Genomic DNA, 1,153,433 nt, shown 5'->3' on the forward strand with positions numbered 1-1,153,433 from the left:
CATGCAGTTAAGTGAGGGAAAAAAAAACAAAAAAAATATGTTTTTTCTCAAAGTCCTGGATCACACGTCCTACAGATTGAAGACCTCTGCCTACAGTATGGATATTTTTAAGGCAAAATACTCAATTGTTAGCTTATTGGCAAAACTACATATGAATCCGCATTTTCTCTGTATACTAGCATAGTATACAAGAACATGCAGGCACCTAGTCAGTGAGACAACGCAGGGAAATGAAGGAACTCTGGCCTATGCAGACAGACGGCAGAAGAACCCTCTGCATTGTCCACAAGGCCTTCTGGGGCCTGGGGCCTAAATAACTTCAACTCTCTCTTCCTAAATATCTTCCTTCCCGAGCCCTACGCTCATCCGTTTCCAACTCCCTCAGGGTCAGCCACTTCTCGAAGCAATGAGCTGGGGGTAGATCTCTCTCCGCGGCAGGGGCCTCCCTCTGGAACAGCCTTCCTGCCTCCCTGAAACTTGAGGAGAACCATCTCCGGTTCCGGAAGCACCTCAAAACCTTCCTCTTCACTTCTGCTTTCTCTCTCCCTCTCCCCTGCTAAATTCTTCACCTAAACTGCACTGATTCTGCAACAAGGCCACTCTCACCGACCTTGGTCCTGGGCCCAGTCACTCTTCACTTGCACTGCCGACCTGGCAACCCCTGCACTGCGGGACTGTCTCTGTATCCCTACAGCCCCCCCCCAGCACTTGTCTGCACTTACCACCAGCTGGCCCTATTTATTTATTTTATTTCTATTCTACTTATTTGTACTGCACTCCCCCCCTTCCCCTTCCACTTTTTCCCTTCCCCCTACCCCTGCACTTGCGCGGTCTGAATGACACCTGGCCTAGTAGGATCGTTGTCTTGTCTTCCCCTTGTTCCCCCCTCCCTGCCTCGTCGCACCTTGAAACACTTGTGTATAGGCGCGTTACAAATGCCATATCATATCAAGAAAAGCGGAGGGGGGGGGGGTTCTTGTGGTACAGACTCTGGCAGGTACAGCTCAATGCACTGCCTGGCAGCACTGAGCGGTAAAGTTAGGCTCATCTCCCTGCAATATTCAAATCAGAAGTAAAGGCAGTAAAGTTACACAAATCATGCCAATGGAACTTAATTTCCAACTGGCTGAGTTCATTGCTGTTGTAACAGTGAAAGGCGTGTTGCGCAGATAAGGGTGAAGAACAATGGCGTATAATCCGACTTGCTGCTGGCAGCGAATTTGGGGAAAACGTCTGCCTTGAAATCCCTTCACCGTGCCGGCACGGCCATACATTTCTTCTGTTCAGGAGCTGGGGGGGTGGAGGTGGGGGAAATGAGGATTATACTTACCAGCCAAGAAGACACAAAGTTCCGGTGTTGCTACAACCAAAATCAAAATAGGAAAACAGACTCACCGGCACTTAAAAATATATTTGGCGCATCGAAACACTTCGGAAATGTATAAACGCCTTATAAATACACAATAAAAAAATAAATTCTTGCCCCTACAGGGCACAGAGCGCTCCTTCCGCAGTTATTCTCTTCCTCATAATCACGTAGACGACGTTCGGTTCTACGTGAAAACTTCAGGGCGACTTAACAAAAGACGTCATGACGCCCGAAAGGCATTTTAGAAAGCATCGGCACACTTTTAAAGATGTCCATAATGCTATCAGGTCTCGTAGGGACTTTAAATAGGGGATAGATAATGAAAGCACTATAAGGCCTCCCTTTATGAAACGCTCATGTCCCCCTCATTCTAGGCAGCATCAGGTGAGTGCATGCGATACAGCTTTTGTAGTGAATTTTATATGTATTTCTTTTAGCTTAGACGTTCTCACCCCTTTGTTGTTATATTGGTAAGAGCAGCCCTTTTGCAATCTCTGGAAATGCACGTTGAAGCTGTAATTCGTTGTATTGTATGTATCACATGTTGAAATTACACAGGCAAACCCGTTGTTGTTGGTATCATAGACACAGCAGCTGCTCCAAGGCTCGTTTACGGTACAGTTCCGGCTATTGAGTGCTCGCAGACTCAGTAACTGCTCTGGTGTAAGTGACTACATTACCTGTGCAGGCTAATGATTGCAAGCGTGTACTGTCTCCAGTACCAGTGCCTACTCTGAAAGTAATGATTTCCCAGGATTAATGGCTGGAGATCCGGTACTTTCTCTGGGTCTAATGACCCTTTTGTGGATAACAGTAGACACAGAAACATCACACGATGAATATCCCCAGACACTACCATTCTCTAGCGCTAATGGTGAAGGCCCATCACATCCTCTGGCTGGAGTGAATGAGTGCAGACGCAATACTTGCTCTCGAGCTAATGACTTCCGATAGAGTACGCAGTACCTGCTCATCGGGTACATCTGACAATACCTGTCCTGGGGCAAATAATTACAGACAAAGTGCAGGATCTGGGATACCGATTACAGACACAGTACCTGCTAATCCTTCCTATATATGACAGAATACCTGCCATAGGGCTTATAACTACAGACACAATGCCTGCTCTGCACGGTACGTACTCTGGGCTAACGATTTCAGTCACAGTATCTGCTCTGGAGCTAATGGTATTTAACATAATAATTGCTCATGCGCAAATCTGGGGTTAATGACTACAGGAACGGTAAAACCCCCATGCTCCCTTTCCTTCTTGTGAGTCCTTTCCCATTCCCAATTCACCTCGAACCAGTACATCGTAAAGAAGTGATCATTAGGAATAAACCATCGTGCCACGATTTTCAAAACGTGTTTGGTGCAACTGGTGCGATGGTCATTAACTTGCGCCAAAAAGACGGTGAACCGTGCACAAAGGACGTTTAAATGTGTGCATCATAGTTGTGCAGATTGAGGTGCCCTTTTCCCACCAAATGCACAACTGCACAAGGCAGAGTGTGGAAAGGGGGTTCTGTGCATTTTCAAGTAAATCTCGATTTCCAAAAGCAGTGCACATGTGAAAGCAGAGGGGGGGAAAAAACCTTTCCTGTGCCTTTCTGGAACAGGTGTAGGGGGATATAAAATATACAGGTAGGTCACTTCTGATCCTCTCATGCAATGAGTGAGTGAATGCTGTGTGTGAATAAGCAGGTGAATATTGAGTCAAAAATGTGTTTGTGTGTGGGTTCATGCTGGGCAGGGAGTTGATTTTGGCTGGTGAGGGTAGCACAGTAACAATGCACTTAAAAAAAAAAATATGTATTTTATTGGCATTTTCAACAGTAAGAACACATGTAATCCCAACACATGTAATCAACAACGCACACGGTCCTGTTCTCTCCCCTCCTGAGTCCATAAACTATGTAGATGGCTCCTGGTTCCAAGTTTCTGGTTGTGGCCAGCTCTCTCGCCAGCTGTTGTACGGGCCCTTGCTTTACTTGAGACCCCCCATATCTCCTCCCAGCTTTCTGTGAAGGTGCCCTCCACAAGTGGAGCAAGTACTCAAACCAGCCCCAGCAATCTCATTTCCTTGGCCACCATGCGGCCCACGAGTCCTGCTGCTGGTGATGCAGGACAATACCCAGTCTGAGAGAAACCTTTTGGTGATCCCCTTGAATGGAATATGTCACCCACTAAAGTGCCACAAAGTTCCAGATTTTACTAACCCATTCAGGTCCTGTGGGGGCAGCTTTTTGTTTCCATTTGTGTGCCACCACAAGCGTTACCGCCACTGTCAGGATGATGTATGTCTTTCTTTGAGCTTTCTAGAGTAGATTTTCCAGAACCCTGCCCATTCCCAGGATGGCCATCCCGTTGTTGTCTGGCATCTGCCTCCCAAAAATGCTTTTCATTGCTGCACAGGTCATGTCCCAATAAGGCTGTATGACTAGGCATTCCCACCAGATATGCTTCCACAATCCCAGCTCCCCCACATCCCCTCCAGCAGAGCGCTGATGCAGTTGGTTAGAATGTATGTAGTTTTTCTGGGTTGCGATGCCATTGGCCATTATCTTAACCCACATCTCCTGAATCTGGATGGCCTGCGTGAGCTTGGGGATATCTGCCCATAACTGAGTCCAAAGCTTCCCCTGCCAGCGGCTGCCCCATTGCAGTTTCCCACTGCTCCATATAGTGCCATGCCTGGCTCCTTGCCGTTCTGCTATAATCCCATTAAAAAGCTCCTACCCAATGCCTGTTCCTTTGTCTATCGTTACGAACCGTTCAACTGGCGCGAGATCCCTGTTGGCCTGCTGACCTGACCGTTGGGTTCGTAAGCCAGTGCCTTAGTAAGTGATCCCTCTCCCCTTCATCTAGCCCGAAGTCCTGCTTGCACTGTGCAAAGGATTTAATGTAATGACCCAAGAACATGCCACGTAGTTTGCAGCATACTGCCGCCTCCATTCATTGAAGCCGCCCCTTTCCATACCCGGTGTGAACTGGGGATTCCTAAACGGTGATGTTTGCAGGGAGGGGAAGCTGGTCAAGTTCACCCTCCGCACCAGCTCATAATATGAGTCCCCCCCCTCCCCCCACCCACTACGGCCCCTATCCTGCTACGGTACATGTTTGCAGGTCTATTCTCCTTGGGTCGCCACAACACCTCGTCAAGTGGTGAGCCCACCACTGCTTTGTCCATTTGATACCAGACCTTCCTGCGATCGCCCCTGAACCAATCCCGGATCACTCTGATTTGAGCCGCAAGGAAATGGAGTCAGAATTTTTTTAATAACAGTCCTCGCTTGCTTCTGGGCAACATTAGCATCTACATAGCTACCCTGGTTCTCTTGTAGCTCCAAATAAATGACCCCACATGTTTTTGAATGTTCCTGAAGAAACCTTGGCGAACACCCACCGGCAGGGCTTTGAAATAGTACAGGATTTTTGGGAAAATCACAATTTTAAGGGCATTGATCCTCCCCATCCAGGATATTGATGAGGGCACCCATTCCGCCAGCAGCCAGTTCAGCTTTTCTGCTAAAAGGCGGTTAGTTAGCATAGTAAAGAGCACCCAGAGGACCAGTAATCTGGACCCCCAAATATCGAATGCCGGTTTCTGTCCCATCTATAGGATGCTATACCCCGCAATTCCTCAACCTTTTCTGAGGCAGCGGCCACGCTTAATAACTGACTTGTGGGCATTTATTTTTAACTCTGCCACCTCTCCAAAGAGATGAAGTTCCTGTAAGATCACTGGAAATGAGGTCTCTGGTTCTGTGATCAAGATGCGCATGTCATCAGCAAACGCTGCAACTCTATGCTACTCACCCCTCCCCAAGGGAATTCCCTTAATATCCAGGGAGGCCCTAAGGCTGGCCAAGAGCGGCTCCAGGTGGATGGCGCATAAGAGCGGGGAGAGCGGTCAACCCTCCTTAGTGTCTCATGAGACCTTGATCCTCTGGGAAAGTTTCCTGTTGACTGTCAGGCGTAAGGAAGTAGTTTGGTAGTTGGCTCTTACCATTGATGGGAATTTAGAAACAAATCCCATAACCTCCATGGTATGGCAGAGGAATGGCCATTCGACCCGGTCAAATGCCTTCTCAGTATCCAACGCTAGGATAAGTGCAGGGGTTCTGATTTATTTACTTTTTCAATCAGAAGACAGACCTGCCGAATGTTATCCGAGGTCTGCCTTTGCCTAATAAATCCCGACTGGTCAGGATCAGTCAGTTTGGGGAGGAGCTTATCCAGGCGTGAGGCCAGAACTTTGGTGTAGATCTTTGTGTCTAGATTAATAAGGGCAATCGGCCGGTACGAACCGCATAGTGACATCCTTAGCTGGCATTGGGAGCAGCACAGCCTTGGCTTCTTCCTTTGTCGGGGTGATACACCCTGCCCCTAACACCCCAAAAAGATTTGAAGAGCTGGATTAAGCGCAGCATCGGTGCCTCTCTGAAGGTTTTGTAGAAGCACGCCTGAAAGCTGTCCGGGCCCAGAGCCTTTCCTGATGGCAAGGCAGCTATAGCCGCCCTTACTTCTTTGGTAGTAATGTCTCCCTCAAGTTCTTGAGGTGTGGTCTTGGGGGAGATGGCCCCTGGGACAGGTATTCCTTTTGGGCTCTTAACTCGGGGGAATCTGATGTGTACAGGGATGAATAATATTCTGTGAAGACCGAAATTATGTCGGGTAGAGCAGTGCTTTTTTGCCCCCCTTAAGCATTGTCCTTTGAAGCTTCTTTTTTCCTAATCAACCTTGTTGACGGGCGATCCGCCTTATTGGCTTTGACATAATACCTCTGTTGGAGGTAGAGCAATGAATGCTCTGCATCTCTAGTCTACAATAGATCTATCGGCCGATATTCCCTTTGCAGCATACTCCCAGCGTTATTTGCCATTTGAGCCATTATTTGTTTAAGTTTAGCTTCCAAATCCTCCTGAGACCTAGTTGTTTATCCCTCTGGCACTTCATCGCAATTACCCCCCACCCCTCAATTTAGCATCCCACACCACCTGGCCCCGTACACCCTCTGTGAAGTGCAATTTATATTCTTTATGTCCTCATATAGGACTCCATCCTTAAGGATGTGGCTAGGGAACTGCCACCGCCATACGCCTGGTTCGTTCTGCCCGATCGGTATGGGTGCATGGTCTGACAGGGCGATCACGTCTAGCTCTATCCCCGCGACCCCACCCAATTGCGACCTCGAAATCCAGGAGTAATCTATCCTTGAGAAAGATCTGTGAACGTGGGAATACAATATGTTGCCCCCCCCCCGCCATCCCTTGGTTCTCTCCAGCCATCTACCAATGGCAATTGGGCCATGTGTTCGTTTAAGCATGTAGATGATGCCACCTAATTGTGGAACATGGCTTGCGCTCCTGTCTTCTCTTGGGTCCCAGGCCAGATTAAAGTCGTCTACCAATATTATCTGCCCTTTGGCAAAAGTCTCCAATTTGGTCTGGGTTGCCCGCAAGAACCCACCTTGCCCTGTATTGGGGGCGCAGATTGCTGCCACTGTATATGTCCTCCTCTCCCATTGGAAAGAGACCGCCATACCTACCCTCTGTGTCCCCCTCTGTCGCTATTACCTGGAATCCTGGGATGTCCCCATTTTTAACTCCCCGTCTTCCCAGGGGCGTTGGATTGGAATAGATGGCGGTACACCTTGATTTTCAGCTTATGCCTGTCTCGACTCCGAACGTGCGTCTCTTGGAGGGCTACAATGCCTGCGACTTCCCCCGCCCCAAGAACTGTTCTACTTTCCTTCTCTTAACTGGGGAATTAAGCCCCCTGGCGTTTAGGGCGGTCAACCGAAGCACTTCCCTCTTTCCCATGGTCGTCTCTGCTGTGTGTCTCGCACTAATGAGTGGCTTCCATTGGGATTCCCCCCGAATCCCCTTCAACCTCCCTCTTGGCGGGCTCAACCAGCCTCTAGCTTCCCTCAACCCATCATCTCTGGAATTTATCCCTTGTAACAACCCAGAGAAAACCTGTGCGGGTCCCCTAGACCAATGTAGATAAACCAAGACATCCTGTACCACCCACCTCTCCCCGGTACCTTTGCCCTAACTACCTCCCCCAGGCGGACTACAATATTTCCTTCCTGTAACCCTGCCTTTTTCACTCAGCGTGGCGCTCCAGTGTCGATGGGCATGTGGGCACCTTCTACCCCTGCCCCCTCGTCAGGGGGGGGGTTTATCTGGGCCCCTTAGGCCCTGTTTATTTTAGCTTCTTGTTGAAAAACTTCATCCACTCTCACATTTACCTCTTGAGCGGTTCCCTCTTCTGTCTTTGTTCTTACCTTGGTGACCCTTCGTCCTCAATCTTCAGTACATTCCTCGCAGATGGTGGCACTATGCTGTTTCCCTTCCCACGTGAACAGTAGTCCAAAGGGAAAGGTCAATTTATAGCGTTTGTCTGCTCCCATTAGGGCACACACCACCGGGTCCATCATCCTATGCTTCACCAGGATTTTTCTCAGCTAGGTCCTGGAATAGCAGAAGTTCCAAGAGCCATTGTAGCTGATTGATCTGGCCCTCCTGGCACCCGCCAGCACCTTCTCCTTCTGCCCACACTCATGTAAGGCCACCACTATATCTCTGGGTCTGGACCCTGCCTCATCACTCTTTGGCCCCACTCTGTGCATGCGGTCCAGCTCTATCTGCTCTCCGCTGCATGGGTCCACTCCTCTAGTTTCGTTATGTCCCCCTTCACCACTTGTAATGATTAGGACAGTTCCCCTCGCATCATGCTCAACTGTGACTGAAGGGTGTTCGCTATCTTGTCCCCAAAATCCTGAAAGCATTGGTGAAGTACCTCCTGGGTGGCCACTTAATCTTTTGCAGTGCCTGCCAGCATCCCCCAAATCCTCTCCTGCCCTGGTTCCCTGATCTCCCCCAGCCGTTAACTCGCTGTGTCTGCAGATTGCCCTTCTGTGGTTTCTACACAGACTTGGGGGCAGCTTGCATGTCCTTCCCTTTGTTTTTGGACATGGTGCCTAGTCAGGTCTGATGGTGGAGAGCCATGTTGCCTCCTCTTCTCCCAGATCTTGTTTCGCATCCTTCAGGCCTCTTCTGGCAATTTTTTCAGGGCGTAAGAACCTCATCCCTCCACCTCTTTGTGGGTCCACCCTTGACTGTGCAGGGGTCCGTGGGAGTTGGAACTCCCATCTAACTGTGCGCAGGTGAGCCACTGTTTGTCCTCCCCCTCGGGTTTCAAATGACCCTCCTCCAGGCCTTGGTGCCAGGATCACTCTGCCCTGAGCCCGACCAAATGGCCTCTCCCTTATTCTTCCTTGGCCACCACGGATGTAGATGGACTCTTTAGCTCCCTATTTGGCCTCAGTATTGGCCCGGGGTGGCCAGGGCCCCACCGGTCTGTCTCCTAGACGTGGTGCGCCTCTTTCTCCCTTGCTGTGCTTCTGAATGGGGGTGCGCTGGCTGAGGTACTATATGCAGCTCCAAAATGTACCTCAAATGGGCCTCCAGCCGCCCCGGCTTTAGGGCCTCCCCATGTCTCTTCCACAAAGTGCTGGCTTCAAAGCTTGGACAGGGACCCTCCCGCCGCGCTCCCCCACTCCTCACTGTCACTCAAAGCTGGTGATCACTGCCTGTACTGTCCAGCCTCTGCCTGCTTGCACCCTTTCCTTGCACCAGGGCGCACGCTGACCTGTAATGGTTCTCCCCAAAAGGGAGGGCGAGGGGGAGTCGAGCCCATCAGGGTTACCGCCTTCCTGCATTTTGACCTGTCTCTTGGCCATCGCTGTGCGGCCCCTCCTGGGCCTCCTGATCTCTCTGATGAGACGCTGCTTCTCGGGCATTGGGGCAGCTTGGTCCTGCCTCGATCTTTCTGCTGGTGCTCGCTAGCAAGTGAGCCCCCACTGCACGAACCCAGCCTCCAATATCACTGGCTACTGCTGGCTACTCCGCTGTCTGACAGCAGCTCCTTTCTGCCACCCCACCTCGCAGCCGCACTGGATCCCCGGCCACCCTATGTCTCCCCGAGTGGTTCTTGTTGCTCGCGATCTACAAGCGTGTCTCTCAGCTTGGCCTGCACCGGCCGCGGGCGCAGTGCCCCTGCACCTCCGACACAGCAGAGACGAAGGTCGCACACCCGCCTCTGTCGAAGTGCCCCAGCGTTCCAGGCTGTTGCACTCCACCACCGCAGCCTACATTGATAAATCCCCACCTGGGAAAGGCTCTTTTAATTTATCTTTGTCATTGACCCCAAGTGGGGAGAGCTCCATGATCACGCTGCTCTCCCCTCGTCGCCCATCTTGGAATCCCAATCACAATGCCCTTTTTAATGAGTATCCATTATGGATGCCAGTAAGAATGATATGTGCTTTTTTTATGTGGCTGCACTGGCATTTTGGGGCACCCAGTCTAGCCATCTTTGCTGTGTAGTGTATATATATATATATATATATTTTTTTTTACTGGGATTCTGACAAAGCAAGCATGGTGAGTTTTATGTCTAGAAGGCATTTAGGACAGCCAGTCAAGCTATTTCTTACTGTGGCGTGGCTTTTTTCACTGGGTATCAAGGGTAAAGCAAACATGTGTATTATGACGCATCTAGACTCGCCTGCATTGTGCAGCCAGGTAGGAAATATATTTTAAAGGCAAAGCCAACAGGAGTGTGTGGCAGAGCCACGGTGGGCATGTTTTCTCATAGTATCATTACTGGCATTATGTGAAGTTGATTTGTACTGTAATGCTACCATCCAAGGTCAGTCTCCAGGCGCTTGCGTGGCTTGGCAAAAAAGTGTGGTGGGGGGGTTAGTGGGCAAAAGGGTGAAAGGATAGGTTAAGAACCAGGAGTCTGTGTGTTTTGCATGTGGTCACTTGTGAGCGGTCTCACGCGTTTTTAACCGTATGGGTAAGATTTGATGCCTCGGGTGTGTGGTAGTGTTTTGTGTTGGTGTTAGTGTTGAGTGGTTATGATGGGTTGGTTGTGTGCACTGGTAGCACCCATAAGGGATTCAGAGTCACAGGTACGCAGCTGTAAGGTAGTCCAGCATTTTGGTGTGTTGTTGTATTTAAGATGGCATTTGGCTATGTGGGTGCTTCACTGTGGATGTCGGCAAAGTACTGGTTCTTTGTATGTTTGAGTGTGGCTAATCCAAGATCTGGTGTAGAGGCGTCAGATATATTTAGGAGGAGCAGGAAGCGAAGAGGGTTAGTAAAATCGGTCAGTTCATTGTGGTCTCTCTGGGGCAGCCCTTTGGATGCTGCTTGACGGTATCTAGCCAGGTTCTTTTTTGCAGTTCTTTGTCCCCTCTCGCCACCTCTCTTTTTGTTTGTCTGCGGTGTTGTTGTTGATGGTGTCATTGATCAACTCAAAATCCGGCTATTCAGCAGACCGTTTCCTGAAGGTGATGTGGTCTTCTGTGGTTCTAAATACTTGGGGCATGTTGTTTAAGGTGTTAGCAATTAGAGGTGAGAAAACTGTTCTGCCAAATTTCCTCTTTTCGTGGTGTTTTGCCACTATTTGTAGGTTGTTGCTGGATCGTAGTTCCCTTCCTGGGCAATACCGGCTAATCTTGTCTTGAAGGAATTTGCTCCTTGTCTGTGCAAGGCTTTGTGGGTGATGCAGATTGCTTTGAATTTGATGCACAGTTTTACTGGTAACCAGTGTAGGGTTTTCTGTGCTGGAGTGATGTAGTCTCTTCTGTTTAGTCTTAGTTGGATCCTGGCTGCTGTATTTTACACCCTTTGGGGTTTTTTGGTGAGTCTTTCTGGCATTCCCTGGTAGAGGCTGCTTGCGTAGGTAATTCTTGTGAGTATCAGGGATATGATTCTGAGGGAGAAGGAGGTAGTGATTAGTAGTTGTAGGAGGAAACATTTTTTGGCGATTGAGTTGACTTGCGGTTCCTGTGATAGTCTGTTGTCCATGAGTATTCCTAGGTTGTTGACTACATTGGTAGAATCTGGTTGCATTCCCATTCCAATTGGCCAGACCAATTGTGGGTTCTCTCCATCATACCCTGTGGGTGAGAGCATTATTTCTGATTTTGCCGGGTACAGTTTGAGGTTGTTCGTTGTCATCCTGTTGTATGTTATGCACTTGTTGAGGGCTGTTATTTTGTTCCTGTGCTCTGTTTGTTTTTACAATCGGCTGTGTCATCTGCGTAGTTGTAGGTGGTAAGTCCCTCTGATCGAATGATTTTCATCAGTAGATACATGTAGAGGGGAGAGGCTGGAACCCTGTGGGACACCGCAGGATATATCTTTGGTGTTTGAGGTGAAAGGTTGTAGGTAGGTTCTTTCGGTTCGGTTTGTTAGGAATAAGGTAAGCCACTTTAGCGCGGATTCCTGCATGCCACATTCCATAAATTTTGCGTGGCTGTTTGTGTTGTCTGCGTTTATTTTCAGGTCGTCCCACATCGATAGAAGTACCAATTCTGTCCCTCTCATCGGTCTGAAGCCAACTTGTGATTGGATGAGTATTCCGTTTGTTTCAAGGTGTTTAAGATGGATTTTGTAGACATGGGTCTCCAGGATCTTCGCTAGGTATGGAAGGTTGGATATCGGTCTGTAGTTGCTTGGATCTTCTGCGCTTTCGGACCTTTTTTATTTATCAGTGATTTGATGTATGCTGATTTGAAGGAGGATGGTACTATTCTTTCTTTTGAGTGATTGATTCATTAGGTTCCTGAAGGGAGTCACCGGGGTTCTAAGGTTGAGGATTCCTTTGTTGAAGTCCCGGGGGCAGGGGTCCCTTGAGTTTCCTCTGTGATTGGTTCTAGGCAAATGAGTTTTGCTGTAATCTGTGTTTTGTCTGATGTCTGTGGTCCAGTGGTTTTATTTGCCCCGGCTAGGTTGATGGTCTCCTGTATTGTCTACTTTTGTTCTCAGGTGGTTGGTGATTTTGTCACAAAGTGTTTGCGTAGGGGTGATTTTTCTGTGGATTGTTTGCCGAGTGGCGTAGTGGTTTATTTATTTATTTATTTATTTTTTGCTTTGCGGACTGTTGTACAGTTTCAGTTGTCTTTGGCATTTTATTTTGTCTTATCTGGTGTATTGTCCTCTCCATTTTGTTTCCTTTTGAGGTTTTTTTTTTTTGTGGAATTTTTTCAGTTCTTCCGTGAACCAGTTTATTTGGTGTTGCTTTGATGTTTTAGCTGGTGCTAATTGGTCAAGGGCCGTGGTGATCCAGTGGTTGAGTGTGTCTTCTGTTGTATTGCTGTTTGAATCGGTGGGATCTCTTTCGCTTGGGACGGTTACGTCTGGAAGGTTTGTTAGGGCCTCTAAATCCAAGTTCTTACAGTTTCTTTTCTTGCTGGTGTGTAATATTTCCTGGCCGGCCAGTAGGTGGTCACTCCACACCATTGGTGTAGGTGGCACAGACGCGCATAGTTCTTCCCTGCAGAAAATTGCATTCAGGGTGTGTCCGGCATTGTGGGTGAATCCATTTTGCTTGAACTGCAAGGTTTCCAGGAGTGAGTCTGCTGTGTTGACATTTTTTTTTTTCTTCAAACCATATGTTGAAATCTCCCTGTATGACTCGGTTGTCGTGGTGGGTCAATAGCAGGGCGCCCTCGTCCACTAGTTTTTTAAGAAGGTGGTCTGTAGATCAGGAGGAATACTATGTTGGATTGGTCATTGATTTCTTTCTTGATTAGGAGGGATACCTAGTCTTCCACGTTGGTTGTGATGATAAGAGAAGGACAGACGTGTTTTTTTTGTATAATTGCGATTCCGCCTCCTCTTCGGTTTTCTCTGTTGGCGTATATTAATATATAATTGTTGGGTATTTCTTAATTCGCAATGGCTTTATAGTTGTCTGATAGCCAGGTTTCTGTAAGGACGTGTCTGTGCCTCCTTCGCTTAGGAGGTCATTGATTTCTGTTGTGTTTTTCCATGGATGTAACATTGAGGAGGCTGCAGCGTAGTTTGCTTGTTCTGACCGGTGTCTTGTTGGTTCGGTTTCCATTCCAGGTGGGTTTTTTTTCCCTGCTGAAGTCTTTTGGGTGGGGTGGTTCTTTGTTGGTTACTCTCTTTGTCGAGTAGACCAATGAGGTTTATGGTAGGGTTGGTTCTTTCCTGGTGGTAAATAGGTTAGCTACCCCTCTGTTGTTCCATTCTTGGTGATCTAGGAGGTGTAGTGTGATGGATTCCAATTTGTCCCTTGTTCTGGTAGGGGTATTCAATGGTGGGGACTGGGTTGGGACAGGTAGCAAGCAAATGTAGTCTGTCTTTGCTCTGTTATTTGTATGTCTCCTTGACAAACATCTGAGATGGCCCAAGTTTTTTGGGGTTGTGGGATAATGCTGGTCAGTGCCTTCCTGAGTGGTTTGGGTTTTCTTATTATTTCTGTTGTCTGTTCTAGCTTCATTGTCTTTCTTGTGACGAGGCATGATGTGTGGGTTGTGTTCCTTTGAGTGGGCATCCTCTTTCGATTGGTGTTTTTCAATGGTCTTTTGGGTTTAGTCTTTGCTGTTCTTAGTTTGTTGTTGCTTGTATTTAGTAGGTTGTGGGTAGTTCAGACCTCGGTTGATGGGACTTTGTGGTTCCATTTGTTTATTGCTTCTTTCTTTTTTTGGAATGTGTTGTTTTTCTTGTGTGTTTTTTATTTTTAAATCCTGGAGGTCCTTTTGGTTCTGTTTGTTGGTAATTGGATTATGCGCAAATCAAACATGAATACTGTGGGAAGGAGGACATGTGAATACTGGCATATATTGGTGCAGTCAGCATGGAAATGTATTGATTGTGAGGGAGTTGGGTTCCTGCTTTTGACTGGGATGGCAAAGGAGTCTCACCCAGGGGGTGCATGCTATGTTTAGCCCTCTGGCTTCCACTTTGGCCCAACATAGTCTCAAGCTTTACCCTTGCCACAGTGAGGGGTCATTCAGCATAAGTGCAACTAAGCAAAAGCGGAATGACAATCTGTATTGGTCCGTATATCATCCTACAAACCCTGATGTTCTGAAGTAATACTTACAAACATATTTCCTGGCAATGCTCTTGATGTAATCAGCAGGTCATCCCAGAATCATCCGGGACAAATGTGCAATCTCTTGAAGTGATCAGCAAGTCATCCTAAAAGCATCGGGAACAAAGTTTTCTAAAATAGGGTTGATGTTAGCATCCTAAGCTCATCGCCAAATCATCACCCACCATTCTGAGACATTTGCTGATGATTTATACAGCGTGATGACATCTGAGATCAAGTATGCAGGTGGGGTTCGGGCCATGCCAGGCCCCATAATATTGACGACAAGGACTACTGCAACTTGCACGCAGCCAGGCCACAACACCACGCTGGGAGAGCATCGGCCAGGCGGACCTCTAACATTTCCATGTCGGATCTTGTCCGGCGACGGTCAGCATGGCTGACCATGTCCATGGTGCTTGGGCTCCTTGCTGATGGAGTCACCAGTGCAGGCCTACATGAACCTTCCAGCAACTGTCAGGCTCAGCCCTGATGACTGCAGATTAGCTGCTGAGGACTGTGCGCACCGCCGGTGGCCCCGGGGTGCCTGTAACCAGGAGCGTGAAAGAAGAGATGTTCCTGCCGGGGACTGGCGAGCGACTCTCCCTGCTGCAGCAGCAGTAAAGAAGAACTTCTGCCGGGTAGAAAGGAGCAGCTTCCACTGCCGCAGTCACGGTCAGTGGCAGGGAGAAGGTGTGGCTGATACCATTGCCATTGCTTGGCGTCTGCCGGTTGCTGCCGCTGAGTGAAAGACCACTCCTGCGTTGGGGAGATTGATCGTGGTGCAGCCTCTGCCACACCAGGTTTATAAGAAAGGCTCCCACCAGGGGAGAGAAAAAAGCAGTGTGTGCGCTGCCGCAAGAAATGAACACATCTCCTACCTGGGGGAGTGAAGGAGCGATGCAGCCTTTGCTGCACTGATAAAAGGGTGCCTTGGAATAAATACATTTCCTGCCTAGGGGAGATGTATGGCATCCTCCACCTCTGCATGGATAAAGCGCCCGCATAATAATGCTGCAGGGCTAGCCTCCTTTGCCCACTACAATCATATGCCCACCTGGGGGAGAGGAGGAGGCAGCTCGGCTTCTGCACTGGGCAAATATTGCTCCCGACCGGGAGTGCAAAGACTGTAACCTACCATCTGCCCAATGTCATCCCTTTGAACTAATAACTGCAGCGTATGTGGCCCTCAGCACCCCTTAGTGCTTTTTCCCACGTCTGCCATACGTGCACTAAACTGTCTCTGGCTGTGAACTAGAAAAGGGCTATCACCCATGGTGTGGGGTACAGTTAGCAATGATTTGTGCTCAAAAGTTGTGATCCCACATTTGCTAAATGTTTAAAAATGGATGCAGGGGGCAGACGACATGGCAGCTTAAGCCATATTCTCCCTCACCGAGGCAGCTGTCGAGGAAAAGCAGACTGCATAAACGGCACGCAGGAAATATCCCGCTCTCGAAACGAGTGGGCCAATTCCCAGGAGTATTGGAGCCCCCCACCAGCCCAGACCGAAAATGAAGAAACCGGCCGGAGAAAGAGAGGAAAACATGGTGGGCGCGAAAGCACAGTGACTGGGAGACTGTATCCTCCAGGCCGGTGACAGGGCCCGGAATGCTAAGGGCAGCAAGAGGGGACCGTTGCCACCACCGTAACAGAAGAAGCAGGCGGTAAGCAGCGGTTGCGGCACCTTACCCTGCTCTAGCGGAGCGGATCATGAGGGGGAAAAGCAACATCTCGGCAGCCCGGGGGAGTGGGGGAAGAAGTGGGGCACAGTTAGCACGGCGGTAGCGCTAGCCGGTGAACAACAGGCCTCCAACGTAGCACAGGCGGATGGGGGAAAAGTGCACATTTGGCAGCACGGGCGAGCTATGACAAAACGGAGCTCACCCAGCGCAACCGTGGCTCCCAGCTAATGAGCCATGGTCTGAAAACCCCACAGCAGCACCAACAACTAGAAATGTGCGCACAGAGGTGGAGCAACACCCCTCGCCCCCAGAAGCAGTGGCAACAACGGCAAAGAGGTGTCGGCAGCATAGAGGAGCCTAAAAAGGAGGGCAACTTCAGGCCACCAAGCCCAGACCGCTCCAGTAAGAAACAGCAAGGGGAGAGAAAAGTAGCTGGGGGCCACTCACCAATCGGAAGAGGCTGATAAAGGGAAGCATAACAGCTCACATAGCACGCCCGGCTAAGCGCACCAGCACTACCAGAGGTGCATGCAACCCATCCGCCCGCCCTGGACCAGTACACTAAGGCCAGACTCCATAGCTATTGCTATGCCCCGGCGTATGCAGAAACCAGCAGAATGAAAGAGCACCCGAACATTCCTGGGTCAGACCATGACCGCTCTACCAAAGCAGACATTCGGCTCCTGTTGGGAGAAATTAGGTCCATCAATTCCACCCTAACCCGAGAAGGTCACAGTCCAGGATGGGGAAAGTCAAAGATCGCATAGAGGTTCTCAAACAATCCAGCGACCTCACATTAATGACCAGTGAAGCCCGATTCCAGGACCTGGAACAAAGAGAAAGAGACCTGGCATTGAAGCCTGATGACAGGGAAAGGTGGACGAATATTCGCATCATGGGTCTCCACGAAAATCCGAGTGACGCCTTCCTCCCTTGAAACTCGGGTGAAATCCCTGATATACTCTCTTTTCGATTTCCCCGAACAGCCACAGACTTTGAGTGCGATGGGATATACAGAGCTTGAGATCCACCAAATGGTCTGAGATCTCTCCTAGCCAAATGCCATCACTATAAACACAAAGTGGACATCTTGCAGAAAGCGAGCGCATCACGTTCGAAGGATCAACCGTGAGAATTTTCCAAGCTCTCTCTGCGCTGACGCTCCTCAAAAGGAAGGGATGCCGACCGCTCACGACCTGGTTGAAGGAACAGGAGGTTTATTATTAATGGGGATTCCCTCTTTCACTTAACTTAGAGGGCGGGGGAGAGCACTACCGTGTCACCTCCGAAGAAGTGAAAGGATTCCTGGAAGTGCTGTGGGCAAATGCACAAGAGACAGGAGAAGACTGTGCGTGAGGTCAGAGGCCCAGTGGACAGGCCAACAGCCTCCTCTCAACGTAGAGGATGGGCCCCAAGCACAAGGAAATGCAAGTGCTTCAACACCCCATGACAGTGTGCGCAGCACAGTTCTTGCGGAAGAACGACAGATTTGCCACTCATGACTGTTTGCCACCCAGAAATGGGTGAGCTGAATAACGACAAGCCGGGGTCATCCTGGTGGTGGGGGCTTGTGAAACTGAATTGTATTCAGATAACTTGAGACATTTTTGCTCCGCAATCCTAGGTTGTAATGTTAAATTGCAGTGAATACGCTGGCTAGTTCCAGATCATGACATGTTTATGGCAGCGGTATGTTTACGTCAGCATGAGGTTTACTTGGGCAACAGTTATATTGCCTCAGTGAGGGGGTCCCTGTAGTGTAGCATTTATTGTTCTTAGGGCGTCTCCAAACACAGGAGAATACCCCATGGAAGCACTATTCAGGGGAGGTAGGGATGCACATCCGACAGGAGACAAGAGCTCACTTAAAGCGAAAGCACCAGAACTGCACAAGCGGGCCAACGTACCTTGCATGTAATAAATTAGTCATCCAAGGGTAACAACGGGTGGGCAAAACTATGGTTAAAGGTAATAAGACCTCTGACGCGAGGTTATGGCACAAGCTAATGGGGTTAGGTTTGGGTCACTCGATGTGAAAGGGCTGAATTCCCCACAAAAGAGTTCCATGCTGGCGAGAGAAGTCAAGTTCTATAAACTGGATATAATGTTTGTCCAGGAAACCAAGTTCGCGAGAAGGAAGGAGTTCAAGGTGAGGGGAAGGGAACTAGGAGGAGCGCTATGGGCATCGGGAGAGTCCAAGAAGGGAGGAGCAGGTATCTATAGGAACCCATTAGACCTACAGGTCACACAGATTCACAGAGACAAGGAGAGGAGATATATCATCAATGGGAATATGAGGACATGCAGGATCACCCTCTGCGCTGCCTACACACCGAACCTGAATCAACTGGCCTTCAGCGAAAATCTCTTCACTTTCTTAAACTGCTGCAAGACAAGAACACTGATTCTAACAGGGATTTTAACATAATATCAGACCCTGCAATGGACTGGCACTCAATGAGATAAGGGGTGACCCGCCACCCCACCCATCCGACTACCCATCAGGCAAACTGTTTCCCGCTCTCCTGAAAGCCAATTACCTTGTGGATGGGTGGAGGGAAATGTACCTACAGAAAAGAGCATTCACTTACTACCCACCCTCTCACTTCGCGTACACACTCATAGATTATATGGTAATAATATCATAGAAGTGGTAAATACGTAAAGAATACTGCTAGCCTCTATTGAAATAATAGGATGGTCGGATCACGAAAATTTGTTTGCTAGAACTCGATCTGGAACCCACCCCGCAAACAGAGCGTAGATGGATCTGTAACAATATGCTCTATAAAAATCTAATATTTAGGGAAACTCTTGTCGCGGACATAAAGGGCAACTTCGCAAGCAATGACAGAGTTGGCACTAAACGTTGTATGGGAGGCGGCCAAAGTCACGCTACGGGGCATCCTGATCTCAGAGGGAGCACACAGAAACAGAAGAAGGCTGTTGAGAGAGAACTAAATAAAAAGGGAAATCCGAGGAAAAAGAACATGCACTCCAGACTCGGGCAAACAGTAGAGAGGAGATCCTAGCAGATCTTGGCCCGCTCCAAAAGGAGCTGAATGAAATTTGGCACAAAAAAAGCGCTGATCCAACTGAGGTATTTGCAGCAAAGATATTACGAGAAAGGCGACAAGCCCCACACCATGCTAGCCGCGCGCCTGTAAGCTCAGAGGCCGGACAGGGCGGTCCACAAACTGAAAGGTGAAGAGGGAAGGGAGGTAACGGATCCTGGGGAGATAACAAAACTCCCCGCCCGATTCTATGGCTCCCTATACACCACGGAGGGGGGGGGAGGTACCGAAGAAGAGATTGCCCAATGCCAACACCCCACAAGCCCAACTGTCAGGTGACGGCCTAAAAACTCCCCCATAACGGCAGAGGAAATAAGCACCATATCTAACCTTAAAGCAGGCTCCGTGCCAGGGCAAGATGGGTTCACCCCAGCATTTTATAAAGCCCACAGTAGCTCCCTGACCGCATTTCTAGTTAAACTCTTCAACGAGATCCTAGAAACTGGACAGGCGCCAGTCTCATTTAGAGTCCAGGATCGTAGTTATTCCAAAGGTGGGTAGTGATCACAGCGACAGCATCGTACCATCCGATATCCCTAATAAATGTAGATGCTAAGAACTACACCAGCGTCCTGGCAGGGCGGCTGCCCAAATTCTCCCACAGCTAGTCCATACAGATTTGTTTTGGGAGGAAAGCTGAGGGGCAACATGCTCGCCTTGTAAGCAAGACGACACGGAGCACCACAGGTTCGATCCCCGGGTCTGGCTTAGAAACCTCAGGGTCTTAAGTGCAACAACCATCATATCATGTATCAAGTAGGTTATTGTGAGAGGCAGGCAGGGGGCCGACAATGTACGTAAAACCTTGGACCTGATAGCTTCCATAACCGACCAAGACGAATGCCCCATCCTACTGTCGATAGACGCGAGGAAGGCATTTGACGGGGTGGAATGGCACTTTCTGTGGGCGGTGATAAACTGGGCGGGATTGGGACAACAATGGATAAGAGGTGCACAGGCGCTATATCGGGAAGCCTCGGCCAAGGTGGTAGTGAATGGCATCGCCTCAGAACTCTTTGCCATGACACACGGCACATGTCCGGGCTGCCCGATATCTCCCCGTCTGTTCGCCAGGGTCCTGGAGCCCCACGCACAAATAATTTGAGGGAACCCCCAAATTCATGAGCTGACACGATCGGACAAGAATATAAGCTGGCATTGTTGGCTGACGACATTCTGGTATACCTGATCCACCCAGAGGAGTTGGTCCCTGTCCCACTGGCAGACCTCACAGAATACGGGGCTCTTATCGGGATAGCGCACCAACCTAAAAAAGACAGTAGCCCTCCCCTCAAACAGTCTGCCATCCTCGCGAGACAATTCACCATGGAATGGGGATTCCAGCTGCAAACACAGAAAATAAAATATTTAGGGATTGATATTACCAGAGACCTAGTTTGGTGCGAATTTCACCCCCCACTGGGACGCGATCAAAGCAGACTTGCAGAGGTGGGCCAAGATGACGCCGTCCTGAGTAGCGCGCTTTGTCGATTTTAATAGGAATGTGCTCCTGATACTCTTGTTCCTCTATCAATCGCTCCTGGTAGTAATCCCGGAATCGTTCCACACAGAGGTCAAGAGGTCCCTGGGCGGATCAGAGGCATAGAATCTCACACTCGACCCTGGAGACACACAAGGACAATGGAGGCATGAACTTCCTATACTTGTTCGAATACTACATAGCATCCCAGCTGCGGGTGCTGGTGGACCATTTGAGGGTAAATGCAGAAAAACAGTGGGTGGGCCTGGAAAACAACATATTCTCTCCGGCAACCCTCCGTGAATGGCTCTGGGTCCCAGTGGGATCCATGCCGTGCAGGATTCACGAGCACGCAGTGCTCAAGGCATTGTGGTCTGTTTGGCACCCGTCCCAGAAGAGGCGAGGGGTAACGACCTGGCCATCCCTGCTAAGCTGTATATGGGCTGTATACCCCTGATAAGAGACCTGCTAGTAGACCCAAGTAGCTTCTGGCCCCAGTTTGAGGGAGACCTGCTAAGGGCAGGACAGATGTGGATGGAAGGCTCCTTCATAACAAAGCAGGAACTAGAAACAGCCCTGCACGGCACTATCTCACTGCTGTGCTACTTGCAGCTTAGAAGTGTACTGCAAGACCCGCGTTGGGGCGTCATCTTAAGTAGACCGCTAATCCTGTTTGAGAAAGTCCTCAACGAAAGCCAAACCCCCAAAGGGCTAATTTCACATGTGTATTCTTCGCTCATTAAAAGAGGTCACCTCCCTATACCTAGTACATGCAGTAAATGGGACACAGAACTGGGTCTTTACAAAAACGAGTAAGCCTGGGCGGCAATACATAGAGCAGTCTGGTCTTCCTCAATCTCAATGCAGGATAAAATGCACAATGGGAGACTATTGTTACGATGGCACTTGACCCCACAAAGACTAGCTAAAATGTACTAAGGGGTCGCTCTGTATTGCTGGAGAGGATGTCCGGAGGTCAGTGACTACTGGCACCAGTGGTGGAGCTGTCAGAAGGTCCAAACATACTGGAAGGAAGTCCTAGAAGGGGGGCCTGGCCATTGAAGGGATACACATGACTCTGTCCCCACTACTCCTGTTCAGGGTGGAGACGGAAGCAGGGGAGGAATACCCTGTGGTGTCACATATGCCCAGGAATTTATTCTTAGCAACAAGAGTCTGCCTGACGATCCAATGGAAACCAAGCATGCTACCCTGGGTATCACTGGTCAGGCTCTGGCATGGCTGACCTCTTTCCTTTCCGGTCGACCCTCCCAGGTCCAAATGGGCTCCTTCCTCTCTGACATCTTTTTCTCCACCTGTGGTGTCCCCCAGGGATCCAACCTCTCTCCCTGGCTTTTCAACCAGTATCTGGCACTCCTTGCCCACCGCATCGCCGCTCTCTGCCCCTACTTCCAGTGCTATGCGGACGATACCCAGCTCATTTTCAGGCTACCCTCGGCCTCCTCCTCTCCTTCCCTCATCTCCGACTGTCTGTCTGCTATCCAGGAATGGTGTGCCGCCAATGACCTCTGCCTTAACGCCAGTAAGACCGAGATTCTACTCATCGGCACACCCACTCCCTCCTTCCCTGTAGCTCTCTGGCCGGCCTCCCTTGGCCCCCTTCCTGCCCCTACCTGCAAGGCTAAAAACCTCGGGGTCATCTTCGACTCCACACTCTCCTTCTCTCCTCATATATCTGACGTCTCTAAGAAGTCACACTACCAGCTGCACCTCCTCAGAGGTATTCTTCCCTTCCTCTCCTTCCCCCAGAAGCTCACTGTCTCCCGAGCCCTGGTTCTCTCAAGGCTGGACTACTGTAACAGCCTCTATCTTAATCTGCCTGCCTCCACTCTCCGCCCTCTACAACTTATCCAGAACAGAACTGCGAGACTTGTCCTTGGCCTCAAGCCCAGGGACCGTATCTCTCCAGGACTGAAATCTCTTCACTGGCTCCCAGTGGCTGCGAGGATTAAGTTCAAAACCCTCTGCATTGTCCACAAGGCCTTCTGGGGCCTGGGGCCTAAATACCTTCAACTCTCTCTTCCTAAATATCTTCCTTCACGAGCCCTTCGCTCATCCGTCTCCAACTCCCTCATGGTCAGCCGCTTCTTGAAGCAACGAGCTGGGGGTAGATCTCTCTCCGCAGCAGGGGCCTCCCTCTGGAACAGCCTTCCTGCCTCCCTGAAACTTGAGGAGAACCATCTCCGGTTCCGGAAGCACCTCAAAACCTTCCTCTTCGCTTCTGCCTTCTCTCTCCCTCTCCCCTGCTAAACCTGCTTAACTCCCCACTGAATTTCTGCACTAAACCTGCATCTGGGCCACTCTCAGCGACCTCGGTCAGGGCCCAGCCACTCTCCACTTGCACTGCCTCCCTGGCTCCCCCTGCACTGTGGGACTGTCACTGTATCCCTACAGCCCCCCTCCCAGCACCTGCACTGCACTTACCTCGCACTTGCCACCAGCTGGCCCTTTTATTTATTATTTATTATTTATTATTTTTTTTTACGCTACTTACCTTGTACTGCACTTTCCCCCCCACCTCCCCCCCAGCACTTTCTCCTTTTCCCCTTACCTCTGCACTTGCGCGATCTGAATGACACCTGACCTAGTAGGATCGTTTGTCTGTCTTCCCCTTGTTTCCCTCCCTCCCTGCCTCGTCGCGCCTCGAAACACTTGTGTATAGGCGCGTTACAAATACCATATCATATCATACCCTCAAGAAAAGAATGGTTAGCCAAAGCATATGAGATATATCAAATGGAAAGCATTGCAGCCGCATTGTTGGAAACACACTCCCATAAAGATTTAACCTGTTTGTCCATCATTGAATATCACGCAGCGCATAGAAACACATGAATACACAAAGCATCATACCGAAATGTAACCCGAAAAACTTTATAGGCGTTGGATACCACCGCCAGTCACGACAAAACCATAGTAGAACTTTCCAAAAGCCGATCGGTCTAGCCCGCCGGCAGGTAAAAAAGACCAGCAAGTAAAACGGTGCTTGAATCATCTTGTAGTGCTCTCTGAAGTGTGGGGGAAAGGGGATAGGCGGGAGGGCAAGGGGCAGGGAACTGTGCTATTTAGGCTTCAGTTGCGATGAACAGTACGGAAACATGAAGAACGGTCTTTCACAAGTTGTTCAGCAATGTACTGCAACGTGATGTCATATTTGTAACAGTCCTATCGATGCATGTTACCTTACGCATTTTTTGTTTTGTTAAATCCGTTGCAAACTAATGTTTTTTTTAAAATTATTTATTTGTTTATGGTTTATTATAAACCTTTACAAACAATACCAGTTTCACAATATTAATCAGAAGTAAAACAAAAATCATGTCAAAACAATCTAAAAACAATTTATATACTTAAAATCCAAACACATCACAATAGTGTTTGATCTTCATGATCCCATTTCAACTCAGTTGACAAATATTTTTCAAGAAGGACACAACTCTTATAATCAAGACAGGTGAATATTCGTGCCGCATTTTGTACCAAATCATTTCAAGGTCCATATAAGACGTTAGAGGAATGCAATCTGCAAAATAATTTGATCTCTCTGTCATTAGTGCAGGACAGATTAACAAGATGTGATACAGTGATTCTTCCACATCCAACTTTCTACAGAATCTACACCATTTCATGTCGGCATGTTTATTTCTAATATTAAGAATTTGGTTGGTTTACAAAACATTCATTCTGAATCTCATGAACGAATTTCTTATCGTCCTTGATGGATATTTGCACAGATATTTTTCCATATCCTGCAAGAATTTCCAAAATTAGTAGCTCTGATTGTATAATTTTGTTTTAGACACTTTAGTGAGAGTCCTTGACCAATCCATCCTCTGTAAAATGTTCTTACATTTGTTTGGTTTGTTTAGCAAAGTACATTTGGAAATACTTAGATCTTCCAGGGTTACATCCACCTCAGTGTTTAATTTCTTCATAAAAGGACATAGCTGGTCATAACTCGCAATTTCATATACATTTTTACCATCTGCATTTTCTCCATAACAGAAGCCTCTTTCCATTTACCATCGAACTCAAAGATTGGAGACCTAATTTGTACCGAAGAACCTCAATTGGCACACATTTAGGCAGAAAAAAAACAGGATGCCTCTCCACATAGTATTTAGAGTGTATTCCATCTAATCCGACATAGAAAATTCTAGACCATACAACAGCCTTGGTACCACCTTCTTATTGCAAAAGTGGGGGTTCAACGAAAATTTCCCAAATTTCTTCTCTATCACTCTCATCTGTCTCAGTGAAATTTCCGTTTTCACCTTCAATTGAATTTTGCATACTGGTGCAGAATCTGAGCCTGAGAAACAGTATGGCAAGTATTTAAATACCTTTTGAGCTTTGAAAGGTTTACCACCACAAACCCAAGAGTAAGAGGCCTGTCTCTTATTAACACTCCCCATACGAATCACAATTGTTTTGGATGGGTTGATTCTTAGGTTTAATTGGAATGTACATTTTTCGAACTCAAAAATTTGCAGAGGTTGGACCTCTAAGTGCCAACAACATTTTCTCCCCATCCAATTGATTGATTTTACTACGATGACCTATTACCCAGTTTTTATATGCTTGTTTCCTTGTTCTTAATTTGACCATAGTAATAGTGGATCCTTGCGCAGAATATGCAAAAGGGGCAACTCTTTGCGCATACACAATTTATTTTCGTAAATTTCCTGGTCAAAGCCGTGATTGTTTTTTTGTAAGAGACTCTTTGATTCAACGATAGACTCGCCAACCTTTTGTAGTTGCTTATGCATGGTCGTCCCAAAATTGTTCACCGAAAACCTATCCATACGCGTGTTCAATGGAGATCCATCGTACTCGCGTATCATGATATTGCTAAACCTTTCTGTCTTCTTAAATTACCATTTGATTCTGTTCCCTTTGGGGTATATAATAAGGCCATCCTGGTACACCTTTCTTTTCTGAATTTGTACATTGCCTTCAATCTCGAAGATCAACATACAGTGGTCGCTTTCCACAACCTCTTTGACTTCAAATCTTACCAACTTGCTACTAAATTATGTTGAGAGAAAGATGTAATCAATTATGGATGCACAACCCCTTGTCCTCCAAGTAGAGTTTTCATTATGGATCAATTCCAATCCCCACAGATCACCAAAATGTAACCATAGGGCACCCCTTATCTTCGCATTAGCGCCCATGATGTTGTAGCTAATCTTGCTCGTATGCAAGACAACACCAACCACCTTATCCACCAAACAGTCTGCATTGAAATCGCCAGCAATTATGATTTGACCCCCCAGATTGCCATTACACCAGCTATCAATAGTCGTACCCAAAACACACAATTCAGTTTCAAGAGTTGAATCAGAAAGCACATTCGCATTCCAGTAGACATTCACTACCAAAAGTGATAGTACCTCAGTCCCCATTTTTACCTTAAAGGTGGTTAGCAAAACTGCGTATTATGCCAACTGCACATTTTCCCCAAACATAGCTTTTCTTTACTGCTGTGACGAGGCCTCCCTTTGGGCGGCCTCTTAATCCCTTTTCCGCACATAGTTAATCCAAAACATACCCCTCCCAACCTAATTTTGCAGTTGCCCATGTTTCTTGGAGAAGAATTAAAATCAAACTCCACAAATCCTTCATGAGTTTCTCATTGTTCAGGAGATGATAGCAGCCCCTTGAGTTCCAACATAATAGTTTCAGATTACATTCATATGCTAGAGTGGTTTCCCCATCTGTTTCAGGGAATTAATTGAATCACGCAGGGATATGGCCAACCATCTCCAATCCTGTTTTTTTCCCCTCCTTCATCTCTGGTGTGCCTGGCAGATTCAGTCTTTTCTTCTAATCTGTTCACATATGAATTGAGTCTACCATTCCCTTTTCCCTCAGGTTGAATTATCTGAGATTTTAAACGGGAAGAGGTCAAAACCTCCTTATTTATTTTATTTAACATTTTTAAAGCGCTCACACAGCCCACAGGCATCGAGGCGCTGTTACAGGAATTGTTTGTTTTTCTTAGTTGTGTAATTGTGTTGATTTTTTTGTTTTAGTTACATATTCATAACGCGCTTAAACACCCAGAGGTTTCTAAGCGCGGACCCGGGGATCGAACCTGTTGTTGCTTCGTGTCGTCTTGCTTCCAAGACGCGCACGCTGCAGCTGAGCTATCCTCCTTCTTTGCAATACTTCAGCCTCTTTCATAAGTAACGATCTGACTGTGATGGTATCACTAGCCTAACAAAGTCTAGCCTAACAAAGTCTAATCTATGCATATGAATATAGTCAATTAAATATATATCGGTTGTTGAGATCAAACTTAGTTCTGGTATCGTTGCAAAAAGTGACACAATATAGGGTCTGTTTAATGGTTGATTCCTATTCTCCCTTAACTGGGATGCCCTACATTAACACCCTCTATAAACTTGGCTTGGTCATAATGTCCTCTTTTAGTTCAACCTTTTTTTGTTTCCTCATACATTTTTTTTTTCTTTTTTTTTTTTTTTGTCATTTAGCTGTTGATTTTCAGCGATAATGCCCTGAACCACTTTTACAGATCATCAATTTTATTTTCAGTTGCTGATGACATCGGAATTGATTTAACTGCAGAAACGTTTATCATTGGATCATAGGCATCGCTTTTCACTTTTACATCCACCTTGTCCTTTTTTTATTATCTCACAGATCTCTGTCTTTTTGGTGTTGATTTTCGAGCATAATGCCCTGTACAGCTTTTAGCAGATCTTCAATTTTATTTTCCGTTTCCAAGGGAACTAGATTTAATTTGTCATCAGAGCAATTAGTCGTTCTATCATGAAGACCCCTTTGATCAATTCCATTACTGACATTTGATGTCATAGTAATATTAGTAAATGGAGTGGTATCACATATTCCTTTGTTCTTGTGATCTAAACCTTCATTAACCGTAAGTGATTTTGCATATGTGGGACAACTTTTGACCTCTAGTAATTTCTTACTGTGGTCCACTAGCACTCCCCCATCGAGTCTTCTACCAGAATTGACGTTGTTCTTTTTCCCTCCTGCTTGTAACTTATCGGAATTACCAACCACATTTTTGAATGTCAAAGATGTAGTTCAAACCACATTCCAGATTGTTCAATCTTTCCAATCTGGGATCTTTTGTTTTTTTCTTTTTCATTGCATCATACATACCTCCCTCCCCCTCATAATAATCTTTGAGTGGCTTGTTCCACCAAATGAGTAACCCGGGGGGTATTTGTCAAATCCACCCTCTCCTCCTCTTGTCTATCCGGTGTACCATCTTGCCTGACCTGCTCACTTGATTCAGTTTCTATCAAGTGTTTAAAATCTACATCCCTCAGGAAATGTCCTGATGTTTTGGTTTTTCTGTTCATTTTTTCATTTTTTTCAGCTTGTTTTGTCACAGCTTTATTATTCATTTTACCCAACTGAACGTCCGGCAATGGGTCCTCCTACTCCTTTCTTTGGTACAACGTTCCCAAGGTCTTCCTGCTGCCCCTTCACTATATCATTACTTTTAGTCACTTTCAAGTGTTCTGCCGTTACTGGTTTCAATGGCTTACCCAATCTCTGGACGGTGCCTTAATTAATTCCACCCCCTTCCCTACCAGGCCCCTCATTTGACCCTAACATCATACCCTTACATGTCTCCTGTAATTTGGGAAAAAAGCCATCCGCCAGCCGACACGGTAAATCCTCCAGATTTTTAGCAATCAGAACTATAACTGTTTGTTTTCTTAATTCTGAGTAACATAGCTCTGTTGAAGATTCCCACCATAGTGTGTAAATGCCCAATGCTAGCAATCTCTTCACCCCCACCTGAATTGAAATCATATAATTTGTCCTTTAACGTATGATCTGGAATAAAGATAGGAGGGGCATCAACTAATTGGACAGAACCCTCATTATTATTAGGTAGTTTGCCCTCATCACTGGTAAAATCAAATATCACATCTTCGCCAAATAGAGGTTGAGAGAGATCGGTCTATATTTCTGTTTTTTTCCTTTCTGCAGAGCAGTCTTGCGCGCACTGTAGCAGCTCATCCTCCTCCTCCGCCCCTGGTAGGGGCATAGGGAGAGCCGGGGCCCGCACCAGACTAGCCCAGTGAGTACTTGCAGCATGAAAAAAATCAGCACCATGTTCCTTCCTAATCGCAGGCATCTTGTTTCTCCTCATGACCAGTTATTGTTCCCTTAATATCAATAAACAAAATCAATTATTTACAAGCCTGACGAAATGCGAACACACCGCTACTTGCGCACCCGAACAGTCAAACAGCCGTATCTCTTGGAGTCCTCACTTATACGATCAGTACGTTGTGAACCTCCAAACGTAGAGTAAGCGTACAATTACAAAGCCACAGAGGCTTTAAAACAAACCTATGCCTATATCAAGCATTTATATAGTCAATGCTCCATATCTTCCACGGCATATGCCGCTTATATGCTCCGGGCAATGTGCGCCTCGCAGTACAGAAAGTAAAGCTTGTTACCTACGATTAGATGAATTTGCTGTAAAATTAACTATATCTAAGATCCAGGCGCCTTGCTGAAAAGCCACTTGCTGAAATGCTCGTGCGCGCCGAATGCGCGTGCGCAGCTGTATTTAAGCAAGTAGGTGTGGTTAAAGTCTGGGCTGATTTTGTAACGTAATAAGTCCAGTAGCTCTCCTAAAAAGATGATACAGGAACTTTTTGAGCAAAGAATATTAAATAGTTTACAAGAGCTAAGCCTCTTATCTTGGGTTTCTTGTCCGCATACCGTGTGCACAGAAATGAGAAAGTTCAACGTAGTTTCACTCGCAGAGTTCCACAGCCGTAACAGCCAATTGTGAAAAGCCACTTGCTGAAACTATGTTGTAAAATAACCTAATAAAATCTGATTGAAAAAAATTAAATGGGTGCAGTAAAAAGTTGCGATTCTGCATGTTCAACATTCTTAAGTGGGACCCAGCAAAAGCTGCATTTTCTGTCATTTTCTAAAGTGCGTAAAATGGATTCATTAAAGGTGCATGTCAGGTGTGCTCCACATCTCCTGGACAAATAAAGTGCGTTGTTGTACAATGCCCAGAGCCCACTGGCTGGGTGTTAAATGTATGATTTTTGTTTTACTGACCTATGAACAATTGCCTAATTTTAAACGTGTTGGTATTGGTATGTGATCAAAGTAACAGTATGTAATGTGTTTGTGGCTATGGATATAATGTTGCACGAGGTAATTTTGTTTTAGTTCATACTTGGCACGGAATGTTATGGTTGTGTCCCCTCCCAAGGCTTGTGCAGTATCGCGTGTTAGGCACACATGGCACACACCAGATGATGCCTCTAATAAAAGGGGCGCATGGCTTTGCATGCGCCAGTTGACCACCCAAGTTGCGTACTCCTGTGTGCATTGAGGTCAAATATGCAAGAGGAGGTTGGGCCATACCATGCCCCATAACATAGTGCAAATTCAAATGGGCAATTTTATCTTTGCAATTAATTAAGTAAAAGGAGTTGCTCATGTTAAATAACCTTAAAGGATATTCAATGCCCTACATCAAAGAGCTGACATCAGGGTAAAACATGCTTGTGATAATTGAACACCTTCTGGAGTGGTCCGTCTTTGGCTAGCAAATCCACACGAGTGAAACATTCTTTGTCAATGCTGATACTTCCATCAGCCGCAGCTTGTGGCATCATTGTGTGGTAAGTGTAGTGTGAGAAACCTGAGGGTATTCTCCCGAGTAAAGGGATCGGGGTTGATCGACTGAGGTAAAAATGTCTGAGGGAGAAAAGACTGATCAGTCTTTTCTCCCATGAACATTTCTGACTTGGCTCACACCCCTGAACCCCCTACTTGCCTTGCTTCCCACTCACCGGTCCCTGCGACACCGGTTGCCTTTCACTTCCATTATCGGGAACGGACGCTGCATGGTCCTTTCCCTTTTTTTTTTTTTTTTTTCTTTTTTTTTCCGGGACAGCTGTGGAGATACACCCCCCCCGCCCCCTCACAATATAGTGAGCAAGGGAGCGGGGGACAGCCCCCAGCACCGAATGTGTGATCTGGTCGAACTTAAGAATTTTTGGCCAAATCATGCTTTCGTTCATTTTTTTTTTTTTGTCATTTTGGGTAATTCTTAGTAAAGCCCAGGAATCCCTTATTTGGGTGGCCAGGACATGCCCATCGCTGTTGGATACAGCTCCTGGGATGGACCAGTGGGGGAGGATCACCTGGGTAGGGGAGCCCAGGGTTATGTGGATGTAGTATAATACCGGGGAAGAAGGTGAAAAGGGGGGCAGTGTCCGCAAAGCTTTTTTAGGCTTCTCCAGATCCACCTCACTTCCTCCCAATATATCTCCCTTATCTACAGTCAGCAAACCGTCCACCTATGGTGAACCCAAACTCCAGCGCCGTGGGAAACTACATCTCCCAGGATCCTGGTCTTTCTGTTACTCTATGCGAAGACTCCGTCGTTCTCCTTCCTGTACCTTTGAATATTCTTTTAAACCCTCTCAATCTGCTCAAACACACTACCATACCCACAATCCTCCCTAATCAGATAATGATAAAAACTAATCGTTTTTGTTGGTTTCACAAACCCTACCAATCTCGCCCTCCTGAGTTTACCAAGACCCCTAGGACGAAGGACATAATTCCTCATGTCAACCCCACCTTTTTCTATCCGATCTCCCGACACGAAAGACACCGGACTAACCACCCTCTTTCTTATGACATCTTTTCCCCATCCTACCCCGTAACTCAAACTCTAACCCCCTCTTTTTCCAATATAAACACTTCTTTGCATTATGACAAACAACAGACAAACATGAAACCGGTTTCCCTGGCATGTCCCGATATAAGGGTCTGGCAAAGTCAGGAAATTGATCAGAATCACACACACCTGATGGCCCTTTCCCTTCCCCATAATGATAAAAGGTGGAGCAAGAGAACACAGTACGAGCAAGGCAGACTGCACGACAAAACAGCTATCCAGACCCTGCAGTTCAAGAAGGAGGCGGCAAATATCGAGAGGCTGACTAGGAGAGCCACAACTTTGCTCTTTTTGACAAAAAACCATAAACCCTCTGCCGAAAGAAACTTAAGACTGAGGACAATAGCCCAAGTGTACTGCAACAGATAACAACGGTACACGGAGCGTATCGATGCCGATAAGCCAGAGCGAGGGAGTCTCCTGCTTCCGTGGTACCGACCTTGACTCGAGGAAAGCCAAGCAGTTCATCACAGCCGGTGAGTCGAGGGGAGAGCCGATAAGAACCAGGCTGTGGTGAATGAAAGTCACAAAGTGAGAGATACCAGAACTGTAAAATTGTAAAAGGGAGACAGCTTCAGAAGGGGACCGGCACCACGTGGGTGCAGCTCCGAGAAACTCTGGTCGATCCCCATCTGAGTAAAACTACAGAACCTAGAAGGCCGTAGGAGAGCCGCAAAGATGGGTCAAAGTGGTCATACAGGAGGTAGAGCAAAATCCCTGTACAGTTGAAAGCCTTTGATTTACGAACTATAAAGAAAGCTTTTAGGTAAGATTTTCACATAACTGGTGATTCTTCCTGAACTGTGTCAACCCCAGAACATTTTGCTTTACTAGTGGGATATTTTTCTTTAATACCTCAGTGAGTGGGAACCTTGTTGCACACTTTAACTCTTTTTATGTGTCATTTTTTTCACTCTCCATAGTGTCTTGTTAAAGTTATCCTCTTTAACAACTTATTGGCAATAAGTTGCTGTTGTTGCTGGGTTGCCCTGGGGGCTCCCCTTTTAACTTTCTCTTGCTAACCTTAAGTGAACTACAGGTCCCAAGGGTAGAAAGGATCTAAGGATACCCTTTACATATTATCCTGTGAAGCCAGCACACCTCACCTTATGTGGAGTGTTGGGGAGATAAAATGTATCCCCATTCACATTAAAAATGTAACCATTCTGTTACAGGGAAGCTTACCTTCAATGGCTGTTGGCAGTGATACCTTATATTCATTTGGTGCACTTTTACCGCTGGCTGTGAGCACAGGGATGCTCATTTTACCAAAATGGCCCCTTCTTTTTTTGCCATTTTAGTGTTTCTTCTCCTTTCTAGTTCCTTCCCCTGACATCTAGGGTGGGAAATTCCTTTGTGTGATTTTTGCCTTTGACGGGAGTCCCCTGGACTCCCCGCCCAGGCTCCTGTCTGTGAGGGCAGGAAGCGAGGAAGGAGTACAAAACTCCACTTCCTCTGTGCATGAATGTGGATAAATCCCAGTGGGGGGGGGGGGGCTGGCTGTCCTGATTGGACAACCAGACAGCCCCTTCTTGTAAAATGTGGGGAGAGAATGCAGCTGTTGTGCTGTAGTTCCTGTTAAATACTGCGAACTTGGAAGCTGAAGAGTAGTCGACCACTGGAACCAAAACCGAAGAGGATGATGAAGGAAAAGTGGCTGAAACTATTTCCAGCGACCGTAAAGCCTGCTGTCTAACTGGAGCATGCTATAGCACTTCCTTCCAATCGACATGGGGACTCCGAAAACGACGACCCTGACCCGGAGTCTGGTGAGACCCACTAGACTCAAGACGACCTGCATTTTGAGCCATCCCATGCATTGGTGCGACCTTACTTTGCTGCATTACCCCAATACCCTGGGACCTCACACCACTGTGAGGTGCGAGGTCTTTGGAATTCCAAATCTCGCTGAAACTTTGTGTGCATGCTGGTGGATCTCCAGAGACACAAGTCGAATCTGAAAAGTCCCCTCAACAGAGTGCTGGACCTTTGTAATGACGAGAATTCAACCACTATTTTCTGTCTTCTGTGCTCCTTGAAAAGGTGCCAAATCCGTAAAACCGCATTCGGCCGCAAGGAATACCTTGCCTAGAACCTTCTTCATCAATCCCTGCTGCAAAGTTCCTTCTGAGGTCTTTTGTTCAGTCATTACGACAAGGAATCCACTGACCGGGTATTTGGCTGCAGACCCTGATGTTCCCCTGCTACAAAATCTTCTTCAATGCTGAGTTACTGTGTTGGCTTGGGTATATACTTACCTTACGTCTGTTAAGGATTTGTGTGTAGCTGTGGGGTGTTTTCTGATGAGGAGGCCTCTCACCCAGTGCACACAGTCCCACTGCTAGAATTCTTCAAGGGTGTCTTCTGTGAAGCCCATGGACACTCTTCTAACTCTAGTAGTAAAGTACTCGTCTTTTTGCCCAGTCTTCCTAAGCAACTCTTACTTAAGAACCTATCCTGACATTGCCTGGTTGTCACTAGAGTCTAGTGACCCCCCCCCCCCAACCCCTCTTCTGCCACTGAGAAAACTCCTGCTCCAAGAATACGTGAAAGACGTTTAAGGGATTGGCCTTTTGCCTAGAAAAGAAAATAGTGTGTAAAAGTTACTTCCTTGTAAAGAGTTGGTTGGTAACTGTAACTCTAAGAGTGAACAGTTACAAACGTTCTTTGTGTGATGCACTATTCTTAAAAGTATGGTTAACCTCTTTTTACAACGGTTTGCCATTGTAATAGAAAGTAGATGTGACGGTATATTTCTCTCCTGTGATAAGGTTGTGCTTCTTCCCAAAAGTAATGTTGGTTTCACCAGATTATTCCTGGAGGATCATTGTAGGAGTGTCCTCCAACTGTTGGTATCACCAGATTAGTCCTGATAGGAAAATTGTATGAGTGCCGCCCCCCTCCCCCAACTGGGTCTGGCTTCCCCTAACTTGCTGTTAACCTGTCCAGAATAAGGCTGTATTAGGTTGTTGCCTACCTAGAAAACTTTCATTCAGTAAAGTGTAACATTAGTGTTTACTTTCCCTGTGCTATCTAACCCAGACTCTGGTTCCAACTGTCCCTTATAAGTCCTACCTCAGTCACTTGTATAGTTGGGAAAGATCTAACTTGGACTCCTTGTGAGATTAAAACAGAAGTATGATTTTCTTTTTTTTCTTTTTAATTTTATTTTTTACTTACATTGAGTTAACTTTGTGCCATCCAAAAATAACTTACCAGAGTTGCTTCTTATCTCAATCTGTGTTCCACTGATAACAACGTATATTGTCCTGTTGACATATGTGATTTGTACTGAGAGTCACTGTACAACTGATAAGGGTCTACTGCCCTTGCATTACTGAATGTAATTGTGAAAGTAACCATTGGTTTTTACTCCCCAAGAATAGGTGCGACCTATACTGAATGTGTATGAAAAGGTTTTGACTTCCCTAGAACTACTGTTGGGTATTCCAAATAAGGTTTGTACTTTGGTCTGTGTACCTTCAAGTATAGTGTTGTTTTTATAATTGCGATTTCATATAATGTGTTAGTACTTACTTACCCCTAGATTTATCTGGGCCTACCCGTATTTAAATAAATCATTTATTTTTACATACATAGTGTTTCAGTGTTTATTTGGACCATTTGTATTTCATTCGTACGGATTCTACAGCCCTCTCTCCCTCCTAAAATGAGCCTGACTGCTTTGTCTACGCTACCATGTACTCAGTTGGTAGAGCCTTATGCTAAGAGTGCAGTCTTGTACTGCCTCACTTGAATGGTTTTGATGAAGTTGGTAGCACTTCAGAAATACTGTCCCAACAAAAGCAATGAAAGTGAATCTCCCCACATGAGAAAGCAAGGGAAGTGAATGTGAAGTTGGCAAATGTGATCCCGGAAGAGGGACGCTGACGAGAAGGGGGCAAGTCTAAAGACCCAAGAAACTGTGTGTTAACAAAGAGTGAACCCGACTGAGGGATGTCCACTGCAACTGTTTAAAAAGACATTAAGATGTGTGAATGAGAGACGAGCCATATTGAACTTGGTGGAGGGAGGCTGAAAGCAAAATGGGGTCTGCGTCCGGAGGCGGGGAACCCAAAGGTGAATACACCCCCTGAGAAAAGAGATAATGAGCCCGGTGGAGGGAGGCTAAGAATAAAGCGGGGTCTGCGCCTGGAAACGGGGGACCCATGGGTGAAGCAGTCACCGAGAGATGTATAGATCAGAACTTTAAATTGGTTAGTTGATTTGTGAACACTAGCAGGCCCTCGGAAACAGGAGACAACCCCTGAAGGCCTTGATCTCGATAAGGACTGTTTTGATTCTAAGCCCGGAAGAGGGAGATCGGTGGAAAGCAATCACCTAACACGAGGAACAAGGGTCAGCGCCAGGAAGAGTGGGACTAAAGGGTGAAGAATCCTCACCCTAACCAAAACCAAGAAACAAACTTTCATTTTGTTGAAAGAACTTTTATTGTTTGAACACATCAGGCTCTCAAAGGCAAGAGACTTTCAAGGGAAACGATACTTGGCTGTCGAGGCTCCTGATAAACTGGAACAGAAATGTCGACTTGTGCTAAGGAAGCTCGAGTGTGTGCTGTGCTACAAGATCCCACATTACCCCATGCTCAAAAAGTGGGGAAGGGAGACCCAAGCTACCGCATCCTGACATATTATTTGAGAACACTTTTCTTTTCTTGAAAACCATCCCACATCCCTATGGGTGTCTTACTATAGGCCCTTTTTATTTGACACAACGCCACAAGGACTGCCTTATTTTCATTTGATGGTCGACGCTTGTCCCCATCTTGGATTTATGTTTAGATTAGGCGTTTTTCCAACCGGCATACAGTTTAATAAACGCCCTTGAACTGTGATCGCTTGTGTCTGTCTTTACTGTTGCCACCATGAGTTCCTCACAGTAGCTTATTGGGACAAGAATATTGACCTTTGCCCAGCAGTAGAAATTCGGCCAGCGTGGAATTTGAAACCTTAAATGCAACTTCTTTTTCTTAAATCTGTATATATTATATGTGCTGTTGTGAAAAGTTGTCTTTTAAACTATATCACAATTAAAAAAAAAAAGAAAAAAAAAATGCCTAAATGATCACTTGGGGGGACAGGGGAGAGTGGGGGGAAATCTTAAGCTTTTTATTGTTGGAGTTACAGATCCCTGTTTCATTTGAACAGGTTAAAATGCCCCGACGTCGGCTCTGGTTCAATGTGCATGTGCTGCACAGTCACTGGAGGTGCATGTTCCGTATCTTCGGTTGCTGTGGCGTCGCTTTGGGGCTGCATGTTTTGTCAGGGATTACAATTAGTAGAAGGTGTTGCTCCTGTTTCTCAATCGTAAATCTGCTTGATGCCTGCGTTAGGCTCTTTTTTTTCTATTCACAGTGTGCTAAATTGTGCTGGCAATTTCAATCCCGGAGGTAGAAATGCCTTTTTAGAATTACATCCAGGAATGGTTTACTTGTGAGTGTAAGTTTGTGCTGCTTGCGCATTTTTCTTGCCTTTGTACTGTCTTGCATTTTCTACTTTTTTGATGCATTCAAGAGTAAGTGTCTGGGTGGGGTGAGGAAAAAGGTGATGCACAAATCAAGAAACCCAACTTGATGTGGGCCAACAGTAGGAGGTTGGCATGAGTTGGTTTGAGCAAATTGCTCAAATGGGTTCAACAGCCTACACTCGACCGCTGTCATCAATGTGGATTCAATGTCCTAATTTATTTGATACTATCCTGTCTCAACCAAACTCGTCCTGTTGCATTATTGATCCATGATATAGTTGCAGGTTTTTGTAGAAGGTTTGTGCAGGTCGAGTGGTTTGGGCATGCACACAGGAGAAAATATTTTTTCTCATGTGGTTGCAGAGGTATTGTTTCTCTATGAGAAGGTGCAGATTAGTGGAGTGAATGGAGGCCTGATGCACTCATGTCGCCAGGAATGTGTGCTTTGCCCTTCACAGACTTTCTCCATTATCCATGCTTTTTCAAGGGCATTGATGGCAATCTTACAGTAGATGGCTGGAGAGGTATATGGAACACAATTATGTTCTATATGTTTGTGTTGGGGTGGTTGTATCCAGCAGGTGTCCTTGTCCCTATAATAGAGGTGGGTATGTTGTTGCCTCTTCAGAAGAGGTGAATCACACTGTTCTTTGACAGCAGGTTTTGTTGAAAGGAGGCTATGTTATATTGCCTCTGTCTTCTGTCCTTCCTTTTAGCGCACTCTATCTTGCATCATCGAATCAGGCAGAAAACTGGATACTTGGCCTCTTTTCTGTCATCCTCCAACGGGACATAAATCTAATTCTCTCACAAGTTGAGAAACGGCAAACTCGCCATTTCTCAACTTGAAAAAACTACAAAACGGGGAGAAGGGAACTACACGTAGTTCCTTCTTACTTTCCAAGGTGGCCATTGCCTCAACGGTTACTGAAGGCCATTTTCCTTCGCCCTGGTTTCAGAGCTGCAGGGAACCATTCCTCTGTGCTCCTCCTCCAGCACATGGTATTTCCCCACTCGTTGCCCTTGGTTCTGTGTCGGACACCCCCACAGTCCCTTTCCCCTTCCCGCTCTGCATCCCACATCACACACGCACACCGTTCAGCGAAGACAGCCTGTTGAACTTTTTTTAAAGAAAGTTGCCAGAGCCACAGAATCAAGAATGATGATATGGCAGTAGTCATTTAAATGTTAAATAACATTGTTATTGTAGAAAGGTGGTGTAAAATGGGAGCGCGCAACTATGTCTGGATACAAGAAACCAGACTGCATATAACCACCTCTGCCTTCTTTCTCTGCAGCTCCAGCCTACCCTGAGGGATGCCCAAGAAGTTCCAGGGGGAGAACACCAAGTCTGCAGCTGCCCGTTCACGGAAGGCAGATGCTAAAGCAGCGGCTGATGCCAAGCGCCAGCAGGAGCAGGAAGATGCTCTCTGGAAAGACGATGATAAACATGTTATGAGGAAAGAACAGAGGAAGGTAAGTTACCACCTTACTCTTTACCTGGTTAGCTCGGGGGAGAATAAGGTGGGGGTGGGACTTGTGGTGCAGTTATCTTGATATTTGGCCATTCTTCCAGCTCCCATTCCATGTTGTGTTGCCCTTATTGTCCTCTTTGTAGTTTGTCTTTGCCAGGTGTCCTCAAAAGGCGCAAGTTCGATGGACCACTTCTACATGTTTGCACCAGTGTAGCTGACAAGGCTATTGCATTACCACACTGTGCTCCCGTGCGGCTATTATTCCTTTTTTATGCATTTGTCATAGGGGAGAACATACCAGTGTTAATCCTTCATAAACATGTCTATCATTCTCAAGGACTTAACTTGTCTCATCTTGTATATCCTTCTGTTTCTTTGCAAACTGCTCCATATATCAATTCGGTCTATGGGATGCTTGTTCTATGGTGTCCAAAACTCACGTTGCACTTGATTAGTTTTTTTGAACTTGAGCAATCTTTCTTTGTATCGCGTAAACGTGACTCCACCCTTAAGATCCTGCCACTCAGGCTGAACTTACCTCTTCTGACTCATTTTTCTCTCAAGATCCTGGGTTTGAAAGGTGGGGTTCACCTTTTTATTTCAGCCTTCATGGATGCCGATTACACACAAGGTATCAATTACTCCTGTTCACATTTTTTAACTTCATTGTAGCTCCATCTCCCTTGGCCATTCCTGTTATTTCTCGCCCTCCTGACTCAAATGGGAAATGTGTATGCTGAATTGACCTTGTTATCTCGTGTATCTATTATTTCTATTTTGGAGATTGGTAATTTTAATATTTTTCACACAACACCATCCTCCTTATTGTCTATTTCTCTTTCGCACAATTTGTTTTTGTTCTTTTCACCACCTACTCATATTGAAGGTGGTACTTTGGATCTGGTTTTGATTTTATCGGAGATTACTATCTCATTCCCTCTGCTCTGTTCCTCTTGCTGCTCTTTGTAGGTTTCTCTTGCCATTCATTATTTTTACTTTCTTCAACCTTATTACTTCCTCACACAGTTTCTTCAACAAAAGGAATTGCTACTCCCTTGGTTCTATGTCCGCTGAAGCTTTTTCTGACTCAGTTTGAACTTGTCTTTTATCTACAGGAAATACATTTTCTCGTTATTCAGTTATTCAAACCCTGAACTCCTATTTTCATTTCTTTTGTTCCCCAAAAAAAATCCCCCTTGGCCTTGTTGTGCTACTTCTTTACGTCATCTTAAAGGCATGGTCTAGTAAAACATTTTATTTAAAAAATAGATGGGCAACATAAAAAAAAATAATAGCATTCTCTTTTTTTAAAACTTCCTATGTAAAATTTTGAGCTATTCAAGCTCAAAATTCGCAAAAGCAAGCACATGGGCGCATCCATTTTGTGAAATGGATGCCCTCCTGTGCTGGCTTTTGCTTTTGCGGCACTAATGAAGGAAAAGCCAGCCATCTGTAGTAAACAAAAGCTACCGCTGGGTGGCTTTCCCTTCATTAGTGCTGTACGCGGAGGACGGGGACCGGAGACCAGAGCAGGAAAGCTGCAGCGGAATCTCGGTAAGTGCTATTTATTTTTTAAAAAAAATAAGCGCTAGCTGGGGTTTTTTTTCTAAGTTTTCCGGGCTGGAGGAGCCCGGAAAACTTAGAAATAAAACCGCAGCTTTAAAAACGTTGTATTTATGTTTGCGGTTGTTTTTGAAGTGACCGCAAACATAAATACAACGTTATTGTGTTGGAAAACGCTGTGGTTTTTCTTTCCAAGTTTCTCAGGCTCCTCCGGCTCAGAAAGAAAAACCGCAGCGTTTTCCAACACAACCGCGTTGTGTTTCTGCCTAAATCTGCTTTCCCATTTGGGGCTCTCGGGCTCCCGAGAGCCTCAAATGGGAAAGCAGATTTAGGCAGAAACAACACGGCATTCCGGAAAACAACCGCGTTGTTTCTGCCTGAATCTGCTTTCCCATTTGGGGCTCTCGGGCTCCCCGTGGGGAGCCCGAGAGCCCCAAATGGGAAATCGGCTGTAGGCAGAAACACTACGCGGCATGTAAACACAACCGCGTTGTGTTTCTGCCTGCTGTGGCTTTCACTTTGGGTCTCCTGGAGACCCAAAGTGATAGCCACAGCAAGCAGAAACACAACGCGGTTGTGTTGGAAAACGCTGCGGTTTTTCTTTCCGTGTTTCTCAGGCTCCTCCGAGCCGGAGGAGCCTGAGAAACTTGGAAAGAAAAACCGCAGAATTTCCCAACACAATAACGTTGTATTTATGTTTGCGGTCGCTTCAAAAGCGACCTAGTTGCAAGCCATTCTAGGCTTCAGAATGCTTAGTAGTTGCCACCCCTTACAAGAAAGGCACACCCTGCACGCTTTATGCAAACGTTTTCTGAGACGGTGGGAGGAGGAGTACACTAATCTTTTGGATATTTCCTGAGGGGCCTCAGTGTCATTGATGGTGTGTGTGGAGGGGGGTGGAATTGGCCATAGCAACCTGTGACTTTGAGAGAAAGGGTGTGATATAAGGCCATAAATGCTGACTGTAGTAAACTCTTATGTACCCGTGGCATTAAAGGAGTACTTTTTTGATTAAACTATGATTGTACACGTTAATTCCTGAATTAGTTACATAATTCAATGCTAGGAAATTACGCCCTTATTCTTTACATACAAATGTATGCAGAGACATTAAGGGCAATGGCTTTCTGGTTTTTGAGGGATTTGTACATTGAGCTTGTTTGAACTACCCATTCAAGTTAGACTTCCTTTTGATTGCTTTCACGCATGACCAATTGCAGATTATTCCGATTCTGTGTTAGACATGAGGATGTTTGTGTTTTCTATAGCCTTTTCTATAGCCCCCATAATCCGTGTGAATCCCCATGGTATGAGGTTTAAAAAAAATAATAATAAATAGCCGGGGCCGGGGGCCTCCCATCATTTTTAGTCAGTCTGTATGTGGGTTCAATCCCAAAATGTATTGGGAGAAAAAAGTCATGCTGTAAACCTGTTGCATAATTCATACAGCCCAATGATTTGAAAACCACCAGGGTGTCAAAATAGCACAGGTTATTAAGAAATGGTGTACAGTATGTATTTGAAGACTGGGGGTGGGGGCTGTTAGTAACTTTGTATGCCTGGCTAATAGCTTGCAACTTGATGTTTTTACCCATGATTATTCTGCTATATAGCAGAGGCAACCTAGAATGTACTTCATATTAATCTTTAGATCATACTCCCTCACTGACTAATCACAACATTTGAGATCTTTCTATAAGCAACACCCCAAACCCCTTGTAGAGAACAGACCCACACATCTGCAGCAGATCCTATCCCCCCCACCCCCCAACGTACCCATCCCCTCCCCTGTATTGGTACCTTGAGACCATGCCCAGTCTAACCTCAGCTACTGTACCAATAATACAGCGAGCATATGGAAGACTGTGTCCATTAAGACGACCATAATCTAATGTAAAACGGTGGGGGGGTCTGGGAAACTCTCTACCAGTACAAAAGCAGCCCATTGACTTGTTCTTGGGTGGATGGTCCCTGGGAGAGTCTCAACCAAGTCCTTAGCTCACTGTTCTTTTCACAGAGGCTGAAACATGTGTATGGGGTTGCTGTTGGTACTCTTGTTCAGAGAAGAATTGCCTAGTATTTCGGTGCTGGACTGCCCCTGGGCAGGACAACGACTGATGTGCAGGGACCTATCTTCTCTGTGAAAGGGACAGTGAGCTAAAGACTTGGTAGAGTCTCTCCAAGGGGTTATTCACCCAAGAACAGGTCATTGGGCTGTGACCTCGTAAGGATACTGAATGAAAATGATGTATTGTTCCTAGAGGAGAAATGACGAAGTAAAGAATCCAATGGACCTTAAAGTGTAAAAGTAGGGGGCGTGGCTAGCCGCCATGTAAGCAGGACTCTCTCCTTGTAGCTCCGCATGATGTGCCCTTGATTCTGCTGCCGAACTGCGGCTTTACCCCACCACTGCCGCTGCAATTCGCGACACCCGGAGCTGAGCACCCAGAGCACCTGCATGCCAAGTCTGGAGACGCTACGACCTTCGGGAACAAAGATATTTGATTAGTACCGAACTACATCGGCACCAGGAAAATGGCGCCCACCTAGCCGAGGACGCAGCACGGGAGACACGGCGCGCACAAGCTGACAGCACCGTGGACTGGTGGTGCCTGCGGCGCCCGTGACGAAGCTGAACACCCTCCGCGGCGACGGCCTGCACTCTGGTGTCCCCCCCGAGTCCCGGGGTGGCTAGAACGGGCCCCGACACAGAGCGACCAGCGACGCATCGCAAGAGGAAAGGACCCGCAGTCTGGGGCCACAGGCGGGGGCGAGGGAGACCGGACGGCAATCCAGCCCCGAGCGGCCCGAGACGAGTCGCCGGAGCCTCCAAGACCAGACCAGCACCCGAGAGGGAAGCCGTGCACCGGACCAGCACCCGGGGGGAGGGCTGTGCGCCTTCCGCGGCGGCGTCCTGTGCTCCGGTGCCCCCCCCGAGCCCCGGGGGGGCTCTTGAGGACCCCGACGAGGAGCGGCCAGCGACGCGCTGCAAGACCCCCTGGGAAACAAGAAGTGCGAAAGGCCCCATCGAGCCCGCCCACAGAGGAAAGACCCGCAATCCGGAGCTGCTGGCAAGGGCTAGGGAGACCAGACGGCGATCCGGCTCCGAGCGGCCTGAGACGAGTCGCCGGAGCCTCCAGGGACCGGACCAGCACCACACCCAAAGCGGAAGCGAGCGCGGAGAGGTCCGCCCAACACACGCGGTAAGGAGGGGGCGAAAAGGGGATCCCAACCACCATCACCAGCGCCCCACAAGAAATAAGCGGCCCCCCCCCCGCATAGGCGCCCCAGCTCGCTGCACTACATCATCCGCAGAGACAACTGAGACCTGCGCGGCACCAACAAGGAGCCTACCCCGTGGTTGATGCACCGGGAGGGGCGCGCACCTCCTCCACTGGGCCAAGAGGCACAGCACCCATAGACTGAGGGTGTTGCGGCCAAAACACTCCACTGGCCCCACAGCACGCAGCGGCCAGCCCGGCCTAGCCGATCGAAATGTCAGCAAGAGGCAACAAAAATAAACAGCGGCAGACAACTATGGAAACATATGCGGCCTGCGGCCCAGCCGACCAGGACACCGACACCACCAGCACAACATCTCCTCAGGAAAAGACCCTGGAACCGGCAAACTCACAGCTACTGGAAGCCATTAAAGCCCTACAGAAGACCATGGAGACCAAAATTGACGCCGTGGCAATCGACCTAAACCTGCTGCGACAGGATGTCCGTGCCATAGCTAATCACAGCGAAGCACTGGAGACCCAGGTCCGCGAAAACACGGAGGCGAAAACCCAGATGCTTAATGACATGGACGCCTTGATGCAAAAGGTACAAAATCTAGAAAACAGGGCAGAGGAAGCCGAAGGACGGGCGCGCCGCAACAACGTTAGACTCCTCGGACTCCCTGAGGGTATTGAGGGGGAACGACCCCACGAACTATATTGAAAACCTCTTGCTGCAGGAAATCGGAGCTGGCAAGCTGTCGCAGGGCTTCACCATCGAACGAGCGCACCGTTCCCTCACCAAACGACCACCCCCCGGGGCCCCGCCCAGGCCTGTAATAGCCAAGGTACTCAATTACAAAGACAGGGAGGCGATCCTCGCATTCTCGAGAGCGGGTGGCCGCATACAACGAGACTCAGCCAAGGTGGCCATATACCCGGACTACACATTCCAAGTCCAAATGGCGAGAGCCCAATTCATCACCACCAAGGCACGACTGAAAAACGCAGGCCTACGCTATACGCTACTCTACCCGGCCAGGTTGAAAGTGCTACACAACAGCAAAGCACTACTGTTCGATACAACAACGGAAGCCAGCGAATGGATGGACAGGGAGCAAATCCCAGACATTGAACCCAGAGAGCACAAATCGCGGAAGCAACGCCCCAGGTGACACAGGCCACTCAACCCTGGAGCTCGACCGACATGAGAATCAAGACACACCGCACTGCAGCAACATCGATACCCACAGGAGCGATATGGGAGTCCGTTAACTCCCCACAAGGCAACAACCGGAGAGCTCCTGCTGAAGGACCCCCAGAATTTTGGGTGCATTAACCCGCCCGTAGGGCGCCTGAAGACCTCGGTCAATGGTGCGGAAACGGGAGAGTCAGAACGAGGGGAACCTCGCTAGACGTGTTCAGTTAAAGGGAAGTTTAAGTTTGTTGGGAAGAGAAACCCAGTTTAGAGGACCCAGTTGGAAATTAACGAACGTTAAGTTAGTGGTTATTGTTCACTTAGAAGGGTATCCTAGAAGAGGTACCCAGTTACGGTTACATGGGTTACAGACCAGGCCCATCCGCTGCAGGATCACCTCGGGGTTAGCTGAAGCCACCCGCAATCCCACCCCAAAACCACCCACAAGCCCAAAACAATGCATAGACCATGGCTGACGAAATTAGAATAATGTCCTGGAATGTCCGGGGTCTGAATAGTTATGTCAAGCAACATCGCATCCTTTCCTTTATGAAGCGACACAAAATCAGTATCGCCCTCCTTCAAGAGACACACCTTAACGCACCCAAACTCGCCGCACTGGCCAAAGCCTGGAGAGGAACCTGTGTTGGCACCACGTTCTCCTCATACGCAAGAGAAGTCTTGATTTGGATTGCACCATCCGTCCCCATCGCCCTATCACACACCAAAACAGATAACGAAGGCAGAATGGCCCTGATACAAGGCACCATAGAAGGAAAAGAACTGTGCCTAATCTGCACTTACGCCCCCAATCATAACGCCACCGTCTTTTTCCATTCACTATACGCTCGCCTGAGCCCTTATAGGGAAGGCCTAATACTATGGGGAGGTGACCACAATTGCACCCTAGACCCGCGCATAGACAGAGCAGACAACAAACACTCCCACCCCTCCCCCCCAGCCAAAGTACTCAACGCCCTAACACAGCAACTCGCCCTGAAAGATCTGTGGAGAACACAACACCCTGACGCCAGAGCCTACTCCTTTTACTCCCCACCGCACAACGTGCACACTAGAATCGACACACTTTTTGTCAGCGAGGAACACCTGCCCTACTTTGAACACACCCAATACTTGACTAGGGTGCTTTCTGACCACTCACCACTCACCGCTGATCACCACAGGGTCCCTGACAACCCCCAGGCCCCCCGTCCCGACATGGAGGCTCAGAAGCGAGGCGCTCCTCGACAAATCCTTTAATGAACAAATACGACAGGGTACAACGAACTACTGGCAAACTAACATCGACAGTGTCCAACATATAAGCACAGCGTGGGAGGCATACAAAGTGGTAATAAGGGGCGAAATGATAGCCGCCTCGGGAGGAGCCCAAAAGCACATCACATCCCTGCTTGAGCGCACTGAAACTGAGTTGAGGGACCTGGAATCTGCACCATCCCCTGACCCCTCCCACTTACACAATGTGATCGAACTCAAACAGGCGTGTTTAAAACACTGGGAGACACTAGGAAAGCTAAGCCACGCGAAATATACCGAAAGAAACCACGCTCTAGGTGACAAACCCGGCAAACTACTAGCGTGGCTATACAAACGTGAGATCCCTAAAACACCCATCTGCCTACTCCGAGACGAGGAAGGCCAGAACATCCACACGCAAGCCGAGATTAACCTAGCGTTCAAAAAGTACTATCAGGCCCTATATTCCGACCCCACCCCCCCTAGGGACACGGACATAGAGGATGCCCTCGACAGTATCAGGCTACCACACCTGGACGAGCACGTAACCGAGGCCCTAGATAACCCCATCACGCCTGAAGAGGTCATGGCCACCATCAGATCAATACCTACGGGGAAAACACCAGGACCCGACGGGCTCCCGGGGGTGTTTTATAAGAACTACGAAGATATATTGGCCCCCTTGCTATCCCAGGTATGCAACGAGGCATACAAATTAGGCCACCTCCCCGACACCATGAACGAAGCGGTCATCATTCCCCTGCTGAAGCCCAGCAAAGATAGCCAGGACTGCGGTGCATACAGGCCCTTGTCCATGCTCAATGTAGACTATAAGATACTAACAGCATTGCTAGCTAAGAGACTACAGGCGGCCATCCCACATTTGATACACAGAGATCAAACCGGGTATGTGCATGGACGTTCCATCACTGAAAACCTGCGGAAACTACACCACGTCATACACAGCACGGACAACAAACCTGATAGAAGTGCGGTGGTGTCCCTCGACGCCACTAAAGCGTTCGACTCGGTCAGGTGGAAATGGCTCTATGCCACCATGACCAAGATGGGAATCGGGCCCACCTTCTTAAACTGGGTCAAGCTCACCTACGCACATCCCACCGCCAGAGTCCGAACCAACAACACCTATTCAGATAAATGGTGCCTCTCCAGAGGAACCAGGCAGGGGTGCCCCCTATTCCCCCTTACTCTACATCCTGGCCATCGAACCAGTGGCAGCATACCTTAGGCTCGAATATGGCGATGGGGGCATAACAATAAACGGAGTGTCCCACTTGGTGTCCATGTACGCGGACGATATGCTCCTCTACCTGAAAGACCCCGAGCACATACTACCATACATACTTGAAACCCTAGAAGGATTTTCTAGATGCACGGGGATCCTAATTAACCACGATAAATCCTGCCTATACCCCTTGGCAGCCCTAAGCAATACCAGGAAAGAAAATCTCCCCCCATTAGCACTCCGGTGGGAACCCACCACATTCAAATACCTGGGCATCAACATCCACCGCGACCCCAGAACAGAGCATATAATAAACACAGTACGGGCTAAGGAGGGCCTAGCCAAATCAATCGACTTCTGGAGCAAGCTGCCCCTTTCGGTGGCTGGCAGAGCGGGGCTACTCAAAATGGTGGCACTACCGCGACTGCTGTACTACTTCACCAATGTCCCGTTCTACATCCCGCCACAATTCTTCAAAGAACTTAATAAACTCTGCCGAAAATTCCTATGGCACGGGGGGCGATGCAGAGTAGCCCTAGAAACCACACAAAGACCGTATGACAAAGGAGGCCTCAAAATCCCCAACTTTGAGCTCTATTATCTGGCGGGCCAACTGAAACATGTAATACAGTGGATGGCGGACGATGCAGCCACAGATACCCACCTACTACAGCCCAGAAACTCCCCATGGCTGCTCAGAGACTTACTCTGGACTGAGTCGGAGAGGAGTCACCGAGACTCATACCTAATTCACCTGGGCATCCGTACCTGGAAGAGGGCCTGCAGAATCGCCAACCTGGCGGACCCCTACTCCCCACAAATTCCAATAGCCGCAATGATGTCACACAGACCAGAAGACCTGAAAGTGATCAGGAACATATGGGAACCCCTAGGCATAGCCACCCTGGGAGACCTGGTAGACGACCGAGGCATTCTCAGTTTCACCGAACTGCAAGAAACTACGGGAATACCGCCCGGTCAATTCCTCCTACACGGGGCAGCAGCGAACAAACTCACAAAACGATGGCCAGAGATGGAGACCCTTGACACCGGCCACAAACCCATCGAGAACCTACTAAGTGCGGCGGAGGGAGGCCACAAAACCTCGAGGCTCTACGAAACTCTACTGAACTGTGCCACGCAACAAAGTCTCAAGAGTAGAGAGAAGTGGGAACTTGAACTCGGCGAGAGATTCGAAGACAAAGAGTGGGATGCAGTGACGCGCTACCACAAAAAAGTATCCCGGAACTCACGGTTCCAGCTCATACAATTTTACATTATTCATAGGGCTTACCTCACCCCACGTGTCATCTCCAGATTCAACGACACGAGCGCCGCAGCATGTCCCAAATGCCTGGATCCCTCTGCGGGAATGGCCCACATGTTCTGGGGATGCCCGGCAATCCAAACCTTCTGGTCACAGATCCAAACCAAGGCAGCTAATGCGGACATAACGCTTGACGTGCAATCCCCCAAAGCCTGCATCCTGGGCCGATACCCCAGGAACAAAAAAAACAGGTCACTGAACAGACTCAAAGACCTCATGTACATCTTAGCAAAAAGAAGAATTGCTATGGCCTGGAAAAGCCCCAAGGCACCCGATGTGGCAACGTGGTGGGAGGACCTACACAGATGGACCACAGCCGAGACGGGAGCATGGGAACTGGCGCAAAGACACCAGAAAATCGACACCTCGGACGATCTACTGCAGTGGGTGGCTCTTACGGTGTCCTTGTTCCACCCCAAGGAAGACAGCTCCACCGATGGAGACATAGACAGCACAAACTGACCTGGAAGCGCAAGACTGCAGCGCGTGGTTATGGACTTGGTCGGGGGGGGAGGTGGGAGGGAAATGGACCAATCCCCCATTGGCTTGGGGGACACTATGTTTGTATGTTCTTATTGTTAAGAAAATAATAAAGAAATTTAAAAAAAAAAAAAAAGTGTAAAAGTAGAAGATTACATGGTTAAAAAGTGCTGAAATCAGAAGTTTATTGAATATACAGACTCTGAAACGCAAGATAGATCAAGTCATCGTATAGGATAGCTGCAAGTAGCGAATAGAATGCAGGCGAAGCCTCTATATTGTACAGAAACTGGACATTGGTATCATGAAGCAAAAGGCAAAAGAATCATAGAGGGAGAATAAAAAGCTGTGTTGCAGTAGAATAGCAGGTTAGTGGAGCTGCATTTGGAGGCTGTCTGGTCTGAAGTCAAGAAATGAGAAGTCGAGGTAAGATATCTACTCTGAGGAAGGTGTGTACGGTGGATAAATCCTCACGTTCAGATGCAAGAAAGAACACAAAGGATGCCAATTCTTAATTCGTGTAAAAGATTGCAGAATTAACAGAATCGTGGTGTCTTGTCACGTGAGTCATGGATGGAAATAGGGTTTGAACTTAGTTCCAGAAACAATAGCGAGTGCCCTCACTCCCGTTGTATTCCCAGTATGAGAATACTCTGCAAGGTCAAGTACAAAGATAATTTCATGGCAGAAGGCATGGGTGATGAGAGATGCTGAGCCAATTGGGTGATGGGGCAGCCCTATCTACTTGCACCTGAGTCTGAGCTTACATGCTGCTAATTGAACCGAATGTTCCAGACATGGCACAAGCGTGCCAAACCAATTGTATTAGTCCGTATAAAGAAGGGCCGTATAACTTAAACACTATATAACAGATTTTCTTAAATGACCCATATGAAGAGGTAGGCATACGTTGTCCACCTGATATTGCACAGCCAATAACAAACCTAGCTCCTATATGATTGTATAGCTAGATGTGTCCCATAACCAATCCCAACCCTTGATAGGTTTTTCACTATTGCCACGCAGTGCGACGTCACTCTGAAGCATAAAGAAGTATATCATTGTATTTCTTTGTGGAAATCGTGGAGACACAGAGCATACATCCGTTGATGTTTGTTGCAACCTCCCTCTTTTAGATAATTGTTAATAAAACAGCAACTTGCCATCTTCTTGAGTTTGTCTGGTTATTTGGACTGAATTATTCTGGTGTAATCCCATCCAGCCATAGAAGCACATTCCAAGGGCCATAAGCTCATGTGGTAGCGGTGTGAATGGTTACAGATCTAAACTAGTTTGACTTCAGACGATCGGACATCCTCCACCATTAGCTGCAAGATCGTGAGTTTCCTGTGGAGAGCGCCCGATAGAAATAAACTTGCAAGAAGAATCGAGACGCTGGGCATGTGTCTCTTTGAAGAAATCCTTCTCGGTTTCCACGGGCAATCGGCGGATGGAAGGCAAAGTGGTCGCATTGGAGGAGTCGTCGATACGAAGGCCTTGAGTCGAAAAAAACGGAAGTAGACTAAGGGAAATGGCAATTTAAAGGGGCGGTATTGTGATCTTTTTGGGTAACAGGAAATTTTGTGTGAATAAAGGAATGCCTTGGTAATCCTTTTTCAAGGGAGATGGAAGAAGACGTCGGAATAATAAGAGAATGCGCATGGTCAGGACCTTGTAAGGTGATGTCGTAAATTCTGTACAGGGTAATATAATTGGATGCGAGGTAAGAATACCTCTTAGTATAAATGATTATAGGGAAAAGGGAAGGTGATCACAAAAGTTATTAATGTGTATTGTGTTATTATTTTGAGGGTTATTCGATGTATGAAGTTTTGAGAAGTGACAAGCTGTGAAGGCTGGAAGTGATGTTGAGTTAAGTGTAGTAAACGATTGGCGCCAATCAAAAGACAGATAAGGCCAGTCGATGACAGGTGGGTTAATGAAACAAAAGAGGAGTGAGAAGCGATTGATAGTGCTTGCTCATATTTATTGTTTTGAGATCAAAAGTGTTGAGCAATAGGCCCAGATCCAAAGGCCCCTCTCTGTGGCTGCCGGAGCTGCGAACGCTGTCGTTCCGAAGTTACAAAAAGTTCTGGAAGTAAGTTCTCCTATGCAAACTATCTCAACAGGCACTATCTCCATAACATCTACTCGCATAAGTTAGCCGCGCACCCTGCGGATACTACACGTCCATAGCATGAATCCACTGCACTCGATTAAGTCTAGCTGGCTCTCACGAATAGCGCAATCAATTGCCAGCTCTTTATTTTTCTACGAACATACCATAACATCCACACTGAAAATGACTACATTCGCAGAGCTTCCATGCCTGCCACCCACCCAGCATGGACTATCTGGATTAACGCGTATCACATTAGCATTGCGGGTGCTGTAGCCTCGTTCCTGGCATTCTAATTGCAACATCTGTATTGAAGTCTTACCCACCACCAGCTGCCTATCTGTCTTTAAATCATTACATGCACTATTGCACCGTCTTCTGCCTGTTTCATCACACTTTTCACTAGCCGTCATCTAGTCTCCTCTACGGTACTGCGTGATCATTGTCATCGTTATCATTGTGTATTCTAAATTGAGCACATCCTGCTAACCCTAATTACCTCAAAGAAATGCTAACAATGTATTGATCTCATGGCCCGGTAGACGTGCCCAACGCCCTCGGCCCTAATGTAGGATTGTCTATGCTGATTATGTAATGATGTAATGCAACCCTGCTCCAAAACAGAGTCTCTCTGCCACTGATGTTCCACCCTGTGACATCGCCATACATTTAATGTTAACTACCCCATTGTTTGCTTGACTAGGCTGAATTTTTAACTTTGACCTTGTCACAATACCTACCCTACTGCCATTATGTTGGTTTGCTACGCAACACTGTTGAATGCCTAATGCGACATGAGCAAAGGTATTCTTCATCTTGCAACTATCTGACTCGTGACATCCTGTATCGAGCAACCCCATTCTTAGCCTACGGAGCCCCATTGCCCAGAGCACCTACACCCTCCAGTCCTTTCCCACACCCAAGAGCACCCCCAACCCCCCGCTCAGCTGCATTCATACTACAGTGGCCCTACCTCTCCTGACATGCATTCCCAAGCACATAGACCCCTTGCCAAATTCTTGATCACTCAATCCCACACAGTTTATGCCTCATAAACTCCTGGACCATAGTTCTGTCCCATCCACGTGCTTTCTCCCAGCAGCTTACACTCCCTACACTAGCCTGCCCCAGCGGATGAGCAATCCACCCACTCCCCCATGTAGCAAGGCAGTTACTACCCAGAACCTAACCTTCGTTACCTACTTCCAACCTTAAGCGGCCATGCCTGCTTATCTGAAGAAATTTTAGACTTGCCATGCGAACTAGATTCAACAGGGCTACGATCCCAACCTTTACCCCTTTGACCTGCAGAAGGAACATACTCCACTACAGAACAACCAACTGCCCCGCCAAGGCCACTAAACATCACAGTCCCAGCACAAATGACAGGTCTGTCCCAACCTCTTCCCCGAAACCTAGTTTACATGACACCCAAACATCGCCTCATAGTACAACGGCAGACGCCACAGGTGTACAAGTCGATAGATGCTCTAGTAAAGAATGCCAGAGGATCCAGGGAGCACTCATCAACGCCAGATCTCTCATTGCACATGCCTTCGACATTGCGGACATCATTACGACCAACAAACTTGACTTCATTGCGATCACAGAATCTTGGCTCCACGCCGCAGCAGGCCCTGCCTTGTCACTAGCTGTACTGGAAAATTAGATGATCTTCAGGACAGATTGACCCATGGCCAGGGGGTGGGAGGTGGTAGCTAATGTTGCCAAAAACACACTGAATATTAGAGAGATACCACACATTCTGTTCTACTCCGGCAAATTACACTCAATCAAAATAGCACTATTGCCTACGGCTACGCTGAACATTCACTTGATCAACAGACCTCCTGGCACAACACTATCATTTGAGGAGGATGTAGGCTTTAATGATCCTAAGGATAACCATGCCTTAGCCCTTGCCAACACCATCTCGGCACTAGGCTTCATGCACCGGATCATGAACCCTACACACATATCAAAGGTTTCATACTCGACTGGCTTGCTGACCTTAATTGTAATTCTAACATAACCTCCTACTCCCACTGTCCTTGGTCAGACCATAATATTATCAACTTAAATATCACCAAGAACTCTGGGAATAGCACCCTTCCACTAGTGGCACCAGCTGCGCTATCGAGAAACAAACGCAACATCTTACCACTTATTCTTATCCTGACACACCAAGACATAGGAACTAATGACCCCTCCCCTATGTCTATATAGCCCACCTCAACTTGTGGTACACGCCAAATCTAATAACTCTGCCAAGCTCTAAGAGAACGACTGAGACCAAATGGAAAAAATCCCCAAATGAACTAAACAAAGCGAAATTTGCGAAGGCTGCAACGGGCCAAATCGGGAACGAAGGAACTCTTCGCTATCCTCAGAGAACCAGAGTCCTCATTACCACCACTAGAAGTCTGCAACAAAGATTCAAGCTGGTGCACTGGCATCTCCGATAAAATAGCCCTCCTACAATCGAAAATTGAAATAAAAAAAGTCACTATTAAACCTACTCACCTGTGAACAATACCGTCCCACAATTCGAATTCACTTCTGTTTCCAATTGTGAAGTCCTATAAATTTTCAGGAGCCCCTTCAAGGTGTCAAAGGAACCCATGCCCTGCGGCGGTCATTAAAGACTGTGCGACAAAGCTAACTCCCTTCATCACAAGACTTGGCAACGCCTCTTTTGAAACCCTTACCTATGATCATAATTGCGCCTTAACAAGCTTGACGACTCCTTTAAATCCTTCAATATAGACTGCAACACCATAAAGGTGTCCAAGGTAGTAAAAACTCTAGGTTTCTACCTGGACTCAGCCCTCACCTTGACGAAACAAGTCAAGGCCACAGTGTCGGCAGCAGCCTGCACGTCTAAGCTTATCGATGCTTGCAGACCCTTCCCATCTCCTGAAAGCTGCATCTCATTAGCCAGAGCACTCATCCTGTCCAGATTGGATTATTGTAATGCCCTATACCACAACATGAAAAAACTACAGGTGATACAAAATAACCAAGAAGAGCAGCTTTAAATATACCGAAAAACTGTCACATCTCCACAGCAAGAAGGAACTCTCACTGGCTACATGCCCAAGAACAGATCCTTTTTAAACTCTTACTCCGACACAAAAATGCCTACACAAGTCAGCTCCCACATATCTGACAGACAAAATCTCTAGAACACAACCCAACTGGCCCACACGTTCTGCACACCTCCATTTGCTCTCCACACAAAGATTCAAATTACAGAAACCGGGAGGCAGCAGCTTCCCAGCAAATAGTCACTAGACATTGGAACACCTTACCAGCCAAACTAAGGTCCGAAGACTCATTCTGGACCTTCCGAAACCAACTGAAAACTTAGCTCTTTATACAGAAAACCTGTCGCTAAGAAAAGGGGATCAAGTAGCAAACCAGTTACATGAATTACAGTCTAAGTAAAAGGACTTCAGTTCGTGCTATGCTGCCTGTCATGTTTATGTGCAACTATGTAACCATTGTACTGTATTGTCTTCCTCTTTAACCCTTTAAGTGCCATAGGTATTTCCCCCGGACCAATTTCTTACGGTTCTCCTCTGAGACCAACGGGGCCTCTTGATGAAGCACTCCAGATAATAGTTGGTGCTTTTCACTACTGCGTCAGCATGTGCCTTGTTATCTAAACTGGCTTCCAGATTGGTGCTCAAGGTCTTGACCTTGGGTACCACTGGTATCTGACATCCATCGACCAGAAAGCTGTTAAACTGGGAGCCCAGCTTCTCTCTTGCTTGTTTGGGGCCATATAACATTAGCTCCGTCTTGGTGGCGTTAAGGCAGAGCCAATTTGTGGTCATCCAGCTTTTCACCATTTGATAGACCTGATCTAGATGTTTTTGGTCCTTGCTGTGTCTCCGCCGACCTCCAGTGCCAACTGAAAATCGTCTGCATAATTGCAGAAAAAGAGATGTGCATTTTGAAGATCCCAGCATAATGGGATGATGTAAATATTAAAAAGCAAGGGGGGGGGGAAAGGCAAGCCCCCTGAGGGTCTCCACAGATAGTGATCTCAGAATCAGATTCACTCTCTCCCCAATGTACTCTGGAACTACGCCCTTCAAGAAATGACCTGAGCCAGGTTATTGCCTCCTCAGAGAGACCTCCAACGGTAGACATGCGATCTAGCAGAATCCTGTCATCTACCAAGTCAAAGGCCGCCGATAGGTCGAGTAACATCCGCAGCCCTGACTTGCCAGATTCCAGGCCAGACAGCATGTCCGTTTGTAAATCCAGCAAGGCACTCTCAGTGCCATGAAAACTACGAAACCGATAGTTTTTTATGAAAGATGTTTCTGTCTGCCATGTGTACCTGCAATTGTAGCATACCTACAATATCTACAAGCTTTAATTGCTCTAAGGTTTGCGGCATCATTAAGGTCCAAGCCAACCTTTTTTTACCAAACTGGTGACTACTATATGTTTTATAGATGAGGGAATGTGATTGGTACAAAAAGAAGAATTAACAAAGCAACAAAGGAAAGGAGCAAACATATTTGTGTGTTCTAATATGGTTTTAGATGGTAGGAGTTCAACAGGACAACTTGCAGGATGCATGGCTCGCATGATATTACAAATATCTGTAGTGGTATGTTCTTTAAATTTAAACTTAGCTTGGGATTTTTGAGGAGATTGTTCTCCCTCAATTGAGATTTTAGTTGTAATTTTAGATTTACACTGGGTCTCCTCAATGCTGTCACGATTGGGTTTACTAAAGATAGCACTAGGGGTTATTTTGGCTAGTTCTTGAAGGATGTTATTTTGAGCTATTTTTAGTTTATCGGCAAAGGCTTTTTGTACCTTTTTACAGTCCTCCCTTGTGGGTTTAATGACCGGGTTTATACTGGCGGGTTTTTCCCCAGAATCTCAAGAGACTAAAAAGCTCTTTAGTTTGATTCCCAGCATTAGTGATTTGATGGTTATAGAGGTTGTACTTAGCTTCCACAATTTTTAACATATTCCCTTGCCTTAATTTTCCATATTTCAAAATGTTCAGGGGTATTGTCTTTTTGCCAGGTTTATTCCGCCTGTCGTTTAACTGATTTCAATTCTGCTAATGCTGAGGTAAACCATTTTTGATGGTTTGGGGTATCTCTGACCTTTCTAAATTTCAGTGGTGCGACTCGGTCAGGCATTTTTTTAAATTGATTGTTGTAAATACCAATAAGTACTTCTGGACGATCAGAGTCCTTAGTATTTTCCATTATCGTCTCCAAACATTGTGAGAGAATAGGAGGTGTAACCAGCTTCATGTTCCTAGCAAGCAACTCATGCATAGGTTCATGTTTCCTAGGAAGAGCAATAGGAAGTGTCAGTTGAAAATGAATGATCTGACCAGGGACATGGCGTGGTAATTACATTATCAATTAGTAGGTTTCCACTTCCCACCCAATCCAAGGTATGACCTTTTATATGTGTAGGTTCATTTAAAAAACCTCCATATACACATCCATAATAAAGATTTTTCAAGGTCAGTGGCTTTACTGTCCTTAGTATGACCCTTCCATAGATTAAAATCTCCCAGAATCACCAGAGGAGTTAGTAGTCAGCAACAGTGTGACACTATCCACAATATCGTCATTGAAATTAGGGGATTCACCTGGAGGGCGGTAAATTAGAACAAAGTTAATGCTGTGGTTGAAATTGGCAAGTAACTTAATGTGTAGGAGGTCGCAACCCTCACATTCCATTTTACCTTGGTAGAGTAGTTCTTTTTTATAGATGACTGCCACACCGCCGACCGGCACTCGCCTCTCAGTGCCTTCCAAAGAAAGCATAACCAGGAGAGTCGCCTGTTCAATGGTGGGGTCATGTGCACAGCTGAGCAAGTCTGAGTAATGCACATGATATCCACATTGTGTTCGAGGATGAAGTCATGGATGTCGACCCTATGTTTTACCAAAGATCTGGTATTTAGCAACACTAATGCCAATTTCTTATTAATCAGGGGTAGTTTAGGAAGTTGCTTTTTAGTATGATCCATAATGAGGGAACATCCATCTAGAGTCATTTTCAAGTTACAAGCCTCGGTTTATAACCGGTAACTGTATGTGGAAAATCACAAAGATCTATCCAGACTCCCGTCAGCAAGGTGGGAATGGTCGCTGCCCTTGATTATAGGTTGACTACATACAGGAAAATGGCAAATAGGACAAACAGTACAAGAACAAGACTTACTGCACGCCCCTTTGCCCTGTCTGCCCACAGACTGCCCGTCTGCGCCTGCACGTTCACGCAGGTTTTGTAGGGAAATGGGTGTCAGGAAACTACAAACTCTTTAGGGAGCTTTAGTTTCTTTGAGATAAACCACGTGCATGCTCCGAGCAAGTCACAACTTGCAGTGTGGAGTGCTGAATGGCTGGGTACTTGTCCCAAAACACATTACTTGTGTGTGTGTCTGGAAGAAGGAGAATAGCCTGAATGCACTGTGAGCCTAATTTCGCTGCCTGAATGCTCTTCCGAGTGATTGGTTGCCCGAGTGTGACCCAACAGAGTGAATGAGAGACGGAACAGTATATCTGGGGACCTCTCACTGCTAGAAATTGTTCAGAAGCTGAAGTTGGTACTTGATGCTTAACCTTGAAGCCCACTGGAAAAAGAAGAATTGCTGCTGCTGTCCTTTGCTAATCTGAAAGCTGCGCGACTGTCAAGGAACTGATTCAAGAGAGGACCTGGCTAGGAGACCTCTTCCCGAGCTACGAGGGACCATCATGCACCAGCTGATCTTTGCCAAAGCTCCCTGGACGTCAGAGCCTCGAAAGGCTGCCGACCAGAGACGGGGACCGCCACAGAATCATGAAGCGCTGCACCTGGACATTGAAGTCCATCACCGTTGACGACCGCCGTCACCGACCGGATCTGCAGTGATCCTTTCCTAAGACATTTGATCCAAAGACTCCCTTGCTCATCACCGTTGACCGCTTTCGTCCTGCCGGAGAAAGTCAAGGCTGGCGACGACAAAGGAGAATCTGCCAATGGGTTTCCTGCCACCTGAAGACCGCAGAGACGAAGACGATGACTCAACGCTGTTGCTGGGCCAAAGTTCTTCATAAAGTCCTTGCGGCAACAAACGCTAGTCATCGAGGTGCACTGCACTCCCCAGCTTGCAGGACGTTTTCGACCCATCGTCAACGAGCACCGCAAGAACTGAAGCTGCTGCCGCAATGACAGTGTTCACCCTTTTTCTTCGCCAACTCTCGCCGGCCCGTGGCTCCTGCCTTAAAGGGAGCACACTCAAGAAGGGCCTGTCGACGACTCACTGAAGAACTCTACGAAACCAGGTATTTTGGGGTCATGGAACCTTTTAGAAGGAATCGAGACTATATTAAGCATAATTGGACTGGCTTGGCAATATGCTTTATTTACAGGTTGCCAAGGTCGGGGGGGATTCTTGCACAGAACCGCCTCATGGTAGTCGGATAGAATGTTCTGCCATTCCTTGATTTAACCTGCATGGTTTCTGTGGTCCATTGTTGATTCATCTTATAATCCGATTTGTATGCTATTGAGGGCTGTTAGCTGTGGAACCCATTTTAAAGGAATCAATAGAAAGAGTGCTACCATATAGACCTGTATATATTTGCCATTATAGTATTGCGAGAGTACAGTGTGTTATTGTGATTGTGTGTATAACGTGAACCTTTTAAAGACTGTTTTCACCAACAGTGTGTGGACATTCCTTTTTGGGTGCGTGGGGTCTACACTGTACTTAAGAACCAGCCTGCATCACCTCCTGAGAGCTAAGCCTTGATTGCTAGCCACGTTTTACCAATATAGAGAATCTTGGCTGGGGTGCTCTGTGCCTCTCCTCTGCCATATAGAGAGGAGGAGTACAGACAACCCCTCCTTCCGAGGCTTTACACAAGCCCCGTGTGAGTGAAGAGGCCAGACAGCCTTATGCTGACTGCAGCATTCAGCAGTCAGTACAAGGAAATAAATAAAGCAAAGTAAAATAACCAAACTGGGAAAAATGTAATAATGTAAAAGGGAATGCTGCAGGAGAAAACAATATGTGTAAAAAAGCGCCCAGTCAGGTGCTAGTGACAGTGTAACCACGGACCCACTTAAGGAACATAAAATTTAAGGAAAGTAAATAAAATAAAAACAAAACAACAGTGACAGAACACAATCAATCAGTACTGCTACAGCAGTACAGAAACAACTCACCACCAGGTGAAAGTGCCCTTATAAGCCCCCACAAGCCAGAGAAAAGGCTTGCTCGTCTATCTTCCTTTTGCTTAACCTCTCTATGCTTTTTCCATCTAACTTGAGTAGTATCTGTCCTCCCATCCATTTGTTCTGTACAAGCGTTACCTCATCAGCCCTATCCTTGCCATCTCTTAATTTTTTTTGTCTATACCTGTTGATATATTCGATCTCTCACCTCTTTATCTCGTATGAACTTCTAGGCATCTTCCTATCTTTTACTCTCTTCTGGACTATCATCACTACTATAAGCAGGGGGTGGGTGGTTCATACGTCATGTTACTATACCCCACTGCTGCTTTTAATTCCTTTAAAGGGTAAAATCCTATCTACACTCCTAGTCTTGGGTGGAGTAAGAGGAACAAAGGGTTTAATGCTCTCCCCTTGATGCCAATTAAGCACCCACTCCTCCTGTAATGGGTCTTCCTTATCCTCTTGGTACATTTTCCAAAGTTCTAAAACTGCCAATCTTTTCTCTAACTTTTTTCCTGTGTACGCGGCATGCATATATGTGATCATGTGTTGTAATACTACCTTTGATAATGATCCCCTTGCGTTCATGGCATGAACATTTTGTCAGCTGTGCCCTTTAACAGTACAGTGCAGAATGGGTAAAGTTTGGGCGCATTGTTTTACAAGGTGCATAAGAGGTGCGTCCTCCATAATGACAAGTCGTAATTAACTGTTGATACCTACCAGATGTTAATAAATCTCTACCTACCTCAAAACATACTTATTTATTTTGAAATGTATAAAGCGCACCCAGCCCAGAGGCATCTAGTTGCTGTTCTTAACCTCTTTAGTGCCAAGGACAAGGTATCTCGTCCTTGAAAGTGCATGTGCAGTGTGAAGGACGAGATAGCTCGTCCCTTTTGGCACCTTGTTTTGAGCGATCCCTTCAAAGCCGGGATCGCTCAAAACTGTAATCCAACCCCCGGGCTATGTGAGGGGGAGGTCCATCCTCACTGCCAGGGGGCTGGATTACCTTCAGTTTCACGTCGGCGTGCGTAAAGCATGTCGGCGTGAGACTAAAAGTAAAATCGCAGCAGCAGCCATTTTCAGCTGCTGCAGTGAAGAAAGAAGGTGAGTGCCCTTCTTTCCCCGCCTCGATTTCCGGCTGCATTTCAAGCCGGAGATCGAGGCGGGGATCGCTGGAAGGGGAGATGCTCCCCTTTCCAACGATACCCATTGTGTGGCATTTCTGCTCACGGATCGGGCACAGAGCACGCGATCCGTGGGCAGCAATGTCACAGGATCAATAGAGATCCATTTGTGACGCAGGGGGAGGGGGGCTGCTTATTAAGCAAGCGGCCCCCTCCACCCCGGACCCCAAAGCATGGGGGCCCATATATAAAGACCCTTGAGGGCAGACAGGGGACCATCTGCCCCAAGGGGTGGGGGCATTAAAAGAAAAATACTGCTAAGAAAAAATAATAGTTATAGGAAGGTGGTTTTGGGGGCCCTAGCCACCAGGGATTTTTTCGGAAAAGGCGCTCGATGCGCGGGCAGCAATGGCCACTAGACACCAGGGATGTCTTTGAATGGGGGGGGGGACTGCTTACAGTAAGCAGCCCTCGCCCCCCCAAAGCATGGGGGCACATATAAAATGACCCCTGGGGGCCAACAGGTGGCCATCTGCCCCCAGGGATGGGGACATAAAAAAATAGAAATGACAAAATGAAAAATACGTGATGGGGTTTGGGGGCCCTAGCCACCAGGGAGTTTTTCGGAAATGGGGTCGTTGGAAAGGGGAGATTCTCCCCTTTCCAACGACAACCTGTGTGACAGCATTGCTGCCTGCGGATCGGGCGCAGGGCTCTCGATGCACGGGCAGCAATGCACACTAGACACCAGGGATGTCTTTGAATGCGGGGGGGGGGTAGGGGCTGCTTACAATAAGCAGCCCTCGCTCCCACCCCGGCCCCCAAAGCAAAGGGGGCACATATGTGTACAACCCTGGGGGCAGATGGCTGATCATCTGCCCCCAGGGAAGGGGGCAAAATAAAAAACGAAAAGCACAAAAACAAAGAATTTTGGGTGGGAGTGGGGGGGCCACTAGCCACCAGGGATATATTTTACAGAAAAGGGGGAGTGGCCGTCTCCCCCTCACTACAAGGGGAAATGGGGGCACCCTTTGTAGCCCTCCCTGGGGGCAGATATCTACTCCTAGGTAGGGGCATCTGACCCCAGGTAGGGCTGCATGAGATGGCCCCCTCTTATCTGCCCCCAGCGAGGGCTGAATGAGATGCCCCCCCTGCATTTGGTGTAGGGGGGGGAAGAGGGTCAGCCCCATTACATTAGAAAATTACCTGGCGGTTTAGGGTGCCCCTCAGCCCGTCCTAAAGTGTAGAGTACCTTTTCCATTTTTTTCTTTGTTTACAAAACTTGCCTTGGCGCAGAGGGGCACATTGGTGTGCCAATCTGGCGCCGGGGTGACCAGACCTTACCGCCCCACCCACTGGGGGGCCTGTCCCACCATTTATGGGGGCCCTCTTCCCCCCCCCAACCCCGAATGATGGAACGCTTTTTAGGGTGGGCGGTGGGGCACCCCAAAGGGTCGGTAATTTTCTAATGGGATGGGGCGTTGACCCCCTCCCCCAATGGAGTGGGTGCCATGTCATGCAGCCCTCCCTGGGACCAGATATCTGCTCCTAGGAACGGACCCCAGAGCCCAGGGAGGAGTGCAGGACAGCCCCCCCTCTTCCCCGTTATCTGCCCCTGGGGAGGACTACATGAGATGGGCCGCCCCTCCAATTGGGGTGTGGGTGGAGCTGTGCACCCCCCTTCATGTTACAAAATTCCACAGCGGTGTAGGGGGCCCCTCTGCCCCCGCTAAAGGGCAGCCTGCTATTTTGAATTGTGTTCTTGGTTTACTATACCTGCCTTGGAGCAGAGGGGCACATTGGTGTGCCAATCTGGCACCAGGGTGCCCAAACCTCACTGCCCCACCCACTGGGGGGCCTGTCCCACCATTTTTGGGGGCCCTCTCCCCCACACCCCAAATGGGGGGTTGGGGGGGTGTACCTCAAGCAGCCGTTTGTAGGAGGCCAGAGCGAAATGTCTTGAGAATTATCTTCATTTCCAGACAATTTCAGAGACATTTCCCTGTGTCCACTCACCGAAACACGTCGCCAACAACAGATGTCATACCTTCTCGCGTTCCCACAGGGGTCCCGACGAAAAGGGTACCTCACGTGTGGGTGCACCTACCGGGGGCGCAAAAGGAAAAGGGTAACCCGCTGGTAACCCCAAGCCTTTCAGCGCAGCACAATTTGTTCATGTGGGCAACCTACAGATTTGGGCCTAGGGTGTCGAAGCCAGCAAGGAAAAACGGGGAACCCCATGCATTTCCCAAAAGAGGACACCCGTGGGAATCCACAGAGGTCTGCCTTGCGCAAATTGCCCCAGTTTTTATTAGCCACAATCCCTGACAAAGTGTGATATTTGGTGGGAAAAAAACACAATGTTCACTTTGTCTGGGGTACTGGGTAATAAATTCTGGGCCGCTTCGCGCAAGTCAGACTTCTGTGCATTCCCACGGGTGTCCTCTTTTGGGAAATGCATGGGGTTCCCTGTTTTCCTTGCTGGCTTCGACACCCTAGGCCCAAATCTGTAGGTTGCCCACATGAACAAATTGTGCTGTGGCGAAAGGCTTGAGGTTACCAGTGGGTTACCCTTTTCCTTTTGCGCCCCCGCTAGGTGCACCCACACATGTGAGGTACCGTTTTCATCGGGACACCTGTGGTAACACGGGAAGGTATAACATTTGTTGTTTTGTGTGGTTTTCATAACGTTTTGACCCATTTGCTGGTGCCCTTTGTCACACAACCCTTTCATTTCCGAAATGTGACCTACATTTAGTCGCTGCTTTAGGCACCATACACTTTTGTAACCTGCACAAGTCGCCTACCCTTGAAAAGGTCTGCCTGTGCTGTGCTTGCCGTTCCTCACCACATTGGTTTTCCCGATTTACACATGCTAAGTGCGTCTGTTCAGGCCGTGAGCGTAAAACTCCTGTGTACCTTGGCTCAGTGTTTGGATTGTGGTATTGCTTGTTTTGTAAAACGCCACAAAAAATGTGTGCTTTCCTAACTGCAAGAGACGGGGGAATGTAGCGGAGCATTGCTTTTCTCAAAATTCATAGAGGCCATTGCCGTACCAAGCCAACCATGTCCAACACATACCTTTTTTTTCGGTCATTTTCCCGGTTTTCCGCCCAATCTATGGCATTTTCCCCTACCTAGTGTTTGCCTGACCTACGCAAATCACCCCCTTCCTAAACTTGGAATTTTGTCTAATTTTCTGTCCTCCAATTCAGCTTTCCTACCCTTTTCTCCCATTCCGTCCATGCATGTCCAATTGGGAAAAATGGCCAAAAATTGCCTACCTCTCACAAAACAGTTGGTAACCACATCAAAATAATTGTTTATCGTTTCCACTCAACCTGTTCTTGAAAGTCAGGAATTTGGGGAATTCCATCACAGCAAACCATTCGTTCCTTGCTCTTACAAGGAAAAAACCACAGGCTTCTTTGTAGATCATTTCATTGGCATTTTTTGAAAAAACCTAGAGTGGACTACTGTAATGCCGTTTTGGGAAGAGCTAAGAAAGTAGACCTACAAAGACTCCAAAATATTCAAAACGCTGCAGTACGCATTGTCTTCCAGATGAAGCGCCTAGAGCCCACATCTGCTGCTAGGAAGAGTCTCCTCTGGCTACCAATCTCAGCCAGAGTACAATTTAAGCTCTTGACAACTTGCCATAAATGCATATATGGCGATGCTCCCACATACCTTAAGAATAGGCTGATGCTATACATGCCTAGTAGATCCCTTAGCTCAGCTAAGACTTCTCTCTACAGGTAGATCGAGTGAAAAGAGCTTTTGGCAATGGCCACGTTTTTCATGTACGGGCAGCACAGGCCTGGAATGTCCTCCCGGCATCTCTACGCAACATATCTGATCTTTTGATCTTCCGGAAACAGCTGAAGACCCTTCTGTTTTCATAAAGCTCTGATCCAGCTATCTGGCTTCTTGATAGAGCTCCTTCTTTTCTCTTCATGGCGCCTGGATGCCTTTGGGCTTTGGCGCCTTATAAATAAAATAACATAACATACCAGTTTCTGGCAGGGCTGTCTCAGTTATTGTATTACATACCAGAAACCAGACACCCATGACATGAAATGCATATTGGTCACACACTCCATTCACCCAGGTCCCACCCCACTGGTGTACCCACAACATAGTCATCGCGAAGGCTCTAGCCAGTCTGGCCTGGACTTCCCCCACACTACCGTATGGAACTTCCACCAAACAGCCAGTTAGGGGGAAGGAACAGAGTCGGAGCTTCCCGGGACTTCGGGGAAAAGTTAAGTAATGGGTGATAGAAAGCAAGAGGCCACAGGGGCCATCTTGTCTCCGATCAGGAATCCAGTGATTCCAATGGCAGGGCCTGGGTATCCCAAAATGGAGGATACTTGGAGCACCTGTCAATTCAGCACAGAGCTGCCACCAGCCCGTACCCTGCTCTGTTGGCCACACACAGGTGCCCAAAAACATACACTGGGAGTACAGGGTTGTACTCCCACCCATGTGTGCCATAAGGGTATCCCAAGGGTCTGTTCACCAAACCAAAAAGAGGAAGAGCCGCACTGCCAGGAGTCCCACATGAACTCCTGCGTGGAAAACGAGACGGAACATGCATGATAAAGCAATAAAGGACAAGGATTTTACTGTAACTTCCATGGAGGTGATCTGTATCAACTCGTCTCAGGGCCTAGTGAAGTGCCTTCTTTTAAAGGAATAGTGCACTCCAAAAAAGTTGTTGTCCCAAAAGATGGGCAATAATCAAAAATATATACTAAACATCTTTTTAAAGAAAGTTCCTATGTAAACATTTGAGCAAACAAGGCTCAAAGCGCTGACATGGGAGCATCCATTTTGTCATTTCAGGCAGTCTCCTCTGTTCATGTTAAGCTCTGCCCTGGTGGTACTAAACCAGCAGCAAAAGCACCCCACTGGGAGCTTTTGCTTACTGCAGCCAGAGGAGGAGGCTGCCTTCACTTTCATTTTACGTTTTTAGTGCTCCTCAAGCCCAGGGAACCACAGAAAACGTAAAATGATGCCTGCGAAGTATTCATAATTGCCTGGACTTTCCTACAAGCGAAGGCGCTGCAATTATAAATACTACGTTGTTGTATTTGTGATTGCCGTGGTTTGAAAACCACAGAAATCATAAATACAACAATGTTGTATTTATGATTGCGATGGCTTCAGCTTTGAGTCTCCTGGGCTCTCCCGGGTCAGGTGAGCACAGGAGACTCAGAAAGCTGCCGCAGTCAGAAATACAATGTTATAAATGCTGCGGTTTAAGTTAGAAAGAAAACCGCTGCATTTATTTTGCAGTGATTTGAAAAAATAATGAAATTTAAAAGAATTTACGAGCAGCAGTTTGTGTTAATCTCTGCTCTCTGGCAATAATGAATCAAAAGCCCCCTGCTGGTAGCTTTTCGTTTTATTACAGCTGGTTGGCTTTTGCTTCATTAGTGCCGCAAGGGCAGAGATTAACACAAACACAGGAGGCTCATCCATTTCACAAAATGGATGCCTCCTAGTGCTTGAAATGTGTGACTTTGAGCCTCATTTGCTCAAAAGTTTACATAGGAACTTTTTTTAAAAATATTTTTTATATATATTTGTGATCATGGCCCCTCTTTTGAGCCAATAACATTTTAGAGTGCACTATTCCTTTAAATGCACGTTCTCTCATTGCACATGATGCTCACTGCTTTACTCTGTTACAGGATCATTCACCAGATCTTACTTTTATTACTGAGACCTGGCTTAAGGAATCATATGGCATTCGTAACGCGCCTATACACAAGTGTTTCAAGGCACGACGAGGCAATGAAGGGGGAACAGAGGGAGGACAGACAAGGATCTTGCTATGCCAAGTGACAATGAGATCGCAAGTGCAGGGGACGAAGGAGGGGGGGGAAAGACCTGGGGAAATGGGAGGGGCCAGTGCTGTACATGGGATCAAAACAATAACGAGAAGTACGGCCAACAAGGTGGTAGGTGCAAGGGTAAGTGCTGACAGACAAAAGTGCAGGTAGGGGACTGTAGGGTTACACATACAGACCCAAGTTCAAGGGTTGCCCGGAGGCAGTGTGGGTGTGCAACTGGGCTGGTAGGGACCTGGTTCCAGGATCGGAGGATAGCCAGATGACCAGTGCAGTATCAGACAGGAAATCAGCTAGGGAGAGTAAGAGAGAAGGCAGAAGCAAAGAGGAAGGTCTTTAGGTGCTTTGTAGGAAGGCATTTACGAAGAGAGAGTTGGAGGTATTGAGGACCCAGGCCCCAGAAGGACTTGTGGACAATGCAGAGGGTCTTGAACTTAATCCTTGCAGCCACTGGGAGCCAATGCAGAGATGACAGTGCTGGCGAGATACAATCCCTGGGCTTGAGGCCAATGACAAGTCTCACAGACCTGTTCTGGATGAGTTGCAGAGGGCGGAGAGTAGAGGTAGGCATATTTAGAAAGAGGCTGTTGCAGTAGTCCAGCCTAAAGAGAAACAGAGCTCTAGAGACAGTGAGCTCCTGGGGGAAGAAGAGGAATGGAAGAATACGTCTGAGGAGGTGCAGTTGGTAGTTTGATGTCTTAGAGACGTCAGAGATGTGAAGGGAAAAGGAGAGTGTGGAGTCGAAGATGACCCTGAGGTTCTTAGCCTCACAGGTGGGAGCAGGAAGAGGACCAAGGGAGGTCGGCCAGAGAGTGACATGAAAGGAGGGTGCAGGTGTGCCGATGAGGAGAATCTCTGTCTTACTGGCATTAAGGCAGAGAACGTTGGTGGCACACCACTCCTGGATAGCAGACAGGCAGTCAGAGATGAGAGCAGGAGAAGAGGTGGCATGAAAACGAGCTTAGCGTCATCAGCACAGCACTGAAAGTTCGAGCAGAGAGCGGCAATGCAGTGGGCGAGAGGTACCAGATATTGCTTGAACAGCCAGGGAGAGAGGTTAGACCCCTGGGGAACACCACAGGTAGAGAGTGAAATGGAGAAAGGGAAGTACCCAAGTTGGACCTGTGAGGGTTGATCAGAGAGGAACGAGGTAAGCCAGGTCAGGGCCTGATCGGTGATACCCAGGTCATCATGGAGACAATTGAGCAGGATGGCATAGTTGTCCGTGTCAAAGGCAGAAGAGAGATCGAGTTAGATGAAGACAGAGGGGAGATTAGAATCGAGGTTAGTGAGCAGGTCTTCACAGATGTTCTGGGGAGCAGTTTCTGTGTTTCTGGCTGCTCTGAAGCCAAACTGATGGTCATGGAGACAACCAACAGATTCAGTGTGAAGATTAAGCATGGAGATGGCCAGCTTTTCCAGATGTTTGCCCAGGAAAGGAGTGATGGAGATCGGGCGATAGTTAGCCTGGCAGGAGGGGTTGGCTGAGGGTTTCTTGAGTAGAGGGTGCACAAGAGTGCTTCATGGGGGAAGGGAAGGCTCCAGTGGCGAAGGAATGGTTGCAGAAGTTGGCTAGGGCAGGAGCAAGAGTGTCAATGTGGTCCTTGATAGTTTTGGAAAAACGGGGAAGCACCTGTTTTGAAGAGACTTTCATAGATCGGACTGGTCTAGAAACCTTGTCAGGGGAGAACATAAGAAAGGAAGAGAAAGAGGGACGAGAGGTGGTCACAGTGGGGCCGGAGGAAGAGGAAGAGGAGGGACAGGATGTCCTGGGTTTAGAGATGAAATGAGAAGCCAGGGCCGTGAAGAGGGCTTGGACGGGGCCAGGAGAGGTAGAGAATCAGCCTCTCCCTGGTTCATGCCCTCAGACTATCGAATCCTCAATCTGGACAGGAACCTACCCTCCCTAAAGGTTGAAGGTGGGATTGCCCTGATCCATCATTCCAGTGCCAGGTCTTGCCCTTGGAGCATCGGGTAAATATGGGAGGCTTACTACTTTGTGTCGTAATTTCCCCTTCTAGTGCTTTTGACTTTCTACTGATTTGTAGGCCGACTGGACTAGACCTGCTCTATTGTAATGCAGTGTACCAACTGGTAGCCGACCTTAGGCTTCAGTTTGGAGTTTTCCTAGTCTTGGGGGATTTTAACTTTCACCCCAATGACCCTGCCCACTTACAGGCGGCTCGTCTTATTTTAGACATTGCGGATCAGTGCCTTGCTCAGCTGGTGGTTGGTCCCACCCATTGCCTGGGAAATACACTGATCTCCTCTTTGCCCCTGAGTCCTTTGTTATTTACTAATTTGCCTGTTCTGTGTTATGACCACATGATTCTTCCTTTCAATGTGGAATCTCCCTTGGGCCTTTGCAACCCCGCCTCCCCAAGAGATTTTGGGTAAAGTTAAACACTCTGATGTTGCCTTTGCTATCATTCCTCTTCAGCCAGACGATGCTTTCTGCAATTGTACGATTCTTGGTTCTCTACTGACCTGGTGGCTCTCCGCCTGGCCCGTAGACAAGCGGATCGCAAATGGCATGTACAGCTCTCAATCTAGCCTCACGCTCCGCCAGGTGACGGCTGTTTACCAGGTGGCGATAACGCAAGCCAAGTGTGTGTGTTTTTTTTTTTTTTTTTTTTTTTTTTTTGCCTCAAGGTTAAAGCCGCTACCAACTCTTATAAGGAGCTATATAGGGTTGTTTGTGCCCTCTCCTCGCCTTCCTCTGCACACGGTGTGGCTCTCTCTTAAAGCCTCTGGTTCGCTGTCCACCTTTTTTGATGAGAAAATATCCACTATTCATCAAAATTCTGGCCTGCTGCTACTTCCTGTCCAGCTATGGTGAGCCCTAGTCCTCCTCGTGCTCCCTCTTGGGTCTGGTCGTCCTTTCCAGTTATTTTCGAGTGTGCCTTTTCTTCGGTGGTGCTTGCTTTTAAATCTGCCTCCCTGGCTGTCCCTATCCCTCTTGATCTCCTGAAGGATATATGCCCTGGCATTTCTCATCTGCTCACTGCTACGGTCAATGAATCTCTCATCTGCTCACATTCCCGGACCTCTTAAGCACACTCTCACCCTCCCTCCTCTTACGAAGCCGAATCTTGATTCTTCGGTTTTTGGCAAACTTCCTTCCCATTTCTCTTCTCTCCTTTCTCATGAAAATCTTGGACTCTTTGGTTTCTCCTCTCCTCTCCTCTGCTCCTTACTTGAGGAGTCTGGCTGTCTTGACCCCTTCTAGTCTGGGTTTCAGCCTGGGCGTGGAACTGAGTCTGTTCTGGTGGCAGTGGGTGAGGACTTGGCACAGATCATGGATCAGGGTGGTACTACCGCCCTGATCCTGCTGGACCTATCCACTGGCTTCGACATGGTCGACCATGGCATCTTGCTGGAACGGCTGTACGTGACTGGGGTTTTGGGCTCAGTCCTGGATTGGTTTGCGTCTTTTCTTACTGGCCATTCCCAGTCTCTTTTACTTCCTCGGTTTGTTTCGATTGCAAAGCCCCTCCCCTGTGGGGTGCCTCAGGGTTCTGTTCGTTCCCCTCTTCTTTTCAATGTATATATTCAGCCACTTGTCAAGCTGATTCACTCTTTTGGGTTTCAATGTTTTTCTTATGCTGCTGACACACAGATCCTGGTGCGATTAGACTTCTTACAACCACAAATGTGATGGGTGGAAGGTTTTGAATGAATCTGCGCAACCTTCCACACCACCGTTTTTAAGCCCGTCTGTGCCATTGCAAAAGGGGTCCACCCATATCCAAGATCAGCCAGGTACTGCCACCAATGGTAGCATCCCAGCCCAAACTGCTAGGCCATGTCCCCTCTGCATGGAAACTCAAGCAACCCCACGCATGTTTCAGCCTTGTTTGGCCTCCTCAGTGAAGTGCATCTTAGTTCCCTGTGGTGCAGCAAGCAAGGGACCCACGTCTGGGCATACCCTCTCTCACATAATGAGACAAATTACAACACAAGTGATGTGTGGAAGGTTTTGAATGAATCTCAACCACTGGCATTGCTCTGGACAATCTTCCACTCCAACATTTTTATTTTTTTAGCTAGTCTGTGCCATTGCAAAAGGGGTCCAGCCATATGCAAGATCAGTCGGGTACTGCCACCAATGGTAGCAGCCCAGACTAGACTTTCCCATCCTGCCTTGTTGGAACGCTGTCGCTCCTGCCTGTTGGCTATCCATCTTTGGGTGGGTAAAAACTGCCTTTGCCTTAACGGCGAGAAGACGGAGGCGCTAGTTGTAGGTCCATCTCTTGCCCATGCTGGATGGTCTACAGCATTTTTCCCATCTGAACTTGGTCCTCTGCCCATGCCCTCTGTGGTGGTGAGGAGCCTGGGTGTTAAGCTCTCTGAGTCTCTCTCTATGCAGAGTCTAGTCAGCGCTGTCTGCCGCCAGTCAGTTCACCTTAAACTCGTATCCTTTGGAAAGTGCTTCCCTCTCTTCCTTCTCATCTTCACTCTTTGGTTGTATCCTCTTACTGTGGGTTCTTTAGACTACTACAATGCTCTTTACCTAGCTCGTAACGTACCTTCTTCAGCGGCTCTAGTGTTGCAAAACTCGCTGCCCGACTGGCAGTGGGTGCTTCCCGGTTCTGCTCCACCATGCGGATTCTGGGGAAACTGCATTGGCTGCCGGTGGCAACTCTTATTACATTTAAGGCTTTGTGCGTGGTCCACGGTGCCTTCTACAGGAAAGGCCCGGGCTTCCTGCAGGCAAACCTTCTCCTATATTCCAACTCTGAACCGTCGTTCAGTTACTTCCCTGAGAGTTACCTCCCCCGGTTTAGGCTGGCTCGCGTAGGCAGATGATCCTTTTCTGTGGCGGCGACTTGCCTGTGGAACTCCGTCCCTCTGTTCCTGTGGGAACTGGAGGATCATATTTCTTTTCACCGTGCCCTTGAAACTTATCTTTTCACACCCTAACTGCACCTTTCTCTATTGGAAACCTGGACAGTCCGCATCATGATGCCCTTGCTGGTGAAGGTGCGTTTTATAACTTCGCTTTACTTTACATTACAAGAAGAGGATAGGGAATGAGAAAAGCGGTTGAGGGAGGATGAGCAAGGAAGAAAAAGCAGGGAACGACGTGAACAGAGATAGATAGATTTTATATATATATATATATATATATATATATATATATATATATATATATATATATATATATATATATAAAGGAGAAAAGCGGGGGGAGGAGCAAAGGAAGTACCACATGAAGAAAGGGATAGGAGAGGAAGAAGAGGCACGGAGAGTGAAGGAAAAAAGATTACAGAGGAGAAAAACAAGGGCAGAAATAAGGATGCACGAAAGCAAGAAGGGATGCGAGAGAGCGAAGGAAAGTGGAAGAAGGAATTGAACAGAATACAATGCAGCAAGGTCTTGATGCAAGCCTCATTCTAAAAGATGAGTCATTTCCCTCATCCGGAAAACTTCACTTAAGAAACGTGAGCCCCTCTATAGCTGCCGCGGCCGCCAACACATCCTGCATTATAGCCCTCAATAAATGGCATGAAAACACCACAGAAGACACCTGTCTGCTTGTTACACACTGTGGCATTAGCAAACACGCTGTGCCCTTCGAGATCTGCTTACAAACGGAGATTGGCGGCCTGAAACAATGGCGAGTCGATGGGGCTGAAACTGTAGGCAAGGTGGCCACCGGAGTTGCGTTGCCCTGTAGGGGGACACGGACTGCAGCGGGAAGAACAGCAGGGGGGGGGTTCTTCTCTTCAACAGAACAAAGGGAGTCCCACCCGAGACCTGCTCTGACCCGGCCGGGTAGCAGCCCCGCATAACTGGAAATTTGTAGCCTATTGGGGGAAGGTACCGCTGAGACGGCACAGTGCTCCCCGGGTTCGGAGGTGCCCTGCACTGCCCGACCGCAGTTAACTCATCTCCCTGGTGAGCTGAGTAACAGAGCCTGCTCGTAAGAGCTCCCATCTGCCCATCTCTCAAGCAAGCTTTGAACCGCACCAACCCACCACTGCCGTAAACCAACACCAGTTGAGGCCCTGGACACCGTGGCCACACGCGGGTTCACATCCAGGTGAATTGAGCAACACCGGGAGGTACCAGACAGCTGCAGCCCACACATCCAACCCAAAAACAGAAGAGGTGGCAAGGACCAGGGCAGATCCTAAACACATAAGCCCCCGGTAGATCCCAATGATAAATCTGGAACAGTGCGGGACCCGCTGCGATGTTCAGGCACCATATATGCATTTAAGCAGCAATCTGGCACACTACAATGATCTGGGGTAGACCTGCACCGCAGATTTCAATCATCACTGAACACTGACTGGGAGGAGGAAGCCCTCTGGTTACAAGTGCATGTACGATTTAACTGCCACAGACAGATTACGCTCACCCGACACAGTGAAGAAGGCAATTCATCCCGTTGGTTGACAAAGCAAGCCACCACTGCACCTGGCAACATTTCATTGTGCTGCTGCAATCGTCAGTGAGAGTCACTGTGTAAAGCCAGCACCTACACGCAAAGTGACCCAAAAAAAAATGACAATGCGACATGAAGCAGAAAGGCACACCCCTATGAATGCCGGATAACATTGCACTTGTACCGAGGCATTGAGACTGTACCATCGCTGGTGAGATACGTGCCACCTTACGGTACAAACCGGGCTCCAACTGGTGACTACCTGCCCACAATGGAACTGGGAACCCAGGATAGCCCTGAACACCTGCACTAATTCCCACGAGAAGGGTGATCTGCGTTGAGCCACGACCTGCCTGGAAGGAATCCCGTTGACAAAACAAAAGCAGCTAGTTACTGGAATAAGATAGTGGTAGACCAAAAAAACATATAGCAAGGAATAACGGCACAGCAGTGTAACACATGCCCTCCATCAACCCCTAGAATGGGAATTACTGAGACAAAGGACATGCACTGGAGAAATCGGAGCAGGGAATCAGGAAGCCCACTGCAGGTACAGCAGAACTAGTAATTTCCCGACCTATGACACGTCCCAGTTTGAGTTTGGCCCAACTGAAGACACTCAGGAACCAAGTTGCTAGACCGTCTGTATAGACACTCATCTTTCCAAGATCGGCTGTACCTGTCAGTCTGAAAACCCCAAACCCCTAACTGTCGTGTTGCCCCCCCCTTTGGGCAAGCACGCTCCGGTCTTCAGACAAACTTTGACAATCTGACAACCTCCTATTGGGGGTGTGGATCAATATACCCCCCCCTTTGACTGCATTCATATCAGACCCCATGTGCACTATGGTTACTTACTCCTAGATTACGCCAAATAACATACACCTATCTTACTACCGTGGGCAATAACAAATAACACTGAGACACAAAGAAAACACATTGAATCGATTCAATTTATAAGAATGGGATACATTTATTTATATACACACAGCTAAGCATAATACATGACAATGCAGGCAGTTCTAATGCTATGTCTAATTTGCACCTTTTTATACTTCTGGTGTAAAGCTACCATGCAGTAACTCTGTAAGCCTGTGCTGCAAGTATGCGGTTCTAATGCAAGCGCTGGGGGGGGGGGGGGGTGTGTGTGTGTGTGTGTGTGTGTGTGTGTGTGTGTGTGTGTGTGTGTGTGTCCGTCCGATCAATTTAAGCCTAGACCAATCCCATACTTCCCATTCTGTTGTCAATCAGTCAGTGGCAGGCCGCAAGACTGCCAAGCTCTCGATCTTATCAAGGCCCATCAGACTGCTGCACCATCTCCAGCCAACTTGCTCTCTGTGGCTCTCCCGATCTCTAGTGCAGTCCCCTCTAGTGCAGACTTCCACAACTCTTCCAAACTCCTCTGGCCAACTTCTCTCTCTCTAGCCCTCCTGTTTATAGTCTCCAATGACGCACAGAATGTCTCTCCCTCAGCATTTAGCAAAATGCCTGCCTGTCTCCTTGCGTGTTACTTGTCTCGGCATGTCCTGTTACTTCGTGTGCTGTCACCGTGACCTCATATCTCTCCCTCTTGGCCTTCCGAGTATGTTGCGAAATACATCATCTATTCCCTGTTTCTCCATTCTCTCCACTGTAGGCTTCTCTCTGCATTACAAATTCCTCTTCGACCCCATCCCTCTCATACAAAAGCACCTTCTCCCATCTCTCCATCGTCACTCCCTTCATGGCCCCAACCCTTGGGGTTCTCTCCACGAAGCACACCAGCCAAGCTGATAAGCTTCCTCTCGGACAAGGGTTCATGTTATCTGTGTATGTCTGCCAATGTTTACAAACAGTGTACCATAACATTTCTCCGCTCTGAGCAACTTCTGTCTTTCTCCATCAAAAAATGGCTCATAGGCCTCGTGTCTCATTCTGAATGCTTCCTAGTGTTTACCGCAAATCTCTCGCAATGCAAGCACTAACTAAATGCAAAACTCTTTCTAGGTGCATACTCAATCATACATACATGACAGTCTCTAAATGTGTCTCTACAAAGCATACATGTGTGCTATACTAAATGGCTTTTCACGGCATTTCAAATATGCCAGTGTGTGTGTGGTGCAAGCAATGCATTTTCTCTCTAAGCGCTATATCTAATGCAAACATAGATGAACAGCAAATCATGGTGAGTATATGTTGTGTCTCTAAAACACTACATGTCACTTCAAATATGTGCAAGTGACATTCTATTTCAAATGGCAAAGTGGCAGCATGTTTCTCTCATTCTAAATGCAAAGCACTATATACATTATCATTCTAAAAGCATATTGCAAATGACAGTGTCTACTTCAGCAATGTACTAATCAGAACTAAACAGAATGCAATAATGGAATGATTCCATTGCAAAGAGTAATGATTGGGTAATGGTGATTCTAACAGATACTAATGATGAGTCTAACGATAACAATACCAGGCTCCTCATTTTATCAGATTCACAATTCTCTCCTCTTATTGTTAGATAAATCATAACAAAATATAGAATATGTTATACATAACATAGCAATAGTGGCAGTCTAATACCAAGCAAAGTTACAGAAAGGAAAAAGCATGTATCATGATGCATAAAAAACCTTTTTTCAAAATGCAAGCATTCCACTCTATCAGTGGCAAGCTAAAATATCAAATGCAAAGCTGCAAATGTGTCAGAAATGAGAATAACCTAGCCAAATGTCAAAGGTCAAGTCAGGTCAAGTGTCTACAAGCCAAAGGTGTGAAAGTGTCTCTACAAGCAGAAAACGAAAATGCAATGCATAGAATCAATGCACAAGTACTGTGTATACAGGTGTTTCCAGTTCAATGTGTCAAGCACAAAATATGACAATCACTTTCACAGGTGTCAAAGGTCAGTACAGATGTCAGTAGCCAAACAGGCCAAACATTCCATTGATCAATATATACATATCAGTGTATACATGCAGTCATTTTCAGTAATATTCCAGTCCAAGGTATTTCCAAGTTACTCATGAGGTATGTGTGTCCTCACAACCCTGTACAGTACAAATTCAGTACAAATCAATTCTAATGCAAAAAGTTTCAGCCAAGGAATGTCAACAAAGATGCAATGTCAACAAAGCGAGTGTTCACAAACGATCATGTGTTCACAACAAGCATATCAGTGTTCAGCAAAAGGTCAAACTTCAGGTAGCAAAGTGTTCTCAACAACAGCAAAGTGTGAACAAACGTGAAGCAGCAAACTGTTCAAGCCGATAGTGTTCAGGCAATGAATGTTCAGGCAGCAGAAACGTGTACAAGCCAATTCAGGTTGGCCTACTTGATATATGGCAGCAAGATTTTGCACAGGGCTCCATCAAGGAGCAAGCACGTGTCAGGTACCATATGTGCCCCATTTGTCCCCATGGAGTGATCAACATATGCCCTTCACTTCAAAGGTAGCACACGGAAAAACCGTGTGTCAGAACTTTCAATTGATGCCAATCGATGCTTGCACTCCCTTTTTCCCTTTTTCACTTCATGAACAAAGGCGACCTGTGCACTCATTCAGAGTGTTTGCAAGACATGCAGGTGGTTACTCTCCTCTGGACACAGTGGCCCTTCTCCTTAGGCCCATCTCTAGCAGGTTCAAATTCTCTCCTCTTGCCAGGTCATGCTGTTGTCATGCTGTTGCCATGCCATTTCATTTCAGCCAGTCCCATGCTCTTCAAATGAGGGACAGCCAACGGTAAATGCGAGTGCAAATGCTTTCAAAGCACCATACTCTGTCTCCTTCACTCAAGAGAACAAGAGCTTCACTGTTATCAAACGTGGATCAGGCAAGAAATTCTTTCAGAGCGTGTCTTCCTGTTCATTGCTGCTCATTGCTGCATTTTTCTCTTGCTCTGCTCGGGCCCAAACTTGTCTGGTGCACAAGGCATTCCAAATGGGTTCTCTTCTCGCTGCATATTAAAAAGCAATTCATGAAGCAATTCGAATCTCTCCCGCTCTCCTCTGCTGCTGCTCCACTGCTGAACTATTTTCTCACTGCTCTTCCACTTGGCACAAGATGCTGCAAGGTGTATTCTCTCTGCACAGTCGGCCACGATCTTCTCTCTCTATGGCAATAGGTGTCATGCCACAAAGTCTCTCTAGCAGCAGATTTTCTCGGTACATTCTCAGAGCACAGCCATTGGACAAGGCATACACTAAGGCCTCAAGTCGGTCGGTCGGCATTCCCCAAAAGTGCTGCTGCAAAGCGTCAAATGTCAGATGCCAATGTCTCATCATTGCTGCAAACAAACAGCCATGATGCAAAGTCACATTGTACTGTGACAAAAGCCAGTCTCTTTCTGGTGCTGCAAAGTCACAGGGTGTCAGCCATCATTGATCTTGAACAGACGGTCATAAAAGTCTGGTCATTTCGGTCTGGTCATTTCATTCGGTCATCTGGACATCTGCTCTCAGGCATGCTGCTCCAAATCATGGTCTCATCATTTCATGCGGCGATGCCATCTCGTCTGGTCATCAATGCGATCTCGGTCTGTGCAATTTCGGTCTAGTCAAGGTGTCTCCAGATTTCATGTAAAGAAACAAAAGTGCAAGAATCAGTCTTACTCAGTTTCAGGTGTTTCAAAACCAAAATAAAACAGCATTTCTCATTGTGCGTTGAAGTGCACATTGCTATCTCTACACTTTCCCATGTCTCTCAATGGCATCCATCCTATCTCCCCCTGTGTCACATCAATGTGTCAGTGCCTCTGTCTATTGTCTCACTAGGCCTGTCTCTCCCTGCATCATAATGCATGCATGCTTAATGCATGACTCCTGCCATTCCATCCCTATCCTTTTCAAAACAAAACAACCAGTTTCACATACTTCAACCATCTCACTTTCAAATGCTGCACATTCAAAAATGTCAACTGCATTCAATTCCACTCCTGCATTTCCTTCTGTATCACTTCCATGTCCTCTAAATGTCGCAACACTCTCCCCATTTTTCTTCATTCAAAATTCACAAAGCTGAATTATTCCATGTCTGAAAAATCACATCAGTTTCATTCAAACAGCCTCTCTTATATACAATGCAATTCACATTCAAACATGCACTACTAACTCGTGCTTCAAATACACAGTCTGCCAGTTCTGCTCGTTCTCCAATGCTTCCCATTCACACATTAAAACTATGAAAATTCCAGGAATTCAAGCTTTCAAAACATCCACATTTAGCGCGATTCCCTTTATCTGTGTTCTCTCTCATTGTTTCCAAAATATCTAGGTCATTGGACAATATTTTTTTTTCACTGAAACGCAGGAATCAAAATACTGGCAGTTTCACTGCCATTGTTCTGAGGTAACTTTTTCTCCCCTTTAATAATATGCTTTTCTATAGGAACGCTGTTCCCACCCATCACTGCTGATGAAATTGAATTCAGTGGGTCTTTCAATGGGACATTTTTCCAGTTACTAATCACATCTCTGAGACGACATATTACTGAGTGCAAGTCAACAATATGTGGGCTCCCTTCTGTAGCTACTTTTCACTTTCAATACAGTTGCTCCCTGGGATGCATCCCAGGAAGCAAGTGTATTTTTAAGCCGATTTCTTATTGCCTTCAGGTCACTAACAAATTAACTCATTCTGCAGTTTCAATTATCCCAAGCGTCTTCAATAAAAAAAAAAAAAACTGTTTCTCTCACTCAGTGAATTAATGTACATTTATTCATACAGTCAATGCTAGTCATAAAATACTGTTCTGGGTCAATGTTGCAACCAATTCCGGCAACCAAAGTCAAACAATTACGCTCCTCTTCCTACGACGAACGAAATTGCAGGCAGCATGCTCTAAACAATAACATCCAGACAAAACATGAAACAAAAAAAATCTCTATTCCCACGACGAACTAACAGGAAAACAAAAAACAATTACACAGTTGCACAAGATGTTCAATCTTCGACTTTTGTGAAACTGATAAGTATGTCAGCAGACCAGCTGCAAAACACCTTAATCAGTCCACATTAGTGAAAATCCGAGTGTCCCCTCCATTTTGTCAGTCTGAAAACCCCAAACCCCTAACCGTCGTGTTGCCCCCCCTTTGGGCAAGCACGCTCCGGTCTTCAGACTAACTTTGACAATCTGACAACCTCCTATTGGGGGTGTGGATCACTATACCCCCCCCTTTGACTGCATTCATATCAGGCTCCATGTGCACTGTGGTTACTTACTCTTAGATTACGCCAAATAACATACACCTATCTTACTACCGTGGGCAATAACAAATAACAATAAGACACAAAGAAAACACAAAGAATCGATTCAGTTTATAACAATGGGATACATTTATTTATATACACACACAGCTAAGCATAATACATGACAATGCAGGCAGTTCTAATGCTATGTCTAATTTGCACCTTTTATACTTCTGGTGCAAAGCTACCATGCAGTAACTATGTAAGCCTGTGCTGAAAGTGTGTGGTTCTAATGCAATCTAATGCAAGCGCTAGCATCCATCACCTCCATGGGCAAATCCACGCTCTAGACAATCCCTCTCTAGTTTCCCCTTCACCCAAACCTCTGTGTGTGTCTGTCTGTCTGTCTGTCTGTTCTTATCAGTCAATTTAAGCCTAGGCCAAACCCATACTTCCCATTCTGTTGTCAATCAGCCAGTCCTCAGTCAGTGGCAGGCCGCAAGACTGCCAACTACTAAGCTCTCGATCTTATCAAGGCCCATCAGTCTGCTGCACCGAGCACCATCTCCAGCTAACTCTCTCTCTGTGGCTCTCCCGATCTCTCGTGCAGTCCCCTCTCGTGCAGACTCCAACAACTCTTCCGTCTCTCACAACTCTTCCGAACTCCTCTGGCCAACTTCTCTCTCTCTAGCCCTCCTGGTTATAGTCTCCAATGATGCACAGAATGTCTAAGAATGTCTCTCCCTCAGCATTTAGCAAAATGCCTGCCTGTCTCCTTGCATGTTACTTGTCTCGGCATGTCCTGTTACTTCGTGCGCTGTCAGCGTGACCTCATAACTCTCCCTCTTGGCCTTCCGAGTATGTTGCAAAATACATCATCTATTCCCTGTTTCTCCATTCTCTCCACTGTAGGCTTCACTCTGCATTACAAATTGCTCTTAGGCCCTGTCCCTCTCATACAAAAGCACCTTCTCCCATCTCTCCATCGTCGCTCCCTTCATGGCCCCAACCCTTGGGGTTCTCTCCGCGAAGCACACCAGCCAAGCTGATAAGCTTCCTCTCGGACAAGGGTTCATGTTTTCTGTGTATGCCTGCCAATGTTTACGAACAGTGTACCATAACATTTCCCCACACTGAGCAACTTCTGTCTTTCTCCATCAAAAAATGGCTCATAGGCCTTGTGTCTCATTCTGAATGCTTCCTAGTGTTTACCGCAAATCTCTCGCAATGCAAGAACTAACTAAATGCAAAACTCATTCTAGGTGCATACTCAATCATACATGCATACATACATGACAGTCTCTAAATGTCTCTACAAAGCATACATGTGTGCTATACTAAATGGCTTTTCATGGTATTTCAAATGTGCCAGTGTGTGTGTGTGGTGCAAGCAATGCATTTTCTCTCTAAGCGCTATATCTAATGCAAACATAGATGAACAGCAAATCATGGTGACTATATGTTGTCTCTAAAACACTACATGTCACTTAAATTATGATGTGCAAGTGTCATTCTATTTCAAATGGCAAAGTGCAAAGTGGCAGCATGTTTCTCTATCATTCTAAATGGCAAGCACTATATACATAGAGTATCATTCTAAAGGCATATTGCAAATGACAGTGTCTACTTCAGCAATGTACTAATCAGAACTAAACAGATTGCAATAATGGAATGATTCCATTGCAGAGTAATGATTGGGTAATGGTGATTCTAACAGATACTAATGATGAGTCTAACGATAACAATACCAGGCTCCTCATTTTATCAGATTCACAGGCCTACGGACAACACCTTGGTACTGGTTAAACAAGTGGCAACAGCATACCAATTAGACAAAAGATACTCTGAGAGGAGGTGAGGGTGGAGGAAGACAATTAGTGGGTAAAACGTACAATCCCTGTGGGACTGGCTGATTGAGGACCCACTAGTACAGAGGATACGCCTGCAACTGGGTTCGGAGACCAAGACCACACTGCACGCAACATATAGAGAGTAAGCAAACTGGCATTGAGACCTATCTTCCGCACTACCTGCCCTACGTATGACAAAGGCACAACTTCCTGGTTCGTTATAGGGCTACACGAACAAGCTGGCGGATGGATGTGTCAGAAGAGGTAAAAACCCAACCAGATAGTTTTGGTGCCACCCAGAGGTCACCCAACCGCCCCAGTGGACATCTCTGATCTCACCTTTGCCCACCCTACGCGCTTGAGGAGGACCCACCAACAATTGCATCTTGCCAGAGTGGAATGTCCTAGCTCTGACCTACCTCTGGTCCAACAGTGTAGCTATTGCGGTGCATCACGTATGCACGGCTCACCTGACTCGCTACCTACTAGCCCCACCTGCACAAAATGTTTAAAGATAAATGAAAATGACTTTGACGCAAAGCAAGATGGAGCAATATGCCACAACTACTACGACTGCACCTATGGAGCAAACGCTGCACGCAACCGCAGAGAAAACTCTCTCCCTGAAAGATGTGATGGACGCCATCGCCAACTCCCGCTCCTCGATGAAGATGGATATCACTGCAGAAGTCTCCTGGCTCAGACATGACTTGCAGAAGTTCTCCTCCTGCACAGGAGAGGCTGAGCAGCGCATTTCGGGGACAGAGGATAGCCTCAGGGGAGTCCACCAGCAACTCGCGCAGGTGATGACCCGTTTCAAGACCATGGAAACATGTGTGGATGAAGGGGAAGGAAAGTAGCATTTTAGGACTCCCGGAAAAGACGGAAGTACCCAGCATGGAACTTTTCTTGGAGCAATAGCTAACGGAGGTATTCGCACCCAAAATCTTATCGAATTTTTTTTCTGTGGAGAGGGCCCATTGAATGCCATCAGGAAGGCCGACCCCGGGTGCACCACCGGGAACAGTAATAGCCATAGCCAAATTACTGAACTATAGAGGTAGGGACGCGATACATCAGATGGCACGCACAAAAGAAACGGTTACTTACAATGGCTCACAGATCGCTTTCTTCCCAGACTTTACCCGTGAAGTGACAATCATTCGAACACATGAAGAAACGACTGAACACCATGAATGTGAAATACATGGGTTGATATTCCCGGCCCAGCTTAAGATGTACCATAATGGCACCACAGTGCACTTCACTGACACGGGAGAGGCCTGGAATGCCATATTGAAGGTGACTGGGGTGGTCCAAGCCGAATGAAAAGGACAGGAATTCCCGGTCTCGACTGGATCGCGCTCACCCAGAGAGGCGCCCAGGACGACTGGAGGCGAACTGGCCTGAAACGATGGCGGACCCTTGACGACAACAATCGATAGACAGGGTAAAAATTGGTAAACTGAATCTGGGGGGGGGAAGGGGTGGATGATTGATCTGATGGCCAGCCATTTGTTGCCCCACAAGAGAGAAGCCACAGGGCCACCAGGGCGCTAGCCTGAACTGGGAAGTTCATTTGGAACCCTCCCCCCCCCCTTCTTCTCATATGTTTTGTAATTGACTTTTCTTTTCCTTTTGGTTCTACAAGTTAGCAGCAGTCTAAGATCCGCTGCTCGAGATCTTTAGGTAGATCCCTTGGGCAAAATGATGTTTTTTGACACGTTCGGACGACAGATGCTTCAAGTTAGGGTGGAGTATGGGGTGGGGTGCGGGTGTAGGGTTGTTTGTTTATTTGTTGTTTATGTTCAGTGTGGGACTGGCTGTAAATTGTTATACATCAGCTTACCATAATCGGACTACATATGCAGAAGACACATACACACACACACCATTTAACGCTTATGAATACCTTTGACAAATGCTCACATTGGTCTGGGGACCGCTAGGACCTATGAAACGCTTAAACTCCTCACATGGAATGTTAATGGCCTGGGAACCGGGATCAAACGAAGACTGGTTACCCCATTTCTTAATAGACACTCCCCTGATGTTGCCCTTCTTACTGAAACACACTTAGCTGGCACAACAGGCACCCTCTTACGCAGGACGACTTATCGCACCGCGATACATGCAGGATTCACCATGGGTTCCTGGGGGGGGGGGGGCATGATCCTGATGCATAAGTGCCTTCCATTCACGTTAACCTCGGTGGAACAGGACACTGGGGGCAGATTTGTGATGCTACAAGGTACACTGTGGGGTGACCACATGCAAATTTTGCCCGTGTATGCCCCACCTGCATTTACGAGAGAACTTCTAGACAATGTGGTAACCGTGCTCGCAAAACACCAACCTGATCTGTGATTCCTGGGAGCTGACTTTACTGATGTGATTAATACTGCATTAGACCGCACCCACATCCGCAGGCGTAACCCAGACATCCCTACCGAACTGGCGACATTCGTGTCTGTGCTGAACCTAAGTGATGTGTGGAGAGAACTCCACCCACAGGACTGGGGCTTTTTGTTGCACTCTGGGGCCCACACCTCCTTGTCTAGACTAGATTACTTCCTTCTACCGTCCCCAGATGCATACAGAGTAACCTCCGCAACCCTGACCTCTGATCACTCACCTGGTGATTGAGTTGGACACAGACAGTCCCACCCCTCCTAAGACATGGCGGTGTAATAGTTACTATCTCGGCTTCCCTGAATTTGTGGATCAATTCCATGAAAAAGCCACCAAATACTTTGACATTAACTCTGGCACGGTGGAAAGCCCCATGATAATTTGAGAGGCCTACAAAACGGTACTTTGGGGAGAAATGATCTCCTGGAAATCTACTAAAAAGAAAGCACAAGCGCAGAGGGTGACAGTGGCCGAGAGAGAGAGACGGAGGAGCGGGAAGCCGAGTAGATATTAAATAGTACCCACGAGGCGAAATCGGTCCCGCCTGAGAGCTAGGGAATGCCTTTGAAACGTGGCACTAGACAACGCTAAACATGCCCAGTGGGAGACACGAGCATGTGTGTACGGGAAGGGAGACGGGGCGGGTAAGATGATGGCTTGGCTAGAAAAGGGGGACGAGGCACACAAGCATGTCGGGGGGAATTAAAAACGTACAAAACAAGCTGGTACAGCAGGATTCTGGAACTATTATGCCACACTTTACCAGTACCCGATAGGCCCAATAGATCTCTCGATACTAGACAACATTACGTTCCCTACGTTGTCAGAGGCGCAGCACACACAAGTAGATGCAGAGTTTATGGAATCGGAGATTGCAGAGGCCATCGTCCAACTACACTCGGGGGGGGGGGGGAAACACCAGGCCCCAATGGCCTCCCGGTTGAGACCTGGAATAAATTGTGAGGGGAGCAAATGGCAACCCCTCTCCGTAGGATGTTTCTCCACTGTAGGGATCAGGGTATCCTTCCCCCTAACCTACGCAAGGCTAATATTGTGGTCATTCCCAAGCCGTGGTTAACCTCCGGAATTAAGCACCTTGTATAAGCCAAACTCCCTGATCAGTGGAGAGGCCAAGATCCTTGCAAAGGCCCTCTCCACCAGGCTGCTGGCAGTTATTCCCTCATTGGTCCACCTGGATCAATGCAGTGTTATGCCCCATAAATCGACATATATGAATATACGTCGTCTCCACTTACTCCTAGTGAAGGCCCCCGATCCTCGATACGCCTCTGGCCCTACTGCCCATCGATTTTTTTTGAGAAGGCGTTTGATTCCGTACTATGGGAGTGCCTTTGGGAAACGATGCGCTGAATGGGATTTGGAGAGACGTTTCTGGGATGGGTGAAATTACTGTATGAGGCCCCACTGGCGGAGGTCAGAGTCAACGGCTGGCCTTCCACGCCCTTTCCACTAGGCAGGGGAACACAACAGGGTTGCCCTCTATCCTTGCTGCTGTTTGCACTAGCTATCAAGCCGTTGGCCCGGTGGCTTCGTCAGGTTAAAGCCTGGATAGGTTTCCGCTGGCCAGGGGGTGGGGAGGACAAACTTTCTCTATATGCGTATGATCTTCTGATATACTTCCTCGTGTCCAGTGGTTACACAGATGCTAGATCAGTTCACCGCACACAGCGGACTGCGAGTCAACTGGGGGTAGTCGGTCCTTTTTCCGGTTAGAGGAGACAGTACAATACCGCCCGGATGCCCATACAGGGTGGAGTGGGAGAGCTTTCGGTACCTGGGGATCCAGATCTCGATGGATCTCTTGGAATATGTGCCCCATAATCTGCACCCGATTACTAATCTAATCTCTAATGACGTCGGACACTGGACAATCCTCCCCCTCACACTACTGTGCAGGGCCGCCCTATTCAAAATGTTAGCACTGCCACGATTCCTGTATATACTCCAAAACACCCAGCTCTGGATCCCATATTCAGAATTCCGTAAGATAGTCTCCTTAGGAAACTCATATGGGGTGGTGGACACCCGCGGATCACACTCAGCACTTTTCAAAGATCAATATAGGAAGGGGGCAAAGGCCTACCACACCTCCAATCATACTATTGGGCGAGTCTGGTGATGATGATGGTCAACGATATGTTTCATGGTAGCTAGGACCTCCCACACATCAAGGCCGGACAAATGGTGACACAGAATCTGTCCCGACTGGCAGTGATCCACCAACCCCTTACTGACCCCTTTCCCCTCCCCCACAAACCATGGCGGCACACACGGCCATGGTATGGAAGAAAGCGCATAGATATATTTGGTGGGCGGACAAGGTAACCCAGTGGCAGCCCCTATGGAATAAAAGCAACCTGGCGGAACTAGACAAACTGTCAACGTGGCCAAGCTGGACTGAGGCCAGGATCTCATGGTAGTTGGAGATGTCCTCAACGAAAACGATATCGCCCCATTTGCGGTATTGAAACAGAAGTTCGGCCTCCGCGACACAGAGCACTATCACTACGTACAATTTACCCATTCGTTACGCAAACATCTACCCTCACTAATGCCGGAAAGCACCCCCCTAGAGAGCAACCTTTTGATAGACCGAATACCAACCAAGGGTACCTCCATCCTATAGAATGCCGTAACAGCTTTTACTACTCCAGAACTGACTAGTCTTAAATGTAGGCACTATCGACCCGTAGGATTGGGTTTTAGCCCTAATGCATCCACGAGAGATCGGAATTGCCGCAAGACTGCACCTGATACAACAAAGAATTCTTCACAGGGTGTATACCCCAGGGTTGCGTTGCATAAATGGTGTTGTGCCATTTGTCTGAGTTGTTTGCAATGTCTTGAGGGGGAGGGTACCTTCATACACATACTGTGGGAATGCCCCCATATTCGGGATTTCTAGCAGCAATTTTGCAACAAACTGACTGACATATTGGGGACGGAGGTCCCATTGGACCCTAAACTGCTGTTTGGAATCCTGGATGACACTATCACTTATTTACTGCAGTTGGGCTGGTCAAATGGAATATAGCACAAAAATGGGGCTCGCCAGAGAGCCCTGTGGTGGCCCAATGGACCGCTGATATGGACATTTGGAACACAGAGTGTATTTTTTTTGTTTTGTATTTATTTAATATTTATATCGCACTCCAAACCCTGAGGTAGCTGGGCGCTTGAAAGCTTTGGGTTATTTACATGAGAAGGCAGAAAAATGCAATCCGGCATGAAGACAATAAATAAGTGGGACCCTGGTTACATATGGGTCCGATGAAGCCATGGATGAGAGAAAAAGAAAAGTATGGAGTGTATATACTGCACGGGGCTGCCTCTTGAAGGCGGTTAAAATCTGGGGTAGGTGGGAGGATGAGAACTGAGGATGATGACCTGGGACGTTATGAGGTAGTAAAAGTGCAAATGATACTGTGCTATATTGGTTACGCTGGAGTAGCCCAGCCTGCTCTGCTATAACCATAATGGTGTCTGGTGTGGTCGGTTGACATAACAAACAAGTGATGTGTGTATAGTTTATTTTTGTATGTTTATAAACCAATAAAAAGAGATTATAAAAAAGAAATACCTAAAGTTGCACAGGAAGAGGAAAGATATGATGCAGAAAGTATTGGAGAGAGAATTGACAAAATATCAGCAAATGAGGCAGAACAGCGAGTATGGGACTGAAGGGATCTGCAAACGATCCCAGATACCAAAACCACAGGATGAGGAGGAAAACCTGTTCAGTGATGAATGCAGAGCACTGTCATTGAGTTGATTACATTTAGACAGAGAAGGAGGATGATAGTCACCCCAGTTGGGTGTAGCAAAGTCAGACGAAGAAAGGGAGTCCAGTCTTCAGCTAGGAGAGGGTACATGCGTCCCCTTGGGAAGTCCAGGTTTGGACAAAGAGGTAACATGGCCAGATCTGGAACACCCTAAGGAAAGAACAACTATCCTATACCAAATCCCGAACTTCACCGAAGACGATCTAGTGAGAGAAGAGAATCTCCACCTTATTATGTGAGTAGGTTAAGGTCCATACCAGCATGAAGACGAATAGGGACGATTGCCCCATGTTGGGTAAACTAATAATGGGATGCAGCTATTGGATGGGGTTCTCACAGTTCCCCTTGCTAGAGAAGTGGAGGGGGGGCAAGACCACAATATTTTCCTATGGCCTCAGATGGATAAGGATAATTTAAAATGCAAGTTACCTAGTTTGACTTTGGGGGCTGGGAAGTGGATATATACGAATTGGAGAAATTGACAGGGGAAAATACGTTGGCCGTATGGGACAAAAAAAGTCTATTGACAGCTATTCCTGGAGATAAGCGGGATATGCGAGTCTGACGGCACAAAACACAGCGCATGATGGAGTGCCATTTAATAATTGCACGGCAGACATTTTGAGGGCTCTCAGGGTACAGTATCCTGATATGTCGGATATGGGGGTAAAATTAAAGAAGATGACCATATTGCATTCAGTATATTCAAGAGATGGCAGCTTGAGACGCGTGAACCATGGAGGGAAAAACAGTGGCACTATTCTATCATATTTTGTGTCCGGTGTTCCCAGAACAGGTACAGAGACAAATGAAAAAAAACAAGTAGGAATGGAAGCAAAGCTGTGGGCTGAGATATAGTTGACTATCGTGCATCATTGTTTTATTACAAGAAAAGAATGGAAAGAAAGATGAGAAAATAAAGATTGTGGAAGCTAAGTTTGTTCATTTAAAAAAAAAAAAGTCAAAATTTGCTATAGAAGGGGCGGTATTGACCAGTGGAGAAGGAGTAGGAACGCAAGAAATAACTGGTATGTCACAGGTGATTATGATATACACCAAATGGATCAAAGTGGGTATGGGTTTTGGCCACAAGGAAGCCAAGGCGGATTTCAGAACACCCAAGGGGCATTTCAAAGTGCCCAGGGTGGAAGTTAGAAGACTCGGGGAGGATATAATGGAGTTTTTGCTAGAGAGCCACCCCCACTGTGTTGTAATTGTGGGATAACCAGGAATTTTGCACTTGTATGTAGAAGCTGAGGAAACCTGCAACAAAACGGACAACCTTCAAGAGGGGCAACATCTTATACAGCACACAAACACAACAGGGCTGTGCCCAGGATCACACATACTGCGGCCGCCACAAAAACCGCAGGAACAGCAGGCACTGCAGCAGGGACAATCTTAGCAAGCACCTATGCAAACCCAACAGAATGTGAACACAGGGGAAATATTAACAACTAGGATAGGGTGTGTCACTGTGGTTGGAAGGAACCCTTTTACGGGAACCGGGATGGATTTGTACCCTCCATATGACAGCTCACAGGGTGACTTTATGTGTTCAGTACTATCAGTAACACCAGACCCCCCCAAGATGAACCAAGAGTCGATGTGGTGATGGGTGGCAAATCTTTTTCTTTTCTTGTAAAGACTGGGGCGGGCAGGGAGGGAAAATACCCAATGTCCGGTATTGCCATGAATACTCTGGAGCTATGAATTTAGTTCCTTTTACTTAACTGCCTGATTCTATAGGGGAGTGTGACATGTCTGTCCCCTTGTTATATTTGTGACAAACGCCAGTAACATTTTGGGTAAAGATTTGATGACGAAGCTTAACATGACTATTTCATTCACTGATCAAGGAATAATGTGGTCCATTCCAGGAATACACTATTTAAATGTAGGAGAGTTTATACTGGCATTTATATGGCAAGTGGCTCTATGAGTCACTGTAGATCCAGAAGTCTTCATGAATGGAGTGAGCATTTTATTAATATGCCTACCTGGATTAGTAGGGAAAATTGTGAGGATACCTGATAAATTTTTATTTAGACCACAAGTACCTATGGATGTGGAAGAAGGGCCGACTATTCCTATAGAATTGGAAGCAGCTATAGTACGCGGGAAATAGCAATGCTTGAAGGAGTAGATGACGAAGGTAGAGCATGGAGGATAGTGATAGATCTTAAGGAGGGATACAGATTGACTGACATCACAGATGAGGATATGTTCAGAGATGAATGTATAGATGATGAGGTAGTGTTTTTTTTATATATATATATATATATATATATATATATATATATATATATATATATATATATATATATATATATATATATATATATACATTACATATTGGATAAGAATCAAGAAAAGCGAAGTTCCACAGCGAATGGCAGCAATGCGGTAACGACTAGCCGTCTTTCAGGAAGATCTAGAAAAGGTGCCAAGTGTCCTTTGGACTACGGGTCCATATGACATAGGGCTTTTGAAGGGAATAGGAGAGGTTAAATAAAACTGAAGCCAGGAGCAATTTTACCCTGAGCAAAACAGCACCCCATGTCTTGAGAAGCTGATGAAGTCATATTTTAAGACTATTTCTATGTTGTTGAATCAGGGAATCCCAGTGCCATCGTAGGCCCTGTGCAATACTGCAGTGTATCCGATCAAAATATCTAAAGTAGGGTCGTGGAGATTTACCCAGGACTTCTGCCCTCTAAATGAGATTGTAGAAGCAGAATTTCCATTAGTTCTGAATCCTGTGACAATATTGTGTAGCATCCCAGTTGAAGCTAAGTATTTCACAGTGACTGATTTGAAAAATGTGTTTTTCTCAATCCTGTTGCACACACTCACAAGACCTTACTTCCTTTACGTTCAGACAAAAGACTAAAACATACTTGTTTACCTCAAGGGTACTGCGAGTCCCCATGGATCTTTAACAGGGTCCTACAGATGTATTTAGGCAACATTGAACTCAAGAGTGTGCTAATTCAGTACGTAGATGACATATTAATCTGCAATGAAAAAAAGAGGATGAATGTAGACAAGACTCTGTCCAGTTAATGACTACATTGAAGAAAGCGAAATTGCCAGGAAGAGGTGTTGTACATAGGTCACTTAATTTCAAGAAAGTGACACCTGAAAGTGCTGAGGCTATCATGAAAACACCAAAGCCAAATACAGTGAGACAAATGCAGCAACTTCTGGAATTATGCTATTATTGCAGGGCCTGGGTGTTTGACTGCACCACATACACAAAACCACTCTTGCAAGCACTTTAGAAAGCACAAGTTGGTAAGGAAAAGATAGCATGAACTGAAGAACTGGAGGAAGGATTTGAGGAATTAACCTGAGCAATATATATACAGCTCTAGTTTTACGAATTCCCAATTATAGCGAACAATTGTATTTGTTTTCACACACCAATGGTTTAGTAATGAGAGCAGTACTCACATAAAGACCAACCATAGGGTATAAGCCTTTAGCGCACTACAGTGGGATTTTAGATGCAGTTATGAGAGGACATTTTCCATGCAATCAATCTTTGGCTGCAGGCGCATTTGCAATTGAGAAGTCCACAAGCATTGCCATGGGCTGTTTATGATTCTATATGTGTAGCACGCCTTATTTGCCATTTTAGAAAAAACTCAAAGGTACATTGCGTACAAAGTAATGATTTCTAATCCTGCGATTTTAAAATTGTGAGGTGTAAAATAGTGAACCCAGCCACATTTGTAGCTGACTCTATAGTAGAAGGTGATCATGTGCATGATTGAATTATGTTGAATTTTATGATGATATACCCAGTGTGAAACAAAATGCTCTAGCGAGAGGGGACAGTCGCTTTATTGATGGTTCTTCGAAAATTGACCAAACTAATGGGGAGAGGTATTCAGGATCTGTAGGTTTTTAGACACAAATCAAATGGTCAATTTGAGGTAGTAGCGAGCGCAAGAATACCGTCCTATTTTTCAGCACAAGCAGCAGAATTGGTAGTGCTTATTGTTGCGCTCGGGAAATTACAAAGATCAGAAAGTGACTGTGTACAGTGACTCCGCCTATGTGTCATCAACAGTACATGCAGCCCTGTCGTGCTGGAAAAGGAAGGTTTATCTCCACGCAAATGTCACTCCAGTGCAACATGCATCTTTATTGGACAGACCTATTAAGGCACTACAGCTCCCAGTGGCCATAGCAGTCGTAAAATACACAGCGCATACTAAACTAACAGACTTTATATCCCACGGAAACAAAACCGCAGACTTAGAAGCCAAAAGGATTGCATATTCCTCTGACGTTTCAAAACTGTTAATGTTAAGGAAGTATCGAATAGAAGCATGTTGGTACGAGAGGGATTTAATATGCTGTTGGTTACTCAACTAATGGAGATGCAGGGTAGAGCCCTGCAAGAAGAGCAGAGCTATGGAGATTTAGGGGGTGTTCATTATCCCCCACGGAAGCACTATGGAGACAGGAAAGCACTGGAAAGCAAGGGATGCCAGCAGCATCACTAAAAGTCGCACTTGAACAGCTGCATTACCCAGCGCATATTACCCAAGAAAGTCTTGCTGCCACCATTGCAGAGGACTGGTTTGTTCACAATCTATTGGAGCACGATTGACAGTTCATTGTGAATTGCATCGTGTGGCTGAAGTTCACAGCTGGCCATACACGAAAAATATCAGAGGAGTAATACCCCGTCCGAATGGCGCGTTTTATCATTTGCACATCGGCTATGTTGACATGCTACAGACATGCAATAGATATAAATATCTATTGGTGGTGGTGTCCCTTTTCAGGATGGATCGAGGCAGGTCCTTGCACACATCATGATGCTACCTGAGCAACAAAGTTTCTAGAGTGCAAAGTATTTCCAAGATGGGGAGTGTGTGAAGTATGGAGGTCAGATAATGGGCCACACTTTGTCAATGATCTGTTTGAACAAATAGGGCTTCTATTGAGCCTAAAGCATAGGTTTCCGTCTGCTTATCATCCACAAGCAAACGGTATATGGGAGACGGTCAACTGCCTGCTTAAGGGAAGGTTAGCAAAGCTAACATTAACTTTGAAAAAGGGATGGCTATATTGCCTACCCTTAGCCTTGTATGCCCTTTGAAATCAGCCAGGTTCGGACCATCACCTTACGCCCCATGAACTAGTAATAAGGCACCACATGAGGACGCCCTTTACACCCCCACCTAGAGTCAGAAGTGTTGCCCAGAGTGTTGTGCAGACTCTAGGTGATAAAAAGCAAGATTATTTGATGTGCGACTACCAGTGTTTCTTTCATTTCAGATCAAGTCCTGCGTCGAAGGGAGGGGTCAAGGAATGCTGAAGAAGACGGCCCAGTGGCCGATCTGAGTGAATTAATGCCACCACCAAAGTTGTATGTTGAAGACCAAGTGCTTATTAAAAGCTTTACCTGTAGGTGGCATGAGCCAAGGTATAAATGACCTTTCTGTGTAGAAGTTTCCCGTACTGCAGTTAGGGTATCTGGAACAAAAGCTTAGTTGCATTTGGGTGACAAAGTTCTATAAAGGTGGGATCCTCCCTCTAGTACCCGCTGACCAGGAAGCAAGACAAGACAAGTAAAATCATATCAACATTGAATTGATATTTTATTTCTATCGCGCTCATACACAAGTGTTTCAGAGCATGACAAGGCAAGGGAACAGGGGAGAACAAAACCGTGATCTTACTAGGCCCAGTGACATAGACAACGCACAAATGCATGGAGAGGTGGAGGGGGAAGGGTGGAGGAAGCGTTCAAGGAAGGGGGAGAAGTGGAAAGTATGGAGCAAAAGGAGAACATAATAAATAAATAAATAATTGATAAAAGCAACAAAAGTGGTAGTGCAGCCAGCAAGTGGCAAGTGCTGAGTTTAAGGTAGCAGACAGGTTAGATCAGATAAGTGTACGAAGAAAAAAAGGGGGGGCTGTATGGGTACAGTTATAGACGCAGTGCGGGAGGGTGGCAGGGTGAGCAGGTACCTGGGCCCGGAAGACAGAGGGTGGCCAGGTGCACGGTGCAAGGAGAGAACAGATCAGCAGAGTAGAGTGGGGGGAAGGCAGAAGCAAAGATGAAGGTCTTGAGGTGCTTCCGGAACCAGAGATGGTTCTCCTCGTTTTAGAGTGCCATGGAGGCTGTTCCAGAGGGAGGCCCCAGCCAAAGATCAAGATCTACCCCTAGCTCGTTTCATTGAAAAACTACTGACCCTGAAGAAGTTGGAGGTAGAGGAGCAAAGAGCTTGAGAGGGGTGGCCTTTGCGCAGGGATAGCTGAAGGTATTTTGGACCCCGGCCCCAGAAAACCTTGTGGACAATGCAGAGGGTTTTGAGCTGGGAGCCAATGGAGGGATACAATACCAGGGCTTGAGGCCAAGGAGTCTCGCAGTCCTGTTCTGGATTGGTTGCAGAGGGTGGAGAGTAGAGGCAGGTAGGGTTAAAAAGAGGCAGAGAGAAACAGAGCTTGGGAGACAGTGAGCTTCTGGGGGAAGGAGAGGAAAGGCAGAGTACCTCTGATGAGGGGCAGTAAGAAGTTTGACATTTTAGAGACATCAGAGATGTGGGCGGAGAAGGAAAGTGCGGAATAAAAGATGACCCTGAGGTTCTTAGTCTCGCAGGTGGGGGTAGGAGGAGGGCTAAGGGAGGCCAGCCAGAGACTGGGGGGAAAGGATGGAGAAGGTGTTACCGATGAGGAGGATCTCAGTCTTGCTGGCATTCAAACAAAGATCATTGGCAGAACACCACTTGAATGGCAGTAAGGCAATCAGAGATGAGAGGGGGAGAGGAGGTGGCCGAGGGCAGCTTGAAAATGAGTTGTTGTCAGCGTAGCACTGGAAATTTGAGCAGAATATGGCAATGCAGTGGGCAAGAGTTGCCAGGTATTGGTTGAAAAGCCAGGGCGAGAGGTTGGCCCAGGGAGGGGTACAAATCGAAGGTATTCCCTGCAGAGGCGTGGAGGTAGCCTGAAATGAGGCAGAGGATGAGTGAGGAGTGGGCAAGGTAGCCAAGGAATGAGAGGGAGGGACAGCTGGAGATGAAACGAAGTTGATGAGGCGAGGGAAATGCCTATCTAAGAGGAAGAGATTGGCCTGAGTACCTTGGACCATGGCCGTGCCATTAAAATGGACATTAAGTATCCTTCACCCTAGAAGCCACAACACCCATGAACAATAGTATCCTAGCTCCCTCCGCACCTACCAGAAATAAAAAAAATATTACCCATGAAAATCTTATCCCCCTCATTCTCCCACCTTCAACTCCATCTCAGATCAGTCTGACCCAGCCTCCATGGTAGAAAAGTACAATGAAGTGATGCTCGCCTCTCTGGACGCTATCGCACCACTGAAAATTAGGAATAGCAAACCCCGCCAACACCTAAATACCTGGTTCACACCTCTACTGAAAGACAGACAAAAGAAACGCGTAAGTGAAAAAACTTGAAGATCAGACCCCTCAGACATCAATAAAAATAACTTCAAGAAACTAGCTACCCTCTACAAAAAAAATCATCCTTGCTAAACAAACATCCTACAACTCCCGTATCACTCAAGCCAAATCCAATACCAAAGAATTGTTCGCCATCCCAAAGGAAGTAGAATCCCCTATCCAAGATCCTGACTCTTGCCTTAAGGACAAGAACTGGTGCACAGGCATACAAAATGCCCTTGCCAACAAGATAACAATGCTCCAGGCGAAGATTAACAACAAAAAAGCTTCCATAACTGTCCCGAATACTGTTAAAATTGGTACCCCTCTAAGGCTACCACAAACTCATTACCATCTCGAAATCCACTTCTACTCCACCCACACCGGACACCCCTCCCTTCTACTTTCGCAAAGTCTCCACTAAAGAAGTCGAGAACGTCATCCTCCCTCTCAAACCCTCCAACTGCCAGGGCAACCCATGTCCAGCCCAAATTATAAAAGACGCTGCCCGTGAACGCTCACCCTACATTACTAAACTCATAAACGCCTCTTTCACATCAGGTACCATACCTAGCACCTGAAACATTCCTGGGGCCTCCCTCTCCTCAAAAAGCAAAATGTGGACCCCTCCATCCCAACCAATTACCGCCCCATAACTACTATGCCATTCCTACTTAAAATCCTAGACAAAGTAGCTTACTTACAAATTCAGCACCACCATGGAACTAAACCACCTCCTAGGAGTTTGTCAGTCCGGCTTCAGACCACAGCATGGTACTGAGACTGCACTCCTAGACCTTAAGGCACAAATAGACACACTAAGAGATAAAGGTATGACTTCACTCCTACTACTCCTCGACCTCTCTGCCGCATTCGATCTGGTAGACCATGCAATACTCTGCAATCATCTGGTCACGGCAGCCTGCTTCTCCCACGAAGCAGTCGCATGGATCCAGTCTTTCCTAGATAACAGGACAATGCAAGTTTTCTCTCCTCTAGCAGCCTCAGACCCCACACCTATATCATGCGGCGTACCCCAAGGATCATCTCCTACCCTATACAATATTTTCACAAAGCCCTTTTCGATGATCTAGACGGTCTAGGTATCACCTACACTAACTATGCAGATGATACACAGATCCTCATCCCGTTGACGGGAGATTATGACGAGGATTTGGCCTTTGTGAATCGAGTCTACCTCATCATCCAGGCATGGATGGCCTCCCACGGTCTATGCCTGAATGATGACAAAACTGAACTCCTCGTTCTAGGCACTTCCTCCAACATCAAAAAACTAGGTCCCAATTATGACTCCTTCATAATTGACAATAACCTCACCACTGTGGCCAAAGTAGTCAAAACCCTCGGCTTCTACATAGACTCCACGCTTACCTTTGGTAAACAAGTGAATGCCATGGCCTCAGCCACCTCCTACACCTGCAAGTTAATTAGAGCAGCAAAGCCCTTCCTATCACCCAATAACTGCGTCACTCTAGCAAGGGCACTAATCCTGTCTAAACTAGAATACTGCAATGCCCTCTACATAGGCAGTAACAAATACATCACCGACAAAATTCAGACACTTAAAAATAATGCCCAGAGAGCCACCCTAAATTTCCCTACAAACGCCCATATATCAGACCTCAGGAGATCCACCAACTGGCTCTCCACAAAAGACAAAATCCTCCTCAAAACGGCATCCCTTACACACAAATGCCTTAACCATGCAGCCCTGCAATACCTTATAGACAGATTCACCAGACAAACAGCCTCTCGCCCCCTAAGAAAAGCTAACTCCAGCCTTTTGCTAGTACCCAGATTCAAACTCACTAAATTTAGTGGGACCAGATTCGCTGTTAAAGCAGCACAATATTGGAACTCCCTTCCCCCTGCTCTAAGGGAAGATCTCCCCTCCCTCCAATTCAGATCCAATCTGATTCAATGGCTAAAAGAACATGATGTCTAACCTCACCCCACTGACATCTAGGATCTCATGTATATTTTGTATATCTTGTTCTGCTTTATTTATATGTCACACTTGCATTCTTGTAAATTTACTGTATCTACAGCTGTGCTTCTTTGACAACACATGTTTACAGCATTGTAACCGTAGCTGTACCTTTCCATGTTTAATCTGTAACCTGTAACCTATGTTAAACAACCCTCATTCTGCCTTCGCGCCTGAATACCCCTGGGTCTGGTGCGCAATATAAATAATAAAAACAAACCTCCTTCTATAGCGCACTAAGTCCCACTCGCACAGTATGGAGAAGGCAAGATCTCTCACAGAAAATACTGCCGTTCCGGGCAGTCTCGTGCAAGGTGGCCAAATTCCAGGTATCTTGTCCTTTTTGAGCAGAGGAGGGGAGGGATCTGAGCGGTCGGTTAGTCGAGTGGAACAATGCCAGTGCTTCGAAAAGTCTTATTGTGCTTTTTAAGCAAAGGTGGGCACAGATGGGGGTTATGAATGTGTGAGTGCTTGTTACATATCTATACAGATTCAGGAAGCATTTAGCCAGAGCGGGTGTACAGGCTTTGTGTGCTTCCATGTCTGAGTGTAAAGTTCCAAACTCCTAAGGTCGCAGGATCTGCTTTTGTACTTCTACAATGCCTGATGCTTTTGGATTCCATTTGGGCAAGCGTAATTATGCACACCTTCTTGCTGGTTCTGCCATGGGCTATAATGTGTGCAAAATCCGTCCTGTACGGGACACAGCAAAAATGATAGACCATACATTAGAAAAGGGAAACTGATTTATTTTTATTTATTTTTTAAGACAAAAGAAAGATGCACAGGCCTCCACATGTGCTCTCTTCACCAGCCATTGGCGAGTATTAATTAACCATTGACGAAATGGTGTACTGTTTGCTTATGTAACTGAGATTGTGAACTACAGTCCAGCAGAAGAGACATTAGATTTTGTGTAGCAAATCCCCCACACTAATGAGTTGCAAGTATGGTGAAGGGTGTCTTTGATAGTTCCGCATCTTTTAGAGTTGAAGTGAATAATGGAGAAGGTGGTTAAACTGTATCAGCCATGCCCCAATATAAAGAGAAATGTATAAACTGTCTAAATGTGCTTGATGTTGGGCGCTTAATAAAGTGTGGATACTTACATCCTAATGTCACTCAATAATGTATACGCTCAATGAGCAAACTGAAGAAAAATAGCACGCCTGTACGAAAAAATCTTTGTACACAATACACTTTAAAACCATGAAATGCTAAAAAGCAAGGTGAGCAAGTACTAAAGGCCTACATCTGTTCCACCTTTTAGTGAGTGTATCCAGTGCCACTGATAAATGGTGAACGTTGATATTTGTTCAGTTTCGTGATGGTGCCTAATCAAGTTTTACAATGTAGAATTTATTTTTATGCGAATATGAACTATGATATTGTTCGTTTGTGTCATTACTTATGGATGGGGCAGCTTAATCCCTGGTTAAAAAAAAAAAGGGTCCATTAAAGTAATCTTGAAGTGGTGTTAAGCAGCTTAATTTACTGGCAGCACAATGATATGGCTTTGTTTTCTGCTAGACCCCAAAAGTCAAGCAGCAAGAATTGACTGGAAGAGACACCCTTTCCAAAAACATACATTCCAGTTGTCATGTTTTTGGATAGTGTGCTACCTACTGTTTCTTCAAGTGTCTTCCTTTCTTAAATTAGAACTATCTTGTTTGCCAAGCGTTATGCGATTTGATGTGTTATACTCTTGATGCAAAACCTATTGTACTATATCAAAGGTTTTGTATGTCTTTAGTCAATGAAAATGCACCAGAATTGTATTGTTTGCCTTCAGTTAAGTTGCTAGTAAACCTGCTACATTTGATTTTGTGGGAGATTATACATGCATTGTTTGTCATATGTTATGAACTGTGTGTCGTGCTGAAGGTTGCGATTTTGTTGAGGGGTGATGCAACTCCGAGCTCACTTCTGGTTTTCATATGCTACCCAGTCCGTTTTTTTATTTGATTTGTAGTTTCACTTTTACCATTTTAAATGCTGCGCTTCAGCTTCATGTACAAAGAAAAGACCAGGACTAAATGATGTATTCTTACCCACCAGACCAGGGCTGTCCATAAAGTTTACAATAATGTTGTGTTTGTTGATTTGGCAAGCAACAAGATGGTCTTGGAGATGGAAGGGGAGAGGGCATGTCCTTTGTGTGGCTCTGCTTTGGTTTCTCCCTTCTGTCCCACATGACACAGAGCCAAGTTCCAGGCATTTGGATTGAGCCTTTTGGAGATAATGGTTTGCTGTGCGCATGATCTGCATACGCTCCCTTTTTATGACTGTGCAATGGCAGAAAGTTCAAGTTACAAGCGAATAGCCAGAGGTATGCATTGTATCTTTTCAGTTTGAACTGTTGAGGATATAGTGTAAAAAGGTGTCGGATAAGTTTGCCCCCACTCCTCAGATTACTGACGCCACTTCCATTTCCTCGGGAATGGGGCCTGTGGATGAGGGAAATCGCTTGCCTTAAAAATCAGCCCCCACCCAATTAGCCTTAAATCGGCTACAAGGGCATAATTATGTTTCCTACCACCACACCCCCAGAATTCCAACACAGAAACAGAATGATAGCGGGTGAAATGACAAGAGCAGACGCTGCCACATTCCTCAACTGCAACACATCTGAGGATTTTCATTTGGTACAATTTTTGGTGCATGACTAACAAAAAGATGATGTTCTCGAATTTGTGCTCCTTCGCGGAATTGGGTGACTGATTAGTTATGTCATGACTCCACATTGATTAATCTGTACACCTGTTGACCCTGAAACACTAGCATACTCTGTTCAATCTGTCTCCTAAAGTAGAGGAAATCCTAGGACTGATGCCCTGGTTTTTGCCAATTGCGGATGCACGAAAACCTAAGCAGCCAGACCATCTATGAATTGACCTGCTCTTAACAGTGTGAGGGACACCACACTCCAACCCTTGATGACCTGCGGGTTGACCTGCAGGGCGCACAATGGTTTCTTCCCCAAGGTGAATCGCAAAGCTGGTCACTTGCACATCACGCTGCACAAAACCTTCTGCTATAAAACCTAATCATCACATGTGGGCCTGCACCAATACAAATGTCTAAGCTTCAGCATATCTTCTATGGATAAGGTTTTTCAAAATATGACCATGGTAATCCATTGTAGAGATCGCTGGTACAATACAGCTCTACGATTACCTCCTTCTCTTGCTCAGTAAACTCAATCTTCTGCTGTGAGCAACTGAAAGACCAAGGGTTCCCCCTTAATCAAAGGAAATGTGAGATAGACAAACGGACTGGAATTCTTTGAATTCCACAAGGATGTTGTCTGGCATAACCTCAAAAGGTCAGTGACATCAAGGCGGAACCTGCTCCCTAAAACTAGTCCTAAACCAGGAGCTTCTTCTGCATGGTTAACTATTGCAGAAGGGGGCATCCCTAACCTTTTCTCCCTCAAAGAAACATTGCAATGACTGACCAGGGCAGTAGAACCTCATGAGATTGGGGTGGGGGGACAGTAGGCAGGGCCTTTCCAAGTGATGGACAATTCTGTAGCACCATCCTGGTATACATAGACCCTAACACCCACAGACTAAACTGCTTTTGGTTGCCAATCTCCATGGCATTGGGGCAGTTCTCCCACAAATCGCCCTCAGAGTGGGGGATCATGTTCCTGTAGCCTTCACAAGCTGAGCTTGGACATTCCCTTGAAACCGATATTCAGATTGTTGAAGATGTCATTGCAGCGGCATGCAGTGCCTTACTGGCAATCGGACAGCCTTCATTTCCCATCATCCCAGAGGAGCCATGGCCAAGAAAGCAAAGGTGGCCTCTGGGCTGGAACAGCACATGAACATGGTGGTTTAGGGAACTTTGCAAAGGCCATGTCGGTGAAAGAGGTACCGCCAGCAATGAAAGCCTGAGCGTGCTAAAGCAAACACTCTCTCAAGAAGCAAGTGGAAAGATTTTCTACAAGCCCATCATACAGAAGACTGGTGCCCGCAATTGAACAGTTCTCCAGCATGGGGTCTGGCATGGATTCACATGCTCATGAATATTCCCTGTCCGGCTGGGAATCCTCGGTATAGAAAAAATCAGTATCAGTTTAATTTCTGATCTTTCTCAGTAGTAACCAATCAATGGTCTCTGGGTCATACTCCCCCCAGCCAATGACTGCCCTCTCCCTAAGCCCCGCCCCTGGCAGCCATCTTCAGATTTTTACCGCACGTTCAAGTGTTGGGAGTCCTCGTGCTTAGCTCTCGAGCTTTTGCTACATTTTCGCGCTTTTTTCAGGAGATTTTCTCATTTTTTCGGTTAAATAGAGCCTGAAGTTCCACCGTTTCTACTTCCGATGAACGGGGATTCGTTTCGGAGTTTCTACGCCCCTCAAGGGTGAAGATTTCATTGAGTTACGCTTTTGGAGGATTCCAGAAGTTCCGAGGCCTACCCCGGACATGGCCCAGGAGAAAGGGAGCTCGACGCCTGGGAAGCTGTTCAGGACCTGCCCTGGATGCCAGCTACAGAACGTTTTCAACAAGGACAAGCATTTGTTATGCCTCTACTGTCTCCATTAGGACAAGACGCACAAGGAAAAGGACTGCGCGTTTTGTGGGAACATGTCGGAGCGGACCATGAAGGATCGCCACCCCGTCTCGTCAACTGGCTGGAAGGTAAGAGCCCGCCAGGCGAGAAGAAGAAAAAGAAGTCTGAGCAGTCTTCTAATTCCTGTGAAGATGCTCCGGCGACGGGGGCCCAACAAAAGGCTAAGCACCGCGCGGGCACCGGGAGCGCCGAGCGGTCGGGCTCCTTGGCTGCCAGGCAGGGCGCATCCTCCCCGGCGCCATCGACCACGAGCGAACACTCTGGCTCGGGTAAGAGGAAGTCCGAGAACCCGGCGAAGCTTCTGGAGAGGCCCCGGTCGATCTCGAAGATTCCGGCAGAGGGGGAGCGAGGCTCGGACCCTCCCCCAAGGTGAAGGCCCCAGGCGTACAGAAGGTGACGTTGGCCTTAATTCACCCTGCTAAGACCTCGATTGAGGATGTCGCCGCGGCCCTGGCTCAGCCTGTGGAGGCTACACCAGTAGAGGCGCCCTCAGGTACCAGAGTCTCCTTGCCACCGCGGAGGGAGTCGCCTTTCAGACCCATCGAGAAGACCCCCACGAAGTCCTCGTTGGAAAAGGTGGGGGAGGGGTTGGTGGCTGTCGTGGATACGGACACGACCTCTGAAGAGGAGCTCATCCAAGTCGTGGAGGAGGCCCAGCCCATCGGGAGGGATCCTGACGAGGGCGACGACGAGGGCGACGGTGACGCAGATGAGGCTCCTCAAGAGCCCTCGCTCCCGTCGTTTCCGGCGCCGCAGGACACCTCGGCGGCCATTTTGTCAGCCATCCAGTCCTTATGCTCAGAGATGAGGACTAGGTTGCCCCTTCCCCTGACGGAGGTGCCTGAGCCAGACCGGACGGAGGACCCGGAGCCAGGACCTTCGGAGAGCCCACCACTTAAGAGGAGGAGGACTCATCCTAGGCCTTCTCTCACGCCTCTGCGGCTTTCTCTGCCTTCCCCCGGTCCACTACCCACGGGGATGATACAGGCATGGACACGACTATGACTGGTACGGATGACAACGGAGGCGACGATGGGACGTGTCGCCCCCTGCCCGGGCATCCCCGCCCGACGAGATTGGATCCTTCCATGCAATGATTTCCAGGGCATCCGAGCTCTTCCAGCTCTGCCCCGAGGAAAAGGAGGGGTTCCTTTACCAACGGCGCGAGGCTAAAAGGAAGACTGTCCTCGCCGTACCGCTTCTGGATGACATCTGGGATGAGGGGCTCGCCCTCCTCAAGAACCCTGCCACGGCTCCAGCGAAGAGGGACCGGTACGAGAAGAAGTACCGGGTCCCCGATGCTGCCCCCTTGTGCCTTAGGGCGCAACCTACCCCGGACTCGGTTGTTTCGGCGGCGGCCTAGAAGAAAGCGGGGGGGTATCGGCCTCGACTTGAACCTCCCCTCCGGACGGCGAGGGTAGGAAGCTGGATGCGATGGGACGACGGGTCATCTCATCTGCAGCGACGACCATCAAGGCGGCCAACGCCCTGGCCATCGTAGCCCGCTACGACGGGGAGTTGTGGTTCAAAATCGCCCCTCTTTTGGACTTCCTTCCGGATGCCAAGAGGGCTGAGGCCCTGGAAATCTTGCAGGAAGGTGAGATTGCCTCGGACCACGCCATTGCTGTGGCTACGGACATCGCCGACACCGGTTTCTGTTGGGCAACAGCGTTTGCCTGAGACGACGAGGATGGCTCAAGGCGACGGATTTCCGCCAGGACGTTCAGACCAAGGTTTTGGACATGCCTTTCGATGGGAACAACCTTTTTGGCAAGGCGGTTGATGAATCCCTTCAGGCGATCAAGACGGACACGGAGACGGCCCATGCACTGGGTGTGCTCCAACAGCGACGGCTGTCCTTTCAGAGCTCCGGAGGCAGACAGGGTGCCTCCAAGGGAGCCGGCAGCAGCTCCTCTACGTACCGTCAAGCGGCAAGGTCTTCGTCGCAGGAGGCCTACAGGGGACGCGGCAAGTCAGGTGGATCCCGCCGTCGTCGCCAAGGTGGTCAAGGAGGCAAAGCGGCCTCCAAGCAAGATTGAACCGACCATCGGGTCGGGCCCCTGCCGAAGCACCCCGGTGGGAGGCCGGCTGACAAAGTTTGTCGGCGTGTGGGAGTCCATCTCCACCGACCGTTGGGTGCTGGACGCCCTGGCCCTGGGGCACGCCCTCGAGTTCCAGAAGAGGTGCCCCCGCATTCCTCCCGTGGCCAGGAAGGAAAATCACGTCCCTCAACTGCTGTTGGAAGTAAGAGCGATGCTCAGGAAAGGGGCCATCAAGCTCGTCCCGAAGAGGCTTCAGGGCTCCGGAGTTTACTCAAGATACTTCCTTGTGAAGAAGACAGGAGGACGGCGTCCCATCCTGGACCTGCGACGACTAAACAAAAACATCAAGGCACAGAAGTTCCAGATGGTCACCCTCCAGCACGTGCTGGGACTGCTGGAGGAGGGTGATTTCCTGTCGTCGTTGGACTTGGAGGATGCTTACTTCCACATCCCTATTCTAAAGAGACACCGAAAGTTCCTCAGGTTCGTGGTCAAAGGGCGGCACTACCAGTTCAAGGCCCTCCCGTTCGGATTGAAATAGGCGCCCAGGGTGTTCACCAAGTGCCTAGCACCGGTGGCTGCGCCTGCAGGGGATCCACGTCTACCCCTACCTGGACGACTGGCTCATACGGGCAAGGACAAGGGAGCTTGCCGTGGAACACACTGCAAATACCGTCCAGCTGCTCACGGACCTGGGGTTCTCCAACTTTCCAAAATCCCACCTGGTCCCGTCGCAAGTCGCCCTGTTTCTGGGAGCACAGCTCGACACAGTGAAGGCCTCACCGTCGGAGGAAAGGATAAGGACCATCCTAGGAAAGGTGCAACGTCTGCTGGCCATGGACGTGGCCAGAGTGAGGTCTATCAAGTCACTCCTCGGAATGATGTCCTCCTGCATTTATCTGGTGCCCCACTGCAGACTTCGGATGTGGCCCTTGCAAGAATTCCTCGACGCCCACTCGATCCAGACGACGGGCAGCTTCGAGGACAGGATCCCGCTCAACGAAGCGTTCCGTCAGGCGATACGATGGTGGGGTGTCCGCGCTCATCTGACAGCGGGAACAAGTTTCCTAGCCCCGGCCCACCAGGTGACGGTGACGACGGATGCCTCCCTGGAAGGTTGGGGAGCGCACACCGGGGGTCTCCACGTGAGAGGCCTTTGGCTCCCGGAGGAGAAGACTCTCCACATCAACATCTTGGAGCTCCGCGCAGTGTTCTGGGCCCTCAGGTCCTTCCTTCCGTCCCTCAAGGGCAAGGTGGTGAGGATCTTCGCCGACAACACCACCACGATGTTTTACATTCGGAAGCAGGGTGGAACCAGATCCCCTGCCCTATCCACGGAAGCCCAGGATCTGTGGCATTGGGCCGTCGCCCAAGGGATGTTTCCGGTACCCTTTCATCTGGCAGGGATAAAAAAACACCATCGCCGACTCACTCAGCAGAGAGCTGCGCTCGTGCCACGAGTGGGAACTGCGCCAGGATCAAGTGGACCAACTCTTCCGACGATGGGGCAAACCCCAGATCGATCTCTTCGCGACGGCGGCGAACTCCAAGTGCCGGAGGTTCGCCAGCAGGTTTCCCCAACCGAGGAGCCTGGGCGATGCTTTCTCGTTCCCCTGGGACGGCCTGTTCCTTTATGCATTCCCGCCGTTGCTACTCCAGCTCGTCAACCAGCTCAAGAGGTCCCGGTGCAGGATGATCCTCGTCGCACTGGCATGGCCGAGGCAGATCTGGTTCCCGGACCTTCTGGACTTGTCAGCGTCCACACCAGTCAAGCTGCCGACGGACGCGGATCTTCTCTCCAGAGAAGGAGGCGCCATTCTTCATCACGAACCAGAGTCACTGAACTTGCAGGCCTGGCTCCCGCAGCATTAGAGTTTGGAGATATGACATCCCGGCCGACTGCAGAGAGGTTCTTGCAAAGGCCAGGGCATCCTCAACTCTCAAGCGCTACGGACATAAATGGAAGAGGTTCTCTGTCTGGTGCCGTGCACAGAAGATTAACCCTCTGCGGATTACAGCCCCTCAAGTATTGCCGTACCTACTGTCTTTGGCCAAGGCTGCCCTATCTCACGCTTCCATCAAGGTACATCTGGCTGCTGTCTCACGTTACACCAGAACTACAGGACGGACGTCCTTGTGGTCTCATCGTCTGGTGAAGGAATTTATGAAAGGACTGTTCCGATCATTCCCGCCGGTGAAGGCCCCTGACCCGGCGTGGGAGCTCAACGTGGTGCTAACTAGGCTCATGGGGGCCCCATTCGAGCCTATGCATTCAGTGCCGTTGAAGTTTCTGTCGTGGAAAACAGCATTCATTGTGGCAATCACCTCTGCACGACGAGTGGGAGAGATCCAGGCCCTGTCTTGCAAGCCTCCATACTTGGCTTTTCACGACACGAGGGTGGTGCTGAGGACGCACCCCTCCTTCATGCCCAAGGTACCGTCGGACTTCCACCTCAACGAGCCCTTGGTGTTGCCAGTTTTCTGATCATGAGTATGCACAAAGGATAGGTACCTTTGCTCAACAAAAAGTTTGATTCAACATTGCAATACATTTTAATCTAACTGTGTACTTGGTTTGCTTCAATGTGAAAATATTTGCTTATCTTCTTTTCCCTTTCTTGTGTTTATTTTTGAATCATTCTATTTTATAAATGTTAACCATTTAAGAGATCGTTTTTTGTTTCTTGTGATTAAATTTCTCTGAACACCTATGGGCAAATCCTGTTTGATATTGCTCATAAGTATCACTATATACAATTTCTTTACTTAGAACAATGAATAACATTATTCATTTTAACCATTTTTTTCTTTCTGTTTCTATCAATAAATAAAATGTATGACTGAATATATTTTCCGTGTTTGCCCTACTTGTTCTCCTTGGTATTTTCCTATTTTCTTTCTGACCTCTTAGGAAGCAGAACATTTATTGGTTGGGAAAAGTGAACCTGAACCGAGACCATAATTGCTTGGTCAACTAATAGTGAGTTAAAACCTTGTGTTTTCTTTGTGCTTTGCCCCGAACTCCCACTGAACACGCAGGGGGCACCCCCCTTTTTTTGTAAAATCTGTCGTGGAAAACAGCATTCATCGTGGCCATCATCTCTGCACGATGAGTGGGAGAGATCCAGGCCCTGTCTTGCAAGTCTCCATACTTGACTTTTCACGACACGAGGGTGGTGCTGAGGACGCACCCCTCCTTCATGCCCAAGGTGCCGTCGGACTTCCACCTCAACGAGCCCTTGGTGTTGCCAGTTTTCTTCCCGTCGCCTTCGTCGCCGGCTGAGAGGACTTTGCACTCGCTGGATGTAGCTAGAGCGCTGAAGTTCTACGTGGACCGCACGTTTTGGGAAGACATCACAGCTGTTTGTGAACTTTGGACCTGTGAATCAAGGGAAGGCTCTCTCGAAGACTTCCATTTCCAGATGGCTCTCCGGCTGCATCATGCACTGTCACCGGTTGGCAAACCGACCGTTGCCAGGCCGTCCGAGGGCCCATTCTACCAGAGCGATCGCTGCTACTACGGCGTTCCTGTCTGGTGTGCCCCTGCTCGACATCTGCAGGGCTGCTACGTGGAGGTCGACACACACCTTCACGAGATTCTACTTCGTCGACCGGGATTCCAGGGAGGAGTCCAGAGTCGGCCAGGCAGTGCTGCGCAACCTGTTCGCCTAAGGTGAGCCTGGTGAGGAGGTAAGAGTTGCTTAATGTTGAGTTGTTGTATTGCTTGATATTGAGCCTTTTGCCACTTCCTGTGGTTGTGCATGTGTATACTGCTATGTATTGTTTATTCATGAGCATGTGAATCCATGCCAGACCCCATGCTGGAGAAGGAACAAGTTACTTACCTGTAACTGTTGTTCTCCAGCATGGGTCTGGCATGGATTCACATGGGAACCCTCCCGCCTACCCCTCTGCGGCTCTTCACTTGGTCATACTGCCACTTCACGTGCTACCAAATCTGAGGATGGCTGCCAGGGGCGGGGCTTAGGGAGAGGGCAGTCATTGGCTGGGGGCAGTATGACCCAGAGACCAGTGATTGGTTACTACTGAGAAAGACAGATCAGAAACGAAACTGATCCTGATTTTTTTCTATACCTAGGATTCCCGGCCTGACGACGGGGAATATTCATGAGCATGTGAATCCATGCCAGACCCATGCTGGAGAACAACAATTACAGGTAAGTAACTTGTTCCTTACGGTATGAACTGTCTGTCTCCACAGATGGGTGCTTCATGAGAGGCCCTGAATAGTTATTCCAGAAGCCCTGTATTCTAGAGTAATCAAGCTGGACATTGCAGGACACTGGGAAAGTTCAAGAGGGAGGCCAGTCTCTGAGAAGGTTTGGTTCCCAGGGTTTGAGCAAGCCTTCAAGTTGACTCTCTCCAGCAGCATTCCGTGCCTAGCTACTGGCCTCAGTCCTGCACCAATTCACTCAATGAGTCTGCTGGCCCTGGGAGCATGCCGAATTTGTGTCCTAGCCGACTGATCAATACACTGTAGTCGTTGATGAATTCTCTAACCGGAGGTGGAGATTGTGGGCTCCACCTCTGCAAGTGCAGTAATGCCTAAACAAGAAAAACATTTTAATCCATGGTCTACCCACCTCACTAAACACAGAAAGACAATGGTCCCACGTTTCAGGGCAGCAAAGTCTGCATATTCCTGGAAGCCCTTAAATTTATCACTGGAAGAACATTTTATGCGTGCCCCTAATAACTGGCTAGGAATAGCTGTACCAACTAGTGACCCCGGAACGAGCAATATTCTGTCCCTGAGAGAATATTGGCCAACGCCCAATTCTTGGACTTAATGTGGCTGGCAAGCCTTCTCTTGCGTTGAATTCCATGCACATCAATCCCTCCCATCCCTTGATGGACTCCACTTGAATTCCAAGGGCAGCTGCAAAGAGCACAACCAGGCAGCAAGAGATTTGATGATGCAGGTTATTGACTCCATGATCTTGAAGAACTAAAAACGCATGTGAAATTCTGCATGCCTTTTGATTCTAAGCCGTTCACTGTCTCAGCCCGAGGAGGCAGCATTATCGCTGCTTCCAGGGGCTCCTCAGTGATCACAAGGAACTCCTGAAACTTCAATCATTCTGCAGAAACCACCCGCCACAGTGCCCAGAAGGGTTTTTGCAGAGTAGCTGAGAAGACTATCTGTTGTGAGTGAACCTAAATTAGAAATGACAGAGGGATCATGTTCCCTGTGCCATACCCCTGCTCCTGGAAATCTAGGTCGATCCCAGGTTCCTGAAGAAGCGCCGAGGACCAGGTTACCCGACCAGAGCATAAAGACAAATGCCAGAAAAGTTCAAAGACTTTATCATGGAGTAACTAATAGTAATTGTGAAGCTGAATGGGCATTAATACGAAAAACTTTGATTGTGATCAGGGTATGCCAACAAGGGAGATGTAGCGTAGGGCTGGCATAATCAAGATGTCGTGGACTGTGCCATGACCTGCATGAACACATCCAGGCATGCAGTGTCTGAGGAGCCCATCACCATGTTCATTAAAGAAGCCTTCCCAATCACAGGCGGGAAATGCCCCTGAGCATATTGGTAAATGGACGCCATTGATTTCAGCAAAGTGTGCTGCAGTCCTCATGCACTCTTGGGGCCCTATGCCAATCAACACACACTTTGAGCCACCCCCACCAAGCTCCGGTTCATGACCTTTGGGAATTGTTGACCTGTTCCAATCAGCAGTGGAAGAAAATTAATAACGTTTTTTCCCTGTTAGTTGAACAGGAAAAGGTACTCCTCACCAGAGAGCCTGGGAGAATCACCAAAAAACATACACTGGCCTTGCAAAGTCTTACAAATCCAAATAGTTTACATAGTCTAACTAAGAGAATTGCACTTGCCCCTTGGTGACGGGCGACAAAAGAAAATACCATGTGTTCTGTAAAATGGTGCATGACCCCATAAGCAGACTTCATATTTGGCGCAGTGCTGCCATATTGAGGCCAGACAGGTGCAGTGAAACGTTTATTTAGTTTTTTACTGCAAATAGTTTGTTTCCAGAAAATGTTAAAAAAAGTTTCAAACATCACCGTTCTGGCCATCCAGTTTGAAAACCATGGAAATCGTTCTTGGCCTTCATAGTCCCCTTGAATGTGCAAGTAGATTTTGTGAGCTCTAATACTATCGTGCAGAGAACAGATCTTGTTTTGCTTTGTGCTTGCGCCAACAAGGTCCATTATGCATTAAGCAAAAGTAGATGTCTGTTTTAAGTGCCAGGTCGCTGTTGAGGTCATAATTGAAACAGAACTGGAGCAGTTAACATTCCCTCACTTACGAAAACTAGCGCATACCTGTGCTTTTTCTTTTGCAACCTTAATCTTGCTTCAACTAGATTACTTTGACTTTGGGAGATATGTATGCTGATTTAGCACAGGCTTGTTCTAGTTAGTCAACTGCTTAGGTCTTTTTTCTGGGGTTGGGGGGAACCTATATAGATAAGTGCACTCTCGTTTGGCGAGCAGGATCTGGTGTCCTCTTTGCATGCAGAGAGCAAGAATGACTAAACCATTATGTTATAGGAAAAGCTTTTAGGGGATCTATTCTCTGATAACTTTGCCCCCTTTTAAAGCCATTGCACTTATTTTTTCAATGCATATTATTTGTTCACTCAGGTTTGATTTGGGAATGTTTGGTGCATATTGTTTTTGTCGGCTAGTCCCTAGATAGAGTGCATTACAGTAGTCAAGTTTCAACATGACTAATGCTCTGGCTATAGTAGTACAATTGTTGGTGGTTAGAAAAGGTCTGCATGCAGTGATTAGTTTGCACGTGTAAGCCATTGATGACGTTATTGCGTTTGTTTGTCTAGGGTTAGAGTGGCGTCTAAGTAAATGCCAAGAATTTTTACGTCTTTAGAGACTTTGATGGAATTGCCATCTATGATGCAGTCCAAGCTAAGGCCCAGTTTACTGAGTCTCTGATGTGATCCGAGGAGGAGTAGCTCTGTTTTATCAATGTTAAGACAGAGCCTATGTTGCGCCATCCAAGCACGAATGACAGGGTAAATGTCGTTGAGTGCTTTGGAATCGGCTTTGTGGTCGCCGGTGATGGGGATGAGTATTTGGGTGTCCTCTGCATAGTTAGTGTAGGTGACACCCAAATGGTCGAGGTCATCGAATAGAGGCTTCAATAACCTCGACCATTAGGGCTATTACTGATCCCTTTATAGTTGCCCTGTCAGAAGTTATTTCTAACAGGGATCTACCCCATCAGCCCACTTGGCAGGGGGGGTGGGGGTTGCTAGGGTTGGTGGGTCCGGTGGGTCCGGTGGAACAGTTCCATGACCTACACCTGGTCCCACCAACTATAGCGGGAGGCCCGTGGATGGCCTCTCTGAGTAGTCCCACCTCCTAGATGGCCTCTTTCCCATCTCACACCAGGGTACAAACAATTCTCTATCCCTTTCTCTACTTGATTCTATAAACCTTTCCCCCTAATTGTAGGATTTGTCAGTATCTCGGTAGGGTGCAAATACCTACATTGCTCCATTTTGGCCACAAGGCCCACGCTCCCCAGGTTGGGTGGTGCCTTCCCCTTGTGTGCCCATGCACACAGCCTGGGGATGGAGGAAGGGGGGGGCTGTTGTGGAGATTGGGCCCGTCCGGTTTGCCCTCCATGCAGGCCAACTGCCATCATGGCCCCTTGGCTGCCCGGACTGCTCCAGATGCACAGCCCAGGCCGACAGTTTCTTTTCTGTTTTTCTTTCTAAAATCCTTTCTCCCATGCCTAGCCTGGGAGCACTGTCTCTTTTTTTTATTTTCATGATGGGCTGGATGGATCAGTCCAGTATAACACATACACACACACAAACAAACTCTAAAGTGGGATTGATTTATACTCCCTGGTGTCTGCTTAATTATTTCGAGCTTTCCCATATTGGTCAAGTATGCAGCCCTGCTTAGCATGGCAGTGTCACCTGTCCCCATCCTTTATCCTTCCCCTGCATCCATCTTTGGGGTGAGTGAAACCGAGTGGGTCACTGACCCATTTTTCTGTTTGGATTTAAATATATTTGTTGATTTTTTTTACAGTGCCATGCATGCCATACTTCTCCCCTGCCTCTCCTTCCCTGCTTGCTGCCTGGTCCCGCCTCCCTCCTCCCTTCCCAAGCCAGATCGACGTTGATTGGGCAGCACAGCCCTCTTATATCATCCGTCTAGGGCAGCCCACTGCCCGTTGTAGCTTCTGCGGCGAAGGACCCGAGGCAAAGGATGGTGTCTGCAGAGACAACTCCAGACTGTGTTGCCCCGTGTTAGCCTGTGGGGCCTGCAGCCATCACCCAGCAGCCATCACCCAGCAGCCATCACCCAGCAGCCACTGACTAAGTGCGGTTACGGCCAGGTGGTGCAGCCATTACTGGTCCCCACTAACCTGTCTAACTCGAATCCTCCTTATTACCATTGTACTTAACCTAATTGTGTCAGATAGCCTAATTGTGACAAATGGCAGCATTCCACGTTTAACCTGATTGTGCCATATAACCACAAGGCGGCTCTGAGGCATTGTGGCATTGTTACAGTAGGCTTACTTAGTTACATGATACAAACATGACAGACTGTAGGATTTATTACTTAGATACAGGATAGCAAACCTGAACAGACTGTGGGCGTTCTGAGGAAAGTGGGAAGATACAGAAGAATACACCGTTACATTTCAAGGTGTGAGGCTATAATATTGCAAGGTTAAAGGTTCAAGGGGCATTAACTACAACTCACTTCACTTAGATGGACGACAAGATAGCTTAATTGTGCCAGATAGCCTGATTGTGCCATATAGCAGCATTTCACATATAGCCTAATTGTGCCAGTGAGATAGCAGCATTTCATATTTAACCAGATTGTCCCAGGTAGCCCGATTGTGCCAGATAGCATTTCACATTTAGCCTGATTGTGCCAGTTAACCTGATTGTGCCATATAGCAGCATTTCACATATAGCCTAATTGTGCCAGTTAACCTGATTGTACCAGTTAGCCTGATTGTGCCAGATAGCCTGATTGTGCCAGATAGCCTGATTGTGCCAGATAGCCTGATTGTGCGAGGTAGCAGCATTTCACATTCAGCCTGATTGTGCCCAATAGCCTGATTGTGCCCAATAGCATGATTGTGCCAAATAGCCTGATTGTGCCATATAGCAGCATTTCACATTCAGCCTGATTGTGCCCAATAGCCTGATTGTGCCAAATAGCCTGATTGTGCCATATAGCAGCATTTCACATTTAGCCTGATTGCCAGATAGCCCGATTGTGCCATATAGCAGCATTTCACATGTAGCCTAATTGTGCCAGTTAACCTGATTGTGCCAGATAGCCTGATTGTGCCATATAGCAGCATTTCACATATAGCCTAATTGTGCCAGATAGCATTTCACAGGTAGCCGAATCGTGCCCGGTAGCCTGACTGTGCCAGATAGCATTTCACATTTAGCCTGATTGTGCCAGATAGCCTGATTGTGCCACAGCAGCATTCCACATCTAGCCTGATTGTGCCAGATAACATAATTTCACAATTAGCCGGCCTGTGCCTGATTGTGCCAGATGGCCCAATTGTGCCAGATAGCTGCATTTCACATTTAGCCTGATTGTGCTGGATAGCCTAATTGTTCCTGATAGCCTAATTGTAACTAGATAGCCTGATTGTGCCAGATAGCAGTAATTCACATTTAGCGAGATTATGCCAACTAGTCTGACCATGCCAGGTAGCCTGATTGTGCTGTGAAGCATTTCACATTTATCCTAATTGTGCCAGATAGCATTTCACATTTAGCCTGATTGTACCAGATAGCAGCATTCCACATCTAGCCCGATTGTGCCAGAGGCCTAATTGGGCCAGGTAACCTGATTGTACCAGATAGCCTACTTATTTGCCGTATAGAAGCACTTCACATTTAGCATGATTTTTGCCAAATTGCAGCGTCTCACATTTAGCCTGATTTTGCCAGATAACCTGTCTGCGCCCAATAGCAGCATTTTACATTTATCCTGATTGTACCAGATAGCCTAACTGTGCTAGATAGACGGATTGTGTAAGATTAACTGACTGATTCAAGATACTAACACTGAACATTAAGCCTGACTCTGCCATACAGCACCTCACATTTTAGCCTAACTGTGCCAGATAACCTAATCTTGCCAGGCAAGCCTATTTTGCAAGATGACCAGATTGGGCCTGATAACAGTACTTCACTTTGACCTGACTGTGCCAAATAGCCCAATTGTGGAACAATTGTTACTACCATGCACACCTGATTCACATTTGAATTTTAGTTGTCCAAAAATAGAACTCTAAGTAATTAATTTGAAAGGTAAGTATAATTTGAGGTGCAGGGGAGAAGTGCTCAGCCTTGGTATGTAGGCTGGTCAAATATACATACATAAGACAAGTGGTTTCCTAATTAAGGAAACCCGCGTCCCCTGCACACTATCAACAAAGGCTGAGGCCTATATGTAATTTTAAGGTACCAAAAGTAACCTTTTAATTTTCACAAGAGGCAATTCTAAGTTTTAGTGATTTTGTTTTCCTTGCAATGGCAGGAAATTTTTCTGAGATGACCAAATTAATGTTTCACAATTCATCTGTTTACCAAAAACGGTAATTTATTCAATTTTTGAACAAAAAACATTCAATATATGATCTGGCCTGACGCGTTTCGAGTATTACTTTCACTCTTCATCAGGGGCAAAGTGTTCTGTTTTCTTTATACAAAATTAATCTCTAGAGAGAAAATAGATTAATGATCCATTATTAATAATTAATTCCAATACAAATTATTGTTCATTTGTGCATATAAGGCAAAACAAAACTCTTTACTAAGGAAAAAACACATATAGTAATGGTATTATGTACATCATTGCTGCATTCTTTAAACTCAAGATCAGTAATCATTGCTTGATGGAGAAAAAGGCATTGTAGCTATTGACTAATGCTAGATGCCTACATAGGTGAATGACAAACATATCTTTTCATGGATAGAACATGTTAGGGTAAATGATCTGACAAGCTCAGTGGTTCCTATTATTAGCAAATCTTCTGTGATGGCTGTAATGGTACTTACTTATAAAGACGTAACGAAAAAGTGGTTTCCAGGGGTGGGAAACTCCACTTCAAACTGGATAGCAGTGTTGTGGAGGGTCCTAGTTCTTCCTAAACCTATGATGGATAATGGGATTAAAGTAGTGCATTGTTTTGGCCGGGATAAGAAGGACTACTGAGTGATCATACACTTACTTGTAAAAGTTATTAATGGCTCCACAGACGGGCATCTATTGCATCTCAGTACTAAATTAATAGGGATGGTAGGATGTCCCGTTCTAAAGGTGAAAAAAACAAATATATGATCACCAGGGGAAGGTGAACATATGCTCTAAAGACTAAAGGGCTCAATATGACAGAACAGAGACTAAGCGGCTTAGCGGCTGTACTTTCGACACAACTTTCGTCCACAACTTCATAGAAGCCATCACCAACATAGCCATCCGACACGAACATCTGATAATCCTCGGGGACGTCAACATCTGTTTTGAAGAAGAAAACACAAACTCACAAAAATTGCTAATCGAACAACTAAAAGCCATGAAACGGCGACAATTGGTCAAAGGAGCAACACACACAGCGGGAGACACACTTGATGCAATCTTCGCCAGCTAAAATCTTATCTCCACAGCACCACCAATACAGATACTCTGGAGCGACCACCTCATCATCCTTTTTATGATCATGCTACGAACTAAACCTGCCAAGCAGCAAACAAACTGGAAAGCTGACAAAGCGAGAAACTTAATAGAAAAACTTGAACTCACAAAACCAGCTACCACTAACCTGGATGAAGCGGACCTTGATGGAAAAACGGAGCTTCTTCAGAAATGGATCGCTGAAAAAATTGACGGCATCTCCCTTGGAAAACCTTTCACCCCATCACGAAAGAGAGCAATGGCAAAATTGTTTAACCCAATGCTCAGCACCATGAAAAAGAAGAAAAAGAAACAAACTGTAATGGAGGAAAGACTAAAAAAGAGAGCACAATTCCAACGACAGATCCGATCTTACAAAAAAGAAATTCAAAAAGCCAAAAAGAAACCCTACAACAGCAGAATCGCCAAAGCCGCACACACCCAACACCATAAAGGAAATGAGGAACCCACTGGGGTGCAACAACGCCCTGATACCTTCCCCAAAAACTATGCAACGAACTAGCAGACCACTTTAAAAAAAATCATGGACATACATCAAATTATACAAAACGGACCGGTCAACCCAAACCCACAACCAAACACGGAACCACAGTATAAACTCCAAAGCTTCCCACAAATACCAGTAGAGACATTCATCAAGCTGGTAAGACATAGCAATAAAAGGGATCCCCCATGGAGCCCTTCCTGCCAGACATTTACAAATCCATCCTCCCACAGGGCGCACCACTGGAACACTACAAAACCTTTTTAACCTGTCACTCGCAACAGGGGACTTACCACGATAATTCAAATCGGCGCACATCAAACCACTCCTCAAGGACACGGGAGGAGATGTGAAAGACCTCCAACTACAGATCGATTTCAAACATTCCCTACCCAGCAAAACTACTAGAAACCTACATCTACAAACGAACACAAGGACACACAGAAAAGCACCAGGTGCAAGTCGGCTTTAGACCCATGAGGGGGAACAGAAAAAGCACTCCGATCTGGGATGACCTAAAGACAAATGCAGTCTCTGGCACAAACTATCCTAATTCTATTCAACCTCTTTGCAGCATTCGACACAGTCAACCATGATATCCTCATCAAGAGATTAGAAGTAATAGGAATAAAAGACTTAGTTTCTGTTCTATTTACCAGGAATGATTTTATCCAGACTAGGGCTGTCTGGACAAAACCCTTCAAATCAGCTCCACAGGACACCGACTGTGGAGTACCACAAGGACCCTCCCTATGCTCACTGTTCTTCAACATCTACCTGGCTCCGCTAATCAAGATCATAAAAAAACACAACCTTACGTGCTAAAACCAAGCAGACAACTCACAAATAGCCTATAAAATCGAAGGGAGGGGGCCACCTTCTAGGAACAAAGGGAGACGATGCTAGACCGAGCACTCTTATGACCAAAAACAACTTATTAGCAATCTCAACCCTGGCTGGGGGTGGCCCTCACCTCCTGTCCCTCCCATGGACCACTAGACCGCCTCAGAGATGGGCTGCTGTGCAGAACTGGGCGAATGAACTGCAGGGGAGTGCTCCATGGGACAGCAAGGCCAAAGAAAGAAACACAAGACAGACCCCCAAAAGAATGAGAACCCCGCTAGCGCAACCGCTTGGCACATGCCTCTCATGCTAAAGAAACCCTCTCCTGAACTGCAACAACAAAACAAACCACACATCGTACAACAGCACATGGGAGCCCATGCTCAGCGAACGGTGCTAACTGAACTGACACTGCCAACAGAACTCCTCAAATCTTGCTCTACCTTTTATCCCGCTACACCCTACTAACTGCTCCTACCCTCTTGACTTTCAGGACCGCCAGCGCGCCAGGGGACCAGTCTGGCGGTGATAGTGCGTGGTATACATATCCTTAACATAACATAACATTTAACCTGATTGTGCCAGACAACCTTATTGCGCCAGATATCCTGACTGTGCCAGATAACAATATTTCACATTTAGCCTGACTGTGCTAGATAGCTTAATTGTGCCAAATAGCGGGATTTCGCATTTAACCTGATTGTGCCTGAAAGACTGATTGTGCCAGATCAATCAGATCAAGATAACTATTAGTGAGCAATATCTCACAACTAGGTATACTATACTCTGTGCTAGCTAGTCCAGACAAAATTGCATATTATGAGCCAGCACCACAATTAGACAGAATTGTGAGGATTAGCATTAAGTCATGTCTAGACAGAACTGTAATACTAGCTTGTGTCATATCTTGACAGAAGTGAAGATTAGCTTGTGTCCTATATAGACAGAGATGTAATACTAGCTTGCATCATATCTAGACAGAATTGAGACTGTCAGCTTGCATCACATCTAGACAGATTTTTGAATGTCCGCTTGCACCACATATAGACAAAATTGTGAAGCTTGGCCTCTGTCGCATCTAGAGAACTGCAATACTAGCTCACGTTGCATCTTGATAGAATTGTAAAGATTAGCGATTAGCACGCATCAAATCCAGACAGAATTGTGAATATTAGCATTGCATCATATCTAGTCGGAATTGTAATACTAGCTCACGTCACATCCAGATAGAATTGTAAAGATTAGCATTGCGCCACATCTAGACAAGATTGTGAAGATTGGCATGCGTTGCTTCTAAATGGTGATGCCACTAACCAACCCCAATAAACAATCTCGCCCCTCAGCATACACCTCTCACACTCTACACATACACAACCACACCTCCAAAGCACTACAAACCGCACGCACTTCACTACATCGCAACAGCAAACCGTAACACACAGCCTCGCACAACACCACATGACGGCTACCAACCGAAAAGCAGACCTAAGCTCAGCGAACAGTGTTAACCGAACTGAGGCTGCCGATAGCACATCACAGCTCTCTTGCTCTATTCCCTACTCAACCTACTAACCCATCCTCTTTCCTTTTCAGATCCGCCAGAGCGCCAGGCGACCACTATGGTGGTGTTAGTGCACGGTATAAATATCCTTTTACCTAACACAAAATCCTTTTCCTTAAAAACCTCAATGTGTCGCTTTTCCTGCTCTTAACCACATCACCTCCTATCCTTTGTCTGTTCTAATCTTCCTTGCTTCTTCTGAAAGCATTGGAACTTCTTTCTCCTCCTCCGCTTTGGAACTTTGTAAGGCGCTGTGAGGGTGGGTAAATCAATACCTTGGTGTTTCTCTCAGGCGCTGCTCCTTCGACGTCCAGTCTGTGCCAAAAGAATGGATTCATGTAGTGTGATTTTCTTTTTCTCATCGCACGTCCTCCCACTAGATGGCAGTGCAGCACCTTTTAAAGACGCATTGCATTTGTCAGCCGGTACACCCCGTTTCGGCGCGGCCAGTTGGCCGCAGCGGCCAGTTCGCCGCGCCCATTTCGGCGCGGGAGTCTTTCTGGCGCCGCCGATTTGGCGCGAGGGACGTTTGGACGTGGCTGACATTGCAGCCACATCTAAACTCCCTCACGCAAAATTTAAAAGCATAATTCTTTTCAAATGCAGCACGTTGAAAGGAACTGTGCCTGACAACGTGTTGCATTTGAAAATAATTTGGGGTCAAGTGACTGGCGTGAAGTGTAGTATTTTTTTTTTATTGTGAACTGCCCAAATGCTTTATTATTTTTTTTTTTATTAGACTGTTCAATTATGCGAGTTAAATATGCAACTTTTGCTGCCCCAGGCACAAGGCCAGTTTGGTCATGTGGTTAAGTTCCAAGCCTCACAATCTTGCAGGCCATGGTTCGTGGCTGGGCTTTAATTTTATTCTATTTGAACAAAAAAATAATGTGATATTTTTCAAATATAATAAAATTAAAAGCTTTAGCCCAGCCACGAACCATGGCCTGCAAGATTGTGAGGCTTGGAACTTATCCACAAGACCAAACTGGCCTTCTGCCTGGGGCTGCAAAAGTTACATATTTAACCCCCATGATTGAACAGTCTAATAAAAAAATAATAATAATAAAGCATTTGGGCAATTCAGAATAAAAAAGAACCCTCTGCCCACTACCTCCCCTCTCCTCCCACCACCTGCCCACTACCGCCTCCCACCACCTGCCAGCTACCACCTCGCTCCTCCACCCCTTGCCCACTACCACCTCCCAGCTACCACCTCGAAGGTAGTTGCGTTAAGTTCTCTACCCCAGAGTCTTGCAGGCCATGGTTTGTGGATAAACGGAACCTTTCGTTAATTCCCCCATTTAAATAAAAATAATGTGATATTTTGCAAATAGAATACAATTAAAAGCTTTAGCCCAGCCACGAACCATGGCCTGCAAGATTGTGAGGCTTTGAACTTAACCACAAGACCAAACTGGCCTTGTGCCTGGGCAGCAAAAGTTTTATATTTAAGTTCCATGATTGAACAATTGATAAAGCAAAAAAAAATAACAGTATTCGGGCAATTCACAATAAAAAATATTCTAAAGCATGTGCTTTAAAATAAATACTGTAAAAAAAAATACTGTAACCCCCACCCCACGCCAAAACATCCCCGCGGCCAAACGTCGCAGCGCCGAATTGGGTGCGCCAAAATGTGTGCGCCCAATTGGCTCCCGCACCGAATCAGTCGCGGCGAATCGGCCCGCGCCGAACTGGCCACGCCTAATCGTCCTGCTCCGTTGTCAGCGGTTCTGCTCAGGTTTACTTCGAATCGTACGTAACATGATGTACGTTTTGTTGGAAGTGGTGTCTGAGCAAGGTGCAGGTATCTAAAATCAGGCTGGGATTGGCCTACAGCTAAAAGTATTCAGTGCACGACCAGCATGTCCCTGCAAAACGGTATAGGATACTCTCAAACATACCACGCATTTAAGCGTTTCACTAAAGGTCGGTCACTTCCTGCACAACCTGTGACCTCCCTCCTCCCCCATCCAGCTAGAAAAGCAAGTACATGAGCATTTCCACCCTCATCCATCAGCAACATTATGATCTGTAGATCCCTTTTAAGCACCAGGGCATGTCGCCAGGAATATCTCGCCCCCTGCATTGACCGTAAGTGTGCATTATAGTTGGGCCTGAAATAAAATATGCCCATCTTATTAATGGTTATAAAGTACCCACTCCCGGTATGTTGGAAGCATATTGCAAGTCCAGTGCTGTGACCAAATAGCAAGTGTCTTGATAAGGCCAGTTAACTCTGATGTGGCTTACAATATCCTTTTTATGTACAGTACGGGGTATTTACTCCTTATATTGCATAGCGGCACTGTGTGCCTGCAATGCTAGTGTGGTTGACTGTTCTCTGACTAGCAAACATTTATGTCCTCCCAAATGTATGTTCTCAGGCAGTTTGCCGGGAACTGCAGCAATTAAACAAAATTATCAAAATTCAAAGCGCGCTCAGCACAGCGATGGGAAAAGCCTGAAAGGGGGCATAGGAGGACTTTTTTGTACTCCAATTTAATATTTCTGCTTCTCCATGTTTAAGATGAGTAGTGGGAGGGTCTGGCCAAGTGGGTGCAGTCTGGCAAATAGGGCCCAGTAAATTGTGGTGGTTACATGCACTTTGTTGGGTCTATAATGGCACAGAGTCTAAATACACCACTACCTTGAGTACTACTCAGTCTGTAAGAAAAAGAAGGAATTACCATTTGCAACTGTGGGGCCACTTTTTCATTGGCGCCTGGGCCAGTTTTGTACCCCAGTGCGACCCGCTGGGATTGCTTCTGCTAGTCCAGTGGTTTGCCAGGGCCAGAGTGCATAACTGCCCAAGCCCAGGTTGCACAGCAAGTGAGTGTGAGATCCTATCGGACAGTTTTTAGACCTAGTGGGCCTCTCTGCCCCCGCCACGCCTTCCTCCCAACCAAAAAGCTGCATGTTAGTCCAGGGCTGTCTTTGTGGTCTAGGAATTTAGTCCTGGATTTATAATTAAGGTTCGAGGTTTTATGGTATTTATTTTTCTGCCATTTCCATCTGTATTTATCCAGATTTATTTTTTGTCATATAAAAAGATAATTCGCAACCACTATTTTTCTGCATTTATTCTAATTAAAAAATACATTTATTAAAGCGCACCTGCAGCCATATAGGAAAGAAATGCTAGCTCAATTTTTTTTCCATAACAACAAACGGTTGCTACTGTGACTGCTGCTGCCTTAAGATATGTGCTGTCAGCAATTTAGAGAACTTAAATGCTATTTTTATACAACTTTTACACTCTCAATGCTGCCAAGCTGTAACGCGATTGGCTTGCGATGTATGAGTGATATCCTGGAGAACCAGACAAAAAGACCCGTATTTATGTGTAAACAATCAGTCAAAACGGAAAACTTGAAGCCTTATTTATAATGCAGGCCAAATATTTGGAACTGTAAAGTGAAATCTGGGACTGGACTAACCTCTCTCAAATGCACAAATCCTGCACTACAACCCCAAGTTCAGCATTGAACATTTTAAGTTTCATTCACTTAAATGTCTACTAATAGTAGTCCACTAATAGTCTGAAGAGAGCACATTATTACAAACTGTAATCCATTAGCTCCTGTTTTATGGACATTGTAAATGAAGGGCACGCTCAGATGTTCAGGTCACGAAAACGTCTGCATAATCTTTTCCTTACCCCGTTGCTCCGTGTAGCAAAAGCCAGTAACCTCTCTTCAGACATTGAAAAACATAAATCTGCTTCATCCATTTTAATTTATTAGCACAGTCCTCCTTATTTGCTACTGGAAATGCAATCTAGCTGAGAAATACGTCTTATTAGGATACTTTTGCAGTGATTGAAATAATGGCCAGGTGCGGTTTCAAATTTGCAAGTTACCCCTTAGCACTGTATGGGGCGGGTCATTTGGTTAGGAGGTGATCCAGTCATGTTCGCATAGGAGTAGTACTTTTGTCAAATGTCGGCAATATCTGCCAAATGGCGCGAGTTTCTGGACATATAGGCATTCGATGAGAATAGTGGAGTAGATGTCAATATCTAGAAAATGGCATCCCTACCATGTGATGGACATAGCTGTCTAATGTAGTGAGTATTTGCCAGATGTTATTATGTGTCCAATTGTCAACATTCCGTGCAAATGGCGAGTTGCTGCCATCCGATGGCAAAAGCTGGCAATTTGTAGCAGTAACTAAAAATGATGGGAGCATCTTGCGGCATGATGGAAATAAATATCTAGAATATGATGCGAGCATGAACATATGACGAAACCTGGCAAATGGTGATCTGGGCATGTGCTCGTAACACCTGACAAATCTAGTGGCTATCAGGGCATGTGACGTCCATACATAGTAATTCTGAAAATATTGGTATTTCCCACTACAAAACCTGTTTTTGTTAATGCGTGTTTTCTACATGTCTTTTTTTTTTTTTGTTGCAGGAAATATCTCGCACATGGAATAATTCCTTCCAGATACATGGGTCATAATCGAACAGTGACCTTAAGCATGATCCCACAGTCTTCTACTGGAATCGGTTCTAGCACATGAACCATTTTTTTCCTAACTCTCTGGCCCTTTTGCATCAATGTGTTTATCATTCGTTTCATCTGTGCCCCAGTAACGGTCATAGGCCGTTCCTGTGACTCCCCGTCACGAGGACTCCTGTTTTCGAGTCACGGGCTTTCATTCAGTAAATCAATAGATTGAGAGAGCTATAGTCTTGATGGTTTCAATTGCATTAATGTACCAGCAAATAATGATTTGTAAAAAAAGCTCAGCGGTGTCCTGATGAGCCACTCATTTGGTTGCCCTAAAACCGCAAACGCACATGAAAATTGACCTCGTCACCTGCTACAAGATGGTACCTGTTCTGCTCTTCGATTCTGAGCAGCACAGGGAGAAGGATGCATTATTTCGGTCTCCACCCCTGCCACTTCAGGCCCTCATCTCCTTCCTCCATGCTTATTCTATTGGCTTTGTGTAAGCCAATAACAAACGCTTCATTCTGGCATCCAAGTGTCTCTGGAGAAGTTACCAAACCTTGTCCCAGGTGGTGGGACTCTGAGGATGCTTCCTTTCACAATGGGATGCTACATTTTGGAGGTATGACCAACAGATAATGTAATCCTTTGACATGGGCGTCAGTGAATATGGATAGGACAGGCTTCAGTGTTCTGTAGCTGCCCCTCACTTCCCTGATGCTTGTTTATGATTATTTTAAACAAGTGTTCCAGCAATGCCCCCTCCCACCTGCACACCGAACAGTCGTCTGTTTGCCCGCTGCTAGAAAGGACTGTACCCTAGACTTGTAACCTGGGCAGGGAGAGAGAAGCTGCATGGGTCCGCTGGCTTGCTTTTGGGGTTGTGGAAACAGGAACTCTTGCAAGCCTGCAGTGTACTTTGCAGGAGTCCTCTGCATACAACTCTCCTTCCATAAATAATTTGACGTGCTGCTGGGTACCTGCATGAATTAAACTTTGCAGCAGGATGCAAGCTTGGTATTATCTGATGGGTTGACATGAGTTGCTGCACGGATGGATAAAGTTGTCCCTGGCTGGTTTTATCAAGCACCATCAGCTTGTTCTGCACGCTGTGTCACTATGGTGAGATAGAGGGGCAATGTTGGTTCCCTCGCCACGGTCCTGCACACGCTCCATTGGATTTCTATCGAAGCAATGCCATTTTTCTGCAAACGCCCTGTCCATCTCCTAGAGGCTATCATTTCTGGTCAGCCGGCCTATCCTGTTCAATGACGTTTGACGTCTCAAGTATCCGAATATTGTGTAATCCTTTATTATTTTTTTTTCCTGTCCAATCCCACTCTTCACAAACGACAGGTCTTATTTTAGGAGCTCTTATGACAGAGATTATCATGAAATCACATTTTTCTATATTCTGTGTAACTGAATACCCTTCAGGCACACCAGCAGGGTTGTACGTCATTTCCGATTATTAACCTTTTTCGGTGCTTCTGCTACTGTGACGTAATGGTAGCGATTATGGAATCCATAATGTACTGCTCTGACGTAGCCGGAAAATACAGCGCTTTTTCGGACACATTTTATTTCTTTTTCAGTTTGTGGTGCTGTTGGGTGAGGAAACTTGGGGCTTCATTACGAGTTTGGTGGTGTGGTAAATAATTTATGGAATTGCTGTCAGAATTTAAAGACCTGGCAAATTCCGACCTAGGTAGAAATGTGCAGGAAAAAACCTCCAACCCTTTGGAAGTTTTTCCTCCATGCTACCACCAATAAAGGGAGGATCTACCATGGGCAGAATGACTGCCTGTGGTAAATGGTGCAAACCCCTAACTAATCTACCTTCTGACCCCCTCCAAACCCCCCCCTGTGGACGTGCATATAGGGAACAATGCTGCCATTCCAGCAATCCTAATACTGTCACTTTACTGCAATTACCATGGGTGGAAACAGTAAATGCGTTTGGTGTCATTTCAATGTGAAATACCACTAAACCTCTGAGGGCTTGATAGCTTTTATTTTCCCATATGCGTCCACTCTACCTCTCCTACAATGCTGGCCCTTAAGGGACCGCACAGCTGGCAGAAAAGGGATACCGGGGGCTCTACACGGCATATAGATAGAGCTAGGTGGTAGCTTGCAACTACGTGGAGTATTCCACATCTGATTGACACACATGTGGAATACTTTGCTCTCGCGATCTATCATTTGTTGTATAACATTGATAGCCGCCCATCAATAATCCTAGACGTTTTGGCGAGTTATTGATTTATGCCGCATAAAGGTGTGTTCAAGGTTGCATGTTCTGACCTAGTTTGTGTTGTACAAATATCTGAATAAAAAAGTAGAATGTTTTTACACTGCTTCATGGTGGATTCCCACTGCTCCAAGCGTAGCTATGCCGTCATTCTGCATGATAATCCCCACTAGACCAGCGCACCTCCCTTGTCGTACTCCTTGCTTGAGGTCTCCTTCCTGCTGTGTCTTGAACATGATTGAACCCACAGGAAAAGCCATCACAAGTGGACTTCTCCCGTGCGATGTGTGGGTTGATGGCCATGTCTTCCTAGATAAGCAGGGTCTAGCATGGTGTGGGTTTGGGGGATGGTTTGAGGTACTGGAGTGTCGTTGTTCCCTTTCCTTTCACGAGCCAGTGGTTAGGAAGTTATTGAAAGTGTTGTGGAGCTTGGCTAGCTGAATGCCGGAGGCCTCGCTTAATCCTCCCAAGACATTGATAGTCCTCTCTGCTGAAGGTTGATGAATGCAACCATTGAGCGTTGAGCCCACAGGCTGTGTCCTGGACTGTTAATGGACCCGGCTTTCCTTTTACTGTACAATCAACGTGTCTGCCTTTCAAGGAGCGTGCTGTCTCCCTAAATTCAAACACTGGTCATGTACTTTTTCTATTGTACTTTTTTTTAAATTTTTTTTTTTTTATTTTTTTATTCTGTAAACGCACCATCCACCACCCCCCACACAGCGAACAAATGAACCCTGTCTAAATGCAAGATGTTCGTAGAGGCTCTTAACTGCGCAACGAGCTTTAGTAGAGTGCGTTTAATGCCTTGTTGATCTGCCCCCACCAGCACAGAAGTTGTCAGAACGAGGAGCCACTGACTGCCCTTAAACACGGCAATGGGGTCTGATTTAGGGACCCCATGAAACTCGTGCAGATGTAAACGGGAGCACAAACCAACCCTCTGCATCCTTTCTGCCCCAGCTCTGGCAAAATGCCGTTGCTCAATTTTAATTGCAGCTTTTTCAGGTGGTTTAAAATTACCTATTGAGACTGTTGTTACTTTATTGGTCTCCGCTCTCTGTTTTCGGTTTTAGCTTTCCTGCTTCAGCATTGCGGTGAAGTAGCTGAGAACAAATAGAAATACTGGCATGTAGCTTTAATGACACTGTATACTTTATTTGTATACAGATTATCACAAAAGAACATACAATAGATAAGAAATCAGATCTGAGAGGAAGCAGCAAGCTTCTTACAATGAGGCACATTCTGACAAGATTGTAGAGGGCAGTAAGTGGAAGAGTCAACGGGGACAATACATGAGGACATACATAGATTGAGGACAACAACCATTGGACATGTCTAAGTTCAGGTGGTACGGCCAGCTTTACGCTGGAAGTGACCATGATGAGTGAAGCGCCAGAGTGGAGACAGAGGAAGTGAGGGACTGAGGCAAGTTGGAGGCGGAGGAAAAATGTTAGCTAGCAGGCGGATGAGAGGTAGTTTGGTTATGAACAAATCTGTGTGGACTGTTTCTCAGATGTCTGGAGGAAGATAATTCATGGAAGTGGAACAAGAAGAGGGAAGTCTCAGAAGTGAGAGGAAGCACAGGGAGGGCGGAGATTACAAGAAGGCTTGTAACGTTGGATAGAGGAGGATAGATACAGTGGTGCCCTACCATTTAAAGATAATTGAACCAGGAGAAGACATTTAAATCTGGCCCTGTTGTGCATCGTCAGCCATGCAGCCTGGTGATGATACGAGGAAGTAGATGTGAAGTGAGGGAGTTAAGAGTCCTGGTAGAGAAGTTAATATTCTTGTCGAGAGGATCGAAAGCCTGGTTAAGGAGACCAAAAAGGATGCTTGCACACTAGCCCACTTCAGAGAAGCCGAGTGGTTCATAGATGCTTGGCGGTGTTGAAAGGAAGGAGGTGCCTGATTTTTTCCTAATATTTCGGAGGTTGAGGTAAGCTGCTGTTGCAGTTTTGGAGATGAAAGCAGAGTAGGTGTGATGGAGGTCATAGATGACGCCGATGTTTCTAGCTGAAAAAGAGTAGTGCAGAGTGTCGGGTGAGAACTGGATACGCAGAGTAAGAAATGAGGGGGCGCTTTTGGCAGGGAAGAAGAGCACCTCTGTTTTGGTAGAGTTTAACATCAGAGAGTACAAAGCCATTCAATATTTAATGTCAGAGAGACAGTTTGAAATGTTGATAGTGTTAAGCGGCTTCACTTCAACACTACAGTTAAGTCAATGCCTAGTCTGGGATGCTGAGGAAAACCCTTATTGATGTATTTTTATGTCCAGTTCAGTACTCTGGATGACAACCCTTGTACAACACCCCCCTCTTAGAATCCCCCTGACCCCACTGAGCCAAGAAGTAGGTTTGTTTTGCAAATTAAAAGGTTTATTTGAAAATTTAAACGATATATAAATATATCACACTTCTATAAATAAATTGATAATGGATATTACACTTGTGAATATGAGAAGTAATCAGCAAGAGGTAACTTATGAATAGGAACAGAATAATAAGGTGGGAAAGAATGCTTTATATGGTTCAAGGAAACGCAATGATGGATGAAATGCAGTACAGAAAATAACTTGATATGGCTTCACAAGAGATAATACGTTCACTTTTCCCCTGGTGGCAATTCACCCCCCCCCCCCTATATGCAATGCAAGGAGATGGAAGTAACACACACAGTCTTCAGGAATACAATCAAGTACAATACGGAATTCAGTTCCCCCCCCTAGCAAGCTTAGAGGAAACAGGTAGAAGTTTGAAACACAGGCCCAAAATGTGTTTAAATGTGATGGCAATGGATGGGAAAATGTGCTAACTGATTTTAATTCCCTCTAGACATTCAGGGTGAGCGAGAGATGCTTGTTGGTATTAGTTCAGGCTCACTTTAGCAATGCTCTATGAGTTATTACCAGGTTGCAAACGGATTTTTAACAAAGGAAAGAATGGAGCTGCTTTTTTGACAAGTGGAGAAATTGAGCCAAAATCGCAAATCGCGGTAATTTTCGCTAGTGCGTAAATCGCGATTGCGGAAAAAGTATAGGAAGTAGGCCAAACGGTTCCAGAGATACGGACGATTTAATAAAGGTAGATTTTCGGATTTAAAGTAAAACTCAAAATGACAGGTGACAGCTTGCAGCTGCTGAATTGACAGGTGACAGTTGTGCAGCTTTAGAAATGACTGATGACACGATTTCTAGGAGGCAGTTCTTCTTAGGTTAAAATAGCTTGAATTAGATTATTTTAACTAAGAGATTGGTTCTGCACAGTTCTGCTAGCTACTCACAATATAAATTTGAACTAGGCCTCGTCACGGATCTGGTCAACACATCCGGCGGCGGTTCTGTCTGCTCGGCGGGTCAATCAGGCACCGGTTCTGCTCACAGCGATCCGGATCTCTGGTTCTGCTCACAGCGGTCTGGGTCAGCTCTGCTCTGCTGGTCTAGCCTCTCTGGATACAGCGGCCTCTGGTTCTGGATACTGCTCTGCTTTCCGGTCCAGATCAAGTGGATTCTGGATGTAACACTGCTTTCTGGGTACTGGCAAAGGTTCTTGGCAAAGAATTCAGACAGCTCGCCCGGCTGTGGAATAGTGTGCAAATGATTTTAAGGATGCCGAGGCCTGCTGAGAAGAGTTCTCAGTTTGTGGGTTTAGGCCCTTGCTTTAAGTTCTGAAGTAAATTTCTGGTCTCTGAAGATTGATGGATGTGAAGTCTGGAGTCTCCCGGCAGAGCGTCCCGCAGAAAATTGAATTGAATGTCTCTACCTGTCCCAGCAGTCTCTTTTTATGTGTTTTGGAAGTGGGTGTGTGTGTGGCATAACTGAGCCTGCCCCTCTCTACTTGTCATTGGCCCAATTCTCCCCTCTCCCATGATTGGGGGAAGGAAATGGATTGTCATCATGATGAGGTCTGTTTATGGGTCAGAGGATCCTCCCCTGGTCAATTTGCCCACAAATCTATATTTGATTCAAATACATATTTCCCAGATACACAATTTGTTGAAATTACATGTACACATTATATATTCCTTATCCGCCTCCGATCTTCCTGGGGGTTTGCATTAAAAAATGACAACATTTTGTGCTTTTTGACTGGTTTACCAATATCGGACATTTACCAAAAATTACACACGTGTGCAAGGAGTATGGACATTAATTGATGAAGTGTCAGATTTTTAACATGCAGACATTTGGAGTGAGACCCTATTTTCCGCTAGCAACCCCCCAGAATACACCACAGGGTCCCAACGCCTCTTAAAACGTGCACAGAAAAATCACAAGAATAATGATATTACTTATATAATTTTGACCAGTCCGCACTATGAGTTATCTATCTTTTTAACTTATGCCCTGGTCAAAAAGGGGTGTGGCTTCCCACATCACATGGTGGAAGAACTGGTTTATCCACTTCCCCCCCAAGCTCAGCTGGCTCTCACAGGCACTTCTCCTCCCACATCTCCCAAGAGGAAGCCACTTTACGGCCCCCCCAATATAACATTTGCCTGAGTCCATTGTTCAGTTTCCTGCAGTCCCCAGGTAATTCAATCGGAGAGGTGTCACCTCCTTTTTGTGGGGGCAGCAGAATGCAGCCAGGCCTGGGAATACAGCTGTTGATCCAGTTTCAACTCCTGTCGGGGGTAGTTGTCAGGTAGGATCCAGTTTCATTAAGCCAGGTTTCAGCTAAATGTCACTTTTTGTTCCCAGTTTTCTACCTTCAAATCAAACTTACAATTTGTACATATACATTAAATAATTACTTCCTTCAAGTCATTTCAGAATATAGTTTTACATTGTATCCACCTCTTAGCAAGTCTTTCCTTGGTCTGGTTTGGGTTCCTCCGTTCAGTTTTACACGAGTCTGGTGGTTTTAAAACGCTGGCTTTCTGATAGTGGTGAGTACCGGTATTGCAACCATTTTTGGGATTAAGAAAATGAATTCCCCACAGTTCTGAGTTGCTTTTTCCCAATGGTTTCAGGCTACTGCGTGTGTAGCCCAATGGTGGTTTTAGGCAGTGCCCTCCTGCCCTCCTGTACTCACAACAAAGGCAAAAATGGGTGGCAGCCTATTCTTCATGTTTTCCCTGTGCACTCTCTGGGGAGTTCTGGCCATCATGATGTTTTCCATGCCAGTACTGCACAGTTTTATGGTAGGGCTTGGATGCATGGGTAAAAACATCCCACAAGCCCCCCCCCCCCCTCTTGCGATGGCCATTCTGTCCTTTCACTGATGGAACTCGCAAGATCTTGGATGTTCGCCTCCTCTTCTTCCAGTTCCATAGATGGCACAGTTCAGCATCTTTTCCTCCCTCCAGTCGATCAATCAGTTCCCCATGCTGGTCCTGATAGGAGGATTGGGTGGTAACCCGGGCCCCTCGGATCTTCGCTCCCGGTCCCCATGTCGCCTTCCGTGGTCAGTCTCCATGTTTTCTTTCTCCTAGGATGACAAAGGAAAGCGGCAATACCTATTCATAGACATTTCTCCCCCACTATTGATATAGTGGGGCAACGTATACATTTTATACTTTAATAGACATAGCATTCAATTTTTAAAAACAAGATATAATTCAGAGACAGTGGCTTACAAGCGTCATAATATTTTAGAGACTATATGGGATATTTTAGGGTTGGAATTGAACTACTCTGGAGCGGCCCCCTCTGGTATTGCAGAGGACTCCTCCAGTTGCTGCAGAGTGTGCCTGGGATGGCAACACTTCAGCTGATTAATATGGACCCACTTATCTTCCCCCTTCCACCAAATTACCTTTGGGGATGCGGATTTCGTAGGCAACAGGGGAGATCTTGTCTATAATTTCAAAGGGTCCCATCCATTTAGGCAAACATTTTCGCTGTTTGGCCTGGTTCCTTTGGAAATTGTATAGATGTACCCGGTCTCCCACATCATATTCCTTCCTGGTGGTTTTCAAATCATAGTGCGTTTTCATACTCTCAGCTGATCTTTCTAGATTCCGCTGAGCATAGGCAAAAGCATGTTGGAGGTGTTTACTTAAATGCCTCCACAACTCCTGAGTATGTGGAGAATTTATCAGTGTCTGCTCTTGGGTCCTGTAGAACAAATGCTGGGGAAGCACCATCTTGCGTCCAGTCATCAACTCAAATGGTGACATTTTAGTTGCAGATGAAGGGGTAGATCTGATGGCCATTAGGACCAGAGGTAGTTGGATATCCCAACTTGGCCCAGAATCTGCCACAAACTTTTTATGCTCACAATGGTTCGGTTGAATCTCTCCACTGCTCCAGAAGAAGCTGGCCGGTAAGCAATATGTAGCTTCCTTTTGACCCCCAGTATCTCCCACATCTCTGTCATTACTTCACTGGTGAAGTGGCTACCTCTGTCTGATTCAATCCTTTGAGGTAGACCAAAACGGGAAAAGATGTGGTTAATCATCAGGGCAGCTGCTGTTTCTGCCTTGCAGTTTGGGGCCGGGAGACATTCCACCCACTTGGTAAACAAGCATGTAACGGTCAACATGTACTTGTTTCCTCTAGACGAGCGAATTACAGGGCCTACAAAGTCGATTTGCAAATCTGACCATGTCGGTGTCATCCCCCTCTTTTGGAGAGGCGCACGGTGTGTGAGGGATGATGGCTGAAACTGTGCACACACAAGGCACCCCTTCAAGTATTGGTCGAGGTCCTGCCCCATGTGTGGCCAGTATGCAACCTCTCAAGATTGCCAGTGTTGTGTGAAACCCCCTATGACCGGCGGTGGCCGCATCATGGGCGTGACTTAACATCAGGCTTCGGAATGAGGTAGGAACCACCCACTAATCGTGGCCAGCTTTGGATTTCCTTACCAGCAAACCGTCTTGGATTCGGAACATTTTTGGACATTTCATCAACACTCTTAGGTCCTCTTTCCCAATGTAATCTGTATCCGTCAGGGGAAAGTTCTCAGGGTCCTCAAGGTGTTGGTAAAACTTACCAATAATTGGATCCCCTTTCTGAGCTGTAATTAAATCAGCATCAGGGGTCTCCTTACTCCATTGTGCAGTTGAACGATCATTGTGAGCATTTGTCTGGGACCTAGTGATGGCAGTGACCTGGATTTCCCCCAACAGGGACTCCATTTCTATTAGATCCCCTTGGATGGCCCCGGTTTTGGCCAGCTGATCAGCTAAGTAATTTCCAGTTTTGTCTGGTCCCTCTATTTTGGAATGACCCTTGATCTTTTTCCAGTAGATGGTCATCCCATTCGATGTGACCAGATCATCAATATTTTGGATTAACTTCCCATGTTTCAGGGGTTTGTTATTAGCACATAACATGCCTCTGGTTTTCCAGTTAACCAGGTGCTCCACGAACCCGTTCCGTACATAATCAGAATCTGTGATTATGACCAGTTCGTGGAGTTGATGTTGGACAGCAGTGAGGATGGCCTGATGCACAGCCATCAATTCTGCCACCTGACTACTTCGGGGACCAATTTTGTATCCAGCGGAGGGTTCTGGAAACTCCTTCACCCATGCATTCCCTACGCCGGCCACCAGTTCTTTCTCCCCGTTGTTTTCAACATGGTAAGAGCATCCATCCACATAGACAGTGGGCATTCCCTCACACTTAGGAAAATGTTGAATTCATTGCCAGAGTTGAGGTATCCGAAGGGAGTCCGGGTCCAGGTGTACTGCTGGCCCCCAAAGGTAAAAGGCAGTTTGTATTGGTCCTCCCTACTGACAGGCACGGTCCAGTATCCATTGGTCAGGTCTATTGCAGTGAATACTTGTGACCCTTGAATCTGGGCCAGCCCTTGGTCAATGTAGGGCAGAGGCCATCGGGAAGTATGGACCCATTTGTTGAGCTCCCTAAGGTCGGCGCAGAGTCTCCACTGGCCGTTTGGCTTCAATATTCCGGATTATTGAAGGTGCTGTGTACTGAACGGATTATTCCCCGGGACTCAAGGTTCTTAATTATTTCAGTAAGGGACTCCATGGATGCGAGAGGCAAACGATATTGCTTCACAAACACTGGTGTCATTCCAGGGTCCGTGGGAATTGTTGTGTGGATGTCGGTGCGACCACAGTCATATGAGTCTACCGCAAAGAGATCTTGGAAATCCAAGAAAACTTGTTTCAACTTTTACTTCTGTTCCAGAGTCACGCAGGCATCAGCTAGGTTGACCCTCTCTTCCACCATCTGCCTGAAGCCTGGAAAGACTTCTGGTTTGGCTATCTCAGCGGCCTCCTCCAGCTGGGTGGAGAAGTCCCTGGTCAGAGTGCTGATTTGGACTGGAGGCTTCAGGTGGGAAAGGCAGCCCTCATGGACCTGGAAAATCACCTTATCCTTCCTGAAGTCACAAGTCACATCTTCCTTACCATAAGGGCAAGAAGTGTACACCAGGAAGTTCCCCCCCCATGCCGGGTGAAAATCCTGTCTGGTGTTGTGTTGTCATCACTGTCACTGTCAAAACAGTCCTTGGAGATTGGTCCTAACAGTTCATTTCCTAAATCAATGGAGAAATGTCGGTCTTCAACCGCCATTCCAATAATGGTGTCTGCGGCTAGAGTAATACTCTTTAAGTCGCTGTTATCCACCTCTATTGGAATGGTGTCATGTTCTATGTTGACTAATGGAGTTGGGTTTACCCCCAACCCTTGCTGTTGGAGAGAAGCATTTAGATGTATGTAAGCATCAGGGTTTTTCAATTTTTGTCCTCTTAACTTTCACTTCCAGGAGGAATTGTCGGGTCCTTTCTGGGATGTTGACTTCCTCTTTAATCTGAATTTCAACTGCATAAGGTAGCAATTGAGCTGACCTAAATGCTTTTTCTGAATCATCAAAGCCCATGGGATTATCCGCTAATCGGGACCAAGCTTTGAAGTTTATTAGGTCCAAACTAATGGCGAAGCGATTGAGAATGTCACTGCCTAAGTAAAAGGCGGCAGTGACGTCTCGCACAACCCAACAATTATGGACTATGCTCTTGTTGCCAATGGAGATTTTGAGCATACACCTGCTTGGCAGGAGATGTTTGGAATTAGGTGCTTCCACCTAGCTGATGCCTGCGTGACTCTGGAACAGAAGTAAAAGTTGAAACAAGTTTTCTTGGATTTCCAAGATCTCTTTGCGGTAGACTCATATGACTGTGGTCGCACCGACATCCACACAATTCCCACGGACCCTGGAATGACACCAGTGTTTGTGAAGCAATATCGTTTGCCTCTCGCATCCATGGAGTCCCTTACTGAAATAATTAAGAACCTTGAGTCCCGGGGAATAATCCGTCCAGTACACAGCACCTTCAATAATCCGGAATATTGAAGCCAAACGGCCAGTGGAGACTCTGCGCCGACCTTAGGGAGCTCAACAAATGGGTCCATACTTCCCGATGGCCTCTGCCCTACATTGACCAAGGGCTGGCCCAGATTCAAGGGTCACAAGTATTCACTGCAATAGTGAATACTACTGCATTTCCCATTTGTCTATCCGTTTGAATGTGGGAATGGCTGGATCTTTTGGGAGTTGTCGGAACATGGCTTCGCTGATGAAGCTCTTACCGTTGTTCACACACACTCGAGCGAGAACAGAGTCCTTCCCATCATTTAACTGAACAGGGATGAACAACTGCTCTCCAATTTGCTGAATATCAGCCAGGCTCTGAGCTGATTTCACATCTTTCGGGACTATAGGAGTGGGAGTTTCTGATTGTGGATTAGTAAAGAATTTCAGAGTGTTTCCTTCCAGTGTGGAATACCACCTTAAACTGGAAGGAAGGTTGATTTTCAGAAATAGAGAGGACCCCCCATCAACAGTCTGTTGTCCTACTGCTATTACTGTCACATCTGGAATCTGGCTATTCTGGAAGTGAAATTCTACTTGGTCAGATTTTTGTTCAACCATGTGGCAGGTGCCGTTTAAACTAACATGGTTAACACTCTGTTTTAATTTTATTGGTCGGCTAGTCTGGTCCAGAGGACCTTGTTTACGCAATCTATTAGGGGTGACAACCTTCTCAGGAGGTCATTCCCTAGTACACAAGGGGTGCCCTCTGGAGTCACTACTATGACCGGGTGTTTCACCTTGTGTCGCCCAATTTTGATGTCCAAATCTGCAGTCCCCTCGACAGGAATTTGCCTTCCCGTCAAAGTTCTGCAGTTGTCCAGGAAGAGAGGTGAGAGGAATACGGTAATTCTCCCCCCTTCCTGCATTTAGTTTATCAAAGGCCCTTTTGGACAGAAGGGTAGCTTGGGATCCAGTGTCCACCAGTGCCGAAATTGTACCCTGCCCCTGTACTTGTACCGGGGCATAATATCTTCCCTCCTTCTCCTCAAGGGGGCACAGATAATGCACATTTTTGGACAACTGGTGGGCTAACTTTCTGGTTTTGGACATTGCTAGCGAAGAGATTTGGGCAGAATTCTGTGGAGAGCCTGGGTAATCTGAAAGAAAAAGTTGGCAACTGGAAATAGTTTTGGGTTCTGGGCCGCCCCCCCCCCCCCTTTTTGGAGGCAGTCCTCAGGATGGGTTTGACCCATGGGATTTTGGTATTGTCGGTTCTGGGATGAGATGATGGGCGGCGGTAGCTCAGTCTCCACATCTCCCCAGTCTGAATTGGCATCCCTTGGGACCCATTTTTCCTTGGGAGGAGTTCCCCCATCTCTGAAGGAGAAGCTCCTTTTCCCAGGATCTTCTGAGGATCGAATTGGAAGACCTGTACCTCCTCCACAAAGTGGGTCTGTTTGGGTCCTTTGTTTCTCCTACCCCCCCCCCCCCTCTGCTCCTTGGGAGGCAGGCTTTCAGGGGCAGGAGATTTTGTTTCCGGTTCCTGGTTTTCCAGGGGCTGTTTACAAGTTGGGGAGGAAGCTTCCTCCAAGGCTTTACAACCCCCTTCCCCTTGTGCCTCCTCCCTGGGAACCGGTGGGTTATCGGGGTGCTGCCCCCCGTCATTGTTCTGGAGCACCAGGTCCAGAGTTTGGGGCATTCTGCGGTGGCATGTTCATCTGAGGGTTCTGTTGAGCCCTCAGTATGTGACCCAGATCCCGTGCCATATTTTGGACCTGGCGCTCAAGTTAGGGAAATCCGCTCAGGTTGATACGGGGTTCTGTTTTCTCCCCTGGACTGATCCCGGGAAGGGTAGCTATCCCTTCTCTGGTAGTACCCCTGGTTGGGAAGATTTGGGTAACCCTCCACCCTTGGCCTCCCCTCTCCCGGATTAGGTTGTCTGGGCTCAGGGAATTGGCGAAAGAAGGATGGATGATTTTGGGGCTGGAAGTTGGGTGGATACCTGGGGAAAAATTTCTGCCCAGGGTTTGGTGAATTTCTGCCCTCCTGTGGGAAGTTAGGAAGGTAATTCCCTGGGTTAGGTGCTTGGCCGTATCCCCCCTCTTGGGCTGGAGGAGTCCACACATAACCCTGGATGGGTCGGTTTCCCTTGTAGCGGGGACTTACATAGTCAGGGGAGCGGGGGACCCCATTTGTGGGACTACCTCCTTGACTCCCTGTCTGTGACTGGCCCGAGGGCCTTCTGGTGTTAGTTATTTGGTGCAGGCAGGTTTTTAGGCCCCCCCCCCCATCTCCAAATCTGAAACGGGGCAACCTTTACCTCTGCCACCTTAGCAGCAGCAGGTGTGCTGTTGGTTTTGGGGTTTTTCTGCGCATTATTTTTATTTTCGATGGGCTTCTGCACCTCATAGATCCGGGTAGCCTGTTCAATGACCCAGTCTAAAGATCCTTTCTCATGAAAATCTCTCACGAGCTGGGTCATTATGTATTTGGGTAAGGCATGGAAAAACGTATTGATAAATTCTCTGCTATCCGTGCGCACCCTTCTGGTGGTCTGCGCAAAAGCACGCTTTAATTCTTGCACAAACTCTTGTGGGGCCTGATCCTCCCCACATTGCAAATTGTAGGCTGCCTTGCGCGCCTCTTGAGGATTTCTATGAACAGAAAAATGTTTCAAGATGGCCGCCCTATATGCGGACCATCTTGAATGGTTTTGGTCCTCCAGCCCTGCAAAGAAACTGGAGTATTCTGGGGAGAATGTCCATTTGACGTACTGGATGCAGCTACTGCTGTCCTTCAAATGGGAAGTCTCCATCATTTGCTCTTAGAGCTCCAAGTGTTCCCAAACAGAATACTTGGCGTTCTTATGATAAGGCGTGATGACACTCCTTATTGCCTTATTTGTTTCAATGGGTCCTTAAGCAAGGCCCTTTTTGCCTTAGTGGCCTTTTTGGTTCGGGTCACCCTGGTCCATTCATCCTGACTCCAAAGCACTGCTCCCAGAGGTGCCCGTCTGATCTTCCAGGTTTTCCCGGATTCTGCGAGCCTGGGAATAGCTGACAGAATGTGGGGACCTGGTCTCCTGTGCCCTGTGACGCTCAGAGGAGTCTTCAGATCCCTCCTTGCTACCAGGATTTGATGGGTACCCCCCGCCCCCCACTGACCTAACTGGGCAGAGGTTTTCAGGATGCCCTTAGTGGGCCTACTCTCCTGGGGTTACCCACTAAATTGCACTGTGCTTGGGTGCCCATACCCGGATGCCTGCCCCTCCATTCCTGGGAGGTACTGGCCTATGAGCCCCATACTTCTAGCTGGATAGTAATCTGCCATCCCTGTGGCCCTGGGCTCATGTGCGCGAGGGGACATGAGGGTGGCAGAGTCCAGAGACTGGGAGAGATGAAGGCCTCTGGTACTAGGGCTCCTGAGGTTATGCTCGGGAGTTTCTCTTTCCCAGCAAACCTCATCTCTATCCGTCCCTGTTGCAATGCAAGAGCCTGCGCTTTTAGTTCCTCAGTTAAGGCCTTACTAGACTCTATCAGTCTCTCCTGCATCGCTACCTGTTTCTGGAGCCTATCATTGTGCTGGCAGAGAGCCTAATTCTCTCTCTGTGCCTCCTGATTGGTCCTGGATTACTGGGCCAGTCTTTGCTGCAGGAGGGTTACCTCCTGAGCTGTGGTCCTATTGGCCTGCTCCTTTCTTGCCAGAGCATCCTCCACCCTCCTGGTGTGCTCTAACAAGTTCTGGTGTTCTTTTTGGAGGTCGCCCAGTCCCTGGAGGGCCAGGTGATTTTCTTCAATTTTCCTTTTTAAGTGGCAGACTTCCTGGCCTAAGGTATCCCTTTCCTGACTAAGAGCCTGCATCTGTACCGCCAGGTCGTCCCTTTGCCTTTGGAAGGCACCAGCTTTCTGGCGCTCCTGGTCAAACTCTGCCTGGGTATCCAGGTCTTTCAAAATCAGTTCATTGCTCTCTGCCTTCTCTTTATCTAGCTGGCTTTGCAGGGTGACTACCTGCTCAGCACATGCCCTATTGACGTCTAACTGTTGCTCCAGCTTTTTCTGGCTCTGCAGTAGGGAGTCTAAACCTTCTTGGTACTCCTTCTGCAAGGCCAGAAATCTGGTATCCTGGTCAGCCTTTTCCTGTTGCAGCACATCTATACCCTCCTTTATTTTAGTGATGTACTGTCTGCTGTCCTTTTCCGACACCTGGCTCCTGAGCAGCCTCTGCTCAGAAGAGTCCAGATCAGATTGGGCCTTCTCTAACGCCATCTGTTGCCTTTTTGCCAGATCTTGGCCTTCAGCACATTTGTCCTGCATGGCTCCCATATATAGGTACAAATATGCCGCTATCCTGGCAATCTTATTATGTTCATCTTTGGCTTTAGGGGCCATATAGAGTTCACTCAGGGCCACATGAGGGGAACCTGATCTCTCCATATATCTGACCCTGTTTCAGTGACCTGTTGCGCAATTGCCTGCAACCAGACCGTTTGGTCCTGATGAGTCCACTCACCTCTCACAAATAGCTTATGTAAGAAGTGCTCTCTGGCTATTTTGATGACTACCAGTGTCGTCATTCTGGAATTTGAGTTCCTTCCTGACTTACAGAAGTTTGTATTTTATTTTTGCAAAACAGACCGTTTCCTTAGAGCGTTCCTTTGAGGAGTGCTTTACAGCGTAACACAGCGTGGTGATCCGACCGGATGTATGTCTCCTGTCAGTTAGCACACTGTATTAATCTGCACAAGTGATAGATCTAACCCAGAATCTCCGGCTACGAGCCCCCACTTTGTTAAGCGGCTTCACTTCAACACTACAGCTAAGTCAATGCCTAGTCTGGGATGCTGAGGAAAACCCTTATTGATGTTTTTTTATGTCCAGTTCAGTACTCTGGATGACAACCCTTGTATAACACCCCCCTCTTAGAATCCCCCTGACCACACTGAGCCAAGAAGTAGATTTGTTTTGCAAATGAAAAGGTTTATTTGAAAATTTAAACTATATATATATATATATATATATATATATGTCACACTTCTATAAATAAATTGATAATGGATATTACACTTGTGAATATGAGAAGTAATCAGCAAGAGGTAACTTATGAATAGGAACAGAAGAGTAAGGTGGGAAAGAATGCTTTATATGGTTCAAGGAAACGCAATGATGGATGAAATGCAGTACAGAAAATAACTTGATATGGCTTCACAAGAGATGATACGTTCACTTTTCCCCTGGTGGCAATTCACCCCCCACCCCCCTATATGCAATGCAATGCAAGGAGATGGAGGAAGTAACACACACAGTCTTAAGGAATACAATCAAGTACAATACGGAATTCAGTCCCCCCCCCCCCCCTAGCAAGCTTAGAGGAAACAGATAGAAGTTTGAAACACAGGCCCAAAATGCAATGGATGGGAAAATGTGCTAACTGATTTTAATTCCCTCTAGAGATTCAGGGTGAGTGAGAGATGCTTGTTGGTATTAGTTCAGGCTCACTTTAGCAATGCTCTGAGTTATTACCAGGTTGCAAACTGATTTTTAACAACAGAAAGAATGGAGCTGCTATTTTGACAAGTGGAGAAATTGAGCCAAAATCGCAGTAAATTTCGCGAGTGCGTAAAAAGTAAAGGTAGTAGGAACGCCTAGAATCACAGCTTTAAAATGAAAGTTAAATTTCGTTCCTAGCCCAAATGGTTCCAGAGATACGGACGATTTAATAAAGGTAGATTTTCGGATTTAAAGAAACTCAAAATGACAGGTGACAGTTTGCAGCTGCAGAATTGACAGGTGACAGTTCTGCAGCTTTAGAAATGACAGTTGACGCGATTTCTAGAAGGCAGTTCTACTTAGTTAAAATAATCTAATTCAAGCTATTTTAACCTAAGAGATTGGTTCTGCACAGTTCTGCTAGGTACTCGCAATATAAATTTGAACCAGGCCTCATCACGGATCTGGTCAACATGTCCGGCGGCGGTTCTGTCTGCTCGGCGGGTCAATCGGGCACTGGTTCTGCTCACAGCGATCCGGATCTCTGGTTCTGCTCACAGCGGTCTGGGTCAGCTCTGCTCTGCTGGTCTAGCCTCTCTGGATACAGCGGCCTCTGGTTCTGGATACTGCTCTGCTTTCCGGTCCGGATCAAGTGGAATCTGGATGTAACACTGCTTTCTGGGTACTGGCAAAGGTTCTTGCCAAAGAATAGTTTGCAAATGATTTTAAGGATGCTGAGGCCTGCTGAGAAGAGTTCTCAGTTTGTGGGTTTAGGCCCTTGCTTTAAATTCTGAAGTAAATTTCTGGTCTCTGAAGATTGATGGATGTGAAGTCTGGAGTCTCCCGGCAGAGCGTCCCACAGAAAATGGAATTAAATGTCTCTACCTGTCCCAGTCTCTTTTTATGTGTTTTGGAAGTGGGTGTGTGCGTGGCATAACTGAGCCTGCCCCTCTCTACTTGTCATTGGCCCAATTCTCCCCTCTCCCATGATTGGGGGAAGGAAATGGATTGTCATCATGATGAGGTCTGTTTATGGGTCAGAGGATCCTCCCCTGGTCAATTTGCCCACAAATCTATATTTGATTCAAATACATATTTCCCAGATACACAATTTGTTGAAATTACATGTACACATTATATATTCCTTATGGTCCATGCTTGTCCGCATCTGATCTTCCTGGGGGCTTGCATTCAAAAATGACAACATTTTGCGCTTTTTGACTGGTTTACCAATATCGGACATTTCCCAAAAATTACACACATGTGCGCAAGGAGTATGGACATTAATTGATGAAGTGTCAGATTTTTAACATGCAGACATTTGGAGTGAGACCCTATTTTCCGCTAGCAACCCCCAGAATACACCACAGCATCCTAAAGCCTCTTAAAACGTGCATAGAAAAATCACAAGAATGATGATATTACTTATATAGTTTTGACCAGTCCGCACTATGAGTTTTCTATCTTTTTAACTTATGCCCTGGTCAAAAAGGGGTGTGGCTTCCCACATCACATAGTGGAAGAACTGGTTTATCCACTTCCCCCAAGCTCAGCTGGCTCTCACAGGCACTTCTCCTCCCACTTTTCCCAAGAGGAAGCCACTTTACGGCCCCCCAATATAACATTTGCCTGAGTCCATTGTTCAGTTTCCTGCAGTCCCCAGGTAATTCAATCGGAGAGGTGTCACCTCCTTTTTGTGGGGGCAGCAGAATGCAGCCAGGCCTGGGAACACAGCTGTTCCAGTTTCAACTCCTGTCTGGGGTAGTTGTCAGGCAGAATCCAGTTTCATTAAGCCAGGTTTCAGCTAAATGTCACTTTTTGTTCCCAGTTTTCTACCTTCAAATCAAACTTACAATTTGTACATATACATTAAATAATTACTTCCTTCAAGTCATTTCAGAATATAGTTTTACATTGTATCCACCTCTTAGCAAGTCTTTCCTTGGTCTGGTTTGGGTTCCTCTGTTCAGTTTTACACGAAAGTCTGGTGGTTTTAAAACGCTGGCTTTCTGATAGTGGTGAGTACCGGTATTGCAACCATTTTTGGGATTAAGAAAATGAATTCCCCACAGTTCTGAGTTGCTTTTTGGCAATCAGCATTGCCATTCCCAATGGTTTCAGGCTACTGTGTGTGTAGCCCAATGGTGGTTTTAGGCAGTGCCCTCCTGTGCTCACAACATAGGCAAAAATGGGTGGCAGCCTATTCTTCATGTTTTCCCTGTGCACTCTCTGGGGAGTTCTGGCCATCATGATGTTTTCCATGCCAGTACTGCACAGTTTTATGGTAGGGCTTGGATGCATGGGTAAAAACATCCCACAAGCGAGAGATCAGTGGAGAGTTCAGGAAAAGAGAAGATGTGGATTTCGTCCACCGAGAGTTGGTACGAGAACCCCAAGGAGGAGTTTAGTTCCCCCAAGAGCAGAATTGTAGAGTATAAAGGGGAGCCAACCCAAGACTGAGCCATTGGCACACCAACAGTTAGGAGTGAGTTGAGGGCTGTTGTTGCTCCAGGACCCAGAGAATTGACAAGGTGCAAGTTAGGATTCAATGCAGGCAAGCGATCGATCGCGACTCCCAAGACGAAGGAGCGTATTAAGGAGATCAGAGTGATTAACTGTGTCAAAGGTAGCAGACTGGTCAAGGTGAATTAGAATTGAGTGCTTATCAGAGGCGATGAAGTTGGACACGTTCATGAGAGTAGTTTCCATGGAGTGACAGGAGCAGAAACCTGCTTTTTGGGGGTCTCGACGGTTGTGGATGTCCAAGAAATTGGCAAGACTGTTTAACACAACCCTTTCAAGCACTTTACAGTAGTGCAAAAGGAGAGACTGAGAGCGAAGGTTAGCCAGTAGGTTCTGGTCAGCCACTTGCTTTTTTTAGGAGAGGGATGGCCTTGGCTGTTTTGTAAACCGAGTGAAAGCAAGAGTCAAAGGGCAGGTTTGTATTTTATTGAATTTATATAGCCCTTTAATCCAAAGTGCTTATCCAAGGTTGAAGAGTTGAACGAGGTGAGGGGCCACTACAGGGTCAATAGGCTAGTCGAGCTGAGGAGCAAGACAGACTGGTGGGATACAAGATGAGTTAGCCTTCATCCGGAGAGAGAGCACTTTGTCAGTTTTAGTGTGACTAATGCGGGGGATGGAGACCGAGGATGATGGTAGAGTAGGAGGAGTGTGCATGTATTTACTCTTTTATTTTATTGGAAATTTTGTAAGGCATACAACAAATAGTGTTTCAAGGTGCCACAAGACAAAAAAGGGGTTGGGGGGGGAGGGGTGACACAAGGGAGAAAGGTAACAATAACGGCCCTACTCGACCTTCTGATATTCGGATCATGCAAGTGCAGTAACAAGAAGTGCAAGGAGAAGGAGAAGGAGAAGGAGGTTGAGGGACGGGGGAGTGCTGGCCTATTCGAATGCTAAGTGCAAGGTAAGGCGTGGGAAGTGTAGGGTAAGAGGGGAGAGTGCCCAGGATGAGGACGAGGACCTGGAGGAGGACGAGGAATCCCATCATGCTAAGTGCGAGGAGGGGTTGGACTGGGCGGGGGAAAGGGGGAGGCTGATGCCCTCTAGGACTCTGAGGGTACCAGGAAGCCAGTCACTAGCAGATGGGGCTGTTGGCAGGGCCGGGAGGGGGAGAGGGAAGGAAGAAGAGAAAAGGAGGGTCTTGAGGAGCTTTCCGGGTGAAGCCTGGGGGGGCAGGGAGACCATTACAGAGGGAGGCTCCTGCAGAGGAGTGAGATCTACTCCTCCCACCCCCATCTCCCACTCTCTGCTTGGAGAAGTGAGCTGGAGCCAGAAGACCGAAGGGCTCTAGCAGGGAGGTATTTAGAGAGAGAGTTGGATGTAGGAGGAGGAAGTATTAGGAAGGTCCGTAAAGAGTTTCTAATTTTGAACATTTTTGCAGCAAAGTGTCCAGCTAGGTCATTAACTGTTAGAGTGGAGTTGCTAGTCCTAGACTTGTGAGTTTAAGGTGCCCTGTAGCCGGGAAGGATAATTGGAGTGAAAGTCAGCGAGGGTTGGAGAGCTCAGGGCAAAGAGGTAGAGTTGCAAGTCCTCTTGCGGGTGGGTATGCCTCCATTTGCGCAGCAGCTGACTCATGTCTGCAGAGAGCATATGAATGTGGTGACTGCTGAGACTTTGGGGTGAAGTAAGCAGTGGTAAGTGAGCGGAGAATGTTTCATATAGTAGGGATAGGAAGCTGGCGAAGGCAGTGTTTGTGGAAGAGGCATCGGTGTAAAGTGGGAGAGTGAGAACTGCAGGTCGGAGAGAAAGTGGGAACGGCAGAAGTTTTAATTTTCCTTTTAGAAATGGGTGGAGCAAGTGGTGAGGAAAGGTCACCGGGTGGAAAGGAGATGGTTGTGGAAACAATTGAGTGACCAGATATGGATGGTCTGACAGTAGTATTAGTGGCTGAGAGAGAGTTGGAGATGAATAAGAGATCTAAAGAGTTACCCCCTACGTGGGTGGGTCGGTGGGTGGATGGGTAGGTAGGTAGGTTATGGATGGAGTGGAGAACATGGCCACTAAGACGGGACTGGAGTTCAGATTTCTGAGAAGTGGTTGGAGAGAGGTTAAAGTCGCCTAAGCGAATGAGGTGATGTTTAGTGGAAGGTGAATCGAGGATTTGCCCAAGATCATCAAAGGATGGTCCAGTGGGAACAGGAGGGGGATGGATGGAGATGTTGTGAATCGAATGAGGCATAGCAATAGTAGAGATGGTGAATTCAAAAGAGGTTGTAGAGGACATGACATTGGAGACCTGTGAGTAATTTAGGCAGCAAGAGAATAGGTGTCGGACCCCTCCACCTCTGCCAGTCAGTCGAGGGGAGAGAATTAAGGATAATTCAGAGTCGTGTAGTGCCGCCAGAGTGTGTGTGTGTCGGATGAATAAATCCAGGTTTCAGTTTAGTTTAGTTTATTGATTTGTAATGCGCACCAGACCAGAGGGTATGAGGGAGCATGAGCAGCATGGTTATTCAAAGCTTGGTTACAGGTTGCTTGTACATTGCATTACATCGTTATAGTGCGACAATGAGGGCATGGATAGTCTGGCAGGAAGGAGATAATGCAGTACATATATTATAGAGTTACATATATTAAATATATTTTACAAATTTACATATAGGCATACAAAGCGGAAAGCATCCGTGTGGTGTTGGCGGTGTTAATGGTTCGTGTTCTTTATCCAGTGAATGTAGTTGCGTCTAAAATGTGAGTAAGGTTGGGGTGTTCTGAGAGATGGTGGTAGGGAGTTCCAGTGTTGAGGTGCTTTCACCTGGAAACTGTTTCCGCCCATTTTGGTGCGTTTAAACCTGGGGACAGTGAGCAGGTTGGCGTTGGGGGTTCTGGTGGGTCTGTTGGGGGTATGTTTGCGTATTCTGTCTGCCAGGTAGCGTGAGGCAGCGTTGTTCAGGCATTTGTGGGTGAGCGATACTACTTTAAGCAGGATTTTGTCTGTTGTACTAAGCCAGTTATGGGATTTCCTGATATTGGAAATGTGTTCCCTCCTGGGGATGTTGAGGGCTGCCCTAAGAGCGTTATTTTGTAGCATCTGAATTTTGTTGGTGATTTGCTTGCTAGCTCCTATGTAGAGGGCATTACAATAGTCCAGTTTGGATAGTACCAGGGCTCTGCAGTGCCAGTAATAGCAAGAAGGTCTAGGGGAGGCGAGCTGGAGCGAAAGTAGTCTGTGATGAAAGACGTTTTGTTGTATGCAGACTGAGCATTGCAGAGTACAATATTCAGTTGATAGGGTAAGAAAGAGAAGAGAAGTTGAGTCTGAGAGGAAAAGAGGCGAGGTTGATGGGTGTTAGAGGAGGTATGGTTAGCTCATCGGCTTTGTTTGTTGGAAGTAGGTGGAAGAGAGATGGAGTATGGGAATTTTTGAATTGAGTTTGATAATGGGGATAGGAAAGGAGGAAGTTAAAGCGTGATTGGAGAAAGCATTGGGAGAGGTGTGGAGGAGTGAATGCATTATACAGTGTGGAGAGACAGTACAGTCATTAGGATGCTAGGGGTACTCGCAAGTGCAACAGGAAGAAAGGCAAAACCTCAAAGGCAAAGAGGCTGGTCAATGGGTGGTCCTCACCATCCACTGTTCTGCCCTTAACTGGGATGCCCCTAGGAAATTCAGGAGGGTTGACACACCCTTTTGTCACCTGATCGTCTAGTCCATCAGTGGTTGGTCTCTCTCATATTGTCCCCTGTGTTGCTGGGATGAGACACTTTCCTCCTGATTGGTGTTCCCAGAGAAGCCTCTTGTGGTCTTCGGCTGCAGATGGAGTTGATCCAAGATGGCCACAGGAAGTGATGTCACCAGTCCAAGATGGCCGCACTAACTTTGTGATGTCTGTTGTATTGAGCTGAAGCTATGCCCATGTGTAGTTGTGTGCTGCTATGTAGGTCAGTTTGTGTGGGTTAGTTTTGTGTTTATTAGCCGGTAAAGTATTTTGGTCTGAAATCATTGTTACTGGTGTCACTGGTGGCAAATATCTGTACCTGTTTCTGTCCTGTGTGGAACACAGGGATATTTGGTGGACCAGATTGTGAGCTCTGCATTTATTAGCACCTGAGAGTTGGCAATACACAATGCTCCGAATGCAGGGAATAACCTCTTTTAGTATATAGAAGTTGTTAGTGATATCTTTTTCCCATCCAAATGCTGTGAATAGCTACTAGAGCATGCTTTCATCTTGCCAGAGAATCGAGAAGCATGGAAAGCAAGCTCTAACTGCTAGTATAAGTCCGTGTGCTAAGCTTCCCCTTTTGAATATTGATCGTTCTGATATTCATTTTTTTCACTCTTTATTAAATTTAAACCTAATAAATAACATTTACCCAGCGTTAACGTTTGGAAAACATGAGAATAAGTATCCACTTACTCTAGCTTATGTCAAAGGAACAAAAAATATAAACAATGATATATCTAGCTATCCGCACTTGGCAGATAGTTTAAGAACTATAATGCTGTTCATAAATAGAGGCAATTGAGTTCTTGGTCCTTCACCAGTTCTCACGTATCCACACTATATAGCACAAACAATGATGACAGTAAACGAAATAGAAATAATCTTTTTTTTATTTATAACTTATTGAGTCACATCATTACAAACATGTCATAGCTGTGTCACAGTATCACAATTAAAACAGTATCAGCACATATACCACAGAAGAAGCGGTGGATCAAGGCGTAGACGAGGAGGAGCAATCACTGTCCGATAAAATGTTACATAATTTCTGAAGGGAGACCAAATGTCTTTGGGGCGGCAAGTCGCAGGCACAGTTGGCACATACTGTTCTTCACATTGTGAGGTCGCAGAGAAAATCATCTATACGGAGTGCATTTATAGCCTTCCAGCACTTCAATATGCAGCGTTTCGCAACCATACAAGTTACATTACACAGATGTCTGGTGGTTTCAGCCACCTTGCTTATATCCCCAAACAGGTACTTCAGAGTGGATAGTGTTGCAAGGATTGATGTAATCTTTTCAAGGATATCTGCGACTGAGCCCCAGAAACGTAGTTATCAAAAGACACGCCCAATACATGTGGAAGGCGCCCGCATTCGGAGCACCACATTTTAAACCCTCCTTCGTGCAATCCGCCACAAACGTAGCCAGTTTGGCAGGCGTGTAGTGCTGGTTAAGGATCTTGAATTGTATCAGTCGTATCAGTCGTAAACCAGAGTTCAGGGACCCGGATTTGGTAAGTTGTCAGTACCTAAGCCATTGTTCCTCACTCAATGTTACCCCCAGGTCTGTTGCCCAAGTTGTTTTTATGGTATTTGATGAGCTCGAGTGTGATTGCACCAAGGCATACAAGTTGGAGACTCCCCCCCCCCCCCCCCCCCCCCCCCCCCCGTTAGTTGCCGTCATGGCACGCATACATTCATGTGTGATGGGTTCTATAGGGAATGTCGGCCATTTCGCAGCAAACTCTCTCATGAAGTAATATTGAAGTTGTTTAAGTTGTCCTCCCCCCACAGTATTTTCAAAATCATCCATATGTACGACCAGGGAACATATCTCGCATTTTCAATTGTTTGGTTGGGTCCCATGTCACTTGCAATGCTTTGCCAAAAGTGGGAGAGATCCCGGGGAAGTGCCAAAGAGGGACCTCCGGATCATAGGGAACCACCACACCGATTCTTTTATACATCTTGGACCATGCATGAGTAGTAGTGCTAACGGGGTCAAACTTACAGGGGTCCCTGTGGCTGGGGTTGAAAATGACAGACCGAAGGTCGGCTGGGAAGCTGCATACTTCTAGATGGGGAGATGTGTGGCCGTATCATCAGGGTCAAACGAGTGTTTGGCGAATTGGGCTTGAGCTACTAAATAGTATAGTTCGAAGTCTGGAGCTGCAATATCGTCATTCGAATATGACTCTACCATTTTAACCCATTTCATCCTCGCAGTCCCCCTGCCCCATAGGAACGAAGTAGCTAGTGACTGAAGCTTTTCAGAAGAATTCCTTGCCTGGCCAAAGGGTAATATTACCAAAATAGTATAGCAATTTGGGGAGAACAATCATTTTCAGAAGCGCCACTCGGCCCTATAAGGAAATCAGGAGTTTAGTCCACAACTGAAGTTTGTCGTTCATTGTCTGCAAAAATTCTTCATGATTGTCTGCATACAACGTTTGTTTGTCTCTGGACACGATTATACCCAGGTACCAGACCCGCACTGGGGACCATTTAAATCCGCTAATATTGGATAAGTTGTTTGTGGCAGGGGTGAGTGGAAACAGTTCAGATTTGGAGATGATAATCTTGTACCCAGAGTAACTTGCGGAATTGTAATAGGTTCCAGGTTTACCTCAGGGTCCGAAACATAGAAGTATCGCCCGCATAAAGGGATATTATCTACGGGGAGCCAGTCATCCTAATGCCTCTATGTGCATCTTGCTTCTTGACGAACTCTGCCATGAGTTCCATTGTGAGGGCAAATACTATAGAGGAGAAGGGACAGCCCTGTCTGGTGCCTCTCACCCAGGGAAAACAGAGAAGATAGCATATGGTTGGTGAGGACTCTCGCACCTGGGTCGGTGTATAGTGACCAGGCACATTTAATGAAGTAAGACCCCAAGCCAAAGCATTCCAATACTCAGAACATATAGGACTATGACACCGAATCGAAAGCCTTCTCGGCATCAAAGGCAGCAATTGCCGCATTTGCGTTAGGGCTGATCTGCGCCATCACCCCAAACAACCTACCGAAGTTCAGGGCTGTGGATCGCTAGAGAATGAACCCCGACTGATCAGGGTGCACCAGGGTGGGCATGTGTGGGAGGAGCCAAGTGGCAAGGAGCTTGGCGAAGATTTTGGCATCAGTGTTGATTAGGGAGAGAGGCCTGTATGAGGACATGTCGTGTGCGGGCGTCAGGGTTTCAGGAGAACGGTTATAATGGCTTAACGCATGGAGTCCGGGAGTGTGCCCCCGGTCCATAGCCTCTTCCCACACATTCAACAAGCAGGGGGCCAGTGTCACATGAAAGTACCCAGGCCGTCAGAGCGGGGAGCCCTCCCAGATGTTAAGGCCTTAATGCCATTGGTTATCTCTTCCAGTGTGATGGGGGGGGGTGTAACATGGACCGGATATCAGGGGAAAGGACAGAGAGCCCAAGCCCTCGTAGATAATTTGTTGTTTTCTCAGCAGTTCTTTCATCGCAGTTGGAATATAGTGTCTTGTAGAATTGAGTGAATGTGGAATTTATGTCTTCCTCCCGATTCACCACCTCCCCTTGTGTTGTCTGGATACTAGCAATGGGGTTATGATAGATTTCAGCTTTGAGCATGCTGGCCAGAAATGTTCCTGCCTTGTTGCTCTCACCTTTCTGCGGGCTCTGGCTGGGGTCGCCATGTATTGTACCTCTCTATCCACTAGTTTATGAAATTCACCCAGTAATGGATGAATATCAGCCAAAATAACTTTATCATGTGAAACGCTGTAATCTTGTTCGAGTGCTGACAATTTGACCTCCACCGGACCCAATTCCTTCCTGACCGATGTCAGCAGCCCGGTTGTCTTGGCCCTAAGAATGCCCCAAACCCCCACACCTTGAACGTTTCCCAGTGTTGCATGCGACCGCACAGAGCCTTTGTTGATTTCTCTAACTCTATGTGGAAGGATTTGCACACATTAGGGTCTTTGAGGATAGCTGAGGGCATCCTCCAACGTTTGACCCGCGGGGGGGAGACCACATAATACTAAGCAAAGGGAGACCGGTGACTGGTCTGAGCGAGTGCGCGGATGAATATTGCATGTCATCTCTGCATCTGAGAGAGACGAAGTGAGAAGCCAATAGTCTATACAGGATTCAGAATCATGGACAGATGAGTAGCATGAGTATCGCCTGTCCTGTGGGTGGAGCATAGTTTCTCATGGGACAGGGCCTTGTCAGATACTCAACCGACAGAGTACAAAAATGTTATAAATCTGGCACGCTCTTTCATTCCAACCTAACGAATCGCGGTACACAAAAACATGGCTCTACTAGGGACCATGTTGTCCTGCATTCCACTAATGCCCAATTCCAGGCTACACATGCTACCGGTACATCGCTTTGTAGCTACCAGATGGTTCCAGACACAAGGTTCCTGGGGAGACGAGATAACCATCACCCCTGCATGCTCAGTCACTGAAATGGTGGGCGGTCCTCGACAACATCTCAAAAGGGATGCTACTAGTAGAACCTATTCACCAACTCGCTATCGTGACTGATGCTTCCTTGGTGGTTTGGGGAGCTCACCTAGGCAAACACCAGATCAAAGGCCTGTGGACGGCATAAGAATTGACCCTACACATAAATATCCTGGAGCTGCGAGCGGTCCATGGGGCCCTAAAGTCTTTCCTTCCACTGATAAAAATTCAGTAGTGCAGATCTTAATGGACAATACCACCACAACGTTCTACTTGCGCAAGCAAGGCGGAACAAGTTCAAACACCTTGTGTCAGGAAGCTCAAACCATTTGGCACTGGTCCATTCACAACATTGCTTTGCAAGCATTCCACCTTCCGGAGATAGACAACCAACAGGCAGACACCTTCAGCAAGGACTCTACGCGGTCCCTCGAATGGCGCATACACAACAACCAAATAAACAAGATCATCTTGGGGCCTGCCTCCCCTGGACCTCTTCACCACAATGTGCAACAAACAATGCAAAGAATTTGCAAGCAGGTTACCACACCCCAGCTCTGACATGTTCCCATGGAGCGACATATTCATATTATCCGTTTCCTCCATTCCTGCTGATCAGGAATGCAATCTAGATGATCCGCAGATACCATTGCAAGATAATCCTGGTGGCACTGTACCGGCCCCGACAAACCTGGTTCTCGGACCTCCTTCAGCTATCGGGGGACATCCCAATACATCTGGGGTCCCACGCTGACCTCCTGTCACAGAACAACGGTGCAATGCTGCATCACGGCCCAGGCTTCCTCAAGCTGACGGCGTGACTCCTGATCACACTGAATTCGGTCCCCTAGACATCCCACAGGAATGCCAGCGCATACTAGCGGCAGCTAGGGCACCTTCCACTAACAACTCCTACAACCAGAAGTGGAAAAGGTTCTGTGCATGGTGTTTGCAGCAGTCCAATCACTGGCCATACGACGAGCACAACAGGTTCTTCCCCATCTACTGAAGCTGGCAAAGGAAAGTCTTACAATCTCCTCTATAAAGGTACACCTGGCAGCAATCTCTAGGTTCACCAAGAAAAGAGGAAATACCACTCTTTACAGCTGCTCAAGCACTTCCTAAAGGGTCTCTCTTGCGTTTTTCCACTGAAGAAAATAATTCCACCAGTGTGGAGCTTAAATCTATTCCTAGCCCGCCTCATGAAGGCCCCTTTTGAACCTCTCTTCGGGGCACATCAAGTTTGTAACCTGGAAAGTGGCGTTCCTGATCACCATCTCATCCTCCAGACGAGTTTCTAAACTACAGGCCTTAGTGGTGGACCCTCCCTACCTCCGATTTGGCAAAAGACAAGATAATTCGCTCTACCATTCCTCACTTTATCCCGAAAGTGCCATCTGAATGCCCAAGAATGCAACTATCACCTTACCTTTACTTTAGGTATTTGAGTATTTGTAATGCGTCGCCATGGACCCGTGGGATTAAGGGCGCATCAAACATAAAGACACACAAAAGCAAGAGCAAGAGCCAGGACCATTACTCTGGTCAGGAACCAGCAGAGAGAACTTTAGGTTCTTGGGTTTCCTCTTCAAGAGCTCTGTAGATTTCAAGCATCTAAGCTCCAATGGTAATTCGTTCCAAGCCTTGGGGGCTGCGATATGAAAGGCTCCCTTAGAGGCCTTCACCGTCCTGCATCTGGGAATAATCAATTGCTTCTGGTTGTTGGATCTCAGAACTCTCCTTTTGGGTTTTTTCAGTTAAGAGATCCTGAAGGTAGGCCGGCATGACACCTTGCCTACATTTGTGTGTGATTGTTAACAGGCGAAATCGGATCCTTGACTCAACCGGGAGCCAATGCAGAGCCCGTCTGTCAGCTGACACATAGTCTCTTCTCCCGAGTCCCACAACCACACAAGCTGCCCTGTTCATTGCAATCAGTTTTGTTAATGCCCACAAGGAGGCTGCTACAATAGTCCCGTTGGCTTCAACAATTGATCTTGCAATGGTTTCTGCCTCGGATTTTGTGATAAAATGTCTGAGATGAGAGAGGAGCTTGATATAGTAGGTTGATGAGGATACTACACTTCCAATGTCATCCTTCATGCTAAGGTGTTCAGACTTGACCTTCTTTAATGGAATCATTTTAGTATCACCAATATGAAAACTTTCATATGCAGGACCATGTTTTTTAATCATATGAGGAGCGCCAACCATTAGCAGCTCAGTCTTAGTCCTATTTAAAGCCAGGTCATTTATTACCATCCAGTTGTCAATTATGGCATATATCCTATTGAGTTGTGCTTTATCAATGCCATGAAGTCCAGAGATCAGGATTACGCACTGTGTATCGTCCGCATAGTTGGTAAACATCACCCCATCTTGGACCAAAAGAGCAAAAAATGGGGCTGTAAAGATATTGTACAAACAGGAGGAGATACTAGGTCCCTGCAGGACTCCATATTTCAATATTAAAGGTGGCGCTTCAGCCTCCTCGAGAGAGACTCTGCTCTCACGGTTGCTGAGAAAGGAAGTCCATTGAGCTGCTGCCAGCAAAAAGTTGGCGACCTCCCTCAACCTGGTGACCAAGATGGAATGGTCCACCAGGTCGAAGGCCGCCAACAAATCCAGCAGCATCAGCATTGAGGCTTCATTCTATGCCATCCAGTCCAGGAGCCTGGCATGGTGTTCAAGCAGCGCAGTCTCTGTCCCGAACCCTGGTTTGAAGCCTGATTGAAATTTATTGAGGATAGGGAAGTTATTGTGGTGCTCTGCAATTTGGGTGTAAGCCACCCGGTCTAGGATTTTTAATAAGAATGGGTTATTAGTAATGGGCCTATAGTTGAGTGGTATGTCAGCAGCAAGCTTTTTTTTATTTTTATTTTTTTTTTATTTATTTTATTTTTTTATTTAGAAAATGGTTTATCCAAGCCTTCAAGGCTTGGGGAACTGAACCCTCCATAAAGGATAAGTTTACAAATTTGCAAATTGCTTCTAAAAGCCTCTGAGAACAGGTTTTAATTATGATGGCTGAGCAAGGGTCGCCTGTACACTTAGTGGCCTTTAACCGTTCCACTATAGTACCCAGTTCTGTCACAATAATAGCAGAAAAGCTAAATTGGGGGATGGTAGTGACAATAATGGAAAGACCTTTTGCGCTTAAATCTGCTACTGTAGTTTTTCAATATCGCCCCTGATGTTATTCAGCTTGCCCTGCATGATGCCTTGAACGGCAGAACACCATGCCCCATCTTCAAACAGCTGAGAGGAGTCCGGAGAGTAAGTTGTTTCTTGCTCCTTTAGGATCTTGAAAAGCTCTTGAACATCGAATTGAGCATTCTGCAATCTGGAGTTGAAAGAGTTTTTTTTTTACTTCATTGATCGATGGCCTATGGGATTTGGCTGCTCCTTTGTAGGCGGCCATTGCTAATGGAGTTGGGTTAAAGTTTCCAGACATAGAAGAGTTTGAAGGTTGAGGCTTTATGTTTTTTTTAATTCAGGAGAGTACCATACATTACTTTATTTCAAGTCCTTGCTTTTTCTCTGTTTTAGTGGAGCTAAAATATTAGAGATATGATTAATATTAGTGGACAACAAACTTGCCAACTCGTCTGAGGTTCTCTGTTCAGATAAAACAGCTAGTGGACTCAACAGGGGCTCAATCCGTTCCGCGGATATATTCTTCAGGTTTCTTGAAGACTTAGTCTTAACCTTAACATTAAAAATGTTCATGGGAAATTGTGCCTGCACTATAAATTGTATAAAAGAGTGGTCAGACCACGGGCAAGGCGAAACTTGAAAATCCCTAGAATCTATCTTCAGGGTGGAAACCCAATATAGGTGTGCCTTGGACAGTGGGTCGGTACCTTAATCTTTTGTTCAAAGCCAGATAGGGCTATCTGCAAGTCAAAAGCCATTTTATCTTCATCATTTCCCAGCCAACAATTAAAATCTCCTCTCGGTATAAAATTGGTATTTGGTTTCAAAAAGGAGAGGAGGAAGTTTCATAAGGCCATAACAAAGTCTCCTGTACTGTATATCAACAGCACGTTAACCGTTGCTTCGGCATTCAAGCCTATCTTGATGTATATGAACTCAATCCCGTCCAAGAATTGGCCATTAACTTCCCAGATGGAAGTGAATGATCTAAAAATAAATGCTATTCTCCCGTCTCTCCTGTCTTGGCGTAACATGCTGTAACCCTGCGGAATGACGAGATTCAAGGAGGGACCTGCAACACTGTTACCCCAGTAAGGTTGCAACATTTATAGAGTGTTTCACCAGAGATCTGGTGTTTAGCAATAAGCATCTGAGATCTGAGACCTGAGACTGGTGAAATTCTATTGTTAAGGCCAGGAGACTGGGGCGGGGCGGGGTTCGCATCGAGGTGGGGGTACCTACATTCTTCCAGAATGCCACCTATCCAGCGGAGAGCAGTGCACTCCCCAGATGTTAAAAGGGTGTTAAAATACTACCAAGACCAGACAAAATCCTTTAGAGTGGCGAGACAGCACTTTATTGCTTTTGGGCACTCGAACTAAGGGAAAGCCATCACAAAACAAGGCATCACAAGGTGGATATCCTCTGCCATTTCCTTCTGCCACGCAAAGGCCAACAGACCACTGCAGACTACAGCCAAGGCACATTTTACTAGAGCCACAGTGACCTCGGCAGCACTCTGTCAGAGTGCCCATCAAAGACATTTGCCAGGCGGCAACATGAGCAGTGCCTCACACATTCACTAGGCACTACTGCCTGCTACAGCACGCGGAAGACATGCAAATGGGACGAGCAGTACGTCAATGGCTGTTCCAGTAAGGTAAGCCCCTCAGCTTCCAGGGTTGTAACTACGTATGTATACTTCTGGCATGAGTGTAAAAATGCAAAAGTTTAAAATCTTTTCCTGGTTTTTCTCCTCCAGACATTACTATAAAATCTACCGGTATGTGAATCCATGAAAGATCCAATGCTGGAGAAGGGAGTAGTTTCTTACCTGTAACTCCATTTCTCCAGCGTTGGTATCTTTCATGGACACACAGCCTTCCCCTCCAGGCAAACATCCTCTACAGGGGGTTGTCCTCCAGCTGGAATGGTTAAGATCTGAGCGGAAGCTGCTTGGGCAGAGCTATACACTCGATGTCCTATTGGTGGGACCAAAAGCACCCACAATGACGTTGATGGGACACTCCAGGTGTCCGTTTTTCCATAGGAAAAGTACTAAAACAAAGTGACCAGGGATTGCCAGCCTGCCAACGGGGAATATTCACAGCATGTGAATCCATGAAAGATACCAACGCTGGAGAAATGGAATTACAGGTAAAAAACGACTCCCATGTGCCAGGATTGGCGGGGATCGAGAGGCAATCTTCAGGGATTCAGAGAACTAATCTGTGTTATGCCTGCTTTGTGTGGTGGTCTGGTTATGCCAGGAAAAGAAAAGCTTGAGGTGAGGATGTGGACGGAGCACCACACCTAAGCATTTGTCTTACAGACTGTATGGCAGCACCCCTGTTTTAGCTGACATCCACGGATCCCAGCCATTCTTGTCTTTAGCTCTTAAATTCTAATGTTCTCCATTTCTATGACTATATAAGTTTGCTAGATGAATGTGTGAGGGTATGAAACCGGAGCATCATGGCACGCGCCCCGGTCGCCTTCTCAGTGTGGCTTTGCTCTGTGTCCCTGCTTCTGATGATGTTGAGTATATCGTACTAAGCATGAGCTCCGAGAGGAAGGCTACCCTGCAAATGAGATATGGACAGGAGACAAGGCGAGTCCTGCTGCAATAGCTTTAGAGCTAACACCTGCAAGTGGTATTGTGTTAGGGGATCTTTGCCCTCGTACGAGGCACTTGTTTTTACCTTGGCAGCAGCCCCTTACTAGCACAAACGCTTCATTAATGACATCACTCCAAGCATTCTGACAGCCAACTTAGTATGCACTGCTACTAATGACGTTTTATACCCCAGGAGTGTTCATTATTGGTTGGGATAATGCCGTCCCTCAACGTAATTCCCTCTGCCAATAACTTGTCTGTGTTAATGATCCCTCTGTCAAGTCTTAAGTACTTGAGTGTTGCATTTTTCAGTTTCAGTAACCTGAGTGGATTGGCACACCTTAATTTGTACTTTTCATTTATTTGGACTTGTGTAACGCATTGGCGAAAGCACTATATAATTGTAAGAGAAACCTCCTGTACAAAATAATGCAATGATAAAAAATGTATCCATCATGAGTAGTGAAGAATCATTGAGCGGAAAGAGCAGAAAAAAATGGCTTTTAATCGGAGCTAAATAAATGAAGAGAAGGTGGACGATGGGTGGAGAGTTCCAATGTTTTGGAGCTACAAATGCCAAAGACTGAAATCTGGACGAGGCACAGTAGAGTTTAGAGACAGTGAAAAGAAACTGAGATTGTGAGCCAGGGGAACGTGCGGTAGAGTAGGAGAAGACCGAGCAGAGCAAGACCAAGGATGCCTCTGTACACAGTGGAAAGAAAAGATGGGAAGAAAGGAAATGGAAAGAGAAGGGGTATAGAAGAGCGGGGATTGAGAGAGAAGAGGAGAAATGGGGAAAAGATGAGGAGGAAGACCAACTAGGGCAGAACAGTGGTCAATATGATAAGCAATGTGAAATGTAGTAGCATGGAACGATTGGAACAGACTACCTCAAAGAATATAAACAAGGAAGAAACAGCCGGCGTAGGCAGTACTGGAAATGTGCTGAGAATAAGATGGAGGGTTTGAAGATTGCCTGAGATTAGGAGCAGTTGACGACACGGAAAAGCGAGGAAGGGGAGGAAAGGAAATAGCAGGTGGGGGGAGTAGGGAGAGTGGTGGCAGGGAAGATGGATGTGGTGAGGGGATATCCAATGTTGGCTCGCTAACAGACCGCTAAAATTTGTAGCGAGAAGTGAATCTGTGAAAGAATAAAGACACATCTGAGTATCGTCTGCGTAAAAATGACAGGATAAGTAGAGGATGCAATAAGGGCAGAGAGCAGAGGAGAAGACCAAGCTCCAAGTCTTCTGGTGGGGGGGGCATGGTATACCATAATGAAGGGGGCAAGGGGAAGAAATAGATGTACATCCCAGGAAACCGAATAGGCATGTTTAGAACGAACCCATCTCAGTAGAAAACCAGATGAGCCAAGTGAGGAGAGTGATCAACTGTGCAGAAAACCGCAGGCAAATCGAGGAGGATAGGAATAGAGGAAGGTTTAGCATGGCACGCAGAAAGGGGAGCAATTGGGTACATGAAGGAGAGCAGTCTCAGTCAAATTGGAGGGTCGAAAGCCAGATTAAAGAGGTGGAAAGAGTGCATGTGATAAGGAAAAAAGGAAACAAGGAAACCTTGAAGTAAATTGCCCGCTCTAATACAATGGGTCAATGGTTGATTATTTATGTATTTTTGGGGGCATAGCCACTGTGTATTTGTATTTGAAAGAAGACAGCAAACATTAGGTGGTAAGAGAAATGTTGCGAGTTAGATGGAGAACAAGTTGAGGATACATTAAAAGGGTGAGGAGAGACGGTCATGAGGAAACTCTGTAGCAGGAGCTTGAGTTGGAAGGGAGACCATAATCGGAAGGAGATGGCGCAGAAGAGCAAGTAAAGGGCACATGTAGGGAGGACACCTTAGAGGTAAAGTTGTCTGCAAAATCGGTCTTTGAGAGTTGGTGTAGGGATGGATCGGGAGGATGTGGAGAAAGAGAAATAAAGTTTCTTAGCTGCCAATACTGATGTGTCACGAGTGTAGGGCGGAAAGAGTAGGAAGGTCCATGAGTGGGTCTTTTTTTTTTTTATCTTGATGGATATAAAAAAGGGAGGTAGCCAAGGATACCGAGGTTTGTGTGAGGGAGAGAAGCGATGCAAAGGAAGTAAAGCCAGTACAAAGTGTAGCGCAAATCTAGGTTGCGGATAATGTGCAACTACTACATTTCTGTCCATGATATGTTAAATTCTGCTTTAAATAGTCCCTTACGTGTGTCATTAAGTCGGCCTTTATTCATATTACCAAACATGCATAGTGTCATGTATGTTTGTAGGGCTGCAGTTGGCTTGGGGCCTCAAAAGTATCTCCTGGTAAGTGACGATTTCAAGCTTACCAGGCTCTCCCGAGCTAGAAGCCATGCCCGACTTGCGTTTTAGATTGCTAGCAGAATGTTTGTTTCATGCTCTGAATTCAGAATGAAAAGAGCAACTGAATGTTCGGCGCACGTGTTGCTCTGGCCTATACAAGTCAAAAGCGCATGTCAGCTGCCTCTCGGCTCTCTGGCCATTGCAGCTACATACTAGAAGCCTAGACTAGCACCTTGCCAGCCCCGATTCTGACCCTCACCCGACATTTCCTGCTCGCCCATCCGGCCCTCCGCGCCTCATAACCGCCACGCCAACATACTTGGCGATCTTTTGTGCCAACACCGCTCCTGCCCATGTCTGACTCTGGCATCCTCTCGCTCTACGGCTCTTGCATCGCTTTTTACTTTTCCTCTTCACATTTACACCCCGGGTGCTAATGGCGAAAGCTACTTCATTAGGGAGTGTACACAGTGAGGGAACCGCATTCAACTGCATTGAACCATGCCATAGCTCAGATTGGCAGGCCTTTACTGATGTTTTGACCCCACCCACTCCTAATGCTTTCAGTATAGCAACACGGGCTTTGAGAACCTGAACTTGTTAATTCAATTGATGGTGCCCAGCTGTGCCATACAATTATGGACTTTCCTGATGTGCCGCTAGTGACGGCCATTTTTTTCTGAATCCATCCCGGAAGGGTAAAATACCCAAAAGCGGACTGACATGTTGGCAACTCTGGAGATTTCCCGGAAGGTCTATGCCTCTGTCTGAGATGTTGCTGAGCAGCAGGGGGTCAAGGAACGGTGGTCTCACGTAAGTTCTTTTACAGCTTGGTTAGAAACTGCAAACCACTTAATTGTAGTGAGTGCAATGCTCTCTATCCTGCGTGTGCATAGTCTCTGGACCATGTGCTCATCAATATTCATTTTGTCATTTGAATGGCGCCATGTCTAGTTTAATGCACGTGTTTTTAAAGTGACCACCACCTGCGATTTCAAATGACCTATTTGCTAAGCCTTCTCAGTAGTCGGTTTTGCTTTCGGTTTTTAATGTGATTTTTATATAGATGTCCGTCGAGCAACGTCTTGCCTGCTGTTTAATTAAGCAGCTCACTAGACTGCTGCACCAAGAACCCATGCACAGGATGTCAACAGCCCACACGTAACCCTAGCACATCTGTTTACATTCACTAACCATACCTGAAGCCTAGTCGGTGTGGCTTGTGGCCCTGTCGAGAGAAAAGCCATGCTTTGAGTTTAGCCTTGTTCTGAGCCCCAGCTGGAAGCGCGCAACCCATAACCCTCTACAGCACACCGTCCTGATGTCTTTTGCTGGCTATCAATCTTTGGTGAAAACCCATCCCAATCAAGATCAGAGGCACCGTAAACGTACTGCTACAGCCCGGTCTGGGCCAGATGATGGTCATGTATGATAGTCTTGTATAGAAGACCAACTTGTTCCCAGTAAAACCTTTTCTGCATGCCATGCATGTCCCAAGCCTTGCCCGGCCCTTTTGGGAGCTTGAACATGGAACCTAGTCTCGATTAACAAGCTCAACCTAGGACACCGTCTTGCCCAAAGCTTTGGTCTGCCCAGATGCGGATTACTAGTCCTTTTAATTCTGGAGCCAATTCCAGAGACCCACCATGTCTGCACTGCAGACTTCTTTGGGCTTGGCAAACCTGAATGCCAGCAATGCGGCTCAAAACTCACCCCAGCTTGGACCCTAGATCTCCATTGAGCCCCACATGGAGCCCAGTCATGTCTGGATCTTACCCACCAAAGAGTCCAGATGTCACTTGCCAAGAGCCCCTCCTCAGCCCATAAATCAACCATGTCCCCAAACCAGTCTAAACTGCAACACATCTCCTATGAGATCAAGACTCTCTTGTTCCGACATGAAACATAGTTAGTGTGCAATTCACTTGCATGTGTTTAACCATTGCATACAATATGATTACAATAATTATTATTTATTATAGAAGAGATGTCGTGCTACGACTGAAATAATGAGCAGAATTTGAGATATTGAAGATTAAGACATTGGATAAGGCCTTGAGAACGACCGCAGAGGTCGAAACGCGTGTCGGCTATACCATTGTTGTTCTGCACGACAAGAATATAAAGAAAACAACACTTTGATTTCAATGTGTGGACTTTAATTGTTACTAAACAGAATACTATGGATGTGGAATATTAGTTTCAAGCGCGGTGATAGCCTTACAACTTACAAATAATTGTCATTATAGGATGAATCTTTTGTGGAGAATTCTCAGGTTGTGAGACTCCCGCAGCTGGATGTTTTACATTTGTCAATTATAATAATTGAATAGGCCGGGTGAATAGCGCACGGGACCAAGTATCTATCCACTACAATGCAATATGATTAGTGTGCTTTTATTGGTTTTAGTTTTTTTGTACTCCAAATATGGGCTGCTGTATGGGCCTGACTTGACTGACTGTATGGAAATTGATCTCTAACTTAATGACCAACTTTATTGTGTTGCTGATTTCTTTCGGCAATCTAACTGGACAAACCATCTGTTTGGATTGGCGCTACCGTCTCTGTGAAGTCCCAACTCCTCCCCATCAGAAGGGCTGCTACGTAGAGTAGCTGTCAACATTTCAAGCTGGAAGCTCTCAGTCCTATTGATTGAATGGGAAGAAGTGGATTTGTCTTTAATTAGCCATGACTGAGAAAGGAAGCTTTCTGTTACATCAAGGAAACAGAAGGACGAGGTGGGGGGATGCGTTGCTACTCTGGGAAAGTATCAAGAGATTTTACACACCTACTGATGTTTGAGACCTGGTGTTTTCCCATCTGGCCTCCTTCATTGATGTTCTTGGAAAATTGTAATGGGTCAGGCAGGGGGCACATAACTACACCGGATGTTAAGATCTGTGTAATCCCCTACCTCGGTGTTTAGTGCAGGCATGGGCATTGTTGGCAGTTCATCTTTGCATAAAGAAACAGTAGAACAACAAGCATTGGCACATCTTTGCATACAGAAACAGTAGAACAAGCAGTGGTAATGCTAACAGTTCGAGTTTCTGTGTAGGAATAGAAAAAGCATTTTCCAGGCACAGTGTAGTGCTATTAACTGACGATTGATGGTAGCAGGTGCAAAATGGTGGGAGTACCATAGTATCGAATAGCAGTGCCTGGCAAATGCCTAATACTTGCACACAAGCCAAAAGCCAATGTCTATTTTTATCAGGACTTCAGTGAAGAACCTTCAGAGCGCTTATAAATCGAGTCGCTGAAGGCAGACCTGGTTCACATTTTTATTACACGAGTAGTGTGTTATAACTCCAATTAAGCCATTAACTCGCAGAAGACTGCTTTGAAAGAACAATGGAAGGCATTTCGAGTGAAGTTTGATGGTAAGGCTTGATTAAGACTTGATTAAAGCGAGCTCGACGAGTTCCAAAGAGGTTTTGGGCGGTGAGGGGCAGAACCTGGGGGGGGAATGGCCATAAGGATTAGCATGGCCATGAACAATCGATGGGTGGGCAAATAACACTTCCAAGCTGTGTTTCCCTTCTCAAATAACATTTCTTCCTAGCTGTACTCAAATGCAATAGTGTTGGCTATAGCAACACCTAATAGCCCAAACTAAGAAGCACAAGTCGATCGCTTGTACTGCGTGTTTATCAAGCAAGCCAGTTGTAGTGTATTGCTGAAGCATAAAACGCACACTTCGATATGTGTGTACATCACGTACTTCTAAGTTTATTGGTAGGAGCCCCGGGAAGGCCAGCCTCTTTCAGCAACATCTTCGTGTATGTTTCCATCAACATTCTGGAACCATACACGAAGATGCTGTCATAGCAACAGAACATTATGTACATCATTAAATACGAAACTATTCTAACATCTCCCCTTCTAATAAAATAAACCACATTTTTTTTTTTTCTCAGAAAACCATTAGCATAACCTTGCTGCTATGTTGTATCTATATTTCTATGCATAATAACTTTAACATTGTTACTTATAAAGGATACAGTATCTTCATGTTATCCGAGTTGTAATTTGTTGTCTGGATCCAATTTTTCCATTTTCAAATTCTCAATAATACACAAAGTCTGGATTACGGTTCCACAAACTTCTCCTGTGCCTTGGTATTGTCTGAGAATTGTCACTCCTTCCTTCTTGTGGTTTTCTTTGGATTTTCTCTTCTCGTATATTCCCTTTATATCTTACACTTGTTTCTTCAATATCATCTTTGAATATCTTGTTCTGAAATGTTTCTCCATACCAGCCTTGTTCCCCTTCATTTCTCATTATCTCCTTTTCCTTTGCCAAAACTACATCATCGCATGACCATTTCTTGCCATCTTCTAAGATCACAGATTTCTTTGAGCATTCTTTCACTCTTTGAGGAGGACGATATCTTGATTCTCCTTTCATCACCCGGTTTGGCTCTCTCACTCTTACCCAATCACCTGTTTCAATTTGATTTTCTTGAACATGTTTTCGCTTGTCATAGTATCTTTTATACTCTTCTTGTTTCCTTTTTACTTTGTTAATAATGTCTTCCAAATTTATTTCTTTGTCTCCCTTTTTTGTCATCCAAGCAGGCCTTAGTCTATTTGTAGGTGTCCTTCCTCTCATCAAAGTAAATGGAATTTCCTCCGTAACTGAGTGTGGCGTGACTTTGTATGTGTTGAGAGCCTCTTTGAGTGTCTCTTTCCAGGGTAGCTCATTTATTATGGCTAGTTGAATAATACCTTTTATGAAACGGTTCATCCTCTCTACCAACCCGTTTCCCATGGGATGGTATAACGCTGTGGTGCTATGTTTAATAGCTCTGTCCTTTAGAAACTTTTGAACCTCCACAGACATGAATTGGGCTCCATTGTCCGACACCAGTTCTTGCGGTTCTCCTTCTCTGTTAAAGATTTCCTCCAGGAATTTCACTACTTTGATAGCCGATACTGATTCCTCAACAATACCACATTCCACCCATTTGGACATATAATCTACTAACACTATGAGGAACACTTTTTGTGAATCCAATGTCTCATAGGGTCCAGCTATATCGATGGCTAATTTTGTCCATACTGTACTAGGAATATTCACCGGCTGCAATGGGGTAGTAATTTTTAACTTACTCTTGTCACTCACTGCACATGCAGTACAATCTCTAACTAGAGTTTCCATGTCACCCCACATGTTAGGCCACCAATAAGCAGTTCTTACTCTTCTCTTTGTCAACATTCTCCCCACATGTCCTTCATGGGCAATGTCCATAATCCTACTCCTCAAGTTTGTTGGGGGTATGATACGTTCTCCTCGATACACACAAACTTTATCATTTGACAACTCATTTTTAAATTTCTCCCAGTATTTAGCATTGTCATCAATGTTTTGCCATCCACTCTCAATGGCTCTTCTCAACATTTCTTGTTCAGGGTCAGCTTCACTAGCTCTTACCCAATCCTCCTTTGAAAAACTGGGATGCACTTGAGCAATGATACAGTCCATGTTTTGTTCCTCCATCATTGTCTCGTTGTCCTCACCATCCCCTGCTATCTCCTCGCACGGTAGACGAGAAAAACAATCCGCTACCACATTGTTTCTTCCAGGAGTATATTTAATCATCACATTGAACTGCATGATGATCAGTGTCCATCTTCTTATTCGAGGAGATGTCATATGAGGATTCTTTGAGTTCAAAACATGTACAAGTGGTTTGTGGTCTGTTATAATGTCCACTGGAATGCCCCAAATGAGGCTCTTGAAATGTTCCAATATCCATTTAACACCCAACGCTTCTTTTTCTATTGTTGAATAATGTCTCTCAGCACCTCTTAATGTCCTTGAAGCAAACGCAATGGGAACAATTTCACCAGCTTGCACTTGTTCTAGAACTCCTCCCAGTCCTACGTTGCTTGCATCCACAGATATTCTTGTTTTAGCACTTGAATCAAATAACTTTAACACTGGTGCTTTATTAATTAAAGTTTTGATTTGCTCAAATTCTTTCTTTATATCTTCAGTCCATTCAAATTTGATACCTTTGCACATTAAACTTCTCATCTTCTCTGTTCTATCTGAATAATGATCAATAAATTTCGAATAGTATTCTGTTAAACCCATGAAACTCCTAAGTTGTTCCTTATTCTTGGGATCAGAAATTTTCAAAATGGTATTCACTAATGAATCTTTTGGCATTATTCCATCAGCAGTTATTCGATGACCCAAATATGTTACCTCATTTTTCTTGATTTTACATTTTTCAATTTTTAATGTCATTCCTTTCTGTTGTAGTACTTGTAAGACTCCCAATAACTTTGCATCATGTTCTTCTTGAGATATTCCTGACACCAATATGTCATCTTGAAAATAATGCACTCCTTGTAATCCTTCAAATAAATGATGCATCAGTCTTTGGAACACCGCGGCTGCTGAAGCCAACCCAAAAGGCATTCTTTTGTACCGAAAAGCTCCTAAGGGCGTCACAAAAGACGTTAAATGTCTACTCTCCTCCTCCAGCACTACTTGGTGATACGCTGACGATAGATCTAACGTCGTGAAATACTTTGCCGGTTTCATGGTAGTCAACATTTCCCCAATATTCGGCAAAGGATGGCGATCTACCCAAATGTTAGCATTCAAATCTCTTAGATCCACGCACATCCTGATGGATCCATCCTGTTTTTTCACAATTACAATTGGGGATAACCACTCCGAGCTTTCAATCGGTTCGATGACATCCTGCTTGCATAACCTTTCTAATTCAGCCTTCAATGCTTCTCTGGTACCGATGGGTATATTTCTCACTCTATGTACCACTGGCTTTGCACCCCTTTTTAGTATGATCCGATGTTCAAATCCTTTGAGTAAACCTATTTCCTCATTAAAAACTTTGGGAAAAGCTTTTGCCAAATTCTCTGCGGTATCACAGCTGCTCTCCGTAATGCATAAAATGGGCACCATTTCACCAGGATGAATCCTGATTTTCAAAGCTGCTTGCTCCCACCATCCAACTATTGAAAACCCATTCTCAGCCACAAATAGTCTGCAATATGTTTTCCTCCCTTCAAATTTAAGATGCACCCAAACAAACCCTATGATGTTTATGGGTGTTTTTCCATATCCAGTTGCCTTGATCTTTGTCATTTGCAGTTCTCCCATTTTTTTTTTTAATACTTTGACATATGTCTCTACATCAACCATAGTATAAGGAGAACCAGTATCCACCATGACTTGTAGCGTTATATCATTTATCTCCATGGCAACCCATGGTCCCATCTCCTTTTCACTTGTTGCAAGAGTTAGTATTTGAACCCCGTCTTCAAACCGATCTTTGATAGTCAATAAATTGCTCGGACCACTCATGTCTTCCATTGCGTTTATACTTGTTATCGCTACACCTCTGCCTCTATTGTAGCGTCCGGTATTTCTTCCAAACCGGTTGTTAAACCTTCCTCTTGTTCTACTGTTGTGACACATCTTTCCAAAATGTCCTAATTGACCACATCTGTAACATTCTGCTGACACAGCTGGACAATCTCTTTCTGCATTGGCATGTCTATACCATCCACAATTCAAACATCTGTTGTCTTGTCTGAACACGCCAGCCCTTCCTTGTCTGCTTCCCCCATTCATATCTGATTTGACCAATCTTTTAACAATAGCAATTAAATCATCTTCTTGACTGTTATGTTGTCCAACCTCCGTCTCCTGTACTGATTTTACTCCCACACTCTCCACTTTATTTTGAACTTCCTTCATACATTTTTCACCTAGTTCAATTGACCTAGCTATCTCAATTGTTTTTTCCAATGTGGGGTTTTTCGCTTGCCACAAACGTTGTTGAATCCGGGGATCCGCCACATGCAACACCATCTGATCCCTTAAATATTCATCTGCTACTCCTGTAAACGCACAAGTGGCCATCAACCCCCTTAATGCAGCTAAATATGAATCTATATTTTCCTCTTTACTTTGTTTTCTCGTGAAAAATCTATATCTTTCTAATACAATGTTTGTTTTATTTCCAAAATGTTTATTGAGTTTAGCCATCGCTGTGTCATATTTTCTAGCTCCACTCGAAGATTCTTCCCAACTCACTTCATCTTGTTCTAATTCAGGTAAAGTCCTAAAAATCCTTAGTGCCTCAGCACCTACACAACTTAGAAGAGTGGCCTCCTTCTGATCATCACTGTACCTCGAACCTCCTATTGCCCTCAGATACACTTGAAAATTATCTTGCCATTGTTCCCAGGGGCATGTTGGGTTCCCCGGCAATGGCAAAAACTTTACTGGGGCAGATATGGTCTGCATGGTGCTATATATTTCACAGTTTTTTTTTTTTTTTTTTAATGCTTCCTGTAACAATTTCCTTGATGTGCTGCACTCTAATTTATTGAATATTGTACCCAGTTAGTTCACGTGCAATCACCACTTCAATGCCATTTGCATTGTATCCATGTATCCCTTTCTGTACCGTATGAAATGTCGTTTTTTTTCCAAAATGGCGGCACGTACAGCACGCACTAAGGTCCTTTCCTCTAATGAAATTGACGGTTGGCCGCTCGCGCGCGTCTCTCATATGCCGCCGCTGCCTGTGATCTTAATTCAAGATCTTCTTATTCCGCTTGGTCTCCCGCTCACCTGCCTCATGTAAGCGCACTTCTCTTTCCTTGTACTTGTTGCAATCCCCGATCACCGCTCCTCATAACTGTGACATCATTGATCAACAGCGTTTGTTTCCGCTCACGCTGTGCCCGGGACTCCTTTCACGTGATACATCCTCGTCGCCAATTGTAGTGTATTGCTGAAGCATAAAACGCACACTTCGATATGTGTGTACATCACGTACTTCTAAGTTTATTGGTAGGAGCCCCGGGAAGGCCAGCCTCTTTCAGCAACATCTTCGTGTATGTTTCCATCAACATTCTGGAACCATACACGAAGATGCTGTCATAGCAACAGAACATTATGTACATCATTAAATACGAAACTATTCTAACACCAGTTTAACTGATGAAAAACAAGCATTCAGATCGACTATGATAACTCTGCAGTATTTCATCAATCGATAAACGGTAATTACGTAAGATAATACAATTACAAAACAGCAAGCTAGCAAGGAAAGAGTCTCTCGTTGTCAAACTAAAACCTAGACATAATGCGCACAGACATCCGCAGGACCACTTTGCAGTGTTTCATGCCCAGTTTTGCAACCCCCTTGCTCATAATATCCATCAATTTTACCCATGAAAACAATTTCACAATTCACTCACGTGACAACAGATGGAATAGTGCAAGATGCAGGGGTGTGAGGGCGCGGAAAGATGAAGCAATGCCTCTTTTCAGGTTACTGATGTCGCCTCACCAACTCCTTTAGCGAACAGTGATGGCTGCAAGGAGTTTCCTACCGCATGGGCTGCCGTTTCATAGAAATGCCTATTTTATTGTGAACATCACACATGTAGCGTTTTTAGCATCCGTCGTATTGATGAAAGAGCATTCCTGCCCATGCAGCGCATGTTTCTCGTGAGACAAGCGCACTCGAAGCATCTTCCTAATGAACTTCTTGCATGTCGGCCATACTTAGAAGCAGCCATTGTCAGGAAGTGCGTTTAAAAAGCGCTTGGTAAAAGTGCGTCTACGGCGGTACAAAGGAGTACAGATCTCGGGAGTGAAGCAGCCAGAAGCCCTTCAACATCCCCATCCTTGAAGAAAACAGCAGATGGGACGGGGGATACAACGCATGTATAGAGTGATTGAACCCATTGCGAAGGCATTTCTTATACAAATTAAAAACACCAGCCCATTACCAAGCATGGTAATGCCACGCCAGTGTTCATCCCTGTGGAGTCTGGTTAATACTGGAATACACGACTATGTGGGGCTTCTTTCTCCCAGCAACCTGGGAGAGAAGGGAGTGAAAGTGGGTATAGATCCCTTGTATGAAGCCTGGGGAAGAAGACAAAGTGGTGGGCTCCTCCCATGGACAGCAAGCACCATTCAAAGCCTCCCCCTTTTCCTCCATGCCAAGGAAAGAAAAAGGGCACTTTTGAATCGGGATTTGTGCATGTAAGAAGAGAAGAAAAACGCAAGGAGTATTTGTAAAAGTTAAACAATAAGTTTAATCCTTTTTTTAACATTAATTATCGTATGTTACATATATTTAAAATTTGCTCTACATATAAACAGAAAATATAAATGGAAAAAATATGGGAATTGCCTGAAGGTGTATAATTTTATTTGGAAAGCTGCATGGTATTTTTCCCATTCAAAGATGGCCGCTAGTTTTGGCTTGTTCACAGAGAGCTTGGCTGCCTCAATGGAACAGTTCAGAGCTAAAAGAGTTCCTGAGATGGGTAGGAATTGATGGGATTAGCCATGGCTAGGGGCAGGCAATGAGAGGGATCAATAACCAAACACCAAAATACACTGGCTTCCTCCTCAAATGTCATTTGTGTGTGCCCCATGTAACAAGCCCTTCTCCCTGTGTACACATGATTCAGTATTTGAATGCAATAGTTTGGGCTATTATAGGTGTAACTAGTGACGTCGAATAGCTCAAACTAAAAATGATTACTCTGTTCTCCTACTCCCCATGGCTTATATTATGAGGCTACTCAAGCATTTTACACCCACAGGTTTTGAGGGTAAGAGGGGCTGCCTGTAATAATTTTGTAGGAAGCCCAGTACTAACCCCCCAGTCTTGTCTAAACTTTGCTGGTTCCCCTTAAATATTGTATGTAACCCATTCCAACGCTGCAAAATTCCATATTTTAACTATCCAATCATGTTCCATCTGGGCCTCCTTTCCATTGCAATTTGTCACCATTATTAGTAATGCTGCCAGTAGTAAGACCATGCATGCTTTGGATTATGATTTTAGAATTTGGGCCCTTTTCTTAATTCCATAGCCCCAACAAGCATTAATTCATCCCTAAAGTTTTGCCCCCTCAAACGAACTGAAGACCCTGCACTCAAAGGAACATCTTGTCTCCTCCGCTCTCTTGGGTTTGTGGCACGGTCCTCCTTTCTCTGTATGCTCTCCCTTCTTTGTACAGCGATCAGTGTTCTAGGTGCATGCCATGCAACATATGTTATCATATTTAACTAATTTTCATTTTTACTTCACTTTTTAGGCACTTGGTGATATTTGCAATTCAATATGACATTTATTTGGCATTATGCCATAAAAGCTACAATGAATGCATTAAAAACGTCTATAAATGCATTTGTCACAACATCAGCGATTGATAATTACTATAACAATTTAAGTAAAAATCAATAGAAAGTGTAAGGGTGTCCATAATTACGCTCCCACCAGAATCCATACACCCCTCTAGGGAAATGAGACAAAAAGGTGATCTTGTAAGGATAACACGTTTAATCTTACAAAATGAGGATGTTAGCAAAGGACTCTGCTGACTGAACAGTCTTCTGCTGTCCCTCTTCCGTTCTTTCCTGCCAAAGTGGTTTCAGGCAGGGGTTTATATAGGCCTGGCTTGCTGTAGTGGTGTCACTGCAGCTGGATCATGGCTTCATCCCAATCCGTCCTTTTTTTCATAATCGGGATGCTTCAAAGCCTTCTTTCTTTGTTGTCAGCATGTTTGTCAGAGCATGCGTTTCTACATTTTGCTAATTATGCAAAAACAAACTGCAGCGCTGCAGATTTTTACAAATCTTGAGGCCTAGCCCAAGGAAAAACAAAACATTTGTATGTAGGAACAATTTTCATTCATTCTATCCATATGTCACTCATCCTGCTAACGTTATCTGGCTACTGTCGTTTCCTCCACACTTTACTCCTATAATTGATCCCATTCTGCATTTTGCCGCACAAAACATGTGATTCCTATTCTTAACCCACATGGACCCTTGACGGACAGTGGACACCTGGTGAGTCAGTTTGCACTGGCCATACTGCAGAACACTGCACACTTAGCCAGCGGTCTATTTTGAATCCCAAAGGCCACATTTCTTCTAAGAAGGAGGGGGAGTTTGACTCATCTACAACACTGAGATTTTCAGTGTCTACGATCTGACATTACAAATTTATACAGCTAATAGTTGATGGTGCCTTTATGTTTAGACAATAACAACCTTCTTCAGTGCTCGCCTATGTCTGTGTATGTGATTATGTTTGCATGAGAGAGCCTTCCCAGTGCCCCGCCGCACCCCTAGTCCGTTACAGTGCCTTAAAGAGATCTTGCCTAACTCTAAAGCGCTTGGGGGTTTGGGAGGATCCTGGTTCCTTCCCAACAAAAGCAAAACAGAAAGGTAATGGCTAGAAGGTTTTGAATTAATCATAACCACAGGCATAGCTCTGGGCAAGCTTCCAGACCATCGTTTTTCAGCCTGGCAAGCCATTACAGAAGGGGACAAACCATATGCAAATCAGGCTTGGTCCTACCCCAAAAGGGGCAGTCCAGCCCAAACTGCTAGGTCACATCCCTTCTGCACGAGACCACAAGCATCCCCAGACACGTTTCAGCCTTGTTGGGAGTCATCAGTGAGGAATAGCTTGGGTCTCTAGGCCTGGCAGACTCGGGGACCTACGTCTGGGCATACCCGTCCCACTCGGGGTGACTTTAGCAAAACAGAAAGGTGATGGCTTGAAGGTTTTGAATTAATCATAAACAGGGGTAAAGCTCTGGGCAACCCTCGAGAACATCGTTTTTCAGCCTGCCAGTGATTAAGATTCAGTCTAAACCTTCCAGCCATCACCTCTTTGTTTTTGCTTTGTCACCCCGAGTGGGACGGGTATGTCCAGACGTGGGTCCCGTGCCTGCTGGGCCTAGAGACCCAAGCTACTCCTCACTGATGAGGCACAACAAGGCCGAAAACATGTTTGGGGATGCTTGTGGTCTAGTGCAGAAGGGATGTGACCTAGCAGTTCGGGCTGGACTGCCCCTTTTGGGGTGGGACCAATCCTGATTTGCATATGGTCTTTCCCCTTCTGTAATGGCTTGGCAGGCGAAGAACGATGGTCTGGAGGGTTGCCCAGAGCAATGCCAGTGGTTAAAATTCAGTCTAAATCTTCCAGCCATCACCTTTGTTTTTGCTCCTTCCCAACAAAAGTCACATTCATCTTCACCTTTTGCACAATATACACAAATGTACGCATTTCATAGAAGTCCTATAGCTTCCCTGCTTCTGTCGGTTTCAAATGAATGGGTCATGCTTAACATTTCGTTATAGGAGAAGTCGGCACATGATGCAGAGATGGTGATTACCCCAAATTCCTTTAATAATTACACATTTGTTGTGTTTTTTCTTCTATATAGTCCCTGCCTCAGATATTGCTATACACTGCATGCCGCCTACCATGACACTGTAGATAGCAGAAAGAGCAATGCTGGGTGGCAATCAGTGAAGCAAAGCTCTCTGAGGAAGAGCAAGGTTTTTGCACGTATATCATTTTATGTCATGCAGAAGAGCATAAAGTGAAACAGGTTCTCTTCTAACGCTGAACACAAATGGCAGAGCTTCTCCGTTTCCATTCCATGGCAGATAGTTGAATCTTGCTCTGGTTATCCCATGTTTTTCATCTGGTTATTCGCCCACATTAAATAACCTTGCACACCAGTTGAGGTAATGATAGGGTACTCCCTATTTGAGTGACTAGTTAATGGAATAGTTCACTCAAAAATGTTATTGACCCAAAAGATGGGCAATAATCAAAAACATACATTAAACATCTTTTTAAAGAAAATTTCTATGTAAACATTTGAGCAAACGAGGCTCAAAGCGTTTACATGGGTGCATCCATTTTGTCATTTCAGGCAGCCTCCTCGGCTCATGTTAAAGACCCTGACAGCACTAAACAAGCAGCAAAAGACCCCTACTGGGAGCTTTTGCTTACTGCTGCCAAATGGAGGAGGCTGCCTTCACTTTCATTTTACGTTTTCAGTGCTCCCCAAGCCCAGAGAAGCACGTAAAACGAAAGGCAAAAAAGCAAAGGTGCATCAATTATAAATAAAACATTATTGTATTTGTGATTGCCGTGGTCAGAAAACCACAGAAATCATAAATACAACAGTATTTCTGACTGCAGCAGCTTTTGCTTTGAGTCCGCAGTTAGAAATACAACTTTGTTGTATTTGTAAATGCTGCGGTTTTCTTTCTATGTAGAAAGAAAACTGCAGCATTTATAAATACAACAATGTTGTATTTATGTTTGCTGTGGCTTCAGCTTTGAGTCTCCTAGTCACCCCTGACCCGGGGGAGTCTAGGAGACTTAAAGTGAAAGCCACTGCAGTCAGAAATACGTTCTATTTGTGAATGCTGTGATTTTCCTTCTATGTTTTTCCCGGGCTCCTCCAAGAAACGTAGAAGGAAAACTGCATCATTTATAAATACAACAAGGTTGTATTTGTTTGCTGTGGCTTCAGCTTTGAGTCTCCTGGGCCAGGAGACTCAAAGCTGAAGCCACAGCAAACATAAATAAAACGTTATAAATGCTGTGGTTTTCTTTCTAAGCTAGAAAGAAAACCACAGCTTTTATTTAGCAGTACTTTGAAAAAATAATTAAATTTAAAGCACTTACCAGCAGCAGCTTGTGTTAATCTCTGCTCTCCGGCAAAAATGAAGCAAAAGCCACCTGCTGGTAGCTTTTGTTTATTACAGCTGGCTGGCTTTTGCTTCATTAGTGCCGCAAGGGCAGAGGTTAACACAAGCACAGGAGGCTCATCCATTTCTCAAAATGGATGCCTCCTTCAGCTTGAAATGTGACTTTGAGCCTCATTTGCTCAAAAGTTTACATAGGAATTTTCTTAATAAATATTTTTGATCATGGCCCGTCTTTTGAGCCAATAACATTTTTTGAGTGAACTATTGCTTAAATTATTTTTCGCCTCTTGCATATACTTGTGAGGCTGCAGCCTGGTCTAGGTTTTGCGGTGTCAATAAATAACTCTAGCAGCTGCTTTTCACCAGATATGTTTTCAACCATATTAGCTATTGTATACGTCCTGCCCCTCTTTTGATTAGCAAATCCAGGATAATAGATTGGGTAAGATCACCTTGGGATTTGTCCTGATGCGTAACCCGTGTCAAACGGGCTGTATGACATCAGTCAAAAAAATCCAGGCCTACTTCCTGGTGGCTGGCAACATTTGGGGCTTAATGGGAGAGGGCAAGAAGTTATTTGATGCCATCATTTTCTGCCACTTGCAAATCGGCCACTTTAGTGAAGCCCCAAAGTGAGTCTCCGTAGCCTGCCATTGTGATTGCTTTGCATTTATAAAGTTTCAGGATTCTGTCCGTGATTGGTTTCATTATAGGTTCATAAACTGCAACACCCCACCCATTGCGTCCATAGTTTGTTTAAAAAATATGATGACCACCCTGGAGATTATAAAAGTGTATTCCAAGGTTGGCAAATTTCTCTACGAATGGGACTTCAATATTATTGCTGTACATTTTTGGTATCGAAAAACCTTGCCTCGCAGGCATATAGACTATTACTGCAGATTTACCTGTGTCGACCTGAAGGTCAAAAAGGCAGTGTACTCCATGATAAGACGAAGTAGAGCTCTAGGTGTTCTTACAATCAGCACCGTGGTGGATTCAAGCACAGGTAGACTACAGTTCCCTGCCCTCAGGACATTTGCCTTCATATTAATTAAGATCTTGTATACCACATTTATGTACAGAGAGATCAGGGGGGGACTATAACGTACCCCTGTCATATGCCTGAGTTGACTGGAAAGTTGACAGTGCAGCATCCTTGTTAACCACTCTTCACATAGTCACTAGTGCAAATTAGTGTAAGGCTATACCACCTGAGTATTTGGCTACGGTGTCCATGCTCCCAAATATGCGGTTGGTACAGCCTTACACTAAGAGTGGAGTTTTGTACTGTCTCGGTTGTATGGTTTTGTGAAGCCCTTACTTGGACTTCAGAAAAACTGTCCTAACACTTGGAATCTTAATTGGACTTTAAAAAGGATTTGCTTGTGCAATACCCAGGCTTCCAAGCCTGGCAAAAGAGCAACTCTGATCATTTTGCACAGGGAGTCTAGCAGGGATATAAGTATAAGAAGTTAAGTTTGCCCTACCACTCTTTAAAATAAATTGGATGGATTATTATAGACCGCCAGGAAGTTGGAAGGAGCTCACATGCAGTGATCTTGTTAAAGCCAATAGTGGGGAGTGACACCCTACTTCGGACCTGAACCGGTCCATAGGGATGCCGTCCGGAACCAGACAGTGGGACAGTTTGTTTGATAGCAAACTTTAGTTCTGAGACAGAAAATACAACTTCTGGTGTAGGATGGCCTGAATGCCTCTATGACACAATATCTTCCTGCCGGACTGTGGCAATATCAGAGTTTTATACAGCGAGGAGAAATGTTCTAACCAATCCTTGTCTGACATGGCTGAATTAGGGTTGCTAGGCTTCATCCTGTAAAATGGCCAAGTGTGATTAAATCCCAATTATTTTTAGAATTGGAATCCTCTGCTGCTCCAGCTAATTCATTCCATGCCTGATTTTCCAGTTCTTTTTCACGGATCTGAAGAGTCTGTTTGTGTTTATTTATAGCTGTGACAATTTCGGATCTTGGTGATAAGGGATTCCTGAGTAAGTCAATAAGTAAGTATTGGGCTGTAGAGCAATATTTGTTAAACCACCCCGTAGCTCTTCATTTGTGGAAAGTTGCACACGGGGTCTGAAATGCTGATGATATATTACTCTTCAGATGATTCAATATCGCTAGACCCAACTCCCCTGATAAAATGGAGGCAATCTGTGTTGAATTCTTTATCTATCTTCTTCCATTTTAGAGTTTGAGTTGGCCTTTGGGATGGCATTCCTATCCAAATGTGAACACTCAACATTCATGGTTCTTAGGGGGATTTGAAGTTCAATACAATGTGTAGGTTGTCACTCATTACATCATCCGCAATTAATCAATTGCCAGTGAACAGCAGGGAAACAAAAATGATCTATAGTTGAGCTACCTTGAGTCCCAGGGCTATCTCTGGGGGGTACGTCTGTTAGTTTATCTAAAACCCCACCCTTGCAACTATGATACAAGTTGTAATCCGCACGCCCACATACAGGGATCATACATGAGGGGGATGGTATTGCTAGTTATTGGTCTTCAGCTGGATCAAGTAAATTGATAGATGGCCAATTCTCAATCCCCAATAATGATTGGGGAAAGATGGCCCATGGGAAATTTATACCCAGGCTGTTAAAAGCTTTGAGGCTTACTAAACCAGTTTCAGTGTTTGATTTATGTGAGCTATCATAGAAATTGATAATGACCATCACGTGTGCATTGGGTAACTTAATTACAATGTTAGTGCAGTTCAGAGAAGATTTGCTGAATACAGCCATGACACTAAACTGTTTTCTCCCAGGGTCCTTTTGGGCTCTAATGTGGAATGTGACAGTCATCCAAGAACAGCTCTTCTAGGGTTCATGTCTCTTGTAGCAGGATTAAATAATGTTGCAGTAAAAAACTGGCTCTGTCAGGCTGTTCCCATTTAGTTCTAGCCCCAGCGATGTTCCAGGATACCAGTGAGATTTTACTACCAATTACAGAACAATGCTCTTGGTTGATCATTGTTGGATGGGCAACCCAGGAGGTGTTGCAGGTTGCAAGGGGTGAGTCGATACATTTCGGCAATGGCACTTGTTGCCTTAAACTAATTCCTAAGTGGGATGACTGCCGCATTTAACAAAGATATAGGAAGGATGACCTTGTCGGCAATAGTAGGCAGATGGCAGATGCCGAGAAGCGGAGGTACCACTTTGCCATGTGGCTTTCCCACCTTGTGTGTTCCTAGGCTGCCCCAAGATTACACTCCTTATGGCGGGAGCTGCTGTTGCTACTATTAGGAGTTCCCAAGGTAGCGAATTTGTTACATTGGGCCCATGGGAGATCCATCAGGCAGAAGAAGGAAAGAGGAACTATCCTAGGCCCAGGAACACTCTACCTGCCTATGTTTGATCCAACAATGTAATGTACAAATTCAGGATTTGAGAAGGTGAAAACTATGCAGTCCCCAGCCAATGATTTCTCGGTTTTCCCAGCCCTGAGGAATCTGCCTGCCATACAGACTTTCTGAGGGTTGATTAAAGCTGTTTATATTGGTATTTTGCCAGTTGGTTTTCTTGTCAAGGTAGCAGTTGACTCATGTTGCCCTGGAGGCAGCGTTTTAGCCTCAACTATTGCTCCCACATTTAGCATGGGTTTAGGAGGTGGGTGTGAGATGCCTGTATTGTTTTGCAAGTTGGAATATCTGTTGGAATCGGGCATTCTAAAGTGCACTAGTGCTTTAGTAATCTTTCTTTTGCCTGATAGCCATTATCAGAGTGATTTCCAATAGTAAGCATGTCTGGAACCCCCTGAGACACTTGCATTACAGGAAGGTTAGGCAGGGCTTCTATTTGGTTGGTTGCGTTAGTGATGTAAGGGTGGGAAGAAAGTACAAGTGAGAATTTAATGTTTAAGGGATCGTTACATCGTCCATGATGGCCAAGATGTTAAACTGTTTTAAAATTCACTAAAACAATACATTATTGTTTCGCAATCATTTTGGTTGATGACTTCATTCATTGTTGACATTAAAGCCTCTACAGAGGACACAATGTTGGTGGAATCAGTCAGGAATGGAGGCCGTCCCTGTCTGCGATGCTCTGCCTGATGGAGATGGATGCACCGAGAATGAAGATTGTGGGTGCAATTAAATTGGTCCAGCCCGGGCTCAATGTGCCCAGTACAGGGCGATGTTCATGTCCCAGATTAGGGGCTGATGGATTTGTTGTATTTGGGGCATTGGTGGTTTATAGACTGGAGAAATATCACTTCGTGGAGCAGAGGGCCGAACCCTTATGTCGGTTATGCTTGTTGGCCACAGGGCTTGTTCGGCTACAAGGGCTTGTTCGGCCTCGCATTTAATGAGTTTCAGACCTCTCCACTGGAGCCTGTCCTCGTAGACCATTGGTTTCATACTCCTGGTATCCGTCTGACAGTTGCCTGAGTTTCACTTTTGCATAACTACTAGCTAGGAATGGGACAACTGTTTTATAAATGTGGGGTAGACCCCAAATCCCTAGGGCTCCAAGATACATAGTCTGCATTCACCCTGTGGAAGAGAGTCTGAGGGTCTGAACTTGTTCCTTCGCTGCCTGTTGATGGTGCACACAATTGAGTGTAAGAGGTGTCGTCCCGTAAGTTCCTGGGGTTCCGGGGCAGAATGCCCACTGTTACCTTGGTAATAGGATTAAAATCCAGCACCTTTGCAGACAGTTGATAGAACATGCGGTTGCACATGTAAAATGGAAGTCCTATGTGTTCACAGAATTCAAAAACAGTCTGTCGCAATCGGGTACCAACAAAATTCAAACCAGAATGGGGCGTAGGAAGATCATTCGGTTCTAACATCCATGCAGGAAATATGCTGTGCGAGGCTATTGCTGCCCGTTATTGTATTGTATTGTATTGGTTATTTATATAACGCTCTTTCCCCACTTGTTTGGCTTCAATGCACCTTTTTCCTTAGTTGGTTGGAACGCCTTTGGTGACCGTAGTCTGTGGTTGGAAATTCTAGGGAGTTTAGCTTATATGCCTGTGTGCATATTGCCATTCTAAGACTTTGGTTGCTGGCCAGGCTTGATTAAGCAGCCCAGGAGAGGGCAGGCACATGGGTGGGTGCTCTTGATGGTTAGAGATAGATTGCCATTGTTGAGTCTATGTGAGGCCAGCTATACCGGATCCTTTCGTGTGGTGGTTACTGTATGCTAGTGGCAGAGGTGTTGAGGAACGTCAGGTGTTTGTCTGGGCGGCTGTGTGTGCAACTAGGCCGGATGTGCTTAGCCGTAGCCGTATTCTATCATGCATGGATGTTTGGCCGTACCTGCGGCCTGTGTCCACACAAATGGTGTGAGATATACGTACCGTAGGCTGCGATATTGCTTATTTGTCCAGGTCTAGAGTTGAGTCCTATAGAAATGGGCCTAGATTCATACTGTAGCCGCTATCCGAGTATAATAGACAGAGATGGAGCCTAAACCTAGATTTGAGGATCATGTATAGTGGGAAAAGGCCTATGTTTCACAATGCAGAAGGTTTAAGCATATGGTAAACCTAGACTGAGGCTACGCCTAGATTTGAGGGTCCTTTATAGTGGGAGAGAGTTCTAGGTATCAAATGCCATATGTTTCGTCATACAGTAAACCAAGATGGAGGCTGCACCTATATTTGAGAATCCTGTATGTAGGGCAGGAGGCCCAGGTTTCAAAGTGCAGGAAGTCCTCAATATATAATAGACAAACGGAGGAAGCTACACCTAGATTCGAGAATCTTGTAAGTGGGGGGAGGGCTTGGCTTAACAAGGCTGCAGGTTTCTCTATGTTGTACAGTAGATATCCGTCATGTAATGGTCATCAATTGTTTGTTGTACCTAGATTTGAGAATGTTTGTAGAGGGGGATTGCTGGTGTTGGGAGCTTCCTGAATGAGTGATGCTGATTAACGGTGGAATTGATTACTTCATAATGGGTGTGTGCTACCCTGTGCTAGTTATCTCTTTGTTAGTCTTGTCTCATGTGGCCTGGGAGGCAGGGGCGCGGTGAGTATGTAGCGAGAGTAGCCACAGCGAAGGCTGCTGGCTTACCTCGAGTGCTTGTTGGGTGGCAGTGTTGTGGGTGGGTTGATGGTGGATCAGCAGTGCCACAGCGAAAGCTGCTGGCTTACCTGGAGTAATAATCGGCTGGCAGTGTTGTTGAGCGGTATCTGGTGGTTGTCGGGTGAAACGGCTGTGAGAGCTTCCGGCCCCTGAGTTACAATTGAAAGCAGTGGAGTTTATTAGAGGTGTATTCAAGGGATGTAGTGGCTAGGAAGGTATTGGAAAGAGCCAGGTTTTAAGGACCTTCCTGAATTTCAGGTGGTTTTCAATGTAACAACTGTGTAAGGGAATGGAATCGGATGGTTGGCGCCTGGACGGAAATGGAGGAGCCGCCAAGTCCTATGCAGCTGTGGGGTGGGATCACTAGGCGAAATGTGGTGCAAGATCTGAGGTTCCTCTAAGGTTGGTATGGGACAATTATATTTTTTTCTTTTTTTTTCTTGAGGAATTCAGGGCCGGGTTGTGGATTGCGCAATGGGTGATGCACATGGCTTTGAAAGTGATACATCTACCAATAGGGAGCCAGTGGAGGACTTTCAGGGTAGGGCTGTTGTGTTCTCTGGCAGGCAGGTTAATGAGCAGGTGTTCTGCCGCATTTTGGATTGTTTGGAGTTTCCATATTTGGGATGCCAGGACTCCTAGGTAGAGGCAGTTTGCGTAGTCAAGATGGGAGAGGATGATGGAGTTCAAGGACGAGAAATGGTGGGGATAGGTGAGGTGGTGGAAAATCTGCCTGAGGGATATGCAAGTGAAAGAAACCGGTTTTGGAGACGCTGCTGGTGCGTTTGGTGCGGGATAAATTGGAGTCAAATTCGCATCCAAGGTTTTTAACCACGTTCGAGGGTGCCAGTGCTTGTCCTATTGATTCAGGCCACAGGATTGGTTGGGGGATGAGAGATGTTTTCCCGCAGAGTAGAATTTCAGTTTTCCTAGGGTTGAGGATGAGGTGGTTGGTAGTCATCCAGTGATCAATATCAGAGAGGCACGATGACTGGTCTGGTCTGCGAGATCCTTCCGAATTTGGGATTTTGAGGATGATCAGGGTATCAGCTGCATAGTTGTAGCAGATGAGGTTGTACGAGCAGATGATTGCAGGAATGGTTTGTATAAGAAGTTGAAGATTAGTGGTGATGTGAACACTCCTTGGGGGCACCTTTACAAACTGGGCGTGATATAGATGTGAACTGGTCGAGGTGCATGATTTGAGACCGATATGCAGGAAATCCATGAAAGGGCTGTACTTCTGATTCCTAGTGTTTGTATAGAATTGAGCGATCAATGGTATCGATGGGTGCGGAAAAGTCTAGCTGTATGAGAGCCGCACAGCCGTCTACAGCTGTTTTTAGGCCATCTCAGATGGAGACTAGGGAGATTGTGCTGGGTCTAGGAGGTTGTTGGCTTCGGCATATTGACCAAGCTGTTTGTAGGCCGCGCGGTCAATCAGATTGGCAATGAAATGCTTATTGGAGATAGGTCGGTAGTTTTGGGGAAGAAGTGTGTCAAGCATCGTTTTTATGAGAGTGGGTTTGATGTGGGATGTTTTTAGGGCTTTCGGGAAAGATCCTGTTGTGAGAAAGTGGTTAAGGATTGCGCGTGCCACATTACCTGCACAGGTGACAGTAAGTATTGTTTTGAGCATTTCGGGTGGGCACAGGTCTTCCGGGGAGCCTGAAGGGCGGCTGACTGCTACCAGTGACAGGAATTCTTGGTGTGTGATGGGAGAGGGAGTCAAAAGAAGATTGTGGCAAGATTTGTGTGGGGGTCTGTGGGCGAGCGAGCAGGTGGTGGTGGTACGATTTCTAGTTTGGTGAGGATGATGTTTCGTTGGCAGCATTGTAGAAGTGGAGCGAGAGGGTGTCGCATAAGTCTTGGGAGCTTGGTGAGGTCAGGCGAGAGCATGAGAGGGATTTGAATTCTATGATTTTATGTAGTTCCTTACTTGGGTTGCGAGCATTTTGAATTCGGTTCCCATAGAATGATTTCTTGCTTTTTAAAAAAATTTTTATTTCCGATCTGTAGATTCTGGTTGTCCTTGTTAGGGCGGTTTTGGTTTGGGCTGAGGGGTCGGCTCTCCAGGCGCGTTCCTGACTGTGCTTATGAGTTTCGAGAGGTTCGGGGTGAACCACTTCAGGGATGGTCCAGAACTCTGTGGGGAATGTTTTGATGGGGTGAGGGCTTTGATAGCATCGGTAAGCCAGGGGTCGAAGGAATCTATTGCTGGGGGTCCTTCTGTGAGGAAGAGTGAGATTAATACCACTTTGTTCCATAATGGGAAAGTAGAAGGGGCGGTTGGTGGTGGACCTGTTCGGCATTGGCCGCTGACCACAGTGTTGAGTCGTATGGTGAAACAGAGTGCTGAGTGATCAGACCATGACAAGTGGGAGTGGGGGCTGGATAGATATGATTGTGGTGCTGAATATTGCATCAAGGGTGTGGCCTCTCGTGTGGGTGGGAGTGGATGTGTAGTGTAAGATTCATTGGATCTAGACTGTCTTTAAGTGACCTGGTCATAGGGTTTGAAGGTGAGTCGAAACATATGTTGAAGTCTCCTAGGTTGGTGAGAGTTGGGTGTTGGATGAGGTTGGTGCTTCACCAAATGTCTGCAAAGTTTTTGTTATAGCAGGGGGGGGTCTGTAGAAGAGTAGGAAGCTGTGCGGGGGGATGGTGCGAGTTGGAGTTTTAATAGGTCGGATTCGTAGTCTGTGGTGCTGGTGGAGGTGTCCTTGGCTAATAGCTTGAAATGGTCTTTGTGTAATATTGCAAGCCCACTTCCCCTTCAGGATCTGTTCCGAACGGTGAGAGTGTAACCAGGTGGGAAGGTCTTGTGCGCGAGAGGTTCATGGTCATCCGAGAACCAGGTCTTGGTAATGAAAAGGATGTCTGGGTTTATGTACTTATGTAAAACCTAAATAATATGGCATATATATGGCATGTGTCTAGCGTGAGGGAAGCGGATGAGAACAAAGGGGGTATGGGAGACTGAGAGAACGAAATGAATGAGCCAACTATAAGATGTCGAATATTAACAGTCGGCATGCCCCTTCGGATGACTTTCCCTCTACTTCCGCTCTGCCTGCTTACTGTCTCTTTGCTGCTGCAAGAAGCACAGAACGCCCAGGCACGCCATGGCAGGGAATGCTCTGCAAAATCCTCTCTCTTCACCTTCTACTCCAAAGTCTCTGTTTCCGTCTCTATCTCAGTGCCTCGATAGATGTAGCTCAAAAGACTGTTGCCTTGAAACGGTGCAGAGTCCACAGCAGGGCAACACCCAGCCCTCCAGCTGGTCCTCCAGCACTTTGTCTGGAGCCAGCCCTTTTTGTTTCTCGCTCCTCCTGCCATAATGACACAGCACTCTACCCCACCAGCAGGGCAACAGCCATCCCTCCGTCACTCCTCCAGTGCTGGTGATATAGCTCTTGGGCAAATGGAGTTTTTATTAGTAATTTTCCATTGGAGAAAAAAGACAGGGTGCTTGCAAAAAACGTGTTTGCCTCTTCCAAAACTAATTCGTGCTAGAAATTCTTCATTTTATTAAGAAGGCTGATGGCTACTTGTTGGTCTTAAACATGCCTGGCGATCTTCGATTTCCAGAGCTTTGCCAGACTGAGTTTTAGAAACCTAGTCTTACATGGATTCTGCAAGTCCTCTTGTTTTGGTCCAGATCTCTTATCTGTATTGATGTTACAAAATTACCAATTTCTATTGTTATTTTGGTGAGGGTTGTCTCTCAAGAGTCCTGTCCATTTCTCAAGACTGCCCTCAACTCAAGGCTGGTTTTGTAGGTAGCCTATAGATGTCACTGACGAAATCCTGTATGTACACCACCCTGTAGATATTCCAGTATCCGTACGATCATGTCCCATTGGCTGTCTGCATCTAAAGTACTAATGTAATCTATTGTATGTTATCTGGCCACTCCATGTACCTATTGTAACCAAAGTATCTCGCAGAACTTGTAACCAACAAAAGACAACTATGGAATTTGTGTCATTTGTAACATATGTAATGACTGTAATGACCCTACAGTATGCACATACTGTAACCGATTCCTTAAGCAAATAACGCCCAGATTCCTCAGGGCTTTGTGCGCTCTATACATGATAAAATAAATAAATATGAGGGTGGACACCCGTGCAGCGGGAGTAGGACACTGATGGCAAAATTAGGTTGTCCTCCTTAACAGGTCTGCAAACCCTTAGTTGCACAGTTTATATTGATGGGGCTTATGGCCAATTTTCTTCACTGGATATGTGATTTAAAATGGATGAAATGCGAAGTCATTGCATCAATAATGGACCAGTTGTATTTACCCTCAGTTGGTGCTAGTCAATATTTGCATTGTGAAGCTAGTTTCGTTTACTCCCATGGTTTTTGTTTCTGATCTGTAAGTCAAATACCAGATTGACCCAGGAGTAAAGGAATGTGGACATGGGTTTCAATGGAATGCACTCGTCATGATGGCATTATCGTGGCCTATGTTGCACTTAAGTCATAGGTGTTGACAAAAACATGCAGATATTTCAAATACTGTGTCCAACATGCCTTAGGGGTGCGCTAGGGCCACTACTGTTTGGTTTGCAGTTGTAATTTTTAAGTAAATATTTAATCATGTTGACATTAGACTATCCATGATCATAGTAAAGACTTTTACTCTTCACTGAAGCAGGAATCAGTGGAGGTTGTTGTTTATAGTGGAACAGTAATCTGTTCTAGTTGGTTTTCCCCACACTTTTGCTTTAATGTCGTGCTTTTATTCTTTCACCATTTATTGTTATGATGATCTAAAATGATCATCCCAAGGTGACAAGCTGAGCCTGCAGAGAACAGCAAGCCGTCCAAGTTAAGGGTCCCTTAATGAGGGCGGCACTGCTGTCACTGGCAGGGTTGGCCTGCCACGCTGGGGGGGATATCACCATTCGCAGACACAAAGAACACACAGGATTTAATAGCTCTTTTAAATTTGAACAAACCCTTATGCCGTACCTCTGTCCTTTTCCTTGTCGATGGCCATGACTTCCTAAACAAGGAAGATGGACCCGAGAAGCACGATGCAGCATTGAGTAACCCGAGGAAGCTTTTCTTCCTTACCCGTGTTTGATCGTAGGGGCTAAGGTGAGGCAGCTGGGGTTTGTGTGGGCAGGATGAGGAGAGTGGGCAAGGGGCAAGGGCCACATGCTGAGCTGCACTCGGGCTGCTCGGTATGCAGGCTTATACCTGTGAAAAGAACCCATGTTCCAGTCACTGTGATTGTCCAGTGCCTCCATCCCCCCTTAAGTTTGCTAATGGTCAGAGGAGTGCAGTTTCGTAACCATTTTAGAAGGTTTCTCTCATTGTGGAGCGACCAAACAGAGTTTGGAATAGGTTGGCTTAAGTTGTAATTTGTTGGCTGGTTGTGTGATGATTTTCAGCTGAGAGCGAATTTTCGACAGTTGTCCTTGTATAATGCATGTTATTTTTCATGTTTAAAATGTACTCATTTCATAGTGCCCCGGCAGTCTGTAATGAATTAGGAGTAGAACTCAGACACAGAGGCATTATGACGATTGCTATAGACTTTTATTATCGTAAAAGAAGGGTTGCAGAAAGACCTATTTGGCCTCTTCACTATGAGGGGGTTACACTGCCTCAACAAAACAAGAATGTCGGTGTCAGAATGTCTAGAAATAAAGTGCTCTCCGTCCTATCTCCAAAACGCACAAGCTAAATTCAAAGAAATGTGTAAAGGGATAAGATCTCTCAACTGGCTTTTCCAATGTTCCAACTCAAAGTTCCAAGAAGGGTGCACAAACAATCCCGCAAGTGAGGAGGGGTTTCCATCCCTGAGTTTCTCCCTTCCGTGTCTGCTCACTATTTCTCAGAAAGCCTTCCTCCTTTACTCTCATTTTACTAAGCTATTGCCAGTTTATAAACACAATAAAATGGGTATGTTCCCTTTATTTCATTTCCTCAATATGCAATTTTCTCATCCAGGGACCATGATTACCTTTCGCCTTGGAATGTACAGATTCAAGAACTTGTTTCCCACAGACTAGTAGATGGTCCAGGTTTGTAATCAATTAATTGGTTGTGTATTCGCTTGCCAACACTTTCTTCTTACTGTTGCTTTTCTCTCAGAATGTTATTTTCCAAACCCAGGTAGGGTGCAGCTCCCCTCTTTGGACTTCACACACTTGTGTGGTTTCATTTTCTTAGCTTTCCAAACCAGGGGCTTCTCACAATCTGTACCACTTTTAGTCAAGGTGGATGGGGCTCTCTTCCCCATGGTGTTCCAAGGTCAAGGAATTTTCTCTTGTTCATGAGCAACTTTCAATTGTAATCCCCTCTGCCCCCCGAGTTTCCCACATTCTTCACAGTTTAAGTTCACATTCTTGACAATTCAATTAACCAAGACAGGGGTTATGGCTCCCTTCCTCTGCATCTTACATACTCATGGGATTATTTTATACTCTGTACTTTCTGCCCTTTATTCACCTTTCCACCCCACAAGGTATGATTCCCTTCCCTTGGGTTTCCAACTTCCCATATGCCTGCCTGGTATACTCTTCTGCCAGGACTTTTCAATGTTCGCTGTATTTGGGTGCGGGTCCCAGACTTGCAATCACACTGCCTGGTTTACTCTCCTGCCAGGTCTTAACAACATTCAGTTCCAAGGGGCATGACACTTCCATTGAACCTTCACCTTCTCTGTGCCTGGGATACTCTACTGCTAGGACTTTAATGTTTTCTGTATTTGGGTGCAGGTGTACTTGGGTCCCAGACTCTCAATCACACTGCCTGGTTTACTCTCGTGCCAGGTCTTTCACAATCTTCATCTTCATTAAGGACACAAGGGGGTATACCTCTTCCCCAAGTGCCTCTTATAGTCCTTCACTGTTGTTTACTTCTGCGCACTTTACTTCCCCAACCACTGGGATTATTCAGAACACTTGGGACACAAAATCCCACGGTCTGTTGCAGACCATTTTCAGCTTTGTGATGGCTTCCCCACTCTCTCGCTGGTCCTTCTCAGTGTTCTGCTTTTCGTCACGGTGCGAGCGGCTCTGCCTTGCAGCAAAAGGGTGTTTGCCTAATGCTCTGGCTTCCGTTGCCGGCGCAAAGCTTCTCCACTGCCTCGCATCCCAGGTCGGCCTCTCCAGTACCCTCTGGGATGTGTCTTGCCAGGCCTCTGTCTTGCCTTCTCTCTGTGCCTTGGTTCTGCCTCGCTCTCCATGCTCCGGGTTCCCCCGCCTGAGCTAGTGAGATTCCTCTGGTCTCGTCTGTCGTCTCCATGCTCTATTGCCCTCTGACAGCCTGGTTTTCTCTCCTTCCTGACCCTTGTCAGTGAAGCGAATCTCCTTCCATCTTGATGCATCCTGATTTTAAACATTGCGCCACCTCCTGAACTCCACAAGCAACTAGAGGGCATCTCTAGTTCCATGCTCTGTATTGCTCCCATGCACTTCCTTGTCTCTGTGTCTTTACAGAAGGTGTCAGAAAGATACTATTGGTCTAAAGCGGTTAAATTGGGTCTACACCTCAATAAGCAATAAAGGTATGGGAGTTTGGGGTGGGTGTAATGTTCTGAATGTAAACGGTGATGCCATGACCTTACCAGTGTGTCTCCTTCCCTCCCCTGAGGGTTCTCTCACCACATATGATACTCCCTTGCACATCCACTCCCAGTGTCTGGTTCAGGTAGCGGCAGCCCTTCACTTCCCATATGTGAAGAGTTTCCACTAGGAGGAAGTGATGACAACGCTAGATTTATCACAAGCCCATCAAGGGTGTCCCCGCCCCTCATCTCCACCCTGCTTCAAGCCACGTGCAAAAACATATGTTTAGGCTGCCTATTTATAATTTTTGCATTCAAGCTAAGAAAGTGGGCATTGCTTATCCATAATGGTATGCAGGGATAAAAATAAAATAGAGTTGATCAGCTGGGACCGAGAAGGTATGGTGGCTGTGTGTTTTGCAGATCTAGCTGTAACGCGAGAACCAACAGTGCCACCTTTTCCATCAAGTAAAATACAAATTATTTACATGTTTTTCAGTACATTCAAATGTAGTAATGTAAAACTACTGAGTGCTTTCTAATCCAGTTCTTAAAATTATGCGTAGTTGGTCTCTACATGTCTGTTTTTGCAGATGGCTCTGAGGCAAGTGTGAGGGAGTGGTGTCGTCATGCAGTTTTGATGCCTGGATTCCGTCTGTGGTAGTTGGAGCGGACAAATCTGAGTGGTGGGAACAGGTGGGCCCTCTTCTACCTATTTATGTATGGAGTACTTATCCTAATAAAGACTTATGGTGAACCTATCTGTTGTACTTCCACAAAAGCAGACACTGCATCAATGAAAACAAATTTACTGGCTATCTGCTCAATGCCGTGCTTATGATTTATGCCAGACTTTGAGGTATTGTACATTCCAAGGAGCATGCATGGGGACTAGTTGGTCACAATTAGAAGTATGATCAAGATGCATGTTTATTGGCATCCCAAATGCCCAAAGCTGATCTAAAGAAAATTATGTCTCAATGATACAAGTAGTCTTTGAATCAAAACTAATTCTAGGCAGTAGTATGTAGCTTAAGAGCTTGTCTATCTGAACACCGAAAAGAGCCAAATAGCTTTGGTATTTCTAGCTCTGTTTGTAGTTGGCCATCTTGCTGAACTCCTCATTTTAGGCTGGGATGCTTCAACCATATCCTAAGAAAGGATGGTGCTAACCATTTTGATACATGCAGAGCTGGATGCTATTTTGACAAGTAACACACACACACCTTCTTTTCTTAGGAAGTTCCTGGAGAAGGTGAGCACATCTCTGGTAGTGTTGATGGGAGAGCAGAGGCCTCTTTGATGTCCCCTTATTTGTCTTGAGAACTGGCAGTGTTTGTGAGCTGCTTCTTTTTGGTGTAATGGGAGGGGTCTAGGTGCTCAGGGTGTCGTTGTGAACCATTGCTAATTACTGGAACCCATATCTAACTTTTGAGTCATCAATGTACATTTGACGCAGCATTGATATGATGGCTGAAGTTTTCTGCTCTCTGACTAAGCTTAAGACTTAAGCCAATCCTGCCTTTTTAAGACCTCGGATCATCAGACCATGCATTTATCGCAATGTTATACTGTTTACCGCTACACCACCAATGCACAACTCTGCCATCGAGGCTAACTACCTCTCTGGTTTTCAGGTTAACTATTCCCATTTGGATCTATCAAATTTTAATTGATCTCATATCTTTTCATTTGAGAACCTAAACAAAACAGGAGTTGTGTAACCCTGACCTACAAGCATACGGCAGACCTGAAGCATTGTGTGAACAATCAGAACATATTCCCTCTGATTCATGAGTCAGATCAGTCTTCAGGGGTCACAGGGTATGTCAGTTTCCTTAAATTACTTTCTAGCATTTATACGGATTCCAGAAGTAATCTAACTTGGGAAGTTCTGGATATACAGGTGTAAGGAACTCGTGGTGGCAACAAGTAAGACAGACACAAGTGATCACAGTTTAAGGTTGTTTATTGAACAATGAATGCTGTATGCAGGTTGGAAAAAACCTAATCTAAACCTCAATATAAGGTTGAAGCAAGCGTCGACCATCAAATGAAAATAAGGCAGTCCTAGTGGTGCTGTGTCAAAACAAAAAGGGCCTATACTAAGAAACCTATTGCCAAACATTACAACTAATACAAAAAGGGTGTGGGATAGTTTTTATGAAAATAAAGAAGTGTTCTCAAATTATGCCCGGATGCGGTAGCCTGTGGTCTTTCTTCCCCACGTTTTGAGCATAGTGTAAGGTTGGATCTTGGAGCACATTATACTTTTGAGCTTTCCACATCACGAGATGACCGTTCCGTTCCAGCTATCGGGGCTGTCGATGGCCAAGTCTTGTTTCACTTGAAAGTCTCTTGCCTTCGAGGACCTGACCTATTCAAATAAAACAGTCTCTTTTCATGGGCTTTGGGTGGCAATTTTCACCCCAGGATTCCCCTCGTCTGGGCGCAAATCCCTGGAAGTTCCTTAATGATATCAGCACCCCGAATAGCTACATTCTCTCACTTTCAAGGGTCTGTCATGTTCCAGAGTAAAGTTCAAACAAACTTGTTCCTTTAACAAATGAAAGTTTGTTTCTATGTTTTACTTGGGGTGAGGATTGTTCTCCCCTATAATCCCCTCTTCTGGGCGCTGACCCCTCTCGAATCTTAGCCTCCCTCGAGTACACTATGTTGCTTTTCCTTCACAAATCTTAATGTTTTTTTAAAACGTTCCAGTGGACATCCATTGACCGGGTTCACTTTTGTCAACACAATGTTTCTTGGGAGTTTGTTCCTCTTCTCTGGCATCCCTCAATCGGGTTCATTCTTGCCGTCTCACTATTTACTTTTGTTTTTACTTTTGGCGTTTACTTTCGCCAATCTTTGGGGTGACAACTTTTCACCCCTGGATCCTCCTTTGCCGGACACCAACCCCTCTCGACTGTTAGCCTCCCTCCACTGGGTTCACTGTGGTCTCGATTAGAGTGATAGTGGCTCATCCCTGGGTCCCCCTCTTCTGGACCCTGACACCTCTTTACCGTCATAATTCTACTTTTACACAGTCCAATGTTTGAGGGATTCACTTCCCTCTATGCAGGATTCATTTCCCTTGCTTTCACAGTTTGTAGATCAAAGTCGTTCACGTGTGCAGGGATTTGGCTTGACCATCAGTATGACAGCTTTGACCTATTTCCGCGGCCCTCCTATGGCCTTCTGGTGTTTCACTCATATGGGGATCAACCAGAGTCTCTCAAGTTCACCCACTTAGTGCTGGTTCCTTCTGCAGCTGGTCTCCCCTCAATACTTTGTACAGTTCATTGAACAATTCAAACACTTGTACACTAATTGACCTTTTCACAATTGACCTCAGGAGAATTGACCTAATTTAGGTCAATTAGGACATGTATGTGGGGGGCAACCCCCCACAACCCCTAACTCAATCAATAACCCCCTGAACCACCCCATCCAATCCTCTTATATTATTTATAATCCAAAACCAACCCAATACATATATAAAATAACTAAAATAATATAAAGGTCAATTGTAAAAGGTCAATTTGGGTAATACAGTTCAAACTGGCCACTTTGCCTTTCAACACAGCCTGGTTCTTATCGGTTCTCCCCTTGACTCACCATCTGTGATGAAAAACTTGGCTTCTCTCTTCATTGGAGTCAAGGCCGGTACCACAGTCGGTAGAGCTTCCCTTGCTCCTGCTTATCAGCGTAATCCTGCCCTGTGTACCTTTGACATCTGCTGCAAGACACTAGTGCTATGGATCGCAGTCTTATGTCTTTCTCCTCGAAGGTTCTGCAGACCTGGGATGAAAAGGGCAAGGTCACTTCTCTCCTCGCCACCCTCTTGATTCCTGCCGTCTTTCTCCTTCTCTTGCACTGCTGCGCCTGATTAGCCATCTAGTTGTGCTGTCTGCTGTGCTCCTCCTGTCTTGATCCACCTTTTATCCCTGTGGGGAAAGGAAAAGGCTGTCGGGTGTGTGTGATTCAGGTTAATTACCTGACCTTGCCTTACCCTAGTATTGGGACATGTCCGGTAATCGGCTCTGGTGTTAGTCCATTATCTATTGTGTGGCGTGAAAGTGTTCATGTCGGAAAAGGGGAATGGGTAGTGTTTTTGAATGTCCTACGTGAGAGGATGGGGGGGAAAAAAATGGTCAAGTAAGGGGGATACTGCATCTCACCTGTCTGTGTCCCACTCCCACTCCCTGAGGACCCGCATCCATGTGCACCTCCCTCACTGGTCCACCCCCAGGAAGTGGATCCAGTAGTGATGGTCGTGTGCTGGCCACCTGGATGGCAGACCCCCAGGATTTAGTCAGGGTGACACCTTCAGATTTCTCACACGGGGTACTTTGACCTGACCTCTCCCTAGCTTGACATGAATTCTTGTTGCTAGACTGATTTCTTTGCTACAGTGAAACCTGCATAGGTTATTATTAACCATGTTTGCACGTTCTCACGGCCAAGGGATTTTGTGATGGTGAGCCCCAAATCCTTCAAAGGTTTCCCTACTACTGTGACATGAACATGCCTGAACAACTGCTAGAGGATAGACTTGTAGCAAGACTTTATGGTAAGCCGAAGTGCCACTGCAGCTAGGTCCGGTCGGAAATCTTTACGTAACCCTCCAGCTGAATTACATACCAGTTGTATCCATTTCAGAGGTCTTCATGCTGACATCACACTGCTGTCTTGCCTGACCTGCTGCCTCTTATTCACCTTCAGCATTCTTTACGCACTCGCTGCTCCCCTCGTCTCCTTGAATTATTCAGGCCTACAAGCAGATCTCCGGACTCCGGCAGGTGCCTAGAGATTTAACTGCCGTGCCCTGTTCGGTCACACCTGAGCATTAGAGAATGGAACAGTTTTCCTTTCCAGGTACCTGTGTTGTAGATACTCGAAACTCCTGTCCCTCATGAATACGTAACGCTGAATCTTCCGTAGTGGACAACTATTCCAATTAATGAAATTAAAAAGTCAGAAAGAGGATAGCTGGGCTCTTTGATTTCCTGTTCTGTGTAACGCTTGTGAGCTAACAAATTATCTGAGCATTCAGGTGCTGCTCCGCTCCGATCACCAGACACATGAAAACTGAGAGCATTGATGGCAATAAAGGCCTATCGATTTACTAATGAGCACACCACGGGCCGAAGCAATGCAGCATCCACCTGCACAGAGCAACTTCAGAACAGAGACCAGCTATGGAAGCTTACCGCCCCGATGATGGACTATAGCATAGACAACTGGCTGTGCAAGGTCACCTCCCTCATTAAACGAGTACTGCACAGGATGCAGACGTTCAACCGGCACACATGGACATAGCCGGCATTGCATGGGCAGCGACATTGCAAGCTTCACACCACATCCCCATGAAGAGGAGGAGACTGGTCATAGGGGTGCAATTCGACTGAAACCTCAAATCGTAGGAGAGGAGTTACATTTACAGAATTTGGTGGGCAGAAAAGTGATTTGCAGGCCTCTGCCCTACCCCACTCCCTCCCCCCCTTCCTCCCTCCCTCCCCCAAGGAATGATTGAGGGTCTAGTGTCAAATTAGCAGCAAATGGTACAATTGAAAGCAGGTTTTGTCAGTGACCTGCCAAAAGTCCTAATAGGATGTTAGGATACCTTTTTAATTGTGGTGTGTGATAGATTTCGTCATTTTCCAGTTCAATGCGGATGTCATCTGCAATATATGAGCCTGAGAGATTATATTGTTGGAGTATTTTTGCAGATACATTACCAGTCTGAAGGGCATATAAGCCACTGTGCCAGACAGCTGGCAACATATATAAAGCTTACACACCACACAGCCCACATCAACAAAGCAACCTTGCACTGCTCCCTCTACCTTTTTGGTAGTCCTGTACCCCACTTTTTACAGATCCCCAAAGCGCACAGCAACATTGAATATGGCAGATGTTGTGCTGTACAAGACCAAATATAGCATGACTGAGCATATAGGAGCTTCACTCATTCTTTTGAGCAATGATCCGCCTAGCCCAAACAATTGCAGTGGTGGACAGCTTCATGGGTTGAAATAAATGTTGGTACAGCTGCAGTCAGTGTGCTATACTAGAATTTCTAGCGTCCCTAAAAAGATGACATTTACCTCATGAATTGGGAGACTTTTTAAAAAATCGCATGACTTGAGTCTCTTCGAGGAACGCAACGTTTTTTCCCGACGGGGCACAATGAGATACATTTGCCCTGGATCAGTAACGTTTTACTTAAGCTGTTAATCCTAGTTTTTAAAGCACTTTGAGATTTAGGCATTTTACCACATACTTTGCTGGCTGTAGCTAGCACAACAATTTTAAGTTTCAACTTTCAGTAGTTCACACACATACAGTCTTCTAGAGTTTACTTTAAAAGTACACATCACTTATTTGAACAGACTCGACCCCTACCTCCCTCAAAATCCTTCACTTACCAGGAACTGCCATCTGCAAGCTCTGCTTCCTGACAATCATGCTACTTAAAATAGGAAAAGGAATGTACTCCTTTTTCTATTACCAAAGGCAGCACCTTTTTTTTTTTCTTTAAGGATATCGGCCACAAGAGTTTCATGTACAACTTTGTTTTTTTTCCTCTTCTTAAAAATCGGTGGCCTGGGGTGTTTTATAGTGTTAGTAACCTTTTTAGAGGGCAGCCTTTGGGGGTAACGACCGTAAGCCCTCTCCACCCATGCCTTCAACGGCTTGGGCTGGCGGCCTGTTGGCGCCAAACCCTTCCTTCAAGAGGTACAGAATGCTACGGTAATGCAATTGGACAATCTATATATCCTTATAGAAACTTTTAAACCAGAAGAGTATTATTAAGTCCCAGAATGCAAACTAATGTGAGCCCAGTATTTTCCCTCTGTTATTATTACACAACAGTTTTTTCACAACTTAAAACATGTCTAACTAGCAGACAGTGATATAAACTAAGCTTTTAAAAAGATTAATGTTGCATTCAATTAACTTACATGGCTCATCATATTAAACTCCTCAAATGATTTATGCTTGCATGCACCAACTACGCAGATGACATTGCACCAGCAAGGACACAGCCCAAAGCCCTTGTCCATTACCTCTCACAAATCAAAGCATGGTGAGTAACAACAACCTTAAACTCAATCCAGATAAAACTGAAATCATGATCACGCCCAGCAACCCATCTATCAACCAACCATACCATGGTCTACGAAAACAGGACCCAGACCAGAAGCCTCCAAAGTGGTTATATATCTCCGAATCCTTATGGCCAAGGAGAACACTGTAGGTGGAGAAATCATTTATTTACTACTGTTAACTTGTGGTTTCAATCCAAAATACAGAGAGTACTGTGTCTATCTTTTCCAGACAGTACACTTACCATTATCTCACATGTCATGAAAGGACTATGCCAAAAGCCTCTACCTTGGAATGCCTTACTACCTCACCAAAAAACTGCAACAATTCCAGTCCGCAGCAACACATCTCCCCAAGAGAGAACACATCAGGCCAGCACTAAGATCACTGCATTGGCTACCAGTCAAGAATAATATCGATTTTAAAACACACTGCATTGTTCAGAGCCCAGGAGCAGAATTCCTGCCAACAAAATCTCCATTTACAAACCAAACAGAACTTGAGGTCTAGCAATGACCTACACCTTGAACACAAATATGGTATATCAGCATTTTCAAACATCTAAACAAAACTTGAACAACCCTTCCCAGTAGAGAAAGACTGGATCTTCAGGTAAACAGTACAAACAGAGCTTTTCAACACACAAAACTAACCTGCACCCATAAGCCATTGTCAAAGAGAGGCCAAGCATAGCTTACAACAGCAGTCTGGATTAGTTACCCACTAAGCTACCCGCGTGACTGCAATTTAACCAGATGCCGTCAAGGTAGATTTCATTCCACCACTAACCCATACTACTCCTGCAAACATAAATTGATTTTTCTGCTTCATAACCTTTTTATTTTTTATCCAAGTAGAATGTCAAAGTCCTACTTAGATTGTGGAAGGATTTTCTCAACCTTAGTCTGAAGGATTGCCATCTGGCAAGGGTGTAGAAGCCCCAGATGTCATCAATAATAAAGGATGCAGTAAGCCATCTCAGAAAGGATGTTCTGGTAAGCAGACCCCCGCGCCTTTCAGTATGTGCCCTGCAGCATCAGTGTCCATATCTGCAGCTCTTGCTCTCTAGTGAAAGCGAGCACATTCAGGGGTCACATGTGCCCCATTTAACAGCTGCTGCAACAGTGCACACATAGCCTGCACTTAAAACTGCAGCTCTGATGCAAAACCATAATTGAAAATAACTTCAGTCTGGTGGCAGCTTAATATCCAAAATACAAGCAATGCCTGGGTTTTTTTATGGTGTCCGATAGCTCACCCAATTATTAAAGTCCCATCAGATTTCTAGTATACTCGTGTCAAGAGTGAAACCAGGCCAGCCATGGACAGGCCATGTAATTCTCTCCAGACTGCCTAGCTTCGCTGCAGCCAGCAGGACAATAGGCAGGGGGTACAGTCCATTTGATCCTTTCCTTTGTGAGATTGGATAACACCTCTGCTGAGTTTCCTCGGCTGGAGAGTGGGGTCCTGGAAACCCATCTTCAAAGAAGCACACCCTAATCAAGAGACAGCCTCACAACCGGGTGTTGAACACCAAAGGGCCTTTGAAGTTGTAAGCTTTGGAATGGTGCGGGATTAAGCAAGAGCAGAATGGAAGAAGGGGTCCTCATCTTGATTTTCTGTGGGCTTCACTTTCCTTCTAGTCTCCTCCACTTTCTGCACATCCAATCATTTTGGGTAAGATGCACGAGGGCAAAAATCACTTGTTAACAGAGATTGGACCCCTTAAAGCTTGCTTGCCTTTACCTAATCTCTGTGCCTCCTTTCTTTATTTTGGAGTTTAAGTAATTCATGAGCGCGTTTCATACTGGGCGTGTGGAAGTTATCGATGGTGGTTTAGAGAGGGACTTGACAGTGTTGAATATTTTCTGGGTACGATTGGTGGCAGATTGGAGTTCTTGAAGTAATGGGTGGTTTGGCATTGCAATGGCTGTTTATTTGTGGCAGGAGTGCATGAGCATTGTCCTGGTTGAGGGAAATGGGTTCTCTTTCCAGGCATCTTGCTTCCAGCTTGATGGAGAGGAGGGAACTGTTGAACCATGTTGTGGGTTTTTTTCATTTGAGGGCTGCAATTTTATCTAGTGCCTGTGTAATGTTGGTGTTTTGGTGGAGTAGGATGCAAGGAAGTGAGTGTGGTGCTAAGGGTATGTCTGTAATGTGTTTGTCTGACTGGGGGTGCAAGACTAATATGTTGCAGGTGGTGAGGTTTTGTGTGTGAGTGCGAAGGGGAAAAGCAAAGTGGTCAGACCATGATACCCAGATTAGATCATCCAGAGACCTGATCATTGATTGCAATTAAAAGGTCCAGGGTGTTCCAGCAAGGTGCGTGGGATAGATGAGTTATGGAGTGAGTGGAGTGAAGATGTCTTTAGAATGGCATTGATGTATGGAAGGGAACTACAAGGGTTGAAGTCGCCAAGGTAGATGTTGCAGGGTGAGGTGTGGTTGTTAGAAGTGAAGTCGGTCCAGATGGTGTCTAATTTGGAGTTGTGTATAGGCGGGTGATAAACGAGGTGTAGCATGGTAGGGTGTCGGTGTGATGGAGGGGAGCAAATAAGATGGAGTGCTTCAAAGGATCAAAGGATGTGTATGTGGGATTACAAAGTGGGAGTGAGTCGTGGCAATGCCACCACCTTGTTTGTGTGGGTGGTCTCTGTGGTGAATGAGTGTACAGGGGAAGCATGTCCATGATAATTTGTGTGGTGGGGTTTGAGCAATGTTTCTGTATATATGTTCTAGAGCAGATGTGCAATTTAGTCATCTTGTTTGGCTATATTGGTATATTTCTTTGAAGAGGTGTGTGTGATTTCTTTTTTGTTTGTTCTTTATTTATTTTTTTAGATCTTCCCTTTAGAAGGTGCTTTAAAATCTCCAAGTATGGAGGAAAGTGGACAGGATGCATCTTTTTTACCCACTGTGGTGACTTCAGTTCCAAGCCCATACTCTCGTTTCCTCCATGCCCTCCATTCTCCTTTAAAAAGAGATCAGTTGTTAGCACTGAAATCGAATGGCTGTTGGTTTTGAGCCAGGAGCAAGCATAAAAGAGGATTCTGTGTGACCTCTAGTGGGAAAGGTCTTGAGTTGGTGAGGATCCTTAAATCGATATCCCAAAGTCCGTCTACCAGCTCAGCTGCTAATCAACATCCACTTAAGGGAACTCTGGGTCAGTTGTTGTCCCTAAATATCCTGGAGTCTCGCTTTGGGGATTAGGGGAGGGGGATGACGTCATTAATTCTGTGCAACTAAAGAGCAAGACTTAGTCTCCTGCCAGGGTGAGGTGTCGGTGGCATAGATGGAAGTGAGAGGGAGGTGACCCAGATTCGAAGAGGTACACTAAACAGAGACTCTTATAACTGAACAGGGCTATTAAAATCATTGAAACAAAGGTTGAAGTATGAGTTTTGCTCCACGTGTAAGCCTTTACTGTCACTGCGGTTTTTATTTCCGTGAAAAAAAATTAAAACGAAAGAGAAACCTCAAATTAGCAGAACCCTCAAAGTCCTCTCTAATATGTTTTCTTTTGTAAAGAATTCCAGAAATAAAAAAAACATGAGACCGAAACAAAAAAGTTTTATTTTGTTTGTATAATGGGGGTGTCGTTGCCATAACCAATGCTTGCTCATCTTTGGACTCCAGGTAGTCCATGAGCAAATATGATGCCGCTGGTTGAGGCAGCAGAAAAATGAGTACTGTTGGCACTGTCTGCAATACGGATATCGATGCTCCATTTTGTTCTGCACGGCTGCCCAAAGAGGACGCATTACTGCAATTGTTTGGTGGAACCGGTGTCCTTTTAGAGATAAGTAATTCTTTTAACACCTGATTGGTTAGCTATAGAATATACTTTAATAATGGATGGGACACCTAATTAGAAACCTCCATGCAACTGACACTTAAGCTGCGGGGCAGAGGCAGGCTGGCCCTCAGTGGAATCGTAGCCTCAGATCAGCGTGTCCTACTGACGATTGGAAGCACGTTCTGCGGCATGGTTCACCTTCTGCAGTGGTCATTTTTCTTCTTTCTTCTCTGTCATGCTCTGATGACTTTTCCTTACCCCCCTCCCTTACATATTATACCAGCTGCTCAACTTGGGGTTCACTCTTTAATTTTGTCTTACACTTGAAAAGAAGGAAGGATTCTTACGAACAGTGACATCTGGCTAGACCTCATCCATTTCCGAAAGGCAGGGTCCCTGTTGCACATCATCACTGGAGGTCACTGTCAAAATAAATTGGAGAGCAATGACTCGTGTTTACAGCCTAGGGAATCGGTAAACATATATATATATATTAAATGCGAAGCCTGCAGAACGATCATAGCGAGCCAGACTGCATCGAAGGCTTCTCAAGAGCATGATCACTTTCCAATATTTATTAACTAGTGATTACCTCTTGGTAGATCCATTTCAATCTTATTCAGTACCTGGCCTTTTATGCAAAGGCTGCAACATCCGTTCCAGTTTGCAGTTTATTGTTTAAAGCAGGAGAAGAAATCGGCCAGAACAAGATGAAGCAGCGTTCTGGCTAAGTTCATCTTGCCAGGCCACCGTTCTGTCCTATTGCCCAAATCACCTGTATTGGCTAGCTCAGCAGTCCCCAAATCTGCTCCCAAGCCACGGTTCGGGAGCTCTCTCCACAAGCAGCGTGAGACTGCATCTTTAATATATGAGCTCTCTGCAGGAATACCCCAAGCCTCCTTTCCCATGGACTAGCTGTCTTTCAATTTCTAGACCTTGATTTTTGATGAGGGAGAGTTTTATGACAATGAAAAGAGCAGAGAGACGAGCTTGCATTAGTTCCTCAGAAGGGTTTCTTGTGGACTCACCAGGATTTGGTTTCTTGAAGTGTTTGGGTGCTGCTTTCCTGGACTGGGGCTAGTGCACTCCCCTCTGCCCAAATCCAACTCCCTCCCTGCATCAGGTGTTGAATCCGCTGGCGGTGTGACATTTCTGCTTCTTGATTTTAACCCTTGCATCCTAAATGGACCGAAAAGCTTTAGAATGCACCAATTGATGTATGAAAAAATCCTTCGGTTGAGCATGCTTCAGAAATCCTCCATATCAATACTTGTTTTTTTCTTTCATTCTGCTGGAGTGATCCCATGATTGCATGTTTTTCTTTTTAGAGTTGATTGAATTTGGTTGATGCATACACCAGATATGAAGGGAAATGAGTTGGTAACGAAGAATGAGGAATTTCGAGACATACAGTTAACAGAACATTAACATGTATACAACTGTACAGCAGTGCAGCATATTATGTGATTGGACATTTTTTCTGTTTAAAAGAGCAGTATTCCCTAAAGCTACAAGCAAGAAAGAACTACAGTCCCAAAACTGCAATATCCTATAATCAAGTAACCAGTATTTGCAACGTTGTGAATATAGCATAACAAGACAGATGCAGCCTGTTCTAGCTCTTAGCATATCCAAAAAGGAGTGAAGTGTTTGCCTCTGCATAAACGCTTAGTGTAGAGGTTATCTTTACACAAGTATGTAATGTTGTCTCTTCCAAATGACGTGGCATCCAGGATGAGAATATGGAATTGCAAAAGCAGATTTAAGGTAATTTAGAGATTATGGCCACTTCATCCCAGTCCAACCGGAGACGCGAGATTAAAACGATGCATACGATCACCAAACGTGCAAGGACAACTCTATTGGGAAGATCAACTACCAAACCTCCTAGAATCCAACATCCAAAAACAAGAGCCCCACAAACTGTGAACTGTCAGGAAAAAAACTTGATCAAATGGTTGCTCAAGAAGCAGATGTTGCAAAGAAAAGCCACAGAAAAGTGGTGCAAACAAGAAGTAAAGCTCGGTAGAATGGGCATAAGTCGAGGCGCACTAGTAAATGAAATCAACGAGGGATGGAGCACAAGAAATGTAGACCGTAAAAGGCTGCTTCCATTTTGCAGCAATTGGTATGACACAAATGCGTGGGGCACGTAACCCAAACAAGATGTAGCTCTGCGTACTTGTTAATGGTATTGTCTAATCACGTTATCATTTGGCAGTTTTGAGAAGATTGCAGCCCCTCCTTTTGTACTCCTTTCTTCCCCATAGAGGAGGCACAGGACCCATTGCTTTAGAACTCTGTTTCAAAGTTCTACTAATGTTTGCGTAAATGTAAATTGACGTGCTGACTGTATCATTCCTTTGCGATGGACCAACTTCTAGTCCTATCTCTCCATGTTAGTTTAGTATGAAAGTAAATTATAAGAATTAAGCACATTGGTCCCTGCTTTTTCTTCATCCATGACCGAGAAGATAAACCAGCAAGAAGTATGTTGTGATTGTTTAAAAAGGTATATTTTTGTCTCACTGCAGTATGTCATAGCAGAGTAGGATCAACTAACAAGTCAGACTGAATTGCAAAAGGAAAACGGGGGTAGTTTGGATTATTTTTTAAGGTTGGAGACATAAGTAAGGTGAATCAAATCCAAAATGTATCACATCTTGTAGGAATTGTTGCCAACTTTAATATGCCCCATTTATTACAAAGACATTCATTTGTTGCCTACAGACCTCAAACGCCTCTCAGGACACAAATGCCTTCAAAGTACTTCTGCATTCACCAACATAGCGGATCAGCTATCTTGCATTTTAACTGTCCCACGAATTTATTAATCCATCCTCCTTTTTTTGATCTGTTAAAACATATGCAGACTTTGCAAATGGCACAAATCATTGTCCTATGCTCTATATTCTCTTATATTTGACTATGCAAGTGGAAATTGTTCGTCAATGATAGCTCTTGCCTGTGGAAAGACGCTATATTTCATAGACTGCAGCTTGAAATGGGAGATCATGTCTTTGAGACAACGACCCTTGCCTGTAGAAGATATCACACATCATTCTGTGTGATATGTGCAGTTCAGAAAGCTTCCGATCTCTAGATGGGTAATCCCATTTTCTACAGCATTGGATCTTTCATAGATTCACATGGTGTTGAATATTCCCTGTTGTCAAGTGGGAATCGTCAGTATATAAACATCGGTGTGAATTTGAGAAGCCACGAAGTGCATTAATTGCAGCGATCAGACATGAATTGTGCAGCCAGACATTGTGTAACCTTCCCCTTAGCTCCTTGCCTGGAAGCCATTTTCAGGTTTTTTTTATCTCATATTGAGAGTTGGGCAGTTCTCTTTTGAGAGTTAAATTCTTTCATACTATTTCCAGACCTGTTTTCAACTGCAACTTTGTGGTGCATCTCTTCTTGAAGACAAAGTAATCATTTTCATATTTGAAGGATTTGTGCGCTTTGACATTTAGGAAAAGCTCCTGAGGGAGGGAATTATTAACCTCCTAATCCCTTCAGATTTGAGCCCTCTGAAGTGTCCCCATACTAGACATGGCTGATTTGAAAGCAAAGAGAATGCTGTTCAGGAATTGCTCCACCTGCATTCTTACAAATATCTATCTGGAGAAGTGCTGCTTGTATCCTGACAAAGCATTGGTCACTAATAAGACCCTCTGAGATCACCACAGGCCCCATGGCCAGGCTTCATGACTGGAGTGTTTCCTCATACGTTGACTGTATTGGGAGCTCAGCATCTGTCCAGCCAAGCAAATCCTAGGAAATGGCCACTTTGCCAAAGAAGGCGAGATTACACAAAGAGCCCTCCAGGGCGGAACAGGTGAGGAAGAAAGATCCAGCCTGGGCTTTTCAAGACACTCTTAGACCCTCCTTTCCAGAAGGATCATCAGACGGTAGGGCCGTCAACTATGGGTCCACCCACGAGACCACTGATGGGGAGGTGCCTTTCTCGAGTCACTCTTCAGCACATGCACCTGCAGCGCTCTCAACTAAGCCTTTGTCAATGGCTGAATCTGATGTGAATCTGTTGGTAACATGTCTATTGATCACGAGCAGTCAATCAGCGTAAAGAGAGGAATATGTACTTCCGACCCTTCTTTTTCCTGAAGAGAGGAAGGGAGAGCAAGAAAAACTGTCTTGGCTCAGGAATAGCGTGAGGCCCCTTTTGCCTTTGACCTCTTGCACCTCGTGTCAACCTTAACATCGGAAGACACCGCGGACCACTCCACTGTCGTGCTTGTGTCTTGGAGTCTCCCCCCTCTTGCTGCTGGAGCAGTGCTACCGCCCTATTTTCTGGCGACCTGTGGGACCTTTCGTATACCTGACTCGTTGGCGCCGGTCATGCTGCTAGGCCCATGAAGTGTACTATTTGTGTCTGTCACTTTCCTTGTATTCGAGAGATGGTTCTTCCCACTGAGTTGCCCTCCTACCTCATCTTCTGCTGGAGCAGCGCAATTCCAAAATTGTGCTGCTTGCCAGGTGGGAGGGCAATAATCTTGCTTAGCTCAGCCAGTCCCACTGGGTGCCCGGCGGCTCACTTAGCGGGGACCTGCGCTGCCTTACCAACCACTGAAGGGAGATCCACGCCCAGGGTTATTATGCAAGTGCGACTTTTCTTGGGTTTTTATCACTTTGAACTGCCTGGAATACATTGGCAAGCTCCCAAAGGGAAGGTGACACTGGAGAAGCTCTGGACTCAAGAATAGAATCGATGTGCACGCCACTGTAAAGCAGCAGTTTCAGCAGTGGACGTACCCAGCACTTTTGAACTGACCGGCAAGAGTCGGCGACCTGAGACGCCTCGTACACCTGACTTGTCTGCAACTGTCTTGCTGCTAGGCCGCCTAGTCCGTTCAACATGCATTGTGCAGTTCTCTGTGAATTGCAGTTTCCCTGTCTCTTCCACTCCCCATTTCCATCCCTCTCTCCCTTTCCAGCCCTCTCCAGCCCTCTCCCCCTTTAAATCCCTCTGCCCTCTCCCTCCATGGTGCTCCATCTCTCCAATTTACTCTAACTGATACTCTATCACCTATCCTACCTCTCTCTCGAAGCCTGGAAGGAAAACGTTAAAAAAAGATCTCCTCGTCGCCAATCCAGGCCTGCCCATAGCTGATGCCTATCTCAATGCTTCTTCCAGGCAGTCTGTCACAGACCTCCTTTGTCTCACCCTCTCCGGATTTATGGACTACCCACATAGTCTCGGTCCTCTGCCCTTTCTTTCTCGCCCATTAATGGTGGATCCAAGTACTCTTGGGAGGCTTATCATCCTCTAGGTGCATCTTTAAAGTCTATCTGAATGGCACTGTCATGGCCCAGGGCACACAGCCCAACCTCCTCCTCCTCCTCCTCCTTGATAGGATTCTTCCATCTCTCATCCACTTCATCCCTTCTATTGCCGTTCCTTCATCTGCCACCCCTCTTGCCCCTCCTCCACCACCAACAGGTGTACCACATCCCGGTACCACTCCTCGGAAGACCTTCAAAGGTGGCAACCAGCTTCACCTAGTTTCTCTCAACTTTCGCTCTGCTGTTAAACACTCCTCTGATATGTAATCTTCTTGAAGACTTGGCCCTTGACGTTCTCGCTCTCACTAAGACGTGTTTCACTGCCAGCTCTGTCGCTGCTTTTGACACACTCCTCCCTGAGTGCTACAAGATCCTATCTAAGCACAGGCTAAATGGGTCCCTGGTACTATCATTCCCACTCGGATCTAATCTTCCTTCAAATGCCTCATCTGCAGGCTTGGTGTCTCCAACCCTTGTGTTCACTCTCGCCACCATCTACAGAACCCCTGGTCCAGTCTCCCTCTCCATCTCTCAGAGTGGTCTAACCTCACCTCCTTCTCTTCGTGCCTCCACCTCCAAGTACTCCTCCTCAGAGACTGCAATTTCCACCTTGACTCTCCTGATTCGGCCACTGGACTCTTCCGCAACCTCTGTGACTTTCTTTCCCTTACCATTCATCACTCTGGTCCGACGCACTCAGCCGGACATACCTTGGATGTTCTCATCTCAGAAGACATCCCCATCTCCAACCCTATCACCTCTCTCTGATGGTCTGGCCATGCTCTCCTGTCGTCTTGGATCTCTTTGCTCCCCTGACTAAGTCTCGGCTTGCACTGCCAGCCTCCTTCTCTGTCATTCGACCGATGAAGCGAGTATCAGTTGCAGCTTTTGCTGCCCCTTTTATTCTCCCTCCCATTCCTGCCACGGTCTCCCACACTGACTCTGCCCTTGCTAATCTCCCCTCTCTATCACCAACACCCTGGACATCCTTGCCCGTTATGAGGATTCACATGAAGCCTGCTTACAAGCGCAACACCTGGTATGACTCCGACCTAGCCTTTCTGAAACGCAAACACAGAGTTGCTGAGTGGAAGTGGCAGGCATCAGGCACATCCTCTGACAGACTGGCCTGCTGCCTGCTCCAAAGACAATACAGACTCTCCATAGGCTCGAAGAAGAGAGCCCATATCCAAGCTTGCCTCTCTGTGGCCACTAACAAGACAGGCAAACTGTTTAACATCTGCAAGGAACTCACCAAACCTACTGCAGTCTCAACTTCTCACCTGCCTTGCCTCACCCTCTGTATGTATTTCTCTAGCCTCCCACTTCTTAAACAAGACTCAGGACATCCTGTCCACACTTTCCTCTACTCCTGTCCCTATTCCCTCCCCAGATCTCAGGCCTCCCTTAGCCCACCGCCCCTTCTCTCCTACTCTCCTCTTTCTCGCCTATCGCACCAATGAGGTCTCTAGACACGTTCTCTCTATAAAGTCTCATCCAAACAGGTGGTCCCCTGCTCCTCCGGAACTGTCAAGGCCATTGCCTCCTTTGAGCCAATCTTGGCCAATGTCTGTGATCATTCCTTTGCCACTGGCTCCTTCCCGCTATCCCTGATACCCTTGTGCATCCTCTTCCCAAAAAGCCCTCTGTTGACCCGCCCCCCCTTCCCGGCTATCTTGTGCCCTACCGCCATTACCCGCTTCCTGGGCAAACTCCTGGAAAAGCTTGTTATCTCCCAACTGATTCAATATGCTGAATCTGTTGGCTGTCTCCATGACCACCAATTGGACTTCAGAGTAGCCCGAGGCATGGAAACTGCTCTACTGAACACCAGTGGAGACTTGCTCTCAAATCTCAATTCCAACTCTCCATCCATTCTTATCCTTCTGGATCTTTCTTCTGCCTTCGACATTGTCAATCATGCCACCCTGACGGTTCTGTGACACACTTGCCATCACAGGCCTGGCACTGGACGGGTTGACCTCATCCGAGGTTCAACTGAGCCCTTTTCTCTCCCCGATCACTCTCCACCTTCAGCGTTCCCTAAGGCTCTATCTTCTCGCTGTGGCTTTTCAACATCTACCATGCCCCTATGGCCCACCTGATTTCCTCCTATCCTCACTTCAAGTGTTATGCAGATGACACGCAGCTCTCCTTCAAACTTCCCTCTACTGGCTTCTCTTCCTCCTCTCATTCCTGACTGTCTTCTATTCAGACATGGTGTGCTGCCAATTATCCCTGCCTTAATGTCAGTAAGACTGAGATCCTTCTCATTGGGGCCCCAGCTTTCTCCTTCCTACCATCTGGCCGCAGTCTATGGCCCCCCCTCCACTCACCCTCTAGTGAGGCAAAAAACCTTGGTGTCATCTTTGACTTCTCTTCTTCTCTCCTCACATTGCAGGCCTTGCCAAGAAGGCCCACTATTGGCTGCACCTCTTCGGAAGCATTCCGTTTCCTCACCTTCCCCCAGAAACTTATCCTTGGCCTCAAACCCAGTGACCGCATCTCCCCAGCCCTAACATCTCTCCACTGGTTCCCGATTATGATAATGATATGATAGTTTATTTATAAAGCGCCTATACACAATGTGTTTCGTTGGGCTGCTAAGATCAAGTTCAAGACCCTCTGCATCATTCACAAGGCTTTCTGGGACCTGGGACCCTGCTACATCCAGCTCTCTCTCCCTAAATACCTCTGCTAGAGCCCTTCGGTCTTCGAGCTCTAACTGTTTGCAGATCAGATGCTTCTATAAGCAGAGAGTGGTGGGTAGGTCTCTCTCCTCCGCAGGAGACTCCCTCTAGAATGCTGCCCCTCTCATGCTTCAGCCAGATCTCCATAAGTTCCAGAAGCTCCTCAAGGCCCTACTTTTCTCTTCTCCCCCCGCTAACACCCTCGTCTGCCGCAGTGGCTGGCTGCCTGGTTCCATCTGAGTTCTACAGGGCACCAGGCCCCCCTCGCCCAGTCCACCCTCCCTCCTTGCACTTAGCATGTGGACACTCGCCCCATGCAATCTCTGGCACTTGCCCTCCTGGCTTCCCCTTAGCACTTGTCTAGCCCGTTTGCTCCCCCCTCCACCTTCCCTCTTTCACTTGCACTCTCTCTCTTCTCTTGGCCCTGCACTTTCCTTCCCGCTCTAGCATTTCGCCCTGCTGGTACCCCCCATCCCACCCTTTTTTGTCTTGTGGTGCCTTGAAACACCATTTGTTGTATAGGCGCCTTACAAATATCCAAAAATTCATAAAAATAAGTTGTGCAAAACTCATATGGTGAAACAGCCCATCGCACCATCAATATCTCTTGCATCAGCTGTTAGTTCGAACACGACGACAGCCACCTTCTCCACAGCTTCCCCGATGGACACCTATTGTCTGCTACCATGTAAACTTTCAGAGGCCCATCAAGATCTGCTTCGTCGATCACATGGTTTACAAGGCCCACAAAGAGTGCATGTTTCATGCCTGCGGCAGTATCTGTCATACTTTCATCACCCTCTCTCCAAGTGTCTACCAAAATCAAGGTGTGCTTACTATACAGCCATATGTCCCGCCCATCTCAGAGCCTACTTTCATTACTCCAAAGCACATTCTGGGGCATCAAATTGATCGGGACTTTGACAGCCCGAGGTCGTCTGAAGAGGACTTTTGTGGTAGTAGCCAATTTAGTCTCATATCCTCTCTTCATCACCTGAGTGCCCCATAAAACCAGAAATCCCGAAACAATCGCCTATCCAACCTTTGCCAGAAGCAAACTACCTGTTGGTGGACATTCTGCATTCATTGAAATCTCTATTCAAAGAACTGCTTACTAGAAAACCTAACATCCCGAGGCGGCCAGAAATATGATGTGGAATGCCACAACAGCAATTGGAAGATCCGGAAAGACTACTTCAGCCAACATCGGCTGCACCAGCCACGGATGTCCCAATGATTGAGCCACATTCAAACTGATTCTGAGGACTAGACTCGGCTGGGCACAGCCTTTCCGCACTCCTCCACCAATAATATAATGATCTAGAGCCAGCTGATAAGAGAATCTGCCTAGAAATTCCCTGCCTGAGGAAATTGCAGCGTTCCACTCCACAATAGCCTAGACGGCGAAAATGTTTGATTTATTTCCAACTGAACGAAGGAAGCAGGGATTGATTCCTACTATACTAGAGTAGGGATACATTCAGTAACACAATCCTAGCCATCCCTATCCTGCAAGACATCTGGGAAAACTGTTTGGTAGCCTTGTTGAATCAATATACAGCCCTGGCCAGAAGGGATCACTTAGATCTAAAATATAGGGAATCTTGTAATGCCCCTAAATGTCTGCACAATTAGCAAATGTCAGATGCTGTAGTCTCTAGGCTACAAGGAAATGGTACACCAACCTCTCGTTTCCATGATCAGTCCACCTTGACAATGAAGGGAAACCACTGGATGCATTTGGCAAGCTAGTAATAGCATAGTTGCGACCAAAATCAAATCTGCAAATTCTATGTGACTTCCTGAGTGCTCCTACACAAGGGAACTGTGGTGCGAGTTGTGACCATTCCTGGAGTTGTTTCCCGATGATCAAAGGCAATAAGCCTAGCTACTCCTCAAGAAGCGGATGCTGCATCTGACCACACCATCTTATTGGCAGTGAATAATGCATTCATTGGCTACATGCGTCACCTATGGGGCTGGATAATGGGCACTAATTTCGCACCTCATGTCAAACCAAGGTAGACAATAAGTCCTTTGATTGAGGGTGCAGAGGGACATTGACTAAAAGGTACACACTCCCATTGATTACGACAGACATGGAATCCTATTGCTTAAGATTGACATGGAAATGGCACACCCTTCAGTAATGCTGGTCTGATCTGTCCTTTCATTCCAGGCAAGGCCTTTCTAGAACCAGTAGAGATTCTTGTACAACCTACCACCCCATTTCTAAAGGGGTGTCTCTTACTCCACAGGAGAGCAGTACAAGGCGAGGTCCCAGTCCTGCCGAAGCAGCAGGATGCAGTGCCTCTCACCCGAGAGGCCAGACTACCAAGGTGGCATGACTTCTTCATCAGCCACCCCCACTCTATGGCACCTGGGGCGGGAGGGGGAGGGGATGCACCTTATCATATCTACATTAATGGAACCCTATTACCATGGACCAGTAGGGAAATCTACACTGAAGAAAAGAATGCAGAGAAAAGTGTCAAATTTAAAAACAAAAACGGGAGCGGCTGCCTGCACATAGCATCTGAAAGGCACAAACAAGTAAATGTGCGATGTTAGTAGCCCTTCTACAACAAGAGAACAAGTCCAAAATAGACCAGGCACAAAGAGAAATATTTTCATTTATATGGAAGAATCCAGAAATATTTTGTTAATTGGATAACAGTCCAATCTGGGATGAAAAGCACAGTACTTCATAGGAAATTATTGGGTCCTGCATTGTGTATATTTTCCTTTATAGAAGTGAGAATAAATATTAGAAAATCAAAACTTACAGAAACTCGCAATAGGAGCCTATGACAGGAGATTGAGTGCAAAGAAAATGTTATGTTGCTTTGTTTAAAGTGGCAATTGCAGTGGGTAATTTTTTTTTTTAAATGCTGCATTTGGGAATGAAACCAACAAATGCCTGAAAAGCAGTGTTGCATTTTCATAGCTTCCCACCAATAGCTATTGAGGGGGATGGCTTGCTAAAAGGTAATTAAACTCTATGCACTTTACAGTTTTAGGACTCTGCATAGACCACCACAGAACCAACTGATTTTCTTTTGTTTTAAGAACACGTCTTCCAGAGCAAAACAAATGTTAATCATGAACAACTCCATTTGTCATGGAGCTACCCCAAATACCATAAATATGCAACGAATAGAGTCTGAGCAGTAGTCTCCTCTCAAATAATCAAATCTTCCCATCAGCCAGGAGAAGGAAATTCACACCTTCAGAGACCTGATTTCTGACACAAGGGACAGTGAAATGCTGAAATCGCTCGGGGGGTGGGTGGGGGAGTCTTGGATATAAATGGCCTTTGCCAGCAACTTTAACTTCAATGAGCCTTTGGACACATGTCCTATGTTGACCACATTCAGGAGACATAAATGGCTAGCTCTAATCTTCAAGTAACGATCACGCCAGATATTCTGTTTTACAGCAGAAGGTATGTCATTTCATTTTGTGGTGATTCCCATTATATGGTAAGGGAAAACAACTACCATGTTTATTTTACATATGAAATCTTATTTCTGTTTATAACTTTTGTAGGAAATGTCATAGAAAGGTACTTATTTCTTTTTAGTTTTAATTGTTCATGCTGAAATCTGATTTTGTAAAAGGTTATGCAAATATGGATATTTTAGCATAGGAAAAGTTGGCACCAGAGATTCATATATTCTACCCTCTGTGCCACTGAGCCTGTTATTCTGAGCTGGGAATGGACATTTTGTGTAAAGGTATCGGTGAACAAAAAGGTCAAATCTATAATTCACTGGTGGTGCCGAAATGAGTATGACACGATTGGATTCACCTGAGTGAGCAATCTGATGAACCGATTAGTAACATGATCACATATTGTTTGTGAAGTACTGAGTGGGCAGGGTATGTACATTGAATGTGCATCCTCGAAAATTAGTAGTTTATGATGTTCTGGAATTATAGATTTGATAAAATAGCTCATATGGTGTTTATATTGGTGGAGATCGGCCTTCTTCTCTGTGTAATAATCCAGAACAGAAGTAGTATTCTGGGCGCCAAAAGGATATCTCACTGTGTATATACCTAGAAAAATAATGTAATTGACGTAATTTCCTGGTTACCTCACCAAGTAGTCCTGTTACTGGTGCTAAATCACTCAAAACAACGGTGAAAGGGTTATTTGCTATTCATTAACCACCTTTAAGTAGCCCATTAATATGACAAATGTACACTTTTAGATGGTAATGCAATAGAAGCACAATTTAAAGGGAATCTACCAAACATGCATGTTAAACGAGAAATGTTTCTCCTTAACAAGCGATTTGCATGCAGGAATGTCAAGTAGCCCGTACTTCAGTGATTTCTAGAACGCTGTTGGAAATTCTGACATGTCCATTGAGTAAGTAGGAATGTATCTATTTTGAATAAAGGGTAAATAGAGGGAATTGGCTAGGCAGTGATGATCAAGTTAGTTTGGTTTTCTGTAAAATGACAGCTTTATCCATAGACCCATTAGACTTTTCAATGCATGTGCAATCCGGATAAATCGAAGGTACAGAGAGCGATGTGTTTTTATCAAAGTCCAGATTCATGTTTTTTTTGTTACTGTTGCTATTTCATAGATATATAATTTCTTTAAATTGATTTACTTATTTTTATTAATAAATAGGCCTTATGTGTGTGGTAGCAAATCAACTAATGAACTCCATGATCCACTGTTTGGGTAGAATGGTAATTCTCTTTAATGGCAGTCGGCAAAGCAGGATACAGATAATCCACAAGACAGGACACACACCAACAATCTAACTGTATACGGTGAAGCAACCCCCCAAACCCTTTTCCCTGGCTTACAGGTTTTTTTATACAGTAATGCACATAGGAGGGGGTGGTCCATGCATCATAAACCGTGTACAATATGATAGTTTCAGCTTCTACTACATTATTCGCACTAATACAAACTACAAGCATTGTTGAGGTCCTCGCACCTTGTGTGTAAACTACTTTGCAGCTATTAGCAGACATTATCAGATGCATTTCTAGCAAGGCAGTGGTTTTCTTTCTTCTACAACTACTGGTCTTGCATGGCTCAGTAAGTGCCTCTCTACCTAATATTGCTTATTCTACCGATGGAACCAGTCTCGCCTAGGGAAGCAGTGATCTAAAATAAGCTTTCTTGTACCAAATAGGAACTATGCCAGAAGTAATGTAGAAGCGAGACGCATCTAGTATTGTATGTGGAATACATTTCATTTAGGACATGCGCACAACACCATAAGATAATGCAGTTATAGACAGTAAGCACAGATTAATATGGGGGCCACGGGAGGCTGAGCTTTTGCATGCAAATGGTAATGTTTATCAATGGAGGACACAGTTTCATTTTTTCCACAACGTTTTGTGTTTCTTGTCGCTGTAGAGAATCGATATTTTTAAATTGAGGGTCCCTATTTCATAAAAAGAACTGTGTTCATTAAATTGTTCACACCGGATTTGGGGTGGCTGAAATATTTCCTCGAACTAGTTGTCACCCAATTAAAACCTCCTACAGACCAATCCGTGCTTTCCATGATGTTTTGTGGCCGCATTCCAGAATGTATTTACACACTGCAGCTCTCCCTCATAGGGAAGCATGGTCCAGACAGCATTGGTTATTGGATTTTATTTCCCATTATCAGAAGGTTGCCCTCCTGCTGACCTTTAACCAATTATCACAATAAAGAGACAGTGTTGCATCACAACATATCCCTCAGCCTCCATGCTTGGCTGATAAACACATGTTGTTTTGTTGAGTAGTTATGCCTCAGGAATTCTCTCCACAGCAAAGCTCCTTCCACTATTGGTTAATCTTTTCTGCTTTTTTGTGGTACCGTCCAGTTGCTACCCTGCCTTCTCCATCTAGCATGTAGCAAAAAGCGTTTTGGCCCATTTGATCATAAATGCTAAACATCTGGCAGCTATTTCATGGAACCCCCTCACTCCGTGTACAAAGTCCTTGTGCTCTACAGGATTGATCAAGGAGTTCATCGGAGTTCTTTTCAAGAAGTTCCACCAGTACACAAGGTCACTCCTTTATGGGAGCTCAATAAAGTCCTTGCAAGATTTAGCTAAACATTTGAACCAATGCACGTGGCAAACATCGAATATATCACATGGAAAACTGCTAGTCAGAATTCTCTAAACCAGACGAGTTGGCGAGCTGCAGGATCCTATCGTTGCAAGAACACTTACTGGTGTTTCACAAGAAAAAGGCTCTTCTGCAAATAAATCCCAAATGTATGCCCAACATTCTGTCTGCCTGCATTGCCTATTGCCACACAAGATGGGAAGATCGCTCTCTGGTAAGCCAAGAGCCATTCTACTAGATCCATATATCCAACTGCTGCATGGCATCAGCTACTTGTGGAGTCTTGCATGGTTTAAATGGTTCTACTGCGTCTGAGAACTTGAGAGTTGGACAGACAGTTGTTTGGTAGGCCTTTTGCATGAGATGAGCTTCCTTTAGCTCCTTCCTGTCTGAAAAGGAGTTGGAAGTACAACTCTAATCTATTCAACAGCATATGAATCTATAAAAGATCTTATGCTGGAGAAGGAAAATGTTTCTTACCTGTAACAGTTCTCTGTCATTGGTATCTTTCATAGATATACATGCAACCCTGTATGAGGCTCAACTTTACATGCTGTCCATGCCTTGAGGTAATCTAAAGATGGCCTCTAGTGGAGCAATTAGTAATGGGTGCCTGTTGGCTGAAGGGCAGGTGAATCAAAAATGACAGATCACTAAAGTGAATGCAGTTCATTGTTTTTACAATGTGCCCTGCTGTTCATATATAAAGGATTCCCAGCCTGAATCTGGCAATGTTCAACAGCATGTGAATCTATGAAAGATACCAATGCTGAAGAAACCATAGCTGCAGGTAAATAACTTTGTTCCTTCCCAAATAACTGCTATAATGTACCTTGGGTCACAGGTATACTTTTCCAGTTGTATAATGATCCCCACTATTACGCCAGTATTATGCTGATATGCAAAACATTTCGGGATGAAATAACGTTCTTTTAAAACTATTAATCTTCATTGTGGTTGGATTTTGTTTTTAAAAAATGAATGCGCGATGTGGCTAACTTCTTCATCCTTAGCTTAAAAAGATCTGTTCTAGGAATTTCAGATGAGCAACAATTGTTTAATAGAAATTATCTAACGTTTTCACCTGTTTTATCCTTAATCTATGCTGATATATCACTTGGCGCCAGATTCTCAAAACCTTTTTGGCACAGGTGAGGAGATGTGCTAGCACACCTCCACATTTTATAATTTTTTTTAGTTACTTTTATATCCATTTACTTTTTTATATACTTGTGCCAGAAAAAGGAGCAGCTCAATTCACAAAGGGCATCTGAATGAGCGCACCTGCATCTCATGGGTATATATTTTCGCATCTCAGATGCGCCCATTCAGATGCCCATCTCCAACGCCACCTTTGCGAATTTGTGAAAAAAGGGGGTGTTTATGGACATTTAAAAGTGCATCCCAAATTCACAAAATGATGCATTTCAAATGCAGAGAAATGAGTCCACCCCCTGTGCCTTTTTTAAATGGGCACGGGGGGAGCACAAATCATGACCTGGTTCCTTTCGGACTTGCATTTTCATCCACGAAGCAAGGATGGACTTTTTATTTATTTTTTTGTACTCTCAATTTCACTGAGATGGAGACCGGAGGTCTGAGAAGCCCCATGCTCGGCAAGCTGGCCACCCATTATATTTGTTTGAGGATCCCACCTCTGTGGAAAAAGGCGAATACTCAAGGGAAATCTCAGGGTACTAAATGTCCCTTCAAATTGAAGATGATAGTTTAACGTTAAATAGATCTTCCCTGTGTTCTGAGATTCCCAATTTAAGAGTACCTTCCACGAAAGATATATAGAGTAGGATTTCTCCGTCTTATGCAGACGAATATTGCCATTTTAAGTACTCAATCAAGTCTTGTTTATGAACTTGGATTCATGGAATCCAAGTTAAACCTTTAAGAGAGATGGGTTTTATAGTTGGTGAATTGGAAAAACCAAAAATTACGATTGAAAAGAAGTCCCAATAAAGATCAATTAAGAATTTGGAATTGGGGTGGTGTGGGGAGTGGGAGAGGAATGCATTCTAGAGAAGTACATTTTACGAGAGATTGGAAAAAAGGGAGACTGTAGTGAATTAAGATTGGTCTTTAGTGCCAAGTGCGTTAATGACCAAATCCAAGATCAACGACCTTTGAAGTGTCTTTAGTAAAAAAAAGGGGGGATTTCATATCATGGAATAGCAGGGGCCATACTTTGTTGATTAATAATTTATCTTTAAGAAACATTTTATATCAGTTTGACATTAGCTGTCTGGAGCGTCCAGTAGTCTATGGTTTCTTTGCAGGTTCCAAGCAACAGGTAAGGGTAACCTGGGCCGCCCCATGGGAGGCTTGTTAGTTCTTTTAAGGACCAATGCTGGATTAATAGGTGTTAAGGAGCCGTAATCTTCGACGAGGTCCGTTAGCAGTAGAATTTGACTGTTCATTTGGTGGGAAAATATTGCACTTTTTGTTAATAAACCTATACTTGTACATGGGTATGTGTCCTTGTGAGGACATTTTGAAAGTCTTACTTGCTTGATCGTGATTTGGATGGGCAAACGCCCCAATGGACATTTACTAATACTGGGGGATTTGAACTTGGTTTGTCCTGGGGAATATCCATCTGGTAAAAATATAGTAAACTCCTGTGTAAGCGAAGACTAGTAAGAAACAATCGAACAGGGAAAATTGTTGAATTATTTCCATAATTTCGGTTTAGTGAAATTGAATGGGGCAATAATTGGTGACACACTGTGTGCCCCAACTTTGGTGACACACTGTGTGCCCCAACTTGGCTGAGAGGTTAATCTCGATCAGTCTTGGTGTATATATTCACAGATGAATGTTTGTGTAGAAACTAATCGACTGGTTATTGTGTATAACAAGTGAAGCGACCATATATGAACCAGTGTTTTGAAGCTCCCCTTGGTTCTAAACTTGATGTTTATCCAGTGAACTTTACTCTTAATCCAACTAAAAACAGAATTTCTTGGAATAAAACCTCAGTGATGAAATCCAACGAGAAATTGATCCAGTTCATGGATCTACCACTTTTGAGTTGAAATTAATAACTCAGAATCATGAGGGGAGAATCATAATTGTTGGTTCTTCTTACCTGCTACCATGGAGGATACAGGAGTTGCGTAGAAAGGAGGATACTGGTGTTGATAAGCAGAAATCCCCTATGTGTGTAATCCGATGGTGGTGGTTAAGAAGGTAATGAGAAGAGAAATCCGGTATCTAAAAAGGTCCGAACTGGGCTCCTCAATTATTCCTTTGCAGATGAAGAGATTGAGACAGATATTTAAAATTGGATATACAGGTTTAAATCTAGCATTAGCACAGAATGCAGAGTGGATGTTAGAATGTTTAAGTAATAGTCTAAATATTTTGGGAAATTAGTAAATCATCAATAAAACGGCCGATGGAGAGCAATTGTATAAGATACATTTAGATCCAACTATTAATTTTGAAAATATTCCGATCGACATTGAAGAAGTTCTTAATTTGATTTTCAAAAACTAGTCTTCCCGTGCGCCAGGAGTGAATAACTTAACTAATGCCCTCTAAGAGTTCTCCTGTTCTTTGGGCATTGCTCCTTACGTTCTTGTTTAAGGACATCATTCAGGAAGGGAGTGTTCAGTCAGCATGGGTTTCTTCTTTTGTTATTCCAGTTTTTTAAAAGGGTCTGCGCTCAAACACAGGGTTCTATTGCCCAATCACAAATTTACCAGCTGATGGCAAAATCTTTGCGGACATTATACTGAAACATTTGGAGGAGTGGTCGATTGCAGGTGGAAGAATAATCAAATGCCAAACAGGATTTCGGAAACATGGGACACATTTAAATGTTTTCCTTGTGAAAGGTTGCCAAGGTTTGAATATCGGTAAAAATATGTAATACATCTCTCTGCAGCTTTCGACTTGTTAGTCGTATGCGTTTATGGTGGAAACCTTCCAAGTGGGGATCTCCACAAGGTTTGTTAAATCCAATAATTAATTGAGAACTTTATTCGGCCATAGGGCCATCAAAGTACACCCTAACAAAACATTTCTAAATTAGTTATAGATCAATTTTGGGAGGAAAGAAACGACCAGGAGAAGAAAAAACAGGAGAACAAAACCCTTAGGGCACATTAAAACAGTTCAATTCTCTCAGCTGTGTCAACCCAATTCAATATCAACTCCCAGAACGTCGTAGCCTCAGAGGGCTGGGGTTTGCCCCTGATAGGAATGTACTACTGGTGCGATATCGGAGGGGGCCCACAGTTCCAGGATTGGGGGATGGGCTCACTACAATCCCACTACTAGGGGTCCTCCCAAGCCACTTTCCTTGGATCTCTGGCCATTTTTCCATCCCTAAAGACCAATTTTACTGGGTCTACAGGATTATCACTGGTCAATCTGGAGCACCCCACCATGGTAGCCTTAGTCACACATGCACACTCCCCCCACAGTATGAAACCAATCGAGACATTTATTCGAGAGGGCGTCCCTTGGTTCTTTTCTATCTGTGGACAGTTTGGGAACCCTATGTAAAAACACAGTGGCTCTTTTGAACCCCCCATGAACGTTATGCTTTGGCAAGCCCCTCCCAGGACACAGATTATATGAACTGGTTGCCCTCTCCCCCTGGCACTTAGTATTCATATCACTAGGAAGTGGGCCACCAAGATGTGGGGGGGGCTTCATGCTCACAGTAGTGTCCTTAGGGAGTACTTTGGGTCCATTTGATTTTGGTAATGAGTCTGCCTGGGTCTGCCTCATCGGTGATGAGCTGCTAGGTGTATCGGGAACAATGTTCTGGTGATGGCACAGGGATTGTGGATCACCATCTGCAATTGGAGTATCCACCAAGTCCCCCTTTGGCCCCACTGCCCCCCTGCATGCCACTCCCTTCCCTTGAGCCCCTCGATCAGATCGAGTAGCAGTTTTTTTGATAACTGCCAATTAAGTGAGTACACGTTCACAGGAGCAGGAACAGACCCGATTGTTGTTGAGCTCAGGATGCAGTGGATCTAAGGGTGGTGGATTCCCCCAGAGGGGAACTTTTAGGTGCCCAAAGGGGGGTAAGGCGGAGAAAAGACCTGGCCACCGAGTGCACAGCTAGCAAAGTCTCACTACATGTGCTGCTGTTGGTGGAGCTGGTAGAGTACTTTTCCTCGCCAGATCCTGCAGTGTTCAGGTCCATTAACTCCATGGCAGGGGGTGCAGGGCTGGACGAAAAATGGACTGCGTCAGAACCCGGTGCCAACCATAAGTCGGGGGCCAGGCAAGCCAATCCAGAGGTGAATCTTGGTGGGGACCCACTGCCCATCAAGGGAGCCAAGTGTACGCCCGTTGGATCACAACCCCCAATATTATCGGCTATCCATGGGGTCAAAATCTCTTTTCCACCACCCAAAAGTGTCAGTGGCCAGCGGCGGTCATGCAATCAAGGTTCTCTTCAGTAGGAGGGGAGCTCAGATTTAGCGCAGGTTCGGCTGGGTCAGCTTGGGTCATAAACGGGTGGGTTTCTGCGGAAATCGTCTCTGTAGAGAAGTGGGCGCCGGAGGGTTGAGTGGCCTCATAGAATCATAACAGAACCTCCCCCTTGGGAGTAAGACTGCTGCTCGGTTTCATGCTTCTTGGTTCCCTGTTTACTTCCCCCAAGGCAGATGAGGAGGCCCTCGCAGCAGCAGCAGTGGTGACTGCCCTACTCAGGTCAATATCCACGGACTGGTCCCCACCTCTACTGGAGCTCTGAGGCACACGACCACCCCTCATTTTCTACGTGCCGCCATGTACTAGCGGTGCGGTTTGGGCTCTAGGTTGCCTTTCAGACTTAAAAAGACTACGGTATTGCTAAGAAAGAGTGCAGGCCATGTGGACAGGAGATCTGCCACCTTCTCCATGGTGAGACATCCACTATGCTCCCAATGCAGACTTTGATACAGCCTTGCTTCAGTGCCAAATGGTCGAATCTTTCCACACCTATCCCCTGCGGACTGCAAACACCCCTGTGGGATGCCAACACCCCACGCCCTTGTCCCTGCAGGCTTCACCCTTTCGGGGTAGGGCATGCATCCTTGTAGGTGGAAGGGGCGTGGCCAGCAAGAATCTGCCAATAGAAGCCCTCTCGGGCTGAATAAGGATGCGTCGTGGGACGCCAACACCCCACAACCTTTTCCCTGCGGACTAATAATGAGCCTTCATGAAAATTCTAAAGTGGAGGTTTGTTTAAATTTGGAAGGATCTTACTCTAGATGAATACCAACAAGAAATGGTTTGAGGCAGGGATGCATTAAGGCTCCCTGCCTATTTGTCTCAGATGTTGGTGAAATGATTGAACATGCATCCTTAGTTTCCACCAAAATAGGAAACATTAGATTGACCTGGTTGTCCTAAGTGGATAAAAAAATAAAAACTATTTTATTTTTTGGGAGTAAAAATGGTCGATACACCTCTTATCTGTAGGGCTGCTTATCTGCATTGGTAAGATGTTTTACAGACCGGGTGCATGGCAGTAAATGGCCGATGTCTCCTCCCACACCTCCCTTGCAATCCTTTTCTTGCAGGGCTACAATGTTATGACTTCTGGTGGCGCATTTGCCTCTTGAGATGGGTAGTTTCTCTGCCTGATATGGTATTTTGCTTGTTATTGCTTTGTATTCGATGCTGGCTTGAACAAGCTGCATGCTCAAGGGGTACCTTTTTTATTTTCTAAAACCTTTTTTGTCCTGTGATGAAGCATGTTGGACTGCTTTCAGCGGCGAAGGTCTCATCTGGGAACTCTGCAAGTAGTGTGTTGTCCATGTGGGAGATGACCAGGGATTCGACATCTATTCTGAAACATGGGGTGGGAATGAAAGGCTTGACATTAAAGAGAAATGCAATTTGACACCATGCTTTTGGTCGTCTTGGTGATGTGTGTTTTGAATGAGTGATCTCAATGGATGCTAAAACAGAAATATTGTGCACTTGGTAAGCATTGACCACTGTGATTGTGCAGCAGCAAACATTTAGTGGAATGCCCTTAATCTTCATTATCTATCTCAAAGCAACCATGTAAGAATCCAACACTTCTTGGCACCTGTGAGGATCAAGATAAGTCTTTTCAGGTTTTGAAAAGCTTCTTCACGAAAGCTCAAGAGAAGATGCCAACCAGATGAGCCATTTTTATCCCTGGTAAAGATGTGCCAAACAGCCACCAACCGCTTCTTCCTTCTCAAACTGCTGCACATCATTGCTCACTCACATACAGTTTGGGCAGGGAAGGGAGGATATACATATTTCCTGAGGCATGGAAAATCCATCATGCATAACCTTATGTGCTTGTAGTAGCAGTGAGGGGAACCGATGACTTCCACCAACGGCTGAACAGAGAAGAAAAAGAGGCCCTGGAAATAATTTTCAAAGTAGCCCCGAATTATACATTTTCAGCAAGCCCAACTCTTTTCCTATGAGAAAATGTGGAAATATCACACATTAAAGGCCCAGGGTGCCGAGGTCTACTGGGAAATCTCCAAAGTTCCCTATAGGCCAATCCAACCCTGCTTACACCTTGCCATTCAACCAAAACCTCACTACAGATTTGATCAAATTACTCAAACCCTGTGGTTTGAAGACCTTTGAGAAGGCCCTGTTGGGAAGCAGGCAGCCCTGCGCTACCCCCTAGGCACTTTAGTGTGAGGCAAGAAGCATTCAAAGCACTATTATGGGACAGCGTGGAGGAGGCATGGTGGGAGGATCACCTCCCAGTTTAACAGGACCCTACTCCAATATAAGCAAATATAGTCTATCCACATAGTATAGGATAAGGCGCGAGCAACATTGCTATTTTGCATAGATATTAGTAACCATAGGTAGAAGGAAAGGCCTTCAGGTAAATAAGGAATTGCATGCACTAGACCCAAATCGCGAGACAAGAGAAACCCCCAGCTCTGCCCGAGCTCCCATGAGGACAGCCACCAACCACCACCACACCTATTCATTGTTCTAACAGTGTTGCAAAGATGTTTGAGAGGAATGCACCCTACAAGGCCGCAATCACAGATCTGCGCCTGGTGTGTATTATCTCACACTGGCTAAAGCATAACCTGGCCCATCCCCAGATGACCACAAGTTATAGCCCATATAACTGAGCACCAGGTGCCCTTTGACCACCAACCCCAAAGTAACACGTCCTGAGCTGTTCAAAGAGGACGGACGGCACATCGTGAAGCCACAATTGTCTGATTTGTATTGAGAGGTGCTGGGAGGGATACATTCTAGTTCAAAAACGAGGGTGGAGACCTTGGAGCAGATGGTGTGGAAGGGAGTGAAGTGTGTGTGTGTGTGTCCCAGTCCCAGAATACCTATCTGCCCGTCTTAGGGCTTCCTAAGTACATGTTATGAATCTTAAAGTAGTTGTATGGTAGGAGTATGATTAGTTTTCTGACCTTCAACGTGAGAAGATGACCACTGCAGCACCCACATGACAGAAGACGGATAGATCGGGCTACAACCAATGGCCTGGCATCCCTTATGGGGCAGGTGGATCCTATATAGGCATACACCAACCATCCAAGCAGGATTGTACCCCATGTATTGCATCATGTATGACAATGTTTTGCTTTATAAAATTCCGCCTGTACTACTTTTCGTTCTTAGCAGCAACATTCTTTGCTGTTGCTCTCATCTGCGTGTGAGATTAAAAATGCGTTATCCTTACAAGATCAACTTGGTCCTTTCTTTCCTAGCAGATTGTATTCTCTGTGTGAACGTTCAGGGACTTGCCTTCAGTTCCCCGAATGGAAAACCGTTTTGTTTTTTAAAGATATACTTTTACACTTGGCCTCTTTGTGGGATCAAGAATCTGTCCCAATCTCAAAAGATTCCCATTTCAACAGGAATTGATTGGTTATTTAGTTGTCTGGGAGCAAATGGTTTCTGGACCCCTTTGACTAGGACTGTAGACTGACATTTCAAGATATGAAAGCGTACAACTTTTGCGGTCCAGAGTACGGGGAGCAATAAAGGTTTCTAATTCTGAAATCCTTGTTCTTGGCCCTTTACACATCTCTCCCTCCCTTGAGGAATGTGAGCGTCAATGTCCTTAAAGGGCCATGCCATTTGCAGAGTTATTTGAGTAAGTGAAGGTTGGAGAGGCAGACTCGACCAAGACTACTATGCAGTTACCTGTAGAGCTCTGGTGCTGTGCCATTCAACACATTTCTGCAGTTGTGGCATGACGGGCAAATGTAATTCCACTTTAGACTGTGTACCACCTAGCACTTGCTACCGCTGAATGGAAAAATCTCAATTAGTGGATTTATTTTTTTACGACGGAGGAGAACAGAAAGTGTGTACTGTACACTTCTTCAATAGCTCTCCCATTGAGGCAGCTCCCAAGCCCATTCATTCTCCTTGGTATGGGTAGCATCGTTGAGCTATGTTAATATTTTTTTTTTGTTTAGTGCACTAGAGTATCAAACGTCATTCAGAAACTGTGATGCACTCTCTCCAGTACTCTCATCTTGATGGACTCCCAGGTTGCCGAAGAGATGTTGGTACTCTATCCTTCCACAGTTCCCTCCTATCGCCCAGACCTTGTGTCTGGGGCTCCACCCACCAAAAAGGATTCAGTCCCATAGATTACTAAGGCCGCTTCTATGACTTTTCGACGAGCCTCTGGAAATAATTGCAATGCTGCAACATGGTTCACTCTTCATGCCTTCCCTAGAAGCCAGCATAGTTCCGATGCTATTTTTGGTCTGCCACTTAAGTTAACTTTGTTCTTTCTCGCTGAAGGTTTTCTGCTTTGTAGTCTCCCATCAGTACAAAGGAGATGCGACAGGATATAGGAGTAAGGACGTCTTTCCTCAAAGTCCATATTCCTCCATACGACATTTACCTGTATTCATTAAACCTGCAGAGGAGGACTTTTGGTTGGATGGCGGTATGCTCATAGGAGATGGTTAATGAGTATTTGGCAATGCTTGAATCCAGTCTACTGATGGCTTTTAACTAGTCTCCACTGATGATGCCTAGAGTCCCTACTCCCTTTTTTGCAGAAGTAGGGAAATTGAACTATCCTCTAAAAGTGCAGTAGTCACCAAGTAGGGTGGGAGGGTGACTTTTCTGGACCATTGCACAAGATTGTAAAAGTGTACTTCTCATCAGTGCTACAGGGTATTACAGATGGCAGTCTCAAATAATCCCCATTGTGCTGGGCTGTGGTAGGGATGTTGTACAGCTCTGTGCCATGAGTGGACCTGACATGTGCTCTGGGATCTTGTACAACCTCCCCAGGCACTTGCAGGTAGGTGGGTTGTCCAGGGAATGCATGAATATATATATTCAGTTTCTGGTCATTGCTCGGGGGTTTTTGCTGATGCATTGCCATGTGTGGTGGCTGTCATTGGGGAGCTGTGGTGTAGTTGATCCGGGGGTGGAGAGAATCTGTTATCAGTCTGCCCTTCTTGGTTGAAGCAGCTGCAGACACAGAGTGGTATACCAGCAAAGTATGCAGCCAAAAAATGGTATACCTGCTTTCCAATTCAACTTTTGTTTAGGGTTTCAGACTATTCAAATCGTATACAGCTGTGAAATGTTCAGTTCGTTTTATTTGAATATTCGACATCCTCGTGGAACATCCTTAAACGGCACGTTAGTGGAGCAGCACTTTGCTCATCTCACCTAGCCCAAGAACATGCTTTTTAATCGCTGCGCTTTAGGTGTGTTGCACTTTTATACATTAAGCTTCAGTGTAAAAGCAACCTACGCAACGTCCCTCTAATGCTCCTACACCATGTACGGGGGTGTAGACTTGTTCTTTGCCAACCAATCATTGGCTCGAGCGTCTCTGCCGCTTTATACAGATATCCGTTTCCACAGTCCCGTCTTTGGTGATTCTTAGCAGAACCTATTTGCATAGGTTTTGGTTCTATAGATTAAGAGCTTCCCTTAAACTGAAGCCTTGACTAGTCTGACCCTGCTTGAACAGGGTACTAAAGCAAAAGAAGAATAGAATGCTTTATTCTGGTAAGTAATCTTCTTCATAACAAGTAATTTCTGAAATGTTCATACGCAAAGAAGAAATCTCTAACAGTGATCAACTATATTCATCATTCTGTCTGTATGAACATGTGACTTTTTCTGGGTTTCCTTTAGCAACACCAGCCACAGATTCACATAACTACAGTGGTTATTATAACACTTATATAATCGGCCCACATGTTTAGTCGCAACTGGCTGGGCAACGAGTTTGACGAAACAGAAAATCTCCTATTGAAGTGCAAAGGGTGGATATTCTGGTAGCTACTTAAAAAGCATTCTGCATCGTACATAACGTGTATTCGCTAATTAATATAATTTTTCTGAATTATGTGCAAAACTTTATTAAATCGCTGGGAAGTTATGGAGGACCATTCAAATCGAATTTCATACCGCATATGTAACTGTTTCAACAGAATGGATTCAGCTGTCTTAGTTCATTCAGCTGTCAATCCCTCTGCTTCTGCTTCTCCTTCCCAGCATAGCTTTCTTTGCATAGTCCACAGTTGGCCACAGCTGAGGGGTTCTGTAGGCCATGAAGTCCATTCAGTTCTGGTTCCAATCCACACATCTGTAGTACCTCCAGGAGCACCTAGTATGAATCCACTCAATCCTTTTGCAGTTTGTCTTCCAGGCATCTCCATGAATGACCCAATCCCTGTTGCACCTTGCCCATGGTGTGGGCTAGATACAGTAGTGCGAGATGGATGAACAAAAAACAAAAATGGGAGTCAAGAGGTTAGGTTAAAGTCTTTATTACTTTGGCTTTTCCTATGGTCTACATGGGGCCCCGTCATTTTGTCATATTAATTCACATCTTTCCTTAATGCCTTTCCTTCCATCCATTCGTTTATCTTTTTTCTTTGTGACATCAAGATTCACCTCACATTTTCTTCTGTGCTCTGATCTGTTGACTTTGCAAAGCTTTCTTTTTTTACCCCATTATGGAACTCTGATACTTCCTGCTGTGCTCTTTCTCAACTATCACCATCCTTTCCATCTTTTATCTCTCAGACTCGGACACTACGAACCATTTAAAACCTGCTCATCCTACTGCTTCCCCTCTCTGATCATTCTGTGCTTCAATTCTTGACTCTTTGCAACACCTGTCCATCTACTGCTACTTTCCCATCCCATTCGCATGCTATTGCTTTTTTCAAGAAACCTTATCTTGTTTCCTATTTCCCATCTAAGTTTTGTCCTATAGCTCTTCTGTTCCACTCAAAAATTCTTTAAAGGATGGTATACATCGAAGTTTCCTCTCATCCTAATCTTCATCTCTCTGCCAATCTTGGTTCCACACATTTCATTTTACAGCAACTCATGTACTGTATGTAGCCACCTCTCTGCTTGCCGCCCAGCATTTTTCTATTCTCGTGTGATCTTGCAGCTACATTCAGTAAGGCCTCAACACTTGCTTTTACCACAAGCCCATTGCCTCATGATAAATGACTCTTTGTGAGTTTGAAATGATTTGTTGGGTGTACATTGAGAATTTAGGGGGCGAGTGACTTTTGCCAGGATAGCTTCCCTGCTCCCCTGACGTGTATGCTGATGACTCCAATCGTGGGTGTCAAACATTCACGTCAACTCATTCCTGAGTGAATGGGAATTGGTGGTCTTATTTTTCCCTACTTCTATTCTTCTTCCTCCTTTTCTTTCTATGTCTCAACTTTCTATGTCTGCTCATATTCCTGTTTTTTAAAATAAAATTCTTCTCTACTGCTCTCATAATTCTTAAATTGCCAGATCCTGATGCTTACATCTTAATAAAATTTTAATAATAATAATTTACATCTTAATAAAATTCACAAGGTGTGCCCTTTCATTTCATGCTGCTACGCTGCTTGATTACTCTTCTTGTTTTTCCTGTTTAGAGCATTGCTCTGCCCTCGCCTTGCTTCTAATCATCTTATCCACTTCAATTTACATTTCTTCATCCATCTGCTTTTCTGACTTTCCTCTCGTGAACCGATCTCTGCCCTTTGCTCATCCCCCTTGTCTCCCATTTTGCTCTCGTCATCTTTCATTTTCTCTGCATTGTTTTTAAATATGTACTTGGAATTACCCCCACCTTATCGTGTATTTTCCTATTGAACTGCTAACCTCGGCCAGTCCCTATCCTTTTTCTTCCTTACATGTTAAACCCTGCCTGTGGTCGGTCTGCTTTCAGTCTTGCTTTTGTCCCTTTGGCTCTTCTTGCTCCAAAATATTGGAATCCACCGCTTTACTCAATTTGCCCTCTTCTTTTTCTTCCTTCAGTCTGAGTCTTCATCTTCTATGTAACATTTTAGTGCAATGAAATGAAAATGTACTGTGAGTGTTTGATTTTGTACAGTGCTTCGGTAAAAGTGCTCTATAAATACAAGTACAAAATCTTAATAAATGTTCAGTCTTAACCTACAACAAAACACTAGATGCCCAGTCCCAGGGTTCTTACAATTTGCCTTTCACCCAGCTGCTGCTTATGCACAACCTCTACATTCAGCCCTCTCCACAGTCTGACTCCCAATTGGGGTTGCTTCTCCGTAATCCTATTAGGCCTCTTCACTACCTCTTGTCTTAACATGCTAGATGGAGTATTTCTCTCTCTGCTCAATCCTGAGTCCTTGCCGGGCATCTGGTGTTCGCACTAGGACTTTTTTTGTGGGTTCTATCCGTTCCCGATTCCTTGGAAGGACTCGGCCGTCTGGTCCTTTTTTTCCATTAATGGCTTGTGGTAGAACCCTGCTCCTTATCACATGCTATGAATGATGTGAGAAACCAAAGGGTGTCTCACTTACTAGACCCTGGGGATTTCTCTCAGGTGGCCAGGGCACCTCCATTGCCTTAGGATCCAGACTCTTGGGGGCGGACCAGTACGGGAGGATCACCTCTGTGGGGGATCTTTGGGGCGTGGGGATGAGTCGACCGATGGTGAGACGCAGTATGCCCCACTTTCCCGCACACATCCTATTTTTTAGTATTATCAAACACCCCCCTTCACTCCCCTTTCTGCACAAACACTGGGCCGAGGAAGAAGACGACTGAGAGTAAAGAGGCTAACCCTTACATATCTCATTGGACATGTCCCGTTAATCAGGTCTGGCACTTGACCTTAATCACATACATCTGATACGCATTAGCTCCCCCCACATGGATAAAAGGTGGAACATAGAGAAACACTGTGAACAAGGTGAGACACGTGAAGGAGCAGATCTTACGGGGCGAAGATGAATCCACTGTAGAAGGACGACCCATTGAGGGACTAGAGCGAGGAATGGAGTAACCCTGAAGATCAATGCAGGATTTCATTGCCTCGAGGAAACTAGAAAGGATACGCAGAGCAAGCCAAATCCCAGACGAGAAGAACCCTGCTTTGTGTTTCAAGGAGACCAGTTACCCTCCCAGGTGAAAGGCAGAGTTGGGGAGGCAAGGCCAAGCCTGTGGTATCAACCTTGACTCGTGAATCAAAGTCGCAGAGACAAGAAAGGAATGCACATAACCGGTGAGTTAGTGAAATACATGAAAGTCCAGTTTGTGGCAAGGAAAGATTGAAGCCGCAAAAGTGTATCTTACAGTTGAAGGTTGCGCACGTGCTAATGAGACGCAAAATAAAGCAAATCAGTAGTGAACTTTAAAGATCCCGATAACTATGAAGCCAGTGATACAGAGCAGCGAAGTGGTCCAGCGAAAGGAAGTAGCCCACTTGAAAGTCTCCTCGAAATGTGTAATGTCTTGTTAAAAAGTGACATTGTGAGCAAACTTTGAAATGCGCAATGGTCAAGATTAACCCCGTCAAAAGGGTAAGTTAAAAGGGTCATTGATTTAGGAGAAAAGATCTCTTTGAACTTTGTTCATTGTGTTATGGAACTACAGAGACCAAGAGACACTGGGGCAAATATAAGAAGGGAGAGATAAATTGAAAGTCGGAGTAGTCCTGCGTAGGTCTATGGAAAAAGCTTTGCACATTCAAAAGTCTTCGACATCCGTGCAAGGTCCGATCCCGACCGAGGGAGACCTGGAATATGAAATAAGATGGGGGCGGTGGGGGAGTGAAACCCCTAATGAATGTGGATAAAGCTTGGGGAAGGGATCCCCTGCAAGTGCTGTGATTAAACGGTCCGGCCCCACTGAGGGAGACCTACGTGAACTGTTGGTGCCTTGAGAGATCCGAACCTGACGGAGGGAGACCTATGGGAACTTTTGTTGCACTATGAAAGAACCTTTAGTGAACTGAAAATAAGTGCCTTTAACGTGGAAGGCCAAGCGGGCCTCAACCCACGTTTTGAGCTGGCTTTTTTGTGATAACCTGAGCCCCAGAGTGTGTCATCCTGCCTATAGGGGCTGCCTTACTCCATGCCGTCCAACGTGGGCAGGAAAGCTCACTCAGCCATCTCGACCTTTTATGTTTATAACACTGACTTTACTTTGCATACACATTCCCCTTCACACACTGTTTGTATAAGATAGGGAAGGTATTAGGTTTTGTTAGTATAGGCAATTTTGATTAGACATAGGGCCTTATTACGGGTCCTACGGTAACCCTGCCGGTGCTACCGGTAGGTTGCCGCCGGACCCGTAAAAATTTACCAGCGCCCGACTTCCCGGTGCCACCGGCTCATTACGAGTCCGGCGGCCGGGATGTCAGGCCCGCTATATTTGTTAATCATCATTGAGTCTGAAAGGACTCTATGGGAATAGGGACACGGAAGCACCGGCACCGTTGCTTATGGTGCCGGTGCTTCCGTGAAGGGGTTGCTGACATTGACCGCTGCGCCCAGCATCACCGGCAACAATGTAATGATGCCCATAGACTGACTAGGACTGTGTTTTCCTTATCTGATGTTGGAGACTACTCCCATAATGGATACAGGGCAAAGTAGGAGTTTTTCCAAACCCCAAGAATTGAATAAAGGTTGTGAAGCTTTTACCTCTTGTGTCAGTGTCGTACTTGTGATACAATACCTCCCTTACAGTGATCAACAGTTACTGGCTTCTCTAGACGTCCCTGCGGTCCTTCTCTGCATCTCACCACTCCTCTCTATAGTCTCCTTGATTTCTCAAAGCCTAAATTTCTCATGTCCTTTCTTGATTTTTGGTTCTCAGTTGTAGTTGTCTCCTTTCCAGTTTTCTTAGGCCTTCTCACAATCTTTGGTCTGTCTGACATGGACCCAGAACGAGGGGGAGGAAATACTTTTTCTTCATTCCTGTTTAGGCTTCTCTCGGTTCTTCAGCCTCCTTTTGCACCTTTTAGGGTCTATGGCAATACCACGTCCACCCCAGCACAAGTCTTGGTGTTTTCTGCTCCAATATTGCCAGCAGAGGAGCCACCACGATCCAGGTGGTGGTTTTCCCCTCTTCTCCAGGGAACGAAAACAGTAGGTCTGCTCCTTTCAAGCTCCCCTCTGTTTCTTCGCAGCCATTGTTATACACTAGGGCTAACTGTATAAGCTGACTCTGCATTGGTCTTTCCCATGTTTGGCCTGTTTTGAGGTCTCTTTATTTATCCTCTGTGTAATGTGTTCTGAATGGGGTTTCATATTGCTTGATTACCACATTTGTATTGATTAAATGATAATTGACCCTTGTAGTTCTTATTCATTTGTTACAAGGTTTTATACAGGTTCTGGCATCTCTGAGCTATCTTGGAAAGCTTATGTGTTGGCTCGCTGATACACTGTGTTCTGTGTTGGTCAGTCTCTGCGGAGACCAGGTGTGGCGTCTGGCCAGACAATGTTGTGTGGTCAGTATCCTTGCTTCCTTTGAATTGGGCAGTGGACTTGATTTGTTAAGCATTCAGTTTGAAACGCATGTTTGTATCACCGGTCGCTCACCTGTCTGGAAATAAGTTGGTTTACTTGAACATTCACTTTCAAAGTTCTGCCTCCTCCCCAGAACATTAATCATTCAGTCAATCCCTATTGGATTTTGAAGTGCATGCAGAGTGTTTTGTGGAGTCAACGGTGATACATTGTGTCAGAGATGAGATGTCTATGCTCTCAATTGCCTGCGGCTGATTTACTTTTACAAATACGTTGCTCTGTAGCGGAGCATTGTGGAGTACATTTAGTGTTTTGTGTTCTGTGGCTCTGCGCCTCCATGTAGCGCTTATCGGGAAAGGTTTTGCAGACTCTGCTAGATTTTGAAATCTCATTGAGAATGAAGACTCCCAACAGTAAGTGCCTTTCCCTCTGCCTACGTTAGTAGAACTTTTTAAAGGAGCACTGTAACAAGCTGGGCTCTACAGCTTGAGAATAACAGGTAAATGTGTTGCCGGTGCTCCAGTACTGGGCTTATTTTTACTGCGGATAGTGGTATCTGCATAGTAAAGTGAATTTTCCTTTATCCTCTAAGCCAACTACATGCAGTACTCCTTTCCTGGCTGAAAGCTCTCGCCAAGGAAGGCTCCACTAGTATTGCGCACCGGCTTGAGAAGCCAGTCGGGACCTGCCTGTTTTAATCAGCAGGCGACTTCCACAAGTGGTGCCCTTATAGGTTATCAGTCGGGTGTCTTGAGTGATTTTGCAAAAGAAAAAGCTACATCAAGAAGAAGAAATCATAGCAGTCTTGATGCATAATATTGGTGAGGAACGCCAGTGCATAATTTGTGCCCCCAGGCTTCTGGGTCAACTGACTATCCAATTGAGTTTTGCTCTAAATGAAGAAGGAAGCAATCCTTTACATCTAATTGTACTCTGCAAAAATCCAGTCTTCAGCCCACTTTGTCACCTTTAGAGGGTCAGAGGATTACTGACTATTTTCCTAAGTCCTTAGGCACTAGTACTGAAATCAAATCTATTGTGCCAATTAGACGGATTGCTAAACTGGACGGCACACAAATGAATCTTGAATGATTAGAGTTGAGTAGACTGATTCAGTGATTTGGGGAAATGAATGCTGTGCAGTACAGAGCATGGTCCAACAAACCTGGGATGCATCTTTTATTGGGTCCCCTACTTACTTGACTAACTTTTTGGAACAAGATGTTGGTAAAGATCTAAAACCAAAGCCCTTAGAGGAGGACGATTTCCTTGATTGACGTGGATAGCAAGATCTTTGCCTCCCTTTTGCTTCAGCATATAGAAACGTGGACTCCTTCTACTCACAGGTTAAACATACTTCAAACTGGTTTTCAAAAAGGTCACTCAACCAATCTTAATGGGATGATTGTAAGAACTATCCAAGAAAATGCTTGGTCAGATTAGTCCCGTTGCACTTATGTGGCTTCAGTGAATCTTTCGGCAGCCTTTGATAGTGTGGCCCGTAGAAGACTCTGCTGGAAATTAGACTCTTGGGGACGTCCGATCGGTCTACTGAAGCTACGTTTTGGTCTGCATGAGAACTCTGCTATCAGAGTTCGATTGGATAGAGAGGGCGCCCTGTCTAGAAGTATGTTGTCTAAATCTGGTCTGAAGCAGGGGTGTGTTTTGGCCCAGTCTCTTCAATCTGTATGTATCTGACGTTAATGAAAATGTGACAACTGCTGCTTTTATTCCTCAAACTATGAGCCCTGAAGATTCCATGGATTACCTATGCGGACGCTTTCCTGCTCTTTGATAATTGTCTTGGAATGTGGAGAATACTGCAAGTCTTTTCAGTGTATGCAAAGGCCTCCTAGCAGTGTTCCCTCTAAGCTGTGCGCATGGGTGCTTGCCCAGCTTCCTTCTGGTTGTCGCTCAGAAGATTTTTTAGCAGCGCACACAGACAATTCTCACCTATTCAAAAATATTTAATAAGCCACGAGCCACAGCAATTCATTGAAATGTACATTCTCTTAAAATATTAAACTAGTTTTGAAATTCTGCTAATTTGCATTAAACTACTATGCCAGGGTGACCATAAACACCTAGAATCCCTAACGGCAGAATACACACATAAGAGGTTTACAACAAATATGAAAAACTGGCTCCATGAACAGAGGAATCTATCCAAGATATGCCTGTACACATTAACCAAATAATGTTCCCTCCCCACCCATGACTAGTAAGAACACATTAAGATAGTACCGGACAACCTTTACTCTTCCGCTCTAGGCTCTGTGAAAGATTAGCAGATGTGTACCTAAATCCACTTGTTTTAGGTTTGTTGTAATATGTATAATATGAATAACGTTCACGTGCCACAATTTCTGTTACTCATTGTGCCTTACCAAAAGCTTTACCCACACGATACAATCAAACTACCAGCTAAAATATCAGATACTGACTGGAAGTTAGCAGGCTTCCTGGATATATAACATTATCCCATACTTCCTCTTCTTTGTACATATGTCACACAAGTTCTTTGAAGCGGCCCCCTTGCAAGGTAATGCATTATAAAACATGTGCCCTATAAGGATTTTGAGAAGTAAAATGTGATGCTCAGTATCTCCTACTTTAGCATTACTAACATTACCCTAAAAGTGGAGAGCAACATTGCAATATCATTTACTTGGACTACAAGGGATAATGGGTATGGACTATGCCTGGGATTACTCGTTCATAGCATCAGGGCATTGAATATTCAGACAGGAGAATGCTTTTCACACAATCTGCCTCGTTTCCAAGTGTTCAGAGTTCCTTTAGCCTAGACCTTCACACATTACATGGTAACTCGATGCTATGCAAAAACGGTTTCACTGAGCACTGTGTTATCCTACACAATGATATAAGGGTGGGGTATGTTGCAAACAATCTTGTATACACTGCAAAATAATTGCGTACATGCAGAGTCATGACAATCTTAAAATGCACATAATATGTTGAGGCATTAAATATGATTTGCTTGCAAAGTGTTGTGGTTCTGCAAATATCCCAGTGAGTGTTTACTGCTACAATCCCTCACTTTTGACAGTGCTCTATCAACTAGTATTGGAGGGTAGCACATGGGCCGGGGAAGGGTATGGGTGAAAGAGCACAGAGCATCATACCTTGGGGGTGATGAACAAAGCAGCACATTTCAAAAAGCCAAGTCAGACGTTTCAACAGCAGACTGAAGGAAATGTGTTGCTTGTTTGCTAAAGGATAGGAAATTCTAGTACCCGTATAGACAACAGCACCTTCTTTTTCTTTCTATGCTCAGCTGCTGAGGGCTTTTCAATATAACCATGTGTTCTGTGTGTATCGTCTCTAGAATCCCCCTGCATCTTATTTAACTGATAACAAAGAATTACAGAAGAGGGGTTCATAGTTACAGAAGAAGGCACTCAATCAGTTGTATCTATGATGAATTGATATTAACTTAAAATGCATATATATGTGATTTTCTTCAGCAGGGCTCCCTAATAAATCACGGTAAGGCTCGTATTTAATATTATCCAGGCTGTGGTGCAGATTGGTGGGCAAAACTATATATTGTATTATGTGCCCTGTCATTTAACTACCTATGTCGGGGGTATAAGCAGGGTTCTAATCAGATTTCACTCCCTACTTGCAGTCAAATGATTTTTCAGGGAGTAAAAAAGTAATTAGCTTTGCCAATAGGGATACTTTCTGCTTATTAAAAGATGTTCTTACCCTTCAAATTCCTTTTGAGAGCAGGCATTAATATTATTAGAGTTCCTGCCTATGCCACTGCTCTACTGGTCACTAATTCAAAAAATATCAGTGGAGCTTTGTGGGTTGAAGCAACAAAATGTTCATTGTTCCGTTTTTGTTGGGCACGTTTTCATTTTTTAGAGAGTAAAAATGGATGGTGTATATGTCCCTTAGCTGTAAGGCTGCTGTTATCACTACCCAAAGGACAACTTAATGTGGATAGTAAGCAGAGGCACAGGAATATGTGATCATCGTATTCTGAGGTGCAGTTATTCTGATGCAATAATCACCCTTACACAAATTATTAGAAGCATTCTCTCCTAGCCCTGGAATTACTTCATTAAAGTGGCACTTGAACTCCTATCGGCATGTTGTTGACACATTCTTTTTAGTTGCCATTAATCCATCAGTACATGTATTCTGTCAGAATTTCTTGACAGCCTCATCAGTTTGTCAAGAGAAATGTGCCTTTTGTAGTACACAAGTGATTTTCCAGTGGCATAAAATGTTTGCAAGGTACTGTGGCAGATGTTGAAGTCATGGACTGGTAGTTTTCTGTTTAATCCCATATGATATTCTATTTTAACCTATGTATTTGGAAAAAGTGTTGAGATTTGTCAAGAATTGCAGTGGCTCAGAAAAGGAAATTCCTTTCCAAACTCTCTTCTACGATGATAGTTCACTAAACACACCTGCTCACAAAGTGGCTTACCTCATGAGAGTGTTGCGCACATGGAAAATAATGTGCACAGAACAGCAAACCAGTTCCGCACATAGAGAAAAATAATTAGAGGGAACATTGCTTCCTAGTAAATCCGTCAAGACTAACATCTTGGAATTGTCAAGGAGCAGGAAATGGGGGACTGAGGTATGGTTGTTTGAAAATATTATGCTTAAATCCTCTGCATGCATTGTCTATTTGGGGTTTCACTTTTCGGCACAGCCGATGTTTCGCAATGTTCACCAGGTGTTGATCAACAAGGTGGCAGTTCTAGCCAATCAAATGGTAACGCTCAGTCGGAATTTCGGTCTGTTTTCGATTAGACCTGTGATTAAGTTTTATGAGAGGGAAAGTAGTCCCTCGGAATATATATGGGCTGCAACTCTATACGGATGTAGCTCTTAAATGGATTGATTGTCTAGAAGCTGCGAACTGGAGACGTGCTTTGAGCATCCCGAACGCAGGTCCCTTAGCTGCAATAATATATGAGGGTTTACTCTCTCTGAGAGCACGAGTGTCCTGGAACTTGATATTATACCCTAATATAATTTTGCCTATTCCAGATTAATTATATGAAGAAATGAAAACGTGTATGAGTTTGAAATTCTCTGAGTGTGTACAGCTAAATTTGTGTCATATTTGGGGATGGTTGGTGAAAGTATTCTATGTAAACCAAGTTTGACTTCTGATACCTTGCTTATCAAAGACTTGCTCTATGATGGAAATCGGGTTGATGCAATTGAATGCTTTCATGGCTACCCCTCAATGAATCACTTGGCTCATGAATATAAGAGGGATAATATTGCCTTTTTGTATGCCGTTCCCCAATGCCTTTTATAGGTCAATCCTACTGAGATTTTGATGGATTCTGCTACCAACCCTGGAAGTTCTTCTGAGGAGGGGTAAGATACCTCTTACAGAAGTAATATGCAGATTCTGTAAGAATGTGGATTCAAATTAAACTATTAAGCATTTGGTTGTCCATTGTCCCTCCTTGAATGTCCAGAGGATGAGTTATCTGGGGAAAGTGTTTTAATTTATTCATTGGAATGATAATGAAAATCTTTGGCGGCACATTTTGTACAGCGACAATAGGTCTGAGAGGTTGGCTGTGGCAGGGTTTCTGAAATTATTGATTTAAATATTTCTAATAAGTGCTTGTTAAGTTTTAAGGAAATAGTTTTATTGGAAAAAATGTAAATGATGTTTTGTTATTTGTCTTAGTAATTTTTACTATAAACTATAAAGAACAAAAAAAAGAAAACAAAAGCAATGTCTTCCCTCAAGTCTTTACCATTTGAAAAGCATCTGTTGTAGTGAAAATTCACTGATTGCACCGAGCGTTTCTGTCACTGAGTGTCGGTCCCCCTGTTTGGGGCACACAAGTTGTGATTTAGTTCCCTCAAAGCCAGGGGCTGCTTGGGCGTGGAGTTCTTGTAGTTGTGGGTCTTGCATCTTCCAGGAGGCACATTGGATACTGAATCTGAGAGGGGCTGGGGGTTAATCACATAGAATCCTGCTCCAATTGCCCTCTGGTTCACTTATCAGTTAGTGGGTGGACCATCCCTGTCATCCAACAGAAACATTTGCTTTTGATAGCGGGACAGGAGTGGATTTAGATAAATAAAGTGTTCTGCCAGTTATCTCCTGAGTGCTCAAACCTTGTCTTATGTTACGTTATATGCTCTTTAAAGTGACAACCATTGATTAGCAGAGTTTGCTAATTAAAAGGTTTTTGATTAGCAAACTGTCATTTGATTAGCAATGTTATATTAAACGTTTGTATGTAACCAGAAGTTATTTGGATCCAAAACATCAAATGAGCATCAATACAGCATTTTTTAGTACCGCTGAAGTAAGGTATTACTGAGACTAATCGGGCCTTGCAAATTCTTTAAAATTCCACTAAACCTGCAGGTTAAGTAATTTAGTTTACCTACTTGATCTAAACGAAATGCACTCCACCCATAGCAACGGATGACCAAAAATTGAAATACGCTTTCTGTTAAATGGTGTATGTCAACACAAACCCAATGTATGCTTGGCACACTGCTGCCACCCAGAAGCCAGCTATGCACATGAAACTTGTTTGACATTTACTGGCAAAAAAAGTAAATGTTAAACATCCCCTGCAAATAGTACTCTCGCCTTCATAAAATCTACTGGACTATCCCAGTGTGTGAGTGAACTGGCTGAGTGGCTGTAAAATGTCAAAGGTTTGCTGCATGAATGGACACAAATAAATAAACAGATATGAAAAAAAGGCTCTGAAAACGTTTGACCAGCTTTTTCCCACAGGTGCTAATATATAATGCAATCATAATCATAGAGCATGGTGATTTCTGGACGTTAACTACAGTTTGTGGTATTGCAGTAGATGTGTCGATGTACATTTCTGGATTGAACTGTTGATCGTTCTTTTGCGTAAGCATCTGGTTAGCCTTGTGTATTCATTATATAAGAGGAAAGAATGTAAGAGACTAAGCAGAGTAGATGGCATAGCAGGCAGAGAACTGGTCAAACAGTCAAACCAAGCAGTTGGTTGTGTGATCATGTACGTTTTCAAAAGTGTTCACTCATCAATGTGATACTTCTTCCCCAACAGAAAACAATCTAGTTGACACTATGTGCTTTAGATGCGCTAACCAGAAGCAATACAGTAGTTCTGCATTATGCAACAACTTCAATTGTTAGGAAAGGAATTGCATGACTGCTTTGAATAAAGTTACACATACTGGTCTTTGCCAAATAGAGTATATCTTTGCAAGGGAGGATATCGTTGGCTTAATAAATGTCTGCCAGATAACGAACTATTGCCTAGCACTACCACACAGGCATTTGGCACTTAGAGTGCAATAGTAATCCTCGCCTTCACTCTTCTTTTCATTAGCCCCTTTGAACTTGCAGTGAACAGAGAAGAGGGTGGTGAGAGCCAGAGAGGAATTCAGGGTGAGCTGTACTTATATTGAACAGGGTAACTTAAAGAGCTAACTTTGCTACACACGTTTCAATTTAATTATCAAACCTAAATAATTGCATAGCAGATTGCTATGCAACACTGCTTATTTTATGCCTTGAATGCATCTGGCTGGTTTCAGAACAGATTTTTGAAATCTTTGTTAAGGGCACAGCTTTAGTCTCCATTTACCAGTGGAGCTTTTGCTCAATGTGTGGAATATTGTAGACTCCTGAAAAACCTCTCAGTAAAATGAGCATCACAATCACTGACGCTGGCCCTCCAAACTGCCATAAAATCTTTCATTGGTGCAGTCACATATGCATCAGCTTTGCTAAAGGGGTATACTTTGACCCAGTTTGAAACATTACTGAAATATACTCCAGACCTGGATGATGAAGGGTCCAAACTGTAATGTGCCATGATGCTTTTTTCTATTGCTGGCCTTCTACACTATGTCTTCACTGCTGCTCTGCCACACGGGGAAAACCAGGCACAAATCAATCGCACCGAACTGCGTTCATCATTGCACTCTTCTGCATTGCGAATGCCCCGCGGTTTAAATGGCTAGTGATTAGTTGTGCAGGATACTGATGGGGAACGTGGCATAGCAAACTAAGTGTGCACAGCTAAAACCATTGCCATTTTAAGTAAGAGTATGCGTAGTGGTGCAGTTTTTACACTGCATTAGCACTGTGGTACAAATTGGCTTGATGCAAATGTACATTATTTTTCTCAGTCGGAGATGACCCCTTACCCCCACCCCTATATGAATGCAGTGCCAATTTGCACTCCACCCGTAGAGAGTTTCTGTAACATAATCTGTTATTGAAGTATTGTAAATGCCGGAAAGCAGAGTGGGTGATTTGCTGCTTCTGTTGTAAAATTTCCCATCGTTTTTAAAGGAATGACATCATAAGCACTATGCATATGATTAGGATGCATATTAATCTGAATTTCCAAATCACTTCTACAAATACATGTATTGCCATATGGGAATTTTAGTGAAGCACTAGTTTTCATACAGGACTAGGCGTTGAAGGAAGCTACTGGTAGCAATTTGTATTGGTCTAACACGTTCCTACAAGTGGGAACAAAATAGATTTACACTCCTGGTAATTTTGTTTTCTAGTGCGTACAAAACATGGCGTATGTGTGTATCGTATGGAGTAGAGGGGTGGGTTTTGTGGCGTGCTATTTTGTTGCATTGTCTAGTGTGGGTTCTTTAATTGTGCTGTACTGGTGTATGCATTGGGTTGTTTGGTGTGTGCTTGCGGTAGGATGCAGTGTTCAGGTTGCATGTGCTTTGTCCAAGAGTAAGAGCGACCGAGATTGTAAATAGTGCATGTCTGCGGTGTGTACACAAATGTAACTCTCTGAATACTTTGCTGCAAAAATCCCGCAAAAATGTGCTGATATGTTGTGGGACTGATCCACAATCCTGGCCCACGCCTATTTATTCAGTTTAGTGGTGAGGCAGGCAGGTATCCTGATTTTAATAATGCTCATCATTTGGAAATCTTTTTTTTATTTTTTTTACATGCATTCCTTTTGGTGGGAATTTAAAACCAATCTGTTTTCCAGTTCCAAGGAGCAGCATTCAGTTCAAACTTTGAACTTTTACTGCCTATTAAAATTAACCAGGGAAGTCTTGGCAGAGTACTGTAGAAAGGGTACGGTTTCTGCATCCAGCACCAGCACACGGTTATCGATACTGGCAGATCCAGGATAAGCGCCGAAGAGACGTATCAAGTGAAGCTGGTTCACCTGGTGCCCCCTGAGACGGGCTCCTTTTGATGGCATACTCTAACCTCTCCTGGAAAAAACAACCCCAACCAGATCACTGATAACGTTTTTATATGTAGCTATCTGGTTACTGGGAAAGCCTCTGCGCACTAAATGATGGGATTACACAGTTTTTATGATGGTATGCCGCACTTTGCCGGGGCATGAAACCGCTACCTGGGCCTGCGTAGTGATCTGCTCTACACCCATGCGGGAATTCCTGACTGTCCAGTGGCCACCTCTTAGCAAATGCTGCCATGTCGGGAAATTTTTTACACTAAAGGTAGGGAGAACGCCTCCAGCAGCTCAAGCTCTGCTCATGACACTGCAGGCTGATGTTCTTCAAGTGCCCAGAAGCTCTGCCACAGCAACCATTGGAAGAATGAAGGCAAAGTTCCGAACACTCTTGCAAGAAAAGCTCTGCTTGTGGAACCAGCCACTGGCTCAAACTATGATAGCTGTTGCTTCACACGCACAGATTACGTCTATGCCCTCATCTAAGGCAGAGAACATGCGGGACATAATTATAACGTCTACAGGAACAGCAGCCTCTACTTGAGGCAGGTTAATGTTGATGCAATACTAGTAGCTTGCAACCTCAAGTTGTTATGCAGATCAGAGATCACTGTTGACCTCCCATATAATAAAATGGAAGCCTTAGTAGCAGGCATCTCTGGCTGGGAAAAGGGTGCAGCAGTGGACATGCTGGAGGCTGGACCCAGACGCCTTGATATGCAGTGAGGGACATTTAAATTGACCTAGACATGCCTAAAGTGCACCAACCTATCATCTGCGGTACGGGAGAAAGTTGGGGTCCTCATTTTGGACGACCAAGAGAGTCCTCTTCAAAAGTGGTTGGACTGACCAGTATTAATGACTGTTAATATCTGTTTCGAACCAGACATCTTGGTGGCATTAACGATGGATGCTTCACTGCTTGGGTGGGGCGCTAATTTGGCCATGTGCCGGTACATGGCCTGTGGAACCACAGGACCACGCTACGCACATTGAGGTATTGAAAGTCAAAGACCTCTTTCTAGCGCTAAGAACCTCTTCCTTTTAGCAAAGGCGCATGGATGTTGATCTTCCGACACCACTGCACCCATTTTATACCAATCTGTGAGGGATGAAGCCAATCCTGCTGTGTGACCCCTCTCTCAAATTGTGGTTCTGGACAGTACAGAATGAGTTCTTGCTTGTGGCTTCTTCTTGCCAAGCGGGTAAGCTTACTGTGAGAGTGGGTACCTTTTTAGTAGCCTCACCCAAGCAACTCGTATAAAAGATTTCAGTGTAGCGGACAAACTATTTGAGCTCTGATTTAACTTTTTCTGGGCCTTTCTTGTCAAACCAACAAGATGGCTACATCATTGAATCATGGAAGGGAGAAATGGAGACGGTTACAAATCTGTGGAAACTGCTTTTCTCCCATGGGACAACCAGGTGGTCAGCCTATGCCTTTCCTTTTCTTCCTATAATTCTAAAGCTTTTTCATAAACTCAAGATCTTCTTCTTGGGTCACATTATCCGAATGGTTTTCAGTTAAACATGTTATGCCATTTGGAAAGTCGGGCTCCGTTAGCAGTCCCACACATCACACTGTAACCACCGAGGGACTTTCTTTCCCAGCAAAGGGAATACACCTTCACCCTTTTCCTCAATCAGTGGATTTGCCCTGAAAACTGAAAACCTGTCCTGGAATGAAGCTCCTGCGAGCCCGAGAGTGGAAGCCACTACCCCTTCCTCTACAAGGCAGAGAGCAGACCCAGAGTGGCAAAGCCCTGGCTGCAAAGGGCAGCTGTTGTATGCCGCGGGCTATTTGTTGCAGCGGTCCATTTTTGACTACATCTGAACAACCACCGCTAAGCGTGATCTAATCTATTTAAAAAATGTACCAAAGCTTCGTCAAGTAAGGAAACTCGCCCCGTAAATTATGCTGCATTCATTTTACTTATGTTAATACCAAACATTTAATTTTATTTGCACTGTCTTGTGAAGTGTGGACACGAGCCTATGTTGGGCCTAACCCTTACTGTTTCTTGGAGGGCTGTTCCCGGCAGATGTCCCCTGGCTGCCAGCTACTGATTGTTACCAAGTCTGCAATTTCTTCCCCACCCGGTTCTCCTTTTCGTGAATTTGATATTGACATTTGCTATTGGACATGGAAGTACTTATAAAAACAAATTAGCTGACTTGAATGGAGTCTGAGCTGGTGCCTGTAGATGTGGACAATAGTGGCTGACCATTTTTATTTATTACTTATTTTTGGCATCGTGAGTTGCCTCTGACTGCCCATAGTTTTTCCTCAGCATTGTTGGAACTGGTAAGGAACTTTTTTGGAACCGGTTGGCGATTGACTCTGCTTTGGAAAGCTTTAGGCCGTCTGGCCCTCTTTCTCTTGCTAGTTCTTAGCTATTTTAATATGCTCGTAGTTTCATGTTTTATTTTAGTTGGATATTTTGTTTGGTAAAATTGGTTTCCTCTTTTACTACTTATGTTTTTTTGTTTTATCGATTATTTGTGACTATTGATGATAGTATTTTGATATTATACATTTTGTGGGCGATTGTTATATGTCTAAATGCAAGACTGCTAAATTATCCCCCCATACCCGCAGCCCGTCGAAAGGGCCACTGTATCAACCTCATACATTGAGGAGGCTAACGCCATGATGGAAGAGATAGCCTCTTTACTGTACGACATCGAGCCAGTGGTCCTGTCCCCACCCACAGCGCGATCAATGACGAGGGGAAAAGTCCCCCAAAGGAAACAGAGAAGTGGGAGGCAGGTTGACCCTGCTAGAACAAACAATTGTTGTGTATTAGATAAAGGGGATCTTGCAAAGATAGGAACAATAATGGATTCCACCATAGCTACCACCACTCCAACTTCCGGATTTAACCAAAAGGCACAAATTCCCTTGTAAACCATGCAGAGGCTTACTAATGAAAGTTTGATGAACCCAAATACTCCTCTGCCCCTATTTGATGTAGCGGGGAAGATAACTTCTGGACCATCAGGTACCTAAATTCCATGTCCAGAAAGAATGAAAAAGATATAGCATCCCGGTGGAGCTGACAATTTTCCTAGGGGCAACAAGGGCTTTTCTGGGTGTGTGACCCTGCCCGAGTGTAGATAATATTTAGTTTCAGCGCCTCCTTGGCCCGTTAGTATTCCAAATGTCCCTGTTTCTAATAGGTTTGACTTACTTGCTGACCTGGATGATTCAGTATCGGGCCCTGTTGTTAATCCTAGGGGGACGCCAAATGGACCACTGGGGTTGCCCAGGTCCCCTTCAGATCTTGATCATGCCCAGGTCTCAAACTGTCCAAATTGTTCACATATAGAATCTATAGCTAGGAGGATCCAGGCCGATCTGGATGCATTATCCCGTGAATTGGTAAAGAAGAAACTGGTGGAGGGGCAGATCTTGACGGAAGAATATAGAAAGGCTCTGTCCTAAGCGAATTTGGTGCAATCGCAAATAGCCTCCTTAAATTCTTCTCAACCGCTCCCCTTAACACCCAGAGGATTAGCGAAGGAGGGGTTTAAAAAATATAGTACAGGTGATTAAAGCCCATGAATCAAACCATCCCCCAAATAGGTAACATAGCTCCTCTGATGTTAACATCAATAAAACCTCTGTTTTGGGGTCTTCCAATGCACAGGTGGATCGACAACCCCACTGTTCCTTCTTTTTACTTAATGTCCCGAGGATGAAATCGTGGTATTTTGAATCCAAGGACAACCTAGTCAACAGGTCCATTGCATCAGAACCAAGCAGGGCTCTTATTTAATGATTCGATCAGATATTCAGGCTTGTGAGGGTAATTTGGGTGACTCCGGGAGAGATTATGTAGAGCTTCAACTTCTATCGGAGGCTCTGTGGCAGGGTCTCCTGACCATGGAGCAGAGGACCTTGCCACCAAAGGGCTTAGCAATAATTATCTCATACACTCCCTAGGCATGACCATCTAGCTCTTCCAACAAATGCATGAAGGGCCCCTCTCCTGCCAGCCGGGGTTGAAAAATGGGCATTGGTAGCAACGTTAATCTGGCTGAGGGTTCCCTCCCATGGCCCCAGAGGATCCCTGGGGCAAACCCCCTGATTTCAGCCATCTTTAATCTTGCTTCAGGGCCCCTTGGAGGTCCGCCGACCCCCGTTGACATGTCCCCGGAGGGCTGAACCTGTGATGATCCCAATGGAGGTCGCTGGAGGTGTTGTCTCGTACTTATTGTGACCCCAATGGCTCAGTTCTGGGTGAGATTGATTCAACAGGGTGAGCACCCCGTCCCGGTAATACCAGTTCTGCCCAGGTGGTTCATGGAGCTGGTGGGGGTATATGACAAGCTGCCGGGAGGAGGGGAGGTGGAAGCCCCTCCTATGGTGGTGCAAATCCTTTCTTGGAACGTTGTGAGGTTAAACCGGAACATGCAGGATGACTCATGGTTATCCTTTGTACAGGTCCAAGATATTATCGGATTCCAGGAGACATGGTCAGTTGTGGCCCCAAGTATCTAGGACTTTACAGCATTCCAATGCCCAGCTCCTAAGGGCAGGGGTTGCAGACCTAGTGGGGGATTACTCTTCAGGATTTTCTCTGAAATTTACAGGAGGGTAAGGCATATTGAAAGTGCTCCGTTGGATATGTTGAAGCTGCACCTAACCTGATTGGAAGGGTCCAATATTATGTTGATCAACCTGTATAACCACAAAGCTGCAAGCGGGGGGTTGGCCCCATTTTCTTATCTCCATGCAGTTAGAGAGCTGAAGATCGATATATTGGAAAGCGTAAAACATTCTTGTACTTGGTGATTTTAATTTACAATTTGAGCCATTGGCGGCTGTGGTGGGCCTCTCTGAAGATGAGGATAGACTGTAGGGGATTGGAGAATTGGAGGCTCGCTCTCACCCCCACACCCCAAGAGGTATTAGAACAACTCAAATATAATGTCGGCTATACTCCTTGCATCATATCTGAGGGCTGGTAATGGGCGTATAATGTGGGATCTCCAGGCACATAAAACATTCCACTCTGCAAACTGCTCAAGTCTGATTGATTACATCTTGGTAAACCTCTAGGTTTGGCCACTTATTCTCAAATTCAGAGTCCCTACAACGTATGAGAGTGACCACAACCTGTTGTCCCTCCGAATGTTATAAATCTTTCTGGGTCCATCGGGTGCTATGGTTGCTCTACCTACTACCCTTGGGGTGGTTATTAGCGGGCATGACGGGTGTTTTCAAAAAACTATTTTTATTGGGTATTTGCAAGACATGAAATAACGTACATAACACCCCCTTCAAGCCTAGACTCTAGGTGGGGTTTCAATAGTAGACCTTACCCAACTCCCCTCCCGCCCTCTCTCCCTCTGCCTCAAAACCTTAATTTGAATTTGCTCCAGCTTAGTGTGCCCACTCCCCTCCCCAAAATAGTAATACACACTTGCGTTACTTGAAAGCATAATGTTTCGTGTGTGGTTGGTATCCATTCGGTTACAATTTTGCTTTATATCCAGTTTAGCAAGTTTGTTCAGTGGGAGGTAGGAGGTTGTCCCACATTCTTGGCCCAGGTGTTTGCGTGCAGTCAGACAACTTATCAGGTAGAGGCCATATCCATTTTTCAGTCTTTGCAGTCTGTATATGTGTCCAAGCCCTAAAATGATCTGCTTGTACGGTCTTACCCAGCCGTCTAAGCGGGTTTGTACATCTTGAATGTTTCGTTTGATTTCTTGAACTGTGGTATTTGTCACTCTGGTTCTCTGGCCCATGGCTCTCATTTCCGTGTGGACTTTTTGCAATTGTTTTTGCACATCCATCTTGGGTTGTTGGCGTGAGGAGCGGTGTAAGGGTGTATCTGTTGAGCTGACGTCCGTATCGCCACTAATGCTACCCTCCAAAGAGGGTTTTGCCATGCCCACCAGGTGGGTAATTGTTTAGGGCTAATATCTGGAGGTTGGTATCTGAAAAGCTCTGTGTCCGTTCACAAAATGTTAGGTGTTGTATTTGTTGTGAGGATTGTTTTAGTTGTGGTTGGTGGTTCGCCCCAGACCCGTAACGTATATGCTTGGCGTTGTATTTATTGCTGATGTCTGATGCTGTTGGTGTGGATCTCCCTCTTTGTTTCGTGCCATTTGTCTGCGCCTCTATGATGGCTTGAATTCACATTTGTCCAATGGAATTAAGTGGCTACGGGCGGGCGGATCCATCCTATTGTAGAGGAGGTCCCAAATATGGCCTGCACTCCAGACGCCTACTTTGAAGTACCAGGAACGTTCACACCGAGATATGTGATGTATGATGAGCAAATAAACCAGCAGAGAGCCGCAGTAGGGCTCTGCCCAGTGCCTCCCAGAAGAACAATACCCATTGAAGTACCAATAACCAGACAACCATGGACAGTAAGGTATCCATTGAGAAAACCCTACCAGCAAATTAAACTAAATGAAAATTACTTAAACACTGTCCCGCAAGAAACACAAAAGGCCTTAATTGAAGACAAATGGTGACGACACGAGGGCCTGGACAGACTCACTGATGAAAGGGACGACAATCAAAAGATGATACACCGAGACGAAACGCCATGAATAAGGATATAATGAACTTCGAAGAAGAGATGATGCTGAAATATAAAGAAACTTAAGCTGTAAGCAGGATGAAGATGTTCAATCAATTAACGGCTGTACATATGCTTGAAACCGCAAGAAGCTAAGAAATTGCGGCTTGCTATGCTAGAAGAAAAATAGTGGCAAGTGAGATATAACTAACACATACACACACCACACACACACACATACACACACACGCCGCACACATATACACACACCACACATATATATACACACCACACATATATATATACACAAAACACACACCACACATATATATATATACATATATATATATATATACACCACTCATATATATATATATACACCACACATATATAGACACACACACCACACATATATATATACACACCACTCACATATATATATATACACACACACCACATATATACACACCACACCCACCACCCATATATATACACACACCACCCATATATACACACACCATATATATATATATATATATATATATATATCACACACCTATATACACACACCACACCTATATACACACACCACACATATATATATATATACACACCACACCCCCCACACACATATATATATATATATATATATATATATATATATACACACCACACATATATACACAGAACCCCCACACACATATATGCACACAACCCACACCACACACACACATATATATACACACACACACCACACATATATATACACACCACACACACATACTTATATATATACCACACATATATACACCACACATATATACACAGAACCCACACACACACACACAACCCACACCGTACATATATACACACCACACACACCACACATATATACACACCACACATATATACACACCACACATATATACACACCACACACACATATATACACACCACACATATATACACACCACACATATATACACACCACACACACATATATATATACTCACACCACACACATATACACATATATACTCACACCACACACATATATATACACCACACACACATATATATATATATATATATATATATATATATATCACACATATATATACACACACCGTACATATATACACACACCGTACATATACACACACCGTACATATACACACACCACACACATATATATACACACACCACACACATATATATACACACACACCACACATATATACACACACATACCACACATAACCCACACACATATATACACACCCCCCCACACACACATATATATATACACCACACACATATATATACACACACCCCACACACACATATATATATATATATATATATATATATATATATATATATATATATATATATATATATATATATATATATACACACCGCCCCCCCCCCTCCCCCCCCAATCTGGGAAGTCGAGGTCAGACCAACAGAGGGAGGCGAACAGTAGCTTGTGGGATCGAAACTTAAGAACAGAACAGCCTGCCCCAGGAAGGCCAAGAGAAGGAAGCCCAGGCAGGTGGCGAGCCAAATAATAATTAAATGTGCAAATAGAAGGACAACTAAGCAGATTCACGATGTGCTAGCACGTGACCAGCCAAGCGAGAAGAGGCACCTACGCCTGGCTGTCTCCCAAACGGAAGATACCATAACTTTGTCTGACAAGATGCTACAGTTTAGAGGCCGACCACAACCAACTCATTGACACATCCAGAAGGTAATGGGATCTGTGAGAGGCTCAACGGCTTGTTAAAGGAAAGGATAGCCAAGTTGAAGCTTACTCTAAAGAGGGGATCATTGCACTGCCTTCCTCTGGCACTGTATGCTCTTCGGAACCAACCTTGCTCCGACCATCATCTTACGCCACACAAGATAGCCACCGGAAGAAGACGGAGAACTCCCCTCACACCCCGAGATGAAGCTAGATGTGACGCTCAGTCGACAGGGGAGATTCTAGGATCTGCAATGCAAAATTATCTGAACTGCATGACATCTTGCCTTACTGTAATTTCAGACCAGCTACTGCGAGGACGAAAAGTGTGCAGTACAGAACACAGAAGGAGACACTACACCAGACTCAGCTCAGGGTCTATGTGTTCCACTCATTTTCCCTGGAGACACCGTCTTGGTGAGGAATCGCACAAGGAAAAAGTGAGACGAGCCAAGGTTCAACGGACCGTTCACAGTTGAAGACGTTACTCCATCTGCAGACAAGCTGCAAGGAAGAGCTTGGATCTTCCTGGGTGATAGCAAACCATACATCGGAGGAACCCCCCTGCCTGCACCCCACCGCGAAGAGACTACAGACACCGGGGAAGAACCACAGCACGTGCAGACGAGATCCATGACGAGGAAGAAGGACGCATGACCACCAAAGTAAAGACAAAGAACCTTTTCAAACTGTGGCTTAACTTTGACACTTCTTCTAAGCAAAAAAGCGGATAAGGACATTAAAAAACGGACACTCTGTGCATCCTAGTTGCAGGGTGGAGAAGAAAATTGCACGTACAAGCCCCAACATGTTTTGTTGATTTGATCTTTGAACTGAGGCACTCTCAAGCCGTGAGGAGAAAAAAAGACTATGATAAACTTTGATCAAGTATATTTACATTGGAAACAGATACAGCATCCCGATTCATCCAAAACTGAGACTTTGTTTGGAAGCACTTATGGTGTCCCACAGTGTAGACATCACAAAGGACATGGTCACATATTTCAACATAGTTTTAAGATCATACCCGTCACTGCTAGGGAGGCTCACCAGTGACCCAGACTTTCTCCAAGATCCTGAAAATGAAAAAATAATAAGACAACTGCTCACTGTCATTGCTGAACAATTCATCATACTCCCTGAGTACAGTGGGAAGGAAATAAATGCTTCCACCACAGGCGGAAATAGATGAACTCATCAATGCACTTTTTTTAATTTTTATTTTTATTTTACTTGATTCAATTTACAAAAAAGGAAATTTTTACAAGAAAACAAAGTTCCCATTGTTTCCTATTGTATTGTATCCATTCCTGCTAAAGGGGAGCGGCAGAACAAGAAAGTTCCTCAATAGTCCACAAGTTGGTGAAGAGGATAGCGGAATGCATCAACAAAGGAGCACTCAGTCCTATCTCATTCATAATCTTGAAGCTTCAAATTCACACAAAATTGCGAAACTGCAATCACTTACGAGTTATTATCCCCCTCTATTAATCTGTTCCACCAGTCCTCCTCTCCACATATTGTCGACTCTTTAAATATGTGTGCCATATGTCTGCTTCTCAGGTTCGTCCAGCTTGTACATGACAGTAGCAGATGTCGTAGTGACTTGATTTGGTCTTTCTTTTTGCAAAAGCGGCTACTATTATCCGTTGTGGCTTTTCTTATTGCTCTAATCTCATTTGTAGGGAACAAATTCATTCGAAACCGCATAAAAGTGTTTCTCACACTCCTATTTGGAAATTTTTTAAAATAGTTTGGTATATCATTTATGCTCCTTGTTGTTGGTGGTTGATGTTTTATCAATTTACTTCTGTTTTCCAAAGATGTAGTCCGGATCCAATCTCTCTCCCACAATTTCTGTTTAACTTTATCCGGGTTTTGGATAAGTTAATCCTCAGAGCTATCGATCTCATCCAGGATTTTTAGATTTTCTTCCACCCAATTCAACAGCAAATTATTTGGTCTTCAATTTCTGTGCGAATGATGGACGCTACATTCGGGCAATGACTGATTATGATCTTTCTATATAGCATCATTGTATTTCTCATCACCATTGATTACAATGATTGCAGACCCAATTCTTGGCGTATAGTTACTACCGGCGTTTAAGATGGTAGATTTAAAGCGCTTCGCCAAAAAAGGCCTTCAATACGCTTCCAGAATTCTCGCGGAATCATCATCAGCATAGCATATGCGCCATAGATTAAGGAAGGCACCACTTTACCCTTATAGAATTGTATCAGGGGGATTACTGTGAATTGACAAAATCTGCCTTCTATCGCTTTGGCCTGGCTTGCCAACTTCTCAGTTTTTTCCACAAGATGTTTTTGCATTGGGTATTCTTGTATATTATTACTTAGGATCACCCCCAAGTACTTAAATTCCTTTACTTGTTCAATCTTTGCCCCCTCCAGGGTCCATGTGAAATGCTCTCTGCTGATGTTTTCCATAGTCATTACTTTAGTTTTGGCCTTGTTAATTTCCAAGTTCTTCTTTATGTAGGCTGCCAACTCATTTAATTGGCGCTGCAGGCCAATCGGTGTGTAATCCAATAGAATCAGATCATCCGCATAAAGTAGTCTTGAGATCTTACTTCTTCCTACTGTCGGTGGAAACAAGCGGATCTCTGATTCTCCATCTTTAATGTCCCAAAGATATGAATTGAATAGCGTCGGGGCAAGGGGGCACCCTTGCTTTACTCCTCTGGCCGTGGGAATTTGTTCTGATAAGAGCCCATCCCGATTTAAACGTACCCTAATGGAGGTATTTTCATGTAGGGCTCTAATGGGTTCCAGAATACAATCCGGACATTTTTTTGCTCTTAATTTGTCCCATAATATTTCCCGGTTAACCTGGTCAAAGGCCTGGACCAGGTCAACGAATGCCAGATGGATTTTTGGGCTTCCCTTATGAATTCTACTTTTTGAGGTGCTTAACAGCAAGATGTTTAAAGCCGTTCCTGCATCCTTTATGAACCCCGATTGGAGTGGATCTTCATTGCCCAAAGTTCTAGCCCATCTTTGAAACTTTTCCAATAGTAATGACCCAAACACCTTCCCGATCACATCGAGAAGTGCGATTGGGCGGTAATTCTTGGGGTCCTCCCTCGGTCCTTGCTTGTAAATTGGCACGATGATTGCTGTTGTCCATGAGATAGGTATGAATCTGTGTATTAAACAGTTCTTTATAACCTCGTGGATGAATTCCGCCCATTCTGCTTGATGCTCTTTTAAATCTGTGTTTGTTATGCCATCAGGCCTCGGGGCCGTTGAATTGTTCAAACGGGCAAGCTTTCTCTTAATGTCTTCCCGGTCCCACATCATCACCCATGGAGTTATTAAGGTTTGTGGGATTGGTAATTTAAAGCATCCGACTTTCTGGAATAAACTTCTGAAGTGCTTCAACCAAGCTTCTTCTCCAACAAAACTATTCATTGGGTTTGCTTGGGCCCCCGAGATGGTTCTAATCAGTGTCCAGAAATCTCTTGATTTCCTGCTACAAACTATCTTCAACATTGCAGCAGCATCGGCTTGATTGATTGTTGCTCTTTGATGTCGTAGCCAGCTTTTATACAGCCTCACTGCTGTTTTTACCTGATTCATCAATTCAAGGGTGTTTAATTTTTTCGCAAGGCGTTTTAGTTTCCTTCGTTTTTTCCTCTCTTCTACTATACATTTGTTGAATTCATGTATGTGGGTTTTTATCTCTCGATTTCTTTTTCTTCTCATAGATTTTTAACAGAGGTTGATAGTCGATATTATTTTGATCATCCCCCCACCCACTTGCTGTTTTAGCTCACAGATGGTGATGTAAGTGTCCGTTAATTCTGCCACTGCATTAGCCGGGAGTCTCAATTTAGTACCTCCCTTACAAGTCTCCATGTCCACGGCCATTTTTGGTCTCGAGCTCCATTTTACTTTCAGTAAATTATGGTCGCTGTTATAGGTTTTCACCACCTCAAAGTTGACCACAATTTTCAGCATTTCCATTGCAACGACTATTTGGTCTAAATTTTCACACTGATTGCTTCTTTCCCATGTTGAGATTGATGGACCGCAGCGGGACATTGATGTCTCTAAACTATGCAGGTACCAGGACGACATCATCTCTTTCCATAGACGGCCTTGTAGCATATTTAGCGGGACTCTTTTCCTTTTTCCATTGAAGGTATTGTTTTACGGACAGATCGCGTTAAGATCCCCACAGAGGATAATGAATTTTGGCGCCCATTCCCTATATGATCTTTCCAATATGTTGTTTGCTAGTTTCAGGAAATGCTCGTTCTTAATCACAGCAGGGTTCCAATATGTATTTATCAAAATCACTATCGTTCTTTGTCCGGTCTTTGTTGATATCCTCGATTTATTTTTGACCATTTTAAAACGAGAACTTGAAAGTGAGTATTTGATGTTTCAGTTTTTATATGTTGGATTCCCACCCCTGATCTGATGGCTGTCAGCAAACCTGACGATGGTTGTCCCTGTTCCGAACGTGACGCTGGGGATAGGTAAGTTTCATACCCTTCCAGGAAAGGTTTCTTTGTTAGCCATGTCTCTTGGAGACATAATATATCAAAGTCCCCAAGATTTACATCGCTTATTACCAAAAGGTGGTTGAAACCTCTTGTGTTCCAACTTCCCATTGTGATGGTATCTTTCTCTACTTCGTTGACCCCTCGTTCCCACACTTCATCCCTTCTGTCGATCTCCACTATGGATGGCTAGCTCTTTTTTGTTAATGCAGTCGAAATCCATGCCCGTTTGGAAGGTTCACTTTTTGCTCCCGTATTTGAAGTAATCACATCTGTTTGTTCATTTCCATTGTCTACATCTTCTTGTGCAAAAGTTATTTTCAGACTCTGAAGAGGTCCCTTTGGATATTTTCTAATATTCAAAGAATCCGGGAATAAAACATTTTCCGTTACAATTGTCCCTTCTTCTGGCCTTTCAGTCGACCTCTCCAGACAATCGAGCTGTTTTAAATTTGAGTTCATCCTCTTTCTGTATCACTCTTTTAGTTATTTTAGTTGTTGATTCTCAGAAGCGGGCCTGCACATTGTCTTGGTTTGACTGTGTACTCCTTTGAATTTCCCGATGTCTTTTGTCATACTGCACCTTCTCACTTCTTACATGGCATTCATACAAATCATACCCCATCATTTGGAAACTTTCCTGTTCCGTTGTTATCATTGATCTAATTATTGGAGAGGGGATTTGTAGGTAGACAGTCTCTTTTCCCCGTAGAACTGAATTTAACGAATCTAATATCTGAGTTAATCTGCCTCAGATTCGGTATGCATTTGATTAAAGCCATTATGTTCTTCCTGTTCAGTATCGGTTTATCTTGTATATCACCCATCCGTTCCAATTTGGAGGACCTTTCACTGCCAGTTCTTTTACTATATGGAATATAGGCCTCTTTCTCATTTTCTAAATTGTGGTTGCTATTATTTCTTGTTTTTCTCTCCTCACTTGGCTTTTTTTTATTGTATTCCTTCTTTCAGCTTTTAACCGTTGTAACTTCTTCCCGGAATTGAGTTTTCTTGGTTCCTTTTGTATGGGGTGATCTGCTTCTATGGTTCGAATTCCATTCCTTTTTTCTTTTTCTAATGGGGGCATTTTAACCCTTTTACTATTCAAAAGTGCCCCTGCTAATTTATCACGCCTTTCTTTTAAGGTGAGAAAAGGGCTTGTTTGATCTTTGTCTAGATTGTCGTGAGTTCTTACACTTTCCTCTTTTGTCGGACTTTCCTGTTGCATTAGTTCGCTCAAATCGGTGACCTCATTTTCCACCGAGTACACCGATAGATCCTTTAAGTTGGTACTCTCTTCTAACACCTATGTTTCCTTTTGTCGACTGTTTGAAACGAGGTGTGAGGCTGTTTCTTCTGCAATTGATGGTTCCGTGTCTTGGAAGAAAACAGTTCTCCTTCCCACTTTTTCGTTTACGTGGGTTCCCTTGTTCCGGTTGATTTTTAAGTCCTCCTTCCTCTCCATATAGGGTGACTTTGATTCTAATGTTATCACTCTATTTCCTGCCCTTTTTGTATGAGTTTTTTCGTTGGCAAAGAGCGGATATATTGCATGCTCCTTACTTCGTGTTTTAGTCTGGCTTGACTCGGGGAATCCCTTTTGGGGTTTGACCCTTTGGGCCTCTTTTTACAACTCTTTCCCCATCACCCTCAACAGGTATCATGCTATGTGCATCTTTTTCCAAGACCATGACCACACAACCATTAGTAGATTGTTTCTTTGTTACAGTCTGCTGTGTTTCTCCTTGTTGAATTTGTGGTTTTGTTTGGACGCCTTTTTCCATCTTCCTCACGGATATTCTGTGGACCACTCAGTTTCTCTTTAGTCGAACTGAATTGAATTTTTTTTTCTGGATGTAATTCCCTGCATCGGGTTCATTTTGTTGACTCTGTTCGCCATTTATATAGATCGAAGGGCTGTTAGAAATGTGAGGTTCCCCTCCTCTTTAATCCTTCAACATAGATCATTTTTGTATGAAGCATTGCTACCATAGTTAACTGATCTTTTAAGGTATCATGTATGGATTCGTACAACTTGCAGAATGGATTAATTGCAATATTTATCGCAGACATTATTGCAAAAATGTCGTTTTTTTTTTTTTTTTTTTGACGATTCTTTCTCGTTATCTTGGATCCCTGTTGAGGATCTTCTACTATATGTTGGCGTGCTTTTCTCATTATTTGTAGACCTGTTTGAGAATCTCCTGTTTGTTAAAGGTGATAGCACGAGAGGATCTGGCGTAAAGCCTGCTCTGTTCTCGTTGGACCTCTGAGGTTTTTCTGCTGAAAATACAAATTCTGTACTTGATGTTATTTTTTTGCATGTCAGCTTGCTGTTCTCCCACCCGTGTGGAGTCTCTTATGGTTTTTTTCACCATAGGGTAGTTCTTTTTCTTTCATTGGAGTTTTAAGATTGTTTTCTCCCGATTGAATCTCATATGGGGAGTCTCCTATGTATCTCAACTTGGACTGGGTCTTTTCCACATCTGATTGACCCAATGTTTTCCTTTGGTTCAAGGTGGTCCGCCTCCTTTTCGTGTATACTGACTGCATGTGCCGAGGTGGGACCCCCTATTACCATTTGCTTTTGGATTTCCGCAGAAGTGTCTCTTGCGTTCTCATCGTCTTCTTTTAGCTGTGTATTATTTTGTATAGGGCATCTTTTCGTATCATTCCCCTTCTGAAATTCAGGGTCTTTAAAATATCTAATTCCCGTTTTTAGGTTTGGGCTTGGGGGGGTCTGTTCTCATCCCCGGCCCTGAAAACCTCGCCTCTTTGGGTGTAACAATTATATGGGACACGTCCCCTTCCAGCAACTCAGCATCTGATAGTTCTCCCTTGTTACAATATTCTTCAATCAGTGGTTTGCTGAAATATCTTGCGACTGAGTTTGCAATATATGTGATCGTTTTTGCTCTAAGGATGTTTTTTCGCACCAACCGTTTGTTTTGTCCACCTGAGCAATTTTTCGGAGACCTTTTCGCCGTCACTAATATTGTCTTTTGCTTGCTGCCTCTTTGTTTATGTAAATGTTTCCTCACAGGATTTTTCAAGAGGATTTTCCTGGGCGATGATTGGCCACAGACAGGATGTTCTTCATTGCTTGCCAGCCGGGGGCGGGTATTATCAGGAGTTCTATCTCCAGTTAGGTCCCCCGTGTTGAAGTTCCCTCTTTCCTCTTTTTCTCCCTCCAAAAGCTTCCTTTTTTCTTCTGGCAGGGAATTGTCCGAGAAAACAATGTCTGAACTCTTCAAGTTGCACGTAGATTGTAAATCATTGCGTGCTGACTGCGAGCAGAGGGACTCAGGGTTTCTCTCTCCTGGTTCAAGCCCCGTTTCAGTGCTGACTGTTCTTTTTCAAATTCCTGAAAGTTCTTATTTTCTTCAAATGAGGTCTCGTCCAAAACGATCGTTGTCAGGACTCTTCAAATCTGGGCATATCATTTGAGAGTAAACCTCTATCACAGCATTTATTAAGATCTTTGTATTTGAATTTTCCCTCGGCACCTGTTGCGTTCCTTGGAGTTCCTCCCTCCCCTCCATGCTGGCAAGATCGTAACCATCGGCAATCTGCTGGGCCGATGCGTCCGCTGCAGTGTCTAGTGGTGTGGCTTCACTCCCCATCCCCTCTACTCACCCCTCCCGACCCGCGGTGTTCTCCTGCTGGAGAGGCACGTCGCCAAAGACTTCATCCGGTGACTTTGCTCCCCTCGCTGATTTTTCTCTCTCCACGTCACCGCCAGAACACCCTGCATCGTCCGCCCAGATCCCCGGCACCCGCCCGCCGTCATCGGAGAGTAGATGCCCCACTGTATCCGACGCGGACAAGCCTCCGCTTCGCCCCCCATCCGAGCCCTCGCCGTCTTCCGGTAAGCGGGGCAGGGGAGGTTTTTGAACTATTAAGGGGGAGTGAGAAGAGCCTTGCACGCTGGAAACCACCGCATGTATTTTCTGTTTCCTGCGGTTTACTTGTTGGATTAATAAGGGTGTGGGTGCGGGAAGGGGTATGTATGTAATGGGGGGCACATCACAATTTAAAGTCGATTCTAAGAGTTTAAGTTCTTGTGGAGCCATACCTTCTGGTCCCTGGCTTGGTGCCGACGTTGTAGAAGTTGCAAGTAGAGTTTGGCATTGGCGGGGCCGGTTCTTCAGAGGGCTCCTCATCTCATGTCCAGACCCGAGTCCTCTCGAGTGGGCCTGCTACTTCGCAGATGCCGCCCACCCCCCCTCTTCCATTAGGTCCGTGGTGACAGGGGATAGCACCCACCTCCCCGGCACTTCCACAGACTTCTCCAACCTCAGCTCCAAACTCTGCGTCCGTTCCGCGGACTGTGGTGGGTTTTGTAAGTTGTCTCCACCCACAAGCACGATAGAGGTGGTAGAAAGACTGCCACAGACTGCTCCAACCTCCGCTCCAAACTCCGCAAATACACTTTTCTTTCGCATAATCGAAGACTGTCCATCTATTGTCGGGAGGACAACTGATACATTAACATTCCTTCGAGATTCTGCAAACACTGAACATTTAAGCCATCTTTTGAATGAGATCATTATCTTGATCGCACTCCATACGACTGGACAATGCAAACATTGTTTACATCAAGGAAAGAACATCTAATCCTGAGTCTCAAACAAAGACTGGACAAATGTCCCTGTCACCGGAAGACAGCAGATTATCGAACAATGTCCTTTTTCGCCTAGTTACTGACTTTCCAGAATTGGTGGAGATACCTATCGAGGTTGAGGTTGTCATTAACTTCAGATCACACCCCTTTTGGACCTACTTGTCCTTGTCTCAACGGGGCTTACATTCCGTACTACTTCCAACGTGGCCATCCAGCGCTGAAGCCCTTGCTCGCTCAATGCGCTGAACGCGGCAGGATCTATTTATAGACCACGCCTTCCACGGCTCTGCGCATCTCAATGCTATTGCAGAGTAGCCTCAGACGTGTGTTCGTAGCTCGTGGTATTGTTTCCTTTGTCCCAGTGCTATTACCCGCTCCTGACCCTTTCCCCCTTCCTGATTCCGAGCATTACTAGCTTTTCCCAGACTCCCGGATTCCTGGACTCCGCGCTCCCGGAACTAAACGCAACCTGGAACCAGATGAGACTCGAGCGCTGTTCAAGACCAGGAGCGTTCGCAAGAAGGCAGCGATCGAAGACACCGGCAAACACCGTACCCAGGTGAGAAGGGGGGGGGGGGACTCCTTGACAGACGTCCTCACCTTCATCAGAGATCCAGCTAATGTCGCACAGATGGGAATTCTCCTGCATGGACTCATGCTCCAAGTGGAACTTTCCAACCATCAGAAAGATTATCTGAGGAAACTTTCCGCCGAGGGACAGATCGAGGGAGCAGAGCCAAGAACCTTATTTGTTATATTTGTTGTCATTTTGTCCCTATTTTCCTCCTACTGACCAGTGTCCAATATGTCCTTCGGACTGAAGCAGATTCTAGGAGTGGACTGGGAACTCACGTACTTTGAACCTGCACAGTAAGTGACTCTCCAAAGTATTATTTAGTTTAGCAATTATTTAGGGGGAGCAATAGCATTGACATTTGGCGAATGATCGAGATGGGGGCCCAAAGCAGCAACCTGGTCCTCCCACAAGCAGAGAGGCACCCCCGCTTCTTTGGAAGAAAATGCTGTCGCCTTACATATCAAACTATAATGTATTTATGCATTGCATTTATCAATATTTTACTGTCATTAACGATCAGAACTGCATTTTTTATTGGTGCACGGAGCGTTCCAATTTCAGTGTACCCACCTGCTGATACACGCATGAAACCCACAAAAGCATCCAGACATTATATAGTCAGTCCAGTATCTAGAAAATCTGATGGTAGAGTAAATGAACATGATTAATAGTGATATACACACATTTATGGTAACAAATGAGCAGGAAAGCCGGAGAGCGGGTCGGCACGAAAAGAATAAAGACAGATGCTATATTACCCAGCACACGTATTCCAACACAAGGTACAAGTACCAGGCCTACAATACAGCCATATACCGGACCAGTGTTAGGCTGGTTGGCATGGGCATTTGCACGCAGCAGCGAAAAGATGCATGAGGGCCAGGGACGAGCTGCCAGACTCTTGTCCACTCAAATGGAGCAGATGAGGAAGCATGGACCAGGATACCTGAGAACCCGCCAGCAAGAAAAAGCCATGCAGAGGCATTCAGGGATGTAGTTATAGCAAACTACAGTCAAACATTAAGAATCAAGTGAATCTTACATGAAGATAATAATGAACTAACTGTTCATACAGCAACTGTATGGACAGCACAGCACATCTAGGGAACAACATTTGGTAGCAGCACATGAATGAAGATGGAAGACGAAATTCAGAAGGAGAGTGCTTCGTTTGTGCACTTCTACCGTACAGCATGGGGAAATCCAAGATCTTTGTGGCTGTAGAAATCGATGTCCCAGACAGCACACTGTCTCTCACACGTAGCAATGTGCAACACCAGAGGCCAGTTCATGGGAACTGATGCCTCATTGATACGGGCAACTGAAACAGATTATCCCGATGAAGATGATTATGTTCAGGACATTAAGACGAGAAATAGAGCCCATACTAGGAATCACGTGATCAGGTACGAGAAAACTGAAGTAAAAGGAGCAGGAATAAGATGGGAAGTAAACCCGAGACTGAATGTCCAAGGAAAAACTCCAGAAGAGGCTCAAATTTGGAAAATCCGAGGCCAAATGCAGATTTGGGGAACAGTGCTTTCACCAAATGGATGGGAAGGAGTAGTGATCTGCCGAGCATGGATGGTATTTGGAGCCTGCAATGAAACAATACAAAACTCAGAGACTGTGCAAACCACTATGGCCAAAGCTTACAAAATTACTGACATGGGTCGAAGACAGAGGACGACCCTTGCAGATAGTGCCACTAGAAAGCCCAAAATTGTTCTTCAGGAACAATGGCACAAGGAAGATGGGAGAGAATCCGAACTGCGGGTGAATGTTTGAGGCTCCAGGAATGACTCGTGGGACTGCAGTAATAATGGATCATTATTGGGCATGTGGATCCAAAGAATACATCAGATAGCCGAAAAACTAGGGAGGCATATGCACAATAGTGAATGTCCACGTTCCCGCATAAGTGATCGCGAAAGGTGACCTGAATATTGACAGTTTCCAGAAAGCAGATGCTCACCTGAGGAAGAGAAGATCTGTGGAACTGACAACTCAAGTGAAGAGAGAAAATTATTTCTCTGCCAAATCAGAAGAAGCTTTTCATGTAATCTCATATGAACACAGGCTGTTCAGCCTCACATCATCAGGGTTTGCGACAAATCTACATGCCAAGATTCCAAGTTGGAGCAAATACTAAATGGTTGCAGATAACCAGATGGAAGTTACTACAAACCATAAACTAGACAATAAAAGTATTCGATGCGATCAAGGAAGAGTTAAGAGCCATCCGACTGATGACTCTCCAGAACAGATATGTACTTGACATGATCACGAGCCAGAGGAGCCTGAGAAACTTGGAAAGAAAAACCGCAGCGTTTTCCAACACAATAACGTTGTATTTATGTTTGCGGTCGCTTCAAAAGCGACCGCAAACATAAATACGTTTTTAAAGCTGCGGTTTTATTTCTAAGTTTTCCGGGCTCCTCCAGCCTGGAAAACTTAGAAAAAAAACGCAGCTAGTCCTTATTTTAAAAAAAAAAAAAAAAAAAATAGCACTTACTGAGATGCAGCTGCAGCTTTCTTGCTCTGGTCTCCGGTCCCCGTCCTCCGCGTACAGCACTAATGAAGGGAAAGCCACCCAGCCGTAGCTATTTACTACAGCTGGCTGGCTTTTCCTTCATTAGTGCCGCAAAAGCCAGCACAGGAGGGCATCCATTTCACAAAATGGATGCGCCCGTGTGCTTGCTTTTGCGAATTTTGAGCTTGAATAGCTCAAAATTTTACATAGGAAGTTTTAAAAAAGAGAATGCTAGTATTTGTTTTTTTTTATGTTGCCTATTGTTAGGAAAGATTTCTAAATTGTGGGTAATTTTCCTTCCATGTGGCAACCCCTAAACTTTTTGCTGTTGTTTTCACCATGATCTAGACTTTGCCAGAGAAGTGCAGCCTTCTGCCGCACTCCTCTGGGCTTTCGCTCCATTCTTACGGGGAAACTGACATGCCCTTAAGACAGTCAGTACCGGGAAACGCTGTTTTTCGTAGTTTCTTTATCATGTTGCAGCTTTCGTGCAACATGACACAAGAGGGCACTGTAAACTAAGTTACTGCTCTCTTGGGTCTCTAGCCTTCTACAGGCCCTAGATACTCTTTTTGGATTGTAACTGATGGACGGGAATGGTGGCAGCGATTGTTTCTTGTGTTTTTGAGCTCCTTTTGGCGTTTTAAGCGCGTTTCTTGCGCTTAGCCCAAAATGGTGGCCTGGCTCCCAAAATGGCCAGACCACGAGGCTCCTTTGTCCTGTCCGCTGACCGTCTTGCCCCCTTCACCTTCCCCAGGTCGAGCCGACCCGGGGCCTTCCTTATTTGGGAATGTACTTTCCCGCGAAACACAGATGCTTTCGCGGGCTTCTACAGGCCTTGTGTGTGCCTCCAGGATGTGGGCTGGGATGTCTGGTCCCAATACACATCCTGGGTGCCAGAGAGTCTAGGGTGGTGTGAATGCCTGGGACCACCGTGGTCCGTGATAGGTCCACGTATGGTGTGAGTGTTTGATGAGCGGATCTCCCATTGGGTCCCCTCTGTTTTGGCGCGAAGGGAACCGTGGATAAGAGGGGGCTGGAAACGCCACTACCAGGTCGATCTCCTGAGTTCTCACGAACAAAGGAATACAGGAGCCAAGTATCCTGCAACCACGAGGCTGAACCGAGGAATCGCTGGTGACCCGCTGAACGACTGCTCCTCTGCACTGCTGTCGCTTTGTGAAACCCTTTCTACCTCTGATCGAACCAGAAGGCCTGTACTGGTACTTCGACCCGTGGAATAGCGGGGACAGCTATTCTCGGCATCTTCACCATCTCCTGCACGTAAGCCTTCGGAAGTGTCTCTGGGCCATCCAGCAGACTGACCAGCCTACCCAGGAGTCTTGCTCTGTAACCGCCGCCAGGTTGTGTTGTATTTCGAGTCCTTGTCACTCTCACACGATTCGTACACTTGGCATTCCCAGGTCTGAAGTGAGTAGTGTACATTTGGCTGAGATACACACGGCCGCTCCTTTGCCCTGCTGTGGTAACAAACTGTGTGGGTTCGTTTGGGACATCTTTAACTCAACTCTGCTGCTGCAGAATCTACACGACGACGAGACGTCCCCTGCTCCCCTGAACCTGCCAGCACTGAAACTGACGCGGAGAAGCCTGGGTCTGCTTGCATCGGGGACCGGTGAGTAGCATAGCTAGGAACTGGTCGCCCTCCTGCAGGAGCCCATAGCTTTTCCCCGCTGTGTCAAACAGCACGCCTTTCCGTACTCGCGCTCTGCTTCTGCCCACAGTGGAGGCTGCGCTTGAGTCGCGGAACTCTGTTCTTCATTTGTGCACCAAACTGAACTGCCTGATTCCCTCGAAGAGACCCTCCTTTTTGCCCGTTGGCACCAGCGTGTGCAGGTACTTTTGAGCACAAGGCTCCACTCTTCGTAGGGCTTGGACTTCCTTTTAGTTAGGTGCCTCTGAAGGCGGACTAGGTCTAATCATTATTTCGCACTGCCTGTTTTCCTCCCCTTCTAGGTGGACTACACATTTCATGCATCTAACGCTTTAGACTCGTTTGTATTTGTATATATATTGTATTGGTTTGGTATGTGTTGGTTTACTAGAGTTTTACTGTGATTTCTCGCTACGGTCATTGTTGCAAAGGCCTTGGAATAAATGTGTATATATTTTTAATATAACACCTGTTTGGAGTAATTTGCTTTGTGTGCTCCTTGCGGGCTTTCAGTCACCCTCACCCCTCTTGAGACCTAGTCTTGACCGCCTCGATCGCTACCCTGATTGGTCTGGCTTGTCCAGAGGTTACCCTGTTCCAAGTAATTAGGTTGGCCTTCTGAACCTCTGCGCCTCCAGGAGAGAGTTCAGAAATCCGTCTTAACACCTATCTATTTTTTAAATAAAAATTTTTACTAGACCATGCCTTTAACTCAGCTTACTAGGGGTCAAACAGGACAGGATTCGTTTCCAGCTAAAATAAGAAGAGACGGCTGAATTGAAACTCGGCAGGAGCAGCCAGTGCCTGGGAAGTCGAGGTCAGACCAAGAGAGGGAAGTGAACAGTAGCTTCGGGGAATTGAAACTTAAGAACCAAACAGCCTGCACCCAGAAGGCTGAGATAAGGAGGCCCAGGCAGGTGGCAAGCCGAATAAGAATTAAATGCGCAAATAGAAGCAAAACTAAGCAGATTCATGGTGTGCTAGCACGTGACCAGCCAAGCGAGACGAGACGCCTGCGCCTGACTGTCTCCCAAACAGAAGATACCATAACCTGACCAAAAGCTACAGTTTCGAGACCGACCACAGCCAACTAATTGACACATAGCCACTAAAGTACTGATTGATGGAAGAGAGGCCGGGTGAATCTTGGTGCATCCTGCACCTGGTTGACCATTCTGCGTGCTGCTAATTAAAGTGGAAATTTATGCATGGGGTTGAAGCCAACCCAATCACGATGGACCAAACAATCTAGGGTCCTATAGATAGCAGAACCAATGGGACGTCATACTTTTAGTGACGTCCACCATAGTCATTTTTGAAGGAAGGGGTTAGACACCCACCTGATAATGTTTATCCAAACCTCACACTCTTTTACCATATACAGATATAGCACATATATTTAAGTTACCTTTTCCAACCAATATAATTGCATGATAACTTTTGAGTGTTAGACGTCAACGATGACGGATTTTGGGTATAACTGTTACTGTTTGCATCAAGTTGTTGGGAGTTGAAGCGAGACGGGATATTGCATCACTGTTGATTTCCATGTTTCCCTGTTTTTTGTACTTGTCATTAAACGGACTTGCCTTTGCCAAACCATTGAGTTGTCCTTATTGATTGGTGTTGGAGTAAGAAATCCTACACCCCCATCCACCTCCAGGTGCAGCTGTCTCGTCTTAAAGTACTACAGAGCAAACTCTGACTCTATGGGCCGGTCAGGGGTCTTTCTAGTACACTATATTCTTGGAATTGACGTTCGTGGGGTAGTAGGCATAGTACGTGTTTGTTGGGTGTTATTAATCTGTGATTCAATGCCCTCACATGGGAGGGCCAGCGTGGTAGTTGGATAGCCTGTCAGTGCTTCGTTATAGGCTTAATCTGGTTATCCGTTGTTTTTGATGTGGTATGGGCCCTCAGGCGTTTGGTGCACTTTTGGGTGGGTTGTCAATGCGGCTGATCCACAGTGACGTTCGTTGGTGCCACAGGTTGAAAGGGCCTTGCGGACGGCCGTGTATTTATTCTCATCTTAAGAAGCAGTTTGTATTGGGTGGGTCGACTACCATTGGGTCGTCCCCCTGGTTTGGCCGGTTTGTCTTCTGTGGCTCTAATTCAGTTGTTCATGGGGTAGTGGAGCTCTGGAGGAGCGATTTAGGTTTCTTCCGTTTCTGTTGCGGTATGCTGCCTCAGGCGTTTGATGTACAGTTAAGCAGCAAAGTCGGTGCGGGTGATCTGCGGTGGTTTGTTGGCTCAACAAGCTGTAAGGGGCCCTGTGGGTGACTGACAATGTATTTATTCTGTACCACCTTGGCCTGGGATATGGTCTGAAACGGGAGGGTGGACTGGGGTTGGAACGCCCCCTTATCTGGCCAATTTGATTTGTGCCTTTGTATCGGTTAATCATGCCGTGGGTCGCTATGGCCTCCTTTCATGGGTATGGTCTATTCGGGGGGCCGGCATAGCAGTCATTGTCTCATTGTGGGAGCAGATTAATTTACTGCTATTTCCTGTTGCGGTGGGGGGGGCCCTACAGGTATCCGGTACACTGGTAAGTTTTGCAGCTCAGGTTGGGCGAGCGCAGTGGTTGCTAGTCGGTACAGCGGGTGGGAAAGGCCCCTGTACGCAGCATTGTAGCTAGACGTCCCACGTTTCAGCTGATGCGGTTCATGTCGGTTTGTAGGGAGGAGCAGTGGATATTTGATCTCCTTGCAGTTGATTGTCTGTTGAGCAGCCAGGAGATGTTATGGGGGTATAATGGAGTGACTTTGTCACAGCGTTTGTAATGGACCACGGACGTGGTCCGCCTCCGTTCCTCCGTCGTGTTGAAGATATTCTCTACCCAGTTTGTGCCAGCCGTTGTCGCAGCCATACGTGTTACGCTTCCCGATCAGCGATTTGAGCAGGGGGTAAGAGCTTTCTGCTCCTCACGTTGTAGGCTTGCCATATCTGGTTGAGGAATTGCAATCCAAGCAAGTTATGCAGGTTGTTTTGTCATTGGATTACCCGTCTTCACCGTAATCATACCACCGCCAGGTGTTTCATCAAATGGGCAAACGTGTACCCAGTGGCGGCCCTCCCTCTAATGACTCAATCTTCCCGGCTCTGACAAACATTTTTGCAGATCAGGAGGCGGGAGTCAACAACCTCATTGATATTGATAGTGATTTAATGAACAGGGTGGGAATGCTTTTCTCCAAGCCTGCGAGAACTGGTGGGAAGCATGCCATACGGAAAAACCTTTGGTATGATAGCGATTGGCGTAGAGCCAAGGCCAACCTCATTAGGCAAGCAAAAAGGAAGTTTCAGGTGGGATTCAAGCCTTCTATGTAGCGCGTAAGATCTATGAACGGGTTCTGAAAACTAAAACGTGTGTATCAGGAAGAACTTTGGACTTCCCTCCTTACTGCAATAGAAAATGGAGATACCAAGGTATTTTGGGAATTGGTGAGCAAGGGGCACAAAGTGGAGAAAAATCCAATCCAGGCAGCTATCCCTGAGGAGGTTTAGGTGACACATTTTGAAACCCTGTAGAAGGAGAATGGGCATGGGGGGTGATTGGTCAAACTGAGCTAACACCAAACCAAGCCCTAATCCTCATTGAGATAGAGATAAAATTGACATTCAGCAGCCAAAAGAAGGGAAATCCCCAGGCACTGACATGACCCCGGTCGATTATTTTTTGTCTATTTCTTTTGGGTTTTTTTGTTTTGTTTTGTTGCCAGTGAACCATCAATTTGGGTACCTTACCTGACTAGACTTGTCAATGCAGCCCTGCGGCAGAGACAAGTTCCACCTTCCTGGACTGAGGCAATCATTCTACCCATTCACCAAAAGGGGGACAGAAATCTCCCGGCCAACTGTAGGCCCACTTCCCTCCTTGATGCTGGGGCAAGATTTTTGCCAAGGTGGTACTGTCACATCTGGAATCATGGGTTTGGGAGATTGGTGCTCCGAGTCCTCTTCCAGCAGGTTTTGAAAGGGGTATTAGCACAGTGGACCAGTCCTTAGACTCTGACTACTCTGTGACAAGTATGCTGTTCTATGTTTATGGTGTCTTTACAGACCTCAAGAGGGCATTTGCTATAGTTCCGAGGGTAAGATTGTGGACAGTGCTGCTGAATCTGGGTGTCCCTCCTGTTTTACTCAATGATGCTGTACCAGGAAAATGGTGCCAGAGTTCGTTGTGGTATGGGTGGGTTGTGTCCTGCCCTATTATTTTGCCTATTTAGAAGTGGCGTAATTTGTGAACTTTAGTCCTCTAGCAATGCCCCTGCATTGGCTCAAGATAGGATCCCGGTACTGATGTTCGTAGACGGCACTGTCTTTCTGTCCTTGACCCCCGGGGGGGGGGGGGGGGACTATGTCGTCAGCTTGACATTATCTCAAGATTCTGTACTGCAAATGGCTTGGTAATAAATACTCAAAAGACTAAGGCCATGGTTTTTAAAGGACCTAGGCAGAACATGCACTGCAGGCTTGATTTGGTACTTGGAGTACGAATCGAGCAAGTCAAGATGTATTACTACTTGGGCATAAGAGTGCATGAAAATTGTATCTCGGGTGAACAAACTAAAAAGGCGGAGTTGACTTTATCCAGGTACAGTGGCTCAATAGCGAAGTTTGCAAAAACAAACAGGGACGGGGCTGTGTGTGTGGCTATCGAGGCCTACAACGCCCAGGCTAGGCAAGCTGCTGTCTATGGTGCTGAACTTCGGGGGTGGTCTGTTAAATGCCTGTCTGTTATTGAAAACGGCTTTTTAAAGAATGTTTTGGGCCTCCTGTCTAGTGCCCCTATTATTCAAATCCTCCTTGAGCTGGATCTTCAGTCTATTGAACAAGTTTGCAGGGAAAAAACGCTCTTATATTGGCTTAGGCTGTGGAATAGTGAAAGCCTTGTTGGATATGGGAGTGGGGGGGGAGTCTAGAGAATGTAATGGCACAGGAGGGCGGCTTGGCCCTTCCATACCTAGTGCATCTAAAGAGGACAGTTCTAGCTTTGGATTTGACGAATCTTTGGGCCTGTCCAGCCACCATAAACGCTAGCTGAAGAGTCATGGTACGTTCTGCTCTTGGGTCGCAAAGGACACTAGAAATAGACAGGAGGTTGGCCCTGTCCTCTTCTTTCAGCACCTACTGGGCCCTAAAGCAGGGCCAGAGCTATGAAGAGTATTTAGACTGCATGCATCCTAAAGCGATGTGTTCTTTGTACCTCAAGCAACGTCTCTGCATATTACCCTTGGCAGCAGTGAAATCTAAATGGAATACTAATTCTAGTTCCTATTGTCCATTCTGCCCAGCTGCTACGGAAAACATTTCCTGCTTTTTTGTCCTATGTACAGGGATTTTAGGAAAAAGTAGCTGAAGCTCCTTTATTTGCAAAAGCAGGTTTCAAGTACTGCTCAGGTGATCAACCTCTGCTTAGCAGCCAAGGACCCTCTTGCTACATCCACCACAGGGGGGTTTATGCTAAGGGCCTGGCGAAGGAGGATGGAAGTGAGTCATTTTGCCCCTTAATCCTAATTATAATTGTTTGCGCCTGTGTTAATTGGCCCTTTGCACTAACCCATCCAATAATCCTTGAATCAGTGTAGGGATTCTTCTAAAGGAATGGAAAACCTTAAGTGATATAGGTCCTAATTAAAACAACTATGCACTTTTATGCACTTTTGCTGGTCTTGTATAACTGTTTATTTGATTTACGGATATGCATTTTATCAATCTGGACTGTTATGATGTTTGGCTTTTGGTGATTGGTTCTTCTGATTGTATTGTTTTTATGCGCATGTTGGCTTTTATGATACATTTTATCGAAATAAAGCTGAAATGAAAAGAACACGTGACCTGGGATGATGTAATCTCAACACAAGAGACCATGAACATGATCAGATTTCAATACACCAGCAAACGGGCTAGGTTCTGCCACTACTGCCTTCGGGATGAATTTAATACACCGTAAACTGAGATTGACTAGGTCTTGAGTTTCATAGCCCAACTGTCCAGTCTTTCATTCAAGCTAGTTTTCTTCCTGAGTTACTTGTCCATCGTGAGTGCTTAACAGTCTAAAGCCTCTCTGGATTTTCCAACCCACTATGTAGACATTTGTTGCCAACAGAATATGTATCTATCCCTATATCAGAGCTCCTGTTCTGACCTGAGATTTGAAAATGGTCTTCTTTGGTCGAAAAAACTTTATTTTTATTTTTTACACATGGCACCTACAGGTTTCGAAGTTAACATTCATTGAAACAAGTTCCTGGTTGTCAGGCATCACCTAGTAGTTGGGAGCTACCACTGGGGAACCAGTAGCAAGTACACAGTGCAAGGCATATCTAATTTCCACATGAGATGAACGGTCTGTTTTTGCCCCTAATCTATGTTACGCTATTGAGTTGAATTGATTGTTTATTTGTGTAGCGCCTATACACAATGTGTTTCAAAGTGCTTCAAAGAGGGAGGGAACATGGGAGAAATAGTTACATTCTTGCAAGTCCTCGAAACAATTCAGAATTTGAAGAAAAACTATAACTATCTAAATCAGCCAGAACAAATTCAGATAGTGAAGTGCAACAAAACAAATAAGGTAGAAAGGGAGTGTGGAAATGAGAAACAAGCGGTTACATTACTATGCCTGACGAGAATTGACGTGGTTTAATCTCTAACTATATTTAAATGTGTCCAAGATCCAAATTATTCTCCATTTACATTCTAAAGCACACAGAAATAATGTTGCACATGCATGTTTGTAAGGCACCACTTGGCCGGGGGAGACAAATGTATCTCCTGGTAACTGTTGATTTTAAGCTACCCAGACTCCCTTATGGTAAAGCAAGAGCTAAATAGCTCCCAGCAATTTCGATCCCTGCATCTACCAGGTTGACATTTGTGACATAGAAACTGTATTGTTGATGGCTTCCATAAGTGATATTGAGCCTATGTAATGTAAGCCCTTTTCTCACATTCAACAAGGATGAGATTCTTGTGCGTGCATTTCGTTTTCCTTCTGTATGTCTTCAGATGGTCACATTGGTTAACAGATCAACCTCTTAGTGTTCACTAGGAACCACTCATCAAAAACCCATTTGCCCAGCAAGCGTGACTACTGTTCAAGCCTGCTCTTTGGCCTTCCTCTCTACTCCTTACTCCCTCTTGACAAAGTTCTCAACTTTGCTACCTGCACACTCTACAACCTACCCATCCCCTCCCCCTCTTCTACCTGCTGATAACATCCTGGTTGGCTCTCCATAGGCAACCACTCACTGTTCAAGTTTCTTCTCCTAGCCTACAAAGTTATCAATGGACTTGCTCCTCAGAACATGTCTGATACTATCTGTTTGCTCACCTTGTGCTTCCTCTCTACAGCCCTTTCTCCCTACTCGCCACTGCTCATAACAATCGATGACAGTCCAAGTGTAAATCTCTTCAAAGATCAGCCCAAACTTCACTTACTTGCTAATAAGAGAACTCACTCTGCCCTCTTCCCCATTCTCCCTACAAGACCCCACCACTGCCTCCAGTGACTCTTTTTAATAATGCAATTTTGTATATTTAACTAGTACTCCTCTTTAGTATGAACCTTAATATCATCTTTGGAGGGCACCTGCCTGCTTACCTAAATTTTGTTTTTGTTTTGATCTGGAATAGGTCCTAATATTTTTAGACCATCATAAACGGACTCACTACTTGCTCTCAGCTTTATGCTATTGTGTACAGTCCCCCTTCGTGGGAATGCTTCTGTCATCTGTAAATGAGTTATTGCAAGTCATTTCTGTTCACAATTAACTTCCCTGTTCTTCAAATAAATACAGATCCAAGGCACAGAAGCTGAAGTTCCTACATACCCTTGATGTTGGCGGGCATTGAAATTCTGCTTGGAGACCAAGTAGTCTGGTATTTTTGTGACAAATGGCAGGTCCACATGCCTGAGATGCCCATTGCATTATATCTAGTTAACTGTACCTTACCTTGTTCTCTGAGAAAAATACCCAAACCGAAAGGTCTGTAAATGTATCTGGTGAGGTAGGTAAAACAGCATTGGTGACATTTCAACATGTACCCTTAAAGAACATCTGTATGGAAACTATGAGTGAATCCACACACTTTCTGCACACACTATTTAATGGATGCTCGTTCTAGGGTAGACGCCCAGTTTGGACAAGCAGTGCATCAGAAGATGGGCAGGACCTACTTTAAGATGTTCATGGTGTGCTTCCTTCCACTTAGATTGGGGGTTTAGGGGTGTTTGATCATATGAGAATTGATTGCGGCAAACTGTTGGTGGGGAAAAAAACAGCCTGCATGCGATCAATTCTCAAATAATCAAAAATGAATACCCACACCCTCACCCCCGTTCCCTAGTTACCTGCTCACTTGCTGCCTGGTCCACTTCAACTCTGTGGCGTCATATCCGTCCCTCGAACCTGGCATGTTCGGTATGTATTAGCCAATATGTTCAAATATATTTGTTCGAATGGTACAGGACAAATTCGGTCAAATGTACCATAGACCACCATTCGCCACCGGGCTGGAGCCAGCGCAGTAGACCAAGCTGCAGGAGCAGCTAGGATTCCGCTCCTGCCGGATCACGGAAGCTGCAGGAGCAGATGGCGAAGCATCCACTCAGCTGATTCAGTAATAATTATCAATTTGCCCCAATCTGACCACTGCAAGGATCATCCCCAGTAGATGCGAGCCTCCACTGCAGTCCCATTCTCCATTAGTCTTGTGAAAGCAGAGAAAATGGCCGACGCAAGCATCTTTATTCTGTTGTCTCATGGTTGCTAGGCAACCAATCCAGGCCTGCTCATAGGCCGCTTGGCACCGCTGGAAGGCGTCAGCCGGGCCCCCATCCTCAAAGGCCCCATGACTATAAGGCACAAACCTGTCTGTACCTCTCTGTGCCTTTCCGGAGCCTAGAAGCCAGCTACTTTGCTACCACCTCGACTACATCATCAGATAACAGGGTAAGCTGACTCCTGTCATGTACTGCACAAGCTCAAGTCAAACTCCAACCACCTTTGTAGGCCAAATTCACTCTGCCAACTGTGCACGCTTTCCTACAGGCCACCTTTGGCATACAAACACCATAACCGCCTCCCTAATACAGTTTCCCTTGGATCCACCGACCGTTCGCTCACATTGCCATTCCGCCTGCAGCCGCACGACTGTACTACACTACCAGCCTTGAGGACAGTACCCTACCCGCTGTCCGCACACGACTCGTACTATGCCTGTTCCATACCAAAGCAAAAAATCAAATCTATGCCGTGCCTAGGTAGCGTGCATTATACCACCCCACTGGCTGTCCATATTGCTCCATGCACTCTGTTTGCCTTATCTCTCATTTGTGTACCAAAAGTATATGCTGCCTACTCTGTTCCATGCACACTCTGATTGCATTACTCTGCCTTATTGGTGCTTCAAACCAGTATTTGCTGTCTACACTAATATAAGCCTCCTACATTGCTGCTCCAAAAATTGCTTGCTACTTATACTGCCTTGTTGTTGATCCAAATATTATTCGCTGCTTACATTTGTCTGTGCATACTAGGGGTGTCACGGTATTCGTTTTATGACGGTACGATAACCTTCTTGCCAAATGACGGTATATCATGGTTATCGCGGTATAGCAGGTTGAGTTAACTGATCTTAACAAATATTTTCTAAAAGGTCATAAATTGACAGATGTATCATCACAAACAAAACCAGGCACCCAGGGCCAGAATTGGGCTTTTCAACATACTTTCCACTGAAATGCCTTGCTTCCAACAAACACGTGTGGAGAGGAGGGGGGTGGGGTGGAGGCCTGCTGCAACTGGCAAAGCAAACTGAATAGCTTTTCTTAAGTGGTCATTTAGGGACACACACACACTCACTCACTCACTCACTCACTTACTTACTTACACACACACACACACACACACTTTCACACACACACTTTTACACACACACTTACACACACACTTACACACACACTTACACACTTACACACACACTTACACACTTACACACACACACTTACACACACTTTCACACACACACTTTTACACACACACTTACACACACTTACGTTTACTTGCGGGCCAAAAGGTGTTCAGTAATCACTAACATGTTACCCTTTGGTATGGCAGCAGGGAATACCCACAGAGATGTGTGAATTTCGCAGTGTGACTTATTATATGTAAATTCAATGATAGAACCAGGGAAATCCCCCATTGCCATATGTTTAGAGAACATTATCCATTATAAATATATAAACCCCAAAGTAAACCCTTTGCCTTCTTGGCACTGTATCTATTCTTCCTATTGCTAACATATTGATTTTGTCTAAGGCACGTGTGGTTTATGGAATGGCATTAAAAACTGCTCCAACTGAAACTACTTGGCAGACCGCACATCCAACAGTGCAAAACCAAGACTGCGCAGAAGTTGCTTACTGCAGCCTTTCAAAATTAGATTGAAAAGCACACTGAACGGTATAAACAATGTGACGGTTATTATTGTTCAATTAAGTGGTTCACGGTATCTTTAACGTTATACCGTTACATCCCTAGTGCATACGTAGACTGCTCTACTTTTAGCCTATTCTTGCAACTGATACTAGCCTATTCTGAAACTGATTGTAGCTCCACTCAATTGATACTAGCCTACACCTGAAAGTAATTTTAGCCCATTTTTGTGCAATTGATACTAGCTTATTTTTGAATTTGATTGTAGCATATTTTTGTGCAACTGATACTAGCCTGTTTTTGAAATTAATTTAGCCTACTCCTGGGCAAGTGACATTTGTCCACACCTGAAAGTACACTAGCCTACCCTGTGACATCTTAATTTCTACCGAAAATAGTCTCCCTGTGGCTTTTCAAATAGTCTACCTCCTGAACTTGACTTGCCGCTGTCAAGTCTATGATCATGAGCACATTCCTGAGGACTCGGATAACCCAACTTATATTAGGCCTCCTTGCCATAATGGCCCTTACCTTATTGGCCACATGCCCACCCAAGGATAGAAACTTGAGAAGGAGATCAAGATTACCCCGCCTCTATGAAACCAAAACAAATTGTACCTGTTGTGACGCCTCAAACGCAATGCTGCCCAACCCACAGAACTATCTACCAAACGTGCACAGTATAACAGTTCCAATAATCTGAACCCTGCGCATCCTGCCACCATGTTGAAAACTCCCTGAAAAAGTCAAGACACTCTACCAAACCTAAAAGTACCCTATCACCATCTGGGTCGCTTATCAATGCCAGATCCTTGGTAGCCCATGCTGCTGATATCGCAGACACCCTTACCAATGAGAACCTAGACCTGCTGGCGATCGCTGAAACCTGGCTCCACGAGGCTGCAGGACTCATTATGGTAGCTGTACCAGATGGTTACCAGATACTTAGAGCTGATAGACCAAACGCCAGAGGCGGTGGATCAGCCATTATCTCCAAAACGAATCTTCCCATTAGACTTGCCACCTCTCCTTCTTACCAATCCTGCAAGATACTTACAACTAAACTTCCACTATCCAACAACCGCACACTTACTATCCATCTGGTATACAGACCCCCAGGACCATTAGGCACCTTCGAGGACGACCTCACCTGTCTCCTAGTGAACAATACCAAAGACCATGCACACATCCTATTACTAGGAGACTGCAATCTGGGCTTTAACGACATTGGTGACAAACCTGCCCAATCAGTCGCTGCTCTACTGAAGGATCATGGACTGACTCAAAAAGTCACCGCTCCTACCCACATTAAAGGACCCTAGATTGGGTCGCCAACTTCAATTGTAACATCTTCATCACTAATACTACCCCACAATCCTCGTCTGACCACTATCTAGTTACCTTCACTGCTACTCTAGACCTCATCTGCCCTAAAGCTATAGTTATGGCCCCGCTACTCCCCACTAGAAGCAAAAAGGATGTTCCAGCAGACAGGATACTCCCACTTCTTTTCTCCACTATTAACAACATAACTAGTAACACAGACCCCACTCTACTAGTGGAGGTCTTCAATAGTGCCATAACCAAGACCCTGGACATGGACTCTATTAGATCTGGCCTCTATTGCACCTGTCAAACTCTGCAAAGGCAAACAGAAATCTCATCTTAATGCTTGGTTCACGCCTCAACTCAAAGAACTAAGCCTACAGAAAAGAAAGCTTTAATCTATTTGGTGCCACTCGCCTACTGACGAGAATAAATCGAAGCTTACAAATTTATCTAAACTGTACAAGAATTAAATAATTGGCACAAAAAAGAATACATTTAATGACAGAATATCTAAGGCGAAGTCGGACACCAAGGAACTATTCTCCATCCTTCAGGAAATGGAATCACTGATACCACAGGTTGATAACACTCCCAAGGATAAGCCCTGGTGTACTGACATACAAAATGCGCTATCGAACAAAATCGCCTCACTCCAACTCAAAAGAGCTAAAAAGATGGCTTTACTGATCTTACCTGAGCAGCAACCCCCTCTAGTCACACCTGACAGTACCACCCCACCATTCAGCTTCAAGAACATTTCTTTCACTGAGACAGGAAAAAAATCATACTCTCGCTAAATCCCTCGAAATGCAAAGGAGACCACTGCCCAGCCCAAATTATAAAGGATTCAGCTAGAGACCTAGCCCTTTTCATTTCGAAGCTCATCAATGCATCATTCAAGACAAACCTAGTCCCTAATAATCTTAAAGAATCTTGGGTACTCCCACTGCTCAAAAAACAAACTCTAGACCATGCCATCCCAACCAATTATAGACCTATCACCACAGTCCCCTTCTTACTTAAAATTATTGATAGAGTAGTCTACCTGCAAATACAGGACTACCTAGAAGCCAACCACCTATTAGGATCACGCCAGTCTGGCTTCCGCCCCCCTCCATGGCACGGAAACAGCCTTCATAGACCTCAAGACCCAAATTGACGAGTTGAAGGACAATGGGAAATCGGCTATGCTACTCCTCCTTGACCTCTCTGCAGCCTTTGACCTGGTGGATCACGCAGTCTTATGTAACCATCTTAGGTCGGCTGCCCATTTCTTAAGTGATGCTATAACCTGGGTTCAGTCCTTCCTAGCTAACCGTACAATGAGTCCCCCTCAGCAGCTGCTGATCCCATACATGTCTCCTGCGGCGTACCTCAAGGATCATGTGTCTCCCACCATGTATAATATTTTTACTAAGCCCCTGTTCGATAATTTGGATAGACTGGGTGTCACCTACACTAATTACGCAGATGACACCCAGATCGATATTCCCCTTTCGACAACTTCCTGGAGGACTTGGCCTTAGTAAATAAGATACACCTCCTCATTCAGGCATGGATGGCATCTGCCTGAATGACGACAAATGGAGCTACAGATTCTAGGTTCAGAGACGACTATTAAAAAACTTAACCCTAGCTATGTCTCCTTCAACATTGACAACAATGTCATCAAAGTGATGCCTGCAGTCAAAACCCTAGGCTTCTATCTTGACTCTGCCCTTCCCCTTAAGAAGCAAGTCAATTCACTAGCATCATCATCAACAGCATACACCTGCAAACTTGATCCGAGCATGCAGACCATTTCTTTCTGAAACAAGCTGCATCACCTTGGCCAATGCACTTGTAATATCCATAATCGATTATTGCAATGGCTTGTACGCAGGAGCAAATAAGTATATTATTGACAAAATGCAAAGACTTCAAAATAATGCACGTAGAGCAGCCCTAAATATCCCTAACAGAGAGCACAACTCCACATTTAGAATAAATGTCCACTGGCTAAAGATTAATGACCGGATCCTCCTTAAAACACTTTCTCTCACATCCAAATGTCTGAACAACATAGCTCCACCTTATCTTGTAGAAAGAATTAACAGGAGAATCACTGCCCGCCCCATGAGATCTGCCAACACTTAGATTTAAACGCACCACAGCCGGTGGCTCTAGTTTCCCGGTCATAGCTGTGCAATCCTCAAATACTCTCCCCCTGGATCTCAGAACAGACCAACCTTACTCTATATTTAGACAAAGTCCTCACCTGGATACGGACCAACGATTCCTAACCTACCTAAACCTCAACTTATCTCTGCCTGTGCTTATACCCTGACTGCACTTGCCACCCTATGCCTGCTAGGCCTACCGTTCTCAATGTATCTGCTACCTTTTGGCCCACTTGAATGTAATCTTGTAATACCTATCTGTGACCACTAGTCTCTTTGTAACTATGTGGCAGTAACTTGGTTAATTCCTGTATGTACGTACCCAATTATCCTTGTAACTAAGCTTTAAGTATACTTGGGGGGGGGGGGGGGGGGGGGCGTGTGGCCGGCGCGCATGGAGTGAGGACGAAAATCCCCTGCGCTCCTGCCCGAGATCCTACAACGGACCGAGCCGTTCAGCTTCAACGCTATGTATAGACACAAATAGGGGTGCAGCGAGGAGAAGAACCGTTTCCCCACCCTCGGTGAAGATCCTGTGCAAAATCGGAACGAGACAGCTGGTAAACGGAGCGGGTAAAGACATGACCCCCCGCCCAACAAGATGGCGGCACCCGCGGTTTCCATCGGAACTGCACAGCCGAGGAGCGGATAGCCTTCAGGCTGCAGGAAGTAAGGCCCGATACTTCCAGCCCTGTGCGCCGATGGCACCCTGGAGGGAGCTGATCCCCACTGCAAACTACAGCCTGTGTCTCTGCCACCCAGATCGTGGCTCGCGGTGGGGACGGCGCCGAAAGACGAACAGACTCGTAGCTGAGGAGGGAGGAAGGCGGAGAGACGGGACCACGATACGCAGCCACCAAGAGCGGTCGCCGTCTACCGAGGCCCCACATGTGAAGCGGAGACGAGGAGCCGGAGCAACATCTGCAGGGAGGGGGCCGGGAGGTGCACCCGGCTGGAATCGCCGGCCCTAGGAACATCGGGAAAGGCACAGAGGAGGCGGCCGGAGGACGGCTCTCATTAAAGCCCCAGACTGGGCACCCCGGGGGCCAACAGCTCCCCGGCTGACGGTGAGTCGCCAAAGCCCCTCGCCCACGAAGCAGCCCACGGGGCAACAGGACAGTGAGCCCCAGGAGCAGCCTGGAAGGCCAGAGGCGTCATGAAGGACCTAAAAGTGCGCAAATAATGTGTAGACACTGTGCCTGAATGTCCCCAGACAAGTTGCAATTTGTGTGCCTGGTTACACGCTTCTGGGCCAGCACTTAACGGAGGGTCTCCGCTACGAGCGAGAGGGAAGCAGAGTCATGGGAGGCAAGTTGCAATAGAACCAGCCCTCCACATGACACATTGGTCCTTGTGAAAGACTGCCTGTTAATGTGCCATAGACCCAAGGCCTGGACACAGAACAAAGAACGGAGTCTCAGCTGCATTGACACACAGCAATCGCAGGCACACATGGGACTCGGAGCGCAGCATGCCCATCTACAACCAACGACTTAAAGATCACCTAACCCAGATAAGGCTGCCACTAATTTCGCAATCAGCGCAGAATAACTGTCCCCAGAGACAGTCTGAGGGAAGAACCCGGAGATAAGGGATGTCACCCCCCAAGCAGTGACAATGGACACCTTTACCACGGTTAGACCCAAACAGCAACAGGGAGCAGGGGCTGCGGATGATTCAACAACCAAAGAAGATGATCCTACGACATGCAAGTGCTACAGCCCATAGCGGCGCTACTCACGTCCATCAAAACCAGAATTGATGAAATCAAATCGGACATGTAGTTGATGAGACAGGACGCCCGAAATCTCACAAAGGGTGACCACAGCAGAAGCAACACTACAGGACAATGTCAGCAGCACGACAGAGCTTAAAGCTAAGGTCCAGGAACTTGAACGGCAAGTAGCGCTGCTGGAAGCGCGGTCCGAAGACGCGGAAGGGCGCGCCCGCCGCAGCATCATTCGAGTCCTGGGGGTCCCAGAAGACAGAGGGCCCGAATCCTACAGAATTTATAGAGTCAATGCTATTGCAAGAAATTGGGGCTGGCAAACTCACCCAGGGTTTTTCGATAGAACGGGCCCACAGGTCATTGCAAAAAAGACCTCCCTCGGGTTCGCGCCCGCGCCCGGTAATTGCAAAAGTCTTCAATTTCCGAGACAGAGAGACAATATTGAGATTTTTGAGAGCAGGCAGAGAAATCGAGAGGCAGGATGCCAAAATATTAATCTACCCAGACTATCCCCCCGCGGTGCAACGGGCAAGGAACTCATTTGTGCCGGTGAAAGCAAGACTACGCAAGCTAAACCTCAAGTACATGCTAATGTACCCCTCGCGCCTTAAAGTATTGTACAAGGGGAAAGCTATCTTCCTAGAGACACCAGCAGCTGCAAATATGTGGCTTGAAGACAACAACCTTGCAGATGATGAGGAAAGAAAGGCGAAGGAGGTCACAGGCCACTGAATACCCCAAGCAACAGGAATATGATCAAGGAACGCATACTTAAAGAACGAACCATCGGACCGCATTAAGATTTACAACACCACGTACGCCACAACGGGCAGGAGCGCACCTACCCACACGTGCGACGACTAAGCCGACACACACCCCTGGAACACTTGTAGGCCGACTGCCAACACACTCCCCGGACCAGGAGGCCTGGAAAGGCCTGAGGGGCTCGGGTGCCCCTGAGCACTGCAAGTTTGAGGCAACTGCTGGGAGCAGTTTAAAGTTGAAAGGTTTGTTGTTTCCATTCACTAGAATGAAGGTTGTTATTGTTAGCAAGTCTCCTGGTGACACTGATGGGGGAGGAAGAAGGGAATGGGGGAAGAGAGGGGCCCGAGCCCCGATCCAGACACCGGCCGACCTCAGGAAAGTCGGTTCAGGCCCGTGGGCAGCTGGGGAGGAGAAACAGGAGGATAATGTAACCCACATTGAACCACCATGGCTACGACCACAATCAACATAATGTCCTGGAATGTAAGAGGCTTGGGCGCTTACCTCCGCAGGAATAGAGTTAAAACCTACCTATATAGAAAAGGGGTGATGATAGCATTGCTACAGGAGACACACTGCACAGTGGAATCTATGACCAAACTCCAAACGCATTGTGGAGGGCAGGGATTTGGCACCACTTACTCTAAATATGCAAGAGCAGTCTATACCTGGATCCACCCACAGCTCCCGCTCTGTGTGGTCAAATCGGAGATAGACCCAGAAGGCAGGTTTGTTATAATATGGGGATTCATTGAACAGGAAGCAATATGCATTATGGACTCATATCTCCCTAATAACAATATACCGACATATCTAAACGCACTGTACCCCAGAGTCGCACAGTATAGAAATGACCTTTTCATCTGGGGAGGAGACTTTAATTGTGTCCATGACCCAATGCTGGACAGGTCCGCACCCCATCCAAAAGGCCCATCGACGGCTACGACAGCTCTGGCTGCCATGCTGGACAGGCTAGACATGGCGGATATATGGCGTGAAAAGCACCCAGGAACACGTGGATACTCCTACTACTCATCCCCACATACTCTACACACCAGATTAGATTATATCCTCACAGGCAGGGAACACCTGTCCTGGGTGGAGGGGGCACAATACTTGGGACGGACCATCTCTGACCACTCCCCGCTCCTAGTGACATGGAATCACAAAGGACCCAGACCCCCGATTCCTATGTGGAAGATGCCTACAGAAGCCCTGAAAGACCCAGCCTTCAAGGAGGAATTACGAGACTCTATTGATGCCGATCTAGAGGTTAACATGGGAAGTGTAGACCACATAAGTACAGTGTGGGACGCTCTGAAAGTAGTAACTAGGGGAGAAATTATTGCGAAGGCGGGGGGCATCAGGAGGCTGCTCAGAAAAGAACTAGATCAAGCAGAGCGGGAAATCGGAAAGCTGGAAGCCACTCCCATAAACACCCAACAGGGGGAGGCGGAGCTTCAGAAGTTAAGGGTGAGGAACACAAATGCGTGGAACAAACTAGAAAAGTTTGACTATACTGCCAAGACGAATAGAGCACACATTGAGGCGGACAAACCTGGCAGGTTCCTGGCCTGGCTCTGCCGGAAGGAGCACCCCAGACACACCACCACCTCAATACAGGATGCAGAAGGGAATGTGCACTACACACAGCAGAGCATAAATGACACATTCACACATTTTTATGCACCCCTATACTCACACGAGGAACTGGTTCCCCAGGAACAGCTGACAGAAACATTGGAGGAGATGGGCTCCCCAGGTTGTCCCCAGAACAATCCGACTCCCTTGAAGCAGAAATCACACCCGAAGAGATCACCGAAGCTATCAGATCCTTGGCCACATGTAAGGCACCTGGTATTGATGGGCTAACGACAGAGTTTTACAAAACATACGAGTCCTCCTTGACCCCCCCCCCCCGCTACACGCTGTCTACCAAGAGGCGTATGAAGAAGGCATACTGCCAGAAAGCATGAGAGGCGCTTGTTGTCCCGATCCTTAAGCCCAATAAACCTTCAGACCTATGTGACTCATATCGGCCCCTTGCGATGCTAAATCATGATGTTAAAATTCTAATCACGATTTTGGCAAGGCGGCTGTCCAGAATAATAGGAGACATAATACACACCGATCAGTGTGGCTTTATACCAGGCCGCAATACATCTATGAACTTGCGCAGGCTGCAACATGTTATAGCACAAACTGAAAATGAAAAGGACTCTTATGCACTGCTGTCTCTGGATGCAGTTAAAGCGTTTGATTACATCTATTGGGAGTGGCTAGTTGCGGTGCTCAGGGAGTTCGGCTTTGGTCCCGGGTTTATTAGATGGATTAATATCCTGTACACTAATCCTATGGCAAGGGTGAAGTCCGGGAAGCATGTGTCGGAGGCCTGGGACATACACAGAGGGACTAGACAGGGCTGTCCACTATCCCCAATGCTTTACATATTAGGACTGGAACCCATAGCCATAAACTTTAGGAAGCAGTTTTTTGACGCAGGTATAAGACTGGGAGGCGTGGTCCACATCATCTCACTCTATGCAGACAATGTCCTTCTGTATGTTCGGGACCCGCACCTCAACGTGCCGACCATGCTCGAGGTTTTGGATAACTATTCCAGGGTCTCTGGGATACACTTTAGCAAGCTGAAGTCCTGCCTGTTCCCCCTAGCAGCACTGAAAGATGTGGACGTGGAGGCACTCCCTGCAGTGGGGATCAATTGGCAGACCACATCATTCCGTTACCTCGCAGTGCACATAATGCACACCCCTGCGCTAATGCATGAACGCAACACAAAGGCAGCACTTCCGGCTTTGCGCAAATCAATGAACTTTTGGGTGAAACTCCCCCTTTCAATGATGGGCAGGGCCTCGATAGTCAAAATGATCGTCCTTCCACGATTCCTCTATGGGTTCCAAAATGTACACTACTAAATCCACAAGCCCTTCTTCCGACTGCTTGAGACCATAGTGCAAGAGTTCTTATGGGGGAAAGGCAGACATAGGATAGCGCTGTCGTCGCTAGTATTGCCATATAGACGAGGTGGAATTCAACTTCTGAATCTGGAGGGATACTACCTGGCAGCACAGCTTAGTTTTGTGACCAAGTGGCTGGATGATGAACCCACATCAGAAACGCCACTGCTGCAAGCCCTGATACCTCTGTTCCGCCTAAAGGAGCTGATCTGGGCACCGACCAAACTACTGGGAACCATACCCTTTCTGGCTGATCTTGGGAGGAAAATCTGGCGCAGAGTGAAAACGCCTACCCACTTGCGGAACCCCTACGTCCCAGAAATACCACTGATCACAGACCTATGCACGACCAATTCAGACCTGAAACAAATCAGACTATGGGAAAGGGAGGGGGTCTACACCTGGGGAGACTTGTACGATGAAGGCACCTTTAGAGAGTTTGCCTCGTTACAGGAGAAAGAAGGAATTCGCCCCGGCCAATTCCTATGGTATCAAAGACTCTGCACTGTAGCTCGACACTAATGGGAAACATGGCCTGAAGAACCAGAAACAGATCCATTCCTAGCACTGATGTACAATCTAGGAGAGGGCTGCAGACCCATATCTCAAATATACGGCCACCTAAGCGACATACCTAATCCTCGGAGTATGGAAATGAAAAACAAATGGGAAGGGGACACAGGCAGAGAAATGACTGAAGAGGAGTGGGATAGAGCTTGTGTTTCCCAGAGAGGTATCCAGGAATCAGAGATTCAGACAGATCCAGCTAAATATACTATGCAGAACCTACCTGACCCCATGCCGATTAGCTAAATTCAATCAGCAGGCACCATCAACCTGCATCTGGTGCATGGGGGGGGGGGGGGAAGCAGATTTGATCCATATGCTATGGGAATGCCCCAAAACTAGAAACTTGTGGGACAAAGTGAAACAGGCTTGTGAAAAAGCAGGCTTGAACAGATACAACTGGACACCTGAGGAGTGCCTCCTAGGAACTTACCCCAGACCTGCCAAGCTTAAACATGCAATAAGACTCCTGGACATATCATGCATACTGGCCAAAAGAACAATTGCAATGGTCTGGAAGAAGCCTGCGGGCCCACAATACAAACTATGGCACAAAGACTGAACGATGGGTGCTAGCTGAGACCAAGGCATGGGAGGAATGTGCTGCTAGATCTACGGATGACTCCAGTATGTCACTCGAGGCATGGAAGGAACTCACCAGACACATGTTTCACCCTTCTGATGGTAAGCCCCCTTGAGCTAGAGCTTAGACTAGACCCACTCTCCGCTCATCCAAGGGTCAACCAAGGTTGCAGAACTGCGGCAGATGGAAGCCCCCTGGGAATCATCCCCCTCTGATGTTGCCAGATGGATCCCCCTCTCTCCTAACCCCCCCCTAGGACAAGTGACACTACAAGAGGTGAACTAAGCAAGGAGACGGTTATTGTTGTTTGTATAATGTTAATGTTAAGTTAAAATATTACTATCGCTATAAGTGTATGGCACAAATGAACATTGTGTATTGATACTAATGAAAATGCCAATAAACAAATTTGGAAAAAAAAAAAACTTTAAGTATACTTGTAATGTTTGCGTCCAGCTACCTGAGGGTTTGGTTGCGCTCTATCAAATAAACAAACAAACCATTCGGCTAAATATATTCAAACAAATATACTAATACCTAGATTGGGTGGTGTATGAAAAAAAGGAGACATATTTTGTAGGAGCAAGAACAAATTACTTACCATAATTACTTACTGTAGTGACTACTTCACACAGTCTAGTCTCCTTTCCCTCATACCGACCATACTCCATCCGCCTTAAAGTAACTCCTAAGAGTTTATGCAGGATTAACGGGACTGACCGATTATTCCTGGGGCCATGCTCGTGGGGAGGATCTCTTCTGTGCATGTCCCCTGCACCATGCTTCTTAATTTAATGCTGGTCTGCTTTGCTCCCATCCCCACAGGTATGAATGAAAGTAGACTATAGACTATAGTGATTAATGTGGTCTTAAATTAATTTAATCACGGATTAACACACTTTTTTTATATATCGTTATACTCTTGACAAAGGGAATATTCTATCATGTTTCTTGCCTTCTGGTTTCTTTAGTAGGGCTCATTTATCTGTAGGGGTGTTCCTTTCATGTATGGTTAGTTGTCAAAAAAGTGGTTGTTTCAGCCAGTGTACACCTCCTGTTTTCTTTATCCACTGAACATCCTGAACTGATTTGCAGCATTCCTGGCTGACCGGTCCCAATCTGTCTTTCTGCCACCTTTTTGTTCTGAATCCATTTCACTTTTCCGCAAGGATCTGCGCTTTCGCCAATTCTTTTTCACATCTATATTCACCCTCTTCTTTATATGTCTCACGGCTTCCGCTTTTATTCCTATCCGGACGATACGCAGATCTTTGTTCGCCTAGATCTATCTCGCCTGGAGACTGCAGTCCAGCTCAGGAGATGCCTAGAGCACTTGGGCGCGTGGATGGCCAATAATTCTTTAAAACTCAATGGCAGCAAAACAGAGGTCCTAGTGGTGGGAACGACTAGTCCTCTCACTTATTGGACTCTTGATTTTTGGCCCTTTCCCTTTTCCACTCCCCGTGGTTAGAAATCTGGTGGTAAAGTTTTCTTCTTCCTTGGCTATGTATGAGCAGGTGGGCGCAGTCTGTAAATCTGGCCACTTTAAATCGCGCACCCTGCGGAAGGTTCTCCCTTTTATTCCTGGTCATTTTCATGCCCCGGTGGTAGTAGCGCTGGTTTGAAGTACGGCGGATTATTTTAATTCACTGTACTTCGGCCAACCGCGTTACTTAATGAACCGCATTCAAATGCTCCAGAATGCCGCAGCCAGAGCAGTCCTGCGCCCGCCGGCTCTCACTCACACGTCACTGCTCCTGAAACCACTGCACTGGCTTCAGATTCAAAAGCTAATATTATTCAAATCTGTGTATGGTACATCGTGCTTTTTATAAGCTAGGTGCCAAATATCTCCCAAGAGAAATGTATCCACTATGTTCCCCGCTCGCCCTCTTCGGTCACAGACTGCCCTACTTATATCAGTCCCCTGTGTTAGCCGAATTAGGACTGGTGGCCGTGCTTTTTCTGTGGCAGCTGCCATTGCATGAAACCAACTGACCTGGGCACTGCGTGCGACCTCTAACCATTTGGCTTTCCGACGGACCCGCAAGACCCTTCTTTTCTGATGATCCTTTCTCTGACACGCTTGTTCCAGTCCACCTGCCTCTGCTTAGCGCCAAGATGTCTTAGGGCGTATGTGCGCTCTATAAGATTAAATGACATAACATCCTGTCTCTTCTGTTCCCCTACTTAGTTCCACACCTGACTTTTCGTATAGGATTATGTGCACTAGTTCTATCCTCTTGCATGAGCTTGCACATCCCCCTTGTACATAACCGACCATGAGCTGGTATTTATACCAACTGACGAATTGGATTTTGCCTCGTAGGAGTACAAGGATGAGTAGGAGAAATGACCCACTCAGCCCTTGCACTTCTACAAACCAAAACACAACGTAATCATGAAAGTAAAACTTGGACAATCAAGATAAACTTAGTTTGCCTTTTGTGGTAACATGGCACGAGGGGAGGCTATGCTCTCGAGGGGTGTGAAGGTGAACCAGTAGTGACCCAAACAGTGTCACAGTCCAGAATAAATAGAATGTCCAAACAAAGTTCTATAAAAAATATAAACACTTTAATAAAACACATCTGCACATGGAACAAAAAGAGATTACAATACAAAACCCACCCCAAAGGAAAGCACAGAGAAGAGGCAACAGACTGGAGAAAGTAGCACTCTGAGCATTGTTCTGTAAGGTAATACCATAAAAAGATATATTTGGTTGAAAACCAGAGCCATTGTGACCTAATCAGTCTTTAGGGTCCAAGTGGACTATGGCGGCAGTTCTTTGTCAACAGTACCTAGATTCAGTTCTTGGTGGGTTGATGCTTCAGACCGGTTGTTGAACAATGATGCAAGCTGAAATAACTCAGTTTCGGCATGTAGGATTGTGGAGGCCCTGGCAGGAAGCACGCATCGAGCAGGGGTGAATGCGGGTGTTCTGTGTGGTAGAACGGTGGCAGTTCGATGATGCAGGTCTCAGCAGTCCCACAACTTTGCGGTTTGCAGAGTCCGTCTTTAGCCGCTGGTAGTGGTCGTTTAAGTGCTGATTAAGGGTGCATTGGTGTGCTATCAGTGAGGTGGCAGCTGGGCCTAACCCTGGTTGTTACCCCCGGTTAGTGTCAGCAAGTGATCCGCCAGAGATTCGGTTTGGGTTCCAGCATTGAGCAGTACATTTGGTCCTAGCCTGTGATGTGTTTCGCTAGGACACAATGCTGTGTTGAGCAGATTTAGATGCAAGGCAATAGTTTGACTGGTTGGTGGGACACCGACCCCAACAACAATGCCTACCCTATTGTTCAGGATGTGGGTAACACAGAGTGACTGGTTAGTGTGATAGAACCGGGAGCTTTGGCTGGTCTGGCCCTACGGTTGCTCTGAGTCTTTCACAAAGGACTCTAGGACGGAATGCCCCAGTTCAGGGTCTGCTCTTCTGGCACAGAAGATCTGTTGCAGAATGGTTGGTCCTGGTCCACAGCTCTGGTCAGTCCCGATATTCCCTGTGAGTGGTTAGAGAACAGATCTTCCTTCTGTCTTGGACGGCTCTTCACCTTCGGCGGAGGGCTTTGGGCAGTGCAACTGTCCCAATGGAAGGGCAGGCGAGAATGTTAGAATGTCTCTTCCGCCTTGAAGGATCCTTGAGGAACTGAGGGAATTCTGTTTAAGGGGTGCAAACTTCCTTCTTTTAAGGGCACACCGATGTGATTGGTCTAAAGTTAGCCTGCCTTAGTGGACCAATCCCTGCTCCTCCCTGTTGTCGCACCCAAAATGCTTTGCTCCCGGGGACGTGGAGGAGACGGGAAAGGGAAAGAGAAGATACCGTGATAAACAAGATGGTGCAAGGCTTCTTCCAGTTTACAGAGCACTCCTGCCGATCCAACTCCTGCCCTTCCCTCCTACTGACGACAAAGACCTCTAGACGTACAGCACCGTGGTGTGAGGTTACTACTCTTGATTGGGTGCGCTCCTTTGATACCTTGGATATTAGATTTACAATCTGTTGATAGAATTCCGGGGTGTCTATGTTGGGGCCATACGTGTTTAGGAGTATTAGTTCCTGGCCTTCAAGTGTACCCCAGAGCATGACAAATCTGCCATCTGCATCTATCTTAGTTTTATGAACTTGGAGTCCCAGTCTGTGGTGAATTAGGGTAAGGACCCCTCTCGATTGTGATGAGTAATTTGTGGTGAATACCTGCGGACCCCAAGAATGACCAAGTGAGTTAGACATTTGTTCCATGGTGTGTCTCTTGTAATAGTAGGATGTCTATTCTGTGCCTGTTGGCGTATGCTATTACTTTCCTGGTCTTGATTGGATTCAGGAGACCCCTAAAGTTCCAGGATAAAAGTCTAGTTCTTCTGGTTATTTGTTGGGATGCCATTTATTACCCCTCTGGGGTTTGTGCAGTAATGTTGCTGTGTTGCAAAGGTCTTCTTCCTCTTGCGACAATGCCAGGTTTTTTCTATTTTTATTCCAACTGTCTGTAACCAAACCAACTTTTTGGTGATGCGGTTTTATACAACTACCGCACCGTGTTGTTGTGACCAGGCAACAGGCCTGTTTGTTCCCCTACCCCCTACCCCCCACCCTCCCCATCCCCCCCAAATGGGCGGTGTCTCCAAAAAAAACATTTGCAATTTTGCGGTAGAACTAGATGGAGAGAGGGGGCAGCGTGGCCCACCCTCCTCTCTGGGACTGTAGTTTAGTATTCATGTGGATCTGCGCAGTGCTGCCTTGTCTACTGTCCAAGGTGGTGGAACTGGATTCTTGTCAGGTCTGGTAGATGGAAGTGCGTTGGTCAGGTTCCTGTGGGTATCTCTGGGATGTGGCTTTCTATATATGTCATAGCTTTATCCTGTGAATTGAAGAACTGTCTTGCCCGCGTGTTGGATGCGAAGCCTTGCTGGGAACATCATGGCATATATTTTACGGTCTTTCAATGCTCTTTTCACTGGGTCAAAGGATCTTCGGGCAGCCGGCACCCCTGTCAAGAAGTCTGGGTATATGTGAATTCGGTTGAATTCAAAGGAGAGAGGACCTTGTTCGCGTGCCAGTCGGAGCACCAGATCTTGATCTCGGTAATTGAGCAGCCTTGCTATTATTGTTCATGTTGGTGCCCCCGGTTTGGGAGGTAAGGGGGGTAAGTGATCTGCGCTCTCGCGATCATGAACTGTTTGGAGAACTGTGCGCCCGGAAATAGGGAATGGAGCATATATTCAAGGAATTGTTCCATTGGGATATTAGGTTTGTGCTCCGCCACCCTGACCACCCTGATGTTGTTGCGTCTCGAGCGGGATTCTAAGTCTTCACACTTGTTCTGTAGCGTCTTGACATCTTTTGGGATTTTCTTCCATGGTTTTGCCCTGTATGGTAGTTGTGTCTTCCAGCGTAGAAACCCTATTTTCTGCCTCTGTGACCCTGGAGTTAACTTACTTTGTATCGGCCCGGATGGAGGCTATATTTTCCCCTATATCGTCCATCTTGGTGCTGATTGCCGCAAACCCTCTCTCGATGGCGGCCATATATGGAGCCATTTCTTGTGTGGGGGGGGGGATCAGGGATAGGTGTTTTGGAGGATTCTTCAGAGTCATTGTCTTGTTCTTGGCTTGAGGAGTTGGCAAAGGCGTCCATGGGGCCCCTTTTTTTGTCCTTATTTTTGGCGCCTCCGGCCATATTTGCAGAGGGTGGCCGTGCAGAATATTTTCCTGCTATGTGTTTGATCAGTGCAGCGTGTATCGGGTTGCGGTGGGGTATTTGGCACAGGTCACCAGTTCAGCAGGTTTGTAGCTAAGTAGTAAGGGACTAGGAATATGTATTGTGCCTTGCCGTCAAAATAGTTCTTTCCTCAGGCTTGTGTCCAATGCTGGGTGGGTATACTGACAGTTTTTTGTGGGTCAGTTGAATTATGGGAGAGTGTCTATCCGGGGTCCTGGAGGGGGGCCCAACAATGAATTCAGCTGCTGAGGTAGTTCATGGGCAGGCATGGGCAGCTTTGAGGTTGTGTGGGACGTAGAGTTGATCATGTGGCCCCCCGTGTGATAACGTGCACATACCTTGTTATTGCAGCTAGTGGCTCTCCGTGTCCCCTCTGGCGCCGGGGAGCGGGCCACTCTGGGGGATGGTTCCGGGCTGTGTTGATCCGTGGGCCCTCTCCTACCTGGCACCAGAATGAGGCTGTAGGCGTCTTACCAGGGGTTGGTTGAAGGTGCAGAGGTATGGCGCAGGGGGGGGGGGCAGCTCCACCTCCGGGTTCATCCAACGCTGGGGAGCGGGCCGGCCCAGGGTAAGGAAACGGGCAGCGGGTTCTGTGGCAGGAGTCCTCGGGGAGGACCGGAGGTGCTGAGCGCCAGGGGGCGGGCCGACCTGGGCTTGGGTGCCGGGCTGTGCAGCCCCGTGGGCCCGCTTCTGCCCAGCAGTGGGATGAGGAATCGGGCAGCAGGTGTCAAAGACTGGGTCCGTAGGTGGGTCCGGAGGTGTTGCAGAGAGGAGCGTGTAGATTGTCTGCTTCCACCCGGCACCAGGGCGAGTGCAGGGGGTGCCTGTGACTGTGGTTGGAGGGAGGGATGCAGGAGTCTCGTAGAACGGGGACGGCTCCGCCAGGGGTTTTGCTTCAGGCAGAGCACTTGTTGTGGTTACTTGGATCCCTGGTAGCCTCTGTCGCCGCTCTTGATTTTGGCACGAAGTCGCTGAGCCGTTGGGCGGGACGCCTCCTCCCTGTGGCGGTGTATATCCTCAGCGGGCGGGCGGTTTTTCCCCAAAACTGTCCCAAATTTAGCAGGGGGGGTTTTCAGGCGCTCTCCCCGGTCTCCGGTGTATGCGGCAGCGCGGTCTATCCGCAGGATTTTGAATTCAGGAGCTTGTTAGTCACGGAGCTCCGGAGGTTAGGTGGCCATCTTGTTTGGCGCATCACAGCGCCCCCATCCAAGGCCTTTGTTGACTCCACCTACTAGCCTTGACCTGAAACAGGATTGGGGTAAGTAAGCAAGCCCATGATGCACCCCCCACCTTTTATTTTTTCAGTAAGAAATAGAGGCCCAATATAAGAACAGCTCTGTAGCTATCCTTTTGGTCTAAGCCTGGGAGCCCCTCTTCTTTAGCCGAATGCACACTGAAGTGCACATGTTTCGTGGGTCTGGTTGGGATGGCCACTCCCTATGGCACATCTACAATTCACCCACCATATTCTTGCCAAGACTGCCTGCCATCCGGGCCATGGTGGGAATGTCATTGATAATCCACTAAAGAAGGTGGAGCACCAGCCATCAAAGTGGCATGAACAAATGATTTTGAAAGGATGTGAAATTTAGTTTATTAAAGCAAAGTCACTCCCATAATTTCTACAACACACTTATGAACTTTCGGTATGGTGCTACACAATGTTCTGTATGTTACGTTTGAGGATATTTATACCGCGCACTATCACCACCGTAGTGGTCCCTTGGTGCTCTGGCAGATCTGAGGAGGAAAGAGGGTGGGATAGGTTTGTAAGTTTGAGCGGGAAAAGAGCAAGAGAGATGTGATGTGCTGTTGGCAGCCTCAGTTCGATTAACACCGTTCACTGTGCTTAGGTGTGCTTTTCGGTTGGTAGCAGTCATGTGTTGTTGTGCAAGGCTGTGTGTTCTGTTTTGTTGTTGCGATGTAGTGAAGTGCGTGCGGTTTGTAGTGCTTTAGAGATGTGGTTGTGTTTGTGTAGAGTGTGAGAGGTGTATGCAGAGGGGTGAGATTGTTTAGTGGGGTTGGTTAGTGGCATCGCTAGTTAATCATCACAATCCTGTCTAGATTTGATGCAAGCTAGAATTGCAATTCTGTCTGGGTGTGAAGCAATGGCAGTCTTCACAAATTCTGTCTGGATGCGACTCGAGCCAATCTTCACAATTCCATCTCGATCTAATAAGTGATTTGCAAAAATATTGTACATTTAGGAGTTCAGTAACTAATAATTAGGGCTGTAGCGTAGCAACATTTGGCATTGAGTATGTTTTTCTTCTGAATTCTGGAAAAAAAGCTATTCAGCTCAGAAATGCTTCATGTGTCCATCTTGCATCCCAGCATAGTCAAAGACTTGAAAATCAACTGCCTTGCTGGAAGTCCAATGGGACAAGAAAGACCAGGACCTTGAAAATATTTTCATGGATCTATTGGAAGCGGAAAGGCCTCTCACTAACCCGAACCTGGTCCCAGTGTCCATCTTGTATCCCAGCATAGTCAAAGACTTGAAAATCAACTGCCTTGCTGGAAGTCCAATGGGACAAGAAAGACCAGGACCTTGAAAATATTTTCATGGATCTATTGGAAGCGGAAAGGCCTCTCACTAACCCGAACCTGGTCCCAGTGTCCATCTTGCATCCCAGCATAGTCAAAGACTTGAAAATCAACTGCCTTGCTGGAAGTCCAATGGGACAAGAAAGACCAGGACCTTGAAAATATTTTCATGGATCTATTGGAAGCGGAAAGGCCTCTCACTAACCCGAACCTGGTCCCAGTGTCCATCTTGTATCCCAGCATAGTCAAAGACTTGAAAATCAACTGCCTTGCTGGAAGTCCAATGGGACAAGAAAGACCAGGACCTTGAAAATATTTTCATGGATCTATTGGAAGCGGAAAGGCCTCTCACTAACCCGAACCTGGTCCCAGTGTCCATCTTGTATCCCAGCATAGTCAAAGACTTGAAAATCAACTGCCTTGCTGGAAGTCCAATGGGACAAGAAAGACCAGGACCTTGAAAATATTTTCATGGATCTATTGGAAGCGGAAAGGCCTCTCACTAACCCGAACCTGGTCCCAGAAAAAGTGCACCAGCGTGTGATCTTTCATTTGAGATAATAAAAATGAAATCTACAAAGTAATATGCGCAGATGCGCAGGTTATATACACCTGCTGGATCGGTTGATTTGTGCATTCGGAATTGTCGATGCAAGGACATCATTCACTTCCTCTCTTTTTTTTTTTTTTTTGTTTTGTGCCTGGTATAGTGCCTTGAGAAATACTGGGTTAGTTCACATTAATCCGGGGATGGAGGGGCGGTGGTGCACCAATATCTGAAGCTGTGACCTTTTTTTATTAAACCTATATTAACAGGTTATATTTTATATTTTTGCTTTTTGTGGGAAGCCTAACAAAAAGCCAGATTTTTTTCGGTCGAATTTAGGCGGCCCACAAAAGCGAAAAGATGACATTGGTTTGTTCCAAATCGGGGGAGGGTGTCATCCCACAAACCCTCACCCCCCCCCACCGCCTCCCTCCCCACACCACTTGCGCAAACCCAAATACACACACACACCAACACGTACCCATTCTCCCATGATGGCACTTCCGGGTCCTGGGGTGCTTGTGAGCCCCTGTGCACAATCGTGTGCACCAGGGCTGTGACAGTTTGATTTAGAAAGACCACTCTTTGCGGTCACAGAGCAGTCTTTCTAAATCAGTATTTTTTCTAGTCGATGAATTGAAAAATACCTTTTGACTGAATACCTTGACTTAATACTGATTAACAATGTCCGTTGCATCCGTTTGCAGCATATGTGACAGGGTGGTGCATGTAGGACTAGATTGCTGAAGATCAGCTAACTGTGCAGTAGGCTGGGCTTTGGCAATTGATGTTTCTTGTTTTATGTTCTATTTTTCTTTATAACTTCATGTTGAAACATGTTTTTATATTCTTCTGAATGTGTTTTTATCAACCTGTTTATGGGGGAATATTTCCGAAATGAACTGGATTGTAGCAAGCCTCCCCCCTCAGTGACCACTTACAACTTGACTAGGAGTCCTATTAATTTCCCACATCTTCTATCATCACTTAGGAGGACAAAGAGAAGCGACGTTTGGAGCAGCTGGAACGGAAAAAGGAGGCACAGCGGTTGCTGGATGAAGAAGATGCCAGACTGAAGGGGAAGCTCCTGAAGGCCGCTGCCACCCCACCAAAAATAACCCGTGCCCAGATAGAAGAGACTCTGCGTGATGAGGAGAAAGAAGCAAGTACATCGGGTGTGTAGCTTTTCCTTGTTCTCCTCCATTCCTGTGCTACTAGTGTCCTGCATGGCTGGCTTTCCAGTCCTCCATACGTTCCGGTGAACAGAGTACCGGTCTGTTTGGCTACCAAATGCGTTTAGGTGGACTGAGCCTAATCCACAGGTCTGCAATCTTTGGCTCTCTAGATGTTTTAGTTGCAAATCTTATTCGTCCTAGCCAGCATAGTAAAGATTCATGGGAGCTCGTCCAAACTGCCTGGAGAGCCTCAGTTTGTAGACCCCTGGCCCAATCCTTTATGCATGGTGACTATTCCAGCTGTTGAGCAGAATTATCTGCATCCCAGTATGAGAGGCCAGGTATGGAAACCATAATGTCAGGATTCTGTTGCATAGCATAATACATTTGCATAAGTAGTCTTTCCGGGAATAGCTTGTCATCTCTTGTCTCTCGTGTTGTGTTTGCAGAACGGCTGAATGTCTGGTTTCGTTGTTGGAATGGTAAAGTGCTGTGGTCTGCATTTATATGCTTTGATGTGCTAGCTGCTTCCTGAAACAGAAATGGTGCTAGAGGTTATGATCTGGGCGAATGGGCTGATCTAGCTGTGAGCTGGACCTCGATATTGAAATGATAGTTGTACTGCAGATCCAGCATCCGGAGCATTGGCACAGCTAGTTAATTGCATCTCATTGATTAAATAGTAGGGTTTTTCAGGTCAAGGTTCAGGTGAACTGATCAGACTTGCTGAATGTGGTGAAATAGTTTGAGAGCAGCAGATTAGGATATGTTTGAACCTGTAAAACTGAGTTTGTCATTCTCCCATTCGATGTTAAATATTGCTTTTTCTGAAAAGTGTAAAAGTATTTGTAACATATTTGTTATGCTGACACTCCAAGATCCTTAGTCCTAGTTAAATCGGCTAACTCATATTTCTTTCCTTAAAAGCAGTGAAACCATTTTTATCGGAGTCTCATTTTCATGTATTGGTTTAATCATTAGTATTGTCAATTATCGACTTTGAGAATTCTTTGTCAATGGGTCTACAAAAATCCTCCTTGCCTCCATTGAAGTCTGTTTTTAATGCTACTACCTGTTTGGATGGGGGTGCTATAGTGTTTGACCATGTGCCGCCAATTCTATTATGATTACATTGGCTTCCTTTCAAGTAGAATTCTTTTTAAATTACTAGGTGTAACCTACAAATCAATTACTCTCCAAACTCCACTGTATCTGTGATGAATTGAGAATTTCCAGTGGCACTCAAGCAACGTATTTCGTCTTGAAGTCCCTGGGTTCAAACGCTCATCAACTTTGAACCAGTCCTTTTGTGAGACCTGCAGTGGAATACTGGAATGCACTCTGTGAAATACGAATACAACCAGATTATTTTGACTGTTATATGTATTTTTATGTTTTGACAATATGTACAGCGCTCGGATGCACTTTCTTGTCAGCGCTTTATGAATATGTATAATAAATCAAATGTGTAGAGTGATGGTGATGTACTGGGGAGGGACTGTGCTATTCAGATCACAGTGGAGCTGCTTCTATTGTATTGTGTTAAAACAATTAACATGGGGTTGCAGGAGTAGGCAGGGAAGCTTAACATATTTTGGGTAGTATAAAAAGATTCTCGATTTGAGTTGGGTTAGCAGGTTTATAGTAATGGAAGGGAACAGCAGTAAGTGTCTCTGCACCAGAAAAGCAAAACGGGAGGTGGTTACCCTTGCACCTGCTAGTGGCTCTGCATGAATGAACTTGTAAGACTGCAGAGTGCATCACTGCCTGCTGTTTAGAGTAGCATCTTTCTATGCGATCTGTGACCTAGGCTGCAAATTCCATGGTGCGGCGTATGATGCAGGCTGCAGCAGAATGAATTCCTTGGTAATTCCGAACAAAGTGTCCCAGAATAATCTCTCTTCTGCACGTTAACAAGCCTTCGCTTCTTGGAACAGAGTTCTTTCCACAAGCTGTGTTGACTTCTGTCTGCTCTCGTGGCTGGCTTGGGCTGCAAGCGAGGCACGAATCAATTTTCAAACACTGCTGTTCTTTAACTCCTTTCTGATGAAATTTTCTTCTTGTGTGTCTCCGTGCAGCATTTGTAAGGGAGGCCAACTGTCTTCACTGCTGTTAAGTGATGGCAGAGTAGATCTTGAAGCCACCCCTGCCAAAATAGTCAGCCACTCCATGTCACACAGCCGGTGATGTCTTGCACCAAGAATTAACATCCGTTGTTCTTTCTTTTACTTCTCAACATTGTAGATTAAGACTTTCTCTGATGCTTCCCTTAGTCACATTTTTAAATTTTTCATTTTCTGGCAGCTGAAAAGCCAAAAAGCCAAATTGAAACGCCTATAGAAGAGAACATAAACCGCAGAGTCTTGGAAGAAGGGACGGTGGAAGCAAGGACCATCGAAGATGCCATCTCAGTTCTCGGGTATTTGATATAATTTTTACTTTGTGTACATATGTTCCTGATCATGGATGTTTGTTTATGAAATTGGCTCTTCTCAGTGTTGATATGTGTTGGGGGATAATGCAAAGACAAAATTGTCCCCTTCCCTCGATCCACTGTTTTTACCAAATCTATTACCAAATCTATTTGGGGAAAGCAGAATGCCGGAGTAGACAGATGAAGGTCATACATAGATAATATAACGCATTCTCTGTGCTTCCTATTGTGAAATATTATGAAGGGAGGGTCACCCCAAAATTATTATATGGCTGTGAGATAATGCACATTTGGAGCATGGAAAAGCTGGAGCAGTTGGAGGCTCTGATATGGAGAAGAGTATTTAATCTACCAAACTGTGCTCCTATTACATTTATAGGTTCTGAAATGGGCCTGCATTTTTTTTAAAAAATGTTTATTTAAAATTTTACTACAACAAGAATACATCAATCACAAAGCAAACGCAAATTAAAAGCGGTGAACCACAATATAAGTAATAGTAGAATACACAAAGAGAGAAAAAAAAGAAAAACCCTATCAATATATACATTCCTCTTGCCAATACAGGTTTCCATACAGTTATTTGCTAATACAGTTCAAGGAATGCATCCCACACCTTAGCATGTATCCGCAATTTCCTCAATCGCTTATACATCACCCTTTCAATATTCGCCAAGGAATCATCTCATCAATCCAACCATCTGCAGTTGGCGGGATCCGGGATTTCCAACCCCTCAAGATCAGTTTCTTGGACACCGAAGCTCCCCTGTACAAAATTTCTTCTCAAACACAAAGATCTTCAAGCAATTCGCCAGAGCCCAGAACCATCGTCTTAAAAACCAAATCAATGTTGCAATCCAGGACCCGTAAACACATATTGCAAACCTCGTGCCAAAAGCCCCGTACCCTGACACAATCCCAGAGCATATGTTCAAGAGTTCCAACATCCAAACCACAACATCAACACACATCTGAATCAGACATGCCCCTCCTTTTGAGCTTCTCCGGAAACCAAAGCACTCTGTTAAGAACTTTAATTTGCCTGGATCGCTCACACAAATTGACCGAACAAGGCTGCAGATTCGCACACATCTCATTCCACATATCAATGGTAATCTCACAATCTAATCTCCTACTCCAATCATCCACCAATCCAGTATTATCTTTGTAGCTAGCAACCATCCGGCGATACATTTTGCTCGCCACAGACTGACAATCCACCGCCATATTTTCCAAAACCTCAAATTCACTCACCTCAATCTCACCAATGCATCTTTTCAATTTCCTGTAATCCGCAACGGACACATTCTCAATATTAAACTCAGCACATAACATATCAAAATCAATCCATTTCCCACCTCTGAAAATATCCTTAATCCAGTGAACACCTCCAATAAACCATTCCGGCCAAAAAATAGGCTTGCCAGCCTCTGTGATTGATTTATTAAACCAAATCGAAGCCGAAGGTGATGTCTGAGCAGATGAACCACACATGTCATGAACGCCCCTCCACACCTCCCTCAAAAATCCAGACAAAGGAAGTGTCCTACCACGTTTGCTAACAGACGTAAGTATCGCACGAGGGGCAAGAGGACCCAAAGTACTAGTCTCCGCCACAGCCCAAGCACCCATAGACACTTCCAAAAAAGGAAGCAAAAACTGATAAGAGAAGCAAGATGATATGCCCTAAAATTAGGGACCCCAAGTCCCCCTCTGTCAGCAGGAAGCTGTAACTTCCACAACTTAAGCACAGGAGGTTTCCCATCCCAAAGGAAGGATTGTATAGAGACATCAATCATTCTCCAGTAACTTGCACAAATCTTCATAGGAAGCATACTCAAAATATAGTTAATTTTGGGGGACGCCACCATCTTCAATGCGTTCACCTTACCCCATAATGACAAACGCAACGCCGGCCACCTCAGCGTGGATGACTTCAAGTCACGACGGGCCTCTCCTAGATTCGCTTCCACCATATCATTCACAACCGGAGTCAGCCAAAGCCCCAAATACTTCATTTTGGGAACGCACCACTGAAAACCAAATCCAGTCACCAACGATCTAACACAACTCCTCGTAATAGGCAAAGCCTCGGACTTCGACCAGTTAATCAAATAACCAGACGCAACATGGAACCTGTTCAAAACAGTCATCAATGAAGGTAAAGAGACTTCCAAATTCCTCAAAAAAAATAGAAGGTCATCCACATACAACCAAGTTTTCTGTTCAACTCCATTAAAAGGTACACCCTCCAAGGTCAAATCATTCCGCAGAGCAATCGCAAGTGGCTCGATAGCCAACACAAATAATAAGGGCAAAAGCGGACACACTTGCCTAGTGCCTCTCCAAAGATTAAAGGTAGCAGACAACAAAACGTTTGTCTTAACATTAGCCGTAGGACGAGCATACAAAAGCGAGACCCATGAAATAAATTCATCACCTAAATTCATCGCCCTCAGTACAGCGAACATATATTGCCAATTAACACGATCAAAAGCTTTTTCGGCATCCAAGGAAAACACAGCCACATCCTCATTCAGTTCCTGGGCCCTAGACATAGTCAATAAAAGATGCGAATGTTGCTAGAAGTCCTACGATGTTTAATAAAGCCAGATTGATCCGTGTGAACAAGCCTCTGAATCAAATCCTCAATGCGTAACGCGAGGACTTTAGCCAATATTTTGTTATCAGTATTTATTAAGCTTATTGGCCGGTAACTGGAAGGTAAACGCAATCCTTTCCCTTCTTAAGGAAAACAGAGATGGTGGCATGATTAGTAGATTCTGGAAGAACCCCCTCTTCCCTGGATTCAATATACATGTCTCTCAAAAGCCCTAACACCGTTTCTGGAAGAATCTTATAGAACTCGGCCGGCAGGCCATCAGGACCCGGGGTTTTCCCAGAGTTCAAACTTGCAATAGCAATCCTAATTTCATCAATATCAACCGGCCGACTCAAACCAGCCATATCATCATCAGAGACCTTTGGAATAGTCAAGCTATCCAAAAAGCCAACACCACTGCCAGTAACACCAGCCTCGTTCTCGTACAACTTCATGTAGAAATCTTTGAAAACAGCATTAATTTTGAAAGGATCAAAAGTGACCACCCCATCTGTCCTCTTTATAGAATTAATGGCTCCCTCCGAAATCTGTTGCCTCAATCTGTAGGCGAGCCACCTGTCACACTTTTCGCCTTTCTCAAAATAAGCACTTCTGATTTTATATAAATCCTTTTCAGCTCTAGTGTCCAAAACATCGTTCAGATTTTTCTTCAATCTCCTCAATTCCATTCTTTTGTCAATATCATTTGGATCACGAGTCGGAACATTCATCACTTCAATAATACGGGCATCAGTTTCCATCTGTACTTTAGATAACCTTTTCCTCCTACCACAGGATAAACCCAAAGCAATGCCCCTCATCGTACACTTGAATGCCTCCCAAATAACCTTCTTACTAATATCATCAGAAGAATTCTCAGTCACAAAACAGTCAGCCTCTGTTCTAATCTTCTCTAGAATAGACTCCTCCTGTAATTTAGATGTATTCATCTTCCATTGAAAAGTCCTACAGCTGTAAAATTCAAAGACGGGCCCAAAAAAATAGGCGCGTGATCGGTGATTGCTATACAACCAATTCGACTAGTCAAAAGATTGGTAGTCGCATCACCAGCAGTAAAACACATATCAATTCTTGAATAAGTGTCATGCACTCCAGAATAGAACTTATATTCTTTGGTGTCCGGGTGTTGCAGCCTCCAGCAATCTTTCAGGTCAAAATCCCCAAGCAATGTCCGAAAAGAGCCGAAATGCCCATCCCTCCTCTGTACAGAAGAGCATCCAGTGCTATCCATGGGCGGATTAACCACCAGATTGAAGTCCCCACCCATAACAACATTAGCTGAAGTCAAATCAAGCACCATCTGTGACACTTCCCCAAAAAAAGAGCCATTGTCCACCGAGGGAGCATAAACATTACACAGGACATGTTGGGCACCTTGTATTTCCACCAGAATAGCCACTGCCCGACCTTCCTGATCACAAGTGGTCTTCAGAATTTTGACGGGAGAATCCTTCCGTAAAAGAATAGCCACCCCCCTGGACTTAGAGGAATAACAAGAAACAACAACCTCCCCCAACCATCTTTTACGCAACACCCCAACATCCTCCAACAAAAGATGGGTTTCCTGTAAAAAAAAAATAAACATCACATCTTAAGTTGTTCATAATCTTCTGACGTTTATGAGGATTATTCAGCCCATTAACATTCCATGAGGAAATCTTAAGTTGCGTGCCCCCAGGAACAGACATGACAGAAAATTCAAGAGGTCGACAAAAACTAAAAGTAAAAAAAACAAATAATGGGCCTGCATTCTATACTTTGTAGAGCACAATGGTGAGTCCTAGATTGTATGTATAAATTCTGTAGCTCTATACAAAATTCACTATATGAAGACATGGGATATATTTTAAAGATGGCAACTAATAAGTACCATGTCATCATATGTGACGTATTGTATAGAGTTGTGGAGGATATAGGTTTTACATTTAATGATGTAAGTGACACTCTGATGAATATTAAGAAGCCACTATTTATAGATGAAACGGTGGAAAAATGCATAAATGCAAATCATTAAGCCATCTAGCATATGATCATAAAGACAGGTGTGTTGCCTGAATACATTAGACTGTTTCCTAATACAAAGGGTAGAGCGCAATTTCCATCTAAGAGATAATTTCAATATTTTACCAACCAGACAAGTTTTAGTTAAAAGGAAGATGTTAAAGAGGGGGGAGAGGTGTGTGTTTGTGTGTGTTTGTCTTTGTGTGGTGTGTAAGCTAGTTAAATTAATTTAACTTCACTTGGTTGAAAAATGAAGCTGTATTTTAGATGGCAGGAATCGAAATCTATTTGGAGCACATTTATTTAATCAAAATGTCCTAATGTTTCCCTACACATTGCTTATAGTGGATTACCTCACTAGACCATAATGTTTGTTTCGAAGGGATTGTGTCCTCCGACGTATTCCACATCTATGACAGTAATCGCCACAGCTGTGCTGCTTTGGAAACATTTTCTGCGTCCTGCGTCGATGACCTCGATATGCCCTTCGTGGACCTCTTCCGACGGCCGACGTCACCAGATGTTATATGTAGGACGCACGACACCCGCAGCCTCAGTTCTGTTTTTTCCGCGAACGTGTACGCTTCGGAATCTCGACGCGCCTCGGTTCTTCTACCTGTTGAATCGATTTTTCGTTCTTGGTTTCCTGTTCGAATTATGTCTTCTTCTTCTTCTACCCCGAGGTCGGGCTTCAAGAAGTGCCGCAGCTGCGGTTCCAAGATGTCGCTTACGGACCCGCACGTCATCTGCCTGTGGTGCCTCGGCGATGACCATGCTACCGATGACTAAGATGAATGCCAGTCTTTAACGTCAAAGGCCTTGCGGGAGCGAAAGAAGAAGCTTTCTGTAGGTAGCGTTTTCAAACCCCGTAAATCGACTGACGATTCGAGGGGTGACTCTCTGTGTCGGCGTAAGTCCAGGGGGTCTCGGTCCCGGAGTGGTTCCTGCCATTCCTCTGCCTCTTCTAGGCACTCGTGGAAGCGATGTCACCGGTCGCCCTTCCTCGTCCGAGGACTCTGCCAGACGGCGGGTAACTTGTCCCAACAAGCATTCATCTCGGGCGGAATGGGACGCATTTCGTAAGGAGATGATGGCGATTTTCGAATCGCAGGGCTCCGTTCCGTCCGCGCCTTCGAGAGAAGCTGGCAAGGAACGCTCTAGGGCCGCTTACACGCCTTCGGGCTCGGGCGGTCGGCGCGATCATCGGGAGCCGTTGAGGTCCTGATCGGACAAGGTAGATCGCTCTAGCCGTGCCCGCTCCAGGTCATGGTCCTCGACGCCCCCGAGACCGTTGGAGCCGAGGCCATCGAAGGACACGCTCGGGGCTCCGGCCTCGAAGCCTTTGTCGCCTCATTCGGCATCTACGCCGATTCCCTCAATGCCTTTTTGAGGTGGCTTTATTGGAGGTGCCCCGGAGAGCGGTGGAAACCCAGAGGAAGGCCCTGAGTAAGTCAGTGAGGCCTGTGTTTGAGCCTTTTTCTGTACCGTTATCCAGGGATTTATTCCAGCCCTTGGATTACAGCTCTGAGGTGGAGGAAGGGTCCGATGTGAAGGGGTTTGTACCTCCTGAGGTTCCTGATGACCTGTTGTCTGGTCATAGCCAATTTGAAGACCTTCATCAATCTTTACATGACGCAAGTGGTCTTGATACCTCCCCGGAGGTTGAGTTTGGGAGGCCTGAGCCTGGTACACATGCTGACACCTCGTACAGGCGCCTCATGTCGAGGGTGACAGAGTATCTGGGGTGGTCTGCTCCTCCTGTGGATTTTCTGCAGGATGACCTGACAGATATCCTTGACCAAGGTCCACCCACTGACCCGGTGTTGCCATTTCATATGGCCTTACAAAGAAGGGTGGTGGCGGCTTGGACTGCTCCGGAAAGTCTTCCGGCAGTAGATAAGTCGTTACCGAAAAAATACCGTCCAGTCAGTAGCGACCCCCTGCTACTTGTCCACGCACCCCACTCCAGAGAGTTTGGTGGTACAGGTGGCTACGACCCCAGCGCAGCAGGCGTTGTACCCTACAATCCCTCCTGAAGGGGACGACAGACATTTTGACGGTTGGGAGAAGGTATTTTCTTGTGGGGGTATGGCTTTAAAAGCAGCCAACTCCGTTTTGTGCCCTTGCAAGATTCACTCACACTCTGTGGAATTGTGTATCTTTGGCGGCTGAACATATTCCCGAAGGGGAGGAACGGGATGATTTTCTTGCTCTCGTTCAGGATGGCAAGGATGCCATGTGTGAATCCGTTCAGTTGGGTCTGGACGTGGCAGACTGTCAGCCGGTCCATGGCGGCGAGCACTGTGATGCGCTGGTTTGCGTGGTTGCGGAAGTCGGGGTTTGCTCCTGATGTACAGTACCAGCTTCTCAACATGCTCTTTGATGGTGACCATCTTTTTGGCAGCAAGGCTGACGAGAGCCTTGAGAGGTTGCAGACCTCCAAAGCTGCAGCGAAGTGGTTGAGCGCTGCAGTATGTCAACCTCTGCCTTTTCGTCCTAGGGGACAGCAATGGAGGGGAGGTTCCTTTCGATACTACTCATTTGGTAGATCGAGGGGAGTTGCCAGTCAAAGGGGCCAACATAGGAGTACCAGAGGTGGTAAACAAGGTACTCGAGGTGCCAAAGCTGCTCGCGCAGTTACCTCTTTGCCCTCAGGCACTGCCGCTTCTGCTCAGTCATGAGGCCATGTCCCATGGTTCGCCGGTTGGGGGAAGGCTGGCGCAGCATCTTGTAGAATGGCGTGCCATTACTTCAGATGTGTGGTTTCTGGAGATCATAGCCCACGGCTACTGTCTTCCTTTCCGGCAGAGGCCTCACAACAATCCACCGGGGAAGCTCTCTTTGAAGACTCCGGATCCGCTCCTTGCGCAGGAAATCAAATCCCTGCTGGAGAAAGGCGCCATAGAACTGGTGCCTGTAGCGGAGAGGAACGAGGGATGGTTTTCCCCATATTTTTTGATCCCGAAAAAAGACAGGGGATTGAGACCCATCGTGGACTTGCATGGTTTGAACAAGCTCCTCAGGAAGGACAAGTTCAAGATGGTTACTCTCTCTCAAGTCCTCCAGGCCCTTCAACTTCAGGACTGGTTGGTGTGCCTCAACCTCCAGGATGCTTACTTTCATGTGCCGATTCATCCCAAGCAAAAGAAGTATCTGAGGTTCGCGGTTGGCGACTCACATTTTAAGTTTCGGGTCCTGCCGTTCGGATTGACCTCCACCCGAGGGTCTTCACCAAGCTCTTGGTGGTGGTGGCACTGTATCACAGGAAAGGGGGGGGTGGAATCCACATCTACCCCTTCCTGGACGATTGGTTGATCAGGGAGCGCTTTCAAGAGCTATTCGTGGATCATCTGTCAGTCACCTGCCACTCCCTTCACAGTCTGGGCTTCTCCCTCAACTTAAAGAAGTCCCACTTGACGCCTACCCAGTGGCTCCAGTACATCGGAGCAGTGCTCGACACATCCCTGGGGCTGTGTTCGCCTCCCCAGGTGAGGGCTCATCACATTCTGCAGATGGTGCACAAGTTTCAACATGCCCAGAGTCTCCCGGCGTCCGAGTTCTTGAGGTTGCTCTGCCTCATGGCATCCTGCATTCTACTGGTGCCAGAGGCCTGGTTGCGGATGAGATCTCTGCAATGGGCTCTCAAGATGCAGTGGCTGCAGTCCTCTGGCAGGATGTCGAATCCCGTTCAGGTGCCGCCCTCGGTTGCTCAGGATCTTCTGTGGTGGGCCGCCTAAGGAAATCTGTTCAGAGGGGCTCTGTTTTGGCAACCATGGCCGGAAGTGACGATCGTGACGGACGCACCGCTCACGGGTTGGGGAGCTCATGCCAACGAGCTGACGGCCAGCGGTCGTTGGTCTCTGTCGGAGTCCAGACTCCACATCAATCTGTTAGAGCTGAGGGCTGTCAAGCTAGCCCTGAAGGCTTTTCTGCCATCTGTACGGGGGAAGAATGTCCTGATTATGACGGACAATACAGTGTCCATGCACTACCTCAACAAAAATGGGGGGGTGGGCAGGGTCACTCCCACTGTGCAGAGAGGCGATGCAGCTCTGGCTCTGTGCCATCCAGCAGGAAATTCCGATCTCGGCAGTTCATCTGGCCTGAGACGAAAACGCGGCGGCGGACGCTCTGAGCAGGCAGAGCACGGTCTCTCACGAGTGGAAGCTGGCTCAGGAAGTTCTTTTGGAGATCTTCGCCCTTTGGGGGACCCCACAAGTGGATCTCTTCACCACCAGTGTCAACCGGAAGTGCGAAATATTCTGCTCGTGGGAATTTCCTCCAAGAGGAGCCTTGGGGGACGCGTTTGTAGTAGAGTGATCCTTCCCACTGCTGTACGCGTTTCCTCCAGTCCCCGTCATTCCGCAAGTGTTGTGGCGGTTACGGAGGTTCGGTTCCTGAATGATCCTCATTGCTCAGGAATGGGCCAGGAGAGCGTGGTACCCGGACCTTCTAGACATGTCCATCTGCCCTCCACGCCGTCTTCCCTACCGAGACGATCTGCTCTCGCGGGAGGGGGGTTGAGTTCTCTGTCCAGAGGTCAAGTCTCTCAGCCTTCATGCTTGGTATCTGAAAGGTTGAGGTATAAGGATTGGGACCTCCCTGAAGACGTGATGGAGGTGTTCCTTTCGGCCAGACCTCCCGCAACAAAGTTCCTGTGCCGTTGGAGAAAGTTCTGCGACTGGTGCAGGGTACAGAATGGGGATTCTTTTTCATGTGCCATTCCTGTGGTTCTGTCTTTTTTGCTTTTGTTAGCCCACAAGGGCCTGCAAGTGGGTACCATTAAGGGGTACCTGGGAGCACTGTCCATATTTAAGCGCTTGTCTGAGGAGTGTTCTTATTTTAAGATCCTTGTGATTTCTCAGTTTCTGAAACTCCACCGTCGCATTTCCAGGTGCCGGGATGGGATTTGAATTTGGTTTTAAAGTATCTCATGGAAGATCCGTTTGAGCCCTTACATTCTTGTCCATTGAGACCGTTAACCTTTAAAACTATATTTTTAGTTGTAATTACTTCTGGATGCAGAGGGAGTGAGTTGCAGGCACTTTCCGCCAAACCACCCTTCACTGTGTTCCATAAGGACAGGGTTGTCCTTAGGGTTCGTCCTTCTTTTCTTCCCAAGGTTGTGTCGGAATTTCATTTGAGCCAGAAGGTAGTTCTTCCGGCGTTCTATCCTCCTCCACATCCTGGTAAGGAAGAGGAGAGGCTCCATAGGTTGAATCCTAGGAGAGCTTTGAGTTTCTACATCTCACATATGTCCCGGGTCAGAGTGGACGATCAGCTCTTTGTTGGATACACTGGAAGGCGTTTAGGTCAAACTGTTTCTAAGCAGACCTTGTCCCGTTGGATCATCTTGTCAATCTCTGAATGCTACCGTCTGGCGGGTAAGGACCCTCCGGTAGGCTTACGGGCCCATTCTACTAGGGGTGTGGCTGCCTCTACTGCTCTGCAGAGGGGTGTTCCCATTCTTAATATCTGTGAAGCAGCCACATGGACCTCTGTCCATACTTTTGTAAGACACTACTCCCTGGATTCTATCCATGGGCAAGGTATATCCTTTGGTCAGGCGGTTCTCTATTCTGCAATTTGATTGGGCATTCTAAAATATCTAAATTCTTTTCCCACCTCTATACGTTGGTACTGCTTTGGGAGTCTGTCATAGATGTGGAATACGTCGGCGGACACAATCACTTCAAAGAACAAGTTACTTTCTTACCTTGTAACGTTCTTTCGATGGGATATTCCTCCGACGTATTCCACATCGCACCCTCCCAGCCTGCCCTTCTACAGAATTTCTTATGCGATTTGCAGCTTTCGTTTCCACAAGGCTTTCTGTAGTCATACTGGCAGAAGATTGGTGCCACATGTTCTGGGGAAAAAAACTACAACTGAGGCTACGGGCGTCGTGCGTCCTACATATAACATCTGGTGACGTCGGCCGTCGGAGGACGTTTTTGAAGGGCTCATCGACGCAGAAAAATTTTCCGCAGCAGCACAGCTGCGGTGATTACTGTCATAGATGTGGAATACGTCGGAGGAACATCCCATCGAAAGAACGTTACCAGGTAAGAAAGTAACTTGTTCTTCTTAGCAACTGTAGTACCCCATGCTACTTCGATGGCATGGAGTGTTTCCTCTAGTTGGAAAACACTTTTTTGCCTTCTTTGCAGTGTTATTTACTGTGTGAAGTGACTCTTGGGAGTGGTCCTGTGTGTGCTCCTCCAACTGAGTAGATAGTTTTTCTGCAGTTAGAGTTCACAAGTGCCACTTACCACCAGTTATCATAGTAGTAGATTATGAAGACCACTGCAATTAATCGGAACATGGCTTCAAGCTCCACATTGAATTGTGGTGGACCGTGAAGAGTACCCCTGCTGTAGCACAGGGAGTCTTGATTCTATTAAAGACACGGAGGTGAGCATTATGCTTCAACTTCCTTTTATTTCTACTCTTCCAGCAGATTTACATTTTTATATTTCTTTAACTTTTTTATTTTCACTTCAAAACAGAAAACACATCCAAAACTTCACATCTCATGAACGCCAGCGTTTCTGGTAGTCCCATGTCTGTCCTGTCTGTGACCCTTGTGCCACTTCCTGCCCAGGTCCTTTCCTCTTCTTAGATGCCTTCCAACTGAAATCCGGTACCAACGTAAACTGACTCCAAATAGAAAAACCAATATGCCGCGGCCGACTGGGCCAGAACAGATACTCTTCGCTGGCCCTACCACTGGCATCCTCGACTGCGATAGAATGGCCAATCCGCTCTCAGATTCTCAGCTAGCCTTCTGGTCATCTCCTGCCAGAGAAGACTTGCATTAGGGAGGGTCGTACAACGCAACATGTCGTAAACAAGTGACAGGTGTTATCTCAGAAAATGATTATCCATGTTTTGCATCGGCAGGCAGGGTAATGCTCGCCTGTGTGTCTTTTAAAAAAAATTAATGTGTTTATTGATGGGCAGATACAGCCTCTTGCAATATACATCAATGAGTACTTGTATAGTGTCATCATATCCTTGGTCCATTATAGAACACTAAGTATATCTCAGCATAGTTTCTGAACTAACATCAAATCAAAATACCAACAGTTATTCTGTTTAAACTACGAAAATAAGCACATTTTTACAACTGTTGCTTCACTGGTATAGGCAGACAGCACATTGATCGTAGTGCAGGCGTTCTTATCATAAAAGGTTCTGAGTTTGGGGTTGGCGGACCTGCCCCCTGTCGCCTGCGTGTCTTTAATGGAATTGTGCCTCCCTGCACTACAGCAGGGGTAATCTTCATTTTATGACAAGACCGGAGATGAGCATGATGCTTGTTCGAAACTATTCACTACTGTCACAGCCACAATCGCTATTAAAGTAAAAGGTCTTAAAAGTAGCGTTGCTGGACCAATTTGCTGCCCTCGAGATGTCTTGAACATTCGCTCTGGTCCTAAAAGCTTTGGAAGCCATGGTTCCTCTAACTGAATGCGCTCTGAATTGCGTCACATCTATCCCTGCTAGGGACATGATTTCTTGCACCCATGGGGCTATCGCTGCTGCCACCACCTTAAACGGCTTCCTGCGCATTATGATGAGCAGTTGACACTCCTGCTGGTCTCACCTCGTCGGTCCTTGCCTCCTAATTGTTGATGCAGTTGGCCATGAACAACTTGGGTTGTTCTAGGAAATAGGGATATGAGATAACCGACGAGTGGCACATGGTCCCTTTCGCAATGGAGAAGATCACCCCCTCCGGACAGAAGGTTGGCTTGTCCACCTCGATCGCCTTCACATATGACAATCTTCTACGGGATACCAGACACAACCGCATTGCTTATGGTATAATATGGCATTTATAACACGCCTATACACAAGTGTTTCAAGGCGCAACGAGGCAAGGGAGGGGAACAAAGGGAGGACCAACATCGATCCTACTAGGCCATGTGTCATTTAGTTCGCGCAAGTGCGTGGGAAGGGGGCTGGGACTATGCAGTACATGAGAAAGAAGATAAGTAAGTAAACGGCCAGCATGTGGCAAGTGCATGGGTAAGTGTGGGCATCAGGTGTCATGGGCTGGTAGGGGGACTGTAGGGATACAGAAACAGTCCCCAAATGTGGGGACTGACTTACTTCCCCAAAAGCTGTTGGTCCGAGAAATCCCTGTTACACAGCCAGTTCATAAACAGCTGCAAGACCGCGTTGACGTCTCATAGTTGTGCATATCTAGGGACGGGGTGCATACTTACTGTAAAACCGCACATGTCTCACTACTGCATACTGCTCCCTCACAGAGGCTCTAATGGATGGTGTCCTGCTGAGATAGCTGATCTATAGATGCATGGTTCTAAATGCTTTTTTGGCATGGGATGCTAGAAAACTGAGCACTTGCACTAAAGCACTTGCCGAGGCACTGAATCAGTGCTGGTGTGAGTTTTGGATGATCTTGCAAAGCTGTTCGATTGTGGTAGAGGAGGCACCCTGATACTGTTAGATCTGTTGGCCGCCTTCGATACCATAGATCCTACTATCTTGCTTCGTTGGCTGTCATTTTTGGAGTGGTGACTGGTTTAAATCTTGGTAAATCTTTTCTGGCTGATCGCTCACCAACTATTTCCTTACGGCCCTTTGTGTCATCTTCTCGCACGTTAGCTCATGGTGTTCCTCAGGGGTCTGCACTTTCTCCCATTCTTTTTAATATATATGGTTCGGCCACTCGCTTATCTTATCCAGTCTTTTGGCCTCTGTTGCCATATGTATGCCAATGGCACCCAGATTAAGATTATTGTTCCCCTTATCTGGAAAACCCTTCAAAGGCTGCACCTTTTAATGCCTGCTAAAAAGCTGTGGGTGAATGGATGTGCCAAAATAATTATTAAAAAAATATAAAGATTTAAATCTGCTGGAAGAGTAGAAATAACGGACGTTGAAGCATAATGCTCGCCTCGGGTCTTGACATGGAATTAAGGTTGCGTATCTGAGTTTTAATCTTCACGTCACATCCAATTATTGCTTTATTTCTTATTGAATCATGCTTTTCGAAATCTATGCATCTCTTCTCAAGTTGTTTTAAGGCTATGATTTTGCCACGCCAAGGCTGTTTCAAAGAACCTAGTGAGAAACAAGAAAGTGAAAGTGTAAAGCAGGACAGAGGAGAATCACAAGGGGCGAGAAGTATCTGCAGGCAGTGGAAGAGAAGAAGGGATGAGGAGAGCCGTTATGTTGCGGTGCAATATTTGTAATAATTTTCTGTTGTAAAGTAGATGGGACCGTGTGATTTTACAAAGTGGTATAAAATGTTATACAGTGCTAAAAATTGAACTGCTATGGCATGAGACCCGAGAATCCTACCCATTCCTTCCCCTCTTGCGTTCACCCTAAAAGATGGACACTGTGGTGTTCACAACCAAGACCTAGAAAAGACAGGTATGGGGCATGATGGTATTTCTGGATGCAAGCATAGCACTTTGGATATCGAAGCAGAGAGAGTTTCTAAAAGCTCTGTGTTCGTAAAATTTGCAGTTTTGTTGCAAATAATCTGTGCGCCTGTTTTTTTTTTATAAAGGCTTGTTGGGTTTTCTTTTTGTAAGTTAATATTGTAAAAAGTAATGCATGGCTCTAACTTGGAAACAAATGCACCAATCTCTGGGTGTGAGCTTGGGAAATGTGTTCTGTTTTGCAAGTCCTGGCTCCAAGACCCTTAAATGGAGAAACAGTTCTCCATCAGGTCACATCATGCTGTTGATTATTTCCAGTTGTCGAGTTGAGAATCATTGGTTGTAATAAAGTAATTTGAGTAAGAAACAAGAAACTACACTCACTTTAGTGTTCCATTAGACTGTTTTTGTGTCATTTGGCCTATAGCCCATATGCAATGCCTCCCTTCGCTCCACTACTGGAAGCCATTGTCAGATTCTTTACCGCACGTTGGTGTCCTCTCCACAGTTCTACCTTCACACAATGATTTTCCACACAAACTCTAGAGCGACACAATGTATATCCTTCTGCAGCTACAGAGAAGTACTTTATTGTTGTACTGTCTGGGAGGGCTTTCAGTCACTCGGTACTCCCCTGGAAGGGAGCACAGGTTAGCTCTGTAATTCCTCAGGGTAGGGTCCATTGAGGCGTTGCCCCGTCCAATGACTAACGGCAAGAAAATCATTTGAAAACCTGCTCTACATGCAGGCTGCGGAACAGACATGATGAAGGTCTCTACTGCCTGCATCCTGACCACAACCTAGACTCGTGCTCCATTTGTCAATCCTTTACAAGTGAAACTCTAAAGGACAGGCACAGAAGGCTAGTTGCGTGGCTTGATGAAGACACTATAGCTTCAGATACTGCTTCAGTGAGGAGCTCGGCTGCACTGCGCCCTGGCAGGCAAACCCACAGAACCACCTCTCCTAAAAGGTCCAGATTCCATGAAGGGGCAACAACGGCAAAAGGATGAAGAGGGATTGTTTCACTAGAATTCAGGAGGTCAGTTATAAGCCAACTTGGTCTCATGTATGCCTCCTCGTCAGAGGGGTCAAGTTTGTCAACAAAGGACTAGTCCACGACAGTTAACTGTGGGACAAGGCTATGGATCTTCTGAGTAAACCTTCACCAGGGGTGTAGAAATCCTACCGCCCAAGGTACGTTTGGTGTTCAAAAAGACAGTACGGCCCAATTGTTTGCACTGGTGATTCGCATTTTGTTGCACTTTACATTTGCTTTATTTTTAAATAATTTCTCTTGATCTATCATTTTTCTTGTGGTCACTGGTTAGTAATGCTGTCTGTTATACACAGTCCCATTTTATTGCTAATATATATATATTTTTTTTAATTTGTTTTTATTGGTTTTATCATATACAACACAGAAGAGAACAATTAAAAAGCAATAAAATCAAGATACATACCAAATAATGCACAGTTTGTCACATTTAGTTACAAAACAAAAAAAACAGAAGCTTAATGTCAGCTCAGTGTCATACAGTTATCTCAGTTCTCAATTAAGGTGCATTTCCTGATACTCAAAAAGAAAAAGAAAAAACTTCCCTTTCCCCCCCTCTCTTAATATAGCACCAGTCCATTTTTCGTAACTAAAGCGCCGAAACGTTGATGGGGCAAAGTTCCTGACTCCAGTGTCTGGTCTCACAGTGGTCACTTGTATCAAAAGTTTTTTTTTTTTTTTAATTTCATTACTGCTACTTGAGCATTGGATTTCCATTAGGTCTCCTCAGGTTCGTCTGTTAGGGACTCATTAGCTGTGTTAGGTGTTGACTTTTAAAGTCCATCCATAGGGTTTCACATTGGGCTGCCCTTCCATGCAGAGTGGCCGTTATGGTTTCCATCAGATAGATATTCGTGGCTAGGGCAATCCATTCACACTTTCTAGGGACTGTACCGGATTTCCATTTGATCGCCAGAAGAGCAATGGCGGCAAGGAGTAGATTGGGGGGGGGGGAGCGTCAGGCCTTTCACTCTGTTCCATTCATCCGCGTCCCTTTCTAAGGCAAAGAGCACAAGATAGGGGTCAGCATCTCTCTGAATACCATCAATTTCCTTGATCCACCCCAGTACTTCGTTCCAGAATATTTTGGCGCGGGCAACCCCACCACATGTGCCAGTAGTTAGCCATTTGACCACATTTCCTCCAGCATGCCGGGCTCATTGACTGAGACATTTTAGATAATCTGAGGGGGTCGTATTAACACCTGTGCAGGAATTTGATGGCATGCAATTTGTACTGACAAGATGGCGATGTTCTGGAGGCGGCCCTGCACATTAGATTCCATTGGTCGGGGTCTATTTCTTCCCCAAAGTCCTTTTCCCACCTAGACCTCAAGGGCTCCGTGGAACCGTCTCCCGCTGCTATTAGTTCCTGGTACATTAATGATATGAGACCTTTCCTCTCCACTCTAGAGTCCAATATTTTCTCGAATGGGGTCAATTCTCTGCTCAGTTTGTCCTTCCATTCTTCCTTCGTCAGGACCCCTTTCAGTTGGATGTACTGAAATGTGGACAGTGTGCCTATGCCCAATGCTTCCGTCAGTTCCGAAAGAGAGATATAGGAGTCCTTCCTCTGGAGCTGCCACTCCTTAAAAGCCAGCATCGTACCAGGATTGGTATCTGCCCACTTATGCGATCGTCCCCGTGGGGAGCCCGTGGGGAGCCCGAGAGCCCCAAATGGGAAAGCAGATTCAGGCAGAAACAACGCGGTTGTTTTCCGCAATGCCGCGTTGCTTCTGCCTGAAACTGCTTTCCCATTTGGGGCTCTCGGGCTCCCTTTGGGGAGCCCGAGAGCCCCAAATGGGAAAGCAGATTCAGGAAGAAACAACGCAGTTGTTTTCCGCAATGCCGCGTTGCTTCTGCCTGAATCTGCTTTCCCATTTGGGGCTTTCGGGGGGAGCCCGGGAGCCCCAAATGGGAAAGCAGATTCAGGCAGAAACAACGCGGTTGTTTTCCACAATGCTCTCCGAGAGCCCCAAATGGGAAAGCAGATTCAGGCAGAAACAACGCGGTTGTTTACCGCAATGCTCTCCGAGAGCACCAAATGGGAAAGCACATTCAGGCAGAAACAATGCGGTTGTTTTGGAAAACGCTGCGGTTTTTCTTTCTGAGTTTCTCAGGCTCCTCCGAGCCGGAGCAGCCTGAGAAACCTGGAAAGAAAAACCGCAGCTTTTTCCAACACAATAACGTTGTATTTATGTTTGCGGTCGCTTCAAAAGCGACCGCAAACATAAATACAACGTTTTTAAAGCTGCGGTTTTATTTTTAAGTTTTCCGGGCTCCTCCAGCCCGGAAAACTTAGAAAAAAAACCCCAGCTAGTGCTTATTTTGTTTTTTTTTAAATAAATAGCACTTACCGAGATTCAGCTGCAGCTTTCCTGCTCCGGTCTCCGGTCCCCGTCCTCCGCGTACAGCACTAATGAAGGGAAAGCCACCCAGCGGTAGCTTTTGTTTTCTACAGCTGGCTGGCTTTTCCTTCATTAGTGCCGCAAAAGCAAAAGCCAGCACAGGAGGGCATCCATTTCACAAAATGGATGCGCCCATGTGCTTGCTTTTGCGAATTTTGAGCTTGAATAGCTCAAAATTTTACATAGGAAGTTTTTAAAAAAGAGAATGCTAGTATTTTTTTTTTTTATGTTGCCTATCTATTTTTTAAATAACATTTTTTACTAGACCATGCCTTTAAGTGTAATATATTAAGTGTAGGCAAACGCAGTGGGTGTTTCCTTCCTGTGACCACGGAATAAACTCCAGCTACACTTGAAAGTGCAGGCACATTTCAATAAAATACGTACATCACGTTATCGCGAGGCTGGCAACCTTGACTTGATGTATCTCTGTGCTTAAGGACTGTGAGTGTGGCAGGGTTCATTTTTGAGTTTGTAATGGGTTCCAAGTCTGTGTTCTATGTATTTCATACTTGACACTATTTCATGTGACCTATTAATGTAGATTTCGATGACGCCACAGCCTTTTGCTTAAGTGCCATACCAGACTGTGCGCAGCTGGATGCTCTTCAGCCAGAGGCAAAGTCAATACCTCAACACACACACTCATACTCACACACTCATGCATTTGATGATCTGCCACTGACGGGAAACCTGAGTAACTTCCTCCACGGAATTCACCACCAGACAAAAGTGGTGCTTTTCCTGCCACCATGGCAGAAGCTGCAGAAAAGTTTGACCTCTTGCCTAGTAAGCAACGGAAAGGTTTCCTATACCAACAGCAAGAGCGGTCACAGAAGACAATGTCTTTTCCCATCTTGGATGACATTTGGGATGCAGGCCTAGTGGCCATGAAGAATCCTTTCACAGCTCCAGCAAAAGAACGATTAGCAAAAAAATATAGTGCGCCTGATAACTCCCTAAAATGCTTAGCCGTTCACTCACTAGCCATCCCCGCTAGATATGACTGGGAGCTTTGGTTCAAAATCGTCCCCATCTTAGACTTCTTTCACGTCGATAAAAAACAAGAAAGCCTTTGTCCTACCCTGGGGAAAGTGAATCTGCGCCAGATGGCACTCTTTTCTGTAGACCTTGCTGGGCAGCTGTGAAGTCCTCTGCTGCCGGTTTGGTTAATAGCCACTAACTTTAGGCCTGATGTCCAAGCCAACGCTATGACATGCCATTTGACGGGGAGGATCTTTTTGGAAAAAAGGTTGACACTTTACACGCAATCAAAACCGACAGTCCGATCACTTGTAGTTCTACAGCAATGGCTTCATTCCAACTCTTTTCACAGCCTGGCAGGGACTATATTTGTCTACTTTGCTTCACTAGACTGCTATCATTGAAAGCAATGAAAACGGGAATTCACTCTTACCATTTTAAAAATAATTGCACTTAATAGCACTGACCTTAGGCTAACAATCAAGATGGAGCCACAGTCTTGTCTTTTCTTTATGAAAAATCCAGATATTCGTTTAGAGGGGATTAGAGAAGATGCTGATTGCATAAAATGTATCAGCACACTATAATGTAATGTAAATGTTCTTGTATAGCGCTCGTCTGTTACTCTTGGTGGCAAGACTCGGACTAGCCCATAGGGCAATAGTTCTCTGGCCGAACCAAAAATGCAAAATACTGGTGTGGGCCGGTTATTTTGGTCAATGTGGGCCACTTTTGGCCAGTGTGGGCCAGTTTGATGCATTATATAACCATGCGGCTAATCGTTTTGACCCGTGTTGCTGAATAAATATTCTTTAAAATGCACAATTTTCCTCACTTTTTATCAAAAAAAACTCCCCCTTGGGTACTATTCAAATAGTGTCGCAAAAGGAATGAATTTCCAATTACAACTGTGGGCCACGTTTTCATTGGTGCCCGATTATGTCCCAATCTGATCCTGTTGGTGGCCACACTGCACTTGGCTCTGCTATAAAAAGGTGTGTGGGAGGGCCTTCATCAGTGGGAAAGGCTGATGCAAAACCTGTGGTGTCAATTGGTTCAGTTCAGAAGTAACCGGTTCCTGAGTGCCAATATGCTTTCTATGTGATTGACAGACAAACCTGGGAGTATGCTATCCATAAGGAAGAGCCAAGCTCTGATACTATAGCCATTGGAGTCTGGTTAGCCACATTCTGGTAGAGTGATATGGCTGAAGAGGAGCGCTTGGTCATGGCATGGTTCGTGTTGATGTGCTAACAGCCAGGCCTGTGGTGGCAGTCTGTGCGTTTTTGTGTAGTTTAAAGTGGTAGGAGTTCTTGGAGGGGGTAGGTAAGAGTAGGCCTTAGCTGCAACCCTGCATTCCCACCCGTCCATTTTCAGACCAGCCTCATTTCTCTAGCTTGCAATGCCAACTCTGTCTGTCTCTCTTGCTCTGTGTCTGGTGCTCTTGCGCTCTGTGTCTGGTGCTCTTGCGATCTGTGTTTGGTGTGCTTGCGCTCTGTGGCTGGTGCTCTTGCGTGGGTTACCAGTCATTTGGTAGAAAGAAATTGGTCGACTGGACAAATGGTCGAACCAATTTGGTCGAAAACCAAATGGTCGATTTTTATTTTTATTTTCACCCCCTTTTTTGGGGGGGGGCCCCAACCCCTTTTTTTCTAAAAAAAACCCTTTTTTTAAAAAACGAAAACCCGAAAAATAAATATACAATTAAAAAAAATGTTTCGACCATTTGGTTTTCAACCAAATTGCGTCGACCAAATGTCATTCGACCAGTTTTCAGTCGACCAAATGACTGGACCCCCTTGCGTGCCATCTCTGGCGCTCGTCTCTCATATGTATAGATTGTACCCCTTTGAGAACAAAATGAGCATCTGCTGATGAGGCAAAGGGGTGGTGTGGAAACTCTGACATTACCATAACCTTGCCTCCCATAAACCATAAGGCTTATGGGAGGCAAGAAGGTATGGTTCATTGGAGGGGCAGCTTGAAACTTGAGCACCGCTCTCCCCGTTTCACCTTCCTTGGTTTGTTTAGCAAGTTGGGAGATTTCTCAAACCTCACTCTTAACATGCTCGTGTGCTACACTCCGTAGATAGTTCTGGCTTTTGCCGTTAAAGGCAGGGCAAGGCGTTTGTCATGCAATGAAATTGGTCAGATCAGAGTGTAGAATCTGCACATTTTGCCCAGGGGTCTACCCTGCTATTCCCCAAACTCTTCTCGCACAGTCCAAAATATAATTCCCTTCCACTGCCACCTTCAGACACAACTTTTTCAACCGATTCATTTTGTCAACTATTTTTGTTGCTTGTAGCCAGTTTTACTTGATGTGTGTTCACTGCATGTAGGCAGTAAGGTTCCTGCAATGAGTATGGAATGGGCTTGCAGGGTTAGACGTTTCTGGCTGCTATTTAGCGCCTGCTTCTAGCCTCGGAAGGTCCATTTGGCTTGACAATATCTACCAGGAGCTACTTTTAACCCCAAGTCAAGCCTTCACTTCCGACATCCACCTTAAACTCTCATCCTGTCTCACTGCTATCAAATCCTGGATGTCCTCCCACTTTCTCACCCTAGACACTGATAAAATTGAAGTTTTTATTCCTCCAAGCCAACAGCCACAGTGCCCCCCCCTCCCCTCCTTCCATTCTCTTTACCCTTCACAACTCCCCATCTCCACCTCTGCCCCTCAATCTTGGCCTCCACATTGACTCGAACCTCTCCTTTACTCACCATATCTCTTAACTCCTGTGCTTGTCGTTTCCATCTCTATAATATTCACAAAATCCGATATTTCCTTACCTTTCACGCCAATAAACTCTTAATATCTTCCCTCATCTTTTCTCGACTCTTCTACTGTTCTGCTCTCCCTTTTGGCCTCCGTGCCTCACATCTAGCCTCCCTCAAATAACTCTACCATTCCCTGTCCTCACGACTCCATCTCTTCTTCACTCTCCTCACTAGGCTGGCTCTTTTCACTCTAAACTCAAATTCAACTTCCTCTGCCTCATCTTCAAATCTCTTTATGACTTTGCCCCTCCTTACCTCTCCTCCCTCCTCTGTCTACTCTCCATCTCGCCCACTCCGTTCTGCTGATCACTTCCTTCTCATTGTCCCGCCTTGCACCATCCTGCTTCCGCTCCTTCCAGCTCCTTGCCCAACTCCACAGGAATTTTCTCCCTCTCCCTATCTGCTCCATCACCTCATATTAATCTTTCCGCACCTCCTTAAAATCTCCCTCCTGACAGTTCTCTACTATTCCCATCAAGTGCTCTATCCCACTCATGCTTTATTCTATTGATCTTGACACATTGTTCTACTTATTGCTCTCTGTTATTTGACTCATAACTTGTTTTAAACTGCTTTGTATGTAGTTATGTTGCTTCATGTAAAGCACTTTGGCTTAAAGCGCTATATAAAATTCAATAAATACAAATACAAAACTGGTGCCATGAAAACATACCGATGTGAAATGAACAAAAACGGCTTTTGGGAATGTGGATTGAGAAGCATTCGGACACAGCTAGAAAACCATTTAAAGCATAACATAGTCTGCAGAAAGCTAAAAAGAAAACTTAGTTTGCATCTCATGTGTAAGCCAGATTGGTGGGGTTACATATACTGTCTTAAGGGTCGGCAATATTTGGCTCTCAATGTTTTGGACTACAGCTCCCCATAGTTCATAGCCAGCAGAAAACAGTATTTGAGATCATGGGAGTCCTTATCAAGAACAGCTGGAAAGACACGTTTCAGAACCCTGTTCTAGCGCCTTGCCTACTGGCTAATGCCTGATACAGAGGAGCATATTGTATCTCTTACACATCAGATTTTAACCATGGCTTGGGAGAGAAACGCAGCAGGATCGCTTAGATGAAGTCCTGGGCTATTTGATCAAGTCCTGGTTTGTTATGGCCTCGAATATTCATGGCTTGCTAGGATACCAACGGTTGGGGAAACTTATTTGGATGACTTTGCAGTTGATCTCTTTAAGAGGCGATAATGTTGGCATATTTGAAGAGGGTAGGGCATTTCTTATACAGGGATGTTCGGAAACTTCATGATGAGTTTAGTGAGAGGAGAGAGGTCTTTGGGGAATGCTGCTGGGCAGGCATTTGAAAAGCCAGTATGGAGCTTTGAACTGTGCATCTTGCCTTCAGCACTTACCTGAAATTAAGCTTATAAGGAGTGAGATGGTACCAGGAGGATGGGTAGGGGAAGTGTTGCACAGAGGGATATGAGCGAATAGGGGATGGTCTTAGTAATGAAATACATTTCACAAAATATTGCAGTTTTAGAATTGAATATGATTCGTAAGAATTAGCAATGTTTGTTGCTGCAGGATGCGTTCTTTAGATACTTTGGTAACCTGGGGTCTGATTATTATTATTTTTTTTTTTATTTTTTTTTATAACAATTCCCTTGTTAGGCTCTTTAACTTTTCGCGTTTCAGCTGCCTAGTGGGCTTGGTGAATAGTCCACTGATGTATGATAGGCCTTCATATGTATCTTATTCCGGATTTGCTCAGCTGGGGACCCAGTGGTCTGACATGTGTTTTTGTTTCTTAGGTTTGCTAATTTCATTATCGGCCATTCGGTGGCTCTGTTTTTTGCGTCATTAACACTACCACATCCATAGCTTTAAATGGATGAGGGAGAGAGAGAGAGACGGACAGAGACAGTCAGTGACGAGCAATTTGGGTCAGTGTAAAATCATGGTATTCGTCCAATATCCGAGCAGTTAGCTACCTGGAGCCAGTACAGAATGGGAGCAGCCGAGCCCCTTATCCGGGCCCGAGTGCTGCGACTTCAAAACTGGGAGAGTCAGAATACCGACTAAACCTTTCTTCTGTTATGAATGCTCAGTTTCCCGTTTCTAAATTCAGGTATATTAGAGTCTGGCCCATCTAGGGACACTTTAGAATTTGTCACAATGATTCCTGCGGTCCTTACAAACTTAGAAATAAAGTGCATTGTGGGACTGACCGGACTCCTATGGAGTATGTAGTTGGAAAACTAAGCCCGTGGGATCCTTATGTAAAAAGGGAAGGGTTCCCAGTGTCCGTGAGCAAAAGTAAATCAAGAAGAATGAAGCTGCTGCCTCAGCTCGAAGTTCCCACTCCAGAGCTTGGATCCTGAAAACCGTTACCCAAGACTTGACAGCAATGATGTTTGGCGATTGCGTGAACACCCCAAAGGAAGGAGGAGTCTTCTTCTCAGGGTTAAACCTGAGCAGAGGAACACTGATCTGGATCAAAGGCAGCCCTTCTTCCGGACTGCAAAACATCTGCAGTGCTGTTTGAGAGCTCAGATTGCTGCTTGTATAGAGGTGGGCAAAAGGGACGTGGAGCCAAACCAACCGGTGTGAGAGCCCCATATAAAATGTAATTATGTCAATACAATCAATGGAAGGGAAACCATGTGAATGTAGAGAAGACATGCCTATTAAACACTGGCTGGGAGAGAAATGGGGACAAAAGCAGGCCAGACATGGGAAGACTGGAGAGAGGCTGATTGGAAAGCAGTAGACTCATTCCACAAGGAGCCATACAGTACAGTACAGGATGGGAAAATGCCAGACACCAGAGTCTGCGACTGGAACGAAGGTGGTGGAGGTGGCGGGAGATGTTGGTTGGTTGGGTGGAAAGAACTTTGAGATTAAATGTCAACTGGGGAGGCTGACCCAATTGCTGTGCAAGGACTGAAGTGGCGTTTTAGGACCTCGACCCACTTAATGACCTGCAGGAAAGGGCTCTGCATCGCTCGCGAGTGGGGCTCTGCCACGCCCAGTAATGATTAGGGCCCAATTCCACATGTGTGAACTGGGGCACTATAATCATGTATCAAGGAGACCAGGCACAATCTTATTGGCGACATTACTAATCATGAGCACTATATCTTTTAAGAGGAAGTGTAGCAAGGAAGCGGTAAGGCTCTATATATCTGACTGTGACCTAAGCCAAAAAGTGGCTTGGCCGTATATTCGTAGTGCTCAGGGAATCTAGCAGAGACAAGTATGCACATGAGAAAGAGGACCCCAACACTTCATTTGTTGACCCATCCTCAAACGTTTAGCTTCAATCTACCCCAGGTAACTCCTATGCCACGTTATAAAAGTCATTTGAACCTTTACTGTTTGTCATGTGGTTTGTTGATCTGTCACAGTGTAGTTAGTAGCTGCTTATAGTCTAAATATCCTATGACTATTGCTTACCGACTTGGAGTTCGAATTCACCCTTCAAAATAATATTTTTTTAGTTTGGGCTATTGGGTGGCGCTTGTCCTATAAACCGAAAATAGATGGAGAGAAATGACAGAAGATGGGGGGACACAAATCGTGTAGGTATTTGATTATTTGGCCACCCCTATACTGCCAATGGACATGCTACTGCCTATGGCCGTTCTGTCCCTGCCTTTTCCTGCCCAAAACACTGCCTCATGGGAACTCTAAATCAAGCTCAAATCAAGCATTGCCATCAAAATTTACACTGGCACTGCCAGTCTTCTGAGAGTAAATGACATGATTGGTGCTGTAAACATGCTACTGGTATAATAATGTCTTAACCAGGTGTGCTTTCAGCCACTCTATAAGCGCTATGCGTGTCCTTCACTAAAGTCCTGTTAAACAGTATTGTCAAGGCAGCCATTTTGGCTTGTAGACCAGTATTAGTCATTTGCCAGGCACTGATATTAGATGCCCAGGTACTCGCACCGTTTTCTCACCTGCTACCATCAGTGGCCAGTTAACACCACCATGGCAGTGCCTGGCAAGTGTCTTTCCCATTCCTACACAAAAGCCCACACTGTTGGCATTGCCAGTGCGTGTTTATTGTGGTATGGTTTTCAGAAAACCTTACACAAATTAAAAAAGACACTTGATCGGTGTCGGTCAATTTGGATTACTCTTCATGGTTTCTGTCTGCAATCTTATTTGCTCTATTGCTCGAACTTCTTGCACGTGAGATCAGGTCCGACTATTTGATTGAAGGAATGCGGGTTCAGGGGAAAGAATATAGGTTGGTATTATACGCCGATGACTTGTTACTACATGTTACAAACCCGTTAGCTTCCATCCCTAGAGCTATACAATTAATAAAACATGATGGACTCCTCTCCGGATTCAAAATCATAACTAAATCTATCCTGTTACCCCTGAATGAACCCACACAACAGGACACTGAGAGGTATTCGGTTCTGGGCCTCACAATAAAAGACACCACTATGCGATATTTGAGGATTAATTCGGTAAGTCGCTTAAATGCCCTATATGACGCCAACACCTCCTCCCCCTCCGCCCCCACTCCTGCTTGACAAATTCCGATCGGATCTGACCAAGTGGCAGAAGCTCACAATGTCATGGATGGGTAGACTAAGTGCAATCAAGATGGTGTATCTCTCAAGGTCTCTATACACATTTCACATGCTTCCAATTAAAATGCCAAAATCATGCTTCTGGGGAAGTGAAAAACGCTATTCTGAGATTCTTATGGCAGGGGGAAGAAGCAGAGAATTGCATACTAAGTATTGACACTGCCCAAAGAAAAAGGGGGGGGGGGTTCTACCAGACCTCTAAAAGTACTATATAGCGGCGCAACTAAGGATTTTAATACCACATTTGAGAAACCAAACGCATGTGCAATGGGTGAACCTTGACAATCATAGTTTCGCCCCAGCCACCCTATGAGTGGCTTTGTGTACCAAGAAATAAATTGACTTGCAGGATTCGACAACACCCTATTGAGTCACATTTGGGCACCAGGAATTCGGAAAGAGATTCCGGACCAGAGCAGATTTCAGAAATTGTTTAAGGCGGGTCTCGAGAGAGTAGGACAACTTTGGAGGGGAGGCAAATTCATTACATTCACTGAACTTGAGAGTGCACTAGGCATAGGAACATTATCCGTTTTCCACTTCCTCCAATTTAAGGGTGCGTTGATGAGGGAACCATGGGAAGAGAAAATACAGAGACCTCACCCCCTTCGAGTCACTTCTAGATACCTTTACTGAAACCAAAGGGCTGATCTCAATTATGTACAAAACTCTGATAGATACCTGGAAAGGATCCACGATCAAACTTAAGAATAGATGGGAGACAGATATGTACCTGGTAATTGACTCGAGATTATGGTCCAAGATGTGTAAAGGGACTTCCTTAGTATCGACTGCCTCCCAGTATAATTTGCATGCAACCACACTTCTTCATAGGTGGCAATATGACCCCCATAGGCTGTCCAAGATGTTTCAAACAGTAAGCCCCCTTTGCTGGCGACAATGTGGCGAATGGGCAGACTATTGGCACATGTGGTGGGGGTGCCCCCGAATAAGAGTGTACTGGGATGAGGTCCTCGGTTGGATCAAGGATATAGAGGGAATTCAATGGGAGTGCACACCTCTTCTTGTTCTGTTTGTCCTGGAAAGACAGGAGGACCAATTTAGAAGGGCGACAGGGCTGATTGCCCCCCCCACCCCTATTGTTAGCAGTGCAAGCATGCATAGTGATCAAATGGAAAGCACTCATAGCCCCAAATAAGGAGTGGGACATGGTCACCACTGCTATATGTTTGGTGGGAAGGATCACTGCGGCTCTACATGAGAGATCCACACAATATGAAGTATTATGGCAAAATTACATAGACAAATACATTACCTGTCCCCAGACCAGTGCAGATATCAAAATTCCAACTTGACAGGATGCAATGCATACAGCTGGGAGATGTGTGGGGGAGAATTTTGAAAGCTGGGTCACGCTCAGCACACATGAACGCTCTGGAGAACACTTATGCTTGTTGTTCATTAACCAAGAATAGGAGGTGAGAAACAAATCTGTGTGTAAATGGTAGTTCGAAGGGAAATAAAGATTTTCCATAATAACTTACTAGAAAGTCTTAATTCTATTAAAGACACAGAGGCAAGCATTATGCTTCTCTTTCTTTATTAAATAATTAAAGAAAGCGCTCAGCAGCAAGATATATTTTCTTCTTTTTTTGTAAACAGAAAAAATATATATAACAATAAATTTAACAATGAAGTGACATAAAATGTCCCAAGAGTCTGTAAAATAACATAAACTACATTTCCCAGCGGTCTGAGGAAAGTTCAGCACAAGATCACCAACATGTGAACAGTATCCTCCAATGAATGGCCAAGTCCCCACATAAACAGTCTTAAATATGATGCCCTTCCTCTTTTGAAGCTGCGAACTTGACTGATCGAAGATTCGGAACTGAAGACAACTCGAAATAGTAGGTAAAAGAGGATCCAAGAATTGGGCAGATTTGTCGGTAGACATTGTCAAGAGAGAAATAATTACAGTTAGTTCAGGTATATTACATCTCTATATCCCTTAGAGACTTTCTAGTAAGTTATTATGGAAAATCTTTATTCTATGTCGCGACCGGAGGCTCCCATTATGCTCGTTTAAAGCTTACTTGCCACAATAGATGCCGGCTGTTGTACCGGTTTTAGGTAGAATTGCTTGAATACCCATTTCGCTTGCCCAGTCTGCCATTCTCATGATCTCTTCCAGTCGGATCCGACTTGGAAAGCCTTAAAAGCCATAGCTCCTCTCATGGCGTGGGCTCCGAAGTGCAAGGTATCTATTCCTGCTTGGGTTAAGGTCCACCTCACCCAGCGTGCTAGGGTTGGGGTGGAAACTGGTTTATGCGGCTTACGTAAGGCTATTAAGAGTTGTCCGTCAGCCGAGGTTCTGAGGGAAGCCGTGACTTCCTCGTAAGCCTTAAGGCATCTGACTAAGCAGAGCTTGGGCTGCTCTCCGAAGGCAGGATAAGAAATCACTCTTGAGTTGCACTTCGTCCTTCTATATATGTGGAACACTATGCCATCGGGGGAGAAGGTTCTGCCTGCCAGATCGAGGGCTCTGACATCAGAGACCCTCCTGCAGGACACGAGACAGAGCAGTGTAGTGAGTTTGCCGGATAAGGCAGTGCGAGATAATTCCTCATTATCTGGCCAGGATAGAAACAGGTTCAACACTTTGTTGACATCCCATAGTTTACCGCAATGAGACAGGGCAGAGCTGGAAGTCTGATGCCCTTAAGTAATCTGCAGACTAGATGATGCTCACCTGCCGGAGTTCCTTCTATGGGGTTGTGGCCTGCTGAAATTGCAGAGTGATATGCGTTAACAGTTCTGTAGGCTCGACCCTTTTCCGCTAAGGATGCCAGGAAATTCAAAATGTCCTCTATAGGTGCCGAAACTGGATGTAAGCCTTTGTCTGCATTCCATGAGTTAGAGTATCTTTTGAGAGTGCCGGGGGCCTACTCTCCTCGATGAGGCTGACTGCCGTGTGAGACATGCCTGGAACTCTCCACCTAGACCTGAAATCCTCCAGGCTGCTAGGACCAGAGATCCTTGAAGGATAAGAGGGTACCGTCGCCGCGCAGGATCCAGCAGGAGATCCGGAAATTGGGGTAGAAGGATTGAAAAATCCGAAGAAAGTTCCAGAAGAACTGGATACCAGGTCTGAGAGGTCCAGACCGGGGCTACAAGAACCAATTCGGCTTGTTCTTGACGGGCCTTCGCCAGGGACCTCGCGTAGTGCACTCCTTCGGTCCAATGTTGGAGAAAAGCATCTGTTGCAGTCGCTGCTGGATCTGGATTCCAGCTGAAAAACGCTGGTAGCGGAGTATTCAGGCGTGAGGCAAACGGGTCTTTGGACATGGGACCCCAGACCTGCTGAAGTCGAAGGAAGACTTCCCTGTCGAGCCTCCAGTCGCTGTAATCACCTGCATGCCGGGAGTACCAATCCGCCACTACGTTTGTAAGGCCCGGTAGTTATTCTTCTGTTACTGAAGTCCGGTGCTCTAGACAGTAATGCCAAAAATCTTTGGCCAGTTCTGCTAGGGGCCAAGATTTGGTGCCACCCAGATGATTGACGTATCTTTCCGCTGAAATTTTGTCCATCTTTAGAAAGATACAACAGCTCACTCTGTCTTTGGTAAAGAAGCGTACTGCGAAGGAACCCGCTAAGAGCTCTAGGCAATTTATATGCATTCCGAGTTCCTGCGGCGACCATGTCTCTCCTGTAGCCACCGGACCGCATCTCGCTCCCCAGCCGGAACGGCTGGTGTCTGACTCTATCACTATGTCTGGGGCAGATCCAAAGATCGCCCGGCCGTTCCAGGTCTCCATGTGCGAGAGCCACCAGTTGAGTTGCATTCTCGCTTCTGGTGATAGTCGCTGTGAATAAGAAAGACCGTGCCTTAAATGTAATCCCTTTATCCTCTGCAACTCTCGATAGTGCAGAGATCTGGGAAAAATAGCTTGGATGGAGGAGAGAAGTCCTATTACCTTCGCTAGGTCTCGCAGCGATATATCGTCCCTCTGCAGGAGTCTGCGAATTTCCCGTTTGGTGGAGTGGATCTTGGCTGCCGGGAGACTGAGTTGAGCCGCTTCGGTGTCGACGACGAATCTTAAAAACTCCAGGTTTTCGGATGCGCAGAGGAAAGATTTCTCCCAATTTATGAGAAATCCGAGACTGTGAAGTAGGTCTATGGCCAGCTTGGTTTGCTGCTCTACTAGAGCTTGTGATTGCGCCATGAAGATAATATCGTCCAAGTATATTATCAGTCTGACGCCTTGTTCTCTTAAATGTGCCATTACTGGTCTCTGGAGCTTGGTGAAGGCCCAAGGAGCTGAAGAGAGACTGAAAAGTAGGCTCGTGAATTCCCAGTCTCGGTGTTTCCAGGAGAATCTCCGGTAGCTTGTGTGGTCCTGATGTATGGGCACCGCAAGGTACGCATCCTTCAGGTCCAGTCGCATAAGCCAGTCGTTGGGTCTCAGGAGGTCCCTGAGCATATGAATACCCTCCATTTTGAAATGCTGATAAACGATAAAATCGTTGAGGCCTTGAGGTTTATGACTGGACGCACTTTCTCTTTCCTGCGCACCAGAAATATGGGGCTGAAGAAACCCCCTAGACTTGTGCAGGGAGGAATTGCTTGTTTCAATGCTAAAGTTTGGATTTCCTTGTCCAGCGCTACCTCGTCCTCTTTGGACCTTGTGATCAGAATGAGACGACCTGTCTGAAAAGCTTGTGCAAAAAATTCCAGGCGCATGCCGCGAACTGTCTCTGACCCACGCGTCCCCAGATAAGGAATCCCATGCATGCGCAAAAGGAGCTAGCCTCACTCCTATAGGCCTTAATGGCGCTGGCGCTGTAATAGGCACTGACCTGTGGTTTGTTGCTGTGCTGGGTGCTGGGCGGCTCTCTTCCAGCCACGACCTCTTCCTAGCCCCCTCGAAGGGAAGAAGGTGTTTGTGCGATCCTGCCAGGCTTGATGGTCCCTGGATTGCTGAGGTCTTCGATCAATAGAGTATCGGCCGGATGAGCGACCTCTACCTCGACCGGCCCTGGCGAAAATCTTCGCAGAGAAAACTCTTTTGATTGATGATTGCGCTTTGTCAAGTGCGGTAAAGGTGCCCACAAATGTAGACATCTCCTTGACGAAGGAGTCGCCAAAGAGTAGACCTTGGGCAGCGGCTCCTGACTCAGTATCTGCTAGCTCAGAGAGTTTGGCATCGATCTTATAAAGTATACCCTTGCGGCACTCTGCTGAAATGGCGCAGCTGGCTTTGCCCAACAAATGGCTTTTTGAGCCCAGCCTGATAGTATCACTGGGTCAACAGGAGCACTAGTGGCTATGGCTGCTTCGGCCAGGTCCATCATTTTAGCTAGTGGACCGATGACATCCAGCACCTTGTCTTGGCAGGACTTCCAGGCACGATCAATGCCTATTCTTGGATCCTTGACGTTCTTTCACAGGAAAGTAATCATCTTGTAGACCAACTCCGGTGTCAGGGCTATCTTGTCTGGAATTCCCAGTCGTGGGCATTCTGCTCTGAGTCTTGCTCCGACTTCTTTATCTAAGGGCTTGCGCAGCCTGTCTTTAATATACTCTGTTGTTCTTATAGATGGCTCCCAGTCGGAAGATCTGGGATGCACATAGTCTTCTGGAGAAAACATCTCCTTATAAGAAGAAAGGTCGTTGACTGTCTTCTTAGGGACAGAGCCTGCCGCGATCCCTGAAGTGGAGGGCCGTGACCCTATTTTTGTGTGTCTTCATTGGAAGAAGCGGGAGACAAACTGTTGTAATCACAACTTTCTTGATCAAAGCCCTGTTGGTATCCCTCCGGGCTAGAGGGTCTAGTGCCCCTGTTTTCTTCCTCTGGGTGAGGGGGTCCATCAGCGGAAGGGGTCTCCTTCCTATTCAAAAAGGCCTTTTTCAGCATGGAGAAAGCGTCTGAAAGGGCAGCAGTGGCGGGATCTGGCTGGCTGGGGGGGTCTTAGAGTCTTTACTCAATCGAGCCGGAATACATCCCCCATCTGAAAGGTGCTTTCTGTTCTGTCTTTTTTCTCGGTAGGGAGCTTTCTTGCAGTTGCTCCTCCATGGAGTCCAGGTGCTGCTGGATAGGCAGGAGCATCTCCGATACAGCTCTCTTGATGCTTGTCTCCACAGAGGAACCCAGCACCTTTTCGAGGATCTTTGCCATCGCCACTTCATCGACCTCATAAGTATCTTCCTCATATTCAGGCCAATCCTGGTCCTCCTGAGCGAAGTACTGTGCTGCCATGATGTAAAGTTGCACCTTTCTGTACTCCCTTCACTCTCTTTTTTTTATTTTTTGTTTTTTTGTTTTGTTTTGGGGGCACAGACCGCCTCCTCTCACGCCCACAGTTCAGTATGAGTGTGAGCCTCAAGCTCTGAGACCTGAGACCTGACAATGTCAGTGTTAGATTATGTCTCCCTTTTTCTGTCTTTTTTTTTTTAGCAATTCAGTCAAAATGTGTATTCGAATGAGGCTGTAGGAAGTAACAGCTCATGGCGCCCGCGATTGCAAAGTTTGTTATGGAACATAACGAAATTTGCGCTTGCGAGCGCCAGAAAGCTGAAAAGGGCACTTGTAGAAGCAGGCACTCCACCTGGTGACCGCGGGAGGAACCACGGTCACATAGAGGTTCGAGCTGCTGTTTCCCCGGGATCTGCCGCACCCGGCGAGTCGGGCAAATGGAGAACGCGGGCGGGGGCTCGTGAAGGCGGGCCCTCACAATAGTAAAATGTGCGGCTTGTAAAAGCCGAAATACTAATTGCAACGTTGCGCAGTACTCTCTGACGCAGCAGGAAGCAGATGGCGTCGGAGAGAGTTGATCGCGGAGCGGATGACGCGTAATGCATCCGTGAGTAGAAAAAAGGAAAAAAAAAATACAGTATTAAAGGCGCGCGCGAACGTTAGTTCCGAAGCGAAGCTTCAATATAAACAAACTATGAACAGTACAACAATAGCAACTAGTGGATGATAAACAGTTTCGAATATGATGTACTTATCTCTTGCTGTGAGGACTTGGCCATTCATTGGAGGCTACTGGTCACATGTTGGTGATCTTGTGCTGAACTTTCCTCAGACCACTGGGAAATGTAGTTTGTTATTTTACAGACTCTTAGGACATTTTATGTCACTTCATTGTTAAATTTATTGTTATATATTTTTTCTGTTTACAAAAAAAAGAAAAAATATCTTGCTGCTGAGCGCTTTCTTTAATTATTTAATAAAGAAAGAGAAGCATAATGGGAGCCTCCGGTTTGACTATGATATAGTGAATAGTAACTGTATGTTGAATAATATGTTGTGTTGAAAACTCAATGAAACCAAATTTAAAAGAACAAAAAGACACTTGATGGGCATGTGGACAAATAGTAATTGTTTTTCACTTGTTTGGAAAAATAATTAATAAAAACTTAAATAGCTAAAATCAATGAAATGTAATAATCTGTTTACAATTGTGCTGTAATCCCATAAGGTGCAAGTTTTGACATTCAATATATAGATGTTCCAGTGTTTCCACACTTCAACTTTCGTAGCATATCAAACACAATCTAACTTCTCTTAGGATATTTAAAAGAAAATGGACAGGATGAGGTTCCTGTCCAAGCAGTTGCTGGCTGAGCTTTGGGTGATTGAGTAGCGCGTGATCATTTATTCAAGTGTTGTGCATAGGAGGTCTGCCGTTTCTGCACATGACGACCCATCCGTGAAGAGCACTGCTGTTCCGCCTTGTCTCCTTGCACCGCCTCCCTCTCTCTCTAACCCGCCACCCCCAACCCCATCAATTCACCTGCCCTCTACCACCCGGCAAAGCAAATACTATCTACTGTAGTCTTCTTATAAATGTCGATTTCTGAATTCAAAACCATGCTGCTTCTGCTACGATCCAGTGTAGAGGGATTGGAATTCATGTGTACGGTGGCCCTTTTCTGTCTTTTGTCTTTTGCTATGGGGATGATAAACGTAAATATATTTTGGGAGGTAAAATGTATGGGGGCGCAAAGCCGTCAGTTTGTCATTTTATCTACACTGATGGCCCACAGATGGATTGGATGCATACTCTTTATAAATCTATTCGTACACATCTGGCTCCCTTCTCCTGGGGATCAACAATTCGGCTAACCCTTGCTTTCAAGAATCAACCTAGAAGCCCCCCCCCCCCTGAATTGGAGTCTACGTGACACAATCAGTGCACTCCATATCAAAAAGAACGGGAAAACGAGTGTAATCTGCATTGTGGTTTAGTTGATGACGCCTTTTGCTTTCCACAGTATAGACTTGTTATATCTAAGCGTTCTGTACAAAACAAAATACTTCATTGCATATAAGCAATCACCAAAACTATGCAGTTCATATAAGCAAGAGGGCGAAGAACTGGTTGTATGGAAGACAATGTATGGGCTGTAATTGAGTAGTTAAGCGGAACTGAGAATGCATGGAGCTTTTTTCGGAAACATATGTGGATCTACTGTCCACTGAAAGATTGCAAGTAGTGTTTACAATTTGGTTATCACGGGAGACCACAAAGGGGTCACTAGGCTGGAATAGTCTGCGTTATTCATGCCAGAAAATAGGGTCTGGTTGATGGATTCATTTATTGAATAACAAGACAGGTAATTAAAACTATGGGTTATATTAAAAGAACGATTGGAGCGCTGGCTTGTTGCGTAGTACCCTCATTAATAGGTAATTGATAGTTCTGATACTGCCAAATGAAAACTGCGAGAGTGGTCTCAGGCTACAATGGGTCCACACAGAAATGCACAAAAAATCCAAGTTACTCGGGGCGTTTATAAAAAGACCATTATTAGTCCTTTCTAAAAGCACTTCGCATAAAAATATCCCAAGGAAGTATAGTAATAAAAAAACATACACATTGACCTTTAGAGATAATGTCACCTACTAGTAGTCAACAGGCAAGTAATTCAAATGTAAGAAAAAACGTTAGATTTAACAACCCAGTTCCCGCTGTCTTATGAAGTCCAGCCCTACGATGTGACTTTTTGGGCTCAAGGACCCTTCCAAGTTCCAATATGGTTTCTCCATGGTTTCCCCAGGGAAGGTATTTCAAAACGGATGTAGTGGGCTGTGGTGCTGATTGAAAGGTTCTTTTAAGTGATGTAGGTGTTTACTACAAATAACGTAAGTACCCCACTCTATTCTGTTACAAAGGTAAGTGTTATGACTGGATTCTTGACCCAGGTTTGATAACCAAAGGCCACGCCAGAGGAGGTTTAGGGACAAGGGCTCTACATACAATGTTAGATTATCAGAGGGTGGGTGGAGAAATGAGTATGTTCACTTTATCACCCCCCCCCCCCCCCCGACCCGGCTCATATTCTTTCAGGTGACACTACAGGTCTGCTGGAATTCGCTGGGGCTACAATCTTCTGTCCTTGATTCGGGTGAGGGGTGCCCAGGGACCATGGGTGCATAGGTCACTTTTCTTGTCGGGAGCTGGTTGTGTTCCAAGAAAAGTTTTGAAGACCCCCAGATAAAGAAAAGATGCAGACCATGGGTGATTCAGACATTTCAGGACTGCAGAAGGATGGTTCCAGCTGAGGACACCACATTTGGGCCGCGACAGGCTATCTTCCAGCTGTGAACACAGGGGCAGCCCCAGCTCTGTGTCCCTTGTCGTGAGAAAGCTGACTTTTTGAGGACAGAGGATTTATGGCATAAGCTATAGGCTGAAGATCCTGCGAGTCTGAAGGCTCTGTTCGGAATGGCAACAATTGCAGCACAGTAGCTGGTCAGTCCATTGGGTGATCCAGGGACACTTCTGAAGGCTTCCAAAGCGTGGATCCGTGAGCAGGGGTCAAGACTGGTGGTTCCACCTGTCAAGGGTTGAATCACCAACAAGTGTCTTCTGAGATCAGGCATGGGAGCGGGGCTTAACCGGGTCAATCACTGGAGTTGATGCTGGTCAGCTGCAGGGGTCGTCCTTGGGTCATCAGCGGACTAGTATTCTTCGTGGAAGTCTTCGTTCCAACGATCTGTCGAATAGCAACAGCCCTCCTTTTATTCAAGATTCAGGCTGGGAGATGTCCTAAACCCACCCGTGGTACTGCTCATCACATCCATCCAACAGATAGCTTGGCAAGGAGGGTGACTCCGCCACTCGCCCCTACGCAAACCGGTGCAGTCTCACTTTTGGGGGGGATGGGTGGGGAGAAGGGGTGCGGGGGGGGTGTGGTTGTGTGTGGTTGTGTGTGGTTGTGTGTGGTTGTGTGGTTGTGTGTGTGTGTGGTTGTGTGTCGCCTGTGCCTTCATCTAATTCTCACTCTTACTCTCGTGCACATTGTAAACGGTGTGCAACAGGAATCTGGGAATAGAAAATGAGGGAGTGGCTGACTGGAAGGCATGAACGTTTTGGCTCATATAATTACCTTCCTCGTGTATGAAGTCAACAGGCTCTCATTTTACCTTAGTATGTTGGTCTGCAGTGTGAAGGTATCATGAAGTAGACACAGACAACTGAGTCGAGTGTTGGGATATAAACCTTTCTTAACTAAAACAGTGGGTTTGGAAAAAGGCCTAACTTGCCCAATGCTAAGGTGGGATTTCCCTACCTAAATGAAACAAATGGTCTGTGTCAGGAATTCCAAAGGAAATGTCTGTGCCCAAAACCTATACTTACCCTCACGTCTAAATGTATGCAATGTTTACGGATGTCTGCATCAATTGAGAAGTGTTCTAGTAAAAGTTCAGAGCTTCTTCAAGCTCTGATTTCCCTTCCCCAAGGTTCAAATAGTTCACGTTATCAAATAGGGGTTCCCATCCCCAAGCTTCCAAATCTCTGTATGTTCCAAAATAACACAATTCCCTGGGATACTTTCCAGCTCTTGTGGTTTAATCACCTGTCACCAATTTATAGACTTCATTGCCTCAATTTCAGTTCATGTCATGTATAGGCAACTTAAAGGCTGTTATCTGTGGTCAAAGTGGTGGCTCCCCCATAGACGCTCTGTTAATATGCTCCATTCCACGATGGCACCCCCTACGTATGCACTTCACGAGGCCTCTAAAAATCCAACATGGCGCTCTGCCGGCAACGCTGCGCGTGACCTCCTTGCCACAACGGTATCTGTTTCAATCAGACCCAGCTTGGAGAGTCTCCACGCGAAGTTAAAGCTTATTTTAGCAATCCCTGATTTTATTTTCCTCCGTGTTATTTACTACCCAAATGTACACTGCTGCATCTGTTCCTAGCACTTCTTTGCTGCTGCTCTTTCTGCTCTGCAATTGCTCCTGGACGTCCTTCTTGCTCATTCCTTACCGTGGTGTTGGCTTATCTGGATTGTGCTTTTTGGGTTTGCCCACTACTTTTTGCTGTCTCCTGTCTGGATTCTACCTAGGGTTTTTTTTTTTTACTTTTTACATTGGGGGTATTTTTGCGGTGTTTTCAAACATTTTCAGAATCCATATTTTCCCGTATGCCCCCTTAAAGAAATTGCGGATAACTTGTTTTCAGTGTAAACACACAAATCTTTTATTGTTTTCATTGCGTGCCATTTGTGAAAACATTTGTACATTGGCACTGGACAGGGTCCCATTTCAAAATGGTGTTTGGGCCACCCTTGCTATAACTAGGAAAACCGACCTTCAAATGTTAAAAAATGCATTGATTTGGTGCAGTTTAAGATGTTCAAATGCAAACTGTCCAGACCACGGTTCATGTTGCCTTTGCCTGAGTTGGTGTGGTATTAAGAGAAAATGGGTTCTTCTGAAAGGCCAGTGGGGCTGAGGAGGTACATTCATAAAGCAAGTCTCAACTTCCCTGGAAGCCAGTCTGCCTCTGGAGCCAGATCCTCTTATTTCCAATGGGACACACTGATCACTTTTTCAGCCTTACGATCCCATCTTTTAAAATGATCCATCGCTTGCATCCAGGTCTGCTTATGATTGCACCCATCACATGCAGCACCTAAACTTGTGCTTTCAAACTGGCGAGCTAAGTTGTCGTTAAACCCATCCTCGCACACAATCATTCCTTACCATCCCACATCACTGCAGCAAGCGCTCAACCTACTGAGCTATATCAGCTCTTGAAACAAGAGGTTAGCATGGCCATTATGGAAATACACAATATATTTGCCTATCCTTTGCCGTAACCTGCACATTTGTTTCCCTTTTCATGATACTGAGGTGCTTTGTGCCCATGTCGGTGCTTACAGAGGTGGCACCTAACCTGGTACCGTTGCACCAGTTCCAACCCTTCTGCATTGTTGTACCCTGGATAACTCCAAATTAACCAGTAATTAAGCACTTCAATCTGCCATCTTGCTATTGGGCCAGTTCGTGTTCCACCTGTGAGCCCTTGGGTAATGTCCCCTCAAGCCCTAACAGTATATACAGAAATGATCGAATTCGAAAATACCTGCTGCAAAACGACTAGTTTTCTGGGTCGAATTTGTTATTGATTTTTGTACATGTTTAGTAAAAATTAGATGGAGGGTAAGGGTATAGATTAAGGCAGGGAGAAGTGGGGGTGGAGAGTCTCCCCCTGCAATATTAAAACAAATTTGATCCCCAAAAAAATGCGATTTTGCAATACGTATTTTTTTTTTGGACCATTTCACGGTAATCCCGTCCTAACAAATACCCACTGCCAGTATAAAATACAGGGCCAGCTACCCAAACACACTGAAAACTAGGGCCCAATAAAACAGACAGCCCTCCTTGCGACAAGCATTCATTTGTGCAACACAAGAGTAATAACGTACAGGGCCAGTAACCAATCACCCAAACTCATTCAAAACTCTGGAGCTCAAAAGCAACTTACAACGTAAGTGCACCTTCAAACCGCTATGACAGTAGCCCCCTTTGAACCACTCGTAATTCCGCACTAGACGACCTGCAGACAGCACCCTTGCGTACACCACACATATCTTGGTGGGTCCTCCACATTGGGGTTTGGGTGTATGCTGGCTCCCTTAATTGACCTCACTTAATTGACACCTGCCGCAGGCTGAGTTGACCTTGCCGGTATCCGGACCTGCAACTCCCACATAGATCGCAACAGCGGACGCTAGACCCACTGAGCAATCTAACCGGCTATATACTGCTTTCAGTTATGAAAATGAATGACTTCATGTGGTGAGTCATACCGTGTTTTTGGTTACATAGTGGGGGTGTCTGTTAGATAGCTCTGCCCCTACCCGGGAAGAGGCGAGCTGTGAGCCCTCCACTGGGCAGTACACAGTTGTCTGCAAAATATTGCCTTCCAGACAGCCCCCAAACACTCAAAGGACTAGTTTAATTGCCCGCAAAACCAAGAGGGTGATATTTCACCATGTAAAAGATGGGAGACGCAACATAACCATATGAATGGCTGGGAGTAGATGAACAGGCAGCCCTGCGTTCCTGTCGGGCCCCTATACCAGCGCACATTTTATTCAACTCAAATGCACTTGCATTGTTGAACCCATGTGGTAACCTCATAAACACTGTACTCTTTTGGCGTCCCGACACAAAACTATCCGTCCAATTCTCTAACGTATAAGCTTGCGCTCCCCTTTCTTCACGTTAAACCTTTAAACTCTCCTGACATGCCTGTCCACATTCCAGCAGCCCATACCAAAACACTTTACCTACGCAATACTGCGCATCGTGAAATCGCTGCCATCTGTAACCCAATCTAAGTTGCCCCAAGCAAGCAATTTGAGCGCCCTTTTTCACATGGGCCCCTCCCCCCAACAGCTGGAAGGCCGTGAGGCATAAGGTGGGAGGTGGGTTTGCAGGAGGAAGCGCCCCTGCCCAGGGGATATGGGCAACACCCTTCGGGTGCTTGCCTAGTGGCACCCACGTGTGCAGGGAGGGACACTTGACCTCCTAGACAATAGGGACCCAGACTACTGGACGCCCAAGCAGGCTGAAGGTGGCAGGGACAAGTAACATACTCCTGTCATACAGGTGGTCCCTGACAGCTACCTCAAAGGCCCTCCTCTCATCCAGACTGAAGGGAGGACACAGGGCCTTTGATGTAATAAGGAGGGCTACCGGCCCTCAGGCCCCCTTTTGGGACAATAACCGAGGAAGACAAGGCAGCCCGTTTCCATTTGCACTGGCACTTGCAGGAAAACTGAATTAATAAACCTTACTCCCTCCCTCCCTCACATAAGATGTGCCAGGTGTAGTTGGCACCAATAATAAATGACACAATCCGACAGTCAACGTTGGGATAAGGGTAGAAAGGTAAAATAAGCACCACTAGAGAAGTCTAAATCTCTGAAATATGAAAAAGAGAAACTACTAACGCCTCACAAGAGGCAATGCAAAAAGGTGAAATATGACAGAAAAATAAAGGAAGCAAATGGATAAATGAGGAAAACTACTAACGCTTCGCAAGAGGCTAACAAAAATTGGAAAGATGATGATTAAAATGAAGAAAATGGACAATTAAATAAGGCTACATCTAATTAAGGCTTACAAATTGGAAACTTACAAATGCCTCAACACGCTAACGCCTCTTAAAGAAGCAATAAAAATTAAGGAAATATGCCACATAGAAGAAGGAATCAAGTGGCAGAAATTAAACCAGACACGGCACAACGCAGGGTCATTACAAAGTCGCAAGCTTTGATATGAAGGGCGGCAGGGATTAGCCTCGAGTGGGCCCAACGGTGGAGTAGGGCCCCCGCTCACCTGATCACTTGTTCTCCAAAATTGTTTTATCATTGTTTTTGTTTGGTTTTCTTTACACATAGCTCTTTACACAATAAAGCTTGTGGCCAAAGTTCTTCCACCTTATCTGGTAGTCTGCTCTCATAATTATGGTATGGGGGTATATTGTGGTTATATGCATTACTCCATCCATCTTGTCACTCACCTGCACCCCTTCCCGCACTAAAACACTTCCAGGCTTATCCATGACATCCCTGTCTTTTTGCAACCCCTGATGAATGCTACCTAGGTACCACACCAATGGGACACTAATCCGCAATCTCTGGCTTGGGAGGCCAGTACCTTAGCCATTTGGCCACTGTTAACAGACCTCTGGGACAACCAGTGATAAAACAAATCCAAAGTCTAAAGTATTCTCGTATCAGTGTTCCCATTGGAGTGCTTGGGATAAATTAGCAAACCACTTAATAACTAGCACTCAAAATAACAAATTATTTGTCACCTCAATCTCTTGCGCAAGAGTGCTGTACCAAGCTCCTTTTTGCATGCCCGGCTGCAACCAACCGAGCCCTTGAAAAGGCTATGACCCGCAAGCGTCCCTGTGCCCTCTACAACACTACCTTCCTTCATTGCATTTGATTCTTTTACCCCTAATTTCTTTGCCACAAGTTGGTGCTCCTATTAATTGACCTCGGAAGGTGCCCCAAGCTGTGATGACCTCATTTCATTGTGTTTACTGGGCTGGCTGGGCGGAGCTGCTAGCAAGCCTATAGGTATGGGCACCTTCATACTGTTTGGCGTGTCATTCACTATCGTTCTGCACTGCTGTGCAGTTCCCCCACCTTTTGCTGCCCAGCAGCCTGTGACCTGTGATACCGGTTCGAATCGCGCTCTGCACAATTACTTAATTAAATTCAATAAAATAATCTGTTTTTCATAGTGCCCCGAAAAATCAAAGAACAATCCCAGGGGCCTTATTACAGAGCTTTTTGCATTTTACTGAAAATCTGAAACCCTAATTATGCCTGAAGGGGGTAGAGCACTAGGAAAGCTAGATCACTGTGCTGATCATGGTAGTTTTAAGGGGTGAATCCTGCTGCCGGTTGATGGGTTCCTGGGAGATAGTGCTCTTCTGTTTCAGTTAATGGTAGGAAAAAGTTTAGTAAGAACCAAATGCACTTGGGCGCAAGGTGTGACTTCTCATTTGTTGCCCTAGATACTCAACCAAATTGGACAAAATACTTAATATCCAGCACCCGAGTGCACGTGGTTCTTACAAAACGTTTTCCTAATTATACCTACTGGTCTATCCTCTACTTATTGCTGGGTCCAAATTGGATTGAGCATTCAAGTCTGCCAGTGAACAATTGGTATCCTTGTAACATCTACTGGGTATCCAATACTTCGCCACCTAACGTCCTGTCTACATCAGGTTATTTTGTCCCTTGGAGATTGGTGGTTGCTCCAGGTGTTTTTCTGTCTGATGTCAGGCAGGGTGGCGTCCAGAGACGGTCACCCATTCCTTCATGACTCTCGGAGCACGCAAAGAAAACGCCAGACCAAGATTTCTAATCCCAACACGGAAATCAAGACACAGGTGAGACATCAACCTCATTCCTCTGAAAGTTCCACGTGTCAATCCGACCCACAAACTGACAGTTCACATATGTTTTCCTTGGTTCACTCACAACGTGGCTTTTCCTTAGGTGGGTGTACTCGGTCGTATCGCAGTTTTTGGACCACGCGGTCCACCCATAACAGGTTACGCAATCGACACACTTTACTTGTATTTGCTTCATATGAATCGTGCCACAGTTTCAGCTTTTCAGTGAGGCTTGACTTAGTCTTATTTCACATATCCTTGATACTTTTTTATAGCTTGCTTTATCACCATTCACTTGTAGCTCTTGCTTGCAAAGACTAGCATAGGCTGCTCAATACACCTTCCCGGTAGGAAACTCAGTCTCTGTTATAGTTCTTTCACACAAGCCATTATGAGCTTCCCAGTACACACTCCTGCTAGGAAACATATCCACTGTTTCACCTATTTTGACCAATACCTCTGGCACCCTTTACCAGGTTTATATCTGATTGTCTCTTGGCATTGCAGGTTTGCCTCTCAACAATGTTCATTACAACCATTGGTTTGGGTCTATTTGACCTAAAGGTTTGACCTAATCACATTTGATCGAATTTATTTGACATTTTTTTCAAACTAAAATGCAGGGGGAGACCCCCTGCAACACTCCCTCCCCCCCACTTCCACTCAACCTAATCTATACCCTTACCCACCCTGATTATATATATTTAATTAAATGTGACAAAAAAAGGTACAGAAAATGTGATCCAATGTTTTTGAAATGGGGCACTTCAGTGAGCTGGCTATGAGACGAACACTTCAGTCTCGAACATGAGGACTATGCTTTGTGCCCGTTTTATATGTGCGTTTGTGATATTGTTGTGTACTTGGATGTTCAATTTTTGCTAATACCCTACCATTCGTTCCTTTCAGCAATAACTTGCTTCTTTGATAATGCTCACTTGACTCTTGGCAATGCCTCTCTATCAGTTCCTGGTGCCCTGTTCTCATGCCTTTAATTGTTACACATTTTCTTAGCTTTTGCCGTGCATTCGACATGCCACCGGGTCGGCCAGTCTTCTGGGCAGACTCGCTGGTTTCCATTTGCGTGTATGTCGGCTTCTGTATGGCACTGGAAAACCTCCCTCGGTTCTCGTTGCCTCGCGCCACCATTCCACGGCCTCCGCTTCCTCTTTAAAGGACTTTGCTTCATGCTGCTGCCTTCCCTGGAGCAACCGTAAGCACTGTCCTCGAGGTCCTGCAGCTATGAAGACCCAAGGGAGCTACTCTCTGCTCCCAGCGTCTGAGGCGTTCCACAACACCGGTTCCACTTCTCCCGGCTTACTTGCGAGTCTCGGCCTGGATTCTCTCCGGTTCCCGCTCCTCTGCTACTTCGCTTCTCCTCCTGTGTCCAGCCGTGGTCTCACTGGGAAAGCGAGGTCTCTCTCTTGCCATTGCGTTTTGGGTTTAAAGTTCCCGGCATCAATTATTATAGACCACTCAGTGTCAAACCAACAGTCTTTTTCAGTGTGTGATGCCTCTTCCTCGTCTCAGTACCAACCTGCAAAGACCTGTGGGATATTAGGCTCATTTGAAAGGGAAATGAGGAGATACCATGTCTCACACAAGGGTGCCTCATCCCCACTCCCCAAGTGATCCTCCCTCGCATATCCACTCCATGGTCAAGATCTGAAAGCGACGGCCTTTCCCTGGCCACCTGGGAGGAGAATATATTGGGGAAAGAAGTGAGGACACTCTCAGATTCCTCACGGTAGTCTGAGAGCCTTTGCAAACCTCTCTATCTTGCTAAGATGCTGTGCATAGGGGAGTCTACTGGGATTTTTGCCAATTTTTGCCCAATCCTTTGTTTTCCCATAGCTACCCTGTGCCTCAAACAGGCCTCAAACCCCATCCAACACCATAGGATAAAAATGATACCTCAGTAATCTGGTATTGAAGCAGCTTTATAACTTTGGTTTCAGAATGTTGATTCAACCCTGCATAAGGTTCTTTAATGGGAGGGCGATAAGATGAGGAGCACAAAAGAAAATTCATTGGCGTCCTAGGAAGCAGTGTGCACCATCCCTTGGTCTAAAGGGAGTGTCATGACTGCAGGAAGGTAAAGGGAAGCATGCTGACTGTGAAAGAAAGGAGGTTTAAGTGAGAGAAGGGCTACTAACAAGACTACAACCTCAAATGTATTATACATCCCGGCACTGTACTAAGTGCAGATGTTTGGAAATCTCTGCTCAGGAGAGAAAGCATGAGAGAAACTAATACAGGCATATCCCACTCAAATAAGAAAAGCGAGTCATTGTCAGACAGGCAGACCTGGGTTCAACATTCCTACGCATAGAGTTCCCAGCCCTAATGCGAAAAATATAGCATCTCCGGAACAAAAGTATGCTGGAAACTCCCATGATTATAAGTTTTTGCCACTGTCCTCTTCATTTACAAGTTTAATAGTGGTATTTTTTCATATATATGTTTATTTCATAGGCCGACATCTAGTGGAAAGCTGCAGAGTATTACAGTTGTTGTTTTCGAAACTCGAAGGGCCGTCGACAGGGTGTGCCAGTAATACTATCCCTAGTGTGATGTCCACTGTACCCATGGTCCTTCACACGTCGAGGTCCCTCAGATTGTTTTTTTCCGCCATCATTGCCGGATGCTAAATGCAGAGTTCCTTTCCGGCTAACGCCTTTTATTAACAAAGAAATTAGAGCTAGTTACTCTTTCTGTCCTTTTGATAGCCGTTCCCCAACAACGGTTTTGAGGACAAACTTCGTCGGATGCAGAACTTGCCCTGGCGAACCTCCACATGGCCTCGGAAGGCCGTGTCGGCCCTCGCCCCAGACAATGGGTGGTAGTAGATATCTTAACCAACGGAATGCTCTCCCACCCAACCTAAGAATGCTTCAATCCCATACAGCCTTCCGTAAAGCACTCAAAACACAACTATTCATCTAACCAATCAGCTGTTTCTCCTGTTTATACATAAACTGTATTAGTAATGTCAATTTTGTAATGAGTAATGTATGAAGACTGTAACTTTAACCAAGAGACCTCGTGGTCACATGTAACCTGGCCTATTGAAACTGCTTGTAAAATTCTTGTAACAGGCGCCACAATGCCTCTGGGCTGTAGGTGCGCTATACAAATGAAATAAATAAAATAAATAAATAAAACTAAGAGAATGCATATTTCCCCTTCTCCACTTTATAATCGCCAAGCTGCCCTTCCAATTAAACATGGAAAATACACCTTTTAAAATGTTGTCCCAATTGTAACAAAAAAGTGTGCAACCTCTGTCTTTCCGAGTGATCACAACGAGGGTCACTGTAAAGCTTGCAAGCTTTTTAAGCCCAAGACCCTAAAGGACTGAAAAACAAAGCACTGGGCCCACCACGCCATAGACGTGGAGGGTGCTTCTAGCGACGGCAGCATCAGCGTCTTCTCTGACGACGAGGGCAAAGGGGAACCTTCGGATTCACACGTGCAGACAGGCCGCCGTTTTTTTCGTTGCTTCAAGAGACAAAATTCTCAGAGGGTTTCCCGATACAACCAGAGACGGGGGTTCAACCAGGGTTGCAATCGAGGACAATCCTCAGAAGGTTTCCAGAGGGGCCAGCAAAGATATCGCGGCTGGGGCAGATCCTTCTCTTCCACTGGTGGGTCCACACCCCCAAAGCAATGACCACCCACTTCAGGTCCCCTCCCATGTCACTCCAGTAGGAGCACATATTACACACTTCATCCACGCATGGGAAGGAATCGCCTCGGACAAGTGGGTGCTTTCTACCCTGGCGGGCGATTATTGCATAGAGCTACTACAGCGACCCTCCTACCATACCCCGCAACAAAGGACCACCACAAAGGAGGAACAGTGCATACTTCTAGAAGAGGTCACAGTGCTGCTGTTAAAGGACGCCGTCGAAATCGTCCTGGTTGAACCAGCTAAACAATAGTGGTTGACAAAGGAGAATGTGTTGAAGGGAAAACCCTTCTACGACCCGGTGGTGCAAGCGGTAGTTACAACAGATGCATCACTCTCCCGGTGGAGGTCCAACCACCTTCATCTTCCAGCACATGGTCTGTGGACTCACATTACCGCACAGAACCATATCAACCTGCTGGAACTTCTAGCAGTATTAAAAGCGCTTCAAGCCTTCGAAACACACCTGACAAATCAGTCAGTACAAATTCTCAGACGGCACCACTGCAATGTTTGAGGGGATTGGGTCCTCTGACGTATTCCATATCTTTGACAGTAATCACCACAGATGTGCTGCTTCGGAAAAATGTTGTCGTTTGCGTCCTACGTCGATGACCTGTCCCCGAGGACCTCCTCCGATGGCTGACGTCACCCGATGTGATAAGTAGGACGCACGACGCCCGGAGCCTCAATTCCGTTTTTCCCGTGAACGTGTTCGCTTCGTGAATCTCGGTACGCCTCGACTCTTTGGAGTTTCTGTTGTAATCTTCTCGGTTCTTTGAACCTGTTCGGTTTTGTGAAAAAGCCTGTTCGTGACGATGTCTACCTCGTCTTCAACCCCGCGTCCGGGCTTCAAAAAAAGCAGTGACTGTGGGTCCAAGATGTCGGTAACGGACTCGCACGACGCCTGCCTCTGGTGCCCCGAGGAGGCCCACGACACGGACGACTGTGTCGACTGCCAGTCGCTCACAGCCAAGGCCTTGCGGGAGCGCGAGAAGAAGTTGTCGGTAGGTAGGGTGTCTAAGCCCCGGAAGTCGAGGTCTGCGGGGCTGTCGACGGATGATTCGAGAGGCGACTCGCCACGTCATTGTCGGAGGTCCAGTGGGTCTCCTTCCAGGAGTCGGTTTCGCCACTCCTCTGCCTCTTCGAGGCATTCCCGGAAGCGCCGGCATCGGTCACCTTCCCCGTCCTCTTCCGAGGACTCCGCCCGTCGGCGGGTCGCTTATCCCACCATGCAAGCGACACTGGAGGAATGGGCTTCCTTCGGGAAGAAGATGTTAGCGATTCTCGAATCGCAGGGCACTGGTCCGTCCGCGCCTCCGAGTGGGGTCGGTCATGATCGGTCAAGAGACACCACTTGCACGCCTTCGGGCTCGGGTGGTCGGCACGGTTTGCGAGAGAGGTCCTGCTCGGACAAGGCTAACCATTCTCGCCATGCCCGTTCCAGGTCCCGGTCCTCGACGCGCTTACGACCGCGTGATCCTGTGCAGTCTTCGAGGAAGACGTCGACGCCTGTGGCGCTGAGGTCGTCGACGGCCTCTCTCGAGGCTCTGCCTCCGATGGGGTCGTCGACGCTGTCGGCGCCTAGGTCGTCAAAGGACACGCTCGGAGCTCTGGCTTCGAGGCATGTGTTGACGCTGGCAGCGCTGCGGCTGACGTCGAAGCCGATTCACTCGATGCCGATTCTCTCAGTGCCGATTCGTTCGGCGCCCTCGACGCCTTTCGAGGCAGTGGTGTCGGAGGGGCCCCGTGGCACGGGGGAAGCCCCTAGAAAGGCTCTGGCTAAGGTCAGGCATAGCTTTGGTCCCCAGGTGCCTTCCTCTCACCACCTGGAGTACATTTCAGAGGTTGATGAGGGCTCTGATGAGAGCTTGGTTACGGATACGGTGCCAGGTGAGCTTCTCTTGGGCCATAGCCAATTTGAATACCTGAGGCAGTCATTGCATGATGCCAGTGGACTGGATACCTCTCCGGAGGTGGAGTTTTGTAGGCCTCAGCCTGGCACTCATGCTGATTCTTCGTACCGGCGCCTTATGTCTCGGGTCGCCGAGTACTTGGGATGGTCGGCTCCCCCAGGGGAGTTTGTTCAGGATGATCTTACGGACATCCTCGATTTTGGTCCCCCCACTTACCCGGTACTGCCGTTTCATATGGCTCTGCCGAGAAGGGTGGCGGCGGCTTGGACTGCTCCGGAGAGTCTCCCGGCAGTGGGCAAGTCTTTGTCGCGAAAATACCGTCCAGCCAGTAGCGACCCCTGCTACTTGTCCAGGCACCCAACTCCGGAGAGTTTGGTGGTGCAGGCGGATTCGGCCCCGGCAAAGCAGGCGTCGTATCCTACCATCCCTCCGGATAGGGGCGACAAACATTTTGATGGCTGGGCGAAGAAAGGGTTTTCTTCAGGGGGTATGGCGCTTCAGGCGGCCAACTCCGTATGTGCCTTGTCTCTTTTCACTAACACTTTGTGGAACTATTTTGCATTAGCGGCTGAACATATTCCCGAAGGGGACGAACGGGATGGTTTCCTTGCTATGGTCCAGGATGGCAAGGATGCCACGTGTGAGGCCGTTCAGTCGGGTTTGGACATGGCAGATTGTGTCAGCCGGTCCATGGCGGCAAGCACCGTAATACGCAGGTTTGCGTGGTTGTGAAAGTCGGGGTTCGCTCCTGATGTGCAGCCCCGGCTCCTCAACATGCCCTTTGACGGTGAACATCTTTTTGGCAGCAAGGCTGACGAGAGCCTTGAGAGGTTGCACACCTCCAAAGCTGCAGCGAAGTTGTTGGGCGCTGCAGTTCGATAACCTCTGCCTTTTCGTCCTAGGGGACAACAATGGAGGGGAGGTTCCTTTCGATTTTACTCATCCTTCAGTAAAGCGAGAGGAGCTGTCGGTCAAAGAGGCCACCGTAGGAGTACCAGAGGTGGAAAACATGGTACTCGAGGTGCCAAAGCCGCTCTGGCAGTTGCCCCTTTGCCCTCAGGCAACGCCGCAGCCGCTACCACTCAGTCATGAGGCCATGTCCCATGGTTCGCCGGTTGAGGGAAGGCTGGCGCAGCATCTTGTAGAGTGGCGTGCCATTACTTCAGATGTGTGGGTTCTGGAGATCATAACCCACGGCTACTGTCTTCCCTTTCGGCAGAGGCTTCACGGCAATCCACCTGGGAACCTCTTTGAAGAGTCCGGATCCGCTCCTTGCGCAGGAAATTCAAGCCCTGCTGGATAAAGGCGCCATAGAACTGCCTGTAGCGGAGAGGAACGAGGGATGGTATTCCCCTTATTTTTTGATTTCGAAGAAAGACGGGGGATTGAGACCCATTATGGACTTGCGCGGTTTGAACAAACTCCTCCGGAAGGACAAGTTCAAGATGCTTACTCTCTCTCAAGTCCTCCAGGCCCTTCAACTTCAGGACTGGTTGGTGTCTCTTGACCTCAAGGACGCTTACTTCCATGTGCCAATCCATCCCAAGCACAAGAAGTACCTGAGGTTCGCGGTTGGCGGCTCGCACTTTCAGTTTCGGGTCCTGCCGTTTGGATTGACCTCCGCCCGAGGGTTTTCGCCAAGCTCATGGTGGTGGTGGCAGCGCATCTCAGGAAAGGGGGGATTCACGTCTACCCCTACCTGGACGATTGGTTGATCAGGAGGAGCTCTCCCGAGCAAGTCCTGGATCATCTGTCCGTCACCTGCCACTCCCTTCACAAGCTGGGCTTCTCCCTCAATTTAAAGAAGTCCCATTTGACGCCAACACAGCGGCTCCATTACATCGGAGCAGTGCTCGACACATCCCTGGGGCTGTGTTTTCCTCCCCAGATGAGGGCTCTTCACATTCAGCAGATGGTGCACAAGTTTCAACTTGCCCAGACGCGCCCGGCGTTCGAGTTTTTGAGGTTGCTCGGCCTCATGGCATCCTGCATTCTTCTGGTGCCAGAGGCTTGTCTGCGGATGAGATCTTTGCAGTGGGCACTCAAGATGCAGTGGTCGCAATCTTCCGGCAGGATGTCGGACCCTGTTCAGGTGCCGCCCTCAGTCGCCCAGGACCTTCTGTGGTGGGCCGTCGAAGGCAATCTGATGAAAGGGGCTCCGTTTTGGCTTCCCTGGCCGGAGGTGACGATTGTGACGGACGCATCCCTCACGGGATGGGGAGCTCATGCCAACGAGTTGACGGTCAGCGGTCGTTGGTCTCCGTCGGAGTCCAGACTCCGTATCAATCTGTTGGAGCTGAGGGCCGTCAGGCTAGCCCTGAAGGCTTTTCTGCCGACTGTGCGAGGAAAGAGTGTCCTGATCCTGACGGACAACACGGTGGCCAATCACTACCTCAACAAAAAGGGGTGGGGGGCAGGGTCACTTCCTCTGTGCAGGGAGGCGATGCAGCTCGAGTTCTGGGCCATCCAGCAGGAAGTTTTGATCTTGGCTGTTCATCTGGCCGGAGACGACAACGAGACGGAGGAGGCTCTGAGCAGGCAGAGCACGATCTCTCACGAGTGGGAGCTGGCTCAGGAGATTCTCCTGGAGATCTTTGCCCTTTGGGGGACCCCTCAAGTGGATCTCTTCGCCTCCAGTGTCAACCAGAAGTGCAAAAGGTTCTGCTCGTGGGAATTTCCTCCAAAAGGAGCCTTAGGAGACGCGTTTGTGGTGGAGTGGTCATTCCCACTGCTGTACGCGTTTCCTCCAGTCCCCGTCCTCCCGCAAGTATTGCAGAGGTTCGGTTCCCGGATGATCCTCATTGCTCCGGCATGGACCCGGAGGACGTGGTACCCGGACCTTCTCGACTTGTCCATCTGCCCTCCATGTCGTCTTCCCTACCGAGACGATCTGCTCTCACGGGAGGGGGGGGTCAGGTTCTCCATCCAGAGGTCAGATCCCTCAACCTTCACGCTTGGCTTCTGAAAGGTTGAGGTATAAGGATTGGGACCTCCCTGAAGACGTGTTGGAGGTGTTGCTCTCGGCCAGACGGCCTGCAACAAAGTCTCTGTACCGTTGGCGTAAATTCTGCGACTGGTGCAGAGTTAAGAATGTGGATCCTTTTGAATGTGACATTCCCATGGTTCTGTCTTTTTTGCTTTCTTTGGCCCACAGGGTCTTGCAAGTGGGTACCATTAAAGGTTACCTGGCGGCGCTGTCCATATTTAAACGCTCGTCTGAAGTATGTTCCTAGATTAAGATTCCTTTAATTTCAGTTTTTGAAAGGGCTCACTAATGTGTTCCCTCCGTCACCTTTTCTGGTGCCCGGTTGGGATTTGAACCTTGTTCTTAAGTTTCTTATGGGTGCTCCGTTTGAGCCTTTGCATTCTTGCCCTTTGAGACTGTTAACTCTTAAAACTGTGTTTTTGGTTACGGTTACTTCCGCTCGCAGAGTGAGTGAGTTACAGGCACTTTCAGTTAAGCCACCCTTCACTGTGTTTCATAAGGACAGGGTTGTCCTTCGAGTTCGTCCTTCCTTTCTTCCGAAGGTGGTTTCGGAATTTCATTTGGGCCAGAAGGTTGTTCTTCCGGCATTCTATCCTCCTCCGCATCCTGGTAAGGAAGAGGAAAGGCTCCATAGGCTTGATCCTAGGAGAGCGTTGAGCTTTTATATTTCGCGCATGTCCCGGGTCAGAGTGGACGATCAACTCTTCATTGGTTACGCTGGAAAGCGTTTGGGACAAGCTGTGACGAAACAGACTGTCTCATTGGATTATTTTGGCTATCTCCGAGTGTTACCGCTTGGCGGGTAAGGACCCACCAGCTGGCTTGCGGGCCCATTCAACAAGGGTATGGCTGCATCTACTGCCCTACAGAGGGGTGTTCCTATTCGTAACATCTATGATGCAGCCACCTTAGTTTCTGTACATACTTTTGTACGTCACTACTCCCTCGATTCCATCCGAGGACAGGATCTGGCCTTTGGCAAGGCAGTCCTTTATTCCGCAATTTGATTGGGCATGCTAAATTTGTGTTCTAAATTCTTTTCCCACCTCCTTGCTTTGGGAGTCTGTCAAAGATATGGAATACGTCGTAGGACCCAATCCCCTCGAAGGACAAGTTACTCTCTTACCTGGTAACGTTGTTTCGATGGGATGGTCCGGATGACGTATTCCATATCGCTCCCTCCCTTCTTTCCCCGCTGCAGAATTTCTTATGCGATTGCAGCTTACGTTTCCGCAAGGCCTTGTGTGTCTGGCTGGCAGAAGACTGGTGTCACACGTTCTGGGGGAAAAAACTACAGCTGAGGCTACGGGTGTCGTACATCTTACATATCACATCGGGTGACGTCGGCCGTCGGAGGAGGTCCTCGGGGAGGGCGCATCGACGTCCTCTACGTAGGACGCAGATGCCGAAAATTTCCGAAGCAGCACAGCTGTGGTGATTACTGTCAAAGATATGGAATACGTCGTCGGACCATCCCATAGAAAGAACGTTACCAGGTAAGAGAGTAACTTGTTCTTCTATATCAACAAGCAGGGGGGCATGCATTCTTCAAATCTGTCCAAGCTAGCACAGAAAATATGGAAATGGACACTCAAACGGGGATGTTCCCGACTTCCCAACATGTTCCAGGGGAACTCCACACCCTAGCATACTCTCGAAGCAGAGATCCTCTACCAGAAGGTCACGAGTGGCGATTCCAAAAATGTCATAGATCACATTTTCTCACAGTGGGGTTACTGCACGCTAGACTTGTTTGCTAGAAGAGAAAACAAGCAATGCCCAGATTTTGCATCCAGGTTGCCCCAACCAGACTCCAAGGGGTACGCCCTATGGATGAGTTGGTCAGGGAAATGTATCTACGCTTTTCCCCCAACTCCACTATTGAACAGGGTGGTGAACAAGATTCACAGAGAACAGATGACGCTTATCCTAGTTGATCCCATCTGGGCGAGACAACCCTGGTATCCACACCAGCGTAAACTGGCAATGTGCAATCCCATTCAGCTCCCGTGCCAGACCAATTTGCTATCCCAGCACGGGGGAACAACATTACACCCTCAACCTCACTCACTGAACTTGCAGCATGGCTCCTGAGGTCAGAGTTTGGACGTCTTAATTTACCACAAAGCTGTATGGATATCCTCAAGGAGGTACGTAAACTAAACACCAAACATTGTTATTTCGACAAGTGGAGGAGATTTGTAATTTGGGGGCAGACAAAAAAACATATAAACCCCATAGAATGTACTCCATCTCACATTCCTCATTACATCCTCCACTTGCTAGACTCGGGATTAGTTTTTAACTCTATAAAGGTTCACCTGGCAGCTTTATCCGCATAGACCACCTCACACAAGGTATCATTGTGGAAGGTTCACGTTATTAAGGCTTTTTTGGAGGGAGTAAAGAGACTCCAACTTCCCATTTCTAACCCACCGCCAGGCTGGGACCTCAATGTAGTATTTGCAAAGCTCATGGGACCTATAAACACTTCACATACAAGACAGCTTTCTTAGTGGCTATAACCTCTATAAGAAGAGTCAGTGTACTTGAAGCATTGTCAGTGCAAGACCCTTTCTTTGTCATTCACAAGGACAAATTGGTATTGCGGACACATCCTAGGTTTTCACTTAAGTTTATTTCAAAATGTCACGTAAATCAATCCATTGAGCTACCGGCCTTCTTTCAGACCCCAACAAGCTCAGCTGAGAAAAAATTCCAAAGAATAGATGTAAGGAGTGCGGTCCTTTACTATGTAGACAAGACCAGGCCGCTCAAGAAAACAGACCAACTGTTTGTCTCCATAGCACCAGGCAGAGAAGGAGACCGTATTTTCATAAACGCCATCTCCAGATGGATAGTCAGATGCATACAGCTCTGCTACTCTTTATCAAGCAAGACACTGCCTTTCATACCAAGAGCTTGCTCCATAAGGGGTACAGGAGCTACTCTGGCCTCTATCGCATTTGCGAAGCAGCTACATGGAGCTCAGTACACACACTCTAAAGCAGATAATCGGGTGGGACAAGCGGTTCTCAACCATCTATTTGCTCATGGACCTTCGCACAACCCACCTACTTCCTGCTCGCTAATCTATGCATAGCATGTGATCTAAGCAGATTCAACAAGCCTCAGAAGGGATACATTACTCACCGTAATCGTATTTCTGATGCTTGTATCTGCTTAGATTCACATGCGCCAACCCTTCCTCCCCTTGGAGTAGAAGGTGCATAGATGTTTTTCTGAGCTTTATCTGGGCTTTATCTGATACATATCTACTTTAATACACCTGAACTCACGCTACACTTCATTCAACCTCATGTCAGAAACAAAACCATTGGCGGGAACTCGACGCGTGAAGAACCGTGGTAACAGTGGACGTCACACTAGGGATAGTATTACTGGCACGACCTGTCGCCCTGTCTATGACCCTTTTAGAGTTTTGAAAAAAAAGATTTTTTTTTTTTTGTTGGTTTATGGTTCTAACCTTTACAAAAATGGCCACTTCGAATCTTTAATACGAAAGAAGAAAAAACTAATACAAATTAACCAAGTTAACAGAGTTTGACATAAACCGATATTGATCACTTTAAACTACTCAATCGAAAGAACATTAACACCATTAAAACATGTATAATCAAATATTCAATTGCTTATACATCAAAATAAGAACATATAATTTTGATAATCGTTATTTCATACTATAGTACTGCAGTATCTAGCTCAGTGTTCATGTTGACATAACCATCATTCAAATTCAAAGATTTAAAGAAGGAAGTTGCAGCTAGAGTTTCAGAAGTGTTGCGTCCACTGAAACATCAGTGCCATATTTGTCGTTCATTTGCCCATTGATGATTGGGATACTTTTTTGCTAAGTAGAATTCCTTACAAAAGGAGAGTAAGGCCCTCATTCTGACTCAGGCGTTAAGGGGTTTACGGCGCCGTAAACGGCGCCGACCCTTAACGCCTGATTACAAGGTTCCCTTTGCGGGATGGCTTTTAACGGCTGCTTTTTTGCAGCCGTAAAAATCCATGCCGCAAAGGGACCTTGGCGATAATTACGGCACCGTAAATTATCGCCTTTCCCCATTCCCATTATGCCCTATGGGGCGAAAATGGGAATGGGGAAGGGTAAAATGGGAAATGGGGATTTACCGCCCCACTCACCTTGGAATGGGGCGGTAAATCCGCCAACCACCATGGCGTAAACATAGTTTACGCCATGGAGGTAAGGGTACGACCCAGGCGGTAACTTACCGCCTGGGTCGTAATGAGGGCCTAAGTCTCTTGTTGACTCAACGGATCCGTCTTGGTGGAAAAATCAACAAACCAATTCTTTAGGTTCAATTAGGCCGCGTCATGCAAGAAATTCTTTTGTGTACAATAAATTCCAATGCAATTGCATGAAAGTGCACCTATATTGTATGTCGGGCAATTTAGCAAGGTATGGAGCAATCTCACCACGTTTTTGTATTCCTGGCTTATATGTGACATGGAGGGGTAACTATGCAATTTCTCAACATTTTCAATCCAATCAAAATCTAGTAGTTTCTTTTACTTTTTCTGAATTTAAGATTAGGGTTTTGATATTCATGTTGATTTGACCAAGAATTTGTGCACAATGCGTCCCAATTGACATTACAATGTTAGGTTTTTTCCTGTCCCGAGTTATCCGCCTGGTTTCATGCAAGTTTACATACATACAATCAACGAATACAAAAATATTTTCCTGAATAGAGAAAGCAATTGCCATTCGACCCTAACAGCAATAGAAGATCGACCCAGTTCAAATAATACAGCTGCGAGCTGCACACAGTTAGGAGCTCCTAGTGCTGCCCTCCACAACCTTCCCTCCCATACTTCTAGGCATTTCAGATTTGATTTGTAGAACAGTTTCTGGCCATAGATCAGTGTTGGCACTGCCTTGCCGAAGTAAAATTTTAGGACGGGTAGAATTGAATAGGAGCCATATTTTTTATTTATCTCCAATGCTTGATAGATTAGCATTGTCGCCTTCTGATATAGCGCTTTCTTCACATTGACAATAACGGGGGTTGCTGGTATCATATATCCCAGGTATGTCATGTGTGATGATGGGATTATGTGTGTATTATCCGCGTATGCGAGGCAGGACAGGTGTTGCGCACATGCCTTGGTGGCTATTGGCTATTAATGCAAAAGGAGTCAGGTAATCGCTTGCGTCAGACACGTATACATTAAATAGACTTGCCACAAGGGTACACCCCTGTCGAAGTCCTGACTCGGTTGGAATACTACGGGACATGACCCCATCTTTATTTAATTGTATCTTTATAGAGGAGTTAGTGTGGAGGCCTATGATGAGTTTCAAAAGGGTGTTTGGAAGCCCCCAACTCTTAAGCTTGCTCCACAACCTTGTGTGATCTACACGATCAAAGGCTGCTGATAGATCGATCGATGCAACATAGGCATATGAATCGGGAGTATCCCACATTGTTGGATATATCTAAGGATGAGGCCGATAAGCGATGTAGAGTATGCTTTTCGAGATCCATTCTGGTATTTGGATATTCTGGCAGATGGCACAGTCCAGCTCTCCAGGTGTTGAAGGAGTATTGCAGAGAAGATCTTGCTATCGGTGTCTAATAGCGAGATCGGATGATAATTGGAGGGTTCGGATCTCAGGCCCCTTTTAAAGATTGGTACACTATGCACCGTTTGCCAAGAAATCAGAAAGGCCTGCGATGATATTACTCGGATTATGAATGTTTTCCCTAATAATTGTAGGGGCTGCGGAATCTGCAGATACACCACATCGCTCATAAGGCTCAACAAATGGTTTAACAGGGCCCACAGCATATACAGTCGAAAAATACTCTGTCCATATTGCTTGTGTGGCAGAATTAATCTGTGCAGTGCATATAGAAACATCAAGACAGTTTATTAGTGTCCACAAAAGTCTACAGTCTTTTTTAGACAAGGATTGAAGAACCAGTTCAGCGTCTATCTGGACTAATGCTTCACACTGTTGTTTACAATAGTGTCTGTATTTTTGTTTGACTAGTTTAACTGATTTACATTTCAAATCGGTCGAGATAGATTGCCACTTTATATCTCGTAGGGTTTACCTCATAAAGGATTTGATTTCTGCCAGCTGTGTATCATAAACGTGAATGTTTCTTACGTTTCAAACCAAGGCCATAAGGCAAAGTGTACTTAGCTCCTGAACCCAGGGAGTTGATGAAGCAATCGTAAAGTGCAACATTAAACGTATTAAGCTTCCATTTGTATGTGGTGGTAATTATTGCTTTGCGCAATAGTTGTGCAGCTTTGTCGATATTCATAGCAATGAAACGAACAGCATTGCCACCAGGACAAACTTTTAAATTGCTAGGGCCCAAAGTTCCTCTTTCAAATATCAGGATGTACTGTAATACTCTGCAGCTTCCACTAGATGCCGGCCTATGGCATAGCATTTGAATCCAAGCAGATACAAGCATCAGAAATACGATTACAGTGAGTAATGTATCCCATTTAGGTTATAAATATGTTAGAAATTGGCCATTTCTCGGAACGAGAGCTTAATCTACTGGTAGAAAACAGGTTCTAAAGCATCTGATGGCTGCTGACCCCCACACCTTGCAGTCCCCCACCCACTCCTGCTACTTACCATCCGGTCCCATTGTCATCCTCTTCTGTGCCTCAGCGGCTGGGTCTCAATGGTAATAAGAGGATCTTTTCGGTTTTATGTAATCTCCCTTTTTTTTTTACATGGTCATTTTTGATTTATTTTGAAAGATCTTTGCTCTGTGTGTGTAATGGCACCTCGGGCCTTTGTTTTCCTAATTGCTTCAAACTGGTGGGCCTTTTCCGGCTTGGTTCATCACTATTTGCAAGATTTTCTAATTTAAATGTACGTGATGGCACATCCAATTTCAAACAAACTTCAAGGAAAAGTGTTATTTGGCTGCCAAATACAGTCTTAAAAAGTACTTGCAAGTGTACTTTTGTGGATTTATTTCCTTTGTTTTTTGCTAAATTGTTAAATCTGTTTTTTTGTTGCTATTACTTTTAATATGTTGATGGAGGTACATACCTGTTTCATGCTTGCCGTGCCATTTTCTGAGTTGCTATATGTGGTGTCAGGTTTGTCTGTGGCCCTCACTACACTACCCATCATGGTATCTTACTGATACCGACACTAACGCAATCAAATTCTGATTTCGAACACAATGCGCATACCAACTAAGCTACCCAAACCCCTACCAACAGACATCAAATATCGCAACACTACACCATTACAACCATTTACTTTTTGATTCTACCACCAATGGCACACAGGACTCCCCTCCAGAATCCTATATGCCCTCGACACAGAACACCTAGAAACTGAGCCACACACAGATCTCAAGCTACTCCTGATTTGCGTGTATCAACACAACAGCATACCTATTTTGCGTTTTCCCCTCTCCCACCTACAACCTTAAACCTACCACACTCTTTTTCGCATGCACAGGAGCATGCACAAGATCATGTTGAGACCATGCAAATAGCAGCAGAGTGTGGTATTAATCCCATTAACGTAATACAACCTAGAAAGCAGAAATAAAGATTGCTAACTCCACCCATGGCCTATCCTGATGAGGGGCACCATTACAACTGGAATAATCCGTTTAATTTAAGGTACACCAAACATGGCAGATGAGACAAACCTAGGCCATGTCTTTCTTTGCAGTGCAGAAACAGCCGTTAGCAAGACAGCATGGGATCTGCTGGACTATTTGGGACTATAAATGAATGCCTTACTCCCTTTTGGCCTGACAAAATGGAAGCATCCTCCAGAGTATAGGTATTCCTTTATGAAACACACTTCTCTCTGTACAAATGGTCATCATCTGTCTTTAGGGAGGCTCGGGGAAACAAAAAAACACCTATTTGGGTTTTATGTGGCTTTGCCACATGTTGGATTCCACCGGCAATGAATGCAAACTGCAGCATTCCATATGTACTCCTACATCTAGTCTCCTTTCCTCCATACCTCTGGGCTTTCACCCAGGGGTGAGGACGGGACCATGTCATGAGCAACATATTTTTTATTGAAAAAGCGTGAGCATGAGCCGATGTGCAAGTGCCAACCTCATGCATGCCCTTCCTATACCTCCCTCCCCCCGCTTTTTCTCCCTCACGCATGCTCCTGGCCCCAACGGCTTGTCTTTTTGTCTTTTTCTCTACATGGACTCTGTCAAAGCATGAACACAAGTGGTGCACTTTTCCAGTCGGGATTCGTGCCAAAATCAATTTTCACCGGTGGTGCTCTCATGTAGATGGACTTTGGAACGTGTGAAAGGAGAGTAACTTTTCTACTTTAAAAAAATATCCTGTCAAGACAGACATACTGGGGCTGGCACTGGCAGCCTTTTAAAGGTCTTTGGGCTGTGCGTCCTGGTTTTCCTCAGGATAAGAGATTGTTCTTACATGAGGCAGATCAGAGGGGCTTTCATGTCCTATACGTGAACTGCTGTTCTCCTTCTGGCAGGAGGGGGCTGGTTTTGCATCCTACCAATGGCTAAGAGCTCGTTCCTACTCTGAGGAGACACCAAGATCCTATACGTTAACACTTAACTTCTTTTTGGCCTGACAAGATTGACGCATCCTCGCACATCACTCGTGGCAACTCTCTGGGGTGCCCCGTTAGTATGTATTGCTCAGTGGGTCATTAGTTTGTCAGGGGTTGGTCTCACCTCTTGAGACCCTGTCAGACAGGGTGTCAAAGCAAAATAAAGAGGTGATTTTCTGCACTTTTTTGGGAAATGTTCATCATTTGCCCCCTGTAATAATGATTGAGGACAGACATCAGCCACTCCAGGATTCTGAGCATTTCAGCCCATGCTGATTGGTCTTCCCCCTCAAGCTAAAGGTATGGGATTATTGTTAATACCCTACCTACTCTGATCATCTGCTTCACATGTGAGCTACTCTTCATCTTCTACTATGCAGATCATAATTAGCCAACATGCTTTGCTCAGCAGGAAGATAATAGTTTTTTATATAGCGCTTTAATCTGAAGTAGGGCATATTAATTTATGCTAGTTCCAAAATTCTGCTTTTTGTCCAGACTTTAGAAGTTATGCCATCTGTCCCTAAACCAATAGCTCTGCCACAACCACATTTCACAGTCCCACTGGCAGTGTTTCCACCTCTACCTTCAACAGGTCAACCGCTGGATCTAGCACCATGCCCCTTCCTCCAGAGCCCATTCTGCCATATAGTGCAGATCTACCTTTAGCCTCTAAATATGAACAGAAATCTTGCCAAATAGCCCAGAGTGACAACTACTAGGCACCATTAACATATAATTCTTCATTGTCATTGGCCCATATCACATGGTTCAGCCGATTCATGAACTAAGCTGGGTCCTTCCAGATCCATAGCATAAGGATGGCCCTCTTATCGAGGAGCAACCCCAGATTAAGAAACCCTTGTTGCAGTACGAACATTTTCCCTGTGGAACCGAACAGGCAGTCTTTGGCAGTGAGGTGCAATTGTTGGACCAGTAATTCCTCCAGTGTGCAGCAAACCCCCTGCCAGTATTCCTCCAGTCTGGGGCAATCCCATAACCTATGTATCGAATTGGCATTTGGACTACAGCATCTGAGAAATCGTTGATAATGTCAGGGCGAAACATATTGGCTGGGGTGTAGCACAGTCTATTAGGACTTTGAATTGTATAATGCGATATTTTGAGTTAATAGATACCTCTTCCATGTTCTTGCATTGCAAATCTGTAAACTCAACACCCAAATCGCCCTCCCCTTTTCGCCCTAATGATGGGGCCCCTTCTAGTATCTGTTGACTGTGCCAGTCTATATAGTGTAGATCTGCTCTTCCTACGCGTTGTATTTGAAAGATTGTCTGACAGACATATATGCAGGGCATGTTCCGACTACACTATCAACCAGCACGCAGAAATAGCCGCCTTAAGACGGAAATAATAGAGCAATTGTAGTGCAGTCTCCCCAAGAAGTGCCTTGACCTCATACCAGGCAATGAACCGCTCAGCCACATAAAGCTCTCTTAATGTAAGGATACCGGCCCTGCTTCAGACTACCTCCACGTTCCATTTGGTGGTGGGCACCACTGTCGACATACCCCAAAGGGGAAGGTGTTTCTCATACGGGGCAAGTATATCTTTTTATTCATTCAACCTATCCCAGGTTGCACCCACTGGGTCTAAGATGTGTGAACATCTGTATGCGTTGCCTGCAAGCAGCAGCAAAAGGGGGGGGGGCCCCACCTGTAGTCGATCCAGTCTAACATGAGGAGCTATCAAATACAGCTCGAAATCCGGGGCAGTCAGCCCCTCCACTTCATAAGGGCGAGCCATGTGTCCCCACTGCATTCGAACCTGTCCACCAGACCAAAGAAATAAAGAGAACACACCAATGAGATCCGTAAAGAATGCTCGTCCGGGGCTACAGACGAATATTCTGAAAGAAATAAAGAAGTTTGGGTAATATAATCATTTTGATCAATGGCAACCTCCCAGCCAACGATAGCAGGATCAGCGCCCATCTCTAGAGGCTAGTCCTCAGGCCAGTCAGATAGGCCCCATAGTTTAATTCAAACGTCAGTGAGGCCGATCTGGCAACTCGGATCCCCAAATAGCAAAAGCTGTGTGAAGCCCAAAAGAGTACCCACCTGTCCCTCAGCTGTCATGTGCCATCCGATAAAGGAAATATCTCAGACTTACTGTTGAGGTGGAAGAGTATTTGCTGAAATCTGGCACCTCCACCACTGCCCTCGCTAAATTGATCCCAGGGTTCTGAATATACAGAAGAATTTCATTGGCATACAACTATATAATTTCAGATTTCCCACTCAATCATATACCTGCGCCACTAAATTTGTCACAGATTGTATCTGCCGATGGTCCCGCCTGTCTCTTTCCACCTCCCAGCCACAGAATCGGGGACAACATCCGATTCATATGCACTCGGGCGAATGGTTGCTTGTACAACAGTATGACCAATGAGATGACATTTAGACCAAAACCATAATTGGACAGCACCTGGAATAGAAAGGGCCATGGAACGATATCAAATGCTTTCTGCATATCCAGTGAGACCGCCACTACCTGTGACTCGGATATAACCTGAGTTAGCACATTATAAACACAGGGGAGGGATTCTGAGCATATTGCTGCTGTAACGTCATAGTGTAGACTCGGACCTCCAGATCAATCCTAATGCTCTTAAGGACCCCAAACTCAGTGGATATTGCTACTCCTCAAGTATATGCTTTGAAAGCCTGTCACAGGTTTGCGGCAGATAGGACTGGACCCACATTAGTGTCAAAATAGGAGGTGATGTCCTCGTGCTAATTCAAGGAGAAGACTAGATCTTGCAGCTCTGCCAGTTTAAAACTCAAGGAGCATGCAATCCCCTCCTCTCCCAGCCTAGACAATTACAAGGACAGCAAAAAGGAGAATGGTCTGAATGGGAGAGTGGAAGTATTGTGTATCCCTCAACCCCATTAATTAATGAGCTGAACACCAGCCACACATATATGCAATAATGCATATCCTGTACAGACGAATATTAATTGTACTCATTCTGCTCAGTGAATGCCAGACATCAAGCATATACATACTCGACATGTTTGTAAGGAAAGCCCATGCTGCATTAGTAGGTGCCCTAGGAGTGTCAGAGGTGCGTCAAGCTTCGTACTCCATATTGTTTTCAGTTCACACCCACAGATTATCGTGGACATTAGGTATTTAGCACAAAGGCAGAAGATCTCAAAGAAGTCGGCGTCATCCAAGTTAGGCTTGTAAATATTAACCAAGAGAACCTCCCGCCGGCAAAGGATACCATGTACCATCACATATCTCCCTCCCTTGTCTTTTCTGGTTTCCAAATGCACAAATTGCAGGGAGCAGTGCACCAGCGTCAAACCCCCTCTGGCTTTTGTTACGCTAAGTTCTCTGCCTGTCTGCTCTGCAGGTGCGTTTCTCGCAAAAACAGAATTTTGTCACCTTTCTTGTTTGCATATGTAACTATCTTGTGGTCCTCGTTAATTGGATTCCCAAATCCTCTACCATTCCAACTGAGAAAAGTGACAGTTTGTCTCAACCCACCCACATGTGCCATAGGTATAGATGCATGGCAATGCGATCAATGTCCGTATAGCTCACCACAGCCCATCCACTGGTAGCCCTCATCGGGTACATTGTTAGATGTACTCCCCAACAGGCAAACATGCATTTCCCCACCCACCCTCATAGCCACACCCACATGGGCTGTGTAATGCCCACCCACCCCCATTCTCAACATTGAACAACCCATTTGCACTCGCATCGGGGACAATGGTTTCCATGCAGACTGGGCTGCAAATGAAGCGCCACAGGAACCATGGATGGTAGGATACATATGTATTCACTATAGCCCATCATAACGTGCAATACTTTCAGCTTGTGTATAGCAAGCCAACATACTATAACTGATATCGCTAGTCAAGACATAGAGGAGCTTCCGGCCAAAAGAGCAGCCAGTAGGTTCTGCAATTCAATAAAGGACACTGCCTCCTCCGGCTCTGTGAAGATATATTGTGATATATGTTATTGTGCTGAATATTAAGACCTGCCGGGAACAGCATTGCATATGGCGTTTCTTTCCCTGAGAAGTTTCTTTACACCCAGAAAAGTACCCCTCTCATGCTGCACTGCAACTGTGAAGTCCGGGTATATATGCACAGTGTTGGATCCTAGCCTGAGCTCCTTTTTGTCTCTTGCTGCTGCAATATCAAGTATGTCTCGATGGTTCATAATGCGTGCAATAATACGGCAGGGGTAGTGCCCAGGCTTGGACTTTGCGGCCAGTGCCCTGTGAGTACACTTGACTGTGAAGTGGGATGACAAACCCGGATTATCTAGTAGTTCACAAAGAAAGTACTCAACCGCGGACTCTATAATTCTACAGAGCGCTTCCTCCAGCACTCCTAGAATGCAGACATTGTTCCTACGGGACCTAGATACCAGATTTTGCCTTTACTTGCTTCATATCTCTGGTCAAAGCAGTGATGGCCACCTGCAGCTCCGTAACATTATCTTCCGTGGTGCTTATTCGACCTTTTGTCTCCATTATGTGCTGCGTCTTTATCGAGCTGGGCACGTATTGATGAGACATTGGGAGTAATACCATCCACTTTGACTTTCATGGATGCCAAACCCTGCTGCATCGTCTCTAGTATGCATTGCTTATCGACCTTAAGACCCAAGTTGACGAGCTTAGCGACAATGGCAAAGCGGCCCTACTCCTCCTCCTTGACCTCTCGGCCGCATTTGACTTGGTTGATCATGCTATTCTCTGTAACCACCTTAACACAATGGCACACTTTTCTGACAATGCAATTACCTGGATTAGATCCTTCCTAAATGGTAGAACCATGAGGGTCTTCTCTCCCACAGCAGATGCAGACCCCATACCGATCACCTGTGGCGTGCCTCGGGACTCTTGTGTCTCGCCTACATTGTACAACATTTTTACCAAGCCCTTTTTCGATGATCTGGATCATCTCGATCACCTACACTAACTATGCAGATGATACCCAGATCCTCCCCCCGCTTTCTGGGGATTATGAACTGGATTTGGCCTTGGTGAACAGTGTGTACATCATCATCATCCAGGCATGGATAGCCACGCATGGTCTATGCCTGAATGATGATAAAACTGAATTTATCATTCTGAGCACCACGCCTAGCCTAAAAAAACTAGGACCGGATTACTCCTCATTCATAATTGATGGCAACAGCATTAAAGTTGGACACGAGGTAAAAACACTAGGTTTTTATCTTGACTCAAACCTCACATTTGCCAAACAAGTTAACTCACTAGCGTCCTACACGTGTTAACCTATCCGCACAGCTAAGGCATTTCTGTCTGCCACTAGCTGCACTACCTTAGCCAGAGCCCTCATCCTGTCTCACCTGGACTACTGTAATGCTCTTTATCTGGGGGCAACCAAAGCCACCACTAGAAAAATCCAAATTCTTCAAAACAATGCTCTTAGAGCGGCATTAGGCATCTCCAGAAGAGACCACATTTCCGAGAGGAGCCGACAGAACTGGCTTCCAACGCATGATAAAATCATACTTACCCACAAATCCCTTAATGCTGCGCCCACCTACCTGGTCAACAGATTCCACAGACAGATATCCACAAGACCTTCCAGATCTGCTTATAAAGTTTGCCTCTCTATTCCTATGTTCAATTGCTCTACAATTGGTGGTAATAGTTTCCCAGTGAAAGCAGCTAAACTGTGGAACTCCCTACCTCCCACATTGAGAATTGACCTGCCCTAACAAAACTTCAGGATCAACTCCACCCGGTGGCTGAAAGCGAATGCCCATTAATATAGTAAGTAGCTAGAATCCACTGCCGGGAACCTCTACTACCCCTCACCCAGATGTGTACCTGCTTACCTTACCTTCACCTTTACCTGTTTATACTAGGGTTGCAAAGAAGTTGTATGGATCATTTGCATTCTTGCTCTTGCACTAGCCACCTGTAAATAGGTTTCATCTGTATTTACCCTGTACTGTATTTAATAATTGTCTGTACATTTTATGTTGTAACTGTTACCTAAGGGTATGTCGCGCATTATAATTAACAAACAAACATTGCAGATCGGTACGAGCGCCAGTTGTTGGACTCGGGGGTGGGTGTTCTGAAGGCCGGATATCATCAGCCGTGCCCCTAGAATGCCTGTAGGCAGGCCTCCGAAAACGGACCATACCACCCCCTTTCTTGGCGCATGACCCCTCCACCCTCTTCCCCAACCCCCCATTGGTCATTCCAGCCACTGCACACCTCAGGGTGGCGCAGCTGAACAAAATAGTCCCTCTGGTGGGGAGACACCGCGAGTCACTTCACAAGTCTAGGGAGCACTCACATACCCCAAATCGTTCCCCCAGGAACAGAATCAGTGGTCGCCCTTAGCAGCTCAGACCGGCACCCAGATAATACAAGAGAAAAATGTCCATCTAGTTTAGCACACTAGCCTCTTCACAAGCTCTTTCCTACACATATCTACCTAAGTGACATGATTACGATGTACAGGAGCGACCACAGGGCCCAGGTGAATGTAGCACCAGACTGCCCAGTGAGCAGGAGATGGCTCCCACACATTCGTCTCAGATCAGTGAGCGCTGGCTGGGACCGTGTCTGGTCTGAGACGCAGCACACCACCTGGTGTGCACAGGTTATGTGATCCGGTAGATTGGGCCAAGCGACGGGTCAGATATGCCACATTTGAATCAGGGGGGCTTACCACTAAGTACAAATATTGTAGGGTATGGTAGTGTTCATGAAAAAGAAAGAAGTGTTCACAAAATTATGTCATGATGTGCAGGCTGTTGCCCTCCCCCACGGTTTCAGCATGTGACAAGGCGGTTCACTCAAGCATAGCACACTCTCGGGCTTCTTTGGCACGGGGACACAGTTCCATTACCAGCATCAGGGCCTTCTGAATCCAAGTCTCTTAAGTTATCAAAGTCTCTTGATGCAGATGACCTGATGTACCAAAACAAACAAAGTTAATTTGCTTCTTATAGACACTCAAGTTATATGATTCACTCTTCACCCTGGATCCCCATCAGCCGGGCTCAGATCCTTCCTTTTACACAAACTGTCTCCCTCAGCTGCACTTGGAGCCATTACAGTTGGTATTAGCTATCAAAGACTTTTGAATGTGCACAGGATTTAGCTTAACCCGTTGTAGGACCATTTCAATTTCACAGTTTACATTTGCCACCTCTCAGATACCTAACGGAGACCTTCGAATGAGCATCCACGTGCTGCCGGACCACACTGTATATTGTATCTATCTTGGCTTCAAAAGTTCAGTTACTCCTTGGATGTGCATTTATATTTGCGTCGTTCCTCACATACGCTTCACACACTATTTCTTCAGATTGCTTCGTACAAAGTTGCTGATGGCAAACCAGTCTGTGTTAGAACCAAGGTTGCAATCAGTCTCCCCGACTCACCGGCTGTGCTGACTTTACTGGCGCTGCTTTAATGTAGGAGCCAAGGACAGTACCACGGCAGCAATCGCTCCTCCCTGCTCTGGCTATCGACGCAGGAAGATCCCCCGGGTACCGCCTACACACAATATACCTTTCTTCAGCTTTAATTCCAGGTTTTATGTTTCTTATCCTTGAGGGCTTGTGAAAGCAGTTTTCCTCTTAAAGGTCAAGGGCACTTCCTTCCTTGGAACCATCTCTGGTCTTGCCGTCTTTCTCCTCGTATTAAACTGCCATCTTGGAACTGCTGTGCCATTGTACGTTTTACCTTGCTCAGAATGTGCTTTTGTGCTCCGCCTTTTATCCTTGTGGGGAACTGTGATGGAAGTCAGGTGTATGTAATTATCAGTAATTGCCTGACTCTGCCTGACCCTTGTATTGGGACATGTCAGGTACGCGGCTCGGGTGTTAGTCCATTTTCTGTCACAGTGAGCTGTCCGTGAGAAAGTGTTCATGTCGGGAAAGGGGATGGGGGGAGACTGAGTTCCCAAGTATCCTGCCTGGTAGGATGGGGAAAAGGTGTTACAGGGAAGGGGATACCGCGTCTCACTGTCCAGTGGCTCACTCCCACTCCCCAAAGGCCGCCCATCCGGGTGATCCTCCCGCACTAATCCACCGCCAGGAACTGGATCCAAAAGCGATGGCAGTGTCCTGGCCACCTGGATTACCGATCCCCGGGGACTAGCAGGTGAGACACCGTCTGGTTTCTCACATATGCTACAAAAGTATTGCACAAGAAAGTGTGCCTCTCCACAAGCCCACTGACACAAGTCTTTAGCTCGTCTCCAGGGGTCATCATGAAGTTCATGGCAGATGTTAAGACCTTTCTTCCTGGAGACAACTTCATATCGGCCAACTAGCTCATTTGATCAAGACTCTGAGGGCTGCCTTTTCTCCCTTCAAAAAATGTTGGATCTTGTGTACTCCCATGGCCTCTGTCAATGCCAATAAATCGTCTGTAAACCCAAATCCATCTCTTACATCAGACTGTTTTGGGACACAGAGCTTAAATGTTCTTCTCACAGAGGAACAAACCCACTCACCCCTGGACCACTGACCTGCCATTATTTTTAATGGACACAACGTAACCTCTTATTACAGAAAATGTTAGGACTGGTGGCCTTCTGGATTCTGTCAGTCCCATGTGCATGCCTGTTCATGTGGAAATCCCAGTTACATTTGGTAGCCTACTGGAAACAGAAAATGGACCCCCAATCACAGATGGTCTCTGTACCGAATCATATCAAAGAAGACATTAAATGGTTGATTGAAAAAAAGACCTCTTAATAACTCGACCTTCTCAAAACAGGATCCAGAGGTTTCCATCACTGATTCTTTTTTTTTAGCAACAGGGAGCCACCTTGGGTTCCCTGCACATTAACTATGTGCTCCAACGGAGCAAGACAAACACACAAACATTAATTTGGAGGCAACCTTTCTACCACTCAAAACATTCACTATGGAAAAAGAGGGTACCTACTCTTTCGGGCAACATTACAGCCATGTTTTGTTTTAAACAAACATCGGCACAAGCTCTTTCTGGTGTCCTCATCTTGCAAGGTTGCGCAATACCCATGCCGATGGTCTGAGCAGATGCAATTTGGCCCCAAACCAGTGTGAACCGTCAGAGCCGTCATTAGTTGAGCTTGCCAACACAGGACTATTTTGCAACTGGGGACAACAGGAAATGGGGAACTCCCCAGGGAATGCCTTACTAATGGACTTGAGAAACTGATTTTTTTATACGTTCCCTCAGTCTTCAGATCTCCATGTGCTTGATTGATCCAAATGCCCCAGTGAATGACCAAGAGGTATTTGTACTCCAATTTCCTGGACCTCAAGCCACTTGCATTGCTGCTTGAGAACAGGATCTCCTGTCTTAGGAAATCAGGCCTGATTCTGTACACATCCTCTTTATCAAGATCATTAGTAGCTTGGCTTCTGAAAACTTGTATGGCTCACTGGCTCTCTGACAGAATGTAGCTGCCCTCAAACACTACAAGATCGCAATATGCAATCAAATGGGATGTGATTCTGTCCTTGGTGCTTGGACAGAGCTATCAGTCCACTTCCCTGTTCCTTGGATTCTTCATGTTTTTATTTCTCACCTAGAAAAGTCTGGGGTTTAGTTGGGAACTTGCAGGACTCCTTATTGCTGTTGATTGCTTACCGCTCTTTGGGTACGTTTTTGTTGTCCTCTAATACTGTTATTCAAAGACTGTTTTATGGTCTAACAAAATGATTTCCTCTGGTGCGAGTCCTTCAATCGGCCATGAAAGCGGAACGTTGGGTGGTCTTCTCTGGCTCACAACTGCTTGAGCCAAAGGCTTCCACAGCCATAAAATGTGTCCATGAAAAAATTCCTAGTTGCCATCGCCATGGCTAGGAGAATCTGGAAGCTTCAAGGCTTCTACGCTGACGGCCCATTTCTAGTTTCCAGGTCTGTAGGACTCTCTCTCATATTTTACCCAAGATAGTTTCTGAAATCCATCTTAGTCAAGAAATGAACTACCCGGTTTTTCAAGTCCTAATGGTTTGAAAGGGCTCTCTACATCTTGAGTGTATAAGATCCTTGATTCATTTATTTGTGACCTAATGGAGGTAATTTCTCTGGATATACGGCAGCTAAAGTGACCATCGCCCTCTAGATAGTAAACTGTATTTTTGAATACTATTTCCCTCCGGAAGGTTCATTGGTCCAATTAATGTGCACATCTGCTGCTGGCTAAAACGGCTTCTGGCATTTCTGTGGCTATACCTCTGGTGAATATTTGCAAGGCATCTATTTGGTGCATTCGGCAACACTGTTCATAAAATGTGTTCCAGGGTGGATGCAAAATTTCTACGAGCTGTCATAGGAACTATCTTTGGCTCGGCATTATACCTGTATCCTTCTGGCTTTTAATGCTGTATGCATCTCCATCCTCCTAGAGTTAGTATCCTTTGAAATTTCCCAGAAGTATAGAAGAAAGGCTTTAGGATGTAGGGGTAAGGACAAGTTACTCACCATAGTATTCTTCGAAACTGAATTCCTAGTCCATAGTCCCCTTTTCCCCATATGCCCTCATCCTGTCATACCCCTGTAATCCCCATGTAATACAATACCATCATTGCTAAGCTTCTAAACGGACTGGTGGTTCGATCTGGGAGCAGGCATGAGGTGGATACAGCAGAGAAGACTGTCCGTGAGAACTGTTGCACGCTAAAGCTCTTCAACTAAAGATATTCTCCCAAAAATATGGGTGAAAATGAACTTGTCTATGGTGAGTAATTCTTTTGTAAAAATAATTTTTCCTTTATGGGTACACCACTTTTATAATTCTTTTATTATTTTTGTATTTTTTTTGTTTTAGTTGCTCTAGTCAAGATAAATCTCGACCTTTCAATGTATACATTATTATGCAAGATTTGACAAGCACAAAAGAAATACAAATATTTTAAAACAATAAATGTTATTGAACACAATGTAATATTTGCCTCGTAAATTAACCTCCCTTGGAATTTAAGTCATACCTCATCTTAAATCCCTTGTTATTTCATAATCAAGTTAAAATAATCTAAAACATCATAAAATACAATTACAAAATACAAATGCATAATCTAAAATATGAATATATATCCCTTCCATAGGACTTTATCACTGGCTCTCCAACAAGTGGTTTCTAAGCACGGGATCGGGATTCAAACCTGTGTTGAGCTGTGTTGTCTTGCTTCCAAGACCAATGCCTTGTCCCTGAGCGATCCTTCCTCACCTTACCCTCCTTCCTATGTACCCTTCGTATACCTCAATGCCCCCACCAACTAATCTCCACCTCCCTATTTTGGGTGGGAATACTGCTGCTTAATGTTGGCAATATTGGCAGCACCATACAGAACACAACAACACAACCTCCTACTTCTGTTAAAGAAGGCCTTCTCCATCGTCCTAAGAAATGTAACGGAGTCATGCACCTGTAACCTAAGATTTATTTCACTGCAAGCGCCCAGTTGCTCAACGGCCAGGCGCGCTCTATAAATAAATAAACAATACAAACAGTCATAGATGTTAGTTGCTCGTTCTGGTTTACAAGATACAGGAAGCGGTATACAGTCTTTCCATCGAAAAAAGATTCATAGACTCTTTTTCCATCGAAATTTATTTATTGAAATGCTTTTCCATCGAAATGAATATTGATTGAATTTTTTTGTTGAATTTCCAACTCAAACATACTTTAAATATAGATTTATGGATGTTTGGGTTGGAAATTCAATGGGTCGAGGAAAGGGTTCAATTTTGAAAATGGGGGTTTGTGGGCGGCCCCCAGCCCCCAATAAAAAATAAACACTACACAAGTTAGTGGGAGCTGTCCAGTGCTTAAATACATTGTAACTGTATTGAATAGATGTCAGCACTGGACAGCACCCTCTGACTTGTGTAGTATTAGCAAGCAATTTCAGGACTGGGGACGTTTCTTTTATAGAGGGGTTGGTTTGGGGCCCCCCATTATAAAATGTGCCCTCCGCTGACATTACACAAGTTAGAGGGAGCTGCCCAGTGCTGGATTACATTGTTACTTTTTGTACTCAACTTCAGTACTGGACAGCTCCCTGTAACGTTATGTTATGCATGTTTCAGCGACTTGCCATTCAAAAAATGTAAAGTGTTTATATAACGAAGTTCGATGAAAAGGGTTTCGATGTATAAATACTTTCCACTTTATGTATGGCAATTCGTTGAAACATCTTTCTCTAAAAAAGATTTGATGTAACATCACCTCGATGTACATCTTTCGATGGAAAGACGTGTAACCACAGGAAGCATCTACTGTCATTGGAGGTTACTGCAAAACAGGCAACATCTGACGTAAACCCTCAGTGTGTCGACCTTTGCATTCAGCAGCATAGACTCCTAATTTACGATCCGAGACAGGAAGGCACCTACTAACAATATTGCCTAAATGATGAAGCAGCCCTACCTGCTCTCATACATATCCACTCCAAGAACCTCTCACACATTGCACCCTTGAGGTCACACCCTGTGTGTACATTTAAGGGGATGCCCATGCTACTCTCTTCATATGCTGTTCATAACTCTTCTGGTCGCCATGCCCTCTTTCCTTAGATCTCCAACCTGTCTGTATACCTACCATCCTCTCCTTTCTCATTAATTTCCTCAGGCTCACCTCTGTGGTCCTCCTTGCTATCCTAGCCTTCCCGAGCCACTGGTCTATTCTCACCAATCCCATGCCTCTTCCCAATGTTGCTCCTCCACAACTACCTTGCAAACCCCCAACAGCGTATAACCCTTCTTGATCATCCACCTCAGTTTTGTCCATTATGCCACCCAATGCATTGTGGTCATTCTCTGCCTTGCGCTTATGAGTCGAAACCTTATGCCCCTGTTCTTCCAACCCCATCTCTCAAATATGTCTGCCACTCAATTGGCAGCGCTCTGCTCTTAATTACATTTCTGTCACATTTCTGCTCATTACCCCCACCAGCAGGTGAGCGCTAACTAGTACAACACGCTTCCTTGTTCCTGCAACCCTCAATTTCTGCTTACCTGATCCCACTGAAGCAGCCTCTCCTCCCATTTTATGAAACTCCACCCTAATCAATCTCTTCCCGTAAGGATCTGGATACCTCGGCATTAGCTCTGCCTTCTTGATCTGAATAAACAGACAATCTTTTTTTCATGCTACTTTAACTCCTTTAAAATACAAGACGCCAGAGTGCTTGGAAAGTACAGACGGTTCCATTTCTTTACAGCACTGGCATTTGCCGCTACAGCAATTTTGTTGTTCCCTTTTTTGCCTCTTTGTTCCATAATCGGTGCCCGATTTCTATTGGTGCTTTTCCTGCCCTGGCTCACATGGTCAATTTGTTTTCTTTTTCTTTCACTCACTCTTCCCGACCATTGTAACTTCATCTGTTACACAGCCCACCCTGGCCGGAGTCCCTCCTGCCCAGTCCTTGCAGCCCAGAGCGATCGATCTGGGATCTTCTCTGGTACAAGGATAAATCCAATTCAGGTGAAAGCATTCCCTTTATACTGAGTGGCTTGAGCGCGCTTTGGGTCCTTCATGCATCCATTCAGTTTGGGCTTCATCTCAGGTAAACTGCCAATCATTCTACTAGTTGTCTGCACAGAGACCCACCTTACACACAAAATATGTCCCGCAGACCCACATGCATTTACACGATCACAAAAAAAGTTACCTATTTTCCCAGACCCTTTCATATCTTCACTCGTCTTTTCTCCTCAGACTAAGGACTGGTCCTACCTGGTGGGCACCCAATATGCCTACTTCCCAGAAAAGCCAGGTGCATCAATGCCACTAAGGCAGTTATTTGATTCAGTGTAAAGTTTCATAACATAACTTAACTTGTCCACCCCTCATCTTCTCCAAGCTCAAAACACTGCATCTGCAGCTGGCTGGGGGGTGGAGAGGTGGGATACTATCCCCAACTCCACCTCGCCCTCTTGCCATTTCATCACGTGTATCACAGCGTAAATTGATCAGTAGACAGGCCAGACCAGGAAATCTCATTGAAAGGTTTTTATTACTAAGCGTGTATGGTTTTGGACAAAATAAACAAATGGTGTCTTAATTAAACAAAATGTTGTCAGGATAATGCTTCTTCTCAGTGGGGTGGTGATATGGGGAAAGACTCATCCAAAGAAGACACCTCTCATGAAAGTAAAGTGAATCCACAAACGTTCTGCCATTATTCGGGATGTCCAGGGGCTGGGTGTCCCCAAAGAATCTACACCGTGCTTGTGAGCTGACCATCCTGGATTTTTTCAGTGGTTCCTGCAGCCTATTTTTCCCAGTTCTTAAGTTCTTTTCTGCTTGGTTCAGTTTTAGAATTTAGCCCCTTACTTGGAAGGCCCACCGCTCAGCCCCACAGACAGAATCATTCCACACGTTCCAAAATGGACGAGAGCCAAAAGATGACGAACGCTGATCTAAAGCTGGAAAAGGGTTCTCTCTATGTCACTCACTTAGGCCCTCTCCATCTTGGTTTGGTCCCTCCAGGTACCTGCCCCAGTCCCTTTCTCCTCAGCACTCTCACCCCCACAAATCCTTGTCTTTTATTTGCCTCTTGTATGTACCCTTTTTTATCTTGGGCTCCGCCACGTTGGCCTTAACAAGGCTCTGCTATGTGCTTTTCTCGAATACCCCGTATCGCACCCCGTATCGCACTTGTTAACAGTCTTCACGTTGACCTCCTCAGTTTCTTCTTCCTCCCCATTCACATCCTGGAGGATACCCAACTTTACCCCCCTACACTTCTTTGTCACCTGCTTTTCTAAATTCCCATAGTTTCTCCACTTCCTTTAATACTTCCTCTGCCACTCTCTCTTTACTCCATCTCCTGTGGTTTACTGGTCCATCCCTCCTCATTCTCCCACCACCTTCTCGCCTTTGGGACCACTCTGTCAACACTTAAGATGCTCCAAATTTCTTTCAACTCTCACACCTTTGTGACCCATCTGGGTCCCTTCTTCACCCCTTTGGGCACTTTCCTCATAGTCACCACTGTTCTCCATTCCTCCCCTTTCTGCACCACTTTCTGGACCTTCCTTTCCACAGCCTCTTGGATCCTCCTTCTGAAAACACAATGAGTATCTAACTCCCCACCGTTTGGATCTACTTCTAGCCAGCCTTTCGAGATCCTCACTGTAGCCTTTTCTCCCATCCAGTCTTCTGGTCTTCCTAGGCTCCAGGGGCTGTTCTCTAGTCTCCGCCCTTCAGCTCCTTCCCAGGTGTCACCTCTTACTTCAACCAGCACGTAAGGAGCACATCCTCCTTCCACCATCCACGTATTGAGACCTTAAGGTTGTATAGTGCTTTGGCCCTTTCATCCATCTTCCCTCTGGTGCAATGGGGGCCAGGCATGGCTGTTTCGCCAGGAGAAACGTAGTAATCTTACTTCTGAGTCTCTATGGATCTGCACCGTGGTTTTGAGAACCACATCTGCCATATTGGAGTTGCCAACTCCCTCTGATTCTTCAAGCTGCTGGGCTGGCTGACTCTCTTGGGGACAACTTGGTCTAGCTCAGTTCCCACTCTAGGTTTGAATGGATTCTGGAGCGGTGTAAGCACACGTGTGAGTGAAGCCAAGTGCACCAGCACTGTCTGATCTACGGGGGTTGCCTCACCTTGATTTCCTTAAAGAGGGCCAAGCAGCCACTGCCATCCTGTTACGAAATGCCACCCTTGCAACCCCACTAACTCTGTCAAATAGGGCACTGTTGCAGATGCCCTTTACCCAGACCCACTCATTCGCCTGCCCTTGTCCAGCCTTCCCCCACTTACTATATTATACATAAACTACAGCTCTGAGATGGTGTTTCTCTATCCAATGTTTTACTATTCCTCACTATATGGATGTGCCTCCACCACCACCACTAATCTCTGGTGCAGGGTGCAAAAGCTGCACTTGCCGCTAGCCCTTGACTAGTGATGTTTGACGCTTGGGGAGTATGAAATGGTGCGCTGTGTGTATGTATACAATGAAGGTGAAGAACAACATTGTATGGCACTCTATGCATGAATGAAAGCCTGAAAGGTGTGCAGCATTTCCAAGGAGTTATTGCACACACTGACGACATGAAGGGAGTTCAAGTTTGAATTGCAAATGTTTTTTTTATGTTTCTTTCTCGAAGGTGCAGTCTGTCACTTAATGTTCTCATAATATTTTTGCAATGTATGTTTATGTAAATCTCATTATTTTACATTTACATTTTACATTACAGAAGTAAACCATAAGTATACACAGTAATTGCACAAAAAAAAACACATCAGAAATCTTCGAGTTACATTTTAAGGCTTTATACCAGGAATTTTAACAGATGAAAGGTGAATTGAATATTGTTCGGACAAAAGAAAGGTTGAAGGTTTACATGCTAGGCAAGTCTGGCATTTGCATGATGCAGGGAAATGACATAGATGGCTCATGAGTGAATGAACATTAAGGTGGGTGCACAGTTGTAAGAGATGCTGTGATGTTCGGCTGGCAGTCTCTGAGGGAAGCCTGATTAAGACGATGTACTGTACTAAGCTGATAGTGACCCGACACTCAGTACAGTCCTTCTGGGACACACACACTGCTGTGGCTGCAGTCCCTGGCCAAAGACCGTTACCGGGGGCTGAGGAGTGCCATACACTTGGCAAAGTGATCACGTGATAGGTTGCATGTATCATTTTACGATCCTTCGAAGAAAGTGAAAAAACACAAGGACGTTCTAGTTAGATTTAAAAAAAAAAAAATTATATTCAGTTGAATAACATTGGTAAAGGGGCGTTACAGTTGCAGTGCAGATTCCAGTAGTAACCGTAACCATAATTCTGGCATTGCTAGCCTAAAGTAACTATAACTCTACCATAACCATGCACACTCTGACGCCAGATATATCAATGCAAATTACATCCATGTGCCCACAGTTTGGACTGGATGAGAGGAGTAAAAACCAAGAAACCTTACATTTGTTTCTTGGGTTACTGCAAAATAAAGGCCAAAACAAAACAGATTTATTTTTCTACATATCAAGGGAGCCACCTGTCTCATTAACAGTGCAGCAGGGTGGTGGCAGAGTTATTGCTGCTTCACAAACCATAACTGCCACATTTGCAGTTGGGTGGTTTGCGCTACAACAATATAACTTCACTTGGCTATAGATATCATCCATTTGGGGTAACACAGATCTGTGGCTCGAAGAACTGGTGAAATGTATTTTTATTTTTGTTTTTTTATGGCATTTATGTAAGTGCACGTACACCCGCAGGCATCTTGGCGCCGAGCAAATGAAGGTGAAGCAGGATCTTGTAGGGCCACTAGCAAAGCAGAGTTTTCAATCTGCGCCGAAAGGCCAGATGATCAGAGATATCTCACAAAGCGATGGGAAGGCGATTCCATTCTTCAGCAGCGGCAACAGGAAGGCACGGCCACCCCTACGGGCTAACCTGAACCGAGGAACCGTCAGCCGGCGGGCGGTGAGAGATCGAAGGGTGCAAGTCGGTTGATAGGGAGTGAATTTGGTTTGCAAACATTCTGCCCCCTTTCCATAAAAGGCTCGGTGAACCATGCACATAGATTTGAACAGTATCCGTTGGACAACAGGAAGCCAATGAAGTTGTCTCAGTATGGGTGTCATATGAGCACCAAAGGGAGGGCGGATAATGGAGCGAGCAACGGCATTCTGGAGTAGCTGCAAGCGCCCAATAAGATAACTGGGTTGGGCCAGGTATAATGAGTTGCAGTAGTCCAGAATGCCAAGGACCAGAGCTCCAACTACAGGCGCCTGACCGGCCGTAGGAATGAAAGGAAGGACTTTCCGAGGGACCCCGAGTTTGAAATGGCCCGATTTACAAACAGCTCCCACCTGTTCATCCATGGTAAGGGTTGCTGAGAAACGTACTCCCAGATTCCTGACGGATAGAACCGATATCGGGAGGGGACCTAATGAGGAGGGCCAGAAGTCGGCCGTCCAAAACAATTGTGGAGTAGCTGTACCCACAACCAGAACTTCGGTTTTTGAACCATTCAATTTAAGCCAATTCATCGACATCAGATACCCAGCTCTTCCAGGCACATTTTTAGCCTCTTTGCTGTTTCTGGTTTAGTCAGGTCCAAACGGACCAATATCTGGGTGTCATCCGTGTAAGAATAAAAGCGGAACCCATGAGATTCAATCAGAAACAGTAAGTATTTTATGTAGATATTAAATAACATGGGGGAGAGTGCCGATCCCTGAGGGACACCACAGGATAGAAAGACCGGGGCAGAGCAAAACGGAGGCAACGATACTGATTGCGAGTGACCGGTCAAAAAGGTTGTAAACCAATCCAGAACCTGGCCAGATATCCTGGTTCAAAGAGGCGGGAGATCAAAAGTGCGTGATCGACGGTGTCGAAAGCAGCCGACCGATCTAACAGCAGGACTGCTCCGACACTGCCCTGATCAACAAGGCACATAAAGCTCATCCATCACCGAGTTAAGTACAGATTCAGTGCCTCTTCCTGGCCGAAAGCCTGATTGAAATACATCAAGGAACTGAGTGGATTCCAGGAAAGTAGAAAGCAGAGGGGATACCAGCGCCTCCAAAACCTTCATCAGAAAAGGCAGGAGGGAACTCGGGCGATAATTGGCCAGCACTTCAGGATCCAAAGGGTTTAATGAACTGGAGTTCCTACAGAGCCTTCCCAAGAGTAAAAGCGACAAGCACTCCAAGGGACTGAGGAATTCTGGCTCCCCTTGCATTCTAGAAGGGGAGGTGTAACCAGGGACACAGACACTGGTTGCCACATCACTTCCTCTTCCAAAAGAAAAGATAAAAATATGCACACGAGGGACATTTTATCGCTAAAGCGTCTATAACTGGTAACTATTGCCTGGGCCTACTTAAAGTCTTGGAGATGAGCCAGCAGTCTTTTGACCCAGGAGGAGCTTTGACTACTAAAATTGACGCCTGGTGGATGCCCCTGACAGCACCAAGCTTTGTACATAAATCATCAGCACAAGCTTTTAAATTGGCTTTGTTTTTTGGTTTCATGCATGCTAGAGCCAACCCCTTCAGCTCTCCATCCTGCCACTCTGTCGTATGCTACACATTAAGAAACTCCTCGATAACCTCCAATGGTTCACTAAACTTTTGTAACAGTTTGCTGATCCTTACCTCTTTTTGTACTCTGACCATGTCCCCCTCCAGATAGTTCTGCCTTCCCCTTGCCAGGACCTTCTTGTCAAGGTTAGCCTTATATCTAGCTTGGGCCTTAGCCTTGCGCTCCTTCAACTGTGCGGGCAATATCTCCAGCGGGTAGCATCTCATTCACCAAGTCTGGTTTGAGTGTGTGTTGACATCACACCCTTCCATGTGGTGGAAAGGTAGTAACACCAGTGACCCGCATTGGAGAAAGGCTTACCTTTCCACAAAATTGCATTTATTTATTTAAAAGGTATAAAGCGCAAACTAATGCCCAAAAGGCATCTAGGCACTAAGGGAAGGTAGTACCTCAAGAAGACCGATACAGTGGGAAGTAGAACCAGTTGGCAGATCAGAACAGATATGTTTTCAGAGCCCTATGTAAAGAAAAATAGCACTCAATGGTTCGTAGCGATGGGGGAAGCAAGTTCCACAGTCTAGGAGTAAAAATTGGGAAAGACCAGCCCCCTAGCTGGCCCCGTTGATACCTTGGTACTTTTAGAAGCAACTGAGATGCAACGCGCATATTTCTGGCTGGATAATATCGTTCGATCATTTTCTTGAGATATTCTGGACAGTACTATACACAGCCTGGTGAGTGACACAGAGCATCTACAACTCTATCTTTGTCGCCACTGGAAGCCAGTGGAGACCCTGCAGGAGCTCAATAGACTGAATCAGTCAGGATGCCATTAGCGCCAATCTGGCTGCTGAGTTTTGTAGAACCTGCATCCGCTGAATTTAGTACTTTGGTTCACCTAGATAAATACTATTACAATATTCCAGTGACCCCATTAGTGCTGCAGGCTGGAGGGAGCAAGGGGAGAATTTTCCTCAAAATGTTGAGCTTCCCAAACCATGCACTGCAAATTGCTAAGATCTGCTTTTCTCATGAGCCATTTGGGAGGGGCTTCACCCCCAGGCTTTTCACTGATGCACAGGCAACTGGACACGGGCCCAGAGAATCAGGCCAGTATTGGGCATTCCAAAGGTTATCAGCCCTTTTTGGGCCACACACCAACACATCTGTTTTGTTGCAATTTAATTTCAACCAGTTTGCTGCCATCCATTTACTGATCTTGTCAAGACAATCAGTGTTTTCCATGAGGGTCAGTCTGAGGGGAGTACAGCCGAAACACTGTGTCATCAGCATAAGTATAGGAGAGGACTCAAAACTTGGCAATAAGATTGTCATGGAGTCGGACATACAGATTGAAAAGAAGAGGACAGAGAGCTGAGCCCTATGGAACCCCACACGTCAGACCCCTAGTGGGCAACCCTGAAAATAAATGGTCCGAGACTGCCCTTCAAGAAATGACCCAGTCCAGCAGGTAATCTGCCACCCCTGCTTGCTCTAGACAGGTTAGCAAAGTGATGATCCACTGTATCGAAAGCCACTGAGAGATCAAGGAGAATAAAAACTCCTGACACTCTGTGGTCCTGGCAAAGAGCCAAGTCATTCAGTAGCGCGATCATAACCGTTTCGATACCCATAGTGCGACGGAAACCAGACTGAACAGCATATAAGCGGTGGTTGTCTTCAAAGCATCTACCACATCATTTATTCCTCAGTTTGCTTAGTGGTACTCCTGACAGCTTGGTTGAACCTCTCGACAAAGCCATTGCTCTTGGGATGTTACACAGCATGAATTTCCACTTGGTTCCTTGCTCTTAGTGTAATGAGCAACCTCCATTCACCTAAATTGTAAACTATCACCAATCTTCTCCTCAGGATAGCCTTCTCTCCTTAAGACATCCTTCAGGAAATCAATATGTCATGCCCACTGACCTTCTCTTCCGATTTCACTTCTGGTAACTTGGAGTAATAATTTACCATATCTGTCATGAACCTTCTCCGGCCAGTCACATAGTAGGTCCCAAAATCATCAATGACCCAGACAGGATGGGTAATGGATTCAATGGTTGGCTAATGTTTTTGGCACCTGATGAGAATTAGAGCAAGGCTAGCACTCTTACCATATGTTCTAAATATAGGCATGCCCTAGACCACCAATGACTCTTGCATACCTTAATGTACGAGGATCAATCCCTTATCTAGATTGCAAGAGGGAATCCGCGTATAACTTCCCAACAATAACCCTACTTCTAATGATTGCCCTCGCCTCCCAGAAGGCAATGCAGTTCTCTGTATCAAGCTTTTGTCAGGCAAACTATCTTGGATGTACTGTGACGCCAAAGACCACACCTGATCCCATTCAGGTTTTTCTACCCAGGTTTCTATCATTGTCATTCTATCCATTAGTATCCGGCGGAGGTGGAGTGGGGGAGTGTGGCGACCTGCCTGCCAATGAGGACGCTCAGAACGGGGTCTATACCACACAATAAAGACCTCACTCTGAGCTTCCTCAGAGTGAGGCCGCCATCTTCCCTAGCAGGTAATTGTGTAATTGCTCTCTGCCTCGCGTTCCCTTCTCCGCCCCCCGCCCCACTCCGCTTTTCCACATACTGCCCACTTACCTTGCGCTTCCTTTTCCCTCACCGGCACTGGGCTCAGTACTGTTCCCGGTGCATCTCCGATTCGAACGGCCACCATGGACAGGGAGAAGGGACTAGATGTAGTTCTCTTCTCCCCAATCCATGGCAGCCATCTTTTTCAGTTTTTTCTAGAATAGTTTCGCAACTCGAGAAAAATACACTAATAGTACCATGGTACAACGTGCCAGGGTACTAATAGTAATATAACACTTTCAGGGGGGCATTGCTGGTCTGGTAATGCCCCGGGACTTGCGTTAAAGCCCCTGCTTTGCTCGGGCTTGTAACGGATACCGCGAGGCATTACCAGACTGGTAATTCCTCCCCCCGCTGGTCCCCCCTACTCGGGTTATTTTGCTCAAGGGAACATTCGCCACCACCATAATCTCTTATGCTGCACACTGGAGGTGAAAAGGCTATGTGTGACAAGAAGCACACAACCCTAGTTTGCGCTCCTGGTATGTACTGTACTTGATAATCATACTGTTGCAGTCTCCAAGAAATGTGAGCAAATGCACATAAGAAGCTCAATTTCAATGTTTGTATAACATGATTCATTATTAGTCACTCCTCCAATCACATGGGATTTTCCTGTTTCCCTTCCAATTGAGAATACTGTGCCAAAACCCTTTCCTGCTTGCATCCACTTTCACTGTGGATTGAAGTTGTGTGGTGAAGCTAAATAGACTGGGAACTCCAAAGACTCCTTCCTTGATTACTTGTACTGTGTTCAAACTCTTCACTCCATATAAAGGTTAACCGTGTCTTAGTTTGTCCCTTCAGTGCATGTATAATCCTTTTGAAATTACTCACACGTTTGCTATAGAAGACCACCAGCCCAGTAAGGATTTAACTCCTCTAGTAAGCATGGCCACTAATGTGGTGACCTAAATATTGATCCTCAAAAGCCTTAATCTTACATTTGCTAGCTCGTTTGTCAGACCCTCAGCACTAATACAGTGAAGCACTTTGTCCAATCCGGAGTCCTTCTCCTTCATGTCTGTGCCATATATTAAAATAGCATTTTGTTTTACTTTTATGCACAAAACTAAAGCCACGGAGCGCATACATTAAACCATGAATACAAACAATAGGAATGATAAATATCCATAAGAACGGGACCCACAATAACATTTCTAACCAAATAAACCCCTCTTCCTTTTACATTTGACACAAGCCTACAAATTTATTACATTTAAAAATCCATTTTTATTAATTAACTTAAATGGTGAGTAAACATGATAGTTTATTGCTTTCCTAAAAACTAACAGTGAAGGTGATAGAAATAAGGAGGCTGGAAGCAAAATACTAAAATGCATAAAGTGGAAAGTGTTTTTTTTCTGTAATAGCACAAGTGAATCCTAAATAATTTATAATGTGAGTGATTCTGTTTCCCTCCTGACAAATCTCTGAATTTCGGCCAAATAGCTTTGTGGTCCCACTTATACAAATGTAGACTGGATAAAGAGAATGCAAGCCTCTAAGTATGGTGTTACTGGATCAAATGTCCAATTACAGAGGGGAGTGTCCACCTACCCGAGCCCCCAAACTCCTCATCAGCATGAGCTGACACTAATGCCTGCGCAGGTGTTCAGAGTTTCTCAGGGCGAAGAAAGTATTTTGTATGCACCTGAAGTTGAAAAGAAATGGTTTCGCCCTCCCCTCCAAATGGGACTTAAAATTAAGTACGAAGTGTAAAAGAAAATGTTGTGATTTAGCACCTTCTGATGAAGCAGGTTAAGACACACTTCACTCTATGGGTCTAAGCCACCCCTGTGTTACCTTTAGAAAAGCCCCTACCTCCCCCAGTTGTCCATCACACTTGGACCGGTACAAAGTGTCATAAAAGTGCTTAAATAACTCCTCTATATCGTTGTCCCTGTGTTTGATATCCCCTCTAGGTGTACAAACCACAGCAACTCTTCCCTCAATCGTCAAGCCAGTATGCTAGCCTCCATTTCTCCTTTCTCATATTTTTTCTTCAGGAATTTAAGCTTCTAATCTGTCTTGTACTACAAAAGGGGCCCTCAATTCTGCATTACAGATCCTGAATTCACGGTTCCTAGCTGGGTTGACGTATCCCCTCATTGGACCCCATGTCTGCAATTTACTGTGTCTACGGTTTAGTTCTTATCTCTTCCGCTTTGTCATGGAATGAGGCTATTTGTATCGGGTAGCCTTAAACCCATCACATGGGGTAGGCAAACTAACTGAGCCATTGTCATTAAATACAAAATATTCCTTAATTCTTAACAGCAACTATGACCCTACACTTAACAGAAAATCATTACACGTCCATTGGCCCTTTGCACCCTTCTCCTCCCCAATATCAACTCAATCATGCACCAGATCATGGTTGGATCACGGAACCGCACACAGGTCCACTCCCCTGACTAGTTGTACCATGGTATTGTCCACGAGAATCATGTCAATGCGTGAGAAAGTGTCATCGGCCGCTGAGTAGAAAGTAAAAGGTGGGACTAGTCATCTGAAGAGCCTCACATACATCCTGAACACCCAAAGAGCACTTGTGCTCCCGAAACCATCTTGAGACACTCTCCTGGTCCGTGGGGATTTGCGTTGGCATAGAGGTCGACCTATCTTTCCTAGGGTTCAGCACCATATTAAAATCTCCACATACCAACAATGACCCCTGAACAAACAGCAGGAGTTTGTCATACCTCATCCCAGAATGGTAGTTGGCACTGATTAGGGCAATAAACCGACCCCACTGTGACTTTCACACTGTCGGTCGTACCCCTCAGAAAGAGGTACTATCCTCTGTAATCACCAATGTTTTATCAACCGTAAATTTGCAGATACCGCTAATCAATATGGAGACCCCTTTTTCTGTTCTGGACAGCTGACGCAAATAATTCCCTGCCTAGACCTCCACCCCTCATTGAAGGTTCCTTATCCCTAAGCAAATGGGTCTTCTGCAGGCACAGCACATCCAATTTTAATCTCCTAAACTCTCTCATAACTAAAGATCTTTTCGTCTGTGAGTAGAGCCCTCTAATATTAAAGTAGCCAACATGAAGATCCAGTTTTATTTCTGTCATCGTGTCACACAATTAGCATCTCTTAGAAAACCCTCAAGTCTTTGCAGCAAAACCACACCACCTTTGACCCAGAATTTCACTCCCATTTGCCCCCCCTGCACTCCCCAAAATGTAATCTTCAGAAAAAAGTAGCAAACAAACTCACATTAAACACGCCAAACGAACATAACAAAATCCAAACATTAAAAAATCACAGAATAAATCACCCACACTCCCTTTTCCCCTCCACCCCAAAGTCTTTCGACTTCCCCTATCACCATCAAGTAGACTGATTCAAACCACAAGAGCTCCACCATCCCCTTCGCCCCATGGATCCCTCTACCAACATTACTCCACCGTTCTGAGAAGGAAATTGCGACAAACGTCTCTGCTCAACTGGGCTGGCTTAGAACCTCAAAGTGACTCCCAACCCACATTTCTGCCCCACAAACAGCAGCATGCCTTCCAAACTTGGGACGGAAGCCATAACAAATAAAGTATCCCAACAACAATTCCCAGCGGACCACCACAGTCACCACTTGGTGACTGTGTATTCAGTTTCTTAAATTTCCTAGCCCCTTCCATTCTTCTTTACCCGCTTCTCCCCTCAGCATCCTTAACTCTGTCAATTTGGCACGGTTTGGTTCTATGTCACCACTTCAGTCCAATCTAAGTAACTCTCAATCGTTCATCCTCTGTAATCAAGAGTACTGAACGCCTCCCCATTCGAACACAACAGAAAAATGCTACCCAGATCGGAACCGCACCCTCTATGTAAACGGCCATTGCGTGAGGCTGGTACATTGTTTTCGTCGGGCTAGGATGAATACAGAGAGATCCTGAAAGGTGGTGATTTTGGACTTCCCCAGCACAACATGGCCATAGGACTTTGCTCTAGTCTAGTTTCTCTGCGTAATAGTGTCAACGGACCAGAACCGACCTTTGGCCTTTTCCATGTCTTCTGGCCTGTAGGCTCCATCTATGGTCATTGCAAACCTACCTTCTCCTTGAACAGGGCCCCAAGAACTTCACTCTCCCTTGCTCCGGCCAACTCCAGAAGACAAAATATTTGGAGGTTCTTGCGTCCCTCCCTATTTTAGAAATCGCCCATTTGCAATTTCATCTCTTCTCGCAAGAGCCAAAATACAGGCGTTCAGTTGGGATTCCTGGTCTTGAACTGACATCAGAGCAGTATCCAGCCCATTTGTTCCATCTTCCTGTCCATACCATCCAACCTGGCTCCTAGATCAGTACGTGTACCCTTCAGTTCCTCCAGAATTGCCACAATGTCACTCTTTCTTGCCCCTTTGTCTGACTTCTCGCCAACCGATGATTTGGCTGCCTCCATTACCACACCGGAGCTCCTCTGGGCCAATTGCCTATGAAATTGTTAGAGGGCCCTCCTTCCATCTCATCTGAGCCTCCCCTCCCTGCAGGTCAACGGAGGTGTGTAACAAAATGGGGCAGAGGAAACCATTGGAGCATAGTGGCCTCAACACAACCCACACAACTGGCACAGGGATACCAACTCACTGGGCCGTATTGGAACTACAGGGAGGAAGTCTATCCTTATGAACGGCAGCCCCAGGGAACCACCGGGACTCTCATCCTCACCCAGCGTACAGCTAACAGGCTGCTCATCAGGCCTGCATGCATCTGGCCTCATAATGTGTCTTCACAGCCCCTCTCCAATGGGCTTCACCTCGTTTCGCCAGTCTGCCACCTACTCTGACCGTTCAAGGGCCGCGGCATCACTGGAAGGCTGCAGGTGCCGCCATCAGTCATGAAGGTCCCTGACCTCCCCCACAAGAGAAGGCCTGATGGCTATTCAAAGCCACAGACTCCTCAGTCTCCAGTTCGAAGTGCAACACTCCTCCAGTGCTTGGCGGGAGGGGCTAGGGAGGGTTCCGTTTTCCACCACCCACCGTGACACAGCATTTCGGGCCTTCTATCCCAAGCAGCAGTGAGGGGGGGGAAGGCTGCACAGAGCTTCAGAGCTGCAGCCATCATGTCCGCGCCCCTTAGTGGCCTCCCAACAAGTGACACTTTGAGATATAGAATAGTGTCGTAGCTGTACTGGTGGATGGAGAACTACCCACGCTGCTACCAGACCACACAGCTGCTCCATAAATGGATTTAATAGTAATGGATGCCAGATCGAACCCTGATGTACCACACAGATAGAAGAACTTAGAGGACTTCACCTGTGCAAATTCTGAATGGCATGAAAGGACAGATGAAATGCATTCCAGGACTTTTCCTCCTATGCCAGTCTCTCGAGCATCCGTAAGCCGATTTTTAGAAGGTCACCCAGGTGGCACTCTACGAGGCCCAGCAGCACAAGAAGGCAGCACCTTTACATAATCCACCATGTGGTGATATCATCTTGGTAGACCAGCGTGCCAGAGATCATTGTGAGGGGGAACCCTCACCTTGTGGAAGACCTCGGTCTCGGATGCCAAAGCGAAGGGCATCCTCCAGTAATGGTATATTACAAAAGACTTAATGAATGGGGCAAGGTGTTTACTGACTGGTGATATGCAGATGACAAAACCAAGTGTGGATAACCTATTGTCTTCAAGTACAGTTTAACCTCCCAGAGATGACATGCATGGGATAATTATTCAAAGTGAGGTTTTTGTTTCAATCTCGCAAGTCCAAACAAACGCTTAGTTTGCCACTCTTCAGCAGACTCGATATGTTTGATTATAACTTCACCTACCATGTGCAGAAGCTCAGTCAACCTTCTCTTAACCCCTGTGGAATTCCCCTAATTTTGTGATTTAGCTCAAGCGGCCCCCTGTTTAATGCAAAATTGGTGCATGTGGCCTTTGAGCTTCCCACAAAAAAACTGCACGGTTCTTGTCTTCCTTATTTAATAGTGGTGTGTTGAATCTAAATTCTTGTTCCATACCATTTGAGTCTAACCTTGTCCCAAATGCTGCCTGGTCACTCCACCCAATCATGATCACCCCTTTATTTGCCTCATAAACCTAACTAATTAACTGTCCTTTGCCTCGACATGGGCTTGGAAGAAGGCCATAATTTGCATTCTGCAACCTTCTGAGCCACTAAGATTCCTTCTGTCTGGTTTCTTCAACTCTTTTCCCTCCTCTTTTGTCACATTTGCCGTTTGATAATATCAAGTGTGGGCAAGAGCGATCTACAACCCCATCTACCCAGCACCTATCAATACAAAGCTTGGAGGAAGATTATTTTCTTGTGGTGACAAACCAGCAAAGTGGCTCTGAGCTTCACAGTTTGTAGCCTTCTCACCGAAAGCAGGGCATGAACGGAAGTTTGCGTATTGTCCAGATCTACCACAACAAAAGCATTTTATATTCCGAAGAGCAATGGTTGTCCATGATTTCTTCTTCTTTTCCTGTTCTTTTCTCCTGAGCATCTGGCCTCTTCTCGTGAAGGTCTTGTGGCTTTCTCCAACCCTTTCCTTTTTCTTCTCTCTATCGAGTGATTGCGTTAACCTGAGGATTGCTATCATCCTCCATTGCATTTTTCTTTTCGTTAAGTTGTCGCACAGAGTTCACTGTCTCCCTCTTTCTTGGCAATTGCATTAGTTTCTTCAAGTGTGGGATCCCCATAAATCCACATTTGGTTTTGTATGGTGGCACTGTTGGTGTGAAAGTGGATCCCTTTTCGCTTTATCTTGTCCAATGCCGCCTCAAACTTGCATGACGGGCCAACTTGCACAAGGCCGAAACCTAGTTCTCCACGCCTTAATCAACTCTGTTTCATAGAGTAGAATTTGAACCAATTAATGGCCACATTGACTTTTGGAATATAGTTGTCGAGTTATTTGAGCATCACATTAGATGTGTACATGTCTTCTGCACCCAATTGAGCTGCACTAAGGAGGGGTATGGGTGTGAGCGAGTTCACACTATGTCCTTTGGCCACAATGCGTAACAGCAACGCTTCTGATCAGTATTTATGCCACTGTGGTCCACATTTGACCATTTTACGAATAGTCTCACCATTCTGCCCAAGAGCTGGCGAGCTGGCTGGTTCTCCTGGAGTAGAAAGTAAGGGTTCTGGAGGGTGGAGATTCAATGCTAGCTTTGTGGCAAATACTTGGTAGATGGTAGTACGTAAAGCATTGCAAGGTAAGTGGCCAGTGAGGGATTATCAAGAGTTCGACAGTAATTGTATTCAAGTGTGGTATGATGAGACAATACTTGTGAAGAGCGAACTCCAGCTGTGTTGATGAAGGGCAGCTACGTGCCCCTGTGGGCTGAGTGAGGAGCAGTTTTTCTCTGTGGGCAGTGTGGGCAGCTTCTAGGAATACAATAATTTCTCATGTCTGTTATAGGGCGGTGCAGTTCCCAAAAGTGGAAAAGTAAGGGGGGGGGCTCGTGCACATGCCGTTGGCCAGGGCTATAAAAAAATAATCCCTTGCATGTGCCAAAATAGGTGAAACATGGGTTTAATTAACAAAAAGCCCTACACAACCTCTCTCTCTCTCTCTCTCTCCACACTGTCCTCTTTAACCTCCAGTCTTCACCAACTCTATCCTCTTACTCCCTTCCCCCCTTCTCAGAAACCTCCCCAACCCTGGCTCTCTTTACACCTTCTGTCCATGCGCCGCATCATCCAATGCCTCGAACGATGCTGGATCAAATCCCCTTCTCTGACTAATCAATCCTCTTATTTGTCATCTCATTCTCTCTACGACTCTTGCCTCTCAGCTGCCAAACACTCCTACTATTCTAGCCTCCTCCACTCACAAGCGTCTCATCCTTGTTGTATCTTCCAGACCCTCTCTCGGCTTCTCTCCCCTCCCACTTATGACCCTTCCACGAACTCTCCCCTCTCTCCCTCTGACTTCGCCAACTTTTTCTCATCCAAAATCCTCTCTCTTCGCCACAACATCTTCTCCTCTTCTTCCTTCTCCCACTACACACTCCCCCTCTTCCAGCTCTGCCAACTTGTCCACCTTCTCTATCACCCCTGCATGTGTCTCCCACCTACTGTCCAAAACTCACCCTACTGCTGCCCCCTCTGACCCCATCCCCACCTCCCACATCCCCAAAATGTACTCCCTCCTTATTCCCTACCTAACCACCTTCTTCAACATCTGTCTCTCCTCCGCCACCTTTCCTTCCACTTTCAAACATGCCACCATAATCCCTATCCTGAAGAAACCTTCTGCTAACCCTCTTGTTGCCTCCAACTTCCGGCCAATCTCCCTTCTCCCCTTTATTTCTAAGTTCCTCGAGAGCCTTGCTTACTCTCAACTTTCTGCTTTTGTCTCATCCCACTCCCTCCTCCCTGCCTTTCAATATGGTTTCCGCACTAAACACTCCACTGAGACAGCCCTCACCTATGTCCTCAACTCTCTCCTCACTGCTTGCTACGCTAAGCAATCTTCAATTCTCATCATCCTTGATCTTTGGCAGCATTTGATACCGTAGATCACCCCTTACTTCTTAGCACTCTGTCCTCCTTCGGCTTCAAAGACTCTGTTCACTCCTGACTCGCCTTTTACCTCTCCAATCGATACTTCACTGTCTCCTGGGGCAGCCGCACCTCCTTCAGCCTCCCCCTGAACTATGACGTCCCTCAGGGTTCTGTGCTGGGACCCTTTCTTTTCTCTCTATCTCCCTTCTCTCCCCAGCGTTTTTTTCTTTTGGCATTTCCCACCACTTATATGCTGATGACACCCAACTCTTTCTTTCCTTCTCTTCCTTCACATCTGACCTCCACCTCACTCTTTCTTCCTGCCTCACGGCCATAAAAGATTGGATGTCATTCCACTTTCATTCCCTCAACACTAACAAGACTGAGGTGCTTTTCTTCCCTACTAATACTCTCTCCCCTTCTCCCCCTCCCTTCATCCACTTTCCACCTACGAACCTCCCCATATCTTCCCATGCCTGCAATCCTGGCCTCCACCTCGACTCCACTCTGTCCTTCTCCAACCACATCTCTCTAACCTCTCGAGCCTGTCTGTACCACCTCTATAACATCCGCAAGATCCGCACCTCTCTCACATTGCATGCTTCCAAACTCCTAATCACCTCCCTCATTTTCTCCCGCCTCTTCTACTGCTCCTCTCTCCTCTTAGGACTCCCTGTCTCTCACCTAACTCCCCTAAAATCCATCGACCACTCCTCTATCCGTACTCTATGCCTCCTCGGCCCTCGAGACTCTATTTCTTCCTCTCTCACTCAACTTGGCTGCCTTCCCTTCCTCTCACAACTGAAATTTCAAATCCTCTGTCTTGTCTACAAATCTCTCCATGACCTAGCGCCCCCCTACCTTTCCTCCCTCCTTTCATTTTACTCCACCTCCCGCTCTCTCCGCTCAGCATACCTCTACCTCCTCACTGTACCCCCAGCCCCATGTGCCTCCTCACGCTTCCGCTCCTTCCAACTCTTGGCCCCCCCTACACTGGAACTCCCTCCCACTCTCCATCCGCTCCACCCCTACCTACTCATCCTTCCGCCACTCCCTAAAAGCTCATCTTCTACACCCCCCCCGACTTCCCTTCCCTACCCCTCATCCCCTTCCCTTGCCCCCCTACATTCCCCCATCCCCTCTCCTTCCCCTCTGACCTTAAATTAGTAACACATACTACTTAAAGGCAATGAGGACACCAGATCACTCTCCCTTCTCCAGCATTGGATCTTTCATGGATTCACATGCTTTGAATATTCCCCGTCGTCAGGCTGGGAATCCTCGGTAAATTATATAGACCTTTAGACCTTTTCCATAGGAAAAATGTCTACACTTTTGTGTCCTACCTACGTCGTTTTGGGCCGCGTATGCCTGCGCCACTAGGACGTAGAGGTAAAAGTAGTCCCGCCCCCGCAGCTCCCTCAGATTTCAACCATCTTCCAAAGTAGTGGGACTACCTCGAGTATCTGCTATTTTTGCTAGGTTGTGCATTCTTTTTTCTTCGACTTCCTTCGAAAATGTCTGGAAAGGCGTTGTTTCGTCCGTGTGCTACCTGCGGTCAAGTGTATGAAGGTGATGGGCATATGGACTGTATTTACTGTCTTCACCCTCATCATTCAGCCGACACGTGTGAGATCTGTCAAGGCTTCTCCCAAAAGACCCTGAAGGACCGAAACAGACGCCTGGTGACTTGGCTCAATGACGGGGCGGGTGCGTACCCTGCATCGGAGGTAGGCTCTACGGCCTCGAGATCTAAATCTCCGGTACCCCCTCGTCGCTCTGCGTCGGCAGAGCCCCCGACGAAGAAACCACTTTCATCGGAAAAACACCCCTCTGATAAACATCCTGCGAGGGACTCTTCATCAAAGAAAACGTCCTTCTTCCTCCTCATCAAAAAAGAAGAAATTGAAATCCTCCTCGGGAGACCGCCATGGCTCTACCTCGAGTGGAGTGTCGTCGACCCACAAGCCGAGTTCTAAACCGGCGAGTGTGCCACAAGGCTCTGCGCCAAAAACTTCATCGTCGTCGACGGTCAGATCGTCAACGTCTTCTTTGACATCTGGGCCTACTCTTCCCGCGATCACTTCGGCGGTTCAAACAGCGGTTATGGAGAAGATGTCGTCGACGGTGGCACCTTTGGTGGGTTGACTGCCGGAAGTTTTTGACCCGATCTTGCCTGAGGCCTTGTTGCAGCCAGAAGCAGCCATTTCCATCTCGTCGGCGGAGGATGACCGTGGTCCGATCGTACAGCCGACTGATCTGGGGTTACATGCAATCAGTTCGGGGGAACTCCCGAGTGGGAGTGCCATCCCAACTGCCTCTTCCTTGCTGAATCCCCAGTCTCTATTTTCCCTGGAGGTTTGAACACGTTGCAGAAGCTGTTACAGCGTCTGGACACGCCGTTGCCTCACACTGGTGTCCCGACGGTACCGCAGGCTACACCAGTCGTCGCCGATCCAGGCTCTGCGCTCGACGACCAGAATACCTACAACTTGCCCGGTGGAGGATTGTTCTCGCCCACACTCAGAGGAGGGAGAACTGCTGGAATCGGAGCCTGAGCGTGAAGGGTCGTTTTCAGACGTCTCATTATCCTCCTCAAGGGACCCCACTTGGGAGTCGGATGCAGAGATGGAACCTCCAAAGAGCCCGGCACAACCATCTCCGCCGGATGACATCGGGGCCTTCCATGCAATGATGGGAAAAGCGTGTGCTGAATTTGGCCTGGTGCCGGAAGAAGTGAAGAAAGATTGCTTTCTCTTCGATCATATGGGCAAGAGAAGAAAATCGATGTTTGCCATCCCAATTTTGGACCATGTCTAGCAAGAGGGGTTGAGGACAATGCATCATCCTTTCTCAGAACCGCAATAAAAGGACTGTTAGAAAAGAAATTCAAGGCTCCGGAGTCAACCCCCAAATGCTTGACATCTCAACCTTTGCCGGATTCGGTGGTGTCCGCTGCTGCGGCCAGGAAAGTGAGGTTGCAACACAAATGCACGACCCCGCCGGACAACAACGCCAGGAGACAGATGGGTTTGGAAAGAAGGTTTTGTCAGTCGGGCGACTACAGTGAAAGCAGCCAACTCCCTGGCCATTATGGCACGGTATGATAGAGAGATGTGGCATCGTTTGGCTCCTATCTTAGACCATCTGCCAAAGGAACACAGGAAGTCCTCCATGCTACTAGTACGTGAAGGGGAAGGGGCCTCCAATCACTCCATAAATATCGCTGTCGACCTGGCGGAGGCCGGGTTTAAACAAATTAATAACGGCGTAGTGTTAAGGAGGCAAGCCTGGCTTAAGTGCATGACTTTTCTACCAGAGGTGCAATACAAGGTGCTGGACATGCCGTGCGAAGGGGAACAACTGTTTGGCGAGAAAGTTGATGACGCCTTGAAGGGCATGAAAGAAGACTCTGACACTGCTCGGTCACTCAGAGCCCTCCAAAGTGGCAGAAATGTTAGTTCCTTTCGTCCTTTCAGAGGTGCTTCCGGAAACTCCCGGTTTGGATCACCTAGAGACCGAGGTTTCAGTCGACCCTCCTACTCTTCCCAAGGCTACAGATAAGCAGCCCAAGCTACTCGTAGAGGCAGAGATTACCAGTCCTCAAGAAGGAGAGGCTCCTACTCATCGTCGGCGAAGGATCGACCAGCAAAAACCCAGCAATGACATGGTTTCGAGACGTCCTGGGGGGCAGAGTGTCTCGTTGCGTCGACGAGTGGGAACGCATAACAACGGACCAATGGGTTTTGGACACGATACGTCTGGGTCACTCCCTACAGTTCAAGGACAAGCCACCACACATTCCGCCAGTGTTCTCGCCACAATCCCATCTTCAGGTACTGGTGCAGGAAGTGACGCTTATGCTGCAGAAAGGGGCTATAGAACTGGTCCCGGTGGCCGATCGAGGAAAGGGAGTGTACTCCTGTTACTTTGTGGTCAAGAAACCCAATGGAAAATGGCGTCCCATTCTAGATCCACGGGCTCTCAACAAACTGCTAAAGAATCTGAAATTCAAAATGCTAACTCTGCAAGAGGTTATCCGATCGATACAACCGGGAGATTTTTTGTCGTCGCTAGACCTTCAAGACGCGTACTTTCAAATCCTGATGCGTCGACGACACAAAAGATTTCCGCGGTTCCTCGTCGGGTGAACCCACTATCAGTTCAAGGTCCTCCCATTCGGACTAAAATCGTCTCCCAGAATGTTCACGAAATGTTTGGCACCAGTGGCAGCCTGGTTACGGAAGGAAGGTCATCATGTGTACCCATATCTGGACGATTGGTTAGTAAGGGGCTTATCTCCGGAAAGGGCATGGGAAAGTCTGAATGCCACCATGTCCATCCTCCAGCGCTTGGGCTTCGCAATAAACTTCGGAAAGTCCTCCTTATCGCCATCAAGAACCTTGGTCTTTCTGGGGGCGGAGTTCCAGACACAGTCAGGATTGGTAAAACCATCCATCGAAAGAGTTCTGAAACTACGACACAAGGCATCGGAATGGAAGGTCAACACCAAAGTGTCGGTGAGAAGGTACATGTCCCTGCTGGGGACCATGGCGTCCTGTATACCTTTGATCAACAATTGTCATCTCTTCATGAGACCCATTCAGGAATTCTTGACTGATCGATGGGCACAGAGTCAAGGTCGTTGATCGGACAAATTGACCATCAATAGCAGGCTCGTGCAGGCACTTCAGTGGTGGAGAATCTCCAAAAATCTAACAAGAGGGGTGCCCTTACTGGAACCTGAGTTCCAGATGACGGTGGTGACAGATGCTTCTCTGACTGGATGGAGAGCTCATCTGGATTCCCTTCAGGTTCAAGGTCGGTGGTCATCGGAGGAGTACAGCCTTCACATCAACGTGCTGGAGTTAAGGGCAGTGCGTTGGGCCCTGAAGTCTTTTCTGCCGCGCATAAAAGGATCCATTGTACGGATAATGACAGACAACACGACAACAATGTTTTACCTGAGAAAGCAGGGGGGTACTCGCTCCAGGACTCTGTCGACCGAAGCCCAGGAGATCTGGCATGGGCCCTCCGCCACAGGATATATCTATTGGCGTTCCACTTACCTGGAGTCAAAAACGTGCAAGTAGAGACTCTCAGCAGAGAGATGAATCGACTACACGAATGGAAATTGAACGCCAACAACTACACCATGTCTTCAAAATGTGGGGTCATCCGGCTCTCGATCTCTTCACGACGAGAGAGAACAGGAAGTGCTCACAACACGCAAGCAGGTGGCCACAACAAGACTTACTGGGGGAAGGGTTCTCCTTCCCGTGGACTGACAAGTTTTTGTATGCGTTCCCCCCGTTTCCCCTCATAAGTCGGACGCTGCAATGGATTCACATATATCCATGACGGGTGATCCTGGCAGCCCTGTACTGGGCGAGACAAGTGTGGTTCTCCGATCTACTCCATCTTTCAGCAGCAAAGTCCATGAGGTTCCAGAGGATCACGAACCTTCTGTCTCAGGACAAAGGGGCGGTTTGGCACCACGACCCGGACAGCCTGGCTCCTGATTTCTCCGAGTTTGGTACGTTAGCAATTCCACCGGACTGTTGTCGCATTTTGCAAGCGGCAAGGGCGCCGTCCACGAACGCTTCGTATACGTACAAATGGAAGAGATAATGTATTTGGTGCGGGGATCAGCCAGGTTTACGTCCACTTCACATCACACCAGAGCAGATTCTACCATACTTGCTACTCCTGGCTCAAAAAGGTTTGTCTTTTTCATCGATAAAAGTGCATCTGGCGGCTATTTCGAGATTTAATCGGAAGAGACATTCAACTCCATTATTTAGTGACCGGTTGATTAAACATTTCATGAAAGGATTGTTCCGAACTTTTCCTCCTAAGAAGTTTCCTCCGATCTGGAGCCTTAACCTAGTTCTAGCAGCACTAATGAAGGCTCTTTTTGAGCCGATGTCATTGTCGTCATTGAAATTCCTGTCATGGAAACTGGCCTTTCTGGTGGCTATTACTTCGGCTAGACGTCTGTCAGAAATACAAGCGTTAGTGATCGATCCACCATATTTGAGGTTTTTCAAGAATAAAGTTGTTTTGGCTACTAATCCTCATTTTTGTTTTGGCTACTAATCCTCATTTCATTCCTAAAGTCCCTACCATGTTCCATAAGCACTCTTCTATGGTGCTACCGACGTTTTTTCCAACACCTTTGTCTGCTGCGGAGAGGACTCTCCATACGTTGGACGTGAGAAGGGCTCTGAAATTTTACCTCCATCGCACTCAAGACAGCTATTTGTGGCCTATGGCCCTTCGGCTAAAGGTAAAGCAATCTCAAAACAAGGACTGTCCCGCTGGGTGTCATCTACCATTTGTTTTTGCCACTCAAAAGCTGGGAAACCGCTGGAAAGACGTCCACAAGCCCATTCAACGAGATCTGCTTAGTCGTCGGCGGCATTGTGGTCCGGGATTCCGCTGGGAGATATGTCAGGCGGCTTTCTGGTCAGTACCACATACGTTTACCCAGCATTATTGCCTCGAACAACATGCTGAGGATACACAGATGGGTCGTGCAGCTCTACGGCACCTGTTTCAATAAGGTAGGCCCCAGTAAAGGGGGTATATCCTTCGGCTAATGTACTTTAAAGTGTTGTTTTTTAGCTGTTCATGTACTATGATGTGAAGTCTAGCCAAGACGAATATGCATTCATGTTCATAATGTTGTTGGTTTGCATACACACCTCCATCTATGGGGGCTACTGCTGTACAATCTATTCTAAGCATGTGAATCCATGAAAGATCCAATGCTGGAGAAGGGAATAGTTTCTTACCGCTAACTCCATTTCTCCAGCATTGGTATCTTTCATGGATTCACATGTGCCCGCCGGCCTCCCCTGGCATGCAAACCAGATGTCCCCCCATACTACTTTGGGGGTCGCGAAATCTGAGGGAGCGGGGCTACTTATACCTCTACGTCCTAGTGGCGCAGGCGTACGCGGCCCAAAACGACATAGATAGGACACAAACGTGTCGAAATTTTTCCTATGGAAAAGGTCTATATAATTTACCGAGGATTCCCAGCCTGACGACGGGGAATATTCTAAGCATGTGAATCCATGATGGATACCAATGCTGGAGAAATGGAGTTACAGGTAAGAAACTATTCCCTTCCCCTCCCCGTCCACCCACTCTACCTCAAATCCTACACCGTAGCTCCCTTCTCCTACCCCCTCATCTACCCTATCCCCACCCTCCCACCCCCCTTGTAAATAGTTCTACTTATTGTTTTATTGACCTGTTCATGCTTATATATATATTCTTCCCCTCCCCCTACCTCAAATCCTACACCGTTACTCCTTTCTCCTACCCCTTCCTCTACCCTTGTAAATAGTTATACTTATTGTTCTAATTACCTGTTCATGCTTGTATATAGGGTTCTCTCACTTTTGTACCTGTTATATTGTAAAGCGCTTTTGCTTAAAGCGCTATATAAATTCAATAAACATAACATAAACACTACCTCTCCAAGAGGAACAGCCACTAAGTAACACTCCTTGTGACCTAGGGAATTCAAGCTCCCCCCTTACATTTTAGAATGGGGAGTTGTAAAAGGAACGCAGTTGCTATCCAGGCGAATTGGCATCCAATGCATCAAGATTCTATTGATAAAACCGGTTTAACCCGGCAAGTGCTAAAATCATTTGTCACGTCCTTAACACTACTTTCTCTGAGTTAAAGCCATGACGTGCATGTCATTTCTGCATTTATTTAATGTTTTTAGCACTGCAGAAAAATGTCTGCTGTAGCAAAGGGATTCATTATTAACCATGAAAAAGTAAAATAATGTGCTTGTGAGAGGTTTTGAGACATAAAATACATTTGAGCCTGTCCGCTGACCAAGAATGGGCCAATCACAATCCTACCATTTTAGCGTTGGTTTATATGGCAATGGATGCACCCTACTGATATATTGCATAGCAGAGTATACACAGATGTCTTTAGCACCCATGCAAAGCCCAGGAAGGCAGCTTATTTGGCAATGTAATTACCAAGGGGGAGTGGGTGGGTCAAGTCCATTTGCGTCAAATGTGAATATCAAAGGACAGCTAGCATTCATGTTGTGTGGTGGAGGAGCGTGTTTGATAAGTAAACACAAATGGGGCATCTTGATGATTTTTTATTTTATTTTGAATGGCTATAAAATGTAAGGATTATATTACTGCTGGCAATGCACCCTGCAGTAGGCTGAAAATGGAAAGGGGTTCGCATAATCGGTACAATCCTAAATCTTCGTTTACTTGGCTTTTACTGTGCTCTTAATCAATTTGTCTTTCAACGATGATGTAGCCATTGCAAGATCAACCTAAAGGTCGGGGCCTTTGGGACTCATGAAAATCATTGACTGCATGTGTTAATTACTGATAATGTGCATTTAAAGAAACTGCTTGTATTGGAAATTAAAAGCTCATTGGACCCACAGGCTAAACCTGCTCAACACAACTCTCATCCATACCACTCGACTCTCGCAACTTCCCCAATCTACAATTTGTTTAGGAACTGAGAGGTGAAGGAACAAGTAATAAGTCACTTGTGGTCTACATGTAGTTGTCTGAACCTATGCTGATTTAAATATATAGTTGATAAAAGGCTTTACGACACACTATAAGGTAGCTGCAATGCTGGTTATGGAGACGTGACATGAATTGATCAAAAGCCTAAACGTCTCCATTCATAACCTCCCCCACAACCCTCTTTTCCACACCCTATTTGCCTCTGTACCTTCTTAAGGGTTTACACCTCTTCTCTGAACAAAGTACTTGGGGAGGCTGATTAGCTGAATATCCTTGCAACGCAACCTTTAAAATGAACAACTGCTACTTTAATCGGAGACGGTCTGGGCTAAAGCTTTCCATCCATATTTTTTCCGTAAGAGATCGTGACTATGCTTCTGTAAACCCTTGAAATGTAATTTTAATTTCCCTACTTGCAAAACTTTCCTTTATCTCTAGGTGGTTTTAAAATGTGTTTTTCTTTCTCTTGAAAGTGTCGGCGAAGATTTGGATCGCCACCCAGAACGCCGCATGAAGGCTGCATTTGCAGCATTTGAAGAGATCAACTTGCCACGCCTCAAGCAAGAAAACCCTAACATGCGTTTGTCCCAGTTGAAGCAACTCCTTAAGAAAGAGTGGATGAAATCACCAGAGAACCCCATGAATCAGAGGCACGTAACCTACAATTCACAGAAGTAGGATCAGTAGGAGCCTAACCTTTCACCTCCACAATGGGAAGCTTCTGCAGAGTAGAAGATCTCTGATCTCACTCTGCTGAAAAGAGGGCAGGCGTGCAAATCTTACGATGCATGTCTTATTAGGAAAAAGAAGCTTCGGAGAGAAAAACGAGAAGAAGTTAACTCCCAGGAACAGAAATCTATTGGACGCTAACCTTTGAAAAAGATAAATGACATGGTGTCTACAATTTCAGGGCAGGTCTCTAGCAAGGAGGCAGGGTGTCTGCTGCTGTTTGGATACTAGAGTTCTAGAGTTATGAATAGGTCACATGAAAGGATGTTTTTCTCTAGTTATATTCGATATCTGGTGTTTTTTCAGGGCTGGACCTTTTTGTCCTCAGTGTGGGATCTTTTGTCACCTCCCTTGCATTCGTTAACATGCAGGTTGAGTTTCACTAGGGATGCCCCTCTGCTGCTGACCTCACTCATCTGCAATTGACAAGTGGATAAGACTGCATTTAATGATGGCTCTTTGTCTCTAAGATCAGGTGTCCTTAGTGGCATGAGAGAGTGTTTTTCTCGTGTTATCTGCCCTGGGAAGCAGGCATCTTAAGAATAGTTGGTGGGACCTACCAAGGAATGTAGGCGCTACTGTAGCACTCTTAGCACGGGGAATGCTATTCAGCAAACAAGGACCTCTGAGGTCCTGTATTATGTAAGGACTGGTATCCTGGGCTGCCGATTCAGATACAAGCCACCTCGTAAAGCCTCATCCCCCATGCAGCTTCAGAAGCACCCTTCAAACGTGTCCTGTCCACATGAGTGTTTCAGCAGTATTCTTTATTAAATGGCACTAAGATTGCCCATGCACCTTCAACGTTTGTTGGCTCAGGCTAGCAGGCACAAAAGTGTGCACCCTACCTGTCGGCTGTATACTACATGAGAATCACTTCACCCAGGATCGTCACATTCTAGTTGTAAAAATATGACCATTGCCCAATTGCAGATAATCACCACCACCCTTGTGGACCCAGTGCTTGGCACATGTTCATCCATAGGGGGAGGAGGGGCTGCATGCTCTTCTAACACTCCTAAGCAAGGACTTGCAACTTCATATGAGCTTAATAGTTTTGCCTGCAGACAAACATCCCATTAGATGGGCCCCAAAATACAGGTTTTCAATGCTGAAGTGTACTCCTCCATGACCCTTCCTTTTTACACGGCTTCAGGCCCCACTCTAGGCTTCCAAAGCTCAGTAGATGAGTTAAGGTTTTGGCAGAAGGGATGTTTTTAGGTTTTATCGTACTTCTGAAATCATGACTGAAGCATCCAATATCTGTTCCGCCCATAGCCCATTCAATTCTTTATTCAGTTCAACAAGGTTGTTCCTTTGAATTATCACAGAAGGCAGTGTTTCATGATGTTCACTATATGGCATTTTGGCCTTGTCGGTGTTAACTCTGATTCCCTTCTTACCTTCAAAATATTGAAATTCTACTGCCTAAGAGATGTTTATGATGAGTAAAAAGAAACATGCTGCTTTATTCAAGTGTCTGCCTCTTAATTTCAGTTATTGCCTTTTTATTATCAGTATCTCTATGCTAATGCTTGTTCCTCACTTTTTATGAATTGATTTAAAATCTCTACAACATCAATTTTGAGAGGTTTCACTGTGTTAATTGGTCACATCTGTTTGACTTTGAGCTCATGAATGTGTTTTAGTTTCATTTCTTGTGTGTTTATCTTTCCATCTAGTTATTGATTGTGATATTGTATGTTATTTTCTTAAACCTTCAAGATGTGGCAATGACTCCCTATGACTTTGATCCAGAGCTCAACATTCCCAAACATCTCTGGTCTTATTTTATCATATGGCTTGGTCGGTAGGTGTGAAACAGACAAAACAATATGAAATAACTTCAGCATTGTGGAGCCATCCTTTAAGAAAAACAACCGTTTCAACATCTACAAGAGAAAAGTTATATAAACTTTTTTCTATTTTATTTAAAGTATTCAAGTAACCCTTCATCTGTCCTCCAAGGAAAACCACCGTTTTGGTTTATCACGGAATACAGCAAAGACTTTCTTGTGTGTAATTTTGTTGTCACAGTATGGCGGCATGAAGATGACCCTTCCAACACAATAAACTGAAAATAACAAAACCTAAACATTGGTTGTGTAAGCAACTGTGGGGGCATGTTTATTGGCATGCCAGATTGATGACACATAATCGAGAGCCTGGAAACGAAAAATTGGAAGGCTGGGCGTTTGCTGTGGGGGTGGGGAGACCGAATGCAGGACTTTTCCAGCGTTGCATCCTATTTCTGGAAGAAGTTACCAATGCAGCAAAGACTGGCTGCCCTACTTGTCAAAGAACATCTAGAAAGTTGCTGATCATTGCCACGCTACCCTTGATACTTCTACCCTTCGAACTACTGCCCACCCCTAGTGCAAGTCATCTTCATTAGTAAATAGATACACGGTTTATCATTGGCTATCAAACTATAAGGATCTTCGATATATGGCCTTCTAAAATTGGTTGGCACGCTCGTGCCCTTTATGGAACTTTCAGCTCACTAGCGGCATGTAAGCTCGTGCAGCAGGTGTCAGCAGGTGGACTTGACCATGTCTCCCCACCCAGTTAACCCTACAACTCTCATCATCCATGCCTTCTGCTATGTAGATTGTCTTTGAACTTGGCCTTGCAAAGTGTCCCTATTCCTGGGAATATATGGGAGTGTGAGCACGCTCTTAAGTCTAGGGCTGCATGCCCACTTTTACTTTTAATAAACTTGGTACTCATGGTGTTTTTTCTTTGCACCTTAACAATGGATGATTCAGCGTCTCATGCACACTGTTCTTCAAAGATAGATGATCAGTTCTTAGCTTCTTCAGCCTTGATGCCAGGCCAGGCAGCTATTCTCGGCCTTTCCACAATCTCAGCTACTTGTTTGCTGCGACACAGCTTCAGCCTTTCTCCACATTCTTGAGCTTACTAAAGTTGTGACACTGATGTCCAGATTCTATATAATGGCGGCACCACCTGCAGTCTATTCACTACGTATAGCTAGCCTCTAAGATTACTTAGTCTACTTGCGTTGCTGCATCTGTGCAGTTATTGAACGATTTACATTTTATGCAGTGCTCTTCACACGTGTGATCCTTGTCTCGTATACGAAGGTTTAGTTGATTCCTTACTCATCAGTTTCTATAAGTTCCATACATTCTCTTTGTCAGCCAGTCTTCTCAGTGCATCACACTTGCTTCTTGTGACGTCGTCAACTTCTCTTTTTCTCATTGTCATATTCCTTCGGGGACCTCTTCCAAGAGACTGATTTCTACGAGGATACATCAGATATGGTTTTCTTAGTGGATACCTTTCCTCGAAGGCTCTCTGCGGAATATTCATAATCACTGGCGTCGTGCATGGCGAGATTTCTGGCTTCCAGCATATAGGAAGGGGGAGGCGGACCTTCTTGAATAGGCATTTGGCTGCTTCTCTACACTGCCCCCTCTGGTTGATTCATCGACCATGCCTTCATTAATCTCCACATTTTCATTTCTTCTCTTGAAGTGCTTCTTCGGGGTCCAAATCTTCAGTACTCCCTTCAGGGATCCTGCTGATTTGACATGGCCATCTATGCTCCAAGTCCTGAGCTGCACTGCCCATTCGGATTACAATAGACCTATCGTTTTACATACTTCTTGTTCGGATACAGGAACTGTGTTCCCTCAGGTGCTACGATGCTGGCCTCCATATATTTTCTAATATCTTCATCTGTCAACTCCTTTGGTCCAAACCCTGCTTCGACATCGATCATCATTTTCATTCCAACTGCCGCCTTCACCTTTTTCTTGCACTGTGTGATTATTATCTTGATCACATAGAATCCGAACACCACCATGACCAATGCTGCTCCAAGAAACTTGAAGATGTTCACCATCCATTGTGGAACCCATGTGAAAATAGACGCAAACCAACCGCAATCTGCAATGGCCTCTGTCTCATCTCCCATCTGGTTGTGCAGTTTCTTCCGCAACGTTCTGGCCTCTGTGAAGGTCCCATTCTCGGCATCATGAGAAGGTATGAACGTGCAACCTGATTGCCCGATTTTGGTGTTGCTCGTCTGCAGGAGCTCCCATCAGGTTATTTTGTAACCATTTAGCATTCACCATTGTCTGGATCCCTGGCATAAAGATAGTCGTGAATACTACAGATTTCTGGCTAAACAACCTGTGCTCCATGGAATAGCATCAAAAGCTGTTGATTTCACTGAGAAGTTGTTTTCCCTCTTTGTTCGGTTGAGAAATTGGAGTTATCTTGTCCTTCTTAAATGGGCCTCTGCTTTTGGAAACTCACCAATGTTCAAGTCACTCTGCGGAATCACTAATGCTGGAATATGGATGAGCACCAAAGAACACATCCCTTCCCAGTCCTTGGGCAACTTCATGAAGGCTCTGGATCCATTACCCCAATAATGATCCATCAAGATGGCTGTTCCTACCTTCATTCCTGGTACATCGAAAATTCGGCCACACTTGTGATTTTCTCCAACTTTCCTTGTGCCATTATTTCTGAAACCTAAGGACGCACTCTTCAGAGGTAGTATCTGCAATGGTCCTCTCTTATCATTGAACCATGTCAACAATTTTGTAATCTTCGCCATTGATCCTTGCATTCTTTTTCTGCATTTAATGCAATGTCTTCGCACTGTCTGGTTAATGCTGCTGCTTTGCACACAACCAATCCGTCAGCCCATCCTTCGTGACTCAGCACTGTTACTTTAATTTGTCATTGTCCTCTTTCCCAACAGATCTTGCCTTGGTAATTTAACAACTTGTTTTCTTCGTTCCTGATTCCTGCTCCGTTCATTCCAGGCTGTTCATGTTTTATTATTTGATGCCTTGTTTCTGTCTTCTCCCTTGTCTTTAAATCTTGCACATAATTATCTACTTTTTGCGATGTGGCTTTATTCATCCACGCTATAGATGCTGTTCGGCCCAGCAACTGTCCTCTTGCCAAGCAAAGTGAGAGGTGTGTCGGGCAATGGGCTTTTTTCACTGGTACTTCTGTAGCTATGAATTTTTTGGAGGTTCCCATGACATACTGTACTACAGAACACAAGTAGAAACTCTCCTTAGATATTCTCTCCCACCTTTCTCATGTGCTGATACCACTTGTTATTACCCAAGTGTGCTGAATTATCTTGATGTGGTTATTCCTCCATTATCTTCTCCTGCCTTTCTCATGTATCTCCCCAATGCACGGTTTGCATAATCCTCATGAAGCATATCAAAAAGCCTAATGGGGTCCAGGTATCAGACGGCGTTAGCCTAAGCTTGGAGATCAACCACCCCCACGGCTTACAAAACTCAAAACATGTCGCCTATAGATTGTGAAATCCTTCTATTCAGCCCATAGGTGCTCTGTTCGCTGCTACCACTCTAGATCACGTGCAACACCCCTGCTTCTGTGCCACCTCCTCCTGCTCAGGCCCGCTACATGTAACCAGCCAGCACCGAGGGACCAGCCCACTACCTGCTTTTGCAACAAGCTAGCGTCCAGTGTCGGTTCTACCTTATTTTGCCGCGGGATTTTTCGCCGCAGGACTTTTCATCACAGTTTTTTTTATCAAAAAAAACTAATCTTTTTTTTAAAATTATTCCCTTTCACCCACAAATATTTATTACATTTTTAAACCCCCCCACATTTTTTTTTCAATAAAAGAACGGCGATGAAAAGTCCCGCGACGAAAAATCCTGCGGCAAAAGAACTGTATACCACAGTGTCCGCCTTCTACCTGTTGCACCAGTCTTTGTTATGCAATTAGACAGCATTTGCCCATCAAATGTTGTGCATTGCCTGTGCCGAATCATGAGACAGCGTTTTCCCAGTACCTACTGTGCATTGTCGACTATTGCGACAAATAATTACAGTATTAGCCCACTGCCTGTTGTGCACTAGCCAGTATCTACTGACCTGTTAATCACTGGGATAGTTCTAGCCTAAATGTGACTGCCTACCTACTTGTCTACCCATACTGCAATATCCCATATATGCAAAGCAGTCCAAGGCCCCTTATCTCCGGATTAGCCCACTACCTATACTGCCTCTTCCCAAGCATATCCACCAACTGTATGCACCAATTTTGACTAGTTTATGCCTGCTACCCGTAATTAGCTAGCCTATAATGACTATACAATTGTTTGCCCTGCACTAGACTGCATGGGAAATCTAACATATAATAGCCATTACATTAGTTCAGCACAATAACCTGCACCCATGCCCTATATGGCATGTACGTCCATTAATAAACCTATGAGCGACTACTGGCCTACTGTACTAATTATACTGACGCCAGCACTAAAGCATTCAAACTTGAGAAACATGATCCTTATGATCACTCAGTGGGCTATCCTCCCCACCTTGCTAGAAACCACTAATCTACTAATTTCAGCCTCCATTATGTCTCACTCCAGATGCACACCATGTCCTCTAATGGACAGAAATAATTGAGAGCAAGACTTCCTTGCATCTATGAACCTAAAAATACCATGGACATGAATTCCCGCTGTATCCTGAACAACCATGCCTCTGGGCCTGAATCTACAGTCATCAATGAACTATGAGATAGAACCTTGACCAAAATTAAAACTAAGCGACATAAACTGATTCCCAACACCCTACAGGAACCTAAAACTATGGCCACAATCTTGGGAGCATTAATCAATGCGAGATCACCGATGGCACACGCAGCAGAAATAGCTGACCTGATTTCCCTGGATGACCTTGATGTTCTTGCTGTCAGTGAATATTGGTTGCATGATGCAGCTGACCCGGCCCTAACGATAGCTATACCTGATAACTATCAAATACTCAGAGCAGATAGACCCAATGCTAGAGGTGGCGGCTCAGCTCAAAGAGAACCTTGCCATAAGACTCCTCATTTCAGTCCCATTCAAATCATGCGACATGCTTATTGCTAAACTCTCAATCTCTAACTGCCAGATTCTATCTAACTATTTACCTCCTACACAGACCTGCGGGCTCTATCGGCACCTTTTGAGGAGGATATCTCCAGCATCATTACCAACAATACTAAAGACTCTTCCCAAATTCTATTACTGGGGGACTTCAACCTTGGCTTTAACGACCCTGCGGACAAAATTGCTCAGGCAATAGCTAATATCCTTGCAGAACATGGACTTACCCAAGAGTATTCCTACCGACCCATGTTAAAGGAAGAACCGCAGACTGGGTGGCGGACTTGAACTGTGAATCTGCTATTACCTCAATCACCCCACAACGGTGGACTGACCACCACCTGATTGCCTTTACTCTAGCAACTAATAGACAACTAGCTAAAGATAATACTATAGCACCACCCATCCCAACTAGAAGTAAAAAATATATTACAGCCGATAGGCTAATCCCACACATCCTACCCTCTTAACTTGCTCCCACCCAACTCCGACCCGAACAACCCTGTCGAGGCCTGTAACAGTACCATGTCCATGGCCCTAGACATCATTGCACCCCTCAAAATGCGCAAAAGTAAACAGCAAGAACATCTCAATGCTTGGTTTACGCAACATCTCAAAACACTTGGACTCCAAAAAAGGAAACTAGAATCTGTTTGGTGACACAATCCCTCAGATGAAAATAAGGCAAAACGAACTGACTTTGCAATCAATTATAAAAATGAAATAATTTGTACAAAAAAATAACTCTACAATGAAAGAATATCCAATGCCAGTTCGAACACCAAGGAACTAATCACAATCCTCCGAGAGATAACATACCCAAGGACAAACCTTGGTGCACAAGCATACTAGAGGCACTAGCCAACAAAATAACCCTACTCCAAAATAAGATAGCCATTAATAAAGCCGCCCTCCCCAATCCTGAACCACAATACACCAGTCCTGTTACATCTGCCAGCATCCGAAAACCATTTAGATTCTCGAAAATCTCCATCCATGAAACAGAAAAAATTGTCTCATCTCTGAAACCATCTAACTCTAAGGGTGATGATTGCCCATCCCAAATAATCAAAGATGTTGATGTTAAAGGACATTTGTACCGCGCACTATCACCACCGGAGTGGTCCCCTGGCGGCTCTGAAAGAGGGAGTGGGGGTGGTTAGTGGGAGCAAGCTGGAAAAGTGCAAGAGAGCAGTGATGTGCTGTTGGCAGCCTCAGCCCGGTGGATCCGTTGGCTGGGCCTGGGGTGTTTTCGGCCGTTAGTCATCGTGTACTGTTGTGCGAGTCTGTGTGTTTTTGTTTGTTTTGTTGTTGCAATGTAGTGAAGTTTGTGCGATTTGCTGTGTTGTAGGTTTGTGGTTGTTTGGTTTGGAATATGAGAGGTGTATGCAGAGGGGGGAAATTGTTAGTGCAATTGGTTAGTTGGCATCTTTATCCTAACTTTGAGGCATTCTGTTTCTGTGATCTCCCAAGGTAGGGTTCAGGAGCACCTCTGCGTCCTTGTCCTGAACTGAGATTGAACGACCTTCGAGTTCATTTTTTTTCTTCTCCCTCCTCCCCCCAGCCTCCCACGCAGCCCTACATGTTTTCACTCTTCACTTATATGGCTAGTGCATTGGCCAAACGTCCCCAGCTTAAGGTAGTGTGGTGAATGCCAATATCCTGAATAATTCCACAACAGTGGTGCCTGGTGGCGACTGAGGGGTGAGTACAGGTGTTGGGTGGGGTTGGGGTAAGTTGTTGACTCTGTCTTCATGGGTGTTGCCTGTGTTCCACTCTGCCTGGCGTCCTTTGTCCAGGTGCCATGGAAGCTTCTCCTAATAGCGGGTTGTCCAGTCGGTTCTGGGAGTTGTCTGTGTCCACTTCTGTTTAGTCATCCCTTTCCTTTCTGTTTTGGTTTTCAGTTGGAGTCTGTGGTGTTGAAGAGCCAGCTTTTTAGTCATTTCCTAAATTTTAGGTGATTTTTCTTTCGGGATGTTGTTCCAGGTTATTGCGGCTAAATGGTAGAAGGAGGTGCCTCCAAGTTTTTTCTTGAGGTATGGTTTTGGTTCCAGGCGGAGTTTATTACTTGACCTGAGGAGTCCTGTTGGCTTGTAGATTTTCTTTTGTAGGAATTCTGCTCCTTGTCCACTGATTGCTCTGTGTGTTATGCACATTGTTTTGAAGGTTATGCAATGTTTTACTGGGAGCCAGTGTAGTGTTTTTAGGGCAGGAGTGATGTGTTCTCTTCTCGATAGTTTGAGGAGTAGTCTGGCTGCTGTATTTTGGATCCGTTGTAGTTTCTTCAGGAGTTATTCTGTTATTCCGAGGTAGAGGCTGTTTGCATAGTCGATATTTGACATGGCGAGGGCGACGATAGTGAGTGTTTTGTGCCCGAAGGAGAGGAAAGGTAGGATTCTTCTTGCCGTGTGGAGGTGGAAAAAGCATTTATTGACTGTTGCAGGTACTTGTGGCTCTAAGGTTAGGGTGTTGTCCATCAGGACTCTCAGATTTGTTACCACCTTAGTTGGTGGTGGTGCGGTTCCCATTTCCGTTGGCCACGGGATTGCGGTTTCATTCTCCTGGTCTTTGGATATGATCATGATTTCTGTCTTTCCTCGGTTGATTTTTCAGGTTGTTGGCAGTCATCCAGTTGAAGAGTTCTTTTAGACACTCGATTAGCGTTGAATGATCTGCCTGTGTGTCTTTGATTTTGTAAATGATTTGAGTATTATCTGCGTAGTTGTAGCACATAATGTATTTTTTGAAGATTCTAATAACCGGAGTCTGGTAGATGTTGAAGTACAGTGGTGATAGTGAGGATCCTTGTGGCACTCCACAGTTGTTAACTCTTGGAGTGGATTTGAAGGGTTTCTTCCATACGGTTTCTGTTCTGTCTGCTAGAAATGACTTAGTCCAGAGCAGTGCTGTGCCTGTAATGCCTATGTCTTCTAGTCTTTTGGTTAAGGTGTTGTGACGTTGTCGAAGGCTGAGGAGAAGTCAAGTAGAATGAGGGCCGTGTTTGTGTTTGAGTCTGCGTTCGTTTTTAGGTCGTCCCAGATGGATAGTAGCACTGTTTCTGTTCCTCAAGCGGGTCTGAAGCCAACTTGAGCTTGGTCTAGCAGATGGTCTTTTTCTACGTATTCTTGGGTTATTTTGTATACGTAGGTTTCCAGGAGTTTTGCCGGGTAGGGGATGTTTGATATCGGTCTGTAGTTGGAGAGATTTTCTATGTCGTCACTTGTGTTTTTCATGAGTGGTTTGATATATGCTGATTTGAAAGTCCGCGGTACAGTTCCTGTTGCTAGTGAAAGGTTCAGAAGTTTTCTTTAGTATTCTGCTGGCGATCCTTGTGTTAGGATAGATTTGTAGATGTCCGGGGACAGGAGTCCATGGGTGATCCTGCTTTATTGCTGTGTTTTACCAGCATTGCGAATGCCTCTGCTGATATTTCAGGAAAGTTTTTGAGTTTGTGCTGGGGTTCTGTCATAGGTTTGCTTGGTAGTATGTTGTGGTCGGTTGGTATGCTTTGTATGGTTTGTCGGATGTCATTGATTTTGTTTTTTTCTTGAACTGGTCTGCCAAGTCGTTGCATAGTTTCTCTGAGGGAGTTGGGGTGTTGTCGCAGCTTGGTGGGTTTCTCATTTCTTTAATGATGTTAAACATTTCTTTTTGTGTGTTGGTGGCATTGGTGATTCTGTCATCATAATGCCTTCTCTTCGCCTTTTGAATTTCCTTCTTGTATGCGCAAATTTATCTCGAACTGTTTTTTTTATCTGGGTTGTATTCTTTCCTCCATTCCTATTCCATCTTTTTGTTTCCCTTTTTCATTGTGCTTAATAGTGGGGTGAACCATTTTGCCATGGCTTTTTTTTTTTGATGGGGCAAATGGTTTTTCTGGGGTGATCTTGTCAATTGCGTCTGCAATCCATTTGTGTAGTATCTCCGCTTTCCTGTCTAGGTCAGCTAGCTCTAGTTCTGTGGTTGAGGGTTTGGTTAACTCCAGTTGTTCGAATAGGTTGCCTTCTTTGATGTTGTTTCTTTTTGTGGTGGTTGTGAGTTTAGGAGGTTGGGTGCAGACTTGAATAGGCAGAGAGATCACGAATGGGATGATGAGATGGTCGCTCCACACTATTTGTATCGGCGGTGCCGTGGTGATGAGTTTTTCCTTGGCGAAAATTGCGTCGATTGTGTGTCCTGCCGAGTGTGTTGCCCCTCTGACTAGTTGTAGTTTCTTGGTGGTGAGTTGTTCCATCAGTGAGTTTTTGGAGTTGGCGCGACTGTCTTCAAACCAGATGTTGAAGTCCCCCAGGATGATGGGTGTTCGTGGTTGATGGCTATGTTGGTGGTGGCGTCTATGAAGTTGTCGACGAAGGCTGCATCATATGTCGGTGGTCTGTACACCAATGTGACATTGGTTTTTGGGCTTGCTGTTAGGTGTATTACCATGGTTTCGCAGTTGAGGATGTTGAGCGGTTTGTCTGTTTTTATTTTCAGATGTCCTTTGAATGCTATTGCGATGCCTCCTCCTCCTTTTTTTGTTTTTCCTGTTTATTTGAAGACATTTGAAGTTGGTTGAAAGGCGGTTTTGGAGTGTGATTCTTTAGTTGTCGTCCATCCATGTTTCTGTGATGAACAGGATGTCAATGCTGTTATCGAGTAGGTCGAAGATCTGAGTGTTTTGACATGTATCTTGCGTTTATGAGATTCCAGTGGAGTTTGGAGGTGTTGTTTGGTTTGGGCTTTCTTGTTGAGGTCGTCTTCTGGTTGGTGTTAGGTTTTCCTTCCTGGCCATTCTATTTTTGAGGTGTAGGTTTTGGGGTGTCAGCGTTTTCGAAGAGTTCTTCTAGGTTTTGTCTTGGGTTTTTGTTTTCATCAGGTTCGTCTTCCATGAGTTGTGGTTGTCGATAGGGAGTTCTTCTTGCTTTTGTGATGTAAGGTGTTATCGCATCAGTTGTGTGTGTGTTGTTTCTTGTGGTGTTCTTCAGTCTTCTGCGCGTTTGTGTTGGGTAGCTTGAAGTTGCTGCTTCCATTGTTGGGTTGGTTTGCTCTGGTGACGAGTTGTCAGCAAGGTAAGGAGTTAAGTAGGGGGATTTTTCTCTTCTCTCCGTGTTGGTTCGATACTTGTTCCTTACTGCGGGGGTGCGTTCTGTCGTTGTGGTTCTTTGTTGCTGATTCGGAGTGTGTTTTCTTTCTTTTCTTTTTCTTTCCCTTGGAATGGGTCGTTTGCGTGGCATTGTAGGGCGTTGTTTTATTTTTTTTTAAAAATGTTATTATTTTTGATGTCCGGTTGGTTCTGCTTTGGTCTGGTTGTCTTGTGGTGTAGTAGCAGGTGTGGAGGGCTGTCCGCTAACAGTTAGGGCTCTGTCTGTGGGTGGTATTCCTGGCTGATGTTGCCGACTCGTTCAGTCCCTATCTTGAGAGGGGGGGGGGAGGATAAGTGCTTAGGGGTTATATAATTGGTGTTCTCGGTGGCTCTCTTGAGTGTCCGTCTCCCTATATGCGGTTCACTGTAGTGAATGGGCAGTGTGGGCTTAAGGAAGATATCTGCTCGTTGAAGGGTGATCGGGCGTGGCACAGCTAGGACTTATGCCTTATGAAAGCCTAGAAACAGAACCCCCACTAAACTTGAGACCTGTATAGTGTGGGAGAGGCTTATAAATACGAACTAAATATCTCACGATTTAACATGGTGACAGAACCCTTACCATGCTTGAGAGACCTGTATAGTGGGAGAGAGGCCTATCAATGCAATCTATGTGTCACACAATGCAATAAGGAGACGGAGCCTCTGCTAAATTAGAGACCTGTATAGTGGGGGAGAGGTCTATCAATGCAATCTATATGTCACACGGTGCAATTGGGCCAAAGAGGGGTCTATCGATGCAACCTAGATGTCATACAATGCAGTCTGGACACAGAGATGCCTAACGATGCAATCTATATGTCATCCAATGCAATTTGGACTCAGAGCCCCTGCTAAATTTGAGAGACCTGTATAGTGGTAGAGAGGCCTATCAATGCAATCTAGATGTCATACAGTGCAATTTTGACAAAGAGAGGCTGATCAATGCAATTTATATGTCACACAATGTAGTTTGGACACAGAGCACCTGTATGCAAATTTGAGAGGTCCATACAGTGGGAGAGAGGCCTATCAATGCAATATAAATGTCACACAGTGCCATTAGGACACAGAGCCCCTGCTAAAATTTGAGAGACCTGTATTGTGGGAGAGAGGCCCATCAATGCAATCTATATGTCACACAATGCAATTAGGACACATGGCCCCTGCTAAATTTGAGAGGCCTGTATAGTGGGAGAGAGGCCAATCCACGCAATCTATATGTCACACAATGCAAGATGCAGCAAGAGACTTGGCGCCATTTATCTCGAAATTGATCAACTCCTCATTTGCCAATAATATACTGTCCCTAGAAACCTAAGAGTCATGGGTCCTACCTCTGTTAAAAAACAAACACTGGACCCTTCCATCCCAACTAACTACAGGCTCATTACCACAATGCCCTTCCTCCTTAATTTTATCAACAAAGTAGCTTACCTACAAATTCAGAACTACCTAGAGACCCACCACCTCTTAGGTCACCGTCAATCTGGCTTCAGACCACAACATGGCACGGAAACTGCATTAATTGACCTAAAAACCCAAATTGACTAGCTCAAGGACAAAAATGGCTACTCCTCGATCTGTCGGCTGCCTTCGACCTGGTGGACCATGAAATTCTATGTAAACACCTGGCTTCGGCAGCCCACTTCTCGAAGGATGCAATAGCTTGGGTCCAATCCTTCTTGAGCAATAGAACAATGTGAGTCTTCTCCCCATCAGCCTCTGCAGACCCTATCCAGGCCACTGGTGGCATCTCACAGGGTTCTTGTGTATCGCTGACTATGTATAATGTATTTACAAAGCCCTTTATTCGATACATTGGATAGGCTGGGTGTCACCTACACTAACTATGCAGACGACACCCAGATCCTTATTCCCCTTTTGGGCAATTACGATTAGGACATGGCTTTGGTAAATAAAATGTACCTCCTCATTCAGGCATGGATGGCAACCCATAGCCTCTGCCTGAATGACGATAAAACAGAACTATTGATTCTTGAGTCGGCCGTGAATCTAAAAAAAATTGGATAACAACTATTCCTCCTTCAACATTGATGGTATTAAAATCAAGATAGTCAAAGAAGTAAAAATTTTAGGCTTTTACCTCGATTCTAACCTATCTCTAAACAAACAGGTACATTCCATGGCATCTGCAACCTCCTACACATGTTAGCTCAGATCATGTAGGCCTTTCCTATCTAATTCTAGCTGCATCATCCTAGGCAGTGCCCTTATACTCTCAAAACTGGATTATTGTAACGCCCTATATTTAGGCGCAAATAAAAACATCATAGATAAGATCCAAATCCTACAGAACAATGCGCTTGGAACTGCCCTGAACATACCGAACAGAGTACACCTCCCAGAAATTAGGAAAGAATAACACTGGCTGAAGATTAGTGATAGAATATTGCTTAAAACAGTCTCCCTTACATTCAAATGTCTCAACAATGCAGCACCCACATATCTAACAGAGAGACTTTCAAGGAAAACCTCAATTTGCCCCTTGATGGAAGTGAACTCCTTCTGCCTAAACATCCCAAAATTTTAACAAAAGAAATCTGGAGGAAGTAGCTTCCCAGTAAAAGCAGCTCAAAATTGGCACACACTACCTCTCTCTCTCAGAACTGACCAATCCTTCCTCCGCTTCAGGCGTAACACTCTAAATTTAATACGCACTGATGATATACGACACCTACTGTACCTACTTTTAAATCCATCAGATATACCTTCCTCCTGTTCTCAGTCCTAGCTTTCCATGTATTCTACTCATGGCTGTTTTTTCTCCCCTTCTTCACTACTCAGTATTGCTTTCCTCTGTATTTTCTCTCTATTGTTCTCCTTGTAGTATTCAACTGTATGTAACCTACACGGGTCTAACATGTAACTAAGCTTTGAGCATTTAAGTTTTCTTGTATTTGTAATCTGTAACCAAGCTTTAGGATTTCTTGTATTTGTTGCGCCCAGTTACCTCCGGGTTCGGTGCGCCTTCTAAATTAATAAACAAATAAACAGAGTTCTCCATGTGGGGAGAAACATAGGAGCCCCTCTACCTCAGTGGAAGTAAGCAAATCAAAAGCAGTTCCCTGTAGTAGGGGAAATCATAGTGGCCTCTATCTCAACAGGATCATCAATATAATACGGAATGCTAACCAGGAGAAACAGACACAGTATTGTTGTGCATACATATATCAAGAACCAGCATATTAACCCACACCATTTGTGGTATTCTCGAATTCGTTGGGCTTGGTCATTCCCTAAAATTGTTCTAGCTTCAGCATTCCTCATGTTTATTACAATCGTTTAAGGAAAAAAACATGTTTACTCCTACAACTGTAATATCTCCTCTATCATTGCTAGCAGCAGTCTTCCAATTACAGGGCCATTCTTGGGATCCTGTAAACAAGTGTGAATATCAACGTCTCTTCTGACAAGAGCAGGATAGGCTTGAAGGGTAAAAACAAAAACAGCAAGTATTAGTCGGTGAACGCCCCAGTCTGTTAAAACCATAGTGTTGGCCAAATAGATATTGAGAAAAGAGTCAGGATATTGCTTTTGTTTCCAGTCTTCAAATTCAAAGTCAAGCTCTGGCATATTTGTGAAACATCAATACTTTGCTAAAGTTCATTTTCCAAGATTCCTGTGACTCTCTGTAAGGGTTGCACGCCTGCTATAATATCTATAAGGATTGTCCAAATGAGTCACTGTCACAATGCAAAATTTGCATTCATTAGCTGGTTGCCTTATCGTCCTAATTCGTCATCGATCGAGTCTGCACACACTGAAATTCTTTTTGTCTCGATTCTGGATCAGCAGCTGGGGTTGGTGCGGTCTTGCTGGTATATAATTTCACCTTGTTCAAATGAAGCCAAGCTTGTCTGCCTTGGACTTTTACTGCTGAGGGAGTGACATTTGTAACGCAAAAGGGGCCGTTAAACCGTGGCTCATGCTACTTTCTGGTGAAATTTCTAATTGGTACTGTCGCCAACAAATAAATTTGATGCCAATAATAGTTCAGGAGATCCGGTTGCTGAATGTTTTTCATCTGTGTTCTGAGATTGACCCCCGTGGTGCTTGAGTTGATCTGAAATGAGAGAGATGCTAGAGGTCATACATGTCAATTATGCAGCTCGTCACCCAGCAGTTTCGCAGTACTGTGGGCATCACTTCTACTCCTTGATGGAGGTGTAGAGGCATTCTCATTCGCCTGCCTCGAGGTGAGGTGGTGGTTACGAACCAGGCTGATTCCTTAGGGCTTATAAATCTAAGGGCAGGCAATATAGCCAACCCCTTTTCAATGTTTGCTTGAGCTTGGCAATCCCATCTTTAAGGAGGCTGAGTCACTCACATATACTGTTCACTTGTGGGTGATAATCACAAGAAAACCTATGTTTAATGTTCAACAATAGTCCGATTTGTTAAAATACTTCATTGACAAAATGTGGCCCATTATTGGATCCCAGCACTTCACACACCCCATCTTGGAAAGACTTCTCGTACTAAAAACTTCACTGTACAAGTGGCATCAGGGTTTGTACACGGACCTGCTTCTATCCACCACTATCAGATACCTGTATACACTACACACCTGCAACATATCAACATAGCCAATATGTAAATGCTGAAAAGGACCATTCGGTCGAGGAATAACACTCCTCTAATCGTTCTTAGTGTATGCCCAGCGGTAAAATTTTGACACGCGATGCAATTCACTACAAAGAATGCAACATGTTCTAACAAATTTGGAACAAACCAGTCTTCCGTAATCGTTTCAGCAAGACTTTCCCTAGTCACATGTGTGGTATAATGCAGCTGTTCTAGCTCAACCTTCAATACTGCTACTGGCATTACTAGCTTTCCAATGCTATCCTGTCACCATAATGCTTCTGTGGGGGATAAAGAACACCCCCTTTGTTTCCATAACGCCTGCTCTTCCTGTGGTGCACTGCCTTGGGTCTCCATTAATTGGGTTTTTGGCAAATGATTAAACCCTTCTCGCATAATCGTAACTACCTTCTCTTTGACATTTGGAGTTTCAAAACTTGAGATATCTGGTGAATATGCAATCCTTTTGGCTTCTGAGGATTCGTTTCCACAAGAAATTAAAATCTGTTCTCTTAGTGTGCACTCAGCATTTAACTATTGCTTTAGCTACTGGGATTTGTAGTTCCTTAATAGGCCTGTCCAATAAGGATGCATGCTGCACTGGGGTGCCGTCCGCTCAGAGGTAGCCCCTCCTTTTCCAACATGCTAGCCCTGCGTGTACGGTTGATGTCACGTAGACTGAGTCACTGTACACAGTCACTTCCTGTCCTTTGTGATTCTCGAGCATGGCGGTGAGTGCTACAATTCTGCCACTTATACTGAAATGTGAAACAGTAGTCTAGCACTTCCTACAATTTCAAACTCGCCATTTGCTCTATGCCTCACTACAACTGCGCCAGAATTACTTTCTCCATTTGTCTGATCAATTTTCGAAGAACCATCCATAAAAAGAATGTGGCAGGATTAACTATTTTTCACCTGACAATTTTGATCGTTGGATTCAAAATCATTACTTCATAAGCAGAAGCTCTCTGGGATGTCAATGTACCCCTGGGTTTCTCTAAAATTGCAAACGAAGCATATCCCACAAAAAGTGTCATAGAACAGCCCATTATTATACTTGTAGTTATCTCAGTTGCGAATGTGGCGGCTGCCAATAACGGTTCGAAAGGAAAGTGTCCTCATAACTCGGTCTAGAATCCCACTGTACTATGCTACTATGCTAGGGGTTTGTTCCCTAACATAGTCCTCTGTGTAAGCACTGCTGTCATGATTATGCGGACTACTCAGCATAATTGGGGATTCCCAAAAAAGGAGCTGTGCGAATCGCTTTCTTCAAATCCTCCAACACTTCCTCCATCTCCTCAGTCCATTCTATTGCAACTTCATTCATCTGTTCCTGCAAAAGGGGTCTTGTGTACGAACTGTAATTAAATACACAGGCTCTAACATAATTGCTTATTCCCAAAAATGTGTTTGATCTGTTTTACTGTGTTTTCAGTTTTCATGATCGCATCAGCCCTTTCAGGTGTTCCCTTTTTGTGAAATCAACTGTCCTATGTATAACGCCTCTTCTTGACAATACTGTAACTTGTCTTTGTCTACTTTGTATCCCTTGTCTGCTAGGATAGTCGTTAACTTAATCGAGTCTTGCCTGCACTCATCTTCTGTAGTGCTACAAATTAAAATGTCATCTACGTATTGTATCACTGCACTTTTCAAATCAACATTGCCTATATCCATCTGTAGGACTCTGTTAAAGATATATGGAGACTCAGCGTAACCTTGAGGCAGTCTAGTGTGCTTCAGACGAGTCTGGCGGAACGTAAATGAAGTCAAGTCTTGTGAGTCCTTGTGCAACGGGATTGAGAAAAACACATTTTTCATATCAATCGCCATGAAATATTGTGCTTCTGCTGGGATACTGCATAGTATCATTGCCGGGTTAGGAACTAGAGCAAACTCTGCCTCTACAATCTGGTTAATCGGTCTCATGCCCTGTATGAATCTCCATGCTGCCCCGTCTGTGGCAAATTTTGTCAATTTGTTCTGAACTAACTTGGCTTCCTCAATTTTCCTCATCTCATCTTTCTTCTTGTTTTTCTCCTGTAATAGCTGACAATGGTGCACTATCGTCAGCTGTATTTCAGCCCATGGCTTTGCTTCCATTCCCACATGCTTTTTCATCTGCCTCTGTACTTGCTCAGGCAATCCCTGACACAAAATGTGGTACAATAATACCACCAGTTTTTCCCATGGCTCCTTCGTTTCAAGAGTCCAACGCTCTTGAATGTCCTGAATGTACACAATGCAGTCTTTATTCCTTCATCTTATGAGTAACAATGGCACCCATATCTGATGTGTCAAGATACTGCACCCTAAGAGCCCTCCAATCGTCTGCTCTACAATTATTAAACTGTGCTCTATCGTGCGCTATGTTCTGTGCTGTTGGACTTGAATAGCCTGCTCTCCTCCATATGACATCCGCTCTTTCCCAAAGAATGGCTGACAAGAAAACCTTAATGTACCCTCTGGCCAGCATTTTTCCTCCTGTCCCTTTTTCAAATTCATATATCTATTTTCCCACACCCGACGACAAACTCAGAGTCTGCATCTTAAATTATCCTTATCCATCTGTGACCATGGAATATACTGTGGTCTTGCTCCCCCTTTTTGCAATAAGGGAAACTGTGTGAACCCTAACCCATAAACAGCTCCCATTGTCTGCCGATCCATGGCTGGAACAATGGTCCATGACTGTCTCCTCGCTTGTAGTGACCTTAACCTGCTCACATATGGCAGTGATTCTCCTTTCTCACTATACAATTGTCCTCTGGGACACTTTGGGTACGGTAGAGGATCTGGTGTCCTTTCCTTGGGCTGTTCTAGATCGGACCATTTTGCTTCCTTATGCGTCTGTAGGCTTCCCTCTGGGGCACATGCGCCTCCTCCCTCTTCCCCACAGAAGGATTCTCTCTCCTCATTTGACATGTCTAGTCCCCAACTAGTGTGACTCTCATCCCCTTCACCCTTATCCAAGTTCAGTCTGCTTAAGGATCAGGCTGTGCTCGAGGCTGAATATTAAATGAATAAACTTGGCACTCATGGTGTTCTTTCTTTGCACCTTAACATGGGATGACTCAGCGTCTCACGCTCACTGTTCTTTAAAGATAGATAATGAGTTCTTGGCGGCTTCAGCCTTGACCCTAGGCCAGGCAGCTCTTCTCAGCCTTTCCACAATCTCAGCTACTTGTTTGCTGCCACACAGCTTCAGCCTTTCTCCACGGGCTTGAGCTTACTGAAGTTGTGAAACAGATGTCCAGATTCTATATAATGGAGGCGCCACCTGCAGTCTATTCACTACACATAGCTAGCCTCCAAGACTACATTTTCTGCAGTGCTCTTCACATGTGATCCTTGTGTTGTATACAAATGTGTACTCGATTCCTTACTCCATCAGGTTCTATAAGGTCCATAAAGTCTGTCAGTCAGTCTTCTCGGTGTGTCATGCTTGCTTCTTGTGACGTCATCAACTTTCTCTCATTGTCCTATTCCTTCGGGGACCTCTTCCAAGAGACTGTCATCTCTACAAGGATACATCAGATAGTGTTTTCTTAGTGGATACCTTTTCTCGAAGGCTGTCAGCGGAATAGTCATAACCACTGGTGTCGTGCATTTCTGGCTTCCAGCATATAGGAAGGAGGGGGGGGGGACTTCATTCTACAAGCTCTATTTAGATTGTGTGACCCCAGCGTATGCCAGAGCACTATTCTTTCAGCTGAAAACTAACACTCTCAAGGTGGCTACTTATACAGCAAAGTGGTCAGGTGGAGCAGCCACTCAATGTAAAGTCTGAGGAAATGTTATTTGCTGCCACTCTTCCGGCATAGGGAAATTAGACAACCCTCTGCAGCTATATTATTTCGTAAAAATACTTCGGATGTGAATTCAGTTTATTTAATCTGTTTCTTCATAGAGCCCGGATGTTAAAAGCTAAAAGTGTAACATAAACGTGTGAAGGTTAAGTCAATTTAAATGGATTTTAATATGTAATGATGATGATTTTTAGATTGAATATTGTTTTATCTTTTTTAGACAATTGGTGGGTGATGCACATGATCAGTGATTATGGATCCTTGGAATTGCTATATTTTTAATTGCAATGTGTTGGTAATAATGCTTTTATGGTTTTAAAGCCGAATAAAGTTATGTTTGAACATAACCAGGTACAGGACATGATAGAGAAACAAAGTGCAAAGCAGAGACTGGAATATCAGAATACATGAGGTAAAAGACTCAGACAAGATAGGTCGCTGCCAAGTCAGCGAATATGACGGGGTTCAGGAAATTCAGTACTTAAGAACAGGCACTAGAACTATGGACTGAAGACTGGTAATATCACAGGTAAGGAACAAACTGGAAAACTACAAGAGACTGGGATTGCAGAGATATGGAAAAGCTAGGCAGAAACGGGACAAGTCTGGGAAGCAGACATGCTTAAAGAAAACAGGGTGTTTACCCAAAGCACGTAGAGATATCAGTAAAGAACTGACTGTCTTTAACTGCAAAACAGGACAAGGTTTCAGAAGTCCAAAAGTGGAAATCCAGGACATTTTCAAAAATAGGCAGACTGGAGGAGAGGCCCACTCTCCTCTGCTAATCTCACAGTTGCTTGTTTGATTTTCAGGGCCCTTATGCATCCCAGGGGCCTGACCTCCCACACAGAATCCCCCCAGCTGATGTCTGTCCTCAGCAGTTGCCTCGGCTCACAATCTACCCTGGTGGCTTGCACTAACCTAACATTGCACTTCACTTGTTGCTCACCCAGGAGCACCACAGCACGTATCCCATTCCCCCTCCCTTCTGCACTTGCACGTTCTGAACACTCACAAGGCATGTTTTCCCCCTCTCCCACTGTATTTATTAGTTGTATGTATTTCGATCATTGTTACATCCCCTTGCCCCCTCCCTGTTGCCCTGTGGGCGCTGAGAAACAGTATTTCCTTCCTGTATAAGCGCCTAACAAGCAAGCAATAAATAAAATAAAAGGGTGGTGCAAAGCAGCAACAACAAACAGGATTCAAAAGCCAAAATCAGGATATTCCGGAAATATTAAACAATTGGTCACAGGAGCACAAAAGCAGGAACTCCAGTGGAAGCAGTTGACTGAATAACTACTTCTGTTCAAAGTGAACTGTTAAAGGCCCAACAAGGCTGGTGTGGAGCTGATTGCAGTCTCAGGTAGCTGTGTTCAATCAAGACCAGCCCCAGCTTCAGCAGCCTGGAGTAGTGGATTGTAATTAAGATCTCTCTAGCTCTCTGCAACCTAACCTGCAGTAGCCTTGAACAGGTGAATGCAATCGGGGCCTCTCCAGGTATTAGTTGCCAGCTGCAAACAAACACACACATATACTTATGCCTCCTCCAGCCCTCTGCCTCTTTGACAGCACACATGTACCAGAATGCACCTGAAGGTTTATCCCAAAAGCCTGAATGCAACATGAAATTAGATTGGTCCAATACTGCAGCAGTAAAAACAAAGTAAATGAATGCAGTGGCAGTTTGTAGGCTTTAACTTTGCAATGATGCCATAAACAGAGTCTCTGAATGCACGCATGTGATGCTGGGTGGCAGGTGGGTTGGATCCTGACACTTCAATTAGCCTTGTGTTTTAAGGGTTTGTAGTTGTTACACGGCACACCCCTGGCTTCCCAATACATACGTTCTAGAAAGTAATTTTAAGCAAAATCTCAATTAGCTTAGCAGTTGATGATTTTTGGCAGTAAGGACAGTTTCATATATAGCCATCTGTTCTGCCCTGTTACTACTCTAGGGACCAATTTTTATAACGAGCCGAGGGTTCAGGACCATCATTCATCCAAGCAATACTGGTTTATAATTCCTTCTCGTTTTTTTCTGTGACTATGGTATGAGCATCCATGCACATAAACTAGGTGTTCCCCGACATTTGTTTTCTTCACTGTTCTTTTCACTTTGTGATGAGAAGCTATGTATGCCTCCATGAGCCGGTCAGATAGCACACCGGGAGTAGAGTGCTCGCTTCGACATCCGTGCAGAGCCTGCTGACGCAGGTTCGAATCCCGGCAGGGCCAAACTCGGCCTTTCATCCTTCCAAGGTAGATAAATGAGCACCACACACCGTGGGTAATAACAAGCAGCGCTCAGATGCCTGAGGGTTTGTAGCGCTATATAAATGCAAATTATTATTATTATGTTGGAAGTTGGTCTTCGATCTTCATCTTCTGTACAGTTATTACAATCCTGTAGTTCTCCAGCATGGGGTCTGCCATGGATTTACATGCGCATGAATTTTCAGTAAAAGAAAAGAGTTTCACTTTCACTTAAAAACTCTATTTCTCCTATAAAACAATCCCTGTCCTCTGGGTCATACTGCCACCATCCAATGACAGTCCTCCCCCTACACCCCTCCCCTGGCAGCCATCTGCAGATGTGTACCACACGCTTCAGTGTTTGGAGTCCTCGAGTTGGCCAAGCAGTGCTACACAACCTGTTCGCTTGAGGTGAGCCTATTCCAGAGGTAAGATTTCATTGCTTCTGTTGGGCCTTGCCACCGCCTGTGGTTGTGTAATGTTGTACTGTCATGTATGCATTATTCATGAGCATGTGAATCCATGCCAGACTCCATGCTGGAGAAGGTTTAAGTTACTTACCTGTAAGTATTATTCGAGGGGATTGTGTCCTCCGACGTATTCCACATCTATGACAGGTAATGTCCACAGCTGTGCTGCTTCGGAAAACGTTCAGCAGAGGGCGTCCTGCGTCGAGTCTTCTTTCACGTATGATGTTTTTGTCTTCCTCTACTACCCCGAAGTCGGGCTTTAAAAAATGTCGGGACTGCGATTCGAAAATGTCCATCACATACCCGCTCGACATCTGACTCTGGTGCCTCGGCGAAAGCCACGCCACCGACGACCGCAAGGATTGCCAGTCCCTGATGTCTAAGGCCTTGCGGGAATGTAAGGGGATACTGAAGGTAGGTATGGTGTCTAAACCCCGTAAGTCGAGGTCTGCTGGGCTTTTGACCAATGATTCGAGTGGTGACTCTCCGTGTCGGCAAAAGTCCAGGGGGTCTCTGTCTAGGAGTGGGTCCCGCCATTCCTCTGCCTCATCGAGGCATTCTAGGAAGTGCCGTCATCGGTCACCTTTCCCGTCCTCCTCGGAGGAGGAGGACTCTGTTAGACGGTTGACTTGTCCCACCAAGTCTTCGTTGCCGGCCGAATGGGATGCATTCCGCCAGCATATGTTAGCGATTTTCGAGTCACAAGGCACAGTTCCGGCTGCCCCTTCAAAAGGAGCCGGTGGGGAACGGGCTAGGTCCAACACTTGCACGCCATCGAGCCCGGGCAGTCGGCGCCATCATCGGGAGCCGTCGAGGTCCCGCTCAGACAAGGGAGATCGCCATAGCCGTGCCAGATCCAGGTCCAGGTCCTCAATGCCATCGAGACCATTGCAGCCTGTGAGGCCTTCCGAGAAGGCGTCGACGCCATCAGCGCCGTGTCCGTCGAGGGGCTCTCTCGAGGCTCTGTCCTCGAAGTCGTCGGCGCCTCGGTCGACGTCGATGCTGATTCCCTCAGTGCTCTCGACGCCAGTTGTGGGGAGGTTGCCGGAGGTGACCCTGAGGGGTGTGGATCCTACGCAGAGAGCTCCTAGTAAGTCTGTGAGGCCGGTTTTTGACCCCTATTCGGTTCCTCCTACTAGACTGTAGTTTTTCCAACCTTTACAGGATATTTCAGAGGTTGAGGAACTGTCTGATGAGATGGCCTTGGCTGTGCCTCCTGATGTCCCATATGAACTTTTTACTGGGCATAGTCAGATGGAGGAACTAAGTCAGTCATTGCATGACGCTAGTGGCTTTGACACCTCTCCGGAGGTGGAGTTTGGCCGACCTGAGCCTGGGGCGCATGAGGATTCCTCCTATTGGCGTCTCATGTCAAGTGTGGCAGAGTACTTGGGGTGGTCTGCTCCACCTGTTGAGTTTGCTCAGGATGATTTGACGGACATCCTGGATCAGGGTCCGCCCACTGACCCGGTGTTGCCGTTTCACATGGCTTTGCAAAAGAGGGTGGTGGCGGCTTGGACTGCTCCGGAGAGTCTACCGGCAGTTAATAAGTCACTTCCGAAGAAATACTGCCCATCCAGTAGTGACCCCTGCTACTTATTGACAGACCCTACTCCGGAGAGTTTGGTGGTGCAGGCGGCTATGGCTCCTAATAGGGATGATAAGCACTTTGATGGTTGGGCGAAGAAGGTATTTTCGGTTGGGGGTATGGCGTTGAAGTCGGCCAACACCACTTGTGCCTTAGCAAGATTTACACACACTCTGTGGAATTCTGCGTCTTTGGCGACTGAGCATATTCCCGAAGGGGAAGAAAGGGATGGTTTTCTAGCCCTCGTGCAAGACAGCAAGGATGCCATGTGCGAATACCTTCAGTCGGGTTTGGACACGGCAGACAGTGTCAGCCAGTCCATGGCTGCGAGCAACGTGATACGCAGGTTTGCGTGGTTGCGGAAGTCGGGGTTTGCTCCTGATGTGCAATCCTGTCTTCTGAACATGCCCTTTGATGGTGTTCATCTGTTTGGCAGCAAGGCTGACGAGAGCCTTGAGAGGTTGCAGACCTCCAAAGCTGCAGCGAAGTCTTTGAGCACTGCAGTACGTCAACCTCCGCCTTTTTGTCCTACGGGACAACAATGGAGGGGAGGTTCCTTTTGGTATAACTCTTCCTTTGGTAGATCGAGAGGAGCTGCCAGACAAAGGGGCCACCGTAGGAGTACCCGGGGTGGAAAGCAAGGTACTCTGGGTGCCAAAGCCGCTCGGGCAGTTGCCTCTTTGCCCTCAGGCACTGCCGCAGCCGCGTCCACTCAGTCATGAGGCCATGTTCCATGGTTCGCCGGTTGGGGGCAGACTTGTGCAGCATCTTGGAGAATGGCAGGCCATTACTTCAGATGTGTGGGTTCTGGAGATCATAGCCCACAGCTACTGTCTTCTCTTCCAGCAGAGGCCTCACGACAATCCACCGGGGAAGCTCTCTTTGAATCGTCCGGATCTGCTCCTTGCACAGGAAATCCTATCCCTGCTGGAGAAAGGCGCCATAGAACTGGTGCCTGTAGCAGAGAGGAACAAGGGATGGTATTCCCCTTATTTTTTTATTGCGAAAAAGGACTGGTGATTGAGAACAATCATGGACTTGCGTTTGTTGAACAAGCTCCTCGGGAAGGACAAGTTCAAGATGGTAACTCTTCCTCAAGGCCTCCAGACCTTCAACTTCAGGATTGGTTGGTGTCTCTAGACCTCAAGGATGCTTACTTTCATGTGCCGATTCATCCCAAGCACAGGAAGTACCTGAGGTTCGCGTTTGGCGACTCGCCTTTTCAGTTTCGGGTCCTGCCGTTCGGTTTGACCTCCGCCCTGAGGGTCTTCACCAAGCTGATGGTGGTGGTGGCAGCGTATCTTAGAAAAGTGGGGATTCACGTCTACCCCTACCTGGACGATTGGTTGATCATGGCGCGCTCTCTCGGGCAAGCCCTGGATCATCTGTCCGTCACCTGCCACTCCCTTCAGAAGCTGGGCTTCTCCCTCAATTTAAAGAAGTCCCATTTGACACCTTCCCAGCAGCTCCAATACATCGGAGCAGTGCTAGACACATCCCTGGGGCAGTGTTCGCCTCCCCAGGTGAGGGCTCATCACATTCTGCAGATGGTGGACAAGTTTCAATGTGCCGAGAGTCTCCCGGTGTTCGAATTCTTGAGGTTGCTCGGCCTCATGGCATCCTGCATTTTCTTGGTGCCAGAGGCCAGGTTGCGGATGAGATCCCTGCAGTAGGCTCTCTAGATGCAGTGGTCGCAGTTCTCCAGCAGGATGTTGGATCCCATTCAGATTCTGGCCTCGGTCGCCCAGGATCTGCTATGGTGGGCCAAAGAAGGCAATCTGATGAAGGGAGCACCGTTTTGGCAACCATGGCCGGAGGTGATGATTGTGAGGGACGCATCCCTCACAGGATGTGTTGCACATGCTGACGAGTTGACAGCCAACGGCCGTTAGTCTCTGTCGTAGTCTGGACTCCACATCAATCTGTTAGAGCTGAGGACCGTCAGGCTATCCCTGAAGGCTTTTCTGCCATCTTTCTGGGGGAAGAATGTCCTGATTATGACGGACAATACAGTGGCCATGCACTACCTCAACAAAAAAGTAGGGGCAGGGTCACTCCCGTTGTGCAGGGAGGCGATGCAGCTCTGGTTCTGGGACATCCAGCAGGAAATTTCGATCTCGGCAGTTCATCTGGCCGGAGACGAAAATGCGGCAGACGCTCTGAGCTGGAAGAGCACGGTCTCTCACGTTTGAGAGCTGGCTCAGGAAGTTGTTTTGGAGATCTTCACCCTTTGGGGAACCCCACAAGTGGATCTCTTCACCACCAGTGTCAACGGGAAGTGCGAGAGATTCTGTTCGTGGAAATTTCCCCCAAGAGGAACCTTAGGGGAGGGGTTCGTAGTAGAGTGGTCCTTCCCACTGCTGTACGCGTTTCCTCCAGTCCTCGTCATTCCGCAAGTGTTGCGTAAGTTAAATGAGTTTTGGTTCCCAAATGATCCTCATTGCTCCGGCATGGGCCAGGAGAGCATGGTGCCCGGACCTTCTAGCGATGTCCATCTGTCCTCCATGCCGTCTTCCCTACCGAGATGATCGGGTTCTCCATACAGAGGTCAAGGCTCTCAGCCTTCATGCTTGGTATCTGAAAGGTTGAGATATAAGGATTGGGATCTCCCCGAAGACTTGATGGAGGTGTTGCTTTCGGCCAGAAGGCCCGCAACAAAATCCCTGTACCGTTGCCGTTGGAGAAAGTTTTGTAACTGGTGCAAGGTACACAATGTGGATCCTTTCCAATGTTCCATTCCTTTTGGTTTTGTCTTTTTTGCTTTCTTTGGGCCACAAGGGCCTGCAAGTGGGTACCATTAAGGGCTCTGTCCATATTTAAGCGCTCATCTGAGGAATGTTCTTATTTTGATTCCTTTGATTTCCCAGTTTCTAAAAGGGCTAACTAATGTGTTTCCTCCGGGATTGGATTTGAATTTGGTTTTAAAGTTCCTAATGGGAGCTCCGTTTGAGCCCTTACATTCTTGTCCGTTGAGACTGTTGTCCTTAAACGGTGTTTTTAGTTGCGGTCACTTCCGGACGCAAAGTGAGTGAATTGCAGGCTCTTTCCGCCAAGCCACTCTTTTGTCTTCCATAAGGATAGGGTTGTCCTGCGGGTGCGGCCTTCTTTTCTTCCGAAGGTTGTGTCGGACTTCCATTTAAGCCAGAAGGTGATTCTTCCGGCATTTTATCCTCCTCCTCCACATCCTGTAAGGAAGAGGAGAGGCTCCATACGTTGGATCCTAGGAGAGCTTTGAGTTTTTATCTCGCACGGATGTCCCGGGTCAGAGTGGATGATCAGCTCTTTGTTGGTTCTGCTGGAAGGCGCTTGGCTCAGGCTGTTTCTAAATAGACCTTATCCAGATGGATCATTTTGACGATCTTTGAGTATTACTTTTTGGCGGGAAAGGACCCTCCAGTAGGCTTACGGGCTCACTCTACCAGGAGTGTGGCTGCCTCCACTGCTCTGCAGAGGGGTGTTCCTATTCGCAATATTTGCGAAGCAGCCACATGGGCCTCGGTACATACTTTTATGAAACATTATTCCCTGGACTCCATCCATGGTCAGGATTTGGCTTTTGGTAAGGCAGTCCTTTATTTAGCCATTTGATTGGGCATTCTAATATTCAAAATTTGTAAAAAAAAAAAAAATTCCCAACGCCATTATTTGGTACTGCTTTGGGAGTCTGTCATAGATGTGGAATACGTCAGAGGACCCAATCCCCTCGAAGAACAAGTTACTTACCATATCTGGTAACGTTCTTTCGATGGGATGTTCCTCCGACATATTCCACATCGCCCTCCCAACCCGCCCCTCTGCTGAATTTCCTATACGATTGCAGCTTATGTTTCCGCAAGGCAATCTGCAGTCATACTGGCAGGTGATTGGTGCCACACGTTCTGGGAAATAACTACAACTGAGGCTACGGGCGCTGTGCGTCCTTTATATAACATCCGGTGACGTCGACCCTTGATGGAGGCCCTCGAGGGCAGCTTATCGACGCCATGGATGCAGAACGCCCTCTGCCGAAATGTTCCAAAGCAGCACAGCTGTGGACATTACCTGTCATAGATGTGGAATACGTCAGAGGAACATCCCATCGAAAGAAAGTTACCAGATATGGTAGGTAACTTGTTCTTCTCCAGCATGGGTCTGGTATGGATTCACATGCGAAACCCACCCTCCATCCCCTCTGCGGTTCTTCTTGGTCATACTGCTACTTTACATGCTTACCAAAGTAACGCCTTAGGGGGAGAAATGTCATTGGATCCAGCCGTATGACCCAGTGGACAGTGATTGGTTTAGAGGAGAAATACAGTTTCCCAGGATTCCCAGCCTAACGACGTGAATATGCATGAGCATATGAATCCATGCCAGCCAGGCCTATGCTGGAGAACAATAGTAATAGGTAAGTAACTTAAACCATCTGCTAATCATTGAGCCATTGGACACACTTTGTTTTGTCAAGATCTGATTTTGTACAGAGTAGCCTCATGTAAAAAGAATCCAGGAAATAATCCTTGTACTAGACATTCTCATCCTCTATGCGGTAGTTCTAAGGGGACTCCACTATAATATTCCCCAGGGATAAATGGATGGTCATTTTTCCATGTCCACACCCTTCATTGCCAAGAGTGATTTTTCACACTCCTTGAACCTAATTTAGACATGTAATTATGTCTTAATTGCATATGAAAATTAACCTGGTCATGCTTATAGTACAAGACCATAGTTAAATGGGTGTCTAAAAATCCTGTTTCCAAGAATTTCGGTGTAAGCACAGCTCGAGCCAAGTTGACCATTTCAGGGTTTCTTATAAAAGGAAAAATTCTGTTTCTGCAACTTTTACTGGGAATTAGAATTCAATAAAGTGTATACTGATAAAGAAATTTAATTAAACCATATGATTTAAATACATATATTCTCTCCTTGTGGAATACAAATATATAACTTGGGAAGTCTGCATGTTGGTCATACAGCATGGCGGCATAAATACAGAAAATCCTTTGCATTAGCTCATTTCGTTCTTCAAATAGAACAGTTCTTGTTGAATTTAAGAGTAGTATACATGATTCATAAATGCAAAGCCAATCAAAAAGCATTCCTTTATGAACACAGTTAAATTGGGTCACATTGCTACACCCTCTGGGTGTTTCCCCCCCCCAGGTGCAGTGCTCCATTGCTTTCCAGCTAGGTTTGCACTTTTTCAATCTGAGACATGTTCTGTGGGTACATCCTTGTGAGCTGCCTGTCAAGTTGGTGGAGAGCGAGGCAAAGATGCTGCAGCACACTTTAATCTCCTTCAGTGTAGAATAGCAGACTACCAAATGCCACCAGTTCATCCAGACTAATCCGGTGACACATCGCCATGTGCTACCTACTGCTTATCATCCAACCATGAGGAGGAAGAGACAGAAATTGAGTTTTTGTTAGTTGAAAAATATTCTGTATTTATTTAGCTCTTCTTGCTGCATCCTGCCTCCTTATAGACCCTTTAATATGGTTGCCAAATATATGATCCACCGGAGGATAAAAGGTTATGTTGACCCTGCTGGGATTCTGTCTCCTGACTACAGGCTGCACACACAACTCTGGAGTGAGTGTTTAGGTTTCTGCACTATTTGGACATCGTCTTCATTAAGGTGGGGTGTGGGCAGATGTTGAAGCAGCAGTTATTTGGTACTTCCAGAGATACAGTGGTAACTTTTTACTAATAAGGTGCTCCCCTGCCAGACTGTCCAATAACATGAAGCCTACAGAGACCCGCCAAAGTAATGCACCTTTTAGTGTCTGACACAATCGTGTACAATTATTCAAAATAGGTCACTGGTTCAAAAGCACATTAGACTGTAAGCTTCAAATCAGCCTATGGTTTCAGTGACCTAGAAGCCTGAAAAGAATTGAGTGGCATTTTCTAAAATTGACCGTGACGGGAATTATCAAAAAAAGTGAAGCCCAAATTTTGATACTGAAAGATTTTCTTGGAGCAAAGAACCTGAGACTAAGCTGCTGGCTACTGCACATGCCATATTTGAACAACGACTTAAGGATGCTAAAAAGCACTAGAATACCTACAATTGTACTTACAGGAGAAGTCAAAAGGCCAACTACAAAAAAAGTTAATGCAGGTGCCTAGGCGATGTTGCAGTGGCAGATTAGTGAGCCAGGATTGCACCCCTTGTGGTATTCTGCTCTGCTCCCATCTCACAGCGTCTGTGTCCTTTTTCCTCACATTTCTTGAAAATAAAATGCAGAAGGTTCTGTAGCCAAGGGATTGCAGACTAATGAGAGCTGGATCATCGCAAGAGGAAGAAGAAGAGTCTTAAGCTGCTGCTTCAATGGACCTTAGTCACAAACTGTGGACTCTGATTTCCACCCCCATCCCATGTCGCTCTGACCTCAGTGGCTTGGCTTGATCCATTAGCACATTCGATAGAATTAGACCCTCTTGTGCTGAGATTTCTACACTGAACCGTTGAGGCTGTGTACAAACCTACCAGGGCATAATCCTGCAACATTTATTGGAATGTGTAATTATTACACAGAGACCAGTAAACTATGAACAGACTGCAATTGCCATAGGCACATCATTGGCAACACCAAGTGGAGTTCTTTTGTAACGGCTAGTCGTAAATTCGTTTTCCAAAATGGTTGGAAAATTGTAGTGTAATTTAAAATGTTCTTGATTGGCAAACACTCATATGATTAGCAATGTTGTACTAATACTTGGACTATTTTAAATATCACCAGAACATATTTGGACCCAAGCCATACAATGGGCAAAAATACAGCATTTATGTGTACTACAGAAGGTAAAACCTTAGTGAGTGTTAAATGTAAAAGGCTAGCAGCACAAATAGACACAAACATGATTTTAAAAAAGGCTCAAACTGTTTTCAGTGCAAGGCCTTGTGCGCTAGTGTTGCACAGGGCAGTGTCCCATATATTGTATTCTTGACCAATCATTTGGTGTGTAAGCAGAGGTTCAGCAGGTTCATAAACCAAAGGTTCACAATGTTAAATGAAGTCATAGCCTGAGACTTTGCAGCAGGCAGGTTAATGTCAACTTCAGGTGGGCAAGATGGTCCTTACCCGTCACTCATATCAACTGTTTTCAATATAGTGTTAGTACCACTTTCAGAGAGAGGGCAGGGTCTCTAACTGTCTTGCAAACCCGAGTCAGGTAAGCACAAGTGCAGCATTCCAGCCCAGCGCATCCATGAAAGTGGTATGTATCACTATTGGCACTCCGAGCTGCTAACTGGGGTGCTGATACTTTTTGTTTGTTGTCAAGGGAACGAGACTGTTCACAATTGATGCTTCCCTAAAAAGAACTCGCCCATATATCCGCAAAGGCTGGGCAGAGGCACAGTGGCCCTGCATGAAATGCGGGCAGCTACTTGCACATTTTACTTGCATTCCCAGTCTCCAGATTGGCCAGCTCTCTCCCTATATAATGCAGTCATAATTGTAGAGAAAAGCACGCTCTGGAGGCTAACTGCAGAGTATGGTATTGCCTTAGATCTGTAGATGTACAGACTGGATGGAACTATTGATCACCACTTTGTGTAAACATCTAGTTAGCTTTGTGTATTCATTATGTAAGAGGAAAGAAAGGAAGAGACAAAGCTGAGTGGATGGTGTAGCAGGCAGAGAACTGGGAAAACTAGATGGAATGTTGTGGTTTTGCAGCCATGTCACTTTCAGGTTTGCTGGTATTAAGCAAAAGGGTAATAAGATGGAATGTAAATGAGTTTGGGGTCAGCACATGGGTTGAGCACCTTTTGCAGATGTTCATGTAGCAGAACTAGATTTGCCATCGGAAGCATTTGGTTGTGTGATCATGTACATTTTCAAAAGTTGTCCATATGATGCACTTCCCCCAAGAAAATGAAATATAGCTTGCACTATGAGATTTAGACACCCTAACCTAAACTTTACTGAAAAACATGGAGACAATGTCATGTTTTAAAGGAGCAATACTGTAATTATGCATTAGGTAATAGCTTACATTTTTTGGAATGGAATTGTAGGACTGTCTTTAAAAAAGATACTTAACTTATACTGGTCTTTGCCAGACAGGATATAGTTAGCTTAATAAAAGTATTGTCCCTATTACTACTGGTTTGCAATGATTTGAAAATGAAATGTGTCTTGCCTAGCGCTTCCACAAAACAATGGAGGAGAGGATTACTGCTGCACTCTCTCCTTTAGCCCCTTTGAATTTGCAGTGAACAGATAAAAGGTGGGAGAGCTGTGGTGAGTCAGGAGGAGGTAACAGACTTTTAGAGGACCTGATTTACACTTCTTTATTAAAATAAAGATAGCATGCCTAGCTTTCCCTAGGACTATGGGTGGTCTGTGCCTATTTTCTAACTAAAGTGCTAGTCTGACAGTCAAAGGCCCAAAAGGGAAAAGGCTGCTGTCTAAAACCACCCTAACTGACCCTACCACTATGCAAACTAACTTTTAGGAGGACAATGACTCCCTTCTCCTTAGGGTGCTTCCAGTACCAGTGTCTAGGATTCTTCACTAGCAGGAATTCCAAAATTAGTGTCTTTGGATGATCTGCATCAGTCTCTGTAACTCTCCAAGCTTGATTAGTATTTTTCCCTTCTCAAAGTTTCCTTTTCTGTTTCTTATTTCAGAACAGACAGCCTATTGTTCACCAGTTGAGGTTTATTTTGCTTTGCCATGTTGAACTCTTTTTTTAGCTTCACCTGTCTGATTTCTCTAAATTTTGGTTCACTATAATGGCTACTGGTTATATTCTCTTCCTCTGGTATAACTTTGTTTTTCACTCTCCTCGTCTCCCATGGTATTGTTATCCGTAATTGTTTTCTCTGGGTGTTATTTTCTTCTCTTATATTGTTTTCTCTTTTGTCCCCATATTTTACAGTTATTACTTCATGGGAAATTTTTTCTCATGACTTCTACTAAGAGGAGGTATTTGTTTAACATACTGATTGCTCATTGCCAAGCTGTTAGATCTGTTACCCCGTTACCTTCTAGTATGCGAGGGAACGTTCCTTGGAGCATTGTTTTTTGGGGAACTCTTCTCTGTTCTTCCTTCATTGTAGTCTGCAGTTCGGTGTCCTGTTTTTCCTTTGTTTCCTTTTTCTCTGTCCAGTATCCTTGTCCGCTGACATGGTGTTGAACACCCATGTTTGCTGATGCTTAGTGGTATCAGCAATGTTAATGTGGCATACTGTCTACTACGGGGTTCCTGTGGTCTCTTGTCCCTCAGATTTCTTGTGCTCGGCTGGTGTTTGGGTTATGGTGCCCAAGCGTCTCTCTGTTTCCTCTCTGTGGAACTCGAGTTTAGTTAGCGCCCTGGGTATGGAGTTCCAGCGCCTCCAATTCCCTTCTCCCGATTTCTAGTACTCGACAGGAGTCCTGTGCATGGCGTTCCAGCGTCTCCGTTGCTTCGGCTGGCACCCTGGGTCTGGGGATCCAGTGTCTCATTGGCTTCCCTTTTCCGGATTTCTCATACTCTGCTGGAACCCGGGGTCTGGTCTTCCAGCGTCTCACTTGCTTTCCTTCTTTGGATTTCTCATACTCTGGTGGCTTTCTGGGTCTGGCGTTCCAGCAATTCTCTCTCCGGTTCTCTTCACTGAGTCTCTCGTGTTCCATCTTCAAGCGAGTTGTAAACTGGCAAGCTTTTCGGCTTGTGCCGACTCTAACTCTTGTTTCCGTACGTCTGTTTAGATTTAAAGGAACATGTTTCTTGTCTATAATATTCTGGTATCGTTGCAGTGTTTCTTTGTCCACGTTTTAAGAATTTTCTGTTGTGGGGTAACATTTCATATAGGTGATAATGTGACTGTCTCTAGGGAGTTCCTCACAGGAATGGGAGTACTTGTCCCCAAAGGGGGAGTCTTTCCCAGGGAAGTCTACTTGCCTCTACCCTTAGGGTATTGCAGAGCGGGCTCACCTCCCTAACCTCACAGGAAGGGCCTCCCCTTAGGGGAGAAGGGACAAATTCCCTGGATTGGTCACAGAGCCCTGAGGGCAAGAGAGAAATACAGGGTGCGCTGTGCTTTCATCGAACAAGTTCATTTAAATAAACAGCTCTGCTACACATGTCAGTTTAATTAACAAACCTACAGAATTACATCGCAAATTGCTATGCGACACCGCTTATTTTATGCCTTGCAGAAATGAATGCCCTGAGACTGTAGACCCGAATAGAATTGAATAGGTGCTAGCCCTACCCCCGCTCTAAAGTTACTAAAACATTATGTGCTTGTATATGGCGTACCTTGCAGTATTTTCATATTCTAAAGAGACATTGCTAGTCTTCGGGCACAATGCACAAAAGCTCTTCAACGCACTGAATTTCAAACCTGCACAGAAGCTGAAATCCATGACATAGTTGTGAACCTCAAACAAATGTAATGCCTAGGGAACCCCCTGCCCAACTAACCTCTTTAAAAAGACGTCTTAATTCCATGGATTCCCAGGATGATCAACATGTCCTTCAGGGATTGCATTGTCCCGTCATCACTGAAGGAAGCATGGATAACCCTGTTATTGAAAAATAACACTTTTAAGCCAGCATTGGACAAAAACTATTGGCCCATAACCAACGTTCCATATCTCCTTTAAAATTATCGACAGAGTGGTGTATTTACAGCTACAGAAATGTATAGAGGACAATAATATCCTGGGCATCTATCAATCTGGATTCAGATCCCAACATGGGACAGAGACTGCACACTTAGACCTCAAATCTAACATCTCAGGCATCATGAAAAAAGGTCATCCATCCCTACTGATGTTGTCAGACCTCTCTGTGGCATTCAATCTCATTTATCACAACCTCCTTTAAGAGAGATCGTAAAGTATTGCCAACTGCTCAGAAAAGGCCACTTAATGGATTGATTCATTTCTGGGTTCTAGGACATCAAGAGTAGCTGTTGAAAACGCCCAGCCCTCCCCTATTACCACCACATGTGGAGTGCCACAGGTCTCATGCCTGTCCCCTGCCCTAGTCAACATCTACATCAGGCCGCTGCTTGACCTCCTCGATAGCTTGGGTGGCAAATTATGCAGATGACACCCAGGTACTATTAGAGCTGACGGGTACACACTCAGATGACAACAAGTCCTTGAATAGGGTGTATATGGAAATCCAAGCCTGGATGGCATGCTATTCCTTTGCTCTTTATAACGAGAAAGCAGAGCTCCTTATCACATCCAGTCCTCATCTAAAGAAACTAGACGCCTTGTATTCTCATTTCTCAATCTCAGGTAATTCGATTCCAGTCACCAAATGCGTCAAAACACTGGGTGTTCTCCTGGACTCTGAACTATCTATAAAATATGTCTCACATATACGCTCATCCTGCGGATACGAGGTTAAATTGTTACACCAACAGACCATACTTAACCCCCAAAAACGGATCCCTACTGGCTACTGTCCTGGTAAACTCGCTGCTGGACTACTGCAATAGCCTGCTTACTGGTATGTTGCAAGCAATCTCACAACGGAGCATTTGGGTCGGTCTACAGACTATCCAGGCGAGATCATGTCTCCTCACATAGAAAGACCTTACACTGGTTGCCCATCAAACAAGTAATCACTCGTAAGACTTTGTACTCACCTACAAATGTCAGAATACCACATCCCCCAGTATCTGATCAGCCGGCTGACCGTTAAGCAGCCCTTACGGTCGCTACGCTCAAATGACAACCATACATTGAGCCAACCGTGTTTTAAACTGAAAACATTTGGCAGAACAAGCTCCGAAACACATGCACCACGGAAATTGAATGCCCTTCCTCTTCTCATAAGAACATCTCCATCACTGGCCGCATTCTAAAAAGTCCCTAAAACCTGCATCTTCAATTCAGCAAACTAAGTTCTCCCCTCCTTCTCTTGACCCCTCCACTCCCCGCCCCAATCTTGTTTGTTTTGTGTTTGCTCTGAGGCTCACGGGCGTGTAGCACATTATACAAACTAAATAATAATAATTACTGCCTGAATCACTGCACCTCGGTATTTTCGCCTTTGGCCAAAATGATAGGGTGGTGGAAGCGGTGACAACGGCCAAGCAAAAAGGGAAAGAGGCGGCATGGACAACTTGAAGGAATGGTTCAGTCAAAAGATTTTATTGGCCCTACGGGTCGGCCATGTGTTTTTAAGCCTAAATCGCTCGATTTTAGAAACATTTCCTATGGACCTTACCCGAGTTTTCGTCCATTAAACGCACGCGAAAACGGGCATCAGGGCGCTGCCATTTTGTGATAATCCTATCACTTGCCCCAGCCCCCTGGCTGACCTGCTTTTGCAGCACTAAATCATATCCCCCGCCCCTGAGCCTGTCATCAGCAGAGGCGTACCGCCCATTTCACAACGCCAAAGCACGTCACGTGTCAAAATTCGCTGCACTTCAGCTAATGATGTGTCGCCATGGAAATGGCAGGATGCCTCTTTCCTCAGTAAGTATAAACAGACCGTTTCACAACACACAGCAGCAGATTTTCGATTCCATTCCTCTCTGTGTTACTTTGAGTGTTCTGTGACTCGTTTCTGTGCTCTGGTCAGCTACCTTCGTTGCTTGTAGCCCGTGTGAACAGATACCAGTACCACCGCTACAAATTATTTTAGTTTGTTTAACACACAATGGCTACAATAATGCCCTACATGTACGAGCCCGAGTATACCGAGGAGGAACTACTGGAAAGGGAAACACGTGAAGAGCCTGGACCTAGTCGCATGGACGGGGTTTCCACCTGGTGCACATGCAATCGTTGCGAGCTAATGCCAACCGAGGATGAGAACTGCTGCTGCTGTGAAAACTCGGGATGCGTGGCCTACATTTCGGAAGGCGAGCCACGACCGCAAAGAATCACCGAGCTGCCAGACTTCAGGGCAGCCTGCCTCACACGGTCCGTGTTGAGGATAATGATGGTGCTTATGCACGAACTTCGCGTAACTGTTCGTCCTCGTAATCCGAGTAACGAATAAGTATACTCTGCTTGTCATGCCACTCCTATTTCATGGTCTTCTACTATATCCAAAATTACATATACATATCATTGTAACGCATGAAAGTCGTTCAATAGTGTGCAGTGTCTAGATAGCATTTGTCCGAGCAGAATGCCATTAGTTACAAGAATTGTCATTGACAACAAACGTTTATTAAACTTATCTTGGTCATTTAAAAACAGTTTTTCATTCCTTTTCACAGGTGGTACAGGCTGGTGGCTTCACGGGAGGCTTGGAGACCGCTTTCGAAGAGAAATACCCGCCTGTGCCGTTCGTGCCATAAGAGAAACGTTCCCGAGTGACAGCGGTCAGTACAGGGGATTTTCTCTCGCTGTGCTGCAACCTGACCTGTCCAATGTGTAAAGTCTTGTATTTTTGTGTCATCAAAATAAGATGCAAAATAAAACACCACATATATTTTAACAACGGTTGTTTCGATTTTTTAAATGAATCAAGTGTGTCTCCATTCAAGGATGGACATCAGACATCTCTGCTCCGAATGGGTGAAGGCAGGTCGCTGTGAAGCAGGGTGGTCACTATTTAAGCTAACATAATATATTCTCAATAATGCATGCACTAAATAACTCTTGTTCAAAGTCTTTCAGTCGGTTATGTCTCTATAAAAGTCACACATATATCTATACTATCAATCAACATTGGATTATACAGGCCTTAGGTTAAGGGTCTTGACCACTATAATACACTGTTTGAAGTGTGGGTCTGTGCTCACGAGAATCTCCGGTATGTGGCATTTGTTATTGATGGGCAACAATATACTGCAGTAGGGGTCTGATGTTAGTTGGGGATCTGCTAGGTGGGCATCATGGTGTGGTCAGTGGTCTGGCACATGAAGAGAATACCTTGCAGGGACACAGGGTCAGAATGGCAGTAAGTTTCCACTGGCGAGGGTGCTTGGGCAAGGACATGTTTGTGGAGATGAACGAGCTATGTGCTTAGTTCAGGCTGGTTCACATGTAGGACAGTGATCTCGGAGGAAGAGTGATGTGTTACATTTATTAGCTGTTGCAAATACTTCTGGAGTTTTCCAGTCAGAGTGGGAACGAGGGTGGGGGCCATGTGCTCTACGCAGTGAGGCCTGGTCACCAAGATGGAGTGGAAAGGGGGTACAAAAATGGATGCCCCGTGTCCTGCTCAGTGGTCCCATCTACGCGAATGTCAACCAAAGTTAACATCACATAAGGGCAAGGGGCGAACCCACTACTGGAGGCACTTGGTCCGAGTTTCTACTGAGAAGTAAAGGATGAGAAGGGCCTGATGGCCCCTCGCTCCCACACACTTGCCTGCATGCCCACCGGCCCATCCATCCCACCCCCCTCTATCAAAGGCGGTTCGCACCCAGGGATGAGCGCTGGCATGGGGGGGATGTCACGACGCAAACGGCCAAGGTGCCAAACAGCATGTACACTTCAAAAGGTATCCCACGCCCAGGGGCCATCGCTCACATGGCCTCCTCAGACCCCGTGTCTCCAGGCAGGCCTCCCTGGAGGCAGGCCGCCCCCCCTGCAATCTACATAGGTGTGTCTCCATTCAGCAGTCTTCCTGTGCCTTATCTGCATGCCCACCGGCCCATCCATCCCACCCCCCTCTACCAAAGGCGGTTCGCACCTGGGGATGAGCGCTGGCATGGGGGGCTGTCACGGGCGCAAACGGCCAAGGTGCCAAACAGCATGTACACTTCAAAAGGTATCCCACGCCCAGGCGCCATCGCTCACATGGCCTCTTCAGACCCCGTGTCTCCAGGCAGGCCTCGTCTGAGGCCTGCCTGGAGACACGGGGTACACACGACATTCATTCCAAACACACCCGTTTCTAATACTTTATAAACCACTTGATATGTCTCATGAGAACATATTTGTGCTTTGCAAGTCAACTCCTGAACCTTCTACCTGAGAAGCACTGAGATCTATGCTAATCTGCTTGTCGTCGTGCTATCTGTGACCGCTTCGAGCAAACTCGTCAGTGTGCTACCTGTGGCCATCTACCTGTTCTCCTGCAACATACTGCTCGGCCTGCTGAATCCAACTGTTTGTTGGTCAAGGTAAGGCCATGTATCCTAGTCAAATTTCGGTCATTTTTACATTTCTATTTGCGATTACAGTACCCAATAGTGACATGGTCATTGGTCTCATTGCTATTGACTTGAGTTTCAATTGTTATGCTATCAATAGATCTATTTATTTTCATCTGTGTCAATTGTCATCGAATTGCATCCTTCGGGGGTCCAGTCTATAATGTAAGCATGTTTCCTTTTCGTGCAAGACAGAACATCCAAGGGAAGAGTCACATGTTCAGAGTTTAGTCACATCATTTAAAAAATGTATGTAACTTATGCAAATACTAAGCCGCACATGATGAACTGGTATAGTTCCGGCGACTAAAACAAACCTTGCATTGAACATGGTATGGTTCATTTACTTTTTTATGACATTTTTATTCATCAAGGTTTTATAATAATCTTGATATTTACTTTTCAGAATGTTCAACAATGCCTGCCTGTTCGATTAGTGGTTGCCCTGCGAAGACCCATGCTAAATCTGAAGGCACTACAATGCATGTATTCCCGAAAACTGTTGATCGAATAAGAGAATGGGTCAGACATTGCGGATATCCACTGGATGAGCTGGAAAGTAGAGTCCAACAAGTCTTAGAGGACAAGAGGGGTGATCGATACTGCATCTGCAGCCAGCACTTTTCCTCGAACATTTACGCCACATCTTGGGTAACAAAGAAGAATAAACGGCGAACGACGCGAAAAAATTGCTCGCAAACGCTATTCCAACTCTATTCGTCCTCATTCCGCCACTGGTGAGTCAAGTGTCCGGATTTAGCTTTAGGCCTTGCGGTAGTGTGTAGGTAGCCAAATTGATTAGTTGATATTTTAGGTGTTGTGTCCCTTGTAATACTCCCTTGTATTACTTTCGATATTGATATGAGTGTATAGCTTTTTGAATAATGACATTTATCAATAAATAATTTTTCGATTTTATAACCCCCAAAGGAAATCTATTTATGGGCACAGGGAACTGTACTATATTGCGCATTTCAATAGCATTATTCTCAAGTATTCTGTTGGTTTACATGGCAATTTTTTAATATTTGCATTTCATTATCAAACAATAATTTACCTTTACATCTGCTTGACTATCCACTGAATCTGAAGGAAGAACATTCTACATCCGTGACGTGCCCGCAGTTATCAACCACTTCTAGCGTGTATCAGGTAATCATATTTGGCTATTCCGCTACAGACTTGTTTTATGCATGTCAAGTAATAGTTTTTATGTATCGTGTGATTATTTTACCAATTGTTTGGTTAGTGCTTTCCAATTGATATACACCTTAGTTGTCGTCCGCTGGTGTTTGTTTTCAGTTATAATTAGTGTTATCCATACTAATGCAAGTACTGTCTTTCAGGGAGAGGCTGAAGCGTCCACCACATTGACAACAGCCATAGATGTTCTTCAGCAGCACGAGGTATGGATACTGACAGGTCCATCGACCGTGATCATCAGGACTGGAACACTTGTCGTTTGATTGTTCTACACCATGTTTCATTTGTGGTTAGCCATTGATATGTACCTGTGAGGTCGACCCCAAGTGTGTGTTGTGTTTTCAATATTGTAATCGTTACTATTGCAAATACTATGTTTCAGGCAATTTTTGAAGCGTCAACCCACGCACTTGATGCGGAGCCTGACATTCAAGTAATTCCAGGGGAAGTTGAAGCGGGACCATGCGGATACGAATCGGCGCAACAGCTTTCCGAAGTGCGCACCACATTTACAACATCCATATATATTCTTCAGCAGCACAAGGTATGGATACTGACAGCTCCATCGAGCGTGATCATATAACGTGATTCCATTTGCTATACTTTCTTCCCTATTAACGCAAGTACTGTGTTTCAGGGAGACGATGGAGCTTCCACTACAATCACAAGATCCCATTTAGTTCATGCAGATGTAAAGAAATCGGAGAAATAAGTCGATTAAATCTGATCATATTTAAATATTCCATAATTCTTTTGGACAATGCAACATTTGTGGTTATCTCTTTATATGTACCTGTGCCGTCGACCCCAAGTGTGTGTTATGTTTACAATATTGAAAACCATACTAACGCAAGTACTGTGTTTCAGGGAGTTGCTTATGCCTCCTCTCCAATACAATCATTCATGGCAGTCCATGCAGAGACAGAGGTATGGATACTGACAGTTCCATGGAAGTAGGTCATCAGAGCTCGAATACTTGTCGTTTGATTGTTCTACACAATGTTTAATTCGTGTTGAGCTATTGAGATGTACCTGTGTGTTCGTCCTCACGTGTGTTTTATGTTATCAATATTGTGATACATAGTAATGAAAGTACTATGTTTCAGGGAGTCGATGGAGCCTCATTACGTGCTGTCTATGAGGATACAGAAAATATAGTCGTTGCAGCGCAAGAGGAAGGGAAGAGATGCGGAAACGAATCAGAGCTACAGCGTGCAGATATTGAAGGTCGAGTCAAGAAAGTTGCAAAGAAAAGAAACAAAAATTAGGTTAGTTACAAACAGTTCATAACTTTAGAATTTCTTTGTGCTGGGGACTATTTTATGTTTTTTCCAGTCAATTGTACTATACTTTATCTTGTGTTTAAACTGAACATCCCTTTTCCAATCTGTCCTCTAGTTACCCGTGGGTGTACGAACTATACATACACAGACAGTGAAGCGAATGAGAGATGTTGCTTGCCAGACCATTTACACTATGGAGGAACTATTAATTCAGATGCTGCATGTTGAGACTAGAGATGTTCATGTCCAATGGCCAGAACATTAAATGAATGTGTCCGGAGAATCCAGTAAAGTTGTAATGGACCATTGCTACAGTGCGACTGCACCACCACAAGAAGATGATACTGAATGTATTGAGGATAGCTCGGAATCAGTCGCAGATCAATTCACACTATCTACACCTGCCAAAAAATTTCCACCAAAAAAACTGTCGACAATGTTGTGTTCTCCCATCATTGTTGAAGTAACAGATGTTGAAATGACAGAGAATGAACCAGCAGCAGCATTCACCGACGCATCAGAACCTGATATCGGCGATATTTCTTTCAGTTGTGCTGAAATGTCCTCAACGATGCAGTCCGAAACAAGTGACACTGGATGACAGTCTAATGAAAGAGGGCAAATACATAGTATTCGACAGTTGTTTGATGGATATTATAAGTATGCTGAAATGTGGGCATTCCGTCAGAGAGAAAGTATGTCAGAGGCCATTGATTCATGTGACTCGTCAACAACAAGGCAGTAACGTCAAAATACATGCCGCCTGTAGATTAAATCCTGCGTTCTCATGGTCTGCACAACCGATGCTGGGGAAGCTGTCAGCAGGCAGTCTACTGTGTGCAGCTGCATCACTTTTTAGTGGGTCCAGTTTTAGAAAGTTAGAGTCTTTCTTTGAGTTTGTGGGACTTAATTTAATTTCTAAAACGCAGTACTACAAATACCAACATGATTATCTGTTTCCGGCCATTAGTGAAGCTTGGAAAATTGAACAATTGTCTCTAGCAAATAAATTCGAAGGGAAACGATTCAGGTTAGCCGCAGATGGACAGTGCGACAGCCCTGGATTTTCTGCCAAGTACTGCACCTACCACTTTCAGGACATGGATAGTAAGAAAATTGTGAGTTCAGTGGTCGTGCAGGTAACACAATGTACATACTCGGTGGCCATGGAGAAACTAGGATTTATAAAATCAGTGGAATATCTACAATCGAGGGGAATGCACATCGACCTTATAGCCACGGACAGACACACACGTTTCAATTGCCAAGACAATGAGAGAGCAGTTCCCACATATTAAACATCAATTTGATGTATGGCATCTTGCTAAATCAATCAATAAGAAAAACTCGGCTGCAGGGGGGAAAAAAAGGTTTGGAAAGTATTTCACAGTGGTCCCAGTCTACCAGCAACCATCTTTGGTGGAGCTCCAAAACTTGTGACGGGTCAGTGGAAATACTACTTGAAAAATGGCGGTCACTGATGCACCACTGTACCAACGTTCACCGCTGGTCAGAAAACCTACATTTCCACCAATGTGAACATGGCCCTTTGTCCCCAGAGGAGGCACGGAAGAAGTGGTTGATTCCATCTTCACCGACGCACAAAGCCATTGAGAAGATTGTTTTCGATAAAACTCTATCAAGAGATTTGAGGGGACTGACAGAATTCTGTCACAGAGGAGGTTTGGAGGTGTTCCACAATATGTGCCTAAAGTACAGGCCAAAGCGCTTGCATTTCAGCATACAGGGCATGAAACATAGGACTTTACTTGCAGTCTTGGCCCATAACGAGAATCTCAGCCGTGAACAATCTAGGACTACGGGTAATGTAAGGATGCCTCGCTACACTAAGGTGTTTTCTAAAAGAATTAAGCAATGGGTCATCAAACCAGCCTATGAGGAAATGGAGTTCGACTTTGTAAAAAGCCTTATTGTTGCTGTACTCGAGAAGCACAGATATGGAATTTTGAACGTTTCTGTGCAGAGCACTGATGCATTGCCACCGAACATTGCCACTGTGCCATGTCCGCCCAAGGAAGAGATGGTTGTGAAGTACAAATCCCGGTTTAAATAATTGTAATATGATTGTATTTTTGTAAATAAATGTTATTGTACAGTGTACATACAAAGTATGCTAACCCTAACCTCTCCCTTCACCATCCTGGGTGGCGAACAACCTGGGTGTCATGTTTGACTTCTCTCTCTATTCACCTCATATCGGAGACCTTGTCAATATGTCTATGTATTTATTTTTGTTGCTGTAACTAAGTTTAGCAAGGCTTGCGTATTGCAAATAATAAAACAAACAATAAATCTCACTTTCAACTCAACTCCTTTGGTCGCTATACTTTCCCTGACCTTCCCTCAAAAAGTCAATGTCTCTCTAGGGCTGCAAAGCTCGCCGACAACGAGGACAAAATTGGGGGCCTCAGAACGCGCCAAGCGAGCCGTTGCAGATGGGAGAGAGGCCAGTTCACATTTGCACATTGAGGCCTACTACATAGATGGATTCGAAAATTCAAGTTCTCACAGATGGCTTTACTACGGGATATTGCAAAGTAAGAATGTATGCTCCTTTTAGAGTGAAGGTCAGCGGCTTTGATTTTCAGCTGGCGGCCTGAAGAGGCCCACAACTCACATTGGCAGCATAAGGTTCTATTGTTTTTTGACCTTGAGGTAGAAAATTCTGAAACTAGACCGAGTTTCATGTTAGTTCAGTATACGAAAAATCGTTGTCAAGAGCACAGTGGGATTTACGGACTGCATTACGCAGAGACACAATGGAAATTGCAAATATAATGTAAGTAACTCTTTAGACGCTTCTATACCTGAATGAATGAATGAATGAATGAATGAATGAATGAATGAATGAATGAATGAATGAATGAATGGCAAGTAAAATGTTTGTGGGATCGTCTTTGTACCGGGCACATGGGCATGCAGGTCCACATTCCATACGCATGTAGACAAGTCGTTTCTCATTGTGTGTTAACCTCGATTTATTTCGTTAGTTTTCGCATTGATTTTAGAGCTGAACATACTCCATTGCACTATCCTTGAAAGCAAATAGTTTCAGTTCGGCCATAATAAATAAAATGAATAATATTAATAAAAATCGGCTGGCAAGACTGATTATAATTTTTATGTTTTCAAAACGGGTATATCCTACCCTACTGCTACTGCCACCAATTTCAGACCCCGGCAGTTGGTTTCTTCAACCGCCAGCTGCAGCTTATTATAAACAACTGCACCACTTTGACGATCTTATGGGACGATCGCCAAGGGCCCATAGGCCCTTACGCGGTACTAGCGGCTAGGAGCAACATATCAACCTTTACGCTGGCCTAGTGCCTATTTGATGGAACAGCCTTGTGATTCACCATGCGACCAAAGTGCTTCTTTTAACGAAAACCAACACCCTGTGTACCATAAAGTAACGATAAAACGGAACAGGATTTGCGGATAGAGAGAAAAGAGAAAAAAAATGACATTGCGATTTAATATGCCAATTGCTGAATATTCTATAAACATTTAATGTTAAATACATGTACTTTACCAAATGTACCGTGTTGCTGTTTGATTTGAAAGAACAGTTTCATATTCGGAATTGTGGCGCGCTGTGTTGTGAGTTGATCTGTGTTGGTTTCGGGGTTCTTTGTGAAGTCGCGTAGAAGACGACTGGGCGCATTTGCCTACGCAGCAAAGTAACGTCACAGAGATAGGCGGGGAATATGAATGTTTTGATAATGTCAGGCTCAGGGGTGGGGGATATGATTTAGTGCCGCAAAAGCAGGTCAGCCAGGGCGATGCGACAAGTGGAAGGATTATCACAAAATGGCGGCGCCCTACTGCCTGTTTTCGCGTGCGTTTAATGGACGAAAACCCGGGTAAGGTCCATAGGAAATTTTTCTAAAATCGAACGATTTAGGCTTAAAAACACATGGCCGACCCATAGGGCCAATAACATTTTTTGACCGAACCATTCCTTATTGTGTTTGAGTGTTCTACTGGAAACTGCTAGGCTTTCATACTTCTGATCACGATTTGTATGGTTAGAACACACCTAAATCTATGGCTTCATAGATGATGTTATGTTTCTTTAATATGCTTAAATGTATGAACAACCGTGTTAAGGCTCAGACTTGCAGCCTATTTTCTTCAGGTGCAACAATGATCATGCTATAGCAGTGCAGTGCCTAGGGGCCAAAAAACTGCTAAGTACTGGTGTAAACTCTACAACTATCCATCCCCCTACTTACAATCTATAGGAGTCCTGCTTCTCGACAGGCCAAGACTGTTTCGTTGAACACCTATTGTAACGTAATCTCGTAAAAGTGCTTGCAAGCGACACATGCTCAGGTCGTCTGGGGAGGTAATTTAATACTTTTGTTGCTGTGCTCTTTGACTGTGCTTGCACGATGCCATGGGAGCCTGACTATGGCTGTTTGCACACTTACTGAAATCCTGGAAAGATTGGTATGTACAGAAGCAAACCCATCTGGACTAACTTGAGGGATTAGTGGTCTACTCCTGTCCACAGCACTCACTCAAGAATTTACTTCTGGCTCACCCCTGGGGACAAATGAGTTCTGTTATTCTTACCACGAACCTTCTCTGCTCACTCTTCAACACTCTGTCCATTTGCATTCGACTACTTATTCATTTGTTTAATTGCCTGGCATGTCTACAATAAGCTGTGCTTGATAAAAGTGCCCAATGAATTAAAGCATGCAATACTTCTTTGAAATAAATGATGGTTCAGTTTCAACATTGTGAGAATTGTTGAATTTCTACAGCAGAGGCATATCTAGAGCTGATGATTTTAAACTAGTTGGGGCCTTTCAGCACATTGTCCACGAGATTCACCCTATCCTGGTGTACCCGACAAATCAAAGTGGGTGCTTTGCGAGTAGTGATGGATCAGGAGCTCGGATTTATGTCCAGAACTGTCATGGTCAAGTAGTATGGAGAGAGGGATAGGCTTGACTGCTCCCTAGTGTAACTGATAGGCTGCGAGGGGGAATCAACATTGACTGTGAAATTTTTGTCGCGCCGGCAGGGTAGCACCATTTTCTGATTTCTCAATAACCGATATCAATTGAACCATAAGTTAGCAGACTTTAAATATATTCCTATGTCCAGTCTTTAGGCAGTGGCCGGTGACTTTGCTACCTAGGTGGTCAGAGTACGGCTGAAGCGATCCTGCAAGCTATATGTTAACTCCCGGTTCAGAAGGCACAGGGCTCTGCTGAATACAGACAGCTGCTGGTGCCATACCGCCTGAGAGTTTGAGAGGATGCTATGAGAGCTGGCATACCGTCACAATCCCTTCTTAAAGCAGTTTTTCTTTTTTTAGGTTGAAACCCAGCTTGGAAACCTCATGTTGGTTATGTACGACATTACCCCTGAAGAATGTGGCCATCAAAATATCTGCTACGGTACGCGCCCATTTGGTGTTCCTGGTGCACACTCCGTTTATTTGTATTTCCGGTTAATCTACAGCATTGAATGTATGTAGAATTTACTGCATCGTGTTACAGGTTAGTCCATCCTTTGCAATGTTGGCTGCAACATTAGGCATGGGGAGATCTTTTGGTTCCATTTCCTGCTGTCTGTTATGTTGCATTGCAGTCACGGCCCCTACTTCACGACATTTCTTCTTTTTATCTATTTATTTGTATTATTATTTTTTTAGTCTATAAACCCAGTCGTCTTTCTCTGGTGTTTACAAACTACATGCTTTCCTGTCCTGTAGCCATGCGCCTCCGCTTCAGATTTCACATGCAATGGAGCTCTTGCTCATTCTGGCTAGAAGATATGCAGAGGGGTTATCTGGTTAAGGGGGAGTCGAGAATGATCACTTTATGCCAATGTATATCTTGTTCCATCAGGAATCCAACCAAATGTGCTTTCGAGCTCACTGTGGATTCCCACTTAACTGGTCAAAATACAAAGTTTTCCTTGACCTGATACATTCGGCTGATGATTGATTTAAGAGGATTCTAACGGGTCACTGATGTTGGTAAATAACTTCAGATCACAATAGCTAGTACCTCCGAGGCGCTTAATAAGCATTCTTTTGGCGCACTTGTGTTCACTTTGCTGTGTAAACTGCATTATTGGTAGGTTAAAGGTGTGTTGATATATGGCTAGAATGCATTCCTGAAGATGGCAGTCCTGCCAGGATTGCAAATGGTTGCTATCCTCCTTATATGCCCTGACTCAGCAAAACGAGCAAGTGGTGCCCTCGGATCAGAGGCAGACATTTACTGATGATCCATGGATGTCTCTTCATTGCCACAAAGGAACCTTCCCTTAACTCCAGGTATAAACGGACTCCTTTTATCGTTCTTACTAGATTATAGTTTTACTGTGACAGCAGCTGCACTACGTGCGACTGCACCGTGACTGCTTTCTACAGAGGATTTGGAACTGTTGCTTCTAGATGTCCGCTTCGTGGTTTGGGTTAGTCATTCTGAAGTGAAGAGGCATGAATTTGGCCCTCTTGCTAGCAGAATAGTTGTCTTCCAGCAATGCCTAGACACATGCTTACTGGACGAGGGAACTAGGTTGGGGCTATTGACTAGGAGCTTCATATAGCAATGGTTTCATCCGATCAAAGTCCCAAGGACATTTTCTGGGACTGCTATGCATGTCTAATATCTGCTTAAACAACCTGATCATGCTGAATAGCCTGTGTTTTTAAATCCTCTGGCAATGCTGTTATGTATTGCTTCTTTTAATATGGAGTGCTGGGATGCCATGATTCAATTATCTCTAACATCTGCGAAAGTTGATCGAACTTTAAGTATTTCAAATGTCTGTTGAGCAAAAGCTTAGTATGAAATTCAAGTGGATGTTGACCATATTTGCTTTTATACTCGTCCACTTCCTCCATGTTCGATGATGGTGGTGGGGACATCTCTTGCTCAATATAAGACTATAGCAGCATCTACCACTGCGTCCAAGAAAATAATGTGATACTGCTCTTGATAATATTGGACAGAAAGCTTAACAGAAGAGGGCCTCACACCTAAATGCATATTCTGATGCTTTACTGGCTGCATACAACCAACATCTATGGAACAACGTCGCAATGTTTGCCAGTGGCCTTTAGAGACCAATAGTTCTGATCTAACTTGTCAGATGCAGAACATGGCACTATGGACAAATGAGAACTGGCAGAAAACCATGTAGATTCTACCTCGAGGAATCTGTGCCTCCGACTTGATTGTTGCCATCAGTCAAAGATTAGTATAAGGAGCTGGATCTACCTTTTCCATTTTACCACTGAAGGGGGAGCTCACAGAGTCAAAGCTAGTTCATCAATGGTTAAGTAGTTGGCAGCCTAGCCAGCACAGCAACCTTCCACCTTGGATCAATGCAATGCTGAATGTGCTCCTTACGTGCAGGGCTTTCATGACTTAAAGCAGACTTCAGGGCCACAAAGTGTACCAGGACTGATCATGTTTTCGAAAGTCCTGTGACAAAATGACTGATACACGGACACCTAATTTCCTCTCCCATCCAGCTTGAGTGGGGCACTCCAAACATCACTTGGCCAGAGTGCCGTAGAGTCCCTGTCAACAGCAGGGTTCAACCAGGGGTTTTAGCCCAGGTTTGTAACCTCCTGGAGGGAAAACCATGCATGTATCGTACCATCCTGGACGTGTCTCCTTTCCATTTCCCTGGGAGGAATTAATATGGTAATGCCCAGCAGAGATAGGTTCTCCTTTCAAGTTTGAGATTGGCAGTGTTCAGTCGACTTGCAGGATGTAGATCGTCTCATTCCAATGTGGCCCCAACATTGAATATTTCTCTGCTTTTCAGTAGCCAACCAGCTCCAACTCGGGGTTCTCCACTAAGGTGATGACTGTAGTTGCAGCTCATCTTAGTCCGGAAGAATCCCATCTACCCGTGCCTAAACTGGATGGTGTTCGGATGTTCTGCTTCATCCCAAACATGGCAGTCTCTGCAAACATTATTGCATTTGATCTGTTTATGTTGGTGAATGTGGGTCAAGTTCTCTTAATAAGCTTTACTTGTGAGACTAGCTTGGAAAGAGACCACCAGATTGCATACCTGCTGTTAGTAATAACAGCAGTATTTTGCTAGAAACTGGAGTCCCAGAATTTCTTACCCAGGCTCCTTGTGCAGTGTTACCTGTGCTGGATGACATTGAGCACAATAAAATGGCATTATATTAGAGAACATTCTAGAGTTCTATTAGAAGCGGAGCTGATGAAACTAGACCGTAACTGAGTCTTTAAGCATTCCCTACATGGAAGACTACGAATTATCCCTGTTGCGGATGTGTTTATGGAATGTCTCTCGTCAAACATCCAGTGCCTCACGGACCCGATTTCTATTGGAGGACCAGATTCGGTATATCATGCACCGGCGCAAAATTGTCTTCGAAGTAGAGGTCAACCACTACCAGGCAATGCTTAAAAGCTTTAGGGACATTGGCAGAATCGTTGGCAATACAGTTTCCATGGCCCACAAGAGTGGCACATTCAACTGCTCAATTATTTAAAAGGTAGTAATGGGAACACAATGGAGCGCTGTCTCAAACATTTACCAGCAGAAAACCGAGAAATCAAAGACTGACATTTTTATCTCAAACAAGCATATTAAATAATCAAGAGATTTGGCAGAGAATCCTGCTACAGTTATCCACAATCATTTCCTGAATACTAGGCTTATGTTTGGATTGCAAATCCCTTCGGCCAGTCAATGGTGAGAGATCATGAGTGTTTTAGTTCAAACCTTTGGACAGTCGCAGATCATTACAAAACATGGTGCCCATTTAAGGGTATGACAAAAGTGATAGTGCTTAAATGAGATGTAAGATAAGGTGGATGAAGCAAAATCTATGTCCCATTGCAATGAACGCCCCCTTTTTGCTGAGATTTACTGCAGTCTAGCTGTCTGAAACCTTGCCAAACACGTCATTAGGCCATGCAATATGGAGGTCAACCATATGGCAATAGGGAAAACTGCACCCAGACGTGCCTACAACAATCAAGAGAAATGTGTAGACAGTAGTCAAGACAGTAACTCCCACAATACTCGAGTCAGTTGAGGGCTGGTTTTATTCCCAAAATAGATTATTCTATAGATCAACAAAAAATGTTTTCTAAAATGTTTGAGTGAAATGAAATGCAAACCAGAATTAAATGCTGATGAAAAAAGTTGTAGTACCCAAACTGATAGTTTACAAAAGAAAAGCGGTCCCTGCGACGTTGGATCGGACCCGCGTAGGAGAGATGGATCTGACGCTGCAGGGTCAGAAGATGAGCGGACCTCAAAAAGGTAAGTAGGGGGTCGGTTGGGGAGTGTATTGGGAGCTGGGGGGGTTAAGTTTGGCCCGATTTGAGAGAATTTTTCATATTAAGAATCCCAACATTTCTGTCAGCTTGATACAATATTTTATAAGCAATTTAATAAAACATACATTTGCTCTCAATTTAGTACACCCATTTGTTTGCCCCCGGGAACTTGGCTTGACTCAGAGATCATGTGTCTTGCCTTCACACCCAAAATCACCATATTCTATTAAGCTGAAGGCATCCATTGTCTCTTTCCTCCAGGCTGCAGGGAAACTCTGCTACCCTTTTAATCAACAGGACCCTGTGATATCCTGTGCTGTTGGTGTAGTACCAGGGAAGAGTAGGTGTTAAGAATTCTCATTGACCAGCAAACCTTTTGAAGTCTCACCTAACTTAGGATGCTGCAGCAAAATTCTAATTGCGGCCGAATTGACCATGGCCAATTTGGCTACAAACAATTGTGGCACGGCCAAATCGTATATTTCCGAAAAAGTGACTAACAAAGTGAGATGAAAAAAGCACGAGAAGATAGTGTGTGGTGTGGTAGGGAGAAGTAAAATGTATATATTCTTGTATTTCCAGGATGTCTGCTTGTGTGTATGTTAATATTTAAAGAAAAGATGTCTATGTGATATAAAATAAAATGCAGAAAAATGACGGTCATTCTTGCCTGATTTCTCTTCAGGAGCCTCTTGTGGCACCCCTGCAAGATAAAATGTGCAGGGGATTCCTCTGATGCTCCTGGGGGATGAGCCGATGAAAGTAGTGCAGTGCCGATTATGGGTCCTGTTCAGCAAGGCCCAAATACAACCTGGAAGAGGAGCCACCCTCTGCTACCTTAGTTCTTTTAGGGTGCTCCTGGCCCCCTCCATCACTTAGACATAATTGCGTGGGTGTCCGTATGTGCAGTTAAAAAGTGTGACTTAGGATCTGTGTTCTAGAAGGTATAATGGCTACAGGGAGTCTCTCTACCTGATGCCAACTATCTCTTAGGGTTAGGGCAGGCTTCAAAAGTCCACGGGGGAGGATCATTGACCCTTTTTGGGCTTGGGGGAGTGATGGTCTTTGCCAATGGACTTTCCTGTGACAAGCAGGGCCTGAGAGGTGTCTTCCCTGCTGGTAAAAGGTGAACTGATGGGACAAGCCTGCTGTCCCTGAAGTGAATCGGTTTGAGGATTTGTTGCACTTCTGACCCACATGATGCCACCAACTGAGTGATAAAAGCAAGAAAACTTGAGGGGGATTTGACCTGGAGTAGGGAAGCCGTATTGCAAGGTAGAGGCTATCATGTGCCAGCCAAGCAAACTTGAAAACTCAGAACTGCCAATATGTGTATGCTACTTCAAGGGAATCCCCATGCAAAGCCCGGAGATTCGCCAATTTCATCTAAGTCCTGTCCAAAGCCATCAAAGAAAACATGGTTGGCGGCCAAAGGGAACAACTAGCTGGACACCAAAGTTGATGGCTTTAAAGGGTGAATGTCGCATCTCAAATAGAATATTAGTGTTCCACGTGACCACCCTACCCTGAAAGGCACATGTTAGAATCTGGAGAACTGTTTGTGCAAAAGTAACAAGGATCGAGTGTCTAGAAGAGGACCCTGAAACTATCGAACCATACATCCAGGAACCTTTTTAGCCTGATTCTACAGAGCCAAGCAGACACCAATGTTCAAATTGATTGCGCCTTCAGGATAGGAAAAGTGTGAAGGGACCCTTGCAACAGAATCCGAGACTGCCTTGTGAAATACCATTATTATAACAGTTGATTTGCAACAGAACATAATAGCATGCATGAACAAAGCACACCATACAACTCTGTGAGATCGCCACCTCCCCATCTTTTCATGCATCACGTACAGCAGTCTACAATTTTGTCTGGTTGATAGGTGGTTATCACCCTTCTAATGTCAACAACTGGATCTGCAGCGAAATGAGGATGAGGATGAGCTTGGGTTTGAGGAGGAGGCTCGCAATCCAACCAAACTGCACTAATAGCAAGACGAAAACATTTTCCAGGTGTTGTGGTGGTCAGGCTCATTGAGAACAAAAGCTCCCCTTCTTTGCATTTTGTGAGGGGATCTATGGCAGGAGAGGGGGCTCCGTAATCGGTCTGATATGTGAGCTGCGCACCTTCAGCCGCTCTTGTTTCCCTACACTTTGGACTTAGTTATTGTTTTCAATAGTTGGATAGTGTTGGTGTAGCATCACTTTACAAAATACTGAGTTATATTGGGGGCTGGTGGGATTCCATGATGCCGCCCACCATCCTTAGTTTTTTCCCATGTGTCTCTTCCTTGGTGGATGTACAGCTGGTGTAATGTTTCAAAGAGTGTGAATTTGGGGGTCAGCATGGATAACAAATATGGCTTGCAAATAAATATGGGCGATCAGCAATGTTGGTAGATGTAGTGATCTGTCAGGAGAAGTTGTGTATGGTACAGACTTATCTGTAGAGGAGGCCAATCTCTGCAGGGGTAGTGGGGGTGGCCATGGAGTGGTGATCAGTAATGCTGCCGGGAAGGCCTTAGTTCCCCAGCTAAGTGGTACTGAGGGACTGGTTTGGGCTTCCCTGGTTGTCCCATCTGAAGAAAGCAGACCAACACTGTTTCCTGGTGTGCCTGCTATGATTTCATGCCAGATGTGCACTCAGAAAGGTAAGGGTAGCTATACTCTGACATACATTTCTGCTACTGGTAGCTGCTGCTTACAAATTTAAAGGTGTCGGGGGGGGGGGGGGGGGCTGATGATCTGAAGTTGCATTTATGGAAGGATTATCACCATCCTCTCTTTATACACGTCAAACCAGCCAGAGGAAGCACTCCTTGAGCAGGCTCTAGTTGATTTGGAGGCTTACAATCAAGGTAACTGCTCACAGGCAATTTCAACATACTGGGCCTCTTCTTGAGACTGATCTTCATCCTCCACATAGACCACATCTGGATTGCCGCACTGTTATTCTGGGTGATTCTGACATAGCTGGCCCAAGTGAATGTGGGGAAACTACTTCAACCCATTGATCCCAACTACTTATTGTACTCGCGTCCACAGTTTGCACCTGTGGATTGTCTAAATCGATCTGGGGTCCAACATTGGGTGTTGATGCAATCTGATCAAACCCCTGTTTCTCCTTGCCTGGGGCTGCTCACACCTCCCAGCAGGAAACAAACCTTGTGGTTGGAGTATTTGTTGAGATCTACGCAAATGGGACACCATTTGAGTTGCAACTCTCCAGTTCTTCCAACAAACCCTGGAGAAGAGCCCCCTGCTATTACCTGGGATGGAAGACCTTGGGTAAAGAATAATTCATTTAGTAGTCTATTGCAAGGAAGTGAATGCTCACTGCAGACACACTCTGAAAAGAAATGAGCTAGTAGGACAGCTTGCCTTGTGAACAGGTCTTTGCTGTATGGCACCCCTGTCAAGCCAGCTCAGCCCTTTAACCAACACCCCCGTGTTGATTAGTTGTGTACAATCCGTGGATAATAATAGTCACATTGATTATTACAACACTTAGAAACTGTTGGAATTAAGGCTGAAGTGCTATATAAATAACCACATTTACTTATTCATTGTTCTAATTGTCTTTAGTTCCAAAGAATTTTTACAACTGTTACAAATATATTTGACATAAAACGAATCCATTCAGTTTATCATCATCTACATTCATATCTCATATATTATACAATTCATACAACTATTCATGTTCATCAATACTTATTAATACTAAAATTATCTTACACTTATTAATTTCAATCTTTTCAGTTGATTTTTAGTAAACCTCATTTTGCTGACAAATACGGGCAACACCACTTGTTCAAGTCATATTACATTTCCATGAAATGTACACAATTTCCTACACATTGTTATACCTTAAGGCTTAACCACTGAGTTGGGCCAAATATTATAAAGTGCAATGTGCATAAATTCCATAGCTGATTTAGTGATTCGGAAATTGATGTTGTTATAGTCCACACACTGTAAAGGGCAATGGGCATAAATTCAGTCAGTGTATTTAGACAATAATGCCAGAAGTGTACAGTAGAAATAGTGACATATTGATATACATATCGCTTATATGTGTGCCTATATAAAAATGCAAGAGCTGGGCAATCAGTTAGAATATGTCTGTCTCTAGATTTTCTACTATATTGCAAATTTGACAATATCGTTGATGTTTAGCTAAGTGCCTTGTGTCGCTCTAACTGGCAATTGATCGGTCCTCATCAATAACCGAAATCTACGAACTTCTGGACTAGGGCAAAGTATTAAAAACTTTTGTGGATTAAAATACATGTGAGCAACTCCTTCCAGCTGATGAAAGTTGTGGAGACCACTCATATGAATAAAATAGTTTTTTTCTGTAGTCTTTTTTTTAAATGCCTGTAGGCAAGTGTAAACGGGAAATTACACAACGAATACACATCTTGCATTAAGAACCAAGTAGAAGACAAACCCATGGTGGCACAACATAGCCACAACGGCATGTTTTGGTTCATCCTACAAACAGCTAAAAATCCTTTTTGCGGTGGCAACCGTGACCTGGTGCTGCGCAAACTGGAACAATGGATTCATCGGCTCAATTCTGTGAAAAAAGGCCTTAATGTATCCATTGAATGGAACCTTTTCTTCTCTTAGTACTCTCCAGGTCTGATCACACCAACTAGGCCATTCCACCTGCCATGCACCAGCCACCTACAATCAGGCTCCACAGCTTAACAGACAATATACTTGTCACCACCACCTAGCCTCTAAGTGCCTATAACCTCTTCATAACACAGGATTTGTTCCATACATATCAAGCCTTATGTCAAAAAACACCTGCTTTTTTGAATCGCCATCTTCTAATGTATGTTGTTTAGTTTCACCATTGCATGATGCTTGTACAATTGACACTCTCCAGGTCTGATTACAACAACTAGGCCATTCCACCTGTCATGCACCAGCTACCTACAATCAGGCTGCATAGCTTAACAGAAAATATACCTCCCACCACCACGTAGCCTTTAAGTGCCTATAACTTCTTCATACATTTCATAAAATAGGATTTGTTCCATACATATCAAGCTTTATGTCAAGAAACACCTGATTTTTTTGAATCTCCATCTTCTAATGTATGTTTTCTAGTTTCACCATTGCATGATGCTTGTACAACTGGCACTTAGCGCTTTAATCATGTGTCAGACAACTTTGTTACAAACACTAAAGCTACTCATGTGAACGTATGCCTCAAAATAAGTACTCGATCTTCTAATTGAGAATTTCATCTGTGTTGCATTGCAAAGCACCTCCATTGCGTGATACTTGTCAAACTAACACCTAGTGCATTTCTTATGTACCTAGGCAACTCTGTTCAAAACACCAAGTAACCCATTCAGCTTATGCGTCCAAGTATTTTTTGTATTCATTTCCTAATTGATGCTGGAATCTATGTTGCATTTCTAAATACCTTATGTATCCTACCCTTCTCAAATTAGACACCCTGGGCCTCCATATTTCAACTTCGTAATGCACTATTGCTCTCAGCCACCAACACTGCTATTCTCCCAGTCCCTGACTGCACGATGCTTCACATCCAGCTGGCACCCCATGCACCTTGGCCAATATTACTATGGCATGTATACTGACATGTCTGTCCAATAATCTGCTATATTTGCTACCACATAATGCTCCTATTCACTATGCGTTCCACCACACGTTCTGCATACTAGAGTGCTTTTCATGAATTACGTGCCTTTCGCTACCTGCAGTCTAATACCATGCCCTGCACCCCCATGTCAAGTTACACTTTCCACGTTATGCATTAGCCTCCTCTAGAGGCAGGGCAGTTTCTAGTCCATTTGGTGCCCAGGGCATGTCTATTTTAATTTCTTGTATGTGTGACTTATAAAAGCACATCATATTTGGACCCTTGGCTTCTCTGGTGTCTGGTCCATCGTCTAACTGGTTCTTGATTTGTCGCTCACCTCTGGTCCTTTGCTCTCTTGCATACCTGCCAGGTATTTCCATGTCCTTTGTGACACAGCCATCCGAGGCATCTCCTGTTAAATGCTAGGACTCGCATTTGTGTTCTTCCCGTTATAAGTGTGGGTCTAGAAGGAACACCGTGCAAAGTGAAAATCCAGGACTGTTTCATGGCGTCACGCATGGCATGGGCCCTCCACTTGGCAGCAAGGCCCCTATGAGTTGCTCTGCTTTTCTGTCACCCCTCTGGTCCTTGACTCCCTTGTGAGTCACTTTTTCTGCTCAGTCTCCCTTCTGGTCTTGGGAACCTGGTTGATCGCTCTCCTCTGGTCCTTGGTTCATATGGCCCATCACCCCTCTGGTTATTGGCTTTATCATGAGTTGCTCATCTAGTTAATCACTCCTCACATTTTGATGTAATCTTAAAATACCTGGGTGGTTACCGAGGATAATTTTTGGCGAAATAAGGGAAGAATAGTGTGTTTAAAAAGCATCCACTTGTGCTCCCCCAAGTGAACAAGTCAAGTGCCAGGTGCTATGGCAGTACTGACGAAAGGACTCGGTCGTCGGGTTCACGCTAGAGTTGTCCTGTCAATGTACTGAGCAAGAAGGAAACTCTTTCAGCTCTCTTTAGCCTTAACATCAAACTTTGCACTCGAAGTGCATGCCAGTGTGTTTTTTCAGAGCAGTCTTCTGAGAGTTAATGTTTAACTTTAGCTGGAAGTAGTAAAAATGTGTTAACCAGGTCTGCTTTCATCCAATCAATGCATAAGCACTGTGAGTGTCCATCAGCGAAGTCCTGTTAAAAACATTGGCAAAGCCAACACTTTTTGGCTTGTGTATACGTTTTAGGCATTGGGTGTTCAACCTTTCTTTGCACACTTTACCAGGGGACTAACAATTGGGCAGGCTGCTGTAGCACAAAGTGAACTTCAATTTAGGTGCAGCCTGATGCTATGCGTGTGGGGGCACCATCAGTCATCCCAGGTTGCTCATTGGCTTTCAACACTGTTGACTATGGGTAATTAATAAAGGTTCTATTTGTCAACATGGAAAATTAGGGGCTACTTTTAAAAATAGGTTTCATCTCCCTAAAATGGTTGCTCAATTCGCGCAGATGCATCCTCTCAAGCTCAGACCGCATTACTGTGGAGTAGACAGACCATGGTGTGTCCCAGGGGTCAATAACACCAATGCTATTCAACATGCATATTTTAATCGAAATCATTGGAAGACTGAATTTTAGTGGATAGGTTCACCTTCTTTTACTCGGGGCCATCTTAAGCACTTTTGGGGCCCTGGGCACGGACATCTTTGGGGCCCCCTCCACCAAACCAAAGGAATAAAGGGATCAAGAATACTGCTCACGTCCCTCAACCTCCATCGCTCGCGCTCACAACCTATAGGTAGATATTCTGTCTCGCAGCAAAATAAGCACTTTTACTCCTTTAAGTCCCATTGCCCTCTTCGTTCTTGCTCTAATCAGAATGATAAACAAGTAGCATTTGAAGGCCAACATTAGCAGTCAACAAAGGGGTTACTGTTCTCGTACATATAGGATACTTTTTATCAATGACATCCAGGAAGGTAGATGTAGTATTAATGCAGGACCATATGTAAAAGGTACATGTAACCCATAATAGACAGAGAACTCACATTAGCTGCCCCACAGAATGCAAAAGTGTTCATGCATCGATAGAGACCATCATTTGGAAGGAAGGAAAGAGCTAAACATACCGTAGCATGGATAGTGGAGGCAGATTAGAAGCTACCAGCAAGGTGTCTTTATCCAGACAGACTGAGATTAGAAGTGGGATAGGGTTTTCAAATAGTGTTGCCATTAGATATCAAAGGAACAAATGCCTGTGGTGTGCGATATAAATATGCTCACTATTAACACAGTGAAACATGAATAAGGCATTTATGAAGATCATACCATGAGAAGGAAATCACTTGTAAGGGCAGACAATTTTTGGCAATGTTGAGAGGTTAGGCAATACAAGATTAAATGAGATGTCCAGGATAACACATTGGTTAAGGGGGTGAAGCTGGGATTTGTGCCAACTCTGCAATTTCTGCATTTGAACATTTTCTTTTACAGTTCTTAACATGAACTAAAACAATCTCATTTTATAAAAAAAGGACTTGTAAAGTACATAAATCACATTACCAAGCATGATCATTTTTAAACAAAATATTATAGAAGGGTGTTATGCAAAATGGGAATGAGCTTCATTCTCTCCATCATACAGGGAAGTAAATAAGAACCAGCATACCAATCGATGTGATTAAACACATTTAATTTGGGTTTGTCTTTTGAGTTTTAAAGCTTTAAATAATTCTAAAACAATGGCTTGTGAGATTTTCATTTATATACGTGCATAAAAACCTTTGACTTTTATCAAAAAGCAAACCGTTTTTTGTGTCAAACAAGCAGATCTTAAAATATGCTTGCCTGAGGCCTGCAACGTATGGTCCGCTCTCTTCTGTCGTCTACCAACCCTTCCACCCAAATGGCCCACATAAGAAGAAAGATCAAGTAATGGGCTAAACGATACGAGCAGCGAGCAGCACGCTAGAAGGCCAACCTCACAGAAGACAGCACAGTAATGTAAGTTATATTAGCTAATTTGACCAGGATCATTGTATCATCTGCTGGCAAATCCAGGATACAAACATGAACGCTGTTGTTCCGTAGTCTTGAATTTGGATATTTATTCACCTCTTGGACTAACAGTTTATGCCATGGTTGGAGGTGATTGGATAGGTTTTACAACACCCTATCTGAACAAACCAATTTCTACACCTTCACCATATGGATGATGTTAGTTTGTATAGCAACCCCTATCTGGTACAGGTACATTGCTGATAATAGCAGAGGTTGTTCTGCAAAACCAACTGCATACAGGCAGGTTTATAAACTTCAGACATAGGAAAGGCTCAACCAGCCCTGCTGGAATGTGATATTCTAATTTTGCATATGAACACATCTCTGCAATGGGTGCTTCACACACTGAGCTGGCTTCTGAACCATTGCGGCACTCAATTTATCAATATTCATTTCACCATTGCCTATTGCACATGATCAACATACTTCCCACAGGAAGGAAAGAATGCTTCAGAGTTCTGCCATAAGAAACACACAAACTATGTATACAACAGTGAACACAGAAAGCAATACTTGATGAATTGATAAAGGCAGGATGCACTTGCCAAAACAGAAAGGCAATGGGTTTAGAGCCTCAGCAGCCCCCCATAAAATATCCTGACGTGTGCTATTTAAGACTGGTGAACAATGGAATCGTACTTCTTCAGATCAGATATGCCTTGTGGGGACCCCTCCAAGGTGGGGGCCCTGGGCAAGTGCCCCTTTTGCCATCCCATAAAGAAGTCTCTGCTTTTACTTATTCAAAATGTAGCTATTTTCTTTTCTTTGCCATGCTCACGTGCGGATTACCTACGTGAGCATGGCAAAGAAAAAAATAAATAGTTACATTTTGAATAAGTAAAAGAAGGTGAACTTATCCACTAAAATTCAGTCTCATTTATTTTTATTTTTTCCGTTCACTTTTAGATTCTGCATGAAACATATGCCCCCTTGTTTTAGGGAACAAAATATAAGCCACGGGGAAGTTAACTCCTAACATGATTGAAAAAGGAGTTAACTTCCCCGTGGCTTGTGTTTCTTCACTTTGCCCGCTGCAGCGTGCAGAGTCTGATGTTGACCCCTGCTACTAATGAAACTTAGCAGCAGGGGTCCTGGCACCGCAGCAGGGATTGAAAGAAAGAAGGCTGACGGGCTGGGGATGTCAATTGGGGGTCGTTTGTGCGTGATTGCTCGAGTAGCTGATGTGCTCACATTAGGTGCCTGCCCCGACACCTAACGTGAGCACATCGGAGGCAGCGCCAGCACTTGCTGCCTCTATTCGAGCAATCTCACACAGCCCAGGGCAATGGAGCTCCCCCAGGGCGAATGCGCCCACAGGGCAAGTCGAGCCCTCACCAGTGTGGGCGATTGTGCCCCGGGCAGTCGCCCGCCTTGCCCGGGCCAAGAAACGGCCCTGTCTACAGGCTTTACCTATTATACAGCTTCATCTATGTGCTTGGCACTATCGGCTCAATAAAGTTTCTTGTACCGTTCTGTCCAACTTATAACATCAGCCCTTCTGCGCATGCGCAGAGACTAGACACTGCTCCCTTCAGTAGACACAGCACTCGCATGAAGAGGTAAGACTGTTAGCGTTCTTCCTTCACATTTCAGCACTATCCCCACTCGCCGCGCGGCGGATGGACTGCCTTCTGAGTCATTTAACTTCTGTCCAGCATTTTTGCTCTCTCGAACAATCACGTTGCCATGTTTTTTTGCAAATAATTGTCCCACCCTGCACTACTCAGCAGGTATCTGTTGCACTACGACTTCTGTGCACATCAATTGATCTCACACATTTGTCTACATTTCTCTCATTCTTCACAATAACCGGTTGTGTAAGGTGACGCAGCACAAATCCTGGTCCACTCCTAAGCACATTCCCTTCACTGCATTTAGCAGCCAATTCCGTCTTCCACCACCTCGGTATTCCTACAGCACTCTGTACTAACGAACGCACCAGGTGACCTGGATATTTGCAAATGAGCAAAATGGGAGTGTCCTAAGGACACTATACCTGTCCGTACCCTCCGCAGCCTAGATGGAACCGTCTGTAGAACAGGCGCGGTGGCCGGCATGTCCGTAGTCCAACAAAATGAAGGTGTCCTAAGGACACTGTACCTGGCCGTACAGTCAGCAGATCATGTACGCACATGCGCACTACACCCATAAGTACTGCAAACATCATGCCTGTCCCTAACTGTCCGTCTCACTTGTGTCACACTTTTAATTAGTTTCAGGACCCGAACACTGTCCGTAGAACACTTGCGTGCATGCGCTCCTCCATTACTCTGCATTTGCTGTCCAGCGGGCACCCATTTCCCTCGCAGATGTGTTCAGGATTGCATCATGTGACCGCACCCACGCTGAGCGTGTGGACTAATTTGCGCACTTTGTCTGCTTTTGTAACATTGCAAAAGAACTTATGCAAACATGGGAAATTATTTTACAGTATAAAATCACCATTTCACATGTCCCATACAATGGCTCTACCTTTGAACGTATTGTTTAGAATTTTTGCAACACTTTTGAGGGATCAATATGGTCATGAGCCGCACCCCTCCACTCCTATAAATGGCCACACCCCTGAGCTCATCTTCATTGTGCTTCTGGCTATAGCAGATTGAGTTGTACTGCCTTTACTGCTGTAGCGACCATTAGCCAACTAATCCTTATGGCATCCATGGCTAATGTTGCTTCATTAGCCTCAGCACCACCCCCAAACCCTCCACCGTCACCACCTCCCCAAGGGCCTGCAAAGGGAAATATGGGTGAGGATGTAGAGATTGAGGAAGAAGAGAATGAGGTGGAGGAACTCCGCACTACAAGCACTCGCCGGGAGTCGTGGGTGTGGCGCTTGTTTTCTGTTTTTGGGAACATACCAAAAGCACGTGCGAACCTGGTCAAGTGTAACCAGTGCCAGTTGGTGCTGAGTCGTGGGAGACCTGGTACATACAGCTTTGGTACGACAAAAATGAAGCGACACCTAACTTCGGTCCACAGTGCTGACATTCGCAAGGTGGTACCATGTGAAGAACGTAGTAGTTCCTGTGGGGGAGGGCATCCCTCCAGCTGCCTCCCAAGCCATTTGCGATGCTGTTGACCCTTACCTTTCGAGGGTCACAATATTGTATATGTACTGCAACGCAGTACTCTGCAGGGGGGACAGTCTTCGAAGTGCTTTTGAAGCTACGGTCACGGAGCACCAGAAGTACTGCTCCCTACCTAAGTAAAGCCCACCCTACATCTTCCTCTCTCCATCTGTCCTTTCTTATACCTGTGGTTGGTGTCCCTTCCTTACCCTCCTTTGCCCTCCTCTCCTAGTGTGCCATGTGCTCAAAATCAGTAAAGTGGAAAACAACAAAAAAGGCTCTTTTCAGAGCCGCCTTTCTCATTTAACAATAGAACTATCAAGTGACCGTTGTAGGCCCCAGCGCTTTTTTCAAAAAGTCCACGGACAGTCGTAGGACGCACAAAAATGGAGGGTGCAAGTGGAGCAAAATCAATGCACTTTTCGCTGGGAGTAAGTGGTGGCTCTGAAAAGAGCCTTTCGGCGGTGTTTTGTGTGTTTCAAAAACTGTATATTGGAAAAAACGGATTGTCCAATAGGTGACTATGAATCCAAAAAAGGTTGCAATGCATTTTGTACATTGCGAAGAAAAATCTGATTGCCAGCATATGTGAGATGGACTCCATCTCTGCGAAAAATAAAAGTGCTGCAAAACAAAATGTTTTCATTGTGGAATGAGGACATGCCAACATCTCTTAGAAAGGCACAAACAGCCTTATTGACACTGCACCTCGCTTTCTCCATTTGTGGACCAAATGCAGAAGAACGCAGCCATATTTGTCTTTGTGCAATACGGGAAAAAACTATTTGGCAATTTGGAAACGTGTCCATGACCTTCGCAAGTCCTTCCTTCATTGCAAATTGCAAAGAAATTCCAGAGACATGGCCTAAACTGTTTCCTCCGCAATGAATGATAAGTATATCAGGATGACGCTCTGTCTGTAAAGTAGCACAGAGAGGTACCAAGTCCAGCCACCTCACTCCACGCACGCCATGCCAGTGCACTTCCACATGAGGAAATCCAAGATCTGCAGATATACCACGACGTTTTGCATGCACCTTCAGCCAATGTATCCATGAGTCTCCCAAGAACACACCCACTAAACTTTACTGTCCAATCCCTACCTTCGCACATCCTCATTTGCATGTGTCTCCACCCCAGAATCCCTGTTGGTAATACGCGCTGCCTGCAAACTACTGCCATGTTCGCGGACACGTAGAGGATCAGAGTGTGACGACTGTATATTTAAATATTATTCCCCTTTTCGGTGGACTCTGAAAAGAGGCGGTTTTTTTTGGGCAGATGCCTGACAGACACCTGTTATTGTGTATATTTTTTATATTTTTTCTTCTTACTTTACTCCTACAACCATTACAGAACCTTCTCCAAAGCAAGCCTTACATTCGAAAAGAACATGGCATTTCCCAAAGAAGTTAACGCAACACCATCTGCTTCAAAATAAGCCGCATTACTGGGAACAATTTTCTCGTGGCTGCATAAAAACATACCAGCTCGTAACATGAAAGCACACATGCCGCGATTGATGTTACACCTCCCAATACTTTGATCAGGACAGAAAACAGAACTGTTGTCCATTTTCCTTTAGCGAGTAACCCAGAAAAAATTACTTTCGCAGTTGGAAAGATGTTCATGACTGCTTGAACCAACTGTTCCAAATCTTCCAACAAAAAAGGTGAACTCACGTACCCCAAATGGCAACCACCATAGTGCAAAAGTACCACATGGGGAGTGGTCATTCTATGCATTTCTCTGCAAACTTGGAGAATTGCTGCAACATTGCGATCAGTCTCGGCGCTCCACACCACCTCCACTATTCTCACATCAAAATTGTGTGCTACATGTCTACTTTCGGCATAGTGCCGTAAACCATGGACAAAAACATCTCCAAGCACCAAAACCCTGACCCTCTCCACCTCTGCCATCTTCAGTATACGCACTGTCTTTTGACACAAAAGAACAATGTGAGCATCTGATTGGCTGATGCCTACAGTCCCCTTTCCATGCTGGATTTGCTGTAGAACCTCGTATGTGACACACCCTACCCGCGGACAAGCGTTGTCTACGTGCAGCACGTAACTCTTAGCCAGACCGTCTACCCTTTCCACATCACTCGCAAATCCATTCCCCCATTGGACACAGCTAAGTAGTCACGCAACCATCCACCAATCACATTCAAGATCTCTACATCTAACTCCGTCATCAAATTTTCGCACTTCAAATGCACTATTGATCACTCTGAATGCAAGTCGCATATCATTGCAAAGCACCTACTTCGAAAACTACTGTGCAAGTGTCGCAGATTTGCATGCGCACATGCATGAGTATAAAGTACAGGTATGCATATTTTAATCAGAGAACATGTGCAACCCTTATGATTTCATTTAAACAAATTAATGCCACTAAATCTGCATAGCCAATACATACCAACGCTCCCGCTTTAAGTGCAAGATGTCTGATTTTTCATTGACAAACCGCACTACTTCTTACTATCTCCCGCATAACCTATACATATGTTACAACCTTCCCTATTTAACGTGAAACTCGATTTTCCATTGGAAAATGTCAGTTTTTTTACTGTGTACCGCCTACATTAATGCTACTTCCAATGTGATTGTATGAGAAAAATAAACGCTCCCGATTGCTGTGGTGACATCTCCCTCTGAGGGTCTCCCGATTTTTTGGATTCGTACTTATAATATGAAAGTAGTGATATTTTTCCCATCTACTATAATGACCTATCACTTACAAACCTCTCTGCTATGGATAACACAGCTTAAAAAAACAAGTCATTTTCATAACCTAAAAATTGTACTCATTTCTGATTCATGTGAAACTAACATACTGCAAATAACATAAAAAAGGCAGTACATAGTGAAGTGAAATGCACACATGCACTGTGTTGAAATATCAAAGGAGAATAGACGAAAGATGCAAAATTAACGTGTACAGTAACATCACTGCTTTGAACACACAAAGTTACTAACTTCTTTTTACAATCACAGCGAAGACTACTCTCCTGAAAATCAACAACATCTACACTAAAAACAACATCCGAAGAAACCTGGTCATTCCACAAAAAAAAGTAAGTACAGTACTTCCTATATATTCTAACTACTACTCAAAGAGACTTTGTGGGTTATTTATTTAATTTGCACACCAAAACAAACATTGATTTCTGAACCATTCTACCCACAAATCCCCATTTAGTAAACAAAGAATAACAGGCAAAATGCTCACAAATCCCTGTGTTTTTGGAACTCAAATAACATACAGAACCCTTAGAATGTTAGTACTAGAAAACAAATTGCTGTTTCAATTTTATACCATTACGTTCACTATTAATACTTCTCCTCACTACTAGCTCACTTTATACTCTCATCTGAAGCACATTGTAGTAGTATACAAACAAAAAATAGACTTCCCAAATCATTGTAAGAGACCGATGCACATTCACACACCACCACAAAGAGCTTCCCCATCAAACTCATGCACGCATGCACACAGCACACATACATTGTACAACAGACCAAACCATGCCTTCTTTTTTCAACAGACCCCAAAGAATGCTTGCGAAAAAGCAAGTCCGTAGAAAGGAACGCAGCAATAGAGCAAATAAAAATAAAAGTGTCCAAACTAAGCATCCATCTGTAGCAGAGTTTGTAGAGAACGTTGGAACAAAACAGCTAATAGTCACTTAGTGAAACAAAGGAAGCTTCAACTACCGAAACTTTACCTCCTCCATCAAAATGTGGCACGAAACACAAAACTCTTCACAAAAAATCGGCTACCAGTACTGCTAACAATGCTCCTATTAATCCTGATATAGTAACAAGAACCCATAGTAAAAAAGTATTTTAGGAAAAATGTTTCGCCAAAGAGTCCTTCAGAATCTAATAAGAAGAGGACCGAAATCATCCTCAACCATTAAAACCTACCGTAGAAAATGAATCCTGCAAGATCTCGTGGACAGTGCAATCCTTCTCAAAAGGAAGTTGTTTATATTTGTGTTAAATAGGTTGAAACCACTAACAAAACTAAGTACCAAACTACAAAATAAACTTATCAATAAACAGAATATCAACAAAAATAACTTCTTACATATTTGTGGAGGTGAATGGAGTCACACAACAACCACAGAACCATATTTTAATGAAGAAGCATACAAACAAAATCAAACAAACACAATTGCCATCTATAGCAGTGGACGAGGGTATGAAAAAATCAATAAATCCATCATGGAACAAGAAACGCTGCTTAGAAAAGTATCCCATGAAAACTCAGAATTACCTCTCGATTTGACTGAACCAGACCGTCCAGTATACAAATGGCTGTGCACGTCAATGTGTGCCTTTCCTAACAAATCTTTCAAATCTTTACGTCAGTTCCTCAATCAGCATGTGAAAGGTAAAGACAAAATTGAAATTAAAGTGCTGCAAAATATGAATATCTGTCCAGTACGCAAATAGAAAGGACTACAAGGACATTCATTCGCCTGCATTTCAGGACCTATTTGCAAAAGCACCTTACATGATATCAAAAGGGTATCAAAACATCATTCAAATGTAAGAAATCTAGTATATAAAATATACTATGCTAAAAGTCCAACTTCAGATTTAGCCTATTTAAATAACACTCTTCTGCATGGTACACCCAAATACCTACAAGAAGAAATTGAGCGTATCCAGAGAAATTATTTTGGAAGTGAAAGCCACTTACAAAATGCAATAGTTTTTGAACAGACTAGCAACAATTCTGCTCATAGCAACCTTCTATTACACACATACAAAAAAGAAGTACTAACATTTAAAAGTGCATCGGCTGAAGTACCAAACCGTGTGTGTGGGTGTGTGTTGCTGCAGAACGTTTTACAAAAGATACACAAAAAATATAGACATAGCATACAAAATAGAAGACAACGAAGATTCCAAATGGTTTGAATTAGCTCTCTACCTTTTAGCAGAAAACAAATATCAAATAAGTGAACCCCTAATATGTTGCAGTTACTGCAGTACAAAGGTGGACAACAACCAAACTCCTTCACGTGCTATCACATATAATTTGGAATTGTTCCCACTACCAAAAACCCTGCAGCAACAATTTGTATGAGAGCATCATAATTCAAACAGTTCACCCATTTCAAGCAATTATATGCCTTCAACCAAAAACAGCAAAATTACCTCCCTATAGAGCATTCTTTGTTTGTCTTCGTAAATGGTGTACCAACAAAAGAAAAACATTTTTTGCAACAACTGGTGGACTTACATAAAGTTAGACAAGCCTTGCAATATCTAAAAGACAATAACGAATACTACAAGGAAATAAATATTGAAGAAAAAAGCTTAAGGGAAACAACTGAAATAATTCTACAGTCATCAGAAACTGGACAATTTGAACTTCTGGATCCTGCTGCAGTATCCACTCTTTTGGACCATTACACAATTCATCCATTGCATTCCAATGAAAGCATAGATGATGCACTAGAAACTTACCAAATGCGACAAACCAAAAGGTCACCAATGAGCATATGGGAAAAAAGTATAGAAGCACGTGCTTTTCCACTGCTATTTCCTACTGGCAAAGGTGGAAGATACAATGATAGGCCCACTCAGATTACCACTCATTACGAATGTATTCGCAAGATGCCAGATTTAGACAAAATGTGGAATACATATTCCACCTACTCTTTGAAAGTGAACTAGCAACCCTATGTTACGGAGTTGCACACATTTTGAAATCTGGAACCCACTTTCAAAAGATGTCAGCTACGCAATTAATACAAAAAGTACAAGAAAAAGATGAGGTTTTACAATCAAGTATAACAAATCTGTTTGCAAACATGCGTGGTACAAAAGAATACTGGTTCCGAGAGCACAGAGACGTACGTTATATGATCAGAAACCTTGGACCACCGACTTGGTTTGTTACACTAAGTTGTGCAGAATATGCATGGGAAGATTTACATGAGTTACTACGCATATCAAACAACAACAACACCAACATAGATATATTAACACCTGGAGAACTTTGCTCTCTAGATCCAGTTAATGTGTCAAGATATTTCCATCATCGTTTCATTGCTATGCTACACTTTATTTGCAATAAAACTGTTCCTCCCCTCGGAGAAGTGCAACACTTCTTTTGGAGAAAGAATACCAAGCGAGAGGAGCACCACATATTCACATGCTTTTATGGATCAAAGGTGCACCTAAATTTGGTCATGACAGTGACGCCACTGTTTTGCAGTTCATCCAAAAATATGTCACTTGTGAAATCCCTTCACAGCGGACACATAGTGACCTGCATGGGCAGATTTTACAATTTCAAAGACACAAATGTGGCAAATATTGTCGTCGCAAATACAAAAACAAAGGGAAATACTATACCAAATGCCGCTTTGGTTTCCCTAACCATTTACAGAAGAAACAGGTGAAGTGAACAACCTCATGTCTTCAGTTCGACATAGTGTTAAAGGTAAATCACCTAAGAACACCTATTACATAAAAAGAACAGAAGAGTCAAAATATATCAATGATTACAATGCAATCATTGCCCTCTTATGGAATGCAAACATAGATGTGCAGTACATTGCAGACAATTCCACTGCTGTTGCACGATATGTTACAGCCTACTTAACAAAAGCATAAAAAACAGAGCTTCAAGACCTCTGGGATGACCTATCATCAGAAAAAACACCATCTCAGAAATTGTACAACCTAGGCATAAAAATGCTCCCTCATACAGAATGTGGTGCCTATGAAGTGGCAGATCGTTTAACCGGTACTGCTTTGTATGGAAAATAGTATGGCTAAGTCTTGGTCCTGCTAAATCTAGAAAAAGAGTTCTCAAATCATATGAGGACATAGAAACAATTGCCAGAAATGATCCCAACAGCCAAGACATTTTAAAAAACAATTTACTGGACACATACTATTCGAACATGAGTAGCACTTTGGAAAGCATGTGTCTATACCACATAGCTCAAAACTTTTCATACAAAAATAATATAAAACCCAATGAAAGCAAATGTAGATATAGAGTGACAGATTGTAAAAGCAGCTTAGTGAAAGTTACCAAACAAAGCTTAATTAATCACACTCCCCCTACCCTCCTCACTCTGCCTATATCCACCCCTTTCCTGGGCCGCCCCCTCGGCTAAGGGCCCCTTAGGCAAAGGGCGGCTCCTACGGTTGCGGCTCCCTGTGTGTCTGCAGGTGTCCGCAGGGGATGCCTTGCGCCTGCACTTCTTCTCCACCTCTCCCGGCCCACCCCATCTATTCCTGTTCACTTCTTCGCATGGTGTCTTCTCCTCACTGTGTCCCACAATTGTGTTAACCAGGATTTTTCTCCCCCCGCAGGATTCTCAAACTTAGGTGGCCTCTGTACCTAATACGCTCTCACTGTTCTGTAATGTGGTAAACTAGGGCTGGCCGCTCTCTTACTGCCTGCGTGCTCTCGTATCGTCTGTCCTCCTCCCCCACTCCCTCCTACTCCATGGTGCTCTCTATCTCGCCTATTTTCTCTAACTGCTTCTCTATTGACTACCCTGCTCTCCTCACTAAATCTGGTAGGAAAAAGTTTAAAAAGGACATCCTGGTCTCCAACCCAGGCCTCCCTATCGCTGACACCTACACTAGTGCCTGCTCCAAGGAAACTCTCACTGACATCCTCTTTTTCGTGCCTTCGCCTGACCTATGGACCCTTCATATGGTCTCTGTGCTCTCTCCTTTCTCCTCTTCTCCCATTAATGGTGGCACCCATTGGGATGTCCTCTTGGCCTCGTTCCACTCCTCTAAGGCCATCATTAATGTCTACGCTAACGGGACCGTCTTGGTCCAAGGCCCTCAGGCCAACCTTCACCTCTTTGACAGACGCTTCCCATGCCTCATTAACTTCCTTTCCTCTCCTGCTGTCCCCCCTCCTCTGTCCTCGGCTACCTTGCCTCTACCCTCCCTCCCTGCCCCCTCTCTTGCTCCTTCTTCTACACCTTCACAGGGCGTACCTCTGATCTGTACCCCTCCCCAGAAGTCCTTCAAGGATGGCAACCTTCTCCACATTGCCACTCTTAACTCTCGCTCTGCAATCAAGCATTCTTCTGATATCCGTCACCTTCTTGAGGAACTGGACCTTGACGTCCTCGGTCTCACTGAGACATGGTTCACGGCCAGCTCTGTCACCAGCTTTGACACACTCCTACCTGACGGCTACAAGATCCTCTCCGTCTCGAGGCCCAACCGTGCAGGGGGGGTGTAGCCCTCATCTTCCCTGAGTGGATTCCTGCCACTGTCACTCCTACGCAGTCATACTCCTCTTTTGAATGCCTTGTCTGCCGTCTCTCTCTCTCTCTCTCTCCTAGCCATTCCCTTACCGTGGCTACTATCTATCGGCCACCTGGTCAAATCTCCTCCTTCCTCTCTGACTGGGCTGACCTCTCCTCCTCACTCCTGTCCTCAACCACTCAACTCCTCTTTCTTGGTGACTTCAACATCCACTTGGATGTCTCCGGTCCCCCCACGGGACTCTTTCGTGACCTCTGCGACTCTCTCTCACTCTCTATTCTCCCGTCTGGGCCTACTCATTCTGCAGGGCACACTCTTGATGCTCTGATCTCTTCTGACCTTCCCCTCTCCGTCCCTCTCTCCACTCCTCTCTCCTGGAGTGATCACTTTCTCCTATCCTCCCACATCACCCTCCCTACCTCACTGACAAAGCCACCCTCATCACTGCCACCCACCTTCTCGGTCATCCGACCCATGAAGTGCGTGTCAGTTGAGGCTTTCGCTGCCACCTTCGCACACCCCCCCCCTTCGGCTGACTCCCACCCTGACACTGCCCTCTCCATGCTCCACTCTGCTATATCTGATACTCTTGATATCCTTGCCCCTGTCATGAGAATCCGCCTGAAGCCCAAAGCCAAATGTAACTCCTGGTATGACTCGGAGCTCGTCACCCTTAAACGCAAGTGCAGGGTGGCAGAGAGGAAATGGCGTGCTTCATGTTCATCCTCTGACAAACTGGCCTGCCGCCTGCTCCAAAGGCAATACCGTCTCTCCGTTCTCTCCAAGAAGAGAGCCTTTATCCAAGCCCGCACCCCTGTTCCTCCAAAACTATCAAGGACCACATCGACGCCCTGGCTCCTGCCCTGGCTGACTTTTGCAACCACTCCTTCTCCTCTGGAGTCTTCCCATCCCCCCTTAAGCACTCCCTTGTGCACCCTCTTCTTAAGAAACCCTCTTCTGACCCCTCCTGCCCGGCTAACTATCGCCCAATCTCCATCACTCCCTTCCTGGGCAAACTCCTGGAGAAACTGGCCATCTCCCAGCTTAAGCTCCATGCTGAATCTGTTGGCAGTCTTCATGACCATCAATCTGGCTTCAGAGCTGCCAGAAGCACGGAAACTGCTCTCCTGAACATCCGTGAGGACCTACTCTTGAACCTTGACTCCAACACTCTGTGTGTTCTCATTCTGCTCGATCTCTCTTCTGCCTTTGACACTGTCAACCATGCCATCCTGCTCAACCGTCTCCGTGATAACCTGGGTATCACTGGTCAGGCTCTGGCGTGGCTGACCTCTTTCCTCTCCAATCGACCCTCCCAGGTCCAACTGGGGTCCTTCCTCTCTGACATCTTTTTCTCCACCTGTGGTGTCCCCCCAGGGATCAAATCTCTCCCCCTGGCTGTTCAACCAGTACCTGGCACTCCTTGCCCACCGCATCGCCGCTCTCTGCCCCAACTTTCAGTGCTATGCGGACGATACCCAGCTCATTTTCAGGCTACCCTCGGCCTCCTCCTCTCCTTCCCTCATCTCTGACTGTCTGTCTGCTATCCAGGAATGGTGTGCTGCCAATGACCTCTGCCTTAATGCCAGTAAGACTGATATTCTACTCATCGGCACACCCACTCCCTCCTTCCCTGCAGCTCTATGGCCGGCCACTCTCATGGCCCTCTTCCTGCTCCTACCTGCACGGCAAAAAACATTGGGGTTATCTTCAACTCCACACTCTCCTTCTCTCCTCATATATCTGACGTCTCTAAGAAGTCACACTACCAGCTGCACCTCCTCAGAGGTATTCTTCCCTTCCTCTCCTTCCCCCAGAAGCTCACTGTCTCACGTGCCCTGGTTCTCTCAAAGCTGGACTACTGTAACAGCCTCTATCTTAATCTGCCTGCCTCCACTCTCTGCCCTCTGCAACTCATCCAGAACAGAACTGCGAGACTTGTCCTTGGCCTCAAGCCCAGGGACCGTATCTCTCCAGGACTGAAGTCTCTACACTGGCTCCCAGTGGCTGCGAGGATAAAGTTCAAAACCCTCTGTATTGTCCACAAGGCCTTCTGGGGTCTGGGGCCTAAATACCTTCAACTCTCTCTTCCTAAATATCTTCCTTCCCGAGCCCTTCGCTCATCCGTCTCCAACTCCCTCAGGGTCAGCCGCTTCTCGAAGCAACAAGCTGGGGGTAGATCTCTCTCCGTGGCCGGGGCCTCCCTCTGGAACAGCCTTCCTGCCTCCCTGAAACTTGAGGAGAACCATCTATGGTTCCGGAAGCACCTCAAAACCTTCCTCTTTGCTTCTGCTTTCTCTCTCCCTCTCCCCTGCTAATTCTTCGCTGAATCTGCACCGAATCTGCAACTGGGCCACTCTCGCCGACCTCAGTCCTGGGCCCAGCCACTCTCCACTTGCACTGCCTCCCTGGCAACCTCTGCACTGCGGGACTGTCTCTGTATCCCTACAGCCCCCGTTCCCAGCACTTGTCTGCACTTACCTTGCACTTGCCACCAGCTGGCCCTATTTATTTTATTTATATATACTTACCTTGTACTGCACTTCCCCACTCCCCTCCCCTTGCATTTTCTCCCTTCCCCCTACCCCTGCACTTGCGCGATCTGAATGACACCTGGCCTAGTAGGATCGTTGTCTGTCTTCCCCCGTTCCCCCCTCCCTGCCTCGTCGCGCCTTGAAACAATTGAAACCTTGTGTATAGGCGCGTTACAAATGCCATATCATATCATATCATGTCAAATTGTCATTAAAAACTCCTCAACAGAAAGAACTATATTACATGTCTCTGCTACAACTTTTTAAACCATGGAGAAAAGAGGAAGAGAGACTAGATAACTATGACTGCTATGAAGATGCTTTCAAAGCAAATGAAAGCGCTATCACCGATGTGAACTTTACGCAGTACAAATCAATGTTGCACAATAAACAGCAACTCGAAGAACTTCAGGCCCAACTAGATAAGGACTCTTCCAACAGTAGTCAACCTTCTGTAACAGGAAGCCAAGAACCACTAGGACAGCCACTAATAGCAAATGAGGCAGAATTAGATATGACAGAAGTGGAAAACACCATGTGTCACTATCAAGAAGATATAGAAGACTTAACTGTACAACAAGCGAAACTTAACAAAGATCAGCGCACCATTTTTGAAGACGTAACAAAACAAATTGCACATGGTGTACAGCATGAAAATAAAGAATGTACCTGCCAAAATTACAAACCTATACTGCTATACGTCAGTGGTGAAGCTGGGTCAGGAAAAACATTCTTAATCAAAATCATCAGCAAGTTCCTTCAACAATTGACAAATGACAAACTGTCAGCTCTTGTAACTGCCCCCTCAGGTTTAGCTGCCTACAATATAGGCGGTGTCACTTTACACCGATTACTACTCCTTCCAGTAGAACACCAAAACAAATTAGACTATTACAAACTTTCTGCAGAAGCTGCAATGGAACTACGCAGAGTATTAAAACAAATGAAAATGCTACTACTAGATGAAGTGAGCATGGTCTCCAACCTAATGTTGGCTTTGATTCACCTCAGATTGCAAGACGTACTTAAAACAAACTACGAAGAACTCTTTGCAGAGAAACACATTATCATTTTCGGAGATCTTCTACAATTGACATTAGTGAAAGGTGAACCTATTTTTAAAACCTTAAGACACAAACTCAACCTTTGGCAACATTTCCAATACAGAGAATTAACAGAAAACATGCGGCAATCTGCAGATCTCACTTATGCCAACATCTTAAAAAGCATTAGAGTTGGTGTACTATCTCAAGAAGCACAAGCAGTATTGAAAAACTGGCACATTCATGCACTTAATTGCGATAATGCATGTGCTACTGATGTTATGGAACAATTAGCGCACAAAAATGTCAATTGAATGGCCTTAATGCCAACTCTTCCAAGCTGTTTCAAATTCAATGAAACAATGTTAAATAAAGAAATGCAACCAATAATGGAAATTTGCGCCACAGACAAACTAGACGTACATGGTATGACACTACCCATGTGTGAGCAAGCTACAACAAGACTAAATAGCTTAGAAAATTCAATCTCCAGCACAGCTGGGTTGGAAAAAAAATTAAAATTATCCTTAAATTGTAGAGTAATGCTTAAACATACCCTTGATGTGGAACAAGGGCTAGTTAATGGGCCACTGGGTACAATTGTTGGCTTTCAAACATACCCACGTGACAACAACATTCAGTTTGTCAATATTCGCTTTGACAAACTTTCAGAAGTGAAAAGGATAGGGCACTCAACTGCTCGATTCCTTCTCTTCAAAGACATGTATGTACGTAGAGAACAGTTTTCTGTAACTCTTGCATATGCAGTCACCATTCATAAATCCCAAGGTCTTACCCTAGACAAAGCATTGATAGATATAGGAAACACAGTCTTTAAAGAAAGCATGAGCTACGTAGCACTATCACGCTTACGTACACTTCACAGTCTATTTTTAATCAACTTTGATCCAAGTAAACAGAACGCTGATATTCCTTGCATTGTAGAATACAATAGACTGCGTTCACTGTACACCCCCACCTAAAACAATATCCTGTTCCAGAAAAAGTAAAATGTGGTAAAAGAAAACTAATTCAAACAGAAATGCAACAGAATCTGACGGCAAATCCTTCAAAGAAAATAAAAGAAGCTAAAACTTCATCAATTACCACAAGCAAAGAAGAACCTATTAGGGAAAGTAAACCAGGTACTTCTTCAAAGAAGGAACAGAAACTCAGAAAAAAGCACTGAGATACAGAACTGTCTGGTCCATTCAAATTTTCAAATGAAAGTGGTGTAAATTGCTATGCAAATGTGGCAATGAATATTCTATTTCAAGTGCCACCAATTGTTAACAATATTTACTTACACAGTACAGACCAATTGTGTTTGCAAATGTTAGTCCTTCATAGAAATGCAACAAACAATCCTGACAATACGTACAATGTTCACGGAATAAGACAATAATTGGACTACTGTGCTGGAATGGTGAGATTCACTATAAACTCACAAGAAGATCCACAAGAATTTCTAATGTACTTACTACAAGTACTGGAAAACAAAAGCATACCTATAAATGAAATCTTCCAGATGTCATACATGTGGAAACATACATGCACTCTCTGTAACAATGTCATTCAGGAACAAATCCCAAATGAGTGATTTGTGTATGTATCCATACCTAATTGTGAATCCATTCCATTTCTGCAACTTGTACAGAATGCAAACCATGGCAGATCATGTACTAAGTGCAATTCAGACATTCGTTCCACCTTACTGATACAAACACATAGTAACTACATAATACCGCTGCTTCTACGTTATAATGCAGATGGTACCAAAAACAACTGCAAGCTGACTGGATTCACACACGGTCAAGTGTCACTTGGAAAGAAAACCTTTACAACAATAGGTATAATCTACCACGCAGGAGCTACAACCAATGCAGGTCACTACACTTCATACATTAAAAAGAAATGTGGATGGTTGGAATGTAATGATAGCACTATTACTCTAAAGCAGAGATTGCCAGCTAATCTCACAAATGCATATTTAATCTTCTTAAAGCCAAAATTTAATAACTAATGTGTACTTCAACATTACCAAAAAATTAAGTAAAAGACTATTAACAGTTAGAATACGCCAACAGGTATCTAACTGCCCAAGAGTGTATAACAACGACACAGATAAATGAATACCACAGATCCGTAACAACAAATGCACAGTTAGAATACGCCAACAGGTATCTAACTGTTGTTAAAAATCTCCAACAAGGCAACAAACATAACATTAATCAGAAAGAACAAGGAAACACTCAAAGGAAACAAAGAAATAGTTTGTAGCATAGCATATAAAGGTTTTTTTTAATCCGACAAGGATTTTTTTTCCCCCAGACCCAAGGATTTGAAAAACAAACACAGAAACTGAGCTAAATGCACAGTACACTGGTTTGTAAACTAAATATGAGGGTCAAAAATAAAAGCAAAACTGTCTATTATACAATGTAATAAGTCTTCCTAAAATGCGAACACTAACATGCTTTTTTCTTTTATCACAGAAATTAAAAAAGGATATTTCCGCCAAGTACTAAAGTCATGTAAGGCATATATGGATTCTGAACCAAGTAAACAGTAAGTATAATTACAGTCATGTCATACATATTCGAATGTATACATCTAATCTATGGCAGTAATATGGTGCAGTGTCTGTAGGCTGGGCCTAGCGTCTTCGATGTATAACCTACACCCTACGGCCAAGCAACCAAGACTATAGGTCCTACCCACAACCATTGCAGCATATGAAAACCAAGGTGCTTGTAATTTCACTACTTATAAGTTTCCTCTTGGGTGCATGGTCTGCAGCCATGCACCCAAGACGCTAGGTCGTGCACACAACCACCGCACCACAGCACACCCATGTTCACTTATAACCTCACTGCTTATTACTTCAGTCTACTGTGGATTCTAGCCAGAACCACCACATCATATCGCACCCATTGTGGCTTCTAATTTCACTACGTATAAAGTTGGTTTTGGGAGCATGGCCTTTGGCCATGCACCCAAAACGCTATGCCCTCCTCACAACCACCTGAATGATGTTTGATAGTATGAGTGTACCTATACCTGTAATATGCTGCAGTAGTTGTGGCCACAGGCTACAGTCTTGAGTGTAAAGCCATAGATTTTTCAATGTATGGGTATGCAGTATATAAAATCCATAGTGGCTTATAACTGCAGTGCTTATAACTTTGTTCTTAGGTGCATGGCCTTTGGCCATGCACCGAAGACTCTACATCCTGGCCACAACTACCACACCCATTGTGGCTTGTAACTACACTACGTATAAATGTGCTGTTGGATGCCTGGCCTTCGGCCATGCATCCATGACTGCAGGCCCTCCCCACAACCACCTGAGTGATGTACAATACTACGGGTGTACCTATAGCTGTGATATGCTGCAGTGGTTGTAGCCAGGCCCTAAAGTGTTAGGTGTATGTCCATACATATTTCAATGTATGGGTGTGAAGTGGCTTATAACTCCAGTGCTTATAACTTTGTTCTTCGGTGCATGGCCTTCGGCCATGCATCCAAGACTCTACACACTCCCCACAACCATCCGATTGATATTGAATACTACAGTTGTATCCATTGCTGTGACATGCTGCGGTGGTTGTGGCCAGGGCCTAGAGTCTTGGCAGTATGGCCTATGGCCTACAGCCTACGGCCATGCACCCAAGTTTCTAGGCCCTGGCCACAACCACCGCAGATTATTACACCCATGGTCGCTTATAAATCAGTAGCACACCCATAGTATGAAACATTGTAACTGTAGCATGTACTTAATTTCTACCCAGGACTCTAGGCCCTGCCCACACCTACCAGATACATAATCGATTGTATAGGTGTGATGTATGAATCTGATATGCTGCAGTGTTTGTGGGCAGGGTGTACACACTTGGGTGTATGGCATACAGCCTGCAGTCATGCACCCAAAAGTCTACGTCCTGCCCACAACCACTGCACTATATAAAACCCATGTTGGCTTATAAATTAAGAGGTTATAACTTTGTTCTTGGGTGCATGGCCTTCGGCCATTCATCCAAGACTGCAGGCCCTCCCCACAACCACTTGAGTGATGTGTGATACTACGGGTGTATCTATAGGTGTGGTATGCTGCAGTGGATGTGGCCAGAGTCTAGACTCTTAGCTGTATGTCCATAGATATTACAATGTATGGGTGTACAGTGGCTTATACCTCCAGTGCTTATAACTTTGTTTTTGGGTGCACCCAAGAGTGCAGGCCCACCACCACAACCTCCAGAGTGATGTGTGATACTACGGGTGTATCTATAGGTGTGGTATGCTGCAGTGGATGTGGCCAGAGTCTAGACTCTTAGCTGTATGTCCATAGATATTACAATGTATGGGTGTACAGTGGCTTATACCTCCAGTGCTTATAACTTTGTTTTTGGGTGCACCCAAGAGTGCAGGCCCACCACCACAACCACCAGAGTGATGTGTGATACTACGGGTGTATCTATAGGTGTGGTATGCTGCAGTGGATGTGGCCAGAGTCTAGACTCTTAGCTGTATGTCCATAGATATTGCAATGTATGGGTGTGCAGTAGATTATAACTGTAGTGCTTATAACTTTGATCTTGGGTGCATGGCCTTTGGCCATGCACCCAAGTCTCTACACACTCTCCACAACCATCTGATCCATAAGCAATACTACAGGTGTATCCATTGCTGTGACATGCTGCGGTGGTTGTGGCCAGGGCCTAGAGTCTTGGAAGTATGGCCTACAGCCTACAGCCATGCACCCAAGACTCTAGGACCTGGCCACAACCACCGCAGCATATTACACCCATGGTCGCTTATAAATAATTAGCACACCCATAGAATGAAACATTATAACTGTAGCATGTACACAATTTGTACCCAGGACTCTAGCCCCTTCCCACACCTACCAGATACATAATCGAATGTATCGGTGTGATGTATGAATATGATATCCTGCATTGCTTGTGGGCAGGGACTACACTCATTGGTGTATGGCCTGCAGCCATGCACCCAAAAGTCTACGTCCTGCTCACAACCACTGCACTATATAAAACCCATGTTGGCTTATAACTTTAGAGCTTATAAGTTTGTTCTTGGGTGCATGGCCTTCGGCCATTCATCCAAGACTGCAGGCCTTCCCCACAACCACTTGAGTGATGTGCGGTAGTACGGGTGGATCTATAGATGTGTATCCATTGCTGTGACATGCTGCGGTGGTTGTGGCCAGGGCCTACAGTCTTGGAAGTATGGCCTTCGGCCATGCATCCAAGACTCTAGGCCCTGGCCACAACCACTGCAGCATGTCACACCCATGGCGGCGCACAAATCAGTAGCACACCCAGTGGCGGCTGCTTATTTAGGGCGGTGGGGCACTGCCCCCCCATCCCCAGGGAATGCGGAGAAAAGTTAAATGCATTCATTCATTTTTACAGGGCATGGCAGCATCATAAGAAACAATTGTGGTCGCGTGTTGCTGGGCCTGTGTCTACACGAGCAGAGGGGCGTGTCCCATTTCACGCAGTTTTCGTATAGTTTTTGTCTACACAGAGCTCGTAGCTCTGCGCAGTTAGCATAATCTGTTTAAACAGCGTTTATATAGGAATACTGGCAGGGCGCTAGGGCTATGGCCCCGCCAGTATTCATTCATGCAGAAACAGTGCAGTGTTTAGTGTATGACAATCTGCACCATAGTAACAATTTTTCATTGGCTGTTTGTCAGCCAATGACATTTGTTATGAGTCAGTGACTCATAACAAATTTCATTGGCTGACAAACAGCCAATGAAATATTGTTACTATGCAGCAGAGTCAGTGTGGGTGGGGTCAGGTGGACGCACACGACGCTGGCACCACCTTCTTTTCACTTAGGCGGAATTGGAGGAGAACGAACAAAGTAGCACTGCTGATCCATCCAGCCACGTGCAGTCAGTCATGGACGGTGCGGCCTTGCCCTTTGGCTCCGGTGACGGTCCGGTTCACAAGTCACCTGACCAGTACGTACTTATTTATACCTGCTACTAATGCTAGCACCTGCAGCCTGTACTGGTCCGGGACCAGTAAAATCCAGGCCTGTACCACGGCTGGACAATCCAGCCGTGGTGGTACAGGCTTCCATTTTACTGCAGCATGGCCCATTTTTCGTTTCTCTCTGTCTCCATGAAGGAACTCCTTCATGGAGACGGAGAGCGTCGAAGACTGGGCCATGCTGCAGTAAAATGGAAGACTTGGCTCTCCGTGTGAGATCTGAGGCCAGAGGCCCTTCGTGTTCCAAATATGGAACACAAAGAAATGGCACAAGAAACAAAATGCACAGGCAATGCGAAACAGTTACAGGGCACATGCGCTGCAGTGCAGGCCTGCGAAAAACAAGGAGGCAGATGAGAAGGTTATGGTAGTTTGAAGCACAAACAATAATGCACAGGCAGTGTGAGACCTGAGGCCAGAGGCCCTCCTGTCCAAGCTGTATCTATACTCAAACAGCCATGCAGCCTTGTAAACATTGTGTGTTGGGACCGTTGAAGGTTCTAGGTTACCCAGACAACCCAATAACATGTTGTCCTTACATTGACAAACATAATGGCAACCAGATAAACAAATACATCTTTAAATGTAGCAAAGCGCATAACTGTTTATGCATACAGTTAACCTCCCCAAAACATGTTTGTTTATTACAGTTGACTTGATTGAGATCAGACAATGGTTTATCATAACTGGTACTTATGATATTGAACAGTAATAATAAAACCTAAATACACATATATAAATGAGACACAACAAAATGAAGTTTGTTGTGATGAATACCACACAACAATCAAAGCCATCAACGACTGCATGGAAGCAAAATGAATCATAAAAAATATATTGCCATACAATAGACCTCACACACCATCACAAAATACAACCATTAGCATGCGTAACAAACACATGCGCACATCTGAAATGCCTTTACCATGCAAATGCAACACCCACGGAGGGGACACAGTAAATAAATGGAAATGCAAATGACATGGAAAAATGTTAAACAAGCACACATTGTAAGGGTGTCAAAGAAGGAAGCTGACGCAAAGGTGGCATGGTGGTTGCTATAAACCTTTATTTATAGTAAAAAGAAACCCTCACTACCCCTATCTTCTAAGAGGGGTTTCCCTGTCTCAAACTAATGCTAAAGAATCTTTAAGAATGTCTTTCAAAATCAAACTCCACCGCCCTGTGTTACAACAGACTTCTATCCCTTACACTACAACTAAAGAATAATCCAACCGAATGTTCCTACTCCAGGTGAATGACTCCCTTTTCCTGGGTTTCGGGCGTTGGTCCCAAAATATCTCTTCTACACAAAATAAATGTCAGGGGGAATGACTCCCTTACCTTGGCTTGTTGTGATTCCAACAAAACCTTTATACTACTATGCCTTTGGGACTAGGAGAATGACTTCCCTCTCCTCATATTGGTCCACACACTCCAATATAGTTCATAACAAAGCCAGGAGGAATGTCTCCTTTCCCATGGCATGTATTCAGTATATCCAAAAGAGTTTCAGTTTCTTCGCCAGGAGAATGACTCCCTTCTCCTGGTGTTTGAGAGGTATTATACATATCTTTCAACTTGATGTTTATTTTGCCACTCTCGCTCGGTATTAGCAAAGACCCAAATCCTTCTTTGGATTTCAGTGGACTTCTCCCCGCCACTGTGATGAGGATGGCTTCCTCGTATGCTCATCTTACTTATGTTGGGGTCCCTGACCCTTCTCTGATGGTCAGCAGACTTATTATTGGCACGGCAACAAGGAAGTCCTCCTTGGGGGCTCAATTCAGTTGTATTGAAGTCCCAGACCACCCTTCTCTGGTGGTCAGTGGGCTTATTGATGCCACTGCGGTAAGGAAGTTATCCTCGGATGGTCAGTTTGCTTGTGTAAGGGTACCAGACCCTTCTCTGATGGTCAGCAGACTTATTATTGGCACGGCAACAAGGAAGTCCTCCTTGGGGGCTCAATTCAGTTGTATTGAAGTCCCAGACCACCCTTCTCTGGTGGTCAGTGGGCTTATTGATGCCACTGTGGTAAGGAAGTTATCCTCGGATGGTCAGTTTGCTTGTGTAAGGGTACCAGACCCTTCTCTGGTGGTCAGCGGGCTTATTGCTACCACTGCGATGAGGAACTTCTCCTCGGGTGCTTGGTTCACTATTCCCAATAGTTTACTTCTTACTACTGGGCCAGGGGAGAACCACTTGAGCCTTCCTCTCTACCACCCCCTCTGGATCTCTCAAACCTCCCGTTACCTTCTTTGGGACTTCGGTACAATACCGGGGCTTCCTGGGACCGAGGTCCGTCTCTTCGGCGCTTCAGGCTTCTCTCCTGTGTTTCTGCAGCACCGTGGTGGCTCCATGCTCTGCTGCACTGCTTGCCTCTGCTTTCTTGCTTCGAGCTCAGATCCGCTCCAGTTAGAACTACAAAGTACTTCCAAAGCGCTTTGCCGAAATCCTTGGCTCTTCTCCAGTTTGCTGACAATATTCGAAACTCCCACAGATGGTTTTCACACCTCCTGTTCCCTCCTCCGGCTGGACTTGACAATTTATTTAGTCCATCGTTATCGTCTGTTCTTATACATTGTTGCCAGTCCCACCCTGGTGGATTGTCAAAGCACTTTGTTTCTTTTGACAGCTTGCTAATATTGCTTTCTTGGGGCCACCTCATAACAGTCATAGCACAGTCAGTCTTACTTATGTCTTCTGTTCTCTTCTTCGCCCTAATACTTTGTGCTTTGGCTTTATCCCATGTATTACAATAATATATTGGTCTATTTTCAAAGAAGTGGTTTGGAATGGAATGGAATGGTATGGTATGGAGGGGAGGGCTAGGGAATGTTAGGGTATGACTTTCTCAAAGGGCTGTATTCTAGGTGATCGTACCTTGTCAACAGTGGGGGAGTCCCTCCACATGAGGTCCTCCCACATTAAACCACTCCTATGGCGACTATTGGGTAGGTGGCCGAACCTGCCTAGCCTCATGGGAAAGGGCTCCCCCTTGGGGAAAAGTGACAATACCTGGCGAATTGTCACAACAACTGACAGGCAACACAGCATTACATCACACATTCACACACTTCCAGAAAAATTCACCTTTTCAATCACATGCACACCTTTTGAAAGCATGGAACACAAGCAATCATGGCTGAACACGCATCGAACAAGACATTCATAACACATCATACAAACCGAAACCCTTCCTTTTTCTTTTGCAAACCTTTATCATAAAATATTGCGGATTATGCTGAAGCTGCGGCTACATTTCCGAAAACGGCTCCATATAATGACTCCCCCCATCATTAGACATTGCTAACTCCATTAAAATTTGTGAACAAAAAAAGATGAATTTTGATCTACAATAAACATATAGGCTGTTAAGTTACTGTCAGTGCCACAAACCTAACAGAGCGAAATGGTAAACTAATTACAAGTGTGCAATAGAACTAACGCTACATAAATTGTTATGATATACAATAGTGTAACTGGAAAAGACTGATATTTACCTGTTTCATAAGGTGTCATGTGGGACCAACTGCATTGCAAACTTGACAACCTCCATGCTGGAATAAAAAATCAATACGCATTGAAAGATGACAATCGCTTGGAGCACAATAAAAAAACAACTCACATGGAAGGACTGTTTTAATACTTTGGATGCCTCTCATTAGAGGCATGCAAACCAGATTGGTGACTTACTTATATGTACAGTAAACGTCATATAATGGGGCTCATTTTCCACATGGTGTTGAGTGCAAATAATGCATAAAAGCTACTCGTCAAAATTTTTGGGGTAATTCATGGAATTATTGTGTGCTGAAATCTCTAACGCCAGCGTGAGAAACGCAGCGCACTCGTGCGCCCGTTTACTGGTTCATGGAAGGCACTATGCGGTGTTTACCTGGGACCTGCGCTGAATCCGCGCGTGGCGCACGCGTCACTGCGACATCCTGAAAGCTGGGCGCGAGTCGCCCAGTAAAGGCGCACAACATCCAGCGCACACACCTAAAAAGGGAGTGGAACGCGCGAAATGGGGAACAACACGTGAAAATGTGGGCGTAATGGGGGAAGTACAGCAGTGAAACCCTCGCAACGCCCACATGCGTGCTAACAACACGTATTCATGAAACTAAACAGGGCAAACCTGCGCACGCCAGAAGACGTGCAAAGCCGAAAACACATCCGCCACGCGAAAGCAGGCGGAAGCAGCCCGGCGCAGCATAAAAGCGTGCACAAACAACAAGCAAGCATATACAGCTATGATGAATGTGTCCCATTCTTCGCAGCAGTGATCGTGGGACACCGCAGGAGGAGGATAGCCAGGCTCTACATATTCTTACCCAGGACCAGCCTTTCTGCGATACCTGATTACCAGGTCTATGGCAGGTATAGGTTTCCACCTCATATCATCCTAGACCTGGTCACTGAGTGAGAGAATGACCTCACATCACCCACCTTGTGCTCCAAAGCACTGAGCCCCTTGGAAAAGGGGCTCATTATCCTGCATTTTTTGGCCACTTGGTCATTTCAGTGTACAACTGCCATAGTTGGGGGTGTCTCACAGGCCACGCAGTCACACTGCCTACACCATGTGTTGACAATCATGACTACATTCCCCTCAGTCCACACGCACATATACATGCCCAGAAAACCCGCATAAAGGCAGACCGTGGTCGAGGACTTTTACGGGGTGGCACACTTCCCCAGAGGGCTCGGTGCCATCGATTGCACCCATGTGGCCCTACGTCCACCTAGGGCCACTGAGCACATCTATCGCAACCGCAAGCACTGGCATTCCATCAACGAGCAGGTTGTATGTTGTTAAGGGAATCATCACCTCAGTCTATGCAAACTATCCCGGGTCCACCCATGACAGTTTCATATACAGAATGTCTGCCCTACACCGGGACCTGGAAGCTGGGAGGCATGGCAAGACATGGCTCATTGGTGAGTACAAATGCCTGTGCACATGCATGCATGTGACACACAGACAAATTAACAAACCCAACTAATGACAACCATTATCACCTCCCCAGGGGACAGAGCCTACCCTCTGAGCACCCACATGATGACGCCAATACAGAACACCACCCCAGGTAAGCTACAACGCAGCCCATATTGCAACCCGGGGCATAGTTGAGCGTATATTCGGAGTGCTCAAGTCACGTTTCCGCTCTCTTGACCGCTCTGGTGGGCAGCTACTATATGCGCCCCCAGTAGTGTGCAGGATCATTATGGCAGCATGTGTCCTGTACAACGTTGCAACCCAGCTGGGTGTACCGGTGGAGATGGTGGTACCCCCACATCCCCAATCACATGCCCAGCCGCTGCGCATGGTTGGGGAAAGGGCATGTGGCGAGGCAGCCCGTACCCAGCTTGTGGCTACATTTTTCACCTAAACTTCCCCCCCCCCACTGCCCCCCCCGTGGAGTGCACAGGCCTGGCACATTCCAGGTGACAATCGATGATGACAAAGGGGCAGTCAACTGTCACTACCTTAACACCCTGAGAATGTGTCCTTGGAATTGCAGCATTGTGTGGATTCCTAGCCACTTAAACAAACACAATCCCGTGTGACCAAAAGGCACACATGCAAGCCACAGATTCCAACCCCCCCCATGCAAAATAGCACATCCAAATGCTGGTATGTCACCTAAACCTCCCTCAACCCCAGGTCCCCCACCCCACACACCATGGCATGCAATGTGAAAACCGCAATAAAAATATCAACACACATGACACAGCTGTCACAAAGCATACTGTTCCTAATGGAAACAGGCCACAGACAAGAGTAAGGAAAAAACATCCAACCTATACTAAAAGTATGTAAATGCATGCCGCCAAAGCCCTGAACACCAAAACCTCAAACCTTTGTGGCATGCATTTCATGGAATCCCAAAAAATAAAAGAAAATGCGGGTGCTGCGGGGTTGTCCCCTCCCAGCACCCCGCTCACTACACTACACATGAGTGGTGTCAGTGGCCTGGAAACCCCTGCAGCTGCATAAAAAAACAAAGGAAAAAAAATGAGCCAGCAGCGCCAGTTCACGATCACGAAAGTCTAAGTGAACATGTGCATCAGTAGTGTGTGGGTGGATGTTGGGGTGGGGGTAGGGTTGGGGGTGTGTTGTGTGTGTTGTGGGGGGTGTTTGCAGGGCAATTCAATGCATGTTACCATGGGAAAAGCATGAACACACAGTGTAGCATACATTTTCCATGTTAACCACTCTGTCGAGGACACATCTGCAACGGAAACATATTGCTGGTCCTGTGACACATCATAAGCAAAGCCAATACAGGACTATCAATATTACCAGCATAACGCATCATGAACACAGGACCCAACAGTCACATTGTCAGACAGTGAGTAAACACCATAGCACAAGTGACTCAATGTGACATTGCCACCACACGTACCCCTACCATCATAAGAGTGGCCTTGACAGCTAAAGGGGGCATGGGACCGCATACACCATGAAGTGCATCAATAATGTATACAATCAAGGCAATACATGAATTAGCAGAATGAAATCATGCACAGTCAGCAATATACCAAAACACCAAAATGCTGTCCAACCATGCACTGGAGAAACCATCATGAATCCCCACTAGGGGTGTATATACAAGTTGGACTTCAGACTGGCCTATGATATGACGGAAGTCCAATGCCTCTGTGAAAGTTACTGTCACACGGTGCCATCCTTGCGAGCCCATGGAAAGGGGAAGCAGGAGTGGCATTTGTGTCCAGACCCCAAGACACAAACACAAGACAATCATGTATGGGCCCAGCCAGAACACAGTGGATGCCATCGGATGCCACATAGCACCACACTGCAACATAAATGCTCAATAGACAAAAAATAAAAATGGCATAGTAGACCCGGTGGGGTGGGGGGCCACCCAGGAGGGGGGATGTGCAGGGTGCACCTCAACACCTCAACACCCACATGTGTCGATGTTGAGACAAAAAAAAAGTATCCTCCATTCCTCCATGGCATGACCTGGGTGAGAGATAGGTTGTTGTCGTCAACCCCTGGTTGTACATCAGGAGGTGCACGTGGCACAGGTGCCTGCCCACGCATAGCCCCAGCAAGCCTCTCCACAGCGGCAAGCATACAGCCCTGGTTAGCCTGGTTCTGAAGGAATATGGCACGGAGGTCCCCATGCACCACTGCATGTATAACACAGAGTTCTGCCAGGGAGGCCTCACGTGCCAGACGGACCTCCTCCTGGCTTGCATGGAGCTCAGCCGAGAGTGTGCGTTCAAGCTGCACCAGCCTCTGGTCTGCCCGTTCATCCTGGTCCATGATGAGAGCACCCAGTGTACTTCTGAGGGAAGATGAATCTTCCCTCAGGTCTTTCCTGTGGCCTATGTGTCAGCAGCAATAGCTGAGTGTTGGATGCCGCTGTGCCCAGCTTGAGTGAGCGGCACGTGGACTGTGTTGCCTGCTGCTGGAGCTCCACCTACCTATCCGGGGGGAGAATGGAATCAGCCACACCTTCCATGCCTTGAGCCAACACCTCAATTGCTCCCCCCTGTTGCTGTGCAATGGCATACACGTATTGCTCCCACCCAGTGTTCCCCAGTAGCGCACAGCCACCACGTTGCTGGGCACCACGCCTGCGGGGCTCAAGGAGACGTGACCTCTCTGTGCCAGAAGAGCCTGTGGCTGAGGACAGCATTCCTCGATTGTGGTGTGGTGTGCACCGAGGGATGTTCATGGCCTACCACCCCACGACCACCACTGGTGCATGGTTGGTGGCCTGAACCGTCCACCCTGTCTGCCATCTCCTCCTCCAGTGCTTCTGGTGCATCATCACCTGTAAAAAAGATAAAATAAACATGAGTACACATGTCAGCAGCACATACCACACACATATACAACACAATATTGGGGGCCAACACATGAGGCAGCCACGTCCACACAACACAAACTCTGGCATGCATGCAGTGGCAATGAAATGGAAGGGGACCCTGAAAGCAGACATGGATGAGTGTCAAATGCAAAACCCACACATGTACTGCATGTTGCATATCAACTGCATCACACACAACCTTCTGGCAGGCCAATATCTTTCCGATAAAATACAGATGTCAACAAGGAGATGGCATGTAGCATAGCCATGGCACCAATCCCAAATAGCCACAGCAGTAAATCAAATAGAAGTGTCCATGACACATGCAAAATGCATGTCAACATGCACTACAATAACATCAATATTAATGAAAGCACACGTGTCATAGGATGCAACAACGCAGGTGCCTTGAAATACAGTGAAGGAGGCAAATGGATACATACATGCCAGGTCACTTTTACAACACACAAGTGAATAGGCATGTTGAAGGGTGAAACATGGCTCAGAAGTGCTTGGGTGCAGTGCAGCACATGTGTACATCCTCAATTATCAACAGAACCAGAAATGTACTGATGTCCATCTTGTGACATGACGGCACTGTAAGGGCAAGTGTAGTCATCATGTGAAAAGTCTTGGCACTGGGTTGTAGGGATGCACTGCACCCTCCCACCCCCTGGGGAATGGCGGGGAGCCAGTGCATGGCTCTGAATAGCTGACCACAGTACAGTGAAGTCGCAGACAGTGTTTGGAGGTGTCAATTGCATAATCTGAGACAACTGAGACTACAGTTGTCACGACGCGTCCGTCCTGGAAGTTGTGGACTCGATGGAAGAAACACTAACGGAACCATTCGCTGCGGTCTAGTGTCCGGACTGCCGTGCCACGCCCCCTGAGGCTCAACGTTATCTACGCACCGGACAGCTATGCCGGTGCGTTGCAACCCTCTGTTTCCGCTTCGGGTTTACACGCTGAAGTTTTCTTCCTTCGTGCTCTTCGTGTGAGTATTTCTCTGCCCTCCAACTGTTTCCCCGCTGGGTTTCTGTTTCCTGCTTTCTTCCGCTATACCTCCCGCTTGTCGCCTGCTTACCTTGTTTGTCTGCATTCCCCGCTCTGCGCTACTCTTCTCTGGTCCATTTACTACAAACTTAGTTTCCCCGCTCCTCTTCGTGTGCGGATCCTGCTTCCACTCAGCTGCATTCACTCTCTTCCCGCTACCGCTTTGTTGTGCCTGGATTTCGCTTTGTTTGAATTTGGAAGAGACTTCTGGGAATCGTAGTCTACGCTCTCCTGCATTCCATCCTGCAGCAGTTAACCATCACGCCAGGGTTTTTTCCGGCCTACGCCTTTTTCCCTGGAATTAGGGGCAGACTCCCTGAGGGTCCCACTGCCGAGCAATCTGCGAACTGGCAAGGTGGCCTCCAGACGAGTCCGTCCCAAAACCTACAAAGAGAGACAAGAGGGAACTTTGAGAAATAGAAGGACAATATCTACAGAGAGCTCCTCTGAGGAACAAGATACAGGTGAGAAGGAAGAGAGGGAGGATCCTGGTATTTACCTTAACATAGAACCCCCCAAATCTGAGAGATTGCAACGCCAAAAGATGGCCAGTTTGGAGCAATATCAGGAACTTGTCAATGCGATTCAGGGAATTACAGCTGAACTACAGGCAGTAAAGGCCGATAATAATGCATTAAAGGCGGATAATGCTGCTATACGCCTACAAGTTACACAAAGGGAGGAGGTACGAGATGACCTTCCTCCTATGCCCTTGCCATGTGGCAAGTACGAAGGAAATCCCAAAGGAATGAAAGAATTTCTTGACGCCTGTCAGGTCTACTTTACCTTTCGCCCAAGGATGTTCGTATCTGACAAAGCCAAAGTCGGTTTTCTTATCTCCAATATAGGAGGGTAATGCCCTAGCTTGGGCAACTCCGTTGGTGACTAATTCCGACCCAATTCTAGCTGATTATGGAGCCTTTGTTCAACAGTTCCACACAAGATTCGAAAGACCCGAAGTTCTATTCACCTCATATGAGAACCTAGTGGATACTAAACAGGGTTCTCAAGATGTACAGACGTACTTGTCAACCTTTCAAAGGATTGCAGCGGAAACGGGATGGCCGGATTCCGCCAAACAAACCCTCTTCAGACGGGGTTTACTTGATGAGATTAAAGACGAACCCTCGAGGGTAGCTAGACCAGAATCCTTCCAGGAACTGGTTACTCTGGCTCTTCAGATAGAATACCACATGGCCGAGAGACGCACCGAAAGACGAAGATACAAGTCTGGAATATCACCCTCCTCATCCTTTATTCCTACACCACCTGAAAGAACCATGCAATAAACAGAAGAACCCATGCAAGTCGGAACTGTACGAGGGCCCCTAACTGCAATCGAGAGAAAGAGACGTAAAGACTTGAACTTATGTATGTATTGTGGTTCTGAGAAACACCTCCTGCGAGATTGTCTGAATGTACCTCCCAGGAGATCGGGAAACGAAAGACCCCGACCCTGAACAGGGACAAGGAAGGGGTTCAAACGGCAGGTTCCTGTATCACTAATACACCCCAAGTATCAGATGCCTCACATCAGTTGATGGTTTTACCGGTGGTTCTAGATTGGAAAGGAGGACATTCTGTAGAATGTCTGGCCATGTTGGATTGTGGAGCGGCAGGGAACTTCATGGACGATCAATGGGCTTTAGATCATGCTATCCCCAGAAGAGCGAAACCTCTCCCAATCCCTGTAGAAGGGGTGGATGGTACCCCTTTGTCCTTGGGCCTTATCAGGTAGGAGACTGAAGAACTGGGAGTAAAGATGACATTTCATCAGGAAGTAATGGTGTTCGATCTAATAAGAGCAGCTCACTTTCCAATTATCCTAGGCATCCCATGGTTAAGAAGGCATAATCCTGGCATTGACTGGACAGCCAATGTAGTGGAATACCGCTCTGAACGATGTTTTCGGTCCTGCCTATCCAACAAGGAGCAATTATGTCCTCAAGTGTCTACTCTTTCTGTAAGAAGTATCAACACCATACCAAGGCACTATCAAGGTTATGCTGATGTGTTTGCAGACGTTCAACCCAGACCTTTACCTCCAAGTCGCAATGAGGATTGTAAGATCGATCTGGTACCGGATGCTGTAGTTCCTTTTGGACGTATGTTTCCATTGTCTCTTCCTGAAAGGGAAGCTCTAAGAGAATATTTGGACACCAATATTCAAAATGGTCTTATACAAGAATCCACCTCGTCAGCCGGAGCATCTTTATTTTTTTATCCCCAAGAAAGGCACCAAGGAGCTCTGACCTTGTATTGACTATAGGGGTCTTAATAGCTTGACCATTCGGGATCGGTACCCCATGCACTTGATTAAGGATATAATGGAAGCAGTGCAAGGAGCCAAGTGGTTTACTAAGTTATACCTAAGAGGAGCATATCATCTCTTGAGAGTACGAAAAGGAAACAAATGGAAGACCGCTTTCCAGACTCCCTTGGGTCATTACGAGTACAAAGTGATGCCTTTTGGGTTGGTCAATGCTCCAGCTCAATTCCAGAGATTTATGGACAAGATTTTCTGTGATCTTTTGTTCAATTCAGTAGTGGTCTATCTGGATGACATTTTGGTATTTTCATCAACCCTAACACAACATCGTCAGCATGTATCAGAGGTACTCCGAAGGCTCAGTATTCATCATCTACTAGCCAAACCAGAAAAATGTTTGTTTGAGGCTGTTACAGTCCCTTATCTGGGATTTATCCTGTCGGAAGGAAGGGTAGAAATGGATCCCAACAAAACCTCAGCCATCCAAAACTGGCCCACTCCAAACTCAGTAAAAGATATACAGAGGTTCCTAGGACTGACAAATTTTTACCGTAAATTTATCCCGGGATTTTCCAACATTGTCCTGCCCATCACAGCCTTACTGAAGAAAGGCACACGATTTTGCTGGAATAAAGAGGCCGATATGGCTTTCAAACATCTCAAGGATGCTTTCATTTCCGCACCCATCCTCAGGCAACCTGATCAAACCATACCTTTCATTGTAGAGACAGATGCCTCACAAGGAGCTATTGGAGCTGCTCTCCTCCAAAAGAAGGAAGATTGACTGGAGCATCCTGTTGCTTATTATTCTAGGACACTCTCCCCGAGTGAAAAGAATTACTCTGTAGTAGAAAAGGAACTGTTGGCCATCAGACAGGCCTGTGAAGAATGGAGGCACCTTTTACAAGGAGCTAACTTCCCGTTCCAGGTACGAACTGATCACCGGAATCTTAGTGTACTCAAGAGTATGGAATGCCGAAATTCTCGCCATGCCAGGTGGGCATACTTCTTTTCTCAATATGATTTCGAACTAACATACTTACCAGGAAAGGAGAATCACCTAGCGGATGCCCTCTTCCGGAGTTTTGGGGAAGAATCAGGTTCATACTCCAATCACGAACAGTTACTTCAAGGGAAGAAATTCATAGGAACAGTCAACACCTTTTTACAACAAGTGTTAGAAGCCCAAGCAAGATCCGCAGTCACACGTTTTCCATCCTTAATCAACAAGGGTGAATACTTGTTTAAAGACGACCAGCTGTTCTTACCGAATTCCGGACTACAGTCTCAAGCACTAGCCTGGTGTCACGATCTACCCACAGCAGGACACAAGCGGCCACACTACATCTACTAAAGAGAAACTTTTGGTGGCCGACAATGGTCGAGGATGTCTATGCCTATGTATCTTCTTGTCCCACGTGTGCTCAAGGTAAATACAGCACGGCCAAGCCACTGGGCCTTCTCCAACAGGATTCATTACCTGCGGGTCCCTGGCAGCATATATCCATGGATTTTATCGTGGACTTACCTCCGTCAGAAGGATTCACAGCCATCATGGTAGTAGTGGACTCATTCAGTAAACTTGCTCATTTTTCCCCCCTCCAGGGTACTCCATCTGCCACCAAGACTGCAGAAGTATTTCTGAAAGACATAGTCAAACTACATGGTCTACCACATACAATAGTCTCGGATCGAGGGACTCAATTTACCTCAAAATTTTGGTCCTCGTTGTGTAAACAATTACAAATCCAAAGGGCATTGTCTTCCGGATTCCATCCCGAGAGCAATGGACAGACCGAACGACTAAACGCTACACTGGAACAATACCTCAGATGTTACTGCAACCAGACTCAGGATAACTGGAGCCAACTTCTATCCATAGCCGAGTTCTCCTATAATAATACAGTACATTCGGCGATTGGTATGAGCCCTTTCAAATGTACTTATGGATACGAACCTCGACATATCCCACAGTCAGTGATTCCAACCACTAACATACCCACTGTAGATCAATTGTTGAACACCCTCAAACAAACCCACTTGAGAGCTCAGGAAACATTAACGGCCAGCCGTCAATCCTATAAGAAATGGGCCGACAGAAAGCGACAAGCAAATCCGATCTGGAAGCCTGGAGATAAGGTTTGGTTATCCACAAAATACTTACCAAGGCGTATACGTCCAGGAAAATTCACTCCAAGGTATATTGGCCCATACATCATTGAACAGCAGATCAATCCAGTAGCTTTTCGACTTAAGCTACCCTCTTCCTTACGAAGGATCCATCCAGTATTTCATGTGTCCCTTCTTAAGGCTTACAAAAAAGATCCATATCAAAGACAAATCAAGAAATGCATCCCAAACTTAGAAGAAGATCCCGAATATGAAGTCTCTCGTATCTTGGACTCTCGTTACAGACACGGGGTTCTCCAGTACCTCATACTTTGGAAAGGATACCCTTGAACTGAAAGGTCCTGGGAACCTGCAAGAAACCTCAGTGCACCTCGACTACTACGTCTCTTCCATAGAAACCATCCAGGGAAACCCGGAGGGGTCCAGAGGAGAAGAGGTTATACTGTCACGACGCGTCCGTCCTGGAAGTTGTGGACTCGATGGAAGAAACACTAACGGAACCATTCGCTGCGGTCTAGTGTCCGGACTGCCGTGCCACGCCCCCTGAGGCTCAACGTTATCTACGCACCGGACCGCTACGCTGGTGCGTTACAACCCTCTGTTTCCGCTTCGGGTTTACACGCTGAAATTTTCTTCCTTCGCGCTCTTCGTGTGAGTATTTCTCTGCCCTCCAGCTGTTTCCCCGCTGGGTTTCTGTTTCCTGCTTTCCTCCGCTATACCTCCCACTTGTCGCCTGCTTACCTTGTTTGTCTGCATTCCCCGCTCTGCGCTACTCTTCTCTGGGCCATTTACTACCACCTTCGTTTCCCGCTCCTCTTCGTGTGCGGATCCTGCTTCCACTCAGCTGCATTCACTCTCTTCCCGCTACCGCCTTGTTGTGCCTGGATTTCGCTTTGTTTGAATTTGGAAGAGACTTCTGGGAATCGTAGTCTACGCTCTCCTGCATTCCATCCTGCAGCAGTTAACCATCACACCAGGGTTTTTTCCGGCCTACGCCTTTTTCCCTGGAATTAGGGGCGGACTCCCCGAGGGTCCCACTGCCGAGCAATCTGCGAACTGGCAAGGTGGCCTCCAGACGAGTCCGTCCCAAAACCTACAAAGAGAGACAAGAGGGAACTTGGAGAAATAGAAGGACGATATCTACAGAGAGCTCCTCTGAGGAACAAGATACAGGTGAGAAGGAAGAGAGGGAGGATCCTGGTATTTACCTTAACATAGAACCCCCCAAATCTGAGAACAGTAGATGAGAGGGGGACACATGAGGAACCAGCACAAGTACATCTATGCAGGCAGAAGCCACAACACCAGTGGCCTGGAGGCAGGGTGGCTGTAACAGAGGGAGGCCTGTGCTCGACAAAGACAAGGACACCATAAACCTGTGCATGATGATGAAGTGACCCTGAGTGAGCATGATATGGATGACCAAATATCACGAGATGGATAAAAAACTGGAGATGTGGTACAATGACTAGCCTGCCATGGACCCATAGGAGCTTGCAGGGAATGCAATGGTCCATGAATGAACACTCATGTGCACTCTGAGCCTGTGCCATCTGCATGGTCCAAGGGAGGCACCCTGCATCAAGGACAAAGGACTTACCCCACAGCACAGGTATGGCAGGGTTGGAAAGGGAATTGTGCATGTACACAGGAAAGGTGAACAGGCCATTGCAGTAGTCCAACACGGAAACCGCCAGTACCATGGAGACAGTGAGCTGCAGGGTAGTGGAGAGGCAAGGAAGCATGCCCATGAGGAGGAGGAGCAGCTTGCAGGGTGACCTCACATAGCTGTCAGTCATGTGATGACATAGGCTGAGTGTTGGGTGGAACTACACCACAGGCTATATGCAAACATGTCAGTGAGCCTGTACATGGTCAGGAGAGGCTGCCGAGTGACTTGCATGTAAGTAGGGTGCAAGTGTGGTGATGAGGACTGCCCCCGTGTGCAGCATATGTCCTGCATGCAGACTGCATGATGACAAGCATGCATCAGTAAAGCATTGCATGTGTCACACATGTTACTCATTAATACATAGCCTGAACTGGCAGTCAATCACAACACATCACACAAGCAAAACACACATGGGCTGGACACACACGCATCAAGACTCACCGGACGTTGCGTCATAATCCTGCATCTCTTCCGCTCCCTCGATAAGTCCCTGATCGATGAACTCTGCATCGATTTCCCCGTGCGGATTGAGTACATCCTCCTCTGGTGGAGGCCCACTGCCAGTGGCCAGAGTCGGGGAGTAATTAGAGGCCCGCTTTTGTTTTGCACACCGTCGGAGGTCAGTCCAACGCTTGTTGCACTCCTGAGCTGTGCGCCTCTCATATCCCATTGCAGTCACACCATCCGCAATGAACTGCCAGTGGACCTGACGCTGGGCAGGCGTAGAATGTCAACCTGAGCCCACCAGCATATCGCAGTTGTGTGCCGACATGTAGTCCACAAGGAAGTCCAGCTCCTCGTTATTGAAGGGCTTCTTCCTTGCCGTGCCGGAGATCGATGCCGTGCCTGGGGTCCCAGCATCATGCGCAGAAGCACACTTCCTCCTCTTGGCCGGTTGTGCAGACCCTGAGGGGCAAATGCCACTCTGGTCAGTTGGGGCAGTGGCGATGGTGGACTGACCAATGGGAGTATGAATTGGCATGAGGATGGAAGGCCTGGATTGTGTGATTGGCTGCTGGGTGCTGTTGCCAGGATCCAGCAGCACAACTGCCTCAGTGCCAAGGGCTGTGACCGACACAGTCATGGCTGGCAGACTCACTGCCGGTGTGGTGTCGGCTGCATCTGCCCATGCAGCTCCCACCACCTGGCTGCTTGGGGCAGCAATGTCAAAACTACCCCAGGAACATGTGCCTTGGTCATAGTTACTGCCCTGAAAATATGCCTGGGAGTCCTGTGGCAAGGCAGCCTGCGCTGGCTGACCCCGAGCCTGGGTGGTGGTTGCCACAGCTGCACCTGCAGCTTCCATCACCTGGTGGCCTGTGCCAGCAGATGACATTGCCTGTGGGGTCAGAGGTGCGCTGGGGATGACTTCAGCAGCAGCATCTCCCTGAGGCGCTGGGGGTGGTGGCATGGCAGTCCCAGCAAGTTGCTGGGCATCCTGCCCCGGTGGCACACCCTGGTCATGTCCCCCTCCACATCCACCTTGGCCTCCCTAGACTCCCTGGACTCCCTGGCCACCCCGGCCACATGCCCCACCAAGCCCAGCCTTGAGAGGTCACCCAGATTTGCCGCCCTTCCCTTTTGGTGTCCTCCCAACCATAGCACAGATGGTATGTAGCCAATGGGAGGTGCACACAGCAATTGTCCTGGGTAATTGGGGTGAAGGGGGCAAGGTACGTGATGTTAGACGCACCCCTGTGCTCCTGCAAGGCTGTCTGTGACCCCTGGTGATAAAAGACGGGTCATGCAATGCTCAGACACCCCAAAAAAATCATAATAAACGTGCACGCAACCCCCGGTAGCCCACAAGCATGGAATACACCTCCAGCAGTACGCTGTGGCACCCAGGGACACAAAAAATACATACGCGTGGAACACGTGGGCTCCTCTGACCTCGAAAATGGGTGCACGACACACAGGGGCAACCAGAGTGGGAAAATAAGTGTACGCGGCTCACTGTCTGCCTTGCGCGGAAAAGAAAAACACACATGCGTGTGCGCGTAGGCAACTCCCCTGCCAAAAAACAAGAAGTACGAACGTGATGTGAAGTAATTGCATGTAAACCCACAAGAAGAAGAAACACACGCGGTCGGTCTCCACGAAAAGCACGTACAGAGAACTGGTTACCCGTGTCGACCTTTAACCCCTGGCGAAGGCAGCCCATGCTTGTCAGGTCACTTACACGCTTACGCGCTAAGGGCCTTTCCTCGAATTACATGCTCACGTGTTGTTTTTTCATGTGCGGACGAACTCTGCATCAAGCTGGCCACGCCACAACACACGGAAGACCATGCTCCTGTCCAGAAGGCCATTTACCTGCCCCCCAGAGCCTTGTGCCTTGCTATTTGGTGCCTGCACAGAAGCCATTGCCAGGGATCCTGTTCCTGATACGACCACCTGCTGACCCAGAAGACTCCCGACTGGTGTACCATTGCTCCACAGTCCAGCCCCAGGACCCAGTGGCCCACCCACATCTGCCTCAGGGATTGCCATGTCGGACCAAACACCATCCGGGGCCAGTGGCAACCCCACGGCAGACAGGCAGAGGGCTGTCAGCTTCACTGCAAATGAAGTTGGCATCCTGGTGGAGCAAGTCCTGCGGTATTATGATGCCCTCTTCTCAACAATATCGTGCCTCGACAAGGACGGACGGAGGTGGATCTGGTTGGACATTGTGAATGCCATCAACGCGGAGGGGGTGGCATCCCGCGACTACAAGCACGTCCTGAAACACTGGAGGACTTCAGGTCCAGGACCCACGGCAAGGCCCAACACCTCGTTCAAGCTCGTGGAGAAGTGGGGCGCTGGGACCAGTTGCCCAACATCCAGATGCGGGTCCTGGAGCGCACACGCCCAGCGCTTCACTGCCAGGTCCTCGAGTTGCAGACCCGTCTGGAGTCGAGTGGTAAGTGTCCATGTGTACTTGTCCAGCGTAGTGCATGTTGAGGTGTGTCAGGTGTGTGCACCTTGGACGTATGTCAGGCATGCCCCATGTATGGATGTCTGTGTGCAGGGACATGACAGTGAAGCATGTGAGTCCGGTCAAGCTTGTGCAGCGACAATGGTGTGTGTTGCTGTGCATGATGTGCACCTGCATGAGATGACGCACACATGATTGCATGCCTGTGTCTGTACCTGGCTATGTCTGTTGTGTGAACCATGAATGGTGATGTCACCCTCATGGGCGAGCATGTTGTACATGTGCGTGTTACTGAGTGGTGAGTGTGTGACTGGGAAACACCATGGATGCATGACACATGCCCATCTCAATGCATGTATTGACTATTGTGGCCTAGCTGCCCATGATTGTACTGTAATGGGAGGTTGACACAGACAGGTGCATGACTGTGCGGTGGTGTATGTGTATGCGTGCTTGCAAGGACCCGTGTGTTGTGGAAGGTGATGATGGCTGACATAGGACTGTGCCACTCATGTACTTTTGCTTTGTGTCTAGCAGACTTACGTTCAGTACCCTGATGCTAGTGTTCAATGTCTCCCTTTCCACAGTGGCGAGTGAAGAAGAGGGCGGAGACGGCGCTGTGGAGCAGAGCGGCGGGGATGCCTCCACCGGCCGGAGACTCAAGGCCCAGTCACCCTCCAAGGTCATGCCATCTTCCGGGAGCGAAGGGACTGGTCCTGGGTCTGCCACTACGGCTGCAGCTGCCGAGGGGATGCCCAAGAGGCCAAGGTTGAGAGCGAGCTCCTCGGCAGCGGAAGGTGCAGGTGAGCTCCCACAGGGACAGGACAATGTGCAAGACGGTGCGGAGGCATCCAGGTTGGTGGTGGATGAGGAGGAGGAGGAGGCCGCATTAGATCCACACAAGGGGCCTGGTGGGGGTAATTCCACTGGTGCAAATGGTGCAGTCCAGGGGCAGGGGCAGGAGGCAGCGCAGGTTGCCACAGAGGTGCCTGTGCCTGATCCTGTCCCCGAAACTGAGACTGCATCACTGTGCACCGACACGGATGCCTCAGTCCAGGCCCATCCGCAGGTAGAGGATGTGTCCACGTCAACTGACCTTCCTCTACATGCGAACGAGGCAATCCGTGACAGGGTAGAGCCCGTCCTAGTTGGTGTCGCGATGCGCACACGCATGATTCGTGATGTGGGTGATTCCAGGACGGACAATGCACATCATCATGAACAGCTGTGTGCCATCTTGAACTGGCTAGGACGGCTCATTGTCGCAGGGTTCCTCAATGTGCTGGCCGCTCTTCCGTCCCTCTCCTGATCTGCACCCACTATGCGGCAGTCGTCCTCCATGCCGTCTTCTAGCCCAGATGCCACCAGGGCACCCTGTGAACCTGCCACATCCACCGTGGCCAGGCTGGTGGAGATCACATCCCTGCCACAGTCAGGAGTCGGAGGTGCAGCAGAGGTGGTCACCCAAGAAACAGGATCCCTGGCAATTGAGGATGTGCAGGCAACTTCCAGCAGGGCACGTCCACGACAGGCCTGGGGGTCGTCAGCGTCCCGGAGCCAGTCGTGGTGGCAGAGGCAGATGACATCAAGGCAGCAGCCCCAGGCTCGATGTAGGAGGTGTCCGGCCTCGGAGCATACAACATCAATGGGGCAGCCATCGGCTGAAGGGCAGGAGGACCCTGGACTATGTGTGTCTTCCGTGTGGCAGCGGATGGGCCAGCAAATGGATGTAGAGTAGCGGCACGCAGAGATTACACGGCCCACCATGGTCAGGGCGATGAACTCCATGGGGCGGGCATTGAGGCTGGCACAGTTTCTATAGGAGACTCGCAGGGAGTTGGTGCAGAGCATGTCGGCATCCCTGCGAGCCCTCAAGGACAGAGCCCAGCCCCGCCTCCAGGCCATAGACTCTGAGTTCGATGATGCCCTGGCCAAGACTCTTGGGGAGAAAGGTGAGCCGTAGCACTAGCCCGCCGCTATTGTATATATTTTTTATTTTGCAGTCGATGGACATTGCTCTACTTTGTGTACATAGTTGTATTTTTGTAGGATTTTCACTAGGTTTCATTTGGTTTTGGGATCATGGACCCTAAGATGTTTCATTGTAAATAGTTCTTGAACTGTGGACTTTATTCTTTTAAGTTTTTGACACTAATGATGGAATGTTTTTTTTTTATCTACCCTTTGGATTGTGAATTTTGTTTTCTGGACATGGACGACTGGGAGGTTTTCTTTTTGTTTTAATCACATATTTTTTCTTAATTTGCATTTCAGTTCAGTTCACGTTAATTTATTTTTCCTTGTCATGGTTGTTTTTCATTTGGGGGATTTCTGTTTTTTAATACATTTTCATCGGTTCATATGTTTGTGTTGTCTGCTCTCATTAGTTTGGTGTATGTGTCAGTCGTCATTGCCTCACTCATGTGTTGCTGCAGTTTGGCCATGTTGGGCATGTCTTTGGGTGCATGCATGTATGCTTTTGTGAATGACATGCCATGGGTCCTGTACTGGGAAGTGACGCCAGTGGATGGGTGTGGAGTTGCACTGTGGGGGGGCAGCGTGGGGTGGCATTTGTGTGGACATTTGCTACATGCATGTATGTTGTGACAATGTGTTGCTTGGGTGGACATGAGTCGGGCCTGTTGGCAGGTCCCCGTCACTCGTGGGGGGACATGAGTTGGGGCCTGCTGGCAGGTGGCCATTACTGGTGGGGGGGACATGAGTTGGGGGCTGCTGGCAGGTGCCCGTCACTGGTGGGGGGACATGAGTTGGGGCCTGCTGGCAGTTGGCCATCACTGGTGGGGGTAAATGAGTCAGGGCCTACTGGTGGGTTCCCGTAACTGGTGGGGGGGACATGAGTTGGGGGCTGCTGGCAGGTGGCCATTACTGGTGGGGGGGACATGAGTTGGGGGCTGCTGGCAGGTGCCCGTCACTGGTGGGGGGGGCATGTGTTGGGGCCTGCTGGCAGTTGGCCATCACTGGTGGGGGTACATGAGTCAGGGCCTACTGGTGGGTTCCCGTAACTGGTGGGGGGGACATGAGTTGGGGGCTGCTGGCAGGTGGCCATTACTGGTGGGGGGGACATGAGTTGGGGGCTGCTGGCAGGTGCCCGTCACTGGTGGGGGGGGCATGTGTTGGGGCCTGCTGGCAGTTGGCCATCACTGGTGGGGGTACATGAGTCAGGGCCTACTGGTGGGTTCCCGTAACTGGTGGGGGGACATGAGTCTGGGCCTGCTGGCAGGTGCCCGTCACTGGTGGGGGGGGGACATGAGTTGGGGCCTGCTGGCAAGTTCCCGTAACTGGTGGGGGGACATGAGTCTGGGCCTGCTGGCAGGTGCCCGTCACTGGTGGGGGGGACATGAGTTGGGGCCTGCTGGCAGGTGCCCGTCACTGGTAGGGAGACATGAGGTGGGACTCGCAGGTGCATGGTGCAAGGGGGTCCCCTGTGGTGTGGGCTGTCTGCGGGCATGGTCAGGGTTGTAGGGGGGTCCCCTGTGGTATGGGCTGCCTGCGGGGCATGGTCAGGGGTGATGGGCTGTCCCCTGTGGTGTGGGCTGCCTGCGGGGCATGGTCAGGGGTGTAGGGGGGGGTCCCCTGTGGTGTGGACTGCCTGCGGGGAATGGACAGGGTTGTAGGGGTGTCCCCTGTGGTGTGGGCTGCCTGCGGGGCATGGTCAGGGGTGATGGGCTGTCTTCAGGGACAGGGTTGTAGGGGGATCCCTTGTGGTGTGGGTGATCACGTGAAAAGCGCACTTGCGCACCCCGGATTACATGTACCCCGCTCGCGCCAGCCTAATCACGTGAAAAGGGCACTTGTGTACCCCGGAATACACATACCCTGCTCGCACCAGCAAAATCGCGTGAAAAGTGCACTCGAGTACCCCCAGATTCGTGCGATCGCGTGGTGAGGAGCCACATGCATTCCCTGCAGGCAGCCCACACCACAATGGACCCCCCTACAACCCTGTCCATGCCCCGCAGACAGCCGATCACCCCTGACCATGCCCCGCAGGCAGCCCACACTACAGGGGACCCCCCTACAACCCTGTCCATGCCCCGCAGGCAGCCCACACCGCAGGGGACAGCCCATCACCCCTGACCATGCCCCGCAGGCAGCCCACACCACAGGGGACAGCCCATCACACCTGACCATGCCCCGCAGGCATCCCACACCACAGGGGACCCCCTACAACCCTGTCCATGCCCGCAGACAGCCCACACCACAGGGGACCCCCCTGCAACCCTGACCATGCCCCGCAGACAGCCCATCACCCCTGACCATGCCCCGCAGGCAGCCCATCACCTGTCACCATGCCCCACAGGCAGCCCACACCACAGGGGACACTCCATCACCCCTGACCATGCCCCGCAGGCAGCCCACACCACAGGGGACAGCCCATCACCCCTGACCATGCCCCGTAGGCAGCCCACACCACGGGGGACAGCCCATCACCCCTGACCATGCCCCGCAGGCAGCCCACACCAGAGGGACCCCCTACAACCATGTCCATGCCCCGCAGACAGCCCATCACCCCTGACCATGCCCCACAGGCAGCCCACACCACAGGGGACCCCCCTACAGCCCTGTCCATGCCCCACAGACAGCCCATCACCCCTGGCCATGCCCCGCAGGCAGCTCACACCACAGAGGACACCCCATCACCCCTGACCATGCCCTGCAGACAGCCCACACCACAGGGGACCCCCCTACAGCCCTTTCCATGCCCTGCATAAAGCCCATCACCCCTGACCATGCCCCGCAGACAGCCCATCACCCCTGACCATGCCCCACAGGCAGCCCACACCACAGAGGACAGCCCAGCACCCCTGACCATGCCCCGCAGGCAGCCCACACCTCAGGGGATCCCCACACAATCCTGTCCATGTCCCGCAGACAGCCCACACCACAGGGGACCCCCCCTACAACCTTGTCCATGCCCCGCAGACAGCCCATCACCCCTGACCATGCCCCACAGGCAGCCCACACTACAGGGGACAACGCATCACCCATGACCATGCCCCGCAGGCAGCCCACACCACAGGGGATCCCCCATCACCCCTGTCCATGCCCCGCAGACAGCCCATCACCCCTGTCCATGCCCCGCAAACAGCCCATCTCCACTGACCATGCCCCGCAGACACCCCACACCACAGGGGACCCCCCCCTACAACCCTGTCCATGCCCTGCAGACAGCCCATCACCCCTGACCATGCCCCGCAGGCAGCTCACACCACAGGGGACACCCCATCACCCCTGTCCATGCCCCGCAGACAGCCCATCACTCCTGACCATGCCCCGCAAGCAGCCCACACCACAGAGGACCCCTCTACAACCCTGTACATGCCTCGCAGGCAGCCCACACCACATGGGACAGCCCATCACCCTTGACAATACCCCGCAGGCAGCCCAGACCACAGGGGACCCCCCTACAACCCTGTCCATGCCCTGCAGACAGCCCATCACCCCTGACCATGCCCCACAAGCAGCCCACACCACAGGGGACCCCCCTACACCCCTGTCCATGCCCCACAGGCAGCCCACACCACAGGGGGGGACTTTTTCCACACGATTTGCCTGGCGCAGGTGAGGTACGCTTATTGCAGGGGGTGCATGGGGAGATTTTCACATGACTTGGCTGCCTCCTGTGCACAGTACGCGTATTCGCAGGGCTACGGTAGGCCTTTTCCATGCGATTTTGTAGGCGTGAGCGGGGTATGCATATTGAAGGGGGTGCGCAGGGAGATTGTCACGCGTTTTGCCTGCTGCGAGTGGGGTATGCATATTCAAGGGGGTGCGCAAGTAGATTTTCACGTGTTTTGGCTGCTGTGAGCGGGGTACACGTAGTTTTTCACGCAATTACAGTCTAGGGGGCCTGTGAGCAGGTCCAGGGTTAGCGCGTCCCTTTGTGCCGTTTTGGGGATTTCTATGGCGCTTTCTGGCGCAAGGGGCATTCTTGGGGGCGTAACTGGCGCTGCTGGATGTTTGCTGTGCCACGGCTGCTAATGGCTTGGGAAATCCATGAATATGCGGTGCACCGGAATGCTGTTGGCGCACGCGGTCTGCGAACGCTGGCGCACGCTCCTTCTCTGTGCTGGCTGCGTGCGCTACTTCTGCGCTGAATTCTATGAATTAGCCCCTTTACGCATTGGTTTTACCTCATGCTATATTTTGATTCATTTGTATGGTGGAGAGCAGAGGCAGATCATACGTTATAATTCCTATCTGTTATACAATAACCCCCGCTGGCGCCAATGCTGTTAATTCCTATATAATGTACTTTTACGCCAGCAAAAAAAGGCAGATTCCATTGTAATCGCTGCCTGCCGTACACCACCTTTTTACACTCCAGTTTTGCACTATGTCATGCAAAAGTGGGAAATTGCAGTGAGGGGACCTGCCTCTGCAAAAGTGTACAGGTAGCAGGTCCCTCTGGGTCATTTACACAGGACTCCATTGCAGTAATCATCATAGAAAATCAACAGCAAAGCAACTTACACTGGCCCATTCACAAACAAATAAGACCATATATGTATACACCTGTGCATGTGGAAAATAATATGTGCAACTCCCAATAAAATCATTGGTGGAGAATGTATGTATCGATTAAACGTTCAAACCTACAAACATTGGGAATGCTAATGTTGAGGTTTAATACATTATTACACTCTAAACATAGCATTAAAATAAACCAATATTGTTGGAACCTTAACTCACCCTCCCAAATAACCAGTAAAAGTAGCAACATCAGCACATATAAAAATCTTTACAAAAAACCCAACCTGCAAAGGAGGAAGCATTGCAAGCATGGGCGGATTGCAACATTGGGCATTTAAAGAGGAATAATACACATTCTAAATGAAATCACCTCAAAACACTTTTGCATACTAACATTAGTACATGCAGGAAACACACGTTTGCGACCGTTCTCATACTGCGTTTCACACTGAACAACAATTATGTTATGTCATTTTTATGCTGCGTGAGTCACGCCGTAGTGTATAGTACAAACAAGAACACATACAACAGCGATGTATAAACAAAAGAAAACATGCTATTAAGACACATTAACAGATTAAAAGCAATCCAACACAATAGTGTGTGTTAAGGTTTCAGTGATGCTTTTCATTAATTTATGTTGTTTAGTGAATCATTAAACCTTAAGGTTGACATTTCCGAACTTAATCAGATTTTTAACTATTTATAGATACTAACCTTCACTTAAAAAAAGAAAATAACATCAGATATCAGTATATATAGCTACGTCTCCTTAGTCGCAAATCATGGTGCCATGTATAATTTAATGTTGTTGCCCCACTCTTATTGGTTGTTCTGACATCGTAACGTGCCATTGCTGAGGTTTGCCATTGGCCAGAGGCCCACAATATGTAAAACAAAACCCGGTTGTCATCCTCGGCAGTGGGTGGACCGTCTGTGATTTCTCTGGGCCTAATTAGACCCATGGCTTTTAACGTGGTAGGGGCATTGTGTAGAGATCTGGAAATTAATTGGTCTGTTGACTTTAAGACAGCAATGGGGGATCCCGACTTGACATTTCGGTAATCTTTCCACCTCCTCTGGTGGCTTTCCTCGACCAGCGGGAAAGCAGCTGCGAAGGCTCTTCCAGTGACTGCAGATCATGATGCAGAGGAGAGTTCTGCGTCTGGCCCCCCATGACTCTCCTGCGTCACTCTGACCGGAAATGGCAAGCATCGGCAGCCAGCCTATGTAAGGCTTAGCTGGGCACTCTCAGAATACTTACTGATTGAACTGCATCATGGTCAGTGAATCTATTTCTCAGCCCACCTAAATTGGCCACTGTCCATAGCAATGTAAAGGTACCTGTTCTTTGGGGGTAAGAGACCACGTCTCGGAATCCCGCAAAAACCTGCATTGGCTACCAATAGAAGCAAGAATTGAGTTTCGCTTGTTGTCTATAACACAAGTGTTTGGTAGAGATTAACCCATAGTATCTGAGCGAAACTCTAGAACGGAACCCAGGGCAGAGAAAATTAATGTCTAATGACCAGAACCGTTTGACGGTCCCTAATTCTAAACTTGCATTGGTCAGAAACAGTGCCTTTTTTGCAGCTGTGCCAAGGGCCTGGAACTCTATTACACCAGATTTACGTGAAGTAGCTTCACATGAGTAATTCAGGAAAATGTAAAAACCTTTTTGTTTAGATGAGTCTCTGGACCCCCATGTAGCCCTGTGATTTTTCTTCAATCCGTCTTTTTCTACCTTGCACAGACTGTCTTTGTCCTTAGCATTTGCACTGTTTTTTATTTCCCCCTCCCATGCGCCTTGAAGCCTCCGGCACGGTACTGTGCGCATTATACATTTATTAACATAACAAGGCCGCAATACAAGACCACTTACATTACATTATCTGTGGGAATTAAAGTCTCGTGCTTTGATGTAGCTCAGAGCATCCCTGTATCTTTACACTTTTGAACCTGGTGAATCGCCCCGTTAGTCAATTTTCCACCTCTCATGCTCTGATTCAGACCCTGAAAACATGCCACCTCATGATATATGCCCCAGAAGGGTCCGGGATGCACCAGGTACCCATTTTTGGTTAGTAATCTCACCCCGGTGTGAGAAACGGACTGTTCTACTCTGGGGTGATGCTACTGGCTCCTCTCTGATAGATCCAGATAAACCCAGTAGACAGAGGTTCACCCCCATGAAGCACTGCATGAAGATAACGATGTAGCCCTATATGTGGAAGTGGCTCGGGAAGCTATTCTGCCTGTGGCAGACCGAGATGTGTTTGTGTTTTGTCACAGCTTGGCTTACTTGATGAGATGTGCATGCCTCCTCACGCGAAGAGGCCCTGTAGAAAAAGTCTATACATATTCAATGATATTGCTGGCCACCATTCTGCATCTTTGAAAGCATGTCCACCTCTGATTGGGGCCTCAACTCCCCTTAAGTACTGGAGGCTTGGCTGGTTCTTTGAAGAACACCTGGGATCAAGGTGCGGTTGAGTTGAAATGCCGAAGACGGAGCAGGTGGTGAGTCCCAGGATTCTGACAGTAAAACTCTGATGGAACCTCGGGACATGATTTACACTTCAAAGTTAATACTACCTTCCGGTGCTATCCTCCTCCACATCCTCAGCAGGGTAGCCAAGAAACCCTAACTCGACCGCCGGATCACACATCTGCCTGGCAGACTTGTGCCTAGCAGACCAACCCCTAGAGGAGACAGGGCTATCCAACAACTGAGCCCCCTGCCTTACTAAGCTGGAGACTAGCTGCAGCATGTGTAGGAAGATGCTGAGACTCTGATACCAAGCTGGTACCAGAGTCCCTTATTACTGTGTGCCGACAAAGAGATCTTGAACCCTCAACTCTTAAATACGCCGTGGTAAAGGGGCCCTGTGCAGCTGTATTAGGTGCTCTGTTCATGCGGGTTGCAGCCTGAACGATTCCCTCCCACGTTGTATTGCTGAGAGGTGACCTTAGTGTGGCATGAAGAACTATACTCAAGACAGTGTTTACTTCACATCTAGGACCAAATGTAACATGTTTACCTTAGTCGTCGTATGCATGCCTCTACCTTGCCAACACCATTCATCCCTCACGTGTCTTACTCTTGGATTATGCCGCCTTCTGAGTTGGCTTGGGACCCTCAGAATTCGCATTCGGAAATGTACCTGTAGTACCATCAATACAAAAGCCGTATTTTAAGCCTACATATCTGCCATCTACCCACCACTATATATTTTTGTATTTGCATTTATAAAGCACTCACACAACCCAGGGGCATCGAGGCGCTGTTACAGGAATATGTCTTGGTTGCATCACACGGGTGGGCGATCGGTTAGATTGGCTCGCATACATGTATTATGTACAATATTCAGGAGATTACAATCGCCCTTCATTGGTTAGATAAGTGTGAGTGGTTCTCTCATTACAATGTGCAGCCTTGGATATTTTGTTCACGCCCTTATAGGGGGCTGCAGGGTTACTTTAGATCTGCTGTTATACAGAGTCAATTTTAGATAAACAGTCTGGTTTTGATGGCCTTGCGGAAGGCGAGATGAGAAGGTTCACTTCTGATGGAGTGGGGCAGGGAATTCCAGTGTCTCGAGGCAGCGAATCGGAAGCTAGCGACACCACTACTTCATGTCTATCTTAGACCCCTCCACACCTGCCATGAAATCTCAGTGTGCATATTATCGGAACACAGTGTTGTGGCCTGAATGGATGACAGGACGCAGTAGGGTTTCTGACAGTCTTTATTGACTGAGAACAAGGGAGAATGTCTTAATGTGGACTGGTGGCGCAGGGCGCTTACTCACTGTTAAACTGACCAGGTCCTGTGCTTCCCCAGTTACTTCACTGTGGAAGGGTTGTGCTCACCGGTGGCACGCCGTAAACTCATAGGGCCCCCATGAAGCCTCCATTGGCTGTGGTGTTATGCCCTATGAGCTGTAGAGATAGTTCTGGAGTTGATTCTCCTTTTTGTGTAATCAGGAGCAGCGCTCCTGTACGACCGCTCTAGCTGGCAGGGCGCCAACTGTGAAGCGGGAACGTTTTCCCGCGGAGCGTGGGCTCGCGAGATCCCGTGTATCGAGATCTCGCGAGAACACGCTCCCGCGATCACGTGATGTCCCCACACACCTCCTCTGCTGGAAAAAGGAATGGGAGGTCACTCCATGATGAAGTCCGCATATTTCCCGGGCTTCCTTCTCTCTCTCTGGGGCCTGCCAGGATCCGGGTATGTAGCGGGATCGATGAAGTGTCCTTGGGAGGGTGCTGGTGAATCGGGATCTCTTTGTCCAGCTCCTTGCTGTGATCCCCTGGGTGTGGTTGGGAAAAGGGAGCTTGTGAAGTCGTTGCAATGTTGCGGCTCTATGATGTCTCCACTCGGGAGATGATGGTTCTCGTATGGCTCTTGGCAGACCTGATCTCCTCCAGTGTCTCCAGGGGAGTGTACAGTATCATCTTTCCTGCGGTACATGGCTACCCTCTCTAGATTCCATCTCCTGCCATCGCTGGTGCGGATGTGGTTTGTCCCTCTCTCCATGACTTCTATGGGACTGCTGTATCTGGAACCTGTGATGGTGTCCTTGTGGGGAAGTCGTATCTTCACCAGATCCCCTTTGTTGACTTGTGTGTGTTGAGCGGCTCGGCGCAAGTCCCCCTGTGCTTTCATTGCTTCTTTGTTGCGCTGCATACGGCACGTTACGTCAGCCATGTCGACGTCTTCGTCGGCCCTCACTTGCTGAAGCCATGGTGGTACCAGTGAGGATGCCGCCCTTCTCCCCCTCAGCAGATGGAACGGAGAAACACTTGTGACGGCGCTGGGGGTGAGACGGTGAGCCGCTACGGCTTCTTTGACCGTCTTGTATGGGTCTAGGCCCGAGGCGTGGGCCAGTTGCAGCGCCCCTTTGATGAAGCGGTTGGCCCGCTCGACTAGGCCATTTGCCTGTGGGTGGTATAGACTTGCTTTCCGCTGTTTGATGTTGTTAAGCTTGAGAAATTTTTCCATTTCCCTGGATACTAGTTGGACTCCGTTGTCCGTGACGAGTTCTTCGGGCAGGCCCTCCCTCTGAAATATGGCGGTGAGAGTTTCAATGACAGTTCCCGTAGTGATGTCCGGGGTGAAGTCAGCTTCCACCCATTTGGAAAAGTAGTCGACCAAGACTATCCCGTATCTGTGCTCAGGGGGCATGTTGTCCAGCGGCCCTATGAAATCCAGCCCCAGTTTTCGCCACACCCCTTTGGGGACTTCGGTGGGCAGCATGGGGGCTTGCCTCACGGCTAGGCGCTTGTCGCTGTTGGAGCATTCGTGGCACCTATCGACCATCTGCCGAACGTCCTGGTCCATACCTGGCCACCAGTATGCGTCGCGTATCCTTCTGGTCATGTTGCACCCTAAGTGGCCCGAGTGTGCTCTGCACAGTATGACTTTACGGATTCCGCTGGGTGGGATGATTTGATCACCTCTGAGAATGAGACCGTTCATGGCGGTAATTTCCTCATTCACCTTCCAGTAGGGACGAAGGCCTTAAGGGATCGCTCTCTCGTTGGGCCATCCATTTCGAACCCAGGTGCTTACGTGCCTTAGAGCGAAGTCCTGCTCGAACTCTTCTTGCCAGTGGCGCTCGCTCATTTCCATGTACTCGACGTTCCTCAGGTCGCCGATAGACGCAACGACACATTCGTCTTCCAGGAATGTGGTGCCGGGGGCGCTTTGGTTGAGGAGCCTGGACATGCAGTCCGCTTGTGCGTTTTTCCAGCCCGCAATGTGTTGTATCTCGTAGGTATACTCTTGGAGCTTCGCGGCGATCCTGGCCAGTCTGGGGGTGGCCGTCCTGGTGCCGCCCGGGCTCAGCATGTGGATTAGCGGCTTGTGATCGGTGATCAACTTGAATCTTGTCCCCCATACGTATGATCTGAAGTAGTCGACGGCCCAAGCGCATGCCAACATCTCTTTCTCTACCGTAGAGTAATTCTTCTCGGATGAGGATAATGCCTTGGATGCAAACGCCACAATGTTCTCTGTGTCGCCCTTTTTCTGGGTCAAGGTGGCCCCTAGGCCGTATGCGCTGGCGTCAGTGGTGATGTAGGTGTCCCATTCAGGGTTGTATGGTTTAAGACACGGCGCGTGTAGAATCCTATTCTTGATTTCGCCGAAAGCCTCATCTTGTTCTGGGCCCCAAGAGTACGCTGCCCCCTTCTTCAGAAGCTCCCTCATGGGAGACGTGGTCTCAGAGAACCTGGGGACGAATTTGGCATAGTACTCAGCTAGGCCTAAGAATGAGCGCAGTTCCTCTTTAGACATCGGCGCCGGCGCCTCAGTAATGGCCTCCATGAGGTTCCTTTTGGGGCTCACCCCATCACTCGAGATGCAGTACCCAAGATACTCTACTTTGTTCACCCTGAAGACACACTTTTTATGGCGTAGGTGAATGCCTTCCTCCTGAAGTCTGCTTAGGACTGACTTGAGCGCCTTGTCATGGGTCTCGCTGTCCTTGGCGTATACCAGAATGTCATCTTGGAAGAATGAGACATTGGTGAGGCCTTTCAATAGGGAGTTCATCATCCTCTGGAATGCGGATGCTGCGGACGATAACCCGAAAGGCATGCGGGTGTATTGGAAGGTGCCGAAAGGAGTGATGAACGCCGTCAGGGGGCGGGAGGACTTGTGTAGGGGAATCTGGTGATAGGCATCACGCATGTCCAGCTTCGAGAAAATGGCCGCCTCTTTCATCATGAGGACGATCTCGTTGATGCTGGGGAGCGGGAAGCTATCCGTGATCACCTCCAAGTTCAGGCTTCTCAGGTCGATGCAGATCCTGAGGTCGTTGCTGGCCTTCTTCTTAACTAGTACCACCGGACTCAGCCATTGCGAGGATTCCACGGTTTCAATGGTTCCTTCCTCGACCATCTTCCTCAGGTGAGCGTCCAAAGCTGGTCTTGCGGTGGCAGGTACCGCCCTTACTTTGTGCTTGACTGGGGTGGCGTTGGGTTTTAGTCGAATTTTGTGTACGAAGTTTCTCACTTTTCCCGGTCTCTCGGAGAACAGGTTTGGAAAGATCTCCTTATAGTTTTGCGCTGCTCCTGACGAGATCATGAGCACCTGTTCCGGAGTGCTGGGATCTAGTTTCATGCTGAGTTTGTGTTGGTCATCCCACCCCAGCACGGCTGGACCTTTGGGGGAAAAATACACCTTGGTGGTGGTAGACCTCCCCTTGAAATCGATGCGGGCCTTGATGTAGCCCAACAGGTCGACCGTTGCCCCTCCAAACACGGTGGGTTTTTGCCTGGTGGATCTAATCTCCACTCTTTCTTGTCCCATCATCTCCTTGTACGTGTCGATGGGCAGAATGGTGAGGTCGGATCCCGAATCAGCCATGACGCGCATTTCCATTCCGTCCACTTTAATGGTGCAGTGGGGCTTTTCTCTCCTGGCATGGGGGGCATTGACCATGACAACCATGGGTCTGTCCAGCAGTTCATCCTCATCAGTGGAGGTGCAGTCACCGTCGACACGGGACACGGTTTTCTCCCGCCACATGCATGCTGGAGCCACGTGGCCAATGCGTCCGCACTTGGAGCATTCTTTATTCCTGGCGGGACAGTCGCGGTCGTTCGCCATGTGCTTGAGACTGGCGCATCTGTAGCATTTCAGTGCCTCCTTTTTCCTGGGACTTTTGTCCTTGGGGCCGTCGCGTGATTGCTTGTCTCTGCGACCTCTCCATTGTAGCGCCGCCATTTCGGGCACAGGCAGGTGACTTCCCGCCTCCTTGCGTCTGCTGGAGGTTTCTTCCTCCGCCCTGGCAATCTGGATGGCTTTATCGAGGGTGACCTCCTTCTCCTGGATGAATTTGTCCTGCACTTTCCTTGAGTTGGTGTGGACGACGAGCATGTTGCAGATGACCTGTTCTGCATTTTCTCCGAAGGCGCACAGAGAAGCAAGTTCCCTCATCCTGGTGATGTAGTCATCCACGGTTTCGCTCCCTTCCTGTTTGCGAGTGTAGAATCTCAACCTATGCAGTACAATATTCTCCTTATTAGTGAACCTCTTCATGATGCGACGCGTGGCTTCTTTGTACACGTCATCGGCGTCTTCGTCGGCCGCCGGTATTTCTTTAAGGCCTGCAAAGATACGCTGACCTTCAACCCCTAGCGCATTCAACAGCATCACAGGCTCTTCTGTGTCCCTTCTCTCTAGCAGCCGCCATACTCATTGAAGCATAAGCCATACCTAACGCCCTTCCTGCAACTGAAACCTCTATCGCCACTCTCCATTTCTCTTACTCGTGCTATTCTTCAGCAGCAGGCAGTGGTTTGGTTACCCCAGATGTGAGCACAATCCGTCTCGGTCAAGGATCTATGCTTTGAAATGACTACAGTGGTGGTTCGGTGCTGCACAAAAGCATAGAAATATAATATAATATAACAAGGTAAAACAAAGAGGTAAGAGACTGAGGGCCGATTCTCAACCTGGTCTTAAGTACCGAAAAGTTTGTTACCTTTTCGGTACTTAAGACCTATTCTGAAGCTGGCTCATTCTTCCGGAGTCTGTAGGAATGCGCCACTTTTGGAATATATGTGGCGGTTGCTAGGATGGTGTGCAAACCAACCTAGCAACCGCCACATTCGTTACCTGACTTTTTAGAAGGGCAGTCTTGTGGCACTCCTCCAGTTTTATATGTGCGCTAAAATCGTGCACATATACGATACCCTTTTGGTGCCGTTATACTGGAGGAGTGCCACAATAAGCATTGTTGGGTGTGTATGAAAGTGTTCAAATACACCTTTATGCTGTATATGAAAACTTTTATATACATCAAAGCAAGCAGCTTCAACGTTGCATTGTGCAACGTTGAAGCGGCTTACTTTTGTGTATAGTATACACCTTTGTACTCGGCAGCATTTTTGTAAAATCATGAATATGTTTTTATTTTACAAAAATGTTGCCGAGATTTCAGGTTTGTGTCCGTTATAATTAAAACAGGCACAATCCTGAAGGTGCACTGTCGTGCACTACTCAGACGCACAGGCCCATTTGAGAATACTAGTGGAGCCTGGCCGTCCTCATTTGGGGCAGTGAATTGTGCTCTTTATCACGTTCACTGCTGCAAGTTACGAATCTGGCCCTGAAAATCCAACCGAAGTTGTAATATTATTTGTTTATTGGACTTTTGATTTAATCATTTGTTCTTAATTTTGTTCCTTGGGGATTTTTCACATTTGGATAATATTGCTACTTTTTTAATAACCTCCATTTTGTTTTACAATGCAGATTGTTTTGGAAGCGTTCCATGTTCATTTATCGACAGTAATAATTTGTTTTCGATATTTTTTTTTTCCTTCCTTTTTTTGTTTCTCAGAAAAACCCATTGAATTTTCTTTGGGGGCCTCCCCCAACCTCCTCCCCAGGCCTGTTTCTTGGCCGGGGCGAGGCGGGCAGCTGCCCGGGGTGCAATAGCCCCGGGGGTGCAATTGCCCCGGTCCCTGGAGGTGATCAAATTCCCCAGTTTGTGGGGTGCGCCTTTCTGTGGGAGAAGTTCAGAGGGTCACGTGCTGGCGCTGCCCTGACATTACATGAGTCAGAAGCTCACTCTGACCACTTTCGCGCGCGGGGGGGGGGGGGTAGGGAGGGGGGATTGGCAGCATAAGCACAACAATGGAAACACTTCAGGTCCCCCTGCAGTTAAGAGAAGCTCCCCCCCCCCCCATCACAATGCCTGCAGGAAACTGCTAATAGTGGGCCATTAATCACTGAATGGTATCTTGCTGGCATTGTGATGGGAAGGAGGGGAGGTGCAGTGGGCTGTGGGGAGTGGGCATGCCTTGCAGGGACGTACCGTGGGCCCAGACACGGTACAAACGTAGACCGTTTCGGCCCATGGTGCGTCCCTGCAAGCCAAGAAAATGGCCAAAATAATAGTTTAAAGCGGCGCTATTTCTTTCATGCTGCTTCTTTGCCAAACTCTAGATTATTTACACTTTAAACCACTTCCATGGCACTGGTGACCTTCGTTATGCTGATAATAGTTTTGACCAGTGTTAATCAGTAAATATTCTTTAAGCCACGACCCAGTTTATTTATGTATGAAATGTTTGTCGGGTGCATGGACACGGATAATTTATTTATTTATGCAATGTTTGTCGGATACTTGCATCCGGCCAACATTGCATAAATAAAATACAGGTACCCGACAAACATTGCATGAATAAATAAATAATACTGGTCCATGTATCCTTATAACAAGTCACACTTTACTGTATCAAAGCATACACTTGATTCCCATTCAAAGAATTTTAAAGTCATTATTTATTGGGTTCAGGTTTCCTTGTCATTGCCCTTTTGACTTAGGTTGCCTCCAAACCCCCTTCAGCATCTTGTGTTCTTTGTTGGTTGTATATATTGCATCCTGTGCCATATTCATGGTCTCTTGGTGTGCCCAGTCCTCATTATCAGCAGTCTAAGTGGGACTGGGGCATGCAATTGTCTTGGGCACCAATGAAAAAGTGGCCCACTGTTGCAAATGGCAATTCACTCTTTGCGTGACGGACTGTTTGACTTTGGGTAGGAATTGCTGAATGCTGTAGTTTGGGAGTGGCGCGCGGGGTGTGGGGGGAGTGGCGCGCGGGGTGTGGGGGGAGTGGCGCGCGGGGTGTGGGGGGAGTGGCGCGCGGGGTGTGGGGGGAGTGGCGGCCGGGATGGGGTGTGGGGGGGGGGGTGCATTCCTAGTGTTTCGCCCTGGGCACCAAATGGACTAGAAACTGCCCTGCTCCTCCCTCCCCTATTATGTTAACACTATTCCCGACCCCTGCCACCACGCATGCACACCCTCTGCCCCTATTTTGTTCAATTTTCTTTATCAAGAAAACAAATTTAGGCAAAAAACCCATTAAAAAATGACTGTTGATAAATGAAAGTCGTCCCTTTGGAAGATCTGCTTCAGCACGCTCACATTCCCAGAGATGAGGATCCCTGTGCAAGGAACAGGGTCTGCCTAGCTTCTCTAAATGGATGAAGGAAACATGGCAGAAGAGTCTGCAGGCTTGGACAGAAGAAAGAGCCACCATCCAGGAGACCCCCGACTACATGCCCAGTGACTTTCTCGAGGTGGAGCAATGAAGATGTCGAAAGCTATGCCTCTTCTCACATCGCCGCTCGTGTCACCTTACCCGGGGAGAGAAGGCGACGTATACTATCGAGGTCTATTCGTTCGGGAATCCTCTCCCCCAAAAGTGGCAATTTCCTGCCCTCGTAGCTGAATTTCAGGAAACTCTTAATAATATACCTATTTGAATTGGCCTAACACTGAAAGTTACATTCTAAGAGGTTAGTGATTGAAGTAGAATAGGTGAGGATTTTCTGTGTCAGATGGCACTCTAACTTTCCGCGACATACAATGTTGTAAGAACCGCAATCGTATTTTCAGGGCTACGATCTCACGGTGAAATGCAGCACTTGCTTAAAGCTTTCAAATAAGTAAATAAATGGTCCAAATAATTAATAGCACTGGAATAGAGTAGCTGTAATCGTTTTTATAATAATTATGAAAACATTAAAAAAAAAAAATAATCTTACTCCTGAAACCCACTCAACCAACCACGGTTAAGTGTTTCTTCTTTTTAATTTTAAACACAATGGGCAATGTAATACAGTAAAACAGTCCCGTCTTTACCAGAGCTGGCGATTAAAAGTCCCTGTAGCGTTCAGACTCAGTGGAGGCTAGTGCTGCAGGGAGCTGGCTAGGTACCGTAGGCAGATGGGAGAGGTCCTGGTTGATCCCGGTTGGTTATATAGAATCTGTTGACCTAAGAACGCCTTGAGTACTACTGTGAAAACATAAACAAATGGACATAATGTCAGTTTGAGTCAGACAGGGCGTGTTGAGGCCCCACAGTCACTATCAGGGCTGTGACCAGGTGGCCTTCTAAGCACTCAGGAATGATATCAGAAAACGATAATAGGATCTATCTAGATTTAGAGAACTAGGGTAGGACTTTGGGGGTGTACACAACAGATTCTTAGGTACATATTCATTTTGTAGGTGGGGAAAAGTATGTGAAAAGTGTTCTCAGCCATGGAAGGGAGCATGTCAAAGTAATCTTAGTCACTCATTCTTATGGGCATAGAAGGGACCCGCCCAAACATTCTTAGGTGCATGTCACTTTTGTAGGTGGGACGAGAGCATTCCAAAGTATTCTTAGTCACAAGTATTTTACAGACAGAGGAGAACATGCAAAAGCATTCTTAAACACATAATTTGTGTTGGTGGGGAGGGAGTACACCAAAGCATTATTAGTCATACATGACTTTGTTAGACGGAAGAGAAAACACCAAATCATTCTGTGTCAACTATTGCTCTACATTTGGGGGAGATCATGACAAAGCATTCTTAGGCACTTTCAATTTTGTATGTGGGAAGAGAGAATTACAAATCATTCTTAGTCACGTGTTTATTTTATGGGCGGAGGAGAGAGCATGCCAAATCATTGTTAGTCACACCTTCATTTTTAGGAGAGCATGATAAGACATTCTTAGGTGCATATATATTTTGTAGGTGGAAAGAGCACATGCCAAAGCATTCTTAGTGCACATCATTTTTTGGGTAGAGAAGTGTGTGGAAACATGTGTATTTGTTTGTTCTTGTGAGTGCCTTGATGCCTCAGTGCTATTTATTTGGTTCTATACAAATAATAAAATCAATAAAACATCCTTATACACTTTGTATTCATTTTTCTCAGTGGGGGGAGAACACACCAAAGCAGCTTTAGTCACACATTCATTTTTATAAGCAGTGGAAAGAGAGCATGGGCAGGAATTCCTAGGTGCATGTCATATGTGTATGTGGGAAGAGAGCATGCATAGCTTTCTTAGACATACATTAATTTTTTAGACACAGGAGAGTGCAAGCCAAAGCATTCTTATACGCACATTATTTTTCTTGACAAGCAGAGAGCACTCCAAAGCATTTATAGTCGCACCTTTATTTTAAAGGTGCAGGAAAGAGCATGTCAAAACATCCTTAAGTGCACACCATTTCTGAAGGGGGTAGAGAGCACCCTTTCTTAGTCTCACATAATGTTATAGGCGTTGGAGAGAACACGCCACAGCATTCTTTGGTGAGTGTCATTTTGGTGGGTCACATTGAGCATGCCAAAGCCTTCTTAGTCACATGCGCATGTTATAAGTAGAGGAGAGCACGCCAAAGCAGTTGTGCAGTTTGCTTATTATACTATAGTCGAGTTACACATATATCATGTCTGATATCTGCTGCAGTACTCAAAAATGGTAGGGACGGGTAGCAATATATCTGTTAGGCTTTTTACAACAGCTGCAGCAATGGTAGTATGTGTTGGAGAAGCCTAGATAGTACATGAGTCTGTGTGCCGGCCATGCTGTCCAGTCTTTGCCACAGATTTCTTCCACTGAAAAGAACAGTAGCATATGCCTCATGTAAATCAGGAACAAGAAATGTAATCGTATATTCCACCGTTTTCACACTTTCAAAGATCAGGATGAGGAATTTGAGCCCCAACATCCAAGAAACGAGAGAAAGAAGAAATGACATCCCCTTTGGAAGAAAGAGAGAAATCAACAAATGATTAACAAGAGGTGATCTCATAAATTCGCCAGCTTGGTTTTCCTTGGAATCAAATGTCACTGTGAAATACGACAATGATTGTGCTTTGTTCCCTTTTTCTAGATTGAGACCTCTTATTTGATATCACTGATGTTGAGACAGACAACAAGATAGTGCAAGAGAGTACAGACACTGATGAAGCTATAGAATTAGTAAATTCAAGCACTGTGCACAGGAATCAAGCTTAAGATCCTCCCTGTGATTCAGTGTACAGCCTTTCCATAGTCATTGAGGCAACACACATGAAAGTGATAGTTGATCTTTGTAGTCACATCAACACCAACGTCCATCCTATCAACAGAACCTATACAGAATATACAGCAAAGTTCACTAAGCAGACAACAAGAATTGGGGGGCAAAGTTCGGACCATTCTTAGCCCACAAAAAAGTCTGATGTGTGTATGGATTTCACAGCTGAAACGCAACAAGCATATGCTGCAAGGATCAAGTTCAAGACCCTCTGAATCATCTAAAAAGGCTTTCTGGGGTCGGGCCCACACTATATACAAGTCTCTCTTCATAAACACCTTCCTTCTCGAGTCCTTCGCTCAGCCACCTCCAACTCTCTGAGGGTGAGACGCTTCTGCAGGCAGAGAGTAGGGGGTAGATCTCTCACCTCTTCTGGTGCCTCCCTCTGGAATGGCCTCCCTGCCCCTCTCAAACTTGAGCCGGACCACCTGAAGTTCTAGAAACAACTCCAGACCTTCCTCTTTGCTTCTGCTTTCTCTCTCCCCTGCTGACCAACCCATATGCTGCACTGAATGTCTGCTTGGCTACCCTTGGTGACTCCCGGGTGACTAGCCCCTGCAATGATTCCAGGCATACCGTGCACTTATGGGCGGTATCTGCAACCCTACAGTCCCCTGCCTCCTTGCACCTACCCAAAGCTGCTCATCGAAGAGGTGCCAAGGTGCTATTCCTTGGGTAACCCTAATGCACTGTATTTTTGCACAGGTTATTTATGTGTTTGTTTTGCATTTATTTAAAAAGCACCTCTATCCAAAACGCTTAACAGTCAGTGAAGAAAGATGTATAATAGTAAGTATAAATAAGCAGGCTTAACACTACAAAGAATACAAAGAAAGAAAAGTGCCACTTTAAAAACAATAGTGAGCTTCAGACTGCTCACAGCTTCTGAAAAATGACATGCGTGAGAGAATGTGCATTATTTGAAGCCCATTTATAATAAATGTATATCCCCAAAGTAGCTGATAAAGCCAAGAAAATAAGCTGTTCCAGTTTCCAGAGAGGATCCAACAACTTTTATTAAAATGGAACAACAGTCCAATCGGGGATAAATAGCACAGTCTTTCATAGGAGATTCAACACCTTGCATTGTGAATATTTTACTTTGCAGATCTTGGAATCAGCTTTATAGAAAGAAACCTACAGCTGATCAAAATTGTAAAGTCTTTGACACGACTTTGATAAGCAAATAGTATAATGTTGCCTTATTTAAAGCGATAATTGCAAGGTGGGAAAAGAAAATGGGCCTCAAGTTTGCCGGTCCGGGAATTATGGTACCGGTAAGCTTGCCGATACCGTAGTTCCCGGACCGGCAAACTACGAGTTGTGCTCGCGGTGCCTTTCGGCCCACCAGGTCTGACCTGGTGGGCAGAGCGGCACCCGCGAACACAGCATGTCGGATGCACCGGTATCACTCACAGCGGTGCCGGTGCATTTAGGGCTCATATGGGAATGGGGAAGAATTTTTCCCGGTGCCTAGGAATAGGCAAATACCGAGTCCGGCAAGGCCGTAATAGCCCAGTAATTGCCCATTTCTGGGCACCGGAAAAAATAAAATACTGGCGGCAGCTGTACCTGTATTAAAGGCATGGCTACCGCCAGCCTCCTAATGAGGCCCAATGTCTTTTAAATGCTACATTTGTGAATGAAACACAGGCTAGTCCTGAACTGCCAAATGGCCCTCCATCCCGCAACAAGCTACAGGGCATGGGGTTTGCCTTCCCATGAGAAAAGTGTTCAGCCTTTGAAGCTGAACCATAAAAGCTGATTACTACTCGGAGTTGATTCTCAGGAAACCAAGCCCTGCAAAGCAAAACAAATGGTACACATTTACAAATGCCATCTGTCTCCGAGCTTAGGCTAAACCCCCTTAAGAATACAATTTGTTTGCTCTGGGAAAGGTTGAGGAGCTGTCCGCTCTCAAGTAATCAAATTCCCATATTCTAGGTGGAAGGCAAAGTCGCACCTTTGTGGACTGATTGTCTCACATATTGGGCAACCAGATCCTGGAATAATTCAAAGTAAATGGGTGGGGGCGGAGGGGGCAGTGGGAAGTCATAAATGGCCTTGCCAGCCTAACTTTAAAGAACGTTTGCTATGAGGACCAGCACTCTCTGGGTCATAAATGCCTCCAGCTTGGAGCACAAAGGAACTGGCACCGTTTGGCTGTACCAGCCAGGTGCTGATATGCTATTTCAGATTATGATTCATCCCATTATATAAAATAATTGTAAAAGTCACATATGGGATTATATTCTCACATGTAACTATTGACGAAAGGTCACAGAGACTTCATTCGTTTAAATGTTCAGGGGTGGAATGCTCTATCAGCTGGATGTGAAATTATATTTTTGTGATATTATGTAAATTTGGTGACTGTGGATACCTTTCTGCAAAATCGATCTACACCAGTGATTCCGCTTGTGCCCATGCCGCTGAGCTGTTTGTCGTGAAATGGAAATATCATTTTTGCATAAGTGTCCAAAATTAAAAATTAAAAATCTGTAACTCATCTACCATATGCTGTGTTGAGATGAAAGTCGCATTATTTGATTTTTCTAGGTGACAGTATCCGATTAACCCATTAATGACATGATCACATTTGAGGAACACGCTGTTCCAGAAAACTTCAATTGTTTAATGTCCAAATCTCGAAGATTATGTCACATAAAATAGGAGGCAAACTGGATGTAGAAGCCACTCCCGTAAGACTGCCCTCTTCATCAATATGCCCAATGAGTATGAAGGGCGTGGTTTAGTGTGATGTCACTTTTGGAACACTGGCCAATCACATACATTGACCAATTAGATTAGAGAAATAATGCTAAGGGGAGTTGTTTTTTCTCAATAAAGTTTAAAGCCCATATATTTGGGGACCTCACTTGCTCACTCACTGATGGAGGGGGAAGAAGGAGAGAAAGGAGAATTGATAATGGAAAGGAGAAAGTGATATATTGCTTTCCTTTTGGATTAATAGCAGTATGCTGTGAAAGAGGCCTATATTTCAAACGGGAAGACAAGCCTAAATACAGAAAGTGGGAAACCGGACTGCAGTCAAGATGACGCCACCTTGCTGACTGATGCCTGCCTGTTCCTGAGGGGGAGAATTAAACCAGTCCTCAAGAAGGTGCCCACCTGTGTATGAGACAGCCAAAAGAAATTCCTATGTAAGAAGAATATTAAGGGGAAATGGTCCTGAGGGGAGGGGTACTCTACAGGGAAATAGATTAAATCTCAGCCCTTTTATTCATGAAGATAATGAGGGGGCGGGGTTATATAAATTGACTAGACATCCTAAAAAATTGATAAATATTTCAGAGGTGTTAGTGCTTCAGGAGACACAATTTGATAGAATAGACCCAAAATGGTGTATGTATTGGAATATACCCGACTCCTTCTATCTGCAATGGCCAATTGCAGACTAGCAGCTCAATGATATACTGTGCACATGCATAGAATGGTAATGTAATTGGCGTCATTCCATGGTTACATCACCAAGCAGAGTCCCTTTACTAGGGATTATTCATTAAAGAATAGGTTATTAACTGCTACCCATTGTCCCACCTTTAAGTTGCCCATTAAAAATGGGAAATGCATATTTTTTCACATTAATGAAATGGAAACACCATTGAAGGGAATTTAGTAAATGTACGCTATTATTCTGTACATGATTTCCATGCAGTAATGCTAAGCAGCTTGTCATTTCAGGTGAGTTTTCTTGAATGATGTGAATGATGTGTCTATTGTAAATGAGTAAAGAAGTAGAGATTTAGGTAGGCAGGGATGTTTTTATTTAATTTGGTTTCTAGCACATAAAAGCCTTATCCTGGACACTCATGCTTTTTTCAATCCATGAGCATTTGTGCTCAGGGTAAATAAAATGTATACACATTGATATGTGTGTGTGTTACAAAAGTCCACATTCTTGTAAGCTTAGCATAGAAAAGTGATGTGACCCGTGCATTGATTATTCTTCATTGAAGCCACTATTGACATTGGAGCTTCATAGATGTATACATACTGGATATTTAAATTGATTACATTTCTATTTTATTAATAAATATGACTTCTGTGCAGTCATGTGTGCTTCCTGTCCTGAAAGGGGAGGGATGCTGTAGGGAATCAAAATTGTTAAATTGGGTTCCAGGTTCAAAAAAGGAACTTTATTAAATAAATGAAAATTGCGCTGACCTGATGTGGGTCGAACATTCACAGAACTAGTTGTCAACCAGTAAAAACATCATAGAGAAGTATTCAGCAGATGTTACTTGAAACTCTTCTTAAACACCATCTGTGTAGGGTATAGAAACATATCCAAAGGAAGAGCTTTCCAAAGTTTAGGAGCGAGATGTTTAAAAGAACAAAAGCAAGAAGGGGAAGGGGGAACCATGGGAAGTAAGAAGTAGTTGGAAAATAGAAAAGATCTACTGGGTTGATAAAAATAAACCAAACAAAAAAATGTAACCAGGAGCAAGGACGTGGCTACATTTCAAAATAATACAAAGAAAATTGAACTTAAAACGAGCAGTAATCGTAAACTGAAAGAGTTGAGCAAGATATGGAGAAAATCTAGCAGAAAAAATAAGTTGAAAAACAATGCGGACTGCAGAGTGCAAAATGGAACGAAAAAGTAACAAAGCATAATTAGGCAAACCAATGAATAGTGAGCAACAGCAGTTTAAGTGGGAAAGCCCCAAAATGTTCAGAAGCAGCTCAGGTGGTGAGAGGTTTAACAGATGACATATTTAATGAATATTGGATAAGTAAAACCGACACGTGCAAACAACCAAAAGAATTTGTTCTTGGGGTGAGGGATTAGAATCAATGATGAAACCAAGTTTATGAGCGGTTTCAGAGATTGAAAGTTGTAATGGATCAAAAGGAAATCAAAATTGGAGGTTGGGTTGCTGTGGTAGCTGGAAAAAATAAGATTTCTGGGTTTTTTAGGGTTAAAGAAGAAATTGGGAAGCCCACCAAGAATAAACAACATAAATAAATGGATAATATACAATAACATAAACATAGACAATAAACAAGAAGATACTTGTCAGTGTAGAAAATCAAGTTACGAATGGAAAGGAAATGAAGATCTGGGTATTATCAGCTTAGAAGTGTGCTTGAACCCCAAAGCTAGTATTTGGGAGGAAAAAGGAATAGTATACAAAGTGAACAAGAGTCGCCCCAGCATTGAACTGTAAAGAGATGTGATGATGGTGAAGACATAAAACTTTTAAAGTACTGTCCTAAAGATAGGATGAAAACCAACTAATAGCAGAAACACCAATCCCATTTAAAGACGGAGATTAAAGCAAAATAGAATGGTTGACGGTGTCAAAGGCAGCATTGAGGTCTAATGAGACCAAAAGTGAAGTGAGCTTGTGATGGCCTGCATGATGAATTGAATCAAAAACAGTTAACAGAAGTTTCAATAGAAAACCAAAAAAGAGATTTAAAAGGAGAATAAAGTAACTGAGTGTTCAAATATGGAGAAATGTGTAATTATAAAGTCCTTTCTAACTCTTTAGATAATTAAGGTAGAAGAGAGATTTACCAAATGTTGGACGGCTCAGATGTATCTAATTTAGACTTTGTCGGAACAGAAATGACAGTGGCTCTTCTGAAAAAAATAACAGGAAAATGACCAGATGACAATGAAGCATTGACGAATATAACAAAAAAGAAAGAATGTGAGGAAACATAGATTTATTCAAAGAAACCAGAAGGAGTTGCTATAAAATGAAAGCGAGAAATAATTTAACACCAACATCAGATATGGGCAAAAAGGAACTAAAAGAACTAGAGGTCAGGAATCACAGATAAAAGACCTCTGAAATGTCAGATATTGACAATCCGATATAAATGACATAGTTTGATAAATATTCTTAACTCTAAAAGGTGCGTGTGTACCTTTTGTAAGTAGTCAACAGTATTATTAGGAAATATGTTCTCTTGGGAAATACTTACTTCGTTCATGCACTTTCTTAATTGAGAAAGACAAGCTCAATGAAATCTGCATATTTACTTTTACGCATCTGTTCACTTCATGTGACGTCACTTCCCAATGCATGCGTCAGATTCCCCCCTTTTTTTTAGGGCTCGAACCCTGGTGTCATTGGTGGCAATGACTTCTGAGCCTCCCTCGCCTTCTTAAGGGAAACCTGAGCCTTCATTGCTCAGTCCTGCTGAACAGACAAAGGGGCAGTGCCCCAGCCTCCACCTACTGAACAGGCAGATATGCAGTGGCTTCTGACGCCTCCTGCGGGGGACTGTCTCTCGGCCCTCCCCCATGTGTTCTTTAGTCTCCTACAGCATAACCCCCTCCTCCTGCTCCCCCTTCTCTCAATCCTCTCAATGCACGTGTGTGTGATCATTTTAGGTAATCACCACCACTTGCCCATCGCAACCATTTTCACCTGCGAATGGTTACACACTCAGGCCAAGAGGTATCTGTACAACATTGTGGTCCAGGAGAGCTCTCACATCAAGCTGAATCACAGACTGTGTAGGCATCACACCTCAGTGTCAGCACTTCATCCAAAACCCCAGGTCAATCTAGGGGAAGAAAGATGAAGCTTAATCCTTGCTCACACAGGGCCTCATTCTGACCCTGCTTGTATCCGGGTGGTAGAGCCTCCAGGATACCAGCATTTGGTACTTACCTTTACAGGCACTTGGTCCGGCGGCATTGCCCCCGGATTATGAGTGCCGGCGTGACAGTGTTACTCCCCATTCATGAAGTCCATAGGACTCCATGAGGGGATTTGCCGTCATTACCGACACCAGCAGTGCCGGTGGCGGTAATGACTGCATTGTATTCCCTTAGGGTGCCTGGCTACCGTCCTGTTTTTATCTGGAGGGAGCCCAGGTGCACCCACTGGCAAATACGTAGTCGGGTAGTCCGGTAAAGTACCAGTATCCAGAAATACCGGCAATTTATTACCAGACCGGCCGACTTGGAATGAAGCCCTCAGTATTTTATTACTGTTACTCTGCTTCTCCAAGCTGTTCTCGTAATAGTTAATTCTATGTTTTTCCTCCACCTCTGCTGGAAGACTGGCTCCTCTATTTCTTACACTTTTTGTGCAATATAGTTTTTAATGTATCTCCCGATCCTCCCCCCTTATCACTTCCTATAGCAATCTGTAGTTCTGTCTCTCTGAAAAATTGTTATTTATGCTCTGGGTTTATCCGTTGTATCCATTTGTGTCATGCTTTCTTTCAGTTCACACAACCCTACATTGCTTAACCTCTCCGTTAAGGAACTGTGGTTCGAGGCTTTTTCCATTTTACTCTCCTGGCTCTCATCAGTCTCCAACCAGGCTTTATCTAAGAATGTGGCCTCAAGAAATGGCGAAAATAATACCAATGCAACTTGTGAAACTGGACACCATCTCCCAGACCTGGGCACTCTCCTCCAGAACTAGAAGGAAGGCTTCTGGAACAGCAAATAGCGCCCTGGATGTGGCTTTCAGAACTGTACAATATACTGCTGCAAAAGTGGACTCGAGAACGAGACACATGCCTCCACAAGGAGACACAAAGCTGCAAATAAGACCTCTAGAACTAGACACACGTCTCCAGAAAGGGCATCCAGAACCGAAAAATGAGACTCCAGATGTGACCTCCAGAAGTGCATAAGACGCTGGGTCTAGCTCATTTTTGCTGAATGCATTTTCCCTGAGTATTTTCCACTTTTTTTTACCACAAACTTGCAGATGTATGGGAAAGGGGTATATTAAGGAGGGAAGATGGTGATGGAAAGGGGGGGCAGGAGGCCTACCCCTGTTGTTTGTGGTAAAGAAAAGTGGAAAGTTTGGGCAAAATGCCATTTGTAAAATAAAATGCAGCCATTGTTCATGGAGCCTACTGCAGCAGTGAGCATGCACACTGAAATAGTGCCACTGTGGTCACTTCGCAACGTGTATGCAGCAGATACAGATGATGCGCCCCTTGTTGCTCACTAAGTATTATAAACTCAATTGATTCAAGGGTGCAGGGGGGAGAGTAAGTGGTTCTGGCACCTAAAACTATACACAAAGAATAAAGTGTCCTTGCTTGTGGGACACACCCTTCCCCTGCACAGCCCCTAGGCTGGAACTACAGGCAATCAGAATATATCTAAATAGTGTCAAATTTTATAAATCAAATTAATTAATCAAGGGATGAGATATCTCCAATGATAGAAATACATTCAATATCTATACTTTCAGCATGACATACCCATTTAATCAAGTTTTATAACCAAGCTATTCAATTCTGACAAGCAAAAGAAAAATTCCACAAATAGTATGATATGATCGTTTATTTATATAGCGCCTATACACAATGTGTTTCAAAGCGCTTCAAGGCAAGGGAGGGAACAAGGGAAAATACAACCACATTCTTACAGGCCATGAACAGTAAGGATGTGAAATTAACTATCGTACTCGGCCTGACGACATTTCAGATAGTGCAAGAGCTAAGACATAGATAAGGAAGGGAGGGGGAAGAGTGGGAAGGAAACAGACAGGCGACTACCGTACTAGGCCTGACGACATTTCAGATAGTGCTGGAGGGGTGGCGGGGAGGAAAAAAAACACTAATGGGAGGGTGGAGGAAACAGACGAGGTTGCTATCATATTAGGTCCAGGGACCATTCTGATAGAGTAAGTGCATAGAAGAAAGTAAGGGGAGGAGATAGGAAAAGGGAGAAGGGAAAGGAGGAGAGAAAATAGAGTAAGCAGTCAAAAAGAGTGGAGAAGCAAGAGTGGAGAGCGAATACAATTGCAGAAGTCAGTAGTAACACATAATGTTGCAAGCCAGGATACAAGATGAAGATGGGAACAGCATGATTCAGGGCCACCATGAGTACAAGATGCAAAGGAAGTCCAGCATGAGAGTTGAGAAAGGGTGACGCACTGTGAATGAATGAAGTCCATAAAAGTCAAATCCAGCATTGGCCACAAGACAGTGATGGTGAAGGAAGGCACCAGGTGGGCGGGGCTTGCTAAGTGGTGAAAAAGAGCAGCAGGAAGGAAGTATAAATAACATAAGTTAAAAGAGGTCAACGTGTTTCAGGATAAGAATTCCCTTCATTAGGAGCAAAAACAATTCATCACTATCAAAAACAATTTAAGTTCAATAGATTGTTCAATCTTCAACCTCCAGATTCATCTACAAAGCAAGTTAGAGACAAGTGTCAGTGTGCGGTCATTCGATGTATGTAACAAAATGTTGACAATAATACCAGAAAATTGAGGGTATCACCTTAATTGACTGTTGGTGGAGGTACAACTGTCTGGTGTAGGGTACTGTAGTTCCAATGATCGCTTTATCCAAGAGTAGCAGTCGTTTGTTGTGTAGGGTTGCACAAGGTCTGGCATAAAACACAGTGGCCGGTCACTAGGGTGACCAGATTAAAAAAAAAAAACGGAAAAAACATAGACATAGAAGTAGGACTAAAGTAAACACACATTTTTTATTAAAAGTTTTATGGTTTCAAACCGGTACAACAAAGTAACAAAAGATACCTTTAACGGTTTTAAAAGAAAAAAAGAAGTCAACAATCCCACAATTCCCCAGATAACAACAAATGTCCCCCTTTAAAATTAAGGCTCTTCCTTCAAAATAACAAAGGCAAAAAAATTGTCCCCAAATAACAACAAATTTACCCATTTAAGATGAAGGGTCTTCCCTCAGTATAGCAAGAAAAAAACAAAAAGGCCAAACTTCAGCAATATCCTGCCCCCCTCAATAAGTCAAACCCTACTGCCCCGATGTTACCAATTCATGTATCCTGGAGACTCCAATTCACTGTCCAATTTCTAAATAGATTCAGTATGCGAGACAATAATTGAGTTCACGAATTTGAGCATTCCAGGACCTAACCTATCCTTTGCCCCATAAACAGCCAGTCCCAACATTCCTCCCCAGATAAGGATCCAATCCTCTCCAGATGGTCTTCCATGTATTGGGATCTAAGCTCAGTAAGTGCCTGACACTCCATCGCAATGTGAAAAAGAGATTCTACCTGTTCCTTACTCTCACAGAATCTACACAGATTATTTTCTACCCCAATCTGTTGTCGTTTAAATTGTATCTCACGAGTAGGCATAACATTAAGATGGCATTGCAAAAGAACGTCCCTGTAAAATGCTGGGGGAAATTTGTGAAGGTAGAGGGGCAGATCATTAAGTATCTTTTTTTCTACCCACAATCTAAATGTAGAGGGGTCAATAGATCTTGCATCACTGGTGTTAATTCAGTCTGCTTTCTCTAAGGTAGTCTCACCTTTAAGTGGATTTACCTTCAACAGATCAATATCCAACCTGCAGCTAGGCAGTATCCCCTTCATTTCATCGAACCGTAGGTTCAAAGACCCTTCATTTAACATTCAGTGGGTTCTCAATATGGCAAATGGAAGGGGACCCTCTGTAACAATGCATTTCCGATATGAAGAAATCTTCTTCCACAGGACTATGGCGGCCAGCGAGAATAGATTTAATTCATGTTGGATATTAACTATTGGCAGAGACTTTGGGAGTCTTAGGACTCTGCGCCAAAACTACCCCTCCATCAGAAGCCACACCTTTCCACTTAAATTGAGCAGCGTTTCTGCTCCATGTGTGAGGACCTGTGTTACCTTCTGCCTATAAAAGGTGAGGACTGGTATAAATGAAAAGGCTCCATAGCGTCTGTGGATGTCGATTCTTTGATTCGTCAAATTTTTTTGTTTGTTTATCAGCCAATCCAGTTGTGCACTTTCATTGATGTTCTTATTTATTTTAACTCCCAGATATATAATAGTTTCCACTACTTCTAATCGACATTCATTGACCCTCCACCTGAAGGGCGTCCTTATTTTCCTTCTGGCTGATGACATGACTAGCACTTGTGATTTTTTTTACATTTATTCTCATGCGATTCATGTTTAGGTATTCATTGAAAACTGTGATTCTACGGTGCAGGGCAATGGCCGTTTGATCGAGAAAGACTATATCGTCAGCGTATAGCAGCCATGGGAGTTCCTGACCATTCAATTTGGGTGGAAATGCACGAATATCACCTGAGAGCTCCCAAGGTTGGACAAGTGCAGGCTAAATAGTAGGAGGGCAAGGGCGCAGCCTTGTATAAAACCACAGAATGTCATGATCTTTCTAGACATCAATTTCCTGGCCCCATCAATCCCCAGGCCCACAATCTAATCTGTATTAATGTTCCTGTATACAGAGCCTATATAGCCTCCAAAATATCTGCAGGGCATTTCCAGATTTTCAATTTTGCCCAGAGACGATTCCGATCCACTCCATCAAAGGCCTGATGTAGATCTAAAAAGGCCATATATATGGTAGTTTTGTTTTCAGTCAACCTCTGTTTCAATAGGTTATGGACAAACAGATTTAAAGATGTCCCTATCCCCTTTATAAATCCTGTTTGCCTAGGGTCAAGTATTCCCGATCCAAATGCCCACGCATTCAGATCACGAAAGACCACTGAGGCAAAAAGCTTGCCCACAACACAAATACAAATAAAATGGTAGTCCTACCTCTATGTCGCTGGCCTGTTGCGTGGGGCGGTGAGGGTGTGTGCTCACAGGCACACTACTCTCATTGGAGGAGAGTGGCTGGGGAAGGGAATGTGGAGGAAATGGGGGTGTGAAAAGAATTCATGCCCCCATTCGCGCAGGAAGCGTCGCGCCGGGCCTGAATTCGGAATTTCGAAATCGGGTCCCAGCAAAAACTGTGACCATAGCCACCCACCCTTGCAAACCAGGGATGGGGTTTATAAAATGAAAACACTCTGGGACGAAGGGCGATTTCCCAGGACTGTCCTGGGAAAACCGGGTTGTCTGATCACCCTAATGGTCAGTATGGTTATATGTCCAGAGTGCATATATCAGTGACGTGGGATGGAGGATTAGAAAGCCTACCTATGTTCTCCTGTGTGTTTACAAACCGATATACTTGCAGTAATGGTAGGTATTCTAATTCCGTGAGGTACTCCTTCATGTGGTCACATACCATCTTAAACCTGTGGAGTATAGATTAGAAACATGCCACCAAATAGTGAGTGTTGGAAGGTACAGTGTCCTTCTGTTAGCTGAGTGTAGACATACCAAGAAAGTGGGCTTATCCGCTGGCGGCATGTTAATTAGAGCACATACGTATTGCCCACTGCAGAGTGTTGTATAACACAATGGAATTGAAGACAGTCCAGACATAAATTCCATAATTATTCGGTACCATATACCACATACGTGTGCAATAGAATCACTTGGGATTATTGTTTAACAAAACGTGCTCCCCAATAGTGCGCAAATAATCCCTAAATTCAGCAATTCAACCGACTGAGAAAAACCCAAATTCAATAATAATTAAGCATTTATATAGCGCTACGAACCTTCAGGTAACTGAGCGCTATTATTACCCACAGTGTGTAATGATCATTTATCGATCTCGGAAGGATGAAAGGCTGAGTTTGGCCTTGCCGGGATTCGAACCTGCGTCAGTAGGCTCCGCACAGATGTCAAAGCGAGCCCTCTACAAGTTCTGCTATCGGACCGGCTACCAAGTGTCTGCCTGAGTCCATTCGAGCGCGTGAGCTATGTAATGCACTATTCGAATGCCCTCCCCTAGATATGTGCCCCTCCCTGCTGCTTCCTCGCTCTATTAACAGCATGTAGGGGGGGGGGAGCTGGCAGCTGCCGCACTGTGTAAATATGCCCATGACTCCGGGGACACCCCCTGCTGTAACAACAAGAATAAGGACAGGCCGGGGGCTGAGCAGGAACAACTCCGCAGCAGGCCATTTGCCCTCGAGGGTGGGGGTGTTCCCTGCTGCCGATATAGCTTTGGGTTGACGGGGTGGGGGCTGCACACTTGCCAACAATCTGTGACCCAAAAGTGGTCGAATGTTTCAAGCTTCAAATATTGGAATTAGTATAATGATGGCATGAAGGCAAATGACATCACGTGACCCGATGACATTACTGCACATTTCTATCAGAGAAGATATTTCTGAGCCTGGCAGGCTGGTGGCCAGCTTCTGGCTGGAAGTACACCAATCGCCAGGTGAAATTGACAATTCGTACTCCCTGTTTTGCTTTTTTTTATTGTATTGTTATAATCAACGTCTATGATAACAACAGATATGTTCCCTTTTCTCTTCGGATCTGGGTTAAGTAACCTCCCACTTTCATTCTACTTCCTTATCAATTTAAGCCCCCTGTCCTTCTCGTTCCTAATTTGTTAGCATGTACGATAGCTCAGCGAGTCGGGCACTCGCTGCTGCAATCTGTAGATGGTCTGCAGGTTTGAATCTGGCAAGGCCAACTCAGCCTTTCATCCTTCTGAGGTCGATTAATGAGTACCAACTTCAGTTCGGTGATAGTGTGTGTGTGTTCTATGTAAAGCGCTTCGGCGAAAGCGCTACATAAATCACACATTATTATCAATGGTTTAGTCGCCTTCGCCCGCTGCATATTGTGGCAAGACACACTGTGTTGTGGCTTAACTGGGCCTCAATAAGTACGCTGGACACGGGGTGCGACTTCACTCATTTATTTCCTCCAAGTAAATGCCTTCCCCTTTCCGGGCCTGTAGAAAATATACTTCCAAACAGATGCACTTCTTGTCAATACAGGCAACTGAAACACAAGCTCTGCATTAAAACTAGGATGTCGTTTTGAACAACAAAATAGCTGCTACCGGGGAGGGCTGAGTGAGAAGAGAACGTTGCGAAAAATGTGTCGGCAGTTGTATTATGAAATTCCTGTCAAAGAGCTGTTTGGCTATCAACTCCTTTCATCTGCCTGCAACTCACTCCACAGACCCTTTCAAGAAGAGCTTCGATTGCAAATGTAAACACTTCTGACCGACCCTTACATAAACCATAAGACGTGGGGTCTGTTACTAAAACAAAGCAGTAGTCCACGTGCCTAACTCTGTAAGATTGGCAAGTATGGGGCGTGCCGCATAACTCAATGGCACAGACCTCACCCAAGCCCACTTGGGACGCGTCCATGTAGGCCAGGTCGCCTCTGGATGCCTGCTGTGGGTGACTCATGCCCCGCCCCCTGCTGGGGCTCTTCTGGAGAGGCCGCACATGTTCGCCATTCTCGTGAATAGCGGGAGATCGCCCGCAGGGTATCTCAGCTCATCTCCTGCCTAGTAGTGCGTGCATAGGCCTTGGCAGAGCCCCAGGCCGCTGTTGTACTCAAGGACTTTAGGACTGATTCACAAGGGAGGGGGCGAAGTGACATCACTAGGAACGTCTGACTAGCAGGAAAATACAGAACCCCCACACATCCCCGGGGAGCTCCTAGAAGTCTGTGGCAGATGTGACTGGAACAATGAGTCCTTCACCACGCTCAGAGGTCCTGCATAAATCCTGGGGGGGGGGGGGGGCCTATTAGGCCTCTCTTCATTTTCTCCTGTACCTCACAGATGTGCTGACATGCTTACTATCCTGGTAACAGGACCCTCTGGACTTGGACCCAGAGGCCCCGGGTGGTGTTACTTGAAGGGGAAACAGGACTCTGGGAAGGGCAACCAGCAGTCCTCTGCCTGGGTGCAAGGTGATTGTGGTTCTTACATCAGATTGCATTGACATGTGGTGTGCCAAAGATGAAGCCGGGCCCGCCACAGTGACACAGCGGGGTGCCAGGCCCTATTTAGGGTCCGGCTAAGCGCTGGCAGCCCTTTTAGTAGGCCGTGTGGCAGGAATGTGCAAACTGGGAATAAATTGGCATCGCAAAAAATGGGTGTACTGGGATTGTCAAACTCTCATGTTACAAACTGATTCTTTAGTGGAAATTGCGGAGGGGTTTGCCCAATACTATGAGAAGTTCTACAAGTCGGAAGCCTCAGACACGGAAAATTAACGAATTCAGGCATTCCGAAGTGGCGCATCTAGAAAGCCCGATAACGATAGAAGAGGTACAGGATGCGATAGCGCGCCTCCCTAATGGGAAGGCACAGGGGAAAACATGCAGGAGTCATGTTATACAATCATATTCTGGACACAGGGGAGGTGCCTGCAACATTCAGTAAGGCCCTGATATCGGTAATCCTGAAGGAAGGGAGAGAACCGGCACAAAGCTCGTCATACCGCCCAATCTCGCTTTTAAATGTAGACGAGAAAAAATTCACGAGAATTCTTGCAACACGGTTAGAAGAAAAATTGCCCAGGATAGTACACCCAGATCAGATGGGATTTATAGCAGGCAGACAGGGCCCCGATGCGATCCCGAAGACACTGGATCTCATGGAACACGCCAAAGGGCAACCGGGAGAGTTGGCACTGCTAAGTTTGGATGCCGAGAAGGCCTTCGACAGAGTTGAGTGGGACTTCCTCTTCGCAATATTATGAAAGATAGGGATGGGGGGGATAGAATGTGCTGGGAGATTAGGGCAGTCTATTCGGGACCCACAGCGAGGATGGTTGTAAATGGAACAAAATCGAGGGAATTCAAGCTGGGTAGGGGAACCAGGCAGGGCTGCCCTTTATCACCCTTATTATTTGCACTAACGATGGAACCGCTAGGGGAAAAAATACGAAAGGAAGACCAGATAAAGGGGATTAGGGTAGGGGCACATAGCCACAAGGTGAGCATGTACTCCAATGAAATACTGTTATACTTCTCAGAGATAATGGGATCAGTCCGGAAGGTGCTCCAGATGCTGGAAGAATATGGGGAAGTGTCAGGTTTTAAGGTGAACCTTAGCAAATCGAGCCTCCTCCCCCTAAGGGAATACACAGAGGCCTACTGTGAAAAAAGGGCAGATCTAGGCATTCCATTAGAGAGAGACAGTATAATGTACCTCGGGGTGTGAATACCCAAAGACCTGAATAACTTATATGAGTGCAACTTTCCTCCGCTCCTGCATAAGCTATTCACAGAACTGGATGCTTGCTCAACACTGATGATTTCCTGGTTGGGCAGGCTAAACGCAGTAAAAATGATGCTTCTTCCTATAGTGTTATACCTATACCAGGCGCTCCCGATAGAATTACCTGAATCGCACTTTGCAGAATTGAAAAAGAGAATTGTGAGATTGCTGGGGCAAAGGAAAAAAAGGAGGTGGCATACAGGCTATCGGTGCAACCAAAAGAGAAAGCGGGGGTGGAACACCCTGAGATGTGCACCTACTACAGAGCAGCCCTATTTAGAGCCCTGATCCCTCACCTGCGCATGGACGGAAATAAGCAATGGGTACGGATAGAACATTTCCTATTTTGACCGGTCACTTTGGGGGAATGGCTATGGGCACTGGGAAAGGCAGCCCCGGGTAGAGTGTATTCACGTGAAATTCTGGGGCCGATCTGGTGATTGTGGAGGATCAAAAGGGAGATGACTGGGGTCACAACATGGCCGTCATGACTAAGCAACATATTGGCCCCCCGATATGGGATAACATACCAGATCATGAGAGGTTCCAGGACTGGTTTGGAAAGAGTGGGACAGGTCCTAAAGAAGGACAGATTCCTAAATATAACAGACCTGGAGGAGATACTGGGGATAGGGAAAGTCTTGGTATTCAAATACCTACAGTTCAAATGGGGGACTGATGTCAGAAGTGTAGAGGAGGTCCCAGACATGGCCTACACCCCAACCCCACAGAGTGAGGTACCAGGATCATACTCGCCAAAGTATGTGACGTATGAGGAACAAATGAGCCAACAGAGAGCAGCTCTAGGACTCTGCCCAGTGCACATCAGAAGAGCAATACCTGTTGAAGTGCTTATAACCAGACAACCTTGGGCAGCCCGGTACTCACTGAGACAACCGTACCAGCAGTTAACACGCAATGAAGACTACTTACAGACTGTCCCCGAAGAGACCCAAAGAGCCTTAATGGAAGGCAAATGGTGACGACATAAGAACCTGGACAGTCGTACAGATGAACATAAACGACGAACGAAAATTGACACAAAAGGGTGAAACGTTAGGAATAAAGTTGTAATGGATGTGTAAGAGAAAAGACGTTAATATAAAGAAAAGTAACCAATAAGTGAAATAAACACACGTAACTGACTAAAGTGCCTGTAAATAGGCTCGGAACGCAAGAAGCTAAGAGAACGCAATGCTTAGTAGAAGAATAGAGTGGCATGCGCCAACTATATATTTTTACCTCAATAAAGCACACTATACAAGTGTGACTCCATTTTGGAAAAGCAGAATTAAGCCCAGGCTGCAAAGGGCTAGCAAGGCCAAGATTCATATTCCAGCCAAAGCCAAAGGGAAGAGCGGAATCGAAACCTAGTGAGAAGTAGCTCATGCTTGGGAATTCAAGGTCAACCTAAGGAAGGGAGGAGAGCGGCAGCTCCGGAGAATCGAGACCTCAGAGCATAGCAGCCAGCCAGTGAAGGTCGATATAAAGAGGCCCCAGGCAGGTGGTGAGGCTACGGGAGAATCAAATACACAAATACATGGAAAATGAAGCAGATTCACGGCGAACGGACACGTGACCAGCCAAGGGCGAAGAGGTGCCAACGTCTGATGTCACCCAGAACCCGAGGATGCCATAACTTTCCCAGATAAGAAGCTACAGTTTTGAGGCCATCCTCAACCAACTAATTGACACATAGCCCTAAAGTACTGATTGATGGAAGGGAGGCAGGGTGAATCTTGGCGCACAAGGCACCTGGGTGTCTATTCTGCATGCTGATAATTAAAGTAGAGATTTAACCCACCCAATCACAATGGATCGAATAATCTAGGGTCCTATAACTGTAGAACCAATTAGACGTTGTGCTTGTAGTGACGTCTATCATGAGTGATGTAGAGGGATGGGCGTAGACACCCTCCCAATAAGAGTTATCCAATCCCTACGCTTTGTTAGCATATACAGATATAGCACCTATACTTAAGTTACCTTTTCCAACCAATAGAATTTCATGATAAACTTATGAGTGTTACACATCAATGATGATGATTTTTGGGTATAACTATTGCTGTCTGAATGAAGAATTTGGAAGTTGAAGCGAGACAGGCGATCGCATCATTGTTGATTACCATTTGTTTCCCCGTTTTTTGTACTTGCCATTAAACTTCCCTTTAAACGGACTATCCTTTGCCAAACTGTTGATCTGCCCTCATTGATTGGTGATGGAGTAAGTGAATCCCGCACCCCATCCTCTTCATGGTGCGGCTATCTTGTTTAAAGGTGCCGGGGGGCAAGCTCTGAATCTCATGGGCCCGTTCAGAGATTGTTTTGTCCTCCAGTACATTTGGTAGCAACGAGGATGGTTAGACCATCGACTATTGATTAATTATTACTACGGCACCTATTGAACCGTCGACACGAAGTAACTCTAGGTCTTTGGCAATATCACAAGTCCTTCCCCATTCGGCTGAGTAGACTGAGAAGCTTCCCGTGGACAATGATAGTATAAATCCATAAAATCTGCAGTGGGTCTGAAGGAACCTGCCTTACAGAGCATAACCCTTCTCATTCCTACGGGCAGCCGATCAGACGAAAAGACCGGAGAGGCAGTAACGACGGAGAGGCTGGTGATCCTGAAGATCCAGAGAGGAACCAGGCGAGCGGCGAGTGAACGAGAAGACTCAATACTTTGGCAAAAGTTTTGTAGACATTAGAACAAGTAAGGGAAAAGGTAACGGAGGGTGGCAGAAAATAAAATAATCAGAAGTAGAGAAGACTGTATATATATATAAGGGGATAATTACTCTAGTATAATAGAGAAAAACAGTGGTTACCGGGAGGACACCTGAGAGAAAAAGTAGGTTACCGGGATAGACACCCGAGAGAAAACAGTGGTTACCGGGAGGACACCCAAAGAGGATTTGCCTTGTTCCTGCGCATTAATATAGTGGTCATAAGAAACGTGAACTCAGAGCCTATATGATAGGGGACGATTAGGCTACTGTGATGATTAAAGACGTCACAAAAGGGGTTTGTTTAAACTCCATGTCGGGGTATTGATTAGAAGGGAGATGTCCAGCTGGTGTCTGTCTGGTCTGCCAAATGTCTATTGTATGTGTCCTGTTATATGTCACTTGCAAGAATTGTTTATCAGTGATTGTTTGATACACATTTTGGGTTTTATGCGATTCTGTAACTAAGAGGGAATCACCAATAGATTGATGTTTTGAATAAATTGATGATATAGTATTTTGGCAGAAGAAGATTGGATTGGAGCTCGCGTATTTGGTGCTCGCTCATTTTGTTGAGAGTATTGAACATGCATGAAAATATTGTTGAAAACAGAATTCAAGCATGGAAGAGATAACCCCACTCACCCACTTATGCAAGCAATTGCCTAAACATGTACCCAAGCTTAAGAAGTATAGTGCGGAGTGGGTTAAGGGTACCGCCCACAAGATGTTTATGCCGTGTCCACAGAACAGGTCTTTGTCTAAAGCTGTTTTACAGCACATGATGACTTATTTACATGCCACATATACAGGTAAAAAACTAGTGAAACCTCTTGCTGTTGAACTTTGGAAAATCGAGGAAGAGCCACCCTTAGACTGGATATTAAACGTATGCACGGAGGGGGGTGAGACGCCTACCAGGCCACCAGCCCCACCTGAGCCAAGTTAGTCAGAGGGTCTCTACCCACTAAGAAAGCTAAAGGCAGCTGCGGGATATAGCAACCCTGCGTATGAGTCACCCATGTACAGTAGTGACGAAATCGAGGAGAAAGAGCAGGAAATTAATCTTACCTCCGCAGTCCCGAGGGACAGGGAGAGACACGATGATGAAAGGAACGACCAGGCACAGATTAGTGCACCTCTCGATAAAGAGAGAGAAGCAAAGAAATGGAAAGGAAGTGAAGACGGAACTGATGATATATCATTCGCAAAGGATGAATGGATGGGAGGACAGATATTATTGAAACTCGATGGTAAAGGAAGTGATGATGTGAGACCGAGAGAGAGCTCTGATGAGGCACAGAGAAGGGATAAGGAGAAAGAAAAGAAAGTAAGGGACGAAAGAATAAAAAGAAAAGATAGGCTGAGGCGAGAACAGCTATATCGCGAAGAGCAAGAAAAACAGCCTGTTCGCAAACAGAGGGCAGCCTATGACCAGTACAGACAGAATCAGGGAAGTTTAGAAGAAGAGCAAAGAGTACATGAAAAGAGAGTAAGGAATCAGGAAGTTGAGGGAGTTAGGAGGGCAAGCGATTGTAGAAATGAAAGGAGAAGAGAAGACAAGACTAGAGAAGAAGCTAGAAAGCACAAAGAAGTTGACGATGATATAGAACGTAAGCGTAGACAGAGGGCACGCGATCTTGAATATTTGGAGCACGAAGTTAAAAAACCCAATCCTGTTGTAGAATGGGGAGATATTGAAGAATTCTTTCCTGCGTACGACTCAGTACCAGGCTCAAGTAGGGACAATATTGAAGATGACTTCGACACCAGAAGCATTGGGGAAACAATCGATAAGATATATGATGAGATGGGGTTAGAGCGAATATCTCAAGAAGAGGGGGAAGGAAGACAAGCACTTGGAAAGCACTCAGCTGTATGACACTGAGGATATCACTTGAAGTAGCAGGAGCAGGAGACTGTCTTTGGACAGACTAGAAATCAGCAAAACTGATGATGACGCAAGAAGTTGCGTGAACTGGGAACAATCAGCTTCCGACTCTGGTGAGGAGACGGAGGACGAGGCACATGAAGAAGGGAGACGGCGCGTGAAGCGGCTCCTAAGGGACAAAGGGGTACGATGGCCAGACGCCAGTGAGTCCACATCTAGGGCATCAGAGTCTGCCATGCAGCCTGACCGACATGAAGGAACACGCCACGGTCAAAGGGGGGTGTCAGCACCTGCCTATGTAGACAGATTGAGGACATTGCCACGTAGACAGCGATGTGGGAATGCTACTCCAGCAATTGACAGGAGAGCCATGGGGAAAGAGAAGGAGGAATGCACATTCCAAGTCCCGCTACTAGAAAAGGGGGGACTAAGACCACAATATATTCCATGGCCACACATGGACAGAGAAAACCTGAAAAACAAGCTTCCATTGCTGACATCAGGAGCCGGGAAGTGGATACATGAGTTAGAAAAAATGACAGGGGTTGTCACGTTAGCTATAGGGGAAATTAAAGGCCTCCTGATCGCCATACTTGTTGAGAGAGCAGACGATGTATGGAAACAAGCTGGGTACCCTGGTGTAACCATAATTAACACTAACCATGACGGAGCGACATTTAATAATTGTAGAGCAGCGGTGTGGAAAGCGCTATGAGTATTGTACCCAGCCACTTCCAATATGAGAGCCATAATGACTCAAAAAATGAAAGAGTCATAGCATCCGTTGATTTATATCCAGAATTTTCAAGACGCATGGGTGCTCCAAACGCATGAATCTTGGACGAAATCTATCCCTATATTCTACCATATATTGTGCCAAGGGTTGCCGGAACCGGTACAAAAACAGCTCAAGAGATTGGTGGGAGTTGATGCTAAAGCTTGGGCCGAAATACAGTTGACAATTGCACATTACTGTAGATTGCTGCAAGAAAAGAATCGGAAAAAGGAAGCAACTCGTAAGGGTGAGGAAGCGAAGCTGGTGCAAAAGAAACTCTCAAAGTATGCTCTTGAAGGCGCTATGCTGACCAGCCCAGCTGAATCGAACGTACAACAGGTGACTAACCCATCGCAGAATAACCAGGGCAATGCGGGAATTTATCCAAGGGGAAGGGGATTCATAGGAAGAGGATGGCAGAGTAATCAGGGAGGTTTCCAGAATAATCAAGGAGGCTTTCAAAACGTACAGATGGGCAATCCAGATATGCCATATGGACAGATAGCCCAACCACCACCAGTATGTTGGCTATGTCGTATGACAGGGCATGTGGCACATGCGTGCAGAAGCTGAGGCACGTGGCAAAATGGACAAGGAATTGGAGCAGGCACGGTAAATCCGCCTGCTTTCCCACAACAGGGCAGTGCACCAAATCACACAGTGCAGCAGCAAGCGCCAGGCTTGCAGCAAGGTGCACAGCAAGGGGTTCAACCCTCGAACATGGGGAACCTGCCAAAAGGGCAATCCCAACAGGCACCACCGCAAATGTCTCAGGGAACTAACCCCGGAAAAGGGAGGCAACCCTGGGAATGGAGAAAATACACAAGCATACAGTGGACCTAACATACATGAAATAGGACAGCTCGCTGGGGACCCTGATGTGTTCTATCCTATCAGTGACACCAGACCCTAACAGGGAACCAAGAGTAAATGTTGTCATAGGGGGGAATGAATATTCCTTCTTAGTTGACACGGGTGCAACACGCTCGTGCATACGAGAAGGCAAGTTTTCCTTGTCCGGCCAGGCTATAGATACTCAGAGTTTTACAGGAGCTCACAGCAGACATCCCTTTACAGACAATCTCCTAGTCTCTGTAGGAGATCGTGAGATGAATGTGCCTTTACTATATTCATGTCAGACCCCAGTAAACATTTTGGGTGGAGACTTGATGACAACGTTGAATATGACTATATCATTCACAGAGGAGGGCATAGTATGCTCCATTCCAGGAATGCATTATTATAATTTGTGCGAAATGATCACAGCATACTCGGGACGCATAGCCCTGAGAGCTATACCATTAGAACCGAGTGCTAATGGCGGGATTGTCAGGCCTCGCAGATAGAACTATGAGAACCCCTGATGAGTTCCTGTTCAGGCCCAGAATACCTATGCATGAAGAAGAGGGATAAGATTTTCCCTTATCAATACATATTGCAGCAGTACGAGGGAAAGTAGTAGTGATCAAAGGATTCGCAGACAATGGTGTGCAATTATCACCATTGAAGAAAGGTACCAAGTGACTGACGTCACAGATGACGCTCTTTTCGAAGAGCACCCTGACTTGGAAGAGAACATGTGAAAGTAAGTCTCATATTCTTGGTCAAAATGATCAAATGAGAAGTGCCTCAGAGAATGATGTTGGCGCTGATCCACCCCGCATACTTTGACGATGATATGGCCCAGGTGCCTGTCTCAGTATGGACTACAGGACCCTATGACATAGGCCCCCTGAAAGGGGTAGGAGAAGTGAAAACTAAACTGAAACCAGGAGCGATTCTACCAAGAGCGCGGCAATATCCCATGTCCAGAGAAGCGGATGAAGGGATCGCAAAGACAATTTCCGCCATGATGGATCAGGGCATCGTAGTGACGTCAGAATCACCCTGTAATATGGTGATTTACCCCGTCAAGAAGTCAAAGGGAGGGTCAAAGGGAGGGTCGTGGCGTTTAATCCAAGATTTAAGAGCATTAAATGATATTGTTGAAGCTGAGTTCCCTATAGTCCCTAATCCATCTACGATCTTGCGTAACATACCAATCGAGGCAAAATCCTTCTCGGTGATTGATTTGAAAAATGACTTTTTCTCAATCGCGTTACACAGTGACTCACAAGATCTGATGTCATTTATATTCAGAGAAATGCATCTGAAAAGCACGAGATTGCCACCGGGGTATTGTGAGTCCCCGTCCATTTTCAACAGAGTCCTGCAAATGGACCTAAGCAATATTGCAGTAGACAGTGTTGTCTTGCAATATGTGGATGACATTCTGATCTGCAGCACCACTGAAGAGCAATGCAGGCGCGATTCTATCCAGCTACTGACCGTACTGGCTGAGAAAGGATACAAGGTTGACAAGGAAAAGTTACAATACTGTAAACAAGAGGTACTATACATCGGCCAGTTAATCTCACACGAGGGTAAAAAGGTTACCCAAGAAAGGGCCGAAGCTATCATGAGCACGGCTAAAACGCTCACGATAAAGCAAATGCAGAGCTTCCTAGGCCTGTGCAATTATGTTAGAGCATGGGTTTTCGACGATAGCTTATATACCAAGCCCTTGCTCCAGGCCCTAAAGAAGGCCCAGGCGACAAAGGAAAGAATTGAATGGACTGAAGCAATGGAAAAGGGATTCGCAGAACTCAAAAGAGCAATTTGCATGGCTCCAGTTCTCGGGATTCCTAATTATGCAGAGGAATTCTACCTGTTCTCGCACATGAATGGCAATGTTATGACGGCAGTACTTGCTCAAAAAACCTCATTGGGGTACAAGCCCCTGGCGTATTACAGTGGGAATCTGGACCCAGTAATGAGAGGCCAGTTCCCATGCGAACAAAGTTTAGCCGCCGCAGCATTTGCTATAGAGAAGGCAACAACCTTTGTAATGGGCTGTTCTGATGTTATACGTCGAGCACTCATTGTTCGTCATCTTGGAGAAACCAAAAGGTACATTGACATCTCAAAGGGCCTCTGCCTATGCAGTGATCATATCAAATCCATCAATCAAAATAGTTTGATGTAAAACAGTAAACCCAGCCACGTTAATAGCTGAACCAGTCACTCATGGTGAGCCGATACATGACTGCACAAACTACAAAGAATTCTATGATGCAATCCCCAGGGTGAGAGAGAATGCCCTGGCGGGTGGTGAGATCATCTTCATTGACGGTTCTTCGAGAATCGACCAAGAAGACAGACAAAGATATACAGGCGTTGCTGTAATGAAACACATAGCAAACAGAGAATTTCAAATACTTGTCAGTGCACGAATACCATATCATTATTCAGCACAGGCTGCAGAGCTGTTGGCATTGACACTCGCCATTGAGAATCACACAGACCAGGAAGTAACGGTGTATAGTGACTCTGCCTACGTGACATCAACAGTGCACACAGGTTTAGGGCACTCGAAAAGGAGGGGCTACCTCCGAGCAGAAGGCACAACAGTGCAGCATGCTGCCTTACTAGACAGACTGATCAAGGCACTACACCTCCCAATGGGCATAGCGGTCGTGAAATGCGCCGCTCATATTCATGGGACAGATTTTGTGTCGCGCAGAAATAACACAGCAGACACGGAAGCCAAGCGTATGGCATCCAAAAATTAGACGATCATGGAAGTAGAGGTGGCACACAACCATGAACGGATGATGGTAGCTCGAGCCACACAAGAGGCCTATAGTAATATGGGGCAGGCTCAACTGATGGAGCTTCAAGGGGAGGCACCGCAGGACGAAAAGAACCTGTGGAAGCATCAAGGGTGTTCTTTAAACCCCTCAGATGGGTTTTGGGGGCAAGTCAGCACTGGTAAACCAGTCAAGCCCGTAGCCCTATTGAAGATAGCATTGGAACAGCTGCACTACCCATTTCATATAACAAAAGGAAATCTTGCTGCAACGCTTGCAGAAGACTGGTTTATACCGAATTTAGTAGAGCATGTCTCATTCTTCATGGTGAACTGCATAGTCTGCCAGCAATTCACAGCTGGGCACACATTAAAAGTAGTGAGAGGAGTCATGCCCCTGCCAAATGGACCGTTTCAGCACCTGCATGTCGATTATGTCGACATGATTCAAGTATGTAACGGGTACATGTACTTAATTGTAGTGGTGTGTCCATTCTCTAGATGGATAGAAGCAGGTCCCTGTACACACCCAGACTCAACCTGTGCTGTCAAATTTCTGGTGAGGAAAGTGTTCCCTAGATGGGGGGGTGTGTGAGGTGATGAGGCCAGATAATGGGGCTCCTTTTGTTAACACAGTCTTTGAACAGATTAGATTGTTGCTTGGTATAAAGCACAAGTTCTCGTCGGCGTATCATCCGGAAGGTAACGGTATTTGTGAGAGGCTCAACAGCTTGTTAAAAGAGAGGAGAGCCAAGTTGAAGCTTACTCTAAAAAAGGGATGGCTGCACTGCCTACCACTGGCACTGTATGCTCTTCGGAACCAACCAGGCTCCGACCATCATTTTACGCCGCATGAGATAGTCACAGGAAGGAGAATGAGGACCCCCTCTACCCCTCTATCCCCTCGAGATAGAGCTAGATGTGATGCCCAGCCAACCAGACCGAATTATTGAAGTATCTGAACTGCATGACATCAAGCCTTCTTATTGTTACAGACAAAGTACAGCGACAACGAAAAGGGTGCAGCAAAACACAAGACCCAGCAGGAAGTGCTGAAACAGACACAGTTCAAGGTCTATGTGCGCCAATCATCTTCCCAGGTGATGCAGTGCTGGTAAGAAACCACACAAGGAAAAGGTGGGACGAGCCAAGATTCAACGGCCCGTTCATCGTAGAGGACTGTACTCCCTCAGCCGTCAAACTGCAGGGCAGGAGAGCATGGATCTTTCTCAATGACATTAAACCCTATATTGACAAGATACTTCTAGCTGCACCCCACCGCAAAGAACCTACAGACAACGGGGAAGAACCTCAGCACGTGCAGACGAGAGCCATGACGAGGAAGAAGGACGCATGATATGATATGATATGGCATTTGTAATGCGCCTATACACAAGTGTTTCAAGGCGCGACGAGGCAGGGAGGGGGGAACAAGGGGAAGACAGACAACGATCCTACTAGGCCAGGTGTCATTCAGACCGCGCAAGTGCAGGGGTAGGGGGAAGGGAAAAAGTGCAAGGGGAAGGGGGAGGGGGGAGTGCAGTACAAATAAGTAGAATAGAAATAAAATAATAAATAAATAGGGCCAGCTGGTGGCAAGTGCAAGGTAAGTGCAGACAAGTGCTGGGGGGGGGGTGGGCTGTAGGGATACAGAGACAGTCCCGCAGTGCAGGGGTTGCCAGGGAGGCAGTGCAAGTGAAGAGTGACTGGGCCCAGGACCGAGGTCGGTGAGAGTGGCCCAGTTGCAGAATCAGTGCAGTTTAGGTGAAGAATTTAGCAGGGGAGAGGGAGAGAGAAAGCAGAAGTGAAGAGGAAGGTTTTGAGGTGCTTCCGGAACCGGAGATGGTTCTCCTCAAGTTTCAGGGAGGCAGGAAGGCTGTTCCAGAGGGAGGCCCCTGCCGTGGAGAGAGATCTACCCCCAGCTCGTTGCTTCGAGAAGCGGCTGACCCTCAGGGAGTTGGAGACGGATGAGCGTAGGGCTCGGGAAGGAAGATATTTAGGAAGAGAGAGTTGAAGGTATTTAGGCCCCAGGCCCCAGAAGGCCTTGTGGACAATGCAGAGGGTTTTGAACTTAATCCTCGCAGCCACTGGGAGCCAGTGTAGATATTTCAGTCCTGGAGAGATACGGTCCCTGGGCTTGAGGCCAAGGACAAGTCTCGCAGTTCTGTTCTGGATGAGTTGCAGAGGGTGGAGAGTGGAGGCAGGCAGATTAAGATAGAGGCTGTTACAGTAGTCCAGCTTCGAGAGAACCAGGGCTCGGGAGACAGTGAGCTTCTGGGGGAAGGAGAGGAAGGGAAGAATACCTCTGAGGAGGTGCAGCTGGTAATGTGACTTCTTAGAGACGTCAGATATATGAGGAGAGAAGGAGAGTGTGGAGTCGAAGATGACCCCGAGGTTTTTTGCCTTGCAGGTAGGAGCAGGAAGAGGGCCAAGAGAGGCCGGCCAGAGAGCTGCAGGGAAGGAGGGAGTGGGTGTGCCGATGAGCAGGATCTCAGTCTTACTAGCATTAAGGCAGAGGTCATTGGCAGCACACCATTCCTGGATAGCAGACAGACAGTCAGAGATGAGGGAGGGAGAGGAGGAGGCCGAGGGTAGCCTGAAAATGAGCTGGGTATCGTCCGCATAGCACTGAAAGTTGGGGCAGAGGGCGGCGATGCGGTGGGCAAGGAGTGCCAGATACTGGTTGAACTGCCAGGGAGAGAGATTAGATCCCTGGGGAACGCCACAGGTGGAGAAAAAGATGTCAGAGAGGAAGGACCCAAGTTGGACCTGGGAGGGTCGATTGGAAAGGAAAGAGATCAGCCACGCCAGAGCCTGACCAGTGATACCCAGGTTATCACGGAGACGGTTGAGCAGGATGGCATGGTTGACAGTGTCAAAGGCAGAAGAGAGATCGAGCAGAATGAGAACACACAGAGTGTTGGAGTAGAGGTTCAAGAGCAGGTCCACACGGATGTTCAGGAGAGCAGTTTCCGTGCTTCTGGCCGCTCTGAAGCCAGATTGATGGTCGTGGAGACTATCAACAGCTTCAGCATGGAGGTTAAGCTGGGAGATGGCCAGTTTCTCCAGGAGCTTGCCCAGGAAGGGAGTGATGGAGATTGGGCGATAGTTAGCCGGATAGGAGGGGTCGGCAGAGGGTTTCTTAAGGAGAGCGTGCACAAGGGAGTGCTTGAGGGGGGATGGGAAGACTCCAGAGGCGAAGGAGTGGTTGCAAAAGTCAGCCAGGGCAGGAGCCAGGGAGTCGATGTGGTCCTTGATAGTTTTGGAGGAACAGGGGTGAATCTGTTTAGACGAGACTTTCATAGATCGGACTTGTCTGGAAACCTCGTCAGCAGAAAAAAGGGGAAAGGCAGAGAAGGAGGGAGGAGGGGTGGCTGCAGAAGGGCCAGAGGAAGAGCAGGGAAGAGAGGGGGGGAGGTGATAGGAGGAGAGTGAGGACAGGATGTCCTGAGTTTTAGAGATGAAGTGGGAGGCCAGTGCAGTGCAGAGGGCCTGGGAGGGGACAGGAGAGGTAGAGACTGCAGCAGGGTTGGCAAGCTCCTTGCAGATTTTAAAGAGTTCAGCCGAGTTGTTAGATGCCGCAGAGATGCGGGCTTGGATAAGGGCTCTCTTCTTGGTGAGAACAGAGAGACGGTATTGCCTTTGGAGCAGGCGGCAGGCCAGTTTGTCAGAGGATGAACATGAAGCACGCCATTTCCTCTCTGCCACCCTGCACTTGCGTTTTAGGGTGACGAGATCCGAATCATACCAGGAGTTACATTTGGCTTTGGGCTTCAGGCGGATTTTCATGACAGGGGCAAGAATATCAAGAGTATCAGATATAGCAGAGTGGAGCAAGGAGAGGGCTTTGTCAGGGTGGGAGTCAGCCGAAAGGTGAAGGGGGGGCGAGAAGGTGGCAGCGAAAGCCGCAACTGACACGCGCTTCATGGGTCGGATGACCGAGAAGGCGGGTGGCAATGATGAGGGTGGCTTTGCCTGTGGGGTAGGGAGGGTGCGGTGGGAGGATAGGAGAAAGTGATCACTCCAGGAGAGAGGAGTGGAGAGAGGGACAGAGAGGGGAAGGTCAGAAGAGATCAGAGCATCAAGAGTGTGCCCTGCAGAATGAGTAGGCCCAGACAGGAGAATAGAGAGTGCGAGAGAGTCGCAGAGGTCACGAAAGAGTCCAGTGGGGGGACAGGAGGCATCTAGGTGGATGCTGAAGTCCCCAAGAAAGAGGAGTTGAGTGGTAGAGGACAGGAGTGAGGAGGAGAGGTCAGCCCACTCAGAGAGGAAGGAGGAAATTTGACCAGGTGGCCGATAGATAGTAGCCACGGTAAGGGAATGGCTAGGAGAGAGAGAGAGAGTCGGCAGACAAGACATTCAAAAGAGGAGTAGGTCTGCGTAGGAGTGACAGTGGCAGGAATCCACTCAGGGAAGAAAAGGGCAACACCCCCCCCTGCACGGTTGGTCCTGGGCACAGAGAGGATCTTGTAACCTTCAGGTAGGAGTGTGTCAAAGCTCGTGACAGAGCTGGCTGTGAACCATGTCTCAGTGAGACCGAGGACGTCAAGGTCCAGTTCCTCAAGAAGGCGACAGATATCGGAGGAATGCTTGATGGCAGAGCGAGAGTTAAGAGTGGCAAAGTGGAGAAGGTTGCCATCCTTGAAGGACTTCCGGGGAGGGGTACAGATCAGAGGTACGCCCTGCAGAGGTGTAGAAGAAGGAGGTGAAGAGGGAGTGCGAGAGGGGGCAGGGAGGGAGGGTAGAGGCAAGGTAGCCGAAGACAGGGGGGGGACAGCAGGGGAGGAAAGGAAGTTGATGAGGCGAGGGAAGCGTCTATCAAAGAGGTTGGCCTAAGGGCCTTGGACCAAGACGGTCCCATTAGCGTAGACATTAATGATGGCCTTACAGGAGCGGAAGGGGGCCAAGAGGACATCCCAACGGGTGCCACCATTAATGGGAGAAGAGGAAAAAGGAGAGAGCACAGAGACCATATGAAGGGTCCATAGGTCAGGTGAAGGCATGAAAAAGAGGATGTCAGTGAGAGTTTCCTTAGAGCAGGCACTAGTGTAGGTGTCAGCGATAGGGAGGCCTGGGTTGGAGACCAGGATGTCCTTTTTAAACTTTTTCCTACCAGATTTAGTGAGAAGAGCAGGATAGTCAATAGAGAAGCAGTTAGAGAAGATAGGCGAGATAGAGAGCACCATGGAGTGGGAGGGGGGGGGAAGACAGATGATGCGAGAGCCCACAGACAGGAAGGAACGGCAAGACAGGTTACCACATTTCAGAACAACAACAGTATTGTGTTTTAGGAACACAGTGGAGAGGCCACCTAAGTTTGAGAATCCTGCGAGGAGAGAAAAACCCTAGTTACCACAACTGTGGAACACAGTGAGGTGAAGACAGCGTGTGAATGCAGTGGCCAGGTGTGGGTGGGGGTGGGCAGGAAGAAGGTGGAGAAGGCGAAATTTACTTGCGCCTTGCGTCCCCTGCGGACACCTGCAGACACACAGGGAGCCGCAAATGCAGGAGTCGCCCTTGGCCTTGGGGCCCTTAGCCGCAGGGGGCTGCCGGGCAGAGGGCTGCCCAGGAGCAGGGTGGTAATAGAAGAGGGAGGAGAGGAAGGGGAGGGGGGTGTGGGCGGGCAGGGAGGCGGGAGGGAGAGGAGGACCAGGAAGTGGGAGGGGAGGGGAGAGCAGGCACAACAACGCGCTCGGAGCGCAAATGCAAAAATTCTTTTTTTTTTTAAAATCACAGAAATTCACTCACAGAGGCCCGCTAGGGCCAGGCAGGGCTTCCTGGCCTGAGGTTCCCTCTTGGCTACTGGCGACCGCTCTCCCATGCTCAGCTCAACAAAGAAGCGAGCAGGGGGAGCGGGCGTCGAGTAGCCCAGAAGGGAGGCAGCCAGACAGCCAATCAGAGGGGGGGTGGGCGGGCAGGGAGGCGGGAGGGAGAGGAGGACCAGGAAGTGGGAGGGGAGGGGAGAGCAGGCACAACAACGCTCTCGGAGCGCAAATGCAAAAATTCTTTTTTTTCTTAAATCACAGAAATTCACTCACAGAGGCCCGCTAGGGCCAGGCAGGGCTTCCTGGTCTGCAGTTCCCTCTTGGCTACCGGCGACCGCTCTCCCACGCTCAGCTCAACAAAGAAGCGAGCAGAGGGAGCGGGTGTCGAGTAGCCCAGAAGGGAGACAGCCAGACAGCCAATCAGAGGGGGGGTGGGCGGTCAGGGAGGTGGGAGGGAGAGGAGGACCAGGATGTGGGAGGGAAGGAGAGAGCAGGCACAACAACGCGCTCAGAGCGCAAATGTAAAAATTCTTTTTTTTTTTTAAATCACAGAAATTCACTCACAGAGGCCCGCTAGGGCCAGGCAGGGCTTCCTGGCCTGCAGTTCCCTCTTGGCTACCGGCGACCGCTCTCCCACGCTCAGCTCAACAAAGAAGCGAGCAGGGGGAGCGGGCGTCGAGTAGCCCAGAAGGGAGGCAGCCAGACAGCCAATCAGAGGGGGAGGTGGGCGGGCAGGGAGGCGGGAGGGAGAGGAGGACCAGGAAGTGGGAGGGGAGGGGAGAGCAGGCACAACAACGCACTCGGAGCGCAAATGCAAAAATTCTTTTTTTTTTAAATCACAGAAATTCACTCACAGAGGCCCGCTAGGGCCAGGCAGGGCTTCCTGGCCTGCAGTTCCCTCTTGGCTACCGGTGACCGCTCTCCCACGCTCAGCTCAACAAAAAAGACTAGCAGCAAAGCCAAGACAAAATGAACTCTGTTTAAAATACTGTGGCTCTAAACTGGACATTTCAGGGTAAAGAAGAGAATCTTGCAATCTAAGCCACAACACACAGAAAATACGAACTTTTGAATCAAACCATATTTGAGCATTATTGGAAAATAAGACTTTGATAGAATGAGAGCAAAAATGTTTTGTTTAAGAGCATAAAACAGTATCCTGAAGCAGCTCCCACCAGAAATCTCACATGGGATGTACTCACCTACTTCCAGTTAGTGGTAATTTCATATCCGTCACTCGTAGGGAGAGTCACTAGTGTCACAGGGCCTCATTACACGGATGGCGGTGAACCATGGCGCTATTAGCGCCATAGTTCATGCCTGTAAAATACCGGCACCGCCTTGGTGGAAAGGGGAATTACCGCCCTATTCCAAGGTTGGCGGGGCGGTAATTCCCCCTTCCACCATTGCCCTTCCCCATTCCCATTTTTGCCCCATAGGGCTCTATGGGAATGGGAAGGCGCTAATTACGGTACCGCAAATTGCGGTACCGTAATTAGCTCCCTGGTCCCTTTGCGGGTTGGTTTTTTAACGCCTGCAAAAAGCAGGCGTTAAATTCCCCAACCCGCAAAGGGACCTCGTAGTAAGGCGGTAAGGATTTACCAGTACCGGTAAAATACCGGTACCGGTAAACCCTTACCGCCATCCGTGTAATGAGGCCCACAGACTTTAATCAAGATCCTGCTAAGAAAAAAAAATAATCTGGCAACTACTGACTGTCATCACGAAAGCCTTCGCGGAATTACCCAAACACAGAGATATGGACACAAATGCTTCCGCCACAGGTAAACATTGATGAACTCACTTATACGATTTTCTTTCGTATCATAGAGGAGTGCCCAGGACTAGTCGGGATTACCATGGACACATTAACCTACATTAGAGACCCAAGAAACACTGAACATTTGAACCAACTGTGGATCAAGCACACCTATGTAGTGGCAATCCACGCAGCAGGAAAGCGTAAAGACTGTTCACGTCAAAAGAAAGGCCTATGATCTCAAAATCAGCAAAGCAGGACAATGTCCCTGTCACCCGAGGACAGCAGGCTGGCCCTCAATGTCCTATTCCGTCTAGTCACTGACTATCCAGAAATGGTGGGGAGACCTGCCAAGGTTGACGTCATCACCTTCATCAGAGATCCAGCTAATGTTGCACACATGGGAACACTCCTCCTTGGGATCATGCTCCAGGTTGAGCTGTCCAACTTTCAGCGAGAATATTCACAGAGATTCCAGTGAAACTTTCCGAGGGACGGATCCAAGAGACAGAGACACAGTTCTTCATCTTTCGCCGATAGACAGATCGAGAAGAGCAGAGAAGAGAACTTCACTGTTGTGTTTTATTTTTATTTTTTATTCTTATTTTATTTTTATTTTTGTTTAATTTCGAGTGATACCACCTTTTCCATCTTTTCCGCATTGAACAGGTTCCAGCATGTCCTCAGGAGTAAAGCAGATTCGGGGAGTGCATTGGGAACTTACCTATTTTGAATATGCATAAGGAATGTTACTCACCAAAGGGGATAGTCTAATCTTTTTCCTTAGTCTAGCAAGGGAACTGTATTCCGTAACCAGAGACAATCACCACCCTCGAGAGGGGGAACACTCACGAAGCACATGACACTTTATGTTGCAAACTTTCCGAGAGACAATAATGGAGTAAAGTGAAAGGAAATAAACACTGACAGTGACATGATTGAGATGGAGGCCCAGAACAGTAACCTGGTCCTCCCACAAACAGAGGGGCGACCCCAATTTCCTGGAAGAAAGTGCTGCAAATTGTCGTATCGCACAGTTATGTGTGTATGCATAGTGATTATTATTGTTTTTCTGTCTCTAACTATAAGAACTGCGTTGGTGCACAGAAGCGTTCCAATTTCAGTGCACCCACCAGATAATGTACGCATGAATCCCACGAAATCACCCAGACCCTATATAGTCATTCCGGTTCCAAGAAAATCTGATTGTAAGGTAGACTAACTAAAATTGAATGTAATTAGCAGCGATTCATACACACTTGAGGTAACGAATGAAGAGAAAAGCTGGAGACAGGGTCAGCACGGAATGAATGAAAATGTAGCACTGACCACTACACGCGCACATACACTGAATGCACATGAACAAGGGCAAGTGTCAATGGCTGAAGAACCTCGAACAATGGCAACAGAAATTACGAGACTGCCCACCAAACAACCAGTCCCAGAAAATAATAAGAGCGACTGAGAAGAAGCAAATGAAAGACCAACAAAAGAAGATATAGCAAAAACCCTCGAGAAGACAGAAGCAGCTATGAGAGAATTCACTGCAGACACAAATGCTGATAGATCATTTATTCCCATTTATAGCTAAAGCAAAGAAACTAGACGAGGAGCTGGAAAATAAAACTACAGAGACTAGAGTGACAAGTATGCCAGGTCCAACATTGGAAACAAGCACCAGGCCCAACACGCAGTCATACGTCGGACAAATGATACACAGGTGGTTGAAGGAGCCCCACTAAAGGACACAAGAGGAGAGGAAGAAAATTGCAAAACCACCTCTTATCACAGCGATACAGCCAATGAAACCTGCTTCACCGACAAGCATGCCCAAGTGTCCTCCAGCAAGGAAAACCCACACTGACCCGTTTAGAGATGTAGTTATGGCAGACTACAGAAAGATACTAAGAATAAAGAGAAGCCAACATGAAGACAACAATGAATTGAACGATTACCTGGACAGCATAGTACATCTAGGAAATAACATTTGGTACCAACACATGAAAGAGGTCGGAAGAAGTAAAGCTGAAGGAGAATGCTACGTCTGCGCACTCCTACCATACAGCATGGGAAAATCTAAGATCTGTGTAGCTGTAGAAAATGATGTCCCGACAGCACACTGCTTGTCACACGTAGCAAGGTGCAACACCAGAGAACAGTTCATGGGAGAAGATGGCTCACTGATATGGGCAACAGAAACAGCATATCCCGATGAAGATGACTATATCCAGGACATTAAGACAAGAAATAGAGCTCATACCAGGAATCACGTGATCAGGTATGCTAAACCAGAAGCGAAAGGAGCAGGCACAAGATGGGAAATTAACCCGAGACTTAACGTCCAAGGTAAAACTCCAGAAGAAGCCCAGAATTGGAAGAATAGAGGCCAAATGCAGATTTGGGGAACAGTGCTATCCCCAGACGGATGGGAAGCAGGAGTGGTGATATGCCGAGCGTGGATGGTCCTTGGAGCCTGCAAGGAAGCAATAGAGTACTCACAGAGATTATGCAAACATCTATGGCCGGAATTGGTAAAGTTGTTGACATGGGTCGAAGACAGAGGAGGACCCTTGCAAATAGTACCACTGGAAAGCCCGAAATCGTGCTTCAGAAGCAATGGCACAAGGAAGATGGGAGAGAATCAAAACTGCGGACGAATCTTTGAAGCTCCCGGTATGACTCAGGAGACTGCAGTTATTATGGACCATTACTGGGCGTGTGGATCCAAAGCATACATAAGACTGCCGAGAGACTGGGGAGGCATATGCACACTAGTGAACGTCCACGTTCCTGCACTAGTGATCCTGAAAAGTGACCTGAGTATAGACAGTTTCCCGAAAGCAGATGTGCACCTAAGGAAAAGGAGGTCTGTGGAAATGGTGTCCCGAATGAAGAGGGAAAATTACTTTTCTGCCAAATCAGAAGAAGCATTTTATGCAATCCCATATGAACACAAGCTGCTTAGCCTCACCTCAACAGTATTCACAACGCTACTCTTGCCACACATCCAAGTAGGAGTAAATACGAAATGGTTGCAGATAACCAGATGGGAGTTATTGCAGACCATTAACACCACCATAAAAGGATTCAACACAATCAAAGAAGAACTAAGAGCAATCGGATTGATGACCCTACAGAACAGATATGTACTTGACATGATCAGAGCGATGGATGGAGGTATTTGCACAAAAATTGGAGAATCATGCTGCAGATTTATACCTTCACATGATGAAGAAAATGGAACCTTAATAGAAGCCATAAGCATGCTAACAAGAACCAGATGACTGATGAAACTGATGGAGTAGATGACGACACCTGGTTCAGAGCATTATTCTCTTGGGTCCCACAATGGATGGCGGACATACTCAAGCTTCTGGGAGCCCTGCTACTGATGATACTATTGGGATTTTGTGTTTCCAAAATAATCATCACACAATGCGAGAAAACTGCGAAGGAAACCATTGGGATGAAGGTCATAGTCGATGTTGAACCAGGATGGAAGCCCAGACAATGTCAGCTTATGATCTGGAACAAAGATGATCATGTAAAAAAAGCAGGAAGTCTAAAAGGAGTGATAAAGATATGGACTCCAAAGACACACACATTCCCACCATCATGTACAAACCCAGAAAATGATGATCAAGATACTGAAGAACCAAGTAAGATGAACCCAAAGGAGGTTGCAGAAGTTGTCGATGAACCGACCAGAGGGTGGATTGTAGAGGAGGTCCCAGACATGGCCTACACCCCAACCCCACAGATTGAGGAACCAGGATCATACTCGCCAAAGTATGTGACATATGAGGAACAAATGAGCCAACAGAGAGCAGCTCTAGGACTCTGCCCAGTGCACATCAGAAGAGCAATAGCTGTTGAAGTGCCTATAACCGGACAACCTTGGGCAGCCCGGTACCCACTGAGACAACTGAACCAGCAGTTAACACGCAATGAAGACTACTTACAGACTGTCCCCGAAGAGACCCAAAGAGCCTTAATGGGAGGAAAATTGTGACGACCTAAGAACCTGGACAGTCATACAGATGAACATAAACTACGAACGAAAATTGACACACAAGGGTGAAACGTTAGGAATAATGTTGTAATGGACGTGTAAGAGAAAAGACGTTAATATAAAGAAACGTAACCAATAAGTGAAATAAACACACGTAACTGACTAAAGTGCCTGTAAACAGGCTCGGAACACAAGAAGCTAAGAGAACGATACTGCTTGCAATACTTAGTAGAAGAATAGAGCGGCATTCGCCAACTATATATCTACCTCAATAAAGCACACTACACAAGTGCGACTCCATTTTGTAAAAGCAGAATTAAGCCCAGGCTGCAAAGGGCTAGCAAGGCCAAGATTCATATTCCAGTCAAAGCCAAAGGGAAGAGTGGAATAGAAACTTAGTGAGAAGTAGCTCATTCTTGGGAATTCAAGGTCAACCTAAGGAAGGGAGGAGAGCGGCAGCTCCGGAGAATCGACACTTCAGAGCATACCATTCAGCCAGTGAAGGTTGAGATAAAGAGACCCCGACAGGTGGCGAGGCTACGGGAGAATCAAATACATGAATACAAGGAAAATGTAGCAGATTCGGGGTGAACAGACACGTGACCAGCCAAGGGCGAAGAGGTACCAATGTCTGATGTCACCCAGAACCCGAGGATGCCATAACTTTCCCAAATAAGAAGCTACAGTTTCGAGGCCATCCTCAGCCAACTAATTGACACATAGCCCTAAAGTACTGATTGATGGAAGGGAGGCAGGGTGAATCTTGTGGCACAAGGCACCTGGGTGTCTATTCTGCATGCTGCTAATTAAAGTAGAGATTTATGCCTAGGGGTGTAACCCACCCAATCACAATGGACCGAATAATCTAGGGTCCTATAGCTGTAGAACCAATTAGACATCGTGCTTGTAGTGACATCAATCACGAGCGATGTAGACGGATGGGCGTAGATGCCCACCCAATAAGAGTTATCCAATCCCTACGCTTTGTTACCATATACAGATATAGCACCTATACTTAAGTTACCTTTTCCAACCAATAGAATTGCATGATAAACTTATGAGTGTTACACGTCAATGATGATGATTTTTGGGTATAAATATTGCTGTCTGAATGAAGAATTTGGAAGTTGAAGCGAGACAGGCGATCGCATCACTGTTCATTACCATTTGTTTCTCCATTTTTTGTACTTGTCATTAAACAGACTTCCCTTTGCCAAACCGTTGATCTGTCCTCATTGATTGGTGATGGAGTAAGTGAATCCCGCACCCATCCTCTTCATGGTGTGACTTTGTTTAAAGGTGCCTGAATCTCATGGGCCCGTTCAGAGATCGCTTTGTGCTCCAGTACAGAAGAATTGAAGGTAGAGCTACAGAGAGAGCTGACACGATCAGAGAGATATATGGACACAGAGAGGGGAACAAGGGGCCTCATATCCAGAATGTACTAGGTGTTGCTAGAGGCACAAGGTGGAGAAATTTGGACATACAAGAAAAGATGAGAGCGAGACATGGGGATGGAAATGGAGCAGTGGAGGCAATTTTATGTGAATGCTCACCGTACATCTGTGGCTTGCAACATGAATTACACGGGATCAAGCTCCTATAATGGTGGCAGTGGGACCCAGTGAGGATAGCAAAGATATTCCCGGGAGCAGATCCTCACTGCTGGAGGAAATGCGGACAAATGGCGGACTATTGGCACATGTGGTGGGGGTGTGACAAGGTGCAGAAGTATTGGAAAGACATCCTGGAGTGGATAAAAGACGTGGAGCGAATAGAGCGGCGCTTGGCCACAGGCTGAAGGGGGTAAGGATGGCACAAGGGGAAGGTGGAATGCGGAGAGGAGAGAGTGACCTTAGTACTCTGGTCGCAAACAGGGGGAGCTAAGATACAGAGGAACAGTCGACAACTGTTAATGGCGGAAGAGAGAATGAGTGCAAAAGGTGTGCCCAAATTGGGACACTAGTGAAAAGAAGGGGACCCCAAAAATGTCTGTGGTAGGGAAGTGCTTGAAGAAGTTTGTAGTGAGCTTCTGAAAATCCTTGGACAAGGGTATACAAAAGTGCATCGGAGGTGGCATTCCTGGAGCCACGAAAGGCATATGCACGAAAAGGACAGAGGATGGGGGAGAGGGGTGGGATGGGATGGGGTCTTTAAAGTTGCAGTTGGGAGGGGGTGTGAAAAGCAGAAAATCCCTAAGGTGAATGCAGGATGGTAAACGAAAAACTGAATAAACATGTTGTAACCATGCCAATTCACCAATAAAACATATTTGGAAAAAAAAGAAAGAGTGGAGCCGATACAAGGCATAAGTCTCTGGGGTAGACCATGTCAAATGTGTGGCCTCTACTGTGCCTAACACTTTGCCCTCAGAAGGGTCCATTAAAACATGAACACAACTCAACCATAATAGGCAATGGGATGCTGACTCACTACCAATTATGAAGGAGCCATAAATAATATTTCCATGCCACTGAGAACGCTGAGCGTTCCTCACAGCTGCGGAAAGAAGCAGAGACACATTCCTGGAATGGCGTTGTGATGTAGGGAAATGTGGCCCACCCACACATGCCGAATGGGCCATAAAAGGAGAGAACATTTTGCATGTCTGACTGGTAATGCAGGCCCAAATGTATGGGGAACTATAGCCCCAATGTGTTTAGGTGGCACTCCTGTGCCAATCAATGCATTGAGAGGACTTGGAGTGGTGGGTTGCAGCACTGCAGCTCCACTGCAGATGCCAGAAACCAGGGAGATGTGTTAGACTGATACATCCCTCTGCTTCTTGGTTCCTTTGTTGGTTGAACTGGGGATGGAGCACTATCTGTGGAACAGCTTGTGTGGTGGTGCTGGTGGTGGTCAGAGTCCTGAGGCTTTGGTGTCATGCAGGTAATGTGAAGGCATCACGAAGCAAGACACAGACAACAGTTTCAAAGTTCAAACAGGATTGTTTTATAAACTTATATGTCAGGGTGGTTGAAGGCCTGACTTGCCCTATACTAAGGTGGGATTTCCCCTACCTAAAGGAAAGTCTGAGTCAGAAAGTTCAACTTAAAGGTCTGTGTCCAAAACCTATACTTGCCCTCACAACTAAAGCTAAAAAAATGTGTAGGGATGTTAAAAGATTTTTTTTTTTAATTTTTATTTATTGGCTTTAGTTTGAAAAAATAAACAAAACTTTTTGTCACAAATTTTTCATCATTACATTCCAATTTCCTGAGAGAGAACGAAAACAGAGAAGAAAAAAATGGAGCAGAGAAAGGAAGAGAAAAGGCAGAGAAAAGGAAAGGAAAAGAAGAACGTGGACGTAGAGACAAGGAGAGTAGGAGTGGAAATAGGCGTGTCTAATAGAAGTTAAAGTAGAACACCATTCTTCTCTCTTGAATTCTCTGCCGATGTTTGTCGTTTCCAGTCATCAATATCGACATCGTAGTTTAGTTCTGAATTCTCAAATCCTCTATTCCTTTCTCTTCACCTAATCCTCCCATTTGAGTTTGATGCTTCACGTACCAATTTCACTCAGCTTCACTGAACATGGCAGGATAAAAGAAATAGTGTTCCAAATAAAGTTCTGAGCTTCTTCCAGCTCCTGGCTTACTTTTCAGCTCCCCTCCCACAAGTTCACGATAATTCCACAAACCCCCGGGGTTCCCTTGCCCAAGTTCAAGACAGTTCCAAAATTCCTCATGGAACCCTTCCCCAAGTTCAAGACACTTACACAACTTCTTGGGATTCCCTTCCCCAAGTTCAAGTGAGTTTTACAAAACCATGGGGTGTCCTTCCAAAAGGTCAAGACAGTTTCATAAATGTCTGGGGTTCCCTTCCCCAAGTTCATGACACTTCCACAAAGTCTTGGGGTTTCCTTCCCCAAGTTCAAGACAGTTTTACTAAAACTCTGGGATCCCTTCCCAAAGTTCAAGACAATCAACTTGTACTGATTCTCAATCTTTCAATGTTCAAAAACAGCTCCAAATCAACTTTAGTAATAATAAATGTATTGTGAATTAGTTCAAATTTGAACTTTACACAAACAATACAAATACATAGCTTAATACAATACAAACATACAGTCAAATCAACTTTAGAGTCCTTCTGGTTTCTTAATAGTTCAATCATATTGCTTTCTCTTGTTTTGTTTCCGCAACCTCTTTGGCTTTCAGAATTGAGGTTTCCCCGGTCCACGCACAGTTGTCAGTACACACTGTCTACCCATTACAGGTTGAGCAACCAGGAATACTAGGCTCCCAGCCCACACAGGTTCATCTGTATCTGTACCTGTGTGATCGTTCATACTCGGCTTCTCCCTATCTGGCTCTTGGCTTTGCCACAATGCGTTTCTTCCTTTGCCAGTCTTTGGCCTTGGCACAATGTATTTGCCAATATAGTTCACTTTGTGGTGGTTTTGTTCCTTCACCACCTTGCTTTCAGGCTCTCTTGCAATATTTCATACTTGCCTACTTCTGTGCTTCATACGCCTCGAACTTACTTTTCAAATAGGCAGTATGTAAACTTTGGACAAACTTGTCATCAGGTCATAGTTTTGCCAAATGCTTTCATTCAGTTCTGTATTCAATATCTGTGACCTGTTAATATGATACTTACCCCTTATCTTGTCCGTATTTGTCTCTCAACCCGTTGCTTTGGGTTTATTTCAAATTGTGTATGCTTTTCATTCATTCGGCAGTTCATTTGGGTTCCCCACAGCCCCAGGAGAGCCGTGGTTCGAGTTATCTTCCCTCTCCACTCAATGGTCCCTGGCATCTCCTCCTCCGGGCAGCTGTGCTTCCTGTTCCAGCTCCGCCGACACATGTTCATTTGACTGAGAGCCCTGCTCGCACATCAGTCTCTCTCCGGCTCTCGCCGGCAGCTCCTCTCTCTCTCTCTGCACACTGTCGGGCACTTTTTTTTCTTCTGCGTGCACAGCTCTTGCTGTGAACTTCTAACCAATGAGGCTTTCACACCTGTGGCCTTCTCGTGGCCTGCCTGGCCCTTGGCTCAACAGCTTTCTGGGTTCGTCTGCCAGCATACTTGCTCTCCTGCAGGACCCACCTCGGCTGCCTCCTCGCATACAGGATTTCATGCTGGATGTCCCACTGATGGTCTCCTCCCTTTTAATACACCTGCTACCACTTGACATGTTTCAGGTGTGAGTCCCAAATTGTAATTGCCTGGCTGCAATAAATGGAACACTTGAGACATGCCTGACCTTGCAAACACTCTGCAGGCCTCTTCCTTGTCTCAGTACCAAAGTGGTGGAATGACTTACTGGTGCTCCCTACTCCTAGTTGCCTCTTCCTTGTCCCACTACTATAGTGGGTGGAATCAAGTGAAATAAGGGGAGATGTTTTGCAACAGCCCATGAAGGCTGGGGGAGGGTGAGGTTGGTTCTCGATAGGGAAAGGGGGATATCATGTCTTGCCTGTGGATATCTTCTCCCCAATCCCCAAGGACCCTCCAACCAGGTGACCCCTCCTCGTATCTCCACCCCCAGGGTCAGGATCCAAAAGTAATGGCCTTTTCCTGGCCACCTGAGGAGAGGATCCAAGGGTAGTAGGTGTGAGGATACCGTCAGGTTTCTCACAGTAAGGAAAAAGAAACAAACACGTGTGTATGTGTGTGTGCATGCGAAGGACTGTGTCCCTCACTGACCGCCTTTCGGAAAACCCTGAAAACGACTCTGTTCATCTAACAATTACATGGCCTAGCCCTCATAATTGTATTGTATGATGTATTATGTGGTATTTCTGATCACAGGTCACTGCCTCACTGTAACCCAAGGCACAACCTGCACACATTGTAACTAAGTCTTCCTTGCAAGTAACAGTGCCACAATGCCCCTGGGCTGCCTGCGCGCTATATAAATTTAATAAATAAATAAATATGTAAGTGCACATTTGAATTATGGTGCAGTGTGAACACACATAAATGGGAGAATATATGCAGGTCGATGTTATAATGTATGCTGCTCTTGTGAATAGGAGAAGTGCAGTAGGAATGTTGTGGTGTGTGGATGTGTGTATATATCGGAAATAAATGCTGCAAGAATATGTGTAGGGCCACTAAAGAGGGGCATGTTTTTTAGCAGTGGCGTTTTATTTTACTGGCCTTATGGGCAAAGTCGACATGAGTGTTCTTAAATACTGAAATTGTCCTATATGGGCGAGGCAGTGTGGACATGTTTTCTAACACTGGCATGCCATTTTATACTGGTATTAGGGGCAAAGCCAACATAATGAGGGTTTGTATGTGGGCACACAGGCCAACACTGGCGCAGCCAGTATGGACATGTTTTCCTAAAGTGGAATAGCATTTTCACCCGCATTAAGGGAAATTAGTATTCTTACAGTGGGCATATTGCCCTACATAGGAGCAGCTAATAAGGACCTGATTTCTTACATTGGCATTGATTAGTTTTTTTAGGCATTATAGGTAAAACCAATTGGATGGATGTTCTTATTTGGGCATACTGGCATACATTAGTGCAGCCAGTATGGACATATTTCCAGACACTTATCGTTTTTGACTGGCATTTTGGACAAACGCAATAGGGGTCTTTTCATACATGGCACAGCCAGCATGGTTTTCTCATACCATTGTTACTTGCATTATGGCCCTAAGCAAACATGATTATGTTTTTACATTGGGATACTGACATTTCTGGCCACAACCATCATGAAAACGTTTTTTTTTCACTGAAAGATTTTCAAGCATGGAGACAAGAGACAGACTGGAAGCAACAAGAAAGGTACCTTGACACAGTCTCCTCTTGGGATTCCAGGGTGCCTAGTAGGGTAAGCCTAAAATCCTCCATGTCATCTCTGTAGCACCCTCCTCATAGCAGTAGACAGTGAAATGGCAGCCACTGCTCCACCAGTGAGTATCCCCCTTTTCCAACTTTCCAGGTCAAGAAGGAAAATAATGGATGAAAGAACTACCACTCCCAGAATTCCCCACTCAGTCCAAGTGAAAACCTGGACAGCATCCAGGTAAGCCAACCAGGGATAAAAGAAATGGACCATAAAATGGAGTGCCCAGCTAAGCTTCAGAAGGCTATAAGAAACACCATGGAATACTTCCACAACAGAGGTCACCCATAAAGCTACACCATGATAGGATGGGGAGAACTATATCTCCCATAATTCCCCTGTTTTCAGGTAGAAGAACCTGGGCCTTACTCACCATTACAGAGACAGGTGAGCTCCAGGAAAAGCAGGCCAACCCAGAGAAACCCATTTCAAACCCTGGGAAAGATAGCCCAGGGGATTTCCCAACCTTTGTTCCTAAGCAGCTAGAAAATGTGCCCACACCCTTTCTTAAAAACAAATGAGAAACATCGAAAGGACTGCCCACGACAGCACCAAAGGCAGCATCAGCAGCGCAGAACCTTCCAGAGTCATACAGGGAGCAAGAACTGCAGGCAGCAGTTAGGCAAGAAAAGGTAGGGCAGACAAGTGAAGACCAAGAGGGTCGCCCTGCCTCTTACTAGCTCTGCCTCACTGAGCCCACCCACAGAGAGCCTACAGGAAGGACGTGGCTGCAGCCAATCATGGAGCCTAATACTAGAGATCACAGCTGCATCCTGCCGCCTGGATGACCAGACCAGTAGAGGGGCCAGCCCACTATAAGAAGCTAAACCATACAGCTCAGTTTGCGGGTTGCTGGAGTGGAGTACAGACAGTGTTCTGAAAGTGTTGGAGAAGTAGCAAAGTGGAGCAGAGAGGAGGATGAAGGAGCAAAGTGGAGGAGACTTGACGCCCAGGGACCAACCTGAAATGTGGTAGATCCTCCAAAATTTGGAGGAAGCTGTAGGGAAGGTATGCATAGGGGATTCAGATCATCCCTTAGCAAACCCACATGAGGACATTTTAGGAAGTGGACTCCAAGTCCAGGAGGGGATCGATGCAAGAACTTGAGACACATTTCATTTGCCCTTTTTTCTATTGTGCTTATTTTCACCCCAATCTGTACACAAATCCCTAGTAAGCCCTTGCCCACTCTATACTGGGGTCGCTACTGTCTGTTAATCCTGATGGCCTTTCTAACAGATGGTGTCATCATGGGATTTTCAGGCTTACTTAGGATATTCTGCCCACAGTCTGGACCCACCCAAACTCCTCACATCTACCATAGAACCTGAGGGGGTATATGGTATTGAGGCTGGAGGGGATCATGCCAGGTCCAGTGAGACATTTAGATGGCAGACCCAGGGGTTCCAGCCTCAACCCCACTGCCTGAAGGATACAGTTTCTCAGAAGAAGGGGATTGGCCCGCTACCAGTACTGAAGCATTGGTACAATACAGGGAAGTCACTTTGAGCGAAAAAGATGAAGCAGAGGACTCACTCCTACCAGCGTTTCCACAAGACACCACTGTTCAGCCCCTACATTCTAGGCCATATTTTCCTACAACCCTTTTACCCCGGCTGGGTCTGCTAGGGAGGAGAGACATAGCACAGACCAAAGAACATGGTTCATTCAACCCCAGACCGGACCATATAGCTATGGATCCAAGCAGGGAAGCAGTCACTACTCGACCTTGCAGAACGTTCTAGATAAGCTGATGCAAGGACAACTATTGGGGTAACTACAGGCTCCAAGACCCCTTAACGTGCTCCTTCAGAAGTATGTGTTGGTAAGAGAAATTGAGGCATGCTGCAACTTTTTTTAGTAGATTATGGAGGTCACTAAATGGGCCTTCTATATTGCCCCATTGCTGACAGGGGAACTATGGTTTACCTACTAGGTCCTCAATGTGGACGGTCCTACTCCCTATGAGAAACTACGCAATGGCATTCTAGAGAGACTCAGGTGAGATGCAGATTACCAGCAGTATCAGCTAAGAGAGGCCGGACTACATACCCAAGAGACACTTCGACAAATGGGGTACATTATCCGGTTTCTGGTGGAGAAGTGGCTGGCCAGTCTGTCCCTCAAAAAGGTCAACACCCTTTCCTTGAGTAGTTCATTCAGTCAATGCCAGCCAATTTGCAGTCGTATGTCAGACAACTCAGTCAGCCCATATTATAATTGGTTACCCAAACCTCCACCAGGCGTGTATCGGACCCAGCTATTGAGACCAGCATTTCCAAAGAATCTGCCAAGGAGGAAGCCAGCCCCAACAACAACACCCACTGGGGGCAATGGAGAAGGAGGTCCAAGCAACACAGCACATAGACGAGGAACATCAGGAAAACACAATTTGCCAATGGGGCTTAGCAGGAAACATCTGAAATGCCGAAACGACTACCAGAACTCATACCAGAGACAGGACCACCAAAGTACTCTGCATTTGGGAAGGTGGGCTATAGTGCCAGTTTTGCACAGAAGTACTGCCCTAGAGACATTGGATACCAGTCACTGTCCACCAGAGGAAGACCTAGAGGAAGATGATGCCAGGTGGCTGGGACAAGGATACCAGACTGTAGAGATGCCAGAGGATGCAGAGATTCTCACCCAGGGATGATCTACCAGGATCGGCACTGTCCCTATCCAGCTAGAATGGCAGAAGGTTCAAGCTTTGCTTGATTCCGGTAGTCACTAACTCGCAGTTAGGCCTGACTTTGGCTTGCCTGAACAAGTTGACTTCAGTCGTCTCACAGCAATATATACACCAAGATATGTCTTCACTTTTCAGTGAAGGGTGAAGAATTCGAGACAGAGATGGTGGCGATGCCTAACCTCCAGAAGACGGAAATCCTAGAGACAGGTCTACCCTAGTTTGATGATAGTTCATGTTGCCCAAATTGGGATTCAAAAGGAGCCCCAGAAGATGGTTGGCTGGTCTGAGAGCTCCCACCCATTTCCAGAGTGACCCTGTGACTTCTTACATTGGTACCTACTGACTAAGCCTCCCAATCCTTAGCACCTTGGGAAACAGAAGGCAAGTGTGACCCCTATCAACCCTCATTTACAACCTTTAGCTGAGAGCTGGGAGATAGAGGGGGAGATATGTGACAAGCTCCCTGACTGGAATTTGGGGATGCCAAGCCAGGTGAGCCTAAAACCCTCTGGATAACCTACACAGCAACCCCTCCTCATAGCAGGGGATAATCACATTGCTCACATGGTGGGCACCGCTCCACCAGAGCTTGCCCCATTGCCAACATTCCTGATCAGTAGGGGAAGAATGATAGAAAGCACTACCACTCTCAGAATTCCCCAATGGGTCCAAGAGAAATTCTAATGGATCCAGGTAAGGCAACCAGGGGTACAAGAAAGAGGCCATAGGCGGGAATGCCCACCTAAGGTCCAAAATGCTATAATAACAACAGGGAATGCTTCCACCACCCAGGTCACCCATGAGGCCCTCAAATGATCAGATGGGGAGGACTCCATCTCCCATAATTCCCTTGTTTTCAGAAAGGAAAATCAGTACCAGACCAGAAGACCCGACTCATCATTACTGAGAATGGAACTATGGGGATGAGTCGTCCAACTGACGAAAGGGCATTTGAAACACTGAGAAGGATAGCTCATGAGATCTGCCAGCCCTTGTCCATAGATAAGTGTTGCCCCCACACTGGCTTAATAACAAAGAAGAAAACTCAAAATTGAAGCCTCCCTCACCCTCCCAGCATCAGCAGTGGAGAACCTTCCAGAAGTAGATGGGGAAAGAGAGCTGCAAGTAGACATGAAGAGGCAGGGCAGACTAGTGAACACTGATGGCTGCCATGACTCTTATAATTATTCTAAGCGCGGACCTTGGCACAAACCTGTGCTGCTCTACATCGTCTTGCTTCCAAGACGAGTGTGTTGCCACTGAGCTTTACTACCCGCGCTAGAGTAGTATTATTGCCTATGTCTCACTGTGCCCACCTTCATGGGGCTGCAGAAAGTACACAGCTGCAGCCTGGTGCCTGGAAGACCAGCTTAGGGGAGGTGCCAGGCCAATATAAGAAGTCAAACCATACATCTCAGACTGTGGGTTGTTGGAGTGGAGTCCAGATAGTGTTCAAATAGTGTTGGAGAAGAAACAGAGGGAAGTATAGTGGAGGGGAGGCTAGCAAGTATAGTGCAGTGGAGATGTGGTAACTTCCTATAGGGGGAGGAGATAGAGAGGGTATTGCTCTGGAGTAGCAGGAAAGAGGCTGGGAAATTAATATTGGAGGAGGAAGGATTAACAGAAAGGGGGCTGGAGGATGTTAAGACTAGGGGAGGAAGACTTAATAGCACAGGAGTTGTTGGAGGTGGGAACAACAAAAGGATTGGAAGGCAAATTACTGCTGGAGAGACAGAGAGTATAACTGAGTTTAAAGAGGAGTTTGCATTATTATTGGAGTGGGATTGAAGAGTCAAGTAGAGGGTGAAGAGTTTGTTTGAAAAGGTCAGCAAGCTGAAGGAGGAGTTTGCAGAATTTAAAAAGGACGTGGGATGATTAACGGAGGAGATTGGTAGGAGGTGTAGAAGGAGGAACATGATGTCAAATGGGAGGTAGAAGACATTGGTGGAGAGGTTTATTGAATGAGGGGAGAGCTGCAGGAATTTACCACAGGGCAGGTGGAATGCATCAGTCTGGGAAAATCTAGAAGGAGAGGGATTGGGTTAGAGGTGAGTCCCTGATCTGAAAGAGAGGAACCCATGGTGGGAGAAGGCATGTGTTCATGTCGTGGCAATGAGTAAGGTAGGACCAGCTGAGGCTCTAGGGTACATGACAGAGACAGAAAACCTATGTTTGGGCATGTCAGCCAATAACCCACAATCTGCTACCCCGGGGACCTCACTCTATGCAGAACAGTAGACCCAAGAACCTGACAATCCTAACTAATGACTTCTCCAGTCGGCACCTGACACCCAGGGACTAGCCTGCAACTCCCTGCAGTTGGGGACGCCCTAGGGAAGGACTGCATTGCATATTCCAGACCTCCCATATCAAACCTCCATCAGGACATTTTAGGAAGTGTGTACTGATTCCAGAAGGGGATTAGCAGAAGAACTTGGAGAAGATCTTATGTACCATCTTTTCTATCATAGTTGTTACTTTGGCCCCAATCTGTGCACAAACCCCTATTACAGCTTAGTAGACTTTGAATGAATTAATTTGAACTTGTTGAGCTCGGCTTTGATTTACAGGTATCTGGGCGCTAGGACAGCCAATAGTGATGAGTACATGAGAGCAAATCCTAAAACAGGGAGACAAAACCATTCATCTACTGAAAAAGAAACAACTTCAGTGCTTTCCTAAATGCTTGAGGATCCGAGATAATGTGCAACAAGTACGGTAGGGAATTCCACTGGGTGGGAGCGGCCACTGAGAAGGCCCGCCCACCCACAGTGGTCCGGATAAAGCTAGGAACAGTTAGCAACAAATGGTTGGCCGAACACAACTGTCTGGATGGTACATATTTGATCAATTTGTTGCACAGGTAAAGAGCTCCCGTTCTGCAGAAGGCTCTGTGAACAATACACAGGGACCAAGTGAAGATTCCGGAGTGCCGGGGAGACATGGGAGAATTTAGAGAGACACCCTGCCAAAGAGTTCTGCAGCACTGGCAGCCGCTGGATCAAACATTTAGGCTGGACCAAGAGCATGGAATTACAGTAATCCAGCATCCCTGAGATGGAAGCGGAAACCACAATACCCTCTAGTTTGGTGGGGATGAACTGAATCACCGTTCTTAGTGTTCTCAATTTGAGATGGCCAAAACCACATTTGGGGCAGTGTACCCAGTGAACAGGACCAAAAGTCAGATGTCCACAAATATTTTATATCCAGAGAATATACCACCCTCCCACCACCATGCCCTCAGTCTTTTCTGAATTGATTTTTAGCCACTTAGCATTCATCCACAGGCCTACCTCAGATAAGCAGGTACTAAGGCGGGATGCCACAGTCATGATCGCGATCAATACGCAACACCAGCTTTGTATCACCTGCATAAGTGTAGAAGAGAAACCCATGAGAGTGAATTAATCTAGCAAGTGGCAAGACCTAGCTATTAAAGAGTAGAGGGGAAATAGCTGAGCCTTGAGTGACCCCACAGGTGAAGGTGGTAGGCGTGGAAGAGAAAGAGGGGAGAGAGAGAACCCAAGTCTGATTAGTGAGGAATGATCGAAACCACCCAAGAGTCAGACCAATAATGCCAATTTCTTCCAGTCGGTGACACAGAATAAGATGGTCAATAGTGTTGAATGCTGCAGACAGGTCTAACAGGATGAGCAGGCCCACTCCTCTCTGGTCCACAACCATTGTAAGATCATCAATGGCAGAGACGAGCATGGATTCTATACTTATACCGGGCCGGAACCCTGACAGAACCCCGACTTCATTAAAAACATGAGAAGTGGGATTGGCCTAAAGTTGCCAAGGACTTTCGCATCCAGTGTTGGCTTCTTCAAGATGGGGAAGACTATGGCACACGTCAGATCAGATGGTATGGATCCAGTAGCCAGGGAATGATTCAAAGCTGCTGTCAGCACTGGAACAATATCAGCACCCAGTTCCTTAATCTTTTTTAAGGGAATGGGATCAATAGGGGAGGAGGACCAAAGTTGCACAATGGTTTTTTGAACTTGGTCTTCTGTGGCCAGATGAGAAGTCAAAAGTTGATCGTTCAACTTGATAGACATAGTTTCTAGAGAATTTGAGGAGTAAAACAATACATTGGAGTCAGTGTTATTTGTTGATCTCAGTGACCATCCTGACACTTCACATACCTTAGCATTGACATAGTTGGTAAAGATTACAAGCTATCAGGAAGGTGCACCTATCTGGACATAGGCTGTTATGATGCCTTCAAGCAATATTACGATTAGTGAGAAAAGAAACCAAGTACTTTGTGATGTGCAATATATCAATGGGCATTATTATGATATGTGATGGAACACTATAGTCAGTATATCCCATGAGTGAAACCATAAGTATGTCATTTTTGGGACGCATACCCTCAGAAGGAAATCATTCTTAGGAGCTGACAATATATAACTATGGGCCTCATCATGAGTTGGCCATTAGCCCTTAAATGAGGCAGTATCGATGTTACTGCCGCATTTAAGGGCTAGCCCTATCACGAGTCTGGCGTGTTTAGAGCTGGGGGTAAACACGCAGAGAAAATGCCAATTTTCGGCAAAATTACCGCAGCGGTATCCGAAAATTCCCCATTCGGTTGAATGTATGTCTTTATTTTATTTTTATTTATTTTTTTACATTTGTATAGCACACAAACAGCCCTTGGGCATATTGACGCTGTTACTTGAAGGGAACTTAGTTGCAGGGAAAGTACAAGTGGGTTATACATTTACATGTTGTACATTTATACATATTTGAGAATAGGTTACAAATATACTGGACCCATGGACCCAATGAGGAATGGGGACTTACAGTTAGTGCCCAAACTGTGATCCGGCGGTAACACCGCCGGACGGGTGGGCATTAACGCTAAAAAAGTAGCATGGTATTCGTGATCAGGCCCTATTTAGGCACTGCTAATTTTCAGATGTTAGACACTGTGGGCCTCATCACGAGTATTAGCGCCGGCGGTATTAGCCCTACCACCAAACCCCCAGTGCTGTTAGCGCCGGATCACGGGTTTGGCGGTAATGGAATTCCCCATTCCCCACTGAGCCCATTTGGGAATGCCCCATTCCCCATAGGGCTCAATGGGGAATTTCGCGCTCTTACCGCCGGCGGTAATAGCGCAAATTTTCAGTGGATTTCCCCCCAGTACAGAGCTCTGGAGAAATCTGCCGAAGCCCTGATTTGGCAGACCCTTAAATCCGGCGGTAATAGCGCGGCAGCCGGATTTAAGGGTTACCGCCAAACTCTTGATGAGGCCCTATGAGATTAAATGAGTTGCCCATTATCACACACTTTGGGTGAGAGGTTAAATTGGGATATAAGCCCAATCTGCCTTTTCTGCACTTGACCATGTTGTTTTCCAGTTCTTGCTGTACAGCAAGGTGCAGTTAATTTTAGGTTGCACTTGTATGAACAAAAATAATACCCACTTTTGTAGGCCTGATTTGCAAAGTACACAAATCAAAGAATGCATGAAAATATTTAGAATATTTTTATAGAAGCTTGTTATGCAAAGGGCAAATGATTCTATCTTCAGTTAGTCTATCATCAAGGTAAATTTACAAGAACCAGAATGCTAATTAATCTGAACCTAAAAAATCTCATCTACATTTCTTTTTACTGTATTTTATAGCTTTCAGTATACCCACCGCTCAGAATTGTAGTTGGTGTTCATGATGTCTAGAGGAAAATTTTTATTGCACAAAAAAACAAACATGTTTGGGTCAAACAAGCAGACCTGAAAAAGAAACGTGCCAGAGGCTGTGACATTTGTTTTTCTATCTCCTTTAAAGGACCCCTTCCAATGAAATGGCCTACACAAAAAATAAAGAGCAGAAATGGGCCAAACACAGTGTTGGACTGGTGTCAAAAATATTCAACCGTGCCCACCACCTGTATTTTATTTCTCCTTTCGTTTGAATAACCTGCAATGGCGAGCCAGCCCACAGACTATTATTAAACACCTTTTATTTCAAAAGTAAATATAATATAATTTTAGGTTGCACCTTTTCAATGTGTATTAAAGTTGTCGCTTCCATGAATTGTACATTTATTGTCAATTTGAAAGCATTTTCTTTCATTTCAAGGCAATAAATCCTTTAAAATGTAACCTTATTTTACAGCCAATATGTAGTCTGCACGTGTAAACAAGTATTTGCAATGCCAAAGACTTGTTCTTTCCATAGTAAAATTATTTTGGTGTTGTCAGTCAAACGTCCAGGTACTCATATCACATGTCAAGTGTTTGATGTCAAGTATCACGCTAGATATTTCCTCTAAATGCCACATAATCACATGGCAGACATATATCAGGCACTCGCATCACTTTCCAGGTATCGCTATAAAAAATCCAGATGCTGGCATTACATTGCATTTAGTGCCATGACATTCCGTATACTATGGCTGTGGACCTGGTGTTGGCCTCAAATCACATATGTACACATCCTATAACACACATTCCCTTCACATGCTCAGATACTTCAATCATGTACCAGATATTGCCATAAAGCATCAGGAACTCCTACTGTATACCAGTTATCCCCACCAAAAGACTAGATACTCATACAATGCCAGGATTTCCCACCAGATTCCAGATAATCATATCGTACAGCAAGTACTGCCATGAAATGCCAGGTACTCCAGTCAGATTTCAGATATTGCCACCAAATGCCATGTATCCCCATAGAATGTCCATAGTTGCACATTGGATGGCAGGTATCACAAAGGAGTGGCAGACATTCACGTTGATTTCTAGGTATTATCATCAAAGGACCGGGTATTCATTTTAGGTCAACACCACCTTTTGAGTGCCAGGAATGGTGAAATAAAATGCTTTGGTTTTTAATGGGTGAGTGCCCATTGAGGGCTATGGGTGGCTATGGGGCTTGCCATTTCTATGAGCTGTCTCTTCGGTGGGTGACACCCACTAAAAACTTGTAGGCTACTGAAGTATGCATGCCATCTATGTATTCCTCATCAGGTTCTAACATGATACGTGAGACACTTGTCTTCTATGTCGGGTATATCTCTAAATACCTGGTACCTGTATCATATTTATTTATTTATTTTAATTCTTAATACCTCCATTAATATGCCATTTATTGCCACCAAATCCCAGGCTAACACATCATATACCTTGTATTGTCACTAAATGCTAGATACTTGCATCATATGTTGGGTATTCTGAACCAAGGAGAGTACAGCACTGTACTGTACTGCCATTGGGGCTCATACGGGTCCTGTAACCGTGCCGGTGCTACCAGCGAGTTGCTGCCAGACCCGTAAATATTTACCAGCGCCTGACTTCCTGGTGCCAGCGGGGGATTACAACCCCGGCGGACCCAGAAAGTCAGACGCCGGTAAAATGTTGTTCCCCATTCCCATAGAGTCCAATAGGACACCGTTTTAAACGGTGCTGGTGCTTCTGTGATGGGTCTGGCTACCGGGGCCGCTGTGCCCGGCAGGGTCAGACCTTTCGGGTACGGTGGCTTCGGCAGGCAGACATGTAATATGCCAGTCTGGAAACAACGGTGCCGGTAAGCTTTCCGGACCAACAGGGTCTGAATGAAGCCCAATGTTTAAATGTAATGATGAATTAATAGGACAGCAGGTCTCGATTATTTTGACTATCTCGGCATAAGTTTAGATAATATTGATTTTTAGTCCCACCAAATGGAACGTTCTCGCTGAGCTCTAAGCTAAAGGTCTGGTGAGACACTCACCTTTTCACAACCATTTGGAGGCAAGGCTGTACTTCCAACATTGGAAGTGTCTAAAGCCAATGTCCGGTCTGCAATTTCCTAAGGGGGAGAGCTTTGGGAGCCAGACACCCACAAAGAAGATGGATTTAGCTGAAAAACGATAGGCAAAAATATACTTGCAATACCCATCAACGCCCCAATGGGGACTCTTTTTTTTGGGACATTTGTTTGTGCTTAATAACATATGAACTTCGTTTTGAACCATTACTACTTTGGCCACGGATAAATCAATCTAGAAACAATGTGCCCTGGGACTTAATGAGCCAGAAGGCCACGTATGGCTGTGGCTCAAATAATGTAAGGCAAGTATATGTGCCATCTTTGGGGCGAAAACATGTTAATTCCAGCAAAGAGGACTAAAGATGTAAACGTAGCATATATTGTTCCTTTTTGTTTTGTTCTACTTGTGTTCTTGTTGCGCCCTGATGCTCGTGGGCTTCCGGCGCGTTATAATCATATAAATAAATAAAACAGAAATTAATGGGTGATTGCCCACTTGCTGCCTGGGAACGTGATTTGTTCCATCGCTTATTGCTATTTGACCCTTAAACTACTTGGGGATTTGAAGACTACTTAAACAGGATTACCAACCCCAGGCAAGAGTTTTGTTCCTGCATTTCCACCTGAGTGTCTTTCCAACTGCAGATTTTGTCTACTAGTGATATCTGGCTATTCCCAAAGCATGACCTCTCTGTTCCAACGAAGCAGAGACTGATATTCACTTAATGCTTTTGGGCTTACTGCACAAAAATACCCAGACTCGCTTTTAAAGTGGAAAAGGTTGCTTTAATGTGACAGGCCACAGCTCACAAAGAAACTGTACCTTGGCTCCCTGGCCTTACAGACTAAATAACCTTTTTAACAATTGCCAAACAATTAAATAAATAAACAATTTCCATTCCCCCACAATTAAATAATTCAAGCATTTCAAATTCCTCCCTTCCTATCCCTTGCTCCCTTCCATCTCATTAAAATCCTTTCAACCTTCATTCCCTCTTTCTCCCCGAGGCCAATCCCCTCCTTCTACAATACCTGTTCCCCCTCTTTGTGCCCCGGGGTAGTCCGTTCGTGCAAACAGCACTCCTCTTCCTTTACTGCGCTAGTACCCCATTGTGCTGTCCCACCCCTCCTCCAAAGGGCCATGTCCCCGGCACCAGAAAAACCCTCCCCATAGGTGTTCTTTCTGCCCCACCTAAACTAACCTTTCCTCTATGTCCAATTTTTATTATTCCCTTATCTCACAAAATCACTGCTGTAACTGCATCCCAGTTGAGTCCCAACCATCCGTTATCTTCCCTAATACCCTGCCCATTAACAATCTGATGGCCATAAATCCTTCTCTGTGGTAACTCACCACTCCTCCATCTGAAAAAGAAAATTGTTATGAGTTTCTCTTCGCCACTGCCAAACCTCCCCCCGCTCTAGCCCACGCTCCTAATTGGACCCCAATGTCCAGAGCTCTCTACTTTTACCCCCTGTACTTTCCTTAAACCATCAGCCTCCCCTTTTCCCTCCTTCTCAGCTAGGCCCATCGGCTACCTTCCGGTGCCACCCGCCAACCTTCTGAAATAATTATTTCCCGACCTCTGCCCTCTCCCCCCGGGCCATCAAAGCCCTCCTCCCAACCCTCCAACACTTCTGCTGCCCCCTCCGCCAACCCATCCTCATACTGAAGACCCCTGTCTTCACCCCCATGTGTCTCCCCCAAGACAATCCATCCTCACCGGGCACCACTCCTAACTCCCCCTACAGAAGCACCCAACAGCCCTTCCCTCCTGATCCCCTTTTCATTTCTGCATCTTTACCCAGCTAATTCTAAATTCTAAATAAAGGCACCTTCCTCAACTTTGACCCTCTTCCTCTGTCCTCCTGTTCCCCCCTCAGTTCTCTCTTGACCAACCCTCCCTCACCTTACGTCCATTTACCATGTTTCCCTAACTGCACCAGGGGGCCTCATGCACTCCTGTCCATGCAGGCCCCATCTCCTCACTCCCCCCGCTGCACCAGGGGCCAAACTGCGCCCCCATCCATCCAGACCAATCCGCATAGCCTGCTCCACAAGCACCTTACGTCCTTTTCACCAAGTTACCCACACTGCACCAGGGGCCCTTGTGCACCCCGTCCATGCAGTGACATCTCCTCGCCCCCCCCACTGCACCAGGGGCCACAAGCACCCCCGTCCATGCAGTCCAATTCATGTAACCTGCCTCTCCGGCACCTTACGTCCGTTTCACCATGTTTTCCCTCACTGTACCAGGGACTCTCGTGCACCCCGTTCATGCAGTCACCTCTCACCGTTTCTCCTCCTACTGCACCGGGGGCCCAATAAGCACCCCCGTCCATGCAGTCCAATCCCCCTAACCTGCCAATTCGCATAGCGTGTTGGCCCAATTATCCTTTTGAGTGCCTCTCTTCTTCTGCTCATACCTCGAGCACCAACTCTGATATTGCTCCATTTACCTTAAAAAATACTTCAAATAATTCAAGCCAAACTTGCAATTCTCTTGACCGCATCGTCCTACCTCCTTCTGTAGTCTCTGTACGGAGTTCCCGCCTTAGCGCGTGCCCTGTCCTCTACCCACATGCAAACCTAGGCCACTACCGTACAATCAGAAATTGCGATACCCACTTCCCTTCTGTCAATCTCTCAGTATTATTTCCGTTCCGCTATCACCTTCTCAAGCCCCCCCCCACAAGCCTGCTCACCTTGTCATCCGGCAAGCGTGAGGACCCGGCCGCCGCATCAAGCTCCCTCCCTAGAAAAGTTAACACCCCCTTCGGTTCTTCAGTTATATCCTACTGCCCATGGCCCTCCCCATTCCTGCCTTAATATCTGACAAGACCTCCACGACCGCCGACATTCCTGTTCTCTGCCCCACTGAAAATCGTCCAGCTAATGCACCCTCTTACACAACCGAAACTGTATGAAACCCCACTACAACAACAGCTAAAGCGCACCCACACACATGAACATGTCCAGCCCCTAGGCAACACTATGTCCACATCATTTTGGCATTTGAACTGCATCTGACCCACCTCCTTTTGGACCTTGCTAATTCACTTAAAGCCCTCGCTAAATCATTCCCTCAAAATGTTGGTCCCCTCCCTGTCTGGGCAAACTGAGCCCCTCCTCCAGCCCGCAACTCTAACTGGAGTATGGACCCCCCCACCAACTCTTTCTCCTGTTCCCCGCCCTCTTCCTCTGTCCATGATTGAAAACATTACGTAATCGGATGCCACCCCGTGCATCCGCTGCACTCGTGCCTGAACTTTCACACTGTCCTCGTGCACCATTTGTTATTGAAAGCCCAACATGCTGCTGAGGGGTGATTCCTGCCTCCTCCCTACAACCCCTCTGGGGCAGGGCAACCATGAAAGGGCTGGTAAGGCACAGGTAACCTGCTCGCTGTATGCAGCACCGGTGCTGGCCGCTTGGGCGCCATCCACTGCGGCCAGCGATCCATGTCAATCTCTCCCCACACTGCCTGGCTATCCTCCGCCATTCTCGCCCGAAACTCCTTATCATATCTTACCCATGCAAAGCCCCCGAAACTCGTAAACGCCTTCCTTATTACGTCCATGTATTTCAATAAGGCTACACATCTCTCAGGAAACTTCACACAGTAAACACTTGAACATATGATGAAAGCTGACATCCAGTTATCAATTGTAACTGGCACCTTGGGTCTTGTAGCCAACTCCCTCTCTTCCTCCTTGGATCCATCCTTCGCCCTTACCTCCCTGTGCAGGAGTTTAAAAACGTCCACAAATTCCCATGCCCATATCTTTTCTTTTGTTGACCCCATCAGATGAGCCCCCAACAGTTTTGTAATGCCCATGTATGGCATTATTTTGACTTTCCCACTACCTTCCACAGTCTTTTCTTTTGGAACCTCCACTACCCCTTGCGTCACGGACTCCGCCACCTTATCCGTTTACACTTCCACTGAGGGTACACATTTTTCCTTCTCCCTTGCCACAGCAGCCGTGGCCCAATGCTCCATCTCCCTCCTTGCGCCCTGCGCCTCAGCTCCCTCCCCACCTGTTCTCCACCTTGTGCCCAGACTGTGCCATGCCGCCGACCATTCCTGTTCCTGCTCACCTCTCTCTGCCCCGCTGTCACCTAGCCGCAGCATCCTGTCCTCCACTCCGACACTCCTCATCTCTTTTCTCACCGGGCTCCTGCTGCGGGGACAAAAATTATCAGCAGACTCCCCAAGCCCATTCCCCCTCTGCCCTCTTGCACTTCTACCACCCCAAAACTGACCTTCCCCTTCAAACCTTAAACTCCCTCTCACCCTTTCCCTTCCCCGTAAACCACTATGCTCTTCCTCCTCCCATTGTCCAACATTCTCTTCCTCCCAATCATCATCCCCAATGCAATACCATTGTTGGTGCGAGCTCCTGATCGGGCCAGGCAGCTCCTCTTCGTGTGAGCCCGGTGTGTCAGCAACACCGCTCCTTCATCGTCTTCTTGGCGAGGCCGTGCCGACCCCCACCTGCTCTTCTCTTCTCGGGCAATGGGTTCTTTCCACCATCTGCTCCTCCATGCTAGGTGCCGAACTGCACCCTCTAGTCTGTTCCCCGCGTTCTTCAGGAGGAGCCGTTCTTTAGGCCTCTCCTACCGCCTCCACAGGAACCACGGGGGCCGTACTCTGCCCTCTGCCCGAAATCCTCCTAGGCAGGGAGGTCGTTCCGCACCTTCCCTTTCTAGCCTAACCGACGGGTACCGCTCCCTCTTCCTCTCACCTGCGCTCTTTTGCAGGTATTCCCCCCCGTGCCCTTCCGCGCCACCACTCCTCTCTGGTTCGAGACACCCCTGCCTTCGCCCCTAGCCTGCTTCATGCCCACCTCTGCCCCCACTCCACAGAGTCCTCCACCGGGTCTTCGTCTCCCAGCCCACTACCCAAACCCTCACCTACCTCCCCCACACCACGGATGCTCTTCTAGGAACCTCCCTCCTGCTCCTTCTGTCCCCTTTTTCCCATATTCGTTCCCTACCTGTAGAAGGGCTACAAGCCATCAGTGCGGCGAGGGCCCCATCCGCCGCTGCTCTATGCTGGGGCCTACCCTCCCCGTCCCCCTTTTCCCCCGTAACTCCACCTACTACCCCCTCCAGCTGGGCTTTAGTTGCCCTGCTAATAATGTCCAGGGCCTCCCTCAATGCCTGCGCATCTACCAGGGCCTTAATCCCAGCTCTCCTTCCTGCCATCCTCGGCACCTAAAACATTCCTAATTAGGTGCTATTGCCCCTTGCTCCTTCCTCAATAAGCTGGCACACCTGAGCCTTGCTATTAACTCCCTGTGTGGCTTGCCTGCAAATATCTGTTTGAAGCAATACCAGGCTTCCTACTGTAACCTGGTTTATTCCCCAGAAGTACCTGACCCCCTCCCAGCCAGCAGGCACTGGCCCCTAGCAAATAAAATGAATGCTCTTAAGGCAAGGAGAGTCAAAGGGGCATGACCTCTCCCTCTGTTTACATAACAAGCCCTGACACGGATATTTGTAAATAAAGAAATTCTTCTTCTTATTTAAAAAAAAAATGTTTTACCCTCACACAATATCACATCAAATGGTATAATACTGTGTACCCTCACGTATTTACGGGCTAAAGCTGATCAGCCCAATCACACTACCTAAAAAATAAATAAAAAAGAAAAACGTGTGTGGGCCCTTTAAGGGCTTTGCACTGCCCCCTGGTGGCCATGGTACTACAGCACACACTTGCTCCGTCAGCTGAACGAGGAGCAGGCTGCTGTGGATAATCCTAGATGCCCCCCACCATACAACTTTTTTCTCCCACTAACGGGACGTAAATATGCCCCGTCCTTCTCCCCTCCTCCTTGGCCACACCGTGACCACGCGACCTCAGTCAACGGATACCGCCAGCACCGTGCTGCGAGCTGCAGACCCAGAAGATGGTAAGGCACTCCTACACGAGTGCACCGCGTCTGCGGCCTGGGTGCTCTTCCTTCACCCAAAGTAAGCGGAGAGTACTTTATCTACAGTACTCCCCAAAATATGACGTGTACTGCTATTAACATATTTAAATGTATGCCTACCCGCCCGCCACTCCTACAATTATGATCTATCCCCCTACCTAACTGCCGCTAGAAACCCGCTGCGCTGGTCAGGTCCACGTCAGGGAAGGCTCGGGTGCAGTCGACCAGGACAAACGCTCGAACCAACTGTCGCCTGCTCCGGAACCTTGCCTGCCCCCTATATATACACCGGGGTGCTCTGCACACAGGCCAGCTCACTGGCCCGTGCAGCACCCACAATTACCCCGGGGGAAACGCTTTGCGTTCCCCCCTGGGCCCTCCTTTCTGTCCCCTGTACAAAAATGCCAGGTAGAAGTGGATTATCCCCTGTTTGAAAAGAGTAGGGTTTACATTTATAACAGAAATGCTATAAGTAATGCACAGAATTCACAACACACATTGAGGTCTGGTCTCATGATGCCGATAGGGTCTTGTGAACTGTTTTATTTAACCTTACTGAAACCTTAATTTTAAGGGTTTTATTAGAATTGTATTGGCTGTTTCAGAATTTTGAAATGTTTACTTTTGTTACATGTATGCGTAATGTTTGGCAATACATTTTTATTTTGGTATGTTTGATAAATGCCAAAAGGAAAGGACCTGAAAACAAACATTAAGACTATGGTTCCTCCTACCCGTCGGCATCAGACTCGCCCCCATGCTCCTACAACTCAGAAAAGAACTCAAGACCCAACTCTTCATGGAGTTTCTCCTCCTCAACACCTAGGCCATCACATGGCCCCTACGCTTCTTGACTCATTAGACACCGTCCACCCCTCTCTTCCCTGCCATCCTGTACCCCTCCTCTTTGCCTCTCTGTATCCTAGCGCCCGCTGTACATCTGTTCTGCTGTTACCTCTGAAAAGCGCTCTGTTGTGCATCTGTAATGTTGTATACCTCTGTAAAGCGCCCCGTTGCTTCTCGCTTCTCGAAGCTAGGTCTGCACTCAATAAATATATTATTATTAATAATAACAATACTAATAATACATGTTTTTTCTATATGCTTTAATGGATGGAAAATCCGAATAAAGTTGATTATGATTATAGCCTATATTGTACACATGTCATTCATATTAAATACAGTATTAAGCAATTGATTTTTTTCACAGGCGGGACGAAAGTCACATTACTTGGTTTTGTGCAATAAATGAATTGTCACCTTTATTATTTAAGGGGCAACACTGAACTGTTGCTTTTTTTAATCGTTTAGAGGATGAAGTAAATCACATCAAGGGATTGGACATTTTGAAAAGTAGGGCAGAATGAGATTACAAGAATTGCCCAGAACACACATTTTGGTTAAATAGTGCAGCAGCATTTTGGGTACTTAACCACATCATTTCCAAGCTCTAGTTGTGCAGCAAAATACCATCATTTGTGTCTTGTTTAAAAAAATATATATTTAGAGGATAGACCTGACAACATTATGATATGAACGCATTTAGGGACATGTACATTCAAAAACAGTAGGATTGCAACTTCATTTTCTGTTGCTTTATTGTCCATATCTTAAATTGAATCTGCTTATAGAAAGCCATGCCTCTCTTTTTTTTTTCTTCAAATTTCAGTTTTATTAGTTTTCAAAAGGTAGAAGTTTGGCAATCATTTACAAGCATTTTCTACCAACAAGACAGATAAAAATATTACAAAAAGAGCAACCGTGTATAGAACATATAAAGTCTTTGCAGAACACATACATTTCCAATAGCAACGTCCAAACCAATTGCCTACGCCCCGCCCTCCTAGCCCCTATTCCCATATCGCTGTCTGATGGGCTAGAAGAAACCAGATGTTACATTAGAACCATTTTCATATACATAGGACACACGAGCACAAAATGACCTGTGAATTCGACATAGCAGACAACGTGAACCGTCGATTGGATTGTCTCTGAATGTAATAACACTTTGCACACATTCTGTTTATGTGACATATTTAGCACGAAATTCAGACCATGCATTCTCAACTGTGGTGCGATCCCCATGTAGGGCCGCAGTCAGATTGTCCATTCTGTATATGTTCAGTGCAACACCAAACCACTCAGTTTTGATAGGGAGCTTGGGTCTCTTCCAAGCCATGGTGAGACAGGCTCTTGCGGCCATAAGAAGGCCTTGCATAATTTTGGGTGCTTTCAAGGTCGTGTCGTCCGTTTCAACCAGGCCGAACAGAATCAGCAGTGGTTGTTTCTCCTATACATCCTCATCTAATTCCTTGATCCAGCTGAGAACCTCTGACCAGTAAGCTTGGACCACCTCACATCCCCACCGCATATGCCAATAGTCTGCTCGCTTCCCACAACCCCTCCAGCAGTGTGGGCTTATCCCTTGATACATTTTAGCCAGCCGGATAGAATCATACTGCCATCTATACATCAACCAGATGGCATACAGTTTGTATTGGCAAGATATAGATGATTTCGCCGTTCGTCTACAAATTTTTAGCCATAAGTTTTGTGAGATCTGCCTGCCCATATCTGATTCCCATCTGTTCTTGAGTGTGAGGGATGGTGTAATATCGACCTCAATCAATGCAGAGTACATTACACTTATTAAACTTCTAGAGGTCGTACAGGTGTCGAGAATTCTCTCAAACGGGGTAAGTCCCTTTTGTAGCTGATCTTTCCATATCGCCCTTGTCATCACCCCCTTGAGTCTAAGGTAGAGGAAGACCGATAGCGGGCCTATGCCAAGTGCCTCCTGAAGCTCCTGAATAGTGATGAAGGTGCCATTCCTCCAGAGATGACCAGCCCTTTCCAATCCCGCGTCATACCAGGTCTCAAAGTTCCCTGGGTCCGGGATTGCATCCCAGATCCCTGGCGACCAGAGGTGTCCCAACGGGGAGGGACATGTCATATGTCGTAACTCCCACCATTCTCTAGCTTGGCTTCCATATTGCCCATATTGTTCCAATAATGGGGTGATTTCTGACACTATTACGTAGCTGGGGCCCCGGAACCCATAGCATTCACCCAGAATGAAAGGGCGGAGATGGTAATTGTCCAAGGCTATCCATTGTGGTTCTGATTCCTGCCTGACATGCGGATCACCCACTATGATTCCCTTAACTTTACCATCATTCCTTAACCTCTGAGCCAGCGGCTCAAGGGACAGCACAAATAGTATTGCCGACAGTGGGCAGCCTTGCCTTGTTCCCCTTTCCAAGGGAAACCAACGTGAATAGCCTCTGTTCACTGCCACTGACGTTGTGGGGGATACAGTGCTTTGATGGCGCGGCGGAGCTTCGGCACAAGCCCGTTCCAGACCAAAACCCTTTCTAAGAAGTCCCATGACACCCTATCAAAGGCCTTCTCGGCATCCAATAACAGAAGAGACGGATCCCCTCCCATGCCCTGTCCCTCATGAATTAAATGAAGTGTTTTCCTCATGGTATCCGCACCCTGTCTCCCAATAACGAAGCCAACTTGATCGGAGTGTATTAGCCGAGGTAAGTGCAATTCAAGCCGGGCCGCAATGACTCTCACATATACCTTAGCATCAATGTTGAGAAGAGAGACGGGGTGATAGGAGCTACAATATTTGGGGTCTCTACCTTCCTTTGGAATGACAGCGAGCAGGGCCTGATAGAAGGATGGGGGTGCTTGGCCTGTGTCAAAGATGTGATTGAACAAGGATGCAAGGAAGGGGGCGATGAATGCAGAGAATGTCTTATAAAAACCAGGCGTGAAACCATCATCTCCAGGGGCCTTTCCCGTCTTCAGGCGTTTTATGGATTCCGTGACTTCCTCTTCTGTGACTGGTGTGTCTAAGGATTAGGCCTCCATGGATGTGAGCGTGGGGATCTGCACTTCTTTGAGGTATGTGTCAATACTCTCGGGGGGGGGGGTCGCATGTATATAAGTCTTCATAAAAAAGGCAAATGCTTCTTGTATGCCTTCGGGGGATGTTACTATCGTGTCTATGAGGGTGCCGTCAGTCCTCTCGATGAGATCGACCCATCTCTCTGCCTTCTGTGTACGGAGACGAGCCGCCAGGAGGGCGTCTGCCTTATCGCCTTTTTCATAATATTTTAGTTTGAGGTATTGTAGGGTTTGAGCTGTTTTGCCCACGATAAGTATTTTCATCTCCTCTCTGAGCTGTTTAGCTTCGGCAAGATACTTGGGTCTCTCACATGGGAAGGACTGTGCCAGCTTTTGGGCTGTAGAGAGCTTCTCCCTAATATTCTTTTCTACCAGGGCACATTCTCTTTTTTTTCAGGCCCCTTCCCTAATGAGCACCCCCCTCCAAGTGGCCTTCGCTGCTTCCCATACGGACGTCTTCCCAATCTCTCCTGTGTCATTAGTGGCAAAGAATTGTTCGATCTCAGTTTCAAGAGTTTCTTTGAAAACCGAGTCAGCCCATAAGGAGTCATTACATCTCCATTTAGTATTCCGGGGGGGCCAGGTCGTTCCAGCATATATCCACCGTAACCATGTCGTTATCCGACCATGCCGTGGGGTGTATATTCGTAGCGCTAAGTATTCACAGGAGGCCATCGGAGAGGAAAATGTAGTCAATACGTGTGAGCGTGTCATGAGGGAGGGAGTGAAAAGTGAAGCCCCTATCCGCTGGGTGCAAATGGCGCCAACTGTCAGTGAGGCCATATAGGTCCAGGGTTAATTTGATTTCAGCTTCATCTCGGGAGGTGGGTGGGTCGTGTGCATCGGATCTAGTCTGTCTATCCACAGAGCTGTCCATCCATGTATTAAAATCTCCACCTAGAGCTACGTGTCCCTTGGCCATGCTAAAAACCTTCTGAGTGATTTTGTGGAGGAACCTATTCTGCCCTTGGTTAGGTGCATAGAGCGTGGCAAGGATGACAATTGTGCCTCGAATGTTTCCCACAACCACGAGAGCCCTTCCTTCCTTGTCTGACCAAGTCTCAAGAGTCAGCATCCGGAGGCCTCTGCGAATTAGAATCCCCACTCCCGCCTTTTTTGAGATACCAGAGCTCAGTAGGAAGGGCCTACCTCATGTGATGGAATCACCCTCTCCTCCCCCCTTTGGTATCGTGTCTCCTGCTGAAAAATAATATCTACGTTTGACCTCTTGAATTCTCTGGCCAGCATAGATCGTTTCGTGGGGGAGTTTAATCCCTTCACATTAAGTGTGCATATGCGTAGTGTGTCGTTAGAGAATATAGGTGACATCTTGAGCGTCGTGTGAGTGTTTAAGCGACCATGTCGTCTGCATCATGGTCCGTGTCGTGTTTGATAATGCAATGTATGGTTCATTTCTCGTGAGTCTGGTCTCCGCGAGTCCTGAAGAGGCCAAGGGATGACCCTTCCAATTCGTGCTTTGACCCTTCATGGTCCCATTTTGTGTTCTTCCGACCCCCAGGTCTGTCTTCTTATGGATTATATGTCTTCTTGCCAGCCCACCCTTTCCTCCCTCTGCCCCCCCCAACATTCAGCGTCCGACCCGTCCTGGTTGACATCACCCAGTCGGACCACCAATGTAAACCGCGAAACAAACGGTCCTATCCTAATGTAAACATATTTAACAGTAAGCCCCCAACCATGTATTCTTAACCCCGCAAAAGCAACTTACAAGTATTAATTCTGACCCCCTTCTTAGGCATCGTTCCAGTGTCCGTTTTACCCCACATTTCCACCAAGGCACCATAAACATGCAGGCCCCAGTTTGTCGATTGTGTAACAGAAATTAAACAATTAGGTCTAAAGTCTGACCCTGGGGCCGGGTGCACCGTTGGCGCATGCTGAGCGTGAGCTCCCCCATCCGTCATACCGAAACCCTCCACTTTCCCGCGGGCAGTGCCTGAGCGCTCAGCTTCATCCATACCACTCACCCCATTGTTCCTTTGCCACGTGCGGCTTAACGTGACAGCCTGGAATCCGGGTTAATATTCCATGTCTTGTGAATTCAGCAAGGGAGGATCCTTCTCCCTGGGGACCCAACAGGTCCGCTATACAGTCCGCAATGTCCTTTTCCGAAACAAGTTTCATTGTCGAGGCCTCCCACTCAAAGGGGAGTGAGAACAGATAACCCCACCGGTACCTGAAACCTTTGTCCTTCAGCATCCTTGTAATTGGGGAGAATTTCTTCCTCATTGCCAACGTGAGTGATGATAAGTCTTGGTAGATTGAAATGTTTGCTTCGCCCAGTGAAAGTTGTGGAGCGTGTCTGGCCTTTTCTAGGATCCTAGCTCTGTCCGCATAATTGTGAAAACGAGCCAGTACTGATCTCGGACCTCCTGGTCTGCCTCCAGCCCTATGGATGCGGTCAATTTTGGGTTCATCCACTAATTCATCCCTAAATAGGAGCTTCAGAATGGTGTGTAGGGTCTGTTTTAGGTCAAGGTCGGTTTCGCCTTCCTTTTCGGGCACGCCGAACACACAAATGTTGTTACGGCGCTCCTTGTTTTCGAGATCATCAACCTTTAGGCGTATTTCCTCTTCCCTGTGTTCTATTTCTGCAATGCAGTGGTCCATTTGTGCCTCCAACGTGTTCAGAAAGGTTTGGTTGTGCTCGACTTGTTCCAGTCTGTCGTCCATTTTGTCCTTTCTTTGTGTGATTTTATCAATTTGGCTGCCTATATCTGCTCTCATGCTTCTCATCTCGGTAAGCAGGTCAGCAACATCCGCCTTGGTGGCAGCGGCGTCTTGGACTCGGCGGGTGGCCTCAGAGATTCGTGGGTTGGTGTGAACCTATATTTCGCCAATTTGCCCCTAAGGTCCATGGGTGGCGAGACCTCAGTGGTGAGGTGTGTGGGTCTCAGCTATACACAGATAGCCCCGCCAGAATGGTCTATTGAGAAGTATACGCCTGTGTATACGGGCTTTGTCCTCCGGTGGCGAAGCGTGACGGGGGGATGTTATTAAAAGCTCGGATAACAGATAGCCTCTCTTATGTGATTAATTGCCCTTCGGTTCTTCCTGTTCCTGCTTTATCCAACTGGGGAGCTTCCTGTGGTGTAGGACATCACAAGGCTCCGGGACAGTTCCCAAGGAAGAGAGATATCAGGTTGAGGCCTGCGCAGCCCAACCCAGGCAGGATGCTGGGGTACTGTTCCTGGGTCTGGTAAATTCAGGAGTATGCCTGGGTTCCGAGGAGGGCACACGCCCTGACAGACAGGGGCCCAACCCTCAAACCTTTATGGCCTGGTTAAGATCTTCTAGCACCCTTAATAGGACCCGAGGCGCATTGGCTTGCTCATTCTCTCTGGGGTCCAGGTGCTCCGTGCAGCCCCCCAGCCAAGTTGCGACTCGGGAGAGGGCCCGCCGCCTTCCCTGTTCGTGATGCAGGAGGAGAGTCCACACGTGAAGAGCCGCCGGGACAACTCGAGCGGATGGAGCTGGTCGTCTCCTTCTAACGTGACCGGGGTACGCGCTCGTATATGAAGCGACAGCGGAGACCGCATAAACTGGGCCTGCTCCACAGCAGTCCTCCCACGGGCGCACCCGGTGCCCACTCGGGCCCTTCCGGGTCCCCGGCTCACGGAGGTGGGGGAGTGCGTACCTGTGTGCTTGTGCTTGTCGGTGGGCCCTGGCAGCAGTGTGCATCTCTGAATTCCCCCTGGTTCCACGCGTATCACAGCTCTGCGATCGCTGGAGGGCACGGCGGGATCTCTCAGGCCTGCTCTGCCTTTGCACGCCCAATCATGCAGAGGGGGTTTCTCCACGAAAAAAGCTCAGTTTCAGTCCGGGTGTTCTCCCAGTATGTCCTGAACACTTCTGACGCTAATTTCCGTCGAAATTGTAGCTGGGGGGGTCTCGTGGTGGGGCCTCAATCCACTTTTCGGGACCCTTGCGCTGAGCCTACACGGAAAGTAAACCCATCTGGGCGCCCACTGGTGGCCGATCCATGCCTCTCTTTTTTTTTTTTTTTTTTTTTTTTTTTTAAAACTTTGATTTTATTAACATTTTCATAAACAAACATTGGGGCACTATATGCATTCACATGGAATCAAGAAACAGGCCCGAGGGCCACCGCCCAAAAAAAGAAAAAAGAAGGAAAAAACCCCAAGTCGGGGCTTTGAAACGCGAGCTGTCTTAGTCTGGAGCTTGGAAGCGAGCTTGAGCGTTGACTTCTAGTTTGGCTGTGTTCCGTCTGCCGGTTCCCGGGCCCTGGGCCCCCACGCCATTTCCAGTTCTCTGCTGCAGATCAATGGACATCCCATCCCCAGATCTGTTTCACCCCGTACCAGTTCGCTTGGAAGGAGGCCGAGTCATTGTTCACCATTGCCGTTAGTTTATCCATCAAGAACATGTTTTTGACCTTCTGTAGCCATTCCACCTTGGATGGAGTTTCTGGGCTCTTCCACTTTTGGGCAAGGGCCTGCCCGCTCGTAGCATTGTTTCCCACATTCTCGGGTACCTCATTGTGTCCGTGTCCTCTGGGGGTAGGCCCAACAGCATGGTCAGAGGGTTTTGGGGGAGCATTTCCTCCGAGATTTCAGCGATCCAGCCCCTTACCTCCACCCAATATGCCTGTACCTTAGGGCAGTGCCACCACATGTGTGCCCTCGACCCAACCTGGTCGCAACCCCTTGGGCATGTTGGGGTAACACCAGAGAACATTTTTGACAACTTTGCAGGGTCTCTGTGCCATCCCTGGAGGATTTTGAAGTTATGTTCCATATCCGCGGTAAACAAATTCCCGTGGAAGGCTATTTTAAAGATCCTGGACCAGGCGTCCTCCGAGATCTCTTCCCCTGCCAGCTCGTTCCAAAAAGAGCGAAACCGCCTCCTCTCCCCCAAATTGACAGTGTTCAAACTTTTATATACCCCTGAGACCGCCCCCTTCCTAGAAGTCGCTGTATCAAGAAATTTCTCAAAGGGGGTCAGTTGTCTCTTCAAGTCTTGACCCCAGGCCTGGTCACATAAGATGCCTTTCAAGCGGAGATATTCAAAGATGGTTAGTGATCCCTGACCAAGAGCGTCCCTCAATTCCTCGTATGTTAGGAATTCTCCCTCCCTGAACATCTGCCCTGCCCATTCCATCCCCGAGTCGGACCAGGACTGAGCACAGCGGAACCCCCTACTGCCCAGCATGAGGGGTTGGCTCCATAGGGAGGACATTGGGGACGGCCAAGACGTTAAATGTGCTGTCTGGGGGCCCTCCCGCCAGATTGCCCATAGAACACCTAATGTCGGGTGGGACTTCAGTCTATTCGGGATAAATACTCGCGGGGCCCATAAAAGGTCCCGGACCTTTAGTGGATGGGTGTCCATGTCTTCCAGAGAGGACCAGTATGTGCCCAGCCCCTCTTTCATATGCTCCAGAAGGACACGTAGCTGGGCGGCGCGATAGTAGAGTTGGAAATCTGGCAACCCGAACCCTCCCTCCTCCCTGGGTAGAGTCAGGACAGTTTTTGCGGTTCTCGGTGTCTTACCCTGCCATATAAACTCACGGACCGCGTTTTGGAGGACCCTGAAGGTCTGGTCAGGGACGACCGCGGGAAGAGAGGTAAAGAGATACAACAACCGTGGAAGAATGTTCATCTTGACTGCCGTCATGCGGCCGTACCAGGACAGGATCATGGAGCCCCATCTCCTCAGGTCTGCCGTGATTCCGCCATCACGGGGTCGTAGTTAATAGGGGCAAGAATGGAAAGGTCCCTGGGAAGGAGGACATCTAGGTATCGGATGGCGGTTTTCCCCACTGTTATCCCCTCCAACCTGTCCAGGGAGTCCACGCCTGGGTCTTGTGTTCTCATGGGGAGGAGGACCGATTTAGAAGCGTTAATTTTGAGCCCTGAGAAGCGCCCAAATGTGGCCATCAGAGACAAGAGGGGGGGGAGCGAAAGCCGCGGGTCTACAAGGTAGGCCAGGATATCGTCTGCGAACAGGGATAGCTTAAATTCCACCTCACCTCTCTTGATGCCCTTGATATCTCTATGAGCTCTAATTGCGATGGCCAGGGGCTCCATTGCAAGGACATAAATTAGGGGGGAAAGCGGACATCCCTGCCTGGTTCCCCGCGAGAGGGAGAACGGATCCGATAGCCTGCCGTTCACCTGAACCCTAGCCTTCGGGGCCCTGTATAGAGCAGCCACCCAGTCCCGGATTTGTGGCCCAAAGCCCATTCTCTGGAGGGTGAGTGCCATGAATCGCCATTCGACCCTATCGAACGCCTTTTCAGAGTCCAAGGATAGGACGCTCGCGTTAAGGTCCTCCCTCTGTGCATGGTGCATCAGATCTATAGTTTTCCGAATGTTGTCTGAGCCCTGACGACCCCCTATGAAACCCACTTGGTCTCCGTGGACTAGTTTCGGCAGGGCCCCCTCTATCCGCCTCCCAATCACCTTGGCCAGGATCTTCACGTCAGTATTCAACAGAGAAATGGGGCGGTAGGAGGTACACTCCGAGGGGTCCCTACCGTCCTTGGGGAGCACCACTATGATCGCCTCCATCATGGAGTCCGGGAGAAAGCCTCCCTCCAGCACTCCGTTCAACACCTTTACCAGATACGGGGCCAGGGTCGAGCGGAACCTTTTGTAAAAGGCTACTGAATAGCCATCCTCACCCGGAGAGGTACCCCTCTTCATGCCGCTAATCACTCGCTCCACCTCATCCTCGGTCACCGGGCCCTCCAACCCCTCAGCCATTTCCCTGGAAAGGGCTGGGATCTGTATTGAATCTAGGAACCCCTTGATTTCCTCCTCATCCCCATTATATTCGGAAGAGTATAGTTTTTCATAATATCTGCGGAATGCCTCTCCTATGTGGGATGCGTCATGGCCTAATTTCCCCTCCTCATTTTTGACTGCTCTCACCATTTTACTCCTCTGGACCTCTCGCAGTTTCCAGGCTAAGATCCTGTCCGCCTTGTCCCCCTTCTCATAGTATCTCTGTCTGACCAGCTGGAGAATTCTTTCGGTTTTTTGGAGGAGGAGTTCCTTCAACTGAAGTCTGTAGTCGGCCAGGGCGGCCATCCTGTCGCCATCCAGGGGCTCCGCAGGGGAGCCCCCTGGTTGAAATTGGGCGATTTTCTCCCTCAGGCGCCTTTCCTGGGCGGCCCTTACCCTCTTTTCCCGTGCTCCTATTTTAATCAGGACTCCTCGCAAGGTGGCCTTGAAGGCATCCCAAAGGGTGTGTAGTCCCACTTCCCCATTGTCGTTGAACTCAAAGAATTCAGTGATGGCCTCTAGTATCTCCTGCGCTAGTACCTCATCTTTTAGTAGAAAGTCATTGCACTTCCATCTCCCCCCACGGTCGCTTAGCCCTTCCCTCGCTATCGTGATCCTGACTAGGTCGTGGTCAGACCAGGGGATCGGCTCAACCCTATAGCCAGATATAGATGAGAACAGGGATTCGTCCACCAAGATGTAATCAATTCTGGAGAACGATGTATGGATTGCTGAATAGTACATGAAGGAGGGGGTCTCGGGTCTGGGGGTTGGGATCGTGTCTTCCAAGCCTATTTCCGAATTGACCCTCTGAAAAGTTCGGGCCGTGATTTCATCTGCTGCTCTGGGGATCTGGGGGCCTGTTCTTTTCCTGTCCCGGATTGGGTCCAGGACCATATTGGAGTCCCCACCCACCACCACCGTGCCGTGAACAAACAGCTTTAGCTTATCCCTCATCTCCTCCCAGAACTGGGCTTGGCCTTCGTTTGGACCATAGATGGCCCCCAGGGTGAGTGGGGCCCCCTGCAGGGTTCCTCGGACTAGCAGGTATCGGCCACCCGGGTCTTTCATTATGGTTTCTTTTTCGAAGTTGACTCCTCTAGCTAGTAGTATAGCCACTCCGCGTTTCTTACCCTTATGGGAAGCGCTAAAGACCTCGCCAATCCCACCACCCCTCAATTTGGGTTCCTTCCCCAGAGGCCAGTGGGTCTCCTGCAAGAAGAGGATGTCGAGCTTGGTTCTTCGGAATTTCCTACTGACCAGGGATCTTTTTGTGGGAGAATTTAAGCCCCGAACATTGAGGGAGCCCACACCCAGGGCGGGCAGACCCTCAGCCATAATTTAAGAAATCTTCCCTCATGATCAACGACTCAATGATGCTCCTTCCCGAATGCTTCTTGAATTGTGCTCTGAACTCCCCTCTTCCCCCCCACCCTTCCCACCCCGGAAGGCATGAAACTAAACCCCAACTGCCCCCCAACCCCAACACCAAACTGAACCCCCTCAACTTCCGTGTACCCCCCCCCCCCCCGGCGTCCAGCCAAATAGTTCTGCCAGCACTGGCTCTTGGCCGGACCACCAGCCTGCCCCCTGCGGCCAGGCCAATCGACCATGAAGCTGTTCCTCTTGAGACCCCCCAAGCCCCCCCACGGCTGCATTCCTTTTTAAGAGACCCATATACTTGCTGTTCGTGGAGATGCAGTTAAAGAGTGAACCTCCAACTCCTCCGAGTACCAGTTAGGATCATAACAGATCGAGACCGTTCTCAGTCCTCGGGATCGTTCCGCCCGCCTTCTTTCGCTGGCGATGGGGTGCTCATTTTCCTGAATTTGCGCGTCCCGGTTCTCTTTCTCCTGTCCCTCGGCGGGCCAGAGTCTCCGAGTCCGCCCCCCCCCCGGGCCCGATGGGCCCCTCCGGGGGTTCGTGTCCACCACGTATTCCTGGATCGTACCACGGGTGTCTTCTTCTGTAATCAGGGTCGATCTTTGGCCCATATATTCGAATGTCAGGGAGAAGGGATAGCCCCATCTGTAGCGTATCCCTTTGTCCTTTAGCAGCTGTGTGAGAGGGCGACACATTCTCCGCTTAGCCAATGTGTATGCGGAGAGGTCCTGGTATATGGAAATCTGGGCGTTATTATAGGTGATTTCTCGGGCCTTCCTGGCCTCCTCCAGCACTTTAGTCTTTTCGGAGTAGTAGTGGAACCCCGGGCTAAAATCGAACGGGGGCCCCCCGCTCTGCCCCCCGCTCTGTGCACTCTGTCGAACGTAGGCTCTGTCGTCATCTCCTCCGCAAACAAGAGAGTGATGATGTCCCGCACCGCTCTGGTGACGTCCCTCTCCGTTTCCCCCTCCATTTCGGGCACCCCGAAAATCCTGAGGTTGTTCCTCCTCTCCCTATTTTCGAAATCGTCCATCTGGCGGGCTCTCTCCTCGTCCCTCTTTTCGAGGGCTTCTAGCCTCATGTTAAGTTGAATCTCTTGGGGTGCCGAGGTTGTTTGCTGCATCTCGACCTGGTGCAGTCTGTCTTCGATATTTTCCACCCTTTGATCAATTTTTTCAAACTTCTGTGCAATGTCTGTGCGCATGTCTCTGATTTCTTGTAAGATTGAGGCGAAGCCCCTTTCCATGGCTGAGGAGGAAGGGGCTGAGTCTTCCGACTGGGCCATGGTTCTTTTCCGACTTGTGCCTCCGTCGCCTTTTTTGCCCTCCTGGAAGCGATATACCTGTAGGGACTCCCGCCAGCTCATCGGGTGTCTTCCCGTAGTCCACTGTCCGGGCCTCAATGTCCCTGGCGGAGGGGTGAGGCCGCTCTCCTGGGGGCGTCCGTGGGGGGGGACCCCGGGGCCAATGGATCGCCCACCAGGGCAGCCCCGTCCCGGGCCGGGTCCCGCCGGGGTTGTAGGGTGTTGCACTTAGTAGGGGGGGGGGGGGCGGGCACACGCCCCACCGTCTCCTGGTGGGGGCCTCACACCCCGTCCAAACTCCTCGTGGGGGGGTCGGGGCCTTTACTGGATACCCCTTGGAAGGGCGTCGGGGGCCCCGTGGCCTGTGGGGCACGTGTTGTGGATATCTTTGAGTCAGCAGGGGGGGAAGGGCGTTCCAGGACCACTGGTGGCCCAGCTGTTTGTCTGTGTCCTTTTGTTATGTGTCTTCCTTCTCTCTTCTCTTCTTACTTGTTGGTTGTTTTTTTTTTTATTATTATTTCTTCCCCCCCCTTTCTTTTCCCTTCTTTTCTCCTTCCCCTCTTTTTTCCTCTTCTTTTTCCCCTTTTCTTTTTCTCCCCCCCCTTTCCCTTCTTCACTTTTGATTCCCCCTCCTGGGGGTGGGGGTGGGGGGTCACCCCCGGGCAGGCACACGCCCCGCCTGAGACCAGCGGGGGCCTCTCACCCCACCCAAGTGACCCCCTGTCCGTCAATGTCGTTGTGTTGGGGGGGTGGGGCCTTGCCTCCGGCGTGCTCCGGGGGTCCGCACGCCTGCGGGGAACAGTCCTCGGGCCTCCGCTGCCTCGCCTCACCTCCGCTGATGTGCCCGCGTCCAAAGATCCAGGGGGGAGGAGGGGCCCTCCACCCCCGGCCCACGCCGTCCACCCGATCACTCCTCGCGGGCAGGGGGGGGGGTGCCGATCCCCAGAGCCTGCCCCAGGCCCCCGGACTCCGACTTCTCCTCGGGAGCGGGCCTCCCGAACGTGACCAGCCAGGCCGGGGAGAAGCGGGGGGGGGGAGGGGGCTGACCCACAGACCGCGGCGGCGTCCCCGGGCCGACGCCGACCCGTTCCCCGCCTCTGTTCGGCGAGAAGGATAGTCGAGGGGGGGGGGCGGGCCGGGCTATGGGCCTGCCAGGCCTCGGGAAGGGTCCGCCTCTCCTGCTGCTCAGCGGCTCTCCAAGCCGCGCTCCTCACCCCAAGCGGGGAGTACCCATCGCGGATCCTCCGCTTCCCGGGGGTCTCGAAGGCCGCTCCTTCGCCCTGGGGGTGCACGGGGGGGCGCACCGCGGAATTGTTGTGGCGTGCCCGCCGGGGGGGGCTGGGGGGGGCTCAATCCCTTGCCAAAGCCCGGCCACAGCGGGAGCTCCGCACTCAGGCAGCCATTGCCTGCGCGACCCCACCCTCTCTTTTTAATGATGTGAAGAAGACGTAATGTCCCACACAGAAAGCAAAGAAGTTAGGTTTAAGTAAGGCATGTCATTTGGGATTCAGGTCTAGAGTCGACTTCACAGAAAGGCTAGCTGAGGAGAGGTGAGTGCAGCCTTTTATATGCAGATGCCTACATGGCAGCTGTAATCACTGAATTATTAGCACATTTTCAATAACTTTTCCAACAGTTGGTCCATTTTAAGCAGTTTAGGTATTTTACGATGTCCAAGCAAGGCAATCCCTGCAAACCTTTCTAACACCAACATGCCTGGGTTTGACTGAAATGGCCCTGGGGAGACCTTTAGAGCCATCAGCCCTTCATGAAATCTCCAGAGTTGCCTGTAGGCCCATCCACCACTGGCTAAACAACGCTACCAGAATGTGATAAGGCAAATCTTTTCACAGAAGACCACATGGTACTATAAAGTGAAATAACATATGTCCAGGATCACAGTATCGTCAAGGGGCAAAACTGGGATTTGATTTCAGTGTCAGTACTTTGAATCAAGTGTCTAGAACTAGGTTATCTAATCACCTCTCTTGGCTAACACTTCCAGTCTTTGCAACCTTCGTCTGGAAGGAACTGCACTCTAGGCCTGCAACAGAGATGTGGAAATGGCAACCACAAAAAAGGAAAAAAGAGGAAGAAAGTGACACAGGGAGACAATCAGAGATTTAAAGATGCAGGGAAAGACGACAAAATGAAATAGATGAGATTATCAGAGGGGACGTACAATCTTGGACAAAGAGAGAGACAAAAAGCAGGAAATTAGAGAAAGAGAAAGAAGTTTAGAAAGTCGCCATAAGGAAGTGGATGAGATACTTAAAAATCATACTCTCACAGATGAAGATGAGGAAAAATCCATGCGAAGAAGGATTGGCAATCTGTACAGAAGCAGAAGGGAGGGGAAAATAGCTGAGCAAAGACAAGAGGAGGGTCTCCACAAGGTGAGGGATGGAATGTATTGGAAGAGGTAAGGAGCGGAACGTTTGTAACGAGTCCCCTTCGAAAGGACTAGATTTTGAAGACAGGTAGGACATTGAAGGAGATGAAAGTGATGATACAATGTTTATAGAGGAGGAGAAAGATAAAGGGAAAGAGGCCACACAAGCCCTGTTTACAAGTGTGAGAATAAGTAAAGAAACAGAATGGTTAGAAGTGGAAGAACGGGAAGGAGGACGCCAGAACCTGAAGAATATCCCAGACATTCAAAAATGCGATTAAGCAGCCTGGAAGAAAGAACTCCATAGGTGAATAGGTTGAAAACTTTACTGAGGTGAAAGAAAGTCATCATGGCAGATGCAGTTCTAAAAAGAAAGGGTACAGCCGCACTCTGTCAAGGGGCAGGTTTTACACAGGTTCCGTTATTAAAGAAAGGTGGAGGGATGCTACAATATGTACCGTGGCCACAAGTGGATACAAATAATTTGGTTTGTAAACTTCACACAATGACCTCAGGCACGGGAAAATAAATGTATGAATTGGAGAGAATGACTGGGATGACTCTAGCAGTAGGTGACATAAAAAACTTGCTCACTGCCACAATAGGGGAGAAGTCAGACGACATTTGGACACAAGTAGGCTACCCTGGAGTGACTGCACAAAATACTGACCATGACAGAGCACCATTTAATAATTGTCGAGCTAATGCATGGAGGGCTCTTATGGTTCAGTATAAAAACTCATCAGATATAAACATTATCATGACACACAAAATGAGAGCAGACGAAGACTCGACTCTGTACATTCAAGAGATTCAGGAAAAATGGTGGCTAGAAACGAGAGAACCATGGGACAAAAATATTATTATTTTCTATCATATATGTATGTGGGTAAATGGGTGAAACTGGTCTACAATAACCCATACACGTCAGAGGAGGGTTAGGTTGACTGTCACAAAAGAAAGGGGGATACCATGTCTCAAAAAGGGTACCCCACTTCCACTCCTCAAGGATCCTCCACCCAGGTGATCCTCCCTCGTTTCTCCACCACCAGGGTCAGGATCCAAGAGTGATGGTCTTTCCCTGGCACCTGCACAGAGGATTCAAGTGGAGTAGGAGTGAGAATACCCTCAGGTTTCTCACAAAAGAAAGTTGAGAAATATTGTGGGAATGGAAGCGAACCATTGGACAGAGATTCAGTTGGCAATCGTTCACCATTGTCGATTATACCAAGAGAAAGAAACAACGAAGCAAAGAAAGAATGTTGAAGACAGGAAGATGGAGGAAGCAAAGTTAGTTCAGAAAATATTGTCAAGGTTCTCAGTGGAAGGCACAGTAATGACAAGTGGAGGAGAACTTTTTTTTACACAAGCAGCACAGCAGGTACAACCACCAGCTAACAGGGATTTTGCAGGAAGAGGCGAATATAACTATAAGGGCGAGGGGGTCCCCCAGAGGCAAAGGGTATGGGTTTTAGGCTCCACAGGGAGGAGGATTCAATTGAGGGCAACCCAGGTTTGGAGGGCAGACACAGCAATGTTGGACATGTCTTAAGATGAGCACGTCTCTCGGACATGCAGAAGCAGGAGGAAATGCAACCAAACTGGTCAGTGGGTGACCCAAAAGGGAGGAATACATATCCCCACCATATAGTACAGAGCCACCTGAATATTATGCCCAAGATCACACAGAGTATCAGACACAAGAGACACAAATACAATCCATACAACAAGGAATGTGGACACAAATGCAACCAGCACCAATCCAAGCACAGCAAGCACCAATGCAAACATAGCAAATTCCAGTGCATGTACAGCAGATACTGATGCAGATGTAAGTACCTGCACAACAGAATGCATTAGGGCTGTGGAACGTGAACATATTGCCACATGTACCCAACCCTAGGATAGGGGGTGTGACAGTAGTGGGAGGAAATCCTTCTACTGGCACAGGACTGGACGTATATCCATAATGACCCCCCCCTGGTTTTTCAATGTCAACATGGCCCCTTTGTCCCACAAGATCGCTGCCTTCAGCTCCAACTTTCAGTGTAATGCGAAAAACACCCAGCTCTCTTTCAGGCTACCCTCGACCTCCTCCTCCTCCTCCCTCATTCCAGACTGTCTGTCTGCAATTCAGTACTGGTGTGCTGCTAACGATCTCTGCCTTAATGCCAGTAAGGCGGACATCATCCTCATTGGGACCCCTGCTCTCGCTTTCCCACTTTCACTCTGGCTGGTCTCTCTTGGTCCTGAGACCTCACCCACCAGTGATGCAAAAAATCTGGGGGTCATCTTCAACTCTACTCTCTCCCTCTCTTCTCACACCTCGGACACCTCCAAAATTCCCCACTATCAAATGCACCTCCTCAGAGGCATTCTACCCTTTCTCACCTTCCCCCAAAGGTTCACCGTCTCCAGAGCCCTGGTTCTCTCCAGACTGGACTACTGCAATATTCTCTTTCTCAATATTCCTACTCCTACTCTCCGACCTCTTCAACTTATCCAGAACAGAACAGCAAGACGTATCCTTGGCCTCAAGCCCAGGGTCCGCATCTCTTTGGCTCTAAAATCTCTCCTCTGGCTCCTGTGGCTGCAAGGATCAAGTTCAAGTCCCTCTGCATAATCCACAAGGTTTTCTAGGGCCAGGCCCATAGTATCTACAACTCTCTCTTCCTAAATACTCTCCTTCTAGAGCCCTCTGCTCGGCCTCCTCCAACTCTCTGCGGCTGAGCCATTTTTCCAAACAGAGATTTGGGTGTAGATCCCTATCCTCTGCAGGTACCTCCCTTTGGAACAGCCTCCCTACCTCTCTCTATCTTGAACCGTACCTCCTTAAGTTCTGGAAACTCCTTAAGACCTTCGTCTTCTCTTTCTCTTTCTCTCTCCCCTGCCTCCCTCCTTCTTTCTCTTCCCAACCTGCTCAGGTCACTGACTGGTCGCCTGGTGCACATCCAGAACCGCACAGGTCCCAGGCTCCCCCCAGTCCTGCACTTGCCTCTGCGACTCTGCACTCTGCTTGGCACTACTGCATTTGGAATATGCTCCCCAAGAGGGGCAACCACCCTGCACTTAACTCAGGCCCTTGCTAGAGTGGGTGCACTCCCCCCTCGCACATACTGTCTGCGCACTTGCACAACTGTGAACGCACTAGGCCTAGCAAGTTTTCCTGTCCTGTCCTCCCTCTGTCTCCCCTCCCTTGCTTGGTTGTACCTGAACTACTCAACATACATGTATTAGTGACGACCAATTAATCTGAAATGGTGCCAGGCGGTACTTTATTTTTCTATATGTCCTTTTCCACCCCCCCCCCCCTTCTCTCCCGACTCTTTGTAATGCACTTGCACTATCTGACTAGTCGTTAGGCATAGTACTGTAGTTTATTGATTGTATGCTCTTCTCCCCCCTTCCCTTCCTGTCATGCTCTTGCACTAGTTGAAATGCCTCTGGCCCAGTATGCTAGTTTTTTGTTAAGGTCATTTGAAATCTTCAAGGCCTAAGAATGAAGACTATCTTCCTTTGTTCTCTTCCTACCTTGAAGTGCTTTGAAGCACTTCACTTTTGTATAAGCGCTTTACAAATACACAATTACAATTACAATAGGACAGCTCACAGAGAGATATGATGTGTTCCATACTAACAGTTACACAAGACCCACAAGAGCAAACAAGGGTTGGAATGACCATAGGTGACGCAACATTCTCCTTCCTAGTAGACACAAGGGTGAGGTGACTCAGTCCTGTGTTAGAGAGGGAAAATACCCAATGTCCAGCATTGCCATGAATGCACAATGTTTTTTCAGGGTGACAAGTACGGTCCCTTTTACTGATGACTTACCTATCACAATAGGAGAACACAGCCTTTCCATGCCACCTTTATATTCCTGCAAGACACCAGTAAATATATTGGAAAGGGATTTGATGAGCAAACTGAACCTTTCAATATCACTGACCAGGGCATAATATGTTCCACTCAGGGGTTTCAATATGTGAATGCACAAGAATTTATAATAGCATTTTATGGCCATAAAACACAAAAGGGTGTGCCATTAGACCTGCAAGTATTCCTTTACAGAGTACACAAACTGCTAGCATGGCTCCCAAGAATACATTGTAGGATATTGTGATTGCCCATGGTATTTTTATTCAAAGCAGAAGTACCCATAAACAAGGAGGAAGGACAAGTGATCACAATACAGCTAGAAGCAGCAATAGTGAGACACGACAGGGTGATTTTGCATGGGGTTGATAATGGGGGAATAAACAGGAGGACAGTAGCTCTTGGTGAGGGACACAGACTGGCTGATTTCATAAACAAAAGGCCTCATTACAAGTGTGCCGGTCTGTAAATACCAATGCCGGTTGCACCGTAACGGCACTGCTTTCCAGACCGGCACATTTGGAGTCACAAGTGTGGAAACACCGTCACCGCAAAGTGACCCCCATGGTGCTACTGCACCCGGTATCACTGTAACCATAAACAGTGAAATGAGTCACCAGACGTCCCTGAATTACCAGCACGGTAGTAGTATGGGCACATTCAGCGTACCGCCTACATGGAAATACTGCCATAAAAATGACAGTGGCACTATGACCACCGAACCTATAACACCAGCACCGCGGACCAGGAATTAACGGTACCAGGTGAGCAGCAACAGGCCCCAGGTGGAGTAAATTAGCCCAGCTGCACACCATTTAACACTGGGACTGTACAGAAGGACCACATCCACACCCAACCCACCTCCCAACACAACCATGTTGGCAGTCGTTGTAGCAGCAATTGGGCTGGGGAATCTGAAAGGAGCTATTGAGAATGAAGCAGCAGGGCCTCACCCTGGAACCTGACCCCAAGCCAAATCCACACCTTGTACCGGCTTGACAGGGAGACCATAATATCAATAGTCAACCTCAATAATGACGACATCAGAAGCAGGATAAACATTCCACCCTTGCTGAATTTACTGTCAGTACTGCACTTTCTTGCAACAGGCAAATACCAGCATACCGTGGGTGAGCTGCACAGGCTGTCACAACCCTGTTTTTCCAGGATTTTATTCCAGGTACTAGATGCACTGCTGCGCCATGTGGAAGACCACATTGCCCTACCCCGAACCCATGCCCAGGTTAATGCCACCAAAGTGGCCTTCGATGCCCTTGCAGGCATGCCCAATTGCATAGGTGCGTTAGATTGCACCCAAGTGGAGTTGGTTGCCAGACATGCCATTGAGGCAGTGTATAGAAATCGCAAACAATACCACTCCATCAACATGCAGATGGTCTGTGATGCTGAACAACTCATTGTGCACATTTTCCGGGATCCACCCACGACTCAATGGTCTTGGGGAACTCCACATTGGCAGGGTACATGGAATGTCACATCAGAGAGAGCAACTGGCTATTGGGTGAGTAGAATTACCAATACCTAACCTTGGTGTAGTGGGGGGGTACATAGGCACTCCCCAGAGTGCACTTGGCTGTTGGGTGAGTAGAATGACCAATGCCTGACCTCTGTGTAGTGGGGGGGGGTAAATAGGCACTCACCAGAGTGCACCGGGCAATTGGTTTAGTAGACTGACCAATGCCTGACCTCGGTGTAGTGGGGGGTAGATAAGCACTCACCAGAGTGCACTTGGCTGTTGGGTGAATAGAATGACCAATGCCTGACCTCTGTGGATGGGGTACATAGGCACTCGTCAGAGAGCACTCTGCTTACCGATGCAAGAGGTCCATGACAGTTTTACATGTGACAGGAATCCATGTTCTCGCTAATTTAAAATCACCCTACCCATGGAGTGGCACACAATTCAATAGTGACATGTACATGGGAGTATTTCCACCAGTGAGAAATTAGTAGGTGGTTGCATGTGCACAATGCCTATTGGTCCTGCTGCGCACAGCAGTGTCTTCACTCTTGTGCACTAAGGGTGCATAACGCAGATTGTTAGCACCATACAAGACATATGAGGCTCCTAGCCCACCATTGTGTACATAGAAAGGAATAAGACATGTAGAAGCATTGAAGGCCATATCATGACAGCAGACTATTGAGTAGGCCAAACAGTCTCAATAGGAATGAATGACCAAGGTTTTCAATACAGAAATGTTGTGAAAATCAAATTTAGCTCAATGCATTGGGTCATCTGTGTCATGTACTATGTTATGTGTTAACAAAATCAATAGAATGTGTACATGCCATCATCACGACAATGGATTTCGAACACAAACATCCAATCACCTTTCTGTCACTCCCATGTAGGTGGATGCCGGATGCCCCCTCATGCCATGGATGATGACACCCGTTAGACGACCACAGAACAGGCATGAGGAGGCCTACAACCGGGCACACATCTGTACACGGGGCATCATAGAACAGACTTTTGGACTGCTCAATGGCAGGTTCCAATGCCTCAGCAGATACAAGGGGTACTAATATATAGCCCCATAAAGGTTGGCAAACTAGTACTGGCATGTGCCATGCTGCACAATATGTGTATTCGACGGAACATTGCACTGTCCCCGGACATGGACCCAGCAGATGAGGAGGATGGGGATGACGATGATGATGGGATGGGAGTGCGACCCTTGTGGTATGCCATGGATGGCCAACAAGCACAGAAGCACTGATTCACAATTTATTTTTAGCAATCCTCACAAGCAAATGGAGCTCATTTTCACACGCGTAATTTGTGACACTTTAATTAAATAATTAATACACACACACAGAAGAAGAATGTCCCCTCATCACTCAGATGCACAACCCAGTGTATTATGAACAAGACAAAAGAAAACAGTTGCAACAACAATACCCTCCCAAACGTACCCTCCCAACTCCCAGGCCCCAACTACCTATCCCAACTATGGATCCCCCACCCCCTCCCAAATGTACCCTCCCACCTCCCAGGCACAAAATAGCAACATGTTGAACGAATGTCTATGAATCGACACTACCTCATGCCACACTTTGTGGCATGTTTGTCCCTCTGAGCTGAGCCAGACACGCGCATTGACCTTCTCCTGGGGCTGCCTGCATGTGAGTTAGTAGGCATGGTACTGGTGGAGGGCATTCAGGTGCTTTGAGGCCGTCGACATGACAGGATGGCCTGTCGAGACAGTGCCATTGTTTCGTGCATTGTTAGATTAGACACTATTGCACTCACGGACCCTCCATGACATGAGAACATTGGCACAGGCCGAATGCCCAATGGCACGGGCAAACCGGTGCCCAATAGCTTGGTTGCTCTCCCTCTGTAGCCGGGACTCCTCTAAGTGCTGCTGCACCAGCGAGGTGAGTGTGTCCTGGTGCTCCTCCATCCATTGGAGACGCGCATTGAGCTCCTGGAGTGATGGGTTTGGCAAGTGCATGGGACGTCTGGGGCTCAAGGGGCTGAATGTGCCCAGTACATCTGGGATGTGCTTGGTGTCCTCACTGCTGTTTAAGCCTGCCTCAACAGCCACATCTCAGCACTGCTGTCTGTGCCATGAGGCTCGGCCTGGTGGGGTGGTGGAGCTGCATGACCCAGTGGGAATGTAGATGCGGCTGTGTGTGTCACGGGGCCAGCAGGTTGGACAGCCAGTGGGGCTGCCTGTGTCACGGGGGCAGCAGGTTGGACAACCAGAGCGGCTGCCTGTGTCACGGGGGCAGCAGGTTGGACAGCCAGAGGAGCTGCCTGTGTCACAGGGGCAGCAGGTTGGACAGCCAGAGGGGCTGTCTGTGTCACAGGGGCAGCAGGTTGGACAGCCAGAGGGGCTGCCTGTGTCACAGGGGCAGCAGGGGTGTTGGCTGGCTCTGCGTGGTGTACCAATGCTGTTGCAACTGCCCTGATGGCTGAGGTGCTTGCAGCTGAGGTTGAGGGACGTTCAGCTGTGGACCTTGCATGTCCACTGTCCCTTGATGTTCCTGCTTGACCGCCATCGGTGTCAGATGATGTTTCTGTGGGTGAATGAAAGGCATGCTGTTAGTGTACTGGCTGGATGAGTATTTTACAATTACATGCACCATGGTCATTGAGCTATATTACATTGTGGGTGCAGGCATTGATGCATGGTATGTCTATCTCATGCATGGGTTGCGTTGAATAAGCTGCAGACACTGTGCAGATGGCACATGTGACACAGCTGTGCTGAGTGTGCTCACATGTACACCCACATTGTGGGTGTGAATAGTGCCATGTGTGTCTGTCCATGTGCAGATATTAGAGGTGTTGCAATTGTTTGGGGGGGTGCCTGCCTGGAGTTGATGTGTGACCTGGCTGACTGGCCAGGATGTGTGTAGTGTTTTCATGGTAGTGCTGCCAGTTTCATATGAGTAACATGCACTCCACAATCAGTGTGTGCCCATATGTCCGTGCAGGTGAGGGCATACCCGTGTTGTGATGTGCTGGCAGTGTTGGCATGGCAGACACACATGCAATACTTGTGACCAGGATACACATTGTGGCCTTCGTGGGTTGTTTTCTGATATAATTGTCTTTTGGGCCTGCTGAAGAGTTGGTCTTCTGTGTTTGCATGTGCGGTTTGGGGGTTCCTGGGTGCATGGCAAATGCCCTAGACAGGCTATACATGCAGCTCTATATGGTTGTCCCTGCATGACTGTGTGTGCTGCAGTGTGCAGGTGACACTGTTCCTCATTATGGGCCCTGCATTGACCATGCTAGTGCTACCGGCACCTTGCTACTGGAGCCATTACCAATGTACATATGCTGATTTAACAGTGCAACTGGGATGATATAAGTCCAGGGACCAGGAAGCCAAATGGCAGGATGTTCTTTATTACCATTTCCCATTGGGTCCCATACAGTCCCATTTTAAGCATGTGCAGTGTTAATGTTGTTGACATTGGCAATGGTTACATGGCAACTCAGCATGCCAGAACTACAGTACCCACCACAGACAGCCATGTTGGCCTCTGCAGCTCTGTCAGCGATTGTAATGACCCACCCTCATGTGCTTGCTGGACCTGTCAAATGTGTTATGGTCTACTTACAGGAACCATAGTGTCAGTTCACATGCAGTCATATGTGATGCATTGTCATGTGGTTGCGCATGGGTCATAATTGGGGGCAGGGCATGTGATGCATTGTCATGTGGTTGTGTATGGGTCATACTTGGGGGAAGGGCATGTGCACTGTATTCAGTGAGGGGCGCAATGGAGTACTGGATGTGGTGGGGTGATGTGGACCGTGCTATGGGCATTTATGTGCATTGATGGTAGAGGATGGCCAGGATGTGCTTGAGTGAGCTTGATATTTGTGCACTTTCTGTACTCTCTGGTGGTCCGCCACCTGTGGATGTGCATTTGCGCTGGTGTGCAGTCAGAAGGTTCCGCACTCTTAGTCAGAGGTCATCCCACTGCTTTTGGCAGTCTTTGACGCTCCGTGCTGTCACACCCACAGCTATCCCCTTCTAGGCTGCTTCTGCCCATATAGCCTTGCACCGGAGCTGCGTGCTGCGCCGCTGGTCTGCGGAGAACAGATCCCCTGCATTGGCCACTATGTGCTCCACCAGCATGGTGAGCTCTGCCTCACTGAAGCATGGCTTCTGCTGGCGGCTTTGGGGAATCCTTGATGTCATGTCCCTGTATGTGTTGGGCCATTCACTAAGGCTGGATGGCTTTTCGTACAGGGAAATTGCAGTGGATGTTGTTTTTTATAATGGTTGCCGGCCTTTTTCCGGTTCTGGCGATCACGTTCTTTCCGGTTCCGGTGTTTCTGGGTCTGCGTATGCGGTGCCGCTATGTCCGGCATGCATGCGGCGGATGCACTGTCAACATTGCCGATGGTACATCCGTCTACACCAGTGTTACCGTGATGACGGCGTCACCGGTTCCGCGGATAAGGGATGCGTGCTTACGACAAGCTGTAATCCTACCTTGTTTCAAAGCACCACACGGTGGCGGACCCAGTAGGACTGCCATCAAGGTAACACCAGATTTGTTACGCCAGGCTCGTAATGAGGCCCAAAGACTTGTTGGCAGACGATGACTCAGATCATGAAGTAATGTTTCATATAAGTATTACTCATCAGCTAAATATTGAAAACAGAGAAATACCTCAGAGAATGTCACTAGCAAAAAAGATACTGCTCTTTCTCCAGGAAGATTTGGCAAAAGTACCAAGCACATTGTAGACCAGTAGTCCATATGATGTTGGCCTATTGGAAGGAGTGGGGGCAGTCAAAATTAAATTGAATCAAGCAGCTATTTTACTATGGGTGAGACAGTACCCAATTTCAGAAGAAGCAGACAAAGGTATTTATGACACTATTTTCGCTGTAATGCAACAAGGGATATTACTGCTATCAGAATCTCTTTGTAACATGGCTATATACCCAGTGAAAAAGGCAACAGGGGTCATGGAGATTTATTCAGGATGTATGCCCCCTCAATAATATTGTGGAAGCAGTGTTGTCATTGGTTCCAAATCCAGCCACAAAATTGTGCAATATTCTGTCCAAAGCAAAGTATTTTACAGTGATCGATTTAAAGAACGTCTTCTTTTCATTCCTACTTTATGAGGAGTCCCAAGTTTTGACCTTGTTTACCTACCGCAGAATAAAGCCAAAACATATTTTTGGCAGAGACAGTGTACAAGGCTGACAAAGAGAAAATGCAATATTGTCGGGAAGGATTCCAATAAATAGGTCAGCAAATATCACAGAAAGGAAGAAAAGATACACCTGAAAGAGCAAAAGCAATTATGAAGACAATTCTTAGGCCTTTGTAATTATTGCAGGGCCATTGATTACAGCACATATTTAAAATCACTTTAAAAAGGACTCAAAGAAGCACAGAAAGAGAACAGTGACATTGCCCGGACAGGCAAAATGATAGATGGCTTTTCTGAATTGAAATTGGCCATAACTATTGCACTCATATTAGGAACCCCTGTCTACAATGCAGAATTATTTCTATTCTCCCATTCAAGTGGGGTAGTAATGACAGCTGTTCTCGCACAAAAAACTACCACAGGACACAAACCATTTGCATTTTACAGTGGGATCTTAGTGCCAGTGATGAGAGGGCATTATCCTTGTGATAAAGCATTGGCAGCAGCAGCCTTTGCATTTTAGAAATCTACTAGCATCACAATGGGCTGTGCAGTATCATTATATGTCAAGCATGCCCTGTTTGCTATTCTTGAAAATCCTAAAAGCACAATGACCACACAGAGATCCTCCGACTATGAAGTGACTACATCAAATCCTTTTATTAAAATTGTAAGGTGTCGAGGGGTAAATCCAGCCACATTCAAAGCAAAGCCAGTGAAGGAGGGAGATTACATACATGACTGTACTAAATATAATGAATATTACTATTGAATACCACAGGTTAAATAAAATGCCCTAGGAGGGGGACAGTCCTCTTCATTGACAGGTCTTCATTAATAGAGCAGAGCATGGGCGAGCAATACAGCGGGCCCTCAGTGATAAAAGCAGATTTAACTGATACATTTCAGACAATAGTAAGTGCAAGATTGCCAGCGCATTTCTCAGCACAAGCAGCAGAATTGGTGGGTGCACATTCTCGGGGGTGGCTGCTTAGGCCTGGAATCAGCTTCCTTTCTCTTTTTGCAGCACAGAGTCTCACCTGCTGTTTTGTCATGCGCTTAAGACTTTTTGGTTTAGTTCTGTGTGCCAAGTTGCCTTCAAACATATATTGTGCTCTACAAATCTTGTTAAGATAAGATAAGAAATTAAAGCCAACATAAGGTTGAAAACCATGCTTACCTCATCTATTTGGAGCATTTTCATTTATTTCAGAATTCTGAGTACTTCCGTAGCAGCTTCTGCTAATAGTCTGTAGATACTAATTTGTTTTGGTGTTCTACTGGAAGGAGCAGTAGTTGGTGTAAAGTAACACCACCTATATTGTAGGTAGATAAACCTGCGTGGGCTGTTGTAACAGCTGAAAGGTTGTTTGTTAAGTTTTGTAGGAACTTTCTGAGGATTTTAATTAAGAATGTTTTTCCAGAACCAGCTTCACCCCTTACAGCACTGACAAGTCCTCTTCTGATTGTTTATATTGATACATGGTATTTCTACTTCAGTCATGGCAATTTCGGCTTCATTTAGAATGAGTTGTTCTCCAAGTGGTTCTTGGCTTCCTAAGAAAAGGCGACTGACCTCACGAGTACCTTCATCTAGTTGTGCTTGAACTTCTAAATCTTGTTGGCGTTCATTGTCCGAACTTTTTTTGTATTTCTTGAAATTGATATTTGTTATACTGCTTTCAATTGCATTGAATGCAACTTCAAATGAGTCATGCTTACCTAATAATTCTTCTTCTTTTCTCCATGGTTTAAAATGTTGCAGTAGGGCCATGTAATAAAGTTCTCTATGTTCAGGAGTTTTAAATGATACATTTATATGATTAATTAGGCTGGGTTTGCTAAGTTTGACAAGCCTTCCTTCACAAGTTGAGACAACATATTTATAGTTCTTTCATCTGGTGTGATATTTTTGTAGGTGTAATTTTGGGCTATGTGGTATAGGCACATGTTTTCCAAAGCAGTGCTTCTGTTTGGGTCCTATGTTTCTAATAAATTGTTTTTTTTTTAAGTCCTGGCTGTTGTGATCATTTGTCTATTGTTTCTATGTCTTGGTAGGATTACAGCACTCTTTTTCTGGATGCAGCTGGACCAAGGCATAGCCAGACTATGGGCCTCATGTAAGAGGATTCAATTCAACACTACAGCTAAGTCAATGCCTAGTCTGGGATACTGAATGGAAACCCTTATTGATATATCTTTACGTCCAGTTCATGCGTTCTGGATGACTACCCCTATATAACACCCCTCTCTTGGAATCCCCCTGACCCCACTGAGCCAAGAAGTAGTTCTGTTTTGCAAGTTAAAAGGTTTATTTGAGAATTTAAACAATATATATATATATATCACACTTTATGATAAATTAATAATTGGATATCACACTTAATCTGAGCAGTAATCAATAATGGATAATCTGGCACTAGCACACTTCTTTATAATCAATGATGAGTGGTTATGGGATGGATAAGATAGCAACAATACTTTTATGGTTTCAAATGGATGCAAGGTGGAATGAAAATACAGTACAGAAAAAAAAACTTGATAGGATTTCAGCAAAAGACAATGTAATCACTTTTCTCTGGCAATTCACTCCCCCCCCCCCTTTATGCAATGCAAGGAAATGGAAGGAAAGCACACAGTTCTCAGGAATGCAATCAATACAATACGAAATTCAGTTCCCCCCCCAGCAAGCTTAGAGGAAAACAGGTCGGAGTTTTAAACACAGGCCCAAAATGCTTTGAATGTGGTTTGCAAGGAAGTGAAAAATATGCTAAAATGCTTTTAATTCCCTTTAGGAGGTTCAGGGTGAGTGGTATCTAGTTAATATTAGTCCAGGCTCACTCTAGCAATGATTCAGGGATGGTTCTTAAGAGGCAAACAAATTTTTAGCAAGGAAAGCAAGGAAGCTGCTGTTTTCACACGTGGCTGGATTTTTAACCAAATCGCAAATCGCGGTAAAATTCGCGAGTGCGAGAATCGTGATTTGCCCAAACGGTTCCAGCGATACGGACGATTAAATAAAGGTAGTTTTTCGGATTTGAAATTTTAAAAGTTCAAAGCGACAGGTTACAGCTTGCAGATAGAAAATGACAGGTGACAGCTTTGCAAATGACAGGTGACAGTTAGGAGGCAGTTCTGGTTAGATTAAAATAGATTGAATTATATTATTTTAACTAAGAGATTGGTTCTGCACAGTTCTGCTAGGTACTCACAATATATTTAGAAATGGGCCTTGCCACGGATCTGGTCAGGTTTTGGACTGGACTCCGGTCTGGTCTCGGCACTTCACAGTGATCTGGGTCAGCTCTCTGGTTCTGCTAACAGCGGTCTGGGTCAGCTCTGCTCTGCTGGTCTAGCCTCTCTGGATTCTGGATACTGCTCTGCTTTCTAGGTATTGCTACAGGTTCTGGAGATTGATGGATTTGAAGTCTGGATCTCTGGATGTGAAGTCGTCGATCAGCATGCTCCGCAGCAAATGGAATTGAATGTCTCTATCTGTCCTGACTGTCTGCTTTTATGTGTTTTGAAAGTGGGTGGAGAGGCTAGCTTTCTAGGCCCTACCCCTCTCCACTTGTCATTGGCCACTTTCTCCTCTTCCCCTTGATTGGGGGAATGAAATGAAGTGTCATACTGATGAGGTCTGTTTATGATACAGAGAACTCACCCCTGTCAACTTTACACACAATCTATATCTGATCCAAATACATACTTCCCCGATAGACAGTTGTTTGGCATTGCATACACACATCATGCATTTACTGATGGTAACCCCTGTTCCAATTCTGTCGTTTCTAGGAGCTTGGGTTAAAAAATGGCAACATATTTCACTTTTTGGTCGGGTTACCAATATTGGGTTTGTCCCCGCATTTACACAAATGTTCGCAAAGCATGTGGGCATTAGGTGGTGGAGTGTCAGATTTTTAACATACATACATTTAGAGTAATATCCTCTTTTCCGCTAAAACCCCCCTGAACATACCACCGGGTCCTAACACGTCTTCAAATGTGCACAAAAAAATCACAAGAATAATGATATCACTTATAAAATTTTCACAAGTCCGCTCTATGAATGATCCATCTTTTTAGATTTATGTTCTGGCTCCAAAGGGGTGTGACTTTTCAGGTCACATGGTACAGAAACCAGTCTTTCCACTTTCTTCAAGCTCAGCCTCTGTCTCCAGTTTCTCCCCCTCCCAGTTTCTGCCAAGAGGAAGCCACTTTTATGACCCCTGCAATAAACCATCTGCCTGGGTGAAGAAGGCCCATTGTTCAAGCTCCTGCAGTCTGTAGGGGCTCCCCTTAATTCAATTATCAGAGAGATGGCATATCCTTAGTGTGGCCAGCAGGAAACAGCCAGGCCTGGGAAGTTACTGTGAATCAAGTTTCACTCCTGATGGGGGTAGTTGCCAGGCAAAACTGGAATCTCTTTAAGCCAGTTTTTAGCTACATGTCATTTCTGTTCCCAGTTTAAATCAAACTTACAATTTTTACACATGCAGCTACAATGCTGATTCTAAGTGCAAAACTATGACATTTCAACAGTTACAGACTATGTGACACTCAAAAGTAGGTCACTCATTTATTTTAACATTTGGATTTTTAGTGTCTGTAGTTCAGTTTAACTTAAAACTGCTGACTTCATAGCTCAGCTATTTCTGTTATAAACACTGTTCTGGGCTCTTCATCTTCACGGATTCTGTAAGCACACAAAACTTCATTCTGCCAAATGTCTGCTGGTGTTCAGTGAAATTTTTCGAATATCCTGCAATGTTTAAAATGGGCATTTGAAGCTTGCATTCAAGGAAACACAGGGTGGTTTTAAAGCGCTTTGAAGCTAACCGGCGCTGCTGTTTTCCCTTTGGCAACCCATTTTACTCATGGCACCCCTGGCCCGTCACGCTCGCACTGATGGGTGGTAGGTCAGGTGACCATTTTAATGTGCGCAACAACTGCGCGGTTTTCCTGGATTCTGGCGCAAATGTGTGCTTTTTGCCATCTTGGGTTTCCAGGGCCCACAGCACCAAATGTTGTAGCATAATAGTCCAAACGTGGGTCAGAACACCCAACAAACCCCCCCGCCCGACTGCACTTGGATTGAGTCGAGGGGATGTCGGGTGCTAAGGATGTTGACCCACGTGCTGGGAGGTCCGCATCATCTTCTTCCAATTCCGCAGATGACAAAGTTCAGCATCCTTTCCTCCATCAGGGGTGGATCAGTCGGTTCTCCTCGCCGGGCCTGATGGGAGTATTGGGCGGTACACTGGGCCCCTTGCGTCTCTGCTCCCGGTCTCCGGATCATCCTCCTTGGCCAGTCTCCAGGTTTTCTTTCTCCTAGGACGACAAAGGAAGAGCGGCAATACCTATTCATGGACATTTCTCGCCCACCATTGATATAGTGGGGTGGCATATATATTTTACAACTCAACAGATATGAACATGCATATTTTTTTTAAATTAAGAGACAGGAACACATAAACTTGAGAAACACAGAATTTGATAGGCTATAGGTAGGATCTTTTAGGGTTGGAATTGAATTACTCTGGAGCGGTACCCTCTGGGATTACCGAGGACTCCTCCAGTTGCTGCAAAGTGTGCCTGGGATGGCAACACTTCAACTGGTTTATGTGGACCCATTTGTCTTCCCCCTCTGCCAAACCGCCTTTGGGGATGCAGATCTTGTAGGCCACAGGGGAGATCTTGTCTATAATCTCATAGGGTCCCTTCCATGTAGGCAAAAATTTTCGCTGCTTGGCCTGGTTCCTTTGGAAATTGTATAGATAGACCCGGTCCCCCACCTGATATTCCTTCCTGGAAGTTTTCAGGTCATAGTGGGTCTTCATACTCTCAGCTGATCTTTCTAGATTCCGCTGAGCATAGGCAAAAGCATGCTGAAGGTGTTTCCTTAAATTCTCCACATACTCATGAGTTGTGGAGGCATTTATCAACGTTTGCTCTTGGGTTCTGTAGAGCAAATGCTGAGGAAGCACCATCTTGCGTCCAGTCATCAACTCAAATGGTGACATTTTGGTTGCAGATGAAGGGGTAGATCTGATGGCCATTAGGACCAGAGGTAATCGGATATCCCAACTTGGCCCAGAATCTGCCACAAACTTCTTTAATATGCTCACAATGGTTCGGTTATATCTCTCTACTGCCCCAGAAGAAGCTGGCCTGTAAGCAATGTGTAGCTTTCTCTTGACCCCCAGTATCTCCCACATCTTTGTCATTACTTCACTGGTGAAGTGGCTTCCTCTGTCTGACTCAATCCTTTGAGGTAGACCAAAACGGGAAAAGATGTGGTTAATCATCAGGGCAGCTGCTGTTTCTGCCTTGCAGTTTGGGGCTGGGAGACATTCCACCCACTTGGTAAACAAGCATGTAACGGTCAACATGTACTTGTTTCCTCTAGACGAGCGGATTACAGGGCCTACAAAGTCGATTTGCAAATCTGACCATGGCAGTGTCATCCCCCTCTTTTGGAGGGGCGCACGTGCGTGAGGGATGATGGCTGAAATTGTGCACACACAAGACACCCCTTCAAGTATTGGTTGAGGTCCTGGCCCATGTGTGGCCAGTATGCAACCTCTCTTAAGATTTCCAGTGTTGTGTGAAACCCCCTATGACCGGCGGTGGCCGCATCATGGGCGTGACTTAACATCAGGCTTCGGAATGAGGTAGGAACCACCCACTGATCGTGGCCAGCTTTGGATTTCCTTACCAACAAACCGTCTTGGATCCGGAACATTTTTGGACATTTCATCAACACTCTAAGGTCCTCTTTCCCGTTGTAATCGGTATCCGTCAGGGGAAAGTTCTCAGGGTCCTCAATGTTTTGGTAAAATTTACCAATTATTGGATCCCCCTTCTGAGCGGTAATCAAATCAGCATCAGGGGTCTCCTTGCTCCATTGTGCAATTGAAAGATCATTGTGAGCATTTGTCTGGGACCTAGTGATAGCAGTGACCTGGATTTCCCCCAACAGGGACTCAATCTCGATTAGATCCCCTTGGATGGCCCCGGTTTTGGCCAGCTGATCAGCTTAGTCATTTCCAGTTTTGTCTGGTCCCTCTATTTTGGAATGACCCTTGATCTTTTTCCAATAGATGGTCATCTCATTCGAGGTGACCAGATCATCAATGTTTTGGATCAACTTCCCATGTTTTAGGGGTTTGTTATTAGCACATAACATGCCTCTGGTTTTCCAATTAACCAGGTGTTCCACGAACCTGTTCCGTACATAATCCGAATCTGTGATTATGACCAGTTCGTGGAGTTGATGCTGGACAGCAGTGAGGATGGCCTGATGCACAGCCATCAATTCTGCCACCTGACTACTTCGGGGACCAATTTTGTATCCAGCGGAGGGTTCTGGGGACTCATTCACCCATGCATTCCCTACGCCGGCCACCAGTTCTTTCTCCCCGTTGTTGTCAACATGGTACGAGCATCCATCCACATAGACAGTGGGCATTCCCTCACACTTGTCCTCTTCAAAGACTTTGTGTTGGGAATTAAGGTATGCCTCCGTGTTGTCCTTGATTTTTAGACTTTCGTCCTCGAGACAGTTTTCTCTGGCACAATCATGTAAGTCAGCCAGACCTTGCGCAAGGGGACTCTTCTTGTTTTGGCCATATCTGACCTCCACAGGAAAGCCTTGCATTGATAGAATCCAGGAAGTAATTCGGGAATTACTCACATTTCCGGCCCGGATTCTGTCACTTTGGAGATATTGCAGAGGCTGGTGTGGAGTCTCCACTATGATGTGTTCCCCATGGATAAACGGGCGGTAATTCTTCAATGCCCACACCGTTGCCAGGAGTGCCTTCTCACAATCGTTGAATTTTTCCTCCAAAGAGGATAAAGTTTTGCTTGCATAGGAGATTACTTTATTGACCTTGTCATGCTTTTGGTATAATACTGCCGTCAAGCACGTATTAGAGAACCTCGTCTCCAGGAAGAACTCCTTGTTTCTGACAGGGTAAGCTAGGCAAGGCGCTTGTGAGAGGCTTCTTTTGAGCTGCCTTACTGCCTCCGATTGTTCTGGACCCCATTCCCACTTGACCCCCCCCTTTAAGAGATGAATCAGGGGTCTGGTGATCTCTGCGTAGCCCTCAATGAACTTTCTGCTGTAATTAGTCAGTCCAAGGAGACTCCTTAGTTCCCGGTATTGCGGGGTCTTTCAGTTTCTGAAGTGCTTCCACTTTCTTTTCCTGGGGACAGAGACCCTGAGGAGTAATCTCATGCCCCAAGAAATTAACACGGGTTCTACACCACTGTGCTTTCTGAAAGGAAAGTTTTGCTCCGGCAGCCCTCAACTGGGTCAGAACATAACGGATCTCCGCTATGTGTTCCTCCACAGATGAACTTTTGATGAGGACATCATCTACATAAGCCAGGTTACCCCTCGCACCCAGGTCGGGTATGGCCTTATGTAGGAAAATGTTGAATTCATTGCCGGAGTTGAGGTATCCGAAGGGAGTCCGGGTCCATGTATACTGCTGGCCCCCAAAGGTAAAAGCCAGCTTGTATTGGTCCTCCCTACTGACCGGCACGGTCCAGTATCCAATGGTCAGGTCTATTGCAGTGAATACCTGTGACCCCTGAATCTGGGCCAGCCCTTGGTCAATGTAGGGAAGAGGCCATCGGGAAGTATGGACCCGTTTGTTGAGCTCCCTAAGGTCAGCGCAGAGTCTCCACTGGCCGTTTGGCTTTAATATTCCCAGCACCGGATTATTGAAGGTGCTGTGGACGGGACGGATTATTCCCCTGGACTCAAGGTTCTTAATTATTTCAGTAAGGGACTCCATTGATGCGAGAGGCAAGCGATATTGCTTCACAAACACTGGAGTCATGCCAGGGTCCGTGGGGATTGTTGTTGTGTGGATGTCGGTGCGACCACAGTCATATGAGTCTACCGCAAAGAGATATTGGAAATCCAAGAAGACTTGTTTCAACTTTTGCTTCTGTTCCAGAGTCACACAGGCATCAGCTAGGTTGACTCTCTCTTCCACCATCTGCCTGGAAAGACTTCTGGTTTGGCTATCTCAGTGGCCTCCTCCAGCTGGGTGGAGAAGTCCCTGGTCAGAGTGCTGATTTGGACTGGAGGCTTCAGGTGGGAAAGGCAGCCCTCATGGACCTGGAAAATCACCTCATCCCTCCTGAAGTCACAAGTCACATCTTCCTTACCATAAGGGCAAGAAGTGTGCACCAGGAAGTTCCCCCCATGGCGGGTAAAAATCCTGTCTGGTGTTGTATTGTCCTCACTGTCACGTTAAAACAGTCCTTGGGGATTGGTCCTAACAGTTCATTTCCTAAATCGATGGAAAAATGTCGGTCATCAACCGCCATTCCAATAATGGTGTCTGCGGCTAGAGTAATACTCTTTAAGTCGCTGTTATCCACCTCTATTAGAATGGTGCCATGTTCTATGTTGACTAATGGAGTTGGGTTTACCCCCAACCCTTGCTGTTGGAGAGAAGCATTAAGGTGTATATAAGCATCAGGGTTTTTGAAATGTTGTCCTCTTTTAACTTTCACTTCCATGGAGAATTGTCGGGTCCTTTCTGGGATGGTGACTTCCTCTTTGATCTGAATCTCAACTGCATAAGGTAGCAATTGAGCTGACCTAAATGCTTTTTCTGGATCATCAAAGCCCATGGGATTATCCGCTAATCGGGACCAAGCTTTGAAGTTTATTAGGTCCAAACTAATGGCAAAGCGATTGAGAATGTCACTGCCTAAGTAAAAAGCGGCAGTGACGTCTCGCACGACCCAACAATTGTGGACTATGCTCTTGTTGCCAATGGAGATTTTGAGCATACACCTGCTTGGCAGGAGATGTTTGGAATTGGGTGCTTCCAGGTCCATTTCCCATTTGTCTATCAGTTTGAATGTGGGAATGGCTGGATCTTTTGGGAGTTGGCAGAACATGGCTTCGCTGATGAAGCTCTTACCGTTGTTCACACACACTCGAGCGAGAACAGAGTCCTTCCCATCATTTAACTGAACAGGGATGAACAACTGCTCTCCAATTTGCTGAATATCAGCCAGGCTCTGAGCTGATTTCACATCTTTCTGGACTATAGGAGTGGGAGTTTCTGATTGTGGATTAGTAAAGAATTTCAGGGTGTTTCCTTCCGTGTGGAATACCACCTTAACTGGAAGGGAGGTTGATTTTCAGAAATAGAGAGGACCCCCCATCACCAGTCTGTTGTCCTACTGCTATTACTGTCACGTCTGGAATTTGGTTATTCTGGAAGTGGAATTCTACTTGGTCAGATTTTTGTTCAACCATGTGGCATGTGCCGTTTAAACTAACATGGTTGACACTCTGTTTTAATTTTATGGGTCGGCTAGTCTGGGTCCAGAGGACCTTGTTTACGCAATCTATTAGGGGTGACAACCTTCTCAGGAGGTCATTCCCTAGTAAACAAGGGGTGCCCTCTGGAGTCACAACTATGACCGGGTGTTTCAACTTGTGTCGCCCAATTTTAATGTCCAAATCTGCCGTCCCCTCAACGGGAATTTCCTTCCCATCAAAGTTCTTGAGTTGTCCAGGAAGTGAGGTGAGAGGAATTTGGTAATTCCCTCCCCTTCCTGCATTAAGTTCATCAAAGGCCCTTCTGGACAGAAGGGTAGCTTGAGATCCCGTGTCAACCAGCGCTGAAATCGTACCATGCCCCTGTACTTGTACCGGGGCATAATATCTTCCCACCTTCTCCTCAAGGGGGCACAGATCATGCACATTTTTGGACAACTGGTGGGCTAACTTTCTGGTTTTGGACATTGCAAGAGAAGAAATTTGGGCAGAATTCTGTGGAGAGCCTTGGGAATCTGAAAGAAAAAGTTGGCAACTGGAGATCAGAGCCATTGTGGGTTCCCCTGGTTCCGGTTCTGGGCCGCCCCCCCCCTTTTTGGAGGCAGTCATCAGGATGGGTTTGAACCAGGGGATTTTGGTATTGTGGGTTCTGGGATGAGATGATGGGCGGCGGTAGCTCAGTCTCCATATCTCCCCAGTCTGGATTGGATTCCCTTGGGACCCATTTTTCTTTGGGAGGAGTTCCCCCATCTCTGAGGGAGAAGATCCTTTTCCCAGGATCCTCTGGGGATCCCTCTCCTTCAAATTGGAAGATCTGTATTTCTTCCACAAAACGGGTCTGTTTGGGTCCTTTGTTTCTCCTACCCCCCCTCTGCTCCTTGGGAGGCAGGCTTTCAGGGGCAGGAGATTTTGTTTCCGGTTCCTGGTTTTCCAGGGGCTGTTTACAAGTTTGGAAGGAAGCTTCCTCCAAGGTTTTACACCTCCCTTCCCCTTGTGCTCCTCCCTGGGAACCGGTGGGTTGTCGGGGTGCTGCCCCTGTCATTGCTCTGGAGCACCAGGCCCAGAGTTTGGTGCATCCTGTGCCGGCATGCCCATCTGAGGGTTCTGCTGAGTCCTTAGCACGCGACCCAGCTCCTGTGCCATGTTCTGAACCTGGCGCTCTAACTGGGAAACCCGCTCAGGCTGATACGGGGCCCTGTTTTCTCCCCTGGGCTGATCCCAGGAAGGGTAGCTATCCCTTCTCTGGTAATATCCCGGATTGGGAAGATTTGGGTACCCCTCCACCCTTGGCCTCCCCTCTCTCGGATTAGGTTGTCTGGGCTCAGGGAATTGGGGAAAGAAGGATGGATGATTTTGGGGTTGGAAGTTGGGTGTATGCCTGGGGAAAAAGTTCTGCCCAGGATTTGGAGAATTTCTGCCCTCCTGTAGGAAGTTGGGAGGGAAGTTCCCTGGGTTAGGTGCTTGGCCGGATCCCCCCCCTTGGGCTGGAGGAGTCCACACATAACCCAGGATTGGTCGGTTTCCCTTATAGCGGGGACTTACATAGTCGGGGGAGCGGGGGACCCCATTTGTGGGACTACCTCCTCGACTCCCTGTCTGTGACTGGCCCGAGGGCCTTCTGGGCTGTGAATTATTAGGTGCAGGTAGGTTTTTAGGCCCCCCCATCTCCAAATCCAAAACGGGGGTGACCTCTGCCACCTTGGCAGCAGCAGGGGTGCTGTTGGTTTTGGGATTTTTCTGGGTATTGCTTTTATTTTCTATGGGCTTCTGCACCTCATAGATCCGGGTAGCCTGTTCAATGACCCAGTCTAAAGATCTTTTCTCATGAAAATCTCTCTAAGCTGGGTCATTATATATTTGGGCAAGGCATGGAAAAATGTATTGACAAATTCTCTGCTGTCTGTGGGCACCCTTCTGGTGGTCTGCGCAAATCCACGTTTCAGTTCTTGCATGAATTCTTGTGGGGCCTGATCCTCCCCACATTGCAAATTGTAGGCTGCCTTGCGAGCCTCTTGAGGATTTCTGTGAACAGAAAAATGTTTCAAGATGGCCGCCTTATAGGTGGACCATCTTAAATGATTTTGGTCCTCCAGCCCCGCAAAGAAACTGGAGTATTCTGGTGAGAATGTCCATTTGACGTACTGGATGCAGCTACTGCTGTGCTTCAAATGGAAAGTCTCCATCATTTGCTCATATAGCTCCAAGTGTTCCCAAACAGAGTACTTGGCGTTCTTATGATAAGGCGTGATGACACTCCTGATTGCCTTAATCTGTTTCAATGGGTCCTTAAGCAAGGCCCTTTTTGCCTTATTGGCCTTTTTGGTTCGGGTAACCCTTGTCCATTCATCCTCTGACTCAGAGGCACTGCTCCCAGAGGTTCCTGTCTGATCTTTCAGGTTTTCCCGGATTCTGCGAGCCTGGGAATGGCTGGCAGAATGTGGGGACCTGGTCTCCTGTGTCCTGCGCCGTTCAGAGGAGTCTTCAGATTCCTCCTTGCTGCCAGGATTTTATGGGTACGCCCCCCCACTGACCTAACTGGGCAGAAGTTTTCAGGATGCCCTTAATGGGCCTATTCTCCTGGGGTTCCCCACTAAATTGCACTGTGCTTGGGTGCCCATACCCGGATGCCCGCCCATCCATTCCTGGGAGGTACTGGCCTATGAGCCCCATGCTTCTGGCTGGATAGTAATCTGCCATCCCTGTGGCCCGGTGCTCATGTGCGCCAGGGGACAGGGGGGTGGCAGAGTCCAGGGACTGAGATAAATGCCTCTGGTACTAGGGCTCCTGAGGTTATGCTCAGGAGTTTTCCTTTCCCAGCGAACCTGGTCTCTATCCGCCCCTGCTCCCTGTTGCAATGCAAGAGCCTGCGCCTTCAGTTCCTCAGTTAAGGCCTTACTAGACTCTATCAGTCTCTCCTGCATCGCTACCTGTTGTTGGAGCCTATCATTGTGCTGGCAGAGAGCCTCATTCTGTCTCTGCGTTTCCTGATTGGTCCTGGAGCACTGGGCCAGTCTTTGCTGCAGGAGGGTTACCTCCTGAGCTGTGTCACTATTGGCCTGCTCCTTTCTTGCCAGAGCATCCTCCACCTTCCTGGTGTGCTCTAACAAGTTCTGGTGTTCTTTTTGGAGGTCACCCAGTTCCTGGAGGGCCAGGTGATTTTCTTCCATTTGCCTTTTTAAGTGGCAGACTTCCTGGCCTAAGGTATCCCTTTCCTAACTAAGAGCCTGCATCTGTGCTGCCAGGTCGTCCATTTGCCTTTGGAAGGCACCAGTTTTCTGGCGCTCCTGGTCAAACTCTGCCTGGGTATCCAGGTCTTTCAAAATCAGTTTATTGCTCTCTGCCTTATCCCTATCTAGGTGGCTTTGCAGGGTGACTACCTGCTCAGCACATGCCCTATTGAAGTCTAACTGTTGCTCCAGCTTTTTCTGGCTCTGCAGTAGGGAGTCCAAACCTTCTTGGTGCTCCTTCTGCAAGGCCAGAAATCTGGTATCCTGGCCCGCCTTTTCCTGTTGCAGCACATCCATATCCTCCTTTATTTTAGTGATGTACCGTCTGCTGTCATTTTCTGACTCCTGGCTCCTGAGCAGCCTCTGCTCAGAAGAGTCCAGATCAGATTGGGCCTTCTGTAATGCCAGCAGTTGTCTACTCGCCAGATCTTGGCCTTCAGCACATTTGTCCTGCATGGCTCCCATATGTAAATATAAATATGCCGCTACCCTGGCAATCTTGTGGTGCTCATCCTTGGCCTTCAGGGCCATGTATAGTTCACTCAGGGCCACATGTAGGGGACCCTGATCTCCCCATATATCTGACCCTGTTTCAGTGACCTGTTGCGCGATTGCCTGCAACCAGACCGTTTGGTGCTGATGAGTCCACTCGCCTCTCACAAATAGCTTATGTAAGAAGTGTTCTCTGGCTATTTTCATATCTATCAAGGTCGTCATTCTAGAGATTGGTCTCTGTCCTGTATTTTATTTTTGCAAAACAGACCTTTTCCTTAGAGCGTTCCTTTGAGGAGTGCTTTACAGCGTAACACAGCGTAGTGATCTGACCGGATATGTGTATGTGGTCAGCTGGCACGCTGTATTAATCTGCACAAGTGATAGATCTAACCCAAACGTCCGGCTCGAGCCCCCAATTTGTAAGAGGATTCAATTCAACACTGCAGCTAAGTCAATGCCTAGTCTGGGATACTGAATGGAAACCCTTATTGATATATCTTTACGTCCAGTTCATGCGTTCTGGATGACTACCCCTATATAACACCCCTCTCTTGGAATCCCTCTGACCCCACTGAGCCAAGAAGTAGTTATGTTTTGCAATTTAAAAGGTTTATTTGAGAATTTAAACAATATATAGATATATATATCACACTTTATGATAAATTAATAATTGGATATCACACTTAATCTGAGCAGTAATCAATAATGGATAGTCTGGCACTAGCACACTTCTTTATAATCAATGATGAGTGGTTATAGGATGGATAAGATAGCAACAATACTTTTATGGTTTCAAACGAATTTTTAGCAAGGAAAGCAAGGAAGCTGCTGTTTTCACACGTGGCTGGATTTTTAACCAAATCGCAAATCGCTGTAAAATTCGCGAGTGCGAGAATCGTGATTACGGCAAAAGTATGAGGAGTAGGAAGTCGGTTCTAGGCTTGTTGAAAAGCTGAGATTCTAAGCTTTCAGAGGGAAGTTAAACCAAGTTCCTAGCCCTAACGGTTCCAGCGATACGGACGATTAAATAAAGGTAGTTTTTCGGATTTGAAATTTTAAAAGTTCAAAGCGACAGGTTGCAGCTTGCAGATAGAAAATGACAGGTGACAGCTTTGCAAATGACAGGTGACAGTTAGGAGGCAGTTCTGGTTAGATTAAAATAGATTGAATTATATTATTTTAACTAAGAGATTGGTTCTGCACAGTTCTGCTAGGTACTCACAATATATTTAGAAATGGGCCTCGCCACGGATCTGGTCAGGTTTTGGACTGGACTCCGGTCTGGTCTCGGCACTTCACAGTGATCTGGGTCAGCTCTCTGGTTCTGCTAACAGCGGTCTGGGTCAGCTCTGCTCTGCTGGTCTAGCCTCTCTGGATTCTCGATACTGCTCTGCTTTCTAGGTACTGCTACAGGTTCTGAAGATTGATGGATTTGAAGTCTGGATCTCTGGATGTGAAGTCGTCGATCAGCATGCTCCGCAGCAAATGGAATTGAATGTCTCTATCTGTCCTGACTGTCTGCTTTTATGTGTTTTGAAATTGGGTGGAGAGGCTAGATTTCTAGGCCCTACCCCTCTCCACTTGTCATTGGCCACTTCCTCCTCTTCCCCTTGATTGGGGGAATGAAATGAAGTGTCATACTGATGAGGTCTGTTTATGATACAGAGAACCCACCCCTGTCAACTTTACACACAATCTATATCTGATCCAAATACATACTTCCCCGATAGACAGTTGTTTGGCATTGCATACAGACATCATGCATTTACTGATGGTAGCCCCTGTTCCAATTCTGTCGTTTCTAGGAGCTTGGGTTAAAAAATGGCAACATATTTCACTTTTTGGTCGGGTTACCAATATTGGATTTGTCCCCGCATTTACACAAATGTTCGCAAAGCATGTGGGCATTAGGTGGTGGAGTGTCAGATTTTTAACATACATACATTTAGAGTAATATCCTCTTTTCCGCTAAAACCCCCAAAAATCACAAGAATAATGATATCACTTATAAAATTTTCACAAGTCCGCTCTATGAATGATCCATCTTTTTAGATTTATGTTCTGGCTCCAAAGGGGTGTGACTTTTCAGGTCACATGGTACAGAAACCAGTCTTTCCACTTTCTTCAAGCTCAGCCTCTGTCTCCAGTTTCTCCCCCTCCCAGTTTCTGCCAAGAGGAAGCCACATTTATGACACCTGCAATAAACCATCTGCCTGGGTGAAGAAGGCCCATTGTTCAGGCTCCTGCAGTCTGTAGGGGCTCCCCTTAATTCAATTATCAGAGAGATGGCATATCCTTAGTGTGGCCAGCAGGAAACAGCCAGGCCTGGGAAGTTACTGTGAATCAAGTTTCACTCCTGATGGGGGTAGTTGCCAGGCAAAATTGGAATCTCTTTAAGCCAGTTTTTAGCTACATGTCATTTCTGTTCCCAGTTTAAATCAAACATACCATTTTTACACATGCAGCTACAATGCTGATTCTAAGTGCAAAACTATGACATTTCAACAGTTACAGACTATGTGACACTCAAAAGTAGGTCACTCATTTATTTTAACATTTTTGATTTTTAGTGTCTGTAGTTCAGTTTAACTTAAAACTGCTGACTTCATAGCTCAGCTATTTCTGTTATAAACACTGTTCTGGGCTCTTCATCTTCCTGGATTCTGTAAGCACACAAAACTTCATTCTGCCAAATGTCTGCTGGTGTTCAGTGAAATTTTTTGAATATCCTGCAATGTTTAAAATGGGCATTTGAAGCTTGCATTCAAGGAAACACAGGGTGGTTTTAAAGCGCTTTGAAGCTAACCGGCGCTGCTGTTTTCCCTTTGGCAACCCATTTTACTCATGGCACCCCTGGCCCGTCACGCTCGCACTGATGGGTGGTAGGTCAGGTGACCATTTTAATGTGCGCAACAACTGCGCGGTTTTCCTGGATTCTGGCGCAAATGTGTGCTTTTCGCCATCTTGGGTTTCCAGGGCCCACAGCACCAAATGTTGTAGCATAATAGTCCAAACGTGGGTCAGAACACCCAACACTCATTTACAACCCTGGCTTGGGCCAGAATCCATTACTCACTAATAGGGCTCAATGGGAATGGGGAAGTTTATAACGGTGCCGGTGCATCCAACATGCTGTGCTTGCGGGTGCCTTTCTGCCCGCCAGGTCAGACCTGGCGGGCAGAAAGGCACCCAAGAGCACAACTCGTAGTTTGCCAGTCCGGGAAATACGGTACCGGCATGCTTACCGGTACCGTAGTTCCCGGGCCGGCAAACTTATAATGAGGCCCTATGTGTTCAGATTTGCCATTTAAGGCTGTGCCAGTTAAATGGTCTGCAGCTTCATAGCATCCACATTCTCTATGGGAGAGAATTATTATGCCAAAACTGTATACTTTTTATGACAGTGTTTTGTCAGATGATATGTCATTCCAGAGGTCTTTTAGCTTTGTTTTCTCCAGCTTTAGTGAGATAGGCTGTGACATATCTTGCAACAACAGTGGACCTGTCTGAAATATATTGTATATCTATGTTTGCATTCCACAAGAGGGAAATGATTGCATTGTAATCATTGATGTACTTTGAATCTTCATTTCTTATAATGTTGTATGTGTTTGTAGGCGATATGGCTTTCACACTGTGGGCCTCATTACGACCCTGGCGCTAATCGCCCGTCATTACCGCCATGGCGTAATGAGCGTTTACGCCGTGGGACGATGGCGTAAAGAGCGCCACATTACGACCCATCGCGCACGAGCATTACGCCATGGCGGTAATGCAATTAACGCCATGGCGCAAAAGGCCCCTACCGGCATCGTTAAGCGAGCAAGGTGCACTTCCGCCACCGTAAGTAGCGGCCACCGTAAGTAGCGGCCACCGTAAGTAGCGGCGGCCGTAATTAGCGGCGGCCGTAAAAAGTCGAACCGGAAATAGCGTCATCGCGCCGGAACGGGAAACAGCCCGTCGGCCATCTTGAAAAACACAATCCATCGCCATCCTACCAAACAACACCAGACCCAACCCTGACACCTGTCCCAACCAACCACCCACCCATCCAAGTACCCAAAAATGCCTAAATCTGTGAAAAAGGCATGTGACCGCCAGCGCCAGGAGAGATTCAGCCGGGAGGAACTCCGCATGCTTGCGGAGACCCTGCAAGACAACGCAGGTGTCGTTTTCTCCCCGGACATGACCAGGACAGCGATCGGGAAAAAGAAGGCCATCTGGGCCCTGGTGGCTGAGCCCGTCAGCGCGGTGGGGACCGTACCCCGCACACCACAGCGGTGCAGGAAGCGCTGGGATGACCTACGCATACGGGTCAGAGCCGTCATCTCAGCAAACCGCAACCTTGCCATGGGTACTGGTGGAGGGTCGGAATCCCCCCCTGAAACTCCAACCGTGGGAGGAGATCTGTGCAACCACGATTGGCATGGAATCCATTGAAGGCGTCGGAGGGATGGAAAGGGGAGCTCCGACATCAGGCGATGAAGGTAGGTGCCTCAAACAAGACATGCCATAGTCACAGCAGTCCAATCATGTGTAGCACAAGGTTGCCCTAGAGTGTAAATGCAACACATATCAACACTGCCCATAGCCACATGCGAGCACCACCCTGCATACACTGCTGGCACCCGCATACCTGCATCCACATTCCACACCAAAAGGAGACAACCTGCATGGCACTGCCTTAAATCTTCCTCATCCACTGACCACAATAATGTCAAACATTTCATTCCAAAGTACGCAGACCCATCAATAACGCCCTCCCTCCTTTGCTCCACCACAGGCACAGATTCACACCCAGAGGACCAGGACACCCCTGCGCCAAAGAGAGCCAAGAAGGCCATCAACAACGGCCCTGCACCCTCAACCTCAGCTGCAGTGAGGCAGACCCCACAACAAGCAGGTCCCACTGCAGGCATACCGGAGGTCCCACCGGCAAGCACCCCTGTTGGCAGCAGGCCAGCAGCAGCTGCTCCACCTCCACCGACATTGCCTGCCACAGGAGGCAGGGGGTCAGCGGCCAGCAGCAACATCGGGGAGACAGCTGCAACAGCTGCATGTTCAGACTCGGACATGGAGCACGAGGTCAGAAGCCCCACTGACCTACTACATTCCCCCTGTTTCTCAGACGCCAGCCCCCATGAGGGTCACACACAGGGGCACACAGAGGTAGAGGAGTGGCCATCCACCCCATGCCCTGTCCACACTCCACAGGAGGGGAGCAGCCCCTCCATCACTCCACCAGCACTGGCCATGGGCCAGCACGGCCAGCAGTCCCTCCAGGACATCACTCAACGGCAGCATCAACTGTCCGCAATGCTGGATGAGCATGCCGCGGAATGTGTGGGGGCTAGGTCTAGCATTGAACAGGTCAGACCTGGCGGGCAGAAAGGCACCCAAGAGCACAACTCGTAGTTTGCCAGTCCGGGAAATACGGTACCGGCATGCTTACCGGTACCGTAGTTCCCGGGCCGGCAAACTTATAATGAGGCCCTATGTGTTCAGATTTGCCATTTAAGGCTGTGCCAGTTAAATGGTCTGCAGCTTCATAGCATCCACATTCTCTATGGGAGAGAATTATTATGCCAAAACTGTATACTTTTTATGACAGTGTTTTGTCAGATGATATGTCATTCCAGAGGTCTTTTAGCTTTGTTTTCTCCAGCTTTAGTGAGATAGGCTGTGACATATCTTGCAACAACAGTGGACCTGTCTGAAATATATTGTATATCTATGTTTGCATTCCACAAGAGGGAAATGATTGCATTGTAATCATTGATGTACTTTGAATCTTCATTTCTTATAATGTTGTATGTGTTTGTAGGCGATATGGCTTTCACACTGTGGGCCTCATTACGACCCTGGCGCTAATCGCCCGTCATTACCGCCATGGCGTAATGAGCGTTTACGCCGTGGGACGATGGCGTAAAGAGCGCCACATTACGACCCATCGCGCACGAGCATTACGCCATGGCGGTAATGCAATTAACGCCATGGCGCAAAAGGCCCCTACCGGCATCGTTAAGCGAGCAAGGTGCACTTCCGCCACCGTAAGTAGCGGCCACCGTAAGTAGCGGCCACCGTAAGTAGCGGCGGCCGTAATTAGCGGCGGCCGTAAAAAGTCGAACCGGAAATAGCGTCATCGCGCCGGAACGGGAAACAGCCCGTCGGCCATCTTGAAAAACACAATCCATTGCCATCCTACCAAACAACACCAGACCCAACCCTGACACCTGTCCCAACCAACCACCCACCCATCCAAGTACCCAAAAATGCCTAAATCTGTGAAAAAGGCATGTGACCGCCAGCGCCAGGAGAGATTCAGAGGGGAGGAACTCTGCATGCTTGCGGAGACCCTGCAAGACAACGCAGGTGTCGTTTTCTCCCCGGACATGACCAGGACAGCGATCGGGAAAAAGAAGGCCATCTGGGCCCTGGTGGCTGAGCCCGTCAGCGCGGTGGGGACCGTACCCCGCACACCACAGCAGTGCAGGAAGCGCTGGGATGACCTATGCATACGGGTCAGAGCCGTCATCTCAGCAAACCGCAACCTTGCCATGGGTACTGGTGGAGGGTCGGAATCCCCCCCTGAAACTCCAACCGTGGGAGGAGATCTGTGCAACCACGATTGGCATGGAATCCATTGAAGGCGTCGGAGGGATGGAAAGGGGAGCTCCGACATCAGGCGATGAAGGTAGGTGCCTCAAACAAGACATGCCATAGTCACAGCAGTCCAATCATGTGTAGCACAAGGTTGCCCTAGAGTGTAAATGCAACACATATCAACACTGCCCATAGCCACATGCGAGCACCACCCTGCATACACTGCTGGCACCCGCATACCTGCATCCACATTCCACACCAAAAGGAGACAACCTGCATGGCACTGCCTTAAATCTTCCTCATCCACTGACCACAATAATGTCAAACATTTCATTCCAAAGTACGCAGACCCATCAATAACGCCCTCCCTCCTTTGCTCCACCACAGGCACAGATTCACACCCAGAGGACCAGGACACCCCTGCGCCAAAGAGAGCCAAGAAGGCCATCAACAACGGCCCTGCACCCTCAACCTCAGCTGCAGTGAGGCAGACCCCACAACAAGCAGGTCCCACTGCAGGCATACCGGAGGTCCCACCGGCAAGCACCCCTGTTGGCAGCAGGCCAGCAGCAGCTGCTCCACCTCCACCGACATTGCCTGCCACAGGAGGCAGGGGGTCAGCGGCCAGCAGCAACATCGGGGAGACAGCTGCAACAGCTGCATGTTCAGACTCGGACATGGAGCACGAGGTCAGAAGCCCCACTGACCTACTACATTCCCCCTGTTTCTCAGACGCCAGCCCCCATGAGGGTCACACACAGGGGCACACAGAGGTAGAGGAGTGGCCATCCACCCCATGCCCTGTCCACACTCCACAGGAGGGGAGCAGCCCCTCCATCACTCCACCAGCACTGGCCATGGGCCAGCACGGCCAGCAGTCCCTCCAGGACATCACTCAACGGCAGCATCAACTGTCCGCAATGCTGGATGAGCATGCCGCGGAATGTGTGGGGGCTAGGTCTAGCATTGAACAGGCCACGGAGACACTAAGGGCGGAAGTGGCGCAGAGCACTGCCACCCTGAGGGATGCCATGCAGGCCATGTCCAGGGACATCTGTGCAGAACTTGCGGCCTTGCGTCGTGCGGTCACTGGCCTCACCCACACACGACAGGACGTGCATGCACAGGGGCAGCCAGGGACATCCTCCACTGCCAGTTCTGCGCAGAGCAGCCCCGTGCGACGTTCCGGTCGTAACCTGCGCTCCACAGCCAGGGGTGCCCCGGGGGCCGGGAGAGGGGGCTTGTAACAGCCTGTGGCCACTGTCACAGGCATCTGTTGACACCTAGAGGGTGTGTGTTGGGGTGTGCAGGGGGAGTTGGGAGGGGGTGTGTTGGGGTGTGCAGGGGGGAGGTGGGAGGGGGTGTGTTGGGGTGTGCAGGGGGGAGGTGGAAGGGGGTGTGTTGGGGTGTGCAGGGGGAGGTGGGAGGGGGTGTGTTGGGGTGTGCAGGGGGGAGGTGGAAGGGGGTGTGTTGGGGTGTGCAGGGGGGAGGTGGGAGGGGGTGTGACACGACATTTCATAGTTTCAATACACTTTATTCTTTCAAAAAAAGTAATGTGTGGACATTTTCATTGCGTATGTGTGCTTTATTGGTGTACAGTCCACAGTGTGCATGTCCCAGAGACACACAGTGCCCCAAGTGCAGTCTCCATGTGATAAACACCAGCCGTGTGTGCTAGAAGCAGTGGTCGATGATACTTTGGCGCATTGCACGCCCCTCCTGTGCATCGCCTCCTCCATGGGGTGCCGCCCCTTCTGCACCCTCCTCATCGTCAGGTGGTTGCAGTTCTGCGTCAGGGGGCAGGGGCACATTCCGTCTGACGCACATATTGTGTAGCATGACACATGCCATGACGATCTTTGCCACCTTCTCATGGCCATACAGGAGTGCGCCACCAGACCTGCTGAGGCTTCGGAACCGTGCCTTCAATAGTCCGAATGTCTGCTCTATGACCACACGAGTACGTGTATGTGCACGGTTGAAGTCCTCCTCGTGCTGGTTCTGCGGGTTCCGGACTGGTGTAAGGAGCCACCTCTTCAGGGGATAGCCTGCATCACCTGTATGTAGGCGAGAATGTATGTGTCAGTCATGACGTCTGATCAGGAACATGATGTTCCGCCATGGCTCGCATCCAACTGTTACTTTGGCTCACTTCTACATGCACTGATTGATTCACACAATGCAACCAGTATATTCTCATGGCTCCCATGGCTTGTTTTGCATGCCATCACCCAATGTATGCAGAGGGGTTGTGTGCATTGTGAGTGCCCATCCGCTGTCTCCGTTCTCTGTGTTACTCACAGCCAGGTGGAGTATGCATCATCCCCCCCCCTTTCTGCCAGGTGGAGTATGCATCATCCCCCCCCCTTTCTGCCAGGTGGAGTATGTATCATCCCCCCCCCCCTTTCTGCCAGGTGGAATATGCATCACCCCCCCCCTTTCTGCCAGGTGGAGTATGCATCATCCCCCCCCCCCTTTCTGCCAGGTGGAGTATGCATCATCCCCCCCCCTTTCTGCCAGGTGGAGTATGCATCATCCCCCCCCCCTTTCTGCCAGGTGGAGTATGCATCATCCCCCCCCCCTTTCTGCCAGGTGGAGTATGCATCGGTACGTCATTCACCTCCCCACTTCCATGACATTGGACTCACCGAGTAGCCAGGATCTTGGGCCTGCATGTCGCTCCATGTAGCGTGGTATTGTGGAGTTCCTCAGGACCATTGAATCATGGGTTGATCCGGGGAATCGGGCACAACAATGTGTGATGATCTTGTTGGAGTCACAGACCATTTGCACGTTGATTGAGTGGAACTGTTTCCGGTTGCGGTACGGTACCTCCATGGCACGTGGAACCACCAATTCCACATGGGTGCAGTCGATGGCACCAATGCAACCGGGTATGCCGGCTAGTGCATGGAAACCCACTTTGGTGTTTGCAATCTCCTGGGCAGTCCGTGGTAATGAGATGTGGTCGTCTGTGTGCTTGAGGAGGGCATCGAGCACTTGGATGAGTGTTTGTGAGAATAATGGTTGTGAAATGCCATGCAGGTGCCCCACTGTGTGCTGGTAGGTGCCTGTGGCCAGGAAGTGGAGTACAGACACTACCTTCAGTAGGGGGGGATGGCGGTTGGACTTTCTATCATGCTGACGATGTCGTTGTGTGTCATGTCTACGATGGCGGTGATGGTGTCCCGGTCCAAACGGTACAGGGTGTGGATCTGCTCAGCAGTGAGGTTGAATGGATTGGCTCTGATGCGTGGGATTGGGGGCTGCCTGCGTGGTGGCACTGGCTGTGCTGGTGGGGCTTGCTGGGCCTGCCTTGCCCTCCTTCTCCTCCTGCGTCTCCTCTGTGCAGCCTGTTGTTGTTGTTGTTGTTGTTGTTGCTGTTGTAGCACATGCATTGCTATCAGGTCCTCCAGCCCCAACATTGCTAGTCGTATTGGCATCATTGTGGAGTGTGACTGGGTGTGGGAAGGGGTGGGGTGTGCTCTTTTTGTGCTTCCCTGAGTCTGTATTGCCTTCACCTGTGCTGTTTCTGTGCACCTGTGGCAGCTGCATTCACTTAACATGGCCCTTTACGGTTGGTTCGCGATGGCGTTATTTGCACCATGGCGGTAAGGTACTTAACGGGCTGGGTGATGGCGTTAGGTGCATGTCCGCTTGGGTCGGCATTTGCGTACCTTTCCGCCATGGCGTTAAGTACGGTGTGGCCGGTCGCGTGCGCGCACCCTTGGCGCAGTTAGCGCCAGCGTTAACTACAATGCCGCTAATGGCATCGTAGTTAACGGTCACGGGTCATGATCGGACCTGGCGGAAAACGATGGCGGTAACCATTTACCGCCATCGTTTTTCACTTAGCGCCAGGGTCGTAATGAGGCCCTGTGTCTAAACAGAAGACATCAAGGTGCTTACTTGTCCTTTTGCTGAAACTGGTCTAGGGAAACCAAAGCGGCATTTGATGTAGTATTTCCCTTTGTTTTTATATCTACGTCTGCAGTATTTGCCACACTTATGTTTTCGGAAGTGTACAATATATGTACATAGGTCAGTATTTGTGTATAAACTGCAAAACAGTGGCATCACTGTCATGACCAAATTTAGGAGCATATTTATCCACAAAAGCATGTGGATGTTTAGTGCTCCTCTGGATTGATATTCTTTTCTTCTCCAAGGGTAGGGGCACTTTTATTGCAGACGAAGTGCAGCATGGCAATAAAGCGATGGTGAAAGTATCTTGATACATTTACTGGGTCAAGAGAACAGAGTTCTCCTGGTGTTTTTATGTCTATTCCTTCTTTATTTTGGTTTGCTACACGTAAGGTAATAAGTCGTGCAAGTCATCCCATGCATAGTCTACCCAATTTAAAGTAACAAACCATGTGGGTGGGTTGAGGTTACTTATCATACAACATAAATCAGCGTGACGTCGTAACTAGTATTCTTTTGTACCACGCATGTTTGCCAAGAGATTTGTGATACTTGACTACAAAACGTCATCTTTGTCTTTTATCTTTTGAAGGAGTTGGGTAGCCGACATGTTAAAAAAATATTAGCCTGTTTTTTTTTTGTGTGTGCAACTCTGTAACATAGAGTTGCTAGCTCACTTTTGAACAGGAAGTGGAATATGTATTCTACATTTTGTCTGAATTTGGGGTCTTCAGAATACATTCATTAAGAGTGATATTCTGATGCTGTTATTTGTGTGGATCTTTCATCATATCTTCCTACTTTTCCTGTAGGAAGGAGTAGAGGAAAGGAACATATTTCCATGCTTTTCTCCCCTCTGATGATTGGAGATCCTTTGGCTTGATGCATTTGATATTTTTTTAATGCATTGTCTATGCTGTCTTTGGAGTGTAGTGGGTGAATTGCAAACGGGTCCAAAATATTGGCCGCAGTTATAGGATCTACATATTCAAATTGGCCAGTTGGTGATAAATTCTGAATTATTTGGGTGGTTTCTCTTAAGTTTTCTTCTATGTTTATATCTTTTTACTATTTGGGTTGAAGGCGTATTATAGCTTGAGGATTGGTGTACTGTTTGGATTATAATGCTCTCATACAAATTAAGTTAAGAGGTTTTGGAAGTGGGAATATTTCCAAGTTATTAGTGACAGCACGTGTCAGCATTTGGTTATTATCAAGCTTTGTATTGCAGTATATGCAAAGTATTGAGGGGTCACTTATTTTGTATTAATATTCTGTTGTAAGATATAAAGCTAATTGGAACCGTTGGGATTCCGCATTGTCCTCTATTTTGTAAATCATAGCTACAATTTTTTTGCTCTTTTTATGCAAAATTCTGTGACAACAGACACATGATTGGTTTGGTATCTCAGCAGATGTGTTTTTAAACTTTGTTATTTCTTTTTTTAATGTGTTTGTTAGAAGGTTGGTGTTTGTAAGGTTTTCACAAATGTTTTCTAAAGTTACTGAATTTTCTATGTCATCTTCACTTCCAAAATATTTACTTTGGATGTGTTCTATTGAAGAAGTTCTTAAACTGTTCCATGTAGGTGAATGTTATTAAATGTTTCAGTTGTAAAGCAGGACTTTGTGCATAGTAGAGTCGCTGCAGAAGATCCCCAACAGTGGAATGTTGTGTTTCTAACATTTTGATGTGGCGGAAGGTGCTTTTGCAAGCAGTTCCCGAAATGCAGGCTAATGAATGTCCTCGCAGTCCAGTGTAGTGGCGCATTGGACAGGAGTCCATGGTTTGTAAAGTTTTTATTCTAATTTTGTCTTTTACTTTCACATAGTGATAGAGGGATTGTCACAAAAGATTTGAAGGATTGTTGGCATACATTACACATTGAGCTGCATGGCCGTTTGTAGACCTGACAGATTTGTTGGGTGAAAGAAAGATTTGGTTGAAAGTTTGTTGGGGAAGTCTTTTCAGATGAGGGTTTCTTGTGCCATAATAGTGTTTTCTACCATGTCATGCACTCAGCCAGTATTATGTATGGCAATTAGATTTTTTTTTGTTCTTGTTCATAAGCCTCTTTATTGAAATATGGTTCTGTGCTGCTTGTGTGAATCCATTCACTTTCACAGAAGTTTGAAAAGGTATCCATTTTGACATTGCACATGTTTCAAAGTACTTTTTGTAATTTACTGATTAATTATGTTAGTGGTTTCATTCTGTTCAAAATGAATATAAACAATTTTCCTTTCAGCAGAATTGTGCTGTAAATTAGAGCATCAAGGATAAGTCTTCGCCGGTCATTTTTAATGGTAGAGTGTGACCTTTCAGCTGTTTTCGTAAGATTGTGAAGTACTCTACGGTGGACACATTTTTGTAAAATGTGTTTTTGGATTGCTTAACTGTGGCTATGTTAACATTGTTATATATAGTGGTAGGGTCATTAGCAGTTTTCTTCTTGTTTATACTTTTTTTTTGTTGTTTTGGATGAGGGGCCTTAGTTTTTTAGTGTTTGCTGGTTTAGTTTTGTTGACTGATTGTATTAGCAGTTTTGTTTGAATATTTTCTATAAATTCTGCTAGAGGTGGATGGGGATATAGCTTGCTTTTATTTTTATATGCTCTATTTTTTCTTTGTTTTTACAGAGTTGCTTTTTAGTAGGCATTCTGTTTTGTCTGTTGAAAAAAAGGAAAGTGTGGGTTTGAATGTTGTGAAATATATATTGATGTTTTGTGAATGAGTGTATTAATATGTTGGCAGAGATAAATAAAGGGCTGTGTGATTGTGTAATGGGTTGATAGTTGTGGTTAGAAAGGTTGTAAGAGTAGCTGTGTGTGTAGATGTGTGAAGGGTTTGGGTTATTGCATAAGAGAGTGGTAGTGTGAATGAATAAGTAAGGACATTACAATGTTTTCAGGATAATAGTGGTTGTTATAATGATGGTGTTTAGGTGAGAATATAAAGAGTGTACATGTTGAAGTGTAATGAGTAAGAGTGAAATAAATGTTGATTTGAAATGAATTTTGTAGGCTACTATGCAGCTAAACTATACTGTTCGAGTAACAGAAAGAATAATACTACAGTAATGCACTTACTGTGTAGGATGTGAAGTGTAGTTTTCTTCAGGTTTTAGTCTTCCTGGAGGTTGTTGTTTCATGCAATTGCGAAAGAAGAACATTTGTGGGTATATATGGTAATGGTGAAGTAGTTTTAGTACGAGAAGACATTGGGCCTCATTACGACCATGGCGGTAATGAAGGATGCCGGTAGGGGACCGGCATCCTTCATTACGGGGGCACCTATTACGAGGTGGTCTTTGCGGGACCCGGAACAGACTTCTGGTAAAACCAGCCGTCCTTTTCAGGTCCCGCGAGGGGAACAGGGAGCTAATAACGGGCCGTTATTAACGTGCCCGTTATTAGCTCCCTCCCAATTCCCATTGAGTCCTATAGGGGCAACCTATAGGGGCTCAATGGGAATGGGGAATGGTTCCTTCAAGGAGGAATTACCGAGTCCTCCAATGTTGGAATGACCCGGTATTCCCCATTGAAGGAACCCGGTATTGAAGCCTGGTATGGAGGCAGCCATGGCACTAATAGCACCATGGCTACCTCCATACTCGTAGTGAGGCCTATTATTTATGAATGTAGGAGGAGTTGTTAGGAAGAAGATTTTATAACATTGGGCCTCATTATGAGTATGGCAGTAACCCTACCGGTGCTGCAGGTGGGTTGCCACCAGATTCGTAATCATTTTTCAGTACCTAGTCCCATTGGCCTGGAAAGTCAGGTGCCGCAAAATGTTAGTCCGTATTCCTGTGGAGTCCACTCCACGGGAATGGGGACATGGGAGCACTGGCACGATTGCTAACGGGCCTGGGGGTCCCGTAATAAGTATGTCTAACAGGGCCGCAGCAAGAAAGTGTGATATTTTTATAGAATGCTAAATGGTAAAATGCTGAGCGTTTAAAGAGCTCTGCTTTTTTGGGCGCTGTACATGAAAGTAAAACAATGGTTTTGTGGGTTTATAGCAGCACTGTGCATACGTTTTTTTATAAAAAAGAAATGGAAATGGAAAATATTTGTAGAACACTTTTAAGTGGCACATGCGTGAAAGTTTATTATGTTGTCAGTACATGCATGCATGCCAATGTGATGCATTCAATGTGTAGTTGCTTATTAAATTATGGTTCTTTTGTTTGTATTATGGGAGTTGTGCTTATACTTTTTGCATTGCAAAAGGTGCACTAAATGTAGGAGCCAACGAACACATACAGATTAGAAAGGAGAATGTTAGCAATTATGCATGTGTGTCCAAGTTAATAAAATTGCACACACTGTCATTTCAAAATGTTGCACAAATCGTTTCCATTTGATTTTATTTCTTTTTTTTAAATTACACCCATAGTGTTGTAAATGTATACATTCATTTATTAGTTTTACTTGAAATGGTTGCTGAAACAATATTTGTAAATGCCTTGCATTTTGCCATTTTTCATTCCATGTACATGCCATGCTTTAGTAACTTACATGCAGTTTTTGGTTTGACTTTGCATTGTGGGAGATCTAGTGTAACTTTCTTAGTGGGCAAAGTGGTATTAAAAGTGACGGAATGAAATAAATAAAATAACACTTGGTAGATTATAATGGGTCATATTGGCAAGCATGCTTGTACTGCCAATATAATGAACTTTCACGCAGCACTTGTCATTTAAACATGCTGTGTTAAAAAATGTGGTTTTCTTTTCTTTCACAAAAAAAGTCACAGACAAAAATGCTGCTGGAATTCCAACTATGCATTGTTAAACTGTTATGAAAATGACCATTATATGAAAACATTGCAAACACACTGCATTGTAAGTAGCTGCGGCTTGATGTCAGGAGGTGGGACAAAAGAGAATATGATTATTGACTAGGTTAATGCAGGGTAAGTGGAAGGAACCCTTTTTTACATGCTTAGAAGGGCTGTTCTTTGGTACGTGATCCATGGACAGTGCGGTAGTTCGCGGACAGGGCTTGCCAAATCTGGGTCTTTTGAGGATGCTTGCCATGGAAATGGGACTGTGAAGCCCAGGTGATTAGCCAATCAGGTTTCTTGGGTGTGGTATACAAGGAGAAAGGTTGGCAGAAGCTTTGTTTGCTGAAAGGACTGCAGATGGCTATGGCTTTGTCTTTTAGGAGGCAGAGTGTATGGATGTTGGGGGACTAGTGGATTCATTGTCTGAGGGTGTATGCTGAGCACTGTGGAGTGGCTGAAAATCTTGGATTTGGCGATTTCCATGTAGAATGGTATGGTTTGCACAGCATGAAGTGGGTGGACTTGCTCCAATTTTGTGTAAATATGGTCACACTAAAACATCCAGACATTATCATTGTTCATTGTGGAGGGAACAATTTAGGGTATGTGACTGAAATTTAATTGGAATTTGCAATGACGGAGACATTCGGAAAGTTGAAGGAAATGTTCCCCAATATGAGAATGATGTTTTCTCGCATTGTCCAGAGGCAGATGTGGATGCAAGCGACTTCATTTGGTCCACAAATGGAGAAAGCGAGGTGCAATGTCAATAAGGCAGTATGTGCATTTTTGGGAGATGTTGGCATGATGTTGTTGCATAATAAAAATATTAAATTTGACATAACCAACATTTTTCGCAGAGATGGAGTACATCTTACTGATGCGGGTAATCCGTTTTTTCTGCAAAACATTCAGAATACTTTGAAGCAGTTTTTGTAAATATACAAAGCATTTTTCAGTAGGTGGAAAAAAATGGAAACACTGGGAAAACAAATGCCTATTTTTTACTACGTTTAAAGAAATAGTTACGTTTAGTACAATGTTCTTTAGTTTAATTTAAAAAGAAAAAAAAATATAAAAGCTAAAATTGCAAAAAAAGGTTCTTTCCAGAGACACCATTTTTACACACAAAAAAGTTGAAGGCTTTTGATGCCACCACCACACTCATTTTTCTGATGTCCACAGACTACTGCACTGTCCGCGGATTCCACAGGCTGCGTAGGGGCCTGTAACCTTTTTTGTTAGTTCTATTTTTCAAATGTGAAAGGTAGCTCCTAAAGGAACTTTTTTTAGTGTTTTAGTGTTTTATATTATTCTTTGGCTTTTTTCCAGGAGATGCAAGGTAGGGGAGGGAAGGGAGAGAAGGGGCACCAACCACAGGGATGAAGGGGCAGGTGGAGAGAGGAAGATGTTGGGTGGGCGTTAATCAGGTAGGGAGCATTCTTTCCAGTGCTCCTTGACCGCAGCCTCGAAAGCACTCTGAAACTGCTCACCCATACAGAGTGGTGTGTCGCAGCACATACATAGTACTGTGATCCTCGGAAGGTAACGGTCGACAGTGTTATGTATGGCTTGCGAAGATTTTGCAGGTATCCTCTGCCCCACAGGAGTACCCCTTGTGGTGATAGGTGCAGATGGTGAAGATGGGGTAGATGGCGCAAGCCTACTCTTGCTTTCGAAAGTTACCACCTTTCTCACTGCTCCCTTGTGGTTTGACTTCAGGAGGCGCCACATGGAGGTGGTCCCGTAGGAGTACAGACCCAGTTCTCCATGACTGAGTATGCATCGAACCTTGTCTGCCTGAGCCTTTGGTACACCCCCTATGGTGGTAAACAGCTGCCACACCTAGGACTCATGACGGGAGCTGGAGAGAGAGACGTCCTGTACCTCATCTTCATCTTCCTCTTGATCCCCCTCTGTATCTCCATACCTGTTCCCCTGTCCAGGCCCTCCAGATAGTGGTGTTGGTCAGGGAGCTCATGTGGCCATACCAGTAGGTCCCTTCGGAGGGTCTGTCCAGGTACAGCGCGACTATCTGCGGACTATCGAGCCACAAAAAGGGCTTAAAAGGTTATAAAAAGTTGCCAGATTAACTAAGACATGGTCTAAGAGCTCTGCAAGGGTAAAGATCCAACTTGAAACACCCTAGATTGGCTAAAAATGCAGTTTTAAACAGTTTGGGGGTACGGACACTGTCCACAAACACTTCCGTCACATGAGGACGTCCTGGGATACGGCGGTTGTCCTGCGGACACCTATTGGGTGGGAGACGATGTGCGCATGCATGCTAGTGTCCGCAGGACAGGGAAGGAGTCCCCAAACTAATTAAAAGTGCACAACGCACAAGTGGACATGTCCGGATGGCGCGGTGTCCGAGGGCACAGTGAGATGAGGTACGCATGTGTGCCAGTGTTCGCAGGACAGGCGCAGGCTCCTCAGACTAATTAAAAGTCTGTCATGAGAAAACAGACATGTCCGGACATCGCTGGTGTCTGGGTCACCTCCATTTCGGTTACGGACATCCCGAGGATGTGACTGAGGAGTCGCATTTTCCTCGGGCTCCAGGCCCCCTTTAATTCTGTTTGCAGGAAGTTCAGCACTCTCGACCAATCCACTTGATAAGCTCGGTGCTCTCCCTGGAGGGAACATGTAAGCCATTCTAGGGCCGCAAAGTTCCAAATGTTTCTTACCCAATCATATTCCATTGGTGGGTCCTTGGCGTTCCACTTTTGGGCCAATGCTAATGCCCCCACCATTGTCAATATATTGTATACCTTGTGACCAGCTATCGAGGGAAGGCCCTGCAGGGTCCCATCCAGGCCCAGCAGTGCCAAGCTTCTATTGCCTCCAGCATTCACCCCCAATATTTGAACTATCGGCTCCTGTATGCCTCCCCAGTACTCGCCTAGTTTGGGGCAGTCCCACCATATGTGATTCCACATTCCCTCCATCCCGCAGTTCTTCCAACAATATTTTGATCCATAGGGTACATTTTGTGGAGCCTTGTTGGAGTTAAATGCCACTAAAAGAACATTTTTATCCCGATTTTTCGTATTTGGAGTGATCTTGTGAGTTTTAGGATGTTTGACCACAATTTTACCCACTCGGTTTCCTCTATTCTGTGCCCTCTGGACACTTTCCATCTTTTCATGTAAGGCTTTTCCAACGGTTCCACGGCTGATTTTATGTGCGCATAGATCGATGTTACCAACTGCCTGTTCCCGGGGACCATGGTCGGATATTTTTCAAAGGGGGTTCATTGGCGAGTCCCTGCTTCTTTCATAGTGTGGTGGTGAAGCCAGTGTTTTATTTGTGTGTAACGTTACCGCTCCATTTCCCCAAGTGTGAAGTCCATTTTACATTGGATAAATCGTTTCACTTGAGACCCTTCAAACATGTCCCTGATCCTTTGGCATTCGGTAAAGATGGAGGTTTTATACCCCTTCAGTGAATTGCGGGTTTCCGAATATCACCGTGAATGGGGATGGGTAGGAGGTGATGGGCGCCTGCTTAACGGCCCCTTCCCACGAGTCTCCCACCAGGGCGAGTATTGTGCTGCCGTAAATCTGAGTCAGTCTATCCGTTTTGGATTTCCAGAGTATGCCTTCCAGGTTTTCCCCTGCTACCGCTCTGTCCATTGGCCTTCAGATCTTATCCCGATCCTCATTCAATCATTCCCATATTACTCTGATCTGGGCTGCCAAGTAGTATGTTTTAAGTTCTGGTTCCCCCAGCCCTCCCCTGGATGTGGTCATCTTCATCACCCTAGTGGCTACCCTCAGTGTTCTATTATTCCAGACAAATCTGCTAGTGATTTTTTGGATAGACCTAAATAGGGCAGGTGGGACGTGTATAGGGAGGAACGAAAAGAAATATAGGAGCTGGGGGAGTATAACCATTTTTAGCACATCTATTCGGCCCAGCCATGTTATGGATAGGGGGCCCCAGTCAATCAATTTGATTTTGAGCTTTTCTACCAGGGGTGGGTAGTTAGCTTGATACAGCTCCTCTATTGACTAGCCCAGCTTGATTCCTAAATAGGTTATGGTCCTTTCCACCCATCTGTAAGGTGAGCCCCTTTTGAGATCTTGTTCTATTCTTTTCAGGATTGTGAGAATGAGAACCTCGGATGTATGTGCGTTTATTTTTAAGTCTGCCACTCCCCCCAATTGTTTGAGCTCTCTTTCAATCGCCCCCAGGAGACTTCTGGTTGGGTGATTGTTAAAAGCATATCATCTGCAAAGGCCGCTATTTTATGCATTGATCCCCCAATTGTAAAACCCATTATCTCTTTATTAGCACTCACCACTGCCAAAAGGGGTTCTAAGTGGCTTGCATAAAGTAAAGGTGTCAAAGGGCACCCTTGTTTTGTACCCCACTGCACTGCTACAGGCTCCGACAACTGGCCCATTTATGGACAGCCGGAGGAGGGGGTGCTGATAGTTGGCATTTACTCTGTTCTTGAATTTGTCCACAAAGCCCATCATTCTCATGGTTGTGAACAGAAATCCCCACTCCACCCGGTCAAAAGCTTTCTAAGAATCCAGGGACATCAGGAGAGCAGGGATTCCAATCTTATTAGCTTTTTTGATTAGGTGTGCTATTCTTCTAACATTATCGGAGGTCTGATGTCCCCTGACAAACCCTGATTGGTCTGCTTGGACTATGCAGGTCAGAATTTGGTCAAGTCTCTTTGCTAGAATTTCCATGTAAATTCTGACATCAACATTAATCAGGGCAATTGGGCGGCATTCTGTGGGGTCCTTACCCTTCTTAGGAATGAAGACCAACTTTGCCTCTTCCATGCAATATGTGATAGCCCAATCTACAGCAAATTGATTGAATTAAGACGTTTGGTGGGGCAGTAGTGGTTCCCTGTGGGTCTTATAACATTTAGAGTTGAAGCTGTCTGGTCTAAGGGTTTTATTTTTGGGTAATGCTTTTATTGTTTCCTGGATTTCTTTGCCGGGTTAATCCTGCTCCAGGGCCTCCCTTTTTTCCTCCGTTATACGCATCAAATTGCTCTTTTCTAGGTAGGCTTCTTGTGCCACTGGTGGATGGTTGTCTGAACTATATAGTCTAGAGTAAAATTTGACAAATTCCCTCTCGATGTCTTTGGTGTTAGCGCTAGCCCTGTCCCAGTCAAGTTTAATTTTAAGGATAGTTTTATCTTTTTCTTCCCTCCTCAGTGACCTGGCCATTAACCCGTCCGATTTATTTGCCTTAATGTAATATTTTAGTTTCAGGGCTAAGGAGGGAACGTTCCGCTGCTCTAGTTTGTATTAACTCAAATTGGCCCTTGATAGATCTGTGCTGTCTTTTAGTGTCCGCACTCGGGGTCGGTCCCTAGCTCAACAGTATCTCCTTAAGTTTGCCCTCTAATTGCTTATCCTCCAGCTTCATTTCCCTGTCTCTCCTCGCTTTGATGGCAATAATCTGCCCCCTCATTGTTGCCTTGAAGGTGTGCCATCTAATTTTGTATCTTCAGCTTTATTGGACTCAAAGAAGGACAAAACCCCTTTTGTGGCCTCTTGAGTCAGTTTCTCATCTTTAAACAGGGGTGATGGAACACCATTTCCATGGGCCGACAGGCCCTCAGTTTCTTTTTAGCTTCAGTGTTATGGGAGCGTGGTCAGACTGAATTATTGTGCCTACTGTAACCCCCAGAGTTCGGCCCAGGAGACTCGTGGAGACTCAGACATAATCTATCCTGGAGTGCGTGTGTCCACCAAGGCCAGATCTTGTATTTTCCGCCTGAGCTCCCACGATGGTTTCCCTTGGGACCCTAGACCCTTGTTACTTCTGTCTCTGTTGGGGTCCCACACTATGTTGAAATCTCCTGATAGGATAATGGGGGTTTTAGCAACTTTCTCAAGCTTGGTTTGTGCATTTTGAATAAATGCATCCTGACCTGAATTGGGGTCGTATAATGTGGCTACTGTATAGGCTTCCCCCCTCCACAGCAGCGCTACTGCCAGGTATCTACCCTGTTCATACGTTATCAGTCCCAGTCGGTGTAAGATCCAGCCCATCCTTCAGGGCCAGGAGGACACCCCCTTTCTTATTGTGTTGCGTCGCCTTTACGAGTCGGGTGTAGCCCCAGAACCTGATTCTGCCCCTATCACAGGAGTGCACATACATCCCCGGCAGAGTCACTATGTTGGAGCGTTCCCTTCTTAAGGATTTCTATTTTCTATTTTTTTCCTTTCAACTGTCGAGGCCATTGACATTTAGGGATAGAATTGTAAGGGTATTACTAGTGGCCATCATTGCTTGGGTGTTTCTGTAATCGCTAACTGTCTTTCGGAACCATTCCGTAGCATCACACCAGCTCCCTCGAGCCACCCCCTCTCTGCCCCCCCACCTTGGACCCTCCGGCTGCCCTGGACCCCCCCAGCCGGTAGCCTCCCCTCCACCCTTCCCCAGTCTGGGTGAGTTCAACCAGCCTCTGGCCCCCCTCGGATTGGTATCCCGAGAATTGAACCCCTGAGTGACCCCAGAACAGTTCTACGCAGGTTTGCCCTAACCCATTCCGAAACTCACTCCCTCTCCCCTCCCCCCGGTATTTTATGTAGACCCTATTGACTTATGCCCTCCCCAGGCCCCTGATGATTGGGCCCCTGTGAAAATGCTTTCTCACTCTGCGTCCTTTGTGGGAGCTTTGCTATTGTCCTGACTCTCTCCTACCGCCGGATTTTTGAGGCGCGGTTGATATCCCACCTTCTTGGGTTTTTTGGATCTCACTGTGGACCATTCCCAGGCTCTGTAGTTGTTTTTTTGAGTCTCCGTTGGGTGTGCCTGCGTCTGCTGATCCTCTTCTATCCCCAGAAGGCTGGCACCTTCTTTGAGTGACGTTATTCCATGTTGCCTCCCTTGCTAATCGAAAGAGACCCCGAATAGGAATGTCCATCTGTAACAGACCCGTTTGTCCCTCAGAAACGCCATGATTGGGATAATTTTCTTCCTCTTGGTGAGGGTTGATTGCGCTAAATTCTGATAGAGGAAGATTTCTGTTCCATTGTGTGTAATCTGCTTCATTTTTCTTGCCTTGAGGAGAATTATTTCCTTGGTTGTATAGTCCTGGAGGGCTACTAGGACATCCCTCGGCCTTGCCCCTGGTTCCTGTCTTTGGGGGCCCACTCTATGGATCCTGTCAAGATTTACCTCTGGAATGTCGTCGGGTTCCGAAAGTCCAGTAAATATGTTTTTGACAACTTCCTGTGGGTCCTGGTCCTGTGGGTCCTCCGTGAGGCATTTGATGCAAATTTTGGACCTCCTGGACCTATTCTCTAAGTCCTGCAATTCTAGATTGTGGGTGGTGCCGCAAGGGTCTCCAGTAAGACATCGTCCCTCCTTGCGTCTTCTGTCAGATCCTGGATTGCCGTTTCATTAGTGTCCACTCTCTCTTCCATTTTATTTATGTCTCTCTTAATCCGCTTTATCCGCTAGGTCCTCTCTCTAAACATCCATTTGTTTTTGCACTGTGGCAGTTATTTTGTCCCCGAAATCCATGAAGAACTGCTTGAGCATGGATTGGGTCACTGGCCAGTCCTGATCCTCCTGCCCCCTGATTCTGGTAAAGGAACAGTCATTTGTAGTCCCCCCGGGGGTCTCTAGACCAGATTTCTGCAAGGGACCCTTTTTGGCCTTTTTTGGAACCTTTTAGCGTTCTACCTAGATTTCGACATGGTCAACGATTGAGATGAGTGCCGTGCTCCTTGGGCTGTTCCCTGTATTCTGGTACGTACTCCTCGGTTCTTGGGGTTTCTGTGCTTTGGGGATTATACCTCTTGGTCTGGGTACGACCGGGTCAGCTCCCAACCAGAATAGTGATCCCTTGGGTGCTCTCTTCTTGAGTGCCTTGGCTCCCAGAAACCCCCGCGGGGGTTGTCAGACATTGGTGTTGGTGCAGGCCACTGGCAGTCCATCCGTCTGAGCCTGGTGTGATTGATCCCTGAATTCGTGGGGCATTCTTCCGGGTATTTAGATTGAAAGGGTGGTGCAGTCTCTGCCTCGGTGATATGTCACCCTTTGTGATTCGCTCTGCTCTGCAGAAGTCCCTGCTGCAGTGACTATTGTTCCAGGTACAAAGGCTGAGTGGGCGGGCGTGAGTTCTCCAAGGGGCACCCCTTTTCTTCCCTAATGCGTTCGGTCCCTCAGGCGATGGCGTCTGGGCCTATGGCGGGGGGTTTTAATATGCTGTAGCCAGGCACAATTGGTTGGGCCCCGGGTTTTGTTCCCCTTCCTGCAACGCCGCCCCCGGTCTAAGCCGTTATGCTTTCCTTTGAGGCTGTCTGGCTGGGTCAGTAGGGGAGTAGGGGGATCCAATGCACTGTGTCACTATGGGCTGAGATACTGAGGGTCAGTGGAGTGTGCGCCTAATTCCCCTCCAGCTACTTGAACCTTGACTTGTGTGCACCCTGCTTCGTAGTTCGTTTTCAGCAGTGACTCTGTCTCTGGTCAGCAGCCCGCTCCGGTAGATCAGGGAATCAGAATTGACAGGACCTGTTGCTGGTAGGGCTCCGCCACCTTTGCTCTTCTCAGTCGGGACTCCCTTTAAGTCCCGATTATGCCTTTGGGCTGTGGTTCTGGCTGGTCCTTTTCTGCTCCAGATGGTAGGCTTGAGGGTACTCCTGGCTCCCGGTGTGCTGATAGGGCTCTGGCTCCTCTGTTGCTCTCGTTCAGGGCTCCCTAAGAGTTCCGATATAGTCTTGGGGGCTACATTCCCGGCTGGATCTTTTCTGCTCCTGCGGGCAGGAATCTGGATACTCCCAACTCCCAGAGTGCTGGCCTGTCCTTGCTGTTCACTGGGCACCCTGCAGCCCCAGCTTGTGTCTTGGCCGCATGTGCCACTGTCAGGTGCCGCTGGAGAGGATGCGTATTACAGCCCGGCTCACTGACAAGCCCCTCACTCCTCCCTATGTCGGTTATACAAGCTGGTGTTTTTTTTTTGTCCTTTCTTTGGGCCTTGGGCCGTGCTGTCTTTTCCATGCCTGGGGAGGGCTTAACAGCAGTTTTAAAGAGATTTGCATCAGTTACAGTGCTCTCTGCATCGCGGCCATTTTGGAATGAGTTTGTTAATTTTTAATGATAACTTGAATAGTTAATTATGTACATTCGGGCATAGGGGCTCTATGTGTAAATCTTCAGGTTCTCTCAAATGGAATTGGGCCCTGGTTTCCTCATCACCTCTATGTACTGTTAAAAAGAAAAGCATATTATAGTGACATTTGAACAAATTACATTACATTTTTGTTTTAAAAAATATATTGTATACCATTAGAGCTGTTTTCTTCTGTCATTTCGTCTTTTGGGGAAATATTACTCTAACCTTTCCAGTGTGCGTGCCATTAATGTTAAAACAAAACAATAGTGTTATGTCTTATAAGTTATGTATACATAACAAATGGTAATAATAGAGAAAGAAATACAGTATACTTACTATTTTCTAAGAGCTTTTTCCGAAATAAGTTCCAGGTGTTTGTCAGTCTGTAAGCAGGGTTGTTCTGAGGTGATACTGTGAGACGTGCAGTTAATCTTTGTGCTTGGTGCATTCCATTATATTGTGCACTACATGAAAACATAGTTGTAGTTATTGAAGCACAGATTTCCTAGATATATTTATTTTTGGATGTAGTACATAGATCTATTGTTGTATTATGTATATGTCTTTGTCGGTTGAAGGATACAACATTGTAAGATGACCCCTGTGCTTTTGGGCAGTGTGAATGCTGTCCGAAGTCTGCAGACATTCGCGCAGTCTCTGCAGCTATCACGTTCGAGGCAATGGGGTCAGTATGATCTAAGGGACATGTAGAAAATTAAGGGTACCCTGGTAAAAACCCATGCAATTCAGTGAAGAAACTTTGTTAAAGGGATGTTATGGTTAAGTTGCACTAATAAAACCCCATGAAACTCAGTGAAAAACTTTGTTAAAGGGTTGTTATGGTTAAGTTGCACTAATAAAAACCTATCAAAATCAGTAAAAAAAGTTGTTAAAGGGACGTTATGGTTACAAGTAAAATCGAAAACCCCCAGAAATTTGGCAGTTATGGTAAAGCACCATAACTTGAGCCACTTCCAGGACATCAAAGATGACATCACAATTTTCATTGATGATATGATGACATCACAAATCTGGCCCACTTGGTTTTGTTCACTGACATACCTAAGCCGGACAGTTTTTTCACTGACAGTAAGAATATTTAAATGGAAAAGGTGCTATATATCTCAACGTTAAACATCTTGTATATCATAATAGATGCCTGTTCAGCCTGTTCTTCTGTAATCTGCATCTGAAAAAATCAGAGGAAGAGTACTCTAACAATCAGGAAGAGGGTGTGATAATGTCGTCCCAAAATAGCAATAAACTAATGAAGTACCAATTTCAGTGGGCAAACGACACAGTGGGGAAGTGTTATCAGGAATGGCCCGGAGAGGGAACATTCAATAAGAGTATTATCGACATTATGTACTCATACCTGTCGGCTACCTATAAAGAAGCAAAGCTCAAAAAGAGGCAGGACATTATAGGGATCTGGAAACTGTACGAAGAAAAGAAAAAAGAGACAGAGAAGGGGCAGAGGGAAAGGAAAGTGTGCCGCCCCCTCCCAATTCAGTGTACCCACTGGTAAAACCAGGTACAGGATATACAAACCCTAGGCGATTATCTCAAGATAAGTAGGGAACAAACAAAACGAAAGATGAGTGCAAAGCTAATCTGTTAGGAAGGATGAGAAGGGGAGAAGAAAATATTTAGTGGCCATTAAAAAGAGCACACAATAGCCACTTGACTCCGTGTTCAGTCAAGCAGACAAAGCAATGGAAAGGGAGTTAGAGATAGAGAAAAAAGGGAAGGAACATGGAAAGGCAGCTGACGAGCAGGGATGGACAGCAGGACACATACAATTTTAAATTGATAACTGGGGGCAGGAGTTGGACGACCATGAACTGGATATGACACAAGGTGATAACACTCTGTCAGATTGGGAGGACAGTAGTGACAGCGACCATAGGGGTCACAAATTAGACACATGCAATTTAAAATACATGATCCCGGCAAGGAGTAGAAACAAAAGGGAAGAGAGGAATCATTGCAGGACTTGGGGAATAGGCTTTGGAAGTAGGAAGACTAGAACAGCAGTAGCTAAAAGACCACAGCGAGGGAATAAACCCAGAGCATGAACACAGATGCCCCTTTTGCAGAAAGTAAAATGTGAGGTGTATTATGTACCTTAGCAGACAATGGATAGGGATAATTTAGTCCACATTCTACCTTCATTAATGGCGGGAGTGAGTACATGGATTTATGTTTTTGAGAAGGAGACGGCAGGGATTCTGCTGGTATTAGGAGACATTTGGGGCCTGATTCACAGAGCATTTTCCTATGGGATTGCGCTATAATAAAACACTTATGTGAATCAGGCCCTAAAGGTTTATTAGCGGTATTGCTGGGGGAATGAAGTGGCAAAATTTGGCAACAACCAGAATATGCAGGCATAAAATTAAGTTCTAACATACCTGACTGGGCACCCTTTAACAATTATTGAGCACATGTGTGGAAAGCTCTGAGAGAGCTGTATCCAGATATGGAATCAATATTAGCACGTAAAATGAAGCCAGATGAGAATACATACAGTCCATACAAGAGGTGTGGACACAGGAAAATAAACAGTCCTGGGACAACAATATACCCTTATTTTATCGCATCTAATGTGGGGGCTCCCCGCAGATGTGCAGGTTTCTCTAGAATAAATTGTTGGAATAGAAGTGAAAGGGTAGCTTGAGATAAAGGCAACTATTGTGCACTATTGTAAGAGGAAGCAGGAGAAAGATAAAGAGACAGCAGGCAACAGAGTAAAAGCAGAACATAAATGAGTGCAGAAAAAACTGGACAAAAGAAGCATGGAAGGAGTGCAGTGCTCACAGGATCAGTTGTCCCACCCGCCCAACAAGTGGGGCTCCCAGGAGCAGTGATAACACGGCGAGGAGGATACAGGCAAGCACCATACAATCAGCAGTGGGGGACGGTGCAGATGCAATAACAACTGGCATTAACAAGCACACAAAAAAGCCAGGGTTTTTATATGCAGGCGGAGTAAAAGATTACACGGGACAGTACCAGATAGGGAGAGGGTATTATACTCGAGGAAGGGGTGTTGGATACAGGGTTATGGGGGCATGGTTTGAAGGACAGTGTTTTGCATGTGGCAACTTTGGTCCCTTTGCCCAAATATGCCCACTAATTGCACAAACAGGGTAGCAGGGAGTGCAGCAACAGCAGGCATATATACAGACACAGCCACCTCAACAGATGCAAGTGATACCAAAGGAGCAACTGCAATTGCTGCCCACACAGACACAGGGTATACCAACCCAGGGACAAATACAAGTGCAAGGTGGGGAAATGGTGAGAATGCAAACTACAGTGAGCATACTCCAGGCACCAGCACAGAGACAAGTACAGGAACAAGTAACAATTCTAGGACAGAATACTGTGCCCCAATACACAGGAGTGACAGATGTGGGCGGCAATCCATTCACGTCTTAATTCAAATAGGACAGAGGGGACTTTCCTTTCTCATAGATACTTGGGAAACCAGATCATGTATAAAGGAAGAGTGATTTCCATTATCCAACAACATTGTGGACACACAAGGCTTTTCGGGAACGATTTTGAAGGTTCCTCTGACTAAAGATTTACCCTTAGCAGTAGGGACACAGCATATTATAGCACCATTATTGTATTCAAAAGACACACCTATCAACATTCTAGGAAGAGACTTGCTCAGCAAACTGAATGCCACAATTTCATTTTCAGAGAAGGGGATGGTGTGCACCACACCTGGGATGTACCCAGCTGGGGTGGCAGTGCTGATACAGACATTCTATGCCCACAGCATGATGTGAGGTATATACACACACACACACACACACAGGTGTTTCTCTATGGGGTGTAAGTGCTGCTGGGATGGATACCAGGAATTGAAGGAAAGGTTTTTTGATTGTCCAATGAATATCTGTTCAGACCACCATGCCCCTCCACTGTTAGTTCAGGCACACACACACTACCTGGAGGAAGTAGTGGTAAGAAAACACATGATCATATTAGTTGCTACCGATGATGACAACATGGAGTGGAGACCAATATTATGTATCAATCCCACCCCCAGACAGAATACTCATTAGTTCCAAACCCTGTGATAATTATTTTGCAGCATTCCAGCAGAGGCACACTATTTCACAGTGGTAGATTTGAAGAATGCCTTTTTTCCATTGCCCTACACCCAGCGTCCAGTTATCTCACTGTGTTTATGTATCGCAGGACCAAATTTGAACATACACAAATGCTTCAAGGGTACTGTGAGGGACCCAGAATATTCAACAGAGTAATACAAATAGATTTGAGCAATTTACAGGTTGTGTGCACAGTGATACAATATGTGGATGACCTTTTAGTGTGTAGCACGACAGAAGACGAATGCAGAAGGGACTCAGTGACACTACTGGCATTTCTAGCTGACAAAGGGTACAAAGTGCACAAAGAGAAATTGCAGCATTGTCAAAAAGAGGTAGTTTACTTGGGCCACATTTAATCAGCAGACAGAAAAATAACACCAGAAAGAGTTGAGGCAATACATAAAACACGCAGACCAAAGACAGTGAAAGAAATGCATCAGTTTCTAGGGCTGTGCAATTATTATAGGGCATGGGTTTTCAATTATTCCACTTACACTAGGCTATTACTGCAAGCACTAAAACAAGCTCAAAACAACAAAAGCAACATAAAATGGACAGCTTAAATGGGTGAATATTTGAATGAACTCAAATACGAGTTTGCACATGCACCAGCATTGTCTATGCCCGATTACAAAGAGAAGTTTCACTTATTTTCCCATTCTGATGGTAAGGTAATGACTGCTGTACTGACACAAAAGAAGGGACCGGTACACAAACCACTGTCCTATTACAGTGGATCTCTAACGCAAGGACACTTCCCATGTGAGCAAGCACTTGCTGCTTCTACATCCGCAGTTGAGAAAGCTTCCACAATTACTATGGGATGCCGTGTAATTTTGTATGTGGAACAAGCACTGGCCGCAATACTAGGAAGGATAAAATCAACTTTGACAACTCAGAGGTCCTCCGGATATGATATAATACTGACAAACCCTGCAAAAGAGGTGGTGAGGTGCAGAACAATAAACCCAGCAGAGTTCATTGCAGAAAAAATTGAGGAGGGAGATTATGTACATGATTGCATAGCATGCATAGACTGGAAAAAATGGGAATCCCCTAGTAACAGAGGAATGGATTGAAGAGGGGGCATGATTTTCATTAATGGAAGCTCAAGTATCGACCAAGGTACAGGACATTCTTCTCCCCACAGGAGTCAGAGAGGGCAGGAGCCTGTCTCCTCCTGCTTTACTGCTTCCGCACCTTATCACCCATGTGTGGGCCCAACTGCAGTCTGTGCTTTGTGACCGCAGGATCAGAGCCTACATCCCTGGGTCAGTGGACCCAGACCCCTGCCATGCAGTAAGCACCCTGCTGCGTTGAGAAATCTGCCTCAACATTCATCACCGCTGCAGCTGATGATCAGCTGTTTGCTTCACGAAGGAGCCGTGCCCTGCTCCAAAATGGCCGGCGCATCGCGGCCTCACATCGAGGCTCTCCCAGTTGCTAGGATACATACTTAATTAGCACGCATACACCGGCAGGCGGATGGAAGCTGCCCAGTCGCAGAAGGCCAGGAGAAAAAGGCCTTGTTTGCCGTTGTCTTCCTCATTCTTCTCCCCACTGGAGTCAGATAGGACAGGAGTCCGTCTCCTCCTGCTTTACTGCTTGCGCACCTTATCAGCCACGTGTGGGCCCAAATACAGTCTGTGCTTTGTGAGCGCAGGATCAGACACTACATCCCTGGGTCAGCGGACCCACACCCCTGCCATGTGGTAAGCACCCTGCTGCGTCGAGAAATCTGCCTCAACATTCATCGCCGCCGCAGCTGATGATCAGCTGTTCGCTTCACGAAGGAGCCCTGCTTGGCTCCAAAAGGGCTGGCGCATCGCGGCCTCACATCGAGGCTCTCCCCAGTTGCTAGGATACATACTTAATTAGCATGCATCTGCTGGCAGGCGGAAGGAAGCCGGCCAGTCGCAGAAGGCCAGGAGAAAAAGGCCTTGTTTGCCGTTATCCTCATTCTTCTCCCCACAGGAGTCAGAGAGGGCAGGAGCTCGTCTCCTCCTGCTTCACTGCTTCCGCACCTTATCACTCATGTGTGGGCACAACTGCAGTCTGTGCTTTGTGACTGCAAGATCAGAGCCTACATCCCTGGGTCAGTGGACCCACACCCCTGCCATGCGGTAAGCACCATGCTGCTTCGAGAAATCTGCCTCAAAATTAATCGCCACCGCAGCTGATGATCAGCTTTTCGCTTCACGAAGGAGCCTTGCCTGGCTCCAAAATGGCCGACATATCGCAGCCTCACATTGAGGCTCTTCCCAGTTGCTAGGATCCATACTTAATTAGCACGCATCTGCCTGCAGCAGGAAGCAAGCCGGCCAGCCGCAGAAGGCCAGGAGAAAAAGGCCTTATTTGCTGTTGTTCGCCGGAGGGTACCGCTTGCCGCCCGGTATAATTCTTAAGGTACTGTTGTCTCTCTGATTCTTCTTGCCTATATCCGCTACCAAAGTCAATTCTCAGGACTAATCATACACACCCACATCTCCCCACTACCTATCGTGCTGTTGTAATTGCAGTCGTGCCATCTGGCTAATTGATTTTATGCCACCTTTCACAACATTTAAACTTTGGAACTATTCGCTCTACTAATCATTCAGATCTGCCTATTGTCAACCTCTCCTTTTGCTATCCATTTCTCTGACCGCCAATACTGAGACTCTTGAGCACACTGCATTGTATCCAAGTCCGTGCCAAACCTGATGTCATCCCATGTTCCCACCATCTCCTAATCCAGTATAAATGCATCTGAATTGCATGTTTACCTGTTATACTGCCAACCTATGCAATATTGCCTTGAAACTGTATTACTGTGCTCCCTATGACTGCTCCCATGTGTCTCTTGTATTAGACTACTCTACTCTGATATTATCTGTATCTGTGCTATGCGGGACTAACCCTCGCGATTGAACTGCAGTTTAATAACCGGGTTCTAGACCACATGTACCTATTGGTTACCTGTAATCCTGGCATTTGTATAGACTGGATTAGCACCTTTATTTGTAGCCAACTGCACCACTCATAATGTGGGAATAGCCTACTACTGACCTGGTACTCCACAACAGTGCAAGCCTTCTCCATGTTACCACCCAACAAGCATTATTAGCATATCCGTCCCTAGTGTTATTTGTGACACTAGCCTACCTTACTGCCACCTCACTAGGTAACGTGGTACGGCCGCCCACTGCCTAAACCTGCCTTACCTAAACCATACTAACTGCCCTGACCGTTATCTCACACACCCTTTCCCTCCCTGAATCACTGTTACCAATAAGTATAATGCATATTAGCAAGGCCCAGCCATCTAACACTCTACTATTAAATCTTAGCACTCTTACTATAATGGCTAGCATTATTCCTTCCCTGCCCCTACAGGAGAGAAACCCCAAACTGTGATGAAGACTTCCCTGTCTTTATGAACCTAAGGCCAATCATCAAAATCACTACCCTAACAATACCACCACCAACCCAGACCATAAACTGTCCACAACAGCACGTGATACATTGCTAATAAAACAAACTTGCACCGTCCCCCCAGCTCTGTACACACACTGGAGACGCAATCACCCTAAAGGCAAATCCGCTCCAACCCAAGGGCAGATTGACTCGACAACCATCTCTGGCGCCCTCATTAATGCTAGGTCACTCAAAGCACATACCACGGAAATTGCTGATATACTATCCACTGATGATGTGGACCTCATGGCAATCATTGAATCCTGGCTCCATGAGGCAGCAGGCCCCGTCCTCATGTTAGCTGTCCCAGACAACTACCAAATATTTAGAGCAGACAGACCCAATGCCAGAGGAGGCGGCTTAGCTATCATAGACAAAACTAACCTGGCTTTAAGGATAACCAGACCCCCTCAAATCAAATCCTGCGAAATATTATCTGCCAAAATACCTATCACCAAAAACTGTACGCTTACCATCTTCTTGATATATAGACCCCAAGGACCAATAGGTACCTTCGAGTAAGACCTATCAAGTCTCCTTACCAACAACACCAAGTACTCTTCACAACTGCTACTCCTAGGGGACTTCAACCTGGGCTTCAATGACCCCGAGGACAAACACGGCCACTCAGTTGAAGCCATCCTGACAGAACATGGCCTCACCCAAAAAGTTCTTGTTCCCACTCATATCAAAGAGAGATCAGTTGACTGGATTGCCAACCTAAATTGTACCATCACCATCACCAATATCACACCACAACCTTGGACCGACCATTACCTCATCAACTTCTCCTCCACAATCGAACCTCAAAAGCTGACCAACAAAGCTATGGCACCCCACCTCCCCACTAGAAGTAAAAAAGACATTACAGCGGAAAAATTACTTCCACACATTCTCACTTGCCTCTCCTCCTTCAATGATAACTCCAACCCCAATGCTTTAGTTGAGATCTTCAACAACACTATGACCACAGCCCTTGGCATTATTGCAAAAGCAAGCAAAAGACCCACCTCAACACCTGGTTCATCCCCCAGCTTAAAGAACTACAACTCCAGAAAAGAAAACTCAAAGCCATATGGAGACACTCACCCACAGCCGAAAACAAATTATTACAAACAAGAAATAATCCTCACCAAAAAGAACACATTCAACGACAGAAGCCAATATCAGAAGCCAACTCCAACACCAAGGAGTTATTCACCATCCTCTGCGAAATGGAATACCCTATTGCTCCCACAGATAATATTCCTAAAGATAAGCAATGTTGCACCAGCATCCAAAATGCCCTAGCTAATAAAATAGCCACGCTACAAACCAAAATAGCCAACAAAAAAGCCGCCCTACTCGCCACTGAAACTCCGTCTACCTTACCAACTGTATTACCTAGCACACACATACCTTTCAAATGTACTAATATTTCTATACTAGAGACTGAAAAAGTAATCCTATCTCTCAAGCCATCCAATTGTCAGGGTGACAACTGCTCAGCCCAAATCATTAAGGACACAGCGAGAGGTTTAGCCCCATTCATTTCTAAATTAATTAATGCTTCCTTCAAGACCAGTACTGTCACTAGCAACCTCAAAGAATCCTGGGTTCTACCCCTACTAAAGAAACAGATATTAGACCCCTCCATCCTAACTAACTATAGGCCGATCACTACAGTCCCCTTCCTCCTCAAAATAATTGATAGAGCAGCCTACCTCCAAATTCAGAATTACCTTGAGACTAACCACCTATTAGGCTCCCGCCAATCTGGTTTCAGACCACAACATGGTACTGAAATGGCGCTAATTGATTTCAAGACTGAAATTGACGAGCTGAAGGATAAAGGTAAAACAGCTATGCTACTCCCCCTCGACCTATCAGTGGCTTTTGATCTCGTGGATCATGCAGTGTTATGCAAACATCTGGCGTCAGCCGCCCACTTCTCGAGTGATGCCATAGCGTGGGTACAATCCTTCCTAGCCAACCGTACGATGAGAGTCTTCTCCCAGAATCCGCAGACTCAATCCACATCACCTGTGGTATTCCACAGGGTTCATGTGTATCACTGACTATGTATAACATCTTTTCTAAGCCGCTCTTCGACATGTTGGACAGACTGGGTGTAACCTACACTAACTATGCAGACGACACACAGATCCTGATACCCCTTAGGGCCAACTTTGACGTGGACACGGCCTTGGTAAACAAGATATACCACCTCATTCAGGCATGGATGGCCTCATACTGCCTCTGCCTGAATGACGATAAAACTGAGATACTGATTCTGGGCTCGGACACCAACCTAAAAAAATTCAGCCCTAGCTATGCCTCATTCATTCATATTGATGGCAATGTAATCAAAGCAGTAACCGAGGTAAAAGAAACTAGGGGCCTCATTACGAGGTAGGAGGTAGCCATGGTGCTGCTAGCACCATGGCTACTCCCTTACCGCATTCCGGGTCCGGGTTCTCGAAATAGGGACTTACCAGGTCATTCCAACCTTGGAGGACGCGGTAAGTCCCCATTCCGAGAACCATTCCCCATTGCCATTCGAGCTCCCATAGGGCTCAATGGGAATGGTGATGGAGCCACAACGGGCCTGCTAATAGCGGGCCCGTTATTAGCTCCCTGGTGCCTTCGCAGCTCCCGCTAAGGGCGCCTGTTAAAACCAGGCGAACATACTGGGATCCGCTAAGGGACCTTGGAATAGGGTGGTAAGGGTTTACTGGCACCGGTCTCCTTACCGGTGCCCGTTAACCCTTACCGCCCACCTCGTAATGAGGCCCTAGGATTCTACCTTGATTCCACCCTATCTCTAAAAAAAACAAGTTAGTGCCATGGCCTCCTCAACTGCCTATAAGTGCAAACTTATTAGGGCCTATATACGCTTCCTCTCCAAAGCCAGCTGCATCACACTCGCCAATGCATTAATAATGTCCAAACTGGACGACTGTAATGCACTACACGCCGGGGCTAACAGATACATCATAGATCAAATTCAAACACAGCAAAATAATGCCCTCCGAGCAGCCTTGAACATTCCTAGCAGAGAGCACATCTCTAACATCAGAAGAGGTCATCACTGGCTAAAAATCAGCGACAAGATCCATCTTAAAACTGTCTCCCTCACCTTCAAATGCCTGAAGAGTGCAGCACCCCCCTATCTTGCAGACAGAATGACCAGAAGAGTGGCTACCCGCCCCACCAGATCATCCAATTGACACCGTCTAGAAGTCCAAAGATTTAAACTCACCAAATATGGGAATCCAGTTTCCCAGTCAGAGCGGCTCTATCTTGGAAAGCACCCCCCCTCAGCATTCAGAATAGAACAGCCTTACCTCAGATGCAGACATAACATGTTAAACTGGCTTCGCGCTAATGACAATTAAGATCTGCCTTCTCATATGCTCATATGTAGATTCTTTTTAAATCTACATATGAGCACATGATTTCCGGACCACCCTCTTTTCTCCTCAGCCAGCTATGACAACAGCTGTCTGTACCGACACCCCATTATGTTATTTTTCCTTTGTCACTCCATGTGTCATTTCTGTACCTTAACCATGTTGTAACTAAGCTTGATGTATTCTTAAAACGGATGCGCCCAGCTACTTAAGGGTTCAGTGCGCATTACCAAATAAACAAAATAAGAAACAAAGGCATTCTGGCTCTGCCATGATGGAACGCAAACACGGAATACACAAGGGAGAGGAGTTGATAGTGAATTCACAGATATGATTGCCAGCTCAATACACTGCGCAAGCAGCAGAACTTTTGGCACTAATTGAGGTTCTAAAAATGTCAGCGGGTCAGGCAGTTAACATCTTTTATGACTGTGCATATGTAACATCCACTGTGCATTCAGGGCTTACAAGATGGGAAAGGAGAGGGTTCAAAAGAAGTGATGGCACACCAGTCGGCATGCAGCATTATTGAGTAAGCTATTGGAAGTGTTACCACTTCCAGTAGAATTGGCTTTAATAAAGTGCAAGGCCGACACATGAGGGCACAATTTTATTTCATTAGGTAATGAAAAAGCAGACAAAGCAGAAAAAAAGCAGCATATCTGCCAGACGGGACACATGTGCTTTTCCATGGCAAAGAAGAAAAAATTCCCCTTATGATATTGATGAAAACCAGCAAGGAAAAAGATGTATTGCCAGAACGTTTCAATGCAAACTCAATAGTACAAATAATAGATTTGCAGGGAGAAGCATCAGATGATGAAAAAGAGATATGGAAGAGAAGAGTCTGTTCTTTGTCCCCAACAGATTTAATTTGGCGGCATGATAGCACAGGAAAGCTGAAAATGTTGTTGAAAGTGGCACTAGAACAGCTCCACTACCCTGCCCATGTATCAAAAAAGCATGTGGCTGCGGGGATAAGTGAAGACTGGTTTGTGCGAAACTTATCTGATAATGTTTCTGAATTTGTAAATAATTGTATGATATGCCAGAAGTTTCTACAAGGTCACACTTTGAGAGAAGTACATGGAATGCTGCTACGCCTGAAGGGGCCCTTCCGGTACTTGCATATTGACTCTGTCGATATGCAAGAGAGATATACCTCTTACAGGTATATGCTTGTAGTCGTATGTCCATTTTCATGGTGGCTTTGAGGCTTGTCCCTATGCCCATAATGATGCCCGTTCAGCTGAGAAATTCTTGGTAAGGGAGGTGTTACCCAGGTGGGGCATCCCAGATGAAATTCGTTCAGAAAATTGGTCGGCATTTTGCAAATGAGTTGATTAAAGAACTCACAGCCCTCTTGGGGATAAGACACAAATTATGCACAGTTTACCACCCACAAGCCAACTGTGTTTGTAGAAAGGATGAATGGCCTGTTACAAATGCACCTAGCTAAGCTTATGCAAATGCTTGAAAAATCCTGGTTGCACTGCTTGCCGCTTGCACTTTTAACTTTGTGCAATCCGCATGGCGGGAATCATCATCTCACTCCTCATGAGATTGTTACAGGGTGGTAAATGCATGCACCTATACCCATCATGTACACTTTTTAATACTCAATCCTATTCTTGCATCCTGGGGGGAGAATTTGATATGTATCTCACAGAATTACAAAATCGCTTCAATATATATCCTTGCAGACAAAGCAGAGAGTTCACACAGAGCAAAGGAGTGATCAAAGAGTACATTTTCAACAAGCAGCACTTCTCTACCCAGGAGACAGGGAGTACGTAGAAAAACACATCAGGAAGTGGAAAGAGCAGAGCTTCACAGGTCCTCACCCCATGACATACTCAACACCTACGGTGGTGCCGATTGAGGTCCGGTGAGGATGGGTCCACATTACTGATACGCGCAAGGACAAGAGCACTGCCCACCTTTGACAAAAGGAGCACAGCACAGCATCACGGGAAGTATTTCTGAAATGTCATTTGGCCTCATTACGAGTTTGGAGGTAGCCATGCCCTTTATTAGCGGCATGGCAAACCGGGTACCGTGTCCGGGTCCTGCAAAAGGGGACTTACCGGGCCATTCCGACCTTGGAGGGCCCGGTAATTCCCTTTTGCGGGACCTGGACCCGGTACATCCCCATAGCCATTTCAGCCCCCGTAGGGCTCAATGGGAATGGGGAGGATGCTAACAACAGGCCTGTTAATGACGGGCCCATTGTTAGCATCCTGGTCTGCTAGCGGGTCCCACTCTGCATGTCTGGTCTGGCCAGGCGCCCAGAGCGGGACCCAGTTCAGACTTCGTAATGAGGTGGCCCAGAATGAACGGTGCCGGTCCCTTACCGGCACCGTTCATTCCGCGGCCGTACTCCTTGTAATGAAGCCCATTGACTTTTTTTCTGCAGTAATACTTTACAAAAGGCCAGCAAAGGAGGAAGGAGAGAGTTTCCAAAGACAATTTTGTTATGAGGAGAGGGCAAGGATTTTTTGTCTTTTGCAGTGTGTTAATATTAACATGCCTTAGTATAAGATTAATATTTTTGTTTTAATTGGTTTTAAAAGAAAAAAAGTGGAACACAGTTAAATGCCCTCTAAGCTGGACTATTCCAACAGCCTCTATCTAAATCTGTCTGCCTCTACACTCCGCCCTCTGCAACTTATTCAGAACAGGACTGCGAGACTTGTCCTTGGCCTCAAGCCCAGGGATCGTATCTCTCCAGGACTGAAATCTCTGCACTGGCTCCCAGTGGCTGCAAGGATTAAGTTTAAAACCCTCTGCATTGTCCACAGGGCCTTCTGGGGACGCAATGCCTACATACTCTCTCTTCCCAAATATCTTCTATCTCGAGCTCTTCGCTCATCCGCCTCCAACTCCCTCAGGGTCCGTCGCTTCTCCAAGCAACGAGTTGGTGGTGGATCTCTCTCCTCGGCAGGGGCCTCCCTCTGGAACAGACTTCCTGCCTCCCTGAAACTTGAGGAGAACCATCTCCGGTTCTGGAAGCACCTCAAAACCTTCTTCTTTGCTTCTGCTTTCTCTCCCCGTCTCCCATGCTGAATTCCTGGCTGAAATTGCACTGGCTACCTGACCACCCTTTGTGACCTTGGGCCCAGGCCCCGCCATTTACACACCTGCACTGCCTCTCTGGCAACCCCCTTTTGGCCCAGGCCCCGCCATTTGCACACCTGCACTACCTCTCTGGCAGCCCCCGCACCTGAGGACTGTATTCTGCATCCCTACAGTCCCCCACCAGCACTTATGTCTGCTCTTACCTTGCACTTGCCAGCATCCGGCTGTTTATTTATCTTATTTATTCTACTATCGCATGTACTGCACTTTCCCCTCTCCCATGTATTGCACATTCCCCTCTCCCTTCCTCCTCCCTTCCCCCTCACACTTTTCCATTTCCCCCTTCCCATGCACTTGCGCTATCTGAATGACTCCTGGCCTAGTAAGATCGCTGTCTGTCTTCCCTCTGTTCCCCCTCCCTTGCCTCGTCGCGCCTCGAAACACTTGTGTATTGGAGCGTTATAAATGCCATATCATATCATATCATATCATAAATGACAATATGAAAAGAGGAAAGTGGAGTTTAATGGAAGAAGTGGGTTTTCATCATGACACTGAAAAGGGAAAAGTTTATCATCTGGAAATGTTTGGTACACCAAAATGTTGCGGGTGGGAAGAGAAAGGGTGAACGGCACTTGCTACATCTGTTCACTCATCTCACATGTAATAGGGGCACCCAAACTTTTCCTGCCTCAGGGTGTGTTTTATGAAGAAGCAGGATGCCTACTGCACCTATCCCTCTGGAAAACTAGAGGTTTATTCCAAGGAGCAAATGTCACAGTACAGTGGGTGGATAATGGGGAAAAAGTTTATGCAGATAATTACATGACACTAAACAAATTGGCCGAAAATAGGGAGACACAAAATATGGTAGTGGAATATATGACTGAAGGCTCTAAAAGAGGGTAGCTAAAAATAAGTGAACACGAAAAATTGCAGTGCATAAATAAGGAGGGGCAAAGCATTCCCTGGTGTCACACAAGACCATTAATGAGAATAAAAGTGGCAGTGTGATGTGATGGCCGATGGGCGGGGGGAATAATACAATGTCATGCTAAAGGGTTGGTGGGATATGAACAGAGCATGGCAGTCAAAGTGAATGACTGTTGTAATGCAATTTCGGGTAAATATGCACATGCAATATTACATGAAAGACTTCAACCAGTTGACATAAAGAGCTTGACTCGATTTCCTATATGTTTCAGGTTGAGTGAGTCTATTCATCTGGGGACTAACACAGTCTGTGCCAAGTTGATGAGGAGTGCGATGCTGATGCAGAGGACTGCAGATATAATGGACATGTGGTAGGCCTGTGGATCGAAGGCCTATACCCAGCTTCCGCCTGATTGGGGTGGGCTCTGTTGAATCGTCACTCTGCTCAGCCCTGCCCTGCCCTGGTGGTGCCTCGAAACAGCATGGCCATGGAACTTGCACTGCAGGAAAAATGGCACAGCAAAGTGAGAAGTAGAAATTGCTGAGTGGGTAGAAGAGGGAGAATAATTATTGATCAGAGAAGAGTGCTGAAAATCTGCCCGCTATCCCTGTCAAATTTCGGTTATACTTCTAGGCTGCAAATTTCTTCACATCCTTATTGCTTCCAGGTGTGCAGGCTGCAACCAACGTAAAATGGCTTCAACTCAGGCACTATGAGCTGCTGCAGCTGGCCAATCCAACAGTAAAAGGCCTATATGCAGTAAAGTAAGAAGTGAGGGCATTACTTTTGGTGTCCCTCAAGAATTGTTACATCCTTGAACTTCCAAACGCTATTGAAGGTGGAGTCTGTGCGAAGTTCGAGAGCAGCTGATGTACCGTAATACCCAAGGAAGAGGCTTTGAATGGAACATTGGAAGGCGCTATATGGGAAATACAGACACACCACGAGAAAATGACAAGTGAAGCTAATGGAGTGCAGTCAAGTGACTGGCTGGACAGCATTCTCACATGGGTGCCCGCCTTGCTTTCTAGCGTATTTTGAGTGACTGTCCCCAGTTTGGTCCTCCTTCTTGTCACCTTCTGCATTGGCAAACATCTTTTGAGACGTTATACTTACAAATGAAGAGGAAAATGTATGTTGCCTCGAGCATTGACAAAGATAATTAAAAAAAGGATATTAATGAACTAATTGGGGAAAATGCAGAGGACGTTATTGATGGGTAGGTCAGAACAAAGCCTGGGGATTTAGAAAATTACGAGCAATTTTGGATCCTGTGTCTTAAGGATGGACAAGGGTGTATATGGGTGGGGGACTATTTGGATGGTTGGGAGCCAGATGGGGGTGACATAATGAGATTAGAAAAAATATGGATTAACAAAAATAAAATAGAAGAAAGGGAACGGGATGGGAATAAGAGTTAGTTATTGATAGATCAATAAAAGGGGGAATAATGTGGTAAAAATGCAAGTTCAGTGCGGTAAAAAGGCACAAACTTACCAGCTGTGGGAGTAGCGTTCTGATGGGGAGGGGCTTCCTTGATAGCCACACAGTAATTTGAACTAGGCTGGAGAATGCCCTAAATAATAGTGTCTCATGTTTAAAGAAACATAGATAATAAAGATGGGTCACAGGTAAATATAAAAATGAGAAGTGAACACTGAGCACACCTAGTTGGAGATACGCGTATAGTTATGGATTGTAGATATGATTTAAAGTGTAGATCGTTAGGTTTAAAGGAGGTTCTAGGTGCGGGGGAGAAAAACTCAGCCTTGGTATTTAGGCAGGGGGAAAGCAGACATAGGGCCTCATTACAAGGTGGGCGGTAAGGGATACCGGGAACCGGTAAGGAGACCGGTGCCGGTAATCCCTTACCGCCCTATTCTAAGGTCCATTGGCGGGGACCGTAAGGAATGTGTGGTCCGACCACACGTCCCTTACGGTCACGCTAAGGGACCAGGCCGCTAATAACGGGTCTGCAAGTTGCGAGCCCGTTATTAGCGCCCTCCCCATTGAGCCCTATGGGGGCTCAAATGGGAATGGGGAATGGTTTGTTCAATGGGGACTTACCGGTCCCACCAGGGTCGGACTACACCGGTAAGTCCCCATTGAACAACACCGGTGCCAGACCCGTTATTGGAGGCAGTCATTGCGCAAATAGCGCCATGAATACCACCAATCTCGGAATGAGGCCCATAGTCTTCTGTGTCTGCACACTGTCTAAGGCCAAGGCCTTAAAGTATTTATAAGCCTATTGCCTGCCAACCTTATCCAAGGGTGACAGGTTTGACATATAAGTGATTAAAGTAATTTACAGTCATTTGTATAATAACAAAGGACTTTTTGTGACAATGAACATTCAATTTGACAATATAAAGGTAAAAATAATAATAATAATTTATTTTTCAAGTAGCCCAACGCGTTTCGAGTTTTTCCACTCTTCATTAGGGGCAAGTAGTAATTTCAAAACATTTCTACCAAAGAAAAACATTGAATAAACACCCTTAGTTAAACCACTTAAGTTGTGCATAATTCACACATGTGATTCATTTTGTCATGATCTTTGTCCCAAATAGGGTACTTTTAGTGTGGGTACATTTCGAGCAACACATGTGTACACATATAGGCAAAGACCAAGGCAAAAACCTATTAGTTCTTTATCATTAGCTTCATGCGTACAGCTCCACATTGACAATGAGTCATATTGTTCTCTGCTCATGTGAACAATGATGTGGAAATTGGGGGATGCATTGTGACATACCAGGTGGGATCCAGGGTAAGTGTGGTAAAGCCTGCAGGCCCGAATCATAGAAAGTAATGTAGGCCTTTCTATACAAACATACAGTTTTCTATCTAGAAATATAACAGAAAACATAAACTTAAGCAGTTCTTCCATAATTCCGTATGGACAAGCAAAGAGAAGAGACACTGTCTGGAACATAGCAGTCTTACTATTAAGGATGTTCAGAACACTGCACTTGCAATGTCTCTGTCAGACAATTAAGCCATTTGTCATGAAATCATCCTGGATAACTTACATATATGGAGCACAACCCTGCTTGAAAACAATCTGAAACCCATGTTGTGCTTTATACCACTGATCCAATAAAACTGTACGATAGATACCTTTCATCAAACAGTTATAAATGATATTTACAAACTCTCAGACAATTTGGGGGTAATTTTGGTACCAATGAACAAGCTGCATTTAAGAGATTATGACATTTTGATGATGTGATTATCAAAGAGGCTGTCAAATGTGGGCGGAAATATAGTTATTCTAAACCAAAGTGATTACATCACAATGGTGGAGAAGCAACTTAGCCAGCCAGGCTGCTATGAGAAAATCAATTTTGAATCTGTGACCAAAATGATTATTGAACATAAGGAACCTATTGACAAATGGCACAAACTACAACTAATCTCTGATGAAGAAAAGAGCTTTCTGATTTTTGAGACACCCTGTATCCCTACTATTTATTTCTTACCAAAAGTGCACAAGAAATATTCAGTGTTCCCGGATGGGTAAACAATAGTGCGTGGTAATGGTTGGTTAACTGAGAACCTGTCTAAATTCATTGATACTTTGTTAAAACCCAAAGTTTTGAAATTAAAATCATATGTAAGGGATACCATGCATGTACTAGAGATTTTGAAAGGTATTGAATGGAATACAAACTTAATTTTGACCACAATGGACGTCAAGGAACTTTACACGTATAAACATCAAGAATTAGCACTATCGACTATAGATTACGTTTTCTTTCGCAAATCTGCGTCTTTCATGAAATCAGTGAGAATGATGATAGTTTCTTGCCTTCACATTACAACATATCATTTTCCTGTTTGATCAAGCTCTGTACAAAGAAACCAAGGGGGTGGCAATGGGTGCGTACTATGCACCTGCCCAGGCAAAGTTATTCATAGGAGAATTTGAATATACATATGTCATGAACGATCCATATTAAGTATTTACTTGGATCAGATATACTGGCGACATTTTGTTGATTTGGAATGGCACGGAAGAGGAACTTACTAACTGTAATAAATATCTCAATGACAATGAGTTTTGCATTGAATTTACTTTAGAAAAGAGTACTAAACTTGTTGCAACGCCTACCTCTGGTGCCCTGCTGGAGCGCCTGATCTTCAGTTGCCAGAAGCGTGACCCTCTGAGATAGAGTGTGCAGTCCAAGCCGCTCCCTCCTCACTGTTCCGCCGAGTGGCTTATAGCCCAGCGTACGGTGTAGTTGGGAGTGGTTTGGTAAGGCTCTTCAGCACAGCTGGAGATGGTGGTGGGATAGTCTGGATGTGAACCTATGGACAAACAATTGAGGGGCATTAGTGTCTGTCTCGCTGCTCTCTCTCCACCTCCCTTATGCACCCCCAAGGTCTGCTGGCTGCAAGGAAATTGGCTTACCTCTTGTATTGAAGCAGTGCACCCAAGGTGTCTGGTAAGCATCTGGTCCAGTTCTGTCACTGGCGATCTGTGGTCCAGTCAGCTGCGACACATGTAATGCTTTGCACATGTGTCTATATTGCACTGTGAAAAATGTCCTTTCTGTCTTCAGCAGCGCTGCAGAATTCTCAAGTCCTATGGCTGATGCTGCGTGATGCGCGATTTGTGCAATAGTAATGTTCTTGTCTTTTTGTCTCTTTGTTCTGTCTCTACAGGTGCTGTAGTACCGTGACTTGTGGGCAGCTGATCACTGGAGCGCTAGAAGGTGCACATCGAAGAGTGCTCCATTACCAAGCCAAGTCCAAGTAGGTGTGTTGGTGCGGAGTCCGGCACACGACTGGATGCAGACGTCCACTTGAACGTAAGAATCAGGTAAAGTGAGGAGTCCACCCAGTGACTGGGAGCACGATTCCACTTGAATGTAAGTATCAGGCAGTGCGAGGAAATGACGAGTGACTGGGAGGCAGGATACCTCCCGCACATGAAATCAGGCAGAGTGGAAAGCGGTACACTGCTTCCATAGTCAGCAGGAAAAACGCTAAGTGGAGGGTGTGTCCCATGGCATTGTTTTATAGCCCTGGGCTGCACCTTGTAACACTAGACTACCAGGGACACTTGAGGCATGGGCTGCCTGGAGGCCATCTTGAGTCACATCCTGGTTCCCAACCCGACGGCCATCTTGGTGGAGGCTGCCAGTACTTTCCAATAGATGCCTGCGCCAGCCAGCAACCTTTAATGTCCACGTGTTACCTGTGTTGTGTCTTCTCCTACTGTTGAGTGGGAGTATGCACTGCACTCTGTTGGGGGTCATGACACAGGTAACATTTCCGGCCCTGTACATTTTAATTGAAGGGAATAATGTACACACTTGAACATTTAGGAAGGACACTGAAGTCAATTCAATCTTACACTCTGACAGCTGTCATAAAAAAAGTGTTATAGATAATACACCAAAAGGTGAATTTCTACATGTTAAGCGGAACTATAGCAGAACAAGTGACTAAATGGAAGATAAATCACTTATAGAGGAGAGATTTTTACAAGGAGGTTACAATAGGGATATTATAAATGTGGCTTAGATGATGGCTGACAATGTAAACATCAATGTGCTACTTACTCCCAAAATTAAAATATCTGAAAAAGAAAACAAGATCAGAATGATCACCCAGTTCTCAATAGATAAGTGAACTATCTACAAAATTTTCAAAAAACATTGGTCGATTTTGAAATTAGATGTTGTTCTGTCTAAATATATTGGAAATAATCATGATTTTGTGTATACCGGGGCACCTACACTTAAAACCATTTGAGTCCTAGCGTCATGGCTAGTAATGTGGACTACGCTCAAAGGGGTGTATTAAGTGGTAAACCAGCTAAAGTTTTTTTTAAAGAAATAAATGTATGAATTGTACAATGTGCAAATATGAACTGAATAATGTGCAAACATATTTGATGGCAGACAAACAAACAATCGAGATTAAGGATCTGATCAATTGCAGACATAAATATGTAATTTACATTTTGATATGTGTGTGCAACAAACTGCATGTTGGCTCGACTATGAGAGAGCTACGCTTCCGCATCAAAGAGCATTTGAATATGTCAATCACAACAGGGAGGAGACTGCCCCTACAGGAACATTGGGGCAAGATGCATCAGATGGCCAATATGGAAGAAATGAAATTTGTTGGAGTAAAATATATCCAGCTAGGAGACAGACTTGGAGATTGTGAAAGAATGCTCAGGCAGGATGAGGCCAGACTCATTTTCAGATTATGGAGTATTTGAAGCAGGATATCGAAATGGAAATATTTGTATAAGTAACTTTGTAATTGTTTATCTCTGCATTTCATGAGGTGAGGATCAATTTGACAATAACAATGGAGAATGTATTGTGAAAGGATCTGGCTTTGGTTTGGGGCCTGTGCTCAATGACTTTAAACTGCGCTCTGACAGGTGGTTGATATCTTTTTTTGGATGGGTCGCTTGCTGATTCCATAATTATCGGAATTAAGCCTTAACCAAACTGTGTGTACCAAGTATGGAAATCCTGTGCACGGGATGTCGTGATGATGCCAATTACATGATGACGTGATCACGCTATCTACGTCATGACGTCACAGCGCACCAATGTAGCACTCAAATACATTTTCGAAATGGCGAAAATGCGCCAGAAACAAGGTGATTGCCACGAGGAGCCCATTCTTGCTGCTAATTAGGAATAGACCAAAATGAGGCCAACATTTAAAATACTGTATTACAATGCGTGCACACTTATATTAGCATTTGTTCCTTTACCTCCCCTTTTCCAGCTATCCTAATAGGGCGAATTTATGAAATATTTATACGGTGGATACCAATCATCAGGTCAACCTTTGAAATAACACCAATTACTCTATCTTTAAAGGGGATAACTATTGACTAGAGGTAATCCCAATTTACCAAGCCTTGTGATAGACTTAATTGAGGCGATTTATTCTAAATACTGCATTATAATGTGTGCAAAGTTTTATTAGTATATTTTTCCACAATTTCTTTTTCAGCAATCCTAATTAGGAGGAGTTATAAAATAACTATATAATGAGTACCAATCATCAAGAGGACTGTTGAAATAATAATACTGTTAATACTACCGTCATGGGGGATACCCATTGACTAAAGGTAATGCCAATTTATTAAGCACCTTGATCTGAATATAGAAATAGGCAGCATAATTGATAATGATCTAATATCCAACATATGCATACCATGCAGGTTCACGATGCTGCTGAATAGACTATAGAGGCACGTGCAAACATGAGGACTGCAAATGATGGCTATTAGGTAAGAAACTAATTTCAATGGTCACAATGGTAGGCCTGTTGAGAGTTTAAATTGGGTTGTGCAATTTCTGAAGACAGAATTGTAGTATTGAACATTGTGGTCAGTAAACATTAAGATATCCCTTCTTTTTGGGTGCAGGCATGCTGGTGTGAGGTCAGAGTCTCTGTCCAAACCCAGATCCTTAGACTTAAATGTTAGCTCAATGGTGTATGAATTTGCAATATAGAATGATTAAATATGGAAGACATACATTCATGTGTTTTAGGTTTTGGAAGCAATAAGCTTAATGATGTATTTTCCTTTCTGTTTCTTTATTCCCCCTCCCCACCCCATTTTTTCTCCCTTCTCGCATACCAGATAATTATCTAGGCTCAGTGTTGATTAACTGATTATGGATGCAAGTGTTAATATGTATCTTACTGTGCAATAAGAAACACGTTTTTTATTCACCTAGATAAAGCCCAGGTGATCAAAACATTGGCACGTGATGTCCAATGAGTTATTGTTGGATTTCTTTGCAAAGAGGGATTTCTTTGCTTAGAGGATTTTTTTGCCTAGATTTATTGGATGTATTTGCCAGGAACTCTTTGTCTATGTGAATATTTCTCCCAGTTACGGGGTTGTTTTTCGCCATGCTAATGAATTGTTCTTTAATTATGTTTTTTTGATTGATATATATATATTTTAGTAGGCTATGCCAACTGATTGTTGTACAATTTGTTCAAATCATGAACTGAGTATTGTCACAATATAAAATGAATCCACAGCGCAACAGTGTCTGGACTTTTTTCTGCATACTGTTATATACATTGGTTGGTTGTAGTGTTCCAGTGTCCAGACTATTGAAGCTGTAGTGGATGCTTTTTTTAAATAGATTTTTATGTGGTTAAACACAACTATTAATAAAAAATTGGATTTAGGGGAGCGCAACGTCCCTTTCTTAACACTTCTCCCTTATAGTATTGCCCTTCTCTAGGGGTTTGATATTCAATCACCAATCAGCTACTCTTGGGGAGACTTTTTATGTTGCAAAGTAACTGATGATAATTAGCTTAGATGATTATTAAAGCTTTTGATTTAGGGGCGTTTCTTTAAGAGAGCCTTTTCATGCAGTTCTGTTCCACGTTTTCTTTGAATATCGTTGTCCAAGCTGCGTGTGGGGCACTGAATAAAACTGCGTTACTTCTTGTCTGGCATGAACATTTTTACAGGTGTGTTCCAAGGCGTCCCCCTGAAGAGCACTACGAGGTTTGGCCCTTTATAATGTAGCCGACCAGTATACAGCAATATATCTCCTTTTACCATGACATATGAAATGGGAACTCAAGAATTTCCTGTAGTCACAACACAGAAAAGGAGACAAAAAAAAAGTGTGATGGATGACATTGAGCACATGCATTTATACATAACCAATTCTGCTCAACTAACTAATAATTTGTGTTACCACAGCATGAGCCTAGTAGGGAGGGAGACATCAGAAGAGAGCTGTTATGTATGCTCTCTTAACTCCTATGCCATGAGCGCTTCCAGAGTTTTGATAGCAAAGGAACTACCCACAGACACTGCACATTGCCTAATGCACCTTGCACTTTGTGTGACTAGAGGGGAAATCCAGGGACAGATGGCTTCACTAGTATGGGTAAACAAAGCAAAGTCCCCATAGGAAGATAATTACTTACTAGAGTTGAAAATGATGATGATGAAGGAAGAGACCTGGCAGAAGGTGATAAAATATACATCATCTGACATAGGTGGAGCAGGGATTAGAATAGAAGAAAACAAATGCTGAAGTGCAACGATAAGAAAGGGAAAGCAATACCTGGATGTTGTGAAAGGGGCCAGTTACAAATAAAGGGAACTGTACTTACCCGTGAGGGATGGTCTGATGGATTTATGGTGTGCAAAGCACTAGCCCGCCTGGAACAGTGGGAGGAGGTCATACTAAATGCAAATAAGGCATGCCTCAACAAATGGCCTAAATTTACCAAATTACTTGCATGGGTCAATAATGAGGGGGGACCAGTACAGATAACTCCCCTGAAAAATGTTACCTTGTGCTTCCAAAATAATGGTACGATGCAAGTTGGAAAAAACACAGGCTGCAAATGCATTTTTGATGTACCAGGCATGAAAGCAGGAACAGCAGTATTGATGGAGCACTATTGGGATTGTGGCTCCAAGGTTTTTATGCAATTGTCCCCAAATTGCAGAGGCCTATATTCCATAGTACTAATAAGTACACCAGCTTTAGTAGTACCCCATAGTTAAGTACGAAAGGGCTACTTCCCCCGAGCGGATGCACATCTAAGAAATGAAAGAACCTCACCCTTCAGCGTAGAAAAAGAGAAAACATTTTTCAGCTAAATCAGCAGTGGCCTTTGATGACATACAAGATCAACACATATTGTTCAATAGGACAACAGTGTGGCGTTAAGCACTCGTTCCAGGGGCTGGAACGGGTGTTAATGGCCCAGTGGCCCAAGTTAAAAGCCCACGCGAAGCCCCTGTGAACATTAGCCAATTCATGAACCAGAGCTACCTGCTAAATCTTTTTGAGGGCATCCCGCTGCTTAGGAACAGAAGCAGCAGGGACATTACCAGGATTGTGCTCCCAAAATTGAATAGTGCTACTATCTTCACTACCCAGGCGATTTTAGCCTTGATGTGCCTACACCATCTGGATTTAAAACAACTAGGCTTTCCATTAACAGTCTGTTGGCAAGTGTGTGATGTTAATTGCCTGGATGCTTCGCCGCCACGGGCTGTTTCCAAGAGGCCCATATACCAGGACGCCACTGCATGTGCGATGGAGGAACATAAGAGCATGGGCCCTAAGGTGGTTTTGTGGTGGATGGATACCTTCGAGGACTATAGGGTGCGTGATTACCAAAGGGAAAGGAGATCTTAAAATGGGACTCTTGGAACTCACAGGGTTTCAACTCATTTCTGTATAACCCTAATGGCCTCAAACTGCTGACTTATTTTGATATATTGTTATTACAGGAGACATGGTGTCTAGACAAATTATGTGTGGATGGCTATAATGTCATCTGTTTGCCCGCCAAGAAGAACAGGAGGGGGAGGCCCGGGGTGGTCTGGTGATGGGGGTGAAAGTCATCTTGAATTTGGTACCCCTACATATGGGCAGTGGCGATGAGGATGTATTTGCGGCAGTATTGAATGAGCCGGAACTTTTTCCGGAAGCCATAATGATTATAAATCTCTATAAACCTCCTGGGATTGGGAATTTCCGGCGCTATGCATGGGAAAGTGATGGAATTACTAGCCCAGTGGTATACTCGGGTGGGGTGTCTTCTCATGTTCCCCCAGGCGGCTGGTTACAACAATTAGATCTGTATAACTTAGCATGTCTCAACACGAAGAAGCCCGGAGGGCGGGACATCCAATATACCTGGACTAATGGTAGACATTATTTGTGTATTGAGTCTTCATTGGTCAGGAGCTGTGGGGTAAGGTGAGCCCGATTTCTTTGGTGCAAACTAACTTGAGTGGTAATTTGTTGTTGGCATGGGAGTGGACAAAAGAGGGGGGAAATAAGCGAGTCGGCAGGCCTATTTATCCCAAAGTGGTGGTTAATAATGAAGCCAACCGCTTACACTGGTCTGATGCTGGGATTAATAAGATGAATCCTCTTCTTATGACTCAGAGCCATTTAATCATGAATAGCCTGGTTGCCCATGGTGGAAACCTGCAGGCCACACTGGGGTACTTTTTTAACTATAACTCTTTAGAGTGGTGGCCCAGCGTGCCAGATTTGGGATGGCACTATTTGAAAAAGCCGCTTCGCACAGGGTTGGCCGCAATTAAGAAACAAGTCGATATTACGACCCCAGTGCGTGAAGTCAAATGGACCAGATAATATAAAAACTGGATTCAACAACACTGAGGCTCCCTACAGAGTGTAAGGTGGGAAAATATGTTTAACCTGTTGCATACAAACGACAATCCTAAGTTTTGGTTGTTCTTTAGGTCTTACTTGGCTGGTTATTCTTCCCAAGAGCTAAACCCTATCCCCGAGGAAAACTGGCTAACTCATATGGGGTCACTTTCCTATGACCCGCTGATAACCCCTTCAGATACATTCGCACTGCATGATTGCATGTGATTTATTGTACTGAAGATCAGCCTAACCCGTGTTTCGAGCCACTGCTCTTCTTCTGAGGCTGAACTGTTGCATCACAAATAATTAAAAAACAATGGGCCTCATTATAAGTTTGCTGGTCCGGTAACTAGTGTACCGGTAAGCTTGCCGGTACCTTAGTTACCGGACTGGTAAACTACGAGTTCTGCTCACGGGAGCCATTACGGCCGCCTGGTTTGACCTGTCGGCCGTACCGGCACACGCGAGCAGGGCATGTCGGATGCACCAGCACCATTGTGAATGGTGCTGGTGCATCCAACCTCCCCATTCCCATTGAGCCCTGTGGGGCTCAATGGGAATGGGGAGAATTCCATTCTGGCGCCCGGGAATGGGCAAATACTTGGTCCGGCAGGGCTGTAACGTCCCAGTAATTGCCCATTCGCGGGTGCTGGAATTTTTCGGATGTTTGGCGCCAGTCTGCCAGTTTTACCGGCAAGGCTACCGCCAAACTTTTAATGAGGCCCAATTTATTGACATAAAGCAAAAGCACAAACCAGATGCAGAAGGGGGCGGTTATACAAAAGCCCATTGTCCCATACCAAAAACATATATGTGTGTATAACAAATTAATGTGGAGAAAATTGGTGCAAATGCACAGAGAATTGCTTATCCCTCTCTACACATATCTGTGAGTTAAAGAGATTGGAGTATTTGTCACACAAATTATAACCTGTACATAACATCATACAATGTTTTACCAAAGACCAGAGTCGACCGGAACAACAGAGAGACATATAACGTAGTTTGTGGCAAAAAATATACTTTTTTTAATAATGCAAAAGTTTTAAAGGAATTATTTCCATACATGAATACATATTAGAGGCTAAAAAAGGGGAGAAGTACGTCACTCAGTGAACACTACTTTAGACAGAAAATTGAGTAGTCAGACAACTATCTTTAGAGGTCTTTTGAGAGATAGAGTGTCGACATGTTTCGGCCATACGACAAATCGGGCATTCTCTCGAGTATCCATTCGGAAGTAGATGTCATGGCCATCTTCAGGACAAAAGATTTCTTCAAAAAAGTCTTCACATACATGATTTACCCCAATGTTTGATGTAAATCTAACATCATTGATCTGAAAAAATATATATATGCAATATATGTTTGAAAATACTGGACCGAGTCTGTTTCAAAAAATTGTTTTGTCATACAACAGACGGCTATATGCGCCAATGCCCCTTTCAGAATTTACTTCCTCTCCGTGTTGACAACATTAGAGGTCACGTGTTTGGTCACGCGTTAATGATGTTTGTTCTTTCACTCACGCCGTTATGTTTAAATAGTCTCGCCTTCAGTCAAGCTGGAAAATATTCTATCACCCGTGGATGACGGAGTTGAGATTGCGGCTTTGCCAAGTAAGTTCTTCGTACTGGATTGTCGTCTTCGTACTTCCGCAGGCTCAATGCATAGCACCACTCATTTGCATTTCGTGCATTTTTTTCCTGGCATTTAAATGATCTTTTGCCGCCCAATGTCTTGGTAATGTTACTATAACTTAACCTGCAGTTATTCTGCTGGGAGCCATCAGGTTTATAACTTCGTCTGCGCTGCCGTTTTCTGCGGCATGTGCACCGACTATCATTTACAAGTCTTTCTGTTTTAATTTGTTTTCCAGCAGTAACAGCATTTTTCTGCCCACACAACAGGGTCTTTGTCGATTAAAGACGTATCTGGCTTCCCCTGACAATTCACCAGTTTGGGCTAACACAACATGCTGTGACAATAGTCATTACAAGTAAGAACCATAATGTTTTTGAACCATAATCTAAGTAAATGAGATGATTACACGCATGTAGACACCAGCGCGTGTTGTTTTGCACTTCTGATTGGATTTCCTTCCCTTATCATTGTTTACAGCCATAACCGTGATGCACATGTTTTGAACCTGTGCAGTCCATCTGTCAATCATAGTCCGACTTCTCAGAGTTCCTTTATAAAAAACCTGATAAGGTACCAACAGCATCCCTTGCCCTGTCGTGTTGATTGCGTAAATCAACGATGTGTGATGGTATCAGCATTTACCTCTATCCACCAATGTCATTTTCCTTTCTTGTGTGGCAGCCTCTGCATTTTGACCATCAGTGAGGTTTTCTTCTATTGAAGCCCCTTGCATGCCCGGACATTTCACGAGCCGGAGAATATGACACACAGCATTTTGACGTTAAAGTGACCACACCTAAGTAAGAACTGTAAAGTTTCTTCTCCTATTAAACAACCCAAACAAAAGGCATTCATCAATGCATCTATTAAATGCTTGGTCTATGCCCTTGAATTAGGGTGGTGTTCAACATTTATTGTTGTAACCTTAATGCATGTACAATATAAATCGTGCTACCATGTGGGCAATTATAGCCTGATTTTCCACTGTGTTTTCTGAAGAATCCAACAAGGTAATAACGCAGATATTCAAGCTGTCGTTCGTTAAATTTAGACACTCACACACGTAATGTGCAGATAGAATTGAGTTAGAAATAACCTGCACCCTTATGAAGTATTAATCATACAATTGCTAAAGTATATTATTACTACTTTTTAGTTAGTTTCTCCCTTTTTTTCAATTTAAGCATATCCCTTTACAATTAATATGTAGGACAAGGTGGTGTTTGCCATATGAACTGTGATCAACTTTGGCAACTTGCCTAAAATAAATATTCTCTAGTCTGACGTACCTTCCGACAACTTTTTCTCAACTTTATCTGGAGAAGCAGGTAAGAGATGGACCAGAGTTTTTGCCACAAAACATGATGTGTTACATGTTGTTGTTTTGTTAAAATGAAGACCTTTCATAAGATGAGGGTTTGACATAATTCTGCATTTGGCCCAAGTATCGGCCAGCCTTTCAAAAATGTATAAAGAATGTATAGTAATTTTGGTCTATAGAAATTGTGAAGTACTGTGTTAGTTTTTATCTCAGTAAAAGTGTCAAGTCCAAAAAATGTGTTTGACTGCCAAAATACATGTAAAGACCAATGTGCCAGTTTTCGTGTCTATATAACGCACTAAACAGAAAATACTTTTTTAGCTAATCAATTGCATATACATATTTGTTCAGATCAATGATGTTAGATTTACATCAAACATTGGGGTAAATCATGTATGTGAAGACTTTTTTGAAGAAATCTTTTGTCCTGATGATGGCCATGACATCTACTTCCGAATGGATACTCGAGAGAATGTCCAATTCGTCGTATGGCCGAAACATGTCGACACTCTATCTCTCAAAAGACCTCTAAACATAGCTGTCTGACTAATCCATTTTCTGTCTAAAGTAGTGTTCACTGCGTGACATACCTCTCCCCTTTTTTAGCCTCTAATATGTATTCATTTATGGAAATAATTCTTTTAAAACTTTTGCATTATTAAAAAAAGTATATTTTTTGGCACAAACTACATTATATGTCTCTCTGTTGTTCTGGTCGACTCTGGTCGTTGCTAAAACATTGTATGATGTTATGTACGGGTTAAAATTTGTGTGACAAATACTCCAATCTCTTTAACTCACAGATATGTGTAGAGAGGGGTATTCAATTCCCTCTGCATTTGCACCAATTTTCTCCTCATATCTTCCAATTTGAGAATTGATCCCCTGGTGACAAAAAATTGGGAATTTACCTTATCATTATATACCTAACAAATGAATGTTACATTATTTCAATTGAAATGTAGTCCCATCAATAGCACATTTCAAAACATACCATTACATAAAAGACAATCACATAAAACATACAAACATATAAAGAGAAAAAAGAAAATAAAAAGAAAACCCTGTTGTCATAGATTTCCTTATATTACATTAGATGTATGCTAGTTTTGGTGGCGTGTGTCACATGAAATCCGCAAGTCAAGCAATATAGAGGCTAATGTACCTCAAGTGTCTTCTGTTCTTGGATGTATCTATATAGAAATAAAAATAATGGTAGTGATACTCAAAGTGCGTAGTTCAACATGACTGCAAAACTATGTCAAGCAAAAACCACAATTCTTCCAAATTCGTTACACCGCCAAACCCGGCATCTCATAGGGTGCCAAGCCAATCATAATAACTGTATGTGCATACTAACACTTATCAGTTGGCGATTGCCATTATGGTAATTCTGTAATGCTCAATCTCTGAAAATAAATGATACGGATATATGTATTGTTCCTTAACCCCAAACATTACAAATCTGATTCATCTTGCAGTAAGGGTGAATCACCACACATAAATAATATGCTAAATAATAAAATACCTATATAGCTTCGCACTTGCAATTGCACTCATATCTCATGGACACCATAATCATCCCCCTTAAAGTGATATTGACATCAAATTGAACAATTCAAAACCGACGATTAGCACACACAGCAACCGATGAGAGGCAAAATTGGGAAAGAAACGAAACGCATAAATTAATATCACTGAAGCACCATCCTATCTGTTGTCATTCCCTTGCAATCCTAGAAAGCCTCCAGGGACCGTGTCCGAAGAGACTTCCCTTATCTGGCCTTTCGGCAAACTAAAGCGTTGTCAGGGAGCTGCGACGCTGTTAGTAGACAGCATATATTATATTCGCAAAGCGTAGCCCGTTAGTGCTAGACCCATAACTGAGTCTTCACTGTCCGCCATCTTGGTTTGGGTTAGACTGGTTAAATCTACTAGACATGATTATATTACGTTTAGTAGAAAAGGGTGCTAATTGATAATCTATGAATGTCATCTGTGCTCAGAGTCCCGTAATTGGAATACCCGCATCCATATGGAGGGATAGTCACTCAATTTGAAACATGATTCTATATATCCAATGCCAACCATTTCCATGCATTTGAAAACCGTCTCTCCCTGCCCTTATTTAAGTATGCATGTATGCCCTTGCTAATTACAATAGGTATTGGAGTGTTACTAGTCGGTAACTAAGGTTCATTTTACATGTTAGCCACACGATTATCCTTCATCTGTGGTGCTTCTAGATAGCGCATGCTAGATGTGGATGTGGCTAATGCCAATATAGCTCGTTTAATGTGACACATTCACCTCTACGACCTGCACCACAATTTTTTTTATCATTTGATTGATTGCTAGCACAATGATAATCCTAATTAGGAATTCTAAAAACACTGGCACTGGTTCCTAAACATACACAATAGCATCCATGTATTAACCATGGGTGCCAACTCAAAAATACTTGAGAATCTGGTTTCCCAATTCTTATATATAAAAAACAATCATAAAGCATGGAATAAGTGCGATCATTGGTGGAGAACTTCATTCTAATTCTTGTGAGTTAGCAGTGGGTTCACATTCTGACCAATTGTCATAGTGTGCTACATGTTTTCTGGTTATTAGTATGTAAACAACAATCATAAAGCTTGAAGTTGATGCAATCATTAGTGGAGATCTTCGTTCCAAGGGCACAGTCTACATGGAAATATCACAAGGAGGGGATTCATAAAAATACAGAAAATTCAGGGTTAGTGTTCAGTCCAATAGAGACTGTCCTGTATTGACAGATAGGCCTGGCTTCCAATTGCCTCAATTTCAGTTCAGGGTTTCCCCCTCTTTGTGGTAATACAACCTTTGCCATCCCCACAAATTTAATATCCTTCTTATTGTCCATTTGATGGACATTTTGCCTCTTGGTTAGCTATTGTCGATAGGTGTTCTCTAATTCTGATCTTCAAGGGTCTAATCATACTCCCAATATAATGTAAACCATACACACAAATAATACAGTAAACTACAAATTGCAATTAATAAATGAATCTACATAATAGTTTCCCAACATTCCAAAGTCAACAGTTGTGGTTTCAAATGCGTGAATACACAAGGAGCAGCACCCACATTTGTGAAATCTATTATCCTGTGCCCCGGGTAGCCATGTTTGACTGCTCTTGGGGTTAGACATGAAAGAAGGACACAATATATTCTTCAGTGTACATGCCTTACTGTATATAAAGTTTGGGTTAGGGTCTAACCACCTGCTTAAATCTTTATCCAACTGGAGCAAGTGCCAGTGCCTCTTGACAACCGTATAGATCTTTTGACTGTCAGCATTGTATCTAGTAATAAGTCTCAATTTCTTCAATTGTGTAGTATTGGCACGTATTTTTGCGGTAAGTACTGCAAACTTCTTCCTCAGCTTTGACAAGTGTTTTGCTCTTGTATCCTCTTGCTTGAAATCTCTTGTTGATCAGTTCACTTTCAGACTTAAAATCCTCAGGGCTGGAGCAATTCCTCCTCGCCCGGATGTATTCCCCTTTTGAGATATTAGAAATCACTGACTTTTTATAACTGTCCACATGTAACACTGCTTTGACTGATGTACTCTTCCGAAATGTTTTAGTCTCAAAACCTTTATCCGTTATAGAGATTGTCGGATCTAAAAAATCAATACAAGTGTCACTAATGGTGTGTGTAAATTGGATTCCCCAATTGTTAGTATTTAGGAATTTGACAAAGTACAACAAACATTGCACTGTACCAGACCATACCATAATGACATCATCTATGAACCATTTCCACACATGGATAAATGGAAGCAAACGTAAGTTAGAAAACACAAATTCTTGTTCGAAGTGATGCATGAATAAATTTGCCAAAGCTGGCGCAAAACTAGCTCCCCATATGAGTGCGGGTATTCTAACAACTACGGGACTCTGAGCACAGATGACGTTCATAGATTATCAATAAGAAAACCTTTTTACTAAATTTAATATGATCATGTCTAGTAGATTTGAGCAGTCTAACCCCAACCAATATGGCGGACAGTGAAGACCCGGTTATGGGTCTAGCACTACCAGGCCACGCTTTGCGGATGGGATATATGTCGGCTAGTAAGAGCGTCGTGGCTCCTTGACAATGCTTTAGTTCGCCGAAAGTCCAGGTAAGGGAAGCGTTTTTCGACATGGTCCCTTGAGGCTTTCTAGGATTGCAATGGAATGACAGCAGATAGAATGGAGCTACAGTGATATTAATGTAGGCGTTTCATTTCTTTCCCCATTTCGTCTCTCATTGGTTGCTGTGTGTGTTGATCATCCGTTTTGAATTGTTCAATTTGATGTCAATATCACTTTCTGGGGAATGATTACTGAGTCCATCAGATACGAGTGCAACCGCAATTGTGAATCTATTTAGGTAATTTATTATTTATGTGTGGTGATTCATCCTTACTGAGGGAGGAATCAGATTTGTTATATTTGTAGTCAAGGAACAATATATATATCAGTATTTTTTATTTTTAGAGATTGTGTAATACAGCATTAGCATAATGGCATTCGACAACTGGTAAGTGTTGGTATGTACAACGAGTTATTATGATTGGCGACACCTTAAATCCACAGCCCATTTCTCGGACAGAGCCACAGCCTGGATTAGATCATTTCTGGACAACAGGTCCATGAAGGTTTCTTCTCCCCGTCTGCATCTGCTGAACTGGCACCCGTCACATGCGAAGTACGCCAAGGATCGTGCGTTTCTCCCACACTTTACAATGTGTTTACGAAGCCACTTTTCGATATTTTGGATTCTCTGGGTGTCATCTACACCAATTACGCGGATGACACCCAGATACTCCTACCCATCACTGGCGATCACGCAGCTCATACCCTCGCTGTTAACTCCATCTACCAAGTCATCCAAGCATGGATGGCCAATCATGAACTCTGTCTGAATGACGAAAAGACCGAGATTCTCATCTTAGGCACCCATCAAAGACTAAACAAACTTGACTCTGTGTTTAACTCTTTTGTCATTGATGGCAACATCATCAAAGTTACAAAGGATACCAAAACCCTTGGCATTTACATCGACTCCACCCTTTCTTTCTCTAGGCAAACCAATGCAGTATCGTCCTCAGCAGTTTACACATGCAAGCTCATCACAGCCTGCCACTCCTTCCTATCCCCAGCCAAATGTACTACATTAGCTAGAACCCTGGTCATGTCTAAAATTGACTATTGTAACTCCATCTACCTCGGCACTAACCAAGGGAACCTCAACAAACTTCAGATTGTCCAGAACAATGCTATCAGAGCTGCTGCTCTAAACATCCCCAGGAACCATCACATCTCCGACACTAGAAAAATCCTTTGCTGGCTATCTGTCCTACAGCGAGTATCCTTAAAAACCCTTGCGATTACGCACAAATGCATTGCGAACCAAGCACCTAGTTATCTAGCCAATAGATTCACTATCAATACTGCTAACAGACCACTGAGAGGTGCCCATTCCAACTGCCTATCCATACCCCATTTCAACCGGTTTAAATCAGGGGGAACCAGCTTCCCTGTTATGGCAGCCAAAGTTTGGAATTCAATACCGAACCTCCTCAGAGCTGAACCTTCCTTCCATGCGTTCAAAAGACAAGCCAAAGCCTGGTTGCCTGCCCCAACCACCCTCTGATGTAGAGGGACCACTCCACCCACTCGCCTAGACCTACCATCTTGGCCTGTTGCACACTTGTAAATTCTGATGTGTATTATTCCTAATTGTATATCCTTTGTTTATTTGACCTCCTTCTGTTTAATCTGCAAATCCTGCGTGTCCATTAACTGGAACTACTTATTATGTATGCATATATCTCTGTAAATGTGTAAATACTTCCATGTAAAGTAACTGTCTCTGATGACTATGTATGTATCTCAAATTATGCGCTCGGATGCCCTTGGGACAGGTGCGCTTTATAAATAAATAAAATACAAATACAAATTGGCTTGGCACCCTATGAATGCCGGTTTGGATTTGTAACGAATTTGGAAGAATTTTGGTTTTTGCTTTACCTATTTTTGCAGTCATGTTGAACTACTCACATTGAGTATCACTACCATTATTATTATTTCTATATAGATACATCCAAGAACAGAAGAGCACTTAGGGTACATTAGCCTCTATATTGCTTGACTAGCATGCCTCTAATGTAATATAAGGATATCTATAACAACGGATTTTCTTTTTATTTTCTATTTTCTCTTTATATGTTTGTATGTTTTATGTGATTATCTTTTTATGTAATGGTATATTTTGAAATGTGCTATTGATGGGAATACATTTCACTCAAAATATTGTAACATTAATTTCTTATACATACATATATGTTTTGGTATGGGACAATGGGCATTTGTATAACCGCCCCCTTCTACAATTGGTTTGTGCTGTTGCTTTATGTCAGTACTCAGTTTTTGAATTATTTGTGACATAACAATTCAGCCTCAGAAGAAGAGCAGTGGCTGGAAACACGTGTTAGGCTGATTTTCAGTTCAATAAATCAACCAAACTTGTGTACAAGCGCTTGGGTCACTAGTCTTTTCTGCCACAATCTTGTTTCCCTTTAGGGGTGATGGTACAGTCCAGAGTGATGGGAGCTTTCAAGGCCGATGACATTGAGGCAGTTATAAAAAATGTAAAATCTTCTCTTGCATTTAGACCCGATGCAATCCTGAATGTGGTGTTTAATGCGAATCCACCTGCATGGGTGTCAGTTTTGCCCCATTGGTTCAACAGAATCTTGATCTGGGGAGTAATGCTGGGTAGTTGGAGGGAGTCTATTTTGATAGTGGCCTTTAATAGGGGAGATCCGGGAGATCCCTCCAATTATAGATTACTTGACATGTTGGACTCCTGCATGAAAATATTTGCTACCCCCTTACTGAAACAACTAAAGGCATGGGCCGAAATGTCTGGTCATTTGCCTCGCTGTCAAACCGGCTTTCATTAGGGGCTCAGCACTTTGCATAACAATTGTGCCGTTCAGTTCCCGCTTGCAGATATGATGGCCCCCAAGCAACAGAACTTCATGTGGTTTGTAGACTATTCTGGGGCCTTCGACACAGTATCCATTACTGTACAATCTCTATACGTCGGACCTAGATCCATACCTGCAGGGAATCAGAACGTTGCCACCAAGGATCGGCGGGGAGCCGGTACCCTGGTTAATGTACGTTGATGATATGATTCTTGTGGATCGTACACATATTTGGCTCCAGCGAGCCATTAATGCATTGGGGGGAATAGGCCAGTGAGAATAATCTCATAATAAATCCACAAAGGTTATGGTTTTGGGCAGAAGGTCAAAACGTTGAGTCCCCTATGCGTGGATGATAAATGGGAAAAGTTGGAGGTGGTAGAATGTTATACCTACTTGGGCTTCCCCATTTGTTCCCACCCCACAAAGGGGTTTTGTGGCGAGGGCATTACTGGCCGTATACTTAAGAAATGACACCTGATAAAACGCTTTGTGGTTAGCTCTGGTGGTAACAACATAGAGGGCATGATATCATTATTTAGGAATGTTATGCTATCTATGTGTATGTTTTTTAAAAATTATATTTGAATGTTTTACGATGAAATAAGAAATGATGAAACTTGTGCCTTCTTTCTTGTGGCTTTGTGTTAAGGTTATTTTTGTTAACCAAACTGCACAATAAAAAAAAAAGTAGGGGGTATCTCTCTCACCCCTTCAGGATCAAAATGTACTTATCCCCCCGACCCTCGTAATTTTGTCAGCCAATGGGTATATGGGGGAGTGCTGTTATATGACCTAGAGTGTGGATGAACACATAAGACATGCAGGCAACCTGAGAGGAGTGACTAAAATATGGACTCCCAAAGTACTGAATGTTTGGTAGGGCACTAGAGGGAGCATGGCTGAGGACTCGACAAGAGGGGGGAATTTGAAAAGCAAATGAATAGGTCATCCATAGCTGCTGCCCCTCCACCGCCCCTATATTGCACAGGTGAAAAACATTACTCACTAAGGCGACCGTGCCGCTGCTTATCCCAGGCAGGTACAGCGAGAAATGGACATAAAGTAACTAAAGATGGCGAGAATACGCAATTTCACAGTGAAATAATACACATGCATGCAATAGACACAAAGCAAATATGCACTCACCATTAATAAACACGAACACTAGGTCAAAAATGCATTCATACATGAAGAATATCGATTGCATATATTTAGACATGAAGAATATTAACATAAGCAATGTATAATCTGAATTCAAATTTAGCTATGTGCACAACCTGCTTATCATGAGAATGTGTTAACAGGTGCACCCCTTCTGTTCTCTGTTTAGTCTTCTATCTGTTACCTCACCTTCGTCATCTTCCACTGTGTTCACATTGTTCATTGTTGGGAATTACGGTGACTGGTTACCCCCTCTACTCTGGTGTGTTACCTGCTGCCTCGCACCCCCTCAGTTCCCACTGCCTCTATGTGTTGTTATTCCTGTTATGATGTGCTTGGAAGTGAATGGAGAAGCATGTGATGTGATGCAAAATGTTATGGTGTGAATGAGGGAATGCTTGTGGTGAGGGTTCTAAGCCCAGGCAGTTGGAGAGCCCATGCCTGGGTGATGGGAGCCAGTGTCTGTTCCTAGTAACTGTTCCTAGCAACTGTTCCAGCTGAGCTCACCCAATGTAACTATAAGAAGATGTAATAAAGCTTAATGGAATTTACCTGCAGCCTAAGGAAGTCACTTTGTTATAATTCCCTTCAGGCCTACACCCGCTATCGCCTTTCTTCTGTGTGTTCTCTGTTTGCTGTGTATTTTACCTCCCCACAGTTCCCAGTGTTCTCCCACTCTTGTTCCCTGTCTCCCCCCTCACCTACATGCTCTCCCCGTGCCTCTGTGGGCTCAGTCAGTTAGGTGCACCCCATTCTCTGCAGTTTGCTATGGTGCTCTCTATCTCTCCTATATCTCAAACTGCTTCTCTATCTCCTCTCCTTCACCCCTTCAGGAAGAAAATCAAGAAGGACACAGTGGGCTCTAACCCTTGCGATTGCAGACACCTATGTCACTGCCTCATCCAGAGAGACTCTCACCGACATCCTCTGTTGTTCCCTCACACGACCTATGGACTCTCCATATGATCTCTCTTCTCTCTCCTTTCTCCTCCTCACCAATCAATAGTGGCACCAGCTGAGAGGTCCTTCTTGCCCTCGACTCCACCTCCAGAGTCATCATCAATGTCTAATTTAATGGAACCATCATGGTACAGGGCCTCAACCCAACCTTCTACTCTTTGATAGGCTCCTCACCCGCCTTGTCAACCTCCCTTCTCTTTCTGCAACATATCCTTCAGCATCCCTGCACCCCTGCCACACTGGCTCCCTTGCTGCCTCCTAATCCCCCTTCTACCCTCGCCACGGTCTCCTTGCCGCCACCCCCCACATTGACAACCTTCTGAGCTTCCTCCTCTTTGGTGTACCTGCCACACACTAACACCAATTCCCTTGCCCCCTGCGGCCCCTCCTGCAGTGGCTCCCTTCTCAACCACTGCGCTCCGGCTCCCTTGCCGGCCTTGGCTCCTCCTCCCCCTTCTACCTCTGTTCCTCTGGCATTCTCGCCACTTATAGGAAGGATCACTGTTCCCTGCTCCCCTCCTGTAAGTCTTTCACTGATGGCAATCTGTTCCACATCGCCACTCTTAAAACTCGCTCAGCTGTCAAACACTCCTCTGACATCTGCAACCTTCTTCAACTTTTGGATCTTGATGTTCTTGCCCTCAAGGAAACATGGTTCAAGGATAGCTCTGTCATGAGTTTTGACACACTTCTCCCAGAAGGCTACAAGACACTCTCTCTGCCTAGACCAACCGGACCAGGTGGGGGAGTAGCAGTGATCTTCCCTGAGTGGATCCCTGTGTCTGTCATTCCTACTCAGGCCCATCATTCTTTGAGTGCCTGGACTGCAGGCTCTCCCTCTCTCCTAGCTCTTCACTCCTGCTGGCCACCTTCTATCGGCCACCTGGTCAAACATCCCTCTTCCTTTCAGAATGGGCTGATCTGCCTTCCTCTCTCCTTTCCTAATCTTCTCAACTCCTCCGACTGGGTGAGCTCAACATCCATCCGACCTGATTCCTCAGGACCTTTCTGCAAACTTTGCCACTCTCTTTCCATCTAACCCTCTGGCCCAACGCATTCTGCTGGCCACACCTTGGATGCTCTCATTTCAACTGACATGCCTCTATCTATCCCTCTCACTACTTCTCTCTCCTGGACTGATCACTCTCTCCCCTCTTCTCACTTGACGCTCTCTTCTCCTCTTGCATCGGTAAGCCGGGCATTGCCTCCCATCTACAAGGTCATTCGACCCATGAAAACAGTGTCAGTAGCTGCCTTTGCCTCTACCTACTCTGCTCCTTCTACACATGACTCCCACCCTAACACAGCCCTCTCTTACCCTAACCCCTCCATTTCCAACACTGATATTCTTGCCCCTGCCATTTGGGTACCACTAAAGCCTACCAAAAAGTGCAACTCTTGGTACGACTCAGAACTGGCTGCCCTTAAATGCGAGTGCAGGGCAGCCAAACAGAAATGGGATTCATTGACGCACCCTCTGACAAACTGACCTTCCGCACCCTTCAAAGGCAGTATAGATTCTGCATCCACTCCAAAAAAGAATCTTTAATTATACCTGTATCTCCGCAGCATCCAATAACACGGTCAGACTTTTTTAAAAGTCTGCAAGGAACTAGCCAACCCTACCGCAGCCTCCTCTACCATTTCACCCACCCAGGCCCTTCGCTTGGCCCTGGCTGCACACTTCACCTCAAAAACAAAGGACATCCTATCCTCTCTCTCTTCCTCACCACCTCATACACCAACATCTCTTGTACTGTCCTTGGCCAACCCCACCGCTCTCCTTCTTCTCTCTTCCCTCATACCTTTCATACCTGAGGAGGCCACTAGACAAGTCCGGTCTATGAAAGCCTCCTCCAAACAGGTGGACCCCTGTCCCTCCAAAATCATCAAGGACAACATTGACTCTCACCCCAGCCTTGGCTGACCTCTGCAAACTCTCCTTCGCCACTGGAGTTCGCCCCACTGCTCTTAAACACTGACTTGTTCACCATCTCCTCAAAAAATCTTCCATTCTGGCAAACTATCGCCTGATCTCTATCACTCCTTTCCTGGGCACACTCCTGGAGAAATTGTCTATTTCTCAGCTTACCCTTCACACTGAATCTGTTGGTTGCTTCCATGACCACCAGTCTGGCTTTAGAGCATCCAGAGGCATGGAACCTGCTCTTCTGAACACCCATGAAGATCTGCTCTCAAACCTTGATTTTAACTCTGTCCTCATTCTACTCAACCTCTCCTCTGCCTTCGATACAGTGAATCACAACACTCTGATCACACTTCTCTGTGATACCCTGGGTATCACTGATCAGGCCCTGGCATGGCTAACCTCCTTTCTCTCCAACTACCCATCCCAGGTGGAATTGGGGTCCTTCCTCTCCCCTATCACTCTCTCTATGCGTGGTGTCTCCCAGGGATCTAACATATCCCCTTGGTTTTTCAATGGTACTTGGCCCATATGATAGCCACCTTTACCTACAACTTTCAGTTTTACGTGGAAGACACGCAGCTCTCCTTCAGGTCACCCTCAGCCTCTTCCTCTTCCTTACTCATACCTGAATGTCTGTCCGCAATTCAATCGTGGTGTGCTACAAACGACCTCTGCCTCAATGCCAGTAAGACAGATATTGTCCTCATCGGGACCTTTGCTCCCACCTGCCCTCTTTCTCTTTGGCCGGCCTCCCTTGGCCCTGCGCCTCCACCTACCAACGAGGCAAAAAATCTGGGGGTCATCTTCGACTCCACTGTACCCTTGTCATCTCACATCATGGACATCACTAAAAAGTCCAACTACCAACTGCACCTTCTCAGAGGTAGCCTACCTTTTCTCACCTTCCCCCAGAGGCTCACTGTCTCTAGAGCCCTGGTCCTCTCTAGGCTGCACTTCTGCAACATTCTCTTTCTCAACCTGGCCTCTTTTACCCTCCGTCCTCTTCAACTCATACAGAAATCAACCGCAAGACTTATCCTTGGCCTCATGCCCAGGCACTGCATCTCTCTGACACTCAAATCCCTAAACTGGCTCCCGATGGCTGCAAGGATTAAGTTCAAGATCCTTTGCATTGTCCACAAGGCTTTCTGGACCTGGGCCCCTCTATCTGTAACACTCTCTTCTTAAATACTCACCTTCCAGAGCCCTCAGCTCATCTTCCACCAACTCTGCAGGTGAGCAGCCTCTCCAAGCAGAGACTGGGGGGGGATCTGTATCCACTGCAGGTCCCTCCCTCTGGAACAGCCTCCCTGCCTCTCTCCATCTTGAGCTAGACCTCCTTAAATTCCGGAAACACCTCAAGACTTTCCTCTTTGCCTCCTCCTCCTCTCTCCCCCTCCCGCTCCCCTGCTAACCACCTCTTTCTGCTCTCTCGCTCTCTCTCCTCTACTTCTGCTCAGTTTCGCCGACTGGCTGCCTGGTGCACCTTCAGAGTCTCACATGTCCCAAGCTTCCTTGCAAGTCTCCTGCACTTCCCCCGGGCCTTGCACTTGCCCCAGCACTACAGCACTTCAGTTACAACCCATGAGAGTAGTATCCCTCTGCACTTAACCCATGATCTAATAGGACAGGGCGCCCTTGGTCCCTGTTGACCCCCCCACGCACTTCCTGTTTCTGTTCACCTGCATAATCTAATTGTACCATGCCTATTGTCTTGAGTTCCCTATGTCTTTCCCTCCCATGCATGGTTGAGCTTTGAAACACTTGTGTATAAGTGCATAATAAATAAACAATCAATCAATCATGCAATATGAAATACACACGTATTTAGCTCACTTACATAGAAATGCGACAGTAATGGGCAGCCATCTTTTCCAAAATGGAAGTCACAGCAAGCATTTAAGTGATTGAAAGGGCTGGAGACTCCATGAAAACTCAAATTGCTGAATTCACTGAAATACAGATCCATGCAGGGCACAGGCAGTAGCCATGCAAACCAACCCATGGTTACAGAAAAATTAAGGCGGCACTGATAGAACATGAGATAATAAGCCACACGGCTCAAGTCATATTTTCTTAAGATTAATTAAAGAACAACCAGTCTTTGAAGTCCAGGTGCAGAATATTTATAGGCTAAAGACTTCATAATGGATCAAGCAAGTCTCCGGTGGTAGTGAAAACCATGACACTTATATTAAAATTAGCTAACATTCCCATAAATGTACGGTGAAATCATTTCAAACACTGTCTAATTCACACGTGACCCAACTTGAAGAACAAAGTCCATTTATTAGCCATAGACACAGATAGGACACCTACCTTACTCCTCACGCATATTCCCAGACATGCGGCGCCTTACAAGGTTAACTACGAAGAAGTTGCTCTGGCTCATGGCCTAGGAATAAGGGATAGTGTATTTTTTAATTGTAAGGAAAGCAGTTTCCAGAACTCTCTTGCCCTACTCTTGTTCTGGCTCATGTCTTGATGACCTTTCAGTTGTCCATGGTTGGGCAGTAGAATGCCAACCAATCAGGTCCCTCAATATTAAGTCGCCCAGTGCATATCCTGCAACCCAATCATATATTGTAGAGATTATATATTTTCACTATTATCAATTTAGAGGTGGACTCGGGTGGAGTCATCAGATATGTAATTTCCAATTAGAAGACTAAGCCATATTTAACGTGTATATAGTGAATTCCCCTAACCAATCCTCTTACCCCGTAGGTTTTTGTAACCAAGATTGTAGTGTGACCTCAGTAATGACGAAAGTCAGGTTTATAATCTGTTGTTTTGTACGAGAACCTTTCAGAGCTGCGGCTCTACTGCTTGTATGCTGTCCCTGCTTTATGTTGAATTGTTAATAAAGTGGGCTTTGCCTTTCGCGTTGACTATTTACGTCATTGAGTGCAGGATTTTCCGGCCTCACATTTCTTCTCTCTTCTTAGAAATAAGAATCAAGGTTGATAAATGAGGCAGATGAGCGAGTAGTAAGAAGCAGCTGTGAGCAATAGAAAAGAGGAAGTCCTCAAATGGACACCTCCAATATTGATTGAATGGCTTTAGGACATTCTCATTACTCGTCCTCGCACCTCGTCTCTCTTCAGTCATCGGCCTCGCTCATCGGTCTTCCTTATTGTTCCTGACGTCAGTAGGAGTGAGATATTGGGAGTAAGAATGAAGGCTGTAAATGAGGTGGATGAGCGAGGAGTAAGCGGGAGCTGTGAGCAGTAGACACAAGGAAGTCCTCAAATGGACACCTGCAATATAGATTGATTGGTTTTAGGACATGCGCCTTTCTCGTACTCACGCCTCATCACTCCTCAGTCATCCTCCTCGCTCTTCATATTATTCCTGACGTCAGCTGGAGTGAGATGTTGGGAGTAAGAATGCAGGCTAATAAATGAGCCGGACGAGTGAGGAGTCAGAAGGTGCTGTGAGCAGTAGATACAAGGAAGTCCTCAAATGGACACCTGCAATATTGCTTGATAGGTTTTAGGACATGCTCCTTTCACAACTCGTCACTTTTCAGTCATCCTCCTCGCCTTTCATCATTATTCCTGACGTCAGTAGGAGTGAGATCCTAGGAGTAAGAATGAAGACTGTGAAGGGTGTGGAGTGAGAAGAAGTTGCGAGAAGGAGAAATGAGTATGTCCTAAAATTGATGCTGTACATGGAGCCAATGCGCTCCTCACCATCTCCACCCAACCCCCTCCCACATATTTGACCACATGACCTCCACGCTCAGTGACCCACAGTGGCAGCCTCCTCAGGCAGGCATTTCAATATACTCATTGTACATAACCTACATGGGGGCCCCATTCTTGGACTCACAATACTTGAAAAAGTAATACCTTGTCCTTCGCGTGTCCACCACCTGGACCTCCTGTGAAGTACAACTGGTGATCTTTGTTCTACCCTCCAATCCTGCTCACTACATATCCACATTAAATTTCCCTCCCTTCAAACATTTCAAACATTTGAAATCGTGCTAAAAAGTATGTTTACCCTCCATGTCCGTACTAAGATATTACGACCCTTACCCCATTCGCTGGAAACACCTGCACTATTGTAAATCCCCTTTAAGCTATGTAAACGCCCCAGTGCACATCTGTAACCAAATACGTCTCAGGACATAACTTTGCCACCTGCGCTCGGCTGCCCTACAGGGCCAGGCTAGTTCCAAACAGGTTCCGTTCCCACCATAACGTACAACTAAAATAAATCTCCGTGCAGAGAGCGAGGGCTCCTGCCTGTTCATCGCCGGTTATTGGTCCGCAGCAAAGTGTTCACCCCTCTACTTCTGAGCAGCGGGTCTTTCTCTCCAGGGTGACCAGCTGTCCAAAGGCTTAGCCAGAACTCTGTTCCCAGACCCGGAGCCAGGCATGGCTTCCAGAATACACGGAAAATAAATCAAGGGACGCATTGTTCTGCCAAGCGCAGACTGAAAACGAGAGCGACGGGCTCTTTTAGGTGGGGCACCGGGCTTTGTTGGTGGACCATGCCGCCGCTGCTGAAGGACAAAGCTCACGCTGATCCTTGTCTCCATTCATCCTGTTATTTTTAGTGGGGTGAAAGGGCAACACTCTCATAAACAAACGCACCCGATGTGCATTTCACTCCCTGATAAAGTCTAAACTTAAGGGATGTTTCCCACCACAGTAATTCTTTCATTTAAAAATAAATAAGTTAGTGGGAATAATTGTTCCAGGTCTATATCGTGCTTTAAAACTCTTGCCTCATCGCGAGTTGGACGGCAGCCCTTAAATGCGGCGGTAACGGTTTTATTGCCGCATTTAAGGGCTGGCCCTATCACGAGTTGGGCGCTAAAGCGGCATTTTTACCTCCAGCTTTTTTTCTGGAGGTGAAAATCCCCTTTAGTGCCCTGTTTTCAGAGTAATTACCTCCGGCTGTATTAGCGCGCAGTATTTGCGCCGAAAATTCCTCATTGGGTCCAATGGGGAATCGGGATTTACCGTTAGCGCCCAACCCGTGATCCAGCGGTGATAGCGCTGGACCGGTTGACGCTAACGCTATGAATGTTGGGCAGCATTACAGCCAGGATGCCGCCCAACTTGTGATGAAGCCCTTAGAATCTGTTTTGAAATGTATATGTGTTTTTTTTTATACCCATCATGTCTTGCTTGTTATGTCATCACCACAGACGGTACATTGGAGCATAGGAGAGGCCAGGTAAGGCGAGGAAACCTCCCTTACACCGCTGGGACATTGTGGCAGGGATTAATAAGACGCAGTGGTGCATTGCGTCGCATGGCGCATTGGCCTCAGCTGGAGGTGAGTTCTGGCCTCTTCGGCCCGAGATTCCACAAGGATGGCTGCCCACCTTGTGGAATCAGCACACATTCCCTGGATCAGGTCCTCACCCTGGGCATTGACTGATACCCAGCTCATCACCCTCTACTGGCCGAACAGGGAGACCATTACAGAGGTACTGGCCATGACCCACAACAACATCCAGAGCAAGATCAATATCAGGACAGCCAAACCTCTGCTGCTAAAGCTTGCGTCAAGTCTACAGTTTCTTGCCACTGGCACCTTCCAGACCACTGTGGGCATGCTGCATGGCATGTCCCAGCTGCCTTTTCACTTGTGCTTGGGCAAGTGCCTTGCCTTCTTTTTCACATGCAGTACTGCTTTGATTTCATATTTGAGTTGGCCCTTAATGAGTATCAATGGGGGCGATCGCACTTGGGCGGATGCAGGCTTCAATAATGAAATGTTGAATACCAGGTCGATTGGTAAGGAGCGTGGCAGAAGTAAACTAATGGTCTCCGGCCCCAAAGCTGTTGGATTCTGAAGAGACTGATAAAGCGTGCCTGTAGTTTCCTGGGGCCCTGCAACCGTAAGTTACGTGTCGACAGCCAGACTGTATCCCCTTTGGCATACTGTGGTCCCAATCGTCTTTTTTTGTCTGCATGTTGCCTGTATTCTTGTTTTGCATGTTCTAGATTAGTTCTGGCCTCACACAGCATTGTCTGTAACTCTGAGTGTGGTATGATCTCACGGATGTAAATGGGGGAGGATGATACTGTTGGAACCATGCATGGATGTGTTCCTGTGTACATAAAAGGTTGACATGGCCAATGAGCTGTGCTTGTGGTTGTTATTTGTGAACTTGGCAGCACAAAAATCAGATACCAGGATCGTGTTGTATGTTAGGTGTAACAGTGTAAGTACTGTTCCGGTACTTGGTTAACGTGCTCTGTCTGGCCATCTGTCTGTGTGCGACAACTGGTAGAGGGACGGACATTCATCCCTATTTTTTCCAGAAGGTCTGACAATATTTGGAAGTAAATTAGCTCCCACAATCCGACACGACCTGGACTGGCACCTCATGCAGGAGCACTATATTGCTTAGGAAAAGCTGAGCCAAGTCCTTGGCCATAGGTATTTCATGACAGGGCTCAAAGTGTGCCATTTATGTGAAGGTATCCATCATCACCACCACAATGGTATTGAAACCATAGGTGCCTGGGAGGTCTGTTATTAAATATATGGTAGCAATGTGCCATGGACCTGGGCCTTATTTCCAAGGGTTGAAGAAGACCAGCAGGTTTGTCATGGCTAGCTCTCGCTCTTGCACAGACAGCGCCTGTTTGTACATATCTCTTGCATCCTGCCTCATGGTGGCCCACCAGAAATACCGGTGCAATAGAGCCATTGTCGTTCTAATCCTGGAATGCCCAGCCATTAAGAAGTTGTGACACCATTGAAGGGCTAGTCCACTTAACTGATCTGTTTCCTGGGAGATTTTCTGTTTGTTGTAGGATCCCTGCGATAACGGTTAATTCTGCATCTTGTTGAACCAATGTGGCTAGGTCTTCAGGCAACATGGCTTTTGTTAGTTGATCAAAGAAGGAATCCACATGAGATTGCGTGCACCGTATTATATCTGTCAGTGGTATAATATACATCTCTTGGACCATGTTGATGGAATGATTCTCCACTGGGATGCAAGATAAAATGTAGATCTTCCAGTTGTCTTCCCCGGCTCTATAGGTTATTACATAATCAAAATGGGCAAAGAAGATCGACCAGTGTAGCTGTATTGGACTTAGCATACAAGCAGTTTTTTAAAATGATATGTTACGGTGGTCTGTCAGAATAATGATCGTATGTCGGCTACCCATTAAGTATTGTCACCACTCCACTCCTAGAACGCCACATTAATGGCCAACAGTTCTTTATCGGCCACGTAGTAGTTGCTCTCTGCCAAGGTGAATTTGCATGAATACTACACAATGGGATGGAGCGTTCAGGTCTGTGGGTCATGTTGAGATAGAATCGCACCATAGCGTAACTAGAGGTGTCTGTTTCCACTATGAATGATATGGCAGTATCTGGATGTCGCAAAATGGGTGCAGTGGTGAATGCTTTCTTTAGTCCCTGGAAAACGGCCTCTGCCTCATCAGTCCATCATTACGGGATTACTTTACGCAAAAGCATGGGGATTCGGGTTATGATGCGTGAAAGGTTTGCTATAAATCACCTATAAAAGTTGGCGAACCCCAATAGGGCTTGCACCTCTTTTACCTATGTCGGAGAGGGCCAGGTTAGAATTGCTTCCACATTTTTTCTGGTTGATTTATAGTTAGTTATAATGCATAACCCAGGAACTCATCTTCTGTGATATGAAACATTAACTTTTCTAACTTTGCATATAATTTGTATTCTCGCAGGTGTTGCAAGACTGCATTAACATGTTTTACATGTTCTTCCTCCTATCCGAAAAAGATCAAGATATCGCCTATGTACACTGCCACACATACGTCCAACAGCCCACCTAAAACCTCATCCAGTAAGTACTGGAAGGCAGTTGGGGCATTGCGTAGATCAAAGGGCATTACCTGATACTCATACCGGCTAAAACATGTTTGGAATGCAGTTTTCTACTCGTCTACCTCCTGCACCCTGACCAAGTGGTATGCCCTTGCAGGTCTAACATAGTAAAAATCTTGGCATGCTGTACCTGATCTAACAGCACGGGAATAAGCAGGAGTGGGTACCTGTTTTTTACCATCACCTTAATGTTGGCCCTATAGTCTCTGCAAGTCCACAGCTCCCCCAACTTCTTTGGGACAAAAAACAGAGGAGAAGAGACTGGAGATGTCGAATGGCGGATGAACCCATTTTTTTAGATAGGTCTCAATGTAGCCTTTCAGGTGCGCCGTCCCTGCATCTGTGATTGCCTAAATCCTGCTGCACGGTAATGCAGCACCATCTATAAGATCTATCTGACAAACATATGGTATATGTTCAACTAAAGTTTCAATTGCCATTTTACTAAAAACATCCCAGCAACAGTCATAGTGTTGTGTAAGTTCTACTGCCTTTTATAAGCCTGAAAGCACCCTATGCTGTTGTGTGGTACCACCGTGGCTAATACAGTGGCAGGGTTGATACAAGACTGTCTAGAGCAGGCTTGTCCAACCTTTTTGAATGTGGGGCCGAAGCATTAACTTTTTGTCACCATGTGGGCCGGCGAGCCAAAAGTCAACAACCTCACCCAAAGCAATATATTAAAAAGCGATATTGTGTGACCTTTGACACAATAGCATCACAGGCAGTGATGCGCCATGCAGTCCCAAAGATAGCTTTTGGTGTCAGGGGCAGTGAGTATCTAAGGGAGGCCCTCCATCAAATGATTCGAGGTCAGCTACTTGTGATTTCTTTCAGTGTGTATGTGTTCATATTTTCCTGAAATAGTGGGGGCGACCAAGCGTTTGATGGGATCTAGGAAGGGTTTGGGGGGGTTCCCCCTCCAAGAATTTTATTGCAAATATGGGGTTGAAATGGTGCATTTTACAGTAGAAAAACTGACCAAAAAGCCATACATTTATAATCAGTTCTAAAGGGGAACATGAAAATTCCTTGTCACCGGACAAGAACATTTTACAACACAACACATTTTAATTATCTATGTGTCCGCAGTGTAAAACAGCACTGTCACTGATGTAACACACATTAAGGCAGCCCACGCTGCTTCTGAGCCTCAGAGATACTGCTGGGCAGATACATGTGTTTCGGTGTATCTGGCAAGCAGTATCTCGGAGGCTCAAAAGCACTGCATGCTGCAAACATACGTCGGAAAATATGTCAGGCAGTACTTCCCACTGCTGGAGGCAAGGAGAACTAGGCCTCGGTGTGCACCACACGTAGCACTGTGAACCTGGGCTGGGCTCAGCTGCTGGCTCACGCAGTCTCTGCCCTGGGCTTGGCAACGCAGATGTGTGAAGGTGGCGCTGTGTGCCCGTCACTCCACCCACACACATTACGTGATTATGATTTCCATTGGCTGAAAAACAGCCAATGGAAATACTGTCACCATGCAAGGCAGTTATTTATTTTATTTATTTCCACTACAACATGCCTTGCATGGTAACAGTATTTCCATTGGCTGTTTCTCGGCCAATGGAAATCGTAATGTGTGTGGACTACAATTCCTACCTTGAAACTGCAGCCACAACGCTTGCTGCATATAAAATAAATACAAAATGTACAAAAGTAACCCTAATGCTTTGTCTTTGCTCTTGGGTTTCGAGGGCCACATGAAATGGCTTGGAGGGCCGCATTGCGGCCTTCGGGCCGCCTGTTGGACAACCCTGGTGTAGAGGGATCTGGGTGAGAATAACAATGCTTTTTTCAATACGCAGAGGTAAATCTCACTGTGCGTGCTACCCAGTCTATTGTTAGATTATGTGTGGTCAACCACAGCATTCCTAATATGATGACAAACTGAGGAGCTGCAATTAAGTCAAACTGTAGCCATTCCTAGTGCTCCTGGCATTGCATCTGCAAAGGCTCTGTATTCTGCTTTAGCGGCCCAGAGGTCAAAGGGAACCTATCCACGAACTTACTAACTCAGTGGCCTTCTTGGTGATTACACCTAGTCTTTTGGTGAGCTCTTGATCTATGAAGTTGCAGGTGGCTCCTAAGTCCAAGATGGCATGAGTTTACACACACTGACCCACGATATGAAGAACAACTGGGACTATGGTTGTGTTGGCCACTGAGTGTTGCCATAGCTGTGTCCGATGAGTGGACCTCTAAACCTGCCAAACTGACTTATTTCCCCGCCTTGTTGGGTTTAGCCGTGCATTCCTTAATGAAATGCCCTGTTTTACCGCAGCAGAGGCACAACTTGTTTTTACGCCTACTCTCCTTTTCCTCCATGATGAGAGTACCATGTGTGCCACCAATCTGCATGGGTTTGGGGTTATAACTGGATTCCACTTTCACATACTCAATCTGAACTAAATTCTGTCTACCATCCCACCTCTTCCTATCCAGTTTCTGTTCAGCACTTTGCTGATCCAAAAGGAGCGCCCAGTCTATCATGGTAGTACAGGTGTCTGGTTGTGGTTCGATCTGCACCTCAAATCATCTACCAGACTGTCATAGAAGAAGGCTAACTATTTTTCTTCTGGCCACTCTGCCACGACCACCAACTGGTTAAACTGGGTTAGTTACGTAGTCAGTTCCTTGACCCCTTGCTTTAAAGTGATGAGCTCTCGATCTAGGGCCAAGGCTGCAGTATGTCGATTAAATGCATGTCCGAATTTCCCCTTACAGTTCCCCCAATTAAATAGGAGGGGGTTGGCCTTATGGATAAGAGGTGTGTCCCAAGCAGTGGTGGCCCCAGTTGGGTAAGATATCACGAGGTCAGTACAAGTCTGCAGCGACGCAAAAGCTGTGGGTTTGGTTAGGAAATGGAACTGACATTGAGTCATGAATGTCTGAAACCCCCCTGGGAGCCCAGCATAATGCTCTGATTGGGCTACAGCGATCGCCAGTTCCTGGGTTACCTGGACTGCCACAGGAACGCCTGGTGCAGCTGCTCTGCCATCAGCAGGCAATGCAGACCCAGGTGCTCTCCTGGGTATGGTGCCTGTCAATGGTGTAGCTTGGCCTATTAAGGGTTATGCCTGTACTGCCATGGCTGCGGAATCAGCCCTGATGGCTGTCACCTCTGTGGACTGCTCTTGTAGCAAATGTAACACGTCTGCCAAATTCTGCCCCTGGTCCACACTGCCTGGGCGAGTTATATATCCTTGGCTTGTTCCCAACTGTTCCTCGTAGAAGCAGGATGCACCAGTGCCAACCGCCCCTTCAAGAGTGGGCCAGCTACACAGATGAGGACTGACCAGCCCCCAAGGAGCAAGAAGGCTAGGGTGTTGTTGAGTGGATAGGTAGAGATGTTCACTATAACCGGAAATAGGGTTGGGGTGCGGTTATGGAGAGGGTAGGGATAACAGGAAAGAATATCTTGTTTGTTATTTTCATTGTCCTTGGTTTGTTACCTAGGAGCTCTTGTCATAACTGGTGTATCATATTCACACATGCACTCTATTCATGCATCCATGACACTCACTAAACTTGTTATGGGAGCCTCTTGGGATGTGCAATACACTAGTTACTTTACTAACGCTGCCTTTTGCCCACATATTAGAGCATGCGAACTAGGTTAATTCACAATACAGTCACAATATTATGTCCATTAGTGTCTCTTACACACAAACAAGGAGTTGTTATCTGTGGTGCTGGATGGCTGTAAGGCGGCGCTGTTGCAGGCTGTAGATCTCGAAGTGTCCACTCTGTGTCCCTCAAAGAAACATATGCTCAATTTCAGTAAGAGCACCTTATCGCCATAATACAGTACTCGTGACTAGTCACCCATTTAATACAAGCACTGATACAACCCTGTGCCGTGCTACCAAACCCCTGTGAGGGTCTGACTGGAAAGAAAGCACTTGTGTGCTACTTAACTGATGGGTGCAGCAGGGCGGTGATTGATGCGGGCAGGCCCAGCCTGTGGCGCTGCCCGATGACGGTGTGCATAAATAAAGGGGGCGTTCCCGGCCGCGTTAGAGCGACCGGGAAGCCCGAACAGGAAGGACTGGTGCCCGTGTGAGTCCTTGGGGTTGAGGGGCTTACGGGACCGCGTGGGGGCTCTGACCCGCCCCCAACAGTGGCGACGAGTGGTGAGGGAGACCCGGGCCCGGCGGTGAAATCCTTAACGAAGCGGAACGAAGCTTCACCTCGCTTCATGCCGGGTCGCGGGACGCACACGCGGCCGGCGGCCATTTTGTTTTGTAGGCCGTGAAAGGGAGGATGGCTGGTTGAGAGCCGCGGAGGCCTTGCTCATGAGTCCTTGTTTTAACGGTTGTTCATACTTTATTTTGATAAAATACCTAAGCTAATACACAAAATACACAATAACAGTAAAAGACAATTTGGGCCTCATTACAAGTTTGGCGGCAGCCTTGCCAGTAAAACCGGCAAGCTGCCGCCAAACCTGCAATTCTTTCCGGTACCCGCGAATTGGCATTTACCGGGTCATTACGGCCCAGTCATACCCGGTAATTGCCCATTCGCGGGCGCCGGAATGCATTACTCCCCATTCCCATTGAGCCATATAGGGGCTCAATGGGAATGGCGAGATCGGAAGCACAGGCACCATTGAGAATGGTGCCGGTGCATCCGACATGCTCTGCTATTGGGTGACGGTACGACCGCCAGGACAGACCTGGCAGCCGTAATGGCACCTGCGAGCAGAATTCATAGTTTGCCGGTCCGGAAACTAAGTTACGGGCAAGCTAACCGGTATCGTAGTTCCTGGACCGGCAAACTTGTAATGACCCCCAAAAGTTAAAATCATTTGTAACATAAGTCAAATCCAATTCCAATCGATACAAGAAAAGGTCGTCAAAGGCACGCAATGGAAAAATTCTACTCTGACGTTCACAGTCAATTCTTGTAAAGTGCAGGAGTGCAAATAATTCATTCACTGTTTCAATACCGAACATAATGCCCCAAGATTAGGTAGCCATACAGAAGGGCATGTAAAGAAAATTTACATTTCAACCTTGAGAGCTATTCAAAATCATCAATCGCTACCTTTTGCTTTACTCGAGCTAGTACTAGCACAATCCAAGAAGATGTGCCTAATGTGAATGCAACAAAATACAAAAGACCACCTTGTAAGCCACATGGGCTGGTTAACATATTTGTTTGGATCTTCTTCGCCAAGCCCTGAGTAGGTACTAGCCCATTGCAAAAGTTGAAGCTTCATCTTTAGCTGCCAGGCAAAAAGCCATGGCCTTGGCAGTGGTATTAACTATACGAGGAATGAGGAGAGGCTTTAAAGATCCTCGACTCAGATATCTATTGTATGGACAAAGCAGGACAAGGTGGACAATATGTTCAATTACATCCATGCAAAAGGATCACGTCGCAGTAGTGCTTCAATTTCACTTGTCCTTCAAAGCGGTCAGCGGAAAAATGCCTATACAAGCTTTAATAAACAAGGTTCACATTTGTGTTGGGTGCACTTGGTCCAGATAGTCTTCATATCCCACAGTCTGTGTTAGTGCCCAGTATCTAGAAAACTGATTTGAAATGGCCAACCCTGCATTGATTTCAACCTCCCTTGCTACCCTGAAAGCATGCATGAGGCTAGTTTTAGAATCTAGCTAGGTCCAGAAATCTATCAAACCTAAGGCTTGAAATTCCTTCTTCGGAATGAAAACCAAGGCAAAAGCATGGCTCCTTCCTGCAACATTACATCCTCTATTGCCTGTCTGTACTTGACTAGGTGCTTGCTAGTCCAAAGGCTTAGCCAATAGAGAAATGTTTTGGCTCTGGAGGTTTTCTTGATAGACTGGAGATATAATTCAAGGTGTGCTGGGATTTGGAATCCCAATACTGTATTTTAAGTACAGGAGCCTGCAAGAGCTGACCCAAAGGTACCAACAGGGGACCCTGTCAGGCCCGTTGCCTGGCCTGCGGGGATGCACCCTGGGATCCCCATAGAAGCTGTGTGTTGTTGCTGAATGCAGGAACCTTATTTTGCACACTGTCCACAATTCTCAGGGTTGATGTTATCTGTGACAGTGGTTGGTCCTGACATGGGGGCAGGATGCCAGGTAGTAGGCTTGCGCTCTGGATTGTGGAGATCAATATTCCAGGTATGGCGCTTGTGCTCTGTCCTCTGGGTGGTGTGGGGGGCATGATGCCAGTTGGGGGCTTGTGCTCTGCTTGGTCATTTGAGTTTAGACTTGTGCGGGTCTATCTTACATATGTTGACTCTACCAACCAAATGAGGGAATTATTGGGGCATTTATAGTTGCACTTGGCATGTAATCTAAACCTCTGTAAAGCTTTGCATTACATATGGTGACCGACCAGGCATGTGATGGCATTATTGGTGGATTTGACTGTTGGAGCTGGCATTATGTTGACTCTGATTAAGTGGGGGTGAAACTGGCAAGGCTATGTGCTTATCTGGCATGGCAAATTGCACTGAACATCGGCATATTAAGGGAACTATAGCGAATGTAAACACTACCCCAGGCAGAATAGCATGTTTATTCGCAACTCCCTGTAATTGTGCGGCACGGGCCACCCTGAATTCACAAACCCTGCCCAATTTGAGCATTACTAAGATATACTTTGAAGCAACCTGGAATGTTGCTAGTAATACCTCGCAGCTTTTTCTTATATATTCTGGCATTTCTGATTCTAATGCTGTGCACTACATGATCGCTTGGCACAATAATACAACTGATTTTATTAGAATATTGAATGTTTTTCCTACAAAATTGCTTACAAATGTATTATTTAATCCAACCATGTGTGTCTCCCCTGGCTTACTTTGAACTACTTTGCATGTGTCAATTTGAGAAAGGGATTCACCTCGCTCATTTGTATGTGGCCTGCTGTTAGGCAGAATTATATGCAGTACCCTTTGGGAACACCACACACAATCAAGACTACAAGTGACAGTACAAATTCACCTTTGGTACAAGCCTGTACTACACAGTAAAGTGGTAGTGATGGCTGAGCAGCCAGACTTATCTCAAGAGCAGGTGAGCAGTATCAATAGTTACACAAAGGACAGCAACTACTATTATTCAAACAAACACTGACTCAAGGTTTCTGAGTAAAAGAATATACATGTATTTAGACATCAGTTGTATAAACTCTCACTAAAGGAAAGCAGTTGAAAAATCACACTCTTAAAACACCACACCGCTCCCAATAGATTCTGAACAAGTTAAACTCAAAATGAAGTATGAGCAAAATGGCACTCCAGTAATTTAAAAAGGGAGGGAAAGACAAAGTTAGGTAAACATTGAGCAGCACCAACCGGTAAGTAAGCAGGGCAATCTAGAAAGAGGAACTACAGTGATGGAATCAAATCAAAATGGCTTAGGGTCAAAGTCAATAGGACAAAAGTCTTTTCCTCAAGTTCACACAGTTCAGGGTAGTTTGCGGTTAAGTCTTTGCCAAGAGTTCCGGACGAAGTTGGTCGGCAGAAAAGTTAGTTTAAAGAGTAGAGAAGGACAAGCCCTCGGATTGGCGAAAGGTTTCACACACCTTCACTGCGGCTGGACGAAACGAACAACCGGATTGGCACAGTACCTTTAAATGGAGAAGAAGCTGTAGCTGAGGCGGAAATTCCTGGCAGTTCCTGCAGGCTCACGGTTCCTGAAGCGGCTGTCTGACTGAAATGAAGTAGGAAGACTGGAGGGTCCTGCACTGCCCAGGGAAGAAACCAGAAGCAGAGCAAAGCAACAAATAAAAGGTGCGCTCCTTAAAACCCAAGCAGGGTCCGACCTTCCTGGCTATCCTTTCACTGTAGCTCTGTACAGCAAATTCGACCAGAGGAGGGAGTCCTGGCTTGCAGTTTGGGCGAACAGGTTCATCCCACCAGCTCAGGGGAAGAAGATTCCTGGTAGATCTTTTCTGTCGTTGGAGCTTGAAGATTCAGACCTGCAGCAGGGCTTCACCGGGCGGTTCAGTCATTGTGGGGGTCCTCTTCTGTCAGCTCCTCGTCGGTTCTTTTGTTCCAGTGGCGACTCTGCCTTTCCAATCCCAGAGAAGTAATTTTTATGCAGTTTTTCCCCATTCACACAGACTGGCTAGGGTCAGTCACCTAGCCAATCAAACAGGAGTGCGACTTGGGTTACAAAGGGAACCCATGGCAGGGGTCCTAAAACCCCTACCTCACATCCTGCCTACCCATACTTTCAGGCGCCTAAGGAGGGCTTCTGTGGAGAAGCCCGCAAAAAGACGGTGAACAAAGGAACCAAACCTGGTTTGGGTGCAGAGTAAAACACAAGGAAGACATTTTCAAAAAGAAATGGCGAATAAACCCAGCCGGAACTGTATAAAAAACCTATATGTTCTAGCGGGTTTACGTTTGAGGCTACCAAGATAGCCTAAAACAATACCAAGGTTATTTAAGATAACCGCGGTAGGACAAATAGGGTAGTTACCACTGCCACCAGCCAAGTCTTGATGAAAAGGGAGCAAACAATGCTCCAAGAGAAACGGACACAAAGGGATACATATTAACCCTTTCCAGTACTACACATAACATAGGGTGTACTGGGTCTGTGGATTTTAAAAGACTAATAAAGTTAATGGCAACTTTACATGTTCTGGGAGACAGTAGTCAGTCCCAGAAAATGGAGTCTGAGTTGGTAAATCTAAAAGGCAACCCTGTGTCACTGCACTGAAGGGGCTGTGTAACACACAATAAAAAGATGATGCCCATGGAGTAGGTGAGGCTCCACAGTATATGAACACAAGAAAATGGTAAACACACACAGCAAAACACATGTAAGAGTGGGAAAAAGGGCTCACACTCTTACCAGATGAAAAAAATAAATCCTAGAAATCCAGCAAAGCTGCTGAGGGACTCAGTAGGTAAGGGAAATTAGCTATTCTTGAGAATTCTCCCTAACACCTGCCTACTTTTGCCTTTGGCCACTTCTGTGCTGCCCCTAAACTTGATTGCTGGAGACGTCACTGCACATACCTACACAGCCAGTGCAACAGCTCAACACTGCAGAATGACAATGCACCACCGCCAGCCACTGATAGCATGTACACTGCAAACCATGAATGTGAATCAATTGTGGCGGGAATGCACAAACATGCACAAGAACAACAAATCAACAAAACATCTGTGCATGTGAATCTGGTAACCCTCAGCTCGCATGGCTGATGATACCTGTGCTCAATCCATATATGCCACAGGAGGTGGCCTACAACGAGGCACACGTCAGGACCACACTCTGCATTGAGCAGACCTTTGGGCAGCTGAATGCATGTTTTCGGTGCCTGGACCGTAACAGAGTGGCTCTGAGGTACAGGCCAGAGAAGGTGGGCCAGATATTTGTTACTTGTGCCATGCTGCACAACGTCTTCCTCAGATGAAATGTCCCCCGGCCCCGTGATCTGGGCATGCCTCCGCCAGCAGATGAGGATGCAAAGTCCATAGATGCAGTGCTGCTGGACATTGAGCTTGAGTAAGCCAGGGATGGACCTTTGGTGCCGCGAGAACTAATTGAACATTATTTCTAGACACATGCATCACACTTTTGTATATACCCACATTTTGAATATATCACCTTCATAAAAAAAGAATTGTCCTTGCATTTCTTCGAGTGAACTTTTTTTTATTTACAACTGTGGTGAGCCATCCTCAACAACGTCCCCAATCCCCAACAACCCTTCCGACCCACCTCCCTTATGTCAAGTGAAATAGTGTGATGTATATACAAGTCTTTTACATGGGCTCTTGCCCTTGCAAGCCTGCTCGGGCAATGCATGGGCAATATTGTGGATGGAGCAGCGCAGTGGGCTTTCAGGGAATCACTCCTCCGGGGGGGGGGTGAAGTGGGGGGTTGAATCATGGCCCTGGATGTTTTGCAGGATGTTTTGCAGCATGCTAGAGTGCATAGATTAAGTAAAAGCTGAAATGCCCTCTGTGTGCCCTCAGTTGTGATTACAGCAGTTACCACGGACAGCTGCCAGCACTGGCAGTCCAGTGACCTTGCTATTCTTTGTGAGGAGCCCTGAACACTGTACCGTATTTCCAGCAGATGCTATACCTGCATCTCTGCCAGGTTTTTGATGGTGACCTGGCGGCGCTCCATGGTGTTCAGATTCTCCCCAGATGGCATCCAGTGAATACTGTTTAACAGCATGTGGACTATGGAGAGGGCCAGGGCTGAAGGAGGGTGACCTTAAGCCTGTGTCCAGGGCTGAAGCAGGGTGACCTGAAGCCTATGTCTACTCCATCAGGCGTGCCACTGCCATCACTCTCTGTATCCGGTTCACTGTGGTGATGGAAAAGGCTGTCTGCCATCAGTGATGTGGGGGAGTAAGGAGGCTGACAGGTGGGTGCTGGTGTTCACCACATGTATCACAAGAGGGGCTGGCTGTGGTGTGGCACGCAGCAACTGCAGAGGGTGTGCACCTGCAGCTACATGTGGAGATCTGGTGGAGGGGTCACTGGGCACAGTTGTGGTGACTGTGGACTGTCTTTTCACTTGGCATGGCTGGCATGCTGCTGTGCTGCGTCCCTGGTGCCTCACTCTGCTTCTTCCTCCTGCTCTTCCCATGGCTGGCTTGTGAAGGGGTGGAGGTTGCTGCGCTGTCACTTGTGGAGGTCTTCTGAGAAATGGTGGGCCCGCCTCATCATCCTGTGTCAACCTGTTGGGTGATAATGACTGTCAGTAATCATACATACCAGTACATGGGCTAGCAAGACACTCATGCAACATGATGAATGGTCATTTCACACACATTTGTTTTGATGGGCATGGTCGTTTTCAGGCCAAGGAGTACAGCTCATGCAAGGTGGATGTAGTATCTGCATGGGCTCTTTGCCTGTTGGTATGCCAATAGGGCGTGTTGATGTGGTGGCGCATGAGGGTCACTTTGCAACTTGGGCCCTCATTCTGAGTTTGGAGGTAAGTAAAGTTCCTTACCGGCATGGCGTAAATAGCATGTCCGGGCTGTCACCAGTCTGCTAATAGAGGATTATTACGACTCCGCGGACACGAGCTTTACGCCATGCCATTAAGGTCATTTGTGCCATGTCGTTAAAGGCAGCTAAAATGCCCTTAGCGGCATCAAGCATAGCGTAGATAACACTACCGACATTGTCCAATGCGGCATTAGTGGTGACTGTTAATAGTGGTGACCGCTAATAACAGTCACCGCTATTTACGGTCACCGCTAATAAGCGGAACCGGAAGTAGCGTCATCGCACAGGAACGGGAAGGAGCACGGCAGCCATCTTTAAAAACACAATCCATTGCCATCCTCACCACACAGGACCCCTGGGACTCTGCTGATTTTTTGGAAAAAATCCACCGCTAACACCACTATGCCCAAGGCCCTGAAGAAGGGCCAGCGGAAAGAAAGGCTCAATGAGGATGAGCTGCAGATGCTGGTAGACACACTGCAGGAGCATGCTGCCATAGTGTTCTCAAATAACATGAAGAGGGAGGCAGTTATTAAGAAGAAAGAGACCTGGGCACTTGTTGCCCAGAAGGTCAGTGCTGTGGGGAACACCCCACGCACGAATAAGGACTGTTGCAAGCGCTGGGACGACCTGCGACTAAGGGTACGAAACATCCACTCAGTGAACCACAGACAGGCCATGGGAACAGGAGGAGGTCCCAGTTCCCCGATCAAGCTCACCCCATGGGAGGACATCTGCGCCAGCAAAATAGGGATGGAAGGGATCGAAGGTGTTGGCGAGATGGAGTGTGGTGCCACAACATCGGGCGATGGAGGTGAGTGTCCAAAGTAAACATTGCAATGGCAAATCTGATGAAAGTAAACCAATATGTCAGTTCAAAGAGTCAAGCCATGGTCCCACCCACAAACACACTCCCAGCAAAGTAGGCTGACGCATTACAGACAAATGCAGATGCCTGGTGCAAGGCAACATCGTACATGACACATACTACACAAAGATGTAAATGCCATGAGTCTCACAGTGTGCATGGCTAAAATACTATGCATATCAGATAGCACTGCTCTTGGGCAACATGAGTGACGCTGACGTATGCCTGCATAAACCACCCATGTATCAAAGAACGTGCTCATCCAAACACAAATGCCTATTACCCCCAATTGTGTGGATGAGCAATTGTCGTAATGTATGTATGATGCCCATCAAAATATCACTCATGCCGTCCCTCTCTTCGATCCCTACAGGCACTGACCATGACAGCGATGGCCAGGACGCAACCCCTGCACAGGCCACACCCCGGAAGAGGTCCCGGGATGACAGCAACCGCCCTTCAACCTCGAGGTGACAACCCAGGGGGCGCCGTGTACCAACAGGCAAGCCACCCCAGGTACCCATTACACCGGTGCCACCAAGGCCTGTAGAGGGCGAAGCACCACCACCACCGCCACCCATTGGCTGTCCTGATGATTCATGCGAGGCACCACAATCCGAGGAGTCGAGTTTGGCTGGGGAGGTGGCAGCCACGGCACCCCTGGCTGTGGAGGACACAAAGGATGACATATGGGTGCCCATGGAGGATGATGTTTCGGAAGTGGTCCATACCCCAACTCCACCGGCATCCCCCCAAGTATCGTCCCTCGATACAGAGCACGCCACCACCCCGGAGCAGTCTGGTCAGGAGCAGACGGAGGGACACTTCAGTCCAATTTTCACGACTAGGGAGGCTGAGCAGGCTGGGCAGGACAGCCAGAGGCCGACTACCTCCACAGGTGCACCCACAGGGCCGCAGCCGTCTGACCTGCTTACTGCCCTTGTGGGGGAGTTTATTCAGGACAACAGACTGGCCAGACAGGAGTGGCGTCAGGAATTAGCCGCTCTAGGCAGGTCCATCAGGGACAACACTGCCTCCATGGCCAAATCATTCACTGACAACACCAGCCGCCTCTGCGAGGAGGTCTCGGTCCTCTGGCAGGTGTTAGGCTGCATAGCGGATGCCATGGAGCCAGGGCATCCCGCTACACAATCACAGCAGGCGGCCACACCGTCTTCCTCCAGTTCTACACAAACAAGCCCGCTCCACAGGTCAGCACATACCCTGCACCGGCAAGACATGCCGCCCCCTGGACCAGGGAGTGCCAATTAACAGTCAGGGCAGCCTCATGTAGGCTTTGGAGACTCAATGGGACATTTGTGGGGGAGTTGTGGGGGGAGGGGGAAGGGGTGAGGGTGTGTGGGGGAGTTGTGGGGGGGCGAGGGGGGAGGGTGGTGGAGGGATTATGCACTTACATTTACATTGTTACATTTAATACACCGGTTGTATGAAAAACAAGACCTGAGTGGACATTCATCATTGCGCATGTGTCATTGATTCATTTGCAGTGCATAGTGTAAATGTACCCCCACACCCAGTGCCCTCTGTCCAACCATCATGTCACCCGCTGCGGCCATGTGTGTCAGTAATATTGTGCAATCACTGACTGGCGCACAGCACGTCCCTCCTGTGCATCGGCACCGCGATGATGTCCAGCCACATCTTCTTCTTCCCCTTTATCATCACCAGGTGGTAGCAGTTCAATGTCAGGGGGCAGGGGAACGTTCCAGCGGATGCACATATTGTGCAGCATGACACATGCCATTATGATCTTGGCCACCTTCTCATGCCTGTAGAGGAGTGCTCCTCCCGACCGGCTGAGGCAGCGAAATCGTGCCTTCAACAGGCCAAAAGTCCACTTGATGACCACACGGGTACGGGTATGGGAGCGGTTGTAGTCCTCCTCGTGCCTGTTCTGTGAATTTCAGACAGGCGTGAGGAGCCATGGCTTCAAGGGATAGCCACTATCACTTGCATGAGAGGCAATTAAAGGTAAATGTCAGCCGAATCATGATGGACAGCTGTACTAGTCACACATGCATGCAGGTTTAAGTTGGCCACATGCACATGTCCCTGGATGTATTGATGTCATTTTCAGTCCTTCAATGTGTACTGTGCCATGGACTGATGGTGTGGGTTGCATCTTCAAGATGATACATGTTGTGCACTGATGTCTTGTTGCACATGCATCGTGTATGCATACAGCTGTGTTAGTGTCAAATTAGTGAGGTGTTGTGTTCAGTGAGATTTACTTAGAGGGAGGGTGGCAGTAGTCTGTGCAATATTGGGCAATCAGCGCTGATCATTCCCATGGTGACATGCAGCACTCCTGTGAGTGTGCCGGCCCTGTGCCAGACAGTGGATTCCCTAGTAGGTTCAGTTTGATGCACTCACAGGGATGCTTGTCCTGTGTGGTGATATGTTGGAGACAGCAAACATAGTGCATATGCACTGCATGGTGCATGATGGTGTTACGGAGGGTGAGGGCTGCTGATGAGTGGTGTACGTGTTGTGGGATGTGGGGTGGTTTCCTGTTAGTCATGTAGTGATAGGTGTCAACCTCACCTCATTCCTATGGGATTTGGGTCTCATGTACCGTTTGTGATGCTTTGGGGCACAGTGTTCGGTGATGTGCACATCGTGCAGTCACATCAACATTGTCAGCATGGTGGTGTGTGCATCTCTCCCCCCAGTTCAATGCCATGTGCCAATCATGCAACTTACCAAGCAGCCAGGCATGCTGTCCAGCATGTCGCTCCGTGAAGCCTGGTAGTGTGGAGTTCTGCAGGACCATAGAGTCATGAGTTGATCCGGGATATCGGGCACAACAGTGTGTGATGATCTTGCTGGCGTCTGCACATTGATGGAGTGGTATTGCTTGCAGTTGCGGTACACCACCTCCATGGCATGCGGGACCACCAACTCCTCGTGGGTGCAGTTGAGGGCACCTACACAGTTTGACAGTGCCGCCTCCTGTGGTGGGGGTGTGACCAGGGACGTAATTTCACCAAAATGCCAGGGGTAGTGGAAGTGACATCACATGACCCTTGACCCCTGATGACATCACAGGAAGTGATGTCATTTGACCCCACCCTGAAGTGATATTGCGGGAAGCGATGGAACATGACCTTTCACCCTTTCACAAAACAGCAAGTGGGTGGTGTTGTACATTACGAGAAATATGGTTACGATATCACTATAATGTGATGTACATTTCATACAAGAATGGATCCCCATATGTATTAAGATCAGTGTGTATAGGCCCATATTACCAAATTACTGTGAATGCAAGCAGACGTCCATGACCAAATGATAATGATGTGTTATTATATAAGCGCTTTATATAGAAAAAATATACACCCAATACTACCCAACCTGTGTTGATAATCATTTATCGACCTCAGAAGGATGAAAGGCTGAGTTGAAGCAGTTAAGAACAGACTAAATCAGTGACTCACCCCCTGAAGTTTGCCTGAAATAAAACTTTAATGATTCTAGCAATTATTGTATAGAATTCCAGAAAGACACATTATTTGGTATTCCTATTCTTTCTTATTTAGAGTCAGTTCTTTTGGCACTCCTGTTCTTATTTTTCTTATTTTTTTTTAAGGGGCCTGAGCAAGAAAGCCAGCCACTCCAGAAATAAAGAGGGACATGGTGCTGGCCACAGCCCAGGAGCTTGCATTTAAAAAAAAGGGAGATTACAGAGGTCGCAAGGCAGACCACAGAGGTCGCAGTTGCGACCTCTGGCACCCCCTAAATGACGTCCCTGGGTGTGACACCTGTGTTTGGCTAAGAGGATGTGGTCCCTGGCCTTCAGGTAGTTCCATCTTTTGCAGGAGTCCTCACTGTCCTGTGGGACAATGCCCACTACCACATCCTTGTCCCGGATGCTGGTATAGATGGCTGCCTTCATTTGACCAGAGGTCCTCCGCTGTCTGGAGACATACAGCTCATCTGCATGAGCAACCACCTCATCCGTCAGGACCTGCAGTTCTCCCTAGTTGAATTTCTGATGTTGCATCATCATCTCCAACACCTTCCCTTTTCCTGTGACATGTTCCACATGACTGTTGGCTTCAGATGGCACCAGGAAATTGGAGATTCAGGGCGGATTGGATTTTTAAAGATGGCTGCCACCAGGCTTCCTGTTCCTGTGATGATGCTAGTTCCGCTCAGCAGTAATTCTGCCAGAGGAAATAGCGCTGAGATGGGTGGCGGTAACGCCAATTCTGCCGATTCCTGGTGGAATTACCGTCTGAAGTTGATTTACAGCAGTAATTCTGCCAGATGGATTTACCGTTACCATCGATGGTATGTGTGCGCTCTTGGCACCAATGTGCCAATGCGGCAGTAATTCTAATCCCGTCGGACACCACGGCTCTAACAGTAATCCTGTCCTGCAGAATTACTTCTATAAACACCACCTAACTCGTAATGAGGCCAGTAGTGCCTGTCTCACACCAAAGAATATTTTGACCTTCTCCCCCCATCAGGGTTCACCCCTCTCCTGCTAACAAATACAGGGCGTGTTTCCCTTCTCACCCTGTCAGGGATGCCTCCCATCTCCCATCTCTCTCCTATTAACAAACAAGGCATATAGTGTTGTCTTCAGTTAATGGATATATGGCCTCATTACCAGTGTGGCGGTAATTAGGTGGTAAATCTGCTAAGAATTCGCCCTAACGAATTACTGTTACCACCACTTGGTCAGGTGGAATTTCGGCCTGATTACAAGTGGTAGTGGCAGTGTAATTCCCCATTTATTTGGGTCCTCTGGACCCAATGGGGATTTTTTGGTGGAATTCTTGGCGGAGGGGGGAATTTCCTCCACGGTAATTCCACCGATTCTGCCTGAATTTTAGGGCGCTGAGTGTGAGGATTTACATCCAGCATTTTCCTGGAGGCAAATCCTCCACTCCAGGCCTGGACTCGTAGTTTGGCGTAGTGCTAAAGTTGGCGGTAACATAGTTACCACCAACCTTTTCACTTACTGCCACACTCATAATGAGGCTGACAGTGCCGTCTCTCTCTGTGTCAGAGAGTTCTGAGTCTCTCAAACGACCCTGCCCCAGCAGGTCTGATGCTGTTGGGCCTCTGGGTTTCTCAGCTTCCCTGGCTGTTCAGGTGGTGGTACTCTTACAGATGCCTGTGACCTCACATCTGGCTCTTGTCTCACTGATAGCTCTTACTCCCACGCAGGGTCGGAATGGGACAGAAAATTGTCTTGGGCACAAATGAAAAAGTGTCCAACAGTTGCCAATGGCAACTCATTCCTTTTGTGACTGTGGTACTCAGGGGACGGGTTTTGATAAAATGTGATACAAATTGTGCATTTTAAAGAATATTTATTCAGTAACACTGGTCAAAACTACTAGCTGCATGGTGAAGTAATTTATCAAACTGGCCAGAAAAGTGGACCACTTTTAAAAAGAAATGCCCTTTTGTCCTATAGGACAGCCCGAGCCTGCTCCCCAGCTCCCCAAATAACTCCGTTTCTCCTGCGCCAGCCCTTTCACAGTGCAAATCCACTCCTGCCTCCCCCACTGCGAAAAACAAAAAGCGCCTCTTATATACTGCATGGGCCAATTACCTCCTCTCTTATGGGCTGGAGTGGCCAGGTGTTCCTTTGCCTCAATCTTATTGGCAGTGAACCTTTGTAACCCAGCACTGGGGTATGGGGGAATCTCCACTGTTTGCTTCCTGTGTTTGTTTAGTGCAGCATGTCTTTCTTTCTCCCTGGTTTCTTAATTTGCTCTCAGTTAAGGCGTTTTTGCTGGGTAATTTTTCATCGATGTTGTCTCCTGTCAATCCTTTCCCTGTGAATTGTATATGTTGCTCCCCAGTTGCTTTGAAGACCAGTATGTATCTTATTTATGTAGAAACCCCGTTGCTGAATAGGGGAGGAGGAAGTTTCTCCAAAGTGTTTTCCTGGCTGAGGGGGGTGCATTGTTAGTGAGTGAGGAGAGTGCTGGCAAGGGTTCATCTTCACATGGGGCTTTTGGTGTAACTGACCTCTTGGTGCAGCGGAACAGAGAAAGATCTCCCATTGAAATGTAAGGGGCTTGCCCGTGCAGAGTATGGAAGTCGCTTGGCTGGGGTTCTAGTGAGGTCTGGGAGGGTTTGGGGCGGTCCCCACAGGGTCCAGGACAATCTTGCTCCTTAACCCTCAATGAGAGGGAAGTCAATGCAACCTCTCAGATCTTTCTCCCTTATCTGACTCCCCAGGTTCATCTTTTGGAGAGGGTGAAGTGCGCACTGCACAGGATCAGGACCCTAACCCTTGCCTAACCCTGTCACTACCCTAAACTTGGTGAAGTAACTGAGTGTGAGTAGGGGTGGTGGGGAGGAGGGTGATTAAGGGATGTGGCGGATTTAGTGGGGGATTATGATTTAATATATCTCGCAATGTATATAGTTGTATTGCTAAATGGTTGTTTATTATACTTTGTTTCATGGAATGATTTTAACGTTTTGTAACATGATATTTTGTAAACGTTAAAAAAAAAAAACCTCTGAACTGGGATTGTGGGCCCCCAACATTTTATTTTTGCAGAAGTGCACGATTGCTAGATGTTTTATGTTCGTGGACCTGCTGCTTGTGAAACCTATAATTCAAGGGACCCATGCCATACACTGAGTGGACAAGGACTGCCAACTGGGTTCTGCTAGATGGTAACTGCTCACCAGCTCTTACTGATAGGCCTAAGAAAAGGGAGGGCCTTCAACAAGGGCAAAAGGATGGTAGAAACCAGTATGACCTGATGCGGCTGCCTAATTCACCATTAGCACCCGGCAGTAGGCGTGGGTGAAATTTAGAAAAATACAAGCTTTGACAAAGCTAACAGTTTTGGGTTTTGTGTTGGTATGGGATAAGCATGTTCTAGGCACTGATGTAAAGGTACTAATTGGCCATGAGATTGCAACAGCTGAAAACGTGACTGATTACCTGGGCATATGATTTCAGTACCTAACAAATGCCTATCTAATATCTCAAACCAAAAGTGTTGGCTTTGTCACTGCTTGTTTTTAATAGGACTTCAGTGTCAGGGGCACATATACATCAAGTGGCAAAATGCACACTTCGTTAAGGCTTTTTTATTATACAAGTAGTAACTTACAATTGCAATTAAGCCATTAACTCTCAGCACACCGCATAGAAAAACACTGGCTGGCAAAAGCTTGATATTACTGCTTGATATAGTGAGCTCAAGGCGATCCCACGAGGGGTGTTTTGGGTAAATAACTAAACAACACCCACAAGCTGTGTGTCACTCCACACATGTCATCTCCCTCCTACCTGTCTGCAATGCAATAGTTTTGGCTTATAGGTGGCACTTACTAAAAAAACAACCTAAAAAGAAGAGAAAAAAGCATGGTTGGGCGACGTGCAGGAGGCGGTGCTAGGCATTTCTACAGTGCATGGAGGAATGTGAGGAATTCAACCATCGCACTGTGAGTGTGCGCTCGCCTGGTTTTTTTAAATTTTAAATGCAATTGAATGATGGTAGATCAACCTCCGGAAAATGTGTGGGGCTAAACTGCACACATTTTCCTATGCTCTCCGTACAACATACACATAGACCTATGTACTTTGGGTGGACACAGCCTACAGGCGCATTCCCTTTTGTCATATTTGGTTGGAATATGACAGCCAGGAGTAAACCATGTCATCTCAGAAGGGGAAGGGATAAACCTTCACCTGCCATGGCCAGCGTAATTAACTAATAGATGCTCCATGGATCAGATCTGTCCTTTTTTTGGGACCTGCATCTGGTGGCAGAGATTAACATAATTAACATACTAATAGAGTTTACTTCAAACAGGCCCACATGGGACCTGGCTGCAGAGGTTAAAAAAGGAGACAGGAAACCCCAACAACCTTTCATATGCACTGTCTCAACCTGAAGCCACCTCCCGCCCTTAGTATCGATTGACAGTGAAATGTCATGTCTGGGACTGTGTTTATTACAGTAGTCATCCCCGCAGGCGGACCCCATTCAAAAGGTGGATTGACGGCACCAGAAAGTCTGGCCTTGCTGCAGCTTCAAGGGAGACCTGCTGCTTTAATCAGGAACAACAGAGAGCTCCATTGACCAGACCAGCTCCCTTTGATCCACAACAGACAGGAAGATGGGTGAGACTTAGTATTATATGTTTTCACCCCTTTACCTTTTCTCTTGCAAAGCGCTCTGGTTATGAAATCATACATACAGGTGATTGCTAATGGGGACCCAATATTGGTTCATTAAGGTAGTTTAGTGTGTGGAATTCGACCCTCTGCACAATGAGTGTGCGCTCGCCTGTTTTTAAAAAAAGTTTTGTAATTAAAATGAATGATGGGAGATCAACCTCAGAAAATGCGTGGGGGCAAATCTGCACACATTTTCCTATGCTCGTTGCACAACAAACCACATAGTCATGTGTACTCCGGGTGGACACAGCCTACTAGCGCAATCTTCTGGTCATGTTCAGCTGGAATGTGACAACCACGGGTACAACAAAGCATCTCAAGAAGGGGGAAAGCAACACCTTCCTCTGGCCATGGCCAGCGTAATTAAAATATCAAAGGCTCCTTTCATCCCCCCTGCCTATTAAGTTCTGTGGGGTGGCAGTGGATACTGATGAGAGTTAACTGAAAAGGCCTGTTCACAGAGCTTACAAAGGGCAGGAAACCCCAACACCTTTTTGATATGCAATGTGTCAGTTTGAAGCTAGCTCCCACCCATCTGTATGAAGGGCAGTGTCTGGGACAACTGTTTACAGTAGACAACCCCTGCAGAGAGACCCCCTTTCAGAGGGAAGCAGTATGTGATTTGATGGAGACAGAAAGTCTGTTCTCTCCACCAACTTCAAGGGAGACCTGCGCTTTTATCAGGAGTCACAGAGAGTTCAATTAACCAGAGAGACACTGTGATCCACACCAGACAGGAAGATGGGTAGTACATGTTGTCACCCCCTACCTTTCCTGTTGTAAAGCACTCTGGTTATGACGTCATACATAACTGAAGATTGTTGGTGGGACCCAGGATTGGTTCACTAAGGTAGGCTTAGCCTGCACCAATCACTGGGGCCATTTGGCTTTGAAAGAGGGCTGAGCCCCTCACTTAGCAGATCATCCGATGACTTTGAAAGTAGTAAGAAGAAGGACTCATTTGGACCCTGGCTGATGGCACAATCTGCCTTACAACTTCCATCAGTGAAGGAAGGCCAGGATTTCCAAGAGGGAAGCAATATCCCTCCCCTAAACATCTCACAGGGAACAGAGGGAGATACCGGACTCAGATGGCCGATCCAGAAGCTCCAGAACTGGTACCCAGCCAGCGCACAGCGTGCCCTGATAGTTTCCGCCAGCAACCTTCCTAGATGGGAAGTGCTAGAGAGTCTCTGAACAAAGGACAAGGCCGTTGCCTGCAAACACTCTCCTCAGCTTTGGGCCATCCACTTTAAGGATGACACGAGCACTGCGAAGAAGCTAGGAGGAGTGCCACGACAAGCATCAACCAGCATCCATCTTTTAAGGACATTTTCGAGGCAGTCAAGCCTCTTGAGCTCCAACCAGCTACACCGCTGACTGCTGTCACACTGCAGTCACAAACACTGTCCGAGACACCTTGACCAGCATTTCAGATCCGCCAACCAGCACAGAGACGATTCTTGACCCCAAGCCACCGTTTAGGCCAGCCTGCAGCTGTTCGTCCAGCCTTGCTTGCCAAACTGCCTGCCTCCTGATACCTGCAGCTGTCTTCTGTCTCGAACTCTGTCGCAGGAGCTGCAAAGCGTCCTGTAACCGACTTGACACTGCCGAGCATCAAGATCATCTCAAGCACCAGGTACATTGTGGTTCTCTCTCTCTGGTCCTTCTCCGAAGGCCCCTAGTGACATTTATGACCCATTGCTCCCTTGGTGCTGAAACCAAATAACCTTGAACAGTTAAGACTGATTGTTTTACCAACTACCCTCCTGTCAGTATCCAGAGTGCATCCCTTTCTTTAGTGAAACTGTCCTCTGTGTGGGTTGTATTTTGTAGTGTGCTAGAACTGTCTGTTGTCATAATAATAACGTGTATATTTGTAAACAACCCTGACTGGACAGTCCCTTTTATAATTGGGTAATAATTGTATTTTCACTGTGTTGCAACTAACCAACGATCCATGACCTTGAAAGCCTGCTGTTCCGTCCACATTACCAAAATTGGACAAGGAGATTTATAATTGACTTGTGTTCCCAATCTTTTCGGATCCCTTCTGGTGTACTAGAGCTGTGTGGCTGATTGATGGTTTAGAAAACCGATATTCATCCCTGGATCACTTGTGCCCCTGAAATTGATTCATCATACTTAGCCTGCACCAATCCCTGTGGTCCTTTTGGCTTTAAAAGAGGGTTGATACCCTCTTTTAGGCAGATCATCTGAAGGCTTAACCAGAAGCAGAGGGAGGAACTCAGCATTGGACCCTGTCTGAAGGTACAGTTTGACTTTCTTCTACCAGTGAAGGAAGGCCAACATTTCCAAAGAGGGAAGCAGAATCCCTCCCCTAAACATCTCCCAGGGAACAGTGGGAGATACTGAATCCAGAGGACCCCCCCAAGCAGCTCCAGAACCGGTACCCAGCCAGCACACAGCGTGCTCTGCTAGGCTCTGCAGCAAGCTTCCTAGAAGGGAAGTGCCAGAGAGACCCTGAACCCTAACCCAAGGACAAGGCAGCTGCCTGCAACACTCTCCTCAGCTTTGGGCCATTCGCCTTAAAGGACGACATGAACCGAGTGAAGCAGGGTAAACATGTTGACAAGGAGGCTGTAGGCCTGGTACGTGTAATCAATGGAAAACATGTTGATGAAGAAACAGTTGGCCTGACTCCATTATATATACATATGTACAACCACAGCAATTAGATACATGACTACAGCAATTAAATACCTGACTTTAAGCAGGCTATAACAGAACCCCTTTTACTTTCTTGAAACTGTCTGTCCTCTGCATTCCTTTCCAGGGTGGGTTGTATTTCGTAGTATGCTAGAACTGTCTTTTGTCATGATAATAAAGATATTTGTATACAACCTTGACTGGAAAGTCCATTTTATCACTGGGTAATTGTATTTTCGCTGTGTTGCAACTAAATAATGATCCACGACCTTTCAGAGATAAGCCTGCCGTTCTGTCCACGTTACCAAAATTGGACAAGGAGGTTTATAATTGATTTGTGTTTCCAATCTGTTTGGATCCCTCTGGGTGTACTACAGGTGTGGGGCTCGACCACTGAAGTCGGAACATGGAGACACTAGAACAATATGAGGACAATGTTGTGAGGACTCCACTCCTCCACCTGGCAGCAGAGAAGAACTCACCACCATCAAGACATGGAGTAGAAGGTTGGAAACGGGCAGTGAAGGACACGGGACAAGACAGCACAGAAAACAGAAGAGCAGGGACAGTGTGCAGTTATTGTCAGATTCAAAGTGCATTCTTTGCTCGCTGGTTGGTGGATTGGTGCATTCCAAAGGACACAGGACTCGAGCCTCCCATCAGCCAGACGCACTGCTTGGCTCTCTGCGCTGTGCTTGTAGGTTTCCATGGGAGCGGCGCGCATGGGCGCCGCGTCCATGGGCGCCATGTTGGTGGCGGCACCTGTTCAGTGTCGATGCATACGCACAGAATATATAATCTATGTGTAATCTATATATAATCGCTGTGTGGAGATAACATTAATATTATCATATGGTCATTCACACTGCGTCGGCACCAATGTTCCAACTAGTAAAAAGTAACTGGTTGTCACAAGTCGATCAGGTTGCTATGGAAATGACACGCATGCGCGTCTCTGTCCACGGCAGCCCTCCTGTGTACCGAGCGGAGTGCCCTTAAGTTTCAAAAACGGATTATGTAAAAGAAAAATGAAGAGTGTGAAGGGACTGAACCCCCCTAATTAATTACAGCGGATAACTAGCACACAGCCCATCACAGCACGGAGTGAGAACTGTGAACGTTGTTAGTGGATAATGCAAGCACGGGAGGAAGGGCACCACCGCAGTCATTGACTGCATGGTGCCCCACCTCTCACCAGTGACTAAGGAGTCCACTGAGGCTGGACCCTGGACAAGGTGGGAGAGAATTCCCACATTCCTGTCCACCTGAGTGTGGCATGGTGAATCCATTCCTAGTTTTTATTTTAAAATGTTTTTATTGGCATTTGGCATTCGCTGTTATATTTCCAACCAGTACAATCGTGGTTTATGTCTATGCATGGTTACAAGTCTCTTATGTCTTACAAGGCATGGGTGTTATTAAACAACAAACAAAACAAACAAAGGAATAACGAGAAAGAAAGAAAACAGAACAAGTAACAGTGGTAACAGTGACTGTCCTTTGAACTCTGTGTGGTTATAGTCCTCATTTCCATAGATGAACCCCAGTCTCCACTCCATTGGGCTCTGGCTGGTGCCCCTGACACATAGGGGGGGAAGTAGGTGTAGAATGAGTGCTACTGTGCGTGGGTTAGGCCGTTTTGCCGGTTGTGGAGGGTTGGCTCAGGGAGGCTTATAGCTCGTCGAGAAGATCATGTCTCTCAGAAGGGTCTTCCAGGCCTCCGTGTGGTGCTCAGGTCTTCTCCGCTCCGGTTGTTCGCTTCCTCCCATGCTCTGGTTTCTGCTGCTGTCCATCTTTCCATCTCCCTGATCCAAGGTTCGTACCTGGGGCCTGCTGAGGATTTCCAGGCCATTGCGACCGTTCTCTTTATAAGCACGCATGCTATGTCCATCAGCTTCACCAAGTGTTTGATTTTGCCCAGTCTCGGGTAGATGCCTAGGAGGCACTCTTTCGGAGTCCATTCATATAGCTCAAGGCCAGCTTTCCTGCAGGTCTGTTCGGCTGCGAACCATAGTTTCTGAGACTTAGGGCAAGTCCAAAACATGTGAATCATGTCGGCTTGATCAGAGGAGCACCATGGGCATGCCGGGTTGACTTTGTCATTGAAGGTGGATACTCTATGTGGGGACATGTAGGTCCTATCGAGGACATTGAGTTGTATTAGTCTGAATCTTGCGTTCCTAGATATCTCCTTCGGGTATGCTAGGGCTCTCGACCATTCTCCCTCCGTAATTTCGGTCCCTAAGTCGGATTCCCATCTCTCTTTCAAACGTGTGCTTCTTGGGTTAGGCCTATCGTTTATTTGGGTGTATAGCCTTGATGTTGGTTTCCACCCATCGCTTACTCCGTACATCTCCTGGGTCAGGGCGTGTGTTTCAGGCTCCTCGGGCCATACATCCCATTTCTTCTTGGCGATAAATTTCACCTTTTGGTACCATAAGTAGTGGCTCAGGGTGATCCCCTCGTTCTCTTGCAGTGATTCGAAGTCCCTGAATTGCCCTTCCTCAAACATATCTCCCCACGTGTAGATGCCAAAGTTTTCCCATCTCCTCATTGTTGGTAGGTCGCCGGGGGCTTTACACATGTCTGCTAGGATGGGGGTTTCGGGTGAATACGAGTGTTGTAGCCCCTGCATAGAGTTAACCTTTTTCCACACCTGTCGACCCACCTGTACTATTATGGGCGGGTCGGGAGGCCCCATTTTGTTGTTCCATATCAGTTCTTTAGGGTGTAGGGGTGAGGTTAGTTGGCAGAGGAGGTTTGTCTCAGCTGAGGGCTCGTCGCTCAGCCATTTGGCGACATGTGTTAGTTGGGCCGCTAGGTAGTATCTTCTGAAGTCCGGTAGTTGGATACCGCCTGCGGAGTAGGGAAGTGTGAGGATGTCCAGTGCAAGCCTGTGCCTGGATCGACCCCAAAGAAAATCTTTGATCAGGGATTCCAGTTTCCTGAAGAAGGATGGGGGAATGTAAAATGTTACATTGGTAAAGTAATAGAGGAATCTGGGCAATATTATCATCTTGGATATTGCGGCTCTGCCCATCACCGAAAGCGGAAGTTTCGACCAAAATTTGACGGATCTCCGTACCCCCGATAATGCGGCTTCAGTATTGCTTTCGTGAGTGGAGATTGGTGTGTGCTTGATGGTGATGCCCAGGTAGCGGAAGGACTCTGTTTGCCACTGGATTCCAATCTCGGGGAGTTCTTCTGTGCTCCTTCCCCTGAGGCCAGCCAGAGGGAAGGCGGATGATTTCTGCCGGCTGAACTTTATGCCTGAGTATTTCGAAAAGTTATCCAAGATATCTAGAGCTATCGGGGCATTCATCTGAGGGTCACGAAGATATAAAAGAACATCGTCGGCGTACAGGGAGATGATGTTGTCTGTACCGGCGATGCTTATGCCCGCGTCGAATAGCTGTTTCCTGAAATAAATTGCTACTGGTTCCAGGCCTAGGATATATAGCATTGGTGAGAGCGGGCATCCCTGTCTGGTCCCCCTTTGGATAGCCCAGGCCCCTGACACCATGCCCCCTGTTTTGACTCTTGCCATCGGGTTATTATATAGTACTTTGACCCATCGGATAAAGTGTTCGCCCATTCCAAACTCTCTCAAGGTTTCGATTAGCCACTCCCAGAAGATCGAGTCAAAAGCCTTAATGGCATCAAGCGAGAGTACCGCTAGGTCTTCTTTGCTTTCCTCTGTTTGTGCCATTATGTGCTGGAGCCTTCTTAGGTTGGCTGTAGTGTTGCGTCCAGGGACAAAGACGCATTGGTCTACGTGAACCAGGGAACCTATCACCTTTGAGAGCCTCTTGGCCAGTATGGTCGTAAGTATTTTGCTATCGTAGTTTAGGAGTGCGAGTGGGCGATATGAGTCACATTTTCCGGGCGGTTTGCCAGGTTTGAGCATTGGCACTATGAGGGTTTCTCTCATGGTGCCTGGTAGTATGCCCATCTCAAATGCCTCCGCATAGACTTCATGCAGTATGGGGGACAGGATCTCTTCATATGCCTTGTAAAACTCGGGGGTAAGGCCGTCGGTTCCAGGGGTCTTGCATGTGGAGAGGGATCTAATCGCTTCAGTAATGTCTTCGATAGTAATGTCCTCTCCTAGCATTTTTCTTTGCTCCTGGTTCAGTTTTGGTAGGCCGACTTCTTCCAGGGTGTCTCTTATGTCTGCTTCGGGAATTTGGTCGCTGTGGGCATACAGTTCTGCATAGAAGTCGGTGAAGACCTCATTTATTGCTTGCTATGTCCTGTGGACTGTGTCATTATCGTCCCTGATCGCTATAAGGGCCCGCTTCGGATGTTCCTTCCGGCACAGCCAAGCTAGTATCTTGCCTGGCTTATCTGCCTCTTTGTGAGCTCTCATGGTGCGAGTGGAGAAGTCAAATTTCGCGAGCCTTTCCCATGCGGTTCTGCATTCCTCCCTGATCTCCCTCAGCTTGGTCTCTGTCTCAATTGTGGGAGGGGAATTGTTTTCGAGGTGCCTGATCTTTTCCTCCTTAGCTTCTAATTCCTTTCTTAGTTGCTTCCTGATTCCACCCGCCTCAGCTATTACCTCTCCTCTTGTCACCACCTTCAATGCTTCCCAGAGAGTACTCCATTTTTCAACTGATCCCTTATTAATTTCCATATACTCTTCTAGTTTCTCGGCCAGGTGCTCCCTGAATGCGGGGTCAGTTAGTGTCTCTACTGGCATACGCCACGTTGGGATAGGAGGTAGGGGGGGGCGCAGGCGAAGTTGTATTATTAGCGGGGAGTGATCTGAAATTGATCTGCCCAGGTACTCCCAGGTACTCCGCAGACTCGACCCGAGGGGTCAGCTCGTCATTTATAAAGAGGTAGTCTATCCTGGTGTGCAGGTTGTGAGGGGCCGAGTAGAATGAATAGGATCTATCCGTGGGGTGGAGGTCCCGCCAGGTGTCAACCAAGTGCAAGTCCTCGATTGTTTTGTGGAGGGCCCGAGCAGGGAGGTAATTGTGCGATTGTGGGGTGGTGGATCTGTCCATTTCCGCATTCATGACGCAATTGAAATCGCCTCCCCACAGCAGAGTGTGGTCCCTGTGAAGCATGACCTTGAGGTAGGAAGGTATGCCATGTTGGGGGAAGTATGAGTTCATTATGCATATTCGATTGCCCTCCAGCATGCCCCATACCAGCAGGTATCTGCCTTCCTTATCCGACTCTACCCCCAGCTGTTGGAATGGTGTGTCCAGGCTCACCCATGTGTATACTCCTCTTGCATACTTCGAGTAAGATGAACCATTACCTTGTCCCCCCCAGTAATTTGTTAGCTTATCTGCAGAGTCGGCAGTGAGGTGCGTTTCTTGTAAGAGGGCACCTGATACCTTCTTCCACTTCAGGTAAGAATGTATTCGATTTCTCCGGAGGTAGGACCCCATCCCCCTTACGTTCCATGTGATTACCCTAAGTTTTGGCGCCATTGCTTGATTGCATTAATTGTCGGGGAGAGGTATATGTCCTCTCTGGGGCTTGTTCGCTTGTTGTTGTGAGCCATGGTTGGTTCTGGTCGCGTGGAGTGGTAACTCTGTTGGTTAGTTTTGGGTTCGATTCCATTTGGTCAAAGGTCTTCAGAGTCAAGGCAGTTAAAACAATACTAACTTGTGTGGAACAATTATAACTGGTGCACCCAGCGACTGACACAGCGGTGGAGTGCTCGGGTGCTCTTGCGCCGCCTGTCCCAATCCGGGTGTCTGGCGCGAGTAGGTGAGTGCTGGCAACTGGCCTGCACTGATCTTTCGTGGGGTCGTGGTCTGTGTTCATGTCTGGTAGATCGGGTGAGCCCCGCAGTCATTTAGCTTCTCACATTGTAGTTTTGCTTCTAAGGTTGGGGTCTCCTGATCTCTCAGGTGTTTGTGGGAGGGTGCGTATTGCCCTCATCCTTGGGCACCCTCATTGTGTTTCCCATGCGGGGATTCGACAGGAACCTCGGCCAGGTTATTGTGTTCCATCCACATGTTGGCCGCGGCTGGTGTCTCGAGAAATATCGCTTTTCCTTTATAGATTACCTTCAACCTGGAGGGATAGAGCAACATGTATTTTAGGTTTAGTTTCCTCAGCCTGGCCTTGATTGGGACGAAGGAGTTCCTCGCTCTTTGTACCGACTGAGTATAATCGGGGTATATCGTGATTCTTGAGTTGCCTCGCTCTATCTCTCCTCCCTCCCTCGAGAACTTCAGGATCACCTCCCGGTCTCGGAAGTTAAGGACCTTCGCTATGATGGGGCGAGGGTAGGAGCCTGGGGGGGGTTTCTTCTGGAGCGATCTGTGGGCTCTCTCTATGGCGAAGCCCTGTGAGAGATTTGCCACCCCGATCTCTTGTTGGATTAGGGATTCAACGAAGGCCGTCGGATCAGCAGTCTCCGTCCCCTCCGGTACGCCCAGTATCCTAATGTTACTGCGTCTAGCGCGGCCCTCCGCCTCCTCGGACCTCGCCTCCAGCAGGGCTACCTTACGTTGAAGGTCTGCGAGTTCTGTTTTCATGGCTGCCGATTCAGTTGCCATGTCCTCCTGAGAGGACTCCACAATGGTGACGCGTTCCGTTAGGTTGCGGGCATCTTGCCTTATCAGTTGGATGTCGGCTTTTACTTCACCGATCTTCGTGTCGATAAATGATTTTAGGGCCTCAATCGCTCCCAGCAGCTGATTGCGTCTGGTGTCCGGGCTATCCTGTGTTGCTGGGTTGTCCGATGTGGTCTGGGTGGTGGGGTTAGATTTCGCCGTGACAAAAGGATCTAGGGTGGCATTTTTGGCTTTGTTTCTTGCTGTGGCCATTGTGGATTGTCTCGGGCCTGGTTGAGGCAGGCAGGCTCTCTCGTTTTTTTTTCCCCCCGGGTTGATTTTAATGCGTGGTGGTGCAGGGATATTAGGCTTTATTTGATCCGGTGTCTGGGTGCCCAACGGATGTGGTCGCCCTGCTTTAGTGGGACAGGAGACAGTGGGGCCCGGGTCGTTCAGGGCTGCAGCGTTGCTCGCGTTGTGGGTCCGGTCCCTTGGTGTGGTAAGGTTGGTTGGGGGGGATGCAGGAGCAGGGAGTTCAGTGGGAGCGCCGCGGTGTGGGCTCTCAGTATTGCTCGGGCAGGGTCCCGCAACTCGGTGAGTAGGTGGTCGGGCCTAGCTAGGTATGACCCAACCCGGACACTGTGGCGAGGTCTGATCCCAAGGAGGGAAGGGTCTCACCTGTGAGCGTTATAGTCCGGGCAGATCTGGAGACAGCCGCCGGCCCAGGTCGAGGTATGCAGGTCTGCGCTGGCCGGGGGGCTCCGCTCGCCGGGAAGTTGAAAGTCGGGGTCGCGGTAGATGGGGATCCGGTGGTCCCGCCCCAGTCGCACTTCAGCTACGTCGTTGTGGGCACCAGCACCGGGTGCCCAGTCTTGGCCCCCAGCCTGCGTATCGATGGGGCCCAGCAGCACTCCGCACCTCTGGGCGGTGGGGGATAATGGAAAGGCATCTGGGGGGGCCGGGATCAGTTCGCTTCGGGGTGTACGCTCCTCATCCGCTCATGACGCCACGGCCGCCATCTTGGGAGTCCCTTCTGGAGTGCAGGGGGCGCCGGACCGGAGCGTCCCAGCGGGCCCCGGAGCTCTGATTTTTGTCGGGTCAAATCGTTGGGTGTAGTCAATCGCCTGATGTACGGCTACACCAAAGGCTGGGTGCTGCAGGCAGCCCACACCACCCAAATCGAGGAGTGATTGTGCGGCTCGCTGCTCCCGCGCGCCTCCCTCAGGGGATAGGGGGGGCCGGGCCGAAGCGTCGGGAATGCTCCCTGGTCCCCGATTTCCTTCGGGGGAAGTCGTAGGTTGCAGCTAATCGCCTGATGTACAGCTGCTCCAAAGGATGGACAGTATTGCTGGATTTTTGGTGCCCAAATCAGGATCGGACTGCGCGGCTCGGCCGGAGCTCAAGGGAACCGCGTCCTCACACCCTGAGCATCAGGCCACGCCTCCGTGAATCCATTCCTAGATGGTAAAACTAACTCTCCTATATCTCAGCAGACTCATATGCAATACAATAAGTGGTAAACTCATGAAACATCCGCAATACATCAATACCAAAGCAGCCTAGTCCCTATCTATACAGGTACACTTATCCCAGTTGTTATGATACATCTGAGTCATACTTCAAATTCTGCATCAGTCTGTAGTATTCTAATGAGCAATTCAATCAAGCTGAGGCACATGTTGTTATACAAAGCACATAAGGTCAAATTCGCAATTCAGCCCTCTTGGGCTCAAACAGTCTAGTAAATCAATCCAAACAATCTCCCTCTGTATCAGTCGTTTGTGTACATCTCCCCCTCTCGAACCAACTTGTACTTGTTCCAAAATAATATATTTCAACTGAGCAATAGAATATCTCGCTTCAACAAAATGCATTGACACTGGTGATCTAAGGTTCATAGTCGGAATGTTCGACTTATGCTCAGTCCATCTCAGTTTTGCCTTCCTCGTGGTGATCCCTACATAGTAGAAACCACAGGGACATTTGAGCGCATAAACAACATTTGTAGAATCACATGTGCAAGAATGTTTTAGTGTGATGGGTTTACCTGTATGTGGATGTGAGATCGTGTTCCCTGGCAAAATATTGCTACAATTCTGACAGTTGAAGCAAGGTTGTGTGCCTCTGTACTGTGTTGAAGCTGCCTGGTCTATTGGAGTCTCTACTCTAATCAGGATGTTTCTGAGAGCCCTACTGTTTCTGTATGCAAAGATTGGAGGTTGTTGGAAGAGTGACTGTGTCTGAGGATCCATTTGTAACATCGGCCAGTTCCTCTGGATAATACTCCTGATTTTTTTTACTTTGAATGGAATGCGTAGTCACGTACACCATGCAATCATCTTTGTTCTTATTTTTAGATGTGATCAGGGTATCTCTCTCAATGTTGGCCACCTTCTCTTCAATTTTAGAAATAGATGCCGGGTTGTACCCTCTCTACCTGAACATTTGGCGTAGGGTGGTTGACTGTCTCACATACTCTGTTTCCTCCGAGATATTCCTCCGATAGCGTAGAAATTGACTTAATGGTACACTGTCAATTGTCCTGCGTGGGTTGAAACTTGTTACCAACCAGAGGTTATTCTTGTCCGTTGTCTTAGTGGAGATCCTGGTCTCCAAATTCACTCCTTTGGTGTACTGTTTTGAAGTTGATCTTTGATTTGCTTGTTTGTGTGGTAAACTTAATTTGTGGATGCATTTCGTTCATCATGGAGAAGAAGTCTGCTAGTTCATCATCCGGGCCAGACCAGATGCCAAAAACATCGTCTATGTATCTCACAAAGATGGTTAAATGACGTAGCCATCTTGCCGAAGTCAGCACATGCTCTGTTTCTAGATAATACATGTAAGTGATGGCGTAGGCAGAGGCCATGGCGGCCCGCATACTGGTTTCCGAGAGTTGTAGGTAGTATCTATCTTGGAATCTGAAGAAGTTGTTCATGAGTACCAATTTGAGTAGTGTTAGCACAAAGATTTTGTCCCCATGGCAATTGTCGGACCTAAATAGCAGCCATTCAATTGCCTCAAGGCCAGCTTCATGCTTGATATTGGTGTATAGAGACATGACGTCCATTGTGAATAGAGTATCCCTTTTGTTGACAAAATCAACCTCCTTCAGTTTTTTGAGGAAATGCGTAGTATCCTTGATGTACGTTGGAGTTTCCTGTATGAGGGGATGTAAAAGCTTATCCAGGTATCTCGCAAGCGGTTCCAGAAGGCTATCTGTTGCTGCTATAATGGGTCACCCGGGTGGGTCCACTAACCTCTTGTGAATCTTCGGCAGGATATAGATTTCTGGGGTGATAGAATGTATCTTTTCCAGGAATTTACGGGTCTTTTCAGAGATCACCTCTCTATTTTCTGCCTCATCCAATATTTCCTTAATCAAGATCTTCACTTTCTCTGTTGGGTTGTGATCAATTTCTTTATAGGTCTCTTGATCAGACCGTTGGCGTTCCACCTCTGCGATGTATTTACTCTTGTCCTTCAAGACAAGAGTGCCACCCTTGTCTGCTGGTTTGAAAATAATCTCCTTGTTGTCCAACAGTCTCTTGAGGGTTTGTCGTTCGCTTGCCGTAAAGTTCCCCCGTCCCTTGGATTTAAAAGTGATTTTCTTAAATTGATCCAGCACTGTTTTTTCAAAGACTGTCAACACATGGTTATTGACTGGAGGATTAAATATACTCTTTGGTGCAATTTCCAGGAACTCCGAAGGTTCCTTTATGTCTTCATCATCTTCAATAGTTTTGAAAAAGACTTTGAGTTTAAGTTTCCTCATTAGCTTAAAAAAATCTATTTTTTCTCTCAATAAGCTGGTTTTATACTCAGGCACAAAAGAGAGACCCTTGCGCAGGACTTGTAATTCCATACGAGACAGTTTGTATGATGAGATATTCACGACTATGTCTTCTTCCCTGCTAATTTCTTCCTTTCCGATTTTTTTCTTCCTTTGTCCACGTCTGGTTGGTCCTTTTCTAAAAAATCAGCCGTTCCTGGTGTGGTTTTATCTGCTGCTGAGGTAGATGGTATCGCTGTTACCGTATATGGGGTCACTTCGAGTTCTGTGCTTGAAGCTTCCGATAAAGTAGTGTCTATATTCAAAGGTCCTGTTTTTGGAGGGTGATGTTGAAATGGTCTTGTCACTCATTGGCCATAGTATTCTTGCCAACTATATACAATGTCCAATTTGCAATCCTGGGTGTCCCGTCTAAACTTTCTGATCTTCTTAGTTTCCAATTCTGGTTTATACTTGGCTAGTTTCTCATTGGTTTCTTCTAGTATTTGCTTAAGATGGTCCGCTGTGAAACTCTTGCTCAAAGGACCTCATCACGACTTTGGCGGTAATGCGGCGGATTATCCGTGGACGTAAATAGCGCTAATGCCAAGGCCCCTGGCGGATAATCCGCCAGATCACGAGTTATCGTGCACGCACCCCGGTCCATGGTGGTATCGCGAATAGCGCGAACCTTTAAATCCGGCGCACCGTGCGCTACCGCCATATCGGGCTCATAGCGCGCGCTATGAGCGTGCGCTCATAGCGCGCGGGAAATGCGTCACCTCCGGAATGGGAAATAAAGCGGTGGCCATCTTGGAAATCACAATCCGTCGGATATCACAGCCCCTGGAAGCCATCCACACCATCCAACCCCAAAACATATCTCAGGAGCGCACTAGGGCAAGACCGCCCTGGACAGGGTGTGAAAGCCCAAATTCAGTGACTAGGAGCTAACTGTACTTGTCGAGGAGGCCGAGATACACCACGAGGAGCTGCAGCAGTGCAAAACAAGTGGCCAGCGCAGAGCACAAATTTGGCAATAAATCAGCCAAAGGGTCAGTGCTGTGGGACGCGTGCCCCGGGATGGGGAGGATTGCCGCAAGTGCCTGAACGACCTGCGCATGCGAGTCCGTGGCATCCTGTCACAGCACCGGAGTGCAATTAGGCCACTGGAGGAGGCCCACCCCCACCCGAACTCACACCTTGGGAGGAGAAAATGACAGCCCTGATAGATGTTGGCACCATCGAGGGCAGTGGTGGAGCAGAAGCAGGCACTGGCATCGACTCACTTCAGGTGAGTCCCACCCCCGAATGCATGCAGCTGAAAGTACCACACATGCAGACCCTGAGTGAATGAATGTGAAGAAATGTGTGTGAGGTACTGCATACACCCACAAGTGAGGCCTACATCCATTGAACCATAGTGCTGCCTAGACGACCCTGCACGTGCAGTGCATGAATGACAGGGGCAGGGGAAAGACATCCATAGCCATAGGACAGCTACGTAGAGTTTGAGTGTGCATCTAGTGTTGTTCTTCAGCGACTTAATGGCAGCCCACACTGAGCCCTGCTCGCGGCCAGTGGACTCCGGCAGGTCCGGCACAGGAGTCGCGACTGGGAATATTGAGAGGAACCGCTGGAGGAGTAATAACTTTGCCCCTGGCGGGAGAATACCATCAGCACACGGAAAGCACCAACTCTGCTCCTCTCGTGAAACTGCACACTCCCCCTGCACTGAGAACAGACACGCAGGACACGTCACTGATGCTGCCCTAGGGAACCTGTCAGGTTCCAGTGAAACACCCATTTCCAATACATCCCACAAAACTGCGGCGCCTGGGGGCGGGGGACTTCCTGTGAGGACAGATTCCAGTGTTACGTGAGGGTGGTTGGAGGACCCTCCAGGACTTCCTTCCGGGCGTGTTGTATAAAGGGAAAATGGAATGCTGACAGTGTGACTACAATACATGTATATAAGACTAATAGGGGTAGTTTATGCTGCAGGTCCTCGCCCTAATTTATCCTGTAATGAGGAGTTCTTTAGCGAGCTGTGGAATCCTCACCCTATGGGCATGGAGGCTATTGAGGGAGAACTTTGGAATTATCATCTTTAAATCATAATGTTTTGGGTGCTGTGGGTCCCTAACCTTCTTTAGATCATAAAATATATTTGCTATGGCTTTGGAGGTTGTGGAGAGGTCACTCCTGTGAACAATGTCTAGGCACTATAGGCTGGAAAAACCCCACTATAACCACTGATGCTAATCAGTTTCACTCAGTCCTCCTTCCATCTGTCAGTAAATGTCATAAGACCCAGGTCTCTGACACCAAATTTCCATCAGCAGCTCTGTCTGATCTAGTCTTCAAGCACTGGCTTACTTGAGTGGCTTTCAACCACACAATACAGCACATCTATCATTCTATGTTGGGGGTCTGCCTCCCCCGAATGAGGGAGGGGGTCCCAAGGAGCGTTCACAAAGGAAAGCCTCTAGTCCTGTGACATGTTCAGATCCTGCCACACCTGGAAACCAAACTGCAGTCTTCAGACTCCAGTTACCTTCTCCTCCCAGGAACCTAACTTTCAGTCCCAAGTGTCAAACCCTGTCATTGTCCTCTTCAGTCAGTGGTCCTGTAATAATGTCACCCACTGCCTCTTAGCAATGGATCCTCATCTGGACCACTAAGGCGAGAGGTCGATCACCACAGTGCAGGCAGGCTGTCAAACAAATCCCCCAGAGAGGTCATGCACAAGCTTAGTAGGTCCGGATATAAACCCCCTGTAACGGACCCTATAGCTCCAGGGGAAAGCATGAAATGATGTCATACAAACAGGCTGTAGCTGGCTCCAAAATAACCAGCTGTTTCGACCCAGGTAGATGACGCTGCCCAAGTCCAGCTCGGATGTCACTAGAATGTAGACTGTGAATACTCTGGTGGCTCTGTGCATATAGTTTGCTCAGAGCTTTTAAGGACCAGGAGGAGGTGATGATGGCTGCGTTTACCTGGTGTTTACGCTGAAATGACTGCCAAAATCGGTAACTGTGACAGCCACGTGGCCCATTCGGTTTACCACAGGATTACAAGTAGTGGTAGGGCAATTAGTCCCCATTTTTTGGTTTTTGGCAGAAATACTGCTCGCATTAATTCTGCTGATATTTTACCTTAAAGTGGTGGATTTACATTCAGCATGAGGCTGGAGGCAAATCCTCCACTTCTATGCCAAAAATCGGAATTGAGCGGTGCTGTATAAATGGCAGTTATTACATTACCACCAAAAACAATGGCAGTAATGGAATTACCACCACTTTTGACTGCACTGCCAAACTTGTAATAAAGTCCTTTCTTGTCACCATTTAGTTGGGGCATCTGAATTTAGTAGATGACTGCTTCGAGACATGTACTTTTATTGTCTCAACACCCTTTTGTCTGAGCCGGCAGTCTAGACCGTGGTCTGTTTGTTGCAGGCCAAAATAACTTGTGAAGTTGAAGGTCCTGATACAGGAGTCAGCCTTTATCACCACTCCAGATGGGAAACCAATCATACATTGCCTCCTGCCTATTTCTACACAAAATGTGCAGGGTGTACTTCTCTTGTGTAAGCTTTCTGTTTCTATCGAGACAGTTCTAGATTCCCGGAAGCAGTTAAACACTGATGCAATGCATTCCCCTTCATGCCCAAGAGGAGGACCAAGAACCACATTCAGGAGAGAGGCGTGCCGTCAGCAGGCCCAAGCCATTCACGCTGGGAGAGGAGTCAGAAAGACAGATCCAGGAGAGAGGCGTACCATCAGCTGGTCCAGGCCATCCTCGCTGGGAGGAGAGGAGTAAGAAACACAGATCCAGGACAAAGGTTTGCTCTCATTAGGCCCAGGTTATCCACTCTAGGAGACGAGCCAGAAAGACAGATCAAGGAGTGAGGCGTGTCCTCAGTAGGCCCAGGCCATCCACGCTGGGAGACGAGTCAGAAATACAGATCCAGAGATCCAGAAGAGAGGCGTGCTATCATTAGGCACAGGAAATCAACTCTGGGAGAGGAGCCAGAAAGACAGATCCAGGAGAGAGGCATAGTCTCATCAGGCCCAGGCAGTCCACTCCGAATAATAAGCCAGAAAGACAAATCCAGGACAGAGGCATGCTCTCAGTAGGCACAGGAAATCAACTCTTGTAGAGGAGCCAGAAAGACAGATCAAGGAGAGGGGAACACTCTCAGTAGGCCCAAACCATCCACTCTAGGAGAGGAGCCAGAAATACAGATTCAGGACAGAGGTGTGCTTTCATTAGGCCCAAATTATCCACTCTAGGAGAGGAGCCAGAAAGACAGATGAAGGAGAGAGGTGTGCTGTCAGTAGGCACAGGAAATCAGCTCTTGGAGAGGAGCCATAACCACATATCAAGGAGAGAAGCATGCACTCAGTAGGTCCACGACATCCACTCTAGGAGGGAGCCGGAAAGACAGATGCAGGAGAGAGACGTGGTTTCAGGCCCAGGCAATCCACTCTGGCAGAGAAGCCCAAAACACAGATCACACAGAGAAAGGCGGACTCTCTGCAGGCCCATGTCATCCACTCCGACAGATAAGCCAGAAACACAGATCTGGGACAGAGATGTGCTCTCAGTAGTACTAGGTTTTCCGCTCTAGGAGAGGGGCCAGAAAGACAAATCAAGGAGAGAGGCATGCTATCAGTGGGATCAGGCCATAGCTGTGGTCTCATCAGGCCCAGGCAATCAACTCTGACAGATAAGCCAGAAAGACGGATACGGTACAGCAGTGTGCTCTCAGTAGGCACAGGAAATCAACTCTTGGAGAGGAGCCAGAAAGACAGATGGAGGCGAACTCTCAGTAGGTCCAAGCTGTCCACTCTAGGAGAGAAGCCAGAAAGACAGATCCAGCACAGAGGTGTGATCTCATAAGGTTACAGGTTATCCACTCTTGGAGAGTAGCCAAAGACAGATCAAGGAGAAAGGCATGCACTCAGCAGGCCCAGGCCATCCACGCTGGGGGAGGAGTCAGAAAAACAGATCCAGAAGAGAGGCGTGCTCTCAGTAGGCAGTGGAAATCAACTCTCAGAGAGGAGCCAGAAAGACAGATCCAGGAGAGAGACCTGGTCTCAGCAGGCCCAGGCCATGCACTCTGGCAGATAAGCCAGAAAGACAGAACAAGGAGAGAGAGGCGTGCTCTCAGTAGGCCCAGGTCATCCACTCTAGGGGTGGGGCCAGAAAGACAGAACCAGGAGAGAGGTGTAACGCTAGGCATGCTCAGGCCATCCAATCAGTGAGTGGAGCAGAAAGACAGATCCAGGAGAGAGGCATGCTCTCAACATGCCCGGGACATCCATTTTGGGAGAGGAGCCAGAAAGACAGATTCAGGAGAGAGCAGGTGTGTTCTTAGAAGACCTAAGTAATGTACTCTGGCAGAGAAGCCAGAAAGACAGATCCAGGAGAAAGGAATGCTTTTGGCAGACCCAGGCCATCCACTCTAGGAGAAGGGCCAGAAGGAGAGATTCGGGAGAGAGATGTGCTCTCAGCCGGCCCAGGCAATCCACTGTGGGTGAGAAGCCAGAAATATGTCTACAAGAGTGAATGGAAGGAGGGGACATGTTTGGTCTTTTCAAACCTTAGTTATTTATAGCCACATTGAAGACATGTTTCCAATTATATTTACCCATACTCCGAGAACCTGTATATATTAATCTGTGCCCAGAGACTCCAAGACTGTGTAGACTGTGAGGAATGCATTGCTCCGTGGCCCAGACACTGCTGGCAGCATGTCTCTTGCAACATATCTGCAAATGCCAATAAGAAGCCCCTCTTCATGTTCCACTGCCATGCCTGGTTGTCAACGGTGTGCTGGCCAACCCTCTTGGCTTGTTGGGGTGTTCAATCCTTCATCAAGACCAGGTGGCTGCAGTGACTATGCTGTCATCATCTGGCAATGGCAACACATGGTTTCTCAGCACTCTGTGCCATTGCCTTGCAAGGACAGCACACACAACAGGCGGGAGTTTCCTATCACAGCAACCATGAATGGTCCACACTGTGTAACCCACTAAGCATGCCAGTGGCCCCCAACAACCAAGAGTAGGAGTGCAATCCTGGGGGGTGGGAGAACAAAGCGTGTATGGATGGAAGGATATAGGTGATTGTTTCGAAAATATTTTACCTACTGGAGAAGTGACCGAATTTATTTAACCTAAAAACGTAAAATCACGTTTTACTTTTTCTGCTTTTTTAATAATGAGATAATGGGTGGTAGATCCCCCCTCCCTTCCCTAACTTATAACCTAACCCCACACCCCACCTATTATGCACTATACATGTACCACATTACCATTTTCGGTGAAATACATTTGTTCACTTCTCCTTAGGTGAAATTGTATTGGGTGAAATCTACAGCAACGTGGATGGAAGAACCTATGTTCGAAGGCCGCGCACCAAAGTCACACCCGGATTTGCAGCACAAAAGGCTGCATTCCGAGGTATGACACTTTGTGCGTCACCTTCTCCAGCTTCCTGTCAGGGGTCCCCCCTGAGACCCCGCTGGTCCGCCACACCAGCCGCTCCATCCACAAGCCCCCTCCTCTGGTTGCCCGTTCCCATCTGCCATCTACAGTGCGTGGCGGGAAGCACTGGTTCACAGCACACTTTTGTACGCAACGTTTTGTGCCCCCGGACTTCCAGCTGCACTCTCTGGACAGCAAACAGGACAGAAAGTTTACCTCCAATCAGGTAGGTGTTGCAAATAGTTTTGTTTTGTCTAACCCTTCATCAGAAAGAAATGGTACACATATTTATGCCGTCTCAGGTTAAATGCCATTTTGGTTTCACTAAATAGCCAACAATGTGAATAATCCTGTACCGAGAACAACAAATCTAAAATATCTTTTCGCAGGGCTGCCAACTACTGTGGAGGATCCCAGCCATGCTTTAGATCTCTGTGTCTCACCATAGGAGAATACATATTACCATATCAGTCTGATTCCATCCATTAAGGCAATCAAGCCCATCGTGCCAGGCTTCTATCCCCTGAGCAAGAGCACCAAGAACAACCACAGACTGTCATCAGTGAGGTTCTGCTGCCTCTCTAGGCACAAAGATCCAGTGGTCCACATCTACCATCCCCATCTCATACAAGTCCTTCAAAAAGTGTCAACATTGTGAGAGGTCCTCGATTGATAATGAACAAAATCGCCCCAGCTTACTAATGACGACAATGGCGTCGCTGTTGGTACACTCTTGCAGAAGAGATTTGACTTGCATAAGGGCCTGCAGTGCCCATGTGGATGGGATCAGACTGATATGCACATTATGGGGCACAGCCAAGAACAAGCTATTTTTGCTTTTGCTTAGTATCAGTCGAGAATTAGGTAATATTTACCTGCTTAAGTTGCATCTCAGTGACAGGAACTGTTATTTACAGTGCTGGAATGATACTGCCTGTTGTAAGAGTCTGAGTGCATAGTGTGTCATGCACCTTGCAGCTGCCCTGCCAGGGACCATCCCCACCTGTACCGTGAAGAACCACAGGATCTTTAGACATGATGCACACCTATGCACACTATCACACTGACGGGGGAGGGGGGGCGGCTTCTCAAACTCCTCTGGAGGTGCCATCTCATCACACAGTTCCCTACAGGGAAGCCATCAGGCTGTCTAACGCCTACCTAGAGCTCCACGGCCAGGGTGAGGGCAAGGAGGTTCCAAGTCACACTTCAATAGAACTAGATTGCCAACATGAATGCCATAACTATGCAGAAAATGCACCGCGCCCTCTGAATCCCACAACGAAATGATGACAAACTGAAACCAAGTCAACAACATCGAGCAAGTAAAAAGGAAAAAAGGATAAAAAAGATAGAAAAGAAAACTGGGAAGCACCATTGAGCAATCAAGAAATATTCAAAACTATGTCAAATAATGCACCAGTGACCGCACAGGCAATAGTAAGATAACTGCGGCATTGCACTATTTAGAATCCAATTGAGCCAACAGCCAACACACAAAGGAATTGTTAAGAACTTATGGAAAATTGTGAATGACATTTCTCCAATAAATAACCTGAAGAAGCATACATGGTAGAGATTAATTAATCCACTTCCGAGTGAAACACGTGTAGGTTTGATCTGAAATGTAATTCCTAACATTAGACTTATACATGATAAGAATGTTATCTATTGAACTGTGAAAGTGTGTTTGTAAGATAATAACACAATTGTATCCACGTGATCTTAATGAGCCCAAGGATGCATGATCTATAGGCAAACAACGGACTTGTACAGTTACATAGAATGTGTTTCCATTTTCTTTTTTATTGATCTTGTAAAAAGTTTTTTTTTAAGTATCAGTGTATTTGTTTGATTCAATAAAAAGTGGCAATTGCTATCGTACGGTCATTGTGGAAACATTTCTGTTGATGTGTGTGCCTACGAGGACACATATGACGAGGACAGGTTTAATTTGGTTACCCTCTCATAGTGCTACCTTCCATATGACAAGCAATTGAAATAACTCTTTACCTAGCTACACATCTGATGTCCATTTTAAAAGATACTCACAGTAGCACTACATGGCATCCATTTTGTGAAACGGGCCCCCATTTTGTGATACACTTTCAAATGAACAGTGAAGGCCACGTGACAGAAAGCAAAACAAAGCATTAAATGAACACACACAGTACAACTACACTATATAAAAAAAGGATATATAACGAAAAGAAAAACATTTTCAGACTAAATGTTGGTGTCACTGTTGCTTTCATCTGTGACAATGATATGAGGTGCAGCGTGAGAAGCGAGACACAAACCTGGAATTCCCCTCTCTAAAAAGCTGCAATACGTCCTGCGTCAGTGCTAGTCCTTGTAGACAAATCAAGCAGCTGGGTGTGTTTGTAGGCCAAACTCCTCCTGGAATGGAATTCATACAAGAAGGAACATATTAGTTTAGCTTAGTTTAGTTTATTTATTTGTAGAGCGCACCAAGCACTGAGGCATCTGGCCGCTTAGCTTACATGTTATAAAGTTGCATACACTTATCTTACATTTTACAAAGTTGCATACATACAGTTACATACAACAGGCTGGAATGGGTACAATGATGTAGCCCAGCTGGCTTTTCTTACATAGTTGCATATTTACAGATAGTTGGATCTATCAGGGCTGTGCCGATCATGTTAACAGAAGCTGTTGCTTTCTTGATCGTGAAGCCACAGGTTTACATTCTTTCTGAACAAGTGGTATGAGGGTTCAGATCTCAACGTTAAAGGGAGTGCATTCCAGCTTTTGGCTGCTAGTACCAGGAAGCTGGTTCCACCTGTCCTTTGTAAATTGAACCTGGGGATCTTGAGGCAATGAGACTGTGTAGTTCTACTAGGGCGTGCCAACATGTTACGTGAGATGCTGTTTGACAGATACTTGGGAGCCCTGTTGGTGAGACACTTATGTGAGAGTGATAAGGTTTTGAGTGCTATTCTTTGCTTGATGGATAGCCAGTTCATACTGCATATAGTTTCCGAGATGTGATGTGATCATTGCTGATCTGATGACATTGTTTTGAATGACTTGTATCTTATTTAGGTTCCGTTGGCTAGTACCTCGATATCGCGCATTGCAATAGTCGAGTTTTGACAAGACTAGGGCTCTAGCTAAATTGATGCAGTTTGCAGTGGAAATGAATGGTCTGCAGGCAGTAATTAATTTGCAGGTAGAGGCCGAGGAGGAGGCAATGGCATTGGTTTGTCGTGATAGCGTAAGAGCAGAATCAATGTAAACACCTAGGGTTTTTACATCCTTGGATATTTTGATTGTATTCCCATCAATGTTAAAAGAGAATTGTTTGTTTAGTTTGTTGAGGTTTGCTGGTGATCCCAGGAGGAGCAACTCTGTCTTGTCATCGTTAAAACAGAGTCCGTGCTTGGCCATCCAGGCTTGTATAATGAGAAAGATGTCATTAACTATTTTGCTATCCGTGATATAGTCTCCTGTGATGGGTATGAGTATTTGGGTGTCATCAGCGTAATTAGTGTATGTGACACCCAAATAATCAAGATCATCAAACAGGGGCTTTGTGAACACATTATATAGTGTTGTGGACAAGCATGAACCTTGAGGGACACCACAGGTGACCGGAGTTGGTTCTGTGGAGGCTGAAGGTGCAAAGACTCTCATAGATCTGGTGTTTAGGAACAATTGGATCTAAGCATTAGCTTTGTCAGAGAAGTGGGCCACAGACATTAGATGGTTACCTAAGACTTTGTGGTTTGTTAAATCAAACACTGCCGACAGATCTAATAGGAGGAGAAGGGTGAGTTTGCCTTTGTCTTTTAGGGCTTGAATTTGAGTTTTGAGGTCGATTAGAGCCGTTTCAGTCCCATGTCTGGGTCTGAAGCATGATTGTCCAAGACCCAGAAGGTTGTTTGTTTCAAGGTGGTGTTGAATCTGCAGGTATGCTGCTCGATCCAAGATTTTCAGTAGGAACAGTACTGTGGTAATGGGTTTATAGTTGGATGGGTTATTGGGGTCTAGAGTCTGTTTTTTTAGTAGCGGAAGTACCTAGGCATCCTTTAGGTTGTCACGTACAATGCTGGATTTAAATGATGTGTTGATAAGGGATGTGATGAAAGGGGCGAGTTCCTTAGCTGCTTCTTTAACGATGGGAGCAGGACAGATATCTCCCTGACAATTTGAGGGTTTTAATTTCGGGATGATGTCCTCAACCGCTTTAATAGAGAGGGGGGAGAAGATAAATTGATTGTGAGAATTTCAGTCAGCAGGCTTTGGAATAGGTGTAGGGTCTGCAGTGGTGATATTGAGTTTTTTATAATTTACCTTGCAACATTGAGATTTTGTATTGTAATGCTTTCTGAATATTAATGCACCAAGAGATTTTTTAGATTTTACCTTGAAACATTGAGATTTTGTCTTGTAATGCTTTCTGAATCTTAGTGCACCAAGAGATGTCTTTGGTATATGTGTCTGGTCGTGGGGCCGGTAATTCTAACTCTGTGAGAATATTGAAGAGTTCCTTGGTGCAAGACTTGGCTTTGGTGATGCGGTCATTGTAATTATCTTTTTTGGCCTGGGTAATAGCTTCTTTATAGTTGTGGGATTCTAGTGAGAAGTTATCCTTGTTGGCTGTTGAAGGTAGGGTTTTCCACAGGGCGTCTGCATTTCTTTTAAGTTTGCGAAGGGATCTGAGGTGCGGGGTAAACCATGTGTTAAGGGGTGCACGTGGCTTGGATTTGTGCAATTTTATTGGTGCTAGGGTGCTAATGGCCTTAAGTAGTGTGCGATTGTAAAGGTCAACTATTGCCGTTGGGTCGGTGAGTGTCATTGAGGGATTCGTAATTGGCTGGAGGAGAGGTAATAGTTTCTCTGCCGTTATATTGTGTTTATTTCTGGTACTCATTGTTTGGCCAAGGTTTTGTTGGTTAGTCTGTGTCCTTTCCTTTATGATAAAGGAGATCAGGTGATGGTCGGACCAGGCACATGGTGAATTGGACAAGATGCTTATGTTGCAATTGAGATCGGCTCGCCAATCTAAGGTTCTACTTTTGTTATGTGTTGGTTCAGTTATACGGTGCAGGAATCCAACTTCAGTGATTGTAATGGTGAGGGCCAATGCCTTGTCATCTTTGGGGTCCTGAAAGCCTAGGCTTAGATCACCCAAAAGGATAACCTGTGAGCTTGTCTTAATGTTGGAAGATAGGAAGAGGGAAATGTCGTCTTGGAACATGGAGGTGGGTCCAGGGGGTCTGTAAATGAGATGGATAGTAATTGTACGGAATGGTGAGGTGGGTAGCTTAATGGATAAAAGTTCTGCTGTGGGCATGGTTAGGGTGGCAATGATCCTTAGGCTTAGTGATGCTTTAGAGATGAAGGCGATGCCCCCGCCTTTGGATAGGTTGGTTTCTCTGTTATAACGGAAAATGGAGTATTTGTCCGGGATAGCCAGAGAGAGTGACGGTTCTGATGCGGCACGGAGCCAGGTCTCAGTAATGGCAAGGAAATCGAGGTCATGTGTCGTTATGTAGTCAGCAATGTCTAGGGCGTGGGCTGGCCATGATCTGGCATTGATGAGAGCCCCTTTAATTGAAGACGGGATGTTGCCCAATTTGTCTTTGGCGTGTATGGTGCTGCGTTTAGAAGAGGATACATTGTTGCCAGGCTTTATAGAGGAGTTGTCTACGTTGGAGGTTTGTCTAAAGTAGGTATGGGGTGTCTCGACGGTAATCTGGAGTTTAGGTTTCTATATATTGTAGGGCATAGAATGTTGGTCCTGGGTGTAATAGTTGATTGATTAAACCTTGGGGTAGGTGATGAGAGAATTGGGTTATTTAGCTGTGGTGGTGACGTTAAAGGGAGTTTAGTTGTTGTTAGTAGATAGTGTTGTAGTAGTCCTGCAGGAGGTGTGTGGTCCATGGATGGTGTGCTCTGAAGTGTCTGTAGTCTGGCTCTGGGTGAAGTTTGAAAGCATGGTGGTAAGAAGCCTGATGCCTGATGGCGGTATGTGGGCTGAGGGTGGGCTTAGGGACATGGATATGCAAGCGCATTGCGATTTTGGCATAATGGTGCATGATGGATGTCAGTGGGTAGCTACTACTAATGATAGACATGAGTGTATATGGATTTGGAGGCTAAAACTGGGAGTAGCATGTGCATGGCTGGGCGCGTTATGGTTTATATGAGGGTTAGACGTGCAAGCGCGCAGATGGTGCTAGGACGTGCTGGAATAGTGGCTATGTAGTGACTACTGGAGACTTATAGTATACAGCGAGCAGGTGCTTAGATCAGGATAGGCTAGGAACAACGCTGGCGTTCGCGCTGAATTGCAGGCATATATAGGCTAGGTACAAGTTGCAGTGCAGGTGTGGCTAACAAAGAGCAAATCACACAGTGCAGGGCAAATCTGGCAGGAGTAAAACTATCGGTAGCAATGGGTTGCTGGCTAGTATTGACAGATTTCAAGCAAATCATCCAAATACAAGATGAAATTATCAGCGTACAGATTACACAGCATAGGGCATGTGTGGCAGGGCCGATACTAGTAGCTGCACATATGTGTAAACATAAATTGTCAAGGTGCAAATCAAACAATGCAGGAATGACCAGGCTAGTGCAGGCTAGTATTGGCAGGGTCCAAACAAATCATGACGTAATGGAGGCGCAGCTCACAGAGTACAAATCACACCGTGCAGGGCAAGTCTGGCAGGGCTGATACTAGTGGTTACACATATTTGCAGACATAAATTGGCACGGTACAAATCAAATAATACAGGAATAGCTAACAAGTGAATCACACAAGTCCAATAAAACAAGAATAACTAACAAGTAAATCATACAGTACTGGGCATGTCTAACAGCATGTGATTGGCAGGAATTGGCCGCTTGAAGTGGCGTGGAATGAGATGCAATGCTATAGTGCTATAATAATAATGCTATAGTATCATACAGGAACTACAGAGGGTGATAGTCTCAGTACGGATAAAGATGGTCTGCAGTAATGTATACAAGCAGGATGGCGCTCTATGTATAGAGTACTATTTGCATTTCTGTGAGTACCTGGGCATTGGTGAAACATACGTTCAGCTCGCATGCAAGGTAGACATTGTAGTAGAGGAGTAAAGTTGGCAGAGTACAATTTGGCGGTCATAGGTAATGAGGAGGATCATCAGCAGACCCTAGATGGCGTAGGGTGTACGTCATGCAGGTAGGCGAATATGCTGTGCATGGGCAATGATTGTGGCAGTATTGACCAAAGTCAGATCATGCGTTAGAAGTCAGATGGGCGACGTCGGCTTACTCTATTTAGATGCTGGAATCAATGCGGACAATGTGGTTGGCCCCTCAGCTCGCTTGCGGCCCGGACAGGTCCAGACAGGAGCTGGCCTTATGTAGAGGGCCTTACGAGTGTGGGCCTTGCTAGCATCATCCAGTGACCCAGTTCTGTGTAAGTAGGGTGTTTCAGCCTATCCGCGGCTGAGGATGTTGCCTAGCAACATGTACACAAAGAGGAGGCCGACATTTTGAATCGCAGCACTCGTGCAATGCGAGCAAGGTGAGCGAGGGCTGGGCAATACAGAGGGGTGCGCGGGAAGCAGGTTAAAACATCAGAATCCCTCAAGTGGTGTGCAGATTCTTCAAGCTTATCCAAAGAAACTGGGAAAGAGGCGCAGGTGAAGAAAGTCATGTGGTCGCAGTCATGCTTCTCCAGAAGCCGACGGTGGAGCTGTGGGGAGGGCTTCTGCTGGTGCTGCAGTGCGTAGAAATATAAATTAGTGTTTGTAACAGGGGAATCTGTAGTGCCTCTTGAACAGTTCTAAAACCCCTCACAGATCTTAGGGCCCAAAGACACTTGCGCAGACTCCCTATCTCAAACATTGCTTGACTAAAATGCTCACCAAATGTCTCTTGGAACAAGGAGGAACGGGCCGAGTACACCGGAACAGTTTGGAAAGGAAACAATCGAAGGCCATGCCTTTTCTTAAATGCCCAGTGACCTGACATCCACCCTTCTGAAGCAAGGCTGCTCTGATGGCTATGTCTACTGAGCATGGTCTAAATCCCCAGTGTTCCCTGCGGAACTCCTTACTCTACAGGTGGGTGGTCAAATAGTTCAACTGCTACCCTGTTAACTGTGAACTTTTCCCTGCATGATGAGTGATTTGCCAGTAATGCAATGTTGTGAAGATGTTTCCATCATGCAAACATCTCATGTGTGCCTGCAAGCCCTACTGATGTACAACAGTCTACTGCGACCCAACTGGGGGCTCACGCTTAATATGGACAGAAAATAAAATAGATAATATCAGGCCCACTCATTTCACATACTGATTCATTTAGTCTTAATGCTTCCCATGAGCACAATTGGAACAGGCTGCTTTCTTTCAGACTTGCACATGCAAGGGGGCTCCGCTTTCACGGCTGCACCTGAAGTTGCATTTGCAACCCCTGATGGACACCTCTTGCATGGTACTCGTGTCGACCATATTGGCAATGACTTCCAGCCAAACTACTCTAGCCTATCCTCAATAAGTCCTAGCCAAGAGGCCTCAGGCTGAGTGGTTGTGGAAGCTTTTACCTGATAGGGCTATGACACCTTCCTTCCCAAAATGGCCATATCCTGGAAGAAAATAGTGCAACATGAGTTTGTACCAAAGATGTGGTCCTACTCGATGTACACATGATTTTGCTCTCCTGTTGATATTTTGAAGGGTGGGTCTAATAATTCCACTGACATGCTGTGTAACGGGGAGATACCCCCAAAAGGCCTAGACTCGGCCACTCATATGACATTTTTGCACTTCTCATCCTGGTCTATTAGCAGAGCACAAGTTGGAGGACCACGGGCTGGACGGTTTCCGACAAACTTTTTAAGAGTCTCTCCTGTGTGTTACGGAATTAATTATTATGTATTTGTTTATGATTACAAATAATCTTTACACAGTAATAAAACAGTTTCAGTGGAATTAAAAAGCATCCACTGGAAGCGTGTAGTGCTGGTCGTGCGGCAGTAAGACTAGACGCTTAACCATAAGACCACACGAATCACCTATGGAGGAGCAGTAACATGTCTCACCTTGACATCCTGCTATACAGGACATGTTTTGTTATTCGTTCGTTGGAACGTATATTTTAGAATTAGCCACCAGCAGCACAATAGGACAATGTATTCTAATGGCTAATGTTTATTCGCCCTGTGCACTTTCTTCAACTGTGAAAGAAGACACGTTGAATGACATTTGAATATTTAATTTATGGAAATGTTCACTTCCTATGACAACACTTTCAAATGGGTGCGTGAAATGCCTTTTTACCTAGCCACACATCTGATGTACATTTTAAAAGATAGTCACAGTAGCACTACATGGCATCCATTTTGGGAGACGGCCACCATTTTGTGATACACTTACAAATGAACAGTGAAGGTCATGTGACAGAGAGCAAAACAAAGCATTAAAGGAACACGCACAGTACAACTACACAATATAAAAAAATGATATAAAACGAAAAGATTTTGTTTTCAGACTAAACGTTTTTGTCACTGCTGCATTCAACTGTGACAATGATATGAGATGCAGCATGAGCAGCGGGATGCAAACCTGGAATTCCCCTCTCCAAAAGGCTGCAATACGTCCTGCGTCAGGGCTAGTGTTTGTAGGCCAATTGTACACGCGTTTCTTTAGGACTAGCTATTAGATGTCAACTTTACCCCTTCACCTTTGCACCTGAGTTGCCAATTTTACACCATCACCCTAGCCTCGGTAGCTCAGTTCCAAATGTGTCCTACCTTTATCCCCGGCTCCAAGGCTGTCGGTTCTATCCCACTAGGCCTCTTAAATGACAATTCTACTCCAATTTCTCCAGCAACTCAATTGCCAGTTTTAGCCCTTACCATAATATAGCTTCTTAGATGCCAGTGTTACCACTTTCACCGCAGCACTCCGCTCCACTACATAATGGTTTTACCTCTGTTAGCCCGGCCTCTCAGCTGCCAATGTCGATTGTTCCAAGTATTTATGAAGGAGAGGTGGCATGGTATTAATGGCATAGAGGCAAGTACTGTGCAACACACCGTTCAATTATTGTTTCCAGCAGTAAAATGTGCACTCATGAAAGGAAACATATATTCCCTTCTTGAATCGCAAACCCCACAATTCTCTGCAATGTCCATGTGACCCTCTCCAAGCTGCAATTCCTATGAAGCTGACCTCTTGAGCTATGTGCCCCCCGCCCCGCAGTTCTTCCTCTGTTTGCCACTGCTTCGAGCAGTCTGAAGTAACGTGGGTCGCAGGAGAAGCAGGTAGGTTCAACAAGGTTTATTGTCCAAGCCAGTGCTAACTTCCGTAATACAAACACAGGGATGGTAGGGTCCACAGGACAGGTTAAAGGGAGGAACACCGGGATTACCCCACACCCAGCAATGGCCACTCTCACTCTGATCTACCAACCGCCACTCTCAGAACACTCAGAGCACCCACATTCCACATAAGCTAACATTCCCAGCACTAGTAGCATCATAGCCACCAGCTATATTACTACACAGTCCACCTGATGGTTCAGAAACAACAGTAGGGTCACAGCGCCAAAGCAACACCTTCACACTGTCAACCAACGGAAACAAGCACTAGAAAAATGGCTGTCCTGGGTAATCCTCCAGGGAAGATCCTGAAGCATCACAAAACAGGGAGGGTTCAGATGGGGTTGGGGGTGATAATACCAACACCCGTGACACTAAATCAATCCATAGTCTCCTTCATACAAGCAAGGAGCAATCAACATTCTATAGCATGGCACGTTCAACGCCTTCAATAACCAGCTGACGCGCACGCACAAATGGTTTACAGTAGAACATATGAAAACCCTGTTTGGGGGACCAATCTGCAGGCCTGACAAAGTCTTTGTGCCTCAGACCCAACAAAAAAGCCTTGGCCACGCCGGCCGAGAGCACCACCAAGAGGTACACATCCACCCGCTACAAAGCCATGACCCACTGAACCCACCGTGGTGTTGCTAGGTCTGGAAAAGATCTGTGGCTACACTAATGTCGGGATTGCCGGGACTTGGGGCTAGCTAGTCTTTTTGTTGTAGACCCTGAGATTCTATCCGGAGCTGCAACCAAAAGACCCAGGGCTATAGCCCTCTAAGTCCCCCCCCCCAGCAACGCCTCTTGCCCACCTAACCAGGGTAGGAGACAAAACAGGGGAATGTGGTTTACAAAATGAGATGAACGCTTGGTCTGAGCCCATTCTCGGCGTCACGAAATGGGTCTCATGAGCTCACAGACAATGAATCGCGCACACTGGAGGCATCTCCAATTATGCATGAAACTCAAGAAGCCTAGAATTACCTCTGTTCTACGGGAAACTCTGAAACTTACCCCAGATGGGGCCAAATATGAGCCTGGATGGTCTAAACCACTAACATCAGAAACGTGTCTAAATTGATGCCAAGCACGTGAATAGTAGCAATTTAGCTGACAGTCCCAAAAATCAGGCCAATCTCTAAACAAGGACAAAACCAATTTTACATCCCAAAGTCCTGAATAATGAGGTTCCGGAGGGATGAACATTTTAATCCCCTTAGGCAAACATGCACCATTGGATGATACCCAATAGCCCGGTCCTACAACAGCTGATGAAAGGAAGGAATAGCCAATATTTATTTATTTATTTATAATGCCCCAAAAACCTGCAGGCATCGTGAGCGGGTGAAAACACAAACACAACATAGACAGCCAACAGGCTAAATCAAGGAAGGGATATTTATTTATTTATATATTTATAACACACTGAAAACTCTCATGCATCTGGGTGCAGGTGGACACACAAACAAAACATAGACAGCCATTTACGAGTTGATATTGTAGTAAGCAAAGGAAACGATCAGTGAAGCAAGTGATTTCACCACCTGAATTACATGTGCATGCCTGTGATCCATATCTCCTTTACTGCACCAGCGACCCGGCTCCCCAAGCTGCCAAGTAGGCATAATGGGTTCTCAGGGCTCAGAGAGGGTTGGTCTGGGGCATAAAATGGTCTCGGGCACCAATGGAAAATTGGCCCACAAGTTGCAAATGGCAATTCATTTCTTGTGTGATAGACTGTTTCAACAATACCCAAGGGGAAGTGTTTTGTTACATTTTGAAGCAAATTGTGCATTTTTAATAATAATTATTCAGCAACACTGGTCAAGACTACTAGTAGCCCACTTTGGCCCAAGAAAGTGTCCCACTTTGACCAATAAACTGGCCCCCATTAGCATTTTGTGTTTTTGATTTGGGAATTGCCATATAGGCCAATCCGAGCCTGCCTAGAGATGAATTCTGAAGCTGCTGATGGAACATCTGTCAGGACTAAATTGCCCCCAAAATGCCCAAGGCATCAGCTTTTGGCAGAATGTCAAAATCAAAGGATGGTGATATCCCTCATCATGCAGACGTAGTTCTGTGAAGTTGCGCAGACTCACTGGTGCGTCCCAAGACAGCTCCAAAGCTGCCGGACACTGTGCTGGTGCTGCCCAACATGGTAAGATCAGAGCAGCGATCAATCCCTGCTTCTGGACGCGCAGCACGGCCCGGGCTAGCATGACAAACAGATGGTGGCGTAATGGATCCCTGGGCCGTGCAGCTGAAAAAAGGCATCTGTAGCCACTGCAAACAAATTTGATCTCCAACTTAAACTAACAGGGCAGCTGATTTTTGAGCCTGAATGCAAACAGATCTGTGCAAACCTGGCCCCACCTGGGTTGGAGGGCCAGCATTACAAGAACACCAATCTGCAACTAGATTGGCCGTCCACAACAAATATGTTGCCTGAGCGTTGATATGGAATTTGAGATAAAAATCCAAGAAGGCTATCGCCAAATCTGACAACCTGTCAGACCTGAGTGCACTCAAGTTGTCGATGTACTGGACTGGCGATGCATTGTCAATAAGGAGGCTGAAAACACACAGAGACATGTTTTTGCAAAGCTTCACAAAGCAAATGAGCTTGCCAGAATCTCTAAACTATTGGTGTGACAGGAGGTCTCCCTTCAAGACCATGGTCTTTTGGTACAAACAGAAACCCATCTGGTGCCCCGCCCGCTTCAGCTTGCATATGAATGGAAGCACAGATCTGAGGAAGAAGGGAAATAGAGGGACTGTTCCAGGCATCTAGGTTTGCAAACCATCAGGAGACATCTGCCCTTCCTTCAGCAGAAAGCAGTAGCCAACCAGAATAGTCGAAGCCTCTTCTTAGAGCCTGCATTCTCAGCCCCTAGGACAGCCTTGGGAAAGAAGAGAAGACAGCTTGAATTGAAGGTGACATGAGCCCTATTATTCTGGCTAAACACCTGATGGTAATCACTGATGGAGAGCAGCACCTCCCCAGCTCCATTGAGATCCGATCCCCCTTAGCTCGTTGAAGGCACAAAGTGGAATATTGGCATTCTATCAGAAGTCTAAGAAAGGGAACTCTCTGGCTGGGACATCGCTTACTGTCCCCAATTGACTGTAAACCCTGGACTGTATAACAACTTTACAGCCACGTGGGGCTATAACAGGATTCTAGTGTCCTGGCCATGATGAGAAAATCATCCAGATAGAACAACATACCCACACCCCTTATCTTTAGGAAGCCTGCTACCAGCCTTAGCAATTTCATGAAACAGCACAGGGCTGATGGCAGACTAAAGGCGAGGAACCTGAAGCAGTTACTAACCCTTTCAAGGAAACTCAAGATATGTCCTGTTATTTGCAAACTGGAACCATCAGGTAGGCATTCTTCAAATACAGCACGACAAGCCAATCTCTGGGACACAACACATCTCTCAACTGTGCAATCGTTTCCATCTTGAAATGCTGGTAGACAATGTCTACGATGTGCCCACTTCAATCTTATAAATTTCCCCAACAGGCCATATGCACAGTTACTGGAGAGGTAAGGAAAGGGTTTGGGGGAGGGTGGTATGTGTGTATGTATTTGTGTGGGGGGTTGTGTGTGTGTGAATGTTTTAAGAGTTGGGAATGGGAGGGCGGGTCAGGAGTACAGGCGTGGCAGGTGTGTCCCCCACTGTAAAACGATAAGCCATGGGGGGGGGTGGGGGGAACTCGGACTGCTGGGGTGTCCCCCACATTGGGAGAAGCCAGGGAAGGGAGCGTTCAAAGGAAATGTTTCCCTGCAGTGCTAAATCTGGGCTCAGGGAGCTGGGGTTTGGTGCAAACGGACTGCGAGGAAACATTATAGATCCAATAAAACGGTTGGGAACCCTCTTCAGTTTTACTCCTTTACAAATATCAAATAAATAAATAAATATATAAATAAATAAATAAGTGGATCACTGGGAGAAAGCCTTAGACCTTCTTGTGGACCAAAACGATATTGCTCACCACACTCCCAAGAGAAAAGCACACCGTTTTATGGTTCTCTTCAGTAACAACTCCCCCATCTTCGGGGGAAATCATCGTCTGCTTGAGACGAACCACCAAAATCTCCTATCTGACAAGATTAATGTGAAGTTACGGGAGGCACACAAATTCCAAATGGAAGAGCTGGACTGCCCGAATGACTCACGGATCTTGAGAAAAATAAAGACATTTCTGATACAACGACTAAAACCTTCCCCACAAAGGAAACCCTTGGTGTAATAAAATAAGACTTATCCTGAGTGAACTGACCTCTCTGTCCTTGACTGCATGCACCTTTGCTTCTCAACCCCGGTCCCCTCTGGGGGAAAAAGGTAGGCTTTGTGGGTTAAAGTGCCGCTGAGTTCCACAGAGGACAGAGAGTCCTCAACCTTGTCCGGCCCTCACAGAGGCACAAACATCTCGCACAGAGATGCATGAGCCCGATTAAAGTCTGTGATGGTCATCACATACATGCCCAGGTCTTTCGCAACATTTTTGCTAAAGGGATTAGCACTTGCCATGTCTGAGCCCACTGACTCTGCCACATCCTCTAATTTAGCGATTATGTTTAGGAAAATTCCTTGTACCTTTATTGAGCTATAGACTCATTAGCGTCCCCTGAAAAGCAAAGTGCCCCCTGAGCACTGGTGTAATGGGGGCCCCCTAGCCCCCGTGTTGCAGGGAGCCTCATGCTGGTCATGCCCAGCGGGGGGTGGGTTTTTCAACAGTGGCGGATGGGGGGGCTTTTTGTGTTACAGCACTGCCCCTGAGCCCAGTTTCTGTACTTGGACAAAACCAAAGGAAGCCATTTCTTAGCTTACTCTGCTAAATCTAGAATCTTGATCAGAAGGCCCAAACTATTCAAATCCCTATACTGGCAGCTATACCAAGCTCGAATTATCCTGTTTGCCAGATACAACCTATATCTGGAAAACAATACAGCCAGGTTCTGCTTAATGTGGGGTCCCTGACACAGCCATTCATGGTAGACTGGGGCACAGTCATCAGGGGCTGCTCGCCCGATGGGCGATGGGGTGCTGATCAGCCACCTATTAAGAATCAACTGAGCCAGGCCAGTGAAAATACTGTGCGCTCCCTCAGCTGCTACAGGCAGCTGACAGCGCACCCCTGGGCTGGCTTTAAATTTCAGTTTCAGTCCCCCAGCATGTCTGCTGAATATTCATGTAGGACCACAGGGAAGTCGAATCGCCAAAATGCCAGGGTTAGCAGAAGTGACATCACAGACCTGATGACATCACATACCTAGTGACATCACAGGAAGTGATGTCACTTGATCTTTGATCTGGTGGCATCAGTTGCTCTTTAACATGGGTGACTTTACCGGAAGTGGCCTGTGTTGTGGGGGCAAAAAAGGACATCAATGTAAATATTTTAAAATATCATTATACATACTGAACCCCCCAAGAATATTTTAGATACTAATCACATTTTAACAGTTGCACTGACTTCATATGCCATGGAAGGGCTCATGATATGACAGGGATAGACCCAATGGTACACAATTAGCCAAGATAATATTGGTCCCACCATCGGATTCGCTATTTAAAGATTTGAATATAGCTTTAAGCAATAATTATGGCAAGGCATTGAGCAATTTTGGTGAGTGCTGTGACCCAATTCTTGCTGAAATGGTCTCAGACAAACTTACATTGATGGAAAGCCCTGTGAAGATGTACAGCAAAATGAAAACTGTAAAATGGTGAAAGCTATACATAGAATGTCATTGCACAAACTACAAAGGGAGCTAACCATACACCTGAGGAAATATAAGGAGATACAGGCGCCCGTGATGAGATTCCCAGGGATGAAATATTGTTTGATGTTTATGGGCTTTTGTCTTAATTTACTAGGCTCCCTACAAAGGTGGGGTCCCATCCCTTGGCAAGAAAGAAATAGTCGACTCTGTAAAAAGCCGGGGGATTCATAAACGCTGAAAGATTGACTGATTGGCTGTAGCGCAAAACTAGGGCCAAGGAAAACGTGGCCTGGAAATTTCAGAAAGAAATTAGAGGATTTAAACATTGAAGTCATGTGGGCTAGGCTCTTTGTATGGATGCTCGTATGGATTTGTATCAATGACCATTGATTTAGTGAATATTTTAATAGTGATACACAAAATGTTGGGGGAAAATGTTTTTCTCAATTAGTCCACCATAATGATGCAAGAAAGGGAGTAATTTGTCGGATATGTGGAAAATGCTATCCTGGGTGTTAGAAAAGGAGGCCCCAATAGGTACATAGTATATGCTATTATACTGTATTGTGCTGAATGAATTAATGTCTGTAATGCTTGTTTTGGAATGTTGTGTCTGCTGTATTTTATTTCCATTTGTAATGAACTAAGAGTTGTGAAGTATAATGTTTTTAATAAACTATAAACACAACAAAAATAATAGGCTGAGACACTGCCATAGATAAGCCACTTCAGCATTGTATGGCCAGTTACTTCCATACTATGTCAATTATAGCTACATGCCGGGTATTTCATTATATGAAAAGTAGATCCCCTTCATTGCCAGTTGCTGCGACAATACAGTATCCAAAAAGTCAATAGATGAAGGCCACTTTCAGTGCACAGGAGCATTAATGCTTTAATAAATTATAACAATGTGTTATATATATAGTGCTTTTGCCAAAGCACTGTACATACCACATATTTACGTACACTTATGATCCCAACCAAAGTTGGTACTCATTTATAAACCTCAAAAGCATGAAAGGGAAAGGCTGAGTTGGCCTTGCCAGGATTTGAGCCTGCAGATCACACACAGATTGCAGCATCGAGCGCTCAACCACCTGAGCGATCTTACCACTTTGTTATTAAAAATGCAATGCCACCAAAAGAAAGAATGTCAAAACTGGATGCACAAAGTAGGGCAGACACATAATAACACTTGATGATACCCAGTAAAAATGCCTTGCCACAGTAAAACATACCTATATTGGCAGCATCAAAATGCCAATTTAAACACGGAATAACACTTATCATGCTTACTTTATCATAGCTACAATATACAATGCCACACTAAGGATTGGCTGCACCCAAATGCCAGTCTAGCCCTTTCTTTTTCAGAGACGCCCAGTACAAATGTCAAGCCACAGTAAGAAATGTCTATCTGTTGACGAGGAGAGGAAATTACTGACAGGCCCATTGGTCAGTACTCACCCTCAAAAACTAGTAATGCATGATAGCTGCACCATATGAGGACAGGGTGCAGGATTCACACACTCCAGCAAGCTTCAATAATCAGGACTCAGTAAATTGGCAAAGGGAAGTCCGTTTAATGATACATACATCAGCATATGGGAATCAGCAGCATCACGAACACCTGCCTCACCCCGTCTTCCTCGAACTTTAGTCAAACAGCCTCTTTTATGGGCAAAATCCGTCATCATTGACGTCTAATTCTACAAAAAATCATCATGCAATATAATTGGTTGGGAAAGGTAAATTAAGTATAGGTGCTATATCTGTATATGGAAATAACGCAAGTGGATTGGATAGCTCTTATCGGGTGGGCGTCTACGCCCTTCCCTCTACAACACACGTGATTGACGTCACTACAAGTAGGACGTCTCATTGGTTACAGTGTCTATAGGACCCTAGATTATATGGTCCCTTGTGATTGGGCAAGTTACACACCTAAACATAAATCTCCATTTTAATTAGCAGCATGCAGAGTAGACACCCAGGTGCCTAGTGTCCCAAGATTCACCCTTCCTCCCTTCCATCAATCAGTGTTTTAGGGCTATGTGTCAATTAGTTGGCTGGGTATGGCCTCAGATCTGTAGTCCCTTACCAGGAAAAGTTATGGCACCCTCGGTTTCTGGATGACATCAGGCGGTGGTACATCTTCGTGCATGTCTGGTCACGTGCTGGTCCACCGTGAATCTGCTTCAGTTTCCAACCTTTTGTGCATTTAATTCTGTGTGCGCTTGGCCACCTGCATGGGCCTATCTTGCCCTTCACGGGCGGCTGGTATTCTCTGTAGTTTGAGTCTCGTGAGCTCATGCTCACCTCCCCTTCTCTGGTTGACCTCGATCTCCCCGGCATAAGCCTCTCTTTGTTGAGTTTCGATTCCGCTCCTTCTCTGGTCTTTGCTGGGTTTCAAAACTCTGCCTGTTAGGCCTTTGGCTGCCTGGGTACATTTGTGCTTTCAAAAAATGGAGTTGCACGTGTACATTGTGCAGTATTGAGGTAGATATATGATTGGCTCTTGCCGCTCTATTCTTCTACTGAGCATTGGAGGCAGTATCGATTTCTTAGCATGTTGCGTTTTGAGCTTATTTAAACACATTCAACAGGGCGGTTGCTTCCATCTTGTCTCATGGCACCATTCTTTTACGTTTTAACAGTGTCTCTCCGCTGCATCCATTATAGTTATCCTTGCAGTTACTAGTACTGGCATACGTGCTTTCAGTAGCCAATTCCGTTTGTTCTTGGGGCTGCTCGGGCCCTTGGGTTATTTCCATTGGCCTTCCATTAAGGCTTTAGGGGTCTCCTCGTGGACCGTGTGCAGGTACTTTGCATCAGCGGCTGGTACGGCGGTCTGATATGGTACCGTGCTGCCCAGGGTTGTCATGTTATGGCTGCTTCAACTGGTACTGATCTCCTTATGTACACGGGGCAGAGTCCCAGTGTAGCTCTCTGTTGGTTCATTTGCTCCTCATACGTTACGTACCTTGGTGAGTACCTTACTGGCAACTCGCAATGGGCGGCAGTGGTGCAGGTCATTTCTGGGACCTCCTCTACACTCCCCCCTCTGGTCGGTTCATCGACCACTTCTTCTTCTTCCTTTATATTCATTTTCTTTGATTCCTCAGATTCTTGCTCATCGTCTCCTGGGTTTACACAAGAAGGCGTGAAAGTGTGCAATTTTGGTGTCCATATCTTTATCACGCCTTTCAAGCTTCCTGCTGTTCTCACATGCTCATCTTTGTTCCAGGTCATCAACTGGCATTGACCATTTGGACTGCAATAAATCCATTTGCCTTCGTATCTTCTTCGTTTCTTGGGATAAGTGAATTTTGTTCCTTCTGGTGCAAATTCACTGGCCTTCACAAAGTCCTTTATCTCCTCATCTGTCAGGTCGCTGGGCTTCCAGCCTGGCTCGACATCGACCATGATTTTCATCCCTATGATCTTCTTTGACGTTTTCTGCCATTGTGTGATGATTATTTTGATTACACAGAATCCTAGCAGCACCATTGCTAGCAAGGCTCCCAGAAACTTGAATATAACAGACATCCATTGCGAGACCCATGAGAATAGGTTCCCAAACCAGCTGTTGTCATCCACTTCATCTGTCTCATCGGTCATCTGGTTTTTCCGGGTTGTTAACATGTCTATGGCCTCTTTGAGGGTTCAATTTTCTTCGTTGTGTGATGGTATAAAAATGTGCAACATGATTCTCCAATTTTTGCGCAAACACCTCCATCTATTGGAGTGATCATGTCAAGCACATATCTGTTCTGGAGGGTCATCAGTCTGACTGCTCTCAGTTCTTCCTTGATTGCGTTGAACCCTTTTAAGGTGGTATTGATGGTCTGCAGTAACTCCCATCTTGTTATCTGCAACCACTTGGTATTTGCACCAACCTGGATGTGCAGCAAAAGTATTGTTGTAAATACGGATGAAGTTAGGCTAAACAGCCTGTGTTCGAAGGGAATGGCATAAAATGCGTCCTCTGATTTGGCGGAGAAGTAATTCTCTCTCTTCATCCTTGACATTAGTTCCACAGATCTCCTTTTCCTCAGGTGAGCGTCTGCTTTCGGGAAACTGTCCAAATTCAGTTCATTTTTTGGGATCACTAGTGTAGGAACGTGGATGTTCACTAGTGTGCATACGCCTCCCCAGTTCCTCGGTAGTCTTATGTAAGCTTTGGATCCACATGCCCAATAGTGGTCCTTCAGGACTGCGGTCCCTTGTGACACCCCTGGGGCTTCGCATATTCGCCCGCAGTTTTGATTCTCCCCCATTATCCTTGTGCCATTACTTCTAAAGCACAGTTTCGGGTTTTCCAGCGGTACTATTTGCTCGACCCACGTTAACAGCTTTACCAATTTTGGCCAGAGTGCTTTACATAGTCTTTGAGAGTTTTCTATGGCTTCTTGGCAAACTCCAAGGAACATCCAAGCTCGGAAGATTACAACTCCTTCTTCCCAACCGTCGGGGGAAACTACTGATCCCTAGATCTGCATTTGGCCTCGGTTCTTCCATATTTGAGCTTCTTCTGCCATTTTCCCTTGGACGTTTAGTCTTGAGTTTATTTCCCACCTTATTCCTAATCCTTTGACGTCAGGGTTCTCATATCTAATCACACGGTTCTTGGTGTGCGCCCTGTTTCTTGTTTTGATGTCCTGGACATATCCGTCTTCATCAGGGTAGTCCTTTTCGTTGGCCCATATCAACGAGGAGTCTCTCCCCATGAATTGTCCTCTGGTGTTGCACATTGCCACATGTGACATGCAGTGTGCTGTGGGGACATCTATTTCTACATATTTTGGACTTGCCCATGCTGTACGGCAGGAGTGCACAGACGAAACATTCTCCTTCTGATTGCCTTCGTCCAACTTCCTTCATGTGCTGGTACCATATGTTGTTTCCAAGATGGGCCGTGCTATCCAAGTAATCGTTTTACTCGTTATCAGTTTCGTATGGACTTCTCTTGATCCTTAGCATTTTTCTGTAGTTGGCTATCACTAGTCTCTGAATGCGTCAGTACTGCTCTTTCATTCAGGCAGACTCTCGGGTGTTATCCTTGGAGGGGCAGGTTTCATTTCCTGTCCTGCAGTAATAAGGGGAGGTTTTGCGCTTCTTTTCCTTCCCTCCTGCATTCTTTTGTAGACCTTCTCCCACCACATGTGACTTATCATCCTTCCAACACGTGGCTCTGTCGTAGGCTTGGTAATTACTTCTGGCGTTGGAGCTGGCATACTCGCTACCACAGTTGCGGTGGTTGTCTTGCTCAGCTCCTCATGTAGCCTCTTTGCTCTAAGTATGAGTGGAAACACTTACTCAACTACTGCATGTGTTTTCTCAGTGAGTTCTTTCGTTGCTTCCTCTGTTCTATTGATTTTGCTATTTCACTTCGGTTCGGTTTCTCACGTTGCTCCCTGCTTCCTGGAGCTGCTTGTTCCACAGGTGATTTCTCTCTTTCAGTTGGTTTGGCCTGCGGTTTCGTAGCCATTGACACTTGCCCTTGTTTGTGTGCACTCAGTGTATGGGTGCATGCCGTGGACAGTGCTATGTTATCATTCATTCCTTGCTGACCCTGTCTCCAGCCTTTCTCACCATTCATTACTTCAAGTATATACGTATTACTGCTAATTACATTCAACTGTAACTCGTTTGCTTTATCAGTTTTTTTTGGAACAGAGATGACAATATAAGTTCTGGGTGCTTTTGTGGGCCCCAGACGTTCATTACCTGGTGAATGCACAGACATTGGGACGGTTTGTGCACCAATAAAAAATGCAGTTCTAATAGTTAACGATAAAAATACTACAATAATCACAATGCATATACATATTACGGCCTTGAAAGACAGCTTGCAGCATCTCTGTCCAGGAAACCAGGGGCGCCCGTCCGCTGGTGGTATGACAAGGTTACTGTTTTGGGCCCCATTTCAACCAAGTCCATAGTCAATAGTTTTTTTTTTCTTTATTCTGATCTCGTCGCTCAAATGTTCAGTAAACAATAAAGTGACAAGTGCAGTTCAATGTCCCCCCTCTTACGAGTGATGATGATGATAGTCTCTGAGTATGGAGTACATTTCCTTTGCTAGACCATGGAAAAAGGTTAGACTATCGTTTTCAGCACATCATAATTATCCTGTATTTCTATGGCCAATGTATTCCCAGGGCACTCTTCCAACTCGCCTTGGCCCTGGGGACATACAGGACTTTGTTTGCAGTGACACCATGAAAGGATGGATTTGTTACACATCACGCAAAATAAAATATTGAAAAAATCAAAATAAAAATAAAAGTGAACATATGAGAAGGTAGGAAAAAATAAGAAAAAGGAAAACGCAGCAGTGAAGTTCATGTCCCTGTTCCTTTCACTTGGTCTTTCGAGGTCAAGTTGGTGAACAGTCTCTCTCTCCCCCATTTACTCCACTGCGGAACGATGATGCAAAATAGAAAAAGTAAGAAAAATAGGAAAAGAAGTTTAAGATGTCGTCGTTTTTGTTTCCGCCTTTTCGGTCCGTTCTACTTTGGAAGCACGAAGAACTGTGTCTTTGTTTCCTTGCTTTGTCCCCGGCTGGGGGATGATGGACAGTTTTATCTTGGATCTCCCCCTTCTAAGGCTCTTCTTAGCAGTGGATGTCCATAATTGCTTCTTAGTTGTGATGCAATAGCCCTCAGGAGCCAATTCAATTGGGCATGTTTTGCTGGATCATTAAGAAAAGCGGGCACATCTATGTTGTGGGGTCTGTCCTCTAGTTCTGGAAAGTTTTCAATGAGATGAAAGAAAACACGAAACGCATGCCGACTGTCTTCCGGTGTTAATGACATTTGCTCTGACTCTTTGGCTCTTAGGTCACAGGCCTTTCATGCAGTGTGATCAGTCCTTGCCTCCTTGATCTGTCCCTCGCCGAATAGTCTCACAGGAATCTCCTTAGGAATTCTTGCTGGAAGTTGGATAGTTCCACTTGGAGCATAATGCCATGGAGAAGGGTCTTCATGTGTGGGAAGTTGACAGGATCTCTAAGGAAGGTTGCAGCTTCAACATCAGCAGGCCTTCCCACCATTTCTGGATAGTCTGTGACTAGCCTGATCAGGACGTTGTGGGCTAGCCGCGTGTCTGCAGGGTACAGGGACATTTGCTTTGTTTTGCTGGGTCCCGATCACAAGTCTTTTTGTTGTTGCAAACAGGTCTTGCACTTTCCTGCTGTGTGGTCTGCTACCACATTGTTCGGTTTACTCCATATTTGATTCAGGATGTGATTATTTTGGGGATCTCTGATGAAGGTCAGGGTATCTGGGGTCCTCCCGACAAGTTCTGGGCACTCCTCAATGATTCGAAAGAATAAAATGTAGGTAACTTCGTCAATAACTGCTTGAGGAGGGAGCATTAGTCTTTTGTTCACTGTGTTCCGTCAACTTGGCGAAGACCTCTGCAATGACAGTCAGTAGTTGCCTGATTACCTCCTTCTTATTTTCTGGATCTTGAATATATGCTGTGACACTGGTTTCTCTCCCTATGAGTGATGGATAGGACAGTACAACTAGCTGAAAATAGGTGAGCACGTCCCACTTGAGACTTGTGCTGGGGTGAGCCATATGTCCGTGAACAAAGTCTTGATACTGGATGCTTCCGGATACCAGTTTTAGTTTACAAAACTGTCCTGTTTTTACAGTTTATCAGAGTCTGAGAGTCCGTGTTCAATGCTTTGTGGCTCAGCGTGATCAAGCTACTAGTGTCACCGCGGGTTCAGCGTATGTGGTTTTCTTCTTTTTGCTTGCACTTCAGCTGCACGGTACATGTTTGAAAGTCCTGTATCTCATTCAGTGCCTGGAAGTTCAATGTACAGCCACAATTTTCACAGTGAGTTCCTTAGTTTGTGTTTTCTGCTTGTGCGTCCTTCTTCCTCGTCATAGACCTTGTATGCACGTGCTGTGGTCCTTCCCCGTTGTCTGTGGATTCCCCGGCAGCAGATGCAGTAGGAGTGCTCTCTCCTATAAAGGGTTTTATGTCGTTCAGGAAGATCCAGGCTCTTCTGCCCACAAGCTTAACAGCGGACGTGGTGCAGTCCTCTACGATGAAGGGGCCGCTAAACCTCGGCTCGTCCCATTTCTTTCTGGTAAAGGTTTTTACCAGAACTCTGTCTCCAGGGAAGACAAGGGGTGCGCCAAGGCAAAGAGCTGCGCTTGCATCAGCACTATCTGCAGTGGTTTGTGCTGTGCTGTCCCCTTTCCGCTGTTGCTGTAGCTGGCCTGAAATGACAGTGGCACTGGATGTGAGACTGTCCAGGTAAGCTTTCATCTCTTCTCCCAGTACCTCCCTAGTCGACTGGGCATCATATCTAACTATGTCTTGGGGGGTAAGGGGAGTCCTCATCCTTCTCCCAGTAACTATTTTGTGCGGCGTATAATGATGATCGGAGCCTGGTTGGTTCCGAAGAGCATACAAGGCCAGTGGTAGACAGTGTACCCATCCCTTTCTTAATGTGAGTTTCAACTTGGCTATCCTTTCCTTAAGCAAGCCGTTGATCCATTCACATATCCCATTTCCCTCTGGATGATACGCCGACGAGAACTTGTGCTTTGTATCAAGCAACAAGCTAATCTGTTCGAGCACTGCGTTCACGAAATGAGGCCCATTGTCTGATCTCATAACCTCACACAACCCCCATCTAGGGAAGACCTCCCTCACCAGGAATTTATCAGCACAGGTGGCATCGGGGTGTGTACAGGGACCTGCTTCCACCCATCTGGAAAAGTGACGCACCACCACAATTAAATACCTGTACCCATTACACACCCGACTCATATCGACATAATCGATATGCAGGTGCCAGAAAGACAATGCAATTTACCATAACGAATGCAATATGCTCTGCTAAATTTGGTGTAAACCAGTCTTCGGCAAGCACAGCGGCAAGATTTTCTTTTGTCATGTGAATGGGGTAATGAAGCTGTTCTAGCGCTACTTTTAGAAGGGCGACAGGCATTACTGGTTTACCATTGCTGTCTTGCCTCCACAATCCATCTGAGGGGTTTAGAGAACACCCTCAACGCTTCCACAGATTTTTCTCCTCCTGAGGGGCTCCATTAACTGAGACTGGCCCATATTACTATAAGCTTCTGGTGTGGCTCGCGCCACCATCATACGTTCATGGGTACGTGCCACATCCACGTCCATGATTGTTTCAGCTTTGGATGCCATGCGCTTGGCTTCCGTGTCCCCTTCATGGTTTCCATATGACACAAAATCTGTCCCTTTGGTATGAGCGGCTCATTTTACGACCGCTATGCCCACTGGGAGCTGTAGTGCTTTTATCAGCCTGTCTAGTAAGGCCACGTGCTGCACTGGTGTGCCGTCCACTCGGAGGTAGCCCCTCCTTTTCCAGCGTGCCAGTCCTGCATGTACTGTTGATGAAACATTGGCGGAGTCACTGTACACTGTTCCTTCCTGGTCCGCGTGATTCTCAATGGCGAGTATCAATGCCACTAGTTCTGCAGCCTGTGCCAAATATTGAGATGGTATTCGTGCACTGACAAGTACTTGGAACTCTGCATTCGCCATGTGTTTGATCACGGCCACGCCTGTATACCATTGCCCGTCATCTTGGTCAATTCTCGATGACCCGTCAATAAAGACGATATCTCCACTTGGCAGGGCATTTTCCTTGACCCTAGGGATCTCATCATAGTATTCTTCATAGTTCACACAGTCATGCACAGGTTCTCCCTCTGTGACTGGCTTAGCAATAAACATAGCAGGTTTCACCGTTTTGCATCGCACTATTTTGATTGATGGACTGGAGATAATCACCTCGTAGGCTGATGCTCTCTGAGAAGTCAGCGTACCCATTGGCTTCTCTAGCATGGTGAATAATGACTGCTCAACATAAAGGGTCACGGAGCACCCCATCACAATGGATGACGCCTTCTCAATGGCGAACGCGGCAGCAGCTAAATTTTGTTCCCAGTGAGGTTCGCTGCGCAAGTTCTGCTGTCATAAAATCGCCATCAGCATGAGAAAACAGATAGAATTCCTCAGCATAATTAGGAATCCCGGGGACTGGGGCCTTACAAATTGCCCCCTTGAGTTCTGTAAACCCTTTCTCTGTCGCTTTATTCCATTCAATTTCTTCTCTCGTCACCTGGGCCTTTTTAAGGGCCTGCAACAAGGGCTTGGTATACGAGCTGTAGTCAAAGATCCATGCTCTCACATAGTTGCACAGGCCTAGGAAGCTTTGCATTTGCTTTACTGTGCGCGGCTTGGCCATGTTCATGATAGCCTCAGCCCTTTCTGGGGTTACCTTTTTCCCCTCATGTGAGATCAGTTGCCCTATGTACAACACCTCCTGTTGGCAGTACTGCAACTTGTCCTTGTTCACTTTGTACCCGTTGGCCACCAATATATTCAATAGCTGGACAGAGTCGTGTCAGCATTGCTCTTCAGTGATGCTGCAGATTAGGATGTCATCTACATACTGCAAAACAACACTGTCCACTGCAATATTGCCTAGGTCCATTTGCAAGACTCTGTTGAAAACGGATGGAGACTCGCAATACCCCTGTGACAGCCTCGTACTTTTCAGGTGCATTTGTCTGAAAGTAAATGAAGTCAGGTCTTGTGAGTCACGGTTTAATGGAATAGAGAAGAATGCATTCTTCAAATCGATCACGTGAAGTATTTCGCTTCAGTGAGTATATTGCACAAAATTGTGGATGGATTAGGGACTGGAGGGAACTCGGCTTCGACTATGTCGTTCAATGCTCGTAAATCCTGGATTAAACGCCAGGACTCCCCTTTAGATTTCTTGGCAGGGTAAATCACTGTGTTGCATGGTGATTCCGACGTCACCAGAGATTGTCTTTGCGATCCCTTCTTCTGCTTCCCTGGACATGGCATACTGTTGTGCCCGTGGCAGAATTGCTCCTGGTTTCAATTTAATTTTTACTTCTCCAGCCCCCTTCAGGAGACCTACATCATAGGGCCCTGTAGTCCATACTTTGGCCGCCACTAGGGCCATGTCGTTATCAAAGTATTCTGGGCGTACCAATGCTAACATCATTCTCTGTGGTACCTCCCGCTTGGTCATTTTGACCCAAAATATGAGACTCACTTCCACCCGTGTCTCTTCTAGGTCAGGGTGTTCTTCGAACAGATCGCCATCGTTAACGTCAGTCATTCTATACCCTTCTTCGCTGGCGACAATCGCACGCCAAGGTCTGCCCTCGTCGTCACATCCTTCAAATAATACTACCTTTCCTTGCACCACGGCAGATTGTATCATTAAGGGAAATACTTGTCCCTCCTCTTCGTGCATGGGTGTTCTTGGCCTGAATAGAAACTCATCCAGGGTTCTCATAGTTTTGTCTGTGAGGCCTGGCAGTCCTGCCATAAGCACTCGCATGCCATATGCGAACACTTCTGGTTCCAGTGGTATAGCTCTCATGGCTGCACATCCAGAATATGCTCTGATCATTTCGCACACATTTGAATAATGCATTCCTGGAGTGGAGCATACTATGCCATCCTCAGTGAACGAGATGGTCATATTCAACTTTGTCATCAAGTCCCGACCCCATGATATTCACTGGGGACTGACGGGAATACAATAAGAGTAAATTCATGTCGCACTCTCCCACTGAGACTGGGAGTGCATCAGTAAAGGGAACTGTGCTATGAGCTCCAGTAAAACTCTGGGTATCTATGGCCTCGCCGGACAAGGAGAACCGTCCTTCACGTATGCACAAGCGTGTTGCACCCGTGTCAACTAAAAAGGAATATTCTTTCCCCCCTATGGTGACATTTACCCTAGGTTCCCTGTTAGGGTCTGGTGTCACTGATAGGATAGAACACATCAGAGTTCCATGTGACCCGTCCTATTTCATATATAGGTTCGGTCCACTGTATACCTGTGGGTTTCCCCCATGGGAATTAGTGCCCTGAGCCACTTGTGGCAGTGTCTGCTGGGGTTGTCCCTGTGGTACATTCCCCATGTTTTGTGGCTGGACCATTTGCTGTGCACCTTGCTGCAAGCCAACCGCCTGCTGCTGCACGGTATAGTTTTGTGCATTGCCCTTTTGTGGGGTAGCAGGTTCATTCACCATGCCTGTCCTCAACCCTTGGTTGATCTGCCACATGCTTTGGCTTCTGCACATGTGCGCTATGTGTCCTGTTACTCCACACAACCAACACACTGGCGGCGGTCGGGCCATCTGTCCATCTGGCATAGTCGGACTGGCCATCGGTGCATTCTGGATATCATTTTGAACATTCTGTAAACCTCCTTGGTTACCTCTAAATCCTCCCTGATTGCTCTGTCATCCTCTTCCTCCAAATCCCCTTCCTCTCGGGTAATCTCCTGCGTTACCCTGATGGTTTTGTGGCGGGTGAGAGGCACGTGGGGCACTCGATTCAGCTGGACTTAGCATGGCTCCCTCGAGAGAATACTTTGAGAGCTTCCTTTGCACTAGCTTCGCCTCCTCTCACTTACGCGTTGCCTCTTTCTTCCGATTCTTTTCTTGCAACAGTCTACAATAATGGGCAATTGTCAACTGGATTTCGGCCCACGGTTTAGCTTCTATTCCTACCAATTTTTTGAGCTGTTTTTGCACCAGTTCTGGTAACCCTTGGCCCAATATATGATAGAATACAGGGATAGATTTCCTCCAAGACTCATGCGTTTCGAGCACCCACGCGTCTTGAAAATTCTGGATATAAAGCAAAGGATCTTCTGACTCCTTCATTTTTTGAGTCACTATAGCCCCCATATCAGATGTGTCCTGATATAGCGTACACAGCGCTTTCCACACTGCTGCTCTATAGTTGTTAAATGGTGCTCCGTCGTGAGAGGTGTTAGTTATGGTTACCTTGGGGTATCCTGCCCTTTTCCACACGTCATCTTCTCTTTCACCAAGTACAGCAATTAGAAGACCTTTGATGTCCCCTAAGGCTAGAGTGACGCCCCCGTCATTTTCTCTAGCTCATGTATCCACTTTCCCGCTCCCGATGTCAGCATTGGAGGCTTATTTCTAAGATTCTCTCGGTCCATGTGTGGCCATGGAATATATTGCGGTCTTGCCCCCCCCTTTTCTAACAGTGGGAATTGGAATGCGCAATCCTCCTTTTCCTTCTCTATACCTCCTCGGTCTCTTGCCTGGGCAGTGTTCCTGCCTTGCCTTCTACCTGGCAATGCCCTTAACCTATCTGTATAGACAGGTGCCAACACCCCCCTCTGACTGTCGTGTGTCTCTTTATGTCGGCTGGACCATCCAGCGGGCTTCGGTGTCCTATTTATGGACCCGCTAGCATCTGACCATCATATCTCTCGGTTCCCTGGAAGTCGCTTTTCACACCGCCTCCCTTCGTCATACGCCACTTCCTCCGCTTCCCCATCGGAGTCTGATTCGAGTATTCCCAATTTGCACAACTTCTCACATCATCTTCGTTCTGCCCAACTTCTAGTCTATCTAGGGAACGTCCCCTACTCCCACTACTTTGGGTGACATCCTCAGTGTCATATAGCTCAGTGCTCTCTAAGTGCTCATCTTCCCTTCCCTCTTGGGAGATTTGTTCCAGTCCCATCTCATCATATATTTTGTCAATCGCTTCCCCGATGCTTCTGGTGTCGAAGTCATCATCAATATTTGTCCCACTTGTACCTGGTACATCGCTACACGCAGGTGACTCATATGCAGAGTTGCTATAACCTGTGGCTGCTTTAAGTTCTCTTAGTGGGTAAAGACCCTCCGACTTACTTCCCACAACAACTGGTTCCGGCGGGGAAGGTGGTGCGTTAGGCGTATCACCCCCCTCTGTACATACATTTAATATCCAGTCTGCGGGGGTTTCTTCTTCTTTTGCTTGTTGAAACATTTTCCAAAGCTCGAGAACAGCAAGGCATTTTTCGAGCTTCTTCCCGCTATATGTGGCATGTAGGAAGGTGGTCATGTGCTGTAAAACAGCCTTTGACAATGACCCATTTTGGGGCCACGGCATAAACATTTTATTTGCGGTGCCCTTAACCCACTCCTGGCTATATTTCTTCAATTTTGTTGCGAGCTTTGGCAACTGCTTGCAACAATGTGCAAGTGGGGTAACTTCTTCCATTATTAATTTTGTCACCAACAATGTTCATACAGTTTTTCAACTTGACACTATTATGAGCAAGCACCACATACGCAAGCTCCAATCCAATTTTCCCGCTAAATTTTATACCAACAGTTTTACTCGAAACACATCAATTCAGTGGCGATTCCCTCTCATTTACAGAATCGCGTAAAGCAAAAATACATTGCCATCAATTAATAACACAATAATTCCACATTCAGCATACACAGGACATATAGGACAGATGCTTGACAGACTAGACGGACACCAGCTGGTCATACGTATACCTGCCTTCTAATTATTACCCCGTGATGGGATTTGAACGAACCCCATTCTTACGTCTTTAAACGTAAGCGTAGCCTATGTCCCCCCTCTGTGGGCTCTGGGTTCACGTTCCTTCTGACCACTCTTTAAAGCGCAGGAACAAGGCAAATTTTACAGTTTTCTCTCGGGTGCCCCCCCGATATTCCTTAGTTTTTTTTTCTCGGGTGCCCCCCGGTATTCCTTACAGTTTTTTTCTCGGGTATTCCTTACGGTTTTTAATTTCAGGTGTCCCCCTAGTATTTTTTCCCAATTACTTTGGGTGCCCGGGTTTTTACCCTCTATATCTCTACAGTGATTCCTACTTTTAACTGTATTAATCTTCTCCACCACCCTCCATTACCTTTCCCCTTCTTACTCTAAGGCCTATAATACCTTTACCAGGATAACAAGTTTCATTGTTTTCACTCACTGATCGCCTATTTTCCTCTCTGGGACTTCAGGATCACTGCCCCTTCCTCTTCCTGCTTTTATGGTTTTCGTCCGATCTGCTGCCCGTGGGAATGAGAAGGGTTATGCTTGGAAAGGCGGGTTCCTTCAGACCCACTGCAGATTTTTTGGGAATAATTACACTATCATTGTCCATGGGAGCTTATCAGCCTACTCAGCCGGAATAACGAAAAGGACTCGTGATGTAACCGAAGGCCCAGAGTTACTTTGTGCCATCGGTCTAAAGGTGTCTTATACTATATCAATCGATAATCTATAATCGATGGCCGAAACCATCCTCTGCTACCAAGTGTTGACGAGGAGAGGAAATTACTGACGGGCCCATTGGTCAGTACTCACCCTCGAAAACTAGAAATACATGATAACTGCACCATGTGAGGACAGGGTGCAGGATTCACATACTCCAGCAAGCTTCAATAATCAGGACTCAGTAAATTGGCAAAGGGAAGTCCGTTTAATGATACATACATCAGCAGATGGGAATCAGCAGCATCACGAACACCTGCCTCACCCCGACTTCCTCGAACTTTAGTCAAACAGCCTCCTTTATGGACAGAATCCGTCATCATTGACGTCTAATTCTACAAAAAATCATCATGCAATATAATTGGTTGGGAAAGGTAACTTAAGTATAGGTGCTATATCTGTATATGGAAATAACGCAAGTGGATTGGATAACTCTTATCGGGTGGGCGTCTACGCCCTTCCCTCTACAACACACGTGATTGACGTCACTACAAGTACGACGTCTCATTGGTTACAGTGTCTATAGGACCCTAGATTACATGGTCCCTTGTGATTGGGCAAGTTACACCCCTAAACATAAATCTTCATTTTAATTAGCAGCATGCAGAGTAGACACCCAGGTGCCTAGTGTCCCAAGATTCACCCTTCCTCCCTTCCATCAATCAGTGTTTTACGGCTATGTGTCAATTAGTTGGCTGCGTATGGCCTCGGATCTGTATTCAGGAAAAGTTATTGCCCCCTCGGGTTCTGGATGACATGACATCAGGCGGTGGCACATCCTCGCGCCTGTCTGGTCACGTGCTGGTCCACTGTGAATCTGCTTCAGTTTCCAACCTTTGGTGCATTTAATTCTGTGTGCGCTTGGCCGCCTGCATGTGCCTCTCTTATCTTGACCTTCACGGGCGGCTGGTATTCTCTGTAGTTGGAGTCTCGTGAGCTCATGCTCACCTCCTCTTCTCTGGTTGACCTCGATCTCCCCGGCATAAGCCTCTCTTTGTTGAGTTTCGATTCCGCTCCTTCTCTGGTCTTTGCTGGGTTTCGAAACTCGGACTGTCAGGCCTTTGGCCGCCTGGGTACATTTCTGCTTTCACAAAATGGAGTCGCACGTGTACATTGTGCATTATTGAGGTAGATATATGGTTGGCGCTTGCCGCTCTATTCTTCTACTGAGCATTGGAGGCAGTATCGATTTGTTAGCATCTTGCGATTCGAGCTTATTTACACACATTCAACAGGGCGGTTGCTTCCATCTTGTCTCATGGCACCATTCTTTTACGTTTTAACACTGTCTCTCCGCTGCATCCATTATAATTATCCTTGCAGTTACTAGTACTGGCATACGTGCTTTCAGTGGCCAATTCCGTTTGTTCTCGGGGCTGCTCGGGCCCTTGGGTTATTTCCATTGGCCTTCCATTAAGGCTTTAGGGGTCTCCTTGTGGACCGTGTGCAGGTATTCCTCACATCACATCAGCGGCTGGTACGGCGGTCTGATATGGTACCATGCTGCCCAGGGTTGTCGTGTTATGCTGCTTCAACCGGTACTGATCTCCTTATGTACACGGGGGCAGAGTCCCAGTGCGCTTTCTGTTGGTTCATTTGCTCCTCATACGTCACCTTGGCGAGTACCTTACTGGCAACTCGCAATGGGGGGCGGGGGTGCAGGTCATATCTGGGACCTCCTCTACATATCTGTGTAAATATACTAGTCTAGACATGTAATAATACATGATTTTTATTTCATTATAGATGCCCAGAAAATTATGCCATGACCTAGTAAGAAATGGTTAGACTGGCTACCCACAAAGGTCAGTCTAGACAGGTAATAACACTTATTATGCTTACTTTATTATAAATGGACTGTAAAAATGTCATGCCACAGTAAATGATTACTAGACCTGCTGCACACAAATGCCAGTCTAGACAGGTGAAAACACTTATCATGCTTACTTCATTATAGATGCCCAGAAAAATATGCCAGAACACAGTAAGAAATTACTAGACTGTCTGCACCCAAATGCCAGTCAAACAGCTATTAACACTTATCATGCTTACTTTATTATAGATGACCTGTAAGAAAGTCATGCACATTAAGAAATGACTCGACTTGCTGTACCAAAATGTGAGTCTAAACACTAATAACACATATCATACCTGCTAAGTCATGGATGCCCATTACGTGATAGTGCACCCACCCTCCCGACACATCCCCTCTCTCTATCACTCTCTTCCTCCGATCCCCAAATCAGGCCCTTGGCCCAGCATTGCCTCTACATCCCTCCTTCTTGTCCCAGTACCTACGTATGAGGCAAGGTGATTCATGAGGAGGAAGAGTATGATTAGGAGTAATGGTGATTACCAGTAAGTACTCTAGATATTGAACACAAGCACACCATTCACATACTCATTTACACTGCATCCATCCACCATTCACTCACACACCCAGCCACCCATACATCATGCACTCACGCACACACATCACATAATATACATATACATACACACCCTTTCATTCAGGGACGTACACACATTTACAAAAGAAAACACTTTCTTACCTTTCCCAAAATCCATTGCTGCTCCGAGGAACTCCTCTCTGGCTGCAGGCTGGCCTCTTTCTCCCATGCTCCATGTATGGAAGGCCTGTCATGTGCAGAGCTGAAGAGCCAGAGCGTTCCATGTCATGAAAGGGTTGGGGGTTCTTTTTGAAGTCAGACTCTATTTTAAAAGAAATTAATATACAGAGGGCTCTCGTCTGAGAGCTCTCTATACTTTTTATTTCTCTCTGATTCTGCAGCCAACAGCATTCGAAGACCCTGGCATGGCATTTTTTATTGCCCATAATGTGTGAAGCCATAATGAGTGTTTTTAAGTGGCCAAAGCGGGGTACATTGGTGGAGCCAGTTTTGGCATGTTTTCTTACTGTGGCATTACATTTTTTTTACTGGCATCAAGGGTAAAGCAAACATGATAAGTATTATTTAGTGGCAATATTGGCCTACATTGGTGTAGCCTGTCTGGATATCTTTTCTTACTGCGGTATGTCCATTTTTACTGGCATTATCTTTAAAGTGAACATGATGAGTGTTCCTACGTGCCATATGGCCCTCCTTAGGTTCAATTAGTCTGAATATGCTTTCTTTCTGTTGCATGGCATTTTCTTACTGACAAAGCCAACATGAGTATTTTCTTATATGGTATTACTAGCATAAATTGGCATATATTGTGCATATGCCTTTATTAAAATGCATTGGAAAATGATTCTACGCTCACTTGGTAACCTGCATCAATTGAAATTTTTTCATAAGTTACCTTACAAAACCAATTTCAACTGCTTTTTATTACCCATTTCTTCACAGAAAATGTCCTGTAAAGCGAACTGTATGAACTCTTCATTTGTAAAATGATCTTAGGGGCGGTTTGCACCCCGGCCTTCAGTGGAGTAACTTTTCTGAAAATATTGGGGGAACGTGACATTGGAAGAAAAGGTGCCCCAGCCAAATGAACAGGGACAAAATGGTGTGCCATGAAATTTGGGGGGGACAAACACCCCCCCCCTAAAATCACTCCCATGCCAGCATATCTTCATTGCTTCAGGCTCCCTCGCTATGCTTAGTCACTGCCACATATTTTTGGGACACAATTTCACCCCTCCAATTAAAACATACATACACCAGCCCCTACTGGTAGACATTACACTTTAATGTTGCTGTGTCTTCATGTATCTAATTTGCTATGCCGAATAATGTTTGCATATACTCTCCCACTAACTGACAAGGGGCCCAATCTCTTGAAGTAGGGCGGTAAAGGAATGTAGGGTCAAACGTGGAAATACCAAAATAGTCCTGGAAATCAGATGGAACTTCCTGAGGGCCACATCATCATAAGTGCCCTCCAAAACCACTAGGAGGATTCCTCTAGATCATTCTGCATCTGCTCTAATGTGGCCCCTGAGCAGACATGTGGGGAGCTGACCCAGGGATCTCTGGATGATGAGCCAGGAGCCAATGTGGCTCTCACAGCCATAATCTCATTGTCCTCCTGGCCAGGGGGTTTGGAACCAAACAACCAACAGCTCTTTTAGGGACACTCCTGCAGTGGTCTTAGCCCTGGTGTTGTCATTTGGAGGAAAGGCACTTCACGCATCCCCCTCATGTAAAAGTTGAGCGACCTCTGAAGGGCATACGGGATCAAGTACTTTAAGACGAGATAGCTGCACATTGAGGAGGATGGGGTGCAGGATTCTCTTACTCCAACACCAATCAATAAGGACAACGCAATGGTTTGGCAAAGGGAAGTCGGTTTAATGACAAGTACAAAAAAAAAGGGAAACAATGGAAATCAACAGTGATGCGATCGCCCGTCTTGCTTCAACTCCCACAATCTTCATTCAAACAGCAATTTTTATAGGCAATATTCGTCATCAATGACGTGTAACACTCGAAAGTTTGTCATGCAAGTCTATTGGTTGCAAAAGGTAACCTAAGTATAGGTACTATAACTGTATATGGTAACGGGGTGTGAGGATTGGATAACTCTTATCGGGTGGGCGTCCACACCCATCCCTCTACATCATTTGTGATAGACGTCACTACAAGTACGACATCTCATTGGTTCTACAAGCTATACAACCCTAGATTATTTGGTCCATTGTGATTGGGTCGGTTACACTCCTAGGTATAAATCTCCACTTTAATTAGCAGCTTGCGGAATGGTTACCCAGATGCGGCATGCCCCAAAATTCACCCTGCCTCCCTTCCATCAATCAGTACTTTAGGGCTATGTGTCAATTAGTTGGCTAAGGATGGCCTCAAAACTGTAGCTTCTTATCAGGAAAAGTTATGGCATCCTCGGGTTCTGGGTGACATCAGATGTTGATACCTCTCCGCGCTTGGCTGGTCACATGTTAGTTTGCTGTGAATCTGCTTGATTTTCCTTCTTTTTGTGTATTGGATTCCCCTTCAGCCTTGCCACCTGCCTGAGCCTCCTTATCTCGACCTTCATGGGACAGGCTGCCACGCTCTTAAGTTTCGATTCTTCGAAGTTGCCGCTCTCCTCCCTTCCTAGGGTTGACCTCAAATTCCTAGGCCTGAGCTCCTTCTTGCTCAGTTTCGATTCCGCTCTTCCGTCTGGCTTTGTGCTGGTATATGAATCCTGGCCTGTTAGGCCCCTACCATCCTGGGCTTAATTCTGCTTTCGTGTAAAGTGGAATGAACTTATATAATGTGCTTTATTGAGGTAGATATATATATATAGTTGGTGCTTGCCGCTCTATTCTTCTACTGAGCATAGCAAGCCATACTGTTTTCTTAGCTTCTTGTGTTACAAGCCTATGTACAGGCGTAAGCTGGTTGCATACTTACATCCTGATTTATGGTTACATTTCTTTATGTTTCGACATTGTCTCTTCCTCTATGTCTGTGATATCTTTGTTCTTTACATTTCGTTCTTGTGTGCCATCTTTCGATTGTCGTTTATGTTCATTCTGTACGTCTGTCCGGGCTCTTGTGTCATCACCATTCGCCTTCCATTCAGGCCCTTTGAGTCTCTTCGGGGACAGTTTGTAAGCAGTCTTCATTTCTTGTCAACTGCTGGTACAGTGTTCTCAATGGGTACTGTGCTGCCCATGGTTGTCTTGTTATTGGAACTTCAACAGCTGTTTCTCTTCCGATGGGCACTGGGCAGAGCCCCAGTGTGGCTCTCTGTTGGTTTATTTGCTCCTCATATGTCACATATCTCGGCGAGTATGTTCCTGGTATTTCAAAATGGGTGGCTGGAGTGCAAGCCATATCTGGGACCTCCTCTACACTCCCCCTCTGGTTGGTTCATCGACCACTTCTGCTTCTTCCTTTGTATTCACCTTGCTTGGTTCTGCTGTATTAATTTCTTCTTCATCTTCTGGGTTTGTACATGATGGTGCGAGGGAGTGTCTCTTTGGAGTCCAAATTTTTATCACTCCTTTCAAACTTCCTGCTGTTTTTACATGTTCGGCTCTGTTCCAGGTCATTAGCTGGCAATGTCCATTTGGGCTGCAATAGATCTGTTTTCCTTCATAATTTCTTCGTTTTCTGGGATACACAACCTTTGTTCCTTCTGGCCCATATTCACTGGCCTTCACAAATTCTCCATCCTGGTTTGACACCGATCATGATCTTCATCCCTATGGCTTTCTTCGCAGTTTTCTGGCACTGTGTGATGATTATCTTGATAACACAATATCCTAGTAGTATCATCAATAGCAGGGTTCCCAGAAACTTGATTATGTCTGCCATCCATTGTGGGACCCATGAGAATAGTGTTCCAAACCAGCTGTCATCGTCCACTTCATCAGTTTCATCGATCATCTGGTTCTGTAGGTTTGTCAGCATACTTATGGCTTCAGTTAAAGTTCAATTTTCCTCATCATGCGAAGGTATAAAATGTGCAACATGATTCTCCGATTTTTGCGTAAACACCTCCATCCATCGCAGTGATCTTGTCAAGTACATATCTGTTCTGGAGAGTCATCAATCGGATTGCTCTTAGCTCTTCTTTAATAGCGTTGAATCCTTTTATGGTTGTGTTGATGGTCTGTAATAATTCCCATCTGGTTATCTGCAACCATTTAGTGGTTGCTCCAACCTGGAATCTTGGCATGATGATTGATGTGAACACTGATGAGGTGAGGCTGAACAGCCTGTGTTCGTATGGGATTGCATGGAATGCTTCTTCCGATTTGGCAAAAAAGTAATTTTCTCTCTTCATTCGGAATACCAGTTCCACAGATCTCCTTTTCCTCAGGTGAGCATCTGCTTTTGGGAAACTGTCACTATTCAGGTCACTTTTCGGGATCACTAGGGCAGGAACGTGGACGTTCACTATTGTGCATATGCCTCCCCAGTTTTTCGGTAGTTTTATGCATGCCTTGGATCCACACACCCAGTAATGATCCATAATTACTGCAGTTCCGTGGGTCATTCCTGAAGCTTCAAATATTCATCTGCAGTTTTGATTCTCCCCCACCTTCCTTGTGCCATTGTTCCTGAAGCACAATTTTGGGCTTTCCAGTGGCACTATCTGCAGGGGTCCTCCTCTGTCTTCAACCCATGTCAGTAATCTTGTGAGTTTCGGCCATAGAGGTTTGCACATCCTCTGTGAGTTCTCTATTGCTTCCTTATAGGCTCCATAGACAATCCATGTTCGGCAGATCACCACTCCTTCTTCCCATCCGTTTGGTGAAAGCACTGTTCCCCAAATCTGCATTTGGCCTCTGTTCTTCCAATTATTTTGCCTCTTCTGGAGTTTTTCCTTGGACATTTAGCATTGGGTTTACTTCCCACCTGATTGCTGTTCCTTTAACTCCAGGCTTCTCGTACCTGATCACATGATTCCTTGTATGGGCTCTGTTTCTCGTCTTAATGTCCTGTATATAGTCGTCTTCATCAGGCTAATTTGTCTCGGTTGCCCATATCAATGAGGCGTCTTTCCCCATAAACTGTCCTCTGGCGTTGCACATTGCCACGTGTGAAAGACAGTGTGCTGTTGGCACATCGATTTCTACAGCCATGAAAATCTTGGATTTCCCCATGCTGTACGGTAGGAGTGCACAAACGAAGCATTCTCCTTCTGATTGCCTTCTTCCAACTTCCTTCATGTGTTGGTACCAAATGTTGTTTCCTAGATGTGCTGTGCTGTCCAGGTAATCGTTTAGTTCATTGTTATCTTCATGTGGGCTTCTCTTGATTCTTAATGTCTTTCCGTAGTTAGCTATAACTACATCTCTAAACGTGTTTGTGTGGCTTTTCCTTGCTGGGGGACTCTCTGGCATTCTGGTCGATGGAGCAGTTTTCCTTATCTGCATCGATGTGGTAGGTGGAGGTTTTGCAATTCTCTCCTTCTCTTCTTGCATTCTTTTCCTGCCCTCTATAAGTGCCTTTATTTGCCACCAGCCTGTCACCGGCCCAGTGTACGGCTGCATCGTGGGCCTGGTACTTGTTCCTTGTGTTGGAGCTTGTGTGATTGTCAGTATAGTCTCTGCGGTTTTCTTTTTCAGTTCCTCATGCCATTTCTTCGCTCTAGCTATAAACGGGAATAAATGATCTATTAACAGTTGTGTCTTTGCAGTGAATTCTCCTGCAGCTGCTTCTGTCTTTTTATAGGCTTGGGTTAAGTCTTCTTTCGTTGGCTTTTCTCTTGATTCTTCTTGGTTTCTCTCATTGGTTCTGGGGCTGATTGTTCGGTAGGCAGTCTCATGCTCTCGATTGCCTTCGCTTGAGGTCCTGTGGGCATTGACACATGCCCTGGTTCGTGTGCATTCGTGTGTGGGTGCGTGTAGTTGTCAGTGCTATGTTTTCATTCATTCCGTGCTGACCCTGTCTCCAGCTCTTCTTTTCATTCGTTACCTCAAGTGTGTATGTGTCACTGTTAATTACATTCATTTTCAGTTCATTTACTTTACCATCAGATTTTCTCGGGACTGGGCTAACTATATAGGGTCTGGGTGCTTTTGTGGGACTCGTGCGTACATCATCAGGTGGATGCACTGAAATTGGAACACTTCGTGCACCAAGAAAAAATGCAGTTCTGATCGTTAATGACAGCATAATAATGATAAACAGAATGCATAAATACATGATGGTACGGTACATGAGGCGGCAGCATTTCCTTACAGAGAAGCAAGGGTGCCCCTCTGCTTGTGGGAGGACCAGGTTACTGTTCTGGGCCCCCATCCCACTCATAACAAAATGTCAATGTTTATTCTTTTTCCCCCAATCCACTTGTTCTCAAACCATTTATATCATAAAGTGTATGGTGCTTTGCAAGTGTCCCCCCTCTTGCGGGTGACGATTGTCTCATGATACAGGATGCAGTATCTTTGCTAGACTATGGAAAAATAGATTAGACTAACACTTCGATAAGTCACTTTTACTGTGTATATTAAAAGTAGGTGAGTTCCCAGTCCACACCCCGAATCTGCTTCAGTCCTGAGGACATGCTGGACACTGTTCAATGTGAAGAAATGGGAAAAATGGCAATTAAAACAAATAAAGGTGAAATTCTTGTCTCTATTCCCTCGATCTGTCCCTCGGCGGAAGGTTTCACTGGAATCTCCTCATGTACTCTCTCTGAAAGTTGGACAGCTCCACTTGAAGCATGATGCCATGGAGGTGCGTTTCCCTCTGTGAGACGTAAGCTGGATCTCTGATGAAGGTGTGGACGTTAACCTCGACAGGTCTCCCCACCATTTCTGGAAAGTCAGTTACTAGGCGGAAGAGGACGTTGTGAGCCAGTCGGCTGTCCTCTGGTGACAGGGACATTTGTCCTGCCTTGCTGGGTTCAGGATTGTAGGCTCTTCCCTTGACGTGAACAATGCTTGCACTTTCCTGACGAGTGGATTGCGACCAGATAACTTAGCTTGGTCCAAAGTTGGCTCAAGAGTTCAGAGTTTGCTGGATCTCTAATAAAAGTAAGAGTGTCAAGGGTTCTCCCAATGATTGATGGGCACTCCTCTATGATACGAAAGAAAAGCGTATTGACGAGTTCATCTATAGTTGCCTGTGGTGGAAGCATTTGTGTCCTTATCACTGTATTCAGGCAGTTCAAGTAAGGCTTCTGCGATGATGGTAAGTAGTTGCCAGACTATCTTCTTGTTCGCAGGATCTTGGATAAAGTCTGTGATACTGGTAACCCTCCCTGCTAGTGATGGATAGGTTTCCAAAACTAACTGAAATAGGTTAGTATGTCCTCTGTGATGTTTCTGCTGGGGGACACCATAAATGCTGCCAAACAAAGTCTTGATATTCAATGATTCAGGATACTATGTTTAGCTCATAAGGTAAAAGTCATTGATCAATGCCTGTTAGAGTCTTGTTTCTCAGCAACCTTAAGTGTGGTTCGGTTTACAGGTTTGTGTCAATAAAACGTGTTGTGGCTTAAATGCGCAATTCTCTTCTTCACCCTGCAATTAGGATCCGCAGAGTGTCCATTTTATGTCGTTATCCCCCTTTTTGCTTAGAGGAAGTGCCCAATTTAAGCCACAATTTGCTCAAGAGTTCTTTGTCTTGGCTTTGCTGCTCATGCGTCCTTCTTCCTCGTCATGGATCTTGTCCTCATGTGCTGAGGTTTTTCCCCGTTGTCTGTAGTTTCTTTGCGGTGGGGTGCATCTAGAGGACTTTCTCCGATATAGGGCTTAATGTCATTGAGAAATATCCATGTCCTCCTGCCTTGCAGGCTCACAGCTGAAGGAGTGCAGTCCTCTACGATGAAAGGGACATTGAATCTTGGCTTGTCCCACCTCTTCCTCATGTGGTTTTTTACTACTACCACATCTCCAGGAAAGACGAGTGGAACATGTAAACCTTGAGCTGGGTCTGTTGTAGCATCCCCTGCTGTGTTTTATGCTGTGCTGCACCCTTTTCGTCATCGCTGCAGTTGGTCTGAAATTACAGTAAGACTGGATGTCATGCAGTTTAGATATTCTTGTAATTCGGATACCAGGACCTCTCGGGTTGGCTGGGCATCACATCTAGCTCTGTCTCGGGAGTTAGGGGAGTATTCATTCTCCTTCCTCGTGCGGCGTAAGATGATGGACGGAGCCTGGTTGGTTCTGAAGAACATTCAATGCCAGTGGAAGGCAGTGCAACCATCCCCTCTTTAGAGTAAGCTTCAACTTGGCTATCCTTTCTTTTAACAAGCCGTTGAACCTCTCACAGATACCATTACCTTCCAGATGATACGCCGACGAGAACTTGTGCCTTATACCAAGCAACAAACTAATCTGCTCAAAGACTGAATTTACAAAGTGAGCCCCATTATCTGACCTCATTACTTCACACCCCCCCCCAACCTAGGGAACACTTCCCTCACTAGGAATTTGGCCACACAGGTAGAGTCTGGGTGTGTACATGGATCTGCTTCTATCCATCTAGAGAATGGACACACCACTACAATTAAGTATCAGTACCCGTTGCACACTTGAATCATGTCGACATAGTCGATATGTAGGTGCTGAAAAGGCCCATTTGGCTGAAGGATGACTCCTCTCACTACTTTAATGTGTGCCCAGCAGTGAATTGCTGGCAGATTATGCAGTTCACCATAAGGAATGCCATATGCTCAGCTAAATTCGGTATGAACCAGTCTTCCGCGAGCATTGCTGCCAGATTCTCCTTTGACATATGTATGGGGTTATGCAATGCTCCAATGCTATTTTTAGTAGGGCTACAGGCATTACTGGTTTACATGTGCTGTCATGCCGCCCCAATCCATCAGAGGGGTTTAAAGAACACCCTCAATGTTCCCATAGGTTCTTCTCGTCCTGTGGTACCTCCCCTTGAAGCTCCATTAGTTGCATCTGCCCCAGATTACTGTAGGCTTCCGGTGTGGTACATGCCACCATCATTCTTTTATGGGTACATGCCACTTCCACTTCCATGATCGTCTCACTTTTGGATGCCATATGCTTGGCTTCCGTGTCTGCTGCATGGCTTCCGCTTGACACGAAATCTGTCCCTTTGGTGTGGGTGGCGCATTTTATGACTGCTATGTCCATTGGGAGCTGTAGTGCCTTAATCAGTCTGTCCAATAAGGCTGCATGCTGCACTGGCGTGCTGTCCGCTCGCAGATAGCCCCTCCTTTTCCAGCGTGCTAGTCCTGCGTGCACTGTGGATGTCACATACGCGGAGACATTGTACACTGTAACTTCCTGGTCTGCGTGATTCTCAATGGCGAGTATCAACACCAATAATTCTGCAGCCTGTGCCGAATAATGCGATGATATTCGTGCACTGACGAGCACTTGGAATTCTCTGTTTGCTATGTGTTTTATTACGGCAACGCCTGTATATATTTGTCTGTCTTTTTGGTCGATTCTCGAAGAACCGTCAATAAAAACGATCTCACCTCCTGCCAGGGCATTTCATTTCACCCTGGGGATTTCATCATAGAATTCTTCATAGTTTGCACAGTCATGTATCGGCTCTCCTTCAGTGACTGGCTCAGCTATGAACGTTGCTGGGTTTACTGATTTACATTTAAATATTTTGATCGATGGATTAGATGTGATCACTTCATAGGCAGAAGCTCTTTGAGATGTCAACGTACCCTTTGGTTTCTCTAAGACGGCAAATAATGAGTGCTCGACGTACAACATCATGGAACATCCCATTACAATAGTTGTCGACTTTTCTATGGTGAACACCGCGGCAGCTAAGCTTTGTTCGCACGGGAAGTGGCCTCTCATGACTGGGTCCAGGCTCCCACTGTAATACGCCAGGGGCTTGTACCCTAACAAGGTTCACTGAGCGAGCACTGCCATCATAACGCTGCCATCTGTGTGTGAGAATAGGTAGAATTCCTCTGCATAATTAGGCAGCCTGAGAACTGGAGCCGTACAAATCGCTCTCTGGTGTTCTGCAAACCCTTTTCCATTGCCTCGGTCTGTTCAATCTTTTCCATTGTCATCTGAGCCTTCTTTAAAGCCTGGAGCAAGGGCTTGGTATACGAGCTGTAATCGAAGACCCATTCTCTAACATAATTGCACAGGCCTAAAAAGCTCTGCATTTGCTTTATCGTGAGTGGCTTTGCCGTGTTCATGATAGCTTCAGCCCTTTCTGGGGTCACCTTTTTTCCCTCATGCAAGATGAGTGGGCCTAAGTAAAGCACTTCCTGTTGACAATACTGTAGCTCCTTGTCAACCTTATATCCTTTCTCAGCCATTATGGTCAGTAGCTGAATGGTATCGCGTCTGCATTGATGCAGATCAAGATGTCCTCCACATATTGCAAGACAACACTTTCTAATGCAATGTTGCTTAGGTCCATCTGTAGGACTCTATCGAAAATGGATGGGGACTCACAGTACCCCTGTGGCAACTTCATGCTTTTCAGACGCATTTGTCGGAATGTGAATGACGTCAGATCTTGAGGGCCACAGTGCAATGGGATTGAGAAAAAGGCATTTTTCAAGTCAATCACTGTAAAATATTATGCCTCAGTGGGTATATTACATAAGATTGTTGATGGATTAGGGACTAGAGGGAACTCGGCTTCAACAATATCGTTTAATGCTCTTAAATCTTGGAGTAAACGCCAAGACCCTCCCTTTGATTTCTTGACTGGATAAATCACTGTATTAAATGGTGACTCTGACGTCACCAAGATGCCATGGTCCATCATGGCGGAAATTGTCTTTGCGATCCCCTCTTCCGCTTCTCTGGACATTGGATATTGTTGCACCCTTGGTAAAATTGCTCCTGGTTTCAGTTTAATTTTCACTTCTCCCACCCCCTTCAGAAGGCCTAAGTCATAAGGCCCTGTAGTCCATACTGAGACAGGCATTTGGGCCATATCAACATCAAGGTATTCCGGACATATCGGTGCCAACATCATTCTGTGGGGCACTTCTTTTTTGATCATTTTTACCCAAAATATGAGACTCACTTCTATCCTCGTTTCTTCTGAGTCTGGTTGTTCTTCAAACAGATCGTCATTGGTGACGTCAGTCACTCGACACCCTTCTTCAATGGCGTTAATTGCGCCCCATTGTCTGCCTTCATCATCGCAGCCTTCAACCAATGCTATTTTCCCTTGCACAGCGGCAATATGTATCATTAAGGGAAATACTTGTCCCTCCTCTTCATGCATAGGTATTCTTGGTCTGTATAAAATTCATCGGGGGTTCTCATGGTCCTATCTGTAAGGCCAGGCAATCCTGCCATGAGCAAACGCATGCCATATGCGGAAACCTCTGGCTCTAGCGGTATAGCTCTCATGGCTATATGCTCTGAGTATGCCCTGACCATTTTGCACACGTTTGAATAATGCATTCCTGGAGTGGAGCAATACTATGCCTTCCTCCGTGAACGAGATTGTCATGTTCAACTTTGTCATTAAGTCTTGACCCAAGATGTTTACTGGGGTCTCACATGAATATAATAAAGGTGCATTCATCTCGCACTCTCCTACGGAGACTGGGAGTGCATCTGTAAAGGGAACTCGACTGTGAGCTCCTGTAAAACTCTGAGTATCTATGGCCTCGCCGGACAAGGAAAACTTTCCTTCACGTATGCACGAGCGTGTTGCACCCGTGTCAACTAAGAAGAAATATTCTTTACCCCCTATGACGACATTCACCCTAGGTTCCCTATTGGGGTCTGGTGTCACTGATAGGATAGAGCACATCAGGTTTCCCAGTGAGCTGTCCTAGTTCATATATAAGTTCGGTCCACTGTACACTTGTGGATTCCCTCCACTCCCTGGGCTGCCTACCCTTCTGGAGTTTGTGCCTTGAGACGATTGCGGTGGTGCCTGTTGAAATTGCCCTTGTGGCAAATTCCCCATGTTCAGGGGTTGAACGTCTTGTTGCGCACCTTGCTGCACCCCTTGTGCTTGCTGCTGCACTGTGTGATTCTGTGCATTACACTGTTGTGTGACTGCAGGTGGATTCGCCGTGCCTGCTCCCATTCCTTGGCTATTCTGTCGCACGTCTTGACTTCTGCACGTGCGCGCCAGATGCCCCATCATTCCACACAGCCAACATACTGACGGTGGTCGGATTATTTTTCCGTTTGACATATCTGGGTTGCCCATTTGCACGTTTTGAAAACACCTTGATTACTCTGGAAACCTCCTTGGTTACTTTGCCATCCTCTTCCTCTAAATCCTCTTCCCCTTGGGTACTGCCCTACGTTACCCTGGTTGTTCTGCTGTGGGTTAGCCACCTGTTGTGAGTTCTGTTCAGCTGGGCTAGTTAGCATGGCTCCTTCAAGAGCATACTTTGATAATTTCTTTTGCACCAGCTTCGCTTCCTCACCCTTTCAAGTTGCCTCCTTTTTTTGATTCTATTCTTGCAACAATCTACAGCAATATGCGATTCTTAACTGTATTTCTGCCCAGAGTTTAGCCTCTACCCCTACCAATTTCTTGAGCTGTTTTTGAACCGGCTCTGGTAGCCCTTGGCACAATATGTGGTAAAACACTGGTATAGATTTCGTCCAAGATTCATGCGTTTTGAGCATCCACGCGTCTTGGAAATTCTCGATATAAATCAACGGATCTTCTGCCTCCTTCATTTTGCGAGTCATTATAGCTCCCATATCGGAAGTGTCTGGGTACAACACTCGTAGCGCTTTCTGTACAGCTGCTCTGCAATTATTAAATGGTCCTCCGTTGTGAGCAGTGTTTATTATGGTTACACCAGGGTACCCTGCCCGTGTCCACACATCGTCTGCTCTCTCACCAAGTATGGTGATAAGGAGACCCTTAATGTCCCCTACTGCAAGCGTGACACCCCCTGTCATTTTTCCAAACTCGTGTATCCACTTCCTGGCTCCCGATGTCAGCATTGGAAGCAGATTTTTCAGGTTTTCTCGATCCCTGTGTGGACATGGAATATATTGCAGTCTTCCTCCCCCCTTTTCTAGTAGCGGAAATTGGAATGCACAGAGTTTCTTCTCTTCTCTCATACCTCTCCTGTCTACCGCTGGGGTAATATTCCCGCATCGCCGTCTGCCTGGCAATGTCCTTAACCTGTCTACATAGGCGGGTGCTGACACCCCCCTCTGGCCATGGGGTGTTCTATCATGCCGGTCAAACGATGTGGGAGACTCTGATGTCCTCGGTGCAGACTCACTAGCATCCAACCAATGTTCCCCTTTGTCCCTTGGGAGACGCTTTTCGCGCTGTCTCCCTTCTTCATTTGTCTCGCGCTCCGTTTCCTCTCCGGAGTCGGACATTAATTGTTCCCAATTCATGCAGCTCCTTGTGTCATCATCATTTTTACTGATTTCTAGTCTGTCCAGGGACAGTCTCCTACTGCCACTACTTCGGGTGATATCCTCAGTGTCATACAGCTGAGTGCTTTCCAGGCGCTCGTCTTCCCTTTCCCCTTGGTATTACTTGTTCTAACCCCATTTCGTCATATATCTTATCGATCGTTTCACCGATGCATCTGGTGTCGAAGTCATCTTCAATATTTGCCCTGGTCATGCCCAGTACTGAGTCATACGCAGGGAAGAATTCTTCAATGTCTTCCCATTCTACAACATGATTGGGTTTTTTAACTTCCCTCTCCAGATATTCGAGATCGCGTGCCCTCTGTCTCCGCTTACGTTCTATGACATCATCACATTCTTTGCGCTTACTCGCCTCTTCTCTGACCTTATCTCCTTTTCTTCTCCTTTCATTTCTACGTTCATTTTCCCTTCGAACTTCCTCATCCCTTTATCTCCTTATCTTGTCACGTACTCGTTGCTCTTCTTCTAAACCTTGCTGTTTCTGTCTGTCCAAGGCAAAGACTGATCTCTGTTTACAATCTACCTGTTTCTCTTGCTCTTCATGATATAGCTGTTCACGCCACAGTCTATTCTTCCGTCTTATCCTTTTATCCCTTGACTCCTTGTCTTTCTCCTTTCTCTGCGCCTCACCTAACCTCTCTATAGGTCTCACGTCATCACTTCCTTTTCCATCGAGTTTCAACAATATTTGTCATCCCATCCATTCGTCTTTTGCGAATGCTAACCTTCTTTCCCTTTCTTTCCCTCTCTCTCCTGTCATGATGCCTACCCCCGGGCATCAGGACCAAGCCCATCAGCTCTGGGAGCAGGCATCCAGATTCTTATTAAAACCCCAACAGCCCCGGCTGGGGGCTGTTTGGTTTCAGTCCTGGTGCCTTAGACGCCAGGCTCATCATAGAAATCAGTCCTGGTGCCATAGGCGCCAGGCTCATAGACTTTACTTACCTGATGCAGACCAGGCTGCAAGTGAGTCCAAGCCAATGTGAGGTCTGGATGGGACTGTTTTATTACAGGAACAATTTTTTTACTCTGGCGTGGTTCTGGGGAACGTCTTACCTGGAACTACTTTGGAGGCTATTTAAACCACGCCCGAACAGCAGCACACGCTTCGCGTTATTCTGCATCCAGCAGCGTAACGCTCACCGTGCCTGTAGTCAGCATCCAGTCTTCTGCCATGCCCGCCTCGAATCTGGAACTCCTAAAACCAAAAGTAAAGAAAAGGACAAGGTTAGAAAGCGAACTATTTTCAAATTCCTCACCTGATTCCGGATCCATCTCGCCTCCGGACCTGGAAAGAACATCATTTCAGTACGCGTTGCATCTCCAGCTGCAGCGCCGCGCCATACTCACCAGTTCTCGCAGCATCTTTCGATTCGGCGCTGCCTCCATCATTTCTTCGCCGAACTCCGGCACCTGGGGGACAAAAGAAGACAAAAAGGTGAGCTGAGAAAACCAACAAATGTAACTTTTATCAACATAGACTTACCTGATTTACCACCGGAGGCATTATTCTATAACTCTCCACATCTTCATGTGCCGCACCTGCAAAGAGAGAGAAAACAACACGTTAAACACGTGCAACATTTACCGGACAGCGTCGGGTAATACTGACTCTTACCTGAGCACCACCAGCTACCACGAGAGCATCTTCTCACAAACTCAGCTGCAGGACAAGGAAGGAAGGGGGAAGGAAGGGGGGAACAAGTGTGAACATCGGATATATTGAGCTCTATGAAGTTGATACTTACTGGTCCTCGCCAGGAACCTCAGAGTCAATATTCTCCGGAACTCTCCCACGCCTTCAAACCAGTGAAGTAACTGGTATCAACGTGCCCCTGCAATACATGCAGGATGGAGAGCTCATCTTTCAAGAGTATAAGGTGAGATTGGTGAGAGGGCACTTCGGAGGTGATTAGTGGGAGGACTGTGGGGGGGTGCCATCACTAGAATACACGGGTGGCTAAATCCATCCCTCCACTTGCAGGAGAATACTTCTAAGGGTCAAGCAGACAAGATTAGGAGGGCCAGTCCAGTCAGTCATCTCTGCACTACGCATCACGTTGCTGGAGTCTGCAGCCGTCTGGGTCCGACCGACACCCCTGTGGGAGCCAGGTGAGCGTAACAGAATGCGAAACCTCTCTATAAATCCCCATCCGGGCGTTATGGAAACCTCAGAAACCGACCAACTGGCCCAATTATTGGGGGAACTTAGGGCAGAAGTGCACTCCGCTCGCCAAGAGACTAATGCCCTCAGGAGAGAACCGATTGTCTCGAAGGAGCGCACTGACGATCTGGCTAGGCAGCTGCTGCAAAACCAAGCAGAGCAAACACCTTTACCAGGACTCGTGGGGTATCCAACTCCTGTTTCATCGAGCAATCCTGTGCAAGTGGTTTTACCAGGGGCTATTCCTTTAGCTCCACCTGAAAGCTATGCTGGGGACCCAAAAAGGTTTGCCGTGTTTATGAACCAATGTCGTTTGCACTTTTTATGCAGACCTGGAGCTTTTCCGAATGACCAAGCCAAAGTAGCTTTTGTATTATCATATTTGAGTGGTAGTGCAGCTGATTGGTCGATTCCACTAGTCAATCAGGATGACCCTGTTCTTCGGGACTTTCAGGATTTTCAAATGAGCATGGAAAGACTATTCGCTAGACATTCCCAGCGACAGGCCCTGGATAACAAACTTTTATCCCTACGACAAGGTAACCAGGATCTGTTAACCTATATCGCAACCTTTAATAGGTTGCTGGTGGAAACCGGATTGCCAGAGGTAAAACAAATTACACTATTTCATCGTGGACTTCGGGGAGAACTTAAAGATGTTTTGGCCCAAGTTGTGAACCCACCTCAGGATTGCGCAGAATACATAGACTTAGTGGTCCAGTTAGACCATCGACTTCAGAATAGAAAGGCTGACCGAGCTAAATTCGAGAATTGGGTATTGGTTAAACCCAACGTCACCCCCTAAGGAACAGATACAGCAGAACCTATGCAGATCGGGGGGGGGTTAAGGGTCCCTTTACTCAAAAGGAAAGAGAAAGTAGATGACAGATGCAATTGTGTCTATACTGTGGGGCCTCAGGACATTTTCTACGGGATTACCCTATAAAACCATCCAAGAAAATAGTCGGAGTCGCCGATAGAAATCAAACAGAACCTGATTCAGGAAACAACCACGCCCGACATGCATAGAGGTCCGCTTGCCGAGCTTGAAGAAGGACACTCAGACCTTTCCCCTAATCATACCAATGGTCCTTATTGATCCAAGGCAGCCATCACGTATGCACGCAGTAAGGGCATACATTGATAGCGGGGCCGTAGGAAACTATATGGACCACGAATTGGCTTCTAGGATGAATCTACCTTTCTGAAAAAAAAACCTCTTCGGATGTCATCACCACAGTTGATGGAACTGGAATTGCCTCTGGGCCTGTAACTCATTCCACCACAGAGATGACACTGTTGGGTCAAGATGGGCATCGGGAGACTATTGTGTTTGATTTAATCAAAGCCCCGCAGTTCCAAATAATAATGGGGATACCTTGGTAGGAAACAAATAATCCTAGTATTGATTGGCGAGAGAAGAGAATAACCTTCCCGGATTGTACACACACATGTTACCCGGAAAAAACCTTGAACAAAGGCCTGGCCACAGTTGCTAATCCAGTCGTGCAGTTACCTCAGGAATATCAAGAATTCCAGGATGTTTTTCAAAAAGAACAGGCAAACACCTTACCACCTCACAGATCATACGATTGTCAAATCGACCTCATACCCGGTGCACAACCTCCATACAGTAGGATCCACACCCTTACGGAACCCAAAAACCTTCACCTACGACAATACTTGGACCAATACCTTGCTAATGGCTTTATTCGTCCATCCAAGTCCCCTGCATCCTCAGCTTTGTTCTTCGTGCCTAAAAAGGAAGGTGACCTCAGAACATGCATAGACTACCGCGCATTAAAACAGATTACGGTGAAGAACCAATACCCATTGCCTCTGATCCCCGAATTACTAGACCAAGTAAAGGATGCTTGCATCTACACTAAATTGGATCTCCGACGGGCATATCATCTGGTACGTGTAAAGAAAGGCGATGACTGCCTTTCGCACCAAGTATGGATTATTAGAATATCAGGTGATGCCCTTCGGGTTGTGCAATGCACCAGCAGCCTTCCAGTATTTCATGAACGATGTCCTTCATGAACTCATTGACGTCTGTGTTGTCGTATACATAGACGATATTCTAGTGTACTCCTCCTCAGAATCAGACCATGTTAAGCACGTGCGTGCAGTCCTTGAGAAACTACGACAGCACAAGTTATATGCAAAATTAGAAAAATTTGTTTTTCATACTACGGAAGTTGAATTCCTTGGATTTATCCTGACTCCAAAAGGAGTCCGAATGGACTCTCGAAAGTTGGACGCAATTCTCAAGTGGCCATCACCCAGTTCAGTTAAAGGGGTACAAAGCATGCTGGGATTTGCTAATTTCTACCGCAGATTCATTCCGGATTTCTCACATGTTGTACACCCCATCAAAGCACTTTTGCGAAAAAACAAACGCTTCTTGTGGACCGAAGAGGCTGAAAAGGCCTTTCAAGAGCTGAAAGTGAAATTCACGTCTGCAACTGTCTTAAAGCATCCCCGCCCTGAACTTCCATACATAGTTGAAACTGATGCATCCAGTTTAGCCATGGGAGGTGTCCTATCCCAGAAGGATCCTGAAACCGGTCAACTTCACCCAGTAGCATTTTGGTCCAGAAAGTTCTCGGCACCCGAGTTAAACTATGCGGTTACCGATAAAGAGTTATTAGCCATCAAATCCGCCTTCAAGGCTTGGCGGCATTATCTTCTCGGTGCCAGGCATACCATTACTGTAATCACCGATCAGCAGAACTTGCAGTGTTTAAAAACAGCCAAAGCCCAATCATCGCGCCAACTTCGATGGGCATTGTTCTTTGCCGAGTTTGATTTCATGATCACTTATCGACCAGGCTGTAAAAATGGCAAGGCAGATGCCCTATCCCGAATAGGGATGGGAGAAGCATATGCGAACCCGGAACCGGTGCCTATAATTTCAGAACAAAGAATTCTTGGCATAACCACTCTACAGACACTAGAAGATATTCATGTAAAACTCCAACAACTCTTCGTTCCAACAGGAGGACTGGGTAAAGAAAGGCCCGGACTACTCAGTCATCAATGACCTACCTTATTATCAAGGGCGACTATTTCTACCACACAAGGAAGTACAAGAACTAGTCATCTCCAATTATCATGACACCCTGGTGGAAGGGCACCCAGGTATCACAAAAAACTGAAGCTAACATTAAGAGACAATTCTGGTGGCCCACCTGGCGAAAAGACGTAAAATCATTTGTGATGTCTTGTGGCATTTGCGCCCAAAACAAAAGTCAGAAGAAAAAATCAGCTGGCCTTTTACAACCTTTTGGATATTCCACCTACACCATGGCATACCTTATCTTTAGACTTTATTACAGATCTACCTCCATGTAATGGATTTAACACTATTCTAGTTATTGTGGATCTTTTTTCCAAGATGGCCCACTTTATTCCTTTAAAGGGATTACCTTCTGCTTCAATTCTGGCCAAGGAGTTCCTCGAAAACATTGTTCGAATGCACGGATTTCCTTCCGTATTGGTCTCTGACTGAGGTAGTCAATTCATTTCACATTTTTGGAAGAAATGTTGTCAATTGGTGCAAATCGACGTGAGGTTATCAAATAGTCACCATCCCCAGACCGATGGTCAGACGGAGAGGACCAACCAGACCCTTGAACAGTATCAACTTCCATCATCCAGTGGCAAGGGAATAGGGCAGGAGCTCCCCCCCCCCACAGAATCCAGAATCCAGCTGCAGCCTCTGTAGCGCGGGCACACGGAGCAAGGCCTGCCTGACCTTGTCTCCACAGAGTCTCCACAGAGTGCCTGACCCGAGAATGTCGGGCGCATCGCGGCGCCACAACGAGGCCGCACTTTGCTTTTTTTTTTGATCCGACATCCGCCGGCAGGCGGAAACGCCGGCCACAACGAAGGCCACCTAATGTAGCCAATGCACTATTCAGGACTTAGTTGCTACCACACTGCATCATGGGCTGCATTTGACCTGTGCTGTGCCTTATGGTCGCTAATAGACCTCATTTGACCTGTGTTGTGCCCTATGGTCGCTAATAGACCTCATTTGACCTGCGCTGTGCCTTATGGTCGCTAATAGACCTCATTTGACCTGTGTTGTGCCCTATGGTCGCTAATAGACCTCATTTGACCTGCGCTGTGCCTTATGGTCGCTAATAGACCTCATTTGACCTGTGTTGTGCCCTATGGTCGCTAATAGACCTCATTTGACCTGTGTTGTGCCTTATGGTCGCTAATAGACCTCATTTGACCTGTGTTGTGCCCTATGGTCGATAATAGACCTCACCTGACCTGTGTTGTGCCCTATGGTCGCTAATAGACCTCATTTGACCTGTGTTGTGCCTTATGGTCGCTAATAGACCTCATTTGATTTGTGTTGTGCCTTACCTGTAGTTACTACTGCACTCTTGCTAATAACTTATCAACTTCACTGCCCCCATCAGCTGAGCCAAGCCACCTACTATGGCCACATTTAGAGGCGCCACCCTAACTATGGCTACCCTCCTCCCGTTGCTCCGCGCCCACACAACTACACCACTTTACCCAGACGACTATCTCCAACAGAATGGATAAACAGAATCGCCCGCCCACCTTCACCATGCATACCCTGTCCCACACCCTTTAGAAATACAAGACTAGGTTCTCGCCTTGTTGTACTCACCACCACATGCCTGAACGTAGCCCCACTGACCATGACTAGAAACGATAGACTCAGCTATCGCACCAATCTTGCCACAAAGCTCAATAGAATGCTCACCAATCAGACTACGCACCCTAAGCAGCCTACCTCACCTTCTGAACTCCCACCTAGTCACAACTCTTCTATACCGCACTCGCCACCACACACGAAAACTAACCCTCCACAGACCTCCATCAAGGGAGCCCTTATTAACGCTCACTCACTGGTTGCCCACGGTACTGATGTTGCCGACATTATTTCCACTAACCACCTAGACTTTATCGCCATCACGGAGACATGGCTCCACCCAGCAGCCGGTCCCACAATAGCTCTAGCCACTCCAGTCAACTACAACATCATCCGAGCTGACAGGAAAAATGGAATAGGCGGAGGAATAGCAATTATTGCAAAATCCACATTAAACATCAGAGAAGTAACCAGCACAACCCTACCTTCAGCCGAACTTCTATCCGTCAAACTCCCATTATCCGACACACAAACTATCCTGCTCCATAATATATACAGACCCCCAGGACCCCCCTCCACCTTTGAAGAGGATATCTCTCTCCTACTCACTACCAATTTGAAACCGAAATCCCAAATCATCATTCTGGGAGATTTCAACTTCGGGCTTAACGACCCCAATGACAACCAAGCCACTTCCCTTAATGACACAATTACTCATCTAGGCTTCACCCAACACATTAATCAACCTACACATACAAAAGGAAGATCCTTGGATTGGCTTGCAGATGCCAATTGCAACCTCTCACTGACTGACATCACTCCCTGTGCGTGTACTGACCATCATCTTATCACCTTCTCTTTACCCAGATCCCTACCATCTACCACACAACCTACAAAGTCACCTCAAATAATCTCCAGAAACAACTGCAACATCACTATAGAGAACCGCAAACCTCTCCTTGCACCTATCAGTAAAGCTAATCTACCCATGCAAAAAAACAACCTAGCAGCCATAGTAGACCTATATAACAATACTTTAGAACTAGCCCTCAACCAGATAGCTCCTCTCAAACAACGGAAAGCCAAACCTATTGCCCACTCCAACAAATGGTTCTCAGCAGAATTAAAAGCTCTCCGTAATATTAAAAGAACTGCTGAAACTAGCTAGAGAAAAGCTCCTTCCCTCTCCACTAAAGACAAATTTGCTTCAGCTGCCTCTGCCTGCAAATCCGCCATCTTAAATGCTAAGAAAGAGACCTACAACTTGAGAATACAAAATGCCAAATCTGGCACCAAAGAACTCTTCTCTATACTAAGAGAACTTGAATCACCACTGCCCCCTACAGAGGACTGCATCAAAGACAAGGCCTGGTGTAACAATATCCAGCTCGCCCTCGCCAACAAAATTGCCCTTCTACAAACCAAGATAGAAGCAAAAAAAGCTAGCCTTGCCTCCAAGCAGAACTCCAGCAGCAAATTTAACCACACTACCCCTATCTGCCCATCTTTCCACTTCTCACCAGTCACAGAAGAGGAAGTAATCAAGATAATCGCCAGCCTCAAACCATCCAACTGCAAAGGTGGCATCTGCCCTGCATCCGTCATCAAAGATGGTGCTAATGAGTTAGCCCCTCTCATCACCTCTCTGATCAACTCCTCCTTCAAAAACTCAGTGGTCCCCAACAACCTTAAAGAAGCGTGGGTCCTACCCCTGCTCAGAAAACCTAACCTAGATCCCAACATCCCCCCAAATTACAGGCCCATCACCACAGTCCCATTTCTTCTCAAAATCTTGGACAGGGTAGCCTATATCCAAATACAACAACATTTGGAAGAAAACAACCTCCTAGGCCTGCGACAATCCGGCTTCAGACCAAGGCACAGGACTGAAACTGCCCTCTTGCATCTAAAAATCCAAATGGATGAATCCAAAGACAAGGGCAAACTGGCCATCTTGCTCTTGTTGGATCTCTCCGCTGCCTTTGACCTGGTTGACCACCAGATCCTCACTCAACACCTCTCCTCGGCTGCTGCATTCTCTCAGAATGCCACTAAGTGGATCCAGTCATTTCTGTCTGACAGGACGACTAGAGTCTTCGCCCCTACCGCAGCTGCGGACCCTATCCCAATCACATGTGTAGTGCCGCAAGGCTCCTGCATTTCTCCCACACTTTACAACATCTTCACGAAGCTCCTATTTGACCGTCTTGACGGTCTGGGTGTCAGCTACACTAATTATGAAGACGACACCCAGGTCCTCATCACGCTCACTGGTAGCTATGAAGAAGATGTTGCAAAGCTTAATGATATCTACTTAGAAATCCAAGCCTGGATGGCCACTCGCAGTCTTTGCCTTAACGACGATAAGACAGAATTGCTTATCGTAGGCTCTCAGGCTCGCCTGAACAAACTGGACCAAAGGTACCAATCTTTTACCATTGATGGTAACATCATAAAAGTCTCCAAAGAGGTTAAAACACTAGGTGTATACCTCGACTCTACCCTATCTCTAAACAAACAAATAAACTCGACCGTCTCAGCCGCCTCAAACACCAAAAAATTGATCAATGCCTGCAGGCCTTTTCTCTCCTCCTCTAGTTGCCTCACACTATCTAGAGCACTGATATTGTCTAAATTAGACTATTGCAACACACTCTACTTAGGCACTACCACTAAAAACTTGAACAGACTCCAGATTCTGCAAAATAATGCACTAAGATGTGCCCTCAACCTCCCGCACAAGGCGCACATATCCACAGTTAGAAAAGAAGTCCACTGGCTCCCGATCCTTGACAGAATTAAGCTAAGAACACTGGTCATCACCCACAAGTGCCTATCACTTACTGCCCCACGTTACCTTTCTGACAAATTCTCTAGACACTGCCCCATTAGACCCACCAGAACACCTTATCTTCACCAACTAAAGATCCCCAATTATAACCTAAAAACAGCAGGGGGCTCCAGTTTTCCAGTGCTCGCAGCACAATGATGGTACACCCTCCCCACTTCAATTAGATCGGAAGCTGCTTTCTGGCCATTCAGAGCCATGGTAAAATCATGGCTACTAGCCTAAACATCCAGACTTTCACTGACATGACCTGCTAGCCGCCGCTCTCCACCGGGAGCTATGTTTACTCTACCGACAGCCTATTTAGGACCAACCAGTAACCCGTTCCGCATTAGCCACTGTAACTTCTTTCCTGCATATTCTCTGTTCATACTTCTCTCGGTATATTCTACTCTTGTATGTAAACATTCAGAGCCTGGACTAATGTATGCTCTGTCCGTTGTACCTTGATGCTCGTGTAACGATATCTAACTCTGCTGTACACATGATTATGCGCCCAGTTACCTGAGGGTTCGGATGCGCTTTATAAATAAACAAACTAAACTAAACTAAACCTACGTTGCATGCTACACCAGACCGAAAGTAATTGGAAAGATATATTATGGATTTCCGAGTATGCATACAATAACTCTTTACATTCAGGAACCGGACAAAGCCCCTTTTATACCATTTATGGACATCACCCTCGAACCTCAGAACTAGATTTGCCTCAGCACCTAGAAATGCCCGCAGTTAGTCATTTGAACTCTACTATTACACAAGCCTTTAAGGAGGCAACAGAACATTTGAAACAAGCAAAAGAGAAATATAAGAAAAATGCTGATTAACATAGAGGTGAAACTCCACAATACCAGATTGGGGATCAAGTTTGGCTGGCTACAAAACAGATACCTCTGAAGGGAACTCAGACTTTTAACCCTAGATATTTGGGACCTTACACCATTAAGGCCACTATCAACCCGGTGGCCGTCAAATTGGAATTACCCTCTAATATGCGAATTCATCCTGTCTTTCAAGTTTCACTTTTAAAACCAGTTCAACCAGGAACAAGATTAACCAAACCACCTGACCCCATCTTGGTAGATGGAGAACCTGAATTCGAGGTAAAAAATATCCTGGACTCCAACATGGTTAAATCAAAACTTTTTTATTTAATCGCTTGGAAGGGCTACGGACCACAAGAAAGGTCATGGGAGCCTAGAGACCACGTTCATGCACCTCGGTTGGTGAAGAGATTCCATCGGGACTTCCCAGACAAACCAGGGCCAAGGGGAAGAACAACTTTAGGAGGGGCCTTGGGGGGAGTGCTGTCATGATGCCTACCCCCGGGCATCAGGACCAAGCCCATCAGCTCCGGGAGCAGGCCTCCAGATTCTTATTAAAACCCCAACAGCCCCGGCTGGGGGCTGTTTGGGTTCAGTCCTGGCGCCTCAGGCACCAGGCTCATCATAGAAATCAGTCCTGGCGCCATAGGCACCAGGCTCATAGACTTTACTTACCTGATGCAGACCATGCTGCAAGTGAGTCCAAGCCAATGTGAGGCCTGGATGTGACTATTTTATTACGGGAACTATTTTTTTACTCGGGCGTGGTTCTGGGGAACTTCTTACCTTCACGTTATTCTGCATCCAGCAGCGTAACGCTCACCGTGCCTGCAGTCAGCATCCAGTCTTCTGCCACGCCCGCCTCGAATCTGGAAATCCTAAAACCAAGAGGAAAGAAAAGGACAAGGTTAGAAAGCAAACTTTTTTCAAATTCCTCCCCTGATTCCGGATCCATCTCGCCTCCGGACCTGGAAAGAACATCATTTCAGTATGCGTTGCATCTCCAGCTGCAGCGCTGCGCCATACTCACCAGTCCTCGCAGCATCTTTTGATTCGGCGCTGCCTCCATCATTTCTTCGCCGAACTCCGGCACCTGGGGGACAAAAGAAGACAACAAGGTGAGGCGAGAAAACCGACAAATATAACTTTATCACCATAGACTTACCTGATTTACCACCGGAGGCATTATTCTATAACTCTCCACATCTTCATGTGCTGCCCCTGCAAAGAGAGAGAAAACAACACGTTTAACACGTGCAACATTTACCGGACAGCGTCGGGTAATACTGACTCTTACCTGAGCGCCACCAGCTACCACGAGAGCATCTTCTCACAAACTCAGCTGCAAGACAAGGAAGGAAGGTGGGAACAAGAGTGAACATCAGATATATTGAACTTACTGGTCCTCGCCAAGAACCTCAGAGTCAATACTCTCCGGAACTCTCCCACGCCTTCAAACCAGTGAAGTAACTGGCATCAACGCGCCCCTGCAGTCCATGCAGGATGGAGAGCTCATCTTTCAAGAGAATAAGGTGAGATTGGTGAGAGGGCACTTCGGAGGTGATTAGTGGGAGGACTGTGGGGGGGGGGTGCCATCACTTGAATCCACGGGTGTCTAAATCCATCTCTCCACTTGCAGGAGAATACTTCTACGGGTCAAACAGACAAGATTAGGAGGGCCAGTCCAGTCTGCCATCTCTGCACTACGCATCACGTTGGTGGAGACCGGAGCCGTCCGGGTCTGACTAATGCCACTGTGGGAGCCAGGTGAGCGTAACATCTCCTTATCGAGAGATGCACTAATCTGTGCCTGATCCTTCCTTTCATCATCGCGTCTCTCCTTGTCTCTCGGGACTGCAGAGGTAAGAATCTTGTCCTGATCCTTCCCTCGGTTTTCGTCACTACTGTAAGTGGGTGGCTCATATGCGGGGTTGCTGTACCCTGTGGCTGCATTAAGCTCCCTTCATTGGTAGAGTCCCTCAGGCTTACCTCCCTCAGTTTCTGTTTCAGGCGGGGCAGGTGGCGCGGTAGGCATCTCACCCCCCTCCGTGCATATGTTTAATATCCAGTCTGCAGGTGGCTCTTTCTCCTTCGACTGTTCAAACATTTTCCAAAGTTCTAGAACAGCAAGGCGTTTCTCTAGTTTTTTTCCTGTATACATTGCATGCAAGTAAGTCGTCATGTGCTGTAAAACGGCTTTAGATAAAGACCCATTTTGTGGCCACGGCATAAACATCTTGTGGGCAGTGCCCTTAACCCACTCTGTGCTATATTTCTTTAGCTTGGGTGCATGTTTCGGCAGTTGCTTACATAAGTATGTTAATGGTGTAATTTCTTCCATGCTTAAATCTGTTTTACTTCCCTCATAAACACCACTTTTCAATGCTTCCATGCAATTTTAACACTGTTCATAATATGAGCGAGCACCAAACACTGCAAGCTCCAAGCCAATCATTTCCCGTCAAAACTTTTTATCACCAATTTACTCAAAAACATCAATTCAAGTTCGATTCCCTCTCAACTATAGATTCGCGTAAAACCCTATTTCATTTCAACCAATACAAGACAAAACTTCTTACATGTGACATACAACAGAACAGGTACAACAGACATTTGACGGACTAGACAGACACCAGCTGGACACAAGTATCTCTGTCTTCTAATTAATACCCCGATATGGAGTTTAAACAAACTCCTTTTACAACGTCTTTAAACGTGGTGGTAGTCTAGTCGTCCCCTATAATGTGGGCTGTGAGTTCACGTTTCTTCTGACCGCTATATTAAAGCGCAGGTACAAGGGGAATCCTCTCTCTCCTCAGGTGTCCGCCCTGGAATCCTCTCTCTTCTCTGGTGACTACCCTGGTATTCTTTAATATCTCAGGTGTCCAACCTGGTATACTTTACTCTCTCAGGTGTCTACCCCGGTATTCTTTAATAATTCAGGTGTCCACCCTGGTATTCTTTAATATCTCAGGTGTCCACCCCGGTATTCTTTAATATCCCAATTAGTCTCGAGTCATTACCCCCTTATATATATACAGTCTTCTCTACTTCTGACTATTTTGTCTTTTACACCTCCCTCCGTTACCTTTTCCCTTACTTGTTCTAATGCCTATGACATTTGACAAAGCATTTAATTTTTTGCTTCACTCACCGCTCGCATGGTTCCTCTCTGGATCCTCGGGATCACTGCTTCCGTTACCACCTTCTTTAGTCTTTCGTCTTTTCCACTGCCCGTAGGAATGGAAGGATTTCTGTTTATAAAACGGGTTCCTTCAGACCCACTGCAGATTTTAGATAGATTTATACTATCATTGTGAACTTCACAGTCTACTCGGCCAAATGGCGAAGGACTCGTGATATTGACAAAGACCTAGAGTTGCTTCGAGTCGACGGTCAATAGGTGCCTTATCACTAATCAATAATCAATAGTTGATGCTCAAAACCATCCTCTCTGCTACCAAGTGTACAGGAGGGCGGAGCGACCTGTGACGGGCCCATGGGATCAGAGCTCACCCACAAGTACTTTAAGACGAGATAGCTGCACCTTGAGGAGGATGGGTGCAGGATTCTCTTACTCCAACACGAATCAATAAGGACAACGCAATGGTTTGGCAAAGGGAAGTCCGTTTAATGACAAATACAAAAAACAGGGAAACAATGGAAATCAACAGTGATGCGATTGCCCGTCTCGCTTCAGCTCCCACAATCTTCATTCAAACAGCAATTTTTATAAGCAATATTCATCATTATTGACGTGTAACTCGAAAGTTTGTCATGCAAGTCTATTGGTTGGTAAAGGTAACCTAAGTATAGGTACTATAACTGTATATGGTAACGGGGTGCGAGGATTGGATACCTCTTATCGGGTGGGTGTCTGCACCCATCCCTCTACTTCACTCTTGATAGACGTCACTACAAGTACGACATCTCATTGGTTCTACTAGCTATAGGACCCTAGATTATTTGGTCCATTGTGATTAGGTCGGTTACACCCCTACGCATAAATCTCTACTTTAATTAGCAGCTTGCAGAATGGTTACCCAGATGCGGCATGCCCCAAGATTCACCCTGCCTCCCTTCCATCAATCAGTACTTTAGGGCTATGTGTCAATTAGTTGGCTAAAGATGGCCTCGAAACTGTAGCTTCTTATCAGGAAAAGTTATGGCATCCTCGGGTTCTGGGTGACATCAGATGTTGGTACCTCTTCGCGCTTGGCTGGACACGTGTTAGTTCGCTGTGAATCTGCTTCATTTTCCTTCTTTTTGAGTATTTGATTCCCCTTCGGCCTTGCCACCTGCCTGGGCCTCCTTATCTCGACCTTCATGGGGCAGGCTGCCCTGCTCTTAATTTTCGATTCTTGAAAGTTGCCACTCTCCTCCCTTCATAGGTTTGACCTCGAATTCCTAGGCCTGAGCTGCTTCTCGCTCAATTTCGATTCCGCTCTTCCATCTGGCTTTGTGCTGGTATATGAATCGTTCGGCACCTACCATCCTGGGCTTAATTCTGCTTTTGGGTAAAATGGACTACACTTAGTCCATTTTACCCAAAAGCAGTGATGTCATCAATGACATTTGTGATGTCATCTTTGATGTCCTGGGTGTTAGTTTTAGCAGTGCACGGTGGCGCGAGTTATGGTTGCTTATCTTACCATAGCTGCCGAATTTCAGGGGTTTTTCAATTTTACTTTGAACCATAACGTCCCTTTAACAAAGTTTTTTTACTGAATTTAATAGGTTTTTAGTAGCGCAACTTAACCATAACGTCCCTTTTTGAACAAAGTGTTTTCACTGAATATATATATATATATATATATATATATATATATATATATATATATATATAGTTGGTGCTTGCCGCTCTATTCTTCTACTGAGCATAGCAAGTTGCACTGTTTTCTTAGCTTCTTCCGTTAAAGCCTATGTACAGGCGTTAGCTGGTTGCATACTTTCATCCTGATTTATGGTTACATTTCTTTATGTTTCGACAACGTCTCTTCTTCTATGTCTGTGATATCTTTGTTCTTTACATTTCGTCCTTGCGTGTCATCTTTCGATTGTCGTTTATGTTCATTCTGTACGTCTGTCCGGGCTCTTGTGTCATCACCATTCGCCTTCCATTAAGGCCCTTTGGGTCTCTTCGGGGACAGTTTGTAAGTAGTCTTCATTTCGTGTCAACTGCTGGTACAGTTGTCTCAACGGGTACCGTGCTGCCCATGGTTGTATGGTTATTGGCACTATAACAGGTATTTCTCTTCTGATGGGAACTGGGCAGAGCCCCAGTGTGGCTCTCTGTTGGTTTATTTGCTCCTTATACATCACATATCTCGGCGAGTATGTTCCCGGTATTTCAAAATGGGTGGCTGGAGTGCAAGCCATATCTGGGACCTCCTCTACAGGTGCATTGGAAAGCGAGTCATCAACCCCATATTTCCCCCACCCGTTGGGAGACTAGCCCATGTAAGGTCTCCTGTAAACTCAGAGCAGCCCTAAAATAATCAAACGTATCAGCAAAGGCCTCTAAACGTATCACTGACACTATAAACTGAAGGGCCGGCAAATCCCATCAACTCGTTTCTCCAGTCTTCAAGATCCTGGTTGCTGTCATTGGCAATAGCAGCCTCATGTAGGGTCACCACCCCTTTCAAAAGGTTGCCAGTAGCATCCATAATAATATTAGACACAGAGCCCTCAAGCTCAGGGTATCCCAAAGTTGGATGAAACACATGGCTTAAGGTTTCTCCACACCAGGGCTTTAAATGGGCCAGCTCTAACCGGTTCTCAGGACCTGCATTTCCTATTTTAGGCCGTATTGAGGGCAGGACTTCTTCAGGCTTGGGGAGTGGACTGGCAGTCAATAACGCTGGCAAATGTCCCCACACACATCAGATGTCCAACGCCAGTTCAGCGTTCACACTTGGCCCTGTAAAACATCAAAGCACATGAAAGCACAGCTGCCCGCTCCCAAGTTTTGCTTTGTGTCAACAAAGCATCACAATAAGGGCAATTCGAGGTTGTTAGCCCAGGCAAAGTTTTGCCTGGGAAAGGATTATCATCCATTCAGAGGCTGAATTCGGGATGGTGATAAAAGGAGGGAAGCATAATTATGCATAGTACATAACATAAACACTTAGCAGATGACTTCACAATATGTTGCATTTTCTTCTACTGTGAATAGTTCTAAAATCGTACACACTTTTGAGGACTTTTATTGTGATCTTCTGGACTGAACGGATGATTCAACGCTACAATCCTATTTTTGCATTTTTTCTAAAATGAAGTATATAATGTCAGTTTTTTAAAATGTAATTTGTGTACTTTTAAATGCATCGCTATAAAACTATTATTTAATCTTTTCCAACCCAAACCTCAACATATGATATAGAAGAAGATATGTGGCCAAATGCTTAAATCACTAACTGTGTTCAAAATCTGGTTCTGCCACATAAGCAAAGTGTGTGATTCTTGGCAAATCATTTACTCTCACTGTGCCTTATGTTCAAAAATGTGGTGGTCTGGAAAAGAAAATCCTCCCTAACATTTGGCCAGATTTAGAAGGTAATTTTCTAATCTCCCAGAGTGGTAAATGAAGAGTACTGTTGAGGGTAGATGAATAGATCATCCATAGCTTTTGTCCCGCCCCCATTTCAATAATGCTCAGGTGAGAAACTTTACTCACTAAAATAGACAGGTAGGAGATGGACACAATCTAAGCTGAAGATGAGGATGTGCATGCACTTTTTTGCGCGAAGATAGGTTGTTTCTTAGTTACACTCTATCCGTTTTTCTGATCAATAAAGTTCCAAATCAATTGATGTTCTTAGAATTTCTCTTTTTATTTTTATGGGTTTTCAGCCCTTCTTGGATGACACGTGTTTCGGTTTATATACAATGTCCTTCTTGTTTTGTGACTGATGTTGATTTTGCCAATAGTGTGATAGTGTGAGATTTTTGTCTTGACTGCCAATTGCAGAGATATGCTCTCTTATTCGTATTCTTAATTCCTGAATCGTAATTCCGATATACACTAGATTGCAAACACATATTATGGCATAAATTGTATACTTAGATCTTCAGTTTATCTGTTCCTTAATCTGAGTCCTTACTCCATTCTTGTCCTTGAACATGTCGGTGTTTGGTAATGCATAATTGCACATGGTGCAAAAGCCACACTTTCTAAAACCTGGAGTTGGTTGATGTAACCATGTTGTTGTTCCTGGCACTTCTTTTTCCGGCAGTAATGATGGACTTAAACTCATCTTCAAAGTCTTGGCTTTTTTTATAGACTATTGTCGGATAGTCTTTGATACACCTTTCCACATGAAGGTCTAGCTTCAGTAGGTGCCAATTCCTTTTAAGTACTTTCCTGATCTCCTTATTGTTAGCACAGTAAGTAGTAATGAATTGGACTGTATTTTCTGATTGTCTCTCATTGGTTTTCTGGGTTAGGGTTGACTGTCTAGTCATTTTCTGAGTTTTGTTGGCTAAGAATCGATTGGATAGTAGTTTGCATTCAGATTCTCTACACAAGACGAGAACAAAAGTAGTTTGGAAGCTCAACACACATAAAGGGTAAGACTCTAAATATGAAACTAATACACTTTTTGAAACATAGTAAAAACCAGCTTACTAAAGCTAGCACAGCCATATTCGTTACCAATATAAACTGACTATGGGGGTCACAGCCCAGTATCGATATCATCCTACCCCACATCCATCCCTCCACCCACTGCTCCCACGTGTTTTCTCACAATCACATCTGGCTTATTGCAATGCACAAGGTGAAATGTATGGATAAGTAACACACGGTATGTGGGCATGCACAAGGAAGTCAGATGTATTTGACACATACTTAGATATGGAATTTACATGTGTGTTAAAAATGTTTTCTATATGTTTTTTTCTTTGACTTGCAAAAACCTATCAGCCCAGATTTGAAAAAGGCAATGTGTATAAGCCGAAACACGTGTCATCCAAGAAGGGCTGAAAACCCATAAAAATAAAAGGAGAAATTCTAAGAACATCAATTGATTTGGAATTTTATTGATCAGAAAAACGGATACAGTGTAACTAAGAAACAACCTATCTTGGTGCAAAAAAGTGCCGGCATATCCCAGTTTGTTTTGTGTTTTACGTACGGCATAGAGGGATTCATTGTCTCCGTAGTGACCTGCACTCATGCGACAAAACAAAGATTAATCAACAAAATACTGAATTTCAAGGATTTCTACGTAGCCACTAAATCAGGTCGCGTAGGTATAAATACCTGATATCTTTAAAAAAATTCCTTAAAGTCACAACCTAAGCTGAAGATGACACAAGTAAAACAACACCAACGCTGTGACAATACATGTGCATGCATTAGACAAGAAGCAAATGCGCACTAAACGTAAGAACATGTACGAACGCGAACACTAGGTAACACATGCATTTACACATGAAAAATAGTAAGATAGCATCCATAAGACATGAAGAATACTAACAAAAGCATTGTATATGCTGAATGCAACATGAAAGACACACACATATAGATCACTAACATAGAAATGCAAGTCTAATGGGCAGCCACCTGTTCCAAAATGGAAAACACAACATGCTTCTAAGTAAAGGAAAGGCCTCAAGGTTTCATGAGAACTCAAAATGCTAAAATAAAAAAAGTGCAGAGCTCGGAGATTAGCTAGCAAACCATGCTAAGGTTTCCATGAATAAGGGAGGAAAGTAAAAACAGAGAGAAAGCAGGAGATAACGAATCCCAAGACACCAGCCATATATTTTCAGATTTATTAAGATTACAACCAGCCTTTGTAAGGAAGGTGCAGGACAACTATAAGCCAAAAGACTTCATGGAGGATAACACAAGAGTATCCCAGTGGCAAGAGCACCCATAACATTTGCACCAATAGCAGCTAAAATCCTAATGAATGCAGGCTGAAATCATTCCAAACACGGTCGCCTTCACACATGACCCATAATTGAAAAACATTGTTGATTCATTAGCAACGAACACAGATAAGATACCTGCCTTACTCCTTACACTTATCCGCAGACATAAGAAGCTACACAAGGAGAAATACAAAGAGATCGCCCGGCACTCATGGCCCAAGTATGAAGCATGGTATCTTCTTTAATTGAAAGGAAAGTAGTTCATGTACTTCTCTGCCCCTACTCCTGTCTGGCTCATGGCTTGATGACCTGTCAGTTGTCCAAGGTTAGTTAGTTGAAAGCCAACCAATCAAAACCCCATGATGTTAGGCTGCCCATTACATATTATGCCGACCAATAGTTCATTGTAGAGATGATGTCTTTTTACTGTTATCAATTTATGGAATACAAAATGCCAAATCTGGCACCAAAGAACTCTTCTCTATACTAAGAGAACTTGAATCACCACTGCCCCCTACAGAGGACTGCATCAAAGACAAGGCCTCGTGTAACAATATCCAGCTCGCCCTCGCTAACAAAATTGCCCTCCTACAAACCAAGATAGAAGCAAAAAAGGCTAGCCTTGCCTCCAAGCAGAACTCCAGCAGCAAATTTAACCACACTACCCCTATCTGCCCATCTTTCCACTTCTCACCAGTCACAGAAGAGGAAGTAATCAAGATAATCGCCAGCCTCAAACCATCCAACTGCAAAGGTGAAATCTGCCCTGCATCCGTCATCAAAGATGGTGCTAATGAGTTAGCCCCTCTCATCACTTCTCTGATCAACTCCTCCTTCAAAAACTCTGTGGTCCCCAACAATCTTAAAGAAGCGTGGGTCCTACCCCTGCTCAAAAAACCTAACCTAGATCCCAACATCCCCACAAATTACAGGCCCATCACCACAGTCTCATTTCTTCTCAAAATCTTGGACAGGGTAGCCTATATCCAAATACAACAACATTTGGAAGAAAACAACCTCCTAGGCCTGCGACAATCCGGCTTCAGACCAAGGCACGGGACTGAAACTGCCCTCTTGGGTCTAAAAATCCAAATGGATGACGCCAAAGACAAGGGCAAACTGGCCTTCTTGCTCTTGTTGGATCTCTCCACTGCCTTTGACCTGGTTGACCACCAGACCCTCACTCAACACCTCTCCTCGGCTGCTGCATTCTCTCAGAATGCCACTAAGTGGATCCAGTCATTTCTGTCTGACAGGACGACTAGAGTCTTCGCCCCTACCGCAGCTGCGGACCCTATCCCAATCACATGTGGAGTGCCGCAAGGGTCCTGCATTTCTCCCACACTTTACAACATCTTCACGAAGCTCCTATTTGCCCGTCTTGACGGTCTGGGTGTCAGCTACACTAATTATGAAGACGACACCCAGGTCCTCATCACGCTCACTGGTAGCTATGAAGAAGATGTTGCAAAGCTTAATGATATCTACTTAGAAATACAAGCCTGGATGGACAGAATTGCTTATCGTAGGCTCTCAGGCTCGCCTGAACAAACTGGACCAAAGGTACCAATAATTTACCATTGATGGTAACATCATAAAAGTCTCCAAAGAGGTTAAAACACTAGGTGTATACCTCGACTCTACCCTATCTCTAAACAAACAAATAAACTCGACCATCTCAGCCACCTCATACACCAATAAATTGATCAATGCCTGCAGGCCTTTTCTCTCCTCCTCTAGTTGCCTCACACTATCTAAAGCACTGATATTGTCTAAATTAGACTATTGCAACACACTCTACTTAGGCACTACCACTAAAAACTTGAACAGACTCCAGATTCTGCAAAATAATGCACTAAGATGTGCCCTCAACCTCCCGCGCAAGGCGCACATATCCACAGTTAGAAAAGAAGTCCACTGGCTCCCGATCCGTGACAGAATTAAGCTAAGAACACTGGTCGTCACCCACAAGTGCCTATCACTTACTGCCCCACGTTACCTTTCTGACAAATTCTCTAGACACTGCCCCATTACACCCACCAGAACATCTTATCTACACCAACTAAAGATCCCCAATTATAACCTAAAAACAGCAGGGGGCTCCAGTTTTCCAGTGCTCGCAGCACAATGCTGGAACACCCTCCCCACTTCAATTAGATCGGAAGCCGATTTCTGGCCATTCAGAGCCATGGTAAAATCATGGCTACTAGCCTAAACATCCAGACTTTCACTGACATGACCTGCTAGCCGCCGCTCTCCACCGGTAGCTATGTTTACTCTACCGACAGCCTATTTAGGACCAACCAGTAACCTGTTCCGCATTAGCCACTGTAACTTCTTTCCTGCATATTCTCTGTTCATACTTCTCTTGGTATATTCTACTCTTGTATATAAACATTCAGAGCCTGGACTAATGTACGCTCTGTCCGTTGTACCTTGATGCTCGTGTAACGATATCTAACTCTGCTGTACACATGATTATGCGCCCAGTTACCTGAGGGTTCGGATGCGCTTTATAAATAAACAAACTAAACTAAACTAAACCTACGTTGCATGCTACACCAGACCGAAAGTAATTGGAAAGATATTTTATGGATTTCCGAGTATGCATACAATAACTCTGTACATTCAAGAACCGGACAAAGCCCCTTTTGTACCATATATGGACATCACCCTCGAACCTCAGAACTAGATTTGCCTCAGCACCTAGAAATGCCCGCAGTTAGTCATTTGCACTCTACTATTACACAAGCCTTTAAGGAGGCAACAGAACATTTGAAACAAGCAAAAGAGAAATATAAGAAAAATGCTGATTAACATAGAGGTGAAACTCCACAATACCAGATTGGGGATCAAGTTTGGTTGGCTACAAAACACATACCTCTGAAGGGAACTCGGACGTTGAACCCTAGATATTTGGGACCTTACACCATTAAGGCCATTATCAACCCGGTGGCCGTCAAATTGGAATTACCCTCTAATATGAAAATTCATCCTGTCTTTCATGTTTCACTTTTAAAACCAGTTCAACCAGGAACAAGATTAACCAAACCACCCGACCCCATCTTGATAGATGGAGAACCTGAATTCGAGGTAAAAAATATCCTGGACTCCAAGATGGTTAAATCAAAACTTTTTTATTTAATCAATTGGAAGGGCTACGGACCACAAGAAAGGTCATGGGAGCCTAGATACCACGTTCATGCACCTCGGTTGATGAAGAGATTCCATCGGGACTTCCCAGACAAACTAGGGCCAAGGGGAAGAACAACTTTATGAGGGGCCTTGGGGGGGGAGTGCTGTCATGATGCCTACCCCCGGGCATCAGGACCAAGCCCATCAGCTACGGGGGCAGGCATCCAGATTCTTATTAAAACCCCAACAGCCCCGGCTGGGGGCTGTTTGGATTCAGTCCTGGCGCCTTAGGCGCCAGGGTCATCATAGAAATCAGTCCTGGTGCCATAGGCACCAGGCTCATAGACTTTACTTACCTGATGCAGACCATGCTGCAAGTGAGTCTAAGCCAATGTGAGGCCTGGATGTGACTATTTTATTACAGGAACTATTTTTTTACTCGGGCGTGGTTCTGGGGAACTTCTTACCTTCACGTTATTCTGCATCCAGCAGCGTAACGCTCACCGTGCCTGCAGTCAGCATCCAGTCTTCTGCCACGCCCGCTTCGAATCTGGAACTCCTAAAACCAAGAGGAAAGAAAAGGACAAGGTTAGACAGCAAACTATTTTCAAATTCCTCACCTGATTCCGGATCCATCTCGCCTCCGGACCTGGAAAGAACATCATTTCAGTATGCGTTGCATCTCCAGCTGCAGCGCTGCGCCATACTCACCAGTCCTCGCAGCATCTTTTGATTCGGCGCTGCCTCCATCATTTCTTCGCCGAACTCCGGCACCTGGGGGACAAAAGAAGACAACAAGGTGAGGCGAGAAAACCGACAAATATAACTTTATCACCATAGACTTACCTGATTTACCACCGGAGGCATTATTCTATAACTCTCCACATCTTCATGTGCTGCCCCTGCAAAGAGAGAGAAAACAACACGTTAAACACGTGCAACATTTACCGGACAGCGTCGGGTAATACTGACTCTTACCTGAGCGCCACCAGCTACCACGAGAGCATCTTCTCACAAACTCAGCTGCAAGACAAGGAAGGAAGGTGTGTCATGATCTCTGCTTCCAAAAGGTCAGGGTTTTCCCAACTCCCTTGGAAGCAGATCCATAACCCAGGTTCCGAGTGCCAACCAGTCCCAATGGGGACCTTTTGGACCCAGTCCTGGCGCCAGTGGCACCAGGCTCATAAATATGCCCAGTCCCAGCGCTGGAAGCGCCGGGCTCATAATGCTTGGGTGGACTTACCTGCAGCAGACCATGCTGCTTACTTGCCTGCCAGTTGAGCCTCTGATCCTCTTCTGTTTGGAACTACTTTTCCTGTTGGGTGGGGCTGGAGCCACTCCCTAGATGCAGAACACTGGAACTCTTCTGGAAGGCAGGAACTCTTTTCTTACCAGGAACTCTTTTCTTACTTAGGCGTGGCTGTGGAAGGAGACACCTAAGCACTACAGGAGGCTATTTAAACCACACCCGGTGGATGAATCTTGCTTTGCGTTATTCTGCATCCTCTGCAGCAGAACGCTCATCGTGTCTTCTGCATCTGATCCTGGGCCTAAGGAAAAAGGCTTACCATCCTGAATCCAGTCTTCAGCAACACCTATAAAGACAAGAAAGAACAGGTTAGCATTCCGGCATCTGAAAGGCAAAGGCTTACCTACTCTTCGTGCGCTCCGGAGGTCTTCACACTGTATTCCGGCATCTGAAAGACAAAAGCTTACCAACTCTTCGCACGCTCCGGAGGCCGTCGGCGCTGCATCCCGCATCTGAAAGACAAAACAAGGTGCGTTTAAAGACATTGGGGAACTTTAATACTCACGTGCCATTACTCCTTTCCACATCTAACCCAGTGGGTATCCCGGCACCCTGCAGCCGCTCCGAACTTGTACCTGCAAAATAAAAAGACAGTTAGAGCGCATTGTGAAGCTGGCAACAAGCGCTTACTTACGTGCTTCCAGGCGCTTCTATTCATCACACGGGCTCCATCTTCAAGGCACTTCAGCCCGTCATCCGCCATCGCCGGAACCCTGCAAAACAAGAGACATCATTATTAAAGAATTTAAAGACATTTGAGTTACTCGAAACTTACCGTTCGTGCAGTAAACGACGGACAGCAGTCCTCTGAAGTCAAGAGGCCTGCGCTACCTATCCGGTGAAGAAACTGGTTACAGCACCCTGCCCCGAGGCAGATGGAGAGCTCGGCATTCACTTACCTAAGACATCTTACTCTGCACGTCAGGCATACAGGGCACAGAGGTCCAGCCCAAAGAGCCAACCGGGTGCTGCACATCACCTTTGAAGATACGGTAGTCGCCCAGTCAAGACCGGCGCCTCTGCGAGAATCAGGTGAGCGTTACAGAACGCAAAGCCTACCGCAAAACTCTCGCCCAGGCGCTATGGAAACCTCGGATACTGACCACCTAGCCCGGTTACTTGGGGAACTAAGGGCAGAAGTGCATGCAGCTCGTCAGGAAACGAACGCTCTAAGAAGGGAACTAATTATTTCCAAGGAGAGAACAGATGATCTTGCTAGACAATTGCTACAGTCACAAGCCGGACAGACCCCGCTACCCGCATCAGGGGCAAATCTTCCTTCAACATCCTCTATGAATCCAGTGCAGATCAACCTACCTGGGAATGTACCTCTGGCTCCGCCCGAACGATTTTCTGGTGACCCAAAGAGGTTTGCGGTATTTATCAATCAGTGCCGGTTGCACTTCTTATGCCGGCCAGCAGCCTTTCCAACTGATCAAGCTAAAGTAGCTTTTGTACTTTCGTACCTTAGTGGCAATGCGGCAGACTGGTCGATCCCTCTAGTTAATCAAGATGATCCGGTTCTCCATGATTTTCAAGCCTTTCAGCTTAGTATGGAAAAACTGTTCGCAAGACATGCACAGGGGCAGGCCTTGGACAATGAGCTTCTTTCGTTGCGACAGGGTAATCAAGACCTTTTGGCTTATATTGCATCTTTCAATAGACTAATAGTGGAAACTCAATGGCCTGAGGACAAAAGGATTACGCTGTTTTATAGAGGTCTACGTGGAGAGCTCAAAGACGTTTTAGCCCAAGTAGTGAATCCCCCACAAGACTGTTCGGATTATATAGACTTGGTCGTTCAAATAGATCACAGACTGCAGAACAGGAAGGCCGATCATTCCAAGTTTGATGCCCGAGTATTTTCCAAACCGCCAACTCCTTCCAAAGGAGTAGACTCCGGGGAACCCATGCAAATAGGGGGTCTGAAAGGTCCTCTAACACAAAGGGAGCGGGAAAGGAGAAAACAGTTGCAATTATGCCTATATTGCGGAAACTCAGGGCACTTTCTTCGAGACTGTCCGGTGAAACCTGCCAAGAATGCAGTAGGAGCTGCAGTTACCACAGTTACAAACTCTGAGCAGGGAAACGACCTCGCCCGACAAGAATAGAGGTCCTCTTGCCGAGCGTGAAAACCAGTTCCGTGACCTCGCATTTCGTGATACCTATGGTCCTCATTAGCCCTGATAATCCGGATCGATTACATGCAATTGAAGCTTACGTCGACAGCGGTGCCATCGGCAATTATGTGGATCATGAAATGGTTTTGAGGATGAATCTAACTCTTTGTCCCAAGGCTGTAAAGGACGTCATTACTACGGTGGATGGTACGGAGATAGCCTCCGGGCCAGTAACGCATACCACTCAAGAGGTGACGCTAGTAAGTCAAGATGGACACCATGAGAAGATCGTGTTCGATGTGATCAAGGCCCCTCAGTTCCAGATTATTCTAGGAATACCTTGGTTAGAGAAACACAATCCTCTGATCGATTGGCGAGCAAGAACGGTCCAGTTTCCAGAATGTGTCTCTACTTGTCACCCTCCACCTGGTGTTGCACTGGCAGCAATTTCTTCAGAGACTCCCCAGTTACCTCCCGAATACCTAGAATACCAAGATGTTTTCCGGAAGGATCAGGCTAACTCTCTACCTCCTCATAGGTCTTATGACTGCCAGATAGACCCGATACCTGGATCTACTCCTCCTTGTAGTAGAATTTATGCCCTCACCGAGCCTGAGAACCTTCACCTTCGACAATACCTGGATCAATACCTGGCAAATGGGTTTATTCGTCCTTCCAAGTCCCCTGCCTCTTCAGCTTTGTTCTTCGTTCCAAAAAAGGAAGGAGACCTTAGAACTTGTATCGATTATCGCTCCCTGAACCAGATCACCGTTAAGAATAGATATCCGTTACCTTTGATCCCTGAACTCCTGGACCAAGTCAGAAAAGCATGCATATATACAAAGCTGGATCTTAGAGGAGCTTACCACTTGGTACGAGTAAAAGAGGGCGATGAATGGAAGACGGCCTTCCGCACCAAGTATGGGCTATTTGAATATCAGGTCATGCCCTTCGGACTTTGCAATGCGCCGGCCGCCTTTCAATATTTTATGAACGATGTCCTCAGAGAGCTCATAGATGTGTGTGTTGTTGTTTACATCGACGACATTCTCGTTTATTCTTCATCGGAATCTGAACATCGGAAACACGTGAAAATGGTCCTCGAAAGATTGCGTCAACACAAACTTTTCGCTAAGTTGGAAAAATGTGTTTTCAACGTGACTGAAGTTGAATTCTTGGGATTCATATTATCGCCTGGCGGAGTGCGTATGGATTCAAAGAAGGTCGATGCAGTTCTCAAATGGCCATCACCATCTTCCGTAAAAGGTGTGCAAAGCATGTTAGGCTTCGCTAACTTTTACCGCAGGTTTATCCCCGAGTTCTCTCGAATAGTCCAGCCCATCACTGCCTTGTTAAAGAAAAACAAACGTTTTGAATGGTCTACCGAGGCGGAACAAGCTTTCCAGGATTTGAAGACTAAATTTATCTCTGCACCAATCTTAAAACACCCTCGCCCCGAACTCCCCTACATCGTGGAAACTGATGCTTCAAGCCTTGCCATGTGGGCAGTTCTATCACAAAAGGACCCGGTAACCAATCAGTTGCATCCCGTGGCATCTTGGTCCCGCAAATTCTCGCCTCCTGAAGTCAATTACACGATTACTGACAAGGAACTTCTGGCTATCAAGTCTGCCTTTAAGGCTTGGCGGCATTATCTGCTGGGGGCCCGACACACCGTTACTGTGATTACGGATCACCGATACCTGCAATATTTGAAAACCGCAAAAGCCCAATCCTCTAGACAACTCCGTTGGGCATTATTCTTTGCCGAGTTTGACTTCATAATTACCTATCGACCTGGTACAAAAAACGGTAAAGCCGATGCCCTTTCTCGGATGGGAGTGGAAGAACACTTGATCAACCCTAAACCTGTACCAATCATTCCCGAACAAAGAATTCTGGGTGTAATCGCCACAGAATCCATAGAGGAAGTTAAGGATAAAGCCAGGCAACTTGTAACTCCAGCAGACATACAGAATTGGCATCTGCAGGGAAAGGACTTTGCAGTAAAGGACAACTTATTGTATTTCCAAGAACGATTATACCTACCCAGCACAGATTTACAGAAAAAAGTAATCTCTTGTTATCACGACTCTTTAATGGAAGGTCATCCCGGTATAGCCAAGACCTCAGAAAAGATCAAGCGCTACTTCTGGTGGCCGTCTTGGAAAAAAGATATCAGAGACTTTATAATGTCCTGTGGAGTATGCGCCCAAAACAAGAGTCAAAAAGAAAGACCAGCAGGCCTCTTACGCCCTATTGACATCCCACCTCGCCCATGGCATACGCTTTCTCTGGACTTCATCACCGATCTACCTCCATGCTCCGGATACAATACGATTCTAGTAATCGTGGACTTATTCTCCAAGATGGCGCATTTCATTCCGCTCAAAGGCTTGCCAACAGCAGCAACTCTGGCCCGAGAATTTCTCGAAAACATCGTCCGACTGCACGGTTTTCCTTCGGTTCTAATTTCGGATCGAGGTAGTCAATTTATTTCTCATTTTTGGCGAAGTTGCTGTCGGTCGGCTCAAATTGATGTGAGGCTATCGACCAGTCACCACCCTCAGACCGACGGACAAACCGAGAGGACCAATCAAACTCTGGAACAGTATTTACGCTGCATGCTGCAACAAACTGAAAAAACTTGGAAAGATATCCTTTGGATAGCCGAGTATGCCTACAATAACTCTGTCCATTCGGGAACTGGGAAAACCCCATTTTTTCTTTTGTACGGCAGTCACCCTCGAACCTCGGAGTTGGATCCCCTCCAAGATCTTGAAACACCAGCAGTAGACTACCTGCATTCTACAATCACCCAAGCCTTTAAGGAAGCTGTTTCTCACCTTCAAAGGGCTAAAGAACAATACAAGAAAGGAGCAGATCAACATCGGAAGGAAGCCCCTCACTATCAAGTAGGGGATCAAGTCTGGTTATCCACCAAATATCTATCTCTAAAAGGGCCACGCACATTCAACCCAAGATACCTTGGTCCCTATTCCATCACTACCATAGTAAACCCAGTAGCGGTCAAGTTGGACTTGCCCCCGCACATGAAGATACATCCGGTCTTCCACGTCTCTCTATTAAAACCCGTGCAACCTCAAACCCGACTAACCAAATCTCCAAAACCTATCCTAGTTGATGGAGAACTCGAGTTTGAAGTCAAAAGCATTCTGGACTCCAAGATCTCCAAATCTAAACTATTCTACCTAATTGACTGGAAAGGCTACGGCCCCCAAGAGAGATCCTGGGAACCTGCTGAATATGTCCACGCTCCTCGCCTAATCAAAAGATTTCACCGAACATTTCCTGACAAGCCAAAACCCCCGCAGAAGCCCGGTTTGGGAGGGGCCTTGAGGGGGGGTACTGTCATGATCTCTGCTTCCAAAAGGTCAGGGTTTTCCCAACTCCCTTGGAAGCAGATCCATAACCCAGGTTCCGAGGGCCAACCAGTCCCAATGGGGACCTTTTGGACCCAGTCCTGGCGCCAGTGGCACCAGGCTCATAAATATGCCCAGTCCCAGCGCTGGAAGCGCCGGGCTCATAATGCTTGGGTGGACTTACCTGCAGCAGACCATGCTGCTTACTTGCCTGCCAGTTGAGCCTCTGATCCTCTTCTGTTTGGAACTACTTTTCCTGTTGGGTGGGGCTGGAGCCACTCCCTAGATGCAGAACACTGGAACTCTTCTGGAAGGCAGGAACTCTTTTCTTACCAGGAACTCTTTTCTTACTTAGGCGTGGCTGTGGAAGGAGACACCTAAGCACTACAGGAGGCTATTTAAACCACACCCGGTGGATGAATCTTGCTTTGCATTATTCTGCATCCTCTGCAGCAGAACGCTCATCGTGTCTTCTGCATCTGATCCTGGGCCTAAGGAAAAAGGCTTACCATCCTGAATCCAGTCTTCAGCAACACCTATAAAGACAAGAAAGAACAGGTTAGCATTCCGGCATCTGAAAGGCAAAGGCTTACCTACTCTTCGTGCGCTCCGGAGGTCTTCACACTGTATTCCGGCATCTGAAAGACAAAAGCTTACCAACTCTTCGCACGCTCCGGAGGCCGTCGGCGCTGCATCCCGCATCTGAAAGACAAAACAAGGTGCGTTTAAAGACATTGGGGAACTTTAATACTCACGTGCCATTACTCCTTTCCACATCTAACCCAGTGGGTATCCCGGCACCCTGCAGCCGCTCCGAACTTGTACCTGCAAAATAAAAAGACAGTTAGAGCGCATTGTGAAGCTGGCAACAAGCGCTTACTTACGTGCTTCCAGGCGCTTCTATTCATCACACGGGCTCCATCTTCAAGGCACTTCAGCCCGTCATCCGCCATCGCCGGAACCCTGCAAAACAAGAGACATCATTATTAAAGAATTTAAAGACATTTGAGTTACTCGAAACTTACCGTTCGTGCAGTAAACGACGGACAGCAGTCCTCTGAAGTCAAGAGGCCTGCGCTACCTATCCGGTGAAGAAACTGGTTACAGCACCCTGCCCCGAGGCAGATGGAGAGCTCGGCATTCACCTACCTAAGACATCTTACTCTGCACGTCAGGCATACAGGGCACAGAGGTCCAGCCCAAAGAGCCAACCGGGTGCTGCACATCACCTTTGAAGATACGGTAGTCGCCCAGTCAAGACCGGCGCCTCTGCGAGAATCAGGTGAGCGTTACAAGGTGGAAACAAGAGTGAACATCGGATATATTGAACTCTATGAACTTGATACTTACTGGTCCTTGCCAGGAACCTCAGTGTCAATACTCTCCGGACCTCTCCCACGCCTTCAAACCAGTGAAGTAACTGGCATCAATGCGCCCCTGCAGTCCATGCAGGATGGAGAGCTCATCTTTCAAGAGAATAAGATGAGATTGGTGAGAGGGCACTTCGGAGGTGATTAGTGGGAGGACTGTGGGGGGGTGCCATCACTTGAATCCACGGGTGGCTAAATCCATCTCTCCACTTGCAGGAGAATACTTCTACGGGTCAAGCAGACAAGATTAGTTGGGCCAGTCCAATCTGCCATCTCTGCACTACGCATCACGTTGGTGGAGACCGGAGCTGTCCGGGTCTGACTGATGCCACTGTGGGAGCCAGGTGAGCGTAACATCTCCTTATCGAGAGATGCACTAATCTGTGCCTGATCCTTCCTCTCATCATCGCGTCTCTCCTTGTCTCTCGGGACTGCAGAGGTAAGAATCTTGTCCTGATCCTTCCCTCGGTTTTCATCACTACTGTAAGTGGGTGGCTCATATGCAGGGTTGCTGTACCCTGTGGCTGCATTAAGCTCCCTTCATTATTAGAGTCCCTCAGGCTTACCTCCCTCGGTTTCTGTTTCAGGCGGGGCAGGTGGCGCGGTAGGCATCTCACCCCCCTCCGTGCATATGTTTAATATCCAGTCTGCAGGTGGCTCTTTCTCCTTCGACTGCTCAAACATTTTCCAAAGTTCTAGAACAGCAAGGCGTTTCTCTAGTTTTTTTCCTGTATACATGGCATGCAAGTAAGTCGTCATGTGCTGTAAGACGGCTTTAGATAAAGACCCATTTTGTGGCCACGGCATAAACATCTTGTGGGCAGTGCCCTTAACCCACTCTGTGCTATATTTCTTTAGCTTGGGTGCATGTTTCGGCAGTTGCTTACATAAGTGTGCTAATGGTGTAATTTCTTCCATGCTTAAATCTGTTTTACTTCCCTCTTAAACACCACTTTTCAATGCTTCCATGCAATTTTAACACTGTTAATAATATGAGCGAGCACCAAACACTGCAAGCTCCAAGCCAATCATTTCCTGTCAAAACTTTTTATCACCAATTTACTCAAAAACATCAATTCAAGTTCGATTCCCTCTCAACTATAGATTCGCGTAAAACCCTATTTGATTTCAACCAATACAAGACAAAACTTCTTACATGTGACATACAACAGAACAGGTACAACAGACATTTGACGGACTAGACAGACACCAGCTGGACACAAGTATCTCTGTCTTCTAATTAATACCCAGATATGGAGTTTAAACAAACTCCTTTTACAACGTCTTTAAACGTGGTAGTAGTCTAGTCGTCCCCTATTATGTGGGCTGTGAGTTCACGTTTCTTCAGACCGCTATATTAAAGCGCAGGTACAAGGGGAATCCTCTCTCTCCTCAGGTGTCCGCCCTGGAATCCTCTCTCTTCTCGGGTGACTACCCCGGTATTCTTTAATATCTCAGGTGTCCACCCTGGTATACTTTACTCTCTTAGGTGTCTACCCCGGTATTCTTTAATAATTCAGGTGTCCACCCTGGTATTTTTTAATATCTCAGGTGTCCACCCCGGTATTCTTTAATATCTCAATTAGTCTCGCGTCATTACCCCCTTATATATATATATATATACAGTCTTCTCTACTTCTGACTATTTTGTCTTTTACACCTCCCTCCGTTACCTTTTCCCTTACTTGTTCTAATGCCTATGACATTTGACAAAGCATTTAATTTTTTGTTTCACTCACCGCTCGCATGGTTCCTCTCTGTATCCTCGGGATCACTGCTTCCGTTACCGCCTTCTTTAGTCTTTCGTCTTTTCCACTGCCCGTAGGAATGGAAAGATTTCTGTTTATAAAACGGGTTCCTTCAGACCCACTGCAGATTTTAGATAGATTTATACTATCATTGTGAGCTTCACAGTCTACTCGGCCAAATGGCGAAGGACTCGTGATATTGACAAAGACCTAGAGTTGCTTCGAGTCGACGGTCAATAGGTGCCTTATCACTAATCAATAATCAATAGTTGATGCTCAAAACCATCCTCTCCGCTACCAAGTGTACAGGAGGGCGGAGCGACCTGTGACGGGCCCATGGGATCAGAGCTCACCCACAAGTACTTTAAGACGAGATAGCTGCACCTTGAGGAGGATGGGTGCAGGATTCTCTTACTCCAACACGAATCAATAAGGACAACGCAATGGTTTGGCAAATGGAAGTCCGTTTAATGACAAATACAAAAAACAGGGAAACAATGGAAATCAACAGTGATGCGATTGCCTGTCTCGCTTCAGCTCCCACAATCTTCATTCAAACAGCAATTTTTATAAGCAATATTCATCATTATTGACGTGTAACACTCGAAAGTTTGTCATGCAAGTCTATTGGTTGGTAAAGGTAACCTAAGTATAGGTACTATAACTGTATATGTTAACGGGGTGTGAGGATTGGATAACTCTTATCGGGTGGGTGTCTACACCCATCCCTCTACATCACTCTTGATAGATGTCACTACAAGTACGACATCTCATTGGTTCTACTAGCTATAGGACCCTAGATTATTTGGTCCATTGTGATTAGGTCGGTTACACCCCACGCATAAATCTCTACTTTAATTAGCAGCTTGCAGAATGGTTACCCAGATGCGGCATGCCCCAAGATTCACCCTGCCTCCCTTCCATCAATCAGTACTTTAGGGCTATGTGTCAATTAGTTGGCTAAAGATGGCCTCGAAACTGTAGCTTCTTATCAGAAAAAGTTATGGCATCCTCGGGTTCTGGGTGACATCAGACGTTGGTACCTCTTCGCGCTTGGCTGGTCACGTGTTAGTTCGCTGTGAATCTGCTTCATTTTCCTTCTTTTTGTGTATTTGATTCCCCTTCGGCCTTGCCACCTGCCTGGTCCTCCTTATCTCGACCTTCATGGGGCAGGCTGCCCCGCTCTTAATTTTCGATTCTTCAAAGTTGCCACTCTCCTCCCTTCCTGGGATTGACCTCGAATTCCTAGGCCTGAGCTGCTTCTTGCTCAATTTCGATTCCGCTCTTCCATCTGGCTTTGTGCTGGTATATGAATCGTTCGGCACCTACCATCCTGGGCTTAATTCTGCTTTTGGGTAAAGTGGACTACACTTATATAATGTGCTTTATTGAGGTATATATATATATATATATATATATATATATATATTTTTTTTTTTTTTTTTTTTTTTTACATGGACGCAGTAGCATCCATGTGGTTATGGTTAAGTTGGTGTTTCCATAGGAAGAGCATTTTTTGGGTGGATTATAACTTCGCTCCCTCTGGACGAATCCTCACCAAACTTTGCAAAAAAAGTATATGGCCCACTCTGAATTCTTTTTCAAAGTTTGGAGAGGTTTGGTCCAGGGGGGGGCAAAGTTATAGGGGGGGTCCCAAAACTTTTGTTTTTTCCCATAGACATAATGGGAAAAATCTTTGCGCACGCCTACAGCCCAAACCGCTGGACGGATTTACACCAAATTTGCGGCAGGAGTGTATATCCGTCTAGTAGATTTTTTTAAAATGACCAAAATGTAAGGCAAAAAAATTAGTGATATCTCCGTTCGCTCCGCGGACGGACTTCCCGGTTTGCTCCGCGGACAGTGCCCTGATTGGCCGAGCGGCTTGCGTGATGTCCGCGGACATGCGACATGTTCGCTGATTGGACGGCATGGTGCGTGAAGCGCGTCAGATTTTCTGTGGCGCCCATCATCTTGCAATCACGGTCGACCGCGGACATCGCGGTGAAATTTGGATTAAAAATTGTATTTAGTGGAGTGTGTTGGTGTGTAAGAGTGTTTGGGGAGAGTGGGGGAGTATGAGATAGGTTCAATGTTCTGTTTTTTTTATGTGCTAGACACTTTTGTTGTGTTCGATTTTTCTGCAGACAACACGGCTGTTCTGAAATGTTCGTAAATAAACAGAATGGATTTGGTGTCAAGTTGAAAGTGTTCTAAGAAGACTTGTGGGGTCTTGGAATGTTCGCAGGGGGTGTCCTGAAGACGTTGTCTGTATTGTTCGTTGTCAAGCTGAAAGTGTTCTAAGAACACTTGCGGTGTCCTGAAATGTTCGTACATAAAGAAAATGGGGGTGTTCTGAGGACGTTGTCCGTATTGTTCGCTGGCAAGTTGAATGTGTTCTAAGAACACTCACAGTGTCCTGAAATGTTCGAAAATAAACAAAATGGGGGGTGTTCTGAGGACGTTCTCCGTATTGGGTGCCTGCTTAGCTGTATCCAATGAGGGAATGGCACAGAGAATGAAGTGGAAATGGTAGAAGGGCTGTCTAAGAGTTATGCGGTCTGCGGACAGGGCGTGCTACATCCGGGGTTTTCCAGCAAATCCAGCATGGAAAGCAGACTGTAGGGATCAGCCAATCAGATGTTGAGGTTGTGGATTTGTGTTCAAAGAGACTGTGTGTAGTGAAGATGGCAGAAGTGGAGAAAGTCAGGGTATTGGTGCTCGGAGATATGTTTGTGCATGGTTTACAACAGTATGCTCAATGCAGACATGTTGCAAAGAATTTTGATGTTAAAGGAGTGCAGGTGGTGTGGAGCACTGTGCCTGATTGCAATGTACAAGGAATTGTACAAGTTTGTGAACATATGGGCAGGATCAACAGTCCCCATGTGGTAGTTTTGCACTATGGTGCTTTCCATTTGGGCCATGTCAGTGCCCCTACTTTGTTGGCAGATTTGGAACACTTGGTTCAAGCAGTAATGAACATTCTTCCAAATGCCAAAGTAATTTTTTCTGGATTAGTACCTAGGGCAATATGGGACAATAGTTCAGTTTTGTCCTAAGCAAAACAATGCTAGGTGTGTAATCAACCGAGGCATGTGTGCCGTCATGCTTAGAGCTGGTATGTTCTTCTGTAATAATGAGGATATTGATTCCAGTAATGCTGTTATTTTAAAGAAGATGGCATTTCCTTATCTTTGATGGGAAATGCCATTCTGTTTTGGAATGTAATGTAAGTTTGATGTCCTGGGTGTTAGTTTTAGCAGTGCACGGTGGCGCGAGTTATGGTTGCTTATCTTACCATAACTGCCGAATTTCAGGGGTTTTACGGTTTTACTTTGAACCATAACTATTCTTCTACTGAGCATAGCAAGTTGCAATGTTTTCTTAGCTTCTTGCGTTAAAGCCCATGTACAGGCGTTAGCTGGTTGCATACTTTCATCCTGATTTATGGTTACGTTTCTTTATGTTTCGACAACGTCTCTTCTTCTATGTCTGTGATATCTTTGTTCTTTACATTTCGTCCTTGTGTGTCATCTTTCGATTGTCGTTTATGTTCATTCTGTACGTCTGTCCGGGCTCTTGTGTCATCACCATTTGCCTTCCATTAAGGCCCTTTGGGTCTCTTCAGGGACAGTTTGTAAGTAGTCTTCATTTCGTGTCAACTGCTGGTACAGTTGTCTCAACGGGTACCGTGCTGCCCATGGTTGTATGGTTATTGGCACTATAACAGGTATTTCTCTTCTGATGGGCACTGGGCAGAGCCCCAGTGTGGCTCTCTGTTGGTTTATTTGCTCCTTATACATCACATATCTCGGCGAGTATGTTCCCAGTATTTCAAAATGGGTGGCTGGAGTGCAAGCCATATCTGGGACCTCCTCTACAGGTGCATTGGAAAGCGAGTCATCAACCCCATATTCCCCCCACCCGTTGGGAGACTAGCCCATGTAAGGTCTCCTGTAAACTCAGAGCAGCCCTAAAATAATCAAACGTCCCAGCAAAGGCCTCTAAACGTATCTATGACACTATAAACTGAAGGGCCGGCAAATCCCATTAACTCGTGTCTCCAGTCTTCAAGATCCTGGTTGCTGTCATTGGCAATAGCAGCCTCATGTAGGGTCACCACCCCTTTCCAAAGGTTGCCAGTAGCATCCATAGTAATATTAGACACAGAGCCCTCAAGCTCAGGGTATCCCAAAGTTGGATGAAACACATGGCTTAAGGTTTCTCCACACCAGGGCTTTAAATGGGCCAGCTCTAACCGGTTCTCAGGACCTGCATTTCCTATTTTAGGCCGTATTGAGGGCAGGACTTCTTCAGGCTTGGGGAGTGTACTGGCAGTCAATAACGCTGGCAAATGTCCCCACACACATCAGCTGTCCAACGCCAGTTCAGCGTTCACACTTGGCCCTGTAAAACATCAAAGCACATGAAAGCACAGCTGCCCGCTCCCAAGTTTTGCTTTGTGTCAACAAGCATCACAATAAGGGCAATTCGAGGTTGTTAGCCCAGGCAAAGTTTTGCCTGGGCAAGGATTATCATCCATTCAGAGGCTGAATTCAGCATGGTGATAAAAGGAGGGAAGCATAATTATGCATAGTACATAACATAAACACTTAGCAGATGACTTCACAATATGTTGCATTTTCTTCTATTGTGAATAGTTCTAAAATCGTACACACTTTTGAGGACTTTTATTGTGATCTTCTGGACTGAACGGATGATTCAACGCTACAATCCTATTTTTGCATTTTTTCTAAAATGAAGTATATAATGTCAGTTTTTTAAAATGTAATTTGTGTACTTTTAAATGCATCGCTATAAAACTATTATTTAATCTTTTCCAACCCAAACCTCAACATATGATATAGAAGAAGATATGTGGCCAAATGCTTAAATCACTAACTGTGTTCAAAATCTGGTTCTGCCACATAAGCAAAGTGTGTGATTCTTGGCAAATCATTTACTCTCACTGTGCCTTATGTTCAAAAATGTGGTGGTCTGGAAAAGAAAATCCTCCCTAACATTTGGCCAGATTTAGAAGGTAATTTTCTAATCTCCCAGAGTGGTAAATGAAGAGTACTGTTGAGGGTAGATGAATACATCATCCATAGCTTTTGCCCCGCCCCCATTTCAATAATGCTCAGGTGAGAAACTTTACTCACTAAGATAGACAGGTAGGAGATGGACACAATCTAAGCTGAAGATGAGGATGTGCATGCACTTTTTTGCGCGAAGATAGGTTGTTTCTTAGTTACACTCTATCCGTTTTTCTGATCAATAAAGTTCCAAATCAATTGATGTTCTTAGAATTTCTCTTTTTATTTTTATGGGTTTTCAGCCCTTCTTGGATGACACGTGTTTCGGTTTATATACAATGTCCTACTTGTTTTGTGACTGATGTTGATTTTGCCAATAGTGTGATAGTGTGAGATTTTTGTCTTGACTGCCAATTGCAGAGATATGCTCTCTTTTTCGTATTCTTAATACCTGAATCGTACTTCCGATTTACACTAGATTGCAAACACATATTATGGCATAAATTGTATACTTAGATCTTCAGTTTATCTGTTCCTTAATCTGAGTCCTTACTCCGTTCTTGTCCTTGAACATGTCGGTGTTTGGTAATGCATAATTGCACATGGTGCAAAAGCCACACTTTCTAAAACCTGGAGTTGGTTGATGTAACCATGTTGTTGTTCGTGGCACTTCTTTTTCCGGCAGTAATGATGGACTTAAACTCATCTTCAAAGTCTTGGCTTTTTTTATAGACTATTGTCGGATAGTCTTTGATACACCTTTCCACATGAAGGTCTAGCTTCAGTAGGTGCCAATTCCTTTTAAGTACTTTCCTGATCTCCTTATTGTTAGCACAGTAAGTAGTAATGAATTGGACTGTATTTTCTGATTGTGTCTCATTGGTTTTCTGGGTTAGGGTTGACTGTCTAGTCATTTTCTGAGTTTTGTTGGCTAAGAATCGATTGGATAGTAGTTTGCATTCAGATTCTCTACACAAGACGAGAACAAAATTAGTTTGGAAGCTCAACACACATAAAGGGTAAGACTCTAAATATGAAACTAATACATTTTTTGAAACATAGTAAAAACCAACTTACTAAAGCTAGCACAGCCATATTCGTTACCAATAAAAACTGACTATGGGGGTCACAGCCCAGTATCGATATCATCCTACCCCACATCCATCCCTCCACCCACTGCTCCCGCGTGTTTTCTCACAATCACATCTGGCTTATTGCAATGCACGAGGTGAAATGTATGGATAAGTAACACACGGTATGTGGGCATGCACAAGGAAGTCAGATGTATTTGACACATACTTAGATATGGAATTTACATGTGTGTTAAAAATGTTTTCTATATGTTTTTTTCTTTGACTTGCAAAAACCTATCAGCCCAGATTTGAAAAAGGCAATGTGTATAAGCCGAAACACGTGTCATCCAAGAAGGGCTGAAAACCCATAAAAATAAAAGGAGAAATTCTAAGAACATCAATTGATTTGGAATTTTATTGATCAGAAAAACGGATACAGTGTAACTAAGAAACAACCTATCTTGGTGCAAAAAAGTGCCGGCATATCCCAGTTTGTTTTGTGTTTTACGTACGGCGTAGAGGGATTCATTGTCTCCGTAGTGACCTGCACTCATGCGACAAAACGAAGATTAATCAACAAAATACTGAATTTCAAGGATTTCTACGTAGCCACTAAATCAGGTCGCGTAGGTATAAATACCTGATATCTTTAAAAAAATTCCTTAAAGTCACAACCTAAGCTGAAGATGACACAAGTAAAACAACACCAACGCTGTGACAATACATGTGCATGCATTAGACAAGAAGCAAATGCGCACTAAACGTAAGAACATGTAAGAACGCGAACACTAGGTAACACATGCATTTACACATGAAAAATAGTAAGATAGCATCCATAAGACATGAAGAATACTAACAAAAGCATTGTATATGCTGAATGCAACATGAAAGACACACAAATATAGATCACTAACATAGAAATGCAAGTCTAATGGGCAGCCACCTGTTCCAAAATGGAAAACACAACATGCTTCTAAGTAAAGGAAAGGCCTCAAGGTTTCATGAGAACTCAAAATGCTAAAATAAAAAAGTGCAGAGCTCAGAGATTAGCTAGCAAACCATGCTAAGGTTTCCATGAATAAGGGAGGAAAGTAAAAACAGAGAGAAAGCAGGAGATAACGAATCCCAAGACGCCAGCCATATATTTTCTGATTTATTAAGATTACAACCAGCCTTTGTAAGGAAGGTGCAGGACAACTACAAGCCAAAAGACTTCATGGAGAATAACACAAGAGTATCCCCAGTGGCAAGAGCACCCATAACATTTGCACCAATAGCAGCTAAAATCCTAATGAATGCAGGCTGAAATCATTCCAAACACGGTCGCCTTCACACATGACCCATAATTGAAAAACATTGTTGATTCATTAGCAACGAACACAGATAAGATACCTGCCTTACTCCTTACACTTATCCGCAGACATAAGAAGCTACACAAGGAGAAATACAAAGAGATCGCCCGGCACTCATGGCCCAAGTATGAAGCATGGTATCTTCTTTAATTGAAAGGAAAGTAGTTCATGTACTTCTCTGCCCCTGCTCCTGTCTGGCTCATGGCTTGATGACCTGTCAGTTGTCCAAGGTTAGTTAGTTGAAAGCCAACCAATCAAAACCCCTGATGTTAGGCTGCCCATTACATATTATGCCGACCAATAGTTCATTGTAGAGATGATGTCTTTTTACTGTTATCAATTTAGAGGTTATATATTTATTTATTAAAAGTTCTTGTAACATCGCGCCACATGACCATGGGCCTCAGGGTGCGCACACATAATGTAACGAGACAGAAAAGAAGCACAGGAAGCATTAAAACGATACGAAGAAGAAAAAACAAGGGCAAAACTCAGGATCCAAGATGGGCGAAAACTCAAGCATGTGTAACAGGCCAAGTCAGGAGGCAGTTTGAAAAATAGTGTTTTGAGCTCTTTCTTGAACTTAGTTGATGTCTCGGCCACTCTAAGTTTGAGAGGCAATACATTCCACAAATTGGGGCCTTGCACATTAAAACTGCACCCACCGGCCTTTACTAATCTGAATCTAGGTTTAGCCAGTTTAGACAGGTGTTGGGATCTCAGAGAACGGGAAGGAACGTGTGATTGAAGGCGCGCTGTAAGATACTGAGGTGCTGTGTTCATCACACATTTATGTGTTCGAGTTAGGATTTTATGCCGAATTCTCAATGTGACGGGCAACCAATGTAAGCCCCGCCTAGCCGCGGTAGCATGGGATCGCCTGGCCAGACCCAAGACTGCCCACACTGCACCATTCTGCGTAACCAGCAAGGCCGCTATGATGGAGATTGAACAGCCACTGAGCAGACTATTACAATAGTCCAATTGTGTATTAATAAGGAATGAGGCCAGAGTGGCTACATTTTCAAGGGCAAGGAAGGGGCGAATATTGCACAGAGGTTTAGAGATCAGCCCACAGGAATATCTAATAGAGGCCACATGATGAATCATGGACAATTCCGCATCCAGGACCACCCCTAAAGTTTTTACCTTTTTAGCCACCGGGATCAACGTTCCCAGAAGTAAAAAATGTTTGTACTCTGCAGAGAGTGACCTCAACTTGCAACTTGAAGCTACGATTAGAAGCTCTGTTTTACTGGTATTTAAAGCCAATGAATTAGATTCCATCCACACATGGATGGGCTTATAAATGAAATTTAGCTTAGCTGCGTCCTCAGAATATAAATCAGTAGGAGCAGGAGGAGCCATCAGACAAGCGCTACCCAATCACAAATGTAACCTGTTAGGGAGAATTTTCAGTTTGGTGCTAAATTCCTCCCACCTTAGAGACTCCAGCTCTTTTGCTGAACATTGGCACTTAGTACTTTTAATCCTATAGGTTTCTTTTGACTTTGGAGTCTGACAAACTCCATAGGCATCATCTTTACATTGTGACACACAGCACTTTCAGTGCAGTGGCACAGGGAAGTCTTTCAGATTTCCCAAAGGTTTCAGTACCTTCTCTTGGTGAAACTGCTGTTTCCAAGAGCAGTGAAGTGAAATTGACTTTACTTACATTTTGTAACTTTCTAGACCCGGCACACACTATCTTACCATAGAGTGCTGGAGGGGTTACTTAGTATCCCCTTTGTCTAGTTTTCTCATGTAACATTTTTACGTTACCCTTTCTATGATTAATGGATGGTGGCAGTAGTTTACTTTTTACTACCATTGGGTGTTTTTACTGCGGGCTGCGTGCGCAGCTGCAGTAAGGGACCCATGGGTGCCCATTTTGTCAAAATGGCTGTGGTATTCATTTTTCGCCATTTCTTGTTGGAAAGGTCCTTCGTGCGATTTACTCTGCGCACCAAACCAGGTTTGGTCCCTTTGTTCATTTTGCCTCTGGCAGGATTCACGAGTGAAGCCCGCCTCTGGCTCCAGTATGTCTGGCAGGGACAGGAAATGAGGTAGGTACCCGAAACCTCCTGTGCCTAATCACCTTGGTTACAGGAATGTACTCAAGGGTGATTGGCTGGCTGGCTGTCCTTGGAAGACAGCCACCCTGCTGTGTAATTGACAGTTAGGTTGGAATGAATGGGAGAAACCTCATAAAAGGAGGCTTTTTGGCTTGGAAGGCAGAGTCGACCACTGGACGAAGGAATCCGAAGAAGAACTTGGAAGAGATGCCTGCTGCAACTCCTGGACTGTTGGTTTGCCCGGTGAAGCCCTGCTGCTGTGCTGAAGCTCCAAATTTGCCTCGACTAGAGAAGCCGTGCAAGGACAACTTCTCCCCTTGGGTTGGTGGGACCAATCAACCCCAAAGTGAACTCATCTGGACATCCTTTCTGAGCTGGCTGTACTGCTGCTGCTGTTGGAACCGAAGCGCCAGGGAGAGGAAAACCAGATCGAGTGCATCGCTTTTAAGTTGGACCCGAGCGCCAGGAAGATCCTCTCGACTTCCCTGAAGCAGGACTGACTAATCCTGAGCCACCTCAACAGAGTGCTGGACCCCAGATGCGAGGAAAGTCTGAAGTGGTGTCCGAGAACCGCAGTGTTGCTATTTTCTATAGATGTAAGGAGCTGAAACCGCAAAGTGCCACTGAATTGACGTTTGACCTTTGCTGCCGCTGACTTTCCAATAGTGTCTCATCAGACCCCACAAGTCCTCCCTCTTATCCCCATGACTGAGTCCCAGGAACAGATGAATCCACAGAGCCACACAGGAATAGAAGCCAACTGGACCCATTTCTTCTAACCAAAGGTACTGTAAACTTACCTCTTGTTGTATCGACTTTCTTGTTCTCAGTTGAGACTTGCCTTGGTTGCCAGTGCAGAGGTGCTTGCAGCTTTTACCCCTCACAAGCCTCCCAGCTTGTGGCCCTTCAAGTGAATCTGATTTCTACAAACCTTTCTTAGAACATTGTGCAAGACTTTTACTTACCTGCAAAGAAGATCTTCATTTCCCCTACACTTTGTTCTACTAACATTGGCTGTCCTGGCTCCCTGAGAAACTCTTCTTACCTCTGACTTTGTGCTTTTGCATTTCCCCCAGGAAAGGGTCAAATTGCTTTGCATTGGAAAGGTTAAACAGTACTTAGTAGTTTATGAATTATTTGTTAACCTTTGGTTTATTCCTCTATCTAACCCTTTGCACCCAGATTCAGTATTGCTCTGAATGTACCAGTGATGTATGAATGTCCACAGTGTCCTAGCTATTTAAGTCACCTGAGGGTGTAGGAAGTGTCTGTGTGCCATCCCCAATGGGTATCATCGGATTTTAAGAAACAGAATGTCTTTTGAAGTGTATTATAATTGTTACATGTTGTTTTCCCCTCTGACGAAGGCTTATTAAACTGACTATTAAATAAATTAATACTTGTTTAATCGAAAAACCTTGACTGTAAGTGTTTATTTGAATAACTATCACTGTGAAACTCTGTGTTACAACCATACTGCTCACATTGACCTCTCTTGAGATAAGCCTGGCTGCTCAGCCACACTACCAACCTGTGTATTACAGACGTATACCAAAGGTTGGGTTCCAGGTGGTCAAGGTTGCTGTAGTCTTCCAAAAGGATACTGCACGCAATCTTGCCTAACAGAACCCCTAAAGAATGTATGTGGAGTCACCACTATTATCCAATCCCTGCACTGCATAGGTTCTGCTAAAATTACAGTGAGATGTCAGTTATACTGCTGTTTTTGATAAGCATGTGTCAAAGATTGTATACTTGAATGCTGTCCCTGCTATATTTGGATGATAATAAAGCTGTGTTTGCCTTTCACTTTCTCTATTTCCATTAATGAGTCCAGTTTGATCTGGCTCCAGAACCTATGTGTAATTTGGGAATTCCCAGGCCTTCTTAACTGTACGAAATATGTGTACAAGATGTGTGCATGTTTTATTACCTAATTTGTCACTCCAGGAGATGTTCAAGGCTTTGACTGGCTCAGTTGGGTACCCAGAACAAATACTATGTGCCCAACAATGCATCTGCTCCATCTTTAAACAACAAATCCATAACCGCCAGCATCTGATTGTATTGATAGCAGATATACGTTGGATTCCTGTGGGCTTTGCCAGCTTTTAGCAACTGGTACAAGCTGGTGGAGTCCATAAGAATTCATGAAAATGCCCCATGCCGTGCAAATAAATTGCAGGTAACATTCACCATTGCACTCCAAAGTTCAAAGAATGCACTGAAACTCTGGTTAGGGGTGCAAGCAATCAAAGTTACATTGGTGTGACTGCAAACACATCAAAATGAGGTAGGCGGGTATGTTGCCCTCACTAAAATCTGCAGCTCTACGTTTGGATGATCAGGCTCGAAGTCTGCAGAGCAACTCATTAGGGTGGTCAGGTTTGAAGCCAAGTTGTACACCTAGCTGCTGATTGTTTCCATTACACAGTCACCCTGTGTCCGTCAGCAGGTTTCACTGGGGAGTGTGAGATTTATCAGTGACTTTTCTCTTCAAGCATCCTAGTTTTGCTTTAGATCGTAGTTATTCATAATATATTTGTTGTTTTTCTGACCCTCCTTTCCACCAAGGCATTCTAGCATTTATACATCACACTACTGGTGTCAGAACAAGGGAAAATCAGTCGGCGATTGATGGACGATTTTGAAAGGTGACTACAGAAAGGTGGCTGGCAGGATCAAATCTTAAGCAAATGACTTAAAAGAACACCATTATACTGAATTCATGGTTGGTATCATTAATTGCAATGTTTTGGTGTACCAGTGTTCGATGCTCAGAAAGAAACAACTAACACCCATAAAATAGGTGAAATAAATAAATGGTGAGATACAAAGAGCAAGAAACACATAGAAAGAGAAAGAAACAGAGAACTACGTGACTAGCCAAGGGGACAGGGTGAATTTCAAAGAAATGGGTCGGGTGACCTGTCTGGGCCCAGGCATGAGAGCAATTTTTGAACATCAGTGGAGCTGAACCCTGTCACACTTAAAGCCTAGATTGGTGAGCACCTGCACTTCTTCTTTTCCATTTAAGGACTTCTCTTCACTCACCCTATACAGAGCAATCACCCCAGGGAGCCCATACCAAAAGCCAGCAAAATCAGCAATGAGCTCCCTTCTCTTAATGTGGGGAGTGTGGGGTTGGACCTTTAATCACCTTAACCAAAACAGGCCCACCACTTAAGAAGCGAGCACACAGTTGTACATAAAGAAAGTTAATTGTACAAAAGCTCTGGCGAGCAGTTAGATGGTGTTGCAGGACCAAACTAAGCCAAGTCTCCACAATACAACATCAGTTGGCAGTTTATATATGATTTTGAAACAGAAAACACTCATAGACGTTGTATTACTCTCCACCCACCAAATATAATTGGACAAGACCTCTTCAAAGAAGTCCCATCTTGTCCCAATTCTTCCATTTTCATTGGTCATGCTTATCTTCATTATTATCTTCAGATCATATTTTTAAAAACACCTCTTCTTGGGATTGGTTGTAGTAGGTCCTGCTCTCAAACATCAGGAGATTATATCTACTATCTACGAGACATATCAGACCATAAAGTCAGGGCTATTTCTGTAGATGCTGACTGCAAAATGTTGGGATTACTCATTTACCTACCTTCTGTGTCGGAAAACCTGTTTAGAAGTAAAAAGTGCAATTTACAACAGAGTCCTAACCACTATGTTCTGATTTATTGTAAAAGGACATGTATATTAATATTAATGAATTGCTCATGTATTTATAATAAGCTACATGTATGTTTTTAAATTTCATCTTTCTGTGTGCGTGCATGCAAGCTAATGTTGTGTCATTTCTGAACAAAAAGTAAACCCTGCTTAATTTGCTGCACCCCCAGTCATCAATATGGCACCCGCAATAGGAATTCCTCATAACAGATGGGACCCTCTTTGACCACCCCGGCATAAGCATGACAAAAGGAACATTAAGCCCTTGTGGATCCTTTTCTCTAACGTAAGAGCAACCCACAAGCACAATCAATGTTGATCAGACAAACACCAAGAACCAAAGCTTCAGCCCAGTATACCGAGCCCACCTATAATTACACAAACCGTAAAGTGCCCCAAAACATTAACTACAAACAATCACATTAAATGTATCATAATAAACTAAACACAAGACTAAAATATCCAGGAAATATCTGTGTGCAGCAAAAGGATGGACCTTGGAAGGACACACATTTTATGAAGCCAACGCAATAGGGGCTAAAGAAGTGGATATGTGTTTTTAGTTTAGGCTATTTTATGCCAAAACTATTCTATCATAGTACAGATGGGGAGAAATGGCATATGATGTGGAATACACAGCTTGCAAGTGTGTTTAGTTGTTTGCCCATCCATTGACAGCCCCTTGCCATGCTAATTCCTATGGCCGTTTCCACCCAATTCCTTCCCCTCCCTGCCCAAAAAAACCTCCTCATGGGCATGCTTTGGGCTTGCTTTATTCAAGCCTTACCATCAAACTTTGCACTCAAAAAGCCTAGCAGTGTTTTACAAAGCAGTCTTTTGTGAGTTAATGATTTAATTGGCGCTCTAAAACCACTACTGGTGTGATAAAAATTGCTTAACCAGTTCTGCTTCAGCCGCTCGATTTATAAGCCCTAATGTATGTCCTTCACGGAAGTCCTGTTAAAAACGAGCATTGGAAAAATGAACAGTTTTGCTTTGTCTATAGGTATTAGGCATTTGCCAGGAACCGTTATTAGATATGCAGGTACTCACACCATGTTGCACCTGCTATCATAAATGGCCAGTCAGGTAAGTACCTTTCCCATGCCTACCCAAAAGCCCAGACGGTTTGCATTGCCAATGCTTGTTTCTTTCATGGGTGCACTTTTTACTGCTGCAGAAAAATAAGAGCTGTGTTGTATAATAGGAAGACTCCGGAATATGCCATATACATGTATTTCAGCCCCTTTTAGTGTCTATCATGTTTACAGTGGTATTTCTCTATATTTTACCTGGGTCAGTCCTCTCAGCCGCCAGTTTTATTTCACTTTTAGCATCACTAATCAGGATTTCCGAGCTGCCAGTTGTGCCCTGCTAATTCTACCCGAGCCAGGCTTCTCAGGTGTCCGTTTCACTTCTCATTTTGCCTGGACCAGGCCTCTCAACTCTCAGTTGCATTACTCCTCATTTCACCTGAGCCAGTCCTCTGAGCTGCCAATTGTTTTTCTCCCCGTTTTGCCTGGACCAGGCCTCTCAGCTGTCCGATTCATTTCTCTTCATTTTTGCCTGGTTCGGCCTCTCAGATGCGAGTTTTATTTCTCCTCATTTTTCCTGGGCCAAGCCTCTCAGCTGTCAGTTGTAGTCTCCCCCGTTTTACCTTGACCAGGCCTCTCAGCTGTCAGTTGCATTACTCCTCATTTTGCCTCGGCTAGTGGAAACTCCACCAGCGTTTTTAATCTCCCCCACCTATGTCTCTCAGCTGAGTGTTTTACCTTCCTTAGTAAGGCTTCTCCCCTCTATATGTCCCGTCTCTACAGTGTCGCCTCGCAGAAGCGAGATCTACTCCCGTCGGAGGCCAAGGTCAATAGGTTTGCTGCGGCCATATCTGTTGCAGCGCTGTCTTTGACGCACTTTGCATCATGCACTTCGCAACTGCGCTGCTATTTCTGGAGCTGACCCTTGCCCAGCAACTCTTTGAAAGCGTCCTGGCACTGTACTGTTGGAGGTGGAGGGAGGACGGGGTGAAGGTGGCAGGCGAGCTTCCTTTCATTGGTTCTCAGGGGAACCGCCAAGTACTCAATGAGGGAAGTGACCGTGAACAATCTCTCTCCATGAAAGGGAGGCTAGAAAGGGCCCGGTGAAGCGTGAAAGGCAATAAGTAGCCCGGCTTTCTGGGAGTCAATACCGGGCCTCCCCAGCACGGACCACCTGAGGCCGAGTGCGTCCATCTCTGGTCTTCTTTCAGCCACTTAGCGATCCTAGGGGGGCGGTGTGGGGATGGGGGGCGGCACTTTCAGATCCGCTATCGATTCTACTACTATCAAAGGAACACTTCTCTCCCTTGTTTTCGTTTCTAGCAAATTCCTCAAACTTCACCCTGCCTGCACTATGTGGTTGCATTTTTCCTTGAAACAAGATCCGCAATATTTATAGCTAATGCAATTGGTGGGGTTATTGTGCTAGAATGCTCGTGAATGTATTGCACAGACAACAAAGGGTTCTTTCACACACAATGACAGTGCAAGCTTCCATCGTGCTAGTGTGCGCGCGCACACGCGTACACACTCTGACACTTCAAGTTTCTTTCACTTTGCACGTCCACACCATTGGCGGAAGGCAGTCAATGATGTGAACTTACTAAACATGACAGGTTGGTGAAGTGACATCACACTCCCTCTGACCCTGATGGCATCACAGGAAGTGAGGGCGTGTGCTATTTATCTTTGATGACATCACAGGAAGTGACATCCCTTTTGTAATAATGTTATAAGGCATATAACATGCACTGTAAGAAAGAAGCACAACACCTCTGCACTGAGAATTTATAACTCTGCATGAATACTATATATATATATATAGTGCTGTTCAGTATATACTCTTGTTTTAATGCCATACCACTGTAGCTGCTGGACCGCACCAGATGTTGGACATATGCCCAGGATGCTGTAGTCCACTGATTACTGAACTGCTTGGCTCTGGAATGCAGTCTCTGTGTGCTCTGCTCTCCTCAAGTGCCACACAACTGAATCGTGCCCCCTGAATGACACGCAGCCCAAACATGCTTTCAATTAAAGTACATAGCATATTAACAGAGTCACATATGAACATGTGTATGCATCACGGAATGCCCCCTTCCAGCAATCCAACTGGTCCAAGATAAGAAAACATCAAATAGTCATTTTCCAAAATGTCTGGGAAGGTTTGGGGTGTAACACCACAGACACACCAGGCGTACCTCTCAACACAGAGGTCTTTGGCAGGTGTTAACCGCAGTGGAGCCAGTTCACAAAAAAACAGAAATCCCCATACCTGTTCGTAGACTTCAATGGGCCCAGCTCCCTCAAAAAACTAAATCATCTGATTTCACCCGCTCTGGTGACTCAAAAGGTTGAGACCACACTGGGCTGCCCTCTTGGGATTGGCTTTTAGATGAATAAAACCTACTTTGAGACTGGGATTGTCAGGATCAACTCCATTTCCCGGACATGGTGAAGAACATGTCAACATACAGAACACACTCATGTGGAAAGTTAATCCAGAGCAATCACGTTTCCCCTAGTTCTGGACCTGGTGAAATATGGGTATAGGCCTTGTACAGGGATCAGATTCAGGGCAGGGATAGGCGTGGGGCATTGATGGGCCTCGCCTCGTGGTGATGATGGGCCTTAGTAGAATGCCTGCTAAGATTCACTTTGGCTTTGGAAAACAGTGAAACAGTGTTTTTCATGGACAGTTTGGTCAGAGCAATAGAACATGAGCTCATATCTGGCAAAGATCTGAGGGGTGTTGGGGTAGTTAAAAAACGTCAGACGTAAAGGGAAGACTGAATTACGCACGCCATATTGGGGTCTGGGGTGACAGTGATGTTGAAAATTTGCACAAATATAGTGAAAGTTAATGTGAACGGGATACATTTTACTTTAAGGGTTATTTGTGAAAGATGATACATTTTTAGATTTGCACACGTGCAGCAATATAATGACAACTTTATTGATATAACATAGATACAATATAAAAGAATGGAGTGTCACTCAGCCTTAATGGGTAGCAAAAAAATTAAACATGCGCATGCGAGATAGAAGGTTATGAACAGAGATTGTGATGAGGGAACACAGTAGTCGATAACACACACCTGCATGAACAAATATACGCAGGAAGCTTTTTGGGATAGCTGGGAGATATGGGGGGATAGTATGATTAAATGATTGTGTGTGCCATGTTCCCCATCATTGTGGGGAGTTTGTGTGAATCATTGAAGCTCGGATCTGCTGCAAGGTGAAAACTTTGAAAGGCCAGGAAACTGGTTTTACAATATTGAAGGCTGAGAGGGAGAGACGCGGTCAGTTTCGACTAAGCCTGTTTTATGGCCTGATGTTATTGTGGAAATTATATGATTTGATATGGCATTTGTAATGCACCTATACATAAGTGTTTCAAGGAGCGATGAGGCAAGGAAGGGGGAACAGAGGGAGGACAGAGACAACAATCTTACTAGGCCAAATTACATTGAGATTGCGCAAGTGCAGGGCAGAGAGGGAGGGGAAAAGTGCCAGTGGAAAGGGGAGGGTTAAAAGGAATCAGGAAAAGAGCCCACTGGCTCCCACCACCCAGGCTTCATATCTAAACTGCCTCTCGTTCAGTGCTGTATATGGGATTAAAACAATGACAAGAAGTGCGGCCAGCAGGTGGCAAGTGCATGGATAAGTGCAGACAGCAGGTGTCCAAAAGTGCAGGTAGGGAGACTGTAGGGTTACAGATACAGACTCAATTGCAAGCGTTGCCAGGAGGCACTGCGGGTGTGCAACAGGGCGGGTAGGGACCTGGGCCCGAAATCAGAGGGTAGCCAGGTGACCAGTGCAGTATCAGACAGGAAATCAGCAGGGGAGAGGAAGAGAGAGGGCAGAAGGAAAGAGGAAGGTCTTGAGGTGCTTCCTGAACCAGAGATGGTTCTCCTTGAGTTTCAGAGAGGCAGGGAGGCTGTTCCAGAGGGAGGCTCCAGCCGAAGAAAAAGATCTACCACCAACTCGTTGCTTGGAGAAGCTATTGACCCTGAGGGAGTTGGAGGTGGAGGAGCGAAGAGCTTGATTGGAAATGTATTTATCAAGAGAGAATTGTAGGTATTGCGGACCTAGGCCCCAGAAGGCCTTGTGAACAATGCAGAGGGTCTTGAACTTAATCCTTGCAGTCACTGGGGACCAATGCTGGAGAGATAGGATCCCTGGGCATGAGGCCTAGAACAAGTCTCGCTGTCCTGTTCTGGATGAGGGGCAGAGAGTAGAAGCAGGCAGATTTAGAAAGAGAATGTTGCAGTAGTCCAGCCTAGAGAGAACCAGAGCTCTAGAGACAGTGAGTTTTGGGGGGAAAAAGTGGAAAGAAGAATACCTCTAAGGCGGTGCAGACGTCAGAGATGTGAAGAGAAAAGGAGAGTGTGGCGTCGAAGATGACCCCGAGGTTCTTAGCCTCACAGATGCGAGCAGAAAGAGGGCCAAGGTAAGCTGGCCAGAGAGTGACAGGAAAGGAGGGTGCAGGTGTGCCGATCAGGAGAATCTCTGTCTTACTGGCATTAAGGCAGAAATTGTTGGCGGCACACAAATCCTGGATAGCAGACAGACAGGCAGAGATGAGAGAAGGAGAAGAGGGGGCACAGGGGAGCCTGAAAACAAGCTGAGTGTCATCTGCATAGCACTGAAAGGTGGAGCAGAGAGCGGCAATGCGGTGGGCGAGAGGTGCCAGGTATTGGTTGAACAGCCAGGGAGAGAGTTTAGACCCTGGGGAACACCACAGGTAGAGTGTGAGATAGAGGAAAGGAAGGACCAAGTTGGACCTGGGAGAGTCGATCAGAGAGGAATAAGGTCAGCCAGGTCAGTGCCTGATCAGTGATACCCAGGTAATCACGGAGATGATTGAGCAGGATGGCATGGTTGACTGTGTCAAAGGAAGAAGAGAGATTGCGTAAGATGAAGACAGAGGGGAGATTAGAATCAAGGTTAGAGAGCAGGTCTGCACAAATGTTCAGGAGAGCAGTTTTTGTGCTTCTGGCTGTTCTGAAGCTAGACTGATGGATATGGGGACAACCAACAGATTCAGTGTGAAGAGTAAGCTGGGAGATTGCCAGCCTTTCCAGGAGTTTGCCCAGGAAAGGAGTGATGGAGATTGGGCAATAGTTAGCCGGGCAGGAGGGGTCAGCTGAGGGTTTCTTGAGAAGGGGGTGCACAAGAGAGTGCTTCAGGTGGGAAGGGAAGGATCCAGTGGCGAAGGACTGGTTGCAGAAATCAGCCAGGGCAGAAGCGAGGGTGTCAATGTGGTCCTTGATGGTTTTGGAAGAACAGGGAAGAAACCTGTTTTGACGGGACTTTCATAGATCAGACTTGTCTGGAAGCCTCATCAAGGGAGAACAGAGGAAAGGAAGAGAAATAGGGAGGAGAGGTGGCCACAGGGGAAAAGAGATGTAATCTCTGCAAGTACATGGGACCCTGTTATTGAATGACAGAGTGATTTCGACCACTTGGTAGGGCTGGGTTTAAGGGTTGGATAATTAACCTGATTGTCACGACCCTCGCTCAAAACCCCCTCTGGCAAACCCATTGACCAGGTGGAGTCAGGACTCAGGCCTCTAGAACCTGGCATCCTCTTCAAAAGCCCTCATGGGGCCAGTCCTGGCGCCTATGGCCTATGGCGCCAGGCTTATACACCATGAAAAACAATGTGCTTGGGAACTACTTTATTGTATTGTCAGCCAACATGGAGGCATCCACATAGCTTGGTTCCTAACCACCAAACTATGCGGCCCAGTGTTTTGGGTGTGGCAGCCTAGGGACTACTTTACCTGGACTATTTTGTTGGGGCTATTTAAACCACACCGCAAGACACTACGCTTTGCGTTACTTTGCAGCTTGCAACGTGACGCTCACCGTGTCCAGCTATTCCCTCGAACCTCAGAGAAGCAGAACCTGCAAGGAGACAAAAGGAACATCATTAGCAGCAGCATCTTACCTGCAGTCTTCATCTTTGAACACTTGGAGCTACTGAGAACAGCTTCCTCGAATCTGCACGCCTCCCGGACAGAGTGACCTGAAAGAGGAAGATAGAGGCAACATTAAAGAAAGCAGTAGAGACATTTACAAATTCCGAACTGCTCAAAAGGCTTACCTGGCTGGTCGCCTCTCGGCTGGCACCACTCCGGACATTCCACTCGCGCTGAAGAACACCGCGACCTACAGGGAAGGAAAACACAGGTTAGCAAAGGCAAGACTTCGCAGTGCTGGGCATAGCGCTTACTTACCGCATCATAGCGCTCTTAATGCACCCTCATTTACCAGCGGGGCTCAACCATAGCCAGATCGCCGCGCTGAAGCTCCGCATACCTAAGGGAGAAAAAAGAGACATTTTAAACAAAGAAAGGCATGCAAGATAGCAACAAAACTAAAGAACAGCAATAAGACCTACCTGAACAATATCAAATGGGCCGGCGTCAGTGAAGTAACTGGACCGCACTCGCCCATGAAAGACAACGCGCCCCTGCAAAGAAGGCAGGACGGGGAGCGCGCCTAATTCTACCACAAGGCAGAACCTTCCCCGCAGACCACATCAGGGCAAAGCTGAGAAGCATACCAGCGAGTAACCCGGCTGGGTGGCGTCCCTGTGGATACCAGGTGAGCATAACACTGATGCAAGGGTTGCTTTCCTGGAAGGTGCACCAATAGATCATGGATTTACAATTGGACCAGGTGGGCCGGAATGGTAAATTGCATAGTTTAGAATGAAACGTGGACACCAACATGTTTGGGTGATAAAACCAGCAATAATAGATCAAAATTAAGTTTGTTTGTTCCCCTCCTCTTCACGTCAATAGAATTTCTATGGAATGGCCTTATGCGTCACAAGTAGGGGTAAAGGTTTCCAACCAGCTGGAACCTGTATTAATTGAAACTGTAAGTTGTGTAAACTGTGTAACTAGTAGATGGGGCTGCAACCAAATATCGAATGACCCCAGAGAGGGGCGTAGTGTAAATGTGAAACATGCAATTATACGTTTAAAGAGGATGCTGCTTAAACAAATGTATCCATGAGAAATGTGGGAACTGAAGGGAATATGGTTACATTGTATAGGTTTAACCAATCATGTGTGGGGGATTGACTTTGTAAAAAAACCTGTGGGAGTGTTATAACTGTTGCAAGCTGTATAAAATGTGTGTTCTTTGTGTAATTCAGGGGGACTCTGGTTAGTTTGACTCCTAAGTGTTGGGCCTACCTTCGTTTATGGTGATCAAAGGCCCACTCCTACAAGGACCATGCGCACCAGTCCGATCTGGTGTTTTGCTCCCTCTTTAAATTCTTCGAATGCTTCTGGATGAGGTCAAGTGTCCACATACCCAGGATTCTGGCAGTGTGGTTTGATCTCAGCAGAATTCGTGAAGCAATAAGAATCCGTTCATAGAATCCGTAAGTGAAAAGCAGCATCAAAGCAGTGAACAAGCCATGCTTGATCAGGTTGACAGGGCCCCTCGGTGATCTCGGAGTAGCAAGGTATGAGGTCCGCTGCAGTAATGATGATCCTCATGTAGACCCCAGTGAATAGCCATTTAGTGCCTGGCGAGGGGAACTCATTATGAGGAGAGGGAAGCCTGGGCTTGTGAGGTGCCAGCATGGTAGCCCCCTGTAGTGCAGGGTTCTGTCCATGCAAACACCCAGGTGCACATTACAAAGCTCCTGTTGGAGGATAATGAGTGTTCCTGTGCGGTACAGATCCACCAGTCTGTAGATTTCTTTTCTGTGATATGACATTTTTTCTGGGGCATCAATAGGGAAGGCAGCATAATGAGTGTTCGTTCCTATGTGGTACTGGCCCACATTAGTGGGTCCACTCTGGACATATTCCTTTACAGTGGCATAGTATTTCCTACTGGGCCATCACGGGTTGCAGTGGCGCACATTGGTGGATCCATTCTGGACATATTTCTTTACTGTGGCATTTTGTACTGGTAAAGTCAACAAGAGTAGTCTCTTATATGGTAATATTGGCTAATTTTGGTGCAGCCTCTATGAACATGTATGGGCACAAATAAATAATTTTAAATGATCTTCATGCTGGAATATATTTTGGGCAATTGCATCATCAAAAGGAATTGAAATATTCTCCTGTGACTTGTTGCATCTATTCTACAAGCTGCGACTTTTTATGCAATTTTTCATAGAAAGTGTGCTGTTATTCTAACCCAATATTTAAAAGATATTCTCGGGGAAGGACCTTGCGAACTCTTCTTGTTTGGTTTGGGTTCCCTTGCTACTCAAGGTCACTCCACATATCCAGGGAATATATTTATGCCCCGACAATTAAAACAAATCAACCAGCCGCCACTGGCCATAGCCCCACGCCTCTCTCCAATACGGTCTTACCTATTCTCCTACTCATGCAACATACAGGGCTCGCTGAGCAAAGCACAACCCTAATGGCCACATTAATAATGGGAATGCACCCCTTTCACCAGAGGTGGAGTGTAATATAGATCATTGGTGCCCTGTACCACTAGTACACGGATCTGCAACCTGTGGCTCTGCAAATGGTTTGGACTATAACTCCCATGATCCTTCACCATTCACCAAACTGGATAGGACTGATGGTACATGCTCTCCAAACCATCTGGAGAGCCACATATTGCAGACTCCTGCACTAGTGCATTTAGTTCAAAGGTTCACTGAAAGGGTCTTGGATGCCAAATTTACAACGAGCTTGTATCGGATGTGCAAGCATTGTCCGTTTGCCAAGTTATGACCAGCCTGAGAGAGACACATACACAGTGTAGTACAGGGCTGTGCAGCCAGCACCTTAGCACCATTGCCAAACATGTCTATTATCACCATCATCAGATAGTTACTTGTGTGACAGGAAGCAGCTCCAGTTACAATGCAATTCTGTGAGTAACAGAACAAAGCCCCCTTTTAAAGATTTGTTTACATCTATAATGCCTGCTCTTTTGACATGCAGAAAAGAAAGATTGTTTTATGTCGATAGTCAAACGTTTTTAACATTGTGCGTAAACAGTGAACTGGAAGTTTGGGACAAAGAATCCCCGGTATATGGTCTTTATATCAAATCGGTTATATCTCGAGTATTTTATAACGAAAACCGTTATAACAAATGAATTTTGGGGTGGGGTAAAGGGTTACATTTTTCAGGAAACGTTTAGCGTGGGTTTTTAGGAGTGTTAAACGAGGTTTTGGGGGAGGACCCCGCAAAAACAAATGCCTTCACTATAAAAGTTTTCGTTATAAAATACTTGAGATATGTGCATTCACTAAAACGTATTGCTATATAAAAGTAACCACAATCCCCATATCCAACTGAGTTTATTACACAACTTCTTTTAGAGTATCTCTTAAAGTGGTAACATTACAGCAGTGTTAAATCAAAGATATTTCAGGCTAGCATTATTTTGCAATCTGGGACTTATATTTTTAATTTTAGAGTGTGAACAATAATTCTACAATGATATTCAATTGGCTTAACATGTTTCAGTACGGATTTACGTGTTATCAGGTTGCTTTAATTAATGTATTTGTAAATTATTCGTATGAAGCAAAGGTGGAAGGGGTGGTCAAGTGCTTGAATTGCCGAGTGGGTTAAAATCCCTTATTCACTGTTTAGCCAAAAGGTGTTATCCTGGGAAAATAATGTAATCTCACTCTGGCTAAACTACAAAAAAGGGAGTCCTTAAAAGTGATTAAGTTCACACTATTGGGGAAAAAAGACACATTTAAAATGGCGCAGATTTCATGATTTCAGGGACAAAATTGTGTACCTTCATGCAGTCAGGGTGAGGAATTGCCATCTGGCCAGGGTGCAAAGCCTTGACTTTTCTGATTTTTATTAACAAATAGAATGATGAGAGTAATTGTGTCTCTACAAGGGCTAATCTGCCAACCAGATTCCCGTTTTCCGTTGACTCCATGCCAAAAGCATAGTAAACTCGCATCCTGCCGCATCAGAAGCCTAACCCACGTCACCTGCTCTACTCGTGGCACAGAGCAGGCTCGAGGAGCATAAGATGCCCATTTGGCAGCTGCAGAGAAATCAACTCACTACGGTGCAGATGCAGCATTTAAGATATGCGTCCCCCCACCCCTCCTATACCCAAAACTATGATGATCAAGAGTCGACCATGCTGGTGCCAGGGTAATCTCTAAATAAAAGCTATTCCTACGTTTAGGCATAGTACATGGTGCTACTTATGATCACAACCACGACCTCCAAATTGATATCGCACGTGTGTCAGCTCCTGTAAGTCAGCTCTGCTGTCGAAGTTGATGTGTATTCTGGTGCACCAGGGGTAGCCTGTCAAATGGCAGGACAAGAACCTAGGGGGGCGGGTCTCCTCTTTGATCTCTTTGTGAGGGCAGGTAACATCCTCTGCCTGAGGCATCCGCACAACAGGCAGCTGACCTGGGCCCGAAGCATCAAGAGAGCACACCCTTTCAAAAGGAGTAGCTGCACACCAGAGGGTTGTATGTCTTAAGGCCTTTGTCCTCAGTGAGAAAGGAAGGGGGTGGGATCATGATAAGTAGGATGGCTCAGATCAAGGAAAGAAGGCTTAAACCATCTTAATGTTCCCTGTCTCTCTTTCTTTCCTGTCCCCTAAACTTCCTCTGGAACAAAGCACTTTGGGTGTCGCATCAGAATGGTAAAGGCCACTCCGTTCAGGATCAGGGATTGGACCACTAAGGCAGTCTAGCTTTAGTCCAATCACCTGATATGATATGATAGGCTATTTATAATGCCCTTAATACCCAGAGGTGTCTAGGAGCGGCCCCGAGGATCGAACCTATGTTGCTCCGTGTCATCTTGCTTCCGAGGCAAGCAGGTTGCCGCTGAGCTATCCTCCCAAGACCTGAGGACTTTTGCCCTTAAAAGAAGGGGTCTTCTACCCCTTCAGAATATGGGCTCAGTTTCTTCCATATCCTCTAAGTCCGCAGATTCGTTCTGAAGATCTCACTGGGCTTCCTTTGGGAGAGTTGCACTCTCCAAAGCCCTCTGCCTGAGGCGAAGACGGAATCATCCAAGGCAGAAGCAAGATCTGTTCCTTACCGCTTCCAGGGCACATCAGGAGTAACCTCTGCTGTGGATAAGGACCTACCACTCTGCACCAGAATCTCCTGAGGTGGGAGAGCAAGCACGCACATTCACCCCTATGCGGCGACGCCCGCCTGCTGTCGAGGCTTCCACCATCCTCCATGCCCGAACTGAGCCTGATCAGCTCACATCTACGTTAGACTCCGGGTCTGACTGCGACATCCCACCAAGAACTGAATCCGGGTAATGTTGACTCTATACTGCCCCCTCAGTCCACTTGGACCCCAGAGACTTGTTATGTCACAATTGCACCTGTTTTCTACAAGATATTCTTTTTATGCTAATACCTTTCCTACCACCCCTGAAACGAGATTCAGAGTGCTACTTTCTGCAGTCTGTTGCATCTTCTCTGTTCTTCCTTTGGGTTAGGATTTTGTGTAGTATCTCTTTTCGTGCTACGTATAGATGGACTGTTTTCATTAAAGTGTTTACATTTTTATAGAACCTTGGTTGGGCATTCCCAAGCGTTGTTTGTGTCATTACTGTTTCACCTTCACACTGCTCTTGAGAGTATAGTCTTTCCTCAGCCCATATTACTGTAAAGACTGGAGGGGGGTATCTGTACTTCTGCCCTCTATATGGCAGAATAGAGGCACAGAATACCCCAGCCAAGGTTCTCTATATGGTAGCGTATAGATGAGCAACCAAGGCGTAAGGTCTCAGGAGGTGATGCAGGTTGGTTCTTAATTACAGTGAGTGCCCAAGCCCCCACAAAGGAATGTCAACATAATGTGTTATGTGCTAACACAGTTCTTCATAACAAATAAGGGTCAAGATACATACATAATTCAATAACACACTTTGTACTGTGGTAATTCTAATATGACAAATATATACAATTTCTATGTGGTACCACATTTAGCTATAGATTCCTTTAAAATGCATCAACTGCTGATAGTTATTATGTAGCATAAAAATCATGCTGCAAGGTGTATCAACATAGATCATAAGAAAGGAGGGCAGGTTAAGTTAAGTAATGGCAGATTACTTTCTTTAGCTATAGAGAAACAATTCTGATTGATGATCCCCCCTCCTGGGCAACATGTAATACAAGTATTAACAAGCCAAGTCCATTAATGTTTAATAGGTCTTGCTTCCTGGGCACAAAATTCAACCAAACCAATGTATCTGAGATAGAAGAGTTTCGTCAATGGATCCCTTTAAAGCAGGAGCCACAGGGCATTGAGATCCTCGAAGAAAGCAAAACACTGGCGTCGAGTCAGCATCTTCCACCTTTGCGGTGCTCTTTGATGATCGTTCGTGGAAGTCATGGGAAGATGAGGTGTGCGGTCCAACTCGATGCAAAGTGTTCGGTGCTGCAAAGAAGAATTGGCAATGGATGTAGGCCCGGCAACGGGCATCGAGTGTCTTGAGTCGGTTTGCAGTTCTCTGGCCTGTCGGTGCTGCAGCTGCAGCATGTTCCTCGGGATAGCTTCGGCGATCAGGACTCTCCTCAGTAGCCGACGATGAATACTTTCTCTGGCGGGACAAAGTGGTTGCCGGCGATAGCAAGGGAGCCCTCGTTCAAATGTTCTTAGGCAAAGGTGGAGCTTTCGCAGCCCCGGTCGTGGAGCAGCATGGGTCAAGGTAACCCCACTTCTGGGTGACACGACTCGACTGGCTTCCAATAGTCACGGAAATCTTCCTAACCCCGGTCGACAGCAATGGACTTCGATGGCCTCGATGTCCCAGCGCTTCTCTTCAGGATTTTTGCTGACCCTTTTTTCCCAGTCAATAGTCTTTTGGGACTGGCTTCCAGGGTACCTCAATGAAGAACAGCAGGTTTGCACGATGGTCCCTCGTAGCTCTGGGTGAGGTCTCCTAGCCAGGTCCTCTCTCACATCAGTTCTCAACAGACTTGACAGCTTTTAAATTTCATCAAAGGAAATGCAGCAGTAATTCTTCTTCTTCCAGCTGGGCTTCAAGTATGAGCTTCAAATTTCAACTTCAGCTTCCGAACAAATTGGTAAGTGAGAGGTCCCCGGATATACATACCTGTCCCTCATTCACTTTGGCTGAGCCCGGGTCAGTCAGCCAATCACACAGAAGGGTATTCATGCAGACAGACCGCCAACTAGGGTCACATGCATTCAGGCTATTCACTTCCAACCAGACACCCATAACAAGGAATGTGGTTTGGGGAAAGTGCCCGGCCTGTCAGCACACCACACTGCATTCATGTCAGTTTCAGGCAGGGCTGTCTCCTTCGCTGTATCACACAAACACAGAAACCAAAAATCTATAACATAGAATGCATATTGGTCACACACTCTATTCATCCATGCCCCTCCCCAAGAGTGTACCCACAATATATGCAGTCACTCGGAAGGCTCCAGCTGGTCTGGCCTGGACTTCCCCACAATACCATATATGGTTCTTCCACCCAACAGCCAGTCAGGGGAAGGGACAGAGTCAGGGCTTCCCAGGACTTTGGGAAAACAAGGTAACAGGCAATAGAAACTAAGAGGGCCCAGGGGCCATCTTGACTTCTATCAGGAATCCACAGATTCCTATGCCAGGGCCTGGGTAATATCAGCATGAAGCTGCCACCAGCCCATACCGTGTTCTGTGGGCAACACACGGGTGCCCAACAACATACACTCATGGTACAGGGTTGAACCCCCACCCATGGGTGCCAGAAGGGTATCCCAAGGGTCTCTGTTCACCACAACCAAAAAGAGGAAACACTGCACTGCCAGGGGTCCCCACTGGACTCCTGTGCAGAAAATAACACAGAACACACATGATAAGGTAGTACAGGACAAGGACATGGAGGCCCTATCCCTCCAATGCATTCCCAGCATCACAGTTATCACAAAAGGCGACACAGGTATATCTTTTATATTTCCCTGTTTTACCTTTACAATTGCGTTATGTTTTGGTTTGTAGAACTGTGAGGACAGAGTGGGCCATTATATGCCTGCTCATCCTTGTACTCCTAACCACTTGATTTGAATGGCAGCTATATTGTCTCAACAGCCGTTCAGCGAACCAGAGATTAGGTTATAGTAGGGGGACTGCGGCAGAACCAACATTAATTAACTTCCCTGCTGCCAGTCATTGAAGTTGCTATGCCATCCAGAGCTCTGCCCTAAAAGGCAATTAGTGAAACTCTTTTCTATTTTCTGTTATGTGCTACGTTATTGAACCTTGTATAGCATGTGTTCTGCCATTTTCACAGTTGGTTTCTAGCAGCTTTAGGATCTGCAAGAGGTAGAGTAGAGGACTACTTTAATAGCTGGGGGGAGAGGGGCAAGGTTGCTTTGTTACAAGCACATCTGAAAAGATAGGGTTCTCTGTGGGTGTATGTTTTAGATATTTTGTGAGTTGCCTGGAGCAGTGGTCAATGTATGCTCCAGGATTCTGCTGTAATTGTGTGGTTGTCTTTGGTGTTTGTCAGAGTAGTGCTGGATTAAGGAGTGTGGAGAGCTATGTTGGTGTATCTGAGGTGGGTTAGTATTGTGTTTGGGGAAATGTAGTGCCCATTTTAGTGGTGTACATTCCATTTTGTGTTCTGTGTTCTTGCAGTAGTGGCATTGCGTGCCAAGATCTGTTGTCGGTTAGGGTGGCAGGCAGAATGATTTTAAAATAGTTATTGTTTCCACTTTGTCCAATCAGTGTCAAATTTGATTGCATGGACACACCATGCAAGCATGTGAATTTGTGGCTTTCAAAGTGCACTTTATGGAGCAACAACACTCGGAAAAGGGAAGTATTAGACTTACGTTTGTTTTTGGTGTCGACTCACCAGAGGGCCAAGGGCCAGAATGGCAATGGATGAGAGCTGCCAAGGACCAGAAGGGCAAGTGACCAGAGCAGCCAAGGACCAATGGAATGATGGTCCAGAGGGTGTAACTCACCAAAGAGCGATGGAGCAGCTGGGCAACAGACCAGATGAGCATTTCACAAGGGACTACAATTGACAGATGACTCCATGTCATAAGGAACACCCTACTCTACTCCTGGGCTTTGCTTTCTGGCTGCGTTTTACTTCAATGCATTGTATTCAATTGAAGTGACTGCTGCAGCCAGATGATTACTTTCTGCTCGAAAGTCTATTGAGTTAAAGGGTACGGGTATGGACTTGCCCAAATCATTGAATTTCTGTTTTGTTTAATTAGTGTTATTTATAAATGTATTTATTTAGAGAACTGAATAGAGTAATAGCACAACATTAACGGAGACATCATTTCACCAAAATGACAGGAGTAGCAGAAGTGACATCACAGGACCCTTGACCTCTGATGACATCAGAGGAAGTTATGTCATTTGACCCTGCCTACAAGTGACATCACAGGAAGTGATAGCACACAACCTTTCACTCCTTGACAAAACAGGACGTGGCATCACATAGCATTTTTCCTAAGTACACTAAAAAAAATATTGTCCCAATATCATTGTAATAGGATGTACATTTCATGCAAGAATGGATCACCACATGTAGCGTTAATATCAGTGTGTATAGAAGGGGGCTTCACTCCGGCAGCAGGAACTGCTGAATTTCAGTAGCTTGGAATATAATGACAACGCCTGACAAATGATGTGAGTAACTGGGCATTTCATAGAACAATTTGACATATGTTGCTTGTCCATTAGATGGCAAAGCATGGCATATGGTGTAAATACCCTGGTATTTTCTGTCATCCCATGAAGTGTAATTAACTGAGTATACTATGTCAAAACCTGACACATGATGTGAGTACTTGAGTGCTTGCCACATGATGGCAATAGTTATCACATTGTGTGATTTGACCCCACCCCGAAGTGACATCATGGGAAGCGATGGAACACAAGCTTTCACCCCTTGACAAAACAGGAAGTGGAATCACATAGCATTGTTCCTAAGTACACTACGAAGAAAATGGTTACAATATCACTGTAATGTGATATACATTTCATACAAGAATGGATCACCATATATAATATGTATAATATATAATTATATAATATATAATATCAGTGTGCATAGATCCACATTGTCAAATTACTGTGAATGCAAGCAGACGTCCAAGGCCAAATGATAATGATACGTTATTATATAGCACTTATGCTTAAGCACTTTATATAGAACAAATATACATACCATATCACCCAACCTCTGTTGGTACTCATTTATCGACCTCAGAAGGATGAAAGGATGAGTTGAGGTTTTTAAGAACAGGTTAAATCAGTGACTCACCCCCTGAAGTGTGCCTGAAATAAACCTTTAATGAGTGTGGTGTATGGAATTCCTGAAAGACAAATTATTTGTTATTTCTGTTATTTCTTATTTAGGGTTAAAGCTGAAAGTGTTACACTTGTGGACCCCCCTGTTCTTTAAGAGGCCTGAACAAGAAAGCCAGCCACTCCGGAAACAAAGAGCCGCATGGTGCTGGCCACAGCCCAGTAGCTTACAATTAAAGAAATGGTACTGTGGCTTTAAGTTTTGAGCCTTGGGAGTGTCTACATAAGAGGAAGTTCCACACGGAGTCGGAAGCAGAGTCAGACTGCATCAGTCCACACTGTTTTTCTAGTCCAGAGGAGCTACAGCGAGGTGCTTTCCTCCTTTCCAGTGGCTCGTGTACTGTGTACTGTGGCTTTAAGTTTGAGCCTTGGGAGTGTCTACATAAGCGGAAGTACTGCGCGGAGTGCGCGCACAGTTGGAAGCAGAGTCAGTCTGCGTCAGTCCATGACAGGCTGTCGCGGGTCTGTAGCCAAAATGACTGCAGATACGGGTCATGCAGGTCCTGTTACAAGGCGCACAACCTTACAACAGCGTCGCATGCAAAACCTGTGGACTGCTCTGAAGGCTTACACAGTTCCAAAATCTTTGAAGGTAAGCATTTCGCCGCTGGTAACTACAATAATAGACTCTCTAGAACCATTGCTTGTCCCTGTACTTGGCCCCGCGGCTGCTCTTGCGGTTCCCGCTGTGGTTCTCGCTGTGGCCGCTGATGCGGGCCCTCCTGCCGGTGGAGATGGCCGTGGTTTTCTGCAGCTTTGTAATCACCCGGCCAAGGAAGCAGAGGCTGGGTCGATCATTGATGTGACTGTTGAGGCGGATTCTGTTATGTCAGCTCAGAACGCTGACACTTTTCAATATACTGGACTGCTAACGTTAAAAGACCTACCCCCTGCACCTCATAGAACGTTACCATTAATCAATGCTGCGCAAATGGGCTCGAACATTAATACCCCTGAAACTGTAGATGTATTCTTTTCACCATTTGACTTCACTGATGCTGAGTTAATGGAAGCATCCCAATGTGAAGATGCAATTGAGATCCAGCACGAACCTATAGTTTCTGTTACACCTGTAAACCTCGAAATGTCGCCAGTGCATTGTCTTGAGGCAAGGCAGAGGCTGTTGCTGACAACGCTCTCAGGACCCAGAAGATGGCAGAAGTATGCGACTTAAATTTACTTGCGGGATACAGTGATACATTGTTCAAAAAAATAAAAGGACAATCCTAAAGTAAATCATCAAATGACTTCAGTGGATCATGAGCCAATGTTTTTCCATCAAATCCCAGAAGACCTCAAGGAGAAGTCGACCTCAAGTAAGAAGAGTCTTTCCGAGCTGACCTATAATTGCAGTATCCACCCTGGCAATCAGAGTGCAGCAACACGACATAAAGGAAACTTAGACATACCTATAGCAACCGGGACCATCTTCTTAACTCCCTCAAATGAAGAGGCCCGTAAAGGTATTACAGTTGAAGTCACACAGCATGTTCCGCATCCTAAATTGAGTGTGCAACTAAATAGAAAGGCATCTTCTAGTACGTCGAGAAATGTAGGCACACGGTCAACATCTACACATTCATTTAGAGAATCAACCGTTGTGCCAGCAGCGAATGCATCTTTAATCGGTGACTTCCACTCAGATATTGTAAATACTACGCATTCAGGCGTGGATGAGCATTCTGGGCCTTCATCAAAACCAAGTCTCTCTTCTGCAGCAGCAATGCAGATTTCTAATAATATACTGGCGGCCTCATTAACTGTGCTGCTTCCTTTCTTAAAGATGTATGAATCCTTGCACAAAGCTTTCAGGGACCAGTCATCGTTAATAATAAGTCTAAAAGAAAGGATGGAAAAATGTGACTCCCTGACCACGTTTCTCCAAGCTCAATTATTACGTGAAGCGGATCAAAGGGTACGATGGCAAGAGCAGTTGACAGATCTAGCTGCTCAACATCATTGTCAGAATGACACCTTGTCTGAAGGTCTGCTAGAAGCAGTTAAATGTCATTCCACCTTTACGATGCTGCAAAAGGTGGATCACACATCAGACCAAGTATCAAAAACTGTTGAACCTATAGGAGCGCCGTTACTCCAGACACAACGGCATGCCCTACATTCTAGCGATATCCATGAGAAGAAAAAATCCACGACAAGTACAGAAATTAAAATTGTTAATCCACCCAGAATTTCTGGTGAAAATGTTTCACGAGTTGTCTTACAATTGGAGAATAAGCAACCAAACTTTGAAACCTTAACAGGCAATTGCGAAAATGAAACAACTATTGAAAAAGAACCAACAATGGACATACCTGGACAGGCCATTAAGTCAACTCAACAAAATAACTGTAAAACCTTTAGTTCTACTTTGGCAAGCACGCTGGTATCATTTGGTATATTTGAGGGAGCAGCCAAATCTATCGCTCTAAATTCGAAGGCCGACCCTGAAATTACCACAAAAACATTTAACTCATCGTCTTCAATAAAAGGAGCACAAGGCGCCAAAAGAGCACAAGGCGCTAAGAAACAAAGGAAGTATATCAGAAACATGGCTCCTTCAACGAAATCAGGGCTGTTCTGCAGAAACGAGACGATCGATCCTCGTAATTCATCAGTTAGTCAAACTTAGGAAAAGTTGATATCCTGTCAAGTTCTTCTACACATAATTTCAGCCTCGGTCCGAAATACCATTTTGAAAGCTTCAGAACAATTGTTAGTTTTTGGATTTGATATAACCCTTGAACCAAATTGCGCTAGACCTAGTGTGGTAGCCTTGAGCCCAAGGACCGGGATTCAGGAAAACCACGCACAAAGACGTGCCGATGTACGAAAAGCAATGACAATTCCATCTTCTATGCGACACTGTGACGACAATTCTGTCAAGAGACTCGCAAAGTTGGAAGCCAATCTGAATAAACTAGTGGATCAACACTAGCCACGACAGGAGGCGAGTGAGTGCTTGTGTGAATTTCTAACCTGGAACACAAGAGGATTCACTCATTTATTCAACAACTTTGACGCTGTGTTGGAAAAAGTCTTTGTAATCTGTCTTCAGGAGACCTGGTTAAGTGAGGCACCATTAAGGGATGGCTATGTCACTTTATTAAATCCAGCCATCAAAAATCCTAAAGGAAGACGTTCTTTGGGTCTCCTGATGTTAATAAAAATCCACGCTTGGTGGTCAATTGTGGACTCATTCAGTCCCAATCCTTTTATCCAAGGAGTTTTGCTTCGGACGAATGATGCAAACATTCTAACAAGGAAGCACTTGCTTATAATAAATGGGTACTGGAACCCTGAAAAAATCAGGATCAGGATGTTTCTGAACACAATTACACAGCACATTGACAAGGCCCTAACTACATACAGGAATCTTTCGATTATATGCTATGAGGACCTAAATTGTACATGGTTTAAAATCGACCATGTAACCCAGTTATTCACACCTTTGCCAGGTGATGAGGTAACCGCAAGGGGACAGTTGTGGAGACTTCCCCACCAAAATCGGAACTGTAAAATGGTCAATGGAAACGTGAAAGGGGATCAACCGCCTCATGCAACTTGGTCAAACGCAAAATCACGAACAATTATAGATTATTTTTGGGTATCTCAGAATTTATTTGAACATGAATGACGCTTGCAGTATGTGAAATGACAAATAGTGACCATGATCTCCTTCGACTCGCCTGCATGATTGAATGGACCAAGTGCACTAAGAAATATGAAATTCCATTACTGGTCAACGCCGGAGGTGACCGTCTTCAGATCAACGGTCCTCAAATTCAAATTTTGAGTCAGCAATTATTTAATCAGAACGCAGCTCTGTCGGTCGAGTACGCTCCACTATTCTCAAACTTCATCACTGTCAAAGCATCTGACCGAGTGATGGGAATAACGCACAAAAATCTATCGATGCTGATCCTCACAAATGCTAAGAGAGTGATGCGACGAGATATTAGAGCACTGAAAAAGTCCAAGAATATTAACGCTTGTGGGATGGACATCAAAACCGCAATTCAATCATGACGTCAAGCATACAGGAATTGGATGAAATCCCAAAAAATAATAATTGAACAGGATAAAGCCGAATTCTTAATGAAAAATCTGGTATCTAAGAATTCTCGTGAAATTTGGGCTGAATACAGGAAATTCACGACATTCTTCTTCCTTGGAAAATGAAATTGAAGCTGTCAAATGGGAATCCCATTTTGTGAATATCTACAGCAAACCTCTGCGTGAACCGATGATAGGGTTAGAAAATGATCTCACTACATGGGACTTGCACATTTCCTTGGATGACATCGAAACCGCAACACGCGGCCTGAAAAATTCTCGCGCTGCCGGGCCAGACATGATACCAAATATGATGCTGTGCTGAAAAAAAATGAGGTTAAATGGGCAGCCTTCATCGAAACACTGTCTTAGTAGGAAGCCATCATAGTGCCAATATATAAGAAGGGCAATCGGGCAGAACCTAACAACTATCGCCCGATTGCCCTGTTGGAAAAATGCTTGCCTCCTTCCTTCGACAAAGACTAGCTCTGTGGACCAGGCGAGAACAGATCAATGACATCCGACCAACTGGTTTCACTAAAGGGGTCGGTGTGGAAGTCAATCTTTTGATATTGAATATATTAAAACTTGAAACTTTAAAGGCAAAAAACAAATACATTTGGCATTTATTGATTTATGTGGTGCTTTTGACAGTGTAAATCGTGGTAAATTATCACAGAAAATGTTAAATTGTAACTGCCCTCAAAATTTATTTGAACCGATAAAAGCTTTACACTCTGACACAGTCATTCGGATACGCTTAAACAATCAGGGCGAGTTATCAAACAAAATACTTACAAAAAAAGGAGTGAAACAGGGATGCCGCCTAGCTGCTGAACTCTTCAAATTGTTCATTTCCGACTTACCAAAACACTTAGATCAAGTCTGTTGCTTTCCGCCAAAACTAAATAACATCGAAATTGGATGTATAATTTATGCTGACGAACTTGTCTTAATGGATTCAACATAGATTGGACTGCAACGGCAACTAACTACCTTACAAGAGTATTTGAGTCTAAATGACTTGGAATTAAATACTGAAAAGACCAAGATCATGACCATTGGGCCATGTGGAACGAAAAAGCAGAAAACCTTCAGGTGGAAAATCGATGGTATTCCACTAAGCTTTGTCAGCTCCATAAGATATCTTGGCATAATGTTTAATATGTCACTAAATGAACATCATTGGAAGCTGGACGTTGTAAATCGGATGACTCAACTCAGTATTCAAGGGTCAATGATAAATAAGAACTATGGGAAATGTACTCTTGCCCCGGTTCTTATTTTCTACTTACAAAAGTAGTTCCCGCAATTACCTTCGGGTCTGAAACTGGGTGGAACATTGACGCACTGTTTTGGCAGAAGTTAGAAGGTTTATTCTGGCGTCGGGTACTGAAGTTACCCTCTTACATTTCGATGACTTTGCTATGATATGAGCTATCGTTAAACTCTTTATATGCATGCGTCACGTGGAAATCTTTGATGGTGATGCGTAGGATGAACTTGAAACCTTTGATTCCGGAATATAAAATATTTTCATCTAGACCAGGATGTGGGATGCCAGGTCTGTTAGGCGAATGGCGACAGCTTCTGGAAGAAATTCTAATAAACACTGATTTAAAACTAACTGACTTGATAAAACAACCTCAACGTGTAAAAAAGAAGTTTGAATCCTGGTGTTGGATCCAGAATCAGGATTCACAACAAAAGATGTCAACTACTTTGAATTCAGGCATTGGAGCTCACAAATTAAACGTCCAGTGTCGATACCTAACAAATTGCCCATCACGACATCATCGTGAGCAATTTCTGAGGCTACGTTTACATGCACTGAAGACTAAGGCGATGCTACGGCTTCGTCACATCAACGAATTGAATGATAATCTCTGTCGATTCTGTCCTATTGAAATCGAAACAACAGAACATTTACTTGCAGGTTGCTCTGTGATTATTGCACGGCGGATGCGCCACCTTGGGGGATTTATGCCTGCTGACATGAATAATCAAAACTGGTGGTCATATGCATCCGCGGTCCATAATGTCAAACTGAGCTGTGCTGTTGTTGACTTTATGGATTCACTACAGTTGAATGAAAAATCTGTCATATAATGAAATTATTGGAAAATTAGTTCTAACAGACACAAAGGATGCCCTCGTGGTTTCTTCAGGCTTTGTTGCTCTGTCTGGAAAAATTGGAATATAGTGAATTGTTAGTTGTAACAAAAGTTCAGCGTCCTTGCTGCTTGCATTAAGGGCACATTGATCTGAAGTTTCAATAATAAAAAATAAAAATAAAGAAATGTAATGTTTTTTAGGAGTAGCAAGGGAGACCACAGGGGTAGCAAGGGAGACCTCAGGGGTGTCAGTTGCGACCCCTGGTGAGCCCCAAATGACGCCCCTGAACATTAAGATTAAGGTGTCACCTGACTTGGATTGATGTGCTATATAATGCATTTCCGAAAATGTACCACACTTTTTAGAGCCCTGTGCAGTTCTAATTTAATGCCAATAACAATATGTTTCATCCATGCTCGTGGTTGTGTAATTGTGTGTGTAACTGATGACTAAAAGATAACACTAATAAGGATGTTTTAAAGAGCTCTGTTTGCTAAACAGTATGTTATCTAATTTTCATGCATAGTTGGACCAATGATTTCTATATATTAATTTATTGTTGGGGTATTTCTGTCGACGACGAATCTAGTGCCATTTTTGTATTCATTCCTGGAATTGTCAACGTAATCCCCAATGCAACAAAAGCCACTAAGGATTGCAAACCAAATGTTAAGCCCTATCCTGCCATACCCCTCTATTCCCCCGCCTCTTTCCAACCTCACTCCCTCCTTTTTGGATGCAGAGTACCACCAGTTCCTTATCTCCTCTTCCACCCCTGCCTTTGATAGACCAATTTCATTTAGCATTTCAAAGTCAAATTTGATATTGGAAAAAAGGGGAAATTGAGCCATGGAACAGGCAAATCATCTTTGATACATCAGTAGCTGCTCTAATAAGGTTTCCTTGCTGACTGAAGAACGGTAGCATTCGTTCGGCATTTGCTCAAGTCCTTGTTTCACAAGCATCGAAAATGAAAAATCAAATTGCTGCAATTTCGGGTGCTCACGATTTTCATGAATTGCAGACTGAAGAGGAGAAATCCTTTCATTATAGCTCCCAGGTCCTCCTGACCCCACTGATTTATTCCGATAAAAAATTATACACTGCCAAATTTAATTAGGCCACACCTTATCTGTATTAAAATAGAATATTTTTCATATTCTGCACTTCCTCCCATGAAGTAGGAAAGCAGGCGAGGGGGGACTGTTCCCTAATCTTTTTTATTTTCTTTCAATAGTATTTAATTGGTTTTGGGAAAAATGAAATGTTTTACATTGCAGAAAAAACAATGAAGAACAGGCTGTAAAGACAGTCGACAGGGTAATTTTCACAGCATATCAAAATACTCATATCCTTGTTCGGCAGCAGGAAGCTACAAATGGCAAATACAAGCCCGCAATAGAAAGACAATGGGCGTCATTACAACAAGTGCGAAGCCGTAATGAACGGTGCCGGTAAGGGACCGGCACCGTTCATTATGGGCAGCACTATTACGAGGTCTGCAGCGGGTCCTGCTCTAGAACACCTGGTTGGACCAGGCGTCGTTACCGGGACCCGCTGCAGACCAGGATGCTAACAACGGGCCCGTCATTAATGGGCCTTTTGTTAGTATCCTCCCCATTGGCTCAAATGGGAATGGGAATGTACTGGGTCCGGGTCCCAGGAAAGGGAATTACCAGGCCCTCCAAGGTCGGAATGGCCCAGTAATTCCTCATTCCTGGAACCCGGACCCGGTACCCGGTATGGGGGTAGCCATGCCACTCGTAATGAGGCCCAATGACTCAACACAGAAAGTAAAGGTGTGGGAGGGCCATGGATCTTGAAAGACAAGCATACATGTTCATAGAGGGGTGGTCGATACTTCAGACGTAGACTCTCATTACGAGGTTGCCAGCAGGCCGTCGGTACTTATTGGCTTACCGTTTCCACCACCCAATATCCTGGTAACACCAGGTTATTACGGGCGGTGGTGGAATGGGAACACTGAAGCACTGGCACCTTTAGTAATGGTGCCCATGCTTCATTGAATGAATCTGTTGGTAGGGGCCTGAACTACAAGCAGATGAGGCCTGCTGGTAGTTCACAGCCTCTACCGACAGACTGGGAGTGAGCCTGTCCAGAAAAGGTCCCGGTAACATCTTATTTCCAGACCATCTCACTTGAAATAAGGGCCATAGACCACAAAGAAACTGATTATCAGTCTGGTCGAGTTTTCAAGTGTATAGCTCAGTAAACCTGTGCAGTTAGATCATGTACACACCTAACCTGATCTACCAGGAGAAGATTTACCCTATCCAGAATCTCCTTCCCAAAAATGCCCCACTCTGGAAGAAGCTCCAAAGCATATGATTCCGGGTTGGCCGCAGGATGTGCCACAACTGTCCTGGCTGACTTCCAATACAACTGAAGAACAATATTTTGCTGGCTAAGCATCAAGGGAAGATCCAACTCACTGCGAACCCTTGTACCAAAAGAAGCCCAATAATGGTTAGTTTGAGAGACTGTACTTCCTCTGGGATGAAGAAAAGAAGACCTTAAGTTCTCTGGTATGTGTTGACCACGAATGTCAAGAGGGGTTGGTTTTGCCTTCCCCGGATGCAGTGTTTCCTTCAAGCAATCTGGTTGCACCCAATCCTCCATCCCCTGCAGTTGGATATTGATCATGGGCCACCCTGTGTGGATCTGGAAAAGGATGCCATGCAACTTAAAGTCTGTTTGCTGAGTACCAGGGCTGCTACCAAAGGGAGGCTGTTGGGTTCTCAGAAACACCATTCGGATGGTCAAGGGCTGGCTCATGGAAAATAACAGCAACTCACACGTGCGAGGCAACCCTGGGCTTTAGAAAACAATTGAAGCTTCAGTTGGAAATGGCGGCTTGCACAAGTATTCTCCAAGTTGAGGATATGTGTCGATGAAGCAGCTTCTGCAGCATAGGTTTAGTCTTCCAGTAGTGGAGGGGATAGTATTGTGACTATGGAGAATCTGCTTAGAGACAGACAGGAAATGATGTCGAGTGCCCTCGCTGGTGAGCCTCATAGGGGCTCCCTCCTAAGGCAATCCAGTCATGAAACCTGATTGTAAAGGGTGCATTAAAGTATTCTTTCAGTCAAAACTGTTACCACAATCTTCACATCTACATTTAAGAAAGAGATTCACCCATCTTCGCCTCTGCAAGGCAGCGCTGTCGGGCGGACATTGCGCCCCATTCCCTTCCATCGGGTGACCCATGGTGCCCCCTCAGTACATCATGGGATCAGAGATAAGACCCCCCCCCCCTTGGGCCTCTGCAGGCGTGCGCACGTATGCGCTTACATCTGACTAAATTGCTTTTTCTGCCTGATGATCGTAGCAATGTCATCCTTTGCAGTGGACCAGAAAGTATATTTTTGTTTACATGCGTTTCACCTGCTATTATATCATTTACCATCTGATCGACCTGCGAGCTGCCATGCCAAGATGGCGGCACACACCGTGCTCTGGAGTGCATGGTGCTGTGCCCTCATTGGCTGAGGCTCCATTCTTTGGAGCCAATGTGAAAGCTGCCAGGCTTGGCTGGCCCTCTTCTCAAGGCCTGATCCAAAAGCCCCTGTCTGCTCCCTGTCCGCTACTGTAACGCTACCCCCCCCCCGGTGTGTGTAGCATGCCTCTGAACTCGGTTGTCCCTCTCTGTTGCATGTGTATGTAGTTTGGCTGTGATTTCATGCATTTAGCCTATCTGCAATCATCTTTATTGCCTATCCCTACCCCTCCCTCTTTCCCTATTTCTCTAATCCCCCCTGTTTGCCTGTATGCTTGTCCGTTGCCCTCCTCTCTCCTCTCCCCTTCCATTCACTTTATCCTCAGCATTTACTCTATCAGAAATGTCACCTGACCTGTACGATAGCAGCTAGTTTGTCTCCACCAACATCAATTATTTATTTTGGCTGAGGTTATTACCACACTATCCTTTCCCTTTCTAATAGCTTTCAGATCTTCATTACTCATGTTTCCTCAACTTGCCAGACAGCAACTTACCAACCCTGTCATCATGTTCCCAGAAAAACTGCCTGATTCATTGACTTGCTTTTTCTGTCTGTTGTCAACCAAGGCAGTCAATTCAGGCTTAATGTTAAACAGTGAACACTTGTTATCGACCGCCTCACTAGACATTAAGGGTTTCTCAGACTTCTCTGAGTCACCAGCTACATTTCTGTCTTTTTCCTCTTCACCTTGGACATACACACACCAAGATTTATATTTTTTCCCTCATTGCTGCCTTGAACTAAACAATTCCCAAATTCGCTCAGTCCAATTTTCTCCCCCACATCTCTAAATTTTGTTCATCCATAAACATATTGCTGGGCAAACACCAGCTCCTGTTTTCCTGGGCTGGGCCGGGAAACTCCAACTCAAGAAGGACAGGAGCATAGTTACAAATCACCTTCTCTTCTATATTCACAGCAGTTCCATGTTTGTAATGACTTCCTAAATGAGGAAAGTGTTGAGTCATGAGTAAGAGGCATGTACTCATAGTCCGCCCCACCTTAAAAGCCCCTCCCTAGCACCACCTTTCTCTCAGGACCCAGATATACTATCAGCTATCTTCAATGATACTCTCACCAATGCCATAAACTCTATAGCCCCACTTGAAAGCAAGAAGGAAAAAAAAAATTTCATTGCAACTCTTGGTTCTCGGAAGAACTACAAACCCTCCGAGCTCAAAAGCGCCAGTCTCTTAAAAACTGGCAAACGGATCCGAGTGATCTAAATAAGAGCCCCTTCAAACAAATAGCCCTCCAATATAAAAAAGGCATTTTAGCAGCAAAATCCAACTCCTTCAATGATAGGATCTCAAAGGCCAACTCCCAAGCTAAAGAACTATTTGCAATCTTTAATGAATTAGTCACTCCTCCGGCTACCGCTGACGAGATAACTAAAGACAAAGCCTGGTGTGCCAGCATTCAGTCTGCCATGCTCAACAAAATAAAACTCCTCCAGAACAAAATCCAAAACCACTGCAAAGCCCTCCCAAACCAAAAAACCAACCGCCCTACACAAGACAAGTGTAGTAATCTCAATCACACTCAATTCTCCTTCAGAAACGTCACTGAACCTGAGGTACTTAATCTCATCAAAAACCTCAAACCATCCCTCTGCAAAGCAGACATTTGCCCTCCCAAAATCATCAAGGAATGCGCCAATGACCTAGCACCTCTGATTACTGCCTTCATTAATGCATCTTTCCAAACAGGAACTGTCCCAAACAATCTCAAGGAAGCCTGGGTACGGCCACTTCTAAAAACGGCCACACTTCACCCAGCGCAACCCAACAACTACAGACCGATAACGACCGTCCCATTCCTCCTAAAAATCCTGGACAAAGCAGCTCACATCCAGATCCAATCATACATAGAAGCTAACTTCATACTAGGCAAAAGACAATCTGGCTTCCGTGTCGGGCATGGAACAGAATCCGCCTTATTAGACCTAAAAAATAAAATCTCACAGATCATGGACGAAGGCAAACCTGGCTTGCTCCTCCTCCTCAATCTATCAGCTGCTTTTTACCTGGTAGATCACCAAACACTCACCACCCACCTCACCCATGCAGCCCATTTCTCTAATCAAGCAGCATCCTGGATCACTTCCTTGCTTGAAGGAAGGTCTACTCCGACACGCAGATCCTACCACTATAAACTGCAGTGTCCCCCAAGGATCTTGTACAGCCCCCACCCTCTATAACCTCTTCACAAAACCCCTCTTCGACCTACTTGACTCCATAGGTGTTGCATATACAAACTATGCAGACGACACAAGTACTTTTACCCCTATCTGGACTCTATCACCAAGACACCACGGCCGTTCACAACATCTATGCCACTATCCAAGCTTGGATGGCAATCAATGGCCTCTGTCTTAACGGGGAGAAGACTGAAATTCTCATCCTGGGGCAGACAAACACATTATCGAAACTAAGCCCCCAATACAACAACTTCAACATAGACAACTCAACCATCTCCGTATCATCCTCTGTCAAGACTCTAGGTGTTCACATTGATGCAAATCTATCGATGAAAAAACAAGTCAGCGCCATAGCCTCTGCATCAGCGTTCAGCACCAAATTCATCAATGTCATTAAACCCTACTCATCCACCCCCAACTGCTTGCCCATAGCTAGAGCAACTATAGGAGCCAAACTCGATTATTGCAACGCCCATCTAGCTGGCACCTCCGCCAAAAACATTCACAGACTGCAAACCACACAAAACAATGCCCTCACAGCCGCCATGAGCATCCCTAGAAGAGACCATGTACCCCACGCCGGACGTGAAGCACGGTGGCTCCAGGTCAAAGACCGTATTACTCTGAAAATCCTCACCATCACTCACGGGTGCATCAACAAAACCGCTCCAGTATACCTATCTGAAGCAATATCAAGGACCACATCCACTCGCCCCACCAGAGCTCAGTACACCAACCAGCTACACATACCATGCATAAAGAGAGCCACAGCGGGAGGTCTAGGCTTCTCCTATATTGCACCGAAACTCTGGAACTCACTCCCTGCCACCCTTAGAGCTGAAACTTCCATCTCTGTCTTACGCAACAACCTCAAGGCCACTCTCCTCAACTAGCAAGCGGAGGACTGCCTCCTCCACTTCTGCCATGTATATTGTAATATAACACAAATGTAATATAACTATGTTGTAACCTGTATATACACTGCTAATGACTATGTAACTATACTGCAACCTGTATATATATTGTTAATGACCATGTAACTAAGTAACTAAGCTTTGTACTGTAACAAGTGCCACGATGTCCTCGGGCTGTTGTGCGCTAAATACGAATAAAACAAAACAAACAAATATGTAACGCCCTCCACATATCATTCAACCCAACGGCCTCTATGAGATCTCACTGCGACTTGCCTACTGTCGCATTTTCGGTTCCACTATCTGTTGCTTTCTTGTCTATTTTAGCTTCCATCAACTGATTAAAATGTCCACCCGGTGCATAATTTCCTGTTTTATTCTAATCATATTTAACTCATGTCTCAGCTCACCACTGAAAGCCGACAGGGCTTAAAAACAGCACTGGATCCTCTAATGCAAGTTAGCAAAAGACTTCACAAATCTCTGGTCCATCTCCACCCTATCCACCAAGTCACTTAGACCCTTAAATAATATTGATTGAAGCGAAGTCTATGTCCAGTGAATCCCCAAACTAAAATTTTAATAAATAAAATGTGCCCACTCTTCTAGAATTATTAGCAAAACAGCTTGAAACACCCTAATTGAATTATTTATTTAAGATGTAACTCCCCAAGTCGCCAGTGAAGTGGGTCTTCTACAGAAATACTATAAAGTGACCAGTCCACCCTAGCAAGCACCTTTTTGTGCTTCACTGACCAGCTAAGGCTGGTGACATTCCAAGACAGTATTTTAAGGGCCTCCTACCATCACAGTCTAAAAAGGAAATACAATTCACAACCTTACCAGGTGGTGCCAGACCAAGTGAAATACAATTGTGTAAGACCTCTCTCCGTCAGACACAGGCAAAGGCCCACGTCGGCATATACTGATGAAGATACATCACAGTCCTGGGCATGCCCCACCATTTGCCACCACCAACACCCGATGATGCATATCTACAGCCCAGAAAACAGCCTATTCAAGAAAAATGACTATATAGAGACAAACCGGTTTAAAATCGCAGCAAAAATGGCCGTTTGCACAAACAATCGTGGCAAAAAGGCTGTGGTTTTGCCACTGCCATCCATGGAAAGGATGCAGGGGGCACCCCTGCAAATGCCAGACCCATTATACCATTTAAGGGGGGCGGGGGACACCCACACAACCCTCGCGCCCCTTAAATGGTATAATGGGGTACACCTTTACCAGGTCAAACCACAGAATTTTTGCCGTGACTTTTTGTAAAGGCAACATTTTTGCCGCAATTTTATTACTGCATACGCCTGTCCAACAGAACCACTTGCAGTCCAACTAGCACTCAAATAACCTTTCTTTCCACATTGCAGGTAAGACCCCGCCTTCACATGACTGGTGTAACCTTTTACACTTGGGAACAGATTTACACCACTCTCCCACAGACTCTAGCGGGCCCCAAACACTAAGCAATGCAGCATGGCACAAACTGCGCATAGCCCTGACTTAAAGGGGTCAGAGACAATCCCACAGAGAACATGAGACCGTGCAGAGGGTTTTGCCTGCAGTTCAGTTTACTCCATTAGATAAAATGAAATCATTTCAGCGATGTTTGTTTCTTCCATGAATGCAAATGGAGCCTGGGCACAGGAGTAAGCACATGCCTTGTTGGGAAGCATTTTCCTTCTCTGGCTGCAGGATGTTGAATGTTCGTGTTGCAGTGTACAAGTGCACACGTGATCTGTGCATCCATATAAAGAATGATTTCCCACATGGAGTCCTCTCCCATAAAGGAAAGCATTGGGAGCCTCTGCAGAAAGACCCGGTTGCCAAAGCAAAAACAAAGCCCAGATGCGATATAAACGGGAGGCAAAAAGGAATTTAATTCTTTTAATTGTGGATTTACAATTGTTATGCATATTATGCATAGTGCAAGATACTTCACAGTAAAGATACTCCTGGCATCAATTTGGATTCGTCCAACGTTCACTGCCATCTCCTTTGGGAATCCTAGACATTAACTAGTTCACTTGAGTTTATAATTTCTGTAATTTCTGGTCCCTATTAGAAATGTCAAACCTTGAACACAAACCTCAAATTTTTCAAGCAAATACACGATTCTCGTCCTGATGAAGGTTGGAGCGTACAAATTTAAGAGGACCCTTGAGCCGAAACACATGTTGTACTTTTTTTTGACTGTCAAACGTTTTTGCACGTAGATGAATGTATTTCTTCTCTGGTTACTTTTTCACAATTCCACTAATTGGATGAATGTTAACATGTCATGCATTGCCTGTGTTCTACATTTGTTATGTTTTTATATGTCAAGTTTTTGCTTTACTGTTTTGACTACATGTAATTCCATTGCAAAGATGAATTTGAACAATTGACACTGACACTATGTTTTCTTGGGGTTTGCTGTTCTGCTTAATCTCATCCGTCTTTTCTGATTAAATTATCTATAGACAACTGATTGGTTTCGCACCATACTGTAGGCTTCATTTTCTAACAAAGAGTCATTCACATCTGTTATTCTGGATGGAGTTCCTTTAATTTGTATTTTCTATTCTCAATCCCTGCGGTGAGGTCAACATTTGAGAGTTTTGCCTGCTTTTGTGCATCATTAGTACCAAGATAATTGCATGTGTCCAACAATGACTACAAGCAGGTGACTATAATACAGGCTCTGATGGGTTGTGTGGAAGTCTGAAATAAGTTCAGACATACGTAGAGGAGGTTGCCGAGATCTCAAGTTTTTTTTTAATGTAATGTGTGAAATAAACCATTTCTGGTTTTTAGGTACGCTTCATATTGCAATTTGATACATAACAGACCTCCATTTATAATATGTACAAGTATAGGTAAATGGCATGTGATACACCACCAGGACTTATAGAACATGATATGAGCGCACTGCTTTGGCATATTTTTAAGAAAATGTAGTGTTCTTGAAGGAAGGATGTCAGTTGAGAAAGGTGGACTGCGTTTATTTTGCATTTCTACCTTTAACAGACATATGAACATTCATATTCAGCAGTTACTTAGCATGTATTTTACTGTTTTGCACCGAAAGAAAAAAATGCATATGCTCAAATTCTGCCATACCAAATCTTTATTGTGTCTTTACAATGAATGCCTTTTAGTTTTGTAATACTAACATGTATTAATAAAATTGTTACACAGCTTTGTGTGCTCACTGTAACGCAGTGAATTTCATGACTATTATGTCTTCCCATGGCCTATTAGAACCCTCTTTCACCCCAATTCCAGTGATAATTAGTTTCACAATCATTGCAGGTGTGAGCCAGTGAAATGCTGAGCAGATCAATGACGGTGCATATATTGACATGGGCCGGTAAGGCTTCTTACCTCTACCACGATACGCGTGTTGCTGCAGCTTGTTAAGGAGTGTTTAAACTTAAAATACTTTCTCAGGCGAGCAATTTGGCAGGCTGTTGCTCTAGCCCCCCTCTTTCCCATCGGAATTTCCTCAATGTTGGGCCCTTAAACCCTCCCAATCCAGTGGCTGGCTCCACCACTGCCCTGCAGCTACCACTTACTATGATTTGAAAATACATCCTCCTCCTCCTCATTGCATGTAAATGAGCACCTAAAACAAAACGCGAATGTAAGTGGGTATGTCATAATGTCAGCCGCATCTATATGAACAGCTGTTTGCTACATTGTGTTCAAGCCCCATCACTCCCAGCTGTGCATTGTCAGATGGTCTCCAGTTTTACCCTCTCACCAATCCATCAGCTCTGTGATGCACTTAATGCAGTCCCAGCCAATCCACACCATCCCACCTCTCGACCCTCTACCCCACAGACCACTACCACATTAACAACAAGGCATATGTACTAGACCTGGGAGGGCCAGCAAATTCACGGGCCAGCCCGAGCCCTGGGGGGCAACCACAAGCCGAGCCAGGGGAAAGGCTGTGTGAAACGGGAAGGGCATGTGTCAGGGGCAAAACTAGGGGGCAAGGGATTGGGGGCAACAGAAAAGGCTAACCAGGACTGAGCAACAAAAGGGGCTAATGGGTTTGGGGCAAAACAAGGGGCTAAACGAAAGTAGGGGCAGCAAAAGGTGCTTAGAGTGGTGGGGGCAACAAAAGGGGCTGAAGTGGACTGGGGAAACAAAAGGGGCGAAAGCAGCATGAGGGCAGTAAAAGTGGGCAGGTGCAAGAAAAAAGGCTAAAGGGGTTAAAGGCAACAAAAGAGGCTAAACAGGGCTACGGTTTAACAAAAGAGGCTTAAGGGGTTATGGCAGCACAGGGGGCTAAAGTGGGCTGGGTCAAGAAAAGGGGCTGAAGGTCAACAAAAGGGGCTAAACGGGGCTATGGTTTAACAAAAGAGGCTTAAGGGGTTATGGCAGCACAAGGGGCTAAAGTGGGCTGGGCCAAGAAAAGGGGCTGAAGGTCAACAAAATGGGCTAAACGAGACCGGGCCATAAAAAAGTGGCCTAAGGGGTTGGGGCAACGTAAGGGGCTCGAGGGACCTGGGGCCAAGAAAAGTGGTTAAAACAGGACTGGGGTGAGAAAAGAGGCTAAAGGTGGCAAGAACGGGACTGGGCAACAAAGGGGGCTAGATAAGGCTGGGCAGGGGAGTTGCTAGGTCTGGAAAAGACCCGGGGCTAAACTGATGTCGGAACTGTTGGGACTGGGGGCTCGCTAGCCTTTTGGCTGTAGCTCCTGAGATTCTATCCGGGGCTACAACCAAAAGACCAGGGGCTGTAGCCCCCTTAGCACCCCCCTAGCAACGCCCCTGAGGCTGGGCACAGGAAAAAAGGATAAGGGGGCAAGAAAAGGGGCTAGGCAAGGCTGAGCACAGGAAAGGGGGATACAGGGTGCATGGAAAGGGGCTAGGCAAGGCTTGGCACAGGAAAGGGAGATAAGGGGGGCAAGGAAAGGGGCTAGGCAAGGATGGGCACAGGAAAGGGGGATAAGGAGGCAAGGAAAGGGGCTAGGCAAGGCTGGGCACAGGAAAAGAGAATAAGGGGGCAAGAAAAGGGGCTAGGCAAGGGTGGGCACAGGAAAGGGGCATAAGGGGGCAAGGAAAGGGGCTAGGCAAGGCTGGGCACAGGAAAGGGGGATAAGTGGGGCAAGGAAAGGGGGTAGGCAAGGCTGGGCACAGGAAAAGGTGGATAAAGTAGGCTGGCAGCAACAATAAGGGCTAAAGGGGCCAGAACAGCGACTGGATGAGAAAAGTGGCTAATGGGGGCAACGCAAGGGTCTAAACGGGACTGGGGGGAGTCAACAAAGTGGCCAAAGGGGTTGGGGTAGCAAAAGGCACTGAAGGGATTGTGGGGCAACAAAAGGGGGTTCACAGGACTGGGGCCAACAAGAGGGGCTTAACTGAGCTGGGGGGCAAGAAAAGGAGCTGGAGAGAAGCAATGGGCTCACTTACCTTTTAAATTCGCTGCTGGCCGCTTCGCAGCACCACCAGGGAGTGCTCCTGTCCTGCCGGCCCGAGCCAATCAGTGAGAGGCCGTGGTGGGACAGGAGGTGAGGCGGCTGGGACCAAACGTCAGGCAGCCACGCTCCTGTGAGTGCTGCTGCCACCTCAGGACCGTGTCTGCATACTTACTTTTTCTTGATGCAGAGGAGGGGGCGGGCAGCCTGTTAGGCTTGTGGCAGGCCGGAGACCTAACTTAGACCCGGGCCGGCCCGAGCACTGCCGGGCTTGCCCAACTCTAATATGTAGGCACAGATTCACAGCTCTAACACACAAACCCAAGCCAGCCATACAGAAATCCCATCGTGATCTGCCGCACCTGATCACAGCAGCTTGATTTCGGTACCCAGATCTGTGACGTCATAACTGCCTCATTCGATTAACTGCCGTCTCTGGCAAGTTTTTCCTTTAATCCCCAAAGAACACACTATACTTCGGGTCTCTAATAACTCAGAACTGAACTAAGCCAATCCTCTTTAACCGGCATGCCAGGAAACCAGCTAGAGCGCCCCCACCCAGCGAGATGAAAGTGCTGTGCTCCGCGCGCTTGGCTCTGGACTCGTCAAGAGAACGCAGTATCTGCCCGCAGGCAGTCTCTGCATTGGCTGCCTGCTAAGAACAGGATTTTCTTTAAGATCCCCAGCTTGGTTTTTAAATGTTCACATGGTTTACAGCCAAAGCATCTTGAAAGGAAGATCACTCTTGATAAACCTTCGAGGTCACTGCGATCAGAGAACCGTTTTCTTGTTGATATATTACCGAAGATAGGATGCGTTTCCAGGAATGGCCGCCATTTTTCAATCCATGGACCAATGCTTTGGAACACTTTACCCAGTGTCCATCAGGAGGATGCAATCTTACCTTTCATTCCATACAGCCCTCAAAACATACCTCTTTTGTTGTTCTCCATTTTCACTCACTGGTTTTTTTTTTTTTTGCCCACCCGCGCTAAAAGGTAGGCACGTTTGCCAGGGTCACCACATTATAAATAATTTCGAATTCATATATAAAGACAGCTCCTGGACACACCTCAGTAGTTAGTAGCCAAGTGAAAGTATTAACATCTTCACTAGCCCGGTAAAGGCACCGCGGCCCGGCTTTAAGGCCCCCACCGCAAGTGGCTGAACACCGGACCATGCAATGTGTTGTAATGGTTTATGTATGGTGGCACGTGTGGAGTGTTGTTCCGTGTTCAGGAATCAACATTCCACACAGGCCAGTTGGTTTCTGCTGTTCTCCGGCAGCGGCGGTCTGCTCTGGGGGTCCAGTAAATGAAGCTGTTTCCTCACTTACTGCGTCAGCTCATTTCACTGGTGACGAGCTGGACCCTCATCCCCATGCGTGCAGGGGAGTCGGTGTCCTGCTGCGCAGCTTGGCGAGCAGGGGGGAGAAGGAACGGATGGTTGAAGCCTTGCCTGGGCCCTGGAACCGTGGCAGCGGAGCAGTTTGCAGCGGCGACCATCCGCGGCGATAATCTGAGGCTGCCCAGATGGACCGCGGCAGTCCGCGTGGTCTGAGGGCGGTGCGCCGATCCCGGGAGGGTGGCGGCAGGTCAGAGCAAAAAAGAAAAGCCTGTCCCTTACGCCATTTGGGCGGACCGCAGCAGTCCGCCAGGTCCAGGTGTGGCGTGCGGCTCCCAGGAAGGGGTGGCTGCATATTGGTCTGTGGCTCATATGTGTGCTGAGACGCGACCATTGCTGGTTGCGCACATCGAGCCTCATTGACTTGGTTGCGCGTATCGGGCCCCATTGACTATTGTTCTTGTTGAGGGTGACGGTGGTGAGGCGGCCAGCTGTGCCCGGGAGCCCTGACCGTGAGCGCTATTGGTGTCCCTTCTTCTGCATGTGGGGAGCCCGTGACACTCAGCGCTGTCATATCAGGCTATGTCTGGGAAGTGAATCCAGAGCGGGGCTGATAGAAACCCGGAAGAGGAGTGTGTGGCTGATACGTGATTCGCTTCTTCACTGTAAGGAGGGCTGGGCCAGCATTGGGTACCGGCACAAATGCTGCCAGGTATTCTCTCAGTATGCGGAAGGAGGGGCGGCAAGGGGAATCCTGAACACTCTACTCACCGCTGTTTTTCTCAGGTTTTCTGCATACTGCCGTTTTTGGTGACTGGAATTCGGTACAAGTTTAGCTGCAAGACTCGTGCATATAATATATCAGGTGAGAATATATGCAACTGCAGAGAGGGGTGAGCCAAGTCAAGGTACATTGCGCAATTGGCCACTTCTATTCTGGTTTGTAATCATGCTGCACACTGCGGCGAGACCCCCACCAGCATTTCTACCGACACCTGGTGAACCTGCTGCTCCTTGGGACCAATGGGTTGACTCATTTAAAGTATATTTGAGGGCGGTGGTGCTAAATGTAATGATGATGAAAAGGAGGCAGCGCTATTGAATTGCATCGGGAAAGGAAATTTCGGCTTTGTATGTGGCCAATATCAGCCCCAGTGCTTATGGGGAGAATCCCATTGAGGTGTTGGGTTATGATTGGTCCCATTTCAAATTCAAGGGCCAGCAGGCCACTGGCAAACTTTATGTAGCGCACAAGGGTACAAGTATCCTGGGTTGGGATGAACAAGCGGCTTTGGGCATGGAGATACACCCGGGGAAAGAAATTCCTGTACTTAGCATTTTGGAGGAACGGGAAGCGTGTGGTCAGTTGACATCAGAGTCACTCAAGGCAGAGTTTCCTGAAGTGTTTTCTGATACCTTGGGTAAACTCAAGGGGTTTGCTCATTGTATTATCCTAAAGAAGGGTGTTGCACCTAAAGTGCATAAAGTGAGAAGCGTCCCAGTGTTGGCAAGGGATGGCTTAAAAGAAGAGTTGAACAAATTGAAGGAGGCAGGGGTCATTGAGCCCATTGAGGTTTCGGAATGGTTATTTCCGGTGGTTTTGGTCAAAAGAGGGGATGGAAACATCAGGATGTGTGTGGACCTCAGAGAATTGAATTCAAGTATTTGGGTTGATCGCCATCCATTGACGAACATTAATGAACTGCTGTTAACCCTTGGCAAGGCAACGTGTTTTTCCACTTTTGACTTGTCTGCTGCATACCACCAGATTGATTTACCCATTGATTTCAGCAGACCCCTTACTTCTTTTGTGACTCTGTTTGGGGCGTATCACTTTTGTCATATGCCCTTCAGGCTTGCTTCGGCATCAGCTGTGTTCCAACGTTTGATGCAAGAGTTGTTTGGTGGGTTGCCTGGGGTGTGTTATTTCCAGGATGACATTTTGGTGTGGGGTGGTTGCAGGGAGGAGCATGATATCAGATTTTGGGATGTAATGAATGTGTTAAAAGAAAAAGGTCTTACAGTGAAATTGCCCAAGTGTCAGGTGGGGGTGGACAAGGTAACATATTTGGGCCATCCCCTTAGTGCTGAAGGAGTCAGTACAAAGGTAGGACTGGTTCAGATGTTGAAAAATACACCAGTCCCCACTAATAAAGATCAGTTGAGGGCATTTCTGAGTTTAGCAGAATAAAAATTCATGCCTAATTATTCTGAGAAGACTGGGCCATGAGGGCTTTGATGAAGAAATCTGCTAGGTTTGTGTTGTCCGATAAGTGTGGTGAGGAGTTTGTGGCGGTAAAGAATGATGTGGAGAATGCCTCATGTTTAAGGTCATTTGACCCCAAATACAAAACCATACTTACCGTTGATGCCAGCGAGGTAGGGTTGGGTGCGGTTCTGGAGCAATGGAGTGAAGGGGAGTGCAAACCTGTAGCATTTGCGTCCAGGACATTGAGAGAAGCTGAGAAAAGATATTCGGTAATAGAGAGGAAGGCTTTGGCTGTGGCTTGGGCGTCAAAACATTTTAGGACGTTCCTTTGGGGCATTCCATATGTGGTTAGGACAGATCATAAGCACTTGGTGCAGGTGTTTTCCACCCGGGGTGTGGTGGCCTTATCTCCAAGGATAGCTAGGTGGTCTGTAGAATTGCAGGAATACAATTTCACCATGCAGTACGTTCCCGGGAAACAGAATGTGGTAGCTGACTGTTTGTCACAGCTTCCTGCATTAGAGCAGGCAAGTTGTCATGGTGCAGAGGTTGGGGAAGAGGAGGAGTTACTGGAGTGTCAGATTGCTTGTGTCATTCCTACTGTGGATAAGTCTGTGTGGGATGCAGAGAGCGACGCTGATATAGAATTGAGATGGATTAGAGAGGTTCTCAGCAAGGGTTGGGAGGCAGTCATGGATAGACCAGAAGGCAAAGGCTATACCCAAGTTCTGGATGAGTTGGCTGAAGGCCCATGGGGTGTGTCTAGAGGTGTTAAGTTGGTTCCGCTGGTCTGTTTAAGAGGTAGGATTGTGGAATTAGCTCATGTGGGACACCTAGGTCGTTCATTGACCAAGAGGAGGTTGCGGGAGGAGTACTGGTGGCCCTCCATGGATCAGGATGTTGAGGCAGTGGTGAAGGACTGCCATGCTTGTGCCATTAGCGATAAAAGCAAGGTGGTATATCCCCAGCCTGTACATCCTGTCGAAGTTCCCACGGAGGTCTGGTCCAAGGTAGCTTTAGATATCATGGGTCCTTTCGAATGTTTGCACCCAGAGTGCAGGTTTTTGTTGGTTCTTGTAGATTACACTTCCAGGTGGATTGAGGTGGTGGCATTTGGAAGAGTTACCACTGATTGTGTCATTGCATTCCTAAAAAAGGTTTTTGATAGGGAAGGTATACCCGCTATTTTGGTTACAGATAACTGGGTACAGTTTACCTCTAGAGTCATGAAGGAGTTTCTGGTACAGTGTGATGTGGAACACCATCACACAGCTTTGTATAATCCCAGTGCCAATGGCCTGTTGGAAAGAGCAAATGGTACCATTAAGGGTGCTATACAATTAGCTTTGGCGAATGGACTGGATTGGCAAGAGTTTGTTTCAGAGTATTTAGTGGCATACCGTAGAACTCCGTCAGTAAGCACGTGAAGGTCTCCCTTTGAACTCATGAGGGGAAGAAAACCTGGTACTACCCTTAGGTCCTTGGCATTGGGAGGGGGTAGTCTGTGTGAATTGGATTTGGAGAATGTACATCGCAAAGATTTGGCACGACAGGAGGCTATGAAATCTGCGCAGAGGAATAGGAAGGAGTTGCAAGTTGTGGTGGGTGACACACATTGTATAAGAAATCCCAGGTTTGTTCAGAAAGGGGGTAGCACATTTTTGCCTGCCATGAGAGTGGTCAAATGTGGTAAAGGTTATGTACGGTTGGAGGATGGTTCGACTTGGAGCAAGAGACGTGTGGTGGTCCTTGGTAGGAGTAAGAGTGACGCCATTGAAGGTGTTATTGATGAGGCTGGTGATGTGTTGGATTTTTCCCCTGAAAGAATGGATCATCAAGTGGGCAGGGAGGTTGGTGGAGGTTTGCGTGAGTCGGTTGTGGAACGCGCCGCTGAAAGGGAAGATAGGAGGATGTCAGAAGAAGGTTGTGTTGAGGTGGGGCATCCGGTTAGGTGTTGTGGACCTCCTGTCAAACTGAGAGACACTGGGCCTCATTACACGGTAGGCGGTGGACCAAGGTGCTATTAGCACCTTGGTTCATGCCGGTAAAATACCGGCACCGCCTTGGAGGAAAGGGGAATTACCGCCCTATTCCAAGGTTGGCGGGGCGGTAATTCCCCCTTCCCCCATTGCCCTTCCCCATTTTTGACCCATAGGGCATAATGGGAATGGGGAAGGTGCAATTACGGTACCGCAATTTGCGGTACCGTAATTAGCACCGTGGTCCCTTTGCGGGTTGGTTTTTAACGCCTGCTAAAAAGCAGGTGTTAAAGTACCAACCCGCAAAGGGACCTCGTAGTAAGGCGGTAAGGGTTAACGGTCACCGGTACCATTACCATTACCGGTGACCGTTAACCCTTACCGCCTTCCGTGTAATAAGGCCCTATGTGTGTTAGTGCATTACCATTCTTGCATCATCTAGTGTGAGTGCAACAATTAGCCTGGTTCATCTATGTGTCCAGGTGCTCCTGGGTAATGAAACACTTGTGTTATTATGTTATGTTCATTGCATCTTAATTTTTGTTCTTTTACAGCTGTTATTTGTTTTGTGTTGTGTTTCAAGTTGTTGTTTACCATATTGTTGTATAAGGGAAGAGGATATGTTGTAATGGCTTATGTATGGTGGTGCGTGTGGAGTGTTGTTCCGTGTTCAGGAATCAACATTCCACACGGGCCAGTTGGTTTCTGCTGTTCTCCGGCAGCGGCGGTCTGCTCTGGGGGTCCAGTAAATAAAGCTGTTTCCTCACTTACCATGTCAGCTTATTTCACAATGCCGTGCAGAGCCCCCCCTGGTGTCAGGATTATGACAGAAGCAAGATCCTGTTGAACAAATTGCCCTCAAAATACAATTCAGCATATTCCAATGTGTGCTTGGAGAAATGTTATGATACATGATGGGTGTTCCTTTTCTTTGTGTTTCACTTTAATGCCTTTGCAATGCAATCTCCCATTAGTGTCTAAATTCGGACTGGCATTATGAACTGTTTTATAACTCTGCTGATTTGATGAAGGAGGGGACATGTGTTCCAAATGACTGTAAATCCAAGGCCTACCCAAGTGCTGATCAGGGCAGAATCTGGCCACTAGTCTTTCTAAAGCTTTCAGAGCAGTAAGGGCTGACAGCACAGTGAAGCACGTGCCTGGAAGGAGATATATACTTCATTAGTACCTGTACCATTGTACTTCATTAGTACCTGCATTAGGGCCTTACCTGCTCGACAAGGCATGGTGCACCGCGCGTCTTGGAGTTCTTTCCGTGAATGGTCGCCGTGGAAAGGGAGAAGGGACTACATGTATTCCCTTCGCCCCTTCCATGGTTGCCATTTTTTTTGTTTACCTTTTTTACATTGGTTTTAATGGCCGCCATGGAAAGGGAGAAAGGACTATGCATAGTCCTTTCTCTGCGATCCCTGGTGGCTATTTTATTTTGCTTCTTTTTCTCAAGTCGAGAAACGCTTGCAGCGCCATTTCTCATCTTGAGAAAAATTGCTATTAGTACGACATGCAGGGGTACTTATGGTAATATAACCCTTGGAGAGGACCATTCCCAGTCCGGTAGTGCTCCCGGGTCTACGTTAAAGCCCTTGCTTCACTCAGGGTTCTAACTATGCTCTGGGGGCATCTTAATTGGTTATTTATAGCGCGCTTAATACCCAGAGGTTTCTAAGCACAAACCCGGGGATCAAACCTGTGTTGCTCTGCGTTGTCTTGCTTACAAGGCGAGTGTATTGCCCCTGAACTATCCTCCTGAGACCAGTAGTGCCTCCTTCCTCGGGTTATATTGCCTAAGTTGTACATGAGGGTGTTCTAAGGTCAAGCTTGGTACCCTGCCTATGGAATTGGCGTTCAAGGAGAACATTGAGCCGATGGCCCTCTCAGGGCCTATCTCAGGGGCTGAGTTTCCATGGATTGTGCTGAGATCCAACATAGCTTCTCTTTGCTGTGCCCGTCCAAACTGAGCTTTTTGTATCTTTGCAGTACACAGCAGTATCTCAAAGCGCATGGAAGCAGAAGCTAGGCGGAAGGTTAGCACCATATAATACCTGCCACCCTGATATACCCGACAAAAGCCTTCAAATGATGCTCTTATTACAGGCTAATTGTGTTATCACTACTGACCTGGAATAAGACAGTGGCATCACTACCACTTTGTAATCAGGCCTTACAGGTGAGTTATGACGTCACAATGCCCGCTGCTTGAGCCAGCCCAGAACAGAATGTAAGCTGTCACTGCAGCACTTCATGAAAGGCATGCCAAGCTTTACACATTGCTACACTTGCAAAAAGCTTTCTTTGACACGCTTCCTCTATTAATTGATAAAGAACTGTTTCTGGTGAAATGCTTCTTTTGGGCACCGCTAGAGTTAAACGCATCGGAGCAAGACTCTATCTTCATGCTATGCTTGTTTAGATGCATTTTATTAAACAGCTTGAAATATGTTTCTGCAACGCATTAGAAGCTGCATGTTCATTTGTTTTAGCCAAACAGCATCCACATTATGTGCAACTGGATGATCCCTTACATTAGATTAAGCAAGAGGCCAAGAATTAAAGGGGAGACCAGTCTGCGGCCATGTATTATAAGGCATAGAATACCTGCTTCCTTAAGATAAAAGGCTATTGCAAGTCACCTCTGTGTTCTGTGACTTTATAAAGGAACTTGTTCCCTTGGTCACTGGCCTCCTCAGTGACTTTCAATATTCTTATCATACACGGGAGTCTGCAATGTCTGTATACAGAAATAATGTTCTTATTACAGGCTAGTTGTGATATGTGACTTCAGAACTGCCTTGTAATCAGTTATTATGCTTAACTTGCGACATCACAATGTCTGTTGCTTGAGCCAGCAAAGAATAGAATTACAGCTGTCACCGCAGCACATAATTATATCCATGACAAGCTTTTTAATCCTTGCATGTAAAATAGCTTTCTGACACTATACTGCCATTAACTGATAAGTAACGGTTTATGGTAGAATGTTTAATTTGACCACTGCTGGAGATTAACAAATGTAACCAAGACACAGTGAGTTGTTACTTATTTTAAAGCACAAAAGCCACATTTTTTTTCAATGTACTTTATTAAACTGTTTAAATTATTTGTATGCAACACATTAGGAACTGCATACTAGCGTTTAAAACCAATCAATTCTACATTCATTGTATGGATCAGCAAATGCAAGATTTCTTACACTAGATTAAGCAAGAGGCCAGGTATTAACATTGATGACAGTGGTTGCCCATTTATTATAAGGAATAAAATACGAAAGGATATTGCAAATGACAAGTGAGTTCTGTGACCTTATGAAGGAACTCAGCCTAAAGCCTCGTTCCCCTATTTAGCCACAGAACTTCTCAGTGACTTTAAATATTCTTATAATACATGACAGCATGCAATTCTATATATATATAAAATGCTTAGCTATGTTTCCCTACTCAACTTATCCAATTTATCAATGTTAGGTTGCCCTCTGCTGTCCAAATGGCAAAGTGCACCTCTGTGTGATCTTCCAATTCAAAAACGGCAATAATTTTAACAAACAGAATGAGCACGGTTCTATGTGGTAACCTTCACCTACCACTATCGCAAACATTCAAAATAATTTCAAGTTCCGTCTTTCCACCGCCACTTCTCTTCATACAGGGTGCGGCGGTTCCACTGTCAGTGAATAGTTAATTACTGCATAAAAGTTTCAGTCTCTAAAGAGAGAAACGCTATAGGACGAATGCCTCCTCATGAGCTAAAACTGAAAGTAGGTACTGTAATTATGCTTTTACTTAATCTTATGCCATCACATGGCCTGTGTAATCAATGGAACTTAGATACTGATCCTATACCGTGGATACCTCTCATTCCATCTGATACAAATATGCTTTTCAAATTCAAAAGAAGACAGTTACATATATGTCTAGCCTTTTTAATGACCATTAAAATGTCACAGGGACCTACGCCCCCTTCCTGGAAGCGATCAGTGGTAATTCTGATACAGAAGTGACCCTATGAATTACCGACCCATATTGCCCTTTACAATATGCTAGAATGGCGTATGCTATGCCGGGAACCGCTAGTATCTGTATGAAAGTCTGGCAATAATGTTCTTATTAAATTAATATTGTGACATCACAACTGACCTGTAATGAGAAAATGACATCACAACTGCTCTGTAATCCGTTACTATGCTTCAGTTGTGACTTCACAATGCCTGGTGCTTGAGCAAGCAGAGAGAATTCCAGAAAAGCGTTTCAAATTGCTTGCATGCAGAATAGTTTTCTGTGTTACTTTACAACCATTAATCGACAAGGAACTTTTATGTGGTAGAATGTTTAGTTTGTGCACTTTTGGAATTTATCACATGTGAGCAAAAATCTGAATGTTGTTACTTATTTTAAAGCACACAATGAAAACTGCTTTTCAATACATTTTGTGCTTCAACTATTTCTCTGCAGCACATTAGGAGTTGCATTTTTGCTTTTATAAAGCCAAGCACATTCTATATTGATTATATGAATCAGCAAATGGAAGATCTCCTATATTATATTTTGCAAGTGATGTGGTATTAAAGGGAATGACAGTGCATGGTCATGTATTATAAGGAATAAAATACCTCCTACCATACATAAAAAGGATATTGCAAGTCACCTTGGGGTTCCGTGACCTTATAAAGGAACTCAGTATTCAGCCACGTTCCTCTATTTGGTCACGAAACTCCTCAGTGACATGCAATATCCTTGTAAAGGTACGGTAGGGGATACCATATCCCATCTATACCATACAATTAGGGGTACTTTATCCCATATATGACATCTAGTAGGGAGTACTTTATTGCATACAACTCACCAAGTGAAGAAATAAACGTGAACAGCACACAGAAGAGGGGTTCTTGAGGTTATGAAATGGAAGGCTTTGTGCAATCCTGGAATCACTTCCCAAGCTGTGACCATGGCTGTAAGAATGCCAAGACTCAGCCACAGCATGGGCCAACACTTTCCCTCAAGCCAGGCCTTTGCCTGGGCACCCACCCGGGTGCCCCTGCTCTATGATAAAAATGATGTGACAATACTGCTCTTGCCCAGTAGATGTCACTGTTTCCCATGTTAGGGATCTCATCACCAGTTTCAGATAGTTGGAGTTAGATTAGATACTGGGTATTGGAATTGGACTCCATGATGCCACTTCAGTTTCATAGGCCTTACGTGTTGTAGCAGTTCCTTAGGTATTTGCAATTACTAGGCCATGCTAGACACATCTTAGAGCCTGCCCAGAAAGGTCATATCCACCTCCCCTCGATTTCGTAGCCCCCTTGAAGCCCTAGCTGTTAGCATTGTTGCGATATTGCACCACCTATTGTAGCAGGCAGGCTGCATTATCTGGAAAGGTGACCAAGAATGGCGTGTGATTTATTAGACCTCGTTATGACAACATATTCATTTATTGGGGTCAGGGTGTTCTTGCGCGTTGGCCATTAGGAAATGTCGCGGGTCCCTGCGACAAGATGCAGAGTCAGCGCCTCACCGGGCGCTTCAGAATTTCACGCACCCATATACCACTAGCACCCGCCCCGCCCCCCCCCCCCACCCTACGCTGGTTCATAGGGGACTCTGGGGAAGGTGGGCTGCTCGTTAGAAACATGACCACCACTAATCCTGGAAACTGCTTGCTTGGAGTAAGGGTGAAGGAGAATTAATGGTGGGGGGTGTTAAGGAAACTCCCCCCATTTTGTTGGAGAAATGGCAGCTCTGCCTTTGATGAATGGCCGTGTGAAGCCGCATATTAAAATCCATTACTTTCTGCTCTCTCTGGGGCTGCTGGCAGTTCTAGCCACTGCCGCTCCATCTGGGGGAGCGGTGGTGGGGAGCAAGGGTTGCACAATGAGGGAATGAGGGATGGGGGGAGGGCAGAGGGTTGAGTGGGGCACATTGGCTGTGGGGAGTTAGGGTGGGTGCAGAAATGGCTTACAGGGATAGGATATGCAGAGAGGTGTGAGAGCGAGAAGAAAATTGTGTGGGAGACAAGTGGTGGAGTGATGAGAGGTTCTCATGGTGCAGAGAGCTTGGGGGATTAGTGGGGTAGAGAGAGGGAAGATGGATTGCTGAAGGAAAGAAAGTTGCAAATATCAAACTGTGGTTGAAAAGAGCAAAGAGAGGTTGGGTGGGAGCACAGATAGATTGTGAGCCTGAGGACAAAAGAGAGGGCAGAAGAATGAAAAGAGGTTGGATGGAGAAGAAAAGAGAGATAGGTGTATATGAAAAGGGATAGAAACGGATGGTGACTGAGAACAAAAACATTAGGGAGAGCAGAGTGAGGTTGTAGTGAGGGATGAGGGTTTGGGAAGAGTGAAGCGAGTTTGGGGTGAGTGGAGAGAGGTTGTGGTGAGTGTGACAGAATGCCCTCTGAGAGGGTGGGAAGCCTGAGTTTTCTTGATTTCTGATATATAAAATTATGCAGGTAATTCTGTTTCTGACAGTGGGATCTGTTAACCAAGTCCCACTTTCATAATGATCCATGTTAAAAAGAATAATGCACACAAATGCCTCACTGTGAAAGTCTCCTGACATCCCCAGCAGCTGCCCTCCGGTGGCAGCAGGGCCGGTGTGAAGGTCACGTGAGCATTCCTAGAACAGCTGATGGAGCACATATTTCAGACAGACAGAAATAGTATAGAGGAACTATCTGCACCTCTGGTTCAAAATATTGTAATTGTGTGCCTCAGCAGCATCGTGGCAGATGAATGTATATATGTAAGCCATGTTCAGGATTGGCATGGTGCTAACTGAGATTACACATCTATGGTTTATAAGTATTTGATATCATGTGTTCTCAGGTTTGTGAATGGTGACTCGTTTATGAGAGAGCGAGGGCCTGATGTGTATTAAGCTTTCTAGGCTGGGTGTTCCAACAACCATTGTGGGTGCAGCCTAGGAATTCCTCTCTTTGATTCCCTTGAGATGGCTTGTCCCTTTCCTCCAGGGATCTGGAACACAACTTGGAAGGTCCCCTAAGAGGTAGTGCTTCAAAGACAGTGCTGTCATTGCAATATCCACCTGACACCTGACACTAGAGTGCTTATTACTGAAGACCCTTTGATGTAGGCCAACAATGGACTGGGCGGAGTTAGACTAGCCCATAGGAGAGCTAAAGTCCACAGAGGGGTCTCATCATGTTGGATTTTGCTAGGGCTACAACACTTTCTGCTACCCTCCCTACTTCCTGCAGACAAGGCATTATGGGAATGGCATCAGAAGGCAAATGACATGTGTTACAGAAGCCAGTATTGGACCCTTAATAACGGGCAGGCTGTGAACCAATCCACTGTAGCATTTTACCCTCCCCTCATAGTGATGTGATAGCTTCCAGCACTTGGGATTGATTGTCAGAAGGTTCCCCTTCTCTTGTCTGCGCAGGTTCAGGGGTGGAGGGGCGAGGTTGCACAGAGGTCTTTGCTTTAGTCGAGACATATGTGTCCATAGTGGTTGTTTTTCCTTTATTTCTGGCAGCCATGTTGAGGTTTTTATTAGAGCGTTGCCCAATCTACTCCGGGGGTAGGCTGTTCTGGTCCACAGTGTTGTCCTGGGAAGATAGTCGTGGGACTGGGTGGGTGTGCTAAGCCTGGATTGCTGTAGGTGGGAGCTGAACTCGTGGTTTCCTGCATTCACAGTGCATTATTCAGGGTGTCACCGGGGTATAATCAAGTGTCAATTTATGGTGTGTAGGACACCCCTGGTGATGGATCAGTGTCCTTTTGTGGCCACTTGGGACCAGTGTCTCAGACCTTCAGGTTGGTTCTTGGGGGGGCCTGCTGTTGTGCAGGTGGCGTGTGTCAGTATTCTAGTTTATTGGGAGGTTTCGGCAGCCTTGTTGCCAGTGTGCCCCTCTCACAGTTCTCCTCACCTCTAATTCTTGATTCCTCCCTCGCTGAGGCTGACAGGTTCAGGGGCTGATTAGGAGGGAGGGCTCTCCCGTTCTCGTAGGGTCTGTGCGTCGCCTTCTTTTCGCTTGCCCAGCCAGCCTCAGATTTGCATCACTCCTTTCTGCTGCGAGTTGGATCGCCACCCTAGCAGCGCTGGGGAGCGGTCACGGCTACCTGCTCCCAGCGTCTCCGGGGCAGATCCTCTGCTCCTCCCTCCGACTGGCTGGTCTTCTCCTCTTCGCCGGGGGTGGCGCTCCACAGCAGCCCACGGCGTGGTGCGGGTCACCGGGGTCGAGTGTCGCACTGTGCCTGAGTGAGTTCGGGCAGGAGGGCGGGCCCATCCACGGCCACAACTCGCGTCCGATATTGCGCCTTGTTTGTACACTGGAGTGGCCGCGGAAGCCGTCGCTATCCTGCACGGCGCTGGAATCAAAGGCCGGTCGCCATCTTGGGTCCAGGCGAAGGCAGGGGGGGATCAATTCAGGTGAGATCACACGGGTTCTAAGGATCCGATTTTTCTGCAAACTCATAGAATCCTGTTGGGTATCGCTTCTGCTGTGTTCGTGACCGCTTTTCTTTGCCGTAGATGTAGTTTAAATTGGGTGAAAAGGATCTAGACACAGCGCCTCGGCCAGAGCTCAGCAACTCAGCCTCTACTCGCCATGAGCTCCAGGCCATGCCCCCCATCACATTGCCTTTTAACACTGGTTCCCCCACATCAGCCAACTTCTGAAAAAGTGGAATTTAAAGATTTTCAGTGGGCATTTAGTGTTTCAGCTCCCTGCTGGCTGGCCGTCTTGTGATAAGCAGCGGCAATTAACTCCAGCTGTTTTTCTTTGTCTCCATTATAATGAATGCACCCAACGGTTGCTTCAGACTGTTTTCTGCTCTGAGCAATGGGGGGACCCCAACTGTCATGTTGAAATGGGCCCCAACTCATCTTCAGCCAGGCCTAGATAAATAAAACATAAGTGTTATTAGATGGCTAGACTGGCCTACATTGAATATTGGCCGGTCTAGCCAGCAATAACACTTATGGTGCACAGCTGGTCTGTATATAGGTTCCATGGCATGTTTTTTTACTGGCCGTGAGTACTTTTATGTTAATACTGGCCCAGATGCCTTTGGGTTCGGCACGCTTTACAAATGCCAAATAAATAAATAACTAATTAAAATATATTGACGCAGGCTACATGGACATGTATGGAAACAGCCGCATGAACATGTTTTCATACTGGCATATGTTGTGGGCAAAGGCGGCATGAAATGCAATGGAAAATGCTCCTGGGCGCGGTTTGTGACTTATTTTTTTATTTATTTTTATTTATTTGCATTTATAAAGCGCACAGAGCTGCCCTGAGGCATCGTGGCGCTGTTACAGAAGGCTTAAACTTAAACATAGGTAGAATGTAACATTCTGCAGTAATACATTGACAGGTGTGGGAGACAAGACAAGGGTCAGACAGGTTGTGCTTTGCTTTGGTTACAGTGCAAGCATAACTGTGCATGTTGGTTTGAGAGCATTAGTGGAATAGAAAGGTTTTTAGGTTTTTGCGAAAGGTGGTGTAAGATTCCTCATTCCTGAGTGAGGTAGGCAGGGCATTCCAGTTTTTAGGTGCAAGGTGTTGGAAGCTGGACCCTCCTGCTCTGGTTCTTTTGAAGGTGGGGACATAGATCTGGTTGGCGCGGTGGGCTCTGGTAGGTCTGTTGGAGGTGTTGAGTGTGATTCTTTCGGAAAGATAGGGTGGGGTATCTGATGTAAGGCACCTGTGTGTGATGGCCATGGCTTTAAAAAGTACTTACATCTACTGGGTTTGTCCATGTGTTACCATACAAAACCAATTGCAAACTCTATGACTTTTTACCCTAATTTTTAAAGAAAGTACACAGAGAGCTCCAATGAAGAAGCAAACTCTTCTCCCTAACCATTCTAACAGTCTATTTGGGATAACCATCTGGCTGGACATGGCCTACTGCAACTGAGAACTGATACCCAGGACCTACTCACTGGAGGTGAGAGTACCATGAAAGTGATCTCTACAAGCCTTCCTGGATGGGAAGGGCAGAAAAGGGACCACCCTTGTTCTTGAGACCCTGGACTGGGTCTCCCAGCGACTACCAAGCCCAGAAACCAGACTGAATCCTGTTTTCTACCGGGAGAAGCTTTTTAAGCCATCTAGACTCACTTCAAGTCGCTATTGGACCTGAGATGCTGCCTTTGGCACTCCAAGAACTTCAAATCCACGTACCTGCCCTTTGAGCCATCCCAACCCCAACTCTGCCAATTGAAGCACATCATCCCATCTTGACTCGAACACCAGCTTGACTCGTTGGAAGCCACAGTTCTCTGCGTCTCGACTGCTGACAAAAACCAAAAGGCGTTTCACCTTGCCTTGACTCAAAAGCCGACTCGACCTGCTGGAATCCATCAACTTGCACACCAGTCACGCAAAATCCACCCAGTGGAATCATTGCCTTGATAAATCTGCTAAATCAACCAATGGGAATCCTTCTATTTTACACGTCTCAAATATTGGCTCTATCCACTGGGGGCCAATCTCAGACTCGTCCCGATGCAGACTCGCCATTGTGAAATCACAACTCAAATGTCTTGGCACCGGCTAGAATGAAGAAAAGTGCTTAAAAGCCCTGCCCCACTGGTCCACCTTAAAGGACCAAAGTGATTTTTAAGCCCTCTTCGCTGCCTTTTTTAAAGACAACTTCATAAATGTTGGCATGTTGCAGCTGAAATTGTTCACTGAGCAACCCCGTCTACCAACCCAGTGTGGCCCTTTAATTTAAAGTCTGCTTTCTCTGTGCTTTCCCTTGCAGGGGTGAAGTACTGTTTTTGTTAGTTGTGTAAATATTGATTAGTTTCATTAAAGATCCTATGTTTATAGAACCTTGGTTGGACATTCTTTTATTTTGGTACCACGGTAGTATTGTTTGGATTTCTCTTGTCCCAGCTCATACCCCACTGAAGTTCATTGCCTGCCCTCTGCTTACACTACCAAAAGAGGCAAAGGTCATATATGTGTTGGGCTTTGCCTGTTTCACCTAAATGATTAGGGTCAATGCCGGATTAGTATTAGTGTTGGGCTGAGTAGCCAAATAAGATGTTGCCCATCCCTGTACTCCTGCAGAGCTGTTGTCATTTCATCACAGTGAGTGATGAGGGTTTGGGAAAAGTGAAGCTAGGTTGGGGTGAATGGGGAGAGGTGTGGGTGACTGATGAGGGTTTGGGGACATCAAAGTAAGTTTGGGTTGAACTTGAGCTGGACCACGTGAAGATCGGGAAGCAGCTCAAAACTTTCCTCTTCTCCTCTGTTTCTGCTTTATCTCTTTCCCTCTCCTCCTGATGAACCTGACCTACCTGTCTGCTGTACCGACTGGTTGCTGGGCTACTCTCAGAGTCTCACTATGTCCAGACTCTTTCTTGATCAGTCACCCCTGCACTGCCTCTGTGCCTACCATGCACGTAGGAGCTGTAATTGTAACCTTAGTGCCCCTTGTTCTCCTTACACGACCCAGAGCTGCACTGCCCTAGCTGCACTTACTCAGAAAATTGCTGCCCTGTTTTCCCTTGCACTTCATCTCCCTTTCCCTTGCACTTCTCGTTCTCACACATGCACAATCAGAATGACACAAGCCCTAGTAAAATCTTGTGTCTTGTCCTCCCTCTATCTTCCCTCCCATGTCTTGTCGCTCCTAGAAACACTTGGGTACAGGCGCGTTATAAATGACTTATATCATATTATTTTATCACAGATGCCCACATAAATATACAATGCCCCAGTAAGAAATGACTAGTCTGGCAGCACCTAAATGCCAGTCTAGCCAGGTAATTACACTTAGCAGGACTGTTTTATCAGTTATAAAAAAAGTCATACCAAACTGAGGAATTACTAGACTGGCTGCACCAAAATGCACCAAAATGCCTCTCTAGTCTCTAATACCACATATCATGCCTGCTTAGACTGGACATGGACAACTGTTATGATTTGTCACACAATCCCGCCCCCACATAAACATCCCCTCTCCCTCACACCACTTCCCCAACCTCCAAAATCAGTTTCTTGGCCCAGAATTACCTCCATGTCCTTCTTCCTTGTCCCAGATCTTATATATGAGGCTCCTTCACTCATAGGTAAGTACGTGGATGAGGAAGAGTGGGACTAGGAGTAATGAAGATTACAGGTAGCTAAGTGAGCATTACCTCCATGTACCTCTACCTCATCCCAGTACTTGTGTATGAGGCAGAGCGCCTCATACACAAGTAGTGGGACAAGGAAGAATAGGGCTAGGAGTAATGAAGATTACCAATAAGTAATCAAGGCTTTAAACATAAGTAGTGGTGCATCACCATTGAGTTCACTGGGATTCAGTACTCCTCCCACCCGAACTGTTGGGCTATGTTGACTCGACCTGGCTGACCTTCAGAGCAGTTGCCGGACAGAAGAGGACAAAGATGTTAAATGGCACCTGGGTTTTGCTGTTAACAAGAGCCTAGCAATTACTAACATAAAGCATTTCACTGTTAGTACCTGCATTCAAATGCCACATTTTTTAGCCAATTGAAATCATGATGTGGGTTTAGTACTTGCATGCCAGAGGAGTGATTGGAAGGGTAGAGCGGGAACAGAAGACCACGCAATTCTCGCAGCAGTCCATAAGTGGGAGCTTTAAACCTTAAAGGAGAGAGTTAACTGCTTGTAACATTGAAGCTGCACTAGAATAGTCTCATTAAAATGCGTAATGAAATTGGATGCCCCCAAACAAATAAGTTTGCTCCTCCCCCACCTCCCATGAAGTTAGCGCCTCGCCCAACATTTGAAGGGTTAGCCCCCCCCGGAATGTAGGTAGTGTTGCACCCCTGAACACAAGCACACACACCATTCACCATATATACACACATGCACACCCAGCCATCCATACATTTAAGTGTGCACTCTTTCACCATACAGGCAAACCTAGGCAGCCACCCGTACATTTAAGTGTGCACCCTTTCACCATACAGGCAAACACACCCAGGCACACACCCGTACATTTAAGTGTGCACCCTTTCACCATACACTCACACAGGCAGCCACATATACATTTAAGTGTGCACCCTTTCACTATGCAAGCACACCCAGGCAGTCCCCCGTACTTTTAAGTGTGCACCCTTTCACCGTACTCTCCCACATGCACCCGTCATGGGGTTAAGGGGAGCCCTATTAATTCAAAAAGAAATTGTTTCTTTTTGAAGTCACGTTGACTTCATAAAGAAATGATTTCCTTTAAGGACTGAAGCATAATGGAAATAATTTCTTTAAGAATGCAGAGTGACTTCAAAAAGATACTGGGGGTCATCATGACCCTGGCGCTAGCCGTGCCAGTAAATACCGGCACGGCTGCCGCCGGAGACATGAATGTTCCGGTGCCTGGGAATGGGCAATTACCGGTGCATTACAGCCCTGGCAGACCCAGTAATTGCCCATTCCCGGACACCGTAAAATATTACTCCCCATTCCAATTTGCATCCCATTGGACTCAATGGAAATGGGGAGGCTGGATGCACCGGCACCATGCATGAATGGTGCTGGTGCATCCGTCCAGTACTGCGCACCAGGGCGGTTCCCTCCGCCAAGTCAGACTTGGCGGGCTGACAGGCACCCGCTTGCAGAACTCGTAGTTTGCCGGTCCAGAAACAACGGTACCGGCAAGCTTACCGGTACCGTTGTTTCCGGACCAGCAAACTCATAATGAGGCCCACTGTTTCTTTTTGAAGTCATAGGGCTTCCCCACCCCATGACATGGAGGCCTCCAGGCTAGGGTCTTCCATTGCATGGGGTGGGGGGATCCCTCAGACTTCAATAAGAAAATGTCTTTTTGTAGTCACTTTGCCTTCATAAAGACATTGGTCCTCATTCCAAGATTGGAGGAAGTCATTGCGCCATGACTGCCTCCAATAACGGGTCCGTCACCGGTATGGTTCAATGGGGATTTACTGGTGTAGTCCGGCCTTTGCGGTAAGTGCCCATAGAAAAAGCCATTCCCATTTCAGCCCCTATAGGGGTCAATGGGAATGGGGGAGGCGCTAATAACAGTACCGCAAATTGCGGTACCGTTATTAGCTGTGAAGCCCCTTAACGGGTCCCATCCATAACTCCTGGTCAGACTAGGCGTTAAAGGAGGGACCCGCTAAGGGAACTCGTACCGCCCTACTCGGAATGAGGCCCATTATTTCTGTTACTGAAATAATTTCTTTATGAATGCAAAGTGAAATCAAAGTGAAATCAAAAAGAAAAAAATATATTTTTGGGGGGGAAAAAACAATATTTTTCTTTTTTTTTCTCCAAGTGGGGCCCACTCCCAGGACATCTGCAGGTGGGGCCCCCCGCACCAAGGGGGCTGCGGGAGCCCCTGTTATGCCATTGGCAAGCATAAACCCAGGGTAAATTTAATGCGCAGCAGTAGAATTGTGATGATACTTGTGGTATGACTCTAAACGTTTTTTTCAAACAAACAAAAAAGCGAAAGTAAAATAAGGGTATCACCCAGATAAATTAGAATCTATTTAAAACAAATAAAAGAGAAAAGAGGTTGAAAAGCAGACATTCAAAAGCGGGAAGAAAGGTTGGGGTGAAAGCCAAGGTAAAGCTGAAGGTGCCTGCTTGCCTACCCCACTGCATGGACCAGTGCTACTCCTGATGCTCCAGCACTCTCATATCGTGACCACTAACCCTTGCCCTTTGCCCACACTTTATTTTTATGTAAAGTTCCCGCCCATTCCCTCCCCGTATAGGAATTGAAGGGGAAATCACGAATTATTTCTGCCTCCCATGCCTGGACTGCCTCAATCCAGACAGAAAGAGTCCTGGTACTACAGATGTGGCCTCCAGAACTACATACAATACTCTATATGCTGCCTCATTGTGCTACAGACATAGCTTCCAGAACTGTATATATAACATCACAATCTGTCTTCCAGAAATGGTTTCAATGCCTGGAACTCTAGAAATGTGTACCCAGAATGCTGTGTCCAGAGCTGAATACAGTACTCACGGAGAAGCCTCCAGAACTGCTACAATGCTCTAGAATGCTGCTTCCTAGTCTGAGTACAGTATTCCCAGGTAAGCCTCCAGACATGCTACAATGCTCTAGAATGCTGCTTCCTTATCTGAGTGCAGTACTCCCGGGGAAGGTTCCTGGCCTGCTACAATGCTCTAGAATTCTGCGTCCAGAGTTGAATATAGTACTCCAGGGAAGCCTACAGACAGGCTACAATGCTCTAGAATACTGTCCCCAGAGCTGAATACAGTATTCCCAGGGAAGCATCCAGAACGGATACAATGTTCTTGAATGCTGCTTTCTGATCTGAATACAGTACTCCCAGAGCAGGTTCCAGACCTGCTACAATTCTCTAGAATGCTGCTTTATGATCTGAATACATTTTTCCCAGGGAAGATTCCTGACATGCTACAATGCTCTAGAATGCTGCTTACTGATCAGAATATAGTACTCCCAACGAAGCCTCCAGACCTGCTACAATGCTCTAGAATGCTGCTTCCTGATCTGAATACATTTTTCCCAGGGAAGATTCCTGACATGCTACAATGCTCTAGAATGCTGCTTACTGATCAGAATATGGTACTGCCAGGGAAGCCTCCAGACCTGCTGCAATGTTTTAGAATGCTGCTTCCTGATCTGTGCACAGTACTCCCATGAAAGGTACCCGAGCTACTACAATGCTCTAGAATGCTGTTTACTGATCTGAATACAGTGCTCCAGGGAAGCCTGCAGATCGGCTAGAATGCTCTAGAATGCTGCTCTCTGATTGTAATACAGTACTCCCAGGGATGCTTCCAGACCTGCTACAATTCTCTAGAATGCTGCTTCATGATCTGAATACAGAACTCCCAGGTATGCCTCCAGACCTGCTACACTTCTGTAGAATGCTCTAGAATGCTGCTTCACGATGTGAATACAGTATTCCCAGCCAAGGTTCCTGGCCTGCTACAATGCTCTAGAATACTGCTTACTGATCTGAGTACATTACTCCCAGGAAGGTTTCTGACCTGCTACAATGCTCTAGAATGCTGCTTCCTGATCTGAGTACAGTACTCCCAGGAAGGTTTCTGACCTGCTACAATGCTCTAGAATACTGCTTACTGATCTGAGTACATTACTCCCAGGAAGGTTTCTGACCTGCTACAATGCTCTAGAATGCTGGTCCCTGATCTGAATACAGTGCTCCTAGGAAGGCTCTCAACCTGCTACAATGCTCCAGATGCGGCCCCCACATGTTCTGGTATCTTATGGGCATTGCCCCTATTTGCATGGCCTCCAGGAGCTCTGGTGGGTCTGAACAAGAGGGGATGGGTTAGGTTAGCAGGGGTAACCTTGTGTGCCCATGTTGCTAGGATGTATTGGCCAGGACAGTGGTATGCAAGTTGTTGTAGAGGGAGTACTCTAGTTTTATATTTTCAGGGTAGGGTTTTAAATGTGTGTGTGTGTGAGTGGAATAGTTGGTCTGTTTAGAATGTGTTTGAACAGGGAAGATAGGAGTATTTGCGCTGCCACAATGCTTTAGACACCGTTCCTAACCCCTAGAATTGGATACGGTTCCTGATGAGGCCTCCAGAACAGGGCCCAGTGTTCTAGATGGGAACTCAAGAATTGGACACAGTGCTCCAGATGCAACCAGCCTCGGACTGGCCTATGGCTTAATTAGGCAATGCCTGCACCAAAAATGCAACATGCTAGTGTGGGCCACTTTTTTTGGTCAAAGTGGGTCCCTTTTGTGCCCAATGTGGGCCCGTTTGATTACTTGCTTCACTGTGCGGCTAGTCGTTTTGACAATTGTTGCTGAATAAATATTCTTTAAATTGCACAATTTGCAATACATTTTATCAACAAAAAAAAGCCTTGGGTACTACTCGAACAGTCAGTCACAAAGGCAATGAATTGCCATTTGCAACTGTAGGCACTTTTTCATTGAAGCGGTCCCCGAAACAATGTTGTGCCCCCGTCCGACCCTGGATGCAGCCTCTATGACTAACACCGGTGTATAGAAACCATGCAGACCAGATGCAGTCTCCAGAACGCAGAATAATTCTCCCTATGTGGCAAGAGTGCAGTGCAATCTACATTTCGGGGGTCGGTGGGTGAGCTAACTAGTTATGGACAGGGCCACTTTAAAAACGGGGTGGGAAAAATGTAGAGGCCCCACCCAGTGGCATCGCTGGGGGAGGCCTGGGGTGGCCAGGGCCCCCCTGTCAAACCCTGTGCCCCCTCTTGTGCCCCCCACCCAAGAGGAGCAGTGACCATGTTGTCTCCCTACTTTTGTCTGTGCCCCCCTACTTTTGTCTTTGGCCCCCTCCGTGCCCCTTCTAAATCTGATTCCTGGTGACGCCACTGGCCCCACCCCCTCTGTTCTACCCCCAAGAGTTGTCTGGTGGGAGCCCATAATATCCTATTCTCCTTCCCCCACCCGTCCTTCTCATGCCAACCACCACACCTCCCCAACTCCCACCCTCTACCCGCCAGAATCAGCTCCTCAGTCCAGCATTACACATAAGTGAACACATATATACACGCACAATTACACATCCCCTCACTCATTTAAACATCCCATTGACCATACACTCGCTCATGTACAAGCGCACCCAGCCCCCCATACATCCTGCACTCATTCACACACACTCCTTCATACATACACACTCCTTGCACACATTCATTCATACATAATGAGCTAACATGCAACACTCTTTCACAATGCTAGTTTTAGAAAAGTCTGTTATATGTTCGCTTGCATCTGTGGGGAGCGGGCTGATGTGTGCATTTCATTTTTGTAAGGCAGCGCGGTGATGGAAGCCTTTCCTGAAACTAGCAGCATTAAAGTGTTGCTGCGCTTGTGCATATACATGTCTCTGCACGAACACAGTGACACTTTAAAGCCGCCGGTTTTCGGAAAGGCGCCTCTCCCTTCTCTGAGTAACAAAAAGCCCTGCCCCTCTGCTCAAATTTCGTGGGGTGTGGGTGGAGGGCTGAAGCCCAGCGTTGCGCACCCGATATGTGGCATGTTCTATTCAATAGCTCGTGTATGGAAGTGCCTTTGATCGTATACTGTGGTGGGGGTCAAAGAGAAGAGGGGAAGAGGGGAAGGGGCGGGGATTCCTTGGCATTGTGCACCCTTGTGATCATTGTTGGGGGTCGCCTGCCATGTCCATCCGGCAGGCGCCCCCGGGGTGCTGCTTCCTCACAGCACCAAACAGGCCCAGCGCCTGTGGGAGTTTGGGGCCTGCCATATCCATCCGGCAGGCCCCGTGGCACTAGACATCAGCGCCATCGGGGTGGGGGCACAGCCTGCCAGGGTCCTGACCATGCGGACCTCGGCCACCGTCCTGGCACGAGGGTCCCATGGCAACAGGGCCTGCAGGCCTGTACCTCCCACATGTAGGCCTGCGGCCTACATCATTAATGAGACACGGACTCAGACCAACCTTCCACGGAGTCTGCAGCCGTTCTGTCTCACGTGCCTGCAGGGGCTCCTTTTGTTAGCTTGGGCCATGACACAGTCATGGCCCATCTTAAAGGGGCAATACACGTGGGAGGGACACATCCCCTTAAAGGGGCAATACACGCAGGAGGGTCACCCATCACACTCCTCCTTTTTCATAACAATAAACAAACGTTGCTGAGGCATACATGCATCCCCCTGTTACAGAACGACAAACTACTAACCAATTCTCCACACACTCAATGGGTGACAGTCGAGCTCAGTGAGCTGCCGGAAAAATGCCGGCAGTTCTCCCAGTTTACAAAACCTTTTATTAACCTGGGGTTCGGAACAGCAAATGCCGGAACAACACCATGATTGGCGGCTGGCACCACATGTACACCCTGCAACTGTGGGACCACAGCTTCACATCATAGTTCTTTCCTGCGAGCACTTGAAACATGTAGTTACTATGCAGGTTCACAACATCAAAGCACACAAGATTACTGAGTCCTCCTTGCGCAATTGCAGGACCACAGACCAGTTCGCCCTTCATCAGCGTCGGTTCAGGAGTCACTTCCAGAGTCCAGGTCCATTGATGGCATAATTCACGGCCGGCAAGACCGCACCTGGCAGGTGGTGCCAGGGGCCACATCGGCATAGGTCCTTGATGTTGTGGGCAACTCGTGCATGGGTCACTTCCCCCAGATCCAAGTCCCTTGAGGGTACAGAGCACAGCCGGCAAAGCCGCACCTGGCGGATCCCAGGGGCCACATCGGCCTAGTCCCCTGTTGTTCAGAGCAGGGTAGTGAAATGCAGGTCGCGGGGCGTCCATGCTGCTCCTGAAGCTGTTGATGGGAGGCGTTGCGGGACGGTGCTGTAGGTCAGGACAAGAGGTGACAGGATATCACTTACCCCCCCTTGCCCGCAGTGCTCCCTCAGGCCGGAGTGTCCCCTTCCTCCCGGGGTGCCAGAGGGCGACAAGCACTCCTGATGAGCTGCAACCCATGCCCTCCCCGCTGCACGACTTCATGGTGTTGGTTCGGTCAGACACTAGTTGTTGGCCGAACTCAGGGAGAGGGCCGGAGGTACCGCCCCCAAACCCACGTTGGCCTGGCCTAACGATGGTATGGCAGGGAGGGACGACACCAGTGGCCGGCAGTCCAGGAACCTTGGTGGCTAGATGTCGAGGCCACCTGTGGGATAGGCAGGGTGGCTTTAAATTCCAAAGAGCATGAGGGTGGAAGTCCCACATTGGCCACGGGGTGGCCACAGTTGGTGTTGGGTCCGTGCCACACTCTGTTAGCATAGGGCTGCCTTTTATCCTCTCTGCTCCTCAGGTTGGTCCGGGCTGCCAACGAAACCCCGAGACGTTTCCATTCCAAACAGCGGATGCTGCGGGGTTTGGGCCAGCTCCCTCTTTGCAGCCCCGGCAATGCCGCCAGGAGCGGCTGCCGGTGTTCACTTCGCTCCTACCAGAGCACGGCAGTAGCACTTCGAATCGGGTCACCTTCTTCATGACACCGCTGCAGGGCCCGGGATCAGGCTGGGCCTCATTTCACTTCCTGTCTGCTCTGATGACAGGAGCATGCATACTTTACCGCCGGTAGCCCAGGATCACATAAGGGGGGCCACCAGCACCCATGGCGAGAGTAAACGTGGGGCCTCTATCCTTTGCCTCAGTCTGGAGCCTGCATCACTCACACCGCCCAGCGGCCCGGGATTTCACACGGCCGCTCTCATTCCATCTCTGTTACGGTGGACACCGTATAGGTGTGCAGGTCCACTCCCTCCCTGGTCGCACGAGCATCCTCATTGCAGAGGGCCGCGGCCAGGTAGGATCGCAGACAGGGCCCCTCTGCCCCCTCTGTTTCAGGGCACCTCCACTGCTCGCTTGGTTGCGGCATCAGCCGTTTCGTTTCTTTGCGGCTCAGGGGGCGGGACCAGCACAGCTTCTCCTTGTTTCGCTTGTGGAACGCCGCCTGGGCACGATGAGGGCTCCTGGAATGCCGCCAGGGCACGATGAGGGTTCCTGTTGGCACACCTTTTGCTACTGGAGCACCTCCCCCCTTTCCAGAAGATAGCCCCAGATTGCGGTATGGGAGGGGCAAGTCTTTCCCTCTGCTCTGGTGGAGGTGCTTGAGCAGGAGGCGCACACCCAAGGTGTAATCCAGGTGTTCTTTTTCATTCGGCGGGGTTTGCCGCGTTAGGCAGGTTGCCTCCTGCCTCCACAACATGGAGAGGCACGCTGGTGCAGGCCGTCTCACGCCCCTCCCCACGGCGAGTCCACCCCCTCCAGTCTTCTTGTTCGCCATGGCCGACCTGCCGGCCTCCTCCATGCATGCAGCGGGTGCCGCAGGGAGCTGCTCGTTGGGCCCCACACGCACTGCGGGGCCTCCAGGCGGATCCCCACTCCGGCCGCACGAGCGCCCTCTTTTCCGAGGGCCGCGGCCAGGGGAACAGGACCGCCAGTAGGGCGCGGGGATGGCCCGCTCCCTCTTCTCCATCCGGGGACCGGGGTAGCATACCTCCTCGGTGTGCAGCGGATGCCGCCAGGGAGGGGAGTGTCACTCTAACTCCTTCACTTCTTCGTGGCGGATGCCACAGGGGCTGCAGGCTGGCTCCTCGCCTGGCCGCACGAGCACCCTCGTTGCCGAGGGCCGCGGCCGGGGAGGACCCACTGTACCACTGAGCCCGCTGTCTTCCAGCAGGCATCCACTCCCTTTTTTTTTCTTTCTCGGTTGATGTTGGGCCCGCCTCCCATGGGGGATGGGGTGCCGCGTCAGCTGTTTTGTACGCGGCGGATGCCGCCGCTTTGTGTGGGGGCAGCCCCTCCCTGCCGCGGCCAGGGATCTTGATGCGGCCGACGCCGCCCTCTTTATTGTGGCGGCCGAAGCTGCGGGCATCTCTCCCTTTCCTTGCGGATTGCGGGTGGGGGAGGGGCAGCACCCCCACGTTGCGGCTACCGCCGCAGATAATTTCGGGGAGACAGCATCCCCCCCCCTTCATGGGGGGCAGACCCTCCTCCGAATGCGGCCGACGCCGCTCGCGGTTCGGGCCGCCTCAGCTGTACGGCGGCCCCCTTCCAGCTGACACCTTCACGGCTCGCGCCGCCTCTTCTTTCCTCGGGACAATGAGGTGGGGCAGCTCACGCGGCCACCGCCGCACATTCCGCTCCACACGGGTTGGAGGCAGCAGCTCCTCCTCCCGGGGCCACCTCTCATTGTTATGGGACTGCCTTGCGTCTCCCTCGGGAGACGGGCCGGTAGCTCACTGTCCTTTTTTCCCTTTTCGTGGGAGGGGCCGCCAGCTCCTCTGCGGCCGACGCCGCTTCTCCTTGCGTGCGGCTAGCACCGCACTGCGAACCGGGGCACCAGGCGGCCCGGGCCCACGCATCCGGGGCCCTGGGCCACCCCAGCTCCTCCATACCTCAGGCGGCCGACGCCGCTATGGGCTCCAGCCCTCGTCGCCATTGTTGGGGGTCGCCTGCCATGTCCATCCGGCAGGCGCCCCCGGGGTGCTGCTTCCTCACAGCACCAAACAGGCCCAGCGCCTATGGGAGTTTGGGGCCTGCCATGTCCATCCGGCAGGCCCCGTGGCACTAGGGGACATCAGCGCCATCGGGGTGGGGGCACAGCCTGCCAGGGTCCTGACCATGCGGACCTCGGCCACCGTCCTGGCACGAGGGTCCCATGGCAACAGGGCCTGCAGGCCTGTACCTCCCACATGTAGGGGTGCGGCATACATCATTAATGAGACACGGACTCAGACCAACCTTCCACGGAGTCTGCAGCCGTTCTGTCTCACGTGCCTGCAGGGGCTCCTTTTATTAGCTTGGGCCATGACACAGTCATGGCCCATCTTAAAGGGGCAATACACGTGGGAGGGACACATCCCCTTAAAGGGGCAATACACGCAGGAGGGTCACCCATCACAATCATGAATATTTCATGGGGTAGCTAAGAGTGATCTCAAAGCCCCCCCTACAAGACAAGGCATGGGGGAGACCTAAAAGGCAGTGTTCGTTCCTCCTGCACAGATGCCCGGGGCACACGGGTTTCCACCGCAGTCCACCGCGCCGTTTTCTACCTGCAGCGTCAAAGAGAGGGAATACCCGTAATTGAAAGCGAGATGATTGGCGGATGTGCGCCCCCCCCTCCCCCCCCGCACCTCCAGATTATCTATAAAACACGTCGGTGCAGGATATGCGCCCAGGGCATCCCCAGCTCAGCCCCCTGGGCCACCACAGCGCGCGCATCCATTATAGATGCCGTGTGAGGTGGAGGGGCGGGGGGAGGGAAGGCTGCTCAGCGCCGCTCGACATCCCTTGATGGGGAGACACCGCTCGTTTCCCTGGTAACAGGCCGGCTCTCCTCTCCATTTCATGTCTCAGTGTATTGGCGCTGGCTCCTGATAGGGGGTGGAGGGATTCCCTCTGCTGACGCGAGCTCCCTCAAACCACCCGCTCTTATTCATCATTCCTCTCCCCTTTTCTTTCCTACTCTGCGAGCTCCCTCTCAGCTCCCTCCATCCTCAGGCTGCCATCTATCCCAACCCACCCTTTCCTCACTCCTTCCTTTTCTTCTGCCGACAACGCCCTCCCTCTAATCATCTCTCCTTCCCATTCTCCTTTCCTCGTCTTTCTCATCTCGTTTTACCTCATCCCCCCTCTCCTCTTTCAATCCTCGCCTTGCTCGTCTCGTTCACCCTCTCATCTCTGATTTCGTTCTCCCACAGTGCCAGATCTGTGCCTCTTCTCTCCCATTCCTACTTCACCTCCCCCTCCCCTTTACCCACCTCCCTTCATCCTCTCTTGTTTTTTTTCTCCTAAAGCTAGGGTGAATTGCTGGGGGTTCCTACGCACATGCGAACTGATTATAAGAAAGCTCCTGAACCCAACCCCAGGGACGACGTCTGGGCCTTTCAACCTTGTCAAATGACAGGGGCCTCGAGCCTCGGGATGGCCCCCAGATTCATTTCTCTATTTTTTTTTTTTAGGCTTAAAATGTGCGCTTTGCAGTGCTCGCATTCCAAGCTGTGCTTCCTGGAGTCCCCCAGGCTGTCACTTCCCACGGGATATACAAACGTGTAATCACCCGAGTGTCTTCTAATACTGGCTCCTGCACACCTGCCACTTGCTGACAGAGAAGGGTTGATAGCTCTTCAATGAGCATTTAGTGTTTAAGATCCTGGCTGGTTGGCCGTCTAGTGATAATCGGCTATTAGCCTTGTCGTGCATATATCACCATTGTGATATATGCACGCCAGGGGGCCTCAGGCTGTTTTCACTCTAAGCAGTGGACCCCAACCATCATGTTAAAATGGGCCCCCACACATCTTCACCCTGGCCTGCCCAACGCCCTCTTCTCTCGCTTCACTTAGGTCAACTTGTCACTCCCTATCCACTGAGATTCCCATCTCTGCCTTTCTGTGCTGTCTAACCTCGCCTTGAAGCCTCACTCTCACGCCACGCCCCTGCAGCTCTCTGACGTCCACCCACCACCCCAACCCACCAGGCCATTACTCCTACATTCTCAGTGTTTATTTTCAATTCTTTGCCACTCTCTCTTTCTCCACAGAGATGTGGAGTCCCTGGCCCACTGATGTCTCTCTCTCCCTCTCTCCTCTCTCCTCTCTCCTCTCTCCTCTCTCTCTCCTCTCTCCCCCCCCCCCCCCCCCCCCCGCAAGGGCATATATATTACTAATGAAGGGAGCACTACTGGTGTTATCAAACCTATACACGGATTTTGATACCCTGCACCACTTAGACTGCTGCTCTGGCTGCACCATAGCGGGGGGAGCTGGGGGGAGTTTAAAATATCTTACAGCCCGGGTCTAGAACCTCTTCAGTGTTAAATCACAGGGAATGATGGACGACCTTTCCTACAGGAAGTAGATATTATTACCAGCAGCGTGCCACACGGATCGCCGCGTTCACAGGTGTTGTCAAATGGATATTTGACGCCGCGGTTCCCTTGCTTAGTACTGCATGTGCAGTTCTCCGCAGATGCGCGTGCGGGTCACTACTGCGGATCAGGCTATTACGCCTCTGGACCATACGCGCTGTGCTGTTAAAACATGCATGAAGGACAGCCATCTGCAGCTGAATGCATGTAGGTCTGAAGCTATCCTGCTCGGAAAGGCAACGAATAGATATTTTCCAGGCTCTGCCATAATGGCTCTACCGGCCATAGAATAGCAACGTCTGCAAATTGTATTAACAACTGTGCATATTATAGCAGTGCCTGGCAAGTGAGAATACCATGCCTGTACAAGAACTAAAATTGTTGGCATTGTCAATGCTTGTTTTAACAGGAATTCCATGCAATAAACAGATGAAAGGACACATATATTGCTTATAAATCAAGGGACTGAAGGCACACCTCGTTAAGATATTTTTAGTACACTAGCAGCTGGTTTACAGCTGCAATTAAGCTAGAACACTTATTAGAAATAACATTGGCATCCCCTTAAAATCACAGGGCAGAGGTGTTTCGGACCTAGAGGGGCAAGTAGTCCGTGGGAATGGCCAAAGGAATTAAGATGCCTACGGTAATCAATGGACGTGTAAAAATCAAACAGGCTGTGTCCTTCCTGTAAGAAAGTAAATACATGATCTTGGCAATCTGCTGGATACTGAAATTAGTCTTGAGACTCAAATCCTGCCAGGTATTGAGGAAATGTATGTTCGAATACTTGTTCAGGAAAACCCTTCTATAAACCACAGAGCCGTTATTGCAAGGTCTTCTCCAAACCTACTTTGCGATTAGGCAATGCTCCCCTGAGGGTTTCCCCAAAAGGCCAATGTGTTCAAAGTTCTGTGGTTGAGGCCAATGCATAGAGCAGGGGTCTGCAATCTCTGGCTCTGCAGATATTTCAGACTACAATTCCCTTGACATCTGGTCATTAACTATGTTGTTTAGGGATGATGGGAGTTGCAGTCAAAAACATCTGGAGATCCAAAGGTTGCAGGCCCTTGGCATAGACTGATCCAGCAGGCGATGCCTCCCAGGCAATAGCTGCCTTGCATTGGCTCCAGCATTGGTCACAGTAAAGTTCATATTGGCTGGCATGTAAGAGTCTAACGTGATTAGCCTCAGTCAACTGCCCAAGGAAAATACACCCACTGTATCTGGCCATCTGCCTCAAATATTGGCATGAAGCCAAAAGAGGGAGACGTTTTTCAGCACACGTAGATAACAACCTTTAGTATATGCATACTTACTAGTCAATGCCCCATTTTAGACAAGCCTTGAAGAAATAGTATTTGCAGTGACAGATATACATTTAAGCAAAAACAAAGAGGTGATGGCTGGAAGGTTTAGAATGACTCTTAACCACTGGCATTGCTCTGGGCAACCCTCCAGACCACCGTTCTTCGCCTGCCAAGCCATTACAGAAGGGGAAATACCATATGCAAATCAGGCTTGGCCCCAACCCCAAAGGGGCTATCCAGCCCGAACTGCTAGGCCACATCCCTTCTGCACGAGACCACAAGCATCCCCAAACATGTTTCGCCCTTGTTGGGGCTCATCAGTGAGGAGTAGCTTGGGTCTCTAGGCCCAGCAGGCACGGGACCCACGTCTGGGCATACCCGTCCCACTCGGGGTGACAAAGCAAAAACAAAGAGGTGATGGCTGAAAGGTTTAGATATACATTTAAGATCAGCAACTAGAGTGATATTCATACCTTCACCAAACCAATCAATCAGCGTGCTTAGTCACTGATAACAGGTTCAGATGAGGGAGGTCAGGTTTAATGGGATATCACTTTTCTTTAAATTGTATAACGGCCATAACAGTAAGATATGGCACACCCTGCATTCTACCAATCAGAGCTAATCCAGTCTAAACAAGACCAGGGTCTTCATCACTGTCATCTGATATTGAGTGCAGAGAAATAGGATTCTGCTGTTCAATAGTCATAGATGAAAATTAGAGACATTCTTTCCACGAGGGATAATGCTCAAGCCAGAATGCTATACTCTTGGAGATGATAATAACACTCTCAAGAGGTTCTGGCTAGCAGAGCGGATATGAGATGAGATATGAAACACCAGACACAAAAATCTTAGCCCCAATCGGTAATGGCTAGCTCTCTCTCAGCTAGAAGTATATTTCTCTTAGCCAATGGTAGACAACCTACAACTCTTCAGATGCTTTGGCCTACAACTCTCATCAACCCTAGCCATTATAGTGAGTAGTGAGGGATCATGAGAGGCTTATGGCAAGCAACCCAGAGAGCTGCAAGCTTCCTATGTTAGCCCTGGAAAATCATGAATATTTTATCATCCACCATTCATCTAGCTGCACCACTAGCTGGGTATCATCTATATAAATGTGGAAGGCCAGATGAACCAACCTGAAAACTCCAACCCGCGGGCACATAGAAGAATTACATTCGAGAGTCTAGTGGGACAACCCTCGGAATGCACTACTATTGAGGGGGGAAAGCTTTGAATACGAAGGACCTCTTTTCATTGCTGGGTTCTCTCTAGCAGGAAGGACAGCATTCACTTCTCCTTCCTTTCCAGCCCCAGCACCCTCTCCAGTCTTTCAATCAGGAGTTACAAATCCACCTTTTCATAGAAAGAGGTCAACAGGTTTAGATTTATGAACTTCTACCTGCCCCTGGTGCCATCTCCATACCGCCTATGTTATCACTGCAGGGTTCGGTCCCATGACAGGGTGGAAAGCTGGAGTGGTTAGGGTGGAGAAGGCCTGATTAGTCATATGGCTGTGTGTGATTCTGGAAATGCATCGGAGCGACAGGGCCTCCATGTCCTTGTCCCATACTCCTTTTATCATGTGTATTCTGTATTGTTTTCTGCACAGGAGTCCATGTGGGACTCCTGGCAGTGCAGCTATTCCTCTTTTTTGGTTGTGGTGAACAGACGCATGGGATACCCCTATCGCACCCATGGGTGGGGGTATACCCCTGTACCCCTAGTGTATGTTTTTGGGCTCCTGTGTGTGGGTGGCCCACAGAGCAGGGTATGGGCTGGTAGAATCCCCATGCTGAATTTGACAGGTGCTCTGAGTTTTCTACATTTTGGGATACCCAGGCCCTGCCATAGAAATCAGTGCGTTCCTGATAGGAGACAAGATAGCCCCTGTGACCTCTTGCTTTCTATTGCCTGTTACCTTGTTTTCCCAAAGTCTTGGGAAACCCTGACTCTGTCCCTTCCGCTGACTGGCTGTTGGGTGGAAGTTCCATATATGGTATTGTGGGGAAGTCCAAGCCAGACTGGCTGGAGCCTTCCCAATGACTGTATGTTGTGGATACACCCTTGGGGCGGGACCTGGGTGAATGGAGTGTGTAACCAATATACATTTCATGTTATGGGTGTCTGGTTTCTGGTGTGTGACACAATGACTGAGACAGCCATTCTCGAAACTGGTATGAATGCAGTGTGGTGTGCTGAAAGACTGGATGCTTGCCCCAATCCACATTCCTAGTTGTGAGTGTCCGGATGGAGAAGAATGGCCTGAATGCACTGTGAGCCTGATTGGCTGCCTGCCTGCTGAATGCCCTTTTGAATGATTGTCTGCCTAAGTCTAGCTCAGCAGCGTGAACGAGAGACAGAACAGTATATCTGGGGACCTCTCACTGACTAGAATTGTTCAGAAGCTGAAGTCGAAACTTGATGCTTAACCTTGAAGCCCAGCTGGAAGAAGAAGGCTCTGCTGCTGCTTACCTTTGACACAATCCGAAAGCTGTTGTGTCTCCAAGAACTAATCCAAGAGAGGACCTGGCTAGGAGATCTATATCCGAGCTACGAGGGAACATTGTGCACCAGCTCATGTACATCCAGGCACCCTGCTAGTCAGTCCCTAACAGCTGTTGACCGGAGAAGGGGTGCACCGAGAAACATTGAAGTAAGCGCCAGGGTTGAGCCCGTCGATGCCCATCACCGTCGACCGAGGTTCAGAGGACCGTTGTAACCTTGTCAACCGGAGTCACAATGCTCCATTGCCTAAGACACTTTGAAATCAAGGACTCCCTTGCCATCACCATCGACCGCTTTGTCCTGCCGGAGAAAGTCGAGGTCGCTGATGAACCGAGGATAATCCGCCGGTGGGTTTTCCACCACCCGAAGTCCCCAAAGACGCCAATGAAAATCCGAAAGCCAGCCGTAGTCTAGTCCTGATCGTCAACGCTAATGCCGACGACCCGACGACCTTGCTGGGCCTACATTCTTCATTGAATCTGCTTTGTGGCAACAAACTCTTGTCATCACGGTGCACCACACGCCTCATCTTTGCAGGACGCCTATGACCGATTGTCGACGAGCACCGCAAAGGCCGAAACTACTGTCTCAATGACATTGTTCACCTTTTCTTCATAGCAATCTCGATGAACCATGGCTCCTGCTTTAAAAGGGAGTCCACTCAAGTGGGATCTGTCGACAAACCATCGAAGAACTCTGCTAAACCAGGTACATTGGGGTAGTGGAACATTTTAGAAGGAAACAAGACTATATTAAACACATATGGACTGGGCTTGGTTATATATAGGTGGCTCAGGTGGGGGGATTCTCACACAGAACTGTGTCTTTGGTAGGGACAAAGTATTCTGCCATTTGTTTAACCCAACTTGTCTTCCTTGCCATGTCTATTGCTGATTCACTTTACTAATGGATTGTATGCCATTGGAAACTGTCCGCAGTTGGTGCATTTTAAAGGAGTCAAGAGTGAACTGTGCTACCATATAGACATTGTGCATATTTACCATATTAGAATTGCCAGAGCACAAAGTGTGTTATTGATATATATATTGAACCTTATTTATTTAAAGAACTGTGTTATCACTTGACATAGTGTGTGGAAATTCCTTTGTGGGTGCTTGGGGATTACACTGTGCTTATGAACCAGCCGTCATCATCTCCTGAGAGCTTAAGCCTTGATTGCTCGTCCATTGCTACCACATAGAGAATCCTGGCCCGGGGGGGCTCTGTGCGTCTACTCTGCCGTATAGAGTGCAGGAGTACAGAAACCCCCCTCCAGTCTTTACACCTTGTATATATGTCGATGCACCTTCATCTCACGTGAATTTACAGTTACTGGTGGATTATATCTGGTGTGAAAGGTGAGAATGTGTAACGGAAGGAGACTGTCTCTCTTTCTCAGGTAGGCAAACACTGCTTTACAGTTTGGTGGTGCCTCTCGCTTATCAGGACAAGAAATGGGAATTTCTTTCAAAGTAGATGTAACTTTTCAAGCAAGTCCCCATCACTGGGGCTGGGCAATATCCTACAGACCGGATTGGGGTTGTCTGGGATGAGAAGAAGGTTGCCACACAGGGCCACCACCAATGGAAACTACAAGGACCAACTATAAGCCTAGACATAACCATCTGTGTTCCTGTTGCGCATGAGGTGGGCAGAGATATTGTTGCAGTATAGTTCCTCAATCAATGGTCCTATTTTAGGGGCTTTGACAGAGATGCTCATGATGGTCAGGATGGATTAGAAGGGGAAGGATCTGGGGGCGTTGTGTATGCACTTAACAAGTCACCAACAGGGACATAATGTAGAAAGGGTGGGCCTCCATTCTGGGAGGCACTGTGTTCTCAACATAAAGAGGCACATATTTTCATCCCATTAGCCAGTGTGATGGATAAAGGATCAATGAGAATAGCACAGAATGCATTAAAATGTGTGCACACTGGGCTGCCTGTGTTAGTGGTCAAAGGGGTCAGGTTGCCATAAATAGATGGCAAGGTGACAACAGATCCATGACTCCACGTGCTGTTCTAATCCTACTAAGAAAAAGCGAGAAGAAGGAAGGAAGTCCTGCCTGGGACTGGTAGACAGGAAGGGTTAGGAGACCTTCTGAATGTCCAATGTTCAGGCTTATGTCGTATGGCGTTTGCAAGAGTTTTGCAGAGTTCCAAGAGGCAGCTGGAGTATCATCTCCCTTTGTTTGTAGATAGTTTAGCTCTAAAGTCTGCCAAATGTTTTATCAGAGAACTGAATGCTTACACGAATGTTGCAATAGCTAATTACTATAAATGATTAAAAAATACATTTATATCAACAAATATCCAACTATATGTCTTCAACTGTGGTCAAATTCCTTTTAATACAAAATTTAGAAAACAGACATATAATAATATATACTAATAATGCATTTCTGCCAATGCATTTCAGACATCTGTCCGTCATCAGGGCAAGTGATTTAAAAGGAGTCCATATTGTTCTCATCAAATCTGAAGCACTCTGCCTACTCCCTCTCAAGGTATATATACTCTTTGACCTCTAAGAAGGTTACGCCTTTGACTTGTAAGCAGTGTCTGAAGGACATCTCTGGTTCTCCTCACAAGGGTTTGCGTACTCTGTGATCTGTCTGTGTGAAGGGCTGTGACAGGCTCTAAGGGCAGGGAATTGGTGGTGGCTTGTGTCTCTCCTGTCAATCCCCCCCAAAAAAGTACCCTCTTCACATAGCCCTGATCCCTACCCCGAAGTATCCAACAGAGGAATTGTGTTTGTACTTGCCGCCAATTACCTATTGCGTGGGTAGAAATAGTGTGTAACTGGGGGGTAACCTAAGGGCCTGCATGAATCAGGGTGTTTGTTGGCAGTGCAAAGTCACTTTGCACCAGTGAAACGTCACTTTGCACTGTGCAAACAATTCCATTATTCAGGCCCTAAGGTCTCTATACGCTATCCTGGGTAGGGAGGAGATCTATAATCACTTTATGCTTGTGAGTGACACAGCTTCTACAAGAGGCAGGATACATTACAGAGGAAAGGTCACATTATTTGCAGAGGAGGCACGGGACAGATTTCATGAGAAAAAAAAAACATTGCGCATTGCACCAGAGACAAGGCACAATACAGGCAAAGGTTCACAAGGAAGGATAGCTCAGGGCAACACGATTGTCTTGGAAGCAGGACAACATAGCGCAACACAGACTCGAATCCCGATCCCGCTTAGAAACCACCAGTGGCGTCACAAGAAATTACTATCAGGGGGGTAAAACCTGGGGGGAGGGAACAAAAATACACCATGGTAGGGCGGGCACACCAAATAAGGGTCAACAAGCCAAACTGGTTTAAATATAACTATATTTCACCAATATGGTTAAAAAAAGTGTCAATAATCATGTTCGGAATAGGTTTAATGCAATACAAGTTTTGCATTCAGTTAACATACATCCTAAAAAGTTGACTCATGTTCAACAGTTGCAAAAATGTCCTTGCAGTCAGCAAGAGACTGCATTCTTTTACATCAAGCAGACATCATTCCCAGCACAGCTTCAAATAACGGATAGTATGAGGTGGTATTTAGCAGAAGAGATATCACTTCCGGCCTAGCTTTAAACAATAGCTAGTCAAAAATAGTCTGTTTAACAGAAGAGATATCACTCATAACTCAGTTTCAAATGATAGCAAAGGACAGCCTGCTTAACAGATGAACTATCACATACAGGCACCAATGACAGGGGTAAAGGAGGCAATAGATCATTTGGTTCTTTAACGGCGATTGCAGGAGTCTCACTTTGCCCCTTTGTTCACAGTTTTTAGTTTCTGGCTGTACCCCCCAGTAGAGGTTGGTGATTGTTTTAATTGAAGAGGTGTAAATATTTCCACCAAATATGCCAGTGTGACGTAGCATAGGGAGGGAGCCCACAACAATTAAGAGCTGTTGGAGGGCTTCCCACCCAGATTTATTTTTTTAAATAATGGCTTAAAATGGTGCAACAATTGGGTAGTATACCAAACAGTTTGCAATTGGTTTTGTATGGTAACGCATGAGCAAATTCAATGGATGCTAGTCACCAACAGTGCAGAGGAGTATTTCACCAACACATTGTCAGTTTGTTTTTGCCCACAATATATGCCAAAATAAAAACATTTTCATGCTGGCTGCACCCATACATTTCCATGCTGGCTGCACCAATATATTGCAGTATTCCCATTTAAGCACATATTCATTTTCACTTTATGCATAATGCCTATAACGATACTATAAGAAATCATGTCACGCTTGTTCTGCCAAAATATGTGTGAGGAATCTGAGGGCGTCCTCACTTCTTTCCCTAATATATCCTCCTCCCAGGACGCCAGGGAAAGGCTGTCACTTTCAGATCCTGACCCTAGGGGGGATATGGGAGGGAGGATCACCTGGGTGGAGGAGACTTGGGAAGTGGGGATGAGGCACCCTTGGGTGAGACACAGTATCCCCATGTCACTTTTATAATGAGTCAAATATCCGCCAGGCCTTTATAGGGTATTACCAATCTCTTCCCTATTTTTCCAGAAAACACTCTCCCAATACAGACCAGTAAGATACTGAGGCAAGGAAGAGACAACCCAGAGTCATATCCTCTCATTATGAACTCAGACATACACAAACACCACTCTGGTACTGAGACGAGGACGAGGGATGCAGAATGCCAAGACCGTTATGCAGTAAAGGAATATTGCCTGCACCTGGGGCCCAGGAGGCGTTATAAATGGCCTGCTCAGATGAAGCTAAAGAGATCACCTGTGGAACGCTTGCAGGAGAAGCCGGGGGTGAGACCAGGGAGATGCGTGCCCAAAGCGCCTTGAAGCTGCAGAGTAATTGCAGTGGAAGCAGATTGTGGCGGGAGCATTCGAATGGTCTCCGGTAGGAGAGCTGGTCTGCATATCTCCTAGAGTCAGAGAGACTCCCTCTCATACAACCGAGGTAGCAGAGATCCTAGAAGAGAGGCATGCCGAGCTGGGAGCAGCGACAGCCACAGAGAACCTGCTGACACGAAGAACAGCACCTGGAGACAGCGTACCAGGTGAGCCAAACAAGCCCGAAGTCCGTGGGACGCTGTGGGATGAACCAGAGGGCTTTTGCAGGTCAGATCGCTCGCGAGCGTGGGAACATTTAGGCAATATGAATCCTATAAAAGGGCGGCCAATGCCTCCAGAACTGACTGCCTCGCCAAGCAAACAAAAAACACTTTTGACAAAATCACTTGTGTGTCATCATTTACCCCGATAAGTAACAACCTAAAAAAATCAATATTAAAAAACTGGAAGATGATCAACACAGAGGATTTTAAAATTCCTCCCCCTCGGTTTGCATTCAAACCTTTGCAAAACCTCAGTGACAAACTGGTTCATACCTATCCCCAACAAACATTCAACCTTCCCAAACAACCTACACTGTGGCATCTTCCACCAGCACAGGGCACTTTAAATGTGGCAAATGCCTAATGTGCAATTTCACAAAAAATCTCAAATCCATTGACCTTAATGGAAAAGATTGGCAGCTAAAATCTTTCACTAATTGTGTCACCAAGTGGGCAATTTACTTCATCAGATGCCCATGTGGGTTATTGTATATTGGCAAGACAATAAGAGCTACTAGAACCAGAATTGGGGAACACCGTTCTTGTATCAAAAATGGCACGGCGGATAAACCGCTTGTAGAACACTACAAGAAAATAAAACATTCCCACGATAATATTTTCTGGTGTGTCCTCCAGACAAACCCTCATCTACGAGGCGGTAACAGAGACCTGCGGTTGCGCAGGCTGGAACAGAAATGGATTTATAATTTAGACTCTGTGAGGCATGGATTAAATCTGTACATCGAATGGAACTTGTTCCTACGTAAATAAACTTCCACATACTTGACGTAGGTTTTCTGTGACAAACTAGCCAAGGCCACATTGGGACAGTCATATATATATATAAAAAAAGGGGAATTTTGTGGTCCACCAATAACAACATATTGGGACTCAATGTAAATGTACACCAGCCAGTTGTCAGATATTTTGCAAACAGCCTCCCGATATATCGGGTACAAAAATATACAAAAAATAAAAACTTTCTCGGATACATATAAAGGTGACTGCCGCTTAAACATGGCCGCACTAACAGAATCACAGGCCGCAGAGGATTAACAAGTATACAGCACGAGCTAGACATCCAAAAAAAACCTTACGCGATCACGCTAGGTCAAGAAAAGCTTTATCACGTGACCGGGCCGTGACTGAGAACCCGCACAGCATTTTCTGTATCGTGGTTCATCCCGAGCACGTACAGGACCTGCAAAGAACTAAAAAAGTAAGTTTAGCCTTCTTGGTATTATTTCCTGTTAGGCGACTCGACTTCCTGACGCCCTTTACTAACTAGGACTTTTTCCTCAGTCTAGCTCGTGTCCAGCTCCACTTCATAGTACGCAGACACCGCTCTAAACACGCACACAGCGGTCCCCCCAGGAGTACAACCGGCTACATCTGTCATGCTCCGAGACACCCCGCAATTACTTCATTAGGTAGGTGTCCTGCTATATATGTGTTATGTACCGTTTTGTCATTTAATGACCCGCAAACTGACGTACTTACACTATGGCTTTTCAGCATCACAAAAAACAAGCCTAGTGCATCTTTCTTCATCAGCTGAATACCTGCAACCTAACATGAAGATACTTTAAGGTATGATAACTGCCTTTCAGTTCGTATACAACTAAACTACACTTAGTGGTTGCAGATCTGCTCATTGAAGACACCAGACCTTCTCCTTTCTTCCCCGCCCGTTCCCCCTCCCCTCCCCTTCCTCCCCCCCCTTTCGTTCATTTAATTAATTTTTATTCTTATAACTACAATGTCAATACTGGACAAAATAGTTATAAATTCAGTGAATGTATCTAAAAATAACTGCCTTTGATTAGCATACTGAATTAAAGAGGTAAAGATTTATCCTCTAAATTAACATATGGCTAAATTGAAAGCACACTAATACAAATGGAGAGCACTACTAATTACTTTTGTAGGAGTTGTGAACTGCAACACTTGAGTGGTAACTAAAACATATATCCATATGGTCGGCTCAAAAACCTTTTTCTTTCTTGGTTTTATTATAGATACGGAAAAAAGACAAAGATTTTTATCATATTACAAACACCCTCTATATCCTGGGTCTTTCGTGTCCTGAAGAAAGCCTTACACAGATGACAAATTCTTTTGAAATTAAACCTCTCGCCAATATGTGTGTTCAAGAATAAGGCTGGAAACAGATATACTCCTGTCGACACAACAATTATGGGGACCTTTTGTCTAAACCTAAATATGAACTGCATTGACTAAATTGTCACCCATAGGCTACTAACATCACCTTAGCTGTTTTGTACATTGATTTCAGGTTTATATGCTTAAGAAAAAAAGTAATCTTTGGCATATGTTCTGTCTTTCTTCTTTTTCCTAACAAATGGTGTTTTATGTTGTCATGATTTGCAAATGTGACTAGGTGTCAAAAAGTTTAAAAAAAAATGCTATTGAATAAAATACGATATATTTTTGTAAATTCGGACCTTCCCATCTTTTTATATGAGTTGAAAAAGATGTTTATTTAGTCTTACCCATAGTGTGACACAGCCACAACCCCTCCAGTGCTACTCCAACAGGTAGCTTGTTGTGGGCCCCCATGTACATGTCTTATGGAGAAGCCACCAATGGTACGCCGTCAATGAATCTATACACAGGGTCAGTGTAGCTGGAGATTAAATACTGTTGACTTTGAAGTCATGTACATGAACTGTGCTGTTCTTAATGCAGCGATTCTCAACACATGAAGGGATCCATAGACATGCCCTACAGGAGAAGGCTACCAGGGTAGCTCAGCAGGTTAAGTGACTATATTTAAAACTGGCTGTAAATCTGATGAAGTTTTTTCAATTTAAAAAGAAGTGCTATAAATTGTGTCCGGGCACGGGATGGCTTGGGATGGTAGTTTGCTTATATTCAGCAGGCGGGTGAGGGACTTTCTGCCCCCATAGTAAAAATCTAAATCTGGCACTCATGAGCCCACAGTTTAATTTCCTAATAACTGCTGTCAGGACAATAGAAGCATTTATTTGTGATTAAGCAGGTTAACAAACATAGAATAGCTTTAGAAATATATCCTGTGATAAAACACAAAGGAAGGGGCACAAAAATAACAGGATATTTGTGTGGTAGACCGACAAAAAAAGAAACACGTTCTAAAGGAAAGTAGTGAATGTAAGTTTAATAGCATGTTTAAATTTGCAAACATCTTTTTAGTTTTTTCTAGACCAGTGTAAGATGCACATTTAATAAACAATAGTGTACCCAGCAAGTAGAAAGCCGACGTTTAATAGTGATGGCCCCCACCCGAGTAATATTCATGGCTCATTGATTCCCTTGGTGTCCCTTTCAGACATGGACGTCATGTGGGGAGTGCCGCGGTAGCTATTGCTACCCCTGACTCCCCCACTGCCACCCCGAGACCTGTCCTTGCAACCCCTGGGCCACTGGACAAAGGGGAAGTGCCAAGAGCAGATATCTGTGTTGCACCTGAAAAAGCCATTCGTAAATGCAGCTAAATGTGCCACCGCTTTTTTCACCTGAAATCTATGTCTGATTAGCTGGGGAAATAACAGGGATGCAGGAAAACCCATGAAGCCGCCATCACTAACAGGTTGGGAGTTCATTAGTGAAGCATCCCCGAATAGGTTCAGAGGGGGCTGGGTCTAGCTAGCTGGGGCTTGTTAAGAGCAGCCTGCAGTACTGAGTGACAGCACAGGATGAACGCATATCCTATCAGTGTTTCCCGTTGTCTGCTTTGCACATCCAGTGAGCCACTTGGCCCGTGGTGAGAGGGGTGTGCCCCAGTGGCTCCTGCCACCAATCCTGCTTGGACACTGTGTGACATGACCCAGATCCGCCAGACCTGCATCACAGGCACACTGTAGATAGACACAAGGCGAGATAATTCATTTTCATGAAGTTGCCCTCCGCCTTTGACGCAAACCATCTGTTGCTTCCTCAATCAAAAAATATATATATTTGGAAGGATGGCTCAGGGTCAGCGCACTTGCTTTGAAACAAGAGGATGCAGTGCAACATGGGTTCAGTTCCTGTTCAAGCACTTAGAAGCTGGAGAAGGCTGGCATTAAGCAAAATACTATGGACCAAAAGAAAATAATAAAATGGGCCTTTTCTAGGGATGATGTCATGGAGCTGCTGCCTCTGACTACATTTTAAAATTTTAAAAAACTGCAATTACTGTGACTCGCAACACATCCATCTCCTCTATCTTCCATCTAACAAAAACAAAATAAAAACTGTTACCAAATAAGCAAAACAGAAAGGTGGTGGCTGATCATTCGTAACCACTGTCACAGCTCTGGGCAACCCACCAGCCCATCGTTTTTCTGGTTGGTCTTGTGTTGGTCAGTTGCTGTTTCCAGTCTGTGGCCAGACACTTGCCAGGCACTGGATAGATGTCTGCGCTTTGGGGTTTTGGCCTCTTCGAAATGCTCTGTTTACAGTTTAGCTCGAGTGACGCACTATAGTCCAGGTTTTTGTGTTGGATGTCTGCTTACATTCAAAGTAATTTGGTAATAGGGGCCTAGACACACTGATATTAACGCTACCTATGCTGATCCATTCTTGTATGAAATGTACATCGTATTACAGTATCATAACCTATTTTTCTTAGTGTACTGAGGAACAATGCTATGTGATGTCATTTCCTGTTTTGTCAAGGGGTGAAAGGTTGTGTGCCTTCACTTACTGTGATGTCACTTGGGGGTTTGGTACAGTGACATGACTTCCGGTGATGTAATCAGAGGTCACGGTTCTTGTATTGTCACTTCCGCTACCTCTGGCATTTTGGCAGAATGATGTCCCTGCTTTCAGGCCAGAAGAAAGGACTCAGGCTAGACAAATTAGCTGGCAAACGTGCAAATGACGACTGGGCGAAAGAGCCCCCTTAAGGCCCCTGAAAATAGTTATTTGCGAGAGGGGGAAGAAGGGGCGGGGCGGGCCACCCCAATTGGGATGGGGCAGCACATTCATTAAGTGAGAAGGCAATTATTCCCCTATGCCCTCCCTGCCCCCTCTAGGGACCCCTATTTAGACCACTCATTAGTATTAAGCGCGTTATAAAAGAACAATTATACGTGAAGCAATTGTCATCATGTGCCAGGAAGATCCTGTGCCATGGGCTATGCATTGTGGGTAAAGCCCTTGTGCGCTGCACAAGAAGCAATTGGCACATTGCCCCAAGAATCCCGCTGTGCATTGCACAGGAGGCAGGAGACGCGTCTCAGGAGAGTCTCCTCGTCGTTCATTTGTCACAAGCCGCAGCGTGGGCACTGCTCAAGGCGCCCTGGTGGTCGCCCCGCCTCCGCTGTCTCAGTCGCCTGGGCGCGGTTGGCGACGCGTGACCGCCCAGGAGCGTTCATCATTATGCCCAAAATGAAGGCAGATCTTGGCGGAGCAGGCCCTGGCATCGCTCCCCTGCACAGGGCCCTGTGCTGACTCAGATGGTACAAATTAGGTCAATCAATTACAGGGCATTATTTAACGACCTTCAGAGGAGACACATAATGGAATAAGGGAGCCTCTCAGCTCCTTCTGCGCTGATGTGATTACCAGACCCGACACGCAATTTATATTCTGCATGGGGGATAGGCAACGCCAGTGGCTTCCCAGCATTGGCCAGCTTGCCCAGGAATACCACCCTGGCCAGCCCTCCGGTGAGTTATGAGCTTTGTGCAACACGGCACGATATCAAGAGGGTGCCAGGCTGGCGGGGAGATTTCTCTCCAGTGCACAAAGCTTCAGGGCCGGTGCAGCCTCCCCACCTGCCCCCTCCCCAGTAGAGGCAGATTTGCTGTCTGTGGGTGGAATCGGGTCCTTGTTGTATGGTGCCGCCTTTGCCTTCAAACTGGCCTTGCACCCGAATGTGTGGCAATTAGCCCCCTCCTGGTATCTCTCCATGTAAAATGATGCCACTTACTGGCCCGTGTGACACTAGGGTAAACAAGTGACTCCATGCCACCTGGACACCGCGCTTTATTGTACATTTGTAAAGCGTCGGAAGCCCAAACGGGGCGCTGAGACTTAAGAAGATGGCTACACGTTTTTTTTTAAGCTTTCAGTCATGGGTTTTGTTGTAATGTGAGATTCTGCTCCAGAGCTCCATGCTCCATAGCTGTGGAATGTGATGGTGACATCACTGGTGGAATGTGTGGGGCTGTGGGTTCTGCAGGTGACCGTTGGGCTATAGGAGATAGAGTGTGTCAGTGGGGTGTGGGGCAAGCCCAGTGTTCCTCCTTCTTGTCCTGTTATCGTGTCCCCCACCATCCCCGTGTATCTGTGAAGGTACAGGACCTGGACAATAAGCCTGTAGTATCTTACCTGGAGTCTCCGAGCTTCACTTAACTACCCTGGCGACGAGGATGGGATGGTGAGGGCACTGTTTTTTGTTGGAGGGGGTGCAGCGATTTCATCCGGCGAACACTGCCCCTGATGGAAGGCCCGACACACCGGACTAGTTTTGTAGCCCGAGATCACTGACTGTTGTGGCCGTGCGTTCCCCTGGAGGTGTTTTGCGAGGGCGTTCCGCAGCGTTGGTGCCGTGGTCATCCGTGCCCGCAGTTATATGAAGAGTGACATCTTGTTGGAGTGACTCGCTCCCGCAGTCGTATCATTTCTGTGGAGCTGAGTTGGGAATGAGCTCTCCTGGCAACCTGCGACACCCTTGAAGCGGGTCTGTACCTCAGTGCTTCATGAGAGGGCACTTGCACCAGTGTTGAAGCAGCCAGCGGCTGTTGCTTGAGGTTGGGTCCAGCCATGGAGCAGAGGCGTGAGCGTTGTCGAGCCACAGTGGGCCGGCAGTTGTGGGTTCCCGGGTTGTCCCCGGGGAGCTGTCCGACCTTGGTTGGTGATCTGATGGCCCCGTGTACAGCGGGTGGCTCTGCGGGAGCAGGTGGTGTTGTGGATGGCTCGGAGTCAGTAGCTGGAATTATGCGTTGTTTCCTTCCGGGGTCCTGCGCTCCAATCAGCTCCGCAGCCGTTGGTGTTCCTGCGGGTCTTGTCCCGCCCACGCTGCCATCGAAGTGAATTGGAGGATGATGCATAGGTGGGATTTGCCTCAAGTAAACAACAGTTACGTGGGCCGATCCAAAAGCGACGTATGCAACGCGTGTGGACTTCCGGATTCTAAACGGGCGAGGTGCACATCAGAGGTTGTGGGTTTTCCTGGACTTGGTGAGGATTGCCAGCAGAGGACGGTGTGTCACATGATTGCCATTCCGGATTCTGCTGCTGAGAGTCCATTTTGTTTCCTGGATGAAGGCCTGGGGTGTTTCAAAGAACCTGATGGTTATCAGGAGCTCTGCTGGACCATCGGTTGGGACAGGTCAGTGTGTTGGGGCCAGTGTGATGTGGTATATGTGTTCGGGCCCATGTTAAGGGTGCAGGGTAGAACTCCTGGCTAGTGCAATGTGTTGATGTTTGTTGATGCCGTAGTCTGTTCCCAGTGGAGTGTTTCGCTGTGGCCTTGTAGTGCTTGTTAGGTCCCCTTTAAAGGCTTTGTTGGTAATGTCACAATTGAGGGTTGTGCTCCCATGGGATTAGAGGGATGCTTCCTTAGTACAGGAAGCAACGCTGGACCTGTGGGTGGTCCTTCCAAGAGACTGGAAGATTTATTGAACGTGACATTGGACCTGTGGGTGGTACTTCCAAGGGACTGGTAGTTGTATTGAACTTGAGGGTGGTGATCTTCAAAACAACGTTACGGTGAACTTGTGGCCATAAACAAAAATGTTTTTGAAATGTAAAATTCTTATGAAACATGATATATATGTGAAATGCATAATATTTGTTGTATCATGTGGTGTATATGACTGATTATCTATCTATCTATCTATCTATCTATCTATCTATCTATCTATCTATCTATCTATCTATCTATCTATCTAGAGAAGTTCTTTTATTGCGCCACTAATCCAAAAGCATCAGGGCGTGCACAAAAGAGAAGTAAGAGAAAGGAAACACATGAACAGTTAAATAAACAACAAAACAGAAGAATAGAAAAACATATAGACGTAATAGGCCAAAGTAGGACAGCCAGCAGAGCCTGCACAGAATATTTTGGATGTTATAGGAGGCAAAATGAGAGAAATTGTTGCGGCAGTCTAGAGAGATTAGCCTTGATTTGCATCAAAGAGGTACGTTTTTAACTGTTTTTTTAAAAGCAGCTAGTGAGTAACTCTCAGCCAGATATCCAGGAATGGAATTCCACAAGGCAGGAGCCCACAGATTGAAACTAGCACCCCCAATTTTCTTCAATGAAGACGGATTGGATCAGAGAGACGCCATGATTGGATCATAATGTCTGTGTGCGTTGAGGTGAGTGAGTGTATGCGGTGCTGTCATTTTTTGGTTCCAGTGTTAGAGTTCAGGAAGCATTGGTTGTATTATGGTGTTTGGCGGTTGTTAGGGCGTAGATGGCCGGATGGGTCTACGTTGCGTTGCCTCACCATTTTTCACTGGGTAATAAGAATTAGGGATCTGGTGCATTGGTTAATAGTCTCATCCGATTATGGTGTTTGGCGATTGTTAGGACGTAGATGGCCGGATGGGTCTATGTTGCATTGCCTCACCATCTTTCACTGGGTCATAAGAATTAGGGATCAGGCGCATTGGTTAATAGTCTCAAGGATGGCCGGGTGGGTCCACGCAATATGCCGTTGAGGCAGAGTGTGAGTTAGTGCAGCCCCAGTTCTTATAGAGGTGTATTGTGCGGGCAGGAGTCTTATTTCTAAGTAGCGTTGAAAGAGGACAACCATGTGGACATCCGGGTGGGTCCACATGGTTGCATTGTGGGATTTTAATAATGTCATGGATGCCGGGCGGGTTCATGTTTTTGGTTTTATTGTAGCAGACCTGTTTGAGTTTGTAGGCTTGTGTCTATGCAGGTGGATATCTGGGAGGGTCCATGTATTTGGCGGTATTGCGGTTAGTGAGGGTGTGTCTAGGTTGACGTCTCTGTTGTTCAACGTTGTGAATGGCCGGGAGGGTTCACATATTATGGTCTATTTTGGTTGAAGGCAGTGTAGTTTAGTTGACATCTTAGTTCTGCTTAAGGTTCATTGGCAGAGTTGTTAGTATTAGGTGAGTTGGCATTTTCATCATTGTGGATGGCCGGGTGGGTCCGCATCTTTGCGACAGTTTTGGGGCAAATGGCCGGTTTTGTGTCAGTGGGGGTGCATGTGCCATTTTGTGGTGTTTTCCCCAAGCCCATTTTGTGTTTCATCATTTTTGCGGGTGCCCCAAGTAATTTACTTCTTGTTCTGTCTGGGGGTATGCTAGAGGTGTCAAAATGCCTGGATTTCCTGTTCATTTTTCCAATTCATACACAGTTTGTGGGGACGCTGGTCAGTGGGATATTGATTGGTGTCCAGTTTTGGTTGGTACTTGGTTTTGATTTGGTCCCCCGATAGCGGTTGGCATATGTTATGCTGTTTCGAGCTGGGTTGTGCTCGGAGCTGGGTTGTGCTCGTTAGTGGTAGTCCGAGACTATGGGGGACAGACCAGAGTGGAAGGATGTTTGTGCGTTGGTTAGGACATCGGAAAATAATTGGATGGTGAAATGGGGAGTGTAGAGGGGTGGAAAACAACAGGTAATCTGATTAAAAACAATCAGCAGAGGAAAACAAAAAATAAGAAAGCCCAGAGAAAAAGAAATACATCATCCAGAGCTTTCATGAGGAATCTGTATATGGCAGATATGTGGGGGAAAGGGAAACATTTGCAAAAGCTCTCCTGTGGTGAAGGACCACTGAAGATGGCTACAATTGTTGGTGGCGAGGGTGTAACAGAGACCAGGAGTGGCTTGCAGAGTCTGAATAGAGGTAAGAAAACGGATAAGATGTTTGGGGGACTGTCGGACGAAGGGGCTAAAAGGTTGTGAGTGTGACTGGAAAAGAGGACTGCATGGAAAAGGTTTGTTGTAGTACAAACGATGATTGAGGCATCTGGAGGAGGGGTAGCTGCTGGAATTACTGATGTAACGGGATTAAAGGCAATGGTGAAAAAAGGATTACTGCCCCACAGTTAAAGGGCAAGACGGAAATTGTTGATGCAACCACACAGCTTGACCAGAGGGTTTTGGAGATGGGTACACTTCCATCTGATAAACAGGAGCAGCTACCTTTACCACCAATGATGATTGGTGCACAGACAAATGAGTTAAGGAAGTTCGGTCTGGTGGACAGTGCATTCCTGACAATTGAAACTCAGATTAATAGATTGCCGGTATACACAGGGAGGAACAGGGTGGAGTTTAGTTTAGTTTATTCATTTATATGATGCGCACCGGACCCAGGGGTATCAGGGTGCAAGCAGTACAGACAATGCAAAGCTTAATTAACAAGTTACATAGTAATACACATAGAAGGTTATTACAAAGTCGTGCATAGAAATAGTATAGCTGGGTACATAGGTGTGTTCTACAAAGATAGGTAGACATGGCAAATATACAGAGAAAAATATACACAGGTATGTTCTTAATTACTTATCATTTGCCTTGAGCCAGTTGATATAACTAAGTCTTAACCTGGGGTAGGATTGATCCACCCTGAGATGGTGTGGTAGGGAGTACCAAAGTTGGGCCGCTTTTACCTGGAAGCTGTTCCCCCCCCAATCTTGGTTAGTCTAAATCTAGGAATGTTAATGCAATTGGCATTGGTAAGTCTTGTGGGTCTCGTGGAGGTTCTTCTTTGGACTCTGTTTACAAGGAAACTGGGGGCAGCGTTGTTCAATGCCTTAAAGTTGATTTTGTTGAGAGTGGAAAGCCTTTTGGACACACCTACTGCTGCTCTAAGGGCGTTGTTTTGAAGAATCTAGATTTTTTGGGTGATAGCTTTGTTGGCGCCAATATATAGTGCATTACAGTAGTCGAGCCTAGATAAGACCAAGGCTCTGGCTAGGGTAATGCAATTATCATTTGATAGAAAGGGTTTGCCCGTTCTGATCAGCTTGCATGTGTATGCTGTGGCTGAGGCCAGGGTATTAACTTGTTTAGTAAAGGATAAGGTGGAGTCAAGGTAGAACCCGAGTGTTTTCACCTCTTTGGCCACCCTGATAACATTACCATCGATGATGAATGTTGTGTAATTCGGTCCTAGTTTTGTTATGTTAGCATGTGTTCCCAGTATGATGAGTTCCGTTTTTTCATAATTCAGGCATAGACCATGAATAGCCATCCATGCCTGGATGATGAGATACACCCTGTTCACCAAGGACAAATCCTCTTCATAATCTCGGAAAGTGGGAGGAGAATCTGAGTATCATCTGCGTAGTTAGTGTAGGTGATACCAAGAGAATCCAGATCATCAAAGAGGGGCTTGGTGAAAATGTTGTACAGGGTCGGGGAGACGTAAGATCCTTGAGGAACACTGCATGTGATGGGGATAGGGTCTGCTGCCACTGAGGGCGAGAAGACCCTCATAGTTCTGTCACTCAAGAAGGACTCAATCCAGATGATTGCCTCTTTAGAAAAGTTGGCAGCCGTGTCTAGGTGTCTGAAGAGGAATTTGTGATCTACCAGGTCAAATGCAGCTGAAAGGTCTAATAGTAAAAGGAGGGCTGTTTTCCTTTTGTCTCTCAGCTCATCTACCTGTGCTTTCAGGTCAATGAGGGCCGTCTCAGTTCCGTGTTGGGGTCGGAAACCTGATGGACAAGCTCCCAGGAGTTTATACTCTTCCAGAAATTTTTGGATCTGGAGATAAGCCACTTTGTCGAGGATCTTAAGCAGAAAGGGTATGGTGGTAATGGGGCGATAATTGGTTGGAATTAGCAGGTCTAGAGTTTGTTTTTTTAGTAGTGGGAGCACCCATGATTGTTTAAGGTTAGCTGGGACAGTTCCTGAGGAGAATGAGGCATTGATCAGTTTGGTAATGAACAGCGCAAGATCTCTTGCCGCAGCTTTCATAAGGCAAGAGAATAGGAATAGGAAAGGGATGCAAAGATGAACTGTCAACTACAATGTGGAAAAAGAGAGAGTGAGAGAATGAGAAAGTGGGGGTTCCAGTGGGAAGTTGGGAGGATAGTCAAAGATCTTGGTGGGGAGGGGACTCCGCAGAAGGGGATCAAGACTCTTGGGCTGGGAAAGACAGCTGGTTGGGAAAATTGTATGTGCCAAAAAACTACGAGTTAGAAAGCAAGAGCAGGAATTTAAGGTTGAATGGTCATCATCAGTTGAGGACGCAGGGTAGGAAATTTGAAGAGGCCCCAGAGGATTCTCGCCAGAGGAATCCGGAAGGTGTGTTGAGGGAGGAATCCAGCAGTATTTTGATGGGTGCAAGGAACAGGGATAGGGGGATGGAGCAGAGGTTGTGGGATGGAAGAATGGATATCCCAAGAAGGGGTGGAGAGATACAAAAACGGAGACAAAGTATGGTGATGGGGAGACATATAAGGCAGAATTGAAGAGTCAATGGGAAGCCAATCTGAATATTTGCCTTAACAGAACCATTATTCTAACAATATTTACGGAAATCCCTGCGCTAAGTCTACTGTCCTCCTTCAACATTGATTGAGCAGTGTTCCATAATAGGGAAGTGATGGACTGCTGTAATCTTTACTTTGGATCCCGACTGAAGTTGGACACAGTTTTAGCAGAACGTGCAAAACTTAAAACTATGAAATTTGATATAATGCAAACTGAGAATACAAGAGTGACAGGGAAGCTATTGGAGGAGATAAATTACCTAACAATCACTCTGGATCATCTTGGGCAACACTCAATTGGGTGGTAAGTGATAATGATATGAAGGAAATTAAGAGAGGATGGTGGGAGGGGATCACGTCCTCCGTATGGACAAATAATTTGGCATAATGAACACTGTGTTGTGCAAGATTCTAAAAGAAATTGTAGGGACAATGCACCTCTTAAAAGTAATGTAGAGCAAGAAACTCTGAAGCTTATATCTTGGAACTCTAGGGGTCATGGGAAGTTGCAAACTAATGTGGAGGTGGTTGAAATATTGAGGGAGGCCAATCTAATTCTCCTACAAGAATCCTGGCTAAGGGACGCTCTCTCAATGGACGGTTATGAGGTAATTTTCCAATCAGCCAAGTCTAGTAGCAGAGGGTGGCCATCAGGAGGATTGCTAGTTGAAGTCCGATCCTCACTGGCCTTGACAGGGAGGGACACACTGAAACTATCATTTGGGGAAATGGCCATTGCTTTGAATAGTAAAGAACTAAAAATGTTTATCACCAGCAACTTACTGGTGATACACATTTATCGGCACTGTGGGATAGCCTATTTGGAGGAATTCTTGACCCAAATCTCAAATCGCATCATGCAGTTGCAGGAGAGTAATGAGGGTGGCGATGTTATAGTCACAGGAGATATGAATGCAAGTTGCCTAGCAGTACTAAACGATCGGACCAAGGAGGAGAATAATGACCCTAAGCAAATTGCTGGAAGAAAATGGCTTGGGTGTTGAAAGCGGTAGGTCTGGTAGTGTTGAATGACTCCTTTGATGGTGGAAAGAAAGGTATGTATACATGGCATAGGGGGCACCTAACATCTACAATTGACTACATTTGCACAGACCTTGATTTATTTGCGAAATGCAAATTCTTGAGAGCAAATTAAGTGACCACTGCATACTAAGGGCAGAGTTTGCTGTAAAACCGGCAGCTATAAGAATAGGGGTCCAGTGGATTTAATCTCAAACACCAAGGGGAATAGACTAGGAGTGATAAAAAACTTTACAGGTCTTAACAATTACTTGTGGACCCTATATGGACAATCAGACCTTCAGTGGAAATTTAACGTTTTCTGTACCTTTGGCAATCGCCTGAATACATTCCAACAAGGGGTACCACATAATGGGGGAAAGGGTACTAGGCAGTCTGAGAGCACTCCCAAACATGTCTCTGATGAAGATTTGGCAGAGGCAAAAAGGAGGATGAGAAAGGAGTTTAGATCAACTAGAAGGGAGGACCTCCTGGGGTATGTATACTCTAAAACTGTTAAGAGAATAAAACAAACATACATAAACTACTGTAAGAGTAGGAGAGCGATTATGCTGAAGAGGGATGCAGAATCTGTGCTCAGTGTTTTGGTCAGGAAAGATGCTAGAGCCTTTTGACAATTGGTAAACTCTGGAAACATGGGGCAATCTCTAAAACAACTGAATGCAGGTCCAGAGCAGGAATGGGTGGACTTTTTTGAAGAACTATATGGGTATGGAGAGGAAGTATTGGGGGGACTCAGGCAGTAGATGTTGAAGGGTGGGTTGATGAGAGATCGTTGCCAATGCAGTTGGAGGAGATCATGGCCTTAATAAGGGAATGTAGTAACTCTCATGCAGCAGGTCCAAATGGCCTGTCTAATGCCCTTTTCAAGGCCAAACCTGAAATCTGGGGGAAGATCTTGACGATTAGATTTAGAGGCATTTTGAGAACAGAGGTGTTCCCTTCATCATGGGAACTGGCCAATGTTGTGCCCATTTATAATCGGGGAATACAAAGTGATCCCAAGAACTGCAGACTAATATCACTGATTGATGTTGACTGAAAATTGTATTCGTCTGTTCTCTTGGGTCACTTAAACAAATGGGTTAAGGACTCTAAAGGTCTGTCAGTGCTCCAAACAGGCTTTAGAAAGGGCCATTAAACATCCCTGAATGAAGTAGTGTTACAAATTTTCCAGCATTCTGCTTGGGCATCAAAAGAAGGATCAATCTTTGTAGCCTCCATAGACCTGTCAAACGCGCTTGTTAGGGTTGATCGAAAGATTCTATGGCATAAACTGCATGAATGGGGGCTTCCCGATGACTTATTGAAGATACTCATGAAACAGCACTGTAATTCAGCAATCAAAATAAGATTAAATAAAGAAGGTGATTTATCCAGACGCATTGTAGTAAAAAGGGGGGAACGACAGGTATGCATTTTAGCCCTGTTCATTTTTTATCTGTACGTATCTGACACTTGGGAGTATCTGGATACATTGGGTCTCCATCTGGATACATTGGGTTTTGTGTGCCCAAAAATACGCAATCTGAGAGTACCTGGATTATCCTTTGCGGATGACTTTCTGCTATACGATGTCACAAAGAAGGGCTTGCAATGACTTTTGAAGGATTTCTCAGAGTATGCTTCCAAAAATGGGCTAAAGATCAACCCTGCAAAGACTGAGATTCTGAACTTCTCAAGATGAAGGAAAGGGGAAAATATGTCATGGTCCCTAGATGAGTGCAGCATCGGATGCTCAGACCTGCTGACTTATTTGGGCTTGGTAATTTTTGGATGTACATCTAGTGGAAGAATCTGGGCGGGGGTGAAAGTAAAGGCAGAAGCATTGGCAATACAACTAACAAAGCTGGATGGCAGGTTTGGTAGGTAGGATTTGGTAGGTACTCGATCAAGCAGGCTGTCCAGTTTTATGAGAGGAAAATTATCCCTAAATTTCTGTATGGTAGGGAAAAGTTTGGGGCCACCCTTGTTGAGGGCTGGAGTCCTTGGAAGCATCGATTTGGAGGCAGTGCTTGTAATTGTCAAATGCAATCCCGATGCCAGCAATTTGGTTTGAACTTGGGTTGATATTACTGAAGGCATGAGTGCGCTGGATACAATTGTCACTACAAGCAAAAATCGTTGACCTTATGGAATACACGTTCTATGAACAACTAAAAAAATCTAGGTCGAGGTCATTGGGCAAGAGGGAGGATGTTCTATGTTTATTGGAAAAGGAATATGAGAATATGTTGGGGGAAATGGGGTTGGACATAAATCTGCTACTAAACAATCCGGGAAAAGTTAAAAAATCCCTCTTTGATAAAGATTGGTGTGACACTCTGGAGCGTTTCCATGCTTACCCTTCTCTGAGTCATCTATCAATGGAGCATAAGTCCAAGGGAACTATTTAGCATATTATGTTTCAATTTCCAAAAAAATATATGCACAATCAACTCCTTAGGTTAATGTGGAATATATTAGATTCCATGGAAGTTCTTTTAAGGCAGAGAATGCTAGATGAGTAAATTCTGCTGTAAATGGATGACGTTACCTGTTGTTCAAGTATGGCAACGATGCGTCTCTATCAGGAGCACAAAAGAAGGACTCAAAATTGCAATCTTCCTTAAATCCTTGGAGTGAACACAGGGGAATATACCTTGAAACATGCTCTGATGAGGGGCTTTAAGGAAATTGAAAAGGCAAATGGAAAGTATAAGAGTGTGTTTTGGATGTATAATGAATTCTCTTTTTCTACTCTATTTTAGATTATGGTTCTAAACATTTGGAGATTTTTTGGTCTTATTTTTATTCTTTTATAAAGATACTGTATTGAGTTTTTATTATGTTTTTTGTATGTGATTGTAAAGGTTTTTCTAAAACCAAAACAATAAAAATAAAAAAATAAAAATAACTACTCCATTAGTACTGTTAGATTTGATCACTATTACACATTAATTGTGTACTCTCTGTTCCAAACATACTGTTTCACAGCATATATTGCATAATGCCGAATGTTTTAGATGTGTAGAAAACAAAAAAGCAATTACAAGAAGCAGTAAAGTTTGTGGGAAGAAGAAAAACAAAAGCGGTTCTTCTAGGCCTTGTGTCATTCGGTTGGTTGGTGCAAGTGCAGTAACGATGTGTGCAGAGGTGTGGAGAGGAGGGTGAAGTGCCTGTCAGAGCGGAAAGCACTAATACTAAGGAGGGAAATGAAGTGCAGGTAGGAGTGGTGAGCGCACAATTGCTGGGAGTGGACGATGAAGGGCAGGAAGAGGGCCCCTGGGCTAGACGAGTGCTAAGAGGATGCAGGTGGACAGGTGCCATGGGAATGCAGAGAGTGCAGGGGAAAGAAGATCCACATGCTAAGTGCGAAATAAGCGGCTGGATGGGCTCAATAGGGGAGCAGGCCCAGCCAGGCTAGTGCAGTGGTAGGGAGCCCAGTTGGGCAAGTACAGGTTTGGCAGGGCTCAGAGCAGACCAAGTGCTGGGGTAGACTGATGAGGCAGAGGTGGACATTAGGAGGGGAGTGGGAGGGGGAAGGAGGAAAAGAAAAGGAGGGTCTTGAGAAGCTTCCAGAACTTAAGGAGATCCGGCTCAAGTTTGGGAGGGGCAGGGAGGCCATTCCAGAGGAAGGCACCTGCGGAAGAGAGAGATCTACCCCCACTCTATGCTTGGAAAAGCATCTGATCTGCAGAGAGTTGGAGCTAGAAAGTCTCTAGCAGGGAGGTATTTAGGGAGAGTGAATTGGAGGTAGCAGGGACCCAGGCCCCAGAAACTCTTGTGGATGATGAAGATGGTTTGTACTTGTTCCTCGCAGCAACTGGGAGGCAAGGAGAGGGAGGCAAGAGCATCAATCAAAGAGGAAGGTTTTTAGTGATCTCCTGAAAGTTCTAGTTTTGACATCTTGTCTTAGGGTACGGGGGATAGTGCTCCAAATGTTGGCAGAGAATACAGTGAAGGATTTGCCCAGGCCTTTACTTCATTTTAAATTTGGGCAGCTCACCTATGTCAGATAAGATGAGCGCAGAGATCTGGTTGGCTCATAAGGAGTCATTTGCGTTTTCATAGAGACTGGGGATTTCCCAGAAAGTCATCTGAGCACCATAGCGGCCGCATTAAATTGTACTCAGGCCTGTACAGGGAGCCAATGCAGTGCCTGTCTGAAGAAGTACATATGATTTCTTCTAGACATACTTTTGATGATGCAAACTGCATCCTTTTGAACAACTTGGAGTTTCTGCAAGCTTTTTTTGTCGGCACCAGTAAGGAGGGCATTGCAGTAATCAATCCTGGACAAGATGACAGATCGTACTATGGTTTTACAGGTGTTCTCAGAGAGGTAAGGACAGATGTTTTTAACTAGTCATAGGTGGCATGCACAGTTTTTTGCAACCTGATTGGCATGGGTTTCTGCACTCATGGAGGAGTCAAGGTATATGGCAAGAGTTTTGATCTTGCCTAATACAGGAATTTTACAGTCGTGGATGGAAAAAGACTGGTAGCTAGGTTTTAGTTTGTCTCTTGCCTTTGGTGATCCAAAAATTAGCAACTCAGTTTTTCCTTCATTGAGGGACATCCAATTTCCCATCATCCATGACTCAATCCGGTTACAGATGTGCTCTAGGTTTGCTGCATCTGAGTCCCCAGTGATTTCCAGGACCACCTGGGTGTCATCTGCGTAGTAAGTGAAGAAGACTCCTGTCTCTTTCAAAAGGCTACAAAGTGGTCTGACATACAGATTGCAAAGCACCGGGACATACAGGCCCCCTGAAACCCACCACAGGCCAAAGGATTAATTTAAGGGGGGGGAGGTAGGATTTAGGCAGATTGAAGAAGAGGCTGTTGCCATAGTCCAGCCTAGAGACGACCAGAGCTCTGAAGACATCGAGTTTCTGCGGGAAAGTGAGGAAGGGAGAATGCCTATGAGGAGGTGCAGCTGGAAGTGGGCCTTCTTGGCAAGGTGAGGAGAGAAGGAGAGGGAGGAGTTGAAGATGACACAAAGGGTTTTTTCCTCACAAGAGGGTGAAGGGAGGGTGCAGATGGAGGGCAGCCCGAGAGTAGGAGGGAAGGAGGAAGCTGGGGTCTCAATGAGAAGAATCACAGTCTTACTGGCATTAAGGCAGATATTGCTAGAAGCACACCATGCCTGGATAGTGGTCAGTCGGGAAAGAGAGAGGAAGAAGAGGAGGCAGTGAAGGGAAGCTTGAAGGAGAGTTGCGTGTCATCCGCATAACACTGGAGGTGAGGAGAGAAGGCAGAGATAAAATGGGCTAGAAGGGTAAGGTAGATGTTGAAGAGCCACAGCAAGAGGATAGAGTCCCGAGGGGCACCGCAGGTGGAGAGTGTCATGGAGGAGAGAAAAGGGCCTAGATGAACCTGGTATGGTTGGCCGGAGAGGAAGGTGATCAACCAGTCCAGTGCCAGGTCCGTGGTGCCAAGGGTATCACAGAGCCAATTTATAAGGGTACCATGATTGACCGTATCAAAGGCAGAGGAAAGGTCCAGAAGGCCATATTCTGTAGATCTAAAAACGAAACGTCTTTGCTTTTTTAAAAAGTAGTATTGATTCCATACCCCCTTTCCATTCTCCAATTATCACTCTTTCAATGCCCACAAACCCCAGATGTTTATGGTTTTCTCCTGCATACTCTAAGAGCCAGTGCACTGGCAAAAGGTTTCTTTAATCCCAGGATAATAGATTAAATGTGTTCACAAATCCTAGTTTTTAACTGTCTTTTAACACTCCTTATATATAGTTTTATGCAAATACATCTGATAATATAAACTACAAACATACTTTTACAGTTGATGATTTGGTTCATTTGTATTTTACTTACCATGAAAATTAATACTTGTAACCAGCCTATCCTTGCAGATGTCCACATTCTGCGCTGTCCACACCTGTCCAAACCTCCCAGCAAGTTGCCTCGTCATGTAGAATTTTATATATGTACTTTTTCAAAGTGACTAGGACACAGCACATTTTGCAGAGTTTCTGTCTTATTTAAACAAGGGCTTATCACACACAAACGTTTCTACTCTGTATATAATAGCCAAAAATGAATGTTGGTGCTAGAGCTGTCATTCCAAATAAAGAATACTTCGTCTTTATATTTTCAACTTTATGTCTAATGACAGTAGTTGACATCTGTCTTTCACATATGCCTCCTCTGTAGCCAGTTCTACAATGTCCTTTCTGTAAATCTATCACTTGAACACTAATATTCTTTTTCACAATTCAGTTCTTGGTTTCTTGGTTACAATTACCTATGGTACAAATAAATAGACTTAAGGGAATGTTTTCATTTTTTTCTTCTAAAGGCAGCTTGTGGAAAGTAGGGTACAATTATGTTCGGTTTATATATATATATATATTCATATCATCTTCTTCCTTCATGTAAATGAATAGATCTAGAAAAGATATTTCCCTTCAGCGTAAAGTAATTGTATATTTAATGGCAACATTATTTTTGTTTGGGTAATGAAAGAATTGTAAAAGTGTATTGTTATCACCATTCCATATCATGAACACACCATCAATACATTTTACCTAGAGTACTATGGCACGTACCTTAAATATTTTAATAAATGTCTTCATCTTCTAGCATTGATTTCCGTGTTGCTCTCATTCTTGAATCCTATCTTACTCCCATCCTTCATTCCTTCATTCCTTCCTTCTTTTTGTCCACTCTTCTGTCCTCTCATGAGCCTGCCTGCCTCCCTGTTAGCTCTGCTGCGACCCTCTCTGAATCTGAGTCAGAAATAGCAGTCAAACTGAGCAGTGTCTTTGCAGGCAACTTGGAATGCGGGAGAAGGTGGTTTAGCAGCTGCATTACTATACAATACAACATGCGGACCAGATTTGGAGAAAAGGGCGAGCGATTGACGATACCTGCAGGTTGGGTTGATCTTTAAGATGGTCTGGGGTATAAGGCTGTGTCCTGTGGGATGTATTGACCCACTTCGCTATGCTATGCGGCATCGCCCTGCCAGTTATGAGGATAGAAACAGCAACAATGGTACAAAAACCTACAAAAACTGTGTACTTCAGCACACAAAAAGAGGGATGCACAACCTGCCACCCATGGTGCATGTGCGGGGGAATAGAGCACACCCTGCAGAAAATGTGCCAGTGGGCTCCATGACCAGCAAACAGAGTGCAGAGAGAAAAGCAGCACTTTGCAAATGAAACCCAAAATTGTGCCTACCATTGACATTTGCTTTGTTGCCAAAAACTCCAAAATGCCTATAACACAACACTTTCCAACATTCACAGTATTGCCTGGTGCATGTCATGTATCTAATGAAGCATTGTAAACATACAAAGTCCTGATATGAAGAGCAAAACATTCACCAGAAAACTGGATTGTCTGAAAACTGACAGCCATGCCAAAATCTGGGTGCATTACCCTGGGCCGCCTGAATGACAGCTGTCAAAGGAGACTGAGAAAGCTTTAAAATAACCTACAACTAAAAGAAAGGTCTGCTGAATTAGCAGCATAAACAGGATTGTTGCCAAATAGGAATACAGATTCTAGTTATGTTTTTGATGCCACAGATTCTAAGGCCAAGAAAGAAATGTATTTGTATGTGATGCAACAGATGTGTTTTTTGCCAAATTTAAAAGTTAATTAGTTTGGCTGAAGCTGCAAAACTGGAATAGCAGGTTTTTCTCACAGAAGGAAGGCCTTCCCTCAGAAGGAACTCACGGGAAGGTATCAGTTGTGGGGTTTCAACAGAATCTGATCCAAAGGGCAAAGGAACAATGACCATCCTCCACCCACGACATTGAAGGTGTGAAAGGCAGTAAAACTGCTGCAGCACAGGAAACTCCTGGCTGACAGAAGCAAATTCCAAAGGAGGGGGCTGTAAGCGATATTCAATCAACACTACAGTTAAGTCAATGCCTAGTCTGGGATGCTGAGGAAAACCCTTATTGATGTATTTTTATATCCAGTTCAGTACTCTGGATGACAACCCTTGTATAACACCCCCCTCTTAGAATCCCCCTGACCCCACTGAGCCAAGAAGTAGGTTTGTTTTGCAAAGGAACAAAGGTGAAAATTTAAACAATATATATATCACACTTCTATAAATAAATTGATAATGGATATTACACTTGTGAATATGAGCAGTAATCAGCAAGAGGTAACTATGAATAGGAACAGAAGAACAAGGTGGGAAAGAATGCTTTATATGGTTCAAGGAAACGCAAGGTGGAATAAAATCCAGTACAGAAATAACTTGTTATGATTTTAGCAAAAGGTAATATGATCACTTTTTCTTTTGACAATTCACTCCCCCCCATGCAATACCAGAAATGGAAGGAGAGCACATAGTCTTCAAGAATCCCAACAGATCACACTTTATAATGCAAAACACAGTTCCAGTTCTCCCAGCAAGCTTAGGGAAAACAGGGATGAGTTTTAAACACAGGAGAATTACTTTAATGTGGTTTGCAAGGAAGTGAAAAGGTGCTAAAATTGCTTTTAATTCCATCTAGAGGTTCAGGGTAGGTGATGGCTACTTTATATTTGTTCAGGCTCACTTTAACAATACTCTATGAATGATTAGCAGATTGCAAACAAATTTTAGCAAAGAGAAGCAAAAAGCTGCTGATTTCTACAGAGGAAGAAATCGGGCCAAATCGCAAATCGCGGTAAATTTCGCGAGTGTGTGTCTCGCGATTATGGGAAAAGTATAGGGAGTAGTCGGTTCTAGGTTCGTTGGAAAGCCTAGATGCTAAGCTTTCAGGTGAAAGTTAAATTTCGTTCCTAGCCCAAACGGTTCCAGAGATACGGACGATTAAATAAAGGTAGTTTTTCGGATTTAAAGTAAACTCAAAATGACAGGTGACAGCTTGCAGCTGCAGAATTGACAGGTGACTGTTGTGCAGCTTTAAAAATGACAGATGACACGATTTCTAGGAGGCAGTTCTACTTAGGTTAAAATAGTTTGGATTAGATTATTTTAACTAAGAGATTGGTTCTGCACAGTTCTGCTAGGTACTCACAATATAAATTTGAACTAGGCCTCATCACGGATCTGGTCAACACGTCTGGCTGCGGTTCTGACTGCTCGGAGGGTCAATCAGGCACCGGTTCTGCTCACAGCGATCTGGGTCAGCTCTGCTCTGCTGTCTAGCCTCTCTGGATTCTGGATGTAACACTGCTTTCTGGGTACTGCTACAGGTTCTTGCAAAAATTCTCGGCAAAAATTCAAACAGCTTGCCCAGCCGTTGAATAGTTTGGTTAGTTTTGAGGCCTGCTGAAGAGGATTCAGCTGGTGGATTCAGGCCTCTCTGCTACAAAATCTGGAGTTAATTTCTGCTACAGGTTCTGGAGATTGATGGATTTGAAGTCTGGATCTCTGGATGTGAAGTTGTCGGTCAGCATGCTCCGCAGCAAATGGAATTGAATGTCCCTACCTGTACCAGCAGTCTCTTTTTATGTGTTTTGAAAATGGGAGTGTGCCTGGGCCTAACTAAGCCTGCCCCTCTCTACTTGTCATTGGCCCAATTCTCCCCTCTCCCATGATTGGGGGAAGGAAATGGATTGTCTTCATGATGAGGTCTGTTTATGGGTCAGAGGATCCTCCCCTGGTCAGTTTGCCCACAAATCTATATTTGATTCAAATACATCTTTCCCAGATAGACAATTTGGTGAAATTACATGTACACATTATATATTCCTTATGGTCCTTGCTTGTCCACCTCTGATCTTCCTGGGGGCTTGCATTCAAAAATGACAACATTTTGCGCTTTTTAACTGGTTTTGCAATATCGGACATTTACCCAAAATTGCACACATGTGCGCAAGGAGTGTGGACATTAATTGATGAAGTGTCAGATTTTTAACATGCAGACATTTGGAGTAAGACCCTATTTTCCGCTAGCAACCCCCCAGAATACACCACAGGGTCCTAACGCCTCTTAAAATGTGCACCGAAAAATCACAAGAATAATGGTATTACTTATAAAATTCCTGACAAGTCCGTACTATGAATTATCCATCTTTTTAAAAATTATGCCCTGGTCAAAAAGGGGTGTGGCTTCCCACATCACATGGTGGAATAACTGGTTTATCCACTTCCCCCAAGCCAGCTTGTTCACAGAGGCACAGCTGCCCCCCAGTTTCTCCCAAGAGGAAGCTATTTTACGACGCCCCCAATATAACATTTGCCTGAGTCAAGGAAGTTGCATTGTTCGGTCCCTTCCAGTTCCCAGGTGCTCCACCCCTAATCTAATCAAAGTGGTGTCAACTCCTTTTGGCAAGGGGCAGCAGGATGCAGCTAGGCCTGGGAAGAGTGGCTGTTGATCCAGTTTCAACTCCTGTCGGGGGTAGTTGTCAGGCAGAATTCAGTTTGATTAAGCCAGGTTTCAGCTGAATGTCACTTTTTGTTCCCAGTTTTCTACATTCAAATCAAACTGACAATTTTTACCTATACATTAAATAATTACTTCCTTCAAGTCATTTCAGAATATAGTTTTACATTGTGTCCACCTCTTAGCAAGTCTTTCCTTGGTCTGGTTTTGTTTCATTTGTTCAGTTTTACACAAAAGTCTGGTGGTTTTAATGCAACCATTTTTGGGATTAAGAAAATGAATTCCCCACAGTTCTGAGTGTGCCATTCCCAATGGTTTCAGGCTACTGTGTGAGTAGTCCAATGGTGGTTTTAGGCAGTGCCCTCCTGTGCTCACAACATAGGCAAAAATGGGTGGCAGGCTATTCTTCATGTTTTCCCTGTGCACTCTCTGGGGAGTTCTGGCCATCATGATGTTTTCCATGCCAATACTGCACAGGTTTATGGTAGGGCTTCGATGCATGGGTAAAAACATCCCTCAGGGCCCCGACATGCTTCAAGGAGTGAGGAAGACTGACCATTTGGTGTTAACAGGATATGTAATGGACATTTTTAGAAAGTGTATAACTTATTATCAAAAGGGGTGCACAATCTACAATTTGGCAGATTAATGAACCTAAATGTTAGCACTACCTTTGAAAACTTAGTACAACCGTGTATCTTATTCTGAACAGGAATGGCAATAAATGTGGGTTTATGGAGTCTGTATTTCCGCTAGAATTGTGAAACCTTATACACTCATTCCCATGTTAAACCCGCACATTTGTGGAAACTTGCATAAAAATTGAAAGGCGTGTTCATAGCGAAAAGGGCTAAATTCTGTAGAAAGAGAAACATTATCCCACAGCTACAGGGTTTTGAGGAATAGCTCCTATGTAAAATATGCAATCTGTATTTGTGATTTTTATAGAGGTTGCACATGTGTAAATATGTATTTTGCCAAAATTAGACTTTGTGTTCCAGTGGCTAGGGGTGGATTCTCAGCATCATAAACTTATACCATAAAGATGACACTCTGTTTCTCTCCTCCTATCAAAGCTGAGAGTAGACTCTGACCCAATGACCTTTCAAAGGGGCAAGCTTAGCTAAGCTGGCCCACACACCCCTTTGTGATGTCATTCTTCAGGCATAAATAGGGACAGCAGAGAGTAAATAGGGACTCACTGATCCAGCCACCATCCTGATTCTGGCGGAGCACTCTGATCCAGCTTCCCACATCCAGCTTTAACTATTCTTCCAGATCCAGAAGCCAAATCTCTTGCCAGCAATAGAGACTATTGATTTCCAGCAAGACCCCAATCCTCAAATTTATCCTCTACACTCAGTAAAGCGCTGTGTGGGTGAGAAGGCCTTTTGAACCAGTATCCAGAAATTCTCTGGCTTGCTGCCACTAGGCTTGCCTGAGGAACTCGCCATCCAGCTGATTCAAATACCCACAGACTAGAAAAGAAGATCCTGTGCCATTCCAGCGAATGGCCCAGGTGATCCAGTCCCGTGCCTGAGGTGCTGCCTGTCTTAGACCAGACCCACTCCATGACCAGAGCTGATGGTCCCATTTAAAAACTTATCCAGTGAGTATAAATAGGAAGAACTGTGTCCCAGGGTATAATTGCATAGTCTTGTCCCTATCCAACCCATCCTATCTTTCAGTCAGAACCAGTATTGTTAGGAGCATCCTTGCCTTGTCTTATCCCAAACCCATCCTATCTTTCCTTCAGAACCTGTATTGTTAGAACTATCTTTGCACTGTCCATTTCTCATCTGAAGAAGTCAGGTTTCCTTATCAGGTGGTCACCCTGATCCAGTGACTGTGATCCCTGTGTGGTATTCGCTTCTTCATAGTCTTCCCGTAGTGTAAGCAAACTCATCTGTCATTTTTAAAAGTGCATTTCTGTTTTCAATTCTCACGCTTATTTTACAAAAACGAACTTTACTAAAAACTCCTTAACTCCCTCAGATGTGATAGAAATGAAACTTCAACTCCTACTTGTAGCCAACATCCATATCTATCCATATCTATCCATAGCACCCACAATACTCCCATTATCACGAATATCGCGCATGGAAAAGTTTGCTGCGAAATTTACAAATATGAAAAGTTTACACGTGTAAAATAGCTTTTAACTGCTTCCAACTTGGACCTTAAGATTTCAGTTGTTTTCTGTTGACCAAATCATTGCTTGTGCTTGTGTGCAACTATCCAAAGCAGCTCCCATAAGATTACATAACAATTTCAGCAATTTTGACCATATTTGGTGTTTTTGCCCAGTCCATTCTAAAGTCAATCCTGAAAGCCAGTCTGCCAGCTGAAAAGTCAATTCCGTTTTTCTCTTGTGTTTGCTGGGGGAAAGTGGGACTGATATTCTGTTTGATTTGTGCTATTCCAGAATACCTGCTCTCTCCTATCTCCTTACATTGCCTATTGGCGGTTGAGGGGTTTTTGCAGGGGGAACTGCTAACCAGAGTGCTATCTGATCTGAACCAACACAACAGTATTATTTTCTGTGCTGCATTTGTTTTGCTTATTACCTATTCCTAGTGTACTAACAATATTATTCAGTGTTCTGTCACCCCATTGGTGATTGTTGTGTACCTATTAAAACATATTGGGCCTCATTACACGGATGGCGGTAGGGATTTACCGGTACCGGTAAAATACCGGTACCGGTAAATCCCTACCGCCTTACTACGAGGTCCCTTTGCGGGTTGGGGGATTTAACGCCTGCTTTTTGCAGGCGTTAAAATCCAACCCGCTAAGGGACCTCGGAGCTAATTACGGTACCGCAATTTGCGGTGCCGTAATTAGCGCCTTCCCCATTCCCATAGAGCCCTATGGGGCAGAAATGGGAATGGGGAAGGGCAATGGCGGAAAGGGGATTTACCGCCCCTCCAACCTTGGAATGGGGCGGTAAATCCCCTTTCCGCCAAGGCGGTGCCGGTATTTTACCGGCATGAGCCATGGCGCTGATGCCATGGCTCACCGCCTACCGGGTAATGAGGCCCATTGTGATTAAATCTTAAAAACATAAATAAATATTTACCTTTGCAAACCAGCCTGATTCCTGGTTCAGTGTGACCAGGGAGGGGGGGGTTCCAGGAGAAGGGTGTGATATGAATGGTATATCATTCAGAAAAATGAACTTTAAGACAAAAATAAATAAGGATTTTAGGTGGGCACTACATGCTGAGCTTTGACTTGGGTGTGTGCAGGATTGAAATCACTTACAGCTTGGGGGCTCGGCGCGAGATCCTGAATTAGACATACCACTCGTGACAGTCTAACACAGCCTGCTAACTGACACCTTGTTGGGTTACCATACTGTGCTACACTGTAAAAGTACCCCTCAATAGAAATACTCAAAGGAGTTCGGCCTGTTTGCAAAAGTAAAGTAACCCTGAAATAAGCCAGAAGGAAATTAATATTTCCGGAATGGCGACCCCAGTGGAAATCAATATTTCAAGGGAACACCTATTGTACAAATTGTTTGTCAGGGGTGAATGGGTAGAACAGGACGAACAGGTTTGGCTTCCGGGAATAAAACAAGAAGTCACGGAAATAAACTTTAATATCTGGCAAGGGGCCATTACATCAAGCACTCAGTGAGCTGTACATGATCCCTAAAATAAAAGAGAAGCAATGCAAAATTGCCAAAATAGCGGCCTGCCTGTACCTCCACATAGGAGTTATACAGGAAAAGTATGCAGACCATGTAGACTTTACATAAAGGGAAGGGGAAGTACTGCAGAAAGTCCAGACTAATCTGGACTCTGCAAAGCAAAGGCTCCAGAGTAGCCACAAAGCTGAAACAGAGGCTAGGCAGTATGCCACCAAACTTCTGGAAGAACTGACGCTCTTGCTGCAAAAGAACTCCGAGCAAGATGCCCAGGTACTGAAACTGCAAAAAGATTGTCAAGAAAGGTTGGACTCTTTAAAACAGAGCCAACAAAAACTGGCGCAATAATTAACTTTTAATAGAGTCTGCGCAGAACAGATGGTCGTCTTACAAGACCAGATAGACCAATTAAAACAGGAAAATAATAAGTTCATCATTAAAGATCTAGAATCCCAAACAGACTTTGATGAGGAGCGCCATAAAGCTGGTTCCCTTAAAAAACAGAGGGACGACCTGGCTGCACAGAGGGGCACTCTAACTCAGGAAAGGGATGCCTTATGCCAGGAAGTCAGTCATTTAAAAACAAAGTTAGAAGAAAATCTCCTGGCCCTTCAGGAACTTGGTGAAATCAAAATGGATTATGAAAAGCTGTTAGAGCACACCAGGCGGGTGGAGGAGGCTCTGGCAAAGAATAATCAGGCCAGTAAGGACCAAACTCAGGAGGTGAGTCTCCTGCAGTAAAAATTGGCCCAATACTCCCAATTCAGACAGGAAGCACAGAGAGACAATGAGGCTCTCTGCGAAAAGACTGACAGGCTCCATAGACAGATAGTCATGCAAGAACAACTCATAGAGACCAGTAAGGCCTTAATAGAGGAACAAAAAGGTCAGATTCTGGCAGGTCATCAGGAAATACGGGCTGAAAGAGATGAGGTAAGATGGGAGAGAGAAACCCCTGAGCATAACCTTAGGAACCCTGGCATCAGGGACTTCAATCCCTTCAATTCCATGGACTCTGCCACCCCCACGTCCACTGGCTCATATGAACCAATGGCCACAGGGATGGTAGACTTCAACATAATGGGAAATATGGGACTGACAGGTCAGCGACTCCCAGAAATGGATGGGCGGCATCTGTGTACAGGTTTACAAATGCTAGGGCCAGCTTCTCTGAACAGGGAGACTCCAGTGAGGGGAGAATCAGGGAACTGGATCCTCCAAAATATCACCTACCTAGAGATCAGGCAGTAAAATTGGGTGGGGAATTCCATGAAATTAGGCCCACTAAGAGCATCTTAAAGACATCTTCCTAGCTAGGACAGTGGGGGGAGTACTCTGCCAATCCTGGGAGCAAGGGAGAGTCAGAAGAATATTCTGAGCACCACAGGTCCCAAGAGACCAGGCCCCCACATTCTGCCAGTCATTCCCAAGCTCGCAGAAACAGTGAGAGAGTAGGAGAACAGACAGCCACCTTAGGTAGCAGTGCCTCTGAGTCAGAGGATGAGTGGACCAAGGTGACCAGAACTGAAAAGTCCAACAGCGTTAAGAGAGGTTTACTCAAAGATACCCTGAAGCAAATAAAGGCTGTTAGGAGCGTCATCACGCCCTACCACAAAAATGCCAAATATTCAGCTTGGGAGCACCTTGAATTGTTTGAGCAAATGATGGAGACTTTTCATCTGAAGGACAGCCAAAGCTGTATTCAGTATGTAAAGTAGGCATTTTCATCTGAGTACTCCAGCTTCTTTGCGGGGCTGGAGGATCATAACATTCAAGATGATCCACCTATAGGGCGGCCATCCTAAAGCATTTTTCTACTCATAGGAACCCTGAAGAGGCCTGCAAGGCAGCCTACAACCTGCAATGTGGGGAAGACCAGGCCCCACAAGAATTTGTCTAAGAATTGAAACGTGCCTTTGCGCAGACCACCAGGAGGGTGCGCACTGACAGTAGGGAATTTATTAATACCTTCTTTCATGCCCTCCCTAAATACATTATGACCCAGCTAGTGAGGGACTTTCATGAGAAAAGATCACTAGACTGGGTCATTGAACAAGCAATGCGCATCTATGAAGTGCAGAAACCACTAGAAAGTAAAAATACTAACAAAAGCCCAAAACCAACCAACACCCCTGCTGCTGCTAACGTGGCAGAGGTGAAGGTTTCCCCCATTTTAGATCTGGAGATGAGGGGCCTAAAAACATCCCCACACAGAACCCTACCAACCCCAGACCCAGAAGGCCCTCGGGCCAATCCCAAACAGGGATTCAGGGAAATAACCCCACAAATTGGACCCCTAACTCCCCTGACTACATCATCCCACACTACAAGGGCAACACACCCATCCTGGGCTATATGTGAACTCCTCCAGCCCAAGGGGGGATCTAACCAGGCAGCTGCCAACCCAGGGAACTTCCCTCCTCACTTTCCCTAGGAGGGCAGTAATCCCCCAAATGCTGGGCCAAGTTTCTTTCCCCGGTACCCGCCAAACTTCAACCCTCAAAAGAACCCTTCTTTCTTTCCCGAGCCCAGACAACCCAATACGGGAGAGGGGAGGCCAAGGGTGGAGGGGTACCAAACTATCCTAACCAGGGGCATTATGCGAGAAGGGATAGCTACCCTTCCCGTGATCAACCAGGGGTAGACCAGAGGACCCCGTACCAGCCAGAGCGGGTGTCCCAAATGGACGCCAGGCCCAGGACATGGCACAGGATCTGGGTCGCATGCTGAGGGTGCAACAGAACCCTCAGATGAGCATTGCAACTCCGAACTCGTCAAATCAAGGGTCTGGTGCTCCAGGACAATGACAGAGGAAGAAACCTGACAACCCACCAGTTCCCAGGAAGGAGGCACAGGGGGAAGGAGGGCTTAAAGCCTTAGAGGAAGCTTCCTTCCCCACTTGTGGAAAGCCCTTGGAAACCCAGAAACCAAAACAAAATCTCCTGCCCCCAAAAATCTGCAACCTAAGGAGCAGAGGGCGGGTAGGAGAAATAAAGAGCCTAAAAAGGCCCATTTTGTGGAGGAGGTGCAAATCATCCAATTTGAAGGAGAGGGGTCCTCGGAGGATTCTGGGAAAAGGATCTTCTCCTTCAGGGGTGGGGGAACTCCTCCCAAAGAGAAATGGGTCCCAATAGATCCTGGTCAAGACTGGGTAGATGGGGGGATTGAGTTAAAACTGCCCATCATCAAACCCCAGAGTGACCAGCAAGAAAATCACCTTGTCCAAAACAAGTCTGGTGAATGCCTCCAAAAAGGAGGGTGGGGGACAGCCCAAATCAGAACCAGGGGAGCCCAAAACTTCCCCCATATCAAATTGCCACCTTTTTCTTACAGGTTCCCAAGATTCCAAACAAAATCCTGCCCAAATCACCCATTTGTTGGCCAAAAATGTGTATTATCTTTGCCCCCATTGAGGAGAAGGAGGGAAGATTTTATGCCCTGGTCCAAACACTGGGGCAGTGTACAATTTTGGCACTGGTGGGCACTGGATCCCAAGCCACCATTCTGTCAAAAAGGGCCTTTGATCAGCTGAATTCGGGAAGGGGGGAGAAATACGAAATCCCTCTCACCCCTCTTCCTGGGCAACTTCAGAACTTTGATGGGAAGGAAATTCCTGTCAAGGGGACTGCGGATTTAGACACTAAAATTGGGCGACACAAGGTGAAGCACCTAGTCATATTTGTGACGCCAGAGGGCACACCATGTTTACTAGGGAATGACATCCTGCGTAGATTGTCTCCCTTCATAGATTGTGTAAACAAGGTCCTCTGGACCCAGACTAACTGACCTATAACATTGAAACATAGTGTCAACCATGTCAGTTTAAATGGCACATGCCACATGGTTGAAAAAAGACCTGACCAAATTGAATTCCACTTCCAGAATAACCGAATCCCAGACGTGCCAAGCAGGTGTATGCTCAAAATGTCCATAGGTAACAAGAGCACAGTCCATAATTGGTAGGTCGTGCGAGATGTGCCTCCTGCATTTTATTTAGGCAGTGACATTCTCAATCGCTTTGCCATTAGTTTGGACCTAATAAACTGCAAAGCCTGGTCCTGATTAGCGGGTAATCCCATGGACTTTGATGATCCGGAGAAAGCATTTAGGTCAGCTCAACGGCTACCATATGCGGTTGAAATTCAGATTGGAGAGGAAGTCACCATCCCAGAACGAACCCCACAATTCTCACTTGAAGTAAAAATTAAAAGAGGACAGAAACTGAAAAATCCTGACGCCTATGTTCATCTTAAGACTCATTTCCAAATTCAAGGGTTGGGGGTAAACTCAACACCACAAGTCAACATAGAACACAACACCATTCCAATAGAGGTGGATAACAGCGACCTAAAGAGTATCACTCTGGGCGCAGGCACCATTATTAGAATGGTGGATGATGACCGACATTTTTCCACAGATTTAGGTAATGAACTGTTAGGACCAATCCCCAAGGACTGTTTTGACAGTGACCGCAACGATGACACAACACCAGACAGGATCTTCACCCGGCATGTGGGGAATTTCCTGGTGTACTCTTCCTGCCCTTATGGTAAGGAAGATGTGACCTGTGACTTCAGGAGGGATGAGGTGATCTTTCAAGTCCATAAGGACTGCCTCCCCCACCTGAAGCCATCAGTCCAAATCAGTACTCTGGCCAGGGACTTCTCCACCCAGCTGGAGGAGGCCGCTGAGATAGCCAAACCAGAAGTCTTTCCAGGTTTCAGGCAAATGGTTGAAGAGATAGTCAACCTAGCTGATGACTGCGAGACCCTGGAACAAAAGCAAAAATTGAAACAAGTTTTCTTAGATTTTCAAGATCTCTTTGTGGTGGACTCATATGACTGTGGTCGCACCGACATCCACACCACAACAATTCCCACGGACCCTGAGCAATATCGTTTGCCTCTCGCATCAATGGAGTCCCTTACTGAAATAATTAAGAACCTTGAGTCCTGTGGGATAAGTTGTCCAGTCCACAGCACCTTCAATAATCCGGTGCTGGGGATTTTGAAATCAAACGGCCAGTGGAGACTCTGTGCTGACCTAAGGGACTCTCAACAAACGGGTCCATACTTCCTGATGGCCTCTTCCCTACATTGACCAAGGGCTGGCCCAGATCCAGGAGTCACAGGTATTCACTGCCATTGACCTGACCAATGGGTGCTGGACTGTACCTGTCAGTAAGGAGGACCAATACAAGCTGGCCTTTACCTTTGGGGGCAGCAGTACACTTGGACCTGGACTCCCTTCAGATACATCAACTCCGGAAATGAATTTAACATCTTTCTGCATAAGGCCATGCCCGACTTGGGCGAGAGGGGTAACCTGACCTATGTAGATGATGTTCTAGTCAAAAGCTCAACTGTGCAGGAACATATAACGGAGATCCGTTATGTTCTGACACAGTTGGGGCAGCCGGAGCAAAACTCTCTTTCCAAAAGGCACAGTGGTGCAGGACCTGTGTCAATTTCCTGGGGCATGAGATAACTCCTGAAGGTCTCTGTCCCCAGGAAAAGAAAGTAGAATCACTCCAGAAAATAAAAGAACAACTCTGCGGGAACTAAGGAGCCTTCTTGGACTAACTAATTACAGCAGAAAGTTCATTGAGGATTACGCAGAGATCACAAGACCCCTGATCCATCTGTTGAAGGGGGGGTCAAGTGGGAGTGGGGTCCAGAACAAGCTGAGGCAGTAAGGCAACTCAAAAGAAGCCTCTCACAAGCGACTTGCTTAGCTTACCCTGTCAAAAACAAGGAGTTATTCTTGGAGACAGGGTTCTCAAATACATGCTTGACTGCAATATTATACCAAAAGCATGACAAGGTCAATAAAGTAATGTCCTATGCCAGTTAGACTTTATCCTCTGTGGAGGAAAAATTCAACGATTGTGTGAAGGTGCTCCTCGCAACTGTGTGTGCATTGAAGAATTACCGCCCGTTTATCCAGGGGGAACACATCATAGTGAAGACTCCACACCAACCTTTGCAATATCTTCGAAGTGACATAATCCGGTCCGGAAATGTGAGTAATTCAAGAATTACTTCTGGATTCTGTCAATGCAAGGCTTTCCTGTGGAGGTCAGATATGGCCAAAATAAGAAGAGTCCCCTCGTGCAAGGTCTGGCTGACTTGCATTATTGTGCCAGAGAAAACTGTCTCGAGGAAGAAACTCTTAAAATCAAGGACAACATGGAGGCATACCTTAATTCCCCACACAAAGTCTATGAAGAAGACAAGTGTGAGGGAATGCCCACTGTCTATGTGGATGGGTGCTCCTACCATGTTGACAACAACGGGGAAAAGGAACTTGTGGCCGGCGCAGGGAATGCATGGGTGAATGATGCCCCAGAACCCTCCGCTGGGTACAAAATCGGTCCCCGGAGTAGTCAAGTGGCAGAGCTGATGGATGTGCATCAAGCCATCCTCATTGCTGTCCAACTCCACGAACTGGTCATAATCACTGATTCAGATTATGTACAGAACGGGTTCGTGGAGCACCTAGTTAATTGGAAAACCAGAGCCATGCTATGTGCCAATAATAAACCATTGAAACACGGAAAATTAATACAAAATTTTGATGATCTGGTCACCTCGAATGGGATGACCATCTACTGGAAAAAGATCAAGGGTCATTCTAAAGTAGAGGGACCAGACAAAACTGAAAATGACCTAGCTGATCAGCTGGCCAAAACCAGAGCCATCCAAGGGGATCTACTTGAGATTGAGTAAATGTTGGGGGAAATCCATGTCACTGCTATCACTAGATCCCAGACAAATGCTCACAATGAACTCTCAACTGCACAATGGAGTAAGGAGACCCCATATGCTGATTTGATTACAGCTCAAAAAGGGGATCCAATAATTGGTAAGTTTTATCAACACATTGAGGACCCTGAGAACTTTTCCCTGACGGATACCGATTACATTGGGAAAGAGGACCTCAGAGTATTGATGAAATGTCCAAAAATGTTATGAATCCAAGACGGTTTGCTGGTAAGGAGATACATATCTGGCCATGACCAGCGGGTGGTCCCCACCTCATTCCGAAGCCTGATGCTAAGTCACTCCCATGATGCGGCCACAACCGGTCATCAGGGGTTTCATACGACATTAGAAATCTTGCGAGAGGTTGCATACGGGCCACACATGGGGCAGGACCTCGACCAAGACTTGAAGGGGTGTCTTGTGTATGCACAATTTCAGACAACATCACTCACACACCGTGCTCACCTACAAAAGAGGGGGGTGACACTGCCTTCGTCAGATTTGCAAGTCCATTTTATCGGGCCCGTGATTCGCTCCTCTAGGGGGAACAAGTACATATTGACCGTAACATGCTTGTTCACTAAATGGATGGAATGTCTCCCGGCCACAAATTGCAAGGCAGAAACAGAAGCTGCCCTGATGATCAATCACATCTTCTTGCGTTTTACACTACCCCAAAGGATTGAGTCAGACCGAGGTAGCCACTTCACTAGCAAAGTGATGACAGAGATGTGGGAGATACTTGGGGTCAAACGGAAACTACACATTGCCTACCGGCTATCCTCCAGTGGTGGAGTTAAGAGGTACAACAAAACTATTGTGAGCATATTATAAAAATGTGTGGCAGATTCAGGGCCAAGTTGGTATATTTGATTACCCCTTGTCCTGATGGCCATCAGATCTACCCCTTCTTCTGCAACAAAAATGTCTCCATTTGAGCTGATGACTGGATGAAGGATCGTGCTACACCAGCATCTGCTCTACAGAACCCACGAGCAGACCTTGATAAATGCCTCCACAACTCATGAGTATGTTGAGAATCTGAGAAAACACCTTCAACATGCTTTTGCCCATGTTCAGCGGACTCTAGAAAGATCTGCAGACAGTATAAAGACCCACTATGATTTTAAGACAACTAAAAAGTAATACCAAGTAGGAGACGGGGTTTACTTGTACAATTTCCAAAGGAACCAAGCCAAACAGCGCAAATTCCTCCCAACTTTGTGGGCCCTTTTGAAATTGTAGACAGAATCTCACCAGTCGCCTACAGAATCTGCATCTCCAAAGGCAGTTTGGCAGAGGGGAAGACAAGTGGGTCCACATAAACCAGCTGAAGAGTTGATATCCCAGGCATACTTTGCAGCAAATAGAGGAGCCAACCGGAAACCCAAAAGGGGAAAATCCAGAAACCTAGAAGAATCCACCTATTAAAACCATTAGTAAATATAGGTGGGGAATATTGTAAATTGTATTCAATGTTTGCATCTGGCCCACTACACCCTCGGGGAGTAGTAGTGGGGATTTTTCGATAACCACGCTATGTTCTGTTTTCTAGCATTGGAACTAAGAATTTTCTGATCACCAAGGAGGACCACTCGGGGACCATGAGGAAAGACCCAAGGAGCCCGGAGTGCCGCTCCATACTCCCAACCAGAACCAGCAATACTCCTGACCAGAACTAGTGAGGAGAGCATGTCACCCAGCACTGATGGGAGAAGCAGCTCATTTTCTCCACATGAACAAAAGAAAAGAACATCCCAATCTCCCAACTTCCCCTTGACGGGCGGTTAAAAATCAAGTCGGGAGGGGGGGGCTCTGTGGGATGTATTGACCCACTCCACTATGCTATGCGACATCACCCTGCCAGTTATGCGAATAGAAACAGCAACAATAGTGGCAAAACTCTTGTGCACGCCAGAAAACCTACAAAAACCGTGTACCTCAGCACACAAAAATAGGGATGCACAACCTGCCACTCATGGTGCATGTGCGGGGGAATAGAGAACACCCTGCAGAAAAGGTGCCAGTGGGCTCCATGACCAGCAAAGAGAGAGCAGAGAGAAAAACGGCACCTTGCAAATGAAACCCAAAATTGTACCTACCATTGACATTTGCTTTGTTGCCAAAAACTCCAACATGCCTATAACACAACACTTTCCAACATTCACAGTATTGCCTGGTGCTAAAAGTCATATATCTAATGAAGCATTGCAAACATACAAAGTCCTGATATGAAGAGCAAAACATTCATCAGAAAACTGTATTGTTTGAAAACTGACAGCCATGCCAAAATCTGGGTGCAGTACCCTGGGCCAACTGAATGACAGCTATCAGAGGAGACTGAGAAAGCTTTAAAATAACCTACAATTAAAAGAAAAGCCAGCTGAATTAGCAACATAAACAGGATTGTTTCCAAAAAGGAATACAGATTGTAGTTGTGTTTTTGATGCCACAGATTTTAAGGCCAAGAAAGAAATGTATTTGTATGTGATGCAACAGAAGGAACTCACGGGAAGGTGTCAATTGCGGGGTTTGAACAGAATCTGATCCAAAGGACAAAGGAACAATGACCATCCTTTGACTGTTTTCAGTTTCAAGGAGCCTTTTTTGAACAAATGGAAGGCACTGCCATGGGTGCGGCCATGGCACCAAATGTTGCCAATCTATATGTGGAATACTTTGAGAAACTTGTCATCTATCCCGTTACCAATCCTTTTAAAAACATCTAGTTAAATGGTTACGGTTTATAGACGGTATTTTCATATTATGGGAAGGTACGGTAACAGAGGCGGAGTCCTTTGTGGAATGGCTCAATTTACAAAATCTGTTTCTAAAATTCGCTAAGAAGATTAACTTGCAAGAGATTCATTTTCTAGGCATCACCATATTTGAACATGGGGGAGTCTCAAAGTGAAACCTTACAACAAGAAAACTGATAAGAATGCTCTTTTACATTTCTCAAGTCATCACGCCAACCACATCAAAACAAATGTACCCTTTGGGCAATTTCTTAGGCTCAAAAGAAACAGTAGCTTACAGCAAGATTACAGTGACCATGCTGCCCTGCTGTCCAAGAAACTACGTTGTAAAGTCTATCCAGCTAAATTGGTCAAGGTGTCCTCCAAAAGAGCATATAACAACAACCGGGAGGCGTTATTAGAAAAGAAGAAAAGAGATGACAAAGAAAACCGTATTGTGTTTGTTAACACCTTTTGAAACCTGTCTTATAAAATCAAAGGTATTATCAACAAAACATGTGAAAAAGTCTAGAATGATAAATCCACCCCTTTGCCTTTAGTGGCTTTCAAGAAAAGTCAGAACATCAGAGAGATGCTGATTAGGAATGACATATCAGTCAAGCATACGGCAGAACCAAGACAAACGACTTTATGGGGTCTCCCTCCTGTGAAGGGACATTTCCCTTATGGGCAATGTGTCATGTGTGCCTTTACCAAAGAAACCAAACAGATTGTGCTCAATCCAACCACCATGTGGACACTCAATGATATGACCAAATGTAACACTGAGAATGTGGTTTATTTAATTACATGTCCTTATGGACTACAATATATTGGAAAATCTGACAGGAAATGCAGCATACGTATGATGGAACACCGTAGATGTATAAAGAATCAAATATTAACGGCACCTATGGTTAAACATTTTGTACAAATGAAGCATTCCCATGAAGATTTTAGGTGGGTAATCTTGAAGAAGGTTGGTGGTAAAAACAAGTCAGAAATAGACCGCAAATTAATATTGTTCGAACAAAAAAGGATTTTTAAATGTCAAAGTCATATCACAGGTCTAAATGAGGAAATGTATTGGCAGCATTCGTATGTTTGAAAATGGGGTACATGTATGTTGCGCAAAACTGTTTTCTACTAAGAGAATAACATTTTGTCCTTTGTAAAACAGTGTTGAATGTGTGATTTCAATCTTTTTGTATAATCAACACAAAATGCGAGGATCTTTGAGACTGTTTTGAAATTGTACCATCAGTGTGTTTTCAAGAAACAGATACATTCGGTGTTTATGCCACACGGCACATACTCATATCTGGTTATATATTTTTAATATTTTGATATGCCATACTAGGTTGACATAGGTCTATTATGTTAAAATGAAATGAAATAGACTGTTATGTACACTCCAACATGCAATCCAGCTCCTGTTATCAAACCAAGTAATTTGGGGTCCTGCTATCCTTATTATTTACTTTAACCTTGGGCTGTTCAATATGGTTAAGTCTTTTTTCCATGTTTATGATTAAACAATTCTTTATTGTTTAAGATATCTAACAATCGGGTGTATCAGGTTCCATCCATCCTAAATTGGTTTTTTAGGGTCTCAGTAGGACGATGTGGTTTCTCTCTACATGTTTTTGGATTTGCGATTAGTCTTGAGCACATTCACCTGGGTACTGTCCTCTTTCTCTATCTATGGAGGTTAAACCTTTAGTCCTTTTTCTATCGTGGCATCCTAATGGACTTGATATACGCTAATCCATAGAGAGTGCGATCAGTGCGGCTCGTGTAGAGGTGGAATACTGATGGCCAGTGTTTCCTGCTCGCGCAGACATTGGTGACTGCATTCAAATAAGTTACGCTGGCACTGGAATTGGTTTACTATTTTTTTAAGGCAGTACATTATCGTGTTTGTAGTAAAAAAATTGCGAATTTAGGTATCATTATGCCTGATGTTTGTTCCTACTTTTTAAAGGTACCTTACTTTTGGAGGTGCATGTTCAGTGAAAAACTGTATTTTGTATGGAAAGGATTATGGTGAAAGTCCTGCGGGCAGTGAACTACTAAATAGGAGGTACCATTTTAGTAGTAACGTTGTTTGGGGATGGGGTTAGTAGTACCGCATCACAATGGATGGTGTGTAGTACGGTGCCATGAACTTTGTGGTGTTACTCATGGTGTAGGTGTTCATTCGGTTCACAGCATTAGACTTGAGGGCATAATATGGTGAGCGGTAACTGTGTAGTAGTGGTGTCTTGGTGATGGGACAGGTTTCATGTGGTCTCATATTGACATACAACTATGGGTTGTTGTTGTTTCTTTGCAGTACTGATCAGGACATACGGCTATTTAGAAGCAACGAAGAAAGTTATATAGACTTGATGTTTGGAGTCTACAGCTATTGAAGGGTGTATTGAGACACCAGCACTACAAATATCACACAAAGAGGTATGTAGTTTGTTTCAGAGATTGTTGAGGCAGGGTTGATATCTACCTGTGGACCTCACCAAGTGCATTGCGATTAAGAAGCGTATGTACTGGGTTGTTGAGCTATGTTTCAAGCTTATACTGACTTTTACAGATGGATGATGGTGACTTATAGTGATAGCCCCCTCCTTTCTTTGTATCCTGGCTTTAGGAGCAAAATTGGAATCTCTGTGTGTGGCCCTGGATTACATGGCAGAGAAAATGGAGTTATTTCCCTGAAGAAAGTTTGTGCAATTAGTGAAATAAAGAACTGAAATATGTCGGGATCTGTTGTTGTCTGAGCTAGAACACTCAGAATTTGTAAGAGGTGTTAAAGCCATTTGTGTGTTTTTGTACTGTTTTTTACTATTGTATGTGGTTATATGTATGTGAATTCAGTGATTGGAATTGCTTTTATACATACCTGTGTTGGGTCATGCTCATGCAGAACAGTTTTTTTTTATTTTTGTGTAAAACTTTATTAAAACATTTTTTTGCTACTGTGCATAAGCATTAGGTACTTGGTCTATTTTTTCAAGACTAGAGGTACAGGGAGGGTTCGTTCATCAGACCATCTGTATAGATCAGTAAAATTTTAAATTATTGAAACTGTCTCCTTGGTATATAAATATTTGTGGTCACCCCCTGACCGTGTGAGAGAGGGAGTATTCAAAGGGGTACTGTTGCCTTTAGTAAGGTTGACATCTTCCACCCAGGACATTGAAGGTGTGAAAGTCCGTAAAACTGCTGCAGCACAGGAAACTCTGGCTGACAGAAGCAAATTCCAAAGGAGGGGGCCACCACATGCTTCAAGGAGTGACACAGACTGACCATTTGGTGTTAACAGGATATGTAATGGACATTTTTAGAATGTGTATAACTTATTATCAAAAGGGGTGCAAAATCTGAAAATGGCAGATTAATGAACCAAAATGTTAGCACTACCTTTGAAAACTTAGTACAACCGTGTATCTCATTCTGAACAGGGATGGCAATAAATGATGGTTTATGAGGTCTGTATTTCCACTAGAATTGTGAAATTTTATACCCTCATTCCCATGTTAAACCCGCACATTTGTGTAAACTTGCATACAAATTGAAAGGCATGTTCATAGCGAAAAGGGCCAAATTCCGTAGAAAGCGGAAACATGATCCCACAGCTACAGGGTTTTGAGGAATAGCTGCTATGTAAAATATGCAATCTGTATATGTGATTTTTACAGAGGTTGCACATGTGTATTCTCAGCATCATAAACTTATACCATAAAGATGAAACTCTGTTTCTCTCCTCCTATCAAGGGAGAGAGTAGACTCTGACCCAACCACCTTTTAAAGGGGCAGGTTTAGCTAAGCTGCCCACACACCCCTTTGTGATGTCATTCTTCAGGCATAAATAGAGACAGCAGAGAGCAGATAGGGACTCACTGATCCAGCCACCATCCTGATTCCAGTGGAGCACTCTGATCCAGCTTCCCACATCCAGTTTTAACTATTCTTCCAGATCCAGAGGCCAAATCCCTTGCCAGCAATAGAGACTATTGATTTCCAGCAAGGCCCCAATCCCCCAATGTATCTTTTTCACCAGTGGTCTTCAAACTTTTTTGGCCTGGGCCCCCCCTGAGCAAAGTTTGGGCAGGCCGGACCCCCCACAAAAGTGCCAGATGGACAGTATGTAGAAATCGCTATGAACTTTTGCGTGCCGTTACCGCACCTTACTCCCAGTACAGACCCTGGGCTCTCCCCACCCTATCCCACCACTATCCCAGTGCTGCCGCCCATCCTGCTCCCACCACAGTCCCATAACACAAGCATACACACATCCATACACATTTAAATAAAAAATAAATAACCATAAACGTACCTCGCATGGTTGCTAAAATGCCCCACTCCAGGTTGCTCTGCCCGTTTGTGCGAGGAGGCGCAGGAGCACCCCCTCGCACATACATACATGCAGTGCCCCAGTCAGCATTTCCAATGAGCTATGTAAGGCTGGCAAATCAAAACACCCCCAGCCTTGCATGGCACAGTGATCATGTGCGGCTGGGGAAATAAACTGTCAAAGGCAAACAGTGTTTCCCTTTGCCAGTTCAGCCAGCCCAGTAGCACTCCCTCTGCTGGAAAAAGCAGCGGAGGGAGTGCTCAGTGTTTCACTGGCTGGCTCCTCGGATCCTCCATAATGGGTGAGGTGTCAAGTGGGTGGATGCCCCTCACCCATTATGGATGAGCCGCAGGCTTGGACTGGCCTTTAGGGCAATATGGAGATGACCGTACCAAAAATGCAAAATGCTAGTGTAGGCCAATAAAAATGGGCCACTTTTTTGGCCAATCTGGGTTAGTTTGAGGAGTGACTTCACTATGTAGCTAGTAGTTTTGACCATTGTTGCTGAATAAATATTCTTTAAATATCACCATTTGTTTACATTTGAACAAAAAACAACCCTTTGGGTACTATTCAAACAGTCTGTGACTAAACACTGAATATCCATTTGCAACTGCTGGCCATTTTTTCATTGGTGCCTAAGACCGTTTTATGGCCCAGTCTGACCATGTGAGCTGCCCCTTCCCATTTCCTCCAATCTAAAAAAAAAAGTTTCAACATTTCATGCTGGGCTCTGGCGCCCCCCCCTGGGATGCAGCAGCACCCCCCTGCGGGGGCGCGCCACACAGTTTGAAGACCTCTGCTCTACACTCAGTAAAGCACTGTGTGGGTAAGAAGGCCTTTTGAACCAGTATCCAGATATTCTCTGGCTTGCCACCAATAGGCTTGCCTGAGGAACTCACCATCCAGCTGATTCAAATACCTACGGACTAGGAAAGCAGATCTTGTGCCAATCCGGCAACCCGGCCCAGATGATCCAGTCCCATGCCTGAGGTGGTGCCTGTATTAGACCAGACCCACTCCATAACCAGAGCTGACGGTCCCATTTAAAAATTATCCAGTGAGTATAAATAGGAAGAACTGTGTCCCAGGGTATAATTGCATAGTCCCTATCCAACCATCCTATCTTTCAGTCAGAACCAGTATTGTTAGGAGTATCTTTGCCTTGTCTTATCCCAAACCAATCCTATCTTTCCTTCAGAACCTGTATTGTTAGAACTATCTTTGCGTTGCCCATTTTCTCATCTGAAGAAGGTGGGTTTCCTTATCAGGCGGTCACCCTGATCCAGTGACTGTAATCCCTGTGTGGTATTCGCTTCTTCAGAGTAATCCCCTAGTGTAAGCAAACTCATTTGTCATTTTTAAAAGTTCATTTCTGTTTTGTGATAGAAACAAAATTTCAACTCCTACTTGTAGCCAACATCCATATCTACCCATAGTGCAAATCAATGCGATTCTCCCGTTATCACGAATTTCAAGCACAGAAAAGTTTGCCGCAAGTTTTACGAATCTGAAAGGATTACACATGTAAAATAGCTCAAAAAACGTAGCAGGCGCTCCTCTCCAGAAAGAACATGGCATGATAACCTGTTCGGAGATGAGAGTTTGCAGCACACACTTTTTGCTCACAGTACCTTTCACAGATGGGAAGTATCCATTTGCATATCAATCTTTGTCCCGCCCACATGGGCAGTCCGGCACCGAAATGCTATGGCAATTCCTCTCTGAACAAGAGTACCAACAGCAACCCCATACACGTGTTTCAGCCTTGTTGGGCCTCATCAGTGAGGTGAAGCTGTGCCTCTCTGAGCAAAGTGAGGAGGGAGTCCACGTCTCTTGCCCCCAGGAAGCTCATGGTGACTAACCCCAAGTTCCTTGCAAATATTTCAAAAAGGTAGCAGGCGCTCCTCTCCAGAAAGAACATGGCATGACAACCTGTTCTGAGAGAGTTTGCAGAACACGCTTTTTGCTCACAGTACCTTTCACAGATGGGAAATATCCATTTGCAGATCAGTCTTTGTCCCACCCACATGGGCAGTCCAGCACTGAAATGCTATGGCAATTCCTCTCTGAACAAGAGTACCAACTGCTTCTGACTTGGACCTTAAGATTTCAATAGGTTTCTGTTGACCAAATCATTGCTTGTGCTTGTGTGCAACTATCCAAAGCGGCTCCCATAAACATTCTATAACAATTTCAGCAATTTTGACCATATTTGGTGTTTTTGCCCAGTCCATTCTAAAGTCAATGCTGAAAGCCAGTCTGTCAGCTGAAAAGTCAATTCCGTTTTTCTCTTGTGTTTGCTGGGGGCAAGTGGGACTGATATTCTGTTTGATTTGTGCTATTCGGGAATATCTGCTCTCTCCGCCTACCTCTTTACATTGCCTATTGCGGGTTGAGGGGTGTTGCAGGGGGAACTGCTAACCAGGGTGCTATCTGATCTGAACCAACACAACAGTATTATTTTCTGGGCTGCATTTGTTTTGCTTATTACCTATTCCTAGTGTAATAACAATATTATTCAGTGTTCTGTCATCCCATTGGTGATTGTTGTGTACCTATTAAAACATATTGTGATTAAATCTTAAAAACATAAATAAATATTTACCTTTGCAAACTAGCCTGATTCCTGGTTCAGTGTGACCAGGGCGGGGGGTTCCAGGAGAAGGGTGTGATATGAGTGGTATATCATTCAGAACAATGAACTTTTAGACAAAAATAAGTAAGGATTTTAGTTGTGCACTACATGCTGAGCTTTGACTTGGGTGTGTGCCTGATTGAAATCACTTACAGTCCTGTAGGGGCAGAGAGAACAAAGCCATACCTCTCTGTTACAGAAATGATGCTTAAGTAATGCAGGAGCAGAGGAGTAAGGCTGGACAGGTGTACAAAGAGAAAAGTCGGAGTACTGAAACAATCAGACTAAGAGTATGTTTCACCAACCACAATTAAGGAAAATGATAGGTTGATGTCTCCCTGAGGATTATCTGCTTGGAGTCTTTTAGGGGCATCAGAAATCACAATGTATTCATTTTTGGTTTTTAAGAGTTACTGAAAATCTTCCTGAGAAAAGAGGACTAAGCTGTTTTCTGTAGAAGAGGTCCTATAAGCACCCCAAGAATTCAACTGAATGGCACCCTTTTGACCAACACCTTTAGACTGGATTCTAACACACAGTAGAGCAGACAGAAAAAGACGTAAGGGAAACCTGGAATGGATCTCTGAACGGGGCCGTGACTCTCCCGCTGGAAATCGAGGACTGCTAATGCGGGGCAAAGGAAAGCATAGGGATTAAGATAACAGACTGGCCCAAGATATCAGAGAGAACAGAGCTAACCCTGCAAAGAAGGTAAGGTTGGAAAATGACACTTGATATCAACATATGCACTTAGGGTTTCCCTGGGCCGGGTCCCAATGGACAATGTGCCACCAAACCTCCTAGAAGCATCTGTCAATCCACAGCATGGGTTCTTCCAATCTGCATAGATAACACTGCGACAACAGCCACCTTCTGCTAGTGGCCTGGGTTGGCATGAGCTACCCCTGGTATCTGATTGGCCACCCCAGGGGCCGACCCATTATCCTAAACTATGACCACTATGCGTGTGTGCGCTCGTACTTCATGCCACCCCAGCATAGGGCAGGGCCCCGCTTGGGCCACCCCAGTCAGAAGAGTCTGGACACGCCATTCCTTCGGCTCCTAAAAACCTCCCGAATCACTCCATCTCTTGCAGGTCCATAATCACCAAGAGACAATGAAAACGGCAGAAGTCATGCATAAAACCCGGTAACGTATCGGCGGTTTCCCCATGGTTGCCATGGACACAGATATTCGTACGCGATGTTGACTCACACAGGGCAAAAAGTGTGTACGACTAGGTCAGTAGGAATGTGCTCAGCCTTACACTGTGCAGTGATCTAGAATTTACCTGCTGTTTCCTTTCTCCATCAGCTCTTTATAACTTGGCCGTACAGGTATAGACATAAGGGTTGCAGCTGTAACGCCTACTGCCCCATGCTCTCCTTGCACTTACCCAGAGCCGCGCTTCCCTGGCCGCGCTCACCCAGAGCATTGGTGCCCTGACTGCACTTTCCCTTTCCCTCTTGCCTGCACTTCCCCCTCTCCCTTTCTGCCCTGCTGCACTTCCCCTTTCCCTCTCCCCTGCACTTCCCCCTCTCCCTTTCTGCCCTGCTGCACTTTTTGTCGCACTTGCACGTCCTGAATGACACAAGACTTAGGATCGTTTGTCCTTGTCTTGTGCCGCTTAGAGACATTTGTGTACAGGCGCATTATAAATATAATATCATATATCATATAATACTGGTACCAACGATTCTCACCTTTTCCCAGCAACCTTAGAGTTCAGAGGTAGATCGACCCATGGAAACCTTGCCCCCTCGCCCCCCCCAACACACACACTCCAATGTTGGTACACTGTAGTGAGGGTCTGTGTGGCTGTGATGTGGGTTGGCAGGAGGTGGGAACATTCAATACTGGCTTCACTAACTAGCCCAACCTAAGTACTTGCTCCACCGCCTTCAGATTCTCCGGAACTCTACGGGCCGTCTGGCCCTGGGGACTCCAGGCTCTCTTCAGCCACAGACTCTCTGACACTCTCCATTGGCTTCCGATTGCCAGCAGGGTAAACTTTAAAGCTCTGTGCATTATCTACGAGCCTTCTACAAGTGCGGCCCTGTCTATCTGCGGGCAAAATTTGCTCGGTATGTCCCCTCTCGGTCCCCCCGTTCTGCTTCTTCATCCTGTATTTCTTTTCCTCGGCACTCGATGGGTGCTCCTCCTCTGTTTGTGCTCCCGCGCTTCCTCTTCCAGTACGCCAGGTACAGGAGCATCTCACAAACTACAGCAGACTCAAGACTCTGCTCTTCTCTTGATTGTTGTTGCGAGCCTGCCTGCTGCCATTTCCCATTCTCACTGCCTAGCGCCTTGACGCCCCTGTTGGTGAATGCTGCGCTCTACAAATGTCCATAACATAACATAACATAACTTTTGCTTTGCGTAGAGGTACACAATCCTTAAGTTTTGAAAAGCGCTTCTCAACTCGAAGTTCAAATACACAGAATGCATGAAGAGAATACACGTTGTCCACCGAACGCTCAGTGACATGTGGACATGAATTGTGAGCCCTCCCCACCTCACTGCATACAGATTGCAGGAAAAAGACACTGCTTTGCATGGCAGGCCTGCGCTTTGCCCGCAACAGCGCCAGGTGTGTATGCTTGTCACCCATATGCATTGAATACATCTCTGTTGTTTGAAAAAGGTATAGATCTGATGGATGAGCTTGAAAAACATCTGCAAATCGTACGCATCTCTTGCAGGTGTATCTCTTCCATGCAGCAGTACCTCGGTGCAACAAAAAAAAAGACAATGTGCGTGTGCACCAATCTGAACAAAGTGTGCAAACATTCCAGATACATGCAGTGTCCAAGGGAACACCACTTGGACCGGTACCTGTACTTGTTATGCACGTACAGAGGTCACTGCGAAAATAATGCTGTGGACTGGAAAGCAGTGGTCCTCATCCCTTTCCAAGAGACTCAGGATGACACAACTTTCAGGGCCTGATTCATGGAACTGTTTTATAATGGCATAATCCCATAGGAAAAGGTTCTGTGAATTAGGCCCTTGGTGCACATGCTCCAGGAGGGCTCCGTGCAATGGCTATGATAGGAGGTCGATGCAGCACCATGGGTGGCTGGACGTGCACTGCGCATGTGCATTATGGAGCTAGACAACAAACATCACCAAAGAGAAGCCGCCTCCTCTGAGGGCCCATGTACAGCCCCGCTCTTCACACCAAAGAAGGCCGCTGATAGTGTGGGTATAAGGCAGGAGAGAGAAGTTGTTAAAGTGCGCAGTCAGGTATCCATAATTGTGATTATTCTTTTATAACGCGCTTAAAACTGGAGACCAGTTTCTAAACCGGATTCGAACCTGTGTTGCCATGCAATGTTTTGCTTCCAGACAAACGTGTTGCCCCTGAGCTATCCTCGCAGCCGTAAGGTGTTATAACGTCAATGGCATGCATCATATCTAAGCAGGTGCTGTAACGCAGCGACCCGCAGCACTGAATTAGTCATAGACATCATTCACTCTTAAACATTAATAAGTACCACCGATGAGGTCACGCTACCACTCGAGGACTGTGACGACCAGGGTGTAGAGGATGGCCCTAGGCTGCCAGCACCAATAGAGTTGGCCACACTACTACAGTTTCAGACAGTGGTGTCATTAGAACAAAATGTGGGTCTAATGTACCCGAGCTCCCCCTGCCCATCATGCCCATTGTCAGGGCAGTAAGGAGAATGCAAGGGAGGAGATAAAATGTGCGGACCAGACAAACCTCAAGGCTCGTCTGTCACTGTCATGTGAGCCTGTAGGGCTGAGAAAGGTGTTACCACTGACAGGGAGGCATATGTCACCCACAGCAGCACACCCATTCTGGCCACATAGCTGGACTTCTCAGTGCATGCCACGTTCAGCAGGGAGGCAGGGGCTGCCTCACACTAGTCTCTCACCATACGCACAGGACCAGATCCCGCTTTGCTGCCAATCTCTGCCCAGGGCCTGTCACCAGGGAGGATGTGGGAACAGCTTCACACTGGCCCTCTACTCCCTCACCTGACTTTGTAGACCACACTAGAGACCACTCCTTACGTCTGGATTCCTTGATAGGCATGCATACTGGCTAACCAGCAGCTGGTCCCCAACCTCGGGTGCTTCCTACCTCTCGACCCCTGAGCTATCTTCCACTCACACCTGAAGCTGAAAGGAGCCCCTGCAGTACCGCAAGCAAGGTGTATCGAGAAAATAACTCGAGTACAGGTGTCAAGTGTGGGATACCCAGTGATGGTCTGCAAGACCCATCCATCATACACTGCAGTTATCTTTGTCAAACCTCATCCAAACCCCAAACCAATCTTGATAGGTCCCCTTGAGCATCTATTCTTAACCTCCAGCCAGTAGAATAGCCATGCACTTCAAGTCCATACAGTGCCTGGAATGAAAGTCCAGACTTCCCAATAAAGGAGGTCACTAGTCGCGAATGGGAGCAGCGGGGCAGTGTCTTTGTTTCTTGGCACCAGGAAGGCGGGTGATTTACTTGTCCAGCGGGAGCCAGAGCCTCCTATTAGGTCACTGTATAAGGCCTCCTTCCAGCTTGACAATTGTCTGAGTGTCATCGGCATAATTTTGGAATTCAACACCTAATTCTGATAGAATGTCATGAAGCAAGAGATACACGATAAATAAAGCCAGAGAAATACAGGCTCCTCCTAGTAGACCATCAAACCCAACTGTAATTGGGTCAGAGAATATATTATCCAGTTTAATTTGAGATGCTCTGTTGCTGAGAAAGGAAGCCAAGCAAGAGACAGATTTATTTGAAGAACCTGTGATGTGAGAAAAACACTGTCAAAGAATGGAGTGGTCTAGGGTGTCGAATGCCGCTGATACATCTGATAACATCAGTAGGCCTGCAGATCCCTGGTTCATAATATGCAGAAGAGAGTCTTTGACATCTATGAGGGCCTGTTCCATGCCCTTTTGCAGACAGAATCCAGGATTTTAAGCAAGAATGTGGCACTCAAGTTGGGACAGTAGTCGCTACAATCATCAGGATCCAGGATAGATTTTCTTAATAGGGGGTAACCCCAGATTTGTTTTAGATCCATCACGTAATGATGCATTAATACATCTTGTGATTGATGGGCAGATTAAGTCTAAATGGTCTTTTATGACAGTGGATGGGCAATGGTCTCCTGCGCAGCTAGTACGGCAAAGACTAAGAATAATTGATGTAGTATCTTTTGGGAGAAGTGGATTAAAATCGAAGGATTGCTGTAAATTTGGTTCAAATTCAGTAAGTGTGAATGTGGGATATATAATCTTGTCCTGTCTGATATGACTCTATCTCAATCTTTGCATCTTTTCATCGATAACGTTTCTGAGTTTATTAATTGTATTCGGACAATGGTCTTGGATCCGATTTCACCACAGTGAGGAATGCCTTCCCATATTCATATTGGTGGGGGATTTCTGCTGGTTCTCTAAAAGTTTGAACAGTTCCTGCATTGAATTTGCTGCAGAGCCATTCTGCTGTGCGGAGAAATGTTTTGTTGCATCAATAATTGCTGATTTACACTTCTTTCTCTCTAGTGTAAGCGTGAGACTGCTTGATTAAGATGTGTCCATCATTTTCGTTCCAGTTTGAACCCTTTCTTTCATATATTAGAAGGTTAGCTGTGAATGATTAGTTATTTTAGAGTTTGTGACTTCCCTTGTTATGAGTTGTGCTAGTTATGATACATGATATGATATATTATTTATAAGGTGCTTAATACTCAGAGGTTTCTAAGCGCGGACCCAGGGATCAAACCTGTGGTGCTCCATGTCATGCTGCTCCCAAGGCAAGCACGTTGCCCCTGAGCTATCTTCCCATTTGATTTGTGTGTTGGGAAAGGGTGCCAAAGAACTTATTTGGAATATCGGTGGAGTGGCTTCATCTTCAATCTGGGTATTAGGTTTGAGTAGTGTCTCTTAGAGTGTGTGTTGTTAAGTTCTTCTAGTTTCTGTAGGAAATAGATATGGTACCATTACAAAAATGGGAAGGCGGTAGACGCAGCGCCAGTTGAAAGAGAATCAGCGGCCAATTAACTCGTAATATCTGGTAGATATTCAACAGAGCATTGTCGGTAATCACCCAGTCCAGGATGCAGCCTCTGAAATAAGAGGATTGTGTTTTCCCAAAAGAGAAGTCAGGTTCTTTAAGAGATGTGCCAAAGAAAGAGTCTGCCAGTTGTTTAGGTTCATTGAAATCCATATTAAAGCCTTCTGATAGAGAGAGGGGGTGGTGACTTTCAGATGAGATATGATAGTCTCAAGCAGCAATCTAGTGGTTGGGATGCTGGAATAGGGGATCGATACATTATTAAAAGTTCTGCATATAGTAATGCGTTAGGTCATGTATTGTGGGTCACCTTAAGACATATATTAACACGTATAAATTCACAATCTTGAATTGTGATAAGAGAGTACATTTTGTATTTTTTTTATTTTTCCAATGCGAGCTGAGCAATGTACTGGGAGTGAGAAATTGACAGTGGACGTAAGAAGTCTTTAACCACGTTTTGGTAATTGCCATATAATCAAGGTTATACTGAGCAATGGTGTCATGTATTTCGATAGTGTGGCATGGTATGGATCTTGTATTAATAAGTGCCCATTGCATACGAAGCATATTATTAGGATTGAATGTGAAAAAGGGCTCCTCTGTGTAGAGGAAGTGTGGAATGCTGATAGCAGGGAGTGATGCTCATATCTTGCTTTAGTTCCATACCCTGATTCTGTGAGTGGTGCATATCATCCCGGGAGGATAGCTCTGTGGCAACGTGCTCGCCTTGGAAGCAAGATGACACAAAGCAACACATGGTCAAGCCCCGGGTTCCCGCTTAGAAACCTCTGTGTATTTTAGTGCGTTATAAATACGCAACTAAGACAAAACAATTACGCAACACCCCCCCCAAAAAAAAACACAATTCCTGTAACTGCGCCTCGATGCCCGCGGCTGTGTGAGTGCTTTAAAAATAAAAATAAATAAATAAATAAAATATACCATAAGCCCATTAGTTTAGGGAGTGTCTTAAGCAAGGGTGTTAAAGGTGGTAATGGATGGTGGAAAGGTAACATTGTGATTATGCTCTGGACTAATATGACCTGATGTATCCTTTATTTCTATTGGTTCATTGTCAAAGTTCCTAGCAATATAACCTTTGCAAAGTCAAATGGATGCTATACATATATAAAAGAAATCAGGTTACCTAAACAAAAGCAAGCTTTGCCACCAGCAGGAATAATAGTGTTAAGGTACAAGCACTCACTCTATACCACTGCAACTTCAACCATGAAGCTTGAAGTTTAAACATTCCCTCGTGACCACTACACATCCAACCTTAATTCTCACTTCAACTATGACATCATTGTAACCTGCCTTATATTTGAAGTGGTTGTTAAGGTTGGATTTGTATTGGTATGTAGTGAGTGTTTATACTATGAGTATGTAGTGTGATGGTATCTGGCATGTGAGTGTATGGCATATACGTAGTTTACGAGAGTTTGGTTAAAGTCATATTATGAAATACACATGTTCTATACACCTCCTTTATGTATGGAAACCCACATCAAAGTGAGGTCTGACTTTGATGCGAGTTTCTATACATATTGGAGGTGCATCAGAGTTTTAAATGTCATACATGTACCCAAAGTACATCACTTGTATGTCTTATATACACAGGGACACTGCCATCAAAGCCAGTACGGACTTTGATGTGAGTTTTGATATATATAGTAGTGTTCATGTGTGAAATGTACCTTTCTTACACATACATGTATCGTTTATATAGAAGCATATAACAGAGAAAGAGGAAGTACACCCAATACATCACCAGGCAGCTCAGATGCTGAATCAGAGGGGAACATATTAGTACTTCCGGAGCACAAATAACGTACTCAGACGGCTATCAGCAAGCAACACAAGATAAGATGATACAGAAAAGGTACCCAAAGGGGCACCAAACAAGTACGATTTCAGGACTCACGCGTCCAAATATTACAACATGGCACACAACATCAGGGGCAGGAGGGGGGATGGGGCAGGAGCAAGCTCAGACCAAGATATTGGACATACAGGCAGACTGACAAGATGCAATTTCAGGAAGCAGTCAGGGAAATGACGGATACTAATCTGGTAATCAATTTATCAAGTAGACCGCTCACTAAACATGAGGAGACGATAATGAACAAAGATTTGTCATTTGCATCTGCCACAGGTGCAGATTTTATTACCTTTCATCATTTTCAAGTTTGTCAGAAAACTTACCTTGAAAAGTTTCTTTGCTACACAAGTGAAGACATTTGCACAACCACTAAGACAGGATCCATTGAGTGAACTGACTATAGAAGACATAGAGAACACACACCTTTTAATATCTTTAGAACCAGGAAGTGACATCAGAAAGGAAGATATATATACAGGACTAGAGGTGACTGTGAGCAGTTTACGGCTACAGGAACTTAAGCCCAGACCAAAATTCACCCCACAGTTGTCAAATGAGAATTTTATCGACACATTTCATAAAGCAGTCACAAATGAAATCTACCAACATTTGGATAGAAAAGACAAGACACGAAACAAAATGAGGTATAACCTAAGTAAGAACGAACAGCTAGCCCTGGACAATTTGGCCAATGATAGAAGTATAGTTACCAAGGCAGCTGATAAGGTTGGGAATGTTGTTATTATAGACGCACATGATTACATCAGTATGGCTATGACACGCTTCAAAGCAAAAAGTAGAAATGCAACCATTGACATTATCACACAACTTTCGAAGGATGCACACAATCTTTATAAATTGGTGCAAAAACACTGTTGCATCTTATGTATGGATTCTGACCTTCACCAGTATATAGCGCATAAACCTAAATCTGTGTTCACAGGAGCACCAATCATCAGAAAGAAATTATGCCCATAATTTCTTGATAGCAGCAGCCATGAAACTAGCAGCAGCAGTGATTGCTGACCTTAACAGGTTTCCACAAATGTAGACTGCAACACATTCTTTCAGGAAGATGGTTTGGCCATTAAGATTAAAGATTTCATTAACTGTAAAACAACTTTCGTTGTTTCCCTGATTTTCTGTGTGTGCAACAAATTGTATATAGGGAGTACCATAAGGCAGTTGCGAATCAGAATGGGAGAGCATCAGGCAAGTCTCAGTAGCCAAGACCCGAAGATACCACTGGCAGTCCATTGGCAGACATGTCACCAGATGCAAGATAAGAAGGATCCCAGGTTCATAGCACTAATGAAAGCCAAACATGGAAAAAGAGGAGGAGATCTAAAACTTGAACTTAGGCGTATGGAATCCAAATGCATATACAATTTAAGCTGTACCTCGGTGGGCCTAAATACAGAACATGAGATGCATGTGTTTTTGTGAAATCATACTGGTGAGATTACATGTAGGTGTGTACAAAAGGGGTTTAGCCCTGTCCTCAAAACTTTGTATATGCAATAGCTTCTTGCAATTGTTATTTAAACCTTCAAAATCAACCAGAGAAATAATTTACAAATATGTGTCACTGGGAAAAGAACCATCCAACTACTGAGGTTTGCCTACAGCTGCCTTTTTTATTTGGCTAGACATGTAGCTTTCATTCATTTTTTCTAAAACAGTAAGAACAAGTTTGGTTCATTACAGACAAAAAAATGTTGAGACAATATGTGAAAATCAATTTATGAGAAATCCATACAATCAAAAACAGGAAAAGAACAGGCATAAACATATCAGTTGTATATGCCTAATCATGTACCCAAACAGGTAAAGATTGACTAAATATTGCTTCATATTAGTCTAGTCATGTACATTAATTACCGGTTTGTTGAGTACTCTTTGTATAATACCACATTTGAAACTGGTATTTTTTAATGCAACATTTTATACAAAGTTGGACCCTGTATCTATTGCATATTGATCCACCTTCAATCCCCTGATATATTCTATGTATATGTCTCATAGCAGGCACTTAGACCAAACACAGTGATGTTGGATTTGTTGGCCTGGTGGCCGGGTAGGAAATATCAAGAGTTTGGTGCATTAGTCCACTTGTGTGTAAAAATATGACCCATAAATTAGGGTCTGCTGAAGCCTGGCGTTTGTGGGATGACCAAGAACACTGGTCGATGTCTGGAAGTCAATGGAGAAAATGTGTGTGGTTCTAGCATGTGACCCCCCCCTGAATGGGCCACGCTAACCACTGATGTTTCCGCTTGAATGAGTCACAACCTTCTTCTCGGGCCAATTATAAGCAGGTCTCTACTAACCGGAGGTAGGCCATGTGCATTTAACTGGACCCTCTTGAGGGAACAGTGGTCTGGACAGCAACATCCGGACAAAGTGAGAAGGTGGAACAAACATGATTTCCGGCGTCACACGTCTGTGCCCAGCCAGCCACACTGAATGTCATTGGCTGGCAAACAGCCAATGACATTGCAGTAAATGAATTGTCGCTATGCCGAAATTACAGCAGCAGGTCACATCAGGAGCGAGTATGTCCACTGCATGTCAAAATATCTGACTGTTGTGAAATAATCAAGGAACAGCGTTTTCCATGAGCTATGTGCTGAATTCTGAATACCTAATACACTATTTATGCAACCTGATGATTACTACATTTCACACTATGTAAACTTTACAAAAGGTGCATGCTACAACATTTATCTCAATATAGAAGTTATTACTGTCTCACCGGCCAGTCCCTGGGGATCTCTCATCCAGGTGGCCAGGACACGTCCATCGCTTATGGATCGAGTTCCTGGGGGAGGACCAGTGCAGTAGGATCACCTGTGTGAGGGGTCCTCGGGGAGTACAGGTTGGACACCGGAGGGTGAGATGCAGTATCCCATTCCCAATAACACCTTTTCCCCATCCTACCAGGTAGGATACTAAGAGCTCAACCCCCCTTTTTCCGACACAAACACTTTCTTGTGGACAGTTCACTGTGAGCGACAAAGGATGAACACCTGAGCCATATGCCTGACATGTCCCAACACGAGAGTCAGGCAGAGTCATGCAATTACTGTTAATTACACACACCTGACTTCCATCACACTTCCCCACATGGATAAAAGGCGGAGCACGAAAGCACACTCTGAGCAAGTCAAACGCATGCGGAAGCAGCAGTTCCGAGATGGCAGTTTGATACAAGGAAAAAGACTACAAGACCAGAAAGAGTTGCATGGAGGAAGTTACCCTTGGCCTTTTCGAAGAGAGGCCGCTGCTTTCAAGAACCCTCGACAATAAGAAATATAAGCCCATGAATTAAAGCTGAAGAACAGTGCAATGTGTGTCAAAGGTACCCGGGGCTTTGCTGCATTGATAGAAAAGGTGGGGAGGAGCGATTACTGCTGTGGTACTGTCCTTGGCTCATGCAACAAAGCAACTCCTATAAAGTCCGCACTGCCGGTGAGTCGGAGAGACTGATAGCAGATCGGACTGTGTTAGAACCAAGGTTGCAAGTGGTAACATTGTTTAAAGCGAACAGTATGTGAAGCATTGGTGATGAGTGACGCAAGTGTAATTGGCACTGGAGAAACAATTGAACTGTGTGATTAAGCTTTGGGAGGCAACCCAAGATACTGTATACAAACTGGCCCGGCACCATGTGGGTGCTCACTCGAATGTCTCTGTTAGGTATCCAACTGAGAGTGTAAAATTGTGAACTGTAACATCGAATTGGTCCTGCAACAGGTCAAGACAAACCCTGTGCACATTCAAAGTCTTCGATAGCTAAAAACAAACTGCAATTGGTCTGAGATCGATTGAGGGAGAGTAATTTTGAAAAGAGCTTCTGAGCCCAGCTGAGGGGGATCTGGGGTGAACTGTGAGTCACCTTAGAAAAGACATACAAACTGAAATTGGTATGAGCCCGGTTGAGGGAGACTAATTGTTAAAATGGGATCTGAGCCCAGATGAGGGGGATATGGGGTGGACAGTGAGTCACCCGAGAAAAGATATACTAACTGTAATTGGTCAGAACCCGACTGTGGGATACTAATTGTGTAAAACCAGGATCTGAGCCTCGGCTGAGAGGTATATGGGGTGAAGAGTGAATCGCCCTATTTGAATACTTGGAAAGGTACATTTTGTTTATTTTACACACCCGGCCCTCTGAAGCCAAAGACTTTTGATAACTTGAGAGGCATGGGCAGAGAAGGCCCTGATGCTTGTAATGGAATTGTGTCCTCGTGCCGAAGAAGTCCAAGCGTGCGCTATGCTTGAGTGAACTGCCTTATCCCGTGCTGAAAACGTGAGGAAGGGAGGCCAACAGCCTGAACAGCCTGACTTATCATTTTGTGAACACTTCTTTCTTTTTCAAGAACATTACCCCACACTATTTGCGGTAAGGATTGGCAATAGGTTTTTTAGTATAGGCCCTTTTATTTTGACGAGACTCCACTAGGACTGCATTATTCTTATTTGATGGTCATAGCTTACTCCATCTTAGATTAAGGTTTAGATAGAAGTTCATCACCCTCTTGATAAAGTTCAATAAACACCCTTGAACTGTGGCCACTTGTGTCTGTCTTACTTTGATACCATGCCTTCCTTACACTTGCAATATGATTACTGATATACAATTTACAATGTCTACTTATATTTTAGTGTATCTGTTACAGAACATTTGTTCAAATATCGAATTGTGTGAGGCATCTACAACATCCCCATTCAGGAATATCGTGGTCTAGTGGCGCCTTAAGACAACAGACAATTTTTGCATTACTAATCAACACACCGTATAACTACTTAGTAACACTTGCAGAGTCCATTTGGTGAACGACGCAGGTATTATTTACCTCATGATCACTAGAGCTTGAATGCTCATTGTGGCAACCGCGATGCTTAGGAAATGTCACATGCATGTTCAAGCATATAAATAAACAGAAAACATGGCTCCTGTGTGCTCCACAACTGGCGAGGTGCCGGGGAATCTTCTCCATTCAGAAGAGATCCCTATTACGGTAAGAACGAGGAATTGTATCTCAAATATTTTTATTGAAACAACTTACTAATATTTGGACAATACATGTGGCAATCTGCCATAATTGAGCAATGCAGCAATTACGTTACGAGAGGATTGCCTTACCAGGAGGACCTCCTCTCAGCTACCTGTTAACTGTGGTAGGACATGGGAAAATAGGGGTAACCCAAAGATACACCAAATGGGTGTTCTGATCCTGCTAGCTACCATCTAGCAGGAAGCATCTACAATCAAGGCACATAAAGTGCATTGGTTCATAGTTAAGCGAGGCAGGCACTGTGCCATGGTACAGAAAAATATGGGACTTATGGGTTTGGGTTATCTTGCAGGAATATATACGAGATCTACATTTAAATGCCACAAAACCACTTGAAGAAAGAAAACACAAACCACAGATCTGAGAAGACGCTATACCTGACAGTAGCCTACATGACTCACTTTGAAGAAATAACTTGCAAGTACATGGTAAGTGATGAAACGGACAGAATCCATTTAAGAATGTTATAGACCTATATGTCTAATGTAGCATATACTTACACCCAAACCTCTTTTCTTTTCATCTCATCTCCTTATCTTGTCATACAGCAAACCCAAGCTCATTTTCTATGGTGAGTCAGCATGTCCAACACAAAATACCTACGGAGATCATATTAGTATAGGTACAGAGGGACATCACTTTAACTAGTAATTGTCTGCCAGTTCTACAAATCAGCTTCAACACCATTTTCTACTAAAGTATGTGGAAACACCCATTGGACACGCATGAATAGACAATAATCGCCAAGAAAGGGGATACGTGTAAGGTGTGCCACACAACTGTCACAAGGAATCTTCCAATGCAGAATAGCAACCACTTTTGGAACTAGTTGAGACCAAAACAGACAACCTTAAACCCTTTAAATGCCTTAGCAATATGGGATTGCCTAATTAATATATGCTTGTTCAATGTTCCATGTTTTCTGTCTGTTTGTTTTCAATGTTTCTCCGGCCTGCCCAAAACTTACGAATATGGTTTTTAACAGAACAGCAAATGAATATTTTTCTTTTTTGGTATTGTTGATTTCGATGATCCTTCCTATAAAACATGTATGTTTCAACTGTCAGCCTTCAAGACGACCTATGGTCGAAACAAGTGTTGGATGCAATCAGGCATTGCCACCTGACTTTGAATAAATCTTGTTCATGATAAACTGTGTTACTATTGGACACTTTCATGATACTTATTGTTGAATAATGGATACTTTGCTGGCCAAGCGCGATTCACCAACCCAAAACTGCTAAACTATATAGAAGCTATACATTCAGTCTGTGCATGCATGAGAAATAGATACATCTTAAAACTTAAATATCTAAAAATTTGGTCTTTGAAATGTCTTTTAGATCACTGTATCCTGGTAAGATATAGGCATATGCCAAAAATCTCAAAGATTGAAGTGGACAATTTTGAAATATTTGGGGCAAACAAATGTATCTTTCCTAATGGGAAACCCCCATGTCAAAAAGGTTCTAAATGCAATTAAAACAATATTTTTTGAAAAAATTTGACGCTCCCTATTGAAAATTCAGAAATATTCCATATAGGTTGGATGCGATGACCTGGAATAAGGTAGGCCCACAACCAGTTATTTCTTTTTATTAAGGTCTGAATGCCCCTTTCCACAATCAGGTTGCATACAATGAATGTGCTTCACCAAGGACCTTCTCATCTACATTCCTGGAATTCTATTAGGTCACAATGGAAGGAGGTCCAGCCTGAATACAAACACCTTTAGATAAATACATGTGTACATCTGGTTTGGTTACTGCAGTGGTTGATGTTAAATACAAGTAGGAATGTGATGTATATGCTGACACCGCTTGGTGCGTGTAAAGAAGCTTTAATTACATTTATTCAGTACCGGCGCCCTGCACTTTGACCATCTCCAACCAAGGCTCCTTCACTCTCTTAACCGCCAGCTTCATACATAAACATTCTTAGGACGACGCAGGCGGGGAGCTAACATTCTATACAGAATAAAGAATACTACATCATCCCCCCTTTCAATATTATACAATATTATATAACAACACATTTTCAAAACATTGTAAGATATCAATGTAAAAAGTAATACATAAATTAACTTTGCATGACATAATTCCTGGACCAACATGGCAATCTCCTTTCTCTTGAACTGCGCACAAATTTGCGTCCAGCAAAATCATTGCTTTGTCTCATGTTTACTTCCGTATTTTGTCTGGCTAAATCCCTATTGACATTCTCCACACCATACTGAATATATTCATCTCCAAACAAATCAGTCACTCTTCCCTCTTTAACAAATCACCTACCTCTCTCAGGTTCACCTTCCCACCTCCATTCTCTCAGGTTCACCTTCCCACCTCCATTTACTGACCCTATCCAAATTCCATATCGCTCCACCAGTGACTCTAACAGCTCTCCTGAACACTTGTATGACCTTAACTGGAATACTATATTTAGAGTCACCCTTCCTCACATTGCGTCCAATCTTAATTCGCACATAATCTCCTGGTAAAATTCTCAACTTGGACTCTTCCAGAGACACTCTACTTTTATCCTGATGTTTACTGAAACTTTGTTTTTCACCATGTAAAACTCTCCTACAAATAACCCATTCTGGATTAAGCAAAGTATTGGGAGCTTCATAATTTCATGACTATCGATTCTACTCACTGCTTTGACTTCAAGCCACCCTGAATAGTAGTCAACCAAAACTATTAAAAATGTCTTCTCGCCAATCAACCTTACATATGAACCCACAATGTCAATCCCTACCATTTCCCACGGTGCTTCACCTTTACAGATATTGATATGTTTCGACTTAACAATTCTGCAACTCTTATCACTGTTCTGACATGGCCAGCAATTCCTAACCACTCTCTCTATCATCAGATCCATACCTGGCCACCAGTATTTCAACCTCACATTGTTCTTCGTGCTCGTAATACCAGGATGACCTTGGTGTGCTTTTTCAATAAGTTCACCATATAACTTACGTGGAGGAATCAATTTGTCTCCCCTCACTAAAAATCCATCCTCTATTGACAATTCATCCCTTACCTCCCAGAATCTCAAACATGCTTCACTAACTGACTTCCTTTCAGGCCATCTGGATTTTCTGTATTCACTAATTTGTTGTAGTTCATCATCTTTTCCCAGCTCCTCTATCCATGCATCCTTGGACGTAACCTGAAACACAACGGCTACGATATCATCAACCACCTCCACATCTGCCTGCTTACTTCTCAAAAGGCAGCCTCGATAGGAAATCAGCCACAACATTCCTTTTCCCAGGCACATATTTCACATGAAAGTTATAATCCTGCAATTTAAGACTAAGGGGCTGATTCATGGAATTTGTTCGCCACAAAATGGGGATTTGTGCGCCATTCTGGCCACAAATCCCTGTTTAACAAATGGGAATTTGCAGGCAGAATGGTGCACAAATCCCCATTTTTCGGCGCACAAATTCCATGAATCAGCCCCCATGTCTTGCCAATCTCTGCGAGGCTTTGCACATTCCTTTGACTGTAAGGACTTCAATCAAAGGCTTATGGTCCGTTTGAATCACAAATTGTGTTCCCCACAAATATTTCCTGAAATAATTCACAGCCCAAGAACAAGCCAATAATTCTTTCTCAATTACTGAATATCTACTCTCTGTATCTGAAATGGCTCTTGAGGCATGCCTTATTACTTTCTCATTGACATCTTCATCTATTTGTGATAAAACTGCCCCAAACCATTCCCACTGGCATCCACAGTGATCTTAGTCATCATACCAAACTCAAATCCTCCAAAGAATTACAAATTTCTGTTTTTATGCAGCTTACCGCCTTATCACAATCATCGCTCCATACAAACTTAGCATCCTTTTTCAACAATTTTCTCAAGGGTTCTGTGACACTCGCAAAATTCTTAACAAACCTGTTATAATACTCACATAACCCCTAAAATGATCTCAATTCATCTTTGTTCTTAGGATTAGGTGACTCCTTAATTGCTTCCATGGCATCTCTTTTAGGTTTGTACCCCTTGCCATTTACAGTATGTCCTAAATATTCTACTTCATCCACTCCAAATTTGCACTTGCTCTGCTCTACTTTCAAACCAACATCCTCTAACCTTTTCAACACATTTTTCAATCTGTTATCATGTTCCTCATTTCCTTTTCCAAATACTATAATATCATCTTGATAAACAAAAGTCCCACTCAAACCTTTAAGAACACGTATCATAACCCTTTGGAATACAGCCGCCGCAGACGCTAGCCCAAACGGCATGCATTTATATCTATACAGACCATGTGGCGTAATAAAAGCTGTAATGTCTCTACAATCATCAGTAAGTGAAATTTGATGATAGGCGTTTGACAGATCCAATGTAGAAAACACATCGGCATTTCCAATACAATTCAACATTTCAGATATAATGGGAAGAGGAAAGGTATCCGTTATGACATTCTTGTTGAGATCCCTCAAGTCCACACAAATCCTGAGTTTGCCATTTTTTTTTCATTGCCACGACAATGGGGCTCACCCACTCAGAAGACTCAATTTTTTTAATGACACCTTCAGACTCCAACAATGTCAATTCTTGCTCGACTTTGTCAGCAATGGCAAATGGAACTGGTCTAGATTTCGTGTGTCTCACCGGCACAGCTCCCTTCTTGAGCCGAATCCTGTGTGCAAAATCCTTTAATAGACCCAACTCTGATTTAAGTTCATTTGTCTGTACTGACCCTTCTTTTCTTCGTTGATGACTACCATTAACCAGCAGAATTTGTTGTTCAGCACATGGATCTAATCTGATTCTCAAACCAGCTTGATCCCTCCATCGTATAATGTTCACACCTTTCTCTGCCACGTACACTTTGACTTGGGCTCGTCTGTCTCTAAATTGAATGATACAAGAAAATCATCCAATCATTTTGATTCTAGACCCTTCAAACCCACCAGGATTTTTAATGTCCGATGAATTCAATTCACTCTTGAGGCCACGTATAATTAAGCTCTGCCATGTTTTTTTAGTAATAATTGTCCACGGTGAACAACTATCCACCTTCACTCTAAGTTTCCAATTATCTAGAATCACCTCGCAACTTGGGCATTTAAATTCCCCTTCTGGAGGTTCATGTATGAAAAACACCCTTTCCTCTTCTGACTCCTCCTCTTCATCCAGGATGACAGAAACTTTCTTCTTCTTTCTACATACAACTGCAAAATGACCTTTTATGCCACAATTTCCACATTTCTGTCCCAATGCCGGGAATTGTTTTGCATTTGCATAATGTCCAATTCTGCCACAGTCATGACATCTGTTTCCTTCTCTTGGCTGGGCATTCTGAAATCTTTGATCGTATTGTGTACGAGGTTCGTTCTTCGACCAATTCCTTCCCCTACTTGAACTTCCTCTATATTGTAAGTTTATCGCTTTATTGCTCTTTCCTGGAGTGGCTTCAGTCTTGTCTTTAGATCGCAGTGCATTTACTTGACCTTGTTCCTCTTGTTCCTGTACTACCTTGGTAGTGTGTCGTTGCATGCTCTGTGCAGCTTCTTCTTTCTTGTCCTTCATCTCCTTGGAGCATAATTGACTATGCTCCACCGCTTAGCAATGGCTATAGTCTCAGGTAGTGATGGATTGCCAACCATCCACAACCTGTCTTGAACTATATTATCTTTTGAGTGAATAATTATCTGATCTCGTATTAATTCATCGAGAGTGATGCCATTTCCAAATTGACAGGTTCGCGATAAGACTCTCAATGCTGAAACATATTCTTCAATACTCTCGTTTTCTTTTTGCACTCTCGTGTAAAATTTATATCTATTAATAGCCACATTACTTTCCGGAGCATAGTACTCCAATCGTCTTATGGCCCTGTCATGCTCGTCAGCATCTCCAGCTTCATCTCTCGTCAATTCTGGAAGTTCTCTAAACTTCTTCTGACCTTCTAATCCAAGGGCATGCAACAAAAGCAGTTTCTTCTTCCGGGATGTGAGTTCTTCTTGATCCACAGCTTGAATATAATTCAACCAAAATTCCTTCCACTCCGACCAGACAACTGCTGGTTGTCCTGGAGTCGGTTAAAAACTTGCTGGAGGTTGAATACTTATGCCTTACATTCTTGTAAACCAAAAGGCCTCTCCACTGTTGTGCAAGTGTAGAGATAAGGAGTCAAATGTCAATTGTCAACAAGAATTTGGATTACTATGACACTGTCTTGCAGTTGTTGAACAATTCAGAATCCAAATGGCATCTGGGCATATCTGGACTTAAACTTCTTAATAATCAAATGTGGGCATCCAGGCATGTCGAAAGTCAATCTCCATGTAAGGAGATTTTTTTTGTTTTCTTTTAAGTACTGGGACGAGGATGAAGATGCCCAATCGTCATCCTCCCCAGACTTCCTGGTCTCACAACGTGCGTGATCACGTGACCACTGGAGGGTCCTTTATTCTAATCACACGCGATACTACGCGCGTATGCCTGGACGTCGTGAAGTGATGAGAGACTCACTCACCAGCAACGATCGATTCGATGAATGCATGCAATTCTCAAATGAAACGCTCCCCACAGACAATTGGCCAAAGGAGTTCCTGTACGCCCTGCACGAACAAACGCGGGGTCGGGCTTGTTCGGAGCTCCAGCTCTCTCCTTTAATGTTCAGCGTGGATTCTTGGGACGCCGGATCCTCGTCACCAAATGATGTATACGCTGACACCGCTTGGTGCGTGTAAAGGAGCTTTAATTACATTTATTCAGTACCGGTACCGCGCACTGCGACCGCCTCCAACCAAGGCTCCTTCTCTCTATTAACTGCCAGCTTCATACATAAACATTCTTAGGACGACGCAGGCGGGGAGCCAACATTCTATACAGAATAAAGAATACTACAGAATGTCAACATTAAATGCTTATCAAAACACAAAAGTGTGTCTCAGGTTAACCACAATAATAACATAAGGTTAACGAATAAAAATTCTGGTTCTCAAACGGACTTCCAATGGCCTCATCCAGGGCTGCACGGTCATGTGTCTGGGTGGAATTTGGAGGCACAATGGAGGAAGTGCAGCACGGTCTTCTGCTGTGCCTGGGGTCATGATTATAACAAAGATCTGTCCCAGGGCTTCTGTTTTCAAGAGCGAGGCTCCTGGTAATCCCTGGTAGTGGCTGGTCACTGCCTCCATGCTTGAGTCTTCTGCAAGTGTAAACATGAAATGCTATGCAGATGTACACAATATAACACAGGAGTTCTCCAAAATGTACTGTGGCAATGTTTCAGAATTTTTAATGGAAGGGTTAAAAAGATATTGGGAAACTGTATTTTCTAGATCCCTGATACAATTCGACTTAACCTTAATGATGTTATGTGTTAGTATGATGGCATAATATATACATACCATATATATTTTATTAATCAAGCCTGTTTGCACTTCTCCCCTAAAAGCATTAAATGGGCCAGTACTAGCCAGTGCTTAGGGCCGCCACTTCTATTTTTTTTAATCAATATTGAGTACCAGCACTTCTCCAACCTGAAAGACAGTATCGGCAGGGTCGGACTGGGACAAGAAATAGGCCCGGACAACCGAAGAAAAGTGGCCCACCGCTCGCCTCAAAAAAGTGACCCACCCACGCCTCAAAAAAAGTGGCCCTCAAACCATCATCCATGAATCGCGTCAATTCATGACTTTACAGAAAATGCTACTTATGGAGGGTACATGTGTCTGTTACATTACAACACAACTCATAAAATAACATAACTTTACATACATTTCTGTGACAGGGTCCACATCTCTGAGGCGCAGGAGTTGCATGAACATGACCTTTCACCCCTTGACAAAACAGAAGTGGCATCAAATAGCATTATTCCTAAGTACACTATGAACAATATGGTTATGATTTCACTAATGTGATATACATTTCATACACAAATGGATCACCATATGTATCAAAAATACCTGTGTGTATAGATTCATATTGTCAAATTACTGTGAATGCAAGCAGATGTCCAAGGTCAAATGATAATATGTTATTGTATAGCACTTATGCTTAAGCTCTTTTTTATAGAACAAATACGCATACAATATCACCCAACCTGTGTTGGTACTCATTTATCGACCTCAGAAGAATGAAAGGCTGAAACGGCCTTGCTGGGATTTGAACCTGCAACCTGCAGATCACAGACACATTGCAGCAGCGAGTGCTCAACCCACTGAGCTATCATATCGGCTATAGCAATTTTTCTGTATTGGATACCATTAAACTGGTATCTGAGATTAAACAGCACACCAGTTAAGTTCATTTGCAAGCCTGGTGCAAATTTGGCCACATGTCAAGCCTGCGTGCATCTACTTTTCAGGCTTCAGAGGTTGGCAAAATAGGGAAAGCAGCGCACTCACAGGACATCCCATACTCTGAGCACTCGTTACCTCATACATGCAAACATCCTGAACAACATACCAGTGAGATGGGAAAGATGGGAAAGATAGACACATTACAACAAAGCTTTCATTGTGGCACAATGAAGTCAATGTCCAAATATTTCTACACTGTACACAAGCTTTTAGGCACAAGGATTTTGTCAAGTGACCGAGGAGACCGAGATGGAATGTCGTGTGATGATCGTAACAGAGACAACGGCAGAAAAAACATGCTATTACTGTAACTTGTGAAAAGCAAAATACATAGTCTGAAACGGATGCTTATTCCACTCTATGTGTTGGAACTTGCTTTTTAATGTCATATAGTTATAAAGTTGGAGTTTGTTTGCACATGATGTTTTGTGAAACAGATAAGAGATCATATTTGAAGCACAGTTATTGCAGTTACATACATGAAGGGCGAGAACTCAGATCATGTTACATGATGGAATTGGCCTTTACCATGGGACAGCGAGACCCAGACAGGTCCCTCCCTGCATGGCGTGCAGCTTAGGGAAATACTGACACTCTTCAAGAATGAAATCCTATCCTCCCCCAACCATCTGCAGAGGAACGGCAATTCTCTCTCTGAACCTGAGCGTTTAACTCGGGATGGCAAATGGCACAAGTTTCCAGTACTGGGAAGCGGACAGCTGCATTTAGAACAGTTCCCCTGGACTTTCGAGGTGGGGCATTGCATGCACGGTGCGCTCCTAGTGCGACACAGAGTGTGTAAATATGTATTATTGGCACGTACTAGTCAGTCGCAGGGAAAACCTCCAATGTATCCTGCCAAATGTGTTTGAATGAATCTCACAGTGACACCACACATTGGAGCTTCAATGCCGGAATAATCTTGCATTTTGTTATTTAAACCCATGATGCAAAATCGATGGACCAGCATGAAGAAGTTGCACACCTACCAAAAAACTAATCTTACGATGCCACAAGAGTGTTTAGAAAAACCATACACACCTGTACAAACAACTTTAAGCCTAAACCTTAAATAGTAAGAGTAGGGTTTTTGGGGGTGCATACAAAGCACTGGAGGACGGTCATTAATATGCAGAGCATAAACGATAACCCTGCTACAGTCCTAATGTAGCACTGGGTTATAGTAATATTTAAAGACAACTCAGTCAGTCATATGGATGAAAGCGCCATCAGCAGCTTGTCTACGTTGATACTCGTGCTCTTGGCGCTCATGGTGCCTGGCGGGTACTCTGCCGGGTGTATGCAGAAGCTGTAGTCAGACAGCAGGAGAACAAGCAGAGGAGCCCAGGACATGGTGCAGGGTCCAAAATGAATAGAAACAAAAGGAGCAGCTCCTGGCCCAGGCGCCGCTCATTTTGTTGTGATTCATTGCATTTACAACAACTGGGGTCACGCTGTCGCTGTCGCCGGATAGGCTCAGGGCCCAAGCCAGCACGCCCATGCGATGCGTTCATCAAAGAAAGGTAACCATTTGTGTTACCTTTCTTTTATGAATACATCCGCTGTGCTTTGTGAGGTCGCGAGCTGGCTGCTGAGCAGGCTGCAGCCTGCAGCCAGCCCTGAATACACTGGCCCGCTTGTAGATCGACCCTCTAACATATGCATGATGCATCATGATTGAGATGCATGCATTTGCAAATCATCAAAGCAAGGTAACAACGTGTATGTTGTTGTTACCTTGCTTTGATGAATATGCTCCCTCCAGGTCAGGACTGGCAGCTCCTCCAGGCTGAGAGGCTCCCACTGGCTGAGCAGGCCCACCCCCGACTAGAGAAAGCATGCTAGTTTCCTTTCCGCCAGGCCGGCGCCCGAGGCGAGCTGGCTCAGGCTGCTCGGGCCACGCCGCACCCAGGCTGCCACGGGCATGTCACACGCACCGAGCGCACACACATAAAAAAAAGGCCCATCTTGGGCCGCGGCTCGCACAGCTGCAGGGGCTCGCAGCTGACATGTTTGTCAAATTGTGAGTGAGCCTGCAAAGAGTCTGCAAAATATGATAATTTAAAAAAAAACTGGCACCTCAGGAAAAAACTGGCCCCCAGGTACCAAAGGTCATCGGCCAGTGGCCGATGGACCGATACGACCAGTCCGACACTGAATACCAATAGTCCATTATGAGGCGAGTAAAAGACGATAACATTTGACTACATTGTACCACGATAAGACCTCATTGGCTTTAATGTGGAAAGCTGCACTCACTTGCTCTTTCTTTCTGCCTTACCCTCTGTGTACCATTGCATCAGGACTCCGTCCGATTGGCGAATGATGTTAATGGGGGGGGGGGACACAGAGTTTGATGATTAGAAATGGGTCAGGGAGACTCGGCAGGGCTCGGGCGCCTGAGAAATACCTTGACTTTCCCAGGGCTGACCCCTGGCCCACCTGACGCCCAGGTTAGTGAGCACCGGCACTTCTTTTTTCCATTTAAAGCACTGTCTGAATGTCTCCAAAAGAGAAGAAATGTCACACTATTACAGTGCTGTATCGCATAATTAGTGACCTCAGCATGTGTACGTCTAGGACAGCATTTACATTAGTCTAGGCTTTAGATGTATTTCTAATGACATTTCCAACATCTACAAGGCATGGTGGTGGCAAGCCTCAGAACACGACTCTGGAAACCTCACAATTCCAAGGGCCATCAGACTCTCCTCATCTCCAATGTCAACCAATGCCCCAGTGTGACAGGAAGATGCACCCAGTCAATGGCATGTCCCACAGCATTCAGGCATGTGTCATGATGCTGTGCACGTCGCTGGCATGCTGCTCAAGGCACCAGGCCCTGAATCCATCCAAGGCCTCCAACGTCATTTCTCAGAGCGCAAGTGAACACGTGTGTAAAACAAATACAAATGGTCGTCCATTGTTTATAAATATGTCTTCCTCCAACCCAATCTGTGGTGATCCGTCTTACTCACATATGAAGCTGGCAGAATGCTGTTGGTCTGACACTCCATGTCCCATATCTCCTTGGGTATTGCCGGGGTGTTGCGCAGTGTATTCTACAGCCCGTGTGTGACGGCTTCACTCACTCTCCAACGCTCAGTGTCTGGTTTCAGACAGAAGGAACCTATTTCCTGATACCCCAAGTTGATCCCATTTAACTGAGGTGAGTGTGAATGCGCGTTGCTATCTTTCCATAGCTGTACCGCTCGGATTGGTTTTACAAAATGTTCGGTAGCAATGCTGGTGATGTTTCCAACACCTACGGGCTATGTCATATTCCACATATATTCCATGAGAAAAGAACCAACTTGGCAGTTAATTAGGAAAAAGGAAACTGTTATTTATGCTATATATGGGCAGATGGGTTTTGGTAAAATTTCAATTGTTCCCCTAATCGAGTTTATAAATCTTAGTTGAGAAAACGTCATAATCCAGTTTTTAACATGCAGACATCAGTGGGGTGTCCAGGTGTGGCATTGGGTGGCACGTGCTACCGCTGGAATCTGATTGGCCACCCCAGGTGCCACCCTATTATCCTAAACTATGATCCTTATGTGTGTGCGCGCTCGTACGTCATGCCGCCCCTGAATAAATCAGAGCCCCACCTGTGGGCCGCACCATCAAAAGAGTCGGGACACGCCACTGGCAGACATGCTGTGGAGGGAACCCTGCAATGCAGTCGGTCCTAGCAGCTGTTGACAACCATGATTAACTCACTGGCCCTGTTTCAGGGTTGGCCAAATAATTCCACCAGTTGCAACAAAGAAGAGGGATTCATTTACTCTCTACTTCGAAAAAAAGTGATTTATTAATTTCCTCTACTCCTGGATGGAGAACAGACCAATATCATTTTTAATTTTGCAGAGAGCTGTGGAGCAACATTTCGATGCGCAGCGGGTGCTGTTGTACAATAGGAACACTGGCGACATCAGATAATGTTTACATGGGGGTACCTGGCTAAGGCTCTGATCTTCCAGGCTTCCTAATGCAGACATTGAAGAAAAGGGATCAGAGTGAATCTTAGATGGACCAACCGGATGTGCTGTCACATTACAGACATCAAGAAAAAGTACCTAAAAAACGACTTAGTCAATAATCACCATCACTTATAAATCAATACAAAAACACAAATAATACACATCCTTGTGACATATAAACCCTCTAAGACAATGCAAGGACACTTCCTTGAAACCTTACACATACATTTGCCATCATACATAAAAAACACATATGCAGAATTATGACACAATATTCTACACAGGAATGAACATACACACACACACACACACACGAAATAACATATTTTTGTGTAAATCACATCACATTGTTATAGGGAAACCATATTGATGTTCCCCTTACACCATCCCCTCATTGGTTGATTTGCATTAATTCTGAGTCCAAATTATTGGCCTATTGAACTATGTGGTATCTTGAGATTGTAAAGAAATGTCGACACACAGTGTTTCGGCCCCTAGAGCTAATCATGTGCTCTTTTGCCAAGTGTTGTGGCCTTCATCACAAACTGAAGCGATTTTAGGTGTCCTATTAATGGATTCCTGCTGTGAGTGCAGTTGTCCCTTGTGTTGTGTTCAGGACTCCTCATGTGTAAATAACCCTAAGGATTATTGTCTGTTCCCAACTTCCAAGTGTGCTCATGAAAAGAGCATTCTTGAAGAGAGTACGCAAATCCTTACAGCTTCAATGCTCCTGCCATGTGGTTGAGACAGTTCCAACCGAAAGTTCAACGGGTTACGTAGTGACACAAACACAACACACGGGACAGCTGCACTCTCTGGAATCCATTGATAGGGTACCTAAAATCGCTTTAGTCCTGATGAGTCTGTGTGCCGAAACACTGCATGCTGACATTTCTTAAATGTTCATCAACCAATGAGAGGATGGTGTAATGGGAACATCAGTATGGTTTCCCTATAACAATGTGATGTGATTTACACACAAATATGTTACTTCATGTGTGTTTGCATCTTCGTTCCTGTGAAGACTATTGTGTCACAATGCTGCATAGGTGTTTTTTATGTATGATGATAAATGTATGTGTAAAGTTTCAAGGAAGTGTCCTTGCAATGTTTTTTTTGATTCCGAGGGCAGATGTGCTCCTCTTTTCCCAGGTGCGAATGGACATTTGTCTCTGTTGGCAATTTGTGTTCCCGCATAGCGCTCTGTAAAGAAGGAGGGTTCTCCAGGGGAAGTCAACGCGAGACAATGAACACAAGGTTAGAGTGGGGTGCCAATCTGTCAGCTTTGTTCTGCAGGAATTGAAGTGGGTAGTTTGTCTTTTGGGTTAAACCCATGTGTATGGGGTTGCAATATTCTATTCTTGATAGGACCATTTCCCTCATTACTTTCACCCTTTTTTGCATGTCCGATAGGGGGAGGGTTTCTTTGATAATGCAGAGGTGGAAATGTGCCTTACAAACAACTGCGTTGGCTGCGAAAGAAAGTTCAGAGTCGACAATTATCTTGACATCACATTTGGAGATCTTGTTTTCAGGCACAGAGAGTATTTCTGCATCCATTTCCCAAAATCCCATGCTTTGTTTGCTGTGACTGCATGCCTTATGATCACTTAGTGATCTTGCAGTACAGCTGTGCGTTGTTATATTTCTTGTAGGTGATGGAGCTTTGGCAATATCTGGGAAATTAACTTGTAGGTTGTGGAGTAGTGGGGACAAGTTACAGTCCCAAGGAGAAGGACAGTGATGTATCCTGCCTCCTGCAGGAGCCGCCCTGGGCCAGTAACAACAAGGAGCAGGAACCAGGCTTTCCCAGGTATGTATAAAAAGGAAACACGCTTTATTGTCTTGGTTATAGCTTCAGTATAGAATATAGTAGAGAGAGATCTTAAGTAGCTTCTACTCTGGTTCCCTGCCCAGCACCAAGTCCCCAACCGTCTCCATTAGAATCCCCAAGAGCCTGAACACTCCAAGCTCCCCTAACATTCCACTCAGCTCTTTAACTGACTCAGACCTCATTCATACATGTACAGGATACAACAGACAGGCGGCAATGGAGGCTTTAGAAGAGCAGTTCTTGTAAGTAATTGTCAGAGAAACTGAAAAAGAAAATATAGGCTACTTTCATGGACTGCCCCAAAATATACTGGCACCAGCTATATCCGGCTTAGCATGCACCATCTAGCACACTCTTTCACTTTATTGCTCGCCCTCTCTCTGCACTTTCTCTGTCTGGCTCTAATTCCTCCTATGTCTCTGTCTATCTGTCTCTCTGGGGGTCAGTACGACCCGGGCGGTAAGGAATTACCGTTAAGGGCACCAGTACCGGTAATCCCTTACTGCCCTATTACGAGGTCCCTTTGCGGGTCCTCCCTTAATGCCTGGTTTTACGCCTTAACTCCTGGTTTTACCAGGCGTTAAGGACGGGACCCGCAAATGGACTTTGGAGGTAATAGCGGTACCACAATTTGCGGTACCGTTATTACCGCCTTCCCCATTCCCATTGAGCCCTAGGGGGCTCAAATGGGAATGGGGAGGGGCCCTGGTGAATGGGGAATTACTGCCCCCGCCAACCTTGGAATGGGGCGGTAATACCTCCATTCACCAGGGCGGAGTCGGTATGGGTTTGGAGGCAGCCATGGCGCTAATAGCGCCATGGTTACCTCCAACCTCGTAATGACCCCAAGGCCTCATTATGACATTGGCGGTAGCCGTGCCTGTGAAACAGGCACGGCTACCGGTGGTATCATTTTTTTCTAACGCCCGCGAATGGGCCATTACCGGGTGAGTGTCGGTGGTAAGCCACTCAAAAGCCGGGGCACTCCTAGCGGGTTGCGCTTACCTAAGAAAGTGCCGTATGAATGAAAACTTAAAATCAAGCTGATTTAAGTATATTAAATACCGAATTGAGTGAAAATCTAAAACTAAGGCTCTTGAATACCGAACTGCATTAACAACTGAAACTAAGCCTATTGAATACGAACTGAATGAAAAACTGACCCAAGCTACTCCTCACTGATGACGCCCAACAAGGCTGAAACATGTCTGGGGATGCTTGTGGTCTCGTGCAAAAGGGATGTGACCTAGCAGTTCGGGCTGGACTACCCCTTTGGGGGTGGGACCAAGCCTGATTTGCATATGGTTTTTCCCCTTTTGTAATGGCTTGGCAGGCGAAGAACGATGGTCTGGAGGGTTGCCCAGAGCAATGCCAGAGGTGAAGATTTATTCTAAACCTTCCAGCCATCAACTCTTTTGTTTTGCTATTGTCACCCCGAGTGGGAAGGGTATGCCCAGACGTGGGTCCCTTGCCTGCTGGGCCTAGAGACCCAAGCTACTCCTCAATGATGACGCCCAACAAGGCTGAAACATGTCTGGGGATGCTTGTGGTCTCGTGCAAAAGGGATGTGACCTAGCAGTTCGGGCTGGACTACCCCTTTGGGGGTGGGACCAAGCCTGATTTGCATATGGTTTTTCCCCTTTTGTAATGGCTTGGCAGGCGAAGAACGATGGTCTGGAGGGTTGCCCAGAGCAATGCCAGAGGTGAAGATTTATTCTAAACCTTCCAGCCATCAACTCTTTTGTTTTGCTATTGGCGGTAGCCGTGCCTGTGAAACAGGCACGGCTACCGCTGGTATCATTTTTTTCTAACGCCCGCGAATGGGCCATTACCGGGTGAGTGTCGGTGGTAAGCCACTCAAAAGCCGGGGCACTCCTAGCGGGTTGCGCTTACCTAAGAAAGTGCCGTATGAATGAAAACTTAAAATCAAGCTGATTTAAGTATATTAAATACCGAATTGAGTGAAAATCTAAAACTAAGGCTCTTGAATACCGAACTGCATTAACAACTGAAACTAAGCCTATTGAATACGAACTGAATGAAAAACTGAAACAAAGTACATTGATTTTCGACATGAATACAACTTAATGGGCAAGGCTAATAGCTGATGAAAGCCAAAAAGGGAAAGTGCCCAAGGGTGAAAGAGTGTGACAGAAATGTGGGGCATGAATTAGACCACCCCAAAGTGAACTTTATGAATGGATACAGTGCTGCAAAACCAAAGGCTGGCAAGAGGTGTGTGACATGTTATGGCAAAGCCAAGACGCTAACTAGAAGAAGCCAGGAGAGTGTGAAGTTGCACATAGAGCCAAGAGGCCGGCAGGGAGAATCTAAGTGAATGTGAATCAGTACAAAGGGGCAAGTACAGAAAAACCTGTGTGGGCTGACGAGCCTGTGGATTCCTGATGGTGCGACCTGTGGCGGGTGGACCGTGTGGTCTGACAACTGCACCTAGAGCAGTGAGGCCTAAATTGTGAAAACCAAAGACCTTGTGAAACAAACCAAGGAAAAACACTGTAAGTAAACTGGTGAAGGGTTCCTGATTGCGCGACCTGTGAAGGGTGGACCATGTGGTCTGACAACTGCGCCAAGACCAGTGAGCCCAAAATTGTGAAAACTAAAAACACTGTGAAACAAACAAAGAAGAATAATTGAACGACTAAAGTCTGGTGAGGCAATCAAGAAGGAGGGTCAGGTTAACCTAGAGTTGTGTTGAAGATTGAACCACTAAAGAAAATATCCTTTGCTACATTGAAGTTTTGGGGATGGGAACCCTGAGACTAGATTAACTGGAAAAGCTGTCATGAGGACTGAGCCTCAAGACCCCCTTCCCTTTGAACTGTGTTGCCTGAAACTTGGGGAAGGGAACCCTGAGGATTGTGTGGAACTGTGTTGCCTTGAACTTGAGAAATGTAATCTTGAGACTTTTGGTAAACTTTCCTATACTTATGGAAGGGGAGCTGAAAAGGAAGCTAAGAGCTAGAAGAAGCTCAGAACTTTACGTTGATCACCATTTCTTTTGTTATTGATATCCCTACACATTATATAGCTTTAGTTTTGAAGGCAAGGATAGATTAACGACACGCACATACTTTTAAGATGAACTTTCTGACTCAGACTTTCCTTAGTTTCATTCAGGTAGGGAAATTCCACCTTAACATAGGGAAAGTTAGGCCTTCTACCATCCTGCCATTTGATTTAATAATCCCTTTTATTGTGAACTTTGAATCTGTTGTCTGTGTTTTGCTTCATGATGCCTTCACAGAGAGTAATCTGTTCTGATGTTAACAGCTGGATATGATTGCTTTGTTGAATTGTGCACAATGATTATACTTTCTCTGGGGCAGCCAAGCTGAAAAAGAACATCTTAAATGTTATTTAAAACAAGGTCAGTGACATGTAATGACTAGGTTAGCAGGATCCACATGGAGGCAGTGATAGTTGGTCCCAACACCTGTACGTAGTCACATTTGTGGATGTTTCGTTGCCCCCTAGTTCCATTTTGCTGTACTATTGGTCAGATTTCACAATCTTTCAAGTTGTCCTTGGAATCCTTGTTCAACTTTTGTTTGGTAGCCACTGTGTTGCAAATGGATTCTTTTCAGTAGCTATTTGTGTCTTTTCATTGTGGACTCTTTCAGATTTCTTTCCCTTTAAGAAATCAATCTAAGCAACAATGCAAACAATCGATTTGTTACCTGTGAATGTCACCAAAGAACTTGGGAATATGTACTGCCATGAAGACTATTAGCGCTATATTGCATTTCAAACGTAAAACAGGGTTTATTTGGGGTAATTACAAGGTTGGGGAAATGTGTAAGATAAAGCAAAGGAAATTTTAGGGCATAAATCATAAAGTCATAATTCCATCCCTAGTGCCCTTCCTTCTTGATACTCGACAATAAAACTCCTCATGTCTGCTTCTCATCCACACGTTTTTGGACACCCTCCATTCAGAGTTGGGTATTGCCATGTCATGATATCAAGCAATTGAATTCAGCACCTGGATCTGGACTTCACCTCAACAGCAATTTGCTTGGTCTGGGAAAAGATGTTGGGATTAAGGCTTCTCACTGAATCCTTAAGGATTCTTCCATGCCCCAACCTGACCTTGCATCCTGCCTCACAGACATCGACCACTGGTTGATGGATAGCCACCTCCTCCTCAAACCTGGAAAAAAAAATAATGATATGCAGGAAAACGGCTCTCTTTCCCCAACCCACCCCTTGGTCATCCTCCCTAGGCCCTCCCCCACCGCATCCAATACAGTAAAGAACCTGGGATATACAATGGATGCTGATCTGACACTCACACATCACATTAACTCTGTGGCTAAATCTTGCTATCACTCCTTACCTCTCCTACCCTCATAGAGTCACTGCAATCATGGCCATCGTTTTCTCCCGCCTAGACTACATCAATTCCCTCTACCTGGGCACCCCCCCATATCAACTCAGAAATCTCCAATGGTCCAAAACACTGCAGCTAGGCTCATCCTGGCCCTTTGTCTCAGAGAGCAAATCACCCCCCCCGACGTGTCCTCCACTGGTTCCCCGTTGGACGAAAGGCTACTTTCAAAGTCACGTGCATCACTCACTGTTCCCTCCACAAGGCAGGCCCAGAATACCTTCAACAGAAACTCATCCGCTACCAATCCAACATAAACTTGCAATCAGGCACTGCACTCCTCCTTGTGAGCAAATCAACAAGAATAGGCGGATCCTCCTCCGTCCAAGCCCACTCAATCTGGAACTCAATTCTCCTTAGCATCTGATGCATAGACAATCACTTTGCCTTCCAGGAGGCCCTCAAGACCTTGCTTGTTCCCCCTGCATCTTGATGAACCCATGCCACACTTCAGTTATTCAACCACCTCGCGGTAGACCGGGGCAGCAATGAACCCGCCATGAAATGTACCAAGTGACGCTGAGAATAAACTCCAGCAGACCACAGGACAGAAGGCATGGCACATCTTTGAAACCAAGAAACCAGCCAGAACATATGTCATATATTGACTCTATGCTTATGGAAAATAGCTGAAGGCAAGGCCACACACCCGCACGCAACTGCTATCACACACCACTTTTAGGACACATAGCACAGCACCTCTGCCATAAGGATGCAGATATCCCCCATGACAATAATTCGGTCTAGCTGGACACATAATGAATCTCCTGCACTCACATACTCCCCAGACACCCTCACAGCACCCATCCACACGCCAGCTCAATATAGGTAGTTATTAGGGACTTGCCCACCTCTACCCACCTTCGTATTGGCTAAAATGTACACATACCTTGGACTTCGGTCCCCCGAGGACGTTCACCTTACAGCGCCTTGAGACCATACCAATAAACTTTCCCATCTATTTGATACTGAGTGCACCATTGTCTGTTACACAACCTGAATCCACTTCAGCACTACCAAACTTATTTAAAGGAACAACTTCCTACCCATGCACATTCTTCAATGTATTTTACCACTGTGGGCTGCTCTCACCATGCCTGACTTCATCTCTGTGGGAAAGTTAAGTAAGATTCCTTTAGGGCACAATTTTCATGGTCTATGTTCCCTATGCTGCAGGGATGCGTTTGTGTTGCTACACCTGTGCAATGCTGCTTTGCAAATGATTAATGAGATAGCAAGCTATCCAGCTAAAATCTCCAGCTAACATGCTGGTTCTATGAAGCAGCACCATGTATGCAAAACAAGTATTGGCTGATTAAAATGTACTAGATGTTATGTTATATGGCATTTGTGTAGCACCTACTGCCATTGGTATGGCCTCAAAGCACTGTGGGGATGAACGTCCTTTGGAAGACCATAGTCAGAAATATGAGATGTGAAGGAAGGATTTCTAAAATGCTTGTGTACATTTTTAGCCAGCATGAGGTAGGTGGGGAGTGGCTAGGTCCCTAATAACAGCCCATAGATATCAGATGAGAGGGTAGGTGCCATGACAGATTGTTAGGGGAGTAGGTGAGTCATTTGACTGATTATGTGAATGGCTGGACCACATTTTCTCATTGGACTCAGCTGTATTGTATTGAAGGTGGATGTGTATGTTAGGGTGGGTGAAGTCGAGCAGTGTCTATTGCTGGTGTGTGGAGGTGTGTGGGCCATGCCCCGTACGGGATACAGCTATTTTCCGTTCTGATTAAGTGCTTGACGTTCTAGCGAAGACGGCTGACATTTGGATCGAGGTTAACTTACAGCTTATCATAAGACCAGACTGAAATGCATTATGTGGGGGAGGCAAACTTGTCGACTCCTCTGGTCTCCCCGCATATCTGTCAAGGTTGGGTAATTGTTCACCCAGGAGATGAACTAAGTCGATGAGGATGCAGAAGGGAAGAGCAAGGTTTTGGGTGCCTCCCTGAAGGCGAGAGGATCTTCGATGCGGAGGATGGTGACTGGGATCGAGTTCCAGATGGTGGAGGCTTCGACTGAGAAGGAGGAGCACGATATTCTGGTTGATTTTAGTTCATTGAAAAAAAGGGGTTGAGTGAGGACTTTTTGAACAGTGGCTTCATGTCGGAAGATCTGAATTCTTCAAGGAAGATGCCAGAGATGAGAGATGAGTTGACAATTGATCGTGGAGGCTAGGATTTATTTTAGAAGAGTTGAAGGGTAGGGGTCTCCAGGGGATCCAAAGGCGCGGATGTTAGTTAGTAGTTTTAAAAATGTGGGGTGGGAAAGTGAAGAGATGGATGAGAATGATGAGAAGAGCAGGAAGATGGTGGGCTGTTGTGATGTCTCAGTCGAAGCCACAGGGGACTGAGGGGTTAACGCTGCTATTTTAGTGACAATGGAGATGTTTCTTTCTAGGGCTATGTTGTAGAAGTGGTCTGAGAGGGCGACGAAGAGGGTTTGGGTGTGGATGGGGTGGGGTGGTGCTGTAGAATAATGCTGTTAAAACATTGTTTCTTTCATTGAACTCTCCACATTTGAGAAGCCATGGAACATGGAACATCTGAGTTGGCAATGCATTTCCCCAAGCTCTGCAAAATGGCTTCTCTGATGTTACTTGTGAGATTGTGACTGCATCGAAAGACAAACTATTAATGTCAAGTGTATGGAAGTGATTTCCCTTAAAGGGAAAGGCATCCTTTTGTATGCTGGAGCTTTGGGTCCACTTAGAAAGAGAGATTCAGTCTCTCTCAATCAGTGGAGTAACTTTGCTGAAAATGTTGGGGGGGGGGCATGACATCTGAAGAAAAGGTGCCCCAGCCAAATGAATGGGGACAAAATGGTGTGGCATCAAAGTTGGGGGGGAGAAAACACCCCCGCCCCACCCTAAAATTATGGCCATGCTCTCAATTGTGGATAGGGTGTGTTAATATTGCACTGCATGGACGCACAAGGGATTTGGGAGGGTTAGGGCTCTTAAAGCTTGCCTGCCTTTATTGACTGGTGCAGTGAGCAGAATCCAAGCCTCCAAGACTAGCTTGTAATGAGGCGATGAGAGTATCCCCAGCCATGTGACAAGCACCAAGGGAGAGTGGTCAGAGAGTCATCCCCATCCTGCAACCGGTCCCTGTAATTCACCAGCTTGGTGGGAAACAGAGTGGACTCTAGTATATGCCCCAGAAGCCTGAACTCTGAAAAGCTGAAAAGAATGGGCATTTGCTCATTAGCGCCAGCTCCTGATCTCTGCTGTCTGTTGTAACTACCAACTGCTGAGTGGGAGAGGGGCGCTAGGTGCAAAGCGAGAAAAAGGCAAGAACAAACAAGGCAAGAAAAAATTAAAAAGAAAGGGGGACACAAGGAAGAAAGGACGTCACTCACCCTGCATTCCGGATTGCAAATAGGGTGCAGGGGAGGTGCTGGATGAAGGCACTTGCAGAAGTGAGGACAACGAACAATCAAGGGAGCGGGGAAAGGACGAGGGGAAGGCAGACAAGACACAGGTAAGCAAGAACCTGGGGGGAGAGGAGTGCTAGGTGCGCCGCAAGAAAAAAGCAAAAAGACACAAGGCAAGAAAAAATGGAAAAGTGAGGGGGACACAAGGGAGAAAGTACACCACCCACACTGCACTCCGGGTGACAAATGGGCTGCAGGGGAGGTGCTGGATGAAGGCACTTGCTGAAGCGAGGGCATCTACCAATGAAAGGCGGGGCGGGCGAAGGGAGGGCAGACAAGACACAGGTAAGCAAGAATGTGAGGGGGAGAGGGACGCTAGGTGCACCACGAGAGTAAAAGTAATAAAAAACAAGTCAAGGAGAAATGAAAAAGAAATGGGGACACAAGGGAGAAAGGACTCCGGATGGGCAATGACACAGCAACCGGCCATTTAGACAGGTCTGTGGCATGTGTAAAACTGTAAAACTGTAAAAAGTAAAGCAAAAGGCATGAAGTTGGGTCACGGGCACTATGATTTCAGTGCACTGGGTATTTAACATTTTTCAAAAAAGGTAGCAGGCGCAAATGTATTTTAAAATTGGCTTAAAGTTGGGCCAGTGTTCTTGCTGTATATATAAAAAAACAAATAAAAATTCAAATTGGCATCAATTACTCTGTAAAGCCCTTTCCAAAGCTAGGTTTATGCTCAATAAAGAAATGCAAAAAAAAAAAATAAAATGCATGCTGGGAGAAGAGCTTAGACCATTCAGTTCTGGAATGTTGTTAATTACAGGAATATATAATGTTGACATAATATAAACCAGACCGGAGGTCACTGTTGGACTGTTTTTGCATTTGCAGAATCCATTGTTTCTCTCACAGAGTTAGAGCAGTCCCTAAAAATAGCTCAATGGACTAAGCTCCAGCATCATGTATTCACAGGGCCTGATACACAGGTTCTAATCCTGCATCAAATGTTAACGAGAATGCTGCTAAAAAATAAATATATCATAAAATATATCATAATAAAAAATAAATAACACTGATTAACACCGGCAAGCTGGGGAGGATTAATTTCTGAAGAAGCACAAACGTATTCCCCCCCTCCCCCCGAGATTCTATTGCGAAGTACACAAAGTGCCAGGGTGGGCCGGGAAGTGCAGGGCTGAGAGGAAAGAGTGTTGGGAGGGGGAGAGCAGGAGGTGGGGAAGAAGACAACAGCGGCTAGGCGAGTGCTAAGGGGAGGCCAGGAGGGCAAGTGCAAGGGATTGCAAGGGGTGCAGGGGGTGAGAGTACACATGCTAAGGTTGAGGAAGTGGATGGGCTCGAGCAAGGGGATGAGCTGTGAGGGGTGGACTGGCTGGGGGGACCTGGAGCCGGATAATACTCAGAGGGAACAAGGTAGCCAGTCACTGAAGCAGAGGGGGGCATTAGCAGAGAGGGAGAGGGAAAGCAGAGGAGAAAAGGAGGGTCTTGAGGAGCTAGAATGGTCTCCCTTAGAGAGTCAGGGAGACCATTCCAGAGGCAGACTCCTGTGGAGGAGAGGCATCTACTTCCCACTCTCTGCTTAGAGAAGCGTCTGATCTGCATACAGTTGGAGCTAGAAGACCGAAGGGCTCTAGTAGGGAGGTATTTAGGGAGAGAGAGTTGAATGCATTGGGGGTCCCAAGCTCCAGACATCCCTGTGGATGGGGCAGAGGGTCTTGAACTTGATCCTAGCAGCAAAAGGGAGCCAGTGGAGAGATTCTAGGGCTGGAGAAATGCAGTCCCTGGGCTTGAGGTCAAGCATAAATGCTGCAGTCCTATTATGGATTAGTTGAAGGGGGTGAAGGGAGGATAAAGGAAGACTGAGGGTGCCGATTTGTCTGGGCTGCAGCAGTAGTCCAGCCTAGAGAGGACCAGAGCTCTACGGGCACCGTTTTTTCCGGACGGCACACTATGGGTTAGCCTGAAGGAGCCACTGTGCCCCACAAGGCTGACCCTCCCGGCCACGGTAGGCAAGCCGTCACGGAAGCACTGGCAACGTTAACTATGGTGCCAGTGCTTCTGTGGTCCCCGTTCCCATAGAGTCCCATAGGACTCTATGGGAATGGGGGCTTACAAATGACCAGTGCCTGACTTCCCGGACCGCCGGGGTTGTAATCCCTTGCTGTTACCGGGAAGTCATGTGCCAGTAATTTCTTTGGGTCTGGCAGCAACTCACCTGTGTCACCGGCACAGTTACCGCTGGACCCGTAATGAGGGCCATTGAGTTTCTGGGGGAAGGTGAGGAGACGAGAATGCCTCTGAGGTGGTGCAGCTGATAGTGGCCTTCTTGGCAAGGATGTAAGGAGAGGAGAGAGAGGAGTTAAGGAGTCATCACCCTTGCGGACAATGCCTGCTATGTAAACTAACCAGAAAATCTAAAGCAGTTGAAATAGGTCTAGACACACCGTGGAAACAGATACATTTCTCCAATTGTAACTCTAGTTACGTTATATACATGATTATATGCCCCTGTGAATGGACATACATAGGCAAAACCATCAGAAAAATCAAAACCCGCATTGTTGAACATAGGAGCTGTATAAAAAACAAAACAGCTCTAGCCCCTATGGTTAAATAATTTTATAGAAAAAATCATGACAGCGAGGAGTTTTGATGGACATTACTGATGACCGTCAAAGGAAACTATAACATAGTGAAGAAAAATATCTTGTTAGAAAAGGAACAAAAATTAACATTCCAAACAAAAAGTGACAAAGAAGGCCTGAACAAGGCAATCGAATGGTTTAAAATATGAGGATATAACATTGAATATATCAGCTAATACTATTAATTCTGACCACTATAACAATAAAAAGAGCAATAGAGGTATAATTACAAAGAATATTAAAGATTAAAGAAAAGAAAGAGTACACCATTCAGCTACCGCTCTGTTTAAATGATATTGCATAGAAGTAACTAGAAATGACCTCTGTTCAATGTCTTATTCTTTAGGGCGTTAGAGGGTTATTATTGGAATATTAATTAATATAGCCACATGGAACTAGTATGAATTATTGGGGTATCCACGTACTGGACCTAAAGGGCGGTCTAGTACCCAAATCTTCCCTTGGCTGTGATAGTTCCACAATAGGATTTGGGTATTTTTATTTTAATGATTTACTTAAAAAAAGAAAGGATCTTTGGGAATACTTTGTTACTTGTCATAAAAAAGACTGTCCTCTAGGTGAAACAATTTTTGACTTTATTTGGTTTCCATAGGGGGCAGATTTACTTTTTTTTAAAAACACAGTTCCCTAGTTTTTGTTGTAGCATCTTTACCACTGTGACCGTGCTGTTAGGGGGTGGGTATAGTTAGTACATGATGGACCAGGGGTCCTCGTATCAATTTCTTTTTGTTTTTTATTTTTCTCTTAATATTAATATTTTAATGTTTTTGGTCCCTGTGTCATGAATACACAGTAAAAGTCCTTGATCAGTCCTGTTATTCGTTTTGTGGAAAGATCAAACTGTAGTCTGGCATATTTCATTCAGTTTGACTGCACAGGCACAGTGTTATGATGAACCGACCGGTTTCAGTGGTAAGGACCACTTTCATCAGGGCTGAGACAGCTGATGGTTAGTAGCGCTGTTGTAGTTGGAGAGTAGCTGAATCTAGCTTGTTTTATTCAATAGGACCTGCCCTAGATACTGGTGTCTTCTTTCGTCATGGTGGTCCTAGTCTGTGACTGTAGAACTTCAGTCCCACTGCAGGTGCTGACAGTGTTCAGCCATGTGCAAGGTCACCTGTTGTACCTCATTTCTTGCTGCAACGGTTCATGCAGGTAAACAAAGTTAATCCACAATTGCAGGCGTGCTGAATCCACAATTGCAGGCGTGCTGAATTGCTGCGTGTGGATTTCATCTCTTCCTATTGCAATAGGAATACAGTTTAAAATATTAATATTAAGAGAAAAATAAAAAACAAAAAGAAATTGATACGAGGACCCCTGGTCCATCATGTACTAACTATACCCACCCCCTAACACCACAGTCACAGTGGCAAAGATGGTGGAGAAGGCGGAAGAGAGTTTGAACCTTTGGTGGTAACATTGTAAAAAAAGAAACAGGGGCTGTGGGGGTTTCCCCCGTATCGCCCTGCTCAATATACTTTATGGTATAGTGAGCAATTGCTGCGGGGGACATACCCGCAGCCTTCCGTTAAAAAAAAAAAAAGAAAAGAAAAGGACCCTGTGGCGCCGGTTCACGATCACGGAAGTGAAAGGGAACTGGCGCTGCAGAAACCCAGCATGAAGATGAATGTAAGTGGGGTTTGTTTATGTTGGGGGTGTGGGTGGGGGTGTGCTGAAGGTGTGGATGGGGGGGTGTTATAGGTGTGTTGTGTGTGTGGGTGTTGGTATGTCTGTTCGCATGAGAAAGGTGCAAACTTTTGGTAGTTTGCACCTTTCTCATTCGAACGTTTCGGCTGCGGTTGTTTCAGCTGCGGCTAAATCACTTAGAATCAAGGATGCACCTAGACATTCGATTTTGATTGCTTTTACCCTCATTGCCTGTTATGTGATTATAGATTGATTTTATTTCATTTTGTTCAATTTTGAACATTGGGTTTATTCCAGTTATATCAATTTCTTTCGTTTGGGGAAAACTGGAGCGTGTTATGCTTTTATTAGTGTTGTCCTTTAAGCAGTCTATGCAAAGGCAAGCCCAGTAATGGGCTGCAGAAAGGGACTACTATGCCCACATGGCAAGGCTAGTAAAACATCTCACCTCACGCAAAATAGGTAAAGAGGAGGCTAAAGGCAAGGGAAAGTGTATTCATTACTCTGATGACCGCAACACTTCTAATAATAAGCTCACGAATGCTCAAGGCTTAAGCCAATCAGCATTTAACCTACTCAGAACAATCCAGATTGGAATAGAACGCTGCCCTGAAACAACATAGAAAACTCATTCGGCAGGAGAAAAAAAACAAACGACTACACTAATTGCTTTATAGGTGCCTTTGCAATGCCAAAGAACTTTTTATTGGCTGTGATGGAGAATTCCTTCCATTAATAAATGGATGCTATCTGGGCTAATTTGATTATTAAGGATACATTCTACAATGTACAAGAGCTTTAGCCGTCTGATTCTCACTGAGATAAGGAAGCTATTAACTAATGGTGGTTGCAGAAGCTCTTCTTTGGATCCCTGCCTGGCTGCAATAGTTTAATCAATGTTTGCTTTTATAGGTGAGGATATAAGGGCTATTAGGACCCCTCACTATAATGGCATAGTTCCTAAAATCTTGAAAATAGCTTTAGCCAAACCACTTGTGAAAAAAGAGCATTGCAGACCCTGGTGTTCTATCAATTTTCCTGCCAAACACCTTGAATCCACTGTCCTACACAGCTCAAGCCTGTCAGCCCCTGATGAACGATTGCATATCAGCTCATAGTACATAATATGGAAATGTTTTCATGGTTGGCAAAGCTAGAAACATAATAGACGGTGACACTAGCAGGGACCTTATTTTCTGGATTCCTCTGCTGCCTTCAAACCCCTCTTGAGCATATTGTCTAAATTGCGGATCAGGGATCAGGCACTGACGTTGATAAAGTCCTAGTTCCCAGAGTGAAAATAAAAAGGTGCCTCTTCCTCTATTCTCATCTCCGTCTGGCATGGTGCATTGTGGGGTTCCAGAGGGTTCTTCCTTGTACCTACCTTGCCTTTAACTTTTACCGACCGCCAGAGGTGTTGCTAGGTCTGGAAAATATCCGCAGCTGCGCTAATATCAGGTTTGTCGAGACTAGGGGCTAGCTAGCCTTTTGCTTGTAGTTCCTGAGCTTCAATCCAGGGCTACAACCAAAAGACCCGGGGTATAGCCCCCTCTGCTGCCCCTAGCAACGACGACAGCGGTTCTGCTTTTGGGACATTACAAGATGCAGAGTTATTCTTATGCTGATAATACTGAAAATCTCCTAAAGTTTGAAGGAGATGCGACAACACCTCTCTAAGCTTCTCAAAACGTATGTTCCAGTTTTGTACCTGGATGCATGCAATCAGGCTTAAGTTTAATCCATGAAAAACTACCATATTGACATCTGGCACTAATAAAGGTCAAGCTAAGCATGTTTCCGTTGGATGGAACTCAGGGCTTTCTGGGTGGCCTGCTGACCCTTAGACTCCAGATGCGAGCTTTCTCCCAGATGTGTTGTTTTTCCGTGGTTGCTGAGTGTGGGTGTGCGTGTGTGGAAGGGGGATCAGTGTGTGTGTATGGGGGCAGAGTATCTGTGTGTACGGGGCTGGGTGCTCAGTGCATGTGTGTTGAAGGGATCGCTTTCTGCGTGCTGAATGTGTGTGTTCAGGGGGGGCTGGGTGCTGAAAGTGTAGTCATTGAGCCTCATTCCGATTATGGCGGTAAGGGATACCGGTCACCGTTAACGAGACCGGTGCCGGTAATCCCTTACCGCCACATTCCGAGAACCCTTTGCGCCCTCGTCGTTAACGCCTGATTTTAGCAGGCATTAGGGACGAGGGCGCAAAGGGGCTTTTAAGCCAATAACGGTGACCGTAAAGTACGGTCACCGTTATTTGCAATTTCCCCATTCCCATTGAGCCCTATGGGGGCTCATTTGGGAATGGGGAAGAGCCCTGGGGAATGGGAAATTACCGCCCTAGTCAACTCGGAATAGGGCGGTAATTTCCCATTCCACCAGGGCGGTGCCGGTACGGGTCCGGCGCCGACCAAGGCGCTAATAGCGCCATTGGTTAGCGCAAGACTCGGAATGAGGCCCATTTCTCTGGGAAATTGCAGGGCAACTGGAAGCTGCTTTGCAGGACACGGTATGCCCACAGGAACCCTCCTGGAAGATGGATGTGGGGTACCTTCTAGTTAACGAGCCTGCCATGTACACTAACTCTGGTGGGAGGCACCCCAGGCTGAGTCTGAGCCCCAGGGCTATGTGCTGCCCCCCTCACCCTGATGTACGCTGCCTTCTTCCGCTACCACCACCTGCTTGTGTTTGGAAGCGAGCAGCACCACAGGTAAGGGCCCATGGGGTGTTGCTGCAGCCCTGACAGGGAGGAATGGCACAGACATGGAGCCCCAGAACCTGCACTTGCCACTCCCAACAACACAGGCAGATAGGCTTTAATCCCACAGACTTTAACCCGGTGCAGACGCCGGGTGCTGGCATGCTACCCGCTGCCCTGGGAAGCGCTGGGCCGCAGCTCTCTCCCAATTCCCAGAGATGGAACCCCTGTGAATGGATGAGGAGGGGTGCGGTCCCCAGAAGCACTACCACCAGCACTGGTAAGTAGAGGGTCAGCTCCATGTATGAGGGCCTGAGGACCTTAAGAAGACAGGGGGGGCGCATGATCCATGTGGGAGGGTTTGAGGAGGTTATACACACTGCTTTTATAAACTATTAGTGTCCCAAAGTCAGCAATGATTTATAATTGTGCATGGCGTTATGTGGCCTTTAGTAAAGGAGGCCACCGGCCCCCATGCCTGCATATTTCCCACAAGTTGCACTTTCCTACCTGCTTAAAATTCACAATGTTTTCTCTGGTGAGGAATGTACAACGTTCTGAACTAATGGGAGAACAACAACACTAACACTAACCAAAATGGAAGCCAAGCCTCTCTAGGGTCAGTGGCAGTGGCAGAGCAGTTGGGCTTGGCTTTGGAAGGGCAGGCACAGGCGTGCAGTTGGTCCATGCAGTTGACCAAAGAAAAACACCTAATGTTGGTGTACTGAGGAACATACACCTTTTATTTAGTTACACATAAATGGATCTATTAGGCAAATAGGTACTTGGGCACGGCTTCATATTCTTTTCCCCAGAAGCAACGTAATGGGCCTCATTACGGTGTTACCAGCAGGTTGCAGCTGGACCCGTAATATTTTCCCAGTGCCTGACGTCCCGGTGCCACCGGCTCATTACGAGTCCGGCGGCCCGGGAAGTCAGGCGCCGGTAAATTGTAAGTCCCCATTCCCATAGAGTCCTATGAGACTCTGTGGGAGAGGGGACACGGAAGCACCAGCACCGTTGCTAATGGTGCCGGTGCTTCCGTGAAGGGTTTGCCTACCATGACCTCTGCGCATGGCAGGTTCAGACCTGTCGGGCACGGCGAGCAAACACGTAGTTTGCCCGTCTGGAAACAAGGCTGCCGGTAAGCTCACCAGCACGCTTATTTCCGGCCAGCAAACTTAGAATGAGGCCCATATACTTAGGAGATCTGTCCTCGGCCTTGGGCAGCATATTTATGTAGACCGTTTAAAAGATGCATCCCATCTGATTGGATGACCCTGGACAACCATGCCCGCAATCAGGGGTGTTGCTAGGTCTGGAAAAGACCCGGCGGTTATGTTGATGTCGGTTCTGTTGGGACTGGGGGCTAGCTAGCCTTTTGCTTGTAGCTCCTGAGATTCTAGCCGGGGCTACAACCAAAAGACCAGGGGCTATAGCCCCCTTAGCCCCCCCTAGCAACGCCTCTTCCCGCAATATACTTAGGATAGCCTGAGCACATCTCAAGCCCCTAACGCACCCAGATTTTACATGTACATTTACAATACAGCAAGCTGCCCCCATCTTCCACTTACACACCTTCTCATGCTCTGCTCAGGATTTTACTTTAAAACAGCTATCTTGTCTTTTATCATATCTTTTTCTGATCAATGCATCCTAAGTAGACTAAGGTCCTGCTGAGCGGGACTTAATGCCCCTTAACTTGGAAAAGATTGACACGCTTTGAGACTACTTCATTGGTGAGCTGGCGCAGTATTAAAAAAAAAAACAATAATAATAATATTTATCCACTCAGAAGGATTTTACATCTCTTCTCTTTCCTTCCATAGTATTATTCTAGTCAATGCCTTTATTTCATGTGGGCTTGTCTATTGTTATTCTGTCCAGCTGGGGCTTCTGAAATGCAGCATCAGATGCCTGCAACTAATGCAGAATGCTGCTGCCAGAATAATTAAGATGGGTCTTAACAGAAGTGGTCCTGCCCTTTGCCTCCCCAGCTCTAACAAGCCTTTGGGCCAGTTATGCCATGTGGCACGAGGAGGAAATGCCATGACTTTGTGATCCTGTCCCTCTATTAGCTCCCTTACATGTCAAGGCCACTTTTGGGTGCCCTGATGACCATGGAAGTGTTAGTCTTGGTTAATCAAGTTCTCCTCTGAGATCAGGGACCCTCGGATGGTCTCAGTGGAGGGTTTTATGTTGTCACCAGAAGAGTGTAATCGTCTATAAATCTACAGGAGCCAGTCGCTGGCAGAAGAACGCGGCATGCAGGTGCAAGTTGGAGCAAAATGGAGAATTCGACACACGCAACACCAATCTGTTTGTTTTAGTGCACAGGATCTGGAATGCACTATCACTGCTTATGGACTGTCCGCAGGAAACCACTCGAGGCATGGATTTAGGCTTGACAGATTGCTAGATAATGTTGAGCTGGGGAGACTGCCCTTTGACCCCCAAATAATATACATTATGAGTGAATCCCCTGTTTTGCAATTGGGCTTCTTGAAAAATCATCCTATCGTAAAATAAACCTCTCCTGAATAAAATTATTAAAAATCAGAATATTTAGAAATGCTGCTTCAACATTAGGTGGCCTGGACTAATCATGAGGGTCAGGCTGCCCAAAGTGGTGCCAATCAATAGAGAGAGTGCCCCCACCGTAGAATTCATCAATCACTTTAGTAGGGACAATTTAAGTGTGGAAGCTGAATGCCTTATCTGTATTCACTGCTCCAAATTTTATGTGCGGAGAATGAAACATTTTGGCAAAGCCGTAGCTGATTCAGATAGTATTGATACGGCTAGTCTTTGTGGTTGCATTTTTGCAGGACATCAAATTTAATTGATTTTTGCAACCTTGAGATATATCAATCTTGTTTTGAATCTTAAATTGAACTGTTCTGTGGGTTTGTTATCTATATATGAAATGTTTTTCATTAAGATTAACGTATTGTTACTGTTTACGTGTAAGGTTCAACTAGGAGTCCCTCGGGCGCGGGCGTCTTTCTTGTGACCCCACAAGGCCTGGTTCATGAGAGCTGAAAGTTGGTAGGTCTGATGTTGGCTTTATTACAAACTCTAACCCAAAAATGACTCTAGACTAGTGGTTTGCAACTTGCAGCTCTCCGGATATTTTGATCTACGACTCCCATGATCCCTCACCATTGACTATACCAAATATAGATGATGGAAGTTGTAGTCTAAAACATCTGGCAGCCAAAGGGTGTGGCCTCTGTTCTAGAAAAAAAGGTTTTCCTTGCTGATGTCCCATTTCAGCATTTCTGTTTTTGTGTTGGTTTTCAGCATAGAAACTTTATTTTGTAGTAAATGACAGGAATATTCTCTGGGCTTTGCAAGTTTTCTCGCTCTTGTAGATTTGTATTCACAGGGGGGGTAGGGGTGTATTCAATTCAACTAACAACTTTGTTCGGGCTTCCAGGCATCTTTGTTGCCACTTTTCCTTCGAGGATAGACTACAGGAACATGAGAATCTACACAGAGACCATAGCCCGTGGGTGATCCATCAAGTCAATTCAGTAGACAGAGATCGGCTCACGCAGTCTGATTGATATAGTGGTGGCAATTGGGTGGTTTGTGGTACTCCTTCCAGGTATAGTTTTAACAGCTTTCTTGATTCAAAATAGCTCGAAATATTCTTGAAGTGTGAGGGCTCTACAAATGTTGCTCAGAGAGGGAAGTTGTTTGTAGGCCCACTGTTCTCATGGGTGGGCAAAATAATGACACTTTTAAGGGTACTGTGAGATGGCCTTGCTTCCCTGCAGTTGATACAGATAGCTCAGGATTGACGGGTTCTCTTATGCAAGCAAGCATCCACAAACAGGAGATATAGCCCTGAACTATGGCGTGTGGTCGGAGAGCAGAGAATCCTCAGGGTCCGACAACCAAATCAGAGGACTATTCTTGTTTCTGGATTAGAGTGATGAAAGTCAAACACTTGATGAAGAAACTGTACTGGATCTCACCAAAGTAGGGTTTAGTTTCAGCTACCTCAGCATTGATTATACAGTTTCCAGTATCAATTACCCCAAGATAAGGGCCACGAAATGACACTGCACTAGCAGATAGCCAACCAGCTCTCTTTTTCAGACAGGAAACATCGGATTCATACATGATTTCCAAAGCATTTTAGCATATTTACCCACTGTTATAAACTCTTACTCTTCATTTGTGCTCAGCCAAGTTGCAGCTCAATGTGAACAACGGTGGGTGGTGAGATTCCTTTCAGATATTGTTGGCTGGAATTTACCTTCAAACACTCCCTCGCAGCCCCTCTAGGTATTCCCCGGAAATCTATCTTAGTTTTTTCTCCATTCATTTTGCAATCAACTCTCTGGTCTGCAAGCCCAAGCTTGTATTAAGCCAAGGTACAGTTACAGCTGTGCTGCTGCACACTTGATTCTAGTAAAGGGTGCCTACATCAAACCTATTAAGAGAAACAGGAAGCAAGTCAAAGAGGACTTGGTCAAGAGCTTCTAAGCATAAGGTTATTGCAGCCAATGCCGTAATCATATTTCTTAATTTTTGTTTTTTTACCCAGTAGCCCCCATCATCCTACTACAGGCAGATTGACATCTGAGGGGTTATTCTCTCAGGACAAGAGACATGTCTGCATCTCTGAACTGAAGCCTGAAACTGGACACATGCAGCTCTTCCATCAAGCCTAATCTCAGAAAATAATACAGACCTTGTATAGTGTGAACATTTTGTCTAAAACAATGTGGTACAATAAAACAAAAAGTAGGTGTAGAGAGGCAGATGTACAGGTCATTTATAGAGGCCACCCCCACACTTCCGTCATACTGGAAGAACAAGAAAGCACTAAATTTGACACCTGGTATCTTCCCAATACCACATCAAAGGTATGAGAGACGTTATGCACTTTGACAACCGTATCGAATGTACACTTAAATTGATGAGGTTGACATGAAGCTTCAGACACCAATAAACCTAGAAGAACTATAAGTAAAGCCTGCCAGATGTAAAGGGATGTCACTAAAGAGAGAAGATACATGGACACACTGAATTTGATGTACGTATACCTAAAGAACGAAGATGTGATTGAAATGACGAAGTAACCATACATGCGAATACGAAGAAAACCACATACAATAAGAAGATAAGTGACAAGAGATGTAATACATGTATATGGGTATCAAAAAGGTGCGCAATATCCCGATTTTTTGTTTACGGAGAAACAATTCTCAAAAGAGATGATTAACATGAGAAAAGTGGTGCAAAAAGCATGGTAATAAATGTATATATGCAGAAACGCAAGGTAGATGAGACACATAGAAGCTTGCTAATATAGGAATAGAATCAAAGTAAAGCAGCCATGCTAAGAAAATGGACATCGCATTGTATAATAGTAAGCAAGAATCCTCGAGAAGGGAAACCAAGGCTGCAATGCTGACAGTCACTGAAATACTAATTCTTGCAAGAACAAAGGGTATTTGCTTGGCTCAGAATCAAGGATGCCGCAGCAAGAGTAACTGCATGGCTCGAAAGGAGTCAAAGAGGATAAGCTATGTATGCAGGACATATTTCTCTTAGATTAAGTAAAGGAGTGAACAATTGCGAGTGCCAAGTTGGTTCAATTAAAGATGCATGCAAAATGGAGCAACCGAGTCTCCAGAGGCCAGGGAGAGTAATAGCACTCAACATAATTGAATCAAATAACATTAAATAGAATGGTAAAATTGACAAAATCATGGTCTCCTCACACGTGATGATTCAGGACTGGTAAACAAGGCCTATTCATAAGTCTTCAGACAAAGATAGCAATGTACCTTCAGTCCCTTTAAAGTTCAGCGGAAGAGAATAGTCAGCAAGGTCAACTACAAAGAAGAAGCATTGGCTTAGGGCCGAACTGATGGGAGATAGTTGTCTAATTAGCTAAGAAAGGCAGTTTTGTGACGTTCCCTCACACCTGGGTCACGCTACTTATGGGCTGCTAATGAGCCGAATGTTCAAGGTTGGTAATAGAATGCCAACCAATCATGAGGGCCTATGTAATGGTGGGCCATACATTATTGTACGGTCCTATCCGCTGCTGCCATTATATTATTATCTGTTTTTTATGTAGTTAAAGGTGGTTCAAGGCTTGCCTACCAGATAAGAGGCATCCAATGATGATACGAACAACTGTGCAAACTAAAAGTATTTGTTTTGCTTAACCAATCCCTCCACCCAGTAGGTTTTACTGTGAGACACATAGGATGACGTCTTAGCTGACGCATATTGAGGTATAAAACCTTTTGTGTAACTGAAAAGCATTGAGAGTGTGTGTGCTGCAATCTGTTTGTTCACCAGGAGTCCCTACTTTACTGAGATGATAATAAAGTAGTATTTTGCAATATTCGTTGAGTCTGTCCGGTTATTTGGGCATCAGATCATTTATTGTGGTAATCTAATTTGGCACTTGGAACACTCCAGGTGCTATTGCACAGAGGAACACAGTAGCAGCCTAATCTAGACTCATGCTTAGAAAAAGCAAATGACATGTAGATCAGCAATAAAACAGACATTTGAAGTTCAAAAGTTGGTAGAAAGTTTTAAAGTCTTTAAAGAACTTAACCGTTACTACCAAATGCTTACGTGATCCAAGTGATCCAAACAATAACTTGAATACCAAAATCCATGGTATAGGGCACACGTTCAGGAGAATGGCCTGGGACCAACTCTAGTTCTCCAGCTGGCTACTGAGACTGGAGGGAGAAGGTTTTCTCAATCCATGTGTGACGGCCGTTTTTGGCTTCTTCCGCTGAACATGATGGAAGACATTTGTAGAGGTGTGGTCCCTCATTGGAAGAATAAAGCTGTGTCCATTTCATTTCTGCTGTGGGCTTTTGTATTTCTGCTACCAGAATTTTATACTTTTAGGGCGGAACAATATCTGGTGTTTTGACGTCCAAACCTTGAGAGCGCCACTTACAGTAACATTTTCATATGGTTACTAAATGACTTCCTTTTAGATTCCTTGCACTGAAGTATATTTTGTGGTGATATTCTGGAAATCAAAGTGTGGATTTGGTTTTAATTTATGGCAAAAGGGACTTGTACAAAGGGTCCCCATACCCAACTGTCCATAAATTCCTTTCTTAAGCAAGGCAACTTTTATGGTGTAGGCCCTCATTCTATAGCCCAGGCACATGGTACAGGGATAGCCTGACATGATCTGTACAACTCGGTCTCCAGCAGACTGTCCCCACAATTCTGATCTTCACTCCAAACAAACCACTTTGGTCAAGCTTATGTCAGCTGCTGTCTCTGCACCAATGCTTCAAAGAGCCACCACGAGTGATCTTCAGTAGCCCTTTTAGGCTTATCCAAGGATAAGCAAGGGAGTAATTCATTCTTCTGAAATTCTATGAGACAATGAGAAAAGATTTTTAAGAATACTGGAATCCCAATGCGTAGGAAAACTCACTAGCTAGCAGATATTCATGCTCCACAACCATGCATCCGGTCAAGTGGCACAGTGAGTAGAGCGCTCGCTTTGACACCCGTGCAGAGCCTGTTAACGCAGGTTCGAATCCCGGCGGGGCCAAACTCAGCCTTTCATCCTTCCGAGGTCGATAAATGAGCACCACACACCGTGGGTAATAATAAGCAGCGCTCGGATACCTGAGGGTTTGTAGCGCTATATAAAAGCCTAAAAAGCCTAATTATTATTATGGTTATGTAAGGCGTGTCAGCAAGATGGAGGCGACTTCTGTGGTGGCATGAACATGGCTTGCAGGCATCAGCCACTCCCCTTCTGCAGTTTCTGTTTGGAAAACTTAAGGTTGCATTATGGCCATGATGATGTATAAGATCAATTTAGATACCCCTTCCCTACCCTCACAAAATCCTTACCCTGCCTGTGGGCTCTGTGGAGCTACGCTTACACATAAACAGTGCTTTAAATGGGATAAGAAATGGAGGGGGCAATAATGAGTGACAGAACAAAATGTGTGGAGGAGTCCTAAGAATTATTTTGCACGGCCTAACAATCAAAAGTAGCTAACAACCCTTTACAAGATGTGTGACCCATCAAATTAAAGGTGTGGCCTAGCAAATGTGCTCCGGATTTTTGTACCTGATCTGAAAGGAATTAAAATCTATTTTGAAGAGTGTGCTGAATATAATATAAGGACTCAGTTGTCAATAAATCGACGAAAATACAAAATTATTGTATTTATAAAAGTTTAAATTTGTTTGTGGGTTTGTGGCTTGGCGAAGCGTTGTTCCTTACACAATTCCACACCATTTCACCAATCTGCTTTCTTGCCTTCGGCTGCGGCCACTTTGAATCTGTTATGTTTACCTTTCTAATTCAACCAGTCCTGTCGGCTGGAATTCTGAATTTCCTTTGCCCTGTTCTATCCGCGCTTTCTTGCGTTCTTGTTCAGTACCTTGACACTTACCTATCTGTGTTTACCGCTATTAGTTATTCTCGCTCTTTCGAGACTGTCCTTCCCTTTTCTGTCCCAGTGTGGCATCTGTCGCCGATAGGCTGCGGGTGCTCCCTTATACGGCTGACTTGCACTTGCATTGTTCACGTCCACTACTGCCTTCTGTAGTCGGAGGGTACTTATCCGAGACTTTACACAATTGGAACATTCACCATCTGAAGTACCATTGACGGAACTTTCTACACACCCGTCCTGCCAGGGTATTTTGTGCCTCAAGGCTTTTTCCCTGAGTTTAGGTACTTGCTCCTCGGGGTTCCCTATGGCTTGGGTTACATTCAGGTCAAGGTGGCCTCTGGGGTAGCTCGACCCTACCTCCACCACGAAAAGGAAAGAAAAGTAAAGGAAAAGAAGACCAAGGAAGTAAAGAAGTCCAGGAAGAAGAAACCGTCAGAAATCTGTGACAGCTCTACGAACCAGGTGAGGAGGAGACTCGGGAGGGATCACCGGTCTATTTATTTTTAAATGTCTTTATTGGCATTTACAATAGGTACAACAGCAGTGTGACAGTGGGTGCCAACCGCAGCATAGAATACATTTGTCCATATAAGCCAGTCATTTAATGAACAAAAAACAACTTCAACATGAAGCATTTAACAATAACAGTAATTGTTTCCAAGTGGTTGGTAAATAGTTCATTTTGAGAGGGTCAACACAGGAAGGGAAAGGAAGGAGTCCAAAAGGAGGCGGGACCAGGTATATTCAGGCGGTGGTCTATTCAGGTGTCTTGTGATGAATAGGTCAGTAAGCATAGGGGTGAATCATTCAAGGGGGATTGTCGTCATTGGAGGGGTGGAACAGAGCCCCTGTGAGGGCCTTCCAAGCATCACGTGCCTGACTCGCATCCTCAGGGGACCTGGCAATGCCTTCCTCCCAGGCCAAAGTCTCCGCCCCGACCCAGCATTCCAGTTCATTGCGCCATGCATGGAAGTGTGGGCCATCTGGTCGCCTCCACGCCATGGCAATGGTCCTTTTGGTGAGGATGCATGCCAGGTCCATGAGCTTTACTGTGTGCTTGATTTTAACTAATCGGGGGTAAGTCCCTAGAAGGCACTCTCCGGGGGTCCACTCATACCTGGTCATGCCAGCTCTCCTACAGGTTCGCTCAACTTTGGCCCAGAGTTGTAGGGCGTTGACGCACTATCCCCGAACATGTCCATTAGGTCCGCTTTGTCTCTGTTGCACCACGGACAGTTATGCTGGGGTTGGTCGTATATCTTCACTATTCTGTGCGGTGTTAGGTACAAGCGATACAGTACGTTGAGCTGGATCAATCTGAATTTTGAATTCCTAGAAACCTCTTTAGGGAACGCCAGTGCTCTCTACCATTCTCCATCGGTCATTTCTCACCCCAGGTCTCCGTCCCATTTGAGTTTTAATTCAAGGCTGCGGGGATTAGGCCTGTCTATGAGGTGACAGTATATTTGAGACACTGGTCTCCACCCCTCCCCCAGACTGTACAGGAGTGTCACGAAAGGGTTGGACTCGGACTCTTCAGGCCAAGTATCCCATTTGGTTCGCACTAGTTTCCGGATCTTTAGGTACCAAAGGAATTGGCCACTGGGCATATCATCTTCAGATTGTAAGGAGGAGAAGTCTCGGAAGGAGCCTTCATTATATAAGTCCCCCCCAGGTGTACACTCCCAGCCGTTCCCAATATCTAATGGTCGCTAGATCGACGCTGTTCTGGCACAAGTCGGAAAGGGGCGGAATGTCTGGGGTATATGCGTGCTTCAGGTGGAGAAGCGATTTTGTTCTGAGCCATATTTGTTTTCCTAGGGTGGCAAAAAAGGGGGTCCCGCCAGTGAGGTGTTGGGGAGCCCAAATGAGTTCATTCAGCTGGATTGGAGCGATTGAGTGCTGCAGTAGTGCCGTTTCAGGAGTGACGTCATCAGCCAGCCATTTGGCTACAAAGCTGAGCTGGGCTGCCAAATAATACTTCTCCAGTTCAGGGAGTTGAATGCCACCCTGTCTGTATGGAAGGGTTAACGTGGATAGTGCCAATTTGTGTCTGCCTTTCCCCCATAAGAAGTCTTTAAGTATCGTCTCTAGTAGTCGGAAAAAGGGAGCTTTAATATAGTAGAACACATTTTGAAATCCATAGAGAAATCTGGGGAGAACAATCATTTTGATGATGGACGCCCTTCCCATCATGAACAGGGGGAGTCGGGACCAGAACCCTATCGACTTTCGTAGAGGGGGCAGCGCTGATGCTGTGTTATTTTCATGCATGAGTTCAGGAGTGTGGTAAATGTTGACTCCAAGGTAGCGGAATGTGGTGAGTCGCCAATTCACCTCCAATGAAGGCAGGTCATCCATGTGTTTACTTTTGAGGCCTCCCAATGGGAAGAGGCAGGATTTACTTCTGCTAAATTGTATGCCCGATACTTTGGCGAAGTTGCCAAGGACCTCCAGCATGGTCGGGACGTTCAGGTGCGGGTCTCTTATATAGAGGACGACATCGTCCGCGTACAGGGATATTATATGATCTGCCCCGTCCATCTGTATACCGGCATCAAAAAATTGTTTTCTGAAATAGATGGCAATAGGTTCGAGCCCAAGTATGTAGAGCATGGGGGAGAGTGGGCAACCCTGCCTAGTGCCCCTTTGTATGTCCCAGGCTGCAGAGATAAGCTGTCCGGATTTCACTCGTGCCCTTGGTTTAGTATAAAGCACCTTGACCCACCCAATGAATTTCTCTCCAAAGCTGAATTCTCAGAGCACCACCAGCAGCCACTCCCAGAAGATGGAGTCAAATGCCTTGATGGCATCCAAGGAGAGCAGAGCGTAGGAACGCCTGTCTTGGTTGGTTTGAGACAAAACATGTTGGAGCCTACAGAGGTTGGCGGTGGTGTTGCGGCCTGGTACAAAGCCATTTTGGTCAGGATGCACCACCCCTCCTATTACCCTGGAAAGCCGCTTGGCTAGGATCGTTGTCAGAATCTTGACGTCGTAATTGAGCATTGCAAGTGGGCAGTAAGAGTCACAATCTTCAGCAGGTTTGTTGGGTTTAAGCATTGGAATCACCAGCGTTTCACACATACTCTCAGGTAGGATCCCCAGTTCATAAGCCTCCTGAAAAACATCATACAGCAGCAGGGTTAACTCAGCTTCGTAAGTCTTGTAAAATTCTGTGGGCAGCCCATCGCTGCCCAGGGCTTTGCACGTGGCCAGGGACTTGATCGCCTCGGTTATATCGTCCTTGGTGATGTCTGTGTCTAGGGCTTCTTTGTGTGCGAGCGACAGTTTAGGCAGACCTATTTCCTCCAAGGAGTCCGAGATCTCGCACAAGGGCACCCGGACGTCATGGGAGTACAGCTGGGCATAGAATTGCTTAAAAGTGTCATTGATGCCCTGTTGGGTCTGGTGTAGCGTGCTGTCTGCACCTTTCAAGGTTATGGTCGGGTATCTGGGGTGCTCTTTTTTGCACAACCAGGCTAATAGTCTGCCGGGTTTGTCCGCCTGGGTGTGTGTCCTGTTGGTCCTCGTAGTATAATAAAACTTGGCTAGCCTGTCCCAAGCCTTTTTGCATTCAGTTCTTATTTGCTTGAGCTCATCCTCTACTTGCAGGGAAACTCGGGTGCCGGATTCAAGCTGTTCAATATCGGTTTCCCATCTCTCCAGTTCGGTTCTTAGGTGCTTCCTGATTCCCCCTGTCTTTTCTATGATTTCCCCTCGTGTAACTACTTTCAGGGCTTCCCATAATGTGCTTAGGTGCTCAACGCTATTCATGTTTTCCTTTATGTAGTTCTCCAGGGACTCCCTGAGGTTGTCTCTAAATGCTGGGTCTTTTAGCGCTTCAGTGGGCATCCTCCATGTGGGTATTGGAGATCTGGGCCCTGCGGTGCTCCATTCTATTATTAAGGGGGAGTGATCGGAGATGGTCCGGGCCAAGAACCGCGCTGTGTTAATCTGGGGTAGGGTTTCTCTGCCAGTGAAAATGTAGTCAATCCTGGTGTGGAGGTTATGTGGGGACGAGAAAAAGGAGTAGCCCCGGTCTCTTGGATGTTTCTCCCGCCAGATGTTCACTAAGTCTAGGTGATTCAGCATGGTATTCAGTGCTGCGGTGGATGCCGACGGGCCCCGGGGAAGAGGGGTGGACCTGTCGAATTCTGGGTTGCTGACACAGTTGAAATCTCCCCCCCAAGTAAACAATGTGCTGGTATGTTGCTGTTGGGGAGGTACGAATTAACAATGCATATTTCAGTTTGCTAGATGTGGTCCCACAATATCACATACCTTCCTTCTGGATCTGATTCAGCTCTGTTGAGTTGGAAGGGGATTGGGGGGCTAATCCATGTGAACACCCTCTGGCATATCTGGAGTATGTGGATCCAAACCCCTGCCCTCCCCAGTGTGTCTGAAGTGTTGCGATGGACTCCTTTGTTAGGTGGGTTTCCTGTAGGAGGGCCAGTCCCACCTTCTTCCTGTGGAGGTAGGATTTAATCCTGTTGCGTTGAAGGTAGGTACCCAGACCCCTCACGTTCCAGGTTACAACCTTGATGCATGTGGCCATGTTAGTACAAAGAAAGGTTCAAATGTTCGCTCCCGGCTGAACCGGTTCACCCTCCTGTTAACTTTGTATTTTGGACGCCTCCCCTCAGGGCTGATCAGTATTGGTGGATAGTCCATTCCCTCCTGTGTCTTTAGTGACTGAATTTCTTTAGAAAGTGGAGATTTGTTAACGTTTTCAACGTCCACACGAAGAGGTGGATTAACAACATGGAACAACTGTGAACTGCCCCCAGCAGCTGCTTTTGGAGGGCAATGCTCGGGGGCCTATCCAGGACGTGAGATGCGGATGTAGCGCTGGCAACAGGCCATCACTGGTTGCGACGGGGTGGGTTCTGACAGTGCCCATGTGTGATCGTCTGAGCTCCCGTCCATAGAAGCACATTTTGTCTTCTCAACAGAGGATCACCTTTTAGATGCAATGTTCAGGTCTCGTAACATGATGATGTTTCATTTGTAGGATTCCTGATTCCTGCTTAGACCTTCGGCCCCTAAAGTGCGTTCATCGCCTTCGGCTAGGTTATTATGCTCCAGCCACATGTTGGCTGCAGTCGGGGTTTCCATGAAAACTGCCTTCCCTTTGTAAACTATCTTGAGGCTTGAGGCGTGAGGGGTATAGGAGCATGTATTTGGGATTGAATTTGCGTAATCAGGCTTTAATTGGTATGAATGAGTTCCTGGCTCGCTGCACATTGGGGGTATAATCAGGATACATGACGATCTTGGAGCCATTCCGTTTGATCTCGCCTCCTTCTCTCGAGAATTTAAGTATCGTCTCTCGGTCACGGAAATTCAAAATCTTTGCAATCATCGGGCGTGGGTGTGATCCTGGTGGGGGTCTCTTTTGAAGAGATCGATGAGCTCTCTCGACTGAGAATCCCTGTGTGAGCCTGCCGGGCCCAATCTCCTGAAGTATCATGGATTCTACGTATTCTGTTGGGTCGGTTCCGGGTCGGTTCCCTCCATTTCCTCCGGAATTCCAAGAATACGTATATTGTTGAGGCGGGCCCTCCCCTCTGTCTCCTCCGATCTTGCCTCTAGTCGTGCAACCTGCCTTTCTAGTTCAGTTACCTTGGGTTTGAAGTCTGTGGCAGTATCCGTGGTGTCCTGCAAGTTCACCTCCGCTTTGCTCACCCTATCTGTAAGATTGCGGGTATCTTGGCTTATGAGCTGCATGTCGGCCTTGAATTCGCTTATTTTGGTCTCAATAAATGTCTGAAGTGCCGCAATAGCCTGCAGTACCTGGGTGTTTTTAGGGTCGTCCTCGAGTGGGGGTGGCTCTGTTTCATGTTGGAGTTCCTGTTTGGGTCTTGTCCCAGAAAAGGAGTCCATAATTGAAGCCGACTTATTCTTGTGTTGTGAGGTGGACATCTTGTGCTGTGTTGCGTAGGGTTTTCCAGCAGGTTCTAGCTCGCCGTGGTGCAAAGTAGCCCTTAGCGTGTCGTGATGGGCCCTCACTCCCTCGTATTGGCGTTAATCCTTCACCCAGGTGTCAGGCCTTGTGTTACCTGGATGCCAGTGACTTGTGTCCACCAGTGCTTCCAAGCTCTCCCCGGGCACCGCACTTCACTGGACTTCCCGCCAAACCGCCCACCGGCCGCGGAAGAAAGGGTGGGCTGCACTCTGCCAGAGAGTGTCTTGGCACAGTGGGGGACACCTGGGTCTGATATTGTCCTTGGGACCCTTGCGGCCCAGTATATGAGGCCCCTCGAGTGGGGAGCTTTTCTTGAGGGCGCGAACAGTGCTGCGGTCCAAAGCTCTATCTGTGCTTTCACGGCACACCCTCAGGCCTCCACGGGTTTCGCCTTCAAATGAATCTGGGCTCCAGCGTTAGTGTTCTGGTGAGTGTGCGCCCCAGCAGAGTAAAAAAAGGCTAAATCTAGCAGTAGCACTTACCCTAATTTTAAGCAACATGCCCTCACAGGCGTCCAGTGCCAGAGTACTAGAGAGAAAGAAGTTGAGGTTCTCCCTGAAAATTATAGCCGCACCACCACCTCTGTGACCTATTTGGCTGGTATGTATAATTTTATATCCCTTTGGAGTAGAGAGTTCCACTGAATGTAAGTTAGTTTCACGGAGCCATGTTTCTGTGAGAAGCAGGACATCAAGATTAGGGGGCGTAATATGGTCTGCAATCTTGACAGAATGTGCAACTAATGATCGTGGATTTAATAAGGCAGTTTTTAACAGCATATCACTACCCAAATAAATGTGGATAGATTCAGAAGACATCAGCTGGGTAGGGCCATTCCCCTCACGGGGTGTTTCTAGAGCCGGCATGTCCGGAACTAGTGCCTAGTAACCTGGGGGATATTATGAACTGTATTCCGGATGAGAGAAGGGGAAGTCCTGAGCAAGGTCCTGCCTTGAGCTAGCAGCCTGTTTTTCCGACTGAGGTGGATTCGTCTAATTAGATTGTTTCGTGACATTATGGCGTGAGGGAGAGAGAAATTGTATCAAAGGGAATAACTTAATTGGAGGTCTCTAGCCATTTAGATGAAACCGAGAGAGTGCTCCTGCCCTCACCATGCACAAACTGGTACAAACTGACTTGTTACGTTTGCGCCAGCACGTTCGCCCCTGGGCTGCAAATATGAGGCTCAGCGAGCTACATTACTGCAGTGGTCTTCAAACTTTTTGGGCCTGGTCCGCCCCCTGAGCAAATTTTGGGCAGGCCGGGCCCCCCCAAAAATACCAAATGGACAGTATGTATTGTGAGCCGTCACTACACCCTACTCCCAGTACAGGCCCTGGGCTCCCCATCTGCTCCCATCACAGTCGCTGGGCTCCCCCATCCACTCCTACCCAGTCCCAGGGCTCTCCCCACCTCATCACACACCCTGGGCTCTCCCCACCCTGCTCCCACTGCTATCCCATGGTTCCTGCTCATCCTGCTCCTACCACAGTCCCTGGGCTACCCCATCCCATTCCCAACACATCCAATGGCGAGCGGCAGCTGGTGAATTTTTTAAGTGTAGGGGCATAACTATTTCTCCCAAAAATGCCATAGCGACTGAGCGTAGCGAGGGAGTCCGAACTAATGAAGGCGGGTATAGGAGATTGTCGCCCCGTGATTTTCTTTAAAAATAATGGGTTAAAATTTTGCATTGTGGAGCATACTTTAAAAACAAATATTTGGTTAAATAGCGAACAGTTTGCAATTGGTGCTGGGGAGCCCAGGTGGCAGGGATGCCATTTTTTACTGGACATCTATGATAGATGTCCAGTAAAAAGATACCATCTATGTGCCCTGGGCCCCACTGGGCCTAATACAATCAACATGATTATGTGTGTATGCAAGGCGCTGGGGTGCCAAGGGGGAAAGCATGGTATTTTTGACTGGACCTCTATGATGGAAATTCAAGAAAAAATACCATCCCTGTCCCATGGGCTCCACAGCGCTTCAGAAGGAGAGCTGACTTTGGCAGGTGGGTAGGGGGATTATGCAACAAAGGCATTTAGGCATTTTAAAAATGCCTTTGTTGTACAACCCCTCTCACCCCCATCCACCACTTGCCAAAATTAGCTTAATGGACCAAAACAAACTAACACACACACACACACACACATTCATACAGCAATCACTCTATCATTCATACGAGCATCCATCACCATACACTCACTCATATCACAAGAATACACGCATCCATACACATGTTTAAATAAAAGAAAAATGAACATAAACGTACCTTCTGCATTGTCCTGTGTGTGGGTGCTGAAACGCCCTGCTCCAGGCTGCTCTGTCCGTATGTGCGAGGAGGCGCAGCAGCTCCCTCTCGCACATACAGACATGCAGTTCACCAGCCAGCATTTCCAATGAACTATGCATTGCTGCCGAAGCAAAACACCCCAGCCTTGCATCGCTTGTTGAGCATGTGCGGCTGGGGAACTGAACTGTCAAAGGGAAATAGTGTTTCCCTTTGACAGTTCAGCCAGCCCAGGAGCCCTCCCTCAGCTGGAAAAAGCAGCCGATGTAGTACTCATTGTTTCACTGGGCTGGCTCCTTATCTCCTCCATAATGCATGAGACAGCCACTGGGCGGGCGACCCCTCGCCATTATGGATGAGCTGCCAGGCTCAGACTGGCCTAAAGGGCAATAGGGAAATGCCTGTACAAAAAATGCAAAATTTTAGTTTGGGCCTGTCAAAATGGGCCACCTTTTTGGCCAATGTGGGCTAGTTTGATGAGTTACTTCACTACGTAATTAGTAATTTTGATGATTGTTGCTGAATAAATATTCTTTAAATATCACACTTTACTTACATTTCAACACAAAGCACCCCCTTGAGTACTATTCAAACAGTCTGTGACTAAAGGAATGAATATCCATTTACAACTGCGGCCACTTTTTCATTGGTGCCTGAAACAGTTTCATGCTTCAGCCCCACCATGTGAGCCGCCCCTGCCCATTTCTTCCAATCTAAAAAGACAGCCCTAAGCAGCACAATGCAGTAATAAAATGCACAGATTAAAAGTCAACCTAAAAACATAAAACATGCTGTAAAAACGGTTTTCAGAATGGTGCAGTGTCTAGCAGCAGGAGTAAAAGTAATCAAGTGAGGCAGAAGCAAGGGAAACCTCCATCTGTTGCCACAATACATATTGTGGTCATCTGCCACCCTTCACTATTAGTGGAAACTGCATTATCCCCTCACCTTTGTCATATCTCCCTATGTCTTTTGTAACTGTAAATGCTTTCTTTATGCTCGTCCTCGTTCCTCCTGGTAGCACCCTTAACCTATACGTGTATAGAGTAATTTCATTCTGCGCTATGTGATCTGCCTTCGGAGTGCTACAGGTGCCCCTTGGGTTCTATATTTCCCCTTTCAATATCTTCCTCTTCGTCCCATCATGTCTCCCGCTATGGGCTGACCCCCTTGAAGGGACATCAAAGCCTCTCCCCTTCTTCGTCATCGCTCTCTCCTAGTTCTTCATCTGACCTCATCATCCCTAAACTGTTATCCCCTTCATCCTCAAAGTTAAGTCGCCTCATCATATTTCTGCCCTGTTGACTCACTGCTGTTCTGTCCAGGGAGTCATGCCCTCTTCTCAGTGGGACCATGCAATGCTCTTACTTTCCCATCTGCTCCTGTACAGTATCCCAATTCTCCTCTGTATTCCTGCTTCCTCATCGTCATCGAGACATCCGGGTCGAGTCATTATACCCTCTACCTTCTTAAGGCATCTCTCTCTGCTTCTCTCTCTTTCCCACTCCTGTCTTTTGTCTCTCTGTTCTTCCTCCCTGCACCGACGTTTGTTGACAATTCTCTCAATCTCCATTTTCCTCTTCTCTCTTCTTAACTGATGATGCCTCTCGTTTTCCTCCTGAGCCTTTCTCATCACCTTCTCCTCCATATCTTTCTGTCTCCTCCTCTTCTCCTTTTGCTCTCTTTCTTTCTCTTCTACTCTCTCTGCCTGTTTTCTCAACAGTTCCTGTTCCTTCCTCTCCTTCCTTTCTCTTCTGTTCACTTCCCCCATTATCTGTCCTCTTCGTCCTGTTCTTTTTCTCTTTGTTTCTTAGCCTCTTCCTCTGGCTCTCTAGGCTCTGTTACACCTCTCCCATCTAGTTTGAGCAGTATCTGTCCTCCTACCCACTCATTCTGTGGAACTGTTGTCTCATCATCCCCTTTACATCACTGAGTTACTTTGTAACTCCCAGTCAACTTAACTTGTAGGTCGCTGTGCTCTTCGCATTCATAAATACTAGTGCCTGGTTTCTTAATCGCAGCTTAGCACCACTAAGTGTGTCTTCTCTACTATACACAGGAGGTGCATACACAGGGTTAGTATACCTTGACACTGCGTTTACCTCCTTCAAGGAGTAAAATCCCTGGCCCCCTGTCGGTGGGTCTGTGGTTTGAGGAGGAGGAGGAGGAGGAGGAGCTGTGGGCCCTTTGCCCCTGCATCATGCTGGTTAAGCATCCATTCTCTCTTGGGTGGGTCCTCTTCCTTGTCCTCAAACATTTTCCATGATCCAGTATTGCTAATCTGCTGCTAAGTTTCTTTCCCTTATATGCAAAATGTACATATATGGACATGTGTTGTAGCACATATTTTAAAAGAGAGCCTTCCTGGGGACAGGGCCTCGCCATGTTGCCCTCAGTATTGCAAGTGCATTCTGTGTTATACTTGCAGGTTTTGTCCTGATATTGTAGAAGGGACTTGCACAAATGTCTCAGGGGTGTATCCCCCATGGTTGCATGTCAGACTTTTTTACAAACTTCGAACAATGGCACTTTCGCTTTTACAATCATTGTGAACAATTAACAACTTCTCCACAACAAAACAACCTATTCCACTAGCCTCTCTGGCTTATCAATCACTAATTAGGACATTTTCCACACACCGCCCTCGCTCTAGTCTCTGCCCTCAATGGCCAAGCCACAACTTCTGAGGTGCTCTTCGAGCCACACCCAAATGGTACAACAACCTTCTCGTTTTCTAAAGCTTCACCATCACTTCGCCTTGCTACAAAACAACGTTTTATTTCATTTTCCTTCACCAACAATCCTGTGCAGCCCTGCGGCTGTCACTCTTGCTTCATTATACACACTATTTCCTATTAATAACCTTTTCGTTTGACGTCAACAACCACTAGGCATGTGAAACCATTTTGAGTGCACTCTTAAACCCCTCAATATACAAAAAACACCACAATACACCACAAGTACATACATACGCAAATACACAAAAACGGCCATGTTCTGGCTTTTTTCACTCACAGGGGAATCTGTCTTAAAACCACTGAAGGGCATGTGGTCCTTCTTCGACACTTTAAATAGCATAGGATGACCTTTAATCTGTTTTTCTTTCTTTTTTCAATACAATTCCATAAGGTACCACCTTCCGCAACCTAAGCTAACTCCTAGCCACAGGGAATCATCTTGTCATCTGTAACCTAGCTAACATCTGGTAATCTCTAATAAATAAGATAGAAAACAAAACCAGACCCAACCAAGACCAAACCCCGACACAACAACCCCCCCCCAATATTTGGCAAATTGTTGGACTCATACTTACACTCTGCGGATTCCCTGAATCCCCTGGAAACCGTCACTTCCACAATCTGCCACTCTGCCTTCCAGTTGGCTCGGAATTTCACCATGGGGGCTCCTGACAACCATTTCAGTTTCCACACATTTTCAATGGTCAGGTCCTTACGGGTCGCAATGAACCCCTAGAGCATGCAGCAGAAAAACTGTAGGCCTGGGATTGTTATTCTCTCTAATTACAAGCAAGAGGAACTGGGCCGAGGGAATCCCCTGCACTGAAAAACGGAAGAGTCCAAAAAATGTGACAAAAGGTACTGTTTATTGAAAGCTTTCATAACAGGGCTCAAGTTATGGACAACACATCATTCTCCAATACATTCTTCTGTCCATTACAGGCTTGTCCTGGCGTTTTATTCCACAGTGACATCACAAAATAATGACACATTGAAAATCCTAAGGTACTTTGGGATTGGTTAGTGAGGCAGGATACATATGGAATATATATGGGATTAGTACTCTTATTGGTTAAACCATGTCTGGTGGCTCCTCCTGTTACCCCCTCCTAAATGCTGCAACTACAGGTGTGTCAGGTTAGTGAGCTTTCATTGGTCCGTGCAACAGAATGTGAGCTAGTGTGGAAGGCGAGCTAGGATTGGTCAGAGAGGGTCTTCTCAGCCTTGGCGCTTTGAAAGGTTCCCAGCCTATGTGCAACTATTCAAGGTGGTGAGAAAATCCCCAAAGGTGCTGCATGTACCCAACAAGTTACCATCTCCAATCCTCTAGGCCTTGAGAGAGAACATTAAGCTTTGAACCTGGTATTACTTTTGTATCATCCTGTCTTTGGTTGGATGGGAACAATGGTCTCCGTCTGGCTTGAATGAATGGGCTTTGTCTCTCAGGTTCAAGTCACATGTGTAGGGTCCAAAAACATGATTTTCCTGGCTCATTTATGAGGATTCTCAGCTTTTAGACATGCAGGTGTCCTATCTCTTCTGCTAATATGAAAAAGTCTCTCCTTCGGTGTCCTTGGCAAGAATATGCACACTGGCTGCACTGACAGCCTGGTCTGCGTGTCTCAGCGAAATCTGCATGTTAGGTCTCTCTCTTTATTCTCGAGTCTGTTATTCTCGAGTCCTTTCAGCACCTTCCATTCATTTCAATGTGGCTGTGGCTCATGTTAGTTGTGTTTTAGCATCAGCAAGCATTTAATATGTTTTCTCGTGGAACTTGCGGTTACTGCATAGCAAGAGTGTGTCCATCCTCTTTCTAAGTGGGCCATAAGCATGTTCATTGTGTCTGCTAGCAATTTAATCTAAGTGTCTGCGTAGCTTCATTCAGGAATGCATATGTGCTTCATGTCTAATGCATCTATGTCACAGTCTCAGTCGTGACATCATCAGGTGTTGCATGGTAACGGTCAGTCTACCTGCTCCATTGACTTCAGACTTATCTCTTCAGTGATGTCATCAGGTAGGTGTACATATTATTACTCTGTATTATCATTCAATCACCCCAGTGTTATGTCCACTATGGTATATGCGATCGTAGCCTCTCGTGCGTCAGGTCAGTGCAATCAGCATTTATTATTTTCCAAGTTAGATGCAACAATGAGTCATTCAAATCCAGATACATGTCGGTCGACCCTGATACAAAGAATTCTATGGGGGTTAGCTGTAATAGCACTGCCAGGGCTGACACCTCTATGAAAACACTGTTCTCGATTTTGGTTTGGGTCGATAGTATGCTGAAGAGATCAAGCTCCAATTACACACACTCGTCGGAGGACCCATGTAGGAAGGCCATTGTTCTTTAGAAGATATCACCAACTTTGTGTGTTTTATGGCAAAAGTGCTTCTTCTTAGTTTTGCATCTGTATCGGGGCCCCTGAGCTTCTTTTCTTAACAGGTTTCGGAGGGCCACGTAGATGTGATGTGGACCTCTTTCCTTTAACACTTCCACAAGGTCTGTAAATGAAGCCTAATCCATCTTGCCCTCCTTTTTCTGTTTGTTGAGATGATTGGCAACTGCTGTTGTCACACTCCCCATGACGTCTTTTGCAATACTGATGGCAGCCACTTTCACATGCGGTTTAGCTAATTGAAAGCCATGGTGTAGGAAGGGCATTGCGCATCTAAAGAGTCTTCTAAAGATACTGCCGAGCCCCACTCCATATATTACAGGGCTCCCACTAAAGTATGGCTGATCGCTGTAGGAGGAATGGGTCCTGTAATATTCCATATAATCCCTAGGGTCCCCATAATTCTTCACCATGCCATTATAACACTGTTTTATTAGTCATTGAGCTGCATTGGTAGGAAGTGTAACCACAGCCAGATTTTTCTGTATTTAAATGATACAAACTGCACTTGGTTGTCTCTAGCTAGCTAGCTGCAAAGTGATGGAACTCCCTCCCTATGCAATCAGGGCTGACCCTTCTTTTTGGACCTTTAGATCTCAAGTGAAAACCGGGCTCTTTGCCCAGCAACATTAATTCTAACTCCTGCTGCCTCCACCATGTAACCTGCCGACTGTGATTCATTTTTATTTTGCCCGTGTTAGGCTAGTGGAATGGTCCTAATTCTGGCTCTGGTCTCCAAACTGTGGTTTCTTATGGTCGTATTCCAGCTTGCAACCATGTTGTCCCAATGTATCTGAGGTATAGGCCAACCGTGTATTACTACTCAGTTGCTGTAGCCTTTCTGTATTTATTCTTGATGTCGGCATGTTGATCCAGTTCTGTAACCCAGGTCAACAAGCCTCTTGTTAATTGTCTCTTTGCATATGCACTTGTAACATTTACCAATGCTCAAGCTCCCAGATACCAAAAGGGTTTAGTGCATTCTACAAATAATAAACTAAACTAAACCTAAATGTTGATGGTGTTGAAAAGTCAATGCGTAGGATGGGATGCCAATGAAAGCCCTTATTTATATATTTTTATGTAAACGTTTGTTAAATCTGGATGATGAACCCTTGTATAACCCCCCTCTCTTTGAATCCCGCTGACCTCATTGAGCCAAGAAGTAGGTTTGTTTTGCAATCAAAAGATTTATTTGAATAATTAAACAATATATATATCACACTTTTATGAACAAAATAATATCTGAATAGCACACTTATGAATATGGACTGTAATCAACAATGGGTAATATTACAAAATGGACACTCTCTTTAATCACTTAGGAGTCTGAATATGAAGGATACTGTAGCAGAGAATACTTAATGTGATTCAAGGAAATGCAATCATGGGAAAATATGCAACACAGAAATAAACCATGATATGATTTCAATCAAAAGATAATATGATCACTTTTTCCCCTGTGACTACTCACCACCCCTCCTCCCCCCTTTGCAATATGAAGAGATGGAAATGAGGGCACACAGGTTTCAGGAATACAATCAAGAATGCAGTTCAATTCCAGTTCCCCCCAGCAAGCTTAGAGAAAACAGGTATCATTTTAAAACAGGCAAAAACACTTGAGAAAGTGATTGCAATGGATGGGAAAATATGCTAAATTGATTTTAATTCACTAAAGAGATTCAGGATGAGTGATAGTTACTTTAGATTGGTTCAGGTCAACACTAGCAATGATTCATGAATGATTATCAAATTGGAAACGAAATTCAGCAGTGGAAAGCAAGAAGCAGCTATTTTTACAAGTGGTGAAATGGAGCTAAATTGCAATTCGCTGCAATTTTTCCGCGTGCGTAAATCGCGATTACGGAAAAACTATTCAAAAGATACGGATGTTTTTGTGAAGGTGGATTTTCAGAAATAAAGTCAAGATTTCAGAATGACAGATGGTGCTTTACAGATTTGGAATCAACAGGATGAACACAGGATTCTACACAGGATTCTATAATGCAGTTCTTGATAGGTTGAAATGAATGGAAGAGGATTACTTTAAACTAAGAGATTGGTTCTGTACAGTTCTAGACTAGATACTCACTCCTAGTTTTGGAATGGAATGCGCCTCGTCAAAGATCTGGTCAATGGTTTGGCTTCACTCTCGCCACCGGACAGGTCTCAGGCCCTCTGGGTTCTGCTCTCAGCACTGCACGGCGGTCTGGGTCTCTTGAACTGTATCTGACGGGTCTGGATACAGCACTGCTCTCTCTGGATCTGGATCTGGGTTCTAGCACAGGGTTCTTAGCTAGAAGCAACACAGCTCAGCAAGGCTGTTGAATGGTTTGGTTAGCCCCCGTTGAAGTTTAGGGGTTAGAATCAGGTTGCAAAAGATTCTGAAAGCCTGCTGAGAAGGATTCAGCTTGTGAATTAGGCCTTTGCTTCAGGGTTCTAGAGCTTGGTTCTAGCGTCTGGATTCTAAGTTCTGGTCTCTGGATCTAGATCTGGAGTCTCTATCTGGATATTGTCTGGATCTAGTCTGGCAGAGTGCTTCGCAGTGAGTAGTGGAAAAAATGAGTGTCCTATCTGTCCTAGGCAGTCTCTTTTTATGTTTTTTCAAAGTGGGTGTGGAGGCTGATTCTACATGCCCAACCCCCTAAGGATTTGATAGGTCAGAGAATCTCCTGTCCCCTGACTGGAGAAAAGAGTAGTGTGTCATCCTGTGTCATCAGGTGTCAAGTTTAAGGCTTAAGGAAAGAACACTCCCCTTTGCTTTTACTTAGAAAATCAATTTTTCATAACAAACATATTTCCCAGCTACACAAGTTGTTCATAATACATATACACATCACATATTACTTAAGGTACATTCTCTTGACGTCCCATGTTCCTACGAGCTTGGGTTCAGAAATGACAACTTATTTGCGCTTTTGGTGGGTTTCGCAATATTGGTTCTGCACCAAATTTTACACATGCATGCAGATCCTCTCTGGGCATATTACTGTAAGTTCTCATGTTCATAGAAACAACACTGCAGCTACAATATTCATAAATTACGGGGTTTGGTCTCAGAACATCACACGGCGTCCAACTCTGAGTGAATTTGTCATTTTAAGAATCCCAAAGTTTCATATTTTTGTCAGCTTGTTGCAATATTTTAGAACCATTTTCCTTAAACATATATGTGGTGCAATGTTAAATCCACATCCCAGTCTGGTCCGCCCCCAGAGCTGGGTGAGTCAGATGGTCACATGGCCTGCCTTCCTGCTAGAACAGTTGTTGACCAGGCACACCCAAATCAGCATATTCTATTTAGTTGAAAGAGTCTATTGTATCTTTCCTCCTGCCTGCAGGGGAAATCTCCTCCTCTCACAACAGTTCTAATTAACATGTCCATGCGATATCCTCTCCTGTTGGTAGGAAGGCCAGGTGTGAAGGATTCCCATGGACAGAAGGCCTCTTGAAGTTTTTATTAAATCAGACTACCTTCTGATCAATTGCACAGAGTTCCTTGTGAAAAAAACATACATTTATAAACTTAAAATAAGCAATATATCTTTAAATCAAGTCTTTTTCAGAATTAAATCACTGTGTGGCATTCTATATGGCATTTTGATGGAATTCTCTTCTTTGGCATATTTAGCTTCTGACACACAGCTCTCCTATCAGAATTTAGAGATCGCCAGCACCTGTCGGAGGCGAGCAACGGGTCTGCACCTATTTTTGACAGCTGTCTTTCCATAATATCTTTAAAAATGGGATTTTACTTTGATAGCATAGGATTCTTGCTGATATTGTACTGATGTGGATTCTTGCAGTAGAATAATGTGGAACACCCAACAAGAAGGTTGGATCTTTTTGGTGATTTGGGCGCCATGATTTTAGCACATTTTGACAATCAAGAAAATGAATTCCCAAACAGCTCTGTGTTACTTTTGGCAATAGGTATTGCTATTTCCAAGTGGTTTCAGGCTGCTTTGTGGATGGCCCAATGGTGGTTTTAGGCAGTGATCTCCTGTGCTCCCTAAGATAGGCAAAAGTGGATGGCAGCCTATCTTTCAGATTTTTACTGCGCATTTTTGGCTGGTTTTGAGCAAGCAGCATGCTTTCCAGTGGCCATTGTGATGTTTCTGCTGCCAGCAATGCACAGTACTGTTGCAGGGCTTGGGTGAGTGGGTTGATGCATCCCACATGACATAATAGGGTTTTCTGTATTGAATGTTCACAACATCACTGTTGTTACCTTTGATCTCCACAGTTCTAATTAATGGTGCATAGCTATACCCCACCCTTTGATACTCCACTACATTGCTGTAAATCAGTAAACTGTAAAAAAAAATCAACATCAGCTCAACTATTGTCTCGTGGTTCTCTACTTCCAACATGTTGCACGGTTCCCAGTATGGTGTTCAGTTTCCCCGTTCTTGAAAACCTGGAAGACGTGTCCAGCCCCTGAAGATCAACTTTCGACTGGTGCCGGTCTAGATGTAACACTGTGTCACCATACTCTGGTTGGTTGATATGTTTTTGTTAATGACTCTGACAAGATCATGTATATTTGGGCAGTACCCCTCTGCCAACCGTCCCTGTGAAAGCCTTGCAGGGTTTGTTACTTTTATGATAAATGTGGCATCCCCACTGTCTAGGTATACCACAAACAGACCTATTGTGTTTCTGTGAGTGCCACAGTCCACTGTCCCTCCAAATATACGGGTTCAGCTTCACAGTGAAGTTGGATATTTTGTTCTCTGGGAATGTATCCACAGAGGAGTTTCTGGGGAGCATAATATAAAAAGGTATAGGCTGCATGAATTTCCTGCTATACACCCTTGGCTTCTAGAGAGTTGCCATCCAGGACAGACCTGCCTCACCCCAGACTAACCCCACCAGACAGTCAGGCTAAGCACGAAAGACTGACTCTGTGCGACAACAGCACCACGCCCACAATCATACACACAAGGAAGCAAAGAACGGAACGAAACCAATCAGGAACAGCACGTATAATCATAATAAACAAAAGCGAGCCAACTGACAAAAGCACTGCATGTGGGCTACCGCCCATGCTACCTCAAACTCAAAGGAACCCAAAAGGAAGCATAAACCAACTAATTTACAAGGAACCCGACCCCGACAACCCGAACAAAAATCAAAAAGGGAGAAATTTTCCAACATCAACCCCACAACCTACCGCCAAACAACACAAAATGCCATGAAAAAGGACAGGACCATGAGAAAGACAAGTGGGAGAGAGAACAACCCCAACTGAATGACACCACAGATCCACAACTGCAGAACACCCGCCCATCAACAAGATCGAAAACAGAACTACTGCCGACAAAAGAGAAAAGTCCCTATACCTAACACCTAATACCTCGCAAACAACCTCTCGCTGGAACTAACCAACCCAACGAACGAATCAAGAAAGACCGACAACAGAACACAACTACGCAGAAGAAGAACGGACAAAGCCAAAGGGGACAAAAACACAATCAATGCCCTAACCCCATATATCACCAAAACAAGAGGACTCACCCTTCAACAGCCACACAATTTAGAAGAGGAACTTGAAGAAAACAAAAACCTAAGACTTAACCTAAAAGAGCCATTCGACGACGACACAAACACAACTGTACCACCATCACAACCGGAGATCTATTTGGAAGAAAACAAAAACACCAGTCATAAGACAACACCGTTAATAAAGCACAAACCAAATAATACCATATTAATCCACTGCAAACTAATCAATGCAAGATGAATGTCAAAACACTCAACAGAGATCTTCTACCTGCTTTGCGACAACGGTATCAACATCCTATTCATCAAAGAAACATGGCTGGATGACAACTACAAAATCACACTCCAAAGCTGCCTCACCATCAACTTCAAATGCCTACAGTTAAACAGGAAAGGAAAAAAAGGAGGAGGCCTTACCATAGCATTCAATGAACACCTGAAAATAAAAAGGCAAAAACAAAGTAACAACAAAGACAGAGTTGCAGAGATTAACTAGCGCAACATATGGACAGTGAGATGAGAGACAGTCGTGTCATGATGAATCTAGATCACTGTAAGGAAGACATTTGTCTAAATCTCGAAAGACACACAAATGAGTGTGCGTTTCTCCAGACAAAAATGCTAATAACCAACCTACTAAAACCTCTCCCCTCCTCGTACACCTCTCAAACCCTAACTAAACACAACCATGCCTCTTAAACCACAGCAACCCGCACACACTTCAATACACCTCAACAACAAACACGCTACACAGAGCCTTACAAAACATCACACAACGGACTCCAACAGGATACAACAAAAAGCTCAGCGAACGGTGTTAACCGAACTGAAGCTGCCAACAGCACATCACCGCTCCCTTGCTCTTTCTCCAAATTTTGTCCTACTAGCGTGTCCTAACCTACCCCCACTTCCTTTCGGATCCGCCAGAGTGCCAGGGGACCACTACAGTGGTGATAGTGCACAGTATAAATATCCTTTAACATTAACATTAACATCCACCCGACTGTTGAATTTCAAAGTACACCCCAGGCATTTGAGTAGATAATGTTTCATAGAGCCTCCTCCTTTACTAGTTATGACTTTTTCTATTCTACAGATTCTGTGCTGTTCTTCTCTGACTTTTGGGATCTCCTCCCTATAAGAACACCTTGAACAGCTTCCCCTAATTAATCAATTAGTCTGTATATTATGACGAATATCATGATGCCGTCCCTGCTCCCCAAAGGGGAGACCCTTTCCATGAGTCCAGGGAGGTGAGATTGCTACCCAATAGTGCCCCTGGGCTTGGTACCCACTGGGTGGGTCTCATTGGGAGGGATTCCAACTCCTGGATACAGGGGGGACATCAGGAGCCCATGCAGTATAATACACATTCACCCACCTGTCTTTCCTCAACTTTGTAGAGGAGCAGGTGAACACATTATCCGTAACTCCCACCCCCTCAGCGCTGTCATAGTGTAATATTAGGAGAAGAATCCTATACAGGACATGTGTTATGCCTATACTGCATCGAGTGTATGAAAGACGATATGCACTCAGATAATCATATCGAATGCATCCTCGCACTAAAAGAGTGGAATTATGTTAAGTGGAAGGAAGTCAGCACGCACCATTGCACATCATGTAGTGCTTAAGTGAAATTTGATGAGGGCAGAGTGATGTCATGAAGAAGATATACAAGGACATATTGAAACAATATGAAAATACTTAAAAATGAAGATGTAACTGAAGTGACAAGAGAGACATGTATGAAATGATGAAGTGATCATATACAAAGAAGACAAAGTAACTTGCTGATCAATAAGTGTAAATATGCAGCAACGCAAGGTAGATGAGACATATAGAAGTTTGCTATAGAGGAAAATATAATGTGGCAAGAACGGCCATGATAGAAAAATGGGCTCCGGCTCGTGGAAAGATTCAATTCAGCTACCTCAGAAACAGACCAGGGCTGCAGAGTCAGGAGACGATAGAGAATTAGCTTTGTGTGCAAAACGAAGAAGAGTCTATGTTGGCCAGGTATCAAGGATGTCATTTCAAGGAATAGCTGCAAAGCACAAAGCGAGGCAGACGGTTAAGTCATGGACGTGAGACATATTTCTTTTAGATTCAAGAAGAAGAGAACATTTGCGAGATCCCACTACTGAACAATTGACAATGGATAAGCCTCCTACAAGTTGGAGTCTCTAGAGGCCAAAAGGAGCAATGACACCCAGCATAAATAAATAAAATAGCAGTAAATAAAAGGTTGAAATGGACACATTTGCGGTATCCTCACATGTGATTCAGAAGTCGAAAACAAGGCCTATTCATTGATCTTTGGATAATGATAGTGATATGCTCACACAACTATGAATGTCCTAGAACAGAGAGTGAGCTACAAGGTCAACTACAGACAGGAAACTTTGGCTTATGGTCAGACTGAGGAGAGATGATGGACTAATCAGGAAGGTGGGGAGTATTCTGATGTGATCAAGCACGTGGGTTTCATTTTGCTTACGTGCTGCTAGCCGGGACCGAAGGTTCAAGGTTGGGTGGGGATGCCATTCAATCAGTGGGTTTATGGGGCAACCTGAAAAGTTGCATAGACCTATCCACTGCCAATTTATCTGTTTCGCTATAATCAGTATTATACTAACTAATTATACATATTTAGAGCATGTTTGAGGCGCACCTCACAGATAAGAGACAGCCAATGAAGTACTAACCTATATGTATTCTATAAGTAGATATCTTCCCCTAACCAATCCCTCCCATTGATAGGTTTTCCAGTTTGCCACGTAGAATGAGGTCATAGATGATGCATATTGGGGTATAAGACCTCTGTGTAATCACGTTTGTGTGTGAGTTTCTGATGTCTGCGAGTTGACCCTGCTTTATTAAATTGAGAATAAAGTAGTATATTTCCATATTCTTTGGGTCTGTATGGTTATTTGGTCAGAGATCTTTATTGGAAATTCCATCTAGCACAAGAGATGCTTCAAGGTGCTAGAGCACAACTTCTTTGCCTTCACCTTATCCTATAGGTTCCTGTATGCGTTTCTATTACAGCAGTGATATTACTACTGGGACGAGGAAGATTAGGGCTGACTCTACTGAGCTGTCTCGTCAAAGTACTGAGATGAGGAAGTTTAGGACTAACTAATTTGAGTCATCTCCTCAAAGTACTGTAACGAAGAATCTAGGTGGCCTGTGAATTTCTCTACAAGCCATTGTTTGACTATTTTTGTGCATTTCCCTATTAGCCATTGCCTACTATTTCTGCCTGTATGTGCAAAATCGAATCTAGGTGACCTGCACATTTCTCTACTAGCCCTTGTTTGACATTTTGTTGTGCACTTCCCTATTAGCCATTGCTTACTATTTATGCCTGTATGTGCAAAATTGAATCTAGGCGACCTATGCACTTGCTTATTAGGCACTATTTTCCTTTCCTGTTGGTATCTGCAAAATCGTATCTAGATGGCCTGCATATCTCCATTAACTCCTGTAAACGCACACCAGTAATTAGCCACTGCTAACGTATTACTGCCCATAGCAAATAGCTAAGCCACTGCCAGACTATTGTGTATACTCAGAACCTGCCGTATCTGCCATATATCCTGCCCAGACTGACATGACTAGCCCAGTTCAACCATAATTTATAGTATCCTATCTACTTAAATAGGTTTACTATGTACTTGCCACTACTCTACACGGTTCTACTTAGAACCATCCTGAATTTGATCACCCTTCACATGCCAAACATGTCCCAACCACAGAACCAACTACCTCATGCTAATGCACCGCAGACACCACCTCAAGTTCTTGCTACCATAACTACCACACCCTGTAGACTACAGCGGAACCTTAAACTCCGCGCTAGAGTCCCCAGAATCTACGATCCCCTAACCAACTCTACCATCCACACCCGGTCCACTTCCAATATTCCACCCCTCAAAGATAATCATGGCAAACATCCTCTACAACTGAATTGCCGTCTTTTTAGAGTTTCCACCACCTCCCCAAACAGCTAACAAATAGATCAGCCGCCCCCTGCCCCACCTACACCTCCTGGCATCAAAGGTGCCTTAATAAACGCCCGCTCTATGGTAGCCCATGCCACAGACATAGCAGACATAATCCAAAATGAAAACTTAGATTTCCTAGCTATTACTGAATCCTGGCTCCACCCCGCAGCAGGTCCAGCTATCATGTTAGCCATCCCAGACAATTATTCTTTTATACGATTGGATCGCACCACTTCTAGAGGTGGCGGCCTTACTATAATTGTTAAAAATAACTTAACGTTAAGACTATCTGCACCAACTAACTCTAACTCCTGTGAAATTCTAACAGCCAAACTCACCATCCACCTGATTTACCGACCACCAGGACCCCTAGGTTCTTTCGAGGTAGACCTCATGAACCTACTATCCAATAACCTAAAAAATTCCACTCAATGCCTCATCCTAGGAGATTTCAACCTTGGATTTAATGACGCCCGAGACACCAATGCCCTACAGATTAATAACGCCCTCGAGGAACTAGGTTTCTCCTTAAAGATTACGGAACCTACACACATCAAAGGTAGGAACCTTGATTGGATTGTGGAACATAATTGCCCAACCACTATCACGTCCATACTACCTCAACACTGGTCCGACCACCACCTAATATCGTTCTCCCTGGAAGCCACACCACCATTGAACAAAAGTATCGTAGCTCCCACTGCACCCACCAGAAATAAAAGAAACATCACTCCTGAAAATCTCATCCCCCTCATCCTACCTACCTTAAATTCCATCTCAGATCAGACTGACCCAGCCACCATGGTAGATATCTACAACAAAGTGATGCTGGCCTCTCTAGACGCCATTGCACCTCTGAAAATTAGAAAAAGAAAACCCTGCCAACACTTAAATATGTGCTTCACGAACCTCCTGAAAGATATCAGACAAAATAAATGACTGAGTGAAAAAATCTGGAGATCAGACCCCTCAGACGTCAACAAAAATAACTTGAACAAACTAGCCACCCTCTATAAAAAAGAGATTATCTTAGCTAAACAAACGTCCTATAATTCCCGAATCTCTCAAGCTAACTCTAACACCAAAGAATTGTTTTCTATCCTGAAAGAAGTAGAATACCCCACCCAAACACCTGATTTATGCCTCAAAGATAACAGCTGGTGCACTAGTATACAAGAGGCCCTCGCCAATAAGATTACAATGCTCCAGGCAAAGATTAACAACAAAAAAAGTACTATCACCGTTCCCAAAACCGATATCAAAAATACCACCCCTAAGACTGACACAAACACTCCACCCACCCGGCACCCTACCCCAACACCACACAGACCAGACACCCCCAGATTCCACTTCCACAAAGTCTCTATTAAAGTTGAGAAAGTCATCCTCACCCTTAAACCGTCCAATTGTCAGGGTGACCTGTGCCCAGCCCAACTCATAAAAGACGCAGCCCATGAACTCTCACCCTTCATCACTAAACTCATAAACGCCTCATTCTCATCTGGCACCATACCCAGCAACTTGAAACACTTGTGGGTCCTGCCCCTCCTTAAAAAACAAACCCTGGACCCATCCATCCCAACTAATTATCGACCCATAATTACTGTGACTTTCTTACTTAAAATCCTGGATAAAGTAGCATACCTACAACTTCAGCATCATCTGGAACTTAACCAACTCTTGGGAGTTCGCCAGTCCGGCTTCGGACCACAACACGGTACTGAGACTGCACTCCTAGACCTCAAGGCACAAATTGACACACTTAGGTACAAAGGCAAGACGTCACTCCTGCTACTCCTCAACCTCTCTGCTGCTTTCGATCTGGTAGACCAATCAATACTCTGTGACCATTTGGTCACCGCAGCCCACTTCTCCCAAGAGGAAGTCGCTTGGATCCAGTCCTTCCTCAATAACAGGACTATGAGAGTTTTCTATCCCCTAGCAGCTGCAGACCCTATACCCATCACATGTGGCATACCCCAAGGTTCATGTGTATCTCCCACTCTGTACAATATCTTCACAAAGCCCCTTTTCGATGATCTAGATGGTCTAGGTATCACCTACAATAATTACGCAGATGATACACAGATCCTCATCCCGTTGATGGGTGATTATGGCAAGGATTTGGCCTTTGTGAACAGAGTTTACCTCATCATCCAGGCATGGATGGCATCCCATGGACTATGCCTGAATGATGACAAAACAGAACTCCTCATCCTGGGCTCACCCTCCAATATTAAAAAACTTGGTCCTAATTATGCCTCCTTCATAATTGACACCAACAACATAACTGCGGCCAAAGTAGTCAAAACCTTTGGCTTTTACTTAGATTCCACGCTTACCTTTGGCAAACAAGTAAACGCTATGGCCTCAGCCACCTCTTATAAATGCAAGTTAATTAGAGCAGCCAAACCCTTCCTCTCCCCCAACAATTGCGTCACCCTAGCTAGAGCAATAGTTCTGTCTAAATTAGACTATTGTAATGCTCTCTATATAGGCAGCAATAACTACATTACTTCCAAAATTCAGACCCTTCAAAATAATGCACTAAGAGCTGCCCTTAGTCTTCTTAGCCCATATATCAGACCTTAGGCGATCCATCAACTGGCTCTCCACTAAAGACAAAATACTCCTTAAAACTGCATCTGACACACAAATGCCATAACCACGCATCCCCCAATACCAAATAGACAAATTCACCAAACAAACAGCTGCACACCCCCTAAGAAAAGCCAATTCCAACCTCTTGCTAGTACCCAGATTTAGGCTCACTAAATCCAGTGGGAGTAGCTTCCCTGTCAAAGCAGCTCAACACTGGAACTCCCTTCCCCATGCCTTAAGGGATGATCTCCCCTACTCACAATTCAGATCCAACCTCATTCACTGGCTAAAGGAACATGACGTCTGACCATACCGCACCAGCCTCTCAGGGATCCACTGTATATATGTTCTGCCGTTTTTGACATTCCCCCTACATATTGTATGTACCTGTTTTTGTTTCCTTTCTCCACGCTTGTGCCTGTATGCAGCACTGTAACCATGGCTGTACTGTATATAATCCTGTTATTTCTGTAACTTAAGCTGAACAACCCTCTTCATGCCTTCGCGCCCGAAAACCTTTGGGTTTGGTGAGCTATATAAATAATAAAACAAACAAACAAGATACACAGAGCCCTAGCCAACCTCTCAGAAAACCAGTGCCAGAACTGGAAACAGCTAAGAAGAGCTGCAAGAAGACTAATGGAGACCCAAGAAGGAGGCATAGGACTGGGAGCCCTGAAAGAAACTACAGGGCTGCCCTGAGACCTCTGGAGCACTTGAGAAACCAATACAAAGGGGTCAGGGACCCACATTTAAGAAGCCTGTACAAAGGGGTCCATGATACACACTTGAGAAGCCAATACAAAGGAGTTTGGGACCAGCACTTGAAAAGCCAATGCGTAGGTGTCTAGAACCGGCAATTAAAAACCTGTACAAAGGGGTCTGGGACCTGCACTTGAGAAGCCAATACGAAGGGTTCTCGGACCTACACTTGACAAGCTAATACAAAATGATCTGGGACTTGTACTTAAGAAGCCTGAACAAAGGGGTCCGGAACCCGCAGATAAGAAGCCTCTGCAAGGGGGTCTGCCTAGATGAGAAGCATAAGATGGGGTCTGGGACCCACATTTAATAAAGGCAGACCCTGGCAGGAGAGTACACCAGGGCTGCCAAGTGAACAATCAAGAGAAGCATAAATGGGATCTGGGACCTACACTTGAGAAAGACAGCCCCTGGCATGTGAGCACACCAGGGATGTCCGGTGAAATTACAAAGAACAGCCTGAGAAAGGCCTGGCGAAGGGAGACATTCTCCCAAACACAATAAAATCCCAAGAGAAGCCTAAGAAAGGCCAGGGGAATGGAGACATTCCCCAAACTACAGTAAATTGTCAAAAGGAGCCGAGAAAAAGGCCAGGGTAAGGGAGATATTCCCCCGACCACAATAAATTGCCATGGTAAGCCTGAGAAAGGCCTGAGGAAGGAAGACATTCCCCAACCAATGTGACATAACAAGAAAAGCCTTTGAAAGGCCTGGGAGAGTGATCCATTCCCCTAACTACAATATACTGCCATGGAGAGCCTGGGGATGGGATATATTCCCCCAACCAACTTGACTTACCAAGAAAACCTTTGAAAGGCCGGGGGAAGGGAGACATTCCCCCAACCACATTGACTTAACAAGAAAAGTCTGAGAAAGGCAGGGGGAAGGGAGAGATTCCCCCAACGACAATAAACTGTCAAGAAAAGCAACCCCAGACATGTGTTTCGGTCTGGTTGGACTTCTTCAGTAGGGTGGAGCTGTGCCTCTCTAAGAATAGTGAGCAAGGGGTCAGGTTTCACATTAAATGGCTGCTTCTCAACAGGTGTTCATTTTTTATTTCCTGCAAATAAGCATAAATACATGTAAATTATCTACATTCTCAATCTTCAGACGCCAGTTTATAAGGCACCATGTACATTTCTCTGTTGTAATGCCTTAAATATACTTTATCCCCCAACTTGCAAACAGTTTCCTCAATTATACATCTAACACCTAGTGGACATCCCAGTATAAACTGCTTTTTTTAAGGGGGTTTATGCGCCACTTGTACAGCCCACGCTTTAGACATGCATCGTTCCACCCCTTTCCCAATTCTTTGCTGGGTTGCCGACTATATTAGATGCATCATTTTTACAATACGTTTAGGGCTCCACATGTAGCACATTTTACGCAATGATGTATCTGTGTAGGATATTTGCAAACATTCATGAGCCTCCTGCTGCAGATCATCAATTTGATGCCCATCGCACCATTTGTAAAAGTGTTGTTTTAACCATGTTTTCACCACTATGGCTGTGAAGCCCTGAATGGCTAGGATATCAACCCAGGTGAAAACGGTTGTGACTGCATTGTCTTTAACACTATCGGTCTCCATTAGAGACTGAGGTCCTTGTATTGTGCGACGCATCTTCTTCTTCTGATACTGCTCTATGCTCTTCTTTCTGGCCTTCTTCATTTGGCACTGTTCCTGTCCCTGTGACAGTTGTGAAGAATCTATGAGTCTACCTTTCTTCTTCTTTGTCTATGGCGCCTCAGGTCAGTGTTGACTGCAAAACTGGTCACTTTTTCCTTGAAGGTGTTATGAAAAATTCTCCCATTTCTCCCAGCTCACCTTCATCCAATGGTCGTATCTTTTTTTGGTCAAGAGTCGGCTCGACTATTGTAATGTGCTCTCTCTTGCACAGCCTAAGGGCCTTATCCTTTGGCTCCAGCTGTTGCAGAATCTAGCAGCTAGAGTTGCTACAGCTACCCCTTATGGGTCCCACATTAGCCCAGTTCTTAGAGCTCTTCATTGGCTTCCTGTGGAGAAAAGTATTGTTTTTAAATCACTTTGCTTGATTCATTGTGCGCATAATGGGGTTGGTGCTAGCTTTCTCCAGGGGCAACTGCTCCTGTATTTTCCTGATGGGTCTTTAAGCTCATAGAATAACTGTTTAGTAGTGGTGCCCAAATCCCGGCTCCTGGTTAAGCCGCCTTGGAGGCTGTGCTTTTTTGGTTGCTGCTAAGAAACTGTGGAACTCTATCCCAGTCTACATCAGGCATACATCTAATCATCTTCTTTTTCGTTGCCTTCTTAAAACCTGGTTATTTTAACTCCTAGTCTGGTTGCTTTTGTGTTATAGGTGCAGTCTTTGCACCAAGATACCTTTGGTGAACATGCGTGTTACAAGTACAAATAACATAACATAACATAACATTACTTAGACACATTGCTTACAAAGTCTATTATTAAGGTTTCCCGGTGTTCAATTTGATTTCAGCAGCAAACACAGTAAATAATGAAAGTGTCTGCTACAGCTTGGCTCTCCCCATTTCCGTCCATTTTATCAGCTAGAGGCTGTAGACAAAAACACATGTTTTTAACACCGGGTTAAGTGTCACACCTCTAGAAAAGGTACAAACATTTGCTTTAAAAATATACCCACCGGATGGCACGATGTCAGATATCAGTAATTCATGTCTTTCTGTGTTCTCCAAATGTTGAGGGGGTAGGGGTCACTCTCCCCACCTCAACTCCATCATTCTGCATGATCATAGACTCATATTCATTGTCTTCAGCCTCCATTTCAGCATGTTGCATAGCTAAACATGATAGTACGGGCTCTAGGCCCATGGGCTGCTCGGTAACCATGGCCTCAGCACCGCTATCCGTTTGAAAACTAGCCATATCTTCGGCTGCACTTGCCTGAGCATTTTGAATGACATCTCCAACAGTCCGCCCCATGACAGTGTCGATGAAAGGCAGTTGACTGCCCACACAAAGTGTAGACATGTTCTCAATGAGTTCCTGATCTTTTCGGTCCGCTATCAAAGCCAATGAGTCGTCCATTGTACCAAGACTGTTGCATTTCCTTCTATGGCAATAAGGTAAATAACTACCATTGGACCCCCTGATACTGCCAGGGGCTGTTTTCTCACTGTCGTAACTGTAGATCATAATTACAGTTTCAATGACACCAAGCGTGATAGCCCCATAAATTCTGGAGACCATACATGTTTTCGAGACCTCCAATAACAGCTATATATCCGTATTGTGAGACCTCAAGCCTAATAGTGCTGTAGCATTAGCGCTGGCCCCAGACACATGATTATTTAGCACATAGACCCAATCAAACTATAGAGCTGCTATCAAAGTTGGATTTTTATATCATACACATTGGGGTTCTTATCGAGTTTAAGTAAAATGCATTTAAAATTCATATACATTTTTTGGGTGTCTTTACATTCATTGGGGTTCAATTACATTTATAAGGGTTTTGTTAAATCCATATCACATTTTTTTATGAAATTATTGGAATTCTTATCAAATTTATGTAGAATGTATATAATGTTTACATGCATTTGTTTGGGGCGCATCAAATGTATTGGGGTTCAATTAAATGTGTAGGGGTTCAGTTAAATCTCTATCAAATTATTATAGTAGATTCATTGGAATTCTTATCAAATGTATATAAAATACATATAAAATGTATATAACATGTTTGGTAATCATCAAATGCATTGGGGCTTAATCAAATGTATAAGGCTTCTGTTATATCTATATCAAATGTTATATACACTACACAGGATTCTTATCAAGTTTATATAGAATGTATATACACATTTTGGGGAGGTCATTACATCTATAGGGATTCAATGAAATGTATAGGGGTAAAGGGGCATTTTGGGGGGGTACAATATGTCACTTGTAATGCTTGATGAAAGCAATCCCATGCTACTACTTGTGACTATGTTGATGCGGGTTGAGGGTTTTGTTTAGGCATTTGTGTTGGGGAATTTGGTGAGCAAGGATGGATGAAACAAAGTACAAGTGGCGTCGGTGGATCCTCGGGGTCGGACGCGTGGTGTGACTGGGCTTTAAAAGGGGCGGGGGGGTCCTGAGATGCACTCTTCCGCTTTATTGCCACTGTGCACGAACATCGTGGGACATCACCATGTCGGGCTGGTTTCCCGCCCATCCACCTGTGATGGGGTTTGGGCGCTGTATGCGACACGGAGACAAGTATACTAGGCTGTTGCTATGTGGACTTACCCTCTTTGTATCTCTAGAATAGCGGGATCTGCGGAAGGGGTGGGCGATGTTGGAACTCTGGAACATCTCCCACCCCTTTGTGAATGGGGGGCCTGTCTGGCGTGTTTTCGTCTAAAACCCTCTGCTAGCTAAACGGAAGCTTTTATGTGTGCTGCTGTTTTCAGGAATCAGGAAAGGCGGGAGAGGAAAAGCCAATTAGGTAAAACAATGAAAAGAGGAAGAAAGCTCTCAATCCGCCTGATAACCTGTGCAGGCAATTAATTCCCAGCGACCTTTGGCTATTATCTGTAAACTGCACAGGCCAGCCTCTGCCACCACGCAGTGAATCACGGAGCACGAGCAGGGCATGGACAGGCAGGCCTGAGCCCTCCAACCACACTGAGTGGAGCGCAGAACTAACCTCTCACCGTCCCCTCAACAAGCCAACAGGGCTGGAGAGTACCCCACCGGGGCTGTACGCGGCCCGGCTCTTTACAGGGAGAGTACAAGCACAGAGCTAGGAGCCACTCACCAGGGGTGTTGCTAGGTCTGGAAAAGCTGAGGGGCTACGCTAATGTCGGGACTGTTGGGACTCAGGGTTAGCACTATCCTTTTGGTTGTAGCCCCTGTGCTTCTATCTGGGGCTACAACTAATAGACCCGTCTTTATAGCCCCTTCAGCCCTCCCTTAGCCACACCTCTGGCCCTCACTAATCCTCCATAGATGGTGGCCAACCTCTCTCTGGGGTGACAGTACTCTGCTGCCCCCATCCCTCCTCCCCCCAGCCTCCATGAAGACCACCCTTCACGGCCGTCCCTCACCCCAGCGCGCCCCTCTAATTGACTGTGTAAGCCTGTACCCGCAGAACCACCGCTGGAGGGGGCGTCCTCTACCGGCTGCCTTTTGGGGTCTCGGGACTAGTGCGAGACTCAATCGCTCTTCACTTTTCGGGTTGCCCACTGACACTGGCTAGGCATAGTCCCCTCACTGCGGAACGGGAGACCCCCCGCTGACACCGACCTCTCCCAGCTCTGTTGCGAGGGCAGACCGCGTAGAGGGCACTGACAGAAAATAGCCCTGGTCGGGCTGGACCAGGCGGCCACACCCCCTGGAGCCCCTCGGGCGTTCGGAGAGACGAACGGAGGGCACCCGGGGATAACCCAGTCTCCTGGACCGCAGTCGCACCCACGTCCTTTCCCCGCTCACAGTCCCTCCCTGAAGCTCGGACCCCAACGGACGCCGACCTACTGGCGTGAGGCAGTGACGCAGGCAAGCGGTAAGTCCTTCTCTCCGTCCTTAATTGTGCAGGCGACACAACAGGTGACGGTCGATTTACTGAAGTTGTCGTTTCATCTACCGTCGAGGGTACAAGGGAAGAGTCAAATCTACCTATATTCAAATCTGTGTTTTGCAATTCACAATTAGATTTCGGCAGCAGGTGCATTAACCGCTAAAGCTGTCATGTCGATGGGTAGGTCATAAGTCATGGGCGCTTCGACGCTTCTAGAGCGGGATTAGTGACCTGGAACTTTGGGCAGCTGTGGCAGGATCGGTCCTGGGGATGGGTTGCGTGTTTATATACCGTTTACATTACCCAAGAGTGGGGGCACGGGTCTGCATGACAGCACGGAACAGCGTTTATGACACCAGTTCATCTGAAAAGGTCAAGCTCGTGGACCGTTCCCGCTCACTTCGATCACTGATGGTAGCTCACGGTCGCTGTTGGTGTCAAACTAACCAGGCTCTTCTCTTCTGGGCTTCTAGCGGATGGCCCGCTCCCATCAATTTCATCTTCTGGGAACGGATGCATGCATAGCTAAAGCAATGTGCCCAGGATCACAGCCCTCACCGAGAGATGAATCTCCTTAAGGAGTAGCCCACCAGGTGACTCACTCGTGTTCATCGTGTTCCACCCGGCAGGCTGTGATGTAACTAGCTAATGCATTCTGGTAGTTGCAGTCTTAGTTTCCATCGTGCAATAGGCTCGCACTTTCCTTTCATTGCACTTCCTCTGTCGCTCTCCTTTGAGCACCCCCACACCTATCCCATGCCCCCCACACTTCTGCACTTGCACGTTCTGAACACTCACAAGGCATAGTAGGTTCGTCCACCCCAACCCCTCCACTGTATTTAATATTTTTTGTATCTATTTTAATTGTATCTCATCACCTTGTCTCCTGTGGGCGCTCTGAAACAGTATTTACTTCCTGTACTACAATACATAAATAAATAAAAACGAATCTGCTTGGGCCTTATTCAAGGTCAGCAGGATTGCCATCAGCCTCTTAAAATAAACTTGATTAATTCACAAAAAGAAAATGAAAAGTGCTCTATCCATTACCTTTGCTGATGTTTCATAGGTTTTATGTATAGTGCGACATGCTGAAAAACAATGATACCAATTTTTAAAGGATGTACAACAATTAAGCTGTCCATATAACCAAAAAGATAGCTCAGTTGGTTAATGCACTGCAGCAGAGACAGTGTGAATTTTTCCGACCCCTTTTTAATATCCCAGTGGAGGAGACTCAGATGCATTTAACTGGGTATATAAAAAAAGATCTTTTAATTTATATCACACTTCATGCTGGATTCCAGCATCTAAGCAGGACTGGTATGGAACATGAGCTGCTCAGTGTTGTCTTTTTTCCAAGACAACGTGCTGCCCCTGAGCTGTCCTCCCAATACTCAGAATCATCAAGTTGGATAATCATTTAGTTTGAAACTGGCTCATTGACTCATTCAGTCGTACATCCCAGTACGATTTCTTGAGTGAGCAACAAAGACCATAATACGTGAACTTGTTTTATGCATATTCATCGCGGACAGGAGCGCTGACTTTTCATTTTCCCGGGGGGTGCCGGTGGCCACACTTTTAGGAAGTCCTATTGTAATCATGGGAATGTTTGTGCAAATGGCCTTTCCCGGGGGTTGCTCTGGAGCACCCGCTTACTCAGCGCACCTGGTTGTGGATATCCTGAACACCAACCTGGATTTGGCTTTTTAGTGGGTTGATGAGCCCAGCCCCACTTCACACCCTACCAAATGACACTGGTATACAAAAAATAGATAGGTCATTAGGCCTCATTACAAGTGTGGCAGTCTGTTTTCGGATCGCCACCCTACGAGACTGCTTGCCGGGGCCGCTGCACTTGAGAGGTCTGCCCTGCCGGACGCAGTGGCCCCAGTAGGCAGACTTGTCATGGAAGCACCGGCACCGTTAGCAACAGTGCCGGTGCTTCCGTCTTCCCACTCCCATAGAGATTGTTTTACGGGACAGTATGGGAATGAGGAGTTACAAAATCCAGCGCCTTATTTCCCACGTCTCTTGATGTAATGTCAGGTGCCGTATTCAGTGTTACAGTGTTGGCAGCAACCCGCTGGTGTTACCGGCAACCTTGTGTGGGTATTCTGAGCAGTTCTTGTGCCATACTGGAAGGGGGTGTGGGCATATGCCAGGCATCACACCTTCATCCAGTGTTGCTTTTCTACATGCTGGGACATTTTGGGACATGCTTATTGTGAGAAAAACAAAACTCCATGTTCCATGCTCAGTGTTAATGTACACTATATACTGGGACTTCCGCGAGCCCTTTGGTGCCATTATTTGCTAATCAAATGTCTTATACCAAAGCCCACATACATAACATATTTAGAGGCGAGCATAGCAGGAAATATGTGTTGTGTAACTTCCATCATGATTGTCTAATCCTGGCGCTCTCTGAACAGTGAGAGATTCTGCACTAGAATAGCATCAGCTTTAATTCCTTACATCTACCACTCTTCCCAGTGGCTCCTTCACTCTATTTCCTCACTTCTCTCCTCTTGCCACTCCATTTTACTTTGTTGATCACCTCCCACCTGCCTCATTTTTATTACACTCTATCCCCCCACTTCCTTCCCTTTCTCTCTCTCCCCAATTTCACCCCATGCTCTACTTCACCTGTTCTCCCATACGTCCTCTCTGCCATCTCCCCTTCCTCTCTCAACCATCCTCTCTCAACCCACTCACAATCTTGTAATCCCCCTTTTTATCTTAAACCTCTCCTATAATCAGGGGGGCGAGTGAGCCTAAATATTCCGGGGAGCGGGAGGATGTCTTCCTTCCTTCCTTCCTTCCTTCCTTCCTTCCTTCCTTCCTTCCTTCCTTCCTTCCTTCCTTCCTTCCTTCCTTCCTTCCTTCCTTCCTTCCTTCCTTCCTTCCTTCCTTCCTTCCTTCCTTCCTTCCTTCCTTCCTTCCTTCCTTCCCTCTCTTCCTCCCTCTCTTCCTCCCTTCCTTCCTTCCTTCCTTCCTTCCTTCCTTCCTTCCTTCCTTCCTTCCTTCCTTCCTTCCTTCCTTCCTTCCTTCCTTCCTTCCTTCCTTCCTTCCTTCCTTCCTTCCTTCCTTCCTTTCTTCCTTCCTTTCTTCCTTCCTTCCTTCCTTCCTTCCTACATAATCCCACACACCAAGGCTGAGACCCTGTACTTCCCACTCTAACATCACCCTTCATTCACCTGCTGTTTCCTTCCCAGCCATACTTACCCTTCCCACTCTGCACTGCCTCTAAAACTCTAACTGTTAACGTTGCGATTCTCACGACATCTGCACCGGACAAGACCCATAAAACTGCGGTTCCCGCCGCTTGGTGGCTGACGGGTTTGCCGGTATCCTGGTGGTATTACCATTACCGACACCCGGTCTGGTGCAATGCCTACTGTATTCCGAGTGCCATTAACAGTGGTAAATCTCCATTCCATGTAGTCCCATTTGATTATATGGGGAGATTGCTAGTATTACCAGCACCGGTAATACTGGTGCCGTTGGTACTGGCTTTTTTGCCAGTAAGGTTGAGGAATGACCTGGAGGTCATTCCGGCCACCCAACCGGCAAACTTGGGCCCTCATTACAAGGTTGCCGGTAGGCTGACGGGACTACCGGTGGACTATCAGGAACCTCGGCTTACCGTTTCACCACCTGATATCCCGATAATACCAGGATACTGCGAGCAGCGGCAGAACGGTAAACACGGAGTGAGCCGGTCTGTAAAAGGTACCGGAACAACTGCACTTTTTGTGGACCGGCTCACTTGTAATGAGGGCGTTGGATTTTGCTGCTGTGGTAATGTGCCAGTAAACAGAATTACTGGCACGCTATTACCAAAGGGCAAACTCCTAACGCACACTTGGCTATGCCATCAGCTAGGGGCGTAGGAGACACATAAAATCTCGGGGGGCAGGGGACACCTTGGGGACTTTGCTTTTTTAAATGTATTTATTGTGTTTTAGTCAAAGAACTTGACTTTTTCCAAAATTAAAATTAAAATAGCAGTACGTATTAAATTACAAATATCATCACTGTATAAAACAAGAGAAAAGGAGATGAGAAAACAGAAGAAAATTAAAGGATGCAGCATCAAAGAACATGTCTTTATATGTTGCATTTCTGGATTTGTCATCTGACTATGAGCTCATGGTACGAGAGAGGAAATAAAAATTACTTCCAGTGGGCCACAGCTAGGACGCCAGCTCGTTAAGAGGCAGATCACCTGTAAGTGGATTCCTGCCAAATAAAGGAGTTGCAACCTTTGCTACCAACTGCAAGTTGATACTTTTGTGTTTGGGGCAAGGAGACGTGTGTTCCTCTTGGAATGGAAGGATGGGGGTTTCAAAGAAAGAGGAAATCTTGCTTGTACCTCTGAGTAAGCCCTGTTATTTCAGTAGAGGGTCCAGGTGTGTGATGTTGCTGCTTTGACTGTCCGCTGGGGAGTGGGGGTATAGCAAACAAGGAGGATGAGCGATCGCAAGCCCACCCCCTTATAAGCACTGCCCAGGTCCGCAGCCGGATGCGTCGGACCTGGGGGATGCCTAGCAGGTAAGGTGCATGTGACCAACTGAAGGAGAAGGTGATTGACAGGCATTATCCCAAGAAAATCGTGAAAAGAGCATTTAAAAGATCGATTAACAACCATCGTGGAGCATTGCTTGAATACCGTTCAAAAAATCAGGAGAGGAATAACATTGTCTTTGTGAGTACTTTTAATGAGAGAACGAATGAGGTTATCAAAATTATTAAGAGAAACTGGCATGTTTTGACAGGGGTGAGAGCCCGTTAGATAGTCCTTTGTGTGCCTATAAAAGAGCGTCTAATTTGAAAGAATTATTGACTAAAAATGACATTGCTCTAAAAGGAAAAGAACAGATCAGCATCACAAAAGCGTGGGGTTTACCCTCAGCAGTTGGTCACACACCGTGCGGTAAGTGTGTTAATTGTAAATACACGAGTAGAACAAGAGAGGTGGATTTGGGACTTACTAAGTTATGGCAACAAACTAGTCTGACTAATTGCAATTCATCACATGTAGTATATGCTGTGTGGTGTCCGTGCCAGAAAATTTATATTGGAATGACAGAGCGTAAAGTAACCATACGGATCGGCGAACACAGGAGTTGTATCCGCAACCAGAATGTGCAGGCTCCTATGGTGAGTCATTTTGTGTCAATGAACCATGATGCGGAACAAATAAAATGGACTGTTTTGTGGCGATTGGACAGAACTAATAATGCTGATGCTGACCTCAGAAAACTGCAGTACAAAGAACAGTGGTTGATTTTTTTTAACTAGGTCAACAGACATAGGACTCAATGAAGAAATTAATTGGAGACATTAATTGTGGCTGGCCAATAGGTTCACTTGTACAGGTAGTCATGGTGATTTTTGACTGACCCATAGGTTATCTAGCGCATGAGGTCGCAATGAAAAGCGACTACGATGGTTGTTGGTCGTTTGGTGTTATTTTCAGAAAGTATATGCTAAATGCAGTCATAGTTGAATGTCGCCTAGTAATGAGCGAGGTCACCAACTAATTTGAGACCGGCACTACTGTTGTGGACGAGTACTCACAGATGTTGAGCGGTGTTTTCTCTTGCATTACTCTGACGGTTGTGGGCAGTGATGCGCCCGGAGATCGTGCTGCGGGTAGATAGATTAAACATTTTTTTTTTCTCCCGCGCACGGGTTATCTGCGATACGAGAGGATGCGAGATACAGTCACGTGACATCCGAACTTTGAATACTTGGCACGTCGGACGTAAAATAATCACGTGACCTGCTCAGGTGACAACGGATAGGTTCACGCATTGAAGACAGACTGATAAATAGCACACTCGGTTAACAGCCATAGAGCGACTTCGCACAGATTGAGTAAAGAGAGACGGAGAGAACATGCACAAGCTTCTGTAGGGGTAAGTCTATCAGTCTGCACGATTCCGGTTACTGGGTGTAGGTAGTGACGCGGCCTGGATTGGGAGGCATAGTGACATTTGAAACCACATATGTGACGGTTGGTTTTCTTTACACAGGTCCCCCCGGTACATAGGATTTGAAGAGGCTGACTGTTTAACGCGACAACGTGTATAGAGAACCACTTTAGATATAGTTGGCAACAGTAGAGTTGAAATCCTGGTTCCAGAAACCTCATTTTCTTCTGGACCTCCTAGGAACAGGTAATTATTGCACCTTTGATGGGAAACCTGTGATAAACTGGACAGAGCTAAAGGCTGCAGGTGTTTAGAAAAAAAGTTTTTTTACGAGCAGAGTTGAAATGTTAACAAACCTCTGAGAGTAGGTGATTCAGAGAGGAAGTAACCAAATCAGATGGTATCTTCTTAGGAGAGCCTATGTGTAAGGTGAGATAAGAAAAGAAGAAGAGAAATTATCTGAAGTAGATCTTTGTACATTAGCAGTATATGTGATACTGTCTAAATTAGAGAAAGGCTGGTATATTGTCTAGTGTTAACGCAACACACCGATTTGAGTAGTTTGGCATCTCTCGTGTTTTTCAGAAATTGAGCAGGCAGACATATTTGTTTGAAGACTCCCCTACAGAAACCGTTGTCGAAATAATTATGACAAAGAATGATACGGTAAGCCCTAGTTATAGTATACTAAGGTACTGACTAGGAAGAATAACAGCAAATGTGTTGATACTAACTGTTGTTCCTTGTTATATTCTTTTTTTGTGTCTTCCCAGGTCATTATTTGTGTGGCACAACATTAGTGGTGCATAACAAAGAGTCGTTTTTAAGATTGGATCTACCTCATGTGAAGAGATATTGGTGAAGGGTACAGATGGTCCCCCTGATGAAGTTCTTTAATACTTTGTCATAGTAAATTGGTTTTGAACGAAACATGTTGGGCAATGTAGTATATTGTGAGTAAGTGACAATAGAAACAGTATTCCGATATTTCGGACACTTATCCTCCCCAAGGTAGCATCAATGGGGTTAGGAGTACACTTAAATGATATATTACTTGTAGATTAGTATCCTTTAGTAACGGGGAACTAATGAGCTACCAACCATTTGGTCTCTTTAGAGTAAGTGGTCACCCTTAAATTGTTCACTATCAAGTTTTGTATAGGCAGGTGATGCAAGGGTGAACACCACATAGGTGAATTACACATGGGAATTGTTTTATTGGGATTTGTTTGTAAAAAGGATTTTATGTATTTTTGCAAATTTTAATCAATGTTTTATAGAATCAAGTGTTTTGTTGTTTATGAAATTAAAAATGTGATTTATAAATTGTGACTGTGACTGAGTGCCTATTTGTTAAAAGCACTTGGTGTTGGTTGACTTGGGAGATACAAGAGGTGAGAACAAGGTGACGTGGTTTGACCTTTGGTGTTAGGATTGTCCCGAATTTGTATTTAATGAGTCTGTTCACCATGTCAGTAAATTGGCTCTATGTCTCTAGATGGTGATTGTAAGGTGTATGTGGACCCAGGGGGGTGGCCAGAGGGGCAGCCTGCTATGCGGGCTGCCCCTCTAGCACCCCTGTGAGTGCCGGGCCAGCCACTCACGATGAGTCAGACATCTCTTATTCCATCTCATGCTGGCTTCAGAGCCTAGCCTTTCTTTGCCTTTGTTATTCTGAATGCAGAGCTGGACTCTGTTCCTTTCTCGTTTAACATTTGCTGTAAAGCCTGATCTATTTGATTCTCTCATATGTTACTAGGACGGCAGAGCATGGGTCCCCTGCCCTGTTACACTATTCAAAGAGCCTCTCTGGCCTTTTTTTGCCTCTCCCTTGTCTCACTGCTTGCTTGCTTAATACATACCTCCTTGCTTGAACACTCAACATATTCTCCCTAACAAAGCAATGGCAGCTGCAGCCTGTCTTAACTTCTATTTGTTCCGTGTCTTGAATAGGCCTCTTTCTTCTGCTTTACTGTCTGCCGGGGAAAGGCATTTGCCAGTCACTGCCATAATAGTTCTACCTGGCCATAAGAGGGCAACAGCTAGCCAATATTTGAAGAACATGGGCATATTATGCCAGAGGCTGGCAACTGCCTTCGTAATGCCTACACAAGAGTCACAACTCTTGCCTTTGTTTCTAACAGAAATTCAGTGGATGAAGAAACGCGAGAACACACATATTGCTTATAAATGAAGGGGATGATGTCACTCTTTGTTAAGACATTTTGATCACACCAGGGGCTAATTTCCAGCTGCAATTAAGTGATTACCTTTTAGACTTCTGGCTTTAAATAATATTAGTATCACCTGGAAAGCACAGAGGTTGCTCAACAGGGTTCCTGGAGCACGAAAGGTACCCTACTTGTGGGCATGGATGATTGGAGGGCATTCTTGCCCTGGTTTGGAGCCTGGCCCGTACAGCCATGATGGGGGTAGGGGTCTATTACTTTTGGTTGTACGTATCCTTTGAGGGTGCGCAGACAGTGCCTTCTGCTTTAGCCCACTAACAGCTCTGCTTTGCAACTTTATCACACATACCTGTCATGTAGCATCGAACTCAATTCTACTAATGTTATCAGCCTCTGAAGTCTGGAATCCTTTGCCACATCAACTAGTGTACAGGCCTGCCACCTGAGACTTACCCATGTCTGAGTCTGCATATGTTGCCCTGTGCAGAAGACACACACAGAAAGAGCAGGGCACAGTGCCCTTGTAGGTTTTTCACACTTCTTCCTCAGGGTGGGCACAATTTACTCCGCAGAGAAAGTGGCACATTCTGGGCAACATTCTCCCACTTTGACAATGTCACCCAAAGAGCTAAATTGTCCATTTGAAATACCTCTGTTGACTTATTATTGCGCAATCCACACTGATGGGTTTAAGCATCTGTTTAATGTGAGATGGCAATTAAGAGCATTTGCCAACGCACTCAAGAAGCACATGACACCCTCTTACCAGCAACATGCCATGCTCACTCATTCTGATCACGAATTGCCATTTATCTTGGGTCATGTTAAATGTATTTATTTATTTATTACATGTGCAGCATCACGCAAAACCCCCAAGCATCAAGGTGCAAAGTAAACTGCATGGAGTGGACCACTTCCATTGGCGCAGTTTTAACGTTTCTGCCACAAAATGGAAGATTTTAGCATAAAAGGCAGGTAAAATCACATTGCTTTTCCACTCTGGAAGAGTGTAAAAACCTCGCGATTGGTGGCGGAATTGGTTCCTCTGGACTCTGCCCGCTTTTACCAGGTTTAATTTCCAAGGAGATCCCAGAGGAATCCCTTTCCTTATTTCCAGCATGAGAATCCATGCTGGCAGTAAGGCCACATTTGTCGGTTGGAGCGGGAAATACAGGGGGTCCTGGTGTGTCCACTCGGCTCCCGAACTCCACCCAGAAAATGCACGAAAATCCAGCCAATTAGAAAAAGCGACAGTAATAGTGTTTTCCACCACTTTTTCTGAACCAATTGATCTGGAAAATGCTGTGTTGCATCGAAAGCTGAATGCATTCACTCAGCTTATTATCCCACCTGAATATTGAGCCAGGTGCTGAATACAAGTGTTACATATTCCTGTTCACAATCTGCATTTGGAGCATTAACTCACTTTGCTACCTTACAAATGATATCTCTTCTGGGGCTTTACCGTCTTAACCCCTTAACTGCCATGGGTATTCCTGCCAAGGCCTTCTTTGGTGATTTCGATATGTTGCCATTCAATCCCTTGTACCTTTTTTGTTACATAAGATATCTCGGCCAAATTTGGCCCCTTTTTTCCCCAAATGTAGGCGGTCGTAACGTTTCAGACTTTGCCAGGGTTTGTGGGTAATACATTCTGGGCAATTCGCACAAGTCAGACCTCTGTGGATTCCCACGGGTGTCCTCTTTTCGGAAATGCATGAGGTCCCTGTTTTCCTTGGGGGCTTCGACACCATAGGCCCAAATCTGTATGTTGTCCACATGAGCAAAATCTGCTCTGCCGAAAGGCTTGGGGTTACCAGTGGGTTAGCCTTTCACCTTTGCGCCTAGGTAGGTGCACCCACACATATGAGGTAACGATTTCGTTGGGACACCTGTGGGAACGCAGGATGTTAGGACATGTGTTGTTGGCGGCGTGTTTCGGTGGGTGTCCAGAGTGAACTGTCTGAAAATTGTGTTTTTTTTCCACCACATTTCAGAGACATTTCCCTCTGCCCACCCACCGAAACACGCAGCCAACCACAGATGTCCTACCTTCCCGCGTTCTCACAGGTGTCCCGACGAAAACGGTACCTCATATGTGTGGGTGCACCTACCTGGGCACTAAGGGAAAAGGCTATCCCACGGATAATAGCAGTCTAGCAATTTGCCCGCAGGGAAAGCTACATAAGATGCCCCCTCATCCACCTAGGGTGGGGTGAGAGGTTCCCCCCTTTAAAACACAAAACATCCTGGTGGTCTAGCGAGCCCCACTGGACCTCCCCCACCCAAAACAAGTTGTAATATATATTTTTGTTTTGCCCCTTCCCTAGGTGCAGATGGGCACATGTGTGTGGCCATCTGCCCCAGGGGGGGTCAAAACATACTTCCCCAGGCTTGGGAAGGGTGGCTCTGCCAATATTTGCCAATATTTGCAGTGCCCCCCCCACCCCAAATGGATAGGGGGCATCTCATGTACCCCTTCCTAGGGGCAGAAATCTGCCCCCAGGGGGGGCTACATAAGGTGCCCCATCCACTTAGGTTGGGGGAGAGGGCCACCCCCTTGCAAAAATCCCTGGTGGCTAGTGGCCCCACCCACCACCACCCAAAACTCTGTTTTAATTTTTTTTTTTGGTTGAACCTTCCCTGGGGGCAGATGATCACCCATCTGCCCCCAGGGTATTGCCCCCATGCTTTGGGGGTCAGGAGGAGAGGGCTGCCCTCCCCCACTTCAAAAACAGATCCCTGCACGACACACCAAACATATTCTGGGGGGATAAATGACATTACACCCCCCCACTTACAATTGTGGGGGGGATTTGTCCTCCATGTTTCCCCCATGTCCTACGCCGATGCCATCAGCACTTCACCACCTCTCACTGTCCTCCTGCCCTGTCCCTGGGTGTCCCAGTCCAGCGTTTACTGGTCTAATTCAGGGTCCAGGGCACCCTTTGACCCCTGTGGGACAGCCCCTGCCAAGGGGAGGGCAGGTGTTGGAATGCCAGTGGGATTAACTCGGGATAAACTCTTTCGGACAGCAGGCTTTGGTGAGCAACGTGCATGTGATGTAAAAGGGGGGGGGGTGCAGCTCACACAGCACTGGGACAGTGATGGAAAAGGGGGGCAAGTGGCGCAGGCGCACAGGTTAGATAATCGATACGTATTTGTTAAGAATCTTACAGAAAGGCAGAAACTGCACATGGGAAATGGCAGGTATAAGATCGTTGCTACAGGTGGGCGCAGACGGCAGGATGGCGGGGGGAGGGGCTTAGTAAACCAGACCCTCTGCATCTGCGGTGCATTAGTCACGGGCATTATATATATAGTCCATGTGGCAAAGGCTGTGGAATGGGTGCATGGCGGCCAGAGGCCGCACAGCTGCTGGGGCGGTTCGCGGATTGCGGATTCCGGCTTCTCTGACACACGCGTTGAAACTCGAAACATCTCACTAAACAATTATTTAGAGAGCAGTTTATGAATACGCTTATTAATTAAATCAATTAAATGAAATCAATGTATTTAAAAGTTTGTTCACAGGTTGAAATTAAACCATACATTACAATATATGCATCAACAGCATCAAGCTCATTTTCAAAATGATGGTTCGGGAAATGGATGGGTAAAATCAAGGCCTATCGCTTTCATGCCTCCATTTTCTGGCAGAGCCGATTTTTGTGCTCACACGAGGGGCTCATTTTCTATAAAAACGTAATTTGACTGCCGCCAAAGTTTCGTCATTTGCACTGTGGGTGCAAATATAAAGGGCAAAAGGTGGCGTATAAGCGTGTACGTTGCAGTTTGCCCTTCACATTTGCACTCCACAGTGCAAAGTGAGTAAATGCTGCTGGCATGCTGTCATGGCAGGCAGCATTTACTTTTCTCATGCTCCCATGGCAGGCAGTGCTCACAAATGAAATTAAAGCTTCCCCGACATTCTCGAACGTCGGGCTGGTTTCATTTGAAATTACGGGGAGGCTTTAATTTCAATTGTACACGCTGCCTGTCATGCTCGCGTGGCAGGCAGCGTGTGCAATGGATCCCAATGTGGTCCACCTGCTTTACATTGCTGCATAAAGCAGACAGACCTCTTCAGGATCTCAAGCATCTGCTGAAGAATTTGTATGACGGAGAGGAAGGGAGTGATGGAAACACAAGATGCGTTCCACCCCTAAATGCTTGAAAATGAACAGTGGCATGAACGGAAGTCCTACGAAAGGCTTTTACGACTTACATTCATGTTACGGCTCAAATGAAAATGAGCTCTGAGGGGGAAAAGGAGCACAAGGCAGTGTTTCCCTCTCATCCATGCTTTCCTCCTCCATCTTGTGTGAGCACTTTGATTTATGCCTGCATGACAGGTCCAAAGGGCAACAATAGCCAAAACGGTTAAGAACTATTTGTTGCCAGATTTTGGGCCTTATTACGAGGCTGGCGGTAGCCGTGCCTCTAAAGCAGGCACGGCTGCCGCCGGTTTTCATTTTTTTCCTGCACCCAGAAATGGGCAATTACCGGGTCATTACAGCCCATTCCTGGGCGCCAGAAAAAATTCTTCCCCATTCCCATTTGAGCCCAATAGTGCCCGCGGGTGCCAATGACCTGGCGGAATGAAAGGCACCTGCGAGCACCACTCAGAGTTTGCTGGTCCGGATACAACAGTACCGGCAAGCACGTAATGAGGCCCTTCATCTTCTTACAGGCTTCTTCACTATGTGATTGAAGAGAATACAAATCATAATTCCTTGACTTAGTTCAACACATGTCCCCAAATCTTTGGCTTCCTTCAAAGTCTAATACGAATGGTTACTTCTGGTTTGCCATCAAGCAATAGGTTTCGTGTACACTCTCAACAAGGAAGATTAACAGCTCTAAAATTATAATCGGCAAGTTTAGAATGGGCCACCAAATCCTTAGTTGTAATAGAAGTAAGGCCAATGCCAGACTTCATTTTGAATAGAACAAGCAGCTGGTGAATTTTTTAATTGGAGGGACGCAAATCATTTCCACGAAAATACAGAAATGTCACAGCGTAGTGAGGAAGCCGAACTAACCAGGAGGGCGTCGGGCAAGGAGTTTTCTCCTACCGAGAGCATTTGAAAAAGAATGGGTTAAAATTGTGCATTTTATAGCATATGTTCTATGAATAATTGGGTCAAAAGCCAGACAGTTCGCATTTGGTATGTAGGGTAACACATGAAAAAATCGAACAGATACAAGTCACCAACAGTGCACAAAGCACTTTCCAACTCGTTTTCATGATGACTTTTCCCACAATAAATGGCAGTATAAAACATTTTCATGCTGACTGTACCCATACATGTCCATGAATTGCTATACAGGAACATGCTCCTGTTCACTCTGCCAGTAAAAAATGTTATGCCACAGTAGAAGATATATCCAGACTATCTGCAGCAAGGTAGGCCATTCTAGCCACCTAACAACACATATCAAGTTTTCTTAACCTTGATGCTGAATAAAAAAATGCCATGCCACAATAAGAAAATGTAACTATACTGGCTGCAGCAATGGAAGCCATTCTAGCCATATACAAGCACCTATCACCTTTGCTTTAACCTTGTTACACAGTAATAAATGCAATGTCAGATGCATAAAACATAACCCGACTGGCTGCAGCAATACAGACCAATCTAGTGACACAACAAAACATAGCATGTTTGCTCTAAATTTGATGCCCAGTGTCATGGAAAAATTACCACTGACTATTTCGGTGGATTGGTGAACAATTTATTAGTAGAAATCAAGCAACAGGACAAAACAAAGCAACGACAGTACAAGACTTCGACACAAGTGAGAACCCCACTCCCTCAGTGCACTGTTCTCTAATACCCAACGGAACACGTGCATTTTATTGGAAGGGTAGGTCCAGAAAGGGCAAGGAATCATACTCAAACAATGTTACACACAGTAAACAAAGCCCCACTATACAAGTCTTTGATACCAGCTGCTTTCTCACATCTTGAGACAGTGTTATCAGGAAGGACAGCATAAAGTGATACATTTAGTGGAGCTCCATATACTCCTCAAGGTTCACACACGGGCTGAGGCAGGCGAGCAGGCTTCCAGTATGATGAATTCCATTTGCTCAAGCCACTTTTCCTAAGAAAGAAGGAGGCTAAAACACACTTATGTGTGCCAAAAGGGAAACATAAACAGAAGCGAGAGATGTGAAGGTGAGCATAGCTACACACTAAGCGGAGAACCTTCATAGCAAGGACATGCAAAGTAAAGCCTAAAGCCTCACCTCATACAGGCAAGACATAATTGTTTAAACATGGCAGTTTGCAGTACCTACTTAATATTATAATGCAGCAGTGTACTCGGGGAGTACATAAGATTTTTAATTGCAGACTTTCTCTCACACCAGCAATAACAATGACATGCCAGAAGCATAAAATCATGCCCAGTAAACAATGCAACCCTCCCCCGGCATCCCAAATAAGAGGCCCACTCACCCAAACTCATGCTACTAACCCGCACATTGATTCAACATTGATGCACATTCACTCGTGCACCGGTACATGTTCAACACATTCATTACTCCTTCACCTGCGCATCTATAGCATACACTCTCTCGTTCACACATGCACCCACACAATATACACTCTTTCATTCATGCACACAACCAAACATACACTAATTTCTACACACTCATCCATGCACACTTTCACATATACATTTTCTTTCTTGCCTCCAGCTCCAGTCCAGAATCCGCTCTACCATCATCAGGAGAACAGGATCCTGCAATGGCTCTCCGTTTCCAACACTATATGAACAGGAATCAGGAAACAGGGAGAGCCATGCCCCAGCCACAATGAATGTGCGGGTAGGGGCAGGAGCGCCCCTACGCACATTGTAATTGTATTTTTTTATTTATATATTTATACAGCGCTTATACACAGGTGGAGTGCTTCAAAGCGCTTCATGGTGGGGGGAGGGGGGAACAAGGGAATAGAGTAATAATTCTTAGGGCTTGAAGTTTCTGAATGAATCAAAACAGAAACACGAGCATACTAGGCCTGACAGCATTTCTCCTAGTGCAAGTGCTTGAAGTGTTACAGTTTTGACCAAGCTAGGGATGGAGGACAGAAGAAAAAAGAGGGGGCAGGGGACAGGAGAGACGAACAATACTAGTCATAGTACATTTAGTTTATGCTTGCGTACACACAGAGGTGCAAGGAAGCGGGGTGTGGGGGTCAACAAAAGCATCCAATCCAACAGGCCTTGGCTTAAGTGCAGAGAGGTTGCCTCATGGAGCGTAAGCTGAAGTGCAGTAATGCTGACCATTATGCAGTGGCCCGGAGGCAAGTGCTAAGACTGGCGGGGGGCCTGAGGCCTGTAAGGCTCAGAGGTGACCCAAGCAACAACTCAGCAACAACTGAACAGAGTTAGGGAGGAGAAGGAGGAAGGAGGGTGAAGAGAAAAAAGAGGGGAGGTTAGCAGGGGAGAGGAAGAGAGAAGGAGGAGGAGAAAAGGAAGGTCTTGAGGAGTTTCTGGAACTTAAGGTGTTCTGGCACAAGATGGAGAGAGGCAGGAAAGCTGTTCCAGAGGGAGACACCTGTAGAGGATTAAGATCTACCCCAAAATCTCTGTTTGTGAAAGCGACTCACCCTCAGAGAGTTGGAGGAGGACGACCGGAGGACTTTAGAGGGCGAGTGTTGAGGAAGAAAGCGTTGTAGATACTGTGGGCCTCGGCCCCAGAAAGCATTGTGGATTATGCAGAGAGTCTTTAACTTGATCCTTGCAGCCACAGGGATCCAGTGGAGGGATTTCAGCACCAGAGAGATGCATCCCTCGGCTTGAGGCCAAAGATAAGTCTTGCGGTTCTGTTCTGGACGAGTTGTAGGGGACGGAGAGTAGAAGTAGGAAGATTGAAAAAGAGGCTGTTACAATAGTCCAACCTAGAGAGAACCAGGGCTCTGGAGGTGGTGAGGCCCTGGGGGGAAAGAGAGAAAAGGTAAAATATCTCTGAGGAGGTGCAGTTGGTAGTGGGACATTTTGGAGATGTTGGAGATGTGAGAAGAGAAGGAGAGAGTGGAGTTGAAGATGACCCCCAGATGTTTTGCCTCATTGGTAGGTGAGGGTGCAGGGCCAAGGGAGGCCAGCCAGTGTGAAAGGGGGGAAGTGGGAGCACGGTTCCCAATGAAGACGATGGGCCTCATTACACGGAAGGCGGTAATGGTTAATGGCCACCGTTAATGGTAACGGTGACCGTTAACCATTACCGCCTTACTACAAGGTCCCTTAGCGGGTTGGTGCTTTAACGCCTGCTTTTTGCAGGCGTTAAAAACCAACCCGCTAAGTGACCTCGGAGCTAATTACGGCACTGCAAAATTGCGGTGCCCTAATTAGCGCCTTCCCCATTCCCATAGAGCCCTATGGGGCAGAAATGGGAGTGGGGAAGGGCAATGGCGGAAGGGGGATTTACCGCCCCACCAACCTTGGAATGGGGCGGTAAATCCCCTTTCCGCCAAGGCGGTGCCGGTATTTTACCGGCATGAGTCATGGCGCTAATAGCGCCATGGCTCACCGCCTTCCGTGTAATGAGGCCTGATATCTGTCTTACTGGCATTCAGGCAGAGATTGTTAGCAGCACACCAGGACTGAATTACAGATAGACAGTCGGGGATGAGTGAGGAGAAGGAGGACGCTGAGGGAGCCTGAAAGAGAGCTGCATGTCATCTGCATAAAACTGAAGGTTAGAGGTAAAGGTAGAGATCCTGTGGGCCAAAGGGGCCATATAGATATTGAAGAACCAGGGGGACAGGTTAGATTCCTGGGGGACACCACAAGTAGAGAGAGTGTTAGCGGAGAGAAAGGACCCAAGTTCCACCTGGGAGGCCAGTCAGAGAGAAAGGATGCAAGCCATGCCAGGGCCTGATCAGTGATGCCCAGGATATCACAGAGACAGGTGATCAGGATTTTGTGGTTAACCGTATCGAAAGCAGAAGAGAGGCCAAGGAGCATGAGGACATAGGGAGAGTTAGAGTCGAGGTTGGAGAGCAGGTCTTCACAGGTGTTCAGAAGAGCAGTTTTCATGCCTCTGTATGCTCTACAGCCAGACTGATGGTCATGGACACAACCAACAGATTCAACACATGCAGAGCTGCAGTACCCCAGCCTGCATTCCCAATGGGCCCTGCAATGCTGTGGATGCAAAATGCCCCTGGCCTTGCGTGGACCATTGGGCATGGTCACTGAGGTACAAATTTACAAAGGGAAACATAGTTTCCATTTGACAGTTGAAACCAGACCAGGAGCGCTCCCTCAGCTGCTTGTGTTGAAATTGAGAGGTCTGAAGGCATCATGAAGCAAGACACAGACAACAGACTAAAAGTTCAAACAAAAGATAGTTTTTAACTTAAATTTCAGGATGATAGAAGGTCTAACTTGCCTTATGCTAAGGTGGGATTTCCCTACCTGAATGAAACTAAGGAAAGTCTGACTCAAACAGTTAAACTTAAAAGTCTGTCTGTATCCAAAACCTATGCTTACCCTCACAAATAAAGCAATGCAATGTGTAGGGAAGTCAATAATCAAAGTAATGGTGATCAACTCAAAGTTCTGAGCTTCTTCCAGCTCTTAGCTTCCTCTTCAGCTCCCCTTCACCAAGTCTAAGATGGTTCCACAAAAGTATCAGAATTACCTGTTTTATGTTCAAGGTAACACAGTTCTACACAATAATCAGGGTTCCCTTCCCCAAGTTCCAAGCAAAACAGTTAAAAAGAAAAGGGTCTTGAGGCTTTGTTCTTAAGTCAATACTTGCAGTTCCTCAAGTCTCATGGTTCTCTTCCCCAAGATTTTAGCTCAGCCATTTGTACTTGTGTCAGTCTGTCAAAAGGTTTAACACAATTCAAGGTCAGCATGATCCTCTTTCTGGATTGCCTCACCAGTTCATTTTCGGTGGTTCGCGTTAGTTAGTTTCACAATGTCTTTAGAACTCACAGTTCAGGGCTCACAAATCTTTGCGCAGATGTCAGACCACACGGTCCACCCATCACAAGGCACGCAACCAAGATCCATACGCTCCTCAGCCCACACAGGTTCTTCTAGATTTGTCCCTGTGTAAAGAGTTACTTTCCTTGGTTGGCCTTGTGGCGTTATGTGCAGTATTTACACTGCTCAGGCTTTACCTGCTTATCCTCTTGGCTCTGCCATAACGTGTCACACACCTCTTGCCAGTGTTGATTTCATATGTGCACTTTCTCTTTGGCTGTCCTCTGTTCTTTGCTTTTGCCCATAAAGTTTTACTCAATTCCATATTCAATAAGCTTAATTGTAAGGTTTCATTCAGTTCGGCATTTAACAAACATTCAATATGGTCAATTTCAAGTTTCTCTTCAGTTCGACTTTCAATATGCATTCAATATGCTTAATTTCAAGCTTCCATTCAATTCGGTATGCGATATGCATTTGATATGCTTAATTTTAAGTTTCTATTCAGTTCGATATTCAATATGGTTTCAAAAGGCTTAATTTCAAGTTTCCACTCTCTTCAGTAATTCATTACCTTGTTGCAGCCTGGTAGGAATGCCCCTGATTTTCGAGTATCTCTCCCCGGCACTCAACGGTCCTCTGTGCTGTTCCTCTGCGACTCTGGCTGCTTCTTTCCTGCTTCCTAGGTAAGCGGGCCAGCTCCTGCGAGCCGCGCTCGCACATACCACAGCCTGCCTTGCACACACTGGTTGCTCCGCTGCCTCTGGATGGATGTGGACGGCATCCTGCTTTCTTCTATACTTCGCAGCTCCGGCTGCTGATTCTTCACCATGTAGGTTCCCTCTCTGGGCTGTTGGCTGGTGTCCTGGCTCCTCCATAGGTACCACCACGGCAGCCTCCAAGCGAAAACGGGTTCCCTGCTGGTCTCCTCCCCACAGGCCACCCTGTTTCTCCATGTGGTGTTCTCTGTCTCTCTCTTTATGCATCTGCAACCACTTAACAGATTTCAGGGGTGAATCCTTCATTAAGTTTGCCTTACCATGATTAAGAAGACATGCCTGACTCTCCCCATACTCTGCAGGCATCTTCCTCGTCCCAGTACAATAGTGGTAAAATGAAGGTATTGTGTTCCTTACTCTCAGTCTCCTCTTTCTCATCCCAGTACTTTCAAAGGTTACATGTGGGGAAATGAGGGGAGAGGTCTTGAAGTAGCCTATGAAGGTTGGAGAAGGGTTAGGTTGGTCCTCAATAGGGAAAGGTGGATACCAATGCTCGCCTGTGGGTACCGCACTCCTGATCTCTGAGGAACCTCCACCCAGGTGATCCTCCCTAGCTTCTCCACCCCCAGGGTCAGGATTAACAAGCTTTGGCCTTTCCCTGGCCACCTGATAAGAGGATGCAGGGGGTCTAGGAGTGAGGTTTCACACAGAGGGTGCTTAATGTTTTCACTGGACTGACTTGGCAGCTCATCCAAAATGGGTGGGGTGATGCCCCATTGCCCATTATGGATGAGTCGCACATGAGAACAAGATAAATAATGAGAAGAAGAAACATAAAGAGTTAGTTAAAGGGGACCAGGTCAAAGTCAATCAGCCAACAGCAACAATCCCTGCCAACAACCCATAACAATACAACTCCAAAAGGGTCAAAATAGGTGTGACAAACACAAGCGACTGAAGACCAGTAATGAAACCCCATTTATACCCACTTGCACACACATCTAAAAGGGTGCTGGTTTTTGGGATATGCCTCTCAGCAGGGAGCCTCTGGTTGCACTGGGACAAAGGCCATTGCACCCAGAGGAGCTTCTTCAAAGAACATGTCTCGTTGTGGCGAGAAGTCTTCCTCTAGAGCATGGCGTCCTTCAGCGTTGCACAGCATGGCCGAAGATTCAGCACTATACGAAGCCCATGATGCTGACCAGCACCACAGTAACTGATCTTCCTTCTGTTAAGGCATGGGCTTGTTTTCCTAGATAAGACCTGAGCCTCTGTCGCCATCCTGACCAGTGGCAGCCAGGTTGGCATTTGTAGTTTCAACTCTGTGCCCCACTATCACTGACCCCTTTCCTACCAGCAGTGTTAAACTCCATGGGTAATTACCAGTACAGAATGTGAGTAAAGTGATGGAAGCCTGAGCAACCCCATCACCGTGTGGCTTCTGATACTGATTATCAGCACCCCTAACCGTCACGTCTGAAGTCTCGGATAGAAGCGACTTGGCAAATGCAGTCGTTTCATCACTAAAAAAACTTGATGACGTGCCATGATAAATTCCCAATGTCAGCCTGAAAGATAATCCTATGCAACTTCCGCAATGAAATATTCTCTATCATGTATCTGAACACCACTAAATCTTCTGGTTGTAACATGATGCCATGCTCCTGTCATCAGAGGGGAAATCATGGTGACCCAGGCCAACTCTGAGAACAGCATCCCTTTAACACCCATCTGCACAGTGGAAGTCTGGAGATTCCTGGAGGGCCTTTGCACCATGGACCTCTTTTCTGAGAGCACTGAGATGTCTTTTACATTGATGCATGCAGCACACACAATAAGGATGCTACATTCACTTGTACAGTATAACATGGAGCCACTTTGAAAATAAAATACAGGGCCTCCTCTGGTTCCCAGCCCACTCCTGCATCTTCAGTACAATCATTTCTGGACATTAAAGTTTGTCTAAATAAAGCAAAGTCAGTATGGCCGACTTCAGCAAATGCCGCCATAGGCCAACCACGCTAATCAAAATCGAGTATAATTCCATGCTATCAATACTTCTTTAGTCACTAACCAATAGGATCCTGCATCTAGAACACCATCCATTCCACAAATGAAGTGCCGAGAGCCCAGACCCGCAGAAAATCGGCTATACCTCTGGAAAGAATTGAAGTTATTGACAGATATATCCATATCACATCATTGTACAATTCAGGTGAGAAAGAATATAGAAAACAAGCACAACCAATTAGGCAATAATGCCTGCAAGAGTTAGAATCTATCAATTATTTTCTTTTAATGTTCACTGAATCTAGACTTAAACTAATTGCATATCCGTCTCCCACTATTTAAAATGTGTAGCGAGCCAGGACTTTGACCACTGTCAGCTGCACTGCAAGGCAACATACCCTGTTCAATGATCAACAACAACTAATGAAGAAATTCCCACTAAGGGGTGGTCTAGCAAACAAGAACTCTCCTACAATTGGGACTAGTTAAAAAGGTTGCTATGTAGTCACCTGCAGGCCGATAATGGTCACACACCTACTAGAGCCCGATTTGTTCGATATTAGATTTTGGCATTACCTATTCATGCCACAGTGTGGCCTTCACACAGGAGTGGATCACCATAGACAGTTGTTAAGATGGATTTCCAAAATCAGCCCTGGTGGGAGTTTTTTGGACGGCCACCCTATGTATTGTAAACCGGGAAGACACTGAGAGGTTAGCCAAAATCCATTCAAGGTAAGGTGGCTGAGCAGTCAAGGCTTAGTCTTGGGAAATGTGTGAGAGTGGTCTAGGGCTACAAGGAGTCCACATGGAGCAACACAACACTAAGGAAATGCTATTTATGCATTTCTACTGGCCTAAGATGGGGGTCCAGATATAAAGTCACTGCAGGAATTGCAAAACTTGTCAGTTGTCTAGCAAAAGTGGAACAAGTATACAGGCTCTATTGGTACCACTACTTGTAGTGGTTATACCATTTGAGAGGATAGGGATTGACATGGTTGGTCCCCTTGATCCTCCTACATCCTCTGGCAGCAGGTTGTTGATCATGCCTGTGAGGAATTTGTCCATCCAAACGCGGAGTGTGCGCTCGCCTGGTATTTTTTTAAATTTGGGAAATGAAAATGAATGATGGGAGATCAACCTCCGAAAATGTGGGGGGACATTCCACACACATTTTCCCTGCTCAACGCACAACAAACGCATAGTCGAGTGTACTCCGGGACGACACAGCCTACAGGTGCCGTCCTCCCCTGTCATGTTCAGCTGGAATGTGACAGCTACGGTTATATCAAAAGCATCTCAGAGGTGGAAGGCGACACCTTCCTCCGGCCATGACCACCTTAATTAAAATATCAAAGGCTCCATGGATCTGCCTCTCTATTGTCTAAATCTGCTGGTTTCCACGCATACTGATAATAGTTAATTGAAACATGACTGCGACAGGCTTGTTCGCAGAAAAGACAAAAGGGAGGCAGGACTCACACTTCTTGGATATGCAATGTGTCAACTTGAAGCCAGCTCCCACCCCCTGTATGAAAGGCAGTAAATGGCATGTCTGGGTCCACTACTTACCATAGGCAACCCCTGCAGAGATGACCCCTTTCAGAGGGATGAAGTATGTCATTCAAGGGAGACAGGAAATCTGCTCTAGTAACAAACTTCAAGGGAGACCTGCTCTTTGATCAAGAGTCACCAGGGAGACACTTTGATCTACAACAGAAAGGAAGATGGGTGGGACTTATGAGTACATGTTGTCATCCCTTACCTTTCTTGTTGCAAACCACTCTGGTCCTGACCTCATGCATAACAGAAGATTGTTGGTGGGGACCCAGGATTGGTAACTTAAGGTAGGCTTAGCCTGAACCAATCACTGGGGCCCATTTGGCTTTAAAAAAGGGCTAATCCCCTCACTTAGCAGATCATCCAACGACTTCAAAAGGAGTAAGGCGAAGAACTAATTTGGACCCTGGCTGAAGATATAGTCTGCCTTACATCTTCCACTAGTGAAGGAAGGCCAGGATTTTCAAGAGGGAAGCAAGATCCCTCCCCTAAACATATCCCAGGGAACAGAGGGAGCTACTGGACTCAGAGAACCTGCCCTGCAGCTCCAGCACCAGTACCCAGCCAGCACACAGTGTGCCCTGCTAGGTTCTGCCAGCAAGCTTCTTAGGTGGGAAGTGCCAGAGAGTCTCTGAACAAAGGACAAGGCCATTGCCTGCAAACACTCTCCTCAGCTTTGGGTCGTCCACCTTAAAGGATGACACGAGCCCTGCGAAGAAGCTAGGGGGAGTGCCACAACAAGCATCAACCAGCGTCCATCTTTTAAAGACATTTTCGAGGCAGTTGAGCCCTCAAACCACTGACTGTTGTCACGCTGCAGTCACTAAAGCTGCCTGAGACACCTCGATCAGCATTCCAGATCCGCCAACCAGCACAGAGACAACGATTCTGGACCCCGATCCGCCATGTAGGCCAGCGGGCAGCCATCCGTCCAACCTCGCTTGATGAACTACCTGCTGCCTGATACCCACCGCTGGCTCCCATCTTGAACTCTGTCGCAGGAGCTGCAAAGCGTCCTGGAACCGACTTGACGCTGTCAAGCATCAAGATCATCAAAAGCACCAGGTCCATTGTGGTTCTATCCCCCTGGCCCTTCTCTGAAGGCCCCTCGTGACATTTATGACCCCTTGCTCCCTTGATGCTGAAACCAAATACCCTTGAACAGTTAAGACTGATTGCTTTACCGACTACCCTTCTGTCAGTATCCAGAGTGCATCTCTTTCCTTCATGAAACTATATGACCTCTGTGTTCCTTTACACGGTGGCCTGTATTTTGTAGTGTGCTAGAACTGCCTGTTCTAATAATAATAAAAAAGTAGATATTTTATACAACCTTGACTGGACAGTCCCTTTTATCATTGGGTAATAATTGTATTTTCACTGTTGCAACTAACCAACGATCCACGACCATGCGGAGATAAACCTGTTGTTCCGTCAACGTTAACAAAATTGGACAACTAGGTTTATAATTCACTTGTGTTTCCAATCTGTTCAGATCCTTTCTGGTGTACTAGAGGTGTGGGGCTGATTGATGGTTTAGAAACCGATATTCATGCCTGGACCATTGGTACCCCGGAAGTTGATTCGCCAAAATGCCACCAAATATTCTGAAGCCCTCTCACTGAAAACAGTAACTGCCAAGACAGTTGCTAAAGCCTTATTGTGTACTTTTACTAGGGTTGGCACCACTTATGAAGTTGTATCTGACAGAGTCACTAACTCTATGTCTAATTATATGATGGCCATGTGGAAGAAATGTGGGGCTGTCATATACATTTTCATCTGCATACCATCCATAGACAAATGGTCTACTAGAGAGATTTAACCAAACAGTCAAAATCATGATTGGTGCTCTTGAGGAGCATCAGAGAAGCAAGTGGAACTCTCTTCTTTATGCTTACTTTTTGCCTACACAGAGGTGCCTCAAGAAGGGGTTGGTTTTAGCCCTTTTGAACTTCTTTTTGGTCGCCCTGTCAGGAAACTGTATACTGTAGTCAAGGAAGGATGGGAAACCCGACTTCTCATGTTAACACTATGTGCTGGGCTTCAGAAAGAAGAAAGCGTCACTTGTTCATTTTTCCCCAGGCCACAAAATACTTATCATAAATCCTATAAGGCCTAGACCTTTACAGGATAAGTGGACAGATCCTTACCAGATAGTTGAAAGACTATGTGAGGTAAACTATTTTGTGGAACTTGGAAGACCTAACCAATCTTCCAAATGGTTCCATGTAAATAGACTGAAGGCCTTCAACCTAGGGTTGAAATGGGAACCCTGCTCTGTCTTCAGATAGGGAGATAGAGGAATCTAAACCTCTCCCTGATCTGTTCCAAGGAAGTCCTTCAGATGGCTCTATTGAGGGTGTCAGATTGCCCCCTCAACTGACTTTGCAACAACAGGGTGAGGTGATACTTTGCTTAGGCAATTTCCCCCCTGTTTTCATTAACTCCAGGCTGGTCACCTTGGTATCAGCATGATAATGACACTGGAGATAGTGTGCCTACCAGAAGTAGAAGTTATAGGATATCAAACAAGATTAGATCACACATCAAGTCTGAGGTAAATACGTTGTTGGATCTAGAAGTGATAGAGCTCTCTAACAGTCCCATGTCCAGTCCAGTGGTACCTAAGGTACCAAAGGCAGGCATCCCAGATTTAACATTCTTTGTGGACTATAGTGCTCTTAATGCTGTCACCAAGACAGATGCTAACCCTCTTGCATGAATTGATGAGGTAGTGGACCAACTGGCTGCTGCTCAGTACCTTTGATGTTACTGCAGGGTATTGGAAAATATCCCTGTCAGATAATGCCAAGGAAAAGACAGCATTCTAAAGACCTGAGGGACTTTACCAGTTCAAGATAATACCCTTTGTCTTAACAAATGCACCTGCTTCTTTTCTAAGGTTGGTAACCCATGTCCTAAATGGGTTAGATGAATTCGGCATGGCATATCTGGACGATATTGCAGGCTTCAGCCCTATTTGGGAAGAATGTGTTACGCACCCTGGGATTTTGTTGCAGGCTCTTGAACGGGCTCTTGAATGGGCCCACTTGCCCATGAAGGCTACCAAATACTACTTGATTACAGGCGCGATGACATCCGTCCAGAATAGCTTGGTGAGGAAGGTAAGGCTACTGGCGTTAGAGTGCCATGGATGTCAATGGAAGAACTGGGATTCCAGAAGGAAATTAGCAGAGAGGGAAGCACCAGCACTAAGGAAGGGAAACAAAGCTTTGGTAACAGCTGCAGGTAACGCAACTGCAAGCAGGAATACAATGCCTTGAATAGTGGTAGCGGCGGTAGCAAAACTGTATCCAGTAGGAAAACACAGAAGAACACAGAAGAAAGGACAGAAATCTTCCACGTGGGGAAAACAGCCAAGGCGTAAGCTGGCACGTAGTGGAGGAGGAAACAGCATTCCAGCGAGAGTGAGAGGAACAGTCAGACCTCTGCAGTGACAGCACAGAGTGCCTCCGTGGAAACGGAACATGAAGCCATGAATGACATGGGAAAGAGGGACAAAATGGAAAGCTGGGGAAGCAATAGAGCAAAGCTCAGAAAGGGCTACAGCGTCTTACCCGGGGGCTGGTGAGCGGAAGGGTTGCAATGCACCCACGTTGTGGATTAGCCGGCATAAGAAGGCTTTCCCATTCCCAGCAGCCATCTTGAAAGTAAACTAGACCGTTGACACACGAAACATAATGGCACACCTGTGCATCGATTTCATTGCACAGAACGTAATGTTCTCTTTCCCCGACGCCAGCGTTGCTATAGGGACCATCTTGCAGCTGTGACATTAACCAAGAACAATGTAGGAAGTAAGATTCTGCAGGTCTGATGCAAAATCGATCACTGCAGCGCTAGCCGATAGAATCTAAATCCTCTATCATGGAGTCAAACACAGTTATGATGGCATTCCTCAACACCCCTGAATTATCCCTTGGCGGGAAGAGACGATTACCTTTGAGGTATAGCTGCCCCAGTCGATTGAGCATGCGTACTTGCAATTATGGACCCGAGAGAATCAAAGATAGCTCGGCGGCAATGTGCTCGTCTTGGATGCAAGACGACACGGAGCAACACAGGTTCGAATCCCGTGTCCGCGCTTAGAAACCTCTGGGTATTAAGTGCGTTATAAATAACCCACGATGTCATATCACCACAACGAAAGAACAATTCAAAGAATGTGACATTCTTTGCAAAGCATAATTGGAACCATTCGGTGGTGAATGTTGCAAACATCAATGGGTGTCGATTTTTGTTCTGAAACTGACACAGTATTCTGCATCCTTGGGCCAACCTTATTCGGAGTTTAGAAGGGGCAGAGCCAGCCACAAAATTGTGGGGGGGCTCGATGGCAGTTTTACAATTTGATAGTGAGTGGGGCCATTAAACCCATTGCGCTGTAGATCTCCACCATGAGCCCAGGAGGCTGAATAGATGTCATGCATTCCTTTGGCCCATTAAATACATCTTTCACCCCAATTTACATGGGGCATAGCCAGGATTGTGTAAAAAGTAAATCCTCGAGCTAATGTGGTAGGGCTCACCCTAAGAGGAGCCTGATGAAGTAACTGGGCTTGTTTGCCCCCGGCTGAATCCGCAGGAGCTACCGAGCGTTAGCGAGGGAGAGCAAACCATTCAAGGTGCGTTTGGAGGGTGCCCTCCCCAACAAAAATTAAATAAGGGGTTTAAATGGTGTATTTTACAGTACAATTACTGTGATACGTTGGGTCAAACAACCCACACAGTTTAAAATCGGTTTTGTAGGTTAAGACATGAAAATAATGTATTGGAAACCTAGGCGCCAACAATGCACAGGAGTATTTTCAACCACATTTTCTTGATGCCTTTGCCCACTGTACCAAAACCAATGGGGTGATGGCTGGAAGGTTTAGAATATATCTTAACCTTTGGCATTGCTCGGGGAACCCTCCAGACCATCGTTCTTCGCCTGTCAATCCCATTACAAAAGGGGAAAGACCATATGAAACTCAGGCTTGGTCCCACCCCAGAAGGGGCAGTCCAGCCAAAACTGCTTGGACATATCCCTTCTGTACAAGACCACAAGTATCCCCCAAACATGTTTTGGCCTCATCAGTGAAGAGTAGCTTGGGTTTCTAGGCCCAGCAGCCACGAGGCCCATGTCTGGGCATACCCGTTCCACTTAGGGTGACTATAGGCAAACAAAAGGGAATGATGGCCTGGAAGGTTTAGAATTAATCTTAACCTCTAGCATTGCTATGAGCAACCACACAGAGCAGGCCTGAACTACTTGGTCACATCCCTTCTGCATGAGACCACAAGCATCCCCAAACATGTTTCGGCCTTGTTAGGTCTCATCAGTGAGGAGTAGCTTGGGTCTCAAAGCCCAGCAGGCACGGGACCCACATCTGGGCTTCCCTGTCCCACTCTGGTTGGTTATAGAAAAACAAAAGGGGTGATGGCTAGAAGGTTTAGCCCAGTCTATGCCAGTGTATGCCAGTCCTCTGCAAGTGTTGAAAACCTTTTCATACTGATTGTGTCCAAATATGTCCATTCTGGTGCTCCACTATTCCCAATTAAGAATATACTCATGTTTACGTTGCCCATAATGTCAGTAATGATACTATAACAAACATGCTCATGCTGGTTCTGCCAATATATGCTGTATCCCCACATAAGAATATACTCCTGTTGGCTTTGCCAGTAGAAACAGCCATGCACAGTGATAAAACAGGTCAGTGCTGGCTAGCTGTTAAGATAGCTCAGCCAATTGAGCACTTGCTGCTGCAGCCTGAGCGTGATCTGCAGGTCGCAGGTCCAAATCCGGGCAAGGCCAGCTCAGCGTTTCCTCCTTCTGAGGTAGATAAATGAGTTGCAACTTCAGTTGGGTGATCATTTTTATATAAAGATATTTGCGAAAGTGCTATAAGGAATCCTAAAATGTAATGCCACAGTAAGAAAATAATGGACCTCATTACAAGTATGGCGGTCCGGAAATAGAGCAAAATTTGGAAGCTCCACCTTTTACCCCATGATGACAGTTTCCTTTGATAACAATCAATCTTCCATTTTTGCCTGCCGGTAAATGAATAAGGCCCTCAAGCGAATCCCATTCAGCTCTAAGGAAACCCCATTTTAGGACGGGCATGTTTTTCTTCCATAAGCGTTGCCCCTAACTTTCTCAACACACCAGAAAAGGCTTACAACAGGAACCGGCATTCATCAGTGTTTGCTCTCGGACTGGCCCCTTCCTCGTAAAAGCACATCATCGGTGAATGGTGCACCTGCTTGGAGTCCTAAACCATTCTGACAACCCATGCTAGGTAGGAGCTACAGTTCTTTAAAGAGGCACGAGAACCCACACAACCCCTTGGCATGCACATTGTAAAAGGGCTCACCATTGAACTAAAAGCTCAATCATATCCAAAAAGGATCCAGATCCTCAGTCAAAAAAGGGTAGGTAGATTCAACATTGGCCTTCAATCAAAACAATCATAAACATGCATACCAGCAGTTCCTACATAATCATACTGTTATCAGGAGGAGAGCAGACCCATACTCCACATTCATATAGCTAGTCCAGTTAAATAACTCAGCTGCAACTCCCCATCCCACCAGGTAATCTGTGGAACTAATAGTACCTGCGTCTTAACAAAGGAACTCTCAGGATAAGGTGTTGCCGATTCCAAGGTGCTGGGGACTCATACCTTACTCAGCAACTAAGAGTCACATTCACCAATCAGAGTTGATCATCTAGTCAGGGGCAGAGTATGAATTAGGCAAACCAGATTGGGTAACTTATTTGCACAGGACAGACAAGTTCAGCAAACAGGGTATTCGGTAGAAGGGCCAGCTACCCTCCAGACAAGTCAGTAATACCTTTGGATCCTTTGGAAGGCTCCCACCTTCGAATCCTTTTACCTGGATGTGAAAGCCATTCATAAAACCATGAATGTGTTGGCTTCCCAGGTGGGGTAGCAGGAGAGCCATTGTTGTGAGGAATTCAACCATCAGCAGGGTGGGAGAGCGCTGCCTGGTTTTTTGAAATTTTAAATGAAATTGAATGATTATAGATCAACCTCTGTAAAATGTGTGGGGCTAATCCGCACACATTTTTCGATGCTCACTGCATGACATACACATAGACCTATGTACTTTTGGTGGACACAGCCTACAGGCGCCCCCCCCTGTCACATTTAGTTGGAATATGAGAGCCAAGAGTACATCAAGGCATCTCAAAAGGGGAAAGGCAAAACCTTCCTCCTGCCATGGCCAGCCTAATTAACTTGTTAACTGCTGGTGGCAGCTTTGCATACTAATCAGAGTTAATAAAAGCAGGCCCACAGGAGGCCTGGCCGCAGGACTAACAAAAGACAGGAAAACCCCAACAACCTTTGATATGCACTGTGTCAACCTGAGGCCAGCTCCTGCATCTCAGTATCAAGGGCAGTGACTTGTCATGTCTGGGACTATGTATTTACAGTAGTCATCCCCACAGGGGATCCCATTCAGAAGGTACGAGTATGTGGTTTGCCGGTGACCAAAGATCTGATCTCGCCACAGCTTCAAGGGCAACCTGCTGCTTTAATCAGGAACCACAAAGAGCTCAATAAATCATAGAGACCCTTTGATCCACAACAGACAGAAGACGGGTGGGACTTAGTATTACATGTTTTCACCCCTTTACCTTTTCTGTTGCGAAGCACTCTGGTTATGACCTCACGCATATAGGACATTGTTGGTGGGGATACAGGATTGGTTTATAAAGGTAGGCTTAGCCTAAACCAATCACTGGGGCCCATTTGGCTTTAAAAGAGGGCCGAGCACCTCTGAGCAGTTCATCTGAAGCACTCACCATTGGACCCTGGCTGAAGGAACAGTCTGCATTACAGCTTCCGCCAGTGAAGGAAGGCTAGGATTTCCAAAAGGGGAACCAAAAACCCTCCCCTAAACATCAACCAGGGAACAGAGTGAGAGATACTGAATCCAGAGGACCCTCCAGCAGCTCCAGAACTGGTACCCAGCCAGCACACAGTGTGCCCTGCTAGGCTCTGCAGCACGCTTCTTAGGTGGGAAGTGCCAGAGAGTCCCTGAACCAAACCAAGGACAAAGTAGTTGCCTGCAACACTTTCATCAGCTTTGGCCCACCCACCTTAAAGGACCACACAAGCCCAATGAAGAAGCTAGGAAGAGTGCATCGACAAGCATTCACCGATGTCCACCTTAAAGGACATTTTCAAGTCAGTCGAGCCCCTCGAGCTGCAACCGACTGCACCGCTGACTGCTGTTACGCTGCAGTTGGTCACCCCGTCTGAGATGCCTTGACCAGTGCTTCAGACCCGCTGACCACCAAAGAGACAACAGTTCCTGACCCTGAGCTGCTGTGTAGGTAAGCCTGCAGCCGTACATCCAGTCTATCTTGCTGAACTGCTTGCTGCCTGATACCCGCAGCTGTCTCTCGCCTTGAACTCTGTTGCAGAAGCTGCAAAGTGACCTTAAACCGACCCTACATTGTCCAGCACCAAGAACGTCTACAAGCACAAGGTACATTGTGGTTCTGTCCCCTTGGTCCTTCTCCAAAGACCCCTAGTGACATTTTACGACCCATTGCTCCCTTTGTGTTGAAACCAAATATCCTTGAACTATTGTGATGAATTACTTTACCAAGTACCCTCCTGTCAGTATCCAGCGTGCATCCCTTTTTTCTTCTTGAAACTGTCTGTCCTCTGCATTCCTTTACAGGGTGGGTTGTATTTTGAACTGTAATAAAACTGTGTGATAACAACGATTCAGGACTTTGCAGAGATAGGCCTGCTATTCCGTCCACGTTACCAAAATCAGACAAAAAGGTTTATAATTTGCTTCTGTTTCCAATTTGTTCGAAACTCTTCGGGTGTAGAAATCGATATTCATTCCTGGACCACTGGTGCCCCGAAAGTTGATTCGTCACAATTGCACCAGAGAGTCAAACCTTCTAAGGCAAAGGATAGCCCACATTTGTTTCTACCTACCAATGAATTACTGGTCACAGTGACTGTAGATTTATGCTACTCTCAACGAGCCATCCTAATGTCATTCTTCTTCATTTGTCCACTGAGTGAGAGTACAAGCCACAGAAAGAGGAGCAGGCATGATTTTATTTAGAGGAGGTCACCCCCCATAAACAAATGTATTAGCAAATAACAACCTTGAGTCCTCGTTGAAGCTGTCTCTTTGAAGGAACCCGTGGGAGTGGTAACTGTGGCACACCAAAATGTACTAAAGGGGAAGGGATATGGTCGGCAATTAGTCAGAACAGCTGGGGTAGAAAAGGTACTGCTGTTAACTGACCCGACTAAAAATGTAACCTTCTGCTTACACCTCTCAAACTCTGAACTAACCGCAACCATGCCTCTATAGTCTCGCCCCATACCACATGGTGGCTACCAACCCAAAAAACACACCTTTGCTCGGTGAATGATGTCACCGAACTGTAGCTGCCAACAGCACATCACAGCTCTCTTGCTCTTTTTTCTCGTTCAGTCCTATTAATTTACCTGCCTCCCTCCTTGCCTTACAGATCCGCCAGAGCACCAAGACACAAGACATCACGCAGGTGGCAACAGTGCACAGTATAAGAACTTAATTTTTTTTTTTTGTATTTTAATCTTTAAGATTTTTACAAAACGAAAATCCTGGTCTAAGCCTGAGTCACTATGCAATTTATTGCGGGAATGAAGTTGGTGCAGCACATGACGCCACCAAGTTTGTTGGGTCCGGGAAGGCTTCTTGTATGCTGCGTAAGATGTTGAAGGATGCCAACAGCCATGAAGGCTTATCACCCGCTATCAGCCTAGCCCAACAAAGGGCTTCGTTCTGCAACACGAAGTCCGAAAAAATGTGCCTCAGATACGGTGATCTTAACCTCAAAGTACCAAAACAAGAAATCAGCAAGTGACAGATTGATTCAACCACTTCCGTTTGTCCACAAAATCTACAACCTTTTGTTATCGCAAGCCCCCGTATAGATAATATCTCGTTTGTGTGTAGCAGGTTCAGTCTTGCTCTCAATAGCAGGGACCTTGCTTGCTTGGACGGAAACTGTTTGATGAAGGGTTGGAGCTTGTTCAATTCACAGTGGTTCGCAGGCAAATGTCTTGTTAACTTATTGGAGGCGGCTTTCTCACCAGTTTTAATCCAGTCGAGTTCCTTCACTCTATTCAGTACTTTTACTGGATTATTATCGAGGGTCTCCATGTCGGCTGAGACCTCTTGGAGATATTCCTTGATCCGGTTTGACCAGCTGTTTAACATTTGGCAGCTTAAGTCGTTTATTTCTTGTAAAATCAGGTTGTATACTGAAGGTTTCTCCGCGAGATGGCATTTGCGGTAGAGCATCAGAGAATTGCATCTAACTGAGGGAAAGTAAGCTAAGTTCTTGCCTTATGCAGGCCATTGGGACACAATTTGGAAGCCCCAGGACTGCCCTCCAAAAAGTTGCCTCCAGGGTAGGCCAAAGAGATGTCGGAATGTTGGGCATAGCGTCTGCTCCGTAGACTAGAGTTGGTACCACCTTCATTTTATAAAAGTTAATCACCGGAATCAGAGAGAATCGCCCAAATTTCCTATCAATGGCTCTACCTTGTGCCGTGAGTTTTCTTGTTTTTTCTTTAAGGAGATTTTGCATACCTGTCTCGTTTTTTGAGCTGTCCAAAATAACATTCAGGTATCTAAATTCTGCCACATTTTCAATCCGGTTTTTGTTCAACACTAGTTTCGTTTTTGTGTTGATTCTTGTGTTTTTGGACAGAGACATAAGTTTGGTTTTCTTTTCGTTAATCTCCAAGTTGTTCCTTTCCATATATGACTGAAGGTTACTCAGCTGACGTTGCAATCCTATTGGCGTGTAGTCTAAGAGTATCACGTCATTTGCATACAACAGTCTTCCTACTTGAGATTTCACCGATTTTTGGTGCAAAGCATCGGACAGTTATTTCAGACGTTTTAATGTCTCCAAGAAAGGCCAAGAACAAAGCCGGAGCCAAAGGGCATCCCTGTTTGATGCCCCTTTGTGTGGTAATCGAAGCGGAAAGGAGTCCTTGTTGGTCCAAACGCACCCTCATGTTGGTTTCCGAGTATATGGTTTTGATGGGTTCTAAAAGAAAAGAAGGGCAGTTCCATTTCGCTAACTTGTCCCATAGCATTGACCTGTCTACGCGATCGAATGCCTGGGTAAGGTCCACAAAAACGATGAATATCCTTGGGCCTCCCTCAAGGACATTATGTTTCATGGTGTTCATTGTCAGGATGTTTGCCGATGTTCCAAGGTTTTTCTTAAATCCTGTTTGCAAATAATCCTCACAAGGCGCTGTTTTTGCCCACAGTTTGAATTCATTTAAGAGGAGGGACCCAAACACTTTTCCTTATAGAGTCTAACAGGGCGATTGGCCGATAATTCGCCAGATCACTCTTGTTTCCTTTTTTAAAAATAGGCACCACCGTCCCTGATTTCCATGATGGCGGGATTGATTTTGATTGGGCACATCTTCGAAAGATTTCGCATAAGAGCGCCACCCATTCTTCAGGGTGTGCCTTAAGGTCCACATTCGTAATCCCATCAGGACCGGGTGCTCTGGAGCTCTTAAGGGACCTGATCTGGCGGATTATGTCTTCATGATCGTCCAAAATGATCCATTTTGCTGGTTCAAGGCTCTTTTTCGTCACCTTGGTTGTTTCGGGAAGTGAAAAAAGAAGTTCTAAAGAAGATCACCCATACGGATATAAGAACTTTAACATAACATAACATGGGCCTACATAGGCTTGAGCTGGCAAGCCTTCACTGGCCCTGTGTTTCTATAATAATTTGCCCTTGGGCTTTCACACCAGAACTAAAAAAGAGAGAAGTGCATTTCTGAATTTCATGGATCAGGGAATTGGAAGAGTGAGCCGTTAAGTAGTAGGGCTGATCGGTCTGACTGAGCAAAACAAATATTGAAAGATGAAATTCAAAGGAAGTTCAGGGTGATAGCCAAGGTCAGAGTGTCAAGACACAGAGTTCAGATCACAGCAAATGGAATTGATTTTGCCACTTGAGGGAAGCTGGTTGTCTGAGTATGGGCTCAAACAGATTCAGGCTCTTTGCCCAGCAAAGTCCAGAGTCTACCTGACCTGGCCTCTTGACGGAGAGTCGAAACTGAGTATATTTCCAGCTGTATCCTCTCCCTCCATGGCAGATTCAGATGTGTGGCTCTCATCGCTGTGTCTGCAGCTCACCTTAGGTTGGCTGCTTTAATCCCCACTGGGAGGCCTTTATCTTTTGAAGGCATTTCTTGAGTAACTTACTACTTTGGATCTTAGACAGTAAGAACGATTTGAGTAGGTGGGCCACTGATTCCCGTTGTGTGGGGCTGCAAGATGATTGGCAATATTTCAACCTGGCTACAATAGAGAGCTTCCCTTGGAGGGCAATTCAAAGAAATTATGTAGGAATTGGGTTATTGGGGTTCTTGTTTAAGGTGATGGTCCAAGATGCAGCTGTGGACGGCTGCAATATTTTCAGCATAGAGGATTTGTTGTGGTCCTGAGCAAGAGGCAGGGGTTGAGGGCAGGCCACTGCCAAGTCTCTCTATGCACCAGACATTGTGGACTGATATGAAAAGAAGGAAGGGCCCAATTTGAGATGCTTCTTCGATAATGATGTTGCGGCAGAGATGGACAACTCCATGAAAAGGCTGTTGAAAGTTGCTTTTGATTCAAAAGGATTCAATTTTTGGGTCATCATCGATTAAATGAAAACAAGTGCCTAAAGTCCCTTCCATAGCATCTCCTTGATCGCTGGTAGAATAGAGCAAACCACTTGTCCAGTTGTGCTACTCAGGGATTATGCATTAATCCTGTTCTCACTCCTGAACAGATCTATGTCATTTCTTCGAGAGTCGTTTTTTCGACTGGTGTTTTTACGAAAACATTTTGCTGAAAAAAAGTATTCGAAATTTGTTTTTATTTTTTATTTTTGGGTGCTCTCCCCAAACCCGCCATCTCCCAACAATATTTTACTGTTCTCGTACACCCCAACCCTTTATCTGCCCTTTCCCAACCTGTGCCAAAATTTTTGATTAGTTTTTTTTCCGCGAAATGTTTTTGCAAAAACACCTGTCGAAAAAACAACGGTCGATGAAACGACATCGTACCCCCTGAACAAGCACCATTGATGCTCCATCTTGAGAATTCTGACGGGAAAGAAGCTGCAGAGAAATAAGATTGCACCTTTGTCTTCACCCTACTTTTCTTCTATGTGGAAGAGGAAGTATTAGGGATTACTGTGTCTCCTTGGCTGGGGAGGCTAGACTCAGTTCCCTCCTCTGCAGCCTGCATGGGTTTCACTGAAGCATCATCTGCCCAGCAAGGCTGGCCCGACTCAAGCAAGATGGCTACTCAGGTAGAGCGAAGCACCCGGCCACATGTTAACCTTTTGCCTGATTCACTAGGCCTAAAACCAGAGCAATCTGGTAAAGTCGGGGGCATCGGTGAGTTGCTCATGTGCAAATATAGTTCAGAAAGATGTGTCTGGGTTTATCACTGAGATGCTCCAGGCAGCTCCGGATTGGCTGCAATTTTAGGCTGTGCGAGTATGTATGGGGCAATAGGGGCAAATCTGAGAGTCTCATACGCATCTCCACATTTTCTCCAGGTGATATCTCTGTGAATCGGGCCTGTTATCTCTCTGTTTCTGCACTAAAGCTTTTCACCAGAAAGCTAGCTGGAAATGAGAGAAAAATTGCAAATGCGCTCTTTAGAATCCTTACAAGGACTGGGTGGGGTGTGTGTGTGAGAGTAAGATCTTCATGTAATTAGTGTGGGAAATTCTGCCGTTAGGGATTGATATATACATATCACAATATTTCTAGAAGTTTTAATACGAACACTGTATAGACATCTCATTTGATTTACAGCCTAGAACCCTGCCAGCGTGGATGTGTGAAGATATAGTAGGAATGGACTCTGCCATGGCACTCCTGCCAGATGCTGATGATGTATGTAGCATTCATTGGTACACACGTCAGTAATGTCTACGTTTCCTGAACATCTCTCAGTAACTGATACACCTGCAGTGTGTCTTTCCAAAATCCTAACCTCCCAGATGAAAGTAATAACAGTAACTCTACATTGCACTTTCTATGTTTATCACTGTAAATAACAGGTGTTTCTATTGAAAAAACTTGATCATTTTCCGAAGTGCCTCAAAGTATGAAAAGACTGATTCAGCCCCCACCGGGATTCGAATCTCAGAGAACTGCAGGTTGAACACAGTTCTCAGCAGCCAGTGTTTGACTCGCTGAACTATCTGACCTACACATCATGAGCCCTTCGCTCATCCGCCTCCAACTCCCTCAGGGTCAGCCGCTTCTCGAAGCAACGAGCTGGGGGTAGATCTCTCTCCGCGGCAGGGGCCTCCCTCTGGAAAAGCCTTCCTGCCTCCCTGAAACTTGAGGAGAACCATCTCCGGTTCCGGAAGCACCTCAAAACCTTCCTCTTTGCCTCTGCTTTCTCTCTCCCTCTCCCCTGCTGAACAGCCAATTATCCCTCACTGATACTGCACTGATTCTGCAACTGGACCACTCTTAACGGCCTCGGTCCTGGGCCCAGCCACTCTCCACTTGCACTGATGCCCTGGAACCCCTCTGCACTGCGGGACTGTCTCTGTATCCCTACAGCCCCCCCCCCCTTTTCCAGCACTTGTTCTGCACTTACCTTGCACTTGCCACCAGTTGGCCCTATTTATTTATTACTTTACGCCACTTACCTTTACTGCACTCCCCCCCCCTCTCCCCTTCCCCTTGCACTTTTCCCCCTCCCCCACCCTTGCGCGATCTGAATGACACCTGGCCTAGTAGGATCGTTGTCTGTTTCCCCTTGTTTCCTCCCCTCCCTGCCTCGTCGCGCCTTGAAACACCTGTGTATAGGCGCGTTACAAATGCCATATCATATCATATCATCATATCAGTACTTTTAGGAAAGAATTGTGAAGCTCTTCAGGGACTCATCTTAGGATGCGGTCAGCACTAAAGAAAAATCCCCAGAAGATATGAAATATCGCCAGGGTTAGAACACAGGAGGGAAAGGACAACTGCCCCACCTGCCGCTTAGCAACGGGGGCAGTAACCTCCCTTTGCCCCCAATGATCTGCTCTCAGTTTTCGATTGCTGACACTGCACTATGACTGAGACTGTGGCCAATGATGTTGCTGGCGATCAAATACTATTGTGTCTTGAAGTCAATTACTGGAACTTCACTGTAGGCACTGCAGTGCTATCGGGAACTATCTGGGGTCAAGCTCTAAAAGTGGACTAATGATTAGTGAGGTAGAAAGCTGGGAAGGTAACTCAGGGTGAGTGACTGTTGCTGAGGTCTGCATGCAAACCTCATGCCCTCATGCCACAGCATCTGATCGGTTATAGGTTAAAGTTTCGACTCAAAAGGGTCGAATGACAAAAGGGTCAGTCCATTTTTTTTGGGGGGGTTTTGGGGGTCCCCCCCGAACCCCTTTTTTTGGTGTAAAAACAACGTTTTTTTACCTATACTAAATAAAATTAAAAAATATACATTTTAAAAAAAATGTGATCCTTTTGTTTTCGGTCGAATGCACTCTCACCTTTGGCATTCAATCCTTTTGATTTCGTAACTTTAACTGGACACCCATCTGATCGGATCCTTGTGAAACTTTTCAGCCCATTTCTTTTAAACAGATAATTGAATCATACTTGATTTTGTATGTACCAAGAAGGGGATTTACCATGTAAATGGTTTATATATTAACGCAACTATCCTGACATCATGGTGGGTTCTTAAACTGAAGATGGGATAGGAGCAGGGCGAAAGCCAAACATGCGAGCGAAGGAATCCCTCCACGATGTTAGACAGCGCAGAGGATTACGGAATTTATAATCAACAGGTCTGTCCAACTGGCCCTTCTCCGAAGGCCTTTAGTAACATTTTATAACCTATTGCTGTCTTTGTGTTTAGACCAGGTATCCTTGAGCTGTTGTGATTAATTACTTTACAGACTACCCTCCTGTCAGTATCCAGAGTGCATCCCCTTTCCTTCTTGAAACTGTCTATCCTCTGCATTCCTTTACAGTGTGGGGTGAATATTGTAGTGTTGCTAGAACTGCCTGTTGTGATAATAATAAAGTAGATATGTTTATTCAACCTTGACTGGACAGACCCTTTTATCATTGGGTAATAATTGTATTTTCGCTGTGTTGCAACTAATCAATGCAGATAGAAGACCCTCCAGGGGACACAAGATGCATTTTGGAAAGAGTTTCCTGTCATTTCCTGGCACACTGATATGAGATGAGTCACGCCCTGCTTCTCAAGATTTGCGGACCACTCAGGATACCAAGTGTACACCCATCCAGAGACATACAACTTTGAATACAACAATTACTCGCGCCTATCAATCACGGGAAGCGCATTTGTCCCTCTTCCAAGTTGATGAACAGTCCTGGTATTTGCAGAGCCCCGTCCGAGGAACTTGCCCAACCAAGAGATTCTCCACAAGCTATCTGTGGGGCCGGTTAATCGCCTTGACGAAGGCGGCTATCATGCACAAATAAAAATCTTTCTGATTCAGTACCAAGATGGATGTTACTGCCGCCGAATCGTCAATTTTAAGCAAGGGGGAACAACAATCCTACTGCTATGGGTTTTTCAACTGATAGTGTTCTTGTGACTTAAACACATTTGGTGGTTTGACCACTACATTACCCCCTGCTACGTTGTCATATGGCTATCAGGATCCCTTTTTTTCCTGTGAAATTTACTAGAATAGGCAGATTTATGACTGTTGGAACTATTTAGGCACCTGAATAATTAATGATGAAGGATGCAAGGTAGAAAAGTTTATGCACCAGACACTCTGGACCTGGGCATTTCTTATAATATAGGTTTTTAGCACCACATAGGTGCTAATTCACTTGTGTACTCACTCTATGTGCTTCTCTCACGTTTTATGCTGTGATTTTGATTTTCCTTACCACCACACTAATTCAAGGACTAGAATATGTTTCATGTTGTTCTGTTTGCAACACTAATATATGGATCTGTCTGAAGTTTTGAATTTTGTTTTATATGCAAGTGTATATAAGAGAACTATATTTTGTCTTAATACAATTAATTATATTCACGATGCAGCCGTTATGTGTGTGTTTTTCTTCCTTGACAATGTCATGGGCTACTAACTTTGGGATATACTCCATTAGGAAAATTGGAAAAGGTTCCTTGACACAACCAAATTGTTTTGCTTCATTCAAATGATGAAATTGGTTTGAGCCGTTCCTAGTAAGAGTACTACTTCTTTTGAGTTTTTCTCCTTATTTTTGCCCGAGTCTGCTACTAATCACCACGGGCATACCAAATCTTTAGGTGTGGATTGCAACTAACCAACAATCCACAACCTTGTACAGGTAAGCCTGAAATTCCGTCTGTGCTACCAAATTTGGACAAGGAGGGTTATAATGTACTTGTGTTTCCAATCTGTTCGGATCCCTTCTGATGTACTAGAAATGTGGGGCTGATTGATGGTTTGGAAACCGATATTCATCCCTGGATCACTGGTGCCCCCCAGAAGTTGATTCATCACAGGGGCTCTGTATGAGAAGAGCTTGGGAAAAGGTACAGCTCTTTGCCTCTTACATTTGTGACACTAGAACAAAGGTGCACCTTTAATGATAAAGTGACTCTTACAGTTGCCTTTGTTAGCCTTTCAGTGCCTTTCTCAAGAACCAAAGTCATGGCAAAAACAGTTTATTTTCTAGAAAGAGTGTATGCTGCAGAGCCGGCTTTAGGCATGAGTGATCCGGGCGGTCGCCCAGGGTGCCACATTAGCCCCCCTGCCACACCAGCTCGGTAGAGTCTTTAAAGGGCTCCCCTGAGGTGGCGCAGTGATGACACCATGTTAAAGTGGAACGCTCCCTGCTCTCCTTCTGGTGAAATTTGGCACCTACCACCCCTCTTGACATGGGGGGGCTGGAGCCAAACTTAATTTCGCCTGGGGTGGTTCCAGGCCGAAGGCTGGCCTTGGTAAGCTTATTGTTGACTGGCCCTTAAGAACATCGGTACCTCTCTCGCTGTGCCTCTGAAAGGCAAGGGAAGAGCCAGTGCCTGCCTGGCATGAGACTGTTACTGTCCCAGCCCTCTTTTCCCGTCATAAGCACCTGCCTGTCACGGAATCTGAAGATTTCCTCACAGGCAGGGTCACCGCGTGGAGTAAAGAGCTGCGTAGTATGAACGTGTAGACCAGCGACCTGGGGTTTTCCCGCCTTGAATCTGCTGTCCCATTGCCACACACGTTGACCGATATCCTGGAATTGCGACCAACTTCATGGACTTCCCCCCACTCCCATGCACAGGAAAACGCAACGCTTGAGCCAGGCAGGTTGTAATGCTGCAAGGTTAGGGTGACCAGATTTCCAAAACGAAAAACCGGGACGACCAACAACATAAAAGAGGGACTACCATGTTGCAGCCCACCAATTACCACCCCTCCCCAACACGCCCTCACAACCACCACCCAATCATATTTCCAGCACTTCTCCTTTTTTATAAACTGCATATTTATTTATTTTTTATTTATTCGGATTTATAAAGTGCGCAAAAGCTCAAAAGCATCGTGGCACTTGTTACAGTGAAGGGTGACAACTTGTTGCATATGCAGTACAGAGAGGTCATAACTTAGTTACATGGATAGCAGGAACACAGCTTAGCTTAGTTTTATGTGGTATAAACAGGCAAACATGCTAAAATCATAGAAAAACAGATAATTTGTAGCATAAATTGAAGAGGGTGGGAGAGGAGACCCAGAGGGATAAGCAAGAGTTTTATTAAAGAGGGCAGTTTTCAGCTTTTTACAAAAAGCATGGAGGGAAGTTTCTGCTCTGCGTACAGTCGGGGGCGTATTCCATAACTTGGGTGCTAAATATGGGAAGCCTATTCCTCCAGCTTTAGCTCTGTGGATGCGTGGTATGGTGAGTTGGTTAGTGTAGCAGGTTCTTGTCGGCCGAGTTGAGGTGAATCTCGATAGCGTGTCTGAGAGGTAGGATGGGGCAGTGAGGTTGATGCATTTGTGGGTGGTGGTAAGGATTTTAAATGTGATACAGTCTTTGACAGGGAGCCAGTGGGCGGATTTTCTTGCTTGTGTGATGTGAATACTTAGTGCTGCTCTTAGTGCGTTAGTTTGAGTGATTTGGAGTCTATTTATGTTTTTTGTGGAGGAGCCAGCAAGCAGGGCATTACAATAGTCAATCCTAGCTCCTATGGTCGCTCTAGCTATAGAAAGGCAGTTATCCTTTGTTAAGAAGGGTTTAATGGCGTTGATGAGTTTGGTGTTTAGGGCGGAGGCAGAGACAACGGCGTTGACTTGCTTGTTTATGGACAATGTGGCATCTCTATGGACCCCTAATGTTTTAACAGATGAGAGCACTATGATGATACAGTTCTCAATATTGAAATTGCCATAGTGAGAGTCTAGATTGGCTAGGATGGCTTTTTGGCCAAGAATGAGAATTTTGGTCTTGTCCCCATTGAGGCAGAGGCAATTGGAAACCATCCACGCTTGCATAGTGGCATAGATTTGTTGAAGAGTGGTAGCATCTTGTGAGTATGAGCCGGATCGAGGAAAAAGCATTTGGGTGTCGTCCGCATAGTTTGTATATGCGATCCCAGGTGCATCCAGTTTATCGAAAAGAGGCTTAGTGAAAAGATTGTACAGCGTAGGTGCAGTACAAGATCCCTGAGGGACGCCCCAATGAATAAAGGTGGGCGCTGCATTTGCTGTGTTAGAAAAAACTTTCATGGTGAGGGTTTTGTGATCTACTAGATCGAATGCCGCAGATAGGTCCAGAAGGAGGAAGAGGGCGGGCTTGCCATTGTCAAGGATTTGTGTTATTTGATTTTTGAGGTCAAACAGGGCGGTTTCTGTTCCGAATTCCTAAAAATCCTTTTTCCTAAAATGGAGTTCGTTTCTAGATAAAGTTGAATCTGGATGTGGGAGGCTTTGTCTAGTAATTTGAGCAGAAATAGGACATTGTTATGGGCCGATAGTTGTTAGGCTGGGAAGGGTCAAGTGTAGGCTTTTTTAAAAGGGGGCGCACCCAGGCCTCCTTAAGGCTGTCAGGGCCTGTTTTAAATGAAGAGTTGATGAATGCGGTAAGGAGAGGGGCCAGTGGCTCAGCGCAATCCTTAATAATGTTGGGGGGGCATACATCGCCCTTACATTGCGATGGTTTGAGATGTTTAAGAATGTCTATGACTTCTGCTTCAGAGATGTCTTTAAATGCAAATTTGGGGAAGTTGAAGGTTTTGCTGTTAGGCAAGGACCGATCAGGTTGGCTTTTGTTCTGACTAAGAATGGTTTGGTAATGTTTCTGAATTTTTTTTTGTAGCATGTCTATTTTGTTTAGCACGGCAGCTTGTATGCTGTTACACCATGCTTCATCTTTAATAATTTCGTCCATGGAGATAGGAGGGACTGTGAGTTCATTAAAGATAGTGAAGAGTTCTTTGGATTGGGAGGTGGCTTGGGAAATATGGCTATTGTAGGCTTCAGATTTAGCCATAAAGATGGCTTCTTTGTATTTTTTGGCAATATTTTTGAAACTTTCTTTATCTGTGTCACAGGGGTTAGCCTGCCAGTTTTTTAGCGCCTGGCGTTTGTCGTTACGTAGGTGTTGGAGCTCGTCCGTGTACCAGGAGTTTGAGTGTAGAGACTTTTTTTCTTTCTTTTCTTCTAGAGGGGCAATGGAGTTAACTGGATGAGTGATTGTGTTCTTGAATATATCAGCTAGGACATTTGGGTCTTGCGAGAAGGGGGGTGCTAGGCAGGGGGAGTCGAGATAGGGGTGTATGTTTTCTGCTTTGAGCTTTTTAGCACTTCTTGCTAGCATAGCAGGAGCAGGAATAGTGATTTTGGTGTTGGGAGCAGTGGGGATGGTGAATTGTATGCAATTATGGCCCGTCCAAGGGTAAGTAGTGTTGGAGGGTTATAGGTCAAAGATTCGAATCCAAAGGATCGAATGACAAAAGGGTTGAATCAAAAGGACCTAAAACAAAGGGTCGATTTTTTTTATTTTTTTTACTTTTTTTTTGGGGGGTCCCCCCAAAACCCACTTTTTTGTGGTAAAAACCACTTTTTTTTCCAAAACGGAAACCCCCAAAAAAATATAGTTAAAAAAAAATTCAACCCTTTTGTTTTAGGTCAAATTGACTTGATCCTATGGCATTCGATCCTTTTGGATTCAAATCTTTGACCGGACACCGTGTTGGAGGTGATGGTGGAATCACAGTTGTGGTGCGGCCTTTGGTGTGGGTAGAGGTTGTGATTTTCTGGGTGAAACCCAGATCTGTTAGGTCTTTGTAGAGTAAGGTGGCGGCTTTATCAAGAAGGTTACTAAATCCTATGTTTATGTCGCCTACGAGGAGTGTTTTGGTGGATTATTTTATGTTTTCACTAAGTAAGTGTGTGGTGTGTCCTTGGAAGTCAGCCAAGTGGCCTGGTGGTCTGTAGACGACGTGCATGTTTATGGTGTTAGTAGGAGATAGGGATAGTTTAACTGATAGTATGTCAGCATCGCCTTCCCAATTGTGGGGTGAGCCTAAAGGCAAGTGCCTCTTTGAAGATCAGAACAACCCCTCCTCCTATTTTAGTGGATCTATCCTGTCTAAGGATAGAATAACCTGGTGGTAAGGCCAACACTATAGTCGGGCCAGGTGCCTCATGAAGCCATGTTTCAGTGATGGCCCATATATCTAGGTCCTGACTAAGGATGAGGTTGTTGACTTCAATGGCATGTGCACTGAGAGAACGGACGTTAAGCAGGGCACATTTATGTTGTGGGGCATCATTAGTTATGTTTAGTTGAGCTTGTTCGGCCGCTTTAGGTGTGGATTTCTTTGCTTTGCTAGGGTGGGGTTTAGTCTTAACGTTCCGAGGTGGTAAGGTACTGAGAATAGTGTTGTGCATGACTAAGTGGTGAGAGTAGAGTCTGCAAGTGGTGCGAGTTCCTAGTCTGAGGTTTCTAAGTGTGCCATCAGTTGGGCTAGTGTTGAGGTGCACAGGTAGAGTGAGAGATCTGAGGCTAAGGGGTCTGGAGTGGCAGTTAGGCGTGTGCGTGAGGGCAGAAAAGGTGCCGATGGTGGAAAAGTTAGGCTTATGGATGTTAGTCATAGTGTTGTTGTTTAGGCTGAATGTGTTAGGGCGGTTAAAGGGGTCCCACAAGGTAAAGAGCAGTATGGTGTTGAAGAGGAGCAGTGTACCTAGCATGTTAAGGCGGTGGAGCGAAGTATACATGCTAAGCATAGGATATACTGTGTAAGGGAAAGGCTAGTTCGGGCAGGTGCAGTGTGGGAGTAGGGCTGTGTCACGAAATGTGTATAACGTGGGTAAATGATCTCATTTGTGCAGTTTTGTCTGGGAATCTTGGCATGTTGATACAAAACAAGCGTTTGCTATAATTGATATTAGATGGCTTGATGTACAGCCAATTCCAAGCCAGTCACTGTAGCACACTCAGTAAGGGTTGTGACTTGTACCTGAAAGGTTGGGGGTTCGAGCCAATGCTCCAGCTCCAACAATCTGGACGTTTTGTGAAAAATAATTACAATTTTAATTACCATAGCCGCCCAATCATGCAAACTCTGGACAGGGTTTCTAAAAAGAAAAAACTCCCTGGACGGAGGGTGATTTCCCGGACTGTCCTGGGAAAACCGGGACGTCTGGTCACCCTATGCAAGGTCCCTGACCTGCACAACCCCGACTGATCCAGTGGCCAGCCTGCCACCATTTCAGTCTGCGCTTCGCATCTGGGCTGTGCCGTCACTGGACCCCGGCCTGGGCTGTGGTGCACGGGCTATTTGCGTACTTGGAATTCACCTCAGTCCTGGTTGGTGGAGGCCTCTTCTTCCCCAAGCAGAGCTGTGAATGAATTTCAGCCATGCCAGGACCTCCACCTGCTGAGCTCTGACAACTCCGGGATTAGCACACAGCCAGACCCTGAATAGCCCATAGGGCAACAGGGCAATGGGCGAAGGTCCGGCCCAACGTGTTAGTGTGGACCCGGTTTCTGCGTCAAAGTGGGTCCGTTTCTTGAGTTACTTCACTGAGCAATTAGTAGTTGTCAAACCTGTTACTAAACAAACATTCAATTTTCAAATCATTTTTAAATCACAAAACCCCCACAACCCGACACCCTTTGGTACCACTCAAACAGTCTGTCATAAAAACAGTGAACTGCCATTTGCGGCTGTGAGGTACATTTCATTGGTGCCCGAGCCAATTTTATCTCCTAAAGTGTCCCTGCGCACAATCCCCACCACTGGACGTCAGGTCTGAAACAGGGGAGTCCTTACTCGTCCAGTTGGGGCCCACTCCATACTGTGACCCCTGCATCTCTGTACATCTATGACTCTAATTTGCAAACACAATATCTGCACCACCTCCCTACAAATTCCAATTTTGGAACGGAACACAGAGCTCTATCTGTGTACCTCCACCCTTCTGAGCAATGTCACCCTCTGTTACTCTACTAGTGAAGCCCAGCACTGAGCTCTATCTGTGTACTTCCATCCTTCTGATGAATGACGACCTCTGTTACTCTACTAGTGGGACCCAACACTGAGTTCTGTCTGTGTACCTCCATCCTTCTGACCAATGACGACCTCTGTTACTCTACTAGTGGGGCCCAGCACTGAGCTCTATCTGTGTACCTCCATCCTTATGACCATTGTCACCCTTTGATACTCTACTAGTGAAGCCCAGCACTGAGCTCTGTCTGTGCACCTCCATCCTTCTGACCAATGGCGACCTCTGTTACTCTAGTAGTGGGACCCAGCACTGAGCTCTGTCTGTGCACCTCCATCCTTCTGACCATTGGCAACCTCTCTTAGACTACTAGTGGGACCCAACACTGTGCTCTGTCTATGCACCTCCCTCCTCTGACCAGCGGCTTCCGCTGCTACTCTACCAGTGGGGCCCAACACTGAGCTGTGTCTGTTTACCTCCATCTTTCTGACCAGTGGCAACCTCTGTTACTCTACTAGTGGGACCCAGCACTGGGCTCTGTCTGTGTACCTCCATCCTTCTGACCAGTGATGACCTCTACTAGTATGGCCCAGCACTGAGTTATATCTGTCTATCTCCATCCTTCTGATGAATGGCCACCTCTGTTACACAACTAGTGGGGCCCAGCACTGAGTTTGGTCTGTGTACCTCCACCCTTCTGACCAATGGCAACCTCTATTACTTTACTAGTGGGACCCAGCACTGAGCTCTGTCTATGCTCCTCCCACCTCTCACCAGTGGCTTCCTCTGTCACTCTTCCAGTGGGGCCCAACACTGAGCTGTGTCTGTGTAACTCCATCTTTCTGACCAGTGGCAACCTCTGTTACTCTACTAGTGGGACCTAGCACTGAGCTCTGTCTGTGCACCTCCATCCTTCTGACCAGTGATGACCTCTACTAGTGGGGTCCAAAACTGAGATCTGTCTGTGCACCTCCATCCTTCTGAACAATGGCGACCTCTATTACTCTACTAGTGGGACCCAGCACTGAGCTCTGTCTGTGCACATCCATCCTTCTGACCAGTGATGACCTCTACTAGTGGGGTCCAGCACTGAGCTCTCTCTGTGCACCTCCATCCTTCTGACCAATGGCGACGTCTGTTACTCTACTAGTGGGACCCAGCACTGATCTCTGTCTGTGCACCTCCATCCTTCTGCCCAGTGATGACCTCTACTAGTGGGGCCCAGCACTGAGATCTGTCTGTGCACCTCCATCCTTCTGACCAATGGCGACCTCTATTACTCTACTAGTGGGACCCAGCACTGAGCTCTGTCTGTGCACCTCCATACTTCTGACCAGTGATGACCTCTACTAGTGGAGCCCAGCACTGAGATCTGTCTGTGCACCACCCTCCTCTGACCAGTGGCGACGTCTATTACTCAACTAGTGGGGCCCAGCACTGAGCACTGTCTGTGCACCTCCCTCCTCTGACCAGTGGCGTCCTCTGTTACTCTACTAGCGGGGTTCATCACTCAAATCTGTCTGTGTACCTCTTTTCTAAACTGGATCTCATCCCTGCTATTCCAAAGCTGAGACCCAGCACAGAGCCCGGCTACAGTACGCCCTCCTTTACCTACACCACCCAGCTACTGCAGTAATGAGGCCCAATGCCTCCCTTCTTTGTGTATTTCCTCCCTGGCTCTTGCATTACCGAGATCCAGCACCGATGTCCGCTGGTATCTTTGCTTCCTAGCCTGGGTTGTTTACAGCCGCCATGCTACTCGGATGCTCAGCTGCAGCACAGACATGCAGCATTCCTGGCATTGCTAATCCCGTTTCTACAGTTCGCCTCCACCATCTCTAATTACCCTGTGATCTCAGCGACGGCCTGAACATAGGCCGTCATCCATGATGCTCGTCCAAATATACAACACGCCTCCACAAATAACTCTATGTAATGGCGCCATTGTTGAGACGAGCAGGCAGGCATGTATGCACACACTTTACAGTGCAAAGTGTGCCCTAAGTATTTTTCTAATGACTCCCCTTCAAGTAAAAGCAACAATGACATGCTGACGCTAGAAGGGTAGTGCTGAGGTGGGGGGTTTGCCCCCTTTGAAACGCTATCTGATATCCCCTGACTGCCTCACCAGAGGATCTCAAGTTATCAGTCTTGAATGAGTCACCCTCTGACCAACAGGCCTGTCTGTGGTTCTGGAGTCTTACTTCATATATGTTTTTGCACCTACTCTATGAGTATAGAAGGTAGCCAAATATGAGCATAACGACTGCGCATAAGATTATTTAAGAGTATTTGCTGGATCTCTCAGTTCAGGAATGCTGAACAGATCCTTATCCAACTCAACATAAGGTAGTATTTGCCTGCTCTCTCAGTACAGGCATGCTGAACAGGCCCTTCTCTAGTGGCTGGTCACATATGAGCTTATCCAACCCAACATAAGACTGTATTTGCCTGCTCCCTTGAACACATATGCTATACAGGTCCTTCTCTAGTAACTGGCCATATTTGCTATGATGATATGAAAGGTTTTTTATAACATGCTTAATACCAAGAGGTTTCTAAGCACGGACCTGGGGATCGAACCTGTGTTGTTCTGTGTCGTCTTGCTTCCAAGGTGAGCACTTTGCCCCTGAGCTATCCTCCCAAGTGTATCCCGAGTGTATCCAACTCAACATAACACAGTATTTGCCTGCTCTCTCGGTACAGGCATGCTGGACAGGTCCTTCTCTAGTAGCTGGCCACATAGAAGTGTTAGGAAAGATTCCTATTTATGTGTAATTTTCCCTCCGTTGTGTACCCCCCACCTTTTTGTTGCTGTTTAAACACTCTAGTCTGACTTCAAGTGAAGCACCGCCTTCAGCTGCACTCCTCTGGGCTTTCGCTCACTTTGTTATGGGGGAAACTGACATGTCCTTAAAGACAGTCAGTACTGGGATACTTTGTTTCCCTTAGTCCTTTCCAATGTTGCAACGTTTCTGCAACATGCTACAAGTGCACATTGTACATTACAGTACAACGCTCTTGGGTCTTCCCTTCGTTTTCAAAGGCCCTAGACTCCCTCAAAGAATTTTTCAGGAGAAGTGCAGATGTGCGTTGGACAGGGCTGGTGGCAGCTTATCTTTCACTTATTGTTAACCCTTTCTTGCCATGCAAACTGCGTTTACCGCGGTTGGCACAGGAAGATGACCTGGCTACAAAATGGCCATGCCACGAGGTTCTTTGTCCTATCCTTCGGCCACCTTGCCCCTTCACCTTCCCCAGGTCATATATATATATATATATAATGAACTCCGTACAAAAGTGCAGGGAAGGCGGAAGGCACTCCAGGAAGCGGTCTTGCATGCGAAAATCTCGGCAAAACACTGAGGCAGGAAACCGTTGATTCTCAGCCAAAAAGATATACTTTAATAAATCCAATGTCCAGGACAGGAAAAAACAACATGAAAAACGACGCGTTTCGCAGTAACAAACCGCTTGTTCACGTTATGGGTACACCTGTCTGGGAGTGATTTGTAGGCTCCTATACTCTGTGTTCTCATTGAGGTCTTTCAGTCACCCTCACCCCCCCTGAGACCTAGTCTTGACCACCACCAATGCTACTTTGATTGGTCTGGCTTGTCCAGAAGGTTACTATGTTCCAAGAAACTAGGCTGGGCTTCTGAACTTCTGCCCACCAGGTCAGAGTTCAGAAATCCACCTTGAAATGAGTTTATCCAAATCAACGTAATATTGTATTTGCCTGCTCTCTCAGTACAGTCATGCTGGACAGGTCCTTCCCTAGTAGCTGGCCACAAATGAACTGATCTAACTCAACATAACACAGTATTTGCCTGCTCTCTCAGTACAGGCATGCTGGACAGGTCCTTCCCTAGTAGCTGGCTACATATGAGCATATCCAACTCAACAATGTGCCTGCTCTCTCGGTACAGGCATCATGAACAGGTCCTTACCTAGTAGCTGGCCACATATGAGCTTAACCAACTCAACAATGTGCCTGCTCTCTCGGTACAGGCATCCTGAACAGGTCCTTACCTAGTAGCTGGCCACATATGAGTGTATCCAACTCAACATAAGATTGTATTTGCCTGCTCTCTCAGTACAGGCATGCTGACCAGGTCCTTCTCTAGTAGCTGGCCACAAATTAACAGATCAAACTCAACATAACATAGGATTTGCCTGCTCTTTCGGTACAGGCATGCTGAACAGGCCGTTCCCTAGTAGCTTGCCACATATGAGTTTAACCAACTCAACATAAGATTGTATTTGCCTGCTCTCTCAGTACAGGCATGCTGAACAGGTCGTTCCCTAGTAGCTGGCCACATATGAGTGTATCCAACTCAACATAACACAGTATTTGCCTGCTCTCTCAGTACAGGCATGCTGGACGGGTCCTTCCCTAGTAGCTGGCCACAAATTAACAGATCAAACTCAACATAAAATAGGATTTGCCTGCTCTTTCGGTACAGGCATGCTGAACAGGTCGTTCCCTAGTAGCTTGCCACATATGAGCTTAGCCAACTCAACATAAGATTGTATTTGGCTGCTCTCTCAGTACAGGCATACTGAACAGGTCGTTCCCTAGTAGCTTGCAACATATGAGCTTATCCAACTCAACATAAGATTGTATTTGCCTGCTCTCTCGGTACAGGCATGCTGAACAGGTCCTATCCTAGTAGCTTGCCACATATGAGCTTAACCAACTCAACATAAGATTGTATTTGCCTGCTCTCTCAGTACAGGCATGCTGAACAGGTCGTTCCCTAGTAGCTTGCCACATATGAGCTTAACCAACTCAACATAAGATTGTATTTGCCTGCTCTCTCAGTACAGGCATGCTGAACAGGTCGTTCCCTAGTAGCTTGCAACATATGAGCTTAACCAACTCAACATAAGATTGTATTTGCCTGCTCTCTCAGTACAGGCATACTGAACAGGTCGTTCCCTAGTAGCTTGCAACATATGAGCTTATCCAACTCAACATAAGATTGTATTTGCCTGCTCTCTCAGTACAGGCATGCTGAACAGGTCCTATCCTAGTAGCTTGCCACATATGAGCTTAACCAACTCAACATAAGATTGTATTTGCCTGCTCTCTCAGTACAGGCATGCTGAACAGGTCGTTCCCTAGTAGCTTGCCACATATGAGCTTATCCAACTCAACATAAGATTGTATTTGCCTGCTCTCTCAGTACAGGCATGCTGAACAGGTCCTATCCTAGTAGCTTGCCACATATGAGCTTAACCAACTCAACATAAGATGGTATTTGCCCGCTCTCTCAGTACAGGCATGCTGAACAGGTCCTATCCTAGTAGGCGGCCAATAGTTTAGATTGAGAGAAGTTGTTGTTACCAGATGTTTCATCTGGCACTGCCCATTTACAAGCTGTGTGCATTAAGACACTAGAAAAACACATGCCACACATTCATAGCTTGTTCTAAGGGAGGTGGGTGGGAACACATCCTGTTTCCATCATGCAGCTGCTCGCTGATCGAGAGACCTTGGTGGCACGCAGCGGCCCTTTTGAAGCTATCCCTGCACGAGCTCTGGATGTCATTTTGCTGGGCCAAGAAACCACCTCATTCCTCAAGCCTTGCTTTTCTCTGAAGAGGTGGGCTTGGTGCTGAGCTGGTTGGGTTCTCTGCCACAACACAAGCCCCTTTTCGGGATGGAAGTGGGGGTCAGTGGGTTGTGGCTAGGGAAAGGTATTTAGCTAGTTTGTATTTATGTCCATATGTGGCCCCAGTTTCTGCCACACAATTATGCCGCCCCTCCTCGTATTTTCTTTAACATTTTATTTGTGTACCTGGTCACTGGCCCATTGATTGATTTTGGCATGCACGTGAAGGTGTGCAGAGCCTACCATTTGTTCCGATGCAGATAAATTCCCTGCTCACCAGATTTAGTAAAAGTGGTAGTTAATAAGTTAGTATAATTAGTAGCAGGCTTTGGATACCGGGAAATAGACCTGCCATTACCAGCACCTGAAATCCTGGTAATTCCGGGGGGGAATTGCAGGTATTTCTGCCACCAGTAATACTGGAGTAGGAAATACTTGCTTTTTTTTTGCCTGTGGGGTCTTGATTTTCCTCCAGGTCTTGGCTGAAGGTGAATCAGTGAACCTTCACCGGTAATCTTGTATTTTTGCATCGCAGGAATTACCGTCACTTTCACCACTACTTTCGCGGGAATTACCACATGCATTATAATCATGGTCATTTTAGTATTGTGTTATTATTATTACTGCGTGAATGGAAATGGTATACCATGTCAGTGAACCACTCAAGATAACTTGCTTTTTTCCCTTTGTTAAAGGTTTATAAGATTAAAAAGTTACAACGAGAATAGAAGCGTCATGGCTCTATTGAACCTTTTAATGACCTACTCAGTCAGACTCTCCTCCTCAGACATCCAGCGTGCTTTAGCGATACATATTTTTGGTTTTGGCACATTTTGGTGGTGTAACCATATTGCCAAAACATTGCTATTTTAAAAATAAACTGTAAATGGGAGTTCAGGAACGCTTGGCGATGAAATGGTCGAAGCACCATTTGGGACTTGACCCTCTTGCTCATGTCTGCCAGCCTGCTGCTGTTGCAGGGGAGCTGTGCAAGCTCCGAAGTATGAGCAAAATGACTGAAGCTTATTTGTTTTAATTTGTGTGTACTAATGCTTTTAGGCACTTAAACTCCTGTGGACTATCATTTTCTTTGTTCAGCTGCAGATTGATCGGTTTTCTAGTCAAGCGCCATTACCAGCACACGCATCACGTTCATGAGTCTGTGGAGTGATCTCTCACAACAAAGGCCACCATTCTCAGGACAGGGCTAGGGCAGCCTTTATCACCTGCTACTGTTGTCAGGCCTAGCGAACAATGGGAGCATCTACGTGGTCTAGGCAACAGAAGCATCACATTCGATTGCCTAAGGCTTTTGAAGGAACCTATCTGCAGATTTTTCCTGGTAGGTGTGGAGATGTGGGGGTGTGGGCGCAAGAGACGCCCCCTGTTATATGGGTATTCTTTTCATTGTATATGTGCCTGAATGGTTCTGGAATGGAGGCATCCCAGAATCATTCAGTTATATGTGTTATGCTGGTCTCCGGCGGCCACGTCCCCGGGGGCTCTATAAATAAACGTATTAATAACTTAATATTCGCTGCCTTAGTTCTTTGAACATATCATTGGTGACGAGGAGTCAGCGACGTGAGCCCCGGAAGAAAACGAACCCACATGTCACGGCGCGGACGGTAAAAGGCTGAAAGAGCCTGACCACTATTGAGTAGCAAACAGCTCAGAGCGCAGGCAGCAGTAAATGCGGCAAGCATCCTATGCCGATTAGCGAGGTGTGTGTGGGAGAGCAGCTGGATGTCCGAAAATTAAGGCTGTAGTTTACAAAGGAGAGTGCATTTTTGAAGGCTCCGTTTCAACCAGTGCATTAGAGGAAAGGACCTCTGGGCGTGCCAAAACGTGGCAGCCATTTTGGAAATTGTTAGGAGGTTGCCGTAGCAACCAACACACAGAGCTTCTGCTGATCTCCAGATTCACAGGGGACGGAATTTAACAGTGATCTGAAGGAAAAAGGAATGTTAAGGCACATAAAACAGCCACATTCAACTAGAAATCACACACAACTGCACCAAGTAAGTTTTTTTAACCGAATGAACAGTCTTGCTCAGATATGCATCTAAGAAGCAACATAGGAGCTTGAATAACTTTCCTTTCATATTGTTTACTGAGGCATAAAACATAAATTAAAAAAAGAGGGTCACAAGTACAAAATGGCCTTACAACATATGACTGCCCCAATCCAATTCCTGTCCCAACCTGGAAATCCCATATGTCTGTGGGAACAATGGGTGGATGGATTCCAGGTGTACCTAAGGGCCATAGGTGGTGCCAAATATAACGATGACCTGAAAGAAGCCACAAATTGCATAGGCGCAGAAGGATTGAGGATATTCAGAGCCCTCCCTGATCTGGATGGCCGTGATGGTGGATCAGGAGACAACAATCGTAAATTTGAGAATGTTCTAGGAAAGTTGGCCAAACGTTTTGGAAACAAAGTGAATATAGTATTAGAAAGGTATTGTTTTTTGCTCGAGACGACAATTAAAGAATGAATCTGTAGATGCCTACATGGCTGCTCTGTGGAGCCTCATGTCCAAGTGCAAATTCACTGGTATTGCTTACGAGTATCTTAGAGACCAGGTGGTACTCAATGTAGCAGACTTTCATATTCAACAAAGACTATGGCAAGCCAAGGACCCTTCACTAGAAAAGGCGCTTGAAATCGCCAGGACAATGGAAATGGGTGATCTATGCATAAAAGAAAGATTTGAGAGAGAGGACATAAAAGAAGTGAAGTCTATTCAAGAGGAAAAAAAGGAGATGGTGAAGAGGCTTTGGTAGCACTAATAAAGAGGATGAGCACCAACAATGCCAGAGTAAACCCCACGAGAGAAAAAGAGACAGGTTATAGAAGTCAATTTCAAAATCGCTGCCAGAAGTGTGGGTGGTACAAACATGTCAACATAGAGAAGGAATGTCCTGCAGCAGCAATTGAATGTTATAAGTGTTGCCACATAGGACATTTTGCCAAAGTGTCTAGAAATGTGCATGAAAGGGGCAGGTATACCCCACAAGGGATGAACAGGTCACCACAAAATAATGTCAGATTGATTGAAGAAGACAAAGGTCATAGCAGCATGCTGTCCATCTTCGATGATGCACAACAGGTACAAATCCTCTCTGTCAGAGGGAATAAAAAATCAACAAAGGACCTTAGGTGCACATGCAGATCAACAAGGTGTCTCTACCCATCATGGTTGACACAGGCTCATCATGCACCATGGTGGATGTTAATATCTTTGTTGAAGAACTATTGGACAAACCAGATGAACTTTAGTGCACAAGTCTAAGAGCTATGGGTTATGGTAAAGCCCCCATAGATATAATAGGCTACACTTGGGTGAAATTACGCTTCCAGGATAGAGAGACTTTCTGCAAGCTGTATGTAGCAAGAAATGGGTCATCTGTGGTAGGATGGGAGCAACAGGCCACTCTTCGAGTTAGAATTCACCCTGGCACGAAAGTCCCCATTTTGAGCGTCTTGAAGGAGGATTGTGACATTAAAGGAGCGTTGGCCAAACTGTTTCCCAAAGTATTCAATGACTCCATTGGACTTTTAGAGGGATTCCAACATAAAATAATCCTAAGGAAAGGGGTGAAGCCTGTAGCACACAAAGTGAGAGAAATTCCTATTGGGACAAAAGAGCCTCTGCAAACAGAATTGACCAGGCTGTGTGAAAAAGGCATTATAGAGCCCATATAGAGCTCTGAATGGCTGTCCCCTATTGTCATGGTGAAGAAACCTGATGGAGCTATAAGAATGTGTGTGGATCTGAGGGATCTCAACCAGAATATCTGGGTAGACAGACATCCATTACCAAATATAGGAAAGTTATTGGCGACCATGGCTCCAGTGAAATACTTCACTACATTGGACCTTTCCTCTGCATACCATAAAATAGAGCTGGAAGAAGACTCCAACATCTAACATCGTTCGTAACTCCACTTGGTGCTTTCATGCAGGATGCCTTTTGGCCTTGCCTCGGCTGTGGCAGTCTTTCAGAGACGTATGTCACATTTGTTTGTGGGCCTCAAGGAGTGTATTGCTTCCAAAATGACATTCTAGTCTCTGCTAAATCTAAGGAGGAGCATGATGCTAAACTGGTGGGAGCCTTACAAGTGATTCAGCAGAAGGGACTAACATTGAAACTGTAGAAATGCAAAATAAAGAAAGAGGAAGTATCATATTTGGGACATTCCATAAGTGCCAATGGAATCAGTCCAAAAAAAGAATTGGTCAACTCCATCATGAACATATCGGAACCATGCAACAAAGACCAGTTGAGGAGTTTCCTAGGATTGACCGAGTATTATTCCACAATTTTGTCAAATACACTGAGAAAACCAAATGCACGAGGGAAGTAATGAAGAAATGTGCAAAGTTTATATGGTCAGATGGATGCAAAACAGAGTTTGAAAATCTAAAGAGGGACATAAATAACGCCCCCATACTAGGTATGTTCGATTGTAAAGTAAACACAATAATTTCAGTGGATGCCAGCCAGATTGGTTTAGGTGGTGTTTTAGAACAAGTCCACACTAAAGGGTCAGTTACTATTGCTTTTGTGTCAAGAACCTTGAGTGGCGCAGAGTTAAACTATTCAACTATCGAAAGGGAAGCATTAGGCGTAAAATGGATACTTGAGCAGTTCAGGAACCTTGTGTGGGGATTGCCCATATTGCTCAAAACTGACCACAAACCCCTTGTGCATGTGTTAGAATCCAAGACTCCACACCTCATTTCTCCTAGGATCTGGCACTGGATACTGGACATCATGCAATACAACATATGCATAAGTTAGACCCCAGATAAACTCAACATGGTGGCGGATTGTTTTTCAAGGCTACCATGGGACTGTGTAGGAAGTGTGGGTGAGTCCGGTGATGATGATTCTGATGACATTGTGGCCATGGTGAACCCTGGAATAACAAAAGAGGAATGGAGTAAAGAGGTAAGCAATGATCTCAAACAAGCAAGCCTTTGGTGGGCTATAAGTAGTGAGTGGGAAGACTGTGATCAAGGTGTGGGAGTATATTCTCAGATTAAAGACGAAATTTCTATGGACTCATCACATGTGTACAGTGGTGACCGAGTCATTCCTCCTACTGGCCTAAGAGAAAGGATAATATCTTTGGCTCACAAAGGACATGTAGGTAGAGATCTTACCAAAAGAAGAGTGAGAAGTAATTATTGGTGGCCAGGAAGGTGGGTGGACATGGAGGAGTCTGTTAAAAATGGTATTACTTGTGTGGCAAGCGACAAAGTCAAGAAACTGAGGAAGACCCCTCTACAGTCTGTGGAGATACCTGAAAATCGTTTGGTCCAAATTGGCATCAATGTCATGGGACCGTATGAGAATTTGGGTGCTTTCAAAATTTACATTGTGGTGCTGTTAGATTACACCTCTAAATGGGTAGAGTGGGGTGTTATTGAAGAAAGTGTTACCGCTGGAAAGATAATAAACCCTTTGAATGAGATATTCAACAGAGAGGGTGACCCAAAGAATTGGTTTCAGACAATGGGGCCCAATTTATCTTGGCGGAATTTCAATCATTTTTAATAGAGAGGGCAATACAGCACATAACTACATTGCTATACCACCCCATGGCGAATGGCCTTGTTGAGAGAATGAACAGTTTCATAAAAAATATCATATAACTATCAGTGGCGAATACACTTCCATGGAGGTAGACCTTGAAAGAAGCTCTCTGTACCTATAAAACCACTCCTCATTACATGACTGAAGTGGAACCATTTACCATGATGCGTGGTAGATTAGCTTCCAATCCTTGGAGACAAGCATGGATGTTTTTGAACACCCAGGAGGGTCATGTTGACATCAGTGAGATTGTCAGAAGAGTGAAAGACAAACAAGCCAAGTATATGACCGCAAGTATGGAGCTGTGGAAAGTAAGATCAAGGCGGGAGATTTAGTTGTGTAAAAGAGCCTAAAAAAATGTTAAAAGGAGAATCCAAATTTAGGTCTCCACAGAGAGTGACAAGTTGTTCTGGTAAATCTGTGTTACTGGATGATGGCAAGAAGTGGTCCTGTGATGATGTGGCTAAGGTAGGAGAACACGTGTTCCAGCCTACTTTTTAGAGGCCGGTTGGATTTGGACATGAGAATACAATAGACTGCCAATTCAGCGAAGGAGTTCAAGATTGCGGAGCAAAAGCTACTGTTCCAAGAGACATGTTATCGCGCATGAATCGTAGAGTGATCCAGAATTGTGATAAAAACTTTATTTATTATTGATCCTCCATCTACTGGATCCTCACGGCCGAAACAGTATATCCTTTTGTTGGTGTTAAAAATGTATGGAGAATTTCTTCTTGCCATTCTATATTCCTTTTTCTTGTCCTTTTGTAGATTATGGGGGGGAGATGTTATATGGGTATTTTTTTCATTGCGTATGTGCTTGAATGGTTCTGGAATGGAGGCATTCCAGAGCCATTCAGCTATATGTGTTATGCTGGTCTCTGGCGGCCGCGGCCCCGGGGGCTCTATGAATAAACGTATTAATAACTTCATACCCGCTGCCTTACTTCTTTAAACATAACACCCCCTCACCAGGAGGCCTGCATGGCGACCGGCATTCCTCCACCAAGCGGGGCTTCCATTTACTTAATTAACTGCAGCCGGCGGCATGCCGATAATCTGTATTTGTTTGATATGCGGCTGCAGGCTGCAAGCCCAAGTTAAGGTGCAGCCACTGCATTGTCGCGCCAGCCCTGGGGGTTTTGGCTTCGGCCTCTGTCAGTTTGTCTCCCCCGTTGGACCTTGCAGCTGTTTTGGGGTGTATTGCAGGGTTTTAGGGCGGACTCTCCACCGCGTTTCCATTGGTCTGCATGCAAAGTTTGAGGCTACCAAAACGGTGGCAGCTTGGCGGGTTTGCCGAGCTGGAGTCACTGGCTGGCATCACGTGACGTTTGTTGGCGTTCCCCTAAGGGAGGGCACTTTGTTGGTTTGGCGCTTGTTTCAAGTGTGTGCAGAAATGGCAGCGGCACGAGGGTCTGCCGGGCCTGGCCTCAGAGGAATAGATCCCGAAATTGTGGGAAGGGGCATTTTTTATGTAATTGTGAGGACGGGTGCTTTCAAAGCCCATTACAGGAGCCATGCCTGAAATGCATCGTATACTGTCGGGCTGCAGTTAGAAGTGCACTTATCTGCACTTTTGCTCCAGCTGGTGTGGGTTTAGATCAGGGGATATCTCTTCTACTTGGAATCAGTTAGTTATTTTATGACTATGTTCATGGTCTAATGACCTGTCGCATTGTGTGCGGGCTTGGAGTAGACCCATTACTCTCTTGTATAATGCAACAAAATAAGTTGCCCACACACAAAGTGCGCCAGGTGAGAACTTTTACTTCATTGGTGTGTCCTTTTGTTACAAGTGTTTCGGCCCCTGGCCTTTTTCAAACCTAGACATTAACCCAAGTGTCAGCAAGAAAAGTATCTTGGAAGTTGCAATGTGTGTTTGTGTTTAATCATTCATAACTGGGATAATCCCCATGCCTGAATCTGTATGGAGCATGAGATCTCCTTGCGGCCCCGTATTGGAAAGACCGCGAGGAGATCTCAGCTCCACACAGATTGACACTTAGGTTGCCCTTATCTACACTGTTTGCCCTGAGTTGTGGCTTCCCTCTGGGAACTTCCAGAAGTCATATATAAGTTTCCTGCGCACTGTACTCAAAGCTAAATGTGGGGTTTGATGCATTAATGCATGTTCGCAAGCAAAAACGCACGATGCAGCGCAAATGCTTCTGTTTGTTTCCAATATTTTTCGCTCCCAGTGTGCCCCGAAGCTATGGATGATTTTGCCATGCATTGTAATGAAAGGGAAGGTGGGGGAAGTGTTATGAAGTTATCTGGTTGTATGCAAATAGTTGCTGTCAGGCCTATTGTATATAATGTACAGAATGTTCAATGCATGTGATGTAATATAGTTCCAGGTAGAACTTCACAGCCTGAGGCAATCGTAAGAATGTTTATGTTTGATATTGGTGCCACAACAGTTTCAGTGCCCAGCCTGGCGCAAGGAAGTGCTGGGGATCTGTACTGTTTATCTTAGATTAAACGTGCCTATTCCACTGGATTCATGTGTGACTATCCATCATTGGCGACGCGGATCTTCGTCAGACCCCCGGCACCCCAGATCAATGGATTAGCAACCCCTTCATTGTAATATCATATTTGCTTTGCTGCTCCACCATCCGGCATCCATAGCGCCCGTCATGGGAACAACCAGTGTCGCCCCTCGATTGTGCGCAACTGGCCTTCAACTAAAGGAAGTGAATACAATGCCGCTCTGCCAAATCTGATGCCCCTGACATATGCAGCGGCCAATGTTCAGTAAGTATAAGCCCCATCTCACTCATAAACCCCGCTCGGGAGCTGACTCTGATGCATGCACAGGCAAGATACAGCTCACCGCATGTAGAGCGAAGGAGAAGATGGCAGCGGCGTTGGATAGCGGCCACATCAGAAAGGTTGCATGCCTCCCTCGTGCAGCACCCTGCCTGACCGTCTTGCTGACAAGAAGTTGATGCGCTTGTGCATATCATCGCGCATGCACACGTCGTTGCCTGGCACATATTAAAAGGACAACAGAACACTGCGCATGCATTCGTGTCGGAATAGGATGTGCGTTGACTATTGAAATGAGGGACAATAATTAGCAGGTTCTAAGAGAAAAACAGTGAATCGAGCTTGTGAGAGAGAGAATAGGGGGCACAACATTAAGTGGCAAAATATAAGGGGTACAACGTTTCCTACACCAGGAACAATGGAAGAGGAATTACAATGTATAAAATTAAAGAGAGAGAGTATAAGGGGCACAACGTTAAGAGACAAAATACAAGGGGTACAACGTTTCATACTCCAGGAACACGAGAAGAGGAATCCACTGTAAAAGTATTACTTAAAAGTAATTAAATGAACCTATAATAAAAAAGGGCTCCAGATAGAAATATCACTGTGCTTTTGAGGGACTCCTTATTAATACAACAGAAGCATGGCAATGTCAGGTCTTCCTGGACCATCCCTATTTATGGCATTTCCGGGAAACCCAAAAGTAAAGTGGCCCCAGTGGAAAAAGGGATTTCAACACTATGGGCCTCATTACACGGAAGGCGGTAATGGTTAACGGCCACCGTTAATGGTAACGGTGACCGTTAACAATTACCGCCTTACTACGAGGTCCCTTAGCGGGTTGGTGCTTTAACGCCTGCTTTTTGCAGGTGTTAAAAACCAACCCGCTAAGGGACCTCGGAGCTAATTACGGCACCGCAAAATTGCGGTGCCGTAATTAGCGCCTTCCCCAGTCCCATAGAGCCCTATGGGGCAGAAATGGGAATGGGGAAGGGCAATGGCGGAAGGGGGATTTACTGCCTCTCCAACCTTGGAATGGGGCGGTAAATCCCCTTTCCGCCAAGGCGGTGCCGGTATTTTACCGGCATGAGCCATGGCGCTAATAGCGCCATGGCTCACCGCCTTCCGTGTAATGAGGCCCTATATCAGGGCGACGTGTGGTAATTCATTTTCTATGGACAGAAAAGTGGCTTTGCTCATGCACTTTTCGGGGTATGAAGGACAGAGAATATATAATACTTTTCCAGATCTGCCAGAAGCAGGAGATGGGGATAACATGTCGGATTTGGACATAGCTTTAAGGAAACTGGATATTCATTTTGATCCCAAAACGAGTACGATACTTGAAAGATACAACTTTGGAATTAGAGTTCAAGAGTCTGGTGAGAGCGTAGAAGAATTTGTCACAGCTTTAAGACATTTAGCCCTGTCGTGTATATTCATAGAGAACATTCGACGAACACATCAGGGACCAATTTATGATCAATTGCAACAGCAACAAGATATGAGAAGAGTTATAGTTGAGAGATCAACCATCTTTAGAAGAAGTGTTGAGAATAGCGAAGAGAGTGGACATTCAATGGCCTGTGTAGCAAAGATATCAGAGAAAGATAACAATGAAGGAAAGATAGAAGTTCTCAATGTGGTCGAGTCGAAGCAGAGGAAAAAGGCAAAAGATAAACCTTGTAATGAGGAAAAAGTTGAGTTCAAGAAAAGTATATGGAAGGGTGTAAGAAAAGATGAGATAGAGTGTTTATGCTTCAGATGTGCCAGTAATGCATATTTCGTAGCCTCGTTTGTATGTCCAGGAAGGAGGGCTGTGTGTACCAAATGTAAAAGGAGAGGGCATTTTGCAAACTGTTGCAAAAACTATCACATGAACCAGAGGAGAGTTATGGTGATCAATGATGTTGACGGAAATGGATATTCAGAAGAAGAGGAAAATACCCAAGTTGAAAACATTACTATAAATGTAATTCATGATGATGATGATAGTGTATGTGAGCATCCTTAAGCGAGCGTGATATTGAATGGGAGAAGTGTGAGGATGATGGAGGATTCAGGATCTAAAATATCCTTGATGTCTAGAAAGGAATTTGAGGAGCAAATGTGTGGTGATGTTTAAATGTGCCCAACCCGGATATAAAACCAGGTGGTATAATCAAAATCGTATAGAACTTCTAGGATACTTCATGGCGGATTTTGAATTGAAAGGAAGATATGCAAAAGGAAAGGTTTATATAACCAAAAAGAGATTACTTTATTTGGTTAGAGGGATCAAAAGAGATTGATGGTGAGATTAGATCCGAATCAAGTTGATCAAGTGTTACAAATAAACTCTTCTACATGTGTGGAAGATGGACATGAAAGGGTGTTCAGAAAAGGAATTGGCAAGGTGAGAGGGATGCAACATCAGATTGTGTTGTAGAAGCGATATGTGCCGGTGAGTGCCAAACTGAGACTGGTTCCATTTTCTTTGAGAGAAGAAGTAAAGGAGGAGTTGGAGAAACTATTGCGTATGGGTACAATTCAAAGAGCTGGCGGTGTGGAATGAACACCCCTATTAGTAATTGTCGAGAAGCCATCAGGGGATTTGAGAGAAGTGAATCGAGCTGTGTTGGTTGTTAGACATCCTTTACCAAATATGAGTGAAATGCTGTCCATGGTGGGACAAGGAAAGCTTTTTTCAAAACTTGACATGGCATCTGCATATCACCAGGTGGAACTTGAAGAACAATGCAGGAAAATAACAGCTTTCATCACGCATGAGGGTGTGTTTCAATATAAGGGGATGCCATTTGGCCTTGTATCAGCGTCCTCTGTTTTTCAGAAGATTATGGAAAAATTGTTTATTTGAATTAGTGGTGTATTCTGTTTTCAGGATGACATCCTAGTTTCTGGCGAGAATGTTGAGAGCCATGACAAAAGATTGAGTGAGGTTCTGAAAATATTGGGTGATAGAAGAATCACATCGAGGAAAGAAAAGTGTGGTTTTCGTGTTGACAAAGTGGAATATCCGGGTCACGAGATTTTGGCCCAAGTTATAAAGCCCAAGAGATCTATGGTGAATGCTATTAGAGAAGTTAAGGAGTCCAAGAGTAAAGGAGAGTTGCGTTCCTTTCTTGGTATGCTTGAATTTTATCAAAAATTCATAAAGAATGATGCCGAGAGGGTCAACGAGATGAGGAAGTTGTTGAGGAGGGGGAAAGATTTTGTGTGGAATGATGCATGTCAAAGCAATTTTGTTTTTATTGTAACATATAGTTTATTACAAACTTTTATCACATCAAACCAATAGCTGGTCATCAATTATACACCCAGCCATTCTTAATTTGTATTTTGGCTAGACTCCGCATCTGATTATTGCTTCTTTCTACTATCAGTCCAAAATGTTATCTAAAAAATGTATTACTGAGCAGGTTAAGTGCACCGAAATCCCACTCAAGATGCGGAACCACAAATCATCCATATTTTCAGTTTAAGGTGCAAATTTACTCAAATGTAGTGATCTTTCATCGATAAATGATGGGCATTCAATTAATAAATGTTTTATGTATTCGGTCTTTACTAAGCAGTATCTACAAACATGGTCCCTTGCATAATCAATATGTCTCAAATCCAACATTTGTTTCGATTTGTATGCATTTAAGCGTAGTTGAAGGAAACCATCACAATGGTATCCGGAAGGAAATTGTTGTAGATAGTTAGGCATTTTGTCCAATTTGTTCATCGTAGTTCCAACATCTAAAGCTGTAGGTAAACTTTTGTACTTAGACAGATTTTGGATCCAAGACCATTGTTTCAGCTTATTTTTCACAATTTGCGGATGTGCTAACAAGGTGTCGATCGGAATATTGGCTGCTTGCCTGATAGCTTTCACCTTTTGAGACCATGTCAAGAGTATATCAGCATACGAGTGATTAACAGATGAAACAAATATTTTGTATGCTGGTTCGGGATCTTTCTCAACAGCGCCATTGATTTCCATAGTACAACACCATAAAGTCCATCCAAGACTATGGGCCTCATTACACGGATGGCGTTAGGGATTTACCGGTACCGGTAAAATACCGGTACCGGTAAATCCCTACCGCCTTACTACGAGGTCCCTTTGTGGGTTGGGGGATTTAACGCCTGCTTTTTGCAGGTGTTAAAATCCAACCCGCTAAGGGACCTCGGAGCTAATTACGGCACCGCAAAATTGCGGTGCCGTAATTAGCGCCTTCCCCATTCCCATAGAGCCCTATGGGGCAGAAATGGGAATGGGGAAGGGCAATGGCGGAAGGGGGATTTACCGCCCCTTCAACCTTGGAATGGGGCGGTAAATCCCCTTTCCGCCAAGGCGGTGCCGGTATTTTACCGGCATGAGCCATGGCACTAATAGCGCCATGGCTCACCGACTTCTGTGTAATGAGGCCCTATCTCATGTCTTATAATGGTCATGTTTATGTAATTTGGCAACCTTAAAACACGCCGCCAAAAAATACCTTCAAGTTGTGGTCAGATCTTATAATCGATGTTACATCCAGCTTCCACCCCAAATGTTATCGCAGGTACTACTTTCTGCGAGTAGAACGTGCGTATTGGGATTAAGGTGAATTTTCCAAATTATGCCTGAATTCTGGCTCCTTCTAAGGAAAATGTTGAGGGGCCAAACTTCATAATGTTTGTTTTTTTCACATTTATCCTTAAATCATTTTTATCCATAAATATTTGTAGTTTTAGAAAGAGTCGCTGCAACCGTATTTGGGTTAGGTCAACCAAGACAAGGTCATCAGCATATGTTGCACATCTTATTTGATTGCCATTGACTTTTGGAGAGAAGCACTTCACGTTGGCTAGGGCAATGGGAACGTCTGCAATATACAGCTTAAATAAAGCTTCCGCCAGGGGACATCCCTGTTTCACCCCTTTGTTTGTGACAATTGTTTCAGATAAATCTCCCTTTTCATTTATCCTGATCCGGATTGAGTGTAGTGCTTTTATTGGGTGCAACAAGGTTTTCGGACAACTCGATTTTACATGTTTCTGCCATAACATCTCATGGTTTACGGTGTCAAATTCCTGTTGCATATCAATAAACGCCAAGAAAAGATTACTTCTTCTTTATGGCTTCTAGTTTCAACAGGTTTACTAATGCCAGTTTGATCTCAGTCCTGACACCCTTGGTGAAACCTGTCTGTCGCACATCAGATATTTCGGTCTTAATTGCCCATGCTGATAGTTTTTTTTGCAGAAACGTGGCAAATACCTTGCCAATCGTATCCAGGAGGGCAATCGGGCCATAGTTAGCCGGATCAGCCCGATTGCCCTTCTTAAAGATCGGCACAATTATCGCCTCAGTCCACGACAGTGGTAATGACCCTTGTTCGGCTTTATAGAAAACAGCTTCTCGATGAATATGGACCACTCGTGAATGTGTGCTTTTAGCATCACATTCGTGATGCCATTGCGCTCTGCGGCTCTCGAGGTTTTTAACTTCACAATAGCATTACAGATATCTTCATTGGTCTCTTGTGTATCCCAACAAGTATCATCTAAAACTGTTTTCATCGATGTTGACTTTAGTGTTGTCGAAAATACCTTCTGGAAGTGTTTTAGCAAGTCGGCCTCAGCGACCCCGTTTGCCAATATGGCGGGTTGATTTGCAAACCCTCTATTCAAGATTAACCAAATCTCTCTTGTATTGTTCGTTTTGATTAATGGTAGCATCTCCTCCCCACGTTCTTGGTCTTGTTGAAACTCGAAGGCTTTTAGCCAATTTCGATATTTCTGTCTTCGCTGTTTAATCCTTCCAAAGGCAGCTGCACCAAAACGATATTTTAATTCACATATATCTTTCTTGAGTTGATTCTTTTTGTTCTTTAGGCTCCGACTCCAAGTGTGATTATGTATTTTTACATTTTGTATTTTCTCTGGGTTTCCAAGGCTTCAACATGGCAATAGTGCAGGATAGTTTGTCGGGTCACAGGTATCTTTGTCTACAGTCTGGAGGGCTATGGTCAATTTGCTTATTTGTTTCACTTTTAACCTAAGCCTATTTCTCCCATAATTCACCTCCAAGACTTGACTCTATTTTACAGCCATAGATTTGCGATATATTACCAGCACATCATGGTCACTATTTTCTGTTGGTACAATACTCAGTTTGTTAATTTTGTTCGACACATTTCTTGATGTCCAGATGTAATCTAGGATTGTGTTGTACCCCATGTTGTTCCGGTGTAGTTTGGAGGAACGTCGCCATTAACATTGCCGTTTACCATACCAAAGTCGCGTGCTTCCATTTCAGCATCCCATCTGGATCTTCTAGAAATTTGGGGATGTTTATCCCTATTTTGATCCAATATTGGCGCCTTGTTAACATCAAAGCAAGTAATGTTCATGTCCCCACACACGATAATCAATAAGTCTTGATGACTCACTTGGTTATTGTCGATTATCGTCATCACTGATGATATGAATGTTTCAGAAGTGAAATTTATGGGGTTCCAATAAACATTGATCAGGAGCAGACTTTGCACTTTGTGTGTTGGACTGATGGGATGTCGAAGCAAGGTCGATTTCACATAACTATTTGGGTTGATTACTTCAATGACTTCCCAGTTTGTGCCAGTTTTCAACATTGTTATTAGACCAGAGAAAGGTCGACCTTGAGAATTTTTCTCAGTTGGATTTTACTGGTGGCGTTTGCATCCATGTTTCTTGCAAACAAATAGCAAAGTTGTCAGTCAGATCCACTGGGAAGTCATTATATAAATGGCTAAAGCCACGGGTGTTCCAGGATATCAATGTTGATGGCCCCTCTTATCCTATTTTGTCTAGCTAATGCTTTCTCATCACATGTTTGGTGTTTGCAATCAGCGAATGAGAAAATGATTCGATGTTCAGGTGTTTCCTTATCTCATCACGTCGCTGTTCAATGGAGACATTGTTGCCAGATTTCTCTTTGACATCAGCTTCAGTTGAGCTTACAAACGCTTCATGTTCAGAGATCTCAAAGCCCAAACAAAATAATTCATCTTTCGCAGCCATCAGGGTCTTACGTACTGCTTGTGATTTTATGTGCAGCAATCCACAATCGACACGATCTTCCGACATGTATTCGACTATGCAAATGTCTTGGGTCCTGATGATCCTTAGCTCCGGCACGGAATGCAACAGCCAAATAACATTGCCTCTATTCAAGTTAACATTGTTGTCATCGCTGATCACATTTTCAATCCTGATTTTCCGTGTGAGAGGTTTCAAATCCCCCTGGGCCGTGTCTTCAGCTTTGTGAAATTTTTTCAATTGTTGAGCTGTTGTTTGTTTCGGATTCAAAAACGCTCGCGATTTACGCTTGGCGTCAGGATCACTGTTTGCTTGTCTTTCCAGATTTTTTTACCATAGTTCGGCAGGTGCTATATATCCTTCAGGCACAGTTCCTTTCAAATTTTTAGGAGGTTGAGATTTTGCAGGATGCTACTCCCCATTTGGAGCAGGTTTGTTCATTGTGGCGCACCTCCTGAGAAATCAAACTGCAGTCATCAGCAATGTCATCAGAATACGCAGACAGATTACAAAGGTCCTCAGTTTAAGCCACGGAGAGGGTGCTATCCACATCAGAGTCAATTCTCATTCGTTTTCTTGGATTTGTTGCGATACATTTTGTAGATTTTCCAGCAGATTCAGAGGAGCTTTCCTCATTAATGGTTTTCTTAGTTACAACAATTTTCTCTCGCAAGAATAGCTTTGGTTTACAGGGTGTAGTTAAATTTCTTATACATTTTCTTGAATTACTATTCTGTTTTGTTGAGATTGAGGTGTTTTTCTTCTTTTCAGTTTTTTTTTGAGGGACATGTCGCCACATCTTGAGTTTTTGCTGTAGTCACTTTGATTGTTAAGTTCTTAGCAGGACCACTGAAAATCCCATAAGATACCTTGGAAGTGGAGCAATGGGGAATTTCAGAGAGCTTTTCAGCGAGAGTCATGGTCTCGTGCTCCCTATTTGTTAATTCAGGAAACACTTTGGGGCTTCTTTCAATTGGCATTGGTGTCCTAATAGCAATCACCAAATTTGGTCCGAGTGGTGTGCTGTTCACCGGCACGTCAATAATCATCATATCGCAAGAGCTCCACGGCCGGGAGTATCCTACCAGTCGATCAGTTCCCGCGTGTTCATCCCATCTGCATCAATGCCGCATTGTGTACCAGCATGTATTACGCAATGCTCCAAATTTATTTTTGAAGTTGTTAATGTGTTATTATTCACAGTCGTTTGTTTCATATATCCAAACACCGCCTCCATTAAGACGTTTTTCACCTATTTTCTTTCAAGATTAAATCATGTGTTCTATTGAACCAAGATTCAGACTGTCCCACTTCTGTTTCCAGTCGTGATTGGAGCACCATAAATAAGCTTTCCATTTTAGCAATTTTTTCATTAAATGACCCAATACCACTCCGTTGTTTTGTATTGCTTCATTTAAGTTTTCATACAGTTTTATAAACGGTATTGACGCCAATGAGGTGGCGGCCAACACATTATTGTGAATCTGAATCTCCACTGCAGCGGACAGATTCGATTTTATATCCGCCTCTTTCATAGCGGGACTACGTAGACTTTTATTGCTCGTATTTCTCTGCTCAAGATCTCCACAGACTGGTGGACTGCTCAATCTTTGTGGTAACTGGGCGGAGACACCCGATACACTCGGTGTCTTTGGAGTTGAGCAGTTTGATAGCCTCTTTCCCCTTTGCCAAAATTCAACAGTTTGTTGTCAGAGATTTTCAGGGAGTTCGATTTGTGAGCCTGGTTCGATTCCTTGTGTGTGTGGCAAATCACATACATGCCCCTCCCCAATCGGACAGTCGTCATCGGTTCTTTGTGCTGGCAAACATATTTGGAAATTTTGTGAAGGTACGCCCGCTTCAAATATTTGATGTTGATCGGAGCATGTGTTAGCACTAGGGCGTTTGTTATTTCCATAGTTCGGTTTTGAATAGCTCTTCGACAGTTTTTGTCTCAGCTTTTCAAAATCCGCTTGAAGTAGTCTCTCTATCAATCTCGCCTTGCGGCCCGCTAAGTCAAAACCGTGTTCGATGTGGCCACTGCATTAGGGGGAAACGGCCGACTGGTGTTTCCGCTGTGTGGGGCGCGGATACTAATGGCATTTGATGAGCCAATTAATCCTTTCTTTTCTGACGTCTTGATATGCATGATTTTATTCAATGGGGGTGTGCGGGCATCGTTATTTTTGCACACAGCATGCCATGTAGGCTCTATGACGGGGTTTGAGATGCCATCAATCACCTGAGGGAAAGTAAATTTGAACAAATGAATGTCGAGGAGCGAGTGTGGCACATCGAACTCAAGCAGCCCAGTGTCGGTCACATCAAAAGGAGATTGAAAGGCTCTGACGTTGACTTCAATCACAGCGGGGCCATCACTGTGGTTTGAAGGCACATTTAGGTTTATGTCGCCTATGCCAACATCGACGGCACGCCCAGCTCCTACGATAGCAACTTCGAGCCCTGCGCGCTGAGCTTCAACAATAGATTTGCATGCAGCCGATGCATTAACAGTCTCTTTCAGTTCCACAGGGATTTTAAGAAGATTAAGGAGGAGATAGATTAATTTGACACAAGGAGAAAGAGCATACTTACAGTTCATGCAAGTGATGTGGGTTTAGGTGATATATTGTCCCAAATTAATTCTGAAGGAGGAGAGAAATCATTGTACATGCTTCAAGAGCATTGAGAGGTGCTGAGTTAAGGTATTCTGTTCTGGAAAAGGAGGCTTTGGGGTGCTTTTGGGCAGTGGGCAAATTCAAGAGTTTTGATTGGGGGACACATTTCATAATTAAAATCGATCATAGGCTTTTGAAGGTGATTTTTTAACACAAAGGTTTAGATAAATTTTCTAGAAGAGTAGCAGGATGGGTAACCAGATTACAATGCCACAGATTTGAAGTGTGTGTGGTGTCAGGAAAGGATAACGTGTTAGCAGATTGTTTCTCAAGGCTAGCAAGGAAGTAAGAGGAAAGACCACAAAATGAGGATATGGGGTTGGTATTTGCCACATGCGATAATGTTATAAGTAAGAAGGAATGGGTAAGGTTAGTAGAAAATGATGAGATATTAAAAAAAGGTGAAGATGTACATAGAGAGTTGTTGGCCTAGAAAAAGTGATTTGGCTCATAAAGAGAGGGCATCTTGGGAAGTTCAGGAGGAATTAAGTGTTGAGGGTGGAATTGTGTTTCGGTGCGGTACAGCTGTGGTGCCTGAATAGATTAGAAAAAGGATGAATGTCATAGCTCATAAAGGTCATATTGGTGTTAGTAAAAACCAAAATGGTATTGAGGGCAGATTACTGGTGGCCCAGATTTGATAGAGAAGTAGAGGTGAGATTGAGAGATTGTATGGGATGTGTGGAAAGTGGCAAAGGATTAGTGGCAAGAAAACAGCCTATGATGCTCAATGATGTTTGCACAAGAGTGTGGGAAGAAGTGGCTTCGGATATAATGGGTCCTGTAGAAATGGGGTATGGACAAGGGAGATTTATCATGGTGATGGTAGATGTGTTTTCCAGATGGTGTGAATACAAAATTCTTACAGATATCAATGGAGAGAGAGTGGTGGAGATGTGCGTGAAGTTTTCAGTAGAGAAGGATTTCCGAAGCACATTTGGACTGATAATGCTCTCCAGTTTACGGGAGGGTGTTTTAAGGACTATGTGAAGGGGTGTGGAATTACACATAAAAGAGCAGCATTATACCATCCTGAAGGGAATGGCTTGGTGGTAAGAATGAAACGTTGTATAATGGAGGTTGTTTCATTAGCAGAAGTGTGTGGTATGAATATAAAGATGGCTGGTGAAGAAAGAATGTGCGCTTTAAGGATGGCGTCACATAATGTTACTGGTGTGTCCCAATTAGAAGTGATGAGAGAGTGGAAGGGATGTTCAGTAGTGTGGCGCCCTTGGCTGGAGTGAGGAGGTGAGTTGGATTGTGCAATTGGAAATTTGTGGAAGACACTCAAAGCGAAAGAGGTGCAGTATGTTATGAGGGAAAATGTGAGAAGAGGGAATAAGGAACTCTGAGTCGAATGTGGAGATTTTGTAAGGATTAGAAAGACAGTGATAAGGAGAAAGGGGGATCGTCTCTATTCTGACCCTGTGCGCGTGGTTGCGGGAAAGAAAGGGGCCATAAGAGTAAGTGGTGGCCAAGTTTGGAATAAAAACAGAACAGCTCTAGGGAGAACATCTTGTGTGTGATAATAGAGGGAGATATGTTATGAAGTTATCTGGTTGTATGCAAATAGTTGCTGTCAGGCCTATTGTATATAATGTACAGAATGTTCAATGCACATGATGTAATATACTTCCAGGTAGAACTTCACAGCCTGAGGCAATCGTAAGAATGTTTATGTTTGATATTGGTGCCACAACAGTTTCAGTGCCCAGCCTGGCGCAAGGAAGTGCTGGGGATCTGTACTGTTTATCTTAGATTAAACGTGCCTATTCCACTGGATTCGTGTGTGACTATTCTTAAAAAAGCATATGGTATGGCAGACATTTGCAATATCTTTCGCTCCCCAAATACCCCAATTGCACTTTGGTTGTGTGTTTGTTTTCCTCTCTTTTTTGAGATGTAGATGGCAGGTAGGTGGGAATTTGGAGGGAAATTGAGGTAGTGTATGGCCAGCAGCAGAATGTCGTTTTTCTCTTATGATTGACATGACCTAAAGGTGTGGTCTTGTGGTGTAGTGGTTCGTTTCCCAGGCATGACCTAGGCTCAGATCCTGGCTGTGGCACAGCTCACAAGCGCTTTCAGCAACCTATTTCATGCGCATTCACCTATTTTAAGGATATTGTTTGTGCCATAACACGTTTGAACTATTAGGTTGACATGCTAATGCATTGTTCAAATGAATATTATATGAGTACTTTGCCCCCGGGAGTTGGCGGCGGCCGAGCGCTGGCCATGAAAATGCATTGAACAAAGTAATTTACTTAACGACCCTGCACCAGGGGTTACCGACCGCATCATGCAGCGTGGCCAGAAAAAGGGTTGGCCGCGCGCCGTGCTTTTAAAAGCAATACAAATGTATACAAGGAATAGGTTCTGACCAGAGGCGTTGCTAAGGGGTGGAGGGGGCTGAGGGCGCTATAGCCCCGGGTCTTTTGGTTTTAGCCACGGATAGAAGCTCAGGGACCACAACCTAAAGGCTATAGCTAGCCCCGAATCCCGCCAGTCCCACCATTAGCTTAGCCCCTGATCTTTTCCAGACCTAGCAACACCCCTGGTTCTGACAATGTAGGTTTAATGCTGTGAAAAGAGGACGGACTCCGAGTCGCATGTGCATGGACTGCGAATGGACTGCGAATTTTGTGGCGGCCTATCAGAGGTTTGAAGCGCAACAGGCGTTTAGCCCAAGTGAAGGGAAAGTAGATTTGCAAAACATTAGGCACCAGCACCGCATGTCGGTTCTATTCTATGCTTACGGTAAATCACTATATTGTCATTTTTCTAGTTTGTTTGCTTTTGTGTAACTCAAAAACTATTGTCCACTCGCAATTAAGCACCACTCCCATCTAGCTTGAGTTTCTCACGTGTTGCCAAAAAAAGTAAGTCAGCAGTGTTATCCCCTGAGCGGGTTTTTGCAATGGGTGGCTAACTGCTCTCACAACCCTGGCTTTTGTATGGCTATTGTTCGTTTTATTAAGGATTTGCAGTAATAGGATTTAATTTTCGAATGAGTGAAGAATGCATTTGGTTGCTTCTAAATAATGTAATGATATTATACGCACATTAAAATGCATGCAAATTTCAACGACAAGGAATAGGTTCCTAATTCGCACATTAGAACCATTATTGGAACACTAACAAGCTGTGTATGTTCCCCCAACTTAATTTAGTGCATAGATATGTATTTTAGAATTCACATGGGAAAGATCTCCATCCTCACCACCCACGCGTGGAAGACTTGTGTATAGGCGCGTTATAAATGCCATATCCATATCACATGACGCTCCCCTCTTCTGTCTAACCCCACACACCCTATATTGCACCACCCACCTTACCCTCTATCCTTTCTCACCTTTCCTCTCACTCTCTTGCTTTATTTGTTACCGTCTCACTCTCACCCTTTCTCGCTAATATTTCCTCTTACTCAACATTGATGGCCCCTTCTATCAATGGCTTCCTCTGTTGCTCTATTCCCCATCTCATTCTGTTGCACACCTGCACCAATTATTACATCATCCCTTCAAACTTTGCGACCTCCACTTTGAACCCGGGTGCCTATAAATGCATAATGTAAAGAACAACAGTAAATGCCAAAACTATTGGCATTGCCAATGAGTGTTATATATTCCTTTGCTATTGGTGGCATCGCCGTCAATGGGCCTCATTAATCTCTTACCGCCCTACTACGAGTTCCCTTTGTGGGTCCTTCCTTAACACCTGGTTTTTTCAGGCGTTAAGGATGGGACCCGCAAAAGGACTCTAGAGCTAATAACGGTACCACAATTTGCTGTACTGTTATTAGCGCCTTCCCCATTCCATTGAGCCCTATGAATAGGGAATTACCAGTCCCGCCAACCTTGGAATGGACCGGTAATTGCTCCATTCACCAGGGCGGAGTCGGAACGAGTTTGGAGGCCATGGCTACCTTCAACCTCGTAATGAGGTCCAATTTCTCCAAGGAAGTAAATACCTTGGACATTTACCTTGATTCAGCTCTCACCTTAACCAGACAGGTCAATGCCACAGCATTTGCGGCAGCCTACATATCTAAGCTCATCAATGCTTGTAGACCTTTCCTGACGGCTGTATTATGCTGGCTAGAGCTCTTATATTATCCAGATCAGACTATTTTAACGCCCTCTAGGCAGGTACTAACAGCCGCAATATCAAAAAACTTCAGGTGATTCAAAACAATGCTCTAAGAGCAGCCCTCAACATCCCAAAAAATAAACACATTAGCATGGTGTTCCGGAATGCCCACTGGTTGCCCGTCCACAAACGAATCCTGTTCAAAAGCCTCTACTTGGCACACAAATGTCTTTCCAACTCAGCCCCTAAGTACTTATCCAAAAAATTCTCCAAAAACCAATCCAACAGACATATGCGCTCAGCCCACTCGCACTTACTCACTATACCCAGATTCAAACTACAGAAAGCAGGGGATCGCAGCTTCCCTGGGGTAGCTGTCAAACACTCGAACGCTCTACCATCTTCATTAAGATCGGAGTCTTCCTTTTGGTCCTTCCATAAAAGCTTGAAAACCTGGCTGTTCACACAAGATCGGCTAAAGTAATTCTCTCCCACAAATCCGCCTGAAATATCTATTCTCCCCAGCACCGTTTAACCATATGCATTACTCTAACTCTCAACAGAACTGTTAATACCTTACCTTGTATGTATGTACGTTTTTGCTATACTTTTAAAAAACCGTCGCCTAGAAACCTCAGGGTTGGGTGCGCTTCACAAATGTCTAAATAAATACATAAACAAATAAGTGCATGCACTCAAATACTGCATTTTGGAGCTTTGATTGTATTCTCTATCACAAGCTGAAGTCTTTGGAGGGGCCTTGCTTTTGCACTCTGGTGGTCACATTGTCAGCCATGTTGTTTGCTCCAGATATTATCATCTTCATGTATGTTTGTAGACATTTACCACTCTATTATTACACCCTAAGATAATAAAAATTGCGTCTTATTTATGCCATCTTCGATTTTCTCATTAAGTTTCTTCTCTAACACTTGCACGACTCGTTTGAAAGAAGGTGCATTTTTTCTTCCATCCAGGCACTTCTCATAAGCAGAATAGTTTGCTGGCCTTAAATTATTGTTTGGTTTCTTTGGAAAATCACTGTGTGCAGCGTGTGCAGGCATCTCTTAACCTCAGCCCCCTTCCGTTGGTTCTGATCTCGCTGCCTGCCTCCCAGCCCACACCGACCCGTGATTGGATCTGGAGCATCCCTGAACTTGATACATAGTCCTGCAGAGGACCGGCATGCTTTAGTGATCTGCAGCCATCCCTGCGTGAAAGAGGTGCATTTTTACTTCCATCCATGCCCTTCTCATAGGCAGAATAGTTTGCTGGCCTTAAATTATTGTTTGGTTTCTTTGGAAAATCACTGTGTGCAGCGTGTGCAGGCATCTCTTAACCTCAGCCCCCTTCCGTTGGTTCTGATCTCGCTGCCTGCCTCCCAGCCCACACCGACCCGTGATTGGATCTGGAGCATCCCTGAACTTGATACATAGTCCTGCAGAGGACCGGCATGTTTTAGTGATCTGCAGCCATCCCTGCGTGAAAGAGGTGCATTTTTACTTCCATCCATGCCCTTCTCATAGGCAGAATAGTTTGCTGGCCTTAAATTATTGTTTGGTTTCTTTGGAAAATCACTGTGTGCAGCGTGTGCAGGCATCTCTTAACCTCAGCCCCCTTCCGTTGGTTCTGATCTCGCTGCCTGCCTCCCAGCCCACACCGACCCGTGATTGGATCTGGAGCATCCCTGAACTTGATACATAGTCCTGCAGAGGACCGGCATGTTTTAGTGATCTGCAGCCATCCCTGCGTGAAAGAGGTGCATTTTTACTTCCATCCATGCCCTTCTCATAGGCAGAATAGTTTGCTGGCCTTAAATTATTGTTTGGTTTCTTTGGAAAATCACTGTGTGCAGCGTGTGCAGGCATCTCTTAACCTCAGCCCCCTTCCGTTGGTTCTGATCTCGCTGCCTGCCTCCCAGCCCACACCGACCCGTGATTGGATCTGGAGCATCCCTGAACTTGATACATAGTCCTGCAGAGGACCGGCATGCTTTAGTGATCTGCAGCCATCCCTGCGTGAAAGAGGTGCATTTTTACTTCCATCCATGCCCTTCTCATAGGCAGAATAGTTTTCTGGCCTTACGTTAGTGTTTGGTTTCTTTGGAAAATCGCTGCGTTCGGCATGCACAGGGCTCTCTTAACCTCAGTCTCCTTCCATGTTTCCCATCTCCCTGCCCACCTCCCAGCCCACCGCGACTCATGATAGGCCCTGGAGTATCCCTGATCCTGATACACAGTCCTGCAGCAGACAGGCGTGCTTTAGTGATCTGCAGCCATCCCTGCGTGAAAGAGGTGCATTTTTACTTGCATCCATGCCCTTCTCATAAGCAGAATAGTTTGCTGGCCTTACATTGGTATTTGGTTTCTTTGGAAAATTACTGCGTTCACTGTGTGCAGGGCTCTCGTAACCTCAGCCCCCATCCACTGTTTCTCATCTCCCTGCCCGCTTCCCAGCCCAACCCCGACCTGGGATTGGTGCTGGTTCCCTTCTTATGTCAACACTGTAGGGCAGCCCCACTGCTGGCTGTAGCCCCCTCGGCAAAGGGCCCCTTGGCAAACGACAACTCCTGCAGAAGCAGCTTCACTCGTGTTGGCCCGTGTCAGCCTGTGAGGCCTGCAACCGTCAACCAGCAGCTACTGACAAGGCAAGTGAGGTTCGGCCAGGGGGTGGGTGCAGCCATCACTGCTCCCCACTAAACTGACCAACCCAATCTAATCCTATCTTATTCTGTAGTAGCAGGTCATCTGATGCGTCCAGCCCACAGTTTACATAGTAATCTTATTTCGCATTTAGCCTGATTAGGTTACTTAGCCATATTGTGTAAGATAAACAGATCTCGCACTTAGCCTGACTGGGTTAGTCACTCATATATTGCATTTAGCCTGATTGTGTTAGTTAGCCAGATTTTGTCAATTAAACAGATCTTGCATTTAGCCTGACTGGGTTAGTCAGTCTTATCTCGCATTTGGCCGATTGCGAAACAATAGACAGCATCGCCCCAGAAAAACCATTCATCCCATCACAAAAGAAAGCAGTGGCAAGATGGTTCACATCCCACCTCAATACCGTGAAAATCACAAACCAGAAACTTGAACTAGAATGGAGGAAAAACTACGACCAGGAAAAAAGAATAAACTATCAAAAATAAATCTGAGCATACAAAAAGGTAATTCCCAAATCCAAAAAGAAAAACTACGACAACTGAATCACCATAGCCACCAACACCCAAAAAGAACTAATCAACATCATAAATGAGATGAGAAACCCACCTGGATGCAACAACACACCAGTAACTTCACAAAAACTATGCAACATACTTGCAGACCACTTCAAAAATAAAATCACAGACATACATTGAATCATACAAAGCAGACCAATCAACCAGACCATACACCAGGCTCCACCAACCCTGGAACCACTGAACAACCTGCAAAGCTTCAGACAAATATCAGTGAAGAGATTCACCAAGCTGGTGTGCCATACAATAAATCAGGCTCCTCAATGGACCCCTGCCACCAGACATCTATAAATCAATACATACACAGGGCACACCATTGGCATGCTACAAAAACCTCTTCAACCAATCGCTGTCAATAGGCAGAGTACCGCAGTCTTTAAAATCTGTGTACATCAAACCACTCCCCAAGTATTCTATGAGCGATGTGGAAGACCTCTTTAACTACAGACCGATATCAAACATTCCCTATCCAGCAAACCTCTAGAAACCTATGTCTATGAACAAACACTGGAACAGGTGGAAATATACCAACTATTGGACCAGACACAAGTCAGCTTGAGACAAATGAGAGGGACAGGGATAGCATTTCTTTCTATCTGGGATTACCTAAACACCAACGCATATTCCAACACAATCTCAGCACTGATACTACGTGACCTATCCATAGCGTTCGACACAGTCAGCAACTACATCCTCATTAAGAGATTGGAAGAAATAAGGATCACTGATGGCACTGCTCAGGATTAAATCATTCCTAGCTGAACAAACAGAAACAATATGGATAAAACCATTCAATTCCACACCGCGGGATACCATCTCTGGAGTATGCAAGGATCCTCCCTATCCCCACTCCTCTTCAACATCCACTTGACTCCACTTATCAACCTCATTGAAAGGCACGGCCTCACCTGCTACAACTACACAGATGAAACCCAAATCATCTACAATATCGAAGATTTACAAAAGGAGAACACTGTCTAGTAGACTCACCAGCAACTGGAAGCAAGCGTTATTTCCTCAGTATTCCTCTTCTGGCTGCCTCCGGAGCATGACGTATGCTCCTGCAGCCCTCCAGCAGTCCTCCAGCCTGCTTTCCCTTCGCCCAGACTGCTGATGATCCCAGGGTAAGCATGGGTGGATTGTGCTGCATACAGCACCTACTACGCTGTTTCACTGCACTGTGCCTGGAAGACTCCGAGTTATTTGCTTCCTGCCAAGAAGTGTTGGATCCCTACCTTGCTTCATCTTTACTCACCATTTGGGTCTTTTTAATCTTTATTTTCATTCTGGAACTGGTGCATCTTTCAGCTCACCGGCCACTCTAAAATGGCCGCTCCTCCTGGCCTTGTCCTCAGCTTGCCTGGCTCCCACCTCCCATTGGTTGCCCTGGCTGTTATTAGCCAATCAGAGCAACCGGGAGGCGGGAGCCAGCCTGAATCACCCAAGGCCCACACCAAAGGCCCTGTCTACTACTCCCTGTCCACTTCCAAGATGTGCTGGGGCGTATACCCCACTGCTATACTGAACTTGCCCTCACTGCTTCTTTCCTCTTGCATCTGTATGTGCTGTTGCCCTACAACATGGGGTAAGCACCATGTCTATGCTACCTGAATTGACTTTGCATCTGTTTGTGCTGCTGCCCTGCAACATGGGGTAAGCCCCATGTCGATGCTACCTGAATTGACTCTTGCATCTGTGTGCTGCTGCCCTGCAACATGGGGTAAGCACCATGTCTATGCCACCTGAAATGATTTCTGCATCTGTGTGTGCTTCTGCCCTGCAACATGGGGTGAGCACCATGTCTATGCTACCTGAATTAACTTGTGCATCTGTGTGTGCTACTGCCCTGCAACATGTGGTAAGCACCATGTCTATGCCATGCCACCCTGTAAAATGGGGTTCTGTATCATCTCCGTTCCAACTAACCTATATTGACTTTGCACTGTATACTGTTGCAACCCTTTAAGAAGGTGTTGTGTATCATGTCTGTGCCACCTAACCTATAATGACTTTGCATTGTACAATGTTGCCACCTTTCAAGATGGGGCTCTGGATCATGTCTGTGCTACCTACACTGTCCCTAGGCATTGTATGCTACTGCCACCCCTCCAACTGGATCAGGAAAACTGTATATATCTGCAAACACTCTATTGTCACTATGTCTGTTTTCACAAGCTCTTATGTAACCAAGTAAGCCTTCTTAACAGCGCCACGATGTCCGAGGGCAGTTGTGCGCTTTACAAATGCAAATAAATAAAATAAAAAAATAGACTGTCTGAAAGGACTCTATGAATGGATGCAAGCAAATAGCCGCAAACTCAACATGGGCAAGACAGAAATCATGATTATATCCAAAAATTAGGAAAGCAACCAATGCTTCCCATGCCCCACAGAACTAGGAACAATCTCCATGCCATCACAAATAGTCAAAAACCTTGGAATCCTAATGCACAAAGGCTAACCCTAGAACTGCAAGTAAACACAAAAATCAAGAAATGCTTCTCCCACCTACACACGATAAAAAAGATCCCACCGTTCCTCTCCTTTATGCACAAAAACACTAACCATCATCTCCCTCATCATGTCCAGGGTAGACTATGCCAAAATCCTATACCTCAGAATGCCAGATTATCTACTGAAGAAACTGCAACGTATACAGAACGCAGGGGCCACACTTCTTCTCAAACTCTCACAAAGAGACCACATCACTCCTGTGCTAAAAATGCTACATTGGTTGCCAGTCAAAAAACGAATCACATTCAAAACAATGTCCATAATGCACATAGCAATCCACAGCCAAGGAGTGGAATGCCTACAAAATCAAATCATCATTTACCAACTGAACAGAACACTCAGATCCAGCAACGACATCCAACTGGAACCTAAACCATACACAAATAAAAAACCTGGTGGATCAGCATTCTCTTGCCTAGCTGCACAAATGTGGAACTCCTTCCCGAGAGAAATATGAAACACGAAGGACCATCTAAAATTCTAAAAACTCCTAAAAACCTGACTCTTCAATTCAGAACCGGACGAGAACGCATGAGCAACACCCACACCCCTCGGAATGAACACACATACATTGCAAGACGAAGGACTAGACCGCACAATGACAACTGCACGGAGGTGGAGAGACTTCCGAGTGGGAGGGATACCCGGGTGCACCCTTTCCCATGGAGGACCCTAACGCAGGCTACCGAGAGAGATGGGAGCGTACTAGGTTGATCCACAGACAGAGGGCCAAAGAGTTGAGGGGCAATTAAATGGGGACCTGCTAGGTCAGCTTAGCCTTCCTTGGAGTCCTACTTCATGCAAACAGACCTTGTCCAGGTGGATTATCCTCACCATTACTGAATGTTACCGATTGGCGGGCAAGGACCCTCCGAAAGGGTTGCAAGCTCATTCCACTAGGGGCGTGGCTACTACCACTGCTCTGCAGAGGGGAGTTCCTATTAGGAATATTTGTGACACAGCCACATGGGTTTCTATCCACACCTTTTGTCAAACATTACTCCCTGGATACGCTCCATGGTCAAGATATGGCCTCTGGTTCTTTTTTCCGAATGGTAGCATGCGCCACACTGGGATGGAATGGTGAATGATAGCATGTGCCTCATCTAGATAGAATTATGATTGTAGCATATCCCTCACTTAGTTGGAATTGTGAAGGATGGCATATCCCACACTTAGATAGACTTGTGAATGATATCATGTCTCACACTTATTGTTGAACTCAGAAATTGTGCCTAATATATGCCCCCTGTCCTGCTCTCATGCTTGATCGCAGCCGCTTTACTGCTAACCACCATATCACACTACTATGCTTACTCTCCCTTATACACCACCATTCAACTAGAACATAGCTGTACTATGACACATTCGGTCTAGCTGTTCTCATAATAACATGACCCACGAACTCCACATCATCCTAATAAAACACTGCTAGCTGAGCACTCTACAGCTAGCTTAAGCGTCTCCCCAGGCCTAACGCAGCCAGAACTCAGTCTGGGTGTCCACTCTCCAGACTGAACACATCCAACTGATTTCCTCAGCACCACACCTACCGCTAAGAAGCAGCTATCATGCAACAACCACACCAGCTGCACACATAACCGGTGCACCCACGCACCATACCACATTCTCTCTCTAGTGAATGAACTGCGGTTCCCGAGGGGGTTCAACCTACCAGCGCTTTGAGATCATACCAATGATACATACGGTGCTATATAAATGCCAAATAACATAACATAACATCACCAAGACATACATTTGCAGGGCTGCCAGGACAACTACATACCCGGAATCACCATTTTATTTTTTACTCTTATTAGGGATGATCTTCAGTCAGTGCAGTATAGACCTGACTGCCTTGTGATTGGAGCAGTTGGCCTTGTTTTCACATTAGTAAAGTCAATTTGCATCAAATAACACATATAACTTCCCCACCTAGTAGGCATCGCTGGAAATTCGCCTCCAGTACTGAGCCACAACTGCAAGGCATTGTGGGTATGCAAATTAGCTTAAATGCGAACCCTTTTCTCCAGGAAATTGTCTTTGTCTAATAGGGCAGTGCTATCTTATACATAGCTTAATTAACCCAAGACAAACATTTGCAAGGATGCCAGGACACCTACACAACACAATTTCCTGGAGAAAAAGGAAATAGTGGGCACAAGCATCAGGAAAACGTGTTGGAAAAACCTTTTATGTATTGTTGGTGACCTTGTTTCTATTGGATTTTTCAGGTGTTATCTTGCAGAACCCACTCTAAGGGATATGGCTTTTTACCCAGTTATTCACGAAAACCTCACTGTAAAATGCACATTTGAATCCCAGCATTTTAAAATGTTACTCGGGTCTTGGCAGGGCTTCCTAACTTCTCTGGGTTGGGCCGGGCTCCCTTGCTCTACTTGTTCAAACATTAAGAGGAACTATGTATGTTCCTTCGGTGAAAAAATGTCCCCATAAAAAATGTCCCCTGCCACCACTGGCTCTCAGGGCCACCTATCTTTTTGGCGTGCACAAGAGGGTCTTCCTGTGAATTCGTGGCTTAGTGTATCTCAGGGGTACGGCGTAGAACCTCTGGCACACCAATGCCCACTCTGAGTACTGCTGCTGTATGAAACCTGCATTTGCTCGGCCATGTATGCTTGCTTACAGTGTCTGCCACGTACTCCCCAATCTCCTAGCAGTTTACAGTATACACGATCCACTTTTGTTTGGATGACATACTCTCGAGAGTCTATGCTAAACCCATAGCAGCAGAAATGGCATTCAGGCCTCGGGCGCTTCCGACCTTCACCATAAACAAAGCCGCTCCCCCTTAGCAACCACCCACCTTGCCCTACAGGCAAACAGCACGTCTGGAGGGCTCCAGACGAGGCCACTTCACATTGAATCACTAGTTGCTGCTAATATGGCTGCCACTTCTATCGGCGTTAATGTCAAGAAACAAAGCTGTTATACGGTGGCAGTTCAGCTCAGTGGGTCAATGTGCCTGTGCCAGTAACCTGTTGTCGCCGCTCTTCTCTCTAGATTTGGCTTGCATAATGTTGTTGAGAAAATGTTGAAGGCTCATGAGGAACCCCTCTCGACCCCCTCCCCCCCTCCCTTTGAAAAAATTAAAGCGCGCTGAGCGAGAGCGTCGCAGTCTGAGATCAAGAGCCTGGGCCGACAATTCTCCCGGCTTCATTATCAGCGACTCCTCTTTCCCTTTCACGCCCAGATAATGCCCTTTGCAGCTGCAAACCTTCATCTCCATATGCTCAGAGGGGCCGAGGGAAGCTCACTGGCCCAGTGACGGCGAGACAGGCGCGCCGCCAGGTCCGAGGGAACAGCCGAGCCAGGTCTGAGGCCCGGACGGCCGAGGTGTGGCGGCGTGGCACCCAACCCGAGCTCGCGCCGGTGGCAGCATTGGCGGTAAGGCAGGGCACTACCACCCACACACAAGGGACACTTTGGGAAGTAGCAATACAAAAGTGCCCTCAAGCTCGCGCTTTGGCACTCCCTGCAACAGCTCGTCTCTGTCAACCTCCCGGATATTTTCCCTCTGTCGCTCTTTCAGCTACATCATCAATGTGTCTCGCTTTATGCGACATCACCACTTTGTCATCCTCATTGCCCCATCGCCACTCTTTCTCCCGTGCTACATCTCTATCACCCTCCTTGATACAAAGCCCCTTTCACTGCCCCTGTCCCCCTGCTACATCACGGCTCTGTCACCCTCCCTTCTACAGTAACCCTTTGCCTCCCTCCATGCTGCACCACTGATCTGTCAGTGTGTCTACTAAATAATTGTTCTGTCTTCCTCCCTGTTACATCACCACTTTGTCACCCTCGTTGCTGCATCACCATTCTCTTCCCCCGGCTACATCTCTGCTACTTCACCGCCCTGTCCACCTTCCTTCTACACCAGAGGCGTAGCCGGGATTATCTAACAAGTGGGGCATGAAGCTAATGGAGTTGGCCCTACTGTAGCGGTATTAGCATCTGTAAATGTTGTGTGGCCATTTACAGATTTTGGGTGGGCCTTGCAAGCCCAGTCCCTACCCTGTCTACGCCTAATGCTTTGTCACCCTCTCTGCTACATTCCTGCTATGTCACCCTCTCTGCTACATCGCCACTTTGCCACCCTCCATTCTACAAGACTACTATTCACTCTTCCTACTGTATCACCGCTCTGCCACCCTCCATGCTACATTAATGCTTAGTCACCCTCTCTGCTAAATCTCTGCTCTGTAAACTTCTCTGCTACATTGCCACTCTGTCACCTTCAATGCTACAAAACCACTTTTTACTCTTCCTACTCTATCACCGCTCTGTCACCCTCCCTGCTACACCACCGCCCTGTTACCCTCTCTGCTACATGGCCGCTCTGTCACCCTCTGTCACCTCCCATACTTCAAAACTACTGTTCCCTCCTAATGCATCACTGCTTTGCCACACTCCCTGCTACACCAATGCTTAGTCACCTTCTCTGCTGCATCGCTGCTCTGTCAACTTCACTGCTACATCGCCTCTCTGTCACCTTCCAAAACCACTTTTCACTCTTCCTACTTTAGAACTGCTCCGTCATCCTCCCTGCTACATTGCTGCCCTGTCCCCTGTCCCTGCTACATCACTGCTCTCTCAACCATGCCTGCAACATCGCTGCTCTGTAACCCTCTCAGCTAAATTGCCGCTCTGTAATCCTCCCTGCTACATCACCTCTCTGTAACCCTCTCTGCTACATCGCTGCTCTGTAATCCTCTCTGCTACATCACTGATGTTTACCCTCTCTGCTACATCATCGCTCTGTAAGCCTTCCTGATACCTCTCTGCTCTGTAATCCTTCCGGCTACATCGCCACCTGTATCCATCCCAGCCACATTTCTGCTCTGTAACCCTCTCTGCTAAATTGCCACTGTTTAACCCTCTCTGTTTCATCACCGCTCTGTAATGTTCTTTGCTACATCAACACTGTGTAGCCCTCCCTGTTACATCACAGCTCTTTAACCCTCCCTGCTACATCACTGCTCTGTAACTCTCCCTGCTACACTGCCTCTCTGTAATCCTCTCCGCTCCATCCGTGCTCTGCAATCCTCCCTGCTACAATACTACTTTGTAATCATCCCTGCTACATTGCCGTTCTGTAACCCTCCCTGCTAAATCGCCACTTTGTAACCCTCTCTGCTACATCACTGCTCTGTAACCTCTCTGCTACATCGCTGCTGTGTTACCATCCCTGCTACATCGCCGTTCTGTAACCCACCCTGCTACATCACTGCTCTGTAACCCTTCCTGCTACATCCCCACACTGAAACCTTCCCTGCTACATTGACACACTCTGTGACTCTCCCTACTACATTGCTGCTCTGTAACCCTCCCTGCAACATTACTGACCTGTAACCCTCCCTTCTATATCGCTGCTCTGTAACCGCCTGCCACATTTCCACCCTGTAGCCCTACCCTCTCTGCTACTTCACTGCTCTGTAACCCGCCCTGCCACATCGCTGCTCTATAATCCACCCTGCTACATCTCTGCTCTGTAACCCTACCTGCTACATCAGCGCTCTATAACCCTCCCTGCTTCATCTCCGCTCCATAACCCTCCCTGCTTCATCACCACTCAGTAACACTCCCTGATGCATCACTGGGGTTAGAGGGGTCATTTTCCTAGAAGACATTCAGAGATGGGATATTTATTTATTTTTGTATTTGTTAAGCGCTCTGAGGGCAAGGGCATCGAGCTGCTGTTTCAAGCAGGTGTCTTAGTTACAGGGTGCGAAATCTTGCTCATGGGTTACAGAGAGCAGAAACCTAGGCATAATGAAGGGCAACAGATACATGGAAAATTGCATAAATCAAAACACACAGAGGCAGAGAGTTTACAGTGCATGGGATCATGGATAAATAGGAGATGGGAGGCAACAGACTTCTCAGAAGCCCCGTTTATACAAACAACAACGTTTTGATGGCTTTCCTGGAGGCTATGTGAGATTCGATGCTCCTTAGGTGGGATATCATACTTAATAGATCTAATAATGGTCTCCCAGCCGCCAGGCTTTCTCCAACTCCTCCTATTGTATTCAGAGATAGGAGAAACTGAGGCCAACCAATTTCTGCCTCTCAGGCCTGGAACCAATCAGAAACCGATTTCAGAGCCCAGTCGGAATGCTGTTACATACAAATAAAGCCCAAGCAGCCTCCCATTTAAGATGGTAGGATGTACATGTTTCACATATTTTTTACTCTATAAGGGAGAATTGTGATACAAAGCCCCCAGAGATGTTTAGAGGGTGGCAGGGGGAGTAGCCCCCTAAACATTTTTGTAAAGTAATGGCACTAAATGATGCACTTTACTGCATCATTTTGGGAGAAATTTGATAACAAGCCATAGGAGTTATAGGCAATTCTGCAGGCAAACACGTGAGTCGTTCTTAACCTTTAGATGCCAGAAGACCAGCTGTAGACACTAGTATATGCCATAACATATCATGCATCAGAAAAGTGTGTGCCGGGGAGAAATACTGGATGATCCATAGCGCTGTTGAATGTATATTTGTGCCAAGGCTCTGAAGCCGTGCCTGATAGAAAATGCCACAATCACAGTGGCAAAATGGCAATCATCTGCTAGACGAAAGAGTACCAGGTTTGAATATTGTGCCTGGGGTTGCAATCCACATCCTTCTTCCTGTGCTAGTTAGTACAATTTAGTCAGAGTAGCCAGAACACAAATACAATCGGAACAGTAGACAAGGGCGCTGACGGCTACCGCATGCTTGGTAACTGGCAAAGTATATTGGATTGTTGCCCAAATAAGAGGGAGTGCTGCCAATAAAACAAGATCATTGTTCAAATATTGGACGGAAAACATTGAAATTCCCATTGTGCCAACCTGTCAGGGTGAAACTGTAAAGTCCCACAGTACTCTCAACTATAACTGAGCTCATCACAGCCAGTCAGTGCCAATATTGCAGCGCCGTGAGACCGAGCAAATGGTATTGGAGCATAACACAAGCTCCCGGTTTAGTGATACTTATACATCAAACATGTCCACCTTCGTTCATCTATAGTTATGTTAGGTCATATTATCTGTATACACATTTATTTTTTGCGCTGTAAAAATGTAAGTGGCCACTAGTATTTTCTTAATTTATTCAAATTAAATCGTTGGAGATGGATGGGGATAATGGGGAGTCTAGATGAGACAACTCATTGCACATCAAACCAGGCCCCATGTAAACCATGTGCTCTTACTTTTATTGTTGCTCTCTTGAACCACATCTCTGCAAGTATGGGAGCAACATCAAAGGAAATCCCGTCCACGATGTTAGTTGGCACTAAGCATAGATGGCACTGCAAGCTATGATGGACATCTTGCAAGAGACCTGAATTTCTGTTTGTATCTGTCTTTCGTAAATAAATACTGGCAGAAAATTTGATCTGATTCTTTATTGATATGTACAAACAGAAAATAGAAAACCTACTTATATAACATAAAATAGTACATTTTTAAATTCCAAAATTACTTTCAAATTTCTTCACTGATTAACATGTTGACAATCTCACGCCAGACAGTTTTAGGAGGCAGTGCCAGCGTTGCCCCAGTTAAGCACAATGGGCCTCATTACACGGTAGGCGGTAAGGGTTTACCGGTACCGGTAAGGGCACCGTTACCGGTAAACCCTTACCTCCTTACTACGAGGTCCCTTTGCAGGACCCGACCTTAACGGCTGGTGTAGACCGGCCGTTAAAGTTGGGACCCGCAAAGGGACCTTGGTGCTAATTACGGTACCGCAATTTGCGGTACCATAATTAGCTCCTTCCCCATTCAAATTGGCCCTTTGGAGCAAAAATGGGAATGGGGAAGGGCCATGGAGAAAGGGGGAATTACCGCCCCGCAAACCTTGGAATGGGGTGGTAATTCCCCTTTTCTACGCCAGGGTCGTAATGAGGCCCATTACACGTTATGCGGTAAACCATGGTGCTATTAGCACCATGGTTGCCACCGGTACCATACCGGTACCACCATGGAGAAAAGGGGAATTACCACCCCATTCCAAGGTTGGCGGGGCGGTAATTCCCCCTTTCTCCATGGCCCTTCCCCATTCCCATTTTTGCACCATAGGGCTCAATGGGAATGGGGAAGGCGCTAAGTACGGTGCCGCAAATTTTTCTCCTTCTCTAATATGGACCCCAGCAGCGTACGTCTTATGTAGATGGGACACAGTGCGGAGTGTGCAGTGTTCGGTGATGCTCCACCCAGGTGGGCGGGATCTCAGGTGGGCAGGGCCTGTGCAGAGCCCAACTGGGACTTTCCCACCTCCCAGCAATCGCAGTAGCACCACCACAGAGGAAATGAAGCCTCAGAGAGCCCAGGGACAGAGATAGCACCGCCACGGGGGAAGTGGGGATGGTTTAGCTACCTTATCAGCAAGAAACGTCATGGAGGTAAGCCCTAGCAATTGCTTAAACACCGCCATGGAGGAACACGTGTAAATAACCCTGACCAAAACACCACCACAGAGATAATGAATAGGGATTCTGAAGCCCTATAAATCAAACGCTTCCACAGGGAAAATAATAAGACTGTTTAAGGCCAACCATCTGCAATGTAGACCCCACCAGCCAGCATGGCTCCAAAAGGGCCGATTCTGCAACCTGTGACAGCTACCCGCGGCAGCGCGTGGGCTTGATAACGCGATGCATGACAGAGAATAATGATTAATGGAAAAGGTAAATCTTTTCCAGTCCTGGCGCCTCCATTTGAATATCTTGTCTTAGAAGATACGACAGGCGACTAAGCCCCGTTCATTTGGAAAACTCCTGAAAATGTCATTGGGCCTCATTACGCGGTAGGAGGTAACCATGGTGCTATTAGCGTGTTCCCGGAATAGGGTCTTACCGGGTCATTCCGACCTTGGAGGACCCTGTAAGTCCCCATTCCGGAAACCATTCCCCATTGGGCTCAATCGGAGTGGGGATGGAGCTAATAACGGGCCCATTATTAGCGGGCCCGTTATTAGCTCTGAAGTCCCTTAACGGGTCCCTTCCATAACGCCTGGTAAAACCAGGCGTTGAGGAAGGGACCCGCTAAGGGACCTCGGAATAGGGTGGTTAGGGATTACCGGCACCGGTGCCCTTACTGGTGCCGGTAATCCCTTAACACCTACCGCGTAATGAGGCCCATTGTTTTACTGAGTAGTCTGTCGGATGATCTTGCCTTGTCTTGCTTTTAATGTCGGATGATCTTGCCTTGTCTTGCTTTTAATGTTTTGGTCTTGTGTGTTTATATGCGCCCTGAATTCCGTAGGCTTTGGCGCGTTATAACTATATAAAAATAAAAGTAAAAGTTAAAAGTAATTGACATAGCAAGGTTTGTTTGGGACCATGAAAAGGACATAGTGGAGTATACAATGGATGTAACTGGTTATTAGATGACACATTTTATACAAAAGCTTGCTAGGGCAACAAAACCTCCCCTCCGGTGTACTGTGCCTTATTCAATAGACCAGGATTGTGGGCCATCTCCTGCACTAACACCTTTCAATCACAGGTTGCTCAGCGCCTCACCGGAACAGCTGGTCTGGGATGGTGAGGTGGTTCCAGTGTGGTCCATTGGCCGTAGTCATTTTAGAATAGTGTGCCCCTGAGGTAGGGCCATAAAACCAAGGCTATATGAAATTCTATTTAATCTGATCTGCTTTGATTTTCATAATGTCCCTCAAATTTTCGTTGGTCAGAGAGACAGTTGTAAACATGAAAGAAATTGAACGAGAAAACAAAATGCAATAACACAAGACGCTTGAGGTTTTTCATGGGTCTTAAAGGTTTTTTGGTGGAGATGCTTTAACTTGGGGGTTCTAGACTAGGGGCATCTGTGTGCGGGGTTCATTTGAGTTTCTAGCAAGGTATATAGAGTTCCTTTAAAAGTAACTTGGTGGGTGTGGGTATGGCCCATGAGATGTCTTTAGGGGGTTTATCTTTATATGTTCGATTCCGCTGGCTCTATCTCAGTAATGGCTGCTATGGATGAGCCTCAAGGGGTAGGAGGACAAGCCGTCGAAGAGTCATCTGGCCTTGCTGACTGCCCATTCATGCGACCCTAGCTTGTTGATGGTTTAGGGAGTGAGTGTTGGCTATTCAGGGCAGTAATAGCCAGTCCAGTGGATGAATAGCAGAGCCGACTTGGAATTAATTTAGCATGCACTGGGTTCTCTTATCTTCCAGGAGACCAGGCCAATGGCAAAGCCTGAGCTTCTAACCTTTGTCACAGCGTATGGGTGATGTATTGTGCACAATCTTCAAATGCACTGGGATGTGTATTCTGGGAGGCACCCAGGCCCAGTCACATGGCCCAATACTAGCCAATCCCATAGGCAGTTGGCAAAAAGGGGCTACTGAGAATCTGCTTGTCAGGTTACGTTAAACTAAACATCTTTCATTGAGGCTAACCCCCTTAACTGCTTGTGGCAAAGCAACCATTGAGAAAACTGTTTTTCAAATCTTTCTGTGAAAGTCTTTTTTCACTGATATCAGTGAGAATGTCAGCCTAACGGTTTAACCTTTTGGCAAATATGTGCCACAAAATAATGGAACACTTTACAGAGGTATACAACAGCACAGATGCATAACAGAGCGCTTTTCAGAGGTAACAACAGAACAGATATACAGCAGGGGGTAGGATACATGAGGGGCACAGAGGAGGGGTAGAGCTGGACTGGGTTGCGGGGAGTGGAGGGGTAGGCAGAGTCTAGAAAGGCAGGTAGCACAAGAGGCATTGTGATGGCCTAGGTGTTAAGGAGGAGAGATTCTTTGAAGAGGTGGGCCTTGAGTTCTTTTCTGAATGGTAGGAGCAAGTCTGATGCTGACAGGGAGGGGGTTCCATACGCTTGGGGCATAGGCAGGGAAGGCTTGTTTTCTGGTACTTTCTATTTTGCAGCAGCAGATTTCAAGTGTGTACATGTCCTGGCTTCTGGTGGTGCGCTGTCAGCCGGAGATGCTGAGTTTCTCTGCGAGGTAGCTGGGTGACTTGAGGGTGACTTCCTCATAGATGATGCAGCAAGACTTGATGGTGATTTGTGCATGCAGTGGGAGCCAAGGAAGGTCGATGAGGGGCAGGGTGATGTGGTTGTATCTGCGTAGACCTTTGATGAGGCATGCCGCCTCATGAAGGTCACTTCTCAGGGGCACAAGGGAGAACAACGGGAAGCCTTTGAGGAGTGCATTGCTCCCATCCAGGTGGGGTAGGACCAGTGCTTCAACAGTGAATCTAAAGCTGTCCTGAGGGAGGAAGGACTTGACTTTCCACAGGGGGAGAGTTGATACCAAGCTGTCTGAGTTTTCTTAGCCATAGGTCTCTTGAAGGAGAGGTGTTTGTCGATGTGGAACCCGAGCGACTTGGCGCAGGAGTGGAGCTTGGGTGTGAAGCCCTCATATTTCATGTATGATAGCCAGATCTGTATGTTCGGGTGTTCATAGTTTATGGTGGTAGTTGTAGGAATTCGGTCTTGGAGGGGTTTAGCTTCAAATATGCACGGGTCATTGAAGACTGAATAAGCAAGAGGCAGGTTTTCCGCCTAAGGATATCCTTGACAGAGTCGACCTTGAGGTATAGCTGTGTGTCATCAGTGTGTTGGTAGATATGGATATTGGGTATGGCAAGGAGAGCTCCCAGCGGCTCCATGTATAGATGGAAGGTACTGGGGATATGATGGAATCCTGCTGGACTATACAGGAGATGGGTAGCATTGGTGGTCTAGAGGAGTCCATCTGAACAAACTGCTGGAGGTTGGCAAGGTAGAACTTGAACCAGCGTATGACTAGGTTGCTGATCCCCATTCACCGATGTAGGGTGTCCGTAAGTGCCTTGTGGTCTACTGTGTTGAAAGCGCAGAGATGGTGAGTAGAACTGGGAGGCAGAGGTGGCCATCGTCAAGGATGCTTTGGGTGTTGTTGACCACCTGTAGATTGATGTCTCCCTGTTGTATCTGGGTCTCAAGTCGGACTGTCAAATTTGGAGGAGATTGTTGATATCAATGCGTTTCTGCAGTTGTTCAGCTACCACTTTACCTAAGAAGGAAAGATGGGTGATGGGGCGATAGTTATCTAGGTTGTCAGGATCCAGAGGGGATTTCTTAAGTAAAGGGAGGATTTGTCCTGTTTTTATGGTCAATGGGAAGGTGCCTTGAATTAGGGAAATGTTGATGATCTTCATCTAAGGAAGGAGAGCTTCTGCAGGGAGGGTCTTGAAGATGGATGCTGGAGGATGTCGTTTCTATACAATGTGGCTTTGAGGGTGGCCAGGGTTTCTACCAGGTCCTCTTTTGATAGTGTCTTGAATATTGTCCAAGGTGTGGAGATTTTGTGAGGAGGAACGTGAGGTGGGTCTGTAGATGCAGAGCTGGTGTCTATGTGCTGTTTTTGTTGATGAAGAAGGTGTTGATGGTGGTAGGTTTTTTGATGGAGTGTGGTATGGCAGAGGTGGGTAGCAGGTTGACGCAGTTATTGACCGCTTTGAAGAGGGATCTGCCTTTGTTTTCGGGTGCTGCTCTGGTGTTCTGATAGTAGGAGGCCTTGGCTGTGTTGATTAATTGTCGGTGGGTTGCTAGGAGCTCCTTGAGGAGTCCCAGGTCGGATGCAACCCTGGAACAGTGCCAGGTTTTCTCTTGTTTCCTGATGACTCTTTTGCTGAGGTTGAGTTATTCCATGTACCAGGGAGCTGAATGTTTCAGTTTGTAGCTGCGTTGTTTCAGAGGCACATGCCGGTTGATGAAGGCTGAGAGGGTGGCATTGAGTGTTTCCAGTTGAGAGTCACAGTTTCGTTGGGGGTGTTCGTTCAATGTAATGTGGAGGTTGGTGAGGTCTTCTGTGAGGGCTTCCACCGCAAAATTCTTGAAGGACCTGAAGGTTTGTCTGATAGGTTTCTGCACATGATGTTGAAAGACATGGCCATGTGGTCAGATCAGTCAAGCGGGAGAAGAGAACTGTAGTTGAGGGAAGACAGTGAGTGATGATTAGGTTGAGGATGTTACCTTTCTCATGTGTTGGGTCTTTCATGTGGTGTGTGAGGCTGTGGGTGTCCTAAAAGGCAGAGGAGGGCTTCCTTCATCTGTTTGGTGGCCTTGTTTCCAGGGAGGTAGAGGTCTCTTAGGAAGAGCTTGTAGGCGTGTGTGAGAGACATGGTTGTGACCAGGCCGGTGAAGTCTCCAATGAAGGCAGTGTTGGGTTTGAGTGGTCTGTAGATGAGATGGAAGGTAACTGTGTCCTTCGGGGAGGGCAGGGAGTGGCAGAAGAGGGCATCAGAGGAGCCAATGTTGTCGATGTCAAGTCTGAAGCAGGGCCACAAGGTCTTGTGGATGACTCGGAGGCCTTTGCCTGTCTTGTTTGGCCGGTTTCTGTGTTTGATGCTGTAACCATTGTGGACAAGGACGTCTAGGATGTGGGTGGACATGGGTGTCAGTCAGGTCTTGGTTATGAAGATGGCATCAAGGTTGTGTGTAGTGATGAGGTTGGTGATGTCTGCTGCATGGGTGATAGCTGAGCAGACGTTGGCGAGCATGAACATCTGTGTTGTGGACTGTGAGGGGGGCATTGATGGGCCTGGGGCTGATCTGGGCGAGGTTGCTCCATTGAGGAGTGCATGCCTTAGAGGAGGGGCAATTTTGTTGACTTTGGTATTGCCTGGTGATGGTGGTGATGGCCTGTGGTGACAGAGGTAGAAAAAACATGTCGGCATGTGCTTACCTGTTGTCTGAGCAGGGGTTCAGGCCCTGGGTCCCCCCAGTCTTAAGAGGTCCAAACAGGAATTGCCCTTTTCTATGTCTGCGCTTCACTTCAGGTGCCTGGGTGAGAAACATGCTTGATCTAAGAGTGAAGAGCAGGGCTAAGAAGGTGGGCAGGACTTAGGCCACGTGGCCTAGATCCACTTGCACCTGCTCACCAACTGCAAAGGAACAGAGGCTGGAGTGCTGCTTAATTAGGGGAAAAGGGCTGCAAAACAGGAAGGTACCAATATTTTAAAGTGATCTCTTAAAGGGACAGGCGTAGCTACTGGTACAATGTGGTGGAACGCTGCCTTCTACATCGGCATGGTGGGGGTAACCAGGGGATCCTCCCCAGGTTGACCAATGGTGCAGAATAACTTTGCTTGTGGCGGCACCTGCCCTCTTAGCGACCTCACCATCCACCAACATGACCACTCTCGGGACTACATCACACTTCCAATTCAAGAACTTTCATAATTGATTGAAGTATTGGAAGTTGAAGTTAGTTGTTAAAAATACGCGTTAAATAACTTCCAAACACATAAAACATTTAAAAAAAAATACAAGACGATTTAGGCAAATCAATTAACAATTTTTCTAAAAAATGTATGAAGAGCAAACTATGCAAATTAAAAGCCTCAATGAATTTAAAATATCATGGTGTGTACACATGCATTTGCAGTGTATATACAAGTAAAATACAAGTAAAATATGTTGCCAGGCAAGCAGGTGTTGTCACAACAGAAGAGGCTGCTTATTTTTCCACAAATTACATTTCCTTTGACAACGGTAAGCCAAAGAAAGACACATCAAACATAGTGATTGATTTCCAAAACGAATGATAACCACATCGACTATTTATTAGAAAGATTACAAGGTATGGAGCATGAAAAAACAGACGAATGGGAAAGTGGAACAAGAGCTCAAGCAAAGAAATCATAGTGGCAAATGTATCTATCCAAGAATTAACAGAAACGTTCTGCAAATGTTTGCCCTTCGCCTCTATAGCAGGCAGCAATGAATTTCAATCACTAGCGAAATGTTATCTTTTCATTCGACAAATTAAATTCTGATGCTAATCAAGAATCATGACAACTGCACAAGCTGTATTTAAAGACTTTAAAGCTAACAGATGTATAATGCCAGTCATTAATAAACATATACGTACATTTGAACACAGTTTTAAAGCAGGCATCACAAACATTGTTCCCAGGAGTTCATCTAAACTAAAAATAAGCAATCGAGAAAAATGCATTTTGAAACAAATGTATGAGGATTCGCAAATTGGAATTAAACACCTGGATGCGAGGGGTGAAATGCTCATCCAAGATTTGTATCAATTTAATGAGGAGAACCCCTCCTACCTTCACCCACCAAACCAGAGACGGAATAATCTGCACCCTGCCTTTTCCTCTCCTGATTGCTTGTATATCCTCTGCGACCAAATTGCCCACGCTACCCCTTAACTGCTGAACCCATATGCATGCATTAGTAATGGCCGAACCCCAAACCCTCACCTATAATGATAGGCTCACAACTTGTAACAAGTGTTGGCAATAAAAGGCCGTAGGATTTTATTGTACAGATATGGGTTATGGCAATAACAATATCACATATCATGATGGTATCATACTTTTGGGCACCGGGTCCTGAGGTTACCCCCTCGAACCTGGTGGGGGCAGATTTTTTTAACCTGGGCCCTGCCTGACAGTTGTTTTCCTTATGGCGCTTAGCACTTTGCTGTTTGGAGGAAGGGTGCGATGACTGTTCACACCTTACCCTTCCGTGGCTTTTGTGCTGCCGAGACTGCATGTCTCCGTAGCTGGGGGGAGGAGAGGAGCAGGAGCGGGGAGGTTGGGACTGCCCCTCTCCCAGCTGCCGATGGTAACAGCAGTTACCCTGCCTCGCTTGTGGGATGCCCATGCAGCATTGCCCATAACTGCTGAACCCATATGCATGCATTAGTAATGGCCGAACCCCAAACCCTCACCCATAATGATAGACTCACAACTTGTATCAAGTGTTGGCAATAAAACGCTGTAGGATTTTATTGTACAGATATGGGTTATGGCAATAACAATATCACATATCATGATGGCATCATACTTTTGGGCACCGGGTCCTGAGGTTACCCCCTCGGACCCGTGCCGCCACACACGGGCAGGTTGCCGGCTGACCGTGTTCCCATAAGAGTATGCCCTAGAGACAGCCCAAGTGAGCAAGTGTTGTATTGATTTCCCAAAACAAATGCTCCATGCCCTGGCTAGACAGATGGGTGCCATCGTGGAGAAAAAGGTCTGGGTTGCCTAGTGTAATGGCTGGGTGTTTTATGAAACCCAGTCCTCTTGTCATACAGAATCTCTCTATCGTCCTGTTCAGTTTTCTTCTGGATATGTCTATAGATTTGTAGCAGTTGGCCCCTAGCCATTTCTTTCTTGGTAAGATGGCTGAGAAGTATCTTTCAGTACCCCTCCAGTTGTGCGAAATGCCTGCTAGGGAGGAGCAGATTTCTTCGCATAGGATGCGTCTAGCTGTGTTGACTAGGTCGTTGCCCCCTAGATGGATGATCAGGAATTCTGGGGGGTCCCTGTATGCCACCAGTTCTGCTAGTGTTTCGTGGACGTCAGCCCAGCGTAGGCCTCTGTATCCCCACCATGAAGTAATGGTGTTTCTGAAAGGTGGCCCTTCTTTGGTCTCTTCTGCCCATCTGCCTGTCCTGAAAACGAATGAGTGGCCAACTATCCATGCTGATCGGAGTGTGGTCCTCGATTCGCCTGTTGTTTCTGTGGTGGTGGGAGGTAGGGAAAAGAAAGAAAATTTTAGGGCAGATGGCTATATCAATTTTGGTCTGATATATCTTTTATAACAGTCTGGCTTCCATCCCCCTATGTTTTTTAGTAGTTGCGGTGCTAACCCTCCTTGCCATGCTGCAGTGGCGGCACCTATCCTGAAGGAATGAGTGCCGAAATGTTTGGGATCCCACCCTGCTCTGCTGATTGCTTTTATCAGCACTCCTTTAAATTGGTAGCAGTTTAGGGCCGATGCATCCTTGTGGATTAAAAAACTCCCCCCTACTTTGGGTCGTTGTGCGTAATAGAGGTTGGTGATGCAAACCGGGCAGTTTGTTGCCTCATCGATGCAACAAATATTGATGGTTCTTTTTGCACCCGTTTTCGACTGTTGCATTTCTATGTTAACACTCTCCTGTCTCACCCTGATTTCCATGACGCCCAGGCCGTTTGTGGCCTTGGTGCTGGAAGCGATGAGTTCTCCTACCCGGAAAGCCCCGAAGTAGGCTAGGAAAAAGGCTTTTTTAAATAACATTATCTTGTATGGGTGCCAACATATGGATTCCAACTGGCTTGCTATCTGCACCAGTTTGCTGAAATCAAGGGGTCGGCGGATGTCCACTTGTGGACCCTCTATTCTGCCCCATCCCTTCATTGCATAAGAGATGAGGGCGTTCTGGGTGGGGTCTGAATCGCCCCGTATTCTTGTAAAGTAAGAAATTGCCACCAGGTGTCTTTTAGCCCAATCCCTTTTGAAACCTTGTTCCTAGGCCCATTTTAAAAATACTTCTATATCTTTAATCGTTATAAGTTCTACGTGGTTTACACCTGTGGCCTTAAATACTGTTTGCAAAAACTTACTGTACTGTGTTGCAGTGTTGCTTGCCACCGCCCTCTCTGCCATCTCCGTTAGGAAGCCTGTGAGGTTGTTGGCACCCGTTGTTGATGTGCCTGATTCTTGTTGGGCATCCTGGCCTGGGCTCTCTGGCGCTGGTGTTGATGCCAATGTGTTGCTGGCACCCCTTTTAGAGGTGCCTGCTTTGTATTGGTCATCCTGGCCTGCACTCTCTGGTGCTGGCGTTGATGCCAATGTGTTGTTGGCACCCGTTTTAGAGGTGCCTGCTTTGTATTGGTCATCCCGGCCTGCACTCTCTGGTGCTGGCGTTGATGCCGATGTGTTGTTGGCACCCGTTTTAGAGGTGCCTGGTTTTCGTTGGGCATCCCGGCCTGTGCTCTCTGGCGTTGGCGTTGATGCCGTTATTCTTGTCTTCCCATTATTGCACAGCATTCTGCTGGTATTGGCGTCATCTGTTCTTGGGCGTGCGGCGCTAGCTCTCAGAATCTTGTCCACTGGAAACGAGATAAGGCATCAGCAATGTTATTATCTGCCCCTGAAATGTGCTTCGCTTTGAGTATGTTTACTTGCAGTGTGACTGTTATAATGGCTCGTAATACGTTTAGTACTAAAGGGCATTTCGTAGACCTTCTGTTTATGGAGCCCACTTCTGCCATGTTATTGCACCAGATCAAAAGTTCCGTATTCGCTAGTCGCCTGCCCTAGATGTGTAATGTTAGCCAGATGGGGAATATTTCTAGTAGGGTGATGTTTCTTGTCCACCCTGCTGCTTGCCATGAATTGGGCCAGTGTCCTGCCACCCATTCGGAGTCTAGTATGGCTCCAAACCCCTTGCTCCCAGCTGCGTCGGTGTATAGGACTCTGTTTTACCGGGTATTCAAAGGTGTTCGTGAAAGTAAAGACCCGTTGAAATCTCTGAGGAATTATCCCCATGTTTCCAGGTCTTGTTTCACATCTCTGCCTTGCCGGATATGCAAGTGTGGTTTGGTGAGTGATTTGATTTTGAACTCCAGGCTTCTGGAAAATATCCTTCCTTGAGGTATTATTTTGGATGCGAAATTGAGGCTGCCTGCTAAGGATTGTATTTCCTTTACAGTCTCCTTTTCTCTCATTATCAGGTTTTGTATTTTAGCCAGGAGTTCTGATATTTTTGTTTTGGGGATTCTGCAGAGCCCCTTTGCTGAGTCTATTTCAATGCCCAGAAAAATTACGTTTGTGTCTGGTTTGGTGGTTTTTCCCTCGCTAGGGTAATTCCCCACTGAGCGGCCATGTGCTCCAGTTTTGCTAAAGCCCTGCTGCATTCCCCGGAGTTTGGTGGCCCTATGACCATGAAATCGTCTAGGCAATGCACTATTGTTGTCCCTGGTCTGCTTTAGGAAAGCCCATTGAAAAAAGGAACTGAATTGCTCAAATAGTGCACAGGATACTGCACACCCCATGGGGAGGCATCTATCTACGTAGAATTTGTTGTTAAAAGTGAAACCTAGCCACTGCTGTGACTCTGGGTGGACTGGCAAGAGTCTGAAAGCAGATTCGATGTCCAGCTTAGCCATCAAGGTGTTTCTGCCGCACTCTTGTATGAGCCTTACCGCCTCTTGGAAATGCTTGTAAGATACAGCAGATTCTATGTGTGGGATGCCGTTGTTTAAAGACTGGCCTTTAGGGTAGGAGAGGTGATGGATTAGTCTCCTTTTCCCGGGTTCTTTTTTGGGAACCAGGCCTAGTGGAGATATTAAATAGTCCTTTAAAGGCATGACGTCCCAAGGACCTGCTACCCTGCCCAGTTGCAGTTCTTTCATGATTTTGGTTTCTACTATCTGGGGGTTGTCCCTGGCTGACTCTAGGTTCATCGGGATGTATTGTGACCCAGTGCCCTTAAATGGGATGAAAAAACCTTTGGTGAAACCCTGCCATAGTAACGTGCTTGTTTCCTTGTCTGGGTAGCTGTTTAGGGCGTCCCTAAAATTGCCCGGATTGATGGGCGTTCATCCTTGTTCTAAAATTGGGATATCATTCTTTTTTGGCTGGTAGTCTGGTGCAGTTGCTTGCTGCATGGTCGCTGTTGCAGTTTGTGCAGGCGTGTTTGTACCAGCATTCTTTGCCCCATGTACACTGGTTTTTCTCAAAATTTCTGCATGGGATGTTGAATTTGACAGCCTGCTGTTTGTTCTGTCTGTGGGCATTATTTTTAGCCTCCCAAGGCTGGTTCCTCCGAAAGGGCTGCTCCCCTTTTTTGGATTTATCATTGTCATGGGATTTGCTTACTTGCAAATTTTTTCTATTTTTGGAAGAAGAATGCATGGTATCTTCTTCCTGGGGAGGTTCGGCATTGAGGGTGTACAAATCGTTCTGGAATTCATCCCACTCAATGGCCGGCCTTTCTGACATGCTCCTCCTAAATCTGATGTCGTATGCAAGCCATGTCTTCCCCCTCTGTGTTACTTTTACTTCCCTTATTTTATCAACATATGCCCAGATCTTCCTACCATCCATGGGGAATTTTTCTTCATATATTGTTGCTAACATGGCAAAGGCCTGTAACCAGTTGTCCCAGTTTTGTTCGACCTGGGTGTTTCTGGCAATAGCTTTTTCTTCTATTTTTTTGGGGTCTCTGAAAGCGTCTTTCCCCTTGCGCTGGACTTCTATTAGGAAAAAGATTTCTATAAATTCTTTGGCCCATATGGCTTCTTTGATTGTGGTGTCAATGTTCCATGCCAGGCATCTTTTGTATCTATTTAATATCTCTGTTTGTAAAGATTTCATTTTTTGGTCTAATTGTGCATTACAGATTGTTACAATGTCAGTTGTATTGCTGCCGGGTGTCCCTGTCGTGCCCGTGTTGTCTGTGCCTGGGATTGCCCATGCTTTTAGGGCACCTGCTGAATCTGTTGCTGGAGTTGTGAAGGCTGTTGTATTTATAGCTGTGGGCGCTATTGGCAAATGCTGTACTTGTTGTGGCGGGATTGCTGTAGGTAGTGTTACGGGTGGGTTGACAACCGTTATTGTAGGTTCTATTGCGATGGTAGGGTTTGAGGCCCCAGGTTCCTTTGTGGGCGGTGTTTGTTTCCCCCTTATTAGTTGCTGTAATTCCGCTACATTCTCACATAGTTTTGACAATTTTTTGGTACCTTTTCTGGCACCTTTGGATATTTTTCTCCTTTTTAATGGTGCAGAAACCTCCTCCTGGCTGGGTGGGCTGGTAATTCCTTCCCTGGGTAGGCCGTACATGTTTTCTCTAACCCATGCCCATCCGTAGCGCTCTGCCGCTTCAATGGCTGCTAGCAATTGTGGTGATTTGGGCTTCTGCACCGGTGTTAGGGGTGCACGTGCTTTCCGTTTGGGCCCCATGTTCTTCTATGCCTGCTGTAAGTTGTTGAATCGGAAGCCGTCCGCGCCGTGCTGTTCGAGTGCCACTCTCTCCTTTGTTCGCACTGGTTTTGGGGATGATTCCGCAGCACGCGCCTTTGTTTGTTTTGTTTTGGACACGCTCGCTGCTCGCTTTTCCTTCTATGCCGAAAATGTTGAAGTTGACAGCGTCCGCGCTGGCCGTTCGGTTACCGCTTCTTCCTTCGTTAAGGCTGCATTGCAATCACTTTGAACAGTACAATGTTCAGGAAGGAAAAAAGACACTGCGATGTACAGCGAACTTCAAGAATTGCTAAAGAAGCAAGAAGATTTGGAAGACACTGAGTAAACAGTGAACCTCCTGTTTGCTTGGGTCCCCGTTCAGGGTCCACAAACAGATTGTGTTTACTCTGAGCATGCTGCTCTCATTTATAGGACCCAGGGAGGCACTGGGTTTTTGTTGTGTATGTTGTGGGGGCTGCTGTTGTCGCAGCCCCCGGCCGGATAGCCGACTGTCTGACCCCCTGGTGGGGGCAGGTCTTTTGAACCTGGGCCCTGCCTGACGGTTGTTTTCCTTATGGCGCTTAGCACTTTGCTGTTTGGAGGAAGGGTGCGATGACTGTCCGCACCTTACCCTTCCGTGGCTTTTGTGCTGCCGAAACTGCGTGTCTCCGTAGCTGGGGGGAGGAGAGGAGCAGGCGCGGGGAGATTGGGGCTGCTCCTCTCCCAGCTGCCGATGGTAACAGCAGTTACCCTACCTCGCTTGTGGGATGTCCATGCAGCATTGCCCAGCCCCATTCTTAGCTCCCCGCTCCCTTGTATCTCTACTTCCCTCAATGTCTTCTTGCCCCATGATTTGTAAAGCACTCTATTGCTTCCCAAAGCTAGGTCCACGCTCAATAAATACCCTAATAATAATAATAATAATATTAATAATAATAATAATAATAATAATAACAACAATACTAACAATACCAATAAAGGGGAAATGAAGGCAACTTTATTTTGAGAAGGCATATCTAAAATTGGATTGTGATCCCACTTTAACAATCAAAGTGACCTCGATAACGGAATAGAAAGAACAGTGGCACATTAGACAAGCTGTGGATTTCTCAAACCACAAAATAATTGTTAATCATTGCATATGCCAGCATTCCCGTAATTTACACACTTCTCATAATACACACAACCTTAGTAAATCTACCAGGCATTAGCCCAGAATGATAATCTTTCACAGCCAGCAGGTACTACATAGGTTATATTTCACAACAAATGCTAAACAACAAACAACATATTTTAAAAGATAAAACATAATTAGTAAATCTAATTCAACAATTACAAGATAGCTGAAGTATGGTTATACCTATTCTTTAGATATAGTAGGAGACATCATGAGTGGGGCGGAGTGGGAAAATGCAGTGATAACGCTATTACCGCCGCAATTACCGCTTGGACCAATCCCGTGTTCCCGGGTATTCACCTCCAGCTCTGAGCTCTTAACTGGAGGTGAATGCGCCGGCTTTAAGGCCATTTTCGGCACTATTACCACAGGTGCTATTATCACTGGCGGTAATAGCGCCCCCCAACCCCATTGGGTACAATGGGAAAGGGGAATTGCCGTCCCTTGCAACTCGGGATCTGGCACAAATTTCACTGGATCAAGTTGCGGTAACGCTAATTGCGTTGGGCGGGATCCTGGCACAATTAGCGCCGGGATACCACCCAACTCATGATAGAGCCCACTAGTGAGCCTTATACCGATATGTAGATCATGAAGAAGGCGCGCAAGAATGCACCCATTTTTTTAAAATTTTAAATAAAGATGTTCGAAATGTTATGGTTGAATATTTTTTTGATTTGGCAAACAATGTTATGAACACATTGATGAAATATACATGGACGCTAAATATGCCCACATCTGGGCAATATATGCATGCAGTGGATTGTGGTCATTTTAATTTTCTCAAATAAATCATTAACTCATAAGATGGCCCAGTGAGCCAGATGGACTGGAACTGGGTCAGAGCTAATATCTTTTCAAAACAACATCAATAAGCTACATTGAAACAAATATTTACCCAATATCATAGATGGTGATATCATACATTTCAAGTGATACCGTTTACCAAACCAACCGATGGTAACATTTTAAAGGATAATATGCCTAGCCTATTACGGTTCATCCTGATGGCAGCTACTGATGCTAAGGGAATGATGGCAGTGGAACTGAGCTTGCGCCCTGCAGCTGCCAAGGATCACAAATACTTACAAACATGTGCATATGGCGCTCAAGACAAAAACCTACGAGGCAAAATGCTTGGTCTCTTACAGCCACTGCTGATTCCTCATGGATGATTTCTGTGGACTTTGCAGTAGAACTGCTAAATGTACACGGGAAGGGCATCATTCTGGTAATCGTGGACTACTTCACGAATATGGTAATCTTCATCCCCTTCCATTGAATTCTGCCAGCTCTGATTCTTGCTGAATTATTCTTTGCTCCATTCTTTCATCATTTTGGTTTGCCAGCAATCATAGTCTCTGACAGGTGGGCAAAAATCACATCCTGGTTTTGGAAGGCCCTCAATCGCTTACTAGCATTGAGGTATGGCTGTACTCTGCATACCATCCTCAAACAGATAGCCAGGCTGAGCAAGTGAACCAGACTGAGAGACAGACATGGAATCCAGAGAGACACAGACTCAATGATGTTAGTTTCAAAACCTTTATGTACTAAAGTTCCTGGGTTGGATTAATGCCTAACTGGCCCTAACAATAAAGGGATGGTTCCCTTAACTGATGTTTCTGAGGGCCCTCAAAGTCTTAAAGTCCAAACCTGTCTGTGTCTAACCTATGCTTGCCCTCACTCTTTGACAAAATGTGCTATGAGGTCTCTTTAAAGAAAAAGATAGTGGTTCAACAGAAAATAGGAAACCAAGGTTGGCTTCCGGTGATCTTCTCACCAGGTGTAGGTTGGTCAGTTTCACAAAAATTACTTAAATCAAAAACAGGGCTGTTCATATGATCTTTTCCACAGTTCTTGTACAGGTCTCAAACACTTTCAATGTCTTAGGTTCCTTGGGGTTTCCTTCCCCAAGCTTTAACTCTTCTAAGTACAAAACATAGCAAAAAAGAAATATGCACAGTTCCTCATCAAGGTTCTCATGGTTTCCTTTCCCCAAGCTTAGACTCCTTTCAGTTTCTAACGTAAATTCAATTTTGTCAGGATGTACTTTGCTTTCTACGTTAGGCCTCTCAGTTCCGCTTGAGCCCCTCAGGGTTCCCTTTCCCCAAACTTAGGCACCTTTCAGTTTCTAACGCAAATTCAGTTTTGTCAGGATGTACTTTGCTTTCTACGTTAGGCCTCTCAGGGTTCCCTTCCCCAAGCTTAGGCCCCTTTTTGGATTCAAATACAAGTTCCACCTATCAGGATGTACCTTCTTTTTTAACCACAGTTCTTTCATACACACTTCACTTGTGGGGCACAATCAGAGACTTTCGAAATCACCTGGTTCTTTGCTCCTCCTAGGCGTCACCACTCCGATCTGTAACCCCACTCTTTATTCCTTGCTCTTCCTTCTTAAGCCTTTCACCTTCTGGTGCTTCCTGCACCCCTTCTTGTTCTCCTTTGTGTCTTTTGCTTTCTTTCCTGTGCATACTTGCACCTTCCTTACTTTCTTTCATCACACTTGTACCCTTCTTGCTTTCTCATGCACACGTGCACTGCCTCTCGCTTGCTTTCACCTTTTCCATGCCCCTGGCACTTTGCTTTTCTTTCCCGTGCCTCTCTCATGGTTCGCTTGTCCTTTTGGGCCTCACTTGCACCATCCTTTTTGTTGCGGGTTACTTGGATACCTTTTCCAGACCTTTCTGTCCTCCCAGTGTTAATTTGCACCTTTCATTTTCTTTCCGCTCTCTCAGCGCTTCTTCATACTTTTTCCGCTTTTCACTTTCATGTCTTTCACACTCTTTTCCAATCGCATTCAGCTTCAAAACCTTTTTGCCTTCTATCGCTTGATTTTCTCTACGTGATGCTTTATATTCTGTGCCTTTCTCCCACTCCGCTACAGTCACATGCACGCTCCCGAGTTTCTTTCTCACTGCTTATACGAAACTCACCGGGCAACATCGTGTTGACCAGTGGTCCTTTCAGGATAGACAGGGTTGAGGTCAGTGTCTCACCACCTGCTCCTCAGATACCTTTGGGGCTGGCACATGTCCCAAGACAACAAGCACTTTCCTGGATGCCGCCAGCAGGATGCAGGCAACCTCACTCTGGTTCTTTGGAGACACGGCTCCCTCGCCACATTGCAGCCCATCACAGACACCGGGCCAGCGTATCGGCACGCTGTTCTCCTCCAGCCCTCAGCTGTGTCAGTCTCTGATCCTTGTTTCCTCTGGTCCAGACATCATCCCCAGCTCGCTCACTCTCTTGAAAAAGACCACACTTTTTATAGTTGTGAAAACAGTCAAGTGGAGTCAGCTGTGAGTGATCATTAGTAAATGCCTGACACTGCCTGACTCTATCAGTGGGACAGTTTAAGTTCTTTCTATAGTTGGCTTCCCTTACTTTTCCCATGTTGTTTCTATGGGTAATCTTTACTGCTACAAGTTGCCTCTTCCTCGTCTCAGTATTGGTTGGAAATGGGGAGGGGGAGATGGGGTGAGATTGAAAGTACCCTATGAAGGAAGACTATTCTCTTAAATTGTCCAGCAATGCCTGCAGTGTCCCCATAACACGTCGTGATGTGCACACATGCAATAACAGCTATATGTAATGTGCTATGCCGCAATATGCTCTACACTATGTAACCCCTTGTGTAACCATATTGCTACCCATGTAACACATCATGTACCCAAGTATGTACACCTAACTGTAACTAGGCTGATTCCATGTAACAGCGCCACAATGCCTCCAGACTGCCTGTGCGTTTTATAAATGCATATAAATAAATAAAATAAATAAATAAGGCTGAGGTAGAGAGGGTTGAGGTATTACTGGGACTGGGGGAATAACATGTCTCGCCCTTGGGTATCCTCCTCCCAATCCCTTGTGACCCTCCACTCAGGTGGTCCTACATTGTTTGTCCACCCCCAGGGTCAGGATCCAAAAGCGATGGCCCTTCCCTGGCCACCTGAACAGAGGATTCCAGGGGAGTAGGTGGGAGGGCACTGTAAGGTTTCTTGCACAGACCCTGGAGCAATACCTGCGTTGCTTACCTGGCCTATATCAGATCACCTGGTTGTGGCAGAATTTGCATACAACAATGCTCCACACAGAGCTGTCGGTACATCACAGTTCTATGCTTTATATAGGCCGCGTCCAGGTCTGATTCACGGTTGATGTCCCGACTGCTTCCGATGCACCTGTGGCAGATGCCTATGTGCAACCTCTCTGGGAGGGGCACGCTTCAATCACTGCTCACTTGCAGCACGTGCACGAATGCAACACAACGAACGCAGATCAGCAATGCCAAGACGTTTTCATATTCTATGGTTACTAGTTTGGTTATCCACTCAACACTTGTGGATTCCTGGCAATTGGAATATGAACCCTAAATATGTCACGCCATTCAAAATACTTCAGAGTCTGAACCTTGTTTCATATGGCCTGGCACCGCCCTCAAAATGGGAAATGCCTCCTGTCTTTCATATTTCCCTCTTGAAGCCTTGCCAGGCTCCAACCCACATTCCCCGCAAACCCTCACTGATAGTAGTGGAAGGGGAGAAGGAATAACATGCGGCATGGTCGGTTGTAATATCTGATTGAATGGAAGGTTGTTACCGTCCTGAAGAGAGGACATGGGAAAAGGCTTTGCATGTGCATGCTCCCATCCTGGCCCGGTGCTTTCACTGCTTGAACCCTGATAGCCTGTGAGCACCACAGGCTTTTCGGGGGATACTGTCATGGTTCATCCCCAATGGCAGCCTCTGGCACAGAGGGAACAATGGAGGAGGACCTGAGCATGTGCCCGGCAGCTGCTGTGGAGGCTGTGACAACAGCAGCACGACATTTCCCAGCGGCCAAAGTACCAGAAACATAATTGAGTGGTGCATGCAGGCCTCCAATCACAGTGCGATGAGAGCCAAAACGCAAAAACATAGTCGCTGCGTTCTCTGAGGAGCTCCGCTGTCCAACGTATTCTCTCATTGCATTGGTCTTCTGAATTCTTCCTTGTGCTATTTGGTTCCTCGACCTAACCTTTGCTTTTGGACCCTGTCTAATGCTTTTTCCTTCGGTTCTGTTGCTTTGGATCTCTTTTTGTTTTCGTGTGCATCAACCTGGACTGCCTTTTTTAGCTGCCTTCGGATTAGCCCTCCCTTCAGGATATACTTGGACTGGTGCTTCTGAGATTATTCCCTTGAATTGGGTTGACTTGTGCTGGATTGCATGTTTCTCTGTGACATGTTCACGTGACCTGATTGGACACCTGCTCCCTATAGGGATTTGCCCATTTTACGCCTGCAGATCGCAGTGGCCTGGTCCTCATCTGTAGGTTTTCCGAGTTCAGCATGAACCATCAAGTAACCCTGTTTTAATGCCTACACATAAGGGAAGCCTTTCTATATATTCTGGGTGCTGTGATCATTGATTTAGGTTCTGTCTTTTCCTTACAGCTGGGAGAAGAAACCTGGTGGTATTCAGGAAAGTCATACCCCCCTGAAGGGATTCTCCGGCCTGGTCCTTTACATAATCATCCTAATGCTTTAAAAAAATGCTTTAAGACTTGCCAGGGAGTCAACTGATAACTCCTAAAACTGGGTATTGTCCCCCAATAAGAATAATTTTACCAAACACAGGCAGATGACCCCAACAAAAATACAAAGCTTTCTTACTTTTATTTCTTTTGGATGTCCATGATTAGTTTGAAAACAAAATGTCACAGGGAGTCTCTCCAGGGCATTTCTTTCAACCCGCTCCCACCAACCCCCTACTTACCTTCCGGCGGCACACAGAGAAGTGTTCCGCCACCTCCAACATCCCTCTGCCACTCCGGTTCCCTTCAAGCACTTGGATTGGACCTGGCACCGTAGTGTCCTTTTCTATTTTGACTTTGCTTGTCCCCCGCTTTCCTTTTTATGGAAGTAGGAGACACCCCCGCAATCCCTGAAGTGCCAGAGTATTGATCAAGGGGGGCGGGGGACATACCTGCAACCCCCACTCCTGTTGATCAGCATTTTTGTGATTCGTTTTTCTTTTCAATGCCGTATTCGTCATTTTCTTTCGTTTTATTGGTTGTTATTTTATACGGATACCATTTCTTTTTACTATGCTAATTAAAAGATCAAGAAACTGTCCCTTTGGAAGAACTAAGTGCCCCTCTATAGTGGACGCACTGGCCTTAGAGATTCAGTGGTGTGCCGGCTATCTAAGAGGCAAAGGAGAGAAGAACCACCCTTTCTCAGCAATAAGAGAAAAAATAACAAGTAAACAACAAAAGGTCCAACCACCTTCTTTGTCAGAAAGCGCTGCAGACAAACACCCCAGAGGAGACCCCAACATCGGGCTGACGCCTTGCTCGTGGATATGTGACGAAATTGTTATGTGGAGATTGGAAAAAGGGAAACTCGAAAAAAACAGCAATTCCCAAAAACTAAAAAACTACATTCTGATAGGGATTTTTAAATATTTATTCAACCCTCATTAGAATATCTAGTAAATAGGACACAATCCGGATATTGAAAATAATGGTCACTTGTCCAGGTGCATGATTTCCCTTGGTGTCACATACAATTTAAAAAGGATATCCAATGTGCATGTCATCATGCAAGGGTCAACTGGTGTCAGCGACTCCTTATTATTGTCACATTCATCTGGACCGTATGTCTTTTGGTTTATGTGTTGGGTCACAGAGGAAAATCCTCTGGAATTGTGGTGGAACCTCCTCGTTTCAGGTTTTGACTTTCGGAAGAGGTATGCAGTATCTAAGTTGACCCTTTGTATCACTTGCCCCATTCGCGATGATGTTTGTAATCAATTTAGGCGCATCTTGCTCTGCGTCCTGGCGTCTCTGAGCTCCTTTGCCTAAAAAATGCTTCACCATACTAATGATTTTTACCAATTTGAAGTAACAACACTGATGTGTTTTCCGAGAAGAAACAATTAAATTGAAACAAAACTTAACACAAAGAAAATGTCCACCTTCGATATTGGATAAACACATAAAACAGTGACATCAATTGCAGGCTTGCAACTTTGCTGCGTTCATCTAAACACTCATAAGCCGATTCATGGAATTAATGTGCGCCGAAAAAACGGCGCACGCGTGCAACACTTTTGTGAGGAATTCCATGAATCGGCCTGTCAATCTATCAGCAACTGAATGTTGGGGAAAAAAACGACAAAAACCAGAAATCTTGTATATCTGGCATGGAAGAACATTATGAAGAAACACTAGGCCTCATTACATGTTTTGTGGTATCCTGCCGGTAAATCCGGTGGGATATCACCAAACAGAATCACAGCTGCTGGAACTTGGTCTGCTGGATTCACCGGCATATTACATTACAAGTGCTGTTAAGGGTAGTTACTCCCCATTCAATGAAGTCCCATAGGACTCCAGTATTACCAGCGTTGCCAGTATTACCAGCAGTTTTGATGGTGGGGTGCCATAATTACGTCCAGCTTTCAGCTGGAGGTAATTCCAGTCCCCCACTACCATACTGGGAGTTGGCCGATGCGATAATGTGCCAGTAAACGGAATTACCAGCACGTTAACACTGCACCGGCCAACTCATAATGAGGCCCATACTTTGATCCATACGATTTTGTCATTGGTCGAAATGCTTTCGATAATTGCTGAATTTGTATGTGATATGCGTTTATTAAATTGAAACTTAGGGTATAGATGACTGAGGCTTCATATCTGAAAATGTTATTTTCACATGCAGCACCACAAGAACCATCTGACAGAGCGCTTATTTAGCAAGTTATTTTAATTTGAATTTAATTTAAGGTCAAAGAATATTAAAGAGCACTAAGCTGGTTTTTTGCTATTTCGGTAAAAATTTCTGGACACAAGATTCAGGATAGCTGGCATTAGAAGCATCGTCAGTATTTTGTTTCGCTTCATTTTATAATGTTTTTTCATTAGAATGGGAAGGATCAACACGAACACCAGACAAAGCAGCCACAAAACAAAATATTGTTAATTTTGAGGTAAATATAAGCTTTGTAGCAATACATTTTTTGGCACGCTATACGTTCATATTTTGAGTATGTTCTGATACAATCTTTGACATTCTTTTATTGTTTCTTTTCGCACATCATATGGTCTGCCTGAGGCAAGGCAGCAAGCCCGAAACATTGCGGCGCATACTTCCTAAAATCTCAAATTGTAAAGATACATTCTTCATAATACAGGTGAAAAGGGAAAATATGAGAAAGAGCTGCTCAATTGCTGTGTTCTCGAGCATTGTATCTTTTATAGACTCACATGCTGTGACTGTTCCCCGTCATCAGGCTGGGAATCCTCAGTAACATACAGCAGTTTATTTTTAAACTGAAAACTAGTGACTTTAGTGTTCTAGTATAGTCATTTGTAGATCATTCAGCCAACAGCCAATGGAAAGGGCTCCCTTAACTCCACCCCTGGAGGCCTTCCTCAGACGTTTTACTGCACGTTTTATGCTGGGAGTTCTCAGAAAAATCTCTCATATTTACTCAATGTTCTCCCCAGTTTTTCTACAAATGTCTTCATTACCAACGCCATCTCAAGGTTTCAAAACTCCAGTGACGTCTGGATTTTCGTTCCGGCCTTGTGGCCAGCTTCCTGTCAGCAGATTCTCGTCCCCGATGCTGACACCTAAACCCAGCATTGCTGACTGCATGAGAAAAAGTCTATTCAAGGTCTGCCTCCGATGCAACTTGAAGAATGGGTTTGTGGAGGACCTCCACAACAACTGCCTCTACTGCCTGCTTCGAACACACATCATCCAGGATTGTGATATCTGGCAGTCTTTTTTTTTCAACAAAACACTCCGAGCCCACCACCGAAGGTTAGTAGCCTAGTACAATGATGCCAGGCAGGGGCGCTGACTCGGCTTTAATCCACAGTCATGCCTCACTCGGGCAAGGCAAACCAGCACAGCGTACCACCTCTGGCAAGAGGTTCAGGTCGCACAAGGAAGCATCTCAAAGCATGAAGAAGGCATACCCTTTGATGCCCTTCTCTGGGTCTTCTGCAAAGAAGTATGCTTTGTTGCTGACTGCGGCCACGCAGAGCAAGTCCATCTCTTTGTCAACAGAGAAATTGCCATTGAAGTCGTGCATGTCTTCAACTACGACTCAGCCAATGGCCCAGGACACAACTTTGTCTTTGAAAAGCAAAAGCAAACCCTGTTGAGATACACTGGTGGTCCCTTCAAGATACACAGGATACACAGGGTTGAGGTCCAGGTCACCTGACACAGAAATCTTCGACCACAACCCCGTCGTCGACCATGACTAAGACCATGATCCCATTGATGACCTTGATGAAGACCCCCATCGATGACCATGACTAAGACCCCCATCAATGACCATGACTAAGACCCTGTCGTTGAGTGTTCAAAAACCTTCGACCACAACACTGTCGACTACATCGTCGACGATGCTGTAGATGACCTATATCAAGTCTCTTTCAACCATGATTAAAGCTATGACTGTGGCACCGTAGGCTCCTGTACCATCAACTCCTTTGTTATCTCAGTCATCCGCTTTGGCTGCCTTGCCCAGCACTGTGCACCCTCTTCCACTAGTTCTTGGGGTCACCCCAGAGACAGCAGGTTCGTAGGCTGTTCCACCAGAAGACGTCCTACAGACCAAGTCGGTTTTTGGAGGGCCACTGGGAGTATTCTCCGAAGATGAGATGGTGTTGGCAGAGGTCACCTTCAATCCCAAATTCGACATGTCTTCTCATAAGGCAACTCCGGCTCCAGGTCATGTCTCTACTGCCATTCCTGCAGCTCCTAGGGACATTTCCTTGGACATTATATCTACCTTAAAATCAGTGGTGTTGGAATTCCAGCACATATTGCCTGATCCTTCCACACCACAACCATGATCGAATGGATTACCTGCCCCCATCTCTCTCCAAGAGACCAACACTCTCCTGTTCTGGTGCAAACCTAATTAGAAGATGATGCACACTTCACACAGCATCTGATGAGGTTCCTCTGTGAGATTCTGCATCAGATGGGATTGGGTCTTTCACACCCTGATGTCCAGGGTAATGAAGATATTCTCTCTGGCTCCTGAAGAGCAGAAGAAGGAGAGCTTGCTTTACCAGCATAAAGAAGAGCAGCGTAAATCAGTTGTGGCCATACCCTTGCTGGAAGATATCTGGTAAGAACGTTTGTTAACCGTGACAACCCTTTCTCTGCACTTCCCAAAAAGGGGAGGTTTGGTCAAAAATGCAGAGTACCAGACACTGCGCCTATAGGTCTTAAAACACAACCCACCCCAGACTCCTTAGCTTCAGCAGAAGCCCGTAAACCCTCAGCCAACCCTTCCTCTGCCTAGTCCTTCCCCTCGTACAAAGAAAGAAAGCAGCTAGATGCATTTGTTAAAAGGGTAATCTCAAAGGCCACCACAACCATCAAGGCAACTAATGCAATGGCCTCCCTGTCTAGATACTACCGGGAGCTCTGGTTTAAGGTGGGGCCTATTCTCAAGTTCCTGCTAGACAATAATAAGGAGGAGGCTTTTGCCCTTCTTTGCGAAAGAGATGCAGCCTCAGACCATGCAATTTTCATCTCCATGGACATCATGGACTCTGGGTTCCAACAGCTGGGTAACGGCGCAGCCATTTTCAGACTTGGCTGGCTCAAGGCTACAAACTTCCAGCCGGAGGTTGAGGCTAAGGTGGTAGACATGCCATTTAATGGTGTTGACCTCTTCAGAAAAAAGGTAGACGTGGCCTTGCAGACCATCAGGACTGAGCCTGCTCGCTAGGCACATTGCAGCAATGGCACCAGTCTTTTTTCTTGGGAAAATCTCTTTTCTCCAGGACTATAAGAGAATATCAACTTTCCCACCAGTCGCCATCATACAGGTCCCATTCCTACTTGGCATCGGACACATGCAAACCAACGCTGACGCGGCTCGTCTCAGTCCATGGATCAACCGGCTAAACAGACCTGATCCACCTCAGGTCCAGCCCCCGCACTTTCCCACCCCGGTGAGAGGAAGGCTTTCACAGATCATCCATAAATGGCGAGACATCACCACCGATGAATGGGCGCTTTCCCTCATCCAGCAGGGCCATACAGTGAAGTCTGTTAAATGGCCGCCCACCATTCCTCTGTTGCATAAGGTGGTGAAACAAAAGCACCTGCTACTGTAGGAGGCCTGTTGCCAAAAGGGGCCATCCTAGAAGTACCATCCAACCAGAGGGGACAAGGCGTGCCCTCCAGGTACTTTCTAGTATGGAAAAAGTCAGAAGGTTGGTGACCCATACTAGACCTTCGGGTCCTAAACAAATTCTTAAAAACCCATACTTTCAGAATGGTCACCCTTCAACAGGTACTGTCCAAGTTACAAGAAGGGGATCTGATGCATCCTTCTATTCTTATAAGGCTACTGTGCAAAATTTAAAAACACCTTTCTGAAGGCTAAGGAAGCTAACCTTAATAATAGGATTGAGACAGCTAAATCCAAATCAAGGGAATTGTTCACAGTCTACAAGAGCTAAAGGGTGGCCCGGTATATGCCATTTTAAAGCGGATAATGAATGGTGCCAGAAGATTCATGATAGTTTTGCTCAAAAAATTAAAGTGCACCAACAATGCATAGCAGATCAACTCATTTTGGTGCAATCCTGTGGTAAACTAACGTCTCCTGTTTCCCCGCCAAATGTTTCTGTGCCCTATCACTTCTCCTTTCTGGAGCTATCTGAAGGAGAGGTCCGGGACAATGTGCTTAAGATGAAAACAACATTGTGTAAAGGGGATAGCTTCCCTGCTTCGCTGGTTCAAGAGTTTCTGAGCTCCCTTGTGCCTTGGGCGACTACTTCTATCTCTTGTTCTTTCTCCGATACCTCTGTCCTCGATACAATAAAGGAGGCTTATATTTCGCCATTATTAAAAAGGAGAACTTAGATTCCAGTGATCCGGGAAACTTCCGGCCCATTACCAACGTTCCTTTAATGTTGAAGATATTGGACAAGATGGCGTTCAATCAATATCAAAGCTTTGTGGAACAAAATGTAATTCTTGCTACTGGACAGTCTGTGTTCCGTGCGAATCAGGGAACTGCGACTGCTTTGTTGGATCTTAAATCTAACATAGCGGAGATAATTAAAGAGGGCAGCCAGGCATTGTTACTTCTTCTAAACTTGTCGGCCACCTTTGATCTGGTTGATCATGCCCTCTTGGCTGATAGATTGGTGAAGGTTGGTGAATGTACTGGTTCTGCAGCGGGCTGGTTTAGATTGTTTCTTGGTCCGAGAACCGCTTACCTGACTAAGGATAATGCACAATCACAAGTGGCTTCATTGATATGTGGCAATCCTGCCTTTAGATGCTTTTTTTTAATGTTAATATCAAACCACTGTGTGACCTGTTATCTTCTCTGACGGTACGTTTTGCGAATTATGCAGATGACACCCAGATTGTTATTCAATTATCGGATCTATATAGCAGAGACTTAGAAAGGGTGAATGAGGTCTTTGGTTCTATACAGTCTTGGATGTCTACTAACCCCTTGGCTTTAAATAACAAGAAAAGAAGAACTGCTTATTCTAGGCACTCCAACAAAGTTAAATCATCTTGATATATCATACAATAGTTTTCCTATTGCGGAAAATATCAAGGTTTCTGACTCAGTGAAAACATTGGGGTTCTATTTTGACTCCACTTATCTTTTAAAAAACAAGTCCATTATCTTAAGTCTTCTTGCTCTTATTTAAATCACTTATTGTGGTAGATACGTCCATACCTTTCTGAGTCTAACAGGGCTATGCTTGCGGCAGGTATTATTAACACCAAATTAACACCAAATTGGATTACTGCAACAGCCTTCTAGTTGGAACCTCTGAGGCAAATGTTAAAAGTTTTCAGGTGATTCAGACTAGAGCTGCCTGTGCTGTTTGTGGTATTGATCGTCGCCTCCATGTCTTGGAGGCCCGAAGGAAACTGCACTGGCATTAGTCAAAGAATCAGGTTTAAATGCACCACCCTAGTGTTTAAGTGCTTGGCAGATGAAGCCCCTGATTATCTCTCAGCCAGAGTTTCAAGGGTTCCTTTCAGGCAGACCCTTCGCTCCAATAAAGACACTCTTCTTCAGCACCCTCGAGTCCTCCTGAAAAATATTGGAGGCTCTAGATTCCATGCCTGGGCCTGAGTCTTTGGAACCCACTCCCTACTGTTCTGAAGGGCCGTGTGTCAAGTGCCAAGTTAAAAACACAATTAAAAACCTACCTCTTTGGTCTGGGTACAGGCTAAGTCTTTTTTCCTTCACTCTGACCCTATCATTTTGCACCTGCCATGTTTTTTTTGTTGTTTTTCATGTGAGCGCCTTGAAGCCCACGGGTGTATGGCGCTATATATAAATTGTATAGATAGAAACATAGGGCCTCATTGCGAGGAAGGAGGTAGCCATGCCGCTTTTTGCGGCATGGCTACCCCCATTCCGGGTACCGGGTCCGGGTTCCCTCAATGGGGAAATACTGTGCCATTTCGACCTTGGAGGGCCCAGTATTTCCCCATTTAGGGAACCCAGAACCAGTCCATCCCCATTCCCATTTCTGCCCCCATACAGCTCAATGGGAATGTGGAGCATGCTTACAATGACGACCCATTGTTAGCATGCTGGGCTGCTCGCGGGACCCGCTAAGGACGTCTGGTAAAACCAGGCGTCCTTAGAAGGTCCCATGAGCGGACCTCATAATATGAGGCGGTATGGGATTAACAGGGCCGGCAGCTCTAGCCTTACTGTATCTAGACATAGTTCCACAGCCCTATCCACTAAAAGCAGCACCACTACCTGCACTTCATGGTGGCAGGTGGGACTCGGTCATCCCTAAGGGTTTTCACCAAATGCCTGGCCCCATTAGTGGCTCCCCTATGGCAAGCGGGGGCACACGTCTACCCGTATCTAGATGACTGGCTGGTAAGAGCGGCATCATTCTCCATGACTGCCTATCACAGCTCAAAGACTATCCAATGCCTACAGTCTCTTGGGGTCTCTGTGAACTTTCCAAAATCCTGTCTGATTTCATCTCGGCAAGCTCTCTACTTCGGGGTGCAACTGGACTGGCGCTCTTGCAGTGCGACTCCATCACAGGAAAGAGTGCACTCACTTCTTGCCAAGGTCCTGCGGCTCTCCCAGCTGCCGACAGCTTCTGTCCACCTCTTGAAAATCTTTTCTAGGGTAATGTCATCTTGCAACCCCCTACTGCAGCACTGCAGATTCTGCATGTAACGTTTCCCGGAGTTCCAATATGCACTCTGGCATCAAGCTTCAGGTTCCTGGGAGGACATCTTGCTGACTGAACAATTCAGGAAGTCACTGTGCTGGTAGTCTGTCAGAACACCCCTGGATCAGGGTGCTCCCTTTCTCCTGCCCCCTCACCAAGTCACTGTCATGACGGATGCCTCCATGGAGTGCTGGGGGTGCATACAGGGGATATTCATGCCAGGGATCTATGGAAGGACGAAGAGAGAGCTCTCCATATCAACCTTGGGCACACAAGTCCTTCCTTTCACATGACAGCAGTCTGGTGGTTCAAACTTTTACAGACAGCACTACTATAATGTTTTATGTACTGTGAGGTTGGCATCATGGAAGGGGACACAGACAACATATTCAAGGTAGAACAATCTTTTATTAAAGAAAATGTCTGGATCGATTAAGGCCTAACTTGCCCTATACTAAGGTGGGAAACTAAGGAACGTCAATGCCAGTAAGTTAAACATAAACATCTGTCTGTGTCACAACTAACACCAAATAATGTTTACGGACTTCAACTATAACTCAAAATAGTGTTCCAAACATAAAGTTCTGATATACTTCAAGCTCTGGATTATTTGTCAACTTTCTCTTCCAAATGTCAATACGTTCACCACAAAGTACAATTTCTCTTTCTGTTAGCATTAGACAAAATATAGTTTATAAAGGTTAAGGTGCCCTTCCCCAAGTTCAACACAGTTCTAGGGTAATTTAGTTTGAGGAAACCAAAACATAGAGTTACCTTCCCCAAGCATAATGTTCATATGAAAAGAAAGTATCCTTGAGCCGTTTGTCTTTTTGATGAACTTGTATAACTCAGGGTCCCTTCCCGAAGTCTGATGTGTATCATCATTGGCTTTCTTAATTTCACCATAGAAAGCTTCCTTGCTAACATAGCGAAGTTCCCTGCTGAAGGCACAGTTTCAGATCACACGGTCCACCCATTACAGTTCACGCAACAATGAACTTAGCATTCGCTTTGCCATCAACCTTTTGTTCGTAATTAGGGGCTCTCTGGTCTTGGCAAAGTTTTAGACAACAAAGCCCACCCATTACAGGTTACGGAACCAGGATCTTTCAGCGTTCAAGATGTGATTCACCAAACAGTTGCTTAAAGCGCAGCTTCACAACTTTATCACCTTGATTTCTAAAAGCCTTCAGTTTAATTTCCTTGTTAAATTCCATTTAATTGTTCATCAGTGGTGTTCGGTTTATATCATTGTAGTGAAAGACATCTGGTTATCAGAATTGCTTTCATGTAATTCAATATGTCTTTGCTTCTGATAAAGGTGAGTGTTGCTCCATTCATGCAATCTGATATTCAACTTAAGTTTCTTTCACTACTTTCATACAATGTGTTATTCAATTGAAGCACATTGGTTCATTTCCTTTAGTACACTATGTTACTTGGACTTGTTTCATTAATTTCTGTGAGTCAATATCAATTATATTGTTAATTTCTTATTTCATTCAATGTGTGAAGTTACTTTCATTAGTTTCATTTAGTTCGCTATTCAATATAATTAACGTATTTTGCTTTGTTCCATATTCTACGTTACTAGCATTTATTTAATTCAGCTCGAGATTCGGCATAAGTAACGTGCTTCATTTCATTCATTTGATCAGTATTGGATTTTCTGTCTTCTTAGAGTACCCCGGGTATTGCGTGTGTCCCAGCAATTTACCCACTCTTGGCAGCTACTTCTTTCTGCTTTCGATTTCCACGGAACAGCCAAATAGCCGGGCGCTTCACAATGCATTTGCCAGCTGTTCTGCGGGGCTTCACCTTGGCCTTTCTGAAGTCGCTGCTGCTCGCCTGCCCACCTGGGGAACCTCCGATCTGCATACACCTTCCGACGGCAATCCCAGGACTTCTGATGACATAACGGCATCTTGGCTCTCTTCCAGAACAGTTTCCATTCTGGTCCTTTTGCTTCAGCTTCTGCCTCCAATCTAATGCTTGTCCGCAGTTTCCCTTTTTATACACCTGAGCTTTAATAATAGGCTCTATGTGTAAATTAAGGGCTTGTCTTGGCTAAACCAATAAAGTCTCTTCTTCATCCCTGTATTTGAACGGGAGGGAATCTTCATGGCTCCCAGTTGTCTCTTCCTCGTCTCAGTACTCCCATGCATTTTAAAGGGGGAGAGAAGTGGAACATATGGATACTGACCCAAAAAGGTTGGGGGAAGATCAGGTTGGCTATACTGAGGATAAGGGGAATAACATGTCTCATTTCTACCCTTGCTTTTCCTTTGTTTAACATGTCTAATGTATTACTTGTTCCTACCTACCCTTCTCATAGATCATGGGACTGGATGAACACTATCCTATAACTTTCTCTGGTATAGGGGTTAATTTTCCAAAGGAACAATTGGAATACCATGTCTCACCTATGGGCATCCAACTTCCAATCCCCCAAGACCCTCCATCAAGGTGATCCTCTCTTGCTTTTGCAACCCAGGGGTAGGATCCAAAAGTGATGGCCTTTTCCTGGCCACCTGCATAGAGGATGCAAAGGGAGTAGAAGTGAGAATACTCTCAGGTTTCTCAAAGTATGCAAGTAGGTGGGCACTAGATCCCTCTCACTCTGCAGAGGCACATACCCTGTAGCACTGGGCACTGAAGCACCAGATGTTCCTGATTCCTTTACACCTCCTAGTGTTCAGAACATGATGGCGGATTCCCTGTGAAGGCAACTCAGCTCTTGTCATGAATGGGATCTACAGGAGTTTGAACTCTGCTGGATTTTCCATTATTTGTGTATTCCAGAAATAGACCATTGCCACCCATGATAACAGGAAGTGCATGGCCTTTGCCTGCAGGTTACATCATTCAGAAAGCCTGGGAGATGCTTTCACATTCCCCTGGCAGGGGAAGTTCCTGTAGGCTTTTTCCCCAATACCTCTGGTGGAGTGAGTGTTAAGTGTCTTCAGATCTTAATGGCCACTGCCTGGCTGAGACAGTTTTGGTACTCCGACCACTTCGCCCTGTCCTCCTCATCCTCAACGAGGCTTCCTCCTTGGTGGTGCAATCTGCTTTCCAGGAGCCTGGGTGCAGCCCTCCACCATGACCCAGCCTCTCTCAACCTGATGGCCTGGCTATTCAGGTCCTAGAGTTCTGCTCTATCCCAATGCAGAGACATTCTAGCGTGAGACCGCGCCACATCGACACTTGCCTGTTACAAGGGTAAATGGACACATTTTTCCCTTTGGAGTCAGCCACAGGGTATTCACACTTTTACCATTCAGCCAAAGAACATCCAACCAAAACTGGTATCACTAGTGCAAGCTGCCTTGACACACTCCTCCATGAAGGTGCAACTTGTGGCCATATCCTGCCACACCTGCTCCTCTTCCACATCTTCCCTTTGGTCTAACCATCTGGTCAAGGAGTTCCTCAAAGGCCTCTCTCATTCTTTTCCACCACCCAGATACCCTGCACCAGCTTGGGAGTTAAATGTGGTCCTGTCAAGGCTCATGAGACCTTTATTTGGGCCAATTAACTGAGTTCCTCTCAAATTCATCACCTGGAAGACTGACATCCGAGACGCCATCACATCAGCTCGGAGGGTAGGAGAGTTCCAGGCTTTTTCCTGCAAAGCCCCATACCTGACTTTCCACAAGTTCAAATCTCAATCAACTGTTAGTGCTACCTGTCTTCTTCGGACCTTCTGTTTCTCCTGCAGAACCATCCTTGCATATTCCTTGGATGTAGTGCATGCGTTGAAATACTACGTCACACAAACAGTCATTCAGAAAGACCTCTCAACTCTTTGTGACATTTGTTCCCTTTGGTATGGGCAAGGCACTCTCCAAGTTTTCAATTGCTAGGTGGATTTCATCCTGCATCACTTTCTGTCACCAGCAGGCTCATCCGACCAGGGTGGTGACCTCCACAACTGCATTCCTCTTGGGTTCCCCTGCTAGACATCTGTAAGGCTGCAACCTGAAGGCTTATACACACGTTTACAAGATTCTATTGCGTTAACAGGGATTCTGTGGCATAGTCCAAAGTCGGCCAGGTGGTTCTACATATCTTGTTTGGGTAAGGTCAGTGTCTCCTGTGGTAAGTGTCTTCTACAAGGAGCTTACCTCCACCCGTTATGTTATATTGTACTGCTTTCTAATATATCCACAGCATGTGAATTTGTTAAAGATCCAATACTGGAGAAGGAATAAGTTACTTACATATAACTCCGTTTCCCCAGCATTGGTATCTTTTATAGATTCACTTGCGACCATCCTGCCTAACCTGCTTGGCTCTTCTTGACTCATGCTGCCACTTTATGTGCGCTATGCCAAAATCTGAAGATGGCCTAGAGGGGTGGAGAAAAGGGAGCGCTTTCCATTGGCTGTGGGCAGTATGACCCAAAAATGACTATTTATTTTTTTATTTATTGTTGTTTATTCATTAGAAAAATACATTTTTCCAACATTTCAACATTTACAAATTTTAAAACAATTAAGAAAAAAGAAAATAACACAGTTTCTTATGACAAAGTTGAATTAAATGATATGCTTCTCATTGCTTCTAAGTGTATTCAACATCAATCCTTTTCAGATAATTTTCATGTTTCATAATGCAATCATAGCCATATGCAAGATTGTAGAGTTAAGTACTGAAATTCCAGGGAAAACAACATTTGTTCTAAATTGTATCATGATTATGATGTTATGTAATCCTTCCTGATGGCATGTTCTCTAGCTTTAGTGCATTTAAATAATTAACTATTAAATATTGCAAAGATTTCTTGTTGGTATGAAATATAGTAAGCCATAGTTGTTCATGAGTGACAATTACGTGTTCTTCAAAAAAGGGTTAAAAGCATTTGCATCTCAGTGGTAACACATTTACACAATCAACTAATAAATGCCTCAAGGTCTCAGTTCCAATGCTACAAAATCTGCATCTCATTTTGTTTTGAGGCAACAAATTGCGCTTGCATAGGACATCTGCAGTTAAGCATAAATGGAGTCTGAAGCGCAAAAATGCCGAGCAATGCTGTGGGCTAGGTGATATTACCAGTCCATATTTTTTCAATTCAAAAGGATTTTCTTTTCATTTTTTATATCGTAGGCATTGGGCATGGGTTAAATTTGAATCATGCTCCCGCATTTTTTGCTTGGCCTTGCCTGGATTGTCAGTTAGCAGTTTTAGTGATATATCCGCTTCGCTGAGCCATTTGAGTGCTCTCAGACTCTATGTTATTATCAACTCATCATGCAATTCATGCGCAACATATGAGGCCATTGATCGGGCTAAACCATTTTGAAAATCACCCACAAGTAACTTTCGGTACTATGAACACCATTGCCATTTGTATCTACCATGCAGAGATATCAGGCCCAATTCATAGCGGATCAATGGAAGAGGCTCCGCCTTAGGAAGTTGCAAAATTTGTTTCCAATGTCCACTTTCAATCTTGGCCCAATAATTATAGGGGTGCCATTTCTTCGTTTCTGTGCCATATAATAATACTAGGGTCATCTTTTGCCTGTAAAACGTTATTAAAGAGTGTATAGAAAATTTGTGTACGACCTCTGTTTCATGTTGCCAAATTGTACAATCTGGGTCTTGGTCACATTAATGAGTATGCAATTCCGTTGTGCATAGTTATAAAGTGCTTTCAGAATTACTTTAAGACCCTTGGATGTTTTTGACAACAGGACCATATCGTCAGCATATAATAGCCAACTTATGGGAGCGCCCCTGAGCTTCGGTGCATCTGTATTCAAATCCTCGAAACTGTGACCTATATCAGAGATGAAAAAGTTAAATACTGCAGAAGCTAGTAAACATCCCTGCTTCAGGCCACGTTCTGTTTTGATATCTTTGGATAGCAGCCCGTCTCTGCGTAGGCAAATCTGAATGCTAGTATCAGAATGAAACTGCACTGTCCACTTTAGAATAGACCAGGGGCAACCTTTGTCCAATCTTTTTTTAAAGAGCAACTCTCGAGGAACAGCATCGAACGCAGTTCGAAAATCAATGAATGCTGCAAAAAGTAGCTGTTTGCATTGTTTATTCGCCTCTATTACAGAATTAAGGGTGACCAAATTGATTGCTGTTCCAAGGCCGACTATGAAGCCAGTTTGAAACTCGTCCCTAAAGTTTCCTTTAGTTAGCCAGTTGTTAAACGCAGTTAGTAACAGGCGTGCAAATATCTTGCCAGGACAATCCAGCAGAGCAATGGGTCGATATGAACTTGGCTCAGATCTAATTCCTGTTTGTAGGCCTGTTTGTAGCACATATTTGAAAATTGTGTGCAAAATCAAAGCCCAAATTAGCGGATTTTGTTTCAAAATGACTATACTAAGAACAGAGGGTTAATGACCATCATGTCTTCTGGTATACACAAGTATTTACTGTGGGCTGAGTCACCAGCAGAACTAGTCATAAAAATTTCAAGGTTTGATTGTGTTTTGTTATGGGAGGTGCTGGCAGCATGGTCTGGGGATGAGGACAATCAGTCTGGTCCTTTGTGTGATGCCCCATACGAGGATCTCACACATTTGATATTTTATGGCCCGCTTATTGGGGAGTGAGATGTTCCCTGTTATGTCCTATGTTGCTTTATCTAGTCTTTGACCAGTATCGACTTGCACTGATTTTTTTATTATGCGTCGACTCTCCACGCGTTGGATGGTCTCTCCTAACCTATCTAAAATCAGCACTTTATATTAGAAAGCACTTGCTTAAGAATATGTCATGAAATGTGGTTTTGTTTGGTTGTTATACATTTTATGATATGGGGATCGATATACTTTAAAAACATATATTTTATTTTCATTTTAGGTCTGTCATTTGGAATGATATGTATTTAATTCTATTTTGTTTGTACTGTTTTTTTCTGGAATGTTTTGCACATATCTGGAATAATAATTATGATGATGCCTATACTAGAGCACTAAAGTGACTGACATTTTTAGTTTAACAATGAACTGCTCTATGCTACCCAGGACTCCGAGCCTGATGATGGAGAATGTTCACAGCATATGAAACTATGGAAGATACCAATGCTGGAGAACAGGAGACCCTCAATTAAGCATACGTAGTGTTCGGATGTAGAAGTAGCAGACTGATACATGGGTGGAATGTTGTTGGTTATAGACATTTATTTAAAAACCAAAATAAAAGGCAAACCCTAACTGTCCCTATTTCTAATAGGGGTTTCCCTGCCTCAAATAAACTAAGGATTCTGTCTGGAGGGCTTGTCAAAAGTAAATGGTACACCGTGTGTCAGAAACCTATATCCTTCGTTTACATTCTAAATCAGCTAATGAAAAAGGATGACCTTCCTGGTTTAGAATTCTGCGTCCCATCTTCAGTTATAGGGAACATGAAATGCTCTTCGTCAAGGGCCGAGTACCAAATTAAAGCCTCAAGAGGCTCCTTGGACTGACTCTCCACCAAGGCGCAATGAAAGTAAAGTCTTGTATCTTCACAATGTCCAAAACTCTGGTGGGGGTGATTCCCTTTTCCAGGCTCTTCCCAGGTTTCTTATGGCAACGAGAGAATGTTCACAAAAGCACCAGGGGGTATGACTCCTTTCCCTTGGTCTCAGACGTCTTATACTGCCAAGAGATTGGCTTCCTTCTCTTGGCCATTTGAAGAGTGTTCACAGCACACCAGGGGGATATGACTCCCTTTCCCTGTTTTCAGACTTCTTATATTGCCAATAGAAAAACTCTCCTCTCTTGACTGTTGGCAACATTTTCACAAAGCACCAGGGGTTATGACTACCTTCCCCTGGTCTTAGGCTTCTTGTAAGGCCAAGAGAATGACTCTCCTCTCTTGATGGATGTTCACAAACTCAGCAGGTGATATAACTCCCTTCCCCTGGTTTCAGACTTCTTATAGTGCCAAGATAATCGCTCTCCTCTCCTGGCTGTTTTGCATAGTGTTCACAACACAACAGGGGGTATGACTCCCTTGCCTTGTTTCTTATAGGGCCAAGAGAATAACTCTCCTCTCTTGGCTGTTCACAAAATGTGCATGAAGTACCAGGGGGTATAGCTTTCCCTGGTCTCACCACCAACTCAGTTTCTCAGTTAGCCAGATATTTGCTATTACAATGTTCATGAAACTGTCAAGGGCCCTCATTCCGAGTATGGTGGTAGTCATGGCGCTATCTGCACCATGACTGCCTCCCATACGGTACCGACTCCGGTTTGGTACAATGGGGACTTACCGGTCCATTCCGACCTTGGAGGGACCGGTAAGTCCCCATTTACCAAACCATTACCCATTCCCATTTCAGCCCCATAGGGCTCAATGGGAATGGGGAGGGCGCAAATAACGGGCCGGTGTATGTCAAGGCCGTTATTTGTGCCCAGGTCCCTTAACGGGTCCCGTCCTTAACACCTGAAGGAAGGGACCTGCTAAGGGACCCCGTAGTAGGGCGGTAAGGGATTACCGGCACCGGTCTCCTTACCGGTGCCCAGTATCCCTTACCGCCCTACCCGGAATGAGGGCCAAGGTCTTCCTTTCCCTTGTTTTGGTTTTGTTCACACAGTCAAGATGACTCCCTTCGCTTTCAGGCACTGTGACTATTAAGATTGTCGAAGATACTTCAGTGGGTGTGGGTCCGAGACCTGCGTTCACAATTCACATGGTATACTCTCCTGCCGGGTACTATTATAATGAGTATCAACAAAGATGCTTTAGGGTGTGGGGACCAGACTCGCAGATACATTCCACCTGGTATAATCCCCGACCAGGTACTACGACTATGATGATCAACTTGGAGGCCTTTTTTGCCTTTATGGGTGTGGGTCCCAGACTCACACTTTCTTCTTTCACATTTAGTCTACCTGGTATACTCCCCTCCCAGGCACTGAGACTAAGATGATTAACTTGGATGCTTTCAGAACTTTTTATATTTTCATGGCTGGGTCCCAGACCTGTGACTGTTGCTTCCCTCCATGTTCCCTGCTTCTACACCATTGCCTTTGGCCCCATTTACCTCCCCTCGCACTTGTGTACCAGTCTCTATGATCTGAGAGGCTCTCAGGGTTTCTGTGATGCTTCGAGCCCACCTCAGTGTTTCCTGCTCAGTCAGCGGTCCCCTTCTGCTTTCAACAGCTCCACGAGGGAAATTTCCTTCTGGTGATCGTGCTTCCTGCTCTGCATGAAAGCTGTCCCAACGGGGCACCAGCAGCTGCTTCTTCTTCTTTCATGGAGCGGTCCCTCGACACTGGATCGTCCTTGTGGCGACGTGTTCCCTTTGTGGTGTCCTGGTATGCCTTCTCGCCAGCGCTTCCTCCTCTGGACTGCTGTTCCTCCAGGGAGGGATCAACATTAGTCTGGGTCATTCCTCAGTTTCTATACACTGATCAAGTCTTTATTGACTAGACTGCTCACTTTGGTTCTGCGGGTTACTCCTTAGTACTCTGCACCTCTTCCATGTCTCTTTCCTAAATGGATCAGTCTCCCAAGAACTAACAGAGTTCATTCTTGTCTTGGAATTAGGAAGGGGCACTCTATTTGGGTGGTTGTTACTCTTCCTCGTCCCAGAACTAAATGGATCCATTTCCCAAGAACCAATAGAGCCCTTCTTTATCTTGGTATAGTCAAGGAGAACTTTATTCAGATAGTCCTTGTTCTTCCTCTTCCCAGTACTTCATATAGTGGAAGCATAAGAGAAACACATGGGAACAGTGGGAATGGTACTGGTTTGGTTTTGTGAGGAAGGTGGGCTAAGGTAAGGTAGGTTGTGGGGATACCATCTTCTCCCCAGGTTGTAACTAATCTCATAGAGGGCTTCCCTCCCCATGAGATCCACCTGTTGAGTACCACCCCCAGGGTGGCTTTCGGGTTGCAGCCTTGCCTCCCTGTCTCGTGGGAAGGGGCTCCCCCTAACAGAGAAGTTGCACCATCTGGGGATTTGTCACAGTTGGTTACAAATTGGTATGAAAATTGGTATGAACTCCCATCCCATCCCCCATTGAAACACGCTATGCACCACATAATTGAGCTGCATGATCAGATTTGATTCAGAGAGGCCCGTCAGATGAACACCTTGGTCCTCATTAGGAGGACGGCCGTAACCCACCAGTGCTAACAGCGGGTTGCTGCCGTCCTCGTAAACACCAAATCTGCCACGGGATATCCCGGGGCCACCGGCACATTACAAGTCCATGGATATCAGGCGGCGGATTCAGGAAGTCCCCATTGCCATGGAGTCCCATAGTTAACAGTGCTCGTGCTTCTATGACAACTCTGCGGGAGGGTGCTGTTGCGCCCGGCAGGTCAGATTTGCCATGCATAACGGCCCCTGCCCGCAGAGTCAGAGTGTGGTGGTCTGGAAAGGGTGCCAGTACGTTGCTACTGGCAACCTTTTTTCCAATCCGCCACGCTAATAAGGAGGCCCCTTAAATTCCTATTGTTATTATATGTGTCTGTCCTCAATAACAGCTATTTTTGTTTCCAATCTAATTTTTAAAAACAATATAGAGGAACTATTATGGCCGATGATTCTGCTTCCAGCTAAACAAACATCTTCATGCCAAATTTAGAACAGGAACAGATTTGCCAGAATGACAACGTGGCTAAGTGTGGCATGGATTGACTGCAATATATTGATAATGACTTTTTTTTTTTATTATTTCACATGCTGCTGGAAGACCTTTGCAAATATGTTTGCAATAGACAAATAACACAAACTCACCAATGTAATAAACACCTATGGTTTAGGGATCATCAAGTATGTGTTTGGACATTACGATTACATTTCATTTGGGTACATTCTTTTTTATATTATTTTCCAAACCAATTGAAAGACTGATATCATTACAAATTGATTTGTATAGTCTTTCCTCTAACTGTGATTGGTTTCTCATGCTTCTAATTATTGAACCTGCAGAAAAAAACGTCATCCCTGGATTAGTTTGATAGACAAGCAGTAAACATGGCTTACAAAATCATATAGATGATATTCATCAGACGTTCGGTTGTTTTCTCTAAACAGAACAAAACATGGTTCACAAGGGATTTGTTATTCCCAAAAATAACCTAAACTAAATGCAACACACCGGCCTGTCATTAATGAATGCAGGTTTTACAAACTGACGAAGAGAAATAACCAATTGCATAAAAAAGTTGCACTTTTAGGATACCGGTGATAGAAAACTGCAGACCAATCAGAACTCACGAAATGATTCTGTCTCCCAAAACTCTGGTCGTCTGGTCTCCCTCCCCACCAGCTACAAAAGACACTTTATTTAAGTAACAGGCTTTATATGCCAAACAGTCTATTGAATGAAACTAAAGAAATGAAGTAGCTATGAAATAATACAGTGCAATGCGATACGGGCTTGTCAGCAGTAGAGCCCGGTTCGAATCCCCAGCACGGGACAATAAAAAAAAAGGAAAGGAAATCGATTTATTTTTGTTGTGGTGTGTTGGTGATTCAAACCCAAGCCCTGCTGATGACAAGCCAGTGCCACATTGCTCTGTGCTATTTTTGCGACGGTGGACTCTTTTTGTTTCATTCAACATACTGCTTGACAAATAAGCCTGCGACAAGTAGGCTATTGAATAAATGACTCGCCAGCACTGCACAGTACAGTAAAAAAACAAAACTGACAGTGAGGGAAGACACTTTTGTTCATTGTCCTACTTTGGTGACAGTTAAGGCCACGTCCATCATTTAGGCCCCTCCCCATCATTACAGCCCCTCCCCACCCCCCTCGATTTTTCACCCTGCGCAAAGCACTGATCATCACATTGGTCAAATGTGTTCTTATATGTAGAGAACTTTTGGGATATGCAGGCTGACCCCTCGTGCTGGTTACACAACCATCCCGACATCTGACCATAGTTTGAATATTGTAGCAGCAGGAATGCTCACAGTGGGCACAGAGGTAGAGCGAAGCCTTGCTGACTCCACATTTCTCTTGGATCATCTGCGCAAACAAGTGTTGGTGCATACATGATTTTTGATTGGTGGAGATGGATGACTGCATCGTTTAAAGATCCACTTGCTTAAAATGTGTATGTAGCAGCTTGTGACTGTTTTTCCATCGATGGCTATTGCTATTTTATCACAGCTTTATCACCGCTTGTGACTGATTGACGTCTTGATCCCTGAACGTGAAGAATAGCTTGTTCGAAGTGATAGATGGTGCCTTTTACGGTATCACTGATTTACAACAACATAAAATGCTGAAAGCGCATTAGCTGCGCATTCGGCAGAAAAACAAATACTGAATCCCATAATACCGAACAAGGGGAGCAGGGATTGCCGGGGTGTCCCCCGCTCCACTTGTATGGTAAAATTGGTTTGGGGTGTGTTCATTGGGTGGATGGAGGCAGAAAATAAAGTTTGGAGAAAAAAAAGGAATAAAGGACCCTGCAACGGAATTCCCTGCCCTCTTGTGGGATAGGAAACGTCCGTCACAGGGTTGAAGGGCGAGTCGTGGCATCAGAGAGAAGGTAAGTAAGCAGACAGAAGGTATGGTTAGAAGGGTTGCTGGTAGGGGGAATGCGCTATGTGATCAATGTGCGCTGCCTTTTTTCCGGATTCGATATTTTCATCTTTGAAATTACGGGGCATGCAGTGATCACATAGATCTTTTGCCGCGCAGATGTCCATTTCGTTGGACCACTGAGCCGCTGTTGGGCACTCCGGGGCACCCCATTTCTGAGCAATGTCACGTTTTATCAGGCCCATTGCTGTGGAGAGAAGAATACCCTCCCATTTATTTGAGATGTTCTCATCTGGGACCCCGAGTAACAATGTTGCGGGTTGCAGTTCTATCGTGCGCCCCAGTGCTCTCGCCAAAATGTGTAAACATTGTGTCCAGAATGTCTTGATTTTAGGGCAGTCCCAAAGGAGGTGGATTAAGGTACCCTCCTCCCCCCGGCATTTCAGACAGTTTGGATCCGTTGCCCTTCCCCAACCGAAAAGGGCCACTCGGGGGTAGTATACACTATGTAGTATTTTTAGCTGTACCAGTCTTATTCTGGAATCCATAGAGATTTCACGTGGATGCATGAGAACCTGGATCCAGTCCTCAGGCTCAATGTCCCCGACATCCCGTTCCAACCTGGCTTTGAAGCTGGTCAGCTCTGGGGTAGCAAATGCGTTAATAGCCTTGTATAGGGTGGTGGTCACCTTGGTGGGGATGTGTTGTGGAAGTAAGTTGCGTTCCAGCGATGTGTAGTCTGGGGCGTCAGCAAGCGCTTGCCTGTGGCCACTAAGTGCGTGCGATAATTGTGTGTAATGGTAGTGTTCTGCTGCCGAAATGCCATACTCCTGCTGGAGCATTTCAAACGAAAGGATAGAGCCCTCTGTTAAGATATTTCCTATCGTGGTTATTCCGGCCCTCACCCACCGGGTCCAGGCAGGCAGCTTCCATACTTCCGTCAGCATATGGTTATTCCATAGTGGTTGTGCCATGGTAATCTTGTTCCCCCAGCCTATGTGCTTGTGTGCCTGCCTCCAGACAATTGCGATGTGAGAGGACATTGTCTGTGCAGGGGGTCTGGCTAGGCGTTGATACATTGTTTCGAGTGGTGGGGTATCTTGCCTGAAGGGTAGTTCTGCTCTGATGTGTGGTAGGTCACCGTCCCCATGGAGGAGGTTAACCGTGTTCAGTTGACTGGCCCAGTAATAGGACTTCAGGTGTGGGACACCGATACCCCCCTCCCAGATTGATCGCTGCAGCGTGGTCAGCGCGATTCGAGGTTGCCCCCGTTCCATATTAGTTCCCTAAGTAGGCGTTCCACCCGGGCAAATTCCGGGTCTGGTATGGCCAGTGGGGCATTCTGCAGTACGTAGAGGAACCGTGGAAGTGCCATCATTTTGAAAAGGGCCACCCTTCCCATGAGTGTGAGGGGGAGGTGCCTCCAATGTCGCACATCCACCTCGAAACGGGCCGTCAGTGGGTGCAGGTTGTGACGCACATAGTCTGAGAGAACCCCGGAGACCCATATGCCCAGGTAGCGGAAGCCTTCTCTTTCTATTCGGTATGGGGAGTCCCGGGGGGTTTCGGACTCGTCTCATTTTACTGGGAAGAGAACTGATTTCCCCCAGTTTACTCTAAGGCCACTGAAGTCTCCATAGGTCTTCAGCATTTGGGGTATAATTGGCCATGCTTGGCCTGGGTAACTCAGGTAGAGTAATAGGTCATCTGCATAAAGGGAGAGCTTATCCTCCCGTCCATTTGGCCAGCGGAAACCGGACCACGTGGCTACCTGTCGGAGCCATCGGGCCAGTGGTTCGATTGCTAGGGCGAAGAGGAGGGGATACAGAGGACAGCCCTGCCGGGTGCCTCAGCCCAGAGGGAAGGTCCCGGAGGTCCAGCCGTTCACCCTGACTGTAGCTAATGGGGCTTTGTATAGGAGTTGAATCCAGCTAAGGAACGTTTCGCCGAAGCCCATGTGCCTCATTGTTGCCCAGAGGCTAGTCCACACCACCGAGTCAAACGCTTTCTCGAAATCTATTGCTAGGAGTGCGAGTGGGGTGTTTAGGTTCGGGGCTTCTTCCAACAGCAGGTGTAATCGCCGTAGGTTCATTCTGGTCGATCTCTGCGGCATGAAGCTGCATTGATCTTGATGGACCAGTGAAGATATTACCCCTTGGAGCCGGTTGGCCAGTGCTTTGGCCAGGATTTTTGTTTCGCTGTTCAGAAGCGATATCGGTCTATACGATGTGCACTGATCGGGGGGTTTGCCTATGTTGGCCGTCCGTAGATCCGGTGGGAGGGTGCCCTGTTCTTTAACAGCTAGGAATAGGTCCCGGAGGGGGGCGGCCATCTTATTGCTACCCAGTTTCTTCCAGGTCTCGGCCGGAAAGCCATTTGGGCCGAGTGTCTTCCCAGACTGTAGCTGGGTCATGGCTTCCGCTATTTCGGTCTCATCTAGATCCCTGTCCAAGTGAGGTTTCTGTGATTCCGATAATTGCGGAAGCACGATCTCGTCCAGGAGGGAAGTGTCTGTGGGGACTGTTGGGGCGGCATAAAGTGTACTGTAGAATTTGGCAAAGGCCTCCGCTATTTCTGGGTCTGTTTGGGCCGGCCCGTTCGGGCCGTCGGTGATCTGTCTGACGTGTCTATGCCCCTCCTCCCATCTCTCCAGCCATGCCAATAGTTTGCCAGCTTTGTCCCCATGCTCATAAATTCTCGTCTTTCATTCCCAGTGTGCCTGCCGTGCGTTATCAAGTGCCGTGTTATGGAGTGATGCTCTAGCCTTTAGGAGGGAGTGGTGCGTTTCCGGAGAAGCGTTGGATATATATCTGGCTTCCCATTTCTTTACTTCCTCCTCTGCCATCGTCACCCTCCTGTGATGTTCCCTCTTTTGGTTACAAATCCAGGCTGTCATTTCCCCCCTAAGCACGACCTTATGTGCCTCCCATAATATCACAGGGTCCTCTACCGAACCTGTGTTGATCTCAAAGAATTCATTGGATTTGTCCGTGATGTGCTCCACGAACTCGGATAGGTCCAGGTAGTAGCCATTTAGCCGCCATGTTTTGGGCGGCAAGGGACGATCCGTACGGAGAGTCACCTCCAGGGGAGAGTGGTCTGATGTGCCCCGGGGATGGAAATCTGCCGATATAACCCTATATGCTTCTGGGGCCGGGAGGAAGAGGTAATCCAACCTGGATAAGGATGCATGGACCCCCGAGTGGAAGGAGAATCCCTGGTCTGTAGGATGGAGTTCTCTCCACACGTCACTCAGACCAAGCGCTGATGCGAAGGTCGCCAGTCGCGTGGGACGGTCTGGGTTCCGGCTGCGGATGTGGGTTCGGTCAAGTGTGTTGCTCATAACATCATTAAAATCCCCCCCCACAATCCACACCTCTGCTTGCTGTTGTGCCATCAGGGCCGTCACCTCCCTCAGGAGACCCTCCCGTAACCCCGAATATATCGATATATTGCTAGAATGGCCACTGTCTCTCCCCTCAGCGCACCCCGAATTATCACAAAACGGCCTGAGGGGTCCTGTACCACAGCAGCTAGATCAAACGGGAGTCGCTTATGTAGAAGGATCAGGTTGCCCCAGGAGCCCATCGTGTACCCTGCATGGTATGCTAGTCGGTAATTTGTTCTGCGAAAGAGCTGGCAGGTTGAGCCTGCTAAGTGGGTCTCGGTAAGGAGGGCTATGTCGGAGAGCGTCTGTTGAGGAATTGCGTGACTAATCGGTGTTTGATACTTGAGCCCATGCCGTTTACGTTCTAAGCGATGATTTTGAGTGACCTGTGGTGTTCTTGGGGCGTCGTTGGGGCTAGTGCATTTCCATAAGTGGGATCATCTTGGCGCTGCGTAGTCATTGCTGTCTATTGATCTGAAGTGTTGTGCCAGCTGGGCGCCTGGTGCGTTTGGCCATGTAGCATGTGTGTGAAGTGGAGGCAGTGGCTTCGGATATGGTGTGTTAGGTGGCATCTTGATCGGTGTGGACAGAGTGTGATTTCCCGGAAAGTAACTAACGTAGAACTGTATCCCTTCCCCCCTCCCCATACTCCTCCCCAACATGAAGTATCTGTCACCCAAACTCTACTAGCGCTCAAAACAGTGTCGCCAGGTTAACTTAATGTGAACTGTGGTCACCTTCCCACCAACTTACTACTCGCTTGCGGGTCCGGTAACTCGGATCAGGGGCATGGTGTCCGCCGGTGGCATGGTGTGTTAGCGATGGCAGCGCTTGGCCCTCTGATCAGTAGTATGGGAGTGGCGGCTTCCCATCACCGGTGTCGACCCAAGAGGGCATTGCATTACAAGTGGTTGCCAAGAAAGGGATCGGTCGTTGAGGGTACTGATGGTAACGTGAGTTCCCTTCTCCGGCCAACATGGCTGTTCCAGGGACCTTGTCAGGGGTCGCGATCTTCGTCCGGGTCCGTTGGGATCTCCGGTCTGGGTCGTTGGGCGGGTCCTTCTCCCCGCGGTCGGGGTCTTGGTCTACCTCTATGGTTTTGAACGGGTGCGGACCAGTCCCCTGCGATGTGGGTCTCGGCCCATTTCCAGGCTTCCTGAGGGTCGGTGAAGTGGACGCTTTTACCTTCGTGCTGGATTTTTAACTGGGCCAGGAACAGCAGCCCATATCACATATTCATGGTGTGAAGCTTCCGTTTAAGATGCTCAAAGGATTGTCTGGCTTTCTGGACCTCACGGGTGTAATCTGGATAGAAGGTAATTCTGGCTCCGTTATATGTCATTGTCCCTTTGGTTCGGGCCATTTGTAAAATGGCGTCCCTGTCTCGATAATTGAGCAGCCTTGCTATGATTGTCCTTGGGGGTGCACCCAGGGTCGGGCGGCCTGCAGGTATGCGGTGTACGCGTTCCACTGAGAAAAAGTTCGAGAGAGTCTTTGGCGCGTGCAGATCTGCCAACCATTCCTCCAGAAAAAGTTCCATGTAGGGTCCCTCTTCGCGTTCCGGCAGTCCCAGGATGCGGATGTTGTTGCAGCGGGACCTACCCTCGCCCTCGTCCACTCGGGCCTCCAGGGTTTTCAGTCTGGTAAATGCTTGCGCCAGTTGTTGGTGTACCCCACCGAGGCCATCCTCCTCCCCGGAGATACGTTGTTCCGCCTCCCCAGTTCGGGATGACAGTTTTTGGAGATCGTGGCGGAGGAATGAGACCTCGGTAGAGATGGCGTCCATTTTTTGCTCCACCGAGGAGCGCAAGCTGGGGATGGCGGCCATCACGTCCTTGAGCGAGAGGGTCTCATCCGGTGGAGGGGGGTCAGACCCTGGTCCTCAGTGCCCTGTGAGTTGGGTGTGGCGTATTGGTCCATGGTGCTTTGTATCAAGGTCTTTCTGTTCTTTTCTTTGCCCATGGTGTTGCTCTGTGTAGGGCCTCATGTATCTGTCAGTGCTCGTGGGGCCCCGTTCGACAGGATTAGAATCTTTTGCGCACTGAAGATATCGGTGTGCTTCCACCCGTATTGCGTATATGTTTTGTTCCCCCAGGAGCACTCCCCATGGGCGCACCGGATTCGAAATGGCAGGTACGGCGTGGCCGCTCGCGTTAGTTCCGAGGTTCTTGCCGTCCGCAGCACGCGGGCCCGGCATGCGACTCACCCACTCTGGTCTTCCCCGCCCCCGCCTGACCGGGGTCGGATAACAGGATTCGGTAGCGGCGCACCCTCGGAGCGCCCTGGGATGCTGGGCACGGCTGCTGCGTTCAGCTATCGGGGCTCGTGGGCTGCCTTCGCTAATCCCAATCACGCTTCAGCGGGTCTCGGCGGCGGCCATCTTGTCCGGGAGGATGCCGGGCGAAGTTTCCAATGCCGATATCGCGTGTTTCTCTTTGCGAAATTAGCTCTGTTCTCCGCCGGGTGTTGCTCTGAGGTTCCGCCGCTCGGATTTATCTTTATTTCGCTTTAACACAGTCCATATGGCAGGAATTTGCAGGATGTTTCAGGCGGCCACGGGAGCGCCGGAGATTCACGTCTTCATCGCGCGCTCGTTAGCCACACCCCAACTTTGCCCTATTTTTAAAAACTGTGGCACACACTAGAAAACAACTGCACCAGGACAAGGGCAGTTTGGCATATTAAAAGCACCAGTGCAAAATTAGCCCTAGCGCAAAAAAGATGCATTTCTACTGCATGTTTGCACCAGGGCAAAGTTTGCCCTAGTGCTAATACGGAATGGGATTAGCACTAGGTCAAACTTTGCCCTGATGCAAAAATGCATCAAAAATGTTTCTTTTTTTCACTAGGGCAATTTTTGCCCTGGTGCTTTTAATATGTCAAACTACACTTGTCATGGTGCAATAGTTTTCCAGTGTATTTAAAAATAGGGCAAACGTTGCCCTAGTGCTAATACCGTGCAACTTTGCACTTGCACTGGTGCAGAATTTCTGTAATCTACCTTGGATGGAGTTGGAGTCCTCTTGGTTGAGCAGAGCAGAACCCCCCAAAATTAATTTTAAATTAATTTTAAAAACATTTTGTTGAGTTTTTTCTCCTATGGCAAAACACCCATCGTAAATTTGGGTGTCAGCAAAATTACATGGAACCGCCACATTAGCATATTTTTGGGTGACAACAAGCAGAGGGGCACACCTTTTCCCTACAATCATTATGTAAACCTAATTGAAAGGGCGAGGTTGTGACAAAAAACACTTTGCTTGGGGCACCATTAACCCCTTCACCAGATCTGACCAAGGGGATTTCAAGGTGCTGATAAGCAGAACGTATTTATTTCATCACATGTCACTGCATGTGCCAGAGAAAAAAAGGAGCACACAGGCTATGACTGGCTTATAGGGCAATAGGACCATGGCCGAACCAAAGCACACAAAATGCTTGTCTGGGCCAGTTTTTTGGGTCAAAGTGGGCCAGTTTGATGAGTTACTTCACTATGTAGCTAATAGTTTTGACCAGTGTTGATGAATAAATATTCTTTAAAAAGTACAATTTGCAAAACATTTTATCAAAAAACTCCCTTTTGGGTACTATTCAAACAGCGTCACAAAATGAATGAATTCTCATTTGTAACTGTGAGCCACTTTTTCTTTGGCACCCAAGACAATTTTATGTACTAGTGCGACCCCGACCCTGCAGGGTCGGACTAGCTTATAGAGAAATAGGCCCATGGCCGAACCAAAAACGCAAAATGCTTGTGTGGGACAGTTTTTGGGTCAAAGTGGGGCACTTTTTTGGCCAATGTGGGCAAGTTTGATGAGTTACTTCACTATGCATCTAATCGTTTTGACCAGTGTTGCTGAATAAATATTCTTTAAAATGCACAATTTGCATCACATTGTACCAAAAACCTCCCCATTGGGTACTATTCAAACAGCGTCACAAAAGGAAAGAATTCCCATTTGCAAATGTGGGCCACTTTTTCGTTGGTGCACGAGACAATTTTATGCACCAGTCTGACCCTGTCCCTGTCTCTCCCGTTCCTAAGCGGCGGAGTGGCGCAGAGAGAGAAGCGGCAAGAGAGCTCCCTGGCTCGCACGCATTGCTCAGTGTGTGGGGTGATGCAGGCTGGCAGCAGCAGGTAGGACGTGATGATAAAGATGGGCCAGGGCTAACTGAGTATAAGGAGCAGGCTAGAACCGCCAGCATGCTTCATTTACAAACAAAAATCCTGCCAACTTGAATGTGATTGGTCTATTTGCCCAGCCAATCATACTGGAAAGAGGAGTTTCTCGCTGACTCATGCATGTCAATAAATCCACAGAGCTTTCAGGCAGTCCCAGAATTCTCAGCGCCTCCGCTGGCAGGCCTCTTAATCCACGCAGTAGGCAGGCAGAGTACGACAAGATCACACCCTCAGGATATTTTGTTAGTGCTGCTCTTAGAATTTGTAAAGCCCTCTGCCAGCGGTGTAAACCAGGTGTAGTATGAGGGGCCGTGTGTCTTCTGATCATGGCACACATTTGCTTGTTAGATGCCCAAAGTACGCATTAAATCCTTTTGTGTATCTGAAAATGAAGTACAATTTATGAATAAAAATAAACTGCATGCCTGTGTCAAAAAAGAACTGCAAAAAAGAATACACGTGATTATTACACAGGCTCCGCGCACGTTTAATTGGGCAGAGCTTCAAGTTGACTGCTGCCAGGTGGAAAATAGTAATCCCGTCTTGGTTGTAAAGCTCACATCATATTGCATTCTGGGGCTTTACGCCTTGTATTGGCTAAATATACAGGAATGCAAAACGACCTGTGCTAATCATGACACGACTTGGGGAGCATGATTTGAGAGGTGTGCATCAGCATATGTTTGTGCAATAGTGTGTGAATGAAGTAGATGGTTGACAAAAGCGACAGTCTGCGTAACTAGCTTCTACTGTCAGCAGTTATTTAGAACACAGATGACTTTTGTGTAGCAGACCAGAAAACACATATATGTGTGGGATTTGTATGGTGCAAACCTAGCTACTAAGCAATTGTGCGCTGTTCAAAAACGTTGAAGAATACAGAGAGAGGACCCTGCTGGAGAGCTGGGGGGTGGGAGGGGTGAATCCCATTCAGAGACTTCTTCCCATGGAGTCCAGGCTCACATATAGATCATTGTGCAACCTGCATGCATATGTTTGCTTTCTGGCAGGGCCTTTTCTGCCTTTCATCCTTACATAGTCGATAAAATGAGTACCATTTATTTGGGTAACAGTGACCTCTAGTATTTACATTGCAATGAAGATAGTATATAAAACCTCAAACGTTGTCCTGGTTAAGGTTGAACATTAAAGAAAACACTTACATTAAATACATACTGTATGAGTACATGTAAAGTACATGAGTACATACAGTACATACATCCTAGGCTCACGTTTATTCGATTCATTCCACCTGTAGTGAAATTCTGGCTACACCATTGTCCTCTAAGGTAAAAGATGAGCGGGCTCCCTAATTTGCATACATGCTGGCATCACTGCAGTGCCTTGTCTGTGATGGTTAAGGGCATCAAGGTAAGTGGCATGTTACAAGAAGTGTAACCATAGAAAGAGAGGTCATTAAAATAGGCTGTGACCATGCGGTATGGGCTGGTGCGGAAGACGTTATTGCCAAAATATGTGTCTATTTGAGAGCCTTAGTACATCTAAGGCAAAGGTGCCAATAACGGTACCCAGTCAATTTTGCTGAAAACATTTCAGAGTGGTAAATTTAATTGCGAACAATAGTACCGAAAAACATTGAAAACATTATATAAATATATATAGGGTAGTGGGGTAAGGTGTTAAAATGGGTGTGGATGGGGTTGGGGTGGCGTTGTAAGGATAGAAAATCAGGGGGTTGGGTAGGACCCCCTCAAATAAAAAAAATAAAAATAAAATCTGTGTTTTTCTGTATTTTGGTCACAAAGAAATTTACCAATTTGAATTTTCTGTCAGTAAAATTACATATAACCGCCAATAACCGCTGAGATATAGTTTATTTCAATTTTCAATCAGGAGCGGGACCTGGTTTTCAAATGCCATTTCTGTGATACATTTTGTATTTGATGCAATCATACAATAAAGCAAACATAAAAACATTGATAAACCAATTTAAAAAGAGAAGAAAGAATTACGCAAGTTACATTTAAACAGTTTAAATTAATTTAAAACCAGGCTATACAAGATTCAAAATGACATCAACACATCTAATTGCAGATATAATCAAAGATATTTGCATTCCATTTAAAATTTCAACCCTAAATCTAGATTGGTTATAGAGCCTTCTCTAACACAAGAACTTATGAAAAAAAACGTATATCGAATAGGGAATGTTTGAGGGCAGATTGTTGGGAGATTTTTCAACGTTTCAATGGAAGTTTGGTCCTTACAGAATCTACACGTCCTACTAATTCTTTAAGTTCCCCTAGGTGTACTTTCTACTTCTAAGATAGGTAAGAGATTCAAATGGAACCTCAAGAATTTCTTCCTCAGAAAAGCTCAGGGAAATCTTTCAAGGTAAAGTTCGCAGTTTGACAGTGATTTCTCAGTTTTTGCAACATCTCCATGCAAAGAATACTTCTGGTTTGATTTGCACGTTTTCATCCAATCGGATTCCCAGATTGCCTTCTTTACCTGACGGGGCTCAAAATCTGACATATCAACTGACTTCCCCACCTCTAATAAGAACCACATAGTCCCAGATTCCCAATTAGACAAATATGCACAGCTGTTTTCATTCATAATCATGTTCAATTTACTCAATAATGAGTTGTCCACCGGGAATCAGGCACTTCTAAGAAAGGAGACATACTTCCCCTTTAAGCAAGCAGATATAGACATCAAGCCCAATTCCCAGCGAATGGCAGAGACGGGTACCCTTTGGGGGCCCTAAGACACCTCGCATGTTCAACCCTCAACGATTGCAGCAGATTTCCTCTGAGTATCAAGTGATATCAATATCGTAGAGCGAGGCAGGCACGAACCATCATACGATGATATGTTAACGCTGGGGTCCGAGGTCATTTGCCATACCTGGCAATGATCCTTTCCATCTGGGAGATGT

General features: G+C 45.9%; 1 protein-coding gene and 1 long non-coding RNA gene across 2 annotated transcripts; one reads left to right on the plus strand and one right to left on the minus strand.

Moving 5' to 3' along the window:
- Positions 1–1,608: 1,608 nt before the first annotated feature.
- Positions 1,609–391,758, plus strand: CCDC124 (coiled-coil domain containing 124). The gene is made up of 5 exons (XM_069648768.1): positions 1,609–1,753; positions 38,083–38,260; positions 289,059–289,242; positions 291,547–291,661; positions 390,032–391,758. The coding sequence occupies exons 2-5, from the start codon at positions 38,102–38,104 to the stop codon at positions 390,234–390,236; spliced, it is 663 nt and encodes a 220-aa protein (XP_069504869.1). The 5' UTR covers positions 1,609–1,753; positions 38,083–38,101; the 3' UTR covers positions 390,237–391,758.
- On the minus strand, positions 73,414–475,064 carry LOC138570134 (uncharacterized). The gene is made up of 3 exons (XR_011303407.1): positions 475,001–475,064; positions 89,409–89,517; positions 73,414–76,813 (listed from the first exon to the last, which is right to left on the minus strand). It is a non-coding gene; the product is annotated as an uncharacterized lncRNA (long non-coding RNA).
- Between the last annotated feature and the right edge of the window lie 678,369 nt (positions 475,065–1,153,433).

Source organism: Ambystoma mexicanum, chromosome 1p, assembly GCF_040938575.1.
Source record: "Ambystoma mexicanum isolate Mex_15411 chromosome 1p, UKY_AmexF1_1, whole genome shotgun sequence".
Classification (NCBI taxonomy): Eukaryota; Metazoa; Chordata; class Amphibia; order Caudata; family Ambystomatidae; genus Ambystoma; species Ambystoma mexicanum.

What these genes read in the sequence shown, in the direction of transcription:
- CCDC124 (XM_069648768.1), top strand. Translation starts at nt 38,102, where the DNA reads ATGCCCAAGAAGTTCCAGGGGGAGAACACCAAGTCTGCAGCTGCCCGT. An exon ending in GAAAGAAGCAAGTACATCGG is followed by an intron (nt 289,243 to 291,546) that starts GTGTGTAGCTTT and finishes ATTTTCTGGCAG; the next exon opens with CTGAAAAGCCAAAAAGCCAA. An exon ending in GATGCCATCTCAGTTCTCGG is followed by an intron (nt 291,662 to 390,031) that starts GTATTTGATATA and finishes TTCTCTTGAAAG; the next exon opens with TGTCGGCGAAGATTTGGATC.